At 42.6% G+C, this 1,153,433-nt stretch overlaps 7 protein-coding genes, 1 long non-coding RNA gene and 2 pseudogenes across 11 annotated transcripts; 5 read left to right on the plus strand and 5 right to left on the minus strand.

The window, feature by feature from the left end:
* Positions 1 to 2,300: 2,300 nt before the first annotated feature.
* NR2E3 (nuclear receptor subfamily 2 group E member 3) lies at positions 2,301 to 8,599 on the minus strand. Its single transcript, XM_060003702.1, has 8 exons — positions 8,494 to 8,599; positions 7,815 to 7,941; positions 7,549 to 7,652; positions 7,212 to 7,460; positions 6,918 to 7,093; positions 5,803 to 6,049; positions 5,446 to 5,551; positions 2,301 to 2,433 (listed from the first exon to the last, which is right to left on the minus strand). The coding sequence occupies exons 1-8, from the start codon at positions 8,585 to 8,587 to the stop codon at positions 2,301 to 2,303; spliced, it is 1,236 nt and encodes a 411-aa protein (XP_059859685.1). The 5' UTR covers positions 8,588 to 8,599.
* Positions 8,600 to 31,845: 23,246 nt separating this feature from the next.
* Positions 31,846 to 598,322, minus strand: THSD4 (thrombospondin type 1 domain containing 4). 2 transcript variants are annotated; one of them, XM_060005674.1, is made up of 18 exons: positions 598,134 to 598,322; positions 570,921 to 571,028; positions 558,533 to 558,602; positions 511,447 to 511,808; positions 483,278 to 483,725; positions 470,192 to 470,294; positions 342,278 to 342,414; positions 125,883 to 126,087; positions 60,779 to 60,954; positions 58,271 to 58,367; positions 53,435 to 53,710; positions 46,900 to 47,029; positions 45,725 to 45,929; positions 44,965 to 45,138; positions 43,147 to 43,320; positions 37,345 to 37,524; positions 32,785 to 32,929; positions 31,846 to 32,323 (listed from the first exon to the last, which is right to left on the minus strand). In XM_060005674.1, the coding sequence occupies exons 2-18, from the start codon at positions 570,947 to 570,949 to the stop codon at positions 32,181 to 32,183; spliced, it is 3,054 nt and encodes a 1,017-aa protein (XP_059861657.1). In that variant the 5' UTR covers positions 570,950 to 571,028; positions 598,134 to 598,322; the 3' UTR covers positions 31,846 to 32,180. The 2 variants fall into 2 exon arrangements, with proteins under 2 accessions (XP_059861657.1, XP_059861658.1); XM_060005675.1 differs by lacking the exons at positions 342,278 to 342,414; positions 470,192 to 470,294; positions 483,278 to 483,725; ... (2 more) ...; positions 570,921 to 571,028; positions 598,134 to 598,322 and adding an exon at positions 228,446 to 228,755.
* Positions 598,323 to 609,199: 10,877 nt separating this feature from the next.
* Positions 609,200 to 609,838, plus strand: LOC138413972 (tigger transposable element-derived protein 1-like). The gene has a single exon (XM_069540359.1). The coding sequence runs from the start codon at positions 609,200 to 609,202 to the stop codon at positions 609,836 to 609,838; it is 639 nt and encodes a 212-aa protein (XP_069396460.1).
* Positions 609,839 to 655,424: 45,586 nt separating this feature from the next.
* Positions 655,425 to 784,492, minus strand: LRRC49 (leucine rich repeat containing 49). The gene is made up of 16 exons (XM_060003703.1): positions 784,319 to 784,492; positions 783,618 to 783,674; positions 781,257 to 781,344; positions 776,163 to 776,265; positions 774,623 to 774,826; positions 766,675 to 766,741; positions 761,724 to 761,867; positions 747,651 to 747,712; positions 716,033 to 716,180; positions 697,256 to 697,339; positions 693,712 to 693,872; positions 673,010 to 673,247; positions 671,381 to 671,566; positions 668,189 to 668,298; positions 661,793 to 661,946; positions 655,425 to 656,102 (listed from the first exon to the last, which is right to left on the minus strand). The coding sequence occupies exons 1-16, from the start codon at positions 784,364 to 784,366 to the stop codon at positions 655,899 to 655,901; spliced, it is 2,058 nt and encodes a 685-aa protein (XP_059859686.1). The 5' UTR covers positions 784,367 to 784,492; the 3' UTR covers positions 655,425 to 655,898.
* Positions 784,493 to 784,764: 272 nt separating this feature from the next.
* THAP10 (THAP domain containing 10) lies at positions 784,765 to 803,350 on the plus strand. Its single transcript, XM_060005683.1, is given in 4 exon segments — positions 784,765 to 785,226; positions 785,228 to 785,366; positions 801,078 to 801,225; positions 801,325 to 803,350. Coding segments are annotated over 4 exon segments (828 nt in total). The 5' UTR covers positions 784,765 to 784,882; the 3' UTR covers positions 801,522 to 803,350.
* Positions 803,351 to 822,479: 19,129 nt separating this feature from the next.
* Positions 822,480 to 840,840, plus strand: LARP6 (La ribonucleoprotein 6, translational regulator). The gene is made up of 3 exons (XM_060005682.1): positions 822,480 to 823,104; positions 835,119 to 835,329; positions 839,236 to 840,840. Exons 1-3 carry the CDS (start codon positions 822,899 to 822,901, stop codon positions 840,301 to 840,303), a joined length of 1,485 nt encoding a protein of 494 aa, XP_059861665.1. The 5' UTR covers positions 822,480 to 822,898; the 3' UTR covers positions 840,304 to 840,840.
* A 51,537-nt stretch (positions 840,841 to 892,377) lies between these two features.
* UACA (uveal autoantigen with coiled-coil domains and ankyrin repeats) lies at positions 892,378 to 979,512 on the plus strand. Of its 3 annotated transcripts, XM_060005679.1 has the most exons (19): positions 934,542 to 934,967; positions 937,106 to 937,239; positions 941,485 to 941,573; positions 944,654 to 944,718; positions 945,514 to 945,571; positions 951,659 to 951,729; positions 951,833 to 951,939; positions 955,149 to 955,330; positions 956,498 to 956,535; positions 959,239 to 959,307; positions 960,375 to 960,482; positions 961,030 to 961,062; positions 961,943 to 962,041; positions 965,587 to 965,623; positions 966,805 to 966,857; positions 968,447 to 971,185; positions 972,972 to 973,124; positions 975,194 to 975,259; positions 977,780 to 979,512. In XM_060005679.1, exons 1-19 carry the CDS (start codon positions 934,929 to 934,931, stop codon positions 977,849 to 977,851), a joined length of 4,212 nt encoding a protein of 1,403 aa, XP_059861662.1. In that variant the 5' UTR covers positions 934,542 to 934,928; the 3' UTR covers positions 977,852 to 979,512. The 3 variants fall into 3 exon arrangements, with proteins under 3 accessions (XP_059861663.1, XP_059861662.1, XP_059861664.1); XM_060005680.1 differs by lacking the exons at positions 934,542 to 934,967; positions 961,943 to 962,041 and adding an exon at positions 892,378 to 892,623; XM_060005681.1 differs by lacking the exons at positions 934,542 to 934,967; positions 937,106 to 937,239; positions 941,485 to 941,573; positions 945,514 to 945,571 and having other exon boundaries at positions 944,685 to 944,718.
* LOC132419816 (ubiquitin-conjugating enzyme E2 N-like) lies at positions 927,129 to 927,656 on the minus strand (annotated as a pseudogene).
* Positions 954,217 to 954,877, minus strand: LOC132419817 (mitochondrial import receptor subunit TOM20 homolog; annotated as a pseudogene).
* A 69,054-nt stretch (positions 979,513 to 1,048,566) lies between the features above and the next one.
* Positions 1,048,567 to 1,053,101, plus strand: LOC132420863 (uncharacterized). The gene is made up of 3 exons (XR_009518459.1): positions 1,048,567 to 1,049,517; positions 1,050,576 to 1,050,638; positions 1,052,550 to 1,053,101. It is a non-coding gene; the product is annotated as an uncharacterized lncRNA (long non-coding RNA).
* The last annotated feature ends 100,332 nt before the right edge of the window (positions 1,053,102 to 1,153,433 follow it).

A 1,153,433-nucleotide genomic window follows, 5' to 3' on the forward strand; every position in this document is an offset into this window, starting at 1 on the left:
CCCCAAAGCAAGACTGCAGGATAATGTTCAGGGCCTATTTGGTCAAAGAAATTGGAGAGTATAATGGCATTATAGACATTAAATGACCCAAATAACTGAGGCAAGTCTGATGCTTTTCGAAGATCAAGGGTCTTTAGTTTGAGTGCTTAGGTGGGAAGGGCTTCAGCTGGGCAGTATTTGCCATATTCTTTCTTCTCTGGGCACCAGTCTAGCTATTGTCATTTCCAGAGCAGAGTGTTCTGAACCATCCTTCCTCCATCACGGCCAGACATCTCTGGATAACTAGGAGAATTCATATACAGGCCAAAGGGCAGGGAACCCCTAGGATTTCACAGATTTCTCACATGACCTTTTTCTTCTTGGCTTTAAGCATTTCTTCTTTGAAGGCAGAAAATGCAACGGAATTGTTCTGCTGATTGCAGGGGCGGAGGGACAAAGTGGGGAGACAGTGCCAGGGTTAAACGGAGTCATACCAAGGTTTGTGTCCTCTCTGAGCCTCAGCTTTTTTCAACTATAAATGGGATGACTGGTCCCCCTGTCAGATTAATCTGATGGTTAAATAACAATACACATTCAGTGCTCAGTTCACTGCCTGGTGTATCAAGTGCCTGAGATACGTTAATATTTTATAAATTATTATTTTCTAGGTCTTCTGGATCTGTCTTTGAAAAGGAAGAGATTTGTCTGAACTTCATCTTTCCATAAGGAATTAAGAAGTCATGCGGAGCGGGGGTGGGGGGGGGGCTTCCCTGGTGGTGCAGTGGTTAAGGATCCGCCTGCCAATGCAGGGGACACGGGTTCAAGCCCTGGTTCGGGAAGATCCCACATGCTGCGGAGCAACTAAGGCCGTGTGCCACAACTGCTGAGCCTGCACTCTAGAGCCCGCGAGCCACAACTACGGGGCCTGCGTGCCAGCGCGCCTAGAGCCCGTGCTCTGCAACAAGAGAAGCCACCGCAATGAGAAGCCCACACTCGTCGCACCTAGAGAAAGCCCGAGCGCAGCAGTGAAGACCCAACACAGCCAAAAATAAAATAAATGAAATAAATTTATTTTTTAAAAAAGTGATGGAGGGACTTCCCTGGTGGCGCAGTGGTTAAGAACCCACCTGCCAATGCAGGGGATAGGGGTTCGATCCTTGGTTCAGGAAGATCCCACATGCTGTGGAGCAACTAAGCCCTTGTGCCACAACTACTGAGCCTGCGTGCCACAACTACTGAAGCTGAAGCCCGCACACCTACAGCCCCTGCTCCATAACCAGAGAAGCCGCCACGATGAGATGCCCACGCACCGCAATGAATAGTAGCCCCCGCTCGCCGCAACTAGAGAAAGCCCTCGCGCAGCAATGAAGACCCAACGCAGCCAAAATTAAATAAATAAATTTATTTAAAAAAAAAAAAAAGAAGTGATGGAGATTCCCCTTCACAAAAAGTGCCTGTGGCTGCCTTGAGTCGAGTTGCATGGAGCTCACCTTTGTTTACGGAGAGGTGAGGAAGGATGAGGAAGAGAAAGATGGGGAGAAGCCATGGGGTGGTGGGATGCCATCTAGAGAGAAGCTGGGTTGTTGAATCCTCTGGGAGATTTTTCACTGGGCTTGGCTTTGTGGCACCTGGACTATGACTCGGAGTGGCAAAACCAGATGGAATTCGAGACCCTGTACTCACTCTTTCAGCGTCTTCAAAGGGAGAACCTTGGCCACATTGTCTTCCTGTTTTTGTTTTTTCACTTTTTTTTTTTTTGAGGTCTAACAATACAGTAAATTGCACAAATCTTAAGTGCATGGCTCAATTAATTTTTATGAATGGATAAATTTATGAAACCACCACCTGGATCAAAATAAAGAACATTTGTAGCACATCAGAAAGCTCCCTCAGGCCCCTTTCCAATCAACCCCAACCCCTGCCGCGGAGGTAACCACTATTCCAGCTTCTACCACCATTGGTTAGTCTTGCCTGTTCTTGAACTTTGTATAAGCAGAACTGGTGCCTGGATGCTTTTGTTCAACGTTTACATCTGTGAAATTTATCCATGTTGCCACATAATATTGATGGTTCATTCCTTTTTATTGCTGTTTTCCATTTTATGAATGTACCACAATTTATTAATCCATCCTATTGTCATTGTACAGTTTGGAGCTATTATGAAAAAAGCTGCTATGAACATTCTTGTCCTATCTTTTGGTGAACATTTCTGCTAGGTACACATACCTACGGGTACAGTTGCTGAATCAAAGGGCAGGCAGATGTTTAGCTTCAGTAGATTGTTTTCCAAAGTGGTTGCACCCATTTTATTTCCACCTCCACTAGTTTTTGAACATATCACAAAGGAGCTTCTCCATTGGAGTATTTCCTATGGTCTTGCGGAAAAAGAGGAGCTCAACACGTTCAGAAGTAATAAACCTCAAAGCCGGTAGGAGCAGGAGCAGTTTCCCAAACCTGAACAGGATAGAGGACACCATCAGTTTGGTTATCAGCTTCTGAGCCCGAGTCCTAGGGACAGTGCCATCCCAGGAGAGGCAGAAGGGGAAGGAGAGGGGAGATGACTGGCGCCCAGGGCGAGTAAGGAGGAGCTTAGAGGAAAGGCCCCATTCACCTACCCCTGACCCACTGTGGCCCTCCTCCAATCTTTAGTTGAGGAGTGTGATGAAAATAGTGAATAAATATCGTTTATTATGTGTAAAGATTATAAAGTGAGAAGTTATATATATATATATATATTTTTTTTTTTTTTTTTTTTTTTTTTTTTTTTGCCCGTTGCAGAGCACAGGCTCCGGGCACACAGGCTCAGCAGCCATGGTTCATGGGCCCAGCCGTTCCGCGGCATGTGGGATCTTCCCAGACCGGGACACGAACCTGTGTCCCCTGCATCGGCAGGCGGACTCTCAACCACTGCGCCACCAGGGAAGCCCGAGAAGTTATTTATATTAATAGTACATGTGAATATATTATTAACTGAATATAATGATTATAATTACATGATGATTAATACCATATATATTTGAATAAGAATATAAATTCCTGGGAATTTCCTGGGGGTCAAGTGGTTAGGACTTGGCGCTTTCACTCATGCGGCCTGGGTTCAATCCCTGGTTGGGGAACTAAGATCCCACAAGCCGCGTGGCACGGCCAAAACATATATATATATATATATATATATATATATATATATATATACACACACACATATATATATATATCTATATATATATATATAAATTGCCCTCTGTAAGCCACCTAGGATGATAGAGTAGCTAGCCATTAGTGAAAATGTTCTGCAATCGAAACTTAATTTTTGTGGCTGAGATACTCATCCAGAAAAGGAGTAATTGTAGTTTTAAATAAGAAGCATTTGCCAAGGCAGGGGTCCCCAGTGCTGAGAACGTGGATGGTGAAGCTCCAAGAGACGAGGAGGGGCATTAGACCCTCCTTGGGTGGGAGGACTGACAGCTGGGGTCAGTGCCCAGTGTCAAGGAGGCCACAACAAATTGGGGCAGCTCCACACTCAGCTTCTACCACGGAGGTCTACAGGAAGTCTTTCCACCTCCCAATGACCTACTGAACCTGTTTTTCCAAACCAAGGGCTTTCTTTCTCTTGTAAGAGCCAAGCTGGTGGCACTGAGCAGTCGGGCAACCCTCCCTTCTGCTTTTCTGATCTAATCAGTGTCAGGAAGGAGTAACTATAAAGCCAAGTAGAGAAATTGTTTTTCAAACTGCCAGAAGTGGGTCACAACCAGCCTTTTTAAACAATAAACAATTTAAATAATTTAAACAGAAATATCAGAGTAAATCATTCAAAGTGAGGGCAGGGGGAACTTTGTTTCAGGGTCTGTGTGTTATTGGGTTATGATGGAAATTGCATTTCTTCCTGGGTGTTGCAGTTTTTAAAAACTGAAACACGCTGGCTTAGAGAACCCCAAATCACTTGCTCAGCACTCAGTTTCTGCCTGTAGTGGATACTGAACCAACTCCAGTAGGAGTGGCAAAGGAAGTGTTAATCAGAATTTTGAAATTTGACACAAAACCAATATGCCCAGACATCTCTGGGAGCTGAGCCCAACAGAAACCTGGTGAAGGAGGGCCACTGGTGCCTGAATGTCTGTGATGACTGTTCTTAGGGTGCTGTGTTGAGCCTTAGGGACACGTTCTACCTATGCTCACCAATAGCAGAAATCTTTCTGTGTGATGGGTATAGTCCTTATACCTTTGACTCTTTCTAAAAGAAAATTACCTCTTCTTTAGATGATTTCTCAGATTACAGGGGATTCGAGGGTGCCCGTGTTAGCTTACTTCTTCAGAGAGAACTGCTGGGGGCCCAAGAGAATGCAGAAAATATGGTCTAAAATAGCCAATAGGTTCCTGGAGTCCAAGTGGTCCAATCTTGCTGAAGCTCCGTTGGATCTGCTGGTGCCGGGGCGAGCCGGGCAGTCCCAGAGCACTGGCTCCTGCCCCACTATCGCTGCAATCACAGTCTCAGCTGGCAGCCACTGTCCTCCAAACCCAGCCAGGGCAGGGCTATTGTCCATGCACACGGCTTGTGCAAATGCATCCCTGTCAGATGTCCTGCTGCACCTCCAACAGGCCTCATGTTCCCTCAAAACTCTTTTCCTCCTGACTTTCCTTTTTATTTCTTGACTACCTCGTCTCCCAAATAGCTCTTCTTCCCCTCGTTCCTTATATCCACTCAAGTGCCAAGTCTGACCCATCCCATCTCCCAGTGGCTCCCGCATCTGTCATTGCCTTTCCACTCCCAAAGAGCAGAAACTCCACGGCTCCCCTGGATCATGGCAATGTCTGCTTCCCTCCCTGGTTGGATGCTCTGTACTCACTGCCATGCCCCTGCATGAAGCCCAGCTCTGTGTACAACACTCTCTCGCTCAAAAGCCTGCAGTGGCTCCTCTCTGCCTAGCAGATCAGATTTGGCCTTTGGCTGGCCTGCACAGGCTGATGCCAGAGAGCCATTCTGGCTTAGCCTGCCACCTTCTCAGTGGCAGCGATCTCTTATACCTTCCAAACTGGGCTCCTGACCTAAGAACACATGCATATTCGCCTCTCTCTCTCTCCCCACCTTGGTGAATGATGATTTCTCTCCTTATAGACCTTATCCTTCCTCCAAGTCCAGCCCTGCCTCCAGCTCTGCTTGGCACCCCATCTCCCAGTGGGTCTCTGTCTCCTGCAGACACATGCAGCCCTCAAGACCAGCCCTCAACTGCAGCGTGGTCACTGTGCTGGGCACCCCTAGGAGACAGCAAGTTTGCCTTATGCACATTTTGGTCCCTACTCCCGGGCCTGGTGCTGTGCCTGGCACTCAGTAGGTGTCAGCCACGGGCCGGTTGTACTGAGACCCTTGTGCCGTCTAAACAGTGCAGCCCTGAGATGGTGTCAGAGAGGTGGGCAGGGGGATGGCGAGATGAAGGGAGAGATGGGCAGGGAGGCACGTGCGCGGGTCACCTCACAGGCTGGCTGGGATGGTGGGCCTTGCTGTGCTGGCTCAGCATCACCTGGGACTGGTCCTGCAAGGCCTCCACATGCTCAGGATCCTTCAGGCCCCGCGTTTCTGGAGAGAAGCGGCAGCAGTGAGCTTCTCTCTCAGCCCCTCCTCCCCCGTCACAGTCAGCCAGGGCCTCAGGAGGCGTGAGCCCAGCCCTGCAGCCATCCATCCCCTCCTGCCCCCAGGGAAGAAGTCTGCACACATCTGCGTCTATGTGGGGCCATGGAGGGAAAGTGAGAGGCAGAAGGAAGTCACCAGAAGTCCCTTTCTTCACCCCCAACCACTCTCCTCTAAGGCTTGGGCAAAGACTCAGCTACCTGGTTTGAAGAGGACCAGGGCCTTCATGCAGGCGAACTCCGTGGGGTCCACCGCCAGTGCCCGGAACCTTGAAATGGTTTCCTGCAGGATTCGAGTCTCTGCACTGGCCAGTGCCAGCCGGCCCTGAGAGCTGCCACCAGCAGAGGCCTCAGGCGGGGCCAGCAGGGGGCAGCTGTCCAGGGGCAGAGACCACTGGATGGCTCCGAGGAGGAAGAGTTCACTCCATGCCTCTTCCAGCAGGATCACCTGTGCCCAGAGAGAGGGCGAGGGTTATGACTGATACACAGCTCCTCTGGCTCAGCCTGGAACCTCTGCCACCTTCTCGGGTGTCCTAGGAAACGAAGGGCTGGTCCCGGATGCCCAGAACATTCTGACCTCTGCCTGACATCAACCAGGGCTCCAGAGCTCTGGGACTTGGCACCATCTGGCCCAGATGCCTCAGCTTCAAGATACTCTGTGGGCTCCATCCAAAGCTGCAAGTGGGACACACAGGAAATCCTGGAGCTGTGAGAAGCTGGGTAGCCTCAGGGACTCCCCACCAGCATCCTAAGTTAGGCATCCTCAGCCTGGCTTCTGAGCTGCTTCATCCAAGCCACTGGCTGAGGACTCAGATTCTCAGTGTGCCTCTCTTCCTGGATCTGTCATGACAGGTCCCCTCGCTCATGAGAAGCCCAGAGGGCTGGTCTAGCGGAGAAGAGGCAGGGCTGAAATGCAAGCCCTGAAGTCAGGGGCATTTGTGTTCCAAGGGAGCCCAGGTTTGCCCACTGATGCTGTTTAGGGTGTGCAGACCACCCTGTGACAAACAGAGCATCTGTAGGGCCCGAGGGCTTGTCTAGGAGGAAAGAAGACCCAGAGGGGCACAGACACTGTCTTCAAATCCCTGGTCCCCGTGTATCCCTGGCCATCACTTTCCCCTGGGTGATGACCCTGACCATCATTGCTGCCCAGAGAGTCAGATCCCTGAGACTGGTGTCCCTGACCATCACTGACTCTGAGGCATGGGTGTCCCCAGCCGTCACCATCCCCAAGCCACATGCACCGCCAATCATCACCTGCACAAGGAGGTATGTGCCCCCAGCCCGGCGGACTCTTGTGAGCCCCCTGACGGGTATACCTGATCCCGGAAGGGCAGGTTGGAGAACACGGGCAGGTTCTTGGCCCACTTGACAGCCATGAAGAGGAGGCGAGCTGACGTCTCATGGATGCTGTCCAGGCCCCAGGGGGAGGAGGAGGAGTATGGGGACGAGGGGAACTCGGGGTCATTGCTGGTGACATCAATATTCTCATCAGCTGTTGGAGGAGGAGGCTGTGCATCAGCCCCTGCTCCGAGGTAGGCGGCAGGGGCTCCTCAGGGGCCCAGGTGTGGGATGAAGGCAGGACCCGGGAGCTCAGCTCTCCTCCCACTTACCATCCTCCGGCTCCAGCTTAGTGCAGGTTTCGGCCGTTATCAGGCTGGCCATGAAGTGGTGGTGGCCTGGAGGTGTGAGGGCCCGGGGCCCCAGGGCTCTGGCTGCAGACACAGGTGTAGGGCCCCGCGGGCTGGGCCCCGCTGGGGTCGGGGGAGCCGCCAGGGGCTCCAGCCAGGGCTCCGTGTCTGACTCCACGCGGTCCATTCGGACCTGGGCGGTGCTTCGTGGCTGGCGCTCATTCTGCACGGCTGGGGAGACAGGGAGGGTTAGGACGCCCCACGGGTCGCACGCCCCCTTCTCTTCCGCCACGCCTCTCCGGGTGGTCTCCCGACTCACCGTCCTGGTTCATGCCCGCCTGCAAGCACTTCTTCAGCCGGCAGGCCTGGCACTGGTTGCGGTGGGCCTTGTCCACCGGGCACATCCCTGCCCCCACCTGGCACCTGTGGGCGGAGGGGAACCCCCCCAGGGAGTCAGGGTCCCGCCCAGGCCCTGGGCCGGGGGTTTCGGACATGTTTGCCACAGCTCCTTCTTCCCTGAATGTCCTTCGTCCCTCCCAGGCCCCTTTAGGGGCTGGAGGGCGGCGGGGCGCTGCCCCGCTTCACCTGTAGATGAGCCGCCGCCTCACGCTCCTCTTGAAGAAGCCGCTGCAGCCGTTGCAGGCGTAGATGCCATAGTGCTTCCCGCTGCTGCTGTCCCCACACACGCGGCACTGGAGCGAGGGCCCTGCGCCTGAGGGGCAGCCGCGCTGGGTGGGGACTGGCCCAGGGCTGCTCACATCCCCCCTCCCGCCTCCTCAGGGGCCCCTACGCCCTCCTTGCTTCCTCGTCCTCAGCGTCCACCCGCCTTTAGACACGCCTGTGTCTCTCCCATCTGGAAGAGTGTCTCGCGTATCACACCCCCTCAGCCCTCCTCCTCCCCCTTCTCTCTCCATGGCCAGTTCTCAACAAGAGGACACTCTCTGCCCCACCTCCCGTTCCCTCTCTCTGCAGGTGGCTTCAGGCTCCTTCATGCAAAAAAGCAATCTTGGCACCACTGCTACGGACCTCTGCTCCCACCCCCTGAGGGCCCTTCTCTCTCCTTTCCTCCCCCATCCGCTCAGCTGTCCTGTCTGATCCCCATGTTTCTAGGATTCTGGGTTTGCCAGCAGGTTCCCTCACACTTGCCCACAGTCCTTGGGGCTCGGTCTGAGTCGCTCCGGCTCCTTTCACGGTCCCTGCAAACCTCTGACCCACACTCCACTCTCCAAGGGTCCAGACCCTCCTACGTCCAGGAAAGCCATACCTGTCAGCTCCTCCCCCAGGCCCCACCTGCCTGGAGACTCCTTCCTGGAGGCAGGCACAGCTGTTGGCGCCGCCGCAGCCATGTTGGAGCTCATGGGCGCTGTCGGCCTGGTCCTGGCTGGTCCCAGCCTTCCTGCCTAAGAGGCCTCAGGATCGCTGAGCCGGGCCCAGCCTCTGCCTCCCTCTCTGATCCTCTGTCTCTCTGTCGGTGCCCTCGTCTCTTGTCTATCTCTACTTCTCCCTCTGTCTCTGTCTCCTTGTCGCTCCTCTCTGTGCTCCTGCCTCCTGGCCCCTCTGTCTAAACTCAGGAGCTGCCCCAACTTCCCCTCAGAGCAGCAGCTCTGGCTTGGGGGGATTTCTCCCGGGGCAGCACTGGAGGCAGCTTATGATCCTCTTAATCTTTACTGTCTCCGCAGGGGATCAACCAGCCACACCTGCAGCATTACCAAGGTGCCCCCGGGAGCCGCTCGGGCCTGCTGCACCCACACCGGCTCCCAGGATGCTCAGCGTCTCCGGGTCCCTGTGCTCTCAAGCTGATCAAATCGTGGAGGGAGGTGTGGACTCCACTGGCCCCGGGACCGTAGGGGTCTGGGGACAAGTGTGTGGCCGAGATGTGTGTGTGCCTGGGTGTGGCTCCACATACAGGGTGCTCACTGTGGGCACTGCTCTCTGCCCCGGCGCTTCTCACCTAATCCCTTCATAAGGGATGGCTTGGGGCCCAGGATTTGAGGGTCTGGGCACTCCTGAAAGGCTAGCAGTCCCCAGACGCCCAGCACAGAGGCAGCTCCCATCGCATGTGGAAATGGGTCCAATGTAGGGTCTGAGGCCGCCTTGCAGGTGGGGTCTGGGCCGCCCGTGGAGGGTCTCCTGCAGGACTGGAGGGGGTGAGGATGCAGCCCCTGAGCCTGGCTACGGGCTCTCAGGCGGCCTCCCAGCCCTTCCCTGACTTGTCCTCACAGTTCCAGGCAGGCTGGTCCCTTAGTGTCCCCAGATCCAGTCTTCCCAGCTCGAACCCAGTGACGGTTCTGAGCTGGGGAGGTGGGAGGAGGCGTTTGTGTTTCCTTTGACCCCGAGGGTGGTTGGAGACAGCCAAGACAGACCCAAGTTCAAATCCCTGCTGCCTCACAGCCAGCCACACGTCCCTGAGCAAGTGCTTTAAGCCGTCTGAGCTTCAGTCTCCAGTAAAAAGGGGTGACAGAAGTACCTGCCTTGGAGGGTAGCTGGGGAAGCTAAGTCAGATGATCCTCAAAGCATTCCAGGGCCTGGCACTTAGCACTTAGTAGGCATGTAATAAATGATGGGGGCTGTTATTCTGATTGCCTCTCAGGGCTGTGGAGAAGATCCCAGAGGAAGCCTTGGCAAACAGCCATTCCTTTCCCGACCCCTTGGCCCCCATCCCCATTCCCACCCCACGCCCAGGCCGCCGCAGAAAGGCCCATGTTGGTCTGGAGGGGACCACACATCCTCAGCAGAACTGGGCTCACCTCTGGGTGAGCCTGGGGCAGGGCTTGGCCCAGCCTTAGAGCCTGAGGGAGAGGAGGGACAGTGTGAAACTTCTGGAAGGAATCATGGAGTTAAGGGGACAGAGGGGGCGGTGCAGCGCCCTTCTGTAAGTGGGGTTAACCCTCCCTGTGACAGAGAAGCACTACTGGGGATTTGGAAAGTCAGCTTGAGGGGCTTTGCAGGGTAATCCGCTTTCTGGGGCCTCAGAAGATCGAGGCCACTGAGCTGAGGCCCCTCACCTGGGCTTCTCTGCCTCTGTCCTCGCCCTCACCACTCTGCTGATGGGCAGGCCCTCGGGACCTTCCATGGCCAAGGTGTCTTGCTCCAGCTAACCTCCAAATCCAAGGGCGTCTCCTTGAACTCGATTGACCCATCCCTCCTTCCCGAAGCTCATCTCTTCCATTCTTCTGGAACTATCTTAACTGTCTTCCTCCCGCTCTGAACCCCTGAGCACCTCCAGGGCCCCAGCAGACCTTTCCACTCTCCCCGCTTGGGTAAACTTGCACACCTTTGCGGCTTCCACGACCACTTCACATCAGATCCTTGCCTCCGTCTCTGCCCCGAGCTTCCACCCACAGATACCCCCGGACCAACTCCACACGCCCCCAACCAACCCATCCCCAACTTCTCCGCAAAGAGATGCTCCCTGAAGCCCCGGGATTGAGAGACAGTCTGGGGCACCCTGTGCGGTAGGAAAGTGCCCAAGGCTGAGCTGACGGCCTCTAGTCCTGGAAGCCTGGGCTGAGGGGGATCCGCTGGCAGAGGAGCTAAGAGGGAAAATCGGGATGGCGTGGGTCATGGGAGCAAAGGCTGGGGGAGGATTCAAGGATGGAGGCATCCACCAGGTCAAGTGTCCTTTGAGGTCGTTTGTATCCCCAATAATAAGGATGAGAAAGTAAGCAAGAAGAGTGCTTCCACAAATGCTGGCAATATATCCAAGCCTCACAGCATCCCTATAAAGAGTTATCATTATTACCCTCAACTCACAGATCAGGAAATTGAGTCTCAGAGAGGTTAAGCAATTCCCTTCAGGCCACACAGCTACAGAGTGGTGGAGGAGGTTGGGGATGGAGATGGGGGTTTCAAACTTGTGTCTGATTCCCAGACTCCCACTTTGTACCACGGTGCACTCCAAGAAGAGTCTGAGCAGTCGCTCTGCTAGGCTTTAGCAGCAGGAGGTAGCTGGCGCCTTTGGCCAGAGTCATTCCACACGAAGGGACAGCAGATGGCCCTGGGTTGGTGGTGCTGGTGGGGAGGACCTGGAAGCAGAGCCCTGGGCTGAGAGTAGAAGGAGACAGAGCTAAGGGGTTTGTAGGAAGGGTGACACTGAAGAAAGTTTTATTTTTTATTTATTTATTTTTTCCTGTGGAGGGAGATATTAAAAGAAAAATATTTGAGAACCGAAGTTCCTTTTATAATGGGAGACACAGAGGAGAAAGAGGCAGGGGGAGAGAGAGTAAAGCTGGAGACGGGGTGTGAATCGAATACTGGATCCCTGAAGCAAGCCTGGGGGGTACAGGGCAGAGGTAGAGGGATGGCTTTGGCCTGGAGAGGGGTCGCCGGGAAGGAATGAGAGAACCCAGGGCTTAGGGCAGGCTCCGGGTCAGCGGACCTCCTCTCGGATCCTGGTTTTACATCTTCCTGGCTGTGTGAGCAAATGATTCTGCCTCTCTCTTTGTCTCCTCTCTAAACTATGTAGGCTAGTGCCCCCGGGGGGGGTTGTGGTGGGATCAGAGGAGGTGACACCGCAGGCGTTAGCACAGTCCAAGGTGAGAGGGAGCCAGGCCGGAAGGCAGAGGCTGGGGGGAACACCTTGCACAGGTGAGGTCTGAAGCAGCCACGCTGGGGAAGGGACTCAGGGAGGGACTCTGGGGGAAGCTCTGAGTCCCAGCTGAGAATAAAGACGGTGACAGTCTGGGCAGGTATAGGATTTTCCTTGGAGCCCCCAGCAGGGTAGCAGAGGCTGGGAGGAGGAGGTGGACACCAGGATTGCTCCAAGGCTCGGTTCCTCTGAGCAAGTGCATGGGAAGGACCGCGAGGAAGGAGTTCAAGGCATGGGGAGGAGGTTTCGAGGGGAGAGCTGAGTGAGGAAGCGGAGAAGGAGGGGACTTCTTTCCCCTGGAGGGTCTTTTCTCTGCTGTTCTCCATCTGAGCTGCCCTGCCCCTCCTGCTCTCCCTGCACAATTAATCCCATCCTTCAAGGCCTGTTCAGGGCTCACCTCCTCCAGGTAGTCTGCCCCGACTGCTCTCTTTCTAGAGGCACCTCCAGGGCCAGATATTGTCCTTAATGTTGACCTCATGCCAGGTCAACTTTCTCTCCTCAGTCAGTGGGAGATTCCAAGGTCAGGTTCAGGTTTCAGGCCAGCTGGGCACGTGGATCACAAGACACTTAACGGACAGAAGTCCATTTTTAACTTGTCCTTCTTTTCCTGGTATTCTGGAGTGGGTATAGAATAAAAAATAAATAAATCCATTAGAATAAAAGACACTGACAGTGTTTGACCTGCTTGTTCTTACACTGTTGGTTTTGACTTTATTATGTTGGCTCTCTATGTCATTGCTGGCTCTCCAGCCGAGCTCCTTTCTCATCCTGGCCCTCGGTTCTCTGGCAGTTCAGGCCCAGCCAGAGCTGTGACCGTGCTGGGGAAAAAGATGACAGCCCAGCCGGGCCGGGGGACGGGGTGGGGGGGACCGGGGGACGGGGGGGGGGCGGTCTCTCCTGATCTGTGACCACCAGCTGCTGGGGCAGACACCAAAGGATTACTCAGCCCAAAGCCTTGAATCTGCTGACAAAGCCGCCAGAGGCCACCTTATCACTAATACAATTATTCCCCCAGGGGACAGGTCAGCAACTTCCTTCTGACTCCCTGGAAGTCTGGGACCAGGTGGAGGGGGGCTGGGGGGCGGGGGCGGGTGGGGAGATGGGTTCACGATGAAGCCTGCAGAACTGACTTCCCTCCGGACCTTGAAGACCCTACCAGGTAAAGCCGCCTGCTCCAGCCTGTCTGGGGCCTGTCATCCCTGGTGTCATCAGGTTCCAGACCTCAGAGAAGCACTGGGCTCCACCATCGGGGGGAGACAGTGGTTCCTGGGATGACCCAGCTGCCGGTCGGCCTGCTTAGGCTGGGTGGTGTGGCTGTCATTGTGGCAGCCACGGGCTTCTGGTTTGGGGCAAACCTTGTTCAGAGCATGTGGGAACATGTCTTTTGGGATTTCTTTAAAATTCTCTTTTTTCCCCATCCGAGGGTCTTCGCTATCTCTGAGAAAGGATAGCTAGTGACGAGGGCATGGGCTCTGGAGCTCAGGACCCAGCAATTCCACTTCTAGGAAACTCTCTCACAAAGATTTAATTATATGGCTGTTCTCTGTAGTGATTTTAGTAAAACATCCATCTGCAGACAACTGGGTAAATAAAGTATGCTCCATCCCTACAGTGGAATGCTATGCAGCCATTGCTCCCAAGTTCATTTCCAGGGAAATGCGACCACAGTATTTCAACCTCAATCCAGCTGCAAAACAGCACGCACAGTTTGATTTCATGTGTCTCAGAGGAATTTCTGGCCACAGATCACGGGACTCTTTTTCTCCTCGGCAGGACCTGAAGTACTTAATAGTTTCTTTTTCTAGAGCAGTGAGTGGAAGGTTCAGGACTCCAAGGGGCCGACACCAGCAGGAAAGTTTCTCAACAAAGCCTCTTTATCTCCTCTTCAAGATAACACTTAGAAATAATCAGATATTCCCTGCGCAGTTTCCCAGCTCTTGGCTGCTGAAGTCTCTCTCCTAGAATCGTTTCAAAGGTCTGAGAGGAACAGGAGAGGCTCCCAGCCCCATCCGAGGATAAGTAGGCAAAAGGCAGGCCGTGCAGGACACATCCGATCTGCTGCTGCATGCTGGGGACCTGTGGGGAGACTCCCCTCCTCCATGGCCCTCCATGTCGTGATGACTGACAGTGAACGACGTCTGTTTTGTTTTGTTGGGTTATTTTTGCCGTACGCGGGCCTCTCACTGCTGTGGCCTCTCCCGTTGCAGAGCACAGGCTCCGCGGATACGCAGGCTCAGCGGCCATGGCTTACGGGCCCAGCCGCTCCGCGGCATGTGGGATCTTCCCGGACCGGGGCACAAACCCGTGTCCCCTGCATCGGCAGGCGAACTCTCAACCACTGCGCCACCAGAGAAGCCCACGACGTCTGTTTTAACCTCTCCTTCTCCCCGGTGCTCGGAGAGGTGGGCTTCTCCACCCTTTAGCAGAGCTACGACCAGCAGAAATTCTCACCACACTCAGAAAATTTTGTTTCCTTTGAATGTTTAATAGTGAACATGTGTTACCATTTAATCAGGCTAAAGCAAAGGTCTTTTCAGTTTTTAAAAAAGAGCTAATTTGAAGTAAATATTACCAATAATAATAATAATCAGAGGAAATATTTATGAAGAAATGGTTCTGTGTTTCAATGTGTGTGAATGAAAAGCTTCTCATGTTCTGGGTTTCTCTCCCACGTTACCCAAGGGGAAGGCCCAAATCTCTTGCAGCGGCTCAGGCCGGGCCTTGGCTAATCAGAACAGCTGCAGCTGCAGAGATGGAGGCCTGGTCCTGGACGCGCCCCTTCCTTTTGCTGCGCCTGGTGTCAACCCTTTAGTGCTGGACCCCGGGAAGCTCTGCAGATCAGGGAGGGGCTGGGGCAGTGAGGGCCGGCTGGGACGGGAGCTCTTTGAAAACCAGTAAGGAGGTATGTTAAGTTCAACTACAGGCACAACCATACCAGTGTATTCTAGCTGGCTGACCCTCCGGGTTATAATATTTATTATGTCCTAGAAATGAAACAACCTAAAAGCAGGGTTTTCCTCTTTCTGACTTACTTCACTCTGTATGATGGACTTGAGGACACAGGGAGGGGTAAGGGAAGCTGGGACGAAGTGAGAGAGTGGCATGGACATATATACACTACCAAATGCAAAATAGATAGCTAGTGGGAAGCAGCCACATAGCACAGGGAGATCAGCTCGGTGCTCTGTGACCACCTAGAGGGGTGGGATAGGGAGGGTGGGAGGGAGATGCAAGAGGGAGGGGATATGGGGATATATGTATACATATAGCTGATTCACTTTGTTATACAGCAGAAACTAACACACCATTGTAAAGCAATTACACTCCAATAAAGATGTTAAAAAAAAAAAAGCAGGGTTTTTCAACTTGGGCACGGCTGACATTTTTTTAAATTTATTTTTTTAATTTCTTTATTGGAGTATAATTGCTTTACAATGGTGTGTTAGTTTCTGCTGTATAACAAAGTGAATCAGTTATATGTATACATATTTTCCCAGATATGGCTGACATTTTGAGCCAGATAATTCTTTGTCATGGAGGCTGTCCTGTGCACTGTAGGATGTTTAGCAGCTTCCCTGGCCTCTACCCACTAGATGCCAGTGGCATCCCCTTCTTTCCAATGATGACAACCAAAAATGTCTTCAGACATTGTCAAATGTCCCCTTGAGGGGCAGACTTGCCCTTGGTGGAGAACCACTGGCCTGAGCCGTGTTATTTCCTGCTTTCCTGGAGACAGGTCACCAATCTGTTTTCACAGATGCAGGAAGCACTTCCCATGACAGATGTCCTGGAGGCGCCCCAGGCCATCAGGCATGTAACATTATCTCCGGTGTCAGTGTCGTGTGTATACAGACTCAGGAACTGTCTGCGAGGATGCTCAAACTCGGCAGTTTTCTCTGAAGGAGAATTTTACTCTTTTATTTGCTTTATATTTTTCTGTGTTGTTTGAATGTTTAATAATGAGCATGTGTCATAATTGTAATTAAGATAAAGTTTTTTTGTGTCTTTTTTAAAAAAGATGAGCTAATTTGAAATAAATACGACCTCGAATGATAATAATAATTGGAAATATTTGCTTAAGAAACTGTTACATGCCGGACACAGTTCTATGTGTTTATATGCATGAATTCTCTTAATCCTCACAACACTATCAGATAGACATTATCATTATTATCCTCCTTTCACAGAGAGGTTTAGTGACTTCCCCAAAGTCACACAGCTAGTAGGAGACAGAGCTGGGATTCAAACCCAGGCAGATAAGCTGGTTATTTTAGGAGAATGTATCTGCCCAAGGGTAGGGAGAAAAAAAAATGGGAATACCGTATTAAAATATCACCTTCATACGTTTAATAAAGAAAATCTCCTCCAGACACATTCTGTCTCCAGGTAGATTAAAAGCATAAAGCAGATATTCTAGGCTATGGAAAGTGACTTTGAGTTGGCATTTCTTTTCTCAGTTTTTCTACAAAATGCAGATTCTTAGACTCAAGCTACAATATCACTTATAGAGAAAAGTGAAACGATTACTCTGTAGGAACCTTTGTTTTCTATGTTTGCTTTTAAGGGAAGGGCTCTGGTGCTGCACCATGTATGACTGGGAATTACCTGTAGGTGTGAGTGTGTGTGTGTGTGTGTGTGCGCGCGCGTGTGTGTGTGCGTGGTGAGAATCTGTCTCGTGACTGTGGAGGGCTAACTGAGATGTCGCCACAAAGACTCCAGCTCTGCCTGTGTCTACTGCAGTTTTTTCTTGAAGATCCAGACAATATCCTGACAACTGCGTGGGCGTGAAGAAATTGCCCAAATTGAACTGTTTAGATGAGCAATGTTCACATGTCACATTTGGCCTACTTTCCTTCCTGACTTCTGCTATTGAAGTTAGCTATGTTTAATGACATTCCTTATTAGCTCCATTTATTAATTTAGTGAAGACAGTAAATTAAGGTAGCAAAAATCCAGTGCCTCTCCACAGAGATGGAGGATATGTTTTTTAGGATGACATTTTAGAAAATGCATATACTCAAAGCAATTCTCCCTAAGGTGAATGGTACAGGAAGGGTCCCGGCGTGGACTGGCTGCTGCCCATCTTTTCAGCCTGGGCTGCGATCTTGCCCCGGCTCCATGCTCTGGCCACAAAGGTCTCCTGCATCCCTGAGTACAGCAAACTCCTCCCCAGAACGCGGGCTTCACATATGCTGTTCCTGCTCCGTTATCTTCAAAGGGGTTTGAAAGACCTGTTCTTTAATGGAGTTTCTTACACAGACACTACACCATGATATGAGATGTCATTTACTACACCATGATATGAGATGTCGTTTTCAGTCACCAGGCATTGGAAATAGCTAAATATATTTTTTTCAGTTAGTAAATTATGACACATTTCCCAGATGGCTACTTTTTCTGCCACTGAAAGGGGATTATATGGAAAAATGTTCTGATGAAATAGCAAGGTACAAAATACTACAAACACTATGGTATTTGTATACAAAACCAAAACTAATTCTGTTAAGTCAGAGGCATTCTGGTTGATATATATGAAATTAAATTTAATATATTTAATAGAAATTATTTTTATTTAATAAAAGTAAATAATGTTATTTAACAGAATTATTAAATTATAAAATGTTTATTAAAATATATTTAATATATTTAATGGAAAAATAGTCTTTAAAATAAATTAGCATTATGATTTTACTGATCTCATATTGTTATACTGTTTCTTCAGCATAAAGAATGGTCAATTCTTTATTTATTTATTTACCTAGTTACTTATTTATTTAATAATCTCCATCCAATGGTAACTTTTAAGTCTGTTGACCTATTATTTTACTCCCAGACACAATCTTAAGGTGAGACTCCCGAATAAGACATTGAAATTTAAAATAAGGATTCTGGAGTTCCGAAATTATTTTGAAAATAAAATGTTTACAGACAAATACACACATTTATAATACATTAAGTAATTGTTTTTAATTTGGTTTGTTCTGAAAATGGTATTGTGGTTATGTTTAATAAAAGACAATCTTTATAACTGTTAGAATCATATTCTGAGGTATTTACCAGAGAAGTGATTCAATGTCTTGGATTTGCTTTTTAAAGATTCCAGCCAAAAAAACCCAAAACCGGAAGTTTGTACTCTTTGACTAACATCTCCCCTTTTCCTTCACCCCCAAGCCCCTGGAAAGCACCATTTTACTCTCTGTTTCTACAAGTTTGGCTTTTTAGCTTCCACGTATAAGTGATATCCGGCAGTATCTTCCTTTCTCTGATTTCTCTCACTTGGGATACCCACTGTTGGCTTACCAACAGGATTGCCCCAGGATCCTCCTCCCCTAGCCACCTCTTCCTCACACCTCAGGACTAGGCCCCAATGTCTCCCCTCAGGTCAGAACGCTATCATTTCTCCCCACATCCCAGTTATGATCAGAAGCTATCTTATTCACCTCTTTGTTTCATTGTTATTGCCCGTCTCCAACTACAACCAGGAGACGGCTGAGATCGGAAATCTCCATCTCGTGGAAAGGATTGACACAGAGAAGGAGCCTGATAATTATTTATTGAACCACTGACTGAATGGGTAAAAGAAAGCTTCCCCTCATTCCCCAGCAGAATTTGCTGCTCTTTCCTCACGCCCCGCCCTCTGCTCTTGCCTCCAATAGAATCATCTCACTGCTTCAGACTGCTCTGCTCACGTGCCAGAGCCTGGCCCAGGGCCTGGTGTGGAGCAAGCCCACATGCATTCCTGCTGCCCTCACACCCACGGCCAGTGTGGCCACTGATTCTGTCATAGGAGGTTTAAACCATTTACTTGCAGCTGAAAACAAGTCAACCTAGAGATCCTCTGGGGAGAAGTAAAAATGAAGAGTTGTGGATAATCGTGATAGAAAGAGAATGTGCTTTAATAAAAGGGTTTTATCTGGCCAGAGTAGAAAACTGTTCAAATAATAAACTACCTCAGGATGGAATGCTATTTTCCTAGGGATCTTTCCCAGGTTTCTACAGTAATGTTTCCACATTGATTTACCAGGGGAGCAGCCCCTGATATAAGAAAACGTTTTTCAAAGTTTGCTGAGGAAAGGGGCTGGCAGGGGTAGCCCATCTCCACTTCAACCAGAACACCTCTGTGTTTGTCTGTTTTATAATTGGTAGGATTTTGTTTGAAGAAACATTTCCTCTTCCAAAAAAGTGACAAGAGGATTGCAGGACTATCAGGTAAGGTGCTTAATAGCTGTGTGACCTTGGCTGAGCCTCATAACCTCTCTGGGCGGTTACAGTAAAAAAATAATGGAGCCAAGAAACCTTACCTGTGTGGAGGCAGGGGACTGAATTAGAGGACCTCTCAAGTTCTCTCCCAGATCTTCGATCCATGGTTGTACCAAGTCACAGAATTAGAGGGAGATTAATCTACTCTCAATACCCAGAATGGCCACAAGATAGAGACGTTACTCCATGAGCAAAGCTTTGTCTACTCCAGGGACTGTTTCACTCCCCAAATTCTAGCACAAGAGATTTGGGAATTTCTCCTTAGAAACTACAGAAAAGGAAAAAAAGTCCATCCATTGCAAATTCAAGCAGAAGATTTAAACTATTTTAGTGACGAATCCTGGCAAAGTTACCCAGTGTTTAGCTCATAGATTTGTTTTTCTACCAAAACATCAAAGAGTATCGCTCTTTGGAGTCTCCCTCGCCCCATGACAAGAGTCTCTGCAAGGTTTTGTTCTGAGATATTGGAGCTCCTGACGTATCATAAATATCCAGGAAATGGATGCTGAATGGAATGGATGTTGAATTCGTTGAATTGCATCACTGAATGCCAGCTTGGCATTAAAAGATATGTTCTTCTGTGAGGAGGATTTCCTATTCCCGTAAGAACTGTTGACATGATTTGTCAAAATGGTTAGAGCTGTCTCTAGTTTTTGGCTAGAATTCAGCTTTTCTGTATTTTAGAGGTGATTGCCTCAAGCCCCAGATTACTAGGGTTTGGGGAACATTGAGCTGGGAGGACATTTACTGAATTAAGACTTAGGAATATTTGTCACATTATACTTTACGGGTAGGAAAAGAAAGTATGAAAGCAACAGGTTTAGGCAAACATACGTGGTCCTAGAGGACGTCTCACTCAGCAGACATTCGGCACAGAGTCGGGATGGATCAAAAGAGACTGGGATGTTGACTTCTTGCTGCTGGGAGAGCAGGGAAGATGGAAAGGTGGTGGAAGGAGGTTGCCCAGAAGATGATGACTGAGATCACCTGGGAGAGAGCCTGAGTGATGATAAAGGGTGGGTGCCCTGAGCCTGGGAGCTGGAGAACTTTCTGGACCCAGACCTGCCTGTTGTTTCCCCCAGAGTGTGGTCACCACCAGCATAAATGAACTGAATGTTCCTGAATCCTTGCTGGACAAATCTGTCAGGGCCTGCTTGTAGAGAAGCCCTGGTGACCTGGGGACCTTCATGAATAGGCTGGGGCAGGTAATGATACCTAGATTGCTCTCCCAGGCCCCTCCTGCAGCCAAGGAGCAGCCAGTCCTTCCTGAGTAGGTGATCAGCGGATCAGCATTGGAACAGCTGTTTTCAATTGTCTGATGCTTCAAGCTACTGGTTATTCCAATGTTGCTCATGCCTGAGTAACTTCAGACAACTTGTAAAGGAAAATAATTGTTTCACTCACCTGGGATGTTGAATTAAATAATGCTTAATTACAATGTTACAAAAATGAATCTAAGTAGAGGGATTATAACTCTTACAGAACTACATAATCAAAATGAAACTGCCAATTAAGTAAAAACACGATTTCAGAACAAACAGAATTAAAGGCAACATCACTGATACGATAGATAATGCTTTGTTGAAACTCATTTGCCACTCACAGCATGGATGCATGGTGGAAATGCATGGTGGAAATTCCTTTGGGTTTGGCATTAATGACAAGTAACTCAGCACTCTTGTCTACCCACCCTACTGTGGGTCCTTGCTTCAAACAGCAAGTCTGTGACATAATTTGGCCTTTGCTTGGCATGAATAAACCTTGTACTGCTGAATTCAACTCCATTCTTCACGTATTAGCTCGCCCATGACAATTAATGTAACACTACCTGGTTCCAGGGCTGGAAACAAAAGGCCTTGTTGGGCCGTAAGGTGGTCAACTAGACGTGGTGTATAGGTTCATGCCTATATATATATATATATATTTTTTTTTATCTGTGTTGGGTCTCTGTTGCTGCACGCGGGCCTTCTCTAGTTGCGGCGAGCGGGGGCTACTCTTCGTTGCGGTGCGCGGGCTTCTCATTGCAGTGGCTTCTCTTGTTGCAGAGCACGAGCTGTAGGCACGTGGGCTTCAGTAGTTGTGGCACGCGGGCTCTAGAGCGCAGGCTCAGTAGTTGTGGCCCACGGGCTTAGTGGGTCTGCGGCATGTGGGATCTTCCTGGACCAGGGCTGGAACCCGTGTCCCCTGCATTGGCAGGCGGATTCTTAACCACTGCGCCACCAGGGAAGTCCCGTGCCTATATTTTTTTAATGCACAATTATTTTAATGGCAGTGCTATTTATAATTTTTAAAAGGTGAAGATAAAGCAAAATTTCTAAGCATAGGTGAATGTTCAATCTCATTACAGTCACACAGCTCTTACAATGACATGTTCATGCCAATTTAAAAAAGATTATTATTAACATGAAACCACAAAATGAAAAAAATTGTTATTGAAGACACTCTGGGAAAACACTGTTTTATTAAATTCTCTCCTCAGGATGAATTCCCAGGCATGGAATTATTAAGTGAAAGTTGAAGGGCTTTATGGCTCTTGTTACCTTGTACTGAGTGGAGTTTCATAAATCAACATTTTCATTGAGATGGTATTTCTCAGCTTGCCTCCAAGGTCCGTGGTTTAACCCAGGAAAATACGTGTCTGGGGCACAGCTCCTGCAAGGGCAGAAATGGCAGCTCACGTCCGGCTGCTGGCCTTACTCGGATCCTGTCACCCCTCTGCCCAGATCCCCGGCTGGCCTCTCCTCTGTCTCACGGTGAATCCACAGCCTGTCCCTGGCTCCCAGGGTCTGACCTTATCTTCTCCCGTGCTGCCCCGCTCCCCCAGTGCTCCTGAACACCCTGTGTGCGCCATGGGGCCTCGACTCTGGCACGCTCCTCGCCCGGCACCCTTACCCAGCTATCCACGTGGCCGGCTTCTCCCTCGCCCCAACCATCCTATTTAAAGTCACACCCCTTGCCCGTCTCCACCACTGCCCCTCCACCTTCTCAGCTCGGCTGTTTGCCCCAACACACACCACCGCCTGACGTGCCGAGCACACGCGAGTTGTCTACATCCTTGCTTAGAACGTAAGCTCCGAGGGCAGTCTTCCGGCTGCGCTGCTGCGTAGTCAGTGCTAGCAGAGCATCGGACACAGGAACGAGTGCGTGAATGGCTGTCACAACTGGGGAGGCTCAAAGCCTGGCGATGCACAGTGAATCCCGAGGGAGAATGCCTGGGATCTGAGGAGACAGAGCTCAGAGGGCAGGAGCAGGCGGAGGGATCTGCGGATTTGCCTTCCCTGTGATCGGCTTTGACCAGTAGAGCGAGGCAGAGGCTGATACTGGTATCAAGTTCAAGCACATTTGATCCTTTGGGTCCCACTGCTCTTGTTCCCCCTCCCACCTGGCCAGCCTCCAAACAGGGTTGACTCTGGGCTCTGAAGAACACGTTTTTGGAATCCACATATGAAAGCAGGACAGAGAAGTAGAGGCATCTCCTTGAAGCATTTTCTCTGGAGGCAGTGGTATGTGTGTGTCTGTGTGTCTGCGTCTGTGTGTGTGTCTGTATGTGTCTGTGTGTGTCTGTGTCTCTGTGTATGTCTGTCTTTGTGTGTCTCTGTGTGTCTGTGTGTGTGTCTTTGTGTGTCTCTGTGTGTGTCTCTGTGTGTACATATCATAGAAGTGTGCTGCCCACTGTTGTTGGGCACTCCACCTCGAGCATGAGAATCTTTGTGAGGCCACCATGATCAACAACAACATCTGCTGTAATGTGTATTACTTGCTCAGGGAGTAAGTTCTGGGTTAAGTTAGTTTTCTAGGGAGTTTTTGTCTTGCACATGGATTTATGAAGTTCTTGTGGAGAGGCAGTGCCACGCAGAGGAACAAGCACACGCTTTGAGACTAGACAGATATGTGTTCGACTTCCTCAGCCACTTAGGACCTGTGTGATCAAAATATTTCCTCATCTGGCTGAGACCTGGTTTTCCCAGCTGTATTCTCTTTGCATCTCAATTTATTTATCCATAAAATGGCCACAAAATGAAGTGTTTCCTTTGAAGGTGTTGTTTTGAAGATTAAATGATGTAAAAGGACCTAGAGGACACCTGGCACATAGTAGGTGCTCAATAAGTTAGGGTTTCCCAGCCTCAGTGATGATAAGCATCACCCAGGACTGGCTCTGGCTGCTGCCAAAAATATTAGTTTCCCTTCCCCTGTCCTCTTTTTTTACTTTATTCCCTCCAACTTTTTACTTTAGAAAATCTCAAACCTCAGAGAAGAATCATGTAACGAACACTACATACCCTTCACTATATATTCACTAATATTCAGCAAAGTGCATTTTACCTTATTTGCACGTATTCTTTCTCTCTCTCCACATACACGTGCACACACACACACAATTTTACTGACGCCCCATGTGAAAGTAAATTGCAGACCTTGTGACCTTCATCCCCAGGACTGCCACAGTGTGTACTCCTGCCCGACCAAACCCCACCTTCACATCCAAGAAGTTTTACGTGGATTCAGTTGTGTCATCTTAAGTACAGGCCATGTTCAGATTTTCCCTCTGCCCAAATGTTCCTGATCACTCTTATTTATTTACTCATTTAATTAAAATTTTTTTTTAACATAGGTCCTTGTTGGTTATCCATTTTAAACATAGCAGTGTGTACATGTCAATCCCAAACTCCCAATCTATCCCTTCCCCCACCCTTCCCCCCTGGTGACCATAAATTCATTCTCTAAGTCTCCGTTTCTGTTGTGTAAATAAGTTCATTTGTATCTTTTTTTTTTTTTTTAAAGATTCTGCATATCGTTGATCACTCTTTACTTGAGGGTCACTGTCGCTGAGTCTATTACAGGAACGTGTTATTTTTGAACCAAGTCTGACTCGCGGGCCCTTCTCTTTCTGATATGCTGGAGGTAGATCTTGTTGTCTGTCCCTAGAGATGCCTGGAGATGGCTGAAGACAGTTACCCCTCCAGATCCTCCCTCCCCCATCCCAGTCACCATCCCAGTCACCATACTGATCCTCTGGGCTCTTTCCTGGTGGCCAACTAAATACGATGTGTTATTCCCAGAACTGGAGACCGAGGGGTCCAGCTTGGGTCTGACCCCTGAACAGGGGCTTGTGGCCTCCCTCTCAGGGGCAGCTGTACATCTTCAAATGCAGCCTCCGCTCACACTGTCGTGCTGAGCGTGGGTAAACTAAACAGCACTGCACTTTCTCATCAACAGCCAAACACCCCATCCAGTCCTTGGGCAATTAATGTCCTTGATTGGAATCCATGTGGAGAGAGAGACTGGAACTAATATATGCTGAGACCATGTGACACGCCAGGCCCTGGGGAGATGGACATGGGAAAGACACAGGCCGGCCTCTAGGGGAAGCTGACAGTAGAATCCTAGTGCCACCAAGTGTTAGCTGGACACGAAACCTCTCTGAGTCTCAACGTTCTCGTTTCTAGAAGGGGGCAACATTCCAACTCCCTGGGTCTGCTGGGAAGATTTAATAAGACAGCATGTGTGAGGTTCTCAGCACAGTGTCCGGCACATGGTAGACTTCTGACTTGGGTGCTGAAGAATAAATGGAATTTGGGGGTAACGAAAACGTTCTGGCAAGTGTTGCACCACACTGTACTAAATACCACTGAATTTCACACTTTTTTATGAATTAAAAAGTTTATGAGCCGTAGAAAAAAAATTGATTCCTTAAAATCAATTCTCATTAAGTTCCCTGTAAAACAGCTTACAGAAAACTTCCTTTCTCATGAACAGAAAATCACCATGCTTTTGGTCCAAGATATGTTGGGGTTTTTTCCTTTCTTCTTCAGATGACAGATAGATGGATGGAGCTGAATCTATGAACGCGTGTACTTGCCGCAAATGTGCAACATAAATACAGAAACGACGAACAGAAGACTCATAACCAATACTGGAACCGGGCCGACTTTGAGCCCCGGTGAATCCTCTGTTTAGAATCGCCACATCCCCCCAGTGCCGGCTGGGGTCGTGCGGCCTGCGCTCCTCTCCGCAGCTGGCGGTTTTCCTCTGCCAGACCGTGGATCTCGCCGCCTGGGCGGCCACTGCTCTGCTGGGAGAGCGCCCTGAGGAGACCACGTTAGTGCCACTGGGGGTCGGACGGGCATGCAGGAGACGGGAGGGCGGCAGGAAGCTGAAGTGGACAGCGGGGAAGCGGTGGAGCCCAGCGGCCGGAGAGACTGATGCAGGTTCACACTTTAAAAGGATGAAAACAGTGAATTTTGTTAACTGCATTTTACCGCAATAAAAAAAAAAAGAGTAAATGAAGATTTTCCGGCAGAAAAGGTGGATGGGAGGGATGGGAAGCACATCTGAGGCATAATAATACTTTTCTGAGAGTTACTGACGATGCTGCTGCAGGGCAGGCAGCGTCAAGGATGGAGCCTGTAGGCACTCCACTAGAGACTCTCTCAACCAGGGTGACTTTCAATGGGCTTTACGACCCAAGTCGTATTTCATGTTATTAGGCATCAAGAGAACCCGAAAGATTTTGTCAAACACTCTGCTAAGCTCGAGCCCAAGGTAAAGTCAGCCTGAGGAGAGTTGGAAGAAGTTGTATTCCAGTTGAGGGATGGAGCCGCACGAATCAGCACAGTGGGTCCCAACACCTCCTGCCTCCTGGGGGAGGTTTAAAGAAATACCTGTAAAAGTGCAATCCTGTAAAACAAAACAAAACAAAACTGAAATCCTGTAGAAGTGCACATGCCTGAATATTTTATCTTAAGCTCCTCAGCGAGGACCAGTGTACCAGCAGACTGACGTCCTGCACTCCCTGTCCTCTTAGGGGTCCAGGCACCCCCAGAGCCAAAGTCCCGCAGACCAACCGATCTCTAAAGGGCTCGGCTCTTCTTTTTAGAGGGCTGTGCGAAGCGACGTGAGTAGAAATGGAATAAGGCCCGAGAAAGCACAGACGTGTTAACAAAGCTGACTTTTTAAAACCAGTTTATTGTATTTTTACAATAATAAAAATAAATTAGTCATACACAAAAATAGTTGTCATTTTTGCTGAAAGGATTATTTACTCATCTAATTCGCCTCCGCCTCTTTAAGCAGTAATTGACACCGTACGGGTGACTTGGGGTGGATGGGGTATTCTGTGGGTTCCTCGCTCCTGGCTGTGCAGTTGACAACCCAGAGCTCCCACCCAGCAGCGTCCAGCGGGGGCCCTGGAGGCGTGGTCAGAGCAGTGAAGGCATCACCTCCCTTACACCCCTCCCTGCCCTTGCCAGGGGACCCTGCCTCCGTCACAGCTCTAAGCCAGCCTCCCGAACAACTTCCTGCTGGTGATTCTAAGGAACGAGGCAAGACAAAGAGAAGGGATGAAAAAGGCCCTCCCAATTCCTTCTTCAAATGTTTGAGGATGAGGAGATGGCAGATTACATGAGCAAATATGATATTCAAGGTGGAAAGGTGGCAATCCAGAGAGACCTGTTTCAGGTATAATCCAAGGGGTAGAAACACCTGAATGAGTCGAAAAGCAGAGTCGTTTATATTCGATCTTAAAACCCAGGAATTTGGCTAATCAGTATGCTAAACTGTAACTATGGACTTGGAATAAGACATCACGTGCAGCAACTTTCCAGGAAGCTGGGTTAGTAGTATCAAATAATTTTACACAAATGTGGATCGAATATGTAAATAAATACCTATTAGATCCCTTTAAAATTAACATATTCTAAATAATAGAACTATTTTGGTGTAGTGACTCATTCTGCCGGTAGAGTTCAGAATACACATTTCCTATAAACATCTTGTATTTACAAAGGACAAAATAATAAGTTATAACAAAGTATATCCTTCCATCAAACTGAATGGTGGGGATCTGGGGGTCAAGGTGGAAATTACGTAACAGAATGGCTTCTCTCTCACTGAGGCAAGGGGCTCAACGTCTGGAAGATGCTAAGAAAGCTGGCTGGAGAATCCCACCCTGTGGGGGTCACTTTTCCTCAGCAAGATGGCAGTCTCCCACTGTTACCCACCGCATAGAAAGAACCAGGAGTGTGGTTGAGAGGGGAGAGAATGACATAGCTCCAGCAAAGGCGCAAGAAAGCGAAGTGAGTGGAGAAAGTGAGATGGTATTCAAAGGGTGCTAGTCTAGTCGAGGTTCTGCCCCCATCAAGGTGTGTGGCCCTGGGCAGGGAACTAGCCATCAGGACAATTGGTTACTCATCTATGAAGCAGGACCAGACAGGGCAGCTCTGACCAATTGGCTAGTGGTTCTCTGAGGTATGAGGCCACGTTCAGCCCTGGAGAGGGGTGCGCCACTGGGTTCAAAACGGTAGAAACGGGAAGTACGTGTGCCGTGTACTTGCCATCCCAGACCAGGTGAATCACTAGAAGCTGTTCTACTTACAGAGTCACCAAAGTCCAGATTGGAGAGAATCTTAAAAGTCCTGTTGTCCCAGCTGCGTGCTCGAATCCTCCCTTCAGCATCCATGACAGATGGCCATTAAGCCTCTGCTGAGACCTCCAGGGACGGGTCAGTCCCCACCAACCACAGAGCGCTCTACCTTCTGAAGGCTCTCGCTTGTAGAAAGGTGGTTCTTCTGTAAGAAGTAACATGTGTCTCCCTGCAGCTTTTACCTTCTGGTCCTAGGATGGCTCTCCTCCGGGCTAAACATTCTCATGAAGTCCTTTCCACTGCTTCTCAGAGTCTGCGCCCCTCGTCAGGATTGGGCGTGCTCATCTGAATGTTGTATGTTACCAATATTCTTTTTAAAGTTTCCAACAATCACAAATACGGTTCACCAACATTTTCTCCTTATGTAGCCTAAATGTCGTGTGGTGTGTGTGTGTGTGTGTGTGGTGTGTGTGTGGTGTGTGTGTGTGGTGTGTGTGTGTGTGTGGTGTGTGTGTGTGGTGTGTGTGTGTGTGTGTGGTGTGTGTGTGTGGTGTGTGTGGTGTGTGTGTGTGGTGTGTGTGTGTGTGGTGTGTGTGTGGTGTGTGTGTGGTGTGTGTGGTGTGTGTGTGTGTGGTGTGTGTGTGGTGTGTGTGTGTGTGTGTGTGTGTGTGTGTGTGTGTGTGTTGGGGGTAGTTCCATCCCACTTTCTTGACTCACATTGAACTTCATCCACTGTAACTCTTGCATCTCCCCCACCTTGTACTTGCATTGTTTTCTGTTTTAATCCAAAGGTGGGACTTTATGTTGCTTCCTGGTGAATTTTGAAGATCCCAGGTTTCGTTCTAGTCTCCCAGACTTTTTTTGGTACTAGAACGTGTCATTCAAGCGTTACCTCTCCAGCTTCTTGGCATCCACCAATTTCATCAGGAAGGTGTCTAATTTCCCATCTAAGCCACGTAAAGAGTGTTTCATATGGCAGGATCAAATGTTGGCCTCCACCTGCCAGGCTGATAGAGGTTCCCTCAGGTTTGACTATTCAGCCTGTTTCAAGGGAAGTCATGTTTCTTTTTACCACTGATATTTGTGTCTTTGACATTAGAAAGCAGATATTCAAATTCTAAAGTGGCTATATTAAAGAAAAAGAGAGCCACTGGTTTAGAAAGTTACTAGTAACATCTGGGTTTCTCTCCCTGCCACACAGCTTGACAAAAAGAAATGAAGCCAGTGTCCCTCATTTTCATCCCTCTGGAAGGTCATTCTTTTTAAAGGAAAGTGTTGAATGCTAAACACTTTGAGGGTGAGTAAACGATACACACTCCAAGAGCCCTGGGTCAGAGAATTAAGGCAACGGGACAGATGGGGACAGTTCTGAGCGCTTCTGTCACACTGCACCTCCTCTAGGGCGGGCATTGGCCCTGCTCATCTGGCTTCCCCACCAGCTCGCAAGCAGGGGGCACTGTACACGCCGTTAATGAAATGAACTGACGCCATCTAGTGGCCAAGTTTACAAGATTTTTTTTTTTTTTTTTAAATGCCCTATTTCTTATGCTGTTCCTTTTCTAAGGGGAGAAAGGCGAGTCTACGTGAGATGGGGAGAATGGGCTGCACTGAATGGCTTTTGCCTAGGCTGCAAGAGGCACACTTTTCTTTTCTAATAAGTGATAGTAAAAAAAAAAGCAAACTATTTCTGTTTGCAGTTTTGTTGATTTTTTTGTGAGAAAAACACAGAACAGTTTTAATTTATCTAATTTCAAAATTCAGAGCAGGGACTGAGGCAATCTGGTACACAGAAAAAAAAAGCTGTATTAAAATGTAAATTTCATTTCTGCATCATAGCCAGTTAAGGGACAAGGCAGAGGACTGAGACGGAGATGGTGGGTCATGGGAAGGAGAGGATGAGATAAGGGGACAAGAAAATGAGAAAGAGGCATCTCTGGAGGGAGAAAGGAACATTGTCACTGAAAATACTAAAGGACATTATCATGTGTGTTGTGCTAAGGACAAAGGCATTTAGACGTTGATATAAGAAACAAGGAGATTAGTAAAAATTGGATTTCCAAGTCAAGCTGATAAAAGCCCTCATCTAGCAATTTATAAGCTTTCCAGACATAAATGAATTCCAAGATTAACTCGACTATTTGTTGCAAGAGAAAAAAGACCCCTAGTTTCAGTACTTCTTTCCCCTGAAGACATGGGGTTGATTTATTTGCTCCTATCCAATTCCACAACTGGCAGGATGGCCGTTCTCATGAGAGGACCACTGTCCCTTTAAATAACTTTTAGGTGACATTTAGGAGCCACAGGACACTGCTGGATGTCAAAGAGACAAAGCCGTCACCCAGCCCAGTCGTGAGAATCCTGAGTTGGAAGGACCCAGGATGCTCACCTCCCACTTGGTGGAGAAATCTCTTTTAGGCTGGAGAGCTCACTCATTAGGACACCATACCTTTGTTGCACTGGGCAGCCTGGATGGCTAGAAGGTTTTCCCACAATCTGAGCTGAAATCAGCCTTTCTGCTCTTCCACCCATTGATCTTGCTCTGTCCTCCAGCAGGTAAAGAAAGCTTCCTCCAAAGAATCCTTCAAATGACTGGCTTGTACAGCAACATCTGAGAGCAGTTGCATAAAGGAAACCCTTCCTTTCTCGCCGCAAAGGCAAGCGGCGAGAGGGAAAGAGTGGGTGCTGGATGGAAACCAGCCATATGCTTGGCCTCTCTGGTCTGTCTTTGCTTGGTGGGCCCAGGAATCTGGGCCTCTGTCCTGCTGCTTATTGCATGAGTTACGTAAGGATCAGGAGAGATAGGGTGCTTTGGGGGAAATGATGGCTGGGGCTCTCCAGAAAGAGAAGGTCACATAAAAAGGCCAAATAGAATTTCTGAAAGCTCAAGGATAGTGGGAACCTAAGGGAGTGTGCAAGACTGAGCTGGTGATACTTCTTCCAAAAGCTGCAAATCATCACCAAATTAGCAGATTTTTGGGTTAAAGGGCTCACGGGAGAAACTCAGTTGCTATGAATTTCAAAGCAAATGCTTATTTTGAAAGGGAAATACGCCCAGGACCATAGTACTAAATAGATAAATTTTCTATACGCTTCCAATTTGTTCAGCCTGATTATTTTTCTTAGTGGGTGTAAGAATATATATATATATATATATATATATATATATATATATACACGTCCCCCCTTCTTTATCCTCACTGATTCTGCAGATAGCTCATCTTTCATATGCACTGCATTCCCCTTCCAGCCACAGGCCTCGGGAACTACAGAGTTATGTGAAGTGAATCAGGGAAGACCCTGCCGCTGGGGCCATCGTGGAGGAGTTCACAGCCCCTTTTCCCAGGCTGGCTGCATTAATATAGATCTTAGTGCTCACATCTGGGAGGGGGAATATGGGTTGTGAGTCATGGGGGAAGGGAGGGATGAAAAGTCACAGAGAGACATCTGCAAAACAAACCAGAAAGACCCAAAGGAGACTCTTTCTAATATAAATATAGGGCTTTTGCTGGGACAGGTTGGTTAGACTTTCCACTGGGTGATGTGTGGGAAAGGACCCAGAAGAGATGGCTGAGGAAGGGGTGAGAGCCCAGGGGACAGAGCTGTGTGCTCTGGAAATCTGCTCTGGGAGACAAAAGGCCAAAGGGTCCACAATGTAGGATTCCATGGGCGGCATGTACCACTGGGGAGAGGAATCAGAATTTCAGGCAATCACCTTTCTACCCCAATGGCTTTCTTACCTCATGGCATAGTTCCATTAAGGATGGGGTTTAAGAAACTGTGCGGAGTCCTGTCACCAGGACCTGTGACTTTGTGGGGGAAGGGAAAAAAGAAACAGACTCCTGAAACAACTGAGCACAGGAGATAAAGACTTGATTTTTGGCCCGAGGAAAGAATTCAAAGGTCTGGGCTTTGTTTGCTGAATGGGAAACTTCTCAGCCTCTAGGTCTGAAATGAAGCCACATACTGCAGACCTAAGCCTTCTGGACAGGCCTCGGGGTGACGGCTTTGTGGTCAGACGACTGGGGTCAGGACTCAGCTCTGTCACTGAATGGGTCAATTACCTGCTAACGTGGCAGGTAGGTTACCTAAGTTCAGTCTCAGTTTCCTTGTCAGTAAAATGGGGACAAGATTCATTCCCTGACTCCCATTCTGGAGCGCTGTGCTCACAGCCGCTAATGAGCTAATATCTCTGAATACACCTGCAAAGCAATAAAGCTCTAAACTGGCATGAGATATCTGTGTCACAAGGCTGGAAAAGAGCCTAATGTCTTTGAGAGTAAAAATAGGCACAGGCGGGCTGAGGTAACAGAGGGATGCAGGCATCCTAGCAAGGCTTAGGGGGGCTCTGGGGTGGGGGGACTGTCTCCTCTGATTCTCCAAGGGGCGCTGGTATTAGAAAGGCCAGCAGCACTGGGGCTAGGCAGTGCCCAGACAGGGCCTGACTGCTGACTTAGAAAGTGCCAGGACGGGAGTCGGCCGAGAGCTGCACGCAGTCCCCACCGCTCGGTCTGCAGAGAGCGCAGGTGCCAGGTCTCTGAAGGAGGGGTCAGCAGTTCACGGTGATGCTCAAAGGACAACTGTGGCCTTGCTCCTGGGCACCGTGTGTACACTTTATGAAGGTGGGGTGCTGACTAAGTTGGCTGGCAGCTCCACAGGCCAGGGAGCCCCCAGGAGGGGCAGCAGTCAGCCAGTCCCACTGCTCACAGACTCCCTGACCTGCCCACGGTTGCGGAGCGGGGTGTTATCTGCTCCCCAGGAAGCCCGAGTGCCTGTTGGCCACGCGCGTGCAGGAGACGCAGCAGGCGGTCTTGTAGTAGTTGTAGACGCAGAGCCTGGCCTGGACCACCACGTTGCAGTTGTAGTACCTGTCCTTGCAGTTTTCATCTGTAGCAGAGGAGAACAGAAAAGACTCTCTGAGCACGAGGGGCAGCCTGGACTTAGGGAAGGAGGAAGGGCGGTGGGTGTGGCTCTTCATCCCGGTCCTGCTGTTTATTACTGATGGGAGGTGTGAGTGTGGGCTGAGAGCTTATATTTTTTTCTTCATCTTTAAACATGCAGTTGAAATCTATCTACTTTGGCCATAAGGATGCTGGAACCAAATCTCTGAGTGCATTGCTGTTTTAATCAATTCCCATGTAAGTTTATCTGTTGATGGGTGGCTTGGATTGCCATCTGTGTTATTAAACTATGAAATATATACCCAAAGGATGCTGACCCCCTTCAACTCCATGACTAGGCACAAGGTCACAGAGAGACGGAGATGAATCTGGCATTTTCATACCAGAGAACAGGACGGAGCTTGAGAAAGATGAATATTTTACTCCAAGATAGGACTCCCTACTTACCAACTTCAGGGACGCAGTCCTGAGGGTTACAAGATTCTTTCTCTTCTGGTTTCAACTGAGGGTCACAGAGATTACTGAGGGTCATCTCATCAGACAGACAGCGCACTTCCCGGACGCGGAAGCCACCCTGGCAGCTCTTGGAACACTGCCCGGGGAAAGGAAGAAAGTTAGATTTCTTGATAGCCCATTAGCTCAGCACACAGGAGAAGACAGATATTAGAAAATTTCAGACATCTACCAAAGGAGACAGAGTATTCAACTCCCCTGCACCTAGCAACCAGCTTCAACACGCATCCACTCATGGCTAGCCACGTCTCGTCTGTACCCACCCAGGTCCATTATTTTGAAGCAAATCTAGATATCATATCACTTCTTCCATAATATTTCTGTCTGTAGCTCTAAAAAACAAAGACTCTTAAAAAATTACCACGATACCATTATTACACCTAGAAATCAACAATAGTTCCTTATCTTCAAAGATATATTCAGTGTTCCTATTTCCATTTGCCTTGTGAATCTCAATTTTTTTAACAGAGTTTTTTTTGGGGGGGATCAGGTCTGTATATTGCAGCTGGTTGACGTGCCTTTTACGACCCTTAATCCACGGGTTCCCCTCCCCGGTGTTTCTTCTCCCTTATAATTTATTTGTTGGAGGAACTGAGTCATTTGTCCTGTAGAGTTTCCCATAGTCAGGATTTTGCTGACTGCATCCCCATGGTACTGTTTGACATGTTCCTCTGTCTTCCGCATTTCCTGCAAATTGGAAACTGGATCCAGAAGAGGCCTTAACAGGTGCAGATTTGATTTTTTGTCGTGAGACTGCTTCATAGGATGTGTATGGTTGTCTCTCTTTGGAGGGGGCCAGCAGCCACTGGTAAGCAGATCCATTAGTTCATGTGGGGTTGAAAAATGGCGATAATATCCTAACACCTCTTCTTCTTTTATAAGCTGAGAATCCAAAGAATCCCTACCCCTTCCTCACATATATTTACTCTCTGGTTACCCAGTGGTATGGCTTGTTTAGGAGAGACAGGGTAAATTCTGGACTATTTTCTTTTATTTATCAGTTTTCAGAATAATGAGTTGGTTCCCCTAGCATCCTCCAATGGTGGAACCTCTAATTAGTTTTTTTTATCATTACAAACTTATTATAGATGGATGGATTTAAACATATGTGATGTATTTCATTAAATCCATGGTAGTTATTATTATTTTTTGTTTGTTTGTTTGCGGTACGCGGGCCTCTCACTGTTGTGGCCTCTCCCGTTGCGGAGCACAGGCTCCGGACGCGCAGGCTCAGCGGCCATGGCTCACGGGCCCAGCCGCTCTGCGGCATGTGGGATCTTCACAGACCGGGGTACGAACCCGTGTCCCCTGCATCGGCAGGCGGACTCTCAACCACTGTGCCACCAGGGAAGCCCGGTAGTTATTATTTTTACTGATGCCCCATCAATGGCTATCAGTTATTATTTTCACTGATGCCCCATCAATGGCTATCAGGAGCCCAAAAGTTGGTTCTTGAGCCCTTTGGACATGAACTCGTCTTTGAGACTCTCCTTGCTACCTGGTATGAAAAGACATCCCGATCTAATTTATACCTATAACAGTCACAGACCTGGAATCAGCCATTTCTCTAAGAATTCTTGGCTCCTTGTAGTGGGGAGTGGCATTTTGAAACCGTATTCTGGTGGATAGGCATGCCGTTTGCTACTGGATTGGTCATTGTTTCCAGGCTCTTTCAGTGGATAAAACAGGGAAAAAAGTTTTTTAAGATAAATTAATTTGTGAGTTCATACTGATATTTCTAAGTCAAATTCAGGACAACAGGATTTTCACTTAAATCTCTTCTACTTTTGGTCTGTATCTTCTTTCTCCTAAGTTAAGAATCCTATTTCTCAAGGATACTGGGGATAATAGAGCTCTCCTATCACACTAGCATATTTACTGGTACATATATTATCACAGTACCATAAAGTAGATTATTCATTTACGTTATCACCCATTATACAACCAATCATCTCAGAACACAGGACACCAGCTATCACTAAAAATGTGATTATTGCAAACACTACAAACATTTTTCTGCAGTCCTTTTTGTCCTTAGGGATGGATAGTCAAATTACTATGGTTTACAGCCACATGCAAGGGTGCTGATGCCACCAACTGCATACATATTTAGGTTAATTTGTTTCATTGCATTTTCCATTTTTAGGGATTTATTTTTTTAAAAGAATAATTTTGTTAAAAAAATTTTTTTTTTTTGGCTGTGTTGGGTCTTCGTTGCTGTGCGTGGGCTTTCTTTAGTTGTGGCGAGCAGGGGCTACTCTTCACTGTGGTGCGTGGGCTTCTCATTGCGGTGGCTTCTCTTGCTGTGGAGCATGGGCTCTAGGCATGTGGGCTTCAGTAGTTGTGGCACGTGGGCTCTAGAGTGCAGGCTCAGTAGTTGTGGTGCACGGGCTTAGCTGCTCTGCGGCATGTGGCATCCTCCTGGACTAGGGCTCGAACCTGTGTCCCCTGTGTTGGCAGGAGGATTCTTAACCACTGCACCACCAGGGAAGTCCCTGTTTTATAATTATATAAAATATTTACTTAGTTCCAAACTCAAAATTTATAAAACAAGGTAAATTAAAAAATGTCTTGCTTCCATCATCTTTGCTACTATAGTAACTATATATTTCATATTAGTTTCAGTTCACTTATTTATTTTTAAATTTACATGCAGAAAAATTCAGTTTTTGTGGTGCACAGTTCTGAGTTTTGACAAATTCAGAGAGTCATGTATCTCCCACTGCAAACAAGACAGAACTTTCATCACACACAACGAATCCTCTTGTGTTGTCCCTTTGTAGTGAGATTCACCCTGCTCCATCCTCTGGCAATCACTGATCTGGTCTCTGTGCCTATAGTTTTTCCTTTTGCAGAATATTATGTAAATGTAATCATACAACATACAGTTTTGGGGGGGCTCTTTCTTTCATTTAGCAAAATGCATCTGAAGTTCCTCCAAGTCATGGGAGGTATCAGTTCATTCGTTCTTGCTGCTGAGTGGTACCCCATTGTTTGGACGCACTGCATTTTGTTTATCCACTGACCTGCTGAGGGACGTCTGGGTTGTTCCCAGGCAAGGCAGGTGTCTTTGGAGTTGGTGGCCTTTGACGTGGCCTGCTGAGTTTGGCCCTTTCTAGACTCTCTAAGCAGAATGGCAGAAGAAAATAGTGATCTGTTCCTGCTTTCTCAACGGCCTTGGTCAATATCAAAATAATAAAATGGTAGTTCCCAGAAGTTGGCAAAACATCTTTGAAACTCAACACCTCCTTTATGCCCATTTGCACCCAAGGTGTGGTTCACCACATACCCAAATGGCTGCCATACACTGTCTGAAAACAGAATTCTCAGCTTTTATCCACATATTTTATAAGAAAATCCCTTTGATCACCTTTGAATGATTTTGAGGAAGGCTCTGGCCTCTACTCTGGAGTTACCTACAACCACTGCTTGACGATCTTCCCTGACAAAAAGCAGAACGAACACTGGTCCCCTTGTGTCCAAGTCATATGAAATGGTCACTGGGAACGATGACCTCAGGAATTTTTCTGTTTTAGGAAGTTTCTTAACAATAAACTCTTTCACTTGAAAAAAAGAATTTTATCACTGTTTCCATCCTGTTCCATTTCATTCCTTACTAACCTAGTTCTCTATTCACTCTGTCTCTCTGTAGCTCTGTCTTTCTTCATTTACCCTCCTTCCGTACAAAAAAGGATTTGAGATGGCTTAAGAAATACATAAGAGGGCCACAAGACAAAAAATAAGTGAGGAAACTGGGGTAAAAAGAAGATAAAAGTAGGAAAGAGAAAGAGAAGCCGGAGAACATTAGCACCTATAAGTCACTTTGTATATTCTGATAAACTCTCTCTCAGAGATGGGCCACAGTTTTGGCTCTGAGTTTCCTAGTAGCCAATTCAAAGAGAAAAACAGGATCAGTCCCATAATCCATATTGTCTATAGGATTTTTAAAAAAGTGTACAACACACACACACACACACACACACACACACACACACACACACACAGGTATGGAGGCCTGACAGAAATTCCTCCAGTGGGATTTATAACAAGATCACTTCATGATGTTGTATTCTCAACAGCATCCCTGAATCCTTTCAGCCATCAAACTTCTGCAGCAGTATTTCTCAAAATGTTGGTTACACCTGTAGCCAACTCACCTAAGGAGCAAATTCCTTGGCCACGTTGGACCCAGAATCGGCCATTTCAAACAGATCCCCTCTGATTCTTATGCACACAAAAATTTGAGAGTCACTATTTTATGGCCTCTATAGTTTAGAAATCAAGATTGTCCCAGTCTCAGGCTCCCCACTCCCCGCCAAGCAGGCTGAGTCCAGGGCACCCTGGCTGTGACCAAGTAGAGCTGATTGCTGCAGGGAATCTACTCGAGGGCTGAGCCCAGTGCCTGGTACCCAGTAGGCGGCTCAACAGTGCGGGGGGAGGGGGGAAGCATAATGATGTACCAACACAACCTCTACCAAAAGCACCGGGACTTACCATGCTCCATTCTGTGTTAAACCATTTGGCTCCGCAGGGCTTGAGGTGGCAGGATTGCTGGCTGGGGGGTCTCTCCAGGAAGGAACATTCATAGGGTTCCAGCACTTCAAAGGTGTCAGCGTTCTTCCTAACACAAATCACCTCCCTCTGTTGGGTCCCGCTCCCACACTCGACGGAACACTGGAGAAAGAAGCAGAGAAAGATGGGTGCCACGTGACGGAAAGGGGACGAGAACTGCCATCCATTGAGCGATGTTTACCAGAGCTTACCATCATTGATTCAGTGAGGAAGAGCCCGAGGGTGCCCGGAAAACACTTCTGGAGGAAAAGTTGCACACAGATTCCAGTTTTCCTAACACTTCTGTGTCTGGAATGGAGAGTGGGTGCCCTGAGTTCTCACAGCTCGAGGATGCTGGCTGCTGAGATCCTGGCACCCTCAGTGAAATGTGAGTGAGATAGTGTCCCGTAGGCTTTCCCACAGAACATACCAGCCAGTCAGTTTGGTTTTGTCTGGTAGACTCCTGACACCTCTCACTGTAAAACAATGAACTAACATTCTAGTTTATCTGCTGGTCTTTTAGGGGAGGGAACTGGGAATGATTTCATTTCCCAGAGTCTGCATGCCTCTGGATGAAGGGCTACATTAAAATTCTTTGGGACACACAAAGCTGAGAAGACCACAGGCTTGGGACAATGTCCCCTGGTCAGCCCTCCGCTCCCAACAGGGCAGCCAGCAGGAAGGCTTTGTCCGCGGAGTCCAATCCCCTGGCTTCTTACTTGGAGCTGAAGCTCGCTGCGGTTGCGGCCACGAAGAAGCCAGTCAGATAATGACACGTCTTGGTTCATTGTGTTAGGTTATGGAAATACGATGCATGTAACCGCCTATAAGTTATTCCATTTAGTATCTATTACTTTGTAAAATGTTTTTTATTTATGTTTGGTACACTCTTAATACCTTTTGATTAGAAAATTTTACAAGCTGTGATCTATATACTTTTAAAGACTTTAAAGAAGCTCTTGCCTTTATGAATAGCCTGTAAACATGTCTACAGCTGAAACTCAATATTATCCTTGCTGCTGTATGCAGGCACATGGTGAAATAAAAACAGAGTGGAAAAACCCACGTCACTACCCAGCAAAAGTACCCCAAACCCAAGGCAACAGACAATGGATTATTCACACAGGGCATAGTAAACATCTCCATCAGCAATTTCCACTTTGTGCCTTCTTTCTTCCATCTTCACAGACATCCAGAAAACTACAAGGCTTCTTAGTTTTGGGACTGTCTGCTCAGATGTTAGAGAGTAAATGTGATCCAGACACAGGGGCAGACAAGAAGGCTGCTCTTAATAGCTAAAGACTGTGAAAGAACCATCCCCCCCAGTCCCCCGCAAGAACTAAGACAATCTAAGGGTGAAGTAAACCCAGAATTGACAGGGAAGAAAGAAAGCATCTGCGCATGAATAATAGACCTGGTGGAATATCTTAGGAATAAGAGTTGGGCTACTTTGTCTCCAGAGTAGAAAAAGACTCCCCAAGCCTGACAGGTCTCATTCTCTTGGGCTGGCTTCTCCACCGGCCTCAACAGGACCACTGCTAGCACCTGTGCTCACAACTTCCCAGGGAGTCTCTTCCCCTAAGTCCACGTGAAAAGTCCCAGGAAAGGACTCCATTTGGCTCGGTTTGGGTCACATGTCCATCCTGGACTAATCACTGTGACCGGGCCAGTGGGGTGTTCAAGAGGCCAGCTCTCATTCAAACCACGTGTCTGGAAGGAACATTTATTTTTATATCCTGAAGTCAGTTAATGTTTAAGACTTTCTTTCAACACATAAGCATGCTCTATTTCATTTTCTTTGGGGATAATATCAAATTCCCAGGGCAGGGAGGTGCCAGCAGGCTCTGATAGTCTTATAAATTCAGAACGAAAACCTTGTCCACAATCAATCATGTCCTGACCCTTTGGATGACAGGCAATAAATCCCATGTTTCTAATCTTAGCAGAGATAAATGCTGCCTTCACCAGGATTCATGCGACTCTCAGTTCTCTGAGTAGGTCTGGAGTCAATAGGACACCCACAGGTCAAAAAGACCTGAATCGGGCTTCCCTGGTGGCGCAGTGGTTGAGAGTCTGCCTGCCGATGCAGGGGACGCGGGTTCGTGCCCCGGTCCGGGAGGATCCCACATGCCGCGGAGCGGCTGGGCCCGTGGGCCATGTCCGCCGGGCCTGCGCGTCCGGAGCCTGTGCTCCGCAACGGGAGAGGCCACAACAGTGAGAGGCCCGCGGACCACAAAAAAAAAAAAAAAAGACCTGAATCCTGCTCCCCTTTCTTCTTCCTCAGACATTGGTGGACGTGTGAGTCAAACTGCACTGTTTATCTTCTCTGAGTGAAGGCTGTTATGATCCAGTATTACGATTTCACACAGGACTCTTCCCATTGCCTCAGTTTCCATGAATACTTGGTGTAATTAGTGTCCCATACACAGTCTGCTTCTGAATTATCTTTGGGGTGTAGATCCTAGGTGTTTTGCTACCAACAATGAGATAGAAACACTGGCAGAAAAAATAATAAACATGGAGAAAGGGAACTAATATTTATTAAGTACTCCCCACGTCCTAAGCAATGACCCTTTTATTTTTATTTCTTTATTATTATTATTATTATTTTTTGTGGTACGCGGGCCTCTCACTGTTGTGGCCTCTCCCATTGCAGAGCACAGGCTCCGGACGCGCAGGCTCAGCGGCCATGGCTCACGGGCCCAGCCGCTCTGTGGCATGTGGGATCTTCCCGGACCGGGACATGAACCCATGTCCCCTGCATCGGCAGGCGGACTCTCAACCACCGTGCCACCAGGGAAGCTCAGCAATTACCCTTTTATATACAGTGTCTAATGAAAACCCAATAGCAACTCTAAAAACTTGATATCATTATCCTCATATTTGGATGAGGAAACAGGCTCAGAGAGGTTAAATTACCTGCCCCAACTCGGAGAACTAAGGCGATGCAGAACTGGGATCTGTTATCAAGTATGTCTAACTCTGATACTGACTTGGGTAGCACTGGAAGTACTTGAATTCTTTCTTTTCTGAATTTTTAAATATTTTACACTTTGTATTATAAAAACATTAAGGAAATTTGAGAAGAAAACACTTGCCCATGTTGTTTATATAAAAAACTATACTTTGAAGTGGTTGAGATAGGGTTCATATACTTTCATATTCTGTTTTTCACTTGCCTTTATATTATATGTATTTTCCACATCTTCCTAATTATCATTGTTCTTGTTACGTATCTTAATGAGTTACGATATACCATAATATCCCTAACCATCACGCTATCGTGAACATCTCTGTTGAAAAAACTGTTTTTTCTCCTGCTAATTATTTCCTTAAAATGAATCCCCAGGAGTGGGGTGATTGGGTGAAGGCAAATGAACATTTTTATGGTTCTTGACTTTCATTGCCAAACTGCTTTCCAAAGGGGTTGTGTTGATTTACAAGGACAAGGCAGTCCATTTCTTTTCAGGGTCTGTTTTTAAAGCTACTTAAAAGAAATAAAATTCTATATGGAGCCAGAGGTCCAGATAATGTGTAAATCATGGTCATCAGCCAGAAAGTCTTTGGAGAACCAGCCCCGGGAGCCAAATACCAAATGGCCCGAGAACTCAAAATACCGATGGTAATCATAACGGGGCAAAGAGGGAATGATTTTAGGGGGTTCATGTTCAATTTTGGAACCCTAAGGAAAAATTAATTAATCAATTAAGTTACTTTTTTGAGGCTTTTGGTATTATTGGTTCTTCATAATGAACAAACTTAACTTTTTCTGTTTCTGCTTCGTTCCCCCAGCTTTGTTGAGATATAACTGACAAATAAAATTGTAATATATTGAAAGTATGCACACGATGGTATGGTATACATGTGCACTGCGAAAGGATTCTTACAGTCAAGTTAACACATCCATCACTTAGCATATTTACCTTTTTTGTGTGTATACGTGACAACACTTAAGTTCTACTCGCTTAGTAAATTTCAGTATACAATACAGTATTATCTACTATAGTCACCATGTTATACATTAGATCCCCAGAACTTATTCATCTTATAACTGAAAGTTTGAACCCTTTACCAACCTCTTCCTATATCCCCCACCCCCAGCCCCTGGCAACCATCATTCAACTCTGTTTTCCTGAGTTTGACTTTTTTTTCAGATATCACATATAGTGATACCATGCAGTATTTGCTTTTCTGTGTCTGGTTTATTTCACTTAGCATAATGCCCTCCAAGTCCATCCATGTTGTTGCTAATGGTAGGATCTCCTTCCTTTTTAAAGGCTGAATAATATTCCATGATGAACAAATACCACATTTTCTTTATCCATTCATCTGTCGACAGACACTTAGATTATTTCCATACCTTGGCTATTGTGAACAATACTATGAACATGGCGGGGGGCTGGGCAGTGCAGATATCTCTCCCAGATAATGATTTTCTTTCTTTTGTATATATACCCAGAAGTGGGACTGCTGGATCATATCTATTTCTGCTTTTGACACTCAAATACAGACACAGCTGACTTTATTAACAATAATAGCGCTAGAAGCTACAATTTATTGTGTGTTTATTGTATGTCAGGCACTGCACTACATACTTTGTACACATTACTTCATTTCTTCTAAAAGTAACCTCATAATGTGCTTCATTATTGGCATTTTGTAGACAAGGAAACCATGCTGGACCATAAGCTTCCTGAGGGCAGGGATATTTGTTTTGCTCAATGATGTATCCTAAGGGCTTAGAGAGAAGAGCACATAGTAGGTGCTCAATAACTCCTGGGTTTTTTTTTTGAGATATCACCAATATCTGTTAAAATGGCAAAAAAGAAACAAAAACAAAAACAACTCAGACAATACCATGATCTGATGATACAGAGGAACTGGAACTTTTAGACATTACTCACAGGAATACAAAAGGGTACAGCCACTCTGGAAGAGCTTGGAGCTCTGTATTAAATTAAAAAACCATTTACTACACAACTCAGCAATTCCACTCCTAGGCATTGACCCAGGTGAAATGAAAACTTATGCACCCATAAAAAACTGTACATGAAAGTTAAAATGGCTTTATTCAAAATCACCAAACACTGAAGTGTCCCTCAACTTGGGAATCAACAAGTGTACTATGCCCATACAATGGAACACTACTCAGCCACAAACCTAATGAACTATTGATGTATGGAACAATGTGAATAAATCTCAAACGCATGTGTATTACATATAAGCAAAAGGAAGCTGACTCAAAAGGCTATATACTGTTATATACAGTAATATGAAATTTTGGAAAATGCAAAATTATGAGGACAGAAACAGACGAGTGGATGCCAGGTGCCAGGTTTGAAGGAAAAAGTTGACCACAAAGGCACAGGAGAATTTTGGTGGGCAATGGAACTGTTCTATATCTTGATCGTGGTGGTAGTAACATGACAGTAATGTTTGTCAATAATGACAGAACTATATACTAGTTATGGATTGAACTGTGTCCCCCGAGAGTTCATATGTTTAAATCCTAACCTCCGTACCTCAGCATCTGACCTTGTTTGGAGAGAGGGTCTTCACAAATTAATCAGGAATAACTACTGTTGACAGAATGAGGCTCCAAGAGCATAAGTAGCTTCTCCAGGGTCATGGGTAGCACAGCTGGGGTGCAAACCCACCCGGCAGCCCTGGGTTACACCGAGCCCTATTCCCTGACCCAGAAACAGGTCAGGGGACGGACAGACACACCCGGTTCCGGCCACTCACCTGACTCCAGCTTCCCGCAAACCACTCCACCTCGCCCGTGCAGGGCCCGTTGTCACACGGGGTGGCCTCCACTGGCCGGTTGTTCCCGCAGCCCTCCAGCGGCAGGCTGCTGACATGGTTGGTCATGCACACCACCGAGCGTGTCCGCACTCCAGCCCCACACTCTGCCGAGCACTGCGAGACAGCAAGGGGCGCCTTAGAGGGGAGGCCTCCCCGCAGGTTCTGAAGCCACTCTCAGAGGATGCGAACGACACCGCGTTTCCCTACCACCTCTTTCCCCTGGAAACCTCTGACCACTTGTCAGGCGCGCTTTCCTCCATTACGGGATATCAGTATGGCACCCTGTCCTAGATTTTCAGGGACGGTCTTCTTTCCAAATAGCCCGTCCCACGGCTGTGATGAACACACTTACACTTGTCAGACTACTGTTTTGGCTTTCGATTTCGAAAATCTATTCAGCAGCAGAAGAGTGAGGGCGCGAAAACGCGGGCACACCGTCTGCCTGCTAGTAGCTGAGTCTGGACTGGTCTGGGAAGGGACGGCGGAAGTCTGTCACAGACATTGCTGCCTGATACTAAGGCCGATGGCTCCAGTCCCCGAGGGCCACAGCTATGGGAGTATTGGGAGGTGGCCTGATATAAAGGGAGAGCTGGGCCTGGGAACTGGACACATCAGTGTTAATATCCCTGCTATCTGTGTGACCCATGCTCACCTGGACAGCTGGTACAGGGACACATGCCTGGCAGGATGACTCAGAGTCTGCACAAGGTTTCCAGGGGTTTGTAGGCACATTACAGTTTGGAAGCACCTTGAGGGATTCTGCTAAGGGAAATGGTGCAGACCTGGCCTAACTGGGAGGGAGGCACTAAGGACAGAGGCAGCCACTAATGTCTCCATCCCAGTTAAACCTCCAAGGTCTTCTGAAGAATCCAGAAACCCAGAAACTGTTCATCTGATGAGCAGTCCAGCTGCGCTGGTCAGAATATGCCTACTGCCAGCCAATCAACATCTTCCACAAGAAAAGGCAGGCAAAACTCCTTATCTCCTTCCCCGCTCGCTCCTTCACCCCAGCGTACATCCTCGAATTTTGCTTAGTATTTTTCCCTAACATTTTTTTTAAATTATGGTAAAATACGCATAACATAAAATTTACCATATTACTCATTTTTTAAGAGTACAAGTCAGTGGCATTAAGTACATTCATGTTGTTGTGTGACCAACACCACCATCCAACTCCAGAATCCCTCTCTCTTCTGATATAACTCTTATTTTTGTCTTTGATAGATGAATTCAATTTCTTAATGGCTTCCCTTGTATACAGGTAACTGGTAGGTTAATGATGAACTATATACACCTTGGAGTTCATCCTTGACACCTGACACCAGGGACCCTAAGGCGGCTGCGCTACTGGGGAGGGGAATGGTGGGATTGGTTTTGAGTCTGTAAGAAGCAGGGAAGGGGGCCTGTCATTTGCTGAGTGCCTGTTCTATGCCAGGCATGACCAAGATGTAGGAAAGTTGTGATGTAATCCCTCGCTTTATTTAGAATTTCATTATTTAATATTCGTGTGACGTGCTAAGGAGAATTAAATGAATTCTTTCATACCCACATCTCGATCTTGGAGGCCATCAGTCTTCATAGAAGGATAGAAAGCCTACAGTAGTTCGCCTCTGGGTTTTTCCCCAAAGCCAGAAATCACCTTTGGGATTCCAAGCTAGCGATTCGTCTCTGTGTGGTTTGGGGCACGTCGTGATGCACGGCTCCTGCCCATCAGACCAGCAGCCTTGGTCCCACCCGCCCGCCGTCCGGCACGCTCACCCTCTCGCTCCACTCCGTCAGGAACCAGCTCTTGGCGCAGGGTCCCATGTCGCAGTTCTCAATGTCGTTGGGCCGGAGTTTCATGTTGCATTCCTCGTCATCGACCACGTCCCCGATGTTACTCACACACTTCACATCGCGGGTCCTCTGCCCCACTCCGCAGGGCACCGAGCACTAAAACACAGCAAGCGCACATCAGCGCACCGGGCAGTGCCAGCTCTGAGGTTCCCTCTGGTCAGGGTGCCCTCGTCCTCGTTACCCGCCACCTGAGCAGAGGACGGGGTGGGGCGAGACCCCTAGGTTGCCGGGTCCCCTCTCAAGCGATGCTACCTGGGGAGGATCCCAGCCTGAAAACATCACATGCCTTCTCTCTAAGATCACCTTGGATGTCTCGCCTACTTTGATCCTCTGGGCCTCAGTTTTGCCATCTATAAAATGGGAGAGCACGATTGGAAGGAGGAGTTGGCTCTAGCAGCCTTTGCCAGCCTTCACTCTACCGTGACACAGGAGAGAGAGGTCACCTGTGTGCACACGGCTGCCATGGGCTCACCCTGAAAGTTGGCCCTTAAGTCTATCAGGATGACAGGATGGCCCTATCGGCACATCCTATGGTTTGCAGAATAGTCCTTCCAGAACCCCACAGGACGGGTCCTCCTGGAGAATCCAGGGTTCTCCCACATCAGGTCTTGGAGTGGGGAGGCAGGAGGGTGGTGGTAGGTCTTGGAGGGGGAGCTCCAGAGCAGGCTGGCCTGCTGCGTACCGAGGTCCAGTCCGTCCGGATCTGCCACTCACTGCAGATCTTGAGCTGGCAGGTGCTGGTGGTCTCGGGCTTCTCCAGGTGCTGGCAGCGGTAGGGCTGTACCGTCAGGCTGTGGTTGGCATACACCTGGCGACACAGAACCTGGCGGTGCTGCATGCCCAGGCCACAGGTTTTGCTGCACTCAGACCACTCCCCGATGTCCCAGCTAGCTCAGGAACGAGAGATCGAGAGGGACCGGTCACTTCAGTCAACAGGAAGAGAGCATCTTACACAGAAGTTGGCCAAGCCAACTTACAAAGAAGCGTCAGAATTGTTATGGGTGATCCCCAGCCCAGAGCAGTGCCTGGCAGTCTGCCTAAGGCCGTCTGACTCCATAAAGAATGTGGCTCTGTTCCATATTCTCTTTCCCAGTGATTAGGGCCCAGATTCCGTAAAATTATAGAAAACCAAGAAGGTACAAAAGATTTTTATCTCGTCAGAAAAATAACTCCAAAGATGAGTTTTATTACCCTGCAGAACATTAACCCACTTTGGAACTAACTTAGAAATCTTCTTCCAACCTTTGTTATTTTTCATGAACTATTTACATATCAGTTTCACATATTCTCCTCTGTTATCCTGCTTTGTCATTTCCTTAAATAAGACATCGGCACATGGGCACTATGTCTTCGGATGAGAATTATGTTCTTATTAGTTTGAGAATTATGTTTTGACCCCTTTTAGGGCTTTCCCTCCTTGTTCTTCTAAAAGTGTCCTATTTATTATTCAATAACTGAACCAAGACCTCTCCTGAGACACTCCCCAAGCAGATGTATTTGTGACTTACATTAGTCTCTCTCTGTCCACAGCTCGCCTGAGCACTGACTGCACTGACTGCACTGTTACTGCATTGTAACTCCTTGCTCCCCTCTTTGTTTTCCTTGCCAGCTAAAACCTAATTTCTCCAGTTCACCAAAGGCTTCCTGGGAGTGTGCTGAGCAGTTAAAGGCTGTGAGCTCCTGTGTGAATCCTGAAAGCCAGGTGCACTTGCTAAACAGATTGCATTTTATGCACAGACTAAGTCTCCGGTTTCTAAATCAGATGTAGGCTGATTTAAAAATTAGATTACATCTACTACTAGGGTCCTATGCACAAGCAACTAGAAGTGAGCTGAAAACAGGCAGAGGCCCTCTTACAAGGCTGGGCAAGGGAAGATGTTGCAGGGTTCCTCCTCCGGGGTCGGCTTCATGCTCGAGTCACAGTAGCTCTCAGGAACCTCTTCGTGAGTGTTTCTGTTCACACAGCGAAAAATAGGGTACTGCGATCCTGCAGGGACAAGGAGAACACACTCTAATGCTGGGCTATGAACGCAGATGAGCAGAGATCCGGGTGCTGATGAAGAAAAGCCTCAGCGACAGAACGATTCACGCACACACACTCCTCCGTTCCTGAGTTTACACACAGCTCCTGCACAAGGGCTTTCCTAGGCACCGTCCGGGGCAAAGAAGAGCAGGAATAGTTCCTGCCCTCAGAGGCCTTATAATCTATTTGTGGACATGGTTTGAACATGTTCAGAGGCAGATAAAAACAATTCCCCTAAGAGTTCAAGACAACAAGAAAGATCGATAGGCAGGGGAATGATTATAAAATGAACACAAATAATAACTTTCCGCAGACATGAAAGAGAGAGGGTTTTGCAGAGAGAGGGTTGGTTTTGGGTAGCTGTGCACACGTGTGTCTTGGAGGGGGGCTCTGTCCAGGCCGCGGAACTGGAACAAAAGTGCATGGCAAACCGGCCTGCAAGAGCCAGGTATGTTGAAGCAACAGTCAGGTTGGGGCAGAGAAGTAAGAAGATTCAAGAGAGGCTAGAAAAGCAGCTGGCTTCGTCTTTGTAAATCATTTTACACATTCCCCCAGTAAAGGACTGATCCAGTGGAATTTTGGTTATTTGAGTATATGTCTGCCTCCTATGAGATGGTGAGTTTCTAGGGGACAGGACTGGTGCTTGCTCAACCCTGTAACCCCAGTACAGCAGGGGAGTAAGTGCTCCATAAAAGTTTGTTGAGTGAATATTTATCAGCGGTCTAACATTTGTTTTTGTTACTTTGCTAAAAAAAAAATACTGACTGCCTAAGTTTTTTTGTATGTTTTAAATACACAGCCTCATGTTTCATACTTAATAAGGCATAACCTATTTTGGAGAAAAAGTCAAAGTTTGTTCAGTGAAATTTTCTAGTTCTCAACTGGAAAAAACAAAACCAAAACTGATTCAATTCGGCCTGCCTCTCTCTCTCTCTGCTACCCCCTGGTGGCAGCACTGAAGTATTACTACTGGGTGTTTACAAAGAACCGTAACTGGGGGAAGGCGCAACCCGAGCGTCTGGAGTGTAAGATGCTTTTTCATAAATGACTGTGCACCCACTCCACCCACCCCCGGCCCCAGTCTAGGCCAGTAGCTGAGTCCTGCTGGGTAGAACACGGGCATTTAGCCTACAGCTTTGTCTCAGTTCTGTTGCTAATTGGCCAGGCATTTAGAGTTTCTCAACTTCAACTTGCTATAATTTTAATTGTAACTAGAGGGATAACTTTGAATGTGTCTCTAAATATTTCAGTAGCCACGAAGTGTTCCAATGCTTCTTTAAGCTGATTTTGTGGGACACACCGAGCCAGAAGGTAGTTCTTGTAAAAAACATGACAATTTGTAAGACAGTTTTGAATCAGAAACAATCGTTTGTTTAAACTACTATGGGTGTAAACATTTACAATGCAGCTATAACTTGAGACCATTATTTTAAAATAATGTTCCAATTAAGCATAATTATTAGCTGAGTAAAAAGCAGTACTACGCATAGCACAGGGAGATCAGCTCCGTGCTTTGTGACCACCTAGAGGGGTGGGATAGGGAGGATGGGAGGGAGACGCAAGAGGGAGGAGATATGGGGATGTATGTATATGTATAGCTGAGTCACTTTGTTATACAGCAGAAACTAACACACCATTGTAAAACAATTATACTCCAATAAAGATGTTAAAAAAAAAGCAGTACTGGCTATAAAATTAATAGGAAGCATAAACTTTTGTGGAATTAAATTTTGTCCGGTAACATATCTGCTTCCATTAAGAAGAGATTTTTAATGAAATTCAATAAACATTAAGGACATTGTGCTGAGTTACAAAGATGAATAAGATTCAGTTCACAGCTTCCAGGATACTCATTGGGATGCAGTTAATAAGGGCTTAAGTAAAAATTTTATTATTCAGCCCATCCCTTTCCCATCAGACCATGCGGGTTTAACTTTTCTACTTACACGTTTGTGGCTCGGAAGGCAAAAGTAACTACCCCAACTGCTTGGCACTAATGAGGGGGGGATTGAGTATCTTTAGCTGAAAGGATACAAGTTACCCTAGGAATGCTCTGTGCCTTGGAAAGATGGGTCCTGTTTGGGGCTGTGTGCACTTTGGCCACTGCCTGCCTTCCCCCTGGTCCAGTTCCAGCGTTTAGCCAAGGACACAAACTCAGAGGTACTCTTTCTGTCTCCGGTGGTGGGAAAACACTAGATCTATAGTTCTTGACTCCAATGACCGAAAAGGTTTCTTTCTCTGGGTCAGTTTATATTTCTGCAGAAAGGGAGACTATCACTCAGAATGGTACCTGGCCACCTCTTCATTGTCCAAGCATGCCACACAATTAGCCCTCTAAGTGCTGGCCAGCAAGAATGGGGTGGGGAGGTCGGGTGCTCGCTGGGCTTCAGGCAGCAGGAACAATCTGGGATCAGTTTGGTTGGGCTGTACGTTCAACGTGTTGATCTAAACAGAAGTATGTTACGTTGGAGGGGGGACTGTACCACAGGTAATCAGTGGACATTAAAGGAGGTAAGTCAGTGAATTCAGGGGACCGTGTAGAGGGCAGTGAGGCATTGTGGAGAGATGGACAAAATAAGAAGAAAGAAAAAATTAAATAACTCTAGTCTTGGAACGTAAGGGATCAACTGGGCCAAGCCAGGAGCTTGACCAGATAAACAGAGGTCCGGGCAGTGACTGGACAGAGTATGGGCCTCTCTTGTACACCAGTGACAGGGCTCCCCCCCGTGATCATGCTATCATGATGCTGGAATTTTAATCTGCGAGGCACAGAAATGTGTGGTCTGGTGAGTGTTGCCAGGAAGGGCTGGAGGAGAGTTTGGGAGAGGGTTTGTGTGGGGAAAATGATGAGATCACGAGGCAAGTGGACTTGGGTTGTGCAGAAAAGAGATGGACAGCCCTGGCAGGCTCAGAATTTCTTGGTCACGGCACACTTGTCACTACCACTGACAGCCATGAGATGAGCTAAATGTCTTGTGCATCCACACTGCCTCCCTGCCCTGACATCTCTGAGGCCATCGCTGGCTGGGAGCCAACCTTAGAGGGAGCAAAGGGGTCCCTCCACCATGCCTGGTACAGAACAGATACAGACTGTTGAATGACCACCTGGATGAGTCCAGTGAACACAAGGCTGGGTGAGCAGCACGCAGGGTGCGTGGCAAATGGCACATGCTCTTGTCCTTGTCCCACTGTGTACACAATGCAATGCCTTATGGTCTCCAGATAGGCCTACATCTCATCCTACTGGAAAAGCTGGGCCAGGCTGTCTTTAAAGACATGAAATGGAGGAAACTCTTCTACACATGCCACCCTTGATATCAAACCACATGACAACAATCTTTATCCTTTCCCCTAGTTTTCACCTAGTTCTGAGTGTATCTGTTTTCACCTGATCTCACTTAGTTCTGAGTGTATCTCTTTCAGTTAGCAGGCATCACACCACTACCTAAATGGTAGACTATTTCAGCACTATCAAAATATTTTTTGGGGGCTTCCCTGGTGGCACAGTGGTTGAGAGTCCGCCTGCTGATGCAGGGGACACGGGTTCGTGCCCCGGTCCGGGAAGATCCCACATGCCACGGAGTGGCTGGGCCCGTGAGCCATGGCCACTGGGCCTGCACGTCCGGAGCCCGTGCTCTGCAACGGGAGAGGCCACAGCAGTGAGAGGCCCACGTACCGCAAAAAAAAAAAAAAACCTTTTGATCCTGGGCTCCTATGTCAAGTACATTTCATTTCACACTGCTTACCTCTATGGCGTCATGGACAGATCCTCACTAAACTGATTTTGGCCTTAATGCATAATTATCTCTAGCTTTCTGCCTCTTTTAAGACACACTTAACAGGCATTTAACTCTCCCTCATAAGGCTTATAAGAGAAGTTGGCACAATGACTCTCCAGTTCACATTCTCTGCGCAAGTATTAAGTATAAGCACAATAAAACCTCCATAAGTCAGCACTCCAGTTATGAGGCCATCGTGGAACCAGCAAAGATTCCAGGCAGGAAGGGCTCCAGACCCCAAGAGGAACCAAAGACTTCAATTCGATCCTCAAAAGCCACTAAGTCAGCGCTCTTATGAAAAAGATAAAAGCGTTAAAGGTGGTCGTGAAAGATTTTTCCATGTGTTGATTATACCATCGTTTCCAAGTTTTGTACTCTCAGACGCACGTCTCTTGAAGAAAAGGAAAAAAATTCCCCAAACCAATACGCTGGAGGTATGTTTCCCAGTGGCAGAAACTCCTCAGGGATACAGCCTCTGTTTCTATGGTAACCTGCCCTCGAAGAACAGGTGTTTTACAGTCGCAAATAGCACTTTACTACAAGCAGGAGGCTATCGCCATGTATGTGAAGGAAATCATGACTGCACAGTTATACATATCCTTGCAATGAGGATCTAAGGCACCTGGAACAGAAAAGCAGCATCAATTTCCAACCCAGGTGCAGAACATCAGGTCAGGGGTTTCTGGACACCACATCCCATATCTATCTTGCCTTGGAGTGTTCAAGGACACAGGACCATGAGTCCACATCACAGTCCAGACGGATACTGACCCTTTTACACACAGCCAGGCTTTGCTTCAAGCCTATCACAACTCTGCTGCTTTATTTATTTATTTTTATAAATTTATTTATTTTATTTTTGGCTGCGTTGGGTCTTCGTTGCTGCACGCGGGCTTTCTCTAGTTGCGGCGAGCAGGGGCTGCTCTTCGTTGTGGTGTGCAGGCTTCTCACTGCAGTGGCTTCTCTTGTTGTGGAGCACGGGCTCTAGGTGGGCGGGCTTCAGTAGTTGTGGCATGAGGGCTCTGTAGTTGTGGCTCGCGGGCTCTAGAGTGCAGGCTCAGTAGTTGTGGCACTCGGGCTTAGTTGCTCCGTGGCATGTGGGATATTCCCAGACCAGGGCTCGAACCCATATCCCTTGCATTGGCAGGTGGATTCTTAACCACTGCGCCACCAGGGAAGTCCACAACCCTGCTTTATTTAAATTTCACCTAGACTCCATCTTTCCCCCTAAATCCTATTACTGGATCTTTTCTTGCTGTTGGAGAGATGCCCTATGCTCCCACTGGTGTGTGGTCCCCTTTGCTACATAAACTGACTTTGTTAGGCTACAGCCTTGCTGCAGGTGTTCTGAGTTGATTGGTCTTAATGGGACAAATACAGGATTAAGAATTTACTGAGGAGGAAGAATGGAGCTGTGGAGTGTAAAAGCTAGCTAACTAACACTGCAAGCTCCCAAAGCATTCTTTTTTTCTGAAATCCTTAGATCTGAGAATGACTTTTTTTTTTTTTTTTTTTTTTTTTGCGGTACGCGGGCCTCTCACGGTTGCGGCCCCTCCCATTGTGGAGCACAGGCTCCGAATGCGCAGGCTCAGCGGCCATGGCTCACGGGCCCAGCCGCTCCGCGGGATGTGGGATCCTCCCGGACCGGGGCACGGACCCGTGTCCCCTGCATTGGCAGCGGACTCTCAACCACTACGTCACCAGGGAAGCCCTGAGAATGACTTTTGAATGGCATTTGTGTAAGTGTTCCACAACCTTGACTCGTACGGCAGCTTGTAAATCTTGAAGTAGGTGAGTGTATTCTCTGATTATTAATGAACACACTGTGCGGGAAAGGGTTAACTCAGCAGGCCTGGGTTGCTCAGGCCCTGCATATTCCAAAGAGAGACCTGTATCCAGGACTGGTCCTTGACCAGGGCTGGAGACAACCTCAGAGCCCTTGGGATATTCTGCTGATAAGAGTTTTTCTATGCCAGAGATCTTGGGTTGCGCTCTGTCAGTTTGACAAGCTAGTTTCTGACAACAATGTGATTTCTGTGAATGCCTGTCTGTGCGTGCCTGAGGCCTTAGGCCATGTTGTATTAGTTTGACATCTGGGGTGCTAAAGGCTGAGTAGCTAATGTGGGAGCTACAGGCCTATGTGATTGAACCCCAATAAATCCCCTGGACACCAAAGCTGGAGTGAGCTTCTCTGGTTGGCAATACTCGGCTCATATACAATATTGTTGAGAGAACCAAGTGCATCCCCGTGCCACCCTACTGGGAGGGGATACCTGGAGGCTGGCGCCTGGTGTGTCCTGGACTTTGTCACACGTGCTTTTCCCTTTGCTGATGCCAATCTGTAGCCTTTCACTGTTACAACTTGGAACCATGAGCACGGCAGGTTTTCTGAGTTTTCTAAGTCCTTCGGGTGGATCACCGAGCCTGAGCGTGGTCTTTGGGAACCCCCAACACAGCCTCACACTGACGAGCAATCTCACAGTCAGGCTCAAGGAGGGGAAGCTTTGCCACGTGCCTGGGGCCTACCTGCATGTTCCCCACTCCTGCTCGGGGATCTGCAGAGACCCTCCTAGCCCGCACATGAGCTCACCTTTCCCGCAGGTTGTCGAGCACTCCGTTGTCCCCAGCTGTTTCCAGTTGTGATCCCGGCTCCGCCGTGGGGTCTGTGGTGCTGGTGGGACCACATTGTCCGGCCGGTGGGGAGAGAATCTATCAGGATGCCTGACCGGGAAGGTCTGTGCTGATTCCGAGGTGAATATTTCAGGTGCCCCGCCGTGCACGTCTGCCTTCTCTTCGTCCCCCTCTTTCCCTTCTCCCTCCTGCTGGTTCCCCCCTTCTGGTACCAGCTGGCCGTTGAAGGGCTCCCCTAGGAGAGGCAAGTGCACACACCACAGAAGATGGGTTTGGACGGTGAGTTGTAAAGAGGCAATGGCTCCAACATTAGAAATTAGGTAGCATGAGATCATTTCTAATTCAGAGCACATATATTTAAAAGAGGCAGATGTTAATTTCCCTAATATTAAAAACATTATTAAAAATGAATAAGAAAAAGATGAACATCACAGTAGGGAAAGTGGGCAAGGCACAGGGAGAGGCAATTTCTTTTCACATGAGAAGAAATACACACAGTCAAAAGTCACACAACAACGCTCAGCTTCCTTCCTAATTAAAGAACTACACGAGAAAGCAACTAACAACAGCAACTCTATTTACCTAACAAGAAACTTTGGAAACCCTTAAATCCCTAAACCCCTCGCTGAAGGTGCAGGAAAACACACTTTTGCACATTGGGTGAGCCTGCAAATACACGCAAAGTTTTGGAGGGCAACTTGGCAATATCTCTCTAAATTTTAAATGCACATACCTTTTGACCTAGGGATTCAGTTTCCAGGACAATTGTCATACAAATATTCACATTCTTTTATATAAAGCGGTATGTATAAGTATGGTTCCTAATTTGAAACAGCAAAACAGTAAAGTGAACTTAAATGTCTACCAGTGGTAGTGGTTCAAATAAATTATACTACAACCAAGAATGAAATATTATGCTATTTTTTAAAAGAATGAAGCGAATACATGTTGTGACATGGAGATATGACCCATAGGTTGTTTAGTGAAAGAAAAGAGCACAGCAGCAATTCAGTTTGTATACACATACACAGATGTGGCTGGACACTTTTTGAGAGACTAATTTTTTTTTTTTTGGCCACATTTTGCAGCATGTGGGATCATAGTTCCCTGACTGGGGATCAAACCCATGATCCCTGCATTAGAAGCTCCGGACGCGCAGGCTCAGCAGCCATGGCTCACGGGCCCAGCCGCTCTGCGGCATGTGGGATCTTCCCGGACCGGGGCACGAACCCGTGTCCCCTGCATTGGCAGGCGGACTCCCAACTACTGCGCCACCAGGGAAGCCCAGAAGAGCAGAGTTTTAACCACTGGACCACCAGGGAAGCCCTTGAGAGATTAATTTGTGTTTTGTTCTTTATCTCTGTGCCTCCTCCTCTCCTAGTCCAAGTGGCCAAGTTCTTAGATTTTCTTGTCTGAGATTTTTGCAGGAGTGAAAGTGAAAGGTGCAGGAAGTTAACAGTTCTTCCTTCCCACAGGGAAAGCCTGAGCTCCCAGTAAGGATAACAGGTCCCAGAGGGGCCAGCCCAGGGAAAGGAGGAGGGAAAAGTGGAGAGAGCGCTTTCTCAGAGACAGAGAGACAGAGAGAGAGAGAGACCTCCAAAGTGAGGAGTGGCAGGTGTTTGAGGTCTTGGGTTTCCTGAGCACCACAGACCTGCCAGACAGGTATCTTTCCTCTATCTGGGGTGTGTGTGGGAGCCCCCAGATTGACTGAGATAGAGTTATTCTACCAGTTTCAGAGAAGTTTCAAATTGAGGTTAGATTTATGTTGGCTTATGGAAAAGACTGGCATGTGATGTTCCTGGCACACTTATATTGTAGACAAATATTGAAACTGGCCACATACATGTTTGTATACGTACGGAAAGGGCTGGGTAGGGTCCCAACCAAATTGTAAAGAGAGATTCCCTCTGGGAAGCTGGGAGAGGGCTGAGGTTGGGAATACTGCTTTTTTAAAAAATAGACATATATATATAATATAAAATACGTATATTAATTAGAGCAGTTTAGGTTCGCAGCAAAATCAAGTGGCAAGTCTAGAAAGTTCCCGTATCTCTCCTGCCCCACACATGCACAGCCTCCACCATCAACATCCCACACCAGAGTGGTACGTTTGTGATAACTGATGAGCCTACACTGACACATCCTTATCATCCAACGTCCATAGTTTACACTAGGGTTCACTCTTGGTGTTGTACATTCTGTGGGTTGTGACAAATGTGTGACATCTATCGACCATTGTAGTATCACACAGAATAGTTTCACTGCCCGAAAATCCTCTGTGCTCTGCCTATCCATCCCTCCCTCCCCTCTAATCCCTGGTAACCACCGATCTGTTTAATGTCTCCATAGTTTTGTCTTTTCCAGAATACCGTACATACATACTTGGAATCATACGATATGCAGACTTTTCAGATTGGCTTCTTTCACTTAGTAACATGTAGTTAAGATTCCTACGTGTCCTTTCATGGCTTGATAGCTCATTTCTTTTTAACACTGGATAATATTCCATTGCCTTGATATACCACAGTTCCTTTATCCAAATTCACCTACTGAAAGACATCTTGGATGCTTCTAAGTTTTGGCAGTCGTGGAGTAGTCGCGTTTTACTTTACATATTTCTGTTTTGATTGAATAGTGTTCAAGCATTCATTAGTTTAATATAAAATAAGGAGGCAAATCCTGAGGTTACTATAAAATGCAGTTAAACCTTAGAGCTTTCTCTACTCTTTCAGCAGCACTTTCTTATTTAGTTGGCTACTTATAATACTTCATAGTTTAAAATATTATATGCAAATGAAACTAATAGAATCAAGACCAGCATACTGATATAAAGGAAACTGTCCAAGATGTTATCAGATAAAACATTTTAGAATCTTTTATGTACCTTATAGGTACCGGGCACTGTGCTAGGATGGACACCTAATTTATTCAATACCTTCCCCCTCCCACATAAAACCTTTGAGTGTATTTTTTCCCTCTCTATTTTGTAGACAGTGAATGTGTTCAGAGAAGTTACTGACTTGCCTGAGGGCGCACAGCAAGAAAGTGGCAGAATTGAATTCAAGCTCTGGCCTCCTGACTCCACTGATAACGGTGGATGAAGCCTGGTCCAGACTGCCTCTCCTCACCAACTCTTTACAGCTGACCCCTCCTGGCCTGCCCTGGCCCCGGCAGCTGATCCCAGAACCACACGCTACCCATTAGCTGAGACTCGTCATCATCCTATATGATTTCAAATAGTCTGTCCAACTGTCCTTATAAATCAGCATCAGTAATCTCAATCTTTCCCCATCTGAACTTGGTTTCTCAGACTGTATATTGCTCCTGGAAATGGCTTAAAAATTCTTTCAGGCTGAGTGTGCTGACTTGGAGTTTGGACAACACATGCACCCCACGTGCCGGGTGGCTCCTCCCCGACCTGTAACAATCAGATAACCTGGTTATCCAATGGGCAGCCCAGAGAAGGACGTACGGCCAGGTCTCACATCTGTCCCCTCACTTCCTAGGACAGGTATTGGACCAGGTCACCTGTAGGCAGTGTAATAAGCGCAGGGGCTAGTGACCCAGGCTGACCTGAGGTCACTGTGGGACCTGGGCAAGTCACTCAATCTCTCTAAGCTTCCATTTCCTTACTCTTAAAATGGGGCTAATAACAGTACCTCCCTCTGAGCACAGTTGTGAGAATTTGATGAGTTAGTCTATGTGAAGGGCCCAGCAGTGTCTGGCACATAGCGAGGACTCTGCGTGTGAGTGATTATGAGCGATTCGTATTAATATTTCTGCAGACCCTTCTGTCTGAAAGATGGAAAAGACAGTCTCCATTTGGGTGGTGGGCTCCGTCACCATTCGGTAAAGAAATATCAGCCAGGGGCTGTGCTGTACCCAGCAGAGGCAAGCAAAGCTGCTGGCTCTGTCAGCGGAGCCCACAGGGAAGAGGTGGATTGTTAGGTGTGAATTCATTGTTCTTTTCTTACAGGTGAAAGCTGTGTTAGCAGAAGCAGAAGGGGACCAAGAGAAAAGGCACGTGGTGGACAGAATAATGGCCCTCTGAAGATGCCTGTGTCCTAATATCTGGAACCTGGGATGTGTTATTTTATACTGCAAAAGGGATTTTGCAGATGCGATTAAGTTATCCTGGATTTTGAGATGGAGAGATTATCCTGAATTATCTGGCTGAGCTCAGTGTAATCGGAAGGGTCCTTATAAGAAAGAGGCAGGAGAAGGAGAGATGACAGAAGAAGAGGGTCAGAGGCAGAGAGAGATTTGAAGGTGCTATTCAGCTGACTTTGAAGACGGAGGAAGGGGCCATGAAGCAAGAAACGCAGGTGGCCTCTGCTGAAAAAGGTAAGGAAACTGATTCTTTCCCAGAGCCTGCACAGGGAGCACAGCCTGCCAACACCGTGATTCCCGCCCAGCAAAACCCATTTTGCACTTCTGACCTCCGGAACTATAAGACAGTGAATTTGTGTTGCTTTATGCTCCTGAGTTTAAAGTCATTTGTTAGAGCAGTGATAGGAAACTAATATAAAAGACATTTCAAAATGTTGAACTGGAAAGACAGACTGAGAATGTTCACTTCATTTTTGAGTCAAGTGAATGAAACACTCTTATCAGTGAAGGCCCAGGCAAATGGTGAGGCATCCTCTGATATCAAGGCCCATTGACTCTGAAATATGTATCCATGGGTTTTCTCTGTGTTGACCAAGAGACAGAGGGCAGATACACAAGAAGAAGAGAGAAAGGGCGTTAAAAGGAAATGATCCGGAGTGACCGGCAGCAAAACCAGAAATTTTACCTGGTCTCCTGTGAGGCAGCACCTGTGGGCTGATGGCATTGTTCCCCATGATTACGTACTCGTAGTGGACTCCTGGGTTAGGCTGCTGGTGTATCATCTGACGACACAAAGGTCAATGTCACTGCACTGGCACACATGCATATCCCCTTCCTGCTGGCTTTGGGCTCAATGGTGTAAGTGGCACTAACTATAAATGAGTGGACTGATTTACATCTAATAATATTAGCGGACTGGTGACACACTAAACGAAAGCTATTTCCAGATGGCTTTTTGCTATCTGCTTTTGAAGAATGAAGAACGTAGTCTTTGAGAGAATAAGAAGAAAACTAGGTTGAAAGTCAAGATTTTATAAATTTTAAACAGGAAGATGGGAGCAATGGTAGGGAATCTTTCTGTCGGCTCCCAACCATCCTCTACCATTGCTTAGATTTTCCTCATGGCCCCCAAAATATCCAAAATAGACACTTAAGTTTTCACTACAGAGAACCCGTTTGAACACTAGGTGGCGAGACAGGGTCATGTAAGGAAGGGCCAGACCTCTGGCAGCGTCGCCCCGAGATCCCCCAGGTTCCTCCCAAGTCCTCTACCTGGCCCGGGAGGCTGACTCAGGAAGGGTCTGACCCAACCCTCTCCCTCATTGACTCTCTGGGTCCCATCCCCTCTCATCCATGGAAAGTTCCAGAACCACAGAGAGATAAGGTGAGGAAGACAGGTATAAGGGCAATAAGTCTCCTTGGGTCCTATTCTCTCTCAGGGACCCATGACAAAAGCTGCATAGGGCTGTGGAAGTCAGCAATGAAACATTGTCCGGGACAAGTACGCGAAACAAACCAGCACGGCTCAGCAGAATAAATCCCTCCCTATTGGCTTTGGAGCACAAAATCCTTTGTGCTCATGGCTTTCCTGGAGGGAAGCAGGGTGGTGGGTTAAATGCAGCCGCGGAATGCAAATCTGCAGTGAAAATACGAGCCAGGCAAGGAGACAGGTCACGCTGTGATATTTCTGTCTCTACTGCTTTACGAAGGGGGTCTCCTCTTTACCCGCTGGGTCACCTAGAGCAAGTCCCTCAATCTCATGGTTTTCGATTTCTTCATCTGGAGAAGCAGGAGGTGAGAATCCAGTTGATCTCTGAGGTCCTGTTAGCTACAGGCATTCTCTGAGTCACTCCTGCATGGGTGGGTCCTGTTTGGTCCATGAGGGTGTCTATTCTACCCAGTTACACCATCAGCCTTTACCCCTTCCCTACGTGTGAAACGTGGCCTCCCGTCTAGAAATCACCCAACAGAAGGCGGACATGAGAACCCCTGGGCCCCCTACATCCAGGAACCATGGCGGGGAGCAGAGAACCCCCGAGGGACACGGTGGTGTGACCACAGGTCCTTGCTGTCTACTCCTAGTCCCCTCACTTCTCTTTTCACACAATCCAACAGTCATTCTGGGGCTGGAAAGCCTTCCCCCCTCTACTGTGCCTCTTCTGTGTGAACATTCTGCCAGTGCAAACCTTGTCCCATTTATGAAATTATTACTGGCCACCACAACCCAGACCACCCATAGTGGGCCTTTAACAACCTGAGTTTTTACCCCTAATGCCATTCGAAACTTACCCGGAGACCAACACCAGCTGGTCAGTCTATAAAAAAGTATTCAGAATGAGCTATAACAAGACTTCCTTTGTAGTTTCTAGTCCATGAGCCACCAGGCCCAAAGGGAATGAACATGTAACTGTATAGTTAGACAAGTCATATTTATAAAATTCGAACTCGGCAAATATCAAGTAGACCAGCACGGCTTTGGAGATGGTGAGAGAATACATATCTATGGGTGAGCGAATTCTTTTTTATCAAAACGTGATTTTGAGCTTTTATTTCCGGTCCCCTTTTATTTCCTGATCTTTTTAAGAAGATTGGAGTCTAGTGGTTTCTTTTAAAAAATAAGGACCATTTTTAACTCCGGGGCAACTTAATACTTTAGTTTCTTGTCAAAGAAATCAAAGTTCTGTCTTCTGCGAAGCAGGGAACGACTGGTAAATCTCTATATTGTTACTCCAAGCTTTATTGTGTCATCTGGAGTACTCTGGAGTTCTTGTTTCTTCACTTGCTTTAATAGAATTTGAAGAGGGCTGGGAACTGTGAGTGGTCTCGTCTTGTTTTCTTTTGCCGTAAAAAGAAAACACGCCAAATTAGCACAGGAGGAAAGTGCCTGGAGGAGAGCCAATGCTCATGAAATAAAGGGTATGTTTTGCCTCTGATTTGGTTCAACAAGTAAAATTGGTTTTACTGGCTCAATAAACGCTGAGGGTAATAAGCATCTGGGAGAGTTTAAGGTTTCTATGAGCTAGGTACATTCGGAGATGAGGGGCAGAGAGGAATGCCAAGCATGTAAGGGCACCCCAAAAGGCGCCGCTCAAACGGTCTTATTGAGCAAGGGCAATATTTGTTGTTTATTTGTTCTAAGTGTGGTCCTGAGAAGCAAGAAGATACAAAATCCAGGCCAAGAGTTCAAACTCACATAGACATCCAAGATCTCATTAGTGGGACCTTCGGCCAAAAAGGACTCTCCGGCAGTGCTCGAAATCTCATTTGGTCGCTTGTATGTGAACATGGTCCCTCCTCCTTCATATTTTCCAGGCCGGTCAATTGCCCAGTTCCCGTTGATGATGGAGCGGCCAGAACGACTTCGCAAGGCTGTTGAGAAAAATGAGAGTCCTCAGGTAAGCCCAGGTGTGCACAAGAAACTGACTGCCCCCTACTTGCTGGCTTATTCATTCATCGGGTTTGTCATTATGATCGACTATGTGCAGGGCACTGGCCTAGGCCCTGGAACAGGATGAGGCATCTAGATCACAGCCCTTCGGGCTTCATCACTTCTTCAACCCACTTCAATCCCTTTTACCACTTGGACTTAGTCTAGAAAGGAAGGGTGGGCGTGGTTAGGAGAGAAGAATGTGGAAAATGAGAGAAAGGAGAAAGTTAGAGGTGGAAGATAAGGGGGCGGGGAAGGGAAACTGTGTTCTATCCCATTATCTAGGTGAGAGGTTGCACACTGGCAGCTCATGAGCTGCTTTTGGCCCACAAATGGAATTAGTTTAGCCATTGTAGTGTTCTTTTTTTGTAAATAATTGAAACCAAATTTAAGAATTGGGAGATCTCACATAAAAATTTTAGAGTTCTAGCTTCTCTTGTAAAACAAGAAGACATGTTAACCTTGGCTCCACATTCTCTCATGGCAGAGTCATGGAGCTGAGGAGGACTGCCTCTATTAGATGGGGCCTGCGTGCTCTGGCTTGCCCTACTCCCCACCGCTCCCTAGTGATCCCCAACACTGAGGCTAAGTCTCAGTTTATTACCCATTTATTTATGAATATAGATTATTTATTCCATTTATGATCATGCTGAATTAATATTTTCCTTATAGAATAGAAAATTTCTTAAAATTCTTCCTACTGGTATGTCTACTAAAAGTGGCAAAGCTAAAGACAGGCTAAAAGGGTCACAGGACTTTCTCCTACTTGGTCATCTTCATTCATTTGTATTATCTGACTTCTGTGGACTTTTGAGGGTGTAGCTATGTACCTACTCCCACATACACTGTCAGAATTCATCTTCACAACATTGCTAAGCGGATGTGCATCCTCATCTTTCAGAACATGGTTCAAGTCTGAGAAGGAAGTTGTTCAAGTTCATGAAGACAAGTGACAGAACTGCTATTTGGAGTCCAATAACAGTGGACTCAGGAGGGAGGTAAGAACGGAGAAGAGGGGCCAGGAACAAGGTGTTAGAGTTATTGAGAGAAGAAAGGGCAGCATCTGAGAGCAGACTTGACTCCCTTAGACATTTGGTACCTTGAAACCCACAAGCGAATGGCAAATTGGATTTAAAGGAGATCCCATTTTAAGTGGCATGGTCAACCGTGGGCCTGTGACAGTCACTGGCTCTGCGTACTTTCAATTTACATAGTTACTAAACTTAATTTTTTTACAATGTATTTTGAAAAAAATTTACACATAAACGAAAGTAGTGAGAACAGTATAGTAAACCTCCATGTACCCATCCCATCACCCAGCTTCAATAATTATCAACTCCTGGCTTAGCTTTTTTCACTTTGCAAATCCCAGACACTGTTTATCCTTACAGTTTTCAGTAGGTGTCTCTAAAATATAAGGACTCTTTGTTTCTTAAAGCCAGTTTCACCAGCGTTTTCTACAATGGGCCTTCCCAGGCCTGCAGAGTCAGAAGCTGCTCTGAGAGGTGGAAGAGCCCCCAGGGTTGAGGCGGCCTCCCCTGCAGACGCTATCCCTGGCTGGCTTGTTGCCATGGCTCCTGGGAGACCACAGCTGTGGAACATCAAATACCAAATTAGAAAATCACTTCAGCTTACTGAGTGGCAAGGAAGGGTCAAGAGTAGAGAATGAGGATGAATAGGTTTGGGGCTGTTTTCTCTCAAAACCACACTTCTTGAGAGGGGTCCATATGGTGTCTCCGTGTTTTCACTTCCCATTCATTTCTCAATCATCTCCAGTCTGACTCCTGCCCCCATTATTTCACTGTAACAATTCAAATGAACGTCACCAGGACCTCCATGTTGCCCATTCCAATGGGCATTTTCCAGCCTTCCTCTTATTAGATGTCTCAGCGGCATTTGGCACTACTGGCTGCTCCATTCTATTTGAAACCTTCTTTCACTGGTTTCTGGGACACCTCGCTCAGCTGGTTTTCCTCCTGCTCTCGGGCTGCTCATCTGTTCTTTCTTTTTTTGTCTCATCTTTCTCTACTCGGCCATTAAGTGTTAGTGTTCCTTAAGGCTTCAGAGCAGAGCTGATTTGGGTGCTGTACTCCTTTCATGGGTGATTGCATCTTTGCCCATGGCTTTAATTACTATATTCCAGTGACTTCCATATTTATGTCTCCAATCCAGACTTTTCCTCCGGTCCCAGGCTTATGGGATTTTAGTTCCCTGACCAGGGATTGAACCCAGGCCGTCAGCAGTGAGAGTGCGGAGTCCTAACCACTGGACCACGAGGGAACTCCCTGGTCCCAGACTTTTATATCTAATTAGCTATTTGACAGCTTCACTCAGATGTGTTGTGTAAGCCTGAATTCATCCTTGACCTCTTCCAGTATTTCTTTTTTTTAACTGAAGTATAGTTTATTTACAATATTATATTAATTTCAGGTTTATGGCATAATGATTTAGTATTTTTACATATTATACTCTCTTTCCTCTCCCCTTTGGTAACTTCTAGTTTGTTTTCTATGTCTGTGAGTCCACTTCTGTTTTGCATATACATTCATTTATATTATTTTTTTAGACTCCACATATAACTGATATCATATAGTGTTTTTCTCTGTCCTACGTATTACACTAAGCATAATATTCTCTAACTCCATTCATGTTGCTGCAAATGGAAGAATTTCATTCTTTTTATGGCTGAGTAATATTATATATATATATGTAATGGAATATATAATATATATATATATATATATCTCACATCTTTATCCATTCATCTGTTGACGGGCACTTGGTTTGCTTCCATATCTTGGCTATTGTTAATAGTGCTGCTATGTCCATACATCTTTTTGAATTAATGTTTTAGTTTTTTTTTGATGTATACCCAGGAGTAGAACTGCTGGATCATATGGTGGTTCTTATTTCAGTAAATGGTACCACCATCCATCTAATTAGGAACCTAGGAATCATCCTGGACACTTCCTCCCTTCCTTATCCCTTATATCCCATCCATCATCAAATTTTATTTGACCTTCTCCATATTTCTTGAACTCATCTACTTCTTTTTTTTTTTTTTTTTTTTTTGCGGTACGCGGGCCTCTCACTGTTGTGGCCTCTCCCGTTGCGGAGCACAGGCTCCGGACGCACAGGCTCAGCGGCCATGGCTCACGGGCCTAGCCGCTCCGCAGCATGTGGGATCTTCCCGGACCGGGACACGAACCCATGTCCCCTGCATCGGCAGGCGGACTCTCAACCACTGCGCCACCAGGGAAGCCCTCATCTACTTCTCTTCATGTCCACTGTCATAATCCAGGGCCAAGGTACCATCAGATTTCATATGGACTAACTCAAAAACCTTCTGACTGGTCTTCCTGTTTACCTTCTTTTCAGCCAGAGTGATCTTTTCAGAATGCAGATTTGATAACCAACTGTGGCTCAAAATCCTTCAATACTTTCTATTTCTCTAGGAGAAGAACCCCTCAATCATCAATGGGGTCAGGGCCCAGGTGATGTAGTCCAGCCTCATCTTGTGTCACTGTTATTCTACTCTCTGTGCTCTGATCCCTGGCCTTCTTTTAGCTCATCTGATACATCACATTCCCTCCAAAATGCTGTTCCTTCTTCCAGAAATGCTTTCCCTAACCACAAATCCTATTTGTTCTTTAGATGTCAGCTACTTCAGGTAATCTTCTCCTACCCTCAGTCCAGGTCTCTCTCTTCTCACATGCTCTAAGAGATGCAAGAGCCTTTCCTTCAGGGCACTTAACTCAGTCTGTACATACACCCATTCAGAGCGTGACTTGGTTAATGTTTGTGTCCCAGTATTGTAAGCTCCCAAAGGGCAAAGACAGTGGTGTTTCCTCACCAACAATGGTGAGCTCTAGTGCCCAGCATACTGCTCACCATGTAGGAGGAACTTAATACTTACGGAATGCAAAAATATCTAGTAGAAAAAGGCAACAGCTCAAAAGAAAGACAGGCAAAGAATGATAAGTAGGCAATGCACAGAAAACCAAATACAAATTCCACAAGCAAATGAAAAGATGCTCCACCTTACTTATAATTTAAGAAATGCAAGTCAGAACCACAATGTAATATTCTTGACCCACCAGATCAGCAAATGTTTAAAAAATTTAATACTGCCAGAATTGACATGTACGCAAACAAGCAAGCACCCATGACATTGCTGGTGGGAATGTACACCGATTCAACCTTGGAGGGCAGTTTGGTTACAATCTGTTCTCAGGTCAAGAGGATGTTTAAATGCCCATCCTCTTGACGTGAGCATTGTACTTCTAGGAAACTACTTGAGGGCTATCCTTCTAAGTATACAAAAGTGTTTTTAATAAGGATAGTCTCTGCAGACTGTTTTAACTTGAGAAAAACTAAGGCCAACCTAAATATCCATTAGTAGAGGATTGCTTATGTAAATTGTCACCCTGGATAATCATGCAATGGAATATCATGTGGCCCTAAAAATGATGAGGCAGGTCTGTGTACGTGGGTATGAAAAGATCTCTGTGATACATTAAAAAAAATTTTCTTTTTCTTACTTGAATATTTTTCATTTTGGCCGCACAGTGGGCATGTGGGATCTTAGTTCCCTGATCAGGGGTCGAACCCGCGCCCCCTGCAGTGGAAGCGTAGAATCTTAACCACTGGACCGCCAGGGAAGTCCCTGTGATATGCTTTTAAATAAAAACATATACATAAAACATGTAGACACACACAGAAAACATTTCAGGGAAAGATGGTTCTAAAACTGTTAACATTTGGGGACAGGAACCGGGGTTTAGGTTGGGATGGGAGATTAGAAGGGAGACATTTATTTCCCATTTTATATCTTTTTACTACCATTTAAATTTTTTTTTACCATATGCATATATTACTTTCTTTAAAGCTTAAAATTTTTAATTAATATAAAGGACAAGGTACTACAGAAATACTACTAAGGGATATAAAGATTTTCCCTTTTTTTTTTTTACAGCTTCTCCTTAAAAGACCATTCAGAGCATCAGGAGCTCAGAATTAAGGTAGGTTTTGGCTAAGATTTTATTGCTTTTAATGGCAGTATTGTAGAAGAGGTTATTATCTGGAAACCAAAAAGTCCATTAAAGAACACTTGAAGTACTGTATGGGAGAGAGCATCAAAGGCCCCCCAGGAAATGAAACATTGGGATCCTGAATCTTTTTACCATCCACTACTATTACCTGTACATTCCCTCTAAAGGTTTAGATGAATCTTTAATCATATAATAGCAAAGCATTAAAAAAAAAAAAGCCACATCAGATTTTTAGTAAACATGGTCCTGATTCCATATGCCCACAGGTTAGCTTCTGAAATAGCTCCAAAACTAGCCCCCATCTGGCCTGGCCTTGCATATTGAAAACAGCTGCATCTACAATTTCTGTGCCTGTAAGCAGTTCCAGAGCTATTAATGGTGTCCAGAGCTAGCCCACAAAAAGGTGCAGGTGACTCATGGTTCTTGCTAATGAGTGTGTTCACTAAAGATCTAGCTTTGGCAAAGCCTATTCGAAAGGCAACTTCACAACTATGTCAATAAGAGGAAATCTCTATTCTTGTTAGACATTTGGGTTTTATTCCAGTTTTAGTTGACGACGCTGAGCATATATATTTGGCCTAAACTATCTGCACCAATAATGCCTTTCTCCAAGGTTCGTATAGGAATTGCTAATATGTCCAAGCCCTGCTTCTCATATACCTTATCCCACCATCTTATTTTATTTTATTTTTATTTATTTATTTTTGGCTGCATTGGGTCTTTGTTGCTGCATGTGGGGGGCTTTCTGTAGTTGCAGTGAGCGGGGCCTACTCTTCCTTGTGGTGTGCGGGCTTCTCATTGTGGTGGCTTCTCTTGTTGAGGAGCACGGGCTCTAGGCGTGCGGGCTTCAGTAGTTGTGATGCATGGGCTTAGTTGCTCCGCGGCATGTGGGATCTTCCCGGACTAGGGCTCGAACCCGTGTCCCCTCCACTGGCAGGCAGATTCTTAACCACTGCGCCACCAGGGAAGCCTTATCCCACCATCTTAATGCCCACTGTTGATGACCCAAACCCTGGCTTCCAAAATCAAATAAAGAAGGTGGTTTCCTTACAGCAAACAGATCACTGTGATCTAGATGTCTGTTTCTTCCCTTGGAAACGAAGCTTAAGTTCCTCCTATTAACAAAATTCCAAGCTTCTTAATGTTTCACCCATTCTTAGAAGCTGTTAGGGAAGCAGCGCAACAAACTTAAGGGTGAAGGGGTCAGATGTCACTGGCCACTGCCGTGATGTAGCTGAAGGTTTGGAGTCCCGCCATTTTCGGTCTGGTCTATGAGCTTCCACAGAAGCCCACATATGGGCATGATCCCAACTGAGTCTCAGAATATTTCAGCTAATCTAGAGACCCTGAAAATGGAGCACAACTATTCACTTCATACTACCACCATGGAGGGGTCTGTCAATTACATCTTTATTTTCACCAGCTTCCAAGAGAAATTTAGCATTCCTTCTATTATAACTGTAGGCAACAAACCGTAACAGTATTAGCAGTGCTGTGGCTTTGTCACCAATAGAAATCACTTGTCTATTCACAAGACATTATGGATGTTACAGATATTATGAAATATTGTTAAATAACTCATCACTATTTTAGAATTACAATAGTTATTAGACCCTCCATGAGATCGCCTATTTTAATGTTAAAGGAGCATGTTACTATGTATAGTAAAAATTGGTTTTCTGAAGTGTTTTGATAATTAGGTATAACTGGTTTCCTTTGGATTTTTCTGTATCTTATTTTATGGATTTAAAAACATTATTCTGAGAAGGTATCCATAGACTGCCAAGGGAGTCCACGGCACATGAAAGTGGAGAACATCTGGTCTAGTGATTATGGTTTTCAAAACACAAATGAACTCATAATATGAATGCCAATCCTATAGGGCAAGCAGGACACGTATTATCTTTATCATACAGGTGAGGAAATAGGTTCAGAGAGATTGAGTTGTTTGCTCAAGGTCACAGACTATTCGGTAGCATTTAGGACTTGGACGTTGATGCTCTAATTCCACATTCATGCAATTACACCAGTAATCCTCAAAGTGTGGTCCTTGGACCAGCATCCCCTGGAAACTGGTAGATACTGTAGGTTCAGGCCGGCTGAATCAGAAACATGGGTGAAGTCCAGAATTCAGGTTTAGCAAGCCCTCCAGGTGGTTGTGGTACATTTAAAGTTGGAGAAGCACTACACACCTTCCTGCCCTCCTCTCTTATTTTTGAGTCCTGATCAAAAGAGAAGGATTCTCAGTCGAGGGAGAAATGGTTTCACTTCTCATATACTGGCTTTGCCTGGGCAAAAGGGCCCACACTGAGAGGAGGGGACCAAAAGGTCCAGTCTGGGGGTTGACACCTATGTTCCTTCCACCCTATCCCTGAAGCTCTCTCCATAGCACTCTCCCACCCTGTCTTTGAGCATTTAGGATTCCCAGAGCTGACTTTTCCATGGATTTCAAGTTACCAGTAAGCAATCCCAGAGGACACCTATCATCGCGTGACTTTACACACAAAGCATAAACCATTAAGGGTTTGGATTGTGATTAACCCTTGGGGTGTGTGTGTAGAAGACAGTCCAATTCAACTCAACAAAAAATTATATCAAGACACTGAGTAAGCCCACGTACTGTACTGTTAAATCCTTTGATGCACAATTTTTTCCCCCATTTTCCCATTACTGACACTGGATGTGTATTACAACAGAAAAGGAGTAGTTGTCAGGCAGATGATTAAGTTCTGATAGAGTTGTCATTTCCTGAACACATGTGAATTTGGTCCGATTCAGTCATTTTCAGTTGAGTTAATTGCATTGGCAGCCCAATTTATAGCTGTATTAAATTAAAAAAATAGGATATAACTCACATATAGTAAAGTATTTAAATGATAAGTTTATAGCTTGATTTTTTAAATATTTGTATTACGCCTGTGTTACTACTACCTGGATAAAATACAGAACATTCCAGCCCCCCACAAGGCTCCTTCCGGTCCCCACAGAGTCTTTACCCCATCCTCGTAAGTCTCAAATGTTGTCACTACTCTGCCGTCTGGAGCCACAGTTTCCCTGTTTATGAATTTCATATAAATGGAATAATAACATACATATTCTTTTGCATCGGACATCTTTTACTTAACTTGATGCCCGTGAGACTCATCCACTTTGTTGCATTTATCAGTAGTTCATTCTTTTTCATAGCAATTTAGTATCATATAAATATGCCACGATTTACTTTTCTATTGTTGATTGACTTTTGGGTGTTTCCAGTTTTTGGCTCCTTTGGGTAAAGCTGCTATAAAACATTCTTGTATGTTTTTGGTGGACATAAGTTCTCATTTCTGTTGGGAATATACCCAGAAGTAGAATTGCTGTGTTAAAGGCATAGGTATGCTTAGTTGCAGTAGGCACTGCCAAACATTTTCCCAAAGTGGCTGGACTTCTTGTTGGGAGCCGGGGATCTCACCGTGGAAATGGAGGCGTACAAATATGGAATGGGGGAAGGCAACACAGAACACTGTGGGGCATGGATTTAAATTTAAGATATCAGTGTGAATTCATAATTTTGAAATCATGGATATGTAGGTATATGTGCATGTTTATATGTACACCATATATATGTATACGTATGTGAGTCTGTGTATTTTTGTTATGTGTTTGCATATGTATACATACATGCATATATTTCCTAGCTCTGTCTGCTAAGAGGGTTAAGAAGCAGAGACACCCCACTAGCAATAAGCATACCCTGCACCTTAATCTTGGTCTCTAATACCATTCCCCATGAAAAGGCACCCTTATTTGGAGAAATGACTAGTTCCAGGGATGGGGCACGGTAGGTATAAGATAAGCCTGGAAGTAAGGAAGTGTTCACAAAGATGATGGGGACATGTCACAAGGACATAGGAGTCACCTTGAAGAAGCTCCTATTGGCCACATCTGAGACAGTTTGAGCACCCAAATAAGTATAGTAACAAATTACAAATTACTGAAAGAAAAGGAAATTCATGAGCTCATACCAATAGTAAGTAGATAAATAAATACATGGGGGAGAAGGGAGGGCTCTTGCTTATGAAAAATTTCAAGGGCCGACTGGTAAATATAGAGAGAGTGCTGGAGTTGTAAAATCATTTTGCAATCATCATGGTAAAGATTGGATCAGCTAGAAATCATCAACACACACTAAACCTTGGGGGGAAATTTTGATGTGGAGCAATATATTCCAGTGGTCTTGTCAGCCCCTCAGACTGCTTATTAGTTGCAAGGGAGAAAAAGAAAGGGTAATTATCCAGTGAAGAAACTGGGCAACACTTTACCAGGTGATCAAAATTAATAGCACCAGTGAGAAAAGGTAGACACTGTGTATCTCCTGACGTGGTACCTTGCAAAGGGCGCACCACCCCTAACCCAGGGTTCAGCTGAGAGTGTTTAACTTTAATCTAGTCACGAGAAACATCAGACAGCGAGGAACACTTAAATTTTTTTAAGGGTGGGGAACTGTATTCTTAAAAAATGTCAATACGATAAAAGACAAAGTCTGTGGAAACATTAGAGATTAAATGAGGAGAGGGAGAAATGTCAAATGAATGCAGTACCTAGCCTAGATTTGCTCCTGAACTGGAGGAAGAAAAGTGCTATAAAGGACTTTATTAGATCAACTGACAAAACTGGAGTATGGACGGTAAATTAAATACTGGTAAATTTTATCTTTATTGGGGTATAACTGCTTTACAGTGGTGTGTTGGTTTCTGCTTTATAACAAAGTGAATCAGTTATACATATACATATGTTCCCATATCTCTTCCCTCTTGCATCTCCCTCCCTCCCACCCTCCCTATCCCACCCCTCCAGGCGGTCACAAAGCACCGACCTGATCTCCCTGTGCTATGCGGCTGCTTCCCACTAGCTATCTACCTTACGTTTGGTAGTGTATATACGTACATGCCTCTCTCTCGCTTTGTCACAGCTCACCCTTCCCCCTCCCCATATCCTCAAGTCCCTTCTCCAGTAGGTCTGTGTCTTTATTCCTGTCTTACCCCTTATTCATGACTTTTTTTTTCTTAAATTCCATATATATGTGTTAGCATACAGTATTTGTCTTTCTCTTTCTGACTGACTTCACTCTGTATGACAGACTCTAGGTCCATCCACCTCATTACAAATAGCTCAATTTCGTTTCTTTTTATGGCTGAGTAATATTCCATTGTATATATGTGCCACATCTTCTTTATCCATTCATCTGTTGATGGACACTTAGGTTGTTTCCATCTCCTGGCTATTGTAAATAGAGCTGCAATGAACATTTTGGTACATGACTCTTTTTGAATTATGGTTTTCTCAGGGTATATGCCCAGTAGTGGGATTCCTGGGTCATATGGTAGTTCTATTTGTAGTGTTTTAAGGAACCTCCATACTGTTCTCCATAGTGGCTGTACCAATTCACACTCCCACCAGCAATGCAAGAGTGTTCCCTTTTCTCCACACCCTCTCCAGCATTTATTGTTTCTAGATATTTTGATGATGGCCATTCTGACTGGTGTGAGATGATATCTCATTGTAGTTTTGATTTGCATTTCTCTAATGATTAATGATGTTGAGCATTCTTTCATGTGTTTGTTGGCAGTCTGTATATCTTCTTTGGAGAAATGTCTATTTAGGTCTTCTGCCCATTTTTGGATTGGGTTGTTTGTTTTTTTGTTATTGAGCTACATGAGCTGCTTGTAAATTTTGGAGATTAATCCTTTGTCAGTTGCTTCATTTGCAAATATTTTCTCCCATTCTGAGGGTTGTCTTTTGGTCTTGTTTATGGTTTCCTTTGCTGTGCAAAAGCTTCGAAGTTTCAGTAGGTCCCATTTGTTTATTTTTGTTTTTATTTCCATTTCTCTAGGAGGTGGGTCAAAAAGGATCTTGCTGTGATTGATGTCATAGAGTGTCCTGCCTATGTTTTCCTCTAAGAGTTTGATAGTTTCTGGCCTTACATTTAGGTATTTAATCCATTTTGAGCTTATTTCTGTGTATGGTGTTAGGGAGTGATCTAATCTCATACTTTTACATGTACCTGTCCAGTTTTCCCAGCACCACTTATTGAAGAGGCTGTCCTTTCTCCACTGTACATTCCTGCCTCCTTTATCAAAGATAAGGTGACCATATGTGCGTGGGTTTATCTCTGGGCTTTCTATCCTGTTCCATTGATCTATCTTTCTGTTTTTGTGCCAGTACCATACTGTCTTGATTACTGTAGCTTTATAGTATAGTCTGAAGTCAGGGAGCCTGATTCCTCCAGCTCCGTTTTTAGTTCTCAAGATTGCTTTGGCTATTCGGGGTCTTTTGTGTTTCCATACAAATTGTGAAATTTTTTGTTCTAGTTCTTGTAAATGTTGTGTCAATGTAAATGTGTGAAGTTGCAGGCTATCCTGTGGTTACGTAAGAGAGTATTCCCATTCTTAGCAAATACTCACTGAAACTGGGGTATTTGTAGATAAAGGGCTGTGGTACATGTAACTTACCCTCAAATGGTTCAGAAGGAAAAAATATAGGCGACTCTGAATAAGTAAATACAGGGGTTCTCTGTACTATTTTAACTTTTTCAACATTTATTCATTAATTTGAATTCAAATTATTTCCACATAAAAACTTTTTTTTTTTAAAAAAAACAAGATGATGGGCTTCCCAGGTGGCGTAGTGGTTGAGAGTCCACCTGCTGACGCAGGGGACACGGGTTCGTGCCCCGGTCCGGGAAGATCCCACATGCCGCGGAGCGGCTGGGCCCGTGAGCTATGGCCGCTGAGCCTGCGTGTCTGGAGCCTGTGCTCCGCAGCTGGAGAGGCCACAACAGTGAGAGGCCCGCGTACCGCAAAAAAAAAAAAAAAAAAAAAAAAAAAAAAAAAAACCCAAAAAAAACACAAGATGACTCCTTCTCCCCCAGATACTCACACCTGGGTCGCATCTCCCATTGATTTGGATTTAATTGGTTGAGGTACAGCTTGCACAGCTAGTGATTTAAAAGCTCCCAGGTGATACTAATGTACAGCCAGGACTGGATTAGGTAACAGAATTTCCAAAGCAGAAGTAGGTGCCACTGTTTCCTGCATCCTGAACCACAAGTGTGTTGCTCCCCATCTATTTTTCTAAAGCTTTGAGCTAACTTTCAGTGGATAACTTCTAGAAATACATAATGTGATGAAGGGGAAACAGCGTGTATAATCAAACAAGAAGTTCAGACAAAGCCCCGGTATTCTCTACTGTGCTCTGAACATCTACTGATAGGTAAGAGATTGTCATACTGAGTGAAGTAAATCAGACACCATATGATATCACTTATATGTGGAATCTCAAAAAATGGTACAAATGAACTTATTTAGAAAACAGAAATAGAGTCACAGATGTATCAGTAAAAAACGAACTTATGGTTACTGGGGGGAAAGGGATAAAGTGGGAGATTGGGATTGACATGTACACACCACTATATATAAAATAGATAACTAATAAGGACCTACTGTATAGCACAGGAAACTCTACTTGGTACTCTGTAATGACCTATATGGGAAAAGAATCTTAAAAAGAGTGGATATATGTATATGTATAACTGATTCACTTTGCTGTACACCAGAAACTAACACAACATTGTAAATCAACGATACTCCAATAAAAATTAATTAGAAAAACATGCTGTAGGGAGACCATGTGCACAGATCACACAAAACATTCTGTCACTGTGATGCTCTACAGAGCTGCGAAAGACCAAAAGTGGTGCAAAAAAAGTTTTAGGATCTGAGTATGAAGAAGGCTTAGAGTGCAACGTCGATGCAACTTTGAAAGAAGTAGCATCTATACATAAATATATGTTATGGCTGGTTTCTATTATTAAGTTTATTTCCCTGAACTATATGTGTATATACCTGCCTCGCTTGATAGAAGGTGAGTGCTTTAAAGGCAGATACTGTGACATGTACATGTTTGCCCCACTACTTAGCTTTCGCTTGGCACTTAATAAATGCTTATTGGATAGAAGTAAATTATGAGGTGTATTGTTCCTTTTTTGTTTTTTTTTTGGCTGCGTCGGGTCTTTTCGTTGCGGCATGTGGGAACTTTCATTGTGGCATGCGGGCTTTTCGTTGGGGCACACGGGCTCCTCTGTAGTTGTGGCGCGTGGGCTCCAGAGCATGTGGGATCTGTAGTTGCAGCACACCGGCTCTGTAGTTGTGGTGCGTGAGCTCAGCTGCCCTGCGGCATGTGGGATCTGAGTTCCCCGACCAGAGATCAAACCCGCATCCCCTGCATTGGAAGGCGGATTCTTAACCACTGGACCACCAGGGAAGTCCTTGTATTGTTCCGATCTATCTTATTTTAACTTTGGAGTTCAGATAAGAGGCTCCTGAAATCTCCTTAAAGTCCTGCTTTTATCTAGATGCTCCTGTTTAAGAATTTCAATCTCAAAAATGTCCTCCATTCCTCCTGGTCAAAACGGTAAATGCATGCAGTGATGCCTAAAAATTCTGTTGAAAAAAAATGACCAAAAAAAGCGCAACATCTCTCTTTGGGTAGATCCAGGTCCAGTCTGATAAAATGTCCAGATTATGGTTTCTGTTAAACAAATATACACATATCACACTGATTTTTTTCAGTTCAGATTACTTTGGCATTTTGAGTTTGGAAAGAATTGAACCTGTGTGATTTTCTACAACATGATGTAAAACATTTGGACTGAAAATCAGAGTATCAGAGAAAGAAGGCTGGCTTTCTCTTTGGCACTGTGTGATTACAGGCTGTGAGGGGTTTGAATAAAGGGAACTGCCAACTCTGTTATTTACTTGCTGAATTATGGCTAAGGACAGCTAATTCTCATTCTTTACAATATTAACATTTGATTTATTTTGACTCCAAATTTCCTTTGAATGCTTACTAACTATAAAGAAAGTTTGTGTATTTTTTTTTTTTTTCGGTACACGGGCCTCCCACCGCCGCGGCCTCTCCCCTTGCGGAGCACAGGCTCTGGACGCACAGGCCCAGCGGCTATGGCTCACGGGCCCAGCCGCTCCGTGGCACGTGGGATCCTCCCAGGCCGGGGCACAAACCCGCGCCCCCTGCATCGGCAAGCAGACACTCAACCACTGCGCCACCAGGGAAGCCCAAGTTTGTGTATTTTTAAGCCCCAAATAATGTTGTATGAAATAGATCCCATCTATGGTTTAAGTAAGATAATAAACTGAGCAAAGAGGTACTGGGGGGCTGTAAAGGTAAGACACAGCCCACAACTTTGGGAGCTTAGACACATACTAATATGACGTGAATAGAGAGACTGGTAAAATTTCCATGGGGTGCAGAGGATCACAGCAGGGGGTGTTGGTGGTGTCTGAGCAGGAATTTGCAGGGTGAGAAGCAGTTCACCAGGCAGAGGATGGCGGGGTAGGGGGAGGAATTCAGGGGAGAACAGAGAAGGCCATGGACAAAGGCAGAGGCCAGAAGAGGCCTGACCTTGGAGGGGTGGGGGACAGTCTGGTGCGGTTAGAGAAGGGGCATCATGGGGTGGTGGGGGCTGGAGTAGAGCAGGGCGGGGTGTGGAGTAAGAGCCCCTGGAGGTGAGGTGGGAAGTGAATGCTGTGGGCAGACTGTGAGGGCTGGATGGTGGGCACTGGGGAGCCATGAAAGGTTTTTGATCAGGAGAGGGACAGCTGAGATCTGGTTTTAGGAGAGAACACTGGATGCTGAATAGGAAAGGCCCCAAAGTTCATGATCACCACAGTTTCTGAGCATCCACCATGCCTCCTGGGCAGCCCCAGCTCTGCCACTGCAGCCATCCGGGGCCACCTCTCTTCTCTAGGCTGAACTGTCTACTCCCCAGGAGCAGGGGGAACTCCCTGCCCTTTAGAAGGAATTCCAGGAGCCTAGTTACTCTAACAGGTCTCATTATAGCTCAGTTCATCTAGAGATAAACCCGATATCTTTCTCACCCTAAATGAACTTGCTTCCTAAGTCCTCCTCCTTTTAAAAAAGAATGATTCTCCCACTACTCAGATTCAAGTTTTGGCAATCATCTTTGGTTTTTCCCTGTTTTTCTCTCTCCTTTCTCCTCCTGCCTAGTTCCCTCCCCACATTCAAGTTTGGTTTGCCTCACCCCTGGACCACGGCAGAAGTCTGATAATGGCTCTCCCTGCATTCTACCCTAGATTGATCTTTGTAAAATACCCCCATGCCTAAAGGATAAAGCCCATCCTCCCCTGATTCACAATCAATGTCTTGTGTGATTTGACCCTGCCTTCAACCATCTTGCACAGCCCCCTTGTCTTCTTCAATCGAGTATGGAAAATGTCGGTAATTTGTACCTGAGATTTAAAAAAATCCTACTGTGACTTTTCATAGGGCAGGAGCCCTGTCTTATTTAGTATGTGACAAAAGGACACTCAGTAGACGTTGTCGAATAAAGCTAGCATCCCCTTCTCATCCTGAGGGTCCTATTCAAGAGCTGCTCTCTCTTGCTTCTAACCTCTTAATCCTAATCTTAGTGTCCATGCCCTGTTTTTTTTTGAGGCTCGGTCAATGGCTATCTTGATTGTTTTACTATTCTAAATGCTGCATCTAAGCTCCCAAGATTTTTTTTAACCTCAGGAGCAGAAAGTTGAATTAATCAGTCTCGTCAGCTCAGGGCATTTTTGCTGTACAAGGCCTACCTCTCTTGTCTTATTTTATTTTCCCCTTCACACTGGATTCTTACTGACATCACCCCCTGCCTGTCCTAACCAGCACCTACACTAATGTGATACATATGTGTGTGTATAATATATATGTTACTCTTTTTCCAACAAACCTGTTTTTAAGATTCAAGCATAAACTTGAATCCAATGAAAAGATGCAAGATCTTGTGGGAAATTCCAAACAACCAGTCTAATAGCATTTTCACCTCTTTTATTCTCTTCTTTTTTAAAAGCCTTTTTGCTGAAATATAGTTAATTTACAATGTTGTTGGACTTCCATGGCGGTCCAGTGGTTAAGACTCTGTGCTTCCACTGCAGGGGGCACCAGCTAGGTCCCTGGTTGGGGAAGTTCTGCGTGCCGCACGGTGTGGCCAAACCAAAAACACTAAAAAAAAATGTTGTGTTAGTTTCAAGTGTACAGCAAAGTGATACAGTTATGTGTATATAATATATATATGTATACACATACAGACACATTCTTTTTCAGATTCTTCCGGTGGGGGGGAGAGGTAAATTAGGAGTTTGGGATTAACACATACACACTACTTTTTTGCTGAGGGTTCCAAGATGATGGTACTAATTCAATCCTTACTAGTGAATTGGTAATGGCAGAAGTTAATCTAAAAAGCATAGGATGTACTTAGATGTAATGTAATATAAGAGTTTTATTGCAGAGACACAAATGAACCCAAACTCTTTTGTTGTCTGAGTATGAGAACACTGAGCGATAAATGCATATCAATTTCAATGTCCTCTGAAAGCAAACACAAGGAAAGAAATTTCTATTGAATTACTTTGTTGAGCTATGGTTCTTGCACTTGATACTCCCCTGAGACTGAACCACTTAAGTCTTTGGAGTTATAAGGGTTATACAGCTAATGATGGCAGCTTGTCCATCCATTAGGTGAACAGGTAAGAAACATTTTCCCATGATGATAATTTAAAACATTTTTAGATGAAACCAAATGGATACTAACTAGGATGCAAAACCACATTTGGGAGATAAAACATAAAATTTCAAAGAAATTTGGACTTGGCAGTAGAACAACCTTGGGCTACCTTGTTAGTGTCAGGTAAGTATTAACTTTCCTCAGTACTAGGGGCTTAAAGGAAAGTCTAAGAAGCACTGGTGAAGTGGATTTATCTCTAAATCATCTTGAGAATTTGAAAATATCATTTAAATTTCCTCTAACACACATCCATCTTCTGCTAGGCTCCTCTATTTTATAATCTCAGTTTACTTAAAAAGAACTTTTTAAAAAATGGAAAATGTCAAACATATAATATTAGGAGTAAACAAAGCAGGATAATAAATTCTCATGTAGCTGTCATCAAGCTTCAGGAATTATCAACATTCAGCCATTCTTCATTATACCTCTCTAATTGCTTCCTTATCTTTTTTGCTTTTCAACCCTTCTCTTAGGGGAGATAGACCTGTTCTTTTCCCTGGAGGTATTCACTCAATTCAGATTTCAAAAATATAGCAGATTTATCTTTTTTTACTTCTCTGATTTAATTCCCTTTCCAAATTGGGTTAAGGAATGCAAGGTGGAGCTCAGAATGGAATCAACCCCATTTGGGCACTGTTCCTGCACTTGGGGTATTGAGCACCAAGTGATGATGGGGTCCAGTTAGGGCAGCACAGAGCTAGAGCCATGGTTCTCAAAGTGTGAATCCTGAGTCAACAGCAGCAGCATCAGAGAACTTGTTAGAAATGCAAACTCTCAGGCCCCATATCAGACCTCCTGAACTTGAATCCCTGGGAGTGGGGCCCAGAAATGGGTGTTTTGGGGCTTCTCTGGTGGCAGAGTGGTTGAGAGTCCGCCTGCCGATGCAGGGACATGGGTTCGTGCCCTGGTCCGGGAAGATCCCACATGCCACGGAGTGGCTGGGCCCGTGAGCCATGGCCGCTGAGCCTGCGCGTCCGGAGCCTGTGCTCCGCAACGGGAGAGGCCACAGCAGTGAGAGGTCCGCGTACCGCAAAAAAAAAAAAAAAAAAAAGGTTTGCTTTGTGAAAGACTCTGTATTTATTCTATATCTAAGATATATAAAGAACTCTTGAAATTCAACAGTAAGAAAACAAAAATCCACTTAGAAATTGGGGGAAGGATTTGACCAGAGACCTTACCAAAGAAATATACAGGTTGTATATAAGCACATTGATTTCCTCAATTGTTTTCCTATTTTCAATTTCACTGATTTCTGCTCTTATCTTGATTATTTTCTCCCTTCTGCTTGCTTTGGGTTTCATTTGCTCTTCTTTGCCTACTTTCTCAAGGTTTAAGATTAAATTACTGATTTGGAATCTTTCTTCTTTTCCAATATAAGCATGTAACACTATAAATTTCCTCTAAGTACTGCTTTAGCTACATCCCACAAGTTTCAACATGTTGTATTTTCACTTTCATTCAGTTCAAAATATTTTCTAAGTTCACGTGAAATTTTTGTCATTTTATTTCCATGTTTTGTTAAACTTCAAATATTTGGAAAATTTCCATCTTTTTTTTTTTTTTTTTGCGGTACGCGGGCCTCTCACTGTTGTGGCCTCTCCCGTTGCGGAGCACAGGCTCCGGACGCGCAGCCTCAGCGGCCATGGCTCACGGGCCCAGCCGCGGGGCATGTGGGATCTTCCCAGACCGGGGCACGAACCCATGTCCCCTGCATCGGCAGGCGGACTCTCAACCACTGCGCCACCAGGGAAGCCCTCCAGATCTCTTTTGATTACTGATTTCTAGTTAAATTCCCATCATGGTCGAAAAAAAAGCTTATTTTATATGATTATCACTATATTAAATTTGTTAAGGTCTATCTTATGGCTCAGAATACAGTTTATGTTGCTAACTGTTCCATGTGCACTTGGAAAGAGTGTGTATTTCTGCTGCTGCTGGGTGGACTGTTGTATAAATGTTGATTAGATCAAGTTGTCTTCTTGTTCTATTAATTATCTTGACAGTCACACTAAAGTCTCCAAGTATAATTGTGGATTTGTCCTTCAGTGCTATCGGTTTTAGCTTTATGTATTTTGGGACTTTGCTGTTTAGATATATACACATTTATGACTGCTATGTTTTCTTGTTAATTTCGTCTTTATTATTATGTAAGTTCTCTCTTTGTGCCTAGTAATTTTTCCTTGTTCTGAAGTTTACTTCGTGTAATTATAACACAGCTTTCTTTTGTTTAGTATTTCCATGGCATATCTTTTTTTTTATCCTATTAGTTTTAATCTATTTTTATCATTAAATTTAGAGTAGGTTTCTCACAGAGAGCATATCATTGGGTCTTTAAAAAAAAAACCAACTGGACAATATCTACATTTAGCATAATTATTCTGTTCTGTTTGTCTCCTCTGTCTTTTGTTCCTCTGTTCTCTCTTTCCCTTCCTTCTTTTGGATTTGAATAATTTTTAGTATTCCGTATAATTTATCTATTGGCTTTTTGTTCATAGCTCTTGTACTGTTTTTAGTTGTTACCTAAGGATTATAATACACAAACCTCATTTGTCACAGTTTAATGTTAATATTTACCACTTCAAATAAAACATAAAGTCTTAAAAACATATAGGTCCTTTTACACTCCCCTATTTATATTATTGATATATTTGCCATATGTATTACATCTACATACATTGAAATCCTCCCAGTGTTATTTTTGCTTTCAATAATCACGCATAGTTCATATAACTCAAGAGGATGACCTTGGCTTTTTTTAACCTCACGATAATCCTATGAAATAGGTAGCAGGTATTATGATTTCCATTTTTGAGGAGAGGAAACTGGTAAGTTAGGTGACTTGTCTGTATTCACACAGCTGGCTAATAGCAGAACTAGGACTCGGCTTATTTGCTCTCACCTCCTATTCCTTTCTCTGTTACTAGGCTGCCATATATGTAAGTTATGGCTTTGGTACAGAAGCTAGAGTCTGTGTGGCACAGAAGGTGCCATGAAATTGCAAAAAAATGTTGGAAATGACAACACCTGGGTTCAAGACATGCTTTGCACATTGCAGGACATAACGACAGAGCTCATTCAGGAAGAACACTCAATATATGACTGCAAAGCCAGGGAAGTGTCAGTAAATAATATGTAAGCATTCTTCCCTTTGGAAACACCATGGTGACCTGGAGGAAGTGGCTCTTATATCCTACATGTGGCACCAAGATAATAAGCAGAAATAGACCTGGGTCTAATTTTTAAGGCACTGGATGAACCACAGACTGGCTTGATGCTGTTCATGTTCCCAACTAACAAAGAGTTTCAGTCCATGGCCATTTATGTTGGCTTTTCTCCATTTGGGATTTGCTACTTCTATTCATCCAAACAATCAGGATTCCAACTACAGATGGCTGAATACAAAATTCATTTCTGTGGAAATCCTATTTCCCTTCCCTTCAATTAGTGGTTTTAAAAGCTGTGTTCCCTGGAGTCCTAGAGCTTTTCATTAACTTTCTAGATTTCCACAGTGTCCTCACGGGTCATCATGGAGAAGGGGGTAGAATGGACTTGGTGTGTGTAGGGGTGAGGTGGGGAGGAAGCCACCTCCTTCTTCTTTTGTTTTAAATATTTTATTTGAACAAATAGTTCCTTGGAACTATTAAAGAAATTTGAAAACCTCCACCTCAGAGCATTGACTCAGCCTCTCAGGATGGGTGGGAACTTGAGGTCGGTGAACTTCAGTCTAACCGTCCACGGAAGGCTAGCATTCATCACAACTACGTGACACCCAGACTGGGTCTGAGCAGCTTCAATGGCAGGGAATCTCCATGTCTCTAGCAGTTCACTTTTTTGCTTAGTTCTGATGCCATCAGTCTTTCTGTAGATCAGTGCTTCTCTAACTTGGCTCCCCATTGAAATCACCTGGAGAGGTTTAAAAAATACTGATGGCTGGGCCCCACCCCTAGAGATTCTGATAGAATGGGTTTGGGGTACAGCCGGGGCCATGGGTGATTTCACAGTTTCCTAGGTGATTCTAATTTGCAGCAAAGTTTGGGAACCGTAGCCTTACATGAGCTGAAATCTGTACCTTAGAAGTGTTACCTAGTCCTGTTGAAGACACGTGTAAAAATTCAAATCTCTCTTCCACATAAGAACCTTTATGTTTAAAATCCAGAGACAGCTTTCACCTTCCTCGCAGAGTTTTCCCCTTCCAATGAAAATCCCAGCGCTCCCTGGATGTCTCCTCCAGCAGCAATGTGATCCGGCTGGTCTGTATTTCTCTGAAAGTGAGGTACCTCCTCTGGAGTGAGTGCACTGTGCTGGGATGGAATTGATGATTTCCATCAATTCCTTTCCCCCCTTGAATTTGGATACGAATTAAAAATTACTGGCCAAGGCCTAATGACAACCGGAAAACCAAATCAGCAGAGCCTGGAGACAATTCGCTCTTACATCCCTTAGCCTTTTACAGTTTGCAGAGGAAATTCACACACCTTATTTCAATTACTCCTCCTCCTCAGCTGTTCTTATTCCAATCCCATTATTCAGGTGAGGAAGCTCGTTTTAAAATAAAGCAGAATTGTGCCCCAAACCACGGGGTTAGCAAGTAGCAGAGCTGGGGGTGGAATGTAAGGCTCTTGCTTCCATATTTAAATTCCTACCCTATGTCACACCACCTCCCACGGAACTGAATGTCCATGGCAGGCCAGGGACAGGACCTCAGGGAATATAGACCTCTGGTTGTTGCCGCTGCTCTGCGTGGCCGTGTTCCAGGGCCACCCAAGCTCTCTGCACTGTGTGTGCGCGGCACCGTAACCACAGGACAGGAGTCTCTGCCACAGTGTTGAGAAAATAAGGCCAGGTTTCAGGCCACATTACACGCCCCTCACTCTGAATGCTGACAGAAATTATGTGGTTACTTTAAAACCTCCTTGGAGAAAGGCCGCCATGTGCATGGCTGAACCCAATCACAAAAACCAGGTCAGACAGTGGCAACCTGTTTGGCAAAAATTCGTAATTCATCTCACGAGGGATCCCTTCCTGCGTATACATGGGGTGCTTTATTCTCCTTTTGGCTCCTGGCTTGGGTTTGCCCTAGGACTTAAAAAAAATCCCTCCTAACAACCGACACCTGAATTATATACCCTTTTAGTTTCCAGCTCAGCTCTGACCCTGGGCTTTGGTTTTCTAGTTGCACGTTTGGAATATTCTCGGGACTTGCTGATTTCAGACTCCCATTGCTGACACTACTTTGGGTCTTAATTTCACCTAGTTCATTGACTGAACTAAAGACAGTGTGATATTCATTGTCTGGGCAGCGGGGCGAGGTCTGTCCTGAGTACAGGGAATAAGGAGGTTCATTGTAGAGGATTTAAAAATGGTAACGACTGTCTAGCAGTCGATGCTTTTTATTATCACCATGATAAGATACTCCTCCCACGGCCCCCTCCCCCCTCCCCTTGGTAACACTCAGTCACAGATGTCCGTACCAACCTGCTACAGCCCTGGGCTCGACTTCTGCCCTGTCTTTTGGGCAGGATGGAAGTCACATCTAACCAGGCTCGGTAGGGTTCTTCCATAGAACCTGCCCAACAGTTCAGATGGAGAAGAACTCTGTTAGGGACAACAGACCCCTAGAAAATAGTGCATCTTCCTTGGCTGGACAGATGATAACCAGAGAACACTGGATTTTAAAAATGTCTAAGAACATGCTCTCACATGAACCACTGGTTATTCCCAAGCCCTGTAAAGTAACATGCTGGAAAAAGAAGCCACGAAATTGTTTTAATTTAAGAGGCATTTGTTTGCAAAAACGATGGTTTCTCCAAGCAAAATGTTAGCTTGCCTGGTTAGAAGTTAATTACAGTATTTATTGCTTAAAGCCAGCCTGGAATTTTGGCCTGAATTCTTAGGAGCCTATGATTCAGGGGAAAAATTACCTATTCAACCCAAGGCCAGTGAGCTAAAGGTTGATCTGATAACTGCTTATTTCAAAAAGACCCATGAGATAAGAAATAAGTCCCTGAGGGGGTAAAAAACCAAGCTGTGATTTTAAATCCGGGAACATTATCGTGGAGCTACAGGAATGTTTGTTACTCAGATTAGACCTAAATGAGGAAATGACTTAAAAGGATCAAGTGGGTAGTTGCCTGATTCTCACATTAATAATGTTCTTTCGATATCTTCAATACTCACATATTGGTTTAATTAAAATATTTGGAAGTTGAAGTCCAGTGCAAGCAGAGAAATCTTGCATGTGTTTATGTGGCTTAACGGACTTGAGCTGTATCATTCTAACCTGTCTCCAAAGCAAATGTTATCCTTGTTGGTCCTCTTCCTTTAGCCCCATCTTAGGGGCTGGGTACCATGGACTGACTTGTCTGGGCCTCTGGACATCATGACTGTGTTTCCCAGCTGTCCTCTTCTTGGTGCCTATCTGACCTTGACCTTTGGGTTTCTCCCAATGTTCAAGCCTTGGCCCTTTGTTTTTCTTCTTCCTGCATGACTGACTCCATCCGGGAGCTTCAGTGCTCACCCCAGCCCGGCCCTCCCACCTCAGCTCAGAGACTTCCATTCCAACTGTCAATGGGCCATGTCCTTGACCTTAATCCCTCCTGCCTCCTTCAAGATCACCCGCCAGCAAGCATTCCTTCTCCCCTCCAACTCTTATCTCCCTCTCTCTCTGCCAGCTCCTCTCCATTTTCCAAGAAACATGTTTAAGTCTACCCTAGCCTTCAAGAAGAAAAGAAACACCACATCTTGCCTCAGCCCTGGCACCCCTTAATCTCCCTCCTCCTCTGCACTGTCAAACTTCCTAAATAACATTTACTCTGGCTGACTTGCACCTGCAAAGGTCAGGAGCAACAGTCTAGTGGCTAGATCCAGCTGCCTCTCTGCTCAGGCCTCCTGCCTATGGAATGTTAACCCTTTTTTACTGGGACGTAGACTGCTCCCCAGTGCATCTCTCTCATCCCTCACCTCCAGGCTGCTGCATCCCATGACTCCTGCCTATCTCTGTGCACCTCTGCTCCTCCTCTACCTTCTCCTGTCCAAAGGGAGCTGTGGCTGCAGTCTTTGGTTGGCTTTTTTTTAGAAAACAAATTTATTTATTTATTATTTATTTTTTGCTGAGTTGGATCTTCATTGCTGCATGTGGGCCTTCTCTAGTTGCGGCGAGCGGGGGCTACTCTTCGTTGCGGTGCGCAGGCTTCTCACTGCGGTGGCTTCTCTTGTTGTGGAGCACGGGCTTTAGGCGTGCGGGCTTCAGTAGTTGTGGCACGTGGGCTCAGTAGTTGTGGCTCGTGGGCTCTAGAGCGCAGGCTCAGTAGTTGTGGTGCACGGGCTTAGCTGCTCTGCCGCATGTGGGATCTTCCCGGACCAGGGATCGAACCCATGTCCGCTACATTGGCAGGCATATTCTTAACCATGGTGCAACCAGGGAATCCCTCTTTGGTTGGCTTTTACTTCCCTTCCATTCTGTTGCCTTCCTCCCACCCCCACGACAACTCCAGTTCTCCACTTTGAAGAGATGACCTGCAATTTATATCTTTGGTCCTGTCTCCTTCCTGCACTCCAGCACCAGGTTTCCAAGGCCTGCCAGAACTTTACTCTGTACCTTTCATAAACATGCCCCATGCCCCCCAAGTTCAACATGTCCCAAAGCAAACACCCCATGATCTCTCCCAGCCCTGCTTTGCCTGTTCACTGGCCCAGGTGTCCTCCCAGTCATCGGGCTAGAAACCTCTGCTCTTCCCCAGCTCTTTCTTTACCCCTGGTGTCTAATCAGTTACAAAATCCTATTTTCCAAGCAAACTGTGATCCCCATTCCACCATCCACAGTCAGAACTTCCAAGCCTCCAGGCACTGGCCCGCACTGTGTGCTGGGTGAGGAGGGCACTGTGTGGACAGATGCTGCATTTAGGTAACGGCTAAGTTTCCAGACCCGCTCCTACCAGCCCGGGTCTGTGTCCTCATATGCACAATAAGGGACAATCTCTAAAGCTTTGTGATTCTCACCATGTCTGCATGTCCACAGCCTATTTAACCTTCAAGATTCATGGTAGTTTCGCCTCCTTCCCAAATTTTCCCTGACTCCCTCTCTGCTGCACCCAAACTGGAAGTCATGTCTCCTCCTCTGGATTCCTGTATCACTTTATATATTTCTTTTAGGGATTTATCACTGATTACTTCTTACCTTCGCCATTAGATTAAGTGGCCGCACACTCTTGGAGGGAAAAGCCCATGTCTAGTTCTTTTTCTTCTTCTTTACATCCTCCTCGTAATAGAGTAGGCAACCATGAAATAGTCATTGAATGAATGAATGAATGCATGCATGCACTGCAGGCGCAGATGAGCTATCTTCTGTGGAGAGAGGCCAAAGGGTGGGGCTGGCTTTAGGTGTCCATGAGAGCACAGAGCCCCTGAGGCCCTCCCTGGTGCAACTTAAGACCTAGGTGAAATCCATCCCTTTTCTTTGCCACGTGCCTCAGGTTACAACCACTCACGGGTTCCCACCTCACTGACCCAGGAATAACTGAGTAAAAGAGTCAGATGTAAAAGAGCTCAGCTGTCCAGCTGAGCAAATGACACAAGCTAATGGAAATAGGTTCAACCTCCCTTGTAATCTACACAAATTAAAATAATAAAGCTGTATCATGTTTTTGCTTACAAAAAATTACATGCTAATACACATTTAATGGACTAGATAAGGAGACAATTACATAAGAGTAGGGACCAGAAACCTTTTAAAAGTAGCTGTTAGATTTGCTCATTCATTCACTTAACAAACTCCTTTTGAGCACCTACTATGTGTCCTGTCATGCTGGGCACTAAGGACACACAGGAGGGACATGGAATCTGCCTTCTTAGAGGGAAACAGGTTGCTGAAAGGGACAATGATGGGGTGAGGATTTAATTTACACCAGGTCAGGGAAGGCCTCTCTGAGGAGGTGCCTGAGTGTGGGAAGGAGCCAGCCTTGCAAAAAGCAGGGAACTGCATCCAGGAAAGAGGGAACAGCATGTGCACAGGCCCAAAGGTCAGAAGAACTTGGGTTGAAGAAACGACGGGAGGTCTGGCTGATGACTTTTGTCCTCGTGAAGAGAAGGGACAACGGTCCCCCTTCTGGAAGTGGACAGGCAGGAGGATGACAATAATATTCTCAAGTGGTAGCAAAAGGGCTGGAGGTGGCTTTCATAAGAGCCACGAAACTAACTTACAAGGCTGAGCCTCTAAATTATGGGTGTTAAATCTAATACAATTTATGAAGGCTCTTTCTCTGGGCTGATTCCTCATCCCTAAAATGCTAGGACTGAGCAAAAAGATTTCCAAGGTCCCTTTAGGTGAAAAATTCTCTTAAAGGATTAAATTTAATTAAAATAATGAATTTGAAATGGTAAAATGAATCAGTGAACCAGGAGTTTAAATATGATGACGAGCTCCAGAGACTTGGTGGTGGCCTCTTCCGGGTCCTGTTACAACACTCCAGGCTGCAGTTACAATGGTGTTGGGAGACCCTGGATGAGGCAACACCTTCAGTGAAGCCTTCTGAGCAGCAGGTAGAGCAACCCGGTGGGAAAGCCTGACACCGGGAGGAAAGTCACTGAGTGATTTGCCGACAGCCGAGTGTTTGAAGACTGTTGGTTGGTTGGTTCAGAATACCTTTGTCGGGGAAGAGGCCTGGCAGTGTACATCTGGTCCAAAGGCATTTTTCAGAGTTGATTGTACAGCAGTGTTACCTCTGGCAGTTTTAATTTCCATCAGAACAATTTGAATTTTTTTTTTAACATCACAGAAGTTATTCATGATCATTAAAAAAATTAAAAGTCTTAAAAGTAAGAAGTGGAAGGAGTATATTGGTAGGATAAACAGTCAGGAGTGGAATTGTATACCATGGGATATTATATACGTACAGCACTTAATGAGAGTTGTCAACTGTTTTTGCCTCCCTTCCCATACCATATTTTTACCAACATTTATTTCTATAATCTACTATTGATTACTGTTGGGGTTAAATATCTCTTCATATATTTTTAGATCATTGGCATGTTTCCCCCCGCCGGGAATTACTTGCTTACATCATTTGCCTGTTTTACATTGGGTTGTTTTATCTTTTCTTAGTGAATTGTTTTTTTTCAAATATTAGTCACTAGCCCTTTGTTATATGTTCAAAACTATTATCTTTCAGTCGACCATTTGTCTTTAATAGAGTCTTTAGATATAGGGAAGCCTCTAATTTTATTAAATCAAAATTCTAAATCTTATTAATGCTTACCAAGGCCAAAAGCATTTATCATCTTGTTAGAAAGTTTCTACTCACCACATGATTTCCAGATATTTTCCCCAGGTATTTTTATTCATTTTATTTTCCTGTATTTTCTTCTGGTATGTTTATAGTTTTTATATTGGTATAGGTTGTAACACAGAAGTCTAATTTTATTTTTCCCCCATAATGATAACTAATTATCCCATGCTGATTATTGAATTGTCCCAGTTTGCTTTCATTATTTAAAATGCATCTTTTGAGAAGCAAAAAGAACTGCAATCCGCAGCCTGTGGAACAAAAACCACATTCACAGAAAGATAGACAAGATGAAAAGGCAGAGGGCCATGTAGAAGATGAAGGAACAAGATAAAACCCCAGAAAAACAACTAAATGAAGTAGAGATAGGCAACCTTCCAGAAAAAGAATTCAGAATAATGATAGTGAAGATGATCCAGGACTCCAGAAAAAGAATGGAGGCAAAGATCGAGAAGATGCAAGAAATGTTTAACAAAGACCTACAAGAAGTAAAGAACAAACAAACAGAGATGAACAATATAATAACTGAAATGAAAATTACACTAGAAGGAATCAATAGCAGAATAACTGAGGCAGAAGAACGGATAAGAGACCTGGAAGACAGAATGGTGGAATTCACTGCTGAGGAATAGAATAAAGAAAAAAAAATGAAAAGAAATGAAGACAGCCTAAGAGACCTCTGGGACAACATGAAACGCAACAACATTCGCATTATAGGGGTCCCAGAAGGAGAAGAGAGAGAGAAAGGATCCGAGAAAATATTTGAAGAGATTATAGTCGAAAAATTCCCTAACCTGAGAAAGGAAATAGGCACCAGAGTCCAGGAAGCGCAGAAAGTCCCATACAGGATAAACCCAAGGAGAAACATGCTAAGACACAGAGTAATCAAATTGGCAGAAATTAAAGACAAAGAAAAATTACTGAAAGCAGCAAGGGAAAAATGACAAATAATATACAAGGGAACTCCCATAAGGTTAACAGCTGATTTCTCAGCAGAAACTCTACAAGCCAGAAGGGAGTGGCATGATATACTTAAAGTGATGAAAGGGAAGAACCTACAACCAAGATTACTCTTCCTGGCAAGGATCTCATTCAGGTTCAATGAGGAAATCAAAAGCTTTACACACAAGCAAAAGCTAAGAGAAGTCAGCACCACCAAACTAGCTCTACAGCAAATGCTAAAGGCACTTTTCTAAGTGGGAAACACAAAAGAAGAAAAGAACCTACAAAAACAAACCGAAAACAATTAAGAAAATGGTCATAGGAACATACATATCGATAATTACCTTAAACGTGAATGGATTAAATGCTCCAACCAAAAGACACAGGCTCGCTGAATGGATACAAAAACAAGACCCATATATATGCTGTCTAAAAGAGACCCACTTCAGACATAGGGACACATACAGACTGAAAGTGAGGGGATGTAAAAAAGATATTCCATGCAAATGGAAATCAAAAGAAAGCTGGAGAAGCAATACTCATATCAGATTAAATAGACTTTAAAATAAAGAATGTTACACGAGACAAGGAAGGACACTACATAATGATCAAGGGAGCAATCCAAGAAGAAGATAGAACAATTATAAATATATATGCACCCAAAAAAGGTGCATCTCAATATTTAAGGCAACTGCTAACAGCTATAAAAGAGGAAATCAACAGTAACACAATAAGAGTGGGGGACTTTAACACCTCACTTTCACCAACGGACAGATCATACAAAATGAAAATAAATAAGGAAACAGAAGCTTTAAATGACACAATAGACCTGATAGATTTAATTGATATTTATAGGACATTCCATCCCAAAACACCAGATTACACTTTCTTCTCAAGTGCGCACGGAACATTCTCCAGGATAGATCACATCTTGGGTCACAAATCAAGCCTCAGTAAATTTAAGAAAATTGATATCATATCAAGCATCTTTTCTGACCACAACACTATAAGATTAGAAATGAATTACACGGGAAAAAACATAAAAAACACAAACACATGGAGGCTAAACAATACGTTACTAAATAACCAGGAGATCACTGAAGAAATCAAAGAGGAAATCAAAAAATACCTAGAGACAAATGACAATGAAAACACGACAATCTAAAACCTATGGGATGCAGCAAAAGCAGTTCTAACGGGGAAGTTTATAGCTATACAAGCCTACCTCAAAAAACAAGAAAAACCTCAAATAAAGAATCTAACCTTACACCTAAAGGAAGTAGAGAAAGGAGAACAAACAAAACCCAAAGTTAGCAGAAGGAAAGAAATCATAAAGATCAGAGCAGAAAGAAATGAAATAGAAACAAAGAAAACAATACCAAAGATCAATAAAACCAAAAGCTTGTTCTTTGAGAAGATAAACAAAATTGATACACCATTAGCCAGACTCATCAAGAAAAAGAGGGAGAGGACTCAAATCAATAAAATTAGAAATGAAAAAGGAGAAGTTACAACAGACACCACAGAAATACAAAGCATCCCAAGAGACTACTACAAGCAACTCCATGCCAATAAAATGGACAACCTGCAAGAAATGTACAAATTCTTAGAAAGGTATAACCTTCCAAGACTGAACCAGAAAGAAACAGAAAATATGAACAGACCAATCACAAGTAATGAAATTGAAACTGTGATTAAAAATCTTCCAACAAACAAAAGTCCAGGACCAGATGGCTTCACTGGTGAATTCTACCAAACATTTACAGAAGAGCTAACACCCATCCTTCTCAAACTCTTCCAAAAAATTGCAGAGGAAGGAACACTCCCAAACTCACTCTATGGGGCCACCATCACCCTGATACCAAAATCAGACAAAGATACTACAAAAAAGAAAATTACAGACCAATGTCACTGATGAATATAGATGCAAAAATCCTCAACAAAATACTAGCAAACAGAATCCAACAACACATTAAAAGGATCATACACCACGATCAAGTGGGATTATCCCAGGGATGCAAGGATTCTTCAATATATGCAAATCAATCAATGTGATATATCATATTAACAAATTGAAGAATAAAAACTATATGATCATCTCAATCGATGCAGAAAAAGCTTTTGACAAAATTCAACACCCACTTATGATAAAAACTCTCCAGAAAGTGGGCACAGAGCGAACTTACCTCAACATAATAAAGGCCATATACGACAAACCCACAGCAAACATCATTCTCAATGGTGAAAAACTGAAAGCATTTCTTCTAAGATCAGCAACAAGACAAGGATGTCCACTCTCACCACTATTATTCAACACAGTTTTGGAAGTCCTAGTCACAGCAATCAGAGAAGAAAAAGAAATAAAATGAATACAAATTAGAAAAGAAGAAGTAAAACTGTCACTGTTTGCAGGTGACATGATACTATACATAGAGAATCCTAAAGATGCCACCAGAAAACTACTAGAGGTAATCAATGAATTTGGTAAAGTTGCAGGATACAAAATTAATGCACAGAAATCTCTTGCATTCCTATACATTAATGATGAAAAATCTGAAAGAGAAATGAAGGAAACACTCCCATTTACCACTGCAACAAAAAGAATAAAATACCTAGGAATAAACCTACCTAGGGAGACAAAAGACCTGTATGTAGAAAACTATAAGACACTGATGAAAGAAATTAAAGATGATACCAACAGATGGAGAGATATACCATGTTCTTGGATTGGAAGAATCAATATTGTGAAAATGACTATACTACCCAAAGCAATCTACAGATTCAATGCAATCCCTATCAAATTACCACTGACATTTTTTACGGAACTAGAACCAAAAAATCTTAAAATTTGTATGGAGACAAAAAAGACCCCGAATAGCCAAAGCAGTCTTGAGGGAAAAAAACGGAGTGGGAGGAATCAGACTCCCTGACTTCAGACTATACTACAAAGCTACAGTAATCAAGAAAATATGGTACTGGCACAAAAACAGAAACATGGATCAATGGAACAAGATAGAAAGCCCAGAGATAAACACACGCACCTATGGTCAACTAATCTATGACAAAGGAGGCGAGGACATACAATGGAGAAAAGACAGTCTCTTCAATAATTGGTGCTGGGAAAACTGGACAGCTACATGTAAAAGAATGAAATTAGAACACTCCCTAACACCATACACAAAAATAAACTCAAAATAGATTAGAGACCTAAATGTAAGACTGGACACTATAAAACTCTTAGAGGAAAACATGGGAAGAATGACATAAATCACAGCAAGATTTTTTTTGATCCAACTCCTAGGGTAATGGAAATAAAAACAAAAATAAACAAATGGGACCTAATGAAACTTAAAAGCTTTTGCACAGCATGGAAACCATAAACAAGACAAAAAAACAACCCTCAGAATGGGAGAAAATATTTGGAAATGAATCAACGGACAAAGGATTAATCCCCAAAATATATAAACAGCTCATGCAGCTGAATATTAAAGAAACAAACAACCCAGTCCAAAAATGGGCAGAAGACCTAAATAGACATTTCTCCAAAGAAGACATACAGATGGCCACGAAGCACATGAAAAGCTGCTAAACATCACTAATTATTAGAGAAATGCAAATCAAAACTACAACGAGGTATCACCTCACACCAGTTAGAATGGGCATCATCAGAAAATCTACAAACAACAAATGCTGGAGAGGGTGTGGAGAAAAGGGAACCCTCTTGCACTGTTGGTGGGAATGTAAATTGATACAGCCACTATGGAGAACAGTATGGAGGTTCCTTAAAAAACTAAAAGTAGAATTACCATATGATCCAGCAATCCCACTACTGGGCATATACCCAGAGAAAACCATAATTCAAAAAGACACATGTTCATTGCAGCACTATTTACAATAGCCAGATCATGGAAGTAACCTAAATGCCCATGGACAGATGAGTGGATAAAGAAGATGTGGTATGGGCTTCCCTGGTGGCACAGTGGTTGCGAATCTGCCTGCTAATGCAGGGGACATGGGTTCGAGCCCTGGTCTGGGAGGATCCCACATGCCGCAGAGCAACTAGGCCCGTGAGCCACAACTACTGAGCCTGCGCATCTGGAGCCTGTGCCCCGCAACAAGACAGGCCGCAATAGTGAGAGGCCCATGCACCGCGATGAAGAGTGGCCCCCGCTTGCCACAACTAGAGAAAGCCCTCGCACAGAAACGAAGACCCAACACAACAAAAGTAAATTAATTAATTAATAAACTACTACCCCCAACATCTTCTTTAAAAAAAAAAAAAAAAGATGTGGTACATATATACAATGGAATATTACTCAGCCATACAAAGGAACGAAATTGGGTCATTTGTTGAGATGTGGATGGATCCAGAGACTGTCATACAGAGTGAAGTAAGTCAGAACGAGAAAAACAAATATTGTATATTAACGCATGTATGTGGAACCTAGAAAAATGGTACAGAGGAACTGGTTTGCAGGGCAGAAGTTGAGACACAGATGTAGAGAACAAATGAAGGGGGGAAAGCCATGGGGGGTTGGGGCTGGTGGTGTGATGAATTGGGCGATTGGGATTGACATGTATACACTGATGTGTATAAAATTGATGACTAATAAGAACCTGCTGTATAAAAATATAAATAAAATTAAAAAGTAAATGCATCTTTTATCATATACTATGTTTTTATATACACAGTCTTTTTCTAGACTATTTCATTTCACTGCAATCACTTTGGTATCCCTGTGTCTGTTCCACACTGTTTTAAGTGCTGTAGGCTTACAGTATTTTGATATCTGGTAGGACATGTTCTCACTTCATCTTTATTCAAAAATTTTTGGTTATTCTTGCACATTTGTTCTTCCAGATGAATCAGTTAGGTGATTATTTTTAAAATTCTACTGGAATATTGAGGTTTTTAAAAAATTGAATTTGTGGATTAATTTGGGGGAAATTGATGACTCTTTAATATGGAGTTGTCAGACATAAATATGGTACATTCTTAAATTTATTTAAATTTACTTACATATACTTTAGTAAAGTTTCACAGTTTTCTTAATATGGCTCTTGTGTGTTTATTGCTTCATTTATTCCTAAATATGTAAAACTTTTGTTGCTTTATTGAATGGTGTCTTTTAAAAATTACATGTTCCATATGGTTATTGCTTATGTTTAGGAAAGCTAGTGACTTTTGAATTTATCTGTAATGAACATATGATTAGGTCTAATGAACTTTACATGAATTGTCAATAATTTAATTGGTAAAAAGTAATGTAATATGCAAGTAAGGAGAGTTTTCTCTCTTTTCCCCCAATATTTATACCTTGTTTATTTTTCTCATCTTACTTCATTGGTTAGAATCTTCACAGTGATAGTAGGTATCCCTGCTATTTCTCTGAAACAGGATTGCTTTTCAAGTTTCACCATTAAGTACAATGAATACTATTGTATTCCAATAGACATTCTTTATCAAATTAAGGGATCCCTAGCTTATTAAGAGGGAATGAATGAGTGAATTCAAATACAAACTGGGTGGCAAATGTCATCAAGTGACTTTTTAGCATCTATTAAAATACTTTTTCATTTACTATATTGGTGTAGTAACAGATTTCCTAATATTAGCTATCTTTTTTATTCCCAGAATTATTTGGGTTTTTGAAATTAAGTGACAATTCCCTCCCCAACATGCCTTTCTAATGGGATTTTCCATTAGAAACAACAAAGATTGTTATATTAACATGGAAAACCCTCCAGAATGCTGGACCTGCCACCTCTTAACCAATTCCTGATCTGTTCAGTGCTTTCAGGCCTGGAAGGCCCCGATGAAGGTGCAGTATGTCTAGCTGTAAGGCTTGGGCATAGACCCAGTTTGAAGGCAGCTTTGGCAAACCGTAGGTTGAACCTATCAAGTGAAATGTGAAATGTCCGAAACAGAGAAACAGAGGGAATGACAATGTTATTTTCAAGAAGAGGGAAGCTAATAGACACTAACAGCTAATAACATGACTAAATACTGGAATAAAATATTGGCAGAAACTTTGCTTTGAAAGCTGGAGAAAAATAACAGATCAGAAGACAGACAAGGTACAGTATATACATTCTTAGCTATGAAAACTATCTATGTATCCAGCTTTGCTGTTCCCAAAGGAAACATTTCACAACCCTGGAGTTTAGGGAAGGTCTCACAAGAGATTATGATTCCAAATGTCATCTTGAATCCTGTGAGGATGACCAGTCTGTAATCCTGCCACCTCATGGATCCTTCAAGTCAATTTGGCAAATCTCATTGGCAAGGTCCCCTTCCTCCCTTTTTGCTCCTGGCCTTCCTAATTCACTTCACCCAGGCTTTCCAGTCTCATTTCCCATTACCCTTTACATCATCCTGTGTTCTAGAATAACATTTCCAGAACATTCTGTGCACATTTATACTTTCATGGGTTTACAGTTTATTCTCTTTGCCTTCAAAGCTCTCTCTCTAGTCTCACCTGGAGAACTTGATTTATTCTTCACAATCCAGCTCAGAGGCAGCTCCCTTGAAGGCCTTCTATAAGCCTTCTTTCTCTCCTCTGCACACCCTCTGGGAAGAGTTGATTGTTCTCTCTCTGATTCTACTTCAGCATTGTGTTCCAGAGAGCTGTTTAATCTCCTGTCTCCCCTCTAGACTCTGAGTTCTCCAAGGGCAGGGTACGATACCTATTTAATTGTATGTCTCTCGTATCTACCACAGTGTATGCAGGACGTGGCTGCATCCGATAGTTTTCAAAGTGTGTGTCACAGAGCCCTAAGGTCCTGAGTGGAATATGAAGGACTCTGCAGAGTGAGGGAGGGGCTGAGCCGATGAGGCTACAGGTCCTCGACCCCCTATTCTGTGAGAGAAATGCCCTGTGTCTTATCCACAATCTGAATTGGGGGTTCTGGGCAAAATTTCATCTATAAAAGTTTCACTGCCATAAAAATAAGAAAAACTCACATTTCCACCCAAGGCCCTGTTCTGTACATATTCTTGAGAAAATACTAGCTATCTAGCTTTTTTAAAACTTCAAAGAGGAGGCCCCCACGTCTTGTGCCACAAAAATGAATTCACATTTTGTAACTGGAAAGACGTGACGTTTTACAAATATCCAATAATATCTCCCCCAACACACACAGAACACAAATGCAGATTTTGCGAACACCATAATTTGCAAAACCCTAAGTGTTAATCAGGTGTTATGAAGGTGGCTCTATCTTCCTTTTGTCACTTTATATGGTACATTTTAGACTCGGTGACCTGAATTCTACAGCATTCCTAGTCTATGGTGCCAGAATCATCACTTTCTCCCTCTCTCCTTTCATCTGGGTCCAAAACCACACTCTTTCTTTACGGCAGAGCCCTCGGAGGCGCTCCCCACCCCCATCTCCCCTTGCCTGTGGGCCCTGGGATCCTCTGGCCCAGGCAGCTTGCAGAACGGGTGTGTTTATGTCTTTGTGTCTCTGTGCCCACTTCCCTTGAGCAGGTGTTTCCCCTCATTTTCCTGAAATGAATTCCAAGTTTGCTTAACGAAGCTGGCATTCCAGCACATTCCACCTTCCACTGGCTGGCTCCTGGCTCCCTGATGTCATGCACCTCTTCCTCATTTCGTGTCACTGTCCTCCACACCCCGCTTCTGCTCTACCATCCCACACTTTGGGGCAGCTCCTCCACTTAATTTTCCCATTTCCCCTTTTGAAGCTCTCCAACTTAAGATTCCTTCTGGAATTCTCCTGGACACAGCTCTTCTCATACTTCCCCTTTCCACATAATAATTGGTATCTGTGTGCCCTTAACAGTGGCCACCCTATTTTCCCCCTTTATTTCCCTCCCTCTTTTCCACCCCATCACACTTCTCCCTTCCTCACCTGTTCTCCTCCCCTGAAAGCTGTGTGTTGCGTAGACTGCCCGTTCAAGACATTTGTACTTGTGACTCCCCCGGAGATTCCCTGGACACCTGGGTTAGTATTTTCAGGCTTAGAGCAGACTTAATTCTACCAGGTGCTGTTTTAGATCAATCTGAAGCCTTCTTCTCCCTCCCCTGCAGATTCTCGGCGCGTCTCTGCTTCCCCCGGCCATGCAGTGGGGATGCAGGTGAGGTGGGAGGACGTGTGCACCTTTGTGTGCTGGGCCGTGGTGTTCTTTTTCTTTTTAATTGCAGTTACTTTAACGTTTGGGCATTTTCTGGCCTCAAGTTATGCCAAGGGTGTGATTTTTGTGCACTTTCTTTTCCCCTTTCTTGATGTTCTAGCTTGTTTGTGGAAGAAATATTGGGAGATGGGCACCCAGCTGCTGTCCTTATTTTCAGCTACCTGGAAGCCCCTGTGTTCTTCTTTTAAATGATCATTGCTACCATAATAGAACTTTTCAATAGACCATGTATTATACCTTACGTAACAACAGTAAAACGAGCTCACATTTATTGCAGACTTACTATGCACCTTGTATGATAAATGCTCTATCTGTAATGACTCATTTAATTACCATAACCACCTTATCAGGTAGGTACCTCTATGACTCAGATTTTATAGAGAAGTTAAGTAACTTGCACAATATGCACACATTATCATGTTTACTCTTCATAAAGTCTCCAGGTAGGCGTTATTAGCTGCACTGTACAGATGAAGAAGCAGAGGCTCAGACAGGCCAAGTAACTTGCCCAAGGTCACAGAGCTACCAAGGTGCAAAGCAGGGATTTGAACTTGGTTCCAAAGCTATTCTTCTCCCTTGTGAAGGAAGAGGAAGGTAGCATGTGTGCTGGCTCCTGAGTGTGAGGGGCTGAAGCTGTTGCCAGACTTGGGGCTGTGACCCTAGGGCAGGGTGGGGGTCAGGCCACCTTCTCACTGCTTCTGTTGTGGTCGCCACCACCTCTCCCTTCATGAGGGGGCCCCGGGATGGCAGGAGGGATAGCACAGGCCTGATCTTCCTTTTGTGAGACTGTCCCCTGCCTTCACAGAGCTGTGGGTCTGCCTTCTTTTGGGATAAGGACATTCCATGTCTAGGCGGGCCCCTCTCCTGGAATGCCAAGGGTGGACAGCAGACTCAGGAGTGGGGTTGGAGGGGGTCTCTGAAGGCGAGAAGCTGCAGTCTTCCAACGTCTTTACTGACCTCAATCTACTCTAGAGATATCAACATATGGACTAATGTCTCACTTGGGGGACTGTACCTGACTCTCATCTAGCCTCCAATCCAACTGCCAATTGGCAGAAAATAGAGAGGACAGAGGAACATACTAAACTGCACTGTGACTCTGCAATCAGCAAAACTCACCCCCACGGGTTACATGACGATCAATGACCCTGCGTCCTCAACAGGTAACTCATAAAGAAAAGAAGAGAAGAGAGAATCTGTAGGTGAAGAGAGGTTTAAAGGACATAATTGCAAGTGGGCAAGACTGAACCATGACTGAACCATGGTCATCCAAGGATGACCATTTGGGCAATAAAATTATAAATAAATGCAAAGAGGTGATTTCTCTACAAGTTAGGAGGAGGAGGGAGGGAGCAGAGCTTGGGACAGGGCATGTGGAGGGGCTTCTAGTGACTGGCAGGTTTCTAGTTCTTTACTTTGTAATAACTCATTAAGATATAGGGATAGGGCTTCCCTGGTGGCGCAGTGGTTGAGAATCTGCCTGCCCATGCAGGGGACACAGGTTCGAGCCCTGGTCTGGGAAGATCCCACATGCCGTGGAGCAACTAGGCCCGTGAGCCACAACTACTGAGCCTGCGCGTCTGGAGCCTGTGCTCCGCAAAAAGAGAGGCCGCGATAGTGAGAGGACCGCGCACCGCGATGAAGAGTGGCCCCCGCTTGCCACAACTGGAGAAAGCCCTCGCACAGAAACGAAGACCCAACACAGCCATAAATAAATAAATAATTAAAAAAAAAAAGATATAGGGATATACATATGCATATAGCTGATTCACTTTGTTATACAGCAGAAACTAACACAACACTGTAAAGCAATTATACTCCAATAAAGATGTTAAAAAAAAAAGATATACACGTGTTCCATGGGATTTTGGAAGAAGGGAGATATGAGGATAGTGAATGGGATATGAACTCAAGAGGCACCAAAGGAAAAGTTTAAATTAAGAGACAAGGGTACCTGGCCATTTCTATGCACATACTCGTTTTATATTGTATCTTTCTGCCTCTCTCCATTTTTTTTTTTTTTTTTTTTTTTTTTTTGCGGTACACGGGCCTCTCAGTGTTGTGGCCTCTGCCGTTGCGGAGCATAGGCTCCAGACGCGCAGGCTCAGCGGCCATGGCTCACGGGCCCAGTCGCTCCGCGGCATGTGGGATCTTCCCGGATCGGGGCACGAACCCGTGTCCCCTGTATCGGCAGGCGGACTCTCAACCACTGCGCCAGTAGGGAAGCCCTCTTCCTCTCTTGACTGGCTCCACTTATGGGCTTTCCTGGCCGCCAGGTGCACCTGGGCCCCAGGTGGATGCCGTGGGTGTTCTGTGTGGTTTGCTGTGGTCCTGCGGGGTCTACTGGGGGTGGTCCTTGGCACGAGGACGGGGCTATGGACGTCCTCAGGTTTGTGCTTCAGGCTTCTCCTGACGAAGTTATACACACTTATGGTAGCACATCCTGAAAACCTAAGTGCAGGATATCTGCACTTTTTCTTGGGACACAATAATATGGGCAGCAGTCATTAGACTTTTTAAAAAGTTTTTAACGGCTCCTTTGTTTGGGAGCAGAAGTTTTCACTTAGTTAAAACCTGAAATAATATTTGTATTATTTCTTACAACTGCATGTGAATCCACAATTATTTCAATACAAATTTCGGTTAAACCATAGAGAGGAAGGGAAAAATAAGCCGCTAGGAAACATGTTGAACAAATTGAAGGAAAACGCATAATTCTTGAAAAGCTTAATCATGTTAAAAGAAAATGTGATGACCCGAAGTCATGCTTAAAGGACATCAGAGTTTTATTAAAAGTCATCAGAAACAGTGATCGGGAGGCAACTGATGAAAAGCTAACCAGATGGAAATCTCTATTGTGGGGGAAAATAAAATACAAAGAAAGAACAGACAGAGGAGAGATCTAAACATTCAGAGATGAATTGCTTGTGATAATGCAAGAAGGATAAAGTCACTAGAACATAAGTGAAAATCCATTCAGTGGCTGATGGCTTTTCAAGAGTCCTTCTCAGCTTCTTCACCAAGGATCAAGCTTCATCTGAAAGCTCTTCCCATTGCCCTCTTCTCAGAGTCCCACCTTCAACCCAAGCTTTGTTCCTCCACCTCTCCCTCCAGTTCAAGATCTTTTGTTGCCAGTGGACACAAGGAGACAGATCATGGAAGTTGGATTTCCTTGTCCTGCTGCCCCACCAGAGAACACGTCTGGACCACCCCACAAATACTTCCTGCTAAGGGATGTTTTCCACCTTCCAATCCTTTGGTAGCAATGAGAAATATCTATCTACTAAGAGGTTTTCCTGATTTTCCTTTTCCATAGGCTGGACTTCCCTCCACCATCCCCATATCCTGAAAGTAATAGTGAGTTAACATCATGGTTGATTCAGTCTACAAACAAACTAAATGTCTAGAACCACAGCCAGAAATTTGAGATACTTTTGTGTCTCTTCAAAATCAGGTTTTGTTTTGTTGTTTTTTTTTTTTTGCGGTACACGGGCCTCTCACTGTTGCAGCCTCTCCCATTGCGGAGCATAGGCTCCGGACGCGCAGGCTCAGTGGCCATGGCTCACGGGTCCAGCCGCTCCGCGGCATGTGGGATCTTCCCGGACCAGGGCACGAACTGTGTCCCCTGCATGGGCAGGCAGGCTCTCAACCACTGCGCCACCAGGGAAGCCCTCAAAACCAGTTTTGGATTCACTCTCATTACCCGTTTAGGACACTGCTCTCTCTTCCTGACGTTTATATTCTTGGCCCAGTCGGAAGTTTTATGGAATTATAATTCCAGGATAGTGACTTGTAAATAAAGTTGACTCAATGACTTCAAAGATCCTTTTAAATATTAAATATCACCCAGGTCAGCATTTGCCAAATTGTCTTCACTGGAACGTGAGTCCCACCAGATACCAGGGTGTTGGAGCAGGATTTCTTACTGCCAGCAATAGAGCCGGTGACTCTTACCTGCAGGCCCCTCGGTGCCCTTCCTCCCCTTCCCACTTTCTCCTGCTGCTTCTTTAAGACACCCTCAGATGTCAGAGCAACACGTGAACTCAGGGATGTTCCCGTCCAATCCCCCAAGCACAGAAGAGGAGACCAGGAGACTAAGGGGTGGCCAGCTGGAAAGACTGGCTCTGATACCTGAGCTGAGTTCACCATGGCCGGCTCCTGACCTCCAGCTCACTGGTAGCTCCCAGCATACTGCAGAGCTAAATCTTACAACCCAGTGAATGAAAAAAATCTCCAGTGGAAGAATATGTGTCCTGCCATAAAATACAGCTTTTGTCTAGCTAAATCCCCTTGGCATCCAGCAAAGTAAAAAGGGGAAAAAAAAAAAAAGAAAAGTCCTGAACTGTCTTGAAGGATGGTCTGGGAGTAAAATTCCAGTAAGATGACCTCATAATCTCTATAATTCTTGAAACCCGTAACAGCGATTCAGTTTAGAATAATGGAAAAATCAAAATTAGACTCAAATGTTCTCTTCCATTTGCATCTATCCCCATGTGTCTTTTATCAGTTTGTGCCTGAATGTTCTGGAACCCTCATTTGTATATATCAATGTCCTGGTATTTTTTCCTCTTAAAATTATATGAAAAATTGGCCCTACAGAGGCTCTGGTCACTCAAATAGAGAACACGCCCGTGTGATTTCTTGTTACTTTTGGTGAACGTCCCAGCTGGAATTTTGTGGTCCCTCGTGGAAAGGTTAAACTTTCTAGCCCCACCACACTGCCGTTTTTGGTTACTCAAGGCTTTCACCTGGCTGGTGTGATCTTTGGGAATCTTGATGGCTGGTTGGTTTTGACATCCAAAGAGATGTGCCGTGCCAAGTCTTCACGTATTAGCTGTCCTTGCAGAAGAGAGTGTCCAGCTGCGAGAGTCCAACTACCTCCAGTGGTATCACTAGGAATCCCTGGAGCCAGGCTCCCCAGTGCTGTACAGAGGAGAGAACATTGATCTCCTACACTCTAAATAAAGAGAAACGCTTCCCAGAGTCATTAGTAAAAGAGGCCACATGCTGAGAGTCCACTAGGTGCCGGGTACTCCACAAGGAGAACCTTCTGCAGTTTAATCCTTTCATGATGCCCATTTCATAGATGAGGATAATAAAGGCCATGAAGCAATTTGAGGCTGTGCAACCAGGAAGTGACGGCACTGGAACTCAATCCAGTCCTGCCTGGATCCAAAGTCTGTGCTCTTTCCTCTCCAGGCAAGTTGCCTCTTAATGATGAGTTAACACCTTAGCAGTCGCGGTCTCCAGGCAGGTGACAGTGAAGAACGATACACCCACAGCGGGAAGCAGGATAATGAAAGAAGGGGGGTGTATTAGTTCCCTGCTGCTGCTGTAACAAATTACCATAAACTTGGTGGCTTAAGGCATCACACATTTATTCTCTTGCAGTTCCTGAGGTCAGAAATCTGAAATGGGTTTCACTGGACTAAAATCAAGGTGTTGGCAGATGTCCCTTTATAGAAATTCTAGGGGAGATTACGTGTTCCTTTGCCATTTCCTAGAGCCATCTTCATTGCACTCCTTGGCTCGTGGCCCTACCTCCATCATCAAAACCGCCGTGAAGCATCTTCAAATTTCTCTCTGACTACAACTTTTCTGCCTTCCCCTTCCACTTACAAGAACGCTTGTGATTACATCGGACCTACCTGGATAATCTCCCCATCACAAGGTTTTAATTAGAAACTTTAATTCCATCTGCAACCATAATTCCCCTCTGCCATGTAACTTAATATGTTTACAGGTTCCAGGGAATAGGATGTGAACATTCTTTGGGGGAGAGCATTATTCTGCTTACCACAGGGAGTATCAACATGACTTTGCCTCCTCGCAATTTTACTTGAAGCTGGCTGATGGCAGCACTCAAGTCCCCATGTCCCCCTCTGACATGGGTGCTGACCCCTGGCTCCCACCCTGCTAAGTGACTTTGTGAAAATCTAGAAATATAGACTCTAGCACCATCGTAAGAGAGGGGGAGTTGGAGCTACAGCTCCTCTGGGACCCCAGCTTCTCAGCAAGGATTGTGAACTGATGCTCAGCAGTTCCAGAGAGGGAATCCGAAGAGGACAGTTCCACCAAGTAGTCTTGAAAATGGGAGGCTCAGAGAACACACAGAAGTAACTGCCCATCCATCACAAAACCATTTACACCACCAGGGCCAAGATGAAGGGCAAGGATGGTCTTCTGCAAAGATCCCTCTTGCTGGCTTTTAATTTTTCCTTTTAAGATTGACTTCGATGCTTAATTGAACCTGATTTCATTGGGATTAAAAAAAAAACACCTTAACTGGAGAAAGGCTTGGGGCATATATTCCATTTCATGGATTACGGGTGGGAAGTTTGAAGAAGCAGATTTGGGTTAAATAGAAAGTACTTTTGAGCAAGCAGAACTGTTTGGGGTGGAAGAGCCTGCCCCGTGAGGAAGTCACTCTGCCTCTGTCTGTGTTCAGGGAAGCTGGGGAGAGTGGTCCAGAGAGCTCCAGATAGGATTCTGGACTCTGAACCCAACCTGGAGGGAAATAACAGCTGGAGAATCCCTTCCCTGGTCCAGATGAGATGCTAGTCCTTTTATAGACACTCACGACCTCAACGAGGATGACAGTATTAGCTCCACTTTATGGATCAGAAAACAGGTGAGTCACAGAGACTCACCCCAGGTAACAGAGCTTGCCCAAGGCAGGGGTTGGAGGATGGCCCAGGCTCCTGGTGCTCAGGCCACATAACTCTCTCATTGGGAAGCCTGGATGCTCTTGGCTCTCCTTGCTGGCTCAGGAAGTCAGTGACTTTATGATAATTCTGAGAGCAGAGGCAAGAAAACGAAGCTTATTTCGTATCTGGAGGCAGCTTTATACAACTATCTCATTTCTGTCATCCCTACTTCATATGTCAGGAGAAGGAGATTCACAGAGTTCACAGTATATGCCCAAGATCACAGAGCTGCCCAGTGGTGGGCACGGAATTCAAAGATTGACTGAGGCTCCGAGTCCGGGACTCTCTCCACTGCCCCTTTCTGGATGCTGCTTCCAGAAGCCCAGAGGTGCCGAGCCCCCTGAGAAACCAGCTGGTGACTTCCAGAGCTGGAAGGGCACACCAGCTCCGAAATCCATCCTTGGTCTGACTACATGCACCCACATGAGGATACCAAGAGGAACAAATGCTCTTTGAGGGTTAAAAACACTTTGTAGAAATTTCCAGCAGGAAGATTGTTATTTTGGGGTCACATTTTAGACCTACTGTTTATCTATCAGAATCCCAGTGACGAAGAAGTAAACTGAAGATCCCTGCAGGTCCTAATGGGCAGAGCTTCAGAGCAGAGGATCCCTGGCACTTGCCTGACACCCAACGGTGGACAGAAGACTTTCATGTGTGTTATCTCGTGGGTGGAGGTGGATAGGAAGCAGGTAAACGGTCCTGCTCCCAAGAAGAGTCAGATGCACGGGGTTCTGGAACATCACAAATGGGAATGTAAATGTCAAAGTGAATGACTAAAAATAAATAATAACGGATGGGGAATGAGTATTCCAAGATGTTAACATTTTGCCCTCAAAAGTAGGTTTTTAAAAATTATAGGCAGCTCACGAAAAGAAAAAAAAAAAACAACCCAACAACTGTGGGTAACAAACAGGTAACTTAATAAAAGCACTATTCTTTTTAATTATAAAAGTTTTAATTTCCCTTTCCCCTCCATTATTTCTGCTAATAAGCTTGTTGACTGGGCTGGAAGTGATTATGAAAGGCTGGGAACAGGTTTTATTAACTGGAATAACACTTTTAGACATTAACGTTTTACTTTTCAGTTTTCTGAATCAGATGCAATACGGAGCCTCTTTAAAAGTTAGGACGCAATTCAGAATATTACCTCAGGATCACCTCATTTGAGTATGCAAATACACTCATCTTTAGGGTGAAGTCTGGGTCCTGGTAATTCTACACAAACCCTTAAAGGAAAATGTTCTTTGCAACCTTTGGGAATGATAGGAAAATTAAGGGAGGAATTCTGGATAGGCCTTAAGACAGAAGACTTTATAAGGCTTCCCACCACTCAGTAAATCAAAGTCATGAGCTAAGCACTTTTTTCCGTGTGGAGTATCCAGTTGGGAATTGTGGAGCATTATGAAGAAAAGGGAAAATCCAGATTTTTACTCAAGGAGCTTTTATTATCAAAAGGGAAGGTAGAAGAAATAATTATATAGAATACTTACGAGCACATGTGAACAAAACAAACATTTACTAGAAGCTGTAACTGAAGTCGTAACTGTAGCCTAAAACAGACTTGGCTTGTAACAGACTCTCAATAAACGTCTGTTGAATGAGTGAATAAATGAAAGAAAAGTGAATGAATAAGTGTAACTTGTATATAAGCACTCCAATATTTTTGACCGATTGATGGTTGACACAGATCAGTTTCTGAGATGTTAGTTTTTAAGGTTAGTTTGCAAGCTCATTGTCCTCTGATGGACTTTTCCTAAACAGAAAGTGCTGTCAAAAGGAAGCAATGGGGCTTCCCTGGTGGCGCAGTGGTTGAGAGTCCGCCTGCCCATGCAGGGGACACGGGTTCATGCCCCGGTCCGGGAAGATCCCACATGCCGCGGAGCAGCTGGGCCCGTGAGCCATGGCCGCTGAGCCTGCGCGTCCGGAGCCTGTGCTCCGCAACGGGAGAGGCCACAATAGAGAGAGGCCCGCGTACCGCAAAAAAAAAATAAAAAAAGGAAGCAATGATGCCCTGCTTATGGCTTCCTGGCCCAAACAGCCAAGATCCCACAACTTTGAAAAATTAAAGCATATCAGCATAAATTTTCATATAAAATAAAATTCTTATTTAAAATAGCAGACCATAACAAACATTAAGAGGTGGACTAAATAGTTCTAAAGAACAAGCAATTACAGAAAATGAACGCCTAGGAAGAAGTTGGTAGATTAATTTTTATTCCCTAGGGCTTACTAGCCACCGTCTAGCACTATGCTCATAATTGACTATGAAACTTTTCTCAACTAAATTTTGGAACGAGGAATGAGTCCAGCTTTGGTACCTGTTAATAGGCACAGTATGTGACTATTCATTGTCCTGATTACTGTTCATCTGTGTGCTGGTAGAGTTTTCCTTTAACATGGTCAGCAGGTAAAGAGTAAGCCACTTTTCAGATGTACCAGGCATTACAGCCACCATGCTGTACGTTACCTCCTCACGACTTATTTATTCGATAACTGGAAGCTTGTACTTTTTAAATAAGCAATCTTGATAGAGAAAAAAGCCATAAAGCCACTCAAACTGTATCACAACTAAAAGTAGACAATACATCAGAGGACATTTAAATAATGGGTGAATTCTACATGTAATTCTATACTATGACATTCGAAGCTCTCCATGAAAAAGCTATATGAAAAAATTACCAAATTGACTTAAGATGAACAAAAGAAACTCATGATAGACTAGTAACTGTAAACGAATGTTTAAGAGTTACCAAAAATAATTTCTTTTAGAAAGATTCCAGAGCCAGATGTTTTTTATTGGTGCGTTTCCATCAAAACCTAAAGGACTAGGTAATGTTATAAACCTTTCCAGAGAATAGAAAAATTGGAAGGCTAACCTAACCTAAGCTTCAGAGAAGTGGCACAAAATGAAAGCAATAGGCCAGTCTCACTGATGAATTATAGATTTTAAAAGTCCTAAGTAAGGTACCAGCAAACTGAATTCAACAGAAGAGTAAAAGAATCCCTGAGCAAGATGAAGAAGGTTGTATGCCAGGAATGCAGGAATGATTTAATATAGGAAATTTTTAGGAAAAAATAATTTAAATGGCTGCCAGAAATGACATCTAAAACTCATCCTGGTAAAAAAAAATTATAAAATTAGAAACAGACTTTCTCAACCTGATAATAAGCATGTCATCATACATTAATTTAAAATATTTATTGAGCATACATTTATCTTTCATGATAGCGAAAATTAGAGGTATTCGCATGAAAGTCAGAGATAGGTGAAGGATGCCTGCAATCACTCACTAACAGTTGTTTTAGGAGTTTTTGTAAACTTTTGGTAATATATCATGAAAAAGAAATCGAGGTATGACTGCTGGAAAGAAGAAGGCAACATGATCATTATTTCTATCTGATATGATTATATCATTAGAAAATCATGAGGACCAATTGAAAATACTCAGCATTAACAGAAGTTCACAAAGTGGCCAGGAAATGTAAGAAATCCATAGCTTTCCTATATACTGATAAGAACAATTTGAAGAAAAGACAGGAACAGATTTCATTCTCCATCATCGTCATCATCATCATCATACCACAGCAAAACACAGTTAAATACCTAAGACCAACCTTCACAAGAAATGCAGAGAATCTACATGAGAAATATCAAAATTTTACCGGCAGATGTAAACTATTTGAATAAATGGAAATAAATGCTACATTCTTAGGCTGGATGTTTTAATTATGTCTATTACTCTCAAATTGATATATAGATCTGGTACATTCTAGACAGGATGCAGGTTCCAATTCAAGTGTCAACTCCTCTGAGAGATCTTTTCTGACCACTGAACTCAGAGAGCACGCTGCTCCTCTAGCCAGCCACTCGTTCTCCACTTCCCCTGTTTTCTTTTTTTATAGCACATATCTCCATCTGAAATGATCTTTTTGCTTTTTTGTCTCCCATCTCCCCCACTAGAAAGTAACTGTCATCAGGCCAGGGGTGTGCCCTTCTTCTCTGCAGTATTCCCAGCGCCTAGAACAGAGCCTGGCACACAGTAAGTGCTCAATACATGTTTATCAAGTGGATTTAACAAAATCACAAGAAAACACCAATAGTATTTTTTTTGGAATGTGACAAAATGGTCCCAAAATTCACCTGGAATACAAACACCCCAGATTATCTTAAATGGTGTTAAAAAAGAAGCAAAAGAGGGGAGACTTGCCATGCTAAATATTAAAACACATTTTAAAGCTGCAACAGTCAAAATGTGGTATGGAGTTTATTTGACAGATAAATGGAACAGAGCAAGCAGCCATGAAATAGACCTAGGATAAATACGAGGATGGAGCACATTCTAAACATTCCAATGTTAAATAAATAAATTATCCAAAATGTTGGGTTGGAAAATTGGCTAAATATTAGGGGAAAAATCTATAATCACATTTTATACTATTCTCCAAGTTAAGTGTAAAAATGTTTAGACCCCTATGCCCCCAAGCCAGACATAAAAGAGCATATGCTGTATTATTCCATATTTATATAAGGCTTTAAAAAAAACAGACAAAACTAATCTATGGTGTTAACAGTAAAGGTAGTGGTTCCTTTGGAGGTGACTGGGGGCAGGGTACTCCTGGAACACCAATAAAGTTCTATTTCTTGATCTGGGTACTAGTTACACGAGTGTGTGTTCACTTTGTGAAAATTCATCAAAGCTGTACAAATCTGAACTGAGGACTTTTCCTATATATTTACACTTAATACTTCAATAAGAAGCTTATTTAACAAAAAATAAGTACTAGGCCAGCTGATGGTTCTGGCCAGAGGTCAGGCTTTCCATCCTTAAACATGCATTTCTTCTCCATTTGTGTTTTGAGAAGAGGGAATAAAGGTCTGTGGTGAAAAGCTAAACTTATCTCATTGTAATCAATTAAGCAGGTCCATAAGGACCTTGGGTTGAAACATGTCTGCATCCCTCCACGAGGGATCTGTGTCACAGCAGCTCTGAGATTCCCCATGCTGACCAGCACTGAGGGTTTATGTTTCTATGAGAGTTCCCTATGCTCACAGCAGACATTTCACTGTTCTGTGGGTCTCTGAGACATGGCTGAACATTTTAAAAAACACATCACAAAATAGAAAGTCAGTATTCATACTAAAAGCAGAACATCTAAAAGCCCAATCCTTGGGACTTCCCTGCTGGCACAGTGGTTAAGAATCCGCCTGCCAATGCAGGGGACACGGTTTGAGCCCTGGTCCGGGAACTAAGCCCGTGCGCCACAACTACTGAGCCCACGTGCCACAGCTACTGAAGGCCGCGCGCCTAGAGCCCGTGTTCCGCGTCAAGAGAAGCCACTGCAATGAGAAGCCCATGCACCGCAAGGAAGAGCAGGCCCTGCTTGCCAAAACTAGAGAAAGCCCGTGTGCAGCAACAGAGACCCAACGTAGCCAAAAATAAATAAATAAATAATTTAAAAGCCCAATCCTTGATCCCTGCCCAGACCTTAAATATAAGTGTTGCTCAACTTCTGACTGCATCTATGAACATCTTAGTAACACCTCAAGCCAATGAGCTCCATGAGGGACATCACATGGGCGGGATACAATCCAAACAGCCCTTAAGATCTAGTTCACTGTCAATTATAAAAGCATATGCCATAAGACTTTGATTTCACTCTTGGCTTTTGGTATCGTTAGAAAAAAAGTCTTTGCTTGTGGAAGGGTATTTCTTGTCCAGAAAAATCTCAAAGCGCAAATATATAACCATATACTTCTGGACTAGTTTGTATAATAGTAACAACAATAAACATCAATAATAACATCTGATACTTGTTGAATAAGTATGCTGTGCCAGTCCCTGTGATGTGTGGTTTACTGGTAGTATCTAACTTAATTTTCCCAAAAGTCCTAGGAGATAAACGTTATTGTCCATTCATTTTACAGATAAAGAAAATGATATATGGAGAGGCCAAGTAACTGGCTAAAGGCCACAGAGCCAGAAAGTTGCATTTCACAACCTGCACAATTCTGCTCGTATTGAAATGTTTGCGACTTTGTACTTTTGCCGGTGAAACCGGCAACTACGAATGTTTCTGAAAATTCCAAGTTAGTCTTAGCCATTCACATGTTTGTAAGTAAAGGAAAGGCTAACCATAATGTGGAGTATTCATTCAGAAGAAATCTTAAGTTAGTTGCTTAGTTCCTTTTTCTTTATGAACAGATTTCCACCGAACTAACAAAATTTTATCTTAAGGGTTAGTATTGGTCTTCTTGCAGCAATTTTGGGGATTTATGGAATATATGACTTGTGAGGGATCATTAAAAGTAGAGGAATTCTGTTTAAGCAAAGCCTTAATGAAGGATGGGGACAGGATCTCTGCTGCCCCATGGGAACTTGCTGTGAGGATTAGGTCATTGCCATGGGTCAACAGCATACCATTCGGCTTTGGTGTCCCTAGAACTCACCAACAAGGAAGGAAAGTCTGGGCTGTTTCAAGAGAGCTGCTTTAGAGACTTAGCTTCTCTCAAATGCAACTTATATTTCCCTTTGTATATTGTTCCCGCTCTCCTTTTTTTTTTTTTTTTTTGCGGTATGCGGGCCTCTCACTGTTGTGGCCTCTCCCGTTGCAGAGCACAGGCTCCCGACGCGCAGGCCCAGCGGCCACAGCTCACGGGCCCAACTGCTCCGCGGCACGTGGGATCTTCCCGGACCGGGGCACGAACCCGCGCCCCCTGCATTGGCAGGCGGACTCTCAACCACTGCGCCACCAGGGAAGCCCCCTGCTCTCCTTTTTATAAGTAGGATCGACCACTTAAATTTCCAATTCCTGAAATTACTCATCAGTGCCTTCTACTCTCATTTGCTCCAGATCATCTCAAAATGCCAAATGCACTTTATCATTCCAGGATCTAGCAATGCTTTGGTGGACAGTATGTTTTTGTATAATGAGACACTTACAGTCATTGATTAAAGACACACATACATAAGCTCTGGTCTTCTAAGGTTCAGTTTATTGTTTGGAGTCATGGAGCCCACTGATACACACACCGATATCTTTGTTTACTAGTCAGTTCCTGTCCTATGGCTCTTGGTACAGGCCTGACCTTTCTGAAATGCTTGCTCTCCGTTCCCTTCCTTCCCTCCTGCTGCCCCCCCAAATACCTTTAGAGCAGAGGCATGATCCTGTCACAACCCTCCTCTAGCCCCACATCTTCAGTGGCTGACCACTGCTCAAACATTAATCCAAAGGATGGAGTCTGGGATGAAAGGTCTTCCATGGTCTGGCCTTATCCTACAGTTGCAGCCTCAAATTCAATGTCACCCTCACTTTCTTAGAAGACACTGTGTCCAGACACGTCCCACATTACCTCCTTCTCTGAACCTTAGCTCATGCTGCTCCTTTGGACTGAAATGTTCTTTTCCCTGTTTCTTCTATAAAGGCCTACCCATCCTCTAAAACAGGGGGTGGCAAACTACAGCATGGAGGCCCACGCTGGCAACTGCCTTTTTTGTAAATCAAGTTTTATTGGAACAGAACCATGCCTCCTCAAACACCTATTGTCTATGGTTGTTTTCTCGCTATGATGGCAGAGAAGTTGCACCTGAGACCAAATGTCTTGCAAAGCATAAAATATTTACTAAACGGCCCTTTCCCAGAACAGGTTGCCAACCCTTGTACTAAAAGCCCAGTTAATACAGCATCTCTCCATGTTCCTCCTCAGATTATTCTGTTAGAAGTAATGTCTCCATCCTTTGCACTTCCGTAGTGCTGAGTCTCTTTTTTTTTTTTTTTTTTTTTTTTTTGCGGTACGCGGGCCTCTCACTGCTGTGGCCTCTCCCGTTGCGGAGCACAGGCTCCAGACACGCAGGCTCAGCGGCCGTGGCTCACAGGCCCAGCCGCTCCGCGGCATGTGGGACCTTCCCGGACCGGGGCACGAACCCGTGTCCTCTGCATTGGCAGGCAGACTCTCAACCACTGCGCCAACCAGGGAAGCCCATGCTGGGTCTCTTTATCAAAGTCTTCTCAAACAGACTGTAAATGCCTCGGGGGCAGGGACCACAGCTTCACATCTCTGTATTGCATTGCACAGAGGGGGTGTGCTTTATAGATATTCATTAAAATGCTTAATTATTTTGTAGGAATATCAAGTCAGATGAAGAGCAATGTTTTACTTAATCAGATTGTAGAACTACTAGATTAAGGAAGAAACAGATACTGATCAAGGAGACAAATTTTGCCCGTAAAGCAAAATAAACATTCGTGTGACTATCCGGCACAAAGGAAGCTGGAGGAGTAGGGCTATGTATATTTCCTAAGGACATGAATGTCGACTCAATTCAGACAGAAGAAGTAGACTTCTCCCACACTGACATGTATATGATTCTAATTCAAGGAATAGTGTCTGGCTTGGGAAAAGGATAGAGTAGAATTAGGAGATGCCGAAAGTCCTTTCAAGAGCTGTTGAAGCTTGGCTATAACAGTTGGATGGGAGCTAACAGAGGCAGCCCACAACTAGCAGCAGAAAAGAACTTTATCTTCTAAAGCTCACCCCTTCAGGGATTTATTAGCAAGAATTAAATGTTTAAAGGAAGAGCAGAATCTGACCGGAGCACTGCTTAATGCGAGAAGGGAAAAGCGTGCTCAGTTTCTCCTGCAGGGAAGAGGGGGGCCACCCTAGAAGGCAGATTTCCCATTTCCGAAGCTTTAACTCTTGAGAGAAAGTAGGGGACCTTCCGAAGACAGCACTGACAATGGAGCAGCAAAGCATGGGCAGCCTCAGCTGCTGGTTAAGAAAGTCTGGAAGTTATGGTTTTTCTCGGCTGTTGCTTCTTTCCTTAAGTCAACTGTATTTACTAAATGTCGTTTAAACCTTAGAGATCTCTTCTTGAGGCTTAACTTGTATTAATTCCCTAATGTGGAAGCTCAGTGATCTAACACACTGCAAAAAGCCAAACTTTGCTTCAAAGAGGGAAGGCTTAGAGGCACTTCCGAGTGGGTTAGGGAGTGGATGGATTGAGGACAGCTTTATCGATGCTGGACGCACAGATAATGGGTTCTGAGCTATTACCCTAATCCAGGTAGGAGACCTGGGAGCGATTAGCAGCCCTGCTGAAGATGCTGTCTGCAGGTGCTGCTGGGAGATAATGTTATTCTCCCTGAAGGGACAGGGCTGTCAAGCCACTTCCATAAAAATCTAAGACCCAGCCTGCTCGACAGCTGTTTCCTGCATTTGAGGAAAGCATCCCATTAGTGCAGAAAAGCAGGTGTGGGTGCTTTGCGTATGTCTGAGACAGATGATATAATTAAAAACAAAGGCAAATCTCAGCTTAACTCCTCCCCACAAAACAAAAGGCAAATCCAAGTACAAAGAGGCAAACTCAGTCTTACATTTCCAGGCAACTAGGTGCTAACTAAAAAGCAGAAAATGTGAAAACACAAGGAGCATAAGCAGGTGGGGCAGAATTGGTTCCGGCGTCTCTGAAAGCTCTTCAAGGCAGAGCAACTGTAAAAGTAAAAAGAAAGCCCATGTAAACAGACGCGAGGACATCAGAGCTTTCCTAAATCAAAGGGAGGAGTGCTGTCAGACACCAGGTGGAAAGTATGTAATGAAAAATTAAGTCTAGCAGTGCTCAAACAAATAACAGCATCTTTCCACTGTCTCTCTGGCACAGGATCTTTGGCAAAGACTTGGTTTTAGACAGGAATCATAAAAGCCTGTTGCTGAAGAGAAGGCAAGAACTGAATCCAAGTAAAAAACCAAATGCTCAAGGATCACCCTCTCTTGTGTGCCAGCATTGATGAGGAACCTCCGGCCGCGAATCAGGATATCACTCTGAGATGTTTCCTGGGGCTGCCACTACCTGTAACAGGTAACCGAGAAGGGTCACGAAGCCCATCTCAGCAGCCTTTCCTGATGCTTGAAAGCAGGCCCTGTCGTATCACCTGCTTAAATACCCTTTTAAAAACACGCTTGAAGTGTTGGTAAGGATGTGGAGAACCTGGAACCCTCATGCGTAGCTAGTGGGGATAGAAAATGGTGCAGCCACTGTGGAACATAGTGCAATTCCTCAGAAAGTTAAACACAGAATTATCACATGGCCCAGCAATTCCACTCCTAGGTATATACACAAAAGAAATGAAAGCAGGGACTAAACAGATACCTATACAGCAGCATTATTCACTATAGACAAAAGGTGGAAACGACCCAAATGCCACTGAAGAATACAGTTAAAACTGTTAAAACCATAATTGGACAACATCATGAATGTACTTAATGCCACTGAAGAATACAGTTAAAACTGTTAAAACCATAAATTTTACGTTTATATATATTTTACCACAATTTTTTTAAAAGGAGAAAAAAAACCACACGGTGTTTCATTTCTCCAAAACGCTCCACACTTTTTAAGAGCTGAACGTTCTTTTAGACGCTAGCTTCAGAAGAACGCTGTTGAGGCAGATGGTGACAGTCCAGTGACTAAGACATAACTCTGGCAAGCTAGCCCAAGGATTTCCAACATGAGGGTAGGCCAAATGATTGTCGGCAAGTTTGAAGGAACAGTGGGGGGCAGGGATGGAACAGTGTGGAGGGGACAAAAGGCTGTGAGGAATTAGGACATATTTTTCTTCTCATGGTGATAGGGAGGGGGGCAGAGAAGGCACAGGTCCTCCTCCATGCCCCAGCTATGTTTTTCCTGCCAATGGCCACGGGTGTATACGTAGGTCATGAACAAGGACCGAGCCTGGATCTGAGACCTGACTCCACCACTCATGAACTGTTCCCCTCAGCAGGTCCCTCAGCCAGGCTGAGCCCAGCAGCCTCAGCTCTAAATGCAGATCCTGATAGGACCCTGCCAGCCCACCACCACTGTGAGAGTGCTGCATTACACGAAGCAGGCAGACCCAGGATTCCTACAGTCTACGAGTAACACACGACCCCAGTACCGTAAGTGAGGTCTCGTGATCAAGGTGGGCTAAGGATGCCTGAGCATAGACCCCCAAAATGGCTTCAGGAGAGCCAAGGCCTGCCTTGATTTCTGTATCCCCACTACTCATCCCAGTTGCTGGCGCCTGGAAGGTACTCGAGGGAAGGAGTGTCTAAGTCTGGACTGTTTGTCTTCAAGGGGTACACAGACAAATTACAATAGATAAATTACAATAAAATAAAATATGGTGAGTGCCAAACTGGAGATATGATCAAAGTCCTATGGGAGTCCAAAGGAAAAATCTCTCTTTGCTTTTCCTTTTATCTATCTGTCTTTTATTCTTCTGCCATGTATTAAGAGAGCAAGCAAGGACTGCAGATTGATTTATAATGTCGTGTTAATTGCAGGTGTACAGCACAGTGATTCAGGTATATATCTATTCATTTTCAGATTCTTTTCCCTTATAGGTTATCACAGAATATTGAGTAGAGTTCTCTGTGCTAATCTTGTTGTTTATCTATTTTAGATACAGTAGTGTGTATCTGTTAATCCCAAACTCCACTTTATCCCTCCCCCCACCTTTCCCCTTTGGTAACCGTAAATTTGTTTTCTATGTCTGCGGGTTTAAAAGAAACCATTTTCTGATTAGAATGAGGTCATCACAGGGGAGATGCTGAACACACGGGTTCACTTGTGTTTCTTTCTTTGTTCTGCTGGGAAGAAGGAATTACTCCTAGAGAGACAGTTGGTGGGTGGTGGGGCAGAAGGACACATAACTAGAGCAATTAATTTAAATCAGGAGGGAAGAGATATGGGAACATATGTATATGTATAACTGATTCACTTTGTTATAAAGCAGAAACTAACACACCATTGTAAAGCAATTATACCCCAATAAAGATGTTAAAAAAAAAAAACAAAATGATGTAAAGACAGACAACCCTAAAAAAAAAAAAAAAAATTTAAATCAGGTAGGCTTTTGATGTCTAAGAAGAAAGGTACAAATGTTTACACTTGAGCCAGCATAATCCTAGAGGCTTCTGGCAATGGGTGGAAGAGAAGGCTGTTTTCTATTTAGCCATTACAAGGAAAAGCAGAGTTTTGTTAAGCAGCCATTGATAAATATTGGAACCTTGAGATAAGAAAGGGAAACTATGAATTAAGCCCTTGCCATGCTAGAAGCTGTATGTTATCCTATTGAATCCTTGCATACCTCTAGGAGGTAGTGGTTTTGTATCTACTCCGTGTTGCCACTTGCCCATACACACTCAGAGGAAACCTCTCAGACAGCAGACTGACAGCATACTGAGGTTTGTTCCATTTTAAGGAAAGGTAAGTGTCTTAGTCTGTTTGGGTCACTAGAGCAATATATCACAGACTGGGTCGCTTGTACACAATAGAAATTTATTTCTCACAGTTTTGGGGGCTGGGAAGTATAAGATAAAGGTGTTGGTAGGTTCAGTGACTGATGAGAGCCTACTTCCTAGATGACTCTTTTCCCTGTAACCTCCCATGGCAGAAAGGGGTCAGGGATCTCTCTGGGGCCTCTTTTATAAGGGCACTAATCCCATTCATGAAGGTTCTGCCCTCATGACCTAATCATCTCCCAAAGGCCTCACCTCCCAATACCACCACCTTGGATGTTTCAACAAATGAATCTGGGAAGGATGTGAGCATTCAGTCTACTGCAGTAACTGAAGGAAACCACTTAATATACCTATAATAAACAAATATTCATTAACTTTATAAATGTAAATTGACAACTAAGGATAATCAGTCACTGGAGCAAAAACAAAAACAAGGGCAAATTACAATAAAAATTCTTAAAAGTTAGTTATGTAAAGAAAATTCCTTACTTTGATAAGAGGTATCTATCAGAATCTTCAGCAAACATCTGTTAGAAGCATTCCCATTGTCAGAAACATGATAAAGAAGTCCACTATCAATATGATTATTCCAAAAATTTTTAGAGGTCTGAGTCTCTAAGTGCAACAACATATGAAAGAAATAGGAGGTAGAATACTTCAAGGGAAGATAACATTAATATTATCTACAGATATCACACGATTTTCCACCTAGAAAATCCATGTTAAATAACTGAAAAACAATTCTATTAGAATTGTTAAAAGAGTCTAGCAAGGTGTACAGGTACAAAATAAATAAATAAACTGATTTAATATGCATTAGCACGAGTAATTGGAAATATAATGGAATAAAAATCTTATCCCGTATTAGGAAAAACTATAGCATAAACCTAATAAAGCATAAGCAAAGTCTAGGTAAAGACATTTTATTAAAGAACATAAAACAAGGAGCTCTACTATGCTCTGGAATCAAAAAAGTCAATATTGTGAAGACAAATTTTTCTTCTTCAAGTTAGTCTGTAAGTTTATTGCACTTTCAATTAAAATCTCAACAGAAGTTTTATAGATTTTGACAAATTGATTTGTAAAGTGTATGTAGAACAAATGTACAAGAAGACCCAAGAAAATTTAGGAAAAAACAAAGCGTTTGGGAAGAGTCAGAGAGTTGACCTACAAAAACTTAAAGCATATGAAATTACAGTAATGAAAAAAAATGGTACTAAAGGAGGAGGAGACAGATAGATCAATAGACCTGAACTGAGAATTCACAGGTATATCTACAGATATTTAAATTTAAAATATATGGTAGAGGTGTCACATCAAATTAGTGAGGGAAATTTAATAAGCATTATTGGGACAATACTGTCTATTAGGAAGAAGACAGATCCCTACCTCATACTGCACACAAAAATTAATTCCAGATGGATTAAACATTTAAATATAAAAAGAGATTATAAAAGTAATAGGAGAAAATATTAGAGAATAATTTTATAATGTTGGAGGTGGGCAGGTCTTCCTATGTTAGACAAAATCCACTAGCCATAAAAAGATGATTGATAGATTTGACTAAAAAAAGACTAAAAGTTTCTCCACAGAGCAATAGATATCATAAACAGAGTTGAAACACAAGATAAAGATGAATAAACATACATGAAGAGAACGGTTATTATTCATAACATATATGAGTTCTTAAAATCAGCAAGAAAACTACAAACACAATTCTTAGCAAATTCATAGAAGGAGTACAAATAACAAAAATGAGTGGTCAGGGAAATGTAAATTAAAAAGGTATACTAAAAATTAAGTACATTCATAATATTTAGTGTTGGTAAAGGTGTGGAGAAACGGTTCTTTCATGAACTTTTGGTGGGGGTATAAATGGGTACAACTAAACGTGGAGAGGAATTTTGCTTTATCTTTCAGAATTTTAAGTGTTCATTCCATTTGACCTGTAAATTCTATTTCTAGGAGTCTATCCTATAGAAATATTTATGTAAGTATGAAAGGATACATATTAGGATATTCATGGAAGCACTACTTGTTAAAGAACCATTCTTCAAGTTTTCTTCTCCAAGAATTTGCTGTTTCTTCTAGAAACATCTTTTTCTGTTATTTATCTTGGGTTTTCTCTTTCAGGCTTTTAAAAACGTCTAGTGATCCTTGGTTGTCCATTCATGTTATTTTCAATCATCCGTTGATATTTAAGACAAAAGTGGTGGGAAGGCTGCCTGAGAACTCTGTACACATTGGCTGAGCTTATTAACAGGCCAGGTTCTAAGAGATGGGGTACCAGTCACTCAGCAGCTCCTTCTTCCAATTCCAGAATGAATACTGAGGTCTTGGAGCACCAATCCTCTCAGCCACGCCCTTTTGAATGAGGAAGTCAGTGCCAGCATTCTGAACGTGTGTGTGGGGGCTGCCTGCTCACATACAAGTTTTTTCACTGTTTCCCTGTTTTTCAGCTCCATTCTCCCTTCCCACCTTCCATTTTACCTGCTGTCCCCCAGACTCACAGGCTCATGGGGTTCTGCATGCAGGTCAACCCCCCTTTATCACAGTCCCCTCTGCTACCTAGGCTGTGATTTCCTTTGCTTTATTAGTGAAATTTCTTCCACCTACTCTTGAGAATTTGTTCCAGAAATTTGTTAAAATCATGTAATAGATGCCACCCCCCGTTTTTTTGGTGGTTGTAGGTTATACCTTCTCTTATTCCTTTAGTGTCATTTTGATGAACCTTGGGAGGAAGGGAAGAAAAACTCATGTATGCAGTCTGCCATCTTGAACCACAAATCGAAAGTATTATTTGCAATATTAGAAAACTGGAGCCAGTCTCAACATTCCTCAGTAGGAAAATGCTTAAATAAATTAGGTTACATCTGTTGTATGGAATATTCTTTACTCAAAAATAATGAATTAGCTTATTATATGCATTGCTATGAAAAGTTATCATGATATAACATTAAAATAAAGGAGCACATTGCAGAAAGTGTATATAGTAACATGAATTTTAGAAAATATATATTTATTTGTATTTCCACAAAGGACTGGAGGGTATACACTGATGTGTTAAGAGTGGTCCTTTATCTCCATCTTTACACTTGAAACCAGTGGATCAAGTGTGAGGTTGGCATGGAAGAAGAATTTCATCTTTTTGCTCTATATCATCTGTATTGTTCAAATTTTTTACAATGCATGTGACTAAATCTTTGGAATTAATCATCATACAGATGTGAGGCATCATATTATTTAAATACTCTAGTCTTTCCCACATAGAAAGCTGCTCAACTAACAAATTAAAGGCTTGCAAATTACAGATGATCCATGATACTTGATTTTTAAAATGCTGACCACTACTTTCATTGTTTAAAACTTTTAAGAAAGCGTGCTTAAAGGTATTGCCAGTTTATTTGAATTTTTAAAAAAAATTTATTTATTTTTGGCTGTGTTGGGTCTTTGTTGCTGCGTGTGGGCTTTCTCTAGTTGTGGCGAGTGGGGGCTACTCTTCGTTGCGGTGTGCGGGCTTCTCATTGTGGTGGCTTCTCCTGTTGTAGAGCACGGGCTCTAAGCACGCAGGCTTCAGTAGTTGTGGCACGCGGGGTCAGTAGTTGTGGCTCTCGGGCTCTAGAGCGCAGGCTCAGTAATTGCGGTGCACGGGCTCAGTTGCTCCGCGGCACGTGAGATCCTCCTGGACCAGGGCTTGAACCCATGTCCCCTGAATTGGCAGGCGGATTCTTAACCATTGCGCCACTAGGGAAGTCTGCCAGTTTATTTTTAAAAGTTTATAAATCTTCAAAAACAAAAAGAATCCCTTCTAAGTCTAAAGCTCTATGACAGTGTAAACATGTTGGCAGGTAGAACATGTCCTGTAGAATCAATTTTTGCTTGGTATGCTTTTATGTCTGATTTCTTAACTGTTACATAATGACATTAGTAAATTGAGCTGGCTGAACTATGCCAAACTTTGATATTTCAGCTAAAATAATTTCACAACATCTTATTAAGGAAGAGGCAAGTAATATAAAATGTCAATCATTTTAATAAAATTAGATTTAACTTTTTATTTCCAAAGAGCAGGGTTCAGAATAATTCAAGTGGAAAAGGAGACTACATAGTTTACAATAGATACACTGGTTCTAAAGTATTTTCCACGAAAAAAAAAAAGATCTAGGAACCTATAATCTACCAGCTAGTCTATATTTTGGAGCAAGTGAAAAATTCAAATAAACACTGAAAAGTGGAGCTCATTTCTGCAGAACTTCATTGGTTTCCAACCTAAAATGAGACAGATAAACATCCTATCTCCTGAAATCTGTGTATCATTAAACGTCGTGATTTCTTCAGCGTTGCTCAGAGAAATAGTACACATCACGAGGTGCTGAGCTGGCCTGTCTTCCCAGCTACACATGGGCCAGAACCCCTTGTGAGTTACGGCAGGGCCAGGGCCAGAACTCAGGCTTTCAGAATCTGAGTCCAGCAGGTCCAGTTCTTGATGGCCAAACCAAAGAAAGCCATAAACTCAAGAGTCAGGTTGAATGCTCCATCGCTATTTACATGTTAGCCAAGGCTTTTGGTATATATGCCTCTTTCTTCTGTGAAGTTTTTGATTTTTTAAAATTGAAATATAGTTGATTTACAATATTATATGTTTCACATGTTCAACATACTGATTCAATATTTTTATAGATTATACTCCATTTAAAGTTATTATAAAATATTGGCTATATTCCCTGTGCTGTACAATATATTCTTGTTGCTTTTTTATTTTATACATAGTAGTTTGTATCTCTTGATCCCATACCCCTATCTTGTCCCTCCCCCTTCCCTCTCCCCATTGGTAACCACTAGTTTGTTCTCTATATCTGTAAGTCTGTTTCTGTTTTGTTACATTCATTCATTTTTTTAATTGGCGTATAATTGCTTTACAATGTTGTGTTAGTTTCTGCTGTACAATAAAGTGAATCAGCTATATGTATACATATATCCCCTGCCTCTTGGACCTCCCTCCCCCACCATCCCACCCATCTAGGTCATCACAGAGCACTGAGCTAACTCCCTGTGCTATACAGCAGATTCCCACTAGCTATCTATTTTACACATGGTAGTGTATTTATGTCAAACCTAATCTTCCATTTCATCCCACCCTCCCCATCACCCCTCACATCCATTCCCTACGTCTGTGTTTCTATTTCTGCCCTGCAAATTGGTTCATCTGAACCATTTTTCTAGATTCCACATATATTTGTTTCATTTTTTAGGTTCCACAGATAAGTGATAACATACAGTCTTTGTCTTTCTCTGTCTGACTTATTTCACTAAGCATAATACCCTCCCGTTCCATGTTGTTGCAAATTGCAAGATTTTATTCTTTTTTTTATGGCTGAGTAATATCCCATTTTTTGTACCACATGTTCTTTATCCATTCATCTGTTGACGGACATTTAGGTTGCTTCCATATCTTGGCTACTGTAAGTAATGCTGTTGTGAACATTAGGGTGCGTATAACTTTTAGTATTATCCTCTTCTTCCGATATATACCCGGGAGTGGGATTGCTGGATCATATGGTAGCTCTATTTTTAGTTTTTTGAGGATGCTCCATACTGTTTTCCACAGTGGCTGCATCAATTTACATTCCCACCAACAGTGTAGGAGGGTTCCCTTTTCTTCATATCCTTGCAAAAATTTGTGATTTGTGGTCTTTTTGATGATAACCATTTTGACAGGTGTGAGGTGATAACTCATTGTGGTTTTGATTTGCATTTCTCTGATGATTAGTAATGTTGAGTATCTTTTCATGTGTCTTTTGGCCATCTCTATGTCTTCTCCATGACATTTTTCACAGAACTAGAACAAATACTACTAAAATTTATGTAGAACCACAAAAGACCAAGAATAGCCAAACCAATCTTGAGAAAAAAAAAAATGCTGGAGGCATCACACTCTTTGACTTCAGATTATACTGTAAAACTACAGTCATCAGGCTTCCCTGGTGGCGCAGTGGTTGAGAGTCCGCCTGCTGATGCAGGGGACGCGGGTTCGTGCCCCGGTCTGGGATGATCCCACATGCCGCAGAGCGGCTAGGCCCGTGAGCCATGGCCGCTGAGCCTGCGTGTCGGGAGCCTGTGCTCCACAACGGGAGAGGCCACAACAGTGAGAGGCCCGCGTACAGCAAAAAAAAAACCCCAAAACCAAAATACTACAGTCATCAAAACAGTATGGTACTGGCACAAGAACAGACACATAGATCAATGGAACAGAAAAGAGAGCAGAGAAATAAACCCATACACTTATGGTCAATTAATCTATGACAAAGGAGACAAGAATATACAATGGGAAAAGGATAGTCTCTTCAATAAAGACCTAAATGTAGGACTGGAAACCATAAAACTCCTAGAAGAAAACATAGGCAGAACACTCTTTGACACAAATTGTAGCAATATTTTTTTGAATCTGTCTCCTAAGGCAAAGGAAACAAAAGCAAAAATAAACAAATGGGACCTAATTAAACTTACAAGCTTTTGCACAGCAAAGGAAACCATCAACAAAACAAAAGGACAACCTATTGAATGGGAGAAAATATTTGCAAATGATATGACCAATAAGGGGTTAATATCCAAAATATATAAATAGCTCATACAACTCAGTATCAGAAAGACCAAACAACCCAATTAAAAATGGGCAAAAGGCCTGAACAGATATTTTTCCAAAGTTTTTGATTTTTAAATTTCAATTTTCACATACTAACTCAATAATTGCATCTTTAGTAAATAACTCCAGATCTTTTTTGAAGCAAGCAAAGGAAAGAATGTCCATTTTTAAAAGTCAGAAGACCATGCATGTAAAAACACTTGGAGACTAAAGTACTACACATGTAGCATGACTACTATTATTAACTAAGCAAATAGCCTAGAATAAGTCATTTAAATATTGTGGGTTTTAAACAAACCTTTAAAAATGAGGTGATTAAACCACCTTCTCCAGCACTAATAATACAAGTCCTTCTGTTTTCATAGAAATCTACTTTATCTCTGTCAGGTTTGGAGAGTCAGTCATTTTAACAATTCCAAGTATTTCACAAGGCAAATTTGATTTTTATTACTAATAACCCAAAGGCCATTCAGGGAAACAATAGGGCAACTGAAAAAACTTGTTAAAGGTGTGCATTTTTAAAAAGCAATGACACACATTCGAACTATTCATTTCCTCTACATTGTGTATTCTGCAGAACAAGTGTACGCAGACAGCCAACTAAGTTTTGTGCATCAAGTCAAATTTTTGTACAAAATACAGGTTACATAGCCAGAAATCACAAGGTAAGAAAACCAAAACTTTTATCATGACCTGGAAGATTGTGGAGAACCCTACTACATACCTCTTTGAAAAATGTTTCAAGACAAGAAAAAAAAGAAAGAAAAATGTTTCAATGTTTGAAAATGTATAATGTGAAATACAGTCATTGGAAAGTTCAAAAATAGCTTGATAGACCTGTGCTCTAATAGCTTACACATAATCTCAAACAATTGCATGCAGTTTAACTTTGAACATATATAGACTTCCCAGAACAGGAAATTTCATAGGATTAAGTGGAATAGGGGAAGAGAACACCTGTGATGAGAAAAAGACCATCCCATCCACTGTGCGCTTTAAAAGAATGAATTTTATGGTAGGCGAATTAAATCTCAATAACAGAAGGAAAGAAGAAAAAAAAAAAGAAGAGCCTTCTGGGTGATGTTACATCCCAAGTGATGCTTAAGTGCCCTAAACAGGAGGCCCTGTTCATCACTCTGGAAACTCCTTTCACGCTCGCCTGTTCTTCTATCTCTACTCTCCCCACTCTGGCCACATGGCGTCACGTCATACTGTCATGGACTCTGGACTTCTCATGCACCCCACTGGTCACTGGGCATAAGAAGTTGAACATGATTTTCGGAATCACCCTTCCATTGATTCTGGGTACTTCCATCCTCCTCTGCCTCCTCTTCATCTTTTTTAGGGAATTTCAGGGAATTAGGGAATTTGTATTCCACGAAGCTTTGACATACTGACAAGGTCTCTGAGACAAAAGAAAGAGATTGAACATTTGTCAACTGCTAATAAGTGCCAGGGGCTCGGTGGGGTCCTGAATATCTGTTATTCTATGGATTCTCATGAATACTTGTAAGGTCCAGATTCTTATTCCCATATTCTAGATGAAAACACTGAGGCTCTGAGAGCAGTTTCCACTCAGACATCTGGTGGGTAATCACCCAGATTATCTATTTTGCCTTCGGAAGGCACAGCTTAAAAGCCACTTACTGAATAGAACTAATTCGAGCCAGGGAAATTACTAAAAACTACGCAAAGCTCACAAAAAGTGGCATTGTTTGCTGGTGCATTTGAACACAGTCACACTTAAAGCAATCCCTCAAAAGAACATTTTCCATTCTAGGAACAGGATGTTTGTGAAGATTTGCTCTTTTAATAGTACAAAAGAAAGGAATCAAAAAGACCATTTTTTTTTTCTGCAAATAAAAATAACACACAAACAACTCAGGGGGAAACTAGCCTTATTGCCACTTTGGTGGCTCCTGGGTTTGCCAGAGCAAATGTAATAGCTTTCCACTATTAATTGGGTTTGTTTCAGAGTCCCATCGGCCATCCCTTCCTCCTCTCACCAATAAAACCAAGTGAAGCTAATTTTGGATGCATTTGCCCAGACAAAGATGGAAGAGCTTCAGAATCTAGAGTTCTTGAGTTGTCTTCTGGGGTGGTCCTGGTACTCGAATTTATAAAATTAATGATCTCTCAGTTGCTGCAGCCATTGACTGCTGCATGGCCAATGGTGTACCAGAATTGCTCATGGGTGTTATCTCTTGGTAGACTACCACGCTTGGAGATAGACTGCCTGGCTTTGAATCCCAGCTCCACCTCTTCCTTGCTGTGTGACCTTGTCAAGTTACATGATCGCCCTGTGCCTGTCTCCTTATGTATGAAATGGGGAGGGGAATAGCTCCCATCTCCTAGGGTTGTTGAGAGGGTTCAATGATTTAATACCTGTAAAGCACTGAGAATAGTGCCTAGCATATAGTCTGTGCTATTTAAATTTCTGTTAAATAAATAATCAAAAAAATAAAAAATGTATATTGCTGTTCATTAAATGTTTTTAAGAAATTGCTTTCCTTATACCATTTGTTAACTGATTTATCCATGTTTACATGAATTAGAATTGCTAAAAATTAACTTGCAGGACCTGATTTGCTTTGCATAAAATCAGCCAGAAACAGAGAAGGAAGAATCAACAAAGATCTTCTTTTGTGGGAAAATGGGTTACAAATGGTCTCCCAACATTGATGATATTGCCCAAAATGATCGCTGACGGGTTCTGCAGCTGTTCCAAAGACACACACATACTGTTGCCCCAGGCTGATGAAGCAGAAAGAAGAGAAAAATGGCTTTTGCTTTAGACCCCTGCAGAGTGAGAGACCGGACAGGATCACCAACTGCCCCTGTGCCCCTGAAATTCCAACAGAAAAAGACTGGCAGATCTCTTGGCATTTCAAAGAGCCTCCCCTATTTCAGAGAAACAATTTAGGCCATTCCTGATTTCATAGCCTTGTTTCTCTTGGAAGGAAGAAAGACCGGTTTAAATATGTAGATATTAAACATTTCCTCGCAAGAAGGACTTTTTTACTTTCTCCATATCATTTCAAGGGGAGGCCAGGTAGTGCTTTGGCGTTCCCCAGTGGCACCTTGTACAGGTCCAAGGACCTCTGGACACTGCCGTGTCACAGTCCTGGAAGGAATAAATCATCTTGTAGGGACAGCTGGTTTCCTCTGGAAAAAGATCAAGCTTACCCAAATAGTTGTTGCTCTTGTACATCTCGGTGATGTTGATTTTTGTGGCTCCTTGAGGAATCTCAACAACTCGGTGGTAGCCCAGGCTGGTGAGGGCATGCTTAAACACGCCCGACACAACCTGACAGCCCGTGTTATCGCCTCCGCACACCCCGCATTTGTCCACGACTTTGTCGGAGCCTAGGTAGTCATCACAGCCAATGCTCTGCAAAGAGGTGGAAAACAAGAGACTCTTGTAGCATATGTCAGGAGCATCCCAGGGAGGAAGGGGAGAGGGAATGACTGAAGATCTGTTGGTGGGTCTCGACCTGAACTTCCTCCTTGCCCCCATCCAGATCCTGTAGATAAGCAAGTTCATTCTTCCCTTGGCTCAACGGATTTCCACTGAGCACCTACTCTGGGCAAGGAACTTCCTTCCTAGGTTATGTGTGAAATGTGCGTTCTAGGGGTGAAGCGGAAGCCACATCAGTAAATAAGTAAGTAAAACAAGCACCCTTGGTAATCAGGAGAAAAATAACACAGAGAAAATACATAAGGAGGGTGTGGGGACTGGATATTTATTAAACAGGTTGGACAGTGAAGTTGTCCTGAAAATCCATCCCCTTGTTGGAAGTTTTTTGGGACTTAAAACTGGAGTTTGTCCTCAAGTCTTCTGTCCTAAACGACAGATGATACAAACACTTAGCCAAGTACCCCCAACAGTAGTGTTCTCAGGCCCTGTTTCTTAGGAAATTAAATCAAATTGGTTGAGGTCTCGGTCCCCACTGGTCACTGTGACTCTGAAAAGCTGAGCCGTTGGGACTTTTGCTTGGCTCGTCTAAAGCATTTCTCCCAGGGCAGAAGGGTACAGGGAAGCAAGGACCAGAAACATCGGCAAACTGGATGAGACGCATCTAAATAACGGGATACATCAGAGTTTAAAGGAACTCTGACCTTCCTGCGTTTCCTCCCCAGTGAATCTTCTCATTATTCATCCCAAGATCTTTTTGCTTTATCTTCCCCCTCCCTATTCATGTGTTTCTTAGGCGATTTAACCTTAGGACTGAATGGAATGGTCTTCACAGAATCCTTTTGCATGTCTGCAGCTGAGTCCCTAGGACTCACATTCGTGTATCCTGAATTTAAAGTTGGGACATGTGGTCTGAACAGAGAAGATTCTGTCACACTTCTGTTGGCAGATAGAAGTGAGCTGATTATAGTTTGGACAATGAAATATCGGGATGACAGGATTATTTCACTGGTTTACGGGGATAGGAAATGATACTTGAAATCAGAATGGTATTTTACAACTTGAGACACATGTCTGCTGAATCAGAGGTTTGTGTTGGTTCTGGAATTCTAAGAGCGATCGTCAGACCCCACCTCAGGGGCAAAGTGCTCAGCAAACCATTCAAAGTCCACTTTTGATTTTGTTAAACAATCCTGGGTCTGTTCATGTGGGTCCTACAGGCCAAATCCTACAGGCAGAGTCAGATCAAAAGGTTTTCCTTCTTTCCCCTCCAACTTCTTGTTTGACTGACATCTTTCTGCAGGCACTGTACATCTGCATTATTATTTCCATATTCCTGAGTGCACATTAGTTCATCGACAATAACTGGTCTCTCTTCACAAATAGCTTCTCTGTAAAACATTATTTCTGACAATAACAGAACATCATCTCAACATGTTCCTCCACATCCAATTAGCTTTTCAAAGTGCCACGTTTGCTATGAATTTCTCCTCCCTCAAATATTTCTTGCCCTTGCCCTGCGCACGTTTTAGCAGAAAAATAAGGAAAACGCCTTCTGTGCGTGGTTTCTAGCCCGCACCCCTGCTCCGGGTTCTCCTTTGCTTTGAAACAAACAAACAAAAAGACCACCATCAGCAGAAGTTTGGGAAAGTAGATCCCACGTTGCTAAAGAAAGATTCTAACTGAATGGAGATGCCTCTGATTCTCACTGAAGGGGAAGATGAACAGAAAAGCTGATAGCACTCACACCCTGCCCTGTCTAGCAAAATCTTAACTTCTTCCCTTCCCCACTACATGATCCATTCTTGCTACCCCTGGCCTCAACTTAACCCAGATGGAGCTCATTCCCTTGGGGCACTCCAGGTAAAGGCAACAATGTGTACCAAGGCACAGAAGTAGGAAAGAACACTGAGGAAGTAGGAAAGCATGCTCATAGACAGACACGGTTGAAGTGTAGGTTTGCTGCTAAGGATGAAAGGAGGCTGGAGAACTTAGCTGAATCCGTTAAGGATCTTGTTTGCCAGGGTGAAGAATCGGAATTTTATTCTATCATATCAACAACCACTGAAGAAGGCGGGGGCCATCCTCAGATTTGTTTTTCAGGTGATAACTTTAGCTGTAGTGAGGAGTGGGTCTCAGAGAGGGGAGAGCAGGCAGTCCAGTGAGTCTTTCTCTTGTCAGTGGGGTGTATGGGATATTTCAGGAATGAACAAGAACCTCCGAAGACAGGGACTGACTTTGCATGAATCCTCAGCCCGCAGCCCAGTTAGAATGGGATGAGATCACAAGGAAATTACACAGACGTGGATTGCTTCAGACAACCACACACACAGACAAAACAACATTTTATCTTGGAAATAGACACTATATTAAAATGCTCTGCACATTCCAAAGGATCCCACACCAGATTTCCTGCACCACACTGCCACTCAGGATGAATCTAGACGATGGGGAGGGAGGGCTGCAGCAGTTTTTCCTGGTAGATGTCTAAGAGCCTGGAGGTTGGCTTCAAGGACGCATGTGGCTGCACAAGTGACGCCAAGAACTGAAGGTAACATCCTGCCTCCTCAAAGCCCATCTCTGGACTCTGAGCATCCAGGGTTCACTCCTTAAGAGAGAAGTCAGAACAAGGAGTGTGTGAACCTTCCTTGAGGGGTGACAAAAGGCTAACAGAGCACCCTTCTAGTGTTCTAGTGCCTAGCCAGGGTCTTCGAGAGGCTCAGTTGCTATGGAGTTGCAAAATGTCCCACATGCAGTTCGCAAAGCAGGAGGGACAACCCCATAACGCGAACTGGGCAGACGACGTGCTTTCAAGACCTTTATTTTTAGCACTGAGGGCATAGGTAAATTACATATCTGACAACTGTCCCTTCTCTGGCATGGGGCTATTATGAAGATCAGATGATATAATGAGGGAAAATTTGGACTTGGAGTCCAGGCAGGGAGGGCATGGCTAAGGAAGTGACCTTTGGGCTAGAATCTGAAGCGCAAGAAGGATCAACCATGGCAAGATCTAAACACGTAAATGCACATTTTATCACTAATGTTGTCGAGTGACTGCACTGGGCGAAATCTGGGAAATCCCAGGCTGACTCTGACACGGATCCTGACTCTGGGAATTTGAATCTAAGTGGGGCGATTAGACACACATGCAGAAAATCACACGCTATTGGGCAACGAGGAGTCCCTGCATTCTCTATGTCATGCTGGGCCAGATCAATTCTCTTTTAGAAAGCTGATAATTAACAATGGGGTGCATACGTCTGCAGAATGTGGCAAGAGCCCAGTCTGAACTAGGGGAATGATGATGGCATGAAGAGGATTTGAAAGATGCTTAGGAAGCAAAATGGACAAGGCCTTTGTGAGGTAGAAGGGAACTCAGATCATTGTCTTCCTCCTACCCTCCCTCAGCATCATCAAACCTAACATGTACAGTCTTTGTCGTATTCCAGGTCCTCTGAATATGTAGTTTTCTCATTTAATCTTAAAAGCAATCTGTGCTATTGCTGAAAAACTAGGAAACTAAGACTTCAGAGAGAGGTTAGGTAACTGGCCCAAGGCTATGCTGCTAATAAGAGGTGGGGCTGGATTTGACCACAAATCCCATTTTTGTAACCATTATGCAAAAACTGCCCCCCTCCAAAGGATCAGAGGTCACACTGAAGGTTCTAGCTTTGTCGAAGGAGAGGATGGTGGCTGTAACCTAGGTGCAGAGGAGCAAGTTCAAAGCACTGTTACTATAGTGACTGTGAGAGCTTGGTCCAGAAGTGACTCTGGCATTCTCCTCTTCCAGCATTATGAAACACCAAGCACATTTTGTATCTCTCTCACGTTGCCTGTTTTACCATTATACACACAGGAAGTGAATAAATATTTTAGCTCATCTTTCCATCACATTACTGTCACATAACTTTCTCACTGTTATAACTTATAATTTTGAGATAGTTTAAGACTCACAAGAAGTTACAAAAACAGTACAGAGCATTTCAGTGACCCATCACCCAGGCTCCTCCAATGACAGTATCTCACATTAGCACAGCATGTTGTCAAAACCATGCGTATCATGGACATCAGTATAACATATTAACTCAAGGATAAACCTTATTTGGATTTTGCCATTTTTTACCTGCACTTTCTCTTGGTGTATAGGTCTATACAATTTTATCACATCTATAGCTTCCTGTGCTTTGTTGCTTTCTTTAAAGCAGCCGGTATTCTCCTCTAAAACATGGAGGTAGAAGTTGATAAGTGGAGCTGACGTCATTTAGCAGGAAAAGCAGTTCGGCACGAGGGAAAGAATGTTGCACTGGGAATCAGGAAACCCGGAGCATAGTCCTGGCTCAGTCCCTGACTTATGTGTGGTGCTGGGTGGCTTGCTTCTCTCTGGGCTTGGTGCCGAAAACATTTCCACCACCATCCAGATCTTTCGGGACGGTGCTCAGAAATGAATCTGACCTGAATTCTGGTTTGCAGATCAGAAGTCTGGTCAACTGGTCTCTGATGGGGTTGACTTAACAGTGCTGGTCTGTGTCTCTAAACTCTTTCAGAGGCACCACCAAAGTGCTGTTGATCAGCCATTCTGAGCCTCAGTTGATCTGTGGCTGGGGCGGTACCTCATAGCACTATTGGGAGGATCAGCTGAGGTAAACACAGAAGGCATTTAGCAGGATGCTGGATAGAGTGGCTTCTCAGGCAACTCTGGGCTTATCATTGTCTTCATAGACTTGATTTCAGCTGGAATCTATCCATTTTAAAGTAAACCCCATCCTTATATAAGTGTTCAGACTCACTCTTATTTCTATAGCACTTTCTATTACTTCTCAGTTGCAGATATTCTCTTCTTCATTTGGAGAAATTCAGAAAAGCATGAAGTGCTAAGAAAGGGCCAAGTTCTCCATAAAGGTAAGACAGCTTACATGGCTCCTTTGCACCCTTACTTCTCCAATAGCATTGAGTGATAAAGGACAGAACAAACATCTGGTCCCTGGCCCCTGATCTATACTTCATCTCTCTCTCTCTTTTTTTTTTCGCTCACCATGTACTGTCGTTCAAAAGAGATATTTCTTGTGGTTACAAAGGCAATTGGACAACTATCATATATCCTTATACTCTTCCAGTGATTTTTGCAACATGTTGTAGGAAAATTTTATAGGTTGTAAGCCAACACAGGAGAAATTGCTCAAGAATTGCCTCCAATTGTATGCCAAAATTAACCTAAATGAAATTTCCTGTGGGAAATGAGCAAGCTGGATGACATATTTGGTGGTGAATTTCACAGGGAGGAGGCCTCTGTACATCATGGCAGGGTAGGCTGGTGCCAGGCGTGCAGATAGTGGAGCTTCTGATTCCCTAATGGGAAGCAGATGTTTCTGTGTGTGCTCAGTAAACACATCAGATAGGGTAAACTCAACTGGTTGGTTAGAAGACACCGACAGGTAAAACAATGTGCCTTAATAACCATGCTTTCCCAACAGTGTGGGAGAACGTTATTATTAAAATGATTAGTCGCTAACACCAATTTACTTACATTTATGGTGAGCTAATTCATGGAAATACACATGGATGCCCAAACTTTTATTCATGACACCCTGCTGAAAGCAATCTTTTGCCTATGATAAGTATCTCCCTCTTATTACGGTCAGGAATGTAGATCAATACCACCTTCCTGGAAAGCTATTTAGCAATATATACTGTCTGACCCAAGAATCCTTCTAGGAATTTACACTAAGGAAATTATAAGAAATGAGGCCAACAATTTCTCTATGAAGGAGCTCATCACAGTATTATTATTAATGAAAACATGGAAACGTCCTAAATGTCCAACATAGGGAAATAGTTAAACACTATACAGAAATCCTCTGGGAAACACGGGAGGGATCTTTTTCCAGTTGTTTTTCTCACGAAAATCTTCTAGCACTTGTGCCAGCACGACTGACCCTCAATATAGTTTGGTAAATGTTTCCTGAGGAGCCTGTACTATGTGCCAATACGGTGTTAGGCAGGGGAGACATGAAGGTAAAACCAACACGGTTCCTCCTTATGGTCTAAATCGGGGGTCAGCAAACTGCTGCCCACAGGCCGTATCTGGCCCATCACCTGTTTTTATAAATAAAGATTTATTGGAACACAAACATGTCCATTACTTACAGTTTACTCACTGTCCAGAGCTGCTTTTGTGTTATAACAGCAGAGTTGAGTAGTTGCAACAGAGATAGTATGGCCCACAAAGCCTAAAATACATATGATTTAGTGATTTACAGAAAAAAAAAAAAAAGCCAACCCCTGGTTTAAATCAAAAGGCAGACACGACGCCATCTTTCAATATGGCATGTGTATGTTCAGAGGGAGGCATGCAGAGCCCTGCACAGACAAGGCCGAGGCTCAGGGTGAAGGCTCCAGTCTGCCCCTGACTGGCCCTCATCCCGCTGCCCACTTGATCCGTCCCAATGTGTCTCAACTATAATACGGAAGGCAAAGAGTTACCTTCTACCTCAGTCGTTTTCTTCTTTTCCTTAAGCAGAAAACACATACTTTTCAAACAAAACCTCATGCAGAAACAGAGAGAACTCCAATACGTAAAATGAGAAAAGCAGAACTGTTCTGGTTGAAGAGGGGCTGGCAGGGTTCGGAAGCCCGCGTCTCACCTTCCTGCTGGCTCTTCTCCCTCACGGCCACGGTTTCTCAACTGCGGCTCTAGTGCCAATTTGGCCTAGATAGTTCTTGGTTGTGGGGATTGTCTTCTGCATTGTAGGATGGTTAGCAGTACCCCTGGCTTCTACCCACTGGATGCCAGTAGCAACCCTCCCCCTCAGTATGACAAACAGAAATGTCTCTGGACATTGCCAAATGTCCCTTTGGGAACAAAACCACCCCCGGTTGAGAAGCACTGCTCTAGTTTATTCCACAGCTCACGGAACACCTAGGAGCACAGATCCCCTGGAAAAAAAGCTTTAAAACGATGGCAATTTCCTAGAAGCGCAAAAACAGTCATCTGTAAGTGTCAGAAGCTGATGAGCACAGAATACTTAATTATCCAGTTTTAAAAAACACTTCCCCACTGTTGTCAGGCTAGCCAGTAGCCTTCTAGAGCTCTTGAATCTTGCCTTTTGGCTAAACTTCATTATGAGCAGGGTTATGTACTGGAAAGAGCACAGTGCCTGGTATACAGTAGGTGCATAGTAAGTGTTGAATGAAGTAGCAGCTGCTTGAGGAATCAAGAGATCAAAATGATAGGAACCAACTTGCTTCTTGAACTGGATCATCTCTAAGTCTCTTCTGGTGCTAAATTGTGTCTGGGGAAAAAAAAAAGATACAGCCCTGATGTGAAGAATCCTGCCATGTCTAAAGTCAGAGGAGTTTGCTTCATGTAGGACAAAATTAAATCGGAAACAGGAATCAACGGGAAACAAACTGACAATGTCATTCATTTGGAGGGAAGAAATGGTCCATGCGATAAAAGGTATTTTGGCTTCCTTAAAGAAGGTAATTGTGAAACTGGCAATCTGGTTTTAATGAAGCTTACGGCTGTCCCTTTTCAGTACCTCATCTTATTTCATTAGAGAATAGCACCTTACCAAGTGATTCCACTGGAAGAAAATGTTGGTGCTCTCCTAGGATAAAATTGGGTGAGAATCAACTATATGAGTATTTACAAATCTGAGGGAAGTAGTCCTGAGAGGGAAACATTTGATACGCAGTGAGAGAATTACCACCCCTCTTCCCACCAGGGTCGTCTTTCCCTGGAGAGTAGGGGGATTCCAGACTCTAAAATTTCAGTGCTTCGCTTTCGTGATCTTCCTTCCTGATGGACTGAAATGGCTGGGGGCGGGGCATGAATGAATTACAACAAGGACAACGGCTCTATTATAAAAGTAAGGTGTCCATATTTCTGTACGGAATAGTAGAAACCTCTGGACTTCCACTTTACTTTTAAAATGTAAGGCTGACTGGTAAATTCTCTGTTTAAAGAGAATTCTGTTTAAAGTATTTGGTCAGATTGTATCTGCACTCTGTAGGGCCTCAGGAGGGATGGGTCTGTGAGGAGCTGTGGTCTGGGCAGCCAAGGGGTCAGGGTTAGGAAGTTTCTTGCAGAAAGGAGCAGAGAGATACTTGTCTACACTCTACAGGGCAAAGTTCTGGAAGCCGGATTACTAGCAAAAAGGCAAGAGCGAGTTGGGCGGATGAACTGTGCTCTAGGATGGAGGCTGCTTGCACACTGGCCCAATTTACACGGCCTCCTGGGTGCAGACAGCCGGGATCCACAGGTCCAATCAAAAGGCCCTTGGAGGACTGGGGGGGAATCCAGGGACCAGCAAAGAGGGAGGCTCGTGCTTCTCCTTGTCATTTCCTTGACTCACAGCCTATCTCTAGACCTGCCTGTTTGCATTTTTCTCCACAAGGTGGCACCTACAAGCCTTTGTAAAAGGGTCCTCACATAAGCAACTAGTTTAGGGACATGAAACAGTGGGTAAACATTAAAAGGAACGATAGTCGAGAAACATAAGAAGGGTAGACTCAGAACTTCAGGGTGACTATATTTACCGTGCTCTTATGTGCAAGTTGCTGCCATGTTGTTAAGATGTGATGTTCATTTCTCAAAATGTTTTTGTGGAGCATTTCAAGACGTGGGTGGGATAGTCAGGACTTTTATTTCCAAAATGTTCAAGAAAGTGCTTATAAAGCTGTGTGAGTTAAACTTTGGGGGCTACATGGGCTTTTTCGATGTCACTGGGTGATCTCTTCAGGGATGGTTGAGAAGACTGGCTGGGTGGGTGGGTTAGTGGGTGAGGGACAGGAGATGAGAAGAAAAGCTGGCTACCAAAGCACGAGGGCTCGAATCCCAAGACTCTTGAGTGGGGGAAGGACACACTGAAACGCTGTTGTCGGAAGACGCTTGGCAGACACAGGCAGTGGGTTAGAGATGGAACAGACTAGAGATTGAGAAGCACACAGACAACTACATTAAAATGGGCACAGAGGGACGGTGGCCTGGACCAGAGATATGGAGTTAGAACAGAGGGCAAGGGCACACCAACGTTAGGCTGGAGGAATGACCAACAGAGTGATGAAGGATGGTCTACTGAACGTGAAGTAAGGAAGACTTGGAGGTCCGTGACTTTGGAATCTGGAAGATTAGTAGTGTTGCCTGTTTCAGGCAGAAGCTTTCCTAGGGAAGTAGGCCTTGGATGGAGTCGTCTTACAGCGAGGGTCTGAGTGTACATCTTGATAATCACTAATTCATTCATTAAATTTAGTCATATTAATTCTCTCTCCCTCTTTCATTGGAACTTTCCTCTAGAACACTAAACATTTTTTTTTTTTTTCCAATGGAGCACAGGCTCCGGACGCGCAGGCTCAGAGGCCATGGCTCACGGGCCTAGCCGCTCCGCGGCATGTGGGATCCTCCCGGACCGGGGCACGAACTCGTGTCCCCTGCATCGGCAGGCAGACTCCCAACCACTGCGCCACCAGGGAAGCCCTAAACATTTTTTAAATTTTAGCTTTTTGGATAGGAATCCTTCCAAACTATATTTTTCACTCCTCTCTTCTGATTTTCTTTTTTAAAAATCAAGAATAATAAGCACTATTTGACCTTCTCTAGCCCCACTGTTACCCAAAGTGTGGCCCACGGACCAGAAGCATAGGCATCATCTGAGAGCTCGTTAGAAACCCTGGGGCCCACTGCAGGCTTAATGAATCGGAGCCTACATTTGAGTAGCATCTTCAGGTGACTCCTGTGCTATCTGAGATTATTTGACTTTCTGGATCACTTTTTGTTTGCTCCCAGTTCTTTCTACTTTTCCCAAGTTGCCCAACCAATTCTCCCACCCGGTCAAAACAAAGACAACACAACACCATGCACCCTCTAGGTTAAAAATTAAAAAGAAATAATGCCTTTGGGAAGCTTTTCTCTGTGATATTTTTAATAGGGACTGGGTGGAGGCAAGACACACATTCCTAAACAGAGTCTCTTGAGAGTCCCAGTACTGGACAGAGGAAGGGCTCTGGGAGACCCAGCCCCTTGCTCCAGGGATGAAGAACAAAGTCTCAGGAGGGGAAGTGATTTCTCCAGGGTGGCAGAGAGAGGACTTCCTCTCTCTAGAGGCTACAGGCTAGAGACTCCTTTTCATGATGCTATGATGTCCCCCTGCTCCTCTGAGGCAGGGTTTTAATGTTTCCTCACTTAAATGGTCTATGTTCTTTTCTTTCTTCTTCTTACGTCCCTGTAACCATGTGAAAAAGGTTTTGTCTACCAGCTAGAATAGCGACTCCTTTTGGAAAGCAAACTGTCTCTGTGAAAATACTTGGATAAACTGCATGGGCTGGGAGGTGGGACCCTGAGGCCTGGGGGTCAGCAGAAATCAAGGCAACAAGAGATAATGGCTAAACTGATATATAGCTAAATAGGAGAAGAGTCTGGTTTTGCTTCCAGAGCTGGAGACAGAACAAAGGGACAGAAAAGAGAAGGAGGAGAGAAGTTAGGAGATTGTGGAGGGTCAATGAGAAGCCCTGAGTGGCTGGGAGCATTGTTAACACTGACCTTGAATCTGAAGTGTGTTTGCTGTGATTTAAACCTCTCTTTGTTCCCAGACTTCCCAAGTCTTCCCTGAAGACTTAACATAACATCTCCGTTATGCCTATTTTCCTGCCTTTAAAATTCCCGGTTTAGGTTCCTTTAACCCCTCTTCATTTCCATAATCTGAAATAAGAATTTCTCTTCTATGCTCCCACATCTTCAAAAGTTTTTCTTCTAGACACAGGGATGCCCGCCTAAGAGCATCCCTAATGTATTCCTGCAGATGACATCATCTTTCTGAGCCTTAGTTTCCTTCCCTGTAAAGCAAGGGTATTGAAATATAGTTTCTCAAATCTGTTGTGAAGATTGAATGAAAACATGCAGATGAAGGCACCTAGTTCAGAACCGGCTTGGACTTGGGGCTGGAAAAATGTTGGCATGCTTTCCTTCTCCTTGAGGGTGCACCTGCCTCCCTTCAATGGCCTGTCCCTGGGCATGGCCATGGGAATCCTTACTCTCACACCAGGCACACACATTTCTACTCTAACAGAGGAGGTTGTTCTGTTTGCACTGTCCACAGAAACCCCACTTCTATTTACACACGATTCTCAAGTGGTGTTCCAAGCCAGGGCTGTAACGGCAAACTGCTATGATCTATTTGCATTTCAATAACATTCTGGGACAATGGGGATCAAGAACTACAGAGATTTTCTTATAACTTTGTTACCTCTCTATTTTTTTTTAAAAAGTGTGGGTTTGCTTGTTTTGTTAGTCTTTCCTGGTTTGTCTTAGAGACCAGTTATGGAAAGCCTCAGATGTTGTAAAGAGGTTATGTTCATTTCAGAAACAGAGCAAGGGAAGCTGTGGGTGGGGCTCACAGCTCAGGCACGTTGAAGCACTGTCTTAGATGGACTGTAGGTGGAAAACAGATGCAAATAGGGATTCAAGCAACTCCCAGGGATTCAGGCAGTAGGAAGCCCCACATATATATTTGATAGCTGTCATGGGTAGGGTACTTGCCACGTGCTAGGCACCTAACATGTTATCCTGTTTAATTATCTTGACTATCCCTACTTTATCGAAGCTCACAGAAGATAAGTAATGTGTAACACAGAGGTGGTGATGGTGGGTTTGAATGAAGGAACTTCTGGCTCTTTCTGGCATAGTCCCTTAGCCCAGTGGAAATCTTTCTTTACCTTAAGAACAGAACCTGGTAGATGGCCGGCCAAGGGCTACGTATACCGAGGGCTAGAATGTCCAAGAAATCAAATAAGGCTAATTCCCTCTTATTGTTCTATCTCTAGGGCTGCTCTCTGGCTTTTCCCAAGACCTTTTCACGGAGTGCTACTTACGGTCTGAGGACTCCCACAAGGGCTGACTGAACTGTTTCTGCATCTCCTTCCTATAGCTTCTCTTTGTTCTCTTGTCCCGCCCCAAAGTCCCATGCTGTCTCTTTCCCCTCATGCAGCACTCATTCACCTAAGGGAGGGGACATCTATAACACCATCCTTTCTTTCATAACAAATTCATAGGTCCAAACTTATTTATTGAAATAGTAACTAGCTTTCTCATTTGACTTGCTGGGAATGGAAACTGTTGGTGCACCAAGCTGGGAAATATTTATGACTCAAGGACAAACATCGTTCCATGAGAGATATCATTACCCAATCCAAGAGCTTGCTCTTTAGGGCTAGACTGACCAAGACATCAAATAAAGATAATTCCTTCTTATTCTCTCTCCTAACCATAGGTGCATCCAATGTGAATATTTATTTCATTAAGAAATAAAGGGGCTTCCCTGGTGGCGCAGTGGTTAAGAATCTGCTTGCCAATGCAGGGGACACAGGTTCGAGCCCTGGTCCGGGAAGATCCCACATGCTGTGGAGCAACAAAGCCCATGTGCCGCAACTACTGAGCCCACATGCCACAACTACTCAGCCCGCGTGCCACAACTACTGAAGCCCGCACGCCTAGAGCCCGTGCCCCACAACAAAAGAAGCCACCACAATGAGAAGCCCGCACACCGCAATGAAGAGTAGTCCCCGCTCGCCGCAACGAGAGAAAGCCTGCACAAAGCAAGGAAGACCCAACGCAGCCAAAAATAAATAAACAAAATTAAAAAAAAAAAAAAGAAAGAAAGACATTGTGTTCCATCATGCTCAGAAGGAAGAAATTTGGCTGAAATATTTAAACACGAAGGCTCCTTCACGCTTCTTTTGAAGGATGTCTAAGAACAGGGTTATCTGTCAAACTCAATGTGTTCCATAACAATAATTCAGGTGGCAGCCAGATGAATAATTCTCACGCTTGCAGAAAACTTCCCTTCTTCTGCAACTTTAACCCTTCTTCTGCAACTTTACACCAACTTTAAGGTAGGTGGGGCAACGGCAGATAGGATACCCACACATGGCTTCCGAGTGACTGCATGACCTATATGCACTTGTGTACGTAAATATTTAGGACATGCAAACCAGTTGGATAAACGTTGATTCTTCACCATCTTTCGTGGAACCCTGAAATTCTTAATTTTCACCAGCCCCTTCTTTAAACAGATCATACTTATGAGCTTTTAAGTCATGCCCCCCAGACGTATAAGCGTAAGAAAGGCTAATGTTGTGATTTCAGGTAATCTATCCTGCATGTGGCTGTGAAATTTATCTTCCCAAAATACAGCTGTCATCATGTCAGTCCTCTGGCTCAAAAGGCTTCCTGATGTCAGTTGTCACTTAAACAAGATGATTATTTTCTCCCAGGCATTATGCCTATATTTAAGTTCCTGATTCCAGGTGGAAAGGAGTGCCTGGGGCTATAGTAGCTCAAGAGTGAGCTTTACCCCAGGTGTGATAACTGAGTGAAAGTAGAAATTTTGAAAATGATCCAGCATCATTCCACTTTTGACAGCAAAAATACTTTGTTAAAGTGACAGTAGCTATTAATTAGCAATGCTAATTATGAATTCTGCTCTAATCTGTTGGGTTGGTTTTGTGATAATAAACGGAGACAAAGTTTGTAAAAAGCATCTGACACAGGGGAGGAACTCAATACATATTATGTTTTATTTAAAGTCAAGTTAAAGATAACATAGAGGGCAAATTCAAAGAAATACAAACAAATGATATTCATTCCTAGCTTAAACAATAGCTACCTTGAAATGTTACTTAGCTAGAGAACAGCCGGACTGCGTATACTTCAAGGAATGTGGAATGGCAGCAAATATGGAAGTAAAAAGAAAAGCATTTCTCTGGCAGAGTAAAAGCAACCCTAGTTAAAAGAGAACCAGAGCCAAAGTCAAAAAGAGTCAAAAATTCAGTTTTGACAATTGATGGACTCTCTGGACCCTGTAAGAAAGGCAGGTTCTCATTATTCAAAGGAGTCCATAGAGGTGCTGATGGATGCCAAGAAAAGCAACGGAAAGAAAGGAAACGGGTACTTGTTGAGAATCTAGTAAGGTGACAATATTTACTACCATTTTAATAGAGAAGGAAAGAGGTCATATAGCTGAGGGTCAGGCCACGAACCCACAGCTATCTAGCTCAAACTCTTAGAAACAGAATGATAGGGTGGAAGCCAAACAGGCGAGGTGAATAGTGACTGAGACAGTGAACACAGCGGTGAACAGCACACACTAAGGGGGAAAAGCAGGCGCTACAAGAGAGGGAGTGAGAACAGCTCTGGAAATGGGTGAATGCAGTGCCCACAAAGGCAAGCGTCCTCTGGATGAGGACATGCAGCCTGGGGTTGACAGTGACGGAGAGAAAAATGGCTTCTGACTGCCTGCTCTTCCCTGATAGTTCACGGAAGGGAGTCTCTTAATATTGTGTTGAACTTGCTTTTTATAGTCATGGGAAAGCTGCAATTTCTCAGAATCTTTGGGTTCTCTCTTATCCATTGTCTCCATGTGTTGCCTGAAGCCCTGGCACGAAAAATTTTCCCAACCACTTTTTCCTGTTGTAACAAAACGATCTGATGGAGGCTTTCTCTCCAGTACAGACCCAAGGGTCTTTAAATCTTTTGGACAGCCTCTATTTCCTATTAGACGCACTCTGCCTTAAGCCTCCAGAATGTTCTCTTTTGACTAGTGAGTGGAAAGGGAAGCTAAAATCATGGCATCACGAGCTTATAGACCAGGATTTCTCCAAGACCACCTTTTCTCTGAGTGTATTTGAGTCATCCTAGCAATCCTGGGGCTTACCTTTTGAGGCCTAAGGTCACCCTCGTTGAGACTGTATTCTATATGTTTGAGGACTACAAAGAAATCCCTGTAGATTCAATTTGCTCAGCTTGTATTTTAAGTAAGATAGGAAACAGCCTGCTCTTTTTAAGGTACAGAAACTTCTAGAGATCTTGAGCAGAGGAAGGCTATAAACCTATAACTTAATAGGTGCTTTGGTAGAACATTGATTTTGAGTGGTTAACTAAGATTTTACCCCTGAGATGAGAAGTGAACTGGAGTGCTCCAGAGTTATTGAAGTGTCTACCTGAACACCGGAAAAATCTTTGCCTCAAATAAGTTGGGAATAGTGACATTGTTGACACAAGGCCATTCAGATGGTAACTAGCAGAATGACTTATCTGCTTCTTAGGATGGCTGGAAAACAATATCATCAGCATAGACGAGGATGTGTGTCTTCCTCTCTGCTGTCGTTCAAAGTCATCGACAAATTGAACCAGGTTTTTTTTTTTCTTTTTTTAATAAAAGCTAAAATGTCAGGGAACAGAACACAAACAAGGGTGGCATAGGGCATTGACCTAGCTGGCCATGAAAAGCAAATTTGGATTTCTTCGTAAATTTGGACCTTGCCGTTGCCAGTGAGTGTTAGCAAATACCCCACTATCTCTCCTTGCTGTAGAAAACCACAGTTCTCTATTTTATACAAACATCACTAAAGTGGGTAGGAACAATAATAAAATGGAGTTTCAGCAAAGGATGTCCTTTTCAAAAAATATAACTTTGAATTTCTTTTCCTAACAGATTTTTGTAATACAGAGAAGAACAAAATGGTCCAACCCACAGGAGGAGGAGGCGGCTTATCATAGTAAAATCAGTCTTATTACCAAGTATTCCCACTAAATAAAGAATGCTAGAATCACAGACTTAGAGCGGAAGAAACCATAGAAGTCATCTGGTCTAACCAAGGTCGGAGGAGGTAACTTAAGGGGCCAAGATCCACACGCGTGTCAGCCTAGGAACTACTGTTCCCTGCTGAGACCCTGGACAGGTCACTGGGGCTAATTTCACTGATAAAACGTGTGTGCTAGACTAAATAGGCTTTCAAGCTATTCTACGGTTGTATTTTAATGTTTTCATAATCTTTAAAACATGTCTGTAAAATAGGAAGAACTTGATAAACATCCTTTTTAACCATTGTATATGCCTAATTATAACACACTGGACACTGCTGTATTAACTCATTCTTAGGCAGCCCTCAGGACAAACTGCTCCCATTTTTAATCAAAGAGATTGCCTGTCTACAATTTGCAATTTGTTGTCTGTCTTAATCAGGAATGCCTCAAGAACTGTAAGCTAAAATAAAATTCAGAAACAAATTGGATGCTCAGGCATCTAAAATCATTTTCCATATTCTAAGCGCTAAAATTTCTACTCAACGAAATAGCCACATGCTCACTAATTGCTATTATAACAGTTAGATGCTAATGTTTTAATTAAAATTAATACTAACACAACACATCGAGTTTTTAAAAATTTATTTTATGATTAGGATCTCTCATACCACTTTGTTTGGAAAAAAGAGCATTGCTGCTAAAAAGTGAAGACTATAGGGCTTCCCTGGTGGCGCGGTGGTTGGGAGTCCGCCTGCCAGTGCGGGGGACGCGGGTTCGTGCCCCGGTCCGGGAGGATCCCACGTGCTGCGGAGCGGCTGGGCCCGTGGGCCATGGCCGCTGGGCCTGCGCGTCCGGAGCCTGTGCTCCGCAACGGGAGAGGCCGCGGCATTGGGAGGCCCGTGTACCGCAAAAAAAAAAGAAAAAAAAAAAAGTGAAGACTATAAGATTAGATAATTTAGCACAAGCATAGCACTTATTTTTATAAAATGCCTTACATAAATTAACACATTGAATTTTCCCAACACCCCAAGAGGTAGATGATATTAATTCCGTTTTAGAGATGAGAAAACTGAGGCACAGGGAGGTTGAGAAAATTGTCCTAGATTAGCAAGCTATTGAGCTAGAATGTAACCTGGGCAGTCTGGTCGCAGAACATGGACTGTTAACTCCAACTCTCACTACCTCTCCTGATGACCTCATGGGTGCCTGGTGACCCTAACTTTGTAAGACATTTCCCTTCTTGGCAAGAACCCTCTCTATCTGTTTGTTTGACCCTCTCCCACTGTCAGGGAGCTCCCCACCTGCCGTTCATCCCTGAAAGACTCTGACTTGTAACAAATCCTCCCTTTGGAAACCACTCTCTTGTGTACCTTCCACCAGTGCTCCAAGCTCTGATCTCTGGAGACCTTTGGACACTGGCCTGTCCCACTTCCTTTCTAATATTTTCCATTTGGTTTGACGTTTTTGCCTAAAACAGTCCTTTTCCTCAACATTATCCCCTCTTTGTCAGGACTATGGGATGAGACTCTGGTGCAAGGAAAGCCCTAGATTTCCAGCTCCAAAGATGAATGATCTAGAATAACTTTACTGATGTACAGTATCAAAAATATATTTTCAGTATCAGACCTTTTCTAGCATTTGGTTTTCCAGAGAAAACAGGGGCTTGAAAATACCCCTTTTGCGAATCTTCTTTCTATGACAAAGTATTTGCCCTTTTCACTCTTCTATTAAAAAGATGACATAAGAAATTTTATACTGTGAAAAAAGATAACATTACTATTAAATAGCAGTGACACTGAGTAATAACTGGAAACTCTGTCTTTGGAATCATGCTCTCCTGGGGTTCCAATCCTGTTGGCCACTCTGGCTGTGTGACCTCAGGCAAGGTGCTTAAATTAAAAAATTATAGTAATTTAAAGCCACAAGAGGAAAGCATTTCTCACAGTACTTGGAATAAGAGTTTGTGATTGTTGTTAACAATTACAGTATAAAGATCTGGAGTGTTTAACAGGAAGAAAAGAAGACAGACATGCTAGATGGCTCTAAATATTGGAGGCTTTGTCACATGGAAGAAAGATGTCCTCTTCGTGGTCCCAAGAGGCTGGACTGGGACCAACAGGGGGATTGTACAGAAAGACCTATCACGTTACTGGTCCCAAAATGGAGTCTCAGTGAATGCCTGCCTCATAAGATTGCTGTGAGGATCGGAGGTCACAATCTGTATAAAGGACTTAGCACTGAGCCTGGAACATAGTAGGCACTCAATAAATCTTAAGTATGCTCAACATCAAAACTCAGAATGGACTGAGGATGGAAGCATCTGGAAAGAAAGGTTTAAATCATCAGGTGAGTTACTATATTATCAAAGAATTAATTAAACACCTATCATGGGCCCAGCATTGACACAATCCTCTAGAAAAATCAAAAGTGGGGTGTGTCACGTCTCTGCTCTCAATGGGCTTAGTGTCTAGCCTGGGGGATGATATCCGTGAGCAAAATGAACAAGAGATCAACTGCAGTTTGGGGAACGCCTGGAACGTCTAAATCATATTCAGCACAACTTGGGTCTCTGTGTCATGCTGTCCTTCTGCTCTCGGCTCTGAAGGAGTCACCTGGTTTGGTGGCCTCAACTTGTATCAGGGAAATCAACCTAACAATGGAAAATTCAAGACCAGGCAAACCCTGGCCCTCTTGCCATAAATTAGCCACCAGGTTTTGCTATTGTCTGCCCTCTAACTTCACTACACCAGACTAGAAACTTGCTTTTTTTTTTTTTTCACTGCTTTTCAAATCTTCCCCAAATATTACTATTTGGTGGCTAAAAAAGAGTACCATTTTTTTCTTGACATGCTTCTACTGAGAAAGGCCAGTAATATACATTATGAGATGTATTATTCTTCCTGACACTAAAGGAAACTTTATTTTGAATAAGAAAAAATATACCTGAATATATTTTAATGCTTTTCTGGCTTGCTCTTTTTGCTAAATGGGTTACCTGTAATTGACCTAGACCATCCTATAAGAATTAGCAGATGAGAATCCCCAGGGATATACTGGCAGTCGCTCAGGATTACATAAAACCACAAGATAAAGATCATAATTCTTTGTCGATGAACATTTTAAGTTAACTGGAAGTCTTTTAAAATATTTAAATCCCAACATTATCATCGACCTTGTGTTCAAGTTACATCTAAGTGTCTTGAGCAAAGAACATACAAAATTTAGCTCTGTATGCCTTTCAGAACTATTATCACGTACTAAGTGATAATAATTCTTGAATTAAGTAAAATTTTATGGCTGCAACTCGGCTTCCTTTTCAGTTTACAGAATGTCTCATTTGGACAACGAAGAAATTAGAGCCTAGGTCCACATGGAGTGAAATTTTGTGGTTTAGTGCATTTTTGCTTCTGTATTGCAAATGAGGTGTTTATGTCAAAGAGATACTTTCTTAGCTTCAGTGGAGGTCACTCCTGAGTTATATCTGGCTTAGTGGAACTCTCTCCCATCCCCCATGCAAGTCACCAGGATTTACTTCAAAATTACAGTTTACAAAGTCTGGTTAAGTTGTTAAACCTACAGCCAAAAAATTATGTAGAATTTCATGCTAGGTGACAAAGACTAGATTATACTAATTTCTAATATCTGGTAGGTCAAACTATGTTCTGAATTCTTTCTTTCTAATGCCTGATAGAGAGTGTGCTATTGCATTGCTATATCATAGATTTAAATTACTATGACTATGAGAATAATAAAGTTTGAAATGGAGTAGTTGAAATTGCTGAAAAAGATTTTTTCTTTATTATATAGAAAAGACAAACTGTTAATAGACACAGAATGCTACTTGCCAATTCCACATGCAGTTCATGATTTTCATGTATACTTTTAGTCTCCTAGGGTTCAGACTTTAACTTGGCGTTTCTGGTTTATGAGATATAGTTTGGAAAGCTCCATGAAGGTCGCTGTAAGGAATCTACAAGACATTTCATCACAACTTCTGTGTATCACACAAAGCCAGAGTAAAACAGAGGTCCACAAGTAACCAAATGGCCTTCAGCCTTCTGAAAATACAGCCCGGAGAATCCTGCATTCATTTGTCCCCACTGCATACTATCAACTCAACATGATACAAGAATACACAAGAATAACCATGTCCTGCAAAAAACTAGAAATTACACATTGACAATCCTGACCTTCACTGCTGCCTCAAGTCTGGTGCTGCCTCCACTTTTGGCCATTATCCTCTCACTACCAAATATCTCAAACAAGCACCAACTTTCAAACAATCATGTCTCTTAACCTTTAGCCACGGATTCCCACCCTTGCTAGTTACTGAGATTTTCTCCCTTGAAGATGCTAATGACTTCATTTTACCCTGTATCAAATGGGGTCTTCTCAGTTCTCATTCATTCCCAAGAGCACTGCTCACGCCTCACCTCTTGCATTATTCTCTGCCTTTGCACCCACCTTGGCCCTCCATGCTCTCCTTTCTTCATTTCCTCTACTTGTTTCCTAACTGTGGGCTTCCAAAGTCTCAGTTTGATTCTTAATACTCTTTAGATTCGTGTTTGCAAATATTTAACATGGGATGGCAGGGAGAGGGGCCAAAGCCTCAGTTCTTGACTGTACTTTCTCAATCTATACAGCCCAGGATGTTTTCTGAAAGCCAATCTCTCTTTTGTTTTTATTAGTCATCAATTTTATACACATCAGTGTATACATGTCAATCCCAATCGCCCAATTCATCACACCACCATCCCCACCCCCCCACAGCTTTCCCCACCTTGGTGTCCATACATTTGTTCTCTACATCTGTGTCTCAACTTCTGCCCTGCAAACCGGTTCATCTGTACCATTTTTCTAGGTTCCACACACATGCGTTAATATACGATATTTGTTTTTCTCTTTCTGACTTACTTCACTCTGTATGACAGTCTCTAGATCCATCCACGTCTCAACAAATGACCCAATTTCGTTCCTTTTTATGGCTGAGTAATATTCCACTGTATATATGTACCACATTATCTTTATCCATTCGTCTGTCGATGGGCATTTAGGTTGCTTCCATGACCTGGCTATTGTAAATAGTGCTGCAATGAACATTGGGGTGCATGTGTCTTTTTGAATTGTGGTTTTCTCTGGGTATATGCCCAGTAGAGGGATTGCTGGGTCATATGGTAATTCTATTTTTAGTTTTTTAAGGAACCTCCATACTGTTCTCCATACTGTGAAAGCCAATCTTTTAAAGAATTTGTTAGTAAAGGAACTTTAGTTTTCATCTAAAACTTCAGAAACAGGTATTCTGAAAGTAAACAAGAAGTTAAAGATCTGTAAACAATGCTTAAAAAGAGTTAATCAGACTTGAAACTAGCACTGATCACTGATTCCCTACTACCTCCTAACAGTGGGTGTTCTCTCAAGAGAATTGTTCACTCTCTGTTTTCTATTTATTCTGTTGCTATCAGTAAATTCATCTACTCATTCTCACCTGAATTCCTAATGCAAAAGACCACAATCTTAACAAGTTCTTTAGGTGTCTGTGTTTTCCAGCTAAAGTCCATGGATTATATTTGAAAAGCATTCTGCTAATTATTGTCTTTTCTCTTTTTTTACTCATCCAGGAAATTCAGAAACCATACTAAGGCAGGAATGCCCAAGTTTCTCGAAGAAATAAAATCTGAATCTAGAAAGCAGTTTTGAGGGTGAAAACAGATGTCATGCAGAGCTCTTAGGAACCTGCTTAAATGTGAGAAATTCCTGAATAGAAGGGAATGCTGGGCCAGTAATCAAACTTGCAGGTCTCTCACCTCACAGGTCCTCCTGTGGTTCTGGGATGTCATGGGAATTGAGGAGAGAGGTGGGAGCCTGTGATTCCTGGGGGACCGGTGAGGGTCAGGGGAGTTGAAGGCACAGCTGCAGGATTGCTAGGAAGAGCTAAGCAAAGAAAGATTTCTTTGTGCTGGTCCCCACCCATGATAGAGAGCCAAGAAGCCAAGAATGCAGGGACAATGTAGCAGAAGATGGTGGGAGCTTCAGTCCAGGGATGGAAATAAGAAATAACTGGAATGAAATAAAATGGAGGAAAAGGAGGAGGTACTGACATCTGTTGACTATCTCTGTACTTCATTTATCCTTATTTCATTAATTTTTATACTAACTATGAGGCAGCTATTATTTTTTTCCCATTTTACTTGAGTTGAAGGACAGTTTCAGAAAAGTTAATCAATTTGTTGATGATCACATGACAGACCTGGACAAAACTCTGGTCTGCCCCCAAAGCCCACGTACTTTCCATTGAACCAGGATAACAGAAGGCGATGAGCAAGAGCTTCAGGACAGACAGACAGACCTCACTGAGATCTGAGTTCTGACTCTGTCATTTCCCAGCTGGATGACCTTGGTAAGTTTCTTAAGCTTGCAAAACTGTAATTTCCTCATCTATGAAATGGACGCATCATAGTGCCTACCTCATAGGTTTTCAAGAGTCAAATGAGATAATTCATGAAAATGCATACATTGAAGGTGCCACAGATTAAGGACCTAATAAACATAAACTCCCTTTTTATTATGATTGTGATTTTCTTTTTTTTAGTATCACCTCTGCCACCATGTTCCTGTTCCAAATCATGCTGCTGGGAAAGAATAGTATTTTCTTTCTTTGATAATTGGCAATCTTTGTACAATATGTTTTTGACTCCCTATTAATTAAAGCATTTGGTAACCAGAAGATCATGTGTTCCAACCAATCCACGATGTGTTTCCTTTAGAGAAAGATAGATATAGGAGAAAATAGACCATTCTTTCAGCCTTCCAGCAGACTCACAGTTGTCAATTGGTCCATTTTTACTTTCACAGAAAACCCAGCTGCTATCTTCAAGACCATCTTCTCACATGATTACTTTTCCCAGATAGCTTTTCATTTTCCAGGGTGCCTCAAATAAAGCCTGTGTGTGTGTGTGTGTGTGTGTGTGTGTGTGTGTGTGTGTGTGTGTGTGTTCCCACCCAATAAATCTTCCACTTGGCAAGGAGTGTTGATGGTTTCTGTGAAAGGGTCTTTGTGTCCCTTTTTGTCTAAGAGGCTTTTTCATTAGAAGTTAAGGTAAGTGCTACAGGGAAGTTAATGTAAGTGCTACAGGGATTCGAGGATCTCTTGGCTTTTCTCTGATGTCCAAATTATCTCCTGGAAAAATGAAGTCCTACATTCCCGGAAGCCAGTTAATAGAAGTGACAGCTGTGAGAGCTTCAAATCTGGCCTTAATTAATGGGCACTACACAAATGTGACCAAAGCATATTTGCAGAGAAGAGGCTTTAAATAGCATCAAATGTTTGTGAGCAGGAGGCCATGCTATGGCAGGAAATATCTGACCATCTTAATGGGATCAGGCTTTTGTGTGCAAACAATGGCAAGCAAAACCACAGCCCAGCTGAGAGCCATTAGAATAGCTTCCATTTGTGGCAGTGTGGAAAGGCTCTTCACTGCTAATCAGAAGAGAACAATGAAATTGTGGGGTCATGCAACTGTAACAAAACTGGGTGCCCAAATGAGTGTTAGTACAGTTTACGTGGACTGGGCTTCCCTTTGACCTTGCTGCCACTCTGGGCACAGAGGAGCATCGCTGCCTTCAAGAAACTCTTCCCGGGCTTCCCTGGTGGCGCAGTGGTTGAGAGTCCGCCTGCCGATGCAGGGGATACGGGTCTGTGCCCCGGTCCGGGAGGATCCCACATCCCGCGGAGCGGCTGGGCCCGTGAGCCATGGCCGCTGAGCCTGCGCGTCCGGAGCCTGTGCTCCGCAACGGGAGAGGCCTGCGTACCGCAAAAAAAAAAAAAAGAAAAAAAAAAAAGATAAAAGAAACTCTTCCCTTCACCTCTGAGGCCAGTTTTTTCCTCTCATTTCTGATCAACCTATCTCTAACTTGCTCCTCCCATCTCCTCAATGAGTTAGTTCCCAAGCTACAATTCTTCTCTGTCCACATCTGCCATGTGACTGATTACCCTGGGGGAGACGCCTTCTCCCAAATCACATAAGGATTTAAAAATGTCACTTGTCCAGCTGTGGCCAAAGTACCGGGTGTGTCATTGGGTTGTGGATGTGCTCACACCTCCCTAAATACTTATACTGAAGACAGCAGAGACCTGAACATGTGAGTATGACATTCATTCATTCATTTCAGACACCTTCTTTTCCAGATACGGATCTAGAAGCTGGCGATGCACACAGAACACTCCGTGTTCTCGAGGAACTTATAAAAACCCTCCTCCTTGTCACTGCAGCAACTGACACGGACTGGGTGCCAGGTGCTCTACTTATATGATCCCACATATCCCTCAGAATAACCCAGTGAAGTGGCTACTATTATTATTTCATTTGACAGAAGACAAAACTGAATTTTGAGTGGGAGGGCAATCAGATAACTTTCCCCAAGCTCCCCAAGGGAGCCAGTAAGCAGCAGAATTAGGACGAGAATAGGCTTTCCATTGTCAGATCTCATGCCCTTACCCCTTATGCTATGCTGACTTTCCTTTCTGGTCATTTGCTTCCCAGTCTAGTGGAGGGAAATAGACAAAGAAGTTCACAATCATTGATCATTGATAATTATAACATCATTGATAATTATAACCCAGCAGGAAAAAGAAATAATAGGAGGACATATTAATAATCTATACCAACACCCAGGGGAGGTGCATGTTCAAGGAATCAAAATTTATCCCTTCAAGAGAAATACTGCTCTTGATTTCAAGTCACCATCTTTCCCCAGTTACCCCGTCTTCAAGCAGTGGAGTCATTCTCACAAGTGGGGATGCTTATTTGTACACCCAATAGATGGGGGCTGACTTAGAATAAGAATCTGAAGAATCTAAATTTGGGGGCAATGTGACGAAATATTCCTGGAAGCAATTTTCCTGTTGAGCGTCAACCAATGCCTAAGAATTCCAAAGAGTTTGATTTTGGAGCAGTTTGTCTTTTAGTTGCTTTTTTCCTTTAGGAACTCTTTTCTTTCCTGTCTCATCTTGATCCCCCCCCCAAAAAGGACAAATTGTTAGCTAAGGTGCCAAACTGGGGAGACCTGTAATAAAATAACTGCCTTAGACAAGGTCTGTCATAGTAATTAGGAGATTTGTTGCAGTAATAGGTCAGACAAGAGCTGAAAGGACCTAGAGTTCAACTTCTCCTCACTCATGAACTCTCCTCTCCTCACCCTATCGTTGGCCTCTGTGCCCCCAGGAGAAAATTTCACATGTAAGCTGTTTGTACAGTCTTTTTATTAATGTAAGTAAACAAGACCCTACATGAGATGCAGAAAAGAAATTAACCAGGACCAGGCAATATTTCCAAATCACTGACAGCACTTGCTGGGAAAACAAAACTTTATATTTAAAACATAACAGGAAAAAAGTGTGCAACACTTCAGTCCAAGACATATAAACTGTGGATGGGGAGTTCATTTGACCCATACTTAGAGTGACTTGAAAACATACAGACCTTTAAAACCCAAGCAAAGTAAGCCAGTCCAGGCTCTTTGGTGGTGGGAACCAAAACTAACAATTCTGACACACTGGGAGACCACAGGGGGTCCAAAGAAGTAGATTCTGCCCACATGGCTTCTGGATTTCACGCTGTTGGTCCAGAGGACCTCTGGAAATTTTAATCAGGAGTCACATGACCCTAGTAACACCTGGAGAGATGTCAGCTTCATGACACAGCAAGGTAAACTTAGGGGGTGTGACTGGTGACACAGAACTCAGGTAATACCAACAAAGATGGGAAGCTGGGGGCCATATTTTCAAAAGACATTTCCACGGAACAGGTAACAGAACTTCTTGACCCACTGGATGTTGTGGCCAAAGAATAAATAATGAGAGTAGCTAATATTTAGCGAGCACTGTACTTAATGCTTAATGCTTTTCATGGATTATCTCATTCAATTCTCTTACCAGCTTTGTGAGATAGGCATGATGATTATCCCCATTTTACAGATGGAAAACTGAGGCCCAGGTAGGTCCAGCAGCCTACTTCTCTTAAGATCTCTCCACTAGTAAGACATGGACTCAAGAACTGAACACAACTCTAGTGACTCCATGCTCTTAATCTCTCTGCCTCAGTAGAAATCTGAGTGCAAAACGACAGGAGGATTTCTAGCTTAGGCTATGAGATGGGATGGTAGCATCCTGAACTGAAACCCGGAAGTCTGACACGAAAGCATCCCACTGTTTTTCTTATCCCTTTAATATAGGACTTATGTTACCACAGAGGAACATGGAGGAACATCACAAGACCCCTAAGCCAACACTGCTGAAGCCATTTCCTAACCCTCGGTTAATTGGAACCAAGTGGCCAGGAAGGTATGACTTCTAAGCCTCAGGGCTGCTTCCCCTCCTGGTCTGTCTCTCCCTCTTTCCCTCTTCCCTGAGGCCTCAGAGGCTCAGCTGACTTTTCTTTTTAGTATCTCCAAGACACGTTCTACCCTTTTAGGATTCCTCCTCTCTCACAGCCTGGCTGTGGGGTGTAACTGGGTCTCCCTGACCCTTCCCAGCACAGGGCTTCTTCATTTCAAGGTTCTTCTAACCACTAAGGAAGAAAAAAAGAGCAAACACAAGAGCTTAAGCTGGTCATTTGTCCTTCTTGGTCTTTCCTTTCTGACTGCAATTACTAATGAAATGGCGATGTTCTAAGGTCCATGTCTTCTTCTTAGTCCTTTGATGGAGGTCATGAAATAGTCCCTCTTTTCAAAGTTCTCTCTTTCTCAACACTGAGTGTCTACTAGAATCACCTGGGGGCCTTTTAAAGCCATTGATGCCTGGGTCTTTCCCCCAAGACTCTGACTTGGTCTGGCACGGGCCTGGCCATGGTCATTTGTTGAAGTGTCTCAGGTGACTCACTATTCTGGGTCCCATAAATGCTGCCTCTTAGAAGGATTCCTTTCCAAGTCCATCCAAAGCAGCAGTTCTCAAATGGGGGTTGTGGGGCGGTTTTTTCTTTCCTCAGGGAACATTTAGAAATGTCTGGAGACATTTTTGATTGTACAGTCGGTGGAGGCCAGGGATGCTGTTAGACATCCTACAATGCACAGGACAGCCCCACAGCCATAATTATTGGTCCAAAATGTGAATAGTGCCACTGTTGAGAAACCCCTCTCTAACGGAACTAGAGACACACACGGGTGCATTCAAACACCCTCGCACCTGTGAGGGGCTCCCCGGGGCTGTGAGAGGCCCTCTTTGGAAGGCCTCTGTCTTTGTGAGGCTCCTTCTTTCCTGGACAGCCTGCCTGTTATTACCGTTCTGGAAACGTTACAGCGAAGGTTGTTTTTGCCATATCCTTATGGACATTGTGCCTGAGAAGGTGGGGAGAAACCCTGCTCTGTCTTCAGGGGAGGAAGCTGCACTTCGTATCCTATTCACAGTCATGCTCAGAGCGCTCACACCTCTTTAATTACATGAAGAAAATTCTCAAGGAAAGCATGACAAGAAACAAGAACGCTGAAATTGGAGGTAAAATATAAACAAATGTTTCGGCTGGTGTACCGCCCATTTTTTAATCACAAAGTGTGTTTTCAGAGTGTACTGAGCTCGGCCTGGAATGGCTCGAATTAAAGATCAAAGGAGACGGAACAGAGCTCTGTGCCAATTTCACATCTCCCTGTCCCTCCCTGGAAAATCCTCGCATCCATTCGCCTAAGAAGTGCTTGTCTGAAGCACTACTTAAGCAAGCATTGATTAAAGGAGGGTTTTTTTTTTTTGTCTGTTTGTTTTCTTTTTTATTGGGGGAATTTTAGAACGTGGTTAGACAGGAACAACTTTTAAGAAAAAAACGAAAGTGCTGGAGAGCCAGCTTACATGGACATAAGCTTCATGCTTGGAAACTGTTTCCCTTTTTATTGAGCGATTTCAACTTGAGGCAGAAGAAGGAAAGCCGGTTAAGAGGGATGAGGGCCCCTCTCGGAGCGCAAAGCGGGCATGACCATGAGGGCTGGCGGATGTGAAGGAGCCACTGTGGGTCCCAGAACCAGCCATCGCCAGTCACAGCGGGCTGGCTACCCTGGGAACCAGAGGAACCAAACTCCTGTGAGCTGGGGCTGCAATCGACATATCTCGAATGAGGAACGTGTACAGAAAGGCTGCTTGAGCAGCTGCCTACAGGATGGATTTTATTGGGGATGGGGACAGGGGACATAAGTAAACAAAGAGAAACTTCCAGGGAGGCTGATGCAACAGTCTAGGTGTGGGATGTGGGGTGGCGTGGGGCCCGGATGAGGAAAAGGCAAGTCTATGAACATCGCAAAGGAATAACTGGGAAGCCCTGAGCATCTTCTTCTGGATCCTCTCCTCTAGAGCTGAGCTTCTCAAACTGTCCTCGCACACAAGTAAGAAATGATGGTACAACAAGGGAGGTGATAAGAGTTAAGAAGAAGTGAAAACATGGACATGTGATGGGGAGTGCTGGGGACACGCGATGGGGAGGATGCCTTCACTTAGATCAGGAAGGGTGACAATAGCGTGGCCTGAACGACAGGCGTCATCCCTTGAGGACTACAGAGGGAGCACAGAGGCAGCGGGACATCCGGGGAAGGCCCTCAGGTCCCTCGCACCCTCTGTCTTGAAGCAGGACCTGTAACACTTCCAGCTCGTTCAGCAGTGCTTGATGTGACGTGTTCGGGTCTCCTCCCCTGTCTGGCCACTCTCCCTGGACGAGGCCCCGTTTGTCACAGTTCCCGCTGAGACAGGGCCCGGAGATCTGAAGCCAGGTGTCCAGCTGCAGGCTGGCTGGGCAGAGAGAGCTGGTTTAGGACACTTCTGTTCATGTAGGTGGAGCTTCCATTAGTTTTCTGGCAGTTCCACAGCATTGTTTATTCATATCGAGCCAGCCTGGTGACAGACTGGACACACAGGCTGACAGAGCGAGAAAAGTCAGGGTATTTCAAGGGTTTGGGGCAGGAAAACAGTAAGTTAGACACGTAACCAAACCCCACGATAACTGTTTTGGTTTAGGCTCACTCCACTGGATTATAAAAGTGACTTGTTTATCTTTCCATCTCAAGTGCCTACAACAGTCTCCAGGTCTCTGTGGGCACCCCATAAATATTAGTTGAACCACTGGATGACTAACCCTATTTCCCTCACTGCCAGCCCCATTCTTGTTTCCCAGGGAAGCCTGTCTGATGCCTCAGTAGGACAAGCAGTGGCTGTGAGTCAAAGTAGAGACATCCCAAATGTGCATGGACATCAGGGGACATCTCTTTTTCTCAGTTTTCTCATCTGACAAGTATAGTCATCAAATTCATTTATAATCAAGGACATCAGGATCATCTATACTCTCAATGCAGGCAGACCTCGTTTTATTGCACTTTGCCTTATTTTGCTTCGCAGATATTGCTTTTTCGCTTGTTTATTTATTTATTTTACAAATCGAAGGTTGTGGCAACCCCGTGTTGTCAGGTGATGATTTGCATTTTTTAGCAATCACGTATTTTTTTAAAAAACATAATGCCATTGCACACTTAATAGACTACAGTACAGTGTAAATGTAACTTTTATATGTGCTGGGAAACCAAAACATTAGTGTGACTCGCTTTATGGTGATATTTACTTTATTTCCGTGGTTGTGAACTAATCGCACTATATCTCCACGGTATGCCCACAGAGACCTGGAGACTGTTCTAGGCACTTGAGATGGAAAGATAAACAAGTCACTTTTATAATCCGGTAGAGTGAGCCTAAACCAAAACAGTTATCGTGGGGTTTGGTTACGTGTCTAACTTACTGTTTTCCTGCCCCAAACCCTTGAAATACCCTGACTTTTCTTGCTCTGTCAGCCTGTGTGTCCAGTCTGTCACCAGGCTGGCTCGATATGAATAAACAATGTTGTGGAACTGCCAGAAAACTAATGGAAGCTCCACCTACATGAACAGAAGTGTCCTAAACCAGCTCTCTCTGCCCAGCCAGCCTGCAGCTGGACACCTGGCTTCAGATCTCCGGGCCCTGTCTCAGCGGGAACTGTGACAAACGGGGCCTCGTCCAGGGAGAGTGGCCAGACAGGGGAGGAGACCCGAACACGTCACATCAAGCACTGCTGAACGAGCTGGAAGTGTTACAGGTCCTGCTTCAAGACAGAGGGTGCGAGGGACCTGAGGGCCTTCCCCGGATGTCCCTCTGCCTCTGTGCTCCCTCCGTAGTCCTCAAGGGATAACACCTGTCGTTCAGGCCACGCTATTGTCACCCTCCCTGATCTAAGTGAAGGCATCCTCCCCATCGTGTGTCCCCAGGACTCCCCATCACATGTCCATGTTTTCACTTCTTCTTAACTCTTATCACCTCCCTTGTTGTACCATCATTTCTTACTTGTGTGTGAGGACAATTTGAGAAGCTCAGCTCTAGAGGAGAGGATCCAGAAGAAGATGCTCAGGGCTTCCCAGTTATTCCTTTGCGATATTCATAGACTTGCCTTTTCCTCATCCGGGCCCCACGCCACCCCACATCCCACACCTAGACTGTTGCATCAGCCTCCCTGGAAGTTTCTCTTTGTTTACTTATGTCCCCTGTCCCCATCCCCAATAAAATCCATCCTGTAGGCAGCTGCTCAAGCAGCCTTTCTGTACACGTTCCTCATTCGAGATATGTCGATTGCAGCCCCAGCTCACAGGAGTTTGGTTCCTCTGGTTCCCAGGGTAGCCAGCCCGCTGTGACTGGTGATGGCTGGTTCTGGGACCCATAGTGACTCCTTCACATCTGCCAGCCCTCATGGTCATTGATATAGTAATAAAGAACCTTCGTATGCTTCACCTTCCTCCCCCAGAACACTGGGCCTAGACGGTTTTGTAAGTTCTATCAAATGTTCCAGGAACAGATAATCCCCACTTTACAAGTTGTTCCTGAGTACAGAAAAAGAAGGAAAGCTTCCCATTTTATTTAATGACATTAGAATAGCTTTGATTCCAAAGCTGGATAAGAACAGTGAAAAGAAAGAAAACAATAAGCCAATGTTCCCTACTTTAACATGCCACAATCTTGAATTAAATGTTAGCTAATGTAATCCAGTAGTGTATTAAAATGGTAATAATTATATTCAAGTGATTTTATCTCAGAACGTAAGGATGGTACAATCTGATAAATATACCAATGTAATTCATTCCATCGTTGGTACTAAAGAATAAAAATCATATGGGCATCTCAAAAGACGCTATTTAAATAAAGCATTTGTTAAAGTCCAATTCGTATTTAAGATAAAGCATTCCTAGAAAAACTTAGAAGTAGAAGGGTGCTTCCTAAACCTGAAAATGGTAATCTACCAAAACCTACCCACAGAAAACATCACTCTCAAAGGAGAAAAGTAAGACATATTCCTTTTAGCGTCTGGTAGAAGACAGAGATGCCCAAATTACTGCTGCTCTTTCTTTATGGATATCCTGGCCAGTGCAGTAACACAGAGAAAGGAAATAAGAAATATAAAGACTGGAAAAGATGAGACAAGACTGCCTTTGTCTGCAGATGGTATGTTTATCTACATAGAAAACCCAAGGAAATCCAAACACTCTTAGAATTAGTCACAGGGTACTGTGAGGTTGCACGATACAAGATACTACGTCAAGGTCAATTGTACTTCTCTATAACCAACAATGAACCACCAAAAAAAGAATATAAAATAACATACTCTTCACAATAGCATCAAAGATGATGAATTATTTAAGAATTAAGTTCAAAGACAAATAAAAGATCTTTATGGAAAACGTATAAAAATCCTCTTAAAGGATAACAAAGAAGATCTAAGTAGGTGGAAATATGTGACACAATTATGGATGAAAAAACCACATTTGACTTATGCATTTCCAATCCTGGAGAGTCATCTAGACCTCCTCCAGGGAGCTCTCCCTGACTCTCAGAGGAGGGCTTAGGGACCAGCTGTCTGTGCTCTCCCAGTTCCTGTGCCTCTCTGTGTTTGTGCTCTATTATCTGTCAGTCTCAGTCCGCTCCCTCAGGCTGTGAGCTCCTGAAGGCAGAGGTTGAATCTTCCTGTCTGTGCACTGCTGACATTTGCACAGTGCTTGGAATATAGTAACTGCTCAACTAAGGTTTATTGCATGAATAAATAAGGCAGATCCCTGCTTATATGCTCCCGCTTACTTGCTATCCCTCAAGATAAACACAAGGATCATCAGCTCGGTGCTTTGTGACTGCCTGGAGGGGTGGGATAGGGAGGGTGGGAGGGAGGGAGGCGCAAGAGGGAAGAGATATGGGAACATATGTATATGTATAACTGATTCACTTTGTTATAAAGCAGAAACTAACACACCATTGTAAAGCAATTACACCCCAATAAAGATGTTTAAAAAAAAAAACACAAGGATCATCTTCATTTAAGAGCAATGGATAAGATAACAAAAATAAACAAGAGGAACTTCAAAAAGATCTCTGAATCTTAGAGATTTTTCATCATCCCTATCTCTACTTCTAGTTCCCAATTCTGTCCTCTGTTCTCTTGCTCTTTTGAGTGCAGAGTTTTTCAACTTCTTTCTTTCTTCTAGATGGTACTCCCCACTTCCTCTAAGAAGATCTTTCTTTCTGAGATTCAGCCTTTTGGAGAGCCCCAACATATCCAATTGGTGACATCATCCTCAAAGACTCCCATAGAATAGACTGATTTATCAAAGGCCTCCACTGGCTCACTGGAAAGGGGTTCTTGAACTCTGGTGAATCTTAGAGGCTGTTACAAAATAAGCATTCCTGGATCCCACTCCAGCCACCAGGAATCAGATTCTCTGGGAGGTGAAGTCCAGGTATGTATGTATTTTGTGTGTTTGTGCCTAATATTTGTCAAGATCAGCTGTGGTATAATGGAGTGTCCCCTGGGTGACTTTGGCCCAAGACATTATTTACACAGCTCTTCCCTGCAGGCAAGCCTGTCAGGGTCTTTTTGATGGACGTGAAGGATGACTTCACGACACCGTATGATTTGGATTCCCGGCCAGTGATGACAGTCTATGTCCTTTCTTTAGTCTGAAGCAAGAAAGCCATACTAGACTTCCACTTGAAAAAGGCATCATAAAAAGAGGGCAGGTGTGAAAACAGTGTTGGATTAACACCAAATGGGTCCAAAACACAGTGTTTCAATTAAGCCACACACCAAATGCCTTCCATATTGATTATTTTCCTCAAGAACTAAAGCCACCACTCTATAGCAAAGAAATGCACTGATAGATTTATTAGGTGTCTCCTCCCCACCAAAATAGTACTTTGAAAGGAAAGTATTCCCCCCAAATGTGACTTAAGGGGTTTATATTAAAGAGTAGACAGTTTTAAAAATATAAGTATGTTCTTATATTTTGTTGCAGTGGATGCTGTAGTATGTTGTCCAGATTGCCTTCAGGCTTGAGGACATAGCTGAGTCCCTTCCCAGGACCTGTCTTCAGGAGAAGGAAGCTGCTTCATTCAAAGGTTACCCTCCCTTCCCACGGGCAGCCAGCATCCACTGATTGCTTGATGGAGGGGTACAAAGGCCTGGCCTCCTTGCCTTTATCGGGGCAACTCTGAAGGGCCATTCCAGCTCCAGAACTCCCTATAAGATCAGTTGAGGTCTCTGTTGCATCTGCCCGTTCCTGCATCCCTCACCTTTCGTGGGATATTTTCCCCAAGCACTCTTCCTGATAAACCTTCTGCACACAAATCTCAAAGGCTATTTCCTGAGGAATCCAACCTATGACATCTGTTTGGTTCATGTTACAACTTGATTTTCTGGTTAGATTTTAAACTCTTATGATAAAATATTTGGTCTTAACTACTTTAAGATGCTATAATATCAAGTACAGTGCTAAGCAAAATATATATTGGCTATTTTTCATTTCTACCTTTCAAATACTTCTAACGTTTCTCTTTTATAACATGGGTTCAGCTGTCAGATAACTTAGGCTGACATCTTCACGCTACCAATTAGGGGAAATCATTTAATTTTTCGAAGTCTCAGTTTCTCCATCTGCAAAATGGGATGAATAATAGTACTTATCTCATAACGTTGTTGTGATGATGATTAAATGATATACTGTATGTAAAGCACTTAGTACTATGCCTGGCACATAATAAGCATTCAATTAATGGTAGCTTTGTTGTTATGAATGGCATAACACTGGCACCACTCTGGTGACCTTAGTTATTATTACTTTAATCATCACTTTACTCCTTGATTGTTATAATAGAAACTGGTCTTCCTGCCTCTTAGTTTTCCTTCACCTTACTCTTTCCCTCCAATTCTATCCAATGCCACTGAATTATTATTATTATTATTATTTTTGCGGTAGGCGGGCCTCCCACTGCCGCGGCCTCTCCCGTCGCAGAGCACAGGCTCCGGACGCGCAGGCTCAGCGGCCATGGCTCACGGGCCCAGCCGCTCCGCGGCATGTGGGATCCTCCCGGACCGGGGCACAAACCCGTGTCCCCTGCATCGGCAGGCAGACTCTCAACCACTGCGCCACCAGGGAAGCCCTGAATTATTTTCTTTTAACGTTGCTTTCATTATATCACTTCTCCACTCAAAATTCTTCAGGGACTCCTGATTACCAAGACCTTTAAAAACTGACTCTTCTGTAGTCATCCAACCATTTTTCCAATGGAGAAAACTCTTCTTCATTGTCTTTGAACCATTGCTCAGTCTGAATTACTTTCCCTTTTTTTTTTTTAATCAATCCAAACCTGCCCAGATCAAAGTGGACCCCATCAATTAAACTTCCTCTCTAAGTCAATAGCTACCTCTGTCCTAACATCCTCCCACATTTCTGATACTGTATAGTCAAAGGCAGCCTTAAAGTTCTACATTTTCCTCCGATTTCATAAATGAGTCAAAAAATCTCCCTTGATAAGCTTGTCGTCAGGACAGACTACAAAGGTTGCTATTCTGAGCATCTCCATCAGTCCTTAGGTGCTTTCACATCATTAAAATTTACAAAAGGATAGTACTAAAAAATAGAGTGGACATCTCAAAAAAGAAAAAAAGGTTTAAAAAAAAGTGACCCCCACCCACAAACAACACACAAGACCAAATGCTGAGCCGCGATGAGGTAATGAGACATATGGAATTTGTCTAAAAGAAGTCAAGTGGCTTCCAGATTTGGAGGTTTGATGCCTCCAACTTATTTTTACTGGTAGAGATTCCATTTTATTAGTAATATTTGGGACATGGTATCAACAGTCGGCAGTTCACAAACTCTTGAAAAAGTCTGTCTCCCAGCAGAAAAGGTTTAATTAAACTTGACAGAAACTATCTAGCAGCTTTCATAAGTAATTGCTATTACCCAAAATAGGACCAACTCATAAACTGCATGATTTCAGAAATGATGAATCAATAAAAATGTTTACAGAAACAGGATTTTGATTAATTCCTTCAGACTAACAAATTCATGGCACATGTGATAAATTGAGATTTCTACTGTCAATTAGGGAAACCCAGAAATCAAACCCAGCCCTCAAATACGGCTCTTTGGATAACTGATCCCAGATTTTGGCGTTGGAACCACTTTCTAAGGAGCTCCTCCAAGATCAACCGCACCACAGCTCTGGGCTTTGTTCCTGCTATAGTCAGGTTCAAAACTGCTTCAATTCTCATGAATTCATGCTAAGAGCCGCAGTGAGACTGACTATAACAACATGCATTGTAATTATTACGAAGGCTTGAGAAATCAAGAAACAAGTCGTCCATAAGTAATAATCACTTCCCTTTATGCATATAAGCTCAACAGCAACCCAAATCATTAGCAGTTATAATAAAGTAATATTTCCTCTATTACTAGGGTAAGAATTAACATGGAAGTTCCATTTATCTAGAGCACAAGTAAAAAATATTTTCTGTTATACAGCACTGTGCTCATAGCAATTAACTCGAGTTTCTACAAGAATCCAAAGAACCTTTGAAGCCATCAACAAATATGAAATTATTTTCACTGCAGTTTCAGTGTCCAAACATATTTATCTGAAGATAATCAATGTGTGACAGCTATAGGAACAATCAGCTGATCAGAATATCAGTAATTTAACACTTCAATGGAAATTTACGTGTAATTATTTAATAGGTACAATATTACTATGTCATTCCCATAAACCATCTTCTATTTTTTCCAAACTGCTCTATACTTAATGAGTGCACAAAATAACCAAGTAAGTGAAACAAAGTTAGTGTGTCAGAGCATCTCTGGGCCGAAAGGGACCTTCAGGGACACCCAAACCAATCCCTCCCCTGGGACAATTGTCCTTACAGCTTCTGGGTTGTTTTTATGTTAAAAATCTCCATTAAGTTACAAGAATTGTACATTCTCATTTTCATTTTTAGTCAGTATTTTGACAGTAATTTTCCATCTTCCTGTAGAAACTTCTGATAAAATAGTACTTATTATCAGTACTTCTCCTGTATTTAACACTGTGTTTCACAGCAATCTAAATTACCATCAGTTGTAATTTTTTGGATGTTAAAATGTGAAAAAAAATGTGCATTTTACAGTTGAAAACACATGGTCATTTTAGTGTGCAATCATACATGCAAAAAACAAGAAGTCGTGAACATGCAGAATTCTGAAGCAGAGGAATCCAGAAATCATTTCGTCTAACATCCTACATCCCCATTTTTAAAGACCAAGAGATTCAGAGCTAGGAAGTTATTTCCTCAAGATGACATAATAGGGGGTAGCTGATGGGGAGAATGGAAAATAGGTTGGACTCCCAACCTGAAACTGACCTGCTGGTTGTTAACCTTTTCAACCCTCACCCCAGTAAAAGTGGTCACTAGGGCAGTGAGTCCAGGCTGGAGGGATGACATGGGATATACACAGCCATTTCAAATTTTTTTTAGAAAAATGCATTTACTTTAATAAAATTTTTTAAAATAAAATGCGGTGGCACAAATCACCACAAAGTTATTTAAGTGATTATATCCATAGGCTGCTCTTGTAATTATATGCTAAAAATTTATGACTGTTCTCATTAACAGCATTTTCCCTCCTAATTAGAGCGATATCAAGAGCTTATGAGAACGTGTAATGTTTCCTAAAGTACTACAAAAAGTATCACAAACACAGTTTGTGCAACATTCATTTACATCACCTTTATCCACCCAAGGTTTCACTTCAAGCTTATGCAAGGTTACACACAGAATTCAAAAATCTAATTGTGTTTTTTGATACCACAATTATCAGAAGCGTTGCTTCACAATGAGCTAATCCTGATGCCCTCCTGATGACAAATTATCATGCGAGAAGATGACCTCTGTTTGGTAAAGGGCATATGGACGGTTACAATCCCCTAGGCAAAACCTTGCTATGGCAATCTAACCAAAGCTGGACCAATATTTTTTCATGTTGATGCGTTACATGCAAATCATATCTTCATAGATAATGTGCAGCATTTACCTGTCTCTCCCTGTGTCTTGCATCAGGAATAAGGAAGAGGAAACTACAACTATGCTTTCAAATACCTACAATATGTCAGGCACTGTATGAAGCATTGTACATTACTTATGTCACTCAGTTCTTTTGTATTTATTTATTTATTTAATTTTGGGGGGCTGCATTGGGTCTTCATTGCTGCACGTGGGCTTTCTCTAGTTGCGGTGAGTGGGGGCTACTCTTCGTTGTGGTGCGTGGGCTTCCCATTGCGGTGGCTTCTCTTGTTGCGGAGCACAGACGCTAGGCGTGCAGGCTTCAGTAGTTGTGGCATGTGGGCTCAATATTTGTGGCTCGTGGGCTCTAGAACACAGGCTCAGTAGTTGTGGCACACGGCCTTTGTTGCTCCACGGCATGTGGGATCCTCCCAGACCAGGGCTCGAAACCTGCATTGGCAGGTGGATTCTTAAACACCGCGCCACCAGGGAAGTCCTCACTCAGTTCTTAGCCATCCCAGAAGGTAGGTATTACTAACCTCATGTTTTGGATGAGAAAATAGAAGATCAGAGATGTTAAGTAACTTTTCCAAGGGCTCACCAGGGGTATCATGGCAGAGCTGCCATCCAGAGCTCCACTTATCTGATCCCAAACACTGCACTGGTTCCTCCCTGCCTCCCTCTCAGGACTCTTAAAGGCCTTTATTCACAGCATCAATGCAACGGACAGTGCATTGTATATTTTTCTTCAAACTGCCTTCTGGGACTGCCAATGATTTTCTAAAGAGCTGCATGTAATTCCAGTCTTATAGGCTGGTCACCCTTGACAGAGAAGATGTTGAATAGATACTGGCTGAACAGAAGCGATATTAAGTAACATTGAAAGAACTTCAAACCTTGGTCAGGATTTCCAATCAGGTGTTAACTGAATTAGTTGGAAAAATGAATTGTTACTGTCAATCAGACCTCCCTCCACCTGTAGATATTTATTCCCATGTATTAAATAAAGTTCTATGTGGAATAGAGAGCAAGCTGTGCCATCCACCTATAGGTCCCGTTTGGGTGTATGCATTTGAATATAATGAACAGAGAAAAGAGGAACTTGAGCCACAAAGGAACAGAATGAATAGCAGCAATGGAAATTTCGATTTATAGTGTCACCAGGTGGGATTAAAAATTTGTGCCAGGCAAGAAGAATGTGACCAGGAAGTTAAGTCATTAAACAACAAGCTTTTATGGAGTTTTAAGAGCAGGCTGCTGAAAGAGAAAGGATGAATTCGTTTGAATACAACTTGCCGGTACTTCTGTCTTCAGGAAGATTGGGGCCTCAGCTTGTTTTACCAGATGCCAACTATCCTTGCTTTGCTGGGTTTGGAGAGAAACCCTCCTGGGTGCTAGACAGTGCATCCACTCTTTTTGTCTCAATCCTGGTTTGGGCTTTATGTTTAATTTGTAAAATGTATAAAGATGCATGTGTGAAACCTTTGAAAACTGTAAATCACTAGAGAATGTAAAGAATTGTTCATTCAATTAAAAAAATCAAAAAAATGTGTAAAGATGCAGAAAGGCATAGAAAATAATACCAAGTACTCAGTAAATTAATTTTGTGTTAAATTTGCTTTAGATATTTTCTTTCTTAGGGAAACACAACATTACGGATAATGTTGAGGAGGCTTTGGTATCCCTCCCTACTTGCATCTTCTCCCCAGAGGCAGTCTCTGAAGTTGGGGTACATCCATGCTCTTATAGTGTCTGTTTTGTGTGGTTTTTTTTTTTTTTTTTTTCCGTTACGCGGGTCTCTCACTGTCGTGGCCTCTCCCGTTGCGGAGCAGAGGCTCCGGACGCGCAGGCTCAGCGGCCATGGCTCACGGGCCCAGCTGCTCCGCGGCATGCGGGATCCTCCCGTACCGGGGCACAAACCCGTGTCTCCTGCATCGGCAGGCGGACTCTCAACCACTGCGCCACCGGGGAAGCCCTGTTTTGTGTTTTTAATTCAAATATTTCCATAATGGTAATGTATCTTTAGTAATTTGCTTTCTTCACCCTGTGTTCTTGAGAGCTATCCGCGTGGACACATGTGCATCTGGTTTATTCATTTTAACTGCTGTTAAGAGGGCACATGTGGAAGAGTTGCCCTGAAGTATATACCTAGAAGTGGAACTGCTTGCTTTTATGGCGTGCGTGCTTTCGGTTTTACTAGAAAGTGCCTCTGTTTTTAAGTTTCAGGTATCAATACACACAGTTTCTACAGCTAAGTAAGACAACCTCCAACAGTACTAGGCTAAGAGAGTCTTATGAAAATTTAAGTGAGGTTAAATAGGCATCATAATTTTCTTCAAAAGACTACTTTGGGTACTTCTTTGGTTTTAGAGCTTTCCATGACTGAATGTACTTCCAAACTTTGGGCTAGGACCAGAGATGGAAAATAAGAACGCTTGTTGTTTAGAGGTGTGTGCTGATTGTTTGGGGTCTGTGGACATCAGCTCATGCCTGCCGGGTAGGAACTGGTAAATGGCTCCTTTGAGGACAAAGATAAACAGAAATAAAGAAATGCCAGAGCTAACTGGAAAATTGTTTTCATAATTCAATTTTGTTTTACATAACCTTGCTCCCCAAATGTTAGCAATTTAGCTCAAAGAGCTGTTAGTGTTATTAAATAGTCACTAAAGGTTGCAAAGAGACAGCTCAGCAAAACTCATGAATCAAGAAACCATTTTATGACCATTGTTTCACCTCTGGGGGTGGCTCGCTGCATTTTGTTCCAGGTCCCTAGGGCCCAGAGGTAATAACATCTGTATTTTTAAGACCAGCTTTGTACCACACCTGCATATCAGTTCCCCTTTTCGACTTCTGCCTCTAAACCAAAGCCAAATGTTTGGCTACAGATTGGGTTTCCAGGGGTCGGCTGAATGCAGCAGCCCCAAGACTTCACTGGTCCCACAAAAATTTTCTTAAGTGATATTAATTGAGTCCTGGGAAAGTTTAAAAAATATAAATTTGGTCTCACGCATGCTCCCGGGAAGGGCCTGTCCCAGTCGGCTCTGCCCTACCGCCACAGCGTCCCCACCTGGCTGAAGCTGACGTCTGACAACGTGAAGGAGCAGATCTACAAACTGTCCAAGAATGGCCTGAGTCCCTCGCAAATCGGTATGATCCTGAGAGACGCACATGGTGTTGCACAAGTACGTTTTGTGACAGGCAATAAAATCTTGAGAATGCTTAAGCCCAAAGGACTTGCTCCTGATCTTTCTGAGGATCTCTATCATTTAATTAAGAAGCTGTTGCTGTTCGAAAGCATCTCGAGAGAAACAGAAAGGATAAAGATGCTAAATTCCGTCAGATTCTGATTGAGAGCCGTATTCACCAGTTGCCTCGATATTACCAGACCAAACAAGTCCTCTCCCTCAATTGGAAATAGTCTTAAAAGTGGCTAACTGTCATAAACCAAGAAATAAACTTCCTGTAATAAGGCAAACATCTCCAAGGGTGATGAACAAGTAAAGCAAGGTAACAGCAAGATCCTTTGCAAACCCCAGGGTCTTCAAGCTCCTGCAGTGCTCTCCCAGCAGCTCCAGAGCAGCTCTGGTTTTCTGGTATTTAAAGGATCCACTTCTACAAAAACCACATTCACAGAAAGATAGACAAGATGAAAAGGCAGAGGGCTATGTACCCGACGAAGGAACAAGATAAAACCCCAGAAAACCAACTAAATGAAGTGGAGATAGGCAACCTTCCACTAAAAGAATTCAGAATGATAGGGAAGATGATCCAGGACATTGGAAAAAGAATAGAGGCAAAGACTGAGAAGATGCAAGAAGTGTTTAACAAAGATCTAGAAGAATTAAAGAACAAACAATAGAGATAACTGAAAAGAAAAATACACTTGAAGGAATCAATAGCTGAATAACTGAGGCAGGAGAACGGATAAGTGACCTGGAAGACAGAATGGTGGAATTCACTGCTGTGGAACAGAATAAAGAAAAAAGAATGAAAAGAAATGAAGACAGCCTAAGAGACCTCTGGGACAACATTAAATGCAACAACATTCACATTATAGGGGTCCCAGAAGGAGAAGAGAGAGAGAAACAACCCGAGAAAATATTTGAAGAGATTATAGTCGAAAACTTCCCTAACGTGGGAAAAGAAATAGCCACCCAAGTCCAGGAAGCACAGAGAGTCCCATACAGGATAAACACAAGGAGAAACAGACTGAGACACATAGTAATCAAATTGGCAAAAATTAAAGACAAAGAAAAATTATTGAAAGCAGCAAGGGAAAAATGACAAACAACATACAAGGGAACTCCCATAGGTTAACAGCTGATTTCTTAGCAGAAACTCTACAAGCCAGAAGGGAGTGGCATGATATACTTAAAGTGATGAAAGGGAAGAACCTACAACCAAGATTACTCTACCTAGCAAGGATCTCATTCAGATTCGATGGAGAAATCAAAAGCTTTACAGACGAGTAAAAGCTAAGAGAATTCAGCACCACCAAACCAGCTCTACAACAAATGCTAAAGGAACTTCTCTAAGTGGGAAACATAAGAGAAGAAAAGGACCTACAAAAACAAACACGAAATAATTAAGAAAATGGTAATAAGAACATACATATTGATAATTACCTTAAACATGAATGGATTAAATGCTCCGACCAAAAGACACAGGCTCACTGAATGGATACAAAAACAAGACCCATAAATATGCTGTCTACAAGAGACGCACTTCAGACCTAGGGACACATACAGACTGAAAGTGAGGGGATGGAAGAAGATATTCCATGCAAATGGAAATCAAAAGAAAGCTGGAGTAGCAATACTCATAACAGATAAAATAGACTTTAAAATAAAGAATGTTACAAGAGACAAGGAAGGACACTACATAATGATCAAGGGATCAATCCAAGAAGAAGATATAACAATTATAAATATATATGCACCCAACATAGGAGCACTTCAATACATAAGGCAACTGCTAACAGCTATACAAGAGGAAATCAACAGTAACACAATCATAGTGGGGGACTTTAACACCTCACTTACACCAGTGGACAGATCGTCCAAACAAAAAATTAATAAGGAGACACAAACTATAAAAGACACAATAGACCTGATAGATTTAATTGATATTTATAGGACATTCCATCTCAAAACAGCACATTACACTTTCTTCTCAAGTGCACACAGAACATTCTCTAGGATAGATCACATCTTGGGTCACAAATCAAGCCTCAGTAAATTTAAGAAAAATGACATCATATCAAGCATCTTTTCTGACCACAACGCTATGAGATTAGAAATCAATTACAGGGAAAAAAACCGTAAAAAGCACAAACACATGGAGGCTAAACAATACGTTACTAAATAACCAGGAGATGACTGAAGAAACCAAAGAGGAAATCAAAAAATACCTAGACACAAATGACAATGAAATCACTATGATCCAAAACCTCTGGGATGCGGCAAAAGCAGTTCGAAGAGGCAAGTTTATAGCTATACAAGCCTACCTCAAGAAACAAGAAAAATCTCAAATAAACAATCTAACCTTACACCTAAAGGAACTAGAGAAAGAAGAACAAACAAAACCCAAAGTTAGCAGAAGGAAAGAAATCATAAAGATCAGAGCAGAAAGAAATGAAATAGAAACAAAGAAAACAATACCAAAGATCAATAAAACCAAAAGCTTGTTCTTTGAGAAGATAAACAAAATTGATACACCATTAGCCAGACTCATCAAGAAAAAGAGGGAGAGGACTCAAATCAATAAAATTAGAAATGAAAAAGGAGAAGTCACAACCGACACTGCAGAAATACAAAGCATCCCAAGAGACTACTACAAGCAACTCTATGCCAATAAAATGGACAACCTGGAAGAAATGGACAAATTCTTAGAAAGGTATAACCTTCCAAGACTGAACCAGGAAGAAAGAGAAAATATGAACAGACCAATCACAAGTAATGAAATTGAAACTGTGGTTTAAAATCTTCCAACAAACAAAAGTCCAGGACTAGATGGCTTCACAGGTGAATTTTATCAAACATTTAGAGAAGAGCTAACACCCATCCTTCTCAAACTCTTCCAAAAAATTGCAGAGGAAGGAACACTCCCAAACTCATTCTATGAGGCCACCATCACCGATACCAAAACCAGACAAAGATACTACAAAACAAAAGAAAATTACAGACCAATATCACTAGTGAATATAGATGCAAAATTCCTCAACAAAATACTAGCAAACAGAATCCAACAACACTTTAAAGGAATCATACACCAAGATCAAGTGGGATTATCCCAGGGATGCAAGGATTCTTCAATATATACAAATCAATCAATGTGATACACCATATTAACAAATTGAAGAATAAAAACCATATGATCATCTCAATAAATGCAGAAAAAGCTTTTAACAAAGTTCAACACCCATCTCTGATAAAAACTCTCCATAAAGTGGGCATAGAGGGAACCTACCTCAACATAATAAAGGCCATATATGACAAACTCACAGCAAACATCATCCTCAATGGTGAAAAACTGAAACCATTTCCTCTAAGATCAGGAAGGAGACAAGGATGTCCACTCTCACCACTATTATTCAACATAGTTTTGGAAGTCCTAGCCATGGCAATCAGAGAAGAAAAAGAAATAAAATCAATACAAATTGGAAAAGAAGAAGTAAAACTGTCACTGTTTGCAGATGACATGATACTATACATAAAGAATCCTAAAGATGCCACCAGAAAACTACTAGAAGTAATCAACAAATTTGGTAAAGTTGCAGGTTACAAATTAATGCACAGAAATCTCTTGCATTCCTATACACTAATGATGAAAAATCTGAAAGAGAAAATAAGGAAACACTCCCATTTACCACTGCAAAAAAATGAATAAAATACCTAGGAATAAACCTACCAAGGGAGACAAAAGACCTGCATGCAGAAAACTATAAGACACTGATGAATGAAATTAAGGATGATAGCAACAGATGGAGAGATATACTATGTTCTTGGACTGGAAGAATCAATATTGTGAAAATGACTATACTACCCAAAGCAATCTACAGATTCAATGCAATCCCTATCAAATTACCAATGGCATTTTTTATGGAACTAGAACAAAAATCTTAAAATTTGTATAGAGACACAAAAGGCCCTGAATAGCCAAAGCAGTCTTGTGGGAAGAAAAATGGAGCTGGAGGAATCAGACTCTCTGACTTCAAACTGTACTACAAAGCTACAGTAATCAAGACAATATGGTACTGACACAAAAACAGAAATATAGATCAATGGAACAAGATAGAAAGCCCAGAGATAAACCCATGCACCTATGGTCAACTAATCCATGACAAAGGAGGCAAGGATATACAATGGAGAAAAAGAAAATGGACAGCTACATGTAAAAGAATGAAATTAGAACACTCCCTAACACGATACACAAAAATAAACTCAGAAGTGATTAAAGACCTAAATGTAAGACCAAACACTATAAAACTCTTAGAGGAAAACATAGGAAAAACGCCCTTTGACATAAATCACAGCAAGATCTTTTTTGACCCACCTCCTAGAGCAATGAAAATAAAAACAAAAATAAACAAATGAGACCTAACGAAACTTAAAAGCTTTTGCACAGCAAAGGAAGCCATAAACAAGACAAAAAGACAACCCTCAAAATGGGAGAAAATATTTGCAAACGAATCAACGGACAAAGGATTAATCTCCAAAATATATAAACAGCTCATGCAGCTCAATATGAAAAAAACAAACAACCCAATCCAAAAATGGGCAGAAGGCCTAAATAGACATTTCTCCAAAGAAGATATACAGATGGCCAAGAAGCACATGAAAAGCTGCTAAACATCACTAATTATTAGAGAAATGCAAATCAAAACTACAATGAGGTATCACCTCACACCAGTTAGAATGGGCATCATCAGAAAATCTACAAACAACAAATGCTGGAGAGGGTGTGGAGAAAAGGGAACCCTCTTGCACTGTTGGTGGGAATGTAAATTGATACAGCCACTATGGAGAACAGTATGGAGGTTCCTTAAAAAACTAAAAGTAGAATTACCATATGACCCAGCAATCCCACTACTGGACATATACCCAGAGAAAACCATAATTCAAAAAGACACATGCACCCCAATATTCACTGCAGCACTATTTACAACAGCCAGGTCATGGAAGCAACCTAAATGTCCATGGACAGACTAATGGATAAAGAAGAGGTGGTACATATATACAATGGAATATTACTCAGCCATAAAAGGAACGAAACTGGGTCATTTGTAGAGATGTGGATGGATCTAGAGACTGTCATAGAGAGTGAAGTAAGTCAGAAAGAGAAAAACAAATATCATATATTAACGCATGTATGTGGAACCTAGAAAAATGGTACAGATGTATCGGTTTGTAGGGCAGAAATTGAGACACAGATGTAGAGAACTAACGTATGGACACCAAGGGGGAAAAGTGGCTGGGGGGTGGTGGTGTCATGAATTGGGTGATTGGGATTGACATGTATACACTGATGTGTATAAAATGGATGACTAATAAGAACCTGCTGTATAAAAAAATAAAATAAAATTCACAAAAAAAATACTTATAAATTTTTAGAGGAAAAGAAGATGAAAGGAAATGAAAGGCAGGAAGAAGAAGAAAAGGGACAGACAATAAGAAATTACTAATAAAAGTAGAAGTGAAACCTAAATGATGGTGGAAAAAATTTAAACTAAAATAATTTAAGAAAAAGATTATAGTCTAATTTTAAGTACTTCCATTAATTTATTTCTGGCTTTTATGTGATTCTATTTTAAAAGTAGAAGATTGCTATTAAATGTTCTAAAAACAACTGGAGGAGAGGAATTTGAGATAGGGAATTTGAGGAATTCAAGAACTCTCAGATTGGAGTTCATGTTAGTTGATTTATCACTAGAAACTTCTGCTGACATTTGCCATGATATCACATGATGTGATGTGAATCAATGTTCTAAACTACTAATTATCTTTTAAAAACTAGAATTAATTATAGATTGGCCACTCCCTGGTGACAGGTAGGAAGTTGCTTTAAACTAATTGCTAAACTCTTTGAATCCCTATGACAGATATGGGTTACTGTGAGCAGCTGACCTGGAAAATAATGTGAATGGAGCCTCCAAGGGGCTTTGCTGCACAGTGGCCCTCATCTGGAAAGGTTCCTTGCAGAGAGCCAATCCTATTCATGATTGATTCACCATCATGAATTCTTGGTGTTGAAGACCACCCAGTTCAAACCTCCTGCTCAATGCAGGAATCCCATGTACACCTTCCCTGAACAGGTTATCCAGGCACTTCTGTGGAACATTTGCTCTTTGTGTCTGGGGGCAGCACAATTCTATTTTCTAGGAAATTCTTCTTAATGGTGGATTAAATACAGGCCCCTTATTACTTCTACCCATTGGTCCCAGTCCTGCCTTTGTAAGTAGAACAAAGGAGATCTGCACCTATTTTCCAGAGCTTTGAAGATGGCATTGCTGCCTCCTCCTGCTTACCTCCACCAATATTCTCCAGGTTAAACCAACGCCAGCTCTCTCAACTGTACTTATTTGATAGGGACTCCAGTGACTGGTCCTGGACACCCTCCTCTGATAATCTAGAGATTATCAGAGCCCTTCTGAAAGCGAGCTGCTCGGAACAGAACATAATGTGGTCTGACCAGCAATTCACGAGAGGACTATGGTTACTCAGGACCCTATATTTCTAGTAATGCAGCATATAATTAGATTTCGCTTTTAACATCTTTTCATTGCACTAGTGGTTTTTAAAGAAAGTCAGCTCAAATTTCCAGACCATTTCTAGATGAACTGCAGATTTTCAAACCAGCTATTTCCAGATTTTTTTTTGGTGGGGGGGAACTACCATCAAGCTTAGATATTTGTAGTTCCCAAATTTTACCCTTCTTCATTTTGAAAATGTAGACATTTGTCTATCTCTAGTCTTGGCACATTTAAATGGCACGTTTGTATTGTGTGTCTCTTCTGGGCCAGAGGCTGTACTGGGAGCTGGGAATGGCAGTGAATGAGACACAATCTCTGCCCTTGCGGAGCCTCTATCCAGTGGGGAGAGTCACGTAAGTGATGAGAAGGTTACAATAGCCCAGGAGCAAGCTGCCATGGGAACACACATTCATCCACACTGAAGGAGTATCTCTCCCTGGGGTTCTGGGGTCAATCCACAAACAATTAGGATTGGCCAGAAGCCCAAATTCATCTCAAGAGCCCTACCTCCTCACTTACCCTGGGCTGCAGGTGCCTCTTTTTCTCACATAAGGAGCAATGTCCACCCAGGAAAACACAGAATCCACGTAGGAACAGCCCTTGTTTCTCTTTGCTATTTAATAACATTATTCTTGGGATCCTAAGGAGTAGGCCTGACCCTGCACTCTGTTCCTACTTGCCCTAAAGGATGGTGATGATGACGAAGAGAAAGAGCAGCTTCCGTTTTTTTTTTGTTTTTGTTTTTGTTTTGCGGTACGCGGGCCTCTCACTGTTGTGGCCTCTCCCGTTGCGGAGCACAGTCTCCGGACGCGCAGGCTCAGCGGCCATGGCTCACGGGCCCAGCCGCCCCGCGGCATGCGGGATCTTCCCGGACCGGGGCACGAACCCGTGTCCCCTGCATCGGCAGGCGGACCCTCAACCACTGCGCCACCAGGGAAGCCCCAACAGCTTCCGTTTTTATTGAACATTCACTCAGTATAAAGTACATGTTACATATATCTCATATATACTCCTTCAATCCTTTCTAATCCTCATAGCGATCTGATGAGGTATTTTTATCCTCATTTACAGCTGGGAAAACAGGCCCAGTAACATGTCCGGTGTCACATTATTAGGAAATGAGCGCACCCGTCAGTAGCTCAACAGTGAACTATTGACCGGACACCTGTGGAAATGAGGCTGCTTGCTGGGCCCCAAACCCAGGATTCCTGTACCTTAAATGCATATATTACCCTGACCACTGTTTCTGATGCCTTGCTTACCTACAGGCCAACAAGACATCCAAATGATCTAGAGGCCCTTTTTTCAAGAGTCCTGGTTGACTCCAGCCTTGGCCTTCCTGACCCTGTTTTCCTACGTTTCACTGCTGTGTGTGTTCATCTGGGTGTGTGATCCCCTTTCACGCACGTGACCAAACTTTTGGAAACCCCGGCTCGTGAGATCTCTAGAGACGGCTTCATGGGTTTCTTTGGAAGGTTCCCTCCTTTCCCTGGTTCTCATTTTCTTTCCATGGTGTTTCTTTCAATGGTAAAGTGAGTTGAGTTTAGAGGTTTGGTTTGGTTGTCTCATTTTACTAATTCACTTACCTATCTAGCAACATTTTCATTTATGTTGTCCTCCATCCCTTTGGGAGCCATATTTCTCTTCGGAGTCTCTGACCAGGGGATCCTGTTTATCTTTTCTGAAAATAGAGATTCTGTGCATCATGGAAACCTCGTTTCCATTTTTCCATTTATATTTAAAAGGGAAAAGCGAAGAAGGCTGAGGGCAGAAGTCGAGAGCTATAAAACACCGGCCCACTGTTTTCATTTGCAAAAGCAAATCTGTACAAGTTGATTTACATCGAAGGTAGTGTAATCTAAGAACTGCTCCAAAGGCCAGTCCTTTCTCGGGTCCTGTTTTTGAACTGAGGGCGGTGGTTTGGTAGGAAGGGTGGCATCTTCCTATCCCAAGCTGGTGGAGACTCCTCACGTGCAGGCCTCATCTTCTGGTTGTGAAAGCACCCAGCCTAGAGTCAGTCTCAGTAAACGTGAACTGCTGGGGTAGGGGGTTCACCTATACTCACGTGGTGTGCTTCTTCCCCTGCCAGGTCTAGCTCGTTGCCTCTCTCCATTTTAAAAGGAGGAAGAAATAGTCCCTGAGTTCCTTGTCTCCAGTTACTGCTCTCTTCAAATATTACATATTCTTCATCTCCACTCAAAGTCTTACCTTTTTTTGAAATGTCCCACACTGACTCTCACCAACACTAACCTCTCCCTCTCTTCCTATACTTGAAGTATGTCTTCCAAGTAAGCATTTCTGATTTAATTAAATATTTTCAGAAACTGTTATTTAAACCTTTCAGATTTATGGCTTTCCTGTCCAGTGAGATGATGCTTTATGAAAAAGGAACGAAATTTCACTCTTCCCCTTATTTCCAAAAATCCTGTACAAGGTTGAGCCAGGCAGTGAGTAAAACCTCTGATCTAGGCTTACAAAATCATTAACAGCCAGGACTATTCACCAGAAGGCAGCCACCAGAACTGTAAATAAAGAGAGGGCTCCGATAAAACACATACAACTTTTAGATGACAATAACATACATAGGAACGCAGCCAGGGAATTTTGAACTAATGTATGAGGACGTTAGAGAGCAGGACAACTTCCCAGCATAAAATAAAATGGATTAAATACATTCTGTTTATTTGAGCAGGAAACAGAAGAAATAAATATCTTTCACAGACATGCCCTCGCGCCTCCAAATTTATGACACGGTCACAAATGTCACAGGAGGTCAGGGAGACAGGGAAGTCAAAGATAACCCTGATGTTTTAAATTCAATTGACCTGGGAAATTTATGATTTCATTTAGAGAAACAGAAATATTTGGAGGAAGTAACAGGTTCAGTTTACTTGTTTATTCCCTGCAGTATTCCAAAAGAATCAGAGGTGGGGGCAGCAACCTTAGGTCGTTGGAGATAAATGAGTTAAATGGATGGAAGTATTCCGCGCAGAAGACAGAGACTCGAAGGGCTGACTTCAAGGGCATGTGAGAACAAGGAGAATTCAGCATCCTATAAGTCAGGAGAATAGGTCCTCAAGAAGACTTTGAGGAGGTGGAAAAAATAAAGCCGTGACAATGCCAAGTGGACATGATAATTAGGCAGTTACCAGTGTGTCCTCAGGAGTAAAGGCGGCTGAATCCAGACTGGGATGGGCAACAGCACAAAGTAAATGGTGGCAAGGAAGTACAAGAAGTGGGTAGAGTTCTCTCAAACACTGGCAAATATTTATTTGGGGAAGACAGATAAATATTTAGCCGAAACAGAGTAGCTGAGTTTTTTAAAAGAAGATAAGGTCCTTTAGGGAGCGAGCGTTGCTATGCCACCATTCTGATGACCCAGCTCTAACCATAAAGCCTCCATGTCTGGAGCTGGCTTCTGTGGTTAAAAGTTGAATTAATAAACATACCCTGCAGAGAGGGGAGGACAGGGAAAAGGGTCTATTTATTCAGTGAGTTTACAGTCTCGTCAACATGCAGCAAATCTCCTTTCAGACCATAGGTGGATATCAGTTACACATACTCCAAGCTTACACTCCACAAAAAAGGAGGCATATTGGTCAGCTGGGAATTGGGCCCAAATGTGATACTACATTCCACCTAAGCAGGACTGGTTTATTAGAGTACAGAGGTTCTGCATGGATTTAGTGGTTGACATGGGATATGATCCCATATGCGGACAGAAGAACCCTTCTGAGCACAACAGTTGGTACGGATATAGCTTCATAAACAGGGTGTAGAGGAAAATTGACATGGTCAGGCCAGTTTTGCTTGGGTGGATGTGGGGAGTTATGAACATGAGAGGATCCAGATAAGGAAGAGGGGTCTGGAGAGAGAGACTGTGACTCATTTTATATATGTGGCTTGATAAATATCTCCAGGCTAATGATGAACTGGCTCAACATGATCAAAAGTGAGCAAAGACAATTTAAATCAATAAATCCTACTCCTATTTATGTCTTAGTTATCCAAAGCAGCATTTCCTAAAGTCGTTCTGAATATGCAGGATTTTAAAGGATGTTAAAAATAGGAAAAAAAAAAAACACCCCAAAACAATGGCTCCATGGAAAACAAGTTTGGGAAATGCTAAATTGTACAAAGTCAACCAGGTTTCCTCAGTGGCTTTACTATGCCAGTGGGCCTCGTGAATCTCCAAGAGGAGCCTATAACACACAGCATTTCTTGGATTTACTCGCATATAAACCCTTTCCTGCGCAGGACTCTCAAAGGACTGAAGGTATCGGAACATACTTTGGGAAAGGTTGCTCTTCGTCAGCTCTGCTTATGCAAACACTATGCCTGAGACTGGCCATTAGCAAATGAAAACGCATTTGCTTTTCCGTAAGTCAAGGTGAATTTCACAATGCTTTTTCCTTAAGGAAGCAGACTCCGCAAAGCCTTTACCTTGGTTATTCATGTGACCAAGTGACAAAGGCTTTTATCAAATAAACAATACCCTTCAAGATAGAATTATTATCAAAAGCACCATTTGTGACTTTGCGAACTCTTTCCTACTGATGGCAATAGCATTCTGACTTCAGTCACATTTAGCAACAATCAGAAATTTCAGGAAGGTGCCGACAGTCATCGCCCTTGCTCTAAGCTCATTGGAGTGCCCTGGATGGAGCCTTCGAGACTTATCAATGCATGGACTCTGTTGGGAATTCATTTCACAGCTGGGGCCTCCGTCTGAGTGTGAGCCTTTCAACTGCAGAATTCAGAAGGCAAAGAAGACATGAGAGGAAGTTGAGTGGCCTCCCATTCCAGTCCCACAGCCATGTGTCAAAAGTTTAAGCAGCTGCATATCCCTCTTGTCTCTGTCAACAGCTGCAGCCACGGAACCTGCTCCTTTTCACGGGTGAAAACAGCCATGGACAACCTTGTACGGTTCATACACAGCAATCCAAGTAACCTCACAGAGCCTGGGATGCCATTCTGCCCTCCTGCTGTCTGCCCTTTGAATCCCAGATCCTCCATCTCTGTGAAACCATTTCCTCTATGAATTATCTGTTTTCAGAAATCCTTCAATCCAAGGAGCCATCTTACAAAGAAGTTTGCAGAAGAAGCCTGGCATCAGCCCCACTGCGGGGTGATTAGTTGAAACTGTGAGCTCATCCAACCTTAGAAAGCCTCATTACCTCTTCTACAAAAGGCTTGAATTCCCCTTTAGTGATTAAACTGACAAAAGCACAAAGATACTGGTCATTCATGACCCTATTCCAAAGGTCTCCCAGGCCTTCTGGCTCCTCCCTGACCACACAGCTAGTGTTTCCCAAGTCTTTGAGGGTTGTCCATTTCCACAGAACTGGCTAACAGGGGATGTCTTTCAAGTGACCCAGTACTCTGGGCCCCCAAATGCCTTAGCTACGAATGGTACGCGCACTGACTTAAATGCCTCTATACAGCAGCAGTTCTCGGTGCAAAGAGCACTTGCTCAAATTCTGCTCAGCTCCAAGCCTGCAAGACCTGACCCCTGCCTAATCTTCCAACCTTATTTATAGCCATTTCCCATTCCACAACTTACATGCTCAACCAGCACCCCCCCCCCCGCCCTGATCCAGGTATTCCAGACTATTCCCTGTCCCTTAATCCTATCATGCTGTAGGCTCTGCCTTAATTGTCCTCATTGGCCTGCCAAACAAAAATCATCCCTCAAGTTCCAACTGAAATGTCATTTCCTCTGAAGCCTTCTCTGACCTCCCCAAGCTGGGTTAATTCTTCTCTCTCTCCTGCACATAACATTAATTGCTCACCTGTCATATTATACAATGGTTAGTTGTTATTGATCGTCTCATCTATGTCTAGACTGTGACCTCCTGAGGGTCCCCAGCACAGAGCAGGTGTCTGCAGGGTGCTCACTGAGAAAAGAGGAGGCGTGCTGAGCTTCCGCGTCTGCGGATGGGCACAGGGCTTCTGAGGGGCGGTAGCTTCCATAGGAAACACTGGCAGTGGGAAGCAGGCAGCACGAAATGGAAAAGGCTAGCCTGGGACCGCCCTTAATGTATGTCTAGGAGGAAACAGCAATACTTTAATATTCCAGTGAAAACCCCAGGACTCTCCAAATGCCAGACACAGGAAACAGGAGATCAGTACAGCAATATTAGGATACTGAAAGGGTCAGGGATACAGAAGGGAAATGTGTAACCTACTGACTGGAACTGGCTACCGCTGACACTTCTCCTATTTACTGATGGCGCAGCTGGTAAGGTGGCATAACTGAGGTTTGGGCCCAGGCAGCCATAAGTGCAATGCTTTTTCTATTAAGGCAACTAAAGGCACATTAAAAACTGCCAAGGCCTCCGCAAATAGTCATATGCTAAGAATAGAGGTCAGCATGGTGTTCATTCATGTAACCCCCTCCACACCCCAGCCTGTCTTTCTCCTTCTACACACACACATACACACACATACACACAAATGCATACATAATTACACATGTGGATGTAAGTATACGTACATGCCATCCCTGGCATGTACTAGGCACCCCTCTAGTCCCCCACTGCCATCATATGACTGCCCTGTCTGCTCTGTGCTCTGTTTGCCTCCAACTTATATTTGAGGAATGACTGTCAGAGTGCTACCTCTTCTTACATAAGCAAAGAAGTATAAAGACCGCATTTTATTCAATCTGGGGAAAGAGAGTGTATTAATGTACGAGGATCTTCCAGTAAATATGTAAATGAATGTATATAAATCACCTGAGTTTACACTTGAGCACAGAGAGTAAGTTACTGGAACCCGGAAGGTCCCACACATCCATCCCTACTAAGTGGAACCCCGCCCCCATTGTAATCTCCCTCCTGTGGCGAGACAGACTGTTTCTACAAGGGCAGTCCTTGCTGATTTGAGCCTTGTTCTCACAGGAGTTCTGTTGTGAAAAAATTAGCATTCCCTTCAGTCTGACCCAGTGCCTTCCTAAAGGTGGCATTTTCTGGATGATAGTGGATCTCCGCAGTTCACACACGCTTATGAAATGTGGTGTTTCTCTTACTAACAGGAGCAAGGGACAGAAAACGAAGGGCTGGAAGATAGGACAGGGTAGAAGGTGGATGGAGGGGCCCTGCAGCGGGGGTGACACATCCCAACAGGCAGAGTGCCACGCGGTTCCTTCCTCTCTGCAGCATTCATTTCCTTCGGGACGCGTGAGTGGTTGCCACTATCAATTGCTTGTCAATCTGATGCTTTCTCCTATATATTTTTTAATACTTATTTATTTGTTTTGGCTGCACCGGGTCTTCGTAGCAGCATGCAGGATCTTTTTTTTTTTTTTTTAGTTGTGGCATGTGGGATCTAGTTCCCAGACCAGGATCGAACCTGGGCCCCCCGCACTGGGAGCGCAGAGTCTTACGCACTGGACCACCAGGGAAGTCCCGCTTTCTCCTGTTTAATACCAGTGTATTCTTTAAGTTAGGGAAGGACTATGCATGATTCAATGTGCTCTAAAACAGATTATCTAAATCCCTCTTGCAAACAGTTTTCACTTCTTTATTGCTGATGACAGTCTTGGATTCCATGCCAGGGAGTCTGTCTTTAATTTGGTTTGCTTATTGGGTCCCAAATGTGCCCAAGGGAGTTCATTTTCTCTATGTCTCTGGCATACAGTAAGCACTCAATAAATGGTAGTTCTGATTGTTATTTTTCTTACACTCCCTATGTGTGGCCAAGAGAGACTATTGGGCAATGTGGATCTTTCAAGAGACCAAATCAAACCCATGTGGCTAATCTGGCCAGAGCCTGAGCTAAACCCTGAGGTGACCCTGGACCTGGATGTCATGTCTCTGACCTTCAGGCTGAAAAGCTGAAGAGATGTGGGAGGTTTCAGAGACGTGGCCGAGCTGAGAACAGCTCAACTTAATTCCTAGTGAAATGACCCCTTCCACAATTATTAACTATACAACACTGTTTAGAAATTACTGCAGTGGGTCACATTTGTTAACTAATTTGTATGAACTCATATATATGTTACCTATTAACATTAATAACCTACATTACATTTTCTGTTCTTTTCGCCCCTCTCCATATAATCGGTCTTTGGCTCATAAATCCCAAAGAACAAAAAAGGGTTCTCTCGTGTCAGCTGGTAGTTAATCTTCTTTAGACCCATCACCAATATACAAGCCAGGGCTAAGAAGAGCAGGCCAAGAAGACCTTGTCCTTCATGTCACTCTCTGGATTTAAAACCCTCCAGTGGGATCCTTTAGCTGTCCAGGGAGAGAGCAATGCAGCTCTCGAATTCTGAGCCAAACCCCGTGTGGGGTCTGTCTCTGTGCCTTCCTAGCTATGTGACTCGGAGCTGGTGAAGTAACCTGTTGACCTCAGTTTCTTATCTGTAAATTGGGGATAATACTCATGTCATGAGAATATCATAAGGATTAAGTGATATCAAATTTTAAATTACAGTGTTCATTTTTGGAGAGTATGCAGTGAAATGCTGCCAGTTGAAACACAGATTGGAAGGAGTTTTTGGAAAGCCATTTGGCAACAAGGATCAAGAGGCTGAAAATGCTCATGCCCTTTGACCCTGTCATTCCAGTTATGGGAACTAACTGTGAAGGCATAATCAAAAACAAGGTCAAAGACTGACCTACAAGGATGGTGATCACAGCTTTATTTATATTTATGTAAAACTGGAAACAACCCAAATACACAGTGCTAGGAGAATGATTAAATAAATTACTGTGCATTCACAGGATGGAATACTAGATACTGCTTAAGATGATTTTTATAAAGAATTTTTAATAATGTGGGAGATCCCCTTTAAAATGCTACGTGATTAAAGGATGGAGACATTATATAAAAATGCCAGGAAGAAGTATATCAGGATGGGCTATTGTCTTCTTTCTTTTTGTGTTTTACAATTTTTCTACAACGAGTATATTTTTTTTAAAAAAATTGAAAGGTCACAACTAAACTTAAAAATATGAAAGCCTTAACAAAGGGCCTGCTATACGATAGGTACTTAAGTGTGAGTCCCCTCCCCCCCTCCAGTCCCTTAGCATTCTTACTAAGTGGCTGCTGATCTGCCCTCGTCAATTTCCTACCTTATTTCCTGCTTTCCTCTGGACTCCAGGCCCTTCCATACTTCTGAACTCCCTGTACCTCCCAGGACCTTTCATGCTTTTCCACACACCCTAGTATTTGTCCGTGTTGGAAAAAGTTACAGGTCTCTCCTCCCCAGACCTAGTTAAACCCTATTCAGTATGACTCTATCTGCACACCTGCACTGAGACTCGGGGTGGGTAAGGTTCCACCTCGTCATGCCTTGATTACAACTCTTATGCTTTGTGCTGTGTTGAGCACACACTGCTGTTTCACCACAACACAGAGGGTGACTACAGCAAGTACACACACTGTACCTGGCTCACCTCTGAATTCTCAGTGCTGGGCATGATGCCTGGGTCTTAGCAGTGAGTCAATGAGTACAGAAGCGAGAGACTCTTATTCCAGCACCTTAACTCACAAGTCACCTCTCAAGGTCCTTGTCATTTACAAATGCCAAAATGCCCTCCTTCCTCACCTTTGAGCCACCGTGCCAGCTGGACCATCTGCCTGTGACTTTCCCCATTACCACTTCTTCCCAAGACGGTCAACCTGACTTTCTCCAACCTTTTCAATGTCTCCTAAATCCCACCTCTCCTATGAAACAGGACTTCCTCTGCCACTTCCCAGTCAGGGGCCCCTGGATCCCCATTTAGCCATTCTGACTGTCTGGTGTCGGTTTCTAGCCAGTGCTAGATCACCTCCATTTGTATCTCCTGCAAAGTCCCAAATTGAACGTACTGCGTTGCCCCAGCTGGCCCCTCTTTTTCTACTAACACATTTCTGCTCAGCACTGCTAAGCTTTTGGCTCACCCAAAAGGCTTGACAAATTTTTTCTTCTCCCCTAATTCATCCCCCAAAGCCAAGCTGTCATCCAGCCCTGCCTTTTTTCCCCTCAGAAATGTTTTCAGATTTCGTCTCCCAATTTTAAGGACAACCACATTACAATTGCCCCTAGAAATATGTTATTTCTGGGAGGTCTTGTTCTTTGAGCTGTTGATCCCGTCTCCTTGCTGGAGTTTGCAGCTCCCAAATTGCATTCCCTTTGCCGCAGAAGCTTAAGTGACAAGGAACATAAAATGAGCTATCGTGCTGCTGCAAAATGCCCCCAACCCCAAAAGGAGCCGGATGATGGCAACAGAAAACCATATAGCTTCTGTGGTCTCTCTGCCCAGCCACTGCGCAAAGTATATTAGTTTCTCCAATAAAGTATATTGGAGAAACTTCCTTTGTCTTTTGCTTTTCACAAAGACCAACCAAGGAGAGTGTGGAAAAGAAAACAACAAAAAACAAAATGAAAGGAAAACCTGCCCCCAGAAAAACAGAGACAGCATTTTCTCTTGAACTTGCTGCAGTCAGGCTTCTGCCCTCACTAGGTACAGACATTCCCATCGTCAAGGTTACCCGTGACTGCCTTGATACTAATTCTGAGTCCTCATCTTACCGTACCCAACAGGAACGTTTGACCCAAATGATTTACTCCTTCCTCCCTAGAATACTGCCCTCAGTTGGCTTCTGGCACTGCACTCTCTCCTAGTTTTATTCCGAACTTCCTGGTGGCTGCTTCTCAGTCTTATTTGCTCTCCTCCCTATTTCACAGACTACGAACATTGTAGCATCCTAGGGCTCAGTTCTTTGACCATCTTCTCTCCTCTATACTTGCCAAGTTCATCTAGTCTCTTGGTATTAAATATCACATTTATATTCCAGTCTGAAGCTCTCCCCGAACCTCTGACTTTTGTACCCACGGCTCCAACATCTCCACTTAGCTGTCCAACAGACACCACAAACTTCACAATCCAAAATCTAGTTCCTGATCTCCTCTCCCAAATCTGTTCCCCATCTCGGCTGTGGGCTACGCCATCCTTCCCATTGTTCAGACCAGAATCCTCGATGTCACCCTCTAACAACCCTTTTTCTCTCACACCCTGCAAGAGGTATGCCACTCTCCCTTCAAAATACTTCCAGGATCCAGACACTTCTCATCACCTCTACCACCCTGTGACCCAAGACACCCTCACCTCTCACCTGGGATTGTTCAATAGTTAACTAATTGGCGTCCTCTTTTCAGTTTTGCCCGCTTAGCATCTATTCTCCCCATGATAGTCTGACGCTCATGTTACAGCCAGATCATGGGTCAAAACCTCCAGAGGTTCCAATCTCAATATGCATAAAGGCCAAAGTTTTTAAATGACCTATACTTAGGGTTACCATAAAGTTTCTCATCCAAACCAGGACATGTTTTTAATAAAATAATATCGGGACACTAAGTATACATTTGGATTGTCCCAGGCCAACAAGAGATATATATAGCCTTCCCATAATCCTCTACACAGTCTGGTTCCCTGTCAGCTCTATGATGTCATCCCCTTCTCTTTTCTTCCTTGATTCTTCTCCTCAGCCACACTGGTTTCGTTGCTGTTATTTAAACATGTCAGACATGCATCTTCTCAGGGCTTTTTCTGCTTGTTATAACTTCTTCTCCCGTTTGTTTACATGGCTCGCCCCCTCGCCTTCTGGTCTCTGAACAACCGTCACATTCCCAGAAAGGTCCTCCTTGACCATTCTACTTAAAACTGAGACCCCACTCCTGCACTTCTTACCGACATTTCTTGTTTTATTCTTCTCCATAGCATTTCTTTTTCCATCATTTCTACAGAATATTTTCACTGGATATAGAATTCTAGGTTGACAGTGTTTTTTCTTTCAGCACTTAAAGACACCATTCCACCGTCTTTTTCTATTACAATGGACATTTATATACCTTGAAACGGTAAATAATTGACACCGGTTAATACACATACATTTTCTTAGCACTTGTTTGTGGTGGAGCTCCTGGAGCTCCTTGCTTTCCTGGAGCTCCCCTAAGTTTGAATGGGGTATTTGTTTCACTGGATGCAGATAACACACATTTCACCAGGCACTGGTGGGAGTGTCTCGTCTTGCATCCAAATATTCAGGGTCTTTCTGATTCTTCCTCTTGAACTCCCTCTGTCACTCATACTGCTGAATGGAAGGCCATAATAAATCCAACTGTAGTTTTGCGCAGGGCAAATTCTCCATTGTGGAAGAATTACGATAAAACTGTGTGACATTAAGTAGAAAAAAAGATGCCAAAATAGTCTGTAGATTACAAAGCATTATGAAAATGCATTGGATTGCATTTTATATTATTGGATTATAAAATGCATTGGATTGCATTTTATATTATTGGATTATAAAATGCATCGGATTGCATTTTATATTATTACTCTTTCATATTTCTCACTGGCACATCAATCAGACCTTACTTTCCTAAAGTGCAAGGAAGGAAAAGGCTGCATCTGTCTGGGATGAGGGCCTGGGCAGGGAGTTAGCACAACTCTTGTGCCAATGTTCCAGTGTCATTACCCCAAACTCAATAGGCTGCAAACTTACTTCGTTATGTTCTCCTCAAACTAAGCCTCCTTTCTAGGTCGTTTCTATCCCTAGCACCTTCGGGTTTCCAGCCTTCCAGGTGCAAAACCTGGAGTTAAGAAGAAGAGAAGCTTAGGATAGTTCTGTAACTGTTCCTTCTCCATCTGTGGCTGAGGCTATTATCCAGTTTTTCTAAATCTTACCCCGATTCATTCCTCCTCTCCATTTCTAGTACCAAAACCTTGAACTAAACCCTCCTTAACTCATGCCTGGATGATTACAGTTGGCCTCCCTGACCCACTCTGTCTTCATCCTAACTCACCCTTTGTACACTGCCAGAAGAACCTTCCAACAACAATTATAGCCCTAAGGCACCACTGCCCACTGCCCCGAATTAAAATTTCCCCACCAGAGGGGAGGGCATTTCAAGTCTTTCATAATATGATCCCCTCCTGCAGACCTCACCTGTCACAGCCCACAAGCTGTGTGCACAAAAATATTCCATCATGAGGCTCAGTTGGTCAATGAACCCTGGGAGCCAGCACCCCGGCATCCCCCGTCCTGACCTCAGGTGGAGTCCAGAATGGGTCTTGCTCTCTTCAAAGGCAGTATCTGGTGTGTTCCTTCCTACTAGAAACTTTACTATGTGTCTCATGACCCACTAGGTTTTACATTGTATCTGTCAGACAGCATCATTGCATTTGTAAAAATACGTTTTACTCATTGACCAAACTCTGTGACCAACTTCATGGCTAAGACTTCACAGGTCCTGAAAGGACAGAAGACAGCATGGTCTAGGGGGAAGACCACAAGCTTTGGGGCCAGGAAGCACTGGCTTCAAATCCCGGTTTGCCGATTGACCACCAGCTTCATGACCCTGGGAATGTCACTCGATCTCTTTGTTCCTCAGTTTTTTTCCCCTCACTATTATTATTTTTGAGAAACAGTTCAGGTACCATAGAGTTCACCCTTTTTAAAGTAGATAATTCAATAGTATATTCACAAAGTTGTACAAATATCACAATGATCCAATTCCAGAACACTCATCACCCCAAAAAGAAACCCTGTATCCATTAACAATCACTTCCTGTTTTCCTCTCTCCCAGCCCCTGACGACCACCAGTCTGCTTTCTGTCCCCTATGGATTTGAATTAGCCTCAGTTTTAATTAACTCTAAGTTGAATATAACACTTACCTTATAGGACTAACGTGAGGATTGCTAAGCCTCTAGCTCAGTGTTGGCATCTAAGAGGACTTTAATAAATTGCTAAACCCTTCAGAGTCCCCCGTATGAAACCCTGAGCTCCACTCAACCCATCATCTTTATCACCATCCTCAACCTTACACTCTGCTCTTGCCCCTCAGCTCATTTTTGTCTCCTAGATCACTGCCTCTCCAAACCCAATATTGAAGATCCAGCTGAAATTCTACCCCTACTTGTGAAACCTTCTCCAGTGTAACTTCTGTTTTTCCCATGGTTTTCCTAAGCTACCCTGAAGACAGAAAAAAAAGCCCTTCGGCCTGACTTTAAACATTTCCAACATAATGAGATCTGGGCCATGACTCCAGGCTAATCAAACTTGTGTTTATTCTAGATTTTGCTTTGTGACACATCCAGGACAGCTCATACACACAGCTGCTTTGTTACAATAAAGAAAAAGAGTGCTACAGTTTTTTCAGGAGAGATTTCTGATCTTGCAACCAAACCGCCATTACGAGATGATGTTGAAGCAATAAACAGTGACATTTCAGTAGCTCTGTACATGGCAGTTATATTTTTCCACATTCTTGTGATTTGCAAATTTACAGCCATCAAAGATTACAGCCTCTTCAGAGTTTATTTGGTCTTGGAAACCTTCTTAATGAGTTTGACATTTTTATTAGGCTCAAAGTCTTCCACCAAAGCCTGGTGCAATTATAGTCATTTATAAAGTAGCCAACATGAAAAAAGGCTTGGCAGGTCCGTGACAATGCCTCCCAAAGTCTGGCCGCCTGGGGATGCTCACCCAGTTTTCCATTCCCTTGTTCTGGAAGCACTGTGGAGACCAGGGGGGCAATCGCTGGAGCTGGGATAAGCGTAGACGACCTGTAATGCTCTTTCTAAGCTGCGAAATGCTTTCATTCTAGCTTGATTTCACAAATGCATCAATTATCCCCACTGCCCTAGCCCAAGCCTTGAGGGAATAAAGGGAAAGAGACTGCTCTTACACGCAGCAGAAATCGCTCTTTAATGATACTCTTTAGGATAACACAACAGTTCATGGCTCTTGCTCTGTTGTCAAATGGAGCTGGTTTCAAATCTCACTTCTATCATTTATTCATCCTGGCTTTGGGCATGTTATTTGCTCTCTCTAAAACCACATTTCCTCATTATTAAGATGAGTGTAGTAACATGTAAAGTGCTGTTACTTTGTAGCATGTAGAATGCAGCAACTGTTCAATGAATGATGGCCACTCTTACTATTTTAGTTATCATCACCATCATCACTATCATCCTCATCAGACAACATTCTTAGGAACTGATTGTGGAGGTCATTAAAAATGTTTGAGTATGGGAACAAACTTCCAGTTATAAGACAAATAAATCCTGGGGATGTTATGCACTTAACAATACTGTATTGTATACTTGAAAGTTGCTAAGAGAGTAGATCCTAAAAGTTCTTCATCACAAGAAAAAAAAAACTGTAACTACGTGAGGTGATGGATGTTAACTAAACTGACTGGTAATCATTTTTCAGTACACACACATAACAAATCTTTATGCTGTATACCTTCAACGAATACAATGTTATATGTCAATTTTATCTGAATAAAACTAAAAAAAACAACAAAACAAAAAATGGTTAACTACAATTCATTCAAATAATTTCCAATAATTCCTTTTCTATGCCCACACACCAAATATTTAGAAAGTGTCATGTATGTGTAAGGCACTTTATTAAGTATTATGGGAAGAATAATGATTAAGAAGACACATTCTTTTCTCAAGGATCTTAGGGAAGAATACAAGTAACATATGCTCTTATTAAGACGAGACCAAGAAAAAAATGAAGAGTTCCAAGAGAAGAGGAAACAAAGCCCTATGGGAATTCAGAAGAAAAGCGAAATCAGGGAAGGCTTCCTGGAGGAGGTGATACCTGAGCTAGAGAAGTGATGATGGTGAAGTGATTTGACCATTGGAAGACTAGGAGACAGGCATTCCAGGAAGAGGACAAGGCTGGGAAATCCAGACAGAACTTTCCGTGTGAGTGGCAGTCTTGCACAGAATACTCTCGAATCCACACAATTGACTGTAGCTAATTAGTGGCATTTTCCCAAGGTCACAGTGTTATAAAATCTTAATTGCTGTTTCAATCTTTAAAGAAAAAAAAAGCTTTTGGTGCTCATATCAGTCACTTCAGAAGGGAAATTAAATAGGTTTTCCCTAGATGGAGTCATAACAGAAAGATGACACTAACCAAGCCTGGATGGTTCAGAATTTGAGACGTGAGCGCTTACAGGAAGACAGAGAGTCAAAGTGCATCTCAGCGAGATCTGTGGCTCTGCCGCTGAAAAGGAACTTTGCATACTGGGGTGCATTGTGGGGAAGACATTGGGGCTTTATGCAGCTCCCGGTCTTTAGGCGCAAAGCGAGCTCCCCGCACAATGCAGGGAGATGACATTTGCCCTTGAGTGCACACACATTCCTCAGGGCCGCAGCCAGCAGCCACCGTAGCAGCTGAGTGGCAGAATGGAAGAGTTCTTACTTAAAAAAAAAAAGTGCTCATCAGGTTTTACGAAGCAAATGGAGCGGGACCTTGAGGGGGCGGAGAGAGGTGGTGCATGCCACCGGATTGATGGAGTCTAATTACCTTGCGTTGGGCAGGGTTCCTGGTTTTAGGTCCTTTCTACCCTTGAGACACTCCACAGCATTTCCATGACCTCGCAGGTGACTGGGCTCTGGTCAGAACAGTGAACAGCTTGCGTTAAGTCTGAGCCTCAAATTTTGGCACTAAGAGAAGACATTATAACGTGTATGGAAAGGGTCTGGCATGGCAGGGGCTCCGTCAGTGTCCGGTTGGCATGTGACAATGTGAGTGAATATACTGATGGAAAGTGAGTTCCATGTGTGACGTCAGCTCAGAGGACTTGGATCCTCCTCAGGCGACAAACATCCATATTTCCACTTGGATGGGAAAAGCCACAGCAAATCCATCAATCAAGTATTTATCTCGTACATACCGTGTAACCAGCATTGCACCATGCTAGAGTCAGAGGGCTGCATTCAAAGAAATATAATACATGCCCCCTGATCTCAAAGGTTTACCATTTAGTTTGGGAGACAAAACTAAGCCACATGAAATAAATACTTGTACCCAGCATCATTTAGGGTTTTACTAAGGTTTTCAAGCGGTCCCAACTGTAAATATTGACTGTGAGTGCAAGTGGGGTTCAGAGAATATAAAAAGGTCAGAGCAAGTATGAGTAGTTAAAAAAGGAGTCACAAAGTAGGTGGAACTTTCCCTGGGTTGCTCCTGACATAGGTGACACATACCTTCATCAGTCTGTAAAAAACAACTTTTCAGGGAAACTGAAAGAGCATTCTTTATTAGATCTCTTTAAGTACTAAGCAATCTTGTGAGATAATTGTCATCCGAGGTTATCTGGTTTGTCAGAGGTGGGGAGGGATTCGAACCCAGCTCTGTTCTTGAACCTCCCACAGCTAACACAAGTATGGTGGAACTTGCCTAAGCCCTGTTCTCATTTTAAATATTATAAAATAAAATGGTTCTTTCAGAAGCATATTCAGAATAGTATGTTTTTTCTGGATCATGCATACATTATGTGGCTGGGGGGTATTGAGAGTGAAAAGCAGCCTTCAGTAGGACTAATCTCTTGTGCAGTGGTACTAAATTAAGAACCTAGGAAGGAGATTCCTTCTCCCACCTGCGAGTTTAATTATGGAAATGCCATTCTTGGCACTAGCCTGGGGCTTCCGCTGCCTTGAAGAATATGAACAATTCAATTAGCAACGACATGGATTACAGAGAAGGCTTGGTGGGAAAACATGAGCTCCTCAGGGATGCGGTGAGGTTCTCTCAGACACAAATCTGTGAGGCCTGCTAGTTTCTGCCTCAAAAGACTATCTTAGGGACTTCCCTGGTGGCGCAGTGGTTGAGAGTCCGCCTGCCGATGCAGGGGACACGGGTTCGTGCCCCGGTCCGGGAAGATCCCACATGCCGCGGAGCGGCTGGGCCCGTGAGCCATGGCCGCTGAGCCTGCGCGTGCGGAGCCTATGCTCCGCAACGGGAGAGGCCACGACAGTGAGAGGCCCGCGTACGGCAAAAAAAAAAAAAGACTATCTTAGTTACTGTCAACAGCCCTGAGTCCTTGGCTGTGCGTAGAAGACTCCAGCACAAAGCCTGGGGGAGAGGAGGAGTGCAGTAGGGCAGGGGGAAAATAGACTCAGCAAGATAATGAAACTTCTCCCCAACCTTTTGTCAAATCCTGGTCTTTCCAAGGAATCCTCTAGTGTGTTTATACTTGATACCATGTATACATGCAGGCCCTCCTCTTCTCAATTCCCATCAATGCCTTCAGATTAAAGGTCAAACTCTTGGCTTTGGGGTATATCCTGGCTGACTTCTCAAGTCTCCTGATGTAGCCTCATCAGCCACGCTGGCATTTTCCAATCATGGGTTGAATACTGTCTGCCCTTGATTTTTGTTCTTGTTTCCCTGGCCTGGAAGGCCCCTCTTGTTCATCTTACCTGACCAACGCTCACCCGTCCTCCAAGGTCTAAGCTAACAGTGACTGGCTCTGCCAACCCTGGTGACCCTACCCTCCGATACAACCCTTCCTCTCTCTCTCTCTGTTGCTGTCCTCCTTACTCAGCTTAGCCTGTACCGATGAGCACTTCTCTCTCCCCTGGGAGCACCTTGAATCATGGTTAATTCATCTGGGCGATCCTGGGGTCCAGCACAGGATCTGGCTCAGAGCAGGCACTCGCTAAATGTATGAGGGAGAAATGAAAAGCAATTCAAGGGGGTGCCTGAACCCACTTCCTTTGGGGCTGACACAGGCGCTACCCTGATGAGATGCACTGTACAACCCTGGGGGCTCAGAAGCTGTGCTTGGGGGTTGGGTGGTGGGATCTACTTTCCAATCCCAGGAGGCCGTGGATGGAAGAGACTTTTCTCACATGGGATGTTGAGCTTGTTAAAAACCCGTAAGTGCTATCCAGTGACTTGGAAGAGAAGTGGGTACAGTATGCAAGGGAAATGAATCCATCAAAGCTCAGTGATTTGACGAGGGAACGTCTCATCTTGTTTTTCCAAGTAAAATAAAAAGGTTGTGTTCTCTTGTTAAACATGTTTTTTGGTGAAAAACCTTTTCTCTATAAATCTTATTATAATTCTAATGACTTGTATCATGATGCTCTTTACAGTGTGTGTTGTCTATCGGAAGAACTGGCGTAAGTATTCTGTATCAAGACGTCAGAAAGAGCTGCGCAGATGATGAGAATATATAATCCATTTAGCATCTCTCTGAAAATCTGCAAAATACCAGACACTGAAGATCCACTGTCGGTTTTAGCCAGGCTGCTTTTACACATTCTTGCCTGTTTGAGAAAGAAGATTCTGGGTCGCACCAAAGAAGGCCTATGACTGAAAGCATACCCAGGAATCTGAGAAATTTGAGGCTATGATTTAGAAATAATCTAAAGAGTCTACATTCCACCCAAAAAAACAAGATTAAAAGAACAATATTGTTGGAACATTAAGAAAAGAAACAACTTCAAAGCTAAACTTTCAAGCAAAGAATTTGGACTGAAGGAAAAAAGTGAAATCTAGTCAAATATTTTGGTTTAGCAATAGTTCCTCTTTGCCTCACCCAGCTTCGTTCCCTAAAGCTTACGGCTTCAGTGTCTCTTGGCGGCTTTCCTTCGTCCCCACCCCATCGCTGGCTGCAGCTCTTAAACAATGGCATTCCAAGCCAGGAGGGCCAGGGTCAACCCAAGGCCCAGCAAACCACCATCACCCTTCCACCTCGCTCTGCTTCTGCGCTCCTCAAACAGGACATCATTCCTCAGGTAGGAAGTCTACAGGGTTCTCACCCCACCATGCACAACAGGAAACAGACAGACAATGGTCCCATCACGAACAGGTTGGCCAAATGGAGCCTGAAGGGCACTGTCCATGCAAGGATCACCCTGGGCCTCTTCAACACCAGGAACCTTTAGAATTCAAAGAGGCCCAACAAGCGTCTTGATCTGGAGTAACTAGATAAAACTAAGTATCTTAGTTTGTTCCCATGGAACAAGTCTTGGGTTGCTAAGGACAATCTGAGTGGTAACTCACTGTTCACAAAATACAAAACTCTCAGCCATAAGCTTTTACAGCACCTCCTGGGAGGTGGACGCTTACTGCATTTATTGGGTTAGAGAAACAGATGGCTACTTCTGGAACTGCGTAGAAGATGTTCCTTTTTTCATATAAGAGTCTTTAGATAATTACCTTGTGTTTGTACTTGGAAAAAAGAGAAAGGGAGAAAGCCACAATGATGTCATGATTTTGACTACATCTCTACCCACAGAGGGGTGGCACGCACCATGTCATTTGTGGAAGGCCACTGTCCCTTCAAACCAGTCGGCGAAATAGAAAGTCGCCTTTTACTCAGGGATTTCTCTAAAGACATGTTTTTAATAAAGGATGGAATGAATACTCATAAGAAACAAAAATACAAACAAGGAATACCTCAAGGACATTCTGGTTGTGATTGAAAAACAAAAAAACCAAAACAGAAGCTTTGCTGGGAAAGAAAAGTAATGATGAGGTTGGACAGAAGAACTCATGAAAAAACTGAAACCAAAATATGCAGTTATGCAAACAGACAGAAACCCTTCTCTGCCACTCAGGATGACCTTAGCCTCTCTGGGTCTTGGTTTCCTTATCTGTAGAATGGGTATAGCAGTACCTGCCATCTTTAAATGGATGGTGTTGAACTAGCAGACCTTGCAATGATGGGGTGAGGGGATTCTTCTGCTCTAATAATTCAGGGGAGGATGTTCTTTAATTAATTACTAACAGGGCTGTGGGAATACAATAACTGCTAAAGGATGCTAGCTTCTTCCTTTGGACTGGCATATACATACATGCAATTTTAGGCCTTTCGAATTTCCCAAGCTCTAACTAAATTGCTTATTCAAACAAATTTTTAGTATTCACAGTGTCTGACTTCCAAGGCTTCCTGCCCATAGTGGCTTTCTGGCATCACCCAGTATCTACATAGAAGTACCACCGCACAGCTTCCAATCCCAGTCTGATTAAAGAGAGAAGAAGCTCATACCTTTAGTTTAGTAACAACATCACTTGACTTTCCAAACTCAGTTCATCCCTGGCCTCCATGCTCTGCCACTCAATTCCCACCATGGGGACTGCCCAGCCCCGTACATACCTGGTTAATGCTTCCTCCTTCTTGAATGCCCAGCTCAGATGTCACCACCTCAGAGAAGGCGTCCCCAAGTCCCTAGTCCCAGGGACACTCAGATACTAACTCATCTCTGCTCCCAAGCTTTTTGTGCCTTCTTCAGGCATACAACATACTTCGTTTACATCTCTCTCTCTCGACTGTTCATTCCTCCAGACCAAGGCTATATCTTATTTTCCTTTATGCCCCAGCATATCCTGAAGTCTGACATATTGTAGGCAGTGAGTGAATGCTTGCTGTGAAAATAGAGGCAAGAGTACGAGTGACCTGGAGCATTGCCTTCACATGTCTGCTCTCAGTGCCGAGGGGGAGGCCCAAGGTCTCCACCGAAGGCAGTGTGGGGAACTTTTGGATTCGGGAAGTCTGAATCACCTGGTCACACCTGAGTCAGGTTGGATCCTCCTGGGCTAGGGCAGAAGCTGGCTCACAGAGAAGCAGAAGCCCTAGCTTGAAAGAGATCCATGCAGGCTTGGGAATGGACTGGAGCAAATGGTGGCAGCAGTCCAGTGGGTGCCTGGGCTGTGAGGCAAAAGGTGCAGAGGGAGGCACCTGGCAGGAAAAGACACCCCATACTATGTGCTTAGCCCCCCACGGAACTCACATACTTCTGCCCCTACACCTCCCAGCTCAGCTCCCTCCTGTCCTTGCGCGCCCTCCCCTCTGCCCCCTTTCCCATTGGCCTCCTCTCTTAGTGGCTATAAACAGCCACTGATTTGACAGCAAGAATTTCCAACCAGACACAGAGAAGAGAAAGGGAGATGAGACAGTGGGTCCGGGAAAGGGCAGGAGCAGCTATGAAGGGTGTTACCATCCTGCCCATGTCACACAGCCTCCAGCAACTTAGTGTTTTTATGTTTTTTTTTTTTTGCGGTACGCGGGCCTCTCACTGTTGTGGCCTCTCCCACTGCGGAGCACAGGCTCCGGAGGCGCAGGCTCAGCGGCCATGGCTCACGGGCCCAGCCGCTCCGCGGCATGTGGGATCTTCCCAGACCGGGGCACGAACCCGTGTCCCCTGCATCGGCAGGCGGACTCCCAACCACGGTGCCACCAGGGAAGCCCCTTAGTGTGTTTTTAAAAGGCCCCCATGCGGCTTTCGTATGGGTTCTTCTTATCACAATGATGGTAAGGGGCAAGGCTGGGGAAGGAAGAGAACCTCCGATTAAGTGATTTGATCTCTTTCTGGAAAGAACTCGAACTATAGACCTCAATTCTCCCTAGCTGTAAACCCTTGGAAAAGTTAATTAACCTTTCTGAGAGTCTGATCCCCTGCACAAAAATGAGGATGCTCCTACTGAACTACAGCTGGAACAAGATAAGAGGTTACACAGAACCCCCAGCACAGCCCTGGGTACCTGTGAGTGCCCACTATATGTCACTCCCCATCCCCTCCCTCCTGCAACACTGGAACCCAGACGCTTAACACCTCAAACCTCAGCATTCTTCCAAGGTAGGCCATCCTCAGCTTAAGGCAGGCTATGTTCCAAATGGCCACTTGAAAGCTGAACTGTGAACACATTTTCCTACAGAATGTATGTGATATGTGGTGACTGGGCTCCCAGACCTGCCCATAAAAGCCAGTCTAGTCCACAATGGATTCTGTCACTGTTCTGCAGGCCGGAACCCAATACCAAGGAGGACATGCTTTTCGTGGGAAAATGTGTTCTGCGTTCCGACTTGTGGTCCCAGACAGACATCTCCTTGCTGCACCTCTACAGGGAGGTACCTGCTCAACTCCTGGGATAGCAGGGCATGTGGCTGTTCAGTAGGGCCAGTGGGGCACTGGGGGACCGCCAGGAGCGCCCCTCTGCTCTCTGCCCCTGCTGCCTGTAGCTCCTGCCCACCGTGTGCTTCACTGCTGGATGGAACGTGCCAGAACAGAGCATTCACCTGGACAGTCGTCTGCTCAAGAACCTAGGCTAGTTTCCCAGCCCAAAGGTCTAAATTTCCTCTTCCGGTATTCCAGCCCCACCCCCCCAAATCTACTTCTTTCCATGGTCACCACATGTTGGCTTATAAACGTGTTTTCTTTTTCCCTATCAATTTTATGACTGCATGATATAGAGGAAACACTGTGAGCTATGGGGCAAAACCCGACTTCAAATCCTGGCTACGTCACTTACTAGCCAGTGACCCTGGGAAGACCAGCTAATGCCTTAGCTCTTGTTTCCCAGTCTTTACACTGAAGGATATTATCACCTGCCTCAGAGGGTTATTGGGAAAATTACATGAGAATAATGGGTTCATCAAAACCTGACATGGAACCTACACTTTAGACCCAGAAACATTTGTTTTTGTCTTTTCTTCTGTTACTTATGGAGTGAAACCACATCTGAACAATGTCATTCACAGTTACCTGCTGCCTTTTTGTTACACACCCACGTTTTTGTTTGTTAGTTCCTAGTCTATGGAAGATGTCTGGGTTTGTTGCCTTTTTGTTTTTTTCTTTTTTTGCTAGGGAGAACATCTGGCTCCAGTCTAAGCATCTCTAGACACACATAGGCTGGTTGCAAACATCCCTGCAGAAGGTTGTACCAGGCCTCATTCCCCTACTAGCTGCCCTCTGACATCCTCTGAAACTCGGCCAGCAAGAATCTACCAGGTATTTGCCCTTGAATTCTCCCTTTCAGTGTCATGGGTCACACAGGGAATGTGCCCCATGACCAAGAAGGGAAGCCCAGGTGAGGATCTGCTCCTGCATCTTGAAGACATGAGTGAGTTACAGCAATGGTCTTGCTTCATGAGAGCTGACGATGTCTCCACAATCACAGTCTCTATATCATGTTTGTGACACATATAAGTGAAAACCAGAGACTTAAAGAACAACACTTGGACTTTAGTCAAAGGTGGACCTAATACGCTAGGCTTTTTTTTTTTTGAATTTTATTTTATTTATTTTTATACAGCAGGTTCTTATTAGTTATATATTTTATACATATTAGTGTATATATGTCTTGAAAGACCAAAAAATCATGGGCAGACTGGATTCAATTCCGCACTTCACTACTCCTTATTGTCTTGTCTCATCCAAGTCATTTCATTTCTCTAAATTTCAGTTTTCTGAGGTCACCTGCCTATCTGGTGACCATAACATGAGCAGATGTCTGTAGAAGTGTTTTTCTATTTTGAAAAGCCCATCCAAAAATATAGGGTATGATTATCACCGCTATCACACATACGACTGTATGAGAACAGCCTATTCTTGTCAGCAGCCCAGTCCAGGACCATTGCCTTTAAAGCTATACTATTGCAAGTCTCCAAGTCAGTCTCTGCCCAGTGCTGGCTCATGAATTATCCTGCGGTTCTGTTCTAAGCAAATGTACTACAGAATTTTTCGAGCCTGCAGACAAATATAAGGAATGTTATCACAAACACTTGCGCTCCCATCACCCAATTTAACACAAACAGATGCAGGGGAAAGTCCCTCTCTCTGATGCCATTCCCCTCTCTCCTTCATCAGCCATAACCACTACCCTCAAATTTGCTGTTATCACACTCAGGCATGTTTATATTCCTCCATAAATAATGTATTTCATTGTTTTGAATGTTTTTAAGGTCTATATAATGATATAATACATTTATAATTCAGAGACCTTGTTTTTCTCTTTCAGCTTTGATTTTTTTTTTTTTTTTTTTGTGGTACGTGGGCCTCTCACTGTTGTGGCTTCTCCCATTGTGGAGCACAGGCTCCGGATGCGCAGGCTCAGTGGCCATGGCTCATGGACCCGGCTGCTCCGCAGCATGTGGGATCTTCCCGGACCAGGGCACGAACCCGCGTCCCCCGCATCGGCAGGCGGACTCTCAACCACTGCGCCACCAGGGAAGCCCAACTTTGATGTTTTTTGTCTATGATGATGTGTCTCTAGTTTCTTTCTTTTTAAGTGTTACTCTGTACCTCATTATACGCATAATCCACAACTTATCTATTCTCCTGAGGATGAACATCAAGGGGGTTTCCTATTATTGGCGATTATAAACAGTGCTGTTACCAACATTACTGTCCTTATGTACACATCTGCAGGAGTTTCTCTGGGCAGTCTTTTTTGAACTTTTTTGACTGCAACCCCCAGTAAGAAATATATGTTATATCACAGTATATGCTACACAAAACACCAAATATGTCCACATACTTACACACAATGGAACTGCTTCTAGAAACAATACTTATTACCCTTATTGCATCCTCTGTCCTTTAGTATATTTCATTCCATCCTATTCTATATTTTAAATGCTGTTCAAAACCCACCAAACTGATTTCATGATCCATATATGGGTCTAGGGTATATACCCAGGTATGGAATTGCCGAGTGGATGGAAGGCTATGTGTACCTTCAACTCCCCGTTAAAACACTGCTCTTTTAAATCACTCTCCAGCTAAACAAACACAACAGTTCCCTAACATCTAACACGCCTTACCGCAAATTCCTGGGTCTCTGACAGGTCATTAACACTTTGACAGGTTTCCCCCCTCCCCCTGCTTGTTCCTGCCTTTACTCAGACTGTGCCCCCTTCTTCCTGCCCTCTGCATACCTGTGCCCATCTCCCCATCAAGTATCAAAAGCTACCCCAGTCTCACACTGCCCTTCAACTTAAGCTGTGTTAAAAACACCACTAGGATGTTTACTCCTTAATCTGTAACTGCTTTCTGCATTGGCTCCCATCGTCTTCCAAATGACAAAATTCTTGAGGGTTGGAAATATGTCACAGTCAAAGTTCCCATCTTAGAGCAGAGTAGCTCGTCCGTGACTCAGAAGGCCCAGCTGCAAGTCACTGGGTTTTTTACCTTGGGCTAATCTTATGAAAAGGTGGTAGAGCTTCTTCTCCTTTATTTTTTTTGAGAGGCAATGAGATCACAGCTGTGGAAGTACTTTGCAAACTGTGAAGGGGCAGAAAAGGACTTATAGGCATTTTATATTCTCCACAGCAGGCATGATACCTGTTGGTTCTGATAAGCAGTTTTCCTCAGGGCTAAGCAGAGTTCTAAGATGAGCCTCATGCCCTGGACGCTCTCCAGGACCGCCAATGGGATGGGTTTCACGCCCATGATTACGTTATGTTAAATGGCACAGTTAACCTTAAGATAGGGAGGCTATCTGCGTGGCCTGGCTTAATCACACGAGCCTTTTAAAAGCAGAAAGGTTTTAAACTGGTTGGCTGCAGATTTGAAACACAAGTATTTGTCGTGCTGTTTCTGGCTTGAAGATGGAGAGATCACATGGCGAGGAAAAGTAGGCAGCCTCCCAGAGCTCAGTGACCCCAGCTGATAGCCGCAAGGAAACAGGGACCTCAGGAATGAATTCTGCCAACAAGCAGGGAGCTTGGAACATCACTCCAGACTCCATCCAGGTGAGGATGGCAGCCCTGGGAACACCTTGATCTCAGCCCAGGGAGACCTTGAACAAAAAACCTAGCTATGGGGCTCCCCTGGTGGCGCAGTGGTTGAGAGTCCGCCTGCCGATGCAGGGGACACGGGCTCGTGCCCCGGTCCGGGAAGATCCCATATGCTGCGGAGTGGCTGGGCCCGTGAGCCATGGCCACTGAGCCTGCGTGTCCGGAGGCTGTGCTCTGCAACGGGAGAGGCCACAACAGTGAGAGGCCCGCGTACAGCAAAAAAAAAAAAAAAACAACCTAGCCATGCTGTGCCCAGACTTCTTACCTACAGAGATGATGATGATGATGTATATGAATTAATATAATGTATGCATCCCATATATAATATAGAAACTATGAAATAATACATCTGTGTTGTTTTAAGCCACTGAGTTTGTGGTATTTTGTTACAAAGTAATAGAAAACTAGTTATACATAGAATTTGGCAGATTTACTTACTACCTAGGTTTTCTATCTATTTCTCTGTCTGTGAAATTGGTGTCTCTTGTTGCCGTCGTTTTACCTGGCAAATTATGGTGGCTCAGATCCTTTAAATGTTATGAATGGAAAATAAAAACCAAGGTTGAGGGTAGGGAGAGATAAAGGAAGTAATCTGAGAGGTATCTACCAATTACTGCAGAGTAGATTGGAATCATCCTTTAAGAGTGTAGCAGCAATCTTTTCTGGGTGAAGCTACTTTGCTAAAATAACAAACCTCCTGAACCATGTCACGTCTGATAGTTGAATTACTATTACTTTTCACATGTGTGCTTTCCTTCTTTTGGGGACTTGTTTACCGAGAGGTATTTCTAATTCCTTTCCTCAACAGAAACTCCATAGATTTGCAATAGTCAGATCATCATGAGAACAGGCATGGGTCCCTCTTCAGAAGGACATGCTAGCTCTAGGTAATACTCTCTGAAATTCCAGCCAGCCTCTAGCAACTTAACAATAGCAGGTATTGGACATCTGCAAAGAACCAGATCTGAAGGAGAATACAAAAGGAATTACAGAATATCCCCTTACCTAAATTCAGTTTATCCCCACTTTATGAAGGCAAATTACCTTAAACTGAAAACATAATTACCACTAATTTCATAAGAAAAAAGTTAGTGCAGTCCAGAACCCCAAATTAAATCAATGTACGTAAAGACAGCACCAAATATCACTAAAATGGTCTTGACTACTTTACTAGACAACATCGGTATGGTGATATAACCCAACCAAGTGTTTTCTCTTTATTAGTTAGTCTATCTAATAGCCATTTACCTGTTCTCCTTAGGCTATGACCCCCTGTATACTTTATACTAAAAAAACAAAACGTGTATTTTATACTGAAAGTTTAAATAATTCGACCTTTAATTAAAAAAATAGTAAAGTCACAAAGAATCAATGAACACAGTGCGGATGACCAAGTTGCCACCATGATGAAATAGCATCCCTGCTACAACCAGCAAACCACGAGTCATCTGAAAGGAGCGTGCCCAGCCAGATGTTGGTGTGACCTGCACCACCGCCCAGATGGCCACCTGGAGGCCACCCCGCTGCTCACAAGGGGCACCAGTCCAAACTGGTTTTCATCAATACCAGGACAGCCCTCTCAGAGCTAAATCAGGGGGACGCAGTGAAAGCCAAATGGTTGTAAACCAAAGAGGCGTAATTTCACTGCACTTTACAGTTTACAAAACGTTCCTCCATCCTGAAAGTGTCTCCACAATACCACATTTACTTCTGCCCCCATGAATCTGAAAACTGTCATTCACCACCTTCCACAGTCTCCTGTCCTACTTAACAACTGTAAAGTCCCAGAACGTTAGAATCCTTAGCCATGAGGGTGGGAGGGAGGGAGACGCAAGAGGGAAGAGATATGGGGATATATGTATATGTATAACTGATTCACTTTGTTATAAAGCAGAAACTAACACACCATTGTAAAGCAATTATACTCCAATAAAGATGTTAAAAAAAAAAAAGAAAAGAAAAAAAGAGACCTTAGCCATCACGTTTAACATTAGAGTAGCCAAGGATTAGGGAGGTGAATGTCATGCCTTCTGTGCATTCCCTTGTACCCCTTCTAGGAAAGCTTTTCTGATTCTCCCAGAACACACAGATCAGTGGATTAGTCAGTCAGCAAGTATTCACTGAGTACTTCTTATGTCGTGGCATTGATCTAGAAACTATGAGGGATTCAAAACAAAGTTTCTTCCCACAACAGGGATTCTATTCTAGTCTAGGAAAGAAGGTTTAAATATGTGAAATGATTTTGAATACGAGAATACTAAAGGTTTTTTGTTAGGACAGTCCTGGAACATATTCTGGAGGCATTCACAGTTTATATTGAAGAACTCAGTACTTTCCAAAATATACCATTTATTATATAAAGAAATCTATTTCTATTTTGGAAGTATTTGTATATCACTCCAACATAGGTTTTGGAGGGTTTATAATAAAAGACATTACAAGGTTGATAAACATAGAAGAAGAAACCAGGAAACAGAAAATGTTATCACTCTTAAGGGTAAACAAAATTGTTCTGGTTGAGCATAAAATCTGAATCGGGGCCACTCTCAGCGAAGGCAAAAAGGTAACATGCTATCTTGTTATCTGAAAGGAGAAGAAAAGATAGATCCACAGAACATTAGAAAGGACCCTAAAACTTCCTTATACGGAACTTTAAAGTCTACTGGGTAATATAAGCGAAGGTGTCCTTAATAATAGCTTTAAAATAAAACAAAGGCAGAAACAGAGTTTTAATAGGTTGTTTCATCTTTTGATCTCTATAAAAGCTAAGAACATGACAGTGGAATGTAATTATTGAGGCCAAGTAGTCTAACATGCTTAAAGGGTGGATTTAGAATTCCCAGCTGGAGGGGAGGAAGGAGAATATTCCTTAGACTGTTTCCTAAATACCACCTTTTTAAAAAAAACACGGTTTATAATAGGAGCTGGACTGTAAGTGATATAAGATCATATTTTCTGTGAAGGGCCTGATATATACAAATGTACTGAGAAGGATTATATTAACTATTTCGGTATTGGTTTCCTTTCTTATACAACTGCACATTTTCCAGAATTTTGGATCTTGTGGGCCAAAATTTTTTAATTCCCCCAAAGAACTCTGACGTCTCTATGGATTTGTTCCCCTTTTATTGTCAAGTAGAAACATTTTTTTACAAAAAGAAAAAAACACTGTCTTCCATTTATTCTTACTATCATTTCATAAAAGACATTTTAATACCAAAAAAGTAGAAAAGCAAAATCTCAGAGAAAAAGAGAACTTTTAAAAATGATTATATTTAGGGACTTCCCTGGTGGCACAGTGGTTAAGAAACCGCCTGCCAGTGCAGGGGACACGGGTTCGAGCCCTGGTCCAGGAAGATCCCATATGCCGTGGAGCAACTAAGCCCGTGCGCCACAACTACTGAGCCTGTGTGCCATAACTACTGAAGCCTGCGTGCCTAGAGCTCATGCTCCGCAACAAGAGAAGCCACCGCAATAAGACGCCTGCACACCGCAACGAAGAGTAGCCCCCGCTCGCTGTAACTAGAGAAAGCCCGCACGCAGCAACGAAGACCCAACACAGCCAAAAATAAATTAATTAAAAAAAGAAAAGAGGGCTCCCCTGGTGGCGCAGTGGTTGAGAGTCCGCCTGCTGATGCAGGGAACACGGGTTCGTGCCCCGGTCCAGGAAGATCCTACATGCCGCGGAGCGGCTGGGCCCGTGAGCCATGGCGGCTGAGCCTGCGCGTCCGGAGCCTGTACTCCGCAACGGGAGAGGCCACAACAGTGAGAGCCCCGTGTACCGCAAAACAACAACAACAACAATATATTTAGCTTCATGTAAGGTCCTCTACACTAGTTTTCATTTACATTTTGCTCAGGGCCACTGAAAACTGCGTTTAGGAGGGTTAGGAAACCTCTGGCCTTGATTGTAAGCATCTTGCAGGCAGGGGCTAGCCCACATACAGGGTACCATGCCCTCAACCTTTTCCATTCCATTGCCAAATATTTGTACACCCAACCCTATATAAAAGAGACATGGGTTTTATGCTTTAGAGTGGTCGCGCATAAATATCCCACAGTCCTTACAGCAGAGTCCGTACAGCTATTATCCACCTAGATAATGACAGAGTGTCACCTAGTGGTGAGAAGGGTAACTGCAGTCTTTCCAAATAAAATTTAGAAGCTGTAAAGTTTCAAAGTATGAAATTCCAGTCCTCAAGGTGGGACTTCAAAAACAACTTATTGAAAATAAACAAACAATAATAAAAAACACACTGATTTTCAGTACATTGCTGGGTATATGAAGGCATTCTGCTTGCTTATTCATTCAGTCATTTTTTTTATCGTCTACTTTATTCAAAACGTAACCACTTACACAAATATACAATGCAATCAAACAAAATAAGATTTAAAGTAAGTAGGGAGGAGACCTGTTAAAAGGAACAATATAAGGGAGCTGAAAGTGAAATCAGTACCAAAATATATGTCACAGGGTCTCCATGTTTGTTAGTAGTGGGTCACTATTCAGCTCTAAACTTTCTAGTAGACAGTTGGAGAGAGAAATCCATTCACTTCATGAATCACAAATTTGTAAGATTAAAAAACAGCCCAGGGCTTCCCTGGTGGCGCACTGGTTGAGAGTCTGCCTGCCGATGCGGGGGACACGGGTTCGTGCCCCGGTCCAGGAAGATCCCACATGCCGCGGAGCGGCTGAGCCTGTGAGCCATGGCCGCTGAGCCTGCGCGTCCGGAGCCTGTGCGCCACTACAGGAGAGGCCACAACAGTGAGAGGCCCGCGTACTGCAAAAAAGCAAAAACAAAAACAAACAAACAAAACCCAGCCCAGCTCTAGAGAAACCCAGGCGTGCCTAGTATGGAGACAAGTCAGGAACCTCTGCACCGTGTACTAAAATGCACAATGTCTTCAACAACAAACTGGGAGTAAATAAGACAATGAGTTGAAGAGTCCAAGTTTCCTGTAACTTCCCTTGTGTACAGACTGATGCATCACTAAAGCCCTGTTAGTACAGGTAATTCTACTGAGGGCTATAATGCTACGGTTCAGCTATGCAGCTTCTGCCAGTCTGGCTTAGTCTGAAGCTATTCTGGGGCCTCTAGGGAAACGGATCGATTATATCAGCTTCAGGCAATCACTATGGCTGCACTTGTTCACGTTTCTCTGTAGCCAAGCCCGTGGCAATGTGGTTTTGCAGCTCCTCCCCATGAAGAGATGGAGTCTATCTCCTTATTCCCTTGAAGGTCTTGCATGTTTCTGCTCATACTCTTGGAATTCCAACCCTGACACATGAACAAGCTTGGGTTAGCCTGTAGAGAATGAGAGATCCGTGCTCCATTCACCCTTGTCACCCCGGTGGATAGCCAGGCAACTGTCAGACGTGTGTGAGGCTCTCTTAGATCAGCCAGCTCCTGACCAACCACAGTTGCAGCCCAGCCAAGGTCAGCCATGCACGGCCCACATTGGCAGAAACACCCCAACTGACCTGCAGACTCAGGAACAATAATAAATGGCTGTTATTTTAAGCCACTCCTTCCTGCCTTACATTGCATCGATCATCACGTCCAGGTGATTTTCCCGTTAACATTCTTGTGTCCAGCTGCTCCTCTCCATCTGTTCTGGTGCCCCTCAGTTCATCACCTCTCACCTGGGCACTATAAACTGAGGGCCAGAGAGAGGAAGGAACTGCTCAGGGTCACAAAGCAGAAAGGCAAGGAGCCTTCAAACCCTCTGACATCCTGACACCCTACTTCATAGCCCCCACTGCTTACTTAGCTGGTAAAAGGAGAGCCAGAAACCAGTTTCTGGTACCATGAAGAGGGAGGTGAGACAGCCAGCTTCCCCTTTGATTATACCACCTTGGATGAGTAACTTTAGTGTTTCCAACCTCATTTTGCTTATCTGCAAAAGGGGACGATAATATCTACCAGGGTGGTCGCAAGGTTCAAAAGGAGAAATCTCTTTGGAATCCAAGGAACACGATGAATGTCTACTATTGTGTTGGCACACTGCGGGTGCTCAGTAAAAGCTGAATGCATGCAAGAAAAGTTGCATTATTGCCTGAGGCACAAGCTTGAACTGATGGCTGTGGCTTAGCACCAGACATTGCTCCGGCAGGGTTGCTCAGGGAGCTAATATTCACTGAGTGCCTCCAAAGTAGTGGGATCAAGGGGTTAGAGCAAGTCTGTGTCACTGTATCAAGGACCAAATTCTGGTTTCACCTCTTAAGTGAATGTCCCCCTGAACTGCAGTGCTCTCTGACGTCTCTAAAATTCCCCAGAGGAGCATTTTTTTTTTTTTTTTTTTGCGGTTCGCGGGCCTCTCACTGTTGTGGCCTCTCCCGTTGTGGAGCACAGGCTCCGGATGCGCAGGCTCAGCGGCTATGGCTCACGGGCCCAGCCGTTCCGCGGCATGTGGGATCTTCCTGGACCGGGGCACGAACCCGTGTCCCCTGCATCGGCAGGCGGACTCTCAACCACTGCGCCACCAGGGAAGCCCAAAATTCCCCAGAGGAGCATTTTTAAAGGACTCAGAGTCCTCCTCCACTCAAAAGACATTTACTAGGCACCCAGCTTGTTCCAGGTACTCTAGCACGTGCTGGGAATGCAGTGAAAATCAAAGGTAATCAAAGTGGCACAATTAGTATTAAGTTACCAAATGAAGTCACAACTAGGGAGACTGCAGGAAATCAACCAGAGCTCAGACTGACATTTATTGTCGCTCACAATCCTTCAGAAACAGTTGATTCATCACCTACCCCAACAGCAATGTAGAACGTGTGAATGGAGTACCTTGTATAAGGAAAGTTAGATTATTCTATTGCCTAAAGAGTAATTAATTTATACAGTGGGTTTGAGGAAATATTTTTATATTAAGACAGTGTGGTGTTTAACTTATTTCACAGGTGACATTTTTGGGGAAAAAGGGACCCACTGAATAGAACCAAACTATGTAATTCACAAAGCAGAGATTAGAGTTTCAAAAGGTCTAGAAACATTCCATTGGCCTCTTGGTTCCTGAAGTCAAATACCTTTTCAAAAGCCACATTCTAGTTTTTGTTCAGGGCTGAAAAATAAGGTCTGTTGGGATCCTTGGCTTTACGGTCAGTAAATCTCATCCACGTCCCTCCCTAAATGGCTTTCTAACGGGACCCCACCCTACCCTTCTCAACGCCACCACCTTCAGCATTCCTGCTGGAATCTTGTAACAGCCTCTTTCAGATGTAACAAAATACTGAGCACCCATCATGTGCCAGGCAGCGATAAAGAAAAGTCACAATTCCTGTGCCCAGGAGGCTCAGAGTCCTCACCTGCTACGTCTCCCCAGAAACCCCCAGGTCTCCTGTCCCCGCATCGGATGCTACAGTGACTCTCCTAGACATCCTGTACGTCCTGCACGTCCGCCAAGCTCAGACCTCTATCTGTAACCCTCAGCAGTTCACCAAGCTTTTGGTTGAAGTGCTCCCCTTGTGGGGCATCAAGAGCCTCTCAGCACATGTCCCCTGCAAACATCTCCAGTGGCAGCCCCTGTCATGCATCCGAAATTCAGGCCAGAACAAAGCCCCGGCGCATATCCAACTCCGCCCAAGCTCCCTTTCTCGGCATTGTTTGCCTTTCCTGGAATGACCTCTCCCACCCTCACCCCCCAACCTTTCCTCCTTCCTCCTTGTCACTTTGCCCTTCAAGAAGTAGCTCAAGGGTCAACTTCTCTTAGGGAGCTTTCTCCCCACCGCCACCCCGAAAATCACTTTTCAGACTTAGAAAATCATGAAATCTACATAACTCTGAGATTATACTGAATATCATAGCATTAGATGACTCAGCAAGCCCTTTCAGACTCTGCTGTGCTACAAGGGAGGGCCCCTAATATTAAGTATCATGTTAGTAGACATGATACACGCCCAGAAACAGTGCTCACAACGCCTCTCCCTGGGGGCGAAGCCAGTGCCTTTTCTTCCTTTATCCCCAGTGCCAGACGTGAGCTATACACTCTGTAAGTGGCTACCAAGCTACAGCTACCACCTTATCGGTGGGTTTGAAGTTAAAAGGTGGAAACCATCTACAAGTCCAGCACGAAGGAAATGGGTAAAATGACAGCTTCACCCGTACAACTGAATGTTGTGCAGCTATTAACAAATAAGGTTTTGAAGACGATCTAATGATAGAGGAAAACTGCTCACTATATAATATAGTTATTATCCCCCAACTCGAAATTCACATAATTGGCAAGGGTTGAGGATAAATAACCAGAGGCAATCATCCTTTTGGAAATCTAAAATATTAACAGCAGTAAATTTGCTGTGGTGGGATTATATTTTCTTTATTATCTTTTTCTAAGTTTCTCTCTGCATGCTGTCTCTTTCTGTTTCTGTCTCTCTTTCTCTTTCAACAATAAATATAAATTACTTTTAGGAAAAAAGACAAACATTTTAGGAGGGAGGGCAGTTTAGGGTTGGCAGAAACAAGAAGCAAGTGAAAAAAACCCACTCTTCAAAGAGACTGGAAGAAGATACAACTCGTAGAGAAATTGCCAAGGCAGGTGCTAGATGGCATCTTAGCTAGTGAGATAAGCTATTTGTGGCCAGTCCCAGAGCTAAACTTACCATCATCAGGAAGGAGGACAGGTGGCCACGTGAAGATGCTATATTGCATAGTAGAGGTGATCAACATGTAGGGAGAAAGCTGGTCTGCAGGCTAGAGCTGACACTTCCTATAGATTCTAATGCAATCTTTACAACGAAATTATAAGGTGGGGTTTGAGTCTCACTTGGGGACTCTATCTCCTACAGGGCTCAGAGGAGAATCCTGTCCACAATAGGTACTCGAAATGCATTCTAGGGGCTAAATACAGGCATTTTTAGAAAAGCATACCAGACATCTGGGGATTTGGTGAGGTGAACTTGCCTTAATATGGTAGGAACATGGAAATCACATTTTGAAATATAAACTCAGGGATCTCTTTTTTCCATTAAACAAGGAATTTCTTGGGATTTGCTAAACATTTCTGTTTTATTCAATACAGAAACTTTGAGGCAAAGGGATGCCAGAAGCAAACCTGGAGCCTACAGCTTAGGACAGGGTTTATTTATTTGGGCACAGGAAACTAACACACAACATTCTAGCCTCCAGGGAAGCCCTCCACGGAGACACTTCTAACTTGTAAGAATCCAAGATGTGTACATGGGATCTTTGGGCTCAGAAGAGGCTTAAACAGGAAAGGGGGAAAAAAAAAGTGAGTTCTTTACTAGGTCTGGATTCAACTTCAGGAACTTTCCACCTTGAATCTTCCCAGAAGATGCGTGGAAGATGAAGCATCAATCAGCAACAACAAAACCTGTCCTGGTGATGCCGTGGAAACACCCCGTGGGACACCTCAGGCTTAAAGGGAGTTCTGGCTTCTCTCAGCCTTTAACATGCAGCTTGCAAGTCCAGCTCGGCCCCCAAGCAGGCTGGGACAATGATGAAGGTTAAACGGCCCACAGAGGCACAGCCAAGCTGTACCACAGAGCAACTGCTAATGCGAAAATGACTAGGAACACCCTGGAGTGTAGTCTGGGAAACCGCCTGGAGCCATAGAAACCCAGAGATGAACAGGCTGTGGCAGCTGGAATGAATCTGCCTGGACAGTCATCAACCTTCTAATTTTCCAGTTGAAGACACTGCTGCTCCCAGAAGAAAAGGGACTTTCTCAATAACCCCACAGCCTGTTTATGGTGGGCCTGGGAGTAGACACACAAACTCAGCCTAAGATCCTAGAGCCAACTATCCTATTTCCATCACTACAGTTTTGCCTCCTAGATCACAAAGTAGTGGAAACGGTCTATTAGAAAAATCTGGATTTGCATGCCAGGTCCACGAATTATTAGCTATGTGACCTTGCCTTCCTCGTGGAAAAAACAATGTCTTCCTGGCCAATATCTCAAAGGGTTATTTTGAGTAATTAAGTAAATACAAATGGGAAAGCCTTTTATAAACCACAAATTCTACTTTCACAAATATAAGCAGCTGTACTTAATGCATGGTATTCTTGTGCCACGAGTACATTGGCTGGGATTGGGCTTGGCATAGAAGAAGCACCCAGTTGATGGTAGCTAGTATTATTATTTGTCCTCGTAAGTAGTGGCACTGACTCCTTGAGCCCAAGGGCTAATATCTCTTGTCTCCTTTGTATATGTTCTCCAAAATACTTAGCTCAGTACCCCATCCAAAATGGATTACGTTTTTCTCCCCTGACCTATGAGTCACATATTTGATTGTGTTTCCTTCTTTGCTTTGGCTACTATGAAGCGCAGAGTAAAATTCCTGACCCATACTCGGCGGGACTTAATGGAATGGATTTTAGACACTAGTTTTTATCCTTCTCTTAGTTTTTGTATGCTAAGTGTTCCCTTTGCTCCATTTTCCTCCCTTACTTGTTACCGTGTATGTTACATTCACTATAAACTTTTTATGGTTGTTTTCAACACTTTTTAGAATAAAGGAGTCATAAATAGATAACTTTTGAGAGATGCTCAATTCACATTCTTGACTGCTGAACAAAAGAAAAAGAAACAAGAGTGGAGTCCAGGTTTGCAACCAACCTCCCTCCCTCCCTCCCTCCCTCTCTCCCTCCCTTCCTTCCTTCCTTCCTTCCCCTCTGTCCCTCTTCCCCGCTCCTCTTAACTGTGACATCTGGCTTAATATTTTCCTTGAAACGTGAAACCAAATGGCAAAGAAAGATTAGCATGGGTCCGTACTCACATCCATGAATATCAGAGGACAGAATCTTCATTTCTTCAGGGCTTCTGACCAGCAGAGAAAACAACCCAAACCTTGGATATCTGACCAGCAGGCCACATTTTGCCTTGGATGCTTTTAGCAAAACACGTATTTTTTAGAAAACCAAGATATTTAAGGGGATGTCATGATTAAAATATATTCTTATGAGAGGAAATGCCTCTTCATCTTCTCTCCATTTAGGAGTAATACATACTCATTAAAGGAAATTTGCTGTATACCGTACAGACAAGTAGTAAATAATATTAAGCAAAAAATCATGCATGGGAGGAAATGTTTTAAATATTAGCCTAAAAAAACAGAGGTAAGATCACAGCTATTAAAGTTCTGGAGGGCGCTTCTGCTAGTACTTGCCTTCATTTATTTTTCTATTTTCCATGTTATCAAAAGGGTGCTGAATCCTGATTCAGCAAAACTGAGACTCGTGGGCTCTGATTTGGCCTTCAGAAACCCTGGTCACGTTACCCATGTGATGCAGGAGTCTCCTATTTTATAGCACTGTTTCTGCAGCCACTTCGAAGAACACATGCATTTTCCTTTATCTGCAGTTCTCTGGTGACTCACTACACACTTGATGCATGTGTAAGAATTCTGTGGTTCCCCGTGCAGTCAAGACCTCTGAGTGAAGACCAGGAAGCCCAGATAAAAAATCTTTAGGCAAAGCTAGAGACCAGGCAGCAGCCTGGCAGTCCCAGATTTGTCTCTTTCAACTGCAATAACCTGGTTTTGTATTTATTTGTCCCCAACTTATACCAACACGGAGATTCCAGGAGACTTTTAAAGGCATGCACAAATAGGGTAAGAATAAATATACAAAGAAACTGGGGCAGAAGGAAAATAAATGAGAGAAGGGAAATAAAAAGGTAAGGTTGGTACCAGGGTTGTATTCCCATAAGGTCTCATCCAATAGCTAGAGGTGGGTTATAAATTGGTTCTGAGCTTCCAAATTGCAAAGACTGAGAAGCAAGCATGATGGGTCATCAAAATCAGTGTTTGTAAGTCAAACACACACACACACACACAGATCAGGTGTCCTGGTGTTCCTGCTTCTGATGGCTGATGTACTTCCTCTTGTAGGTCCTTAAAAAGATGAGGCCAAGTAGGTGGGCACATATGCCAGCTTCCTTGCTCCTCTGTTGAATAATTCTGAGGTATGTGCTACAATGACTCTCAGAGACCCCCATCCAGATGGAGCCCCAGGTGCCCACATGGTCACTGGCTTGACAACACACCTGGACTGAGTGCCTCCCTCCATGCCTTACCTCCCCACTCTCTACTGGGGTATCCTGTGACCACCTGCCAAGTGAACCACTTGCACTAGGATCTTTGGCTCAGAGTCGGTGTCTGGGGGAACCCAAACCAAGACCTAGATGCTGTGAGATCTAGTGAAATGTAGTAAACACAATGATGATTGCCACTTGCTGCCTCGTATAAGGACGTCCAGCACAGCCACGGACAGTTTCACATAATCAATGCCACGGCCACCTGCTCACTGCTCGGGGTGAGGGGTCCACTTGATAGAACTAACTTTTAGCATTGAAGCCAATAAAGTGGAGCCAATAACTTTATCTGGCCTGCAGATTCCTAATCTCTAACAAGAGAGGGCTGGTCTATTGGTCCCCTCCGGTTCTAAGACTCCTTGACGTAAAATATGCCATACCTACATGAGTTTAAGCTTTTAGGGAGAAAGAAAATCACAGTGCTCTCTGCTGAGGTGTTTTTCACAGCATCCCAGTCTGTTGAGCAGAAGCCTTCAGGGTTGGAGATGGGGAGGTGGCCCTGAGGAGAGAAGAGCTAGGGTCTGTAGCAGCCGTCACATCTGTCCATATGATGACCAAGGAAGTGGGAAGGGCATGAGGAGGGAGAAAGGGAGGCCCGAGAGCTAAGAGGACAGTTTAGAGACCAAGAGAGGAAATGACAGGGCTCTCTGGAGGCACAGTGAGTCAATGATAACCCACAAAATCTGGTTGCAGTGTAGGAAGGAATGGGGAATTACGTGGCAAAATGGTCCGAGAGATCAGGGTCTGTACTACAGAAACTCAGGGTGGGATGTATCACCCAGCGTGGCTGAGGAACTAAGAGAAGTCCTACAGCCTTTAACAAGTTACAGTCAGAATGTTCCTTATCTGTCTAGCTCAGTTTTCTCATCTAAAAATGGGATAATAATCCCCATCACAGAGAGCTCTGCTGGCCTGAGCATCTGAGCACAAAGTGGATGCTTCCTAAATACTGGTGTGGGAATGTTGGCCGACCCTGAATTAAAGAAATGCACGGACACCTCTGACCACTTCTCAACCCTCAGAAAGTGGGTATTTTGACTCAGAAAGTGGGTATTTTTACTCATGGCTATTTCAAAGCTAGTTTGCATTTTTATTTGATTAAATTCGTATAAAGAGAAAACACACACAACATTCAAATGGTGCACTGTTACAGAATAACAATGCCTGAAGGGTACTTGAATTCACTATTAAATTTCAGCAAAAAAAAATGTCTAAAACAAAACCAAATGAAATGGTTTACTCATTACTTTTCTTTAAGTACTAGCTGTGACCTTATCAAGTTATTCCTCTCCCGGAACCTCAGATTTCCCATAACTAAAAATCGAGGGACACTGAGCCAAATGCACTTGAAGAGCCTTTTTGGGTCTTTGGTCTGTTTCCATTCTAGTGCCCCTGGGAAAGCAGAGGACTGAGTCCTTTGTGTGGCCATAAAGAGTTACTTCTGTCTGCCATCGTCACACTTGTGTCCCGAGCACCTCGGAAGCTGTCTGAGGACATCTAAACCTTAATGACTCCTTTGCTTTTCTTCCCTTGTAAATAAATCACAGGATGATGTCTTTCCTCTTGTTACTGTACCCCAGTAATTTATGTCCTGTGGTCTCAGAGGTTCATTCAGGTCCAGGAAAATCTGTCTGTTGTTCCCTCTTCAAATTCAATGCTTGTTTCCAATGAAACTTGCAAGAGAGTCCTGGAGCAGAAACTAGAGTGATAAGATCTCTCCCATCACTTCCAGCGCATCCCATCACTAACAAATCAGGGCTGCCTTAGACCTGCACGTCAAGCTACAGCCCCGGGAGCTGGTGAATGGTGGCGGCCTTGATACACATTTGCCACTTGGGCTTAAGGCTTTACTCATCAGCTTGATACATTTATGGGAGATGGAAACAGTAACCGGGAAGTAGGGAGTCCTGGTTGGATAACCACCTTCTTTGAGGCCAGACAAAGCCACCTCTATTGAGGTTACTGACAGACAGGCTATGAAACATGGAAATAAGAGGCCATGTAAGTACTTAGAATTAGGTTATTTGAACCCAATAAAAATAAGTGGACCTTTAAAAAGATGGACTACCTTTCTATTTCAGTGTGCTTTGTTTCTCAGGTGTAAGAGCCAAACTGCTATTTGGCTTAAGCATTATGGTGTGTATCTGGCTTCAAGTCTTGCCTTAGAATCCTGTTAATCATCAAAATGCTTCATGATTAGAGGTCCCCCTTCATCTGACAATCCCACAGTGCTTACTCATAGTTCTCAGATGTTTTCAGTGGCATTTGGGATTGCAATTCCCTTTGAATGGGTTTTCCAGAGCACTTAGAGGATATGGTTCCAAAGGAGCTGCCCCCAGTGCACTAACTGGGTCTTCACTACCTGTACCTCACAGGGAAGGTTCCTGGAGTAGTCTTGCGAGTGGGTCCCCCACAAGACTCTGCGGACTTCTCGTCTTGGAAGGGTGTCCTCATCAGTCATGACGCAGCTTTTCTGCTCCAGTCTTAACGGGAAGGCTCTATAAATGTATGCCACCTGCGTGCACCTGGGGTCCAGCACTGTGTACCACAGGATGATGCGGGAGGTAGGGGTGGTTTTCCAGCCTCCGGAGCTTATGGACTCACCCTGAGACCAGCTGCTCATGGGGGGAAACTAGTAAGAGAGCAATGGAGGTCCAACCAGATCCAAGGCTTGATGTTACGTTATGTGTCATAGCAGAGGGCGCTCTAGGACCAGAGATGGTATGGTAGGGGTGTCGTGGAAGCGGGAGACTGCGAACGAGCAGGGAACGGGAGGTGTGATGAAATGGGAGCTGCAGCACATCCACGTCCTGCTTTTCTGCTACACTTCTGGAGCGAGAAAGCTAGAATGTGAGGTCAGCACCTTTGTCTGGTTGATTCACTGATGTATGCCAACCACTCAGAACAGTGCCTGGCACATAGCAGGCCCTTCAAAAATAATGTGTTGCTGAATGCAGTGGAGACCTGGATTCCACCCTTTCTCCTCCCTCCCCACCACCTTCCAACAGACTTAGAGGGTTGATGTACAAACCTAACCATCCCACGGGTCAGCATATTTGGGGAACAAACTGTATACAGCTGAGGTCTCTGACAAATAGCTTTGAACACATTTAATGCATCTGGTTTAACTGCTGCAGCCAAAAAGATTTAAAGCCACAACCGCTGTCTTTCAAGTTACCCCCAAGCTTTCACTCGCCCAAAGGTTTCAGATGCTACAACTAGGCCCGTAGTGATTATGTTGCTTCTAGACCATTCACCCTCCAGCTCTGGGTTGAGCAACTGTGTGGTTCTTGGGAAAGCCACATAACCTCTAAAAGATTCATTTTCCTCCTATGCAAAATTAATGGGTTGGACTGGATTATCTCTAAGGTTCCTTCTCAAATAATGACTTAAGAGATTGGAATTTGGTGTTTAACACCACTTTTTGGCTCTAGGGAAGACAGTGTTTTTTATCCACCCTTTTTCTGGGAAAACCACAGTGACCTCCTAGCCCCGTCCTTCACCCACAGGGAAGGTGTGGCTGACTTGTTCTAGCTTTAAGAATCCTAGTTTTGCTCTTTCTCGCCTTTCAATGGGCCATCCGTACCTTCCCATCTTAAAGCATCCTAGATATTTTCTTCTCCTTTCTCTCTCAGTCAGAGCCTTTGCCTCCATAATATTTGGTTGAGAAGTGTGGGGCCACATTGCGGTGTCTTGACCATAAACCTCCCCTCTCTAGGATCTTCTCTTTTTATTCCCATGGACGCTCCCCCCAAATCCACGTTCACTCCCTCTCCTTCCTCTCAGTTTATATTCTGCTTTAATTTGACAAATATCTCCTTGAAGCTTTACTGAAGAATCCTTTTCCATCAGGCTTGAGAGATCAAATATGTTTACAACCAGGATAACTGCCATCCACCAAGCATCGGCTGTGTACCAAACACTCTATGGAAATTACCTCCTTAATCTTCACGAAAACTATGATGTTGACACAATCCTCCCCGTTTTAAAGATGAGAGAAAAGATGCTTAGGGACCCTGCCCAGTTAAGAATGTGCAGGACTGGAGATTCAAGCTCAGGCCCACGTGCCTCAAAGCCCATGGGTCTTCTCCATTCTACTAAAGACAGTAATGCTATTCAGGGGTTCACAATATGCATTTGTAGTTTAGTGGTCACTTCTAGATTCAAAGAATTTTAAAGTTGGAACATATTTAATAAATCATTTAGTTTTAGTTACTTCTAGTAGAACTTAAGAAATATAAGAACATACCCACACAGAGGGAAGGAATGATATAATTACATGGAAGAATGCTCACGTATTATACACATCTATATTTATAATAAAAATGTAAAGTATATCTTTACAAGCTGCCATGGAACATTTACAAAAATTGTAATATTTGACCACAAAGAAAGCCTCAATCCTTTCTTTAAGGCTGGAATTGTATTGTGTACAATATGTCCCCAAGCTGTCTTGCATACATTGTCTCCCACTACGTACATGTACTTGACATTCTAGCCAAAGGGAACGAAAAAAAAAAATGATTATTTGCCATTGTCTAAATATGCCCTTACCTTTCCCAGTTTAAGACCTTTCTTTATTCACATCGTTCCTGAGGCTGGGAATGGCTTCCTCCATTATCTGTCTATAGAATGCTTAAGCATTCTTCAATCTCATCTCAATACTATTTTTTCCATAAGGCTGGTCTTCATCCTCACAATAGGGTGTAATATGTTTATTAGTCATTTACATGTTAGCTTTAACTAACCTAACTGTTCATGCCCACCTTTAGAGGACAGTGGGGTAGAGGTGGTTCTCACTTCCTTATGAATCCCAGAGCACTTAGCACAAACCTCATACACGAAATAGCACTCAATACAGAGCTGTTGAATTTAATTGAGAGTTGTTTATTTTGCCGTGGTGCAACACAGGAATGTGGAAAAAAATAATTGTAGATAGGCAGATTTCAGTACATTCTAATACAAACCACTTGGTCTTTTACATCAATTACTCATTCTGTCTTTTAAATATGCCTGGGTTGAAATTTTAGCATTCTTTCTGTCAGTTCATATTAACTTTCTAAGCTAAAGTAAATAAATTTATATAATATGCTGAATCAGCAAATAAGTATTTTAAGTAAAAAAAAAATATTTTTAAAGAAGAAATGCCTAATTTGAGTATGCATGCCAACAACACAGTACAAGAAAATAGGGGGAAAGGACACCCACTATGGCATTAGTTTTTAGACTGAATAAACATTTCCATTTATCAAACTTGTGACTTTCTAATAAGGCACCCAATAGTTTCTTGGCGAGTAATTTTCTCAAAGAGTGGCAAATAAAATTTTGTTTGAGGCTCTCATGATATGCCAACCACAATGAATCACTTTTCTTTTCTCTAATGTAGCTGAGCTGCTTTATAACATTAGCTATACAAAGGGAAAGGAAAGTTAAGGAAAGGTGCTAAAGGTTATAGTTTGCATTTGTATAGATCTTTACAGTTTGCAAAGCACCTACATGGACGTTACCTTATTAATGTTCCTTATATGGCATTGAGATGCATATTACTACTATCCCCATTTTATAGATGAGGAAACAGAGGTCTAGAAAAATTCTTTGCCCAATAAACACATGTTGGGAGAAAAAGGAAAAGGAGGAAAAGAAGAAAGGATAAAAATGTATCTTACAAAGGTCAAGATGGTAGACTGAGCAAAAGTATTTGTTTTTCTATTTTCTTTCCAAAATTCCATTCAGATGGCAGAAAAGATACACATGTTGTACAAACAACTACAAAAGAAGTAAGGATACAATCAGCAGATAAACAGTTTTTGAGGAATTTCTGAGTATTAGAAAGTTTATGTTGGCAAAAAACCACAGCAGAAAAAAACTACTAAAGCAGACTATTGCTGAGATGGAAAAATTCTAAACACAGAAACCACAGGTACAATGAGCAGGAGGGGCCATTGAGCAAGAGTGGTCATTAATATCAAGGACAGGACTCCCTGAAGAACAGTGAGGTCAGTCATGCCCCATCCCCTCCACAGGCCAACAGAGCGGCTGGTGAGAGATTTCAACATGTCTCTTTCAGATATTGATAGATGAAGCAGGCAAACATTAGCAAAGATACAGACTTGAAAAATTCAATCTGCAATCTTGATTGAATACATATATAAATAGTCCCTGTACCCAGTTATCAAGAATGAACATTTTCCTCAAGCACACTTAGAATGTTTACAAAGACTGTCCACATGTGAGGCCATAAAGCAAGTGTCAGCTAATTTAAAAGAATAAGTATTACAGATACCACATTCTCTGACCACCATGCAATCAAGTTATAAATGAGCATGGGTCATACTTGTGAAAATGTAATTAAATAAGGCATGGGTCAAAAAAATCATAATGACAATTTTAAAAACCACTAAAACTGGATAATAAAAATACTATATGTCAAAACTTAAGGAAGCAACAGAAGTGATATTTCAAGGGAAAAAAATACCATCTTTAATGCTTATATTAGAACAGATTAAAGGCTGAAAATTAATGAGCTAAACATAAATTTAAGGAGCTAAAGAAATAAACAAAAAAATCAAATGAATAAATTCAAAGAAAGTAGAAGTAAGAAGAAGGGCAGAACTAAAAAGGATAGAAAACAAAGCTTCAGTACAGAGGGTCAACAAAGCCAAAAGTTGATTTTTTCGTAAAGGTTAATAAAATTGACAGATCTCTGGTGAGAATGGTCAATAAAATGGAAGTCATAAAGGAACAATGTTAGGAAAAAACTAAGGACATCTGCAGCATCTGAAAAGATAATTAGAGGATATAATGAGCATGTTTATGTTAAAAAACTGGATAACTTAAATGAAATGGACAAATTCCTAGACATATATAACTTTCAAACATTATCCAAGAAGAAATAGGAAGGTTTAATTTTCCTACAACCATTTAATACAATTCAATACTCTTGAATACAGATTTTTAAAAATCCTCTAGACAAAATAGTCACATGTAGAATTAATTTAATAAAAATCAAAATATATCATAACCAAGTCAGATTTATCCCTGGAATGCAAGGATGGTTTAACATTATAATGCCTATTTCTGCAATTAGACAGATTAAAGAAAACCATATGATCATCTCAATAGACAGAGGCAATGCCTTAGATAAAATTCAATACCTATTCATGATTAAAGAATAAATCTCTTAACAAATATAAGAGAACTTATCAACCCAATACAACCAAACACTTTCAACAAACTTCATTTTTAATGGCAAAATGTTAGAAGCATTCCCTTTAAATCAGAAACAAAATAGCACTGCCTCTATTCAACATTTTATTGGAGGTTCCAGCCAGTGCAATAAAAATAAGAAGAAACAAAAGGTAAAAGAATTGAAAAAGGAAGAAAACCCCAAATGGTCATTATTCAAAGTCATTATTCACAGATGACATGATTATGTACTTAGAAATCACAAAGGTTAAAGACGAAGACATAGAGAATGGACTTGAGGACACGGGGAGGGGGAAGGGTAAGTTGGGACGAAGTGAGAGAGTGGCATGGACATATATACACTACCAAATGTAAAATAGATAGCTAGTGGGAAGCAGCCACATAGCATGGGGAGATCAGCTCGGTGCTTTGTGTCCACCTAGAGAGGTGGGATAGGGAGGGTGGGAGGGAGACACAAGAGGGAGAAGATATGGGGATGTATGTATATGTATAGCTGATTCACTTTGTTATACAGTAGAAACTAACACACTATTGTAAAGCAATTATACTCCAATAAAGATGTTAAAAAAAAAAAAGAAATCACAAAGGTTCCTACAGACAATTGATTTAAATAAATAAGAGTTTAGCAAGTTGCCTGGTTGCATTTCTAGGTATTAGCAAAATTTTAAAATAATTTAAAAAATAAACGTAATTTACAATAACAAAAGTATAACAAGGTAGGTAGGAATAAATCTAAAATTAAAAGTGTACAAGACCTTTATGTAGAAAATTATAAAACCTTATTGAAAAAGTTCAAAGACGATTTAAATAAATGTAAGGTTTAGAGTATGTTCATGGATATAAGGGCTCAATATTGGGATGATGTTAGCGCTTTTATATTGATCTACAGATTCAATACAGTTCTGATAAAATTTTCTAAAGGATTTTTCAAGGAAAATTGATGAGTTAACTTCAAATTTCATAAAGAATGTCTAAGAATAACTGAGACACTCCCCCAAAGTAAGAATAAGGTACAGAGATTTCAATGAATGGTCCTGCAACAACTGATTACCAATATGAGAAAAAAAAAATAGATCCCTTCTTCACACTAAGCAGGCAAATCAATTCTAAGTGTATTAAAGACATAAATGTGAAATGCAAAACTTCAATAATTTTAGAAAAGAACATAGGATAATAACTCCATAACCTCGGGCTCAATACTTTCTTAAACAAGACATAGAAAGTGTTAACACAAAGAAAGAAAACTGGTAAATTCAAATACACTAAAACTGAAGGCTTCTGTTTATCAAAAGACTACAAACATTTAAATACAAGGCACAGGGACTACCCTGGTGGTCTAGTGGTTAAGACTCTGTGCTCCCAGTGCAAGGGGTGTGGGTTCAATCCCTGATTGGGGAACTAGGATCCCTCATGCCGAGCGGCGCAGCCAAAAAAAAGAATTAAAAAAAAACATACAAGGCACAAGCTGGAGGAAATAGTTCATGGAATAACAAGCAGAGGATTCATATTCAAAATACATAAAGAACTTTTACGTCAGTGGTGAAAAAAAGCACCAAATTTAAAATCAGAAAATAGTCATGAACTGGCATTTCATGGAAGACAAAATGTGAAGAACTTGAACACATGTAAAAATTATACTATATTGCAAGAGTTCGTGAAAAGAGAAGTGTCAATTCACATACACTAATAATGTTTTATACCTAATGTATCAGCAAAAATTAGCCTGTCTGATAGTGCCAAACATTGACAAGGAGATAGATAACTGAGAACCTTTAAACACTGCTAGTGGGAGTGAAAATTGATGGAACCCTTTAGAAATCAATTTGACATTCTACTGTAGAGTTAAACAAACACATACTCTATGACCCAGTAACTCAACTCCTAGGTATACATTCTAAAGGAATCCTTGAACATACATGTGAAGAGATATGTTCCAAAATGTTCACAGCAGTATCATGTATAATAAAATAATAAATAAAAACAAACCTTGAAAGAACCTAAGTATCCATCAACAGTAAAAAAAATATGGTATATTCACATAGAAGGACGCTACGGATCAGTGAAAATAAATGAGATATAGTTATGTGCATCCGCCTGTTGAATAAAAAATCAAGTTGAATAAAAAGAATCAAGATACCATGTCTGTGTAATTCAAAACCAAACAAAATCAAACAATATATTCTTTAAAGATACATACGTATGTGATAAAATTATTTTTAAAAAAGCAAAGAAACGGTAATCATAAAATTCAGGATGGTGTTTCTCACTGAGGGAGAGAAGTGAGGGGGACAAAATTAGGAGCAGCATACAGTATTGAAAATGTTTTATTTCTTTAGTTGGGTGGTGGGCTCATAGGTGTCTGTTTTATTATTTTGCTTTATAACTTGCTTATATATTATATATATTATCATATATATTAAATATTACACATTTTTTAGAAATAAAAGAGAAGGTAAAGAAGGTACTCAGAGACTATCACTCCACACAAGGGCTGGTTTCATGACTAAGTTCAACAGACCTTCAAGAAAAGGCTAATTCCTCTGTTGTTTAAACTATTTCAAAGCACGCTAAAGTATGAGAAACTTTTGAATTTACTTTACAAAACTAGCAAAACCCCACCTAGCCCAATAAAAGAGAGCCATGAACCAATAGTACTCATTTTTATAAAAAAAGACAAATTTCAAAATAAGATATTCACAAATCAAATCCATCAGCAAATTTAATGAATAAATCGCTATGATTAAGAAAGTTAAGTTCCAGGAATGCAAAGAGAACCCAACGTTAAATCTATTAATAGAATTCCTTATCTAAGTAGATTAAAGGAGAATTCCATATCAGCATTTCATGAAGGCAAACAGGGTTTGATAAAATTCAACAACCATTTTCAACAAAAACATAGAAGGGAAATTGCAACTAGATAAAATTTATCTACCTAAAACAATTGGCAGGCATCACACTTAGTGATGAAATATTAGAAGCTTTCCCATTTAAGTCTAGAAGAAGACAAGAATGTTCATTTTCATTGCGCTAATTCAACATTGTATCCTGGGAATCCTAGCAGTTGCATTAGATAAGGGTAGAAACAAGAGGTACCAGGTATCAGAGAAGAAGCAAAACTGTCATTATTTGCAAGTCTTAGGCATATATACACCTATACTCATAGACACACACATCCACATATACACACACCCTTATGGTTGTGAATGTGTAGGAATGGTTCTAGAAGGACAAATGCCAAATTGTTACTGATGGTTTCATCCAGGGAGGGAAGAGGGATAGGGTAGGAAGTGAGGGTAAAGAGGAACTTTAATTGTTTACTCTTTGCATTTCTTTATTGCTTGAACTTGTTTCACAATAACAACAGCTTTCATAATTAAAGAAAAAAACAATTAAAAATGTCAAAAGTCGTATGGCTCAACATGGTAGACCCAAGGTTCAAACTCAGATCTTATATTATCAAGGTAGTTCCCCATAGTTGGTTTTGAAAATTGTATTCATAAGAAGGTGAAAGAATGGTGGAGCCACTGAGAATTGTGCACAAAGAATCAGTCACTCAGGGCATAACATTGACCCTTCATTCCTATTTGCCACAAATAACACTCCAGGGACTAATAATGATGGCAAGCTACTTCTAAAGTCTGTCACCACTTACAAAACAACCCTACCTTCACTGTTTCACTTACTTTAACCCTTAGGAAATAATTTCAATAATCTATGACCAAGAAAATGTTCCACAATGGTAATCTAAATGATGTCATAAAAATATAATCTTAAGACTGTAGATATAGAATTTCTGGAACTTCCAAAGGCACAGAAAAAACCTCCAACCCTCGGGATCCAGGTGACTGACAAACCTTCTCCTGACACATCCCTCACAATATGATTGTGTAATCTGAACTGCTTCCAGAGTATGCCATGTTCTTTCTTATTTCTGGGTCTCTACATATCTTTTCCCTCTGCCTGGAACGTGCTCCCTCCCTATTTTTCCCCTTAAGTTGCCTACCTATCTGTGCAGAGGAGTTAACATAGCAGACCTGACTACTCTCCTTTAAAAATACCTGCTTATGGGGCTTCCCTGGTGGCGCAGCGGTTAAGAATCTGCCTGCCAACGCAGGGGACATGGGCTCGAGCCCTGGTCCGGGAAGATGCCACATGCCACGGAGCAACTAAGCCCGTGCACCACAACTACTGAGCCCAGGTGCCACAACTACTGAAGCCCACGCGCCTAGAGCCCGTGCTCCGCAACAAGAGAAACCACCACAATGAGAAGCCCGTGCACCGCGTCGAAGAGCAGCCCCTGCTCGCTGCAACTAGAGAAAGCCCGCGCGCGGCAACGAAGACCCAACACAGCCAAAAAAAACACCCGCTTATGAGGTTGGCCATTGGCTGGTGTCTGGGAACTTGGATTTTGGGAGGGTGCTCACCATTCCCAGAACCGGTAAGAGTGGCTCACTTGCATGTACTGTATGAACAATTCGGTTTATGCTGAATAGCTGTTTCCCTTCGGGAGTCTGCATGTTGGTACATGGCAGGCAGAGAGTGCCTGCGTGGCCAGCCCCCAACAAAAACCTGAGGTGCTGAGTGTCTACAAGCTTCCCTGGTTGGCAATACTTCACACATGTTGTCATAACACATTGCTGGGGGAATGAAGTGGGCCCTGTGTGACTCTACTTCATTGGAACTTTCGTCCGGTTTCCCCCCAGCTTCACCCCATGCACCTCCTTCTTTGTTGGTTTTCTTGTATCCTGTCACTGTGCTAATTTACAGCTGTAAGTGCAAGTATATGCTGATTTATAGAATCACTGTGAATCACTGAACCTGGGGGTTGTCTTGAAGAGCCCCAACGCAAAACACTGAGTTTTTCAAATTGACATTGTCTGTGGAATCTTTCTTCACTTTCTTAGGCAGATTTCACTGCTTCTTTGCCCCTGCTCTTGCAATTAAAGAGAGCTTCTTATTGCATAATCATTAATTGTTTGCACTCTGTGACGCCCCCCCCGCCTTTTTTTTTTTTGCGGTATGCGGGCCTCTCACTGTTGTGGCCTCTACCGTTGCGGAGCACAGGCTCCGGATGCGCAGGCTCAGCGGCCATGGCTCACGGGCCCAGCCGCTCCGCGGCATGTGGGATCCCCCCCGGACCGGGGCACGAACCCGTGTCCCCTGCATCGGCAGGCGGACTCTCATCCACTGCGCCACCAGGGAAGCCCCTGTGCCCCTTTTAAAGTATAAGCTCATCAAAGACAAAGACCTTATTTTTTTACCTTCCTCTTTTCAGCACCGAGGTGGCACACTCTGGTAGCATTTGCAATAGTAATTGTAGTAATAGCCAATAAGTGCTGTTTACTCTGTGCCTGACACACCAAGCTAAGAGCTCTACACATATTATCACAATTTTTGTTTGTTTGTTTGTTTTGTTTTGTTTGTTTTTTTTGCGGTACGCGGGCCTCTCACTGCTGGGGCCTCTCCCGTTGCGGAGCACAGGCTCCGGACGCGCAGGCTCAGCGGCCACGGCTCACGGGCCCAGCCGCTCCACGGCATGTGGGATCCTCCCGGACCGGGGCACGAACCCGTGTCCCCTGCATCGGCAGGCGGGCTCTCAACCACTGCGCCACCAGGGAAGCCCTATTATCACATTTTAAAAATCTTTTTTTTTAAATTGAGGTATAGTTGATTTACAATATTATATAAATTTCAGGTGTACAACACAGTAATTCACAATTTTTTAAGATTATACCCCATTTATAGTTATAGGCTACATTCCCTGTGCTCTACAATATATCCCTATAGCTTATTTATTTTGGCATAGTAGTTGGAACCTCTTAATTCTATGCCTCTATCTTGCCCCTCTCCGTTCTTTCTCCCCACTGGTAACCACTAGTCTGTCCTCCATATCTGTGAGTCTGTTGGTTGGTGGTAATCCTTCCAACCACCCTTAAAATAGCTACTGTTGTTATCCTCATTGTAAAATGAGAAAACAGGGGTTTTAAGTAGGTGTTAACTGAATGAATGCGCCACGTAAAGAACATCATTTTAGCCCTCAAGGAATCACTTCATTGAGCTGAACTTGTGTCAAGCCTATTAAGTCATAAACACTTCACCTTGACACCTGCTATGAGCAATTGTTGAGGATGTTATCTATTATATCACATATTTTATTACTAAGTGATTTATTATTACATCAAGCATTTTATTATTATTTTTTAACTGATAAGACATGCTCACTGTACACAATTCAAAAGGTACCAAAGGTATATAGTAAATTATAAGTCTCACCGGCTCTCCTTCCCCAGCCCCTCTATTTTTCCCCTCATTTTCTCATATATCCTTCCAGAGAGAGGATGGACAAATATGTTAACACATTTCACAAAAATCGTAGCATTTTATACACGTTGTTCTTTTCTTACCTAACTACATATCCTGGTGGTCATTTCGTATCAGTGCGCGTAGAGCGACCCCATTCTTTCTGAACACCTTGGTGATGATTGTCAACCAAGGACAGAACAACCCAGTATGGGGTCGGTGCACGGGTTTGAAAACAAACAGAGAAGGGCTATCCCTTCTTTCATTTTCTGGCTGCAGGAGCATTAAACTAAGAGGTTTAATGCTAGGTCCACTCTAGGTCCCTAGAATGCCCTTGCCCTTGTCACAACAGGACAGCATTGGTGTCCACTTGCACAGGCTGTGTGCATCCCCTGAAAGAATGTAAAGGACTGAGAGTCAGGCTGGACTTTGGGTGCATCTGTCCCCCACTGACGGGCATTTAGGTTGTTGTAACAGCTACACAGTGGAAAATGGTTTGCAGGGCATTTTGCACATTCAGAGTAGATCTATTTGATAAAGTATTAGAAATGGAAAAGCTGCGTCAAAGAGATACTTCTTATTTTTAATTAAATAAGTTGAGATATTATTCACATGCCATCAAATTTGCTCTTTTAAAAGGTACGATTCAGTACAATCACAAGATTGTGCAACCGTTACCACTAACTCGGAAACATTTTCATCACCACAGAAGATAGCCCGTACCTGTTAGCAGCTGAGATATTTATTTTTAATTTTGATACGTTTTGCCAAATTGCTTCATCAAAATTAAAATAAACGTCTTTTTGGCTCACTTCTAGGAATCTGTCTCACCACAGTGTACCAACTATACAGGTTTCCAGTTGCCTCTGCCACCCCCTCTGCACATATAACTGTATCGCATTGGTCTTATCTGAGAAGGTAAGTCCAAGTTCAGGAAATGTACATACACATCCCCACACACCATTCTCTTGCATCCTGCAAAGAAACTGGATCCTGGCACGCTTCCCACACTGAAAAATGCACCCAAGGTCCAGCCTGATTCACGCTCCTTTACATTCTTTCAAGGGATGCACACAGTCTGTACAAGTGAACACCAATGCTGTCCTATTGTGACAACGGCAAAAGCATTCGAGGGGCCTCAGCGTTCTTAGTTTAATGCTCCTGCAACCAGAAAACGAAAGAGGGAACAGTCGTTCTCTGTGTTTGTTCTCCAACCCATGCACCGACCCCATACTGGGTTGTTCTGTCCGTGGTTGACAGTCACCAACGCAACAGTGCCAGCAACAGGACGCTAAATAAGACTTGCTTTGAATCTCACCCCTTCTTCCCACCACCTGTCAGCCCCTGGTTATCTGGAAGGACCTCACACCCTAGAAAACCGAGTCTGTGAGCTCCTGGTCAGAGTTTGCTGCTTGGCGTCCATCCACACTGAGAACACAGCCAGCCAAACACCACGAGGTGTATGACACTCTCTTCCCCTTCCTTCTTTTTCCTCATGTGTTTTCATAAACATCTAAAGGGAAGGTAATTAAAACCTGCAAGAAAACCGGCTGGCCGAGAAAATGAAAATCTGGGTGACACCACATGTTTACGGGTGCGTTTTGTAAGTAACCTGGTTATAAAAAAAGAGGCTCTTATAAAGAAATGCCACATTCTCCAAAGCTCCATATAAACGACATTCTTTTTAAGGAGGGAAGGGGAGCAGTTCATACTCATGTTGTTCCTCATCGTTTCATTTCCAACAAGGGGAAAGGAATCTTAATTGTACAGTTTTCTAGGAGCAGAGTAGTTATGGAGCCAAGGCTTTGCAGCGGCGCGCACACACACACACACACACACACACACACACAGAAGGAAGGTAAACTAGAAAGAAAAGAGGAAAAGGCACAGGAGGGTCTTTATTTAGCATAGCAGGGTAGAACAAAGGAAGAGACAGCAGGCATTCATCACCTCTGATTGGCTTTTCTGAGTATTAAGCACGCGCGCGCGCGCACACACACACACACACGCACGCGCACACACACACACACACACACACACACACACACACACACTTTAATTCAAAAGACAGAAGTTCTGCCTTCCTCTCCTGAGTGCTAAGTGCCGCCTGAACAGTCAAGATTTGGATGAGCCCGTGTAATCCCCTTGAAGTTTTCATCTGCTGTGCTGACTGTAAAGTGAAACAGAGCCACTGGCCTCACCGCATGTGACACAAGGCTTGAAGCACACGCATTGCAGAGTGGCCTTCCCTGGGAGCCAGCTGTGTGCAGGTAACTGGAGCCTGCCCTTGGCCCCGCTGTTAATAAGAGTAATTGGCACGCCACTGAGGGGCTGTTGGAGCGCTGTGATTTGCTCTGTATGGGGGTCTCCCCAGACCATATGCGTATGCAGCGGTGATAGAAATATTTTCCATATGAGCTCTCCTCTCACATGCTTAAGTGCTCCAGGCTGAGTCAGGCCGGCCCATTTGTCATTTACTCCACTAAAAAATCAACAGGGAAGTTGCGAACTTCAACTGCAACTAGAGGGTAAGGGTCTGCTTTCTGCCTCCGCATCACTAACCCATTCAGTTCCTCCAGCTCCCATTCAAGACCCCGCCTCCCCCCACCCAACAGGCCCAGAAAATATCTGCAGAGCAGAAGACATGGGTAACTAATAGGCTAAAAGCCTAGAACAAATGACCCATTGCTGCACGCCTCTGTACCATGTCTGCTTTGAACAGAGTAAAGAGCCTGCTGCAACCATAGCTTGCCTTGCAGCCCGGATTTGGGAGCAGCTCACTCCCACTCCTCTTAGAAAAGGGAAAGTCATTACAGGAGGCTTTCAGAGCCTGCTCCATCCCCACAATGCTAACAAAAGGCAGATCTGTGAAGTGGCCCAGTGGCCTTTCTAGGAGATACACTTTTCACTTGGCTTTTCAAAGAGGAAGATAGATTCAGGCAAAAGGCTGTCCTTTCATTACTCAGCCATCAGTCTCCAAGACTTTTCATCAGAATAAGGAGTAAAAGCAGTGGACGAGGTAAATTTGTTGCAGGCTTATTTGCAGGTGAGGGTGGATACACCTACATGCTTCCCTCTCCAGCCCATATGATCATCCCTTCCAATCGCTGTGTCAAAGACTGGCTCCTACAGGCATTTATGATGTTCAAAATATCCAGCAAACATATGAGCTAAACCAATAAGAATAAATCATCCTCATGGGTCTTAAACATGCCTCCCTTCTATGGTAGATCAGTAGAGCTGGGACACTCTGAGCCCTGTTATGTATCACTACCCTTCTTCAAACCTATGATACAAAGTTAAACACAGTTTTTTTCCCAAGCACATCAAAGCAAAAAAGGAGGAAAATGTAATGCAAAAGCAGCAAAGAAAAGCAATTCCTCTAGTATGCACCCTCTAGCATGCATATGCAATACTGGAGAAAAATTCGCAACAGGTAATAGTCTCTACTGGAATCTGACATGTACATTTTTTTTTTTTTTGCAACAGCAGAACTAGAAACGTACATGCTCCAGGCATCTGTCACCAAGACCATGCCAATGCCCTGGTGTGGCAGCTGTACCAGAAGAAGATTTTAGAAATTACAGGATTTTTCAAGAAGAAAAGAAGTCTTCCTGTAAGAAAAGGCAAGGCAAGCCTAAAAAAGCAAAATCAAGCATGACTCTTTACACACCATAAAAACCCCTTCCTTGATCCCTCTTGGTAGATAGAAGAGGAAATATAATGCTGACGAAAATACAACTTCTGACAAGATATTTTATTTGGCTTACCTCTCCCCCAGGTCTTGCTAACACTGCTGTTTGAACGTGGAGCAATGTTAATATCAGGTAGCTGACAAACATTATTACCCAACGTTAGAACTACCCTAGAGGAGAAGTCCGTCTGCCAAGTGCTAACAGCTAGCAGATGCACTTGTGTCTCGGGATTCCAGCCCTGGAGTTCCGCTAGGCACCGCGCTGCTTCCCTCGGCTCTCCCTCACTGTACTACCCGGAGCTCCGAGCTCAGCCTCTGCTCGGAAGAAAACTGGTAAGCTGATCTCTTCATGTAATAACTTCTCCCAGCTGGGGGAGGGGACAGGAGCCAGCTGGGAGCTGGGGGGCTGCCTTTAACCGAAAGCAGAAAGGGGAGGGACAGAAATGATCAATGTGGAGTTCCGCATCTGGTCTCATTCATGAAAAGGGCTCCAAGGTAAGCACTCCACAGGCAGGCAGACGGCCCCTGCTTCATCAGCTGAGGCAGGCAGGAGGCAGTGAACTGAAGCAGGATAAGCCCTAGGCTGGGAGCTGGAACAACTGGGGCCTTCCTAGTCCAGGATCTGCTACTGACAAGCTGTGTGTGCCTGGATAAGTTGCTAACCCTCTCTGCTCCTCGGCTGGTTTTCTCAGTGGTACAGTCAAGGGTTGGGTCGATGACCTCCGAGTTCCCTTTTAGTTCTGATTTGATGGCAGCAGAAATCTAGGCAGTCACAGGCTGTGCTATCAAGGGCAGCCTCGAAGAGGAAAGAAGTCCCACTATGCGTTTGACTGCTATGTGTTTACGTGCCGATCACCAGGACATGAATAGATGGGAACTGAGGAAGCCACTATAACCCCCTCCTGCCGCCTCACTGGGTCTCTGTGTCTAACCAAGAGCTTGAGGAATTATTGCAGACGATATAAAAATAAATGGTAAGGTGGGAACAAGTGAAACCCAGGTATTAGATGACACTGGCAGAGTGCATGAAAGCAGGATGGTTTTAGAGCCATACCTCTGGGCAGAATCACATTGACCATCAAAGTGGGGCTTATGGACAGAGGGAGCACAGGAGCAGGCTGGGGAGCAGGTCATGCTAAAGCTTACAGTGAGCCTCAGCCGTTCCACAAGTCAAATGGGGAAAGGCCATCTGCTGGGTTTTGATGATTATCAGTGAGGTCACCTAGGCACAAAACTCGGCATAGTTCCGGATACACAGTAAGTGCTAAAGACATCGGCTTTCTCTTTGATCTGAATAAGTATTGGCACTCAGTGCCAGAAAGTAAATTAATAAACACTTGAAAAACCTCAGGTAGTGGGCACCTTCTTGCATTAATGAGGAAACTTTAAACGAAACTGCAGTTTGTAGCCACTTCGGAACGTTTATTATCACCAGTCATGTGACAATTTACTAGTGGGGAGTTTTCTTGGCGGTTGGGTGAAGGGACTTTCAATCCCTTTTTCCAGGGCTGTAAGAGACAGAAGGTAATGGTGAAGATAATATCTCGTTAGAGAAAGGAAGGAATGAACTTCTTCTCTTCCCCTTCCTCCTCTGCTTTCTCTTTCTTATTCATTACTATTATTGCTTAGCATGGGGTCTGTTACGCTAGGTGACTGAAGGGGCACTGTCATCTACTCAATAACCTCACCAGAAACGCAGGAATTGTCTAAGAAAACCAAACTTCTTGAAAGACCAGGGGTCTTGTCTAGTCCGGGGGTTGGGGAGCTTTCTGTAAAGGGCCAGATAATAAGTATTTGCAGCTTTGCAGATCACATGCGTTCTGTGGCAGCAACTCAGCTCTGCTGGGGTAGCACAAGAGCAACCGAAGGCAATACATACAGGAAGGGGTGGGCTGTGTTCCGGGACAACTTTATTTACAGAAACGGGTAGCGGGCCAGATTTGGCCAGAGTTTGCCAATGCCTGGTCCACACGCTTCCCCATCGTCCTTCAACCCACTGCAATCTGATTTTTAACACCTTTTCTCCACTGTAAGGGCTCTGGAAATAACACCAATGGCCTCCATGGCACAGACTGCAAAGGATAATTCTTCAGAGCTTATCTTATTTGGCTTCTTTGCAGCATTAACCATGGCCTTCTATTTTTTTTTTTTTTAATATTGTGGTAAAATACACACAGCATAAAATGTTACCACTTTAACCATTTTTAAGTGTATAATTCAGAGGCATTTTAGTATATTCACAATGTTGTACCACCATCACCACTATCCGTTTCCAGAACTTTTTCATCATCCCAAACAGAAACTCTGTATTCAGTAAATAATAACTCCTCAATTCTCCCTCCTCCCGACTCCGGGTAACCTTTATTCACCTTTCTGTCTTTATGAATTGGACTGCTCTCGGCTGCTCAACTAAGTGGAATCATATATTTGTCCTTTCGTAGCTGACATTTTACTTAGCATGATATTTTCAAGTTTCATCCGTGTTGTAGGATGCATCACAACTTCATTCCTTTTTAAGGTTGAATAATATTCCACTGTATAGATCAGGGGTCCCCAACCCCCAGTTAGGAACCGGGCCGCCCAGCAGGAGATGAGCAGCGGGCTAGCGAGCGAAGCTTAATCTGCCGCTCCCCATCGCTCCCCATTGCACCAGGGAAGCCCCTGGGTGTTATCTTGAGTTCTCGTACTTCCTTACCAAACCATCACCAGATCTGATTGAGTTTCCTTCTAGAGCTCTCTCCAATCTGTCCATTGCCCCAGATTCCTGATGCCTCTGCCCCCATTTGGGCCTCCACTATCCCTTCCTGACTTTTTGTAGCAAGACCTTGTAAGCTCCCTACTCTAGTCTTTCCCCTTCCAAACTTCTTCCCCACTGCAACCACTGGGATTCTTCTAAAATGCGAATCTATTCATGTCACTCCCCGATTCTTTTTTTTTAAACTTTTATTTTGAAATAATTTTATATTTATAGAACGTTTGCAAAGATAGCACAGAGTATCATGGTATATCTTCACCCAGCTCCTTCTAATGTTAACATCTTAAATGGCTATGGTACCTTTACGGAAGGTAAAGGTACCATAAGACATTCACACTGGTACAATGATATTAACTAAAATAAAGACTTCAGTCATATTTCCCCAGTTTTCCCCCAAAGTCCTTTGAACGTTCCAGGAGCCCATCCCAGGATTCCACATCTCTTTGGTCTTTTCTGGTATGTGACAGATTCTCAGTCTTTGTTTTTTATGACCTTGACACTTTTGAAGAATATTGATTAGCTTTTTTGTAGAATGTCCCTCAATTTGGGTTTATCTGATGTTTTCTCATAATTAGACCTGGTTATGGGTTTTGAGGAAGTATACCACAGAGGTGAAGTGCCCTCCTCATCTCATTTGTCAGGGGCACCCTATATCAACATGCCTAGTGATGTTGACCTTGATCACTTGGTTGAGGTGGTGTCTGCCAGGTTTGTCCACTGTAAAGTTACTATTTTTCCTTTTCCATACCTTATTCATTAGAAGTGAGTGAGCAAGTCCAGTGGAATTAAGCTCCACTTCCTGGAGAGGGAGTATCAAAGAATATTTGGACATATGTTAAAACCATCACAATAATTAATACATATTTTGGGGGAAATACTTTGAGGCTACGCAAGTATTCTGTTTCTCAAAGTTTCATCCACTAATTTGAATATTCATAGGTAGATCTTGCCTGCAGCAGTTATTACTGTAGTCCTCTAAATGGCTATTTTCTGTTTCCCATCTACATCTATTAATCAGAATTCATCCGTATGGAAGACTGCTCCCTCCTGCCCCATTTATTTATTAATTCAATCATCTATTAATTCTTCCCTGCTTCTGAAAACCTTTTGATTACTCTCCATTATGGATGAAGTCCAAACTCCTTAATATGACACTGGCGAGGCTGTTTATAATCTGGTCTCTTCCTGCCCTTCCAGCTTCCTCATCCTCTTTTCTGTTCACACACACTCCACCGTCCAGATGTCTTGAGCCACAAGAAATTATCCCTAAATGCCATGTGTCCTTGTGCCCCGTGCCTTCCTTCATGACAGTCTCTCTAGAATATCATTCCCTCATCCTCAGTGGGTTAGTACCTGTTGCCCTCTGCCTCTGAAAATCCAGCTCACATAAGCACCGAATACTGGAAACCACCTACAAGCCCATCGATAAGGACTAAATGAAAAATAGGATACTCGGCAGCAGGAAAGAGATTGAGCTTGCGTCCCATATAATGAAACATCTTCAAGATTTACTCAGTGAAAAAAAGTAGGATGCACAACTGTGTAATTATTATCCTATTATTTGTGAATATGTGTTTATAATTGCTGGTAGACATAATAACTATCTGCAGAAGAACACACCTGAGGCTGCCCACAGTGCCCGCTTCTAGGGAGGGGAACTCAGTAGCTTCAGGGCAGAAATGGGGTTGAAACTTATGACTATGTAGCCACTTAGTCACGTGTGGTTATTGAGCCCTTGAAATGTGGCTTTTCCAAATTGTGATGTGTTATAAATGTAAACTATACTTTGTCCAGTGGGAAGACCTGGTATGAAAAAAGAATGTAAGATATCTCACTAATATGTTTTTTTGCTGATTAGATGTTGGAATGATAATTTCATATATGTTGGTTTAAATAAAGTATGGTATTACACAACTTGTTTTGTTTTGCTTTTTAAAATGCAGCTACTAGAAAAATTTTAAATCACGTATTTCTATGGGGCAGCACTTCTATATCCCTTTCATATTAACTGAATTGTCAAACATGCGAGTATATTGCTATTCCAAAAGTAAATAAAAATGAGGTAATAATAACAGTTAATAATAGAAATAAATAAATACATACACAAACCCCCTCCATCAATGATTCACTTAAATGTCACCCTTCCTGGGTGTTATGCCTTGACGGCCTCCTAACCAAGCTGAGGGCAGTGCCCTGGGCCTTTGTCCCCAGGCATCCTCTGATTTCCTCCAGTGCAATATTTATTGTAATTGTTAGCTAATGTATCTGCCTTCATCAGTAGAGAGTGAGGCCTTGATGACAGGAGATGTATCTTTCTGTGTTCCCATGGCTCCACACGTTGCCTCATTCAGTGTGCATTGAATTAGGGAATGAATGCAAGAAAGTGTCCTATAGGAAACTCTCGTCTGCTTGTGATGGGAGGAGAGGTCTTCTAATGGCACATTTTAGATACTACGAAGTAAAAAATGAAAAGGAGAAATTTCCAGAAACTGAATCCCTCCAGGAAATGGAGACAATTTCCAACCTAACTTTTGTGTGACCTAGATAGAGAAAATATAAGTGAGTGGGAGAAATATGAGTAACAAAAAACAGGGAAAACATGCAAATAGCACCTTTAAGGCCATTTTATTTCCTGCAAAGAATGTCCATCCCTTTATGAAGGAAGAAGTAAGATGCCACTTTCTCCACAGAGGTATATACTATACGGCTAAACAGGTCAAACTACTTTGATTTCCTTAAATATGCTTACATTGTATGGACTAGGTGGAAACAAAATCTTTGTCAAGAAGTTGGCTATTGGTCCGGGAGCAGATGTTAGTAATTAACTCTCCCTTTGTGTGGACCATGGAGCCATTAAATAGCCAAGGAAGTGGGAATGCGGAAAGCAAAGGGGAGTTCTCAGCTCTATTCCCCTTAAACATAAGGAAAATCATGAGAAGCTCCCCAGCAAAGGGAGTCACAGGTCCTTCACTTTCTCTAGTTTCTGCTTATGAGGGGCCAAAGCTCGACTCTTGTAACCAGTAGGGCACCTGTGCTATTCGGCGGCTGAGTGCCTTGCAGGGTCCCTGAAAGGAGGGCTATGCTTCTTGGCTCACCTTTGAATTTGAGGCAGGAGCAGGGCCAGAGACACGGTCAGGGAGATGCTCACACAAAGTACAGGGGGTAGGCTCATCCTAAGTCTGAGAGGACACCAGGGAATGAATGCAGACATCAAGACCCTTCTCATGTTGACCACATTCTTTATTTCAATTATTTACCCTAAGGCAGAGGTTCTCAAATTGTGGTCCCTGGACCAGCAGCATCACCATCATCAGAAAACTTGCTAGAGATGTAAATACTTGGGCCCCACTCCAGACCTACTGACTCAGAGACTCTGGGGGTGGGGCTCAAGGATTTGTGTTGCTCTACTCAACAGTCCGCTGTCTGGTAACCTTAATTCAAATTGTATAACTTGAAAGTATTATTTTATTAAAAACATATTTTCTTAGAAAATGTGACTGTCAGATACTAAAACATAGCATAAAGCTATAATAATGAAAACAGTGGCAAATACTACCAGTGTAAGAATAGACATTATTTACATAACTAAACATGGAAAAGGATTTAGGGTGCAAGCAATGAATCACTACAGAGCTGCAAGGAAAGGATGGAAAAGTGTTAGGAAAATGGCTATTTGGGAAGTAAATAGTTATTTCCATAAATTATACCATATGCTAAAAATAAACTGCAGGTCGACTGAAGATTTTAATGCAAACAACAGAAGTTTGAAAGCAGTAAAAAAAAAAAAAGGTCAATATTTCTGTATTCTTGGAGTGGGGGAGGACTTTTAAGCATAGTTCTAACAAAGGCAGGAATCATAGAAGAAAGATTTACATGTACTTTTAAGATTTTGTAAATCAAAAATGTACATATCATTAACATAATTTAAAGTCAAATACACAGTAGAAAATGTATTTCACTAGTAAATAACTTAAAATATCAGTACTTATCATGTGCTGGGACTTGGAGAGACAGGGATCAGCAAAAGCAGACTCAATTCCTATCTTTGTGGAGCTTGCTGTCTGGTGCAGGAGGCCAACATTAATGAAACCCAATAAGTAAATTAAAAATTGCAACGTGAAAAGGGCTGCAAAGAAAAGATATGTGGTGATATAAGAGGCTTGTCCTCATTAGGGAGATTGGCTTGTGACAGGAGCAACAATGGCTTTCACAAGGACCTGAGAGGAAGCAGGTGTGGATGCAGAGAGAGTGGGCGAGTGGGAGCACAGCATCAGATTAGGCTGAAGACAAAGGGAGGAGCCACAATAAAGAGTTCCATCCTTTTTTTAATAAGAATCTGTTTTAAAAGCAGAGGCAGCAGTTACATGACTAGAATTGCATTTTGCAAAGGTTACTCTGTTTATAGAGAAAGGGCTGAAGAGAGGCAACAGTGGAGGCTGGGAGACCAGTGAGAAGATTCTGGCTGGAGTCCAGCTGAAAGGGATAAGAGCTTAAACCAGGATGGTGAAAAGAAGTGACCAATTTCAAAGGTAATTTACAACATCTATAAAGGAAAAGGGTTTGTGTCCATAATATATTTTTAAAAACCCATAAATCAGATAATGTCTATTTTAATAGGGAAAGGCCAAAAGCAATGTCCAATAGCAAAGTTGCTAAATAAAGTAAGGTATATCCAAAAAGTGAAATCCCATCCAATCATTTAAAGTAACTATGTCATATATTTATTGATATGGGTACATTTTGATATTATATTGTTTGAAGACAAAAGTAGGCCACTTAAATGGAAGAAGAGTCTTCTCAACAAATAGTGCTGGGATAACTAGATGTCCACAGGCAGAAGATTGAAGCTGGACCTCTACCACACACCACACACAAAAATTAACCCAAGATGGATTACAGTCTATGACAGGCAGAATAATAGTCCCTCAAAGATGTCCATGTTCTAATCTTCAGAATCTTCGAATACGTTGCATTACATGGCAGAGGGTAATTAAGATAACAAATGGAATTAAGGTGGCTAATCAGATTACTTTAAAATAGGAATAGTATCTTGACTATCCAGGTGGGCCCAGTGTAATCATAAAGTTCCTTAAATGTGGAAAAGTGAGGCAGAAGAGGAAATCAAGAGTACAGTTGTCCTTCCCTCGGTATCCTGGGAGGACTGGTTCCAGAACCCCGTGGATACCGAAATCTGTGGATGCACAAGTCCCTCATATAAAATGGCATAGTATTTGCATATAACCTATGCACATCCTCCTGTATACTTTAAATCATCTCTAGATTACTTATAACACCTAATACAATGTAAATGCTATGTAAATAGTTACTGGCATGTGGCAAATTCCAGTTTTGCTTTTTTGGAACTTTCTGGAATTTTTTTCCCCAAATATTTTCTATCTTCAGTTGGTTGAATTCACAGATGCAGAACCAATGAATACTGAGGGCTGACTGTAATTTGGTGTGAGAAGAACTCAACTTGCCATTGCTGGCTTTGAAGATAAAAGGGAGCCATGAGCCAATGAATGTGGACAGTCTCTAGACGGTGGAAAAGGGAACAAAATAGGAATTCTTCTCTAGCACCTCCACAAGGAATGCAGCCTGCTAACACCTTGATTTTAGCCTAGTGAGACCCATTTCAGACTTCTGACCTCCAGAACTGTATAAAAATCAATTTGCGTTATTTTGAGCTCCTGTTTATGTTAGTTTACAGCAGCCATAGACACTAATATATAGATCTAAGTGTAAGAGCTAAAACTGTAAAACTCCTAGAAGAAACATAGGAGCAACTTCATGACCTTGGGTTAGGTGACAGTTTCTTAGATAAGACACCAAAAACACAAGTGACAAAGGAGGAAATAAGTGAGACTTCATTGAAATTGAAGACTTTTGTGCTGCTCATGATAAACACAAACCACAGGTTGGGTGAAAATATTTACAAATCGTATATCTGATACGGGACTTATATCCAGAATATATAAAATATTCCTAAACTTAATAACAAAAAAAACACAACCCAATTATAAAGTAGGCAAAGGACTTGAACAGACATTTTCCCCCCCAAAATATACAAATGCCCAATAAGCACATGAAAAGATGGTCAACATCATTAGTCATCAGGGAAATGCAAATCAAAACTACAATAAGACACCACTTCTTACCAGCTAATCAGAAATACAGGTAATAACAAATGTCGGTGAGGATGTGGAAAAATCAAAACCCTCACACACTACTGGAGGTAAATGTAAAATGGTGCAGCTGCTTTGGAAAACAATCTGGCAGCTGCACTATAAAGTTAAATGTAGAATTACCACATGATCCAGCAATTCCAATCCTAGTTATACACCTAAGAGAAGTGAAAACATATGTCCACACAATGTTTTCATTGGATCGATGCTCACAGCAGCATTATTCATAATAGCCAAAGTGTGGAAACAACTCAAATGTTTATCACCTGATGAATGAATAAAAATACCCAAACAATATCATAGTATTTGGCAATAAAGAGATGAAATGCTAATACATGCTACAACATGATGGCCCTCGAAAATATTATGTTAAGTAAAAGAACCCAGTCACAAAAGTCCACTTATTAACTGATTCCATTAATATAAGATGTGTAGGATAGGCAAATTTATAGAGACAGAAAGTATATTAGTAGTTTCTTAGGCCTGAGGAGGGTGAGAAGAAATGGGTAGTATTTCTTTTTGGGGTGATGAAACTTTCTAAAAACTAGATTGTGGTGATGGTTGTATGACTCTGAATATACTAAAAATATGGCATTATATACTTTAAATGAGTGACTAGTATATGTGCATTACTGTTAATAAAGCTGTTTTTAAAAAGTAGACCATAATATGGCATCCTTAATTCTGTTTGGGGCAAACACAAAAGATGAATCACATTCTTGTTTTTAAAATTTTAGTTATTTTTTCCTACAATGAGCAGCAGAGGAATAAATGTAGTAAGAAAAACAAAATTATCTTCATTTAGAAAAAAAATGGTGACTATAACAATAAAAATGGGAAAGACCATGAAATAGTAAACTCACAAATGAAGATATACAAATGCAATACGAAAATGGAAGATGAAAAGCAATTGAACATCAGGGGTGACCAAAGAATTACAAAACCAAATAACATCATACCACGTTCACCTGATACACTGGAAAAGAGTTTTTGTGAATGGTAATACCATTCACAAAATGGTACCAACAAAAAATACCAACACTATTGGCAAGAGTTCAGAAAAGCGGGTAGTCCGACATAAGGCTGGTGAGAATGTATATCAGAACAGGTGCTTTAAGGGCTGGGTTTCTCAAACTTCTGATGTGTACACAGAAGAGCAACCAAAGTTACTTCTTACCCTCAACCAGATTTCCACCTTCAATTCCCAATCTTATTTCACATTTTACCTCTCTTTCCTCTCTCCTTCCTCCCGACATAAAAGCTGAAAGTGCAGCAAGGCCATACCTAGGCAGGGAGTTCTGACTTCTGTTAACCTCAACCTGCTGGAACCAGCAACAATCTTGGCGTTGAATGTAATGGACCCCCAAGCCGTTGAAACAGCCCTCTGAAGGCTGGTAATCGGCTCTGCCTGGGGTATCTCCCCCAGCTTGGATATAGAGCTTGTTCATTTTTTAGTAATAATTTCTACCGGGGTGTTTTATTTTCTTCTTCCCATAAAAAGGATTTGACGAAGGTAACTTCAAGGCTGTAGCTACCAGTAAAAAGTAGTAAGAAGAAGCCAATATAAATTGTAAAAGTAGATACCGTAACTAAAACCACTGCTATTTAGCACCAACTGACGTTGAGGTAAGCAGCCAGAGAGTTTACAAGTCTCTGAGGGTGTAACTCGTGTTCTTAAGCATAATTCCAAAGCAAAATCCAATAAACCAAATCATTAAGAAAGAGGTCAAGGTTTCAACAGTTACTGTGTGCGTTATTTAACGTTTATTGTGCCAGGCATTAGGCAGGGAGGGAGACATGAGCCGCATTTAATCCTCAGATCCCATGGATTAAGTATCCCTCATTTTACGGTTGATGAAGCTGAAGACTGGGAAAGGTACAATTATTTTCAGTATAGTTTGTTTAAGAAAACATACAAGTATAGAGAATACCTGAGAAATGTCTTTAGGTTTCTAATTTCTGAATTTCTAATAATCACTTCTATTTCTCCTGTTTTACTGAGCTCTCCCTTGTCAGCCCAGCACCTGGCATCAGGAATGTTTAATCTAATTTAAAACACAATAAAAGTAGTTAATCACTAACCCTGGCTTTCAGCGGAAACTGTTAGGCAAAAAAAAAATCAAAGGGACTTCTTGCTGACAGAGAACCTTCTGCCATACTTCTTATCATCAATATACACAGCATATTTTTGAGTAGATAGACCACATAGTTAGTTTTTAAGCAATCATGAAATTTGTTTTCCCATAGGAACAAAATACAAAATGGCGCAGTCATCTTCAGAAAAGTGTCAAGTGCTAGCACAAGGAGAAAGTTTAAAAAATTCACCTCGTGTTTTACCAGGTTCATTAGTTAAGGTAGTGGTAGCTGCTGTAACAGATAAACCTTGAGGTTTTAATGGCTTCATTAAGAGTTTATTTCTTATTTGGGTAAAGTCCAGATGGTGGGACAGATGGTAGGGCAGGCGGTGCTCTGCTCTACGTGGCCACTTAAGAGATCCAGGCTGCCCGAGGCTCTGCCTGATTCAGCACGTGCCGTTCAGGGTCACCCTGGACATCGACATCCACCTGGCGGACGAAGAGGGGAGAAAGTGGAGGATTCTCACCTTCCACTGGCCACATCCAACTGCAGGAAGGCTAGGAAATATGACCTGGCTGTGGGCCCAAGAGAGAAGGATCACAGGTCTGGCCTATAGCAGTCAGGATCTTCTGAAGGGGAGGGTTCATCGCCGTTACCCGTGTTGTAAAAGCATGTGATGTATATTTGTAGTAAGGTGACCCTGGATAGCCCAGACTTCTTTCATGTCTGTTTTAGATCTAGATTTCCCCCTGCCTTTGCTTCATCTCAGTCCATCCAGGAAATCTGAGGAATTCACTGAAGAAGCCTGTCTCATCATCCCACCAGTTAATGCTCAGATATTTCAGTTTCAGAAACAGAAGCTGCAGAGGGAGTTATTGCTTAAATTATGAGGTGCAGGGAGGCGAGGAAACGAACGTTTATCAACTGCCTACTCTATGCTGGCGCTTGACAGACATGATGTTATTTACTTTTAATAACAACGGAGAAAGGAATTTTTTGAAAGCTACTTGGTTGTGAAAATCTTCGCTCTTTTAATAGTGGAGACTCAGTTTTCTTAAATAATCGAAGACCTCTTAAAGAAGACATGAGGCACAGGAAAACCATTTTGATAAAACACGGAATCTTTCTTGGCTGATTACTTAGAAGGTAAAGAAAAACCTTTCACCATCTCATGTAGGACAGACCAATAATCCAAGATGAAGTTTCATCTTCTCATTTTAGCAGATGAAAGGAAACTGTTTGAGTTTTACATAAATATACGATTGATATTAAAGCTTACTTTTCTTCAATCCAATTAGGTAGAGAGCTCTTTTATAAATAATTTTGGCAATACCCTGTGGAGGTAAAAAAATCACATATACATAACATATCCATAGACATGCATAAACACACAGACAGACACAGACACCCTATAGTTTTTGTTCCAAAACTTTAGCCATGAATCAGGTACAACAATACAAAACTCACTAGTTTATAAATAGGAGTTGAATCCAAATTGTGTCCCTGGCAGACAGAACAAGGTAAGGTTACCCACTCACATGGCTAAAGCTTTTTACTAATATTTGTGGAGAAGACTTTTTTTGTTGAAGTATAGTTGATTTACAATATTATATTAGTTTCAGGTGTACAACATAGTGAGTCAGTATTTTTATAGATAATACTCCCTTTAAAGTCATCATAAAATACTGGCTATATTCCCTGTGCTGTACAATATATCCTTGTCTAGTGTTTGTACATAGTAGTTTGTACCTCTTAATCCCCTACCCCTACCTTGCCCTTCTCTTCTTCCCTCTCCCCGCTGGTAACCACTCGTTTGTTCTCTGTCAGTCTGTTTTTGTTCTGTTCTGTTCATTTGTTTGGTTTACTTTTTAGATTCCACTTATAAGTGGTAACATACAGTATTTGTCTAGAGAAAGGAGTTTTATTTCCACTTTCCAGATGAGAAGGCTGAGGCTCACAAGAGTAGACAGCTCTGCCAAGGTCGCAGTAGTATTAAGAAGTGGACCCCAGTTTGGGTGCTGAGTCCAAATACTTTTCCTTCATATCACTGCTTCCCACAGAGCCAAGCACTCTTACGTGACACGAGGGGGTGCCCGGAACGGGAAGTTCTTGACAATCGCTCTCTGGGGCAGTTCCTGACGTTCTTAAGGGCCACAACTCTCAGAGTCAAGGACCCCTGTCTACCACAATGACACGCGCGACACATGGGCGGGAGCACTTGCCTCGAATCCTAATCACTGACCCTGACAATGGCAAAGGTGGAGGGATGAGGGGATTTTCCAAGTTAGCTGTGCTCCAGTTTCAACTTTTGTGGTTTCTAGTAATAATCACTTTGGAAAGTTGGGTACATATCTGAGAGCAAGAGATTTCAAGGTATTCTTCATTCTTACGTAAGGCAATTTTCCTAGGCTTGGACCTAGGATATCTCAGGCAAAATATGACAGTATACACAGAAACATGGGTGGAAATCAACAAAATCGGAATAATGTGCATGAAGAAATGCAGCAAAAGTTGAATAACATTCAAAAGAAGAATCATAAATGTGAACTGAAGTGTGTGTGTGAGTGTGAGTGTGTGTATCAGAGCCTTAACTGATGTCATTGGGAATAGATCAGTGGTCCGTAACGTTTTTGTGTGTGCCTATAGCACGATTTCAGGTACTCAAATTTTGGGCTGTACACTTGAAGGACTTTAAAGGTGAACACTGGTTATAAAAAAAAAAAAGGTGGGGCTTCCCTGGTGGCGCAGTGGCTGGCAGTCCGCCTGCCGATGCAGGGGACACGGGTTCGTGCCCCGGTCCGGGAAGATCCCACCTGCCGCGGAGCGGCTGCGCCCATGAGCCACGGCCGCTGAGCCTGCGCGTCCGGAGCTTGTGCTCCACAACGGGAGAGGCCACAACAGTGAGAGGCCCGCGTACCGCAAAGACAACAACAACAACAACAACAACAAAAAAGGTTTCAGGAAGTTCCAAAAACTTCCCACAGTTGTGTAACATTATTCACTTTCGTCGCCCCCCCCATTCGAGAAAAACTGTTTGCTGCCCTGACCACATGCTTTTTTATATTCACGAGAAGCGTTTGCATATTTCAATAAACGGCCATTTTCCGTATGTGCTAACCTGATGTGGCGCAGAAAACTGTGCCTCACTCTGCGCCACATCCCATAACCTGTTCACTTCAACACACCACCTGCCAGACGCTATAAGAGAATCTATTCTAGGTTGAAGCAAAAATAAATCCATTACATCCAGATCAAAATTTGGCAGTACCCCGGGTGCCACAGCGATGCAGTAACCCATATCACTGGCTGTAGGGATTCACATCACCTAATTAGAAATGTGTCAGATAAAAGTCACGACATTTGCACAAGTGAAATATTAAGCTCCCTTTCACATATAGAGTCCTTCACCCAGCTCATAAACATGCCAAGAGAGATTCAACATCATGTTTCAAATGCAGCACTGAAGAAGGAGTTTCTTTCAGGAACAGAAAAAAACCAAACACAACTTTAAAAAAAGAATCACTAAATTAAACCTAAGAACAATACAATAAAATTGCCAAGAACGACAGCATTTCTGTCTACTCCGTAGACCTTTAAGCGACTGTCTCCTAACAAATATTCTGCCTGTGCCAGTGATGTGTGATTTAAGAGAGGAAATACTTAGGGGCTTAAGAGACCTTTGCAGGGAGGCTGGAAGCTCGCTGCAAGTTTGAAGACATCTGCATTCCCTGGAATCTAGGTTCATTTCTCTCTGGGAACCACCAGGATGTAGAGTCCATAAACTGTGATTTTAGCAGGTCTCTGAAGTAGGCAATGAATCAGAACAAAACGAAACTCAGGGCAAGTAGGTAGCAATTTATCGCGGCTTTGTCCCCAGTACATGTGGACAAATTCAGGCATCTGCAATGGCGTAGTGATGGATCAGTGAAAACACTTTAATATTGGATAATGTGTCCAGGAGCAGAATGTAGCCGAACATGGTTGGTTCTCATTTCCTCGGCTCAGCGACTATTTCCTGGGTGTCTGCATTGTGCCTGGTGTTAGGAGCTTCTAGACAAAATGAGATGCAGTGCTGTGCCCTAGGGGCTCCAGGGAATGGGGAGGGTACTGAGTCTGTGGTGAGATGTCAAGGCAGAGCCGTGGTCTATCAGATCTCCTCACTGGCTTTCACTGAGGACCATGGTTTTCTACTGCACTTATGGGACCAGTGAGATTTCTCTGCTTCTCAAAACTCCCAACTGATTCTGACTTTTCAGCATGATTTAGGATATAGACTTCTGTGTCTGGGTCCTGTTTCCTCACAGTTGGAACGTTCTGTCCATGGATTGTGATAACAGTAGCCAGTTATTTCTAACTCATTGCTTGGGAAAATTAAAAACATTTTAATACATAAAATCTTTGCATGGAGTCCCTTCTGCATTGTAAATCTTACAACCAACTCTTGACCTCATAGTTTGAATAAATGTATCCATGGGCAATTTTCAACCACCATCTGCCCGGATGGCTCTAAGCCCAGGCCTGACTTTATCCAATTCTATATCCTCCACTGCCTTCTGCATATTTCCATCTGCAAGTCTTACCAACATTTGAACTCTAAAACATCTACAATTAAATTCAAATCTAGTGGTTATGAACGTTAGTTTTAACATTAGACTGCTTGGAGTCAAATTCTGGCTGTACGACACACCAGCTATGCGTCCTTGGGCAAGTAACTTAATTTCTATGTGCCTCGTGTTCCCATATATAAAATCTGATCATTGATGTTACCTGTCCCTTAGGGCTGTCGTGAGAATGAAATGAGATATTGCATGTAAAACACTTAATGTGGTGTCTGATGCATATGAAGAGCTCAGTAAACATTCACTTTTTTTTTTTTTTTTTACTATTCATTGCAAAATTGATGTCTATATTTCTGTCATTGGTACCAACCATTCTTCTCTACATGGGGCAGGGAGTGCTAAAGATAGGAGGGTCCAGGATTACTGTGGTGGTGGGAGCTTCAGTTGCGCTCTTGGATGGCCCCTTTCACGCATGGAGAGGGAGGGTGGGGCAGGGTGGGAAAGGCAGTTCTTCAGGGTATAAAGCAAGAGGGGCTCAAATCTCATCCCCACCCTCCTCCTGTGCTCATGGCAGACATCACTAATCATTTGCAGCACTCTTCCAGGCATCCTACTCCAGGCAGCATGAGCATTGCCATCCAATGGATCAGTGTTGTCACAATGGTTGAAACTGATGTGCCACACCTCCTCTTAAAGCGAAAGCTTCTTCTATGGAGAAGAAAGTACCAGAGAAAGAAGAACCCAAACCACAGGATAGTCCCACAGACTATTCAAGTCAAAGAGGGTTGTGCAAGCTTTCAAGTGGCTTCGCCAACTGCTGTCAGTCTCTGTGGCTATTCTTATAGAAAGAATTCCATCCTCCTAACCTTCACATTTTCTTTTCTCCCTCATCCCTGTCTCAGTGGATGAGGAGCCTAAGAGCAATACTTTCTAGAGGTGTGTGGATCATTTGTTCTTCAAGATAATCTAGGTAAAACAGGTCCACAGTTCATAAGTTTGGGAAAGGCTGTCCCCCAGAAGCTCCCTGTAGGGAACCACAGTGCACATAAGCACGCCAAAGGCTTAGAGAAGCACTGCAGAGAAGCCGGTTCAACCCTGTTTGATCCAGTGTTTCCCAGAGGCGTCTGTCTATAGAACCACTTCCCGCACATAATACCTACTGACATTCCAAGACCCAGTACAGTCTACAGCGCACGTTTTTGGGAAACATGCTTTAGTGCCAAATTAAAGCTTTCCCTTATTCACCACACATGCAGTGATCTAGTCCTGGCTAATTCTTTCATCAAATGTCTCCTGATTCCACCTCCTCTGCTTTACTCCCATGCTCCCTCCCCCGTCCAGTTCCTCATTTCCTCAGTCCTGGACTAAGGCCAGAGCAGCCAGGGAGGCTAGTGTCTCACCCACCCTCACCATCCTACTCTCCTTGTCAGACTATCTTCTTAATACATCAAAGTCTGTGTAATGGGTTGAATTGTGTTTCCCCAACAGACATGTCCAGGTACTAATCCCCAGAACCTGTGACTGCAGATAATGCAGTTCAGGACATGCTACCCCTAAATATAGCACCTTGGCATATTTTAGGCTAAAGGGATCTGAGAAATGGCAAGTGCAGGAAGGACTCTCTGATCTTCCCTGAGGCAGGTCACAAGACCCTCATGTGAGAGGTGCCCTCCTTATACATGGAGGAAAGATACACCTTTATCTTAAAGATGGAGAGACGCCAGAAAGAATCTAAATGCACACGGCTGCTAAGTTTCCCACCATTTCCTACTCTCAGCTCAGACCCGTTTCTGTCCTATCGCATTTCCCCACAACTCTCCATTCGTCACTAAACCTAGTATACAGACGCTCGGGTTTAACTGTCTCTTTGGGTCTTCGTTTCATTAAAGGCTGCCGTGTCATGTAAAACTTATATTAAATAAATATATTTAATATATATTTATTATATCATATTATATATAATAATATATATATTATATTTAATATTTATATCATATTATATATAATATATATATTATATTATTTTATATTTAATATATTATATTAAATAAATGTGAATGATTCTCTCTTGTTAATCTGTCTTTTGTTACAGGGATCCCAGCCAAGAACTTAGAAGGAAAAGATATTTTTCCTCCCTGATATGACGTTATTTGGAAAAAGGGTTTTTGCAGATGTCATTAAATGAAGGATCTCAAGATGATCCAGGTGGGCCCTAAATACAATGACAAGTGTCCTATAAGAGACACACAGAGGAAAGAGGCAGAGAGAGGAGGAGAAGGCCATGTGAAAACAGAGGCAGAGATTGGAGTGATGGAGCCGCAAGCCAAGGCATCACCAGGAGCTGGAAGAGGGGAGGATTAATTTTCCCCTAGAGTCTTTAAAAGGGGTGCAGCCCTGATGACACCTTGATTTTGGATGTCTGGTCTCCAGAACTGTGAGAGATTACATTTCTGTCGTTTTAAGGCACGAAGTGCGTGGTAATTTGTTATAGCAGTCATAGGAAATGAATAGTCATCACATCCTTATACTCATCTCCAAAAATGAAGCAACCTGAGCCAATGTACCCCAAAGTGTTGACGCTTCTGTTCCCATCACGTGGTCAGACAACAAAGTGTGGTCGTCGCGTGGTGGTGCTTCCATGGGTGAGGCTGCCGTGCAAGAAAGCCTTCCTGAAGGCTTGGCTGCCCCTGCTCCAGGTTACAGACAGGAGTCTCATTAAGTTGCTGGCTCTGAAATCTCCAGCTTTGGAACTTACTAGATCTTTCTTTTTACCTCTCAGATGTACCACCACAATGCCTGCTCTCTCACTGAATAGCATTTGAAGAGAGGCGTCCATAAACTCTGCCACTCAAACCTTTTGGTTCCACTCAGAGATACACGGTTGTTCAATTATATATTCCAGGAGGCACACAGAAAGGAAATAAAGATTCTGGGATTGCTTGTCCACCAGGTGAATCAAAAGAAAACAAATTGATTTACAGGTTAATAAACTCTTTTAGAATACAGATGAAGGACTGAGATCTATCTAAGAGGCCATCTCCTTATTCACGGCCTTTTGGCAGAGAAGCTCATGGCCCTTCCACAGAAGTTCAGTCGTCCTGTGAGTCTAGGTATTTTCAAGTTAGAGAAAGTCAGACATACGATTAAAAATGACTTTGTCAAGATCACGGAGCCTAAGAAAACTGAGATCAGATTATCCACCCATGTCTTTGGATAGGAATAGATGAGAGACAAAGAAAATATATTTTTTTAAATGATGAAATGGAATCAGTTAAATATGATGCCTAAAGAATCTTATTTCATTTATTTAAATGATTTCCTCTTAAAATAACCTGCGTATTTATTTTCTTTAAAAAATCATGGAAAACTAAAATACCTTACCAAACTGTATTCATAATCCCACTACTTGTCTTGTGGGGAGGGTGGGGAAGTAGACAGCTTTTTAGGTGTTCATTTAGTGGAATTAAAAGGGGGGAAAAGGGCTTCCCTGGTGGCACAGTGGTTAAGAATCCACCTGCCAATGCAGGGGACACGGGTTTGAGCCTTGGTCTGGGAAGATCCCACATGCCGTGGAGCAACTAAGCCTCACAACTACTGAGCCTGCACTATAGAGCCTGGGAGCCACAACTACTGAAGCCCGTGTGCTTAGAGCCCGTGCTCCGCAACAAGAGAAACCACTGCAATGAGAAGCCCGCGCACTGCAACGAAGAGTAGCCCCCGCTCACTGCAACTAGAGGAAGCCTGCATGCAGCAACAAAGACCCAATGCAGCCAAAAATAAATAAAAAATAAAGTAGATAAATTTATTTAAAAAAGGGGGGGAGTACTATTTGAGTAGTGTCACTTTTATACTTAGTGGTGGAAGACAAGTAAGTAAAGCAATAATTTTTTTCTCTCTATTCATATAAATTTCCCCCTTCCAACCCATGTTTCCCTCAAGTCCACCACCTTCAGGTTGCTCCCTGATCTTGATAGTTGGTCTACCGACATTTCAAAATCAATGTGGTCAAGGAACACCTTGGCTGTTCACTCCCAAGACCTCTCTTCCAACTTTGTTTTGCTACATTCAGTCATTTTGGGGGGTTTAAAAGACTTCTCAGGAAGCACTACCCCTCAACCCAGCAGACATACGTTCCTCACTTGTACCAGAGTGATTGAGGATTAACCTCTGGTACCAGATCGTTAGGATTCAAATCTCAGGTCCATCACTCACTGTGACTTTGGGCAAGTTATGTAACCCATCTAGAGCTCAGTTAGTCCATCAGAAAAAGGAGAGCAAGGCTAGTAGCTATATCACAAGATTCTTGTGTTTACTGAAGGAATAATATACATCAAGTGCTCAGCATAGAACTTTAAAACATAGTAAGTACCTAATTAATCATAGTAAGTGATTATTATCTCCAAATGAGAGTCACCGTAAAACATCTCAGAAATGTGTAAATGTGAGCATTCTCCCACCCAAGAGCAGTGGGATAAAAGAAGTCAAGACACTGTCTTGTTTAGATGAAACTGCTCTTCTCCCACAAGATGCCTAAGAAAGCATTCCCAGGGAGGGGACCCTGGCTCACCCAACCCACAGGAAGCTGCCCGAAGGAGCATCACTCAGGGCTCCACGCTTCCAGTTGGCACTGATCAGGAACCTCCTTCTAGAGTCAGTCAGGATGAGTGGCATCATGGGACAAACTTGTTTACCTTCATCACTCCCTCCCAGATCCCCTTTGTCATCTGGGTCTCATCTCCAGACCAGTCTGCCCTGCCCTTAGTTAGGTCACTTTCCAACTCTCTCTGACAGCCCCAAACCTTACCACTCTGACTTCTAAAGTTAAGAATCTGTCAACCCACTTAGTAGTACTCATATCACGTAGTAGCTGCAAGTTTCTTAACTATTCTGTGTCTCAGTTTCCTGTGTAAAATGGGGCTAATAATAGCATCGGGGGGGGGCTTCTCTGGTGGCAGAGTGGTTAAGAATCCGCCTGCCAATGCAGGGGACACGGGTTCGAGCCCTGGTCCGGGAAGATACCACATGCCACAGAGCAACTAAGCCCGTGCGCTACAACTACTGAGCCCACGTGCCACAACTACTGAAGCCCGCGTGCCTAGAGCCCGTGCTCTGCAACAAGAGAAGCCACCGCAATGAGAAGCCCAAGCACGGCGACAAAGAGTAGCCCCGGCTCGTGGCAACTAGAGAAAAGCCCGCGCTTGGCAACAAAGACCCAACGCAGCCACACACACACACACACACACACAAAATAGGTTATTGAGAGGACTAAAGAAGTTATTTCAAGAAAAGCACTCAGAATACCCCCAGACACACACTCCATGCTCAAGAAAACTAGCTGTTATTACTATGATTTGCCAGCACTGACACTGAAGCAGACTCCCTATAGCTTCATCTTCTTCTCCCGTTTTTTAAAAAAATTTTATTTATTTATTTTTTGGAACACTCTGTGCGGCTTGCGGGATCTTAGTTCCCCAACCAGGGATTGAACCCATGTCCCCTGCAGCAGAAGTGCGGAGTCCTACCCACTGGACCGCCAGGGAATTCCCTTCATTTTCTTTTCTAAATGTCCCCTTCCCTTTTGCCTACGAACTGGACCTGGCTGGCCCCTGAGGCTCCCTCCTCACACCTCGAGTATCTCAGGGCCTAGATGATGGTATGTACTCTCTTGCCCTCACCCCTTTGGCGGTTTCCAAAGCCAAGGCTGCATCTTCTTCAAAAACCTCCAGCCCCCCTGAAGTTCATGTTCTTTTAACCATTTCCCCTACTCCCTGTCTTGCTCCTGTACCTACTATTCTCCACACAGAAACCAGAGGGATCTTTCAAAAACTTAATTCAGATCAGATGCCTCTTCTGCTTAGAACCCTTCTGTGGCTTCCTGTTATACCTGGAACAAAACCCAAAACCTGCCTACATGTCTGACCTTGTATCACTCACCCACAATGGCCACATAGAAAAATGGGCTTTTTGGTTGTTCCTGAAACACAGGGCACTCACTCTCACCCCCGGGCCTTTGCACTTGCTGTTTCCATTGCCCTCAATAGCTGCATAATCCTTCATATTATTCAGGTCTGAGTTCAAAGGCCATCTCAGAAAATCCTTCAAAGAGCTCCCAACATAAGCAGTCCCACATTCACTATCACTTTACTCCATCTATTGTTTTTATGGCATTACCGGCATCTGAAATGATCTAGATTCTTTTTTAACTTATTCTTTTCCTATCTTTTCTCTCTAGGATATAAGATACATATGATCAGAGATCTCTCTTTGAGCCTAGAATAGTGCCTGGCCCATAGTAACCATCAATAAACACTTCACGAAAAAACAGACACAAAACTACAGGGTCCAAAGAAAACAGAGCTCTGGCATTGGACAGACCCACGTTTGCATTTGAGCTCTGCCACGTATTGGCTGTATGAGCTCTGACAAATTATTTACCTCTCCCAAACTCAAATTCCTCAAACTAAAGTATGGGGGGGATGGTAGTGGTGGTCCCCACCATCACGGTTGTGATGAGGATTAATGAGATTGCGTTCCCACACTGCTGGGAAAATTCCAAGCACTCAACAAATAGTTGTTATAGTTATTATTATCCAGAGGACAACACAGACCCTAAACCTTAGTAAGATTAAGGTTAGTTAAACTTGGATCTGTTTCGCTTTTTCAGAGCGGAGCAGAACAGAACCCAGCCAGAAGGAAGTTTCTATCATTCCCACCCAAGTAGGGACTTCCCATTTTGGGCAACTGCCTCTCTTTGTCTGAGAAAGAGAGCAGATCATCACATCACCTTCCTGAGACTAATCAATGCCATATTTAAGGTTTTAAAGCTGACAGATGAAGATCCCAAGGTATCATAACTCCTTGTATAAATTAGCAAGAGGAACTAAAATTTCCATAGCCTAATTGAATGCATTTAGAATGGCAAAAAAAAGAACACATTTTCCTGCAAGGAGCATGGGAAACTTTCAACTTTGTTCTCCTAAGGAAGGGTCTAGTTCATGCAAACAATGCATATATGTTCCCTAGTGCATCCTGCTCTTCTGAGAGCTCTTGGATCCAACTTCTCCTCTACTTTCCTGTCTGGGGTCTCTGGTTAATTAAAATAAGGAGAGAGGGGTCGGTCTGGTCTGTTCTACTCCTCAACGTTCATGGCCAACAGACAAAGCATACATATGTCTATACAGCACTTTCCTCCCTCTGGGGATCCTCCAGAGGCTTTCTAAGCGCTAGCAGGGTCACTTTTTATTTCAAAAGAAGTTGCATCAAGTCTTCTAGGCAATTCCTGGTTTTTTGCCTGCTCAATAAAGGTAACCAGTGCCAAAGAGGGAGCTTTGGGCCTCTCTTCCATGGGCCTGAAGAGAAGCATGATCAAAAATCCTCTTGTTCTTTTAAAGGTGGCTTTGTATGAGCAGTAGGTAAAGCAAGTAGTTTGGTATGGTTACATCAGCGAGGGGCAGGCAGGGGTTTGAGTGGGAAACGGCTCAGTCTTAGGCATCCTGACCTTGAGATGTCAGGGGGACTTCCAAGTAGAGATGTCCAGTGTACCACTGACCACATTCCTAAGGAATTCTGCTAGAAGGTATCCCTTACACAAGTTACAACTGAGAATGTCCTCTGACCTGAAATTATTGTAGTTGAAGAATAATTTAAAAAACAAAATCCAAATACCTTCGCATTTTGAATTAGGGAGATTTTGGGGTGAGAAGGTAAAAGGAACATAGGCAGAAAGGGAGAGAAAGGACTAAGGGCAAGAATGAAAGTGAGCTAGGAATATTCACAGCAGCACTATCTATAACAGTCAAGACATGGAAGCAACGTAAATGTCCACTGACAGATGAATGGGTAAAGAAGATGGATAGGGTTTCCCTGGTGGCGCAGTGGTTGGGAGTCCGCCTGCCGATGCAGGGGACATGGGTTCATGCCCCGGTCCGGGAAGATCCCACATGGCGCGGAGCAGCTGGACCCGTAAGCCATGCCTGCTGAGCGCGTCCGGACCCTGCACTCCGCAACGGGAGAGGCCACAATAGTGAGAGGCCCATGTACCGCAAAAAAAAAAAAAAAAAAAAAAAAGAAGATGGATAAAGAAGATGGAATACTACTCAGCTCTAAAAAAGAATGAAATAATGCCATTTGCAGCAATATGGATGGACCTAGAGATGATCATATTAGGCAAAGTAACTCAAAGACAAATATCAAATGACATCACTTATATGTGTAATCTAAAAAAATGATACAAATGAACTTATTTACAAAACAGAGATAGACTCACAGACACAGAAAACAAACTTAGGGTTACCAAAGAGAATAGCAGGGAGGGGTGGGGGAGAGAGAAATTAGGAGTTTGGGATTAATATATATACACTACTATATATAAAATAGGTAAGCAACAAGGTCTTACTATATAGCACAGTGAACTATATTCAATATCTTGTAATACGTATAATGGAAAAAAATATGAAAATGTATATATGTGTATAAATGAATCACTCTGCTGTACACTCGAAACTAACTTAACATTGTAAATTAACTAGACTTCAATTAAGAAAAAAGAAAGTGAGCTAGGACAAACACAGGTGGAGCAAGAGGAGGAGAAGCAGGAAAGCAGAGGACACACTCAGACACACATGGAAGGGAGAGAGACGGACTGAGAGAGAGGACATTTTTGCTAGCATTTTCTAAAGTAATCATTAGTCACAATTCTTTTGGTAATCTTACCTTATACTGGTTTAGCTTTAGCCAATGAAAGCAGTCAACATGCCCTGGGCAAACCTTAAGCAGAGCCATTTAGTACAACTTTCTGGGATGATAGAGCTGCTCTCTGCCTTGTTCAACATGGTAGCCACAGTGGCTACTGTGCATTTAAAATGTGGCTAATTCAACCAAGGAACTGAATTTTAAATTTTATTTAATTTTAATGAATTTCTCAGAGTATGGTGTGTATAACAAAGGGGGTAAAAGTGAAATACACAAATAACTATTTAAAATATTTAATAGCTATGTAATTTTTTAAGGTATATTAGAGAACTATAGCCGGTATGTCCAACTGATGATTTCACAGATATCGTATTGCTTAGAATAAGAAAAAATGAAATAGCATATTTATTTGAAGACGAGTATTAAGTAAATAATAGTACACGAGGTACATGAACATGGCATAAATCGTGAAGGCTAAATGACTAAAGTCTGGGAAATACTAGACTAGACAGTGTCTTCTAAGCACATCATACTAAGATGGGCAGTTGACTTCGACTTGTTCCTGTGGACTCACAGAGCAAGAAAGAAGAGTTGTTTTTCAGCTATTGCCATAGAAGAGTAAGATAGAAGAGGAAGGAGTGTGACCTCAAAAATCTGCCAAGAAAGCAGAGACTTGGGGGACTTCAAGCCAAGCTCTCTGCTTGTAGAAGCAATTGTGCCACTGGCTACCACTACGCCAGCTCTTGCATTTGCTTTCTGGGTAAATCAGGGCAAAATGACAATGAAGGGATACCAGAGATGCCGTGTGGAATAAGTAAGGTAGGTCAGACTCTAGGTCAATCCACCTCACTACAAATAACTCAGTTTCATTCCTTTTTATGGCTGAGTAATGTTCCATTGTATATATGTGCCACACATATATATCTGTCGATGGACACTTAGGTTGCTTCCATGTCCTGGCTATTGTAAATAGCGCTGCAGGGAACACTGTGGTACATGTCTCTTTTTGAATTACGGTTTTCTCAGGGTATATGCCCAGTAGTGGGATTGCTGGGTCGTATGGTAATTCTACTTTTAGTTTTTTAAGGAACATCCATAATGTCCTCCATAGTGGCTGTATCAATTTACATTCCCGCCAACAGTACAAGAGGGTTCCCTTTTCTCCACACCCTCTCCAGCATTTATTGTTTGTAGATTTTTTGATGACGGCCACTCTGACTAGTGTGAGGTGATACCTCATTGTGGTTTTGATTTGCATTTCTCTAATGATTAGTGATGTTAAGCATCCTTTCATGTGTTTGTTGGCCATCTGTATATCTTCTTTGGAGAAATGTCTATTTAGGTCTTGCACCCATTTTTGGATTGGGTTGTTTGTTTTTTTGATATTGAGCTGCATGAGCTGCTTGTATATTTTGGAGATTAATCCTTTGTTAGTTGCTTCGTTTGCAAATATCTTCTCCCATTCTGAGGGTTGTCTTTTCATCTTGTTTATGGTTTCCTTTGCTGTGCAAAAGCTTTTAAGTTTCATTAGGTCCCATTTGTTTATTTTTGTTTTTATTTCCATTTCTCTAGGAGGTGGCTCAAAAAGGATCTTGCTGTGATTGATGTCATAGAGTGTTCTGCCTATGTTTTCCTCTAAGAGTTTTACAGTGTCTAGCCTTACCTTTAGGTCTTTAATCCATTTTGAGTTTATTTTTGTATATGGTGCTAGGGAGTGTTCTAATTTCATTCTTTTACATGTAGCTGTCCAGTTTTCCCAGCACCACTTATTGAACAGCCTGTCTTTTCTCCATTGTTTTTCTTGCCTCCTTTATCAAAGATAAGGTGACCATATGTGCGTGGGCTTATCTCTGGGCTTCTATCTTGTTCCATTGATCTATATTTCTGTCTTTGTGCCAGTACCACACTGTCTTGATTACTGTAGCTTTGTAGTATAGTCTGAAGTCAGGGAGCCTGATTCCTCCAGCTCTGTTTTTCTTTCTCAAGATTGCTTTGGCTATTCAGGGTCTTTTGTGTTTCCACAGAAATTGTGAAAGTTTTTGTTCTAGTTCTGTGAACAATGCCATTGGTAGTTTGATAGGGACTGCATTGAATCTGTAGGTTGCTTTGGGTAGTATAGTCATTTTCACAATGTTGATTTTTCCAATCCAAGAACATGGTATATCTCTCCATCTGTTTGTATCATCTTTAATTTCTTTCATCAGTGTGAAGTCAGAAAGAGAAAAGCAAATACCCTATGCTAACACACATATATGGAATCTAAAAAAAATGGTTCTGATGAACCTAGGGGCAGGACAGGTATAAAGACGCAGACGTAGAGAATAGACTTGAGGACATGGGGAGAGGTAAGGATAAGGTGGGACAAAGTGAGAGAGTAGCCTTGACATATATACGCTACCAAATGTAAAATAGATAGCTAGTGGGAAGCAGCCACATAGCACAGGGAGATCAGCTCGGTGCTTTGTGACCACCTAGAGAGGTGGGATAGGGAGGGTGGGAGAGAGGCACAAGAGGAAGGGGATATGGGGATATATGTATAAATATAGCTGATTCACTCTGTTATACAGCAGAAACTAATACAACATTGTAAAGCAATTATACACCAATAAAGATGTTAAAAAAATACCACATATTATATGATTCCATTCCCAGGGAACGGAAATCTATAAAGAAAATAGATTTGTGGTTGCTTAGGGCTGGGAGATGGGTAGGATAAGGAGATGACAGCTAAGGGTATAGAAGGTTTTTTTGAGGTGATGAAAATTTTTTTTTAAATTGACTGTGGTTATACAGATCTGTGAATACACTAAAAAGCACTGAATTGTATACTTTTATTGGGCGGATTGTATGGTATACGAATTATATCTCAATAAGACTATTTTTTAGAGGTCTATTAAAAAATAAATTTTCATTAAAAAAATACAGTAGGTCCGCATAGGCTGCAAACTGTAGAGCACCAAATACAAATGTTACTCAATGTTATTCCTTCCTCACTATCCCTAGCTTCATCTCCTCTTCCAGGAGACCGCCTGGACCCCATTTCATGGATCACAGATGGAGATCTTTATTAAGGAATACTGACCAATACTATGCTTTTGGCTACCCTGCTTCCTGTGGTATGTTGATCAGAGTGTTTCCACTGGGTCTAGAAAACACTTCAGAGGCCAGGATAAGTGGTCCATGATAAAGCCTAGGTCTCTTATATGTGTCTGTTTTGGGTTATTCATGTAGAGTGTGTGTCATCCTGCCGGAAGAGCAACAACCAGGTCATGGCATCTGCTGATCCTCTGAAAAAGCTGCCGGGATTTTGCCAGACTGTGCCCTGAAAAACAGCCAAGGCACAAATTAACACCCACTTTCCGGCAATGGGAACAATTCCTGAAAAAGCCACTTCCGCAAAACCCAAGGCAACCCGGAATAATCCGGGAGCCAAGACACAATTTATTACTTCACAAAGAACACAGAATTCTGATCCAGCAGCAAACTAGCTGCTGGGGTTTTTCCTTTCCCACACTAGCTGCATTTTAAAGGCCTGACACTCGCAATTTACAAGCCCAACCTTAGAGAGGAATGCTTTAAATCGGCAAAGATTTACAGAATGTCATAACTGAAGGCAAAGTAAAGATGGGATCCTCCTCAACCCTGTATCTTAGAGATGGGGCCACTGAGGCCCAGGCAGAGTAGGCAAGTGATGTGCCAGATGTAACACACAGCCACAGATGAAGATACAGCCAGCCCTGAAACCAAGGTACTCTGACCCCAGGATCACTTCTCCTTCTAACTCTCCCAATTTTTCTACTACGTTGAAATACCAATCATATTCTCAAATTAACATTTTAAAAGAAATATTTTTCATTTCAAACTAGAGGAATCCAAAAGAGGATTCAGGCATTGCTTGGGAGATGGAGCTAGACAACATCAAAGGTTAATTTCTAACCCATGAAGAGGTGGTACCTAAGGTGGGGACCAAAGTTACAGTCTATGCATTAGGGTGACACAAGGTGACTCATTCATTCATTGCTGGTGAATTCTAAGAAGAAAAAATGGGGACATCCCTGGTGGCACAGTGGTTAAGAATCCACCTGCCAATGCAGGGGACGCAGGTTCCATCCCTGGTCCGGGAAGATCCCACATGCCGCAGAGCAACTAAGCCCGTGCACCACAACTACTGAGCCTGCGCTCTAGAGCCTGTGAGCCACAGCTACTGAGCCCCGGTGCCACAACTACTGAGCCTGCGCTCTAGAGCCCACAAGCCACAACTACTAAGCCCATGTGCTACAACTACTGAAGCCTGAGTGCCTCGAGCCTGTGCTCCGCAACAAGAGGAGCCACTGCAGTCAGAAGCCCGCCCACTGCAACAAAGAGTAGCCTCCGCTCGCTGCAACTAGAGAAAGCCCACGTGCAGTGAAGACCCAACGCAGCCAAAAAAATAAAAGTAAAAAAGGACAATATGAATTAAATGTCTTAAAGATGTCCAAACCTCAATTTTGTCCCAGAAGTTCCACTTCTAGGAACTTTCCCTGAAGAAATAACTAAGAAAGTGAGCCAACATCACTTACAAGATTTTCTCTTGCAGGAGGTTAGTAGGTAGCAGCAGAAAACTGGAAACAACTTGAATATGTAACAGCAAGGCTTGGTTAAACAAATTGGGATGTAGCCATCCATGGAATGTTATGTATTCAATAGAAAGGATATCTATTTATATCCTCTAACAGAGAGAAATGTTCATGATATGTTGTTTAAAAAGCACATTGTAAAACAGCACATTTAGTATCATCCTGTTTTTGTTAAGCTGAAGTCTTTTTATTTATTAGCGAACAATAAAAACATATCTGAGACTAACATTGGACAATAGGCCCTAGGAAGTTTTAATTTTTTCTATTTTTCTACTTTTTGCAATGGAAATGTATTAATTCATGAAGAGCTTTAGAAAGGTCTTAAAAATGAAACACATTTATTATTTACTACTGAAGGTGGATACCAGCAAAAGAATAACCTTAATACTTTCTCTACTGGCAGGTTCCATGAATCAGATGATGATGCTTATCTCTGCGCCAATGTCTTTCAAGCCCTCCTAATTACTCGCAGGTGGCCGGATGGAATTGGCTCTTTCCATCACAGGCACCACTATGAGCCTTATGCCTAAGACAGAAATGTGACCTCTGTGACTACTGTTCTTCCTTCCCCTGGTACAAGGGAGCCTCCCTTCTGCTCTTCCTCACCTTCCTTCTAGGCTGAGAGAATGATGTAGCCAAAGGGGCCCTCACTCTGACATCAGTTAGCCTGAGTTCAAGTATTGACTCTGCCATTTATTTGCTGCCCCACCTTAAGCAAGTATCTTCTCTCGAACCCGACTTTCCTCTTTTGTAAAGGTACAATTTACGCATTACAAAATGCACGTCTCTTAGATGTACAGTTCACTGAGTTTTGACAAACGTTTACAAATAGTACAGATATTTACACTCGTGTATCCACCACTTGAATCAAAATATAGAACATTTCCATTACCCCTGAAAATTCCTCCCTGCCCCGCCTCTAAACTGAAGCATCTACTTTCAGATTTCCATTACCACAGCCTAGTCCCACATGTCCTAGAACCACATAGAATGGAATCTTGCAGATTGTGTCTGATTTCTTTTGATCAATGTAATGTTTCTGAAATATGTCCATGTGGTTGTGAGCATCAGTAGTTTGTTTCTTTTTGTTGTTGAATATATCCATTGCATGAACATCCCTCAATTTGTTTATCCATTCACTTACTGATGGATGTTTGGGTTGTTTCCAGTTTGGGGCTGTTATGAATAGAGGTGATATTAACACTCCTATTCAACTCCTATGTGTGTGCAGGTGTGTGTGTGTGTGTGTGTGTGTGTGTGTGTGTGTGTTTGTGTGTACACACATTTTGATTTCTCTTTGGTAAATACCTAGGCATGGAATTGCTGGATCAGTTCTCCCAAGTGGTTGCGCCCCTCAGCAACGGATGAAGATTCGTCTTTCATTCTCACCAATACGAGGTACTGCCAGTGAAGTGGTATTCCTGGTGGTGCATGGGAGATTTAACCTGCATGTTCCTAACAACTAAAAATGTTGAGCGTCTTCATGTAATTATTGGCCATTCATGTATCATCTTTTGCTAAGTGTCAGTTTAAGCCTTTTGCCCATTTTAATAGGTTGTTAGTCTTATTAGGATTGAGTTCTTTATGTATTCTGGATACAAGGCCATGGTCACGTAAAATGGTTTTAAAAGTACGTTCCTACCTACCTCAGACATTCAAGGTTAAGAGCAAATTAGACAATGCTGTGACAGTCTATAATTAAGGGTAGCCTTTCTTTTTTTTTTTTTTTTTTTTTTGCGGTACGCGGGACTCTCACTGCTATGGCCTCTCCCGCCGCGGAGCACAGGCTCCGGATGCGCAGGCTCAGTGGCCATGGCTCACGGGCCGAGCTGCTCCGCGGCATGTGGGATCCCCCCGGGCGGGGGCACGAACCCGCGTCCTCCGCATTGGCAGGCGGACTCTCAACCACTGCGCCACCAGGGAAGCCTGGTGGATAGCTTTTCTTAATGGAAGTCACAATTCTTCTCTTTGTAAGGAACAGGATAGCTGGAGCTAAAAGCGTTGCGAGGATGGTACATCCTCATGTACAGAGATGGCAGGAAGCTCTTAGCTCTGCCTCACTACCTTGGGAAGCCTCTGGCAGTGTTGGAAGGATGTATACTTTACCCCCGATCCTCTTGATTCTCTGTCTTCCTTCACACTGCTTCTCCATCAGCTTGTGTCACCATTATTATTCCCTAGACTCTGCTTAGATTTTGGATCAATTTATTTGCTCTGATCTCTAACTGCCTTTCTTTTTCCTGAAATACTGGGTTTTGAGCTTCCTGCAACTAAGATTTATGTTTTTATTTTCTTGTGTGACTTGTTGCTTTTCCTGAATCCTGTCCTTAGCCCAGCTTCCTGCCTGCCCTCCAGGCTCTGACTCGTGGTCTTGCTTTTATTCCAAGGGTCAAAAGGTGCTTGTACTCTGGTTTGTTTATGTGACTTCAGGCCCTCGGTTCTGTCCCGGGTCCAGCTTACTTTATTCCCTGCATATCTGGGTGTGTCCATGGTCTGCTAGACTTGGTTCCTCATTCCTTACCCAAGAAATAATACTGTCAGGATGCTCTGTGTGGTAAGAGGTGGATTCTGTTTCCCAGAATAAATTTGCTTTAGCATTAAAAGTCTTCAACAGCTGACTCCTTATCATCTTTCCCCATCCAGTTTCTGTTGTTTTAAAAATAAATTTTCCAATATGAAACTGTACTTATATTTTTCCCTATTAAATTAAATTATCAATAGAAAATAATAAGCAGGGATCACAAGAGTTGACAATTCTTTGCTGTTTCAGTGACAGATTATTCCTAGCTAGAAGAAAGAATCCGGGTTCATGTGATTTTTTGACTCTTCTGTATGTTTGTTCATTCATTCATTCATTATTCAGCATTTACAGATCACCTGCTAGATGTGAGTTGCTGTGCTTGTAGCTGAAAATATAAACAAGACTCATACACAAAACCTTACTCTGAGATGCTCACCGAGTGGTGAGGAAAGCCAACAGGTAAAGAACTTTCCTTCTACAACATGGCAAGCGTTATAATGCAGGTACAAGGTGCTACAGAAGTTCAGGGGAGAAATGGAATACTTATCCCTGGAGGCCATCTGGACTGACAGTGATGGTGATATTTCACAGAAAAGTAGTATTCAAGCAGTGCATTGAAGGGTAAGTAGAAATATGACAGAAAGACAGGGAAGAGTATCAACAGAAACTTATTTCTTCAAACTTTTAACCTCCCAAGATGCTAAAAAACTCAGTTATAGAAATTACATTAGCTAAAAAGAATGTTTTAAAAAGAGAGAGAGAAAGTGAAAGGAAAGAAATAAAGTATCGACTACTTAACCATAAAAAAAAGAAACGACACCTAGGTAAGTCACGCCCGGATGGCGAATCTCCCACTGAGGTACTATCTGAGAGCATGGAAAGAAATCAAACAAGCAAGCCATAGATGGCCTCAGTCACAGAGTGCCCTGTACTGTGCCTTCCTAACTCTGGCTGGTTTGACTGTTTGACTAATATCAGCCTGACCTCGTGAAAACAAAGACCAGGCCCGTTCTGCTCACTGTTTCTTCCCGAGAGCTGTGTCTGGCACATGGAAGCACTCAATACTTGGTAAAGAAATGGATGCATGACACCCTGAATGCAAGGCAGCAGAGGGCAGTGTGGCTTCTGCAGGCGGACCATTCACCCTGCCTGTCAAGGCCTTCCACACCTGGACTTCTATCTTTCCATTTCCAGTCTGTGTCAGCATTTTGTTTCTTGCTCTGCATCATTTAAACCATGACAGTTTGAAGGTGATCTTAGAATATTCTGTGCCTGTTTGAGAAAGGACTTATGGGGAAATTCTTTTGTAATAGGAAATTTTAAAAAACATTCCCCTAGGATTGGCTCAAGCCACTTTTACTTACAGAGACTGTTTTGAGGGGAAGAAGTCCTGTGTAGGAATCTGACCCCAAAAAAGTATAAATATATTCAACATCTAGTTGGGCATGAAACAGTTGAACACGATTACCCCTGGTTTCAGTCTGTAACTGTGCCACAGAAGTAACTTCTGTTATTTCCAAAGCAACACCAATGGAACTTGCTCTTTTCTTACAAACCTGCACTCTTGGGGCAAACCTACCTGTGGCAAGGACCTACATAATTGTGAATGGACGGGGGCAAAGAGTTGCTGACTATCAGGAAATGCAAATAAAACTCCAATGAGATACCTTCACACACCTTCTAGGATGGCTATAATAAAGAAGACAGATAATAGCAAGTGTTGGCAAGGATGTAGAGAAACTGGAACCCTCACACATTGCTGATGGGAATGTTAAATGGTGCGCTTGTTTTGGAAAACAGTCCGACAGTTCCACGAAAGGCTAAACATAGAGTTACCATGTGAAACCAGCAATTTCATTCGTGGGTATATACCTAAGAGGGATGAAAACATACATTCACACAAAAACGTCCACCCGAATATTCATAGTACCTGTGTTCATAATGACCAAAAAGCAAAAACAACCCAATGGCCATCAACTGGTGAATGGATAAACAAATTGGCACATCCACACAATGGAATATTATTCAGCAACAAAAAGGGATGAAGTACTGACACATGCTACAACATGGATGAACTTTGGAAACATTATGCTAGGTGAAAGAAGCCAGACAAAAAAGAGCATATATTGTATGCTATCTATAGGAAATGTCCAAAGTAGGAAAATCTATAGAGACAGAAAGTAGATGGGTGGTTGCCAGGGCTTGGGGGGTGAGAGTTTGGGAAGAAGTGGGGAGTGATTGCTAATGGGTACAGGCTTTCTATTTGGGGTAATGAAAATGTTATGAAATTGATAGGGGTGATGGTTGCACAGCCTCGTGAATATAGGACAAACTACTGAACTGTACACCTTCAAAACATGAGTTATATGGTACGTGACTTACATCTCAATCAAGTTGTTAAATATTCAAAACAGAGCAGGCAAGGTGGAATACAGAAGAGAGGCAGGGACAAAGTTCAACCGCACAGGGAGGGCCAGACTGTCCCAGGATGTGCCATTCTCCAGGGGAAGTGGGGTTCAAGGTAACATCTGAACCACTCCTGCATTTCAGTTCCATTTTTATTGTACGTATGTGGGAGTATATGTACTATTAAGTTACCTCTTGAGAACCTATAAATCTGTGCTGTTTAATGTGGTAGTCACTAGCCACATGTGCCTACTTAAATTCAAAAAGAAACAAAATTGAAAATTCAGTTCCTCAGTTGCACCAGCCCCATTTCAAGGGTTCAGTAGCCACGTGTGGTCCATGGTAACCACACAGTGATGACAGATACAGAACATATCCATCATCTCCAAGCGTTCCTATCAGACAGCGCTGCTCTGGATGACTCAGCTGGCTCCCGGGGGGTCAATCATTTACCACCAATCCTTTCTGCTCTCTTTAAAGCCTAGAGTTAAAAGAACTCTTTCAAGTATTGTTGCAGGTAAGAATCCAGGCCAGGAAGAAAAGCAGAGGCCTGTGAAGGACAGAGCCCAGCGAGGCCTATTCCTATATGGGTGTGTCGTTTGTCTCATATGCGGTTGCTCTGCCCTTCAGGGATACTGGATGCTTTTTATTTCTTAAAAAAAAAAGGAATGAAAGAAAGAAGGAAAAGAATTCCAATATCATTTTTATAATACTGCTGGAATAATAAACAATTGTTTAATGTTCTGTACTGTGAGATTAAGCCCCTAGGGGAATAGGAGGGAAGATAAATCAATATTTACCAGTAGTCTTTATCCTATGTTAAATATTAGCTTAAACTTGAAAACCCATGGTTTTTGTTGCTGTCTCTCCTTAAGCCCACATTTCACTAGTCTCCTGTTCTTGGAGAGAAATAATCATTGCAGAAGCAGTGGGAAATATTTGAACCATGTCCATTATATACGTTTTACTGTCATCTTTAATAGTTACGGTAAACGTAGGGGTCACAGGAAAACCTCAACAGACTGAAATGGCTCAACCTTTGTAACACAGCAACTCATAAATGTCAGTGGGAGTCAACCGGTATTGCTCATAAAGCTGTAAGGTGAGCAAAATTAAGAGTAATTTGCTAGAATTTTGGATAAAACCTTGTGAGCTGAGCTAGGGGTCCTGCATTTCACAGATCTGCATATACCCTCTAGAGACACTGGCTGCTGATCCTATGCAGACACAATCGGGACGTCCACACCAAAGGAAGACCATGCTGGGCATGTGTTCAACTTGCAGCCACACCCCTGATTTCTTAGCCACTGGGAAAACAGCAAAACTCAGTCTCCAGAGAAGCCAGAAGAAAGTCTCAGTAGGAAATGTGGAGCCAAAACACAAGTCGTTATATAACATCGGTTAGATGGTCCAAAGAGCAGATTTCCTATTGCATATTAAAGCATCACCCTCCCTGGGGTCTCCAATAAAGATCCTTTATAAACACTAACTGAATAAAATTTCCGACACCTTCTCCATGGGGGGATGTATATTAAATACCAAACTTTTCTTACCAATGCTACAGCTAAGCTTTGAGAGATGAAATAACTTGTCTTAAATCATGGCACGCCAGGAGGAGTCCAGGTGCGTTGGCATTTGAACCTGCTATGGAAAACCTCATTATAATTGTACGGAATATGACAAGAAACATAGTCATTATCCAAAGAATTTTGGAAGTTAAGCAGTTATTTAATCAAAGTCACTTAAATGATTTATGGTTGGAAGGATCAAAGAATTAATGTTACAAAATTAAGCAAAAGCCAAAATGAAAGCAGTGAAGGGGGGAATGTTTGGTTTTCCCACGTTTTAACTCTTTTGTGAAAGTGAACCCTACAAATGCTTAAATATTTGCAATGGAAGTAAATCTTTTTTTCTTTTTCTGGGGAGGAAGAAAAAATGACAATAAAATTTATGTTATTCAACTCAATGAGAAGACCCACGTCTTCAAAAAGTCTCTTTAATCCTCCCACCTTTATGCCCAACTTTAGCTAAGAAGGGAAGAGAATCTATTCTTCTTCTTTAAGTCCTTTTAAGCCAAAAGCTGAGAGAAAGAGGCTGGTGTCTCCGACCCCTGTCTTGGACCAATACCAAATGTCCACGAAAATGCCCATTGAGACCAACCTGGACACCAGGTCCATAAACAGCCCATAACCAGAACAACTCTCTTTCCCTTTCCTCGTTGTTTCCCTGCTTCCCATGGTCTGGCATCTTATCCATCTGATTGGCTCCACTGGAAACAGAAGCCATGATTTTTATTTCTCCTTATCCCCATTCACACTGCTCTCCCCACAATCCTGAGAACAAAACACAGCTCAGTCACACCACCAAGCACAATCACACTCAGCCTCTGGGATCAGAGCCTGGCCTGTGAGAAACACCAATGTTTGTTCAGTTTAAATAAAAATAAAAATTTCTACTTCTATCATGGCCACCTGCAGTAAATGATGAGCCCTCTGGTCATCCATTCACAATGCCAAAGGCTCTGTTTGCTGTCTCTATGCATAAGGATTACCCACAGGCTACCAGTGAGTTGAGTTCCACAGGGAGGCCACAGTGAGGCTGGGCTGCGAAGGAACCTTTTTATGTGACTCTCACGTCTATTCGTAATCCAGGTAGCATTACCCACATCTTCCCGCTGTTGCTCCCATATCTTACTCAGGTTTCTACTCAAATGTCATCTCCGTGCAAAGACCTCCCCTGACCACATAATCTAAAAGAGCCCCACCCACACTATGTCTCTCTAGCCTCTTCTTTCCATTTAACGTTTTTCAGAGCCGTTATCATCACTGACATTCTAGATTTGTGTATCTGTTCATTATCAGTCTCCCCTCTAGAATAGCAGTCCCCAACCTTTTTGGCACCAGGGACTGGTTTTGTGGAAGACAATTTTTCCATGGACTGGGGGGGTGGGGAGGGGATGGTTTCGGGATGATTCAAATACATTACATGTATTGTGCACTTTATTTCTACTATTATTACATTGTAATATGTAATGAAATAATTATACAACTCACCATAATACAGAATCAGTGGGAGTCCTGAGCTTGTTTTCACTTGCCACTCACTGATAGGGTTTTGATATGAGTCTGCAAGCAACTGACTTACTATGGTCTCTGTGCAGTCAAACCTCTCTGCTCACGATAATCTGTATTTGCAGCCGCTAGCATCACCGTCTCAGCTCCACCTCAGATCACCATCAGGCATTAGATTCTCATAAGGAGTGTGCAACCTAGATCCCTCGCATGCGCAGTTCAAGTAGGGTTCGTGCTCCTATGAGAATCTAATGCCACCGCTGATCTGACAGGAGGCAGAGCTCAGGCAGTAATGCGAGCGATGGGGAGCGGCTGTAAATACAGATGAAGCTTCGCTCGCTCACCTGCCACTCACCTTTGGCTGTGTGGCCTGGTTCCTAACAGGCCACGGACTGCTACCGGTCTGTGGTCTGGGGGCTGGGGACCCCTGCTCTAGAACATAAGCTCCATGAGGGCAGGAACATTTGTCTTGTTCACTGCTGTATCACCAGTGCACTTATGGAACACATGAAGGGATGAAGAAATAACTGTCATTCACTGAGAAGGCATTTACCAAGCATCTAATCACAATATCTACCAATTACTGAATGTTTCCTAGATACCAGACACTGCAGAGAGTACTTTTAGCAAGCTCACTGGCTGTTCTAGCAACATAAGGATTTTCTGTCAATAAGCGATATTCTGTTTTTAATCAATAAAAAGTCTCTTGAAGCAAACACTAATATAAACTATGGACTTTGGGTGATAATGACATGTCATTGTAGGTTCATCAGTTGTGACAAATGTACTACTTTGGTAAGGGATGTTGTTAAAGGGGGAGGCTATGCATGTGTAGGGGCAGGGGGATGTGAGAAATCTCTGTTCCTTCCTCTCAATGTTTCTGGGAGCCTAAATCTGCTTTAAAAAAAAAAGTCTTAAAAACAGGTCTCTTGGGGCTTCCCTGGTGGCGCAGTGGTTGAGAATCCACCTGCCAATGCAGGGGACATGGGTTTGAGCCCTGGTCTGGGAAGATCCCACATGCCGCAGAGCAACTAAGCCCGGGCGCCACAACTACTGAGCTTGCATGCCACAACTACTGAAGCCCGTGCACCTAGAGCTCATGCTCCACAACAAGAGAAGCCACTGCAATGAGAAGCCCGCGCACTGCAACAAAGAGTAGCCCCCACTCGCCGCAACTAGAGAAAAGCCTGAGCACAGCAACTAAGACCCAATGCAGCCATAAATTAATTAATTAATTAACTCCCCCCCCAAAACCCCCCAAAAGAGATCTCTTGCCCCAGCATAGCAGTGACACATGTCACTAGGGTTACTCATGACCTTTTTTTCACTCCAGTGTGGAAAGCTTATAACTTCTGCCAACATGGGTATTAGAATGATTCCTACTGTGTTTATTTCATTTGCAGGAATATTCATAATATTTATGAACTGGAGCCTGCTGGATAAAAAATTCTTTTTAAAACCAAAAAAACACCACAACAACCAGACTTAAATGCTTTCATTTAATCTAAATAAACCAGTGGTGTAGCTTGGTAGACGAACCCTCCAAAGAGGTAACATTTGGTAAGCTTTTCCAGGGAAAGTCACTTCAGACTTAACATCTAAGTAAGATCAGCTATTTTTCTTAATGAAGAATCCATTTGAAGTTCTCAGTTAATTTCATACGAAATGGTTTCTACTGACTAGAGGATTCAGTATGGTGTCTGATATGGTGAAAGCAACCAATAAAATATATGGGGTTTGGAATCCGATAGACTCAGGTTTGATTTCTAGCTCTGCCATCATCAGCTGTGTAAAGTTAAGCAAGATGCCTTCCTTCTTGGAGTCTAAATGTCCTTGCTGCTCAACTGTCATCGTTTAACTAACATGTAATTATTGTTTTCTCTGAGGGTTGATTTGACCCCACTCATAAGTTAATGAGTTAATCTATTGCTGGCAGAAGATATGAGACCCCCTGGGTCAGAGACTAAAGACTTCATTAGTCACAGCACAGCGAGCAGCATGGACATCAGTATTTAGATCAGCTACCTTTTTCCCCAAGTCCTTGAGGCCAATGCAGAGGGGTCCAGATGTTGCACATGTAGTGGGTTTGCACTGCAGCGGAGGAACACTGAGCTTGGGGGATGCACTGCTTTTACAGCCAGCAATAAGCAAGCCTCCTCTTCGTTCTAGAGGTAGATCTTAGCTCATTCCTCAGGGTTGCTTGCCGAAAACACAACTCTGAAAAATGGCTCAGGTAAAAAGCAGTCATGGCCTCATATTCTTGGCATACTCAGGAAGACATGTGAGACCACGAGAGACCCATAGAGGACTGTGTCCCAAGAGTAACATGATTAGATTATGCTCCACAGTTCCTACAACATGGTAGCCAAAGATGCTACCATCTCTCTTAGAAAGCATTCTTTTATTTGTTTATTTATATATTTTTAACATCTTTATTGGGGTATAATTGCTTTACAATGGTGTGTTAGTTTCTGCTGTATCACAAAGTGAATCAGCTATATATACACATATATCCCCATATCCCCTCCCTCTTGCATCTCCTTCCCACCCTCCCTATCCCACCCCTCTAGATGGTCACAAAGCACCAAGCTGATCTGCCTGTGCTATGTGGCTGCTTCCCACTAGCTATCTATTTTACATTTAGCAGTGTATATATGTCCATGCCACACTCTCACTTTGTCCCAGCTTACCCTTCCCCCTCCCCATGTCCTCAAGTCCATTCTCTACGTCTGCGTCTTTATTCCTGTCCTGCCCCTACGTTTTCCAGAACCATTTTTTTTTTTTTTAGATTCCATATATATGTGTTAGCATACGGTATTTGTTTTTCTCTTTCTGACTTACTTCACTCTGTATGACAGACTCTAGGTCCATCCACCTCACTGCAAATAACTCAATTTCGATTCTTTTTATGGCTGAGTAATATTCCATTGTATATATGTGCCACAAATATATACAATGGATCTTCTTTATCCATTCATCTGCCGATGGGCACTTAGGTTGCTTCCATGTCCTGGCTATTGTACATAGAGCTGCAATGAAGATTGTGGTACATGACTCTTTTTGAATTATGGTTTTCTCAGGGGATATACCCAGTAGTGGAATTGCTGGGTCATATGGTAGTTCTATTTTTAGTTTTTTAAGGAACCTCCATAATGTTCTCCACAGTGGCTGTATCAATTTACATTCCCACCAACAGTACAAGAGGGTTCCCTTTTCTCCACACCCTCTCCAGCATTTATTGCTTGTAGATTTTTTGATGATGGCCACTCTGACTGGTGTGAGGTGATACCCCATTGTAGTTTTGATTTGCATTTCTCTAATGATTAGTGATGTTGAACATCCTTTCATGTGTTTGTTGGCCATCTGTATATCTTCTTTGGAGAAATGTCTATTTAGGTCTTGCACCCATTTTTGGATTGGGTTTTTTGTTTTTTTGATACTGAGCTGCATAAGCTGCTTGTATATTTTGGAGATTAATCCTTTGTTAGATGCTTTGTTTGCAAATATTTTTTTTAACTCTGAGGGTTGTCTTTTCATCTTGTTTATGGTTTCCTTTGCTGTGCAAAAGCTTTTAACTTTCATTAGGTCCCATTTGTTTATTTTTGTTTTTATTTCCATTTCACTAGGAGGTGGCTCAAAAAGGATCTTGCTGTGATTTATGTCATAGAGTGTTCTGCCTATGTTTTCCTCTAAAAGTTTTACAGTGTGTAGCCTTACCTTTAGGTCTTTAATACATTTTGAGTTTATTTTTGTATATGGTGTGAGGGAGTGTTCTAATTTCATTCTTTTACATGTAGCTGTCCAGTTATCCTTGCACCACTTATTGAAGAGGCTGTCTTTTCTCCATTGTTTTTCTTGCCTCCTTTATCAAAGATAAGGTGACCATATGTGTGTGGGTTTATCTCTGGGCTTCTATCCTATTCCATTGATCTATATTTCTGTCTTCGTGCCAGTACCATACTGTCTTGATCACTGTAGATTTGTAGTATAGTCTGAAGTCAGAGAGCCTGATTCCTCCAGCTCTGTTTTTCTTTCTCAAGATTTCTTTTGTGCTTCCATACAAATTGTGAAATTTTTTGTTCTAGTTCTGTGAACAATGCCATTGGTAGTTTGACAGGGATTGCATTGAATCTGTAGATTGCTTTTGGTAGTATAGTCATTTACACAATGTTGATTTTTCCAATCGAAGAACATGGTATATCTCTCCATCTGTTTGTATCATCTTTAATTTCTTTCATCAGTGTCTTATAGTTTTCTGCATACAGAAAAAATTTGTCTCCTTAGGTAGGTTTATTCCTAGGTATTTTATTCTTTTTATTGCATTGGTAAATGGGAGTGTTTCCTTAATTTCTCTTTCAGATATTTCATCATTAGTCTATAGGAATGCAGGAGATTTCTGTGCATTAATTTTGTATCCTGCTACTTTACCAAATTCATTGATTAGTGCTAGTAGTTTTCTGGTAGCATCTTGAGGATTCTCTATGTATAGTATTATGTCAACTGCAAAGAGTGACAGTTTTACTTCTTTTCTAATTTGGATTCCTTTTTTATTTTTCTTCTCTGATTGCTGTGGCTAATACTTCCAAAACTATGTTGAATAATAGTGGTGAGAATGGGCAACATTGTCTTGTTCCTGATCTTAGTGGAAATGGTTTCAGTTTTTCACATTGAGAACGATGTTGGCTCTGGGTTTGTCATACATGGTCTTTATTATGTTGAGGTAAGTTCCCTCTATGCCTTCTTTTTCTTCCAGGTTGTCCATATTATCGGCACATAGTTGCTTGTAGTAATATCTCATGAACCTTTGTATTTCTGCAGTGTCAGTTGCTACTTCTCCTTTTTCATTTCTAATTCTGTTGATTTGAGACTTCTCTCCTTTTTTCTTGATGAGTCTGGCTAATGGTTTATCAACTTTGTTTATCTTCTCAAAGAACCAGCTTTCAGTTTTACTATCTTTGCTATCGTTTCCTTCATTTCTTTTTCACTTATTTCTCATCTGATCTTTATGATTTCTTTCCTTCTGCTAAATTTGGGGTTATTTTGTTCTACTTTCTCTAATTGCTTTAGGTGTAAGGTTAGGTTTATTTGAGATTTTTCTTGTTTCTTGCAGTAGGATTGTATGGCTATAAACATCCCTCTTAGAACTGCTTTTGTTGCATCCCATAGGTTTTGGGTCATCGTGATTTCATTGTCATTTGTTTCTAGGTATTTTCTGATTTCCTCTTTGATTTCTTCAGTGATCTCGTGGTTATTTATTAGCATATTGTTTAGCCTCTATGTGTTTGCATTTTTTTACGGTTTTTTTTCCTGTAACTGATATCTAGTCTCATAGTGTTGTGGTCAGAAAAGATACTTGATACAATTTCAGTTTTCTTAAATTTACCAAGGGTTGATTTGTGACCCAAGATATTATCTATCCTGGAGAATGTTCCAAGAGCACTTGAGAAGAAAATGTATTCTGTTGCTTTTGGATGGAATGTCCTATAAATATCAATTAAGTACATCTTGTTTAATGTATCGTTTAAAGCTTGTGTTTCCTTATTTATTTTCATTTTGGATTATCTGTCCATTGGTGAAAGTGAGGTGTTAATGTCCCCTACTATGATTGTGTTACTGTCAATTTCTCCTTTTATGGCTGTTAGCATTCGCCTTATGTATTGAGGTGCTCCTATGATGGGTGCATAAATATATACAATTGTTATATCTTCTTCTTGGATTGATCCCTTGATCATTATGTAGTGTCCTTCTTTGTCTTTTATAATAGTCTTTATTTTAAAGTCTATTTAGTCTGATATGAGAATTGCTACTCCAGCTTTCTTTTGATTTCCATTTGCATGGAATATCTTTTTCCATCCCCTCACTTTCAGTCTGTATGTGTCCCTAGGTCTGAAGTGGGTCTCTTGTAGACAGCATATATATGGGTCTTGTTTTTGTATCCATTCTACTAGTCTATGTGTTTTGGTTGGAGCATTTAATCCATTTACATTTAAGGTAGTTATCGATATGTATGTTCCTATTCCCATTTTCTTAATTGTTTTGGGTTTGTTATTGTAGGTCTTTTCCTTCTCTTGTGTTTCCTGCCTAGAGAAGTTCCTTTAGCAGTTGTTGTAAAGCTGGTTTGGTGGTGCTGAATTCTCTTGGCTTTTGCTTGTCTGTAAAGGTTTTAATTTCTCCGTCGAATCTGAATGAGATCCTTGCTGGGTAGAGTAATCTTGGTTGTAGGTTTTTCCCTTTCCTCACTTTAAATATGTCCTGTTGCTCCCTTCTGGCTTGCAGAGTTTCTGCTGAAAGATCAGCTGTTAACCTTATGGGGGTTCCCTTGTATGTTATTTCTTGTTTTTCCCTTGCTGCTTTTAATACTTTTGCTTTTCATTTAATTTTTGATAGTTTGATTAACATGTGTCTTGGTGTGTTTCTCCTTGGATTTATCCTGTATGGGACTCTCTGTGTTTCCTGGACTTGATTGACTATTTCATTTCCCATATTATGGAAGTTTTCAACTATAATCTCTTCAAATATTTTCTCAGTCCCTTTCTTTTTCTCTTCTTCTGGACCCCTATAATTCGAATGTTGGTGCATTTAATGTTGTTCCAGAGGTCTCTGAGACTGTCCTCAATTCTTTTCATTCTTTTTTCTTTATTCTGCTGTGCGGTAGTTATTTCCACTATTTTGTCTTCCCAGGTCACTTATCTGTTCTTCTGCCTCAGTTATTCTGCTATTGATTCCTTCTAGAGAATTTTTAATTTCATTTTTTGTGTTGTTCCTCATTGTCTGTTTGCTCTTTAGTTCTTCTAGGTCCTTGTTAAACATTTCTTGTATTTTCTCCATTCTATTTCCAAGATTTTGGATCATCTTTACTATCATTACTCTGAATTATTTTTCAGGTAGACTGCCTATTTCCTCTTCATTTGTTTGGTCTGGGGGGTTTTTACCTTGCTCATTCATCTGCTGCGTAGTTCTCTGTCTTCTCATTTTGCTTAACTTACTGTGTTGGGGTCTCCTTTTTGCAGGCTGCGGGTTCCCGTTGTTTTTTGTGTCTGCCACCAGTGGCTAAGGTTGGTTCAGTGGGTTGTGCATGCTCCCTGGTGGAGGGGACTGGTGCCTGTATTCTGGTGGATGACGCTGGATCTTGTCTTTCTGGTGGGCAGGACCGCGTACATTGGTGTGTTTTGGGGTGTCTGTGAACTTATTATGATTTTAGGCAGCCTCTCTGCTAATGGGTGGAGTTGTGTTCCTGTCTTGGTAGTTGTTTGGCATGGGGTGTTCCGCACTGGAGCTTGCTGGTTGTTGAGTGGAGCTAGGTCTTAGCGTTGAGATGGAAATCTCTGGGAGAGCTCTTGCTGATTGATATTATGTGGGGCTGGGAGGTCTCTGGTGGTCCAATATCCTGAACTTGACTCTCTTACCTTGGAGGCTCAGGCCTGACACCTGGCTGGAGCATCAAGACCCTGTAAGCCACACGGCTTTGGGGAAGTCTGAGGTCTTCTGCCAGCATTCGGTAGGTGTTTTGTAGGAGTTTTTCCATATGTAGATGTATTTTTGATGTATCTGTGGGGAGGAATGTGATCTCCATGTCTTACTCCTCTACCATCTTGAATGTCCTCCCAAGGCATTCTTTTAAATAAAGTTTCATCCCTTTTCTTTGTATCATCACTCAAAGAATCCTAAAATGGTTGAGCTGCAAGGCATTTTGGAAACCCAATGGTTGTGAAATTTTAATAATGACACGTAATTATTTTAATGAATGGAGAAGTGTTTCATATAACATTAGGGGAAGAAACAGGATCCCAAATTGTATTTATAATCTCTAAAAATACTTTACATATGCATGATATTTTTCCATGTTTTACAACAATGAAAATGTGCTCTATCACTTCTCTACTCAGAAAAAAATACAATGTTCTCATTCAGCCCCTTCACTTCACAGATGAGGAACTAAGAAGCAGACAGGTTAAATGACCTCCCCCAGATTCCCAGCAGGTCCTCGGCAGAGCTGGAATGCAAGCCCTCTGATTTCCAGTGTTATGTCTTATGCCTTCTCCTCTAGGGATCTGCGAGGGGTAGCAGGGCAAGGTGGGGTATGGAGGGTCTGGCCAAGGTAACCATGACCCTCTGAACTTGGGGTAAGTAGTTCTTTGCATTTTAGTTCACCGGCCCCTTACTACAGTGGACAGGAGGGAGAATTCCCTTAGGCATGAGCTTCTTATGGTAAGTCACTCATTGTTAATAGTTGGCAGCCAACTGCGATGTGGCTTAACGCAGGGCAAAACAAAACCCTGGGACTCCAGTAGGCAGGACTGAGGTTGGACTTTGGCACAAACTCCTGAAGGGTTGGCTTCAGCCTGAGGTATCTGAATTACTTGTCTAGACAGTTCCCAATTCACTGGATTATTAAGGGGTCCTCCCGCTCCCTTAGCCATGTTCACAACTCATGCAACACGTCTTTCTCAGTCATACACTTATCTCTCTCTTCTCCTACTATTATTTTCGAATGACATTATTGCACCATTGTACTTTTTATTTTACTTTTTGGTAGCAATGACTTTGCTCTTCCTTGTTTCAGGAGAAAAGCCCAATACAAGTTATTAGAAGATCTAATTGAGGTATTGGTCAATTTGCTTAGTTGAATTAGAGTGGGCCCCTTGGAGCATCATGGGGTTTACCCCTAAAAGTCTTGCAGTATAATTCTGGCCCTGCTTCCATGGGGAGTGTATTTGGGGAGGGCATCTGGCTTTCTGACACCTGTTACAGACAATTCGAGTTAACATTCCAACTCTGAGTCTAGGCTTTTCTGCAGGCATGAGGGATGTGGAGACCAAAGATTTGGTCTTTGTCTTCATGGAGTTTGGGGTCTAGAGGGAATGGAGTTTGCAGTGGCAATACATTGAGGCAACTGCTAGTAACTATGTGACTCTGCCCCTCTTCTCCTCAGCCCCCACCTTTCAAACTTTGGGACTATGGAAGGAGCAGTGTCCCCAGCTAAGAACATATCAAAGGGAAAAGATCTGAGTGTGGTTGAAAGAAAAACAAAGATGAGTATAGGCCTTTCAACATGGACCCCTGAAAAACCTTGTGTTCTGCAAAATAGTGCCCTAAAAATGTAGAGTTTTTGGGAAAACTAAGGGCCAACCATTTAAAACCTGTGCAACTTTGTAACCAGAAGCCAGGCAAAAACAATAATTGGTTCCTGGGATATAATTTACACCCCAAGCAGGAAGTTTAGAGTTCTGGAGTCGACCTCAGGGAATATTAAAAATGTACAAAGACAAAAGAGTGGCAGCACTGGCTTGCAGGTGCTGAGTCAAGATGATGAAGCAGAGCTCTGATCCACAGGGTAGCCATTAAAGGCACAGCAGGAAGCACAACTAACTGCAGCCCTACAGCCCCAAAAGGCAGGAGGTGTGTTTCTTCTGGAGGCTGGAGCCCTTGGTAGACACTCATTTTTTCTTTTTTTTAACTTTTTGGCCACGCCATGCAGCATGTGGGATCTTAGTTCCCCGACCAGGGATCGAACCCACACCCCCTGCCTTGGAAGTGCAGAGTTTTAGCCACGGGACCGCCAGGGAAGTTCCTGCACTCATTTTTTTTTTTTTAACATCTTTATTGGAGTGTAATTGCTTTACAATGGTGTGTTAGTTTCTGCTTTATAACAAAGTGAATCAGCTATAGATATACATATATCCCCATATCTCCTCCCCTCTTGCGTCTCCCTCCCACGCTCCCTATCCCACCCCTCTAGGTTGTCACAAAGCACCTAGCTGATCTCCCTGACTGCACTCATTTTTAATTTGCTTAAGATACATCTGTAAAGGCTCTAGTCTATGCAGCACCCTACTGAGGTATTGTTTTGTTTTGCTTTGTTTTGTTGTCCTGTTGAAGCTGTTGAAGTTTGTAATTCTACTTCTGTTATTCTACCTTAGAAAATCACAGATGAATCAACTTAACTTACATGGTATATGGATAGCATTCCTCCTTTTACCAGGCATTTGTGAACTAAGCAACGTGACATGAACAGAAGTTAGAACAGAACAGCACCTGACAGATGAGCCTAGAACACAAACCCTATAAGGCTGGCAGAAAGGTCCAGCCATGGCAGAGGCCTTGGGCCAGTTCAGGCTGAGAAAGACAACTTGCTCTTCAAGCAACCATAAGTGATGGAATTGAAAAAACTAAAAAATAATGGGGCTTGTGGAATATAGTAGGATCTTTGTTTCCTATATGCAACCTGAAGGTTTAATGCGTTACATAGTTTTGTGTGGATTACACGGATTTTCATAACCTTGTGTTGACATTGTTATTTGGGACGAAATGCCCGGTGTGTGGCACTTGTGCTGGATGATACGAAAGGCTGGACAAGGCAGGTCACTTGCAAAAAACCTGAGCTTGGTTGGCAAGGGAGTATACGAAGTAGAGCCAACCTATGGAGACAAATTTACTGTCTCTACCATGTTCATGGGTTGCTCCTCTTGCAAGCACATGGGGAAGTGAGAGTGAGAGCATCAACAATCCAGTACTTAACCTGGGCAGGGGGTAGGAGAGAGGTGCTGAAACAGGTCACTCATCCTGATGTGTAATACACTTTCCTAAATGACATGGTGCATAGCCTGGGCTACAGAAGGAGAAAGCAAAACCAAAACCCTGCCTGCAAAAGAGATTTGACTCCTAAGCTCGAAACCAGCAAAAATGCAAATGAGAGGTAAGGAATAAAATGAGCATATACTAACTAGACCACAAGTCCCTGGGAGCAGGAACCAACTCCTGATACTGTGTCTGAACAGAGACTACGCACAATAAATTCCTGAGTGAAAGAAAACATTTAATATGACATCATGGGCATGAGCCACATTTAGAAAACATGTTCATGCATTTTTTCCTCAAAAATAAACAAACAAAAACTATTTACCAAGTTAAATTGTTAAAAAAGGATTTAAAATTCCTTTGTTGTTTGCCTCTCAAAACAAAATGACTCTGTTTATACAAAGAAAACAGGCCCAAATTTAAGCCTTCGGTACAGTCCTCCTCAGACCCCTTCGTTAAGCTCAAGCTGATAGCTACTATCACTTAAGTGTTGCCAAAAGGTTCTTGCACTCTCCAGATTGCAGTATTTTCCTTTTGTAAGATCAGATAACTATATTATTTTGCTTTTCATTAAAATTTGCCTTACCTACTTGAAACATTTTTTTGTCTATGTTTTGGTCCCTACAAACCCGAACGACTTAAGTTTCCTCTACTTTTGCAAAATTTAAAAAATATTTATTTATTTATTTATTTTGGCTGCACCGGGTCTTAGTTGTGGCATGCAGACTTCTTAGTTGCAGCACGCATGTGGGATCTAGTTCCCTGACCAGGGATCAAACCAGGGCCCCCTGCATCAGGAGTGCAGAGTCTTAGCCACTGTACCACCAAGGAAGTCCTGCAAAATTTTAAAGTTGGTAACTTCTGATTTTTTTAAACTTGCTTTTGACCACTATTCCATTTTGTATTTGCTATTTTCATCACAAATTTTGCTCTTGTTGATTTGGCTGTCTACTTTTGGCTGCCATCTTTCTCCTATCTTGTTCTTTGCTTATATCTCATTTTGCATTTCAGTGCTTTCATCTCCTTCCTCAAGCCCTAAGAACGTCTTTAAGTGCATGTCTGTTTCATTCACTCTCTTTGATAATGTTTAAACAGATTCTCAACAAACATCCATAAAGGGAGAGTTCATTGCTGCTAAAGCAAAAGAGAGTACGTGTGGGAACGGGGCCTCAGTTACGGTACAAAGGAACAGGGTTCTGAGGATGTCTGAAAGGAGACTCCATGCTACTTAGTGTGAGCCTGGAAGGGTGGGAGGTTGGCCATAGGATGGGACCATGTTGGGGTAAAGGCAAGAACTGTGGTCCAAAAAATTAATCAAGATTAATATCCCTAAGTGATGTCATGTGCCCCCTGATATGACATGTCCAGAAGGGCACTTCACCTTTGTGGTAGTCAGCTTGTGGACTACTGGGATATTCCCAAACCCGTAACCCCAGTCTAACCATGAGCAAATCTCAGACAAACCCATTTTTGAGGGATGTTCTACAACATACCTGACCACACACCTCAAAACTGTCAAAAAATGTCAAGCACACAAAAACCAGAAAAGACCAGAAAAGAAATTGTCACAGACCAAAGGAGACTAAGGAGATGTGATGATCTAACGTGATGTGGGATCCTGGCTTGGACCCTGGAACAGAAGGACGATAATGGAAAAACTGGTGATCTGATTAGAGTCTAGAGTTTAGTTAATAGCGATGTCCCAGTAGGCAGGGACCAGCTCCTGACACTGTGTCTGAACAGTGTTGGCTTCTTAGTTTTGACAAATGTACCTTGGTAATTTACCACGTTAACATTAGGCAAAAATGAAACTGGCTACAGCAGTACGCAGGAATTCTCTGAACTATCTTTGCAATTTTTGGGTAAATTTAAATTTATTCCAAAATAAAAACTTTGTTTAAAAAAATTAATCCAAACAATATGTTATTCTCAAATTCCTTGTAGTTGGGGCTTTAGCCACTGGCTCCACTTTGTATCTTTTCTTTTTTCCACCTTCTATAGTTATTTGCATACTTTGTGAGAGGAGTATGTGGCTTTAGTTTTTAATGCTTCTAAAATTGTTTCTTCTGAAGTCATCTGACTTAATTAAGAAGTCCTTTAATCTTTCATCAGTTCTTCTGTGTAAATCAACAGAGGTGACCATCCTCACCTTTAACTGTCTCAGCTTCCATAACGTTGCATGCATATATTCATTCATTCCCTTGTGCATTCATTCAACACACATATATTGAAGGTCCTATAATAAGCCAGGCTCTGAGCTACCCCTCAAGATTCCCTGTTGACTTAGAGTCCCAGCCCTCAAGTCATCAAGATAAAGAAAGATGAAATTCTTCATTACTTGCTCATCATAGAACAAGGGCATGTCCCAGGGGCCTTGCTGAATCTGAAAGGTATGATTTGCCCTGTTATTTGAAAAGCCTTAATTTTCCACCATTCTTTTCCACCTCTCTCCTCCCACCATGCTATATACCCTCTAAAATCATAATTTACTGAGTAACAGGGTTCCAAAGGCTGTCTGCATAATAAGTGCCAGTATGAACTGGTTCTTCATGGTCACTTGAGTTAGAAAATTACAGCACAGACAATGGTTCCATTTTCCTGTTTTGTGCATGATTTTCATCTATTGAAAAAGATGGGAGGGTTGGCTCCAGGAGTGAAATTGGTGCTTCTTTTGGCTTTACTGTGCTGACTGTCCATCAGAACTCTCAATTCAGGGCTCAAGAGCAAACAAATTAGGCCACGACCCTGGAGGGTGACACTCTGGTGGCAGGGGGGTGGGGAGTCGGGAGGTCAGCAGAGAGGTGTTGCCCAGACCCCCTTTGCTGCAGCAGCTCCTAGCGTGTATGGGTCCCAGCCAAGCTGGGGGTTTGCCTTGTTTTGTTTTCACTTGTGGACCAGACAAGCTCCTAATGGGTGGGTTCAGGATCCCCAGGCAGAACAGCTCCATGGAAAGGCCAGGTTCACGGATAAGGTTTCATGTGAAAAGACAGAAGCCGGGCCCTCCATAAACCTGGTGTGGATCTTACAAGAGAACTGGTTCTGGGGCTCTGTTTTGCCTGATTTTCAGTAACACTTGAAAAGAAAGACAAATATGATATCGCTTATATGTGGAATCTAAAAATATGTAAAAGGAACTTACAAAACAGAAACAGAGTCACAGATGTAGAAAACAAACTTATGGTTACCAGGGAGGAAAGGAGGTGGGGAGGGATAAATTGGAAGATTGGGATTGACATATACTCAGTACTATATATAAAATAGATAACTAATAAGGACCTGCTGTATACCACAGGGAACTCTACTCAATGCTCTGTAATGGCCTGTATGGGAAAAGAATCTAAAAAAGAGTGGATATATGAATATGTATAACTGATTCACTTTGCTGTACACCTGAAACTAACATAACATTGTAAATCAATTATACTCCAATAAAAACTAGAAAAAAAGAAAAAGAAAAGCACCCTTATTGGAGGGCTCTCCCCTAGCAGGTTGGGTGGGGTTTAGTTTACATCTCCTATAGTATTTGGTATCCTGTGCTATTCTTACACTGTATCAGTTCACTTATATATACTATACATGTTAGTATATATACTGTGTATATGTATGTGTATATGTATATAGTATATACCATATATCTATACCCATATGATATACATGGATATACAGTATATACTATACAAGTTCAACAGTATGTAAGTACACTTGACTGCAAATTCCCTGAGTCAGATGACGGCCTCTGATGTGGCACCTGGCACACACGAGGACTGAAGCAACAGCATGTGTAGGGTCAGTAGTGAGGATCCAGTATTTGACCATATGCCACAAAGACTTCATTTAAATGATTTGTTGTCTTTCTCCAACTCTTACTTACAACGTTTTCTAGCCTTTTTCTATCTAAAGATGGACAGGAGCCTGAAATTATCTTCTGTAGAACCTCTTGCCTCTATTCAATATATAATATATGATGATCCAATCTATTATTTTTCAAGTCAGCTGTTTCAACCCTTCTTACATTTTACTTTCCATTGCTTCAATCATATTTGAACTCCTTCGAGTTTCATTTCTCTAACTTGTGAAGCATAAAACTTGATACATTACTGTTGTCCACAGTTAACGTTAAGTTGGAAGATTTTTAATAGATTCTATAATTGTTCAAACATCCTTTGTGCTTGCTTTTGGATAAGATATTGTGTTCCTGTTCATCTGTGATCCATGGTGACCTCTAAATTGTTTTCCACAGAAGTTCACAAAGAAGCATATCCCATTGTTTTCATTCATTTCCCCACCCTAATTTTGCTGAACTTTTGTACTCCTGGTTAATTTCAATGGCCCATAAAAAGTGTTGAGATGTATTTTTCAATGCTTTCTGGACTGACCCTGTATTATATACAAGCAGTTCTAAACATCTGTAATATCTAATTGTACCAGCTTGCCCTGATTATGTGCCATTCCTTTCAGTAGCGCTATCAACTCTAAGCATCATGCTACTTATCCCTGTACAATGGGGCTCTAATTAAGGTCCAGTTCCCACAAATGTTCTGGAATTTTGTGAAAATAGTTCTCTATGAGATCGGTATTGTGGATTAGTCCTACTTTATTTCTAAAATCAATCAATGTCAAAGCCCTCATTCTCAGCTTTATATTTAAACATGTTCCACATTCCTGGGCAGATCTTAAGCATAGTTAAGTAGGTGTGTCCTCTGTGTGATTTGCTCTCTCTTTGGTGGCAGAAATTATGTAACATGTACTAAACAGAGGAGGCAGAGATAGGATAAGGGAAGGCACAAAGATAACTCAATGACACCGAAACGAAAATGGTCCTGGAGTTTCACAAGGGTGTCAGGATGGAAAGAGTTATTTGCCTCTAAATTTAAATTCATATCTGCCTTCAACTGTTAGCTGATCAAAAGAGACTCACAAGGTTACTGAATTAAGCCAGAGCACACTGGATTATTCCATCAGTTCAGCCATGAAATTCCCTTGCCATGATGAAATACACTTGCCAAAGGATGGCTAATACTGACCTTGGCATTACCTAGCCCTGGTATGAAGGCAGTCAACAGCTCACATTGGCAGAGGTGGAAAACACCATCATGGAGGGGAAGAGAGACAAAGCAAGGGGAGAAATGCAGAAGACACTGAAGCTGAGAATGAGAATAAACAAAACACAGGTTTGGAAGTCAGACACCCAGACTCTGCCATGGACTCATCGCATGAACCTTTAATAACCGAAGTTATTAAATGTGAGTCTCAGTCTCTTTCTTTGCAAAATAAGGAGACCAACGCTTACCTCATGAGTTTGTACTAAGAATAATCATACGTAGAAAGTGTTTGATAGAGTGAAAGTGCCACGTATGTGTTAATTGCTTTCTTTCATTCTTCCTACCTCCTCCAAAAGAAAAAAGAAAGAAAGAAAAACCCCTAGCTTTGGTGATATTTTCATACCCTTTCATCATCAACAACAATCTTATTATTATACATAAAGAATTGTGCTAAGCCTCTAAGATATATAAGCCTGGCTTTGAAGTTGCTTAGAGCATAAATGTAACGAAAACCTAGTACATGGTATCTTACGTGACATAGTATCAGGGACAATATGTGCTTTGAAAACGTGGTGTTGGAGAGACCACTGCTCCATGGGTAGTCAAAGCAAAGGATGGGCTTCCTCCTGGGCCTTGAGGGAAGGATCAGACTCAGTAAAGAGACGCATCCTCGGTAGAGAAGATAGTGTGAAGCAAAACTGCAAAGAGGGAACAGCAACTCTGAGCACCAGGAATGGGACCAATTAGACCAAGGTGAAGGGTTTATGTCTGAAAATAATGAAAGACAGGGTGGGACAAGTAGGATGCGCTCGATCAGTGCCAAGCTACAGCGCTTCATCTGGCCTCAACTCAATACTAATAGATGTTCTTGAGCTTGGTGATTAGATGGCCTAAGTCATGTCATCAGAAGATGAATCCGGCTGCTCTGTACAGGATCAATGGAAAAGGTAGAAACAGAGGCAGAGGGAGCAGCCATGGTGGCTACTTCCACATCTAGGAAACCAGCAGTGAAGCCTGGACTGAGGACGTGGTCATGGCAGTGAGAGGAAGGAATGATTCTACAGAAACCCTAAGGATGAGGGACGTTAGGAGAGGCAGCCATGGGATTAAAAAAAAAAGAGAACGAGAAACAATAAAATACTTTTCCCCAACTCTTATGTATCAGTAAGATATTAATAACAAGCACAACTGGGGTGAAAAAATTTTAAATATTCTAAAATACATTTAAGACACTTGCACACAGCAGGAAGGTTTTGTGGGTGTCAACTTGCAATGGCCCCTAAAATGTTAGCGTTTTAATTAGATGAGAAATAATCAGCTTTCTCCAGAAGAATGAGTCGTTTCCCCCATAAAGCATGATAAATGACGATATTATATGGATTATTTCCATGGATTCTTTCTGATTAGACAGTGTTACAAAACTTAATATTGTTTTGAGTAACATAATCCAACAGCAGGGTTTCTATTAGTTAAAAGTTACTCAATCATTAAATTCAAGTGTTAGATTTCTATCACCAACTCATGTTGGCTTCATGCCACCCCCAGTTAGGACAAGTGCCTAAATCATTAGAAGAATCAACCTACACTCGACTCTTCCCTTGCAAAGAATTCAGTTCCCTTTAAATATAATTTTAACCCAAACATGTTTAATTCCTCCGTTTGAAAATTCCATTGGCATGTACCAGACATTCTATCCACCAAGTGCATTGCGTTGATGACCCTGAAGCAATATTTTACTTTTCAGGTCACTGAAACCAATTTTTTTTTTTTACTAGACCATGGCATTAAAAGACCATTCTGCCTATTCTACAAAGAGAAATCTTTACAGTTCCGTAGTTGTATTCAAAGATGGACAATTGTATGTTGAGTAACAGAGAAAACACAATTGCAAAGACTGCAGTAGCCTGGGGGCCTTATAACCCAGTGAGGATTGCTTAGCAAGTAATGCTTCTCCCCAGGGAAATTCAGTCTTAAGAGATTAAACTTTATGTCTGTAGACAAGACCCCTCGAACAAGGACGCAATGTAGTAAGCACTATAAGATGAATTTAATTAAATGTATTTTTTATATACTTCTTATATGCATATATATTATCTCATGCACATATATACCTTCATACACATGGCCATACTCCCTTTCTCTTCTCCTTATTAACAGAGCATTTTGAAAAATATTCAAATTTGTATAATTACGTCTTTACTGCAGAAAGATCTACTTTGGGGTACAACAACTTCAGAATCTGTAAAACATCCTTCCTTTTGCAAAATACTCTTTGGGGGCTAGAGAGCAACGGCAGTACTGGCATTTTCATTTCTTGGATGGAAAAGTCTAGAGTATGCCCAGTGCTCATGTATTTCCTTCTCTGTTTGTTAATTAATTCATCACTTTGCTCAGGGCACAAAGCTTCTAGAAAATGCTCCCAGAGTGGTTTCTCTCATTTTCAGCTGCTACCACCCCAAGAGGAAAGGGGACAGGGGCTGTGCCACAGTCTTCTCCTTTCTCTAGTACTGCTTGTGGTAGACACGCTTACTCGTTCTCTCATTTTTCCTTAGGACAGACCCTGGTTTTAGTCCATGCATCAGGGAGCCCAACTAAATGATTATAGTTTCTACCCTCTCTTGCTGCCAGGGGTGTACAATGAGATGTCAGTGGAAGTTGTAGGGCGAGTTCCTGGAAAAGTTCCCTAACAGGGGAACAAGCAGTAGTCCACTTTTTGTCTTTCTCTCCTTCCTTCATCTTGTTGCCTGGAATGCGTTTCTGTTGACAGGAGCTCCTGCAGCCCCTTGGACCCTGAGGCAACCTGGATGAAAGCTGCATACTGAGGGGACAGAACAAAACAGCAGAGGAATTTAGGATCCTCACTGCGACTTCTTTCAAGTGAAAGAAAAAGAAAAGCCCCTTTGGGACTCTACCGTGGTTATTTTGAGTCTTCTGTTTGTGCAGCAGATTCTAATCCTAATTAATGTAATGCTTCAAACCGACAGCTTTCTATTGTGCACTAAGTCAATTTTAATATCAAAAACGTATCTTTTTTATACCATGAGGTAACATTAGGATGCAAAAGCTGTAGTTCATGTAAGTTACAGACGGATCTCACTAACATCGTTAAACGATCTCAGTTCAGCTTAATCAAGGAATAGATTCATGCAGGACAAGTGAGGTTCCAAACTGATCTGTAACTTAAGAAACCAAAGGATGGTACTTAGCTGTGATCCACCATTCCCTCCAAGAAAGAAGCCTCTGCTTCCAGGCGGGCCAGCACCTGAGCTGGTGCTTTACTGCGTAGGAAAGAAATGAGTGTGAGTCTCAGCTGACTGTCCTGAGACAGACGGAGGAGGGCCTGTCCTGAATGTTTCCAAAGCCTGAAGCTGTAATCAGCCCCTCTAGTGACTCTACCATGGGCTTAAATGAGATGCACGCTCTTTTCCTGACGTGAAGCCTCATGGAGAAGCTAAGAATAAGATGGACTGGGTACTTGGGAGTGTCCCTGGGGGGCAGTGAGATGTGTCTGTGAAATATAGCTTTAGACTTCCTCCTTTACAGCCCACATGGGAAGTTTCTAAACCCAAATCCTTTTCATTACAACGATAATAATATTGACCCTCATTTTAATCCTTCCCAACCTCCGCAGTCTGCAGTTTTCTTGACCCAGCAGCTTGGGCATGTCCTGTTTGATTTGTTGGGTGTCAGAGCTCCTGAGCAAAGAAAAAAATGATTCCTTTTCTCCTATAGCATATTTCTAACTGACAAAGAGAAACTACACTTTTCGTATTTTAGTTTAGAGTGTTATTCTCAGAGGACTGGATACTGGGAACCATTAGGTAATCACAATAAGACATTTGAAGCCCATTCCTCTATGGAGACATACGTCTGCTCTGGGAGGGGCTGGCTTGTGGGCCATCTTCATGTCTAGAAAAGGGACTTTGGTGTCTGGATCTTTGCATTTGAGGGTAGGGCTGGAAGTGATCCAAGCAGTACGAGGGGGGCACTCCATTTCTGCATTCTCTCAAATAACCCAACGATTCAAGTTTATAGGGAGAAAAGCAAAGCTGGGTTTCCATCGGCAGTTGTCAACTTGAATTGTTAGCAGTTTCCACCTTTAGAGGAAACTGTGACTTAGGTCACTCGCACCATTTCTTTCTGAAAGGCAATAAATTGTCCCCATTTCCTCAGTCTCCCTCCTCTCACCCGCCACAGGCCTTAGTCAGGTCAGCTGTATCAATAGTTTGGAAGGTGCGTGGACCATTAAGCGGGGATTCAGTGGAGGTCTTTCTACCAGCACTTCATCAGAGCACATAAATCACTTCCTAGGCCCTGAAAGAGAAACATATGCCCCAAATATGTCAATTTACAAAATATTTTCATATCTTTAGGGTATTTTATTTCTCCTGTTTCTTGTGACATAAATAGCACAAAACCCGGACCCCAGGATTTTTTAATAACCAGCTGTGAAATTTCACTAGCACTGGCATAAAATCAAGAACCAAAAATAATTCATCCCAATGTATGGGGGCTTCTGTCCTCCTCTGATGGGGCTTTGATTTGGTAATGGTTTATAAAGCCACTCTTCTTCCTGAACTGAAACAGAACTTAAAAGAAAACTAGTGAATTTTCTAATGGGCAAGGATCCAGACAGTGTTTCTTTGGGGATCCATGATGTGGTGGTGATGGGGGAGGGGGTCAGAATATGGAAGAGTAAAGAGGAAACTTTGTATAATACAGACTTAGGCTGCATGAAAGCTTTTGAAAATATTTAATTAAAAATCCGTGTCCTGTTGGATCTGGAAGCTGCCTGTGCTTTGTGCCAGCCTTTGGAATTCTCGAGACTCTAGGGCTGATCATGACTTGGGCCCTCTGACGCGTTTAGGGCACAAGGTTTCCCAGCTTGGAAGGTGGGGTTAGAAAGGAAAAAATGGGGACAGAGAGGAACCCAATCCTTTCGTTTTATGTTGGTGTTCATTTATTTCACTGTAATTTTAAAAAAAAAAATCCTCCTCCCAACAAGTTTAGTTTGCAAATAAAAACAGTAGGTGTAAACTGAAAAAAGTTTTACCTAAATTTTTTCATTTACAAAGGTTCATGTGTAATTTACAAACCTCCCCATAGGGCTTCCCTGGTGGCACAGTGGTTGGGAATCCGCCTGCCAATGCAGAGGACACGGGTTCAAGCCCTGGTCTCGGAGGATCCCACATGCTGCGGAGCAGCTGAGCCCATGCGCCATAACTACTGAGCCTGCACTCCGGAGCCCATGAGCCACAACTACTGACCCTATGTCCTACAACTACTGAAGCCTGAGCGCCTAGAGCCCGTGCTCCGCAACAACAGAAGCCACCGCAATGAGAGGCCCACGCACCGCTGCGAAGAGCGGCCCCTGCTCGCCGCAAATAGAGAAAGCCCGCACGCAGCAACAAAGACCCAACACAGCCAAAAATAAATAAATAAAATAAATTTAAAAAAACAAAGGGGCTTCCCTGGTGGCGCAGTGGTTGAGAGTCCGCCTGCCGATGTTGGGGACACGGGTTCATACCCCGGTCTGGGAAGGTCCCACATGCCACGGAGCGGCTGGGCCCGTGAGCCATGGCCGCTGAGCCTGCGCGTCCGGAGCCTGTGCTCCGCAACGGGAGAGGCCACAACAGTGAGAGGCCCGCGTACCGCCAAAAAAAAAACAAAACACCTCCCCATATTGGTATGCATAATTTCCTTATGAAATTGACCTTTGCAGTCTTTAATCAAATTAAAGTTGGATTACACCTGGGTGTTCCATCACTCAGATGCTACCCGAGAGCAGTGCTGGGAACTAGGAAGGGCTGGGTCGAGGCTGCCAGGTACAGCCGCGCCCTCGCCACCACTCACAACCTGAGCCTCATGCAGGCCAGCACAACACCAAGTAGCCGGGCTGCACGGGGCGGGGTTCACACCCGGCGCAACCTCTGATGTGCTCTTGGGCAAGGTAACCACTCTGAGCCTCCCTTTCCCCAGCTCTAACGATGGCAATAGCCCCTCCTTCACAGGGTGCCTATGACGGATTCAATATACTGTATGTAAAACACCTCCCAGAATGGACGGTACATAGTGTGAGCGGGATAATATTTCCCTTCTGGGTGAAAGAAGCTGCTATCCCCAAGACAAAGAGAGTTTGCGCCGGCACTTTCAGGGCAATCCAATTGTGTTTTTTGTCCACATTGAAGTGTATGGAGTTCCTGGAGTGATAATAAAGCCCAGGTTCATACACACATGTTGATGCACATTAGTCGTATGACTCACACACAAGAACCCATCAAGCTTTTTGGAGCCTCAGTTTACTCAGCTGTAAAATGGGAGAACGGTCAGCTACATTTTCCTCACAGAGGATAAAGATCACATGAAGGAAGCTCATTGAAACTGTGGGGTGCTATACAAAAATATACATTATTATTACGTTTGAGAGGGCTCCACTCCTAACTCAGGGGAAATTATAAAATATTATAAACAATCAAAGAAATATAAGAGTGAGAGGTACAGGGATGGAGCCCTGATTTGCCAGCCAAACTTCAGAAGAGGCCACAGGCAGTCCCACAGTTAAACGTTAGACCCTCCAGCTGGCTCGAAAAACCTGCTATCACCTCATTATCCCAGAGCACAGAGAGGGCAACGAGGGGCAAAAGCTGGCTTAGCGTGTGTGCTTCCATGCCAACCGGAGAAGGTCTTCCCAAACCATTTTACTCTGAGTAACCCAAGCAGGTCTGTTTATTTTAAGACATGAGGGACAACCATGTGGTTCTGAAGTATCTTCTTGCTGCCTTCTCCCAGCCAAGACGCCCACCAGAATTCACAACATTTTATTTGGAAAGTGTGATGGCTGCTGTGGCTTTTCAAGGGACTACTTTCCACACTATAGGAATTAACCCTTTTTTAAACAGTTCATTAAACGGTTTCTGAAAAACATAAAACCGATATTTCATGGAGAGCAAAGGGTTTCAACGTGGCATGCTTCAGCAATAATGACTGCCACACACATCCATTCCTTCTACCAGGCTCCATGAGTATGGAATTGCTTTAGCGTCTTATACAGGAACAATGGCAGGGGGGCGCTTTTCTGCTTTGAAGAAGACCCTGGGTTAACTCCGGGCCTGAGAAAAGAAAGGAAAAAGGTGTTTGCTTCCTAAACTGCTAGGTTTCTTTTCTGGAAGCTTTCTTTCTCTTAGGTTCAGGGAAGCCAGGTCCTTAGCTTTCCCACACACATGTACTTTCCTTCTAAAGAAAACCTAAGCTGGAAAGAACTGACATATGACTTCAGACTCAGGGTACACCATCTATTCTTGCTATGGATACTGAGAGCACATTATTTTGAGAAAAAGCAAAGCTGCCAACATCCAAAGCATCACATGTATAATATCCGTAACGCTTAAATACGTCTAACAGGTCACGAAGAAAGAGCAAACACTCCAACAGGAAAACGTGCAAAGGAGGTGAACAGGCGGTTCAGAAATGAAACGGTAGTGACAGTTACGAAGAAACGTTCCACCTCACTAGTAACCAAAGGTAGGCAAATGAAAATAAGACACCTTTCATCAACTTACAGAATTTGTTACAAAATATGATCATGCCCGGTGCTGTTCAAGGGTGTGGGGATGAGGGCAAACTTTCATCTTCTAGTTATGTAAGCGTGGATCTTACAGAAAAGTGAAACTTTTCTGGTGGACAATTTGTCAAGTGTCATAAAGATGTCCATACCCCTTTGATCAAAATAGCTCCCTTTCTAGGAATTTATGTTGAGAAAATAAACATGTATATACATAGACATGTATATAAAAAATGAACATGGAAAGATGTTCACTGCAGTACAACAGGGTAGGGAACTTTCTATAAAGGGTCAGAGAGCATATATTTTAGGCTTCACAGGCCAGTCAGTCTCTGTGGGTACTCAACTCTACCACTGCAGGGAGAAACCAGTCACAAACAATACATAGTGGAATGGACATGGCTGTGTTCCCAAAAAACTTTATTTATAAAAACAGGTAGCCACAGGCTGGATTTGGCCCATGAACCATAGTTTTCCAACCTGTATAGTACAATTTATAATAATAGAAAATATAGAATCACCTAATGCTTACAACATGGAAATGATGATATAATTTATTTTATGCAGGTTTTACAACCCTTTTTTTCCTTTTAGTGATTTGGGAAAATGCTTATGTGAAAAAAAAAACAAGATTTTTTTATCATGCAGGTTTAGAATGAGCCCAGTTTTTTAAGGGAAAGAAAATATGTAAGCATGGAAAAAGGATTAGAAAGAAATACACAAGGATTTTAACAGTGATGGTTTTAATTTTCTTTTTTATACTTCTCAGGATCTGAATTTTCTATAACGTATATGTACTTTATTTTTAAAATAGAAAGAAATGTTTAAAATGACAGAAATGGACTTCTCGTGTGAATATAGTTGCATAAGTCAGCATTCTCCCCCTCCTGCTTGTGGAAATAGTCCAAAAATGAGGATAAAAGGAAAAAACATACCATCTTCCATTTCTGGCAGAACCAAGAAACATACATCAACTTTCTAAAGGGATACAAAAGGCAAACAAATTTTCTCTGGAGCTCCAGAGGAGGAAGTATAAAGAAGAGGAGGAGAGACAGTTTAGGCACAGCAGAGCTCATAGAGTCCTAAAAATAATGCACTTCTGGAGGGTGATGGACACACTCAGGGGACTAAGGTAGAGACGTTATCTGTAAGAGAGGGTTTGCAGATGGGGGTGAGCCGGGCAGCAGTCAGAAGTAGATCCAGTGCTGTGGGCTTGAAGCTTATACAATTTGGGGGACCCTTTTAAAGATAAACAATACATTTAAAATACAGAACTATGCACAAATGTATTTATTTAGAATGAGCAAAGATAGGGTAATACATGTAAATTTTTAAGCTGATAAATTCCACACACACCACCAAAACCCAGAAAAATAATATGTTTCTAAAAACGGCAACTATCTGCTTGATCCACCTCTATAAAACCCCTCTTCTATAATGCCCCACCTCTAAATATCTTCTTTCCCTATATTTTTTGATTGCATAGTCCTTGATCACCTCTTCATAGGACAATACCTTTTAATATGCAAGAACTCAGGGAACACTGACCCCATGAGTTTTCTGTGGAAATTTCTAGAAGATGCACTACAGCCCACCAAAAGATGACTGGGGAAACTGCAGCAAAAGGACTCGTAGGGCACTCTGAATACACTTAACTGTATATCTAAGACAACAACAAATTTGAGCATTATAAGTTAGAAAAGGGAAAATAAACTGAAGAGAAGCAGAAGAAAGAGATTAATAGAAATAAAAGCAGGTATTAGTGAGCTAGAAAATAGCAGAATAAATAGAACTAAAAGCTTTTTTTGGGAGAAAGACAGTTAATCTGCTAGCTAAAACTTAATCAGGAAAAAGGAGGAAATAGTAAATATATAAGTAAGAAATGTTAGAAGGAAATAACTACAAAATCTAAGCAGGGCTTCTCTGGTGGCGCAGTGGTTGAGAGTCCGCCTGCCAATGCAGGGGACAGGGGTTCGTGCCCTGGTCTGGGAAGATCCCACATGCCATGGAGTGGCTGGGCCCGTGAGCTATGGCCGCTGAGCCTGTGCGACCGGAGCCTGTGCTCCGCAACGGGAGAGGCCACAACAGTGAGAGGCCCGCGTACCGCAAAAAAAAAAAAAAAAAATCTAAGCAAACTAAAAGAACCATAAAAGACTACTTTGCTAAACTCAAAATAAATACATTTGAAAACCTAGACGAATGAACAATTTTTGAAGATAACATAATTTACATAAACTGACTTCAGAAAAAGAGAGAATCTAAACAGACAAGTTTCCATGGGGGAAAAAAAATGACGAGAGTTGACAAAGAGCCTCATCTCCTAAAACGTACCAGATCCAGCTGGTTTCATATAGGATTTCCACCAAATTTCAAAGAATAGGTAGTTCCAATGTAATTTAAACTATTCTAGAACACAGAAATAGAATGAATACTTCCAAATTTTCTGCTGTGAGCAATAACTAAATGCAACAAAGATTTCACAAATAAAGTCACAGACCATCTCTTATGAATACTGATGCATAAATCCTAAATAAAATATTAACAAAGTGTTGAGAGGTTAGCTAAGCTACTCTGTGATATTACTGCTTCAGCATCTATTTTGTTCTGCTAAGCAGCTTTCATGGACCTTAAACTGACACTAGCCCCCCCTAATGCAAGCACATGCCCTAGACAGCAGCTGCATTCACACACAAATGTAAGTTCCTGATATGACTTCCCCAATAGCCCCTGTGATCAACAATCTCCCAGGGCCTGTATGCCTTTTGAGCCCCTTAGATAAGACCCTTGTGGGGCATACAAAAAACCCACTCTTCTGGTCTGAATCAACAAATCAGGCCCCAGCCTGGGAACCCCAAAGCACTCTACCCACAGATCCTAATAAAGGCATGTGCCCCAGGTCCTGCCTCTCACTGTCTGCACTGTGCGTTGACCTTCCCATGTGGCCCCTCAAGGTATGCTGTGTACTTCCTCCAGGACCTGTGAGTAATTAACTTCTCTATTTCAATTTCTCTTGTGATCTGTTGTTGAACGGTGCTCACCATCCAGCACCCTGTGCTCCACTTAACAAATCTGAAGAAGTCACAACACAAACAGAGTCCAGAATATTCAAAGAACAATGCATCCTAACCAGGTGGGGTTTATGCCAGGAATAGAGACAAGTTAATATCAGGAGATATGTTAATACAATTTACATATTAATAAGTTTAAGAAGAAAAAGCATAATTCAACATCTATTTTTATTAAAATACTCAATGGTATAAGAATGCTCCCTTAACAGTAAATCTACCCCTGCCCAAGAGCCTGCATCATGCTAAAGAAAGAAATACAAGAAGCATCTTCAGTAAAGTCAAGAACAAGACAAAGATACAAGGATTTAACTGTACCAGAAGTAGTAGCCTATATAATTAGACAAGAAAAAGAAATTAGGGCTAAAAATATTGATTAGAAGGAGGCAAAACTACCACTACTTGCAGGTGATACGGCTACATACTTCGAACATCCAAAAGGAAAAAAAAATTAAAACTACTGAAATAATAAAATAATTTAGGACGATAATAAAGTAGAAAAATTATACAGAATTAAATAACTTTCATATTTACAAATAATAACCAGACTGAAGATATAATGGGGAAAAAAAGCTTCCATTTACAACAGCAATAAAAAAGATTAAAATACACATAAATGAAGAAGTGCAAAAGTTACTTATAAAAATATTTAAAATATTTCTGAAAGTTCCAAGAGAACACTTGAGCAATGTAAAGTCATGCCGTGTTCTTGGATTGTGTACATTTAACATGATCTTAATGTAAGTATCAATGGTTTTACCTCCTTGGAACTAGACAAATATCTTACGTACAAGATTCTGTGTGGGCTTCAGGAGGATTGCAACCATAAGACAAACAAGAATTGTTCTTTACCACATTACTTGTGACCTCATATTCTGGTTGACAATTTCTTGCAATTACTATAAAAATACTCCCAAAAATCTATGTATACTGAGACTCAGAAAAGGCAACTAGATTTAGCAACAAAGAGGTTACTGCTGACCTTCAAGAAAGCAGTTTCCATAGAATAGTGAGTCTGACAACCAGTCAGCAACTGTTACCAAAAGCCACTCATTTCAGTACCCACTCATTTCAGTACCCAGGTGAGAACTTCTCACCTGATTACAGGGAGCTGAACTGATGCAAAAAGCTGATCTTCCTTCTCCAAACACACTGTTAAATTGGATAAAATACATATATACACAAAATCCCACACAGCCACATTCAGAATAAGAAAGGGAAATCTTGAGGCATCAGAAATAAAGAGGATTGCATCCCACTACTGGGCATATACCCTGAGAAAACCGTAATTCAAAAAGAGTCATGTAGCACAATGTTCATTGCAGCACTATTTACAATAGCCAGGACATGGAAGCAACCTAAGTGTCCATCATCGGATGAATGGATAAAGAAGGTGTGGCACATATATACAATGGAATATCACTCAGCCATAAAAAGAAACGAAACTGAGTTATTTGTAGTGAGGTGGATGGACCCAGAGTCTGTCATACAGAGTGAAGTAAGTCAGAAAGAGAAAAACAAATACCGTATGCTAACACATATATATGGAATCTAAGAAAAAAAATGTCATGAAGAACCTAGGGGTAAGATGGGAATAAAGACACAGACCTACTAGAGAATGGACTTGAGGATATGGGGAGGGGGAAGGGTAAGCTGTGACAAAGTGAGAGAGAGGCATGGACATATATACACTACCGAACGTAGAATAGATAGCTAGTGGGAAGCAGCCATATAGCACAGGGAGATCAGCTCGGTGCTTTGTGACCACCTAGAGGGGTGGCATAGGGAGGGTGGGAGGGAGGGAGACGCAAGAGGAAAGAGATATGGGAACATATGTATATGTATAACTGACTCACTTTGTTATAAAGCAGAAACTAACACACCACTGTAAAGCAATTATACTCTAATAAAGATGTAAAAAAAAAAAAAAGAAAAAGAAATAAAGAGGAAACTGAAAGTCAGGATGTCATGCTGGCATAAAGCTGAAAGTCTTGCAGTGGTACCAGACCCTAATAAACGCTGCAGGGATGAGACACGAATACAATTTTAAAACTGTCCACAATTGAGACTATAGCCAACCGCCTCCTAGGCAGAAAAGAAGCAGGACCTGAGGGGTTTTCTCAGCATAAACGGGAAGTTTTATGAACCAGTGGGAAACCACTCAATTGGTGTTGTCTTGAAAAACAGAAGTTAACATAAAACACGGCCCATGGAGAAATCTGTAGCACCCCAGAAAGGTAAATTCAAAATCTTCCCATAGGTACTGCTCTTGAACACAGGACAAATGGGTTGTTCAGGGAAAACGATTCCTGCGGAACCAGCTCCACTCCAAAATTGCAAAGCATGGGAGAAATATCCAACCATGAGCTGGCATTAGCAGTCAAAATAAACAAGGGAATTCACACCCAGGAATAGCAGACAAGAGGCCAGTCTGAAAGAGACTTTTAAAAACCCTTTCTAAAATGTTTATAGAAATAGAGGAAAGAATAGGAAAAAATAAAAACAAAAACTAGAAAGGAAGCTTTGTATCAGGGAGGTAGGCAACTGGCTCCAATGCTCACGGTAGGATGTGAGCACCACCTGTATGCCATAAGCCAAAATAGAAAATCAATAGTAAGTGGGAGAATGAACACTGACTGAGCTAATTATGTACCAGCCACTCTCCTAAAATGTAAATTTCTCATATAATTCCCACAACTAGCCTGCGGGGTAAAATCATTATTCCCAGTTTTTTAAACTGAGCCTGAGTTTAACTTCCCCAAGGTCGCATAACTGGAACTGGATTTGGAACCTCAAAATAGTAAAGGGGGAGAAGCTACAGCTGCTAAAGAAAAATGTGTAAAAATCGAGGGCTTAATATCACCCAGGAAGGAAGAATTAAAGAGAGCTGATTTTAAAGGAAGATGTATCCATTTCAGCCCTGACTCTGAGAAAGCGAAACATTTCAAGCTGCAGAGCAGGGTATCTAAGGGTGCTGAAGACTGAATGCCATGCAATATATAAAACTACAAATATCCCCCAAACTGGAATCACCTCTTACTCATGCAATTATTTTAGCAGGAGAGGAAAAAATGATCTGACTTCAGTTTGTTCAGCGTTTATTTTCTAAAAAAAAGGATACTTGCCACAAGTAATTACTGTGAAAGGGAAGCTATTCCTGGTTAGAAAAGTTTTTAATCGTGAAGTGGTATTTGACAATGTAATTATTTCCACAGGCTGAAAAAAGAACTTATCACTGAACTGTAGTAGTAACTGAGCTCCACCACAAAGAAAATGGTATGCATTGCTGATACACATGGTCACTAATTGTATAGGAATAACACTAAAATATATATTAATAGTGCTTCCCTGGTGGCGCAGTGGTTGAGAGTCCGCCTGCCGATGCCGGGGACACTGGTTCGTGCCCCGGTCCGGGAAGATCCCACGTGCCGCGGAGTGGCTGGGCCCGTGAGCCATGGCCGCTGAGCCTGCGCGTCCGGAGCCTGTGCTCCGCAACGGGAGAGGCCACAACAGTGAGAGGCCCGCGTACCGCAAAAAAAAAAAAAAAAAAAAAATATATATATATATATATATATTAATAAAGATTTGTCATTTTATGAAAGTAATCATAAAATAATATAGAAAACACAGCTGTATGCTCTGTTTTGTTCTTAAAAGTGGGGCGCCCTTGGACCTGGGCTGTGGTCTCCCCTTCATAGAAGGTGGGAAGAGGAGGAGTCTGGGATCTCCAGGCACTTCTGACTCCAAATTCCACTTTACTCAGGACTCCCTCTGCCTGGCAAGGTTGGTAAAATCAAATGCTCCAGAAGCAACGGTGAGCTCAATTTTCTGTTAATGATCTCAAAACATTTTAAAGATGAATTTGCAATAAGTTCCCCTCCTACCACTGAACCACAATAATTTTGAGCCAAAATTAGTCAATGATGGTGAACTGTAACTCTGCCCAAGAAGGGAAATGAATCACAGAGAAATCCCTTAGAGAGTTTCCAGTTCAACCATGTCAGCTTAGGGAAAAGGATCTGAGGTCCAGAGATGGAGACCTTGGCCTAGAACCTGTGTCTTCCGGTTCCTCATCTAGGGCTCCACACTGTGCTGATGAGAATCAGGTCAGCTGAATAATGGCAGAAAAAAATATATATATGTTGAGCCAATGAGGCCTAGAAAAAGCCATTAACATTAATGAGGATAGCAGGAGGGGCAGCGGTGGTTACTCATAAGACACCCTTCCCCAGCCCTTTCCTCTTTCTTCCAAATCTGGAAACGCTAGCTTCTAGTGGAGCTGGGGAAAACAGTGGAGAAATGGCAAACGCGAAGGTACAGATTGGTTTAAACGTTTGGTGAAGGTCATTGAGCAGGTCAGCAAGAGTCAGGAGAGCAGAGGCCACTGGCCAGACGTCTGTTTCAGAGAAGATGGGAAATCTTAAGTGAATTCAAACAGATTGCATATCAACCAGGACCAAACCTTTTGTCAGAAACCCATGACCTCTTTTATTTATTTATTTTTGCAATTTTTTTTGGGGGGGGGGGCTGCATGTGTCTTTTTTTTTTTTACATCTTTATTGGAGTATAATTGCTTTGCAATGGTGTGTTAGTTTCTGCTTTATAACAAAGTGAATCAGTTATACATATATGTATGTTCCCATATCTCTTCCCTCTTGCGTCTCCCTCCCTCCCATCCTCCCTATCCCACCCCTCTAGGTGGTCACAAAGCACCGAGCTGATCTCCCTGTGCTATGCGGCTGCTTCCCACTAGCTATCTATTTTACGTTTGGTAGTGTATATATATGTCCATGCCACTCTCTCACCTTGTCACAGCTTACCCTTCCCCCTCCCCATATCCTCAAGTTCATTCTCTAGTAGGTCTGTGTCTTTATTACTGTCTTACTGCTAGGTTCTTCATGACATTTTTTCCCCTTAGATTCCATATATATGTGTTAGTATACAGTATTTGTATTTCTCTTTCTGACTTACTTCACTCTATATGACAGACTCTAGGTCCATCCACCTCGCTACAAATAACTCAATTTCGTTTCTTTTTATGGCTGAGTAATACTCCATTGTATATATGTGCCACATCTTTTTTATCCATTCATCCGATGATGGACACTTAAGTTGCTTCCACCTCCTGGCTATGGGATCATTTTTTTTAAACCCCATGTTGATGTTGGACTTTGGGAAGGGCACCCATGGTTCTGGGCCACTTTTCTGGTGTTAAAAGCTAAAAGGATGCATTTTCAAAGAATCGCTAGAAACACCAAGAAAATATATATATACATATATATGTATATATATATATATAAAGGAATAACTCAAATTCTATAATATACTTAGAAGTTATAGATATCTTTCAGTACTTTCCATATCAGTTTAACAATACGATATTCCAAAGTCATCAGATTACCTTGCCCTGGATCTAACTGGGGCTTCTTATTTCACAAAGTCTAAAGGTTATATTTAAAGGCAAAATTTGTCATCATTGGAGCTTTTTTTCTCTCAATCAAGTACAGGTATTTTGTTGTTGTTTTTTGGCTTAGTGAATATCCTCCTTTCTCCTCTCCCCAAAACAATCTCACAAACATCAGTAAAAAAAATCATTCCTAGACAACAGTTTTGTTTGTAAACAAGTCTAACAAAGGCAGTCTGGTCACATGTATAAAAATCAAAACTTTATATGTACTTTGACCCCTGACCAATTTTCACTTCTATGAATTTATCCTAAAAAAAAATCAATCATGTGTGCCAACTGTAAGCATAGGAGTGTTCACGGCAGTGCTTCCAATAGTGAAAAATGAAGCCAATGTGGTATATTAGATTCATGTTTGAAAATATATACTCTTCCTATGTCCCTCTCTGTGGACCCAGTGTACTTCCTGCCCCCTGAATTCAGGCTGGACCAGTGATTTTCTTTGGCGAATGAAATATTCATGACCAGGATGCAACCCAAGGCTTGACAAGCATTTGTGCAATTGGGTTTTCACCCTTGCACGTTTGTCGTCACTATGAGAAAATATACAACACTAGCTGGCATCAGTGTGAGAAGATCCCAGGAGGGGGAATGACAGACTCATGGATCAGAGCCTCCCCATCTACCTCATTATGTACCACCAGTGCCACCGCAGGCAGTCTGTAAACTCATGAGTAAGAAGTAATGCTTATTTCTACAGGGCATTGAGATTTTGTGGTTGTCTGTTACACAGCATTATTATGACCATAGATGACTGATACACAACCTAAATATCAAAAACTAAGGAATTTAATAAATTGCGATACATATAATGGAGCATTCAACAGTCACTATTATTATTATTATTATTTATTATTATTATTATTATTATTTGGCTGCGCCACACGGCATGCAGAATCTTAGTTCCCCGACCCGGGATCAAACCCGTGCCCTGTTGAGTCTTAACCACTGGATCGCCAGGCAAGTCCCGATAGTCATTATTATTAATGATAGTGACCTATGTACATACTGACATGGAAAGTATCTAAAATATATTAAGAAAAAAGCAAGTTATAAATATTTTATGTATAGCATGAATCCTTTCTTATACAAAATATATATACATATATGTGTTTATATGTATAGGAAAGAGCCTGAAAAGAAATATACCAAATGTTAGCAGTGTTTCTCTCTGAGTGGTAAGAATATAAATATTTTCACTTTCTTTTTTATGAACATCTGATTTTTTTGTATCAAAAATAAACTTATAGCAATTTTAAGTCGGAATTAAAACAATAAAGTTACTTCATTTAGAAAATCAATTAAAGCTTGTATAGAATTCTGGATATAATTTGTCAGGTATTATTGGCCTTCCAGAGGAAAAAAGTTTTATTCTCCTAGAGAGTTAGAGGTATGTTTTTTAAAAATTTGGCAGCTAAAGTTTGAAATGTGCTTCAAAAATTAAACCAAATTCCCATCAGAGTACTAAAAACAGCCCAACCTGTCTCAAATTTGTCCATCTCCTACCTCAACTGATAAAAAGCCTTTGCTTCAGATTCTGAGTAGCATATCTGTAAATTAGTCTTCATACGGTTTCCCAAAGGTAAGGTTGACCTTCTCTCCCACCTCTGACTTGATGATTTGCCCTTGATCTGTCCGTGAAACCCCAAATCCAGAAGCAATGATTGGGAAAGGGCAGACTCTAATAAAAGTAAGTTCATTAATGTCAGGGAAAAAGAAAGCTTACCCAATTAAAAGGACTAAGATTTGGCATCAGAAACAGAAGCTGTGAACATGATAAATAACACTGACAAATGGATGTGGAGAATGGTATTTAAATCTCCTGGGAATTCGTGTGCAATATCTCCATCAAATACCTCACTCAGGTACAGCATGTCATTGCAAACATTTGACTAAAACAAAAGAAAAAAACAAAAAAACCTGCCAGCGATCAGCTAGCATTTACAGATGCCAGACATGGCTTGCAAAAAATGTCCTGCCTAATTTTTCTGCAGGTGTTTTTGCTCCCTTGGACTGCCATTGTACTACTGGGGGCCCACTGCTCTCTGGTGTTAAGGATTATAGTTGTTTCAGTTACAAGACATGAAGCAGACCTGTAGTTTCAGGAAATATTAAAGACCTGTTCACTTGCAGGAAAATGACAGAAACTTTCATCTCTGTTAACCAGCAAATAGTCCCTTTCTCTAATGGCCCTTTAGGGAAGCACGGGAAGGACAGGTCTCGGAGCACTTTGCCACACTGCCCAGTGTCTGGAAGAAAGTCCATATGGTTCATGTCCCTTGCAAACAGTCAGTTGGTTGCCAGGGACCTCCCATTATCAGAAAATGGTCCCCAATATTTTTATTACATGTTACATAATTAGAGTGAGTGTGTGTGCTTTAAGCCACATAAAAGGGACTTGAATTTTGGTTGCTACCTACAACTGACATTCTCTCCAATTGAAGTCCAAGACCTAAATCTCTCCTCACAGTGCTGCACTATTTTATAACAGGTTACTAAAAATGCTGTTACTTTGATTTTGTTACTATTCAGTACATCGTTGGGAAAGAATCCACCAAATCAGGTTCTCCACTAAAAGCTGCCTCTTTCTACTTAATAAATCTCTCTCTATAGACACCGTATGTGCATGTTCATTTATAAAAATATGAGAATGGAAGGTATAATCCTTTATATTTCAAATCCAATCTTAAATAAATGTATGTTATAATACAAGATCACATAAATTAAAATAAGTAGATGAAGACATAACAAAGCCAGGAGTGGAGTTAGCCCACAACACACAATATACCTTCTCATGCACTTGCTAGAGGTAAGCTCTGAACTTTCTGCTGTGATCAGCAATATGACACAGGATTCACAGGACCAGAGTAGGCTGATTGCTCAGTACAAAGACAGCTAATTCTACTCAGCTAAACCTGAGGGAAATCTCTTCCCTGGGTCCTCATTAAGAGGCTGCTGTGGAATGTGATGAACAACATCTTCAAGAAAACACTGCACAAAGCCAGCTAGCAGCTTCATGGGGCCGTTTTTAACAACAGCCCTCAAAGCAGGCTGAGAGTGTAAGCCCTCTTCCTTGGGGACCAGAGCACTTTGATCTGGTCACACAACTCTGCTGCACTGCACCTGATCCAGGGACAGAATGACTGTTGGTAATCATTTTTTAAGCTGCAGCACACTGTCTTCACGTGAAGCCTTACTTGGGAGTGGGAAACAGAGAAAGAGGAGCAGGTTTGGAGAGCGGCCTTAGGGCTGATGGTGGGGCTCTGGAGGGACGTTCAGCTTGAGACGCAGGGCAGGAGATTGGGAGGGAGATCTGGGCTAGTGATGAAGACTGGAGAATCACCAGCACGACAGTGGAGGATGAGCGGACCCAGCTAATGGGGCAAAAACGGAAGGGGCCGAGGACCCACAGATAAGAGAGCTGCTCAAGAAGTAACGGAAGCAGCAGCTTTTATTTCTTTTTCTGTAACTTGCAGCGTGAGGCTCCCAATGTGGCCTCCATACCCCTCACGGAACTTTCAAGTGTCTCTTGCTATCCGCCCGTCCGTTCATCCTCCTGGCACAAGAGCTGCGGGCAGTGTGGGGAAAATGAATTCAAGACCCGGGGCCTGTGGTGCAGCACATCCACTTCCTCCACTTCTGGACTCCTCTGGGCAACTTCAAAGCCATTTCCACACATGCTCGCAGTTTTCCTGGCTGTCTGTTCATGCTCTTACTCCAACTCCACATTACACAGAAGAATGAGGCAAGCCCGTCAGGGACACACTCTTGGGCAGCTGGCTCTGGCCGGCCCCGTGCAGGTCTGAGCTCTCTTCTCAATGCCATGAGCTCATAGCTCTGGTTTTTGAAATGTTTGTAAACCAGGATCTGTATTACAAATGATTTACATGTTTACCTGGGTGAACTGCGCTATTTTAGGGGACAATTTGCATATATATCCCCACGGGCTATGAGTGGTATCTGTAGGCAAGATTGCATATGGCCAAGTTCCCTAGAAAGCTGAGTTTAGATATCGCTGGGAGTGATTCAGGCGCTCTACCTTCCGCTCCAAATGGGAGGATGCCACTGAGGGGGCTCCCTTAAGCTCATCCAAAAGAAAAGAAGGATTAGAGCCTTTCCTAAAGGTTTTCATTAGGATTAAGATCATTCTAAAGAAAAAGATGGATTTAGATGTCTGCCCGGGAGACTGCTGGGGCAGCTGGTGCTCGCTAAGGCTCACTTTACTAAAAGCGAACGTCTCCAACGTTTCTTGAACCAGTGGAACAATGGCTCAGCAGAGGGTTTGGCGGTGACCTGGCCACGAGCTCCCCGCTAAAGACGCTAAATCAGAATAGTACTGGTTTCCAGCTATCGCTTAGGATCTGGGGGCTGACTTGAAGCAGAACCTTCTGGAGAAGCTGCCAGTCTGGGACACTGGAAGCTGTTTGAGGGGAGTTATGGGCACCTAAGTAATCAGCAACAGATAGAACGTGGGGCAAAGAAGAATCTGAGTTCCCATCTGTGGAATGTCAGGGATGTGGCAAGCCCTTTGCTAAGTACTTTATATACAGGTGTGACCTTATTTGATCATCATAAAACCCATGATCCGATCCCCATTTTACTGATGAAGAAACTGAGGCTCAAGGAGATTAAGAAACTTGCCAAAAGTCATAGTATGTGGTTGATTGGGGATTTAAACCCAAAGCCTATTTCTTAGCCATTACTTTATGCTTACTCTCTAACTCCTTGTTAGTCAGGACCAGCACAGACCTGGATCACCTGGGAACTTGTTAAAAATGCAGACTCTCAGGCCCCACCTCAGACCTCCCAAATCAGAATCTGCATTTAACGAGATCCGCAGGTGATCACCTGTGTGCGCCCAAGTCTGAGAAGTATGACCCTGACACACTGCCGCTATCTGGTCAATTAATAGCCACTGGAAGAGGTACTACAATGTGAAATAACCGGAGACCAGTTTAGAAAATAGCAAACTGGGACCACCTTTTGGGGGAACAAATTTGGCAATAGCCGTTGAAATTTAAAATACACATTCTATGCTATTTGAAGGAATTTATTCTACTTATAAGCTCATATATATGTGCAGAGATCTATAAACAAAGATCACAACTGTGTGGAACAGCGAACCTAAATGTATGTCAACAGGTACATCAGGCAGGGAAACAGATGGCAGGTTCAAATCGTGACAATCTGAGGAGGGCTTAATAGAGGGATTATTAGCAAAGTTGTGGGTAAGGCAAAACAAGAAGGCTTAGGGCAGTGGTTCTCAAACTTAACTGTGCATCAGAATCACCCAGAGGACTTGTTAAAACACACACTGCTGGACCCCCGTCCCCAGAGTGTCTGAATCACTAGGTCTGGGGCTGGCCTGGGAGTCTACACTTCTAAGTTTCCAGGTGATGCTGATTCTGCTGGTCCACCAGTCACTTTGAGGATCACTTGCATAGTGTACTAACTTAGGACATAAGAGTGAAGGAGAGGCCCCTTGGCCCAACGGGACAAGAGGAGGGAGAGATTGCTGAAACCCGAAAGGCAACGGTCATGTAGAAAAAGCACCTAAGAAGTAAGAAGTGAGGCAAGGGAATAAATACCCCAACCTCACTCTCCTCTCGCCTTCCTGTCTCATGTTGAGCTTCCCCCTGGCTGAACCCAATGGGAAACTAGGAGGAGGGAGGCCTGATGATACAATCCACATAGCGCCTCCTGCAGGCAGACAGCGGGATGGAAAGGGCAGCCAAAGGGTCTGGAGGGGCAAGAGGAAAGTATCTGGCACAACAGCAGACTGGTTGCGTGAAGCTATGGAGAACTCTGCCGTCAGGAACAAGAATAAAGCAGCCAATGTCGAACAGTGTGTACTGTGATACTGCCCTTTGTGTACAAATACTGCAGAATATCTCTGTAAGGGCACAAGAGGCTATGAACTGTGGCTACTTCTGCCCCTGGGGCACTAGGATTCCTTGAGTGGGCAAAGCCTGACCCCAGAGGAGGTCAGAGGGGCAGCGGGTGAGCCTAACCAGAGAACCTCATGAGGAGTCAGCATCGAGAGACTGCCCAGCAAGGCTCATCACCAGAGGGACCTCAGTAGGGCGGGTCTCAGCCTGGATGCACATCTGAACCACCTGGGAAGCTCTGAAAACTACCACACAGGCCCCAGCCCGAGAAGTTCCAACTGAACTGGTCTGGAATAGCCTGGGCTGCTAAGTAAGAAAGTCCCAGGTGATGCTGCACTGGGCTGGTTGCTTTCTGATGAGCGCCCTCCACTGGTGGCGGCATGCACATGCATGGGGATTTTGCTGGCCCCATTCAAACTCCTCTAGGCTCCAAGTCCCTCACTGTCAACAGCCTCCCAAAACAGGGGGCAGGGTCCTTGACACCGCTCCTCCACCCACCAGGAGCAGTGGCAATGGGGCGGGAATGCTCCCTGCCTCTCTTCTGTACGTAGGGCTGAGAAGAGAGGGGTGAGACCACCTTGTTACAACGACATGAGCATGCCAGGGATTAGTGCTGAGGCTATTACTATTATTAGAGAGAAGAATAATTTACCAACAGGTCACCTTGTGGATTTGAAGACTCAGAAACAATAACAACTCTGAGCGATCTAGTCTGTAGAGTCCCAGTTGGGACATGGCCCAGAAAAAAGGTTGTGGCTCTTAAAATAGTACTGAATGAAGTAAAACAGGTTAAGATTCACAGAGCTGCATATGGTCAATAAAAATTGCAAAAAGACTCGGTAACATCAGAAAAACCAAAAAAAAAAAAAAAAAAAAACCCTAAAAACGCGCTATTCAGAAAGACCGCACCAATAACAGCTGTCAGCCTGCACGACCCAGGTATCCTTCCCACCAGAGTTACATAAAACAACTCACACTGTCTCCTCCACTGTTTCAAAGGTTACATTCCCTCCCAATGCCGCTTTTCTAAATTTAGAATGCAAAGTTTACCACTCACACAGTTTCAATTAAGATGACATGTGCTTTATGAGAATAACACACAGCCAACCTCCTGTGAAATCAACCTTTCTGAAAATCAAGATTCCAGTTTCCAAGCAGGTCAGCGAGCAGGACTTCCAAAGGTGCACTGAGAGAAAGATGAGTGTTCTGGAACATTCATCTTGGAATGAAGACTCCTCAGGGAGAAATTCCTAGTTTGTCTGCTGTGGAACCCTGCCCGTTAGGGTAGGCAAGCCACTGTCCACTAAGAAAAGCAAAGAAACCTTCAGCTGGGGAGATTCTAACTGGGAACTTGGAGGGAGAGCAGGAGTAAGGCTTACAGGGACAGTCTGAGCGGTGCTGGAAAGGATCCCCACTCAGATGAGCCTTTTCGCAGCCACTATAGATCATTCATCCAGAATGGGTTAACTTCAACTGGTGGTAATGATGATGGTAAGTGACAAACAGTAGTAGTTAGTATTTACTGAACACCCAATATGTGCCAGACAGCCCACTGAGTACTTCACCATATGATAAGCATGCAATCTTTACAACAATCTAATAAGGTGGGTACTACTATTAGCCCCATGTTACAGAGGAGGAGAAGTCACAAAGTCACTGGTCACACAGTTAGACGGTGGCCAAGCTGGGATTCAAACCCACTGTGGGACTCCAGAGCCCAGGCTCTGACACTGTATGGACAGCCTCTGAGAGCCGTTGCTACTGAGGACTAGGGATCATCTTACTTGAATCCTCAGGACAACACTGCCAGGAAGGTATTATCACTCTCATTTTATACATTAGGAAACTGAGGAATAACAAGTTTGGAGGACTTGCCTAAGGTGACATACTTAGTATGATGCCTGAGCCAGAATTTGAACCCCGGCGTGTCTGAGCAGACCATCCTTGCTCCCGGCCACTTGACTATACTTCTCCCTTAGGTTGCAAAAGGCAAACATCTGACTGAGGTGATACAAAGGGGCATGGGCCAGGCCAGAGGGGGGGAACGGGGGGCAGTGGGCCAGATGGCCTCAGAGGGGCACACTGCACACTGCAGACCCAGTCTTCTACCTCAGAGCTGCCTGGGTGTGCAAAAAGGGCCACTGAAGAGGTGAGAGTGGTATACCCTGCTCTCAAGGGATGAAACGGAAAGGATTAAGTACATTCCCAGTCTCAGAGGGAGGCAGGGCCTCCTGTAAAAACGTTCTAGAAACTGTTCCATGGATCTGATATTTGGATACCTCCACCTGCTTGCTCTAGTGATCAGTTCTGAATCTTCCCGTGCAGAGGGCCGGTGCTCATGTTCAGAGTAGCTGGCATGGGGAGCAGAGGAGGGGACCAGCCACAGAGGGAGTAGCCAGAGAGGGAAGCCATGCTGGAGAGGGGCCCACAGCACAGGGAGGCGAGGGAATGTTCCCGAGATGTCAGGGCCCAAGGGGTTATCTAAAACCCAGCAAGTTCTTTCTGGTTTTCCTCATAAAAAAACTTCTTTGCCTAGCAGAAAAAGCTCAAAAAGTAAAATAATAAAAGAAACAGCCTGATAACTTTAAATACACTGTAAAACTTTTGAACTGTCTAAGAGTTTAACATCCTAACTCAGTCGCTTGAGTGACCTTGAGTGAGTCACTAAATCTTGGTGACTTGGCTTCCTCATCAATGAAATGGGGCTAATACTAGCACCTACCTTATAAGGTTATTATAAAAATTAAATGAGTCAATACATATAAAATGCTTAGAACAGCACCTGGCACTCTGCCATGTAAATATTAGCAATTGTTGTTGCTGTTTTCTAGTTGTGGTTATTGATGGGGTTTTAAAAGACCTTTATATTGAAATGACTGAAGTGTAGCATTCACTTGGCTCAACATCTAGGAAAGAAAGCAACATTTTCAGTTTTACTGGTGCTCCCAGGCGGGGAGTGGATAGAACTCTAACAAATGACCAGATCCTGTTCTATAACATTTGGATGCAAATCATCGTTCTAAATCAAAGCTCTGAACTTTGATAACTCAGTAGTAATTATGAATCACTTCTAGGAAAAAAGAGGAAAAGTTTAGTTTTACAAAAAGCTACTTAAACAAAACTATAAGGTCTTTAAGTTAGGGGACCTCTTATACTTATTGCCTGAACATGTAAGGTTGTTTTGTCCCTTTAGACCCTTGTACAAGTTGGTTTCTCTACCTCCATGGGCCTAGCAAACTCGTATTCATACGACGAAATCCAGCTCAGACATCTCCTCTGTGCTACTTCAACGCTGTGCATGTAGTTATACTGTGTACTTTTCTCTATAATATGATTGCTTAAGTTTGGCTTCCCCCACTAGATTTTGAGCTCTGAGGATAAAGACCATGTTTCAGTTATCTTTGCATCTTCATCCTTTAGCATGTGGTGTTCTTTCATCCATTCTTTAAACAAATACTTATTGAAAGCCTATTCTATGTCAGGCACCACGTGAAACACTGGAAAAGGAGTCAAGAGTGAGCAAGACCAGTGTTGTGGAGAACATGGGGAGGGAGATAACCAGATTATGAATTTCCTGCTTTCCTCCCCAAAAAGGGCAGTCTTCCAAAGATATATTTGATGCAGATGTGTTGAGCATAAGTTGAATACGTATCCAGCTAAATGTATTCATATGGGTGCTGTTTAGTAGATAAATATCACCTGTGCCTCGCCTCCCCAGAAGGGAGCTATCAGAAGAAGTTGGTGGGTAGCTTCTCGGCCTTGAACCCAGACATTAGTGTGTGTCCGTGGACCTGGTGGCTATGAGGGAGCCATACCAAGGACATTCTCACATTGTTCTTTTACTGTTCCCCATGGCTGTTGACCTGTGAATTTGCTGTTGCATTCTGAGAACTGGTAAATCTGAAACTGTGACCTGAGTCGACTGAAACTGTTACGTACGTGTGCAGACCAGGCCTATGTGTGCAACCCAAGGAACCCCACTGGTAAAGACCCATGACAACCACAGGGGGTCTGAGCAATGCAGGACACAGAGAAGTCAGCATGGTTTATAAGATGGAGAAAAAATTTTTTTCAGCAGCACCCTCTTTGGAAGTAAGCTGTAGGTGTTTGGGAAATATACCCAAACAAGTTCCTGGGTCAAATTCGAAGCTTGGAGGAAACCTGACCATACATCAAACTAGGCAAGACAAGAAAAGTGGATGGGCGTTTATTGTTATAGGTGTTATAGGTTTATGGGATGCCCCCCCAGTATTTATTCTCCCTTTCTTCCATACTCATAGAACCCCTAGGTTTTAACTGGACACATGTCTGCCCAGATAAAGACTACATTTCCCAACTTACTTTGTAATGAGGTGTGGCCATATGACTAACTTCTGGCCAATAGGGTGGAGGCAGAAGTGGTCTGTGCAACTTCTGGGAAATATTCTTAAAGGAAGAGTGCATGCCCTTCTTGCTGGCTGGAATGTATGAGTAATGGCTGGAGCTGCAGCAGTCATTTTAGATAGTGAGGTGACCTCAGGAATAGAAGCCAAGTATGAAGAAATAAAATGAAAGAAGGACTCATACTAAGGACAACAAAACTGCCCTGCCACTCTCCGACTTCTTCAATGTGAGACGGAAATAAACTCCTTTAGATCACTGCAATTATTATTATTATTTCTATTAGAGTTGAACTTAATGTAAAGGGGAATAAGAAAAAGACAGTGGAATGAGAGTTGAGCCAGTGAAGGGACATATGACCAATCACTTGTTAAATTCACCTCAATCTTCAGTAAAGATAGTCAATTCATGAAAGTAAACTCATACCGTGTGGATTTCTGCAGGAAATGGATTTGGGGGCTTGACTAATGAGGACAGAAACCAGGGTAGCACATGAAGATATTGAAGTGAAGAGGCAGAGAGAAGCATGAAAAAGCAAGCCCGGGAAGTCTCTGGAAATCATGGGAAATGCTTTGGAGCTTCTAGGCCTTTCCTAGAATTTAATAGGGTTTCTTGGAGGGGAAACTTGGGGCTCTGGTTATAAATGTGAAGCAATACCTGAGAGGGGACACTTGATTAAGGGTCTGGGTAAGGAAGTCTGTCTCAGCTGAGCCCAAAGGACCTTGAGGCACTAGCCCCAGAGGCACGAGAGCTCATGTCCAGTCCAGTGTATCTGGAATAGAGCTTAGCAGGGCAAGAGGGGAGGAACGGGAGATAGCAGAGGTCAGGTCATGAACCGCTTCGGAGATTTGTTAGGGGGTGGAGGTTTCATCTTCAGGGCCACAAGGATGAAGTCCCTCCAGATTTAACCAGAGGAGCTCGAGATTGGCATTGGCTTCTGGAAAGACAGCCTTGGCTGCAACACAGAAAGAGGGTCAGGGGCGAGTCAGCACGATGCAGGGGAGCAATTTCCAAGTCACTGCAGCAATCTAAGCAGGAGGTAATGATGGCCTCTACCAGGGGAGGGAGGAGAACAGCATTTGAGAGAGATCCAGAGAGTGGAACACACACTTGAGGGATGAAGAATGGAACTTAGGGAGAGGCTACCTAGAGGTTTCTTCCACGGGGCCAGAGAAGGAGGTCTGGCAGATAAAGGAAAGGACCTTTTAAAGCATGATGGGGCCTCGGACTGGGGGGCCTGGGGAGCAGGTGGGCAGTGAGGGTCTACGGCATATCCAGTCTGACCTTGTTTCCCTGGTCCAGCTTCTCCTCCTCAGGCCTCTATTCCCTGTGTTTAAAGTAGAAGAGGAGAAGAAAGGCTGGAAGAGGAAGAAGAAATATCCTTCAGAATTCTCAAGGAAGGGTAGGTCAGGCCCTCTTCCCTGCATCAATTTCATCCTGGGCCCTGCTTTCTAGACTTCTCACTCTGTTGTCACAGAAAACGTTAGCACCGACCCCCCAAGGAATTGCCAATAAGCACTGTGAACAGGCATTCTCTTATTTGCCCCTATTTAAAAACCCATGTATAGTGACCGAAGCATTCTTTCCAGTTTCCTCCCTCCTCCAGCTGATACTATATGCGTCACAAATAAGAAAGCAACAAAGCAAGTATTGGGAAATAACCTATTAGATTAAGCTTTTCCCAACTGGGGAGATGAATACCGACCATGTAACTGATGAAGTTTGATTTATATGTAGGTAACTTGGGTTGCAGGAATAAAAAGTCTAGGTAAATACACATCTTAAATTTAAATGCGTCACCCAGACTTTAAATAATGAATCCCCTTTCCTTTGTGCTCATTAAATCTGAAGCCAAAGAGGGAGGCCAGGGAGAAAATGAAGCATAAATCTATCATTTAGCTTTATAATGTAGAAAGGACTTAAAACTCCCCAAAAGGTAGCAGGGACAGCTTTTAAATCCTGCGTTTTCTCTGCCCCTGTCTACCTCTCAACAGTCACCCTAATTAACTGCAGCACAAGTGTCAAACTATGGAACCACAGCCAAGATACAGTAGGAGCCTGAACTGCTGAATTCAAAGGGGGCTCATTCGTTTATTACTATTATGCAATGATGCAGCCAATCACACCGAACATCCGGTGGGAGATCCCGCTTCAATTAATAAAAACCTTGTTTTCTTCACAGTGAAATGTTAGAGTAGATTAATACATCTGAAAATGAGTAGAAACAGGCTCATTTATTAAAGAATTTCAGAGGCTAAAAGCTACGATTTCCTAGTGTTTAGTGGGAGAGCCAGGGGCCTGAGTTCTATTGTCACTCACTCACCAGGGAATAAATAACTCAGGTAAGGGCCACACACAAGTACAAATTTTACTTAATCTGGAAAGTTTTAAACATTCATTCTCACTTATCATTTAGGGGATATAAATTGATGTTAAAAATGCATATATTCACTTTCCTAAGTAGGGAATTAAAGATTTGCAGGGGTCCCCAACCCCTGGGCCGTGGACCTGTACCAGTCCGCAGCCTGTTAGAAACGGGGTCACACAGCAGGAGGTGAGCGGCGGGCGAGTGAGCGGAGCTTCATCTGCCTGTCACGCCCCATCGCTCACATTACTGCCTGAGACACATCCCACCGCCCAGCCCCCGAATCCGTGGGAAAACTGTCTTCCGTTAAACGGGTCCCTGGTGCCAAAAAGGTTGGGGACCTCTGATTTAAGGAAAGAGGTGATGTTTTCATCTCTTACTCCAACTGAAGGCCATAGATTTGGAAGATCATGGAATACATGGGAAATTGGTAGCTGGCTACCTAGGCAGGGTTTACAAATAAGGATTCTATGACTTCTTGGGCAGAAACAGTGTACATCTCACTCCTAGGAAAACATATAGGGAGTAAAAGCTCCTTAACATCCATGTTCGTAATGATTTTTTAGATTTGACCCCCAAAATAAAGGCAACAAAAGCAAGTTGGGGCTTGCTAAACAAGTGGGGCTACACCAAACTAAAAAGCTTCTGCACAGCAAAGCAAACCATCAACAAAATGAAAAGGGAACCTACAGAATGGGAGAAAGTATTTGCAAATCATATATCTGATAACGGGCTAATATCCAAAAGATATAAAGAAATAATATAACTCAATAGCAAAAAAAACCAAACACCCCAATTAAAAAACAAGCAGAGAAACTGAATCGACATTTTTCCAAAGAAGACATACCAGTGGCCAACAGGTACATGAACAGATGTTGAACATCACTCGTCATCAGGAAAATGCAAATCCAAACCACAGTGAGATATCATCTCACACCTATTAGAATGGCTAACATCCAAAAGACAAGAGAAAACAAGTGTTGGTGAGAAAGTAAATTAAAGAGAACTCTTATGAACTGTTGGTGGGAATGTAGGTTGGTGCAGCAACTAAGGAAAACAGTATAGAGGTTCCTCAAAAAATTAAAAATAGAAGTACCATATGATCCAGCAATTCCACTTCTGGGTATAACCCCGAAGGAACTGAAATCACTACCTCAAAGAGATATCTGCACCCCCATGTTCACTGCAGCACTATTTACAATAGCCAAGACATGGAAACAACCTAAGTGTCTATCGATGGATGAATTGACAAAGAAAATGTGGCATATGTATAAAAGGGAATGTTATTCAGCCATAAAAAGAAGGAAATCCTACCACTGAGACAACATGGATAGACCTTGAGGGCATTACGATAAATGAAATTAATCAGACAAAGAAAGACAAATACTGTATGATCTCACTTATATGTGGAATCTAAAAAGCACTGAACTCATAGAAACAGAGAACAGATTGGTAGTTGGCAGAGGCAGGGGGTAGGGAATGGGGGAAATGGGTGAAGGTGATCAGAAAGTACAAACTTCCAGTTATAAGATTAATAAGTTCTGGGGATGTAATGTACAGCATGTTGAATATAATTAACAATACTGTATTGTATACTTGAAAGTTTCTAAGAGATTATATCTTAAAAATATATACATCACAAGGAAAATATTTGTAAGTATGTGATGTGATGGATGTTAACTTATTGGGATCATTTCACAATACGTACATATATCAAATCATGTTGTACATCTTAAACATATGTTAAATGTCAATTATATCTCAATAAAATTAGGAAAAACAAAAACTCTAAAATAAAGGAATAAAAAGAAACAATGTATATCTCCCCAAACTGGAGAAAAGATGGCAGAGGAATTCCTGATCTAGAGGGTTAAAAGCTTAAGCTTTAGAGAGGAAAATGTCCAGATGAGACTATGACTCTATACTAAGACAATGAGTGTGTCCCAGAAAAAAGCACCAAAGCTCTATATTTTCCATGAAAAAATTAGGGCAAACTTATTGAGTATGTTGCTCACAACTTAAAGGTCCTACAGACTTTAGAAGAGACAGACTGTGGGTAACACAGTTACTTGAATTGTGACCCTTGATGGTGGGTACCTTTTCATTCTTATCACCAAGAATGATGGTTGGGTCTCATTACTACAAATCAGCACCCCCTACCCTGCAAAAGTATGCTTTATCTAAAACTAACAGGCAATAAACTGTACTGGATTATCAGTACTGGACTGGGAACTGGAACCCAGTCTTTCCATCTATTTTTCTGCCCACTGTCTTTCTAATCTTTGACAGGTGAAAGGCAAGTTCTGTGATGGAGGTTCAGGGTGGGGCAGGGCAATATGCATGCTACCTACAGTGCTTGATCCAACAGAAGTCATACGCTGGTGGGAAACAAGGTCTGAGCCAGAGTAGACTGTCTGAACCTAGTTACCAAATCTAAGACCCAAAGACAGTGGGCATGGCAGGGCATGAAGCCAAAAATAATGGAGAAATCACAGATCCTAACACATAAGGCTGGACACCTAGGATGGTGAGGACAGGTGTGAGTTTGCAGGACTTCCTAAGGTGGAGCAGAGCTGACCAGGGTGGCTTGTTATGGACTGTTGTTTGGGGAGTTGTGTAGGGTGCATTAAAAAGTATTGACATGGCATGGCCATATCTTGTACAGGGACGTACACTAAGTACTCATAATATTTGGTGATTTGAATTATGAAAACCCATGAACCTGAGGATCAAAGCAAGGTAGAGAACAGACAAATGAGGTCAAAAGGGGAGAGTGACGTGAACCCAAGATAGCTAGAAAGAACCGCTGATCAGGAATGAAGAGACTTGGGTTCTGATTCAAGGTTATAATACTTTTAAGCAACAAGGTATGTCTTGGTTCTAAAGGGTCAGATCAAGGGGTCAGTCAATAGATACATCTTCATGAACTTGGCAGTCCCCTAGCTTGAGCCAGGACTTTGGTGGTTAGGGAGTTGGAGTAGAAGACAGAACCATTCCCAGCTTGCCCCATTCCCTTTCTGCCTCTGGAGCAAGAAGCAGGTCACTACAACTGACAACTGGGAATGTCAGAGACCCAGCATGTGTTGATTAATCAAGGCATTTGGCAAAGTCTCTCAGGAAATTCTTGTGGACAAGATGGAGAAATGCAGACCAGATGACAGTATAATTGGGGCAACTCATAGTTGGCTGAAAATCTGTTTGCAAAGAGGGGGTGGAAGGGGGAAGGGAGGGGCCTAATGACCCACCAAATGACTCTGTCACTGGTCCTATTCTACTCCCCATTACCAGGAGTGACTTGGATGCAAAGAGAGAAGAAATGCTGAGCAAAACTGCAGATGAATACACAAAGCTGCAAGAAATACTAATACAATGAAGTCAAGATCTAAGAGTCAGCAAATATCAACACGACTTTGATGGACTGGAATGATGAGCTGGACGAATGAGATGTAACTGGATAGAGATAAACATGAAGTCTTTCATTTAGATTCAAAAAATTAAAAAATCAATTACAAGGCTGGGAAGACAAGAACTGAGAAGAGTTCCCTTCAACAAAAACTGATCATTTTAGTTGATCACAGCCCAAAATAATCCAATAGTTTGACATGGCTACAAAAAAACTAACGTAATCTTTGGTGACATCAACAGAAACATAACATCTAAGTTAACTGGAAGGAACAGCTCCACTCAACTCTGTGTTTTTCAGACATCTGGACTGACACAGTGCCTTGCCAACAGACAGAATTCAACAAATTCTTGGTCGCACAAATGAATGGACACCACGTTTTCAGATGGACGTTGAAACTAAGATGGCAAGGGATGTGGAGGCTAAACAAACATGGGATATTTAACCTGGAAAAGACTAAGGAGACCCACAGGAGAATGGTTTTCAAATATCTGAAGTAATTTCACATTTGGTTTTGTTCTGGGGGTTAGTGAGGGGGAAGGTCAATGGTCAGAAGATACACAGAGATAAAAATGTGGCTTAAGCAGCAAATTAGAACTCTTTGACAATTAAAGGGAGTGGTAGCTTAAGCTTTTTCTTACTTAAGATATTAAAGCAGAAGCAGGATGATCAACTACACATCTTTAGTATTTCAGAATATATACCTGCATACATCGGAAGTTTGGCCTGGAGGGTCTTGCAGATTCTGTCCAACCATGAGGCTATCAGAGAAATGATTCTACAACGCTTCTGGTCTTATTCCTTTAGCTCTGAATGCACTTCCAATTCACTGGGGTTGGCTTGCCAACATGCAAAACTTTGTGCCAAGCAATCTTGGCTATAGATTTCAAAGCAGCAGCTAACAAAAGGAACTGGCCTGCACTCCAGGATGGCAATCCATGACAATGGTAACTTTGTGAAAGGGTTCAGTTCTGATTTGTTTGTTTAACTTTCCTCAATGCAAACACTGGGGAAGAAAAGAAAACTGATAGTGCCCATATGGCTTCATCATGGTAGAAGAAAATCCTGTTTGGAAGTGTGATCAAAAGTGGACTCTAACCCTGACTTTTCTGGATTGTTTTGTTTCTTAACAAACATCAAATCAGATGTTTGGAATTGAATCTTTCTTTTAACAGGAATACATATAATATTGACACTGTTTGGTAGCCATATTTAATACTGATGGAACCTACAGATCCCAAGAGCACCTTTGGCTCTTTATTTGAAATAACACTATTAGAATTTTCTACTACAGGGGATTCAAATTCTGAAGGGCTATAGAGAGTGTGGTAGCCCCCATTAAGATGGCCTCCAATAATCCCGGCCAACTGGTATTCATGCCTTTTTGTAGTTCCCTTGCATACTGAATGAGGCTAATCTGTGTAACCACTAAGATATTACAGAAATGATGAAGTGCGGCTTCTGAGGCTAGGTCATAAAATGCACTGGGGCTTCTACTTTGTACTTTCTTGGATCATCTGGGGAAGCCAGCCGCCATATTGTAAAGACACTCAAGCAGCCCTGTAGAGACTCATCCATGAGGAACTGAGGCCTCCTACCAACAGCCAGTACCAACTTACTACTCATGTGCGTAAGCCATCTTGGAAGCAGATCTTCTAGCCCAAGTCAAGACTTTAGATGGCAGCAGGATGACCCAGCTAACATCTTGACTGCCACCTCACGAGAGCCCCTGAATCAGAACCATCCAGTTAAGCTGCTCCTGAATTCCTGACCCACAGAACCTTTGTGGGAAAATAAATGTTGATTATTATTTTTAGGTGACTAAGTTTTGGAGTAATTTGTTACACAGCAAGAGATAACTAACACAGGATAGTTAATACTGAGCTACAATTAGTAAATCTCCATTTTTCTTTTTAGTGGTTAAATAGTAGGGACCTCACTAAGGGGGCCAACATGTATAAAATGAGGATGTAGGAAACTATAGAGAAGACACAGATTTTATTTGGTCTTCCCAGGACTGACTGCCCTGGTCAATGAATGATTAGTTAAGCAAACTGTGATCTGGTAACTTCCAGTCCTATCTAGCTGGGTGGCAATGACTAGACACCATCATGAAAAAAAATGACCTTGACCTTAAACACTAAAGGTGGCTGAACTGTGTTCAAACAGGGATCATTCCCCACTGTCACAAGGTAGCCCTTTTCTATTTTTGCTAAGGAGACAGCCACCAGCCCAGGGACAGAAAGGGCAGGACTCAGATAGCAAAAAGTATCTGCTGACTTTAAATGGTCCAGGATAAATCAGCTCCCATAGAGTCATGGGCATAACTGTCAGATTCTGATGTGAACTCAGGACTTGAGCTGTCATAAACCAAGCTACTGTTTCCACAATGTGCAAATATGTCCACATGCCATCCAGCCCTGCTGGCAGGCATAATAAACTCCGTGTGGAATGTACTCCGATCCATTAATTCTGCGAGAGCAGGCATGATACGTAAGTGCCTTTTAATATACCATTTAATCTACTCCTGGAGTTATCTGGGACCAAAGGCATGCTTTAAAAAAACAGGCGGCTTGTATTTCTTCTCCTCTTGCTTATCTACCTATATATTTTTGAATGCTGGTAGATGATTTATTTCTTTTATTAGCATGCATTGGCTCTGAACAACTGGCCTAGGTTTCAACCTCTTAGCCATTCCCTTAGGGGATCCTCAGGGAATGTGCTTGAGAAAGAAAATTACCATCAGTATTGAATCAAGGGGGAGAGAGGAGAACAGCTCCAGAGAAACATGAAAAGGGGCCATGGCACGTCTCATGGGTAGAAACTTGGAGACGGGGCCAGAGGTAGAGAGTGTTGGTCCCTCCAGGGCCACAAAAGGTATTTCTGAGTGTGGCAGGGGACAAGATGTAGACCCAGTCTGTGGAAGACTCACTATCGAGGCTGTAAGAGGAAACATAATGCAGAAGATTAAAAAGTGTAAAGCTTACTGGCCTAATAATACCTCCTTAGGATTTATCAATTCATTTGCTACTCTCTAGTTCAGAGTTACTCACAATGGGCTACTCCTTCACAAAGCTGAAATGTTATTCTGAAATAACATTAGTTATGATATAACTCAGTTTACATGTATTCACTTCTTATTTTATTTATATTTTGCTGCAGTTCAAGGATTATGTGTGTTACTTGGAAGATATATGTGTATCTTTTTGAAATTTTCAAATTAAAAAGGAATCTAAATAACCCTTGCTTCGTATATTCTATTTTACGGTAAGAGATACGCTTTTTGAAGAAAACTTACAGGAGAAATGTTTCCGTCTACCTTGAACCAAGCAAGGTGAGTAGACTAAAACTCCCACCTGTGACAGCACTGGTGTGCTTTGCTGAGTGACTAGCTCAGAAGCACGTTAACCAGACAGAAAACAAGAAGAAATGAAAAGGCTGACTAGTACTGAAGATTCAAAGAGAATTGACAAAGTTACAGTTAGGGATTCATGAGAAAGCTGTCTTAAGTACCCCTTCCGGTTCCCTCAAAGATAAGTTCCAACTCTTTTCAAATAACGTGTAAAACATTGATGGCAGCATAGGCAAGGATTCAAGCAGAGAAGTTCCCGTGCGTCCAGCAAATAACAAAACTTGTGAAAGCACTATCTACACTTAGTACCACTGTAAAGGAATAACGGAGTCAAGTTTTTTGAAGCTTCTTTTAAAAATTCTGTGCATAAGAGTAAACCATAAATGGGACTTCTCTGGTGGCACAGTGGTTAAGAATCCACCTGCCAATCCAGGGGACACAGGTTTAAGACCTGGTCCTCTGGTCCAGGAAGATCCCACATGCCGCGGAGCAACTAAGCCCATGCGCCACAACTGCTGAGCCTGCGCTCTAGAGCCCACAAGCCACAACTACTGAGCCTGTGTGCCACAACTACTGAAGCCTGTGCTCCTAGAGCCCGTGCTCTGCAACAAGAGAAGCCACCACAATGAGAAGCCCGCGCGCAGCAACGAAAACCCAATGCAGTCAAAAATAAATAATTAAAATTAATTAATTAAAAAAAAAAAGAGAATCCGCCTGCCAATGCAGGGGACACGGGTTCGAGCCCTGGTCCGGGAAGATCCCACATGCCGCGGAGCAACTAAGCCCGTGTGCCACAACTACTGAAGCCCGTGCGCCTAGAGCCCGTGCTCCGCAATGACAGAAGCCACCGCAATGAGAAGCCTGCGCACTGCAACAAAGAGTAGCCCCCGCTCGCCACAACTAGAGAAAGCCCGCGTGCAGCAACGAAGACCCAACGCGGCCAAAAATAAATAAATAAATAAAATTGTTTTTTTGAAAAAGAGTAAACCGTAAAGTTGTGGAAACCGCACAGGATAAGAAGGACTCTCTCTCGGTAACATAAATGCCTTGAATGGTTTTTCCAGTTATGTCTAAGGATGAAAAGAATATTTTCATTACACTTATTTCTCTTTTAGAAAGTTCTAGGATGTCCAGTGTTTTGAAACATGCCAATAATATAATCAGTTAACATTTGCATTATGCTTTTTATAGTTCATGAAGTACTTTTGACACCTTACTTTATTTGAGCTTAATAACAACCCCGAGAGGTGGGTATAGTATTTTACAGGTGAGGAAATAGGTGTGTATAAGTCAACCAATATTTACTGTGTGCCTAACAGGTATGCTGGACTCTACTAAATACTAAATATGCTGTCACAGGTAGTCTGGTGAATGAAGTCCTATTTTTAAAAATTTATTATCCTCATTTACAATAAGAACACTGATGCTTAGAAAGGGAAGTCTGTTGTCTGGGATAGTATTGTGATACACGTGCTAAAATGCAAACTAATACAAAATATAAAATACTGTTGACTCCAAATCCTAGGCTCTTTCTACTCTGTAACAATAGATACACAAATCAAATTTCCACATGTATTTATATGATAAAATTCTTGTTCAAAGCTTATATGGTTTTGGGCAAGTCAATGCATTTCTCTGAGCTTGTTTTTACCATCCATGAAACAGAAATATTGATATCAATTAGAACAACTTACCCATGGCCATTAAAGAACTAAACTAATGCATATGTAAAAGACATCTATTATAATAAGATTACATTTTCACAGGGTTGTGTCATTTTTAATAATTTATCCTAGAACTGGAAAAGCCCAGAAATCAGCTGATAGAGATTCTGATAATGGCAGATGCCACAGACTCCGTGAATTCATCTGCTCGTTCAACACATATGTGCCACGCACTGTCATGCTGCAGGGAACCCAGCAGTGAGCAAGGTGGACAAAGGCCCTGCATCTGTGGGGCTCACATTCTGGTGGGGACGGCAGGCCACGAACATATAACTAAATAAATACTGTCGTCTCCGGCAATGGTGCTATGGAGAAAATAAGCCATTCAAGGGAGGAGAGTATGGCGGTAGAGACAGGGTGGAGCTAGTCTGGTTAGAGGAGGATCCTCCCAGAGGAATGTGAAAGAAGCGAAGGAATGAGCCCGGCAACGATCCCAGGGTCGGGTGCTCCAGGCAGATGTCACGGCAAGTGTCAAGCCCCTGAGCTGGGATGAGTTTGGCAAGACCCAAGAACAAGAAGGGTGAGGTGGCAGATGCTAAGTGAGAGTAGCAGAGAGAAGAGTAGAGCAGTGGGGAGGGGCCAGAGTCTAGAGAACCTGTAGTCCACAGCGAGGAGTCTGGATTTTATTTCAGGTGATGAACCTCTGCTTCTTAACCTCAGGCTGAATGTACAGGTTGGAAACACCAGCACCACCATCATTCCGAGGCCAGCTCCTTCATAGGCTGGGATGGAATTCTCCACCCGCGGGGCCTTCATCCTTGTCTAAAGGATACTCATGGAAGTTCCTCATCTGCTTCACCTCCCCATTCTGCCCCAACTCTTTCAAATTCTAACAAGGCCTTGTTGAGAAGGAAGCAGTGCGGCCCCCGGATGGGGTTCTCGGACTCAGAAGCCCCTCAGATGAGGTGTGACTCCTGACTCAGCCACCAACCGGAGATAAGACCTCGGTCACACTGTTGTGTGCATCAGGTCTCCATGGGTAAACTGAGGATTGTGACAGAACCTACCTAGTCACATTGCTTGGGGATTGGTTGAGATGGGCAGGTACTGTGCTTAGCAGAGGGCTTCACTCATCTCCACAATGCATGAAACAATGCTAGCTCTTTTTATTTCAGCAAGCATGAGCATTTCAACATTTCCACTATCTCACTGATACTTAAAGGCAGCTCCTTTTAGCTACTGGCAAAAACGTTTTCTGGAAATGGAAGAAATTACGCAGGAAAAAGAAAGGCATAAGATTGCCTTAGAAACCGAGGTGAAGAGGAATACACAGGGTGGAAAATATATGAATAAACATGGCATGCTGCCTTGGCACTCCTTGATGCTTACCTGGGGACATTTTCCTCTATTTACTTAAGTAATCTAAAAGCAAACCACAAAAGGAAAAGAAAGGAAGAGAAAAGTCCTTTCCTCATACCCAAACCAAATACCACCAAATAACACTGCCATTCATACTAGGGGATCCTAATTAAGGGAGGAAAAGCCTGACTTTGTTTACAAAAGGGGCTCAGTCTAAAAAGTCAGCGGGTCAAACTGGGCTGAGCTTGACCCTTGACTCTACGGCAGGCTCAGAAAGAGAGGAAACTGACCTGGATGAAACAGGCAGGCATCAGTGGCCTCTGTTGCTCAAAAAAACAATAGGACCCACGAGAACTGTGGGGTAAAGTGCAAAGAACGGTGCTCCTTCTTGCTGCAATCCAGGGCCACCCCGAGGTGAAAAGGGCAATTTTGTCTCTGACACCTCCCACCTCCCTTTCGGCATCGACTGTGTCAAATTTCTGCCCCCTTCCTCAGTGCTCCTAATTCCTGCCCCCTACCTCTCAACCAAATTGGGGTTCATCTGGAACGGATTACATCCATCAATTCACTTTCCCACTAGGCAGGGGTGTCAGCCCGGGGAGGGACAAGAGCATTTGATTACAGGCCAATACCTTAGGTCAAAGGAACGAATATCCAATGCTGGGCATGGGGCTGACGGCATATGGACTTGCCGGAAGGGACAGGCTGCCCCGGAGGGTTGAATAATGGCTGTTTATTAAGAGGTGGGCCTCCCCCTTTCATGAAGTAGCAGGGCCAATGGGAGAGCTGGCGGGGATGAACAATGTTACCTCCGCCATGCTCTCCTTCAAACCCCACCCACGCACCACACCACCAACTCAGCAGATAGTCCGAGTCCAAACGGTAGGCTTCTCAGTAAGCAACAGCTATAGATGAGCCCCCTAACACTGCCTTCCAACCATTCTGCCACCCCAAGCCCTTCTGATTTAGTCATCCTGGTGCCACCGCTACATCAAATATGAAAACCTTCCAGCCTGGAGAGGCCCAAGGCTTCAACGTAGGGCAGAGGTGGGGAGAAGCGGGTGAAGCAAAGTTCTGCTTTCTTCTGGCTCTCATCCCTCCTGCCCCGCAGACCTCCAGCAAGCACTTAGAGCCACAAAAGATGCCTTGGCTCGGAGAATCCAGTTAGGAACTTACTGCTGGTAGAAAATCAAGCCCCAGAGGATCAGCAGGTGAGAGGGGTTTTTCTGGACGGCAAAGGTGAGTGTGGGAAGGGAGAGGGAGCTTCTGTGACCCTCAAGTCAAACCAAAGTGGATTCTGGCTTTGGAAGGAGAGTGTACTTTCCCCTCCCGTCTTGATCCTTTCAACTGAGCTCTGGAGTTTTTATTTCTTCAGTCAATTTAGCCTGTCTTAGTAACCGATCCTTGTTAATTTTGTTCCTCTTTGGAATGACCTCGTGTCAGGGAGAAACGATTGGAGGGAGGGGGACCAGGCTGCCAACCTCGCACTGAGAAAGGCTTCTTTGCAATTACCGTCTGGACCACTTAGAATGAATTTTAATGGGCTGTGCTTTTCCTGGGACATTTTTCTTTGAACTCCCAGACTTCTCTTCATTGCAAGTTGCCATAATATGAACCAGATTTTTTTTCTCCCTCTTGTTTGCTTAAAAGGCGTTAACTATAAATTAGAGTATCTCAAGAACGAGGTGTCACACATGGGGCCTCGGGCTCCGCAGCCCCGGAGCCCCACAGCTGGGAGAGGGGCCAGGCTGCCTCTTTCTTTGGCAGCCAGGCTCCAAGACCCAGGCCAGGGATGATCCCACCCTCCTTTTCAAAGGGATCCAGTTACATCAATGTACAGGAACAGCCTTGTTTGACTTAAACATGAAGTTTTATTCCTCCCTCCCCCCACCCCATTTCTTTCCTAGAAGAGCACGAGAGGGAAGAGTGGTTTTAAATGTCCATTTCACCCACCATGGACACCAAGGTTCATTTGCAACAAATAAACCATGCTCTCCAGCCTGGGGCTCCTCACCTCTGGGGGCTGCCAGTAGGTGGCCATGATGGTCACGACACAAGAAGGCAATGACCACCACATTGGATTTTCTGATGTACTACCCATTAGATGCTCATCAGAACATCTTCACAACTGCACACAACCACATCCCGCCGGGTCTGAATATCATGCCTCCAGGGGACAAAGCTGCTAACAAGCAGAAAACCATCGTTTTAATGTAGTTCAGCTTTATTTTTTAGGATACTCAAGTTCACAGCCGTTACTCAATGTCAAAATGTAGGAAACATTCACTGGGCACCAACTGTGTACCAGGCACAGTACTAAACAATTTCACATCTGCTCATATCCCCCAAGAGTATTTACAACCATTATCCAATGTACTGCTCACTTGTGGTCGGTAACACCAAGTTGTTCCACGGCCCTCCATCCACTGAGGCACAGTGGAGACCATAGGTCAGTTCCTTAAGCCCATGTCAGACAGAAAGGCCTTTGACTTGCAAGAGCTAGATGCTTCGGTGCGAGAGAGTTTAGTTTTGAATTTTGAAAGGGCTTGGCCTGCAAGATCACCCCAAGCTGGGTCTGAGCACAGGCTGTGACTGGAAATGACAGGGCAAGCTTTTGCGTGGGCAGTATCTTGCCACAGTGGGGGCAGGGGCTGTCTTAGCTCCCCCTGCCACAGCAAAACACCACACACCAAGTGGCTTAAACAACAGACATGTATTTTCTCACAGTTCTGGAGGGTAGAAATCCCAGATCAAGGTCCCACAGAGTTGATTTCTGGTGAGGACTCTCTTTGTGGCTTGCAGATGCCAACTTCTTGCTATGACCTCACATGGCCTTTCCTCCATGTGTTTGTGTAAAGAGAGAGCAAGAAGGGGAAAGTGAAAGAGAGAAAAAGAGAGAGAGAGGGAGGGCCCTCTGGGGTCTCTTCTTATAAAGGCACTAATCCCACTATGGGGGCTCCACCCTCATGACCTCACCTAAACTTAATTACCTCCCAAAGGACCCATCTCCAAATACCATCGCATTAGGGTTAGGGCTTCAACACACGCAAGTTAGGGAAAGGGGGCAAAAATTCAGTCTAGAACAGGCATAAATGCCCTTGAAAGCTGGGAGAAGGGCGGGGCGGGGGGGCTAAAGTTTCAAGTGTGGGACCTGTTCCTTCACCACATGCAGCCCCACCACCCCCACATCCAGCCCAGGGTAGAAACACTGGAGGTGGGAATAGAAACCTCCAGAAATAGTTGGGAACCCAAAGCCAAGGGGATGTGTGTCGACCTTCCCACATGGGAAAATGGGAACTGGGAGATCCCCTCCCTGTGTCCCCAGCAACACAGGAAAGCTGCAGGAGAGAAGAAACAGTGTTGTGGTGGGTCTAGGCAGAGAAAGGAGCTGAGATGCACCACCCCCACCCCCCCACCGCCCAGGCCAGCGGTGTGGCTGCAGGAGGAGTTGAGGCATGAGGTGGATGATCCAGAACTGGGAGCCTCAGGGGCAGGCAGGGGGGCCTGGGAGCATCAGGGGCCAAAATGGGCGTGAGGGAAGACTGGAGTCCACCAGCCCTCAATTGTGCCGCAGTTCCATCCACTGCTATTGGAGCAGATGCAGTGAGGATGGAGGGGACACCCAAAGACCAGGCAATATGGACTCCAGTATACCAGTCAGCAGGAGCTAGCAGGAAGGCCCACAGGGGGCCAAAGCCTCGGCCCCCAGCACCACCAGGCTTTGTACATGTCCTCTTTCACCTCGACCCTCCCCAGGAGAACAGGGTCAGAGAAAGGACCCTCGAGAAAGAGGGAGGAACTCTGAGAGATAGAGAATTTTTCCCAAAGACACTGAGTTAGTCCAGAAGAGATTTCTAAAGCAGAAATGACCGACTTTAACTGACAAGATTAAATGCCACCCCCTCCCCAGCCCCGGCAACTCTGTCTACTTAGTGGAAACGGGGCCTTGTGAACAAGTTGAACTCGGTTATGAACAAAGTCACACCTCCACAAGCTCCCCTTTGTGGCTGTTTACTTTATACGTGTCTCGTTATCTTGGGTGCTGTAAGCTTTGCTATTTCCATTTTGCAGATGAGAAAACGGAAGATCAGAGAGTGGGAGCAACTTGTCGATGGGCACACAGCTTGTAAGAGAGGGAAGCTGCGTGTGAACTTGAATTTTCTGAGCCTAAGTTCAATGTGCTTTGGGTTTGTTCCCTGTTCTCTGTCTTCCAACCCTCTCTGAACAGGCTCAGCCATGCCGGGTGAAAAGAAGGCAAGACAAGAGATCTTCAGCTGCCTGCATTACTTTCACTCTGGCCCACAGTCACAGGGCACCAACGGGGTGAGTCTGCACTCTTCTCCCGAGCCCACGTCTCCTCCAGGCAGAAACGCCAACCAGTTAGTGGAACATGTGAGACCAGAGGGACAGGCAGCTACCCAAGTCATTAGCTACAATGACCCGATCTGACCTGGTTTAGAGACAGGTCTGCCATCCCCTTCAAGTGTTCAAACACACATCGCTGGACTGAAATATCTGTCCAACACCAACACCTTCCTTCCTCTGTCCCTTCTTTTGATTCCATCCAGATCTGCACCTCACACCTCCCTTAGGGCCATCCGTGTCCACCGTGGATGGCCATTCTACATCAGAGCCCTGATCCATCCCTTTGCATTGCCATGTTGCTTTAATATGGAGAATAGTTTCTTGTCCTACGTTTAAAGTGAACATTTTTTTCCTAAGTGTCTCAAACCCTACTATACATCTGTGGTGAAAGCTACCCAGAGAACTAGGCATTAACTTTGGCCAGCAAATCTTACAGATACCAGTTGGGGTTAAACTGGTTAAAAGTAGGTTATACCTGCTTTTTGTTTTCTAGTAGCCTGGGGTCTGAATTTATGTTGCAAATCAATTTCCCCCTAATTAAATCTACTTATTTCTAAAATGCTGGTTTAACTTGAACCTAGTAATAGATTTTACAGTCAAATACTATTGATTTTTCTCTCAGCACTTTTTACAACTCAAGTTAAACTGATTATAAAATGCCTGTATAGAATGGGAAAACAGAATAGACATCACTGTCCTTTGTGACTTTCATGAATTTGGATTATGGCAACACTAGTAGCTAAGTTTTTTTAGCACTCACAGTGTAGCAGGTACTGTGCTAGGTGGTTCACACAAAATTATCTCACTCAGTCCTCACAGTGACTCTGGGAAGTAGATTCTCTGAGAGGAAAGGCTAATTAATCTTACCCAAGGCCACAGAGTAGTAGGTGATAGAGCCTAGACTAGCACCCGGCTCCTTCTAACTCTACAGCCCATGTTCTTCACCACGCTACTGTGCTACCACATAGAAACAGTGTCCAATATACCCCCAGGTAATTTAGTTAAGTCAGTAACACAAGAATTTGACACCAGCGGTACTGAATAAGGACATGTGTGTTTATGTCTACAAGAGTAGTTTAAAAGCCAATCACCTAGTTGCTAACTCAACCCAACATATAAGCCTTCTCCATTTGAATAGTGAAGACAGGGCCTGGCCACCTAGTCTCCTCTGTGATGACCACCTTAGAGTCTGTGACCGAAGTGAATAGGCTCCCTTGCGTCCTCTGGGGCAGTGCTGGGGCTGCCCCTGGTCAGGTAGGCACACGCAGGTGAGACCGGCCAGCCAGTTTCTGGGCTTCCCTGCTGTGGCTGGCCCAGGAGGGACCTGGGATTTGAAGGAGAATGAACAGAAGGCAAGGAGAGTTCTATGTAATCATCAAACGTGTTTACAGCCAGGCTCCAGTTTTCACCACCTCTCCTTTAACCAATCCATTCACCCAGCCGTGCCTGAAAGCCACCTACATTTAACTTTTCACCACCTTGATCCAAGAGTCTGTCAGTTCCTACCAGGCGGTTGCTATTATCAGTCATCCGTTTCCCTATTGATGTATGAGCGCCACCTAGGTGTGAATGGAGGTAACTGCAGGCCACAGTCGGTCCTGCACTGTTCTTTCATAGATCTTTCTAGGAGCCCTTGCAGAGAGAGCAGGAAGCAAGGATTACATGAAGATCCTAATTACATGACTCGATACTGAGCATGATACCTAGAAAATCATACAGATACACTTTTTGCTTTTGAAGACTTTGTTATGTAAGACTGGAAAAAGAAGTTAATAAATTTAATTTCCATTACCCCAGGATCATATGCCCTGAAATCACTAAATGCCCGGCATGTTAAGGGAGATAAGGATAGGTTACTCGCAAACAATCTCTACCACCTAATTTCTCATCAAACTTGGGCAAACGACATCTTTCTGGGCCTCGGTTCTCTCCACACTACCTTCTCAATATTCTCAGTGAGGCTGTCGGATAGTGTGATATAAACCATTCTTACAAGGCCCAGTTCCAGGATATAACACGGTACTTCCGTGTGACTGCTTTGAATGGCTCTGCTATTTTGTTTCAAGCTGACAGGTGGGACAAGAAGTAAAGAATAAATTATCTTGAGACCCTTTGGAGGTGACTACGGCAGGCACTACCTAAGCTCATGCACATTCTCCCGCCCCCCCTTCTTCCTAACAGAACCCTGACAACGGGTTGGCAATGTTGGCAACGTCCCCGGAAGACCAGGTCCAGGTTTAGCTAATGGGATGTAACCAGAAGTCAACTAGGTGTTGCTGCTGAGAAAGCTATTGTTTGAGGAAAAGACACAGACTTGGCTGACAAGCCCCCTCGGCCCTTCTTCTTGCCTGGAACGTGGAACTCAGTGGGGCAGAATGGTCACCTGGTGCTCATGAGGACATGTGGTCACATGCTAAGGCGCCAGAAGGTGTCTCGGTCCTTGACAAGAGCATCTTCATTGGCCTAGGGCCTCTTCCTCTGGAGTTGTTGTTCCGTGGGAAAAACACACCTTTCTTTGGTTAAATCATTATTGTTGTATTTCTGTTATAAGCAGAAAGTCATTCCTGACTGACACAACAACTCAGATTTTGCCATTCATTTACTTACTCAACAAATATTAGAGTACATGCCTGTAACCACGTAACAGTAACTATGCCAGGTACTAATTAACCACGAGGCACTTGTGGTCTGGTGGGATAGGTTCTATGGCAGTCTAACTCATCAGAAGGCACTGGAAGGAAGGGAGGTGGTCAGAGAAATGTCCCCGCAAGACGACTCCTTAGTTGAGTATTCAGAATTAGCCTGGTAAAATTAACCTGCTAAAGAAGGGGAAAGAGGGCTACAGTTGTTTGCCAACCCAACAGGTGCTTTCCCTTCCTCCATGCTGACATGCCTTGGCTTTCATTCCAATGTCTTTCCCTCTCTCCCTCCCTCCCTCCCTTCCTCTCCCTTTCGTGACTTTGTTAAATCCCTTTGCTGGTGATTGGTTTAGGAGGGGCACGAGACTCTTGGTTCTGATGAGACAGGAGGCGAATTCTGCTGTGAGGGTGTCTAGAAAAGCTTTATTCATTCTTCGAAGAAGAAGGAAGAATGAACTCTTCTTTCTTCTGCTGGACCTCACGTCTGCCCGCAATGCTTAGACGCATGGCAGATGTCCTGAAAATGAGGGAAGTAACCCTGAGGAGGCCACACAGAGTTTGGCAGGGTGGAAAGATGAAGAGAACCTTGTCCTCGGTGGCATCACCGACTTGCCATCTTAATCAAGCCTAGAACCACCAGGTACCCAGGTTTATGCTATGTGAGTTAATAAATCCTCTTAGTGTTTAAGTCTTTTGGACTGGATTTTTTTGCTACCTGCAGCCAAAAACATCCTGCTCTGAAGGCACTCTAGATAGAAGCAGCAGCGTGTACTAAAGAAACGAGAGATATGACAGAAGATGACCTGTTTTAAGATCTAGAAGTATTAGTATTACCCACATCTAAGGTGAAAGAGTAGTGTGATGAAATGACGCTGCACAATTAAGCAGAGACCTAAAGACCCTGAAAGAGCTACTGAAATTTTTCAGCAGATGACACTGGTAATTCTGTATAAGGAGGGGCAATGCCAGAGACGGGAAGATCATGACAATGGTTGCTTTACTTACCTACACCAGCGATGATGAAGACTTGAAGAAAGGGAGCAAAATACAGAAACTTACTGAGGCAGTTTCCTTGGGACTTGAATCACCACTGGACGTCGTGGGGGGAAGGAAAAAGGAATTGAAGATGACATTCATATTTCTGGCCTGGATAACTAGCTGGATGCTACTCACGGAGATACAGGAGAGAGCATCTATGATGGTAAGGTTATTTCCTTTGGGGGGAAAGAGAAGAAACATTCCATTTTAATTATCCTGAGGTCTGAGGTCCTTGTTGGACATCTAGGCGGAGCCATCCTGAATGTAGTTGCTAAAGTAGGGACTCATTTCCAAGACTGAACTCAGTCAAACTTCCCCCATGCTTCACGTTGTTACGTACAAGAAAAGCACAAAATTGTAAGGAGCCCATGCACTTTCATGGGTAACATCTGAATCCTGTAACCTTGAAAAGAACTTTCTGAGGCTTTTAGCCCGAAAACTAAACCATCACTTCTTTCCGGTCAGCCAGAACAATGATGCCGGCCAATCCTTGAACGTCAGGCTTGGATATCCAGATGCCTACTTGATAGCACCATTGAAACGACTGGGAGGATCATCTGAGAAAAGAGAGAACCTCCTGCTGATCAAGTGGAACATGGACACTGCGGGTCCTGCTGTAAATGTGATTGTGAGGTCAGGAGATACCCAGGTAAGAGCTGGTGAAGAATGCATAGATCATATAACAGTAGCTCTAAATGAACAGCGTTGAAAAATCTCATGGCTGGTTGAACAAAGTAAGTACCATGTATGACTCACTGTGCTAGTCAATGGAGGATTAAAGATGAGAAAGACAAGGTTGGTCACTGGTTCAAGGTGTTTCTGGGCATCCGTGGAGAGGCAGACATGTAAATCAAAAAGGCAGCAGTGAATTACAGGTGTCTTGATAGAAGTCTATTTGGAGCACAACTGGGAGAGGTATCCATCCTCTCCTGGGACCAAGAGTAACAGTGTATAGAGGTAATGACTCCTAAACTCAGTCTTGCCTGGTGTACGGCTATTTGCCATTTGTATAGGGAAGAAGAGACACTCCAGGCAGAAGAAGGAGGGGCAAAGCATAAAACAGAGGCGTGGCCTATTCAGAGAGCTCTAGCTGGTTTGGTATGGCTGGGGTAAGTGCTTTCGGAGTGGAGAGGTAGGTGGGGACTACATCATGGTGCATACTGAATGCCATGCTAGGAGTCTGGACTTTGTCTGTGGACTGTAGGGGTGGGGATCATGGGCACAGAAGAAAGAGAGTAAATTTACTCTGATTTCTATTTTAAAATCCCTCTGGCAGCGAAGTGAAAGCTCAACTTCCATGAAAGAAAACAACAAAAGAGGCAGGAAGACCAGTTCGGAGACCCCTGCAATGGTCCAAATGATTGAAGACCTGAAATGAGGCAATGGCTTCAAGGAGGCAAGAAAGGGGCAGACACAGGAGACTTCGAGGATATAGAATGGACAGAACTTGGTCCCCACTGGATGTGGGGAGGCGAGAATGAGGAAGGCATCCGGCTGGTCTGGCTTTGGGAAACCAGCAGAATGGAGGTGCCACTTGCCAAAATCAGAGACATGAACATGAACAAGGAGGGAGGGAAACACACTGAGTTCAGATTTGATCAAGTTGAACATTTCCAGGTAGAAATGCATAATAGTGAATTAGTATGAGTCTGGAGCTCCCAAAAGAGGCCTAGCTACAGAGGACACATTGATTCTCTTGGTAAATTTCTGTCTCTGACCAACAATTAAATTGGTAAAAGACCAGACAAGTTAGGTATGTCACTTGTGGTCACAGAAGAGGTGGTATCAGTCTAAGACACTTCAGATTGATTCAGTGTTTTAACTCTCCATTTAATACTTTAGAATGGTGGATTTGCAATATCTTAGATGGAAAGACTGCACTCAATTTAGACATCTGTTCTCCAGCACCAGTGCATCAGTTTGTCCATGCTCTGCCTGTGCATCTTTCTATGTGCCTGCCTGCCCACCCACCCCCCCGCCCCGTTCACCACACATTTAACAGGCATTCACACCATTTTTGATTGGGAAGGCAGTATACCACATGAAAAGGGCCATTCCATTGCTGGAAAATTCTATTTCTTAGGAATTAAAAAAAATTGTTGACTAAAGGTCTGTTATCTCAGAAAGTACCCTCAGCCTTAGGAGAGGCAGATTTTCAATCAAGAAAAAGCATCTGATCTTGAAGCAACCCACGTAACAGAAGGGATGTGTGACAGTCTTTACTTCTAGGATTGGCCTCAGGCCCTTTCTTCTAAAAAATAAAATAGAAGCACTTGAAGAGGTACTTCCCTGATGGCGTTGTGGTTAAGAATCCGCCTGCCAATGCAGGGGGACATGGGTTTGAGCCCTAGTCCGGGAAGATCCCACATGCCGCGGAGCAACTAAGCCCGTGCGCCACAATTACTGAACCTGCGCTCTAGAGCCCGTGAGCCACAACTACTGAGCCGGACTGCCACAACTACTGGAGCCCACGCGCTTAGAGCCCAAGCTCTGCAACAGAGAGGCCACCGCAATGAGAGGCCCGCGCACTGCAATGAAGAGTAGACCCCACTCGCCGCAACTGGGGAAAGCCCGCGTGCAGCAACAAAGACCCAACAACAGACCCAATGCAGCCAAAAATAAATAAATAAATTTATTTTAAAAAAAAGAAAGAAGCACTTGAAGAGCGTTTGCTATGTGGCTTTCGTTTTGAAATGAGATTTGCCCATTCTGCTTTCATTCAGTAGAGAGCTTAAAGATTCAAGCAATGCTTGATGCAGAAGGGAATGGGATGGGATATAGCTTTGAACGTGGCACCTTTCATGCCTTTCAAAAGTACAGCACAAGGAATTTACCAGTGATCTGGGATGCCGCAGTTCTGCAAATGCCCAGCAGGGGGAGCCAGAAGTGAAAACGTACAGTTGTTGTTTGCTTGCTTCTGAAATGAACAAGCATTTTCAAGGGGTTGTTTCAACGCTTCCTCTTTGCAAAATTTAACGTTATTCCTCCTCATCCCCAATTCCGAAATATGTTGTGGCTTCCAAGCAACATTAAGTGTTTATATCTAGAAAGAGAGGAACCTATTTTTCTCTTAATTACAGGTGGAACCCCGGTTGAGCAGAGCCAAGTCAGGTAGAGACTTGTGGGCAGAGGACAGCTTTTCCCTTTGGACACAAAAAGTATTTATGAGCAGTCAGAGCAGCCTAGGGAGGCCAGGTGAGGAAGGGGGAAACACAGCAGATGGGTCCTGTCTTCCCCAAAAGAAATGCTTTGAATGCAAAAATGAAAACAGGGCAAATCTTTCATTTTTCTCTCCTCCAATTTGTATTTTGAAGGATTACAAACCTAAAGAAAAAGTTGCAAGAAGAGTTCCATTAACATCCACACGCCCTTCCCCTAGATTCAGTGACCAAGTTGCTACACTTGTGTTCTCCCTCTGTTCCACTTCTCTCCTCTCCCTCTCCTGTTCATCACTTCCACCAACATTTCTTTTTTTTTATTGAAGTATAGCTGATTTACAATGTTGTGTTAATTTCTGCTGCACAGTAAAGTGATTCAGTCATATATATATATATATATATATATATATATATACATTCTTTTTTATTCTTTTCCATTATGGTTCATCACAGGACACTGATGCTATACAGTGTGCTATATAGTAGTACCTTGTTGCCCATCCATTCCATACATAATAGTTTGCATCTGTTAACCCCCAGCTCCCAATCCATCTCTCTCCCACCCACCCTGCCTTGCCAACCACAAGTCTGTTCTCTATGTCTGTGAGTCTGTTTCTGTTTCCTAAATAGGTTCATTTGTGTCATATTTTAGATTCCACATATGAATGATATCACATGGTATTTGTCTTTCTCTTTCTGACTTACTTCACTTAGTATGCTCATCTCTAAATCCATCCACGTTGCTACAAATTCCATGCTTCCCCAAAAGACATGTAATTTCAATACTGGACACTAGATGTCACTGTTAACCGGTTCTACACAACCACCCTTCATAAAGTAGTACCAGGGGAAAAGTCATCACCAAGAATTATTAAAATCACATTTACGTGGTATTGTGCTACTTAATCTATAAAAACTGGAACACAGCAATAAGACAGACTTTCATTAAAAATACTGCATGTTCTCTAGGCTCACTTTGAGGGGCTTAAAAAAAAAAAGCCTATTTTTCCCCAAGTGAGAAATAATAATAAAATCATATCAAGCACCACTGGAAGACCAGGAATTGCAACCTCCCATTGCATGTGTGAGGTCTTTAGATTGGGCTTTTAGAAAGTGACTTGAAACCCAAAGCATACAAAAATCTTTCACCCAGGAAAAGCTCATCATAGCTCTCATAAGGGAGACAAACATACTTCGAGGTTTTGTCAAGTACAGTTTTGAGAAAACAAGGCTGGTATCTGGAAACCAAAATTTGAATCCAAGGGCTTTTAACTCACATGATTATATTCAGTCCCTTGACAATCATGGGCCACTACTCATCTTCCTTCCTTAGTCCAATTTGACTGATTTTGGCGGTAGGGCAAGAAAGAATCTTTTCTCCTGGCACCCTCTCAATATCTGGTTAGGAGACCAGGTATTAATTGCTACAACTACTAGCATTATGCTGAAAATAAAACACAGGAGAAATAAGTGGGAAAATAGTAAATTTCTAACCATCAGGAGATGAGTTGTTAAACTTTCAGAAATTGATAGGATCCATAAACATATCAAATAAAATTTGTAGAAGATATTCCTATTTATTGAATGACAGAAGATGGGACCCCAAGAGCTGAGTTGCTCTTAGGGACAGCATTTTTTTCCCCGTCAAATCCAGTTTATTCTAAAAGCAAGTAGCTGCTAGAACTTTTATTCTGTGCTTTTCAATGAATCTTAATAAATCTGATTCCTTTTTTCTTGCCATGGTTTCGCCATCTGGAGTACTTTTCATGATTGTAACTTCTGCTATTCCAGTCCTAAAAGTCACGGAACATACATTTTTCAATCAAGTAAGAATGTATTGTAAATATGAAGGCTTACTAAGGCCCCTAAATGCAGATGGCTTTTCCAAATGATAAACAAACGTTTCCATTTGAAGGCCATGAGTGCATTAGCTCCAAGCAAAGAGCAAACTTACCTTTCATAAGTTTACATGCCAGTCCACTTTATTTCTCTTTCAAAGTGTACGTTCTGGTACTCATTTATGAATAGACATACAGACTGATGGAATATACTAGAAAGCCCAAAATACGTATCTACGTATATACATGCATGCATGCATACACACGGTAATAAAGAGGGAACCCCAAAATAGTGGGGGAAAGATTTATTCAATCACGATAAAGGCATAACTGTGTAGTCATCTGAAACAAAGTAAAATTGAATCCATACCTCATATGATACACTAGAATAAATTCCAAATGGATTAATATGAAATGTAAAAATGTAAGAGCATACAGTTATAAATTACTGAAAGAAGACACAGAAGAAATTTTTTAACTTCAAAGTGCAGAAAGACTTTCCATGACACAAAATCTAGAATCAGACAAGAGAAAATTACTAAATTCACCATTTAAAAAATGTAAAACTTCTGCCTGGCAAAAAAAAATAAATAAAACTGCATGAGCAAAGGCATAAGTCAACAGGCTATTTGAAGAAAAAAGGCTTTTGCAATTTATAGCATAAAAAATTCTTTCATGTATGAAAAGATCCTACAAATTAAGAGGATGATCAATAACCCAATAGAAAAACAGATCACAGGAGAGGAATATAAATGGTTCCCAGGTCAGGAGATCAAGGTGCGGTGCAGGGCTGGGACTGGAGTGGGACAGGTGAGGTGCCTAAGGGACAACATTTAAGGAGACCCTGAGAATTTCATTTTATTCAGTGCCTCCTTAAATTCTGCATCCAAGGCACCTCACATGCATCCTACTCCAAGCCCTGAAGGGATCTTAAACATATGAAAAGATGCACGACCTCACTCAAAATAAAAGCAAATGAAAACTACCCGAGATACAATTTTTCACTTATCAGATTGGCAAAAATCCAAATGTTGGACAACACACTACCCTCAGACATTGCTGGTCCAAGGGTGAGTTGTTTCAGCCACTCTGGAGAGCAATTTGCCACCCACTGGGCATTAAAATCACAAATACATATGGACTCTTGACTCACTTCTAAGACTTTATCCTACAGATACAGGCAAACATAAAATGATTCACTCACGGGAGTATTCATTGCAGCACTGCTGGTAACGGTGAAAGATTGGATACGACCTGAACGCGCATCACGGTTAAATAAATTACGGTTAGTTCATATAGTGCAGTACCATGCCACTGTCGAATGAAGGGGGCTGTACTTTAGATATTAAAACAGAAAGTTCTCCAAGATATGTTAAGTAAGAAAAGCAAGGTCCATGTGGTAGCCAAGGGGGAGGGGGGGGAGGGAGGGATGGATTGGGAGTTTGGGATCAGCAGATGCAAACTACTATATAGAGAAAGGATAAACAACAAGTCCTACTGTAGAGCACAGGGAATTATATTCATATCCTGTGATAAACCATAACGGATATAGCTAGTGGAAACCTGCGGTGTAGCACAGGGAGCTCAGCTCGGTGCTCTGTGATGACCTAGATGGGTGGGATGGGGGTGTGCGGTGGGAGGGAGGTCCAAGACAGAGGAGATATATGTATACATATAGCTGGTTACTTCGTTGTACAGCAGAAACTAACACAGCATTGTAAAGCAATTACACTCCAATTAAAAAAAGAATATATATATGTATAACCGAATTGCTTTGCTGTACAGTAGAAACTAACACAACATCGTAAATCAACTATACTTCAATAAAATAAACAAACAGATAAATAAATAAATAATTTTTAAAAGAAAAAAGAAAAGCAAGGTCCAGACCATATTTGCCAAGACGAAGGGAAAATAATATAATACGAATGGGCTGGTAAGTGCGTGAAAGCATCTGCCTTAAAAAAGGAACTATCAGAGAGTGGTTATTTCCTGTTGGGGAATGGGAAACTGGGTGGATGGAGACAGGGGATCACATTTTTTGATAATGGAGTCATGTAATATATTCTTATCTATTACAAATAGAAAATAAAACATGTGTTTCCTCTGGCACTGTTGCCCTCAAATATCTATTTCTACCTAGGTGCACAACACCTCAGGATTCTTTTCTGAAGCTCTTCTAACACACTAGCAGTGCTACTCACTCCTTGGTTTGACCTGACTTATAAAAAGATGCCCAAACTTGGTGTCAGGGTGATGGGCTTTCAGGCTCTACCAAAGTCATCATCAGGCTAAGCAGGCTACTTGGTTTTTTTTTTAAAGTCTGATCCTCTGTCAATATCATCAGTGAAGAACATGAGCTGACTCAGCAAGAATGTGAACAGGGGCCAAAGGGAAAGGGGCGGGGGACTGCTCTCCTTGGCTTTGTTAGTCTGAATAGACACTGCCTTGGGGTTTCCACATGCAATACAGTTTTCTGCATCCCTGAAATTTTTATTACATGCCTTGTGGAAAAGTATCTGCAGATGAGCTTATATACAATGAGCGTTGCATAACTGTAGCGTCTGTATCATAACAGGTCATACTCAGGCAGTGCTTCTAGCCTGTGTTTGGTTCAGGGCAGGAATAGAGATGGACTGGGGCAAAGGTGGACTATTTGTCTGGCCCAGGGGACTTTGCTGAAGCTTCCTCTCATTTCTCAGTTACAAGTACCTGTCAGCACTCCTGCCAATTGGATAGAAGAGCTCTTTAAGTCTCCTTTGGTGGAAGGCTGCCCCTTCCTTCAGAAGACCAGGGGAAAGGAACCCTAAAATTCTCTCTCTTCTGACACTCTGGTATAGGACAGACCACCAGGAAGGGTAGGTTGGAGGTTCCGGACATCCTACCCCAATCTTACCTAAGCATGCCCTCTCTCATCTGTTTTGATATTAGAGATCCTGGCTGACCCCCAAACCTGTTCTCGACCCATTATATCATCCAGTTTCCAGGGCAATCTTGCTCGGCTTAGAGAATGACCCAATGGAGGGCTTTCTACTGCTAAAGCCAGCATGCACCCAGGAAGATGTGTGAGTATCTTGGAGGAAAGAAGAATGGCACCATCAGGGGGAGACCAGACTCACCCAAGGGCAGAGAGCAGAAGAAAACACAAAGTGATCACCTTGGTATCTATCAGCTCCTGAGCGCCGCATAGGTACTGGGTCCTGCCTGGAGACCTGGCACACATGTTCTCCAGTCCCTGGACCTGCATGGCCGGTAGTGCAGCCTCCACTTGTTCTCCCGACCCCTGCTCGCCTCGGAGACCTTCCCCTGACACCCCGTCTAACATGTGCTCTCACCACTGTTCACTATTTCAGTTCACTATTAACTTCAAAGTGCTCATCAAAATTTGTCATTCTTTTGTTTGTTAACCGACTTTTTCTCTTTATTACTTTCTCCATTAAATTAAGCTCAATGTGGGTAGGAACCTTGTTAAACTTTCCCATTTTTAAATCTCCAATGCCTAGCACAGTGTATGGCTGGGAGCAGTTAAGACTATTTGTTGAGTTAATGATGTGTATCGCTTGGGTTATTGATGAATGATTAGTTAATAATTCATAAGTACATATTAAGAAATACAAACTGAGTTTTGTTAGGTAGTGGTCCCAATGTTTGAAAATGAGGAAAATCATAGATCATGGAAAAGAAGTACATAGAATCAGGCCAATTTCATCAAGTTCACTTTAGGTTTCTGTTTAAGATTTCAAGAGGCCCTGAGAACAATCAGGCAGGGCTTGGGCTCTAAAATTTTAATGCTTAGTTAATCCTGTTCCTGATCATTTTTAGGAAAAGGGGTTAGGAAAGCCAATTTCTAATTTGTTCTTTGGTTCGTTCATGTACACATTTTTCAAACTGATTCAATTTATTGAATAATCTTAATACCTTAAGCACTGAGAATACAAATATGTATAACACTCCCTCTGCTTTAGGAGCTCAGACACATGTCCAAATAACTGTAACATAACATGATAAGCATTTTAATACAAGCAGAAAGTACTTTTAGAACACGGTTTGCTTGGGGTGGGGATGCAACAGGGAGCCCACCAAGTGTCACATAAGCTCAAAATTCAAGCAAAGTAAAAGCTCTCCACCCTATTTCAAGGCTAGACTCATGCACATGTCTGGCACAGGCAAGAACACTTTACTCAAAGCAATGACTCTCTTGGTTTCATTCAAGTAACAACAGAACTCTAAGCAAAGCCCACACGATAAAGCCAGTAACCAAAAGAGAAAAAAAAAAGCAACTTAGGGCAAATGGGCAGAGAAATGAACAGGGTTGTTTGGTTCAGGAGAGCACAACAGCAGTTTATAGAGGATGGAGGAACTGAACTCACAGGCGCACATAGATGCACACGTCCATCATGTCATCCTTCCCAGTCACGGCAACGTGCTGGTCCAGAGCTTATCTCTGAACATGTGGAAAGAGTTACCTTGCTTTAATTTACTGAATAAATATGAAAATGTCTGCTGATGTGTCCTGGTCGAAGTCGAGCAGGGACCCGGCTGGGAGAGGAGGTATGAAAGCCCCCGTTGAGCGGTGAAGGGCGTGGATGGGGGGCCTCGCATGGAAGGTGCTGGCTGACCAGGAATGAAGAGGGCAGGTGGGTGGCAGAAGGGGGTCTTTTCCCTCAACAGAAGGCACCATGGGAGACTGCGCTCTCACCCTTGCTTAGCTTCTTCCTGTCGTTAGCTCCTCCGGACTCAAGAAATTCAGCGTGAATAAAATTAAAAACAAGACAGGAGCCTGGGGAGGCGCCAGGAATTCTCCCTGACCTTCAAAGCCTTGGGTTCCGGGGATTCAGCCAAGGGGGCTTCATGTCCTTGTGTTATCAGCCCTCAACTACCCATCCCAGCCAAAAGAGAAAGCTCTGTGTTGGATTCAAGACTAATTTCATTTGCTGAAATGCAACAGATTAAGTCACCGAGTACCTCAATTCATTTACACATTTATTTTAAGTACCTATTCAAAAGCAAAGCGCCTGGAACTGCTCCTGGCCTGGATGGGTGGTAGGCCGTGGTGATGGGAACAAGTAAGCACAAGAAGTGGGAACAAGAACAGAAACAGTGCTCAGTGGGGTCAGCCAGTGGCTTTTGAGCCGAGTCCACCGGGTGGCCCAAGAGTGGAGGTGGAACGGCTCTCCAGGCCGCCAGACAGTGTGTTCATTCTTGTGGAGGCACAACCCTGCAGGCCCCCTGGCTCAGGGAGCAACACATCCCAGCCCAGCCAGCACCGGGGCCCCAGGAGGCCTGGCAGGAGACAGACAATGCAGGGCCTGGACTTTATTCCACAGGCAATGGGGAGCCACAGGTGGAGTTTAGGCAAAAGAGAGGCATATCCTAATGTGTTTTAGAAAGACAGTTTGTTTTGGAAAGACGCAGTGAGGAAAATAAAATCAGAATAGGGGAGATCTCTAAAGCACAAGAGTTTCCGCCTATCACATTTAAATGACTCTTTCTGCTCTGATTAACAATTCACCCTAAAAAGCCAATAATATCCAACTCATTTTGCCTTCATAACAGTTCTCTGTAAAATGGGGACTAATAATGACTGAGTTATTGTGAAGACAAATGGCTTAAGGCCTCCTTCTGTATGAACAGCACACATCACAGTGTCTGGCGCAGGGTAAACACTCAGAAGCAACTCCTTGCTGTGTGCATTAGCTTCAACGCCTTCCTGCGTGGAGGTTTCGCGTCAGCCTATTATTTCAAGGCACTTACTCAAGGACAGTTTCTCCACCATCAGGGATTTTTTTCTGGTGGGAGGGAGCGTAGGTCTTGGGGTGAGTCTGACTCTTTCAGGATCATTCAAGTTTGAAAGCCTGAGGTTTCTGAAAGGCTGGTCTCCAGGGAGCTAAGGTTGTTTTTTGTGCTTTTTTTTTTTTTTTTTTTTTATCCAAGGGACCCTGTTCTTTCGAATGGCTGCTATACCTCTGAAGGCAAAGTTCCATCTATTTGCATTAAGTTGTCAGCAAAAATAATATGTACATTAGCAAACTATGAAAATCCAGAATTTTGCAGAGCTTGAAACTGAGATCAAGGAAAAAAAACTCATAGCACACTTAATGTGATGCTTAATGATAGAAATGGTTACTGTGCTCTCTGTTAATCAGACATAAATGCTATTTCATTCCCATCGATGACAATCATGACTGGGTGGGGCAGAGACTTCTCTGAAGACGGGCCAGATGTTCCTATCTGATGTCTAGAGGGATGAGTTTAAGGTGAGGAAGGCAGAATCTCTGTGGGCTTCAGATACACCCTCTTGATTTAGGACAAGTCAGGGCTAGAGTTCTCTCCCTTCAAAGCCTGGCTATCAATATGCAGTCCTTAGTCTGAGGCCAACATTTAGGACGCTTCATTCCCTGTCAAGAAAGGAAGTGTTAAGGCTTCCCTGGCGGCGCAGTGGTTGGGAGTCCGCCTGTCGATGCAGGGGAAGCGGGTTCGTGCCCTTGTCCGGGAAGATCCCACATGCCGCGGAGCGGCTGGGCCCGTGAGCCATGGCCGCTGAGCCTGCGCGTCTGGAGCCTGTGCTCCGCAACGGGAGAGGCCACAACAGTGAGAGGCCCGCGTACAGAAAAAAAAAAAAAAAAAAAAAAAAAAAAAAAAAAGAAAGGAAGTGTTACCCAGTTCTGAGGGACTGGCGAGGAATTCCTATGTTCTCCAGCCCTGAGCTCAAGGGTTTCTGCATTCTTACAGCCCCTCTTCCAACTCTTGGATCTAAAACCCCAGTGGAGCTCCAGCAACAGGGTAAACACAGGCTGGCCAGGGAGAGCTCTGCCAGGAGCTGGAACAGAGCATTCCAGCTTGCTCTGGGTGGGCCTGGGGTGCTTTGGAAGTGGCTTGGTGTCAGGAGGACGCCCTTCTCCCTCAGCTACTCTTGTGTAGGTTTAGCTCGTACTCTTATTTAATGCTTGTCACTTTTCATTAACTTTTGTGGCAGGCCCGGGTTTGCTTTCAACTCTCTGTATCCAGCAGAGGATTTCTGGAGCTCTTTCAGACGTAGACGCTCCTGTCAGAGAGTGACAGCTCTCTCAGCCACAGGTCAGCGAGGCAGAGATAGCAACTTGCATTCTGGGCTTCCGATCAAATATTCAGAAAAGGGCACTTTACCCTTTGAAAGTTGCAAACTAAACAGAACTTCAGCCTGGGAAGCAAATGTACTTCTGATTATTTAGACTGAAGTTCTAAAGAGGACGCGACAGTCAGTGGTTCCAACAACATCAATGAACGAATTTCAGGCAAATGCACAGAGAACAAATACGAAGTAATATCAAAGTTGTCCTTGTAACATCGAATTCCTATTCATCTACTCACATCCTGGGGAGTGTCTGTCTCAGTCTTTCGGCAATTATCATCTTCAAACTGTGTTGTCCTACACCACTGGTTTTCATCAATTTGTACGAATCCATACCCATGTCCTTATAAGTGTGTGTTTTCCTTTCGTATCATCAGCTTAGAGGCACTTAATGTAACACTAAGAAAACAAGCTCCCCCAGTGGAAAGAGACCACATTTCCTCTTCCTTCCAACTCATCTCACCGCTGTATATTTACAGTTCTGGTTCTTTGTGAACTGTATGTTAATCACTGTGTCCTTTAAGATTTTGCTACTCAAAGTATGATCCACGGACCAGCAGTCACATGGGAGCTTGTTGGAAAAACAGACTACTCAACTCTACTCCAAAATAAAATAAAAAGTTAAAAAAAAAAGAGTCCTCCGTATCCTTGCCAATACTTGTCATTGTCAGACCTTTAACTTTGGGGCAATCTGGTGAGTTTCCCTGATTACATGTGAGGTTTAGCACCTTTTCCCATGTGCCTACGGAGCATATGAAACGTGGCTAGTCTGAGTTGCACTGAAAGAAGTAACATACACACCAGATTTTGAAGAATTAACAGGAAAAAGAATGTAACGATGTGTCATTACTAATTTTTATATGGATTACATGTTGAAGTGATAATAATTTGGATACACTAGGTCAAATAAGATACAGTATTAAAGTTTAAGAAACAGACCACTCAGGCCCTTCCCTAGACCTACCAATGTAGAGTCTGCCGTCCCCCTGGGAGTCACACTACAGTGTAAGAACACTGCCTCAAAAGATAATGTGAATCTCACAAATCTACAATCTGCAAAAAAAAAAAAGGAAATACTTTCGCATAGAAAACTCATATACAACAGGACGTATGTGGGCATATAAGCAAACATAATACTGAGAAAAGCCAGCATGTTTACTAAGTGGCAGACCTGTTATGAGGACCTTATGTGTATTGGCTCGTGACTCCTCACTACAATGCAGGAAGCAGGTACCATCCTCCTCCTGTTGCAAATGATGTACACGCACAGAGAGCTTACGGCACTTGTACAAGGTCACACAGTCAATCATGGAAGAGGTAGGAATTGAACACCCAAGCAGTCTGACTTCAGAGGGCATGTTTTTAACCACTAAACTACACCACCTCCCAGCAGTGTGCACCTGTATTCAGGAAATAGAACAGTTGATTCAGGATCTGAAAGAAAAAGCTAGGTTGCTAAAAGGTGCCTTATTTCTGGTTCAGTAGCATTTAGAAGCAGGGACTAGTTGAGCCGGAAACCACAAAACACTAACGGAACTCCTTTGGGTATTATCTGAGGACAGTAAGGATAGAGGGGATGCGTGAAACCCACTTTTTTCCAAACGAGCAGAAATTGGAGGCCAGATAGGTCCCAGCCTTCAGCGTGCTTCCCATCATACTCCCTACCTCTCTTGTACTGCATCAATGCTCTGGGGGTTTCTTGCTCATCCGAAGACAACCTCACATGCATCGGGTATCAAATGACAGCTTTTTCCTTCCTTTATTCACAATCCGAGAATATCCAGACTGCTTTGATAAATTATTTTGTATCCTATTTAAAACCTCATTAAGAAAAAGGCTGGAAGGGGAAGGGGGTGCTTATAAATCATACTCAAATAGCTCTAAGACTAAACACAGCGGCAATTTACGTTGAAAGTAGAACAGGAACTTTCAGACGTGACAGCCAAAGAGCTCTTCCTTTGATGAAACTCAGTCCTGCCAGCAACTGTTAATTAAGATAGAATCTTAGTCTGGGCTCCAAAGAGTCATTTACCTGCTAGAGTCAGACCTCCACTCTTACATTTATAGATGAAAGGAGGGTCGACATCCAGGCTCCAATTAATGTGGCTGTGGCATTGGTACCATCTCCTCTGGGGCACCTATTTTTAACCACATGGTGCTTTCTGTCAAAGGGGAGCATCCCACAGGGATTCTCTACAGACCAGAATGTTTGCAGAATGCAGGGCGGGGAGTTCCTGGAACAGACTTCAGAAGTACAAGGAGGCTAAAAACTTCCTGTTGAAAGTACAACTTCAGCTATAAAGGCACTAGACAACTTTCATTTGGAAGCTGGCCCCAGCTGGTGGGAGGCAAGATAAAATATGCCATGCCCTTAAAATGCCACCCTGATGACTTCAACTGCTTCTTGACTGATCCAGCAGTGCCCTTTTCATAACCTCCACTTCAGAGGGAAGGAAGAAGCTTTGGATCCAACAAGGAAAGGTCGCTGAGTTTCTTACGACGCACGTGATATAAACATGCATAAGTCACTTAATAACTGAAATGCCAGAGTGAGACTTGGCAACTCCCAAAGATCGAAAACACGGAGCAAAACAAGCCGCCCTGTCTTACGCAATTCTCCCAGAGCTTATGGTTTGGAGTGGAGGGGACCATAACATGTGGGGAGGAAGCACGCCACAGCCTGGGGAACAGTGCAGTCGGCAGGCACAGATCAAACACCCGAGACCCACTCCAGATACGCCAGTCCAGGGGCACTTACCTTGCACTGCCCAGACACGCAGATGGCCGTGCCGTTCTGGTCACAGGGGGTACCATCAATGACCTTCTCCGCCTGCCGTACGTAGAAGCGGTAGCCCATTGCCTGGCAGTTCAGCTCACACTTCCGATTGCCCTTGGCTACCGAAAAAGAAAAACACAACCCAATAATCAATAAGCATCTTTATTTTTTTCTATATTTTTTATTGAGATAAAATTCACATAACATAAAATTAACCATTTTAACCAAAGTGTGCATTTCAGTGGTTTTTAGCATATTCACAGTGTTGTACAACCATCCCCGTGAACTAATTCCAGAACATTTCTATCGCCCCAAAAAGGAAATGCTGGACCTGCTAGCTGTCACTCCCAATTCTCTCCTCACCGCGAGACCTTGGCAACCACCAAATCTATTCTTTGTCTCTATGGATTGCCTATTCTGGACATCTCATAGTCACACACCTTTTAAAATGCGTGAAAGTTATTAGATCTCTCTCTCTATTTGACGGTAGAGAGAAGGGGTTGTATCTTGATCTACAGGCACATAGTAGAGATTCGATGCTAGTGAATACTGTAAAGGAATTCTTAAAGAATCTCACAATGCAAATAATAGACTCCCCTTTTAGACATCCTCCCATGCTTTAACATAGTCAAAATTATATCGTATAAATCAGCAATCACAGTGAGCACACAATATTTATGTTCTACTTTTTATTATTTGAAATCTATACAATTATATCATTTTATGTTCTTTTAAATGGCTGAGTTTCCTGTAATAATTCCTCCATTACCAGATATTTAAGTGGTTTCTCTATCACCTTAGTTTGGAGTCCAAAGTCCTCAGCAAGGGATAAAACATCTTTCAGGAGCTGAACCTTGCCTACCTTTATAGTCTCATTTCCTCCTGTTCCTCCTTAAATCTGCATTCTATCCCCAATTAAGCACTTCCTCTGTCCAGCCATTGTTTCACTGCTCCTCTGGCTCGTACCTGTTTCTACCTTGCTTTAGTTCCCAGGTCACCCCCTCTGGGAAGCCCTCCACAGATCCTGATCTACTCTATACGTCCATCCATCACAGGCTGACCCAGCCTCCTCTACTATAAGGTTAAACAAACTTCATTTGAAGCATGGCTTTGAGGGACCACAGAGATGTGTCTATCTTATTCACTTTTATATCCCCAACACTCAGTAGAGAGCTGGGCACATAGCGAATGCTCAATAAATCCCTGAGGAATAAAAGGAGGGATAGATAAATGAATATTGGCCTTTGGGTTTTGTTTTGTTTTGTTTTTGTTTTTGCCTTTCTCTCCTCTCTCCCCACTAGATAGATTCCCCTACCTTGGGGTGTTTCTTTATATTTTTGTTACTTCACAAAAAGTACTTCACCAGCACAAAGCCTGGTGCTCAATAAATGCTAAATTAATTACTGCTACAACTAATATTTTCAGAGCAATCTAGTTGCTTCCAAAATAAGAATGAGAAGAATGTTCAGGTGAGATATATTTCCATATCCAAGGGAGAAAGACATGCCAAGTACACACTGATTTTGTTTAACTGCTTTTGGAGACAAGACTACTGCTATGTTCAGCCATAAATAGCATGTTCCAGGGTCATGCCTTTGTCTGAAAATCTGATTACTGCATTGGATAATACTAACTTTTTCCTACACAACACAATACATCATACTTTCCCCAGTGTGGCTGCCTGACTGTCATAGCAACGAACTTCCTTCTACTCCAAAGCCATTGAAAACCGCTAACAGGAAATCACAGGCAACCTCTGGGACCACATGGTTTAGGGAAGATTGAATCTTCTGTGTACTCTGAGCTCTACTGGAGAAGTCAAGAGACTTGATTTCCTACACTGGCTGCCCAAAAGATATAAGAGGTGATCTTGGAAAAGTCAAAGATTACCAGAGACGAAGCACCTTTGGGAATGTCTGAAACCAAACCGTCATTTTATGGATTAAACACACACACACACACACACACACACACACACACACACACACACACTACACACACACACACACCAGGCCTAAGAAAGGAAGTGACAAGTTAGAGGGAAAACTAGTCTCCTACAACCTGCTTTCTCATGCCATCTATGTATCCAGACCCCGTTTCCTCTCTCCCAGCTCCTTACTTTGGGAAGTGACAGCAGGAACTATCCAGGTGCATTGCATTTTGTAATAAAAGGGTCTGAAAGGCAGCCTCACAGAGGGCAAGGGTTTTGAGTTCTCACTTCTCTGGGCTTCCTCCCAATTACCTCTATCCTTTGGAATACTGTCACTGGCAGCTACAGCTTTAACCCTCAATATTTGCAACCATACTATGGAAGAACATTCTGAGAACAAAGAAAGATGGCTGAACATGAGACAATGACAGCAAATGGCTACATGAAAATAATCTAGAGGAATGGCCTTAAGTCTGGGTTTCTTCTACCTGTGGCCCAAACCAGCTACTAGGTCTGACCCTCTGCCTATGTGGCTTAGGCAGTGTCCCTGCCTTCTCAGACTTGCAACAAGGAAAAGGGGGATCCTAGGAGATAACTGAAACCTGGGGACAAGTGACTACCTGACAAAATTGCCCAGAATCCTGCTGCCTTAGCAATATTGCATGTAGAGCATCTCATAAAATTACATTAGTGGGCTTCCCTGGTGGCGCAGTGGTTCAGAGTCCGCCTGCCGATGCAGGGGACACGGGTTCGTGCCCCGGTCCGGGAGGATCCCAGTTGCCGCGGAGCGGCTGGGCCCGTGAGCCATGGCTGCTGACCCTGCGAGTCCGGAGCCTGTGCTCCGCAATGGGAGAGGCCACAACAGTGAGAGGCCTGCATACTACAAAAAAAAAAAAAAAAAAAAAAAAAATCTGCAGGGCTACAGTTTAATGTTTTTCATGGATGGTCACTTCACTCCTTTTTTCTCCCCTTGAATAGAATTACAATTCTGATGTCAAGAGCCTCTTCTCTAAGCAGATTTTGTCATGGTTTCCTCCTTGCAGAGAGATGGGACAAAACAGGAGAGCACAAGCTAGAACAACAGGATAAGAGCAAGTGGGCACATCCTTCTCCTCCGCGCTTATCTCCCTCTTACTGCTCTCCCTCTCTGCTCTCATCTGCTTCCTAAAAGTCCTCCCCACCCCCACAGGGAATACCTTTACATTCCACACACCACAGAGGTAGTGACTCTCAGTGTGGTCCCAGGACCAGAAGGATCAGCATCACCTGGGAACTTGTTGAAAATGCAAATTCTTGGGCCTCACTTCCAACTCCTAAATCAGAAACCCTGGGGATGGAGCCTGGAAACCTGTATTTTGACAGGTCCTCTGGGTGATTCTAGTGCATGGTCAAGTTTGGGAACAACTGCTCTATGAAAAATCAAGTAGTGAATAGACCTGGAAGCAGCTGATTATTCTTACATTGAATCAAAGATGTTCAAATTCCATGCCTAAATTTAAAAGTTAATACAAGCACTATTTTTTAATTTAGGATATTGCCTGGATCCCTGATAGTAAAACAGCCCTCTGATCATTTTTTAAAATTCTGGAGAATATACAAGAAAATTCAGGTTGCTTAGAATAAAGTGACTAACAGCTAAAGGGTTTACCCTCAAACACAGGTTAAATGTTTAAATCACTCATTGAACTCTTTAATTGGAAAATCCATTGATCTAAGAGGAAAGACATTTTTAAGTGATAAAGAGCAAAGAATATAGAAAAAGAGCTAACAGTTATAAAATTTTGGAAGGTGGGAAGCAGAGGGATCCATGGAAATGACTTAGCAGACAGACCCAAGCAAATGGATCTTAAGCAGGAATTGAAGCAATGAAGCTACCTAGTATTGTACCATCTCCAGAAGGCAACTTTGGAAATAGGGGAGAAAGTAGGCCTAAAAACAGAAAAATTATCTATAAGCGTATTTAAGAATTAGTCAGAGGTTCTACTTTCCAGAATGGTTAGCTAAAAGCCTTTGAAAATCAGCTCCTTCATAAAAGCAAAGAGAACATTGGAAAAAGCTGGAGTGGCTATACTAATATCAGACCAAACAGACTTCCAGACAAACATTTTTACCAAAGACAAATAAGAGCATTTTACAATTATAAAATCCATCAGGAAGACAAACAATGAAACCCCAAAATACATGAAGCAAAAACTGACAGAATTGAAAGGAGAAACAGACAATTCAACAATAATAGTTTGAAACGTTGATACTCCACTTTCAATAATGGATAGAACAACTAGAGCAGTAGATATCTATAGAACCTTCCACCCAAGAAGAGCAGAATACACATTCCTCTCAGGTACACATGAAACATTCTCCAGGAGGGAACAAATGTTAGATCACAAAACAAGCTTTAATAAATTTAAGAGGAGTGAAATCATACAAAGTATGCTTACTGATCACAATGGAATGAAATTAGGCATCAATAGCAGAAAGAAATTTAGGAATTTCAAAAATATGTGGAAATTAAACAACATACTTTTAAATAACTGATTAAGAAAAAAAAACTCAGGGGAAATTAGAAAAAACTTTGAGATTAATAAAAATTAAAACACATCATACAAAAACTTATGGGATGCAGTTATAGTTGTGCTTAGAGGGAAATTTATAGCTATAAATACCTATGTTAAAAAAGATCTCAAATCAATAACTTAAGTATTGAAAAAAGAAGAGCAAACTAAACTCAAAGCCAACAGGAAGAAGGAAACTAGAATGGAAATAAATTAAACACAGAAGGGAGAGACAACAGAGAAAATCAATGAAACTGAAGTTGGCTTTTTTTAAAGGGAAAAAAATTGACAAACTTTTAGATAGACTAACCAAGAATAAAAGAGAGAAGACTCAAAATACTAAAATTAGGAACAGAGAGGGGACATTACTACTGATTTCAGAGAAACAAAAAGCAAACAAAAACAAAAAACAAAACAAGCCTCTAGCCAGGGCAAAATAGACAAGAAAAAGAAAAGGCATCCAGATTGAAAAGAAAGAAGTAAAAGTATCTATCTGTATTCACAGATGACATGACCTTGTGTACGGAAAAAATCTTAAGTGCACCAATAAACAAGTTCATCAAAGTTACAGGATATAAGATCAATATGCAAAAATCAATTATATTTCTATACACTATCAATAAAACAACCTTAAAATAATAGCATTATTTTTTATTGTAAAAATAGCATTTACAATAGCATCAAAAAGAAGAAAACACTTAGGAACAAATTTAACAAAAGAAGTGTAAGACTTACACATTGAAAAATACAAGACACTGTTGAAAGAAACTAAGGAAGATCTAAATAAATGGAAAGAAATTCCACGTTCATGGATCGAAAGACAATATTGTTAAGAGGGCAATACTCCCCAAAATTGATCTACAGATTCAGTGCAACCCTAATCAAAATATCAGCTGTCTCTTTTTGCAGAAACTGACAAGCTGATCCTAAAATTTATATGAAAATACAAGGAACCAAGAATAGCCAAAATAACTTTGAAAAAGAAAAACAAAGTCGGAGGACTCATGCTTCCTGATTTTGAAACTTACTACAAAACTACAGTAATGAAGACAGTGTGATATTATCACAGGCTAGACCACAAATCAGTGGAACAGACCTGAGAGTCCAGAAATAAACCCTTATATTTATGGTCAATTGATTTTTGACAAGGGTGCCAAGATAATTCAATGAGGAAAGAATAGTCTTTGCAACAAATGGTGTTGGGACAAGTTTGCACATCTACATGCAAAAGAATGAAGCTGGACCCCTGTCTCACAGCATATATAACAATTAACTCAAAATGGATCATCAACCTAAATGTAAAAGCTAAAACTATAAAATTTCTAGAAGGAAGCATAGGCACAAATCTTCATGATTTTGGATTATCAATGGTTTCTTAGATGATATGACATCAAAGGGACAAGTGACAAAAGAAAAAACAAGATAAATTGGACTTTATCACAGAAGTCTATTGAGAAAATGAGATGGCAACCCACTGAATGAGACAAAACTTTTGCAAATCATATACCAGATAAGGGACTTGTATCCAGAATCGATGAAGAACTTTTATAACTAAAAGATAAAAAGAGATTCCAATTAAAAAAGGACTTAAATAGACATTTCTCTGAGGAAGATATACAAATGGCTAATAAGCACATGAAAAGATGCTCAATATCATTAGTCATTAGGGAAATACAAATTGAAACCACGAGATACCACTTCACACACAGGATGGCTGAAAAAAAAAAAAGACAATAAGAACACTGGCAAAGATGTAGAGAAATCAGAACCCTCTTACAATGCTGATATTATTGTAAGATGAAACAGCTTCCTTGGAATACATTTGAGAGTTCCTCAGAATGTTAAATGTAGAGTTACCATATGAGCCAGCAATTCCACTTCTAGGAATATACCAGTGAGAAATGAAAACACACATCTTCACAAAAACTTGTATATGAAAATTCATAGCAGCGTTATTCATAATAGCTAAAAAGTAGAAACAATCCAAGCGTCCAAGTGATGAATGGATAAACATGATGTGGTATATCCATACAGGAAATATGACGTGACAAAAGAAAGGAGTGAAGCCCTGATATATGCTACAACACGGAGGCACCTGGAAAACATTATGCTAAGAGAAAAAAGCCAGTCACAAAAAGTCACATATTGTATAATTACATTTATATCAAATATTCAGAATAGGCAAACATATAGAGGTAGAAAGTAGATGAGTGGTTGCCAGGGGCTGGAGGGAGGCGAGAGTGTGGAGTGACTACTAATGGGTACGGACTTTCTTCCTGGGGTGATGAAAATGTTCTGAAATTATATAATGGTGATGGTTGTATGACTCTATCCTAAAAGCTGCTAAATTGTACTGTTTAAATTGGTGGCTTTTATGGTATGTGAATTTTATCTCAATAAAGCTGTTATTTTTTAAAAAAGCAGCAGCAGCAGCAGTTAGCTTCCTAGATCCCCAAGAAATCATCACATAAATAACAAGAAAATTTCTGTTTCCAGATTGAAGGAGCCCATCAAGTGCCCAGGACCAGGGTGTTAGGGTGTTCAGATTGTCTACCATTACCATCCCAATCCAAGTCAGCATTCTCCCAGCAGCTGGGAGTTTTGCCTGCTGTTAGCTCACAGCTGTGTCTTTCTGGAACTTGCCCCCAGCCTAAGGGAGCTGCCTCACCAACCTCCTTCCCGGGGATAGCCCCTGTCCAAGGACGGGTCCATGTGGTTGTACAATGGCCCATCCCGTCTTAGTTTGGGGTAATTTCCAGCTCAGGGCTGTTCATTCCTGCATCTCACACCCCTCACAGGCATAGTTCCAGAATCACTGCCTAATAAACACTGGGCACAAATCTCTTTCTCAGGATTAGCATCCTGGAGATCTGACCTAGTACACTATCATGGCTCAGCTGCGAAGCGCATGCACATAGGCATACTGTAAGCAATGGTTATTAATCTAACCAAAATTACAACATAATTACATTGACAGTGTGTGGGATGGGAAGTGTGTATGTGTGGTGAGGTGGAGGGAGAGGATGATGAAAGAGGGCTACATCGTCACCTTCAACAGAAAGTACCTGAAACTGAAAAATCCACAAGTAATGACATAAACATTATTCAGAGATAAGAAAGTCAATATCAAAAGAACAGCTAAAATTATTGGGGAGGAAGAAATACTGGAGGGGGCAAAGTTTGTAGAATGATTTGACTCTGTAAGATACATGCATGGGTAACTTAAACAATAAAAATTAATTTTAAAAAGAATTTTAAAAATAACTCCAACAATTTGGGTTCTGAGAAATGGAATCCTGTACAGTTTCTTTCAGTGGTAGGTCCTTTCCATCTCTATTCAAAATTAACACAAAACTATAAAACTCCTTGCTGTCTTTTCAGGAACTCAGCATAAGTGGGAGAGCAAAAATGTTGTTTTCCAAGAAAGCAACACGTTGCTGAAGGTTCTAGATTTTAGCCAGCTTTGCTACTACCAAGGCTTGCATTATCTCTTAGTAGGCAAGAGGGAGACGCCTCAAAGTGGCAGGAAATGAGGTTCAAGCTTTCCCCACAAATGCACATTCTTTTGCCTTCCCTTAAGTAGAGAGAAAATTTCAGGTAAGAAAAGAGGAGAGACATTCTGTGAATAAATACGTGAGGCTATTCTTGGAGAATGGATAACATCTGTGCTTAGTTTTGGATCCATTCAAACTTCACAAGTTCACTCCAAGTTTAACACTGAAGCCCTCGTTGCCCAGGCTCAAGTTCCATTTTTTTGGTAGAATATGTGATATCCCTGTTCAAGAAAAGCAGCCTCGTAAACGGAGCTCATAAAACTCAGACGTGGCAGGGTGCTCACCCAACACATGCTGATGAGCGAAGTGTAAACGAATTAGAAACATGTGGATGCACTGTCTTAACTGTGTATGCAGCGTTTATATAAAATAAAAAGGTATTTGCCCAAAGTCCTAGCAATGGGCACGGAGTTTGCAGCATTTGCTTGGGGGTGAATAATGCAGGGCAGCCAGAGCTATAGCCATAGCCATGCCGAGCTTCACCTCTGCCAACTACATTATCTACATGCTAATCCTCCTGTTTATGATGAAGGATCTGCCTGCCCTTGGACTCCAAATTCTGCACTAGACGCAGATGATTACTATATAAACTGCTTTCCCCCAGACTGCATTTTCCAGGACAAAGTTATGGAAAATAAGATGAGGAGGATGCTTCTAAGAGCCCAGACTCTTCTCTGGAATTAGAAAACTGTTTGAAAAAGTAGAGAAGAGGGGCAGGATTAATTCTTAGCTTTTCCTGTTCTGAAAAGGAAATTGTTTGGGCGTGCATTCCATTATAAAAACTTAAATACAAAAGCATACAGCTTATCAATTATGGACAATAATACCCCTAACCTTCCATCCCGCACTGCAACTATGTAATTTAAACTTTGAATCTTATTTAATTGACAGTCTTCACAGACTTGGAGATCTGGACGAAAAACAGTACACAAAATGCCTTTTTTAAATTCTGAAAAACCATTGGCTCAATGTTGCATAGATGTTAAATTCCTCTTAGCACTGCTCACACTTACACACATTTCTAGTAGGTAACACTTTAATGGTGGTTCTCAAACTTTAGTGTACTCAGAATCACTTTGAGGTTTCATTAGAACACGGACTGATGGACTCCAGCCCCAGAGTTTCTGATTCATTAGGTTTCTGATTCTTGGCAAACCCAGCATCTGCCTTTCTAACAGGTTCCCAGGTGATGTTAATGCTGTTGGTCCAGGAACCACACTTTGAGAACCATTCTTCTAATTGGTACTATTGAACCAGGATGGGGAAAGGAGACCCATCCAGCAACCAGACCACTAGTTGACACCCTGGGAATGCACTGCCAAAGCTGACACACAAAATGATGTTCAGCTAACTAAATCAAAGGTTACAGTTTTATACATGCGAGCCAGCCAGTGGAGACTGTAATCAAGAGGCCATTCAAGGAGGAAGTTCCCTTCTGAGCTGGCAGGTACGGTCCATACTGTGCAGGAAATGGAGAGGGAAAAGGAACTTCTCTTTCTTTAGCATCTGCGTTTGCCTCCGGCTGCCTAACCTCTTCCTGCCTTTTACAATTTTTATGTCTACTGCTTACTGAGCACCTACTATGTGCCAGACTCTTTATGTACATTGACTCAGCTAATCCTCACCCTTGGAGGATGAGGGCCCTGAGGCTCAGGCAAGCTCATCACCACACATGGCCCGTTCGAGGGGTGAGAGACATCCTCCATGGCGGAAGTAGAGAGCAAGGGAAGATGAGCTGAGATGAGGCTGCCGAGGCAGATCGGCAGCCCAGGGCATGCAAGACCATCATTCTCGTAGAAAGAATGAACACACTTGTCTTGAGTTCTACGAAGCACCGCGGCTAGCATTCCTTGCACTTTTCCACATAGCAGAACGTGGAACAGCAGTAGCTTCCCATTTGGAGAGAGTTCCTAGACACGTAATTTCACAGGAATTGGTTAAGCCAACTTTGTCCGAGTTACCCAACCTTTCTTCTGAAGTGTGTTCTTTTTCTCTCATGTCATAGTAAATCCAAAGCTGGAAAAAGTGACTGAAAACAAATACCATTATGGAAAAAGATCCTGCTGTTCAAAACTCTTCAAGCTGTGTGACATGGAGTGCTACATCTTAAAATGTTACATTTAATAAAAAAATGAAAGTGTGAAAGGGGTTCTGTCAGTAGAAAGCCAGTTTGGCCAACTGTCAGGAAAGCAGCTTGACAGCTTCAACAGAAGTGGGAAGTCATAACCAGTTTCTTATGGAAAAATATGTATCTATCTGAGTGGATGTGGATATATTAAAATACGGCATATATACATATCCTCCAGCAAAACAATGTGGCTGGGGTTTTTCTTGTTAAGGACTGAGGCGGTTGAGAGCTCCGAGAAGGAAGCTGGGGAAGGGAACTCTGGTACCAACTTCCATGTAAAGTAAAAGCCTCAGAGGCCAGAGAAGCTCAGAGGCAGAGGAAATGACACCATCTCTGCAGGCAATACCCAGAGAAGGGTGGCTTGACTTCCCATCTCCTGCCATTATCGTAGTAAAAAAAATATATATGTATAGGTATGTGTGTATATGTGTGGGTATGTGGGTATGTTTACATGTGTGTAGTATGTATGTTGCATGTATCTGCGTGTAGGAATGCCTGTGTGCATATATTCGTGTGTATATGTGTCCTTATTTACGTGTGCATTACGTGTATAAGTGTGTTCATGTATATAAGTGTGTGTGCACACATGTATCTTCCAGAGTCTGTTGGCGCCAGGCCAAAGCAATCACCAGTGATAAGAACACAACATGCGCTGATCCATAAGGTGGTAAAGCTTATTGCATGAATGTGTGGGCAGATGCGGCAAATCCACGTAGCAAGCAGTGGTTCTAACAAAGGCTCTCTCTTCTAAACATTTAAGAGCACACCTGATAAGACACTAGAAAAAGAAGGTTTCAGCAGGAAGGAAGTTTGGATGGCTTAGTATGACAAATTCTCAGAATTCAGGGGAGAACTTCAAGGAGCCCCAGCTAAGCTTGGACTCAGCTTTCCCTTCTGGGGCTTCATAAAACCCGCTGAAGAAAGACTTTCGTCGCATTACCACTCCTCTTGCAGCCATCCCGAGTTCGTCACTCTCCTCAGAAAATCTATGTCCAGACCCTAAGATGGGGTTCGAGGACATTGTTCTCTACAAGTGGGTCTTTCACTAACTAACGACTCGACTACTCTCTTCATTGTTCTGGAAACACACCGTGGGCATTCTCACCTCTGTGGCTCTATTTCTTTTGTTCACCTCTCCAGAATGTCCTTGACATTCCAATCTACCAACACAAACCCTACCTCCAGCATATGATTGTGAAATACACAAACATAAAAACTGTGACAAGTGCTGTGAAGGCAGAGTCTCCCAGGGAATATAGAACAGAGAAATACACTCTGTCTAGGGTATCAGGAAAGGCTTTACGGAGGAAGTGACTTTTGAACTGAAATCTGAAGAATGAATTAGTTTTATGAGAGAGGGGATGGAGAGTAAGCCATCTCAAGCAGTGGTACCAGCCTGTGCAAAGGCCCTGTGGTAGGAGGAGTGGAAAGAAGGCCAGTGTGGCTGGAGAGACAGCCTGGAGAGGAGTGAGCCTGGAGAGGTGACCCTTCTTTAAGTCCACAGTTCTCATGATCTCTCTGGATCGGGGTTGCCAGATAAAGTGCAGAATGCCCAGTTACATTTTTCAGATGCATAAGATATGTTGTATGGGACATACGTAGGCTAAATACATTAAACAATGATTTGTTTATCTGAAATTCAAATTTAACTGGACGTTCTTTATTTTCTAGCAACCTTACGCTGGATACAACCAAAGGACATATTTTTCTACATAACCCATTTGTATTCTCTACCACAACAGGTCTTATATTTTAGCTGGCTTCAGTTCTTTCCATCTCTCATGACCTCAAACAGAGAACCTCAGAGCAGGAAGAGTCCTAGAAATCAGGTAGTCTGACCTTCTAGCTCCACAGACAAGAACAGGAGGCTCAGAAAGGCTCCGGAGCTGCTCAAGGTCACAGATAAAGACCCCACTGAGGCATCTTTCATGCCCTCCTGCTGTGCCTAGGACAGCGCTGAGCACATTAAAACAACAGCCTAATCAATTGTTTGATTGAATTAACAAGCTCATTTACATGCCTCTGTACAGAGGGGGATGAATAGAGACGGTCCCAGACAGCCAGGAGCTTTCCAAACAAAATAAACAGCCAGACAGACAGAGCAGAGGCCACTTGCACATGCACAAACACGGGACAGACACAAACAACCCCAGCCAGCGGCTGCTTTGACCAGCTAGACTCCTGCCTTTTTCCGGAAGCTCTATAAGAGCCAGGAACCAAGAAGGCTCTCCTCCTTGCTGGCTTGGTGAATTTACTCTTGCATGGTGGCCCATGGAATTGACATGACAAGTGTGGAAAGGGATCATTTTTAACCTTAAGATGGGAACTGTGACACTGAAAGGCCTCACCAGCCAGCCTCGTTTATCCCTTTCAGGTCCTAGTTATTTGCTAAGAGACTTTTTTCGGGTCTTCTCTGCAGGCAGAACACGTTCTGTCCAAATATGCACAACCACCCAGAGAAAAGGGCAGGGGTGGGACCCTCCACCACTATTTACTAAATGAATGCAACATTCAACCCGACTGAAAGCAGGGGCGTAATCCCTCTGAGTAAGCTTGGCTTTCATTCCTCCACAGGACTTGAAAAGACGTCAATCCATCCCAATCACAATCAAATGCAAGCATTTCACTTCCCGAAGACAAACAAGGATTTGGACAAATGAGAAACGGAGGCTCCCTTGTGGAGGCATGAAAAGGGAATTCAGCAGCCCCGGCTCCCTCTCTAAGAAAGCACCGGGAAGGATGTTCTTGCCGTGACCACACAAAGCGTGGCATGAGCTCATCACGCCAGAACCTAATTGAAACCTCAGGCTGAAACAGTGTTTTGTGATATCTGGGGGAGAAGATGGGCAAAGACAAAAAGGAAAAACAAAGGATGTGTACAGAAGAGGCATGAAAAGCAGCCCACTTCTTGACTGTTGGGACGATTTGGATGGTGGCCATTGAGTTAAATGAGGTGCAGCCTTCCTTTCAATCTCAGAGACCCAAAGCCGTTTTGCAGAACTAGCTGCTGCCAGCATTGTGGCTCCCTAGCCAAGGCCTTCAGGGTCCATTAGCACCTTCAAAATGCAATTTAAAAATTGTATCTAGGGCTTCCCTGGTGGCGCAGTGGTTGAGAGTCCGTCTGCTGATGCAGGGGATACGGGTTCGTTCCCCGGTCTGGGAAGATCCCACATGCCGTGGAGCGGCTGGGCCCGTGAGCCGTGGCCGCTGAGCTTGCGCGTCCGGAGCCTGTGCTCCGCAACGGGAGAGGCCACAGCAGTGAGACGCCCGCGTACCGCAAAAAAAAAAAAAAAAAAAAAAAAAAAAAAAAAATGTATCTAAAGAAATGCAGCAGAAAAGATGCTGGTTAGACCTTTAGACAAACCACCTAGCATTCACGAAGCCACTGAAAGGCATAAAAGGGAAAGAGAAAGAGCGTGGCTCTGTTCTGTCCTTTCCTAGGTTTGAATCTGAGTTCTGCCACTTACTAAGCTTGTGTCATTGGACTAATTATGTCTATGAACCTTGCTTTCCTTATCTGTTCAAATGGGTATGCCAATGCTTATCTCACAGTCTTGTCTGAGAATCAAATAAGAGAATGCTTGTAAAAGCACAGGTGCAAATATTTGTTCACTTCCTTTCTTCTCTCCTGAAACTAGATGCCCAGGGAAGTGATGAAGTCAGTGTTTGGAAGCTTTATTAAGAACTGCAGACATGGAAATACCTGACTTTATTGAAATGTGGCAACCCTTGCAGGCTGGAGGTAAAAAGATGCGCTAGGTGGTAGTCCCCCCTAGTTTCAAGGCTTTATTTTATTAAAAGTATTCCCTTGTCAGTAGGTAGTTAACTGACGTTAGGCTGTCTTCAAAGCTCTGCGGAGCTGCCTGTTCTTTGCATATGCTTTGATAATTGCCGAAACAGCGTGGCCAAGTTAAAATAAGCCTGGAAGAGGAGTAGGGAGAGCCGTCCCATGGTGTTTTGGCTGCACTTCAGGACTCCAGCTGCTCAGTAGCCAAACCTTGGGAACGCTGTTTAAGTCTCATTATTCTATTTTCTTTCTCTTTATGGTTCTTGCAAATAGCCACCTGAAAGGTTCATTTTGTTATCTGTATAGAGAAACGGTTTTAATCCTTCTTCTGCGAGTCGGCTGTGTTCTGAAGGGCCAGCTTCCCCTGCAGTTCAACCCTCAGCCACTGACAAATATAGGTCTTAGTGAGGGACTCGCTATTCTTTTCCTTCAGCAGAAGTTCCCATCGACAAGCATACTCTGCCTCAATGAAAAGCATGTGACAGACCGGGATGCCTGGAAAGAAGGCACCTCTCCTCATACTCCCAACAGTACCTAGTCACAGCCAGTATACCTTTGTGGGATTATTGGTTCTTTTCCTAGACCCAGTCCCCTACTTCACCTTGACTGTGTAGCCATAGCCCCATGCTCTGGATTCCTTTGGAAAGATTTAGCCAGCCATAATTACCTAAAAACCTGGGGGAGGGGGCCAGAAAAAGAGAATTCTCTTTAAATGCCCAATAGATTTGAGATACAAGGATGTGATCTTTTTGACTGAGTAATCCGGCTTATCCTCTACTCTCCTCTTCACTGTACTAGGCAGATCAGGCTCCAGGAAAACTTCCTGGATCATTCAACATAGTAAACGCAGGGCACTGTGACAAATGGGCAAGCACATGTTTAGATCAAGGACACTCAAGGGTTTTCTGTGGGTTCAGAGTGCTAGAGGTCAGGGGAAGGTTATGTGACAGAGTAGACAGAGGGAGATGTGAGATGCAAAGCTGGATTCAACCTTGTAGACCTATGAAAGTCAAAGTTTCCATAGCTCTCTCTGCAATCCAGAAATCTTCCAATAGTTCTAACCATATTTCCAAGTCCTCTCTACTCTTCCCTGTTTTCCTTGTCCAGTTAAAGCCATACAAAGATTTCACCAAAAACAGATAGTCCCATGAAAATCAAACTAGATAACATAAACAGAGAGGGAATGTAATATAAGCTCTTTTAAACCTTTGGCCTAGATTCCATTGGGCCCATCCTCTTACACCTCATTTTTTTCCTACAACAGTAACAGCAATGTTTACAAGAGCCAAAAAAGTGGAAGTAACCCAAGTATCCATCGACAGATGAATGAACAAACAAAATGTGGTATATACTTATGATGGAGTATTATTCAGCACTAAAAAGGAAGGGAATCCTGACATATGCTACAACATGGATGTATCTTCAGACATTATGCTGCATGAAATAAGCCACTTACAAGAAGACACTGTATGGTACCACTTATATGAGGCACCTGGAGTAGTCAAATTCTTAGAGACAGAAAGTAAAATCGTGGTGGCCGGAGTTAGGGGGAGGGTAAAATGAGGAGCCATTATTCAATGGGTACAGAGTTTCAGTTTTGTAAGAATAAAAGAGTTCTGGAGATTGGATGCACAACAATGTGAATGTACTTAACACTACTGAACTGTATACTTAAAAACAGTTTAGATGGTAAATTTTGTTATGTGTATTTTGCTACAAATTTGAAAAAATGGAACTAGAGTCTTTACATTCCTTCCATTATATTCCAACGGTCAAATCAACACTCCAATGAAACAATACCTAAAATTGGTGGTCAAATTCCAATAGCTGGCATGATCCAGCAGACCAGGCTGCCCCACAGAGATTTGCTGTCTGCTCTCGTCAAGTGAAGTGGGCATCAGCTGTCCTTTGCAAAGATGACATTACTGACTCCAAACCAGCAAAGCATGGGTGAAGGTTGCTTCATTCCCCATTACTTGGGATACACTTCCATCGCTTTCACCCGCATTCTCCTCCTTAAAGGGCCTGGCACATACTGGGTACTCCATATGGGTTTGGTGAGCAAATTAATGAGTCACTAAAAGGCTAAAGTGGAATGAACCAAGCAGCTCTATGACAGAATTGTAAGAACCCCTCGAGAGTGTTAAAAACACAAATTGATTGCTCTTTGTGGACAAATCTGAGGGATGATTTATGCGAAACAAGGTAAAGTAGGTTCTTGTTAAAGTCTCAGATTTTACTGGGAATGTGTGATACCCTGAGTGCAGTTTTGATTTGTCTTCTGTTTATGTGTGTAAACCACAAAAGCAGTTAACTGTTGATGGCCAAATAACAAATGTCTCTGCCTCTCCCCAGAGAGATTAAATAGCTCTGGGTTGAGAAAAAAATAGAAGATCAAAAGAAGACCCAGACTTCCCGGCTGGCAGGCAGCAAGAGGTCCCCTGGCCAAGGGAGGGTAACCTTTGCTTGAACTTAGAGGAATGTGGAAAAGGGGTTCTGGGCTGAGAAGAAAATCTGTAAGATGCTTCTCCTAAGCTGTGCAGACCAGAATTCTGAGCTACATGCCTGAAATTCCCTGACCTGACCATAATATTTACTTCTAAGCCTTTGCCGCATATACTTATAATTAACAAAAAGATGTCTTGTTTTCTTTTTTTTTAAATTGATGGCACATAAAGCAAGTTCCGGGTGAGAGTGATATCTTTGTATAATTGTTCCAATACTTTTGGGAAAATAAGGCAGATATCAGGTGACATAATTCATACCCACTGATCTATTCATCCCCCTCCTGGAATTTATTCTAAGACTAAAAATCTAAAAGAAGAGAACATATTACAGTTTTCCTGAAAACGTATTTGAATGAATTTTGAGTTCTTTTTAAAAAACTCATTAGGAAAAAGACTTTGGGGGAGATAAAACATTATCCCCATTACACCTAAGGCCATATTAACCCCTATATAAGCCCTGATTCGTGGGTACCACTTCCTTGATTTAGAGACAATCACCAACCAACAGCATCCTGAGCAGATCTGAAAATGCTTCTCTAACACCTGAGATCACCCAGACAACACTGTCCGTCAAAAAGAGCCCATTCTATAGGCACTCAGACAGGTTTTTTTTTTTTTTTAATGTTAATGAGTTATGCCTAGCAGCTAGCTTGCAGTGCACAGCTATTCAATTCTTCAAACGGGTGATAAAAGCATCCTGCCCAAGTCCTCAGAAGCCTAAAACAAAACGCAAGCAAGCTGTGAAAACAACTTGACCCCCATGCCCACGGCTGCAAGGGAATCTCCAGGGCCCAGGAAAAAAAGAAAAGACAACAAAAACAGAAAACCCTGAAACCTCCACTCCTAAAGTAGCAAGTACTATAATGCAAATGTATGTTGATTAGAAGGCAAATAGAACCCTTTTCAGCCTCTGGTTTCCAAACACAAAGCTTGGAAAACAATTGATTTTCTCCAAGTTCTTCCAAATAGAGAAGGAAATAACTGGGGAAGACTTTCGTCATTTTAAAAGCTGACCTCTGAATTTGGAACCGAGGGAACGTCCACATTTTCTCTTAAAAAGTGTTATTTACTTAGTGATCGGAGTCTACATATTGCAGACTCTCTGTGTCTCTCTCCTAACAAACAAGCCATCCCGTTCTGGAAAGTAGGAAGGCTGGGGCTGTGCCCACCTGTCAAACTTCTCTTTCACATGGTAAGATCTCCATCTGCTGGAAAGTTAGATGTCTGCATTAAAGGCAGATAATGTTAGTTTGACTGTCCTATAAATCTAGGTCAAACTTACATTCCCACTTTCTCGTTCATAAGCCTTGCCTTGTTATGTGAAACATCTGGCTTTTCCCCTTATTTCCGAGGCCTCCAATGGTCTTCATCCCTGTGGCATTTGCAGGACCTCTCCTTACCCCTGCTCACTCCCCTCCCCACGGTTTGCGCAGGTCCCCATCAGTCTTTCTTTAGAACTGTACATCCTTAGGTTAGTCCAGAAACCCTTCTCTGAGGCTGGATATTGTTTACCTGGAGGTCAGTGGTTCCCGTACAACCCTCCCCGCCCGCCCGCCCGCCCCCCCCTCCCCCCGACCCCGGGCTGGCATTCCTTTGAACTATGATCTTAGCTTTTCACAGCATGAGCTCCTTTATTTGGCTGGGCAAAACTGTTCAATAACTACCTGTTTTGTCTTTGATTTTTAAAAATAAATAAACACACAAACATTTGGGCCGTGAGGACAAGGCTGTGGTTGCCCCTCTCTTGTTTCTGGTGCCTTCAAGTCTCTTGCTCTTCTGTACGTTTCTGTGGATTCCACCTTGGCCAGGCACCCACTCAGTGATTAGCCCCAGGAAATACAAGTGCACATTGCCTGTGTACACGACTACTTCTCTGTCCTTTCTGTTTCATCGTTAGCATCACTTTTCGGAATCAATTCCTCCACGCCTTTAGTTTAGTCTCCATTCTGCCATTCCTTTCTTTAAAGTAAACAACATACAATTCTATTTATAAATTATTGCTTCCTGGTATTAAACTCCCAGCCAGAACCTGAGCAGCTTTCTGGGCTTCCATCTCTTTATTTGTACAGTAAGGAAGTGGGACTGATCCCTTAAGTCCATGCAATTTATGATGGTCAGAGGAAAAAGAGGCCCAGGCAAGTAAAGAAGCCACCTGCTTCAGCAGCCTCTCAAAGACGACAAACTTGAGAGTCAGAGGTTGGCAAGGAAATAAAAGCTAGGCGGATCTTGTCCTTCTCTTAGGAGAGCTGGTGAAGGACAAGTTAGCTACGAGAATACCTGATTATAAGAAAACGGGGGCTTTCCTGGTGGCGCAGTGGTTGAGAGTCCGCCTGCCAATGCAGGGGACACGGGTTCGTGCCCCGGTCTGGGAAGATCCCACATGCCACAGAGCAGCTAGGCCTGTAAGCCATAGCCGCTGAGCCTGCACGTCCGGAGCCTGTGCTCCGCAACGGGAGAGGGCACAGCAGTGAGAGGCCTGTGTACCGAAAAAAAAAAAAAGAAAAGAAAACGGGAGTCAGATAAGCCCAAGAGGACCCAACCCTCCTCCGTCTACGTAAAGAGAACTTAGAACTGTAGAGCTGAACAGAAAGGCAGGCCTTTCCTTGTCCTCCAAGACCATCTGCTAAAATGTACCTGAGAAGGAGAAAATGAGAAAAGCTAAAGAAAAACGCCTTCTCTCTCTTTCTGTCTCTCTCTCCACAGCTGCCTAATCCAGGGGGTAGAAGGTCTAAATAACTTTGATCTCAACAACTGGTTTAAAACATGTTATCTTCTTTTGCCTAGAAGAAAGAATTAGGTTTATTAAGCAGTGACTTACAATAAAAGATCATAAAACTGATGCTTTAATTAATGGCTAGTATGTAAGCTTATTCCATTAAAAGCAAGAGCATAATGGAGTGGAACAGTGGATGTGGCAGGACTGAGTTCCGGCCCCCAGCACTTTATACCTATGATTATTGCACTATGTTGTTTTTCTACTCATGCCTGCACTTAGATTAGGAGTTCCTTGAGGATGATGGAACCTGGTCTTCTCATCCTAGTAGCCTAGACAGAGGTCCTCTCACACAACAGGTATTCAATAAGTGCTTGTCAAATTGAAATGGGCCAACCAGAGCCCGTTCTCATGGTCCCTCCACATATGCAGAGCAGATGGCTAATGATCTACTTGCCAAAGTTCTGGCCCCTTGTTCATCTGATGTGAGCTCTCCAGGTCACCTTCATGGTGCCTTTATAAGAATTAGAATACATGTCCCTTCCTCAACACACTTTACTTCCTCCTGATAGAAAATCGTCATAATGTATTGATACCATTAGAAAAAGCCACTTTTGGCCATCTGCTGGAAAGTTGTCACAGTAAATATGCAAATCATTCATCTTTTGAGTCAACAGAGTCATAATCAAAATATGAAGAAAATCAAAACAATAAAGATACCGACAGAGGAAACTTGCACAAGCCTCTTAGATAGCCTCATCCACCAGAGGGCAGACAGCAGAAGCAAGAAGAACCACAATCCTGCAGCCTGTGGAACAAAAACCACATTCACAGAAAGATAGACAAGATGAAAGGGCAGAGGGCTATGTACCACATGAAAGAACAAGATAAAACCCCAGAAAAACAACTAAATGAAGTAGAGGTAGGCACCTTCCAGAAAAAGAATTCAGAATAATGACAGTGAAGGACCTCAGATCCAGGACCTCAGAAAAAGAATGGAGGCAAAGATCAAGAAGATGCAAGAAACGTTTAACAAAGACCTAGAAGAATTAAAGGACAAACAAACAGAGAGGAAGAATACAATAACTGAAATGAAAAATACACTAGAAGGAATCAATAGCAGAATAACTGAGGGAGAAGAATGGATAAGCAACCTGGAAGACAGAATGGTGGAATTCACTGCTGTGGAACAGAATAAAGAAAAAAGAATGAAAGGAAGAGAAGACAGCCTAAGAGACCTCTGAGACAACATTAAATGCAACAATATTCGCATTATAGGGGTACCAGAAGGAGAAGAGAGAGAAAAAAGACCTGAGAAAATATTTGAAGAGGTTATAGTCGAAAACTTCCCTAACCTGGGAAAGGAAATAGCCACCCAAGCCCAGGAAGCGCAGAGAGTCCCAGGCAGGATAAACCCAAGGAGAAACATGTCGAGACACATAGTAATCAAATTGACAAAAATTAAAGGCAAAGAAAAATTATTGAAAGCAACAAGGGAAAAACGGCAAATAACGTACAAGGGAACTCCCATAAGGTTAACGGCTGATTTCTCAGCAGAAACACTACAAGCCAGAAGGGAGTGGCATGACACATTTAAAGTGATGAAAGGGAAGAAGCTACAACCAAGATTACTCTACCTGGCAAGAATCTCATTCAGATTCGACGGAGAAATCAAAAGCTTTACAGACAAGCAAAAGCTAAGAGAATTCAGCACCACCAAACCAGCTCTACAATAATAGCTAAAGGAACTTCTCTAACTGGGAAATACAAGAGAAGGAAAGGACCTACAAAAAAAACCCCCAAACAATTAAGAAAACGGTAATAGGAACATACATATCAATAACTACCTTAAACATGGAAGGATTAAATGCTCCAACTAAAAGACACAGGCTCGCTGAATGGATACAAATACAAGACACATATATATGCTGTCTACAAGAGACCCACTTCAGACCTAGTGACCCATACAGACTGAAAGTGAGGGGATGGAAAAAGATATTGCATGCAAATGGAAATCAAAGAAAGCTGGAGTTGTAATACTCATATCAGATAAAATAGACTTTAAAATAAAGAATGTTACAAGAGACAAGGAAGGACACTACATAATGATCAAGGGATCAATCCAAGAAGAAGATAGAACAATTATAAATATATATGCACCCAACATAGGAGCACCTCAATACATAAAGCAACTGCTAACAGCTATAAAAGAGGAAATCGACAGTAACACAACAATGGTGGGGGACTTTAACACCTCACTTATACTAACGGACAGATCATCCGAAATGAAAATAAATAAGGAAACAGAAGCTTTAAATGACACAATACACCAGATAGATTTAATTAATATTTATAGGACATTCCATCGAAAAACAGCAGATTACACTTTTTCCTCAAGTGCACATGGAACATTCTCCAGGATAGATCACATCTTGGGTCACAAATCAAGCCTCAGTAAATTTAAGAAAATTGAAATCATATCAAGCATCTTTTCTGCACAATGCTATGAGATTAGAAATCAATTACAGGGGAAAAAACGTAAAAAACACAAACACATGGAGACTAAACAATGTTACTAAATAACCAGAAGATCACTGAAGAAATCAAAGAGGAAATCAAAAAATACCTAGAGACAAATGACAATGAAAACATGACAATCCAAAACCTATGGGATGCAGCAAAAGCAGTTCTAAGAGGGAAGTTTATAGCAATACAATCCTACCTCAAGAAACAACAAACATCTCAAATAAACAATCTAACCTTACACCTAAAGGAACTAGAGAAAGAAGAACAAACAAAACCCAAAGTTAGTAGAAGGAAAGAAACCATAAAGATCAGAGCAGAAATAAATGAAATAGAAACAAAGAAAATAATTGCAAAGATCAATAAAACTAAAAGCTGGTTCTTTGAGAAGATAAACAAAATTGATACACCATTAGCCAGACTCATCAAGAAAACGAGGGAGAGGACTCAAATCAATAAAATTCGTAATGAAAAAGGAGTAGTTACAACAAACACTGCAGAAATACAAAGCATCCTAAGAGACTACTACAAGCAACTCTATGCCAATAAAATGGACAACCTGGAAGAAATGGAAAAATTCTTAGAAAGGTATAAGCTTCCAAGACTGAACCAGGAAGAAATAGAAAATATGAACAGACCAATCACAAGTAATGAAATTGAAGCTGTGATTAAAAATCTTCCAACAGGGACTTCCCTGGTGGTGCAATGGTTAAGAATCTGCCTGCCAATGCAGGGGACACGGGTTCGAGCCCTGGTCTGGGAAGATCCCACATGCCACGAAGCATCTAAGCCCATGCACCACAACTACTGAGCCTGCGTGCCACAACTACTGAAGCTCACGTGCCTAGAGCCCATGGTCCACAAGAGAATCCACCACTATGAGAAGCTTGCACACCGCAACGAAGAGTAGCCCCCGCTCGCCGCAACTAGAGAAAGCCTGTGTGCAGCAACGAAGACCCAATGCAGCCAAATAAATAAATAAATCTTCCAACAAACAGAAGTCCAGGACCAGATGGCTTCACAGGTGAATTCTATCAAACATTTAGAGAAGAGCTAACACCCATCCTTCTCAAACTGTTCCAAAAAATTGCAGAGGAAGGAACACTCCCAAATTCATTCTATGAGGCCACCATCACCCTGATACCAAAACCAGACAAAAAAAGAAAATTACAGACGAATATCACTGATGAATATAGATGCAAAAATCCTCAACAAAATACTAGCAAACAGAATCCAACAACACATTAAAAGGATCATACACCATGATCAAGTGGGATTTATCCCAGGGATTCAAGGATTCTTCAATATATGCAAATCAATCAATGTGATACACCATATTAACAAACTGAAGAAGAAAAACCATATGATCATCTCAATAGATGTAGAAAAAGCCTTGACCAAATTCAACACCCATTTATGATAAAAACTCTCCAGAAAAGTGGGCATAGAGGGAACCTACCTCAACATAATAAAGGCCATATACGACAAACCCACAGGAAACATCATTCGCAATGGTGAAAAACTGAAAGCATTTCCTCTAAGATCAGGAACAAGACAAGGTTGTCCACTCTCGCCACTATTATTCAACAGAGTTCTGGAAGTCCTAGCCACAGCAATCAGAGAAGAAAAAGAAATAAAAGGAATCAAAATTGGAAAAGAAGAAGTAAAACTGTCACTGTTTGCAGATGACATGATACTATACATACAGAATCCTAAAGCTGCCATCAGAGAATTACTAGAGCTAATCAATGAATTTGGTAAAGTTGCAGGATACAAACTTAATGCACAGAAATCTCTTGCATTCCTATACACTAATGATGAAAAATCTGAAAGTGTTATTAAGGAAACACTCCCATTTGCCACTGCAAAAAGAGAATAAAATACCTAGGAATAAACCTACCTAGGGAGACAAAAGACCTGTACGCAGAAAACTATAAGACACTGATGAAAGAAATTAAAGATGATACAAACAGATGGAGAGATACACCATGTTCTTGGATCGGAAGAATCAATATTGTGAAAATGACTATACTACCCAAAGCAATCTACAGATTCAATGCAATCCCTATCAAATTACTAATGGCATTTTTTACAGAACTAGGAAAAAAAACCTTAAAATTTGTATGAAGAAACAAAAGACCCCAAATAACCAAAGCGGTCTTGAGGGAAAAAAATGGAGCAGGAGGAATCAGACTCCTGGACTTCAGACTATACTACAAAGCTACAGTAATGAGGACAATATGGTACTGGCACAAAAACAGAAATATAGATCAATGGAACAAGAAAGAAAGCTCAGAGATAAACCCATGCACCTATGGTCAACTAATCTATGACAAACGAGGCAAGGATATACAATGGAGAAATGAAAGTCTCTTCAAAAAGTGGTGCAGGGAAAACTGGACAGCTACATGTAAAATAATGAAATTAGAACACTCCCTAACACCATACACAAAAATAAATTCATAATGGATTAGAGACCTAAATGTAAGACCTGACACTATAAAACTCTTAAAGAAAAACATAGGAAGAACACTATTTGACATAAATCACCGAAAGACCATTTTTGATCCACCTCCTAGAGTAATGGAAATAAAAACAAAAATAAACAAATGGGACCTAATGAAACTTAAAAGTTTTTGCACAGCAAAGGAAACTACAAACAAGACGAAAAGACAAGCCTCAGGATGGGAGAAAATATTTGCAAATGAATCAATGGACAAAGGACTAATCTCCAAAATATATAAACAGCTCATGCAGCTCAATATGAAAAAAACAAACAACCCAATCCAAAAATGGGCAGAAGACCTAAATAGACATTTCTCCAAAGAAGACATACAGATGGCCAAGAAGCACATGAAAAACTGCTTAACATCACTAATTATTAGAGAAATGCAAATCAAAACTACAATGAGGTATCACCTCACACCAGTTAGAATGGGCATCATCAGAAAATCTACAAACAACAAATGCTGGAGAGGGTGTGGAGAAAAGGGAACCCTCTTGCACTGTTGGTGGGAATGTAAATTGATACAGCCACTATGGAGAACAGTATGGAGGTTCCTTAAAAAACTAAAAATAGAATTACCATATGACCCATCAATCCCACTACTGGGCATATACCCAGAGAAAACCATAATTCAAAAAGACACATGCACCCAAATGTTCATTGCAGCACTATTTACAATAGCCAGGTCATGGAAGTAACCTAAATGCCCATGGACAGACTAAATGGATAAAGAAGATGTGGTACATATATACAATGGAATATTACTCAGCCATAAAAAGGAACGAAATTGGGTCATTTGTAGAGACGTGGATGGATCCAGAGATTGTCATAGAGAGTGAAGTAAGTCAGAAAGAGAAAAACAAATATCTTATATTAACGCATATATGTGGAACCTAGAAAAATGGTACAGATGAACCAGTTTGCAGGGCAGAAATTGAGACACAGATGTAGGGAACAAACATATGGACACCAAGGGGGGAAAGTTGGGGGTGGAGTGGTGGTGTGATGAATTGGGAGATTGGGATTGACATGTATACACTGATGTGTATAAAATTGCTGACTAATAAGAACCTGCTGTATAAAAAAATAAATAAAATAAAATTCAAAAAGATACCTACAGTGTAAACACTGACCCTGGAGATGCAGTAACCTGTTCAGTGCACAGCCTGAACAACTGTGCAAGGCAGATGATTTCTTTCAGGCATCTATGTGACTAGCCTTGAATAACCAAGCCTATGAGGTGGTGGCAAATGGTAGAACTATTTATGTTCTGCTACTTTCATGTTGGCTTCAGAAGAGTCACTGACAGAAAGTGGCGGGATTGCGTGTGTTTGTGTGTGTGTTAGGGAATTGGGAAGGGGGCAAGCAGTGATCACAAGTTAGATCACAAGGAATCTAAAGAATGACTTCTCTCCCTTACAAAGTTCTCAGGCCCAGCAAGTTTGAGCTGTAACCTTGTCCACAAAAGGATTTCCCTGGCAATACACTGTTAGTTTAGGTACCAAATAGCTGTCCTGACATCAAATGGCCCACAGCACTCTGGGTGTTGTCCATCAACCCACAGGTATACTCATCAGGTCTGTTCTCTTTCCTTGTCCTCTCTGCAGATTTACACTGCAGACCACCAGCCCTCCCTCAGTGCTCTCCTGTCCCTTTGCATTCCTAGCACTGCAGTCTCCAGGTTGCCCTCCTCCTGGGCTGTTCCTCCCCTGGTTCTTCTTCCTCCACCCCGGACAGGCATTCTCCGAAGGTCATGCCTCAGAGTCTGAATCTCCTTCTCCACTCTCCCCTCTTCATCTGTTTACCGGGATGGAGAGCACCCACATGCCTGTTCATCCCAATCTGCACACAACCTGTGGCCCTGGCTCTCCATATGCCTGCACAGCATTCCCACTGGGACATCCTGACTTCACCGCAAACTCACTTCATAGCTAAACTCAAGCTCTCAACTTCCTCCCACTTCTGTTCTTCCCCACTGGACTGCCTGTTTCGTGGCAGGTTTGCCGTTATTCCAGTCACATAGCTTCAAAACATGGCCCTTAGTTCCTGCATGAAGTCGCCCATCCAGCATAACTCATTCCCCCTTGGGAATGTCTCCAGTGTTTCGTTCACATGTCAGTTTCTTTCCACTCCCACACCCAGGGCCCCATCAAGCCTGGATAGCTGTGGCAGTCTCCTCTTGGTCCCTGCCCTGCTCTTCACCCTGAGCACACTTGCTACGTTATCAACACTGTGTATACTATCTATCAACAAACACGTATCGTGCTGGGAGTAACAGAGAGGCAAAGTCCCTGTTCCCACAAGTCACAAAGAATTTTATAGTCAATTACAATTCAGTGTGAGAGGTCCTGTGACAGGGAAAGCACAGGCAGCGGTGGAAACACACAGAGCACCTCACCCAGTCTTAGAAGATCAGAGAAGGCTGCTCAGGGGAACGTGAACCTGAGCTGGACCTGAAGGATGTGGAGAAGGTAGTCTGGAAGGGGGGGAAGAAACTTACGTATTGCCTGGGGTTGTTTACCTTTTGCACACAAACACATACACACACACACACACACACACACACACACACACACACACGCTCCACCTTATCTCCACGTCTAGACAGTAACCAACCTGGATGAAGAGCTGATCTTTAATCTACCCAAGCATTCCTTAGGATGCTGGGCTCTAGCAGACGTGGACGTTTTTATTCATTGATGGAATGCATACTTTTGCAACAGGCTGGAGTTGTTCTGTATTTGGGAAGGCACGGGAGAGGAGGAGTGGGGAATGTGAGGACATGTGGGTTTGGCTGAAATCCCCCCTGCGATTTGGTGCTTTCTGTGGCTGTGAGGATTTCTCTAATTACCTGCAGGACAGGGGGCTCACCACCAAGCCCTACTAAACCCTGCCTCAGCCCGGTATGCCGCTTACAACTGGCAGCATATCTGCAGACGGTGATTAATGGCCCATCATCCTAGCCTTTGTGTCCACTCCCAGCCCAAGCCACCATCTGTGAACAGTCTCTTGCTTGAGTAATAGCTGTCTCGAAAATTGTTTTCCACGTTTATAAACAGAGATGGGGCGTTTTCCTTTGCTGTCTTAATTTCAAGTGATTAGGCTGAGCTCATTCCTGCAAACAACCTTATTATTAGAATTCAAAGTTTGAGGGTCAGGGCCATTGCTCACCCACAAGCTTCATTCCCCAAAGCAGCCTCTGAGGAAGCTGGAGGGAGGCCTCAGTGCTCTGATGAGATCAAGGCAGCTTTCTCTGACCATTGAATGAGTAGACGCGGCCACCGTCTCCCCAAAACTGTCCCTTTCTGATTTGGAAAGTTAGATGGATATTTTCTTACCACATCCCCTATCTCACCACACCCATTTATTCTTATTTAGAATGTGGTTAGCTCATGCCTTACTTTGGGTGGGATAAGAAGTGACAGATATCCATTAAACTCTTCTGGTCTCTATTCCATCTTTGTCTCTGCAGAAGATAGCACAACCTGACACGTATTAAATGCTCAACAGATGGAAAATGAATGAAATAATTAAGATACAGTTTCAAGGGGACATTTGAAATGAAGAAAACGACCCATGTGTTTTGCACAGACAGTTACACGCCCTCCACTTCCCCCTTTTGAGAGCTTCACCTACCCCACAGTCAAGGGCATCCGGGAAGAAACAGTACAGCAGTGAGCGCTGGAAACATGTGCTTGCATCCCCTTCAGGGAGTACACACATCACCCAGGCCATGTACAGCTGTTCTAGACAAGGAAAACACAAGCCAGGATTCTGCATATCATTCCAGGTCTGCCCTCTGACCTAGTTTGTCATTGAACTTGGTCCAGCGTTCATATAACAAACTGAGGAAAGGGTTACCCCAGTGATTTTACAACTGATTGCAGACCAGCAGTTCCAGCACTTTTTAAATAATGATTTTGCAATTCCCAGGGACCAGTGTGTAGCACTTGCCTGTGCAAAATGCTTTCTCCAAGAAACACTCATTTGCGATGGGAACACCCTGCTTCATGAACTGCCTATGACCCTGAGGATGGAAAGCCAGAGGCCCACTGTGCAGGGTCTGAGACTTTGAGAAGCAGAATTGACCATGAGAACATCTGCCCCGACTGCCGTGTTTCATGGGGAGGCAATGCAACCCAGGGGCAAGTCAGTGGCAGAGTCGGGCCCAAAACTCACATGTCCTGCCTCACCATCCAAAGTTGTTTTAGAAGTGGAGAACGCCTCCCCACCAGATCTTATGGATCTAGAAGAGACCTCCTGCTTTCTTGAGAATGAGGTAACAAAAATGTAGTTGAGTCTCGGGTATGCTAATGTTTTCAATGAAAATTTGCTGTGTTGGTCATAAGCACTCCAAAATGGCTTCGTTCAGTCTCTGGGATCTCCTGTGTGTAAGACCCTGAACTAGAAGCCAAGAGAAGAGAAAGCCACAGAACTCTATCCAGCAACGAAAAAGCAAATACATAATCTTCGAATATCCATGGAACAGTTACAAAAACTGCCAATGTATTAGGCCACCATACAAACCTCACTACAGTCTAAAAGTTAGAACTCAGGGCTCTATTTCTGCTCCCAAAAGAAACAAAGCATAAAACTAGAAACTGATTCTAGAAGACTTCTTTTTAACTTATCCACTTGCAAGTTAGGGACATTCCTTGAAATAACTCTTTTGATTAAAGAGGCAATCAGAACCAAAATTATTAACTATTTCGAAGAATTGTTGCCAAGTCTAGCCCTAACACTATCTGAACACTCTTGGACAAATCATATAATCCTCAATTTCCTTCTCTCAAGAAAGAGTTTGTGACAAGGATTAAAAGAGATAATATGAAAAGGGGTCTAGCATAGACAACAAATGTGATGCCGGCTCTAAGGCCAAGCTTGTGTAACTGGATGCTAAAACGGGCCTGTTCTGTCCCCTTTTCAGCTAAAATAGGAAGACAGTGGATGCAACACTTGGAAGGGAACACAACACAAAATTTCAAAGTTGAAGGGCGAATACATGACTTGAATCCCTTACTCACAGTGAGCATAGAATAGTTTTGAGAAAATGGAGCTTAAGAGAGGATATCTTTGGAGAGAGTTGTGCTGGCATTTCTCCCTCCCCAAGGGAAAAGGTGGGGCTCTTCTTCAGGTTGAGAGAAAGGAACTTCAGTGAGATCATTGGAGGGTTTGATTTGGTCTCCTTATAATTACTGGGACACGGAGCAGTGGGTCTAATTCCCGCCTGGAAAATCTAAAAGATTAGATGCTCTATTGGTACCAGCAAAGGAGGAGTGTCTGTTGAGCACCGTTCTCCTAGAGAGCGTCAGGGCAGATGTTCTGTAAGAGCTCCTTGTGGATCAGAAGGTATACTGGGGAGAGAGTGAGTCTGGATATATTTAAATCCCACCTAAGAGGATTCCATGGGAAAGTGACTGAAGCCCAACCGAATGGGTCTGAAAGCTGAGGAAAGGAGAGCTAGCTGGAGGAAAATGCAACATGTGTGCCAGGGAACATATAGGTCAATGTTCCCAGTAAGCGTCTCAAAAGAGCCCACAGAAAAATCCATGAGGGAAATAGTTGGCTCTATAGACCTTCCAGGCCCACCCAGTGAGGACACCTTACAACAGGACTTGTCAAGTCAGAGCTTTCCTGCCTTTTCTCCTTCCCAGTCCATATACCCAGCAGAGCCAGCAACACTGGTCACAGTTATAAGCAAGGATGTGTGAAAGCAGAGCAAAAAGGAAACTCACCCTCTTCTCACCTGCATCAGCTTCTAATTTAGAAAGGGGAGCAGATCTAACTTTAAAACAAGTTGGAAATTATTACATAGACTGGTAACTTAAAAACTAAATTGAGACTATGTGGTCAACTTCCAGTGGTCCAAGGAATTTATATTACCTGAGAGTGATGAGAAAAGTCATGGGACTGCCTGAGTTTTCAATCAACGGCAGTGGAAGAACTTCTACTGAAATACTTTCAAAAGGGCAGTGAGAGCTTCCCTGGTGGCGCAGTGGTTGAGAGTCCGCCTGCTGATGCAGGGGACACGGGTTCGTGCCCTGGTCCGGGAAGATCCCACATGCCGCGGAGCGCCTGGGCCCGTGAGCCATGGCTGCTGAGCCTGCGCGTCCGGAGCCTGTGCTCCGCAATGGGAGAGGCCACAACAGTGAGAGGCCCGCGTACCGCAAAAAAAAAAAAAAAAAAAAAAAAAAAAAAAAAAGGGCAGTGAGAGAAAAAGAAAAGTTGCTTGTAATTACATCCCATGAATTTCTTGTTCAATTTACTGGCTGCACTTACAAGTTATATCTCCATTCCATCCATCTCCATTCAGGATGCTGGAATACCAAGGGCTCCAAAGGCAGCCCAAAACCTCCTTTCAGTTTATAAAATCTCTTCCTTGTCCCCCTCCCCACTCCCCCATATATCTCTGAAGTTTCAGCAGATTGTGCTGTTGAAGGCTATCGCTGAGAAAGGGAAATAAATGATAGAGGGATTCTGAGAGATAGGAAAAGGATGGAAGGAGGCTTTTTATTAGAAGGGGAGAGTTAGGGCAACCACAGCTCAAGGAAGATAGGGTAGGAATCCCAGGCAGGCAGAAAGAGAGCTTGATGGAGTGGAGACAGTGCCCTTGGGGTTAAGGCTCCTTGTCTGGAGTCCTGCCTGAACCACCACTTTGGCGGCCTTGTTACTGTTACATCAGCAACAGTGATGTGAGGTACAGAAGATTGACAGCCAGAAGGCAAGCCAGGAAAGTGAGAGCTAGAGCGTTCTCTGCTTCCCCTGGAAATCCTCATGCAAATTCCTTAAGCAGCGCCCACCCGATTAATCAAGTGGGTCATGGCTGGTGGGCTTGCTCTCTCTCTCTCTCTCCACACACACACACACACAGACCCCTACACACACACACACACACACACATGGGTAGGGAGAGAAACAAACACAATTTTATGAACTACAAGTTAAGTGAGCTTTATTTCCAACGATCTGATATTTTTTGTATTTCTTTTCTGGGATATGTACTTTCGGTGCCCAAATAACAGAATTCCTAAGACATTTTATTGTTTAGGTGGAAGCCATGGGTGACAATATTTGTGATTAGGGCTGTCCCCCCAAAGTGCAATTTAACAGGGCTTTACATAACCATGAATTCACGTGTACAATATATGTTCCATTTATAATCCATCCCCAAATAAGCTGCAAGCAATTTCATACCGTTTTGTACTTGCTACGACCAAAACACATGCCCCTACCATAACGCGCTTTAAAATGCGGTGCCATGTGATGGCCAGAAAGAAAACACAAATGGTCCAAAATGATGTGACGGAAATAAACAAAACTGAGCTGCAAAAACACTAATTATCGTGCTGGGAAATGTTACAAAATCTGGAAATGCTGACATGCAAAAACATCTAGTCATCCATCCAGACTTGGCTTGGTGGTCATCTCTGTTAGAACTTCCTGAACCCCCAAAGGGAAACTAGTATTTTCTGGAACCACTACCTGCCAGTTCTTTTAGCGAATCTGAGAGGTAGGTATCATTTTCTGCATTTGAACAGATAAAGAAACCAAAGCTCAGGCTGCTGAAGCTACTTGCCCAGGGCACACAAGTTAGTGTCTAGCGAGCACCTTGGATGGAAGGTGGGAAATTAACGTTATACCATAACAGTATACCAAACTGCTGGGGCCAGGCAAAGTGGTAAGTGTGAAGTATGTGCTTTCTCATTTGATACAATGGTCTGTGAGGCAGCTGTTATTACCCCCTAAGCAGTTATGAGCAAACTGGCCCTGCCTTGCTCCATGTCAGAGGCGTGTGAAGTGCTTGGACTCAAATGTGAGTTTTCTAACTCCAGTACCGTGCAATTCCATGTCACCACGCTGCCTCTTCTGAAATGGTCCCTGGAATTGTCCACTTCATTCACTTTCACTGGTCAAACATCAGTCTTCACCTAGAATACTGCTGGTAAGTGTATCTCCCTCCTGTACCTTCTATGCCACAGGCTCAAGCATCTGCCGCAGCTGCCCATCACTGTCTGAGTTTGAAAACCGCATGCCTAGATTGCAAGATCTTCTATAATCTAGAGTGCCATGACTTTACTGAATGTTATTTCTATCACACGAAACTGGGGAAAACTTTGAAAGAACAAAAAAAGATTTTTGAGTATGTTTTCTGGTAAAATTAGGCATCGTTTAATAACCTTTTCTGGATGACCTAATTTTATAGGTCCGTGCCTTTCAGAGTCTTTAGCTGAGCTCTTTTACAACTCTATAAATGGTAGAAAACTGATAGTAATGCAAATGGTTTTTATCATTTGTGGAGACACAAATTATACGCCCCCTTGCTTCCCCAGAGGCTAGTTTTTCATCTACAGCCAATTCCTTTCAGCACGCTGGTTGGCCTTTATGTGTGCTTGCTCTCTCCTTCGAACTAGCTGTAACATTGTACTGGTTCCCTCGTTAGTTAATGAGTTAAATAAAATCTTCGACACATGTTCATTTTATATTTGAAAGCGTGTCATGATTGTACCTTTTCCTAAAAAATTATTCCTTAACACTGTTGCCTGAGATACTTGGGCTGAATTCCTCACTAATTTAGAAATACAGTATGTTTTCTCCTTTCTTCTTCAGTTCCTCCCTTCCCAGGGACCACAAATACACACATATATGTACACAAACACGCATGCACACAGACCAGGAATTTCAGCCCTTTGCCAGGGGGACAAGGGAAAGGGAGAGAGAGAAATCCGATGTTAGCAAACTAGGAATTAGGTAATAGCAAACTATGGCCCTCAGGCTAAATCTGACTTAACCACCTGCTTTTGTACATAAAATCTTATTGGAATGCATTCATTTGTGCGTTAACTATGGCTGTCTTTGTGATGTAACGAACGGCAGCATTGAGTAGTTACGATGGAGACTATCTGGCCCACAAAGCCTGAAATATTTACTATCTGGCCTTTTACAGAAAAAGTTTGCTGACTTCTCAACTAGACACAATCTTCACCCTCTACAGAGTTCAGAATCTCGTGAAGGGAAGTAATGAGTATACATAGATGAAAATACAAAAATGACAATAAAATAAAGTGAGTCTCCATGGATGGGAGTGGTTAGGGGAGAAATGAAACTTAGATGGGAGTGCTGAGTACGGCTGAAAATGGCTAATGAACTTCAGTAATCTCACAGTAGAACACCAAAGCCATGCCATGCAAATTATTAATTTGTCTACTTATTTACTTGTCATAATTTTTCTTTGTTACTGCAAAATAACCCTAAGCATATGGAAAGGCAGTATGAAATACTTGTGTGCTCAATGCAACTCACTTTACTATTTTGTCATATTTGCTTTGTTTAAGATTTTACTTTCATAGTCTTTAATTTGGGAAGATTAGGCCAAGTTTCCTCTCTCATTAATTGACCATATAATGAAGGAGATCCATGGAGTATTTAGTCTACTCTAGATCTGAAGAAGGTCCCAGTATTAATGGTTTACTTGTTTGAAATTATTGCTTTTCTTTTGTCTCCTTTCTATTAAAAAAAAAAGAGAGAATCATATGGTTCAAAATTCAAGAGGTACAAAAATGTAACCAATGAAATATTTTCCTCCTACTTCTGTTCCCCAGTTACTCATTATTATAAACAATAATATGTTTCCTTCCAGAGATATTTCATGTATATTTGAGCAAATATGTATGTATATTTATTTTTCCACTTTCTTTTTACAATTTTTTTCTCTTCACCCAATACTTCATTTTGACAAGCCATCCAGATCAGCACATACAGAAATTCTCATTCTCTTTTTTCAAAATTTCATAGCATTCCTTCATATGGATGGATTATAATTTATGTGACCAGTTTTCTTTCCTCGACATTTAGGTTATTTCCAATCCTCTGCAATTACAAACAATGCTACAATAATCACGTGCATTTTTGCTTCCTCTAAACATAAGAATAACTGTACACTGAGAAGTAGAATTGCTAGGTCAAATAATATAGGCATTTATAATTTTGATAGATATCACCAAGTCGTTTTCCACGGAGAGGGGACCAAAATTATACTTCTACCAGCAAGGTATGAGGAGGCCCATACCCTCACCAAACCAGGTGGTATTAGTCTTTTTGATCTTTGCTGCTCTAAGACATGACAAATAGTATCTCCACGTAGCTTAAAATTGCACTTTCCTTATTATGAACGAAGCTGCGCATCTTTTCATATAGTTAAGTCATTTGTATTTGCATCTCTAAGAACTGTATGTTCAAATATTTTTGGTTCATTTTCTTTTGGGCTATTGGTCTTTTAAAGGGGGAGGGAAGTGACCCTTTAAAATCCATCCAAGCACGGCCATGATGGAGTCGGGGAACAGAGAAGTAAGGCAGTAAGTAAGCTTTTAAACTCTTTCGCAGATAAGTGGAACATGTTGAAGGACCACATGTAGGTCTTACCCATCAGTGGCTCCCCATTACCTATAGCATCAAGTCCAGGCCTCTTAGTATGACATCCAGGGCCCTTCATGCTCTAGAAACACCAAATACCTTGTGCTACCACCTACCCTGCCCTAGTTCCCACCTCTTACCTTTGTCTCTCAGGCCATTCCCTCTGTCCCGATATCCTCCCACATTACTTTGCTCAGATAACTCTTTCTATAAACTTGGAGATTCAGTCCAAGGAAATTCTTCAGGGAAGAAATCTTCCCTGAAGTCCAATTGTGTTACATGCCTCTCCTCTGTACTCATATGGGACCATGTGCAAACTTCCATTAAAATGATCTCTAAGGTACCCATCATCCCTATTAAACTATAGTCTCTTCAAGGGCAGGAACTGGGTCTTCTCCCTCTTTGTTCTTCTAGCCTAAGGAGGACAGTTTGTAAGTGTTGACTGACCTGAAGCTCTATAAAAAATTAACCATATGATTTTGAATATGCTCTCTTGGGGTCTTGGTTTCTTCCTCTGTAAAATGAGAGGGTGAGACTGGATGACTCTAAGGTCCTCATTAGATCCATGAATATATGAACCGATGGTTGAAAGAGGCATCTCATGAGGATTTGTATGCTATTGAAGTACACAGTCGATTAGGAGCTGGGGAGAGTGTCAAAACCCAGTTAGGAGATGGTTGTAGTGAACCAAAAATGAAGCACAACAAAACAGAACTCTACAAAGGTGGTAGCAGTAGAACAGAACAGCTAATAAGATCATCTATACCATTTCTAGAAATAAAGATACAGACGTAGACAACAAATGTATGGACTCCAAGGGGGGAAGAGGGGTGGGATGAACTGGGAGATGGGGATTGACATATATACACTATCGATACTACGTATAAAATAGATAACTAATGAGAACCTACTGTATAGCACAGGGAACTCTTCTCAATGCTTTGCGGTGACCTAAATGGGAAGAAAATCCAAAAAAGAGGGGATATGTGTATACATATAGCGGATTCACTTTGCTGTGCAGTAGAAACACAATGTTGTAAAGCAACTATTCTCCAACTAAAAAAAATTTTTTTTAAGAATAGAACAGCTAAGAGGGACTTTTTTAAAGCAAAAACATTGATGGGTCTGGGTGGCTGATCAGATAAAGATGGCGACCATCAATTCCTTTTTCACTACACACACATGCCTCTTCTCATAACAAAAGATCAAGCCTAATAACTCATTCCACTGAATCTGGACTGGCCTTATAACTTTCTTGACCAATAAAATGTGGTGGCAAGTGAAGGTCTGGGACTTCTAAAGCTAGGTCGTAAGAAGCCTTGCAGCTTCCAGTGGATTTTTTAGAACGCTTGCTCTGGGGAAAGTCAGCTGCCATGTAGGAAATCTGACTGCTCTAAGACCACCATGCTGTGAGAAAGTGCAAGCTGGCCACACGGAGGGATCACACAGGGAGAAAGAGATGCCTGGTCAGCCCCTAGCTCTTCCCAGCCCAGGTGTCAAATATTTGAGGGAAGGAACGTTTAGATGACCCCTGCTTTGGTCACCATTTGAGTGGAAGTACAGGAGAGAATGAGCAAGAATCACCCAGCCGAGTGCAGTCACTCAGAATAATGAGAGGTAATAATAAAAAATAATAAGTTGTTGCTTTAAGCCGCTCAGTGGTTTGTTACATAGAAATAGACAGCCAAATAGATAGCCAACACATAAAGGAACCAGCAGACACAAAATAACAGAGTGGGAAATGCAGAAGATGGATTCTCGCACACCCGGGTTTCAATCCCAGCTTAATTTCCTACTGAGTGGCCTTTGGCAAAATTCTTAATCTCACTAAGCCTCAGTTTGTTCATCTGTAAAATGGGATGATTATAGCTCCTACCACCTAGGGTTCCTGTGAAAATCAATGAGATGACAAAGTAAAGACACACAGTACGGTGACTGTAGGCCTTTACTGAATGGAAGGTCTTATAACAACAGAGGAAGAATCAAAGGTAACTCAAGATTAATGGGAGAATGGTGATATGAATGACGCAATGGGGGTCAGGAAAGAGTATTAGGCATGTTGAGTTTGACATCCAAGGAGAAATTCTCCCACACCTTCAGTGAGCTCTGGGCCTCCTGCCACTATCCTAGATATGTACAAGGCCCTCAAAACGAATTGCCTGACTGATGCACAGCAGAAGAGAAGATGCAAAGGAGAGAACTGGAGGATGGGAAAAGGAGTTGACTTTTAGACTGAAGAGGATGTTAACTTCTACCATATTAAAACAAGTGACGAGGACTATACTTGCCATACGCAGCCAGCCACAGTATAAAAAAATGGATCCTTCCATCCAAATAGCTGGCAGGCTACACAGAAGCAGGCTGTGCTGGAGAGGTACAAGGGAACTCATTTTTGCCAAGTTTTCACTAGGTGTCAATCCCTGGGCTAATGTCTTTGCATACATTCTCTCTTAATCTTCTTGACAATCCTATTAGCGTTATAGCCATTTTACACGTAAGGAAGCCAAGGCTCAGAGAATCAAAGTAACTTACAAAAGGCCACCAGATAGTAAGTGAAGATGATGATGACAGTGGCATTGACGCTAAGTAATATGAGCTGAGCAGTAGCAGGCACTGTTCTCAGCACTTTATGTTCATGATTTCATTGAATCCTCCAAGCAACCAGAGGTAAATACTATTTTTGCATCCATTTCACAGCTGGGGATACTGAGGCACGGTGAAGTTACGTCTTTGTCCAAGGCCATCCCATTGATGAGTGGCTAAGGAAGGATATGAATTTATGAAATCTGGCTCCAGAGTTGAAGCTCGTGGAAGTCCCATGCCTGTTCCTGTCACCCGGTGTGGCTGCTTTTAAATGGACACCTATATAACGGGATTTCAGCCAGAGAGACGCCTGAAGTTCCACCTGATCACACGCTACAATTAAAGTACAGTTACTAAATATCCCCTGGACTGATAATGAAGAGCTTTCACTGTCAGGGCAACCCTGATGTGGGAACTCTCCCTTAAGCCACCACCAAGAGAGGCAAGGAGCAGAATTTAAGGAACAGCTGGGAACGAGGACTCTGCCAGGACGCCACGAGGTGAGACAGACACTTTTGAGGGTCTCCAGCCAAAGGTGACTAAGCCCTTCAAAGCCCAGAGAAGGGGAAGACCCGGGGGAAGTCCATGCTATGGGCACTTGTCTGGATAAGTGCGAGAAGCCAAAGGAGATCCGGTCACCCCTCCCCTGAAAGGCCAGGCCTTGGGTTCTCGTTTCCACAGTATTAACAGACAGCAGAGCCACATCTTTGAATGTGGCCCAAGTTTGAGGTATTTGGTAGGAACCACAGCACGGGACCAAAATGAATGCTTTTTTCTCCCCTCTTCAAATCAGTAAGGCAATCGGTAGTATGACGGAGACCAGGAAAAACCCCCGAACAGATAATTTTGCAAAATAACATAACTCAATTATTTTCAGGTGGCAGAAAGGGAAAATCCATTTCTCGCCACATTTAATTGTGTCACTCTCTTTCCTTTATCCTTCCCAAATCTCCGTCCCTGCATCTGGAATGTGATCTTGAAGTACACTCTCCATCCTCGGCCAGAAAGGACTCCGGTTGCTAGATTCTGCCAACACACTTAATCCAGCCCCCGCCCATGTTAAAACTGCAGGCCAAGAGCCAGGAGGGGAGAGGGAGCAAGGGCATGGGGCCCTGCACGGCCTCCATGCCTCAAATACTTTCTCAAAACCTGGCCGCCGCCCTCACCGCACTTGGCAGTACAGCTCACGCCCTCTCGGAGAAGCCATCCTGCACAGGGTCCCACCGGGTCGACTTGCTGAAAATCACATCGAAGAGCATGTCGTCTCCCACCCGGGCCGGGAGTGGTAGCCAAGGAAACGCAAGCCTCCCAGCTGAGGAATCTCAGGGACAGCAACAGGGTCCTCACGGCAGCAAAGGTGTGCCACCACACACTGCCTGTCCCAAGCGTGGCAGCCACCACATCAAGGGACTGCTAGCAGGAAGCACTTGGGTGGGAGGTGGGGAGTGAGGAGGAGGGGACATTCCTTTGCTTTCTCTCCTCCAGCTCTACAGTAATGAACACGAGCATGTGGGAAGGAGTGGTCCTTGGCCCAGATGCTGCAGGACACAGATGGGGCAGCCATCATGTCCTCTGCACCAACTAAGCTCTGGAAGCACAGACATGGATGTGCCCTTCTTACCCCAAATGCACAAAGAAAATATCTTTCACACTTGTAAGATGGGGAGAAGCAGAGGTTGAGCTGGGCAGCCCCTGTCCCTCTCTGCTCTCCCCCAGGCTAGACCTGACTGCCTCCCTGGGCCCTGTCCCTTGGTGTCTTTGGGTGCACAGTGCTGCCAATGTCCTGGGAAAAGAACTCCCCTTAAAGAACGAGCTGTGAGGGCATTCCAGGCCCCCTTGGTGCTGGAACAGCCACGGCAGACTCCTATCTGGCTTAAGACAGCAAGTGCTGTGAGCTCCAAGGGGGTAGGTGAACCGCACTCCGGGAGCAGGGTACCCCTCGTGAGCTTTGATGACCGTGGCCTCCTCCACCCCAGCTTGTTTAATACAAGAAGAGTTAGTATCCCCGCTGAAGTTTCCTTCCTTCTTTCCTCCATCCCTTCTTCCTTCCCTCCCTTCCTCTCTTACTTTCCTTCCCTTTGCTTTCTGTTCATTCATTCAACACATTTTCATTAAGCACCTACTACGCACCAAGTACTTCTTCTAGCCTCTGGGGACACAGAAGGAAAGGAGGCTGCTAGGGCTCCAGTCTCACCAAGTTACATTCTGCTGTGGGGGCCAGGGAGTGAAAGACAATAAATAAATGAGCAAACAAAGAGCTCCCCCAACTCCTTTTTGGAATGAAATGGAGATTGATGGGGAGAACCAGAGCGGGGCGACCAGGTAGGGAATGACTGCATGGCCACTTTGCTCTGGGTGCTCACGGAAGGTTTTGGGGCCCCAGAAATAACCACGTGTGGAGACTAGTCATCAACCTCATTGGAAGAAGAAACTGAATAGAATGTTCTGGGGAAAAAACGAATTAGAGCTAAGTGGAAGAAACTGACAGACAACTTGGAAAAGGCGAACACTCCGTTCTTGACACATGAAGAAAATACTACATCATGCCTTACTACTTGCCACTGGGTCCTACTGATGGAAACTCGGTCGTGCACCAGCATCCTCCATGGGCCCTGCCGTCCACTAGCTCAGCTCCCCGAGGCCCAGACCTGGCTGCCCAAGAGCACATTCCCAGCTGAGCAGGGGCTGGGCCTGCAGCTTCCTTCCTCCCCCAACTGCCGACCAGCCCAGCATAGTCCCCTTCACCTGGGGATCCCTCCTCTCCTCTCAGGGCACCACTGAACAACACAATCTGGTACTTGAGCTTCCGGTGCACACTTGCAACAAAACCAAGAAACAAACCTCTGGGAAGTTAGGGCAATCAACTGCGAGACCTTCATTTAGAGCCTCTATTTTGTGTGTGTACACATGTGTGCACACACACAAGAGGCAAATTTCCAACCAGCTGGAAGAAAGCATGTCTTGCTCCAAAAGTCATCAGGTTTGGAAGGCAATTTCAAATAAAGAAGAGGTCCTTGGTGAGTTGGGTGTAAGGAGGCCAGGATTAACCCTCACCTTATGCAGTTAGCATGTTATGTCACTCTTCTATTGCTTGCGGTTTTGCTCCAGGAAAACCTTTATTTGAAACACTAATTGATCTGCAGTGCATTGAAATCTCCATAAAGAGGACTCTCACGCCAAACAAGGTCATGTATATGAAAAAAGCTAGCACAGGGCCTAGCTCACGGTGGGCGTTCAGCAATGTTATTTTTGTTTTGTAAAACATCGGTACTGGTTTCGTGTGAAAACAACAGGATTCCCGGGGAGGAAAAACTCCTCACCTGCAATACTTTATCCACCCACCAAACTTGGGCAGAGACACCACACAGGCCCAGGAGTTGCAAGGAAGAACGAGAAGGCCATGAAGTTGACAGAGGGACATCTACAGGATGATATGCTCTGGGCATAACCAGAGTTCTATATGTGAAAGGCATTCATTGATTACCACCACCTCCTGCCCCAGTCTTGACTGGGCAGTGATGTAGGATTCACTGTAGATTGGAGAAACTTGACAGATGATCTAGTCCCTATCCCTTAGGCCTGGAGAGATCCTGTGGCCTGTCCATGGCCACTCAGTGGACCAATATGTTGTCTGGTCATCTCATTCAATGCTCATTAGCAACTGCAGGGGCGGAAATCATGTTAGCCTAAAGTTTCTAAAGGTGAGACCGCAAGCTCCAGGACACCACTGGCTTTGTGTAGCACATAATAGGCATGCAGTAAGTTGACGCTGCATTAATAATAGAGGGGTCTTTAGTTCATCAAGTACTCTCTGAGCCACACTTTTGAGAAGTGTAATCTGGGATTAAAATGAAGAACCAAAGGTGTCTTCTCGGGACTTCCCTGGTGGCGCAGTGGTTAAGAATCCGCCTGCCAATGAAGGGGACATGGGTTCGAGTCCTGGTCCAGGAAGATCCCACATGCTGCAAGGCAACTAAGCCCATGTGCCACAACTACTGAGCCACGTGCCACAACTACTGAAGCCCGTGTGCCTAGAGCCCATGGTCCGAAACAAGAAAAGCCACTGCAATGAGAAGCCCGTGCACCGCAACAAAGAGTAGCCCTCGCTCGCTGCAACTAGAGAAAACCTGCGTGCAGCAATGAAGACCCAACACAGCCAAAAGTAAATAAATAAACAAATTAGAATTAATTAAAAAAAAAGATAGCTTTAAAAAAAAAAAACAAAGGTGTCTCCTCAGTCCTTACCTAACTCAATCAGTCTAAGGCCACGCTGATGCCTCCCTGCTGGACCCTCTTCCTCTCTGACTTCTGTCCTGGCTCCCTGGCCTCTCCTTCTCAGCCTGCTCCATCGGCTCCCCTTTCTCGACAGCCCCTTGGATCCTGATGCTCCCCAGGGTTCCATCCTCAGCCCCTTCCCTCCTCAATCACCTGGCAATCTCATTTGCTCTCCCTATTACACATGTGTGAATCTCATTATCTGTTCCCATATAACTTTCCATGTCCACAAAGGAGGAAACGAAAGCTGAGTCACACCAGTAGCGAAGGATTGGGACAGGATCTGAATTCAGGTCTGTCTGATGCTCAAATCTATGCCTTCAATGCAAAGAAGCTGAGATTTTATCATCCAGGCTTTGAAGAAGTGTTGGGGACATTGCATTCTGTAGGTACACTGGCGGCTCCTATTATTTGGGGGACTAACAGACCCTTTTTAAAATTGTATAAAAGCATGGACTTTCTCCATGGGACCTGACATAGCTATGTATTGGTAGAGAAGACGTTTGTATGCAATTTAAAGGGCGTCCTGGATCTCCCTGAAGCTCATCAGTAACTCCGTCTGGGTCAGAAAACTCAAATTTAAAAACATATCCTGTAAAGACAGAGAAAAAACATCTTTGAAGTATTTTAAATAAAACCATGGTTTCGGTGCTCTTTCTCGTCTGCTCTGAATTGCCTCTTGAAAGCAAACTGAAAACTGTATCACATCATGGATTGTTCTGCAAACAGATTAAGTGCTTTCTAATGAATAACTGGACACTTTATTGACATGGATTATTTATTGTCAAAAATTGCACCAGGCCCAAACGAATTAAAGATGCTGTGTCCCAGGAAGATTTTGTTTTCCTCATCCTCCACTGCTCTTCTAGGTGTGACATCCCTGGATGGAAACAGAGAAACCTTGCTTCTGCTTCATGTGGCATGTGTCTGTTGATATCAGAAGGGTCTGATGGACATACTGTGATAACTAAATAAAGCACCAAACACAGAGAGTTCAGCAAAGTGTCTGGTACAGGAGATGGTGTTGAACAAATGGGAGTTACTGCCTGCGAGGTCCTTGGAGAGCTGGCCACAGCTGCCTTTATAGCCTCATCTCCTGACCTCCTACCTCCTCCACATCTAGGCAAGCCACAGACGAAAACAGTATTTCCCAGAGTTTTCAGGTTTCTGGACCTTCACTCATGCTGTTCCCTCCTCCTAGACTGCCCTTCCATCGAAGTGTCCACATGGAGAATTCCACCAAGATCCAGCTTAAAAGTTCTCATCACAAGGAATAAAAAAGAATGTAACTATGTGTGGTGATGGATGTTAACTAGACTTACTGTGGTGATCATTTTGCAATATTCACAAATATCGAATCATTATGCTGTACACCTGAAACTTATATAATATTATATGTCAATTCTATCTCAAGTTTTTTAAAAAGACCCAGCTTAAAAGTTAAGCTTTCCATGACCCCTCCCCCACCCAAACTCTGGTTGGAATTCCTTTTCTTTTCGGGGACGGGGCTCATAAAATGCTAGGATAGCTGCTCAACTTCTATCATAGCACATATGATACTGGGTTACAAGTACTCCCTTCTTTCTCCTGGTATCTCGAGCTCCCCGGAACTCCTGAGGACAGGACCCGTGTCTTTAACATTTGTATCCCTAGCAGACCACAGAAGTTCTCAAGAAATACTCTTTGGAATGACCTCAACTATACTAGCAAATCCTCTCAAACTCTTTCTAAGTCCCAGTGTGTCTAGAAGCTTTAGTGAAGTTCAAGTATGTTCCAATTTACGTGGTTTTTAAAGACCCATACCTTTCAACCCCATTCATAACCGACACAGCAGACACAGTAACGCCTGCTACTCTGTTATGGAGCCATGACTATGTGAAACAGCCTGTATTTTATCTCCATAGGAAGCCATCATCAAGGGAAAGAAACACATCTGCTTCTCAGAAAGAATGGCTGGCAACCATCAGGGCTTCGGATAAACTCAGGCCATGTGTCTTCAGTCAGAAGTTTACCTTGTGGACAGATCATCAAACCTTAACCTGGCTGAGGACTGAACGTAATAGAAGCAGTAACACCAGGAGTGACCGTCCTGGAAGTTTCTATCTTTCCAAATGAATATTCAACATGTTCCTGGTTGGAAAAGGATGCTTAATAAAAAGAAAAAGAAAAAGGACCAGGAAGGTATCAACGAATTCAAATCACCAACTTGCCAAAAATAAAGGAACACTGTCACCTTTTCTTTTGTTTAAGTAATAGGGCCACTTTGGATGCCAAAGGGTGAAGTGCAGGGCTGTCATGATTCTTCAAAGGGGGCTTTTATCAGGTAGCTGCACACATGTACTGAGAAGTTTTAAAAAGAACCAAAGGCTGGCAAACTGTGGATGGAAAAGCTACATGGCAGAAAGCAATGGGTTTCCTAAATGCAGACCAGAGTCGGCAAGTTACCATGAGTTGGTAATTGACTTCTTAACCAATATGGCTCCTGGAAGGGAGTAAGGAGACAGCAGTAAAGGCATGGACCAAGCTGGGAGACATGTTGCAGACAACATGTTTCCATGTTGTTTCCAGGCCAATCTGGCCACAGAGAAAACCCTCACCAGCCCAGGAGAGGGACCAGGCAAATGCCGTCTCCACTCTCTGGTGAGAACCTAGAAATAGCTGTGGCCAAGAGCCTGCAGTCTCGAGCCAGAGAATGAGAGCAAGAGCACATGTGAGAAGCATTTAGATATTATTTTGAAGTTATAAAAGGTTGTTTAGTTTTGGTACAGGGAGGAATTTAAGAGCAAACAGCTGGGAGAAGGAACGAGATTAGAAGTCTCATGAAATCTGTAAGTTGGGAGAAGAAACAGTATTTAGAGGGTAAAATCAACGAACAGAAGCAATAGAGTTTAAGGACCTATTATTGTATGTGTCTGTATTACTTATGCATACTTTTCCTAAAGAAGGGATTTTTTTTTTTTTTGTAATAATGACATACATATAGCGTGTTACAGTGGGAAACACAGAAAGCTCAGCTCAGCATCAGGTAGCCGACTGGCCCTGCCCCTTACTAGCTGAGTCTGGGCCTCTAGGCTTGGGCCAGATGCTCTCTAATGCCTCGCGCAGCGCTCACGTCCTGTGATTGATTTTCCATGCAACATTTAATTGTGATGCAGGGCCTTTTTCCTACAGAGTATATACGTGGACTTCTACTACTCCCCAGTGGCTCCCCAACCACTCACCTGATACCCCAAGACCACAGCTGGCCCTGGAAAGCATTTCCCAAACAGAGGTAATTGGTACCCCAGCTGGAGCACAAGCAAAGCTGCTCCAACCGCAGCTTGTAGTCAGACTTGTTTGATTATGCTCCTTGAACACAGGGACCCGAGTGGCCTCACGTATCAGCTCAGCTTAAAGGTCATAAAAACCACCCATCCTCCCAGCGGTGTTTCTTAGAATTACCGACAGGCTTAATGCAACGAAGAGGTTAGAGGTGTGTCCACATGCTTTGCCTGCAACTTATAAAGAGGAGACTCCCAAACCTGGGGGTGGCACACTCTTGTCACCAACTCTGTTCTTTTTCCCATTTGCCCATCCCCCAAGGTCTCAGCTTATCTCCCCGGCTCTCCTCCCCACCTTCCTCCTAATCGTCCATGGACATCTCAAGCTTGTTGGCCATTCTTTCTACTTGAATGTTTTGGAACTGAAGAAATTTGACTTCCGAGTTGTGTTAATGGCAGTGTTGGGAGATTTTTATTTTAAGAAAGGAAGAAGGAAAAAGAAAAATTCGAGTCACAGAATGTTCGCTCGAGACGTTACAGCACCTCGGCTCCCAGAGGGGTAGTCACTTCACGAGTCAGCGGCAGCCCCAAAGCAGAGCTCAGGGCTCTTGATTCCCAGCAAAGAACTTGCTCCCGTTCCACTCGGCAGGGAATGACTGTGTGAATTCTGGGGCACTCGGCTCCCCACCGAGAATGCACGCTTTAAAGTGAAGGTGCCGAAAAGAAACACTGAACAGACCCCAATATCCCCTCATGTTAGACACTGGAAAGCATAACTCTGGGATATTTTTGGTGAGTAAATGTCATCAAACTCAGGGACAAAACAAAGTTCAGCTTAAAATAATGAAGCTCAAGTTAATACACCCCTCCTCCGTGGTTTTGGCATCACAATTCACTATTTTTTCGGTACTTTGTAGTTTATACAGTTATAAGACTGGAAATCTATCACACCAGCTGGGCAAGGATACACTATAAATGTGTTAGAATAAAATATAGATGGAGATTTAATTATCATGCTACTCACGCTTTTTAAATAACAGTGTGTCAGCACTTCCATAAACCGATTTGCATTACGTTAAAATTAATGGGCTGTAAACCTCTGCTCCTGGAGAAACATACCGTGTCTCTCTCTCCTGCTCTAACCTCCCTCCTGAGACCAGCTGCTTATCAGCTACCCTGGTTGGGCCCACATTCCATCTCCCACTCAGTTACAAAGCCCCCGAAACCTCTAAGAGTAAGGATCCCATCCTATTTCAAACACAAATGTACGCACACAACAGCCTCATCCCATTTCTCCAAAACACATGAAAGCAAAACAAAAAGAAAAACGAATCCTTTGATTAATCGCTCAGCAATCCGCCTCTTGCCCCAGTGATTTTTGACCAGTGCTGGGTGTGGCCCACTTTTACCTGTGAAAGTACCATCGAGTGAAGAAAAGATGGAGATGCTGGCTCCCAGAGGGAGCGGGTCAGAGAACATACAGGACTGTCCAGGCCGAGGCCACGTGCTCTCGGGGCCAGGCAGACAGGGAAGTGATGAGAACAGCCAGTGGCCATGTCTTCAAGGAACCTGTTAGTGGAGGGAGGACAGGACATGGAATAGCATGTAGAGAAAGGAGCAGGTTCATGTCACTGCTTTCCCGATGGCAGACATGTGCACGACTGGATGAAGAAGGAAAGAACTGAGCAAGAGAGGGGTCAAAACAAAAGAGAGAAACAACTGAAAAAGGGAAACAACATTTTTGGGTGCTTTTCTGGGCTGGGCACTTCTGTATCCAATTTATCCTCCATATACACTATGTTTAATTCAACCCCCAAGTGTCAGAGAAGCCTCATTTTAAATTAAAACACTGAAATTCAGAGAAGTTAAATAATTTGTCTATGATCTTGCTGCTAAGAAGAACTGACATGGGATTTTTTTTTTTTTTTTTTTTTTTTTTGCGGTACGCGGGCCTCTCACCGTTGTGGCCTCTCCCGTTGCGGAGCACAGGCTCCGGACGCGCAGGCTCAGCGGCCATGGCCTACGGGCCCAGCCGCTCCGCAGCATGTGGGATCTTCCCGGACCGGGGCACGAACCCGTGTCCCCTGCATCGGCAGGCGGACTCTCAACCACTGAGCCACCAGGGAAGCCCCTGACATGGGATTTGAACCCGGGTTAGGTTGACTTTGCTGTCCCGGTTTCCCCACTGATCCATGCGGCACAGCCCTGGAGGATGAGCTAGATCTGAGGCCACAGGTAGGAGAATCATCCAGAAAAAGAGAATATATGTCTGAAATCCAGAACAGATAGCTATAGAGACTGCAGTACATGATGCATTTGTAAGGGAAAGTGAATTTCATAATTAAAAGGTGAAAACCCTCCTCTCCAAATAAGAGCACTGCCCCCTTTGCAAGGGGCTCCCCCTGGAGACTTGGCACTTATTCCAAAGACGATACTGTTACTCAAAATGCTTATATACTCCTTATTTACGTGGAGTTATAGAACATGTGGCGCATTCCTTTAAATAGCTTGGTGGTTACAGGTGTTCATCTTTTGGAACCAAATCTGAAGCAAAAGGCTGTATAGGAAAGTGTAAATTTTAATTAAAGGCAAAAACAGCCATTATACATTGGTGTGACTATAAAACAGAGATACTACATCTTCTATGGCCCTGCCTGTCTCTGAACACAAGCGAGAGCTAAGCTCTGAGCTGTTTTCTGAAATGGTGGTATCACCGGGGTGTAGACTCTTGAGGTATCTCTGTTGAAAGACAACATTCACCTAGGTATCAAGTTTTGCTGAGCAGGTGTTCTGAGAGAAGACAAAGGAAAAATCGAGAAGAGAGTTAACACTTCTGGGATGAAGCATCTCAGACATCCAGGACCTGCTGCTGTGGTCCTCAGGCCAGCAACACCGGCACCTACTGGGGCTCATTAAAAGGCAGAATCTCAGGCCCTCCTGAATCAGAGCATCTGCATTTTTACATTTCCATGTGGTTCTGCTGCATATTAAAGTTTGAGAAGCACTGATCTGGAGGAGGAGACCCTATGCCAAAGGTTGGGTACTGAGGAACTGAAAAGACAACACGGAATCAAGGTTCCCGCAGATAACCTAAAAGGCACGCTTTTCAAAAGCTCAGACAAGCAGGAATTTGATTCCACTCATTTTATAACTACTGTAACTCTAAGCCCAAGACTTTCCAAGGCAGTCTCAGTTTCAAATACTCTGTTCCATGTGCAGACCACATATTGTGGACAGTCTGGGACAATGGATGGACTGATGGGTACTGTGAATGAGTACTTAGGGGTGAGATGAGTGAAACTGTTACCACGTGGGTATGGAGCCAGGCTAGTTAGCGTGGAGGACTGTCAAGTGTTTGGATGATCAACCCGGTCATCTGAAAATGAAAAATTAAGCTGGAGTTGGGATGAAGAGCAGTCAGGGAAGGATCAATGTCAAATCAGGAGGAAAAAAGAGTGGGTTTATGCAGTGTATAACAGAGCTGTCCGATAGAACTTTCTGTGACAGTGGCAATGTTCTATATCGACACTGTCCAATATGGTAACTGCTAGTCACCTGTGGCTATTGGGCACTTAGAAAACAGCTAGCACAACCAAGAAGCCTGGATTTTAAATTTTATTTAATTTTAATTAATTTAAACTTAAAAGTTACATGTGACTATTGGCCACCATACTGGACAGTACAGGTATATTTAAACACTATGGAGAGGAAACCAGCCCCTGAGCCTGCCTCGGGCCCAAGGAAGACCAGCAGAATCCCCACTTAGGGAAGGGTCATTAGTGGGGCACTAAAGGTACCAATCAAGGAAGGAGAAAGGATTGAATGAGTAGATTTAGACATGCAGAAAACGTAGATCCTGATAAAGTCAAACTCTTTGCCTTTAAAAGTGTGTGTTTAGGGGGCTGAGCAAGGGAGATGTCCATCTGGTGGTGGCCTGAGCAAGGTGTCAGAGCCCTAGTGGGAGAAAGATGGCATTCATGTGGGAGGGTGATCTGGCCCTGAGTGGACATCTACATAGGACAGGGGTAATGGTAGCAACGGAAAATTAATTACACGTAAGGTGCTTGAGCAAATAAACATATAAAGCATAATGGGAGCTGGATTTCTCATCATCAGAGAAAACAGTTACAAATATGGAAAGAGAGAAAACTGGAATGAACCTTATGATGCTGGATTGAAACTTGAGATATGAGTGTGAACTCACAATTTTCTATATATATATGGACACAGAAATTAATATAGATTGATAGGATGTAACTATGTATGTATATACGTACATATTGCCTAGCTTTGTCCACCTTGAGGGCCTGGGAGCAGCAATGTCCCAGTAGCAATAGGAACACCCATTTTCCAGATCTTGGCTTCTGACTTCCATTCCCCACTTAAGTGAACCAAGTCTCCTTGGAAAAATGGCTGATTCCCAGGCATAGATTGGAAAAACACAACATAAGCTTTGAATATCTTATTGTGCCAGAGAGTGAGGAAGTGCTCAAAGAATGACGGGGGCATGTCAAAAAAGACCCAAGTTGACAGGACTCCCACTGGCTAACCTAGGACAATTTGAGCCTAAAAATAAGGAATGGTAGTAACAAATCATAAACCATTTCTCTTTTAGAGAAATCCATGTGTCCCTACTGATACAAATAAATGACTGAATAAAGGAACAAATGGACATCATGTACCACTTGCTAGGATACAGTAAGAACACACCATCCCTTCTGTGATTTTCCTGCTAAAAATGTACAACCTGAATCTAATCATGAGAAATCTAATCTAATCTAATCATGAGATGAACCCAAACCGAGGGCCATCCTACATAGTAAATGACCTGCACTCTTCAAATATGTCAAGGCCCTGAAAGTCCAGGGAAGACTGAGAAATTACTCCAGATTGAAGGAGACCAAAGAGATAAAACAACTAAATATAACATGTGATTCTGAACTAGACACTTTCGCTATGAGAATATTCTTGGGACAACTGATGAAATGTGAATGATGTTTGATGGTAGCAATATATCAATATTACTTTGCTGATTTTGATGGACTTAACTGTGATTATGTCTGAGAATGTCTCTGTTTATAGGAAATACAGCATGCAGGGGTAATGGTGCATGCCACTGGCAACTTACTTTCAAATAGTTCAGGACAAAAATAATTCTGGGTACAGGATTTGCATCTTTTCTGTAAATTTGAGACTGTTTCAACATAAAAAATAAAAAGAAACCATGTTTATCTACTTGGAGTCCATGGACTGTAATGGGAACTCTTTGGAGACATCTCAGAAAGATGTTCTTCTCTAGCAAAAAGACAGAACAGGTGCAGGAAATCTCTTCCCTTCCACCTAAGGTAGACATTTATGTGTTGACGCTGATGCCTGGAGCTGTGGCAGTCATCCTGCACATAGGGAAAAGCCACTGGAAACTCAGAGAAACCATCCCAGAGACTGATGCTGTTGAGCTGCTAAATTAGCCAGCCCACAAACTAGCTACCTCCAGATTTCTTATGTGTGATTTATTATCAAATTCAAAATTGTTTAAGTTAAAAAAAAATCTGCCATTAGGTAGCATTAGCGCTCCTGTTTGAAGAAAGTGGTTCATCAAAGAGTTCAGGACTCTCTTCTTCTATAGGCCGCTCAGCTACCTTTGGCCCTGCATTATTGCCTCCTGTATTTCAGCTTCCCAACCTCCACCCCCTCTGGCCTGAGACTGGAGTTGCTAACATACGAAATACGCTTCCTATTGGCAGGCTGCTAGGGTACAACTCCTCCTTACTCGAAGTCAGTCCCTCCCTTCACCCTACACACACACACACACACACACACACACACACACACACACACACACACACACGCACGCACACACGCACGCACGCACAGATAAAACAGCCCACTGAAACAGAACAAAAACGTACCTTACAGAAATGAGAAGTCACATATATATTTATAGCCAATGTCACAGACCCCGTCTAGACTAAGGAAGGTCAAGGATAAAGATGAAGAAACCTGCCAACGGGCTTCTTTGGACTTTAAGCCTCACGCTCTCCCCCTTGAATATTTCGCCTAGTGCAATCTGCACCTCTTCCCACACTTTTCCCTTATGGCTACATCCATACTCAGGATTCTTGGCTCACTTTCCTGCCATCACACCTAAAGGGCATCTCCCACCTGGGTAGCTCTCACTGGCTGGAACTAAGAAATAGACGTTGATACCACACCATTTCTTTCTTTCTTTTTTTTTTTTTTTTTTTTTTTTTGCGGTACGTGGGCCTCTCACTGTTGTGGCCTCTCCCATTGTGGAGCACAGGCTCTGGACGCACAGGCTTAGCGGCCATGGCTCACAGGCCCAGCCGCTCCGCGGCATGTGGGATAGTCCCGGACTGGGGCACGAACCCGTGTCCCCTGCATCGGCAGGTGGACTCTCAACCACTGCGCCACCAGGGAAGGTTTTCTAAGCGGGCACCCAGCTAGCTAGCACCTCGCACGTGTGCCTGGAGAGGCAGCTCACACGTGTTTTGGAGACACGGCCAATGCTTCTTGATAATCAGGAGGGAGCAGAGTGTTAAATAGTAGAGAGTGAGCGCCCCGTCTCCCCCAATAGATCCAAATCCTAACCTGGGAACTTGTGAATGTGATTTTATTTGGAAAAAAGGTCGTTACAGATGAAAGTAAGGATCCTGAAATAAGACCAGCCTGGATTTAGGGTAACCCTAAATCCAAGGGCAGGTGTCCTTATAAGAGGGAGGTAGAGGTAGATCAGAGTCACAGACTCACCAGAAAGAATGCCATGTGAAGAAAGAGGCAGAGAGTAGAGGGATGCGTCTGCAGGGTAAGGAGAGCCACGGCTTATTAACAGCCACCAGAAGCCAGCAGAGAGGCACGGAACAATTCTCCCGCAGGGCCCCCAGAAGGAACCGACCCTGTCAACACCTCGATTTCAGACTCTGCCCTCTGAAACCATGAGAGAATAAATTTCTCTTGTTTCAAGCCATCAAGTCTGTGGTCGTTTGTTATAGCAGTCCTAGGAAACTCATACAGTGACCAAGGCAGGGCATTTAGGGGTGGGCTGTGTCCAGAGAAGAAATCATTTTCGCTCCTGGTTATGATAAAATAACAGCAGGCACAAAGGCTCTGGCATACGAACAAAATGGAACTTTTTAGGGTGTGGCAAAGGTTACTTCCCTGAAGATCCTTTTGGGTGCAGAAGTAGATGGTGAGATAGCAGAGAGCCTCAAACAAACTAGGATGGCAAACACCTTCTGAGACTCAGCACCTGACTTTCTCAGAGGGTCTAGGCGGGCCTGACATCAAAGATCCCAGGAGTTAAATTCACCATGAGGAAATGGGAATCTAGTTGGTGTCCTGGGCCCCCCATCTGTGATGCTGGGTGGGGAAGGCCACTTCAGATGCTCCTTATGACTGGGGCTAGGCTCCCTCCAACACAAAGACCTGGCACAGCGCTCATGTGTTGAGAGCAGAGAAAAGTACGTGAGAGTCAGCCAAAGAGGCTGCAACTGTGGGCTGCACCCAGGGGTCACTCTGCAGCCCTGTGGGCTCTGTCCCTGCCAGCATCTCAGGGCAGGGGCAGAAGGAGACATGGGGAGCCAGGTGAGGGAGTCTAGAGAGTGGAAGATGTTGTACCATGTGGAGGTCAGCTCAATGGGAGGTCGGAGAAGGAGAGACACTGATGCTGAGATTGCACTTCCGTTGTCTCTTCTCTCCTGTTCTCAGGCTGCCCCCTGACTCAGGGTCCTCCAGAGTGTCTGCAGCGAGAGGACCACAGGCCTGAGCCCAGGACACACCCCCACTTCTTTATCAGATTCATCGTGTACATAATGCATAGTTCACACTTCCTACAACAGTCTCTGCAACACAAACGGCCTCTCCATTCCAGCTTCCCAAAGCACACTTTAAAACCTCATCAGGCATCAGGGCTTCCCTGGTGGTGCAGTGGTTAAGAATCCACCTGCCAATGCAGGGGACATGGGTTCCAGCCCTGGTCCGGGAAGATCCCACATGCTGCGGAGCAACTAAGCCCGTGTGCCATAACTACTGAGCCTGCGCTCTAGAGCCCATGAGCCACAACTACTGAGCCCACGCGCCACAACTACTGAAGCCGGCGCGCCTAGAGCCCGTGCTCCTCAACAAGAGAAGCCACTGCAATGAGAAGCCCGCACACCGCAACAAAGAGTAGCCCCTGAGCACAGCAGTGAAGACCCAATGCAGCCAAAAATAAACAAACAACTAACTAACTAACTAACTAAATAAATTTATAAAAAACAAAAAATACCTCATCAGCTGCGTTATTTTTAAACTCCAGGAAGAAAATGGAACTGAGCAGATGTTGCTAAATAACATCTGCTGTCCCATTTTTATAAAAAGCATTTCAGTCAATTGATGTATTGGTTTCTCTGTCAGGACATCCATCAACCAACCTATGCATCCATGCTTCTGTTTGTGTGTGTGTGTACGTGCGTGTGTGATGCATCAGAGATGCCTGGAATTATGTTCACCTACTGTTAACAAGAATTAATTCTCAGTGGTGTAATCTGGAGTGATTTTTTTACTTTCTTCTTGGCTTTCATCTGTATTGTTTGAATTCTTTACATTGGACACATGCTACTTTTAGAAAAAAAATTAAGGCATTCAGGTCATTATTTTAAAAGAAATATAATAAAATTCCCATAAGTGGAAATAAATAGAAAGAAAGAAAGGAGGGAAGGAGAGGAAAGAGGAGAGAGGATAGAAAAAAGAAAGGAAACAAAGAAAAAAGAAAAGAAATGAAAAGAAACTGGAGACAGAGAGAATGAGACCCACTCAGAAGAAATGGTGACGTCATTATTTAGATACCCACACCTTAGAAACCCGGGTCCCAGTGTACGCCCTCCTGTCCCATTTTCACAAGTGAACGCCCTTGGAAAGCTTATGGAAGAGTCTCTGCAGGCTCATGAAGGCCCAAACACCGGCCACCTCTCCTGCAAAGGAAAGACTGGGTGGTAGGGTAACGGGAGGCCGCCACAGCGAAGGCCAGCCAGAGGGCGGGCAGCACGGTGAGCTTCCCATGCCGCGTGGAAAGGGCCACACCTCCTGGTTCCTCTAGCTCATCCCCTTGAGGATTTAGTTTGAGAGGCCAGAACCTTTCAACTTCAGGGTGGCTGACATTTTAGACTCTCTGGTGCAAGCTCTCACTTAGGGTTCCAGGACTGCTACCATATCTTGGACTTCAAAGTGTCCTTCCTCAAGTCCCTTAACTTCTCGGAGCCTCAGGTTCCTCATCTATGAAGCAGGGATAGCAGACCCATCCTAGCAAAGGGCCAAATCCACCATGTACCTTAGCAGGCAGGTCAAGCTGCCCTTCCTCAGCAAACCCAGCCTGGTCAGGACTCATAACACAGAGCAGATCAGCACACATCTACTGAGACCATGCTAAGAGCCACAGCTGTAACGGAGCCTAGAGATCAGATCAACGTCAACAATAATAAACAGGGCAACCACAACGCTGAGCAATTATGTGCTTTATACATCTTTGCCATTTAATCCCCACGACATGCCTAGGAGGTGGGTTCGTTAACTGTTCCCATTTTATAAATTAGGAAGTTGAGGCACAGGGAAGTTGAGAACGCGTCTCAAGTCACAAAGCTTGCAAACGGTAGTAGCTGGGATTTTAATCTAAGTAATCCATCTCTTACACACTATACCTTATGCCTACTTGATAATAAATAACATATGGCTCTCATTTTTAATGAGGTTACATTTTTAGATAGGGACAAGGCACTTAAATATAAAATAATGCACCGTGATCAGTTGAACAGGACATGTATGCTAACCCAGGGGGGAAATAATAAAACACCTGAGAAGGTCAAGGAAGATTTCCTAAGAGTGATGAAACTCAATCTGGGTTTTGAAGGATGAATGGAAGATTTTCTGGGTTACAAAATAAAGAAATCAAAAGGAGGCAGAAGCAAGAGTTTGCATAGGCAGAGGCAAAAAACAAAAAGAAAAAAAAAAAGCAAGAAACAGCACAGAACACGGAAGAAGTTTAAGGAGATGAAACATGCTAAGAATGCTAAAATGCTATGAAGAGCAGGGCTCAGTGCACAGAGGGGGTGATATCTCAAGGGCTGAAAACAAGGCTGACAAAAAGATCCAGGATCCAGGATGAGACCAGAACAAGATGGGCTGGAAGGAGGCAAGCCTCAGAGACGGCCAGCGGCTGGAGCGACACAGGGTGACTGGCCTGCAAGAAGCTTTTCCTATAAACACCGGCCACACAGGCCTAGGGGTAACCCCTAGGACAGACGGGTAGCCCCAGAACCCTGATCCTGGTTTCCAGACAGGGGCTGGACTCTGGCCTCAGCTCTGGCCACACCAAACTGGAGACTGCAGCCTTCGCTAGGCCCACTCTGCTGGTTCAGGTTGGACTACTTTTCTATTTTGTCCCATTACCTCTTCTCTTACCTCCCACGAAGTGTCGGTTACTGCAAGAGGCTGGTTATGAGTGCCTTTTCCTTCTAATAATCTCAGTTTTCCACTGAGATTAAGCAAACCCGAACAACAGAATTTGCTCAGAAACAAAAAGCTGAACTCCAGCCCTCTCGAGCCAAAGGCACGTGCCTGTGTTAACTCCTCAGTCAACGGCCTCCTAACCTCCCTGCCTTTCTCTAAAGAGACACCATAAAAGGAGAAATCAGAGCCGAAAGAACCCCACTGTGGAGGAGATCAGCATATTAATTTATACAGTCCGCATACTCTTGGCATTACCTCACGGCCTGATTCTAGGTTCCACACGTGAGTAGGAACTGGAGCGGCGTGAAGCTCCCTGATGTGCGAGGCTGGCTTAGACACAGGTCCAAAGAACGCTGATCGCGCAACGTGTGAGCAGACTCCTTTGGGAGTCTCCTGCGCTACTGCAGAGAGCTCGGAGAGGTCAGGGCAGGAGGGCCGGAGCCATCACCAGGGAATCCTGGCATTTCAAAGCACACCAAGATTGCAGGACTGGCTCGAGGTTGCTCAGCGAAGGAGGGAAGCTAGGAGTCAAAGCCTGAACTTCTGATCCTTCAATGTTAAAAACCATACTTTGAACCCAGTTCTTGGGGAAATAAGGTGATAGCATTTGAGGAGAGAGGACGGGGGAGTTTAAGAACAGCACTGGGAAGGGAAATGTGGACACCAGCCTTTGCTGGGTACCGCTGGGTGATAAACTGTGTTTAACACAGTTCTGTTAATCCTCACCATCCTTCAAGGAGGTTGTCAGTGCCCCGATTTCTTTATCCAGGGAGGGAGCTGAGGTTGAGAAAGGCTCAGAGACTGGACCACAGTCGGTTAGTGAATGAGAGTCCAGATTAGAACTCAGTCTGACCTTCAAATGAGCATTCTGCCTACATCACGCTGCATACGGGAGTCACTTTACTAACCCTCAAGCCTTCCAGGCATGTCTCCGGGTGTCTCAGCCCTCCATCAGGCCCGTGTGGGGCACCCAACACGCAGAGCCTTATCTTCCAGCCTGGCTGGGGCCTCTCTGGCCCGGGGCCCAGGCTTCCGAGACCTCCAGGGTTGAACAGAGACTTGCTGCATGGATGGCCTGCCTGGGCAGAATGTCCGAGGGCTCTCTCACCCCATTCCTGGCTGGGAGACCCTTTTGCTATTTATCAGGCCAGACCAGTTTATCCAGTTCTTATTTAGGATGACTCTTCACCCGTTAACTAGTTGATTCTTGTAAGGTTTAGCTCACACGGCAAGTATTTGTGGTTTTGTTCCTGGGGCGACAGACACTGAATAACCGGGGCCAGGCCCTCCAGGGCCAGGTTTCCTCCCAGCTCCCTTGGGCTCAGCCTGCTCCTCCCTCTTAGGGCCACCAGGGGCCATGGGGCCTGGCTGTACTCGCCCACCTGGACCCTAACACAGCCGCCAGGTTCTCTGGGCCTCCAGGCTGGGTCCACCGTCCATTCCTCAGGCTTGGTAGCTTCAGGGACAACCACGCCCTACAGTTCTCTCTTGGGTTGGGAAATGGCCACTCAGCTTTAGAGCAGTTCTTATGGGTAGAACTAGAGAGCAACTGAGTGCTGCCTCCAGTCACATCCATATCCACAGGTGCCCTCTGCCTAGCCTCTTCCCCCTCCCCACCAGACAGACACGTATGCACACACAATCTGATCTGTCCTAAGATCTGGAAGGGCTGGGCAGATAATAAAAGGCCCTCCAGCAAATGGTACCCATGCAAATAACGCCCTTGCTTCCCTAAGGCATATGCTTAAATAGGACCCAAGTCACCTCCAGGTGACCTTAATAAATAGCATTTTCCCTGATGGTGTGAACACCTCGCTCATTTTGACAGGTTTGACAGGTGTGTGCATCCTTCTTAGAATTTCACCCACTTCCTACAGAAAAAATTAGATTGCGGTTCAATCTGTTTGCTGCTTCAGAAACTGTACCTGAATGACCAAATAAGAGAAAATATGTTATGAATTTTAAAAAAATCTTTTGAGGAAGAGAAATGATGAGTTGCTAGATTAGGGTTTTGAACGCATGTCTTACAGAAATTTAATACTTTATGCCTTTTAAAAAAGTCTAATTCTGTGAGATCTATTGTTTCTCTGCACATATGGTACTTTAAAACAAACGGAGACATGGTTCTATGTGGAATTTAATTAATGACTAGTGGTGACACCAACTGTTCCACGTACTGATCGTCAACTTTAAGAAAAGCAATCACACCCGAATGACCACTTTACTTTCTTCCTTACTTGTTAAAATGACGAAGTAAAGAATTCCTTGCTTCAAATACTGCTAATAGAAATTTTAACTGTTCGGTAACTTGAATTTGTTTTATGTTTAAATGAATTTCAGATTCAACAAAATATTACAAACTTCTAATAAAAGGGTATTCATATATTTATTAGATGCCTCTCCTTTCCATGCATCATGGAGAGATACACCACTCAGACCAAGGCTGTAATATTAAAAGTTGAAAAACTATTGCCCTAAATCACTTAACTGTTTAAATAGGTTCTAGAAGTGTGAGCATTTGTGGGAGAGAGAAAGAGAGAGCGCATGCATGTTTCACACATAGGGGTATGGCAGCCGTCACTATAGTGCCCCTCCCTAATGAATTAAAATTGAAAGGCCATCCACTGAGGTGATTTCTCCCCAGTTTGAGAATTTTTTAAAATTCATTGTGCTTTGCTGCAGTCCAGCCCCTCAAGTTTGGCCTTCCACATCACTCCTTTACAACCCACCCCCGTGCCCTTCCAAGAAGAAGGATGACCTCAAGTGGGAAACAATCTCCAGCATCTGCTTGGGGCTTTGATTTCGTAGGTTTATTTTACACATCCTAATTCTGCTGGAAACTCCCTGCAGATGTGGAGGAGCCCTCAGTATCTGACCTCTTGTTAAAAGACAAACAGCCAGAAACCAGAAACATGACCGGGAAGACAAACAGCTGTTCAGGTCTCAGCTGCTTGCCAGAATGGCAACATCTTCAGAAACGAGCCTCATACTCATCTTGATGGAGGAGGTCAGGCCTTGAGCTTCCTTTGTTTGGTTAGAGACGGTAAAAGCATGGCACATATGCCCTTCCACCCCTCTCCCACACTCATGACAGACATCACTAATCAATCCCTATATCCTTTTCCTCTGAACCTGAAATCGACCCCAGAATTCTTCTCAAAACGGAGTACAGCAAGAATCCACGGTACCAGATTAATTCTCTTTGCCACCCTGGAGTCTAGGTTCGAAAGGGTGAGGATTATACAAAAATCCTCATGAGGAAGGGGGTACTTCGTTCGATTCCTAAACTGCGTTCCATTCGTTCTGTTTCATTGAAGTACCATCTCCGAACCCAACGACGCTGAGTTAAGCAAAGAGCCTTCGGCTAAAAGATGCTGGTGCTGATGTGTTTGCGTTTACTGAACGTGAGCTGTGTGCCAGCGTGTGTGTGCTGAGCACCTCACATGTACTGTCTCATTTAATTAATAAAAGATGATTCTGACGCTAACATGACCCAGGATCCAAGACTCATTTCTCAGATCCAACATGTTTCACAGATGAGTGTAGCGCAAGCCACACAGGACAGCTGCATGCCAAGAGTGCTCTCAGCCTCCCAGGACCTGAGCTCCATTAATTCTGCTCAAGGAGGAGGGCCTTTCTAAAATCCAGCGCAGCCCTGGCGCATCTGTTCCAGTCTGTCACTTAGCCACATTATATTTCTGAAAAAGCAGCTTCAGAAAGCAGCACACTTGGCAACACGGTCCACCTTTGCCCCAGATGAAGAGCACAACTTCCACGGAGAACATACATTTTCCTTCCTCCACCTACCACATCTGATGACATTTCTGAGAGCTGTGAGGCTGACAACCCTATCCAGCAATCAGATGATGTCAAAGGCTTCATTTCAAAGAACTGGAGACAGGAGAGCTGTCATGTTTCTTCTTTTGGGCTTGGGTCAGACCCTGGCCTGCTGAGTCATTTGCCCTGATAGGATGGCATTTGGCCACAGACTTGGATCCTGGGTGACAGCCTTGCACCAGCTGCTCCCAGAGCTGTAGAGTGAGAAGATAAGAATGATGATGAAAATAATAGTAAAAAGTGAGAGCTACCAATTTTACTGGATGTTCAGTAAGCACCCTTGCAATGTACCAGATGCTTCGCATATACACTCTCATGTTTAATGCCCCAACTCTCTCCTATGACCTATCCACGTAGAAAGGCTGCTAATGTTTATCTCTTGGAGAAACGGTTCTAGAGAAACCATGGATTGGTTTCAAAGCGAGGATTTTGAAGAGGGCCTTTAACTCTGTCTGCCCATTTGCAAGAAGGAGAGAATTCTCTTTGTTTTTCGCATATTATATATCCTGAAGAAAAACGATCCAAGAAAAACGATCCACGTGAACATGTTTTGGATGATTTTGTGGAAAGGAGCTAAGTTCTCTGTTGATGACTGTTCTGGTTCTTGATATACTGCTCTGGCTTCCCTGTTTGCTGGATGTGTCTCATCACACAGTCCTCCATAATGTGAATTCTAAATCTTAAAAGTGGTCTTTCTTTAAATACTTTCATTAACCAAACCAGCACCAAAAACAGCAGGCGGGGAGGTTGTGAGTTTCTCGAGGGCAGAGATCGTGTCTTACTCATCTCTGAGTTCCACATATCTGGTATAAAAGAGTCAGGCTAGAAATGTGACTTGAGGATAAAGGACTGGAGAGTAGGAGAGGGAAGGAAACCACAACCTTCAGTAGAATTATCTTGTCATCTAAAGTTCACACTTTGTCCACAAGCATCTACCAAGCCCTACAAGAGAGAGAGGTTTGGGGCTTCCCTGGTGGCGCAGTGGTTGAGAGTCTGCCTGCCGATGCAGGGGACACGGGTTCGTGCCCCGGTCCGGGAAGATCCCACATGCCGCAGAGTGGCTGGGCCCGTGAGCCATGGCCGCTGAGCCTGCGCGTCCAGAGCCTGTGCTCTGCAACGGGAGAGGCCACAACAGTGAGAGGCCCCTGTACTGCAAAAAAAAAAAAAAAAAAGAGAGAGAGAGAGAGTACCTGCTTGGTACTGCCTTAAAGATCAGATGTTTGACACAAATGTTACCTCTAATGAGAGGGAAATAGCACTAAGTCAGGTATTAAGTAAAGACTTCATATGTGTCTCTAATGACAAGCACAGCCCCTAGTATCCTAGTCTGGTGGATTCTTAGGAGAATTAAAAGGCCCACCTGATGGCCTTGTCTTCTAATATCACTGCCCTTCTCAGTGTACCAGCGGCCAGCCACTCAAATCCATACTTTTCCTGTCCAAAATTGTAGATGCCAAAACAACAAGGCTACTGGCCAAGAAAAAACAAAGGCTCAACCTAATTAGAGCATGTTGAGGGTGAGAAAGCTCAAATCTGAGAGGCCCACACATCAGAAATGGGAAATAAAATAGGCAGCTGTTTGGAGTCCTGATGGGCAATTCTCCACTTCCACGATACATTAACAGTCACAAGGGCAGCAACGAGGGGGCTTTAGGTGGGCTGGGACCCACTGCACAGAACGCATGCCTGATCTGAAAGCTGAACCTCCGTAAACTCCTCCTGACACAATTTCAGCCTGGAGATTCCAAAGGAAGGAAGCCCACTCTCTTGGGTTGAGTTGTTAAAGCTTGCATTATACCCCTCTTCTTCAAGCAGAAAGCAGAAAGCACAATGCACAGGGGCTCTCTCCACCACGACCTTGCAGCCAGCAAAGAGGGAAGATGCCCTTCTCAGCCCAGCGTCCCAGTCTTCCCATAGAAGCACCACAGTTAGGGAGGCCTAACGGGGGTGGGGTGCTCAAATGGAATCTGGATGAGCTAGATTGGACACCAAACTAACAGGCTGCAGTCAATGGATTCATCACTCAAATATTTACTTGAGAGCCTTCTGTGTACCAAGCCCGATTCCAGGTATTGATTACACAGCATGGACAAAACAGACAGACCCAGCTGCCTTCAGGGACAAGGAACCCTGCCTTAACCTTGTGACAGCCCCTGGGTCATAAAATGTTAACCTCGCAAGACTTGAACTGGGGTTCAGATCCCAGGCGTGCTGCATTCTACCTTTGTAACCTCAGGTGCCCAGCTTCCCTGGGTTTGTGGGGATGATTAAATTAAGGCAGGAATTTGAAGGACCTTAAGTAGAGTCCTTGCCTCCCCACCGCCCCTGGTCTCCTGATTCCAAGCCTGGCATTCTTCCTTCCATATCCTACAGCCAAGAATTGCCGTACACACATGGACCCATGCATACAGATACATCATCCTTAAAATAAGATGTCCCGCTCTCTACATCTTTGATCTCTTATCCTCCCAGCCACCTGCAGTGTAGGTATCTGTGGCGCCTCTGAGAACGATGTCCTTTGCAGACCTTCAACTACAGGGAGTGTAACAGACCGAGGGCCCCAGCTGTTGGGCTCTGAAATTCATCATTGCAGCAGCACTGGCTCTGCAATGAGCTGTGCTTCCCAGAGGCAATGGCTGAACCCAGCAGGGGTACAGAGGCAAGTGTGTTCCTGGGAGACATGGATCCTCTGATAGCCTACTTTGACTCCAGGGCTCCCTTGGAAATCTAGGATCCTTCCCCACAACCTTCCCTCCCTGTCTCCTTCAATCGAGGACAGACCTGCATTGCTGTCTGATCATTCTCCTAGCCCACACGTTTCCCCTAATAAAACCTTTGCCCCTTTAATCCTGTCTTGGTTTCTGCTTCTTGTAAGATCCTGACAAACAGAATCTCATTACCTCTGTATTACAGATGGGGAGGCTGAATTTCAAGAAACAAGCACTGGCCCAGTGTCACAAAAGGGATGAGAAAACAGCTGCAATTCGATATTAGCTATTTGGGAATCCAAATGACACAGACACCACCCAACCCTCCACAAAGAGCCCCAGAGACGGGGCCTAAGGTGTTTTCTGCGAAGTTGGATGCCTTTACCCCAAATCTCACAACTGATTAGCGGTGTGCCAAGACCAAAGCCTAGGTGATTTTTTTTTTTTTTTTTTTTTGCGGTACGCGGGACTCTCACTGCTGTGGCCTCTCCCGTTGCGGAGCACAGGCTCCGGACGCGCAGGCTCAGCGGCCATGGCTCACGGGCCCAGCTGCACCGCAGCACGTGGGATCTTCCCAGACCGGGACACGAACCCGTGTCCCCTGCATCGGCAGGCGGACTCTCAACCACTGCGCCACCAGGGAAGCCCAAAGCCTAGGTTTTCAGCATCTGAATCTGGGATCCTGCCTCCCGCCCCGCCGTGCTCCAGAGCCAGACCGCATCAGAGCCATCCCAGAGAGAACGCGCCTCTGCCGTTCACCCCGCCCCGTGGAGCCACAGCAGGTTTTTGCATTTAGTAAGTGTGTTTGGAGACAATCATTTCATAAAAGTTAATCGGCTCTGAGTCGGAGCCAGCTGAGACTGATAACTCCAAGTCTCCCCAGACGTGGAGTTCATATGCAAAGCCACATTTCTTCCCAGTGATCTGGCCGCCTGAGACCTGACCGTCTTCAGATGAAACCAGGGGTTCACGTGTCCGCATCCAAATATTCTCGGCCTGCCCCAGTTGGAGGTTTCAAAGCTGCTTCTCCAATGCCAGGAGGAGCCTGAGGAAGGGCAGCCACCCCTCGGTCACCACTGCAGGCCAAACACCTAGGTGGCTGGGGGAGATGCCCAAACACCACCACAGGAAAACCAATCAACGCTGTCTCGATGACTGTAGCAGAAGACTGGAAGGGGAGACAAACAGCTTTGCCAGCCAAAGGTCACTGAGGGGAGTGCAGAAGGGAGCTCAGTTCTCTGTCTACGCCCCGGGAGACTCACAGGTGGGAGAGCAAATGAGCACGGCCCTCCTCCCCTCTCGCCAAGGCCAGCTTGCAGGGACAGCTGGTAAACAGGCTAATTAGTGTCCATGCCATTCACACCTCTGATGTGTCAACTGATGATGTCTTTTAAGTTACTCACGGAACTAGCCTCTCTCTTACTCTTGGCAGCCAACAGAGCAGTGGACCAGGGTCAGCCACAGCAGAGACAGAGAGAAAAAGTGAGCGGGTTTATAAAACAGTATTTTAGGTCAGAAGGAACATAGTGCCTGAGCACTGCCTTCAACTGGGTCCCGGAAGAACTTAGGGCAGGAAGGAAAGGGTTAACGGTTACTGAGGGCTTTGCTGAGTGCCACACACTGTGCTAACTGATTTACGTGCATTATGTCATCTAATCCTCACAGTAACTCTAGACAGTCAGTACTATCATTATTTCTACTTTACAGAAGAAGAAACTGAAGTTCAGAGTGGTGAAGCAACTTGCCCAAAGCCTCCCACCTAATAATCGGTCAGGCCTGGGTTTTAAAGTCTACTCTACCCCGCAAAACAATGCATGATTCCCTGTGTTTTCTGAATACCTACTGTGTACCTGGTGTTTTAATTACATGACCTCATGGAATCCTTATAATAACCTTACGAAATCCGTGTCTTACCCGTTTCTGAGAAGTGAGAACAAAGACTCAGAAAGATGAATTTAGTAAAAGTTATATAGCTATAGTCATATAGGTGGGGTGGGGCACAGGTTGGAACTGAGCCTGACTGGCTCCATACACCCTAAGTCCTTCCCGTGGGCACCCAGGGGCAGCCACAGCCACTATTCACACGGCCCAGGAGGGCAGTATTACGCTAGCAATGATCCTGAATACTGACTGAGCATTAACAATGGGCTCGCTACCAAACCAAGGACTTTGCACACATTAACCCCACGTGATTGTAACCACAGCCCTGCCAGGTAAGCGGCATGACCTCGATTGCACAATCCGAGGCTCAGGCAGGCAGGGCTGCACAAGTACTGGGAGCAGAGCTGCAGTTCTCACTCAGACCCACAATACCGCCTGCCAACATGGCGTCTTCCAGGAGACAGATCAATGCAATCATCACCTTTCCAGTGAGTTAAAAAATGCTTTTTGGCTGAAGAATCCCCTTTAAAGTAAGTTGTTAAGGAATCAGCAAAGGAAGTTTCGGGGTTTCATCCTGACCCTGAAAGAACCTTCCAGAAGTTACGGGCAGGGTGGGTCACCTGGACAACTGGCCACTTTTCTCTCCCGTTGGACTTTCCTCGGGCCCGAGCCTCCGCGGTCTGCCTCTGACTTCCCAGGACATGGCTCTGGCCTTTCAAGTCAGCGAGATTCCAGCCGAGGCCTGAGCTCACACTCGCCTGGCCCCCTCCCTATCGCCAGGCAGCCAGCTCCTTGTTTTTCCTCCCATGATGATGGATACGACCTGTCAGGAAAGCTGGGAATATTTTAAGCTCCTAATTGATTTTTATCTAAATTTAACTTTGGGCCACAGCATCAGCAGAGTTCTGTCCAGAGGGCAGCCAGCGTTTTCATGGTGACACGTCATAACGAAGGCTCGGGATTTCTCAGATGCCCTGGCTGGGCCTGAAGCTAAAAGATGGCAAACGGCTCTTTAGGAAAAAGATCTTGATCTTGTAGGACTAGAGTCATCAGACTGCAGATGGGAAGGGAACCATAGATACTAACCAACGCCCCCCTCCCATTTAACAGATGGGGAACCTGAGGCCCAGTGAGCCTGAGTGACTGGAGCCACAAAGCTTGGTCTTGCTTTTTTCCCGTGACATCGCGTTGCCTCTAGGGAACACAGTGAACAAACCAGATGTGACATCCGCGGAGGGCCATACTTTTTTATTTTATACATCATAAAATCAAATGCTCTGTGTCATGGAACTGAAGTTTGTTGAACCCTGATCTCTAGTCGGCAGCACTAACTGGTTCAGCATATTTAACGAGCCCATGGAAAAGTGGACTTTTTCCAAGGGTCAGGGTTTTTAAAAAATTCCAATCAAAAAATGTCCGTGCCATACCATGTTTTCTCTCCCTTGCTAAAATGCTGGCTTCTGGAGAGCAGGGCATTATCAGTGTAATTCACTGTTCTACTTCCAAAGCCCAGAATAGCACCTGGCACTTGGTGGACAAAGGTTAAATATTTATTAAAAGGCAGACTGGCTGAATGAATGAACAAATGAGTAAATATAAGGAAGAGAATCATCAGGCCAAACTGACTCTTGGTAGGAAGGGGAGAGCAAAGCCACAAGTGAAATAATGTGAAATTACCCTTTTCCCTTCCTGCCACTAAGGCATGCAGTCACTGATAACTTTCAGGAGGATTAGATGAAAAGTTCTTGCATCATCTTTCAATAAAAGGCAGATTGAAACACGCAAATGGCCACTATCATCCACACAGCTGGCTAGATTATATGATTGAAGATTGAATTAAGAAGAAAAAGAAATAAACAGTATGGAGATTCCTCAAAAAACTAAAGGTAGAGCTACCATATGATCCAGCAATCCCACTCCTGGGCAAATATCCGGAAAAGATGAAAACCCTACATCGAAAAGATACAGGCACCCCAATATTCATAGCAGCACTATTCACAAGAGCCAAGACATGGAAGCAACCTAAATGTCCATTGACAGGTGAAAGGATAAAGAAGAGGTGGTGTATGTATATATACAAGGGAATATTACTCGGCAATAAAAAAGAATGAAATATTGCCATTTGCAACAACATGGATGGACCTAGAGATTACCATACTAAGTGAAGTCAGACAAAGACAAATATCATATAATATCACTTACATGTGGAATCTGAAAAGAAAATACAAATGAATTTATTTACAAAACAGAAACAGACTCACAGACATAGAAAACAAACTTATGGTTACCAAAGGGGAAAGGAAGGGGGGAGGGATAAATTAGGAGTATGGGATTAACAGATACAGACTACTATATATAAAATAGATAAGCAACAAGGATTTACTGTATAGCACAGGAAACTATATCAATATCTTGTAATATCTTGTAATGGAAAAGAATCTGAAAATACATATATATATACATATACATATATATATATATATACATATACATATATATATATATATATATCACTGAATCACTTTGTTATACTCCTGAAACTAACACAATTTTGAAAATCAGCTATACTTCAATTTTAAAAAAGAAGAGAAAGAAATAGAAAGAAGAGAAATAAAGACAAGGACAAAAATACAGTGACACAGACTGCTAATAAGAGGGGTCACAGTGGATCCCACAGCCGGATTCAACATTAGTCCAGAGGGGTCTCCTCTGAGCCAGGGTTTTTAACATTTTTAGAGTCAGATCACCTTGGGGTTTGGGAACAGAGGACACACAGCCCAATCAGCAAGGCAGTGAAGAGAGTAGCTTTCCTTTTCGTTCTATTCCTCACTTCAGTATCTTTGTGGGGAAAGATACCGGCCTTCGCTACAGTACACTTACTTAAATTAAGAAATTACCATTTTCTCACCAACATGACTGAATTAATTAATATATTCTGAGGCTCAAACGGTATCAGGTGTCCCAGGCCCCACATGGTAACAGGTTTATTTTCACAAGCGGGTCACTAAATATATAAACATAAAAGGTTGCATTTGTGTATATTTGAAGGCACACGATACGGGGAGTGAAGTGAAGAAAAAGGACAAGAGAAAAAGCAGGATTTATAAAAAGAAATCCAAATACAGCTTTATTTATCGAATGCCCATTAACTGTTCAGCTCTGAATCATAATGAATTTTTATGGGGAGGGAATCTGGATAAAAGAAAGCAGATGATATTCAAAAAATAAATATAACAGAGTTCCTGACTTCATAGAGTTTTAATTTGTTAGGGAGACAAAACAAACACATATATAAAATAAATATACATACTTAGCGTAGTAAAGCATTAGTGAACTGTTTTATAAAATGCATGATTCAGAAGTCCCAAGAAAGGAACCTCTAGGCGGGTCAGGTCAGTTAGGGAGGGCTTCCTGAGGGAGGTGACAACAATGTGGTAGATGGAGGCTAAGATTTAGACTGGCAGGAGCTGTTTGAAACAAATGTGGGTGGCAGGACAGTGTGAGCCCCTCCACAAGCATGGGAATTTATGCATTTCATAGGAGGAAAAAAGACAACCATAAAACAATTAAAAAGAGGAAATGGAATAAAACGTGTGGTCCATTGGAGAGTTCGAATTGTTAATTGAATATCCTTTTCATGAACACAACTACCATTTACCGGGCCTGCCCACCACCAGCTGCTTTCACACATACTGTCCCCTTTGGCCATCACTACAACCTGAAGGGAAGGTCCTGTTCTCATTTCACAGGTGGAAAATCGAGAATCACCGAGACTGAACATCACAGAGCCTATAGAAGATTAGAGGCAAAATGCTGCTCGGTCTGTTGGCCTCCCACACCTCTGTTCTTTCTATTCTTTCTCTCTTCTGAAACAGTTTCATTCTGTCCACCCCACCCCTCCTCCAAAGTACTATTCTCTTTTCCTGACTCTGTACCTCAGCTACAGCTGCAATACAACCAGAAAATCACTCCTGATCCATGTTAGCAATACATTTTTTCACTTTCCCATCATCACCACCACCACCATCACCATTGTCATTATCACTATCACCAAAAGTACCACCATCACCATCAACATCATCACCACCACCACCGTCACCATCACCACCACCATCATCACCATCATGACCATCACCATTATCATCACCACCATTATCATCACCTGCCATTTATTGAGTGTTCACACTGGACCAGAGATCGGCTCTGGATCGGGTATTAACATTAAGCCCTTGACACACATTCACTCACAGAATCCTCACAACAACCCTGTATGGTATATATCATTTATTATCTCCACTTTGTGGATGAGGAAACTGAGGCTTGAAGAAGTTAAATCACCTGCCCCAGGTCACATCAGTGGCTGAATCCGGGTTCAAAATGCATCTTTCCTTTCTCCCACGCCATCTGCTTCATGCTATACCCAACTGACTAAATTCTACCCCGGCAGCTTTGCAGAGCAGTTCCATGAAATTATTAAGCAGATGTTCTTGCTCTACTAGAATGCAACATTTATTACTGAGGCGGAAATTGTTAGAGGATTTGCCATAATGTATTTTACATGCATGTCATTAGAATTACTCAGGGGTGAGAGGAAAAAAGTTCCCAGTAAAAATTTTTATTTCTTTCTGACTTTGATGTCATCATAAACCCACAGTGGCCCCCTGGACAAACTATCCAGGGGAGATTCTTTTGTTTAATTTACGTCATACTCAGAAGTCAAATGGGCTCTAATTTAGCACTTCCTTGGACTCCTCTCTGATCTGGGCTTGGCGTTTCAGAAGCTGAGCCCCAAATGCACAGGTTTGGGAAAAAAAAATCCCTGTGCAGTCAGTGTTGCTAGCTCACTGTACAGATGTGGAAATCAAGGTTTGCAGCAATCACAAATCATCTGATCTTGTGCTCTGACTTGAGTACCAAGGAAGATGGGGGCTACGACATATCCTACATTTGAACCCCCTTAGACCATACTGAGGACCTCTTTTGGTGTCAAAGTTCCCTGCCTCCTTTTCCTCCTCACATTTGCCTCCTTCCTTCCACATACAGAAATAGGTTCTCAGTCATCTGTCTCTCTCCAGTACCAGACTCAGGATAGGCTGGCAACAGCCTGGTACTCAGGGACTATTGCCCTGAGGAATGGAGAGAAAATTCATGGTCGTGAAATCAAAGGGAAAGGAGGCAATCGTCCTGGAGATTACAGATAAGAGTCTGACTCCTATGGATGAGAGAAACAATTCCTGGACATGTGTGAGGAGTTTGTTACAACATTGTGTATAACAAGTAAAACCTGGAAATAATCCCCACGTTTTTAGTCATGGTGGATGGTTATATAAATTATTGTACACTCATATAATGAAATAACATAAAGCTATATAAAATGTTGGTATAGTACATGCAGTGTCACAGGGGGCAAACGTTTGTTCTTGGGAGGTAAAAAAAAAAATCTTAGATATTGCAATTATTTGCAGCCCTCCCAAGAACCATAATATATAATCAGATATACAGTGTATCTGTGGTATTAAAATTTCATGGTGGTATTAAAAGGACTCCTTAGTGAAGCAGCAATGAAAAGAAGGCCAAGAAACACTGCTGTAGAAGAATCATTCACGACAGGGGTTGACATTAAAGATGCTACAGGAGAAAAGCAGGTAACAGTGGCGTAACACTGCTTTGGTAAAACACATACTCACTGATAGAGTGAGAAATTCACTATCACTGGAAGAAACAAAAGTCATAATTTCAGTAGTATTCTTAGAGTAGTGGGGTTACAGATTATTTTTATTTGCTTACCTGCATTTTCTAAAGTTCCTATCATCAATATATTCTTTATGAGGAAAAGGGCTCTGTGTGTGTGTTTCTAAGAGTCAGATTCTTGTATTAACCTTGTGCTAAACCAAAGGCAGCAGCAGAGCCATATAGGCAGCCCTTGATTTTTGCTACTTCATCCTTTTCCTTTTTGTTTTTTGGCTGCATTGGGTCTTTGTTGCTGCGCGTGGGCTTTCTCTAGTTGTGGCGAGCAGGGGCTACTCTTCGTTGCTGTGCGTGGGCTTCTCAGTTTGGTGGCTTCTCTTGTTGCGGAGCACAGCCTCTAGGCGTACAGGTTTCAGTAGTTGCAGCACGTGGGCTCAGTAGTTGTGGTTCATGGGCTTAGTTGCTCCGTGGCATGTGGGATCTCCCTGGACCAGGGATGGAACCCATGTCCCCTGCATTGGCAGGTGGATTCTTAAACACTGCGCCACCGGGGAAGTCCAGCTGCTTCATCTTTTATCTTTATTCCTATCAACCAACTTTTCTCTTGCAACCTTGGGACACTCATTCAACTTAACTGTAAGGAACTGCTACAGCACCTAAAGCTTTCAGCTCAGGATAACCTTCTTGGAACCCAAACCAGTCAGAAGCTCTATAGCCAGTATTCAGGAAATCTGAGAAAACTGAATGGGCTCCACTCCCCACCCCTCTCCTGCTATGGTCCCCCTTAATTGCTCACTGGCTGTCTGAACAATCTCATCTTCTTTCCAACGGGCCTCACTGGGGTTCAGCTGACTCTTTCTCCTTTTAAGCTGTCACCACCTGTCTATCTCTTAGGTCTCCTGCTCCTGCAATGCTGACCACAGGACAACAGGGGTTTCTCTACTCTCTTCATGATCTTTAATCCTTTGCTGTGGTAGTCAGCCTCCAAAGGGGCCCCCAAATGATCAATGCCTTCTGTGATTCACCACTCTGTGTAGTCTCCCCACACACGGATCAGGACCAGCCTGTGTAATCAACCGAGGATGACAAAGGTAAACAGTCTATGACTTCCATTACTAGGTCATTAAGGATGTGGTACTTTCCACCTTGCCTCTTTGATTGCCTGCTTTGAAGAAAGCCAGCAACCATGTCAGGAAGATTCTCAGCATCCCTGTGGAAAGGCCCAGGTGGAGAGGAACTGAGGCCTCCTGCCAACAGCCAAGGCCAAATCGCTAGCCCTGCAGGTGAGCTGCTTTGGACATTTATGCTCCCGCCCCAGTCAAGTCTTTAGATGACTTTAGCCCCAGACACCTCATGAGCAACACCAAACACAACCACCCAACCAAGCCACTTCTGAATCCCTGACCCACAGAAATTTTGTAAGATAATAAATATTTATCGTTGTTTTTAAGCCACTCAGTTTGGGGATAATTTGTTATGCAGCAATAGGCAGCTAATATATTTGTGTTTTCAGAATTCTACTACCGCCTACCCCGCCCCAATACTGTGTGAAATAGACAGAGTTGAAAATTTTAAAATAGGAGGAAATCACAATGATTCAACAAACCCATTAAGTTATTCTGATCTTCTCCTTGGATTAAATTTCCTCACTTTTTTTGACCCTTTTTCCTGGATGGTTCTGATAACCAAATATCCTCTAGCAAGGGCTGAGTTTGTCCAGTCAGCCTACCTATAATCTCAGCCTCCCAGTCTCTTTACCTCATGAAAATGCTCTTTTCCAGCAAGTGAGCCAGTAGGTATAACTCAGGCAGACCGTGGGAACATTTCTTCAAAGTTCCTATAGAGTCACCTATCCCTTCCAGGCAGAATTCCACAACAATGTTTGATCTGCAATGGATTTTTTAAAACTATTAATAATTTTTTAAAACTATTAGTAGGTGCATTTCAATATACTCTGAGATTGATTTCAACTTCATTTGACCCATATTAAAACCCCCAAAAGAAATCTATGTTATCATTTTACTCAGCTCTAAATTTGCCCTTCGGTTCTCGCGGATTTTGATTGTTATTAACATTTGCAATTGCTGACTCTGGCTTTTATTTGTTTTAGCTGCTTTTCAAGGTTTTAAGTAATATTTTGGGGCCCCTATTAAATTGACTATAATATTTTAAGATTCTTTTCAACTTTGCTCACATTAGCCCATTTGTTGTTTTAACAGGTCTTAAGTCGTTTCAGCTGTTTTTTGGTTAAATAGTTTAACTTATCATCTGATGTTACAGCATTTTAAGAATGTAATTACATTGATTTCAGTGCTTTTATATTCGTAACTGCTTTTAATATTTTAAGACCTTATTTAGTTCTAGTCTATTCTTGGAATATGATTTCAAAATATTGTGGGGAGAGGAAAAATTATTTTAAGAGACTATTTTAACCTTATGTTTTAATACAAAGAGCTGATACAAAAGTTCTGATGAGGTGAGTTCCGCCGAAGATCTTGGTCCCAGCTCTGGCTGTCCAGTCAAATAACTGAGTCAAAGTCATCTCACCTCTCCAAGTCTCAGTTTACTCATCTGTAAAATGATGAGGGTCAATTCATCGAGTGGGGTCAACTTCGGAAGGTGGCCTGGCAACCGTTATGACAGCATTTCCTTCACAATTTTTGCCATCTCATGGACTAAAATTTCAAATTTTTAAAAATTTATTTTCAAAAGAAATTTCATCTTACCATGTAAGTGGAAAACCCACATCAATTTCCATCCATGAAAGGTCGCAAGAAAATAAATACAAGAGAAAGCCAAACGATGTTATTAAATTTTGGGTGAATACTGTCGGAGGCTAGCTCAGTTTGAGAATTGTTGGAGATAACTAACACCCAACTGAGACATTTTTCTCAATGTTAAAGAAAAAAAAAAAAGAAAGATGTATCGTGGGGTTGAAAAAGAACTAAAAAAGGATGACTTTCTCATTCTATGATTCAATGTTAGGTAATTGGGTTTCTTGGTTCCACCTAAAGTAAGGGATGCGCTACCACCAGCAGTGTGAGTCTCACACTTTCTGAAAAGCTGACGAAAGATACGTGGTGGAGCAAAACATTCAATGATATTCCAGGAATAGGTTTCCGTGGCTATTCAGATCTTCTCTTTTACATGTTGTCTGTCTCTTTACTAATCCAAGATGGATCACATTGTATTAAAAGGCCAGAAATGTGAGTTGACCTATTTTAAATCTTAGTAATATCAGGGACCTTTGAGAAGGGGAATAATTTGTGATATAAAGGAGAGTCCCTTTTTCTAGAAGGCGGTATCCCCATGAAAAGAAGTAAAGGAAAGAGCATGGGAGAAGGGGAGTTGCTGTAATACAGAGACACTCAGCAAACAATTTTGAGGTTGTTTCAGTCTGGGTTAGCTGGTGGTCCTTAGTACCTTCCAAATATACAAAAGTGTTTTATGAACTTCAGTCTTATACCAAATGTAAGGCATTATGGAATTCTCCCATTAGACTGTGATGTGGTTATTATGGGTGACAACAGAATGACCTCACCCAGTTTACCCTGATTTGGGACGATGACTCATTAAAAGGCCAGCTTGGGGGAACTGGGGTTCACTAGGGGTGACTCAGCAAACTCTGAGCTCAGCAAACATGAATCCTTAAGTCAGCATTTCCCAAAGCACTTTCTTAAGAATGTTAGTGTCGAGAGATTTCTGTTTAAAAAAAAAAGCCCAGTTTAAAAAAAACTTCCGTGACCCTTTACCCTTTGGTAAAGCCTGGTTACTGCAACTTCCTTTTGAAAATTTATAATTCCCATAAGTAGAGTAAAAGCTTTGAGAAGTCCTATAATAACTTGCTTACCTTTGTTGAAGCACATGTCTGTTGCTTGTTCGCCAAATAAGCTTTCATTAACAGCTTAGCAAAATGCATGTTCAGGGCCACTCTAACTGATTTCTACCAGGGTGCCACCGACAGGGCACTCTGGGACCAGGACAAAGAAAAATGTTGAGGAAGAAACAGTGTTCTGTTTTCTTGAATGCTTTAAGGAAGAGTGTTTTCACTCTGGAATTAATGTAAAAGAGTATTTCCCAGAAATTTTAAGGACTTTGGGATATTTTAGAGATTTTGGAACCCTTGTTTCATGTCAGTATTTTAGTGTTCCTTGTTTCCTTGATCAGACATAGCAAGAGTGTCCTAAAGAGACCAGTTAGGACCATGGTGTGCTGAAAACAGACCTGGACCAGATATCAACAAATGTGATCACTTAAGAGAGGGTTTTGCAAACACCAAAGTCAGGCCCAAGTGCTAACTGTGATCCCCTGAAGGTCTGGCTCTAATTCAGATTCTGCCACTAACCGACATTATGATCCAGGGCATGGCCACGCCCATTTTGCAGATGAGGAAACTGAGGCTGAGAAACAAAGCAGCTTGTCTGAGGCCATACACCAAGTTAGGATAATTCCACTGGCACGTAGGGTACCAGCTCCCAGCTCAGCGCTCTCTCTCCATGGGCTACACTTAGGCCCCTCTGCCTCCTGCTTCCCAGGTTCACACCTGACATCATCTGACCTTTTTCCAGTTAAGCTGGATGTCTGTCTTCCTTCTGCCCTAAGTCTCAGATTCATTGCCCCTAGTATCTTGACCTTAGTGGCTTCTACCCCAGAAGGAAGTGATTCTGTGTGGTTCTGCCGTCTCTGGGGTCCTTCTGATACTGATGGGCTGAGCCCCAGCCTCAGCTACGGGCCCTTGACTCTGTGTTTGTGTTGGTCCAAATGACCTTAACGACTCTGGCCCCATCAGTGACTCTGTGGCCAAACCCTGAGTGCCTCCCAAGAGCTTTGGCCTTTCCCATCAGGATGATTATTCCAGGAGCCTTCATCTTGGACCAGAATTCCAACTCTTATTAAGATTCCATCTCTCATTGTGGCTCAGGAACAAAAGGCCCAGGTGCAGAGAACACTGAACTGCCCTGCTTCTATCCACCCTGCCCCCATCCCTCCCACCACTCCCTGACTCCCCCGTCTGTCTGCACACCTGATCTCCTCAGCCTTCATGCTGGTGGCCATCCACGGTGACTGTCCTGTTGACCAGGAGGCTTGGCTGTTTCAAGTCCTTGCCTTTCCAAATTCACTGCCTTGCCTCTGGCTCATGGCATGCCTCCTGTGAAGGGCCTCCCTAACAACTTCCCCCATGGGAGGCCCAAGCAGATTAGGAACACACAACTTCACGCTTCCTGAATCTTTCCTCCCTCTCCACCCCGCTAAACGCCACTGGCAGGTGGATTTGGGGGCAAGAAGTACCCTACTCCTGGGTATATACGTTCTAAGCTCCACTGTTTCCTCTCTTGATAATAACAATAGTGAGAGACACTAACATCTACTGAGCACTGACCAAGTACCAGGCATTTTACTAATCAAGCACTTTAGGTGGCTTGTCTCATCTAACACTGTAAGAACCCGATGAAGATAGGTACTGTGGTTACCCTCATGCTGTCTGATAAGGAAAAGTTCAAAGAGGCTGAGTAATTTGTCAGATATCAGTTTTAAGTGGTGGATCCAGGATTTGAAACCAGGCCATCCCTAATCCTCAACTATTCTGCTACCCTCCTTCACAGGCAACCTCACCCTTGGAATCTTAAGGAAAAACACATTTCCCCAATGGGAACATTTTACTATCTTCCAAAGAACTCCACCTGACGTACACAGAGATGGGTTCACGAGGGACAAACACCCTTTTTCCTTTTGTGGCTACTCCTCACTTTTAATTCTCTCAATCACAAATCTGTTTCACAGGTAAAGGGAACAGAGAGTTAGTCACTTTCATATTGACTATTTTAGACACCGATACCCAACCCTGAAAATAATCCCTCGGCAGTTCATTCAAACTATTCTTTTATTTTATGTTTAACATCTTTATTGGAGTATAATTGCTTTACAATGGTGTGTTAGTTTCTGCTTTATAACAAAGTGAATCAGCTATACATATATACATATATTCAGACTCTTCTTACACAAAGCAAACGCTTAAGCAATCTAATCTGTCTAAACATTTACATCTCACCCAATCCTTTTTAAACTTCGGGTTCTGCCAACACTTTCTGAGGGACCTTGGATGGCAGTTCCCATGGCTCATTTTGTGTTGCATGAAAATAGAAATGTCAGAATTGGCAATGGTTTATTAGGTCTCACTGATAACTACAAAGTACAGTGCTTTGCGTATTTTTCCGACATGGGCTTTCCCAGAACAGGCAGGAAAACTAGTCTTATATGAGGGTCTCCAGATTTTGGCCCTGACACCCATTACACTGTCTTCTGAGAACTGCACTGAGATGCTGGGAACATAAACCTTCCAGCCACCTCCTGCTGCTCCCTGGGGGCCCCGCATGCCCTAGGCCCAGGGAGTCCTGCTCTGCTCAGCAGCTGCACTGAAGACGTGCATCTGCAGGATTGGTTCTACTCAGTCCTTTGGCCTCTAGGAGCCAAGCCTCGAAGCATGCTGTGTCCCCATCCCTACCAGCAATGGGCTTAGATTGGGGTCTCCTGCATTTAAAGAGCCAGTTGACATCCAGGCCACTGCAGAGTCACAGTTCTGTATCACTCACCCTCAATAAAGGTAGACCTGTGTTCGCCCTATAGATTCCACAAAAGCCTGGGACAATCACCTCAGTAACGCCTTGGGCTTCCCCATTCATTCATTCACTCTCTTGTCAACCTACCCTCCTTTTTTCCATTCCTCCTTCCTTCCTTCCTTCCCTCCCCTTCCTCCTTCTTTCAGTCCCCTTTTCTTTTTCTTTCTTTCTTTCTTTCTTCCTTTCTGTCTTTCTTTCTTTCTCTTTCTCTTTCTTTCCCTTTCTTTCTTTCTCTCTCTTTCTTTCTCTTTCTTTCTTTCTCTTTCTTTCGTTCTTTCTTTCTTTCTCTCTCTTTCTTTCTTTCTTTCCCTTTCTCTCTCTCTCTTTTTTTCTTTCTTTCCCTTTCTTTCTCTCTCTCTCTTTCTCTCTCTCTTTCTTTCTTTCTTGTTTTCATTGAACCCTTTCCATAAGCCAGGCACTGTGCTAGGTGTTAGGGAGGCAGGGGAGTGCAATAAACATGGTCCTGCTCTCATAATGAATCATTTCTGGATCTGAATGAAGGTGGGCTCCTATATTTATCCATGTCCACCTAATTTATTTCTTCTTCTTCCTAAACACATAGCTAGGCAGCATCTCCCAGGACCTCTCATAGTCAGATGCAGCCACGTGACTTGACTGAGCTCTGGCCAATGGAGTATGGGTAGAAGCCATGTACACTACCTCCCATAAAACTTCACATGCTTTCTCTCTTCCATCCACACAGTCCTGTGGCAGAGGACCCACTGAAGGTCCCCAAGGCCAACAAGGGACATTGATCCATAAGGTGGAAGGAGCTAAAGTCCCTCAATAACTTTGTGGAACCAAGCACTCCCATCTACCCACCACCCACTCACACTGGTGTGTGATGTGAGCAAGAAATAACATCCTAATTATGTTAAGTCACTGAGATTTGGGGGTTGCTTGCTATAGCAGTGAGCCTACCCTGACCAATACTCAGGCATGAGATTGACTAATTACATCGTGTTTCTCTGGCAAGAATCCTAAGAAGGTGTTTCTCCCAGGAATATTTAAATTTTGCCCAACTAGAAGGTCTCAAACTTAGCTTAATTCTTCACATGGGTAGCAATCAATACATAGCAGCTTACTGTTGCTTCTGCAGAATTTAACAAGGGTTATTTTTAAACAACTTGGTATATGACAGAGGCAGCTTGACAAATCAGTGAAGGAAAGATGGCCTATTCAACAAATGGCTAGGACAACCCCTCCATAGAAAGAAAATTAAAATTAGATTCATCATTCACATCACACGAAAATAAATTCCAGGCCAATTGAAAACTTAAATATAAAATGCAAAACTTTAAAGCTTTCAGAGGTACAAATAGGACAAAGTATTTAATACAAAGAGAAGAGAAGAGTATCTTGAAAAGAACCCCAAAACAGAAACAAATAGGAAAAGACTGGGAAAACCCAACTGTATTCAAATAAAAATTCAGTATAACAAAAGCTTTCATAAAGTTGCAATAATCTAGAACAGGGGTCAGCAAACCATGACCCGTGGGCCATCATCTGGCCCTCTGCCTGTTTTTTTGTGAATAAAGTTTTATTAGAATACAGCCTTGCCCATTTGTTTATGTCTACAGCTGCTTTCATGCTGGAATGACAGAGTTGAGTAGTTGCCACAGAGACTTAGCGGGCCGCAACGACTAAAGCATTTACTAACTGGCCCTACACAGAAAGAGTTTGCTGATACCTGGTTTAGAAGAAAGCAATTGCAATACACATAGCTGACAAAAGATTAGCGCACGTTCATTTCACTCATGTGTATAAGGAGGCATTGTCTGCAGGGGTTAATAAATGAAAACAGCCTAAATGTCTATCGATGTGAGAAAAGATAAAAAAATTGTGAAGTGCTTACACACTAGAATATTATACAGCAGGAGTGAATTAGATCTGCATGTATCAACAAAAATAAATTTCAGCTAAAACTTGCAAAAGGTAAGCTACAACATGGTACCATTTTAAAAACACATTGAAGAAATAGTACATATTTTGTTTAGGTTCGTACATAAGTCACAAATCATAAAAACACGCAGAGAAGGATATTCATTGCCTTCGGTGTATCAGCTGATGAGATGCGTTTTAGTTATTTCTGTATCTTTAAAAATTTGTATAAAATATGGCAAAATGGTGGCTTGTATTCAATATTAGTAGTGAATACACCATGTTTTATTACTTTCTACACCTTTCTCTACATTTGAAATTTTCTAATGTAAATAAAAATAATATAAAATAAAAGCATAAAAAGCTCCTGATTACTACTACTGGATATGCCTTCTAAATATAGCTACCAATGTACAAGGCAAAAACAGGTGTGTCCCCCAAACTTGGGGGCAGCGCAACTTTGTAATAACACCAGCTCTGCCAGTTAAGAGCTGTCATTTCAACTCTCTAAGAGTCTCCTTTTCCTCACTCTGAGAATAAAGATAGTATCTATCTCATAGATTTCTTTGTAAGAATTAAATGAGATAATCCCTGCAAAGCATTTTGCACAATGCAAACACATAATTGTTCAATAAATGATAGATATTATAATTACTATTTTTATTATTATAAGTACAGTTCTGAGCATAAATTGGTAGAACCAATACAAAAAGTAAGATCCACATTAATCATTAGTCACCTTAAAAGGCAGCAAGTTTGTCAAAACAGGTAAGAAAGACTTGGCTAGCTTTATTTTTTAAGGTGGCCTCTGAAAAGCAATTCATAATATGAAGAAGGACTACTTATTAGAAGGGGGTTGTCTGTCTGGATTCTCAAGAGGGTAAGTCCCTGGAGCATGAAATATCTCCAGCTATATCCCAGGGAGAGCTTGGCCTGGACAAATCAGATGAGTGTTTTATTTTTTGGACACATGCTTTCTGATCATGAAAAAGGAAGCATCAGACTCCAAGACTTTAAGCCCTCTTAGACTTCCTCTGCTCACATTCAATGGTCAAGTGATCTTTAAATAAAAATACTATAATATCAGTAATTCCCACGGTGCTTGGCACTTACACGTTACATCATGTAATCCTCACAATTCAGTAGAATAGATGGTTATTATTCTATTTTACAAGTAAGAAAACTAGGGTTCCACGAACTTAGTAAGATTACACAAAGTCACACACTGTAAGCCAGAGGGCTGAGTTAGCAACATATGTTCAAGTCACCCTTGTCCAGCCGAACAGCTCACGTTCATTACATCACATCATGATAACTGCTCTTCATCTGGAATGATAACTGGCTTCCCCTATACATATTCCTCTAGGGAGAAGAATGTGAGAACTAGCTAATGTGTCTCTACGTCACCTGATAGTTGCATTTATTACTCTTAATAATTTGAAGCTCATGTAATTCAAATCCCTAACACCTAATGTCTGATTCTGCAGGGGAGAACCAGACTATAAGGTAGGGTTCAGACAAGCATCCCATCTTTAAGGGAGCTGCCCGAGTGGCTACCCGTTTCCTCTCCTATTTTGACATTGCTATTTTTTCTCTGTTCAATTTCAGCACACTTACTACAAAATTAAGGCAACAGGAGAAAGAACACAGTTGACGCAGAAGCAGCTGGCCTCAGGAGGGAGTATGACTGACCATTATACAATATTATTATTTAGCCCCGTAAAGCATGTGACACGCCCTTAAACACTTCTGGATTACACCTGCAAGCCTGGCAGAAGCCTGACTCAGCAAACCAAAGAGATGCTGGCACAAATTATTTGGCACAGGTATTAAGAGGCACCTCTTATTTCTCCTTCAACAACTTCACAGGATAGCTATTGATAGAGTAAAAGTAGAAAGGTCCAGTTCTGACACAGGTAATTTCTGCCAGCCAAGGTGTTAAACAAAGACTTTTTCATGAGCTCACTTCTACTTATTCTTCACCCTGGTACCATAAGGAAAAGATAATTAAGCCCAGAAATTTTCAGTGGGCTCTCAAAAATCTCTCTCCTTCCTATGGCCCTTTATTCTTAAAAATCTATTTAAAAGCTATAATACAAACTCTGGGGTTATTACAAAAAAAGAGAATCTTTAAACACTAGATGTTCAAAAACCAAAGTAAATATGTGTCCCAAGATGCCCTATAAGCTTTGGAGTATATAAATATCAGCCAATCAATCAGGGCCAATCATGGAAATATTTAATCATGTATTTCAATAAAATCCTTCCTTGGAAAACTCATTCAGAGATAACAAGGGCTACAACATGATCACCAAAAATAAGGTACCACATTGAAATCGTACAAGGTAATGCAAGGGTATCATACGATTCCTGCTCTAAACGTTTTTCATAAGGATGCAGTGGCCTAAATTCCCCCATAGAACAGAAATGTGGTGCTGGGAAAGTAGAGAGGAATCCAACTTAAGAATGAAACTTAGAAGTGAACTTTCGAAATGAAAGTTGTTTTGTACACATCCCACAATGTTTCAGCTCTGGATAAAGGTTGGATTCCTTTAACTACAGCCATGTTCATAAGTGTTGTCAAACATTTTTAAAACCTGAAGGACTCTTCCAAGACCTCATGATTAAAGTAGCGCAGTGGTTGAGAATCTGCCTGCCAATGCAAGGGACACGAGTTCGAGCCCTGGTCCGGGAAGATCCCACATGCCACGGAGCAACTAAGCCTGTGCGCCACAACTACTGAGCCTGTGCTCTCGAGCCCGTGAGCCACAACTACTGAGCCCACGTGCCACAACTACTGAAGCCCGCGCACCTAGAGCCTGTGCTCCGCAACAGGAGAAGCCACTGCAATGAGAAGCCCGCGCACGGCAACGAACAGCAGCCCCCGCTCGCCGCAACTAGAGAAAAGCCCTCGTGCAGCAATGAAGACCCAATGCAGCCATAAATTAAAAACAAACAAACAAACAAACAAAAGAAACAGTGAAAATGTAACTTTTGTGTTGAGTTCATGTTTCTTTCTGCAGACTCGCGGGCCATTTTCAAGCAGGGACTAGTCTGGAAATGGGGGTAAAACTCTCTGGGGACAACCAACAGTTTTCCACACCAGAGAGAAATCATCCTTGGTGGTACAGAGCAAAAAAATAACAAACAGAAGTATTCATTGGTAAATCTTACCAGTACATTGTTAAAATTCTCAAGTCTAAAATTCAGCCTATATGAGAATCTGCTTCCAAGACAGGGCCCCAGCCATAACTAAAGTCACACATCACCTGATTCTCCTACTGCAGTGACTTACCTCTGTTGCCATTCTTGGCCTCGATCTTACTCTTCATTCTCACTTTTCCAACTTCTGCTGAATGGCTCTCCCTTAATATCCCAACTTTATTTCCAATTAAGTACATTTAAAGCTAAACCCACCTTTTGAAAACAAACAAACACACCAATAAGTCCTCCTTGCTCCCTACCCAAAGGCAGACATTCAATCTCTTTCTCGATAAACTTGACTCTTACCAAACCTTTCAAAAGAGCAATGATCGTATGACTAAAATGATCCTTTCTAACTCACCCAGATACTTTCTTAGGGTCAATGTTCTCTAAAGACTGGGAAAAGCTATAGGACTTTCAGCAACTTTGTATTCAAAACCCCTCCTGACAGAAGAATCCCGCAGGAAAACCCTCCATACATCTAGTCATCCGTATTAAGACATAAGAGCTCATTTAAAGGACAGCTGTCATTTGCTTTTGTTAGTAGAAGCCTGGACTGTGCTTTTTCTGACAACCTGAGTCCTAGTTCTGATAGAGAAAATTCGGCTAAAGAGATGATCATGTAGAAAAATGATACTAATAATGGCATGAAAGCCACAGCGACTTGGTTGTCAGTACCAATCTTCTGAAATGAAGAGAGCCTTGTGTAGATAGATGACAGCCAAGACCTCAGCTGCATGGGGGCAGGGGTAAACACAATAAATCAAAGGTCAAAAACGACATGCTTCTCTTGAGAAACTCTTCTCCAAAAGGTAAATGCTCTCTTCCCCTTAAAGGAATATATTTTTAATTCTGAAATTATCCATATATTAAAACTAATTTTAACCTACATCTACTCATCCGTTCTAGTGAATATTTATTGAGCCCCACTATGCACCAGGCACTGTTCTAGTAAGTGGAGATACACAGTGAGCAATACAGAGGAAATCACGGCTCTCACGGAGTTTTCAAGCCTAGGCTGTGAGGAGAGGTCTTTCCTAGCAGAATAGGCCCTGTGGTTAGCAGCACGTGTAAGCATCACTGCTATTAGAGTCAATAGCTTTTTTGATACTCATATACTTCTCCTGGATGACCAGAGTCTCCATCCGCGGTAATGTCGTTATAAAGGTCATGATAGCTACCACATCTTAGGCTCATCCTAGCTACTGTGCAGTTTATAATAACAGCCTCATTAATCCTCCCGGCAACTCAGAGTTAACAAATAAAGAAAATGAACTCAGAGAGGTAGAGTACCTTTGAAGGTCACAAGATATGTGTCTGGCTCCAAAGCCATGTTAGCCACTGCCCTCAACTACGAACACCATCCTCTCTCACAATGATGGGCCCCTCTGCTTTCCAGCCCTGCAGTCAACTCCTGGGGGTGGCCTTGGGAAGAGAGCTCACCACGTCAAGAACCCGGTGTTTAATGGTAATTGAATTTGTCTCCATCTTTCTGTCATTCCGTCCTGACACGGCAGATTGCAGGGGGTCCTCTAAGACTCAAGTCCGTCCTCTGGGGACTGGTACAGTCTTGGGTTGGAATTTGTGCTTTGACGTGCTTTGAATTTGTGCTTTGAGAAAAATGTTTTGTCCCGGATTGGTAGATGACTGGCTATATGATTTTCATTTCCTTATCATCTATCAGCTCTGGGTCATGGGGAAAAGTCTCCTAGCTCCTTAGGGTTCTCCCCAGAACCCTTATCAGAAAACACGTGCCTACCTTTCACCAGCAGCAGAGCGGTTAGGGAAAGAGGTTAAAAGAATATGTGTAGGACCATTGGCGACTGATGGAAGAGAAGTGTTTCAAACAAGCCTCGTGTTTATTGCCCAGGCCAAGGAGAGAAAATAGTCTTTACTGGACGCATGTATTTGATAGCATCTGGATCCATTTAGGAAGCATATTTATTTCATAACAACATGAGACCATGGTGCCAGGATGACTAATGATCTTTTCTATTCTACCACTCTTTTTGCATAAATCGACAAGCCTGTGAGGGAGATTAATTATCTGATATGCGGCAAATATGCATTTTGGTTACTTCTTTTTAGCAGGGATCTCTTACATGGAATACCTTTTCCCATGGACAAGGTTGGAGAACACTGGAAAGCCCTTTAGGCGTCTTCCAAATCCTGAGTTCTTGGAAAATAATTTCAAGGTTCTTAGGTAATGCTCTTCTGTTATCCCGAGGGGAAACATTGATAGAATCCTCAAATTGGGCAAGAGACAGAAAGGAGGAAAGAGAACTTGGGCCAAAATTTTAGTGATAAGACTGAAAATTTTACTGTCAAACATATTTTTAAATATGCAGGATAATACCGTACATTATAACTATACTGGAAATAGAATTAATTGGGATACACTGGAATAGAAGTGCTATGTTCTATGTGGCAAATTTCAGAATAAGTGATGTCTCCCCTGAACTCCAACCAGAGGATTTAGGGTCTGAAGTAACAATTGTCAAAGCACCATTCAACCTCTGAAGGGAGCACAAGGCTCCCCCCTTCCCCTTCACGGCTCACCCGGTGAGGGGTGACCCAGACAGTCTCCACCAAAGGCCCTGCAGGTTATAGCAGATGGGACAGGCTTTCTCACGTTTCACAAAGAGTGAGAGGCCCCGACCTTTGCATGATTCAGTCCTTTCAGTTTTCCAACCAGGGCAAGTGCAACATCCTGGGTGGTTTCTGGGATGGGCTGCCACCTTGGGAGGCCCCCTACCCACAGCTGGAATAAATGCAACGGGCAGCTTGGGCCCACTCTGCTCTTCAACCCTCAGTGCCCTTCCTTGGGGGACATGTCCTTCTCCACTTTTTTTTTTTTTTTTTTTTCGGTACGTGGGCCTCTCACTGTTGTGGCCACTCCTGAGGAGCACAGGCTCCGGACGCGCAGACTCAGCGGCCATGGCTCACGGGCCCAGCCGCTCCGCGGCGTGTGGGATCTTCCCGGACCGGGGCACGAACCTGTGTCCCCTGCATCGGCAGGCGGACTCTCAACCACTGCGCCACCAGGGAAGCCCGTCCTTCTCCACTTTTGCCCTCTGATCCTGAAGGTCACAACTAGGGCCGACTAGGGAAAGGGAACCAAAGGGGCCTGCTCTGGGTCCAGGCAAAGTGGTCCTTGGGACCAAAGTGGAGCAGCCTGGGGTTTCTGGCATGAGGAGCGACTTAGAGGCGTCTTTAACACCCAGAGAGTGTTAAAGGACCTACGTATGCCTGGTGGTGTTCTCTAGGTAAACACTAGCTGGAGTAACCACACCAGGCAAAATGTCAGGCTAGGACTAACCTAGAACACCTGTAAAACGTCCTCCTCAAGGACTCCCAAAGGCCAGCACAGCACCCAGTTAGGAGGAAGTATCACCCAGACGAACGTCACTAAATGCAAGACTCCAGAGAAGGGGTATAATTAGTAATATGGGAAAACCTGAAAGGGAAGATTCTGGAAGAGGCGACACATTTGAGACCCACTACCAATTTCTATCAGGCCCACCACCTTGGTTCTTCCTACAAAATCAAAAACAAATAAGCAGAAACCTCATCTCAAATGTACTGCTTTACTCACAGAAGTGGCTTGTGTGAGGTCCACATTTATAAGCAAACACATATCACATTATCCTTTACAACTTTAGAGCCCATTTATCATTTGTCTCCCCATTGCCTCTTCAGCCAGAGCAGACGTCAGCCTCTGCCAGAGATCTCTAAGAACTCAGCCCATGCTGACTGCCCACTTCCTGCCCTACGGCTCCCTAATTGGAATCTATGTGGGCCTTGCCTGGAGGTTTGGCCACCATCCCAGCTGGCACAGGGAACGGGTGGGTACCCGAAGCTAGATGTACTGACTGCCAGAATCACGTGGGGAGCTTTTATAAACACAGATTCTGGGGTTTCTCCCAGACATGGCCCATCAGAGTCTCCTCCTGGGCGAGGGAGTTTTGGAATGAGAGTGGCGAAGGGTTTTGAGAGGCACGCAATGCACAAAGGCAGACGTTACATCAGAAGCTGGGAGACCTAGAGCTGCATGTGGTGTTCTCTGGACGCAGGCTGCCATTTCTAGGGGCCAAACCAAGGCTTCACAGGGACGGGCAGGCCCCCTGAGCCCCTGCACCCTGCAGAGTGGTAGTGGGAGAAGGGCTGAATGAGAAGCCAGAAGGCATAGAGCTTGGGGGGCCATGTGCTGCAAGGAGTGAAAACAGGTACTATCTCCCCAGATGAGGGGAAGTGACTGACATCATGACATGCCAGACGTGCTGCTGGCCCAAAGAAGGGATGTGTCCACTGGGCTAAGTGTGGGTAGGAGCCCCAAATCTTCATTACCTGCTGCCTTACTTACTCCCCATGGACACCCCCAAACCACCCCACTTGGATCTAGGATGTGAGCAGGCCCTTTTGCAGGTGGTGTGCACCATGCCAGAGATGGGACCCGCTCTCTGGAGCAGACCAGAGCCTCTCTGTCGGATGGGATCTGCTGGCCCTGCTCTTCTCATCTCCCTGACTATGGCCTTCCCAGCCATGTGTTCTGGCTGCAGTGCCTGTTTGCGGCCCCTGTGGTTCTGGTGACCTACTGGCCTTCCTTCTTGGGGTCACCAGAGTTTGGCTTCTCTATTTGGATCTCAGGTCTGCTCTGCCAGCCCTCACCCTCTGCCACTTCTGGCGTTCTCTCCAACCTGGGGAAGAGAATCTCTGTGTAGCCCCAGGCCCATGAAATCTCACCAAACAAGGACTGAAAGCCCTGCCAGGGAAAGGAGACTCCGACAGCAATACTTGGCAGCTCACCTCTTACGGTGCAGAAAGATTTTCCGGGTTTGAACCTACTACTTTAAACCTCGGTCTTCAGAAATATGTCCCCGAATAAACCAACCCTAACCTTGCTCTCACAGAGAGACCCTCTAGTCCCTGTCTGAGCACAAAATCAAAATGTCCTAGGAGCTTCCCTGGTGGCGCAGTGGTTGAGAGTCCGCCTGCCAATGCAAGGGACACGGGTTCGTGCCCCGGTCTGGGAGGATCCCACATGCCGCGGAGCGGCTGGGCCCGTGAGCCATGGCCGCTGAGCCTGCGCGTCTGGAGCCTGTGCTCCGCAACGGGAGAGGCCACAACAGTGAGGGGCCCGCATACCGCAAAAAAAAAAAAAAAAAAAAAAGTCCTGTAGTTGGCTGTGGCACCAGCATGGGCATCAAGCAGCTGAAGTCAGACCCCAACGAGATCCTCTGGCAGGAGGAATCGAAAAGCACCCCATCTTTCTAATGTCACGTACTGAAAAGACTGAGTGACGTTTCCTTCCTTCCCAACAAGTTCCACTGGCTAGTAGAAGAGAGGATAGTTACCTGGCAAATATCCAAGCAGAACACGAGTTCAACTACCTTGATGCACACACTCAAGTTAGAAACTCGGAGTTATAACCTGAAACTCAAATTACTGGAGAAGATCTTCAGATACCCCAGAGAAAATCATTATAAAAAAGATACTAAAGTACTTCTCAAAAGAAAGCACAAGAATCACTCTAATGTTCATCTGGAAAAAGGACAGCCCAGGACAGCAAAGAGAATCTTGGAAAAAAAGCAGAGTAAATAGAGGGGAATCAGGCCTTCTGGATAGGAACACATATTACAATGGAGTTATAATGGAATCATATTAGTAGGATATAATAGACAGCTTAAAAATATATCTTATAAAATATAAATATAAAAAATATAAAATTAAAAAAATATATATCATATCTTATAATGTGCTGTAAGAGCTATTCTCAGAGATGTTTTATGGCCCTTATTGATTACTTACTAACAGACAAATATTGTCTAAATGACTTCTATACAGTCACTCATTTAACCATCACAACAATCATATGCAGTAGGTACTATTTTATCATCCCCATTTATAGATGGGGAAACTGAGGTCAAGAGAAGTTAAGCACCTTGCTCAAGGTCATACAGTCGTAGAGTTAATAAGTCAAATCCAGACAGTCTAAAACCAGAGTCAGTGTTTGCATCCATTATACTCAGGGGCTTCTTTAGCAAAATCAACTGAAATGCTCTTTGTAGGATACATTTAAAATAGGTTATTGTCAATTAACTCAAAATAGTATTGTGTGGGCCTAAAATGATGGTTATTAAATAAAGAAGGAGTCTGGAAAACTGCTTGTGATGTAATATGAAATTTTTAAAATGCAGAATAAAAGATGTACAGATGCTCTCAGTGAAATAAATATATATACGGGACAAACTGGAAGGAAATATATAACTATGGAAGCAAGCTTGATGATTGATCTAGGCTAGGGCAGTGGTCCCACCCCATCCCAACTAAATCTATGTCTGGAATTGGGAACCAGGCTCCAATAGTTTTTAAGGATCCCCAGGAAATTGATTCCAGTGTTCCATCATGTTTAGGAACCTCTGGTCTAGAGTTCAGAGCCAGGTAAAAGAGTCCAAGGAGAACCAGGCTTTTCTTTTATCCCCTATAAATGAGGGCAAATAAAAGTTTTCTAGAAATCTAAAGAGAAGTTGTCATTAGCAAAAAACATCAAGAAACAATTCATAAAAGTAGAAATATAAATAGCCAGAAGACCTGGAAAAGTACTCAGAAAGAATTTAAGAGATACCATTTTTTTTAGAACAGCAAAGATGGAAAAGAATGATTATCCCTAATACACAAAGGTATGTGTTCAAAGATGTTTACTAAAGCATTGTTTCAAATAGTAGTATCCTACAAACAACTTAGATAGCAATCAATAGATGGTTAATAAAATATATTATGATCCATCCATTACATAGGATACTTGAAGCCACTAAAAATCATGATCTAAGCCTCTCCTTGTTGGCCTAAAAAGCTGTTTACAATACATTTTTAAGTGCAGAAAGACAGGCTAAGCAATATTATGTACAGTATGATCTCAGTTTTTGTTAAAAAAGCTAAATAACATATAGAACAAATTAATAGTTATTTCTGAGTGATGGAATCAGAGCTGATTTTTTTCTCTTTTGCCTTCGGTCCTTATTTCTGTTTAAGAAAGTACAAACAAAAACAACAAAAACTCCCAACCTTTAATGAAGCAAGTTTTAGGTAATTAGAGGAAAATGCCCTTCGGGTAGAGAAGTTTCCCTTTTCTTGCAGGAAAGGCACAGATTATTTTAAATAAAACAAGCACTGTCCAGATTTTATCTTCTCCTTTAGCAAATTCTTATGTCCTAAAAGGTTTTTTTCCAATTAAACAGATATTGTTTTGGACAATGGTAAAATCTCAGAGCAAAAGAGTCCTCTGGCTGTGGTTTCAGAAGCTGGGAGTTGGTTCTTTGGGAAGAAGATGTTTATCAAGGCACTTTGATGCTCCCTTAGAACTTGCCAACACAATCTGTTTATTTTATTATGTAGCTTGTAATTTCTTAATTTGAAACTTAAGTTCTCATATACTGTTCTACTGCCAGACATTACATGAAGAGTTTAAAGCAGACAAAGCAATCAAAAAGAACACATTATACTCTCTAGATATTTACTGGTACTTTTAAACTCTTAGATTAGTATCTTCATGGATAATTTTGGCAAATTGATAAGTCTTTGGGGTTTAAAAAGTCGAACTCTGCCTAGGATAGGACTGAGCGATTTAGTAGGAAAAGTGATAAGAAACTTCTATGAATACAGCACCTGGTCCAGAAATAACAACTAAACCAATCCCTAATAATCAGCATTAATCAAACCATCCCAAGTTTCCAGCCATCCCTGTGCAGCTCTGAAAGCCTCTTCTAGACAAAGGTCCTTATCTTGGAGAGATGCTCCTCTGATTCCCAGTTAAAGGTACTGTTTATGACCTTCTGTTAACTCAGGTAGTTTTTGAAAAAAACACAAAAAAACAAAAAAACATGCAGGAGCAGTGAATCCTTGAGGACAGTGTAAAAAAATAATATTTGAGAAAAAGTTGTTTTTAGGTATTTGGAGGGAACACATCTGTAGATAGAAAGCTGTTCTTTATATGAAAGCTCGGCCCTCATTTTACAATAGGGATGCTAATTTATGAGGATGTTCCAGACGGAGGCAGTGTAAGAATATATTCCACACAGGTTTTTTAATAACCTTCAAAAGTCACATTTATGAAAATTCCATTCCTTATCCCTAGTAGTGTGAGAGTTGACCATTAGTTTAGGGCTTTCTGGGTCTAGAGAGCATGTACGCTCAGCAATTTTCTCTTACTATACAATTCCCCCACCCCTACCCAGGGTCCTCAGCTACAGTGTTTTTCAGAACTTGCTTTCTAAGAGGTCAGGGTCTCTTCCAGTTCCAGATTAAGGGGCAGGCCAGCAGGGAAACTGCCAAGATGCCAAAATACAAGGAAAACCTAACTAGAGAAAGAAAATAGGATTTGCCAGAACTCCTTTCAAAGAGGGTTCTGTAAATGGTTGAAAGTCCTCTGATGAAGGGGCCTGTGGTAGTCATGACAACCGTAAGGGGTATGTATGCTTGAGTGACAGTAGGCGGTCACCAAAATGCTTTCTCAGGTAGGTGATTCCTGTTAAGCACATTGTTTTTATTTTGCTCAGTGATGCATGCAAGTTTGGGGCCAGAGGTGAAATGCCCAGGACAACAAAGGAGCTGCTGCCCCAGTGGTCCTCCTTCTCCCCATCACCCTGCACAGCTTCTCTAAATAGTGGACCAAATATTTGAAGAATATCAAAGCATCCACGATGCTTAGCTTGCCCCTATCAAGAAGCCAAGCATTTGAAAACAAAAACTACAAGATGACCTAAGTTTTAAAAACCTCAAAATATGGTAAAACATTTCAAACAGTTTCATAAAAGTCACCCAACTCTAGCTCTCCTCTTTTTAATTACCGTTCTGCTCTGTGTTTCTCAATTGCGCTGTCCAGCTCAGCAGGATGAAGTACAACTCAGACCAGAGACTCACAAAAGCCAGGGCAGAATCTGAGAGCACCAGGCTGGTGCAGAAGGAAGGGACAATGGAGATGTCTGGCACCAGACCGGGTGGTCCCCAAGTTGAAAGCCATCTGAGAAGGAATGCAATAATCTGTGGGAATCTGGAAACTGCACACAATGGGAAGCATCATTGTAAACGACACTGGAGGCTTCGAAAGATATCCAGCACCTGTGTCAGGTACTGTGCTAGGTGGTTTTCATTCCTTATTTCATTTGATCTGAGTACTAATTCTGTAAAGTCAGAACTGCTATCCCCACTTCACAGATGAATAATTTGAGGCTCAAAGGGTTTAAGAAGTGTGCCCAACTTCACACCATTATAGCAAGGGCCTGAGCTAGAATCAAATCTACATTTGTCTGAATTCAATATCCATGCTCTTCTCAAGAGACAGACAGAAAACACAGCCACCTAGGAAGAAGGCAGTGTCACTGGACTTGACATCAAGAGACAAGTGTTCTATCCTGGGTTTTAACTCTTCCCAATTGGGACAAGACACCTAATCTCTTTGGGGGAGACGATATGCATGCTGATGAAATGGGAGGGTGCAAGAGTGATGACAGTAAAAATGACAATCCCTATTATAATAAAACCCAAGAGGCTCATTGAGATCTGATGCAGAGGTGCCCACTCTGGGTAAAGAGCACCTATATCAGGGCAGGTGAGGAAGGTAGAAGCTGCCAAGCTGGGTCTCAGACACACCAAGAGGGCTCCTGAGCTGAGCTGGATGGTCACAAGAGGAGAGCTGAGGCCTGAAGGGCATCCTGGGGACCCAACAACAAAAATTCTGCTTCTCCAACCATGGAGGGGATTAAAATAAAAGGTCAGCATTGGACCAGGGGCTTAAAGAGAAATTAGACATAAAACTCCAGATTGAAGATAGAGAGAGTGCTAGCCACGCTGAAGGAGGGAATATCTAGGTAAGCCTAGAAGAGAAGAAATGAAGCCTCATCAAGTGAAAAAAAAAACAGTGAGGCCAGACATGTATAGGTGATTTTACAGTATACTTATACTTAGCTGATACCCTGGTCCAGTAGCAAAATAATGAATGTGTTTTAAGTGGGTACTGCAGAACAGTAGGAAGGCCAGTTAATAACGGAAGAGGGTCCTGAAACAGAACAAAATTGGAGCACTCAAACGTCCCAATTTTATTTTATTTTATTTATTTATTTATTTATTTTTTGCGGTACATGGGCCTCTCACTGTGGTGGCCTCTCCCGTTGCGGAGCACAGGCTCCAGACGCGCAGGCTCAGCGGCCATGGCTCACGGGCCCAGCCGCTCCGCGGCATGTGGGATCTTCCCGGACCGGGGCACGAACCCGTGTCCCCTGCATCGGTAGGTGGACTCTCAACCACTGCGCCACCAGGGAAGTCCAAACTTCCCAATTTTAAAACTTACTACAAAGCTACGATAACAAAGACAGTGTGGTATTATTGACATATAGATCAATGGACTAAAATTGACAGTCCAAAAATAAACCTTTATGAATCTACTGTCAATTGATTTTTGGACAAGAGTACCAAGATCATTCAAAGAGGAAAGAATAGACTGACTGAACAAATGATGCTTGGACAACTGAATAGCCATACACAAGAGAATGAAGTTTGACCTCTACCTCACACTATATATAAAAATTAATTCAAAATGGATCAAAGACCTGAAATTTAAGAGCAAAACTATAAAACGCTTAAAAGAAAACATAGGGGTAAATCTTTATGTGCCTGGATTTGGCAATGGATTCCTAGATATGACACCAAAATCATAAATCAAGATTGAGTCATGAGGAAATAGAAAGTCCTAGTAGACCTATAACTAGCAAGGAGATTGAATCAGAATCAAAAACCTTCCAACAAAGAAAAGCCCAGGACCAGATGGCTTCACTGGTGAATTCTACCAAACATTTAAGGAAGAATTAACACTAATCCTTCTCAAAGTCTTCCAACAACCTGAAGAGAAAAGAACATGTCCAAATATTTTATGAGGCCAACATTACCCTGAAATCTGGAAAAAGATACTATAAGAATAGAAAATTACAGGCCAACAACTCTGATGAATATAGATGCAAAAATCCTCACCAAATAGTAGCAGCATTAAAAGGATCATACACCATGACCAAGTGAGATTTATCCTTGGGATGCAAGGATGGTTCAATATATGATAATCAAATAATGTGATATACCACATTAACAAAATGAAGGATAAAAATCACATGTCCATCTCAATAGATGCAGAAAAAACATTTGACAAAATTCAACATCCTTTCATGATAAAAACTCTTAACAAACTAGTAATAGAAGGAACTCACCTCAACATAATAAAGGCCATGTTTGGAAAGTGCACAGCCAATACCATACTCAATGGTAAAAAAAACTGAAAGCTTTTCCTCTAAGATCAGGAACAAGGTAAGGATGCTCACTCTCACCACTTCTATTCAACATAGTGCTAGAAGTCCTAGCCAGAGCAAATAGACAAGAAAAAGAAATAAAAAAGCATCCTAGCTGGAAAGGAAGAAGTAAAATTGTCTCTGTTAGCAAATGACATGATCTTACATATGGAAAACCCTAAAGATCCCACAAAATACTGTTAGAACTAATAAATAAATTTTATAAAATTTCAAGATACAAAATCAATATACAAAAATCAGTTGTATTTCCATACACTAACAATGAACTACCTGAAAAGGAAATTGGAAAACAATCTCATTTACAAGCACACAGTAAATAAAGAAATTAATAAAATACTTAGGAATAAACTTAACTAAGGAAGTGAAAGACTTATACACTGAAAACTATAAAACATTCATGAAATAAATTAAAGAAAACAAATGGAGAGAAATTCTGTGTTCATGGGTTAGAACACTTAATATCGTTAAAATGTCCACACTACCCTAAGAAATCTACAGATTCAATGCAATCCCTATGAAAATCCCAATGGCATTTTTTACAGGAATTTTTTTAAAGTACTAAAATTCATATGAAACCACAAAAGACCTCAACAGCCAAAATGGTTTTGAGAAAGAACAAACTGGAGGCATCACACTCCTGATTTCAAAATATATTACAAAGCTACTGTAATCAAAATAGTAGGATACAGGCTTAAAAATAGACATATAGACTAAAGGAACAAAATAGAGAACCTGGAAATCAAACCACACATATATAGTCAACTTATCTTCAACAAGGGTGCCAAAAATACACAGTAGGGAAAAGATAGTCTCTTCAACAGTATTAGGAAAACTGAATATCCACGTTCAAAAAAATGAAATTGGACCCTAATCTTACACCATACACAAACATCAACTCAAAGTGAATTAAAAAGTTAAATGGAAGAACTGAAACTATAAAACTCCTAGAAGAAAACAGGAGGAAAGCTTCATGACATTGGTCCTGGCAATGACTTCATGGATATGATATCAAAAGCATAGACAATGAAAGCAAAAATAGAGTGGGACTACATCAAATGAAAAAGCTTATGTACAGCAATGGAAACAAAAGAGTGAAAAGGCAACCTACAGAATGGGAGAAACATATTCACTAATCTTGTATCACATAAGGGACCGTTTTCCAAAATATATAAGAAATTCTTACAACTCAATAGCAAAAAACCTAATAACCCAATTTAAAAATGGGCTAAAGACATGAATTGACACTTCTACAAAGAAGACAATACAGATAGCCAACAGGTACATGAAAATATGCTCAATACCACTAATCATCAGGGAAATGCAATCAAAACCACATGAGATATCACTTCACAGCTGTTAGAATAGTCATTTTTTCTTTTTTTTTTTTTAAATTTTATTGAAGTATTTGGACTTCCCTGGTGGTGCAGTGGTTAAGAATCCACCTGCCAATGCAGGAGACATGGGTTCGAGACCTGATCCAAGAAGATCCCACATGCTGCAGAGCAACTAAGCCCATGTGCCACAACTACTGAGCCTGCACTCTAGAGCCCACGAGCCACAACTACTGAGCGCGTGTGCCACAACTACTGAAGCCCACGTGCCTAGAGCCCATGCTCCACAACAAGAGAAGCCACTGCAATAAGAAGCCCATGCACCGCAACGAAGAGTAGCCCCTGCTCACCACAACTAGAGAAAGCCCAGATGCAGCAACGAAGACCCAACACAGCCAAAAATAAATAAATAAATAAATAAATAAAATTTATTGAAGTATAATTGATTTACAATGTTGTGTTAGTTTCAGGTGTACAGCAAAGTGATTCAGTTAGACATATATATCTATTTTTTTCCAGATTATTTTCCCTTACAGGTTATTACAAAATTAGAATAGGTATTTTCAAAAAAAACCAAAAGACAACAAATGTTGGCAAGAATGTGAAGAAACTGGAACCCTTGTATGCTGTTGGAGTGAATGCAAAATAGTGTAGCCGCTATGGAAAACAATAGGGAGATTCTACAAAAATTAAAATAGAACGACCAGCAATGATCCAGCAATCTTACTTCTAGGAATGTATTCAAAAGAACCGAAATCAGGATCTTGAAAAGATATTGGCAATCCCATGTTCTTGGAGCACCAGTCACAATAGCCAAAATGTAGAAACAACCTAAATGTCCATTGATGGACGAACGGACAAAGAAAATGTGGTAAATCATGGAATCGTACTCAGTCTTTTAAAAAAAAGAAGGAAATCCTGAAATATGTGGTAACATGGATGAACGTTGAGGACATTATGCTAAGTGAGATAAGCCAGTCATAAAAGGACAAATACTGAGTGTTTGTGCTTATATGAGGTACCTAAACTAGTCAAACTCATAGAATCAGAGAGTAGAATGGTGGTTTCCAGGGGCTGGGGCAGTGGAAATGGGGAGTTACTAATCAATGGGCATAAAGTCTCAATTATGCAAGATGAGTAAGTCCTAGAGATCTGCTGTACAACACTGTCTCTGTAATTAACAATAGTATATTGTACACTTAAAATTTTGTTAAGAGGGTAGATCTCATGTTGTGTTTTGACTACAGTAAAATAAAATTTTAAAGAAATAATGGGAGATATACAAGTGGCCAACAAGCACATGAAAATATGTATAATAATGAAACAGGGCACAGGGCAAGAAAGAGGACGAAGGCCCATCCTAGTTACATTTCATATTATCTCACTTAATCCTCACAAGAGACTCCATGATGTTAATATTATTAGTCCCGTTCTGCAGACAAGGAAACAGAGGCTCAGAGCCATTAAGAAACCAGTCACAGTTAATAAATGGCAAGGTTGGGATGAAGCTTCTCAATAAGTTACTAAAACGGCAGCAACCAAGATTATAACTTCAAGAAAGAGGATGCTTTCAGAGGCACTGAACACTGGAACTTTGATTTTATGGTACTTTTACAGTGTGATAACATATAAAAAGCTGTGATAAAATTTTATGGCTATGAAGCCAGGGACACAAAGCCTTGGCCCGTGTTGAGGATAATGAAGGACAGGTGCTGCACGGATTTATGAATACGACTTGGCCAACTCCCTCAACCCCGCCCTGCATAACTGCTTCTCTGATCCAAAGACAAACACCAAGAAATAGTTGGCAGGAATACGCATCTTGCCCTAGAGGCACAAGCTAATAGAAACAACTGGCCTCAGGGAGGCTTTGGAGACCACCTGGTCTTAGTGGGTCCAAACACACAACCACTGAGCAGATGTATCTGGATCACCTGGGAAGCTTGTTAAATGCAAATTCCTGGGCCCCACTCCAGACCCCTGGGGAGTTAGGCCCAGAAATTAGAATTTTTAAAAAAACTCCCCAGGGGAACCCTTATACATTGTTGACGGGAATGTAAAATGGAACAGTCACTTTAGAAAACAATTTGGCAATTTTCTAAAAAGTTAAACACAGAATTACCGTACGACCCAGCAATTCCACTTCTAGGTATGTACCCAAGAAAAATGAAAACATACATTCCCACAACAACTTCTACATGAATGTTCTTAGCAGCATTATTCACTACCTGCTAAGTCCAACACCTGGACCAAGTGTCCCTAAACTGACGAACAGATAGACTAAATGTGGTATATCTGGACAACGGAATACTATTGAACAACAAAAAGGAACAAACTGTTGATACATAATACATTAATGAACCGCAAAGACATGTTAAGTGAAAGAAGTCAAGTGCAAGAGACCACAAGTTGCATGATTCTATTCATATGAAATGTTCAGAAAAGATAAGTCTGCAGAGATAGAAAGTGCATATATTCTATGTTCTAAGACTGATTTATGGTGATGGTTGCACAATTGGGTAAATTTACTAAAAATCATTGAATTTTTACACTTGAAATAGGTAAATTTTATATTTTATGATACATAAAATATGCCTTAATAGAGCTGTTTCTTAAAAAAACAAAAAAAACTCTCTGGATGACTTTGAAGCACCAGCAGGTGTGAGAACCACTGAATTCCAATATACTTATCTTACGGTGGAAACTGAAACCCAGAGAGGGAAATGATTCACCCAGTGTCACAAAGTGAATTTATACAGAGTCAGAATGCCTCTGATCTGTGACGACGGAAAAGGAAACAGAGAGCTGGGGATGACCTGGTGAAATGAACCAAAGGGAACATACAACTTTAATGATTCAGTCCCCACTAAACCCTTTTCCCCCTCAAAGAGCAGGAAGCTGGCTTGTTTTGCTTGAATGATCCAGGAAAGGGGCTCAGGAAGCAGCTGGAGGGCATAGACTTGGAGTCAGGAGGCCTGAGTTCAAATCCTGGCCCTGAGAGTTAATGGTGACCCTGGGCAGGTCATCCCACCTCCCTGAGTCTCATCGTGTTCATCCACCTGTAAACGGAGCTGATAACATCACGCTCCCAGGATCACCGTGACCCCAGTAGGGAAGACACTGAATAATCCAGGCAAGAGATGACTCCAGATGATTTCCTTCCCGCCTAACTGAAACCACAGATGTCCAGCCCAATCTGCTTATCTAAACGCCACAACTAGAGCATCCCTTCCAGCCTATAGGGCACTCACAGGCCCTTTCAAGTTCTCTGATGCAGGCATCACAAACCCACCCCGATCTTGGTCTTATCCTGACTTAATCCAAGTCACCAGGTGTCATAAAACTCTGGAAAGGGGGAAACAGGCTTGTATTTCTTTACAGATATGACAGCCCCAGACTGAGAACAATATATATTTAAAAAATAACAACCTTCCGAGTGGCCACCAATGCATCAATACTGGATTGGGTGTGGTGTTATTACAAGACCAAGAGAATGTAAAACATCCTGTAATATATCTCAGTAGAAAATCTTTGCCAAGGGAAAGAAATCTGTCTTCTATCTAAAAGGAATGTTTAGTAATTGTTTGGGCCTTGGATAAACTCAGGCCATACGTTTTGGGGCCAGCCGTTTACATTATGGATAATCATAGAGCCCTGATGTGAATATAGACATTGCAGACCAAGAATAGTAAGGGACCGAGATGGTCATGGCAGCTTTGACACTTAGGGAGAGACGGGAAGCCTGTGGCAGGATGGGGAACATTTAGGCCAAGATGCTTTCTGAGAAGGAAAAATGTAAACCCTGGTACCTCCTGAACTGAACCCATCTCAGTGGATTCTGAGCTCTCAGCCTATGAGATCAGACAATCAGACAGGAACGTTGATGTGGCGGAGGCGAAGGTGAGAAGGGATCCCTTCAACTCGGCTTGCTTAGGCCACATTTTCTTTGCTTTATTAGCTCTAAGAGGAATCTGACTTCTTGGAGGAAACTGCTTGTGTCACTGACTAGTTGGCTCCTGGTAACTGAACTAGACAGAGATTAACAGGCATTCTTTGTAAAACGTCACTCGGGACAGACAAGAAGACAAAAGAAACGGCGGCTCCCCACTTACCACAGCAGAGCAGGCTCAGGCCGGGAGAAAGAAAGCCTAACCTGAGAGCATTTAGCTCACAGAGGTGTGAAAGGCTTGTTGAAAATGTAAGCAGCAGTAGCAGCAGAACATAAATGTGCACAGGAGAAGCTAGAAGAGGGCAAGGACTAAGGCAGGATAAATAGGAAGAAATGCAAAGGGTAGGAGGACAAACATCTAAAATGGGGATGGCAAACACTCAGCACAGGGGCTGCAAATGCCCCCACCCCAGGATGCATGGTGGCCCCAGAATCCCCCACGCAGTCCCCAGGCAGCCACTGGGAGGAACTGGGCTCCACGGGCACTTCTCAGGCCTGAAGAGAAAGCCAAGATTTTCACATCCAGTTAAACATGGAGGAGTGACTATCAGCCTTCACTTCCTCTCCCTCCCAAAACCCTACTAAAGTGTCAGTAAAGCAATTAAAAATACTGTAACCCACAAGGATAAAGGCAACAGAAAGAAGACATCAGCAAATCAAAGGTTTCAGCAAAGTTGGTAATAGAGTACACGTTTTAAACTCAGAATCCGCCATGAAGGATCTGCTGAGATCAAAGCCAACAAGCTTGACAACCCCAGCAGCTCAGGCCTTGGACGCATAAGTTCCATGAAAGACGGGCATCAGGGAAATGAAAAAAACCAGCATTACTGTGACTTTATGAGGCCAGACCACTTTGTATTCTCCATCTCCCGCTCTGAGCAGGCAAGAGGTTTATTCTCGGGAGAAACTGAGGAGGGGCTGCAGACTCAGGAAGCAGACATGGTGGAGAAGAGAAGCGAGGGATGAGGGACTCGCAGAACACCAGTCACACGTCCACCTCCCCAGGCAGGAGATTAAAGAATTCTTCCCTGGAAATATCAGCTTTTCTTGGGCCTCAAGCCTATTGCCTTTCAGACTGGAACTACACCATTGGCTCTTCTGGGTCTCCAGCTTGCCAACTGCAGATCTTGGGACTTGCCAGCTTCCAAAAAGCATGTGAACCAATTCCTTATAACAAATAAATAAGTAAATATATACATATATACACACATACATACATCCTATTGCTTCTGTTTCTCTGGAGAATTCTGACAAATACAGATGTATTGAACTATTTAGAAAGAAATAATGGTAACGTATGAAAGAACTGTAGTGAACAGTATTTCCGTGGTCATAATTATATGAACAATGACCATTTAAAAGTTCAGCTACAACTACACGGGGAAGGCTGGAGGAGGGGGGAGCGGGGGGAGGTGGGGAGAGGGGGCAGTAGTAAGGCTGGGAGTGATTGGTTTAAGAATGCTAAATCCAGTTACCTTACGAGAAGTCAAGAAGGAATATTCAAAATGGATAACTCACATGTCTAGAAAAATGGAGGTAAATGCCAAAAGAAACAGCTCAAGAAGTTGAAGACAGTTGCCTCTGGGGAATGGATAGGATTTGGGGGGAATACTGTTTTTCATTATAAGCCTTTAAGGGCTATCTGATTTTTAAATTATATGCATATGTTCATAAATAAAAGTTAATTTAAAAAAGGAAAAAGAAAGGAAACCAGATTTTCAAGATAGATCAATTAGGGTGTGATTATACATGTTAAAAGTAACTTAATTGGAATTGGCAGTAGAGACAAACCTTCCTGCCACCTGTAACACGTGATGACAAGGCTACTTATTTGTAATCAACAGCTTTTTATGCAATTAAGTGTTTCATGGCTTATAAACAAGATTCAAAGGTAACTAATTTATATATTATGACCAAAAGAGATATCTATACAATCAAAATATTTTTTAAATTAAGTACTAGTGAATGATGTATCTCTGCTCTTCTTAGTAATCAAAGCCTGAAATAAATCTAATTACCATGCATTCAGCTTCCTGGAAGCAAAGAACTTATCCAAGTGTTGGATGTTATTGTAAACAAGCTCATTTTTAAAAGTAACCTAGTAAGTGGATAGTTGTGGAGGTCCCAAAGAGACACTAATAGGACAAAAGGGAAGAAAATCTAAACGACATACAAATGAAAGCTGGGATTTAGAATAAAATTTCCAATGACAGCATCATTCATGGATTTTAAAAGTGCTCTATTGTGCTATTGCAAACACCAAATCCACCCTAGCTGGATTAAACAGAAAATATATTTAAAGGACATTAGGCAGCTCACAATCTCCATGAGAGCCAGCTTGGAAGCTACTCAGCCAGGAACAGAGGACATGATGAACCAGCACCTGCCCCTAAGGTTACAGACCACATGGTCACCGTCACCGACAGCTTGCACCATCAGTACTACCAAGAGGACGTGGTACAGGGACCGAGGCAGTTTGATCCAGAGCAAAACTTCCAACACCCTCCTCCCTATCCCATCTATTGCGGGAAAGAAAGAACTGGTAAAAATTCTTTGGCGTTTGACGCATATCTGCTTTAGGAAAAGGTGGGTGAGGAGGTGTTCAATATGTGTGGGTGCTCCCCCAATGCTCTGGCACCATCACTTCATTCTGGATTATTCATCAGGGAGGGATCATCCAGCTAGGAAAATAGGAAAGTGAATTCCAGTCATTTCTCCCCTGTCAGGAGGAAGCCAAAGCCATGTCCTGTGATGAACGATGAGCCCCAAACAAGAGCTGAGAAGGTGTCAGGCTAAGGCAATATCAGGCAGTTTAGAACTCTACACTCTATCCATAATAATTAGATTACTGATTGGTCCACTTAATGTCCTCCATACTTACTTAACAGTTGCCTAACTAGCTCCTTTGAAAATTGGACCTTAAGAGGGAACCCACAAAGGCACAGCCTTGGTATCTATCTTAATCTAATAGAAGCAGAGCTACTATTCTATTCAGGAGGAACGGTATGGGGCGTGAGGCAAGGAAGGACCCATCTCCCATTTTCAAAAAGCAGTACTAATAAATAGAAACCTCCACCAGCTGGGGATTTGCCCACCGGAAGTGTTTTCTTTGTTTCTTTATGCAGAAGACCACAGATCCCTGGAAGGTCCTGGTGTAACTGTGAGGGGAGCCTGAAGACAGAAACTGCACCAAGTATTGTCAACAGATTGTGTAAATAGTAAGTCTCACACATGTGCATAGGCGCCGCTTCAAATGTATGCAGATGCTGTTGTGATGAGTAAGATACTGTGATTTACTGAATGAGCTGAATCAGCATTCATAAGGACGTTCTTCATTATGGATGTGATCAATGTGTCATTCTCTGCCTGCCTTCCTTGACCCATTCTCCGCCTTTCTTTGACCTGCTCTGTGTCTCAGGAGGGAGTCCTTGCCCTTTGACTTCCAACTGGACTTGACCAGGAGGAGATGGGATGATGAGAGGAGTCCACGTATTTATTTTGACTCTCCATTCCAACCCTCACCCGCCCTTTGACCCAAGAAGGTCATTAGACACCTCCAGACCTCAGTTTCCCCATCTGTACAATGGGGGAATGACTCTGAGGTGTATTTCAGTGGCTGTCCCATGTTTTTACTTCTTGGAGCCTCAGAAAGAATAGTTATTCACATCGGCCAAATCAAACAGGTATTCATTCCAAGCTGATGTTTCCTCGCTGAGGTCAGAATGTCTTCTTTCAAAAAGAGATCAAAACGACAGGATAGGAAGGTTTTTGATTTGTCTTTATCTCTTTTCACATTAAATGTTCACTGAGGACTGATTCCTTATTACCATCTAAACGCAGGCTTGAACTCAGTAAATACCAAGCAAACAGTTATGTGGGATTGTAAGATTCATTGTTTTCTAAACATTTTACATGTCTCATTGGGCATAAACTAGGGCATTTGCTGCAGGAAGTATCACCCAGAATCCTCTGCAGGTAGCCTCTCTGTACTAACAGGGCATGCTGCACATATTGTATAAAATCGCACAAATGTGAAAAGGAGTTGTTTCCTTCCTCAAATTTTCCCCCAAGTATCATAGGAACTGTATTAGCCCTTAGCCATAGAAGCCATTCATTTTTAAATGGAGAAGGGTTAAAAATTCCTTCTTGAACTTGAAGTCTCCTAACACAGTTTATCAACCCAAGAAGAACTGTATCTGACTCCAGCGGCTCAGAATATCAAAAGCAAAATATGAAGCATCTGAAATATGCAAGTTCATCCTCTTGGCATTTGACCCCATGGTGGTCCTTGACTCCTGTGTGGCAGGAGGCTTGTCCTAGTTTCAAAATCGTGCAAGATTATTTTCCACAAAATATGTTTGTGGAACATATTATGTTGCCTCACTCAAAGCTGTTTTTAAAGTCTACATCTATCAGTTTCCCAGGAACATATTCCTATTTCTCTTCACCACGTGAAGTTTGATTGTTTTTTCGGGTAATGTCTGGAACTGCTCTGGATATAAAACATTTAAATTTAAAAATATTCTCATGCATATCAAAGAAGAATGTAAGGACATTAATATTATCCCATAATGCTTATTACAGATAGTGCAATGGGTAAAAATCTAGGTCGGTAGGCTTATATAAAAACACTATGGGATAATAAGCATATTATTTTCAGTTTTTCTTGGATGCTATTACACTTTTCTAAATATTAAATATTAACACAGTATTCTGTAAGATGATGAACTTTCTTCCATTTCCTTCTGTAAATACAAGCATCTGACACTGCTGTATTCAACCACCCAAAAGGCTACTCTTGTACTTTCTCTTTGCTTCCTAAGTATTTCATTTTCTCTGGTATATTTTCCAGGTACACACAATTTTTAGTGTTAATTTATTTGTGACTATGAGTTTAACTCAAGTATGATCCTTCCCAAACGGGAGTCAGCATACTGCTAGGAATGGTAACCATTTGTTAAAAAGTGGAAGTTTGAAGTATAAACTTTAAACCATCAAAAATGTGGACAATAATAGGCAAAATTCAAAATAATTTGAAATCAGGCCAAGTTTTGAAATTTCCTCACTATAAAACTGACAACAAGTAATGATAACAATAGCAAAACAACAACAATAATAATAGGATTACCTCAAACCCAACTTAGAGCAAACTGGTCACAATCTGTCTAAAATGCATAGGATGCATTTATATGTAAATGTCAATTTTTAAAAATGCATTCTACATAGAAAGAGTCTACATCAAAGAAAGAGTTTACCATCGTAGATATACAAATGAACCTAAACCTGACTTTTTTTATTATGGTGGGAAAAAAATCTGAGCGTTAGCTGCATGAAAAAAGTTTCCTGCAATGATATTTATTAATAAATTATGCAAACTTTTGAAGAAAAACCACTAGGACCTTTTTCAATGTAAGAGAAAGGTTGGGATTTGGAACAAGCCATTGGCAAACACAGTTAGTGAAGCCCTAAGTTGCTTGTAGTTTTGTTCAGGGTTAGTTTCAGAAACACCTTAGGAGATAAAGTTCAGTCAAGAGAACATCTGGTGAAGCCCTGATATGTATACATGAATTTTTCTGGTTTGGATCAAAAAGAGATAGGCTAAAAAAATCAATACTACAACCAAATAACACATTTTAAACTACTCAGCAGAGACTAGTAAAGGAGCATCTAAGAAACTTTCCAGACAGTTGAGAAGTATTAACTATTAGTCCACTTATGGTCTTTGCTGCTTCTGTTTATAATATTGTTGTAAAGGCTTGTTAATGTGCAAAATGTTTAGCTGTGAAATATCTGATGAAGTAATTTTTAGTAAGGTATGATAATTCCATTCCATTCCACTCATAATCATAATGGTGCTCACATCTCTGAAAACGTACAGACAGTGGCTAAAATTGAGAATGACAGCCTGGATGGAGGCTGGTGAGTGCACTCAGAACTGCTGTAGCTTCAACACAGAACACACCTTAAAAGGAAAGAAGGACAGTGTCTGACTACTAAACTTTTTAGACACATTGTAATAAAAAGTGCATCCAAAAGCTTGCTCTATTACCTCGTTGAATACTGGCTGTTGCTGGAGGAAAGACTAGATCTCAGCTAATGTTCTTAAACTGACTATTGAATTGTTGTTTTTCTTAATGGAGGAGCAACTGTTCTCAAAATAAAGGGTAAAGACCTGGATACATTGAATTATTTTGATATTCACAAGTTGACTTCCTTGGGAAAGGTTTTTTTTCATGGCTGAAATCCCTCAACCCACCACTGCAAGGCAGAACTGACTGCTGCAATAAAAAACTTTGACTTATATGAAGAGCACAGACCCCAGGAACTATATGTCTTTGAGACAGTTTATTTATATTAATGGCCAAAACAAAGAACACTAGTTTTTCTCATTACTGAAATCAAAAACGCTTTGGGTCCATCATATTATAGGAGTAACTTGGTCTCTCAGAGGAAGAAATACTTAGGGAAATTTTCAGGAGCCTGAAAATACAGCATGAAACCACTTCTTTGGCAAAATTCTGGGCATCTTCCCACATACAATGCCCCAACACTTATTTGTATGAGTTTATGTTTTCAAAATATTATAACATCAGGAAAGAAGGAGAAGCTGTCTGGACCTAGAACATATTATTATGCAGCATTAGTACTCTTTTACCAACCCAATTTTTAAAAATAACTGAACAACAGCATCTCACATTTTCCCTCAGTGGTAAGCAATATAAATTAATTTTTCTACTAAGACAAATATGTATATGTTATAATGTACAATGAAAAACCTCATGCATTTGTAAGAATGTACAGACATTCCTAGCCTTTCTTTGTGTTACTTGAGGCCACATACCCAGGGTTCGCACTAATCTGCTCTGGGATTAAATGCACTTGAGAGAAAAGGCATCAGAAGCACTGTACCTCTGGTTTAAGTAGAATATTATGATACTGACATAATTCAATCCAACGAAAATGTGAAATTCTGGTAAGAGACCAATGGGCTGCTCTTTTCTAAGATAAAAGATCCAAACAGGACAGAAAGGTCTTTTTCTCCTAAAGTCTCCATTTAGAAGTCTCAATTTAAAAAGAAACAACACTAAAATAGATAACTAATGAGAACCTACTGTATAGCACAGGGAACTCTACTCAATGCTCTGTGGTGACCTAAAAGGGAAGGAAATCCAAAAAAGAGGGGATATACGTATATGTATAGCTGATTCACTTTGCTGTACAGCAGAAACTAACACAACATTGTAAAGCAACTATACTCCAAAAAAATTAATAAAAAAAGAAAGAACACAAAAAATCTCCCATGGTAACAGCAATCTTTGTGATGAGTTAAAGCTATTTACTACTTTTTTTTTTTTTTTTTGGCGGTACGCAGGCCTCTCACTGCTGTGGCCTCTCCCGTTGCAGAGCACAGGCTCCAGACGCACAGGGCCAGCGGCCATGGCTCACGGGCCCAGCTGCTCCACGGCATGTGGGATCTTCCTGGACCAGGGCACGAACCCGTGTCCCCTGCATCGGCAGGCTGACTCCCAACCACTGCGCCACCAGGGAAGCCCACATTTTCTTATTTTGTAAAATGTATAACAGTTTAAATACTGAATAAAAGTTGAATAAAAAACATTCATTTGGAAATAAATACTGCTTAGCTTGAGTTAACTGATCTTGTTTTGGGGACTGGTAAAATAGTAATAATAGTGATAACATAATAGCTTACATTTATTGAGCAATTACTAGGCACAAGGTACATGAATTACTTCATTTAATGTTCTTCAAAGACCTTTGAGGGGATACTACTAGTATCCCCATTTGACTGATATAGAATCTGAGGCCTATGGTCAGCAGAGTCAGGTACACATCAGAGTTTTAAAGGCTATTTTATATGGGCGTAAACCAAAGGTTATTGGATACGATTATGACTGAGTATAACAAATAAGAACCTTTGTTATGAAGCAGCTTTGAAAATTAGAATCATTCATGATGCAAAATTTTGGGGGGTTAAAAAACAAACTGATAATTACTGAATGAGTACCTTTCATATATGTAAATTAATTTTTCAAGTGGAGAAATGATTATCTTAAAATTTCCTAATGCCATGAAAAGGGGATTCCACTGTTCAGAAACAGTTGTATAGGAGAGACCTTCAAGATGGCAGAGGAGTAAGACGTGGAGATCACCTTCCTCCCCACAAATACATCAGAAATACATCTACATGTGGAACAACTCCTACAGAACACCTACTGAACGCTGGTAGAAGACCTCAGACTTCCCAAAAGGCAAGAAACTCCCCAGGTAGCTGGGTAGGGCAAAAGAAAAAAGAAAAAACAGAAACAAAAGAATAGGGAGGGGACCTGTGCCTCTGGGAGGGAGCTGTGAAGGAGGAAAAGTTTCCACACACTAGGAAGCCCCTTCACTGGCAGAGATGGGGGGTGGTGGTGGGAGGAAGCTTCAGAGCCACGGAGGAGAGCGCAGCTACAGGGGTGCAGAGGGCAAAGCAGAGAAATACCCACACAGAAGATCGGTGCCGACCAGCACTCACCAGCCTGAGAGGCTTGTCTGCTCACCCACTGGGACAGGTGGGGGCTGGGAGCTGAGGCTAGGGCTTCGGAGGTCAGATCCCAGGGAGAGGACTGGGGTTGGCTGTGTGAACACAGCCTGAAGGGGGCTAGTGCGCCACAGCTAGCCGGGAGGGAGTCCGGGTAAAAGTCTGGACCTGCCTAAGAGGCAAGAGACCACTGTTTCAGGGTGCGAGGAGAGGGGATTCAGAGCACCGCCTAAAGGAGCTCCAGCGGCTACCAGCACCGACCCCAGAGACGGGCATGAGACGCTAAGGCTGCTGCTGCTGCCACCAAGAAGCCTGTGTGCAAGCACAGGTCACTATCCACACCTCCCCTCCCGGGAGCCTGTGCAGCCCGCCACTGCCAGGGTCACGTGATCCAGGGACAACTTACCCAGGAGAACACGTGGTGCACCTCAGGCTGGTGCAATGTCACGCTGGCCTCTGCCGCCGCAGGCTCGCCCTGCATTCCGTACCCATCCTTCCCCCTGGCCTGAGTGAGCCAGAGCTCCTTAATCAACTACTCCTTTAACCCCATCCTGTCTGAGCGGAAAAACAGACACCCTCAGGCAACCTACATGCAGAGGTGGGGCCAATACAAAGCTGAACCCCGGGAGTTGTGCGAACAAAGAAGAGAAAGGGAAATTTCTCCCAGCAGCCCCAGGAGCAGCGGATTAAATCTCCACAATCAACTTGATGTACCCTGAATCTGTGGAATACATGAATTGACAACAATTCATACTAAAATTCAGGCGGTGGACTTTGGGAGCAACTGTAGACTTGGGGTTTGCTTTCTACATCAAATTTGATCCTGGTTTTATGTTTATCTTAGTTTAGTATTTAGAGATTATTATCATTGGTAGATTTGTATTGTTCTCTACCTTTTATATATATATATATATTTGTTTGTTTGTTTGTTTCCTTTTTCTCTTTCTGTGAGTGTGTATGTGTATGCTTCTTTGTGTGATTTTGACTGTAAAGCTTTGCTTTTACCATCTGTCCTAGGGTCCTGTCTGTCCATTTTTTTTTTCTTTGTACAGTTTTTAGTGCTTGCTATCATTGGTGGACTTCTTTTTTGGTTTGGTTGCTCTCTTCTTTCTTTCCTTTTTTTCTTTTTTAAATTATTTTTTAATTTTTAATATTTTTTTATTTTAATATCTTTATGTTTTTCTTTCTTTCTTTCTTTTTTTCTCCTTTTTCCTCTGAGCCATGGCTGACAGGGTCTTGGTGCTCTGGCCAGATGTCAGGCCTGTGCCTCTAAGGTAGGAGAGCCCAATTCAGGACATTGGTCCACCAGAGACCTCCCAGCTCCACGTAATATCAAACGGCAAAAATCACCCAGAGATCTCCATTTCAATGCCAAGACCCAGCTCCACTCAACAACCAGCAAGATACAGTGCTGGACATCCTATGCCAAACAACTAGCAAGACAGGAACACAACCCCACCCATTAGCAGAGAGGCTGCTAAAATCATAATAAGGTCACAGATAGCTCAAAACACACCACCGGACGTGGTCCACCCCACCAGCAAGAGAAGATCCAGCCTCACCCACCAGAACACAAGAACGAGTCCCCTCCACCAGGAAGCCTACACAACCCACTGAACCAATATCAGCCACTGGGGGCAGACACCAAAAACAACAGGAACTATGATCCTGCAGCCTGCGAAAAGGAGACCCCAAACACAGTAAGTTAAGCAAAATGAGAAGACAGAGAACTACGCAGCAGATGAAGGAGCAAGACAAAAACCCACCAGACCAAACAAATGAAGAGGAAATAGGCAGTCTACCTGAAAAAGAATTCAGAGTAATGATAGTAAAGATGATCCAAAATCGTGGAAACAGAATGGAGAAAGTACAAGAAACGTTTAACAAAGACCTAGAGGAACTAAAGAGCATACAAAAAATGATGAACAACACAAAATGAAATTAAACATTCTCTAGAAGGGATCAATAGCAGAATAACTGAGGCAGAAGAACGGATAAGTGACCTGGAAGATAACACAGTGGAAATAACTACCGCAGAGCAGAATAAAGAAAAAGGAATGAGAAGAATTGAGGACAGTCTCAGAGACCTCTGGGACAACATTAAACATACCAACATTCGAATTATAGGAGTCTCAGAAGAAGAAGAGAAAAAGAAAAGGACTGAGAAAATATTTGAAGAGCTCACAGTTGCAAACTTCCTTACTATGGGAAAGGAAATAGTTAATCAAGTCCAGGAAGCTCAGAGAATCCCATACAGGATAAATCCAAGGAGAAACACACCAAGACACATATTAATCAAACTATCAAAAATTAAATACAAAGAAAACATATTAAAAGCAGCAAGGGAAAAACAACAAATAACATACAAGGAAATCCCCATAGGGTTAACAGCTGATCTTTCAGCAGAAACTCTGCAAGCCAGAAAGGAATGGCAGCACATAGTTAAAGTGATGAAAGGGAAAAACCAACAACCAAGATTACTCTACCCAGCAAGGATCTCCTTCAGATTTGGCACAGAAATTAAAACCTTTACAGACAAGTAAAAGCCAAGAGAATTCAGCACCACGAAACCACCTTTACAACAAATGCTAAAGGAACTTCTCTAGGCAGGAAACACAAGACAAGGAAAAGAACTACAATAACCCAAAACAATTAAGAACATGGTAACAGGAACATACATATCGATAACTACCTTAAATGTAAATGGATTAAATCCAACAACCAAAAGACACAGACTGGCTGAATGGATACAAACAAGACCCGTATATATGCTGTCAACAAGACACCCACTTCAGACCTAGGGATACATACGGACTGAAACTGAGGGGATGGAAAAAGATATTCCATGCAAGTGGCAATCAAAACAAAGCTGGAGTAGCAATTCTCATATCAGACAAAATAGACTTTAAAATAAAGACTATTAGAAGAGACAAAGAAGGACACTACATAATGATCAAGGGAGCAATCCAAGAAAAAGATATAAGATGGTAAATATTTATGCACCCAACATAGGAGCACCTCAATACATAAGATAAATGCTAACAGCCAAAAAAAGGGGAAATAGACAGTAACCCAATCCTAGTAGGGGACGTTAACACCCCACTTTCACCAATGAACAGATCATCCAAAATGAAAATAAATACGGAAACACAAGCTTTAAATGATACATTAAACAAGATGGACTTAATTGATATTTACAGGACATTCCACCCCAAAACAACAGAATACACTTTCTTCTCAAGTGCTCATGGAACATTCTCCACGATAGATCACATCTTGGGTCACAAATCAAGCCTCAATAAATTTAAGAAAATTGAAATCATATCAAGTATCTTTTCTGACCACAATGCTATGAGACTGCATATCAATTACAGGAAAAAATTTGTAAAAAACACAAACACATGGAGGCTAAACAATACACTACTAAATAACCAAGAGATCACTGAAGAAATCAAAGAGGAAGTCAAAAAATACCTAGAAACAAATGACAATGAAAACATGATGACCCAAAACCTATGGGATGCAGCAAAAGCAGTTCTAAGAGGGAAGTTTATAGCAATATAATCCTTCCTCAAGAAACAAGAAACATCTCAAATAAATAACCTAACCTTACAACTAAAGCAATTAGAGAAAGAAGAACAAAAAAACCCCAAAGTTAGCAGAGGAAAGAAATCATAAAGAGCAGATCAGAAATAAATGAAAAAGAAATGAAGGAAACAATAGCAAAGATTAATAAAACTAAAAGCTGGATCTTTGAGAAGATAAACAAAATTGATAAACCATTAGCCAGACTCATCAAGAAAAAATGGGAGAAGACTCAAATCAACAGAATTAGAAATGAAAAAGGAGAAGTAACAACTGACACTGCAGAAATACAAAGGATCATGAGATCTTACTACAAGCAACTCTATGCCAATAAAATGACAACCTGGAAGAAATGGACACATTCTTAGAAAAGCACAACTTTCTGAAACTGAATCAGGAAGAAACAGAAAATATGAACAGACCAATCACAAGCACTGAAATTGAAACTGTGATTAAAAATCTTCCAACAACCAAAAGCCCAGGACCACATGGCTTCACAGGCGAATTCTATCAAACGTTTAGAGAAGAGCTAACACCTATCCTTCTCAAACTCTTCCAAAATATAGCAGAGGAAGGAACACTCCCAAACTCATTCTACAAGGCCACCATCACCCTGATACCAAAACCAGACAAAGATGTCACAAAGAAAGAAAACTACAGGCCAATCTCACTGATGAACATAAATGTAAAAATCCTCAACAAAATACTAGCAAACAGAATCCAACAGCACATTAAAAGGATCATACACCATGATCAAGTGGGGTTTATCCCAGGAATGCAAGGATTCTTCAATATACACAAATCAATCAATGTGATAAACAGTATTAACAAATTGGAGAAAAACCATATGATCATCTCAATAGATGCAGAGAAAGCTTTTGACAAAATTCAACACCCATTTATGATAAAAACCCTCTAGAAAGTAGGCATAGAGGGAACTTTACCTCAACATAATAATGGCCATATATGACAAACCCACAGCCAACATCATTCTCAGTGGTGAAAAACTGAAACCATTTCCACTAAGATCAGGAACAAGACAAGGTTGTCCACTCTCACCACTATTATTCAACATAGTTTTGGAAGCTGTAGCCACAGCAATCAGAGAAGAAAAGGGATCCAAATCAGAAAAGAAAAAGTTAAGCTGTCACTGTTTGCAGATGACATGATACTCTACATAGAGAATCCTAAAGATGCTACCAGAAAACTACTAGAGCTAATCAATGAATCTGGTAAAGTAGCAGGATACAAAAGTAATGCACAGAAATCTCTTGCATTCCTATACACTAATGATGAAAAATCTGAAAGTGAAATTAAGAAAACACTCCCATTTACCACTGCAACAAAAAGAATAAAATACCTAGGAATAAACCTACCTAAGGAGACAAAAAACCTGTATGCAGAAAACTGTAAGACACTGATGAAAGAAATTAAAGATGATATAAACAGATGGAGAGATATACCATGTTCTTGGATTGGAAGAATCAACATTGTGTAAATGACTACACTACCCAAAGCAATCTACAGATTCAATGCAATCCCTATCAAACTACCAATGGCATTTTTCAGAGAACTAGAACAAGAAATTGCAAAATTTGTATGGAAACACAAAAGGCCCTGAATAGCCAAATCAATCTTGAGAAAGAAAAACAGATCTGGAGGAATCAGGCTCCCTGATTTCAGACTATACTGCAAAGCTACAGTAATCAAGACAGTATGGTACTGGCATAAAAACAGAAATATAGATCAATGGAACAGGATAGAAAGCCCAGAGATAAACCCACGTACATATGGTCACCTTATCTTTGATAAAGGAGGCAAGAATATATAATGGAGAAAAGACAGCCTCTTCAATAAGTGGTGCTGGGAAAACTGGACAGGTACATGTAAAAGTATGAAATTAGAACACTCCCTAACACCATACACAAAAATAAACTCAACATGGATTAAAGACCTAAATGTAAGGCAAGACTCTGTAAAAGTCTCAGAGGAAAACATAGGCAGAACACTCTATGACATAAATCACAGCAAGATCCTTTTTGACCCACCTCCTAGAGCAATGGAAATAAAAGCAAAAATAAACAAATGGGACCTAATGAAACTTAAAAGCTTTTGCACAGTAAAAGAAACCATAAACAAGATGAAAAGACATCCCTCAGAATGGGGGAAAATATTTGCAAATGAAGCAACTGACAAAGGATTAATCTCCAAAATTTACAAGCAGCTCATGCAGCTCAATATCAAAAAACAAACAACCCGATCCAAAAACGGGCAGAAGATCTAAACAGACATTTCTCTCAAGAAGATATACAGATTGCCAACAAACACATGAACAGATGCTCAACATCACGAATCATTAGAGAAATACAAATCAAAACTACAATGAGGTATCACTTCACACCAGTCAGAATGGCCATCATCAAAAAATCTACAAACAATAAATGCTGGAGAGGGTGTGAAGAAAAGGGAACCCTCTTGCACTCTTGGTGGGAATGTAAATTGATACAGCCACTATGGAGAACAGTATGGAGGTTCCTTAAAAAAGTAGAAATGGAACTACCATACAAGCCAGCAATCCCACTACTGGGCATATACCCTGAGAAAACCATAATTCAAAAAGGTCATGTACCACAATGTTCACTGCAACTCTAGTTACAATAGCCAGGACATGGAATCAACCTAAGTGTCCACTGACAGATGAATGGATAAAGAAGATGTGGCACATATATACAATGGAATATTACTCAGCCATAAAAAGAAATGAAATTGAGTTATTTGTAGTGAGGTGGATGGACCTAGAGTCTGTCATACAGAGTGAAGTAAGTCAGAAAGAGAAAAACAAATACCAAATACCATTGTAACACATATATATGGAATCTAAAAAAAAAAGGTTCTGAAGAACCTAGGGGCAGGACAGGAATAAAGACGCAGACATAGAGAATTGACTGAGGACATAGGGAGGGGGAAGGGTAAGCTGGGACGAAGTGAGAGAGTGGCACGGACTTATATACACTACCAAATGTAAAATAGATAGCTAGTGGGAAGCAGCCACATAGCGCAGGGAGACCAGCTCAGTGCTCTGTGACCACCTAGAGGGGTGGGATAGGGAGGTTGGGAGGGAGACACAAGAGGGAGGAGATATGGGGATAAATGTATATGTATAGCTGATTCACTTTGTTATAAAGCAGAAACTAACACACCATTGTAAAGCAATTATACTCCGATAAAGATGCTAAAAAGAAAACAAAAAAGAAACAGTTGTATATATTGAATGTCTGTAATCAAATACTAACTATATTTCCTTAAAGAACTTCTCTAGGGTAAATATGAAGAGTAAATATTTAATAAAATGAAAAATTGTTTTGCAATCTGAATAGTCATCCAATAATTTATCTGTCTTGTGAATTTGGATTTACAGCAGACTCTTGACATTCCTGAGGCATATATCTGGAACCTTCTTGAGTTCCCAGATTCACAAACAGAAAAATATTTATAGAGGCTCCCAGCTTTTTCAGGAATCAAATATCCACGGAGAGTTTCCTGTTTATAGCCTTATGCTACACCCTACAAGTTAACCATACTTTCACATCTCATGATAGGTTTATATCTCACTTGACTGCCATTTTTCACAGAAACAAGCAAAATTTTTCTAACTAATTAATGAGCATTGTTGCAAATGCACAAATAAGTGAAGAAAAATAAAGCTAAGTGACACTTTTCCGGACACACATCTTGCAAAGCAGACTTTTCAGATTCATATCTCAGCCAGGGGATCTCACACAGTGTCACAAACCTGCAAGTGAAATCTAGAAACACCTAGGGTCTAAACACATTTATCAAATTTGCTTGAGCAAAGGACACGGGCCATACCGATAAAACCCATAGAAATGCCATTGTTCTTCCTAACCCAAGCGTTACAGAAGTCGACTGAACCTTTTGGTGATGAGTCCAGAAAATTGGATTATAGAAACACTGTCCACATGAAATACAGGAATTTGCCTGCTCATTCAAAATACCTATATTTTGTATGGTCGGGGTTGGTGACAATCAAGGTTGGATGTTTCCGCTGCCCTCGGTAGTGGGACCCCGTCACAGCAGGCGCAGAGGCCCCAGAAGGCTGGACCTCCTGGAAGCACTGTGCTGGAACCCTCAACCTCTGGCTCGGTTTTCACCCCCGCCAAAGCAACACCCACCATGAAAGGCAGACAGGAGAGAAGGAGTGACAGAGTGAATGAGCGAGAGAAAGAAACAAAGGAAGAGGGAGCGAGGGAGGGAACACAGAAAAGAAAGAAAAGAGAGGGAATGAAAAAGGAATTTGGCTGCTGTGAGAAAAAAAAAAATGAACAAGAAAGATATTATCATTTCAAAATATATAGCATGTACATTTCAGAACGTATTTGAAAACACTTCTGCCAAATTTTCGAATTATTTATTTATTTATATCCCTTCTTGTTTTGCAGCATTCTGCTGCCAGATTAATTTTCCTGAAGCTCAGCTCTGATCATGTTACTCCCCTGCTTTAAAAAAACCCCAATACCTCCTCACTGCCTGTAAAATGAAGTCCAATTTCCTTAGCCTCCTATTTGAGGCCCTCCATAATCTGGCCCCAAACTTCCAGCCCAACCTTATCCTGCATTTCTTCCCTTTAAACACCCTTTGTTCCAACCAAAGGACACTCCCTGATTTCTCCTAACGCATTCTGTATTTTCCACCCTTGCACCTTGGCTTGTGCTGTTCCCTCTGCCTGGAATGCCTTTCCCAACATCTGCATATGCACCATACTATTCACTGTTCCAGGTTCCACCTGGAGGACGCAGGCACCTGGTCATCAATAGTGGAACTTACAACCTTTATACACATGCTACATACACATCATCTCACTGGATCTTCTCAACGGGAGGAAGCTGTTTCTTACTGTGGTCCAAGGAAGCTGCAGCTGGTACCTCTGGGGTTGTGTCCTCTGTCCACTGTCCTTCCTGCTACCCTAAGGCTATCCCTCACACAGAACAAAAGGTGGCTGCCTGAATCAACGCCAACATGTTGTAGCAATCTTTATTTTTTTTCACTTTTTAAGGAGAAAAAGTGCACCTTTCTTTTCTGTGTGAACTTGAATTCACCTGTCCAGTCCTGAGGCACAGTTTCATTTGGCAGTCCCTGGGCAGCCCTTGCCAGGCTCCATCAGGTGGGACAGTACACTAGCTGATTCTGAAAGGCAGAGGCCTGGCAGGTCCAGAGAGCCAGGGTGGGAGCAGTTACCCCAGGGGCCCCTCCATGCTCCCTGCCTGGAATGCACGAGAACATACAGGGAAGAAAACTGATAACCATGGTAAACATCAGTGGGTCAAGTTCTACTCCTTCGAGTCCTGAGAACACGCCAAGGGATTTTTTGAAGGTGCCACTGATCACCAGGAGTGCGACAGCAGGTTGCTAAAGCTATTTATACAACCTCCAAAGCCAGCTTAAACAAACAAGGCAACTGGGTGTGGGACAAGATATCGTGACTGATTGATGGGGATCTATTAGGCATGCAAAGCTGCCAATATCTACACGCTCGTTGGGCGAGGGCCAGAGTTATTACATGATGAGCACTTACGTAACCTTAAGTACAAATGGAATTTGGGCTGTATGTATCAGATACGCTTCTCCTTTCTCATTTTTGGCATCAAGAGGTTACATGAACTGCATGGTGGGTCAGAGCCCTCCCCTCCACTTTCTCCCTTTCCTAAAGACTGGCAGGCCTAATGCTCACAACAGACACATCTCTTAGTAATGACTGCAAGTTTTCCCCCAAACCAAAGCTCCACTGTCCTGTTTAAATCTGACCTATTTTTAATGTGCTGCTCAATATTTTTTTTAAAAAAAACATCGTTTGCTGGAACATGACTTCAGACGAAAGCTGTTTCCAGGGATTAACCCAAACTTTAATCGCTCCCCTGAACAAAACTTGATTCAGTCCAATAAATTATGGCTCACTTGATAAAATCTTAAAAGCAAAAATGAATTGGGTAACCATGTGAAATCTATGGTTTGCCCTGCCAGTCTCTTGCCCTGTCTGTTGGTGACCTCTGGCCTCACCAAGCTCATGACAAGGCTTGTCTGCCTGGCGGTTCTGACCCCTGAAACGCCCGGCTCTCTCCACCCCCATAACCTGCTCTATTTCAGCCCTCCCAATTGCAATCCCTTCCCAATCGGTGTCTACTCACAATTCTCCTCCATGCCTCCGCGATGAAAACCGTTTGCAACAAGGTTGAAAAGAAAAAATATTAACTGAGTACAATGTAGAATTTTGCTTTCCTAAACTTTTCTTGTCATTCATTACTAAATAACAATCTTGAGTTGTAAAGTCTGTTGATCAGCTCCAAAGCTAATCAGTTATCGATCACTTACATTTGCAAAACCACTATCTAGTCTTTAGTTCAAAAGTAGAATTTATACAGGGCCTTTCCTTGTTTTACCTCTGAACTATTTAAACGTATCCACACACGTGTTTGTCAACAAAGTTATACAGTGATTTCCTCACAGGGGGTTTTGGTGGTGGTGGTGGTATGTGTATGGGTGTATGTGGTAACCCAAAAAGAGAGAATGGAAAAATCCAGTAAAAACACTAAGCACTAACCAGAGAAGGGTGAGCTGAACAGTATGAATCATATAATAGAGTACTTCTGCTTTGCCCCGGGGGAGCTACAGAACCTGCACCATGTTAGTTCCAGCACAGAAAGGGCCAGAAATGTACGTCTCCTTCGGTGGGCCATCCAAAGATCACTGGTTTCCATCATGGGTGAGAATGGAGCTGTGACAGTCACAGAACAAGAAAGAGAGGGGAAATCCAACAATCCAGAAATGTCTCCCATATGAACAGAAATGGTTGTGAACTAAAGCCTTATAATATCAGGCTACGTATCACAATTAGTAATCTTAAAGAAAACCATACATCTCAATATATACTCTGTTGCTAAGTATTTGGGTTCAAAGGACCTCAAATAGTTAGCTGCTCATGTCACCTAGGTTTGCAGGAAAGAGGCGTGATAATGATGCATGAGAACTCAAGACATGATGACAAGTGCTCTCTGTAGTTCAGGCTGAGAATAGCTGGGTTTGGAAGCAGGATAATTCAAATATAAATCATTGCCACTACTTCATTTTTTAAAAATTTTGCCTTGTACTTTCTTTCTTTTTGGGGGGGGGGGGGCTGCACCAGGTTTTAGCTGCAGCATGCAGGATATTTAGCTGTGGCATGTGGATTTCTTAGTTGCGGCATGCACGCGGGATCTAGTTCCCTGACCAGGGATCGAACCCGGGCCCCCTGCATTGGAAGCACAGAGTCTTACCCACTGCACCACCAGGGAAGTCCCTGCCACTACTTCATTTTGTTTTGCTGCAGTAGACACAGCCTCAGATGCAGACGGGAAATACAATTCCAAAGGTAGAAAGAAACCTATTGCACACTTCAGTATCAGGCAATCCAGTTTTTAGAAATTGTCCTTGGGTTAGTCCCTCCACCTCTAGATACACTGGGCCCCTGAAAGAACCCTTAATTTAAAGGATCACTCTGGGAAAGCAGGCCTTCCCCTGACTATTTCAGCCATCCTAAAAGGCCTCTCTTGGAAAATTACAAACAGTTATACATTATTTGGTTTTTACTTACATTTTAAATGTGAACACATTTTAGACATAACTAGTACAATGATGTGTTCCTTATATTTATTTGCATCATTTCCTTGATTACTGTATTCTAAAATCAGAAGCTTTATACTTGCATTTGAAGCAAGACCTATGTACTGCTTGGCAAACTTTGTGAATCATTTAAGAGTCTCATCTCTGGTCAATAAATAGGAACTCATCCCAAATTTTCAAACAACTAACAGGGTTAATTGGCACCTATATCATCACAACGTGAAAGACAGAAACAGACTTACAGATATCAAAAGCAAACTTAAGGTTAGTAAAGGGGAAACATGGTGGGGTGGGGTGGGGGTGGATAAACCAGGAGCCTGGGGTAAACATACACACGCTACGATATATAAGAAACCAACAAGGACCTACTGTATAGCACTGGGAACTCTATTCAATACTCTGTGATAACCTATATGAGAAAAGAATCTAAAAAGGAATGAATATATGCATATGTATAACCGAATCACTTTGCTGAACACCTGAAACTAACACAACATTGTAAATCAACTCTACTCCAATAAGATTAAAATATATATAAAAAAACTGTAAAGACAGAAAAGAGGCTGCCCTTTCCCTTCCCACACCTGCGCGAGACATCACTAATCAATCCCAGTGACACTCCTTGCTCCCGAGCCCAGCACATCAGAGCCACGCTCAACCAGAGCTGCTTGTTATGACTCACGTACTGATTCTAAAGAGAATAGCCAAGACGATAAACAAGTTGCATGCTCCAATCCATAAGGAATCAACTGAAGGAAATAAACGTTCAGCAGGCTGGTGAAATAAGATTTAGGGTGACAAGACGGCTGCTTTCAAGTATCTGAAGGGGGAACCTGGAGGTTTCATTCAATGTGGCTCCAAAGGGTAGCCAGGCAACAAATATCATCCCAGGGTGAATTATAGTGGCATTATGAGAATGCTGTTATTGCAAAGTGTAGGCAAGGTGAGGAGGAAGGTGAAGCAGACTGCCTGGGAATGCTGAAGCATGCTCTCTCCCTTCTTCCCACCCAACCACAGATACACATCAGATTTTTCCTTTAATCCTTTGTAAACAAGTCCCACTGACTCATGGAATGTTCTCACTCATGGAATTTCTAAGAAGCAGATACAGACAGGTATGGTTGCTATTTAATAGCTTTGGGGGAGGGACTATGCAGATGAGGGAGAATCTCTGATAAATATGCAAAAGCATGGGCTGGATTTACAGTTTAAACAGAAATTGCATTTTCATTGATTACTTTCTAGCCCTAAGGCCTCTAACTCTAAAAACCTCCTGACGTTGGCCCCATACTAATGTCTCCATGTTCATGCAAGGGGCAACCAAACGTCCTGACCACTCCCTTGGGACCCAGCTCTACCAATTTACAGTCAGAGGCCTCTGCTCAGAGGGTGACAGAGCTGTGCTGCAAGGGATTAAGACAGAGCCCCAGGCTTTACTGGAAAAGTCTTAGTCAATGTACAAAGTGAGAGAGTGGCGTGCACATATATACGCTACCAAACGTAAAATAGATAGCTACTGGGAAGCAGCCGCATAGCACAGGGAGATCAGCTCGGTGCTTTGTGACCACCTAGAGTGGTGGGATAGGGAGGGTGGGGAGGAGGGAGATGCAAGAGGAAGAGATATGGGGACATATGTATATGTATAACTGATTCACTTTGCTACAAAGCAGAAACTAACACACCACTGTAAAGCAATTATACTCCAATAAAGATGTTAAAAAAAACAAAAACAAACCACATTTGTTTGTTTTTAAAGGTACCGAATTAGTCACAGCTTGGTTGCACAGAGAGAGAAATTCTTTGGTAGCCCCTGAGGCAAATGACTGCTCTGAAATCAGCAGGCTGTGGTTATGTAACTTCTTGTTTAATCTGATCCTTCTACTTTATCCTGTGACTTGGAGCAAACCATCCAACCTGAAGTCTCAGTTCCTGCGTCTGTAGAATAGGAACACTGTAGTGACATCTGACCTTGCCCATCCTGACACCACAAAGATGAGGCAGTCTTTGAAGAAAGCTGAGCTTCTCAGAAGACAGAAATGACAGGATTGGGTCTCATTATTTAGTATTTTGCAATGGGTTTAAGCTCTACCCTTGGTTTTCAATCCTCAAAATTACTCACATTTAGACTAATCTGCTTACTAGATGTTGAAATATACCCTGAGGCTTTTCTTTACTATTACTTAGAAGGACGCTGGTTCAAACGCCAGGAAAGAAATCGCTTTTACACGAATCATTTACACCTTCCAGAATACTTTAGAGCAGGGGCGATATTCTCCCTCGAACAATCTTTCCCTTTCTAAATCCTAAATTTCCCAGGGAAAAGAGACTCACAGAGGTGACACCGTGTGCTCCACCCTACATCTTTCATACTCTTCAGATACACAGAGAAACACAGTGTGGATGCAAGAACTAGACGTGTTCTAGGTGTACTTCACGTAGATAATCCCGCTGGGGAGCGGGAGGGTGACCAGGATTACGGAAATCGGGGGGAAGGAACAGAACCATTACTAACCCCCGTTCCCTTCCCCCTGAGGTCATCATCCTCAACACAGGATGCAGTGGGATGGTAAAGGTTACCACAGAACACCAGCCTCTCTCCTGTGCCCCTCTGTAAATAAATGCACACTGGTCAACCTGAATTATGCCTGATAATGTGTGGAAGCAAAGGGGACCCACACAGTCACATGCCATACATGCATAAGGAGGCCTATCTGTAGAAATCTGCAGAAACATAAACACAAGGAGAACAAACGAGTGATACTCAAACGTAATATCCTAATTCCAATAATCCCTCAGAGGTGTCAAGAAGCCCTGTGAGCCTACTGCTGAAAGGACAGTTGACAAACCAGATGGGCATCCTGACTTGTGAGTTTCTGTCATGGACATTGGTCGTTTGGGGCCCTTCAAGATCCATTCTTCCTTCTTTTGGTTCAGCACCAGGATTTCCTTTTTGGAAATTAATTCTCCCCCTCTGTGTGTAGTCTTGCTGGGAATGTCAGTCAGGACCCCCCCCCACCCTTTTACCCCCGGCCGAGGAGTGGGCATGTGGCCTGTAGCAAGCCAATAGGGCTCTTATTTCCAGGGTTTTGACTCTTGGATGGAGAAACCTGTTGGAATTTATCCACTGCAGCAGCAGCAGCAGACAAGTAAGACCGTCAGTTCTGTCCACCTGGATCCCCAGAGCTTCCTCAGTTTCTGTCCTTCACCCAGCTTGGTCCTGCACACTTCCTGTTGATTCTCGGAGCTACTGCATATGCTTCCAATAAAATTCTTTTGCGTTTGACTTAGCCAAAATTGGTGTCTGTTGCTTACAAGGAAAAAAAAAAAAGAATGCTAACTTATACAGATGTGCAGCTTTGCTTCCTCAGATTCCAGACCTACCTGAGGATTTCCAGGCCCAACAAGGCCCTATGATCAATCGATCCTAAATGATTCCAAAAATGATACTCTGCATCTGAGTCCATTCTCCCTAAAATCCTCTTGTTTCTCCATGATCAGTAATAAAGAGTATTTAAAAAAGAATGAGAGGAAAAGGGGCAAACCAGCAAGCCTTAGAATAGTTCTATAATGGTGAAATTTATACTGGCTCTAAATTTCACTTTTAGGAACACAGAGATGAAGACAGAGAGGAGGAAAGAGAATCTAATGGACTTTTTAAAGTATCATTTATATACAAGAAAATGCCTAGATCACAAGAATTCAGTTGATGGGTTTTGACAGCTATATTCACCTGTGTAACAACCACGCCAACCACGATCTGGATCATTACCAACGCTCCACAAAGTTCTATCATGCTGCTTTCCAGCTAATCCTTCCCCACACCCAAACAGGCAAACACTGTTCTGACTTCTATCACCTTGGCCTAATTTCTCCTACTTTAGAACATAATATAAAAGGAATCAGACAGTATGTACTCTTACATCTGGCTTGTTTTGCTCAACATAATGTTTCTGAGGTTCGTCCAGATTGCTATCTGCATCAGTAGAGCGGTCTTTTTTATTGCTGAGTAATACTCCATTGTATGAAGGTATCACAGTTTGTTTATTCAGTCTCCTGTTTACGGATAGTTGGGTTGTTTCCAGTTCGGAGCTTTTATGGAAAAAGCTGCTGTGAACATTCTTAAACAAATATTTTTTATGGACCTAGGATTGCTTTCATTTCTCTCGAATAAATGCATTTTTATTTAATGGTGAAGAAGCTTTCTCTAACAGAATGCAGAGAAACAATAACATACTTTTTCCAAGAGGAAAAAAAGTGCCTATTTTCCACCTTTTCTTCTAGGATAGAGTACGTTCATAGGCACCATTCTATTAACCCTTTATTCTTCTTTCTAAGTTTCATTCTCTCAATCTACAGAAAGCTCATTTCTCTACCATTCCAAACAAACCTTCCTCTTTCCCCTTAAACTAGCAAACAGTCTCCATATGCCTTCTTCATGGCAATTTTTAAAAGAGTGAGCTAGCTCTATTCACCAGCTACCCTCTCTAATTTCTTTCCAGTGGTTTTCCCAACCGTCTATCCTAGTCTTATTTTCTCAGTTCTCATTCTCTCCTTGACCTCTTGCTGTGTTAAGCTGTTATGACTGCTTCTCCCCCACTGCCCCTTCTTTCATTGTTTTAAGAAAATTTAAATGTTAATTACTCAGACAGTTTTTACGAGGAAAACAGGTACCCAAAGACTGGTCTTAAATGCTCACAACTGTACACATCTTTCTCCTGGCTTCCATACACATTGAGAGTAGAGATCCTGCAGCCAGATTCTGAGTTTAGAACCTGGCTCTATCACTTACTAGCTGGATAACCCTGGGCAAGTTAGTTAACTATTATATACTTTGTTTCTTCTGTAAAATGAGGCTGATAATAGTACCCACCTCACAAGGCTGTTGTGAGGAGTAAATGAGTAGCATTTAGAGCTGTGCCTGGTACGTAGTAAGTGCTCAATAAATACAAGCAATTTCTATGATCTCATTTGTTCCCCACTGTGGTGTATGTAATAAGAGAACTTTATAAACCACAATAGACTATATTACTGTAAGAGATGATATAAGGCATTATAATGCTTTGGTGCCACCTCCTCTCAGGCTCCTTTCATGGTCGACTCTCTTTCCCCTACTTCTTTAAAGTGGGCATAATCCAAAGCTCCTTCCTGGATCCCTTTGTCCTCATGATTCTACACTCTCCTGAAGGTCTTATCCATCACGGTGGCTTTAATTATCACACCAAAGCCAATGACTTCAAATACAGGTCTACAACCCTAAGGTATCTCCCTTAAACATCCCCAACTTCCTGCTGGGCATCTCGCTACCATTCATTCAAACTCAACATATATAAAACCCAAATCACCCTTTTGTTTTCACAAGAGGTTGCCCTCAGGATTTTGCTTTGTCCTCAATAATACACTCATACACTCATATGTAAGCAACCATGGCCTAGTCTTGCCAGGTATTCCTAGGCATGGATAAGAGAGCTTGAGAATGGATCTCGCGGTGGGTATTACTGGAAAACTCCTCTTGTTACCCTTAGACCTTCCCTGTCCACTCTGAAAGGTCCCTGATGACTATGAACTGTCTGTGCAGGAGGGGTGGGCTGTAGGATGGAGAATTGCAGGTACCTAGGAATGAATGAAGGTGCTTCATTAAAACATGAGCATCCTAATCCCAGGTTCACCAGCACTTGGTCCTAAGCCTTCCTTCCTCATGTCATACAGTTTGGATAATACTGTCCATGTTTATGGCAGCCCTTGCCCCACACGCCAGTGGAGTACCTGTGCCAGGGCAGACTGGTGGGGGAGTCAGCAGCACAGCTGGGCACCTGGGCGCCAACATTCCACCTCTGCCCCTCGGAGCTTTAGTCAAGGAGAAGAAATGGTCTCAGTGGCTCAGGGCTCTGTGGCTATTAGAGACTATGTGGCACCTTTAATATTTCCTGGAGCAAAATCTACTCTCCTTGCAAGCAGCCTAATAAAAGTCTCCTGGCCTTAAAAGGAAGGCACTGTTGGAGGTTGCTGCCTGTGCTAGTCATTAGGGCTGGTCACAGATATTCAATTTCTCCTCCTTTGAGCACACAGTGGGATGGGTACCTCCCTGCTGCCCTTGAAGTTCAGTGTGACATGCCACTTGCTGTGGCCAATGAGATGTGAGCAGAAACAACAGGGATCGCTTCCAGTAGAAGCTTTAAGAACCCATGTGTGATTCACTTGCTCCCTTTCCCTGCTTCAGTGGAAGCAGAAGTTGAGGTGCAGCTTCTATCAGCCTGGGTCCCCGAATGAAAAGAATACTTACTACATTACACAGGGAGCATAAGCATAAGACAAACTTTTGTTCATGTCATTAGGGATTTGGAGGTTCTTTGTTCATTAGGATCTGGGGGCTCTTTGTTCCTGCAGCATGAGCTACTAAGGCCTGACAGATACAGTGGCCCTGGTCACGTGACCACTTAGCAACCTCCAATTCCTGACTCAGCCTCACTTTTGGCTTCTAGATCTGCACTCTATTTAGTTCAGCTGTTGAGGACACACAGTGCACTTACAGTACTCCAATACAAAGCTGTCCCTGATTTATGGATTAAGACTGATGCCTGCTGCTGAATAGCCCACAGCGACCCAGAAAAACTCTAGATTCTAGTGCCGCCCAGACCCAACACTCTAGTCGTGAAAACAGGTACAATTTTCCCCAATGCACCTAAAAAAATGTCTTCCTATTAAAGAAGACTTTCCCATTATAGTTAGGTTGACCATATAATTTATTGTCCAAAGAGGTTTTGAACGAAGGGGGACTAGGGTGACAGGCATGAACTATCGCTGTCCTGAGTAAACAGGGATGCAGAGGCACTGAAATTCTACTTCTATCGTCTTTACGGTATTAGGTCTATGAGAAAAATTCCTAGACGCATTATCTTAGGACAGATCACCATATCCAGGAAATGCATTTAAAAGCCTAAGAAGAAGCATGTGGAGAAATTAATGTGTTTATCAGACAGTGTACTCTGCTTTTACTATTCTGTGTGGCATTGGACTGAATGAGTGCAGCTGTTTCCCTAAGTAGGCACGTGCAAATAGCAGTAGACTTCCAAACAAAACCAAGAGCCCAATGCAAAATCCAGCCGTAAAGTATGAACACCCTGCAGAAACATTAACAGCGTCTTCCTCCCACTGGTCAGCCTGGGAGTCATTTAAGAGGAAAGAGGACAAAATCAGGAAAACAATCTTAGCAGCAAGAAGAATTGTTTAAAGAAAGCCAAAGTAAATGCAGCTTCGGTGACTATGGGATCCTCTTCTAGGCGTGTGAGACATATTAACGTCAATAAATATTTTTAAAGAATGCTGAATTTTCTAGGCAAAGTAACGAACACTTTGTAGAAGATAGCTGATTTCTTCAGTCTGCTGCTAGTCTGCATTTTTCTTTTCTTTGTAAAATACCAGGATTCTAATTGCCTTCTTCAAACTTTCAGGGCTTATGGCCAAAAAGTAGATAATAATTTCTGTAGAAGATTCTGTTTTTCTGTCTGTCACCATCCCCTCTTCCCCACCTCCGCTTGCTGGGATGTGTGTTTCCCACCAGGGGGTCGGTCACATGACCTGAGTTAGCCCAACGACCCCCTCAGGCCCTGAACTCAGGTCCAGGGATGGGGATATGATCCAAACAAGATCACAGGGTGGTTTTTCTGAGATTGAAACCATCACTAGGCATGCTAGTTTCCTAGGCTGCCATAACAAATTACCACAAACTGGGTGGTTTAAAACAACATAAATATATTCTCTCACAGTCCTGGAGGCTGGAAATTCAAAATCAAGGTGTTGGTGGGGCCCCACTCCCTCTGCAATCTCTGGGGAAGAACCTTTCTGTGCCTTCCCCTGGTTTCGGGTGCTTTCCCGAAATCCTTGGTGCTCCTTGACTTGAGCTGCCATCACTCTAATCTCCACCTTGGTCGTCACGTGGCCATCTTCCCTCTGTCTCTGTGCCCGAGTGTTCCCTGTATGTGTGCCTCTGTGCCTCTTCTCTTTTTATAAGGGCACCAGTCATATTGGATAAGGGCCCACCCTAATCCAGTATGACCTCTTCTTAACTTGCACCTTAATTACCATGCAAAGACCCTATTTCCAAATAAGCAAATTCATAGGTACCAGGGATAGGACTTAAACATATCTTTTTTGTGGGACACAATTCAACCCACAGCACTAGATAAGACAGAGTCTTTCTCACTGTGATTGCAAGTTCAAAGCCATGTAAGCCTGCCCATCCACCTGAGAAGTAAGTAAACAGACCCAAGAGATGGAGAAAGATAGAGAAAAGCAGGGTCCTAATATTATTGAATCCCTGGAATGCAGCCATATCTGAATCCCAGCCCACCTCTTGGACTTCCCAGTAACATGACCAACAAAATATCTTTCTTGTTTATATATAGGTAGGTTGGATTTCGGTCACTAACAACCAAGAGTTCTAATTAATATATGCACCAGTGAATTATGCTATATAATGTGAATTCAAATAGCTCCCCATATCTGGATGGGGAAGAGTGGGTGGGTTATATATGAAAAAGATTAGCCATGAGTTGATAACTGTTGAAACTAAGTGACGGGTAAATAGGTTATTATTATACGATTATACTATTCTATTTTTACATACATTTGAAATTTTCCAAAATAAAAAGTTAAATCAAATGTTCAAAAAGCCTCCTCCCTTCCCCCCGCCAGGACTCACAATTAAAGTCCAGCACACGTCAGGGCAAACAAAAGAACAGAAAAGGGAGAATCATACATAAACCAGACGATAGCAGGCATCCACAGGGAATATTGATAATAGGGGAAAATATTAGCACAAGTTTTCTTTGCGGGAGGCAAAGGGCTTTTGACATTAGACCTGAGTCTACCAGGCTTGACAGGATCAGCCGGCTGGCAGATGACCTCCCTGAACTAAGCAGAGAGGGTTGGGCAACGGGGCTCCAGCTCCAGGGGAAACAATGGGGAGCACAGTGCACGGCTGGAGGAATCGCCTTTCTTCCCAGTGAATCACGGCAAAGCAGCTATTATTATCCACAGCCAGCAATAAAGCAAGGGTGCAGTTCAGACAAAATGCTCACTGACACGTACTGTTGTTCTGACACAAGAATATATTTCACAGGTTATGAAACACCCATGATTCTGTGCCTTTAATTTAAGCCAGAGTCACCAGCTCTTCTGAAATCCTGCCTCCCTCTTGGATTAGAGGTTCTCAACTCCAGCTGCTCATTAGAATTACTTGGGATCTTTAAAATATCCTCATGCCCAGGCTGTACCCCAAACCAATTAAATCACAGTCCCTGGGAGTGGTGCCCAGGCATCAGTATTTCTAGAAGGTTCTTCAGCAATTCTAGTGGGCAGTGGTCATGAGACCACTTTGAGAACCCAAACAAGGCTACAGACTCTTCTCTGAGAAAAATGCACAGACAAGAATAATTCTGCATCCCATTTCACAGCAGACATCAATCCTGCCTTCTCCTCCTCAAGGGCTGACATCTAGGCACAACCTTCCACATTTGGACATTGATTCTGTAATGGAATCCGCACAACTCATTATCAAGCCCTCCCCAGGGCAATTTCTCCAGAGCTCGGACATAACAGCCGTGTTCCACACACTGGGTTGTGGCCCAGTCCAGCTGCCCCAGTCACTGCCTTGGGCTGACGTTGAGCTGAACACTGAGGGCAGCTGCACTCTCTCCTCTGGCCAGCATGGCTGTCGGTATTGAACCCCACACGTTTTGCTCGACCCATCACCACTTTGGAGCCTACTTTCTCTGCGATGGGAAGATATATCTCAGAATTGAACACTTCTCAGCCCAAAAGCCATGTTATCATCTGCGCTTCAACAAAGGAAAGTGACTCCAAGATGTAGAACAGCACTGAGAAGCTCTACCAATATCAGATCTTCCATCATTTTGAAAAGGCAGGAACCTTGGTCCCAAGGGCAATGGCTACCTACCACACTTCATCTTTGGAAAAAGCATTGAAGGCTCCCCCAGCACAAAAGCCAAACAACTGTCAACCCTACAACTCTACGTGCTCCCTTAAGCCACCACACCAGCGCTTGTAGCAGGAACCAAGGAAAAGGGAAACTCCATCCCTGTTCACTCCTCACAACCTTAGCTTGAAACTCTCGCTCTAACCCATTCCACAAACCCTGTCCTGTCTCACTCATCCTGCCAGCATCAGACACTGCTTGTTTCAGCCAATGCCTCATCCATCTGACTGATGGTCCAGGTGTCACCTGAGCTCCCCTACCTTTGGTAAAGACCCCTACCGGCTCCCCCTTGCCCTGGGGGTCACACTTTCTCCCTCATTGTCACTCTAGCCAGGATCACACCAATTCCTCCAGCAATAACCAAAGGGCAACAGGGTTGGAGAACAGACAGAAAATAATTGCTGTGCACAGGGCTAGGGCTATTCTTACCTTCTGCAAACGGTTCCCATTCATAAAACCGGCCCATGAACGGCTTGTTGTTGTAGGATGCACATTGTACCTCCCAGATACTTCTACTGCTTTCTGGACACACCTAATAAAGCAGATATTAAACATGCAATTAGCGTCCATATCTCTTCATGGCCCCAGCCAAATCCCAGGAGACCTCTCCAATGTTAAATGTCAGTCCTCCTCCACCGAAACCTGGGGTTCTACAAATGTGCTGATCACCTGTATCGAAAATTTTAAATGCAGATCCCAAGGCTTCATTCCAAGTTTACTAAATTAGAAACTTTGGAAGGACGCTAAAGTTTTCACACGCTCCCCGTGTTGTTTCTCCATACCATAATTTGAGAACCACCGACCCAAACCTGCTCCTGACAAAGTGGTCTGCTCGCCTCCCTCAAAGAGGCCATCCATCTCCATCTGTCTGACTTTGTTCGTGCCATTCCTGTGCGTGGGATAATATTCACAGCAAACATGTACAGCGCTCTTCCTAGGTGCAGGCACTATTTTAAGCATATGTCACATATTAACTAACTTAATCTTCACGATGACCAATGTGATTGATATGGTATTTTTAGATTTTTTTTCACAGGTGAGCCAACTGAGGCATGAAGCAGCCACACAGCCAGTGAGGACAGAGGCTGGATTGAACCCCAAGAAGTCTGGTGCCCACCAGGCTCTCTCTCAGTGTCCTCCCATTGTGTCTAAATTCTGGTCTAAATTCTCTCCACCGTCTAAAGCAAGAGCTCCTAGCCTTCGACATGCAAAAGAACCACCCAGAGAGCTCCTGGGAGATGCAAACTCCTGGATCCCTCCTCCAAGGATTATTATTCAGTAAATCTGGCAGGACGGTTTCTTTCTTTCTTTCTCTTTTTTTTTTTTTAACAAATATCTCTTTTTAAAAAAATTAATTCATTTATATATATTTTTGCTTCTCAATGCAGTGGCTTCTTTTGTTGCACAGCACGGGCTCTAGGCGCGCGGGCTTCAGTAGTTGTGGCGCACGGGCTTAGTTGCTCCGCGGCATGTGGGATCTTCCCGGACCAGGGCTCGAACCCGTGTCCCCTTCATTGGCAGGCAGGTTCTTAACCACTGCGCCACCAGGGAAGTCCCATTTATAAATGATAAATATGAGCAAATGTGAAATAAGATCACAATCTCTCCTTTAAAGCTAGGATCTAGCTCTTTAAAACTAGCAACACTCTGCTTAAGTGTAAGGTGTGTGTGTGGTGAGGGGGTGTTTTAATAATCAGACGGGAAAGGCATCTGGCCCCTTAAATATGAAAAGCTCTGTATAGAAGTCTCTGGAGTAAACTGCTAATATGATAGCTCACGTCCTGAAGGATTTAGAAAGAAATCTACTGTATGTATCAGAAACATCAGGTCTCGTGGAAGATGAGGGAACAGAGGGAGAAATGAAACCAGGTGGAAGGAAAAACATCCCCTGCTTGATCAAGGGCACTTGGAGAGGCTGCTGGGACAGACACTCAGGGTGGTCATAACCCTGCTGCGGCCTGAGCCAAACCATATGGAGCAAGAAACCATGTGAAGCAGAACGTGGTGGAAACTGGTGGGGAAAAAGGCCGGAAGGATGGGCAGGGCCGGCTAGGCTCTGACAAAGGGTGAGAAGCTGACAGGCTGGGGAAGGCTGTCTCCAAGGGCTCTGGAAGCCAAGCTGCTGGTGGTCCTGAAGCCGGAACCGTGTAGGCTTCCAGCACTACCAGCTGCCTCCGTGAAGGATTTGGAGTTAAGATGCTTGTTACAACCCTTTGGCCAGAACCGAAGTTCGACTAGGATGGGATCAGCTGGGCAGCTTGGGAGTTAAGTACCATCCTTGCGATGAGAACGAATCGCTAAGGGGTGTGTTAAAAATACAGATTCTCGGGCTTCGCCCCAGTGGAGGGTGGGCAAGAGGCTAAGGAATATACACTCGGAGTGCTCCCTCTGGTGCAGCCAGCCTGGCACCAGACTAGGCAGCCGCAATTAAGAGCCACTCCCAAGCCTCAATCACACGCCAAATTACTTAACATGAAATCACAGTGTAAGAGCAGAAGAAAAGCAAATCCAACCCCTTTAACTTAAAGATGAGGAAACAGAGGTGTGGTGAAGCGGCGTACCTTACCAGAGGTCCCACAGTGTCACAGAGACAGAGCCTAGAATGCTGACCAGCCACCCCGGCCATCGCTAGAAACTCCAGATCCGCTGCTGGGTGGGTGGCAGGTTTTTGTAATGGAAAGAGACCAGAACAAGTGGGCCAAAGGTCCCGTTCCTCAAATAACTACGTAAAGCCAAGCTGCTCTAAATGAGGCTCCAGCCAGAAGCCACCCTAATTAACCTAGTGGCAATTACCAGAATTAGAAGCTGCAGACCACAAAAACTTAGCCAGTCTGTTTAACCTCTTTCTACCCATCCGTAACATAGTGCCAATGGGCTGGACCACGAAACAACACACCTTCAGAATCACTCTGAATTGCTCGATATTTGATGATATAAATGCATATTTCATGCCATGGAAAGCAGTCCACAATCCATTAAGTGAAAAAAGTGATTATGTGTGTGGGGTGTGTGTGTGTAGAGAGAGAGAGACTAAAAGTGTTATGTCTGGAAGGTGAGTTATAGAAGTTTTCTTTTTACAATTAAGTTTTGGTTTATTTGTATTGTCTACTTTCTCTACAATAAATATATGACATTTATGTTATAAAAATATATCTGTATTGAGCCCTTCCAAACACACAGTCACGCAAAGCTGGAAGGGCTCAACACTGATAACATTTTTATCAGTGTTTTTAATGCTAATGACTGTTGCTCTTATTATATCCATAAGCATCTGCCTAATCAACTAGCTACCTGTGACGCATCATTCAGGATACCCTGTCCCTGGTCATCAACAAGTTCTTTATATTTGAGTGTGGCCCAGTTACCTCCTAAGGCCAGAGGGCCTAACGTGGCATCAGACCCACAGTGAGGGATCAGGTGCTGAAGCAGCAAATCCACCTGCAGTTGCTAGGAGGCAGCTGAGCCCAGAGGTTGACTATGGTATCCAGCGAGCACCTAGCATGGGAAGGTGCAGCAGGAGGTAACAAGGTGCTCTGGAAGATGGGGGTCTCCCTGTGCATGACCCTGAGCAGGGACCCACAAGACACCGGGTGAGCTGCCAGTTAAAGGCAAGACACTACTTCCTGGGGAGGAGAGAGACCTGGCCAGAGAAATGCAAGCCTCACAGAGTCCAGATACGGAAGTGGGCTACTGAGACAGAATTATGGTACAGGTGAGGAACACAGATGCCTGGGGTGATAATGATGATGATGGTGTTGAGAATAGCTAACTTTTATTGACACTTACTCAATGTCAGCCACTCCCTCATATGATTTATGTATATTTGCTCATTTAATCCGCACAACCACTGTTATATCCATTTTACAGATGAGGAAGCCAAGGCAAAGAAAAGTTAAATGAGCTGCCCAAGGCCACAGGGGGAGTCAGGATTTGAACCTAGAACCCACGACAGTAACCACTATGCCACAGTGCCCCTCAAGAACGTGTGGATAGCAAAGTTAATTTGCAATGGGCCCTCAGACAAGAGGGCCGTAAACTTCTTCTCGCCTATTGTCAGGAGACGTACTGGAGAACAAGTTCAGATTCAGCCTCTGAGGCCTACTGAAGTGACCCCAGCAACAAGGATCAGGGAGCCGTGGATTGAGGATGAAAACCAAGGAGGGCTGGGGAATTTCTGTTTCATGTCTCGTTTGTAGATTACATCTGTTTGTATTTATACTATTATCAGTAAAAGATCTCCTCTCATTTTAACAGACTCTCTGAAGTTAAAACTTCCAGGTTACAGATCATTTTACATTTGTTATACTTTAAGTGGGTTGTTTCCTGATGCCATAGACTGAGTCACCCTCACTTATCAGTAACTGTCTCTATATTACACTGTGAGTTGGCTTTGGGCAGATTTCCTGCAGACTGCTGATCCTTTCTATGGGCACGGATTCTTATAATCTTCAGGCCAGAAAACTGAAACAAGGGAAAAGCCATGTAGATAGAGATCAGGCTCATTCGGGATGGGGCCAGCTAAGACCGGAGCTTTATAGCCAAGCAATGGCCCTGGGAGATAACCTCCCTTCAAATGACTCCTTTCCACCACAAAGAGGGAGGGATATTCCCACTGGTCTCTTATGGGAAGAAGAATAAAGATTTACTTTAATATAATGAGCTGAATCCTGATAAAGCACTTCAGGCCCTATCCAAAGTTCCATCTAGACAACTGCCTGGAGTTGCTATGAGTCACAAAGAGTATTATGGAAACTCTGACTATGTTTCTAGTGACCCTGGTTAATCTGAGATGACAACTGCCCGCCCGCACGTAACTTCACTGCTCAAGAGGCCGCTGTCGGTGATCACACAATTAACTTTCAGTAATTAATTACTTTCAGTTCCCCAGGAGACTGAAGAGTATCATCCCCGATGAAGATGACACCAAGGAACACGACCTTGGGGTCTGCCTGGGTCCAATATGCATTTTTGTTTTTACCCTTTGCATTGCTCTGGATTCAATCAAAAGACCGGCTACCATAGCAACACATGATGTATTTAACATCACCAGAGTGAAAAAAAAATCTAAAGAAAAAAATCTAGAAAATGTCCCTGCACTGCCATGAGAAAGTGGCTATGTGACCTTGGGCAAAGCAGTTTGCTCTTCTAAACCTAAATGACTGCATTTCAGTAACAAGCCGTGCACCACTCCCCTCACCCCCTAACCCAGGAATTCTGTGAGGAGTAAACTAGTAATATATTAAAGTTTCTAGCTCATAGTAATGCTCAATAAATGTTAGCTGAATTGGAATCTAAGAAGACATCAAAGATGAATCGAGCAGTTCCAGAAGCTGTTAGGTGCCCGACAGGTAGGTGTTCTGAGCAAACATTCCCTTCTTTTCTCTTCTACAGATGGAAGATGGGCTTCATTTCCCATCATCTTGTTATATGATATAGAATCATATAACCATGGACCACAATTTCTTACAAGTTATCCAGCACAGTTTTCAAATATGTTTAATATCTGCTTTCTCAAGTCACTTGGAACAAACTCAACCTCACAAAAACTCTTCTGCCACCTCCTACCACTTCCAGGGCCCTCTAGACAGTCAGTGAATTGGTTTGTCCAAAAGAGCAGGGTAAAGGCTTTGGATTTAAAAAACAAAAAACAAATAACTGAGGTTTTCTTAGTTCTCAAACGCTTTTTTTTTTTTTTCCTATCCAAGTTCATACTGTTCTCCTAGAGAAAGGAGTTTCTCTCTTACTCAATAAATACATCAAAGACCCAAAGGATATTATTATAACTAAGCCCATCCATTCACCCGCGAGAAGCCTATTTTTTAAATACTCTGTACAGGGCTTCCCAGGTGGCGCAGTGGTTAAGAACCCACCTGCCAGTGCAGTTCGAGCCCTGGTCCAGGAAGATCCCACATGCCGCAGAGCAACTAAGTCCGTGAGCCACAACTACTGAAGCCCGCGTGCCTAGAGCCTGTGCTCGGCAACAAGAGAAGCCACCGCAATGAGAAGCCCATGCACCGCAACAAAGAGTAGCCCCCGCTCACCACAACTAGAGAAAGCCCATGTGCAGCAACGAAGACCCAATGCAGCCAAAAATAAATAAATAAAATAAATAAATTTATAAAAATAAATAAATAAATACTCTGTACACATGTCTATACAGACCTAGGCTTACCCCAGGAATGCTTGTTTATTTCTCTCTCTTTAGATTATAAATGTATCTCGATGCCTGTAAGAAGGTCTGAAAGAGAATATCTTTTTTTCTAACTAACCAGGAAGTATGTCGCAAAACGTAAACTTAAATCCAAAGCTCCTACTCCCCCAGGGAGCATAAATTTCTCAGTGGCTACTTTGGGGATCACATTAATAAAACTGGTTTCTTCCCCTCTGCTATCTGCTGAGACAGGATGTGAAATTCCTTCAAAGGCAAATAGTCACTGTGCCCCTACTATGTGTCAGGTGTTGCAAGCATTGAGGATACAGAGAAAAGTCCCTCATAATAGTCTCTCGTAGGGATTTCACAGGCCAAGGTAAAAAAAACAAAACAAAATACACAAAAATGAAAAAGCCCAACAACAAATAAAACATAAACCAAAACACATAATGCAATGAGAAGAACTTGGTGAACTGTCTGGGTACTACATTTCTAACCTTGCAAAATAAGGAGGGACTCAATCCTTCCTAATATTGATAAATCAAGACAATAAAAACTGTTAATATACTATATATAATAAAAATATATCTGAAAATCAAATGTGGCTAGCAGAGTGGGAGGAAAGAGAATCATTTCTTCATCTTTCAGAGTAAGGAGTCAGAGAAAATTTTAAGTTGATATATCAAGAAGCAGAGATGTTGGTACACTATTTACATGTATGGAGAGAATGAGAGTAAAACTTTTAAATGATTGACTGTGATTATACCTTGGGAGAGAGACTAGGATATACCTCTCTCTACCACTGTGATATTTCTTCCTATTTGTACTACTTTTTATAATCATGAAAAGTGACAGTTGTGAACAATTCACATATATGTGTATGATTCATAATCTATATTTCATATATATGAAATATATCTATATGAAATTTATTTGAATATTTGTATTTAATATTTACATGTTTAACATATTTAATATGTATATGTTCACAAAATATTCATATACATATTTCATATATATATATGTAAGGCTACTTTTCATATACATATGAAAGTCAATAAGAGAACTTTCTATGGAAAATTCCCAGTGATCTGAGAAGATGGAAAGCAGAATAAGGCAAAAAGCACTGACACTAGCATATATTTCCCAGATAAGGAGGCTGGTGACAAGCTCACGATAGGACAAACCTACGTTGAGCCCTCTAGTTAGATGACCTGTCCATCCGCTAACCGGTCCCACAGTTCCTGTCAAGTTTTACACCTTAAAGAACTGCACTGACTTCTTGACGTGGCCCATTTGCTAAGTTTCTCCGTAAACTGCATGCAGGAAGTTGTTTGTCAGCTCCTCTCATTTCATATGAGACTAGGAATGGGATAGAATTAGAATCTGCCTAAAGAGTGCTTAGCTATATTTGAGATTTGTCCAATATCTTCCCTTCATTTTCACTTACTTTGAGCCAGAAACAAGTCCACATGGATAAATCCATTGTCAGAAGTCAGTCCCACCCCAGGGAAATTTACTGGAGAGTCACTGATACCAGAACTCGTCACAGCCGTTGTTTGCTAAAAGCTGCTTTTTAGCCCCAGAGGTTTTCCCCCTTGAAACGTTAAGTGCACTCAGTCTAAGTTCAGGATCATTTTTCCTTTGGCAGCAAAGCCCTTCAAAAACTCGAAAGCTTGCCCCCGCCTTGCACCTGGTGACTCCCTCCAACCTCCCTGATCCAGAAGGAGCCTGTGTGTCAGTCCCCTCTCCGGGGAGGAAGCACTGAACTCACAGTGCTTAAGAGAAGAAGGCAGGAGTGAGACACCTAGGTCTCCAGGACAGAGGGCATAAGGTGTCTTGGTTGGTTCATGTATTTTGCAAAAAATAATACAAAACCCCAGAAACAGCTAGTAGAAAAGAACTGTATCTTTACTACATCTCCACGGGCACCAGGAGGGATTGTGGTTTGGTTTTCTCCTTCCCCTGTGTCACCCCTATAAAGACTCTAGTTCTTTTGCTCCCAGGTCTTAACCTTCAATGAAAGTCCATGAAGAAGAAACTTATCTATTTCCTCGATTGCTTGAATACTTATAATTTTTAGCCATAGCTGAGGAAGTGCAGGGCTGTGGATAAACCATGGACACCCCTATGTTGCCCCTTCACTGCTGAAGACATATTTGCAGGTGAAGCCACCGCTCATGGCAAAAGCATCTCATTCCACTGAGAGGTCCTCCAAGCGCCCTTTCTTGATCCTCAGCCCTTACGGGAGCACAAAGGGGCTCTCAGATCCCTGTCACTCCCTCTCCCTAGGAAACTCTCCGTTCTGCTGGATCGCCTGCAGGAGGCCTTTGCTGCCTCCACCCAAGCCAGGTTCATTTCCACTACCTGGAGATTTCAAAGTGCGTGTAGAGTGGTACCTGTGCCCTGCGCTTGTTATTACCTATTTACGAGTCTCTCTCTCCCGCTGGACTTTGAGCTTAGGCTCAGAGCTTGCTCTACTTTCAGCGTCCCTGACCCCACTCAGTCCATGTCAGTGCCGTGCTTATGGACTCCAAGCAAAAATCCGCAATAGTGAGTGACCTGGACTGTCGTACTAGTAGACGTCTAAGATGATGCCTGCTCTAAAAGACCACAGATACTTTATTTTTACTGGAGTGTATCACCTTCACTTCCTCATACACATTGTAGGCAAGGAAAAAGAAAACCTTCCTTATTTTTAAAGTCTACATTCAGGGATCTTTAGTGCTGCACTTATTACTGATACGGAAGTACTATTTCATAGAGGACATCTTATATGAACCGAACAATCCCAAAACAAACTAGCATGCTTAAAATTCCCAGATGACATCACAAGGTAGGGCTTAATATTAAATATGCACATTTGAGGGTATAAAGGCTTCATTGGCATGAAGTTATCTATAGGCTGACTTTTATCACTTTAAACATGATCCAAGGGTGATTGCATTGAAAGCCACATCACAGCGAAAATGCTGGGTCTCTCAGCAATTTTGTTTTATTCTTGGGCAAAGGGAAAGGACTCTCAACCACAGCTAACCCAAAGGACAAAAGGGGACTCTGAGCAAGTCTGACCATTTCATCCACAGTTCCATGACTCAGCCCTTAGGAATTGGGAGCTGTTCAGATATGCAGACATCTTACGCCATTCTTATCTTCAGCCATGTTCACTTATCCAGGTCCAAACGGTTTATTTACTAACAATGTGTCAGCACATGCCAAGCTCCTTTTACACATGACCTTATCTGAACCTCATGTCAACCCTATGGAGCAGGTACTATTATTCTCCCCACTTCACAGATGATCCTCAAAGAGTTAAGTAACTTGTCCAAGGACACTCAGCTCCCCGTGTTGGAGCTGGGGTTTGTATCCAGCTCAACTTAGCTCCCAAACCCACTGTCCCACACTGTCTTGCAGGCTTAACATCCAATTAAACCAGTTGATTAGAATTGCTTTCTGATTTTTCACTGTGTTTAAAATGTTTCTCACCCATCGATCTCATGTATGAAAGTCCAGCAAGACCATGTGATAATTCTGTATTCTGAGATGTGAAAGCATAAGTTTCCCATTAAGACCGGGATTATTTAAAGTGGATAGAAGGAGGCAGGAGGGAAAGGAAGGAGGGTCCCTACCACCTGGCAGGCACTGCAGCACCCAAGATCCTGAAACAACCCTGCTTTTTTGTCCTTGACTAAGCTGCTTCCTTGGCCCCAAATGCTCTTATCCCTTTTTGGGCCATCCTTGAAAGCCCAGCTCAACTGTTCGCTTCCTCAACCCTGTGGCCTCCTGCCCTGTGCTCTCAGAGCTCCTTCCCCCTCACTAAGTGCTCCAGCACCAAGTGCTACGACCTACAAGTAGCTGCCTTTAGCACCTTCTCTGTTGTGTTGAGGGAGGGATTGTGACCAGTGAGGAGATCTGCAAGGCTGCGAAAACATTTCTCCTAATTCAGACCACCTGTCATAAGCATGACCTCACAGCTCAGAACTGAGCCCTTTACTGTGGGGTAGTTTTAGAAAGGGGGCCTTCCATCAAGAACTGGGGTGGGATACACTGGGCACTTAGTTAAAGGGATGAAGTTCTGAAATCAGTGGATATTTCCAACCTACCCTGGGTTACTTTCCCTTCTTTTTCTTCTCCCAGATAATAACTGGGTGAGAACTCGAAATGTAGGCATTATTTTCTAATTTTTGAAGAGGACATAAGTGATAACTTTCATTCCTTGTTCACAGTATTACCCTTCACCTCTTTCCTTTTTGAGTGGGAAGATTTACATAATTGGGGGACTCATGCCATCCCCTCACTTGGACATTGAGGAGGATACGTACATGTCTACATAAGGTCATTGATGCTGAGATGCTAGAGCACATGGGTCCACGTGGAGGATGTGCAAATAAGACAACACAGGAGACTGAGATTACTCTCCTTAGAAAGGCGTGATTCAAGGTTGGTCCTTGGCTGATGTCTGGGAACTTGGGTTTCAAAAGGGTTTCCACCACTCCCTAAGTGATAAGAGTGACTCATTATGCTCCAACTATATGTACAAGCAATGTGTATATATATATATATATATATATATATATATATATATATATATATATATACTTTTTTTTACACCTTTATTGGAGTATAATTGCTTTACAATGGTGTGTTAGTTTCTGCTTTATAACAAAGTGAATCAGTTATACATATGTTCCCATATCTCTTCCCTCTTACGTCTCCCTCCCTCCCACCCTCCCCATCCCATCCCTCTAGGTGGTCACAAAGCACCGAGCTGATCTCCCTCTGCTATGCGGCTGCTTCCCACTCGCTATCTATTTTACGTTTGGTAGTGTATATATGTCCATGCCACTCTCTCACTTTGTCACAGCTCACCCTTCCCCCTCCCCATATCCTCAAGTCCATTTTCTAGTAGGTCTGTGTCTTTATTCCTGTCTTACCCCTAGGTTCTTCTTGACATTTTTTTTCTTAAATTCCATATATATGTGTTAGCATACAGTATTTGTTCTTCTCTTTCTGACTTACTTCACTCTGTATGACAGACTCTAGGTCCATCCACCTAATTACATATAGCTCAATTTCGTTTCTTTTTATGGCTGAGTAATATTCCATTGTATATATGTGCCACATCTTCTTTATCCATTCATATACCCTGAGAAAACCATAATTCAAAAAGAGTCACGTACCAAAATGTTCATTGCAGCTCTATTTACAATAGCCAGGACATGGAAACAACCTAAGTGTCCATCATCAGATGAATGGACAAGCAATATATTTTATGCTAAGCACCTGCTTTCCTTTTGGGAACCTGGAACTTTAGTATGTAGCAGGCAAAGGGTGCCTATGTGACTAGCCACCAATATAAACTTTGGCCATGGAATCTGTAATGAGCTTCCCTGGTAGACAACACTTCACGTGTGTAACAACTCATTGCTGAGGGAACGAAGTACATCCTGTGCAACTCCACAGGGACAGGACTCTTGGAAACTGTGCCTGCTCTCCTCTGGACTTGGCCCCATGCACCTTTCTTTTTGCTGATTCTTCTCTGTATCCTTTCACTGTAATAAATCATAACTGTGCATACAACTATATGTTGAGTCCCGTGAGTCTTCCTAGCAAATCATTAAACCTAGGAGTGGTTTGGGGACCACTAACACAGGGAGTTTTAAAGTGTCCATGGGGCATGGCCCAAGTCACAAGAAGCCATGGGCTTATAAAAAGAAGATATGTAGTAATGGGACCTCTGAGGAAAGCTATCTCTCAATAAGGGTAAGTAGGATGTGACTTGGGGTGATGGCATGCAGAATGTTACAGTGAAAAGAAGGGAGTTAAACCTGTACAATCCTCTGTCAACATTTACTTCTTTGTCTAAGAAAATGTGTGAGACATTGTTTTACCTACGTCCAAAATGGTGCAGACATCATGAATTCACAAGAATTTTTAAATATTCCTTGCAATGCAATCTCCTCGGTAGTGGAGTTATCCAGCACCCGGAAAAGACACAGCTTTTATATGGGAAGAAACAGCCCTGCTGTTGGCAGCATAGGTCTGGAAAAAAGTGCATGCTTCAAAAACGTAGGTTAAATGAAAGAAATGCTAAGTAGTTATCAGGTCCACATATATGTCAAATGCCTTCTCTCTTTTCCCTTCTCTTTATGGATTACTTGGTCCTTAAAACTGACACATACTAGTCAATGGGAGAATATATTCCACATTAGAAATGAATTCATTTCATTTTTAAAAAATTGCAATGGATATTCCAGAACAGGGACGGTGTCTTATCATGGACACAAGTATTTTTTTTTTAATTTATAAAGCACTTTCTTAACATCACCTCATTTGATCCTCGTAACAACTCCATGAGGTAGATAATATGACTTCTATCTTCCATGGAGCCTGGTCCGTTACAAGACAAGCAATGATGCTCAATTAAGACTTACTAGTTGACTGATGGCTTTAGGAAAATTACTTTAGGCTTTAGGAAAATTACTGCTTTACAAAAATCAATAATTCCTGAAGTCTGTCAGTGGAAGAACAAGCTGAAAAGCAATCCAGGCATTCAGAGGAATTATTAAAATCACAAATTAAGTCATTTCTATGGACTCTACAGCAGGAAATATATTTTTAATGAGGAAATTGAAGCTAATATATAACAGCTGTCCTGTTACCCAGTAACAGACTATTAAGGCAGATTAAATTATTAATGAAAAATATAGTAACTTGGAAGTTTAACCTTTAAACATTCTCATTCCTCTCTCTTTTATATAAAGTCTTTAAACTGATATTTATTTTTAAAAACACATTTGGTCATCTTATGTAGTTTCCATTTATAATTCGCTTTGCTGTGGAATCATTAGTTGTAGAATCTTCAGCAATTTTTCACTATCAGACTTTTGCACAATACAATATCCAAAGTCTTTATGCCTCGAAGAGCAGGGCGCCTCCCGGAAACTTACTGGATGATACACATGCTGGTCAAACCTCCCAAAACTCCCACATCTTTGACACCACCACTGGTTGCCCTAAATTAGCCAAACTGCACTTGACTCGCAGACCCACGAGCAAAGAAAAAATATTGTTGATATAAAGCCACTGAGAATGTGAGGGTTCTTTGCTGTATGCAGCAATAGTGATTGTCAATAAGTGATTCAAGAGGTTCTCCATAAGTTACTAAAGTAATAACCTTATAAAAAAGAAAAGTATATGGGAAGAGCACATGAAGAGAAACGAAAGGGAGGGAAGCTAAAAGGTGCATTCACGTGGCCTAAAACAACATGCCCTCTCTGCCTTCCACCATGGTTACTGCCAACCAGCAGAAAGATAAGAGTAGCAGCTGTTTCCAGGGCCACTCTCAGGCGGTGTATACTCACATTTGTGTTGCACAGCTTGTACTGCCGATAGGCCCCAATGCAGGAGATTGCTGTAGATCGGGCAGGCTGGGAGAAGCTCTGAGCTGCCCTGTGGGCCCCCAGGCCAGGGCTGCTGCTTGTTTCTGGGTTGTGGAAGAGATTTGAGGCTTCAGGGAAGCCTTGGTCATGGGTCAAAGGCAGCTGGTAGATGGAGCCCTCCGAGACTTGCAGTCCAGGACGAGGTCCACTGTCACTCTGGTACAGAGGTCCATGTCGGGGGGCCCGGTGGGCTGCAGGGTTGTAGCCATGGCTAGAGCCAGATGCCCCCTGGGACCTGGAATTCCGGGATGAGGGCCTCTGCCTCCGAAGCCTCTGTGGCAGGTGTGCAGAGTCCGTCTGCAGTGGTAAGATGTATGGGGCCTTACCATAGCCATACATGCCGGGGCCGATGGGACCTCGGGTCCTGCTCCTAAAGAGAGACACACAAGAGAGGATGTTCTGTTAACCCAGAAGCTCTGATACATGGGAGAGGGAACTGGGTAGGAACAGAAGCCTGGGAGAGAGCCTACAGTAGAACAAGGAGGTAAAAGAGGGCTTTCCAGCAGAAGGGAAGATTCTGGAGGCTGGAACAGAGGCTCTACAGAGGCTGCCATGTAGAATGAAGGTGGGAATCAACAGTGGGTGATGTGACTGGTGGAACATGAGGTTAGAACGGTAAGCTGCGGCCAGTATGTGATTTATGTCAGGGAGTTTGGGTGTTTTTGTAGGTTGTAGGGAGCCACTGAAGGTTTTTTGAGAAGAATAAAGATAGAATTGTACTTTCAGCCAGAGTAACGTACTGTTCGCTCTTTTTCAGATAATAGTTTGCGGGGGGGCGTTTCTCACTTAATTGTACCTGATATTTCAGACCCTGTTTCCATGACCATTCATGCCCAAATAGCTTTTCCAGGTAAATGGAACCTAGCTAAGCAACCAAAGACCAATGCCGTCCTGAGGCGAGACTTGCTCTGGGTCATACTCAACCCCTGATGAAATGGGAGGAGGCTGAACAATGCGAAACCCATGCGGAACGATGAGTAAATGGTCGTCTGCACATTGGTATGGACCTTTAGGTTTTGTCAAGACCAGCTGCCTTGTGAGGTTTTATGACAATCATGTAAACAGAAGTGTGCATGTAAATTTCCAACAACTGGCTTTCCAGTGGGAAAAAAGCCCTGATTTGTGCCATTTGTCCATTTCCACGGTGTAAGTACTCCCACCATGGCCAATTTCAAGCTATCGATGTGAAGACACAATCATCTCTAACAAGCAGGGAAAAAAACTCCAGCACACCACTGCATACAAATGTATTGTGAAAATACTGTTTGCAAAATACAGAGTTAGGAATGACGAAGAAATATAAAAGTGAATCAGAGAGGGTTCCCAAGATCCCAACCGTACAACTGAAAGTAACTAGAACATAACACAAGGTGGGGTAACAGCCTTGGGAGCAATACAACAAGCAATGCGTCAGGAATTCTGAGGCAAGAGAATGCCTCAGAGTTCCTCCCCCTTCTGCCTGTGGGGATCTGAGAAGGTTTCACCATCACCGGTCTGAGAGTTGGGAAGCAAGGTTCCAACACTGTGGAAGGATTTAAGTAAGACATATAACTCTTACTTATTTGTAAAATGACTGAACTGGATTAAATGACCACGAAGGTCGTTCCAGCTCTAAAATTTTATGCTTCCATAATAATTAATTCTACATTTATGTATAATTGGAAATGTGCCCAAGAGTTTCTACAGGATGGCCCCTTTAAAATAAGCACATTAAAATAGCAATCAGGGTGAAACATTAATTTCTGCCCTCACGAGGAAATTCTTGCTTCACTCTACATAACCACTGAGCGTAACATTTAACATACCACAACTAATTATTAACATCTTTATCATTAATTGCACCGTCATTCCTAGCTGATACGGTTAAGTATTAAGTTGTGCTAGTGTTTATTTTGCCTTTAGGCATTTCTCAATTAATCTTGGCAACACTAAGGACTCTATGAATGATGGGAGGATCCAGAATGTTGCTTTGAGAGATGCAATTAAGAAGTCGGTTTTAGGAGGAGCTTCAAGATGGCGGAAGAGTAAGACATGGAGATCACCTTCCTCCCCACAGATACAACAGAAATACATCTACATGTGGAACAACTCCTACAGAACACCTACTGAACATTGGCAGAAGACCTCAGATGTCCCAAAAGGCTCTTGGTGCTCTAGCCAGGAGTCAGGGCTGTGCCTCTGAGGTAGGAGAGCCAAGTTCAGGACATTGGTCCACCAGAGACCTCCCACATAATATCAAACGGCAAAAATCTCCCAGAGATCTCCATCTCAACATCAAGACCCAGATCCACTCGACGACCGGCAACCTACATTACTGGACACCCTATGCCAAACAACTAGCAAGACAGGAACACAACCCCACCCATTAGCAGAGAGGCTGCCTAAAATCATAATAAGTCCACAGACACCCCAAACACACCACCAGAGGTGGACCTGCCCGCCAGAAAGACAAAATCCAGCCCCATCGACCAGAACACAGGCACTAGTCCCCTCCACCAGGAAGCCTACACAACCCACTGAACCAACCTTAGCCACTGGGGGCAGACACCAAAAACAATGGGAACTATGAACCTGTAGCCTGCGAAAAGGAGACCCCAAACACAGTAGGTTAAGCAAAATGAGAAGACAGAAAAACACATAGCAGATGAAGGAGCAAGGTAAAAACCCACCAGACCTAACAAATGAAGAAGAAATAGGCAGTCTACCTGAAAAAAGAATTGAGAATAATGATAGTAAAGATGATCCAAAATCTTGGAAATAGAATGGAGAAAATAAAAGAAACGTTTAACAAGGACCTAGAACTAAAGAGCAAACAAACAGTGATGAACAAAACAATAAATGAAATTAAAAATTCTCTAGAAGGGATCAATAGCAGAATAACTGAGGCAGAAGAACGGATAAGTGACCTGGAAGATAAAATAGTGGAAATAACTACTGCAGAGCAGAATAAAGAAAAAAGAATGAAAAGAATTGAGGACAGTCTCAGAGACCTCAGGGACAACATTAAACGCACCAATATTTGAATTATAGGGGTCCCAGAAGAAGAAGAAAAAAAGAAAGGGACTGAGAAAATATTTGAAGAGATTATAGTTGAAAACTTCCCTAATATGGGAAAGGAAATAGTTAATCAAGTCCAGGAAGCACAGAGAGTCCCATACAGGATAAATCCAAAGAGAAACACGCCAAGACACATATTAATCAAACTATCAAAAATGAAATACAAAGAAAAAATATTAAAAGCAGACGGGGAAAAACAACAAATAACATACAAGGGAATCCCCATAAGGTTAACAGCTGATCTTTCAGCAGAAACTCTGCAAGCCAGAGGGTGTGGCAGGACATAGTTAAAGTGAGGAAAGGGAAAAACCTACAACCAAGATTACTCTACCCAGCAAGGATCTCATTCAGATTTGACAGAGAAATTAAAACCTTTACAGACAAGCAAAAGCCAAGAGAATTCAGCACCACCAAACCAGCTTTACAACAAATGCTAAAGGAACTTCTCTAGGCAGGAAACACAAGAGAAGGAAAAGACCTACAATAACAAACCCAAAAAACTTAAGAAAATGGTAATAGGAACATACATATTGATAATTACCTTAAATGTAAATGGATTAAATGCTCCAATCAAAAGACATAGATTGGCTGAATGGATATAAAAACAAGACCCATATTATCCTGCCTACAAGAGACCCACTTCAGACCTAGGGACACATACAGACTGAAAGTGAGGGGATGGAAAAAGATATTCCATGCAAGTGGAAATCAAAAGAAAGATGGAGTAGCAATTCCCATATCAGACAAAACAGACTTTAAAATAAAGACTATTACAAGATACAAGGAGGACACTACATAATGATCAAGGGATCAATCCAAGAAGATATAACAATTGTAAATATTTATGCACCCAACATAGGAGCACCTCAGTACATAAGGTAAATGCTAACAGCCATAAAAGGGGAAATCAACAGTAACCCAATCATAGTAGGGAACGTTAACACCCCACTTTCACCAATGGACAGATCATCCAAAATGAAAATAAATAAGGAAAGATAAGCTTTAAATGATACATTAAACAAGATGAACTTAATTGACATTTATAGGACATTCCACCCAGAAACAACAGAACACACTTTCTTCTCAGGTGCTCATGGAACATTCTCCACGATAGATCATATCTTGGGTCACAAATCAAGCCTTGGTAAATTTAAGAATATTGAAATGTATCAAGTATCCTTTCTGACCACAACGCTATGAGACTAGATATCAATTACAGCAAAAAATCTGTAAAAAATACAAACACATGGAGGCTAAGCAATACACTACTTAATAACCAAGAGATCACTGAAGAAATCAAAGAGGAAGTCAAAAAATACCTAGAAACAAATGACAATGAAAACACGACGACCCAAAACCTATGGGATGCAGCAAAAGCAGTTCTAAGAGAGAAGTTTATAGCAATACAATCCTACCTCAAGAAACAAGAAACATCTCAAATAAACAACATAACCATACACCTAAAGCAATTAGAGAAAGAAGAATAAAAATCCCGCAAAGTTAGCAGAAGGAAAGAAATCGTAAGGATCAGATCAGAAATAAATGAAAAAGAAATGAAGGAAACAATAGCAAAGATCAATAAAACTAAAAGCTGGTTCTTTAAGAAGATAAACAATATTGATAAACCACTAGCCAGACTCATCAAGAAAAAAAGAGAGAAGACTCAAATCAATAAAATTAGAAATGAAAAAGGAGAAGTAACAACAGACACTGCAGAAATACAAAGGTTCATGAGAGATTACTACAAGCAACTCTATGCCAATAAAATGGACAACCTGGAAGAAATGGACAAATTCTTAGAAATGCATAACCTTCCGAAACTGAATCAGGAAGAAACAGAAAATATGAACAGACCAATCACAAGCACTGATATTGAAATTGTGATTAAAAGTCTTCCAACAAACAAAAGCCCAGGACCAGATGGCTTCACAGGCGAATTCTATCAAACATTTAGAGAAGAGCTAAGACCTATCCTTCTCAAACTCTTCCAAAATATAGCAGAGGGAGGAACACTCCCAAACTCATTCTATGAGGCCACCATCACCCTCATACCAAAACCAGACAAGGATGTCATAAAGAAAGAAAACTACAGGCCAATATCACTGATGAACATAGATGCAAAAATCCTCAACAAAATCCAACAGCACATTAAATGGATCATACAACATGACCAAGTGGGGTTTATCCCAGGAATGCAAGGATTCTTCAATATACACAAATCAATCAACGTGATACACCATATTAACAAATTGAAGGAGAAAATCCATATGATCATCTCAATAGATGCAGAGAAAGCTTTCGACAAAATTCAACACCCATTTATGATAAAAACCCTGCAGAAAGTAGGCATAGAGGGGACTTGCCTCAACATAATAAAGTCCATATATGACAAACCCACAGCCAACATCATCCTCAATTGTGAAAAACTGAAACCATTTCCACTAAGATCAGGAACAAGACAAGGTTGTCCGCTCTCAGCAGTATTATTTAACATAGTTTCAAGAGTTTTAGCCACAGCAATCAGAGAAGAAAAAGAAATAAAACGAATCCAAATCGGAAGAGAAGAAGTAAAGCTGTCACTGTTTGCAGATGACATGACACTATACATAGAGAATCCTAAAGATGCTACCAGAAAACTACTAGAGCTAATCAATGAATTTGGTAAAGTAGCAGGATACAAAACTAATGCACAGAAATCTCTTGCATTCCTATACATCATTTTTCCTAACGATGAAAAATCTGAAAGTGAAATTAAGGAAACACTCCCATTTATCATTGCAACAAAAAGAATAAAATACCTAGGAATAAACCTACCTAAGGAGACAAAAGACCTGTACGCAGAAAACTGTAAGACACTGATGAAAGAAATTAAAGATGATACAAATAGATGGAGAGATATACCATGTTCTTGGATTGGAAGAATCAACATTGTGAAAATGACTACACTACCCAAAGCAATCTACAGATTCAATGCAATCCCTATCAAACTATCCCTGGCATTTTTCACAGAACTAGAACAAAAAATTTCACAATTTGTATAGAAACACAAAAGACTCCGAATGGCCAAAGCAATCTTGAGAATGAAAAATGGAGCTGGAGGAATCAACCTCTCGGACTTCACACTATACTACAAAGCTACAGTGATCAAGACAGTATGGTACTGGCACAAAAACAGAAAGATAGATCAATGGAACAGGATAGAAAGCCCAGAGATAAACCCATGCACATATGGTCACCTTATCTGTGATAAAGGAGACAAGAATATACAGTGGAGAAAAGACAGCCTCTTCAATAAGTGGTGTGGGGAAAACTGGACAGCTACATGTAAATGAATGAAATTAGAACACTCCCTAGCACCATACACAAAAATAAACTCAAAATGGATTAAAGATCTTAATGTAAGGCCAGACACTATCAAACTCTTAGAGGAAAACATAGGCAGGACACTCTATGACATAAATCACAGCAAGATCCTTTTTGACCCACCTCCTAGAGAAATGGAAATAAAAACAAACAAATGGGTCCTAATGAAACTTAAAAGCTTTTGCACAGCAAAGGAAACCATAAACAAGACAAAAAGACAACTCTCAGAATGGGAGAAAATATTTGCAAATGAAGCAACTGACAAGGATTAATCTCCAAAATTTACAAGCAGCTCATGCAGCTCAATATCAAAAAACAAACAACCCAATCCAAAAACGGGCAGAAGACCTAAATAGACATTTCTCCAAAGAAGATATACAGATTGCCAACAAACACACGAAAGAATGCTCAACATCATTAATCATTAGAGAAATGCAAATCAAAACTACAATGAGGTATCACCTCACAGCAGTCAGAATGGCCATCATCAAAAAACCTACAAACAATAAATGCTGGAGCGGGTGTGGAGACAAGGGAACCTGTTGCACTGTTGGTGGGAATGTAAATTGATAGAGCCACTATGGAGAACAGTATGGAGGTTCCTTAAAAAACTGAAAATAGAATTACCACGTGACCCAGCAATCCCACTACTGGGCATCTACCCTGAGAAAACCATAATTCAAAAAGAGTCATGTACCACAATGTTCATTGCAGCTCTATTTACAATAGCCAGGACATGGAAGCAACCTAAGGGTCCATCAACAGATGAATGGATAAAGAAGATGTGGCACAAATATACAATGGAATATTACTCAGCCATAAAAAGAAATGAAATTGAGTTATTTGTAGTGAGGTGGACGGACCTAGAGTCTGTCATACAGAGTGAAGTAAGTCAGAAAGAGAAAAACAAATACCGATTGCTAACACATATATATGGAATCTAAAAAAAAAGGTCATGAAGAACCTAGGGGCAAGATGGGAATAAAGACACAGACCTACTAGAGAATGGACCTGAGGACATGGGGAGGGGAAAGAGTAAGCTGGGACAAAGTGAGAGAGTGGCATCGACATATATACACTACCAAATGTAAAACTGATAACTGGTGGGAAGCAGCCGCATAGCACAGGGAGATCAGCTCGGTGCTCTGTGACCACCTAGAGGGGTGGGATAAGGAGGGTGGGAGGAAGGGAGACGCAAGATATGGGGATATATGTATATGTATAACTGATTCACTTTGTTATAAAGAAGAAACTAACACACTATTGTAAAGCAATTATAGTCTAATAAATGTCAAAAAAAAAGAAATGCTAGCAAAGATTCTTGCAGAAAGATAACAATCTCGAAAGAAATTAGATTAAAATTCAACAACAAAAAAGTCTTAACAAACAAATATCTATCTCTATATATAAATATATAGATATATATATATGTTGGATGTAATTTGCTTTTTTCTTCTTGTGGCAGGCCAGGTAACATGAATGAATGACATCATGAAAAAGTGAAGGAAAGAATTTCTGTGTGTGTTTGCCTTTTTTTTTTTTAAAGATCTGAAAGCCTAACAAAAATTCTAGCTTCACAGAAAGTACTGGGTGGAGTTCCCAGCTGAAGGTAATATGGAAATAAACACACATGGAGTGATGCTTCTCAAATCTGAATGTGCACAGGAATCGCCTAGGGATCGTGTTGGGAGAGTCAGATTCTGACTCAGGAGGTCTGGGGTGGGGCCCAGGATTCTGAGTTTCCCACAAGCTCCCAGGTGATGCTGGTGATGCTGGTCCACAGACCAACGACTCTGGACCAGCATCACCAGCATGACTTGAGGAACAAAGTCAAAGAACAGAATTGACATTCCAAACAAAAGAGTGAGAATTCAACAATAAAATGTATTATGCTTAATGGAGAAAGACAGTTATAAAATTGTTTTAAAAACCTCTGAGTGTGTGACATATACAAAAATCTGCTGGTCTGGGCCGGGCTGTACTGCTATAGCTCAGTGAGAGGTGCTGAACCCATTGGAAAGCAGAGGAGGCAGAGGGAGAGCCTACTACGGTTGGCTGATGACTTCTGTAAGCATCTTTCCAAAGGCTGCCCATCACCCCTGAGGGGGTAACTGATACATGTGCACCTGTATATTTTCGTACTCACACTGCCTTGTGGGAGGCTCTGCCTAAACCAGAGAACCATTCAAAACCCACCCGAACAGCAGCACCATCGGAAAGAGGATGAGTCAGAAACACATGGCCAGTTAATTCTGATAAACGGACTACAGAGAAGGAGCAGCCAGTTAGGGTGTGCTTGTGAGAGAGATGATTTCTGAATCTTTGACTCAGAACACTTGGACAAGCCGCAGATTCATCCCCACTTGGCCAGGAGAATGTGTGTTTTCCTTACAGCCGGCTGGTCAGAGCTAATCATCCTGATGGTTCAGAATGGCCTCTTCCCCACCAGGACAGAGTCCATCTGGCCACTTGCAAGGGAGCCGGCATGAACTGGGTAGATTTATGCGGAGTTGGGATAATAAGCACAGATGTGGCCGAGAGGATCTGTGTAGCCAGTTAACCCTTCCAGGGGTGCTCGCGGTAGGTGCCCTGCGGGCTGTTAGGTTGATTAGTTCTGCTTAGTCTCCCCGTAACCCATCTCTGGGATTTTACTTGGGATATCCCATTTGTCAAAGTTCTAGCTAATTTTGGAAAGTTAGGTCTTGAGAAAGAAATGGAAAAGGCCTGGGTTTGAAGTCAAGGACATGGATGTTTGTAAAGCATAGTGGTTAGACTTGGACTCTGAAACCAGGTTTCCTGAGTCTGAATCCCAGCTCTGCCACCTGGTAATTGTGAAATTTGGGTCAGTCACTAGGCTTTTTTTTTTTTTTTTGGCTGTACGCGGGCCTCTCACTGCTGTGGCCTCTCCCGTTGCGGAGCACAGGCTCTGGATGCTCAGGCTCAGCGGCCATGGCTCACAGGCCCAGCCGCTCTGCGGCACATGGGATTCTCCCGGACCGGGACACGAACCAGCACCCCCTAGCATTAGCAGGCGGACTCCCAACCACTGCGCCACCAGGGAAGCCCCAGTCACTAGGCTTTTTGAAGCACTTAGGATGCAACATTTAAGGAGACACTCACTCTCAGGGTTGTGATGTCTCCTTAAATGTTGCATCTCAGGTCCAGTCCTGGCCCTGCATGCATTTATAAATAAAGATGATAATAGTGACTTCCTTCCAGGTTGTTGTAAAACATAAACGACTTAAGAGCAAAGGACTTAAATAATGCCTTGCACAGAGCACACTTCATATACGTATTTGCTCTTTTTTTAAAAAGTTCAAGCTTGGCCATTTACTAGCTCCACAAACTCTGGCAAAAAAATGTACCCTCAATTTTCTTACCTATTAAATGAGTTACACCCACTAGGATGGCTATAATAAAAGGAACAAATAATAACAAGTGTTGGGAGAGGATGCAGAGAAACTGGAACCCTCATGCATTCCTGGTGGGAACGTAAAATAGTGCAGTCACTTTGGAAAACTATCTGGAAGTTGCTCAAAAAGTTACATGCAGTATTTCCGTGTGACCCAGCAATTCCAATCCTAGGTGTATACCCAAGAGAAGTGGAAACATATGTCCAAGCAAAGACTTGTACATGAACGTTCATAACAGCTTTGTTCGTAATAGCCGCAAGATGGAAACCACCCAAATGCCTATCACCTGATGATTGGATAAACAAAACAGAGCATATCCATACACTGGATTACTACTCAGCCGTAAAAGAGATGAAGTACTGATATATATTACAATACTGATGAACCTCAACACTATTCTGAGTGAAAAGAGCCAGATACAAAAGGCTACGTATTGCATGATTCCATTTATATGAAATGTCCAGAAACAGCAAATTCATAGAGACAGAAAGCAGATTAGCGCTTACCAGGGGCTGGGGGGGGGGGGGAGGGGAGAACAGGCAGTGACTGCTAAAGGGTACGGGTTTCTTTTTGGGGTGATGGAAATGTTCTGTAATTAGATAGTGGTGATGGTTGCACAACCTTGCGAATATGCTAAAAACCACTGAATTATACACTCTAGATGGTGAATTTTATGGTACATTAATTATATCAATAAAGCTGTTATTTTTTTAAAATGGGAGCATGAATAATTCCCATCTTATCTACTTACAGTGATGTTGTAAAGGTCAAATTGAGGTTACCAACAGGAATGCATTTTTCAAATCTGAAAGCAGTTTGATCATTCATTTTCCATCATTTGTTTCAACAACCTTTAACAAACTTTTATTGATCTATGAGCATATCATGTGTGATAGTTTTTCCCGCTCATTCACATTCCCAAGCCTGACGACATTAGTAAGTGCAGAGCCTCCCTCCCCCACAATGACAAGAACAAGGCAGTAAGTGTTCTGACAGCAGGTTCCGGTCCCAGTTCTTCCAATGACCTACTATGGATGTCTGGGGAAATTGTTGTTTCTTGAGAAAATGGCTGCAAATAGCATTTTGGAAAGGGTAAGAAGCACATAAAACACTTTTCTTACAACAGGCTGGCTACCATCCAGGGGCTCATTACGTGTGATGCTGTGCAGCTTGGTGATGTTAATCCTGACCAGTCAGTGTGATGATTCCAGCAAAGACACCACATCTAGCCTCCCTCTTCCCAGCTCTATACACAAACCCTGCAGTGTGTCACCTACAAACTGACAACACCCACGTGTCTACTGCCTGCCCAGACCCCTCTTTTGCGCATCAATCCCATGGACCCGACTAACCTCTAGACTAGCACTGCTTCTCATCTGTGAGGTGCGTGCAAGTCACCTGGGGATCTTGTCAAACTACAGCTTCTGATTCAGGAGGTCGGGGGGTGGGGGTCTGATTCTGCATTTGTAACCATCTCCCAGAGGACACTGATGCTGTGGGTCCTCGGACTACACTTTAACTGCTCTACCTAGACATCCCCCCAGACATCTCAACACATTCAAGCCCAAATTCATCATCTTCACCCACGACACAAAAGGGTTCTCTTTCTAGTTCTTCCTATACTCTCCTTCTCAGTAGTCCTCAAGCTTGAACAAGCATCAGAATCACCTGCAAGTCTTATCTAAACAGACCAGTGAACCCCACCTGCAAAGAGTCTGATTCAGGAGATTTGGGGTAGGGTCTGAGAATCTGCATTTCTTACAAGTTCCCAAGGGATGCTGTTGGTCTGTGGGCCACACTGCTCTGTTTCACTCCCAAGTACCACACCATACCCTGAAGCCGGCTGGCTCTTCTGTTCTCCTCACCCCTGTATATTAAGTTCAAACATCGTGGCTCAGTCACCCAGCCTGCACCACATGGCTCGTCACACCCTGGGTACTGCGTGGACCACCCACACTACACTTCTTGGAGTTTCCCAACAGAACAACCCAATTTATTTCTCCATATGCTCTGGCTATGCTGTTTCCTCCTCCAGGCTGCCTTCCCCACCACCATTTTCTACAACTATCTGTTCGCTCTTTAGGACTTAGCTGAAGCATTAATTCCCCCATGAAGCTTTTCCTGGTCCGAACCCCAGCTCAACCCTTCACTCCATTGCATCCATGTCCTTCCCTTTTGTCCTTCCACTGGACCCCATGTAATTGTCACAGCACAACAACCTTTTATTATGCCGATTTCTTTAGTCTGCCTTAGTTTACCAGATTGTAGGCTCCTTCAGAGCAGGGGGTATGTCTTACTTGTCTTATATCCTTAGAACCTAGTACAACGGCCCGCATAGAGTATGTGTTCAATAACTGTTGAAAAACTGAAATAACAAATGAAGGAATGGCTCAAACCATGATTGCCAAAGGAAGGAAAATCTCCCCTTCCCCTTACTCTCTGTGTTTAATTTCCAATACATGAATTATCCCTCTATGTAGCAATAAAAGTCCCATCTATTGGGTGAGATCGTAACTGTTGTTCCACTGAATTTTTTTTAAATGTGGCTGTTTACGGATGTGGGGAGGATCTTAAGAAGCCAACGCAGAAATTCCCCAGTCGGAACTCTCCTTAAAGGTTTTGTCTGCTGTATACACAACGTCACAAAGAGAATACAGGTCACAAAACTTAATACTTAAATATGCAGACATTTCAATTGGACACAAAATACCCACTTATAAAGAAGCTGTAATCCCCAAAGACTGAAGGGACAGAAATAGTTAGGGGAGAGAATATTCTTCTGAAATGTCACTGTCAATAACTGAAAAGTCATACACTCCCAGAAGATTTTAGATCAACAAAGGCCATCACCAGCCTTGTGCCCAGCTTCTCTGGAGTCTGGATGTGCTTGGGCAACATAGCCTAGGTAAGGAATAGCACTGGTTCTGTGACATCCAATCCAGTATTTACAGTGATGACAAACACCCAGTGCGTATTCCCAGGTTGTCTACAGCATCCCCATCCATGAGGTACCCAAGTCAGGGTCAGGACCCTCATGCCCTTTTGACTTCTCTTTCCACCAGATTTGTTTTCGTAAACACAGCCCTTGGTCATTACCCTCTGTTTCAAAAAACACTCATGGCTCATCTCTGCCTAGAAAATAAAGTCCAAACATAGACGGTTTTAAGGCACGTTTGGTTTGATGCCACGTTAAGTCCTTCATCATCTGGTCTCAGTCTCTCTTCCCAAATTCAACTCCAGTCTTCATCCTCTCCCCCGTCTCCTGCCGCCAACCCTACACTTCCCAGGCATAAAGGATCACTCAACATTTCCCAAACACACTGAGCTCTTGTGCCTCTAAGGGCCGGCCTGGAATTCTACTCTACCTACCGACTTCTGAACTGGTACAGCCTTCCAGGCCCAAAATAAACATCAGCGCCTGTATGCTTCCCCCAAGTGGTCCCCACACAGTTAGTGCTCTCTGCAGTCTGCACACCCCTCTGCCAATGGCATTAACACTGTATCTTGGTAACGTTGGTAAGTAAAAGGTCTGGCTTCCCCACAAGTTTTCTAGTCTTTGGGGACAGGTCTTGTCAGTCTCTTATTCCTGTGTGTGTAATCCGTGAAATTAGCAGCGGGTCTGACCCAGAAGCACTCTGTGAATGTTGAAATGGCACCTGTTAGAGACCACAGCTTAATTGCTCAGCATTTCTTACCAGTGGGTCAGTAAAGGTTACCTCTATGCATCAATCAGTAGAGATATAAAGGCTCTAAGTTCCAATAAGCGAGAAGTCAAGGCATCCCCACACTTCTGGGTGGGAAGCAAAGGGAGCTGGTGAAATTAAAAATCAGTAGCCAGTGGCCACCTAGAGAGACCTTAATGCTCAAATTCGAGGGGAGGGAGAATGGAAGGGAACAGCAGCTGAAGAACAGAAACCTGCGTTCACCAGGGGGCCTCGTGATCCAAGGCGAGCTGGAGGGAAAGGAATCTGCAGCTCAAAGCTGGAACGAGAGCCCTGTGTTCCGAACACTTGCCCTGTTCCATTGTGATCACCTGCCAAAGGGAGAGAGGATAGAATGTGCTAAGTTCAAAGAGGCTGTGAGCAAATGGTTTAGGTTGAGTGCATATGTCTTCTTAGAAGTTCAGAAGACTGAAAGTCCTGCCAGAGCTGTTCCAGGCAATAAATTCTCTGGTGTCTGCAGAAGATAAGAGGCAAAAATCTGACCACTTAGGGAAATAAAAATTAAGATGAGGAAAACAAAAGCTTTCTTGATTGTCTGTCGACCGGGTGGTACACACTGTCACACGCATTAGCTGGTTTAACCACATCTGCTCCCCGGAAAGTATTCAAGGTCTGGATCTCAAGACCAGCGTAACAATCAGCTGATAGGTTTGCTCTGAACCTCCAGGGAAGAAGGATCTCAAAGGCTTATACATGGTTGAGGGTGGGGGGGAGAGGCAGGAGGGAGAGAGGGAGGAAGGACACAGGGGCAAGTGACGAATGATTCAAGAGGCAAGCAATCTAGCGAAGAAAGCAGAAAGGAGAGACTCTGAGTTTAAAAGGCCCTCTTTGCACCAGGAAGCCAAGCCTCAACACCCTACCCTCAGTGACCCAACCCAACCGCTGGCCTCCCAGAAGGCAAGGACCATAGCGCTGTCCCCACACACACCCCCAAATATAAAACAGCCTTCAGAACAGACCCAGTTCTTCTGGGACAAGGATCCCAGGAGATGAATTAGACTTTGATGTAGACCTCGCCATCAGGCTGCCTCCCCTTGTCTAAAGGATGGTGTCTGAAAGCCAGCCGAGTATCCCTAAGAACAAGTCACCACAGTGCTCACGGGTGCCACTGCGCATCTGAGTGACCCTGGGTTTCCAGGGCTGATCTTCAGGTGCCTTGTGCGGTGTGGGCCCCAAGGGGTGGAATAAGGGCCATTGGGGGGGTGTTGATGAAATAATGAAGGTAAAGGGCCTAGCCTTTGTGGATGCTCCAGAATTGTGGTTACCATGACAGCTGCACTGTCCCCAAGGAGAGAGACACACAGCCTGCCACCTTGACACAGAAGGTCACTGCAGAGGCAGACAGCCAAACGGGGGCTGAGAGGTACGGCGCTGGCTTTGCACGAAAGAACAGTAAATGCATTCATTTCTCCAGCGTAACTGAGAGGAGACCCCTTGGGAATCAAACCTGTTGCTGGTGTGTGTTGTGATCTGAACCTGAGCGGCCCTGCATTACTCAGGGGCTTAGGGGAAACCAAATGAGACTGGAGTGGGGCAAGGTGCCTGGCCAGGCAGGTGCCAAGCAAACGTGAGCTCCTAACCCCTCTCCCCTGGGGACTCTCAAACAGTGCTCTCTGCCCCAGAGGCTGAGCCTCCAGCAGGTTGAAGCAAACTGAAGAACTATTTTCCGTAAGTTCTGCTGAATTTATTAATGCAACAGTAATAATGATGATAATGCAACTTACATTTCTTGAGCATCTTTTATGTGAAAGGCCCATGGAGGAAGCAATGGTATTTCTCTCATATTCTGAATGTCTCCCCAATCTGAGCTTCTACACATACCACTTTCTGTGTACCCACTTGCCATATATCACTTCATTTTTTCTTTATTATAAATACGAAATATTTCAATTATAACGGTCGGGTGTGAAAAATGATGCATAACTTTCTTCTTTGTGTTAGAGGAAGTTTTTTAGGTACAAGTCTGTCACCCTCAGTTAATTGAAGGAAAAAGGGATTTGTCCTAGATGTTACTCCATCCCCCAAAATGGCACTGTGTACTTAAATAAATTCAGTATTCAGATCACAGTAATTTATTGAACACCTGCCAAATGTTTTATGCATGTTATCCATTTAACCCTGCGAACAGTAAAGTGGGTCATTATTCCTATTTTATACCTAAGGAAACCGAGTCTAAAAAATATTAAACAACCTTCCAAGCTAGAAAGTCTCTGTGAATGTATATAACTGGGATATTAACAAATGTTACTGAATGAATAAATGGTAAAAGCTCTTAAGGAGCTTAAACAGCTGCAGTGGGAGCACAGCTTATAAATAACAAATGCCACTCACGAAGGATTACAGGGAAGGACTGTTTGGAATGAGCATTTATTGGAAAATAGGGTGGGGGAAATTAGTTTCCCTCCAAATCCAGAAAGAAAACATTTTCAGCACTAGCCCATGTGTTCTAATCACCAAGGAAAAGGAAATCTTAGCTAACTGCTGCTGGATCCACAAGGCCCACGGAGGACTAAATGCTTTTATAAGAAAAAGATTCATGAGGGAAAAAAGAAAATAATGCATGCCTGGAAGTCAGACTGCAAAGAGGAAAAGGAAGTTCCTGGGGCAAGGTCTGATCTTGACCTAGGCCTGACGTAGGGGGCATTTAGCCAAGAAATAAGTCTAGGGGACAGGAAGAGAGAAGAACACAGTGATTAAAAGCAGAGGCTTAGAGCCAAGCTCTGGTTCAAATCCCTGTTCTACAGCCTACTAGCTCTGGGCCCCAAGGCTCATCACTTCATCTAAGTGCAACGTTCTTCTCGTATCAAAAAAAAAAAAAAAAAAAGGATAATAGGGATTACTTTACGCGTGAAGAGTTCTTAGAGGTTTAGCTCAAAGCCTTCAACATGGTGCATTAGTTTCCTGTAGCTGCCGTACAGACTACCACCAACTTGGTGGCTTAAAACGGCAGAAATTTATTCTCTCATGGTTCTGAAGGCCAGAAGTTCAAAATCAGTATCAATGGACTGAAATGAAGTTGTTGTCAGGGCTGTGCTCCCTCAGGAGGCTCTAGGGGAGACTCTTATTTTCTTGCCTCTTCCAGCTTCTGGTGGCTGCCAGCATTCCTTGGCTTGTGGCCCCGTCACTCCAATTTTCAAGAACAGCAGCTTCAAATCTCTCTCTCTTCTGTCTTCATATCCCCTTCTCCTCTGTGTGTCTGGATGTCACATCCCTCTCTGCCTGTCTCTTATAATGACACTCATGGTTGCATTTAGGGCCTACACCTGTATAATGTAGGATAATCTCCCCATCTCAAGATCCTTCATTACATCTGCAAAGTCTTTTTTTTTTTTTTTTGGGTAAGTTAGCATTTTCAGGCTCCAGGGAACAGGACTTGATACCTTTGGGTGGGTGGTGGGGGGTTTGTCACTCAGCCTGTTACACACAGTAAACCCTCAATAAACATCGGTTGTGGTTGCCCTTGTTACTCTTAACAGAGATGAGCTAAAAGAACGCTATGCCCAGGAAAGGGTCTATGGATGGATGAGAAAGTGAGGACTCAAAAAGCCCTTGAGGGGCTGTTAGTACTTCGCCATGAAAACCAACAGTGAGGCCACAGCTTTTGTACCCCAAACTCTTTCCCTGGTAAATTACCTGGAACCACATTATAGGCTCGGAGTAGGAAGAGTGGGGAGGCTGCGGTCAGGCGACACTGCACTCAGATCCACTCCGCCCCTTCCAGGAGCAGGACGCTGGGGATTTTTCTACCTCAGCTCAGTGATCTCAACTGCAACATGGGGCTGCTTAAGGCTCAAATACATATGCGACTGATGTGGCGCACAGTAGGTGCTATAAAAATGGTTGCCTTCACTACGACTGGGGCACACATATTGTTGTCTGGTTTTTTCCAGAGCCCATCATCTCTCTTCTGGAACCCGGAGTCATGAATGACTTGGAGGAGGTTCAATGCAGCATTCTTACGGCAAATGTGATCGTTGTTCTGATAACTAATGAAACACTTCTGACACTTAGTGAAACGCCACAAGAAAGGAACAAGGGCTCTTTGGAGCCTTGTCTGCAAGCAGAGTCGCTCAAGCTTAAACTCTGGCTCCAACCTTTCCTAACCTACAGGCAGAAGTGTACACACCAGTGAGCCCGGCTCTGCTGCAAACGTTGAGGTTTCAGATTTAGAAACCGAAGCATATTAAAACACCATTTATCTGGTTAGCATCGACAGGTAACTTCTTGTCAAACAATTCAGGGACTAAGTAGAAAACCTGCTTCAAAAGAAGGTAAAGAAACAAAACTTTCCTTGCAGGCAGAAAACAAACAACAACAAAAATATAGAGTATGCGTTTCAAACAGATGTCCCTGCTTTCTCTGCTAACTGCCAAGGATCACCAGGGAGGTTTTCCAAGGAGAAACACAGACAACGCCGAAGCTTTCCCTTCTCTTGCCATGTGGTTTCTTGCCTGTATGTAACAAGACTCGCTAGGTTTCGACGGAGGGTCAAGAAAATGGCATGTGGCCTTGTGAAGTTTAATTAACAGCAAAACTTGCTATCCAACATCATGAAGGGGCCCACTTGGCTCCAGGGCCCCTCAGGACAGAAATAACATATTGCTCCAGAGTTATTAATGATGAAATGCAAATGGCCTCCAAGAAAGTGGGCAGGAAAGGAGGAGCTAAGAAAACAAATGATACTTACGCACAAGCCAGAGACAGCTCCCTGGGGAGGTGGGGAAGGATGGGACAGCCTGTGACCTAGGCCTGATCCTGTCTGTCCCGTTTCGAAATGAAAGGACCTTTCAAGCAAACACACACACATGCACACACATACATACACTACATGCATACACACACACACGCATGTACACGCATAGGCTAGAAATCACAGAAAAAGACTCAAGGCTCTAAAACCCAAAGGTGATCTGGTCAATGATAATAAAATAATCAAGCCATGTTGGTTTTGAACAGTGTCTTATATTTTAAAAGTACTTTTACAGCTGTTACCTCATCTGACCCTCTCAGCAGGCCTCTATGGAAGACAGAGGACAAATAATTATCCAGATTTTATAGATTAGATTGATTCCCAAAGGTCATCCAGCTAGCAAATCGTGGCCATGAGACAGGAAGTGGGGTCTAATGACTCCCAGCCCAGGGCTTTTCCAAGGCAAGAACTACCAGTGCTTCCAACAGAAAAGGGCCAAAGCCCAGGGGGAGACCAAGAAGAGGACGTCAGACATATGGACAGCACTTTTAAGAAAAACTCATGTGATGGGGCAGAAGTCTGAACAGAGGGTGACGATGTGGATTCATCTAGAGAGAAGAAAAGCCGTCGCATTCCAGAGCGTGTTGGAAAACAGGTCCGAGAGCTGTGTCTCCCAGCCACCGTCTTTCCATCACTCGGGATGGCAGAAGGGTGGTGGGAGCATTTAAAAGAGCAATCGGACCTCAATAACACATCAATATCAGGCAAGAGACCTTAATGAATGGATAAAATCCCTTTGTTTTACAAACATGTAAACTAAGGCTCAGAGAAATGAGGTGACTTCCCCAAGATCAAAGTGTTCGTGAGAGCTGGGGACTGGACCCTGGACTCTGGACTGGAATACAGAGTTCTTTATCCTACGCCAGCTGCCTTGGGCGTCTATTATCTTTAACTTCATTATCACTGTCCTTGATTAACACCGCATGTCCAAAGCAGAGCACAGAAGAGCGCAATGGGGGAATGTGTGGTTTTTCCTCTCCTTTTTACTGGGAAACGGCACTGCTGAATTTCCCATAGACGATTACCAGACATGATGCGGGGAAATGGCTGGTGGTCCTGCTAGCACAGAAACTGTCCTATTACTAGGGTATTTTTAAGACCCCCCAAAACGCAAGTACACTATGGTAGTCTGGATAATGCTGCCCCATCCCCAACCCCAAGATGCCCACATCCTAATCCCCGGAACCCCGGGAATGTTACCTTCAGTGGCAAAGGGATTTTGCAGATGTGATTAAGGATTTTGAAATGAGGAGATTATCCTGGATTATCTGAGTGGGTGCCATGTAATCACAAGGGTCCTTATAAGGAGGAGATCGGGTGGATAAGAGTTAGAGGAGGTGAGATGACAGAGGCACGAGGGTGGAGTGATGGGAGGAAAAGCCCTCGGGCCAAGGAAGGCAGGCCGACTCCACAAGCTGGAAAAGGGAAGGAAACACATCCTCCCCTGAAGTCCTAGACTGTAAGAGACTTCCAGACTGTAAGAGAATAAATGTGGGCTGCTTTAAGCCACCAACTTTGTGGTCAGTGTTACAGCATCAATAGGAAACTAAAAGACCTACTGCAAAACTAGAGGCTCAAGCCCAATTTCCCCGGCAGTAAACCCCAGCTTCACGCGCTTTACGGAGACGGGGCTGGGGGAGGAGGGTAGCAGAGCCAAATGCTTGTAAAATCACAAGGGCATTAAGAAGAGATTTAGACCAACTATACAATGGAGACATCATCTTGCTTTAAGATGAAAATGTGCTGGTTATCCATGTTTACCGGGACTGCCTCTCTCGAAGAAATTCTATTTCAATCCCCTTAAGACTGCTTACTAATCCCTCCTTGGAAAGGAGCCTGTGGACTTTCCTGGTCTCGCTTGCACACGCCTTCCTATACAGCCTGTGCTCCAGTCCCCTCGGACCATTTAGAACTTCCAGAACATGATAGGCTCACCATGCCTCCAGGGGTCAGCCTTCGCAGTTTGTTTTTTTGGGGGAATGCCCTCCTCTCTGCTAAAATCCTTCAGAGCTCAGCTCAGTCATCACTGCTTCTGTGAAGGCTTCTCTGGCTCCCTGGTCCTCCTTCTTCCCCTCCCTTCCTTCCTCACACCCTGAGCATCTCTCTTAAGAGAGCACTTGGTCTTTTAAGTGTCTGTTTGCTTGTCTTCCTCTCCCACCCCACCAGCATGCACTCCTTGAGGACAAGGAGACTTTCTTGTTCCTCTTGTGTCACCAAACCACTGCCATCTCCCATCCATACCAAGTACTCCCCACCTCTTTCCCGCCTGAGTAATGCGAACTCACCCTGCAAGGAAGGACTTCCACCAACCGAGTCATCTTAATTCTCCAAGAATTAGCTCCACCTCTGTGTTCCCACAGCCCTCTGCTCACCCCACAGGTAGAATACTCACTACACTGCATTCTGGTGTTTATCCCTGAGCTGTTTCCTTATTAGGCGTGGAGGTCCTTGAAAACCACACCTCCTTCATCTGCCTATCCCGTCTGTGTGTAGCACAGGGCCTGGGTCACAGCAAATACACAAGGAACGTTGACTGAATTAAAATGAAAACTAAACACAACAAGGTAATGCCCAGGTCATCTCTATGAATTAAGCCCTGTGATCCAGAGACAGCCTTTAAAAGCAAATACCTTCATGTGAAAGTTTTGCATGGCCAGATGTTGACTGTGGCTAGCTGGTATTTCTCCTGGGATCCCACACAGACTTTGGAGTTCATGGTGGAGACGGTTTCAGTGTTACTATATCTATATCTATATCATCTATATCTATATCTATGTCCATGTTATATATGGGGTAAATATTGGAGAAAATTTTTGTTTTTCATCTCAAACAGAGAAGTATTAGTTCATCAAACTTAGCTTAATTCGTCAGTGTTACCTTTAACTTTGAAAACGGCCCTCTAGAAGGGCAAGTCTGAGATGAACATGGTAAGTACAGATGGGTTTAAACCCTGATTATCTTGCCTGCCTTCTGTGTGACCCTGAACTTGACATTTTCTCTTCGACCCTCGAGTTTGTCTACCACGAATGGAACAATATAAGTCTGCCACACAAAACTGGGATGAAGATATGATAAAATGCCACATATAAAATGCCTGCCGGGGCTTCCCTGGTGGCGCAGTGGTTGAGAATCTGCCTGCTAATGCAGGGGACACGGCTTCGAGCCCTGGTCTGGGAGGATCCCACATGCCGCCGAGCAACTAGGCCCGTGAGCCACAACTACTGAGCCTGCGCGTCTGGAGCAAGAGAGGCCGCGATAGTGAGAGGCCCGCGCACCGCGATGAAGAGTGGCCCCCGCTTGCTGCAACTGGAGAAAGCCCTCGCACAGAAACGAAGACCCAACACAGCAAAAATTAATTAATTAATTAATAAACTCCTACCCCCAACATCTTCTTTAAAAAAAAAAAAAAACAAAACGCCTGCCAGTGGGCCTGGCACGTGGAAGGCATTCTGACACCTTTACTGAGGGCTTATGAGTAGCCCCTGCACTATGCTAAACACTTCGTATGAATTATCCAATTCACAGCGACCCAACGAAGCAGGTGTGTTATTATCCTCATCAGGGAAAAGTTAAGCGGTGTCCGCAGGACACACAGCAAGCAAGGGGCAGAACTGGGCAGAGAACCCAGACCCGTCAACACCAGGGCTGAGCTCTTCACCGTCATGCAATGTGCAGCCTCTCGGGATGGATTAGCTCCCGTTGCCCCCTGTCATCAGAAGGTCTGCTTAAAAGACTGACAACAAATAAAGACCAATATTTCAAAGAAAAAAAATAAATAACTGAGAACTGGCCACAAACTGCTGCTGAGAGCAGTCTGCACAGCCTGGGCAACAGAACGGCTGATCCAGCCAGACTACCTCCCAAAGGAAACTTCACTCTACTTGCTCCGAGGCTCTGGGAAGCCCACTCTTTACAACCTCTTTCTCACACCTGAGGGATATGACACACTCCACCCAATGGAAACAATGACCATGATTTTCACAGCTGTGAATTTCCAGCCCCCAGCTCCTACAATGGTCTCCAGTAGATGACAGTTTTCGACTTGGCAATGCCAACTGCGGGAGGGCGTTCCCTATCTTGAACATCTCTGAATTAAAGCCATCAAGCATCCCATTCCCCAGATTCCCCAGCTGGTTCACACGCATAATGATCAGGAAAACTGGGTCACGAGGAAGCCCACGGGGAGGAATGTCTGCCTGTTAGCGGGCTCTTTGGCAACGAAAGCTATGACAAAGGTACCTGAAGTGGTCCTCAAATAGTAGTGGACGCTGCTCTCATTTCCTGTCTTTGTGGAAGCTGAATGAAACTGGCCAGCAGGTATTTACAACAGGTTCTGTAAGCTTAGGTACTTGAACTCCGGGCAGCAGGACCTCTCTTTGGGTGCCGCTGTCACTAGACATTTCAGGAACGGGAAATCTGTTTGGTTTTGCTGTTACGAGAGGGAAGGTCCTATCATAGCAGGGGCTTCTTGGGCCTCCCTCCAGTCTGCGGGTATCCTTTTCCAGAAATCGAGGGGGAAGCCTCTCCTACTGAGGACTGGCTTTAATTTCACAGGTCTGAGTTGCTGCACTGCTTCCCGACTCACCTAAATGCCTCCCCCGCCCACCCCTCTCCCTTTAGCCATTCCAGGGACACAGCCCTGGACATGGAGAGAGGTAGGACTTGGTGCAATGCTTCTGGAATCTGCTGGCCAAGACCTGCAGGCTGCAGTCCCCCAGGCCTGAGCCTCCCCAGGCTGCCACTGCTCTGACGAAATCCCAGGGAAGGCCACCTTTGTGGAGGCCTTTTCCGAGCAGGCTACATCAGGAAAGGGCACAGGGAAGGGTGCCCAGGCCCTGGGATCCTGGCTGCACCCAGACTGTGCTGCCCAGAGTCCTGCCCTCCTGGACTAGTCCTCAGTTCCCGACTCCCTGTCTTCCTCTGTGGTCTTAGTTCTCCACCTGATCCTCCCTGCAGAATAAGAGTTCTAACTGGAACTCTCCAACACGCTACCGCTCAGCCTCTAAATTCATAATGGCATTAAAGCTACAATTTATTGAGCACCTACTATGGACCAGACAATATATTATTTCATTTAATTACTCAACAATCCCATATGATAGATAGTATTATTATCCTTATTTGAAAGATGAAGCCCCTGAGGTTCAGAGAGGTTAAATAACTTTAGGATCCTTGGGAGAGCTTCAATCAGTACTGACATGATTTCTAAGGTTTTTTAGAGGGTGAATGTGCGTGTTTTAATGAGACAAAAGTGTGATGTGGGAGCAAGTGGACTCAAGAAGTTTCCAGATCTATTCCAGCCAAGTAAATTCTATTTATTCATCAAGGTGAGGTTCAAATCCTACCTGTTCTGTGCAGTATTCCCTGACTGTTCCGTCCCACAAAGATTTCCCATCTTCCTGAACTCTGGCCACATGTCTACTGTTTTCTGGCCCTTGTAGTGTTTTGTGAGTTTGCCACTTATCCACTACCTCATTGTCAAGGACAAGGACCACGGCTTCCAATATTTTTTTGAACTGCCCTGGTACCCAGGACTAGATGCAAAGACTTCCCTGGGTAAGAGAGCTGAACAACGCAAGGAAGAGATGCAGTTCATTTTAAACCTTGACTACCAAATCCCATCCACTTTTCAAGACGTGTCTCAAGCTATCCAACCTCCGAGCAGCTTTTCCGGACCACACCTGCTGGAAGTGAGCAGCCTCACTTTCAAAATACCCTTTTCAAAAATACTCATTTCAGAGAAAAGAACTTTAGTGCTGGACTCTGACAGACCTACTTCAAACTCTGGTTCTGTTGCTTCTGAAGTGGGTGATCTTGAGTGAGTCACTTCATTCCTCCGAGTCTGCTTCCTCACCTGTAAAATGTGAATAACCGCATCGGCCTTATAGGGCTGTGTGAACTGTAAACGTTACAGTGCATTTGACATAGTGCCTGTACATGAGACGGATCCAAAACGGTAGCCAGTATCATTACGATTACTATTTCAGCCCCCTGCCTTATCTGGAAGGCATTTACACACATGCCTTTTCCAACCTTCTAGAGCAGTGGTTCTCAAACTCTGGAGCGTATCAGAATCATTTAAAATAAAGCTACCCCGGTCACAGTACAAATCTACTGAACAGAATCCCCATCAGGCAGGGGAGATAGTGGAGACTGGGCAACTCTACTTTTAACAAGCTTCCCCACCCCACTGCAAGTGACTCTGATACATTCTTGCCAAAGCTGGAAAATTCTGCTGGACAAGACTGATTCCCAAATTACCTTCCACAGAACCTTGAGGTTCCAGAGAGGTACTTCCTGATCAATGGCTCCCAACCTTGGTTGGATTGGAATTATACAGATCTTCAAACACAACCCTTAGAGATCCAGATGTTCACTTGGGATGTGACCAGGGTGTCAAGACTTCTAAAAGATGGACAAAGGATTCTGATGGTCAACCAAGGTTGAAAACCATTGCTGCATTTGGATCTAGACCCTGGGTTGCCATAGCAATGCCTCTGAGGCTTCCACCAGAGCAGCGCAGCTTTTGTCTGTGTGACAGACTGAGCCTCTACCTAAGGCTGATTTTGCAGAAAGGATTCTTATGCTTCAAAAAATAGTTAAGTTTGCAAACAGCTGCTCTAGCCTGTCAGTAAGAGAGAGCCTGGAGGATCCCTCACCTGGTTTTTATACCTTTTTGTCTGTCCAGGGCCTTACAACATAGTAGATGCTTAATAAATATTTGTTAGAAGGTTGAATTATTTTGTTTTATTTGTTATCTGGCTCCAATTAGGTTTTCAGTTGCCTAGTATCACAACCTAACAGTTTCTTAAACATCTAAGTTCCCGAGAGCCTTCGCCTCAAATCTCAAACCTGAAACAGAGAGTGGGGCAGACAGCCATCTAGAGAACACACTGACATGTCTTCTGGGGTCACATATACTATGCAAGCTCCTAATGACTAATAAATATAAGCAAATGTGATTTTCATCAGCCAGGAAGAGCTCGACATTTGTCAGCAGTGCAGGTCTTCCAGGCTAATATTTGGAGTGTTTCATCTAAAACTGTCAAATTACAAGAGCATGATAGAAACTTGTAGGAACTTCATAGTAAACAGTAACTGGCCCCTTGTCAATAAGTTAGAAGAAAAAAAAATTCCTGCTGCCAAAACACATGGGCTGGAATGTCTGCAGCCCAGGCCTGCAGCCAACTTGAGCCTGTTCCCTAGGCAGCTCTCCTAGGTTGGTTCTCAACCACAGAGGCTGGAAGAGAAGTCCCTAGTACTCCAGGGATCTGGGAATCAACAGCACCTTCAAATCTCAGCTTTCCCATGGCTCTAGGAATCTGAGCAGTCATTTAACCTCTTAGGGCCTTAGAGCCTCACGTGTAACAATACTTCATTAGGTCCTTAGAGCCAGGACTGCCTGGGTTCCAATCCTAACTCTTCGCAGACTAGCTGTGTGGCCTTGGGCAAGTTACTCCCCTTCTCTGGGCCTCTGTTTCCTCACCTCTAAAATGCGGATGATATTAGCATCTGTCTCATAGGGTTGTCAGTGCAAAGGGACAAGAACAGTGCCTGGTACAGAATAGGCATTCAATAAACTTTAGCTGTTATAAATCTGCAATTCTGAAACCAAAAGTTTTGAAAACCAAGTTTTTGTCTTTCTTTTTCTTAATATGTATTTTTTAAATTTATTTATTTTCCTTATCTTTTTGGCTGTGTCGGGTCTTAGTTGTGGCACACGGGATCTTTGTTGAGGCATGCAGGATCTTTCCTTACAGCATGCGGTCTCTTCGTTGCGGACTCGGGCTTCTCTCTAGTTGCAGCGTGCAGGTTTTCTCTCTCTCTAGCTGTGGCGCACTGGCTCCAGGGTGTGTGGGCTCTATAGTTTGCAACACACGGGCTCTCTAGTTGAGGCGCAGGAGCTCAATAGTTGCGGCGTGTGGGCTTAGATGCCCGCAGCATGTGGGATCTTAGAGCCCCAACCAGGGATCAAACCCGCGTCCCCTGCATTAGAAGGCGAATTCTTTACCACTGGACCACCTGGGAAGTCCCTCGTCTTTCCTTTTCTTCTTACATTTTTCTCAGTTTGGTGGCAAAACTAATTGGGCAGCAAACCTCACCTTAACAGACATAAAGCTTTTTATGGTCTTTTATTTTATCCTAGCTGATGTGAACATTCGTATGTTTCACTGCAGCAGTAATAAGGTGTTTGATGATGGCATGCTGCCCCATGCCACGGAAGGAATGTCATTAACACGTGAAACATGCCCTAACATTACCTTTCTAAACTCTGAAAAGTTCTGAATTCTAAAATGCACTGGCCATAAGCATTTCAGATAAGGGACTGGGGAGCTATGTTATTATGGGGTTGTGGTCAGGATGAAGAGAGAAAACACATGTCAAACCCTTGGCTTTAGAAGTAGCAGCCCCTCAGTCCCAGAGCGACGTTGGAGGGTCCTCAGGTCTATACGCAGGAAGAGAGAAAGAAGGAATCATCCTCTCCCAGCTGGTCTCTCTTTTATTCTAACCCACTGACATGACATACCAGTCCTCAGAACTCTCCCTTCTATCAACTCAGATTTGACTTATCATTCAGAATTCGGCCAAAGCACCTTCTCTGTGAAATGATCCTCTCTCTCCAAACTCCCAATGACCAGGTCAAGAGAGTGTGTGTGGCTGGCAAGGGTGGATGGGTTGCACCTCCTCTCCACCTCCAGGTGGCTGGCAGCTGAGAAGGATTCAGGCAGCGTTAGCCACAGTGGGGAAGGGTGGCCATCGGTGCTAATTCTGAACTGCAAGGCCGCCCACCTGATATGTTCGTGCCCTGCTTGGGATGGGCATTAACTTGGCTTAACCACTAAATTATGTATTTCTTAAGCACAGCGAGCATAGCTTACACTTTTTGTTCTTCCTGTAAATGTTTGTTGTTATTGTTACTGCTTTCATATGAATATTCTCTCAGAATCTATCATGGACTTCGGGCGCCCAACAGATACTGCTGAATGGATGCTGAATAATCTGTCAATGTTGGTTGATTAATTCACTGACAAGCTCTCCCCAGCCTCTATATTCCTACCTTTCCATGGGCACTGTCTACTTTGGCATATTTATGCTAGCCTAGCCACCCGAGGCTTTTGAGAGCTATACAACTATTCTGATGCCAGTATGCCGTTTCTGAGGTTCATATTTTATTAAGACTACAAAATATGTCCAGGTCTTTAATTAGACATATCCTCAAAGTTGTGTGTTCACTCAAAATACTTTGGAGAAACTTTGTATAAAAGTTCATAGAATCCTGAAACCTACAGCCTGGGAGCAAGTTAGACTCCAGACACTTAACTTGTTCAAGGATTCCAAACTCATGTCAGCTCTTGGGTTAAAAGGCCCCTTGTTTTGTGTCCTCAGCTCAAATCCACACGTCCTGCGGCCAGGAATCTCCCTTTCCCCCAATACTAGCAGAGCACTAGGACAGACGTCTCCCGGCTCCAGGTAGCTTTCTTTCAACCCTCCGCAGGGCCTCCCTAAGGTTGAGCCTAAGGGCATTCTGAAACTCAGCTTCACTTAGAAGGCAATTCAGAATCACAGAGGGGGTGGGAGTGGCCTCAACGCTTTAAAAGGCTGCAAAATAAATCAAAGGATGGAAGGAGATCTGTGGAGCCAAGAATTCCTCCCCCTCTGGCAGAAGCAAGGCATTAACCGCGCAATCTAGGATGAAGAGAAGCGCGCGCGGCACATCCGGGCTGGGGCAGGGACAGGGACAGGGATGGTGGCGGGCGGGCGCGCGGGGGCCGGGAGGGCCTGTACCTTCTCTCCGCCGTGGGTTCGCGGCCCCGGGCCTGCGGGTGCCGGCTACCTCGCTGCGCCGGACCCTGGCGGCTGGAGTTGAGGCTGGCGGGGGCGCGTGGCTCCTCGCGGCTCCTGTGAAGCGGCACCGACGTACGCACGGCTGACACCACGTGGCCTGCGAAGGCGCGCGCGGGGGCTCCGGGCGGCGGTCCGCCGCGTGCGCGGTACGAGCCGGGCAGGCAGGGTCGCGTCTGCTCCATCACGCCGCCGCTGCAGCTGCGCGAGCAGGCGGACCAGGGGCCCCAGGCGCCCCACACGCCCGGGGCGCCGCCGCCGCCGTCCTCGGGAGCGCCCTCGGCCACCGCCATCCGCTGCGGGACCTGTGGAGACAGAGGCCGGTTAGGGGTCCGCAACATCCGCTCCTGCTTCACTCTCAGAGGCTCTGGATAACCCGAAAGGCTTATCCGTTAGGCACAAGTTGGCACAGGGCCTGTGTTAAAATCTGAGAAACAAAATAGAATCCAGCCTGGGTTATACTCGTCTTCATACAGACGCAGATGCAGTCGTAAAATAGAATGAGTGAGTATGTATAGCATATGTGTATACATATAGACACACATATATACGTGTGTGTGTGTGTGTGTGTGTGTGTGTGTGTGTGTATACATACATATATTTTAATAAAGGAAGAGACACACAAAGGCCGGAGTGCATAGGGCTCAGCAAAATTGTATGTGGTCCTGGCTTTGGGGGCCATGGCCTTGGAGAGCTCAGTGTGGTACCCTCACCTCCTAACTGAGGCTTACCCTTCTGGTCCTTCGGGTCCAGGCTAGAAGGACAGGGCTTCCCTTAGGCTGCTGAGGAGGCCACGTCCCAGTGTCTCCATGCAGTAAAGGCAACACAACTCCAGGGTTTCCCTGCTCTAGAACCAGATGCCTGAAGTCACACCCCTGCCACCTCTTCTATCAGTGTGACTGGGAGGTTTCTGAAGCGCTCTGTGTTCTAAAGAGGGATGGTACCTACCTACTTCACAGGGCTGTAAAGAGATTTAAGTCAGGATGTCCACGTGCAAAGCAGAGAGCTGGCACTAAACACGTACTTGTTAAATTCATAATGATAACCTTTCCTGCTTCCAAGATGAATCAGGAGATTAACAACATCAGAAAGTTTTAAAGCTCTATCCCGAGGGTGACTCTACACCCCCATTCACTTAACTGGTCATTTCACAGAGATCTACCATGCCAAGCAGGTTGCTAAGCGTGGGTACACTGTGTTCCTTCATGATGCAGACAGGCTCTGAGCACCAGGTATATACCAGTGTTGAGCTAGGTCCTGAGGACAAGGAGAAAAGCACCCCAGGTTGCACGAATGTCCTGGCCCAGTAGCAAAGAGCTTTATGTAGCTAGGACAAGCCTAGGGAGGCTCCCCGGGGGGGACTGGCTGCCTGTCTGGGTGGGGTGGGGCTTGAGAAGTCCTCAGAGGAAGAATCATGGTAAAAGAGCTGTAATTATTCAGGCACCCATTTGGTACCAGATAACACGTGTAATTTCTAGTCCTCACAGCAGCCCTGGTTACAACCATTCTCACCTTTCAGAGATGAGGTTTCCCACCTGAGGTTCACAGACCTGTTAACTACCCTAGTCATGTGGCTGCAGGAGAGTTTGGACTCGAGTCTCCCCAGCCTCCAATACCTGCAGCTCCAGCACTGCGTGCTCTCCCCCCAGCAGACAGCTGCTCTAGCGCTTCTGGATCCTTCCCCTGGAATGTCCTTCCTACCCTTGGGACACCGAGTAACACTATGACTTTCCTTAAAAAATGTGGGTTTTTCCAAATATCGTATATTAACGCATATATGTGGAATCTAGAAAAATGGTACAGATGAACCGGTTTGCAAGGCAGAAACAGAGACAGAGATGTAGAGAACAAAGGTATGGACACCAAGGGGGGAAAGTGGCAGGGGGTGGTGGTGGTGGTGATGGGACAAATTGGGAGATTGTGATTGACATATATACACCAATATGTATAAAATAGATAACTAATAAGAACCTGCTGTATAAAAAATAAAATAAAATACAAAAAAAAAATGTGGGTTTTTCAGTGAACCTCAGGCTTCCATCTGACATGCATAATTGCCTCCAGATTACCTTGGCTTTTTTTTTTTTTTTTTTTTTTTAGATATCGGGATTCATCAGCATCGTTTGGTCCAAGAGCTTGAAGACCTTTCACAGTTACACTCCTCTGTCCCCACGATACCCCTGAGAGGTGAGAAGGTACAGGGATTGCCTTCCCCTTTGCGTGGAACAAACCCAGTAAGGCTGAACTCCTTCACAGCACATGGGAATGAGACATGGAGCTAAGATTACTTCAGAGGGTGGTGTGGATGAGGAAATCCCCCCAAGAGCCTGAGGTGAGAGCTCAGAAAGAGTAAGCCACCACCGGAACAGTACTATAGTCACTAAAAGCCCTGCAAGGCTCAGCTCCAGGGTAGAGTCCTTGCCCCCAGGTACTCAGTTACCTTGAAGCCATGGGACTTGTTTAATTGAGGCCACCTTCCTTCAATACATTCCAGGGCACAGAGGGGTCTCTGCATGACCTTGATAGCTTAAGCTGGGTTCCTGAAGGTTCAGGGAGTGACTACTGGAAGGATGAGTGAGAGAGCTGAGGAGTCCAGGAAGCAAACAAGCATCTCATCAGAGGTTTAAGCCCAGAGCTGGATGTCAGCCCGCCAGTCTATGGGCGCCAGTCTATGGGCGGCGAGAGGTCAGGGGTCATGTGAGTGGAGCCAGTGGGAGATGCAGTGGAGCGAGGGCAGGACAGAAGGTTCCGCGACAGGAGGGCTGCAGTTTCCTGACCACCAGTATGTGAGCAGCAGGCAGGACGATGGGCGCACAAATAGCAAATACACTCCACTCATCACTACTAAATTGGGAAGCCAGGAGAGAAGGGTTATAAATATAAAACAAAACACAGCAAACAAAAACCAAGCTTTTGTTCTTTTTTCTCCTCCCTGACATACCCTGATTAATATCAAACCGATGGTGGATTCTCTGGGTGATTGTAAAAAAAATCAGGCCATAGTCTTGATATATAAAGTAATCCCTAGAGTGTGTGTGGTGGGCTGAATGGTGGCCTTCCCCAAAAGGTATATGTCCACACCCTAACCCCCAGAACTTGTAAATGTGGCCTTATTTGGAAAAAGAGTCAATGTCGATGTAATTAGGTTAAGCGTCTTGAGATGAGATCATCTTTCTGGGTGGCCCTTAAATCCAATGACAAGTTGTCCTTAGAAGACACAGAGGAGAAGGCCATGTGACCAGAGAGGCAGAGACGGGGGTGCTGCAGCCACAGGCCGGGAGCCACAGCAAGCTGAAAGAAGCAAGGAGGATTCTCCCCTAGTTACTGGAAGGAGCATAGCCCTGGCAACACCGTGATTTTGAACTTCAGGCCTTCAGAATTGTGAGGGAATAAATTTCTGTTGCTTTAAGCCACCAAGTTTGTGGTTATTTGCTACGACAGCCCTAGGAAACTAATACAATCTGTTGGTACTTCCAGGACAAGGAAGAAAAGCAGACAGCCATTTGTTGGGCTCCTTCTCTGTGCCGGGTACTGTGCAAACAGCTCACATGCGTGGGGACGGGCTCTATGACATAGGCACCACGAGCTCCAGGTCACACTTTACAGGGCCCCTGAGCCATCCTGGGAGGTTGGTTAGTTTTGTCCCTTTTACAGGAAGAAACTGGAGCCCTGAGAAGCTGTATAACTTGCCCATGTCTCAGTCTAGTGAGGGGCACCGACAGGACTAAAATTGAGGTCTCCTAACACCTACTCTAGCATTTTTTTTTTTCATGCAGCATGTTGCCTCCCTGCCTATGTTGTTGATGGAAAACAGAAGAGTAAAATGAGTAGTAATAAATCCACTTTGATAGTCTAGTAGGAGAATACTCAGGATAAACAAACAAAGGCAGAAGTATGTTTCTGGCACATTTGGGGACTTCAGTTACCCACCACTTCCTGATTGCTCATGAACATAGATAACTAGGGCACTGTCTATAATATCTGGCTCAGACGTGCAGCTAGCCTAAAAATCCACTTCCTAGAACTAATCCCACCCTTAATTTAGTTTCCTATTGCCAAACTGGGCAGGCTCCCTAGGGAAGGAAAACATGAAACCACATTCCATCCTATTCTATTCATAAGAATTCTCTAATTTATAAAGTTGAATTATGGTGAGTGACTTGAAATTCCATCTCAGTCCCCATGGTGGGAATCCAACCCCATGCTTCAGAATTGTATTTTTATAGTACATAGCCAGGGGAAAAAAAGAGAAACAGAAAGGAAGGAAGGAGGGCAATGCAGAGAAAGAAAGGAAGAAATATCAAAGAAAAATGAAGGGAGGAGAGCTGTGTGTGTCAGCCTCCCAGTTCCATCAACCTCCCATCCGCCCTCTACGCCTTCCCAGTCCTCCTAGTGACCCTCCTCCCTCCCTCTTTTCTGATGGTCATGGAGTTTTCTGTGAGGCAGGATGGGAAAAATTCCAAGTGTTCTGAGACATAATATTCCTAAAATTAGGACTAACTCACAGGACCTCAGTTAGTCAGTGACAAACAGCAAAACCAAAGAATAAATCATGCTGAGAGACAAAAACCAACAAATAATAGAAACTCAAAGCCATGTCAACTGCCAGCCTGTTGTCCCTTCCCCAAGACACTCACGACATGTAAAGACTGAAGCAGAAAACACGAAGCACTTCTCAAATGACCCCCAAACTGCTGATTTCTTTCATTTATAAAGAGTCCTAACAAATCAGCAAGAAAAAGACAAACAACCCAATGGAAGTAGGTTCAAAGGGAACCTACTCTGAATGGGGAGTTTACAGTTGTTATGGACTGAATGTCTGTGTCCCCTCAAGGTTCACGTCTTGAAGCCCTAACCCCAACGTGATAGTATGTGGAGGGAGGGCATTTGGGAGTTAATTAGGTTTAGATGATGTCGGATGGATGGGACCCCCTGATGGGATTCGTATCCTTATAAGAAGAGGAAGAAAGACCAGAACTCTCTCTCTTTCTCCACCATGTGAGGACATAGTGAAAAGCCAGCCATCTTGAATCCAAGAAAAGAGTCCCCACTGTGGAATCAAATCTGCCAGGACCTGGATCGTGGACTTTTCCCAGCCTCCAGAACGGTGAGAAATAATTCCTGTGGTTTAAGCCACCCCGTCAACGGTATTTTGTTATAGCAGCCCAGGCTGACTAGTACAGCAGGAAAATAAATACAATACATATATGAAAACTGTATAACGTCACATATAATCAAATAAATGCAAACGAAAACAACAGAATTCCATTTTATCTCTATTATATTAGCAAAGATTATAAAGTTTGACAATACTGATATGGCAAGAATGTTCCCTGCTGATGGGAGTCTAAACTGGGGCACTTCCTTGGAGGGAACTTTGCAATACCTACCAAATTTGAAATGTACATACCCTTTAGACCAGCAGCTCTACTTTCAGTAGGTCACCCTATAGGTACACTCAAAACTGGTGCATGATGCTGTATATAGAAAAACTTTTATTGCATTACTTTTTGTAAGAACAAAACCAAAAAAATATGGAAACAACCTAAATGCCCATGAATAGGAGCTTGGTTAAATCCTCCCAAATCTAATCCATCCAAGCAATGGATTACAACTTACCTGTTAGAATGAGGTATTGATAGATTTATACCTGTTAAATTGGACTACCCTCCATAATATATTAATTAGTGAAAAAAATACCAAGAAGTAGAACAGTATTAGAGAATAGACCTATTTACAGATATCACTAGGTTGAAACAAATAATTATTGATATTTGATCTTCTGTTATGAAAAGCAATATTCTGCTGTAAGGGAAGGAGTGGGTGATGAAGTTCACATTGGATGGCTTCAGCCTTCTAGGAAAGAGGTAAGATCTGCCACTGAAAGAAGGAGAGAGACGAACTGGAAGATTACAGAAAGAAGGTGTAATTAGGATGAGCAAAAATTTCCTTTCTTTGCCTGAACTGGTTTCACGTAAGCTCTCCGTCTGATATTCACAAGATTCATTTCAAGGATTTTTACTTCCATTTTGCAGATACGGTCACTGAGGTTCAGAGTGCCCTAGTGGATGAAGCCTGGGTTTGGAAAATACACATAAGAAAGAAAATACAGTTGGCCCTCCGTATCTGCGGGTTCCACATCTGTAGACTCAACCAACCTTGGACTGAAAATATTAAGAAAAAAAAAAATACCAGAGTTCCAAAAAGTGAAACTTGATTTTGCCTTGACTTGACAACTATTTACATAACATTTACATTGTGTTTAGAACTATTTATATAGCATTTACATTGTATTAGGTATTATGAGTAATCCAGACATGATTTAAAGTATATGGGAGGATGCGCATAGGTTATACACAAATACCATGACATTTTATATAAGGGACTTGAGCATCTGCAGGTTTTGGTATCCCTGGGGGTCCTGGAACCAATCCCCCACGTATCCAAGGATTGACTGTAATGCAGCTCTGATGGTGTTGTTGGGTAGATGAAATGAAGTAATAAGGTAAAGCGTCAAACACACTACCAGTCACCGAGGAGGAGCACAGAAGACCTCTAATTTTGTCCCTTCACTGGAAGAACTGACATCACCCATCAAAAGTTTTATAATGTGTAAGAAGCAGATCCAGCCCTCAAATAAAATTGGTGCTCTCTCCATTCCACTGGAGGTTTTAAAGAACAGAGGCAGGGTGGATGTAGAGGCAAGATAACAGAACTAAAAGAGAAGACTTTTCGAAGTACACATACCATGCCATGCCTTTTCCCCAGAGGTTATAATATGTCTTGCCTAGGATCAAGGGAAATGTGTACTTTGGATAAAATCCTCCAAACCTTCTAAAAGCCCCCTTCCTCGTAGAAAAATGACTGCTTGATATTATGCTTTTCTAAGTAGTCACTGTGGGGCATGAGCCAGGGAACAGAAAAAAAGGAAGGTATTCAAGGAAGTAGGAGAATCACGTTAGTCACATCCCTATTTAACTCGGGCCGTGCAAAAGAAGAGGTTGTAGTAGAACTGGAGTGGGGATTAAAATCCCCCAGAGATTTTGGGTTTGGAGATGGACGCTGTAACTAACAACACTGTGGAACCTGTTGTATGAAAGTTACTGTTAGGCAGGGATGTTTTTGTAAATGTATACTGATGGTAGGATGTGTGTGTAGGGCAGCCTGGCAATCATTCCCCTTTCCCTGGGTCCTCTAGGAAATCATCCCTCCACACTGGATGAAGTGTGATAGGAATGTCTGTCAGCTGAAGCCAAGGTAAGCAATGTGAGCCAACAGAACACTCCCTGGAATTTGAATCGCCAGTAAAGTGGCTGAGAGACTGCAAATGGCTTTGGGTCCTTCGTCCTGACCTCACTGCTTATGCTCTGAGACCATTCTTGCTGCTCTCTGGAGTGTCTCAATGCCCACCTGCTTCCTAGGCTGGTTCCAATACATTTCCCATTGCTTACGTTAGTTTCTGTGGCTTGCAGTGAAGAACACTAAATGGTATCTAAATGAGTGCAAATATTAAAATATATGGATAAAGTGTGGTAACAAAGACAGTGTGAAATAAGCTGGGTCTGCCTTTGGCACAGGACTTGGAGAGGAAGCAATGACTGGAATGACCAAAGGTGGTCCTGACTTGGCAGAAGCCTTGGGATTAAGGGGGTCCAGGGCTGGAGGATTCATATGGAGACAACAGTTGACCACAGTCAGCGTAACGAGAGAACCAAGGTCTCCATGAAACATGATGGGCTAAGTGAATAGGAGGATCACAGGGACAGACAGCAAATGGGCTTAGAGGAGTTGGAAAAGCAACAATCTGAGCTATTGTGGCTGTGTTTTATTCCATCAGCATCTTTTTAAGGAAGACGAACATATGTGACTAAAATAGAAGGGTGGTCAAATACACTGGAGCTTCATGACTCAATGAAATAGCATAATCATGAATAATACAGAGCAATGCGGAAAGAGTCCCGTAATATAATACTAAGTAAAAAATGCCAAATACAAACTTGTAACTATACCATGATTATAATAATGTAAAGATTCTGTAGCATGTGAACAAAGCCTGGAAGGGAACGTGGAAAAATGAAAACATACGCTCTGTTCCTGAAGCTGGTCCCCGGGTTAGTTTTCTTGTAATTTAAAAAAGTTCAGTCATGGTTACGATATTGCTTGCTCAATAAATAAAAATAAATAGATTAAGTGGAGAAAGATTCAGAACAGACTGCTGGGGGTTGGGGGAGGCACAGAACAGACCAAGAGTTGGTGGTAGTCGTCCTCACAGAAAGCTCTGGGAATTTCTCATCACCACCAGTAAATCCATAGCTAGCTAGGAACAGCTCTAAATGTTTTCAATGTATTTGGTTTTGGTACTAATGTGAAATCATGTAAGATTTCACTGATTTCTAATTTTCTTTCTACAAAATTAAACCCACCATCTGTTCTTCATAGAAAGCGAGTCACATGCAAAGTCTGACATTCTGAAGTCTCATTCTAGAAGAGACTGGGAAAAGGAGGTTTCGTTTTAGCCACATAACAAGTCAACACCCTAAAGCAAACATTACAAAAACACACCTTGGAGTTTGAGCCCAGAGAGCAAAGTTTTGGAACTCCAAGAGCACATGATAGCAGGCACACAGAAGTGGCAGCTCCGCTAGGACATCTGTTACCTGTGCAGGAACATGGGGACGTGGTGCGTCTTGATAAAGAAGCTCCAAACTCAAACCAGATCTCAATTAAGGACCTCCACGATGGTTTCTCAGAGACACCAATTCAACCTTACATCTTAACCACCTATCTTGACTCTGACACAACACAGACTGCGAAAGCCCCTAATCTTTCCTCTCAGCATAATGTCAAGGCCGGCAGCTGCACAATGAATATGAGAATCTCACAAATACGGGAGACTGGACTGGAGTGAAACATGCTCAGCCTTGACCACTGTGTCAGAATCTCCCACAAAGTAGTTTATATATAAGGGAGTTCACCAATGCATTTCAGGAACAGTTAAAAGGATGCATTTGCACAAAGCCATAACAGGGGGAGGAGTGAGTGGAGGTTAAGGTAGAGAGAGAGAGATGTGTGGAAAGAGAAATATCAAGCCTGAGCTAAAGCATGTGCCCTAGAGGAAAATCCACTGACATACAGTCACCCAAAAGCTAAGCAAGTGTGAGTCTGGTTGCCCTGCCAATTCCAGCTCTGTCTGCCAGGCCCTCAGGCCCTCTCTCAATACCTGTGTCCTCCCAGTTGGTGAATCCTGACAGTAAATGATCTCAAATACATCAAACTCCACTATATCCGCTCACTATGGTACTGAGTATATACTCTGACTCAAACACTGGAGACGAACACAGAGATACCCTCGTCCTCCTAGCCCTAGTCCTGTGTTGTTTCTCCATGTGTGACCCACAAGGTACCCACAACATAATCAACCTCACGTCTATCTGAGACATGCAGATTCTTGGATCCCACACCAAACCTAGGGAATAAAAACCTCTGGGGTGGGGCCCAGGAATATGTATTTTAAACAAGCTTCCCCAGTGATTTGCATGCATCCTCTGGTTTGAGAGTCACTGGCCCCCGGATACCTCTAGGTGAAACTCAGAGGAAAGCGCTCAACTGAGCTCACCCTCTGGACTTTGGACCTTTACCATATACTGCTACTTCCTGAATCCCCAAATGCTCTAGCCACATTATTTTATCACCCTCAAATTCCCTGCTTTTTGGCCTACCCCTGCCACTTCTGCCATTCAAGTGGAGGCCAACCTGGAGCTTATCATATGAGACAGGAAAACATTCACAGAACGATATCTACCTAACATGGGATCCATGCTAAGAAGACTCCATTTGAAATGTACTTTTAAGAAAAGAAGTACAGCAGCAATAGGAACCGCAGAAAGATGAAAGAAGAGGGAAGGGAAGGCTCGTGGGAAACCCTGGACTGGCCCCTGTGTTCTGGTCCCAAGTCTGCTGTTACTCACTTTCTGATTTGGGGCAAGTCAGTCTGTGGCTCTGGACCTCAGTTTCCATATCAGTAAAATGAGCCGGTTGGGATTGATGAGGGCTGGGGTCCCTTCCAGTGCTAACAGGCTCGGATTTTTCCTGGAAGAGCACTGACATTCCTTGCCACGTACTGATTCGCTTCAAGTACCACAACTGAGAGGCAATCCCACAGGTTGTGCCCAGGGGTCCCCACTGCCAGCAAAGAGCAGGCTTTAAGCACAGAAGATCTTCCCTAAAGGCGGTGCAAAGGAGCCCTGGATGCCTTTCCACAATATTCAAAGGCAGGGCCCAGCCCAAAGGATGGAATGAGGTAAATATTTGAATGTGATCTACATAATCGGAAACACTCCCCCTTCTGAAACGGACCTGACTCTTTCATCACCAGCCACATGGAAATCATCCTCGGTTATAACTAGAAAATAACGCAGAGCATGTGCCTGGGTACCGAGGCCGCCCTGTGCTGCTGCGCAGTTACTCAGGAAACAGAAGCAGATGTCTCTGTGCACAGTGCCTGGGTGTGTTCTTTTGTTCAGTGGCGAGTCCATTTGGCCTCCTGCTCTCAACAGCAATCCCCTACCTTCAACCCAAGCCAACCAGGACAGTCAAAATAGTGAGTAATTCACACAATAAAGAGTGCCGGCTTCTGGACCCAGAGGTTGACTTGGGGAACAGCAACCTTCCAGCAGAGAATTCTGCCTGGTGATTTGGCCAACTGCATCTGAGTCAATATCCAATGCTCCCCAGGAAGCAGCTGGGATCCGCAGGCCCCTATAAGGAAGGCAATTGGAAAGCACTCCCTGGAACTTGGCGGCATCTGGCGCAGAGCAGAGCACACAGTAGATGCTCTGGAAACACTCTGCTGAATAAAGGAGCCTGAGCACGGGCTGAGATGGGACCCTACCTGGATTCCCATCTTCAGTCTTTCCCTTGTCCACTCAGGCCTCCTCGTGCCACCACAGCTATTTTCTTGAAATCTAGCCCTATTGCGTCACTCTCTTGCTTACCAATGTCTCTTGAGTTCTCACTCTCCAGAAGATGAGATCCAAACTGATTCCGTGCCGTGGCATTCTAAGCCTTTCATAAACTGGCCTCACCCTTCCTTTCCAGCTTCAACTCCTCCCCAGCCCTCTGCCCCACCCCCAGTGCTCCCAGCACGCATGAAGTAGGGAAGCAGGCCACGCCCCTTCTCCCCTCCTGCCTTCACCCTGCTGAAGCTCAAATAGCTTCAAATACCTCTCCCTTCCTCCTCTTCCTGGGAACTCCTACTCAGCTCCAAAGACCTCTCCCAATCGGGTCAAATGGTCTCTCTCCCATGCTGCAGGGCCATTACCCACATCGCTCTCCGTAGCACTCACCACCTGGCACGATAATTATCTGTGTACACAGCCATCTCCCCAATAACACCGTGAGCCCTCCAAGGCAGGGATTATGCTTATTTCTCTTTGTCTTCCATCTACTCTAACAGCACCTCTTACAGAGTCTGTCACCTGGTAAGGCCCTCAGAGAGTACTTGATGGATGCATGAATGAGCACATGGATGAATGAATGACGAATGTACCAACTGCTTGGTTTCTTGCTCTGTGAAACATCAAACACCTCCTCTCCCTAGAGCAGCATGTGCCACAGCTGTTCAGCCACTTGGGTGGTGATCTGTGATGCCCCTATTGTTTTCCTTCCTCCGTGTGCCTAAATGACAGTTCTATCTCTTGAAAGTAATACACTCAGTATTTGATCTCCTGGCTATCTCCTGCCTGTTGAAACGTTCTCTCTCCTTGACTCCAGGACACCATATTGCCCTGGTTTTCCTCCTAAGTTTGTAGCTCTCTTCTCCTCTTCTGTTATGTAGTTCTTCTTCTGTCTGCTGGCTTCTCCCCTTCTACCTGCCCTTCAAATATTAGGGCTCCATTCTTGGTTTTCCAGTCTCATCCAACCCTTCTTACAGGGAAATACTGTAGCATCAGCAATGATCTTTCATGTTGATATCACCCTTATTAATGGGTAGCCCCAAACTCTCTCCCAGGCACCAGATTTACATTCCAAATCACCAACTCGACATACTCACCAGGATGACGCATGGGCTTCTCATACTCAGTACGTCACCTAACCAGGACCTGAATGCCTGCTCCATCTTCTGGTTCATCCAACTGGACATAAAATCCTACTAGTCTGACTTCAAAAACATCCCTGGGCCCTGTCCCATTTCCTCCATCCCCACGGCCTGTGGTTGGGTCACGGTCTCACTCCCATTTGCTCTTACCTCGTCTCTATCCATCCAATCTCCCCTTCCCCCACTTCCAGAATTACATTCCTAAAAATCACATCATCCAAGACCCATGACTATAGACCTCCCGGAGCTCCCCTCTGCCCCCCGAACTACACCTAGTCCCCCCAGCCTGGCTCACAAGGCCCTTCACTCTTTGGCCTCTCCCCAGACCTACAGCCTCCCCTGCCAGCACTTCCTTATTCTTAACTTCTCACTCAACCACCCCAAGTCTTTACACCACTCTGTGCCTCTATATGACATGCCACTGGGCTCAAAAGTCCTCCCTCACCTCCCACCCTTACTTCACCTGATCAATTCCTGCTCATTCTTCAAGACCCTATTGGAAAGAAGAACACCCTCTTTAGAGACTACCCCAACTCTCCAGGCAAGGATAGCTGCTCTGTCCTTTAGGCATCCACAGAACTTTGCGCACACTTCCCTATATTCCGTTATAACTTCTTTTTTGATGTGTCTCATACCCCAAGTTGTGAAACAAAACCAAGTGTAAATTTTTTACGCTTACTTACAAATGGAATAAGTACAAAACTGAAAACAACCAACAAAATCAAATTAACAATATTAATTTAATGTGATAGATAGTTAATGAAACTAAATAGACATTGTAGGGTGTGATGTAGGACATACTTAAGTCTTTGAAGTTTCACTTATTGACTAGATTCTTTTAAATTTGAGCAGGATGGACCATCATTTGAGTTGTTATTTTTTCCTTTTGAAAAATGAACTTGTTTACACCATCAATCCATCATTTAGAAGGGCCAATCTATAAGGCTGAAAAAAAATTTAAATGCTGCTTAACGAAAAAAATTCACTATTATTTACCACTGTAGTTACTATGAGTGAGCTAGTATGATGTGGGTCACAAAAGGCAGAACTTGTGTATAGAGCTGAAGGTGGACATGGTTCTGAATCTCTACAGGACAGGGTCTTTGAAGATTGGCACCCCAGAAAATGTAAAAATCTTTTCTCACTAAAATGGAGGTATAAACTGTCATTCACATTATCCAGAATAGACTTATACTTTTAGGTTCTCATCAAAATGAAAATTCTCAACTAAAAAAACCTAATTTAAGTTGCAGTTCACCAAGAATATACCCAGGATTCCAGGGAGCTATGGGTCCTTGGCTTATAAAACACTGTTTTAATTTTAAAGAAAAACGATGACGCCCAGAGCGAGGATTTGACCCCAGGCTGGGCTGATTCCAAAGCTCAGACTCCTCTCTCTGCCCCTGCTTCTTAATTCTCAAGAATGCTATGAGGCCCAAGTACTGGGTACCAAAGAGCTTCATAGGCCATAAAGTCCTATACAATGGTTAGCTTAGGTTATTTTTATTTATATAGGTCAAAGGAAAATACTTTAGAGAAGGAACTGGCACATGTTAGGAAATGTCCTCTCTTGCACAATACAATGCCTCTTTAAGGAGATAATATTTATATCAGTTCTCTCCGTAGAGTTAACAGGTTACAACTCAAACCTGATATTATTTGATTAAGGAGGGAAAGATATTATTACATGCTCCATGGGAGCAGGTGAGCAGAAAATCGGAACCTCTCAACAAAGGAAAAGATGCTGATTATCGGGGGCCCATGTGCAAATGCAATTAGAAAACTCCTGTTTACTCAGGAACACCCAGGGGCAGCCATCCCTGAAAGAGGTGCAATAATATGGGACACAAACAAATTTTCTGACCATATCATTTCCCAAGTCCAGTTGAATTCCTTGGTTACCCTTTTGAGATCCTTCCAATCACATCCAATGACCTGTAAAAATCTGTTTCTTGGGCTTCCTTGGTGGCGCAGTGGTTGAGAATCTGCCTGCTAATGCAGGGGACATGGGTTCGAGCCCTGGTCTGGGAGGATCCCACATGCCGCGGAGCAACTGGGCCCGTGAGCCACAACTACTGATCCTGCGCGTCTGGAGCCTGTGCTCCGCAACAAGAGAGGCCGCGACAGTGAGAGGCCCGCGCACCGCGATGAAGAGTGGCCCCTGCTTGCCCTAACTAGAGAAAGCCCTCGCGCAGAAACGAAGACCCAACACAGCAAAAATAAATAAATAAACAAATGTGGGGTTTAAAAAAAAAAAAAAGAAAAGGAAAAGGAATATTATAAAAAAAAAATTTGTTTCTTTGTGTTTAAATAGCATTTCTTTGATTCTTCTACAAAGAGAGGCAATTAATGTCTACTAAGGCCCTACCATGTGCCAGGCACTTTACTAATTTACTTCACTGAATTCTCAAAGCTGGCTCCGCCTCACCAATCAGACCTTAATTCAAATGTCATCTCCTCAAAGATGTTTCCCTGGCCACATCATCTAAAGTAGCAAGTGTATATGGGCACACATGTACACACACACACACACACACAGTCACTATCGCATTGCCCTGTTTCACTTCCCTCATACAGTCTGAAGTGCTCTTATTTGCTTGTTTGTTTATTGTCTGTTGCTCCCATCTGGAATAGCTACGCCTCCTTATATGTGAGGACCTTGCGTCTCTTTTTCACCTCTATTGCCAGGCCCTAGAGCAGAGCCTCATACGTAGTAGGTGCTGAATGGTTGCTGAATGAATACACCCTTCTAGGTAGGAAATACCATCCCTCTGTTATAACTGAGAAGCTAATATATTCTGCTTAAGTTTAGGCTCTAGCAAGTGATATAGTCAGAACTGAAACTCAGATCTACCTGCTCCAGGAGCCAAGATGTCCACTCCCCAACCTTCTCTAACTGGGCTTGTTAGCCGTGCACCAGACATCCCAGAAAAAAAAGATGTGGCATCTTCCCCAACAGCCAATTTTCTCAGAGTTTAAAAAAAAACAGGTGTATGTGTATGTAAATGTTTTCCTGATGTTAAGTAATTTAAAGGATTGTTTTAAAATTAAAACAATCAGTTGTATTTGGGGACATGATGTCACATTTCCAAGAATGTTTAAAGATAAAAGTAGACTTCAAGGAAATGTTAAGCCTTCAGCAGGCTACTTCAGGCTACTCCAAAGGCTGTATTGTGCATGACTGTGAACGTGCGTGTGCGTGTGTGTGCAAATATTCACACTCTTCTAGTGGGACATTTTGGGGGAGACATTTGAGAAGCCCCAAACCGTACTGGCCACCACCCAAAAGTACTGGAGTTGAAATGATTTAGCAAAGAGAAAAGTAATAGAGGGATAACTGTCCTAAACAATGATCTTCAAGGTCACGAAGGATGGTGCTAGAGAGAGAAAGGTCAACAGACCTCAGCTAAAGTGGTTTAGGTGACAAGGCAAAAGCACAGACAAAAGAGACAAAAAGAGACTCTAAGGGTGTTCAAGGGTGGTCGCAAAGCCTCCTTCCCAGAGCAGTTCAAAATAAAACAGACTTGTCTTTCTGGGATGGCGTAGGTGTGGTCTTGCCTGAAAGAGAAAATCTCAGGAAATTATTTCCATCCCAAGAACGCTATGGTCTAGACCACCAGCGGCAGTCAAATTGGAAGCGCCCACCACTGTTTCTGGAATGGTAAAAAAAAAAAAAAAAGGGTTCCTCTTAACAGTCTCTGGCTTGATCTGAAACTTCTGCCCCAGACATTCATAGAAAATATCACCTGGTGCAGAGTCCTTGCTCAGGTGAGGAACAGAGCCCTCCAGCAGTGCCCATCCCACGGAGGTGGGCTCCTCCCGTGTGTTGGGGGAACCAGGATGTCTCCCTGACCCTGTGGATGTGAGTCATGTGGACAGCCCCGGAAGGGCCTCCTCTGCAGCACTTGTGTAGGCTTCCCCAAACATTTAAACTCTCCCTGGCTCTGAACCAAGAATCCCTCTCAGAGCCAACAGCGTACAGCCCATTAAAAACCCTGTGCAAATGCAAACACTCTCTCCATTAGACAAGGAAGAAACAAGAACCACGTTTTGGGACCATGCTAGCAGTTGTTGAAATCAGACCAGGGGCTAGAGTCCCTGAAGAGGAAATATCACTGTATTAAAAACCACAGCTATTTACAAAGCTCACAGTCGATTATGTGGGAGACCAAAGGTGCTGTAGGAAGCGCTGGGAGGGCAGGCGGATCCTGCCACTTTCGGGGCAGTTCCAGTGCGGGGAAATCAGAGGCACCTTTGGATTGTCAAGCTGTTTGAGGCTTGAGACCCGACGTGTTTGAGGGTAAGAATACTACATTAGTATAAATTCATTTAATCCACACCCCAATCCTGGGAGATCAGCATCAACCTTTTATCCATAGGAGAGTCATTAATCTAATTGGTTAGAATCCCTTATGCTGCCTGGACCACATTTATTGGCAAGCAGAGGTACCACTTTGAAAGCCTCCATCCTCTGGCTCTTTCTTCCACAGCATGGGGTCCTCCACCTCTTTCTTTACAGGCTCTTGAGAGTGCTGTCACTGCTTTGGGCTCACAGACACAGAAGGTTCTATGCAGGCCTCACATCTAAACTATATAATCCACTTATGCTTTGTCAGAACTCTGCACTGGGAGCCATTAGGCACTGACCCACGTAAAGTGTTTTCGGGCATTTTACTCACAAAATAACTCTTACTGTAAATTGGATATAATGGGGATGATTAAAAATGAGCACAGCCACCATCACACGGATGGTGGCCATGTGAGATTCCCGAGGGAAGCCAGCCAGGGGCGCGGGAGAAGCCAGCGCTGCCCCACGTGGGCATGGCCCTGCTTGAGGTTTGCCAGCAACACGGCGTCTTCTCCTTCTGAGGGAGGCGGCTGTAAAGGGAGCTGCACATCTTATTTCAATTTTGTACTTTATTGATGATAACAATGGATCATGATAACAATGGCCTACACATTTTACCAAAATATACTCTGCGACCACTAATAACCCTTCATTAATTCTTACAGAAAAAAAAGTTATTCTTGCAAGTATGAAACTCTCAAACACTTAACCCTTTTGTTCCTTCGAAGCATGGCTTTGTGGACTTGATGTTTAGCACAAAACCCCTCAGGCAGATAACTAAGGCATCAGAACAGGACACACCATGCTCTGTCTCCCACCTGCTACTGTTGCCGGGGTCTCTCTCCCACGGGAATCCCACAGGCAGGAGTCAGGCCTTGCAGCATCTCTGGCCATAATACCGTTGGATGACATGACAAGCTCGCCAGGACCCAGTGCTGACATTCCACACAAGGTGATCTAAGTCACACGGCCAGCGAGAGGCTGAGCCAGGACACCAGTCCAGGATTTCTCATGCTCTCTCCACCACCCCTGCCCCCAGTCAACCTGACACGCAAGGTCGGGGACTCTGCAGACCAGCCTGTCTGGGACAACAGGGACTCAGCAAACCACAGACCAATGTGAAGAGTGATGGGTTTCTGGTTGAAAGTACAGCCACAGAAATGAAGGAGGAGCGCGCTGGGCCCAGGAATGTGGAGGGAGCTGGGACATGCCCTTTGTTCCCCCCAAAATTCCTGACTGAAGGAGAAACGTGGGGAAAGCTCCAGAGGCCTCTGAAATACTCACGGCTGCTGTTGTTTCTAGAACAATGGTCTCAATCAGGGGCAATTCTGCCCACCAGGGGGACATTAGAGAGTACCTGGACCCATTCTTGGTTGTCACATTTGAGGGTGTGGGGGACACTACTTGTATCTAGTGGGTGGAGGCCAGAGATGCTGCCAGCATGCTACAGTCCATGAGACAGTCATCTCCACCCTCTGCTCCCCAGGCACCTTCACAGTTATCTGGCCCAAAATGTCAACGGTGCTGAGGATGAAAAACCCTGCTCGGGAGTAAGCCAGGGAAACCCTGACACGACTCAGCCTTCCTCTTTGCAGAGTTCCATCTCTGGCCTGTGTAGAGCAAAAGACTCCGGACCCCAGAGCACCAGCACCGTGACTGAGAGGAGGAAGGGGGTGGGATACAAAGTGAGAGGGAGCAAAGGTCCAAAAAGAAAAGGTCCAAAGGGAATGGGAATGTGGGAGTGCACATGTGAGGGACCCCGAGATGTATCCCCGGCCCTGCCTCTAATATCTCGTGGCAAAGAGCCTGGGTAGGTCAGTTTGGTTCTTGGTACCTGGCGAGTGGATGTTGGTATGCCTTCATTTTAAACAAGGTCACAAATAAAATGACACATCAGGGGATTTCCAGTGAATCTATTAATAGGGGAACTGCTTACACCAGTTGATTAAAGTTGATACTACTGAGGTTCAATAGGGAAGATACCCAGACTGGAATCGCTCAATCGGAATGAAAAGGAATGTTGCTCTGACTCATTAATGGGTGAGGCAGGGCCCTTGGAACGATCGGGCTGTAAGCGAATTTTTATTTAAAGGCACCTGGGTCATCCGTCTCGGTGGATGGTGGTGTGCCCCTACCTGCATTGCCGAGAGATTTAACTCAACCTAGAGCCCACATATCCCAGCTGGCCTTCTCCGGTGCCGGGCATACCTGGCCAGGTAGAAGAGGGAGACTCTGCAAGGTTAGCGAGTTTCTTACCCTGGATGTGAGCATCCTTCTGACCCGTTCTACCCTCCAGGCCCAAAGCTCCAGCTGTGACCCATTCCTCCAACCATCTGGGAAACTGAGGCAACAGTCAACTGCGGGGGAGGAGGGAGGAGAAGGGATGGGTGACCCCCGAAGGCCCTCCCAGTCTGACACGCAAAACTCTCCATGCCCTGGATATAGGCCCGGGGTGACTGACAGCAAAGAAAAGGGACAGAGCTGCCTACCAGGAAGGGCTGGCGAAGGAAGCAGTGTTTGGGCAGTGCAGCCTTCCTGTGCCAGCCTCACAGGGCACCTTGTTGGCCTTTCCTGTCCCTCTTTGATCTCTCCCTCCCCCAACATCCTCCAACTTCTAGGTCACACATGGATTCCTCCGGGAGCCCTTATCTTTGTGGCATCAATCCCCCGCCTCCAGCCTCTACACCCCAGTGTCCCAACAGTGCCAAACAGATGTAGAGCCATACCCCTAGCCCCCTCCCCACTTCCCAGTCCCCAGCGAGGCTGTGCTGGGGGCAGCAAGGCCCTCAAGCAGATAAACACAGAGACCTGCAGCCCTCGGGCCCCCAGAGGACAAAGGGCCAGTCCACTGGGCCCATGGTACATCCAGCTCATCTGTGCTGTCAAGAGCCCTTGGGGACCCTCTCGTCTGCCACGGAGCACTCCATATGTTTCCTGGGGCGTGGCCAGGGAGAACACCACCAGCCAACAGAAGGGGGCTCTGTCTCTGTCTGAACTTGGGGAAGAAAAATGAAAGGGAGCTCTGTTGGAACATCTGGGCCAAAAAACACATTAAAGGACGGGAAGTTCTAGAAATAGGAGATTCTTTTCAGTCCTGAAAAGCCACATGAGGCAGCAGAAATCAGGCCTGATTGACTGAACAGCACAAACCACTGAAGAGAGGATGCCTTCCCAAGGCAGGCAGGCTTCCCTGAGTCTGGCAGGCAGACCCTCAGAAACTGCCCTTCATTCTCTTATTTGTCATTATGAGTTCCAAGCATGATCAAGCAAGCACACCATTAAGCTCCAGGTACTGGGTGAGTGTTGTACATGCATCAGTCCTGAATCCCAGAACAGTTCCCAGCAGCAGTACTTGCTCGGGGGTACGCTCATTCTATAGACAAGGAAACAGAAGTTCAGAGAAGAGCAATCTTGCTAAGTGGAAGAGCCACGTTGCAACTCAGGTCCGTTTCAAGGTTTCCTGAGCCTGTCAAGAGCAGGGTCTTGCCTTTTTCTATTCTCTGCACCAAATACAAGGCCAGGCCTATGGAAGCCACTTGCTGAGTGCATGGTGAGTTGAACTGAGCCCTCCCGAGTTCAGGCAGGAGCATGCATCTTGCCTTCTCGGACATGTATGACACCTTGACAACTTACTTGGGACCACCTCTGTAGCTGGTTTCTGCCATGCACACCACGATGCCATCCTTGTTCCTCTTCCTGCTTCTCTGACAGCTACTTCCACTGCCATTCCTCATTCTAACTTCTTCCAGAATCTACCCCTAACATAGGAGGCTTTCTCCTTTCCATGTTCCTATTCATTCATGTTCCCAGTTTGTCTACAACATGAGTCAGAGAAGATGACTGACTTGCTACCTGGCATGTCTGCCGCTACCTTGATTGTCACATTCCTTTCTTTTTTTTTTTTAAATTAATGGCTATAGTTATATAATATAGCCTACTCCTGATTTGCCCCTCCCCCCTTCCCTCTCCCCTTTCGTAATCACTAGTTTGTTTTCTATGTCTCTGAGAGTCTGTTTCTTTTTTGCGTATACATTCATTTACGTTATGTTTTAGATTCCACATATAAGTGATATCATCAATTGCCACATTTCTGAAACTCATCACAATACCTTCTCACCTCACCTGCTCACGATCACCTCCTCCTCATGACACTTGGTGTCGGGTGGCTGTACTGCCTCTCTCCCAATATCCGAGGCTACAAAATGGAACCGTTATTTTTCCCTGAGTCTCCTTTGCCCTTCGAACCTGGTCAGTTGTCAAGTCTTCTTAATTCTTCCAGTCATGTCTTTCATCTGACCCTTCTTTTCAATTTGATTTTAACTCCCCTAATTTGAATCCCAAATTCATAATAAAAGCGCCTCACCTACTCCAGCCTGGGCTTTGAAAGGCAGTCCTGAGTTCAAATGCTGGTTCTGCCGTTTACAAACTCTGTGACTCTGGGTGGGCTATTCAATATGGATAAGTCTTAGTTCCCTCATTAGTTAAGTGTACTCACTCTGTCAGGTTGTTGAGTAAGATAGAAATCATATGCGTACAGAGCCTAGTACCTAGGGGATGCTCAATAATTGGTTGTTATTATTATTATTACCATGAGTTTCCCCGCCACCAGTGTCCCCCATCGCCCTCCACCCTACACACACTCCAGTTGACAAGAGACACGTCCTCCCTACCTGCCTCCGTCTATTGGACTCTTTCCAATTCTGCCTTCGCAAACCCTCTGGATCCCAGCAGAGACGCTGCCCTTCACTGAACTCAATAATGCTCAGCTGTCTTTTTATCTTTCGCAGTAGAATATACATACCTAAAGATTTTAACATTTCTTGGCATCTCCCATGGACTGAGTACTGTTAGGTACATTCACAAACATTACTGCTTTTCCACCTTCTACAATGAAGTAATGCAATTCCTTGCACATAAAACTAGTCAATAAATATTTACTGATTGAAGAAAGCAGTGCCCCGTGAGAGCATGGAGGACACATCCCACATGGTGAAGGGTGATAGACAGGGTTCCAGCCCCCTCCTGGGCTCCTGCATGCCGGGCTGTTTCGTTCCTCTTCCTGCGCCCCTGGAAGCCTCTAGCTCTCCCCAGAGCAGCATTTCCAGTTGGGAATCCAGGTGTAACAGCCCACCAGGTGACGACTAGCCACGGTTTCCATGCCTCTGCAGTGAAGCCACTGCAGCGGGTCTTAGGATCTCACAGTGCAAACGTGAGCACCCCGAAGTGGATGCCACAGGAGACCAGGAATGGCTGGCGTCCAGGAAGCAGAGGCACGCACAAGTTTTGAGACACTTAAAAGGGTACTAAAAAGCAGACGCAGCCTTGGACTGGTAGGATCGAACTGGGTTAGTGGGGCCTCTCCAAACAGGGCCTACATTCAGGGTCAAGCCTTGGTTTCAGCAAGGTGACAAACAGGAATGGGGCCCAGTAAGGCAACAGGCCACCCGGATGGAGTCATAGGGAAACTGTACCCTATGTTCCCTAAATTTATCCCCCAGGCCCAGAGTGTGGAAGCAGCAGACTGTTTCCAGACCCTTCCACGTGGCTGTTGGTGCTGAGGCCATGGGTGGGCTGTGCTTCTCAGTGGCAGGTGGCTGCTACTGCTGGAAGCTGGCTGGGGCTAAACCAGAGGAGGTGACTGCTACTCAGCGGCAAGAAAAGCAACTTGAGCTTGTGGAAAAGGGATGTGGGGATCACGTTTCATCATCCATTAAAGGGAAGAAAGAAACAGGACACAGACCTCGTATGTCCTTCATAGGTACCTTCACAGTACTTCAGGGTTCTTACCAACACCAGCAGCTATTCCTTTAGGTAACCCTGACTCTCTGACACTGGCCTAGAACCATAATCCAGGCGGCGGAAGAACCTAGAAATCCTAGAAGTCATGAATCATCAGAATTGTACCAATCGTACCTAGTTGTTTATTTCACTGTCGTGCTGTATGTCATTCTGTTTCCCAGCATGCCACTATTATTCACATAATGCTGTATAAGACATGTCATGAGACGCCAACCCAAACGCCGACTTGTGCCCGTTGGCAAGAGGCAAGATTTGAAGCAGAGGTGACCCCTTCTGACTGTGGACATCCAGTTCACCCCAGAAGGTACAGAGTAGGGAGCCCATTGGAGGGCTGCACTAATACAGCCAGCCCTCTGTATCGTGAGCGCCTCAACTACTGCCTCAACCAACCTCGAATCAAAACTATCTGAAAAAAAAGTCCAAGAAATTTCCAAAAAGCAAAACTTGAACTTGCCACCTGCCAGAAACTATTTACGTAGCATTTACATTGTATTTACAACTATTTATATAGCATTTACATTGTATTAGTTATAAGTAACCTAGAGATGATCTAAAGTATCCAGGAGGGTGTGTATAGGTTACATGCAAACACTATGCCATTTTATATAAGGGACTTGAGCATCCGTGGGTTTTGGTATCCGAAGGGGTTCTGGAACCAATCCCCCGTGGATACCAGATACCAAAGATACCAAGGGACAACTGTGCTCAGATTCCCAACACCAGCCCCTGATCAAAAGCACGACCGGCAGTATGTCCCCCAGGAGTCCCGTCCATTCCGCTAGAAGTCATTTGTATTCCTGTGCAGTCAGCGGTTTGCAGCCAGGTTTGGCTGGGGAGGTCCCACTGCTCATTTCTCTCCTAAATTTCCCTGGTGTCCAGCCAAGTCTCCATTTTACTGAAACTTTAAAGACAAAAACGTATGAAGAAAAATGATTCCCACGAAGGATGGAAAATTAATCTAACCAGCGATTCCGGCTGTGCAGAGGACCAGAGGTGGACAAGGGCACCTTAGCAGAACAGCTCCTGGAGGTGGGACGGCCTCTCACAGCCTCATTTACATGGTGCAGCACAAGACGCTGTAATGGACAAGAGCAGAAGTCAAAATAATCAACTCGGACTTGAGGGACCACTGCATCCAAGGATGCAGCGCTGGGAACTCAGGACACGGAACTAAGTTTACGACACAGTCCTATCCACCGGGGTTTATAACCCATCCAGGAAAATAACACTGAAATACCTGAAAAGGAGTCCACAGCAGTTTCACATTAAAATGAACAAAAGGAATGTAAAACACAAGAGAGTACACCAAAAAAGGCTTTTGAAATTCAGAAGGTTTGAGAAGGCCAAAAATACCAAGCTCAAGGGATGGCATTGCCCCTGGGGTATGTCACCAACGATTTGGGCAAAAACCTAGAAGAGGGACAGAGTGATGAGACTCGGGGACCCAGGAGTAAACCGGTTCAAGTGGAGCTAACTCCTACATGGAAGGATGAAAGAAGAGAAGACTGCAAAGGCGGGCTAGGACAGATCTGGAAAAGCCTGTGTGCCAGTCCAAGGAGCTTAGTGTTTATTCTACATGCGCTGGGCAACTGCTGAGGGCTGCAGGCAAAGGGAGAGGCAACGGAGTCTGGTTCAGAGGCCCAGAGCGAGTCTGAATTTCTGTTCCACCACTTGTCCTTGGTTAAGAGCCTTGGGTGGATGTATGGTTCCCAACCATCTCCAAATCTGCCTCCTCACAGGTAAAAGAGGGAAAATAAGAGTGTTTACTGATTCATAAGCTCATCGTCGGGTTGATAACAGATGTACCACGCGTAGCACTATGCCAGGCACTCGGCGCGAGATCCATAGATGTTTGCTGGGAGAGGAAAAAGCACATTAGAAGGAGGACGCTGAGAGCGACATGTAGATGGGGGTAGAGTGAGACTGGAAAGTGGCTGGCTCCCTGGAAGGTTCTCACAACAACCCAGCGCAAGGTAGCAGGGGCACAGGCAAGAACAGCCATCGTGAGAGGCATCAGGAAGGAAACGTGGACCAGACACGGGTATTGACCGGATAACGGAGCTTAACGCAGCTCAGCTCCCATGCCTGGGAAATCAGAAGAGACAGTGGTGCCTGAAATAAAAACAGAGGGTCCCAGAGACGGGGCCAATTTAGTGAACACAAGAGGAAGTTCCGTGAATAGACGCTATGGGGAGACTGGGACTCAGCGTATGTCAGGTCAGTGCCTTGGATCTGGGGAAAGAATCCCAAGAGAAAGAAAGTGTGCGGAGAAGTGCTGAGGGACAAAGACGGCGGCATTGGGGAAAGGCTCCCGTTGATGGGCGAGAGAAGGCAAAGACGTCAGTAAAGGAAATAGAGAAAGAACAGAAAGGAGGCAGGACTATTAGGATGCCAGGAGAGGAGAGGTGGCCAACCGCGTCGGGTGATTCAGGGAGAGCAGAGAGAATGAGAAGTGCCCCTTAGGAGGCCCTGGTGACTTCAAGCAAAAGCAATTTTTGTGAAGCATGAGCGGGCAGCTATGATGGAGTAAGTCTCGGTGAAGGTGGCACTAGGAACCTGGAACTGAGTGGAGAGGGCTGAGAGCTGGGGAGCCCCCACGCAGACGTGCTTCCTCTTGGTGGTACCCTGTGCATCCCAACATTCACAGAAGTGAGCAGAGACACTGTTGCCAGAGCTCAGATCCTTTGGCGCTGCTCTGGAAACACAGCTTCCTGCTGTTCTGGGACAGTGTCACCAGCTGTCACCTGTTTCAGCCTCCTGTCAGGGAACCTCCAGGATGCTGATGGGTGTCAGCAGGCCTCTGACTGCTTTCCCTTCTATTTTGTTTGGCAGAAAAATAAAGAGGTACGTGGAAGGGGTGCGGAGAGAGAAGGGGGTCCCCTGCAAGGGAATCTGCAGACAGGTGTCAGAAGCCCTCATGGCATCTGGCTAAGTAGGCGCCTGCACAGCGCTGATGCCTCTGGCCACCCTCTCCCAGCCCAGCCTGCACCGGGGGTGATGCTACAAAGCTACCAAGAGCAGGACCCACCTCCAGACATGCTGAGGAGTGGGGGACGGAGCCCAGCATCAGTAGTTTTTGTGGGTTTTTTTTTTTTTTAACTTCCTAGGTGATTCTGCTGGGCAACCAAGGTTAATCACTTACTCCCCAAGGGGTTTCCTCTAATGAACACATAGGGCACAGCTTCCACAAACAAAGAGACTTTTTAAATTATTGACTTGGGAAGTGACAGTTAGACTCTCTAGCTCAGCAAACGAAAATAGGTTCGGGTTGTGAGGAGCTCTTTGAACCTCTGAGAATCTCACTTTCTTCAACTGTAAAATGGGCAGGCCCTGATCTCAGAGGACTGCATGGTGGTTGTGATAGTGAAGCGAGGGCATCCAGCTTAGAGTCTGGCCATGTTTGGGGCACCCGATAAATGGTTTTAGTTGAAAGAAAGAAAAAAAAAGGAATGAAGAGACGAGATAGAAGTGACACAGATGAAACAAATAGCTTCGCTGCACATGTGGAAGCTTACCTCCGACTACAGTCGAGCAGAATTACTAAGAAGATGATTACCCCCACGGAACACAGAAACACCCCACAGCCAGTCATTCCCTGACGGCCCCCTGAAGGGTCCTACCTGTCCTAACTGCACAGCCTGCTCCTGTAAATTCAGGCTTTGGGTCGTTTTCCTGTCAAAAAATCATGCTAAAATCATTATTTTAAATGATGTTAAAACAGCAAGCTCATGTCAACTCTTGGCTGGAGACTTTTGCTTAAAGAAAGCCAAAGACACCAGAACATCCATTTGCCTCACGCTGTCATGTGTGGAAAATTTTAATTTGCCTAGTTAATCGTGAGGGACATGGGAGACAGGTAGGCAGAATGGCATGGCGGAGAGCACAGCCTCCACCGTTCAAATCCTGTATCTGCAGCTGGTACTTGGGTGACCAGTGCTAGACTGGGTGCAGTTTAATCCTCCTGTTCACCTTGAGCCTTTCATGCCCTTACCTGTGGCTTCCTGCAGGCTCCAAGGTAAAGCACAAGATCCCCGCTACCTTTCAAGCCCTCCAGATGCATCCCTCCCACCTCTCCGGTCCACTCTGTCCTCTCCTCAGGAGAAACCTCCATCTCTGTGGCCCCTTGAGAACCCTGAACACGTACCGTTCCCCATGCTGTTCCCCCATCTTCATCAAGGCCTCCTTCCCCCTTTGTCTGGGTCTTCCTCATCCTTTGAAGCCTAGGCTTGCGTAGGCAGCCCTGTCAATCTCAGGCCTGGGGTGGCTCCCTTCCTTCTCTGAACCTCTTCCTCCAGTGTCTACCTTGTTCTGCAATTATTTCGCTTCATACTTTCTGCCCCTTCTAGCTTATGAGCACTTGAAAGGCATGAGTAGGGTGACCATGTAATTCATCGTTAAAACTGGATCACTTCTGAGAGTGGAAGGGGGTCTTATTACTAATTATATCAGGATAACAGGCATAAACAAGGACTGTCCCAGATGAAGCAGGATGTCTGGTGACCTTAAAATTAGTCCCATCTTACGTCTCCTTACATCCTTCTCAGCTCCCGGGTCTTATAAACAGGAGTTGATAAAGTGAAACGCTTGCAGCTAGCACTTGATGGAGGTTTAGAGAGATTAATCTGGCCCGTGCTGTGTAGGGGAGATGAGCTAGAATAATAACAGCTCACAGTTATGAATAGAAATGAGTAAGTGACATGCTGCTTTTATTTCCTTCTCTATAGAGATGCAAATGCAGCCCAAGGGCTGATGTAAGGTTGAAACAGGCCTTGCATGAGAAATGCGGTTTGCATAGTTTAACACAATTTAATATCTACTCATGGCCAGCTAAGCATCTGTCTCTAATTCCACAGCCACGGTCCTTTCAAAGTCACTGCCTTTGGATGTAAGTTTCTCAGAGAGAATGAGCCTGTGTCCAACGCCGGGAAAGCAACAGCATTTGGCCACCAAGCTCCCCTCTATCCCCACCAAGCAGCCTTTCCTGTTTTGTTTTTAGCTCCAGGGGAAGGACAATGGACAAGTCAATCAGTGCAGATTACCCTGCACCGGGAGGACCGACACCTGACAGCCATACCCTTCACAGAGTCCACGGGGACAAAGGCGTAGGGTAATCGGGGCTGCACGGAGAATGCACTTCTCATCAACCCTTGGGGTTGCCTCATTGTTTTTGCTCTGTTTTCCAGAAAGTCTTTAGAGGAGGAGAGAGGGCGTGGAGGAAGGCAGGGCCTTGCCTATGAGCAGATATTTCAATGCGATCATCACCCTCCCCCAACTCAATTTCTGGGAGCAGCCCTTGCAAAGGAGAAGCCATCAGACAAGGCACAACCAGGGGCTGTCCTGCTCGACCTGCCTTCCCCTGCTGAAAAGGCTGCTTTTCCACTAGGCATGCTCCTTGTAAGGAAAAAAATTCCACCTCTGGTTTGCTCTCATTTGTACCCACCCGCTGTGAACTAAAATTGCACGAAGCAGAGGCCAAGACGGTTTTCCTAGTCCATCTAACATCTTCCAGCTCTACATATAAGGACTCAGATCACTGGTGACTAGTTAATGAAGGAATCTTGTGAAGTGGGATTATTTATTCCTTGCCTTTCACCAAATAGTTTAAAGGCTTTCATCTGAGCCATAATTAATCACCTGAAATGCCTTGCCTTCACTGGTAACCCCATTTTATGGATTATACAAGTGCAGTAGGTTCTGGGGATACAGACTTGAGCATCTGAGGGACAAAGCAAATGTCACAGAGGTTGAGTTGCCTAAGTCCACTGAAGTCCAGCTTGGAAGCCTGAGAACCCAATACCCCCCGGGATCCTGCCAGCCCTACGACTTTCCCAGAGAGGCCCAGCTGTTATTTCCCCCAAGCCTAAAATCAGAGTCACTTGAACAACCACTTCAAGGGTGAGGAGTTCACCCCCATCACATGGGTGCATTACATAATTAAGTGGCCCATTACCTGAGGAAGCATAGGTTGCTCTTCAATGAAAAAACAAGTCAAAAGGTTGAAATCACTTAACCATGGGCAGAACCACATGGTGTACCCCCAGCTCCCAATGCTCTCTTGATACAAAGAGGTCATCCCATCCATTCGTCTCTGTGTTTTTGTACTTGTTTTTCCCTCATTCCAGAATCTCCACCTCCTCATTCCTTCCCCCTAGATAATTCCTACTTGGCTTTTAAGACTCAGCTTAGGGAATTTCTCTTTGAGCCTCAATTTCCCCATCTGTAAAATGGGGATAAGAGTAGCTTCTACCTCACACAGTTGTTGTGAGGATTAAAAAAATAGATAATGTGTAGAAAGTACAGTGCCAAGCATGTAAAAAGTGCTCAGTAAATGTTAGGTGTCACTATCAGCATCCCCCTTCTCCTCTGTGATCCCAAACTCAATGGTCAGACACGAACATAGCATCTCCCCAACTGCACCGTGATCGCTTATTTTTGTCGCCCCCATGAGGCCCTGAGCTCCTCCAGCGAGAGGCCAGTACCTCACCATCATATCCCCAGGACCTTGTATAGTGCCTGGCACACAGCAAGTGCTCAATAAACCTCCTGCATTTTTTTACATCGATGATTAATTCCAGACTGAACCCTACGCCCTCCTCCTGTGGTTCTGTGCATGGACATGGAGTGTCCCCATAAAAGGCGTGGGAGGAGAATAAAGAAAGAGAACAAGATGTTCTTGCTGCTACTCAGAATTATTCTAAGGCAAAGATTCTACATAATTCTTTTGCACTCTGACATTTTATGACCTTCATTCTCTGAGTGCTTTCTACAGATGCTGATGCTTTTACTAAAACTATAAGGACAATGATCTTAAAGCCAAGGGTTTTAATACAAAGTGGAAAAGTAAAGCAGAGCCATGTGGCCTCAGCAAAAGGAAACCAAGGTCATAGATGGATTTATGGTCCAAACCATAACCTGTCAGCATAAACTAGGGGAAAAAGACACCATACCTTCAATGGGCAACATATTTTGAACAATATTCAATACAATAAAATTCTAGTAAAGGCCCTTGAAATTAGGTATAACTCTCTTTCAATACTAAGTTCTTATTTGGGGCTTCTGTGAGGTTCTGTGCCTGGGGCAGAACTGGAGCTATATTAAAAGGGATCACTTTTTGCTTACAGAATTAGTATTGATAGTTTTAAAGGGGTTCGTCTTAGGGAAATTTAGACATTAGGACACCTGGTGCCAACAAGGTAAGTTCTATGACCGAAGGGCTTAGCTCAAAAGTTCTAATCTAATTTACAAGGTTGGTTTACACCACAGCGACCCTTGTCATTTAGCAGAAGCACACAGTGAGCCTAAACACAGGGAAGAAAATGGTCTGGTTTTTAGCATAGGCAGAGCCAAGAAATGGGGGCGGGGAACAGGGCGGGTCTCAGCTGTGACATTATCACCACGCAGACAAAACAAAATCAAATCACTCCCATCACATCTCAGGTCAGCCTGAAGTTACTGATGGACAGCTGTATACGACCAGGATGGGTTCTAGGAACCGAAATCTAATTAGGGCACAGACAGGGGACATCCCAAGAAGTGAGTTGCTGCTTTCTACAGACCAGAGGGAGATGCTGCTGAGAACAAGCATCGCTGGGGTTAAGCACTTTGCATTCAGTCGCCCGGGTTTGAATCCTGCTTCTGCCACTTGGCAGCTGCGGTCTTAATATCTCTAAGTTGAGGTTTCCCCACCTATAAAACAGGGATAAAAATATCTGCCTTCGAGGGTGAATGGGAAGAATCCTCACCATGTGCTTAGCACAGAGCCTGGCGCATGGTGAGCATTCTCTCAATGTTAGCCATCAGCAAGGATCGAGAACCACGGCCACGCAAACTCCCACAGTGAGATTCCCCACGTGTGGTCCTGCGATCCCTGCTTGTTCCCCATACTGGTAAGCAGTAAATTCCTTAAGCTATAAAGGGCCAGGGGACTTGCCTTCACGGGGAGCCCTGAACTGAAATGCTAGGAAGATTATGTCTCTCTCTTTCCTCTTTTCATTTTTATTTTTTGGCTGCACGGCATGTGGGATCTTAGTTCCCCGACCAGGGATCGAACCGGTGCCCCCTGCAGTGAAAGCACAGAGTCCTAACCACTGGACACCAGGGAGGTCCCTCTCCTTCCTCTTTCTAAAGAAGCTCAAGAAACTGAGAAGGAGGCTATTTTAAAAAGGAGTCCCTCCTACTAAGGAGGCCACAGTGGTCACAACAGAAATGTCCCTATGGTTCCAAACATGTGGTTAAGAGACACCTGTAAAACGTAACATGGATCTTCAACAACAAGCTCAGAGGGAAGATGACCACAGGTAACCAGGGGTCTCCCTAGAAAGCAGGGGGAACCACAGTGCTGCCTCTGCAGGTGGATTTACCCAGCTAAATAGGTAGTCCTCAACTGCAGGCAATTTTGTCTCCCAGGGAACATCTGGCAATGTCTGGAGACATTTTTCATGGTCACAACTGAAGGAGCGTCTTACTGGCATCTAGTGAGTAGAGACCAGAGATGCTGCTAAACTTTTAACAGTGCACAGAACAGTCCCACAGCAAAGAATTATCCAGCCCAAAATACCAATAGTACCAAGGCTGAGAAACTCTGGTCTAGATACATGAGGCTTGGGTAGAAATCCTGCCTGTGACATTAGAAGGCAGGCCCCTTGAGAAGCAGCCTGTTTGGGTACACAGCATGTAGCTCAAAGCCGGCATCTGCCACCACAGCAACAGCAAACAATGACAGTGACACTTACATACGACTTACCAGGTCCAACAACATCCTATACTCTGTATATACAACTCACGTAATCCTCAGAACAACCTATGCAATAAGTGCTATTATCATCTGCATTTTACAGATGACAAAACTGAGGCACAGGACCTTGCCCAAGGTCCAGAATTAGTAAGCAGCAGAGCCAGGTATCAACTCAGCAGTCTGGCTTCAGAGTCCAAATTCACATAGTAGGCACTTGGTAAGTGTCTGATGAGTTAATGGAAAAAAGATGAACTCGGCCGTAAGTAAAAACAAGCATCAAAGATATGAGAAGCAATACAAACAGAATAAAATTAGGAACAAAAGGACACTGACTTTTCTCTACTTCTCCAAACTACCCAAGAAGTGAGCATCCTGTGGAGGGGATGGAAGCCGGCTGGCATGTGAAGACTCCACTTGCCAAATTCCTCCATCATCGAGAATCGGGTAACATCATCATTTGGAGGAGAAGGGGGGCCACTAACATACACACAAGGACAGTGGCCTTAAGACTGTACTATTCATTTTCTTTTCCAAAGACCAAGATTTGTGGCCTAAGTGATAAGTTATTCTGTCTGTCAAAAGTTTGTTTTAACTGTAATCTGGCCTGGAAACATAACATAGTGGGGAATTTAGAAGTTATTTTAAACACACCTTTTTATGGTTTGAGTTTTGTGTGTATAAGTGTGGGAGGGAATGGAAATCTCAAGAAAAAAATTAAAGTACATAAAATAGTAGTTTTTTCTTATACCTATTTATAGTCTCAAAGTCACTTTGTTAGGGTCAAAACACACACAAAAAATCTATTCTGTAGAACTCTGCTTGTTTGTAGTAAGATCACATGTGAGATACGAGTGCTGAGTTTGTTCAGACAATAATAACAAATTTATAGTGTATTTATTTTTAAATACTGTTACAAATGGAACTACAAACTTCCAAAGGAAGGAATTTATAAACTGGGTTGTGTGTGTTTGTGTGAAGCAGGAAAATCACTTAGAACAAAAGAAATATTCACGATGTAGAAAAACAAAGGTTTTTTTTGCCCCTGAACTTAGTACGAATTAAATACCAAAAATAGTTTTTTAAAGAGATCAGGGCAGAGGGTGTCATAGGGAAGGAACACTCAATACTCAACAGAGGGACTTCCCTGGTGGTCCAGTGGTAAAGAATCCACCTTACAATGCAGGGGACGCAGGTTCGATTACTGGTCAGGGAACTAAGATCCCACATGCCGCGGGGCAACTAAGCCTGCGCGCCACAACTACTGAGCTTGCGTGCCTCAACTCTAGCCCACGTGCTGCAAACTACAGAGCCCACGTGCCACAACTACAGAGTCCACGTGCCCTGTGGCCTGCACGCCACAACTAGAGAAGAGGAAACCCGCACACCACAACTAGAGAGAAGCCCACGCACCACAACAAAGATCTTGCGTGACGCAACTAAGACCTAATGCAGCCAAAAATAAATAAAATAAATAAGTAAATCTTTAAAAAAAACCCGCAAAACTCAATGGATATCATTTTTGCCATTAAAAATGTGGGCTGGTTGCCTCAGTTTTCCCAGTTTACGTTACCCTGGTGTCTGCTTCCTCCGATGGTCCCTCAGCATCTTCACAGACTTCTACAAATAGAATATGTGACCCAAGTTTATCTAGGTCTTTCATGTTTCATTTCTTTATTTAGAGTTTTCCCACAAGATAAGAACTCCTTTCACAATCTAGAGAAGCAGGGATCTGAAGCAGAGCAGAGGATTAACAAAGGCAGAGCCTCCGTGTTGGGAAGGGGATGGCTGTGACTTCCTTCCTGTTTTCCTGGCACTGGCCACGGGCAGTGGACATCAGCATAAATGGGACCAAGACTCTGGTAGATACCACAAGGCTGGGAGGATGAAAACCCAATGCAAGTTAAGTCAGCCAAGGCTGGAGAAGGCAAAGAAGTCCTAAGGGGCTGGGAAGGCAGACCCGGTCTGCTGTTGAGGAAGTCAGCAAGCACTGGCCAATGTGAAAACTGGGTTCCAGGCAGAGTGGTTTATTCTGGGTCCCACTTTGTGCCATCTACCCATGGGCAAATAGCACACTCAGAAAAAAATCAGCGATCTGGTAGGGAATCCTGGCCCTAAACCAGAAAAAGGCTAAGAGGCCAGGAATTCCCCACTATGTCCCAAATAAAAGCTGAAGATGTTCTCTTTCTGCTACATTGTCAAGGGCTTTCCCGAACATACGGTCCAAAGCTTGCTGCTCCATTAGTAATAGAAGCAAATTTGACTTCTCGGCTGCTGGATTTGAATCCAAGAGATTCGGCACAGCATGAATTAATGAACATTAACATTCTTCCCAGTCCTTAATAAGGTCCTTTTAGTTTAATTTCTTCATTTCTCATCTGTAGAAATACTCTTAATTTTTCAGAAGCAGTCAGTTATATTTATGCCATTAGAAACAGAAGGTCTGACAAATACCAGCTGGAAAAGACACAGTGCCTGCTTTAGAGTCAGCTTCCAATTCTGCAAGGGTTCTGTGGCTGGACACTCACTAATGAGAATGCGCCTATGCTGTTCTTTGAAGAGCATCTTTGTTTCCTGGTGACTCTGAAAGGACAATCCCACAATGCTCCAAAGACTTTCATTGCCATTTCAGTACGGGCATTTAATGCACTGCATGGTCTTTCCTTTTCTTCACTGAGGTACAACACACATGAAGTACGTAAAGTATTCTCATTCTAAATGTATGACTCCTTACACTTTTAAGACCTAAAAAACCAGCACCTAGGTCAAGATCAAGAGTATTTCCAACATCCTGGAAGGTTTCCTCATGCCTCTTACTAGTCAATCCCAGCCCCACCCCTCATAGGTATCAATTATTCTGATTTTATTTTCACCACATATTAGCTTTGTCTGTTCTCAAACTAAATACAAATGGACTCATACTGTAGGTATTTTGTGTCTAGTTTCTTAGAGTCAATAAGAAAAATGTACTCAGTGAATTCACTGAATGAATTCATGTGAAATTTATTCAGTTGTTGCTTATACGAGTAGTTTATCTTTAACAATTTTATTGAGGTATAACTGACACACAATAAATTATACATATTTGAAGTGTACAATTGGATAAGATTGCTCACACGTATTCACCCATGAAACCATCATCACCATCATCAAGATAACGCACATATCCATCGCCCCAAAGGTGTCTTTGTACCCCTTGGTCATCTCCCCTTCCTCCCCTTCTCCATCCCCCACAAACACAGATATTTTTCCATCATTATAGATTAGTTTACATTTCCTAGAAGTTTATATAAATGGATTAATACAGTCCACTTTTTTGTATAGATTCTTCCACTCAGCATAATTATTTTGAGATTCATCCATGTTGTAGCAGGTATCAATAGTTTCTTTCTTTTTACTGCTGAGTAGTATTTCTTTGTGTGGACAGACAACAGTTTGTTCATCCATTCACCTGTTGATGGACATTTGGGTTGTTTCCAGTTTATGGCAAATAAAGCGACTATGAATATTCATGTACAGGTCTCTGTGTGGATATATATTTCCTTTTCTCTTGGGTAAATGCTGGCTCATATGATAGGTATATGTTTAATTTTTTTTAACTGCCAAACTGTTTTCCAGAATAGTTTACCATTTTTATAGTCCCACCAACAGCCTACGAGGGAGGCAGCTCCTCCACGTCGCCATCAGCACTTGGTACAATCAGTCTTTTACTTTATTTTATTTTATTTTTTCAATCAGTCTTTTAAATTTAAGCTACTCTAGTAGGTGTGTAGCCATATCTCATCGTAGTTTTTTCTTTTTTTTTGCGTTACGCGGGCCTCTCACTGTTGTGGCCTCTCCCGTCGCGGAGCACAGGCTCCGGACACGCAGGCTCAGCGGCTATGGCTCACGGGCCCAGCCGCTCCGCGGCATGTGGAATTCTCCCCAACCGGGACACGAACCCGTGTCCCCTGCATCGGCAGGCGGACTCTCAACCACTGCGCCACCAGGGAAGCCCCTCATCGTAGTTTTAATTTGTATTTCCCTAATGACTAATGATGTTGAAAGCTTTTCCTGAGCTTATTTGCCAACCATGTACCTTCTTTGGTGAAGCATCATTTCAAATCTTTTGCTTACTCTTGTATCAGGTTGTTTTTCCTTATTATTGGGTTTTGAGGGTTCCTTATATATTCTGGATACGAGTCCTTTATCAGTATATGATTTGTAAATATTTTCTCTCAGTCTGTGGCTTGCCTTTTCATTCTCTTAAGAGTGTTCTAAAACAGAAGTTAGGAGTTTTGATAAAATTTAATCAATCAACTCTTTCTTTTATAGGTCATGAGTTTGATGTTGTATCTAAAAAATAAAATCTGTCTAGTCCAGTCACAAGTATTTTCTCCTTTGTTTCCCTCTAGAAGGTTTAAGGATTTAGGTTTTACATTTAGATTTATGATCAATTTTGAGTTAATTTTTGCATATTGTACCCGCTATGGTTTGAAGTTCACTCTTTTGCATGTGGATATCCAACTGTCCCAGAATTATTTATTGAAAGATTACCCTTTTTCCACTGAATTACCATCACACTTTTTCCACAATTCAGTTGTCCATATATTTGTGGGTCTATATTCTGTTCCACTATTTATCTACCTTGATGCCAATAATATGATATCTTTATTACTGTAGTTTCATAATAATGCAAATATTAGGTAGTGTAACTCCTGGAATTTTGTTCTTTTTTTTGAAATTTGTTTTGGCTATTCTAGGTCCCCTGCATTTCATAAAGGTTTTTTAATGAGTTTGTTAATTTTTGCAAAAAGTCTGCTGGGAATTTTATCGGAATTGTGTTAAATCTATATATCAATTTAGAGAGAATGGTTATCTTAATAATATTGAGTTTCTTACTCATAAACACAATGTATTTCTCCATTTATTTAAGTCTTCTTTAATTTCTCTCAATAATGTTTTATAGTTATAAGCATATAGGTCTTTCACATCTTTTGTCAAATTTACCCCTAGGCATTTCATATTTTTCATGCTGTTGTAAATGATATTCTTTTTGACTTAATTTTCTATTACTCATTGGCAGTTGACAGAAATACAATTGACTCTTTGCATATTGACCTTATATCCAATAATTTACTTAAACTCACTTATTCTAATAGTCTTTTTTAGATTTCATCAGATTTTCTACAGACAATTTTGCTGTCTGAAAATAAAGACAACTTTACTTCTTCCTTTCCAATTTGGATACATTTTATTTCTTTTCATTGCCTGACAGCATTGGTTAGAACTTCCAGTACCATGTAGAAGTGGTGAGAGAAAACACTGCTGTCTTTTTCTCCGGCTTAGAAGGAAAGCATTCAGTCTTTCACCATTAAGTATGGTTAGCTATAGGTTTTTACTAGATGTCCTTTATCAGGTTATAGCAAGTTTCTTTTTATTCCTACTTTGCTGAGAGCTTTTATCAGGAATGCATGTCAGATTTTGTCAGAACTTTTCTGCATTTAATGAGGTAGCCATATGGTTTTTCTTTTTTAGTTTGTTAATATGATGAAATATATCAATTCCTTTTTAAATGTTGAACCAAACTCTTATGCCTGGAATGAAGCCCACTTATTCATGATGTATTATCATTTCTCATAATGTTGGATTTAATTTGCTAAAATTTTAATTAGAGCTTTTGTATCTCTGTTCATGATGAATAATTGCCTATAGTTTTCTTATCTTGTAACATCTTTATATGGCTTTGGCATGTAGTGCTGTTCTCATAGAATAATGAGTTGGGAAGTTTTCTTTCTCTTCCCTTTTCTGGAAGAGCTTCTGTAAAATTAGTATTATTTCTTCCTTAAATGCTTGTAAGAATTCATTAGTAAAGCCATCAGGACCTGGAGTTTTCTTTGCAGGAAGGTTTTAAACTACAAATTCCATTTCTTTAATAAATATAGGAATATTCAGGTTATCTATTTCTTTTTGAGTGAGCTTTGGTAGTCTGTATCTTTCAAATGATTTGTCTTTTTCATTTAACTTGTTGAATTTATAAGAATAAAGTATTAAGAATATTCCCTTATTATCCTGTTAATATCTACAGAATCTATGGTGATGTTACCAGCCTGTAACATAATGACAGGCTGATAATGACATAATGATAATGACAATTTGTGTCTTCATTTTTTTATCTCTGATGATTCTGGTTCAAGATTTATCCATTTTATTGATCTTTTCAAAGAACCAGCTTTTGGAATAAATGGTTTCCTTTATGGTTTTTCTCTTTCTACCTTATAGGTTTCTGCTTTGATCTTTATTATTTCCGTTCTTCTTACTTTGAGTTTAATCATTCTTTTTCTAGTTGCTTCCTCAATGGAAGCTGAGGTCACTGATTTGAGACCTTTTTTGTCTTTATAGGTATTTAGTTATATAAATTTCCCCCTGTGTGCTGTTTTAGCAGCTTCCCACAATTTCTGATACTTTGTGTTTTCAATTTCATTCATGTTAAAGTACTTCCTAATTTCTCTTTCATCTCTTCTTTGACCCATGGATTATTTAGAAGTGTTTTATTTCATTTCCAAATGTTTAGGAATTTTCCAGGTATCTTTTTTACTGATTGCTAAATTAATTCCACAGTGATCAGAGAATAAACTGTCAGTGACTTGAATCCTGTCTATTGAGACTTGCTTTATGGCCCCAAATATGATCTATCTTAGTAAGTGTTCTTCATGCACCTGAAAAGAATACATATCAGATTTTGTTTGGGGGAATGTCCTACAAATGTCCATTTGATCAAGCTGATTGATGGTCATAGTCAAATCTTCTCCATTCTTACTGATTTTTCTGTCTATGTGCTCTACCAGTATTAGGAAAGCAGTATTAAAATCTCAGACGGTAATTGTGGACTTTTCTGTTTCTCCTTGAAGCTATATCAGATTTTGCTTCAGTAATTTGAAGCTCTATTATGAGGTACATAAATGTTTAGGATTGTTATGTCCTCTGATGAATTGACTCCTTTACCACTATGAAATGACTTTTTTTATCCTTGGTAATACTCTTTGCTCTGAAATCTACTGTATCTGATATTAATAGAGTCTCTCCAGCTTTCTTTTGACTAGTGTTAACATGGTATATCTTTTTCCATCCTTTTACTTTTAACCTAATTTGTGTCTTTATGTTGAAGTGTGTTTCCTGTAAACAGCATACAGTTGAGTGTCTTGCTTTTTATATCCAACCTGTCAAAGTCTGCCTTTTAGTTGAGGTGCTTCTGTGATTATTAATATAATTATATTTAAGTCTATCATCTTGCTATTTGTTTTCTAGTTGTCCCATCTCTTTTCCTTCTATTTCTGCCTTTTTTTGAATTATTGGAGTATTTTTATGACGATATTTTATTTCCTTCTGAGCTAAAATTCTTTGTTGTGTTTCTTGAATTGTTACTTCAAGGTTTATAGTATACATCTTTAACTTATCACAGTCTACCTTCAAGTAATATACAGTTTTACATATATTATAAGAACCTTACAATACTATACTTCCATTTATCTTCTTCTGGCATTTACACTATTGTTGCCACACATTTTACTTAAACATATGTTATAAACTCCACAACACATTATATTGTTTTCATTTAAGGAGTCAATCTTTAAAAGAGATTTAAATAATTTTTCAAAACCTTATATATTTATCCACGCAGTTATTATGTCTGGTTCATCTCATTGTGTGTATAGGTCTATATTTCTATCTGATATCATTATCCTTCTGCCTAAAGAATTTCCTTTAACAATTTTTGTGGTACAGGTGTGGTACAGCATTTATGTTTGAACACATCTTTACTTTCATTTTTTGAAAGTTGTTTTTTCTGGGTATAGAATTCTAGGTTGACAGTTGTATTCTTTCAGTACTTTAAAGATATTGCTTCACTTGCATGAGTGACAGCAGACAAGGAATCTGTTATCATCTTTATCTTTGTTTCTGTGGATGTAATGTTTTTTCCCCTAAGGGCTTTAAAATTTTTCTTTTTATCACTAATTTTAAGCAGTTTGATAATGGTGTAAGGGTGCCATTTTCTTCATGTTTCTAGTGCTTGGAGTTCGTTGATATTCTTGGGTTCATAGTCTTAGTCAAATTTGGAACATTTCCTAATATTTTAAAAAATATTTTTCTGTCACCCCCCCCCCCACACACACACCTCTTCTCCTTTTGGTACTCCAACTGTACATATAAAAATTCACCTGAAGTTGTTCTGGAGGTCACTGATACTCCTCATTTTTTTTAGATTCTTTTTGGAAAGTTTCTATTGCTATATCTTCAAGTTCTCTTTTTTTCTGCACTGTCTAATCTTCCATTAATCCCATCCAGTGTATTTTTCATTTTCATCTTGAGAAGTTTGACATGGGTGTTTTTTATATTTTCCAAACCTCTACGTAACTTTTTGAATATATGGAATACAGTTTTAATAACTTTTAATATCCTTGTTTTCAAATTCTAACATCTGTGTCATTCTGAGTTGGTTTCAGTTGATTGACTGTTCTCCTCATTATGGAGAATAATGCTAATGTTTTTCTGCTTCTGTGCATGCCTGGTAATCTTTGACTAAATGCCAGGCATCTTGAATTTTACCTTGTTGGTAAAAGTTACCTTGTTGGGTGCTGGATATTTTCATATTCCTATATTCTTGAGACTTGTGCTAGGATAGCTAAGTTATTTAGAAACAGTTTGACCCTTTCAGTAGTGCTTTTATGACTTGTTTGTCATATCCAGAGCAATGCAGTACCAAGGCAAGAGCTTCCTGAGTATTCTCTCCAATGCCTCCTGGATTATGAGTTTATAAAGCCTGGCTGCTGGGAAGAGTCACTGTTCCTGTTCCTGTGTGAGTACCAGACATTGTTCCCTTTAATCCTGTCTGACAATTCTCTTCCGGCCTCAGGCTGTTTCCTCACCCATGTGTTGATCAGTGCAGCACTGTATCCTTGAGGAGAAAGTCCTGCAGATCTCTGGCAGTCTTCCCTTTGTGTAGTTCTCTCCTCTCTGGTACTCTGCCCTGCAGACTCTCTCCATCTTGATCTTGCTGGACTGTTAAGTCCATCTCCTTAACTCAAGGGGGCCAAAAGGTTCTGCCTGTATTCCCATTTCCCCAGCAGTTAGCTGGGGAAATTTTCACATTCAACTGATTGGTTTCTCATCTCTGAGGGATCACTGTCTTTTGTTGCCTGGTGTCCAGTGTTTTGAAAAACACTGCTTTATATATGTTGTTTGGTTTTATGTTCTTTTGGTTGTTTCAGGTCAGAGGATTAGGGGAAATCTGGTCCCTGTTGCTCTATCTTGGCCATTTTGCTCTTATTCTACATGGGAGAGTAAATCCGATCCCTGTTGGTCCATCTTGGCTGGAAACAGACGTCCAATTTTTAATTGTTTTTTAATGTTATCTTATATGGACATATTATAATTTATTTATCCATTCTCTTGCTGATAGACTTTTGGATTATTTCCAATTTTAAGTAATTGTAAATAAACTTCTATGAACGTTTTTAATGTGTATGTTTTGGTGAGGCATGCACTCATCACTCTTGGGTTAATATTAATACTTAGGAGTAGAATAGCCAGGTTGTTAAAAAAAAGCGCCTATGTTTAGCTTTAAGATATGCTGCCAAAGGGGTTTACTGTTTAACCTCCCACCAGCCATGTATGAAAGTTCCTGTTGCTCCACATCTTCATCAGCACTTGGTACTGTCAGTGTTGTTCATTTTAGCCATTCTGGTGGTGTCTCATTTTAACTTGTACTTCCCTAGGGACTAATGCTTTACTTAATTAATGATTTTGATTGAGCATCTTTTCATATGCTTACTGACCGTTAGCATACCCTCTTACGTGAAGTGACTTTGCAAGTCTTTTGCCCATTTTAAAATTGAATTGCTTAACTTTTTCTTAATGATTAGTGGTTTCTTTATACAATCTGAGTATGAATCTTTTGTCAAACATATTATTGTGAATATCTTCACCCTGTCTAGGCTTATCTTTTCACTCTTTATGGTGTATTTCGATAAACAAAAGTCCTCAATTTCAATGAAGTCCCGTTCTTTCATGGTTAGTTCTTTTGGTGTGTTGTTTAAGAAATCCTTGCCTACCTCAAATCATCAGCATATTTTCATATATTTTCTTCTGGAAACATTACTGTTTTCTCCCTTCTTGAATACAGGAGCAATAATATGAGAAATTTTATGTTACCTAAAACTTCTTTTTGTCCTTCTATAGGCCTTCTGTTCAACATCCAGTTGTAGGACATTGTCAAGAGGCAATTTGAGGTCAATAGCTGCACACAGTAATAGTAGGCTCTAAACCCATTACAAGGTCCCCTGCTATTCACAGTGTGGCTTGCGAATCAGTTAGCAAAACAAATATTTGACTTCACCCTTCCTTCATTCTGTAGTGTGTCTGGGTGTTTTCAGTTTGTTTGCTTGTTTTAAAGTTTCTATAAATAACAGATTGAAGAGCACTTCTCTTTGGCTCGTGGCCCTAGGAGTGAGTTTTTATTTCCTTCTTCATTGTTTTTCATTGTTTTCTAAATTCTCTGTAATAAACATGCATACTTTTAATTAAAAAGTAAACTTTAAAAAGAAAACAAGTTAAGCAGCTGTGATTAAATTATATGTATGTTTTTCCATTTGTAGGAATAAAATACGATGTTTCATGATTCTTTCCTAAATAGATTATGTTGACCATACACATTATGACTTATAAAGCAACTTGCTCAGTGAATGTCTGTCAAGCAGACAGAACAGTTTCGTTAACTTAAAAGCTTTTTGCAATCTACATATTTTCCCGTACTAATAACATATGGTTTTTATTAAAGTCTTGGTCAAGATTTTTTTGTTCTTGGTCTTACCTTATCAGCAAATGAAGCCACAGGGAGTTTCTTAAATGAAATCATTTGCCACGTGTCACTAAATAACTACCAAGAACAGAGGCTGAGCAATCCTTTCTGATGCCATCCATGTTGCAGAAGTGAGAGAAAGACTTCTGGATAGAAATACCTCAGACGGGCTACTTACACTCTGCACCCGAGTCCTCTTTTCCTGCACTATTATGGGACAGTTTTTACTGAGATGTATGCAGTCACCCAAGCAGCATTTAGAAATGCATAGTTTACTTGACAGCATTTACAAATTATGTCTTTTCCTCAGAATAACTTACACTGTAGAAATGCTTCCATATGCTAAAGTTGGACACGCTATAATAAATGAGAAAGAAAAAGAGATGTATTTTAGAGGGTAGTTTTCATACGCATACTAAACTACAGTTTGCACAAATCAGTAATGCTGTCCCTTAAGAATTTACCATAAATGGTTTTCTAATTCTTGCTGCTGCTCTCTACTACAGATTGAGAGTGGACCTTGCCACAAAACAGTCAGCAGGAATTCAATTATGATTTATCTAAGTAATGAAAACAATTGGATAGCAATCATAATTCTTAGGTTTTAATGAAAAAATATACTTTCTTTTTCTCTCAAATCCTTTGTGTTCCTTAAGGTCCAGGAGGAGACAATTTCCAACTTCAAAACACATATACAGTAATTACAGTTAACCTCTCTCTACCCGACTTTAGAGCACTGCCTAGCAAATGGCGGGCCATGGGGCCAATCCAGTTTTTTGTAAATAAAGTTTCATTGGAACACAGCCATGTACATTTATTTACATGTTATCTATTGCTGCTTTTGTGCTACAAAAGCAGAGCTGACTAGTTGTGACAGAGACTTTGTAGCCCAGAAAGCCTAAAACAGTCACAACTGGTCATTTATGGAAAAACATTTCCAACCTCTGTTTTAATAAGTATCTCCTTATTTCTTACGTTGCAGAAATAAATGGATGCTACCACTGCCAGTACTGCTTGTGCTCCAGGATTTGGGGGATATAGCCAGGCAGGATGACAGTCACAGCTCCACAGAGCTCCAATAGAATGTCAAGAAGAAATTCACCACCCAAGAAAGCACTGAGTCTTTTCCTCTCTGGGGTGAATGACAATGACAATGATCCTGGCAGCTAAAATGTACATAATTATATTGAAGAACTGTCCTAAAATGCATGTTTTCCAAGTAAAGGAATCTATACATTATTTTGAAAAAATAATTTATTTAATTTAACTTTCTACTGCAAAGTTTTTAATATTTGGACAAGGAGGAACCATACACCAAGATGTGAAACTTTTTGCTCAATTTTTAGATTCAACATTCTAAAGTCATTCATAAATCATTTTTAAAAATTTCTCAGAACAAATACTTTCTTTAAGAAATATGGAGGCTTACCAAGCACATTATGGTGCAGCTTGGTAAAAAGAATAAACATCATTAAAAAAAAGAAAAAGAAAGAAATATGGAGGCAATAACTTTTTGTGAACCTTTTGTTCAGGCTACATTTATATCATTCAGGCTAACTTGAAAAATTAAGAGAAACAGCAAAGTAAATTGACCATTTATGAAACATTTTCAGGTATGATGGTCTATTTGAATAACAGCAAAAACTAAAAAGAACACTGGTAGATTGATTCAACTATTAGGATTAACAACCCTGATTAACCCTGAACACTAATAAATAATACAACATAATAATGAAAATAGACAGCTGTCTTAGTCTGATCCAGCTGCTATAACAAAAATACTACAGACTGTGTGGTTTATGGAAAACTTAAATTTATTTTTCACAATTTTGGAGTCTGGGATGTCCAAGATTAAGGGGTCTGTGGATTTGGTGTCTGAGGAGAACCTGTTTCCTGGTTCATTGACAGCAATGTTCTCCCTGTGTCCTCACATAGCAGAGGAGGTTAGAGATCCCTCTGGGACCTTTTTTATAAGGGCATTTATCCCCTCCTGACCTAATCACCTCCCAAAGGCTCCACCTCCAAATATCATCACACTGGGGATTAAGTTTCAACAAATGAATTTGCGGGGACACATTTGGTCTATAGCATTCCATCCCTGGGCCCCCATAATTCACACCCTTCTTGCAAGCAAAATACATTCATTCCATCCCCATAACCCAGAAAGTCTTAACGGGTTCCAGCATCATTATTAAACTCTAGGCCCAGAGTCTCATCTAAATGTCACCTAAATCAGATATAGGTGAGACTCAAGGTATGATTCTTCCTGAAGCAGATTGCTCTCCAGCTGTGAATATGTGACATCAAACATGTTATGTGCTTCCAAAATACAATGGTAAGACAGGCACAGGAGAGACACTCCCATTCCAAACGGGAGAACGAGGAAAGAAGAAAGTCCAAATCCCACCCGGGGAAATTCCATAAAGGCTTAAGAATAATCCTCTTTGGCTCGATGCTCTGCCTTCCAGGCCCACTGGGCCCATGGTCCTACCTGCACGGGTTGGGGCCCCAAAGTTCCAGGCTGCCCTGCCCCCACTGTGGTTCTCCAAGGTTGGGGTCCTGGGACCTGGGCTCAAGCCTTGTCCTTTGAAATCTGGGTGGAGGCAGTCATGCCCCCAAGGCTCTGCTGGGCACAGCCCACACCCTTCCCCGGGCCACTGGAGCAGCTCCTGGCGCAGCTGAGGAGCTCAGAGTGAGTGTGGGGAGTGGAAACCGCCAAGCAAGGTGATGCAGAGATGAGCCAGATCTGGAAGGCACTGCAGCCCCCTTTGCATTCTTCCACTGTCCTGGACAATAAATAGCTCCTGGCGTCTGTCAAGATAACTGACTAATTGCCTTATCAAACAGTCTCTCAACCACACCCGTAGTATCCTTCCCTGGACAGGCTTTCTCAATCTTTTCAATACGGATCTGCTGAAGATTTTCCAAAATCTTTAAGTTCTGTGTTCTGCTTCCTTTCCAGTTAACAGTTCCATCTTTAAGTCATTTTTCTCTTCTCACTTTTTACTATGAGCAGTCAAGAGAAACCAGGTCACTCCTTCAACACTTTGCTTAGATTTCTTTGGCTAAATATCTAATTTCATCACTTGCAAGTTCTACCTGCCACAAAACACCAGAACAGGAACAAGCCAAGTTCTCTGCCACTTTATAACAAGCACAGCCTTTCCTCCAGTTTCCAATAACGTGTTCCTCATTTCCATCTGAGACCCCATCAGAATGGCCTTTAACCTCTATATTTCTACCAATATTTTATTCGGGATTGCTTAGGTATTCTCTGGGAAGATTGAGCTCCCCTCTTTTCTTTCTCAGCTCTCACCCGAATCGCCTTTAAAAGTCCATTCATGGCAACATAGGCTTTTTCTAACATGCACTTCAAAACTCCTCCAGCCTCTACCCATTACCCAATTCCAATGTCCCTTCCACGTTTTAGGTATTTGTTATAGCAGCACCACCACTTCTCAGTGCCGATTTTTGTCTTAGTCCGTTTGAGCTGCTAAAACAGAATATCATAGACTGAGTGGCTTATACAGAACAGAAATTGATTTCTCACAGTTCTGAAGTCTAGATGTCCGAGGTCAGAGTGCCAGCACAGTGCCGACCTCCGGGGTGCAGACTTCTCCTTGCATCCTCGCATGGTGGGGCAGCAAGCTCTCCCATAACGCTAACAAGGGCACTAATCCCATTCATGAGGACCCCACTCCATCACCTAATCACCTCCCAAAGGTCCCACCTCCGAATACCATCATATAGGGGTTTAGGTTTCAACACACCAACCTGGGGGGCAGGGAGGACACAAACATTCAATCTATCATAGTTGTTCTCTCTGACTCTTGAAATCATGAATGGGGATGATGCAGTACAGTAAAAGGGGTGTAAATTGCCAAGTGACTCCAACAAAATGATGCTTAGATCTTGGCCAGGTTTTCCATTCATTCAGTCAGTCTTTCAGCAAGTATTTTATTGAGCACCTACAACAGGCCAGGCTGTATTCCAGGAGGTGGAAATTGGGGAGTGAACAAGACAGGTAAGATTCCACCTTCATGGAGCTGACACCCTAATGGGGGACACGACACAATACAGGTTCACGTCTGGCCCAGAAAGACAAAGTCAGAACATAATCCACAGACCTAAGATAAATCAGACTAATCAGACAAGAACATCAAGAACTTCTCCCAAGAAGGTGCATATCTAGGCAAACCTGTACACCTACTCTTTTCTTGCCCCCCTTCTCTCCTGGACTTCTCCTACGAAAAGCCCCTCTAGGAAAGGTTCCAACCAACTCAGTCACAGTTAGATACAAATGACTGACCTATCAGTCCTCTCAGAAGTATCTGCATTTCATTACCTGTAGACATAAGGAGTCCCTAGGTAGGAGAAAGGGATTTTAGGGACCCTCCCAAAGTCATATCATGCATCTGTTTCTCAGGAAATATTAATCACACAAGTGCTCTGTTGCAGGACGGCATTGGGCTTGTTTAGGCAGCAGTGAATAATTCCTTTACTATGAAACACACAGAGCCTGAAGGGAAGCATGCCTGCTACTGTCCGTTTGTCCCTCCAGATGCTCTGTCCACCCTTCTCCACCCAGCCCTGTTGCCCAGGAGGCTGGCCTTTGGGCACTGCATTAAGGGAGTTTTCTGTCTTCTGTCCTTTGGTTGGATTCAGGTTTAGGGAGTCACCAGCAGGAGATGGAGGGGAGGAGGTAAAAGAGGGCCGGGTCCTTATTTCCCTGCTCCCCGCCCCCTGCCTGGCCGCTGGCTGCTGTGTCCTTCTAACCGAAGATCATGGATGGCTCCCTCCAAGGGGCGCTCTTACATGGCTACAGCCTCAGCTTTAGCTGCAGCTCTGTCTCTAACCATCCACACACATCCCCCTGAGGTGCCCCTAGCGGGGGTAAAGGCTCCGCCGAAGCTCCTCCACCCCTAGGGGAGGTAGAGTCTGCTCGCTCATCTCTCCTTAACCGCCCCACTCTAATGGACACGGGCTACAAAGCCAGCACTGCTTTCGGATCAGAGACTGACTTTGGGCACCAGCTTCATTTTGAAGATCAAGAACTTCGGAAGGATAGGAAGACTGGTGAACATCCTACGAATGGTGCTTCCTCTGAGAATCAGCGGTGACTCAACTCCAAATAGAACAAAGCTCAAGGCGGTGATGACTGGTCCAACCCCAGGCCCTCGGGCAGAGAAGGAAAGCCTCTGAACGGCCGTGGCTTACCTTTCTGTGTTCAGTGGAGGGCTGTGGGCAGACGAGCTGGAATCCAAGCAGCAGGAGGGAACCCAGGACACTGAGAAAGAAAAACAGCAACAGGCAGGGCTGTGAGTATGTTCCAGGCAGCAGTGTCCAGCAGAAGGCGCATCTCCATCTCGTCACTGGAAGGGAGAGCACAGTGCAACCCAGGCCCTGGATGTGACCCAGTGAAGATGCAAAGGGCCCCGCAGGAGAGGAGACAGCTGCGGGCGGGGCTGTGGCACGAGGCAGACCTGGGATCAAACCCCACTTTACCGCTTACCGGCAAGGTTTCCAAGTCAGGACATTTAACCTCTTTGAGCCTCAGTCTCCTCCCTTGTAAGATGGGGATACCACAGAAGCTGGCTGGAGGTCTGGGGAGGCCTGTATCAGATAACACACCGTGCCCCGGCACAGAGTAAGTGCTCGTGCATGCTTGGTCCTCGTGGAGATGGTAAGGTCAGGCCAGAAGGGGGGGCAGCTTCTCCCAGGTAAGTTCCTCTCCCTCATTCCAGGCTTTCCTCGGAACCATTCCTCTGCCCGTCCTTGGGCTTTTAGTGTCAGATATGTTCTCCATGGGTGGGATTAGCTGTGTTAAGCCCCACTGTCACCAGCCCTGATTAAGGCTTGTCATCAAATAAAGAGAAGGTGTAGAAATAGGAACCAGCTGGCCCCGAGACAGCAGGGTATGCTGGGAGAGCGTGAAGCTTTGGATTCAAACACATCGAGGCCAGAATCCCAACTCCGCCATTCCCATCTGTCTCAACCACTGCGCCAGCAGGGAAGCCCTTGAATCCTTCTTTTAAGGGTTTAACCCTGAGGGCGGTTAGGTAACCCAGTGCTTCTCAACCTTTTTGAGGCCTCTAACATAACTGAGAGATGTGAAACATGCCCTTGTCCAAAGGAAAACTCACTGTGTAGAGGCGGGCATGAGGAATACCTGTCTGAATCTGGGGGGTAAGGCCTGTGGAGCTAGAAAAGCTCCCACCATCTCTGAGAACCCTAAATTCCACCCTAACCCTCACTGTGCCTGAAAATGAGACCGGTCCTAGCAGAACACACAGAATGGATGTGGCCGGACTGGTTAAAGACCGTGTGGTGGGACAAGAAGCAGGGGGAAGGGATATGTACCAAGGTGTTCCATGCATCCTTTTTGTTGCCGTCTTAGAGTTGCACTGAAGTCCCAGAGCTAAGAACCAATGGGATGACATACACACACGTTCCAAAGAGAAGGGCTGCACCGTGTACTCAGGACCAGAAACAGAGGTGCCTCCCTCTGCCCCCACCCATCCTATCCCGCAGCCCCTCACCCTAAACCTTCAGGCTGAGCAAGGAGCGGGGTGTGGGCTGGTGAATGGGAGAAGTTTGCTAGGGATGCAGGAATGCTGAGCACAGCCCCTCCACTCCCCTTAGGGGAGGAAAAGTTGGAACTCTTCCCAGCCAAACAAGGAGGGCTACCATTCGAGAGCTTGATCTGGACCCCCTGGGTTTGGGGTATAAGGAGCGGTGCTTGATTTTCCCCTGAAACGTATTTAAAGGCCAAAACCTGGCTGGAGTGTCTAGGAGGGCGGAGCAGTGCGAGAGGGCTGGGGTGGGAGCAGCCTACATACCTGGAGCTTAAAGGGGCAAGGAAAGCTGGGGTTCTCCCATGGAAAGCAGGACTCAGGTCCTCTGGCAAGGACCTCATCAATGCAGATCGCTCACCAAAAGACAGGTGATGTGTGGTGCGTACCCATGGGGCCCAGGAGCTGGGGGAGGCGGGATAAAGAGGCAGCCAGTTCTCGCACAGCCTGAACCAGGGCATGAGCAACAGGAGATCCCAGTGAGGGGGAGGTTCTCCAAAGGACCAACCAAAGGGCCCTGAGAGGAGAATCCACAACATAACACCAGCCAAGCCAGGACAGCAACACCAGATGACAGCGGGCACCGATGCTATTGAGATCCTCTTTGCCCAGCTATCTGTCCCCTCCCCTGCTCTGTCCTGGAGGAACTAATGAGGACCAGAGGGAGCGGGGCACAGAGGGGAACTAGGAGTGTGAAGAAACAGCCAAGCCCTCTCTTCCCACTACAGGGGTCTGAGGCCAGACCAGGCCCAGGATGGGGGGAAGAAAGAAGCTTTAAATTGGATGAGAGACTGAAGATTTTATATCTGACTAGACTTTCTTTTAATGTAGCATATCTGTACATGAAATCCTTCCAAGTAAGGAATCTATTCAGAAAAATATAAAATTAGTGGTGAAAAGAATCAAAGAATGATTTAAAACTTGCTGAGGCTCTAGGCCAGTGCTGTCCAAGAGAACTTTCTACAACAATGGAAATGTTCTCTCCCTGTACTGTCCAAAGCACAGGCACACGGATCTGTGCTGCTCGGCACACAGGGGGCTAAGGGTGCACGCCTGGATGGTGAAGTTACTGATGCCTTAGATTCACCCAAAAGGTACTCAAGGAAAACAAAAACTAAAGCTACTGAAGGAAAACTAAAACTTCTAGAAGGATGGGCACTCAACCATTAAAGCTACCCCCTCCCTCACATACACACATCTTTTGGGGCCTTTTGATACTTGAAAGAGAGACTGCTCATTAAGCCTGCAATGGACCAGAAAACTGCCTAAGCTGTCTTCCAGGCACGGGGCAGGGGTATCAAAAGGAGTGGGTGTGAACACAGTGATGGGAAAACAACAGTTATTTTTCTAGTTGTATCCTTACTGGATACAACCTTATGCTCCTTGGTTACATGACCTTGGGCAAAGCACCTCTACACCTCAGTTTCTTCATCTGTAACATGGGAATAATAGAACCCGCCCTGCCTACCTCAAATGAGTTCATGCGCAGGAAAGCACCTTATGAAGCCGTGCCTACAAATCTGAATCATTTGTAACACATTCTGGCACTGTTTACTCATTTAAAAAGAAAACCAGATTGGTGTGGTTTTGTTAAGAAAACAAACAGCAGCTCCAGAAATGCGTTACATCTCAGCCCCTCAAAGTTCTTGGCACACACCTAAGCCACATATGTGTAATGCAATCAGGAGTCGTTTTGCATAACCACTCATCCCAGGCTGCACTTCCATAACAGTCGGGGGACTTGGAGTGGGAGAGGGAGTGAAAGATGGGAGAAGGGAAAATTCTACGTTTCCTGTTGTCTTGGAGGGACTGCATTCCAGGGTTGCCTGGTCAACTCTACTCCCAGATATGGTTACAGCTCCTTCCCTCCCCACATTCAGGTGTCCGCCCAAAGGTGTCTCTTCTCCATAAGGCTTCCCTGACCCTACATAAAACAGGACTTCCTCTCCCAGCCCAGCCTACTTCTCTTTCTCCATAGCACTTTCCATTTCACATAGGATGTCTTTATTCACTTAAATTTCTTCCTCTGCCCACTAGGATATAAGGTCCATGAGATCAGGGAGTCTGTTTTGTTACTCCTTTATCTCCCAGCACCTCAGAAAGTATCTGCTATATAGGAAGAGCATTGATTTAATGAATGAGGCTTCATCCTCTTATGACCTGTGAAATTTCAAGATAAGTGGAAAGAGAGTGGATTAATGGATTTCAAAATGTCCAAAGTAACTTTGGGAGCTTTGCAAAGCTCTTTTATGAGGGATTTATAAGAATCAGTGTGCTTTTGAGTCTCTACATGACTTTCCAAAAATTCATCCCCATAGGATTTACACAAGGTCTGGCAGCAGAATGTTTGTTGGTGCTTTTGTTGCAAAAATGCTACGCAAGTTATGTTCAGATGTTCAGATGCTTCTTCTCTTCATCAAGCTGGGCCCCAGTGAGGCTAAAATGCATAGGGATACCCAATAAAATTCTTGCTGGAATAGTTAGTAAAAAAAAGTTAGTTAGTAAATGGGCTCTGCTCTGAATGGAATAGAATAAATTCCCCCAGAGGGGAAATTATTCTTTGGGCTGCAATCACACCAGCCAGAGCAATATATAACCCCAGGGCCAGATGAAACTCAGCCAAGGGCTGTAAGGTTCCCACCCCTACTCTGTAGACTCCGTTTTAGGACACCTCAGCCTGCTCGCACGTACCTGTCTAATTGCTAGTCCATAGCTGTGCCCACAGCTCTTTAAAACACTGACAATCTGGCCCAAACTCTTGCTCCTCCTGACCCAATTCGAAATTAATGTTTGGGGAATGGGAGAGCATGTGCGTGTCTGTGTGTGTGCGACTCGTGTGTTATTCCACTTTGATAGTTTGCTTTGGCAAACTGCTCCCAGCTTGCAACGTTTTGACAGATTGAAGGCTACCAGGGCCTTTGGCAAACAAATCACTCTCTCCCCTCCAAGCGGTGGCGGAAGCCACATTTCTAGCGAGACTTTCCGATTCACCTTGCAGGAGAAGCAGCCCAACGTTTCACACCAATCAGAACAACAACAACAACAAAAGTTATGCCGTTTACCCAGCCCTGTTCTAGATTTGAAACACTCTAACATTTCATTTCCTGTAGAAAATAATGCCCGCTGAAATTTGGTACAAGATTGACATCACGGAACTGGGACTCTGCCCTTGTGTATTCGCCTGGGCCAACCCCTTCCCACCCCCCTCCCCCAATCATCCTTGACTCCAGTGAGGGTGGATCATGTCACAGCCTCTGTGTACCTCGGATTATCTCAATGAATTCAATGCCACTTGAGCATATTAAGTCACAAAACAAGCAAAAGAGCAAAAAAAATAAAAATAAAAACCTTACTTTTTTCCTTTTCAGTTAATACAACCCAAGAGATATTTTGGGAGCAACCTGATCACGAATAAAATTATACTGACCTTCACAAAAGAGAGCCAAAATCTTAGCATCGAAGTGAAAAATCTCCACCTGCACTCTGCGGATCAAACATTTTTGCTAAGCGTGCATTTTACTGTGTTCAGCTCAACCCTCTGCCTTCCTCTGACAGCAGTTAAAGGGTAAAGGCAGCAAGAGAAGGAGATGGGTTACAAATGACATTAGCCAGAAGACTACGTGGTTACCACTGATCTCAACGCTTACAAGTATTATTTCATTTAATTGTCAAAACCATCCTATCAGACACTTTGATTATACCCATTTTTCAGGTGAGGAATTTGAGGCTCAGAAAGGCTAAGAGTCATTTATTGAAGGGCACACACACCTAATGAGTGGCAAAGCCTGATTTCAATGCCAAAAGTCAGATTCTTGGCCTGGACCCTTAACCACTGTGCTCTGGGGCCGCCTAGGACACAACACACCTTGAAACCAAGCATTTGCCATTTTATTACATCACTTTTCTTCCTGTATAAGGCTGTGGCTTCACACGTATAGTCTGTATAAGGCTGTGGCTTCACACGTCTGTTTTACTTTCTGTCTGTTTTACTTTCTGTCGTTGCTTGCAAAAAAATAATCAGAAAATAAGTGGATACAGTAAAACTTCATGCATCCACTCTCACTAGACAACAGTCTAAATTTTAAAATAATTGAAGCTTACCATTGAAATCCCAAACTTAAAAAAAAATTATAGGGCTTCCCTGGTGGCGCAGTGGTTGAGAGTCCGCCTGCCAATGCAGGGGACGCGGGTTCGTGCCCCGGTCCGGGAAGATCCCACATGCCGCGGAACGGCTGGGCCCGTGAGCCATGGCCGCTGAGCCTGCGCATCCGGAGCCTGTACTCCGCAACGGGAGAGGCCACAACAGTGAGAGGCCCGCGTACAGTAAAAAAAAAAAAAATTACATTCTGTTTCTTTGCCCTGCTTTCTCATACAGAGTATGCCGCGCTTAAGCAACCTTGTTTGGATGGCTCAGGGTCACCAGAGTGAGTATTAATCAATTTGTGCAGCATAAGGTGGCGGCCTTGGAGCACAGCAGCCTGAGAGCACCGTGGAAGCCTGAGGCTTTCTGAATCCAGTTGGCCCTTGGCCGGCTCCTCCCTCCCTCAGGCAGGCTTCGCTTACCTTCCCACAGATGAGCCCGCGCCTCTTAACTCGGCTTCCTTCGGGTCCACCTTGGCCTCGGAAACCGTTAGACAACCAAGCTGCAGCGAGGCCAAGATCAAACCGGCTCAGGGAAAAGGCCTGCCTGGCTTTCGGGGAGTAAATGTTTCCATTTTAGAGCATGGACTTACGGACACCTATTCTAATTGCATATTGGTTTTTATTGCTTATTTCCAGGCTCTCAATTATCACATCCATTTGCGTTTTCTGGACTGGGGTCTCTGGAAAAGTGAGGTGTTCTGTCACAGCACAGCTTTTTTTTTTTTTATTTTTTATTTTTATTTATTTTTGGCTGTGTTGGGTCTTCATTTCCATGCGAGGACTTTCTCTAGTTGCAGCGAGTGGGGGCCACTCTTCATCACGGTGTGCGGGCCTCTCACTATCGCAGCCTCTCTTGTTGCGGGGCACAGGCTCCAGACGCACAGGTTCAGTCGTTGTGGCACATGGGCTTAGTTGCTCCGCAGCATGTGGGATCTTCCCAGACCAAGGCTCGAAGCCGTGTCCCCTGCATTGGCAGGCAGATTCTCAACCACTGCGCCATCAGGGAAGCCCCACAGCACAGCTTTTTAAGACACAAGACCCTTTGGTAAATTCCCCTGCTCCATGGTAGGCTTCTGAGGAAACAGTTCTGATACATCTTAGCAGCAAGCAGAATGACCAGCGCCGTCTTGGTCCAAACTCAGGGCTAATCAGTAGCAAGTGAATAAAAGAATGGAAGGAGAGAATGAAGTGAGGGGAGAAAGAAAAATGAGAGAGAGGAAATGCCAGTCACCAAGAAATACAAAGTGCTGCTGTGACCGACACTTTCATCAGGAAAGTGTTTTCTAAGTACATCCCAGAATTCTCTGTTGGAAAAACAGAACTTGGGGAAGGAAAAAGACAATGCTAAAAGGTGGGTTTCTACAAGTTGGAGACATTGATTCTGATCCCGGGGTGAGAGGGGTGTCAATGTTAACCTGAGTCATATAAATTCACTCGAGTATACAAGGAACAGGTAGTTGGCAGCTCAATGATCACACCTTGACTCCATTGAACCCTTTTTGGTACAGAAGGTTCTAGCAAATCCCACAGTCAAGTTCTGAGTGATGAGGATGAGAGCCAGGTGTAGGACTGTGCCAGGCACAAAGAAAAATCAATACTGTCTGAAAGCCTGCCATCATTTTATAGGGGTGGGTTTGCCAGGGCAGTCCTCCAAAAATCTGTTTTATTTCCTGCTAGCCTCTATGCCTACCATTCAGATGGCTCCTACCGGGCTTCCCACGAAAGATTCCAGCAGGTTCTTCCTTGGTACACTTGTACTCTTCTGCATCTACCAGATGAGTTGTGTTTATATGGAGTTTAACCATGGTCCCAAAATTGACGATGCCAGGGCTTTGTAATTACATAAAATATTCAAATAGTACACAGGTCCATGAAGCAGAATGCAAAAAGAAAGAGTAGTTGGTAATTGTTTCTACACAAACGAAGCTGAATGCTTTGGAAAGACTCAATAAAGGCAAGTTGCCAAAAAAAACAAAAAAAAAACTGGCAAATTAGGTGTGGATGAGACAACTGTAAATGATTAGGGGCAAAAATAATAAAAATCCAGAATCATTCTATACTCAGATTGCTTTGCAAATGTCTTTAGATTCCCATTTCACTTTAAAGAAACCCAGATGGAAACCTCAGATAATGCTTACGGGTGTGGTTTGTGCAAGAAAGACAATCAGGGGTTCACGCTCAAAGAAAAGTCCTTGGCCCCCATATCAAAAACTTGGTGAGTGAACGTACATGTGTTTTAAGTTAAAAATAAACTGTTAAAGGTGTGTGTCTGTATCATTTGTATGATCTTCTGCTTTAACCTACTTTTATAGTTAACTGAAGATCCTAATCAGGAAAGAAGAATCTTCTCCATTTTTTCTCTCACACGAAGGATAATTATTAACTTATTCATTCAATATTCAACAAATATTTATTAAGCATCACCTGGATAGTGGTTTAGATGCGGGCTACACCAACTCAGCCCTGCCTTATTGACACCTAAAGTTCAATACTTAGGATACCAGCCTGGCCTCTTCTCTTCCCCCTCCTCCCCTCCCCTCCCCTCCCCCTCCTGCCCCTCCCACTCCTGCCCCTCCCACTCCCACTCCTGACCCTCCTCTTTCCTGTTTTCTTCCTGCCCATATTTCTCCTCCTCCTTCACCCCATTTCTTTTTTTTTTTGCGGTATGCGGGCCTCTCACTGCTGTGGCCTCTCCCACTGCAGAGCACAGGCTCCAGACGCACAGGCTCAGTGGCCATGGCTCACGGGCCCAGCCGCTCCGCAGCATGTGGGATCTTCCAGGACTGGGGCACAAACCCGTGTCCCCTGCATCGGCAGGCGGACTCTCAACCACTGCGCCACCAGAGAAGCCCCACCTCATTTCTTGATCACTGGCATAGGTACTCTAATTGATCCCATGACCCTTCCCAATTATCACATATTTCTCTACTCCGAGGGGAGTCTCAGTTTTCATTCCTCAGCTATCACTACTTTGGGCATTCTCTTTCTCACACTTACAAGTAAACTTTCTGAACCCCCTTCCTTCTTGTTGTTTGTATTCAGGATCTTTTTCAGTTCCCCAAGAACAGCCGCCTTTCTCTTTCTCATTTCCTCAATCCCTTCTGGTTGTATTTCTCAGCGAAGTAGCTGACAGGCATTACAGTAATATTACTGTGTGTATCAAGGAAAAGAAAAGCCTTACTTTTCAGAAGACTAAAACCAGACACTTGACCTAGGGCCATCAACCTGTAAAATGATCCAGAACTCTCCTTCATAAGAGCCATAAAAATCACCATCTAACCCCACAATCCCTCTAATTACATCTGCATTTCTTCAAAAACTACTATTCAAAATAAGAATCACCCCCCCCCCCGCAATCAACTTTAACCACTTGTTTGGCATTTTCAATAGTTTTGTTTTCCTCTGTGTTTTCATCTCAAAGATAACTTGTATCAACTATACAAAAGTACTCCATGAGGTTAAGAAAGAGCCCCTGACCAAGCAGACTGGCTCTAAAGAGACTTTGTTGGCTGGCCATGGTAGGTGGCCATCTTTACTTGTTACACTGCTTCTAGGGAGAAAACTGAGTTTCCTTCCACTCAAGCACTGAAAAAACACACACAGATGTAACTGTGCCTACCCAAAAAAAGGTGAATAATTTGGAGCAAGTCTTTAAGAAATATATACACTTCTGTATTACTTAGTGCCTTTTCCTCTCTAACTCGTAACAGGTGACAAACCTTAATCTAGCCTTGACCAATCCTTTGGTCCAAACGGATTTCGCCTGCCCTGAGTTTTGCACGGCATCCAAGTCTTGTCCAAGGTTCAATGGCAACTCGCTAACCAGCTCCATCTAGAGTTAAAATCTTAGTGTCTCTTCTGCTACTGGGTTTAACCGTGGTTCTTTTGATTACTACAGATTCTGAGCAGGGCAGAGACACTCTTGCTATGTTAATACTCAGGGCTTCTCCATCTCTTTCAATGACGGGGAGGCTGGCTTTCTGTTTCCCTGTGGCTTGGCAAGAACTGGGGAGGGATTTTTAAACGAAATCTCTGCATATCAGAACTGTGAATCCCCTTAAGTGCTTTTTCCTCTCAGGGATTTTCTTGGCAACTAACTCCCAATTTTTCTCTGGTGTTTTCTCTATAGGTAGAGAAATCCTCCAGCTTTTCCTATGAATCTTTATGTATTTGGTTGCCCTGATAAGTATTAAAAAGCCCTTAATATTTGTGTTTCTCTGTGTGCTTCTCATCTACCGATTTTATCAAAGACCTCTCACCTTTAAAGTAACCATAGCTCTTTACCCCAGAACATTTTGAAAGGCATTTAAACAAAAGATACTCTCGTTTTTGTTTGTTTGTTTGTTTTTGTCGGGTTAAAATATATTTACGTGGCCCTAGAAACAGAATGCAGAATGGTTTATGAGTACCTGGCTTATGAAAAAAGAGACCTGATGGAAATCTTCAGCTGAGCTCTCCCAAAGACTCTCCCGTCCTCATAACTCACATTTTCTTTCCCCAGTCCTTACAGCAGGACTGTTGGAGAAACGTCCTGCTGAGTAGCTCTGTTCAAACAATCCCTTCAGCAGGACCATCATCCTGGAGGCCTGTCAAGACTTCCAGAGTTCTGCCCGGAGGGTAGCAAGGCCACATCTAGCTTTCAACAGCTCCCACCCTGCTAATTTCTAATCTGTGGGCAATTTCTCTGAAATAATGCACAGCTTGGAGGTGAGCCCACCAAGCCTCCCTTGAAGGGAGATGGCCTCCGTATCACAGATCATTACAGAGATTAACTGCAGGGGCATCAATTAAAATTCCAAGCATTAAGAAAAAAAAAAAAACTTTGCAAAAGGGACTTCTCTCAAATGAAGCCCTTCTTGTACAGCCTGGGTGGCCACAATTTTGAGGGTCTTCAGTACTTGTAGGGGCCTTTCTGATGGCAGCTAGATTTACACTTGCTTACCACATGGGGAAACTTAGGCTTTATCTGCTGCTCTTTTCAATCCAATTCAATATATGACTGTGACCTCCACTTCTGTGTCTCCCATTGGGTCCTGGTGTTCAAATATGCTGTGGTCCTAAAGTGACCCAGTGGTCCAACTGCATTTCTCATTCCCCTGTGGTTTTGCAGCAGTATGTTGCAGCTTCCACAAACTGGATACATATTTTATGTCTTGAAATATCTTTTAAATTATGTTTTAAACTATGGCTAAAAAAAAATGCACCCATGCTAATTTAGATTAGATAGCAAAGACTAACCCTGAAGAGACTTGGGCTGCTCTGTTCATGGCTGGATTCTGCAGAAGCCTCAGGATGGAGCTTTTCCTGCCTTCTCTGACTCTTTTTGACACACTTGTTTATGTCATTGATGAAGAAGCTTATAGCTCTGCATGGGTCTTTGGACTGCAGGCCTGCACATGTCAATTCATGTAAAACTATACAGGCCTTTACAGACTAAGCTCACACACACACACCACACTCAGTGAAATGCCAGGCATGGGTCTAAGAGCATCTGCCTGGCAAATGCTCTAGCCCTGGTTGGGCCATCACATGTGGCACTGTCATAATAACATATTACAGACCGTTTTACTTTCCAGTGTAAGTTCTGAGCATTTGGGACTAACATATAGTTAAGGGGGGAAAAAAAAACTACAAGATATCCTTAGCGACTCAATTTTGTTTTTTTTTTTGAATGAAGAACTTGGGCTGATTATTTTTTTTTTTTAACATCTTCATTGGGGTATAATTGCTTTACAATGGTGTGTTAGTTTCTGCTTTATAACAAAGTGAATCAGTTATACATATACATATGTTCCCAAATCTCTTCCCTCGTGTGTCTCCCTCCCTCTCACCCTCCCTAAGCAACTCAACTTTGAAACAAAAAGTTCTTCTTTTCCCTTTCTAGATTCTGAATCAATTTCTTTAAAGAGTATCCTGAGATTGCAAAATGAGCTGCATTGAAGAACTGTTACCAATTGCCATTACTTACCTGCATGGATCAAGATTTTGTTAATACTATGCAGCTAAAACCAGTCGCAAAATAAACTAGATGCTGAGACTGATGTACAAGCCATCATCCATAAATCGGATTTCAAATTTTGATGTTTATCCAAACAGACTCATTAATCTCATGATGTGTAAATATTACAAACTCAAACATCTAAAATAAATTTCTCTTAATAAAATGCTGCCGTTGGCTATTTGTATGTTGAGATTTTTACATAGGATTTTGACTGAAGAAGTTTTAAAGGGGTCTACCATCTTAAGGAAAGTTTGAAAACAGCCTCGATGCTAGAGCACCAAGCCCTTTCCCTGACTCTGCCCTGAAGGAAGTGAGCACCAGGAATTAAGCACTGGTTTTCTAATTTGCATACAGAGACGATACTACTTGTTCTACTTACTTTGCATGGTTGATATCTGTATCAAATAAAACATACAGGTGTGTCATAGATGTTTTGAACAGAAGGGACCAGAGAGGTCACCTTCTAAATACACTCGATCAATTAAGTCACAGTCTGTGGGGATACAGCCAGAGGACAATATTTTCTAAAGTTTTTCAGGTGATTCTATTGTACAACCATGATAAATACCCACCAATCCAGTGACATCTTTATTTAAAAACAAAAAACAAAAACTGAGTCCTAGATGTTTCCCAGCAAAAATAGCAGAGCACAACATCGAACCTAAGTCACTTGAATCTCAGTCCAAAATACCTCTCACCGTAGCACACAGTTCCCCAGGCCTCAGCAGCCTTTGTGAATAACAAATTTACTACATATATGTACACAGCATATAAAAAATATCTGTGAGATGCAGGCCCTCAAGGCTAGTTATTATAAGAAATATATAGTAAAATTCAAATATCAAATTTCTTATTTCCCTGTTCTCTTTTTAAAAGGTTCTCCACTTACCTGAGAGACTCCAGGAAACAGGAAACCATGATGCTGGGTATCCCAGGAAAAGCAAGGGCTCCTCAGAGATGTTGCCAATTTTCTGCAGATGGGGGTGGCACTCAACTCCTACAGAAGAAAAACAATGCTATTTTTAGCATCGTTTGCTTAGGAAGATTCTAGAGCCTAAGATTCTGCAGCTTAAGTTGGCCAATTAAACCGGAAGTGAGCAAATGGAAGACATTAGGACAAAAATACCATTGCCCAGTTATGCCCAATTATGGTTACCAGATTGCCCAAATGAAAGCAGATTATGTATGAACATGAGGTAACAAATTTACAGGACACTCAGCACAGTGACTGAACCATAGAAGATGTTTAATAAACTCCCATCAGTATGACTACCTCAGATTCTAAGCTAAGAGCAGAGTTGGCATTAGGCAAATGTGCGTTGGAAATCTTGCTTCATCCACATTGAAGGCTACTTGACCACAGGAAAGTCATTTCACCTCTGTGTCTTGGTTTCTCCAACTGTACAGTAGGGGTAAAAATACAGCCTAACCATAAAAAGAAATGATGTCTGGATACATGCTACAAGACAGACGAACCATGAAAACATTACACAAGTGAAAGAAGCCAGATGCAAAAGGCCACTTATTATATGATTCCATTTACAGGAAATGTCCAGAATAGGCAAATCTATAGAGACAAAAAATACATTAGTGGTTACCAAGGTCTGGAGGGTGGGGAGGGGCTAATTCGAGGGTCTGAGGTTTGTCCTCCTGGGGTGACAAAAATGTTCTAAAATTAGATTGTGATTTTAGATGATTGCACAGTCCTGTGAATACACTAAAGAAAGTTTAATTGTACACATTAAATTGGAGAAGTGTATGGTATGTGAATTACATCTCAATAAAACTGTTCAAAAAATATGGCCTAAAGAACTGTGGCAGATTATGAAGATTAAATGAATGGACACATGTCATACGCTTAGCCCAGTGCCTGGAACAGAGGACGCTCAATTAAAAGTAGCTCTGCACAATTCCCTGGTGGTCCGTGGTTAGAGCTAGGCGCTTTCACTGCGGTGGCCTGGGTTCAATCCCTGGCTTGAACCCCAGAGTTTTCCAAAATCATTGGTTTCCAAATTCTTCTCAGGACTGCAAATTTCCTTCTCACTAGAAACGGGAGATGGGGGATAAATTACAAGGACTTACGAAAAGACGGTCAGGAGAATCAGAAAAGTCCATTTGTAGGGGGAAATAAGATTTTTAAAGTTACCACCAGCCCTTTCTGGGGGTTAGTAAGAAAATCAAGCCTCTTGAATGTAATCGCCCCTAATTAGCCATCAGCAACTCATGAAATTACTCATGGTATTGAAGACCCTTAAATTCTTGGGTCTCAGCCAAAAGTTACACTGAGATCCACCAGGAAGAAGGCCAACAAGTGCAAATTGGAACAGTTAAAACTCCTCTGAATCCGAGGCACGGTCTTCTTGCTCTTGGCCGCGAAGCGGATATGCACAAAGACGGGATTTAACTTGGGAGTCAGATGAGATCTTTGCCAAGCTCCTGATAATGATCAACTAATCAGTAATTATTTACTCATGTGGGGTGCTCAGGTCCTCTCCAAGGTGCTATGGAATTCAAGAGATGAGGCAATGCAGAGTCTTGCTTTACAACCTAGCTTACATGGATAAGATTTAGGGACATGGAATTGTGTGGGAAAAGGTTGGTGTTATCCAGAACAACGCAGGGTAAATAGTGCTATACAGAGACCCTGAGCATAAATCAAGCTAATTCAAGAGAAGGAGAATCACTAGAGAGGGCTGGTCAGGTATCAGCAAGGAAGATGGGACTGAAAACCAGCCCTTAGCCTATGTGGGTTACAAAAGAACAATCCAAAGTGTTTGGTAAGAGTGTACACATTGTAATCTGAAAGACCTGGATCTAAGACCAGTACCTCCATTTATTAAGCAGGTGACCTTAGGCAATTAACCCTTTTGGCTTTCAATTTCCTCATCTGTAAAATGGGGATACTGTCTATAACTACCTCATAGGGTTGTTGTGCATATCAGATACTTATTGAAACTACAGGACCTAGGTGCTAGATACACACACAGAAACACACACACACACACACACACACACACACACACACACACCAGGCATGGTCCCTGCCTTCAAGGAAATTACAATCTACAATCTAGATGCTAGAGGGCTACACATGTTAAAGAAACTGAAACATAAATAAGTATAAAAATAAATTGTGATAAGACCCAGGGAAGCCAAGAAGAAAGTGCAAGGTGCCTCAGAAAGTATACTGGGCAGTAGTCAGAGAAGGTCTCTCTGAGGAAGACCTTTATGCTGGGCCTTGAGGGGTGAGCGGGAGTCAGGCAGGTGAAGAGGGAGGGGGGCATCCCAGGGAGAGGGAATCGCACATGTAAAGGCACGTGAGGAACTGGGAGGAAGAAGGAAGGAAGTAGCCTGGTGGAATGTAGCAATCAAAGGAAACCCCAGGAAGAGCTGACCCCCTACTGAGAAGTGAAATCCCCAGAATGTGGAAAATGAATGGGTGAGGGGGGCAAGGGAAAGACGTCTCAAAGGGGACTCCCCCCACCCCCTCCAGATTTCTGGTGGACTGAGGTAGCAAAAGGAGGTGCTAACTGAGCTTTTTTAGTTTTGTCAGGAAAGGAAGGGCAACGTTGAGGGAAGACGGTGTGCTATAAAGCAGTGGTTTCCAAATCTGACAAGAAGTCAACCAGAAAAACATGTTAAATTATCAGAACAGTTTGAAAATAGATTTACAACCGCTGCTGATAACCATGAACCTGGTTCTGTGTATTTTGCCTTCAGATATTTGCTGATGATAGCATGAAGCCATCACAATTAGCATGTCACTTTAAAATATGGTTCCTTTCATCTTTATGTCACCCTTTTACAATTTATATTTTGAGTGTATGTTTTATGTGGTCACATCATACATTGATAGGTTAAAAAAATAACCAAACATAGATTAGCGTTGTATGCGCAAACATTCTTTACTGATGGGGTGTGCAATCAAAAAAAATCTGTGGAGGCCATTACTCCTGAATGTTTTTTTGACCAACTTCTTGTCAGATTAGACTGGTCACTTTTATCTTATGAAATCGTTGATGAGCGTGTCCTGGAAGAGCTGGTAGCAGCTCTGCTACTTCCTGATATTCACTTGGGTCTCTATGATTGTAAGAGGGAAGAACAAATCTGACTCCATGTTGGATCTGTTTCTTTAACTTTTGTATTCTATTGCTTTTTCTACAAATTAATCACTCAAGGGATGTTGCCTAGAGCTTAAAGTATACATAATGGCCCATTCTCCAGGAACCCTGCGTCCCATGCCTGAGTGTTAAGTTAAAATACCTTTGTTTAGCTCACAGGAAACTTCCTGACCAGGCCTACCTGTGAATGGCTGCAGGAAGAAAGAAATTAACACAACCCCTCTGGAGTCTGGCCGGAACCAGGAAATATCGCTAACAACTTATCACCTTTACCTCCTCACCTCCCTTTCTTTGTTCTATAAAAGGAACTAGCGTCCAAACCTGGGTAAGATGGTTCTTTGGGACACGAGTCCACCATCTTCTCGTCTGCTGGCTTTCTGAATAAAGTCGCTATTCCTTGCCCCAACAGCTCGGCTCTCGATTGATTGGCCTGTCCTGCAGTGAACAGTACGAGCTTGGACGTGCTAACATGATTACTATGTGCTAAATCAGCTCTGCTTTTCAACCTGTGGGTCACAACTCATTAGTCTGTCATGAAATCAACTGCATGAGTCATGACCTGCACTTTTTTTAATGAAATAGAAAAGAACAAAAAGGAAAATACCAGCATTTATCACACACAGTAAGGCTAAGTGAGTATGTCTCACTGTGGCTACCGGTCAGAAAAGTTTAAAAGCCCTGGCTCTGGAGGATCAGAAGGCACTGCAGGATTCTCACTGTGAGGAAGGAGTAAAACTGTGAAGATGTGGCGAAGACACGTTATCCAAGCCCTGGCAAGCGCCAGGAGAATTTTGACGAGATGGGGAAGAAAGAGCCCTTGTAGGTTCTGGAGCAGGGAGGGACCTGATGAAAGTGAGGTTTCCCGAAAATCCATTTGGCAACAGCGCCGGGGATTGAGTAAACATGCTATCTGTGGAGCGAGTCACCTTTGGGGGTTTGCTCCTGTTGATTTATAACCTTTCTTGACAGTGAACAAAAAAATCGAATGATCTAGTTTCTGTTAAAACATATGTTCCCTGGCCGATGGAGGCCCCGCCGGCTCTCCTTTCCACAAAGACCCTGCAGGAAGGCTGGACAAGTCACCTGATTTGGTTCAGCCCAAAGTCACAGTCCCCACACACCTGGGGAACAGGAAGGATATGACAGGAGGCACGAAGGCTTGGGATGGAGGGGCCGGAAAGAGGGGCCACAACAGATGTAACCCAGGGCAGGAGCTGGCTTCCCTGACCCCAGAAGGGGCCACTGTGCCCTGGACATTGGCTCTGTTGTGCTGCCCCTTTCCCACAGGCCACCCCTGAGTATCCTTCCTGCCCCTTCTCCTCTTGGTCTGACCAGAACCCCTGGAAGGCACCCCCTGATTTCAGTGCACCCTAAAGAGAAGGGTCTGATCAGCCTCTCAGGTCTGGGTTCAGAAAGACCACCTCGTGGCCACATCCCAACTGCAGACCCCAGATCCCCCTCCTGCCTTCCTCGCCGTCACGCACAGGCTTCTCCCCCGGAAATATCGTCTCTCAGAACCCCAGCCCACTGTGTGCAGAGCCCCCACCTGATCGGTCCAGTTGTCTGTGGACCAAAGTACCAGGATGTCGGCCCCCAACATCAGTACGTCCAACCTACCTTTGTCTTCCATTAACAGGAAAGTGGAAGAAAAGTCAAGAAAGTCAGGAATCAACTTTTACTACACTACACACCTGATATGCGATATAAGCATGTTATTTAATTCCCATAGCAAAACTTAGGCCACACGATCGGTGGAGGGTAGGGCTTGGACTTGAATACAGACCACCAACCACAGGGCTTCCCCTCTTTTCACTTTATTAGACTCACTACCTCCCACCTGGTAGAGAATCATAGCTAGACACTCAACAGATGAATGAATGGATGGATGGATGCTACCCCAAGGGGACTGGGTGTACCTCACCTCTTTGCTGGGAGATGAAACATTTCAGGACATGACTTGACTGTGCCATGAACATCACCTACAGCAAAGTGAGCCGAGATGAGCAATTTAATAACCTATCATTTCAGATAAGAATAATAATAATGTAGCTGGGGACTCGAGCAAACATCTACTGAGTGTTTACCATGTGTCAGATGGTTTCCTAAGTGCTTTATATTAACTCATTTTATCCTCACAACAACCCCATGAAGGAGATACCATTGAGAAATGGCGGTACAGAGAAGTTAAATAACGTTTCCAAAGTCACCCAGCTAGTAGGTAGGAAAGTCACAATGCAAACCCAGGCAGCCTGAGCCCAGAGTTTATGCACTTAACCATCATTTGATACTGCCTGCTACCCACGTACGAACAGGGCTGGCTTAAAGGATCAAAACAGAGCCTGTGTCTGCTGCTGGTCTACATCCTTTCCCAGGTGCCATCTCGAGTACTCGTTTAGAGATAAAGGAACACTCTAGGTCTCAATGGATACGTTGAATGGGTTCCTCAAGTCGCAACACATCAGAGTGGTTCCATGTCTCCTGCAGGGCTGGGACCAGTGATCCTGAAGTCCTCGAACATTTGTATGTGGGGCAATCAGGTTACCAGCTAATGAGCTTTCAACACCTATTGAGTTAGGAAGCTTCGCGCCAGATACTACATATGACGGGGGCGGGGGGGGGAATCCCTGCCGTTGAGAAGCTTACGCTCTTACTGAGGCAGACAAATAAATACAAAAATACATAAATGAAGATTTCTTTCACAATGGTACATTACCCTAGACTGAGTGCCCAATGGCTGGTACAGGCAAAAGGAATGCCAACAGTCCAAGGAAGTAAATAGCACAGTGGACTTTTGTTATTAGCACTTACGTTATTCTTTTGAGAAAGAAATATCCTTTCTCAAAAGAGTCACCATTAACAATACGGTGGGTAAATTTGCCAGACAACAATGGGAGGTACAGGACAGGGTCTAGAAGCTTAAAAGAGAAGGGATTATCATCTCTTTTAACAGATACCAGGCACGCTCGCTCTTATGTTCTGTTTACGCTTGTCCCTCACTGGCTGGGGAGCTTCTCAAGGCCAGGGATGAGTTTATTCATCTTGTCATCTTTACTCATCTTTGCCTGGTACAGAGTGGCCCTGCAATAAAAGTTTGATAAATGAATGGAGGATGAACAGCACGTGTCTCCAATAGACTTTTACTTCCTAGGAAGCGGGCCCATGTCTGATTTCTCTCTAGTTTCTATTGCTGGTGTTCAGTGAATGGCTACAGACTGCCCTGGAGAAAGAATGAAGGCACCGGCCCACGGCAGATGTGTGCTGCCGTGGGCCGGAGGGTCCGACCCTCCCCAGCCCTCTGCTGGCCATCATCACTCGCCACAGCCCTTTCAGGAAATCCTGCCTCAGGCAGCAGGGTATTCAGGAAAGCTGACCTTGGAGCCCCAGCACCACCCCCCTCACCTTTCCAGTCTCCCCCTCCTGACCTGAGGCCAGAGGTGTGTTCTCCTGACACTCCCTCTGCTCTCAGTATTTGGTCTTTTCTCCTACCCCTTGCAAAGCCCATCCTTTTTCCCCATCACATTCAAACCCAGCCACAGAACTCATTTCTTTCCACTGAACCTCCATTCTGCAAACTGGCTGGCTTGCCCAGAGCATCCTGAAAACCCAGAGAATCTGAATTAGGTAAAAATGTTAAGAAGATCTTAAAACTCCCCAGATACTATTAAGCAAATACATTACAGTGGGTTTTGCTAACTCATTAAAGGAAACACCTTACTTCTCCTTTCTTCCCTGGAGAAACTAGGTAATCAGCACAGATTAGTCAAGGATTTCAATGCAAACTACATCATTTTCATGGTCATCAACATTGATGTGGTGTATATTTGTTCTCAGTCCTAAAAAACGCTTCCCAGGTAACTAAGGAAAACAGTCAAGGGTAGAAATATTAGGCAGGCAAGATATTTTCAATAAATGAGCCATTTGTTCCTGCTTCTGTAGAGAGTTGCTTTTTCAATTTCGGATGACATGATACTGCAGATGGAAGGAAGAAATGCATTTGGAGTAAGAGCGCTGTCTCTTCTCCAAATATTCCTTAGTCACTTGATTTACAGCACTTGATAAACCTGGTTAAATTTCTTTACTTCTGTGTAAGTCTCATATGCAGAACTCCAACCTAGCAACTGCCACAGTGTATCATCATGGTTTGTGCTTTCCTTTCCTCCCCAAAACAGGACACTGCAGAAGAGTAAAAACTTCTCAAAGACTTATTTTTTATATTCCTGGTGCCTAGAACAGCAGCTGGGGGCCCAACAGGTGTTCTGTGATGATAGAGACCTTAACATTCAATCTCACTCGGAGGACATTCTCTTCAAGCATGACCATACTACATTTCCAACGTCCTGATGCCCAGCCCACAATCTGAATAGAGACTTTCCTGTTTTGTAGCGACTGCTAATTGTTTCTGAAATTAACACCATCAGTGACCTTCTCTGCCCTACTTGGACACACGAATAAACAGCTGTGATGTGATGCAGGCCACCCTACCTAGGAATCGAAGATACCTAGAGACAGACTCCAGCCTTCTTCCCCACTCAGACTCAACCTCTCCCCAGCATCCTCAGAGTGATTTGTAATCCCTGGATTGTACTCATCAAAGGAAACACGATCAGACTTCCACAGCCCGAGCTCTGCACAGGAGACACAGATTTTCTGATGTGCTACCCAGGCCTTCTCCAAGGTGATGATGAACTTTGGTCAAAGGCAGGTGGCCGTAAGACTAATGGCAGCTTTGGCTCAGGCTGAGCTCCCCTCCTGGTCCACCTTCCCCTCCTTATGATGTAAGGTCCTGCCATCTGCAAATGGCCTCTTGGCACTCTGGCAAACACCTGTGTACATCTGTGTATGCACCACACACACGTACACACACACACATGTCGGGGAAGTGGGTACGCCACGTGCACTAACACTAAAAGACAAACTCACAGACAGCAAGCATTAAATTCATCCACAAGATAGATCTAGGTGAGACTTCAAGGCTGGGTGGAACATAGCTAACAGCATAGTCTTTTAGAAAAAAACTGTCTATACAATGGCACATGTTTATTGAGGAAAAATTGAAAACTACAGGAAAACGTAAAGAGGAGAGCTATAATTACTCATAGCCTCACATTCCAGGTTAACCACTCTGAATGCTTTTGGTGTTCTTCCTTCTGGTCTTTTTTCTATGCTTAATGCTTAGCTATATTATCTGTCTATTCTACATATACAAAATCACAGTTTTGCATTCTATTTTTGACTTTAAATCATAAACATCTCATTTAATCACTGTATAATAGTTCACCCCATGGAAGCTGGATAACATATCTAAGTAGTTCCCTTATTGTTGGAATTTGTGATGAGTATCTTTATAGGAAATTCTTTATCTGTTTCTCTGCTTAGATCCTTATGGTAGATTCCTAAAACCAGAATCACTAAGCCAAAAGGTATCATTATTTAAGGTCCTTCTTACATATGGGCTGTTTTCAAAAAGAGCATACCCACCTAAAATCCCACTGTAGCGGATGAAATAAACATACTTGCCAATAAGGTTAGCATTATAATCTTTTTAAATTTGATCCATAATTAGTTAGGGTGGGCTAAGAGCTGCAACAAACCATCCTAGAGTTTCAAAGCCTTAACACAACAAAAAGTTTTTGCTCAATTCATTGTCTGATGTGGCTTGGAAGGGGCGCACTGCTCCACACAGGCACGCAGGCATCCAGGGACCCAGTCTCTTTTCATCTGGGTCGGCTCAGATGAAATGGTGGACAATGGCTCCACCATTGTCTACAGCCTCGGAATCCTCAGCTGTTTTTTTTTTCTACTTTCCAGCCCGTGAACAAACAAGGGAAAAGAGAAAGCATGGGGGATTGAGCTAACAGCTTTGAGAAGCCGTTAACAAATCACTGCCACTCATATTCTATTAGTCATATGGCCATACCTAACTGCAAGAGCGCGTGGAAAATGTGGTCTGTCCATACTCGCAAGAAACCTTTGAGTAATAACTTTGTTTCGTACAGGGTGGGCATTCAGTGTGTTGGTCACAATAGGCCAAAAAAAAAAAAAAAAGGTAAATCATTTTAACTGTATTGCTTCAATTACTAGTAAAGTTGGAATCGTTTTTCATTTTTATTAGTCATGTGTACTATCTCTTCTGTGCATTTCTTATCTCTTTTGCCAGTTTTTCAGTACAGTTCATAATGTTTTCTGTTGATTTTTAAGAAGCTGTTTCTATATTAAGGACACTGACCCTTATTTTGTCAAGTTCTTTCAGTTTGATTTTTGTCTTTTAATTTTGCTTATAACTTTTACGCAAATAAGTTTTTATTTTGTCTTTAAATCTATCATTTCCTTTGTGACTTGTCTGATTGACATCTCATCACAGAATCACAAAGCACACAAAAACTGGGAGTTTCCAACCCAACTCTCCAAATCCATTATTTTGTAATCATGATTCACAGATGAATAAACTGATTGCTCAATGAAATAAGCTGACTGGTGCAAAGTATCGCAGCTAATTAGAGGCAAAGCTCAGACTAGAGATTTTTTTTTTATTGCAGTATAATTGCTTTACAATGTTGTGTTAGTTTCTGCTGTACAGTGAAGTGAATCAGCTATATGTATACATATATCCCCTCCCTCTTGGACCTCCCTCCCACCCCACCCTCCCATCCCACCCATCTAGGTCATCACAGAGCACCGAGGTAAGCTCCCTGTGCTTTATAGCAGGTTCCCACTAGCTATCTATTTTACACATGGTAGTGTATATATGTCAATCCTAATCTCCCAATTCGTCCCACCCTCCTCTTCCTCCCACCATGTCCACATCAGACTACAGACTTTTAATTTTTATTGAGTGTATAATACCTGACAGACTGCGCTGAACACTCTTCAAACATTACTTTACGAGGTAGGTGCTACTGACATATCCATTTTACACAGAAGGAAACAGGCTGCGAGCAGTGAAGCACTGTGTCCGAGGTCATCAGAAGCAATATGCCCCTAGTAAAGGGCAGCAGCATGATGGAACCCAAGCCCTGCTGTCGAGTCCTGGCTTGTGTCAGCACTCCATTAAGCTGCCTCTCAGGTCCCCTGACACACTGCATCACATACACATTTCCTGGAGAGCTGCTTGAGTTCACGTTTACCGACTGCACAATGCAGGCTGCAGCCTGGGCCGAGCCAGGGGAGCTGCTGTATATGAGGTTGTGCTCTGCCCCGTTCACTCCACAGCAGCTTTGGCCTTGAGTCCAGCATATCATCTCAGTGCGCCCATGCACTTACCCATCCAGAACACATCCCGGCTCCGTGTGCCTCGGCCACCATAAATCAGCCGGCCACATACTCTGCCCTTGGCGCTTCTGAACATCAGAGAGAAGGATTTGCCTTTTCCTGCTCGGCTCTTGGGGCTTCTGCATTGACATTTGAGTTATGTCATTATTTTTTTAAGCGATAGAAATCTAGTCAATGATTTGTAACAATCACTGCTGTGCGGTGTAGGCTGAAAGGCTCATATATCCTTACAGAGGGAAGCAAAACCCCAGCAAATTAGTCTTATTTCCCTGACACAACTCTGTGATGGGCTGGTATTAGGTAAAGCTGAAATCGGGTGCCATGATTAAAAGATTATGATAATGAAAAACAGACAGCCAGATTGTGAATTAGGAAATATTTTCAAGGAAACCAAGAGAGGCAAGTCGCTGGAGTCAAAGGTCACCCAAAGGTCAAGGGGGACAGTAAAAGACAATTGGGTTTAGCAAGAATAAAACCGTTACCGTACCCTTTTTCTTGAACCCAATCGTCAGCAGCCATTTGCGTCTGTTCCCTGCCGGTCTCCTCTGTCTGCTCCCCCTGTGACCCAAACCAGGACTAGAAAAATATCAACCACAACCCATCCCCCGCTAATGAGCTCTGTACACTGGGTAAGCACTCTTACACTCTGACCTCTTTGATTATTATCTCATGCAGAGGTCTCAAAAACCCAACGTCTCGGGCTTCCCTGGTGGCGCAGTGGTTGAGAGTCCGCCTGCCGATGCAGGGGACGCGGGTTCGTGCCCCAGTCCGGGAAGATCCCACATGCCGCGGACCGGCTGGGCCCGTGAGCCATGGCCGCTGAGCCTGCGCGTCCGGAGCCTGTGCTCCGCAACGGGAGAAGCCACAACAGTGAGAGGCCCGCGTACCGCAAAAAAAACCCCAACGTCTCAAGGCCTACCCTCTCATTCAGACTGTTTTCCTGTACTTCTAGTTTCCTCCTGCTGATGGCCCACACATGCTTAATGATAAAAGGACCTGGTCACCAGCTCCACACAAAGTCCTCTTCCTGCCGAGCTTTCCTACTTTGATGGTGGTATCACTATTCTTCCAATGAACAAAGTTCGAAGCCTGCCTGGGCTTCTGTGATTTCCCCCTCCCATGAGCCCTAAGACCTCATCTTTTGCCAGCTGTCAATTCTTTGCTTGTAACTGTCTCTCAGGTAAACCCTCCCCTCTCCTCTCCATCTACTACCAGCCTCTTCCAAATCACCATCCATATCACTGCAGTAAGTGTTTCTCTGATTTCCCTAAGCACCTTTGCCAAAAATCAGATGGGCACGCCTCTAGGTTCTCTCTTCTGTCCCTGTGTCAACCCCACACGGTCTTGATTACTGTGGCTATAAGTCTTGAAACCTTGGGAGACTGACTCCTCCTACTTTCTTCTTTTTCAAAATTATTTTCGGAAGTTTGAGCATGAGATATCTCAGTATGGATTTCTTTGGGTTTATCCTGTTCGGAACTTACTAAGCTCTTGAATTGGAGGCTTGTGTCTCATCCTAACCTTGGGGAGTTTTCAGCAATTAGTCTATTGAGAACTTTTTCAGTCCTACCCTCTTTCCCCTCTACTGGGATTTCAAAGACCCAAATGTCAGGTCCCCTGAGGATCTGCTCTTTTTCTCTTCCTCTCGTCTATTTTCTCTCTGTCGTTCAGATTGGGGGAATGTTTATGGTTATGTCTTCAAATTCACTGATTCTTTCCTTTGTCATCTCCATTCTGCTGTATAGCCCATCCAGTGTGATTTTGTTTCGGTTACTGTCTTTTTCCATTCTAAAATTTTCATTTGGTTCTTCTTTATGCCTTTTGTTTCTTTGCTGAGACTTTCTATTTTTTTTCCCGTTTGTGTCAAGCATGTTCATAACTGCTCACTGAAGCATGTTTATGATGACTGCTTCAAAACTTCGTCAGATAATTGCCACTTCCCTGTCACCTCAGTGTTGTCTCTTCTCATTAAGCTTGAGATCTCCATGCATCTTGGTGTGACGAGTGGTTTTCAATTAAGACCTGGACATCTTAGGTATTACGTTATGAGGCTCTAGAACTTACTTAAACCTTCCATTTTAGCTGGCTTCCTCTGACACTGCTCCAGCTGAGGAAGGGGAATCCTACCTGATCACAGCTAGGTGGGGATAGAAGTCCAGGTTCCCCACTTGGCCTCCTAAGGGGGGAGGAGGGCTCATCATTACTGCTGACAGGGGAGGGGGTTTCAGCTCCCCAACAAGTCTCCACTGATACTTCCCTGGCTGGGAGGGGCAGGAGGGCCACATCACTGTGCCTCACAAGGCCTCCACTGGCACCACTGGGCGAAGGCAGAGAGTGGGAGGGGATGCATGGCCTCGTTACTACTGGGTGGTGGTAAGAGTCCTGACTCTCCACTAGGTCTCCTCTGACCACCCAGCAGGGAGGGGCAAGGACGCCTTACTGCTGCTGGATGGGAGTGAAAGTCCAGGCTCCCCACATGTCTCAGCTGAGAAATGGGCCCCCAGAAATGGCTATCACCATTCATTCAGGAGTGAGGAATTAGTGACCCCAGAGACAGAGTAGGATGGGTTACTGGAGATCAAATGGCAAAGCGGTAGCAAAGTCAGGACTCAATGTCCATGCCCTCGGCTCCAAGACCACTCGTCTATAAACCAAAGAGCTCCAAAAGCACAGGAAGAATGCCAGCCCCTTCCCCAACATAACAGTGCAAAATCTCACCAGCCAAAGGATAGTGGCTGCCTCTCTTCACATCCTGCCAGACCCCAGGCCAGAAAGCACACGTGGTTGTGCACATCAGCCCCCTGAACAACACAAACACATGTCTACTCAAGACGGGCCTTCCATCCAACACACACAGCAAAAGCACACTCGAGAGCCAAGAACCACAGCATCACAGTCACCTTCGGGGCTGGTGGTCTCCCATCTGGAGAGGATCCTGGCTTTCCTACCGTTGGAATCTCTGAAACCAAGAAACACCCAGGAGCTGTGGACCTCAGAGCAGCCAGCAGACCAGACGCCCCCCTCCTGGCTGGAGAGCTGGGTCTGCACCCAGCTGGAGGCGCCTGCCTTGGACCTGGGGCCTCTCTTCTGGCCCTGGTCGCGGTCTCAGCACAGCACTGCTTATTCTCCAGCAAGGGAAAGCTGGTGACCCGGGAGGGGAAACTGCTTTCTAACAGCCTTTGTTTTTGTTTCCATTTAAAAAGGTTAGTGACTTTACTGCATGTGGAAAGAACCAAAGTAACAATTTCAAAGAGGCTCAGCATGTTTTAGAGCTGACCAAATATACAGAACATTTGGGTGGGGAGGAAAAGAAAGGGAGAAGAGAGAACAAAGTCTATCCCACATTCACCATGTGCCAGACATACGCCTTGGTGCTCCTTCCCATGCTTCTACAACAACAATTCCAGCCAGAATTAAGCTCCAAACCCCTCACCATAGGCCATCAGACTGTCTAGAGGCAGGCAGAGTTGTTAGATTCCAGGATGGTACACAGTAACGAACAAAGGTATGGGATACAATTTGAACCACAACATAGAATGAGATAACTATTAATAAAGTCATTTGATGCATTTCAAAACAATATGATGTAAATTTTAAAATTCGTTAGAATAACTTGCCTACATTGGTATCGCCCAGGCTGATAAAAACCCACAATCTTTTGATAGAACTTGTGAACTTAGCTATACTCTTACGATCACCGGAACTTCTATGAGTGGTTTTGTTGACTGCGGGGCTATTTTAACATTCACTCTTTTTATTTTTTTTTAACATTCACTCAACTGAAAACAATTTTCAAATATTATAGTCATCTAGACCAGGGGTCAGCAAACCCTGGCCAGTGGGCCAGACCTGTCCCACGGCCTGCTCTTGTCACATTTTCAAATGGCTGAACAAATATTGAAAGAAGAATACTATTTCACGACATGAAAATTATATGAAATTCAAATTGCAGCGCGTGTAAATAAGGTTTTACTGCCCATTCTTTTCTGTATCGTCTGTGGTTGCTTTTGTGCTCCAAAGGCAGAGCTGATTAGTTGCAACAAAGACCCTATAAAGCTGAAATATTAACTCACTGGCCCTTTACAAAAAAAGTTTGCTGACCTCTGATCTAGATGGTCTGTCAAATGGTGGTGCTGGATTGAAAACACACTGTGATGATGACAGTAACAACCACCATCGGCAGCTTGGCTATCAAGGAAGTCAAACCGTCCTGAGATACCAAGTGGGCCGTTTATGAGTGAGCCCTCTGTGCAGTGCTGGTGATAACAGTGACAGCGTGAAAAGCCAACTTCGAGCAAAATTATGCATTCTGAGAATGCACCACGCACCCATGCACGCTCTGTACATCTATCCTCTGGGGAAAACCACAGTCTGAATGATGAGAGATCTGAATTCTGTGAGGTCTTCGAGAACGCAGCCCTCCCGTAAAACAGGCTTCTGCGTCCTCCCTCCCTTTCCCATGTCAGCGTGCGGCCCTTCTTAAGTCGCTGTGATTTCCCACCACTGATGCCCTTCTCCTGGGCCCCTGCCTTCCCTTTATCACACGCATCATCTCCCCGCCTGGCCCCTCCAAGACTGTAAGTGCCCCCCAAGGCAGGAATGCCAGCTACTTTCTCTTGAAGGCGGACAGATGTCCCAGCGCCCATGAAGGCTCCTTGGTTTCAAGAGAGGAATGAACAAACGCTGTCTCCTCTCACTCTGACGGCAGGTACAGTGATCATTAGTCCTTTTCACAAATGAGGAAACTGAAGCTGGAACAGGTTAAGCTGTTCACAGGCACTAAGTGACAAAGTCAGGACTGGAACTCACACCACTTACGATGGAGTGTCCTGCTGCCACGCGCGGCCGGGGCTCAGAAAGTACTGGAAGCAGGGTGAATGGATGCAAGGCAAGGCCCACGCAGAACCACGAAAGCGTATTTGCGCAATCTGAGAAGCCGCCAAGATCTTCCCCTTCACTATGCTTAGTGGAAGAAGCTAGTCACAAAAGACCACCTATCGTAGGATGCCATTTATATGTGGACACCGTACGAACACTGACCTAATTTCCCTGCATGGAACTCGGTAAGTCCCAATTCGCAGCACCTCTTATATCCCTTGTAGGAGTGAGGTGTTGAGTTCCTCCCATGTTCCCCCGAGGAAAGAACAGTACCTAATAAGGAAGGGAAAAGGGAGGCCAAAACGAGCGTCCATTCTGTTTCTGGGTTCTCTCACCTGGGCCTCCCAGGTGCCTTTTCTCTGAAGGCCCCTCAGCAGCATTAATGTTATTAGAACAGCTCCTGCCTTGCACCTAGTAATTACATGACCAGGAACCGAATTTCCAAAATGGAACATGAGATCAGAAAAACAAAAAACAAAAGAGCAAACTGAACATTCAAGTTGGTAGTACTAATTTTTTGATGAGGAAGAAACTAGAAACCACCTAGATCTCTAACAGAGGATGGGGAATGGCTAAGGAAACCATCATGGGGGCAAAATGATGGAAATGGTCATTAAGCTTAAAATGGGAACCCCGACTATGTCAAGAGAAATGTTGATATAAAAATCATACTAGGTGAAAAAGACATGCATAAATTAAAATATAGGCAAATATCAAGGAGAAAACAGTATGAGCAATTAGAGTACTATGCTGATAGGTGGGGTGAGCCAGGGGGTACAGAGAAGGGAGGGGAGGAGGGAGGCACAGGGGAATGGAGGCGTACTTCGGCAAAGCAACATGTACAGTAAAACTCAAGTTAAAATGTAGCACAGTTGTGGAATTATATAGTTTTCTGGAAGGCCAATTTGATAATATGTATCAAATACCTTAAGAGTATTTATATCTTTTGTCCCAGAAGGAGCGCTATGCATTAATAGATGTACAAAAAATGCACAAAAGAAGCAGTTTTATCTATAAACAATATCGAAAAACTGAAAAAACCAACATGTCCAAAACAGGGGACTGTTTAAGCAAACATTAATATTTTTTAAACATCTTTATTGGAGTATAATTGCTTTACAATGGTGTGTTAGTTTCTGCTGTATAACAAAGTGAATCAGCTATACATATACATATACCCCCATATTTCCTCCCTCTTGCCTCTCCCTCCCACCCTCTCTATCCCACCCCTCTAGGTGGTCACAAAGCACTGAGCTGGTCTCCCTGTGCTATGTGGCTGCTTCCCACTAGCTATCTATTTTACGTTTGGTAGTGTATATATGTCCATGCCACGCTCTCACTTCATGCCAGCTTACCCTTCCCCCTCCCCATGTCCTCAAGTCCATTCTCTACATCTGCATCTTTATTCCTGTCCTGCCCCTAGGTTCTTCAGAACCTGTTTTCTTTCTTTAGATTCCATACATATGTGTTAGCATACGGTATTTGTTTTTCTCTTTCTGACTTACTTCACTCTGTATGACAGACTCTAGGTCCATCCACCTCACTACAAATAACTCAATTTCATTTCTTTTTATGGCTGAGTAATATTCCATTGTATATATGTGCCACATCTTCTTTATCCATTCATCTGTCGATGGACACTTAGGTTGCTTCCATGTCCTGGCTATTGTAAATAGAGCTGCAATGAACATTGTGGTACATGACTCTTTTTTTTTTTTTTGCAGTACGCGGGCCTCTCCCGTTGCGGAGCACAGGCTCCGGACGCGCAGGCTCAGCAGCCATGGCTCACAGGGCCCAGCCGCTCCGCGGCATGTGGGATCCTCCTGGACCGGGACACGAACCCGTGTCCCCTGCATCCGCAGGCGGACTCTCAACCACTGCGCCACCAGGGAAGCCCCATGACTCTTTCTGAATTATGGTTTTCTCAGGGTATATGCCTGCTAGTGGGATTGCTGGGTCGTATGGTAGTTCTGTTTTTAGTTTTTTAAGGAACCTCTATACTGTTCTCCATAGTGGCTGTATCAGTTTACATTCCCACCAACAGTGCAAGAGGGTTCCCTTTTCTCCACACCCTCTCCAGCATTTATTGCTTGTAGATTTTTTGATGATGGCCATTCTGACTGGTGTGAGATGATATCTCATTGTAGTTTTGATTTGCATTTCTCTAATGATTAGGGATGTTGAGCATCCTTTCATGTGTTACTGGCAACCTGTATGTCTTCTTTGGAGAAATGTCTATTTAGGTCTTCTGCCCATTTTTGGATTGGGTTATTTGTTTTTTTGATATTGAGCTGCATGAACTGCTTGTAAATTTTGGAGATTAGTCCTTTGTCAGTTGCTTCATTTGCAAATATTTTCTCCCATTCTGAGGGTTGTCTTTTGGTCTTGTTTATGGTTTCCTTTGCTATGCAAAAGCTTTTAAGTTTCATTAGGTCTCATTTGTTATTTTTGTTTTACTTCCATTTCTCTAGGAGGTGGGTCAAAAAGGCTCTTGCTGTGATTTATGTCATAGAGTGTTCTGCCTATGTTTTCCTCTAAGAGTTTTACAGTGTCTGGCCTTAGATTTCGGTCTTTAATCCATGTTGAGTTTATTTTTGTGTATGGTGTTAGGGAGTGTTCTAATTTCATTCTTTTACATGTAGCTGTCCAGTTTTCCCAGCACCACTTATTGAAGAGGCTGTCTTTTCTCCATTGTATATTCTTGCCTCCTTTGTCAAAAACAAGGTGACCATGTGTATGTGGGTTTATCTCTGGGCTTTCTATCCTGTTCCATTGATCTATCTTTCTGTTTTTGTGCCAGCACCATACTGTCTTGATTACTGTAGCTTTGTAGTATAGTGTGAAGTCCTGGAGCTTGATTCCTCCAGCTCCGTTTTTCTTTCTCAAGATTGCTTTGGTTATTCGGGGTCTTTTGTGTTTCCATACAAATTATGCAATTTCTTGTTCTAGTTCTGTGAAAAATGCCAGTGGTAGTTTGATAGGGATGGCATTGAATCTGTAGATTGCTTTGGGTAGTATAGTCATTTTCACAATGTTGATTCTTCCAATCCAAGAACATGGTATATCTCTCCATCTGTTTGTATCATCTTTAATTTCTTTCATCAGTGTCTTATAGTTTTCTGCATATAGGTCTTTTGTCTCCTTAGGTAGGTTTATTCCTAGGTATTTTATTCTTTTTGTTGCAGTGGTACATGGGAGTGTTTCCTTAATTTCTCTTTCAGATTTTTCATCATTAGTGTATAGGAATGCCAGAGATTTCTGTGCATTAATTTTTTATCCTGCTATTTTACCAAATTCATTGATTAGCTCTAGTAGTTTTCTGGTAGCAGCTTTAGGATTCTCTATGTATAGTATCATGTCATCTGCAAACAGTGACAGCTTTACTTCTTCTTTTCTGATTTGGATTCCTTTTATTTCTTTTCCTTCTCTGATTGCTGTGGCTAAAACTTCCAAAACTATGTTGAATAAGAGTGGTCAGAGTGGGCAACCTTGTCTTGTTCCTGGTCTTAGTGGAAATACTTTCAGTTTTTCACCATTGAGAATGATGTTGGCTGTGGGTTTGTCATATATGGCCTTTATTATGTTGAGGTAAGTTCCCTCTATGCCTACTTTCTGGAGGGTTTTTATCATAAGTCAAACATTAATATTTAAAAAAAATACACTGCAGCCATTTAAAAAATCACGTTTTTGAAGAATATCGAATATTTAGTACAGAAGGAAAATGTTTATGATGAATTATTAAGTGAAAAAGTAGTGAACAAAACAATATGTTTAACATAATACCGATTTTATAAAAGTGTGTGTGGGCAGGGTGAGAGAGAGAGACACCAGGAAGATACACATTGAAAATAATGGTCATCATTGGTTGGGAAATTATGGGTGATTTTTATTTTTCTGCTTTGTGTTTTCTGTATTTTCTAAGTTTTCTGCAATAAATATATCTTACCTTTGTAATCAGAAAAACATAAAGTGTTATATTTAGAAACTTAAAAAGCAAATCATCAGTGCCGTCATCAGCACACAGCATTTGACACCGGGGTCCACGTGGAGTTCAAAGCTATGCAGCAGACTGTGCAGGGGCTAAACTGTCTATACTGTACCGAAACTAGGCAGACTGTGGCAAAGGCGGCTTCAAAACCCCCCAGCCCGCCTCTCCCAGGCAGGGGTCCACGGCACCCAGGGCACATCTCAATAGGCTTTGCCAGCGGCACAAGCCAAGGGCAGCACGAGTGCCTGGAGGAGAGAAGCTGGGCATCCCGGCTACTCCCAGACGTGGGAACCCAGCCAACCTCCCTCCCGCCTCCGCCTCCACACACTCAGGCAGCCGTACTCACTCCACCTGCCCCCATAGTCACAGTTCTTTCACACCTGCCCACAGTAAAAAATGAGCCCCCCTTTGTGCTACATCTGTTTTGCGATTGTAACTCCACCCCTTCTCTAAGCGAAACAGTCAGCCTTACTTTTTAGTTTCAGTGGGTTACACAGCAATAAAAAGTAAGGAAGCACTGATACATGCTTCAACATGGACAAACCCTGGAAACGTTATTCTTAGTGAAAGAAGTCAGTCACAAAAGACCATGTACTATAATGACTCCATTTATATAAAATGTCCAGAATCCATAGAGACAGAAGGTAGAGTCATGGTTTCCACAGGCTGGGAGAGGAGGGAGTGGGGAATGACTTCTCATGGGTACAGAATTTCTTTTAGGGCTGCTGAAAATATTCTGGAATTAGATCATGGTGAGGGTGGCACAACTTTGTGAATAAAGTAAAAACCACTGAATTGTGTACTTTAAAACGGTGAATCTCAATTTTTAAAATTTTCAAGTGGGTTACAATTAGACTTTTAAGTGGTTACAGTTAGACTTCTCAGCGGGTTATAATTATAATGAGGCACTAACTGGCCCAGTAGTTCCCCCAGAGCACATATTCTGGAGGCGGATGACTTGGAATTCAAATATCACTCTGACATCCACTTGCTGTGTGAGCCCATGTAATTTCCTTAACCTCTCTGAGCCTCAGTTTTCTAGGCTGTACAACAAGAAGAATATTGTCTAGCTTACATGGATTGTGGAGAGGATTAAATAACTTCATGCAGGTAAATCCCAGCACCTGACACAGAGCTCCATAAACAGCAGTTCCCTCTCCCTTAGCTGGCCAGAAGATCCTTTGAACTGCAAGCAGAATGAAACCCTGGACTAATAAGAACCTACTGTATAGCACAGGAACTCTACTCAATACTCTGTAATGACCTATATGGGAAAAAAATCTAAACAAGAGTGGATATATGTATATGTATAACTGATTCACATTGCTGGACAGCAGAAACTAACACAACATTGTAAATCAACTATACTCCAGTAAAAATTAATAAAAATAAAAAAAATAGAATGAAACCCTGGGCCTTGACTAAAACATCACTAAAGTCAAGCAGGACCTGAGTACTTGTCTGTTCTGGAAAAGACACTAAACAGAGCTAGCGATTAGGATGTCAGTGCATACCCTGTAACAAGACTTAAAAACTTGAAGACACACAGCTCCACTCCCAAGACTCACCTTATAACCAGCAATAAACTCTCCGCCTCTACTGACAGTCTCAAAGAGCCTCACGTCCACTGTCGGGTGGGACCCTCTCGACCATTAGATAAGTGTTGCTATTCTTAGCATCAATCAAGGATGAAGCAACCAGAGCTCAAAGAAACCAGAAGAAGGGACAGAGCTGTGATTTGCACCCAGGTCAGACTGTCTCCACGGCTCCTAATTTTGCTTTCAAGGCAGCTGCCCTCCCTACTCTCAGCCACTTTTCTCTGGGCTGTCAGGTCACAGCAAGGCTGGCTGTGGGCAGCGCTGGTGTGGAAGGGCCATGCCACCACAGGACCAGGCAGGTGTCACTTCGCAGTCCACCAGCTCTGGCCGCCAAGCGTGGAGGCAGGGGCTGGGGGCAAGGAGTGGAATCAAAAGGGCAGCTGAAGGCCAGGGAGCCAGTAGCAAAGGGAGGGGCGAGAGGGACCAGAATTCAAGGCATGTGAGGGTTAGAGGTCAAACAATCGAGATCAATCACCCTAAGCAAATGTGAGAGGTGTGGAAGAGAAGCTGCTTACATCCTTCCCAGAGAAGCGAGAAAAAAGTGATGGCTAACCTTCACACGGCGCATCCACGTGCCTGAGGCTGTTTTAAGCTTTTTACATTCTCATGACTCTCACCCACAGTATGTATGTATGTATTATTATGCCCATTTTACAGACGGGAAGACTTACAGCACAAGAGGTTAAGGAACTCTTCAGGGCCCCCCAGCATGGCTGAGTCAAGGCCTGAATTCAGGCAGCCGGCTCGGGAGGGCTCCCACCCTCAGCTGCCTGACCCGGGGAAGGAGGTGGACCCACTACCGAAGATGGTGTCCAGCCAGTGCCAGACTCCCTTCTCCATCCTCCTCGAAATGACAAGGGACCAGAGGCACTGTGTTACAGAAGGAAAAGTCTGTTTGGCATCTACAAATTTGTAACGTGCTGATATGATCAGAAGGTTTCCAAGAAGGAAGCAGGTAGAGCAGCCTCCCTGCAGTCCGCGTATCCATTTGCATAAGAAATTAACCTGAGCCTCCAAGAAAAATGGTGAAGTCAAAGACATCACTTGTCTCACCCTGCTGCTCTCCCCTCAGAGTCATGTGGCTGCATCCCTGCCGTAAATCAGAGGCCAAGCTCCCCTTTCATCAGATGCCTACAGATAATTCCCTTGTGACTTCCCTGTTGGGGCTCAGGGGGCCACAACCTAAAGGGTTAACATCTCATTTCCTCTCATCTTTCAAGCCTTAATCCCCATCCTGCGCTGGGTGCATTCCAAGCCCACCTGGAGCAGGTCATGACGAGCCCCAGCCCACGGCTGGCCCTTCATTTCCCCTGGCAGGAGATTAGATGGGGCGCCCAATAATCACTCATTATTTGGGTCCTTGCTGCTGGCCAGCCCTAGGGCAGACGGCCAGCTGTCTGGGAGGGTTGCCCAGCCCAGGTCCTGGGCTGCCTGATACCACCCTTCTGGGACAAGGGCAGTGTAAGCAGGCTCTCCGGACCAGGCCCGAGAGGAGAGGGGTTAAGGGAGAATGCTGCCGGGGTACTGCTCAGTGATGTGCTTGAGTAAGGCTCATGGGAGAAGACAGCATGCACAGTACGTTCAGGGAAAGGATTAGGGAAAAAGGAAAAGAGATAAGCAGAAAGGGACCACTCTCCCGGGCAAGGTAACCATCAATAAAAGCAAACTGCTGCCTACCTGTTTCGTAGGTCCTTCTTGGAGGAAACTAAAGGGAAATTGTAGGAAGGAAATGGAGAGGGAAGAGGATGTTGAATGGATAATTCTTCTTGATCATTATCATCATCATCATCATCACTATTATTACTGCACAGCTAGGGCTGTTCATTTCCTGGGTTTGCATTAAGGTTGCAATATTCAGCCCTTCACACAAACCCCCTGGACCTGAGGGGGCCTGAGACGACGTACTTTTTCTAGAGCTCATATATTGAGCGCCAACTGCCTGCCAAGCGCTGACTGGGTACAGAGCAGTTAAATGGGATGAAAACTGACACCGGGCACCCACTTTGCTTAATGCCCCACGTGCCTGTGCACCAGTCCCTACACCAGCCCTCTAGGATGTGGCCATCCTTTGTTACAGATGGGGAAACCAAGCCTCGAGGTGGGATGGTGCAAAATAAAGGCCTGTAGAATGAAGGAGATGTGTCAGTGACCAGACCCCACTCTGGGGAAGGAGGTGGGACTCACCACGCCCACACGCTCAGCCCTCTTTGGGGAGTCCCAGTCTACTGTCACCTCAGGCAACTCGGGTCTCCAAACCAATCCACCCTGGTCCCTCTCCCTCAGCACATGCTCAGGCCCAGAAATACATTCACAGTGAGCCTGATGGGGAGAGGTGCGGAGCATGCTTTCAGGACTGAACTGAAGACCCCTTTGACCAAAAGAGAGCTCTGCTCCATGGCTCACTCCTTAAGAGTCAAGGTCAAGGCCTCTGTTAAAAAGGACTGTGCTACCTGGGATCCAGTGGCTCATTAACTCACCACCTGTCATTAGAACCTCATTGTAAAGGCAGCCTAGGGCAGTGGTCCTCAAACCTGAGCCGTGCAGAATTACCTGAGGCTGTCTTTAAAATGCTCGTTCCCAGGCCCTGCCTCCACCCTGGAATCTGTTTTTTTTTCCCCACCAGATCCCAATTCTGATTCAGGTGTTCTGAAAACAACCCTTTCAGGAAACGGGGATATAGTGGAAAGAGCACCAGACTTAGGAAGCTGGGTTCTAAGACTCAGATTCCAAACCTGAGTTGTTGACCTCAGGCAAGTAAGCGGAGTTTCCTTCCTCATAAAATGCAGATGATACTGTTCCTGTCACAGGTTGCTGGAAGGATGAAAGCATCAAGCCCAGCACACACAGGGCTCATTAAACTTGACCTGAAAGAATTCATCAGGCCAGCAAGGCTCCAGAAACCGGAGAAGTCAGTTTTGATGGGTTGGAGAAAGAAAAGAAGGCAAATCTGGCCCAAGATGAGGGGTGGCCCGGCATCAGCGCACAGGTCAAGCAGAGGGGAGTAAAGAGGGGGGATCCTGAAAGAGGGCAAGAGTCAGCAAAGCAGCCCCAAGGCAGAGCCTCGCACTGAAGCTCCCCTCCCAGTGGCAGCCTGGGCCCTGCGTTAGCAATTGGCACAGCATTTCTAAACCATTACCTTCAAAGAGAAGCCAGTCGATAAACACACGTGCAACCTTTAGATCTGCACATATGTAAATAAATATCACAACTCTGCACACACACACAGAGAAAGATAAAAGGTGGGACAAGTGGGGAGAAGAAGAGAAAGCAGGGAAAAGTAGGATGGAAGGTCAAAGCCAGTCACATTTTCAAGTTCGCTGGTGCTGGCAACGTGCTGGAACTGTGCCCCACGGCCCGGGAGAGGCCCTAGGAACAGAAACCCAGGAGCTGCTCTGGAGAAACTTTGGGGTGGCTGGGGAGATGCGGCTTGCCCGCTAGGACATGTCCAGGCTGAATACAGAGACCGTGCAAAGAATGCAGGGGAACACATAAAATGGGTTCATGGAAGAGAGGGATGGGCATGTGCAAGAAGGGCTGGGATCCACTTCCTGGCAAAATTTAGACCAGCAGAGGGGAAATCTGCATTTCTGAGCTGCTGGGTAGGGGACATACAAGGCCACGATAAAAAGAACAGGTAAGTGGAGTGAAGGATTTCAGGCAGGGAAGAGCTGGGCTGCTCTTGGATCAATAAAAGTAGACTCAAATTAAGGCAAGTTTGAAACATCCAGACGAAGAATGGCCTTGATGCCACCGTGTCCATACGAACACTTTCACATCTCTAGGTCTTTGCTCAAGCTCTTCCCTTTGCCTGCCATGCTTCCCCTCCTTCCAGCCTTTCCCATCTCCTTGAACTCCTCCCCATGTTTCAAAGCCCAGCAGAAATTTTCCTAGCTCTTCCCACGCAGGAAAATATTTCTCCCTCATCTGTGTCTCCTTGATGTTTTGCACACTCCCAATGTTTTGCTGTGTTTTGTGGTTCTTTCTTTACATCTCTTTCTCTCCCAGGTGGCTATACATCATCTGCTAGCCTGTCAACGAATCAAGGGCAAGGATATTGTCTTGCTCTTGGTTTAAGCCTCAGCATGTTGTAACACTCCCTGACACAGCAGATCCCCAAAAATATTGGCTGGAGAAGATTTAAATAGAAGTGAATGCTGGGGAGCCATTGTGATTTTTTGAAAGAAGTGATGTGGTGCAATCAGAATTTTAGGAATATTAATCTGTCAGCATGAAAGACGATGGATTAAAATGAAGAAAGGGACTCGTGGCCAGAAGTCAAGAGGGGAGACTCTTACTGTAACGCGGACATGGTTTGAGGAGGGAGCAGAGGGAATGGAGACAGGAAAATAATTTCCTGGATACCACAAAAGAACGTGGATGGGACTTGGTAACGAATTAGCTATAAATGAGGGAGCTGGGATGCCGAGTCTGGTACCCTCAAACATAGAGACTCCCAGCCAACTGGGAGAAAGGTGGTACCATGGAGAGAAACGTTGGGGGATGGAAAAGGATAGGCAATCAGTACCCAGACTCTCTTTAGGATAACTGATCACAGTCACAATAAGCATTTCTAGGTCAACAACAACCCTCCGAGTCAAAATATCCAATCCTGATCTTATGCAAACTCTAGGCTGTATTTTATTTATTTTTTCCTAACAGCCAACTGGAACCACTTCTACATGGCAGGGAAGCCTGAAATGAAGATAAGACCAAGCTGGCACCCTGCTGGGTGCTGGGCATGGAGGAGACCACACAAGCTCATCTGGCCAGCCCTCCCCACAAGAGGCCACCCGAGTTGCTTGTTCACTAGGGCCTCCAGTATTCTGATCACCCAAACTTGTTTCCGGGACCTCTGGGAAATCCCTGTTCCAGCCCTGCAACGGTTTATAGGAAAGTCCCAGGACTCCTGTCTGCTTCCTTGCATTAATTTCAGGGCTAGGATTTTGTTCTCTAAAGGAATTCAACTATGGTACCAACAAAAATCTATAGGAGTTGAGTAGCACTGTATTTAAATCACCTTTTTAAAATGTTTACTTCTTTGTATTTTGAGACCCAATAAAGTGCTATTAAGCCCAACCACTTCATCATTTTTATCAATGAAGCAGAAGACATACGCAGGTTATACAGGTTTTAAGAGCTGTGTGATCTTTGAAAAATCTTTAGACTCTTTTGTACCTGGATGCCTTCAGCTGCGAAAGGACAGTTGGAGGAGATGATTCCGCAGACCTCTCTCAGGTCTCTATGTCTCTTTTTCCAAATTCCAACAGGCATCACAGGATCGTTTTGGCTACCCAGGACCAAGGCTTCAGATTCACTTACTGCCTGCCAAGGGACAAAGGGCTGCGTGGTGGGGGTCACTGAGGAGACAGGAAGAGAGGCGGGCACGCACACTCGCCAGGCAGCAGTGGAGGCACGCGCAGGGGGGTGGGGCGCGGGTCTGGCTGTGGACTGCTTAAGGAGACCCCACAAATTCCCGATGCTAAGTGGGCCTGAGAACGACCTGAAAGCCTCTTCCCAACTTAGGGCTGATGTTATTTCAAAGAAAAAAATATTAACTTCCAGATAGCTCCAGTGTGCGCTAGTTCTGTAAAAGCTAATTCTACAAGCGCGCCAAGGGGACTGCAGGTACTTGGGCTACACTTGAGGAAGTGTCCGGAGTTGGCGGAAACCGCCCATCCACTCCGGCTCCCAGAGGCGCTAGGTTGCAGCGGTTTAGCTGAGACACACACACAGAGATGTGAGGCTTTCTAGAAAACGATGTGGCCGAGGCCCCAGGCTGGGTCTCGACGCGCGCCGACCGAGACTCGACCAGCTCTCCGGCCCCGGGCAGGAGGTTGGCGAGGCTAGCGTGGGGTCGCGCGGGCTGGGTGTTCACTCGCCAGTCCCCAACTGCCGCAACCAAGAGAGCTCGGGGCCCCGACTCCAGGACGGCCAAGGTTGACTGTCCCTATAGTTTCCAAGTAGGAGGGTGGAGGGGTGAGTGCTGGCGCTGGGACGGAGCAAATCCCCCAGGAAAAGAAGAGGACAGAAGGAGGCGCAGCCGTCGGCACGAACTAGGCGCGCGCTGGCTCCCCCAGCCTGGTTCGGACGCAGCCCCTCGGCGCCCCCGACACACCCACTGCGCCCCGCCACCCGCGCCACCCCGCCCGGCGGTCCTGAGGGGGCCCGAGAGGCTGGCAGCGGCCGGGCCGGGTCGTGACCCCGCGGGCTGGGCGCAGAGGGCGCGCGGCGCGGGCAGCTCGGCTCACCTGGCGGTCCGTGTCCCGGAGCGGCCGGTGGCCGCCTCCCCTCGCCCCCGCGTGGTTCCCGGCGCCGGGCAGCCCCGAGCGCGCCGCATGGACGGCCGCTGCCGCCGCCGCCCCGCGCCCGTCCTGCACGGGCTCCCGCTGCGCCCGGGTTCCGCGTCGGGCTGCGCGGGCGGCCAGAGGCTCGGGTGCGCGCGGAGAACTCTGGCTCTGAGTTTGCGATCCCGAGAGCCGGGATCTGCGCTCCCTCAGTCCCTCCTCCCTCCCCCACTCTCGGCCTCCTGCTGTCATCTGGAGCCGCTCCTGACGCCCCCTGGCGGCCGCCTCGGGAAGCACCGGCCCCCAACCCACCCTCACTCACCAGAGGGGCCCCTTAACGAGGACGAACGCCACAGATCCCTGGGTGAGAGCGGACAGACATCAATCCGTAGAGGGGAGGACAGTCTAGACCGAGGAAAGGAGGGAGGAGGGTGGCGAGACTGGAAGGAAGAGCGGTCCGGGCTGGCCAAGTAAGAGGAAAAAGGGGTGAGACCAGGAGGTAATTAAACTAAGGCCAGATGGTGGAAGGCCTTGAATTCCGCGCTAATCTTATCCTGAGGTTTGTGGGAGCCATTGAAGGACCGAGGCACAGGAGGGATGGGGGCATCCTTGCGTTTTGGGACAACCATTCTGGCTACAAGAGGATGAGGATGAGGCTGAAGCAGGGAGCCAGCAAGAAAATTTTTGCTGTAAACAAGAGCGGAGAAGAAGGCAGTGACTATAAGGGCAGCGACAGAAGAGCCCTCCTGTAAGGGGCGCACAGTCACACGCGCACACTCACACAAAAGATAATACTCACTGGGCTCCTTCTAAAGGCAAGGGACAAAGGACAAGAGCCCTCCACATTCTAACTAGGGTTAGACAGCATGGGGGAGAGAGAAAACTCGCTTCTGACAGCCAGAGGGATTCAGCATTTTTCTTGTCTTAGGGTAATACTGTATCCCCACACACAGAAAAAAAACCTGCTGCAAAACAGTAATAATAAAAATCAAACTTTGATCTGTATATCCAAGCCCTTCTTTTTACTAACTGGCAAATATCGTCCCAGGGAGGGCATGACCAAAATTACCCAGCTAGCTAATGGCCGGAAAATTACTAGAGCCCAGTTTCTTGGTTCCTAATGCAGTGCTACATTCTTTCAATTCAAATGGAGGCGTTTAAAACTAGTGAGGTAGGAAATAGAATGACTGTGAGAAAATGTCCCTCCTCTCCCAGGAGGGGGTAAGGGTGACCTTAAATATTTGAAGAGGTTGTCCAGATACAGGTAGACTCCCTAAATGAGTCAGCCTGTTTGATTATGACTGCCTCCAAAGCCTGCCTGCAGGAGTTGTTTTGAAAGTGCAGGTGCACGGGTGGGACAATGAAGGTGGCAGTAGAATGTAAGCTCCCTGCCCCAGAGCCAGGCCGATCCAGGGACGGGTGTGGTATGTGGGAGGAGAAAGGAGAGCAGCAGGGCAGATACCTCCAAGGGAAAAAAAAATAACAAAAGAGAAAGTGACAACCCAAGAGATTAGGCCAAAGAAAATCACCAACTTTGAGTGCCGACTACTGGCCTGGAGCCTGGGCAGAGCCAGTTCTCCCTGATTCAAGCTAGTTTAAATAGGATGAAATAATTCCATACTCGCTCACACAGATTTTGATTGGTGGCACAGTGGGATGAAATGAATTCTGAGTGTCATGAGTCCCTTGGGTCCAGATTAAATGGCTCTAACAGCTCTGACCAGTTTAGACCATTTAAAATGATAGAAAAATTATAAAACATTGGGATATACTTAATGTCCCAATGAATTGGACACTTCAAATGGTTAAAATTATGTAGTGTATATTTTACCACAATTTTTAAAAAGAAAAAAATAACTAATAAAACTTCAAAATGGATTGATTTATTAATTTATTGAAGAGATATGTACAGAGTGCTGAGTAGGGCCCTGGTACTCAGAGGTAAATATAAAATGAAGAAAATATTCCAGTCCAAAAGACGCTCAGAGAAAGGCGAGAAAGGTGCAGAATAGAAAATCGTACTGGTAGGTGGTAGGTGTAACTGGGGCATCTGCAGATCCCCAACTCATGAGAGGGGATCGGAAATCCTGGGATGTTCTGCCTGAGCTGAGCCTTAAAGGATGAGGGAAGTTCTTCAGGCAGGCCATGGTATAAGCAGGGCTTAGGAGCCAAGGATATGGAGTTTTTTAAAAACTAATTTTAGACATACAGACAAGTTGCAAAAATAGTACAAAGAATTCCCTTATATTCCCACCCTTCTGCCCTTGATGTGAACATCTTACATAACCAGAGTGCAATTTTTATTGACCAAACTTAATCCAAGTGACCTAAGCTGGCTTTTCAGAGCTGATTCTGATCTACTTCAAACTTGTTCAAATAGTTGTGACCACGTTTTGCTTACATGTCACAGAGTGTTCTCTTTTTTAAAGTCAAGACTGTGAAATCTAGTCTCATTTTAAACAGAGATATTTACATTCTGTGTAGACACAAGAGAATATTAATTATACAAAGTCAGCAAGTTTTAAATCTTTCAGTCCTGTTGCATTTCTACTTTTACCCAAGCGTATGGGTGTGCATGCATCAGATTGGCAGAATTTGGTCCTCACGTATAAACAACTAACCCTCTCTAGCAGAGAGGACAAAGCAGAGTGGGTGCCTCAGATCCCAGTCACAGGCTACCCCGCGGTCATCCAGCTCCCTGGCATGTCAGTGTCTTCTGTACACAACATCTTGGAGGGCAGGTTGTCAGTTACCCTCGTGCATATCTACAGTGTTAAGGTGCTCACTACTCATAAAATAGCCCACACTGTTGTTGGAGACTTTCTGTTACAAAGCCCCCTCTAATTGTTAACTGAAAGCTTTTTCCTGTGACCACTGCCCATTGGCCGTAGAAGTGGCTCCTAAGCTGAGAAACAAAAATCATAACCCCTCTGTCAGCTCCACATATATAGGGCAGCCCTAGTTTCCACCTGCTGCCACGTATAATTAGGAATAATTAGTGCCCCCTTCACTCCACTGTCCAGGTTGCTATGATAGATGGCCTGGTCATCCTGCACAAGACTGCCACCACCCCACCTCACTAAGCCTGCCCCCTGCCCAGCACCACATGCCCAGCATCCCACCATTCCTCCTGGGGGTCCCCAGCCTGGAGCATAACATCGGCACTAGTGAGGACTTCCTAATGTTGGGGGACCGATGGCATACTGCTGAGAGCGGCTTCCTGGGATTTCAGAGCATATGGGACTGGAATGAGAGCCCAGTGTGAACAGATTGCAGGAAGGCAGCTTGGGACAACCGGACCTTTTGGGGGGAACATATGAGTAACACAGCTTCTGCACTTCACTAGTAAGTACTGACCAGGAATCCTTTTACCAGCAGACTATTTCTTGGGGCTAGAGTTCCAGAAGTTACGCTTTGAAAAAATACTGCTCTCTACTCTTGACAAACACTAATGTTTTCATCCTAATTGGCATTTCTGGGGGTTGTGTCCCAGCAGGGAAGAAAACCCCTCCATTATCCCTTCTTTGTTAACATTTGGAGGTGGAAGGGAAGCAGACATGTAGTCCAACCCCTAATTTCAGGCTCCAGCAAGGTACCGGGTACCGGGAATAATGCAAAATCGTTCTCTTCATTTTCTTGGTTGTGAACGTTTGTAGACTGCAAAGTCAAGGCAAGCTTGTGCCCAGTGAATAATAAGGAAATAAGGGAAGCGTGATTTAAACAAAACAAAATAAAACAAAACAGAACACCACGACACAACAGAGTCCCTCGCGAGCTGGTAAACATGTAGTTTTAAGCTGCTTCTGAGAACCTTTCTGTGTTAAGAAGCCTTCCCTCCCCTGCTTGCCTCCTTAACTTACTTCTTTCTCTTCCTCCTCCAGGGCATCTGGGGTATGGACCTAAAAACCGGGTTCCTCCCGAGGGCCTGCCTGGGGCTGGCCCCCACTTGGCCTGTAAGAGAATAGCTGTACCACAAGCTCAGAGGACAGCAGTAAAATGACTTCTCGATGGAATGTCGGTTTCCGATGAAGTGTCCTCAGGGAGTCTTCAGGCTATGTTCAGGTTATCTAATTCCCCTTACCTCTCGTACTTCACTCTCATTCCCTTTCTTGTCTCATGGCCAGAAAGAGGAGATAGGAAGCCTCAAGTTACCTGGTACAAGACAACTTTTGGAATCCCAAATATTTAGATTATTTCTCTTTTCCCTCTTTGCAAGCGGTAATACTCACAGCTAAGAGGCATCACCCAGGTTGAAGCCGCTTCTGTCCAGGAGCAGCAATGCGGAGCAAAGTAGAAGGCGGACATCACAGCCTCCGGATCCACAGGCTCCCTTTCTCCTTCTGGCGATGATTAACTAGGCAAAGACAATGGAGAGCGATGGAAGAAGGCCGTTTGCTAGTGCCTGCTCCTCTCACACATGATTGGTCATTCTTTCATTCATCCATCCAACCTATACTTATTGAAGCTGACTATGAATGATCGAAGGGAGGATGAGAAACGTTAACCAAAGTCAAAAGGGGACAGGGTGGGAGAGATTGTTCTAGACAGAAGGAAGCACACTTGCAAAGGCCCCGAGGGAAGCATGATGCACCTAGGGAAAATAAAGAAGGGCTGTGTGGCCAGGGCTCAGGGAGAGAAAGGGAGGAAGTGGGGCAGGGGGATACGTTTGACTGCGTTGAGTCTTCCAGGAGGGGTTAACGAGCCTTTGACAACCACAAAGGCACAGGCATGTCCCATCAGAACAGACACAAGCCACAGGCTGGGGCAGGGTCCTGGGGCCCCCCTGCTGCCCTAGATGCTGGATGCCCCGCTGCTGCCCTAGGTGCTGGATTTCGGGAAGGTCCAGGGATCCCAGAGGGGAAGAAGTGTTGGGAGCAGCTCAAGTGTAGTGGCTATTACTCAACCAATTCCAAAACATATCATTTCATGATCGATAGGGAAAGCTGTCCTGCGCAAATCTGTTAAAGGTCAGTGATGTTTAGCGTCATTTTCGTGAGCTGGGTTATTTTCAAATGAGCAAGAGGAAGCCTCTGAGGTGTTTTAAGCAGGGGCTGGCCTGACCAGATCTATGTTTATCCAAAGGGGGAGAAAAAAAAATCCTTCGGTTAATTAAAAAAAGAAAGAAAAAAAAAGGTAATGTAAAAACATCATTTCACAATTCTTTTGTAATGCAAAAATAAATGCAAAACAAAACAAATCCATCACTCTAAAGGAATGCCCTGTGTTTGCCTTACCCTGCTTCCTGGGAGACTCTCCTAATAAGGTCTTGGCCTTCACTCATTGCCCATGCTGCCCTCGTGACCGGCACCACAAGTCTCCAAGACGGCCGCAGGGTTACAGGTCTCAGCACAGAGAGCAGCGTCTCTGTTTGAGGCTAATCAGCTTACACGGTGCCTGAAATTGCTGTCACCTTAGCCTCATTGGCAATTTTCCCTCTTTTATCAAACTGGCTTTCTTGTTGAATGAATTGATTTTTATAAAGTCTCAGAGATACCACATATCCAATGAACACGGGCCAGATATGGTTTGTACATAATCCCAGGCACTACAGACCACAAAGTCAAACAGTCTCTAGGTTCATTGCTCTACTTTGCCAGTCATCTTTGTCTTGCCTCTATTGTCAATATATAGAGACCTACTGTGTGCCACTTGTGACATCTGGCCAGACTTTGCTGCCAAGATTTCTATGGGTCCTGCATTCCTTTTTTTTCTCTTTCCTGTTTCCTGTTTCCTACTCTCTGCGTGATGGTGGCGTCTTCTCCTTGTAAGAAGCACTTGAGCGTAGTAGGAGAAGGCAGGTATCCCCCAACCTCCACGCCAGCATAACTCGCTGGCCGTGTCGATATCAAAATCACCAACCTCAGAACTGCAGTCCCCTCATTGAGAAAATAGGAAGAACATATTGATACATGTTGGAAGAAAAGGGGCTCACACCAACTCCTGAAGCCCCTTCCAGCTGTCAGATCTATTATTCTCTCAGAAACTCTGCAACAGGGAAATCCTGTGGCTCATTTTGGATCCATCTGGGAAAAGATGACATACACAGAGAAGCATGTGACTTCTTTTGTAGAAATTTCAAGCTGCATTTGAAATGCCTTCTTTTATTCCTGCAATGTAGAGAATTACCACACAACTCTAGTGCCACATTATGGCTTCAAGAGAAAACTCCCCACAGCCTGTGTCTTGAGGCTTTAAGACTCACTGACTTAGCTGCTGTGCTCATTTGTTTGGGAGGGATGAGAGAAGGCCTGCTGTGTGTGTGAGCCCTGGAATGGCTCCGATGTTCCCCTTGAAGTAGCTGTCAGTCCAAAGGCTATAGGATCCATGTCCGTGGCCAGCTTCTTCCTAAGGTCACCTTTTCCTATTTCAAATCATGGAGTTCTAGAGGCGGAAGAGGGCATTTCTTCTTACGCAGATAACGAGTGGCAAACATTCATACTATGAGTATGTGTGTGTTTGATTGAGAACAACCCCTGATAAGTGCTGGGCTGGTGCCCTTTCCATTACCGCATGGGGGCCAGGCCTTGAGCTATTTCAGGGAGCCGTCCTTCCCCTTGTAAGTTCATGCGTGGAGACAACTGGGGTCTCATGCCGTCAGAAACAGCTCTCAAAGCCACTAAAAACATCTTGAGTTTCAGATCTCATACACATTAAAGCCGAGGACTTCGGGCCCTACTCAAAGCACATTTAATCTAATCAAGTGGTGTTTTTCCTTCTTTGGGGTTAAAACAAAAACACTGCTGGATCTCCCTCATGGGCTTGTTTGGAGGCTCGGCCCTGCAGTATGGACACAAATTTCTACTACTCCGCATGCCTTGCCTCTTTCTAGAACTCATCTATGGATCTCAAGTTTGTTCAGGAAGAGTCCGGAGGCGCGGGGAGCATTTCTTCTAAAGTGTTGGGAGGACTACTGCCTCCAGAGCCGGCAGCCTGAGCAGTGGGGTTGCTGCCTCACCTCTACTTCTCCAAGGGAAAGGACTGCACCTGCTCTTGTGCCCTTCAAAGAGCAAGCCGTGTGAAGGTGGAAGTCTTTAGACAAGGCAGAGCTACCCCTGCATCAGCTGGCATAATACATTTCAGGGCAGGTGTACCATGAGTATGAGAGTAGATGGAAGGCTGCAGAGTGGGGAGGTCTGAAGCTACGATTCAGAAAAACATGCTTCTAGCCATGTGACCTTGAACATTGTCTTCACCTCTCTGAGCCTCAGTTTTCTCATCTGCAGAGTGAGACTGAACACTCACAGCTGACTTCTCTCAAGTGGGGAAATGTGTAGGGTGCACTCTCATGCCCTCTACCTTCCCTCTTAGAATTCTGAGAGAAGGTGGGCTGTGTCCATGGTCAGTCCCTTCTGTCTGACTAGCTATATTGCTGTTTTTCCATTGTCACTGGAACATTCCAAGGATGAATGAAGGGTGTGGGATCGAGCAGAGAACAAACGTAAGCAAGAACAAGCATGTAGACTAATATACAAACTTCTGACCCAGTCCTACAAATGGAAAATACCACACAGAGGGAACGAAACCAAATCACCCTGACATGCAATCAGATACTGGTGCAGGTGGACAAGAGCCCTGGTTGCTTTTTATTTTTTCTTCTCTTTTCAATTTCTTTCTTTTTCTCTTTCTTTCTTTTGTTCTTTTGTTTTTATCATTCTTTTTCAAAAAAGAAAAATTAACTTTGTGAAATTGGGGGTCAAGCTTTTCATTTGTCAGCAGCTGAAGTTCCCTTGAAGATAATAAGAAACACCTTCTATAAAATGACTTCCTGAAGAGGAGACATCTGAGCTAAACAAGTGTGCACCTGGGTCCTTGCTCTGCACACTCACTAACGGTGTGACTTTGGAAAAGTGCCCTAATAGAGCCTGAGTTTTTCAACTCCAAAGAGAAGACAACAATTCTTGAGGGCACGGTTTGGGCAGTCATTACTATTTCCCCTTTAGGGGCAAGAGAAGATTTAACTTCACTGTCCCCTTGAAGTTAAATGTGGCCATGTGATTTTCTTTGGCCGATGGAATATGACTTCTCATTTTAAAAATAGAAAGAGAGAAAGAAAAATAGAAGGACGGGAGGAAGGAAGGGACGGAGGGAGGGAGGGAGGGAGGAAAGCCAACAGATGCTTTAAGTCTCAGTGTACCAATCACATTTCCTTCCCACTGGTGCCATGATTGTAGAAGCTACGGTTAAGATGTTGCCTTGCTTAACCTGGGTCTCAGAGGTCTCTGAGGAGCAGAGCACCCACCACTCCTGTTGGATGTGTAGCATCTTTTGCTGTGCTAACCACTGAGATTTGGGTTTGTTTATTAATGCAGTATACCATGACTGAAACAGTGGTTGTTACAATAAAATGTGATGGTGTTTGTAGATACAAGTTGGCAGTGGCAATGTGCTCGAGAAGCCTTGCTATTTCACTATCCAGAGGTAATTGTATTGATTAGCCCAAGTTAAGGGGTAAATTCTGGGCACGGGTCAGGCAGGCCACAGAAAGCTGCAACTTAAGCCCGACTACTTGTCTCCACCAGGGGGCAGAATCAGGAAAATCCTAAAAAATCTCCCCCAGTAGTTCTGCCTTGGTGACCAACATATCCCGTCTACCTTTGAATAAGCTCCAGATAAAGGGTCAATCGATGTCCTAAAAGGGGAGATGCCTAGGGAGATTTCACAGGCTCTGGGGACTTGAGTGATGCTCAGGGATGAGCAGGCGCAGTAGTGGGAGGGGTCTCGAAGAGCAGCAATTTAGAATGAGGCCTGCATTGTGGTGGGGGGAGGGGGCATCCTTGGCAGTGGGAAGTTTAAGGTCACCTCGGTATGTGGTCCCTGTCTCTCCTTTCTTGCCTTAGTAGTTTTCTTCCTCACACCTTCCGTGATAACTTCTCAACTCCAGGCTTCCATTTCCTGGATATCCTAGCAGACTCTTCAAGTCAGTGTGTGACGGAGGGAACCATCACCTCCCACAACCAAAACCGCTGTCTCCTTATTCCAGGCTCCATATCTGGGTGAAGGGCAGCTGTCTTCCCAATCGCTTAGGCTTAAAATCTCAGAATTCTTATGGCCTCTTGGGACACTCTCTTTTCTTCCTGTTAATGTGAAAGGGGAGAATGTAAACAAGAAAAACAACTGAAAGTACTGTACAGGCCAGGTAAGGTGTGGTTCAGTCTTAATGTGAATTTGTTCCTTTGAGAATTTGTGTTTGGGGGCAATGTCTCTAATTGTAGATTCAGAAAATAGGACGTGGACTGCCTAATTCTTTCAAAGGCCATAATAAAGAGCTATTGCTGGTCAATGAAATTTTAAAATGTAACATATACATATATATATATATATATATATATATATATATATATATATATATATATATATATACATACACACACACACCATTTTCCACATAGCAAAAGACCAATGATTTAAATGAGATGCTGATTCCACAAAAGATGCAATGAGGAAGGGCACACTAAATGCAACTATAAATCCTGGACAGAATGGAGGGAGTAGCTCTCTGAGGGCCCTGAAACATAAATTGTAGCAGGCAGATTGGGGAAGGACACCAGGATTCAAAGTTCCACTAAGTCAGCAGTGAGTTTGCCATTTTTTTCCTCTAGTGTTGCCCAGTCTGGACTCAAAGGCAGCCAGAAACTCAGAAGTGTGCCCCAGGGGCCGACAGAAATAGCTCCAAGAGAGTCCTCTGTTTCTGGTCCAAGAACTAAGAAAGGGGACTCCTAAGAGTCAGAGAGAGAGGGGAAATCCTCTGGTTTTTGTTTCTTTTTTTCCTTCTTTTCAGCCTCTCCCACAGGCAGCAGTGGTGGTGGGGATGGGAGCGGGGGTGGTGGCAGTGGTGATGGGCAGGCACCTAAAGCCCTGAGGGAGGAAGGAGAACCATTCTGTTTGACCAGAGGAGCAGTGATCGGAAGAAGGTGAGCAAGTCTCCATTCCTTTTTTTCCTCTCTCTGTCCTCCTACCACTCGACTCCAGACACAATAACAGTCACAGGAAGTAGGTGGCAGAGCTAGCAAACTATAGACCAAGCCTGCTGGCTAAAGGACGAGGAAGAAGGCTCCAAGGAGCCAAAAGGTGTGGGCAAGACCATGGAGAATAGGGATATTAACAAAGAAATCCATGAACTTAATGTATTAACTCCTGGGTTCACCTCCAAGCTGAACATGTATGGATCTGACTTTAAAAAGCATACCACAGGTTTAGAGAACTGAACTACAGGTTAGACCAAGATTCTGCCCCAAGACTGCCCACTGGGTGGCACACACACAGGACTGATGCGAATAATGCTGCACTTTGAAAACAGAACTGGTATTGGAATCATAGCCCACAGAGGCAGTTCCACAGAGGTTGGAACTTACAGTCAGGATATAACGCGGTTAATTGCCTGCTTCAAAAAAACAAGCAAACAAAAAAAAACCAATGTTTCTTTAAACCAGATTTAAACCAGGCTCAGAGTCTCATAATATTTCAAAATATCAAGGATATAGGCCAAAATTTCTCAGCATATGAAGAATCATGAAAGTCTCAACTAACAAGGAAAGAGAAAATCAACAGATATTAACCCTGAGAAGATGCAGATGTTAGAATAATCAACGATTTTTAAAGCAGTGATTGTAACTATGCTTAAAGAAGTAAGGGTAAGCACTCCTGAAACAAAAGAAAAACAGAAGGTCTCTGGAAAAAAAAGGAAGATATAAAAACAAATGAAATGGAAATTTTGGAACTGAAAAGTACAATAGTTAAAGTATTGACTTTAGTACAGTAAGTCCCATACATACGAACCTTCAAGTTGTGAGCTTTCAAAGATACAAACGGGCATTTGCATGTCCAGTCACGTAAGTTAGTTCACGTGTCTGGTGTACATTGTTACATGAGTGCATCCTCTACAAGTGGTTGTACTTTTGTGTACTTTACTGTAGAGTACTGTATAGAGTACAGTAGTACAGTATCTTTAGTTCAAGCCCAGGGTATCCAGAAGCAAGTGTAAAAGCAGCCGTGATGTAGCTGGTACTGCTAAGAAGTACCAAGAGATAACAATGGAAACAAAAGTGAAAATAATTGAGAGAGTGGAGCGAGGGGAAAAGGTGGTAGACATCGCTTGTTCTTATAACATGAATTGTTCAACCATCGGCACGATTCTGAAGAACACGGACAAGATCATGGAACATGTGAAGTCTGCTGTGTCAATGATGTCAACAATAATATCGAAGAAGCATGGAAAAGAGATGGAGGAGATGGAGAAACTTCTCAGTGTGTGGACGCAGAATCAGCATCAGCGTCGAGTCCCTCTCAGCTTAATGCCAATTCAAAAGAAAGCTAAAAGCCTTTATGAAGACTTGAAGAAACACAGCGAAGAATCAGAGGGCACATTTTTTAATGCCAGCCATGGCTGGTTTCATCAGTTCAAGGCTAGAGCCAACAATCACAACGTAAAAGTAAGTGTCAAGGCAGTGAGTGCAGATATGGTAACTGCCCGGGAATTTCCTGAAATGCTTCGAGAAATTACTGTTGAAGGCGAGTATTTACCTGAGCAGGTTTTTAATGTGGATAAGACAGGACTGCACTGGAAGAGGATGCCAGACCGAAGTTACATCAGTAAGGAGGAAAAGTTGATGCCAGGCTATAAAGCAGCAGAGGATAGGCTAACTGTTGTTTGGTGGCAATGCTTCCAGTGATATGAAGGTGAAGCCTCACTTAGTTTATCATTCAGAGAACCCAAGAGCCCTTAAAACCAGAGCCTAGGAGTACGGGGCCATCGCAACGGGTTAAAAGAAACCCTAAAAGTTAACCCTTACTCCTGGGAGACCCCGGTGGGGTACAAATGCTGGGTGAGCCCAGCACATCCGCAGTACATTCCCTAGGACAGAGACCCAGGCCTGGAGATAACATGCTAGATGCGGGCTGCAGCATCACCATCTGGGAGAACGGGAGGGGAGAGAAGCTTTAACAATCTGCCATTACCCCAAAGAGGCCTCACTTAGCCAGAAGATAATATGCTACCCTGGAACTGTGTGTTACAACACAAGAAAGGAGCAACATTTTCACAAAATGCGTGGGTTCATGTTTGTTTCATTAAAAATTGGGCTGCACCAGAAAGACAATATCCAGCCTCATCCACCATAACACAGGCACCAGTCCACTCCACCAGGAAGCCTACACAACCCACTGAACCAACCTTAGCCACTGGGGGCAGACACGAAAAACAATGGAAAGTACGAACCTGCAGGCTGCAAAAAAGAGACCCCAAACACACTAAGTTAAGCAAAAGGAGAAGACAGAGAAACACACAGCAGATGAAGGAGCAAGGCAAAAACCCACCAGACCAAACAAATGAAGAGGAAATAGGCATTCTACCTGAAAAAGAATTCAGAGTAATGATAGTAAAGATGATCCAAAATGTTGGAAACAGAATGGACAAAATACAAAAAACGTTTAACAAGGACCTATAAAACTAAAGAGCAAACAGACAATGAAGAACAACACAAAAATGAAACTAAAAATTCTCTAGAAGGAATCAGTAGCAGAATAACTGAAGCAGAAGATGGGAAAGTGAGCTGGAAGATAAAATAGTGGAAATAACTACTGCAGCGCAGAATAAAGAAAAAAGAATGAAAAGAATTGAGGGCAGTCTCAGAGACCTCTGGGACAACATTAAACACACCAACATTCAAATTATAGGGCTCCCAGAAGAAGAAGAGAAAAAGAAAGGGACTGAGAAAATATTTGAAGAGATTATAGTTGAAAACTTCCCTAATATGGGAAAGGAAATAGTCAATCAAGTCCAGGAAGCACAGAGAGTCCCATACAGGATAAATCCAAGGAGAAACACGTCAAGACACATATTAATCAAACTATCAAAAATGAAATACAAAGAAAAAATATTAAAAGCAGCAAGGGAAAACAACAAATAACATACAAGGGAATCCCCATGAGGTTAACAGCTGATCTTTCAGCAGAAACTCTGCAAGCCAGAAGGGAGTGGCAGGACATATTTAGAGTGATGAAAGGGAAAAACCTACAACCAAGATTACTCTACCCAGCAAGGATCTCATTCAGATTTGACGGAGAAATTAAAAACTTTATAGATAAGCAAAAGCCAAGAGAATTCAGCACCACCAAACCAGCTCTACAACAAATGCTAAACGAACTTCTCTAGGCAGGAAACACAAGACAAGGAAAAGACCTACAAGAACAAACCCAAAACAATTAAGAAAATGGTTAATAGGAACATACAAATCGATAATTACCTTAAATGTAAATAGATTAAATGCTCCATCCAAAAGACATAGACTGGCTAACTGGATACAAAAACAAGACCCGTATATATGCTGTATACAAGAGACCCACTTCAGACCTAGGGACACATACAGACTGAAAGTGAGGGGATGGAAAAAGATATTCCATGCAAGTGGAAATCAAAAGAAAGATGGAGTAGCAATTTTCATATCAGACAAAATAGACTTTAAAATAAAGATTATTACAAGAGACAAAAAAGGACACTACATAATAATCAAGGGATCAATCCAAGAAGAAGATATAACAATTGTAAATATTTATGCAACCAACATAGGAGCACCTCAATACATAAGGCAAATGCTAACAGCCATAAAAGGGGAAATCAACAGTAACACAATCATAGTAGGGGACTTTAACACCCCACTTTCACCAATGGACAGATCATCCAAACTGAAAATAAATAAGGAAACACAAGCTTTAAATGATACATTAAACAAGATGAACTTAATTGATATTTATGGGACATTCCATCCAAAAACAACAGAATACACTTTCTTCTCAAGTGTTCATGGAACATTCTCCAGGATAGATCATATCTTGGGTCACAAATCAAGCCTTGGGAAATTTAAGAAAATTGAAATCATATCAAGTACCTTTTCCAAACACAACACTATGAGAGTAGATATCAATTACAGGAAAAAATCTAAAAAATACAAACACATGGAAGCTAAACAATACACTACTAAATAACCAAGAGATCACTGAAGAAATCAAAGAGGAAATCAAAAAATACCTAGAAACAAATGACAATGAAAACATGATAACCTAAAACCTATGGGATGCAGCAAAAGCAGTTCTAAGAGGGAAGTTTATAGCAATACAGTCCTACTTCAAGAAACCAGAAACATCTCAAATAAACAACCTAACCTTACACCTAAAGCAATTAGAGAAAGAAGAACAAAAAAACCCCAAAGTTAGCAGAAGGAAAGAAATCATAAATATCAGATCAGAAATAAATGAAAAAGAAATGAAGGAAACAATAGCAAAGATTAATAAAACTAAAAGGCTGTTCTTTAAGAAGATAAACAAAATTGATAAACCATTAGCCAGACTCATCAAGAACAAAAGGGAGAAGACTCAAATCAATAGAATTAGAAATGAAAAAGGAGAAGTAACAACTGACACTGCAGAAATACAAAGGATCATGAGAGATTACTACAAGCAACTATATGCCAATAAATTGGACAGCCTGGAAGAAATGGACACATTCTTAGAAAAGCACATCCTTCTGAGACTGAACCAGGAAGAAATAGAAAATATAAACAGACCAATCACAAGCACTGAAATTGAAACTGTGATTAAAAATCTTCCAACAAACAAAACCCCAGGACCAGATGGCTTCACAGGCGAATTCTATCAAACATTCAGAGAAGAGCTAACACCTATCCTTCTCAAACTCTTCCAAAATATAGCAGAGGGACGAACACTCCCAAACTCATTCCATGAGGCCACCATCACCCTGATACCAAAACCAGACAAAGATGTCAGAAAGAAAGAACACTACAGGCCAATATCACTGATGAAAATAGATGCAAAAATCCTCAACAAAATACTAGCAAACAGAATCCAACAGCACATTAAAAGGATCAAACACCATGATCAAGTGGGGTTTATCCCAGAAAAGCAAGGATTCTTCAGTGTACTCTAATTAATCAGTGTGATAAACCACATTAACAAACTGAAGGAGAAAAACCATATGATCATCTCAATAGATGCAGAAAAAGCTTTTGACAAAATTCAACACCCATTTGTGATTTAAAAAAAAAATCCCTCCAGAAAGTAGGTACAAAGGGAACTTACCTCAACATAATAAAGGCCATATATGACAAACCCACAGCAAACATCATTCTCTGTTGTGAAAAACTGAAACCATTTCCTCTAAGATCAGGAACAAGACAAGGTTGTCCACTCTCACCACTATTATTCAACATAGTTTTGGAAGTTTTAGCCAGAGCAATCAGAGAAGGAAAAGAAATAAAAGGAATCAAAATCAGAAAAGAAGTAAAGCTGTCACTGTTTGCAGGTGACATGATACTATACATAAAGAATCCTAAAGATGCTACCAGAAAACTACTAGAGCTAATCAAGGAATTTGGTAAAGTAGCAGGATACAAAAGTAATGCACAAAAATCTCTTGCATTCCTAACACTAATGACGGAAAATCCGAAAGAGAAATTAAGGAAACACTCCCGTTTACCATTGCAACAAAAAGAATAAAATACCCAGGAATAAACCTACCTAAGGAGACAAAAGACCTGTATGCAGAAAACTGACAAAAGAAATTAACGATGATATAAATAGATGGAGAGATTTACCATGTTCTTGGCTTGGAAGGATCAACATTGTGAAAATGACTATACTACCCAAAGCAATCTACAGTTTCAATGCAATCCATATCAAACTACCACTGGCATTTTTCACAGAACTAGAACAAGAAATTGCACAATTTGTATGGAAACACAAAAGACCCTGAATAGCCAAAGCAATCTTGAGAAAGAAAAATGGATCTGGAGGAATCAAGCTCCAGGACTTCACACTATACTACAAAGCTACAGTAATCAAGACAGTATGGTATTGGCACAAAAACAGAAATATAGATCAATGGAACAGGATAGAAAGCCCAGAGATAAACCCACATACACATGGTCACCTTGTTTTTGATAAAGGAGGCAAGAATATACAATGGAGAAAAGACAGTCTCTTCAACAAGTGGTGCTGGGAAAACTGTACAGCTACATGTAAAAGAATGAAATTAGGACACTCCCTAACACCATACACAAAAATAAACTCAAAATGGATTAAAGACCTAAATCTAAGGCCAGACACTGTAAAACTCTTAGAGGATAACATAGAACACTCTATGGTATCAGTCACAGCAAGCTCCTTTTTGACCCAGCTCCTAGCGAAATGGAAATAAAAATAAACAAATGTGACCTAATGAAACTTAAAAGCTTTTGCACAGCAAAGGAAACCATAAACAAGATGAAAAGACAACCCTCAGGATTGGAGAAAATATTTGCAAATGAAGCAACTGACAAAGGATTAATCTCCAAAATTTACAACAGCTCAATATCAAAAAAAACAAACAACCAACCCAATCCAAAAATAGGCAGAAGACTTAAACAGACATTTCTCCAAAGAAGATATACAGATTTCCAACAAACATATGAAAGGATGCTCAACATCACTAATCATTAGAGAAATGCAAATCAAAACTACAATGAAGTATCACCTCACACCGGTCAGAATGGCCATCATCAAAAAATCTACAAACCATAAATTTTGGAGTGGGTGTTGAGAAAAGGGAACCCTCTTACACTGTTGGTGGGAATTTAAATTGATACCACCACTATGGAGAACAGTATGGAGGTTCCTTAAAAAAGTAGAAATAGAGCTACCATACGAGCCAGCAATCCCACTACTGGGCATATACCCTGAGAAAGCATGATTCAAGAAGAGTCATGTACCACAATGTTCATTGCAGCTCTATTTACAATAGCCAGGACATGGAAGCAACCTAAGTGTCATCAACAGATGAATGGATAAAGAAGATGTGGCACATATATACAGTGGAATATTATTCAGCCATAAAAAGAAACGAAATTGAGTTATTTGTAGTGAGGTGGATGGACCTAGAGTCTGTCATACAGAGTGAAGTAAGTCAGAAAGAGAAAAACAAATACCGTATGCTAACACATATATATGGAATCTAAAGAAAAAAAAAAGGTTCTGAAGAACCTAGGGGCAGGACAGGAATAAAGACGCAGACGTAGAGAATGGACTTGAGGTCACAGGGAGGGGGAAGGGTAAGCTGGCACGAAGTGAGAGAGTGGCATGGACATATATACACTACCAAATGTAAAATAGATAGCTAGTGGGAAGCAGCCACATAGCGTAGGGAGATCAGCTCCGTGCTTTGCGACCACCTAGAGGGGTGGGATAGGGAGGGTGGGAGGGAGGGAGACACAAGAGGGAGGAGATATGGGGATATATGTATATGTATAGCTGAATCACTTTGTTATACAGCAGAAACTAACACACCATTGTAAAGCAATTATACTCCAATAAAGATGTTAACAAAGAAACAAAAAAACAACAACAAAAAAAACAGAGCCAAGGGCTCTCTTCCTGTTGTGTGGAAGAGCAACCCCAAAGCTTGGGTTACACAGGCCATTTTCCAGGACTGGTTTGTCCACCACTTTATCCCTGAGGTAGAGAAATATTACTTGGAGAAAGATGTCCTATTCAACATTCTTTTGCTCCTCAACAGTGCTCTGGGCCACACCCCATTCATGGATGACTTTCATCCCAACATCAAAGTAGTGCATCTGCCACCGAATACTATGTCGCTCATCCAGCTTATGGACCACAGAGTTATAACGACTTTCAAGAAATATTATTTACGTTACACTTTTCATCAGGCAGTAAAGGTGAAAGATGGATCAGGAACAACCCTGTGACAATTTTGGAAGGACTATAACATCTACAAGACCATAAAAAACATTGACTTTGCTTGGCGTGACATTACAGGCTTCACCCTCAATGTGCTTTGGAAGAATCTTTGCCCACAGTTTGTTCACGATTTTCGTGGATTTGGGAAGGTGGATGAAGAGTCCCAAGAGGTCTTCAGCAACTTAGTGACCCTCAGCAAGAAGATGGAGCTAGATCTGCAAGTGGACGCTGTCACTGAACTCCTTGCTGTGCAACATGAGGAGCTTACTAATGAAGACCTGATGGAATTGGAGGCCCAGAGAAAGGCCGAAGAGAGCCAAGAGGAAGAAGAAGTAACTGAAGAACCGAAGAGATTCACGACTCAGGAAATGAAAGGGAATTTTCTTTATTTGAGGAGGCACTGTTAGTTTTTGAGGCACAGGACCCAAACATAGAATGATACATGAAGGTTGCAATAGCCATTCAGAATGTAATCCAGTGCTACTGTGTCATTCACTGATGACAAGAAAAGAGCTACTACCCAGACATCACTGGATCGTTTTTCCAAGAGGGTAGATAGAATTGAATCCAGCAAGGAACCAGAACCTGTGCCATCACTGTCAGGCGTGAGTGAAATTGCAGCTTGCCCTCTGTCTCCTATTGCTGACGATCCTTCAGCTCTACCGTCTCCCACCTCCTCTCCCCCCTCCAGTCAGTAACGCTTCTTGCCCGTTCACTCGATGTCAGCCCCTTTATGCCAGCTGTTGTACTGTACTACTGTACTTTGCAAAGTACTGTACTGTAAGATTTAAAATGTTTTCTTTATTTTTATTTTTTTGCGGTACGCGGGCCTCTCACTGTTGTGGCCTTTCCCGTTGCGGAGCACAGGCTCCGGACGCGCAGGCTCAGGGGCCATGGCTCACGGGCCTAGCCGCTCCTCGGCATGTGGGATCTTCCCGGACCGGAGCACGAACCCGTGTTCCCTGCATCGGCAGGCGGACTCTCAACCACTGCGCCACCAGGGAAGCCCTTTATGTATTATTTTTGTGAAAAGTATTTTGTAAACCTATTACAGTACAGTACTATATAGCCGATTGTGTTAGTTGGGTACCTAGGCTAAATTTGTTGGACTTACGAACAAATTGGACTTACGAATGCGCCTCAGAGCATATGTAGAGGACTTACTGTACAAGGAAAACTACATTGCATAATGATAAAAGAGCCAATTCACAAAGAAGACAGAGCAATCCCAAATGCATATGTACCCACAACAGAATTTCAGAATACAAAAAACAAAAACTGATAGATCCAAATGGAGAAATGACAAATCCACAATTAGAGCTGAAGACCTCAAAACTCCTCTCTCTGTAAGTGATAGTAGAAGTAGAAAGAAAATCAGCAAAAACAGAAGAACTGAGCAATGCCATCAACCAATGGAATCTAATTGATATTTGTAGACCCCTCCACCCATCAGCAGAATACACATTCCTTTCAAGTACACATGGATCATTTGGGGGCTCCTTTGCACAAAACAACTCTTCCCCAAGGGAACAAATGGAGATGTGATGGATGGTGAGAGTATAGCAGTGGAGAGGCATTTTCTAACTTCACAGTCTAGCCTCCCAGAGGACGCTGTGGGACCATGGGCAGTGCAAACTTTGAAATGAAAAGGCAGTTCTCATTTTAATCCAATTGCAAGCAGCTTAAAGAATCGAGCACAAATTCATTTGCATAGAATTGTTGAAACAAGTTTGATCTGATCAGACCAGGGCTGCAGGTTTGTAGGTGTCTGGTTTTGAAACACAAAATCCAGTATTTACTTTCAGTCTCTGAAATACATTTTAAAAATGTTGTTCATACAAATTACCGTTCCACTTCAATTTTACTATTAATTGTATTATAACTTGTATTCTCATTCAGTTTCGACACCCTTTTGTTCTCCTTCTGTACTAGTTTGCCATTTGGATAAATAAGTATGATTAGGTATCTGTTCAGGTGGCTCCTAGGTCACCAACATAGTTCTGAATTTATTCATTTTTGCACTGTCCATCAGTATCAAATTATGATTTAATCCAGAAATTATTTGAAAAAAATATGAAAAGGTTTTTATTAGAGAGCTATATTCAGATCATGGAAAGATGGTTCAACAGTTCATGAGTCAACATATTTTCCATAAAAGCAGCACCACCTTGGGACAGAGTCCTCACAGATCTGGAGAAATCATTTCTCTTTGAAAATGTCTGCTGTTGTAGGTCTAGCTCCTCATTAATTACTTTTGATGAAGCAATTCAAATCTGGGTAATGACCCCATGAAAAAAGACGTTCTCCCAAAAGACCAGTGAAAAGGTCAGAGCCTGGTCATGTAGTTCACTTTCACTGAGGAAATCTCTTCTCTAGATGACTGGGGAAATTTTTTTTTTGCAGACAACCTGCCTCAACTTGATTAAAACTTAGGAAATTCAACAGTGTAAGAAATAATTTTAATGCTGAGAGAAATCTGTAGACGAATGGACATTACAGATTGCTGAATCAGTAAACAGCTTGCTTTGGATTTTATATACCTCTTAATGATCTATGAAAGCAAAAGGTAAATTATAAGATATAATGTATAATGACATCTATAACCTATCCATCTCTTTTTTTCCTCCATAAATAGTTAATAATATATTTTTTAAGCAATGGTGCCAGATCTGGTTTAAACTGGCTAAAGCTGGTTTTAATCAGCAAGGGCAACACTACTGAAATCAGAGCTGATTTGATCCAACTTGAATCAAGCTACTTTGACAAATGTGATTTTATCTTTTAATTTTTATTGGAGTATAGTTGCTTTACAATGTTGTGTTAGTTTCTGCTGTACAGCGAAGTGAACCAGTTATACATATACATATATCCCCTCTTTTTTAGATTTCCTTCCAACAAATGTGACTTTAAACTGGTTTAATTTAGTTAGAATCTGTTTGCTCTGCTAAAAATCATTTTTTATTTATTTTTTCCCTAATACGAAGCAGTGTCACCTGGCTGAATCCAGTTTCCTCCTTCTGAACCATTGTGACTCAATTCATGTTGGTCTGGCCCAGTAAGGACAAGTTAGAACCAGGCTCATCTGGTCTCAATCATCATGAATTGCTCTGAATCTAATTTGTCCTAAGTTGGAATGTTTTATCCTGCTTGACCTGGGTTTATCCAATTTGAACCAGGAATGTTGGTTTTGACCTGGTTAGAACCAGTTAAAAACTGATTTTGACCATTTTGGAATCTGTTTGCTACTTTGGTTACTGCTGAGAACAAGTTGGCTTCTGTTAGAAATCAGACATTCAGAAATGACTCAGCTAGTCAGAGCCTACTGTGAACCACACTTATTCAGATGAAGTCAGAACTCTTCAGTCTAATCTGAAACACTGAAAAAAAAAAAAATGGGGATGAAAAAACCTATAGGTTAGGGATTAAAAGGGGTGGGGGAGAGAATGGAAGATATTGCATCTATACTCTTATAGATATAGGTTAAAATGGGAGACTCAGGGTCAACAGATGATTTTTTAAAATATGGATCGGGCTTCCCTGGTGGCACAGTGGTTGAGAGTCTGCCTGCTGATGCAGAGGCACGGGTTCGTGCCCCGGTCTGGGAAGATCCCACATGCCGCGGAGCGGCTGGGCCCGTGAGCCATGGCTGCTGAGCCTGCACGTCCAGATGAAAAACCTATAGGTTAGGGATTAAAAGGGGTGGGAGAGAGAATGGAAGATATTGCATCTATACTCTTATAGATATAGGTTAAAATGGGAGACTCAGGGTCAACAGATGATTTTTTAAAATATGGATCGGGCTTCCCTGGTGGCACAGTGGTTGAGAGTCCGCCTGCTGATGCAGAGGACACAGGTTCGTGCCCCGATCTGGGAAGATCCCACATGCCGCGGAGCGGCTGGGCCCGTGAGCCATGGCCACTGAGCCTGCACGTCCGGAGCCTGTGCTCCGCAACGGGAGAGGCCACAACAGTGAGAGGCCCGTGTACTGCAAAAAATATATATATATATGGATCAAGGTCCCAGAAGAAGTATGAGGGCCTAGAATAAAGAGACTGGGTCAGAAACCAAGTAGGGACAAAGGCATGTTGCAATTAGATTGGAGGGAGACGGGAATTATATGGATGTGGTATCAGTTTTAATAGCATATGAAGACAATTTTAATTTTTATCACAGCACTGTGACTTTGGTTAAACGATTTATGTAGCTGATTATATTCTTTTGACAATTCTATCAGTTTCCCAATAGCTACAGTTTTCCCCCTTGAGGCATCTGGAGAGCACACTCACATCTGTGTCCTATCCTCATCATACCACACTTGTCCCCAAGGAAGGATGTGAGGACGAGAGAAGGGCTAGAGGCCGCAAGGGAAGACAAGTTGCCAGAGTTCACAATGGCCCCCTCAGGAGACCCTACTGAAAGGACTCATGTTCTGGACTTGTAGCAGATGATCACCTCTTCACCACTTCCTGCTGTCATGTAAGAAAGTGTCAGGGCTGTGGCAAAGTCAATCATCACCAGCCCTTCAGTAGAAGTGACCCTCGTGTTAGGGTGACCATATGTCCTCACATGCCGAAGACAATTATGGTTTACATCTGAGTTCCCAATGTCATTATTAATAGTGGCTCCTATCTCTCCCTAAGTTGTTCCAGTTTGGGCAACAAATTATATGATCAAGCTACCTGAGGCCCTATCTCCTCCTGCCTATGACTCTCTACCCCTTTCTCTTTTCTCTTCTGCAGAGATTGCATCCATTCTCATAGCTTAAAATTCCCTCTCTCCAGAATTTTCATCTCCATCTTTTTTTCCCTGGGATTCAGTTTGTAATCTCCACTGGATATTAAAATAATAATTCACTCGGTGCTGGTAGAAATGACCCAGAACCAACAGGTGTTGTTTTGGCCTCATTCACCTCTGCCACCCAGAAACGTGTCACCTGAGTACTTATTGAGCCCAGTCCCCACACTAAAAAGAAAGATGGGAAATATTTGTTGCCATGTTGGAAAATAAAAGGGTATTTGCACACGTTGCTAGGGTTCCTCTGGAAAACATCCATCCAAGAATCGTTCCAGAAATTCCACTTCAAGGTGTGTGTTTCTTTAAGGAAACATTGCGCTGCTGAGAAGGAACACCCTGCAAGGTGTCACTAGCTGTAGGGCATTGCTACCGCAGATGGGCCTTATTGTGGAACAGCAAAGGAAGAGCCATGGGGGAAACACATGAGCGGGCAGGGCGCCCGCTCCACCTCTGAGGAAGCTGTAATCAGATAGCTGACACATTTCCAGAGTGTGCTCATTAAAGACACCAACTTCTCAGGCTCCAGACCCACAGCAAAGACATGCTGGAAGGAGAGACGTGCTCCACGCCAGGATCAGGAACCAGCCCACATTTCGGCTTGAGCCCCGAGCTCCCACTCTAGGCTGATTTGCTCCAACCTAAACCCTTGAGAGAATCGAGGTGTTTGCCTCCTTTGGGAGCCTGAGAAGAAGCTTGGAGTCAGGTCAGAGGTGGCGGTCAGCAGAGGCTGACATGCCAGCCTGGAAATGGGCAGCTTGTCCAGAGTCAAGTTTGGGCTGATTCAGAAACCTTGCCTGTGGAAAGAAGGGGATGAACTCCAGTGGGAATTTCTGAAACATGAGCTCATATTCACCGAGGAGAAGGAAGTGCTTGAGGTATGTCTATTTTTCTTTTTTTTTGACTCTGAAATATGGGCCAAACTCCATTGACAAAATGGTTTAAGACCTTTTATTGGAAAAATAAAAGTTAAAAGAGAAAAGAGAACTTGCATGGGTTGAACACCCACTGAGGGCTAGGCTCTGCTGGGTATGGTAGAGAGTGGAGTTTATTGGATCTTTACACAAACATCCAAGGGGGAGCGGCAGCTAACCTGGAGTCTCTTTAGTCAGGTATTTAATTCACCTCTCTGAGCCTTGGTTTTCACACGTGTGGAATGGGCTGACACTCCCCAACCAGTATGCACTGCAGGATGATTCAAAACATTAAATGAAATCATGGCAGAAGCTGTGAAATGTACAGCTCATTGAAATGTAATTTAACTTAAATTTGGAGGGAGGTGGGCTGACTCTTCCACTGACTCCTGGATGTTGTTCTGCTCAAGAGTTTTAGGAGAGGTGGTCTGTCATGAGTCAGGTAGACACTGAGATGAGGATTCCAGCACTTATAACTTACTTGGGGGGTGAGCTCAGGAAGCATGTGAGGGAGACAGGAGGTGAGACAGGGAAGAAAGGAAAGCTGATGACGGGTGTGTTAATGAGTGTGTTACCACTGTGGGCAACTGGGGCTCAGTCCTGCTGGGGACCCTCTGGGAAACTGTGGAACATAATTCACCTGGCACCTCTGGCCTGTCCCCTACTGGTAACGAAGCACATTCTTGGGCTGGAAATTGTCCTTAGGCAGAGACCTGGGAAAACATTCCTTGTGAGGAACTGTCTACCAATGAACTCTAGGGCAGACCCAGGGGCTGTGGTTGGGGGACCTGAAGCATCTCCTAAAGAAAGTCCCACCCTCTCGTCCAGAGAAGGAAGAAGGGAGAGCAGCAAAAGTGAAGCTGGAGAATTAAGACAGCAGGAGAACACATGGAGTTTGCCCCATGTCAAAGCCTAGATTCCAAAGATTGGAAACCTGGGCCTCCAGGAGTACAGTGCTTCTCTCTCATCCCACTTGTACTCCTCCCCTTCTCCACCCTCTACCCCACATTTGAAATAGGAATCCATTTATAGGGGCAGGGCAGGAGAATTGGAGGCCGAGAGTCCTCACAACTCTTTCCTAAGCAATCATGGCTCTTTTCAGCCCCATTAGACAATGGAAGGAGCACTTGATGGTGCCCACATGCAGAATTCTTAAGCAGGGGACCTTAAATTGATTTCATTGGGACTTTAACTGGTAGGGAAGCTGCTTTCCTTGGGGGCAATATAATCTAGTGGTTAGGAGCGGGAGCTTTGGAGTGAGACCAGGCTGGGTTCAAGGCCCAGTTCCATCCCTTTGTAGTTGTGTAACCTTAGGCAAGTTTTCTTCATCTTTTTACGCGGAAGTTTCCTCATCTGTAAAACTGGGTAAAATACCAGTAAAGTCTCAAAGGGTTGCTGTGAGAGTTAAATGAGTACGTAAAGCCCTTATCACAGTATCTGGTACATAGTAAATGCTCAATAAGTTCTAGCTATCATTATTGCTCACTCATTTAACAAACACTTCTTGAGCCTCTTCCATGTGTCAGGCCCTATTTCAGGTACTAGTGACACACTGGTGAACAAGACAGACTCAATTCTCGCCATGAAATTTAGAGGCAGACAATAAGCAAGTAAACAAATTAATAAACCTTATAATATCAGGCAATAATAAGTGCTTGAGATCTACGTAATGGGAAGAAGTAAGAATGCAAAAGATCCTGGGCAGCATTCTAGGCAGCAGGTATAGGAAATATGAAAGCCATGAGGTGAGAATAAAGTTAGTGGGTTGAGAAAAAGCAAGAAGGTTGGTGTAGTGAGAATAGGAGGGCAAGAGAGAGAAGTGAGAGTGAGAGGCAGCCATGGTAAGGACTTGGGTTTCATTCTAAGTTTTGAGCAGGGGTTGACATGATTTGATTTGAATTTTAAAAATATCCACTTGGGTGGCCATGAAGAGAACAGACTGGGGGAGGGATGGCAAGGGAGGAAGCAGAGAGATGAGTTATGAGGCTATTCGAGTGGCTCCAGAGAGTGATGGGCGAGGCTCAGACAGGTGACATCAGTAAGAGTGGTGAGAAGGGGTTGAATCCGGGATGTATTATGCAGATGGAACCAACCAAACTCACTGATGGTTTAGATGTGGAACGTAGGGTAAAGAGAAAACTCAATTACAACTCATAGGCTTGGAGCCTGAGCATCTAGGTAAATGGTGGTGCCCTTGACTGAGAGAGGGGCGAACTGGAAAAGACACAGGCATGAGGAGGGGTTCTGGTGGGAAATTCAGAGTTCTATTTTGGACATACAAACTATGAACTGCCCAGCAGGTGTCCAAGTGGGCGTGTTAAGAAGGTATTTGGCTTAGGGGAGAGGTCAGGGCTGGAAACATGTTTGGGGGTCTTTAGAGTATGAACAGTATTTAAAATCACGAGACTGGGTAAGATCACCTAAAAGTGAGGGGAGATAGAGAACAAGTCTGATGACTGAGCGCAAGAACACCCCGACATTTAGAGGGAAGAAAGGGAAGGAGAAGCCAGTAAGGGGCATGGAAGAGTAATCAGTGTATAAGTAAGCCAGGAGAATGGGCTACCTCAAATTCAAGAAAAGAAAGGGTTTCCAGAAGAAGGAAGTGACCTCCTGCATTAAATGCTAATGAGAGGTCAACTGATATGAAGATAAGAGATGACCAGTGCATTTAGCAAGATTAGAGTTGCTAATGTGCAACTGGGGCTGGTTTTCACATTTTCTGTGAGAATTCTGGCTTCATTATTACCGTGGAGACTAGAGCCTGACTGAAATGGGTCAAAGAAAGAATAGGAAGAGGGGAAGTAGAGAAAGGAGCAACAGCTGTTTTGAGGAGTTTTCCTATAAAGAAAGCAAAATAAATAAAAAAATAGATAAAGAACTGGAAGTCGAGAAGAGATTTATTTATTTTTTAATATCTTAAGGGACATTACAACATATTGATATGCCAATGGGATAAACTGCTAGAAATGGTAAAGTTAATGATACCAGAGAAAGATGCAAAGTCCTTGAAAGGAAAGAAGGGATAGGACCCAGTCAACAGGTGGTGGGTTGCCCTGGCCAGAGGCAGAGGCAGAGACAGAGGCAGAGACAGGTCATCCTTTGCAACAGGAAGAAATGCAGAGTATACAAATACAGCTACATGAAATATTTCTGTATGCTTAGGGAAATTGGTTTTTTTTCCTCTGGAAAGTTTCTGAGATTTCAACTTAAGCACCTATTCAGTGGGTCAGCTGGGGCTGGAGGTTTTGTGCTGCCTGCCAAGCAGTGATTTGGGGTTCAGAGGCAATCTCAAGAAAGCAAAACCAGGGGACATGAGGTTACAGACCACATTCTTTTCCATTCTTGTAGGCCTTAATAAATGTTGGATTGGCTTGAGTTACGAGAAACTAAAATACACTTGTTGAAGACCTCCTTAAAAGATATTTACAGGGGCTTCCCTGGTGGCGCGGTGGTTGAGAGTCCGCCTGCTGATGCGGGGGACACGGGTTCGTGCCCCGGTCCGGGGGGGAACCCACATGCCACGGAGAGGCTGGGCCCGTGAGCCATGGCCACTAAGCCTGCATGTCTGGAGCCTGTGCTCCGCAACGGGAGAGGCCGCGGCAGTGAGAGGCCTGCGTACCGCAAAAAAAAAAAAAAAAAAAAAGATATTTACAGATGGTGCAGAAAGCCATTAATTCTGGGGAATGAATATAGCTCCCACAGTCTACTGAGCAAATCTGTCTGCAGATGGGAAACGTGTAAGGATAGAACCCTCCACCAATGTGGGCTGGGATTGGTCCATCGACTTGTCCTCTGTTCAATAATATGCCATCTTCTTAGTCCTACTTACTGATCTTACCATGTTAGATGGCAAGCTCCCTGAAGGAAGAGGTTGTGTCTTAGTCAGTACTCTATGGCTTCTCCCAACCACCCCAGGTGCACAGCCAGTGTGTGTCAGTGCAAATGATGGGGTCTCTTCTCACAGTCATTGGAGATGGGGAGCAGATCCTCTAGATATGAAAGGAGACCTTCTTCACATCATGGTTCCTTAAAGGCTTCTGACCCCAAACACCTCAGATAAAGAGACTTCTGAAGTTAACAATGAGGAAAAGCTGCCAGATAGGAAAGTCGGGAGTTCTAATATACTCCTCTGATCATCCAGCACTTCCTGCAGTGGTAATAATGAGATTTTCCGATTTTCCTACTAAGCTTGTAATGTTGGAAGGATGGGCGGCACATTAGCCAAAAGTCTTACTCTCAGCCTATCCATCATGCAGAGGCGGAACACGTTGAGTGGTTTCTCTTTTTGGATCTGAAGCTACTTGTAAGAACCCACCTACAGCAACCCATGAAGGTCCATGCTCATGAGTGGTCCCTCGATCCTATTCCACTGTTCAGTGGGGGCGATAAGACTTCTATCAGCAAAAAGCTCTTAGGGCTTCCTGGCCCCTCATGCATGCACATCTCTCTTTCCTTCTCCTACCACTCCCTTAGGTCCTGCGGCCACCAAGACACTTCTGTTCCTTTATTCCCTTCACCTCCACACCCAGGAGCTCCACTTTTCTTTGGCCTTCTATGGGGCCTGTCAGACCCATGGATTATTTTCTTCCAAAGCAAATCAGGACTAGGAAATGTAGAAAACCAGCCCTTGGAGTCAAAAGTCTATAAGATAAACACGTCTTCCAGACTTCTGAGAATGACCTCCTCTCAGTATGCCTCCTGTGTACTTCCCAAGGCCCCTTCTCATATCCTCACGGATGTAGGCTATGTCCGCAGAAGGGAATGATGCTGGAGAAATAGGCTCGTCCTGCCAGGAAAGCCTCCACACATGAGTGGCTGTCTGGGAACCACAATGCGGTACATGGCAAGTTGCTTTCTAAGACCTTGAACAGCACATACAAGCTGAAAACTTGCTTTTCTCTGTGGGATGGTCCAGAAATGACAGCAGGCTTCTAAGCAATTCTTCATACAAGGTGGTAACTGCAGCTGGAGGAAGGAACCATGAGTGAGGAGTGCCCTCGAGCTTGGATGAGTTTGGTCTTTCAGAGCCAATCAACACATGGGGTTATGGACAGAAAAAGCCACCTTACAGAAGCTGAGGCCCACAGGCCAGTGCATGACTCTGTGTTAATAAATTGATTGCATCAGCATATCTAAGGAAAAAGTGTGTGGAAACCAGGTAAAAGTAGGTCAGCTTGGAATCTAGAAAAATCTCAGTCAGAAAGGCACACTTGGGACAAGCCCATCTACGCCCTGCTGAAGGGGTCTGTCCTGAACTGGACCTGTAGGCCAGTGCATCATCGTCACTCTCCTGCTGGCTTAAGAGTTGAACTGCAAACACCCATGGAGTTCTGAGCAGCAATCACTGATAGATCCCAATACTCCTTCCTTGTCTCTGATCTGCCTCTGCTCCATGATAGGTAAGTAGAGACTGAGAATAGCATGCACATGGGGGTAGGGTCCTGGTACAGGGAAGCAATTAGTCGGTGAGACAGGGCACGGGACAGGAACAGTAGGGGTCACCAAGAATAGGTCAACAGAATTATCCAGGCTGGAATCAACACCTTCCTTTGACCCTACCTAACTGAAGAATTTTTCAAATTCTTTAGTGCAGAGGAAGCTGGTCGTTAATATTTTTTAACATCTTTATTGGAGTATAATTGCTTTCCAGTGTTGTGTTAGTTTCTGCTGTATAACAAAGTGACTCAGCTATATGTATACATATATCCCCATATCCCCTCCCTCTTGCGCCTCCCTACCACTCTCCCTGTCCCACCCCTCTAGGTGGTCACAGAGCACCGAGCTGATCTCCCTGTGCTATGCAGCTGCTTGGTCATTAATTTTAGAGCTCAGCCCTATAGTAGGTATGGTTTAGTGTTGTGCGGGGGTCCCCAAGACCACCTCCAGGTTCAGTGATTTGCGAGGACGCACAGAAGTCAGCATATGGCCGCACTCATGGCTATGATTTATTATAGTGAAAGGATACAGAACCAAGTCAGCAAAGGGAAAAGGCATATGAGAAGTCCAGAGGAAACCAGGTGCAAGCTTCCAAGAGTCCTCTCCCAGTGGAGTCGCATGGGACAAGCTTAATTCCTCCAGCAACAGGTTGTAATAACACATGTGAAGTGCTGTCTATCAGGGAAGCTCATTAGAAACTCAGCGTCCAAGGTTTTTTGGGGGGCTGGTCATACAGACACCCTATTGTATCAACATTCCAGACTCCCAGAAGGAAACCACGTGTTCAACAATAAACCACATTATACAAACAGGACAGGCACAGTGAGCTACCCTTATCATTTAGGGTGAGTTTTGTGTCAGTCTTGGGAACTGTTTACTGGCCACGTTCCCACACACCAGCCAAGGGCCAACATGACAAGTGGGCCTTTCTAAGGACAGCAGTCTCAGGCTTGTTATGGTAACCCTTCTGCACAGGCGTATATAATTAAACTTACGTTATCTATACTGTAACAACATAAAGTTCTTATTCAAAAGTATAGGTTCAAACACATCTTTTGCTATCTTCTTAAAGTGCTAAGATAAAGCACTTCTCCAGATAATGCTGTGGATATAGTTTTCTACCAGGAGGACCCCATGTGCTGCTGCCATCGAGAATCTAGTGCCCCAAGTTGGCAACACAGAACCTAAGCTATACCCCGCACCCATTCCCGCCCTGGCCTTCTACCAGCACTGTGCACTGTGACCCCCTCCAGAACTGGACTTTAAAGCAGCCCACCTGACCTGGAACGCTAAATACCGTTCACAGAATATCCCTTTCTCATCCTTCTCTAAACCCAAACTGACCAGCATGGGGATCCCAAGTCCTGGTTCTGAGACCTGGAAGGGTCACAGCCCTCACCCTGAAGAACTGTTTCAGGGACTTCCCTGAAGCTCAGAGAGGAGCCGTTCCTTCTGAGCCACATAAGGCTCCCTTCACATAGCTTCCTCCTTTCTCCATGCTTCAGTCTCCACCCCACCTCTTTCTACAGTGGGGACGTTATTTACTTATTTTCACTTTTCTGAAGCAAGCTGTTACTCTGGCTCAGGCTGGGTCACAGTGAAATTTTTTTTAGACAGTTTCTCAGATATATGAACTCAGCCACCCCGAAATCAACCTTGAATCTGTGCAATGGTAATGACTCAGTTGCTCTTAGACCCACGGAAATCCTAATCCCCAGCCCCATTTCACACAGTAATGACTTTTCCCAGTTTATTTTTCTTTTCTTTTTTCAAAGGACAGCGTTAGGGAAGCAGTGAGGGGAGATTAACCCTCTTGAGTCTACCTAGCTCAATCAGTCCATTCATGGAAGCCAGATTTGGGTGCCTTTCCACATCCAAGAACATTAGCCCGGTAGGAATTCCCCTTCTGTTTTTTTCTTCCTCCAAATTTAGAATCTGGGCTGTGTGTGGGGCTGGGGGTGTTTCAGGACAAATGACATCATTTAGACCCATAGAAACAGATGTTCAGACTTTCTGTGCTCCATGAACTCAGCTTCGTGCCATCTACTGGAATGGAAACTGACCAGGCCATCCAGAGGGAGTATCTAAGATGAGTGGGTGGGATTGTACTGCTTTTCTTTCATTAAAACAGAAAGGGCCTGGGCTGGAATATGTTAGTGAGGACATCCAGAAATGGGCATGGAAAGCAAGTGCTCAAACCCACAGTAGGTAAAAACTCCAGTCCACTGAGCAGATTTGCAAGCAAGATGCTGAAATAATTTTTCCGTTCCACTTCCCTCCCTTCTCCCCCACCTTCAGAAAGGCACAGGATATTTTTAGCAGGAAAAATAAATGCCTCATAAAAATACCATACAGGGGACAGGGCACCCTCCCACCGGTTTCCAAGAGATCCTTGGAGTGACCATGAAACTAACAGACTTCAAAGCCAGTATTGGGACTACACTTGCTAGTCCCTCTGCCAGAAACGCTTTCCCCCAGATATCCTCATCATTCACCTTTCAATTTCTTCAGGTCTTAACTCACACGCTACTTTCCTGGTCACTCCTTCAACAAAATATAACCATCCTGACATTTCTGTGTTCCTTTCTTTCCTCTATTTCTCTCCTTAGTGCATGTCACCATTTACCCTACTCTAGTGTAAATGTATTTATCTTGTTTATCTGCCTCCCCACTAGAATCTAAGGTCCATAATAGCACAGATCTTTGTCTCTTTTTCTTTGCTTTTGCTGCTGCATCTCTAGTGAAATCTTCCATTGAATCGTTAGAATGAAGAATGATGAAACTGTGTGCTAAAAATCCACCATCTCTCCTGAGTTCCCTGCCGTATATGTGACACCACTACTTGTCACATCCTCCAGCTCATGCGAGGTCTCCTGAGATGCTCACACCTAACTAGACACTCAGTTGTGCCGCTTCTTCCCCCAACATGGATCTTACTTCTGCCGACTTAATTCAGTCTCTGCTTAAGTCAGAAAACCATGACAAACCTCTCAAAGTGGTGCAGGGCAAGTGGCTTTGACAAACTTCAGACCTCTGCTTCCTCATTTGTAAAGTGGGTGCAGTAACACCCCTTCCATTAGGTGGTTGTGGGGAGCTGAGGTAACCTGTCGATAGCATTTCTCCCGGTGCCTGATACAAAAGCTAACACTGCTTCCCTTCCCTACTGTGTGTGCGCCATTCTGAATGCCTCTGATGGCGGCCAGATTCTCCTGAGGGCCTCTCCCTTCAGTCCCTTCACCGATCAATCATTTTGTCCACTACTGCACAATTTCTTCAGTTATCCTCCGGTTCAAAAATCCACATGTTCCTTCCGAAGAAGGAACCTTTCATTGAACCCAACCGCACAGAGTCAAATACAATCAAACCATATGAATTCACATGGCCAGCACAAACAAGGTGATTTCTTAGCAGGAGGGGCTCAGGAAACCCTCCAGTGAAGATGAGGGCTCCAGCTTCCCACAAAGTGTGTGGTCAGTTCATCCGAGCTCTCTGAACCACTTGTAGACCTTCAAGCCCCATGTGCTCTTCCCTGTCTCGGAGCCAGCCTGCAAGCTACCCCCTGAGCCTAGAATACACCTTCACCAATTCAGGACCCTTCAAACAACACCATGCCCTTCAGGACCCATAAGGTAGGCTCTCCTTTGAAAAGCTCGCTGAGCTCCCTCCCAAAGGTGGCTTAGCTGCCCCTCTCCTATGCCCCCACCACCTCATCTGCTCACCCCACCGTGGCATGGACCATGCTGAGTGGCATCTATCTACCTCCTCAACCTGGGCTGTGAGCCCTGGTGGGCAGGGACCATGTCCTATCCCTCCACGTGAACTCAGACAATATTTGGCACATGGTAGGTGCTGAATAAATGCTTTTTGAATAAATGAGCAAGTGAGTAAGTGAAAGAATGTATAATTCAATAAGTGAATAAAGAAATGCAACACTCTACTAAGTGGAGGTGTGTGATGGCATGAAGAGGCTGGAAAAACATGCCTCTTAGGAACAGACCCAAGATAGTACCCATCCCACAGCCTCCTCTCCCAAGTCATCCCTTCCCCCTGCACACACTTGTTCTCCCTGAGCTGCCTCATCCATCCCGGAGGCTTCCATTCCCATCTGGGTGTCATTGACTCCCAAAGCAATGGTCCCAAATTCTGTGCCAAACTTAAGACAAGCTTTTCTTGCCTAAGGATTTTCCATTTTAATTTTTGAAGACACTGCTTCCTCCATGAGAGATCTCCTGTATCTCTGCATTTGGAGAGTTTGCATTCTGGAAACAAGCAACTCTTTTCGTTCACGCCCGAACCTCCACCAACGGAAAGGCAAATCCTGCTACATCACATTCCAGAAGGATTTTAGCAGGTTTGCTGAAGCTAAAGGCATCCTCTATTCCCATGGAGATGTGGTATTTCACAGTGACAGAGGACAGAGAAGCAAAATTAAAGTTACTTGCCTTGAAATGTAGTAGAAAATGTAAAAACGCAAAGTCTAGATGTGTAGGGCAGGAGCGGGAACTTCTGGCCTCCAGCTCTTGGCTCAATTTTCTTCCAACCTTTGGCAAACACAACAAATCACGGTTACATTAATGAAGAACGATTCTTATCAGTCAGCAATCACCCAGTCTGGAAGTTATCCAGAGCCCACTGGAAGGCACTTGGGTGGTGAGACACTTTACAAGCACGTTCTCATTGTTCTACTTCATTTCAGAATTCATTCTGGCTTCTTATCTTTCAAACCAATCCTCTTTTTCTCCAGAACCTGTGTTAATTTTTAAAGGGAGTCCTTTGCTTTCCACTCTTATTTTATATTGTTGACTGAAGCCTTAAAGTCACTAGATGTAAGAGCTGGAAAGACCCTGAGAGATTATCTGGTCTACCCCGCTCGTTTTATGGGTGAGGAAACTGTCAGAGGTAACTTTAACTTTGAATTTTATGAGGCCTATTTGTGTTGACAATATGATTGATTGTTCTGCTTCTGAGACTGAAGATTTGCAAGGGAAAATATTAAAAAAAAATCAGTGCTCTTCCTAATGGGTGGGAGCATGGAGTACCAGGTCTCACTGCTGTGATTTTCCTGTACCACATCCTCTGAGGATATAATACAAGATCTCTCTACCTGGTGTAACCCAATCACAGTTGGAAGGGTTGTAGGAAGCTGCTACTCTTCTTAGAGAGGAAAGTATTGAAAGGTAGGAAGTCACTCTCTGTCCCAAGGGTGATTCAGATTGACAGAAGGGACTGCAGACCTCTGAAGCAATAAGATGTCCAGTCAGCTGCACCCACTATTCCCAAAGGGGGTTTTCTCTTAGGGGTTCTGGCTGTTTGGACCTCTTTAAATGAATCTGCTCTGGTACACTATAGCTATTAACTCCCCCTCCCCATTGAGCAGGGAGGCCACAGAAGGTTCCCTGGCAGTGAGGCATGACTTGGTTTGGAAGCAGTCTACATCATAGGCTGTGGTGTATGACACCAGAGAGCTGAAGCTTGGATTCATTCTGGAAAAGGCACAAGGTTCAGAGCTAGAAAAGCAAAAGCAAAATCTCTAAGCAGAGCCAATGAAAAAGATCAGGAATGGAGAACTGGTTTCATGTCAACTCTGGCTGGTAGTGCCTGACTGGAGTACTGTGTTGAGAAGGGCTGTGAGGCTGTGAGATAGTAGAAAGGAGCACTGTTATAGATTAGTGATGCCTGCATTGGGCCCAGGATGAAGAAGAACAGCAAGCATTCTAGACCTTTTCTTTTTCTTTTTTGATTTAATTTTATATAAGAATTACATATATACAGCTTTAAAAGTCAAATAGTGCTTCCAAGGTTTATAATGTAAAACAGTAGTCCTTTTCCCACAGTCTTGCCAGCAGGCTCCCTCTCCTCATCGAAGAAACTATCTTTACAATAAACTTGGGTTAGAGGGGACTCTGGAAATATTAAAGTATGGAGATTATTATGAGAAAAATCATGGGTGATTTGAGAGTAAAAGCAAGAAGCTATTGGCCCTATTTAGAGTACATAGGAAATAAAATATAAGGCAGGAAGCTCCCTGACATAGGTCTTGGCAATGATTTTTTGAATCTGACACCAAATGCAGAAGAAACAAAAGCAAAAATAAACAAGTGGAGCTATATCAAACTAAAAAGCTTCTGTACAGTAAAGGACAATGAGAAGACAATCTACTGAATGGGAGAAAATATTTGCAAATCATATACCTGATAAGATAATATCCAAAATATATAAAGAACTCATACAACTCAGTAGTAAAAAAAAATAAACAATCTGATTGAAAAATAGGTAAAAGACTTAAATAGATATTTTTCCAAAGAAGACATACAGATGGCCAATGGGTACATGAAACAATGCTCAATATCACTAATCAAAGGGAAATGCAAATCAAACCAGTGAGATATCACTTCACACCTGTTAGAATAGCTATTATAAAAAATAAGAAATAAGTAGCTGGTGAGGATGTGGAGAAAAGGGAACCCTTGTGCATTGTTGGTGGGGATATAAATTGGTGCAGTCACTATGGAAAACAGTATGGAGGTTCCTCAAAAAATTAAAAATAGAACTACCATAAGATCCAGGAATTCCACTTTTGGGTATTTATCCAAAGAAAAGGAAAACCCTAACTTGAGAAGATATATGTACCCATGTGTTCATTGCAGCATTATTTACAATAGCCAAGAATGGAAACAACTTAAATGTCCATTTGATGGATGAAGAGATAAAGAAAATGACATAGATAAATAGATAGATAGAAAATGAAGTATTATTCAATCATAAAAAATTATGAAGTCTTGCCATGTGGGACAACATGGATGGACCCCAAAGGTATTATGCTAAGTGAAATAAGTCAGACAGAGAAAAACAAATACCACATGATCTCTCTTATATGTGGAATCTAAACAGAAATGAAAACAAAAAACCAAGCTCACAGATATGCAGAACAGATTGGAGATTGTCAGAGGCGAGGGGTGAGGGTTAGGAGAAATAGGTAAAGAGGGCCAAAAGGCAACAAAACAAATCAAAACAAACAAAAAATATCCCGCGAGGCTATATTTACATTACATTCATGGAGAACTTATCCACATGGTCACTCAATAAATATTTAAAGAATGAATAAACACGATTTTAAAATTTCAACTTAATATTCTAAGAATAGAAACAAAGAGTTTTATAGAAAAAAAAGAAAAGAAAATATAAACTCACTTTTATCATCCAACAGGGATGACAAAATGGTAGCGTGGGTTGAATGGTAAACAATATTCACCTGTGGTAGCAAAGCCCTAAACTGACCACTTAACCATCGTCAAGGGAATGGGGTGGGGTCAGTACCTCAGGGGTGGTGGGCATGTCAGTTCCCATTACTGGTAGAGAGTGGATTGGGTGAAGCACCTGGCCACCTAATAACCTAAGATCATAGCATGAAACCAGTAGTCTAAGATGGGGGTTAAAACTCTGATGGATCAGGCAGTAGTTGGGGGCCATCACATAGGCAGGTCTGGGAATTGTTGATCACTAGGCAAAGGGAAGGCCTCTCTGTCCACTCCCGGGAGCCAGCCCAGAGGCAAGAATGCTTTAGGAGCAATCTGGACGTCTGTATGGAGGGGTGACTCTCGTCACTCGCAAAGCTGTTACAGATCCTCTCTCCTGATGTTCTCCCGCCCTTGTGCGTGGGCCACAGGGGAGGCTGTGAATGATGGCACAAAGTACTTTTTCTGTATCTACTCAGATAATCATCTCATATTTCTCTTGTACTCCTTAATATAGTGATTTGCATTGTTTAATTTTTCAAATGTTAAACCAACCCTACATTCCTGGAATGAAATCCTCTTGGTCATGATGTATTATTTTTTCATGTATCAGTGGATGTGATTTGCTAAAATATTGTTAAGAATTTTGGTATCTATGTTCCTGGGGGATTTGGGATTGTAATTTTCTTTCTTATAATGTCTGTTTGGTTTGGGGATCAGAGTAATGTTAACTTAAAGTCTGAGTTGGGAAGTGTTTTCAATTTTCTGGAAGAGTTTATTTAAAATTAGTTTTCTTTCTTAAATATTTGACAGAATTCACTAGTGATGTCATCTGAGTATGAAGTTTTTTTGGTGGGAAGGCTTTGAAGTAAAAATTCAGTTTCTTTAATGGATACAGGGCTATATGGGTTATCTATTTCTTCTTGAATAAGCTTTCATTGTCTGGGTCTTTCAAGGAATTGGTCCATTTCATTTAAGTTGCTGAATTTATGTCTGGAGAGTTGTTCATCATATTCCCTTTTATCCTTTAAATGTCTGTTGAAACTGTGATTACATCACTTCCTTCTCCTAGTGTCTTCTTTTTGTCTTAATCAATATGACTAGAGATTCATCAATTTTATTGACTTTTTTAAAAAACAAGTGTTACATTGGTTTTCTCTTTGAGCTTGAATTGCTCTATTTTTACTACTTTTTTAATGTGGAAACTCAGGTCATTAATTTGATACCTTTCAGACAAATTCTAAGCACTAATTTACTAGCATCCTACAATATTTGATATGTTGTGTTTCAATTTTCATTCAGTTCAAAATGCTTCCTGATTTCACTTTTGATGTCTTCTTTGATCCATGGGCTATTTAGAAGTATATTAGTTTCTAAATACTTGGAGGTTTTTCAGGTATTTTTCTCTTGTTTTCTAATTTAATTGCATTGTAGTCAGAGAACATATTTTGCATGAGTTGAATTGTTTTCAATTTATTGAGGTTTGTTTTACATCCCAGAATATTGTCTTAGTCAATATTCCCTGAGCACTTGAAAAGAATGTGTATTATGTAGCTGTTGGGTGGAGTGTTCTATAAATATGGTTTGGTTTATGGCGTTATTCAAGTCTTCTATGTCCAAACAGATTTTCTACTTGTTCTATTAATTATTAAAAGAGGATGCTGAAATCTCTGATTGTAATCGTAAATTTGCCAATTTCTCCTTTCAAGTCCATTAGCTTTTTACTTGATGTATCCTGATCCTCTGTTACTTGGTGCAAAAAACATTGTTATGTCCTTTGATGAAATGACCCTTTTATCATTATTAAATGATAATCTTCTTTATCCCTGCTAAGATTATTTTCAATGACTTCTACTTTGTTTGATATTAGTATAGCCATTCCAGCTTTATTTTGATCAGGGTTACCTTGGTATTCTTTTCCATTCTTTTTTTTTTTTTTTTTTAATATTTATTTATTTATTTGGCTGCATCAGGTCTTAGTTGCAGCATGAGGAATCTTTAGTTACGGCATGTGGGATCTAGTTCCCCGACCAGGGATTGAACCCAGGCCCCCTGCATTGGGAGCGTGGAGTCTTAACCGCTGGACCACCAGGGAAGTCCCCTTTTCCATTCTTTTATTTTTAATCTATTGTGTCTTTATATTTAAAGTGGATTGCTTGTAGGCAGCATATAGTTAGGTGTTGTTTTTTTGTCCAATCTGACAATCTCTGCCTTTTAATTTGGTGCTTATACAATTTGTACTTTATACAATAAGTCATATGCTTCTACTTCACTATTTGATTTCTATTTGTTCCATCTGTTATTTGGGAATTTTTTCCTATTTTATTGACTTCCTTTGGATTAATTGAATATTCTTATGAACCCATTTTCTTCTTTGGGGACATTAGTTATAACTCTTTATTTTGTATACAGTAGTTGTTTTAGCAGGTATAGTAAACAGCTCTAATTATCACAATCTACTTTCAAATAGTAATATTCTGGTTACATATATGCACATAAATGTATAGATGTACATAAATGTATATAGATGTACATAAATGTATATAGAAGAGTTTCACTCTGTGTCTACACATCCTACTATTAACCAAAGACTGAGCTGGTTTTCTGTAGCTCTCTCCTCTATGGAACTCTGCCTCCACAGCTTCTAGCTCCCTCAGACTCCCAGAACTCCAATCTCTGCTCCTCAACTCAGAGAGAACACTGTGCTCTGCTTGGGAATGCCCTACACACTCTGCTCTCCAGAATGTACCTCCAGGCAGAAAGCTACAGTGATGGTAGGACTCACCTCATTGGTTTCCCTTCTCTCTGGAATCACAGGCTTCATCTTCATATCATCCTATATCTTAAAGCAGTTGCTCCACATATCCTGTCCAGTTTTTCTCATTGTTTAAGGCAGGAGGGTAAATCTGGTTCTGAGATATAGTTTTAATATTGTTGGATTAGTTTAATGAATATTTATGGAGGATTTTTGCATGCATTTTCATAATTGAATATGACTGTATATCTACAGAGGGACATTTCACTTATAAATATAAATACATACATATGTGTATATAAATATATACATGTGTATGTGTGTGTGTGCATTTCTTATCCAGTTTTGTATTCAGTTATACTAGCCTTTTAGAAGTTTTTGCTCTTTCTCTATTTTCTTGACTAAAATTAGGGGGTGTTTCTCAATTTCTTTTTTTTTATTAGTCTCCCCTTCTCCCTGGAGCCCCTTTAGATATGTTTTTTTTCCTAATCCCCCACCTTGAAATTTTAATACCATAGAAACACTGTATATCTGTTTATGAACCGTGACCCTTTGGAGGACCACAGTATTTTAATACCTAAGATTTTTCCCCTTCTCCCCAAACCAGTGGATTTTGATCCCTTTGAGAATACATGAAGTAGGGAATTACCTGTTCCTTACAAGTTTGTAAAGCTTTCATCTAAAAAACTTTCTGGGCTGCAGCCTTTTGGAAAAGGAAATCTTTGATTACCATTTTGCTTCTTTAATGCTTACTGGCCTGTTTGATATTTATATTTCTCCTTGGGCCAATTGGGAATTTAATTTTCATCTCAGAAATACAGAGTTGTTATTCAGGCAGGACACACCAGCCTGGCAACCAGACAGAATGCTTTCTGATTGGCACGTGCCCATCCTGATTAGCCAGCACCAAGCTTTACTTGTTGCTGAGTTATTTAAATACTACCATGTAGAGCAAAATCTATTTCATCTACAATTTCAAATATATTAGGCTATAGTTTTCACAATATTCTTTTATTATTTTTAAATGTCTTATGCATCTGCAGTTATTCCCTTTTTATCATTCTGCATTTTGCTTTATACAATCTTTTTCTTTCTTTCTTCCCAGAAGACCATCTTATCTTTTCAAAAAAATTTAAATATCAGCTTTTAATTTTACTGATCTTCAGTATCGTTTGTTGTTACTATTACTATATCTTGTATTATTACTGTTTTCTTATTCTTTACTTTGATTTCTGCCCTTAATATTTCTTCCTTTCTGATTTCTTTAGTTTTGCTCTAATTTCCATTTTTTTTCTTCTTGAACTAAACAGCTCATTAGTTTTCAATCTTTCTTGATTCCTGATACATTTATTTAAATTTATAAATTTCCCTCTAAATATTGCTTTAGCTATGTCCATAAATTTTGGCTTAAAATACTTTCAGTTTATTCTGTTTTCTATATTATATTCATGAATTCCTTTTTAATTTAAAGATTCTTTAGTTGTATGCAATTTCATTTCTAGACTTAAAGGATTTTAAAAAGTTATTATCAACAACTGTGAAGAATCTTGGATTTTACCTGCTTGTAAGGTACCAAGGTAGCCAGTCAGTTTCAAAAACAATGCCGGAAGACATGAGACTCCTGGATCAAAGACAAATGACTTCATTTTCTCATTGGTTCCCCTTGCCTCCTAAGTCCTACAAGAGTGATGCATATATGGGTCCAGGAGGATGCTGCACCTGTAGTAGGTTTCAGTCACAGTTGAAGGACCCTGAGATTAGGAAACTCCAATCTTTCATAAGGGGGTATAAGCCAACCTACCCAATCTTTGCCCCACAGGGAGACATTACCTTCGTTTTACTAGAGAGCAAACACACCTGCCCTCTGCCATGGAGGGAGATGCTATCTTTTTCCAAGGCTGTTTGTTACATAAACATCCTTGAAAAGGTAATTAAAAGCTGACAATGCCTCTGCTCAGAAGACATACAGAAACACAAGAGACCTATGGAGAATCATCTCCCAATAATTATTCTTTTGTAATTTATTTCTAACATAATTGCACTGTGGTCAGAGAATATAGTCTGTGTGGTATTGATCCTTGGGACTATTTGTGGAACCTGGGGAAGTCTAGGAATGAGAGCATCACACATCACAGAACCTGCAGACCAACTCCATTCCCAGTTCCTTCACCAGGCATTGCCTCCATTCAGAGAATCTTCCTTAAATTCCTGGGAAAAAGGTTATCTCCAAGAGGAGATAAACTTCTTAGGTTGCAATCCACTGTCACTGAGGGTATGGAGAGGAAGGGAAGGAGGAAGCAAATGCCGTAGGGCAGCTAGATGTTATACACGTGTTCTCACCAGATTCTCAACTTGGGAGGGTCTTAAAGCTACCCTGATATTCTCCCCATCTCCCCAACCCTTCCATCCCCTCCATATGCATAACCGGTCTGCTCTTGCTAATTTCCAGTCCATGGAAGCGATGGGGTCAGAAAAACATCCCGCCAAATCAACGTAGGGGATAAGTAACAGAAAATTCACCTGCCATAGCTACACCTACTGCTCCACTATGTCCCCATCCCAGACTGCCATGAGCTTCTACACCAACTCACAACTGTCTTTGGTCTCCTTGTGGCCTTTTCAAAGTTTTGATGTTAGTTCCGCAGACTCTGCCTTCTCAACTCCTCTATTAATTCCTTAACTCTGGCTGCATATTAGCTGGAACTGTGGAGTATTTAAAATACCCTAGTGCCCAGATTCTGCTTCTGAAGATTCTGATACAAATGGTCCAAGGAGGGCCCCTGATTATCAATAGATTTTAAAGCTTCCTGGGTAATTCTAATGTGCAAGAAAGGTTTCCAATTTCCTCTGGGATGATTTAGGGGAAGGGACCTCACAGCCCAGGTTTCTAAATTTTCCTGTCAGGAGCAAGAAACTTGTATTTTGTTTAATGTTCAAATTACTGAACTCATATACCTAATAAAAAATATTTTTAAAACAAAGTATCTTGAAATTTTAAATTGACTATAGTTTGATTAATTTCTCCTATATCTTTTAAAATGCATTTGCAGATTTATTATGGCTGATTTTTTGAACACTTCAAATATATAAAACTTTCACAAATGCAGTGACTACAAAGCTTATTATTATACTTACACTTGAATGTATTCTAAAGCCTCAGAACAATGGACTTATTCATTTCTTTGATAATTTATGTGCTTGTTTTATACCTTCTGAGGGGATATTAGTATACTTATTTTAATATCTTCCTAGGGTTTTAGTAATATATTTTTATTCCTTCCCAGGGGTGGAGTAATATTACTAGACCCCAAAGAAAAAGTATCCGTGCTCAGCCCAGCCAAGGCAGCAGAATCTGGATTACTGGCTGATCCATTTTTGGTCTGGGTACAAGACACATCATCAGGCTGCAATAACTTCTGGCCTTACTGCAACATGATTTTTAAGGTCACACCTTCACTTGCGTTTTATTTTTTTAAAACCTGATGTCTTTCAGGAAATAACATACTTTTAAAGTCTCACTTTGCCAGAGTTACAGAACCCAATATCCTATCAGTATGATATATTGACTTGGTCTGTTACCTTTTTAAAGAAATATGTATTCCTTATTGGTGTTTTATTAAAATGAGTAGGACCATCTAGTGGTTTCACTTCCTGTAAGATGAGGCATTGGGTCTGGGTTGTAGCTTCTTCCTCTTTGGGACATTTGACTAATTCATCTTTTTGGAAGACCCTGTTGACCCTTTCTTCTACTTGGTAATTTTGTGTGATCACTGATCCTGATTAAGTGTTGGACTTTCTTTCCATCTAAATTATATGTTAATCTCATACCAACAAAACCAGTCTGTCCTCCTCTTGATAGAGTTCCTGTTTTTTCCCTAGATTATTGGTTTGCTCATTTCCATAGCTTTTTTTTTCTCAGAAACAAATATGCACATATATATTTATGCATTTCTATACAAAACAATAATTAACGAAATATCCATATATAAATAATAGCCGCTTGTTAAAATCCATTAACAAGAAGCAAATCCATAACTGGTTATCCATTTTTTGATTACAGCTGTATTTTTGTACTCATTATTTTAACTTTTCTCTTTTGAGAAATATTATGAATCCATGGTCTTTCATGGACTCAACTTGCTCCAAGTAACCATAATAACAATAATATTTTGTGCTCAAATTGTTGCAGCTTGGTCAATGGGAACCCTTAAATTGGGTCCTTTGGCATTCTCATATTGACCCTAACATTAAAAAAAAATCAGATTCTTGCTTTCTGGTGGCAACAGGATATTCCAGTCTCATTCTGATCGTTCTTTTCCCTTTCCCAGCACAAAGAGCCATCTATTCTCTGGGCAGTCCTGTTTTATTTTTTTAATTGAAAAAAGTATTAGAATAGTGGGCATGGGAGGACACATATGAAAGACGGGCAAAAGTTTCAACACTGCTGTAGAGCCACTTGCACTGGAAAATGCGACTTTAAAAAATAAACTATGGTTTCCAGTGATTTTTCAAATATATATATATATTTATATATTTAACATCTTTATTGGAGTATAATTTCTCTACAATGGTGTGTTAGTTTCTGCTGTATAACAAATTGAATCAGTTATACATATACACACATCCCCACAGCTCCTCACTCTTGCTATTATATTGATGTACCCTACTTTTCTTATAGTAATTGGTATCACCTGATACCAAGACTTTCTCCCCAGTAACAACAGTTCTATAAATATACATGCTCCTAACATGGTCTAAGCACTAGCCCTGCTTTGAGGAATTCACAGTCTAGTAGGAGATAAGCTGGATGTAACATGTCTCTCTTCTTCTCGCCATAGGAGCTTAGACATCGCTTGTCAGAATATCTCACTTCTCTTGGCACATAATACTCCTGAGAATAATTTGATGGAGATTGAGATCAACACAGAGATTTTAAAAAATAGCCATAGAGGTCTTGGAAGATTGAGATACACAGACAAGTGGCTGGAGACACTCAGAAACAAAGACACAAAAACAAGGACAGGAAGAGGTGAATGGAATGAGAGGGAGGGAGATGTGTTCTTGTGATGAGAAGTGTGGGAAAGAGAGAGTACTGAGAGAATGGAGCAGGAAAGATAGCAAGAGGGTTACAGCAATATTTGAGACAAAAAATAAAGGGAGAAAAATAAATGACAGATATAGAAAAAATGATTAATTTTGAGAGAAGATTTACAGCAAGATATGAGAAGCAGGGAGAGACATGAGGACAGTAAAGGAAAGAAAAATGGTCAGGATGAGAAAGAAAAGTAGAGAGAAGCTCGCTCATACTATTTCTTTCCCAGACCATAAATACAAGCCACAGACTCACCGATGGAAAAAGCCAGCAGAATTTGAATGGTTTTAGCTGAACTCATATTAAGAAGTAAGCTCTATGTGGGGGAGCTACATATTTCCATTCTCAGTTTTGCTTGGGCATTGGTCATTAGGCTAAGTTACTTATTGTTTGCCTACAGCATCTTCATGTTCATCTTGTTGGCCATCTTAGGCTTTGTAAGCTCAGCTACTAGATTTAACTTCCCATAATTCATGAGTTGGAAGATCTTTGCGTTCTTACATTCAGTGCTGGGTTTAGCTGAAAGTCAAAGGTCTCACTTGCCCCACGCATGGTTGATCAACCCTATTCTGTCACCATTTCCATCATTGTCAGCCGGCTACACCACAGCGCAGAGGCCAGAAGTGTTATTCTTACAAATACTTAAAGCCTTCAGTCTCTGCATCAAAATTTCATAAAATGCTCCATCACTAGCCACTTGTCCCTTCCCATAGTCCAGTTTAATAGTCTCTACACCACGTGACCAGCACTTCACAGAAATTTGTTGGAAGAATGGCTACCCAGTTCTGCTATTCCAATGTCAGCCAGGGGAGAAAGGCAGAGACCTTAGACATTTGAAAATGCATCAAGTTAGCATTTTAAAAGCTGATGGCCAAAACTTTCCTTGGATTCTTCTCCTCATTCTCTTGTTGCGAACCCTTTCTTCTTGTTAATATGGGCTTATATCACCTGGGGTCTGGGGTCTGCCCAGGTTGACTTTCTTATGGCGGTGAGACTAAAGTGGACTCCTTTCCAGCCTGCAGGGATAGGCCAAGTGACTCATGGCTCCAACGTCAGCATCTACCAAGCACTGGTCCCAAAATTTGGTATGTATAAGAGTTATCTGGGAGCCTGTTAAAAAGGCAGGGATCCACTCGCAGGGATTTGGTCTGAGGAAAGGGGATGGGGACAGGCATCTGAATTATAAGACCCCCTAATGTGATTCTGATGTGGGCCTCCCTATGCCATTTCTCGAGAAACATTGCCCAGAGTAATGACAGTAGGTCTTTGCTTACATTTTAGAAAGTGTCTTGCCAATCCTGAACCCAGTATGACCCTCTGCTTGTGTCAGGCACAGGTATATCTAAGTCTTCAAATCTTCTTCCCGGACCATATATCCTACTGTTGCCATCTTCAACATAAGTTCACAGCCTGGATACACTGTTAAACTTGACTTGCAGAGTTGATGTAAACTCATTATGAGCGCCACATATTTTTTAGGATAGGCAGTCTACTCTTTTAGTGTACAGTATATTCCTATAAATCTGCTAGAAAATCAAAAGTTCAACAGAAGAATTTATATACTATGAGGGGCTTTCAGTCTCAGAGAGTTAAAAAAATGATAAAAATTCATAGTAATATCCTACCTTTTAGATTCCATCTTTGATGATATTTCCAGCATCTTGTACATGTTCTTTCCATTTTGTTCTTTTCTTGTTCTTTATTGCACTTTCGTCATTTTTAATCATTTCCATCTTTGACTCTATCATAGTACCTGTGAGATTTTACTTCTTATCACTAGTATCAGAGTTACATATTTTTTCCTTTTTCCACTCGCTCTGCTGTGCACATGTAGTGATGTTTCTAAGACCGAACAATTGGTTGCCAGGCATGGCCACCATGAGGTGGCTTAGAACGTTCTTTGCCTGGCTTATAAAAATCTGAACTTTGTATCTGGAAGGTGCATAGAGGTGTCAGTGCAAAGGGCTTAAAAATGCAGGATGTAAGGATATTAAAAGTCTGAAGCTGAGGGCTGTCTCAAAAATGAGAAACCAGTTTAAATGAAACTGGTTTGCTATACAAAGTGCAAGATAAAGCTTTATTACTCATCCATATATTTTGCTAAATATGCTGGATTACAGCAATGAAGACTTGAAGACAAGGACCTTACAGACTGGTGGAGGAGACAGACAGGTAAATTACAAGTAAACTCTATAAAAGAAATACAGGGTGCTGTGTGTACATTCATAGGGAGCCCTCTCACCAGAGGAGGCTGAGTATGGTTTAGCCAGTGAAGAAGGTAGAAAAAAATGTCGCAAAATATCTAAGGCTTTAGAAACAAGAAACAGCATGGTATTGCGGCAAATTGTAGTTTTCAAAATGGATGTAACATTATTCCCCATTCCACATGCTTTTCTTGACAATGTGACTTTGATGTTCCACCAGATTAGAGCTGGATCAATGTGATTTCTGATCTCAGAGTGATGCTATGCAACTTCTGAGGCTAAGTCATAAAAGATGATAGAGCTTGGGATGCTTTCTCTTGGAACCTAGCTGCCATGCTATGAGGAATCCTAATCAGCTACTTGTGGGTGTTGTGGGTGACAGCCCCAAGGGAAGTCCCAGTCTAGCATCAATCACCAGACATATGGGTCAATAATCCTTCAGATTGTTCCAGATGCCAGCCTATGCCTCTTCCTTCCTGCGGTCCCAGACATCAGTCAGCAGAGAAAAAGTTCAGCAGTAGAGAGGGCTTCAAGCATCGTTCCAACAGGACTCTTCCAGTCCTCTTTAATTTATCAGCAATCCCTTTTGGGTGTGGGTGATTTCTTTTACGATATTAAAGAGCTGCAGGAGTTCCAGACTTCAGATTTGTATATCTTGTATTGAGAACAAGAGAGAGACAACTCTCTTATTCCCAACCATTCAAAGCATAAAGCAAAACAAAACAAAACAAAATTGTACTTCTCTCTGGTTGGCCCTACTGAACCAATTACTGATGCTAGAGAAATTCCATATGTTGATTGGCTTAAATCTGATTCACTGCACAATGACTGTAGCAAGAGATAAGAGACTATGTTAACCAGCTTTTGTCAATCAAGGCTCAACCCTGGGGCAAGGAAGTGAAGTTAATCCCACCAACCAAAATTCTGCTGCACTGCTGGAGGGGGATATTTAAAAAACACATCTATGTGTATATTTTTCAAATCACTTTCTCTAGACCATTGTTGGACCCCAGCAGTTTAAATGAGTGGGCTGCAGATAATCTGGTAGTTTCAGAGAGGTCAAAAATACTTTAAAAATTGTTTAGCTATCTATCTATCTATCTATCTATATCTATATATATATATTCCACAAATTTAGAACATAAAATTATTTTCACAGAAGTATAGACATATTCCTATATTTTATTCTTAAAGATTATCCATCTTCCAAACAGTTGTCTTCTGCTGAAAATCAGTCAATAGAGTTCCTCTGGGCTAACGTAGCTTCCCACCATTCACACTGTACTGTCTACTTGACTATGAGCTTTATGAGACCACATCTATTATTGCTCACTTTTATATTCTGAGCTACAGCACAATGCCTGGTATATACTCAATATACTCATAAGTACTCAAATAAATATTTGTTGAATGAATGTTTCCTTAATTTGCATATTTCTCATTTCTATTATAATGTATTTAGCCACAGTTCACAAAAAATGGTTTATTGGTCAAGAATAATGATGTATATACTAAATTAATGCAAATTATATAAATTTAAATAGTGAGCTGATTCCAGTGTAAATAAAGAATGAGAAAATGAATGTGCTGGGCATATGGAACTGTGTAAAATGATGATTTGACATGAACAGATGAAATATAAAAGTGTGAATATGAAGGACAAATGTACATGATTAAGTCTATATAAAATTTGGATTTTATTGAACTGGTGGTGCTTTTACCTCTAACTCTCAATTCATTGTTCATTATAAAACTATCATATATACATGTTCTAGGGAAGTCATTCAAAAAATAGAAAGCGTGTATAACTTCTAAATCCATATAGAGAAAATTATGGTTAAAAAATACCCATCATTTAAGATCCAATAATACACAATAATTCAAAAGGAAGCAATTAAGGATGAAAAAACAGAATGAAATAAAACATGGAAGAGGTGGGATAAGTAAAAGCACAAATTGAGGTGGTTAATTTAAACCCAGTTAATTTTATATTACAGTAAATGCAAAAGAACTAAGTTCACATTTAAAAGGCTGGATTGTTAGACTGGATAAAAATATACATTATATGCTGTTTAAAAGAAACACACCTGGGCTTTCCTGGTGGCGCAGTGGTTGAGAGTCCACCTGCCGATGCAGGGGACATGGGTTCGTACCCTGGTCTGGGAAGATCCCACATGCCGTGGAGCAGCTGGGCCCGTGAGCCATGGCCACTGAGCCTGTGCGTCTGGAGCCTGTTGCTCTGCAACGGGAGAAGCCACAACAGTGAGAGGCCTGTGTACTGCAAAATAAATAAATAAATAAATAAATAAATAAATAAATAAATAAAAGAAACACACCTAAAACATAAGGATATAGAAAGGTTGAAATTAAAGTATACAAAAATATATCATTCAAATTGTAAAAAAAGAAAGCTGATGTAGCTATATTAACATTGAAGAAAATAGACTTTAAGGCCAAAGAATTTCTAGAGATAAAAGAGCTATCTCATAATGTCAAAAACATCATCTCACTAGTAATATATGTAAGTTTTTAATTTTTATACACTTGATAACATGCCCTTAAATGCATAAAGAAAAAAATAATAGACTACAAAGAGAAATGGATAAATCCAAAATCCTAGTCAAAGATTTTGAGTCTTTCAATAATCGATAGAGTAAGCAGGAAAAAAAAGATAAATGATTTGAACAACATACTTAAGAATTTTGACCTAAATTGATATACAGATGTTATAGTCACCTTTCAAAACTGAGATAGACTCCTCAATCAAACTTTGGTTCAGATGTTGATACTGGTGATACCACACACATATCAATAGGACATGAAAGGTTTTATTATTCAAATAATGGGCCAAATACTTGGAAATTGAACAACAAACTTCTAAATAACCTCCAAGTCAAAGAATAAATCACAAGGAAATTTAGCATATATTTTAAAGGGTATAGCTCTTCTTCTGTTTTTTTCAGAAAACACAGTAGATGGGAACACTTTCCCACTAGTTTTATGAGGCCAACTTGACCTTGATACCAAAACCTAAAAAAGATGCAACAGGAAAAATATTACAGACCAGTATTCCTAATAAACATAGACACAGACACCTTTAAACAAATTTTGGCAAATAAAATCTAGTAATATGTTAAAGGATATCATTATATTATCCTAGTAATAATGCAAAGCTCATTTAACCTTTGGGAATCAATCAGTGTAATCAATAACATTAACAGCATGAAGGAAAAGGGTCATATGATTATTTCAACAGATGTAGAAAAATATTTTACAAAAGTCAATATTCATTTATGATAAAAAGCTTTCTGCAAACTAGGAATAAATGGGAATTTCCCCTGTCTGACAAAGGCTATCTATGTAAACCTACAGCTAAACTTATTATAGTGAAATATCGAACTTTTACTGTAAGATTAGGAATAAAACAATGATGACCACTCTTACCATTTCTTTTAGACATTGAGCTGGCAGTCCTAGCCTGTGCAATAAAGAAAGAAAAAAAATAGAGGGTATAATAACTGGAAAGGAAGATGTAACATTGTATTTGAAGACAAAATGATTTTTGGAAAATCCTAAGAAATCCACAAAAGAATTTATCAAAATTAGGAGAGCATGGTTACAGGATACAAGATCAATATAGTAGATTCTCATTATTCGCTGAAGTTTTATCCTATAAAGATGTTGTGAACACTGAATTAGCAAATACTAACATTTGCTCCTAGGAAAAATGCAGGGTTACGTTCTCATGAACCTGAGTAAAACACTTTGGACAGTCAATCAATAGGAACCTTTTTTTTTAATGCGTGCTTTTGTTTAAAGACATCTTTTAAAAAATATATTGTTGATTCAATAACATTGAACTCATGGCCAACAGCATTATAACTCATGCCTGAACAAAGCTTATCTAACACATGTATTTTTCTTCTTAGGCACATCACAACCATCTTGTGCTTAGGAACACCAGAGAGCAGTTCAGCACTACCTTAGGGGACATTTTAAACAGCAACATCACCAACAGAAAAGATAAAAATGCAACAAATGTGACACTAAATATACCATGAAAAGGACACTTGTTTACATTATGACAACTAAAACAAGAAGGCAGAATGTTGCCTTCTGACCTCAGCTGGGAGGTGTGTGTTGGTTGACTTAAATTTTTCATCACCCTGCTCATGTCTGTGAATGAACATGAAAGCACTGTGAGTATTGACTTCAGGGTTACAAATACCCTTTAGCAAATAGGTGAATTTGTAAATACAGAATCTACAAATAATGAGGATCAGCTATATATAAAAATAAATTGTATTACTATATACTAGCAAAAACAATTGGAAGTGAAACTTTAAAATATAAAAAAGTCATAAATAAATTTATTTCAGAATAAAATTTAAACTGAAACTTACAAAATTTTGCTGAAAAAGTGATCTAAATAAATGAAGAGATATCTCATATCCATGCAATTGGGGAAGATATCTATCTTCCCCAATTCATCTATAGAGCCACTATAATCCCAATAAAAATGCCCCAAATCTTTTTCTTTGTAGAAATTGGCAAGCTGATTTTATTATTATTATTATTTTGTGGTACGCAGGCCTCCCACTGTTGTGGCCTCTCACTGTTGTGGCGTCTCCCATTGCGGAGCACAGGCTCCGGATGCGCAGGCCCAGCGGCCATGGCTCACAGGCCCAGCCGCTCCGCGGCATGTGGGATCCTCCCGGACCGGGGCACGAACCCGTGTCCGCGGCATCGGCAGGCGGACTCTCAACCACTGCGCCACCAGGGAAGCCCCTGATTTTAAAATTTATATGGAAATGCAAAGACCTAGACTAGCTAAAACAATTTTGTAAAATAAAAATAAAGTTGAAAGAACTACATTACATGATTTGAAGACTTACTACAGAGCTACAGTAATCATGACAGTATGGTATTCATGTAAAAATTTTTAAATGGAAAAGAATAGTAAGTCTAGAAAGAGACCCACACATATACAAGTCAATTGATTTTCCAATAAATTGCTAAGACAATTCAATGGGAGAAAGGAACTTTTCTGTACCAAGTTATACAGGAACAACTGGGTTTCCATATGGAAAAGAAAATGAAGTTTGACCCCTACTTCACAGTATTCACAAAAATTAATTCAAGGAAGATAATAGTACTGAATGTAATAGTTAAAACTATAAAGCCTCCGGAAGAAAACAGAGGAGAATATCTTTGCAAACCTTGGGCAGGCAAACCATTTTAGAGAGAACATCAAAAAGCACTTGCCATAAAAGAAAAATCAATGAATTGACTTTATCATAATTCAAAACAGAAGTATTTTACCTAGAACAAATATAGAACCCATACAAATCAATAATAAAAAGACAATTCAAATTTTAAAAATGGGCAATAGACCTGAACATTTACTTCACAAAAGAAGAAATAAAAAATGACTAAAAAGCACATAAAAACATGATTAACACCATTAGAGGGGCTTCCCTGGTGGCACAGTGGTTGAGAATCTGCCTGCCAATGCAGGGGACACAGGTTCGAGCCCTGGTCTGGGAAGATCCCACATGCCGCGGAGCAACTAGGCCCATGAGCCACAACTACTGAGCCTGCGCGTCTGGAGCTTGTGCTCCGCAACAAGAGAGGCCGCGACAGTGAGAGGCCCGCGCACCGCGATGAAGAGTGGCCCCCGCTCGCCGCAACTAGAGAAAGCCCATGCACAGAAACGAAGACCCAACACAGACAAAAATAAATAAATAAAATTTAAAAAAACCAAACACATCATTAGACATCAGAGAAAATAAAATTAAAGCAACAATGAGATGGCTGAAAAAGCCACACTAGAATTGTTAAAAATAATAAAGGCTCACAACAACAAATGTTGGCAAACATGTGGGGCAGTTAGAACTCTCTATACATTGCTGGAGGGAGTGTAAAATTATACAAACACTTTGAAAACATGTATGGCAATTCCTTATAAAGTCCAACTTAAAACTATTCTTTGACCCAGTAGTTCCACTGAACAAAAGACTTGTACAAAATGTCTTTCTTCATAATAGCCCCAAAGTTAGAAACAACCCAATAGAATGGATAAACAAATTGTGGTATCTTCACACTATGCAATAAAAAATTATCAATTTCTGATACATAAAACAATATGAGTGATTCTCAAAAACATATGTTGGGTAAAAGAAGCCTGACACAAGAGTACATACTGTATTGTTCCATTTACAGGAAGTTCTAGAAGAGACAAAATCAATCAATGGTGAACGAAATTAGAAAAATAATTGCTCATGGGGAGGGCAAGGATAGACTAGAAGAACTTTTCTCAAGTGATTGAAATGTTTTATATCTTAATTGGATGTTGATGATATTTTCAAAATTAATCAGATTTTACACTTAAGTGCATTTCACTGTATATAAATTTCACCTTCAAAAAAAGGTCTTGCATGGAAGCAACCTAAGTGTCCATCGACAGATGAATGGATAAAGAAGATGTGGCACATATATACAATGGAATATTACTCAGCCATAAAAAGAAACAAAATTGAGTTATTTGTAGTGAGGTGGATGGACCTAGAGTCTGTCATACAGAGTGAAGTAAGTCAGAAAGAGAAAAACAAATACCATATGCTAACACATATATATAGAATCTAAAAAAAAAAAAAAAGTGGTTCTGAAGAACCCAGGGGCAGGACAGGAATAAAGATGCAGATGTAGAGAATGGACTTGAGGACACGGGGAGGGGGAAGGGTAAGCTGGGACGAAGTGAGAGAGTGGCATGGACATATATACACTACCAAACGTAAAATAGATAGCTAGTGGGAAGCAGCTGCATAGCACAGGGAGATCAGCTCGGTGCTTTGTGACCACCTAGAGGGGTGGGATAGGGAGAACTGGAGGGAGACGCAAGAAGGAGGGGATATGGGGATATATATATCCGTATAGCTGATTCACTTTGTGATACAGCAGAAACTAACACACCATTGTAAAGCAATTATACTTCAATAAAAGTATTTTTTTAAAAAAAAGGTCTTGAACAATCTCTTCTCGACACAAAAGCCACCATCAAGTACACACACATACTTCACGTTAACACATCAGATTGCAAAAATTAAAATCTAATTGTCGGGACTTCCCTGGTGGTCCAGTGGTTAAGACTTCACCATCCAATGCAGGGGGTGCGGGTTCGATCCCTGATCGGGGAGCTAGAATTCTACATGCCTCGCAACCAAAAAAAAAATTAAAAAACCCAAAACATAAAATAGAAGCAATACTGTAACAAATTCAATAAAGACTTTTAAAAAAAATCTAATTGTCATTGAGTATGTGAAACAACTGTATTCTCTGCTTGTGGGAGTGTAAACTGATAATGACTTCAGAAAGCAATTTGACAATATTTAATGCAGTTGAATGTGTGCATATGACCCAGAAACTCCACTGCCAATTGTGTACCCCCAAAACTCAAGACATGTGAGCACATATATTCAAAGCAGCATTGTGTGTAATAGTTATAAACCAGAAATCACTCAATGCCCCCCAACAAGAAAATGGATATATAAATCATGCATTGGTCATACAGCCAAATATCAAACAGCAGTAAAAAAGAAAGTAGAATTACTCCCATCAGTTATGTTTCTGGGTAGAGCTGCTCAGAAACAGAATACTGAATGGGAAAAAAATATGCAAAAAATACATACTGCATGATACTATTTGTATAAAATATGAAAATATAAGTCAATTCAATGAAATCCCTATGCATGTATGCATAAATAGGAATCGTATGAAAACATGAATGAATGATAAGCATCAAATTCAGGATAGTGGTACCTCTAGGGAAAGAGGTACACAGAGGCTCCATTTCTACTTGTGATGTTTTATTTTTAAAATCTGAAGCAAATGTGGAAAAATATTAATATCTGTTATGCTTGGTGGTGGATACAGGGTATTTATTTGACATACTATTCTACCTGCATTTCTGCATGTTGATATATTTCAAGATAAACAAAGAGAAGAAAGAAGTCAACTCTCTGATAACTCAAGCTTAGAGAGACTGGTGTAAGGAATTAATAGTTTCATTGTCTCCTGAAGAGAAACCGTAAAGTATTTCATTGCCCAAAAATATAGGAGTAGTTTATTCTTTGGAGTTGGGGTATACTTTAGCTCATTTATTTATCCTTATCCTCTTTCCAGAAAGGATTTGAGGTAGCTTGTAACAAAAGAGACATACAATGAGCCAGGAAAACATAAACCTAAGTAGAAAATCAGGATCAAAGATAACAAATATTCCACCAATACTGGTTAACCACAGTCACCGCGATGAAGTTTCAAACTTGGCTCGGAACTTCTTGGCAACAGTAACCATTCCATCTCCAGCTGACCCATAAAAGCAGGTTAGGAAAACTAACCTTTGTTCTTCAAGATTTAACTTAATACTCTCCTGAGCAGTATCTCTGTATTCTATTTTGCATTTTTGCCTTGCTAACTAGCCAGGTTCTTCTTTTCACTTCTTTTGTCCTTCTCTCCTTTCCTTCCTCTTCCTTTCCTTTCCTTCCTTTCTTTTCATTCTTTCATTTATTTTACTCAGATGCCAGATGCTTAAGACTAATAGTGGTTATGAATGCAGGTCCTACCTACTATATAGTGGCTGAAATACCCTTGGGTGAGGTTTTTAACCTCTCGAGCCTCAGTTTTCTAATGTTCAAATAGGGGTAATAGCACATGTATATCACAGTGTGGGGAGATTAAATGAGACAATGCATGTAAAGACCTTAGAATAATGCAAGATGCCACCCAATAAATCTTAGTTGTTGTTATGATTATTATTAGTCAGTGGAGGAGAATATGAATCCACTGTAGTCCCTGCCTTCGTCAGGGGTAGATCAGGAGCAGGGTAAGGTTTCACTGTCTCACGTGCCAGGCCTTTAGTGGAGTGAAGTTCTGGAAGTGGGGAGCTGATACCAGCACCGTCCTCAGACAGTAGCACAGTTAGCTAGCCTCAGATCCAACAGCACACTTAGCAGCCATCCCCAGATGTAACAGCACACGTAACAACCTAACTGCTGAACCAGAACACGGGGGGCAGTATCTCGCCAGATGGCACAGACTGGACATTTCTGCTTTTGAGGCGATATTCTGTTTCTGCTCGAGATCCCTTTTGGAAAAAAGCAATCCTTCAGAACATACTAGCCTTGAGAGTCTCAGACTGTGGGCTGTGCATCTCGCCCCCCTTCCCAAAGATCCTGGAAAGTACCAAGTAGAGATGACAACTTGTTCCAGGGATCACCAGTAGCAACATAGGGCCCTCAGTTGATTCCAGCCACAGTAGACCCAGGTCCCCTTGTCCTTTCATCTGGGTGTAATTCTCACCCAGCAACTCCAGCAAGCATGGGTTGGGAGGAAGCTTAGCTGCAAGGGACAAGAATTATATGGGAGGACACAGCCAGTGGGAGTTTGGGACCAGGCAAAATAAGGATTCAAGTAGTAGACATCAATCGGTATGAGGCAGTGGGGGTAGTCAAGAGGGGGCTCAGGTACAAAGGGATGAGAGACCAAGTGACTAAAGCTTGGGCATTAAGGAGGTTTGGTTTCAGGAACGAGAAGGCCAGAAGCAGGTGGTCTGGGCAGAGGCAGCAGTGCGTGTAGGCTTTCTGCCAAGTCAGCATGCGCTGACCTTCGGTTCCTTAAATACCCAGGAGGATTGCGGAGGGCCAAGAATTCATGTGAATGTGAGGGTCAAGTCTCTTTAGCATCAGGGGTGGGAGGGTTAGGGGAGGAGAGGCAGCATTCAGGAAGCTAGACAGGTCATTTCTGAAACAGCCAGGCATTCACGTGCCTGGCCTTGAGCGAGCAACCATTCCCCACATGCCTGAGGAGTCACATGTTCTTGCCTCTCCTATTTCCTAGAAGCCCACGAACAAGATATTCTTATTTCTCATCTCAACATCACCCTCAAGGTAGGTCTCATTTCTCTACTAAATAAGACAGAGACCCCGGGAGAGATCACCCTTTACCAGACAGATGAGAGATGGTCCATAAGTTTCAATTTAGAGACAGAGGATTATCAGCAGACACTGAGTTCTTCCTGTCCTGGGGCACCAACTCTGTGGTTCGACCTGTTTCTAGAAGAAGAACAGCTTCTTTTACTGGGTGGTCGCTTTGCGCCAGGCATTATGATAAATGCTTTAAATGCATTATCTCATTTGATCCTCAGAACAATCTTATGAGGTAGGTACTATTATGAGGAAATTGAGGTGCAGATGGGTCACTAAACTGGGAGCTGAAGTGCTGAGATGCAAACCCAGGACCGTGAGACTTAAAAAGGCTACGTTCTGAAACATCATGCTAACCTCCTAAACTTCAGCACTCCTTCTTGGGGGAGGATGACCACGAGCTCTTAAGGATGTAGGCCTTTCTTAGAACTGCAAAGGCAACTTACCTCACTTCCTTCCGAGCATTTCCGTAGGACTTTGTTGTCCCGTAACTTCTGTTCTCGTTTTCCCACATCCTGGTGGTCCTGCTGTGATAGGGTTGCCTGGTAAAATGTGACCAAATAGGAGAATTCCTAGTTATTGGCCTGTAAGATTGTGTTTCTAAAGTTGTATCACTTCTGGCTATGGTAATGGGCTCCAAACACCCTCCTCACCAGCAGGAAGTATGACAACACCTGGCTTACATCTTATTTACCTGTTTGACCTTCAACTGGAATTAGAAAAATTAGAAACTTTCACTCATAAATCCCGAATAATTTTGAGGTACAGGTATACATGCCTACCTAAAAAAAGAGCCTTAGAATAGCTAACAACAGAAAGAAACACCATTCAGAGAAGCAGACTTAATGATTAGTCACCACATTTTACATACACTCAGGATCTCCTAAGAAAAAGCATTTTCTTCCTGCTCCAGTTTTGACTCATTTTCATATCTTCTGCCTATAGTGACCCCCCAGGACCCCCTTTGGTGTCCTGAGGATGCATCCTTAGAATAATGAGGCCTCTTCCTATATAAGTGAAGAGAAGGGCTCCCACTCAGCTAAAGAGAAACATAATAAATATGACAATTCTGACCAGATTAAGGAGGCAAACACATTTTCTTTTAAACTAATTTATTAATAAGTTTATTCTTCACTCATAAAAAAGAACATATTTTTGGCTTTGAAATAATGACATAAAATAAAGAGGCAAGTAACTAAAAATTATCAGCTGAAAGTAGATAGAAGCAACTCATGCTGAACCATGAGCAAACACTACGTGCTTTGGGCTATAGCAGGGGCACCAGTCAAAAGCAAGAGCTGAAGATGCGGGGCCCATTCAAGGCCCAGGCTATCTCTAAAGACTGCTTAGTTCCCAAAGATTGCTTGGTCAACATACACAGGAAATGACTCCTCCCTTTCCCTCTCTTTCCTTCTTTTCTTCCTAACCTTTAACTATAAGAACAGTAGGCAATAATGCTTTGACGCTAGTCTTTCTAATTTGCAGGATAGCGTTGTTGCTGTTTTAACATGTTTAACCTGCATATTTTCAACCTTCAAAAACATAAAACTGCAAAAATCAACTGTAACTAAAAGCCATTTCTATTTTTGGTCAGTTATCTGCTGTAGGCAAAGCTTCATATAGGAATTTTTATTGCGGATCTCCATGACTGCGTCCCTAACAAGCTCAATGAACATCTGTGGCCAAAGCTTCTGCAAAGCCTCATTTTTCATGTTGATTTCTGTGGCTTCCTTCACAAGATCCTCGATGTACATCTTGCAGAATTTCTTTTTTTCCTTTATTTCCTGTTAAAAAAAAAAGAACATTTTACAGTCAATCATAATTAATCCCAAAACCAAAGCAACAATTACCTGAACCAGAGAAACTTGAAATAATCTATTCTGACCCCCACCCCTCATAGCAGGAAGACTTTCCTAGACACTCTGGACACAGAGCTCTGCTTGAGTAAAGACAGCAACTGGGAGCTCACTTCTCTCCAGTCCACTCCCACCTCCGTGGGACAGCTCTGTTAAAAATGAATTTCCTGGCAGCTGTAGGAAGAAAACTTCCAGGTGAACTAATGTGAAACCCATTTGCTAATTGTGGGGGGAAATAAAGCTTTTAAACTACAGTTAAGAAAAGTGTTTCTTTATTGGAATCACTGGATCATAACAACTATTTCTTCATCGATAGACTTTCTCCTTTCTCAGTGAAAGTAGTTTACTTCGCACAAATTAACTGAATGCATAGATTCATGACTTCTAGTAGTCAATATATCAGGGCACTGAGGCTGACACTCTTAATTAGTATGAGGTCAGTTAATATCCATATACATATTTGAAATATCCATACTCTGAATTCACTCTGTATTTTAGGAAAGCATGTAGTGATGCATTACACTGACTTATGTGGCCAAGACCATTTGGACAAAGTTGGGGAAAAGTATACAAGGAGGAGGAAGAGGACATATATACAAGCCTGGGACCCAGAACTTGGCCTTCAGAAGAGACAGTGTTCCCACTCAACTTCTGGGTCTGGCAGTCTGCAAATGAAAAACCTGGGTTCAAAACACAACAGAGGAAGTTTTGGGCCCGAGGCTACTGGGGCACTGGGCCTCGATATCATCCTAGAGGCTGAAACAAAGCCATTTTGATTAATGCAAAAATTCAACATTTATTTCGGCTGTTGATACTTTGAGTATCTAGGCATGATGATGGAAAGTGTCATAATATATATGGAAAAAAATCAATGGAATAGATCAGATAATCAGAATTATAGAATTATTCACATAAATGGAGGAAGAAAGAAATAATAAACGTCAATGAGTCAATAGGTTTAACTACTTGGAAAAGGATATACTGAAACCTCCAACTCAAATCAAAACACCAAAATAATTTTAAAATAGTTAAATTTAAAATATCAACAAATGTTGCCATTAAAATCACACTACAGAGATTTGTAATCACAAGGAAAATGCTTACATTATAATGTTAAGTGGAAAAAGAAAAATACAAAATGAAATTTTGATAGAGGTTGGGTTACATAAGTGTATGTATTTGTCAAAACTTAGCAACTGTACTCCTAAGATTTACATTTCATTGTATATAAATTTTACCTCAAAATAAGAAACTATATGAAATACTAAATTCTAATGATCTGCATGCTGAATTATTTAGGGAGAGGTGTGGTAATGTGTGCAATTACTTTAAAATAAATTTTAAAAATAAGGTGGACTGTTGATGGATAGAGGATGGGTAAATGCATAGATAAGTGACAAAGCAAGTACACTGTACAGTACAATACTAAGAGTAGAATTTAGGTTTGGGTATTGGATGTTTACTGTAAAATTCTTTCAACTTTGTTGTATGTTTGAAATTTTCATTTAAAAGTTACAAAAATATATAGAAAATTAATAAAAAAATATACTGAAGTGTCATTAAGATTGTCTTTGGGTATTGAGACAATGAGTATTTTTTGCTCCTTTTTTCTATTTCTCTTCCTTTTCTAAATTTTTACAATTTATAAAACAACGAAATATGTTTTAGATTCTTGATTAATTAATATAAATTAATGGTGAGTCCCAAGTGTCACTAACTTCCTCTAACAGAGGCATATTTTGGAAATTTTCCTATGACATATAAGATTTCTCTATGTAATCACTCACCATTCAGGGATTAACAATGGCCTACACATGTTAAAAGCTTAACTGAAAGAAATGAAACAGTAAATAAGTGCTGAATGAGATGTTTAGATGGCAAATACAATCATTGTTCAAAGAAGCGAGAGCCCTTTGTGCTGGGGTGGTCAAGAAGATTTCAGGAAACAGCATGATATACTGTGAAGGAAGCCAAGGTCAGGAATCAGAAGGTCTGAGTTCTAGAGGCAGTTCAGTCAGGATCTCACCATGTGAGCCTCAATAGTTCACCTAAGTTTCCAGTTTTCCTTACCTGTCTAAGAACATGACTGGATTCTTTAAAGTCCCTTTCAGCTCTCCGTCCATCTTAAATCTTTTTTTTTTTTTTTTTTAAGATGTTGGGGGTAGGAGTTAATTTATTTATTTATTTTTGCTGTGTTGGGCCTTCGTTTCTGTGCGAGGGCTTTCTCTAGTTGTGGCAAGCGGGGGCCACTCTTCATCGCGGTGCACAGGCCTCTCACTGTCGCGGCCTCTCTTGTTGTGGAGCACAGGCTCCAGACGCGCAGGCTCAGTAGGTGTGGCTCACGGGCCTAGTTGCTCCGTGGCATGTGAGATCCTCCCACACCAGGGCTCGAACCCGTGTCCCCTGCATTAGCAGGCAGATTCTCAACCACTGCGCCACCAGGGAAGCCCCTTAAATCTTTTTTAGAATGAGTCAGGAGGTTGAATGAACAACTACCAAGCAACAGAATTATACATGTCATATGTATAATGAAAGGGTCTGCTTACCCTGATTTGTGAGAAAATTACTTCAAGTAATTCCTTTAACAACTCAGGATATACAGAGGAGAGACAATGAGCACTTTGTGTTGCAGTGATTTAAATATTTTTTAAGAAGTGGTGAATGCCAGGTTGTGAGTCGATAGAAAGAGATTAAGGGACATGGGCAAGGTCTTTCAGGCAATAAATAAGTGGTGGAATCATGGGCTCAAATCCAGGTCTCCTAATGGTGTAGTATTCTTTCTATAATGTTACGCGGCTTCAGGTTTTTTCTTTTCCCTTTGATATTTCTCAAAACAGTAGTCAGCGTTCGCTGTCTTTACTTCTTGATTGCTTGTTTACTGCTCAAACCACTTTCATCAGGACTCTGCTTATATGACTCCACTGAAACGATCACTGTTTTGACTAAAAATGACTTCTACTGCCAAATTTATCAAATTTTTCCCCTCTAGTTTGTACCTTTGGGATTTTAGAAAATCATAGCCTACCCAATCAAGGTCATAGTTTCATCTGTTTTTTAAATGAGAACTTTAAAGTTTTGCTTTTCATACTTGGGTTATTTGATATGGAGTTAATTTTTCTTGTGTGGTGTACAGTAGGGGGTCTGTATTTATTTCTGATTTGATATTCCATTTCCTCAGTAGCATTTATTAGATAGTCTGTCTGTACTAGTCTGCAATACCTGCTATCTGTATAAAGTTTTCCTATATACGTGGGATAGTTCTGGCTATTTCGTCCATGGGTCTATGTATCTATTCCTATACTGCCTTAATTACTACAGCTATCTATCCAATTTCTAATTATCCTATTTATTGAGTTGAAAAAATTAAGGTCAGATGTTGAATTGTATGAAATGCCTTTTGAATATCTATAGAAATAATCACAAATTTTTACCTTAGATCTATTAATAATTTACTGATATCGAATATTTCTCACATTCCTAGACTAAACCATACTTGGCTGTAATGTTTCATTATTCATTTAATGTTCTGCTGTATTTTGCTTGATATAATTTTTTAAGGATTTTTGCATCATCAATATTCTTAGGTATTTAGTCTGGCTTTTCTTTTTCTGTGCAGTCCTGGAAGGTTTGGATTCAATGTTACACTGTCTGACTTTAAAAAGTGAAAAAGTTTTCCTCTTTTTTAATACTCTTGAACAATTCAAGAATTATTGGAATTGTCTGTTCCTTAAAGAGTTGGTAGATTTCTCTATGAAACTGTTCTTGTTTTGCAAGCAGCTCTTTGATATTTTTCTAAATGTCCTTTATTGAAATCAGTATTAATTTTTGACTCCTAGAACTGACTGCTTTCAGGAAGACAGGACTCATAATCCTGACAGCTTGGCTTTCATTTTCCCTCTTTGCAACATCAGGAAGCTCCTATTTGCCAAGGGATTAAATTCAATCTCTTTCCCCTCTTACTACCTTCCCAGTCTCATCTTCTAACACCATCTACCTCAGTCTCTGTGCTTCAACAACAGTGAACTGCTTAAAGTTCCTGGCCCTCTTCTTATCTAATTTATGCTTCCATGTCTTTTATTCATACTGTGCTATTTCCTAGAAATGCCCTTTTCCCTTTATCATATAGCTATATTTTATCCTTTAAGATTTCAGGAAGCTTCTTCTCTAGAAAGCCTCTCTTGACCAAGATAAGCTATCCCTCTTCTACTCTCTTGATGTAGTGATTTACATTTATCCCTGCACATGTCTATCACCCCCATTAGAATGTGAGATCCATGAGGATAAGCACAGTGACTTCTTACAGCCCAAGTATTACGTGCGATCAGTGCTCAACAAATGATTTTTGAATGAATGAAAGTATGACTATAGAGAGGACTTCAAGGAACTGACTTCAAGTATTTGAAGAGTTTTCATAAGAAAGACTTGTTCTCTTTTCTACATAAGGCAATACTACTAGGATCACTAACTTAAAGTTATTAGGAGGCAGATTTCAGCTTAACATGGGTAAGAATTTCTTCACTGTTAAGAGTTGTTCAGTGATATGCAGCTACCTCAGGAAGCAGCAACCTTTCTTCACCAGAAAAATTTAAAGCAGAATCTGAACATTTTTCAGGATGCTATAAAAATACTGTTGCACTGAGTTCTCAAGTATTTTTCAAGCTATAATCCTTAGAGCCCTATGGGTTCCAGAAAAGATGCTTCAGGACTGGGGGTGAGGTGAGGGAAAGGAAAAGAATAGAAGATCCAATCAAATAAAGCTCTGAACTCCATCTACAACAAGAACAGCTCTGCTGTTTTGCTTTCTTTTGAAATACTGAGTTTCCAGCTACAATATGGTTTGAATAAAGAATCTTACAGCTGTTATAAAACATTTGAAAAATGTTTGGCCATTTTGTGTATACGTATATATACCCACACCATATATATATATACACACACCACTTAGTCCCCTCAAAATCTCTTGTAGAATCTTAATTTTCTATTGTTATTTAGATGACGTGTTTCTTCAGCTTTCTCTGAGTTCCATCAAGGCAGGCACTGCATGGTTTTCTTCTGTGTAGTTCTGCAGCACCCTAACACAATATTCCCTCAGTAAACTTCTGAATACATAAAGGAATAAAGAATTGGTTCCAGCTTTTCTGTCTAAATAGCTACAGTGGAAACAGAATAGGTTAAAATTATGTAACTAAGAACACAGAAGGTAATGGTGTAGGAGAATAAAATAGTGAATTAAAACATCAAGGACCTAGGCAAAGAGAACAGAAACGGAGGTTCTGTTGTGTCCTCTGCCAGTCCGGCACAGGCTAGTTAAGTACTCAGAGCAAGCCTGTATCACTTTTCTTAATTCAGAGAGATCTGGACCTACTTTGGTCTAGATTTTTGGTACCTACTTCTTTTGAACATTTTTTTTTTCTGCTTAAATATATTGAAACTCTGGGTTCTACTTCTCCCCAATGCCTTGGTGCCTACTGTCCCCAGCTCTGTATATAAGGCTGGCTAACATTCCAGAACAAAAAAAGGTTATCCTAACTGATTAGGAGAGAAACGTACAACTCCCAAGTCTCAAGCCATTTGGGATTTATCCAGACAATAGATTCCAAAGATAATGACAGTTTTACCTCTAGCTTTTCATTATAAAAGTCTCTTGTGGTATAATTTAGTGTAGCACGATTAGTGCTTTCTCCCACAAGTCTCTTGCTATCATTATTTTCTTCATTGACAATACCAGGTTTTTTCCCTTTCGTTTCTAGAAGATACCGGAATTGCTTCTTCCTGTAGAAACACAGTAGAGAGATTTAGAGAGTTACTTATGTGATTTGTGAAAATATGTCCAGTTTTTGTTGACTTTAGAGGGTAGCATATGCTTTTTTGAATATCTGTTTTATGAGTTTGAGTTTTTTAAGTCAGTTCACTACCCCAATCTCTCTACTAATTAAGCTATACAACTCAAATTCTTTTGTTTCACAACTACCAATCATCAACAAAAACATGTCTCAAGCATTTCTAAAGTGAAAAAACTCTAAAAAAAAAAAAATAAAACTTAAAGAATCACAGAGGACCAACCCTAATTACACATGTAGTAGACCAAACTTTCAAAGTCTTTATATCCCATAAAACATGTTAGTTACACATCTTATAAATCACACAAACAGTTCATAATTCTATTATGCAGCTCAGTAGTATTGCCCATAGCTAGAAATGGAATGGAGGGACTCCCCTGGTGCCGCAGTGGTTAAGAATCCGCCTGCCAATGCAGGGGACATGGGTTCGATGTCTGGTCTGGGAAGATCCCATATGCTGCGGAGCAACAAAGCCCGTGCACCATAACTACTGAGCCTGAGCTCTAGAGCCCGTGGGCCACAACTACTGAGCCTGTGTGCCACAACTACTGAAGCCCATGTGCCTAGAGCCCATGCTCCACAAAAAGAGAAGCCACCACAATGAGAAGCACACGCACTGCAATGAAGAGTAGCCCCCGCTCACCACAACTAGAGAAAGCCCGTGTGCAGCAAAGAAGACCCAATGCAGCCAAAAATGAATAAATAAAATAAATAAATTTATATATATATAAAAGAAATAGAATGGAATACTGATTTAAGTTTAGGTAAAAACAAAACACAAAAAATCCGAAAACCTCTAACTGTTATCATATCAGGGTAAGATCTTATTAGGAGGTAAATAATGAAACAGGAAGCTTCGTTTGATTACGAAGAACAGAAACAGTGCTCATAGCATCACTTGCAGACCCATAAGCCTAGAATTCCAGAGGACTGCAACTCAGATCCTTCATGAAGGTCACTTTCTGGTTTCTACCACTTAGCGTGTCTCTCAGGGAAGTGATATAAATACTTTACTATGAACTGTGAACTGAAGATTGGGAGCAGAAAAGGAATATATCTTTTTAAAATGTCTTCCTTTTCCCAATTTAAGAGTATAACACAACTGTTTTAGAAATTATAAGGGGTACGCATTTTGAAAAGTATAAAAAAATAGAGTAAAATCACCCATAAGTCTATAGCATATAAATCTATGTAAATCATTAACATTGTTCACATTAGACATATTTCTTTGCAGGCTTTTTCTATAAATTTTTGTGAAAAGTTAAGATCATAATTGTAAAGCAATTATACTCCAATAAAGATGTAAAAAAATATCATACTAAACATCCAGTTTTGTATACTGTTTTTGCTTAATGGTATATAATAAGCATTTTCTATGTTATTAAAATTAATATTTTAATGAATGAATAAAATTCAATTGTGATGTAGATCAATTTACATAATCAGTCCCTTTTACTGGATATTTCAGTAGCATAATTTTCTCACTCTTAAAAAGAAGAAGTAACATATAGGTATTTATCTGCATTTATTTTATTGATTTTTAATTACAAAAGCAAAATACAAATTATCCATCACTTTTATTAGTCTTTTCAAATAATCAATTTTTCATTAATTATGTTTTTAATATCATTATTTCTTTTCTTTAACTTGCTTCAGGATTATTTTGCTATTGTTTTCCTAACTTCTTTAGGTAAATGTTTAGCTCATTCATTTTCAGTCTTTATTCTTTCCTAATGTACACATTTCAGGGCTAAAATATTTCCATTTAGCACCACGGTAACTTGATCTCATTTTGAAATGTGGTATTTTTTTATTACATTTCAGTTCAAGGTCTTTTCAAAATTACATTATAAAATTGTCTTTAACTTGTAGTTTATTTAGAAATGCATTAATTTCCAAATACATGGGGATTTCCTAGCTAACATTTGTAACTGAGTTAAAGTTTAATTGCATTTTGAATGGAGAGCATAGTCCATGTAAATCCTTTGGAATCTGTTGACATCTGCTTTCTGGATAGTAATGCTTGAAAAGAATTTGTGTTCTGCAGTTGTTCCGGGTAATGTTCTCTAAATGGCTAAGTCAAGTTTGTTAATCATGTTGTTCAAGTATTTTACATCCTTTTTCTATTAATTAATCAGAGGTATATTAAAACTTCCCACTGCAGCTGTGGGCTTGCAGTAATGTCAATTTTTGGTTTATAAGTTTTTAAGGCTAAGCTTATAGGTTGCAGACAAATTAAATTAGCAAATTGATATTTCTGGCGAACTGAACCTGTTATCACTTGAAATGATCCTCTTTATTTCTAGTATTGCTTTTACCCTTAGTTTATTTAGTCCTCAATGGTTACTTTGTTTTTATTTGGTTAGTATTGATGTTGTTTATCTTTTACCACTTTTTTACTTTCAAACCTTATGTAACCTTATGTTTCAGATGTGTCTCTTTTCAACAACATACAGTTGAACTTCCTTTTTTTTTAAATTGAGTCTGACAATCTTTGACTTTCAACCAGAACAATTAGTACATCTGCATTTTATCATTGAGGTAGATTCGGTCATAATTAATGGCTCCCTTGAATCCATGCCCTTTACAATATTATTTCACAGTTAGGTAAGTATACCTCCGAGCCTCTTAAATCTTGCTCTGTGACTGTGACCAATAGAATGTGGGAAATCATGGTGTACCAGTTCTTAGCCTAGGCTTCAAGGGGCCTTGCATGTTTCTGCGCTCTCTTCAAACCCTGCCTTTGCCGTGAAAACAAGCCCAGGAAGATTTCTGGTATATGAAAGACCATGTGGAGCAGAAACAAGTTGTCCTAAGTAAGGTCTTTATAGACCAGCTTACAACTTCTCAGACTCCTCAAAAGTGAGAGAGCTTAGGGAAGTTCTGCAGAGCTGCCTATCCAACCCTCAGGTGACTGCAGATGCATGAGGTCCGGAGCTGAGAGCAGAAGAAGCACCCAGCTAACCTATAGACTCAGTGGGAAAATGTTTCTTGTTTTTAAGTCACTGAGTCTTGGTACAAGTGTAATTGCTGATATACTAGTATTTAGGTTAAATCTAACATTTTATTTTCTTTCTTTTTGACCAAATATTCTATGTTTCTTTTCCTTTTTTTCTTCTCCCCACTTCTCACCCCTGCCCTGACCTTACTAGTTTGGAAGCTATATACTCTTTTATTCTTTGGTTACCAAAGAAATTACAACATGCACTCTTAACTTACTAACATTTAAACTTAATTACTATATCTTCATCCTAGATAATACAAGGACCTAGAAAACTATAATTCCATCTACCCCTCCCAATATATATACTACTATTGTAGTGTATTTTAATTCTACATTTTAAAATCTCACAATACTATTATTGTTGCTTTATATAGTCAATGTTCATTTAGTTTTATCCCACAAATTTAATATTTTCCTTGCTCTTTAGCTCTTCCTGCACCTCAGAATTTCTATCTGGGATCAGTTTCTTTCTGCCTTAATTATAGGCTTTATCATTTACTGCAGGAATACTGATGGGAAATCTCTTAAGTTTTGTTTTTATTATTTTGTTTTAAAATGTCTTTATTTCACCTTCATTCATTTTTTTAAGGTTTTTATTTTAATTTATTTATTAAAAATTGTTTTTTTTTGGCTGTGTTGGGTCTTTGTTGCCATGCGTGGGCTTTCTCTACTTGCCGTGAGCAGGGGTTGCAGTGCGCTTCTCTTGTTGCGAAGCACGGTCGCTAGGAGCGCAGGCTTCAGTAGTTGTGACACGAGGGCTCGGTAGTTGTGGTTCGTGGGCTCTAGAGAGCAGACTCAGTAGTTGTGGCGCATGGGCTTAGTTGCTCCGCGGCATGTGGGATCTTCCCAGACCAGGGCTTGAACCCGTGTCTCTTGCATTGGCAGACGGATTCTTAACCACTGTGACACCAGGGGAGTCCCTTTCACCTTCATTCTTAAGAGACTTTTTTGCCTGTATGGAATTCTAGCTTGGCAATTAATTTACTTCAGTATATTGAACACATTCATTACCCTGTCTTCTGGCTTCCACTGTTGCTGTTATGAAGTCAACTGTTGATGTGCACTCCTTTGAAGATAACCTCTCTTTTCCTGGTTGTTGAAAAATTTTTACTTTATAGTCAGTGTTCTGTGATGTGACTAGGTGTAGATTTCTTTTAATTTAACGAATTTGGAACAGATGAGTTTATTTAATATGTAGATTAGTGTATTTTATCAATTCTGAAAAAATTCTTTGCTGTTATCTCTATCCCATGCTCTCTATTGTGTCTTTTTGAAACTCCAAACATATGTTCAATCTTCTAAGTCACTCCATCTTCAAATTTCTTAACCATTTTTCCATATTTCTTTGTTCTGCATTTTGCAAAATCTTCTCTAGTTTATTTCCCAGTTTACTGATTCTCTTTTCAGGTGTGTCTAATTGGTTGTTAAACCTCTTAATTAAGCTTTAATAATTATGCTTATTATATTTTTCATTTATAGAAGTTCCTTTAGTTTCCCTTCAAATCTGATAGATCACTTTTTTAAAATTTCCTGCTTTCTCCAGGTATTTTCAACCTTGTTTTTTATACCATGAAATATTGATATATTAGGCACAGTCATTTTGTAATCTATAAGTGATAATGCCAAATCTAAAGTATTTGTGGGTCTGTTTCTGTGGTCTATTTTCTTCCTGCTAGTTCTTATACATGGTGCCTTATTTCCTTGTGTGCTTGGCTATTTAAAAAAAATTCTTTTCATTGTGTGTTGGTCATTGTCCTTAAATATTATCCATGGGGATTATCTGAGATAGGATGAGAGTAACTTCCTCCAGACAGAAGGTGCATTTGTTTTTACCAGGTATCTAGAGATAGTAATGTTTAAATTTTGAAATTATTTTAAACTATGCATGTATTATAAACTCAGGCTGCAAATTTACCTGAAGATTGGCTTTGGTTATAATTTCTTAGAGACAACTCTGCTCCTTTTCTCCTCACACCAATGCAATCAGAACTGAACTAAGTGGGGAAGTAAGCACACAGGATACCCATTTTGTTGGTATAGATTGTAGTAGGGTAGCATGGCTCTGGAGCCAAGTTTTGGGGAGGGGAATGGGGAAGTTCCTGATCCTCAAAGTAAAAAGTGGTATGATCCTGGAGGTCGAGGTCAGGACAAGCCCCCTGATCACCCAGCTCCCAGACTATAGCAAAGGTAGCCATTTCCTTGGTGGACTGGTTCTGTGTATCATTCTGAGATCCTTTCCAGGCCCAGTCTAGAGACGGCTTCCCTATTCCTTCCAATGATTCTGTAGATAATTAATTTCTTATATATCAACTGTTTTCTCCTTACTCTAGCCAGAGTGAATTATCTATAACTGAATCATGACTAACACACCATCTTTGACTTTTCTCCTTCTATCTATGCCACATCCTGTCAGTCAGTGTCTTCTGTCAGGTACACGCCTTCGAAGTATTTTTCAAATTATCCTCTTCTCAATTCTGTCTTAGTTCAGACCCTTATAATCTCTCTCCTGGACTACAGACTAGCCTCTTGATTGGTCTCCATTCCTTCCATCTCTGTCCTCTTAAATGGCAGCCTTTCTAGAACATGAATCTAATCACAGATTGTTGTGCTTAATTAATTACAAAGCACAGTATTCAGTTTTGTTTTTCATGGATTTCTGGGCTCTTCAAAATCAGATCACAATCAGTCTTTCTACCTTCATCTCCTATCACAATTCGCAATCATCCTATGCTCCAATTATATTGAACTATTTACAATTCCTTGTGCCTTTGCAGATCTCTTTCCCTCATACCCTGTACCTGAAAAAACTCCTATGTATTCCTGAAGAACTAGAAAAATGTTACCTCCTTTGTGAAGCCTTCACCAATGTTTTTCCAAAGTGTAGTGTCTCCTATGCTCCTACAGCCCTCTCTTATCTTATAGCATCTGAAATGTCTTTAACTTATTAGCTTATAAGCTAGTAAGTTAATTTATTAGCTTATAAGCCACACAAGGGCAAGAACTTTGCCTTATTCATCTTTATACCTCCAACACTTTGGAGAGGGCCAGACACAAAACAAATTTAGGATGTTTGTGGGATGAATAAATAGCACAATTAAGAGGTGTGTGGAATATATTTCTTTTTCTAGTGCAACAGTACTTCTATAAAAACTATAGAAAGTAAAGGTTACCTGGCATCACCCAGAATTGAAATCAGATGGTACTGGGGTAATTCAGAAGATGCTACATGTGCTAGGATTCCAAAGAGCCTTTCAGCCATTATCATATCATTTTGCGTCACCTGAAGAGATATGAAGGAGAAGGGTCAAAAATGACATTGCCTCTTAGCTTGATATAACTAACATAATTCCATAGAAATTTCCAGATTAAATATTTTCTTTTAGTCCAGAAAAATACATTCTCCTGGGCTGTAAGAGGAGAGTGAGTTCTCATTGATATTTCTCTTTCTTCCTTGCACTTGATTAAAATGAAGATGTATTGATACAAATGTGGCCCATGGTGATGGATGATGGCTGGGAAGTGAGGAGTTAGCTCTGATTTAGAAGCCATGGTTCCTAAGGATAATACTTGAGACACCTTAAATTCTTAATGAATTTTTTTAAAAAATCCTATAGCTTCTTTGAGTAGAATGATTTAGGGGGGGAAATCTCAAGTGTCAATGGAATAGATTGACTTTAATAATGTGTCAAAGGTAAGACAAGGTGTTGTTCATACCTTGTTCCTAAAAGGATAATTTTGTCCCTTTCTGAAGGAATGAACATTGGATTAGGAAAGGCACTCCTATTCGTTCTGAAATTTTGTCCGCCTTTCTCCCCACAAGGAATAATCTGTCACAGATATATCTCCCATGAGGGCTCCTTCCTATGTTAACCAAGAAACTACTAAAAGCAGGACTTGTATTAATATCTGGGCATATTTTTTAATATAAAGTTAGGTTGCTTGCATTTTAAATACTATTAGATTCTCAATATAATGCAGTGGTTCCCAATCAGGGGCCATTTTGGCCCCTAGGGAACATTTGGCAATGTCTGGAGATGATTTTGGTTTATTGCACCTGGTGGAGGGGTGTTACTAGCATCTAGTGGGTGGAAGCCAGGGATGCTGTTAAATGTCCTACAATGCACAGGACAGTTCCCACTATAAAGAATTATCTGATCCAAAATCTCAACAGAGCATTTGAGGTTGAGAAACCCTGGTACAGTTAAATTTTGCATTTTTAAAAACTTTATTCTTTACACTAGCTATAATACACTACACAGGAATTTCTGGAAACTAAATCCATAATTCACAAGCATCTTATACACATGAATCAGTGCAGAGTGACTCTTTCCCTTCCCTTCCCTAGACTTTCATAGTTAATGAGGCTGCTGCTCCCTGAAATCCGTCCTTCAGCTGACAACTAAGTTGTTTGGTCTAATATAGTCACCTAGTGGCCAGTGCCGGGCACTACTCGATCTTTTCCTCTTGATGCTCATAATTCAATTTAAGTCTCCTCAAGCAATATCATTCTCTCTTATACAAAGAGAAGTAGAAATATAGTATAACATTATTATATATTGTCAAGGATGAGATAAGCAGTTTTATTTTAGGTTTTTATTAAAGGGTCAAATATCCCTGGCATTGACATTTTCGGAACTTTAAATCAGAATAAATTACATTGGTTCTTTCTCATTCTTCTCTATTTTATACAATTATATTATACTATTACTTCCTATCTCAAGGTTTTATAATAATTATTACATCTCCAGTAGTGATCCATATTTGGGTAAATACAGTATTTAGGGTTAATTGAGATAACGATTTGGCCATTAATGAGGGAGAATTACTCACCCATAGCAAAAATAACTATTCTACTTCCAGTGTAGGCTAGCTTTGGAAACTTTTGGAATTAATTATTAGATCTGACCAGTGACTTGCAGGCTCCCTGGGGAAGTACCAAGAGGGTACATAAACCTGAAACAAATCTCTTGAGAACTAGCTGGAGAAATTAATAGTCATCTGAAGGTCCCAGGTTTGTCCTACATCTTCAACAGATGGCTGATATTGTGGTCATGGGCCTACCATGGTTGATACAAATTTCACATGGCTTTTGTACAATGACCCAGAGACCTCCACTCTCCTAATGGTATGCTGTGGTTTTGGAATTTTAGGCTAGAGTTACTTACAGTGTATCAGCTGCAGGGAAATACGGTTGCTATTACCACCATGCTAGCAAAGTTGATTATAGTTCATCTCACAATAAGGAGGTCTGAATTTTAAGAGATAATCACAATAATACTAACAGCATATTAGAGATTTTTTTCCTTTAGAGGATTATTTAAATTCAGGTCTGGAATTCCACAGTAGAGGAAGAAGCATAGTTTCTCTCTTTTCTTCCAAAGTAATATTTAAAGACAACGTGATCTTTGGATAGCTGGGGGATTAACCCTCAGACAAGCTTAGCAGAATCAATCTGAAAAATAACTCTTTACTAATAATTTTCCAGTTATTCAGGCTCCAGGCACAATGCAGATATTCCAAAAGCATCTGCTACAAACTATTAACAAAGCAGTCCAGACGTTTATGGACTTATGGTTGTTTTACTTCCTTTTTCACTCATCTTTATCTTCTTTTATCTTTCCTCCTTGCTTATTTCTCCTTCTCATCTCTTCTTTTTAAAATCACTCTTCTTTCCCTATGTACATCCTTTTTTTTCCATGTTATTCTTCCCTTCCCCTATCACAATCCTTATTAATTGACATTTAGTATCACTTCCCCATACCATTCTGCATGTCAGACAGTCTGTAAAGCACTCTGAAAAATACAAAGATCACATTACTTACAGAAGTGTTTTTTTTTTTTATTTTAAACTATTATCCTACCAACACTTTACTTCTCTGAATACTTACAAACTATCAAAAAAGTATTTACTATTCACCATGATCTGGTTACTATTTTATTTTCAAAATTGTCTAGTACCTTAGAAGTTTTTAGATAAAATAGTTTTAGCTTTTCAACATTTTAAATGTCAAGATTTTTTTTTTAGAAAAACATTATTTCTCAAAAGTTCTATCATGGTTTTATACATAAATTCCTGGCCATTTTTATGACTACTTCCTCTAAAAAGGAATTTTTTTTTTTTTGCAGTACACGGGCCTCTCACTGTTGTGGCCTCTCCCGTTGCGGGGCACAGGCTCTGGACACGCAGGCCCAGCGGCCATGGCTCACGGGCCCAGCCGCTCCGCGGCATGTGGGATCCTCCCGGACTGGGGCACAAACCTGTGTCCCCTGCATCGGCAGGCGGACTCTCAACCACTGCGCCACCAGGGAAGCCCCTAAAAATGAATATTTTAATTCTACAGTTGACTTCGTGTTTAGCTTACCTCTGTTCCATTTATTTTCTGCATATTAAAATGGCTCAGTCTAAACAGAACATAGTATTTCCAGAGTGTAAAATTGACAACTGGATTTCCTTGAGGATCAACTGTCAGCTGGTCAACTCGACGGAGTTCTGCTAGTGCATTAAATTGCTGCAGCATTACAAGATTTGTTTCCTTGAATTTAAGGTGCTACAATAATAAAACAAAAAAAGAGGTGAATATTGAGTTTAACCATCTTAAAACATTAACATTAAAGCTTCACTGATCATTCCCCAAATAAATGTAAACTTTACGCTTAGCTAATATGTTTCCAATTACATTAAACCAACTGAATGTATTAAACTTACATAAACTTTAATCCACCTAATGCAAAATTATTGATGGAATACATTAATCCATCCAATATTGGATTCAAAGTGATTTCCCTTCTGCAAAGGACATCCCCCTATTTATTAACAACCTAAGAGTCTTAAAAATTATATAAATACACAATAATTCAGACTCTTCCAGGTATTACAATGATTTTATAAGCTTTACACTGAGATGAAATCTACAAAGGAAAGATCAGAAGTAAAAATTTCAGAATTTTATAAATGCAGGGCTCACACAGAGCTTCTGAGAAGAACTAGTTAACCATTATTACTTTTATCTTGCTAATTACTATGTAGGCTACTTAAACTGGCTACCAGAAAATAAAATCACTAAAACCGAAATGCTAATATAAGTGTTCTGTCTGTGAATTTGGATGATCTTTTCTAAACATACGAGATTATCTCCACTTCTATCTTCTTTAGGGAGGATGATATAACAAAAGAAAAAAAAAACACTTAATAAAGGGTAGGTGAGGGAAATCACTTGGCTGACAGAGAAAAGCACAATGATAATAAAAACTCAGGAAAGAATTCATGGAAATCACAGTTTCTGCAAATTCACACTAATAAATAGTACAATAATACTATAATTGGAAAGGGCTAATTTCTCAAAGTAATTTTTTTTTTTTTTTTTTTTTTTTGCAGTACGCGGGCCTCTCACCGCTGTGGCCTCTCCCGTTGTGGAGCACAGGCTCCGAACGCACCGGCTCAGCGGCCATGGCTCACGGGCCCAACCGCTCCTCGGCACATGGGATCCTCCTGGACCGGGGCGCAAACCCGTGTCCCCTGCATCGGCAGGCGGACTCTCAACCACTGCGCCACCAGGGAAGCCCCCTCAAAGTAATTTTAATGAGCCATTAAAGTTATTTTAAGTGTTGTTAGGGGACTACTGTAAAAATTATACGTAAATATATATGTCCCATTAATACCAGGTACAATAAATGAATATATAATATACAGTTGGGTGAGGTCCTGTTGAAAGTTTTACAAAGTAGAAATATATAATTTGAATAAAATTACATTAGCCCGTTATACTCCATAAAGAAGCATTTTCTAGAGAGATAATTTCCAATATTTACAGAAGACTGCAAGGCCATTTATGAATACTAATTTAAATCCCAGATTCAGAAAATCAACACAAGAACTTAGTCTCCCTGCCAGATAGAAACTGCAGAAATAAAAGGTAAAACAGGTCTTTGGCCTGAATATAAAAGTCATGACTGAGAAGAATTCAAACATACAACTAAAAGAAAATGTTTACCAAAGAATTAGGAAACTTAATCTTCAATTTGGGAAGCACTTGGACGATTTCATCAAATTCTATGAAAGTGAAGGACACTGTTGTCACCATTCCTGCTGTTTGCACGCTCCAATTCCGATCCAGACATTCCAGCGCTCCTGAGCCATACAAGGAAAGTGTGTCTCCATCCACTTCGACAAGGTGTGTGTCTGTGACAGATAGACCTTGTAAAGCACTGGTGAGTCCTGAGTCCAGAGACCTGGAAAACCCAATATATAATTTTAAATGAAAGTCTTATCATGCAAAGTAAATAACAGATTATAAAGACCTGTTGGAAAGGTATTTGAAATTTTATATTCACTTTTTTTCATTTCAGTAATTAAACCCAGAGCACCAAAGATTAATTTTCAATAGAATATCTACAAGTTTTGTATTCTTCTAGTCATGTACTTTAATTCAAAAAGAGGCACATGTGAACAACAAAAATACCACTTTTAAACCCAAATTATTTATATCAATGAAAGGTAACTGATATTCTATATAGTTTTAAAACAATCCATTTAATATATCATAGATATCTTTGCATGTGAAAACAAATAGGTTTTCCTGATCTATGAAGTATTCCACTGTCTGGCTGAAAAAAAACTGTATTTTACAAAATAATATTTCTATAGTAAGAACCATGTAATATAAAACTACGTTTATAAAACACTTGGGAATTTATATAATAACTGCTAAGAATAATTTCTCTCTCAGAAGCTGGATTAAAGGGTAACTTTGACTTTCTATTTTTGAATATTTCAATGTTGTTTGAAATTTTGCAAGTGTATATATATTACAGTTATAAGCAGTAAAATCAATGAAGATTTCCTCCCCATTTTGAAATAAGAAATGATAAAAAAATCCACTACTGACTCTATGTGTGTGTGTGTGTGTGTATATATATATATATATACACACACACACACACATACAGATACAAAATAACTTCACATATCTACTGAATATGATCATTGTTATTATTTTCAGTTAGAGCCACATGTTTTATAAAAGGTTTCCTAAATGATAGCTCTTTGAAGAAGAAAAGAAATAGCTTGATCCAATTCAAATTTTCTACTTTGTGAATAGAGACATAACTATTTGTTTTACCCAATCTCAAAACTCAGTCGATGCTTGGTTTTTGTTCTATGGGTTTTCGTTCTGGAATTCTGCTCTCAGACAGTATTTATTTGCCCTTACTAAATATATTAGTGCTTTGCTCTCCTTTGTGCTCCTATGGAATTTTGTACACTCTTCCAATACATTACTTCTCATACTCAAGCATAATTATGTGTTTACAATTTTGACTATATTTTTTCAGCTTTGGGGCTCTGGAATCTATGAGCTTTTCACAATGGGCCTTTCACAATGTAAATGACTGCATTATTAAAGATCTTCAACAAAAGTTTTATAATGCCGATGCTGGGAGTAAGACTGACAAACCATCACCCTGTTGGTTTATCATGCTTTACTAGACTTACTATGCTTATTTCATAGGCACCAGTTAACATGTAACACATTTGTTGACACAATAAGAAGCTGGGTAATGACATCAGTCAACTCTAAGTGAATATGCAACTGAGAAAATATAAAAGGACTGATTTCTGCCAGACTAGTGCTCAAGACAATGATTATTATATGACAATAATCAAACATTCAATGAGCAGTGGTATGTGAATAATCTTAGATGATAATCCTATAAATGTAATGGCTGATAATATAGAACAAAAATAAGATGAGAATTAAGAGTTCCTTCGATTGTGCTCTGTGTGATAACTTTGTGTTGAGCTATGTAAAGCATATAATCATTTCTAGAATAGGATAAAGGATAGGAGTTACATTTCAATGCCACTGAAATAAAGAGGGCTTAATGAAAAGAATATATACCACTATTACAGCACTTAACCACACTACACTGCAATTACCTGTTTCCTTTTCTGTCTCTCTTACTAAACATTGTGATCCTTGAGGGCTCACACTTTGTCACATTCACTATAGTAGATCCAGCACCTAGCACGGTTCCCTAGCACAGGTTGTGCTCAATAAATATTTCTTCAAAGAATTAATGAGACAATTATGAAGTTTCTTATGAGTATCTATTGACTCTTCAGAAGGGTGCTCCAATCATAAACTGTGGTTTGAGCAAAGGGACAAGTCAGTGACATAGTCACGGGCTAAGGGTTAGTAAGAAGGTTTCTGCAGATGAGGCAAAGACCAATAATGAAGAAGTAAAGTCAAGGCAAGAAAAAGGTTTGCTAGTTGATGTAGTGATGCCTGATGGTCATGACGTGCAACAAAAGAAGTTGAATCACAGCTATGCGCCAGAAACATGAATAAATCCTTTGAGAAGTTGTGTTGTTTTATATCATCTATTTGGAAGTGTCTTGTTTACCTTTTTCCCATATGATTAAAGGTTTAAGAATATAAACTACAATATGAAATGTCTATTATTAGAAAAGGATTATTTATTTTCTTTAAAGGTTTGTCAAGCAAACTGTCAGGAAAATAAGTGAAATAAACAAACCTAGCCTCAGCAAAACAGTTGTATAGTTATAAAACAAAGCAGAAGTAATTTCTAACTTTTATAGACCTCCCATGGACATTCAGTAACAACAAATGGCAAGTTTGCTGGGCTGTAGATAGGAAACAAAGCACCTATTAAATAGGTCATACAAGACCAAACCCATTTCAGTTATTTTCTGAACGAGGCTTGAGGTTAGCCTCAAACTCTGGCCAATATGGAATAGAGGAATCTGTTCCTCAGGGAAGGTGTGCTCTGATTTCCATAAAAAATAACTTAGGAAGTTTGTTCCCCATGTTTATATGTTGGGGATTGTCTTTCCAGTTTTCCCTGTGTGCTTAATAGATATGTCCACATCTTTTTAGTCAAACATACATACATATTATTTCATTTGCTCCCTCATTCACTTATTCACCAAACATTTGCTAAAAGCCCACAGGGCACTGTCCTAAGAATTCTGTCACAGGCAACCAACTCATCTGAATTGATAAGAACAATCAGTATAGAAATCATGTGCAAGTTTTTAAATATATCAAAACTCTCTTCACTTTTACTGGGCTATGTTCCCAGAAATATAACTGCTCTAATCATACTCTGCAGTTAAATTAATAAACACATGGGTATAATTTCTAAACTGAAATGACCTCAACCTCATTAAACAAATAGGTTAATCTGGAGAGCCTATTATATGTCAGATATTGTGGTAGGCTTTGGGGATATAAAGATAAATTAATACTTATTTGTCCTTAAAGAGCTCCCAATCTGGATGGAGGGTGGAAAGCAAGATAAATGTATACATTAATCCTAATATAATATTTATGTTTATTGTCATATAATGAATATTTAAGCAATATGCTATGGAAATGCAGAGGAAGAACAATTAATTCTTCTAGTGGGGAGAAGTTAGGTTTCAAAAGGAGGTAGTATTTGGGGCTTCCCTGGTGGCGCAGTGGTTGAGAATCTGCCTGCTAATGCAGGGGACACAGGTTCGAGCCCTGGTCTGGGAAGATCCCACATGCTGCAGAGCAACTAGGCCCGTGAGTCACAACTACTGAGCCTGCGCGTCTGGAGCCTGTGCTCCGCAACAAGAGAGGCCGCGACAATGAGAGGCCCGCACACCGCGATGAAGAGTGGCCCCCGCTTGCCACAACTAGAGAAAGCCCTCGCACAGAAATGAAGATCCAACACAGCCAAAAATAAATAAATAAAGCCAAGCATTTGAAGCCCTTAAAAAAAAAAAAAGGACGTAGTATTTGAACTGGTCCTTGAAAGATGAACAGTAGAATTTCATCAGAAGTAGAAGGAGGCAGCACACTTTAGGTAAGAAAAATAGAATAAATAAAGGCACAGAAGCCTAATTATATATAACATACTCAGTTTAGAACAATTTCAATATGTATGGAACACTGAAACATAGAAATTAAACACTTAAACATATGGGGGAGTAGAAGCTGAAAAGTCAGATTTTATCCCATAAGGTTGAGGAGCAGAAAAAGATTTTTAAATAAAAAATAACAGAACCATATTCAATGCAAGTTTTTAAGCATCTCCAATGTGCCATGCATGGAGCTAGGTTCTGGTGCTGGGGATAAAAAGATGAATAAGATATGTTCCCTGCCCTCAAGGACTTACTTGAGACAGATAATAAGTTGGTGAACTTTGTGGAGGATGCAGCAGGGAGAGACTGAATGGAGAGAGATTAGTAGGAAGACCAGTGCAATAGTGTCAACTAGACCACATAAGGGCATAACAAAAAAGAGGGTATCATGCAGTAGAAAAGGCATTGGCAAGAAAATCAGATAGAGCTTAGTTCAAACCCCAGATCTGTCAGTGATAAATAGATGACTTTTGGAGCAAGTTGTTTAATTTCTTTGCAGTTTCAGTTTCCTTGTATGTAAAATGCTGATCATAATACATATTTTTTCAGAGTTGTTATTAAGACTAGAAATCATATTCTAAACAATACTCCGTGTTTAGTTCAATACATTTTAGTGATAATTATTAATAAAAGGAGAGAACACAGATATACCAGATATTTAAGAGATCATAAAATAGGACTTAGTGATTGTCGGGAAGGAAGGTGAGGGAGGATTCAAGTGTTATTCAAATGTTTTAGACTAGGTGATGGAGTCACCTGGTCTAGGTTTTACCCCTGTCTAGTTTAAATTTATGCTCTAAGAAATGTGGTATTCCTCTATGGAGGATCTATGCTTTAAAATTTGTTTCTCCATGAAGCCCAATACATTTCCATGTATATTTCCCTACTCAAGTATTATTTATATAACAGTAGGCAGTTTGCCATCAAATAGGAATTCTCTTCAAGATCTTTACTGGTTAATTCCAAGTCCAAATGTTCATTTATCCAACTCAATCTTTATATAAGAATTAATCAGAAAACTATTCCATGCATTCTTGATTAGTAGAGGACACGAAGACAGGGTGATTAACTTAATGCAACACAGTCATGAGTCCCTGGAAGCCAGGCTAAATGGAGAATATACTCTTAAATGCCTATATGGATAAAAAAGACAATATTTCAGAGGACTACAGGTTTTTAAAAAAATCTTTATGCATTCTATAAGAGGCTAGAACAGAAAGACTTAAAATATTTCATAAGTTTCTTTTCCCAGTGAATAAGTGGTGCTGATTCCTATAATAACATATTTTATGAACTTCTATTACAACATTCATAGGTGTGGAAATTCATTTTATGCATTATATTTTATTACAGTAGTGCTGGCTAAAATACCACAGTGTTCATAGACAGGAAATGACCAAAAATAAACCAGCTTCACTGCATGCATCCAATGTAAGCAAAGAAAACATTACACCAAGTACTTTCCCATTTCTGGCAAGGGAAAGAAACCTGTAGTATGTCACTTTACTACAGATATGTCCCAAGTACAGTGAACAGTGAAATCATTAATGGGATATACCAAAGTTTTACAGAATTTCTTCTCTTTATGTGCCTGTAATCTTTTCATGGATACTTATTTCCAGGCATTTAGTTACACACCCACAAGCCAAAGGTCACAGACATTGTAACACAAGAATTAGCCACTTTTTTGGCATTATGAAATACTAAAGACTATAAATGGGATTGTTGAAAATGGAAAATCTTATGAAGTATTAAAAAACAAATTGGAACCCTAAGGAAGAGACTTTGCGGCCCTCTGACTAGCTTTCTACCTTCAGAGAGAGCCAGGCTTATATCATTCCCAAGAGACGAAATTTAATTATATTTTTAAAGACTTACAGAGAATGTAGCTTCTAATATTTAAAATGTTTCACTTTGTGCTTTCAGATAAAAAAGTAGACAGAATGAGCACATGTGTTTGAAACCTCTCCCTCTAAGGCCCTTAAAGTAATTGAAATGTTATACACACACAATAACAAGTAAAAAGGAAAGGGGGAGACAATCTTCAGCAAGAAGTTTCAACAAATTTCTGGAAGCTGGAAGGTGAAGAATTTTGAGTGAGGAAGAAGGACAAAGGAAGCCATAGCTTTGAATATGAACTGGAGACAAGAACAAAGATGACAGCCAAGCTGCCCAGTAGAACTTTGGAAAGGAAAGAACAGAGATATGATGGAAGATGGGAATGAGAAGTGAGGAAGAGGCATTAATTGAAGATCTGCAAAAGTACCCTACTACCTACTCCTCCCACTGCCAATAAAACAGTCAGAGGGGCATTGCAGTTCAGTGGGAAAAGGAAAGAATACTCAATAAATAACACTGGGGCAACTGGTTATTCCTAAGAGGAAAAACAAATTTGACATCAGCCTCAAATTTAAAAATCAATTCCAAGTGTAATAAAGACTAAAATATGATAGGCAAAATTTTAAACCTTTAGGAAGACAAAATGGGAGAATATTTTTATAATCTCAATGTAGTAAAAGATTTTTTCCCTTAAACACAATCCAAATGGGTAAACCATAAAAAAAGAGATAATACATATTGGTATCTTCAAAATATAAATGACATTTAAAGTCAAAGAAATATATGATATTGTTTAGGGGGGAAGCAGAGAGTGAAAAGAGGGCCCAGGACCAAACTCAGAGGAATTCTACCATCTAGAGGTTGAGAGGATAGAAGTACTTGAGGATATGAAAAAGACAAATAATCCAAGTAAAAAGCAAAGGCTACTAGTAATATGATGTAAAATAATAAACTGTAAACAATGGTCCAAAAGGAAATAATGAGACTAAATTAGGTCAGGGACATAGAAAGCTTCAACAAGAGTGGATTCCATTCAAAAGACAAAAAAAGAAATTCAAAGAAACTGGAATGTGGTAAAGGCAGCACAAATTTCTTTGTTAAACAAAAACAACACAACAAAACAGGCCATCAGAAACCCCAGATAAAAAGAAATTATGTAAGAAAGGCATGGCTCAAATACGAAGCAATCTGTCCCTGCATTGGCAGGCGGATTCTTAAACACTGTACCACCAGGGAAGCCCTGAAAATTATTTAAAGGCAAAAACATATTTAGCTGCTGCCACATGGGCAAACATAGACAGATCAAAAAGACTGAGAAACAAAAGGCTGGGGAAGAAGATACTTAGGGAAAGAGGGACTTTGAGAAGCTCCTGTGTATTCCAGGGAATCTAGAGGGCAACACTTATGTCCACACTTACGCTCAGAAAAGACCTGAGAGGACCCTAAACAATCACCTCAAACTGTGGAAAGACAAAGACAAAGAGAGATTCCTGAAAGCAACAAGAGAGAAATGACTAGTCTTGTAAAAGGAATTCTCAATAAGAGTAACAGCCAATTTCTAATCAAAAACCAAGCAAGGCAGAAGGCAGTGGGATAACACACCTAAAGTGTTGAAAGAAAAAAAAAAACCTGTTAACCAAGAATTCTATATCCAGCAAAACTGTACTTCAAAACTCAGGGAGAAATTAAGACATTTCTAGATAAACAAAAACTGTGAGAGTTCATTGCTAGTACACCTGCCCTTTAAGAAATGCTAAAAGTCCTTTAGATTGAAATGAAAGGACCCTAGACAATAACTCAAAGTCACATGAAGAAATAAAGAATACTGGAAAAGGTAATTACACAGATAAATATAGAAGCTGGTGTTACTGTATTTTTGGTTGGTAACTCCTCTTTTTTTCTATAAGATTTAATAGACAAATGCATAAAATAATAACTATAAATCTATGTTAATGTCCACACAATGTATAAGGATGAAATTTGTGATAACAGCAACATAGAGGGGAGTGGAGCTATATAAGAGCAAAGTGTTTGTATATTATTGCAACTAAGTTTGTATTAATGCAAACTAAAATGTTATACATGAAGATGTTAATTGTAATCCTCAGGGTAACAACTAAAAAAAAAACTACAAAATACAGAGTAAAAGGAATGAGAAGGGAATTAAAATGTTACACTAAAAAATCAAACACAAAAGAAGAAAGTAATGGAGGAATTGATGAACAAAGAAGATATACAAGTAGAAAAAAATAGCAAAATGACTGAAGGAAGACCTTTCTCATTAGGACCTGATAGATTAAATTCTCCAACTAAAAGACAGATATTAGCAGAATGGATTTTAAGAAAATGATTCAACTATATGCTTTCTACAAAATTAAAAGACACAAATAGATTGAAATTGAAAGGAAGGAAAAAGATATTCAAAGCACATGGTAACCAAAAGAGATGTTATATAACAAATTGTCACAGGAGACATGCAAGAGACATAGAAGGACATTTTATATTGATAAAAGGGTCAATTCATCAAGAACACATAAAAATTATAAACATATATGCACTTAACACCCAAAATATATGAAGGAAAAACTGACAGAACTGAAGGGAGAAATAGTTCTACAATAATAGTTGGAGACTTTAATACCCTACTTTCAATAATGGATGGAATATCTAGACAGATCAAAAAGAAATAGAGGACTTGAAGAAGACTATAAAACAACTAGATATAACAGATGTATATAGAAGATTCTACCCAACATTAGAATACGCATTCTTCTTAAGTGCACATGGAACATTCTTCAGGACAGAAGCCACAAAATGAGTCTCAATAAATTCTGAAAGTTTGAACTCACACTATGAAATGAAACTAGAAATCAATAACAGAAGGAAATCTGGAAAATTCACAAGTATGTGGAAATTAAACAATACACTCAACCAATAGGTCAAGGAAGATATATAGCAAGGGAAATTAGAAAAGTATAGTTGATAGAAACTGTAATATAAAAAGGTGGGAAGAAAGGTAAAAAGGATAGATTCATCTTGCCCACTGCAGATTTCAGAGCTACTATCTATAGCAGAGGGAATAAGAAATAGAGGTTTCATTACACGCTACAAAACTTATCAATAAAATAATTATAGATATATAGTGTTGGGGGGAGAGAGGTGAATGAGCTGAATCCTCACCTACTATAGCAAAAAGTATATCTAAATCTTATAAATCAAGAAATAGAATGATATACATTCAGAGATTTGATAGAAATGGAGTCAGCAAGATATACTTTAAAAAAAGAGTAGCCCAACCCTAAAAAACAATGAAATAATACCATTTGCAGCAACATGGATGGACCTAGAGATTGTCTTACTGAGTGAAGTCAGACAGAGAAGGACAAATATCATATGATATCGCTTATATGTGGAATCTAAAAAAATGGTACAAATGAACTTATTTGCAAAGCAGAAATATAGTCACAGTCAAAACAAACTTATCATTGCCAGGGCGGAAAGGGGAGGGAGGGATAAATTGGGAGATTGGGATTGACATATACACACTACTAAATATAAAATAGGTAACTCATCAGGACCTACTGTATAGCACAGGGAACTCAATACTCTATAATGGCCTATATGGGAAAAGAATCTAAAAACGAGTGGATATATGTATATGTATAACTGATTTAATTTGCTGTACACCTGAAACTAACACAACATTGTAAATCAACTATACTCCAATAAAATTTTTTTAAATAAATAATTAAAAATAAAAAATTTTTAAAAAGAGTAGCCACATAGGTAAAAGGAAAATCAGGTGAATGTGCTATCAAGAAAGCCAATGCAAAGAGCCTATCAACAATGAGCATTAACTATGTCAACAAGTGTGGAGTGTTCAAGCAAAATAAGAACTTAAAGTTCAAAAAGTCAATCTGGATCCTCTGGTTAAGAGCCCCTCATGTAGGTACAATAAGCTCTTTTAGAAATATTTTTAGAAATATTTCTACCTTTCTGATATAACAGATTTTACAGGCATCAGATAACCACAAACTAAATTGGAAAAAAATTATCTACAACCACTAGAAGTTATAAGTAACTGATTTTGCATTATAGTCTCTACCAATAATTCATTGTCTATCTCTAAAGGTTTATTTATCTGACTTCATATATAAATATCATCTGTGTCTCCTTGATTTAACAGTTTTTAGATCATCAAAAAGGGCCAGACCATGAAAACGTAACTGTGTCTCTATGGCACTCTGAACTTACATCAGTAGAAATTTTTTGCCAGAAACTGTGGACCTCTTTCCTAATGATACCTTACGGCTCTCCACATCCTCTGCATTGAACCCACACATCACTTTTCCCATCTCTTCCAAACTCTTCCTTGTGCTCTTGGCTTAAAAAGCCTCTTTGTGGAACTCCTAATACAAATTCTGAAACTCTTGGCAGTAACTATAAGTCACAATAATTTTCACTAGCAGATACTTCTTCTTTCTCTTGGAAATAACTGTTTGTTTTCGGGACCATAAAAATGAACTCTAAAATTTTAAATTATTTTAGAGGGCCACAAAATTTTTGAACAGAAGTTGCTTAAAAAGTTTAGAGTGTCAAGAAAGTCACATTAATAGCCTAGAGTCCACCTATCAGTCCACCTAATAGTCAGAATCCAACTATCAGAAATAGTTTTGCCAGGTAAAAGAACGAATTAATAAACAAAGACACTCCTACAATCACTGCAGCTGCCAACGCTAGTAAAACGTGAAGAGTGAACATCTCTGTGACAAGGGCATAGGATGCATGGCTGAGATGGGGAGGAGATAAGGCTGGTCACTGTTGAATACTCTGGCCACTAGTTCCACACCCGTTCTATCATCTGTAACTTCAGTGTCTACAATAATAACGGCAGCTGATCTTCTCTCCTCTCCTCCTCTCATTGATTTCTACTCTTCTCCAACAACCCATTCTCACGGCCACAATGGGTGCCAAATTACTCTTATGTTGTTATTACTTAGATATATTCCACCTCTACAATCTTCAACTTCAAAAACTTAATCTGACCATAAATTCCCACTATTCCAGCCGACTATTAATTCTCTTGCTTTATGTACTTATCTTTAAATTCATTTAGACTGCTAGTCACAGAAATAATAAATTTTCTCCCAATCTCTTGACAATGTTCTACCTTTTAATTCTTTAAAAATAGCCTAGGGGCTTCCCTGGTGGAGCAGTGGTTGAGAGTCTGCCTGCCGATGCAGGGGACACAGGTTCGTGCCCCAGTGCGGAAAGATCGCACATGCCACGGAGTGGCTGGGCCCGTGAGCCATGGCCGATAAGCCTGCGAGTCCGCAGCCTGTGCTCCGCAACAGGAGAGGCCACAATAGTGAGAGGCCTGCGTACCAAAAAAAAAAAAAAAAAAAAAAAATAGCCTAGACCCTCTTGGTGCTCCAGCCAGGCATCAGGGCTGTGCCTCTGAGGTGGGAGAGCCAAGTTTAGGACACCAGTCCACAAGAGACCTCCCAGCTCCACGTAATGTCATATGGCGAAAATCTACCAGAGATCTCCATCTGAATGTCAAGACCCAGATCCCTCAACGACCAGCAAGCTACAGTGCTGGACACCCTATGCCAAACAACTAGCAAGACAGGAACACAACCCCATCCATCAGCAGAGAGGCTGCCTAAAATCATAATAAGGCCACAGACACCCAAAAACACACGACAAGACGTGGACCAGCCCATCAGAAAGACAAGATCCCGCCTCATCCACCAGAACACAGGCACTAGTCCCCTCCACCAGGAAGCCTACACAACCAACTGAGCCAACCTTAGCCACTGGCGACAGACACCAAAAACAACGGGAACTACGAACCTGCAGCCTGAAAAAGGAGACCCCAAACACAGTAAGTTAAGCAAAATAAGAAGACAGAGAAAAAAACAGCAGATGAAGGAGGAAGGCAAAAACCACCAGACCAAACAAATGAAGAGGAAATAGGCAGTCTACCTGAAAAAGAATTCAGGAATAATGATAGTAAAGATGATCCAAAATCTCGGAAATAGAATGGAGAAAATACAAGAAACGTTTAACAAGGACCTATAAGAACTAAAGAGCAAACAAACAGTGATGAACAACACAATAAATGAAATTAAAAATTCTCTACAAGGGATCAATAGCAGAATAACTGAGGCAGAAGAACGGTAAAGTGACCTGGAAGATAAAATAGTGGAAATAACTACTGCAGAGCAAAATAAAGAAAAAAGAATGAAAAGAACTGAGGACAGTCTCAGAGACCTCTGGGACAACATTAAACACACCAACATTTGAATTATAGGGGTCCCAGAAGAAGAAGAGAAAAAGAAAGGGACTGAGAAAATATTTGAAGAGATTATAGTTGAAAACTTCCCTAATATGGGAAAAGAAATAGTTAATCAAGTCCAGGAAGCACAGAGAGTCCCATACAGGATAAATCCAAGGAGAAACACACCAAGATACATATTAATCAAACTATCAAAAAATAAATACAAAGAAAAAACATTAAAAGCAGCAAGGGAAAAACAACAAATAACACACAAGGGAATCCCCATAAGGTTAACAGCTGATCTTTCAGCAGAAACTCTGCAAGCCAGAAGGGAGTGGCAGGACATATTTAAAGTGATGAAGGAGAAAAACCTACAACCAAGTTTACTCGACCCAGCAAGGATCTCATTCAGATTTGACAGAGAAATTAAAAAACCTTTACAGACAAAAGCTTTACAGCAAAAGCTAAGAGAATTCAGCATTACCAAACCAGCTTTACGACAAGTGCTAAAGAAACTTCTCTAGGCAGGAAACACAAGACAAGGAAAAGACCTACAAGAACAAACCCAAAACAATTAAGAAAATGGTAATAGGTACATACATATCGATAATTACCTTAAATGTAAATGGATTAAATGCTCCAACCAAAAGACACAGATTGGCTGAATGTACACAAAAACAAGACCCATATATATGCTGTTTACAAGAGATGCACTTCAGACCTATGGACACATACAGACTGAAACTGAGGGGATGGAAAAAGATATTCCATGCTAATGGAAATCAAAAGAAAGCTGGAGTAGCAATTCTCATATCAGACAAAATAGACTTTAAAATAAAGACTATTACAAGAGACAAAGAAGGACACTACATAATGATCAAGGGATCAATCCAGAAGTAGCTATAACAATTGTAAATATTTATGTACGCAACACAGGAGCACCTCAATACATAAGGCAAATACTAACAGCCATAAAAGGGGAAATCGACAGGAACACAATCATAGTAGGGGACTTTAACACCCCACTTTCACCAATGGACAGATCAACCAAAATGAAAATAAATAAGGAAACACAAGCTTTAAATGATACATTAAATAATATGGACTTAATTGATATTTATAGGACACTCCATCCAAAAACAACAGAATACACATTCTTCTCAAGTGCTCATGGAACATTCTCCAGGATAGATCATATCTTGGGTCACAAATCAAGCCTTGGTAAATTTAAGAAAATTGAAACTGTATCAAGTATCTTTTCTGACCACAATGCTATGAGACTAAATATCAATTACAGGAAAAACATGTGTAAAAAATACAAACACATGGAGGCTAAACAACACTACTCAATAACCAAGAGATCACTGAAGAAATCAAAGAGGAAATCAAAAAAATACCTAGAAACAAATGACAATGAAAATATGACGACCCAAAACCTACGGGATGCATCAAAAGCAGTTCTAAGAGGGAAGTTTATAGCAATACAATCCTACCTTAAGAAACAGGAAACATCTCAAATAAACAACCTAACCTTACACCTAAAGCAATTAGAGAAAGAAGAACAGAAAATCCAAAAGTTAGCAGAAGGAAAGAAATCATAAAGATCAGATCAGAAATAAATGAAAAAGAAATGAAGCAAACGATAGCAAAGATCAATAAAACTAAAAGATGGTTCCTTGAGAAGATAAACAAAATTGATAAAACATTAGCCAGACTCATCAAGAAAAAAAGGGAGAAGATTCAAATAAATAGAATTAGAAATGAAAAAGGAGAAGTAACAACAGACACTGCAGAAATACAAAGGTTCATGAGTGATTACTACAAGCAACTCTATGCCAAGAAAATGGACAACCTGGAAGAAATGGACACATTCTTAGAAAAGCACAACTTTCTGAGACTGAACGAGGAATAAACAGAAAATATGAACAGACCAATCACAAGCACTGAAATTGACACTATGATTAAAAATCTTCCAACAAATAAAAGCCCAGGACCGGATGGCTTAACAGGCGAATTCTATCAAACATTTAGAGAAGAATTAACACCTATGCTTCTCAAACTCTTCCAAAATATAGCAGAGGGACGAACACTCCCAAACTCATTCTACGAGGCCACCATCACCTTGATACCAAAACCAGACAAAGACGTCACAAAGAAAGAAAACTACAGGCCAATATCACTGATGAACATAGATGCAAAAATCTAGCAAACAGAATCCAACAGCATCTTAAAAGGATCATACACCATGATCAAGTGGGGTTTATCCCAGGAATGCACGGATTCTTCAATATACACAAATCAATCAATGTGATACACCATATTAACAAATTGAAGGAGAAAAACCATACGATCATCTCAATAGATGCAGAGAAAGCTTTCGACAAAATTCAACACCCATTTATGATAGAAACTCTGAAGAAAGTAGGCATAGAGGGAACTTACCTCAACATAATAAAGGCTTTATAGGATAAACCCACAGCCAATATCGTCCTCAATGGTGAAAAACTGAAACCATTTCCACTAAGATCAGGAAGAAGACAAGGTTGCCCACTCTCACCACTCTTATTCAACATAGTTTTAGAAGTTTTAGTCACAGCAATCAGAGAAGAAAAAAAATAAAAGGAATCCAAATCGGAAAAGAAGAAGTAAAGCTGTCACTGTTTGCAGATGACATGATACTATACATAGAAAATCCTAAAGATGCTACCGGAAAACTACTAGAGCTAGTCAATGAATCTGGTAAAGTAGCAAGATACAAAATTAATGCACAGAAATCTCTGCCATTCTTATACACTAATGATGAAAAATCTGAAAGTGAAATTAAGAAAACACTTCCATTTACCACTGCAACAAAAAGAAAAAAATACCTAGGAATAAACCTACCTAAGGAGACAAAAGACCTGTATGCAGAAAACTACAAGACACTGATGAAAGAAATTAAAGATGATACAAATAGATGGAGAGATATACCATGTTCTTGGATTGGAAGAACCAACATTGTGAAAATGACTCTACTACCCAAAGCAATCTACAGACTCAATACAATCCCTATCAAAGTACCACTGGCATTTTTCACAGAACTAGAACAAAAAATTTCACAATTTATATGGAAACACAAAAGACCCTGAATAGTCAAAGCAATCTTGAGAAAGAAAAACGGAGCTGGAGGAATCAGGCTCCCTGACTTCAGACTATACTACAAAGCTACAGTAATCAAGACAGTATGGTATTGGCACAAAAACAGAAAGATAGATCAATGGAACAGCACAGAAAGCCCAGAGATAAACCCACACACATATGGTCATCTTATCTTTGATAAAGGATACAAGAATCTATAGTGGAGAAAGGACAGCCTCTTCAAAAAGTGGTGCTGGAAAAACTGGACAGCTACATGTAGAAAAATGAAATTAGAACACGCCCTAGCAGCATACACAAAAATAAAGTCAAAATGGATTAAAGACCTAAATGTAAGGCCAGACACTATCAAACTCTTAGAGGAAAACATAGGCAGAACACTGTATGACAGTTCCAGCAAGATCCTTTTTGACCCACCTCCTAGATAAATGGAAATAAAAACAAAAACAAACAAGTGGGAATTAATGAAACTTAAAAGCTTTTGCACAGCAAAGGAAACCATAAACAAGACGAAAAGAGAACCATCAGAATGGGAGAAAATATTTGCAAATGAAGCAACTGACAAAGGATTAATCTCCAATACTTACAAGCAGCTCATGCAGCTCAATATCCAAAAAACAAATACGCCAATCCAAAAATGGGCAGAAGACCTATATACACATTTCTCCAAAGAAGATACACAGATTGCCAACAAACACAAGAAAGAATGCTCAACATCATTAATCATTAGAGAAATGCAAATCAAATCTACAATGAGATATCATCTCACACCAGTCAGAATGGCCATCATCAAAAAATCTAGAAACAATAAATGCTGGAGAGGGTGTGGAGAAAAAGGAACCCTCTTGCACTGTTGGTGGGAATGTAAATTGATACAGCCACTACAGAGAACAGTATGGAGGTTTCTTAAAAGAACTACAAATAAAACTACCATACGACCCAGCAATCCCACTACTGGGCATATACCCTGAGAAAACCATAATTCAAAAAGAGTCATGTACCAAAATGTTCATTGCAGCTCTATTTACAATAGCCAGGACATGGAAGCAACCTAAGTGTCCATCAACAGATGAATGGATAAAGAAGATGTGGCACATATATACAATGGAATATTACTCAGCCATAAAAAGAAACGAAATTGAGTTATTTGTGGTGAGGTGGATGGACCTAGAGTCTGTCATACAGAGTGAAGTAAGTCAGAAATAGAAAAAGAAATACCGTATGCTAACACATATATATGGAATGTAAGAAAAAAAAAAGGTCATGAAGAACCTAGGGGTAAGACAGGAATAAAGACACAGACCTACTAGAGCATGGACTTGAGGATATGAGGAGGGGTAGGGGTAGGCTGTGACGAGGTGAGAGAGTGGCATGGACATATATACACTACCAAGCGTAAAGTGGATAGCTAGTGGGAAGCAGCCGCGTACCACAGGGAGATCAGCTAGGTGGTTTGTGACCGCCTAGAGGGGTGAGATAGGGAGGGTGGGAGGGAGGGAGACACAGGAGGGAAGAGATATGGGAACATGTGTATATGTATAACTGATTCACTTTATTATAAAGCAGAAACTAACACACCATTGTAAAGCAATTATACTCCAATAAAGACGTTAAAAAAAATCTACAAACAATAAATGCTGGAGAGGGTGTGGAGAAAAGGGAACCCTCTTGCTCTGTTGGTAGGAATGTAAATTGATGCAGCCACTATGGAGAACAGTATGGAGGTTCCTTAAAAAACTAAAAATAAAACTACCATACGACCCAGCAATCCCACTACTGGGCATCTACCCTGAGAAAACCATAATTCAAAAAGAGTCATGTACCAAAATGTTCATTGCAGCTCTATTTACAATAGCCAGAACATGGAAGCAACCTAAGTGTCCATCAACAGACAAATGGATAAAGAAGATGTGGCACATATATATAATGGAATGTTAGCCATAAAAAGAAACAAAATTGAGTTATCTGTAGTGAGGTGGATGGACCTAGAGTCTGTCATATAGAGTGAAGTAAGTCAGAAAGAGAAAAACAAATACCATATGCTAACATATATATATGGAATCTAAAAAAAAAAAAAAAATGGTCATGAAGAACCTAGGGGCAAGACGAGAATAAAGATGCAGACCTACTAGAGAATGGACTTGAGGATACGGGGACGGGGAATGGTAAGCTGGGACAAAGTGAAAGAGTTGCATGGACACATGTACACCACCAAACGTAAAATAGATAGCTAGTGGGAAGCAGCCACATAGCACAGGTAGATCAGCTCGATGCTTTGTGACCACCTAAGGGGTGGGATAGGGACGGTGGGAGGGAGGGAGATGCAAGAGGGAAGAGATATGGGGACATATGTATATGTATAACTGATTCACTTTGTTATAAAGCAGAAACTAACACACCATTGTAAAGTAATTATACTCTAATAAAGACGTTAAAAAAAAAAAGATTACAGTGGTTGTTTTCAGGGGCTGGGGGAGGCACCGAGAAATGGGGAGTTGTTTTTAATAGGTATAAAGTTTCTGTTACACTTTAGAGCTCTGCCATAAAATGTGGTGCCTATATTTATTAATACTGCATAGTACACTTAAAAATGTGTTAAGAGGATAGATTTCATAATGTGTTCTTACCATAATAAAAAAGCAATTAATTAAAAAAAAGTAACCTAACCATATGGTCCATCATTTCTTTCGTCATTATACTTGAATTTTTAAATTCTTTATCTTTTTTTTTTTTTTTTTTTTTTTGAGGTACGCATGCCTCCCACTGTGGCCTCTCCCGTTGCGGAGCACAGGCTCCGGACGTGCAGGCTCAGCAGCCATGGCTCATGGGCCCAGCCGCTCCGCGGCATGTGGGATCTTCCCGGACCGGGGCACGAACCCATGTCCCCTGCATCAGCAGGCAGACTCTCAACCACTGCGCCACCAGGGAAGTCCCCCTTATCTTTGATCCTTCATCTTGATCCTTCATCTCCTTATTCTTTATAAGACATTTAGCTTCTCTACTTATACACCTTGCTACTCTGTGCTCCTGGAATTCAGACTGTAGTTCAATTCAATTCAGACTGTAGTTGCTACAGTTTCATGGTCTATAACCTCCTTTATTTCCTCAGGATTTTCCTTCAGTAACACAACACTTCCCCAGTTAGCTCCCTAGTATACCTGAAAAGTATGGAGAGATATACCATGATTTTTAAAGTGCTGATTTATTATCTTAAGAATGTTAATCCTACTGAAATAAACAACTTAAATGCCATTTGAATAAGATTCTAACATTTCCATTTAGATTAAATGATTTTAAAGTTCATATGTAAGAACAAGTGTGTAAGAACTGAAACTTTGAAAAGAATAGTGAAAGCGTATTTCCCTTACTAGATATTAAAACTTAGTATAAAATGACAATAATCAAAAGAGTCTGGTATTGGCATTAAGACATAAAAGTAGATTAGTGACATGGAATAGAGAGTACAGAAGTATATCCAATATTTGTGGGAACCTACTATAACATGAAAATGGCATTCTCATTAAAAAAGACAATAATTTAATTGAGGAATGCTATTAGACAATTAACTAGTCAATTGAAATAAAATCAAGTTACACTCTTACCTAACACCATATATAAAAATAAATTTGATGTATTAAAGGAGTAATTTTAAAACCTTATTAAAATTTTAGGATAAAATTTATAAGATCATTTGGATAAACTTGGTACTAGGAAACCTTCTTAAGGAAGATAAAAAATATATTTTTTAATAAAAGATAAATCAGAAGTAGAACTGACTTGTATAGTATTTCATAAATCTAAAGCCCAATGATATAAAGTTTTAATTTTATAAAGTATAGTTCTAGCCAAGTAAAATTACATTTTGACATTTAAAAAATATTAAATAAAGCTCCAGGGCAATATAAGTGATATATCTGTTATACAAATCATTACTTAATTAGAATTTTAATTGTTTCCTTATTTTTCTAGCTAAAAGATCTGAGAAACTCTACCATGTGGATACCCAAGTGAGCTGAAGGAGGTACACTGATCAATATAAATTAATCTTATAACTAAAATTGTAAAAGTATATTTGTCGGGCTTCCCTGGTGGCGCAGTGGTTGAGAGTCCGCCTGCCGATGCAGGGGACACGGGTTCGTGCCCCGGTCCGGGAAGACCCCACATGCCGTGGAGCAGCTGGGCCCGTGAGCCATGGCCACTGAGCCTGCGCATCCGGAGCCTGTGCTCCGCAACGGGAGAGGCCACGACAGTGAGAGGCCCGCGTACACCAAAAAAAAAAAAAAAAAAAAAAAAAAAGTATATTTGTCTTTAAAATATATGTCAAACTCTTTAACTCCAGTAAACTTCCAAAATATTATTCTAATTCCTCTTAAATGACTTTATCGCATTCTTCATATATGGAAAGCTTAAAGAATACTGGCTGAAAACTTGAAATAAAAGCTATATTATATTTAGTTTGAAATGTGTTTCAGAATTTGGTTTGGTCATTAGATAACTGTGCATCAAGTGAAACAAAACTGCAGTGCATTCTATCTTTGATTTTTAGGTTTTAAATTATATATATATGTTTTTAAATTATAAATAAACTATGAAAATATATATGCTTTATATTCCTCTTATTTACTTGATTCTAGTATGCCTTCTTGAGAGGAAGAGAAATATGTCAAGTCTAGAAAGCATCCTCAGATTTGCTCATAAATCAAGGGATATATGTTATCTGACCAATGTGTCATAGAAGAAAGAGGCTGTGAGCCACTGGAATAGACAGATATTATAGAACAGAACTGGAGTAACTATTCAGATTTTATGCCGAATTGCTTAATACTACTAGTTAAGGAGTAAGGATTTGTGATAGCTACTGGGCAAACAACAGAGGTTAAGACAATCAGGATTCTTTTCCTTGAGAAGCTTACATTCTAGTGGGGAAGACAGTTATGAAACAACTAATTACCCACTATTTATTTAATTATGGTCATGATAAGTGCTAACAAGGGCAAGTGCAGAGTACTGGGAGAAAAAAAGGTTATCTGATCTAGCCTAGTCTCCGGGAAGTCGTTAGGGAAGGCTTTTCAGGGGAAGTGAGGTTTAAATTTAAGACCTCCAGGCTGAGTGGTAGTTAGCCAGGGTAGGGTGAGGAAAGTAGGGCAGGGGAGAATACAACTGTTTGTAAGAGAAGCGTTCTGAAGTAGGAAGTAACTGAACTGGAAATCACTGAGGCTGCAGCACAAGAATAAAGTGGCTGATGGTATGGGATAAAATAGGTGAGGTGGGTAGAGGGTCTCATAGGCTATATTAAGTAATCTAGATTTATTCCTATGAAAAATAAGAAACTACTGAAGGGTTTTTAAATTAGGGGTCAGCTTATATTTTCAATATTTCCACCTTAACTTTTAAAACCTACTGCTAATTTCAGTAGGTTTTCTTAAGAAAACTATCTTAAAATAATTATATGTCAAATGTTTTCCTGTTTCTGCTCCAAATTCAGTTCTCCAAAGATACTAGTATCTGGAAAGAATACCATTGCATACCCTGTTTCCTCTGGAAATGCAGAGATGGTGCTTCCATCGTTCTGACAGTGGTCCTGAGAGTCTGAATCTTTTCCATCTTGGTTTGTAGCAATATTGGTAATTCGATGTTGTTGCAAGTCCCACTTTCGAGCTACGTTGTTAATTATTAACCTTTTCTTCTCCTATGAAAAAGTTCATTGGGACAAGAATTACATAATGCCATTTTTGTAGCACGAGAGTCCAAGGAGCATATTGTTTGTACTACTTATCACACCTTTAAAAGGAGTCTGTTACTTAAAAGTAGCTACCAAATATGTATTCTAAAACACAGTATAAGTGGCCTTTATTTAACCTATGCAATCAACCATCTCAACGATGCTCTATCATCCTTAACAAATTATATGCAAAACAATAATTACTTCCACTGGAGATAAGAAAATTCACTATTTGAAAGTTAATTTGACAGAAATTTATATATTCAAGCGTTATGTGAAGTTTTAATTAGACAGAAAATTATGCCTTTGTGTTTAAACACAGCAAGAAAAAACTAATGATATTTTAATTTTCCTATTCAATAATTATGGCAAATATGGTGGAATACTTTGGGGGGGAAGGGAGGAAGAAGAGAGACTGATCAATGTTCCAAGCTTCACAGCATAAATTACAATGTCTGAAAATTAATAATCATATATAGACTATTAAATGAAATTGTACTAGGTTGAAATATTTCTAGATAACTAATAGCATCCTAGATTATCCATTATCAAAAGTTAATTTTTAAATGGCATATTGATTAAATCAGAGTGCTGAAAATGGACACTTTCCCTTTTCTCTTTACTAAGAGAACAATCATCCAGTGAAAAACCATCTGTGTGATACTGATTCACCTGCTCTCTTTGGAGCCAGTGAAGGCTGTTTGGAAGATTCTTTGCCCATTCCCTCAGTGCATTCACACATGCAGAATACTTATGTTTAGTTCCACCTCTTTGCCTATCTAAAATTTTAGATGTAGAAATGGCATTGGATAGGAATGAAAAGTGGTGACAAAGCTTAATTAAAACTAAACATTTTAAAAGTTCTATTTCTGCATTTAAAAATGTTTCTAGCATGGGTTCTTTTTTCTATTGCTCGGAATTTCAAATTTGTTTATATAATTAAATGGGTTATACTTAATATGTATATACTTCTGAGCCTTTTTGACATTTTATGTATGTCCTTCTTATCTAAAGCAAGTAGGAATCTGCCATTCTACTATAAATTTTCCCCCGAAATCTATGATAAAAAGGCACCTTACCTTAAAGAATTCTATTTCAGTTATTTGCAGATGACTGGGACAAACCAATTCTTAATCTAAGCAATACCACTATTTTTACTCAGTACCAAGGCTACTTTGAAAGAGGCAGGGGCAGCGAGTAAATGGAGGATGGCTATCATGCTGGCTCCATGCATTTCGTTTTCTGGCTGACTTGGAGTCGGCAAAAATAAATATTCTAAGTGAGGTAGATATAGTGATGCTTAGAAACAGGGCACAAAAGTTTACACCACTGAGTATGCTAACAAATTTATAACAAGAGACTCTGAAAACGCAAACACTTTCCTATACCAATCCCAAAGTTAAGCTTTCTTTAATTGGGTTATTAAAATCAGATCAACACCAGGTTGACTAAGAAAATGGATATTTTCATTGAGGCCAAGAAAAGGGAAGACATTTTAAAACAAGAGTGCAGTCTGGGGTCAGGTGGGGATTGCTGGTTGGCCAGGGGGCCAAACAAGGGCTCTAGGTGTCTGTGGAGCAAAAAAAAGAGGAGCAAAAGAAAGCCTAGAGATTCTGTACGGCAAAAGGGGGTACACCCCAAAAATTTCATGCTCAAAGATCATGGATGCATTTGGCATATATTAGTACAATCACGACTATAGCTAGACGGCAATTTGCCAAGTCTGTGTTAAAGTGACAATTATTTTAGAAGATGCCAACTTTCAGCTTCTGCCACTTGAGTCTATTCTTTATAGTCCAAGCAATACCACACCAGTATATCCCATAACTATCACTTCCATTCATTTCCAAGTTTGAAAAGAAAATAGAAAGATAGAAAAGCAATAAGGCTGAAGATATAGGTCCATACACTCTTCCTGTCCCTCTATAACCACCCATCCCATTTTCTTAATGATCAATATGTGTTGTCACATGAAACAATCTCCAGTAAATGCTGAGGGTCTTTGCTATCATGACCCTGAATCTGAGCTAGAGCTAGAATTCCTGATTTCCTACACTTTTCCTCTTACTAAAAATTTTTAAAATTAAATAACCCTCATAATTAAAGAGCCCTATTTGGCGACTTCAAGAGAAGCATTAGGTATTTTTTGAAGTTTTCATAAATATTTTCCAAACATCTAAAAAACATGTTAGCTAAAAATTTAATAGCATATTTCCAAAAATACTGATGGTTACAAGCAGCTGAATTGGGTATATAATAAAAAATGTTCAGTTCAAAGATGGAGTCAAGTGCAATTTGTTGCCTATACTAGGTTCTACTTACACTGGAAGCCATAGAGTTAAATCACCAATAACAGCAGGTGAGAAAATTTTAGCATACTGAGTAACAGTTCTAATTACTTTTGAAGTAGCAGCCTGGAGCTGAGAGGGCTTGGGACCAAGTTTGTTTTGTTTTGTTTGTTAATTTTGGAGTAGTTTTCATAGAGTAAAATACACACGTTCAAGTGTACTCTTTGATCAGTTTTGACAAATGTGTTTATCTGCTAACTCATAACATTTCCATCACCCCAGTAAGTTCCCTAAGATACAACTTTGTATCTCTATTAGTCATTTTTAAAAATTCTGAATGCCATTTTAATTTTAAAAAGAAAAGCATCTACACAAGACAAGAATGAGTAATGGTAATCAGGGTGATATCCTTAGTTTCAGAACATAGTAGAATCATAATAAGAACTATAAACTTTAAGCTGTCTTTATTTATTATACTTTGTTATGTTAATATAAAATATTTTTAAAGAAAACATTTTAAGGAAATTTAACATCTGATATGTTAAATAATTTAAAACCAGTTTAAAAAACCTTTAATTCCTATACTCCTCAAAACCTTTACCACCTCTATATCAGAGAAGCTAATGGAGACATTTTTTTAATGCAAAAAGCCATCATTTAAAAAAAAAACATGTACCAGAGCTCATTAAAATATATCATTAAAGATGACAGTCTACTACAGCGGTTTCCAAAATGAAATGCACATGCCATGAGGATACACATGGTGATATACTGGTGTGGAAAAAATTATAACTTCTGTTATATTTATTTTTAATCTCTTTTACAATTTCTATCTTTTGCATGTGTTTTATAATGTACATTATTTTGTATTTCAGAAGTAAAAGTTTGTTTATAGGTAGTGACTTATAAAAGTTTTAAGGGTGTTTGTTTATTAAAAACACTCTACTGATAGGAATGAAAAATTTACAGTTTGGAAACTACTTTTCTAGCTGATTAGCTAGCTAGCTTCACTGTGTGTGAGTGCATGTGCACATATATGAATGTAGACATCACAGAAAATACCTTAAGCAAAGATTGCTTATGACTTTCTCGCTTCTTCTCTTCCTCTTTTTTGGCTACAACAGATGCCATACGCCTTTCTTCTTCCTAAAAGAAAAATGTAAAAAAGTATTATTAAGTATTTAACCTTTTTTATGCTAAATATCTTCAGTTTTCCAAGTCTGATTTTCTTTGTGAGAGGCATACTATTTGCTAATAGAAAATATGCCCTCAAAGAAAAAGTTAGTATGTTCCTCTTTATTTTCTTCTTCCGTCTTAATTCTAAAAGAAACCTGTACATTCTTAACTCTGCTCCACACTCTTGATGTGAGATAAACCTAACTAATACAAGAAAGAAAAAAGAATGAGAAGAGAAAAAAGAAAGGGGAAGCAGGCTTCTATAATTTTTCTTTGTACTGTAGTTCCACATGGAGAGACTTAACAAACTTGCTATCATGAAGATAAAAAGGATAAAAATTATACTCTTAACAATCTTTATTTAATTTATGGTTGCAAATCAGAGGTTTTTCTTAATGACAAAACAGCTGTGAAAGCTTTTAAAAACTCTCCATTGATATTAATAAATTATTCTCCATTAACATCATTACTTTTACTTTGTTTTTAAGTTGATTTGGCCAGTCTAATTTCTTCCATTCTAAAAACTATGAAATAATATTACTGTAATAACATTATACAGTTTAGAAAAATTTTTTAAAATCAGTCATAATCCTAACACCCTAACTCAAATATTATCATTTCTGTATCACCTTACAATACTATGAGCAAAGTTTTAAATGTTGCAATCTGTATACACAATCTGGATCATGTTTTTTTTCCCCCTGAATATTGGCAAATTTTAATAAAGTAAATTATAACCATGTAAGTTTTAATTTTTATTACCAAAAGATTTGTAGGCATTCAAAATGATGTCACAATTTGAGAAAACAATTTCTTCATAAAAGACAAACCTGAAAATATCTTCAGTGATAGAAAATTTAAAAAGTAATTCAGTACATTTGAAGCAGAACTTTTTAAGAAATAAAAAATTACAAAAACTGATATGAAAAATTTAATGGAGGTGGTTTGAAGAGCAGATTTTATACAGCTGAAGAGAGAATCAGCCAACTGGAAAACAGGTCAGAAGAAATTTTCCTGTATGCTTTCATACTAGCCCATACTTGCCAATCATAGCACTTAACCTGTTTCATTTAAATTATTTCTGGTACTATCTCTCCCCTTTCCTGCAAATAGCTCCACGAAGGTATGAACCAGGTCAGCTCCCCATTACATAGTAGATATTCAATAAACATATATTCAAGGAATGAATTATTGAATGTACATCTCTATACATCTGTTCAATAATTTCCTAAAACTGAAACTACTAAATCAAGTGGTAGACATATTTCTAGGCCTTTTGATACGTTTGCAAATTTCCCTCCATAAATGTAGTACTAATTGACACTTCTACCAGAAGTTAACATTTGATTTAAAATATAATGGATAGTCATAAGAGTTGTTTGCCAAATATTCCTGTGTCTCCCCACATCCTGGCCACATTGTGAGATAGCACTTCATGCCCTTTTGAAGTTAGGTGAGGTCATGTGACTTGCTTTGGCCAATGTCATATGAACAAAAGTGACATGTGTTTACTTCTGGGTGGAACATTTCAGACAATGATGACATAGCTATTCTCTCTCTCACCTCTACTGTAGAATTTGCAAAGCTCCAGAGGTTGGGTGCTTTGAAGGCCTTGGTCCTGGAATGAGGACAACACAGAGTAAAGGTCCCAGATCACATACTATGGGCAGACTGACAGTATGAGCATGAAATAAACTTTGTGGATTTAATCCACTGAGGTTAGAGAAGTTGTTACTGTAATATAATCTAGCCTATCCTGATCAGTATATACATTATATTAGAATTAAGGAAGGTCAAAGAGATCACAAATAGGTATTCTAGGGTGTGAGCCATTACAAATGCTTCTGAAAACAAAGAAAGACCTAGACTAAAGAAGTAAATAAAAAATGCACAAAGAGAAACTATCATGGAGTTAAAAAGGAAAGTAGAATGCATCTCCCGTAAAACTCTAATTTTAGAAATGAGGAAATGAATACTCTGAGAAGTTTAGTAAATTATACAAGGTCACACAGCTAGTGACAAAGCCAGGATCAGGGCCAGAAATCATCTGTGAGAAATGCAGTTTGTATTTTTATAATAAGGATATATTTAAATGTGTCTTACTGATTTTAGAGAGATGAAAAAAGTGAGGTCAAAATTTAGAAGTAATCTGCCATATGATTTAGTTGTTTTAAAGGGAATGAAAATTTATGTGATTTTTGATGAATTTAAAGTATATTTTACGGACGGAGACCTTCAAGATGGTGGAGGAGTAAGACATGGAGATCACCTTCCTCCCCATAAATACATCAGAAATACAACTACATGTGGAACAACTCCTACCGAACACCTACTGAATGCTGGCAGAAGACCTCAGACTTCCCAAAAGGCAAGAAACTCCCCAAGTACCTGGGTAGGGCAAAAGAAAAAAGAAAAAACAGAGACAAAAGAATAGGGACAGGACCTGCACCTCTGGGAGGTGGCTGTGAAGGAGGAAAAGTTTCCAGACATTGGAAAGCCCCTTCACTGGTGGAGGCCCGGGGTGGCCGGGGGGAAGCTTTGGAGCCATGGAGGAGAGCGCAGCAACAGGGGTACAGAGGGCAAAGCGGAGAGATTCCCACACAGAGGATGGGGGCCGACCAGCACTCACCAGCCTCAGAGGCTTGTCCGCTCACCTGCAGGGGCGTGTGGGGGCTGGGAGCTGAGGCTACGGCTTCAGAGGTCAGATCCCAGGGAGAGGACGGGGTTGCCTGCGTGAACACAGCCTGAAGGGGGCTAGTGTGCCACAGCTAGCTGGGAGGGACTCCAGGAAAATGTCTGGAATTGCCCAAGAGTCAAGAGAGCATTGTTTCGGGGTGCGCTAGGAGAGGGGATTCAGAACAGTGCCTAGACGAGCTCCAGAGATGGGAGCAAGGCATGGCTATCAGCGCGGACACCAGAGACGGGCATGAAATGCTAAGGCTGCTGCTGCAGCCACCAAGAAGCCTGTGTGCAAGCACAGGTCACTATCCACACCTCCCCTCCCAGGAGCCGGTGCAGCCCGCCAATGCCAGGGTCCTGTGATCCAGGGACAGCCTCCTCGGGAGAACACATGGCGTGCCTCAGGCTGCTGCAACATCACGTCAGCCTCCGCCACCACAGGCTCGCCCTGCATTCCGTTCCCCAACCACCCCCTGGCCGGAGTGAGCCAGAGCCCCTCGTCAGCTGCTACTTTAACCCCGTCCTGTCTGAGAGAAGAACAGATGCCCTCAGGCAACCTACACACAGAGGCAGGGTCAAAACCAAAGCTGAACCCCAGGAGCTGTGAAAACAAAGAAGAGAAAGGGAAATTTCTCCCAACAGCCTCAGGAGCAGCAGATTAAATCTCCACAATCAACTTGATGTACCCTGAATCTGTGGAATACCTGAATAGACAACGAATCATCCTATAATTGAGGGGGTGGACGTTGGGAGCAACTGTAGACTTGGGGTTTGCCTTCTGTATCTAATTTGTTTTTGGTTTTATGTTTTTCTTAGTTTAGTATATAGAGTTTATAATCATTGGTATATTTGTTTATTGATTGGGTTGCTCTCTTCCTCTTTTTTTAATATACAGATACATATTTTTTTTTTGCTTTTTCTCTTTTTATGAGTGTGTATGTGTATGCTTCTTTGTGTGATTTTGTCTGTATAGCTCTCCTTTTACCATTTCTCCTAGGATTCTATCTGTCCGTTTTTATTTTTTTCCTTCTTTTTTTATTAGTATACTTTTTAGTGCTTGTTATCACTGGTGGATTTGTTTTTTGGTTTGGTTGCTCTCTTCTTTCTTCCTTCCCTTTTTTTCGCTCTTTTCCATTATTTTAATTTTTTCTTTTATTTTTAATAATAATTTTTTATTTTAATAACTTTGTTATTTTTTCTTTCTTTCTTTCTTATTTTCTCCCTTCTTTTCTGAGCTGTGTGGCTGACAGGGTTTTGGTGCTCCAGCCGGGTGTCAGGCCTGTGCCTCTGAGGTGGGAGAGCCGAGTTCAGGTCATTGGTCTACCAGAGACCTCCTGACTCCACAAAATATCAAATGGAGAATGCTCTCCCAGAGATCTCCATCTCAACACTAAGACCCAGCTCCACTCAACGACCAGTAAGTTACAGTGCTGGAACCCTGTGCCAAATAACTGGTAAGACAGAAACACAACCCCACCCATTAACACAGAGGCTGCCTAAAATCAAAATAAAGTCACAGACACCCCAAAACACAGCACCGGACGTAGTCCTGCTCACCAGAAAGACAAAATCCAGCCTCAACCACCAGAACACAGGCACTAGTCTCCTCCACCAGGAAGCCTACACAAACCGCTGAACCAACCTTAGCCACTGGGGGTAGACACCAAAAACAACGGGAACTATGAACATGCAGCCTGCAAAAAGGTGACCCCAAACACAGTAAGTTAAGCAAGAGGAGAAGACAGAGAAACACACAGCAGATGAAGGAGCAAGGTAAAAACCCAACAGACCAAACAAAAGAAGAGTAAATAGGCAGTCTACCTGAAAAACAATTCAGAGTAATAATAATAGTAAAGATATCCAAAATCTTGGAAATAGAATGGAGAAAATACAAGAAACGTGTAACAAGGACCTATAAGAACTAAAGAGCAAACAAACAATGATGAACAACACAATAAATGAAATTAAAAATTCTCTACAAGGAATCAATAGCAGAATAACTGAGGCAGAAGAACAGATAAGTAACTTGGATGATAAAATACTGGAAAAAATTACCGCAGAGCAGAATAAAGATAAAAGGATGAAAAGAATTGAGGAGAGTCTCAGAGACTTCTGGGACAACATTAAACACACCAACATATGAATTATAGAGGTCCCAGAAGAAGAGGAGAAAAAGAAAGGGACTGAGGAAATAACTGAAGAGATTAGAGTCGAAAACTTCCCTAATATGGGAAAGGAAATAGTCAATCAAGTCCAAGCAGCGCAGAGAGTCCCATACAGGATAAATCCAGGGAGAAACACGCCAAGACACATATTAATCAAACTATGAAAAATTAAATACAAAGAAAAAATATTAAAAGCAGAAAGGGAAAAACAACAAATAACATACAAGGGGATCCCCATTAGGTTAATAGCTGATCTTTCAGTAGAAACTCTGCAAGCCAGAAGGGCGTGGCAGGACATATTTGATGAAAGGGAAAAACCTACAACCAAGACGCCTCTACCCAGCAAGAATCTCATTTAGATTCGGCAGAAAATTAAAAGCTTTACAGACAAGCAAAGCTAAGAGAATTCAGCACCACTAAAGCAGCTTTACAACAAATGCTAAAGGAACTTCTCTAGGCAGGAAACACAAGAGAAGGAAAAGACCTGCAATAACAAACCGAAAACAATTAAGAAAATGGGAATAGGAACATACATATCGATAATTATCTTAAATGTAAATGGATTAAATGCTTCCACCAAGACATAGACTGACTGAATGGATACAGAAACAAGACCCGTATATATGCTGTCTACAAGCGACCCACTTCAGACCTAGTGACACATACAGACTGAAAGTGAGGGGATGGAAAAAGATATTCCATGCAAGTGGAAATCAAAAGATAGCTGAGGTAGCAAATCTCATATCAGACAAAATAGACTTTAAAATAAAGACTATTACAAGAGACAAAGAAGAACACTACATAATGATCAAGGGATCAATCCAAGAAGAAGATATAACAATTTTAAATGTTTATGCATTCAACATAGGAGCACCTCAATATGTAAGGCAAATGCTGACAGCCATAAAAGGGGAAGTCAACAGTAACACAATCATAGCAGAGGACTTTAACACTCCACTTTCACCAATGGACAGATCATCCAAACTGAAAATAAATAAGGAAACACATACTTTAAATGACACATTAAACAAGATGTACTGAATCGATATTTATAGGACATTCCATCCAAAAACAACAGAATACACTTTCTTCTCAAGTGCTCATGGAACATTCTCCAGGATAGATCATATCTTGGATCACAAATCAAGCCTCGGTAAATTTAAGAAAATTGAAATCGTATCAAGTATCTATTCTGACCACAACACTATGCAACTAGGTATCAATTACAGGAAAAATCTGTAAAAAGTACAAAAACATGGAGGCTAAACAATATGCTACTAAATAACCAAGAGATCACTGAAGAAATCAAAGAGGAAATCAAAAAATTTCTGGAAACAAATGACAATGAAAACATGACGACCCAAAACCTATGGGATGCAGCAAAAGCAGTTCTAAGAGGGAAGTTTATAGCAATACAATCCTACCTCAGGAAACAAGAAACATCTCAAATAACCAACCTAATCTTACACCTAAAGCAATCAGACAAAGGAGAACAAAATAACCCCAAAGTTAGCAGAAGGAAGGAAATCATAAAGATCAGATCAGAAATAAATGAAAAAGAAATGAAGGAAACAATATTAAAGATCAATAAAACTAAAAGCTTGTTCTTTGAGTAGAGAAGCAAAATTGATAAAGCATTAGCCAGACTCAACAGGAAAAAAAGGGAGAAGACTCAAATCAATAAAATTAGAAATAAAAAGGAGAAGTAACAACAGACACTGCAGAAATACAAAGGATCATGAGATCTTACTACAAGCAACTATATGCTAATAAAGTGGACAACCTGGAAGAAATGGACAAATTCTCAGAGAAGCACAACCTTCTGAGACTGAACCAGGAAGAAAGAGAAAATATAAACCGACCAATCACAAGCACTGAAATTGAGACTGTGATTAGTAATCTTCCAACAAACAAAAGCCCAGGGCCAGATGGCTTCACAGGTGAATTCTATCAAACATTTAGAGAAGAGCTAACACCTATGCTTCTCAAACTCTTCCAAATTATAGCAGAGGGAGAAACACTCCCAAATTCATTCTACGAGGCCAGCATCACCTTGATACCAAAACCAGATAAAGATGTCACAAAGAAAGAAAACTACAGGCCAATATCACTGATGAACATAGATGCAAAATCCTCAACAAAATACTATCAAAGAGAATCCAACAGCACATTAAAAGGATCATACACCATGATCAAGTGGGGTTTATCCCAGGAATGCAAGAATTCTTCAATATATGCATATCAATGTGATACACCATATTAACAAATTGAAGGAGAAAAACTGTATGATGATCTCATTAGATGCAGAGAAAGCTTTCGACAAAATTCAACACCCATTTATGATAGAAACTCTGAAGAAAGTAGGCATAGAGGGAACTTACCTCAACATAATAAAGGCCACGTGGGACAAACCCACAGCCAACATCGTCCTCAATGGTGAAAAACTGAAACCATTTCCACTAAGATCAGGAACAAACAAGGCTGTCCAGTCTCAGCACTATTATTCAACACAGTTTTGGAAGTTTTAGCCACAGCAATCAGAGAAGAAAAATAAATAAAAGGAATCCAAATCGGAAAAGAAGAAGTAAAGTTGTCACTGTTAGCAGATGACATGACAGTATACATAGAGAATCCTAAAGATGCTACCAGAAAACTACTAGAGCTAGTCAATGAATCTGGTAAAGTAGCAAGATACAAAAGTAATGCACAGAAATCTCTTGCATTCCTATACACTAATGATGAAAAATCTGAAAGTGAAATTAAGAAAACACTCCCATTTACCACTGCAACAAAAAGAAAAAAATACCTAGGAATAAACCTCTACCTAGGGAGACAAGAGACCTATTATGCAGTAAACTATAAGACACTGATGAAATAAATTAAAGATGATACAAATAGATGGAGAGATATACCATGTTCTTGGATTGGAAGAATCAACATTGTGAAAATGACTCTACTACCCAAAGCAATCTACAGACTCAATACAATCCCTATCAAACTACCAGTGGCATTTCTCACAGAACTAGAAGAAGAAAGTGCACAATTTGTATGGAAACACAAAAGACCCAAATAGCCAAAGCATTCTTGATAAAGAAAAACGGAGCTGAAGGAATCAGGCTTCCTGACTTCAGACTATACTACAAAGCTACAGTAATCAAGACAGTATGGTACTGGCACAAAAACAGAAATATAGATCAATGGAACAGGACAGAAAGCCCAGAGATAAACCCACGTACATATGGTCACCTTATCTTTGATAAAGGAGGCAAGAATATATAATGGAGAAGAGACAGCCTCTTCAATAAGTGGTGCTGGGCAAACTGGACAGGTACATGTAAAAGTATGAGATTAGATCACTCCCTAACACCATACACAAATATAAGCTCAAAATGGATTAAAGACCTAAATGTAAGGCCAGAAACTATAAAACTCTTAGAGGAAAACATAGGCAGAACACTCTATGACATAAATCTCAGTAAGATCCTTTTTGACCCACCTCCTAGAGAAATGGAAATAAAAGCAAAAATAGACAAATGGGGCCTAATGAAAGTTAAAAGCTTTTGCACAGCAAAGGAAACCATAAGCAAGACGAAAAAACAACCCTCAGAATGGGAGAAAATATTTGCAAATGAAGCAACTGACAAAGGACTAATTTCCAAAATTTACAAGCAGCTCAATATCTAAAAGAACAAACAACCCAATCCAAAAATGGGCCAAAGACCTAAACAGACATTTCTCCAAAGAAGACATACAGATTTCCAACAAACATATGAAAGGGTGCTCAACATCACTAATCATTAGAGAAATACAAATCAAAACTACAATGAGGTCTCACTTCACACCAGTCAGAACGGCCATCGTCAAAAAATCTACAAACAATAAATGCTGGAGAGGGTGCGAAGAAAAGGGAACCCTCTTGCACTCTTGGTGGGAATGTAAATTGATACAGCCACTATGGAGAACAGTATGGAGATTCCTTAAAAAACTGAAAATAGAACTACCATACGACCCAGCAATCCCACTACTGGGCATATACCCTGAGAAAACCATAATTCAAAAAGAGTCATGTACTACAATGTTCATTGCAGCTCTAGTTACAACAGCCAGGATATGGAAGCAACCTAAGTGTCCTTCGACAGCTGAATGGATAAAGACGTGGCACATATATACAATGGAATATTACTCAGCCCTAAAATGAAACGAAATTGAGTTATTTGTAGTGAGGTGGATGGACCTAGAGTCTGTCATACAGAGTGAAGTAAGTCAGAAAGAGAAAAACCAGTATCGTATGCTAACACACATATATGGAATGTAAAAAAAAAAAAAAAAAAGGTTCTAAAGAACCTAGGGGCAGGACAGGAATAAACATGCAGATGTAGAGAATGGACTTGAGGAAATGGGGAGGGGGAAGGGTACGCTGGGACAAAGTGAGAGAGTGGCATAGATTTATAAATACTACCAAATGTAAAACATATAGCTAGTGGGAAGCAGCCACATAGCACAGGGAGATCAGCTCGGTGCTTTGTCCCACCTAGAGGGATGGGATAGGGACGGTGGGAGGGAGATGCAAGAGGGAGGAGATATGGGGATATATGTATATGTATAGCTGATTCACTTTATTATAAAGCAGAAACTAACACACCATTGTAAAGTAATTATACTGCAATAAAGATTTTAAATAAATAAAATATATTTTACAATTTGGGAAACAGTTATTCTTCATATTTAAAGGCTGAATAGAGGTAATGAGGAAAAATAAACTAAAAATGAAATTCAGAACCCTGATTACTAGCTTTATAAAATAGCTGGATTAATAAGCATATTAAACTCTTTTGCTCAGTGAATGCTGATTTAGTTACCTATTAAGTATAACCTGTTTCAGAAAAAAACTTTTTAAAAGAACAAAATATATTAATGTTCAATTGTTGACTCATGTATTGAATGTGAACTAGAAACAGATTGGTTACTCAAAGAGCAGTTTTAAACAGTACTAGAAACTGTATGGATCACGTACTACACATACTTAAGAGATGATTTCATCAGATTTTCAAAAAGAATTTGAGCATCTATTAAAGGCAGTACGACTTTAAAAGGAAAGCTAAACCTAGGAAAACTGGATATATGCCAAATCAATTCAAATATTGAGTGTTTTTAAAAACTTATATATCTGATGACTATATTTCAGCCCAAATAATTATAGAGTAGCTAAACGTAGAAACAAAAATAAACCTCTTATTGTAAAGATAAGCTATAAGTCTGTTGGTAAGAAGGAAAAAAATTGTAAAATTCTGGCATCTTCAAGATAATAGTCCAACTTCTGGCACAAAAGCCATATCCTCTACGTAACAAAAGAAACGGATCTATCTGGGACTAAAAATATACATACACTTTTTTCCTTACTTCAGTTTGTTGTGAAGACCCACTACTGAAATGATTTCTAATTAATTAGGAAGTGCAGTGATTTAATAGATGTTTAATAACTTAGAATATATTGTTAGCAGCTTATTGAGGCTCAAAAACAATGCATATATTATATGAGAAGACATTTGCTGCAAATATATAATAGCAGTCCTAATATAGGCAGCAATTTATTATGTGGAATTTTAAAAACAATGGCAATGTGAGGTTTTAACCATATACTTTAGAATAGATAGTTATACAAAACATTGTTTTCCTTGACTACACTAAATCTTAAAACAGATCTAAAATTACAGTTTTGTCTAGAAGAGAATGGCCCATATTTTTCATTCAATCTTTTTTTTTTTTTTTTTACAGAGAAAACTGATTTCCCAGGTCATAGTTAATGTCAGAATGTAGATTAGAAGCCATGTCACCTGACTTCTACTGGCCCATGGATAATAGCTATAGTATACTTTGGTGGGGAGGGGAGCCAGAACCGGCTAGGTTATACTGTCATAACAACTTTAAAACTCACACTAGCTTACAATAAGAAAATTTTATTTCTTGATCATGCAAAGAACACTGCAACTGTTCTCCATGTAGTGGCTAAGTATTCCTGGGTGCTATGACCTGATGGCATGTTCGACTCAATGTATGATTCCACAATGACCACTGCATGGGAGAAAAGCATGGAAAATCTCACTTTAGCTTTTAAATGCTTCTGTCTGAAAATTATGTACATTACTTCTGCTCACATTTCATTGGCCAAAGCAAGCTGCATGACCACGTTTACTCCAAGGGAAAGGGAAATATCATCTTTCCATCTGTTAAAAAGAGGAGGAGAACCAGAAGGCATAGGTGAGCCTTAGTAATGGCTACCACGACAGGAAACTCACCTCTATCTCAGATAGGCTACTGCATTTTTTGGAGGCAAATTGTAAACAAGTTCATATGAAGCCAACTAAATGTGAGTTTGAGGTGAAAACTTTAGACACTGTGTCCATTTCAGAACTGTGAGAATAGCACCTGCATTCACAAAATACTGCCTTGGAAATAAAAAATTCTGGGAGGCGGAATTTTCTATACAATGGTCCTTCTTCTAGCCCCTCCAAATGTGTCTATTCTCTCCTTTTCTGGACAGTTGTAAAAATATTTGAAGACTACTGTAATATCTTCTCCTTTGTCAACGAATTGTGCCAGGTTCTCTGGAAATACTTCCAGTTTGTGATCACCCTTCTAAAACTAATAGTTCAGGTGTAATTTGACCATTAAAGAAAAAAAGGGGACTATTGTCCATTTTTCTGAATCCTCTATTTCTATAAATGAATATTGTTTAAAACCATATTAACTTCTAACAATCATATCTCATAATTAACTCAATTTGAACTTATCAATTCCAATGCAAGTCTTTTTCAAATATGCTAAGTCTCATTTCCCAAAACACTGCATTTGGCTGAGAATTGTTATGTTTGTTGTTGTGAAGTAAAGTCCAGAATTTTCTATTTCTCTATTTTTTATCTTGCTAAATTCTGCTTATATTTATAGACTAGAAGTCGGCAAACTTTTCCTGTAAAGGGCCAGATGGTAAATATTTTAAGCTTTGTGATCCACATAAAATCCCTATTGCATATTCTTTTTCTTTTTTCACAATGTTTCACAAATATAAAAACCATTCATAGCTTGAGAGCTGTAAAAAGAAAAAAACAGGCTGTGGGATGGATTTGGCCCACAGACTGTAGTTTGCCAAACCTTGTTTTAGATTATTGAGCTACTTTTGGATTCTGATTTGATCAACCAGTACATCAGGATCTCTAACTTTTCCAGTTTGTCATTTACATATTTTTATCAGAATAATATAAATGTTCTCAACTAGTCAACATTCAAAAATGTTGAAGAGAATAAGCTTGAGGAAAAAGCCTCATAGCATGCCAGTACAGATTTCTCTGCAGGCTGGCGTTAATCCATTACTTTCTGTTCCGTAGGTATACCTGAATCACAAATCCACTTAACCATGTTGTCATACAACTTACTCAACACGCTATCATAAAAGACTCTGTCCAATGTTTTGCTTAAATAACAAAACACTGTCTCTCTATAGCACTCTTCTGAGAGGGTCTGTTTATAATATCTAAAATAGTAACCTAATTTTGTAGGGCACAAATTGTTTTCTGTGAACTAATGCTGCCTCCTGCTGATCAATTCCTTAAGTACTCACAACCTATCTTCTAATAATCCAATTTAGATTTCCTTCATAATCTACATTTAAGTTTACTGTCACAATATTTTTTCTTTCCATGATAAAAAGACAGATGAGTTCATCTTATCTTTCAGCTACTCTGCTATTCTATACTGCTTCCCAGATATAACTTTCAAAGGCCCAGCAATTTAGTCACTACACTTATCCATTGCTCTAGATTGAAGATTGGCAAATTCTACCCCACAGGCCAAATCCAGTACGCCACCTTTTTTTTGTAAATAAAGTTTTATTGGAACAGATCCATGCTCACTCATTTATGTATTGGCCATGCCTGCTTTCACATCACAATGAGAGAGTTGAATAGTTTTCAACACAGACTCTATAGCCCCCAAACCCTAAAATATTTACTAACAGGCCCTTTACAGATAAAGTTTGCCAGCCCCTGATCTAAATGGGTCTGGACTCAAACTTTTTATTCACCTATCCTAGGTTTTACTTTCACTTTATTAATATTTATTTCTTCTCTTTACTAAAAGCCATTCTTCTTAACAGAGATAACAAAAGCTAAATAGGAATTGAGGCCAGGAAGTCACATTATCTTTTGATATCATATTATCTCTTGCCATTCCTCTGGATCAGACCCCCAGAAGCTCTTACCCTGACTAACCTCCTTGCTTCTCACTTTATCACCCATCCTGTCCTCCACAATTCATCCTCTGGGCTGCTACTCAGATAAACTTTTCAATAGACTAATCCAATTTAAGTATCTTAAAACTCTTTAAGGATTTCCTATGTTCAACACAAAAATCTAAACTCTTTCCTATGGCATAAAATGCCCTCATGACCCAGTCCTTGCTGGTCATACATCCTTTTCCTCTTGCTCTTCTCCCCCATGTACAGTCAGTGCTCAGCCATGTTGAATTGCTATCAGTTGCCATATTCTCACACCCGTCTGCATTTTGCACGCCTTCTCTGTCCCTGGAACACTTTCCACTGATACATCCTCCTTCTTCTTTGCCCCTCTTCAAGTCTCAAGTCAAGTATTTTCTCCTTTGGAACATCTCCTGTTTCTCCAGTAGACATAGGTGGGCTTTGCTCTTTGATATCATCGTGCCGTGTGTGTGTGTGTGTGTGTGTGTGTGTGTGTGTGTGTGTATAAACACATACATATCTATTGATCGAGCTCATCTAACTAGCTTGTCATTCTGCATTATAATCTGGCTGCATGCCTGCCTCTGTACTTGACTGTAAGCAACTTGAGGGTCTGAATTATGATTCTGATCTTGTCACCTCTAGAGTCTAATACATACCCCAGTGCAGAAACTTCAGTTCAGGGTGCCTAAGAATGTGTCAGGAATTTTTTCATGGTGACTTTAGATCAAAAGAAATATGTTACAGCTCTGTTTCTAAGTAGTTAGTAAACAACTTAATAAGTATTCATGTTCTAGCAACTTAGTAGCCATTTGAAAAAATAATACTATTAAATTAAAGAAAAAATACCATTCTTGAATAACCACAATTACTTACTAATGAAATGTGTGTGTCTGTAAGGCATTACACAAGTTCTCAAACATTAGAATTAGATTGGACACTGTCACCTTCATTTCCTGCTCTATACTGATTTTGGCATGGTATTTGTTTTTATCGCAACCACTGAAAGGTCAGCTTTGCCAGGATATAATGCCATAGACAGAAACATACTGCGACCTAATGTTGAAATGGTAAACTACCTTAAGCTAGTAATTTTCTCAGTGTCTCACAGATATAAAATATCATTGTGTTTTGCTTGAAAATTATAAATATTCCACAGTGCCCCTCTGAGTTCACTGCAGTATCCTTGGCATGCCGTTTGGGGAACCATAGCCCCAGTGCATACAAGTTCATTAAATATTTGTGTAATCCACCCCAGCTAGAATGTCCATATGATAAATTACATAAGACTTAATCAAAAGATATCTTTGAAGAGAAAATAGTTATAGAACTGGTATCAGCAAAATTTGCCAGCCACGTGGTAAATATTTTAGGGTTGTAGGCCATATAGTTTCTTTAACAACTGTTCAATTCTGCCACTATAGCATCAAAGCAGATATAAATAATATATAAATGTATGGATATGACTGTGTTCTAACACAACTTTATTTACAAAAACAGGTGGCTCGCTCATGGGCTAGTGTTTGTCAACACTAGCCCATGTTGGCAAATTAATAGAAAGTCTTTTAAAAGGTACATTCTTTCCAAACTAAAGTTACTAAAAAGCTATAAACAAAAGGTGAGACAGAACACCATGAGTCTATACCGATATGAATAAGTTAATAAATTGAAATTTTTATGGGGTATGGAATTACAAAGGTGTGATATTGTGATTTATTATAAGAAATATATATTTGGTCTTCATCCCAGTTTCTGGTTCACAGCTCCCAAAACCCTAGGAATTTCCTAAGTGTGGAGAGTGATAGAGGTGTCTTTTGTTTTGTTAATGAGGTGACTTTGGACCCCATCTAAGGATGGAGGCTGGTTGCCAAGAGAACCAACCAGGCAATTAGAGGGTTGGAACTTTCCATCCCACTCCCAGACCTCCAGGGAGAGAAGAGGAGCTGAAGGTTGAATCGACTGCCAATGGCTGGGCTTCCCTGGTGGCGCAATGGTTAAGAATCCGCCTGCCAATGTAGAGGATACGGGTTCGAGCCCTGGTCTGGGAAGATCCCACATGCCACGGAGCAACTAAGTCCGTGTGCCACAACTACTGAGCCTGCTCTAGAGCCCGTGAGCCACAACTACTGAGCCCACGTGCCACAACTACTGAGCCCACGTGCCACAACTACTGAAGCCCGCGTGCCTAGAGCCCGTGCTCCACAACAAGAGAAGCTGCCGCAATGAGAAGCCCATGCAACGCAATGAAGAGTAGCCCCTGCTTGCCACAACTAGAGAAATCCCGCGCACAGCAACAAAGACCCAACACAGCCAAAAATAAATAAATAAAATAAATAAATTTATAAAAGAAAATGCCAATGACTGATGATATAATCAATCATGACTATGTAATGAAGCCTCCATAAAAACTCCAAAGGGACAGGTTCAGAGAGCTTCGGGATTGGTGAAACCTAGAGATTTGGGGAGAGTGGTGTGCTTAGAAGCTCCATGTCCCTTCCCCCATACCTTGCCCTCTTTTCCATCTGGCTGTTCCTGAGTTATATCCTTTTACAATAAACTGGTGACCTAGTAAGTAAAATGTTTCTCTGAGTTCTGTAAGCTGCTCTTGCAAATTAATCGAACCTGAGGCAGGGGGTTGTGGGAACCTCTGATTTATAGCCAGGGGGTTGGAAGTACAGTTAACAACCTGGACTTGTTACTGGCATCTGGTGGTGGGGGTGTGGTGGAGAAGGGTGCGTGTGTAGTCTTACAGGACTGAGTCCTCAAGCTGTGGAATCTGGTGCTATCTCCCAGGTAGACAGTGTCAGAATTGAATTGAATTCTTAGACACTGAGATGGTGTTCTGAGAATTTCTCGTTGAAGCTGTGGGGAACTCTGCCTCCACCCCGTTGGGAATTGAGTCTCAGAACACCAAAAGAAAAGGGAACAAGAATAACTTCATGTGCAGAAGCCTGGCAGACAACATGTTAAAGTGAACAACATCAATAAAGAGATAAATATAAATTACGTATCACTTGATAGGATGCAGTGAGAGGAAGCAAAATCACTTGTGATATTTATGCCAGAAATCTATAACAAATAATTAACAGTCATGGGCTTCCCTGGTGGCGCAGTGGTTGAGAGTCCGCCTGCTGATGCAGGGGACACAGGTTCGTGCCCCGGTCCGGGAAGATCCCACATGCCGCCGAGTTGCTGGGCCCGTGAGCCATGGCCGCTGAGCCTGCACGTCCGGAGCCTGTGCTCCGCAACGAGAGAGGCCACAACAGTGAGAGGCCCGCGTACCACAAAAAAAAAAAAACCCGAATTAAGGGTCATTCTATAGAATAACTGACCTATAATTTTCATAAATGTCGAAGTCATGAAAGTCAAGGAAAGACTAGGGAACTGTTCCTGAAAAATGGTGAGAATAGAGACATGACAATAAAATGTACCTCTGTGCAACGTATAATTCCAAACTGGATCATTTTGCCCCACAGAACATTATTAATATAACTGGTAAAATTTGAATGTGGTGTGAGGATTAGACACTAGCAATTATTCAATGTTTATTTCCTGATTTTGTTGGTTATATTGTGTTTACACGAGAGAATGTCTTTGCTCACAAGAAATACATACTGAAGTGTTCAGGGTGGTTGGGGAATTGAGTCAGCAGCTTACTCTCAAATGGTTCTGGAACAAAAGTCCTTTGTCCTGTACTTATAACTTTTCTGTAACTTTGAGATTATTTCCATTAAAATTTTTTTTAATTTCTAAAATTAAACAGTGGAAGAGAAGATGTGCAAGGATTACTGCTCTGTATTAGCAGAAGAGCTGGCCCTGTTCCCATCCCAGGTGATTTTCCTCATTTCCTTACCAAGCAAACACATCCTAGGGAAGGTACAAGGACAGTAATTATAGACAGTATTGTTCTCCTTTACTTAAGGCATGGAAATAGGTAAACTTTACTCAACCAACAAGGCTTTACTGAACATTACTACATTCTCAGCATCATGTGAGATAGAGAAGGAAAGGAAATAAACATGTATAGAACATCTGCATGTATCAGGCAAGGAAGACAAAGAATGGCTTCTGCTCTCAAGGACTATGTACATTAGTTGAGTAGACAAGACTGGCATAAATTCACATGAGAAACATACTATATAATTACTAATTTACTTAATTGGTTAGCTTCTTTTCTCACCCTGTTCCTTGCAACCTCATCAGGAAGATCAGTTAGAAGTACCAAAGATGCTTAATTAAGAAAGACCTGGAAATAAGGGTAAAAGTACAAGACAGAGTTGCCAGTATAGATCCAAACAAACTGAGAGGACAAAGACCCTTTCCTCTATGCTGGAACAGAGAGAGGTAGAACCCCAGAAGACTGCTGGTATTTACAAACTCACCAACACTTTGTCTGTTAGCCACCTTAGATGTCCACAATATTGCTGAGGTAGAAATGTGAATGGCCCACAGTGTGAAACCAGTGGACAGGCAATGAGTCAACTGGCAACTGAATAAACCTAGCTGATCACTCAGAATCCATATCAGAGAATTCCCTGGCAGTAGTCAGGACTCCGAGCTTTCACTGCCAAGGGTACAAGCTCATTCCCTGGTCAGGGAGCTAAGATCCCACAAGCCGTGAGGTGTGGCAAAAAAAAAAAAAAAAAGAATCCACATCAAAATTAGCAGAGTCTAGAAGTAAGAAAACAGTGGAGGTTTAGGATATTTTTCTGGGTCAGAGATTATCAAAATGAGATCATTAACAGATATTTTCTGAGATAATAAAATGTTCAAATAAATTTGGGATGCAATGAAACAAATTAAGGCAAGTTTCTTTATTACAGAACTTCTTGGAGCCTAAAGTATGCTCATGTGCACTGTACACCTAAAAGGAGGGGTATTATTACATGCGGCATTTCACTTAGATCAGGAGCCATATCAAAACTTCTAAGTGTAGAAAATGTCTACCATGGAGACAGAATGAATAAAAAAAGAGATAGCTACTTTGAGAGGTATATCATCAATAGTAACAGTAATAATAATAATAATAATAATAGCTCCATATTATGCTTCCTGGGAGCCTCACACTGTTCTAAGGTTTAATGCTTCATTTTATCTTGACAACAACCCTATGACATAATATAATTATGATCCCCATTTTACCTTGAGGAAAATTAGATAGAAAGGTTAAGTAAATTGTCGAAGGTCATATGACTAGAAAATGGTCAAGCCAGGATGCAGACTCAAGCAGTCTGGCTCCAGCACCCATGTTCTTAACCATTACACTATATAACTTGTCAACGAAATTCTTATTCATTTATTTCAAAGTAAATTATTAGCTGGATATTAAGCAAGAATGAAAAACAAGCATGATGACTAGTTTTAAAAAAAGGCTAGGAATTGAATTCAATGAAATTGGGAATACGGATAGGAGGTAAAAAACTTGTCATTATATTTATGAAGTATATAGTCATGATAAGCCATAGTTCAGTAAAAATAAGAAGCATTTCAAGCAAAGACTATGCACCCCAATGTTCTAACCCATGCTAACTAAAACAGTATGGTGAGCAGTTTAGAAGAGTTCTCACTCACCGTGATTCTCTTCATATCTAGCTGGCGCAGCTGCATCATATTCTGAAGGATAGTGTGCTTGTACCATGACTCTTGAGCTATTGGATTGCCATCAAAAGTGATGTCTGAGAGAGAAGTAGAATCAGCAAGGCAGCAAACACTCTCAAAACTGCAGGAAAGACAGAAACCACTGGATTACTGTGAGACCTTCAAATAGTACTTTGTTTTGTTTCATACACATTATTTTTTAGAACAGTTTTAGATTTACAGTAAAATTGAGAAGATAGTACAGACTTCCCACATGCTCCACACCAAGTTTCCCCTATTATTAACATCTTGTATTAGTATAGTACATTTTTTATAATTAATGAACTAATATTGATATATTCTTACTAACTCAAGTCAGTATTTTATCCAGATTTCTTTAGGTTTTACACAATGTCTTTTTTCTGTTCCAAGATCCCATCCAGGATACCACATTACATTTAGTTGTGATGTCTCCTTAGGCTCCTCTTGGCTGTGACATTTTCTTAGACTTTACTTATTTTTGATAATCTTGACAGTTTTGAGGAGTACTGATCAGTTATTCTGTAGGCTGCCCCTCTACTGAAATTTGTCTGATATTTTTTTCATGATAAGATTAGGGTTATGGTACATACTATTAACTAATATGACTTATCACTGTTGAAGTTGACCTTGATCACCTAACTGAAACAGTGTTTGGCAGGTTTCCAATGTAAAGTTACTCTTCCCTCCCCTTCTTTCCATACTGAATTCTTTGGAAGATGGTCATTATGTACAGCCCATACTTAAGGAGTAGAAGTTCAGTTTCCTCTCATTGAGGGCACAGTATCTACATAATTTATTTGGAATTCTTCTTCCCAGGGAGTTTGTCTTTTCCCTGTGTATTTATTTATATCAGTTTTGATTCATGGACATTTCATTTCATTCTTTGGGTTATAATCCAGTACTAGTTTACTTATTTTATTGTTCAAATTCTTCCAGCTTTGGCCATTGGACCTCTTTCAGTTGGCTCCTACGTCCATTTGACATACCCCTATTAACATGGATTTTTTGTTTTTGTAAGCACTTCTTTACTTTCTAGCATTATAAGATTCTCTAGACTCATATATTTCCTACCCCAGTCCTAGAATCAGCCATTTCTTCAAGAAGCCATGATTCCCTTTACTGGGGAATGGCATTAGAAACAAAGATCTAGTGGCTAGGTATACTATTTACTACTAGGTGTCATTTCTTTTAGGCCCTCTGATGACAGAGCAAGGAAATATATGTGTGTATACCAACCTGTGCATATACGCATATTGATATTTCTCTATGAAACCATCTGTGTCTACATTAAGCTAACCATGAGTTCAAATTGATGTCTCCAACTCTAATCTATTACCAAAGGGATCATTCTAGCCTCTTTCCCTTACTTATCTGTAAATTCCTACTCCAACAAGGAGAAATCTGGCTCCCACCATCTCTCATCCATTTAGTTAATTATTAATTCCAGAATACATGTATAGTGGTATCAGAATTTTCAATTTGTACCCCCATGGGAAATAACTTTATTAACAAAAGCATAATGATAATGTGTAATTCCTTTTGCATCTAGTCTTACAGACTCATTTCCAAAGTTACTTAGGTCAGCACCTTCCCCTCCCACTCTTCCCTGCTCACACCTTCAAGAAGGTTGTTCCATGCAATTGAAATACAGTTACAATCTCCTGTCACAGTCTATATGCATTTCTTCCTGGGATCCTCCAACCTACTAAATTATTTTTTTAATATGCATACATTAAAGTTCACTCTTTGTGCTGTAAAGTACTATGGGTTTTGACAAATGCATCATGTCATGTATCCACCAAGAAAGTATCATACAAAATAGTTCCATTGCCCTAAAAAATCCCCTATTTAACCATCCTCCTCTCTCCCTGAATCTCTGGCAGCCACTGATCTTTTCACTGTCTATATAGTTTTGTTTTTTCCAGAATTTCATAGAGTTGGAATCATATATTATAATTTGTAGCCTTTTCAGATTGACTTCTTTCACTTAGCAGTATGCAATTAAGGTTCATCTGTATCTTTCCGTGGCTTCATAGCTTCTATTTTTTTAAAAAAATCACTGAGTAATAATATTCCATTGTCTATATGTACCACAGTTTGTTTGTCCATTCACCTATTGAAGACATCTTGGTTACTTCTGGTTTTCAGTGATATGAATAAAGCGGCTTAAATATTCATATGCAGGTTTTTGTGTGAACATAAATTTTCATCTCAATTGGGTATTGAATTGCACTCAGTAGTGCAATTGCTGGATTGTACAGTAAGACTATGTTCAGCTTTCTAAGAAACCACCAAACTGTCTTCCAAAGTGGCTGTGCCAGCTTGCATTCCTACTGGCTCTACATTCTTATCAGCATTTCATATTTGTCAGTTTTTTTTTTAATTTTAGTCATTCCAATAGGTCTGTAGTGGTCTCATTGTTTTAATAGGCAACTCCCAAATGACAAAGATGTTGAGCATTTTTTCATATGCATATTTGCCACTGGTATATCTTCTCTGAATTTTCAGCTCTTGGGCCCATTTTTGGTTTTTTTTTTGCACGGTACGCGGGCCTCTCACTGTTGTGGCCTCTCCCGTTGCGGAGCACAGGCTCCGGATGCACAGGCTCAGTGGCCATGGCTCACGGGCCCGGCCACTCCGTGGCATGTGGGATCCTCCCGGACCGGGGCACAAACCCGTGTCCACTACATTGGCAGGCGGACTCTCAGCCACTGGCGCCGCTAGGGAAGCCCTCTTGGGCCCATTTTAAATTGGATTCTTTGTTTCCTTGCTGTTGAGTTTTAAGGGTTTTTTGGGTCATATCACGAATATGTCTTTTATCAGATATATGTTTTACAAATATTTCTCCCAGTCTGACTTGCCTTTTCATTTTCTTAATTGAGTACTTCACAAGGCAGAAGTTTTTTATTTTAACTATGTCCAACTTATCAATTTTCTTTTTCCTGGATCATGCTTTTGGTGTTGTATCTAAAAACTTGCTAAACCCAACACTGTCTAGATTTTCTCTTAAGTTTTCTTCTAAAAGTTTCATAGTCTTGTGTCTTATATTTAGGTATGATCCACTTTGAGTTAATTTTGCAACAGGTATAAGGTCTATGCCTAGATTCAATTTTATATGAATATCCAATTGTTACAGTGCCATTTATAGAGAAGACTATTCTTTCCCTATTGAATTGCCTTTGCTCCTTTGTCAAAGATCGCTTGACTATATTTGTGTGGGTCTATTTTGGGACCCTCTATTCTTCTCCATTGATATATGTGTCCATTCTTTCACCAATACCATGCTGCCCTGATTATTGTACCTTTATAGTAAGTCTTGAAATAGGTTAGTGTCAGTCCTCCAACTTCGTTCTCCTTCAGTATCATGTTGCTATTCTAGGTCTTAGCTTTTCCATATAAACTTTAGAATCCATTTGTCAATATCTGCTTGCTAGGATTTTGATCAGGACTTTCATTTTCTTATTGAGGTACAGGTGACATACAACACTGTATTAATTTCAGGTATACACATGATTCAATATAGGTATATACTGCAAAATGTTCACCATGATTAAGTCAGTTAACATCCATTACCATACATAGTTACAGAATATTTTTTTCTTGTGATGAGAACTTTTAAGATCTATTCTCTTAGCAATCTTCAAATATGAAATACAGTATTAACTATAGCTGACACGCTGTACATTACATCCCCATGACTTATTTATTCTATAAGTGGAAGTTTGTACTTTTGACACCCTTCACCCATTTAACCCACCCCTTACCTAATCTGTTTTATATATATATGAGCTTGGTATTTCATTTTATTTATTTATTTTAGATTTCACATATAAGTGAGATCACACGGTATTTGTCTTTCTCTGACTTATTTCACTTAGCATAATGCCCTCAAGGTCCATCCATGCAGTTGCAAATGGCAAGATCTCATTCTTTCTTATGGCTGAATAATACTCCATTGTGCGTGTGTGTGTGTGTGTGTGTGTGTGTGTGTGTGTGTGTGTGTGTGTGTGTGTATCACATTCTCTTTATCCATTTATCCATCATTGGACACTTAGGTTGTTTCCATATCTTGGCTACTATAAATAATGCTGCAATGAACATGGGGGTGCCTGTATCTTTTTTAGTTACTGTTTTCATTTTCTCCAGATAAATACCCAGAAGAAGAACTGCTGGATCACATGGTAGTTTTATTTTTAATTTTTGAGGACTTTCATTTTTTAAAGAAGGGAATAATCACTTTTCTAAATAATACCCCAGAGCAGACTGATAAAACTCATTTAAATTAGAATCACTCTCTTTAATGACTATTGAAATAACTAATGTAAACAGGCCTAAAAGTACTTTAGGACTACTTTATTTATATTTAGGAACTATACTAAATATCTTTCTGTGTTAAGAAAAACTAGAGGATATAGAATATTTATGGTATAGAAAATAACCTATATGCTTGACAATTAAGGTTGAGATGATATCTGTAGCAAAAATAAAGTTCATTATGTTTTTTTATTGTCATATTTAAGTATTTCTTCTATGTTTTCCTCCCATTCAAGGTAGAGATACTCTGCTATCAATTATTTTACCTCAGAGTTTATCTTTACCAACCTAAAAGGTAAATCTCATAATTCATAAACACATTATGGTTTTTGAGACGTGGTTGAGAATTAAGGAAGGCACTTTTTAAAAGGCTAGTATATGCAAATAAAATGAGTGTTCATGAATTTAGACTTAATAATCGCTTTGAGTATAAATAAACAAGAACAAACATTGTAATTTTTCCTACCTAGCATTGATAAAATTCTTTTTTTCATCAATATAAAATATCTCAGAACAGTTTATGGTGTTTTAGATGAACATTTGAAAGATGCTTTTCTCCTTCCCTCATAGTTTTTTATGTAAAGCTAGAATCAAATAAAATGCTTCTGATAACTTTAAAACTGAAACACAAGGCAAACTTTTACTCCTCCACATTGTTAAGTGAACTAACTCATCACCTTCCCTTCACAAATCTGCTTCTCCATGCATATTTCATAACCGATTAAGTCATCAAGGCAGTTGCCACTATGAGCCAATCTCTTACTTAGAAACTGATGACTGAGAATGGGAACTGTGAAGGGTCATCAAGGGATTTTAAGCAAGGTAGGGGGCTAATGTGATTAGAATAATCACAACTTAGTAACATTACGGAAGGTATAAAGGAAAAAAAAGAGTTAAAGAGTAAAAAACCAGTTATACAGTAGATTGCAGTAAGTAATAGAGGTGAAAAAAGTAAGGGTCAAGCATATCTAAGGTAGTAGCTATGAGAGTAAAGAGGAGGGAATAGGTTCTACAGAAATTCAGAGTGTAGTATGAACAGAGATTAGTAATTATTTGGGTGTGAGGAAGAGAGGAATCTGGAAGGTTTCTCTCTCGGGTTAATGACTGAGGTGGTGATTACAAGGGTGTATAGTTTGTCAAGATTCACTGAGCTTTACACATAAAATGGGTGCATTTTATTACATGTAAATTATATCTCAATAAATTGATTTACAAAGAAACTTAAAGTATTAAAGCTACATGTTTGACAGATCACCTTTTCCTCTATCAGCTCTCCTTTATGAGGAACACTATGCTACACTGGTGGCCAGTGGCCATTAGCACATGTTTCCAAAAGGCTTTCATTACGTTTTCCTCCAGCTACCACAGGATGGTATAACTTAATTTCAACATTAAGATATTAACTAATGTGAGAAGTAGAGGCAACATAGCTCTTCTATGTTGAAGAGCATTTTTCTTCAATGGCCCAGCATATCTGAACAGAATTAAACTGTAAGCTATGACCGGATAAGACCACTATGACCTGATATCTGTCACTAATTAGGCAGATGCACTGAAAAGTGGAAAAATATGTCCAGAAGCACAGAGAAGCTGGAAAACTTCATTCATTGTAGATATATTCTAATTTTATTGTTATTTATTATTTATTTACAAGCTGGACTGCAGAGAGTCTATGATTTATTTCTTATTGCAGGTATAATTTTAAACTGAAATGATTATAACTGTCCCCAGCTCTACCTCTCAAGTATTCCCCTGGAGAATGGAATTAGTCTAATAATTTCTAAATGGGTGCTGTTAAACACAAAACTAAACAGTATCTTCACTGAATTCAAATACTATAAAGCACATTAGTGAATACAGGAGAAAACATTGTGCCTAGTGAATGTAGTCATCATGAAGCACTTCAGAGATCTAGAAGACCTGTTGATGCCCATCTGGTTTATGTCTGTAATTCAAGCACAACCAAAAAAAAGGCCCCAGGAATGGGAAAATCATTTCAATCCTTAGCAGGTACTTTCCTGGCAACCCTTCCCAGATCAGCAGCTAGCATTTACACCCAGACTGAAGTCTTTATGCTTTGAATAGTTTTACTAAAGTAAAAATAGATTCGTATTTGATCCAGAAGATTCCTCACAAAATTCCATTTCCATCTGCAAGGCATTTGACCAGTAAACATGCCAGACATTCCTAGAAATGCACGAAGTGCATATGATTTTAAAGACATTCGCTAATCAAATAAAACCAGACTCCTTAAGTACAAATACAGGCTAATGAAGGGTTATATCCTACCTAAGAAAGTCTAAATCAGATTATTAAAAAACAAAAACACTTGTAAATACAACACTAAGTATAGTGGGGTGGTACTGGCTTTTAAGAACAGTCTCTCCTTTATTAAGAACACTCAGTTGCTTGTCTCTTCGAAGTACCGAGAATGGAAAAGTTTTGGTCCAAAGGCTGACATTTAACTCATAATTTGACTTTAATCGTTTTCCAGATTACTCATACATTTGTTCTTCCCCTAGCGGTCTCCACCCAATGCCACATCTGCTTCCTATCTGCTAAAGAACCTATAGAGGAACAATCTGTCCCTACTGATCAAAACTTTCATCTCAAAAGGAAAATGAACTATTTCAGTCCATTTTATGCTTACTTAATAAAATACTGAGAAAATATAAAATTCCCATAGATGCATGTATACCACATAGATATTTAACTAAGAATTCCCAAATACCAGTCAAATTTCTCCAATTAGAAAGTTCTCCCCAAAAGTAAGATAGGTATGCTAGTAAAAGGGGTTTTACTCTTTCATACCAATGAAGTATCAAGTACTCTGGAATAATCTTAATGAAAAGCTCACTTATTTTATACTGATAAGTGAGAATTTTACTGAATAGTTACTATGTGTCTAGCAGGCTAAAATGAAATGGAACAGTAGAATAAATCAAGTGTGCTCACAAGGACTGAAATATACACAATTAATAAACATAAAATAACTAGAAAGATCAATAAGATAATATCTTAAAGAATGAAGCACAGTTAATATCTTAAAGAATGAAGCACAGTTAAAGAAAAGAGCATATAATGACAGTGTTTGTATTTGTGATAAAATGATGAACTAAGTTTGTGGACTGAGGCTCTTGCTAAAAACAACTAAAAATGCATAAAATATATTTTAAAAATCTTCTCAAATGCATCCATAACCTGTTAAAAAAAAAAAAAAAGGGCTTCCCTGGTGGTGCAGTGGTTGGGAGTCCACCGGCCGATGCAGGGGGCACAGGTTCGTGCCCTGGTCCGGGAAGATCCCACATGCCGCAGAGTGGCTGGGCCCGTGAGCCATGGCCACTGGGCCTGCGCGTCCGGAGCCTGTGCTCCGCAACGGGAGAGGCCACAGCAGTGAGAGGCCCGTGCACCGTAAAAAAAAAAGAAGTACGCAAGCCAAAAAAAAAAGTAAAGGTGGGAAGCCAGAGAGGTAAGCAGAATGTTGAAACTGACCTTTTTGTTGTGAGGGTACTTATTGAACCTAATGAACCTGAGCTCTGGTTTACATGATCTTCAAAGCTGGAGGACAGAAGACAAATCCCAGGGGCCACCCAAGTTGAAGAGTCTACTGGAGACCTGTCCATAACCCTGTGACCGCAAGGGCTAGGGTCTCAATATAGGGTGAGTTATAAACTTTTCTACCTACTACCCCAGGAATATTGCCTATCTCAAAACCTGGGGCTAAGAACTAGAGGAAAATTCTTCCCTGGTTACTTGTAACCACAAACCACAATTTGCAACCTGAATCCACACTAAATGCGTGGTCTAAAATGTTTCAAGAGGAGAATTGATATTTTGAAGAGGTCGAAGGCTTCTTACGTCCATAGGCATCTGACAGAAACAAATGAAACTCATCCATGGAGAAACCTACCTTTATACAAGACCCCAAGAATTCCCAAAGATGGGTACCAAGATAAATAAACGGTTCACAGTTCAAAAGGAAATAAAACACTCTAACAGCCAGCAGAAACAACAGGTAACACTGTCAAACTGGCTATGACTTCTTCATATAATGGGATCATCAAACAGAATATAAAAATTATAATATATTCCAAGAAATAAAAACAGGTTTAAAAATGTGAGTAAACTCCAAGAAGATCTGAAAAGGCACAGAACTTCTAGAGATCAAAAAAAATTTTTTAATTAAAGTAAAAAAGTCAAAGGCAGTGGATGGAGATAAAGGGAATCAAGCACTTACCCTATTTTCCTTGCACAAACCAAAAAGCTAGTAAAAGTTTTCTTTATAGAAGAAACATAGCTTAAAAAATGAAGAATGATAGAATATCACCATTTGTAACCCCTAAAGAAGTAATGGATTCAGACAACAATCATCAGTAACTACTAAAATACTTAGGTGAAAAGATGATGGGGAACTTTATTAAAAATGGAATAGGCTAACAACCGTTGAACCCCATAATCAGTTTTAGCATTATAGTAAGCAAAACTAACATGCATTTTTTCATATATATATATGTATATATATATATATATATATATATACACACATATATATATATACACATATATATATATATATATGTATGTATTGGGTTGGCCAAACGAACTTTTTGCCCAACCCGATATATATGTATAGATATATACATATATATTTTTTTTCTCCATATACATTTTCTTTCACTTTCCTGTTTCTTTTGGTGCTCCATAACAAGTAACCATCCGTGTTTGATACATGTTAATTAATGTTAGTCACTAGAATTCTTTCTAGTACATGATGGTAGTAGGGGGTTCTTAGAAATGAATGGTCCTAAAGAATCTCAAGATATCTTCTAATAATAAGTCACTATGTTTTTGTCACAAAGCAAAAATATGCTGGAAAAAAATTTTCACACTGCATGAAAAAGAACTCCAAATTTCCCTTGGGGAAACTATTAGTAGTTTAACCCATTCATCACAATATTTAAGAGATTTTAATATTTGAGAAGCTAAAGTGACAACAGAGAGAAATAAAGAGAAGACTGTGGATATAGATAGAATCAAAAAGAAAGTGAAAAGGAGAGCACAGAGACCTAAAGAGCTGAACAGAATAGAGAAAAATGTTAAACTGTCTCTTTTGTCACAACAATGCCATGACAACGATTCAATAAAGAGAATATCTATTATGTCTGTATGCATCTGGTTGACAGAAGACACCAGCACAGAGTTGAGTGTCTCAACTGCAGATGACAATTCTGTTAGCTTTCTCCAGGCTACAATGATCATTTTCTAGCAGTAAGATGGAAAAAAAAACAACATAGCTTCAGTCTCAGGTGATTCACAATGACTCTGATTACTGAGGGTAGATTTCAGGACCTGATAATGTTCTTGTAATGCTAATTTGTGACACTGCAACCAAATTTAAAATGACAAAGGAAGTTCTTAATGACATATTTCCTCTTACTGGATTGATATGTGAATTACAGAAGGAAAAAAAGATTCTTTGCAGTCTCAAATATGATAATGATAATTCTAAAAGGCATGATCATTTTAGCCACTTTAGACCTTTATATTGTTTACTAATGCCATGAGCTATAAAGCAGGTTAAATAATATCTCCACATACAACGAGATGTAAACTCAGTACTGAGTAGGTAAGCAGCTCTCTGAGAAAACAACCACCTGATGTAGCATTTGCCAATTCCATGGTGTAAATATTTCCAACATGGCCAGTTTTAAGCTACGAAGATGATGTTGCTGAGGTGAGGAGATGCACCTAAATTGGTCTAGTGAGCCAGTACAAGCTGGCCTCAGCACACCACTGCAGACCAAATTCCTCTTTTACAGTTAATGGAAGGACAGCTATTATTCTATCATGAAAAAATTTTATTTGTTACTTCCTCCTAATGATGGTTTTACAATATTTTTGAACTTTTTATCAACATGTAATACATAGAAAGACTACAAATCACAAGTACACAACCTGATGATTCTGCACAAACTGAACATACCCATGTAAGTAGTACCCAGATCAAAATATTACCCACACCCTGATGCCTCCCTTTGTGTACCCTTACAGTCATTACACCTCCCAAAGGTAACCACTCTCCCAATTCTAACACTATAGATACAGATTTGCCTGTTTTAGATAAAATTGTATATATGCATTTGTTTGAATCCGGCTTCTCTTGCTACATGTTTTGTTTTTTTGAGATTCATCCACATTGTATGTAGCTGTAGTTTGATGATTTCACATCGCTGGGTAGTATTCCATTATATAAAAATAGCATTCAATTTACTTCCTCTATTCTACTATTAGTGGACACTTGTTTGCAGTCTGGTGTTATTATAAATAGTGAAACTAAGAATATTAAGCTTTTCTGTGGAGTATAAACCTAGGAGTAGAACTGCTGAGTATAAAGTATCCTATTAAGTTCAACTTAATAGATACTGCCAGAGTTTTACAAAATGATTTTACCTATTTACACTCCCACTAGCAGGTATGAGAGCTTCAGTAGCTCCACATCTTCGCCAATGCTTCTTATAATACGTTAGACATTGACAAATCGTACAATCGTGTCCTCTTTTAAAATATTAATTCTTCTATATTTCAGTAGCTGCGAATACTGGCTGGGCAACAGAATCATTTGTGGAGCAGCTTATTGAAAAATACAAATACTTAGAACCCATCCAGATCTAAATCAGAATCTCTAGGTCACAGATGAATAATTCCAAATAGTTCTATAGGTGATTCTAATGCAAAGTCAAGGTTTGAGACCATTGAGGTAAACTTCAATATCCCCTTAAAACTACAGATTTCTAATGTGAACTTCACAATTCCTTGCTAATATTAAGAAAGGATTCATAATTCTAAGGAGAAAGATGACTTCTCCAAAGTCACACTGTGATATACTGGCCCATGTTCACAAATATGTCAAAAAATGGCAAACTATCTAAATGACCATCAATAAGGGACTCATTAAATAAATTAAGATTAATCCATTCAATGAAATTAAATGTAGCCATTAAAGAGATTGAGATGTACATGCAGGGCTGATATACACTTCGTATAACTAACTGCCTTAGTTAAAATTCTGAAATACTTCCATGCCAGGTGATAAAGACCACTACTCTCAAAATACCTAAATGCCCCTCCTCACTGCTCCACTCTCAGCCCTGAGGTGCCCTGTACCTCCTATTATTTTGGCAGCACAAAGATTAACCTTTGACATAGCAGGGGCCTTGAGAGAGATCCAGTTTAGCACCTATTCTGGCCGAATCCGTGTCCATGCATTAAAAAAAATTTGTTTGAAAACCTCACCTCACTCCATAATTATGCAACAAAAAATCTTAAGTGTGGCCATGAGATTAAATCAGCATTCTTCTCCATATCTGTTCCTTTCTGCCTTCCTTTTTTTCTGCTTATAAAAGTAATACATAATTTGTGAGGAAATTTGGAAAAGTATAAAAACAAAATTTGGAAAAAACCAAAACCATGTAAAATCTTTCCTCCTAAAGATATATATATAGATAGATAGATAGATAGATATACAAAATGTAGAGCATTTTATATGAAATAGCTTTGTATACTGCTTCCTTAATATTCTACTAACACTTTTGCATGTCATTATTTTAAAATTATTATTTTAATGAATGCATAGTATTTCAATGTTTTTAGAATATCCTAATTTTTTTAACCTGCTGAATTCTAGTCATCTATGGAACAAATCTGCTATATTAAAATGGAGAGAAATTACAAGAAATAATATATATGAGAAATAAACCTTGAAAGATTTTTGTTTGTGGTAATGAATCTTGGGGACTATATTGTAAGGTTTAGTTGGCAAAAACCAGAAATATTTAATCAGATATAAGCAAATATATTTTGGTCTTGGCATAGCAATTTGAGATTAGGGATAACAAACAAGAATAAACTGAGCAGTTTAAATCTTAATTCAGTGGAGGTTCTGGAGGAAATTTGTATAGAAAACAAATAATGAAATCATTTTGGTAAAAAGTGATATACTGAGTCTGTGTGCTTAGAATTTCCAGGCATAGTACCTGTCTTCTTTTTCTCTCTGGCATGTTCATGATCACCATAAATAAAACTAATGTTTTAATCCATGGGGCCTTGCTACACTATCCACTGCATAGAGGAAACCATAGACTGAAAGATAGTGGTGCTCATTCTACTGGTAATTCTCATGAGTTGGCTCGGGTTACTTATGAAGGTGGCAGCCTGCATCGTTGACTATTCTTACTGTCTTTTGCTGCCACCAAAGAGACTGCCAGAGGGGGTAGGATAGGTAAACTTGAATAAGAATAAATCTGTGCCTCCACTCTTGGATACCTATGTTGTTTCCATTTTGAACTGCTATTAAAAAATTCTGTAATGAGTATCCTTGTAGCACTAGTTTGGTAGGGTTATCAACAAAGTACCACAATCTGGGTAGCTTAAACAATAGAAATTCATTTTCTCATAGTTCTGGAGGATAGAAGTCCAAGATCAAGGTGTCAGCAGGGTTTATTTTTTCTGAGGCCTCTCTCTTTGGCTTGTAGATGGCCATATCTTATCCCCGTCTTCACACACATGGGTTTTCTTCTGTGTGTGTGTGTGCAGAGGTGTCCTATTCTTATCAGAATTAGGACCCACCCATATGACCTCATTTTACCTTAATTACTTCTTTAAATGCCCTGTCTCCAAATAAGGTCATATTCTGAGGTACCAGGGATTAGGACTTCAACATATGCATGGGGCGGGGGAGAGAACACGCTTCAGCCCATAGCACTCATATATATAAGTCTTTATGCATATTCTTAGGTTTGATCCCTATATCCCTATCCATCACTTACTTCTCTTTCTGAATCATGAACTGCCAAAAGTATCTATCTCTCATTCAAATGGCAGTTACATTAAATTTCATTTGCTACATGATCCAGACAGAATGACTGTAAGGAAGAGTTCAGTGTGAAACTGGTATTGGTGAATACATCATCATTTCCCTTAAGATTTCATCAGAACATTAAATATTCATTGTAGCACTTTTGACCTTCCCAACCAATTTAAACTACAGTAGCATAATGTAACACTGCTACTTATCTCTTCATTTGAACAAAAGATTTCTGAAATCTCTCATTTCATTTTATAGTCAGGTCACAAGAATAATAACAATAATGTATTCATTCACGAACCATGGGGCTCTCCTCTAAACTGAAGAACATCATCTTATAGTACTATATAAATCATATTCCTTCACTCATGAGGAACATGGCAATTTCTATATATTCAGGTTCTCAAATAATAACTCCCAGGGCTGGTTATCTAGCCCACATGGGCATAATTGCACAGTTAGAAGAGTTTTCACTTCATATTACAAACCTTTAGCTATCTGCAGCCTTTGGGAAAGGGATAGATAATTTATTAACAGAGTAACATGTTGTGCTACAATTTTGTTTTAATTGTTAATATGGAAAAGAAAGGTTTAAAGGGCATTGTGTATGACAGGCACTGGGATTATTGCTAAGGACAGAAGGATGAGTAAAACTGAATTTCTACTCTTAAGGAAATTACATTCTGATAGGAGAGATAAGTATATACATGCATACATGCATGTATACACATATATGTGAGGTAAATACAGGACCATAAACTGAATGTCCCAGTCCATCTTCCAAAAAACAATATAAGAACTACAAGAACAACAGACAAATCACATAAAACCAATGCCTATAACATAACAAAAAGACAGAGAATGCCCAAGTATCAAATTACCTATAAGTAGGTAACATAGAAGGACACTTTGGAAAAAAACTCTGTCCAAGAGAGAAAAGGGGAACTAGTAGTGGGACTAAAACTAATTTACAATCACCACCAGAAAGAGAAAGTCCACACTAGGTGCAAAAATATTGGAGAGTGCCATTAGATCAGAGCATGTGCTACATGGAATGGACTTTTAAGAGCACATGATTAGCTGTGGCAGTCTTCAAAAATTCATTGCTCTTGAGATGATAGAAAGGAAGGTAAAGGAGGTCTTTGGAAATTGGATGGTGAAGGTGAAAATGGGCAAAGGGGCAAAAGGGGAAAATGTAGAGGCTTGCAAGACAAAAGAGAACCCCAAAAATAAACATTAGAAAGAAGATACACAACCCCTTCTCCCCAACACACACACACACACACACACACACACACACACACACATACACACACACACACACGTACTGTACTTTTGCTACACTGACAGAAGATACCCTTGACCTAAGATTCTTGTAAATCACCCAAACTCACAAAATAAACTGGCAAAAACAGACTAAATCTATACCAAGTATTTTGAGAATACAAAATCAAACCCAATTAAGCTGATGAAAATTCCCTCCCACCTTGAAAAGAAATATGAAGAACAAGAAAACTATAACATGATATTCCACACTGAATTAATTACCCTCAAATAAGCATTTGGAGGTATGAAAAACCACCTTGAATATAAAATTCAAAAATTAAAAGCAAAAATGGACAATAAAAAGAAAAAATAAAAATAGAGTTGATTGAACTTAGGAAAGAAATGAAAGGAAAAGACAAAATCATTGCAGAATCAAAGATGAAATCACAAAGTCCCCAAGGGAGACTAGATCCAAATAAAATTTTACTAAGGGACATTGAAGAAAGCCAGAAAAAACAACCAAGAGAATGAAAACAAGGCAAAGAAATAAAATGGATCAGAAGTAAAGTGGTTGAAATAGAAGAAAACCAAAGAAGAAAACAAGTATGTGTAATAGGAGATCGTGAAGATAAAAACAAAACAATTGAACAGAACTAATACTTAAAAGTATAATCCAAGGAAACTTTCTGGAAATGAGAAAAGACCAAAATGTACATATTGAAAAGGACCAACAGGTACCTGGGAAAACTGAACCAGGACGATGAATTTGAAAACATATCCTAATAAAACTGTTAGACTTAAAAAAAATTTTTTTTTTAATCCTCAAGACCTCTAAGCATAAAGATGACAATTGAAATCAGACTGGCACCAGATGCTCTAAACACAACTTACAATGCAAAGTAACAAAAGCAATATATTTTTTTAAAAAACTCACGGAAAGAATGAATGAACCAAGAATTTTATATTTAGACAAACTGTCCTTCAAGTATCAAGGTATATAAAAGCTTAACATAAGCTAACATAAGCCCTGTGGAATTGAACTGTAATTGAAAGTTTCACTATTGAATTCATGAGGGTGTCAGTATAAAGCCACAGTTTTAAATGTATACAGATAGACAAACAGATAAATGTATATAACTCACAGAAACACACACACACACACATTTCCTAATTCTATCCACTGAGGAGGCCTAGAAGCAATGATATCCCAGTAACCATGAACATACCTGGCACTCAAATCTTGATGTCTAAATACCGTTTTCCACTAAAAGGAATCAGAACCCCTGTAAAAGATGAGCCTGGAACATTTAGTTGTGCCAGAAAGTAAGAAAGTGCTCAAAGAAGGAGGACATATCAAAAGATAATAGGAGACAGCTTAACAAATCCAAGAAAATATGAACATCAAAATATAGTTGATCCTTGAACAATGTGAGTTTGAACTGTGCACTTATAAGCAGATATTTTTCAGTAGTAAATAATTCAGTACTACACAGTAGTACTGTGTAGTTGATTGAATCCGAGGATACAGAGGAACCTCAGATAAGGAGAGCTGACTATAATTATCAGCGGATTAACCCCTGCGATGTTCAAGGGTCAACTGTAAATAACAATAGTAAAGGATTATAACCTTCTCTTTCCCTGTTATAAAACTTTCTGTAAGTTAGTCACTAGGTGTTATAATTCCTGAGGGCTAAAAGTATGCCTCCCTCTAGTAAATAAAAATATATTTTAACAATTCATAGCTTGAAAAGGCATGACTCCAAGGATTAATTCCTCAGTGGCAAGAGGAAAGACAGTAAGTGAGGGACACATGCTTACCAAGACTACAAGGAAGTGAATTCAGACTTAGGCACAGGTCTGTGTGTGCTTATCCTAAAGTATTCATATGTATTTGATAAGTATGACAGTGAGAGGTGATAGAAGAACCATGCTGTGGAAGAAGCAAGAATCTGTGATATCTAGGTCAGCCAGACAGATGGTACTGTGAGGTGAGGGAGATTGGGAGTAGCACGCGTGCCTGCGCATACACACACACACGCACGCACACACACACACACACTCACACAGAGGAAATGGGATGAAATGACCCAAAGTGAACAGGCTAGTAAACAGATGGCCCTAACATTAATGTAAGCTAAGATCTGAAAGAGGAAATAAGTTTGTCGGATATCTCTTATCTCCCTGCTTCCCCTGGTAACAGAACACTTCTTTTCTGTAGCAAACCCAATCCACAAACTGATCCCACGCATATTGTGCTAGGGAATAGAGAACATATGTCCCAGCCTTGAGCATTTAGGATGTCCTATATGCCTGTGGCCACGGTGACTAGTTCCAACTGGCACTTGACCTAAATAACAAACAAGCACAATCAGAATCCTCTGTAACAGTGCTTCCCAGACTATAATGCACATTTGAATTACCCAGGGATCTTTTAAAAATGATGATGCTGATCTAGTAGGTCTAGGGTAGGGCTTGAGATTCTGGGTTCCTCATGAGCTCCCAGTGATGCTGATACTACTGGTTCAGAACCACATTTTTGAACTTTAGGGCTCTTCAAAAACTTTTTGCCATGTATATGGAGAAAACTCTAATTCAAAAAGATACATGCACCCCAATGTTCATAGTAGCACTATTTACAATGTCCAAGACATGGAAGCAACATAAATGTCCACTGACGATGAATGAATAAAGAAGATGTGAGATATATATATATATATATATATATATATATATATATATATATATATATATAATGGAATATTACTCAGCCATAAAAAAGAATGAAATAATGCCATTTGCAGCAACATGGATGGACCCAGAGATCATCATACTAAGTGAAGTAAGTCAGACAAAGAAAGACAAATACCATATGATATCACTTATATGTAGAATCTAAAATATGATATAAATGAACTTATTTACAAAACAGAAACAGACTCACAAACATAGAAAACATACTTATGGTTACCAAAGGGGAAAGGGAGTGGGGGAGGGATAAAGTAGGAGTTTGGGGTTAGCAGATACAAATTACTGTATATAAAATAGATTAACAGCAGTGTCTTACTGTATGGCACAGGGAACTATATTCCATATCCTGTAATAAATCACAATGGAAAAGAATATGAAAAAGAATATATATATATAAAACTGAATCACTTTGCTGTACGCCAGAAACTAACACAACATACTTCAGTAACACTATATTTCAATAAAAAAACAACCCCCCAAAAAAAACCAAAAAGGTTTTTTTCCCTGGCAAAAAGCCAGAGTTATCAGGGAAGAAGTGCTCTTTACATCAGAGCTTCTAAGCTGATAGACTGTGATTCTGGGGCTGTTGGCTTTTCTATAGGCAGCAGTGGTGGTTTGTTTTACGTTTGTGTCTTTGTGTGTTCTCTGTCATTAGATTATACACTCATAGAAAAAAGAAGCCATATATTTACCCTCTGTCACTCCCCACAATGCCTTATTTGGTGTTTTATGTAGAGAAATGTATCAACAACGTTCTTCAGAAACCAACTGGGAAGAAATTTTAAATTCTTTAAATGAAAGAGATGAAGTCATTTTAATGAAATGGTAGAGGATGTGAAGGATGAGGAGTAATTATTAGCTACCATCCTCTGGATATCTCTAAGGTAGTCCTACATCCTAATCCCATGCAGCTATGAAAAACACTCTCATAATCCCTCAAGTGGGTTATTTTGGAGAATCACAAGCCAATACCCCAGAAGTGCAAAAAACCAAACCCCAAAGACAAGATGAAAGGAACTAGCAGAAAAATATTATTAATTTGGCTTACATTATTCAGTGCTTCCCAGGAGATTCCTAAACTAAAAACTATGGTCTCTAACATGGGGTCAACAAATGACATTGTCAACTTCTTTTTAAACCATAAGAAGGACGTTTTGTCAAAAAATAATTCCCAGATGCTAGTCAACAGTTCTGAACTACCCATTAAGGTGCCTTGGAGTATATAATTAAGCCACTGTGATATCTTTTTAGGTGTCCAGGAAAAACAAGCCTAACTGACTCACCTCCCTTCAAGGCAAGAATCCAGAAATATCCTCCCTATTTATAGAGAACCCCAACTCCCTTACTTGGATATAAGCAAGATTTTTTTTAAAGGGGAAAATGCCCTAGTCTTTAACCAAGGCCTGACTGGAAGTTCAGTGACTATGAAGATCAGGCAATAATTTTCCTTCCTGACCAAGCTAAGTTTCAGCCCTTCATAAAAGTCATCTTTAATACTAAAAACTAATATGGAGAAAGCAACTAATTTACCGCATCTGATAACCTATTCACACACACACACACACACACACACACATATACACACAATTCCTAGGAGGTAAACTCTCAAAAGGAGAAGTGCATACACAATAGTACCGGAATACCATAATAGTATTCTCTTATTTTTCTTTCAGGCCACCCAGTCTCCAGGATGGGAGAGTTCTCTTTGGCTCCACTCCTCCCAGAGAGGGAGATCTCAGTTTTCCAATTCCTCTGCCAGTGAGCTGAAAATCCAATCCAGGAGAGATATATATTAGGAAGCCTGATTGTAGGTGCATATCTAAACTGCATTCTGCTATTTCATACTCCATTTGTCTGATTCCTATATTTTTCAATTGATTCAAAACTTAGAGCAGAAGAGAAAGGGTATGATTATCAATCACCCTTCAAACATCAAAAGTCAGCAGGTCTTATAGAAACATACAATTCTTATAAATGTATTCCTAAATAATTTAACACAGATTTTAGATAACATGTATTTTTCTATCACAAATAGGAAAATATTTTTCTTTTGAGAATGACATGACCCTGTAATCTCAGACATGGACTCAGGAATGACTATATGTAGACATATTTAATGTGTGGGCACAGGAAAAAGTATCCCAATAATTTAATCATACATCTATAGTGCTCCCTTTTCACTTTAACCCATAACAAAATCGGTGCTCCATTGTAGTATCTTTCACTAGCCAGAATCTTCTGGTTTAACTAGTTCTTTCCTCAATCTCTTTAAAAAATATTAGAATATGCTAAATTTTGAAGGAATTTCTATAGGGAGATAAAGTAATAAAGACAGAGCATGGAGATTTCTGCACAAATAACATGATACTGGAGTGGATTTTTACAATAGATTTTTAGCTCATTTCTTAATTGTTTAATTTAAATATCAGGGAGGCTTTTCACAGAAACTGCACATTTACCAATTCAGGATTAGATTAAGTCACTGGTTCTTAGATACAGGAATACAGTATTGTTAATTTAAAGGGAATTCATATCCTTTAAATACCAGACAGGTAGACGGCAAAGATGGTATACAACATGATAATCTGAAAATATAGTAGAAGGAACTTGCAGTTTTGGCTATGATGGTAATGGTATCAGATCAATTTCCCAACGTAAACAACTATGAAACTGGACAAAACATTAGACGCAAGCATTGAACAACAGACAGGATAGAGCTGATCACTGGAGAAGAGAAACACATGAAGGCCACTTTAGTCTTGCTTTCTGCCTGGAGGCACTTTCCAGATCACAGCACAGAGAAGGGGAGTCAAAAAGCAACAGAGGTCTCACTGGGTGGATGAAACAGAGGTCAGAGTTTGGGTCTACTGGGGCTGCTGGGATTTGAGGTGGGGGGTAGTGGAGAATAAGGAGTTGTGTAGAGAAGAAACTCCAGAAATCTGCATAGAAGTCTTTCAAGTATTTGGCTGAATATTAAGATGTACCAACACAGGGTGGCTCCGGGAAACCTACCAAAATACAACTATTAAGGGGCCATGAGATGAAAAGTGTACCTATAGGCCACACAGAGCTGGGAGACACTGGAGGTCCAACCAGACATAGTAAGAGACCACAGTGAAAACACAGTGAATACAGTTGAGGTCCCAGAAATGCTATGCCTTAGCTGTTGGGCTGCTCTATATTGGGCAATGTTAAGATGTTCATATTTCTGCATGGGCAGGGCTTTCTGAGCAAAGAAAATTGGCACCTGGGTTAAAAGTGATTGCATAGGTAGAGACCTCTGGAATGACATAGAAGTTTATCTCCCAGAACTAAGCAGTTACATTCTAAAGGGTATTTGACCAAGAAGCCTTCCCCATCTCTCTCTCTCTGTGTCTCTGTCTCTCTCTCCTTCTCCAGAGGGGAGGAGGTGAAGCTGTGCAAGCATCTCCTATATAAGCTCCAAAACTAATAATTTTGGGTTCCTCTGATGTGCTAGAAACTCCCCACCCTGCACATGTACGTGACATCTGCCCCATCACATAACCCTTTGAGGAAAAATGGAGCATGGGAAACCAGTGCAAAGATATTCTGCAGGTATTAATCAGTCTGCCTTTGATGTAGAAACCTTGTGTTTACTGTCAGGAAAAAATAAATATAGATATAAAGCTTATTTCTCTACTTGTAGAATAAGATTACTTTAGACCTGCCCTAAAAAAGCCTGAAAAGAAGCCTCAACAGCATCAACTTGATTCTCCAGTAGTTTAACTACCTTACAGAACAAAACTCAACAATCTTTAAATTAAGACAACAAAACACAGAGTCTCAACAACATAATATCCACAATGCCAAGAATGCAATAAAACATTGCCAGATACATGAGAAAGCAAGAAAACTTAATACATACATCAAAGAGGAAAAACAGGTCACTATAAATGTCCCAGATATGACAGATGTTGGAATGTTGGAATTAGTAGACAAGGACTTTAAAACGGCATATGTTTATATTTATATATAAGAGGGCTATCTTATCTTTGCATCAGATAATTTAGAAGCTACCTGAAGCACAGTCTCAGTTCTTCTCCAAGAACAACGTTGAATCTACTCAAATATTCAAAAAGTAACCCAATGAAACCTTAAATCACTGAGGAAAGCTTTCAGTCTGGAAGATCTTGTGACAGTTGTTTCTAATAACCCAACTGTACCATAAAATAATTTTAATTTAGCTTCCTTGTTTTATTTACTTCTTAGCATTTTATATCCCAGGGGACAGCCATGCTGAATTAGCTGCAAACTGAATCCTCAGACAACTAAATAAGATAACATGCTGAAAAGGGCTGTTAAAAATTATCTATAAATATTGAAAAACATCAGCTTTAAACTTTGGTCTTATTTATTCATTAATTAAAAGAATAATAATTACATGCCTACTATGTGCCAAATATGACAGATACTATGATTAAGTTATAACTGGATATACATCAAAACAGATATTATATATAGTACTCTAAGAGGTATGGTAGAGATAATAGAAAAAGAAAATAATTCTCCTTGTTTAGTGTTTGAACTGATTTATAAAGGATAAACAAAAGTTCCTCCAGTAGATCAAATTTGAAAGTTTTGTGGTTAGCAGTACATACTTGGGGTTTTGGCGTGATTGATTTTAACCTTGTTTTTTTCCTGAAATTAACTAACCAGTTTATTCAGTCCTTTCAGTATCTGTTCACTTACCTTTGTTTTATTTTTTATTTTTATTTTTTTAAACAACAGAAATTTATTATCTCACAGTTCTAGAGGCTAGAAGTCTGAAATCAAGGTGTTGGCAGGGTTGCTTCTTTCTGAGGGCTGTGAGAGAAGGATCTGTTCTAGGCCTTTCTCTTTCACTTGTAGATAGCCATTTTTATGTTCACATGGCACTCTTCCTGTATACCTGTCTCCAAATTTCCCCTTTTTATAAGGATATCAGTCTTATTAGATTAGGGTCCACCCTAATGTCTTCCTATTAACTTGATAACCTCTGTAAAGACCATATCTTCAAATAAGGTCACATTCTGAGGTATTGGGGGTTAAGAGATCAACACAGGAATTTGGGTTGGGGTGGGGGAGTTGGGAGGTGGAATGGACGTAAAATAACCCATAACAGATATGTAAGCATTTTTTTTTTAGAATTTCTATTTTCATGAGAACCGAATCACTTCGCCATATACCTGAAACTAACATTGTAAATCAACTATACTGCAATGAAAACAAAACATAACATGACAAGACAAAGACAAGAAGGGAATATTACAGTCACTTACCTTTGTTTTAAATGTTTATGTTCACTGTATTTGAGACTTTTATTGCAAAATACTTCAAACCCCTTTTGGAAGTATTTTCTACAAGTACAAGGAAGAGCACTAGTGGAAGTTACCTATATACGTTAAGTTTATTTCTAAATGCATTTCGGATTTAATCTACTTATACCTTGAATTTGTAGAACAAAACAAAAAGGAAATCATAAAACACACATTGGTCTCAATTTACCATAATTGTGTTTCTGAACACCTAGAAACAATCCCCCAATATAACATACAATCATGAGTAATTTTAAGATTCAAAATTCCCCCTTAGGGCTTCCCTGGTGGCGCAGTTGTTGAGAGTCCGCCTGTCGATGCAGGGGACACGGGTTCATGCCCCGGTCCGGGAAGATCCCACATGCCACGGAGCGGCTAGGCCCGTGAGCCATGGCCGCTGAACCTGTGCGTCCGGAGCCTGTGCTCCGCAACGGGAAAGGCCACAACAGTGAGAGGCCCGCGTACCGCAAAAAAAGAAAAAAAAAAAAAATTCCCCCTTAGTAATATGTACCAAAAATGTCTGCAACTTCTAGAACCTTCACATTAGTAAAACCCAAAAGGGACTCTGACACATCAGTGCCTTAAAATGTTAATTTACTGCCATGAATAGCTATCAGCCTCTCAACTATGTATGTGTGAACCCAGTATGAGCCTATGTGTGCAAACAGCCTGCTCACAGGGTCTTAGTTTACTTTTAGTTCAAGAATCCTTCCTTTTAGAAAAACTCACACATACACACACAAATAAATTACCCTTACATAAATGAAACTTTATGATTATAATAAGAATATCCAAAAAACTTCCTGTGAAATTCCTTCATAATGATATAAATAAAATCTATAACAGCACTTGTATGAATTATTGTACCTACAGAATTAATATTTTACATGACTACAGATACTGATAGAAAGAAAGATAATAAAATAGGCTTGTAATAACAATAAAAAGTAACTGCTACCCAATAGGTTTTTCCTGCCTTTCTCTCCTTCAAAGATAACACCAAAGGAATAAAACAAATATGATAGAGGATCCCCAGTTTCCCCATAGCCTCGTACCTATTCCCCCCTTTCTTTCCTTTTTATTATCTACCACCCATGCCCTATAACTTTGACTCTTCAATAAACCACAAGGCTTGCAAAAACAGTCCTCAAAAAATACTATTCTAATGATTAGTGAGTCCTCAAGCAAGAGGCATGAAAACTAGAATAATCCACAACCTCTAATGGAGGTTAAAGTTGAAAATTGCTTCGTAGGGTAAACCACAAGATTACGTACTCAACTTGCCAAATGTCCTATAAAAGCTCTGACCCTGCTGCAGTCAGTCACCTGGTTTTCAGGTGCTCCCTGACAACACCTCTGACTGAAGCCTTTAACCTTTTGTCATGTCACTTCAGTAATTTTCTCTTGACAGTAAATTCTATATTCAACTGAGTAAACTAGAAGATATAAAGCAAATGTATTCTACACACTTTAAAATCCAGCTTAACGCAAAACACTTTTAGATTTTATAACTGTACAAAATACTATAAACATGTACAAGGCATAGAAAGTTGTTGATTTCTAATGCTCATCCATCTACAGAACTTAACAGGATAATCTTACAATTTCAAATCTTACAATTTTACTGTGTGAATAGCAGTAATGCTAGTTCCCTTAAATCAGAAAAAAACCTCCAATGTCTTCAATAATAAATACTGCCACTTGGCAAGAGTACACAGTATCACTGTGTTCATATTCCATCTGCATAGTTACTAGTCTAACAGGAGATCAGCAAACACCTAAAACTCACAGAAATAAAAAGTCATTTTGATTACAAAAATAAAACAAGGGCAGAGGAAATTAACTAATTAAATTAGTGTAGAAAAATTCAAAGCATTTGTATTAGAACGCAATGCATTACAGACTGCACAGTCATCTAATAAACTGAATGTCCTAAAAACAATGAAGAAAATGAAGTTGGTCCATTTTAAACATTTTTATATTTTAGAATAATTTCTACTTTTGATCTCTAAAAGGAAAAGTTGCCTGTAATAACGTAATATTGGCATCAGGTATATAATAGAATTATATAAAAATTATTTTAGTAAAATTTCTATGTTTTAAATAAATTAAATTTAGATCAAATAATTACGTCAACTATGAGAATGATAAAACAAATTTATCGTACCTCAAAGTCTACTGTTCTGACGTAGTAGAAAAAAATCTGTCATTAGTTGTGGAGACATATCTTCTCACCTATTTTCCTTCTGAAAGAATTAAAGAGCTGCAGCTAGGCTTGACCGTCAGCCACTAAGGGACTATGCCTTAGCACAGTCTGGGGGTTTTGCTCATGGTAAAGGAGTAAAACAGCAATGGATTAAAAAAAAAAAAAACAACTATTTTTAGAATCTGCTCTTGTAGGTTCTCTTTAGATGAAGGTCATCATATTTAGAAAAATGCAATTAAATGTTTGTCTGAAGGTGAATCACATGTCAGCCATTAGGCAAACACCTCAGGAGAAGCTAAGTAATTAAATGGATACTGATAACGAAATTTCTGCAATAAGTATGTAATCATTTCTCAAATTTAAAGCTCTTAGTAGGTGGTCAGAAAAGATCTGTCAATAGGTGATTTCCTGTGCTTTATTCAGTTAGCAAGAAGATTCCTATACTGTTGGTTACCTGTTAATTTTAGTCACAAAGGAAAAAAAATGAAGGTATTCTAACAGTTTGCTGGATACTAGAACTAAGGAAAATTAATTTCCTTCAAGCCAAAATGACATAGCAACACTGTCCTACATCTCAACTATAGGACTACTTTATGTAACAACCTGAGTTCATAACAAATATCAATACATTCTGAAGGTCAGTGAAATAATTCACTCCTCAAAATATCAACTAGTACTAAAAGAGATAACTGCAAGGCAGTTAGACTTTCTCTGACTCGCCTAACATAGGTTCTTTTCTGAATATATAATTCATACAGAATGACTTACCAAGTTGAAGTACAGTTTGAGAAAAATGCAAAGAAAATGACTTGCTGATAAAGGTAAAACAATGAGCCATTTTCAGTAAAATTTTGAAAATTTTGCCCTGTAATAAAGGAAAAGTCACACCCCAAAGCTTGTAGTTCACTGACCTTTAGTTATACTATAATTACTAAAAGAGGTCACTAGACAACGTGTAAAAGCATTCCTTCCTCAAAAAAGAAAATGGAAACCTAGTTTAAAATTCTCCATGCCATCATAAAGAGAAAGCAGAGTCCAAATACCATTGTCTTACTAGGGGAAGAAGGATATATAAGAGGTCTACACTGGCAGGAAGGAGTACTGTTTAAAATTTCCAGTGCATAGTGGTAAGAAGCAGCAATGATGTTTAGTGAACATCCAGCATCTCATATTGATACAAAAATAAAGAAATAGAAATATATATACATTTTCCTTGTGATGAGAACCCTTAGGATTTACTCTCTTCACAACTTTCATATATAACATATAGCAGTGTTAGACTGTTGTACATTACATCCCTAGTACATATTTATCTCATAACTGGAAGTTTGTACCTTTGACTGCCTTCCTCCAATTCCTCCTCCTTCCACCCCCTGCCTCTGCTAAGCACCAATCTGATCTCTCTTCCGTTGGGTTTGTTTGTCTATTTGTTTTTGAAGTATAAATGACCATATAAATGCTCTACTGCTGCAGATACTGCAGCTCCATATTGCCTGTACCCTGGGACAAACCATATCAACGACCCTACCCTTAATACACCACTGTCTAACAGGAAGGTTTAGTTTCTATAGATTTGTCTCATATCTAGAAGTTCTTGGCAAGATCCTTACTGGCAAATCAGTATATTGACCTGGAAGCCAGAAACAACTACCAAAATAATTTTGACTGCTTAAGCCTTTAAACCTCACATGCCCAGACATTAAGCAGTCCAAAAGACTTAGTAATGATAAGAAAGAGGGCCCTCCAAAACAAGACCACACAGAAAAATCTTTATATTTGAGGGACTAAATTCCTGTTACAAATTTTCAACTAAGAGCACATACGTGCTAGATGCTAGACAGACTGTAGTGAGCAAAGCAGACATTCCTCTGCCTTCAGTCAAGTTTACAATCTAGCAGGGAGAATAATTTAAAATGAAGGTACAATTAATTATGAACACTGCAATAGTAGTAGAAATATAGGAAGCTATGAAAGCATGTAGCAAGACCCCACAGTATTTTTTAAACGTTTTAAACCCAATCTATAGTGAGAAATATATCTACAATGTAACCCAGTTCCCAAATATCTACAGTAAAATAATACACACACACACACACACACACACATGCATGGATACACCCACGTATATTAAAACTGTAACTTTTTCATGAGACAGTGTTCACCCTTACAATGCTTAACAAACTGATATTCTCTATTCTGTTTTTATTTTTCTGGTCTTGAACTAAAATTGACTAATCGACTTTAGGATCCTTGTATGGGTTCTGACTCAAAGTCTGAAAATCACAGACCAACGGTGTTTTTAAGTCAGCTGCACGACTTGCTAAAGATACAAATTCCTGAGCCCCATCTAAAACTACTGAATTCGAATCCATGGAAGATGGGTTCCCAAGCATGGCGTTTTAGCAGGCTCTCCAGATGATCCTTAGGCATATTAAAGTTTGAGAACCCTTGGTGTCATTTAACCTGAGATCTAAAGCATCCACAGGTGTTATTCAGACAGACAGAGGATAGAAAAAATGTATTGTCAGAAGCCACAGTAGATGCAAAGACTGAGTGGGCAAGGGGGAGCATGATGTTTAAGGCAGTTCGGTGGAACAGGGCAAGTTCATAGGGCACTATGGGAAGACAGTGAGGATGAAGAGGTAGTCATGGTTCATTCTGCCAGCTCCCTCTTCTAGTTAGTTCCATGCCACCTCAAGGATCATACATGAGTATTCATCCTTAAAAAGGAAAGAAATTTTTACACATGCTAGAACATGGATGAACTTTGAGGACATCGTGCTAAGTGGCAATGAGCCAGTCACAAAAAGACAAATACTGCATGATTCCACTTATGTGAGGTACCTAGAGTAGTCAAATTCATAGAGACAGAAAGTAGAATGGTGGTTGCCAGGGGCTTGGGGAGGGAGGGATGGAGAATTATTGTTTAATGGGTATTACATTTCAGTTTTGCAAGATGAAGAGAGTTCTGCGCAACAGAAGATTGGCTGCACAAGGATGTAAATGTATTTAACACCACTGCACTGTATACTTTAAAATGGTTAAGATGGTACTTTTATGAGTATTTTACCACAATTCAAAAAAAGAATATATGAGACTAAGAGTCCTGATCTGATACTTGACCTTGGCGAGTATTTGACTCCTTTCCCAATGATACTAACATCCCCTCAGTTCTGGAAGCAATAGTAACCATTCCCTTTTAGGCAAGGAAGGCACTAGAATTATAAATGCATCTTCCTTTGTTTAAAAAAAAAAAAGCTCATAAAAACTTTCTGCGTTGGAGAATGAAAGAAAAGAGAGACAGGAAAGAAGAATCAATTACAACTTAACCTAGTAATGAAGAGCAGAACTCTGCATTGCCTCTGTGGAAAAGAGATGAAACACCCTGGGTTTTGGCTACAGATCATAAACTACCTCCTGAGGGTAGTACATATTTACCCCTGAAAAATATTTTTGTCTAAAAGCTTTTCCTTGTGAAAGGAAATTTTACATAAAATAGTAATCTTTAAGTTAACAAATATTCTTATTTTGGGGTGCCATAACTCAGTGGTTCCCAAATCTAGCATCAAACTGCACATCAGAATTCTCTGAGAAGCCTTGAAAACATACAGCTCTCTGGCCCCACTCCAAATCTACTGGAGCAGGTTACCCAGCAGTGAACCAAGGACTATGTGTTTTTAAAGCTTCCAAGGATATTTTTATGTGTAGCCTATTTGGGGAAATCACCAAAGTAAGGACAGTTATGAGAATGGCTACCTGAGCACATGCTCTTACCTTTCTACACCCTCTCAAAATCTCTTTGAAATGACTGAACATAAAAGTATGAAAATATCCTTAGCAATACTAGAAAACCAGGAAGAGTTCCATCAGGAGACCAGAACACTAAGGAATTTCTGGAAGATATAAAGCAGATGGAATGAGTAAAACCTGAAATGAACAGGATCATTGTTAAGTAAATGTTGCCTGCAGAACCTCAGAATATTCCCTAGGATCAGAGGCAGAAAACGTTGCCAGCAGATGTGGGTCAGTTGTCCAGTAATTATCGGAGGGTTTGGTAACAATTTGCCAGCCTCTCACCCTCAAAGCAGCTGACTCCTGAATTGTCCCCAGGTTGAAAATGGTGAGGGAAGAAGGGCAGTTGTTTGGGTAAGTGCATCTGGGCCAAGACATAAAAGGAGCACCCATTCCCAGAAGGCAAGTTTCTTGTGGACATTATAAAGCAAAGTCCAACTGGGTGGATATCCTTCCTCCTCCCTCCTATATCCTCTGCAGACAGAGACCTTATAACTTGCATTCACAGTGATATTTCTAACCTATGTTGAGGAAACAATTCATCCGGATTCTCATTTATAAATAAGAACTGCCATCCAAATAAGCGTAGAACAAATGAACAAAAGAAAGACAGCATTTTTGTTTTGTTTAGTTTAAAGAACAAATACAGGCAACGGGAAAAAAATAAATTTTAGAAATTAAAAAAGAACTTTATCTCATTCATAAAACAAGAGTAAGCCATTAGAGAAAAAAATGCAGACTACTTGGAAATTAAGATCATGAGAGCCAAGAAAAACAAAACAAATCAAGCAGACAACAGCACCTCAGAAGAGCTGAATAATGAAATGAACACATCTGAAGAATGAAGTAGATATAACCAATCCTCTTGATTAGCCACAGAATATTTCTCTCAGGGTAATTATTATAAAATGTACTTTGGCAGGTCCCTCCAGCATTCCATGAGCTGGAGGAAGACCTGAGGCTAGCATAGGGGTAGGGGAGCAGAAGGGCAAGCATCTCACTGCAGGTGCCCAGAGGTTGGACCTAGTGAGTCCACTCTGAGCTTTCTGCATCTACTTTGCCCAGGTTGCGCCCTTACCTGGAATGTCCAAATACCCTTCACTTTACTAAAGGTAAAGTGAGCTTTAGAGCTCAGCCCAGGGACCATCTCCTTCTAGGAAGGCTTCCTTTACTTCCCTTCCCCACAGTGGTTTACATTTTCTAGTATCTCTGCGTATTACCACAACTAAGTTTAACTCACTGTATTATAATTACCTATTCGTGTCTCTGTCCTCCTCATGCTCTGAGGGATATTTTGACCAGAGGCACTGGTTCTATTCAGATACACAGACGTGGATATGTGTCATTCATTCTCTAAATATATCTTGCATGCCTACTAGCAGAACTAAATGCACTGTTCTAATATCTGCAGGAAAACATACAAAAATGGTTCTGTCCACCAAGACCATGGTCAACCTACCATTAAATAGGTACCTATTTATCCCAAGTTGAAGCTCTCTGAATGCAGTAGGGTGCCATCACATTTTGGAACTTTCTGAATTTCCACCAGGTAATAGTTTATGCAAATGGACCTCTAAGAATCCAACAACTTGGTCAAAACCAAAAAGCCCTACTATGTAATCCGGAGAAAGTCCTAAAAGGTACTTTTACCTTTATATACCGCTATTTCTGCTCTTCTTGTATGTTATTCCTGGGTCACTGAACTGTAAAATTAGGCAACTGTATCAAGCCAGGACTATAGCAGGACACGTGGGACATGAGGATACCATAATTATCACTACAGATCATCTACTTTCCCAGCTATCTGAGATATTTATGCCTTAAGTAAAGCTCATGGAAATGTTTTCAAGGCTTGCACTCTCCTCCCAGATCCAATATATTCTCTATACCATCTCCTGGGCCACAGGCATCAACAGGAACAGAGCAGAAAATGTACTTGACCTCAGAAGCAGATCACCTGGAAGCACTAGGGGAGGGTAGAGGGCTAAGCCTATGTAGAAACACAAAGAAAGCAATCAGTAAGAAAATGAAAGCCCTGGAACAGCCTTCAACCTAAACTGAAGAGAATATTAGAAGTTTTTCAGACAACTTTAGAAGCGTAATAAGAGAATAATTATGGGTATTTCCTTTGAAACAACGCCTATATGCAAAATTCACCATCCAGATTTAATCTCTACCTTTTAGAGATATAGTACAGGGATGTGGGGTTAACATAGGAAACAGAGCAAACAGAAAATGTGCAAAAGCTCAACTGGTTTTTCATAATCAGAAACATAGACCTAGAGCTCAGGAAAAGATGTGCTCGTAACACTTTTATACTTAGTTCTGACCCTCCTATAAAAGTAGGTTCAGAGAACAGTCTTGAAGTGAAACTAAAGAACTGAGGGGCAAAGGGGAAGGAGAAGGAGAGAATTAGGAAAGGGTAGCTACTCCTTCTGCATTGAAAAGTCTGACTGCCCGTCTCAGCTCCAGTTCTGAAATCTTCCATATTGACACTGAACGATGTGTCATCACAATAGAAAGGATGATATGCTTCAAATCTTTAGAAAACAAAACTTATACATTTATATATTCTAATATACAGTCTTCTAGCTGCATTAGTTCTCTAAGTAGGGATACCAAGTTAGAAGTTATGGCCTAATATGCAAGTGGCTTAGTGACAAACATAGCCTGTTATGTCAAAATTGCTTAGTAGCTACACAGATTGTACATGATAATTTATGAAAGAAATTCTAATTCAACTGACTAGTGCAGTTAAGCGTCAAACAAAGGACAGCAAAATATATGTTGAAGTTTCCACGTACATGTTTTACAAAGGAACAACTCTAAAGTATAATTATAAAAAACACATTATACGAATTTCATCATTTTAGCATCAGAGTCACTAATATACACAAGAGCTTTGTTTTTCCACAAAGAACTTTGTCACAGACAGCCCTATCATTTTCCAACTTAAAATCTTACATGCCAATAAATTACTCCAAGGTATTTACAATCTTGATTTAAAGCACTAGAACCCACACAATCAAGTTATTAATAAATGACAAGTTGGGAGTTTCCACTTACGTAGATATATTGTTGAAGCTGAGAAACAGACGTTGGAGGCAGGGCAAATTATCCACATCTCTCTAGAAGGAAACAGAAAGTAAAAATTTACCAGCTGAAAGAAGAAAAATATTAAAAAATGTCTTCTTGCTCAGCTGTTGAAATATATAGTCATTTCTATTTACTGCAACCTTGCTAGACCACTGATTTCTACTGGAGATGGAGCTCCATTCTTCTACACTGCAGATTAAATGGGAGGGTTTCAGTACATCCGCAGAACAAGCTGCACCACTCACAAGGTAAAAAGCACTGAAGAGAACAGAGGGAGATGCTGCTGCTGCTAGCCTCTTCGAGCATGCTTTTGGGAAAGGAGCCAAAATGCTACTTCAGCATTTCAACTGTAGCACAAATACAGTATGACCAAACATTTGTTAAACCTCACTCCTAAAAAGAAGCTACTCAAATGCTTTAAATTTTAAGTTTATGCAACCAGCTTTCCAAACAGTACTGAGAATTTCAAAGCTACTTACCTCTCTATTCTCAAACCCACAGAAATATACCACTCAGTTAAAGTGAACCAGTACACTGACAATTCCCCTGTAACACTAAAAGTAGATCATAATAAGTGACAACGGAGGGCATCGTTAAGGACAAATTCCAATCTAAGCAAGAATCAGAGACTCTTACAATTGGAAATCTATGCTGTTCTGTTTAGGTGCAGCACCCCTGAGCAAAACACTGCTGTTTAAACATAGTTACCTTTAGCAAATATTGAAATATTTGGGCCCAAATGATTTTTTACTAATTTTAGTAAGCGAAAAGACACAAACCTTCTGAAAAGTATGACATATTCTGGAATACCAGAATCTTGAGAGGAAGCTTAGTAATTACCTATATTATTCACATAAGAAAAAGTAAACAGTTGAGGTTGTCACAGGGGCAGCATGGAAGAGGGGTGGAAAGGTGACCCAAGACACATACTGTCATATGTACAGAAGCCAAGGAAGGACAAGATTCCAGTCATCCTGACTTCCAATGCTCTGCTCTTTAAAATACTACACATAGTGCTACTTTCATATTAAATGTTTTTCATTTTTAAGGGCAATATTGTTTAAAATAATTCCTAGTTATATGAGATTGAATGATGCTAATAAAAGTATGTACATTTTAAATATTATTGTGACCAATATTTAAACCCAATCAAAACTTGTTTTACTGTTTGTGCATAAGTCATCATCTTTTTTCCTCCCTCCTTTTCTTCCTCCCTTTTAAAACTACCATTATTTCCAAGACCCAATAAAAATTCAGGCAATTCATTAAAATTACAGACAAGATCAGCTTTTCCATAAACAGTTCATTTATTTATTTTTAAAAGCTTGTTATACCAAGAAACCATAAAAGTGATAGAATTGTGGCAGAGCCACGTCTCACTGATTTTTGAGAGGACGTAGGAGAAATGAATCTGGCTTAAGACATTCTCCCACATAGCTTCCCTTGTGTACCATTCTTCAACCTTCTCTCAACCCCTTAGACCCTAATCCATGTAAAAGAAATACAACTACCAGTGATCAAAACACTGGCTATGTATACCGTTCACTTGGCATTACCATTCTCAGGCCCACCCCTGAAAAGCCTGTTCCACAGATGTGAGTTAGTGATTTTGAGAGTTTTTCAACCATGGTCAAAGAATAAGTCTTCAGAAAACAGTAAGACAATCAAATTTGCCTCACTGGGTGATAGGCTCTATATATTGGCAAACTTCTTGAATCATCTCCACCAGCTACCTCTCTCTGATATTCCCAGAATAAGAGTAGAGTGGGCGAGGGGAGGAGAGCTGGATTACCTCTTTTTGTTCCAGGGCCCTAATTTCCAAAGGAAAGGGTAGCTTGCTTCCTATCTGGTCTCTAGAAGTTTAGAGTCACAGCCAGATTGAAAGCCTTCTCTGTTTGAGGAATCCCTCTTCTCCTAAATTCTTTCTGGAACCTACGTGAGATATTTCTGGGCATAAACATTGTTTGCTGACATCTAACTGGTTGAAACTGAGAAGCAGTAGTCGGAATCTCCTTTGAATCAAGGCACCTTAAAAAAAAATACACTTGTCTCTTTGAGCCCCAGCCTACCACCTTCAAAGACTACAGACACACAGATGCCTTTCAAGACATAATATTTTTGCTATTAAAATATAAACTCAAATTACATCAGGTATAAATTGTGAGAAAAGGGTTTTTAAGTTTATTTGATTATAGTGTTTTGTACTTATCTTCATTTAAGAAACAAAATTTTACCATAAGTTTTTATCAAATTTTCAAAATTATTAACTCTCATTACCTGATACAGCTATAAAAAATATTCACAAGTTGAAAAACTAAAAATCAGAATTCAACTACACATACCCCAAAACCAGTTTAGTAGATAGCCTCTCCAGAACTTTAAAAAGCAAAATAATTACCCACAGTAATTTTTGTTGTTCCAAATTTCATTCCTATAAGAAAACTGTAACTGTAATTTTTCTAGCAATTCTAAGATATACTTTGTAAGGAATTTCTAGCATTACAATAGACAAAAAGAAAACATCCTATTGATCGTATCAATTATCTATGCACGAGTTATTTACAGAAAAAAAAAAAAAAGATTGCTGAAAGCTACTAGAAGATGGTTGCTCTAATATGAGAGTAAACCAAAGATGTAGAAACATAAGATCCAGAAATTTGATTCACTACTGGAGGGAGGCAAGAGAAATCCAAGGAAGTCATCTCCATAGAAGGCCTAAGGGCAAACAGCCTACATTAGAGACAGAGGACAGAGGGCTCCAGAAGGGGTATCTTTGAAGAGAGAAAAGGAAACATAGATTACCTGAGATCTTTGCCAATACAGAGAAGAATTTTAGAGTTCTCTTGGGGAGTTTGGACATTAATTAATGGTACTTCAATAGAACCTTCAATTAATGGAAGAAGTGAGACAGTTATTAATGCCAGAGAAAACAAAAATTTAACATAATGGTCCAATATTCACTTTGAAAAGCTCATCTTGCTGTGCCAGACAATCCTAATCTATTATATCATAGATTCATCAATCTGAAGCCACTGCACTGAAAGACCCACCTTAAACCAGACCCCCAAGAAATCTCAAAAATCAATATCTTGCCTTAGCCCTTAAAGACATGACTAAGACTATGTCAGGGAAATGTGCTCTTCTTGCCAATAAGTAATAATCTCAGTTTTTCTTTATCAGCAGGTTATTCTGGTGCCACTTTGGGGAAGCCAGCACTCAATAATCTGCTTATCAAAAATATATATAATTATTTTGGAATAATTGGGAAAGGAGAAATAAGGGGTTAAAGATAATTTAAGAAAGCTAAATCCTCATAACTGAGAAAAAGTCAGCACATTTATTTCACTGTCAAGTATCAAACACTACCAGAAATTCTTTTCTGGAGGTAACTATTTCACAGGCAGTGAAACTATTGCAAAGAGGCAATAACATACCTAAGATAAGAAAAAGAAGATGAAATAAAGTATTTACATATAGGGGAATATTTATAGCTCCTCTGTTAACCTTCTCTTAGTGTCAAATTTATTATATTTAACAAAACACGATTCCAGAATCACATTCAAAATATGTTTTAAAGTAAGACTCAAAACCATTTTATATATTTAAAAAATATAATCCTTTAAAAATACCTTAAAAATTACTTACTACAAGATTATGAGAGGATTATAATTCTTTATTTTTCAAAAGAATAATGACCTGCTGTTTTAGAAACATGCTTGTCCTACTCAACTCAGAGAGTTTTCCATATTCCTAAACTTCACAAAAGAACTAAATGATTCAGCAATCTGACTATGTGTAGAACATCTATTACTGGAGCTATTTTTAGAGCAGCCTCCTGCAGAGGAATAAGGAAGAAGAAGGGTGAAGAGATAGAGGCTTTGGCACTCATCAAGGAGCACAAAGATGACTATAATAAAATCACAGCTACTCTCATTTTGTTATCTATTCTGTTATACAAAAAAGTCAGAGTTAAAATATGTATGGGTAATTATTTTAATTTTGAGAAGTAAAAACAGATTTATTAACAAAGCACTGAATAAGTTTGAAAAAAAACAAAGAAAAAAGTATTCTTTTCTATAAAAAGCTTTATAAAATTAATTCCAAAATAACTACTTGCTATAGCCATCACTTTGTAACACAGACACATATTATATGAGGAATAATGTGTAAACCGGCATATCAACAACTCATCACACTTTTATTTGCCATGGAAAAAGTCCGTTATCTGCCTCTATTATCCAAAGGCATTAATATGTGTACCTACTTTTTATATTTATTTACTACTCATTACATGACAATAGATATCAGTCAATCTAGCTGCAAGCTACTCTTTCAGGCTGATTTTCTTCTATACACTGTTGTAATTCCCCCCAAATAAAAAGGAACTAAAAACCAGATTAATAAACACGCACTGATGCTCTGACTAAGAGATTTCTAGTCTTTATAATCTAAGAGAGCTAGATATAACAGCTATGAGGAAAAATAGAAAACGTCTCAATTTCACAATCATAGGCCTTTCCACATCTGAATTTTTAGTTCAAATTTACATCACATGCATGATCTAACAAGACTCCTCATAAAAAGGGTCCCCAGCATTCTTGCCCCCACCACTCCTGGCGAAACTCACTGGAAAGACACAAACTCAATTCAGATTTTACGGCATTTGGACGATCCCAAATGATCAAGTTATGGGAAAAAATTACTGTGAGCAAGAGTAAGCATAAATTTTAGGCAACAAATGTAGAATTACCAAAAACTTAAGAAAATATAATAACTTGATAAAGACTATGGAATATCTATGTTTAAAATTATTAGAGAAATAAAATGAATCAAAACATGAGGAAAAAAAGATGCTATAAATAAAGGTATCTGGGCTTTTTTTTTCTTTTTTAATCCATGCAGAACTTCTAGAAACAAAAAATTATGGTCATTATTAAAAACTCATGGATGGACTGAAAATCAGATTAGACAAAACTGAGGAGAAAGTTAGTGAACTGAAAGATCGCATTAAAGAAGTAAAAATCATGCAGAAATGTAGCAGAGAAAAATAAGAATGACGGAAATTTTAAGAAACAAAACTAGAACAAGAAGGTCCATACCATGTCTAGCAGGTGTGTAAGAAGTAGAAAAAGAGAAAGTGGGAGAAGGCAATATTTGAAAATATAAAGGCTCAGAATGTTCCCATAATTAGTGAAAGAAATGAATCTGCAGATTCATAAAACACAAATATTAGGTATGGTAATAAAATTACCATATTTAATCAAATCTAAGATACCATCTCACAATTATTTTATGTAACACCTGGTGAAAATAAACTTATGATTAACCAATAATAAAATATCACTTTGAATTTTTATTTCATTATTACTGAAAGAGCTCTTTTAGATTTACTTAACCATACTTTTAACCAAATATCATTCTTATTCACACATAAAATCTAAGCAAATTAAATTCATTAAATTAATGATCTCCCCAAATATCTCCATGTATTATAAAGCTAGAGTTATTAGACAGTATAGTCTTGGCATAATGGTAGACAAATAGATGTAACAGAACAGAAGGTTCAGAAAAAGACTCATTTGATTATAACTCAATTTTGAAAAAGAAACCAATTTAATTCAATGGGGAAAGCAAGGTCTTTTGAATAAAAGGCAATGGAGCAAACAGACATCCCTATTTGGGAAAAATGAATCATGACCTCTACATCTCACACCATACACAAAATTTAATTAAAGGTGGATGACAGACATAAAATGAAGGTAAAACTATAAGCCTTCTGGAAAAAAACAGAGGAGAACATAGTTATGATATTGGGATAAGCAAAGACTTTCTAGACAAGACAAAAAAGGCACTAATGATAAAAGAAAACAAATTGATAAATTGTATGTCACTAAAATTTAAAGCTTTTACATATCAAAAACATTGTTAAGAAAGCAAAAAGGAAGCCATGCAGAAAATACATTCAATACATATATAAAACAAAGGACTGAATCTAGAATAAAGATCCACCACATGCAAGGATAAAAAGATAACCCATGTTCTTTAAATGGGCAAAAGACTTGAACTGATACTTCACAAAGGGATATGCCAGGATGGCCAATAAGTAATTGGAGAGATGCTCAGTATCATTAGTCACTAAGTAACTGCAAATTAAAACTACAATGAAAATCATAGTATCACTAGACTTATAAAGACCGTCAATGTCAAATGTTGGCAAGGATGTGGAGCAATTAGAATTCTCACTTATTGCTGGTGGGAGTGTAAAATGGTATAATCACTTTATAAAATTGTTCAGCAGTTTCTAATAAATTTAGACACCCAGCTACCTCATGGCTCAGTAATGATACACCTACATATTTATGTAAGAGAAATGAGTATATGTCCACCAAAGTAAATATATAAATAAAAGACCACAAGAATATTCATAGCAGCTTTATTTGTTAAAGCCAAAAATTGGAAATACCGGGGCTTCCCTGGTGGCGCAGTGGTTGGGAGTCCGCCTGCCGATGCAGGGTACACGGGTTCGTGCCCCGGTCCCAGAAGATCCCACATGCCGCGGAGCGGCTGGGCCCGTGAGCCATGGCCGCTGAGCCTGCGCATCCGGAGCCTGTGCTCCGCAACGGGAAAAGCCACAACAGTGAGAGGACCGCGTACCGCGCAAAAAAAAAAAAAAAACCAAACTGAATGCAATGTATGATCTTGGATTTTCTTTTGCTATAAAGGACACTACTGAGATAATTGGGAAAATCTGAATGGGAACTATAGATCTGATATTAGTATCAGATCAATGTTAATTTCTTGATTTTGATAATATGGTTATGTAAAAGAATTCCTTGTTTTTAGGAAATACACACTAAAGTATATGAAAATAAAGAAGCATTATGTCTACAACTTTTAAATGGTTCAGAAAAAATATATATATATATTTTATACATATATATTTATATGTATAAAATATATACATGGAGAGAGAGATTGGTAGTTATAAAGAGAAGGGAAAAAAGAGAATGATCAAGAGAGAGGATAAAGCAAATGTACTAAAATGTTATCATTTAAGGACTCTGAGTGAAGGGTACTGGGAATTCTTTATACTATTGCTGCAGCAGTTTCTGAAATTATGTCAAAATTTTAAATTTTAAAAAGGTTAAGGGATCAAAAACATATACCAGGAAAAAAACAACCAAAAGAAAGCTGATATTAACATTAGACTAAATAAATGTTAAGGCAAGAAGTATTGTTAGCTTCATGATATATACTACATACTTAGAACGGTGCTTGGCATGTAGCCCACGCTGATAAAATACTTACAAAATGAAGGAGTTAGTAATAAAGGCAGTTAATACATAATTATAAAAGAAACAATCTACCAGGAAGATACATCAATTTAAATCTTGTAAGCACCTAGAAACATAGCTTTCAATACTGACCACGTACTAGGCAAATATACTGATAGTAAGTATTGACTATAAATAGTAACTGCACACTAGGCAATAAAGCAAACCTTAACACAAACCAATTACATATAATCAACATTCACTGGCCACAATGCAATTAAATTAGAAAAGAATGACAAAAAAAAGAGTAATAAATCCATACATATCAAAAAGTTTAAATACACTTTTAAATATGCACTTGGATCAAAGAAATAATGGAACTTAGAAAATATTTAGAACTAAATAATAATAAAAATACTAAATTTCAAAACTTCTTTGAAGAAGCTGAAGTGGCAGTTAGAGGGAAATTTATAGCCTTATATGCTTACATCAAAAAATAAAAAAGACTGAAAACCAATGTATCAAATACCTAACACAAAACTTTAGAGAGAAAAATTTTTAAATAGAGGAACTAAGAAAGATAAGAACAAAAGTCAAAAAAATAATATTTTTAAAAGCTGTAAGAGGGGTTCAAGAAAGCTAAAAGCTGGTTCTTTGAAACTACTAGTAAGATAAACTTCAGACAATACTGATCAAGAAAAAAGAAAGTATAAATAAGCATTATTAGAAGTCACAAGAGAAACAAGACTATAGATAGAGCAGTCAAAAAATAAAATAAGAATTTAGATGAAAGGAAACTACAACGTATCAAAACTGATGTCCACTATTACACTGAGTCAACGGTTTAAAACCATGCAGACTATTTTACAAGAAAAATTCTACCAAAATACTCAAGGAACAGATCATCTTTATCTCATATAAGCTGAGATTTATACCAAACAGGAAATCAAAATAGGGAATCACAGAATATTAAAACAGGAAGCACTCTTCAACTTATTTTATGAGGTCAGTATGACCTTGATAGCAGAAAAGAACAATAAAAAGAAATTACAGGCCAATATCATTTATTAACATAGTTGTGAATATTGTGAATCAAATATTAGCAAACAAAAAAGGAATGTGTATGCTATATAGCCCATAACATACATAACAATCCAAAATGCTAGAATGACTTATCATTACAAAAATCTTGTAATATAATTTTCAAAATTAAGATTAAAGAAGAATCCATATGATCAGTCTAAGGATTGTAGAAAAATTATTGAATAAAATCCAACAACCATTCATAATATAAACTCTAAGCAAACTAAAAATAGAGGACAATTTCTTCAGACTGATAAATGGCAGTTAGCAAACATAGACAGTGACGCATTTCCTTTAAAATCAGGAATAAGGCAAGGATGACCACTTTTGTTTCTTTATTCAACTTTGTACTAAAGGTTAAATCAAACTTCAGTCTAGCTCAATCAAATAAGTAGAAACAAAATATATAATGATTAAAGAAAAACTACCATTGTTCAAAAAAAATTATAATTGTCTAACCAGAAAATCTAAGGTAATCTACAGACACATTATTAGAATTGTTAAGTGTCTGAGCAAGGTTTCTGGATTTAAGGTCAATGAACCAACTGTGGTTCCATATACTAATAACAGTAAGAAATCTATTTCTGACCAAAAAAATTTACAATGACAACAAAAAAGTATAAGATACATGGAAGATATCTAACAAAAAACAAATAAGTGTTCTATGGAGAAAAGCATAAAAATCATCAGATGAGACATATGAATTGAGAAATGTGCTCTAGTCATACTATGCCATTCATATTAATATACCATGTTCACATTATGATATTGAGCCTGCAATGTCATAAAAACGTCAGCTGTCTTCAATTTAAAAGATAGTCCAATCAAACAGACCAGTAGGGTTATTCGTGAAACTTAACATGCTATTTTCAGAGTGTATACAGAAAAAGAAAAGACCAAGATAATTTTTTTTTAAAGGAAGGAAGGCTGGGAAAGGAAGGAAAGGGAAAGGAAGATTGGGGACCTCATTCTACTAGCTCTTAGAACATAAGAGAAAGTTATAGTTATTACGACAGTGTTATATTGGAACATGGATAGAGACCAAATAAACAGACCAGAGAGGCCAGGCACAGACCCATGCATGTGTGGATATTTAATTTGCTAAATTAAGATACTGCCAAGGGGAGCGGGAAGAACAAAAATAATTCACTTTTCAATAAAACGTGCTGGGACAATTGGTAATCCATGAGAAAAAAAAAAAAAAAAGAAATTGGATTTCAACTGCACATCACAAGCAAAAGTGAATTCCAAATAGATGAAACACCTCTATGTGAAGAATAACTTTAAAACTCTTGTTAGACAACACAGAAAAATACCTTTATGTCCTCAGCCCATAAGAAAGGATTTTTCAAACAAAAAGAAGAAACAATAAAGGAAACTATTGATGATTTTTACTTCTGTTTCTCAAAAGACAGCAGAAACAAAAGAAATACTACAGATCAATATGAAAAAGAAGAAAAAAGTTATTACAGTGGGCAAAGGATAAGGCTATTTGCAGAAGAGGCAATCTCAATATCAAAAATGAAAAAAAGATGAAAGGCATTCAATCTCATTGGAAATTAAAATTAAAATCTCAATATAATATATACAATTTTATAGTTACAAGACTGGCAGAAATGAAAAGGTCTGACAACATCAAGTGTCACTAAGGTTGTGAGGTTAAAGGAACCCTCGGGTAATGCTGATGGGAATGTAATTTGGTACAACCACTTTGAGAAAAACGTGGTGCTAGCTGATAAAATGAAATGATGTGCATAATCCTGGCACCCAGCAATGCTTCTCCAAAGTATCCACCACTGAGCATTATTTTTCACATGCAGGTTGCAACTAATTTTTCATTCGTCAAGAAATCAATTCAGTAGATTGAGACTAACTTTTTGTGAGACCAACATTTTTTAATGAGATAGAATAGACTAGGATATACCAGAATGGATTGCAGTAAGGGTAGGTATAGTCATGAAATGCTTGTTTCCATTATTTATAATGTACTCATATAAATATGTATTTAATTACTGGGTTTCAATGTAAATTTTATTTACTACCATAGATTATGGGTAAAAAATGTCTGAAAGACACTGTCCTGGAGAAATTGTTATAATTATGCACAAAAAAGATGTACAAAAATGTTATTTCTTCTTAACAACAAAAAATTAGAAATAATATTAATGTCCATAAAGAGAAGAATAAATATTTAGTTACAATCACACAGTGGGATACTATATAACAATGGAAATTAGTGAACTGGAGCTACAGGTATCAACATAGATAAATCTCAAAGCATAATAAAAGTAACTTACAGAAGATATGTACAGTTTGATGATATCATTTACAGAACACTTAAAAGCATGCAAAATAATGATTTCATTGTTTAGGGGTATATATATGGGATTGTTTAGGGATATATACAGGAAAAGGAAAAAGACATGCATAGGAATAAACACCAAATTCATAACTGTGGTTACCTCTGCAAAGGAGGGAGGGAATGTGTTGGAGGAGGGTTACATAGTAGGCCTCAAATATATTTAAAAGGTTTTTATTTATTAAGTTCATTGGTGGACATACAAATGTTTGTAATATTATTTCCTATTCTTTGGGAATGTCTGAAATGTTTCATAGTTTTTTAAAAGGGAAAGATACCATATAAACTTAAAAGACATTTGGCTAGAAATTTATAAAGTTTCCAAGAAAAAGATCAGTGAATTTAATACAATAAACAATGACTTTTCTATATAGAAAATACCAGTGAAGAAGGTTTCTGATAAGATGGTAAAGTAGATAATGCCTTTGTTTCATCTCCTTCCCAAGATTCAATGGGTGAAACAAACATAAAATACACAAAATGAGTGAAAGCATGGACATGATTTAAACAAGAGAGCTATTAATAGATCAATATTTTTGATGAATTTCAGGAAGGTGGAAAGCAGATAGGATCTTATTGGAGATAACCCTGAACAGAGAAAACTGCGGCTCAGAACTGGCAGGAGAGATGCTGCACTGCAAATGCAGCGATTCCTTCCAAAAGAATGCCATCTTCCACGCTCAGAGTCAGTACATACAAAGAACAGGCATGGACTATGGGTAACTGTGGCTAATCAAGTAGATGTGTTATTAAAGATGTCTACTCAACAGCCATTCCTGGAACACCAGCAAACCCACCCCACCCCAGCCCACTCCCACCCCTGCCATGCACACACGCATTGGGTAAAGAGCAGCTGGCTGAAGAAAACCTCAGCTAAAGCCTCAGGATCTGTTCTCTAACAAACAGTATCAAGGAAGGATGGACAGCATGGGTATTTTATCTATGGAGATGGTTAATAACTGCTACAGTAGAACCAGAGTGGGAAAAGGAATGGCAATTTCAGCTGGCACAAAAGTTACTGAAGTCCTTCTTACCCACACCCACACACATACACAAAGTAGTTTTTCTTATTTTGGCATTACACAGTGAGGCTGCCTATTCCCTTTCACTCACGCTAAAGGGAGGTCTGCCAATGTGTGGGATTCAACAGCTTACACAAATCTAGTGATCATTCTAGGGAGAGATTTTATGGTTAAAAAGACCTATTCAGCTGCACAGGAGAGCCAGCCACTCCTTAACATAGTCCTTCATTTAAGGATTACCAGCTATTGAGGAAAATCAAAACCATAAGAGAAAAAAAAGCAAAAAGAATTAGTATGATAACTGACCCTGGAAAAATGAAGAGACAGTTAAAAAAAAAAAAAAAGAATCCTCAGATTTAAAAGTCTCTTGGCTCTTTTAGGAAAAGGATGCTTCAAAAAAGAAATAGAGGGCTTCCCTAGAGGTGCAGTAGTTGAGAGTCCGCCTGCCGATGCAGGAGACATGGGTTCGTGCCCCAGTCCAGGAGGATCCCACATGCCGCAGAGCGGCTGGGCCCGTGAGCCATGGCTGCTGAGCCTGCGCGTTCAGAGCCTGTGCTCTGCAACGGGAGAGACCACAACAGTGAGACGCCCGCGTACCACAAAAAAAAGAAAGAAATAGAGCTGGAAAAGTTCCTGATCTTTTCTTACACATATATTAACAATATCCAATCAATTAATATGCATGATACTTATTATCATGATAATTATACCATATGTATACTTAATAAATCTTTTTCACTTTTAGAAATTAAGACAATTTCCTTTTCCATGTTTACTGCTGCCTAATCTATAAACAGTAATGATCAGACATAATACTCAATAGAAAATTCAGTAAGCAAATTCCTGGATGTGTATAATACATTTTCCAAATGAAAGACAAAACATAGACAGGAATATGCTAAGGCCAATAGATTTCTGTACTGCACTCTACCAAAGCTTTTTGGATTGTTACCATACCCAATGTCCCTAGGACAGATTAAGTCCGGTCTGAACAGTTCTAGAGACAGCAATGTAACAGATTAATATGGGTGTCTTTTAAAATAAACAAGCCATTTCCAATATTTAAATCCAATCTGGGGAAAGAGCTGGCAGAATTTAGAGGTTCTGGGATAAATCCATGTCTTAGAGAAGGTTCTGAAATGATCCCAACCTCCTAGAAGATATGAGCATTACTTGGCTGAGACTTTCTGGGAAAATTTCAAAATGAAACCAATCTGTAAAATGAGGCCTAGAGATAAGGCATCATCTGTCTCCCAGCTTTTTCCAGTGTACCACTTACAGTACATTTAACTATTTACTAAGGAACTCAATGTCTTGAAAAAGTTAAGAATCAGATTTTACCTTTAAAAGTGCTTAAATGATACCCAAAGAAAACGTAATGTAGTTTTTCTATTGCATGTAAACAAAGAAAACTTGTTAAAAGAACAAATGTTTTTATAAATCCTCAGATGTCTTCTTGGCCTGTATCATGTCATACAGCTGAAAGTCGTATTTCTAGAGCTCTTCATAGATGCACAAGTTCAAAATACCTGAGCATCAAGCTGTTATTTAGTTGCTAAACTTGAATAAAACTATAAATCTAATGAAGTTCATCCTCAGAGTTCCAGAGTAGCCTTTCTATAGTTTTGTCCCCACGATGCCAACTCTTCCTTCTGCTCACATGCCAGCTTTCTACCATATTTATATCCTTCTTCAGAGCCAGCAAGCCAAAAAGGACTCTAGAGATGATCTAGCCCTATGTCCTCATTTTAAAGTAATCTGAGGCTTACAGAGTTAAAGTGATTTACCCAAGGTCACACAGATAATGAGAGCTGAAGGAGACCTGCACTTAGCCTCTCATATCCTATGTAACAATGCTCTTTCCACCATACCAAGCTGCCTTTGAAAAACTGCAAAGAATATGATATTTATGCATGTCTTCAAAGCCCTCAACCACTCCTCTCTGTGCCTTTTCCCTCTCAGTGCAACAAGTTATCAACTTTCAGTCAACAATAACCTTCTTTCTTATTAATTCTTTTCCTATAACAACACAGGAAAGGATTCAGTATTCATTTACCACTAGTTGATTCATTTACTGATAACATTTGTGCTCCTAATTTTACATTTATCTTTTAGAATGGAAAACACCACAACACTTCCCAAATCAAAATATTATAAAGCTTAACAATTATATCCGCAATTTAAATTCAGAAAAAAACTAAATTACTTTAGATTCTTACTTTGCAGAAAGCAATGCTATAACATTTATTTCATTCCCTTAAAAGAAAAGCCAGAAATCACATATTGATTCCATGTTAATACTCACCACAAAAGTGATTTGATTGTGTCGCAGGTTAAGCTCAGTTAGTGAATCCAGCCCATTAAGATTATCAACATGACTTAAGAGGTTCCTGGCAAGATTTAAAACTCTCAAATCACACAAATGATTGACATTTTCAATTTTGGTAATCTGTTAAAAAATGAGGAAGGGATGATTAGCAGGCATAAATCTCAGGTGTGCATGTTATAAAAATAAAAGACACAGTCATTGAATTCAGTGACAAGTTTATATGAAGACATTTCAAAATCTATTTCCAGTTTCCTCTGTTGTAGATATTATGAAGTTACTTAACTTGTGAAGATTAACTAACAGAACATATTTTATAATTTGACCATGGTAAGTATATTTTATCAAATAATCAGTAAGTCCATTGTTTGGGCATCTCTAAGTGCCCAACACTGTGCCCGGTCCCATGAAGGTAAAGAGAAATATACGTACTAGCTGTGAAATAGAAACTGTGAGCCCAAGGCATAAGCTCACAATGTTTGGATCAAACCAGACTACTTTTTTGAGAGAAAAGTCAAGGAAAAGGAATGATACCAAGTTCCCCTTGTTAATTCTCCATTTATACTGCAGGATCCTGAGAGCAATCAAGAGTCTGAATGGAAAAGATTCAAGGAACTAGGATCCCCAGTAGAGGGTGAGGATGGATATTCCTTATTAGTGAAACTGCTTAAGAGAGGAGACAGATAATGTTTAGGCAGGGTACAATATGGTGGACTTGAATTATGGAATATACACATGCACATAAGCACTGACTGCAGCAGAGGAATTTGAGTTGCACAAGTAAGGATAAGTTAAAGGGTATAGCCCATGAAATGATGAGAGCTCAACATGATTTTCAGCCCCACTACTGTAATACAACAAGCGTAGCACAACGGGATGAGTTTCTACATGACCCAGAAATAGGGCTTCTTGCAGAGGGCTTCAACCTTTTAATGTAATGTACTTAAGCAACAATGAGTTATACACAACACTTTTCTTCTGAACATTAAAACAAATTTCACAATCACTGAAGATTAATTTTCTCATCTGTATTGCCATCACAATATTATTTGAAAATTTCTATTTAACACTTCAAAGCAGATATTGGCTAAAATAACCTTTTTTTTTAAGATTTATAATCCAGTTTTCTATGATATTGTTTGGACCTTCTCTTATATTCGAGAAATACCGTCTAGATTTCACCTACATTCAAGAGGAGAAACCTAAGTATATTTATCACAAATTCAATAATATATAAAGATAATATATGATCATGCTTTAAAATTTGTCCTGAGATTTTTGGTGTAACTAATGTAAAATGAAAATAAAATCTGTAAAAGAAGAAACAAGGTTATCAGTATTTGCTGATTACAGAACTGTACAGTAAGACATAGACAAAAACATTTCAAAACTAAATAGGTGACAGAATTTAAAATGTATAGAATCAGCAAAAAGTAAAATAGACACTGTAGAAAATCAATAATAACAGCATAAGCTTGAGAAATTCTACTAAGATACTAAAAAAATAGAGATAGGTATATGGCAAAGCAATATGTAAATATATACATAAATTTATACATATACATAAAGCTTTTCTGAACTCAAGAAAGATAAATATACAGAATGAAGGGGTACATAACCTGTATATGGTGTATTCTGCCTTCTGCTAATAATCCTGGGACATTTCTTTTAGAAAACTACCTTTCTCCAATTCTATTTGGTCCTGGTGGGACATATAATTAGAATGCCTACATTTTAGTTTGGTCACTCTGAAAAGAAACGTTGTTAACTCTTATATATAGGTATCAATCTGTAATTTTAAAAAAATCACTGGGGATATTGTTCAGCTTCTTGGTTTGCAATCAGACAGGTCAGAATTGTGTGCAGCATCTCTGATGGAATAGTCTGTTACTTGTTGCAGCCAGGGACAAAGTCACAGGCATAGAGCAAATGACAGAAATTTCAGAAAAAAGGTGGTGTAGGGTGAGAGCAGCGTTCTTGATCAGTTAATAAATTTCACAGCCAGAAGAAGAGATGATAGGAATGTTCAAAAGCCTAATCTTGGGTCACACTGATAAGAGAGAGTCTCAAGGTAGACAGCAGAGCTTTTTAGTATGTCTAGGAAAGCTGGATACTCCAGTCTTATGTATGTGTATACTAGTAACCCAGACTGCTCTATCTGGATAAAGACAACCTTCCTACTCAGCAATAGGAAAGACATCTGCTTCCAGGCAAGCAACCACAGAAGGAGTCAGCTCTCCCTGAAGGAAAAGATGTCACTGAAAGAAAAGATTCTTTTTGAAGCACATTTGTGTCCATGTTAAAGCAAGTGTTTACCAAGAGAACATTTTCTGGTAGACAAAAAAAATCTAGGTCATAAATTGAGAGTCAACCTCTCATATTCCTCTGTATTCTTTACTACTCACATACAATCAATTGCTAAATCTTAATGTTTTTACTTTTTAAATATTTATCCAATCTGCCCCCTTGTTATATCTCTATTGCTACAACTTTAAGTTGCCATCACTTCTCACCAAGATTATTGAATTAGTCTCTCAGCTGTTCTCTGTCTCCAGTTTCACCTCCCCTCAACTCTTTACATTCTCCAATCTGTTTCTTGAACACTATCACTATTCCTATCAATGTTTTCACATCCATAAACCAATTATATTTCATTTCACAATGTACATCACGTATCATTTTTATTTCCAATGGAGTAAATTCAAAACACAAAAAACAGTCACTTAATTTTCTTTTAGTTTTTTAACTACCTGATGCTATTTTTTTAATGTTGCATGTTGTTTCAACTTGAATAGTCTATCTCCTGACTTTTTAGTCACCAAGACTGTCTTTGCTTTGAAATACTCCAAATTTTTGTTTATTGGATTTAAATATTTGAAACAAGACTCAGATTTTCATTTAACACATAACACAGGTCAGCTAACAAGGTAACAAGGTGACTTGGTCTAATAAAGACCAAGTGATACATTATCCATTTACCAGTTGCTCTTATAGATCTTGCGTAATGCCCATGAATTCTTAAAGGTATATTATAATATAAAAACCACATAAATCTTATTTCTCACATATACATTTTAAAATAAACTTAAGAAAAATATTGCTACCATAAAATGTTTCACTTATACTGATGAATGGCATTTAAAATAGTGGGTTACAGAAAGATAAAATAGCAATTCCTTACTATGGCATATAAAGCCTTCCACAGTCTGGCCTTAAACCTACCTCTCTTGCCTCATCTCTCACCATCCCTCAACATGTGCTAAATTCTCCAGAAGTAAAACATACTTATCATGTTGTTTTTAGTCTCAGTGCCTTTATATATGATGCTTTCTTACTGACAAGACTCTAATTCTTCTTCCTCTTCCACCACCATCTAACTAACTGGGTAACTTTCCCTCGACTAGAGTGATACTAACCAGCCTGCAGAGTTGGACAATTCCCATACATCAACACTCCTCCGTCTGAGTGCACACACAGGCAGACATATAGATGGGGCTAGGATGAGATTAGAACCTAGCAGATGTGGCCTATCTAATACATCTATCAAGGTTTTATTAATTATATTAGCTTTTCAACAAAACAATTAGGACTAACAGCTATTAGAAGGCCTAAAGAGATCACACTGAGGTTTACACCTGACCAATCTCCCAGCAAGTGGGAGATTTGTTCTCAACAGGCAGGGACTCCCAGGTCACCCCAACATGTACACTTACCACCTCAGGAGAGGTTTTACCTTCTGCATGAGTATGTAGCTCATGTAGCTATTTATAAATAAGTACTCATATTGCAAAGACTAAAATTTAAATGTAAGAGCAAAGGGTTAAAAAACAGCCAAGATGCTCCGCAAGAGAAGAATAAGGAGAGGGAACATAACAAACCAGACAGAGAAATTAAGACAGACAAATATATGGGTAGACAAACTAATCAAATGGAATAATGATCCAAGGTTATATAGTAATCAGGGAATTAGAAATCAAAACCATAAGGGGACACCACTTTATACCAATTCAATTGGCAAAAATTAAGAAGTCTGAAAATTCCAAATGTTGAAAAGGATGTGAAGCAACAGGATCTATTATGTGTTACTGGTGGGAGTATAAACTGGTACAATCACTTTGGAAGACAATTTGGCATTAACTTTTAAAGTTACACATTTAAATAACTTGTGACCCATCAGTTTCACTCCTCTATATATACCCTAGAGTACATATGATGTATGGAAGAAACATGTACAAGAATGTTGTTAGAAGTACTATCCTAATAGGAAACAAAACCCAAACAAACAAAAAGGAATCAACCCAAATGTCTATCAATAATAAAACAGAGAAAAAGGTTTCTGTGTAATCAAACCATGGAACATACAACAATAAAGATAAACTACAGCTATGTAGTCAAAATAGATGAAACTCAGTAACATAATGTTGTATCCAGAAAGCAAACACTGATGACAATATATAGTTTGACACCTTTTTTTTAAATTAAAAGACAATACTACTAAACAATACATTATTTAGACACTTATATATGTGATCAAACCAACTAAAAACACCAATAAAAGAATGATAAATGTGAAATCCAGAATAGTGTTGTCTTGGAATAAAGAAGGAACACTTAAGTAGAAGAAAATCATTAGTAATATTCTAGTTCTTGGGTTGGGGTCGGCTATAAGTTAATAAAAGACTAAATAAGAATCAAAATTGTCATAACTATAAGAATTCTAAATGTTTTATAAGTTTTACCTGTCACTTACCACTGAGGAATTACCAAACCTTATATAAATGAGCTTAATACCTTAATACCAAAGCTAATCTCACTGAATCAGTAAAGTAACTTTGGAAAAATTCAACACAAGTATAATTCTTAAAACTTTCATACGAAATTTCCTAGAGCTTTTTCAAATAAGAAAGAAATGAAAGGGCTTTAACAATACCTGATTTCCATGAAGGTCCAAGACATCTAAGCTTTTTAGGTTCTCCAGATTTGAGATTTTCTTGATTCTGAAAATCAGAGTAAGCAGAGTAGAAATACAGATGTACCACATCTATTGTAAATCAAAAACTCTAAGGCATAACTCATTTTCATTTATTCTTTCTAGATAGATAGGCAGGCAGATAGACATAGAAATATAGAGAGAAATTATATAAAATTATATATTAAAACCTTTTTTTCATTGATTTAATTATAATGTTAAAGATGCAGTCCCATTGGGGAAATGTCCCAAAGTCAGCTTGAAAGTCCTATCTCTAGGAAAGAACAATTCTACTTCTAGGAACTTTAGCACAAGGCACTTATTCAAGGCAATTCCTTTCACCTTAGAATACAGCCTAAATTCCTTACCTCAGTCCTCAAGGCCCTAAACTCTCTGGCTACTGACTCTTCCTCCAGCATATCTCCTACCAAGACTCCAGCGCACCCAGTCACTCTGCTCCAGCCACAGGAGCTTTCTTGCCACCTCTAACTTGACAAATTCATTTCTGCCTGGGGTGTTTACCCTTGCTGTTCCTTCTTCCTTAATGTTCTTCCCCCAGAACTTCACATGGTTGGTTCACTCCTTCACGTTATTCAAGTCTTAGCTCAAATATCTTCTCGAAGCAGCCTTTCCAGATGACCCTATCAAAAAGAGCTCTTGAGGAGACCTTCAAGATGGCGGAGGAGTAAGACGCAGAGATCACCTTCCTCCCCACAGATACACCAGAAATACATATACACGTGGAACAACTGCTACAGAACACCTACTGAACGCTGGCAGAAGACTTCAGACCTACCAAAAGGCAAGAAACTCCCCACGTACCTGGGTAGGGCAAGAGAAAAAGGAATAAACAGAGACAAAAGGATAGGGACGGGACCTGCACCAGTGGGAGGGAGCTAGCTGTGAAGGAGGAAAAGTTTCCACACACTAGAAGCCCCTTCCCGGGCGGAGACTGCGGGTGGCGGAGGGGGGAGCTTTGGTGCCGCGGAGGAGAGCACAGCAACAGGGCTGGGGAGGGCAAAGCGGGGAGATTCCCGCACAGAAGATCAGGGCCGACCAGCACTCACCAGCCTGAGGGGCTTGTCTGCTCACCGCCGTGGCGGGGTTAGTGCGCCATGGCTAGCCGGGAGGGAGTCCAGGGAAAAGTCTGGACCTGCCGAAGAGGCAAGAGACTTTTTCTTCCCTCTTTGTTTCCTGGTGCGCGATGAGAGGGGATTAAGAGCGCTCCTTAAAGGAGCTCCAGAGACGGGCGCGAGCCGCGGCTAAAAGTGCGGACCCCAGAGACGGGCATGAGACGCTAAGGCCGCTGCTGCCGCCACCACCAAGAAGCCTGTGTGTGAGCAAAGGTCACTATCCACACCCCGCTTCCGGGGAGCCTGTGCAGCCCGCCACTGCCAGGGTCCCGGGATCCAGGGTCACTCCCGAGAGAACGCACGGCGCGCCTCAGGCTGTTGGAACGTCATGCAACGTCACACCGGCCTCTGCCGCCACAGGCCCTCCCCGCACTCCGTGGCCCTCCCCCCCCCCCCCCCCCCGCCCCGGCCTGAGTGAGCCAGAGTCCCCGAATCAGCGGCTCCTTTAACCCCGTCCTGTCTGAGCGAAGAACAGACGCCCTCTGGCGACCTACACACAGAGGCGGGGCCAAATCCAAACCTGAGCCCCGGGAGCTGTGAAAACAAAGAAGAGAAAGGGAAATCTCTCCCAGCAGCCTCAGAAGCAGCGGATTAAAGCTCCACAATCAACTTCATGTACCCTGCATCTGTGGAATACATGAATACACAACCAATCATCCCAAATTAAGGAGGTGGACTTTGAGAGCAAGATTTATGATTTTTTCCCCTTTTCCTCTTTTTGTGAGTGTGTATGCTTCTGTATGAGATTATGTCTGTATAGCTTTGCTTCCACCATTTGTCCTAGGGTTCCATCCGTTTTTTTTTTTTAATTTTTTCTTCTTTTTTTCTTAATAATTACTTTTTTATTTTAACAACTTTATTATATTTTATCTTAATTTTATTTTATTTTATCTTCTTTCTTTTTTTCTTTTCCTCCTTCCTTCCTCTCTCTCTCCCTCCCTCCCTCCTTTCTTTCTTTCTACTTCTACTAATTCTTTCTTTCTACTTTTTCTCCCTTTTATTCTGAGCCGTGTGGATGAAAGGCTCTTAGTGCTGCAGCCAGGAGTCAGTGCTGTGCCTCTGAGGTGGGAGAGCCAACTTCAGGACACTGGTCCACAAGAGACCTCCCAGCTCCACATAATATCAAACGGCGAAAATCTCCCAGAGATCTCCACCTCAACACCAGCACCCAGCTTCACTCAACGACCAGCAAGCTACAGTGCTGGACATCCTATGCCAAACAACTAGCAAGACAGGAACACAACCCCACCCATTAGCAGAGAGGCTACCTAAAATCATAATAAGTCCACAGACACCCCAAAACACACCACCAGACGTGGACCTGCCCACCAAAAAGACAAGATCCAGCCTCATCCACCAGAACACAGACACTAGTCCCCTCCACCAGGAAGCCTACACAGCCCACTGAACCAACCATAGCCACTGGGGGCAGACACCAAAAACAACGGGAACTACAAACCTGCAGCCTGCAAAAAGGAGACACCAAACACAGTATAATAAGCAAAATGAGAAGACAGAAAAACACACAGCAGATGAAGGAGCAAGATAAAAACCCACCAGACCTAACAAATGAAGAGGAAAGAGGCAGTCTACCTGAAAAAAAATTCAGAATAATGATAGTAAAGATGATCCAAAATCTTGGAAATAGAATAGACAAAATGCAAGAAACATTTAACAAGGATCTAGAAGAACTAAAGATGAAACAAACAACGATGAACAACACAATAAATGAAAGTAAAAATACTCTAGATGGGATCAATAGCAGAATAACTGAGGCAGAAGAACAGATAAGTGACCTGGAAGATAAAATAGTGGAAATAACTACTGCAGAGCAGAATAAAGAAAAAAGAATGAAAAGAACTGAGGACAGTCTCAGAGACCTCTGGGACAACATTAAACGCACCTACATATGAATTATAGGGGTTCCAGAAGAAGAAGAGAAAAAAAGGGACTGAGAAAATATTTGAAGAGATTATAGTTGGAAACCTACCTAATATGGGAAAGGAAATAGTTAATCAAGTCCAGGAAGCACAGAGTGTCCCATACAGGATAAATCCAAGGAGAAATACACCAAGACACATATTAATCAAACTATCAAAAGTTAAATACAAAGAAAACATATTAAAAGCAGCAAGGGAAAAACAACAAATAACACAAAAGGGAATCCCCATAAGGTTAACAGCTGATCTTTCAGCAGAAACTCTGCAAGCCAGAAGGGACTGGCAGGACATATTTAAAGTGATGAAGGAGAAAAACCTGCCATCAAGATTACTCTACCCAGCAAGGATCTCATTCAGATTTGATGGAGAAAGTAAAACCTTTACAGACAAGCAAAAGCTGCGAGAGTTCATCACCACCTAACCAGCTTTACAACAACTGCTAAAGGAACTTCTCTAGGCAAGAAACACAAGAGAAGGAAAAGACCTACAATAACAAACCCAAAACATTAAGAAAATGGGAAAAGGAACACACATATCGATAATTATCTTAAATGTAAATGGACTAAATGCTCCCACCAAAAGACACAGATTGGCTGAATGGATACAAAAACAAGACCCATATATTTGCTGTCTACAAGAGACCCACTTCAGACCTAGAGACACATACAGACTGAAAGTAAGGGGATGGAAAAAGATATTTCACACAAATGGAAAACAAAAGAAAGCTGGAGTAGCAATTCTCATATCAGACAAAATATACTGTAAAATAAAGACTATTAGAAGAGACAAAGAAGGACACTACATAATGATCAAGGGATCGATCCAAGAAGAAGATATAACAATTGTAAATATTTATGCACCCAACATAGGAGCACCTCAATACATAAGGCAAATACTAACAGCCATAAAAGGGGAAATCGACAGGAACACAATCATAGTAGGGAACTTTAACACCCCACTTTCACCAATGGACAGATCATCCAAAATGAAAATAAATAAGGAAACACAAGCTTTAAATGATACATTAAACAAGATGGACTTAATTGATATTTATAGGACATTCCATCCAAAAACAACAGAATACACATTTTTCTCAAGTGCTCATGGAACATTCTCCAGGATAGATCATATCTTGGGTCACAAGTCAAGTCTTGGTAAATTTAAGAAAATTGAAATTGTATCAAGTATCTTTTCCGACCACAATGCTATGAGACTAGATATCAATTACAGGAAAAGATCTGTAAAAAATACAAACACATGGAGGCTAAACAATACACTACTTAATAATGAAGTGATCACTGAAGAAATCAAAGAGGAAATCAAAAAATACCTAGAAACAAATGACAATGGAGACACGACAACCCAAGGTCTATGGGATGCAGCAAAAGCAGTTCTAAGAGGGAAGTTTATAGCAATACAATCCTACCTTAAGAAACAGGAAACATCTCGAATAAACAACCTAACCTTGAACCTAAAGCAATTAGAGAAAGAAGAACAAAAAAACCCTAAGGTTAGCAGAAGGAAAAAAATCATAAAGATCAGATCAGAAATAAATGAAAAAGAAATGAAGGAAACGATAGCAAAGATCAATAAAACTAAAAGCTGGTTCTTTGAGAAGATAAACAAAATTGATGAACCATTAGCCAGACTCATCAAGAAAAAAAGGGAGAAGACTCAAATCAATAGTATTAGAAATGAAAAAGGAGAAGTAACAACTGACACTGCAGAAATACAAAAGATCATGAGAGATTACTACAAGCAACTCTATGCCAATAAAATGGACAACCTAGAAGAAATGGACAAATTCTTAGAAATGCACAACCTGCCAAGACTGAATCAGGAAGAAATAGAAAATATGAACAGACCAATCACAAGCACTGAAATTGAAACTGTGATTAAAAATCTTCCAACAAAAAGAAGCCCAGGACCAGATAGCTTCACAGGCGAATTCTATCAAACATTTAGAGAAGAGGTAACACCCATCCTTCTCAAACTATTCCAACATACAGCAGCGGGCGGAACACTCCCAAATTCATTCTACGAGGCCACCATCACCCTGATACCAAAACCAGACAAGGATGTCACAAAGAAAGAAAACTACAGGCCAATATCACTGATGAACACAAATGCAAAAATCCTCAACAAAATGCTAGCAAACAGAATCCAACAGCACATTAAATGGATTATACACCATGATCAAGTGGGGTTTATCCCAGGAATGCAAGGATTCTTCAATATACGCAAATCAATCAACGTGATACAGCCAACATCATCATCAATGGTGAAAAACTGAAAGCATTTCCTCTAAAATCAGGAACAAGACAAGGTTGCCCACTCTCACCACTCTTATTCAACATAGTTTTGGAAGTTTTAGCCACAGCGATCAGAGCAGAAAAAGAAATAAAAGGAATCCAAATCGGAAAAGAAGAAGTAAAACTGTCACTGTTTACAGATGACATGATACTGTACGTAGAGAATCCTAAACACACTACCAGAAAACTACTAGAGCTAATCAATGAATTTGGTAAAGTAGCAGGATACAAAATTAATGCACAGAAATCTCTGGCATTCCTATACACTAATGATGAAAAATCTGAACGTGAAATCAAGAAAACACTCCCATTTACCACTGCGACAAAAAGAATAAAATATCTAGGAATAAACCTACCTAAGGGGACAAAAGACCTGTATGCAGAAAACTATAAGACACTGATGAAAGAAATTAAAGATGATACAAATAGATGGAGAGATATACCATGTTCTTGGATTGTAAGAATCAACATTGTGAAAATGACTCTACTACCCAAAGCAGTCTACCGATTCAATGCAATCCCTATCAAACTACCACTGGCATTTTTCACAGAACTAGAATAAAAAATTTCACAATTTGTATGGAAACACAAAAGACCCCGAATAGCCAAAGCAATCTTGAAAACGAAAAACGGAGCTGGAGGAATCTGGCTCCCTGACTTCAGACTGTACTACAAAGCTGCAGTAATCAAGACAGTATGGTACTGGCACAAAAACAGAAAGATAGATCAATGGAACAGGATAGAAAGCCCAGAGATAAACCCACGCACATATGGTCACCTTATCTTTGATAAAGGAAGCAGGAATGTACAGTGGAGAAAGGACATCCTCTTCAATAAGTGGTGCTGGGAAAACTGGACAGGTACATGTAAAAGTATGAGATTAGATCACTCCCTAACACCATACACAAATATAAGCTCAAAATGGGTTAAAGACCTAAATGTAAGGCCAGAAACTATAAAACTCTTAGAGGAAAACATAGGCAGAACACTCTATGACATCAATCACAGCAAGATCCTTTTTGGCCCACCTCCTAGAGAAATGGAAATAAAAACAAAAATAAACAAATGAGACCTAATGAAACTTCAAAGCTTTTGCACAGCAAAGGAAACCATAAACAAGACCAAAGACAACCCTCAGAATGGGAGAAAATATTTGCAAATGAAGCAACTGACAAAGGATTAATCTCCAAAATTTATAAGCAGCTCATGCAGTTCAATATCAAAAAAACAAACAACCCAATCCAAAAATGGGCAGAAGACCTAAATAGACATTTCTCCAAAGAAGATATACAGACTGCCAACAAACACATGAAAGAATGCTCAATATCATTAATCATTAGAGAAATGCAAATCAAAACTACAGTGAGATATCATCTCACACCAGTCAGAATGGGCATCATCAAAAAATCTAGAAACAATAAATGCTGGAGAGGGTGTGGAGAAAAGGGAACCCTCTTGCACTGTTGGTGGGAATGTAAATTGATATAGCCACTGTGGAGAACAGTATGGAGGTTCCTTAAAAAACTACAAATAGAATTACCACGTGACCCAGCAATCCCACTACTGGGCATCTACCCTGAGAAAACCATAATTCAAAAAGAGTCATGTACCAAAATGTTCATTGCAGCTCTATTTACAATAGCCAGGACATGGAAAGAACCTAAGTGCCCATCATCGGATGAATGGATAAAGAAGATGTGGCACATATATACAATGGAATATTACTCAGCCATAAAAAGAAACGAAATTGAGCTATTTGTAATGAGGTGGATAGACCTAGAGTCTGTCATACAGAGTGAAGTAAGTCAGAAAGAGAAAGACAAATACCGTATGCTAACACATATATATGGAATTTAAGAAAAAAAAAAATGTCATGAAGAACCTAGGGGTAAGACAGGAATAAAGACACACACCTACTGGAGAATGGACTTGAGGATATGGGGAGGGGGAGGGGTGAGCTGTGACAGGTGAGATAGTGGCATGGACATGTGTACACTACCAAACGTAAAATAGATAGCTAGTGGGAAGCAGCCGCACAGCACAGGGAGATCAGCTCGGTGCTTTGTGACCGCCTGGAGGGGTGGGATAGGGAGGGTGGGAGGAAGGGAGATGCAAGAGGAAGAGATATGGGAGCATATGTATATGAATAACTGATTTACTTTGTTATAAAGCAGAAACTAACACACCATTGTAAAGCAATTATACTCCAATAAAAAAATAAATTAAAAAATAAAACAAACATAAAGGCCAAAGTCTGCTATTTACTTCCGCATAAGTTATGGCACTGTAAAGCAATAGAAATAATAAAATATACACTTAATAAATGTTACTTGGTTTGAATAATTGTCAGACTGAATCTCATAAAACAAATTATGACTGAATCTAAATCCATTTAAGTAATCTTTCAAAAATTTCAGTCTATTAGTTTCTTAAGTATTATTCAATTTTGAGTTGCCATCTAAACACCATAGGATTCAATGTTCGTCCTAAGTATAACAAACAAAAAGTGATCTGCAAAGATTACCTGTTTTTCCCCAACAGAAGGACACGGAGGGATCTCAGAGTAGAAAGCCCACTAATTTCTTCAATCTGGTTATCATATAAATCCAAGAATATTAGCCTCTGCAGATTAGAAATATTTTGGATCCGAGTTATAAAATTGTGTTGAAAGTTCAACAGACGAAGGTGTTCTTCCCCATCGATGATAGGACATACAGTCAGCTTTTGCCTAGAAAACATTTTTTAAAGTTAATAAGGTTCTGATTTAGCAGTCCACCTCCTCTTACAAATACTAATAGTAGTATCTTCATGCTCCCATGTTGTGAGGAGAAAAAGATAAATAGAACCACTTCTTGCCTCCATGAACTAAGCATTGTAGATCTAAGTGTAATTCACTCATATAAAAGCCAGTATACTTTGGCCAGGGTAATTATTAAAATTAAGTCTCATTCTAATTGCATTAAAAAAACTCCAACATTAATTATTTCACGTAAAGTTAACTTAACATCATCCAATACTCAATGTAATTGCCTTCTGCAGTAGAGGTTGAGATGATTCAAAGAACCATGTCACATAACCAGAGAAGTGCATTTGCCATCAATCCACTGCTCAGGCATTGCTAAGCTAGGAAGTTTGGTTAACCATTTGCTATCAGATATGCACTGCTAAGCTAAAGGTATGCACAGCAGAGATAGTTTCCCTGCTGGTTATAGTGCTAAGGTAAGGCTGAAATCCTTCATCCACCATTCTACTGCTGATACTTTCCTAGATTTAAAGATGGGGATCAAGTCCTAAACATACTTATGCATTCAGAATTTTTTGAGAGTTTATTTTGTCCCAGGTTCTGTTCTAGGTGCTGGAAATACAGAACTAAACAAAACTCCCAGTGTCTGTGGAGCTTATATTCTAGTGGGAGGAGACAAACAATAAACTTAATAAGTTAAATATTTAATATGTTAGAGGGTGATAAGTGCTAAGAAGGAAAATAAAGCAGAGAAAGGGGCTGGGGACAGTCAGGGTTGAAGGAGTTACAGCTTTGGAGAGGGTGGCCAGGGAAGGCTATCCCTAGGTGACGACACTTGAGTAAAGATCTGAAGGAGGTAAAGACAGTGAGTCTATAGATATGTGGTGGAACAGCATTCCAGGCAGAGAGAACAGCAAATGCAAAAGGCCTGAGGTTTAAGCATGCTTGGTGTATTCAAGGAGCAACAAGGAGGCAGGTATGGCTGTAGCAGGGTGAGCGAAGGAGAGATTAGGAGGCTGTGAGCCAATGAGGTAAAAGGGAACTCAACTGGATAGGGCAGAGAAGCCCATGTGAGGACTATATTTTGAAGTTTTACCTATAGTACTGTTTTAGAGTATAGTCAAGCTCTTTTACATTATATAGATATAAAATTTCTCCACATACCCTTGGAAGGATAAATTTAAAAGCTGGTAACAGTGATTATACCTAGGTAGGAGAACTAAATAGCAGGAAAATAAGAGGAGGGAGAGAGACTTTTTTACCTTTCAAATCTTGTACCATGTCTATAAATTATCTAGTCAAAAAAGTAAGTTGTCCTCACCTTTCTAGGGTCAACCTGTCTGAGTAAAGAATTTTCTCTTCAGAAGAACGTTGGAGAATGGGAAATGATGGCATTGATGAGCTCACCAAATTAATATGATCACCTATTGAAAATGATATACAAATTACTTGATTAAGAAAAACCTTTAAAATCTTGAAACTAAAGTCACCTTATATTTGGAAAACTCTGGCACCTACAAATATCCTTTTTAGAAAATACAGCTTCCATAGCTCTCCATATTTGAAATTAGTTACTAAACTTGAGCTCGTTTCTTTCCTCCTCAAACGAAAACTATGTGTTCTGTGTATACCAAATAATTTTTCTCTTGCCTTATAGATTGGTTGAAAGTATAGAACTACGCTAGTGCTATCTTTACCCCCTTTATAACCTGACTCCTAATACTAAATTTTAACTCTCTTATAACTGAGATGATAGTCCCTCATTACCAGATACATTTGGGCCAGCACTATGACAGCCCAGCCGGATTCTGGACTTTGAAGGTGTCTGAATGGAAGAATCTCCAAATGCTGATAAGGAGCCCATGGTAGTTTTCATTTTCAGCCCACATAATTCTGTCACATTTGTTGTGGATGAGATGTAGGATGATTTATTACGAGGTGAAGGGCTTATTACTCTTCCATCTCGTTCAAAATATCAAAAAATTTATCACAAAGCTACACAATACATGACTTTGCTACAGGAAATACAGAGAAAGTAGTTTTGGATAACAAATGTAAACCTCACATCATCCATTTTTCTTTGTATGTTCAACTACTATTGGTAGAGAATATTGCAGAGACCAAAGTGGATGTCAATAAATCTTGTACACTTGTAGTTAGGCTTGTAGTTAGGGTCCACAAGGTATGTGACACCCCTATGAGGTTTATAGGTTGTTGGTTAGATATTGCCCCTGCCATTAGGTAGCTTTCAATCTAGTGGACAAACATATATGAAATTAATAAACTGTACAGAAAAACATACACAAAATGCAGAATAAAAAAACAATATCTATTTATAATTTCACACATAAATGTGTCTGGTTATTTTTTACTTAAAGAAGATGGTCACAGATGAGTTTTGGGGGAGGTGCATATTAAGATACATTTTAAAGACCTAGAAAAATGTAGAATAGTTAATAAAAGATGCTGGGAAGTTCCAGAAATGAAGTAAGACTTGAGCAATGGGTCAAAGGTACCAGTTTGAACACCAGAAGAAATCAACTCTATTTCCTTCTACAAAGAGAAAATTTCCTAAAAGCAGCAATCGATGCTGATGGGAGTGATAAGCAGTAAAAGAGAACTTAAGGTACCACAGAATTCTACTGCTTAAACTGACCAATAAAGCAAAAAGATGAACCCAAATATAGGAAGCTAACATATTCTTTGGGAAGCCATCTTAAAATCGAGTTCCATATATATCATACTAAAGAAATGTAAAGCAGTGGTATTTGCTAACTTCTCCAGGTATGCAAGATATAAACAAAAGTATCACATACCTCACTTCTTGAACAAAATAATCAGTGCTCACATCCCACTTTTCTGAATATCATGAAATATCAGATAACTAATAATGATGTTCTAGAGTACAAGCATTCAGAATTGAGATCATGTTCATAAATGAACTGGTCTTGTGACATGACCAGTTGCTAACAAGGTACCCAAGCAACCACGAGTCAGTAAACTGATTTGGAAATCAAAAATTGGATGGTTAAAAGAACAAAAACCAGTGTAAGGATTAACTGATTAAGGATTATCTGGTCAGCTAAATATGATAAAGGAAAAACTTGAAACAATAGACAATAGACAACCTTGATTTCCCTTGTTAGCATCAGAATTAGGTTTTTAAAATTATTTTGTTAAGGCTTCAAGCCATTCCTCAATTTAGAAGGCAGATTTAAATTTAATAAGACTTGGGATATAGAGGCAATAATCAAGGAGTCAATTTCACTTACTTCAGTGAATAAAGGAATTTCATCCTCACACTTTTCAGCTCTTATCATACACAGAAGTCAAAATCACTATCTGCATGATGAGCTTACTATCACGATCAGTATGACATACATCATACAATAAATAGCAGGATATGAGAATGATTAGATAGAAAGGCCTTAAAATCCACAAACAAGATACTCTAAATCAGGGGTCCCCAACCCTCAATTGTTAGGAACTGGGCCCCACAGCAGGAGGTGAGCAGTGGGCAAGAGAGCAAAGCTTGCATTACCATGTGAACCACTGCTTCCGTTACCACCTGAATCATGCCCCCACCCCCGACCTCAACCGTGGAAAAACTGTCTTCCACAAAACTGGTCCCTGGTGCCGAAAAGGTTGGGGAGCGCTGCTCTAAATGACTGGGAACCAGAGTGACCTGCAATTGAAACATTCACATATTTATGTGGATATATAAACACCCACATATATATACAAATATGTGTGTATCAAACACCCACATTATATGTGGAATATTTCATCCTGCATATAAACTGCACTACTATGTGGCAAAATTTTAATGGAAGCATTTCCTGTTATTGGTGATTTCATATATCACTATTTAATTCACCAGATATGTAGCTTTTGTCTTCCCAATTAAATTTATAAGCTCCTTGAGAAACGGAGTTCATTTTACATTCTTTATATTCTTTGTAGAATCTAAATTCACTAGGCAATCAGTAAATTAACTAACTGATTTTCCATTATTAAGAGTAAATCAGAAATCCATTTTACATATATTATTTCTGTTAAAAAAGAAAATCATATATTCTTGCATTTTAGTATAAAAATGCTGAATGAATTCTTTCATAATTAGGATCTCAAAGTGTTTAGAGGCATAATGGTCTATGTTTGGTAAGAGTCTTCACTGCACGGCACCCTAGATACATGGATGGATGGATGGGTGAGTGGATGGACAGAAAGATGGATGGAGAGATGAGCAGTGGGATGGACAGATGGCTGGCTGGATGGATGGATAATACAGTACACGGTCATATATGTGTCCACTCAGCCTTACCTTTGAGATTGTTTTAGTAACCAAAATCCTGTTTCTATATTTTTCACGATTTATCATGACCTTAAGAGTCAAGCACTGCCTCTTTCTCTCTATAGACATATTTTAGAATTCTTAATTAAGGGATTTAATCAATTAAGGTCTGGTTAACTGAGATTTTACTGTAAAGTAATCCCTGGCTCTTACAAAATCTCAAGGATACAGGGGTTAACACTTAACATTAATATAAAAAGCCTAAAAAAATCACATACCAAGTTTTAGACTAAGTAGCCTAACTAAAACATAGAGTTTCTTTACTTTGGACTGAGAGTACCACTGGTTAATTTATGGTGACAGGCGATTATATATGTCCAATTAATTTTGAAAAATAGAAAAAATAAGGATGAGGTGAAATTAATTATAATAATTGGGTATCAGAATGCAGTCTACTAGATAGAGATTCCTCAACTTTTCCTGATAAACTGCTACTTACAATTTTTCCAAAGTTTTGTGCCTTTGGAAGAAGAACAGTGAGTACAAAAGTCAAGAAAACAGCTACACACTGTGTGGCCTTCCTTGCATGAAACTGACTGGAACTATGAAGGAGGCACATTTGGAAACAATCAGGTACAAATGTCACAGAGAATGAGTTTGAATAAAATCTTTTAATGTAAAAAATAGGTTTATTTCTCCCTAAAGAATTAATCTGTATTTTATGGGTCATTATTTATGTACAAGAGTTTATTTATCTTTCAGGTTCACAAAATTCAGTGCCACCATACTATTTCCTCATTAGCAAATATCTAGCAATACTTTAACACTTAAATAAACTTGCCTAGCCAGACATACACAAATCTGTCTACCAACTTCCTCCTCTAACTCAAGAATACCTTGGGAAAAGTATTTAAGTTTTAGAAAACAAATTCAAGATTTATTATCAAAAATGTGAAGGAAATTCACAATACAAACATAAAAAAAATTCCTACTTGAGAATTTTCAGGTTCACATCTATAGCTCTGTGCCTAATACAGTGTCTGGCACACAGTACACACTCAGTAGATGCGTACTGAATCAAACCAAAAAAGGCAAGACACATGCTTCTTACACTGTGGAACAGCAGTTAGGTTGATGTCATGTCCAGCAATTGACCAAGACAAGAGTGTAGGATATAGGAAAAAGAAAAGTCATGTCAGATTAGATGGGCCCAAGAGGAAAGTCCAGAAGTTACAAAACAAAAAAAGAAAACTAATAAAATATTCAAAATCGCCACATGTTCATGCAGTAGTGAGATAAACAATCTAGAGAGGCCTATACTGATCAGCCCTCTCATATAAACTCCTAGGAGATGGGGACAGTACTGTATGTAAGGATTCTGTAGTGCTTAACACTAGCACATTACAGATAGCTAACAGTTGTTGGCAACCAAGTAACAACTCAAATCTTCCAAAGAAAATTTCTCCTTGAATTGAAAAATACATTTCAGAAATATAACCAGATCATATGAGGCTGTGTTTCAAAAGGTGGTCCACAAACCACATCCATCAGAATCACTTGAGGCATTACTAAAACGCACATTTCCAAATCCCACCCAAGGCCTGCAAAACCAGAATGGGGACGGGCACAAGGGAAGGGAAGCACTAAGAATCTGCATTTCTAACAAGATCTTGGGGGATGCACACAAAAGTTTAAGGCCTTTGATATAAAATATCTATAATTATATGCGCTAGTAAGGGAAAGAGGTAGCTTCTTTTCTACTCCTGACTTTCCATTCTTTCCACTGTTTCCTTATTCCTTAAAGATCTGTGTTCCCATACTCCTACCCTCACTATTTAGCTATTTTCCTAGTTCTAAGACATTATTTGGAAGATTCCTTCCCATTCTCTTGTGCAGAACCCACCCCAAACTAAAACACAACAGCTTTTCCTGTATTAGAAATAATCTACTATGCTGTGTATATAAAATCAATTCTGATTTAAACAAATTCCCAATCAATTTGGTAACCAATGAATGATGTCATTTTTAATTCAAGTCTCTTTGGATCTAGAAATTCAACATTATTAAACAATATTACTTAAAGAAGATAAACCATATCTAATCTCTGCTCTCTGACAATACCTTGCCTACTTGAGTAGTTTCTTTCAAGATCATGTTGTAAAAGTCGACCAGGGAATGATGGCGTTTCTTTATTTAGCTTGAATTCAACCTAAAAAACATTATTTAAGAAAAAAAATTTTTTGGAGAAAGTAATGAATATAATTATAAAATAACATAAAATAACCAATATATGTTACAACATAGATGAACCTTGAAAACATCATGCTAAGCGAAGAAAGCCAGGCACAAAATGTTACATATTATGTGATTCCATTTATGAAATACTGAGAATAGAAAAATCTATAGAGACAGAAGGCAGATTTGTGGCTTCCAAGAGGGTTGGGAAGGCGGAATGAAAGACTGCTTAATGGTATAGGGACTCCCTTTTGGGTGATAAAAACTGAAACTAGAGAGTGGTGATGGTTGCACAACATTGTGAATGTATTTAATACCACTGATTTGTACAATTTAAAATGGTTAAAGTGGTAAATTTTATGTGATGTGTATTTTACCACACACACACACACACACACACACACACACACACACAAATCAGAGTCAGTCTCATGAGGTCAGATGAAACCAGGCTCCAGTCTGAGCTACTTGCAATTCCTCCATACTCTCACCACAATTCAGTGAATACAAGAATCATTTTTTCAAAAGGAAAAGCAAAAAACATACAATAGAAACTAAATTCTGTTAAAAAATATCACAATGTTCTTATCATTAGAACTCCTTTAACAGTCCATAATAAAATTATATATCTATAATTATATAATTATAACATATTATAATTATATATATATTATAATTATAACATAATAAAATTATATATCTAAACCTTCTAAGAAGGGTTTTCTCTAAATTTATTTTAAATTATTTGATAGGAGGACTGAGAAAAACAAAACCAAAACAACCTCTCATGATTAGCTACCAAAACCCCTAAATACATATCATAAAAGAATTATGATGTTTCTCATGCTACTATAAAAATTATAATAGCATTTACATTATATCCTTATGCATTATATGAGCTAAGGTATTTTCTCAGAATACATGTCCACACAAGAGAAAATGAATGGATGAGGCACATAGTTCCTAGAAACATACTATGTATAATAGTGGAATAGGATTTGTCCAATGAAATCAATCAGCAAAGCTTTGGAAGGAATCCATTAGGTCCAATTACAATAAAGAATATTTTCAATTAATCTAGCTAACTACTATTTATTCAAGATAATCAAATGGCCTATTTTCCAAGTGTTTATTTCCAGATACATAATGTAATCCACAGCTGCCTCCTTGACCAATGGCGTCCTTCCATCCACCTTCCTCACGCCCCTCCTTAGCCTTCTCAGGTTTTTATCTGTAAATTCCGCCCTTCACTTCAGAGTTCCTTCAGTGACACCTATTTAACAACTTTTTAGGAAAAACCTGAGTTGTGCCAGTTGGAGGTGTCCAAATTGGTCAAAGAAGGAAAACTTGTGTTGTGTCTTGAAACACAGTTATGTGGGAGGTGGGTGAGTATATCTGAGAGCTGAGGTTGGGGCTGGGGGGGAGAACACGAGTATCTCAGAGATCAAATCAAAAGCCAGAAGTTATGGAAATGCCAGGGAGAATATGGGCAAACTGGGAAAAAGAACCTCATGTTCAAATCTTAACTTCTAAATAGCATTTGGCCTAATATATTTCCACTGCTAATCAGTTTTTTTCTGGAATGTTAGATATGTGCCCCCAAATTATCACATTTTATCTATTATAAGATTCCATCAGTAGTAAGACATGCCATCATTTTACCCACTACTAAGAAGGAAAAACTTTCCCAATTAAACAATGATGTACCATCAGTTTTAAGAAGGGTCCTGATTTAAGAAATGTTTAGATGTCAAAAAAACCCCACCTTACCTCTTGTAATGGATGAAATAAGATTCAGTTTTTAAAAGAGGTGGGTTTTTATTTTTGGTTTTGTTTTGTTTGATTTTTTTAATTGATGTATAGTTGATTTACAATATTATATTAGTTTCAAGTGTACGACATTGAGATTCAGTGCTTTTACAGATTATACTCCATTAAAAGTTATAACAAAACAGTGGTTATAGTTCCCTGAGGTATACAATATATCCTTCTTGCTTATCTATGTTATACATAGTAGTTTGTATCTCTTAATCCTATACCCCTAATTTGCCCCTCCCCCTTCCTTCTCTTCTTTGGTAACCACTAGTTGGCTTTGTGTAGGCAGAAAATAAAAATTACCTTTAGATTAGTGACCAAAGTAAATATACTTAAATTTTCCAATTTAGACTCTGCTCTTTAAATCATGCTATTTTGCAGAATATAAAACAATTTATATTCAATTTAAATACAAATCTGCTTAAATCTTACTTTGTTTTTTTCAGGAAGCGATGATGTTTGAATTACCAGATGAAGCCCACAGTTCACCTACAATGTAAAAATTAAACTGTAAAATATGCTCTTAACTTATACACACACACACACCTCCCCAAAATAGTACACCAAGATATAACAAAAAATTAGAATAAAACAGAATGCTCCCTTTTTGCTTGTTTCTGGTAAATTATCATGTTCTGGGGACCCGCTGAAAACAATAAAATCACAACTAAGAATTAAAAGGTTTCACTGTGATTTATCTTCCAAAATGTCTGCAGCAATTTAACCCTCTACTTAGCACCTAAAGCTTTTGACACTTGCTATTTCAGGTCTAAGTAAATAGCTCAGTGAGACAGGTGAAGGAGGTGGCGGTGCCAGTTAGTATTTTCTTAATAAAAAAAAAAAAAAGGAATTGACCGGTTAAAGGAATTTAAATGAAGCTTAGCCTTTCACAGCAGACCAGCTCCACCTTCTGGGAAGCCCAGATCCTGGACAAGACTTTGAATACCCATCACACAATATTAAATACCCTCCAAGTGCCTTGGTCCAGTCCAGGAATCTCAAGCCTCGGTCAAACAATAGCTTGCGTAGATTCAGAGGTGCTGGTCCCAATAATACAGCCCATCACCTAGGACAAAGACTCCAGTCAGAAAGGACGCTACTAATGGGAAGAAATAGTAGGAGACCCAACCTACGTTGCTCGCAGCCCGTCCAGAAACAGAGCGGTATTTCCCGGGAATCATGGCAGGAGACAGTCCAAGAAGATCAGTTAGATCTGCCTTAGAAGTGACGCTACAGCACAGATTCAGAGAGAGCGAAAGGGGTCATCTCCCAGGCAACCCGCTCAGGAGTTACCATGGAAACTACCATTTCCGGTCTGGTCCTCCACCAAAGCACTGGCCGATGCCCTCGTTAGAGCCTCTGGTTATATTTGGGGGGGCCCCAAACGTCAGCACTTCCTAGTTCTATTTTCCTGGCCTCATAAAAACAGAGCGGGAGTGTGGAGAGGAGGATAAGACGGGGAAGAGGCCGGCCACCTCGGTAGCTATGACAACCACCACTTCCGGTCCGTCCCTCTTTACGGCTCACCTCAGCTGGGCCCGCGCGAAATTTGTATCCCTCTGCCTGTGGCCACCTGCTCTTAGGGGATGCTGCAGGGAGGAGGAGGATCTCCGAGAGCCGGATACTTTCCCAGGTGGGGCCGCAGTTTGGCACTTCCGCCGGCCGGAGGTGGGGGAAGGAGACAAGGCGTACGCTGAATGCGGCAGGTGTGTGCTCAGGGGGTGCTCGGCCGTGCGGAGGGCCCTCATCTCCCAACCCGGAGTCAGCTGCCATGCCTGAGGAGGACGTCTTCCACGTCCGGGAAGTCGCTGTTCCGCTTCCCCAAGGACCGGGCTGTGCGGCTGCTGTGGGACCGCTTCGTGCGGGGCCGCCGCGCCAGCTGGTACGAGGGCAACGGCAGGTCGGTCATCTGCTCCGACCACTTTGCTCCCGCCTGTTTTGACGTCTCTTCGGTTATCTAGAAGAACCTGCGCTTCTCCCAGCGCCTGAGGCTTGTGGCGGGCGCCGTGCCCACCCTGCACCGGGTGTCCTCCCCGGCATCTAAGGGGTTAAGAAGAGGGAGACGGAGCGGGCGGCCCCGAGAAAGGAGGAGAGCCCCAGGCAGTCAGGCAGCCCGAGGCTGCCCCGGGGCCAGCCTGCTGTACACTCCTCCGGGCCAGGAAGAGGGCTAAAGCTTCACAGGTAAAGGGCCACCCAGGAGTCCCCCGAGGGTCGTTGGAGGACCCTGGGTCTGTGGCTAGGCTCCTCCACTTAGTGTCGTCTTGGGAAAGTCACCTCACCTCGAAGGTTTCTGTTTACTCAGTGATCTCCAAGAGCCTATTTAGCATTAACACTCTGGAATTAATAGTTTCTTCTACCTCCTCTTCCCCAAAACACACTCATTCTCTCTGTCTCTGTCTCTCTCTCTCGTTCTTCAGATTATAGTCGCCTTCACTCTCCGCTCCTGAGTTTTTAAATAGAAAGTGTTTAATTTGAGACAATCTCAAGGAATGGGGTGCTTGAAACTTTCTGCATACCGTATTATATAAGCTTGAGGAATTATCAATTATACTATCAAAATGGCGGGGGAAGGGGGATACGAGATGCTGATGAAGGTGGGGCTTGCTGATAAACAATCCCTTCCCACTTCTAAACTACCTCTTGACTGACTGCCTTTAAATTAAATCGTTCCAATGAGCTGAATTTTCCTATCTTGCTCTCTTCTGCCTACTTCCTCGATACTCACAAGCATCGATTACACTTATTTTGCATCTGGTCACTACTGCCTTCTTGCCCACTTCCCATCTTAAAGAAGACTTCCCAGTCTTCTTTGAGTTAGTCAAACTTCAGCCGTATCACCATAACATAGATTAAATTATGACTCTTAATTGGATCTAAAATGTGTTCAGTTTTAGAGATAGGAAGAATTCACCAAGAAGTCAGGTGACTTGTAACTGACATTTTGGCTTTGAATATATAGAGGTATTCGTTGAATTTTAGAGCTGAAGGAAACCTAAGTTCTCATCTAGTTCAGACTCAATATTTATGCACAAGAAAGCCAGTCCAGGAGGTGAATTTCCTCAAGAGCCTTTTCTCTAAGTCTAATTGCCAGACAGAAACTCTTCTGCCATACCAACCTGCTTCCTACATTGGGGTGGATGCTTAAGACCCTTTAATGACACCCTGCAATTGTTAGGATGAAGAATAATATTATTAACACAACCTACAAGTCTCTGCATGCTATTTACCCCTGCCTGCCACACCAATCCTATCCCAGTCCACTGTCCTTATTGCTCACTGTGTACCAGTCATGCTGATCTTTTCAATTTTTGAACATACTATATTCTTTCCTACCAATAAGCCTTTTCTCCATTATTTCATGTACTGCCCCAGAATTATGCCCCTGCCATTTCCCATCATCATCAATTGAGTCCTTTTACTTTAAAAATATGCTCAAACATCCTTCCCTTTTGCTTCCCTAATTATATATTCTCATTCTTCATACACTTCATTAGCACATATACTTCAGTTGCACTCATCACAGTTGTCATGACATAATTGTATAATTTCCTTAATGTTTGTCCTCACATTAGAATGTAAGCTTTGTGAGAGTAGGGATCTTATCTGATTTGTTCACTATTGTATTGCCAGCAACTAGAACAATATTTTGCAAATTTAAGGAATTCAATAAATATTTGTGGAATGATTATGTGACTATGAGAGCAGTTTTTTTAGTACAATAGAATTTCAGTTCTCTGCCTGTTTCCCTTCTCACCAAGCTGTATACCAGTCAAGACATCTGCCTCTTCCTTGAACCATCTATCCACCATCATTGCCTAGCCAACCTTTACCCAAGCCCATATACGTACATCTATATATAGATATATATAAATATGTAGTAAAAGAGGTAAATATTAAACATGTGCCACACACACCCTTACACCATTTTTCTCACTCATAATTTTACCATCTAATCAAAAATTGCGAGAAGAAAAGCCAGGCTAATAAAACAACCAAAGATCTTATAATACAACAAAGGCTAACTATTGAGAAATCTAGAATAGACACCAACTCTGTTTTCCAATTAGTAAATATATCCAGCCAACACTTCTAACAATCCATATTACATTAATATACATGCTGAGTTATTAGGAAACTATGTGTAGGTTTTAATAATAGTACTTTATATAAAGTTTAAAAAGTTTATTTAGACTTGAGAGCAATAAATTTTTAGCTGGTCTGGATTGAGAACCCCATTAGCATCTCTAAGAAAGTTTACTTGTGCCACCTTTCACTCCTTCCCCCACTCACTGTTTTTCTTTCCAAGACCAACTGACTAAACAGCAAATTTCCAGTCACTCTACAATATTTATTGAGGCGCTATTGTAAACACTGTTTTGGGTGTTTTGTGCTATATGTAGAGAAATAGAAGTATGAATGTAGCCTATCTTTAGGGAGCTTGAGGAAAGATTAGGGGCCACCTCCAAGGAAAAAAGGGGGTTCTGATGAGCACCATACACTGATATTTTGCTTCATATAGCTAGAATTATTGTCTCTCCGTAACTGTTAATTTTGCATCCTTGTTTTTCTAACCCAACTGTATTTTTTAAACTTTAATTCAAATATAGCAAAATACAGGAAAGTGCTTAAATCATTAAATTATCAGAAACTGAACATGTGTAACTACTATAGGTCAAAGAATTAGAACATTACTAGCAACTCAAGCCTAGCTCCTCCTCCATCCTCAAGGCAACCAAGTTTACTTTCTTTTGAATTTGATGTAAGTAGAATTGTACTGTAGGCATTTCTTGCATCGGGCCTTTTTGTTCAACATTATATTTGTAAGATTCATCCATATTGTTGCATATAGCAGTAATATGTTTGCATTACTATATAGCAGTTTATTGTACGAATATACCAAACAATTTTTTTATCTCTTCTGTTGTTGGACATTTGGGTTGTTATCATTTTGGGGCTATTAGAAGTAATCCTGCTGTAAACATCCTTCTACATGTCTTTTTCATATGTGCACAGGTTTCTGATGATATATACCTAGAATTTCTGGGACATGGTATTATATTAAACTTCAGTAAATAATACCAGATAATCTTCTAAAATAGTTGTACTAATTTACACTACTAGAAGCATAATCAGAGTTTACGTTGTTTCACATTCTTGCCTACACTTGGATTGTCGGTCTTTTACATTGAGTTTTTTGAAGGGTGTGTAATGGTGGTTTACTTTGCTTTCTCATTTCATAAATGACATTAGTAAGGGAACAACTTTTCAAATGTTAATAGAACATTTGGATAGCCTCTTTGGCGATATTCCGATTTTTCTGTTGGATTGTCTTTTTCTTGTTGATACAGAGTTCTTAATAAATTCTGTCTTCAAGTCCTTTGTCAGTTAAATATGCTTTAACTACCTTCTCCTCTTCACTCTTAATAGTGTCTTTTGATGTACTGAGCTTGAGCTTTTCTTTTCTTTTTTTTTTTCCTGTGTACTTAGTTCTTAATTTCAATGTAGGCCAACCTAACCATCTTTTTCTGTATACTTAATGCTTAAAGCATGCTACTTTGCTGTTTTCCATAAACTTACTGTTTTTAGTCTTTACATTCATATCTACAACCCATTCAGAATTGATTTTTGTGTATGAAGTGGAGTTTGTTTCATTTTTTCCTCATATAGATACCCAATTGACTCAGCATCTTTTATTGAAAAGGCTAGCATTTCCTCATTGTCCTGCAGTGTCAGCTTTGTCATAAATCAAGTTTTCATATACACATTAGTCTGTTTCGGCATTTTAAAATTCTGTTCCATTTATGTTTGCCTATCTTTACACCATTATCACAATACTTTACTATAGCTTATGTTAAGAATTAATATCCAGTTGGCATATTTTTCTGACAAATGCTTATTTTCAATAATGATTGTGTTTTATGGTATTAGTTTAAATGTACTTGCTAAAATTCTTTATGCGATCTTAATCTAAACCAAAGTTGAGGTAATCAAGTAGTTTTACTTTATATGGAAGTTACTATTGAAATAAAAAATCACAGAGCAGAAGAAATAAAGCACATGGTCATTGTACAGCCCCCCCCCAAAAAATTAATATCCAGTTGATTAATTCCTCTTACCTTGTTCATCTTCATGGATGTCTTGGTTATTTGGGGCTCTTTAAATTTCCATATATATTTTAGGATTGGTTCATCAATTTCCACAAATTATCTGTTGGGATTTTGACTGAGAATGCATTGAATTTTTAAATGAATGTAGGGAGAAAGAGCATATTGACAATACTGATTCTTCCAATCCATGAACATAATGTATCCCTCCATTTATTTGGGTTTTTACATTTCTCTTAAAAACATTATGGCATTCTATATAGAGGTCTTGTACAATTTCATTAGATTTGTTCCTATTTGATTTTGCTATTATAAATAGTATTAGCTAAAATTTTATTTTCTATAAATGTATGTGGATAAATTGATTTTTGTTGACCTTGTAACCAGAAACCTTGTTAAACTCATTTATTAATTCTGGTAATTTGCAGATACTTTTGGACTTTCTACATGTATAAAAAGTATATGCATATAGTTTTTGATGTTTATGCTTTTGTTTCTTATTCTTCCTATTGCACTAGCTAGAACCTCCAGTACAGCGGGGGAAACAGAAGAAGTGATGGGGAATCCTTTTCTCATTCCTATTTTCAAAGGAAAAGTCATTAATATTTCACCATTTGATATGATTTTTGCTATAGTTCTTTTGGTAGCTGCTCTTACCATAAAAAGAAATGTTCCCCTCTATTCCAAGTTTTGGCTACAGATTTAAATCATAAATGATGTTGAATTTTTTCAAATGCTTTTTCTGAACCTATTAATGATCACATATTTTGCTTATATTCTGTTAATGTCATGAACTTTATTGCCTGTTTTTGACATATAGAGTCAAACTTGCATAGCTGAAGCAAACCCAGTTTGCCCAAGGTGTATTATTCCTTTAGGTATTGTTTAATTTGGTTTGTTAACAGTCTATTTACAATTTTTGCATATGTATTCATAGGCAAAATTGGTCTATACCTGTTCTTTCTTTTTTTTTTTTTTTTTTTTTTTTTTTGCGATACGCGGGCCTCTTACTGCTGTGGCCTCTCCCGTTGCGGAGCACAGGCTCCGGATGCGCAGGCTCAGCGGCCATGGCTCACGGGCCCAGCCGCTCCGCGGCATGTGGGATCCTCCCGGACCGGGGTACGAACCCGTGTCCCCTGCATCGGTAGGCGGACTCTCAACCACTGTGCCACCAGGGAAGGCCCTATACCTGTTCTTTCTTCAAATGCCTTTTTCATGTTTTGGTTTCAAGATTATGCTGACCAGTTTGGAGTTGTCCCCTCTTTCATCATTCTCTGGAAGAGTTTATATAAATTGGCGTTATATGTCCACTAATAAATTTGATATTAATATTTTGTGGAATTCACTGAAAAAGACACCTAGTCCTGTAGTTTTCCTTATGAGAAGATTTTTTAATGATGGATTCAATTTCTTTAATAGTTATGGGGTTATTCAGAGTTTTTCTGTTTCTATATCCATTTTGATAAGTTGTATTTTTCGAAAAATTTGTCAGTTCAATCTAAATTTTTAAACATATTGACACAAAAGTGTTCATGATACAATGTCTTTTAAAATTCTTTATGATCTGTTAGTAATTTTTGTTTTTCATTCTTTTTATCGATTTTTATTAGTCTTTTCAAAGAGTGAACTCTGCCTTTTGATCTTCTCTCTGATATTATTTTATTTTTATTTCTATTATTATTTCTTCCCCTCAAATTATTTTGTTCAGCTTTGATTTTTAATTGATACACTAGATTTATACATTACTGAGCTAAAATGATTAACATAGACCTTTTCCTATATGTTTTCACATTAAATAAACTTGTTAAAATGTGAAAACTTCACTTAAACACTAGGCTATCTTTACATATTCAGGTATATTTCAAACAAAGGAGACCTTAAGGATAACTAACTTGCTTATGTGAAGACGAAATATTGGATTACCAAATATTTCAAATTTTGCCCAACTGCTTACATTCTTTAACAGACTTCTAGTATTCTTTTTTTTTTTTTTTTTTTTTTTTTTGTGGTACGCGGGCCTTTCACTGTTGTGGCCTCTCCCGTTGTGGAGCACAGGCTCCAGACACGCAGTCTCAGCGGCCACGGCTCACGGGCCCAGCCGCTCCGCGGCATGCGGGATCCTCCCGGACTGGGGCACGAACCCATGTCCCCTGCATTGGCAGGCGGACTCTCAACCACTGCGCCACCAGGGAAGCCCCAAGTATACTTTTTAATTGAAGTATAATTGACTTACAATATTATATTAGTTTTAGGTGTAGAACACAGTCGATATTTTTATAGATTAGATTCCATACAAAGTTATTATGAAGTATTGGCTGTATTGCCTGTGCTGTACATTACATCCTTGTATCTTATTTATTTATTTGTTTTTGAATTTTTGAATTTTATTTTATTTGGTTTTTTTTACAGCAGGTTCTTATTAGTCATCCATTTTATACACATCAGTGTATACATGTCAATCCCAATCTCCCAATTCATCACACCACCACCACCACCACCCACGGCTTTCCCCCTTGGTGTCCATACGTTTGTTCTCTACATCTGTGTCTCTATTTCTGCCCTGCCAGCTGGTTTATCTGTTCCACATATATGCATATATATCCACATATATTTGTTTTTCTCTTTCTGACTTACTTCACTCTGTATGACAGTCTCTAGATCCATCCACGTCTCTACAAATGACCCAATTTCGTTCCTTTTTATGGCTGACTAATATTCCATTGTATATATGTACCACATCTTCTTTATCCATTTGATGGGCATTTAGGTTGTTTCCGTGACCTGGCTATTGTAAATAGTGCTGCAGTGAACATTGGTATGCATATATCTTTTTGAATTATAGTTTTCTCTGGGTTTATGCCCAGTAGTGGGATTGCTGGGTCATATGTTAATTCTATTTTTAGTTTTTTAAGGAACCTCCATACTGTTCTCCATAGTGGCTGTATCAATTTACATTCCCACCAACAGTACAAGAGGGTTCCATTTTCCCCACACCCTCTCCAGCATTTATTGTTTGTAGATTTTCTGATGATGCCCATGCTAACTGGTGTGAGGTGATACCTCATTGCAGTTTTGATTTGCATTTCTCTAATAATTAGTGACATTGAGCAGCTTTTCGTGTGCCTCTTGGCCATCTGTAGGTCTTCTTTGGAGAAATGTCTATTTAGACCTTCTGCCCATTTTTTGATTGGATTGTTTGTTTTTTTAATACTGAGCTGCATGAGCTGTTTATATATTTTTGAGATTAATTCTTTATCCGTGATTCATTTGCAAATATTTTCTCCCATTCTGAGGGTTGTCTTTTCGTCTTGTTTATAGTTTGCTTTGCTGTGCAGAAGCAAAAGTTTTATTAGGTCCCATTTGTTTATTTTTGTTTTTATTTCTATTACTCTAGGAGGTGGATCAAAAAAGATCTTGCTGTGATTTATGTCAAAGAGTGTTCATCCCATGTTTTCCTCTAAGAGTTTTATAGTGTCCAGTCTTACATTTAGGTCTTTAATCCATTTGGAGTTTATTTTTGTATATGGTGTTAGGGATTGTTCTAATTTCATTCTTTTACATGTACTTGTCCAGTTTTCCCAGCACCACTTACTGAAGAGAATGTCTTTTCTCCATTGTATATCCTTGCCTCCTCTGTCATAGATTAGTTGACCATAGGTGCATGGGTTTATCTCTGGGCTGTCTATCCTGTTCCACTCATCTATATTTCTGTTTTTGTGCCAGTACCATATTGTCTTCATTACTGTAGCTTTGTAGAATAGTCTGAAGTCAGGGAGTCTGATTCCTCCAGCTCAGTTTCTTTCCCTCAAGACTGCTTTGGCTATTTGGGGTCTTTTGTGTCTCCATACAAATTTTAAGATTTTTCGTTCTAGTTCTGTAAAAAATGCCATTGGTAATTTGATAGGGATTGCATTGAATCTGTAGATTGCTTTGGGCAGTATAGTCATTTTCACAATATTGATTCTTCCAATCCAAGAACATGGTATATCTCTCCATCTGTTGGTATCATCTTTAATTTCTTTCATCAGGGTCTATAGTTTTCTGCATACAGGTCTTTTGTCTCCCTGGGTAGGTTTATTCCTAGGTATTTTATTCTTTTTGTTGCAATGGTAAATGGGAGTGTTTCCTTCATTTCTCTTTCAGATTTTTCATCATTAGTGTATAGGAATGTAAGAGATTTCTGTGCATTAATTCTGTATCCTGCAACTTTACCAAATTCATTGATTAGCTCTAGTAGTTTTCTGGTGGCATCTTTAGGATTCTCTATGTATAGTGTCATGTCATCTGCAAACAGTGACAGTTTTACTTCTTCTTTTCCAATTTGTATTCCTTTTATTTCTTTCTCTTCTCTGATTGCCGTGGCTAGGATTTCCAAAACTATGTTGAATAATAGTGGTGAAAATGGACATCCTTGTCTTGTTCCTGAGTTTAGAGAAAATGCTTTCAGGTTTTCACCATTGAGAATGATGTTTGCTGTGGGTTTGTCATATATGGCCTTTATTACGTTGAGGTAGGTTTCCTCTATGCCCACTTTCTGGAGAGTTTTTATCATAAATGAGTGTTGAATTTTGTCAAAAGCTTTTTCTGCTTCTATTGAGTTGATCATATGGTTTTTCTTCTTCAATTTGTTAATATAGTATATCACATTGATTGAATTGCATATATTGAAGAATCCTTGCATCTCTGGGATAAATCCCACTTGATCATGGTGTATGATCCTTTTAATGTGTTGTTGGATTCTGTTTGCTAGTATTTTGTTGAGGATTTTTGCATCTATCTTCATCAGTGATATTGGTCTGTAATTTTCTTTTTTTGTAGTATCTTTGTCTGGTTTTGGTATCAGGGTGATGGTGGCCTCATAGAATGAGTTTGGGAGTGTTCCTTCCTCTGCAATTTTTTGGAAGCGTTTGAGAAGGATGGGTGTTAACTCTTCTCTAAGTGTTTGGTAGAATTCACCTTTGAAGCCATCTGGTCCTGGACTTTGTTTTTTTTGTTTTTTTGTTTTTTTAAATACATTTATTTATTTATTTATTTTGGCTGTGTTGGGTCTTCATTGCTGCACGCGGGCTTTTTCTAGTTGCGGCGAGCGGGGGCTACTCTTCGTTGCTGTGTGCAGGCTTCTTATTGTGGTGGCTTCTCTTGTTGTGGAGCACAGGCTCTAGGCACGCGGGCTTCAGTAGTTGTGGCACGTGGGCTCAGTAGTTGTGGTTCACAGGCTCTAGAGCACAAGCTCAGTAGTTGTGGTGCATGGCTTAGTTGCTCTGCAGCATGTGGGATCTTCCTGGACCAGGGCTTGAACCCATGTTCCCAGCATTGGCAGGCGGATTCTTAACCACTGCACCACCAGGGAAGCCCAATGTTGCTAATTTATTGATATGGTTATGTTTACTAAAAAAATTAAAAGCAGTTGAACTTTTAAAACTGATTATCGTGTGTAATCCTCTGGGTTGTTCTTTCAGAGTTATTTTCATATTGGCCCCTTGCTCTTTATTTCATTGTCCTCCTCATAAGTCTTCATGATCTCAGCCTCTGTAGTCCAGCAGCATAGCCTCAGTGTCTCTGTTCCCATTCTAGTTCATCCTGACTGGACTTTGTTTGTTGGAAGATTTTTAATCACAGTTTCAATTTTACTACTTGTGATTCGTCTGTTCATATTTTCTATTTCTTCCCGGTTCAGTCTTGGAAGCTTATAGCTTTCTAAGAATTTGTCCATTTCTTCCAGGTTGTCCATTTTATTGGCATAGAGTTACTTGTAGTAGTCTCTTAGGATGCTTTGTATTTCTGCAGTGTCTGTTGTAACTTCTCCTTTTTCATTTCTAATTTTATTGATTTGAGTCCTCTCCCTCTTGTTCTTGATGAATCTGGCTAATGGTTTATCAATTTTGTTTTTCTTCTCAAAGAACCAGCTTGTAGTTTTATTGATCTTTGCTACTGTTTTCTTTGTTTCTATTTCATTTATTTCTTCTCTGATCTTTATGATTTCTTTCCTTCTGCTAACTTTGGGTTTTGTTTGTTCTTCTTTCTCTAGTTCCTTCAGGTGTAAGGTTAGATTGTTTATTTGAGATTTTTCTTATTTCTTGAGGTAGGCTCATATAGCTATGAACTTGCCTCTTCGAACTGCTTTTGCCGCATCCCATAGGTTTTGGAACATCGTGTTTTCATTGTCATTTGTCTCTAGGTATTTTTTTATTTCCCTTTGATTTCTTCAGTGATCTCTTGTTTATTTAGTAACGTATTGTTTAGCCTCCATGTGTTTGTGTTTTTTACGTTTTTTCCCCTGTAATTGATTTCTAATCCCATAGCGTTGCGGTCAGAAAAGATGCTTGATATGATTTTAATTTTCTTAAATTTACTGAGGCTTGATTTGTGACCCAAGTTGTGATCTGTCCTGGAGAATGTTCCATGCGCACTTGAGGCGAAAGTGTAATCTGCTGTTTTTGGATGGAATGTCCTATAAATATCAATTAAATCTATCTGGTCTATTGTGTCATTTAACGCTTGTTTTTCCTTATTAATTTTCTGTTTGGATGATCTGTCCATTGGTGTAAGTGAGGTGTTAAAGTCCCCCACTATTATTGTGTTGCTGTCGATTTCCTCTTTTATAGCTGTTAGCAGTTGCCTTATGTATTGAGGTGCTCCTGTGTTGGGTGCATATATATTTATAATTGTTATATCTTTTCTTGGATTGATCCCTTGATCATTATGTAGTGTCCTTCCTTGTCTCTTGTAACACTTTTTATTTTAAAGTCTATTTTATCTGATATGAGTATTGCTACTCCAGCTTTCTTTTGATTTCCATTTGCATGGAATATCTTTTTCCATCCCCTCACTTTCAGTCTGTATGTGTCCCTAGGTCTGAAGTGGGTCTCTTGTAGACAGCATATATATGGGTCTTGTTTTTGTATCCATTCAGTGAGCCTGTGTCTTTTGGTTGGAGCATTTAATCCATTCACGTTTAAGGTAATTATCGATATGTATGTTCTTATTAACATTTTCTTAATTGTTTTGGGGGGTTTTTTTTGCGGTATGCAAGCCTCTCACTGCTATGGCCTCTCCCATTGCGGAGCACAGGCTCCGGACGTGCAGGCCCAGCGGCCATGGCTTACGGGCCCAGCCGCTCCACAGCGTGTGAGATCTTCCCGGAACAGGGCACAAACCTGCGTCCCCTACATCGGCAGGCGGACTCTCAACCACTGCACCACCAGGGAAGCCCTTGGGTTTGTTTTTGTAGGTCCTTTTCTTCTCTTGTGTTTCCCACTTAGAGAAGTTCCTTTAGCATTTGTTGTAGAGCTGGTTTGGTGGTGCTGAAATCTCTTAGCTTTTGCTTGTCTGTAAAGCTTTTGATTTCTCCATCGAATCTGACTGAGATCCTTGCCAGGTAGAGTAATCTTGGTTGTAGGTTCTTCCCTTTCATCACTTTAAATATGTCATGCCACTCCCTTCTGGCTCGTAGAGTTTCTGCTGAGAAATCAGCTGTTCACCGTATGGGAGTTCCCTTGTATGTTGTTATTTTTACCTTTCTGTTTTCAATAACTTTTCTTTGTCTTTAATTTTTGCCAATTTGATTACTATGTGTCTCAGCATGTTTCTCCTTGGGTTTATCCTGTATGGGACTCGCTGTGCTTCCTGGACTTGGGTGGCTATTTCCTTTCCCGTGTTAGGGAAGTTTTCGACTATGATCTCTTCAGATATTTTCTCGGGTCCATTCTCTCTCTCTTCTCCTTCTGGGACCCCTATAATGCGAATGTTGTTGCATTTAATGTTGTCCCAGAGGTCTCTTAGGCTGTCTTCATTTCTTTTCATTCTTTTTTCTTTATTCTGTTCCACAGCAGTGAATTCCACCATGCTGTCTTCCAGGTCACTTATCTGTTCTTCTGCCTCAGTTATTCTGCTATTGATTCCTTCTAGTGTATTTTTCATTTCAGTTATTGTGTTGTTCATCTCTGTTTGTTTCTTCTTTAATTCTTCCAGATCTTTGTTAAACATTTCTTGCACCTTCTCGATCTTTGCCTCCATTCTTTTTCTAAGGTCCTGGATCATCTTTACTATCATTATTCTGAATTCTTTTTCTGGAAGGTTGCCTATCTCCACTTCATTTAGTTGTTTTTCTGGGGTTTTATCTTGTTCTTTCATCTGGTACATAGCCCTCTGCCTTTTCATCTTGTCTATCTTTCTGTGAATGTGATTTTTGTTCCACAGGCTGCAGGATTGTAGTTCTTCTTGCTTCTGCTGTCCGCCCTCTTTATCTTATTTATGTTATTCCCAATAGTTTGTACCTCTTAATCCCCTCTCCCTATTTTGCCCCTCCCTCCACCTCTCTCCCCACTGGTAACTGCTGGTCTGCTCTCTGTATCTGTGAGTCTGTTTCAGTTTTGTTATATTCCTTCATTTGTTTTATTTTTAGGCTCCACATATAAATGAAAATATACAGTATTTGTCTTTCTCTGTCTGACTTATTTCCCTAAGAATAATACCCTCAGGGTCATTCATGTTGTTTCAAATGGCAAGATTTTATTCTTTTTTATGGCTGAGTAATTTATATGCCACATCTTCCTTATCCGTTCTTCTGTTGATGGACCCTTAGGTTGCTTCCATGTCTTAGCTATTTTAAATAATGCTGCTATGAACATTGAGCTGCATATTAAAAGATTTCCAGTATTTTTCTTTAATTTTTTAAGGCTTTATTTTTTTAGAAAAGTTTTAGGTTCACAGCAAAATTGAGGGGAAGATGGATTACCCAATTACCCCCTGCGCCCACACATGCATAGCCTTCTCCATTATCAACATCCCCCACCAGAGTGGTACATTTGTTACAACTGATGAGCCTACACTGACACATCGTTATAACTCAAAGTCCATCGTCGTTTACATTACAGTTCACTCTCTCATCTCTCTACTTTTTCAATTTTTATTTACCATTCTTTCTTTAACTTCTTGAGTATCAAATTGGATCATTGATTTCCAGAATTTTCATAGTGAATGGCAGATGGGACAGCTAAGTTTGACATACTTATTTCCCAAATGTAGAATTCAGTAGAGTTTATTGTTTGAGGGAACACTCCTGAAATGAAGATACATTAGAAATATCTTGTGAAATAATGTTTTGAATGGTGTTAAAATTGCAGTCTAAATTAAGACTAATTAATTTTTTCTATACTATTATGTACATTTAAGACTATAAATGCCCTTCTAAGTGTGACATTAACTGAATCCCACAAGTTTTAGATTTTGAATATTTTTATTATTTTTTAGTGTAAAATATCTTCTAATTTCCACTGTAATTTTATCATGGGTTACTTAGAAGTGTATTTAAAAATTTCCAAAGATGCAGGTATTTTGTAGTTATATTTTTGTTATAGACTTCTAGGTCAGTTACACTGTGGCCAGAGAATATACAGCATATGGTTTTTTTTTTTTTTTTTTTTGGCGGTACGCGGGCCTCTCACTGTTGTGGCCTCTCTCGTTGCGGAGCACAGGCTCCAGACGCGCAGGCTTAGCGGCCATGGCTCACGGGTCCAGCCACTCCGCGGCATGTGGGATCCTCCCGGACCGGGTCACGAACCTGTGTCCCCTGCATCGGCAGGCAGACTCTCAACCACTGCACCACCAGAGAAGCCCCAGCATATGGGTTTATTTTGAAATTTACTGAAACTGTATTAGGCCTAACGTAGGTTAGTTTTTATAAATGTTCCATGTGTACTTGAGGTGAATGTGTGTTCTGCAGTTGGATACAATTCTCCATATATGTCTATTAATCATGTTGTTTAAATTTCTTATATCCCTATGGAATCTTTGCCTGCCTATTAGTTACTGAGAGAGGTGTGTTAAAAATCTTCCACCTTAGTTTTTAATTTACATATTTAGTCTTCTAACAATTTTTGTGTTATATATTTTGAAGCTGTGTTATTATATAGCACCAATAGAGCAGCACCAGCTTTCTGTAGGTTAGTGTTAGCACATTAGATCTTTTTTACACCCTTTTATTTCAATCTTTGTGTTTCCTTAAGAGTTTAAGCCTTACTGTGTCTTACGGTTGCCCCTTTGAAGACAATGTATCTTTTTTTCCTCTGGCTCCTAAGTTTTTCTCATTGTTTTCCAGTTTTACTGTAATATGCAAAGATATGGTTTCCTTTGTTTTTATTTTAGTGAATATGTTTAGTACTTTTGTAAAACCATGTCTTAATGCCTTGTATTCATTTTGGTAAATTCTCAGATGTTATTTGTTCAAATATTGTTTCTGTCCCATTTTCTTTCTTTTCCTTTGGGACTACAACTGATATTATATATTATGCTTTTTAGTCTTTTCTGCTATACCTCTTATGACCTTTTCTATAGCCTTCATCCTTTGGTCTTTCTCTGCCTTATTCTAAAAATTTTCTTTTGCTTCAGGTTCTAGTTGATTAATACATATCTGGAAATTCTGTTTGTTAAATTTTTAATATAAAGAAGTAATCGTGTATGTACACAAAAATTTTTGTTCAAAGATTTCTAATATTATGGATTGTTTTAATAAATTACAGTATATCTGTACAATAGATTGTATGCAGCCATAAAAATTATGTAGAATATTTAATAACATAGAAACATGATGTATTAAAGAGGAAAACAAGATTATAAAACATATGTTCCCAATTTTTAAAAATACATAGAAAAAGACAAAAATGATACCAAAATATGAAGTTGTTAGCTATGAATGATGGGATTACGGCTTATTTTTTTTTCTTTTTGCTTCTCTGTATGGTGCAAATTTTCCTCAGTGATACAATGTATTACTGTTATAAAAGGAACAAAAGTTATTTTTTAAAGGCTGAATAAATTCCTAAAACTCCATTTTATCAGGAGTACATCTGTTTTGTAAAGAAATATATACTTATTCTAGACCTTTATAATGCTTGGCTTAAAAGTAGAAGTAGATTAGCTGTCAAAATTAATCATAACTATAAACACAAAGATAAAGACTTCAATTTTTATTTAAATCCTCAAAAATGTTAGGTGTAATTCTTCATGTTACAAAGGGACTCTTCACAAAAGTTTCTTCATAAAGTTTCTTTAACTTGGGCATTCATAGCCTGTGTTACAGCAACCAAGGATGCTTGCTAAAATTTTTTTTCAGTGGTCTAGGTAAAATTACAAAGTACTTTTTTTCATTTCTCTATCACTTATTTTTTCTTCCCACACACCCTCTTACATTTTCCAGATATCTTTTCTTAGCCTCTTCCACATAATTTCCAGGTACTCAGTCTTACATTACCTTCTGAATATCCAAATTCTCCTCCTTTCTACCTCTTACTTCTCCCATAAATCAAAATTTCCATTTCACGTTGTAACTTCTCTCAGGAAAGCATAAAAACATTAAAGCATATTATCTTAAATTATTTCTCTGTCATGTATAAAGGACTGATGATTAGGTTTTCTAGAATGATGCTACTGCTTTGCTATGATATACTTAATACTATTATAATCATTTAATACTAGTAGTATTATCTCTTCCAGCTGTTGATTTAGGGAAAATTCAATGGGTTGTCAGCAAATAGCTTAATAGCATATAGATTTCTGCTTGACCAGAATGCTTAGAAATAGACTTAGAAATAGTAAAGGACAGTATGGCAGACTTCTTAACTACTTGGACTATGGAGCCAGCTTGCCTGGGTTCAAATTCCAGCCTTCCTAATATGTGACCTTGAAAAGTATTATCTATACTCTTTCACTGTTTATAACTTTTAGGAGATAAAACCATATAAAGAAGGCCTTACCTTCAGTATAATTCTCCTCTGATTTATATTTTTAGATTGCACGTGAAAATCAAGTTATACAAACACAAGTCCATGCTGATAATCTATCTAATGATGTCACTTCAGTACCTACTCACTGTGAGGAAGGCCCAGTGCACAAAAGTACACAAATATCTCTGAAGAGACCCCCTCACTACAGTGTGGGTAAGTTTTGACTTTTCAGTTGATTGATCAATTGAATTGGACTTTTGTGTATGAAAAGCAAATTCTAACTCATAGGTAATTGTGTTTATTCTCCTTCAGGTATTCAGGCCAAAGTGAAAGTGTTTGGAACACGACTATGTAATGCAACTACTCAGACTGATGAATTGTGGTCTAGAACGTCCTCTCTCTTTGACTCTTACTCCAGTGACTCAGAAACAGATGAGGACTGGAATATCAAGAGTGAACAGAGTGATTTGTCTTACATAGCTGTACAGGTAAAAGAAGAGACCTGTTAGCGCAACATCAAATGATTTGATGTGCTCTAGGTTTTCAAATCTTTGCTCACATAATTATCTCTTTGCTCTTGTAAATCTTTCACCTCAAGATAACTTGACAGTTGAGTATGCAGAATTTGTTTAGCTCTAAGGGAAAAATTTGCCTGTCTGTCAAGATAATAAAGGTAGTCCCGCCCACACCTCCCCACCCCCCACTTTCACCTATTTTTCTTTTTTCTTTTTATACTTTTGGTGCAAATCAAGTCATAAAAGAAAACCACAGTAGCAGCATTGCCAGATCAAGATTAAGCATTGACTATTTAAGCTTAGTTCAGAAGCAACGCTCATATGGGACTTACTTGACACTCACGAGTTAGAATGTCACTGTTGTAAATAACTTGAAGGTGAAGAGCATAACTGAGCACAGCTAGGTCTGATACGACTAAATGATTTGAGGGTAGAGCCAGGACATTTATCCTTGATTATTATTTTCTATTATTTCTATTATTTTTTAGTCTGTCCAGTTGTAATACTATTACATCTATGAATCAGTCCCTGTGAGCATTTCTGGTGAAGCTATGTCATTTACAGAAAAATTTCAAAGGGAATCAATTTAAATAGAGATAGAATTTCATATCCTTAGATTACCTTTATAATGAAATCCGTTTGCATCAGTTCCTGTTACATCAAATTAATTAGTTTGATTAATTTAGATAGACGTTATTAACATCATGCAAAAAGAAGTATTACATTTCTAACATATCCCCATTTTAGAAATTAGGTTTTCCGCTACCAATACCACTTTGGGAAATAAGCATGTGAAACTTAGCTGCCCCATCTGCCATTCACCAGGAAAATTTCTGTGGCAGTTTGGTACCATGAAGTAATTTATTACAATAGTTTCTGAGAAGCTTATTATAACTCTGATCTTGGATTGGAAATAATAAAAATAAATGTCCATTTTACATCTCACATGTCCTGTTAGTTCTGCATGATTGGAAGAACTTACATGGATTTTATCCTCAAAGGTTTAAATAATACACCAAAGTGATTTTCTTCCAAAGCTAATTTCATGTCTGACTTAATTTGAACAGTATAATTTTAATTAAAAAAGCAATAAAATAAAGTATTAATAGAAGTTGTAAGCCTGAACAATGATTACGTAAACACATAGCATTATTATTATTATTGCTGGTTTGGCTTGAATTTAAGATAACTATTTGATGTTTTAAGAGAATGTTATGTTTTAAAATTAAGCATATAAATCTTCTGGAACTAAATGTTATCGGAGGGGGGTGGGGGGGTAACTGTTTTCCCTTGAGCTCTGAAACAGTGTATCTCCTTAATCCAAATCATAATGAATGTTATATGCCCATTCATCCCCAAATTTCACTGCCATGGGTTTACTTCACTTCTATATGTTAAACAACTTTGACAGCCATAACAGCACTTTGTGTTCCTTTTTTACTAATAAGTTAATTTTATTTTTCCTATCAATTGAAAATTTAGATTTGGTTGGTTGATTCAGATGATTTTATAATGAATTGTGTAATGTTTCACTGCCCTAAAGTAAAATGAAATACTGGCTTTATTTTATTTTATCTATTTTTTTTAACATGTCAATGCTTTTTTTCCAGTTTTATTGAGATATAATTGGCATATAGCACTGTATAAGTTTAAGGTGTAAAGCATAATGTTTGACATATATATCATGAAATGTTTACCACAGTAAGTTTAGAGATTATCCATCAGCTCATATAGATATAAAATTAAAGAAATAGAAAAAAATTTTTTCCTTGTGATGAGAACTCTTAGGATTTACTCTCTTAACAACTTTCATGTATAACACACAGCAGTGCTAATTATATTTATCATGTTGTACACTGTATCCCTAGTACTTATTTATCTGGTAAGTGAAAGTTTGTACCTTTTGACCACCTGCATCCAATTCCCCCTCCCCTAGCCAGGCTCCTCCAATAACCACAAATCTGGTCTCTTCTTCTGTGTTTTTTGTTTGTTTTTGAAGTATAATGGACCTCCAACATTATGTTAGTTCCTGTTTCTCAACATAGTGATTCCATACTTCGCTATATTTCAAAATGATCACCAGGATAAGTCTAGTTACCATCTGTCACCAAACCAAAGATATTACGTAATTATTGACTGTATTCCCCACACCATACATTTCATACCCTTGACTTATTTTGCAACTGGGAGTTTGTTCCTCTTAATCTCCCTCACCCAGTTCTCTCCTTCCCCCACCACATTCTCCCCTCTGGCAACCACCTGTTTGTTCTCTGTATCTATAATTCTGTTTCTGTTTTGTTACGTTTGTTCATTTGTTTTATTTTTAGATTCCACATATAAGTGAAGTCATACAGTATTTGTCTTTCTCTGTTTAATTTATTGCACTTAGCATAATACCCCCTAGGTCTATCCATGTTGCTGAAAATGGCAAGATTTCATTCTTTTTTATGGCCAAGCATATCCATTGTGTGTGTATGTGTGTGTGTACCACATTTTCTTCATTCATCTATTAATGGATAATGCTGCAATGAATATAGGCGTGCATATATCTTTTTTAATTAGTGTTTTTGTTTTCTTCAGATAAATAGCCAAGAGTAGAATTGCTGGATCATATGGTAGTTCTATTTTTAATTTTTTGAGGAATCTCCATATTGTTCTCCACAGTGGCTGCACCAATTTACATTCCCATCAACAGTGCATGAAGGTTCCCTTTTCTCCACATCCTCACCAATATTTGTTATTTGTTGTCTTTTTGGTAATAGCCATGATGACAGGTGTGAGGTGATATCTCATTGTAGTTTTGATTTGCATTTCCCTGTTGATTAGTGATGTTGAGCATCTTTTCATGTGCCTATTGGTCATCTGTATGTCTTTGGAAAAATGTTCAGATCCTTGGCCCATTTTTCAATCAGGTTGTTTGTTTTTTGATGTTGCTGAGTTATATGAGTTATTTTTATATTTTAGATATTAACCCCATATCAGAGATATCATTTGCCAATCTCTTCTCCCATTAAGTAGGCAGCCTTTTAGTTTTGTTGATAGTTTCCTTTGCTGTGCCAAAGCTGTGGCTTTATTTTAAATTGAATATAGGGAACTTATAGTTTATACATTACTGTTCACTTTTTGCATACATATTTTTGTTTTTCTGAATTTCTTTTGTTACCAGATGAGTTTAGTGGTGGGGGGGTCTCCCATATTATTCTTCATTTATTTATTTAATAGATACTTATTAAACATACTCTGTGCCAGACAACTGTCCTAGGCACTAAGGATACATTGGTGAACAAGACAGACAAAGATTCTGCCCTCTTGGTGCTTACCTTTTAGTGGGGAGCCAGACAAAAAATAAGGAAATGAATGAATAATCTCAGATAGTGATTAGTCCTTTGAACAAAATAAGCAGAGTAAGATGTTAGAGCATAATTGGGGTGGGGGGAGAGTGTGTGCTCTTTTAGGGAGGGTAATCAGAAAAGGCCTCTCTGGGGCTTCCCTGGTGGCGCAGTGGTTGGGAGTCCACCTGCCAACGCAGGAGACGTGGGTTCGTGCCCTGATCTGGGAAGATCCCACATGCCGCGGAGCGGCTGGGCCCGTGAGTCATGGCCGCTGCGCCTGCGCGTCCGGAGCCTGTGCTCCGCAACGGGAGAGGCCACAACGGTGAGAGGCCCGCGTACCACAAAATAAATAAATAAAAAGGCCTCTCTGAAGATATGATATATGATCAGAGACATGAATGATCAGAAAGAGCAACCATGTAATGATCACAGGGAAGAGCGTTCCAGATGATAGGGACAGCATGTGCTCTGGTATTTGAGGAATAGCAAGAAGGCTAGGTGTAGCTGGAGATAATGAACTAGGCAGAGAATGATAAGACATGAGATTGGAGTGATGTGTAGGACCATACCATGTGAGACATTTGAGGTCACAGTCAAACATTTTTTTAATCTTATTCTGGTCTTAAATTCTTTTTTAAATGTATTACTTGGCTGGCTAATCTGCCAGTATTTATTTCTTATTCTTAAAAAGCTTAATTGGATACACACATAAAACCATTAGACTTACGTGAGAGAAGAGAGATATTTCAAGAGCGTGTGAATATAAAGTTTGGTCAGTCAAAAGTATTCCTCTATGGGAATTCTGGAAAGATGATAGTGGTGAATGGTGTCGACTTTTTTTTAATCTCCCCAAATTTCTTCATGAAAACAAGTAGAGCAGTTCCTACTCTGTTAGTAGCAAAGAAGCTTGTATCAGATTAATCCTCCCATGGATTACACGTATACATTCTGGGGAAAAATATACCAGACAACTTTGGAGAGACTGGGGAGCATCAAAAGAAGGTAGGACCATGAAGTCAACCTTGAAAGAGTTGAACTGCAGTAGGTGAGATGTCCTCTATGCGCCTTTCCACCTGAGTACACTCCCCATTCCATGCTGTGACGGGCAGTAGAAGTCAAGCAGAAAGCTGCAGTCTTACTAGCTTGAGGAGTCAAAGGTGAAAATTAAGGGCTATCAGAATGAAAAGTGATGGGGCAAGTCATGGCAAAGGAGAAACCACCAGGGAGGGGGACCAAAATCTGCTTCAAACTCCACCCAAATCCTTGACTAATCACTGAAACACACATATGTTTTGTGGAGAGACCTCAAGGGGCCCAGCAGAAAGCAGCAGTTGGAAGCCTTAGCTTAGCTGCTATCCATCACAGTGGCAACAGGAGTTTGGGTCCAGCCAAGTTAACTGGCCATTAGAACAAAATCCATCATGCTTTGGAAGAAGATAACAATTTATCATCCAGAATATCCAGTGCAAAATTAAAAATTAGTTGTCATGTGGAGAAACTGGAAAGTGTGACTCATAATAAAGACAAAAAGGAATCAAAAGAAACCAACCCCATGATAACCAGAAGTTGTGATTACCAGGCAAAAACTTTAAAGGAGCTATTATAAATATGTTCAAGGAGGAATATATAGCAGTACTGAATGAAGAGTTGGGGAATCTCAGCAGGGAAAAAGAAGCTATAAAAAAAGAATCAGATGGAAGTTCTAGAACTGAAAAGAGACAAGCTATCAAAACAGACACAAGAAGAAACAGAAAATCTGAATAGCTCTATAGCTATTAAAGAAATTGAATTATAATTCTTTCACAAAGAAAATTATAGGCCCAGATGACTTCACTTAGAAATTCTATCAAACACAAGAAAATATGCCAATGTTACACAGCTCTCTCAAGATAAATGGACTAGGGAACACTTTTCATTTCATGTTATGAATTCAGGATCACTCTATTACCAAAACTGGCCAAAAACATTATAAGAAAAGAAATTACAAACCAACATCCCTTGTTGAACATAGATGCAAATATCTTTAACAAACCTTTAGCAAACCTATTCTGCAATATATTATAAGAATAATACATCACGTCCAAGTATAGTTTAGCTCAACAATGCAAGGTTAGCTTTACCTTAAAAAATCAATCAGTGTAATTCACCACATTAAGAGAGAATAAAGGGTACAGATCATATGATCATCTCATTAGATTTAGAAAGAACATTTGACAAAAATCAATATCCATTCATGATAAAAAAAAAACTCTTAGTAAACTAAGAATAGGAGAGAATTTATTTTCTCAATCTGATGAATGGCAGCCGTGAAGTATATACCTATAACATCACAGGTAATGTTCAAGGGCTGAAAGCTTTATCCATAAAATCAGGAAAAAGGCAAGGGTATCCATTCTTCAATATTCCTATTCAACGTTGTGCTGAAGATCCTAATTAGTGCAATAAAGGCAAAAAGAAAAAGAAAACACACAGTTTAAAAGGAAGATACAAATCTTTTTTTTCTACAGATAACATGATCATATACATAGAAATGCCTGTGGGATCTACAGGAAAGCTACTAGAACCAATAACTGAGTTAATAAAGTCAAAGTACAAAAATCAACTGTATTTCTATATACTGGTAATAAATAATTGGAAAGTGAAGTTTTAAAAATCCATACAACGTACATGGGACTTCCCTGGCAGTCCAGTGGTTAGGACTACGCTTCCACTGCAGGGGGCCCGGGTTCAATTCCTGGTCAGAAACTAAGATCCTTCAAGCCATGCGGTGCAGCAAAAAAAAAAAAAAATCCATACCACTTGCAAAGGATAGGGAAGTGCAAAGGATTTAGAATAATAACCAAGTGTTGGAGAGAGAAAGAGCAACTGGAACTCTCATGCATGGCCAATGGGAACATAAAATGTCACAACCACCTTGGAAAACAGTTTGGCCAACTTTCATAAAGGTGACACCCAAATCATTCAACCACGCAATTCCATTCCTAGGTATATATCCAAGAGAAAATAAAATATATGTCTACCCAAAGACTTTTACACAAATGTTCTTAAGAGTCAAAACCTGAAAACAACCCAAATGTTCATCAACAAGTAAATGGATAAACAAATTGTAGTATATCCAAACAATGAAATTCTCTCAGCAATAAAAGAGAACAAACATATATGTAACACCATGGATGAATTTTGAAAACATTCTGAGAGAAAAAAACCCAGACTCAAAAAAAGAGTACATACTCAGTGTTTCCATTTGTGTGAAATTCTGGAAAAGAGAAAAAACTAGAAAGAAAAGAAAATCAGTCGTTGCTCCCTGTTTACCGCTCTCCCCCCTCCACTAGACTCTATAAAACTTGAAAGTGAGGATTGTCTTTCGTTAGTATTCCCACGTGCCAAGCACTGTTCTAAAGGTCTAAGGGGTTTGCATAGGTGTTTGGCATGCTTGTATTTGCTAAATGAATACTGAATGTTGAGTTTGAGAAGATAATGGAAGGGGAAAGCAGATGCGTTTCTTAGGCAATTAGAGTGGTCAGGCAGGGAGATGTAGCCTGGGGAGGCATTTACATAAAAGTGATAGTTGAAGCCATGATGTAGAATCCCTCAAGGAGAACTTGTGACCCTCTTGTGGCACAATGTCTTCATTACTTACCTGGCAGTATTGCTCCAAAACAAGAAGCAGGAGAGACCAAGAAAATTTTACAAGCCTGCATTATCTATTAATCGAATTAACAACTTCTGAGCATTCAGGAATTAGCTCTTCAGATAATTGGCAAAACAAAAACAAACAAACAACCCAACTCGCGTTTGACGCTTGCCTCTTCCCTTTCTATGCCAAGAATAATGAAGCAGTGACATTGAGAAAGTAGGAGAAAAAATTCTAGGGAGATGGCAGCAGCCTGGATGCAAAAAATATAGCATATCTATATCCTATTTCTCCTCAAGGGCCATTCCTATTGTGCCTATTCTGGGAAGCCTACCTTAAAAAACTACAGAATTTATTGCTTGTGTTAGTCATTTGGTAATTAGCCGTATTGCCTTTTTCTTTCGTCAACTTTACAAAGGTATGATTTACACAACTACAGCTGTGTGTACCAATGTAACTTTCATCACATCAGGATATATAACGCTTGCATAGCCCACAAACACTTCCTTCTGCCCCTTTGCGGGTAGTGTCCTCCCTGCCCCAGTCATAGGCAATGACTTGTAATCACCATCAACCCTCTACTCTTACATCTTGATTCTCAAGCCCGTCTTCAGTTATGTCCAGTCTCTTTTGTGGCCTCTCATCAGTCAATAGGACTATTGGAGGTTTTCTACTAACTCCACACAGTGACACTAGGTGGGGTTGCTGAGCTAAAGCACCTAAGAATGGCTGGGCAGCCAAATCAGAATTTTGGAGCTGAATGAGACCTTAGGGATGATCCAGTCTGCCCTTTCTATTTTGCAGATGAAGAAATTAAAGATCAGAGTAGTTATCTGATGTAATCCCTGCCTGCAATTGCCTCAGCAATCCAGTCTCCCCATTTTCTGGCAAACCCCATCCCATTCTTCATCAGAAATGATTGAATAATGAAGCTGGATGTGTTTACAAATCCTACTTTTTCTCTTAAATAATTTGATCAAGCCCAAGTGATTCTGTAAGCTCCACAGGGGTGGGTGGTGTCATTCACTGACTGCTCTGTCTGGCATATAGTAGATCCTCAGTTAATATTTGTTGAACGAATGATAGGGATCTATCCTGTTTTTAAAACTCTAGAGGTCTCAGATCTTCCTCAATACCTGTTCCAATGCTCTTTGAAGCGGATTCCCCCGACACAGCCTCATTTCCTTGACATATATGTCAATCCTTTGTCTAGCTTCCATGAAGATGTTAGAGCTGGAAAGAACTTTGGAAAAATTATCCAGCCAAAATCGCTCATTTTGTCAATGAGAAAACCAAATAAGGTGATTTGTCCACGGTCATATAACTAACTAGTTAGTGGCAGAGCCGAGATTAGAATCTTACCTAACTCATCATCTTAAAAAAATTCAGTTGCTTCAAGAGACTATCAGATTTCTTGCACCTGTCCTTTAAACGTTCCCTCACCTTTCCTCTAGGTCATAAACTCCAACTTATTATTAATTTTGAAAAAAAAAATTTTTGATTGCTTCCTTCTGGGAGCAGGCTTGCCATTCATATCCTTTCTTTTCCTGATTCCATTCAAACGACTAACCTACCCTATCACTACTACTCACCCATCTACCCTTTGCACCTCCTAGATCTTAATCCCTGCCCTTGAAAAGAAATAGTAGGTCCTCTTTCGCACCTGAATGAGTAGGGATGGGTCTTCAGATATTCCAAGGAGGTTGTCCCTGACTTGTTAGTTTCAGAACAGATCACAGACATCTAGGACACCTCCAGGACTGTTCTAAGGTGGTGTTTTGTAGTTCTATTCAGAGCCGCAAAAGTTATGTTGGGCTCTGTGATGACATAACCCAGGGTAATCCCTAAACAGAGTGTTCCCTAGTTGGACTAAATGACATTCAGGTACTGTTTTGCTAACACCACCCAGGAAATGGAAAATTTTCTATACCCAATAACTCTTTCCTTGATGTCCCAACACTTTCTCTGTAAGTTCTAAGGGCTGATTGGTTTATTTCTTTACCAACCCAACTCTCTAGTTGTGGTAGATTTTTTAAGTGACCATAAATTCTTCTACTCTCATCAAGAGGTAAAATGTATTTGTCCACTCCTTGAATCTGGCTTGACGGTGTGCCTCGCTTTCACCAGGGGACATTAGCAAAAGTGTTGCAAGCTGAGGCTTTGAAAGCCCTTGAGTATTGGGCGTGTCCTCTTGCTGTGCTTGGAACCTCAACATTACTGTGTGAATGAGCCCAGGCAAGCCTGCTGAAGGGTGAGAGGCCACGTGCGGAAGAAACCAGACCCTTACCAAGAGCCTTGTAAACGCCAGACACCTGAGTGAGGCCACCCTAGATCATCCAGCCACTGCCAACGTGCCAGCTGACTGGAGAAGCTTGAGTAAGTCCAGTAGAATCAGTCAAGACTGTCCAAACAGAAGAACTTCGCAGCCAACCCGTGGAATTGTGAGCTAAATTATTGGTTGTGTTTTTAAGTCATTATATTGTGGCGTAGCATGTTAGACAACAAACACCACCTGATGTATATATCCTGGTAAAGGTTCCCTAAGGAAAAGGCTATCCGTATTTTCTTCTTCCTCCTCATCTTAACCCTCATCCTTCTATTCTTCTATCATCATAGGTTTAGTTAGCTATTTTGACTGTATGTGATGTTTAACCTCAGTGAGGGAATAGCGGAGTACAACTGGTATTAAAATTGGGTCAACTGCAGGTTTAGACTTAGGTTACCTCTGCTTGGCAATCCATCGTTAAGAGTTGTTTCTCTCTCAGGCCTTGGAATCTCTTGGGAAATAAGGTCCCCTTTCTCTCTAGGCATAGATCCACTCCATGGTTTCAGATCAGAATTACTCTCCTCATGGACACAACATCTTTCTTGGATTCTGCTTATGGAACTCCTCTTGTCTGAATTTCCTCTTTTGTTAAAGTGGCAATAATTTTCTCCTTCTTGAAAATTTTCTCATCCTTGTAGAATACACACACTTTGGGAAACCCTAAATTGTATCACAACTTGATCCCCAGCATCTTCCCAGGCTTCTAAACCACAATTCTAGATCCCCAAACTGGACCACTCAGGAAGTTACTTCTGAGTACTCATCCCCTAGGTTCATCTCCTAGCACTATATGAATGTTTTTTCACTCATTACAACAAACTGAGGATAAAATCAAACATGACAGAAGTAGTCCTCCCCTTAAAGACTTTATGGCATATCTAAAAATTCTTAAAACCAATTCCAATCATGTTTTAGTTAGAATTTGATTTCCAGTGGGGAAGAGGATATGATGACCTTGAGAGGGATAAGAATTACCTAATAGGCTTATTCCAAATAGTTCTGTCCTGAACTGTTTTACCCTTTGGGGTTGATGCAACTTCACATGAATCTGACGTGTCATGAAAATGCGGTAACTAACTATATGGCATTCACTCATATTTCTAAAAATGAAAAACCACAGTGGAGCTAGGGTGATATTGAAGCAGGATTTTTATGACAAAGTGGGGGCTGCTCTGCAACAATGCCTCCCAATTCAATTTGCCGATGACTCACCCCTTCCATTCTTTGAGTCTATAAATCAACGGGGGAAACCATACTCTGCATCTTTGATTCAGCATCACTCTTTGCTGTTGGAATCCTGGGGGAAATGACAGGGCTTCGCTCTGCACAGGACAAGAATTTTGCATGGACACATTCCAAACTTAAACTGTCCCCTGGATTTTGAACCAAAGTGAAAGAAACCAAAGAAAACCTCTCAGTTTCTGAAGCTCAGCATGTCAAAAATAGGAAGGTTTGGGGGTGAGGGCGAGTACTCAACTAGGAAACATTCCAGTAAATAATTTTTTTTCCAGCTGCAGCTCAGTGTTTTACTTTTAATATTAGTTTCCTGTTAATAAAAGCAACAATACATTGAGTGTGGGAGATTAAGAAAAACAAATACGCATGAATAAACAAAAGTCACCTGTTAATTTAAGACCCTGTCTGATTAGCTCAAGGCAAAAAAGGGAGATTGTTGGAAATGTAACAGGGACAAAAGTGTTACAGTTTAATATTTACAACTTTTCCCCACCCATGCTTTTTAAAGAGGATTTGTGTGTGCGTGCACGAGCTGCTTAGCTTCTGAACTTGTAGATGGTAATAACCAGTAGAGCTACAGATCTGCACCAGCCTCTTCTACCTGCACACAGCCTGAGATGGTCACCAGTCCTAAGTTAACATATATATATATCCCTCAGCTACCTAACCACATTTTCTGGGTTTGGTAGTCCAGTTTTGAGTTGGAGCCTCTGATAGGTTCACCTTGGGTCAAGTGTCTATTCAGGTCCAGTCACCTTATTACACTGTTATAGCTTACAGTCCAAGATGAACATTTTTCCATATCATTTAGCCCAAACATGACACTGGAGGGAAGTTTTTAGCTAAGTTACCCCCGATGTTTCATGGTTACGCAAGAGTGCAAAACAAAACATGTTTTCCCCACTGAATGAAAACACAATATAAGTTTTCTCTAGCAGCTGTGGCTGGAGATTGCAAAATGGAACAATCTGGCCACCCTCCAGGCTATGAGCACCCTTCCCCCTCCCCCAAGGGCGAAGGACAATCACACCAAAGAGAAGAGAGAACACAGTGCTCTCAAGTTCACAGCTAATACTGAGAAATGGAGCTGCTGGAGCATCTGGAACATATCAGAATAGAGGTGACAGAGAGCAGGAATACGGAGCACCTTGCGCTATGACCTATGGATCAGACTAGTTCATTTTGAATGTCTTTGAGCACCATGACCCCAGTATTCATCTCCAAACAATGCATGCCGGGGGCTTCCCTGGTGGCGCAGGCGTTGAGAGTCCGGCTGCCAATGCAGGGGACACGGGTTCGTGCCCCAGTCCGGGAGGATCCCACATGCCGCGGAGCGGCTGGGCCCGTGAGCCATGGCCGCTGGGGCTGCATGTCCGGAGCCTGTGCTCCGCAACGGGAGAGGCCACAGCAGTGAGAGGCCCGGTACCGCAGGGGAAAAAAAACAAAAAAAAAAAACAAAAAAACAATGCATGCCAAGATTTCAGGCAGTGTGGTAAGAGTGGTAGAGAAAGTTGGGGGGCGGGGGGGAGTCTTTCCAGCGCCCTTCAAATAGAATATGGCATCTGGGGTAAGTTAGCTTAAAACTTCCCTCCAGTGTCACATTTGGGCTAAACGATATAGAAAAATGTTCACCTTGAAATGTAAGCTATAACAGTGTAATAACTCATTATTACACGTGTTTGGATGCATACCCAGTAGGGAGTGTTCTTCACCCAGATTTAATAATTCCCCCATTTCTAAGACTGTTTAGGCCTTAGTCCCATTGCATCTCCAGAAGAATGCAGGGTAGTACAGTGGGGAAGGTGTAGATTTGAAGTCAGGCAGTACAGGTATAACTCTTTACATCTGCCACATCGCAGCCATGTAACCTTTAGAAAGTCACTTAATTTTGCTAAACCTGTTTCCCTGAGAAGCACCTCCTTGGGATTGCTACCAGGAGTAAGCGAGGTCATGTGCACAGTACACAGTATTTGCTCCTTAAATGGCCATTCTCTTTATCTCCTTCACTGTGCTTTGGTGTCTTCTCAGTACTTCTGTCCCCCACTTTAGTGTGAGGGACACATGAAAAGTACTCTGCTGGTGCTTAAAAATACAAATCTCATCACGCACTTCTAAATTCCTTCACAGTTAGGAAGTTCTGTTCTAAGTACTCTTGTCTATCAGTCTTTAGTCGATACTTCATAGCATCCCTCACACCTCTTTCTCTGGTGAGCATCTAAACTAAGGATTCTTGCCACTAAGTCATCCCTTTATGAGTTAGCCTGGGTCCCAACCAGACCTTCCTCTGGAGAGGGAGAAAGGAGTGAGAGAGCATGCGTTGAGCTGTGGTGTCTTCCATTTGGACTTGCCAGTCCAAGGGCGCTGGGCCTTCAAGATTCTACTTCAGATCAGCCTCCAACTCATCCAGTGCTACTTCAAGTCTGTCACCAAATCTCCAGGCCAGAAGACTCCCAAAGGCCAGACGTGACCTTAAGTCCACCAGAAGTTCAGGTCCAGAATTATACCATATTTCAACTGCCCTCCCAACCCTAACCCCTCCTTCTTGGTCTCTCAGAGACCAATCATTTAATGGTCCTGAGGGGTTCAACTCTGGAGAAAGGGACAAAGACTGAGTAGAACTATTATTTTAATTTCTACTTGAATTAACTTAATTGTCTTGCAGTGTAACTGATTTTTCCTTAGGACCCTAGTACTTGGGCCAGTGCTGCTTATTATTGGGTTAAGTATCTCCAGATTCCCAGATACCCCCTACTTTTATCTGTACCCTCACTGCATGAAGCCTCTGAGGACTTAGAAGCTAAGGTCTGAATCTGACGTTGAAGATTATGTAAACTTCCAGAGTCTTACCCGGAATTGCACAGGATGCTTGTTAAGGCAACATAACCTGACACTATTATGTTGCCACCAGGCAACATAACCTGACACTATTAGGTGATTAGGGGTATGGAGATTACCAACCAGGGCTGCAGTCTTACTGTTTCAAGTTGTCTTCGCTGGGCATTCATAAAATATATGCTAAATTCTACTTTATATATTCAATTGCAAAGTACCTTGGCATCATTAAATTATTTCTTCATTCAACAAATAGTTAATAAACACTTGTTATGTATCAGGAGCTGAGAAATGGAGCTGCTGGAGCATCTGGGGATACAATGAGATTAGAGTAATGAGAAAGACATACATGTCCCTGCCTTCGTGGAGTTTACTATCTACTGAAAAATTAGACATGAAACAGAGTCAAAAAATGATGAGTGTTGTAAAAGTATAACCATAGGGTGCTTATGAAACCCTTTATCAATCAACTGTGGCTGCATAACATTGGGTTATTATTATGTTTAGGGTTTTATCCTGCACCTTGCAACCATTAAAACATATATGCAATTCTGAGCCTCCTTGCCTCTAGGGTGATCAGCTCATCCTGGTTTGTCCAGGACTTTCTTGGTTTGGCACAAAATTCCATGGTCAGAGAAAACCCTCAATCCTGAGCAAACCAGGACGGTTGGTTTCACTTGTTGCCTTAGGGAAAGTTTGGAGCGGAGTTCTTTGACTTTTGTTTACAAAAGCCTTAGTCTTTCAGGTTAACTGACGTGAATCCTTCAAAAAAGTCAACTTCATGAAGCAACAACAGCAACAACATAGAAAGGCAGAGAAAGTATTCTAGATTAAAACTATATTCTAGAAGGGTATAAAGAGAAAATGCAATGTGTGACTCAATTGGATACTGGTTTTTGTTTTTAAGCATAAAAAATCATTGGAATGGAACATTTGGGGGGAATCGAATATGAATTAGATTTTAGATGATTTTGTGGAAATACTGATAATTTTGTTAGGTGTGACCATGGTGTGGTTATGTAGGCGTATGCCTTTATTTTTAGAAGACACAGTCTGGAGTACTTAGAGGTGAGGAAGCAATGATGGCAAAATATTAACAATCTTTGAATCCAGTGGAATTTATAAGGATGATCATTTAATTATTCTTTCAACCTTTCTGTATCTATGAAAATAATAAAAAGTTTTGGGAAAGAAGTTAGCAACCATTGAGCAGAATAAGGTTTGAGATGGGAGTAACTTCTCCGGGAAGCAGAAAATGATTCCTCTAGAATGGAAGCAAGAGAAAAAGGAGGAAAATGGTTGTGTGTCAGTGGTGTTGATTCTAGGCCCACAGTATCATGGCGAACCCAGCAAAGTTCCCCACGCTCCAGTCTTGGCCTTGAAGCAGCAAGCTTGGCATTGAGGCAGCCAAGAGAACCCCTGACTGATGATATAGACATTTTGGTAGATAGATTCCTGGGAAAACAGATGACTGGTGACCAGATGACAGTGTGGAATTTTGATCGAAAAGTCTTCTATGGGAAGAGTGCAAACTAAAACTGAGATTCAATTTCCATCACCCCAAAGAGCTACATTTTCTCCACATCTGAGTCTATGGGCTGCATTGAATGCCCTAGACACTAAACTGGCGACTCCAGAAAGGTCCACCTGAGTGAGTGACATTTTGACTGACAGATTAGTAGGAGTTGGCCTGTAAAAGGGGGGAGAATTAGTACTTCAAGCACCAGAAGCTAAAGAGTGTGTTGGTGCCTTGGAATCAACTGAGAGAAGTTCCACATGGTTGGAGCAGAGACCTAGGGCCAGGGTGACCTGAGATAAGGGTGGGAAAGTGGGCAGGGGCCAGGATGTGCTAGACCTTCCAAACTGGGCAAAGGAAATGACGCACACCTTCCCCACCTCCAGAACCCCAGGGTCCGTCCTTCTCTCTCAACACCCCTGCCCCATGCCAGTGCCCATGCCTCAGGGCTCCTTGGAGTGCATGCTTGGTTTGGGCTACAGATTAGAAGTCACTCTGACTGGGCACTAAGTTCCTTCTGCAAAGGGGATGATAATGAAGGAAAGGCCAATCTTCTGAATCTCCTGCCACCTGTCCCTTCTTGCCCACTAATGCCATTAATACATGATCCTCACACCCACCCCCCCAAAGACTCCCCAAGTATCTGTGGGAACTCTCTAGGGGGAGAGGTCTCACATGTGTTCACAGACAATTCTAGCTAGTCATCACCTGGTGTCTGTAGGTCATCCCTTCTCTGCTGCCCCAGCACTTCTCAGCTAGACAGTGCCCTCTCCCCTGGGCCCAGCTGTGTACACCAGGCACCACAGTCTCCGTCCTGCAGCTGAGGATGGGCACAGGAGGTGCCAAAGCTGTGAGATGTTGTTCTGCGCAGTGGCAAAGAACGCCTCCCCCTTTATGTGTATGTTCAGTCAGTAGGGTCCCAAAGTCATTTTCCTTCTGCCCAAATGGTTTATATTGGTTATAGAAAAACAGCTCTTTCAGTTTTAATGCACAGGTTCCCAGCTTTCCATGGAACTCAGACATATAAACACAGGGCGGAAACAGGGGTTGAGTAACAGAGCCTTGGGCCATGAGCAAACATACATCAGACACTAAGCGGTCCTCCAAATCACTCCTTTTGGACAGTGGAGGCTTTGTTAGTGGGTCAGGCTTGTGGTGCCTGGCTCCTGTGTCCCTGGGATGACTATTCTCCTGGGAGGAGCTTCCTCTCATAGAGACTTCTGGGTCTGCTCACTGGTTCTCTGAATGTGCCAGACCTATCTGAACCCCAGCAGAGCTCATAGCTTGGGCTCCTCCTGGGACCCACACTTTGTGTCTCCCACTGGATCAGGATGCTTGAGGAGGGGACAGGATCTTATTTGCACTTGTATCCTTGGCATGTAGGAGGTGCTCGATTTATTTTTATTGAAAGACCATCCCATACACTAGGCCAGTGGTCGTCAACTTCAGCTTGATGGAGACCACTTGGAATATTGTTAAAACACAGATTTCTAAGCCCCTTCCCAGAGATCTAATTCATTAGATCTGGAATGAGGGTCCAGGAACCTGTGTTTTAGTAAGATCCCAGGTAATTCCAATGCAGATGGTTCCTAAATCTCCCTTTGTCTCTACCTCAAGCAGGCCTGAAACAGAGACACTATTAGCCCTTTAGCTCCTTCGTGAGAATTAGAAATAGGCACCTCTTCTCCTTCAGGTTGCATCAAGTTCAAGGCCAGGGTGACAGCTTGGTGAGCGGAGTTTAGGCTGTTGTTTCAGTCCCCTCCTCCCTTTTACCAAGCATCCTTGTACTATGTACAACCTGCACAACGGTTTGCAGCAACCTGGTTAGAAGTCTGCTTTTGCAGAGAAATCACTTGAGAAATTCGCCTTCGTGTCGCCTAGTCTTTCAGTAAACTCTAGGAAACTGCTGGGATTGAATTGGGCTCTTTACTTGCACCTGGAGATCAGGCGACCCAGTAGCCAGTCTCCAGAGGGGGTCTGGGGAACATGAACCTGAAAGATCTAACGCAGAGGTTCTTATCCTTTGCCACATATCGGAATCACTGGGAGCTTTGGAAGATTTTGATGCCTGGGTCTCACCTCCAGAACTTAATTGAGGGGGGTGCAGCCTGGACATCAGACTTTTTAAGAGCTCCCTAGGTGAGACTAGTGTACAGAATCTCAGACCTAATAGAACTCCCACCCCGACCAGGTTGAAGCTTTGGCTGCTGTATGTCTTCCTAAGAATTGGAGGACCAGGGGTGCTCTCACCTCTCTGACCAGAGAATACAACTGGCTCTCTTGCTCTGTGTGATCCAGCTTTGTGCAAGTTCTTCAGGCTTTCCCTCAATGAGTGCCTCTACTTATGCTTCTTGGCACTTCTGCCAATCACCTTTACCCCTGAAATTTCTGAACACTCTCCTAGAACTAGCCTTCCTCTCACTTCCCTCCTCGCAAGTAAAATCCATCTATTTTTAATGTGTTGCACTCCCCATCAGTTTGATAAACTAGTCTTCTACAAGGCATAAATGGCAGGCAAAGCTTAAACACTGTCTCTCTGAAATATGTGCCGAAACAATTTGATAAATATGCCACATATACATTTATCCCCGTATCTCTTCCCTCTTGCGTCTCCCTCCCACCCTCCCTATCCCACCCCTCTAGGTCGTCACAAATCACGGAGCTGATCTCCCTGTGCTGTGTGGCTGCTTCCCACTAGCTATCTATTTTACATTTGGGGTAAGCTGGGACAAAGTGAGAGGGTGGCATGGACTTATATATACTACCAAATTTTTTAAATTAAAACTTAGCACCAATTTATTGAGTGGCTACTATGTCCTGAGCCCTGAGCTAGTTGCTTCCATACATTATTTCATCCAATATTAGTAAATCCTCACGTATTGGTTAGGATACAAGCTAAGCTGCTGTAACAAAGATATCTCAAAATAGAGGGTTAAGCAAGGTGTGAGTTTCTTTTTTTTGTCAAATGATGATCCAGATTATGGTTCACTAAATAAGTCCAGGGTTTCTCTCTGCCATCTTTAACATGTGGCTTCCATCCTTGGGGCCAACATGGTTGCTCCTGCCAATGGGCAAAGGAAAAAGTCCAGGGAAACACATCTGCATTTCTAGAAGCACAACCCAGAAGTGGGAGAAAACATTTTGCTCCCATCTTATTGGCCAGAATGTAGTCACATGATTAGAACAATATGCAAAGCATTCTGGGAAATGTGTTTCTGGTTAGGTGGCTATTGGGGATTGATATTATTCAACAAGGGAGAATGTATATTAATGGACAAGTCTCATAAAACACCTCATATCTGTGGATGGATATCTTGATTCTTATTGAAGCTAAAAATGAACTGTAGAAAGATGCTGATTTCCTACCCAGAGAGGTTCTGTTTTGTCAGTGTATGCAGAATTAAGTTGGCCCTGAAAGGCTACCTCAATTTATAAAGTTTTTTGTATTTACACAAAAAAATACCAATTTCTTGATTTACAATGGAGGAATGCAGCAGCTAGAGGGTTTGTGTTCCCCACACAGGCTAAGCCTTTCCTGGTACGAAAGTACTTAGAAGTCCACATCACAGTGTACACCAGCATACACCAAGCATCTAATCTAGGCCAAGTGCTGTACTAGACATTTTCCACAAACTATCTAATTTGATCCACGTCTCCAGCTTGATGAGGTAAGGATCATTCAGACCATTTTACAGGTAAGAAAACAACAACAGGAGGTTATGGAGCTAAGATGTGGCAAGGCTGGTGTCTGACTCCAGGTCTATCTGATACCAGAGCAGGTGCTTTTTCTACTATACTCTGCTACTTAGGTGGAAGCTATTCTAACAAGTGTCAAGACATCCTTGGTGATGTTTTTACAGGCTGTGCCTCTTTGTTCAGATTTCTGCTACAACATATATTGCAGTGGACACATTCTTTTTATTGAAGCCTCTCTTTTCCAGGCTCCCTCCATCTCCTGGTATTCATGGATCATGTCTTAGTTACTTTACAAAATTGAGGCCAGCTTTACAAAATTGAGGCCAGCACAGTTACGTACTTAAACAAATGAGTAAGTAAAATGCCTCCTTCACCTACAGTTATTGGAGCGGTCTCCAGGGTTGAGTTTTTGCTTTAACTTAACCGTAGGCCATCCTGATGCCTTGTCAATGTTTTTCCTTTTGTTTTATACTCAGAAACTATGGAAAAAAGCCATGTCCCAGTTTGAGTTTACTATAAAAATGAGCTCTCAAGATTCCAGGGAAAGCGAACGAGGCCAACCGTGGGTCATGACTTTGTTGAAGGAGGCTTTGCTAATCATCTCCATACTGATGCAGACTCCCTGCAGTGACGCTAAACACAGGCCTGAGCGGAAGCGGCCTCATTCCCTGGCCACAGCGCAGTGTGGGAAGGAGCTGGAAACCAGAAGGGCCCTTTAAAAGGCCTGGTTCCCTCATCAATGACACAAATGATGAGGTGTGTGGGTAGAACTAATCAAATCAAATGTGAAGTTGCCTTAAAAATTTCATGAAAATTTTGCATTTGATTCTCTCACTGGGGCCCTGGCAGAAAGGTTTGTACTCTTGAGGGTACCCATCCAGCACAGGAGGAGCTCAGGGCTGGATGGTGTATAACATCCTTTCTAGATCCAAAATTCCTTTATACGGAGTCAGAAATAAATAATACCAGAATCAGCATAGGTAGAAATATTTGGATCTAAGGGCATATAAATTCAATTTATTTTTTCAAAACTCCAACCAAATAAAACACCTCCGCAGATCAGATTCACCCACCAACTTGCCTGTTTTCAAACTACAGGGGACTAGGAGTCTATATTTTCAGAACAGTCCCCAGGGGACTCTTATGGTCAGGCAATTGGAAACCCTGATATAAGGTATGCATGAATTCTACGTAAATTAAAACCTGGTACCAATGGAGCCATTATCCTGGGTAGGGATAATAATCCCTGTAGTTTTTGCCACACAACAGTTTAAATGACATGATGCATATTGTTTTGTGAATTTAGGGACTAAAGTTATCAGATCAGGAGGCGTGCAGGGGCTTACAAATCTCTCTCCTCTTGCTCTTCATTGCAGTGGTGGACCAGGTGTGTAGAGGTCCTATAATCACCGTAGCCCTGGAGGGAGGTACAGATCCTCTTGACTTCTTGCCTCTTCCTCCTAGTAGCTCAGACTCCAGGCTGTGAGCTGTTCTAGGGCAGAACACCAAGGGTGTACCTCTTCCTTCACTTACTCATTCTAGGACCTCTTCTTTCAAAAGAGAGATCTGAAAAAGAAAGGGATACAGATTCCAGTCAAACCTTAAAAAGAGGGGCTGTCCTTACTGCCCCCTTGGGTCTCTCCTGGCCCAGCTCAGGTGCCCAGAGCCCTGTGCATGGTGTTCTTTTACAAGGATGCTGATTTCCAAGACCCCATTTCTTGAGCCAAAAGGTGATGGTCCAGGTTTCCATTCTTTTGAAGCCCTACTGTGGCAAATTAACACAACAGATTACGCATAAGGCGCTAAATCAAGAGCTTCATGAAAGCAGATGGAAGTTTTCTTCATTTCTATGCCCCTGTCCCTGGTTTCTGGGTCACATTTGAAGGGCTGAGATGGAACTCAATATAAAGCTAAATGTGAAAAGGTGGCAGGGTTTCAAACATACTGGCATTTCAGTAGCTCCCTTTATTCATTCAACAAACATTTGGATGCTTACTATGTGCAGGGCATATTCTAAGAGGCATAGAGGGCAGTGGATTTCAAACTTTAGTGAACCTCAGCATCGCTTGGAGGGCTTGGTAAAGCACAAAGTTCTGAACCATAGCTTCTTAATCAGGAGGTCTGCGTGGGCCCTGAGAATGTGCAATTCTAACAAGTTCGCAGGTAAAGCTGGTGCTGTTGGTCTGGGGACCACACTCTGGGAACCACTAGAATGAGGCACGGCAAGAGCCAAGTCCCTGACGTCACAAGACGCACAGTGTAGAGGGTGCTTATGCCATACTGACCTACGGTGGAGGTTTCGGTCGTCTGTGCAAGTCAGAAGGGGAAACGCGAAGGGGGCACAGAAGCCCCTTAAGCTGCTGTCTGGGCCTGCCACCCCCAGAGTCATCCACAAACTGTGAAGTCAGATGTGCCGCGCCCCTCCCCTCCTCGGGGCCGCCTGGAAAGGAGCGGGCGGGAGGAGGGAGCCCTGGCACATCACTCGGGCTTGGGCCGTGTGAGCATCGGGCGCGCACTGTTAGGACCGGGGGGTCGGGGAATCAGTCCCGGACAGGCCTCTGCGAGAGGACAGCAGAGGAAGGCACCTTCCCCCTACGCGACCCCGTCTGCGCTGGCGCTCGGTAGGCCGTCGGGGTGGTGGCAACGGCGGCGCGGGGCGGGGCGCCGCGACCCCCGTCCTTCCGGGGCAGAGCCGCTCGCGTCGCCTCCGCCCCCTCTTCGCAGTAGTCCTCGCCCGGCTGGCTCGGCCTCGCGGCGCGGGGACCCGGCGGCGCCGCAGACCCGGCCGGCCCACGAGCCATGGCCCAGCCCGGCGAGGAGGCGCTGTCCGGGCCCGAGACTGCGGTGCAGATCCGCGTCGCCATCCAGGAGGCCGAGGACGTAGAGGAGCTGGAGGACGAGGAGGAGGAGGAGGGGGCGGAGGCGCGGGGCTCGGGGGACCCCTCTCGGTACCTCAGCCCAGGCTGGGGCAGCGCCAGCGAGGAGGAGCCGAGCCGCGGGCACAGGTAAGCGCGGCGGCAGGGCCCTGGCCCAGGTGGGAGTCGCCGACCCCGAGTCCCGGCCGAACCCCAGTTGGGGGAGCACAACTCCGCGGGCATAGCGGGTCGTCTCCCCCCCACACACCCCCGGCCCCGTGACGCTGCTCTGGGCCGTCCCACGGAGTCAGAACTGGCTTTTGGCGGTTGCTGGTGACCGGGTCCGCAGCCTTTAACCCCACCAAGGCTTTCGGAACTGGCGGCGGGGATCTGAGGGGCCTAGACGTGGGCATGCTCTGGGACCCAGGGGGAAGTCCTTCCTGGACCATCCTCGCCATCTCTTCCCCAGACTCTCCTTCCCTGAGCTCACCCAAAGACCCTCCAAAAAGCCTAGCCCAACCCAGTCTCCACTTCCGAAGCAGGCCCACCTCCCCATGAGAGTGGCCCCACCTAGCCTTCACTGCCATCATTTCCCTGTCTGCTTATCAGTCCAAGTGGGGTTGGGGGGCCGGCCAGGCACAGCTGACACTTGCTGCTGGGGGATCCAAGGAGGAGTGATTTCACCGTGTAGAGTTCATTTGCCCCATTTGGAATCAGTTTAGGGCTTGCTGCTTCATCCTCCCCTGCTGGGGGATTCCCATTTTCATGCCCCTTCTCCATCTGACTTCTAAGCTTGCATCATCATCTTGCTGCCTTGGCGTTGGGTTCCTGGGTAATGGGTAGTCTAGCACAAGAAACCACCTGTCTAAGCTCACCTCTGGGCCCTGAGCTTTATTTTCAGCCAGAGAGAGACCTTACTCTTGTGTCCACTAACACCCAGGCCTTTAAGGACTGTGATTTTTTTCCTGCTGTTGAAAGGAGCTGCAGTATGGAGCATCCCTAGCAATAGGAGTAGGGCAGTGACAGAACTTGCAAATAATGGGAGATCCCAAGAGGCATCTATTAAGAGTCCTCTTTGCACATGCTCTGAGCTACCAGAGCTCTGCAGGATTATTCCCTGGCAGGCATATATTTACTTCATTGGGAGAACACTCAACCCAAGGGCATGAGGATCCTGGGTCTAGAGCCATTCCCCTTCACTGCCTGACCCTTCCCTAGTGGAAGAGGTCTAGATTTAAGGACCCAGAATTTCAGGGCATTCAGATAGAGGTATTTGAGCAGGAAAGTCCAGCCCAGTGGTTTAGTGCAGCAAAGCTGGGCAACAGCAGGTGACATGACAGATTAGTACATAATATCAGCACTTTACTGTAAAGTCTGATTCATTCATTCACTCACCTGTGTGCTGAGTATTGAAAGTATAAAAATAATGAGTCACTGACATCTCACAATCTTGAGAAGGCAGCCACTTAGTCAAATCATTTCAGAGGTCATGTAAAATAGTCCAGAGTGGCTTATTCTGCTGAATCTGTTTGCCTGCAACTGTGGCAAAGAGCTGTCCCCTATCCCGGGTACTACATTTTGAGATTGTACCATTAGCAGGGATTAAAGCCCTACTTATTTCTTGGGAACCCCTATGGAGATCTAGAAGAACATGATCCTTTCTTCGGGCGCGGGGTGGTTCTCACCCCAGAGCCACCCTTCTCTCCCAGCTCCAGGGGCTGGAGTCTCATGGAGCATTCAGTCTGAAGCCTTTCCTGCTGCCCACTGGCATAGAGTTGACACCAGAAAAATCCCTGGGGCTCTTCAGGGTGGTGGAGCTGAGAGAGCCCAGCGGGCAAACATCCAGAGCACAAGGAGAGTGCAGCCAAGAACAGGAGCCACGCTGTCCCCTGCTTGAGCCAGCCTGGCACAGCAGCTGCCACCACCCTGTGTGGACACTTCTGGGCTCCCAGAGCCTGCAGGAGAAAGCCCAGGTTCCCATATTCGCTGGTTGAGATGGGTATCCACCCGTATCGTCCCTCAGCCATTGCATCCTTCCCTGCCCGTTTTAACAATTCGTGCTCCCCCAGTGCTGACCCCCACTAGGTCCCTGAACACAGGTTGCTGTTTTGTGTCCACATGTCTTTGTGCTCCCACCTCAGGTCCCTCTGGTTAAGTTCTAGTAGCCTTAAAACTTCGCTGCCTCTTCCCCACCATCCTCAGTCCCTACCCCAAAGCCAAGTTTGTTTTCTCTTCTTCGTGTTGCTGTAGTACTCTGTACACACCACAGTTGTAATTCTATAGTTTTGTCTCCCTCATAAGAATATGAGCTCCATGACTTCAGGGACCGCACTTACCTGGTTTTCATTGCATCCTCAGTGCCCAGCACAGCACCTGCCACGTAGTGGGTGTTCTATAAATATTTGTTGAATGAATGTGTGTCTCTATCATAGCACTCACTCCATCAAGTTGAAATATTTGTGTGTTTCTCCTCTTCTAGACAGTGAGATCTTTGAAGGCAGAGACCTTGTCTTGATCTTCTCCATATCTCCAATACCTAGCACCATCTCTCTAGTCTTACCCCCAGCTTGCCCACTAAAAAGATGTCTTTTCTTTTATTCTCACCTTTTTAACATAAAAAATTTCAGACATAAAGTGTGAAAGAGTTAGTAACCTGAGCATTTGTATACCTGCCATCTAGACTAGACAGTTGTTAGTATTTTGCCATATTTGTTTGATGGATGTATAATGTGTGTGGTTTCCCCTGAACTATTTGAAAGTATGTTGTACACAAGACTTATACCCTAAGTACTTCATTTTGTAGCTCTTAATAATGACATTTTCTTATAAAATCATAATACTACTACTGCAACTAAGAAAATTAACACTAATTCCCTAACATAATCCCTAAACTAATCTAATAGTCAAGTTCCACATTCATGTTTCCCCCAATTGTCCCACACTGTATTTTACAGCTGTTTCTTTTTCACCTCAAACCAGAACCTCAGATCGAGACAGTTGTCTATTATATCTCTTTAGAATCTTTTAATCTAGAGCATCCCCACTTTTTTTTTTAATGCTTTCCTATTTTAGATAAGAGCCCAGATGTCTTGTTGAATGTTTCACAGTTTGAACTGGTCTGGTTATGTTCTCGTCGTCTAGCTTAACTTGCTCCTTTGTACCATGTGTTTCCCACAAACTCAAGTTAGCGCAGAAGGCTTGATTAGATTCAGTTAAACATTTTGGCAAGAAGACTCTTTGGGCACTCCCATAAACTTATTGTATCACCCAGGCAGCATACACCATTAGTGATGCTAAATTTGACTTTCTTGGTTAAGGTGATCCCTCCATTGTGATTAACAAGTAACATCTGGTCTTCTCGAGAATATTCTTTCACCAGCGACATTTCACCTAATGGTGTTAGCATCCACTGATGATCTTTGCTTGAGTCAGTTCATCGGGGATTACATATTGGTGATTTCCTCATTTTATCATTCTTTGTACATTTATTAGCTGACATTCATATGTAAAATAGAGCTTTCCCTGATCATCTGGGATTGAACAAGAGTCCCTCGTAAAGAGGCAAACAGAAATGAGCACTTCCTTGCCTTTTCCCCCTCAGTTTATTTTTTCCCCTCAGTTTATTTTTGTTTTCTTCCAGTTTTATTGAGATATAATTGACTACAGCGCTATATAAGTGTAAGTTGTACAAAATAATGATTTGACTTACATGCATCATGAAATGATTATTGCAATACGTTTAGTGAACATCCATCATCTCATATAGACACAAAATTAAAGAAATAGAAAATAAATTTTTTTCCTTGTGATGAGAACTCTAAGGCTTTACTCTCTTAACATCTTTCATATAACATACAGCAGTATTAATTATATGTGTCATGTTGCACATTATTTCCCTAGTGCTTATTTATCTTATAACTGGAAGTTTGTACCTTTTGACCACCTTCATCCAATTCCTCCTCCTCTCCCCCATCCTCTACCTCTGGTAACCACAAATCTGATTTCTTTTTCTGACTTTGTTTGTTTGTTTTTGAAGTATAATTAACCTCCAACACTATGTTAGTTCCTGTTACACAACATAGTGATTCGATACTTCTGTACACTTCAAAATGATCACCACGATAAGTCCAGTTACCATCTCTCACCATACAAAGATATTATGTAATTTTTGACTCTATTCCCCACACTGGACGTTTCATACCCGTGACTCATTTATTTTGCAGCTGGAAGTTTGTGCCTCTTAATCTCCCTCACCCATCTGTCTCCTCCCTCTACTTCCCTGCAACCGCCAGTTTGTTCTCTGTTTCTGTTTTCTTATGTTTGTTCATTTGTTTTTTAGATTCTACATATAAGTGAAATCATACAGTATATGTCATTCTCTGTCTGACTTATTTCATTTAGCATAATACCCTCTAGGCCCATTCATGTTGTTGCAGATGAGAAGATTTCATTCTTTTTTATGGCTGAGTAATATTCCATTGTGTGTATGTGTGTGTGTGTGCATGTGTGTGTGTGTGTGTGTATATATATATATATATATATATATATATATATATATACACACGCACCTAACCACAGCTTCTTTATCCATTCATCCATCTGTTTATGGATACTTAGGTTGCTTCCATATCTTGGCTGTTGTAAATTATGCTGTGGTGAACATAGGGGTGGATATATCTTTTCTAATTAATATTTTCATTTTCTTCGAATAAATACCCAGGATAGAATTTCTAGATCATATGGTAGTTCTATTTTTAATTTTTAAGGAATCTCCATACTGTTTTCCATAGTGGCTGCACCAACTTACATTCCCATCAGTGGTGCATGAGGGTTCCCTTTACTCCACATCTTTGCCAACACTTGTTATGTAGTTGTTCCCGTGATACCTTTTCCAGAGTTGGTACATACCTATATATGTTTTCGACCTGTCCTCCTGAACCTTTATTTTTTGAACCTTCCCTCATGTTTTTATATTGCATTATCAATTTGGTTGCCTTTTTGAACCTTTTCAGATTCATTATCATTTTCTAGAGACGAGTCAAAAGAAACTTCACACAATGGTACTGGACCCTAGTGTTTTTCATAAATGTTATTTTCTCCTTTGTGTTCACTAACCTCCATGTTGCTGTGCATCATTTTCCTGGTCTTGGTGACCCAACCAACATATATTAGACCATTGGCAAGGATAGATGATGAGTCCAAAAATTTTTCTGTACTGAAAGTCTTAGTGAGGAGCTCATTACTCCACCATTTTAGTTTGGGTGTTTTCCTTCGTAAGGTATCATCTGATTAACCACTCAATTAACAGCCAAAGTAGCTTGAAATTTTATGAGAAAAGCAGCCTTGGAGATCTTATCCTGCCCTTATTTCTCCAAATCATTTACAAATATAATAGATATTTCAACACTGGTCTGTGGAGCACAATTAGCTGTTTCGAAATGTACCCCTTATTTCTATGCTTTGTTTCCATTTCTAGCAAGTTTACAGTCATAACAAAAGAACTCATCATCACTCCCAATTTATAATACTTTATTTAAAGCAAAACAGTAACACAAACGTAAAACTTTTTCACAGTCCTCTTGAAAGGCCACTAGCAACATATTCACCAGGAACCATACTTTCTCCCTAAAAGAATTCTGATAGGTGTGATTTGCCCATACAGAAACAATTCACTTTACCTTGGTGATGCTTTTTAAATTCCTACTACGTGCAAGGCTCTGGGTAGAATGAAAGAAACCAATATGAATCCTACCCTCCCAGAACTTAGAGTTCAGGGCATTAATAAGATATGCACACAAGTAGCTCTGATACAAGTAGAGGCAAGTATTAGGAGAAGTTGACATGATTTCCTTCCTGGGAGAGTTATGTTTGAGATGGGCCTTGATGTGTGACTAGGATTCGGACCTGAGAGAGAGGGGCAAGGTATTCAAGGAGATGGGAACAACATGCACAAAGGCATAGAGTCCAGAAACCTTGTGATATGGGGAACTATATGTCTTTATTTGCTTGGAGCAAAGGATCTGCAAGGAAATAGAAATGCATTTGGAAGCTGGTTACAGCCACATTCTAAGTGAATCTGAATAAAGAGCTAAGGATTTTGGATTTTATTTAATAGGAAATAGGAAACATTATTAGTATCAAGACAGAGCAGTGGCATTTTATAGCTGTTCTTGAAAACGTGTAATAAGGCACAGAACGGAAGAGACTGTAGCCCAAAATACAACAGGAAGTGACAGGAGGTGGGAAGAAAGAACCCTAGAAAGGCTGTGGTTGGGAAATACGCAAAGGAGGCAAGAGTGAAAAGGGATGCTAATATCTGAGAGGTAATTTAAACTCTTCCTTTAGAACAATTGCCCAGCCTCTCTACCTGCCAATGAAAGGTAGTAGACAATATACCCTTTACTTCCCAGGGGAAAAAAGAAACAAGATTATTTCCTAAAGGAATTGAGTGAACTGAGTGGTGATCTAGGACTGCTAAGGTAGAGCTGGTACCTGATATAGGGCTCCTACTTAATTGTTCCCTTCCAGTTCACTCTGAAGTGAAGCCTGCCAATTGGCATGCCCCACCCATGTATATAGAGCCACCTAAGGAAGAAAAACAATAGGAGTGTACATATTCCTAGGGGGCCCTCACAAACCACCAAGAAAAAGCAACCCAGACTTCATTCTTCAGAATGAATAACTATGGAGCCATAGTTCCCTACTCCTTATGTGTGGGCTTCCTTCCAAGGTGTACCGTATGGAAAGGGGGGAAAAGGAGTCACTTTACGGTGGAGTCGTATGACAAACACTACCTCAGTCAGGTGATCAGGGTCAACATCCACAATTATCAGTCTTTGGATAGAATGGGCCCTTTATATGATGTGATGAGAATGGAAATTTACATCAGTGGTCCTCTTCCCAAAAACTCATATCCCCAGTCTAATCATGAAAAAAGTATCAGACAAATCCCAATTGAAGGACATTCTACAATATACCTGACCAGTACTGCTCAACATTGTCAAGGTCATCGAAAACAAGGAAAGTCTGAGAAAGTGTCATAGCCAAGAGAAAAGAGGAGCCTAAAGAGACACAATGGATAAATGTAACATGGGATGGGATCCTGAAACAGAAAAAGGCTATCAGGTAAAAACTAAGGAAATTTGAATAAAGTATGGACTTTAGCTAATGATAATGTATTAATACTAGTTCCTTAAGTGTCCCACACTAATGCAAGCTATTAATAATAGAAGGATTCTGGTGTGGGATATGTGGGAACTCTATGCTATTTTCACAACTTTTCTGTAAATCTAAAACTATTATAAAATGAGTTTATTTTAAAAATATTTTTAAAAAGAAAAAGATGGCTGTTTACCAGCCACGTGAAGAAAATCAGTGACATGAAAATTAAATGGAAAAACTAACCCCAGAGGATACAGAGGGAACACTGTTGGAAACAGAAGAGGCTGTTAAAAATTATATATACTCCAGTTAGTACCCTGAGAGAATTTAAGATAGTGTATCCACAAAATAAGAACAGGATGCTCTTAAAAAGGAACGATCTGAAGACATAAAAGAATTTTTAAAGACTAAATAATTACTGCAATTTTAAAAATTCACTGGAAAAGGTTGGAAGATAATGTCAAGGAAATCTCTTCGCATATAAATCAAAGACAAAGGCACAGACAGACAATGTGATAGAAAATAATAGGCATAGAAGATCAGTCCAAGTGGTCAGTCAACTGACAGTATTTTAAGAAGAGAACTGTAATCTTAGCAAATGCCTTCTCCCTGCAGTGACCAATGTTTATATGGTAATAATAATGACCTACAACTGATTGACTTTCAGAGTTTAGTATCTATCTATAGACAAAGCATGAAATAGTAGTTCCAGAATAGACTGTAAATATTATGAACCATGACAAAATGAAATAAAGGCACATCTGATAAAATTTGGGAAGTTGGAAATGTAAGGAGAGTTGAAGGAAAAGGAGGGGTAATAATATGCACATCATATGTTGTGAGGAATTGGGAAATATTTTTTTAATGTTGGTGGAATAAGAAAGAGAATTCCAAGTATATTATTTAAAACACATAGAGAAGGCTAATAGAAAAACCAAAAATAATATAAAAATTTTAAAGTTGAAAGAAGAGGCTTTTCAGTGACCCCAAATCCTTCTTTTGTATAATAGGACATCAACAAAGAATTTCAGAAATTGGCAAGTGATACATAGAGCTATACAGCAACTCTCATAGGAATTAAATGGTTGAATAGAGGTTGCATCTAGGAAAGAGGAGTGGAGAGGGGGATTGTTGCTCTCTTTATAAGTTTTCTACTATTTTATTTCAGTTGGTTCTATGTATATGTATTACTTTAATTTTTAAGAATTATTTTTTGATGAGCTATTAATAGGGTCCAAGGGAGAAGTAATGAGAACAGTTGGAATGGAAAAGAGAGAACAGATGGGAGACACTGCAGAATAAAATCAGCACTTGATAACTGACTCAATGTGGGGGCAAAGGGAAGGCTGAAAAATGCATCTTAGGTTTTGAGTCTAAGCACATAGAAGAGAGTGTAGGGAAAGTCATTTGTGGGACAGTATGGGAGGGAAGATAATGTGGTTATTTTAGGAAAGTTGTAATTGACAAAAAGTTGTCAATGTTCATATATAAAGAATACAAACTTCTTTAATGTTTGTGAAGGATACATGGTCTTTTGTGTTCGAAGGCTGTTACAAGAACCAGGAAACAGTGCCGCAGGCTCCCCTATATAAAACAGGCTTTCCTGATCTTCCAAGATTCCCCTTGGGAGATGTACAGTTGCTGCTGACAGCACCCATGCAGAGGGAGGGGTCCTCTGGGGGCAAGAAGCTCACCTCTGCACTCACACAGAGGCTTTCTGTCACCTCCCAGTACTACCCACCTGTTCTGGAATTTCTGGTTAGTTGCTCACCAGGTGCAAATACTGACACAGAGTCACCTCCCAACACATTATGGATTATTCACTGAGCGATTGTGTGAAAAGAAGATGAGGTTCCCAGGTAGAATGTCTCTTGGTAAACAGGCCCAGGCTTTGGTCCTACCTGAGGCTGAGTTCTGCAGAAGGTGACAGCTTGATTCTGGACATATTGATATTGAAGCAGTATCAGGCTACCCATGTGGAAACGTCCAGCAGGCAGTTAGGAATTGAGGACTGGACTCAGGAGTGAGAGCAGGATGGAGGAGTAGGAGGAGAGGCAGACTTGAATCAGATGAGCCAACCAGTGGCTGAAGTGTCGAGGTTGCCAGGGGATAAAGAACCAAGGAAAGATCCTTGGCAAATACCTACATTTCAAAATGGGGGAGGAAGAAGATCCTGAAAGGGCAGTCAGATGGGAAGAAAACCCAGAAAAGAACAACTCATGTAAGCCCAGGGGGAGAATATCAAGAAGAAGGTGATCAACTGTGTCCCATCCTGCAGCCAGGGGCAAGAGACCAAGATGGAGAAAAGGCGCCCAGATATAGCAAATGAATTCTTTGGTGGATGTCCAGACACACAGAACAAGTCTGAGGAAGGTCTGGGCAAGTCTGATTGGATGAACTTGATTTTCTTAATCAAGTCTGAGGTAGAATCATCTGCAGGGAGTAAAGTCTTCCCGTGGCTGACCTTGGGAAGAATGGGAGGGTCTAGAATAGGCACTGGAGAAAGTGAGAAAGTGCAACCTCTTCCTTCCATTATGTTTTATTTGTGTGTAAGTTTACTTTTAGTGATGGCATCAACTGCTCTGGTTAGGAAGTAGGACTTATTGGTCTGTGAGTCCCTTTAATGGTCTGGTCACCTGTGATATACTAGCCATTTGTAGTAAGTTGGGCCATTTTGCTTATGCCTCTGAGTCCACCCAAAACTCTTCGCTGGTCGTTATCACACACCTCACCCCATCCCCTGCTATTCATTGTCATCCTTGTCAGCTGGACCCAGAATTTCCTATGCATTCTTAGTTATTTCATCTGGTATATTCAACCTATCCATTTTAACTACTATCTAGGGTGTACACTTTCTGTAATAAAGTGAAAATTTGTACTTTCCATCTGGCATTTTCTTTTTCATTTCATTGATTTTCCCACTGACACTTTTCCTTTGGTGTGTTTTGAGCACCTCTTTTCTCAGTGTAGTGTTACTATCCTAGTATTCGGCTGTAAGTAGTAGAAGACCCAAATAACAGTGAATTAAACAAATAGGATTTTATCTTTCTCATGTAATAATCATAATTATGCAAGTATGTAGTTATAGTAGTTGGTTCAGCAACTCAGTAATATCAGAACCAATAATGTCAATAAATTAGGCCAAGCTGATTCTCCTGACCTTTTCCTTATGGTAATAAAATAGCTGCTACAGCTCCAACCATTACATCCACACTCAAAACAGATAAAAGGGGAAGGGGCAAGGCCAAGACCAAGAGATTTTCACTTGTATGTTATTGGCCATAACATGACAAATGGCTACCACCTGGAAGAGAGACTGGGAAAGTGAGCATTTAGTTTTTATAACCTCCGTAGTAAAGGAGGGCAAGTAAGAAAGAGTTTGCTGTTAGCTGTTGGGTGAGTCAGACTGGTGTCTGCCACAGCTACCTTTTAGGGACTTTTAAAATATTCAACTTATCTACTGTTTAAATTGCACTTGACCTGTTATATCTAATGGGCTGCCTTAACATATTCCCTTAGTTTATCATCCCATTTTTAAAAAGCCTTTTGAAGAAACATACTTTTAAAGTTAGTCTCTCAGACTGTTTTTTTTTTTTCCTTTAGTACATACACATTTGTCTTCTGACATCAGTAAGGTATTTTAAAAACCATTTCCAGACTCTCTACAGGCAAATAACTAAAACTCTTCATTTTTAAGATCTACAAGTACCTGTATTTTATGCTAAATGTAATTTCTGAAATTGAAAAATTGTGAGATAGATTTAGTTTTTTTTTCTCCTGCCAGAATATTCGATTTTTTTCTCATTTGGACTCTTATACAATTGCTTTTTTTTTAAGGTTGTGAGCCAGTGAAAATTTTGCTGGAGTTGAAGAACGTGCGGAGGCAAGAACGATTTGTGGGGAGGGGAGAATAGGAGTATGTGTGAAAAGCATCTTGGCAATGGCAGAGCAACATAAATGTTAATAGAGGGTGTCGTTTTTCTTTTTTAATGATCTTCTGTTCTTGTTAAAAATGAAAGCTTGACCCATTGACAGATGAATGGATAAAGAAGAAGTGGTGCGTATATATAATGGAATATTACTCAACCATAAAAAGGAACGAAATTGGGTCATTTGTAGAGATGTGGATAGATCTAGAGACTGTCATACAGAGTGAAGTAAGTCAGAAAGAGAAAAACAAATATCGTATATTAACGCATATATGTGGAGCCTAGAAAAATGGTACAGATGAACCGGTTTGCAGGGCAGAAATAGAGACACAGATGAAGAGGAGAACAAACGTATGGACACCAAGAGGGGAAAGCAGCGGGGGGTGGGGTGGGGGGGTGATGAATTGGGAGATTGGGATTGACATGTATACACTGACGTGTATAAAATGGATGGCTAATAAGAACCTACTGTATAAAAAAAATAAAATTTAATTTAAAAAAATGAAAGCTTGATTTCTTAGCTAGTTGGGGGCAAAAAATCTCTCCCCTGTGGCCATGTGATTCTCACTTCTGAGGAGCCCAGTTCACATGTGACCCATTACGGTTTCCTAGGGCTGCTGTAACAAAGTGCCACAAACTGGGTGGCTTAGAACAACAGAAATTTATTGCTTCATGGTTCTGGAGGCTGGAAGTCTCCTCTCTGAGGAGACTCTCTCTCTGAGAAGATCAGGATGTCAGCAGGGCCTTGCCCCCTCTTGAGGCGCTAGGGAAGGGTCTGTCCCAGGCCTGTTCCCTAACTTCTGATGGTTTGCTGGCTGGCAATCTTAGACATTCCTTGACCTCTGCCGCACCACCCCAACCTCTGCGTTCATCTTCACGCGGTGTTCTCCCTGTGTGCGCGTGGATTAGGGCCCACCCTACTCTGGGGTGACTTCATCTCTAACTAATGACATCTGCAAGACCTTTTCTCCAAATACCATCACACTCTGACATATGGGGGGGCGGGACTTCAACACATGAAACTTGGGGGCTACGGTTCAACCCCTAACACCTCGTGTCCCCTTCTGGTCTCAGTGGCGCCACGACAAGTGGGGGCGAGAACGAGCGTGAAGACCTGGAGCAGGAGTGGCAGCCCCCGGACGAGGAGTTAATCAAGAAACTGGTGGATCAGATTGAATTCTACTTTTCTGATGAAAACCTGGAGAAGGACGCCTTCCTGCTAAAGCACGTGAGGAGGAACAAGCTGGGGTATGTGAGTGTCAAGCTACTCACATCCTTCAAAAAGGTGAGGCTTCGTTCTCAGAAGCCGCTTTGAGGATTTCAGAGGTGCTTTGGGTTGTGGTTCTCAATATTTTTTACCCCCTTGAAACCTGATGACTAACAACTTTTTATTTCCTCCAAGCCCTGGAAAAGGGGAAAATGATCAAGAGAAGGGATTTAGGATCATTATTAAGAATATCCTCCCACTCTATTAAAAGGGTCCTGGGTGTTGGGACAAGTCTCAGCTGGTGGCAGTTATGAAATGACATTACTTGTTCTTAGCAAAGTTCAGGCACTCTTGCCGGACAAGTGGGTGGCCAGGAGGATGCTGTGCCAGGACAGGGGGCTCAGTGACCTTGAGAGACACCTACCCAGCCTAGAATTATCTGAAATCAAAGCTCTTCATTTGCCAAGTTGAATAAATAAGAGGAGGAAGGAGCTCTGGGAGATGAGCCTCCTCCAAGACATCAGCCTCCTTTGCTGTGTAATGCCACATCCTCATCTATAGGATGGAGTTGCAGGATATCTACCGCATGTCTCTGCTGTATAGATCCAGCAACTGGGTTGTGAATTCCCTGCTTCTTGAAGAGTTAACAGGCCAGGTGGAGTAAGAACTCTGTGTCTCCCTTGGGGAAAGTGTATTTACTAGAATGGAAAAGCCCACGTGGCCTGTTGCATAACAGGATGTGTAACGAGTGGGTCCCAGCCAAGTTGCCTGTGTTCTTTGTCAGAGAACACTGGAGGAGAGCTTTCCTCCCGGAGCTCTTCTCTGCCTCGCCCGCTGGAATACTCTGCCCTCTTCTCTTGATTTCTTTCCTTTATTCGTTCATCAAACATATTTGCTCTGTATTCTGAGTGCTGTGTTAGGCACAGGATATACAAAATGAACATGTCATTCCCCCGTGCCCTGGCAAAGTCCAATAAGGGGCACAGACCAGTGAAGGATCACAATATGACCATCAACAGTACTGCAATAGAAAGAACAAAGTACTGTTTGGAGCTAATTGATCAGAGCAACTAACCCTGCCTGGAGAATTGAGAAGTCTTCCCGGAAGCAGTGACGTTGAAATAGGATCTTGAAGGATGAGTAGGAGTTTTCAAGTACAGGAGAAGGGAAAGGGCATTTCATGTTGTAGAGGAAAAACCTACTCTTCTTCCTCACAATACTTCTGCCACCAGATGTGGGGGAGGTTTTTGCCCATACCAAGCAATTCTGTGACACCCAACTGGGTGTCTTACAGTTTAACCCAATTCTGACACTGTCTACCTGGGGATAGCATCAGATCCCTACAGGTTAAGGGTTCTGCACCACTCTTTAGATGCCAGTCACAAGGGATCCCCAGGGATCCACAACTTCTGTCTGACTTGGCTACAAATCCGAGGTTCCCATGACCTCCGCCCTCTTGGATTAGATTATTTGCTACAGCTGTTCACAGAACTCAGGAAAAGACTTAATTAGATTTACCAGTTTATTAAAGGATATGATAAAGGATACAGAGGAACCACCAGACGCAGAGATGCACAGGGCAAGGTCTGGGAGGGTCCCAAGTGTGGGAGCTTCTGTCCCCATGAAGTTGGGGTGTGACACCTTCCTTAGGATATGTTCACCAACCTAGAAGCTCTTCGAACCCTGAACTTTTGGGATTTTTATGGAGTCTTTGTCATGTAGAATGATCAATTATTATTATAATAATTATCTTATTATATAATAATAATAATACGGATATTATTACATCCATTTCCTGCCCCTCTCCCCTTTCTGGAGAATGTCAGGGCTAAAAGTTCCAAGCTTCAAATCATGGCTGGTCCCATCCAGGAGCCCACCCAGAGTCGCCTCATTAGAGCAGAAGATGCTCCTTGTGCTCTATCGCTCAGGAACTTACAAACGTTTTAGGAACTCAGTGCCAGTAACAGGGATGAAGACCATATATATATATTTCTTAGTATAAGTCACAGTATCACACATGTCCAGAGAACAGTGAGCAAGCCCTCACATGAAAGTGCTGGTGGGGGAACCCAAAATGGAGCAGCCAGTGGAATCATCCTGTACATTCCTTTATTCCTCCCCAGGGACCCTAAAAGTGAGCCTAATTTTCTTTCCTTTTTAAGTTGCCACTTACTGGATCTTTCAACAGAGAGTTCTCTGTTGAAAACTGGCTGCAGAGTAGACACAGACTCCCCAACACCTCCAAAATGATAGCAAAGACCCTTTTCATTCTAAAGCGTTTCCTGCTAATCATAATAGGAAACATACATGACCAGGGCCATCACAGAGTTTTGGAAAATCTTACCAAGTTCTAGTAATTGCACAAAGATGGCAGCTCTCTGGTTCCTCTTCCTAGCTGGTGCCTGAACACTCCTTCCCCAAGCTCACAGACCCAGGCCTGGGATGCTCAGACCTAAGAGAGATTCCCAGTGGCCCTGACTCCTGGCTCTGGGCGGTGGATACTGGGTCCTGCTTCTCTCTGGATTGGCCATGGCCTTCCAGCAGCTTCTCCGGCCCTCTGAGTAAGGCCACCCTGGCCTTCCTCCAGGCACTCCTTGCCCAGTCTTCCCCTGCTCTCCTGAGTGCTCCCTCCTTGACTGGCAATGGAGAAGGCCCCCCCATGTTTCACCCCCACAGAGCCATTGTCCTGTGGTCATCTTCTTCACCCTTTCTGGATCCCTCATAGACCCTGTCCACCTGCAGTTCAACTCTCCAAGCCTGGACCTGCTTCTCTCTGCCCTTGGCTCCTGCCACGGTAATCAGCCCATTGATTCTGTGTGTAGGTGACTTGTGATTCCCATACCCTAAGCCCCAGTCTGGGCTGTTTCACCCAGAGGCCACAGGCTAGAGTGGAGAGTGCCCTCTCTCCAGGAGCCTGCCGGTACTACTCAGAGCTCTGCCAGGGCTCCCCCACCCCGCCCTGTTTGGGAGCCCTCCCTTCTGAGGTCCGGCAAGTTCCTGTTTGGGTCAGGGTGCCTCTGCAGAGCAGCTGCACTGGCTCCGGGTGATCTCGCCATTCCTGGCTCAGGTTACCCACCCACCCAGTCACGTCCACCATTTCTTCGGGATGACTCATTCTCCATGGCATTCCCTTCCCCAGAAGTGGGCCTCTCGAAAATTACTGTTTTACCGTATAAATATAGCTTCCATGCACTGCAACATTGATACGCACAATTTCCACTAAAGGAGGAGGAGTGAGGGACCGTTTCATCATTCTCCTTGACACCCAAGTTGCATTTAATTCCAAGTTGAAACAGCCCACATCATCTTCAGGAGATACTGAAAGATCTTTTGGCACCTTCTGTGTCTTGAATGCAGAAATGTGGAAGCACCACTTCAGAGAAGGATTTGAATGTTAAAATCTCCAGATCCTGTCAAAATGGTAGCCTGTAATATTTGAAATAATGATAGCACATAGTATTTGTTGAGTACTCACTGTGAGCTGGACACTGTCCTAAGTTTTATATATGTAAAATGTGTGTCTGGGGGTAGATCTGTATATATTTCTTTATTCATTTAGTCCTCATGATAGTTCTATGAGGTAGACACTATTAATGTCTTCATTTTACAGATGAGGAAGTTGAGGTACTGAGGGACTGCATAACTCTTCAGGTCTTACTGTCAGTTAGAGGTGGCCTCTGGATTTGTGTTTTCAACAGCCTTGTTCCACAACCTGCAGGTTTAACCTTTAAACTTGCACAGAATAAAATATTTCCATAGCTCGGAAAGATCTGTCGGACAGCACTGTTCTAAACCGTGCTGCCTTGTTTGTAACTGTAGAAAGTGTATTCGTTCACTCACTAGGTTTCTGAGTGCCTGCACATACCGGGTATAATTCTAGTTACTGATGTTCCAGGGGTAAGGAAAGGAGGGAGGGAGATTATAGAGGACACCAGGAGGACAAGGACAATAGGTACCATCTCTGATTTGCTCTGTGTTCTTCAGGTAAAACACCTTACACGGGACTGGAGAACCACAGCACATGCCTTGAAGTACTCAGTGACCCTCGAGTTGAATGAGGACCACCGGAAGGTGAGGAGGACCACCCCTGTCCCACTCTTCCCCAGCGAGAACCTCCCCAGCAAGATGCTCCTGGTCTATGACCTCTACCTGTCCCCTAAGCTCTGGGCCCTGGCCACCCCCCAGAAGAATGGAAGGGTGCAGGAGAAGGTGATGGAACACCTGCTCAAGCTCTTCGGGACCTTTGGAGTCATCTCGTCGGTGCGAATCCTCAAACCCGGGAGAGAGCTGCCTCCTGATATCCGGAGGATCAGCGGCCGGTACAGCCAGGTGGGGACCCAAGAGTGCGCCATTGTGGAGTTCGAGGAGGTGGAAGCGGCCATCAAAGCCCATGAGTTCATGATCACAGAATCTCAGGGCCGGGAGAGCATGAAAGCTGTCCTGATTGGTATGAAGCCACCCAAAAAGAAACCATCCAAAGAGAAGAACCAGGATGAAGAACCCACGTCGAGCATCCACCTGAACAAGTCCCTAAACAGGAGAGTTGAGGAGCTTCAGTACGTGGGGGATGAGTCTTCCGCCAACAGCTCCTCTGACCCCGAGAGCAATCCCACGTCCCCTATGGCTGGCCGGCGCCATGCAGTCGCCAACAAGCTCAGCCCTTCTGGCCACCAGAATCTCTTTCTGAGCCCGAATGCCTCCCCGTGCTCAAGTCCTTGGAGCAGCCCCTTGGCTCAACGAAAAGGCGTTTCCAGAAAATCCCCACTGGCCGAAGAAGGTAGGCCGAACTCCAGCGCCAGTCCTGAGACCTTTCGCAAGTGCATGGATTATTCCTCGGACAGCAGCGTCACTCCCTCTGGCAGCCCCTGGGTTCGGAGGCGCCGCCAGGCTGAGATGGGGACACAGGAGAAGAGCCCCAGAGCGAGTCCCCTGCTCTCTCGGAAGATGCAGACTGCAGATAGGCTACCTGTGGGGGTGCTGAGGTTGCCCAGAGGCCCTGACAACACCAGAGGATTCCACAGTGGACACGAGAGGAGCAGGGCCTGTGTATAAATACCTTCTATTTTTATTACCAGCTCCATTGAAAACCTCCTCTGTTTTCAAGGTTCTGACAAATACCTGGCATGACATAGAGTGAAATTAAGTCCCATTGAAAGATTTTGTATACGTGTAGCTCTCTTAATTTATATGTTTGTAATATATATGAATTGCCTGGTATGCTCTGGTTTTAAGACCCTCTTCTAGTTCAGAGCACCCATTCCTCCCAGCATGACCATTATTTTGATGATGCCCAACGTGTGTGAATGGCTCTGGAGGGCTGTGGGGCAGAGGCTGCCCAGAGAGGGCCTGGCAGTGGGTCTCTTCTTCGTGGCAGGGTTCTTCTCTCCAGTGACTGAGCCATCCTCAGTTGGCCATGCAAGGGCTTCTTGAAAGCCCAGAGGAGTTCTGTTGTACGACAGCAACTAGTTAAGCCAGTAGCATGGTGTTTTATACCACCAAATGTATGTTTCCTGTCAAGTGAATAAATAATAAAACACCTAACTGGGAGTGCTGGCTCTGAACCCATAGACTGTGCCTGACAAAATCTGTGTGCATCTGACAAGGCTGTGGGTGGTGTCATGAGGCTCTGAGGAGCTTAACAGGGACACATTTCTTGAGTGTGCCCCAGGGCTCTCCTTGGGGCTTCCGGCAGCCTGAGAGGTCAGCAGAGCTTGTGCAGATGTTAGAGCACCACAGTCTTTCATTACAAGGAATCGTACCAAACAAAGGCAGCTTAGTATAGACCAAGTTCTCTAGATGTGGTCCCCGGACCAGCAGCATTGACACCATCTGGGAACTTGTTAGGAATGCAAATTCTCAGGCCCTACATCAGCAGACTGAGTGAAAAACTCTGAGAGAAGGGCCTGGAATCTGGATTTTAGCAAGCCCTCCAGGTGATTCTGATGCACTCTAGAATCTGAGAGCCACTGGTATGGACAATGGTTGTGGGACTTGAGGTCAGACAGTTTGACTCCCATATCCCCAGCTTACTAGTTCTGTGACCTGAAGAGAGTTACCCGCCCCCCTTGGCCTCGTCGTATCCCTGTGACGTGCTTTGCCTTGATGTCAGTTTCTGAGATGCAGCTGGCCCTCCATCAGTGTTAGCTCCATTTCAGTGGAAGCTGCCTGGGTGGAGCAGAAACGGTACTGGCCTAGATTCCAGGGTTCGCTTATCCACTTGAACCTTGGGGGATTTTAGGCAAGTCACGTTTAATGGGATTCGTTAATAACTGTTGAACAGTGATTGGATGCCAGGGACTATGCTAAGAGTTTTCCATGCATTATCTCATTTAATCCTCCCAACCACCACACAAGAAGGTTCACATGTTATTTCTGTTTCACACTGGAAGAAACAGAAGCTTTGTGTGGGTAACTAAGTTGTCCGAGGTTTACAAGCTAGATGATTGGTGGGGCTTGAACCTAGCAGTCTGGCTCTGGATCCCACACTCTGAACACCAGATGGGTCTCAGAATGCGGAACCTCACCATCCACATTCCACAAAGAAGAAACCCCAAATGGCACTAATATTTATTCAGCACCTTCTATGTGCTAGGCATTTGGCTAGACACATTCTTTCATTTATCCTCTTAGTGTCCCTGTGAGGTATTATTGTACCAGTTTTACTCATGAAGCTGCTGAGGTAGGATAATACCTCAGGCCATTGTGAAAACGGGAAAAGAGAGTGTATTTTTAATTATACAGCTCTGTACAAATTAGCAGGTGATTGTTATCTGGTTAGTAAGATAGTGTGCCCCTAAAGTCCCAGAAGAATTCCTATAAACTGGTAAAAGCCTTCAGGAATTACTCAGATTTGCTATTTCCACCACTACAACTGTAGGTGGCCCAAAGGCTTATATCTGGAGCCCAGGCCTTCTGACCCTGGGCAGTGCCACTCCAGGTCCTGCCCTGGGCCTCCCTCTCTTACCCTCAGTCCCACTCACCCCCTGCCTGGTCCCTCCCACAGCCACTTGCCAATGGGACACCTGGGCTTCACCAGCTCTTACTGGCCTGGCTACATTCCAGGTGTTCCACCCCTTTACACCCTGGCACACAGCTGCAGCTCTATTTTAAGATCCTCTCCTGTGGATCGTAATTACTTTAAAAAGTACCTACACTCTCACCTTTCTATGTGAATACAGATGAGCTTGGCCTTCTGTCCGTGGCACTGCCCCATGGGACCTTACGAAAGAACCCTGAACTTGAGGTCAGCAGATCTGGATTCTAGTCGTGGCTTTTCTGGTAAGTAACTGTTTGGCCTTGAGCAAGTCATTTCTCTTTGTGAGTCATGGTTTCCCCTTCCAACCAGTGAATAATGGTAAGATGCTCCTTAAATAAGGCCATAAGGCCATGTATGTGAAAGTGTCTTATGAATGAAAAGTACTTTATAGATGTTAGTCATTACCCTGCTCTCTGTCATCTCCAAAAACAAATCCTCCTTCTGTGCTCTGGTGCTTAACTAGGGCCTCACATGGGAGTCACCTAGAGAGCTTTCCAAAACTGCCTATGCTCCCCCTGACATAGTCTGATTTAATTGGTTCTGGGGTGTGGCCTGGGCATTGGTGGTTTTTAAAGCTCCTTGGGTGATCCTGATGAGCGGGCAGTGTTGAGAAGCACTGATTCCTTGGAATGAGGAGGGGACTTGGGATAAATTGAGGGAGTCTCAGAGACACTGATCCCTCCTCCTTATTCCAGTCTGGGGTGTGGTCTCCTTTGTAGCCCTCGGTGCAGCCCAGGGACCCTGAGCACCTTGCTGATGAACCTGATCTTCCTAAATCTCTGGCCAGACCTTTAGCTGGGGCATGGGATTCCTGTCTGTGAGCATAGCAGGACTTTCTGGAATAGTTTGACTGGGAGAGTTAGCCAACAGCCTGTTTACAGATGTTTCATTATTTTTAATGAAAACCAGCTCCCTCTCCGTGTGGGGACCGGAAGCCTGCTGTCCATCTCCACTTGTGGTGCTGGTAGAACATCCACATCCCGCACACATCCAAAACGCCACCTTGTCTGCCCTCCCCCACCCCCACTGACCCACCCAAGCACACACCTGCTGCTCCTGACTTCCTATCTCAGCCAGTGACGTCACTGTCCTCCGTGTCCCCCGGACTGGAGAAGAGACCTTGTAGCGTATGTGACGAATGGAGGTTCTGGGCTTTGACCCTCTGGGTTCAAATCCTAGTGACCTCTGACAAGTGACTTAGCCTCTCTGTGCCTCAGTTTCCTGTCCCAGGAAAGGTGGACGATGATAATTCCTCATTTAATTTGTCAGAATCAAATGAGTTAATTTTTGTAAACTGCTTGCTAACCTGCACATAGTAAAAGCTCAAAGAATGTGAGGTTGTCATATTTATACCTTCTTCCTTTTTTCCCACATTCAATCAACAACTCGGAGCTGTTAGTTCCAGCCCTGAAATGTTCCTTCCATGTTCTTTTCCTCCCCACGTGCTTACTTACGTCCATACACCCTCCTCCCTGTCTTCAATCCTAATCTTTAATCTATCCCCCGTCATGCCACCAAACCCATCTTAGTAAAGCAGAGTTCTGTTTGCATAACTTCCCTAACTTTAAAAAAAAAATTGCTGGCTGCCCCTTTCCTAAACACAGAATAAGGGCCAAGCTGTCTCAAATTCCTGCCATGGAGTGCGTCTTGGAGGGAAGTCTCTCTGAACATTAGCTCGTTGATCCACAGTCTGTTGGACCGTAGGGTGGCCTGAGCTTCGGGCCAGCTTCATGTCCAGAAGCATGTCCGTGCCTGTATCTTGTTTACTATTGCATCACCCCAGGGTGTGGCCGGGTTGAAAAGGCTCTGTTTGGTTTTAACCAAACACGGTTAGTCTCATGTGGGACTGAAGCACATGAGAAAGTACTTTTTGAAGACACATAGGTCAGTGATTATTTTTAAATACTTTCCCTAAAACGTGAATTCGTTTTTTCCAGTAGTTTTCAGCTACATATTCTATTCCCTATGAGTTGTAAAACATGCTGGAAAAGCTACCTAGAAACTAATGGCAAAACTCTAAGGAGGAAAGGATTGAAACAGCAGGGAGTGTTGACTTGTTTCCAAAGCCGTCTGATGCTGCTTAGTGAAGAGGTAATCCTGTAAGTGACAGCCTGAGAACTTCCTCCTCATGAAGCATATTTCAGGATGATGGTCATGCGGATGGATCAGTCCTTTGCGTTGCTGCCAATGGAGCCAATGGAGCAGGGACCATACCAGCCACTCACTGCTCTGGGAGCTGGAATAAACGGGGTCGTGGGGGGCGTGTCAGGAGTGTGTATGCAGCCCACCGGTGAACTGCGCTACTTTCCCTTGGACCAGTTTCTAGTTGAGCAGCTGTTTGCACAGCAGCCCTGGTTTGGAATCAGCAATAGGATGAGCAGAAGCAAGTGAGTTATGTGTTGTGACTGTACACAGACATCAAGAAATTCCACAAATATTCCCCAATATGGGTAAAAGAAGCAGCGGGCTGAAGGGCTTCGGATGAAAGATGACTCCTAAGTGATCCTTGCCCTTTTCTGTAAATGGAATGTGCAGTAGGTTCAGATCTGCCTTCTCGCCATTGCAATTGTAGTTAATCCACCTTCAGAGATGAATTTGGGTAGGTCAATTTGCTGTGGCTGTTCGGAGAGGTCGCCCAGAGGCAAATTCTTCTCATTACTTTGCTCTCTTAGTTCCCTCTAGTGTCCAAATTGGGACACAGCCCTGTCTAAAGGGAACGTAACCTGGTACCTGCAGAGTCCAGCTTATGTTCCCATGATTGGGAAACAAGAACGACCCTAAGTACCAGACTTGCCACTTGTCAGACTGTGAGGCCTGTCTCATCTCTCTAAGCTTCAGTTTCCTCACCTGTAAAATGAGAATGATAATACCTACAACATCAGTGTTCTTGTGAGGATTAGAGGGGATACTGTAATACGTGGAAGGTACTCCAGCATAAGGAAATAGCTCCCCAAAATACATCGTCATTATAACTCCCGGCCATAAACTCATTCAAAGAAGGATGGGAAAGGCTTATTTATAGTACTAATCAGTTTGCATTATAGCGATTGTTTATGCACCATTTCTTTGCTGGATTATGAACCAGGAGGTAAGAGCCACTATCTCAACACTTCTTATAGCATCTGCCCATGGCTGGAACTCAGGAAATAATTGTTGAATGGATACTGAATAAAAACTTATTTTCCTCAGTCTTAAAAATATTGTACATTGTAATATAAATTTAGTGTTTCCAAACATCCAAGTAGGCCATATAGATTCTAAGGGCTCTATAATTCAGCACTGTTTGACAACTTCACCTTGTCCTGAAATTCTCTGGCCCTGGAATCCACCTTGGAGTGTCCATACGTCCCGTCATAAAGTATGGAAAAGCATGTTTTGCAAGGTTAAGTCTAGAATGGGGACTGCTGAGCTCTGAACCACCAAGGAATCTGAAAAGGAGCGTGAGTGCCTAGGACCAATGTGGAAGAATTTAGGAATGATGGAGTAGAGATTTTTGGAAGTCAGAACCAAGAGACTACCCAGGCTGCCTCTCCTGAACGTAAAATAAGGGTGATGGTCCTACCCTGAAGCACCTGGAGTACACTCTGAAGGGCCAACCCAATGAACAAGCACCCAGATGAATTCAATTATACAAATGTACTTGCGTCTTTAAATGGCATCTTGGACAGACTTCAGAGAGAACAGACAGTAACTGTTAGGAACATGCATATTTTCTTTATCCAAAAGTGATTCTTCTAATACCACAAGTCCACAAACACACAACCCAGAAGAGAAAACAAATGAGACCAACAAATAGATTCGTTTTAAGCACAAAAAGTATGAGAGAAACGTCAACTGTGTTTTCACTTTTAAGGACCTAAATTTTGGAAGAGAAACATACTTCTTCTGAGTTGCATAGCCCCTTCACAAGATGGGGAAGCTGACTTTGACCTTGAGAACTGATTAGAAGCTGGTAATTGCAAGATTGATAGAGTGTACCATCTGTTCTTCGTTTATAGCCTTAAAATAATGTAAGGAAGATGGAGCCTATAAAACCCCAACATTTTTGATCTTAACAACTTCACAAGGGAATGTAACAGTCGGTGAAATTAGAGTGCTGGGGTTTGTAGCCTTTACATATTGGCAGATAACCAGATTTGGGGGCCATAAAATGATTGTGAAGAACTCCTGGAGGGGATGTAGTCTCTGCATCATCAAAATCTTGCCCTCCATCCAAGGAGAAAAGAGCTGGGACATGTATGTGAAGAGCTGGGATCCCTTTGAGACAAAAAGTGAGGCTATCCTGAGATCTTATTCTTTAAATAATATCAAAAATAAAATACCCGTCAACTACAATGCATCACCTGTTTGAGAAATGATATTAGAAGTAAGATGCTGGTAAAGTTCATTGTTTTCAACTGTTTTAGTTGCTGGGAGTAAAGGAGTGAACATGGCTCAGGTACATCCTGTTTTCATGGTGCTTGTATTCTTCTCGGAAGAGGGAGACAATACACCAATAAACAAGATACTTTCAGATAATAGTTTAGAAAAAATAAAACAATGTAATGGAGTAGAAAATGACGACAGCTAAGGGTGGAAGGCAAGGTTATTTTTTTTTGTTTTTATAATGAAAACATTTCAAGCAAATACAAAAGTAGAGTGTAATGATTCTAATGCATTCCCCAGATTCAACAATTATCAATTTTTCCCACATTTATTTCATTTGGCCCTTTTCCTTTCTTCTCTTTTTTTTCTGAAATATTTTAAAACAAATTCCAGATTTCATTCACTTCACCCCTACATAGTTCAGTATGCATCTCTAGTAATTCAGAGCTGGGTAAGGTTTTTTTTAAACTTTTGTTGAAATAAAGTTATAATTCATAAAAATTGTGTAAATTATAAATATATGAGAATACAACATAACCTGACATTTTAATAGTAATTATAGTTATATAAATTATATAACATACTATTATAAAATTATAAAACAATTACTAAACATTATGAAACAACATTAAAAATAAAATTATATGGATAACTAATAAGGACCTACTGTATAGCACAGGGAACTCTGCTCAAAACTCTGTAATATGCTATATGGGAAAAGAATCTAAAAAAGAGTAGATATATGTATATGTATAACTGATTCACTTTGCTGTGCACCTGAAACTAACACAACATTGTAAATTAACCATACTTGAATAAAAATTAAATATATATATATATATATAGCCATAATCAAATCACCCAAACTTAGTAACTGTTTGAATTTAGGTGCTTTTTCTTCCATCTTTTTTTTTTTTTTTTTTGCGGTACGCGGGCCTCTCACTGTTGCAGCCTCTCCCGTTTCGGAGCACAGGCTCCGGACGCGCAGGCTCAGCAGCCATGGCTCATGGGCCTAGCTGCTCCACGGTATGTGGGATCTTCCCAGACCGGGGCACGAACCCGTGTCCCCTGCATCGGCAGGTGGACTCTCAACCACTGCGCCACCAGGGAAGCCCTTTCTTCCATCTTTTAAAAAAGACTTTTACTGTAATATAGCAGACTGTTGAAAAGTACACATATAAGGTTATAGTTTGCTGAAGTGTCGTGAAGTGAACACATCTGTGTAACTACCACTCTGGCACTCCAGGGGTTTTGTTTGTTTGTTTTGCAGTTTATTTATTGAATAAACTTATCATCATCCTATTGTTTCTCACATACCAGATTCATTCAACCTTTCTTCTATTCCCATGTTTTCTGTAAGACGGTCATTAGATGCAGACTCTAGACCAGGGTCAAGATCAGTAATACAGCTGAGCCGTGATGGAACCTGGGGCAAAGGGAAAACCAGTAATTCTGATTCTGTCTTTATGTAAATTTTTGGTATTTTGTTCATACATGTTTTGCATTAATTTCTATTTTAAAAAGCATTGCATTAAAATGTTGCTTATCTTGATCATTGACTTTTTTGGCATCCCCTAGTATCAGCTCTGGCTAGAGGCTTGGTCAGTCTCAGGTTCAATTTTTTGTCAAGAATACTTCATAGCTGATTGTTCATCCCTTGTGCATCACATTAAGAGGGACTGGTATCCAGAGTATACAAAGAACTCTCAAAACTCAACAGTCAGAAAGCAAAGAACCCAATTTTTTAAAACAGACAAAAGGATGAACATGTACCTCACCAAAGAAGATATACAGATGGCAAATAAATATATGAACAGCTATTCACATCAGTAGTCATCAGGGAAATGTAAATTAAAAACCACAGTGAAATACCTTTACATAACCTATTAGAATGGCTAATATAAAAATTCTGATAATACAAAATGCTGACAAGGATATGGAGCAAATGGGACTCTCATACATGGCTGATGAGAATGCAATATGATACAGGACAGACACTAGATAGCAGTTTGATATGTTCTTACAAAGTTAAAAATAACTTAAAAAATTAAACATATATTTACGTTTTGACTGAGCAATCTCCTCTGTAGGTATTTATTTTTTATAGAGAAGGGAAAACTTACATGCACACAAAGACCTGTACATTAATTTTTAATAGTAGCATTAATAGCAACGTTATTCATAATTGCCCCAAACTGGAAACTACTCAGATATTCTCCAATGGATTTTTAAAAAAATGTGATACATCCATGAATGGAATGCTACTCACGAAAAAAAAAAAAAAAAGGAATGGGCTATTGCTACAACACAACAACGTGTGTGACTCTCAGATGCATCATGCTAGGTGAAAGAGGCCAGCTTCAAAGGATAATATACTGCGTGATGCGCTTCACGTCACAGTCTGGAAAAGGCAAATGTATAAGAACAGATGAGTGGTTGCCATGGGGTGGGGACGGAAACTGACTACAAGGGGGCAGCATGAGGGAATTCTTTTGGGTGTAGGCATTGTTTGGTATCCTGTTTGTAGTGGTGATTACAAAAATCTATGTATGTGGAAAACCTCAAAGGACTGAACAATGGCAAAAATGGAGTTTACTGTATGTAAATTTTAAAAAAATAATAAAAATTATTGATGCGTGGTTTCAAGTGTATATGCCAACTAGTCCATCCTTATCAGTCCCGAAAGCCTGAAGTGCTTAGTAAATAAACAAAGGCCAGTGTGGCTGGAGCTAAGGGCTGGGAGGAGACACAGTGACGTCAGAGAGAAGGGCAGGGCCAGCCCATGTAGAGCCATAGAAAGACTTGGAAAGGAATCTGTTCTGGCTGCTAGGTGGAAAATGGATCTGTAACAGTGAATAATGGGAAAAGGGATTTTTCATTTCAAAAAAAAGAAGATTAATTAAAGAGGAAAGTAATCATTCTTTGAGAAGAGAGTTCCAAATGATTGGAACATTGAGACTGAAGACTGGGTGGGACAAGAAAGCAGTTTGCATTTAAAAATGTGGTTTTTTCTTGTGGTTACAGAGAATTTCCATGTCTGGCTAACTCTGATGACGAAGGGTCAGGGCTCCTTCCAATGTGTTTTCTTGGCTTTCTGCCGCAGAATAAACAAACGTGGTGTCTCCAAGCTTTCTTGAGGGTCCCAGGTACAGGGTGACCCAATCCAAACCACAGAAGCTTTATGGCCAGCTTACCGCTTGGGTCCTGTTGCTATAAACGCACCACTCGGGGCAAGTTTGAACACATCCTGAAACTCGTCTTTATGCCATCTCGACTCTTCATGGACAAGTGAGGCTCAACCGTGGAGCACAGTGCATCACGGGAAGGGCTAGCACCTCTGGCCTCAGAAAACACTGGAAAATGAGGCTACTGAGAGGCCCGTGAGTCACTACCTGAAATGCCTTCTCTTTTAACGCAGAAAAGAGATGATACTTGAGCACCAACAGAGGTGTCTATTTGCTGGACTCTGGCTGGCAGCAGAAATGCCAACCCAAATGCCAACAAAATGGCTATACAGACATTAATCCTGTGTGAGAGAGAGAGAGAGGTTCAAGCCTGAGCTCTGAGAATCACTGACTCCCTTTCTGCTAGCCCAAGGTAGGCAATTCCCATTCAAAGGAAGCATTTCATCTGGTTCCTGGGTTGTTTGTGCACCTCTTTCCTGATTCATTCTCCTCTTCAAAGCCCTGGTCACCTTGGTCACGGGCGAATGTCTCCTCTTGAAATCACTTAGCGTGAGGACCACAGCCAAGCTCTGTGGCTCAATTTCAAATTCCCTTTTAAATGTGACCATTGGGTACACTTTGCCCACGCAATCCTAGTCTTTGTGTATACTGAAAACAAAGAGGAGACTCTGACTAAGGGATTTAATTCTCTGCCTACACAAACATTGGTAATTACTAAAAACAAAACAAGGCAAAAATAGACTTTAAAAAAACTAAAAATAAAAGTTTCCTTTAATTAACACCAGAAAACCCAATGAAGGAGAATTGGTCAGTGAGTTCCCCAGAACATCCAACGCATTGCCTTTCATGTGTTCATCAGCGTCGATGTTAAAATGACCAGGACCAAGATGACACCTGGGAAAATAACAAACAAAAACAAGACGTGAACGGGGAGTCAGGAGAGGTGGGTCCATGGCATGGATCTCAGGTCAAATAACTGTAGCTTTGGAGATGTCAGTGAGCCTTGCCCCTCCTGGGGTCTCAGTTTCCTCAGGTGGAAAATAAAGGGCTACGACTTGATCTATATCTCCAAAACCTCTTATACCTGGAACATTTCCATACTGCTTAAACTGTCCAATTTTTATTTTTGGTCTTAAATTTTTCACCTTCTATTTACCATATATGTCCTCATGTCTGTGGGAAGTCTCTACTTGAATGTCCTGCTATTACCCCAAACCAATTAAGTTAAAATCACATCTCTGGATCAGCCCTCTCAGTCAACCATCCTTCTCTCCCCCTTTATCTCAGTGATGACGGAATTTATGGTACAACCTAAATGATAGTTTTCCTTCTTAAACGTCCCCTTCCTCCCTCTATATTTGGGAGAGAAGTAAGGGTTGTCTCCCTTCTCCCACGTCTGAGTTTCCCTGGCCTCTGTCCCTCTGAGTCCGGCTCTCTTCCTGGTGACTCTGAGTTCTGTGTGGGTCACAACTCAGGTCAACACTGGGCAGGCGCCCCCAGCATCCTGCTGCTTCCTGAATAACGGCCTATGTGCAGGGGAAGGCAGATGAATGCGTCTCTTTTCTCTTCACAATGTTATCACACAAACAGGAATAAATAAATGTTTCAGGCTTTCCTAAAGGTTGGAAATACTAAAGTTACAACAAATAAAAGAGACAATTTTAAGCAGCCATCCATACCACTTTTCTTGGAAAAGAATCCAAGAAATTAAATGTCTCATAGGAGGAAACTCTTTCCGTGCGGGCTCTCCAGAACCCAAGTTTGCTCCCTTGATCTTATATCTGCTTTCCTTTCGAAGAGACAGCCTCCCTCTGCAAACCTCCCCACGCTGGGGTGTGCATCCCTTCCCATGTTTAAGAAATACCACCTCCCACCTATAGGGACAGGTCTGTCCCACAAGGATCTCCACACCAACCCAACTCCCCAGGAGTTCGTTTAAACCAAGGCTTAGTTATTCCATCCAGAATGGCTCGGCCAAATCGTGCAAGCTGTACGTGGGCTCTGCAAGTCCTCCAGAGCCAGGTAGGCTGTGGGGTATGTGGGAACCCCATACCTGGTCCTATTTAAGGTCTTCCACCAAAACGTGGCCTGAAAATGGACCTCCTTACCCTCCATCAGTGAACGACAGCAGTACGTTAAATCTCCTATTATGAGAGTGAATTTGTCTATTTTCTCCTTGTAGCTCTGTTGCTCTATGTAAGTTGAAGTTAAGTGCATACAAATTTAAAACTTCCTGGTAAATTGGACTTGTTGATATGAAGTGCCCTTGTTTATTTCTAGAAACACTTTTGCTTTCAAGTCTACTGTATCTGTTATTATATAATTTCCTTTGGGTTTATATTTGCACAGTATATCTTTTCAAATTCTTTTACTTTCAACCTTTTTGTACCATTACGTTTTATTTTTTTAATCAATTTTTAAAAATTAAGAAGAAAAGATGGGGCTTCCCTGGTGGCGCAGTGGTTGAGAGTCTGCCTGCCAATGCAGGGGACACGGGTTCGTGCCCTGGTCCGGGAAGATCCCACATGCCACGGAGCGGCTGGGCCCGTGAGCCATGGCTGCTGAGCCTGCGCGTCCGGAGCCTGTGCTCCGCAACGGGAGAGGCCACAACAGTGAGAGGCCCGCGTACCGCAAAAAAAAAAAAAAGAAAAGAAAAGAAAAAAGAAAATGGACCTCTTTATTTTTCAAATACCCGTGGACTAAGAGTTGGTGCACGCACACCCCTCCCAATGACAAACATTAATTCACAGGATAGCATAGAGTAACTTTAGACCCATAAGGAGAAAAGAAAAACTTGTTTTCCCCTAACTTCCTGTACTTTGCAAGGCTGCCCCCTTGAAATTTTACTTTACATTCTTTTGGGGACCGGAATATGCTTCTATGCTCAACTCTTCCCCCACCCATTCTTCTTTCAAATTGTACTCCCTTAGTCTGGCCCAGAATAAGAAAAGGGGCCTATTGGTCATATACCTTTTAATAGTAGCTTGTGGAGCTTCTCAAAGATCCCCCCTAGAAACTTGGGAAATATTCCTTGTAATATGAGAGACAGATGAAACTCGTAGATGATGGGGGCCTGCTGCTCCCAATTCCTCTCTGAGTTGGGGGCAAGTGAGGAAGGCATGTGTATGTAAGGGAGAAATTCTCCCAGTTATAATAGCAATAAAAAGGGTGATGCCTGACCCGTGCTTACCAATTTTTATAGCATCTCTCAATCCTGACTGTGCATTAGAATCACCTGGACAGCTTTAAAAATACCAATGCCTCACCCCTGAACTATTAAATCAGAATCTCTGGGAATGAGGTCTGGGCATCACTGTTTGTCAAAGCCTGTAGGTGATTCTGATGTGCAGCAGGGCTGAGAACCACTGATGTGTAGGGATGGGAAATTATCACAGCTGGAAGAGGTCACGTTTTGTTGTGCCTGAAATGAATTCTGCAGCCCCAGGCAGCCTTGTTCCATCAGGCTCCTTTGGGCATCCAAGATTCTCAGTGAAATTTCAAATAGAGTGGAGAGTGAGGTATCGGGTTCCTACGATGCAGCTGTTACGGAGGGTCTGGAATGACGGTTATCATCCACCCCAGTGGAAGTTTCCCACCACATACGCAGACTTATTTTTAATGTAAAGAGATGACTGCAGTTACCATACAGTGCCTCATAGAGAGTGGACTCTCAACAAATACAGTACTTGTTGTAATAACTCGTTATTTCAAGAGCATAAATGGGCACTTACCCTCTTCTACCACGAGATGGCGACCTACGAAAGAGCACTGTAGAACAATGTTTCAACTCTGCCAAAACAGAAAGGGATGAATAGCAGAACCTAGAGATGAAAAACGGAGCATAGGTGTGGGCATATGGGTGGGGGGCGGGGGGGGGGGGGGGCGGAGGCTTTTGTTTTTGGTTCTTTATCCTTTTAGATAAGCAGATCAACAAAATTCAAGGTGGTTTAAAAAAAGTGAGAACGCAATGGATTCACAGGACTCATCTCCTAAGAGGCTGAGCTCCTTGGTTGACATCTATGTGCTTCGTGGCATCTCGGGAAGGTAGGCCAGGGCTGAGCACTAAGCTACTTTACGTATAAGGTCAGTAAGTGGCCCCAGTTCGGTTGCTCTGCCAATACATCCTCTTCCAGGAAACATGTTTCCAAGTCACCCTGGTCCCTAGATCTCCTCACCCACCCACCTGGGGAGTTTCAGGGAAACAACTAATTTGCGGAAACAGATACAATCAGTTATACATCAATTAATACAACCTCTGGACAAGCGCCTTTTAATCAAGCTGGCCTTGGCACCAGGGAAGGTTGGTGGGATTTCTTGTCTACATGCTGGTCCTTGGAGAGGCGGTGGAGTGGCATCTCATGAGCAGTGTTTGATTGATAGGCTGAGATCTAGGTCCTAGTGTCTAAAGAGCATGTATACTCCAGGCGACGGGAGGCTCCACCGTGCCTTGGCTGCGTGCTGCCTCCTGGGACACTGGGCTCCAGGCGGTCAATCACTGCCAGAGAGGTAGGGCTCCCTACCTGGCCATCTGCTCCGGCAGTACCCACGCTGTCCATAAAGCCAGTCACTTGACCCTGGAGGGGAGAGGAGGCAGACAGCACACCACGGGGATGGCCTGCTGACGACTAAAATCTTTGTACTGCTGGATACTGCTGAAGAGGAAATTGTAAATTCACAGTCTTCAGGGCGTCGGGGCCACCCTTTGACATGTCTCTAGAAAGTATCCTGTCCCTTCCCTGCGATGGCTATTCCAGATCTTCACCACTACTCTCTAATTCCACCCTTACTTCAACTCCCCTGTCAGTAGATGGCTTTGCCTCCTGGTTCCCAGAGAAAATTGAGATCGTGCAGCATGAAATTCCTCAACTTCCAGCTTCCCTCCTACGGATGTGCTTATGTCTGCACCCCTACACCCCCCCACCGACGTCGGAGAGCAGAGGTGTCCGGCTCGTATGGAGACCAGAAGCTCTTCACCTGTGTCCTGATTCCAGAGCCTTCGATCCCTCCCAGGGTTCTCTGGGTCTTTGCTCCACCAACTTTCACGTCTCTCTGTCTTTCTGGCTCTTTCCATGTGCAAGCTCCCCCATCATCAAAAAATGAAACAGAACAAAACCAAACCTGTAGGAGCCCATCCTCCAGCCTGTCTCCGTTCCCTCACACCTAAGTGCTCAGCTTCAGACAGGGGACAGGTGTAGAGACACAGCTGGGTGAGGGAGGAGGGGAAGCCCCTTCCCCTCTTCTCCCCACCCTACCAGTGGTCTGTTACCACTCAGCAGTGGAGCAGTGAAAGTAGACGCAGGACCCCAGCAGCAGCACTGCTGTATAAAGTGACAGTGACCTTGAGGTTGAGCTGCTGACATCCGAGCTGGCATCAGAGGCTTCTGCAGGCTGCCGAGACTGTGCGCAGTGGGCCCCTGTCCTAGGTTGCCCTGGGCCTCACCTCCCGCCAAATCGTGCCTTCTGTCTCCAAGACCAAGGCCAGAGTGGACACAAGCCAGGCAAGAAGCCTGTCCTGTCTGAGGATCAAATGGAGGCAGGAGTGGCAGCAGAAATAGCACTGAGGGGTGGACATGCTCCGGGCCGAGGTCAGAGTGGGCAGCCAATGGGCACGTGCAGCCTGTGGAGGAAACATTGCGAGGGGGGGCTTGGACTAATGTTCATGTCACCCTCCATGTTCAAAGAGCAGAGAACCGCCATGCTCAGAGTCCCGTCTGGGAAGTCTTCCAGACAGGCCTGGTGTCACAGGCACGCCTCTCCCTCGGGCTGAGTATGTCCCTCTCTTGCAGATGCTGTTGCTGAGCACTGACTCAAAAGCCTCCTGGATGCCGACTCTTCAATTGTCCCAATCATTACAACAAAAACAGCATTGTCTGAGCTCATCCTATGTGCCCAGCAATATGCTAAATATTCTGCATACCTTATCTCAGTTCACTTAATCATCCCCAACTCCATGAAGTTTTATTATCTCCATCTCACACAAGAGGAAACTAAGACTCAAAGAAGTCATCACCCAAGTTTATGTACGGAACTAGTGAGCGCTGAAGCCAGGATTTGAGCCCCAGTCTGTTTGACTCCGTGCCCTCTTGATTCTACGGCCCAAATGGCTGTAACAAGTATGAGTTTGTTCCAACAACTCAGGGGCAAGAAGAGTCGTATGCTAATTGGCAAGGTCTCATTGGCCAGGGTCAGCAAGAGGGCCGACACCAGCCCTGGTCTTAGCCCATTTTCTCTAAAAAACAAGAGGCAAAGCTTATATTTGTAAAGCTTTATGGGGAGGGGAGTTAATCCCTCGGCTGAGACTGAGAGATAGAGGAAGTGGGGCAGACAAAGAGCAGAATAAATGCAAAGTGGTCCATTATGGAGCTGGCTGTGGCGCCACAGGAATTCAAAGGACGGTTCAGCCATGCTGCATGTTTCCAGGAGACCACACGAAACCACGGCACTGTGGAACGGTCTGTCGGGGAGAAGAGTTAGGAATCTCTCGGTTGCTTCCTCCTGTTGTGGGTCTCTCTCTGGTCAAAATTCACCCTGTGGGGCATTAACTCTCTTGTACTTACGGGGTGTGTAGCTGGGCCCTCTGGGCAGCTGTGGGGCCAAATTCAGTGGGTCCAGGTCAGGGTGGACATGGGTCCGGGGGCTGTTTCAGCTCCTCCCATCACAGGGGACATAATGAAGGTCATGCCCAAACCCAGGGCTCACTCCGCGGTGGCTGAGGCAGGCTGCTCTGTTAGGAGGTGGGTGACAGCCTCGGTAGAGCCTCTCCACTGAGCAGGGCCAGGAAAAGAGCTTGGTGGGAGGCCAGGGGGCTCGAGCACATTTGCTTTCCATTTCCTTTAATACTAAGTCCAGGTTCCTTAGCATGGCATCCAAGACCCTCCACGGGGAGGCCTTAGCCGAGTTTTCCAAGCTAGCCCACTGCACCTCCATTCACACCCCCGTTCAGGGCCACCATCAGCCCATGAAGCACCTACATATGAATGAGAAAAAGGTACCTCTCTGGGTGGTCACAGGCCTATGGCTCTGGCTTTGGCTGGCAGAACGACGCTTGAGTGTAAATTAGAAAAGTAAAACACTCTTTTCCTGGTCACAGCTCACCCCAAAGTGTACAGCCGGATTTTATGTGCCCTTTAGCCACCATGCATGGAGGCTTGGCCAATCACATTAAACCCCAGATGAGGAAACAGACCTACAGAGGCAGAGACCCTTGCCCAGAGTCACAGAGACCCAGACACAGGGCTCAGTTTCCGACCTGAATTCAGCTGCTGCCTCCTACTTCACCCCAAGGCCCAGTGGGCAGCTTTGAGATTACTCCTCCCCCAGCCCACTTAGAAATAATTCTTTTGTGGAATTTCCCAGGGGTGTCTGGCATTGATCCCATGTCTGGCCTGTTCTAGAGCCCACAGCTATGAGAAAAGGGCTGTACCCCAGCTTTCTCTCTCCCCACCCCACCCCATGACCTCCAGAGAATCAGCCCCTGGGGCCTGTGCTAATGACCTCATGGAGGGCTTCCTGTTTTTATATTCTTTCCTCCTCTGCTTGTTTTTTCTACTTTGTTGTTCTTTGATCATTTTTAGTTCTCCTCCCCTAGCCCATCCTGCAAAAATGAAACTTTATTTTCTGTGATTATTTTAAATCCATGTTTAGCCAAGGAGATGTTATACTTCTCTTTTTTCCATTTGGGGAATTGGAGTCGAGGGTACTTTCTCCCCACTCTGTTTCTCCCTCCTCATCCCCCATGGTTTATTTCCCAAATGATAGTCTCCAGGTTCCACAGCTCAGGAGAAGCAAATTCAAAAGCTCTGTCTGCAAGTACCATGTGAATTCAGGATTCTGTCTCTAATAGAGATCTCCCCTCTATTGGACGCTATAGTAGGCAGAAGGGACGAGATCTGCCAGCTCCCCCACTGTGATATTCGCAGCTCCAGGAAACAAAAGACAGAACCCCTGCTTCAAAACCGCACGGACTCTCCATTTCTTCCAAGATCAAGTACAAATTCCTTAGCATGCATCAGAGAGCCTCCAAAGGGTGGGTGGTCCAGGGTAGCTTTCCACCCTAGTTCACTGTTACTCCATCTGCTTTTCCCTCCCTCCACCCTATTTCCTCTATCCCAGCCACGCTAATCTTCTTATCTTTCCTGGAAACACTGTGCTCCTTCCTACCTCCCTACTTTCACACTTGCTGTTCCTCTGCCTGGAATTCTGTTCCCTTTCTTCCTTGGGAACTCTTACTCACCCTTCAAAGCCTAACTCAAATGTCACTTTCTCAAGGCTGCCTTAACCAAGTCCTCCGAGCTGAATTTGTTACCCCTTCCTCTGTGTTCCTTTGGCTCTTTTTTCCTAAGAGTAAATAAAAATGTATTATAAGAGTAAATATAAATTTCCATAACTTCATTTATATGCTCTCTTTGGTGGTATTTGATTCATTTGACCATATCCTTTTTTTATTGTTCTAGTTTCCTCCTCTCCTTCATTGAATTAGTCCTGTGTATTTATTTGCTTATAAGTCTCTGAGATAAACGTTTCCCTTTCTCCTATTCTGTGTGTGCACATGAATGTGTGTGTGTGTGTGTGTGTGTGTGTCTGTATGAACGTTTTGCTAATTATAGTGTTGAAATATGATTTATGCCAAAGGGCCTGTGGGGCAAGGCCCCTGTGGGAAGGTGTGAACTGCAAAGGTTGGTCACTCACAACGTTGATCTCTCACAGGAGGTTGTGGCCCATTTAACGGGAAGCCAGAACCTGGGGCAGGTGGGAAAAGAAACGCTTGTGTCTTCAGGGCAGTGCTTATCAAAATAGTGCTTGTGAATCAACCATCTCAGAATCACCGGGGAATAGAGGTCGGGAGATGGGACTTGTTAAATATTGGGACTCTGGGGCCCAAATTCAAGCTTTTTGAATCCAACTCTCTAGGGGTAGTTCCCAGGAATCTGCATTTTAATAAACTACCGGGAGGTTGTTTTGCACCAGTTTTTGAGAACCACTGACCCGGGTGCTTTGGGAGCTGGAGTTCATGCCACTGAAACTGTGCTTGTCAAGGTCGCTAGTTGTCACACCTCCTGAATGTCCGATCTACTGGCTGCTTTCAGGCCTCTTCATATGCTCCCTGCTGGCTTGGGACTCAGGGAAGCATTGCCTCTTTTTTGAAACTCTTCACTCCCTCACGCTCTGTGATGCCCCCCCGTTCCTGGTTCATATCCTACCTCCTTAATCATTTTTTCCCATACTCCCCACCAGGCTCCTCTTTCTCCAAATGCCCCCTCACTCTTGGGGCCTCTCCCAGGTCCTGACCTCAGCCCTGTCCTTGACATTCCACACCACACCTATGGCTTCCACCACTGCTTGTGGACGCGGATGGTGTCTAAGTTCATGTTTCCAGCACAGACGCTCTCCTTGGCCTCTGTCCTGTACACACACCTCCCTACGGGAGCTTCCACTGGGATGGTCCCAGGCCTCCTAAATTGTGCATTTCTAAAACTTTTCTGTGTATCTTCCTCCTATATTTCCTATCTTTGTGGACACTGAACTGGTCACCTGAGGGTCATCCTACCCCTGACACTTACTAGCTGTGTCACCTTGCACAAGTTACTTATTTTTCTGTGCCTCCTCACCTGAAATACGGACATCATGACAGATCCTGTCTTTCTGGATTGTGAGTATTAAGTGAATTTGTGCATAGAAAGGGCTTAGAATAGTACCTGGCATGGTTCATGTGCTCAATAAACACTGGCTATTAATAATAATAATGATGACACTAATAATGCTTAGTAGTTAACCATCATTTTTATTACCCTGGTCTCCTCACTACCTGCCCACTAGGCAGTCACCTGCCATTTTCTCTCTTTAACACCCTCTTCCTCTGATATCTGCCCCATCTTCCCTATCACCTCTGCTCAGTCTTGGTCAGAGTATCTTCATGTCTTCCCTGGACTTGTCTAAGACTGGTCTCCCACCTGGATTCCTGTCTCCTTTCTCACCTTTGTGACTCCTTGAAGGGCCCACGCCTTGTTCCTCTTTGTGTCTCCCAGCACCTGAGTGTATATTAAGTATTTACAGAATGAATCGGTGAAACGATGGGTGGATGGTTGGATGGATGGATGGATGGATGGATGGTTGGATGGACAGACAAAATCAATGCATTACATAGAAATCTTTGAAGGGGCAAGATGCCTTATAAATCAAGGTGGCGATGGGTAGTTAGGAACTTGGGAAAACAAACTCTAATTAAGGTTGAATCCCCAGAAGGTGCTTCTGAATAGAAAAGGAGCGATGGCTTCGTCAGTTATATTAACTTGTCTGGGGAAGCATGTCTCTCAGAAGGAATGGGATCTGCAGAGATGTTGCAAGAGGAATCAATGTCTACAAGTGGCCAGTGTGCCCCCAGTTATTCTCAAGGGAGACAGGCACTGGACCTGAGGGTCTGAGGTTGTCCTACTGCTGCGGAGAGGGCACTGTTGTCAGAAAGAGGTATTTTATCCGCCTTTCCTGACTCATGTGAAATATTCGCTCTGAACCTTCCCATTTCCTTTCCTCTCATTCCATCCTCTTCGTGGCACTGAGTCTTTTTTACTTTTTTTTTTTTTTTTTTTTGGCAGTACGCGGGCCTCTCACCGCTGTGGCCTCTTCCGTTGCGGAGCACAGGCTCCAGACGCGCAGGCTCAGCGGCCATGGCTCACGGGCCCAGCCGCTCCGCGGCATGTGGGATCTTCCCGGACCAGGGCACGAACCCATGTCCCCTGCATCGGCAGGCGGACTCTCAACCACTGCGCCACCAGGGAAGCCCGGACTGAGCCTTTTTGATGACTAATTTAGTCTGGGGAGCAGATAAGCTTTGTTGAACCCTTGGAATGTCCTCACATTTTATTTTGCTGTCAGTATCCCATGAATGTGGTTCTTGTAGATCTCTTCCCAAGAGCCCACTCAGCTCCATATGCACTAGCAGGACTGTGTTTCTGGGCCTATGAAGCTGATGAAGAGATCTGTGGCCATAATAAAGCCACTTGTGACTGCCCCCGGGAAACCTGGGTCACCAGCTGGAGTCCCACGTTGTGGCTTTCCTTAGTCACAGAACTGTGTTCGCTGGTGATGTCAATAATATCTGGTTGAGTTCATCACTGTTCCAGGGAGATGTTACCTAACTCATTGGAAAATCCCCTTTCCAATTAGCCCACTTAACATTTAACTTTGGTTATTCTGCTTTCGTTATTCATTGATCTCTGATTGATAATATAGAATAAGGATGGCAAATCTAACCAGATGTGTTGCCACTATTCCCGCCCATGTTCTCTGCCCACGTTACTGGAATCTTGGCTTTCTTTTCCGTTAGGCTGTCCTCAAATTCTTCTCAACACAGCCTTCCAGGAAAACACTACGAATCAATAAAGTTAATAGATGAGATGTAACCTATTTATCATTCCTAATCTAAAGGTGTCTATATATATTTTTTTACAAAGAAGTAGTATCTCAATTATCTGTTACTGTATAACATGCCAACACTAAAATTCAGTGGCTTAAAACTACAGTTATATTTTCTTATGATTCTATGGGTCAACAACTGGGGCTGAGCTCACCTGGGCAAGCATTCTGCTGACTTTGGCTGCAGACATCTGGTGGCTTGATAGGGAATGGAGGGCCTAAAACGGCCTCGCTCACATGAATGGCAGTTGGAGCTGGCTGGTGACTGGCCATGCGTCTCCAGCAGCCTGGCACAGGCTACTTCATATGGTGTGCACGTTCTGATGTGTTTTTCAAGCCCCTGTTTGTATCACGTTTGCTAAGGTCCTGTTGGTGCCAAAGCAAATCATGTGGCCAAGCCTAGAGTCAATGTAGAAGAACCTACACAAGGACATGGATTCAGAGAGGCATGATTCATTGGGGGCCATTTCTGTAACCATATACGCCAGACTGGTTGGTACTTCATTGATCAGAAACTTACTGAGTGCCAGATACTGTGCTTGGCACAGAGTATAAAATGACAAAGAAATTGAGAAGCACTTTGAAGACTGGAAAGGCTCTGAGTAGGTGCGAAGAGGGAAGAGTTCAAACTGCTATTTGAATCATGGTGGATGAAATAGTCTCTGCACCTGCGTGCGTGTACATGTTAGAAGGATAAGGAGTGTTGAATTGTTTAGATAATTTCTTCTATTCCCCATTTCGTGTGGTTTTGTGCAGCCTTGGTTCAATGAGTAACTTTATTGTTGTCCATTATGATATGTCCCTTAAAGATTTTCTTCAGACTCTAAAACATTCAAAACAATCACATAAGTGTGTTCTTCATGACCACAAAGAGCTACTTGAGACTTTTTTTTCCCCCTAGAAACCTGGCCAAGTCCTAGACTGAGGCCCATGCTTGCTAACTCTGATATTTCCTCCCTCCCCACATTCCTGCCACCCACAGCTGCTCCGGTCCAGAGGGAAAGTTCAGAGGCCAAATACTTATGGTCCAAACAGCTCTCCAGCAGTGATGGCAAAGAGACAACTCCACTTATGAAAACAAACAATCATTCCCTCCTTTTATATAGCTCTTGAGCCTTCTTTCCAATGCATGTTCACATCCTTTCTCTCATTAGATCATCCCCAAGACCCTTTGAGGTGGGCAGGGCAGATAACAGATGGGGAAACTGAGTCCCAGAGAGGGGAAGTGACTTTCTCAGTGAGTGACAAGGCTGAAAGTATAGCTCCAGCTTCCCAATTCTAGATCTTGGCGTGTCCAGTACTCACACAGCCACGAACTGAGCTGCCTGCTCCTTCCGGGTCTCAGAAGTCTGCTTTCAAACACTGCTGGGGTTTTCTACTCCACATCTTACAGTTCCACTAATAGCCATTTTCAACTTGCTTTACTTTGTATTCCCATGGAAAGAATGAGGGGAAATATCAAACATTTCCCTGTGTGCCAGCTTCTAACTCTTTTGTTGCCAGAAGATAGCGGATTCTCTTTGAAGTTCCAATTTCCGGGCCATAAATGATCCAGCCAGCATCCTCCTGATGGATAAACAGAGGCCTGGAGCCAATCGCCCTGTGAGTACCCACCCTACCTCCTCAAAGCAAAATGTGATACAGGAGAAAATTTTAAATGAACATCAAGAGAAGGCTTGGAGAGGATAAGCCACCACCTAAGAGGAGAAAATTTGAGGAAGTCAAGTGTACAGGTGATAGGAGACAACTTGCCTCCAAGCTGTGAGCAGGCTTCGGGTGCCATGCAGCCCTGCTTTACAACCCCTCCTTCCCCCTCAGCTCATCTTCCTTGAGACAGCTGGTTTTCTGTATCTCCATCGTGGAGCACAGGAACCCTTCGGAAAGCTGGAACCGGAACAAACATGCTGGTTTTCATAGAGAAGGTCGGGGAGGGTGAGAAATGGTGATGCCACTGCTCCCCACGTTCCTTCCTCAGGGCAGACATGGTGATCTTTCTGGTTGAGAACGGGAGGGGCTTAGAGCTCTTTTCAGTATAACCCTTGATTAGGCTGCCATGTTGGATGAAATCTCCCTGCCAACTCTGTAGTCCCCGGTGACCCAAAGGCATTGCAGAAAGGAGGAAGAAGTGGGGAAGTATCCAAGTATGTGTGAGGCGGACATTCCTCGCTCCTAGGGGCCCCCGTGTGCTAGGTTTTAAGTACAGGGGGCGTGGTCAACTAGAAACGAGAGCTTGTTGCTATAGGAGAGGTGACTGAAGGACTTTGACACCGGCATCAGAACATCAAAGTTTGCCTTGGAGTCTTTCCATGGCATTAGTGCAGGATCAATACTCATCTATAAGATTCAGAAAACACAAAAGATTGTCAGAAGTCACAAAAGGAATGCTCTAAACCATGTTACTAAACACATTTTATCAAATGAGGGAGGAAAACAGCGGAGCAGCTAAAGCAGAAAGGGACATTAGAACTCATCGGGTCTGGTGCCCCTGGTTAATTGATGAAGAAACAGGACCAGAGTAGGAAAGCAACTTCTTCAAAGCCACACAGCACTGGCAGAGCTGGAGCCCAGTCTGCTCACTCCCAGGCTAACCCTCTGTCGACTCACTGCATGCCCTCTCCTTTCTTCTACACCACCCCCGCCCCGCCCCTGTATTCCTCTATTGCCTGACCCAGCACCCCTTCCCTACCCAGCCACCTCCCTCCTCAGTGGGGAAGGTCATTGGTTTACAGATTTAGTCACTAGGTGGCTCAGTTTAAATTGTACTAGGAGGGTGGGGTGGGGGGTGGTGGATGGGAGGAATCTTACCCTGCTTTCTAACAAATACGAAAATTTTTTTTCTGTTCTGAGGCCTTTGAATTGTCCTCCAGATACCTTCAGGGCAGAGACGTTAAGTGAGAAGTATCCACTGTGTAATAGGCAAGGAAATTCCTATAAAACTTCAAAAAACATTTATATCCCAATTCATCCTGCCGGTGGCCAGCAGGAGAGAAAGAAGGGATGGAGATGCAGCATCCAGGGAGGTAAATACTGACAGGTCTGATATATGTAGTACACATCCCAAGAGCACCCCAGACCTGGGTCTCTAGGAGATGAGTAACTCCCATAGATGACTCTGAATTCAGAGCCTTTGCTTTTACAAGAAGTTGTACTGCATTTGTATCCCCCATTTGCACAGCTGGCCCCCATCCTCTGACACCAACTGTCAGAGGAATCTGGCGAGTCCCTTCCTCATCTCGCACAGTGCAAACAGCCGGTAGGCCTGGGCTCTGGTCCTGGGTTGTCTGTTCTGCCACCCCACCACCTTTTATTCTTTCTGTAGTACTTTTGGCCAGTCTCTGGGTTTCATTTTCCTAACATATGGAAATCAAGAAGCTGCAAGCAATTTGACTTCTGGGAATGGATTACAAACAAGCATTAAGAATTTATGCAAATATTTAGCTGCATGAATGTTCTTTACAACACTGTTATTAACAGAGAAAAAGTTGGAATAACCTAAGTGTTTAGCAGCGGGGGACTGGTTAAATAAACTTAGTACTTCAGGTAATAGAAATGTATGCAGGCATTAAAATGATGTTGAGAAATGTATCTACAACCACAGAAAATGTTAGGTAAAAGACGGGGGAAAAAAATCACAAAAACAGTATAGACAGGATGAACCCATTTTTGCTTTAAAAAGATACATTTGTGTGTGTGTATATAATTATATTATACATAATACATATAGTACCTTATATATTATATATAGTACAATATATATTTCTTATATATAATAACATATATACAGATATATATTTCCTGAGGAGGGTATTCTAATTATCAAACATGGTGTAAAATGCTATACAAATTGTAAAAAGAAATCTTTATTTATCTAGGGGGATTCTTTACTTATCTAACATGGTGTTATTGGTGATCGTTCAAAGTAGGTGAGATTATGGGTATTCTACCATTTCTTCTTTTCACTTGTCTCTATTTTCTAACTTTTCTCTAATGAGCAGTGGTGCTTTTGAAAAAGAAAGCAATAAAAAATGGTATTTTGACAAACAAGGGGGCTTGACTATGATTACTGAAGTTCAATCATGCTCAAGAATTCTGTAAAGAAGACCCACTCCATATAGAACAGTGGTGGGAAGGGGAGAGGGCAGGATGCCACACCCTGGCTCAGGGCTGAGGAAGCCACTGCCTCCTTGACTCTGGCCTGTGTGCTCCACATAGATATCCTCTCTGCCCAGCTCATGCTTCATCCTGGAGTTACTCATCCCTAGTTTTCCGGCCTTATTTTTTTATTTTTTTGGGGGGTGGGGGCGGTAAGCGGGCCTCTCACTGTTGCGGCCTCTCCCGTTGCAGAGCACAGGCTCCGGACGCGCAGGCTCAGCGGCCATGGCTCACGGGCCCAGCCGCTTCGCGACATGTGGCATCTTCCGGGACCGGGGCACGAACCCATATCCCCTGCATCGGCAGGCGGACTCTCAACCACTGCGCCACCAGGGAAGCCCCACCGGGCTTATTTTGACTTACTCTTCAGATTTCATTTAAAAGGAATCTCTGTTCAACCACAGCAGCCACAGGAAGAATCCCACTAAACCTTCGTTGTAACTAAGTTCCAGCAGACAGATAACTTAAATAAGCTACACTGGGCTCAGAGGAAGCCCCCAAATCCCCAACTGCTGGAGCAGTTGTTACTGGTGGGCCTGATCAGCAGGTGGGCAAACTCCATTTTAAACACACACACACACACACACACACACTCGCCCTCTACATCCACAAAACCCAGGCATCAGTTGACACCATGCGCCCTCCTCTGCTTGAATTCCCAGGGTGGACTGGTCACCAGGGCTGGCTCCTGACATGCCCCTGTCTCTACTCCAGTAGTTGAAAGGAAGCCCCTGTGGTACCAGGGACCCTTGTAGCCTTGGATCCAAAGTGACAGAGAGCTGTGGGTACACTATTCCATCTCACAGGGCGCTCTGACATTTTCCCTGCATCCGTCTCGCCTGAATGCTGACTTTCCTTTCTGTTTATCTTTTCCCTCAGGCCCACCCAAGGGGAGCTCTCCTATCCCTCTTCGCGTGCTTTGAGAAATGTGCATGGGTTCAACATTCACTTGGCTGGCCCCTTGGGAATGCCTTGATGTGCTGTCGTTTTTCTTTTATGTTTAAGGTCCCCTGGGGTCCTCTTGGCTGTTGTGGGCTGGTTACACTTGGCTCAAGCCTGGACTCCACTGTGTGTGACCAGAGGCAGTGTAGCAGGGTAGGGCTGGTGGGAAATGGGGGTGGGGGCCTTTCCAGATCTTTAAAGATAACGTAATAACATCACGCTTACGACGAGGACAGAAATATGTTAGAGGAAGCAAGATTGTGAGCCAGATAGAGAAAAGCAGCTCCTGCTACCCTGCCCACCAGTGGTGGAAGCTCTGCTGTCCCCAACCCTGCCATTAGGCGGGCTCCTGCCAGCTTAGCTCTTGACCAGCCCCCCAACCCCCCGCCTGTGACAACAAAGCTCTTCCTGGGATTTCTTAAGAGTCCTGCGGCTTATTTCCCGGGATTCCTCTGCCCCCTGCACCTTTCTTGCAGTGTGTCTCTGTTTAACCCCATAACAACTCAGAGGCTCACCTCAGCCTCCGCTGGTTTCCTAACAGCATCTCTGCACCATCTCCCATGCCTGACCCCCCGGACAGGTGCTCCAGCCCCTCTCCCCGACAGCACACACTCTCTTGCTGACATTTAGGGTCTCCACTCCCTGCTCCCGGCTTTCTTCACTCTATCCCTGGAACAGGCAAAATTTCCCTTTCTCGTCACCAGGTCCTCTTCCTTTAGTTCTCATTCAACTGTGAACCATTTGTCAGGCAGATTGCTCCTCCTCCAGCATCCCTTCAAAGGTGAAGATTTGGGGTTTCCCTGGTGGCGCAGTGGTTGCGAGTCTGCCTGCCGATGCAGGGGACGCGGGTTCGTGCCCCGGTCCGGGAGAATCCCGCATGCCGCGGAGCGGCTGGGCCCGTGAGCCACGGCCGCTGAGCCTGCGCGTCCGGAGCCTGTGCTCCGCAACGGGAGAGGCCACAACAGTGAGAGGCCCGCGTACCGAAAAAAAAAAAAAAGGTGAAGATTTGTCTCACCCTTCCCATCCCCCTCCCCCATCCCCTCAATCCGAGGCCCCCAGGGAGCACTTGGTACAGGCTTCTCCTTTATACGTAGCACTTTCAATCATAACTAGTCCTCTCTCCTCTGGCTGAGCAGTGAGCTTGGTAAGGGCAAGTACTGGGTCTTTCACATACGTTTCCAGCTCTGCTTATTACCTATTTCTTTAACATGTGTTTGAACAGGTATTGAATGAAGTTGGGCTGGTGACACTGGAGACAAGACTGAGTAATGCCTAATTGTAGGCTGGGTTGTCCATTTTGTGCCTGCCTACCAAGAGGAAAGCCAGAAAAGTGCCTCCTCGGACAGAAGAGAACTGGTCTCAGGTAAGCGGGGTACGGGTGTGGTAGGGCAAGGGAATGCCGTACCATATGTCTCTTCTCAAGCGGGAGAAGCCGACGTGAGCATTCCCCAGGGGCCTGCTTGATGAGACCCACCCTATCTTACCCTTTATCATCATTTATCAAGCATCAGCTATGTGCCAGGTCCCATCTCGAGGACAAATGGGGAAACTGAGGCACAAATCATGCCACTTGTCCAAGGTCCCCCAGCTAGTTAGTGGAAGAGCTGGAAGACAAATGTGCTTCCCACTGCAGAGCCAGATGTTTGTGATGAAGGGCAGAACTCCTGTTTCCTGGGTTTTGTTCAGCCTGGAATCTGCTGGGAGTCTGACCTCCCAGCAGGTGGAGTCTGCCTGTCTTTAGAGCAGCAGAGGGAAGGGGCAGAGCACACCCCTACATCTCTAATGGAGTCACTGGTCCAGCTGGCAACTGGCCTCGGCTGACTCTTGCTGGTGGTGCATGGGCTGGGCATTCATGTGGACTGGTGAGTCCACCTCCAGTTCTCAGGATAAACAAGCGGCACTGGTTGGCCAAGAAGTTTGGAAGTGCCGTTTCCATTCAACAGCACAACCCAGCTTTAAGTTTCTGAGACTTGCTAAGCAGCCACCCGCTTGGGTCTTCATACTTCCTCCTGTGTCCTTCCTGCCACCTGTAGTCTAAATTTAGAGACAAGCACAGTAGAGCACCTTCTGGCCTGGGTCACTTTGGCAGGCCACTGAGCTGCTGATGAGCTGTACTCCACCATTTCATCAGGGCCACCGTGGAGGTGGGGAATTGGTGTAGGAGCCCCATGAGAATCATCCTGGGAGGGTCTCCTGCACCATGGGCTGTCTTAAATTATTTTTCTTTGATTATATAAATAATATATAACTTGGAAAATGCAGAAAAATATTAAGAAGAAAATAAATAACAATCGTATTCCCTTCATTAGGAGGTTTCATTGTTAATATTTTGTCATTTTGTTTCTTTATATTTGAATCATATTTTTATTCTGATAATAATAAAAGCTTATTGATAAAAAAATAGATGAATAGGAGCCAGAAAGAATCCCAGCCTCCAGAAATACCACTGCTAACATTTTGATTTTTTTTTTGGATATTTTTTATTCATTTTTTTGGTTTACAGAGTTAAAATCATAGCATACAATCAATTTTGTCTCCCACTCTCTCCACTTATCACTTTGGAAAATAAGCAGTCTCCAAGTTTTTATTTCAAACTCTTTAAGACCATTCGTCAACACAATATTTCATCGCTTCAATAATCTACGACTTAACCATCCCCCTCTTCTGAGGTTGCTTCTAATATTTTACAATTATAAATTATACAACTTGATGATGAACATCTTTATGCCTGAATGTTTAATGACATTTATTATAGAATTACTTCCTTAAGATTGCTATCTTAGGATTATAAGATAAAGGGCTATGAATATTTTCAAGCCTGTGATCCTTCATGCAGAAAAGTTTTCCAAAAGACCTAGGTCAATTTATGTGATCTCCTTCCAGAGTGCAGGGGAGTGAACAAGCAGCTGTGATGTGAGTGAAACCAAGTTCAAGGAAAGAAAGAAAGAAATCGGGCTCCCTGGCAAATTTTAACCTAAAGGAAAAAGTCAGAAAGGGAGAGTGTGAAGTGCTACCTCTTGCAAAGAGAACAACTTTCACAAAAGGATTACTGTAAGAATGAGAGCCTTTCGGGACTTTTTGCAGATGCGTTGGGAAAGTCATCTGCTTTTCCTCTGCTCACCATTTTGGGTAACTCCCTTGTCCACTTCTCCTAGGACAGAGGCCTGAGCAGTGGGACCAGCCAGCTCCCCTGCGGACAGATGGCTCTTCCTACCACAGTCACCATCCAAAAGGCAGAAACGTGCCAACAGGAAGAGACCTGAAAGATTCTTTGGTCCAACCCCTCATTATGTCAGATCAAAGCCTAGAAAAATGATGTGACTTGTGCCCAAGAAGTGATTCACAGCTAGTTTGTTGGAAAATCTTGGACTAATACCCATTTCTCCATCCACTTTTGATGACAAATAAAAGCCATTGTACTTCAGTACAATCCTGTATACATAATTCCTTGTACACGTTTCCCTCATTAACTTTTGAGGATGTGTACAGTTGTCTACAGTGCTTAGAAGATGCACTTAAAAAATAATCGGAAACAAGTAAGTTTTAAAGTCTGATTGATTGGTATACATTGCTAAGGTGAATGGTTTCTCGTGCCTTTGCTAATTTTCTGGATGTTCTTTAAGTTAAGTAACGTGAGGTCTACATCCACCTATGCTCCAGTTCATCTCTGTACTTTCTGCTCTTGAAGTATCATGACCTGTCATGGAGAGAACTGTAGCATGTAGGTATGAGTCTTGTGGCCTTTCTTCTTTTATATACATTGGGACATGTGAAATGTGTTGAACCTCAGATATGCCCTTGCTGTTAAAAACTTAATCATTATTCAAGGATCAATTCAAATCTCATCTCTTTCAGGAAAAAAAACAAACAAACATCCTTTGACCCACCTAGGCTAATATGTTCATTTTCTTTTCTAAATTTTGGCTGTCTATGCCAGTGGTTTGAACAACCCTATTTGGGTATGATAATTTCTCTTTTTTAACTTCAACAAAATGTTCTCATAACCCACATGAAAATAATTGTTCTTTTAGAACCTATTATAAAAATTCATGATGACTAAAGGATAGCATAGAATCCCAGGCTTTTAAGTAGCTATATATTTCGCCAATCATAACATATATTTGAACAGCAAATATATGCACCTTCTGAGATGTGTCTGAGTCATCTTATATGGATTTTTTTTTTTTTTTTTATTGCAGTACGCGGGCCTCTCACTGTTGTGGCCTCTCCTGTTGCGGAGCACAGGCTCCGGACGCGCAGGCTCAGTGTCCATGGCTCACAGGCCTAGCCGCTCTGCGGCATGTGGGATCTTCTCGGACCGGGGCACGAACCCATGTCCCCTGCATCAGCAGGCGGACTCTCAACCACTGCGCCACCAGGGAAGCCCATCTTATATGGATTTTTGATGCTCAATTCAACCCATAAATTACAAGGGATTCAAGGTACAAAGTTTGGGAATCACTGGCCTACCGCATTTAATTACAATGAATCACAGGCCAAGGGATATTGCTTGCATTGTCATGTAACTCTTCAGGTTGGACTGTATCCTTCATTTAGACTGAATCTTTCTTGAGGACAAGAGCTTCCTCTTTCATGCCTTTGTACATCCACGTGCTAATGAACCAATCAGTTAAGGATCATTCATTGAGCACTAACGGTGAACAGGACACTGAACTTGACTCTGTGGGAGATACAAAGCATAAGATCCAGTTCCTACCCTTGAGCTCTCACAGTCTAGTTATAGAGACATGACAAATGTCTCTATAAATGGATTAATGAATTAATGAAATAAGGCTGTGAGAGCAAGGCTTGAGATACATAAAGTAACAATTTAACTGGTAAATTCTATGGGTTATAGGATGAATTATGAAATGAGTTGAACGGATGCTAAATGCTATGACTACAGAAAAGAAGGAAAGTGTGCCAGTGAGCAGGAAAGCATTGTAGAGGAGAGCTTTGAGTGTGAACCTGAAAGATGATTTGGACTTGCCGGCTTTCCTCAGCCCTGGAAGGTGCTCAGAGCATAATTTAATGAATGAATGGGCACAAAAAGCATTTTGGGCCATTCGTTCCTAGATAGATACAAGTGAAACCCTTATTCTTTTAAAGAATAATATTCACTCTGCAACACACAGTAGTCAACTTCTTGAAGGGAGCAGTGGATGAAGAGGAGGGGGGCTTTCCTATTTCCTTCCAGGAGCCTCTGAATCCCATAGTCTCATAGAATGTTGTTGCTGGGGTCCAGAAATCATTTTGTTCAACCTTTCATAGTAGAGAGTATTGAGGCTCCCATGGTGAAGTGACTTGCCCAGGATCATACAACCAGTTAGTAGCAGAGCCGGGACTTGGCATGTGGGAGCTGGACTTCAAGGCTAGTGTACTTTCCACTCTGTCCTGTTACCCCTGGAATTCCCTCCCTTTTACTGAACTTGCCAAAACAACTTGTATAAAATAAGTTTCCCTGAGGCTAACCCTTCCTACCACCTTCTTATTCTAATCACAATGCTAGACAGGCCTTCCTTTTCTTGCTATCCAAACATGCCCTACTTAAAAACTAGAAGCAACTCCTGGACCCCCGCCAATGCTTCAAAGAGACTGTGTATTGGCACCCACTATGCCAAAACCATCTTATAAAAGACAAACTATTAATTACAAAATCCAAACCATTGCTTTGTGGATTGTGGGGAATCTCATGAGTGTCAGTGGGAGATGGGGCTGGTTCTGGAGGGCCCCTCTCCAGTGCCATTAGGGTTCACCCACAATAGACAGCTGCCTTCTCTAGGATACCACAAACCAATTAGGTTGGGACCCTTCCAGGAAGCTGTCACCATCGGGTGAATATTCAGACAGTCTGGGTGATCTGAAAAGACAGTGGGTGGGCACTGGGATACACAGACATGACTTTTGGCCAAGGATGCCCCAGGCTCAGGAACCTGGAAAGCAAATGCCCTTAAGAAATTACCTTCAGGGGCAGAGTCAAGATGGCAAACTAGGCGGACACGAAATTCGCGTCTCTGCACAACTAGGGCACCTACCATGCACTGTTGGGGGACCATGGACACCTAAGGGGACGAGAGGAACCCCCAGCAATCGGGTAGGACATGGGGCATGGGGGAAAGTGAAGGGGGAGGAGAAGTGGAGGTGGAACAGGACTGGCGCCCCTGAGGGGAGGCTGGGGGAGGGGAAGGGATGCCACGCCCACAGGAGGAAGGGGGGAACCATTGGGAGGGCAGAGGATCAAAAGGGAGCATGGCCACCATTTCCCCTGCCCACCTGGGCCCCCAGAGCGCCTGCTGAGATCCCAGGCCTGATCCTCTGCCCACTGAGGCCCCCCCTCCAGCCGCCTGGATCCTGAGGGAATGAGAGGGAGGGAAGGGGGAGCAAAAGTAAATGCCAGACTTACGGGACCGGCACCCCTAAGGGGCAGCTGGGGGAGGGGAGGAATTCCAACATCCAGCAGGACACACCCACGGATAGGGGTCCAGTGGCTTCGTGGGAGACCCTGGGGGAGGTGGGCAGAGGAACGGAAGGGAACGCAGCCAGCGCTTTCCCTGTCCACTTAGGTCCCAACAGGCTCCCGGACCTAATCCTCTGCCCTCAGAGCCTCCCTCCTGCCATGCAGACCCCAAGCCCAGCCCCTACACCCCCACCCAGGGCCCCACCTCTACACTCGAAGACCCCCTCCGTCCAACTGCACTGGCCTGAACCCCACCCACACACCCTCACCCAGAGCCCTACCGCCAAACTCCGGAACTCCACACTCTGGAAGCCCCCCTTTGGATGTGCTGCCTCTCCCCTTCGGTGCAGGTCCTAAGCAGAGGCCCCGCCCCACACTTAAACATCACCCCACCACACCCCTCCACCCCAGCCCTGCCTAGGTCCCGCCCCACCCTAAACCCCACCCCTGCCTAAGTTCCACCGCCACCGCCCCACCCCCGCCTAAACTCCGCCCACCATAGCCCCAGCACTTTGTGTTTTTTTTTCTTTTAGGTTGGGGTTCTGTTTTACCTTGTTGTTGATACATTTATATTTTTATTTTTTCTAATAAATCTTTTATTTTTCTAATTTTATTTTATTCTTTACACTTTGTTCTTGTTCTGCTCCTTTTGGTTTGCTCCCACTCCTTTATTTTTCTCTTTATTCTGTTGTGGTTTTGTTTTACCTTGTTGCAGTTGTTTCAGTTATATTTTTACTTTTCCTAATATATTTTTTATCTTTCTAATTTTAATTTAATTTCATTTTGTATTCTGTTATTGTACTGCTCCTTTGTTTCTTTTCTTTTCTTTTTGCCACACCACATGGCTTCTGGGATCTTGGTTCCTAGGCCAGAGGTTGGGCCCAAGCTCCTGTGGTGGGAGCCCCGAGTCCAAACTGCTGGACTAACAGAGAACCTCAGACCCCAGGGAATATTAATCTGTGTGAGGCCTCCTGGAGGTCCTCATCTCAGCACCAAGACCTGGCTCCACCCAACTGTCAGTAAACTCCAGTGCTGGATGCCTCAGGCCAAGCAACCAGTAAGACAGCAATACAGCCCCACCCATCAAAAAAAAAAAAATTGAAACAACAAAAAATATGTTACAGATGAAGGAGCAAGACCAAATGAATGAAGATGAAATAGGCAACCTACCTGAAAAAGAATTCAGAGTAATGATAGTAAAGATGATCCAAAATCTCAGCAACAGAGTGAAGAAAATACAAGAAACGTTTAATAAGGATCTCAAAGAACTAAAGAGCAAACAAACAGTGATGAACAACACAATAATGAAATTAAAAATACTCTAGAAGGAATCAATAGCGGAATAACTGATAATAACAGAATAACAGATAAGTGAACTGGAAGATAAAATGGTGGAAATAACTGCTGGGGAGCAGAATTAAGAAAAAACACTGAAAAGAATTGAGGACAGTCTCAGAGACTTCTGGGACAACGTTAAATGCACCAACATTCGAATTATAGCAATCTCGGAAGAAGAAGAGAAAAAGAAAGGATCTGAGAAAATATTTGAAGAGATTATAGTCAAAAACTTCCCTAACATGGGAAAGGAAATAATCAAGTCCAGGAAGCTCAGAGAGTGCCATATAGGGTAAACCCAAAGAGAAACATGTCGAGACACATATTAAACAAACTATCAAAAATTAAATACAAAGAAAAATATTAAAAGCAGCAAGGGAAAAGCAACAAATAACATACAAGGGAATCCCCATAAGGTTAACAGCTGATCTTTCAGCAGAAACTCTGCAAGCCAGAAGGGAGTGGCAGGACATATTTAAAGTGAAGAAAGGGAAAAACGTACAACCAAGATTACTCTACCCAGGAAGGATCTCATTCAGATTCAATGGAGAAATCAAAAGCTTTACAGACAAGCAAAAGCTACAAGAACTCACACCACCAAACCAACTTTACAACAAATGCTAAAGGAGCTTCTCTAAGTGGGAAACACAAGTGATGAAAAAGACCCACAAAAACAAATCCAAATCAATTAAGAAAATGATAATAGGAACATACATATCAATAATCACCTTGAAGGTAAATGGATTAAATGCTCCAACCAAAGGATATAGACTGGCTGAATGGATACAAAAACAGGACCCTTATATATGCTGTCTACAAGAAACCCACTTCAGACCTAGGGACACATACAGACTGAAAGTGAGGGGATGGAAAAAGATATTCCATGCAAATGGAAATCACAAGAAAGCTGGAGGAGCAATACTCATATAAGATAAAATAGATTCTAAAATAAAGACTGTTACAAGAGATAAGGAAGGACACTACATAATGATCAAGGGATCAATCCAAGAAGAAAACATAACAATTATAAATATTTATGCACCCAACAGAGGAGCACCTCAATACATAAGGCAAATGCTAACAACCATCCAGTAACACAATGATAGTGGGGGACTTTAACATCGCACCTACACCAATAGACAGTTCATCCAGACAGAAAATAAATAAGGAAACACAAGCTTTAAATGACACAATAGACCAGATAGACTTAATAGATATTTTTAGGACATGCCACCCAAAAGCAGAAGGATACACTTTCTTCTCAAGTGCACACAGAATGTTCTCCAGAATAGGTCACATCTTGGGTCACAAATCAAGCCTTGAAAATTTAAGAAAATTAAAATCACATCAAGCATCTTTTCCAACCACAACGCTATGAGATTAGAAATCAATTACAGGAAAAAAAATGTAAAAAACACAAATACATGGCGGCTAAACAGTGCATTGCTAAATAACCAAGAGATCACTGAAGAAATCAAAGAAGAAATAAAAATATACCTACAAACAAATGACAATGAAAACACAATGATCCAAAACCTATGGGACACAGCAAAAGCAGTTCTAGGAGGGAAGTTCATAGCAATTCAAGCTCACCTCAAGAAACAAGAGATATCTCAACTAAACAATCTAACCTTACACCTAAAGCAACTAGAAAAAGAAGAACAAAGAAAACCCAAAGTTAGTAGAAGGAAAGAAATCATAAAGATCAGAGCAGAAATAAAAGAAATAGAAATGAAGAAAACAGTAGCAAAGATCAATAAACTAAAAGCTGGTTCTTTGAGAAGATAAACAAAATTGATAAACCTTTAGCCAGACTCATCAAGAAAAAAAGAGAGAGGACGCAAATTAATAAAATTAGAAATGGGGCTTCCCTGGTGGCGCAGTGGTTGAGAGTCCACCTGCCGATGCAGGGGACACGGGTTCGTGCCCTGGTCCAGGAAGATCCCACATGCCACGGAGTGGCTAGGCCCATGAGCCATGGCCGCTGAGCCTGCACGTCTGGAGCCTGTCTCCACAATGGGAGAGGCCACAGCAGTGAGAGGCCCGTGTACCACAGAAAATATAAAATAAAATTAAAAATAAAAATAAATTAAAAAAATAAAATAAAATTATAAATGCAAAAGGAGAGATTTCAACTGAAACCACAGAAATAAAAAAGATCATAAGAGACTACTACAGGCAACTCTATGCCAATAAAATGGACAACTTGGAAGAAATGGACAAATTCTTGGAAAGTGCAACTTTCCAAGATTGAACCAGAAAGAATTAGATATTATAAACAGACCAATCACAGATAATGAAATTGAATCTGTAATTTAAAATCCTCCAACAAACAAAAGTCCAGGGCCAGACGGCTTCACAGGTGAATTCTATCAAACATTTGGAGAACAGCTAACACCTATCCTTCTCAAATTCTTCCAAAAAATTGCAAAGGGAGGAACGCTCCCAAGCGTGTTGGAGGCCACCATCACCCTGATACCAAAAACAGACAAAGATATCACAAAAAAAGAAAATTATAGACCAATATCACTGATGAACATAGACCCAAAAATCCTCAACAAAATACTAGCAAACAGAATCCAACAACACATTAAAAAGATCATACACCATGATCAAGTGGGATTATCCCAGGGATGCAAGGATTCTTCAATATATGCAAAACAATCAATGTGATACACCATATTAACAGATTAAAGAATAAAACCCATATGATCATCTCAAGAGTTGCAGAAAAAGTTTTTGACAAAATTCAACACCCATTTATAATAGCTCTCCAGAAATTGGGCATAGAGGGAACCTACCTCAAATAATAAAAGCCATATATGACAAACCCACAACAAACATCATTCTCAATGGTGAAAAACTGAACGCACTTCCTTTAAGATCAGCAATAAGACAAGGATGTCCACACTCACCACTATTATTCAGCATAGTATTGGAAGTCCTAGCCACATAAATCAGAGAAGAAAAAGAAATAAAAAGACTATAAATTGGAAAAGAAGAAGTAAAACTGTCACTGTTTGACAATGACATGAAACTATACATAGAAAATTCTAAAGATGCCACCAGAAAACTACTAGAACTAATCAATGAATTTGGTAAGTTTGCAGGATACAAAACTAATGCACAGAAATCTCTTGCATTCTTATACACACACTAACAATGAAAGATCAGAAAGAAAAATTAAGGAAATAATCCCATTTACCGCCACAACAAAAAGAATAAAATACCTAGGAATAAACCTACCTAAGGAGACAAAAGACCTGTACTCAAAAAACTATAAAACACTGATGAAAGAAATCAAAGGTAACATAAACAAATGGAGATATATACCATGCTCCTGTATTGGAAGAATCAATATTGTGAAAATGACTATACTACCCAAAGCAATCTACAGGTTCAGTGCAATCCCTATCAAATTACAAAGCATTTTTCACAGAACTGGAACAAGAAACGTTACAATTTGTATGGTAACACAAAATATCCCAAATACACAAATACAAAATATCCCAAATATCACAAATATCCCAAATATGTATGAGGTTGATGGACCTAGAATCTGTCATACAGAGTAAAGTAAGCCAGAAAACAAATACCATATGCTAACGCGTTATGGAATTTTTAAAAGTGGTACTGATGAACCTAGTGGCAGGGCAGGAATAAAGACGCAGGCAGAGAACCCACTTGAGGGCACAGGGGGCGGGGAGGGGGAAGGGGAAGCTGGGGCGAAGTGAGAGAGTGGCATGGACATATACACACTACCAAATGTAAAATGGATGGCTAGTGGGAAGCTGCTGCATAGCACAAGGAGATCAACTCGTGCTTTGTGATGACCGAGAGGGATGGGATACGGAGGGTGGGAGGGAGGCTCAAGAGGGAGGGGATATGGGGATATATGTATACGTATAGCTGATTCACTTTCTTGTACCGCAGAAACTAACGCAACATTATAAAGCATTTATACTCAAATAAAGATGTGAAAAAAAAAAAGAAAGAAAGAAACTGCGGCCAACCCGCTGGCCATCTGTGGCCTGAAGTCAAGCTATTGGTTTAGCCTGTTCCATTGTGAAGCAATTAGCGAATTCTTTGCTAAGAGGTCTTGGCCTCTCCTAACTGTGTACTTTTCTTGTTTCAGTGATAACTTTCTTCATTACTATCAAAGACTCCTGGGCCTTTATACTTTCTCTTTCCTGATCTACCCCAACAAAGCCTTGTTCTCAGAGCCTTAATTCATTAATCCACTCACTCATTGTATCCATTATGCCTGTTTAGTCGAGTGAAATCACTACTTGAAGGACTATTAGGTGATGTCACTTCCTCTGATTCTAGTGCTCACTAGCTGTGTGACTTGGGCAAGGCATTTACTTTTCTGGTCCCTCTGGTCTAATCTCCTTACCTATAAAGTGAGGGAGTTGTATGAAATGATCCTCTCTCCTTCTACCTTTGTCATTCAGGGTAGGAGACAGAAACCACATGGAGGTTTAACAGGGGAGGTTTAATATAAAGAATGATTAACTCATAACAGAGAACTAGCAACTCAGGGGTAGAGCAAACTTTGAAGAATACTGGAACAGCAGATACAGGGAGCGGCCTAGGACCTACTCCAGGGCTGAGGCAGAGCACCCAAGGAAGGGACAAATTTGGGGAGTCCCCACTCCCGAGGCTGAGATAAAGCCTTATAGCTGTAACCCAGTGAGTGGCACAGGAATTCATTGAGGTATTACAGGCTGGGGCTGGCAGCACTTGAAAAACTTGTTGAGGAGCTGCCCATGGGAGTGCTGCTGGTCTCACTGGAAAGTCAGCTAAGGTGCTCGTGGAACTCCACAGAAGTGCCTGTAGGGTGCCACGGAAACTGGCTTGAGGTGAGTATGCCTCCACCAACGCCGCCCCTCTTCCTCTGCTACAGGAAAGCCACAAGAGTAAGAAGAAAAGAAAGCACATCCGAACCAGGAAAGGAAGTGCCTTTCTCCTGCTTTTTTGCAGCGTCCCTCCAGAACCCTCTACTGACAAAGCTTAACATCATGCCATCAGGTAAAGAGAAATGTTTACAGTGTCTGGTTTGCTGGGCAATGAAGGGTAGATTTGGAGATGAGAAGCAATAACTCAATAACTGGCGCATCATCACTATGTAATGTGCGATTCTTTGATTTGTTGAATTTTACATTAAAATGTAAGAAATAAATGAAACCGTTGTATTGTACCTGGCCTAGACATGATCTTAGCTTATTTTTCTATGCCTTCCTCAATAATTAACGAATTGCTTCAGACTGTAACTGGTCCTGAGTAGGATGACTTTTGACCTTAACACTATAAACATGACACAATCATGTTTATATATGATTAGATATATGTCTATATTATATATATAATGGGTAATTAGTTATTACCTATGCCAAGGACAGTGGTGGATGTGAGCTTCCAGGGGAATGAATAGAAGATGTCAAGGCCTTCCATATTCTTCCTAATGACAGCAAATAACTCAGAGGTGAAATAAGATCAAGAGTAAAGTTAATCTCAAACCAGATATCATCAAGAACCAGATGCACAAAGAAACTGTGATAAAAGTTCATAGGAAGGAACACGACCCATAGGCTGAAACGGTCAAGGAAGGAAGGATTTGTGATGGCAGCCAGATTTGAGAAGAATGTTGAACCATGGACAGAAGTTGTACATTAAGTGCAAAGGGAATAGTCCAAGATGTGGCTACAGATGAGGAACAGACCAACGATCCCTCGACCCCAAATTTGCTAGCCTCAGCTTTGAACTGAGCCATTTGGTTGCCAACAGATATGTCATGCGTGTAGTACAGACGCCATGGAGATCAGCATGCAGGACCTCTAAGAGTCACTGGATCGCATGTGAGCTCTTTGTGGAAACATCATTATACAGACCTTCCCCATCATGTAGCTAAACCCATGGTTCTCATATCAATGGGTTGAGCATTTGCTAGTATATAGGATTTACTGCTATAATAATCAACTTCTCTGCACCTTGTTTCATTGAAACACCAAGATATAAAAGCAAATAAATGTCCCGAATAATTGTGATCAACGGTGCAAACACAGCCTTGCTGTGTCCAGCCCCTCAGGTTTATTTGCTCTCTCCTGAGTGAAGATTGGGCAGAGGTGTGGCTCAGAAGTGTTCTGAGCGTTCGACAAGCTGTGTTCTGCGTAAGGATGTCAGAAGGAAAGTGGCTATTGGCTTCTGTCTATATCACTTGCACTTAATATTTATGGACATTTGGCCTCTGTGACCCTAGAGTTTGCTGGCCTAGGTTTCTCCATCCATCCTCTAAAAGCTGCCATTCCTTAGGCTCTGTCCTAGGCTTGGCTTACTCTACACCCTTCCTGGGCCTTCTTATCTATTCCTGTGACTCAGATTACCATTTATATTTGCTGACAACATCTGAGATTTTATCTTTAGCTCCAGACCCGAATAGCCTCCGTGCTACTAGATAAGGATGCAGTATAGGCAACTCTAGCTCAACATATCCCAAGCTGAGCAAACTGTCTTACCTCACAAACTTGTTGCTGCTCCTGCTGTGCCCTTTCAATAAAATGTAACATTATTTCACCCAGGTGTGCAAGTTAAAAACCAGAAAGTCATCATTAACTTTCCACTCTTCCACCCACTACATCCAAGTCAGTCATCAAAGGCTATTAATTCTTTCTCCAAAATCTCTTAAATCCACCTCCTGGCTTTCACTCCACTCTAGTCCCTGTGCCACAACCTGGTCCACCAACAGCCTTCCTCACCTCAGTGATGACAACTTCTAGTTGCTCCAATTCCTAATTGGCTCTCTCGTCTTTCCTATCAATTCATCAGAAATTTTTATCAGCTTAATCTTCAAAGTATATCCAGAATCTGATCACTTCTCTACTGCTACTACCCTGGTCTGGTCACTACTGCCTCTCACTTGGATTACTGCAAAGCCCCGATGAGGTTTCCCATGTCCCTCAGAGAAAAGTCTGGAGCCCTTATAATATCCTTCTGGGAAGTACATGATGTAGCTTTCCACTCCACCTTACATCTCTCAGTTCATATCCATCTCTTGCCCTTTTTCATTCTGTTCCAGCCACCTGGGCACTTCTCACTTTCGGTTCTTTGTCCTTCAGGAACAATGATTAATCTCAAGGAGTCTGAACAATGCCTGGCACTTGAAAGGTACTCAATAAGGGACTTCCGTGGCAGTCCAGTGGTTAAGACTTCACCTTCCAAATGCAGGGGTGCAGTTTCGATCCCTGGTCAGGGAGATAAGATCCCACGTGACTTGCAGCCAAAAAACCAAAACATAAAACAGAAGTGATATTGTAACAAATTCAATAAAGACTTTAAAAATGGTCCACATCAGGGACTTCCCTGGTGGTGCAGTGGTTAAGAGTCCGCCTCCAATGCAGGGGACACGGGTTCGAGCCCTGGTCCAGAAAGATCCCACATGCCGCGGAGCAGCTAAGCCTGTGAGCCACAACTACTGAAGCCCACGCACCTAGAGCCCAAGCTCCGCAAAGAGAAACCACCGAAGTGAAAAGCCCGCGCTCCGTGACAAAGTGTAGCCCCTGCTCCCCGCAGCTAGAGAAAGTCCGCGCGCAGCAATGAAGACCCAATGCAGCCAAATAAATAAATTTATAAAAAAAAATAGTCCTCATCAAAAAAACTTTAAAAAAAGGTAGTATTGAATTAATTCATTTTCTCAATCACAAACTCTCACGTTGCTTAATTTTTCCTGTTTTTAATGATGCTGTTTGCTATTTCAATTGTTTTTTGAAATATGTATTTAGCATCTCAATTTTGGACAGCATTGACTAGATTTTTGTTTAAAGTGGACAAGAGAATGCAGTGCTCCTACAATATCAGGAACATTGGCAAAAAATAAAAATAAAAATCTGGGGAACATGTCTGAAAGAAAACTTGATTCCACCCTAGAGTCTTGTTTCAGCCCTGGACTGTAAACCATACTTGTTCTGACATGAACCAGGAATGAAACTGGGAAGACATACTTTTGAAAGTTCACATAACAATCACCCATGACTTTATAAATGCACCACTCTGGTGAATATTCATAGTCTTAAACCTGAAACTAGAAGGTCAATGAATCCTTTGTTTAAGGTGATATTAAGCTAAATCTCTCTGTGTGAATTGTTTTCATACAGAAAACTCAGTCACATTATCCAGTAAGTCAACACCAACTTCTCAGCACTTACTTGAGGAAGCCGTATAACTACGGCTTTAAGAACATAGGCCTGGAATTACACAGGGATGTTGAAACACAGGAAGTGACCACTCTGAATCTCTATATGTGATTATATCTTATTCACTTCATTATTTCAATATTTTGGAAAAAAGGGAGAAAATATGAACAAAAGACAAACACTGGAACAAGATGGTCTCTTGCGCCCATTCCTAACCATAATATCAAAAATACATTAGAATCAGTATTCTTCAGGGCTAGAGTTTTCTTTTTAATTCATTCATTTGGCCCGTAGGAGAGGGCCTATAATGTCAGACCAATTGAAATTCTGAGATCTCAAAGTTATCGTTGCTAGACGTACCCAAGGAAGCATGAGGTCTGGTGGTGGCAGAAGGGCTCTTACTAGTTTTTTCCAGTGATGTGCTGGAGCTAACCTATAACAGCTGATTTGTAAATTTTAAGGGATTTTTACGAGCTGGTTGAACTCCATGCTAGCTTGAACTCCGAGGTGGGAGTATTTATACCATGGAGACCGGCAATCACTGCCAACCAGGATTCCCCCCACCAAAAAACAATGCCAGCTGTTAAATCACCAACATTACACCACTGGTTCAGTCTTTCAGTCTCTTTGACAGACTTTGCTGAGTCAACAGGGGTTTCTAAATTCCCATTTTTCAGTGTTGGACTTTCTGAAGTATTGTGACTTTCTATAGTGAATCCTATCCATCTACAGGTATAGGTCTTTGATTTCAGTTTTGGTTTTATAGATTTTTTTTTCTCTATGGGCAAATTATTAACAAGCATGAATAACTGATTAGGATTTGGTTTTACATTTATTTACAAACTACTTTTGTAATTACGTGGCATGATTAGTAATTGCTGACTCTCTGTCCTTCCCGTCTCCTGGACAACTTCATGGTCTCTCATATTGACATAATTTAGCCTTTGTAAACTTCAGATTCATCACTTATAAAACTGAGATAATAATAGTACATGCTGCTCGCTTCATTGTTGGGAGTATTAAAGAAATAACACATGTAAAGAACTTGGCACAGTGCTTGGTACATGGTAGTATCTCAATAAATTTTAGTTATCATGTAGTAACAGTAGTAGTAGCACTTTGTGCTGTGAGGTACATACACACAATAAGGTAAGATGTGGTATTTTGGTGGACAAATATTTTGACCGATCCCTATACAGCTCAGGAACACAAATTAACCAATATTTGCTGCTTGGTGGTTTAGATATTGGTGGTCCCTGTCTGAGTGGATCCCTTTGCTGGTAGAAAGAGATTAGTTGAGTATTTGTCTTCATACTCCCAGAATAGCATTGAGGATCTCTTAGATCAGGAAGATCAAGTTGATATTTTGGAGTTGTAAGACTGAAAGATATTGGCTATTTAATACTTTCTCCTTTCTCCTGAAACTTCCGAAAGCCCTGTTTCTTCACTGCCCATCTTTCCTTTAACTGATGATCATGATTCATGAGAAAAGAGAAGCAACCCAGTTGAGACCTTCTTCTTTTCCTTCTGCTAAATATACCAACCTATACATATCCGTACCTGTATTTTCTGCCTTCCTTCCTGTTACTACAGATGATGGATTCAAGCTTCTATGTGAGGAATCAGACCCCTTTTTTACCTTCTCAAGGACTTAATCTGTACGAATATCCCCATTCTCTGTTTCGTCCATCCTTCCCCCTCTACTGGATCCTTCTCCTCCCAGCTTACAAAAATGTTTTAGTAGCTCCCACCTTAAAAAGACTTCTGCTGACCTCTTGTCACCCTCCAGCTACTATCCCCATTTCTCTGCTCCCCTTCACACCACATTGATTATAGTCTCCACCCCATTACCTTCCATTCTGTCTTTAACCTACTTTAGCCCAAACTGAGGGAAACTGTTTGTCAAGGCTGTTAGTACCGTCCATGACGCCAAACCCAATGGTCTCTCATCTGTCTTCATGCTTCTCCAACTTTCAGCGCTACTTGGCAAGGCTGAACTTTGAAAAACCATCCTCTCTTGGCCGCTGCATCACCACCCTCTGGTTTTCTGCCTGCTCTCTAGCCATTCCTTCTTAGTCTCCTCCTCCTTGCCTTCTCCTCTGCTTGTTTTCTAAATGTTGCAGTATCCATGTCTTGGCCTTTGGCCCTCTTCCATAACAGAGCTCATCTGGTCCCATGGCCTTAAAGTCTATTTCTTTGCCCTTGATTCCCAAATCTGTGTCTCCAGCCCCACCTCTCCGATGAGTTTCACTGTTGCTGTTTAGGCTGTCTACTTGATATAGCCCCACTTGGACGCCCAATGGGAAGTTCAAACCAGCATGACCAAAATAAAACCCTTAACTTCCCCTTTGAAACACAGCTCCTGTAGTCATTCCCACTCAGTCAATGGCACCACGGTCCACCTAGCTGTCTAAGGTATTATCCTCTCTGTATCCAATCTACTAGCAAGTCAGTTCTATCCCTAGACTATAACCCAATCCTCTTCATACCCTTCTGCTTTCCCTCTTGGTCATTTATGATCAGTTTTTTCTGTAGAAACAGAAAGATCTTTGGGGTATATAAATAAGATCCCAACATCCCCTGCTTAATTAACTTCCTATTAGAACCTTAACTAGCTTCCTGTTAGAAAACAATCCAAAATCCTTACTTTGACCCACAAGACTGTGGCCCCAGCCTGCCTCTCCAAACTCATCTTGCTCCTATACTTCCCCCCTTACGCTGCAGTAACTCTGGTCTTCAATGTGCTCCTTCAACTTGCTAAGTTGGACCTCCACTTAGGGCCTGTGCATTTGCTGTTTCCTCTGCCTGTAGTATTCTGCCTCCACATAGACACTTGGAAGGCTCCCTTCAGTCCTCCAGACTTGAGTTCAAAGTCACTTCTCCAAGAGACCTTCCTTGACCACCCATTCTACAGTAGCCTCTCCTCTCTTGTTCTCTAACACGTGACTCTTTCTGTTTTCCTCACATACCACTATTTGAATTTATCTTGGTCACTTATTTGTGTGTTTACATTTTCTCCTCCCTTCCACCATGCTTGTGAGAATTAAGCTCCATGACAGCAAAGCCCCTCACCTACCTTGTTCCCTTGTTTCCCCTGCACTGCCTCACACATCACCTGTGACTAACCAACAATTGCTGAGTGAATGCGTGACCATTCTGGACACTGAACAAGGTATTTCTAAATACTACAAGGGTAAATGTAGGTGAGAAATTGACTGCTACACTGCTCACTGTCCTGTATGTAATGCCACACCCGTATGAGAAATGTATTCTAGAATGCAGCATCAGGAAAACTTCTGTGAAGAACCTGCTGTGCCTCTTCCTTTCCCCATATTAGAGCTGTCACTGATGGTTTCCATTTTTGATTTGCCCTGGCTGTTAGGAAGTGGAAAGCCAAATTTCAAACCCAGGACAGCAATAGTGGTTGTTCTAACAGTCCCTTCCTCTGGTTTATTTCCTACTTTTGTTATGGGAAGTATGGTAGTGAGATTTGTTATGTCACCTCCGTTTTTTTTTTGGAGAGAAGTATGATTTAAATGAAAACATTGAAAGGGTTGACATCTAGTGTTGACTTGGAGCAATGTGATATTGGATGGGAGCTTTCTGGCCATAAGGGTTCAGGTGGTAGTGTGAGCTTTGTTGTTGTTAGGGGTTTGCTGTGATTCATATTTGTGGATTCCCTAAGGTTAATTTAATTAGGACTTACTTGGCTAATCAGAGCCCAACCCTCTGGGTTGTCAGGCTTATTTGTATTTGTTGACTTGACAAGTGTCACTTCAGAGTTATGAGCCGAAGAGCTGCTGCATCTTGAGAGTTTGTTATTCTCTTCCTGTCTCAGGAGTGGAAGAAAGATGCCTTTTAGTTTAGGCTTAAAATGCTATGCCTTGATCTTAGGCTAATTCATGAACCACACCCTCCTAAGGGAACTGTTCAAAGGAACTGTTCTTAATTGTTGTTTAGATCTGGGGATGGTTCTGAAGTTTATGGAGCATAATAGGTAATGCTTCTCCCTAGTATGACAAAATTAAAATGTAACTCTTTTGAAGTCCAGAATGTGTTGGTATTTTAATTGATTAGTTATTTTATATATTTTGCTTGTAGCAATAGCATTCATAAAATAGCAATAGGGAGAGCATACATCAATCCATTATTATTGAATGTTTTGATGCTTGTACTAAATCGATGTTGATGGTGTAAAGAATATATACATGGCTAAGTCATGAGGACAACATAGTGGACAAATCTCTTTGAATAGTTAAAGTATGCTTTTAAAACAGCCCTCATGGCTTATATGCAGTGTGGAATAATGCCACTGTATACAAGAATTGTACCTTAATTTAAAATTTTCTCTCAAATAATCATTGTAATTAAGTATTACTGAGAAATTTGATGCAAAATTAAATTTTAATTTTTGATAATAATTTAAACATTGGTACAAATAATTTTGAAGAAGGTGCATAGAGGAAAATTTTTTGCAAGCTATTCTCATCCAGGAAGCAAAAGTCTGAGTCTTTTGTTAACCAAATCCAAGCATACATACATACATACATACAGAAATCCTGTATGACATTGAATTTTTTTTTTTTTTTTTTTTTTTTTTTGCGGTACGCGGGCCTCTGACTGTTGGGGCCTCTCCTGTTGCGGAGCACAGGCTCCGGACGCGCAGGCTCAGCGGCCATGGCTCACGGGCCCAGCCGCTCCGCGGCATGTGGGATCTTCCCGGACCGGGGCACTAACCCGCATCCCCTGCATCGGCAGGTGGACTCTCAACCACTGCGCCACCAGGGAAGCCCGACATTGATTTTTAAGATTAATCTATTGAAATACAAGGTTACCCACACTAATGTGGGTTCAATTTTTTTATATGAAAATTAGGACTTACATAAAGATTTATTAATTTGTGTTTAATTAATTTGTGAAGATATTTTATGAAAGTCCATAGTACTTATAAGTAATAATATCAGTATAAATAGTACTTATAAATAATAATATAATATAATCTTGTATGATGTAAAATATAATAATATACAGAAGCTGTGTTTACATATAACTTTATTAGAACATCTATTTATCCAATATTTTGCCTATGACCTTCTTTTCAGCATAACTTAAACCACTATAGTCAATGGTAATCTTAATTTAAGCTACTGTAAGATCACTGTTAAATATGTATCATAAAGTTTGGGGCATTTACCAAGCATATTTGAAAGTGAGATTTACCTTGACTTATTCTGTCTGGAATGTCCTTTCATTAGGATGAGTAGCAAAGATTGGTATGGAGTAACTGAAGGTATGCCAGTCACATAATTTACTAGTAATTATTCGTTCAGAAGTATTAATAATACCTTGCCAGACTTTTAAAAGACCCCTGGAGATTTGGAAGGGAAAAATTATAAGGAGGACACATAAACTATCATTTAAAATCCGTAGAGATTGTCTTTATTTGCCATATTTTCAATTCAAAAGCAAGAAACTTTTCTATTCCACTTCGACAGTGCTGAAGGCTTGAAAGTCTTTTGACTCATTGTTTGTGCATATCCTGGTGTGCTGGCCAAGATAAGAAAAATCCAGGGTCTGGAATCCAGGAAAGTTCATTATGGAAGTCAGATGGTTACTGATTCATGAACCAAATGCTGTGCGTTTATCTGGGTTCCAGGATGAGTAGCCTGTTATAAAAGGAGCAATCAAGAGCTTCTGCCATGAGCACTGAGGGCCGTCAGTCTCAAGTGAGGCCAATGGTATTTCTGGAACTTTGTGTAATCAAGACTTGATAACAAAGGTTAATTTTCACGAAGTGAAATGGGTTGGATTCTCTGACATTAAAACTGAATTCAGAGAAATAATTGTGGGTATCTCGGCAGCTTTTAGGTGTAAGCTCAATTATGTCAGAGAAATCTGGTTTTGTTCCTGACCATGCCCCTCCCTGCTTTTCTTCTCCCTCCTTCAGTACTGAAGCTAATGACACACTTGATGTGTCATAGGTGAATGACAGTCTGTAAATGCCAAGGAGGACAGAGAGTTAGATGGAAAGCAGCCGTCTTCAGGAGGTAATTGGTAGGCTCAAGATTGCTTATAGCAGAGCACAAAACAACCGTCAGCGGGGGAGATTAAAGAAGTTTCTGTAAGAGGGAAGCAGCTATCTCTTCTTCCCACTTTTCTTCCTCCCACCCTAGTTTTCCAGGATGTAGTCATTGGAGAGCTTACTAGAAATACAGATGGTTTTAAAATTAGTGCCAAAGATCACCTATTTATTTTTTTAAAGCTCTCTTATGCATTGTGTTTTAGTTTTGACTGTGGCAACAGAAGAAGGTGTGAGAACAGCCTCAGGTCTTTCATTCCTGGGACTGCCATATGAGTTGTAGGTGGAGGTGTCTTTCCTCAGGACCCCGTGGCCACATGTGGTTCTGCCACCTATCTGCTTTGGTATCTGGGCTGGCAGAGAATGACTGATGTTCTGGGATCCTCCATGGAATTACTGACTGACTTTGTTGGCTGGGTTCCCTGGGGCTACCAGGACTGGCAGGAAGTTCTGAAAATGAAGAGGGAAGTCGTTGGATATAAAATTCATAACTGAAGATTGTCTGAAGGAGATCTTCCTGCTTGAAAGGGGATCGTTTTAAGTGTAAATTTTTGATTCTGTGTGTCTAATTCATCTTGTCTTTGTCGTCTTGTTGACATTATCATCACATCATTATCAGTGAGCAGCTCCCAACGGTGCTTTCTTATCTGCTATGGCTGGCCCCCGGGGGAATCCTTTGTCATCTTGGTGTCCCTTCTCAGTGCACTCACTGAAGCTCCTCCCAACCTTGGGTACGCCCCCTTCATGCAGACTAATTTCCTGATCTTTCCTTCCCTGAATACCACCCACATCTGCTATCTACCATACAGCTCAGTAAGTAGTTGCTCTCCAGTTAAGCGGTGTATGTTAGCTTTGTACCCCAGTCTAGAACACAAGTTCCTTGACAGCCAGGGACAAAGAATAGAGGCGGTGAGGAGACTCACTTTTCCCCTTCTGTATTATTTGAGAATCTTTACATTGTGCATGTATAACCTATTAAAATAATTTTTAAAGATGCATTTCCTTTCCGGGTTTCATATCTTATAAAACAAAAGAAGCAAAACTAACAAAACTAGTTTTGTTAGCAAAACTAACAAAAAAAATCATATAGATTCAGCATGGTACCAAATAAATTCCTTCCAGATTTGATAAGTGCCTTTTGCTCTGAAGGGAAGATAAAAATAAATAATAGTGGTAATAGTTAAAAAACAAAACCTGTCTGGCTGAATGCTAATAATAGTGACTTTACTTCATGTGGGGAGCTTCCAGATCAATATAAAAAAGATGTACTGCACATACAAACCAGTGCTATTTACTTAGCAGCTCTCAAATGGGAATAAGCAGACATCAGCTATCAAGTTTCTAGCCTGGAAAAATCCACAAAGGCCACTGAACACAAGACACCATGGGGACATTGTGCAGACAGTTCATAAAAATAACTTGCCCAAACATTTTTGGAAACTGATGCAAGCTGTACTGTGGCTCTGTCTGCTTCCTTTGCTTTATCCAGTAACAACTGAAAAGAGGCCAGGACTATGAGAACTTAGATGCTACAGGAGATACCCAGTATTCACCACAGGGAAAGTACCAATCCAGTGTTACATGAATACACACAACAAACTATAATTCACTCTAATAACCAAGAAGAATGCATCAATCTATTCAGAAATATTTATTGAGCACCTAGTACATGCTGAGCACTCTAGGGAATTCAAACATATATCAGTTATTCCCTAGTTTTAAGAAGTTTGAAGTCTAACAGTGAAATAATGCTTGTTCAGAACATATGTATTAGTATTATCTGAGAGGTTCAAGGTAATCATTCTGAGGATGGAGAGATCACTTTCAGTTGAGTGATCAGAGAAGGCTCTACTAGAGAGGTGGGCACTTGGAATGGATGTATGATGAAAAAAATTTTTTATTAAAGTATAACACACACAAAAGTGTACATATCAGGGCTTCCCTGGTGGTGCAGTGGTTGAGAGTGCGGATGCAGGGGACACAGCTTCGTGCCCCGGTCCGGGAAGATCCCACATGCCGCGGAGCGGCTGGGCCCGTGAGCCATGGCCGCTGAGCCTGCGCTTCCAGAGCCTGTGCTCCGCAACGGGAGAGGCCACAACAGTGAGAGGCCCGTGAAACCCCCCCCCAAAAAAAGTGTGCATATCATAAAGACTATAGGCTAACTGAATTTTCACAAACTGAACACATTAGTTATGTAACCAGCACACTAGTTATATAATCAGATAGAATAGTGCAATACTCTAGAAGCTCCCTTTGTGCTCTCTTCCACCATTCTTGGGGGGGGGAGTAGGATTTTGTTAGATGAATGTAGACAGAAAGAAAATTACTGGAGGAGGGATCAACATGCATAAAGGCATGGAAATTAAAAGGCAAGACCCATGTTTGAGGAATGGGCTGAAGAGTTATTTGCTTGGAGTGTCAGCTGGAGAACAGGGTTGGGTTCATGTTGTTGAGCCTTAAATGCCAAGTAAAGGAGGTAAATTTTATTCATTAGCTGCTGAAGGTTTTTGAGCAAGGGAGGAATATTTTGTAAGATTTTTTGATGATGGTTGGTAGTTTATTGGTGACAGGAGAGGTGAGACTAGATATCAGGTGACCGGTTGGAAAGTTTCTATAATATCCAGGTATGAGATAATTTTGGATCTGCAGTAGCAGCTGAGGACAGAGGAACTAGCCATCTACAGATACTATGAAGAGCCAACAAAACTGAATGGCTGTGGATCTTGAGGAAGGAGGAGGAGTCAAAGAAAATTTCCTTCCCTAGAACTAATCAAGAGAAAATTTATTAATTTTCTCAAGTAGTTCATTGTTACTTACTATTTTGTTAAGGGTTAACACAGTCTTTAAATACTGTCTCTCTAAAAGAGTTCTAGAAACTTTCTTACACTATTTGAATAAAACCTTGAGTTATTCTAAGGAAACTCAAAGAAGCAACTGACCTTTCAGACAAAAAGAGTACTTTGCTAGTCGGAAAAGTGGATTGTTTGTCTTTTCAAATTGGTGAATGCTAGAATAAACATTTTGCTGGGAAAAACTGACTCCAAGGAAGACTTTTGAAGATGTCACTGTAACAACAAATTATTGGGTGTTGCTCACTTGCCTGTTTACCCATCCTTCCCTTAAATAATTCTCAATAATCCAGATTTCTGGGTAGGATGAATTAATTTCACTGTATGCTTTTACCAGCAATGTGTTTCTACAGGAAACAAAAAAATTTTTTGAAGAAAGGACAATATTTTTTTCTTTTACAGCTTTTTATATCACTTTGGCCATTTTTAAATTAAAGCTGTCCCCCTCCATTTTCCATCTCTTTCCCTCCAAAGCAGTGGTTTATGGACTCCACAAATAATTATTGAGCACCGGACATGTGCTTTGATTTTTCTATAACATCTTTCAAAGTCTGTTCTTAACTATTTGTGTTTCTGTACAACCAGCACGTTATTCTTTAGAAGCGGTTTTTTTTCTGTAGTTTCTGATGTGCGTGGTTGTTCCCAGATACTGGGATCTGTGTAGTAAAACATCCTCAGATGTAAGGGAAGTTGCTCTTGAAAGCCGTTGTGTCTGCGGGTGACCAGGAGTGCTTTCTGGGATCAGACGGAAGGAAGGGAACTCTACTTGGGAAAGAGCACGTGGGTGGGAAGAGGAAGGGAGTCCGGGAAGATGAGAGCTGGTGTAGGCTGGACCCCATGCTCTCTCTAGACCTGAGGCTCCATCACCCAGGTAGGCGGGCGCCGATGGTCTGGAGCCTGCCTCTTGCGTCTCTCCAGACCGCTGGACACCCACCTCTGCCACTCCCCCATCAGAAGTTCCAAACTTTTTCTCCAGCAGGGAGAGGAAGGGTGTTATTAAGTTTGAAAGGGAAGTCCCTCCCCCTTCCAGGATTCCTATTGGTCGGGGCCGGCCCCATCCCCGCCACGGTCGCAGGCGGATTGGCTGTGGGAGGGGAGCCGCGCCGCAGGCCCTGGGCCGACCGCCGCCAGGGGCCGACAGACGCCGGGGGCCCCCAGGTGGCAGGCAGGTGGGGCCCGGACTGCCAGCGCTGTCGCCTCCTCTGCGCGCTTGCAGTCCTCAGACTCTAAGGTTCGCGCGCGGATCAGACACGCCGCGCTCAGCGGGAGAGGGACTGCCACGACTTGGCCATGAAGAGCCTCAAGTCCCGCCTGAGGAGGCAGGACGCGTCCGGCCCCGCGTCGTCCGGCGCCGCCGCCGCCGCCAGCGCGGTGAGTCCCGCGGCCCGTGGGCGCCCCGGACTCCCGGAGCTGCCCTCCCGCGAGCCGCGGAGTCCTCCTCTGCTCGGCTTTGCCTCAGAGCGTCCCGCTGGGTCGGCCCCGGCGACTCCTCCTCCCTCTTCTGGCCAGGGCTCCGCGTCGGCCCGGAGACCCTGGGGACCCTGCCCACCGCCGCCCCCGGGCCTCGACGGATCCCTTTCCCGCCCCTCATCCCGGGGTCTCCCAGCTCCTGGCCTTCGGGATTGGATCGCACCCTCTTCCTCAATTCGGTTTTCGGGGTTGTCCCCCATCCCGGCCCTTCCCCGGCGACCCCAGCCCCTCCCTTCTCCCGGGCTGGCCCCCGTATCCCACGCGCGCTCTGACTCGGCGCGATTCCACGGGGCCCAGGCGGGCGCCCCTCTGTCCCCGGAGCTGCGGGCCGGGCGGGGGCTTGGCGCCCCGCAGTCCAGGTGGACAGGGCAATGGACCTGGCGCCGCCCCGCCCGGACTCCGGACCTTCCGTGGGTGAGCGCTGCCGGGCTGGGTGGAAGTCGTGTCCTGGACGCTGTCGCGAGGTCCCTGGGAAAGTTTGATTTCTGAGTGAGGCAGATGGAATCGAGCGTAGTTGTAAAGACAACGCCCCCAATGGGTGGTGACCCTGGAAGTGAAGGGGGTTGTCCTGTGGGACCGTGTAAGTCTCACCTGTGGGACAGACCTGTGTAGACCTCCATTCGGCGCAGATCTGCAGCCCGGCCTCAGTGTGCACGCTAAGAAGTTCTCAGGGCCTCTCTTAAGTTGGCAGGAGAACAGAAATCTTGAGAAACAGCCTGACTGCAGATGTTGGGATTTAGATAATTTGGCAAGTTAGAAGAGTTGGCCATATCACCAGCATTCTGTATTATTAGAATAAACGTTATTTTAAAAGTCTTGGAAGAGTCAGAAACGTAAACGAGATGTAATGCTCAAAATGCCTGGTTGCCCATTTGGAGTAATTAAAATGGACCTTAATAAGTTTACATAGGTTTTACCCAATGATTATATGCTTTTTATGAGAATACTAATTAATCTGCTTTGGCTTTTGAGTGAATTCAGAACTGTGCCTTTCTCCCCACCTGACTACTTCTACTTGGACTTAAAGGAAATTGTGGCGAAACTTGGCTCTTTAATTCCCAACTGAAAAAAACAAAGAAAAAAAAGGGATAGCTTCAGATGGCATAATATTTGATGATTTGATATTGTTTAATAAAGCATGAAATTGTTTAATTAGCCCATAGAAGGAATGATTACTTTAACATTATTTTTTAAAATAAAATAATTGGCAGAAACGTCATTTAGCGATATCAGAGGTCACTATAGGTAGTTGAGTTAAAGATACAACTTCTTTGTAGTGCAGGTTGTTTTCAGCTTTAAAGATACACTTTTCTAGGATTATTCACAGTATTATACCCGTTTGGTTTGCACAAGGATTCACATCCCATTTCTAGGTTTGTACACCTTAATTTTAGCCTGTTTCCTCTTCTAGAAATACGGAGTATTTAGTTGTTATTGGTATTATCAGCATGCCAGTTTGCACTTTATACATTTGGCACATGAAGCGCATCTCTCTGAGCTTAAATCTTCAGCATTTGTTACACTGAGCATTCTGTTATTTTTCTTAAAATAACGGCATAAAAATAAAGAGAAATATATGGTATATAAAAAAATAGAATCTACCTGCTTAGAAAAAGTGAACATCTCTCAGTATTAGTTAAATATTCAAATAAATTTTGTAAAATATTCAAATGAAAATAAATGAGTGTGATGACTAATAAAACCAAACCAAGCATTGATAGAGTACAATGCATTTACAAGGGAAATAGATTCCTTCTGCTTTTCAGTCTATAAACCATAATCTCTAATGTCCTATTTGGTCACATGTGTATGTATTGTTATGACTGAGCATCTTTTTTTTAATCTTTTTGCCTTCAAAAATATTTAAATTTTATTTATTTGCTTTTGAATAGGTAACATAGTACATGGCTTAATATTTAAAAGGAACAAAATTATTTACAGCAAAAAACCCCTCTCCCACCTGTGTCCTTCAGTTTTTCTGCCTGCCCCCCACCATTCCTCAGAGGCCAATGGTGTTATCAATTGGTTGCATATCCCTCCAGAGAGAGTTTAGCATATACAAGCAAATATTAATACAAGTATTCACCCTTTATAGAAATGGTAACACATTGTACCCGCTGTTCCATATATTTTTTTAAACTCCAGTATGTAGGCCCTTTCAGAGCATCCCCATTCGAATCTTTTGCTATAATAAAAAATGCTATGATGAATAAACCTGTATATATTTCAAGTGTGTGTGTGTGTGTGTGTGTGTGTGTGTGTATATACATACTTGTAGGATCAGTTCCTAAAAGTGGGATTGGTGGGTTAAAGGATATGTGCATATGTAATTTTAAAGAACGTTGTTAAATTTCCTCTGTGCATCATGTACCCAACGTGTGAGCAATGATCACTTCCCATGCTTTTCTTTAAAGTTCGCTCAGATTTTTAAGTTTTGCCAGCCTGATAGGTAAATACGGTATCTCAGGATAGTTTGAATTTGTATTTCTTTTATTATGGGTCAAGTTGAGTATCTTTTCATATTTTTAAAATCTCCTTCCATGTTCTTTTCTGTGAACAGTTTACCCTTTCCATTTTTCTATTTGGTTGTTGATTTCTTTCCTATTCATTTGTATGTACTTTATATCAGGGAAGTTAACCTTTTATTTTTTTAAATTAATTAATTTATTTTTGGCTGCATTGGGTCTTTGTTGCTGCACTCCGGCTTTCTCTAGTTGCGGTGAGCGGGGGCTACTCTTTGTTGCAGTGCGTGGGCTTCTCATGTTGCAGAGTACAGGCTCTAGGCGCGCGAGCTTCAGTAGTTGTGGCACGCGAGCTCAGTAGTTGTGGCGCATGGGCTCCAGAGCGCAGGCTCAGTAGTTGTGTACAGGCTTAGTTGCTCTGCGGCATATGGGATCTTCCTGGACCAGGGCTCGAACCCGTGTCCCCTGCGTTGGCAGGCAGATTCTTAACCACTGTGCCACGAGGGATTTTTTAATACTTTTTAATATGAATGTTTTTTCTTAATTGGTTGTTTGTCGTATGACTTTGTTTATGGTGGCTTTTGCTATGCAGAGTGTAGTTATTTTTGTACAATTAAATTTATCAACCTTTTATTTTGTGACTTTTTAAGTTTATGTTAAATCTTAGCCTTTCCACTCTACAATATTAAGCAAAAAAAGAGAAAAATCTCCCTGGTTTCATCTAGTTTTTTGTTCGTTGTTTCATTTTTACATTTAACTCTCTGATCCATATAGAATTTATTCTGGTGTAAGGTAAGAGGTATACATCTTGCTTTCTTCTTTCTCTTCCACTTTCCCCTCGTGGCTACCTATTTTGAATCTTAAAGCATTCATTTAATCATCAGGGAAATGATCACGATTTGTACAACTTTGAGAAAAAATGTTAAAATGTGTATTTCATAAATAGTTTTCTTCATGTATTTATTTAAGCTTATCTGGAGACACATTAGAAATAGACTGAGGTATGTAAATATTTTATGATATTATCATATGTGAAATATAGCATATTAGCTTAACATGCTAAATTATAGTTATATGTTATATAAGGCATTTCAAATATTCTGGGTAGTACCGTGGTTATAAATATGTCAATGAGTTTAGAGTTCACTAAATGGGAGGGTGTTTATACACATATAAATAAATATAATTCACAATTATGAGTTGTGCATAGAATATATTTGAGAGTCCTTTACTAGCTAAATCTGGAGATAGCTGTAGCTTTTGATCATAAAATAAGACAATTTTTGTTGTTAGATTTATTTTTAATTACTAAATTGGAGCTTCGGGTTTCTGAAAGGGATAATTAAATGACTGTAGGGATTTCCTTGGTGGCGCAGTGGTTGAGAATCCTCCTGCCAATGCAGGGGTCACGGATTCGATCCCTGGTCCAGGAAAATCCTACATGCCGCAGAGCAACTAAGCCCGAGTGCCACAACTACTGAGCCTGTGCTCTAGAGCCTGTGAGCTGCAACTACTGAGCCCGCATACTGCACATACTGAAGCCTGCTCTGCAACAAGAGAAGCCACTGCAATGAGAAACCCGCACACCGCAATGAAGAGTAGCTCCCACTCGCCACAACTAGAGAAAGCCCACGTGCAGCAACGGAGACCCAAACGCAGCCAAAAAAAAAAAAAAAAAAAAAGTAAGAGTGGTAATTTAAAAAAAAAATGACTGTAAATGCTATATCAGATCTAGTCAATTATATATACAGTCAGTTATGTGTACAGTTATATGTACAGTGAGAATAGGCTTGTTTCATTTTCACCTAGTTCAGATTAAGGAATTTGAGTAGTAATTAAACTGCAAAGTAGTATTGCAAGGAGACATTTTAGAAGGGGGTTCTACTTCAAATTGTACCTATACTGGTAATCTCTGACCTGGGAGGTTCTTCAGTGATTATTTTTGCTGCCCTTTCTTTAGGCTTCTGTTAAAATGGGGCAATGAATTTTATAAATCAGCAACCAAGTATGTTCTAAAGCATCTTCGTAATGTCTCAGTACCCTGAGAAAATTTCGGTATTTCTAAAAGAACTTAGAGTTACAAATATAACAACTGAAAAATCTTTAAAAAACTTCTTTTGGTTCCCACCAAGAGTAGAAGTTTGAGATTATTTAGAAAGCATAAAGGATTAAATATGATTTTAGTTGTGATTTCGAGAATGAAGCATTTGTGTTTTCCACTCAGGGATATGGGCGTGTTTGAAAGGATGTTATTGTTATTCTTATATTGATGATTTTGTGGTAATGTGAAAATTAAGATCACAAATAGTTATGTTTAGTTTAAACTCATGATACTTAATTGAGCGGTGTTTACTCATTTTCATTAAAGATGCCAACCTTTAATTAAAAATGTTTACCTTAATTAAAGCTTTATTCAGACAGTTTCCTAGGGTTACCCCTGCGTTGTATTTCTCGTGGTTCTTGAAGGAAGATCACAATAAAGAAGCCCTCTTTTTATACTTCTGGATTTCAGCCCAGCAGCAGTTTTGCCCAGGTCATCACGCTGACTTTAATTGCTGAACCTTATTATAATACCAAATCAGAAGGGTTGAGTTGCTTTGGTATGTCTTTTAGTACATAATGAGTCCAAGAACTTAAATGATGAGTAGTTAAGCATTTTAATTACTTCTTTTAATAAGAGTGGAGTAATGATTGTGCATTTATTTATTGGGCATCATACACATTTTTCAAGTTTAAAATCATTAGTTTCATAATAAGGCAGTTGCCTTGTTTAGTTTGGGAAACATTTATGGCACACATGAGCTAGGCTCAAGACTGAATTAATAATTAGGTCATCTTTGAAGAAATGGATAATTCCAAGTTGGGAGCAGAAAATGTGCAAGATGAGCATGGCATCCTTTGTCACACTAGAAGGCAAAGAAGTTATCAAAGATCAGGACTCGAGAGGGAGCCAACTTGAAGAGGCGACCAGTGATGGGGCCTGTTTGATCATCAATAAGGATAATGTGGCACTGGACTGAATTCTTTAATAAATCTTTGAGTTCATAATAAAGAACTGATGTGTTCTTTTAAGATCCAGAAAATAAAGAGAAAGAATGAAACTTGGGCTTTTTCTCAGGGTAACCAAATACTCAGTAAGGGGAAGTTTCTTTTTTATAACAGGTATTTTACCCCAGCTAATAGATGAAGAAGGGACGATAGAATTAGTATATCACAATTTTACAGCTCCCCATGAATTAATGGCTATAGAATCAGACAGTCATTTATGAGTAGCTACTAATGTCTCAAAAAAAAGACAGTTGGACATAATTTATCTCCTGATGGAAATATTCGTTTCTACTAAGTAACAGTCTTGCCAAAAAAGCCAAACCTGAATATGACAGACCTCTAGAGCTAACCACCATTTTACAGAAAATACAGAAGACAGAGAAACATGGGGATGCAATGAGCAAAATTCTAATCATGGGAAACTCTAGAACAAATGGCCTAGTTTTTTCAAAAATACATTATAAGAAGAAGAAAAAAAATGGAGGAGAAATCTAGATATTGAGAGAGATTTAGGAGACATTAACTAATCACAATGGTAGACTTCATTTGACCCTGATTAAATAATTGTAAAAATAAAAGTTTATAAGACAATTGAGGAAATGTAAACGCCAACTGGATTTGTGTTGATATTATGGAATTATTATTTTAAAAGATTTAAGTGTGACAATGGTAGTAATGGGGTCATGTTTATAAAGAGGTCTGTCTTTCAGGGAAACAATTTAAAAGTATACTATTTACAGGTGAAATGGGGTGAAGTCTGGAATTTGCTTCAAAATAGTCTGTGGGTGGGTGGGAGAAGTAAGTGGGGGGTATAGTTGAAATAGGATTAGTTGTGAGTTAATAATTATTGTAGTGGTTGGGTAATGATACTACTGTATTTACTTTTGTGATACTATTTTGTATCTGTTCTAAAGTTTCTATAATAAGAAAGATCAAGTCATGGCCTTCATGAATTTTAAGAGAACTAGACATAAAATAACAATATTACAGTATGTTAAGAGCCATAATATATCAATAGGTGTGTATAAATTGCTGTGAGAGCACAGATGTGTAGGGTAGGGTCACGGATAAAGGTAGAAAGGAGAAGCTTGAACCTGGGCCAGACAGACAGTTTGAAGGGCACTGCAGGCAAAAGAGAAGTGAGCACAATGGTGTGGAGCTGTGAAATGATATTGCCTATTGTGGGAGCATCGGGTTTGAAAACAAACTTTGGTGTTCTGGTAAGGGATGGTGCAGATGAGTTATTGACAAGAATTACAGTGAAAGTAAGGAATTATAGGGTGACAGCTTGGGGGGATAGTCAAAGGAAGATTTTTCTTTCCTTTTTGTTTTTTACCTTGAATTAAAACTTTGAATTCCTTGACAAGTTTAAACTGTCATTTAGAGAGATCTCTGACTGGAGTTAGTAAAGTTTCATCTTCAGAAATTATCCTGTTAATAACTTAACAAGTTCATTTTCTGTCTTATCCCCTCCCCCTTAGAATTAGCTAAATTAGCCAGCAAAATTTTGTTCTCATTAACCCTGTTTAACTTATGGTTGTAGCCTTGGTGAAGAAATATAGATCCCAGAATATTAGATTTAAACATAACTCACGTATTCTGTGTTTCATGTCTATCATATGGAAACCTTTACTGTCCTGTTACAGATTATGCAAGCATTTGTCTAACCTCACATAAGGCATATAACAGATTGTTGAAAATTTCCACCTGCATGAGCTTATCTATGCAAGAGAAGTCAAATTGATTTCTGTAGGCAATTTGCCTACAAATAGATCGTTGAAATGTACTTCCTGAAATTATAAGCAGAATGATAGGCTAATACATGCATATTGCCTTTTCCTAAATCATAAAACAATTAAAAGCTTTGTATAGCTTTTATATAGTTAGAAAGAGTAATAGCTCTTCCAGGTTTAAAAATATAGCACAAAAACACAAGAATAAACTCACTTGTTTATAGTTATAAAAACAGTTTTGTCTGTTGGGCTTTTTTTATTCTCAGGAATCCTGAATATTATTGATGTGGACTAATTTATTTCCACATAGTATAGTCTCCAAAATGAAGTGTAAACACGAACTGATACAGTTGAGTGACTAAAGCTCTGACCTAGGATGGGATTTGATGAACTGTATTTATATAATTGAATCAGACTGGCAAGTGCCCTTGAGAGAGAGTAGATTGACTGAGAGTAGCCTGACTGAACCAGTGAGGATAAATGGCTATCTGTTGTTTTTAAAAATCTTATTTTTCCCCCATAAAAGTCATACATGCTCATTGTAGAAAACAAAATATAGTTGAAGATAAAGAACAAAACAAGTCAATTGTAATTCTATTCACCAGATCATAAACCACAGGTTAGGCTATTTTTAAAGATCTCATAGTGCCTCTTTGTTATTTAGTCAGCATTTAATTACCTTACTGCCGCAGTAATGATATGTATGTCTTTTTGAATCATATTTGATTCTAAGAAACTTTTTACTTAAAATTACAAGTAATTGGAAATGACTTGAGCAGATACAAATGTCCCATTAGGAGAACTCAGTAAATGCTAGTGAATTTACTTAAATAGAAATAACTTATAAGAAGTCCAAGTGCCAATAGTCAATATTTTTTGAGCATGTATGTCCCAGGCGTTGTTCTAAGTGCTCTATATGAACTCACATAATCCTCACAGCAACCCTAAGAAGTGGGTACTATTGCCATCATTTTATAGATGGCAGTTAAATAATTGACTTGCCCAAGGTGCTATCGCTAATAAGTGGAGAGCCAGGTGGCTTGACTCTGGAACCCGTGTCCTTAACCATTGTGAACTGATATAATTTAAAATTTAAAGCTATGGGATTTGTACCTTAAGCCAAAGACCAAAAAAATTGTGGGGTGGGGTGTTTGGGCAAAAGGAAGGCCTTTTATGGTAAGTCTCAAAACCAATTTGTGTCCCGTCCAGCAGTGTATAAAATTGTTGCATTCCACACACCCTTCCAATAATGGATCCTATTACTTAAAACATATTTATGAACCAAAAAATTTCTTCCTTTAATCTGTGTTTTTAATTTCTAGGGAGTGTGGTGATATTTTTATGCTTATTGGCACTTTCACTTCTTGTTTTAAGAATTGTCTATTCGTGTTATTTGACCATTTTTTCTGTTGATGCCTTGTTCATATTGATCTTTAAGAGCTTTATATCTTTAGTTTTGCTAGTTTTTTAGTTTTGGGCCTATTGTAGCTTTGAGAGTAGTGTGTCTTTCACTATAGTTGTGTTTCTGTCCTCTCACCTGTATATTTCAAACAGTTTTTGCTTTATGTACTTAATTTTGTGATAATTGATACGTTAAGTTTCCTGGCTACTTTATATTCTTTTAAAGTGTAACTAGTGATTATAAAAATCTGTAATTTGTCCCATTATAACTTTTGTCTTGAATTCTACATTGTTTGATATTGATACTGTCATATTGTATCCCTTTTGCCTTTTGTTGTTGTGTATATTTGTATGTTCACCCAGTATATTATCCCATCATCCTTGGTTTTAGCATTAGATGGAGGATGTATGGGTAAAGTAAGTCCTGAGCATCCAATAGAACTAAGAATTGTTGGCTTACTCTCTGGAGAGGGGTGTGTGTGTATGTGCGTGCACACGTGTGTGTGCGTGTATACATGTGTGTCTAAAAGGGTATATGCTTTTTGGGGTGGGGGGAAATGATATGTTTTTAATATTGACCTTATTGATATGTTGTCAAGGCTTGACATTACCTCTGTAGTAAAGTTTTCCCTTTCAGATGCACAAATATATTTTTAAAAATCTCATTGACTTTTGGTTAATTTTTTTCTTACCAGATTGTGTCATTTTTAAAGGTGGGGGGAAGGACGTAAAACAATCATGCTTTCTCAACTAAAAAAGTGAATGTGTAATTTTTCTTCTAGCTGGTTTTTGTTATTCTGTGGTTTTCTTATCCACAAGATACTTACCCTATGCAGAGGTTGGGGTACCGTGAAAATGAGTCTACAGTGGGGAAGTCTTTCTGTGTGTGGTTCTAGTGAGGCTGGCATACTCTGATCTTTTCTGCTGTGTACATGAGGAATAGCCCATAAACACTTGCTGACTGACATGTGAGAGGTCTTTTTAATGGGAGATCTACTTTATGATCCACCTTTATTTTTTTTGACTGTTGGATTCTTTTAAAAAATTAACATTCTGTATTTTAAAAACGCTATGAAATATAAACAATATTCATGGCAATGGATAAGTAGATAAATGTGGAAAATGGAGTGTTTTCTCAGTCTTAGAAAAGGCACACTGTGGGCCAAAGACTGTCCGTTCATAGCTCTTGAAACTATGCCTGGAGCAGTGTGAAGGGGCAGGTTGGTGTGTTAGTGTTAAAGGGTCAAGGTCTGCAGTCTGGACGACTTGGACTTGAATCTTGCTGCTCCCAGTAACCAGCTTTATGACCTTGGGCAAGTTACTTAAATATATTTGTTTCCTTATTTGGAAAATGGGGTTAATAATTGCAATTAGCTCAATAAATGTTAGTTCTTACTATTACTCACTGAAAAAATCTCACCAGAGGTCATTCCATTTTTATCCTTTATAACCAGATGAATAGCAGTCTTTCCTGATCTTTTTCTTTCCAATTAATACATGATCTCATAGGCTTTTTAAAAAATTTTATTTTATTTATTTTGGTTTTGGCTGTGTTGGGTCTTCGTTGCTGCGAGTTGGCTTTTCTCTAGTTGTGGTGAGCAGGGGCTACTCGTCGTTGTGGTGTGCGGGCTTCGCGGGCTCTACAGCGCAGGCTCAGTAGTTGTGGTGCATGGGCTTAGTTGCTCCGCAGCATGTGGGATCTTCGCGGAGCAGGGCTTGAACCCATGTCCCCTGCATGGGCAGGCGGATTCTTAACCACTGCGCCACCAGGGAAGCTCTCTCATAGGCTTTTATATAACCTAGATCTTCAAAAGATCATCTGCCCTAGCCTTTTGCCCCAAGGGAGGTAAATGGTATCTCTATTTTTTTTATTTATTAAAAAAAATATTTCTTGAGGGCCTAGGCTAAGCACTGGGGGATGAGAAGATGAGGAAGATAAAGAGGCTCAAAATACTGTATGGGAGCTCTATAAATGGATAATATAAAGTAATAACTGCTGTGATAGAGGAATGTACAAGGTGCTGATCCAATCTGGGGCTGAGGAGTTGGTGAAGGTTTTTTTGCAGGGGGAGCTGCTGCTGCAGTTTTTTTTTTTTTTTAAAATTGAGGTGAGATTCATATAACATAAAAGTAATCACTTTAAAGTGAACAATTCAGTGGCATATAGTATATTAACAGTATTGTGTAAGCACCATCTCTGTCTGGTTCCAAAACTTTTATTACTCCAGAAGAAAACGCTGTATGCATTAAGCAGTTGCTTCCCAACTCCCCTGCCCCCTGGCCACCACCAGTCTGCAGGATGAGGCTCTTGATCTGAAACTTAAAAGAAGTGGGTAGGAGTGATCCAGGAAAGAAGAAATTTCTTTCAGAGGGAACACCAAGAGCAGAGGCATGGAGAGGGGAAATGTCAGAGTTGGAGGAAGGGGCAATTGGATTGTCAGCTTACCTTTTTGCCACCAAAATAATAGGCAAGGGGATTGAAGGGGAGGTAGGCAGGAGGGGAGGTTGGGGTTAAGCCATCTTGGAATGGCTTAAAATACGCTACACTGTTAAGTGTTGGACTTTGTCCTGTGTATGCCGAAGTGGCGAGTCATATGATCAAAAGTGTTTTATTAGATGTATTACCGTGGTCGCTCTGTTCAGGATGGATTTGAGGTGGGCAGATTGTTTATGAGTGTACTACCGTAGGCAAGGATTAGTGAGGGCCTGAATCATAACAATGCTGGAAGAGATGGAGAAGAGGCATCCATTAGAGAAACATGGGTCACCTGAGACCCAGAGAAGTTGTGACTTGCCAGCCACACAGTCAACAGACAAGTGGTCAGAGCCCTTGCCTGCTAGCCTTGAGCGAGTTCCACTAAGTCCCCTGCGCCTGATGCAGTGTGGGGAAGGTACAGTCCCAGAATGGAGGTAATAACTCACAAGGGGGGCGGGGAGAACACTGTCTCCATCTTCCTATGGTAGCAACTTAGCCTCGTTTTAAAGTACACTGATTCATAGTCAATTTGGATGAATAGCTCAAAGTTCTGATGATGTTGTTTGAAAAATAGTTTTGAAAGCTTAACTTGCTATGCTAATAATCATTGTAAGCAGAGGTGAATAAGAACCCTTGATTTAGAGTGTTTTGCCACCTGAGGAAGACGTTATGTGTGCGTTTGATACAGTTGAAGCTACAGTTAGTGTTTTATATTTACAACTGTATGAGCTTCTCATTCCGTGGTATCATTCATAGCTATCAATATACTCTTTCCACTGGTTAATACAAATAGGCAGAATCTCACTTATTTTGCTGGGAACAAGTCTTTGGAATTCTGCTGAGGGACATTCTATCTACTTGTATATTTGCCATTGTATAAATTACAGTTACTCTGAGACTAAAAATTTCACTTCCACTCCTATTTCTCAGACGTTTTTTTGGTCTTAGCACTTTTATTGTCTGCCCTCATTTTCTTCTTTCGCTCCCAGGAACTGCTATCCAGTCCCCTTGAAGATTGCCCCACCTTGGACCCAGTGTCAGCCTATTGGCAGGCTATTAGCAGTGTTTAGCCCATTAGTAGCTGAGATTTAGAAAGAGCTCTCTTCTCTGTCCAGAGGGGGGCAGTTCCTGAAGGCTAACAAACATTTATGGTCTATTACATTCTACTTTCATTCAACAGATACTGATTTAGCACCTTCTATAGGCCAGATTTGGTTCAGTTTGGTTTGGTTCCTTCCTTCCTTCCTTCCTTCCTTTCCCTCCCCTTTCCTTTTTTTTTTTTTTAGCTAGATTTATGTGGTGGGCATGGGGACTATCTCATACCAAACTCAGCTGGCCGAATCACTCTGAAATGCCTTGCCAGCCTGATCCCAGGGTTGTATCCTTAGTCTTAGTTTTCCATAATGAACCTTGGGTAGAATAGACAGTCTATGAGCTAGGTTTTCATTTGGCCCATTTACCTCCTCTACTCTTTTTTTTCTTTTTAATTAATTAATTAATTTTTATTTTTGGCTGCGTTGGGTCTTCGTTGCTGCACGCGGGCTTTCTCTAGTTGCGGTGAGCGGGGGCTACTCTTCGTGGTGGTGCCCGGGCTTCTCATTGCGGTGGCTTCTCTTGTTGAGGAGCACAGGCTCTAGGCATGTGGGCTTCAGTAGTTGTGGCACGTGGGCTCAGTAGTTCTGGTGCACAGGCTTAGTTGCTCTGTGACATGTGGGATCTTCCCAGACCAGGGCTCAAACCCATGTCCCCTGCCTTGGCACGCAGATTCTTAACCACTGCGCCACCAGGGAAGTCCCCTCCTCTACTCTTTATAGCAAGGATCAACCTAGAGTTTTGTACTATAGAAGTTATCACTGGTTTCAGAGTTCTTTGCTTCTGGTTCACCCAGGCATTATGATTTGGTGCTAACCTTTGTTTCCACATTCATGCTTCGCCTTTTGGTGTAACTAGAAAATTGGCTCCAAAAGGTGACAATTTTGCAAAAACATGTCTTTTTTTTTTTTTAAACTAGGGGAAAGTTCAGCTCCTTTTTCAATTTAACTAATTTTTAAATTCATATAATTTTATTTTCTTTACTAAAATAACCTTACACTTTATTTCCTTAACATGTTTAAATGTTAGATTTTTTAGCATTTTAGGATTCTAAAGGATGTTAAAGTTTTCTAGCCCAGCGGCTAGATGACCTTTAAGCTTTTTGACTATATAATCCATAGTTAGAAATACATTTTCTATTGTGACAGAGATGTGGTGGGCAGAATTCTAAAAATGGCCTTCCCTGATTTCCCACCTTAATCTCCAGGTCTTTGAATTTGATGAGATACTGTGCCCATGGTTATGTTATATTACATGGTAAATGAGATTTTGCAGATGTAATTTAAGGTTACTAACCACTGGAATTCAAGTTAGACAAAAGGGAAATTATCCAGGTGGACCTATTCTAATCATATGAGAATTAAAAAACAGACTTTTCTCTGGGTTGCAGCAGAATTGGAAGGCAGAGAGATTTGAAGGACAGGAGGGACTTGGTATGTTGTTGCTGGCTTGAGGATGGATGGGGCCATGTGAGAAGGAATGCGAGGGGCCTTGAGGAGCTGAGAGAGAGGCTCTGGGCTGACAGCCATGAAGGAAACAGGGACCTCAGGCCTATAGCTGCAGGGAATGGAATTCTACCAATAACCTGAATGAGCCTGGGAGTGAATTCTTCCCAGATGAGAACCAGCCTGGCTGGCACCTTGATTTTGGCCTTGAGAGACCCTAAGCAAAGAACCCGGTCAACCCCACTTGGACTTCTGACCTGTGAACTCATAAATAAGTGTTTTTAAGCCTCTAAGTTTGTAGTAATTTTTACATGGCAGTAGAAAATGCAGGACTGTTTTGCCATAGTCTATACTGCTATATGAAGAAATTCTATGGAAGATATGAAAATCTTATAAGTGAAAAAAATCAGAATAAAAAATATAGGTACAACCTGATAATAGTCATGTAAAAATTCACATGGGAAAGACCAGTGGGGGATATACAAAGATGATCATAGTTATCGATTATGAAATTTTATTTTCCATTTCTTTGTTATGATTTTAAATTTTGTAATTAAAATATATTTATATTAACATAATTTTAATACACTTATTTATGTAAAACTATGAACTTAATTTTATTTGGGAATTTATTACTGAGAACATTCAAGTTCATAGCCCTGAAAGGCTCTTACTGGTAAGTGTTATACGTGAAAAGCTTCTGAGTGTTTTCCCTTGGCTTAATTATTAAATATATGTAATTAAGATCATTGGTAGAAAGAACCTGTTGGTGATAAACTGAAACCCCTATGTTCCTTAACATTCACCACATCACTAATTTGCTTTGGAAATAGCTTTTGCTGTCTTGTGTTGAGAGGAACACACAGGCCTGCACAGTTTTGGAAAAGAGATTCCGTGTAGAGGTCAAGACATGGCCATAGGAAAGGTAGATTTAAATTGCTTATTTATGGCTTTTAAATAAAGATGTGAAAGGCCTTGTTCCAAATATTACTTGTCTTCAAGCCACTTGAAGTGATTTAGCCTTAATACAGAGCTTTATTGCAAGGGGTCGTACAAGTTAAGCTCTACTAATCAGAGCTCTTTCTATGCACAGTTGAAGAGATGGGACAGCAGTTTTCCTAATTGCTTAGATCTAATTGCATTCCTGCTGTTGAACTGTTTCCATAGTGTGGGAAAGGGTGAGTCACAAGAGGAAGGAACTCCACTTAGGACCCTTGAGAAACACTGCTGGGTGTGGTGGTGTGTTTGGGTGTACTCCTAAAACAAATGAAGTGTCTCGTTTTATGCAGTGAGGTGATCATGTAGGGTTTTTGTTGATTCTAACTTATAAACTTCCTGTGTCTGCTCTTCGGTAGCATTGAAGAGGACCATAAGTAGGAAGAGAATAGTATTGCATCATGAAGATGAAACCCTATCCTATATTTATTTTTTGTATGAAACTGCTTTATTAAAACTAACATTGTTAACCACAAGGTATGCTATTGCTTTTCAGCGTTCCTGGGTGATGACATTGATTCAGTTAAATAGCAATAATTGGGAAAAGATGTGGAAAATGATAACATTTCCATTGAAAGTGTGAATACGCATGCTTAAAAATTATAAACCACTTTTAAACACAAGGCCAACTTTATAAAGAACAGAGTTTTGGAGCTCCTGGAATGCTTCTTTTTTCCAACCTTCATAACTTCAAAACTTAAGTGTTCCAATTGTATACGTGTGGGTGACTCTTTCTGCTGGGTTCCCCGGTTCCTTGTTTGGTATCGTCAGACTAGAAGATTAGGCAGGCCCTGTGGTTCTTTGAGGGGTCACAGAGATGATGAGTAAGGTGTAAGTGCCAAAGTTTAGTATAGGACAGACCTTGGGGATGCAGAAATCAGGGTGCTGTTTCTGCTGTTAAGTGCAATTCCTGATGGACTGGAGGTGAGAGTAAAACAGCAGGTGCTTGCCTCATGTTTTGGCTCATTGCCTGCCCCTTAGAGTGAGTCCTTCCTTAAATTTGTGCCATAAGCACTTCACTCCCCTTTCCCTGGTCGCAGCCCTGCTCACTGGTGCATCACTGGGTTAGCAAGTTATCCCATTTTCTTTTCTTTTCTCTGAAGGAGAGACTATTATTTTTTCACCCAGAGAATCCAGAAAGTGTCTTTAAATTGGTTCTTGTATATATGACTTCACTTGGCCAGAGCTATCACAGATTTGTACATGAATGTAAGTTAGAGAATATTTAGTTTATGTATCTGAGGCAGTTTGGTTCGTATATAGCATTTTATGAACGTAAGTATTGTGAAAACAGTTTAGATCAATAAATATTTCATGACTATGACTGCTAGGTTTTCAATATGCCCAGGGAATGTTCTGATTTGTTGTTTTCTTCCTTCTTTTATTGAGACTTTCTACTCCTGTAATTTATTACGGAGGTTTTCTTGGCGTGTTTCACATTTGTAATTGGTGCTAAAGTCAGAGGTGGAATTGGGAGGTATATTGCCATTGCCTTGAAATGGGAAGAGAGGAGGATTGGACATGAACTATAGTTTTGAGACAGAGTTTTATATTTGGGGGTTGGGAGAGAAACACCACCATTTCTTTTATTTCTATTATTTCTATTTTTATTTGTTATAAAAATAGAAATAATAGACCAATCTGGGGTTTATATATGTACAACACCAAATCCTAGAGCCAGTACTGTTAGTTTAGTTGAACTTCTGACAATTAAAGTCTTTCATATTGACTTCAAAAATCTGGTAATATTTTTGGTTAAATTAGCAGGAATCTAAGTATTGTCAATGAAGTTTTGAATTTTTAATATGTAAACTGTTAAGAATTTGGTATACATCTTACATGTCCGTAAGTAAAGTTTGCATTTTAGAATCATTTGAACGGCCTTTTAAAGTAAAATTAGATTATATTGGCAAGAATAAGACCAAGTTGTCTTTACCTTAATTCATTCCTCTGTAGCAGTGGTTCGCAACTACAAGTGATTTTTGTTCCCTGAGAGACATTTGCCAATATCTGGAGACCTTTTTGTTATTACAACTTGGGGACGTACTACTGGCATCTAGTGGGTAGATGCCAGGGATGCTGCTAAACGTCCTGCAATGCATAGGACACACCCTCCACAACAAAGACTTACCTGGTGCAAAATTTGAATAGTGCCAAGGTTGAGAAACCATGCTTTATAGGATTTATAACAAAGTATAGTTTTTATCATCCTTTATATTTTTCATTCCCGTCACCCCCACATCTTAGATGTACCAGCATTTTGAAATAGTGCTCTTGTCATGATATGTGGTAGATTGATTGCAAAGTGGCCCCATTCTATACCCTTCCCTTTATCCATAGGCTTTGCAATGTGACTTTGCCTATTTCCCTGCTTCTTGAATATAGGTTGTACGTGTGCCCTGCTTTGGACAATAGAATATGTTGGAAATGATGTTGAGCCTAGGTCTCAAAAGGTCTTTCATGCTTCTGTTCTCTCTTGTGAACAAGCCCACGCTTGCCTGGCTAGACTGCTGGTTACCAGTTGCTCCTATTGTCCCAACAGACATCTAGCCAATCACCAGACATGGGAAAGAGGCCATTCTAGACCAGTCAGCCTCCAACCAGCTGGGCCATTTGACTGCAGACACATGCATAGCCAAGATTACTCAGTCTCACCCAGCACAGCAGAACTGCCCAGTTGACATGTAGACTCATGAGCAATAATACGTGGTAGCTATTTTAAATCTCTGGGTTTGGTTTTGCAGCAATAGAAAACTGATACATTGTGATACAGTAAGATTTTTGGAGGGAATGGAGTCTGCTTTTTCCTCTAATTACTAATAATTCTAGGCAGAAGTCTTGTTAAAAAGCCTTGAGATGGGATTGTATTTGCTGCCTTCATAATTCAAAGACCATGAAGGGAGGCCATGAAGATTGCAGTGAAGTGAGTGAAGGGGAGAAAGTGGAAGGAAATTTTATCAGTGATCTCTTGGGGGTCTGGATCATATATTAGTAAGGATTTTGGATTGTGTTTGGATCCCAATCTAAAGAGTCCAGTAGGCCAGTTTTTTGTTTGTTTGTTTGCCTTTTACAGAACATCCCACGATTTGGGTTTGCTTGACTTCTTCCTAATAATTACTTTCAGGTTAAATATTTATGGCAAGAATACTAACTACTAGAGGGTTTTAAGCAAAGGAGTGACATGATCTGACTTATGTTTTAAAAAATATTCTGACTGCTGTGTGAAGAGTAGAATGTAGCTTACAAGTAGACAAGGGAGACAAGGGTAGAAGTGGGGAGGCCAATTAGTAGATTAATTTAATAGTCCAGGATGCAGAAACTAAAACAAAAACAACCCCCCAAAACAGAACCATAATAGTTCTTCTTATTGCCATTAATTAATATAAATTAATTTTATTGTAGACCATTTAAAAACTTTCTTCTGCATTTTCCATATACTCTCACTTGAGAAATAATGAAATGTTTAAAAATTGGCCTTTTAAAATAATAAACTCATGGATCTATTTAAAAACTCATCTTTCCCCCAAAACAGTAAGGATAACTCCAGGAGAAAGGTGAACAGGGAATAACAAATTACAAAATGTGTGAGGCTGTGTTATATCTATATTACTGGAAAAGTCTAAGCAAATTATTTATTTGTAGGAGTGAACCTCTGAACGTGGCTTGGTTTCTGTTTAAGTACTGTGGCTGATCTTGTTCTTTGTTAAAAAATTTCTTACATTTTAAGTAAAAGGCTGTGGTTGAAGTACAAAAGATATTCTTTTAAAAATAACTAACCATCTTATATTAAAAAAAATTATATTGTATACATGTAAATTTAGCAAGTGTTTTTTGTTTTTGTGGTACGCGGGCCTCTCACTGTTGTGGCCTCTCCCGTTGCGGAGCACAGGCTCTGGATGCGCAGGCTCAGCGGCCATGGCTCACGGGCCCAGCCGCTCTGCGGCACGTGGGATCCTTCCGGACCGGGGCACGAACCCGTGTCCCCTGCATCGGCAGGCGGACTCTCAACTACTGCGCCACGAGGGAAGCCCTAGCAAGTGTTTTTAAATATAGAAAAATACTGTGCAAATTTAAAACTGAATAAAACTTATTAGAAAGAATGTAACATAAAGTTTATGATTTTGACCTCAAGAGAACGCAGTTATTTTTCTCTTCAGTGTATATACTTTATATAAGACTTCGGATGAAATGTTCAGCTCTTCTTAATTTGTTCACAATATGGAAGTGGTTCCCAGATAGGGTCCTGCTACACTCAAAAGGGACAGAAAATCTTCCAAGACACTCTCACACTCTGAGCCCTGATAGCCACCTATTCAAATTCGTCTGTCAGCTCAGAACAGTAATGATTTTAAAGCACCACAACTGTTCTAGAACTCAGACCTGCTCATCATTAAACATCCTTGAAACTCAGAAAAATATGGTAATGGATATGAGCCACCCTCATACCTCTCACAATGCCTGAGAGTATCACTAGGCAGCATTTGAGAACCAGTGAACTGAAACTCATATTACACACAGTGCCTAGCCCTGCCTTTAGCAAAGTCATGAGCTCTGTCACCATCAGCCAAGAGGTTATAAGCATGAGCATTTATTAACTCCAGTTAGAATAATCGCTGCAATACAAATAACTACAGTCCTCTGTTAGGATGATAATAAAGATATTGAATTTTAACTAAGCTCCATAATTTCTCAAATACACAGTATTATTTGAAAGCTGTTGAATATGCCACCATTTTATTAAAATCAATACAAAATATCTTAATTCCAATTGTGTAGTGAAATACAATTGTTAGAATAGTTTGCTATAATTTGACTATAACACTTAAAGTGTACTAATTAATTTGAAAACTACTTATTCATGCCAAATTCAAATTATTCTTCATATACAGCTACTTACTGATGTAAAATATATGAAAAATTCAAAATTGCTTTTAAGAGTTATTAAATATTTCCAAAACATGAAAACTATAATTAAACTAATTAACCAATTTAGAAATCTGCCAGTTAACTTCCAAACACCAAACTGAGGGTATGTCCCATAAAGGTATCTTCCAGTACAATATTAATATTATAATCCCCAACATTAAATTCTAAAATCAATTCAAAGTACTCAAAATAACAAAAATAGCAAAACTGAAACATTTGTTATTCATTCCTTTTTAAAACGTTTCTCTGATTATAGAAAATTGTAAATCTTTAGAAATTATCATTTAGATTGTGAAATATCTCCATATTTACATATATGTGACATGTCAAGATATCCAAGATACATTATGTGAAAAAAGCAAGTTGGAGGACAGCCTATTAGTATAATCCTAGTTTGGTTAGTGGAGATTTTTATTTTAATTGGAAAAGTATACACCAAATTCTTCATTAAACTCTTAAAAATAGTTTCCTGTGTTTAAGGGGTACAGGAGTGTGGGGTTCTCAAAGATATTCCTGGACCACACTTTAAGGGATGGGTTTAGATTTAGAGTGGTGTCATTCTGCATGTTGAATAAACACATGCACCAGGTCATTTTGGTGCAGATCGCTTGCCTGCTACATTCTGGCTGAGCTGCCCTGTGGAGTATTTTAGGTGATAGAGGACAAAGGAAGAATACAGCCAGTAAAGGGACCCTACCTTCAAAGAGAAACTGCTCTTCTTTGTTTATTTCAGGACTTCTTTGAAGAAAGTTTCTGAAATTAAAAAGACTTGAAAACCACCATCTGAGATAGCTGTCCATATCAAGTAGAAGTTCTGGGACAGTTTGAGGGTATTCAGTAAATTAAATGTCACTACCTTAATGTATATTTGGAGTTTTTAGTTTCTGAGAACATTTTCTCAATTATATTCATTTTAGCCACTTTAATCTGAGCAGGACAGATGAAAAGTGTATTAGAAATGAAAATATTTCTACCATGATGAAGTATTTCAAATAATTTATAAATAGGTTGTCAATATAAATTTATCTGCTCTGTGGACAATAAAGTTCAGAAAAAATATCTATTTAAAATGGAACCAATCAGTTTTATAGTGCTTCATATTATTTCTATGTGATGCTATGTCAAATAATTTTAAAGTAACCTATTTGTTTTGATTATGTGCATTTTCTAATTGTACAATCGTTTATGTAATAAAGTGAGGAAAAACTTTATGGATATTGCTCTTTGTTAAATAATATTTTTACAATTTTTAGAAACATAAATATTAATTTTCCTTTTATAGGGTACTCCCCCGCCCCAAATGCCAGGAAAGAGGAGGGAACCTTTTCCTTTTTATATTGCCTTCTCTATACTGTTGGCTCTTTCTAAAAACCATGGGTATGTATTCAATTCATAATCTAAAAAAGTAAAATTCAGTCCTTAAGCAAAAGCTGCCTGTTTCCTAACCCTCTTATACCTTAACCACAGCCTTATGCTTAAAATGAAGGAAATTTGGAGTTTAAGGTGGAAGCAAAGGAAGCATGTCTGTGGCTGATAGTGAGAGTGGAAGACATGGATGGACTAGAATTGAACAACGTATATGGCCGAGCATTGGTGGGCAGCTCCTATCAGTATCTTCTTGAGGTTCCTGGAACAGAATTGATGCCAGGGCCACCCCTAGCTCCAGACTTTGTAGGGCTCAGCTCAACTATGGTTTTCTGTGAGATTTTTCTTGCAGCTCTTTGTATATCTTTATGATAAATCCCATTTTTCTTAAGGCAACTGCATGGGTGTTTTATTTCTTGCAAGTAAAGAAGCTTGAATAGAACAATATTCATTGTTGAAAATTCAGAAAATACAGAAAATATAAAGAATTCAAGTCTTCTTTAATCCCACATTCCGTAGCTTTTAACTCTTTGGTTATTTCCTTCCATTATTTTTCTGAATGTTTATTCCTTAAAATTGTGCCCTTACAACCTAGATTAATGTTTGCATGCCTTTTCAATGTACTGAGCTCTGTGATCTTATTTCTAGTTCAGAAGAAAATTAAAGCCAAGGTAAATGAGAATGATTGGGTATGTACTTTTAAAACCTGAATTTTGGAGAGATTTAGTTTTATTATGAAAAGATCAGCAAAGAGTATGCTTCTAAGCTAGCGAGAAAATCAGTGCCATTCACAGTTTTTTACACTTTCCTCTGTGTTGCTCATGTATTATATGTCTTGTAAAAGTTTGAATTAAAAGTTTTGTTAGGGAAGACCCAATTTCCTGTTGTCAGGAAATACCTTTTGTCACTTTGATAAATTCACATTAGGCTTGTTTAAGCAGAAACTCAATCTTGATTGAATTAGAAGAAGCTGAGGAACACTGAAAGTCCATTGAGGTATTAAGTGTCATCTTATTATTGTATAATGAGAACTAAGCAGCTGACTAGTGGGCTGGGTACCTCCATCCAGTCTACCCCTATAGTGAAGCAAGTTTATCAGAAGCTTGCCTGGTAAAGGTAGCATCAGAAGAGTGGGAATGAGTCATACCATTCAAATGTTTAAAGCTGTTGTATTTTGATGACTTGGTGTCCCTGTCATCTTCCTTGGATTGTTCCTGCATGGTCAGTACCTGAATTCCTGAAAACCTTCCCTCTTAAATGCACCTCTGCTCTCATCCCAGTATGTTCATAGGTACTTCAGTTGTGCTCCCACTCTTCGTTTCTATTTTTTGATTAAATGATAACATAGGAAATTTTTAGATTTTCTGTACATCACAGTGCAGCTCGTGGGGATAAAATAACAATTGCTATTTTGCAGTCATAGGATTTGGTAAAATCACCAAATAAAGACAAAACTCTATCTAATACATCTATCAAATAAATTTATCAAATATTCTATCAAATAAGATTTGAGTCTAGGAGATGTGTTGCAAACCTTGTTGCTTTTTTTGGTTGGAGCTTTCCTTGTTTTCTGGCTTTGGTATAAATGAATAGAGGAAAAGCCATTTGGGGCCAAAATTTACTGTATACTCGGGAATGCTTACTATTTAAGGAAGGAGTTAAATCTATAAAAAGTTCTCACTCTTTAAGGCAATTGGAGGTGTGTGTTGGTTTAAAATAGTACAATATGCATACTTGTGAAAGAAGCCACGAAGCACACCTTTTAGCTGGTTATTGCTAGCTCTACTATTTTGCAACCACAGATTCCCTTGAAAAGTAAAACTCTGTAGTACAGTGTAAAACACTCAATTTCAGACAAATTTTCAGCTGAATATTTGTTACAAAAGCAAGTCACAGACATTAATTTTTTAAAAAAATTTAAATCAAATAGTGTTAAAGGACTATCATATGTTTAGGTCTCTGTGCTCTTAAAAATTCTTCTCTTTGAAAGGCACAACATTTTCTTTGAGTATATGTGTTAAAGATATTTCTGTGTATTATTGTGTATCAGATTTTATGAACAGACTTTATGAGCAGCTTGCCTGAGAAGTAATACAAAGGAAAATATTCACAATGTTGCTTTATATTTATATGGCTACCTTTGTATGTGAAGTAGTCAGGTTTAGAAAGAATTCTTTGATTTCAGTTATCTGTTAATTTGTTTATTCAGTCACTCAACAGATACTTAAGTGCCTGCTCTATGCAGTCAAGTGGCTAGGTTGTGAGGATACGGAGTGCTACTCCCTGATCTTGAGGAACTTGTAGACAGACAAGGCGGGGAGACAGTATTACAGTGCTAACACATTTAACTATAAAGCTACAGCACTGTGTAATAAGCTCTGTGAAGGAGAGGTATACCATAATATACATAATAGTGAAGGTCTGACTCGGTCTGGGAAGTCAGAGAAAGTGTCTCTGCAAAAGCTGAGCTGAGATCTAAAAAAATGAGTTATTTTTAAGTATCATAGAGGAAGGAAATGCTGTAATCAGTTACTCTGTGAGGGAACCTGGTACTTTTGAAGAACTTCACTATGAAAAGAGATTAGAGGGCTGGGAGAAGAGTATCCAGCTTCAAGATTACACTTCAGAGGTCAGTAGGGACCAGACTGTGAAGAATCTTAGAGGTCATGTTAAGGATTTGGTTTTGAGAGCAACAGGAAGTTATTAAAAGAGTGTAAATACATTAAGTTTACATTTTAAAAGTTAATCTCTTTGCATTTGATTGCTGTGTAGTAATTCTTAAGGAGTTATGCTGTGTAACCACAACTCAGCTCCTTGGTGGTGGTGGTGGCAGCATAATACTTAACTGCCACTTATTTTGCACTTGTTCTGTTAACTCTAATCCTTATGACTAATGAGGTGGTTGATATTACCTTCATTTGGCAGATGAGGAAATTGAAGCTCCGAAGGAATAAATAATTTGACCAAGGTCGTTAGCAAATAAGTAATCAAGCTGGGAACTTACTGGGGACTTAGTCCCGGATTTTCTGATGCCAAATCCCTGTTGGCTAGTAGGAGCGAGTGCCCTCAACAATAGACCATTGTACTCTTTCTGGCCAAACTGTACGTTCAGACAAGTTCCCAAAGATGTTTTTAATAATGATAAATTAGTGCTTCTCTGAGATTGAGTGTTCAAACGAATTGAATAATAATAATAAAAAGCTTCTCTTAGTGTCCAGCAGGGGGAGCCAGAAAGACTGATATTTGAATACACTTTGGAATTCTCCAAGTTAGGAACATTCATTTGTAAGCAATTCTATTGAACGCATATTAAGAATAACCATTTAAATGAAATGTGTGTATTTTGATTTAAAAGTAAATATATATCTAGGTATTGAAAATGAGGAAGCATGTGTAACAAAATATAAAGTTGTTATTATCCCTTAATGATGGTTTTGCTAGGTTGTCTTTGCTGCTTTTGTTTTGAATATGTATTAGTCTTGTATAATTTTTCTACCATGAGTTTGTGTTATATAATTTAAAAAACTCTTATTTTTTGTTTATATGGGTGAGGTAAGGGCTATTAAATGGTTTATAAAGTGTTTAAAATATTCCTTTAATCTAAAATGCATCACCGATCATTTTAATGCATTATTGATTTACTTGAGAAATCCTTTTCATATCAGCAAAGTAAATTTAGGCCATCACTTAATCTGAATCTTCAAAATTCTGAATTACTGTAGTCTGAATTTAAGAAAATGTATTCAGTAGAAATAAAAGGTGTATTATTTTGGAATCTTGGTTGTCACATTAATAAGAACATCTTAGAGTATAAAAGAAGAAATTCATTATGAATAATATATTTATTTAATAGGATTCAGACTTAGAACTGAGTTAATGGTATCGGCTTTCTCTCGCATCCATTTTGTAGAACTGGTAAAAAGTATAAAACCAAGGTAACCCTTCTATGGAATGATTATTAAATAATCTGTACCCTTTTTTTTGCCAGCATGGTATAGAAAAAAATTGAAGTTTAGAATTAGATAGTCTTGAATTTGAATTTTTACTGTGTCACTTGGTAGCTATTTAACGTTGGCAAGTCAGTAAACTTCTCTTAAGTTTCTCTTTATACGGAAAATGAAGATGGTAATAACAGCCTTTTTTGCTTATAGTTGAGGACTACGTGAAGTGTATATGAAGTGCTTATTATTAATAATAAATGTTAATTTATCAGGTTTGCAACCTTATTTTTATTTTTGCCACAACCTCACTTCCAACAACTAAACTGAACTTATTTATCCTTTTAGTAATCTGTATTTACTCATACCCCTACCTGCTATAGAAACATAGCTCCTTCACTAACTGCACTAGTCTATAACCACAGGCATCTTGCACTATATTCGGCTACCAAAATAATAGCTCCGCATCGCAGAATCCCTCCCCTTTTTACCTTTTGCTTCATTTGATTTCTGTATTAATCAACTTTGCTACAGCAACAAATAACCCCCAAATTTTGGTGGCTTATAACCACATTACATTACACATAGACTCTGGGCTGCCTGTGCAGAGGGGCTCTACTCCACATGTTTTCATTCTAAGACCCAGACTGAAGGAGCAGCGTCTGTCTGGACCTGCCATTTACGTGGTACTGAGAACTCAGAGGGCCGGCTGAAACTTGTGGTACCTCTTAAAGCTTTTGTTCAGGTGTGGAGTGCTTCATGACTGCCAAAGCATGTCACATGGCTAGGCTCAAAGTTAGCGAGGCACAGGGACAAATATTGTTCCCATTGGAGGTATAGGCAAGTTATAAATTAATGGGCAGGGCTGTATAGCCTCTTCCAAGGATGGGCATGGTAAAGAGTGAACAATAATATAATCTACCACAATCTGTCCTCTTGATTACAAATATTAACTTTCTTCCCTTCTGCATACTAGATTTATTTATCCCTTCCTCGAGAAAAATACCCCAAGAATTTTTTTCAGTCGTTAGAGTTTCTACATCATTTCTGTATGTAGATTTTCTTGACTCAGAGACCAGTTATCTTCCATCCTCCATCTCTCCAACATACAATGTTGGAGCAGGGATAGGCTATCCACAGTAAACCCTCCTGTTAAGAAAGGGGAAGAATAGAGGCACATAGCAATCACACTACAATTGTCCTTGGCAATTGTAAGAATATTCTTGGGTAAATAGAGTGAGGCCTCCTTTTCTTGGCACTAGGGGATGTTCCTTGATTAGGCCCTGGTTTTGGTCCTGTGTGAGGCGCTCTAGTCCGCTGTTTTCCGTGGCCATGGGCTATGCCCTCCGTGAGGTATTTCCTTCGATATACCATGTTCATCCGTATTGGAACAGAGTATTGGAGGGTGTACCCTTCTTAGCTGGGGAATGAGGTAAGTGCTGAGCAGCTTTCCTGGCCTGCTTGTCTACAGAACTTTGGGCACCCAAAGATGGTCTAGAAGAGTAACAGACCCTTAGCTCAGTCTGTGGATTGTTTGGGAAGTTGTCTTTTGTCTTCTTATCTATTTGATTTTAGTCAGATCCACGTGCCATGCGCTAGCTATATCCTCAATTCTTTGAGATATGCATTTTTCTCTAGACATCAATACAATTACCTTGAACTGATCAGGCTTCTGTGGGACCACATCCTTAGTCTCTTCCTGTGGGGAATTCCCCTCCAAGCCATTTTGTTCCACTGAAAGGGTTTACTGGGTGAAAGGAAAACATTTGTTTTCTTTACTCACAACTCACTGAATACTTTTGCACTCCCAAGTATGTGTGGGTTTTTCCACACCAAGCAATTCTCCAATTCTCTGTGGGCACCGACTGGGTGTCCTATAAGGTAACTCAATTCTGCCACTACCCAGAATTAACTCAGACCTTACAGGTTAAGGACTCAGTCCTGCAAGACTGCCCGTCTCCCACCTTAGATGCCAATCACGAGGCCAATCATTTCACCAAGTTGTCTAATATTTTATACCTAACAGTTTTATTTACCACTACACTATGTGGTTTGCCATTACAGTTTCCTTGCTGTATGCCACCTGGCCTCAACGCCTGGACTCCTGTTTGACCAAACAACTGGCCTCAACGCCTACATCACATACTTTTATTATTTTTGGTGGTGGTGGTGATGAAAGTAGCACCCTGCTTCTGGTACCAGTTTCTACAGTGTTCAGCTTTGTTGTAGTAATTACCTCCGCATTTCAGTGGTTTCTCAAAATAACAAACTTATATTTCCTACTGACTTTATGTTGTAGACTGTGAGTCAGCTCTGTAGAAATAGCCTGTGACTCCCCTCCAGAACCAAGACTGAAGGAACAACCCTTATATGAAATCTCTTGACAAAGCACTGAAGCAAGAAGGCTGGCCCAAATTTGTGTTGCTGCTTCAAGTTTTTGCTTAGATGTGATGTACATCACATCTGTTCATATTCTATTGGCCAAAACATATGACATGGGCAGTCCCCAAATCAATAACCCAGGGACGTCTATTCTTTCCCTGTGAGATATGCACAAGTCACACATCTACATGTGGATGTATATATATAATCATCTTGCAAGGAAGTAGGGGATTGAATAATCTCAAATAATAATACTGTCTACCACAACTTTCTCACATAGTTTTGGATAATGCACAAAAATCAGAGTATATCCTTTTTAAAATTTAAGGTCATATTACCTTAATATATTGTATCAATCAGGGTTCTCCAGAGAAATAGAACTAATAGGAAATACCTATATATTTGTATCTCATAGATATCTATATCTAAGAGAGAGATTTATTTACTTTAAGGAATTGGCTTACATGGGTATGGGGCTGAAAAATCTGAAATGTGTAAGGCAGGCCGTCAGGCTAGGAACTCAGGCAGGATTTCTGTGTTACAGTCATGAGGCAGGATTGCTTCTTCTCTGGGAATTTTTAGATTTTTCTCTTTAGGTCTTCAAGTAATTGGATGAGGCCTACCCCAAATTATCAAGGGTTATCTCCTTTACTTCAGGTTTGCTGATTTCAGATGTTAATCACATCTACAAAATACCTTCATAGCAACACCTAGACTCCTGTTTGACCAAACAACTGGTCATCATAGCAGAGCCAAGTTGTTATATAAAATTTACCCTCATATATACATAATGCTATTTTGCAGGGAGTAGAGTATGAATACAGAGAGTACTTTCTAATAGGTCTCGTGGTAAGGCAGCAAACAAATTAGCTTGATCACAACTAATAAACTAGATGTATTTTGGCTGAAGATATTTGAGCATCTAAAACAGGGGTTGGCAAACTGTGACCCACTGCCTGTTTTTTTTTTATATATATATATAAATAAAGCTTTATTGTAACACAGCAATACTTTTTTTTTTTTTTTTTTTTTTGTATATGATCTGTGGCTGTTTTCATTCTACAGTGGCAGAGTTGAATAGTTACAACAGAGACTGCATGGCTTGCAAGTCCTAAAATACTTACCATCTAGCCCTTTACAGAAAATGTTTGCCAACCCTTAAAGAATACATAGAAATGGTGCTTGCAGTCCTTGCTCTGTTACGGTCCACTCCTAGTTCAGTATTTCCATTCAAGTAGGAATGTATACTTATTAAACATTACAGTAGCAATGTTTTGTTGAAAGCCACATATTTTATTAGATTCATAAAATTTAATAATTTCTTAATTGTTTCATTGCACAGACATTCAGAATTTTTAGATCACATGTTGAGTTCAGTTTTTATGGATAAAATATATACGAATGCTGTTAGTTTTTAAATGAATACTTGCGTATCTTTGGGAATGAAGAGAAAGTATTTTTTCTATAAAATTTGATCAACTTCATTTATTACAATTGCAGAATTCATTGTATGTATCTATTTTCCTTCTTTTAAGATGGTTAAAAAGGTATTTCTGTACCCAGCTCATCACCTTTTTTCAGATCATGGGTTAAAAAAAAGTAAACTATTATTTTTTAATTTGATTGCTCTTGTATCTGTAAAATTGAGTTAGAGTACAAGATGTATTTGTTTCCCAACCAAATAGTAAATTGCAGCTTTTGTTAGTAGAGACAGTCTAGGCCCCGGATTCAGACAGTCCTAGGTTTAAATGTAGTGTTTTAAAACAACAGCTATTTTACTTGTTGCTGACTTCATAGGTCAGCAATTTGGGCTGGGCTCTGCTGCATGGTTGTTCCACTGGTTTTGTCTGGGGTCACTCATGTGGTTGCCAAGTCATCTGGTAGCGCCTATAGTGCTGGGTGGTCTAAGTTGGCCACGCTGATGTGTCTGGCACTTTATGCTAGATTGCATGACTGGGTGGCTGGGCTCCTTCTCCCTTAAGCTCTCTCATGCTCTGGGTCACTAACTTGTTTACGCTGTGTCAGCAGCATCCCAAGAGGGCAAGTTATAAGGTCTCTTGAGACTTAGATTCAAAGTTCTACAGGGTCACTTCTGCCACATTCTATTTTTTTTTTTTTTTTTTTTTTTGCGGTACGCGGGCCTCTCACCAATGTGGCCTCTCCTGCCGCGGAGCACAGGCTCCAGACGCGCCGGCTCAACGGCCAGGGCTCACGGGCCCAGCCGCTCCGCGGCATTTGGGATCTTCCCGGACCGGGGCACGAACCGTGTCCCCTGCATCCCCTGCATCGGCAGGCGGACTCTCAACCACTGCGCCACCAGGGAAGCCCTGCCACATTCTATTTGTCAAAATAAGTTACAAGTCCAGCCCAGATTTACGGGACGAGGAGATAAATGCCATCTTTTGATGGGAATCATGGCAAAGTCATGTAGCAAAGGGTGGGCTTACAGGAGTGAAAGGAATTAATAGTAGCTGCACAGTCCAACACTGTAAATTCCTTAGTTTCTTTATGCCCCATTTGGAAAGTAGAAATAACAATATGACTTAGAGAGTTCTTCTTATAGTGTAACAAGTATTTCTTAAAGAAGTTTGAAACTGAATCTTTATTTTAAATGCTGTTTTTTCTTGTTATATACCTAAATATCATGAGAGTATTCATTCTTTCTCATTATTAATTTGGTCATGTATTTTTAATATGGGAGAAATATATTAAGACTCACTGGAAGGAAATCCTGCTTAAAAAGCTGTGTGGGAAGAGTTATGCATATGTGTAGAACTATTATTCATTTCATAATTTAAAAAAAGCAGTTAACTTCTAATGTGTTTACAAAAACATATATTTTCTTATAACCCTCTGTTTGTACGTATCTTTATATTTCCCACTTTTAATTTTAAAAATACTGGCTAGTAGGGTAAGATTTATTATTAGTTCAATTCTTGAAGGGTCTTTTGAGTTCTAGCAAACATATTTTTGTTTAGCTAATGTTTCTTTGCAAAGCCAAGAAAAAATAGAAAGCCAAAGAAACAAAAATATCTCTTATTTTTCACTGTGGTCAAACCCCATCAGAGGCTCTTTTTTAAGTGTATCTGTTTTGCTTTTTACTTTATCAAGAATAAACATAGAATGCTTCCTCCTGTTTTGAGATATATATATATATCAAACATTAGCCAAAATGTTTGTTAAAACTCGTCAGAGGTATTACTTTGTTCATTGGTGTGTGTAAGGTGGGGTAGGAGGCATAATAGACCCTTCTCTGTTTTTACCTTTATATTGAAAAAGTTTCACTCATGACATTTAGGCATTTAAAGAATTCTAATTTGAATACATTTTTTCTAAAATTTTCTAAGGAAAAAGTTTATATTTAATTTCTCCCAGATAACCAATTGCTTAACATTTTAAAGGGACTCTTAAACAAAATCTTATTTATCCAGCCTGAGAGCTCTATTCTTGTATGATATACATTTATAATTTTTTGTGTTTAAGATCTCTCTATATATTTACTTTAGAATTTAATGCTTCTTCTGGTGAGGAAGGGTGAAATAAGTAATATTATGAAACAAATGGCTTAGTAAAATTGGAGAGGCAATTTCCTGTCTATTTTAAATAACCTCTTTTGGGTCCCTAGACAGTTCTAATAAAGGAGCAAATACCTGCAATAGTTAGGGGTAGACAGTCTGGTATTTATACAACAGACTAGAATAGAATCAAACCGGGTGGTTAGGAAATCTTATCAAAGCAGTGCTGAGTCTTTTTGACTCCAGTTGTTTAAAGTTTTTTTAGATTTCATAGCACCTTCAGTCCTTAAGATGTTAGATTTATTAAGTAATAATAATAGTTATTATTATTGTTGTCTTTTTTGTGCTTGACATTTTTATGTAGAGAAATCCAGTGAAGCAGGATTAAGCCTGTTAACATCTTAATCAGAAAAATGATTGATGGGGTATAATTTTCCCTTTCCTTTATTTGTTCCATTGAGTCCTGACTATATAGTACTTTCAGATCACACAGTGGAAGGCTTGAGAGGATAAGATGGGGCCTAATTAAATAAGGATAAGGAAAAATCAGAAAGGGAAGAGAGTCTGGGGTCTGGCAAGAAGACAGTGGATGCGCAGCTTTTGTCTCCCTCGTTTATCTTAACATTCTTTTTTTTTCCTTTTTCTATTATGTAAGCTCTAATTTGCTGTTATATAAGAAAGAAGAGTAAATAATCTTTGGACTAAATGGAATGGGGGAAATATTTCTGTCACCAATCCAGTGAACTGTAGAACAGCTTTTAATTGTGCAGCCTAATCTTCAAGGAATGTTTATGCTTCATGAGCTTTGCTTTCTGTTGTTTGCTCCATTTTCAGTTGTGGCAGAGCTCGTCTTGGGTTTAGTAACAGGAATGGTGATAATTGTAGGATACCGTGGAAGTCTGTTGTACTTTGTTTCAATTAGATATTTAGGGGTTTGCCTAAATGTATGTGTTGTTTAGCTTTTATTTAGGATTTTTTTCCCCTGGGAGAAGACTTTATTTAGTTGCCTCTATGTTCTTTTTCTTGAAGAGCCTTATCTTGAGGATGTGATTGTGAAATTCTGTTTTTTGGGGTGCTATTTCTCTTTTATGGTGGTTTTTTTAGTGTAGTTCATTGCAAAGTTTGTTTAGGTTTCCAGGTCTGAGGTGGGTGAGGTACATTATGATATTTATTATGTTAAGATAATTGATTAATCTTATAAACATTTCAAGGCAAGTTAAGACTTAGCTGTATATTGTTCAATATAAATGCTTGGAAGTGAAAAAAAGTAGCACTTTAGGATGAATTATTTTTTTAGACTTGATTCTAAAGTGGCCAAAAGAACCTTATGAAGAAGAGTTGCTTTAGTTCCTGAATAAGTCCCTTTTGAAAAATTTTGATGACAAAACTGGGGAAACTCACATTTTAGATCTGGTAGTGCCTGCCCCCCTCCCCCTCCTCATCCCGTGATCCCTCTTACTCATTATTAGTCAGCTAAACTGGCCTTCTTTCAACCATGCCAAACTCACTTCATTGCTTGTTCTCTTCTGAAATGTAAATTCTCTCAGGCTGGCTCTTCCTTTTCACTCAGATACCATCTTCAATATCACCTTCTCAGAAGTTTCTGGGTTACCCAACCCAATAATCTATCCCCAGCATTCCATCGCATCTCCTTCCCAATTCTCACCTGATAGTTTTTTTTTTTTCCTTAGTTGTTTAACCCTATTTTGTTCCTTTAGAACATCAAATTCCATTAGAAGAGAGACTTTGATATGTTTATGGCCTTGATGGTGGTGGTGGTTTCACTGGAATAGACTTATTCTCAAATTCATGGAGTCGTATACATTAAATGTGTACTGCTTTTTACATGTCAATGATACTTTAATAAAGTAGTTTAAAAAAGGAGAGAGACTTTGGCTGTCTTACTCACTTCTGTATCCCTAGTGCCATGCATGACATGTAGTAGGTGCTTCATTAAAGTTTGCATATGCAAATGTGGAAATTTTTGTCCCTTTTTTTTGCTGTAAAGGACAGCTAAGTTTATGATGTTTAAATTTTTTAAAGATACTTGCATTTTTACATCAAAGATTTATTTTCAGATGATTTGAGAAATGGAAATAGCTTAATTAGTGGAAAGGACTGGACAACAAGTCATAACAATAGGATTCTCTAATCATTCTGCAACTAACTGCAATTGCTTTATACGAAATCCCGTAATCTCCTAGTGACTCAATTTCTGCACATATAATATGAGAAACACTGTTAGCATTTCATATGATGGGGCTGAGGGAGGTAGTAGGGGTAACACCATTCAGGGATTTGTAGACATCATAAAGGAATTTGTCTGTCTCCTACAAGAACAGAAAACTACTGAAGGATTTTAAGCGAGGTGGGAGAGGGTATTTGGAAGGGAGTGGTGTAGTGGTGGTGGTATGATTAGGTTTTCATTTTGAAAATCACTCTGGCTACAGTGTGGAGAATCCAAGGGAAGGGGCTGGAATGAATATAGACAGACTGTTTAGGAGATTAATGCAGTCATCCTGGTAAGGAATGGTGCTAACTTGAAGTAGGGTAATGTCGATGGACCTGGAGATGAGCTGGTGGATTTGAGTAATAATGGGGAGGTAAAGTCACTGGGATTTGGTGAGTCAGGTGTCAAGACTCATTTCTAGGTTTCTGTCTTGTACAACTAGATGGATCATGATATCATTTACTGTGTTAGTGAAACTTGGAATAGGATCAGATTTCAGGAGGAAGAACATGTTTATAGTTTGGGACATGGAGACACTTTTAAGACACTGAAGAAGAATTGTCAAGAAGATATTTGAATACATGGGCCTGGAGATAAAGAAGTCTGGGTTGCAAATGTGTATGGGAGTCATATGTGAATAGATTTTTAAATTGATATATCATGAATATGAAGTGCTTCATAAACCATAAAGGGCTACATTTGTGTTTAGTTTCCTAATTTGTGGTGCTATTTCAAACCTGGTGATTTCTCTACTCATCTTTTATTTTTATATTATTTTTGATTTTTAGAATAACAAAAAATATTTTGCTAAAACATAAGATTTACAGAAGTTTCCAGACAAGCCATACAAAATGGTTACAAGCTTTTTCTTGAAGGGAGGATTCTACACTTGACAGCAAAGTCACAGTGTTATAAGTGAGGGTTGTGATGTTTGTTCAATGTTCCCATTTTGGTTCAAACAATCATGCTTGTCCATCTACAGCATCTAAATAAAGTTAGACTTGGCTAGAGAGCATATTCTAAAGAACTCGCTAGCTGCTTTTAACCACTGCAAGTAGATCATCAAAAAAAGGGGGAAAGGAGCCCATAAAATTAAAATAAAACTAACTTCCCCCTCACCAAAAAAAATAAAGAAAAACACCTATCCCCCTGCAGCTAACCCTGACAACTACCTTCATTCACAGTGCTTTCTACTTAAACCATGATGGGGGAAATGCGTAAAAGCAGAAAGGGGCCATTGCTTTTAAATGTTTCGCAACAATCCAGATGATACTTCTAGCCTCTGCTCATGCTTTACAACAGTGAATCAGGACAAGGCATATTTGCTGATGGGCATTTAATCATCAAAGGACTGAAGATGTCTGGGCTTTTATTCTGTAATGTTTCTAAAACTGTGTCCATTGAATGCAAACAAAACAGGAAGAAGTCTTGGCAGAACTGGAGAAGTGATGCACACTTGCCGATCGGATTGATTTAAATATTATTCATGGCATATAGCCTAGTCCATGCTCTAGCTGCTTCTATGGCTTGGGCTTCATTGGTCTTCCACTGCTTCGCTACATCATTTGCTAATGGACCATCTGGATTGGGAGCACTTCACAAAGCCTGGATCTGTGCAGATCTACAGTGCTGGGGACCACTGATCTTTCAAAATATCTAAACATATTCTTCCCAAATTGTCTACATTAGGATGATCAATTTTGGTCATGAAACATACTTTAGAGGCTGCCATTGGGTATTCTTCTGGAAGGAATAGTTCAAGTTTAAAAGCCCCTTCCTCAAAAGGGGAATCCTGAGGCTCAGCAATGACCACATGAAAATAACGGGTGTTGCTCTCATCTGGTTCTGCTTTAATGCTGGGCGGGAACTGGTTCTGACAGCAAACGCTGGGTTTCCTTGATAATCCTGAGGGGTAGCCCAGCCATCTTGTCAGATCCAGAGTTCAGCCTCTGGTCTTGTCTCCCTACTCATCTTTTAGTAGATAGTTTAGTCATTTTTTTCTACAAATTTTTTTCTGATTTCCCTCTTTTGAACTACTTCTATAGCTTACATGTAATTAATGTGGTATTATAGCAGTGTATTATGATTATGTGCATGTTTACATATATATCTGTGTCTTTTTCATATTGTGAGATCAGTTAAAGAAAGTAACTGGGTTTTATTCCTGTGAGTTGCCTGAGGCCAGGTCTCATGTATGTTTTGTTCCCTATGGTATATCCAGCACCTAACGTGTGGTGTAGCACATATCAAATGGTCATGTATATTTGAATGTTGAGTCAAGTATTCATATCCCTTTACACATAGATGCTCAGTAAATTTTTACTGAACAAATATCCCATCTTTTGGCTGTTATTCAGTACTTCTTTTATAAACATTATGTAAAAGACAAAGCTCTTTTGCTGCTTCTCCTTATCTATATTAGGGGTTTTTGATCTTGGGGCTTATGGACTCCATATTTGTAGAGAGGAGGTCAATGAAATAATCTGAAAATAAATGTAAATTTTTCTGATTCTGTGCTTATGTATAATTTTTAAAAGAAGGTCCATTGCTTTCATCAGATCTTACTGGGGTCTATGACACCAAAATGATGAAGATCTGTGAATTAGATACTTTTCTTTAGCATGACTTTTCTTGGTTTTAAGCAGTTTTCTATGAAAGTTTTGTGGTAATCCTGTATATTTCTCTTTTGGATAATGTATCCAAAATTGCCTTGAGTCTAAAACTGGTCTTCAAATCATATTAGCTGTGGTCTGTTGAGTCCATCCCTTAAATATGTAAGTACTTTATATGAATTTGCATATATTTTAAAGTCTACTTGTTTATTTGCATCTATAAAGTTCTTCTCAGGAGACCTTCTATCCTAAATATTGCATAAATGAAACAACTGTTGGACTTATTTATGTTTAAAAAATTTTGATTAAACCTTTTAACAGAGAAGAAATTTGAGCTTAATATACAAAATTTTTGGTAATTTTTTTCTGCATGGTGGAATTATAGGTCATTTATGTTTTTATATGTAAAATTAAATATATTATAGATTTTCTACATTGAAGATGAATCACTTTAAAAGTTTTTAAAATATGATTTAATTTCTGAAAAAGTTACAAATTTGCAGTTGATGCTAACATGAGGGAATCACTGTCAGAACTTTTAAGTGATTTCCTTTATGGTGATCTAGAGTTTAAAGCTATCATCCATTTAGCTCTACCTAGTGAAATAACTGCTTTGTGTTAGAATGTTATATTTATTCTCTAGAAATAGCTGTATTTTGACTTTTACCATAAATGTGTTGGCTTGCTGCATTCTGAGTTTGATGAATATCTTCTTTTCAAACCAGTGCAGTACTGAAGTATAGAAATATATTTATTATAAAATGTGGTAAACATTAATGCTTTTTTAAAAAACTTACTGCTTCTTTTTAGAATGCTTTCATTCGATGGCACAGGGCTCATCTTGTAAGTATATGGCTGTGAATGACAATAGCTTCATTTTAATCCAGAGAAGACTGAGTGGAAAGGATATATACTGCATTTCCTGCCATATTAATGAATCAGTGAAGGGTCTTGGTAATAAGCATGTAATATAGTTTAGAAGTTTATACATCAGATTTATTGGACCATGTATCAAAAGTGCATGAAATATACAGAAGTTGAGAGAATAGTTTAGTATAATGAACCCCAATGAGCCTGTAACTCAGCTTTAACAGTTATTAACCTATGGCCAATCTTGTTTCATGTATATCCTCACCCTCTTAATTTTGTTTTTAAAAAGTTTATTAATTGATATGAATCATGCTAATGATATTGTGAGAGATTGCATTTCTTTTGTTTTATTTTTACTTTTAATTGTGGTAAAGAAACACAGTTTACCATCTTAACCATTTTTAAGTGAATCTTTCAGTAGTGTTAAGTATATGCACATTGTTGTGTAAATTATCACCAGAAGGTTTTCATCTTGCAAATCTGAAATGCTATATCCATTAAACAACAACTCCCCGTTTTCCTCTTTCCCCAGACCATGGTAACCACCATTCTACATTTTGCTTCTATGAATTTGACTACTTTGGATACCTCATATAAGTGGAATCATACAGTGTTTATCTTTGGGGGGCTGGGATTTATTTCACTTAGCATAATGTCCTAAAGATTCATCTATGGTGTAGCATGTGACAGAATTTCCTTCCTTTTTATGCCTGATTCATATTCCATTGCATGTATATACCGCATTTTGTTTATCCATTCATCTATCAATGGATATTTGGGTTGCTTCCACCTCTTGGCTATTGTGAATTATGCTGCAGTGAACATGGGTGTGCAAATACCTCTTTGAGGCCCTACTTTCAATTCATTCAGATATATACCCAGAAAAGGGATTGCTGGATCTTATGGTAGTTCTATTTTTAATTTTTCGAGGAGCCTCCGTCTTGTTTTCCATAGTGGTTGCACCATTTTTCATTCCCACCAACAGTGCCCAATGGTTCCAGTTTCTCCACATCCTTGTCAACACTTACTATTTCTATTTTTTTGATAGTAGCCATCCTAATGGGTGTGAAGTGATATCTCATTATGATTTTGATTTGCATTTCTCTAATTTAATGATGCTGAGCATCTTTTTATATGCTTGTTGGTCATTTGTATATCGTCTTTGGAGAAATGTCCGTTCAAGTCTTTTGCCCATTTTTAATTGGGTTATTTGTTTCTTTATAATTGAGTTACAGTTCTTTACATATTCTGCATATTAAACCTTCATCAGATATATGATTTGGAAATGTTTTCTCCCATTCTTTAGGTTGCCTTTTCACTCTGTTGTTTGTGTCCTTTGATGTACAGAAGTTTTTAAGTTTGATGTAGTCCCATTTGTCTATTTTTGCTTTTGTTGCCTGTGCTTTTGGTGTCATATCTAAGGAATCGTTAAATCCAAAGTCATGAAGCTTTTCCCCTATATTTTCTTCTAGGAGTTTTATATTTAGATGTTAAATTTAGGTCTTTAAATTTAGCCTTTAATCATTTTGAATTAATTTTTCTATATGGTGTAAGATAAGGCCCAACTTCATTCTTTTGCGTGTGGATATCCAGTTTCCTCAACACCATTTGTTGAAGAGACTGTCCTTTCCCCATTGAGTGGTCTTCGCACCCTTGTCAAAGATCATTTGACCACATATGTGAGGGTTTATTTCTAGGTTCTTTATTCTATTTCATTGATCTAAGTATCAGTCTCTATGCCAGTACCATACTGTTTTTTTGTTTTGTTTTTTTTGCGGTACGCGGGCCTTTCACTGTTGTGGCCTCTCCCGTTGCGGAGCACAGGCTCCGGATGCACAGGCTCAGCAGCCATGGCTCACGGGCCTAGCTGCTCCGCGGCACGTGGGATCTTCCCGGACCGGGGCACAAACCTGTGTCCCCTGTATTGGCAGGTAGACTCTCAACCACTGCACCACCAGGGAAGGCCCCCCCCCATACTGTTTTGATTACTGTAGCTTTGTAATATATTTTGAAATCAGGAAGTGTGAGACCTCCAACTTTGTTTTTCTTTTTCAAGATTATTTGGCTATTTGGTTTCCCCTGAAAGGCAGTATGAATTTTAGGCTGGATTTTTCTATTTCTGAAAAAAATGCCTTTGGAATTTTGATAGAGATTGTGTTGAATCTGTGGATTGCTTCAAGTAGTATTGACATTTAACAATAGTAAGTCTTCCAAGCTGAACACAAACTGTCTTTCTATTATTTGTGTCTTCTCTAATTTCTTTCAGTAATGTTTTGTAGTTTTTGGTATACAGGTCTTTCACTTCCTTGGTTAGGTTTATTCCTAGTTATTGTATTATTATTATTTTTTTCAAGTTAGTGTTTTTGTTTTGTTTTTAACATCTTTATTGGAGTATAATTGCTTTACAATGTTGTGTTAGTTTCTGCTGTATAACAAAGTGAATCAGCTATAAGTATACATATATCCCCATTATTGTATTATTTTTGATGCTATTGTAAGTGGAATTGTTTTCTTAATTTTATTTCTGGATTGCTCATTGTTAGTGTATATAGAAGCACAATTGATTATCGTGTGTTGATTTTGTATCCTGTAACTGTGCTGAATTCATTTATTAGTTCTAACAGTTTCTTTTTCTTGTGGAATTTTTAGGGTTTTCTATGTATAACATCATGGCATCTGCAAACAGAGATAATTTTACCTCTTCCTTTCCAATTTGGATACCTTTTATTTCCTTTTCTTGTCTAATTGTTCTGGGTAGGACTTCTAATACTATGTTGAATAAAAATGGTGAGAGTGAGAATCCTTATCTTGTTCCTGGTCTTAGAGGATAAGTGTTTCACCATTGATATGATGTTAGCTATGTGCTTTTTATATATTACCATTATTATTATTATTTTAAAAAAGATGTTGGGGGTAGGAGTTTATTAATTAATTAATTTATTTTTGCTGTGTTGGGTCTTTGTTTCTGTGCGAGGACTTTCTCTAGTTGCGGCAAGCGGGGGCCACTCCTCATCGCGGTGCACGGGCCTCTCACTATCGCGGCCTCTCTTGTTGCAGAGCACAGGCTCCAGACACGCAGGCTCAGTAGTTGTGGCTCACGGGCCTAGTTGCTTCGTGGCATGTGGGAGCCTCCCAGACCAGGGCTCGAACCTGTGTCCCCTGCATTAGCAGACAGATTCTCAACCACTGTGCTGCCAAGGAAGCCCCCATATAGTACCATATTATGTTGAGGTAATTTCCTTCTATTTCCAGTTTTTTGAGTGTTTTTATCATGAAAGATTTTAAATCTTATTTAATGATATTTCTACATTAGTTGGACTTTTGTCCTTAAGTCCATTACATGGACTTTTGTCCTTAAGTCAGTTAATGTGGTGTATTACGTTGATCAATTTTCATGTGATGCACTGTCCTTGCATTCCAAGAATAAATCCCACTTAGTCATGGTGTATAATCCTTTTAATGTGCTGTTGAATTCAATCTGTCCCCCTGATTATTCTGATTTCTTTTGAAGTAAATACCAGAAACAGGCATTAAGCTGATAAGCAGGTAAACATATGATATAAGGGCAGATACTGATAACTATTATGAAGATAAGTGAAACAGGGCAGAAAGATAAAGAGTGGCAAGGGTAGAATGGGGCTGGTACTGTTTAGATACAGAGGTTTGAGAAGCCCTCTAACGCAGTGATATTTAAGAAGAACCAGAATGAAGGTGAGGGAAGAACCTTACAGACACAGGGGACAGCAGAGGTGGGAATTTGCTTAGAGCTCTTGGGAAATACCTGGGAAGGCAGGAGCGAGAGTAGGGACAAGAGAGTAAGTCACAGAGGCTGGGGAGGTTCTGGATATCCGCAGAATAGGAGGGCACATAAATCCCATCTCCTGAGCCTTAGCACAGACAGCTCCATATATGGCTTTTATTATACATTACAGATCTCCCCCTGTCTTTTTATTTCCTTTGCCTTTGCTGTCCTATATATAGAAAGAATGTGCTTGCTTTGTTAACCAAAGGACAGGGCCTGAGTTCTATCCCACCCAGATTTCCTCTGAAGACCGGTGAAATGGAGTGGGTGGAGTCACTGGGTCCAGCCAGAATCCATTGTGATGTCTAATGTGATTTGGGGGAAAAAAAAATCATTGTTTCAAAAATAAAACATTATGGTATATGATCTTATATATTTTATAATTAGAATATGTACCTAATATTTTAAATTTAAATAGTAGGAAATGGATTTCTTGATGAAATTCGTAACAGAACTTTTAACTGGCAGCATGATCTATAGTATAGAGTTACCTCCTTCCTATAAACAGTTGTGTTGGGATGTTTAGCATTCCCATGAAATGATTTCCCAAATCTGCCTTTTTGGAGGAAGTGTAAAGTACTCTCGTGCTACTGTGGGAACTAGAAGGTACAGAACACCCTGGAGCTTGTAGACATTTGTCACCATCCTTGATAATGTAAGGAATGTTGTGGTACAAGCATGTTAAGCATCATGGAGAATGTGGAGAGGTTGTTTGCTTTGTCCCCAAATGGAGTTTTATTTACAATCTTGCTCAGTGATTTATGCATTTGTCTCCTCTAGTATTTAATCGTTTTATTTCTTTGTTAAAATCCCTGAATCTAGATAATTTGATTCCACTTATAAAATATTTACTTGTTATATTAGGCAGGGTGCTAAACTTGGAAATTAAGAGTACTGAGTTAAATTTAAAATTTGTTGAAAAGTATTCATCATAATGCAGACTATTTAATGTCTTGGCAGTGCCTCTGGCTCTTCTCATTTGACATGTTAGGAGACAGACTGGCAGCAGTTGTAAGCTGAAACCTGGTTGTATGCTGAACGAGACTGATAGGGGTACAAGGAAAATGGAGAAAATCTGAAAATGTTTCTCTGTGTGTGTGTTTCCTTAAATTAAAGTGTGACACATTTGCTTAAAATAGAATTTTATATTCTGTTTATCAAGGTCATTATAACTTCATGATAGAGGATCCTAAGACTGAAACTGGTTTTAAATATTGTTTTGTGGAATAACCAAAGTTGTCTCTTAACAATTTTGTCGTGATGTCACGCAAGTTGCTTTGATATAATAAGCATGTTTTACAATGTGTTTGAGTCATTTTTCCCTAGCAGACCTCAAGTTTATTACTCAGAGGAGAAGCATGAATTTACAGTATATTCTTAGCTGCTCTTCTCTATCTATCACTCAGCTGTCAAGGCCTATGGAATCTAAAATAGATCCTGACCAATGGGAGACAGCCTACACACTGCTTACGGGATGATTCGGATGTAGACAGCTTTATCGTGCACAGATGCTGGTCTGTGTTGCAGTGTTGAGGCGGCAGGATGCAGAGTTGAAGTTTTCCAGTGGAGTCCCTGAAAAGGGACAGCTTTGAAAGACAGCTTCTAAAGAATAACAAATAGGAGGAGTTACAGTACCTGATTTGGGGGCTGCTCTTACTCAAGTGCTGCACAGCAAGGAAGATAATTTTCAAGCGTTATGAAGGCGGAGAAGGATTCTGAAGACGAAGAAAATATCGTTAGAGATCCAAGCTAAGTGTAGCCCAGCATGAAGACTGCAGAACAGGAAGAGTTGTAACGGGAAGGACCGAGTCACTTGTTAGGCGTTTCTCTGAGGGCTTGCTTTGTGAGCTACAGAGATTTGTAACTTAATGCGAAGTAGTTTGCTGTTAGCAACAAGAAACTAAATCCTGTCTATGATGAACTGTTGGTTTTCTTGTGCTCCTAAGAACAGAGTAGGTATCCCTGTAGTCCAGTGTAACAAGAGTCTTGGCTAGGCTTTTTGAACCGTATTCTTTTAAAATGTACTGTTTTATTAATTTTGGTTTCTTTGTCTATTATATTCTCTCTGCTTTATTTGATTAGCAGATTGGGGGTAGTGATGGAAAACAAAAGTTCTTGTTTCTTTTTCTGTGTTTAAAAAGCATATAATAGAATCTTAATAATTGAGCAGTATTTCTGTTAACTGACAGTGGACCAAAATGGAAAACAATGCTTAGTGGAGTAGAATTGAGAATCACAGGATAATATGAGACTTTAATCTCATTGAATTATCTTTTAAAGAGCCTTACTTTTGGATTTTACAGTTGTTTTAGTGTTTTAGATAGCTCCTTTCTCCACCAGGACTTTACCTGGAAATAAAGTTGAGTTGTTCTAACTAAAAGGATAAACTAATCAATTTACAGCAAGCGTTTGTGCGCTAAACGTGACTTAATCCCTTAGGCATTTGAAAACACAAAGCCTACATCTACTACCACTCCCCAATTTAGAGTCAGTAAACTGATTGTTTTGTTTTAAAGTTAAAGAAAGGGGATGCCTAAAATGTAGTTTAGACTTTGAGCCAGTGAGTAGGGCTTAGCCACTACTCATAGTTGGTAGTTTGAACTTTTCAGGTTAGAAAGAAGTGGGTTCATCTCCAAATTTGACTCGCGACAACAATTCTGAAGTCTGTGTAGGTACTTGAATCAGATTTCAGGGGTGGGTTAACATTTTAATGTATTTATCTTTTTTCATATTCAGTTTTTATATTTTTCACTTCAAGTATTTAATGAATGCATTGCTTATTTAGCTAGAAAATTGGTTGCTTTCTTTTTTTCTGGTTTAGAGGGGATAGTAGATATAAAATAATCATACTGATCCAGCATTTAGAGGATATGCTTCATTTAAGTGATTCATTCCCCACCCCCACCCAGAAATTTGTTATGGTGTTTGTGGATATAGGAATTGCTTTGTAAGTTAAGTGAAAAATATGTACATCTTTTTTTGTTCTAGAAATGATGCTGGACTTAGCAAAGAATTTAGCAATAAGTTTACTGTATAGAATTTTAAAAGGCTAAAACCTTACTTGTTTAAATAATGTATATTTTAGTGCTGGGTTCTACATTTCTACTTACTAAGAAAAGGTTGAAGTTATTGGCTTCAGAATGTCTTGAATATATTTTATCCAATCAAAGCTAAAGATAACCTTGATATAATTAAAATATACATCATGTGATACATTCTCCTATAAAAAAAATTGCCTTTGAGCTTCCTTTTAAATACACATGCACTGTTTTTGTTGAAATAAAAAATCTTTTTTAACAAAAGCAATATATGTTGAATGTAAAGAAGGAAGAAAATGAAAGTCATCTGTGATCCTATAATTTTAGGATTTTTAAGTAGTTAGTACTTTAGAGTCTTTTTTTTCATTTTATTCTTTGTAGAAGTTTCTTTTTATCCTAACGTATAAGCATAATGGATTGCTTTTTCTCTTGAGTGTACGTGTGTGTAATTTGTCTCCATAATTATATTTCAAACAGTGCCTTTTAAGTGAGTAGTGGTGGTGCGGTTCTTAAAAGGTGTGCAGAATTCCACTGTGTCTAAGGGTCTTGGGAGATAATCAGAGCCAAATCTGAAAGCATGAGTTACAGAATAGGAAAAAAAAGAGCACACTGATTTTTGAAGTCATGAGAAATCTCGATTGAGCTTGGCTGCTTGAGTCGTTTAATGTCCCTGGAGTCTTGATTTTTCTCATCTGTTAAGTGAGGATGATAATTCTAGTTTACTAGGGTCGTTCGAGTCATTCATGCCTGGAACAGGGTAGGTGTTCAATCTTTCTCTGCTCTGATGGCAAAGAAAACAGGGCAGAAAACATGAGAGACATCCTTTTTCTCAAAAGTATAATTAAAATATTTCTTGTACATCAGGTGTTTTGGAAAGGTTCTTTTTGTGATGTTGGAACAGCAGGGACAAGGAAATTTGGGGTGCAGCTGGTAACTGAGTGATGTATTATACATTACTGCTTTCCCTTCTCTTTTTTTTTCTCCCCTTCTTTCGAAAGTCTTACTAATATATATAGTATGCCATGTTTACATTCTTTTTTTCTTTTTTGTAGCAAGCAGCAGATTGGAACAAATATGATGACCGATTGATGAAAGCAGCAGAAAGGGGAGATGTAGAAAAAGTGTCCTCAATCCTTGCTAAAAAGGGGGTCAATCCAGGCAAACTAGATGTGGAAGGCAGATCTGCGTGAGTATTACGATAATTCCCTAAAAGAAATTTGGGTAGACCCTTGGGATACAAATGAAATTTGTGAATTATGGTTATCAACATTTAATTAAAAAAACCTTTATCAAAACCCACACTATAAAATCTTTCAACATCACTTTCAAACAATTTGGACTAATAATTGTTCTCAATATGAAAGATTTTCAAGTGAGAGAAAGAATACTAAAATACTACCCAGTGGTCTAATTGTTTGGACGCTGTGGCAAACCATAGCTTGGGTTATTTGGTGCATTTTTATTCGGTGCAATTTTGTTTATAAGCTTTTTTATACTCCTTATCATATTTGATCCTCGCAGTGGCCCTTTGAAAAAAGTAGGAAAAAGTTTACAGAGGTTAAATAACTTGGTCTAGTCTCATTAAAAGTCACAGGTCTGGGCTTCCCTCATGGCGCAGTAGTTAAGAATCCACCTGCCAAGGCAGGGGCACGGGTTCGAGCCCTGGTCCGGGAAGATCCCACATGCCGCAGAGCAGCTAAGCCTGTGAGCCACAACTACTGAGCCTGCACTCTAGAGCCCGCGAGCCACAGCTACTGAGCCTGCGTGCTATAACTACTGAAGCCTGCGCACCTAGAGCCCGTGCTCCACAACAAGAGAAGCCACTGCAATGAAAAGCCCGTTCGCCACAACTACAGAAAGCCCACACGCAGCAAGGAAGACCCAATGCAGCCAAAAAAAAAAAAAAAAAAAGTCACAGGTCTGTGATGTAAACCCCAGTTTTCTGTCTTGGAAGAGTTCTGTAAATTACACTGCCTTTTCCTCTTAACCCCCAATCCATTTTTATATTTGGGTAATTAATTTAAATGAGAATGTTTCAGGCAGTAGGGAGGCAGAATGACTAGTGTGACTTAGGGAGATACAGGTAGTGATCCTACCCTTTTGCTTTTGTTACTGAGGACTTTACATGCTTATGAACCAGGCATCTTTTCTCTCACCTCTCCCCAGTCTTTATCATTTCTCTTCCTGTTGAGGATGGGGAGCAGTTGGGTTAAAGGGTAGATCTAGCTTCTGTTACTACCCTCTATAAATATAGCAGTTAAAACCTTATCTGGGAAACCTTCCAAAATTAGAGGTGAAAAGTCTCGTTTCCTAAAATTCCTCTCCGCCTTATACTTGCGTAAGTTTTTTTTTAGACTATTATAACTGGAAACCAGATACTAAATATAGAAATGAATATTAAGAAGTGGATAGTTAATGTTTGATGTAGGTCACTACCTTAGAATGCTTAGATATTTAAGTATAGTGAAAATAGCAAAGCATGACTTTAAGTTGTTCATAAGAGCAATAAAGTTTGAGAAGTTCCAATTTTTTTATACTGTTTCAGTTTTATCAAGTAGGCAATTTGATAGCTACAGAAACTGGTTATTTTGAGTCCTGCTGCTATTTTTGCTAATTTTAAACCATTTATAGGGCTCACAGTATAAATAGTGAAAATTTAATATCTAAAACTGACTGTTTTTCATTTTTTTTTTCCAAAATGCCAAGATGTTAAAAGATAAAAGGATCTTCTTTGGGATGAAAATCTTCAGTGAAACCTAATTTCTTCAGTTCTGTCCGTCCATGCTTTGAATGTTTTGAAAGAATGATTACTTGAGTTTTTGTTCAGGTTTTTTTGATCTAAGGTTCAACTTTGAGGGAAATTATTTGTATTAATGGTCAGAATTATGAAAATCTCGTGTAATTTGATTAACAATGAACTTTAGTTTGTGAAATATTTGAGTAGTATTAGTTTCTGAGGTTTTCACTGTAGGAAGTAGAATTCTTTCTGGGATTCATAGGATAAAATATTTTCCTTTTGTTACTCACACACAAACTGTATTCTTTCTTAATTAAAGCATTTTCTTTTTAGTCAAGTATAAGACATATTACAAATATATTTTCTGTAATTATAAAAATAATGTTATTTTGAATGATTTTTTTGGTTTTCAGTTTTTGAAATTTAAGACAAAAGTAACATGTCCTTCTTGACCTCTATCCAATTTCAAAAATGAAATATTTGAGGCCTAGCCATAGTCACTGCAAGGATCTGTTTTCTTCCTGTTTGCCTCTTTCCTAGGGTGTAGCCCTTTGCCCAGGCAAAATGGGGCAGGTTCACCAAGAAGCTTCACTGCCACTTGGAGAGCCATGGATTCCAATTCCTGTCTCCCCATCCTCTCAGGCTGTCAAAAGTACTGTTCAGCCTCCCAGCTGTTTTCTCTGGAATCAGCAAATGCTCCTAGACAAAAAGTAGCCCCAAATACCAAGCTCACCTCTCTGGGCCTCTGTCCTTCCCTGCATACTGGCCTAGTAATTTTTCACTGTCTTGTTAGCCTACTGACACCTTCAAGCAGATGCATTATTTTTTATGAAGCTCTTCTAGTTGTCCTCAGAGGTGGGGACTGTCCATATTACCTGGATCTCCTATTATAGAAGTAAAAGTACTTGTCTTGTTTAAAAAACGAAAACTTAAAGTTGATTTTTTTAATTGAAAAAGAGTATTTCTATAAAGCAGTTTTCCAAATTTCCTTTGCAACTCTGCATACAATTTAATGATTGATATATCTTCTTTCTGAAGCACATCTACTATTTATAGCACAACAGTATTAATAATGCATTGTAGATTTGCTGTGATTTCTGCCCTTTTAAGTGCATCATCAGTATAATGTTGAGTTATTTTGAAGAAAGAAGTCTTTCAGATTTTGTGAGCTAAGAAATGAAAACAAGCAGATAATAAATGAGATCCCCAAGATTGTTGGAAGACTAAAAACTTTTGCTTGATGGAAATTACCATTCCTCAAAAGGTTCTCATGGTGCATTGCATAGTATAATTCCCCACTTCAGTGTTGCAAAGAGATTGATACCCTCAGCCTTATAGCAACTTAAGGAGAACTTATCAGACTTTTAAGAACACTATATTCCTTTTATCAGAAACATCTCTTTCTCTCTAATTCAAACTTTACACAAACCTGGTTTACTTTACTTAGTAGTGCTCAGTCTCTAGTTTGCATTTATATCCCTTATAATACTAATAGAGGCATAACTAGTGTTGTAATATCTGGAAATGAATTTGCTAGCTATCTCCAGATTTTGTCTCTAAGCATTCAGTTATTCAGATATTTGAGGGTGCATCATCTGTCTGGTACTTTCATTGGTTCTGGGAATATAATAGGAAACAGAACAGACAAGAATTCCCGCTTTCATCTAGTTAGTTGAGTAGGAAAAGATTAATAGACCATAAAGAAAATAAACCTTGAATTTATATATAGTATTAGAAAATGTGTAATTCTATTTAGAATAATTAAGGCCAGGATGGGGAAGCTAGGAGTACTAAGGTTGCAGCGGATGGGGAAATGTAAAATTTTCAAATGGTATGGTTAGGGAAGACCCCGACAGGGAGTGTGCTGCCAAGTGTGTCTGTATCCAGGCACCTTGCTGAGCCTTTACCTCCTGGCAACTTCACGATGGGTACGGTACTCGTTTAGGACCTGAGTTCAATGTCCTTTGCCAACAAGTCCTACAGTATTTACTTACAATGTCAGTTCTTAATGCACACAAAATATTTCTGTAAATGTTTATTGATTAAGAAAGTATTAGATGATCAAAGAAACAATGGGATATTTTATCATGTATCTTGAGTACTTGATGACTTAAAGTTATTTCGTGTTCAACTCTGTTTGTGTGAAATTTGAACCAGTCGTACAGGTCTCTGAGTAAAAGGAAGAATAATGTGGTAGTACTTCAGGAAGAAGGTGATGCCAGATCTTTTGTGGCTTTCAAGTGTAGCTTAGCATGTTTTGAAGACTTTTCTGTGCCAGGTTTAATATGATAATTCTAAAGAGATGGATAAGTGTTTTGATCTGTCTTTGGCCTTAGCATTCCGTTGTAACTTCATTTGTTTTGGCGGTTTCAGTATATTTGAAACTAAGTAAAATAATCTGATAGAAACTTTTCAGTGCATTTATTAAGGTCTAAACACCAGTGCCTTTGTTATTGAAATGATAAACTATAGAGGTAATAATGTAAATTTGGATTAAAATGAGTTTTTCAGTAATATGAGATAGGTTTCTTTTTTCTTGGATTAAATATATTGGTGTTCTAATGTAGCCTTTAAAATGCATGTTCACACGTGTGTGTATGTATGTGAGTATTGAATATAAGGTGACATTTATGTAACATTTAAGTTGACCTTGAGTAGTTTCCATGGCATAACAAGTATTTTCTTTTTGTTTAGCTTTCATGTTGTAGCCTCAAAGGGGAATCTTGAGTGTTTGAATGCCATCCTCATACATGGAATTGATATTACCACCAGTGACACCGCAGGTACGTTTGCCTCCATAGTCAGTTACAAACAGAGAAGACAAGCATTGTCCACTGCCAATGCTCTAAATCAGAGCTAAGTGTGATTTACAAAGAGAAGTCCTTAACTTTCTGTTTCTAATTAACTGAGGTATTGCTCTGGGGGAGAGGGCAAGAACTGGGGATGTAGCAGAAAGGATGACCGAATGGATGAGCAGCTGGAGACCTGAGGTCTAGGGCTGGTCTTGGTAGTGCTACAGGATTCTAAAATCTCAGACTCTGAAGAACCTTTAGGGGCCATTTAGTTTATACTCATATACTATTCAGTATATGAATTCTCACTGTCCTGAGGTCATTTGGTTTTTGGTTGGACATTTCTTGTGTTGAGGAACTAACTGTCTCATAATAACAACATCACCAGTAGTGATCATAACAAGAAGAGGTGACACTTATGTAACATAGACTTAGCTACTCTGCCAAGTGCTTTACACGTACTAACTCATTTTATCCTCACATCAAGCCAATGAGACTGCAAGGCACTGCACTGTTAAGCGACTCACCCGGGATCTTTCAGTGGATGAGTCGCAGTCAGAGTTTGTGTTTTTAACCATTATGCCTCATGAGGAGACCTGGTCTGTGTTTAGCTAGCTATGTTTATAAAAATTATTTCTAATAGACAGTTTAAGTCTGTCTCTTACCAGGCCTTCTGCTTAAACTTAGTCATACCTATGTCTGTCTTTTAAAATATTACAGCATAAGTTTGTCTGCACATCACAAGATAGATTTTAAGTATTTGAATAAAGCTATTGCTTTACTTCAGTGTTTTAGTTTTCTGTCATCTGGACAATCATTCTCAGTTCTCTGAGACCTGTGGCAGCTTATTTCTCTGCACTTCTACTTTGTTATTCAGTTAAATACGGGAGCTGACATAGAGCAGAGAATGTCCTTAACAACTTTAATTTTTATCCTATGACTCCATGTATGGACAAATAAATACATTACTGTTAACCAACATTGTGTTTGGAAATGGAAGGCAAGCGGGGAGAGAGAGAGAGATCACAAATGAGTTAGTGAGGAAAAGCTTTACCTAAAGTTACCTTAATTGAAGATGAAACTCGATTTATTTGCCACCTTTGAATGAACAAAAAGCTGTTATTACTTATATATATGTTTTCCACTGATGCAGAAGAATATTTATTTTTAGAAATTTTGGATTAACCATAGCATTTCAGAATTCATAAGACTTTATTTATTGTGCTGATTCCAATTCAAACACGTGTCTTTCTTGTTTTTGTCTGTGTTCATTCTGCTCTGGACATTTCGGCCTAGTGGCCAATCTAAGTGACTTTTGCCCTCCCTCCTTCAGTGCAGATGAAGCTCAAATGCTTTCCCAAGCTCAGCAGACGACGTCTTTTCATATACTGCATTCTGGCATACCTTGCTTTACCCATTTTGTCTTTTGTTTTTGCTGTTGTTTAGTCATGTATTTATTGATGGGTTTAATTATGTTTGTCTTTAGAGTTGTCCTTTCCTGAGAACAAGGACCTTGTCTCATTTGCTGTTATATTGTCTGTTATAATCCAGATGTGGATATTTGATAAAAATTTGATTAAACAATCTTTATGTATTTTATCTTAACTCCTTTATTTGCTAGCAATATAAAAGTAGATTGAAAATAACCAGATTTCAAGTTAGTGTGGTTTTGAGGTATTTGTGACCCAGGTCTTGCCAGGTACGCGCCTTTGATATAATTCAGGGTGATATGCTTTAGATGTGATATTTCCATGATTTTTTGCTGTCCTATCTCAAGTGGCTGGATTTGGTATTTCCTTAGCCCTGACCTGACATTTTAATGTGACCAAGTTTCTGTGGCGTTTTGGTAAACACCAGGGACGGTTGCCACTGTGTCTATCCTCACTATCCACTCCATGCTCTCTCTTACTTCTCATGTAAGCACCAGTTATTCTAGTCACTTTTCAGGATGTGAAATGTTTCTAGAAAGTTTGTCCATGACCAGTAGCAAATTGAAATTTGAAATTGTTACATCTGACTTATTTGTAGAGGATGTTTAGGAGTGGTTGAATATGTTACCTGTTCAAAGGTCTGGACTCACTGCCTTTTGCTCTAGAACCTGTTAGCTACACAGAAATGATCAGACCCAGCAAAACGTATTCACCTATCTACATGCATGTAAAACTGAATGAGAGTTGAAAGTCAATTTATTCCTTCATCCAGGATGAACAGAACACACATTACTTTTCTAGCAGAAAGGTCTACTTGTGAAGTACAATTACGTTTGGAGAAGTTTGTGAAGTTAGAGGGAAATTAAGAGCATTAAAGATTGGAAGCTGGAATAGTCTGGTGAAACCCTTGTAGTTTTCACCATCCAAGAAAGATATTTGTGTAAAGAAGTACAATTAGGAGAAATAGTGTTTGGAGGTAGAATGTTCTCTGCAAATTACCTTTTTCAGTATTCAGAGTTAACCTTCCAGATTATCTGGTGACCTCTTCCCTGCTCCCCTCATCATTTCCTTTAAATTTGCACATTTTAATCACATATTTGAAAAAATTGTCTGATTTTCAGAGACAGAATCTCTCTGTAAACTTTGAATTTTAGTTGAAGCATAAAAATTAGTTAGAGAATACCCTTTCTTTGACTCACATCTCTTAACCTTTCTCCATTTTGGTATCCACACTGCCTGTTGAGAAATGTTACATGAAATCTAGTTATCTTTCTCTCCCTCCTATCCCCATTCCTTTTTTTTCTTTCTCTTTCTCTCCCTTCTCTCCTATGGCAATATTTAATTACTTACTCTGTTTCAGGAACTGCTCCAGGTATTGGAGATACAGTGGTGAATAAGACAAAATTCTTGCTCTGTAATGAGTTTGTATGTTTATTTTTTCTTCCCACCTTCATTGTTTTGGTGTGTACATTATCTCTAATTAAAATATGAAACTGGGTGAGACATCTTAGAAACTTAAAGCATGCCTACAAATGAAGTAGTCTGTCAACTGATTTTGGAAAACTGAAGCACATTTCTAAGGAGAATTCACATGTGAAGAAAATGACCCTTATCATATATTTAAAATTATTTCTTTTCTAGGGAGGAATGCTCTTCACCTGGCTGCAAAGTATGGGCATGCACTGTGTCTACAAAAACTTCTACAGGTAGTAAAAGTGGTTAATACTTTGACTTTATTATTTTGACTGCAAATAACAGATGTGTTTTTGGAACTTGAGATCAAAGAAAATAGTAGGCTAGCTTTGACTATTAGCTTACATAATATTTTTTCCATCATTTGTGAAAGAATGTGAACAATAAAGAGCAAAGACTCCGAGGGAAGTGAATTGCATAACTCAGTGTATTAAAAATAAACAACAAAGACTTGACCTTCCTGTTGACATTAGCTGGAGATTGGAATTTTCTGTCATCTGGTATATGACTTGCGATGAAGTGATACAGCATAGGAGCTATATATTTCTGTATAAACATCAATAACTCAGACTATGTAATAACATCATTAGTTAAGCTTATAATCAGGCAACCACAAAATTCTGTGAACTACTGGGCTAAATTACGTTTTCAGTTGAAAGGTCTAGTCACACATTTCCTTAAACATGTTTGCCACTAAGTTTCACAGCAGAACTCATTTGTTTTTTCTGATTCAATTGTTCAAGTTTTAATTCTTGCTGGAAAAAAACCCCAAACAATAACAGTTTCTATATTTCATGCGATTGTAATGTACCATATGTTTTCCTGTTTACTGGAATGCTGTTAAATTTGCAGTATAATGTTATTATATTTGTCGCATGTCAAAATATTTATGGCTTGTCTAGTACTCTTTAGAGTTTTTGATAAATGCAATATTTTTAAGATTAAATAACAGCTGTTCATTTGAGTCTCGATATTTAACTTGGAAATAAAACTTTCTTAGATTACTAAATATCTGTGTTTTAAAACAGTACAGTTGTCCCACTGAACATGTAGACCTGCAGGGAAGAACTGCACTTCACGATGCAGGTAATAAGCAAAGGTTTCACTTGGACATAAACAAATCTTTGTTAAAATGGCTGGGCATTTAAATTAATTTCAAAGTTTTAACATGAATATATTTGTATAATTCATGGAGAAACAGAATGTTATGAATTTTTTATTTATTCAGATTTGAAATTTATTGGATTGTACGGCTTAAAAAGAATCATTCAGCCAATATTTACAGGCCAGGTTGCTAGATACTGAAAGTCCAAATATGAATAAACCATAATCCTGCTCTCAAGGAGCTGTAAGTACCATGTGTTTGCTTGGGAACTGGTAGGAGAAATGGGAATGAGGAAGACTTCTCTTTCTTAAAAACTATATTTACCTCATTAACATGTCTGAACCTCATTTTCCTCATCTGCAAAATGAAGTTACTAATACTACTGCAGTAGTGGTTATAACTGAATCATGAATAGTACCTGGCATGTAGTAACTTCTTAATTAATGGTGATGGTGCTTGTTTTGATTTAGAGGTGTCAGTGCTGAATTACATACCATTGTAATTTGCTGTATTTTAAAAGAGATTTATATTAGTAATTTCAAAGATTTTATTAATCATACTGTATATCAAAATTTATCTGCATTATTCTGTAGGTGTCTTAAAGAAAATGATTAGAAAAAAGTTAAATATTTAAGGATTTTTGGAATGTAAGATAGTCTGACCCCTGGGCAGACTCCTCTAAGACTGAAATTCCTAGTTAACTAGGTGTTCAAAGGAAAAGCAAAACAAAACAAAACCTACTGTTTCCTTTCATGTATATGGAATATCCTTGGTAGATTAGAGGATTAGAGTAGTCTCTGTTAAAAATGTATTATACTTCAAATTTCCTTCAAACTTTTATACTTTTGATTTTCTTCCTTTTTAAAAAAATCTTATGTATTTTTGTGATAGTTTAATCTCTCACACAATGCATTTTTTAAAATTTTGGTATAGAGTGCTATTATTTTCAGAACATTTTTACATACATTGTCATTTAAGCCTCACAATGACTCCTGTGAGTTTCTATAGTTTTAAATTTTTATGATAATTTTGTATTACTATTTACATAAACAAAAATATTAATTAAAAAATAAATAAAAACATAGACCTAGATTCATATGTGATATACTTATCAAGCTTGTGTAGTTATGGGTTCATCAAAACAAATTTATAAATTAAACTTAAAATCATAAAAAATTATAATTCATTTCTGTAGCACTAATTTATTGTTTGATGGAAATTTTAAAATGATTTTGCTGCTTAATGAAGTATGAATATATGTCACATGATATTTCTATTCTCCTACCACCTTCTCATAGTTGTTTTTTAATCCATTCAACCTTATTAATAATCATGTTTTAAAAATTATTAAAAATGTTATAATTATTAAAAATTAAAAATAATCATGTTTTTAAAATGTTAATAATCATGTTTTAAAAATTATTAAAAATGAAAATTTGAAACATAAAGTTAGACTATCATATTAAAATACCTTATACCCCTCATCCAGCTGAGACAGTTGTCAGCATATGGCTAATCTTGATTCATTTATACCACCACCCATTATTCTCCTCTACTTGGCATATTTTAAATCAAATCCAAGACATCATATAATTTTATCCATAAACAATTCAGCTTTTATCTCTGAAAGATAATGATTCTATTTTGTAACCTAAGTGTAATACCATTATTACACCTAATGCATTTGAAAATGTTTTCAATATCATTTACTCAATGTTCAACTTTTTCTAGTTGTTTTTGTTTTTTTTACTGCTTAATTGAGGTATAATTATTATACAAAACTTGTATATAATTATTGTATAATGTAATAACGTATTGCACATAATTAACAATATGGTATTGTGTACTTTAAAATATATTAAGAGGATAGAGTGCTTAGTATTCTCACCAAAAAAACCCCCCAAAAACAAACCCCAAAAAACACACAGGGCTTCCCTGGTGGCGCAGTGGTTGGGAGTCCGCCTGCCAATGCAGGGGACACGGGTTCGAGCCCTGGTCCGGGAGGATCCCACATGCCGCGGAGCGGCTAAGCCTGCGTGCCACAACTGCTGGGGCCCGCGTGCCTAGAGCCCGTGCTCCTCAACGGGAAAAGCCATCGCAGTGAGAAGCCTGCGCACCGCAGCGAGGAGTAGCCCCCGCTCGCTGCAACTGGAGAGGGCCCATGCGCAGCAACAAAGACCCAGCGCAGCCAAAAGTAAATAAATAAATATTAAAAAAAAAAAAACAAAAAAAAAAAAAACACAGACACACAAAAGGACACAAGGAAATTTGTGGAGGTGATCCATATGTTTAGTACCTTGATTGTGGTGAGGGTATTACAGTGTATGCGTTTGTCCAAACTCATCAAAATATGTACAGTAAGTATGTGTAATTTTTTGTATATTATAGATTTTATTATCCCTGTTTTTAAAACTGGTACAACTTAACAGATTGAAATTTTAATATTTGTTCAGTAGGTATACAGATGAAGTTAGAATGAAGACCAAGTTGATGTAGTAAAAGAACTCCAATATCAGTTGCTTATAAAAAAAAAATGGAGTGGTATAGGTTGGCAGGTGGCTTGAGGTCATTCATGAACTGAATTCTTTCCATCTTGTTGCTCCACTTTCCTCTGGTATCTTCCTCAGCAATGTCATTGCAGCAGGGTTGTAGTCATATCTGCGTTCCAGCTGGCAGGAAAGGGAAGGAGAATAGGAGGAGCGCATGCCCACAGTCTGAGGCCCAGATTTGGAAGTGGTAAATAGCCCTCTACTCATAATCCATCAATAAGACCAAAGTCAGTTGGTTGTATTTATCTGTAAAGGAGGCCCAGAAATGTAATCTCAAGATAACTAGTCATGGCCGAGCTGCCACACTGTAGAAGAAGGGGAGAACAAATTTTGGTAACAATTGCCACAGTCCAGCCCTCTGGCCTTCCAGATATTCCTGCAGCCCCTACTTTCCACACATAGAACATTATCCCCACCCCAAGGGAGAGGATACATAACCAATTCAGTCACTGAAGCCACCTCAAAGTCTGGGATTTCTGGGTGATGTGCACTTGTGTATTTTTGGCTCTGAAATGGCTCTTCATGGTCCAACAGTTTGTAAACTCAAAGAAAAGAGACCTGCTCCTCACAATATAGTGATGCAGCAAGAACAGGATAAGTAAAATAAGGACTCCCTTTTGGAAACAGGAGAACTGGGAAATACACAGCAGTCACTATTCAACAGCAGGTTTCAGATACTGCTGAGCAAAACTTGCAAAGGCTTTCAACTGAGATCTTGGAGTAAATTTCTTGGTTAGCTCCTTCAGGTGCCCCCCAGTTTTGTTTCCTAGGAGAAATCCCTTATTGTCCTCTGTGGGCCCTAGCTCTGCCTTCTGGAAGATTCTTGTCCATTATCCTCCAAGATCACAGGTAAATTGGATGTTGGAAAGTATGCCCTCTATATAGGCAGCTTAAGCACAGGAAGAGTTATTAGTTTTAGCTGACTGGGCTTTTGGATTTTGGGGTAGTGCATTCCCTCAAAACCTTGGTAGGTTTCTGGCCTATTTGTTGCCAGCCACTTTCATATGTCAGGAACCATTTATTTTCTGGACATAAAGTTCTTAACCCTCCTTTATTTCTTGTTTTTATTTCTGGACTCATGATTCTCTACCTCATTTTATTTTATTTTTTTAACCAAAATTTAGAAAATTTATTTATAAAATGTTCAGTACTGTGTAGAACATTAGGTTAATTTACAGAGTTTTTAAAAAATTTTATTGGAATATAGTTGATTTACAATGTTGTATTAGTTTCAGGTGTACAATGAAGTGAATCACTTATACATATACACATACCTACTCCTGTTTTAGATTCTTTTTCCATATAGGCCATTACAGAGTATTGAATAGAGTTCCCTGTGCTATACAGTAGGTCCTTATTAGTTATCTAGTTTATATATAGTAGTGTGTTATGTCAATCCCAATCTCCCAATTTATCCCCCCCAACCCCGTCCCCTGGTAACCATAAGTTTGTTTTCTACATCCGTGACTCTACTTCTGTTTTGTAAATAGGTTCATTTGTTCATTTTAATACTGCCACCTCAAAGTCATCTGAAATAATAGTCTTGGATGGGAATATAGTATCCTCAATCTGATCTTTATTCCAGGACTGGATCTGTTTTTTTTGTTTTTTTTTCATTTTTCCTTATTGGGCTGTCTTTGAGAAAAGTTGTGACCAACAATAGTTTTATATCTTGCTGTTTGGTATAGAGGAACAATTGGCTTCTCTATACCTGTGAGGTCCCAAATATCTAGAAACTCTATTCCCTTCCAACTGTGTTCATAACTAATTCTTGCTTGACCTCATCTCTTTCTTGTTGACCTCATCTCTTTCTTACTAGAAGCAGTAAGCAGCCGCCAATATGCCCTAAAATTTGGGCTCTTTTCTATTGCTTCACCTAGAAAGGCTCCATAGTCACACAGTGTACCTTGTAAATTAGCACAGATGATAGATCTATCAAACGTTTTGCCACAGTGTGAGAAAAATCACAAGGTTTCTAGCCTGAAATATGTTTACTGACCACCTAGTACCCAACCACTAAACCAGTGCTGTATAATTTAGGTATCTGTTACAACAGCACCTGACTCCTGATAGCAATTTTTGTCTTGGTTAGGGATAAGATTATACTGCTGTGACAAAATAAAATAACATTTGCTTTAAACACACACACACACACACACACACACAGAATTTATTTCTTTCATGTCACAGCCCTAATGATCAGATTGACTTGTACCTCTGCTTCATATAGTCATTCAGGGACCCAGATTTCTTCTATTTTGCAGTTCTACCATTGCCTGGGGGTGTTGTCCTCATCTTTAAGGCTGAAGCTGATAATAGGTACCTGTTATCCTGCTAGCAGGAAGGAGAAAGATTATGGAAGAATGTATAACCACTTTTTAAAGCCCTAGACTCAGAAGGTAGCACATGTCCCTCATGTCAGACTCCATTGGCATGATCTAACTCATGTGGTCATGCCTTCATGCAAAGGAGACTGGGAACTGTGGTCTAGGTGAGCCACCCTGTGCCCAACACAGTTTTATTACCATGGAACAAGGATGAACGGCTGGCATTCTCCATCATCGCACCTTTAATACTGACTTGATTTGTTCTGTATAGTATAACTCTGGAATTTTTTATGCTTTACATTTTTTCCTTCTTATCTTTAATTGGGCCTGAATGGTTGTTATTTTATAATTCCTGAATTAATGTGTTCAGTTTCAATTTATCTTTTTTTTAAGATTGATTATATATTTTATATAAAAGACTTGCTGGATTAAAGACATCAGAAATGAAAAATTGACTTGATTTTTTAATGTATGTTTGGTTTTACTTTATTGCACCAAAAAAAAAAAAAGAACGCTGACTTAGTACTTTTTTGTGCAAATAAACTAATATCAACTTATAAAACTTTTATAAAAACTCGTGGGAAGTATAAACACAATCGTACTTTATGAATTTGACCACTTTTTTCCTGATACAAATATGAACTCTAGTGTTGATCAGAGAAGAGGCATCATGTGATTTTCTAATATAATTTTTAGCAAAATGACCCTGCTTTTGCATCAAGGGCAGACATTGCAGTTTCTGTTTTGAAAAGGAAATATGAACTGTATGAATCATACTTTATTTACTGTGGGTCTTCTGTAAAGAAAAAAGTATGTGATTCTTTTAAAAAAACTGCACTAACACTTCAAGGATTCAGTAAGTTATAGCCATCCTTTAAAATATACTATAAATAGAAAGTTTAAGTGTGATTTTCATTATCAGTGGTTACCCTTAGCACAGCAGTATATTCTTGTCCTCTGCAAGAGTGACAGTGTTCCTTGGCCCTAATAAATTATACAAAATTTACAAAATGATCTTATCTAATCCATTTTCAGATAGAAAAATCAATGCTTATAATGCTAAACTGAGAGTGAAGGATGTGAAGTTTAGTACTTTAGGGATTGAAGAATTTAGGCCTTATACGGGTCTAGCAAAACACCACGTGCTACCAACAGATGTTCACCATTTATCATTTTCCTTTGTTCCTCAAAGCTATGGCAGACTGTCCTTCTAGCATACAGCTGCTCTGCGACCACGGGGCCTCAGTGAATACCAGAGATGTAGTAAGTCAGTTTATGTTTATTCTCATTTCAACTCACGTATTCTGACTTTCATGTTTTGGGAGACTCGTTGTCTGAATGCTGTCTTATTTTTCTTGTTGCTTAGGATGGGCGGACGCCACTTGTTCTGGCTACTCAGATGTGTAGGCCAACAATATGTCAACTGCTGATAGATAGAGGGGCGGATATTAATTCCAGAGACAAACAAAACAGGTAATTCTTTTATCACGGCTCCCCAGACACCAGCTCGATGCACAGTGATCCTGAAGCTCTGCTGCTGTGACTTGGCCTTTCTATCCCCTGTGGTTCTCCCTTCCTTGGAATTAGCACTCACTTCTTCTTACTCTTCAGAGTTGGCTGAAGAAGGAGGGAGAGGGAAATGGGGGATGATGACAGGGTAAACTCGAAATACAGGCAGTGATTATGGCCTGTGTTCAGGTCAAAGAACTGAAGAAAAGAGTAATTATATCCTAGTTATTTTGAGCTTATAAAATAATCTTTAATGAAATGGGCTCAAATAAGGAAGAAGAATAAAAAATGACATTTACAGTCTCTACTTCTTCATTAGTGAATCTTTTGAGAGTAAGGGAGTTCTTGCGTGTCCTGGAGCTTGACATGTTTCAGTGTAGATTTTCTCAAGGTGTTTTCTCTCCTTTCTGCTGGGCACAATGCCACCTCCTTCTTTGAAACTGAGTTCATTTCTGTACCCCAGTACAGATTTCATTAATTTATTTCTGCACCTGTATTTGATGTTATTTTAGTTGGTGTGCACTAACAATTTCTATCTGTAATTCTCTCTGTCCTCTTTTCTGGGTCTAGTGTATCATGCTGCTTGCTATATTATAATTCTGATGTTTATAGTCACGGAGTTTCTGACAACAAAGTATCTGAAATACATCCCTTCCACCAGTTGAAGCATTACAGTAATTTATGACAAGTTTCTGAGATTGTATAGATGATTACTGGTAAAATTGTTGGTTTCTTTTCAGTTACTTTTATTCTTCTAAACACGTATTCTATTGTTTGTAGTTCACTGGAAGTAGATAAGTATAATTAGTCTTTGGATGTCAGATTTTATAGCTCTGATTGTTTTCATTGTTCAGGCATCTCAAAGGAGGAAATTCTTAAGCAATTAAATCATTAATGTGATTTTTAAGAAAGTGGCTTTTTTTATATTACTTTGTTTTTGTGATACTGTGATCTGGCTCCAAGCATGTTTAAGAAAATTTGATTGAAAAATAAATTTTAGGATCAGAAAGGGGTGATCTGGCTGATCCACGTATACAATGCTTTCTCTTATATTTTTCCAAGTATGTTTGTGTTATTTCATTGGAACTTCACAAAAAAACCAATGCGATAGGGCAATGTGTATTATATTTAGACGACATATCAAATGGTTTTAAAGGTAAATTAAAATCTGTTTCTGACACTCTGTATTCAAGTTTCTTTTCTTTCTTCCTGTCTTACCTATAACATTTTTTCCCTTATAACAAAAAATTTGTTAATGCCTGTTTTATGTAAAACTGCATTCCAGCAACTACCGGGGAGTATAAAAGAGGAATAGAACAGACATCAAATAAAGGCAAAAATCAGTTTCCGTATGAAATTCAATATTCACAATTGAAGACAGAATCATATATAGGATAAGTCACTTCATTTCATTAAGTGTTGGTTGCCTCAGCAGTAAAAATAGAGAATTTCTAGAGTACTTCTGAATTTCCATGATGATTTAATTGTTGCATTATTATGATCTGCCAGTCATACTGTTAAATGTTTAAGTGCTGACGATTCTGTCATGGCCGAATAAACCAGTGGTCCATGATAATGGGGTTAATCAAAGAAGGTTTATTTGAGGGCTTCCCTGGTGACGCAGTGGTTGAGAGTCCGCCTGCCGATGCAGGGCACATGGGTTCGTGCCCCGGTCCGGGAGGATCCCACATGCCGCGGAGCGACTGGGCCCGTGAGCCATGGCCGCTGAGCCTGCGCGTCCGGAGCCTGTGCTCCTCAACGGGAGAGGCCACAACGGTGAGAGGCCCGCGTACAACAACAAAAAAAGAAGATTTATTTGAGAAGGCAAATTTTAAAATTAAGTGTGAAAATGTGAAGGAGGTGTGTAGGAGAAGAAAGGCTCTTCTAAAGAGAGAAATCAGGAACAGGAATCTGATTCTTGTTTTGGAATAGAAGGGATTCATTGGTGACGTTTGCATGATGTGGTTCAGTTCACAAAGTGATTTATTTATTTTATTGTTTTCAGTAACTGATAGTGTATTTATAAAATGAAAACCTCTCTAACAAAATACACTTTTCACTGGGAAAATAAATAAAACAGACAAATGGATCTACACAAAGTAAAAATTAACTTTGGTAGATTTGAGTGTAGGACAGTCCATAACAAGCTTATTTGCCCTTACTCCCCCAGAGCTGATCATCTTTCAAGTTAAGATTTTTAAAATATTTTTAAATTGAGATTATTATATTGACATTTGTTTCTCATTCCACATCATCTTCAGCCAAGCTCTGAGCACTTACAGTTCTCTAATTGTTGGGAGCTTAGTCAGAAGCATCTGGAACACTGGTGGTGGAAGAGTTTGCTGCAACACTTGCAGTAACTGCTGTGGCCGTCCACACACAGCAATTGCATTTGTCAGATGGTCAACACCCTTCTCATATTCACCTTGAGCTAGTAACTCTTGCAAGCTGTATTTCTTCAAGGAAGAATTTCTGAACGGCTTCAGCATCTTTAAGGTTAGGTAACTTGGAAAGTCTGGTTCTCTCCTTGGCAGGCTTCTGTTTCTTTCTTCGTTCTTGCAGCCTGTTCTTGAAGTTAGGATCTCTCCATCTCTTGGGGTCAAGGTAAATGCAGTACCCAATGAAAAGGGCCCCGCACGTACCGGCGGAGATGGCGCTGTTCCGGCCCTCCATCTTCTCTCCAACGAGGAGTGGGGTTGGCGGCAGCAGGGCCCACGATGAAGCCGTTGGCCGAGAACCCTCGGAAAGGACTGTGCCACTCTGTGCTGCCGCCCGCCGTGAGGGACGCGGGAAGGCCTGCAAAGTGATTTAAATAGCTTGGGTTTATCATTGTAGGTTTTGCACAGATAAGGTGACAGTATCAGTTGTGGAAGATCTTTGTGGCAATTAACTTGTAGTACATAGAAGGACTGGAATAAAGGAGGTTAATTTGGTAGTAGAAGTAACAGATGTGTGTAGGTAGATGTAAAATGCTAGCTCTGCAAACTAAGACACAAAACAAATGTTTTTTATAAATGCAATGGAGTAAAAATATGAAGTCAAATCTGTGTCTATAACAACGTGGCTTTTTAAAGTAATATCTGTTCTTTAAGAAGGGGACCTCTGAAAGAGATTTCTGAAATTTTTTTTTTGATCCTTCTCAAGGTCTTTTATTCTTCCATCTTGCCTTCTAGGACTGCTCTCATGCTAGGTTGCGAGTATGGTTGCAAAGATGCAGTAGAAGTCTTAATCAGAAATGGTGCTGATGTAACCTTGCTGGATGCCCTTGGCCATGATAGTTCTTACTATGCAAGAATTGCTGACAATCTGGACATTCTAACCTTACTGAAGACTGCATCAGAAAATACCAGCAAAGGTACCAGCAGTTTTCTGTCACTAGAAAAGTGCTAGTTAATAAAGAGCAGCTTTTAAAGATTTAGGTGGTAGAGCTGCAGTTCGTAAGAGGCAAAACACTCCTTACAATAAGCAGTATTGGTTCATCTGCCTCAGCTCTGCGGTTTTACATTATAGTCACTTGTTCTGAGGCAGTGTGTGTTACATTTATTGTCCAGTTTATCCAGTCAACCCTACTCTACTGTGGAGTAATTTAAGAACTGAAAAGAAAGAGCCAAATAAAGTGTTTTGCTAATATGTATTTTTTGATGAGGAGGGGTGAAGTGCTTAAGCTCTTGTACTTAAAAAGTTTTAAAGAAAGAATCATTGTTTAAACATGTATTTAAAATATTCAAGTAAGATTTATTGAATACTTGTGCCAAATATTTTCGTATGCTTATTAAAGAGAAATTGGAAAGCACAGAAAAGCACAGCAAGTAAAATCAACCACTCATTCTACCACTGAGGAGCCTCTACTAACATTTTGAGGAATATCTTTCCAGTCTTCTCTCTGCATAAAATTGAGGTCACCTGTAGTGAGCTGTAGCTTACTTTTTGTGTAATATAGTTCGAAGACTTTTCCCTCATAAATAAATATTTTTTCTACAGTATGATTTTTATCAATGCATAAAATTCCATCTAAGTTTAATTTAATTAAGCAGTTTTCTATAGGTGTCATTTAAGTTGTTTATACAGTTTTTACTAATATAAATAACCATTTAGTGACTGTCCTTATGCATAAATATTTTAGCATATTTTTATTATACCCTTAGGATAACTTCCTAGAAATTGAATTAAGAGGTTTCAGGTTATGCACTTTTTTTTAAGCTTTTAATATATATCGAAAAGTTGCCTTCTAATTTAGGATGTTTTAAATTTTGTATTTTTCACCTGTCTCCCCTCCCTGGCATTGAATATCATCTACAGGGATGTTGTCATAGGAAAAAAAAAATACTTTGCCGATTAGATAGGCAAAAGTGATATTTCATTGTTGTTTTAACTGTAAGGTCGTAAACTTCAAAAGAAACTTAAAAATTTATTTCTTTAATATTGACTTAATTACATAATTGGTGAATGCAAATCTACCCAAGTTAACCTGCTGTTTCACTGTTCCTCTTTCTCCTCCCTTTCCCTCTCTTTAAATCTTCAGGGAGAGAAGTTTGGAAGAAAGGACCATCTTTACAACAGGTTAAAAAATTATGTATATTGTGCAGTTTAAGTAAAGTGTTGAGTAAACCTGGGTAATGGTTATATATAACTGTTTTGAGTTTAAATGCATGCCGTTCTCTCTTCCCAGTTAATCATGCCCATGTAGAACCTAGGTCATGAGATCCTGAGGCTTTATCCAGACACTGTCACTCAGCTTGAGACAATGGGTCTTAATTACAATGAATGTATCCAATGGGAAATAAGTAGACTCCTGATTGCTGGTCTTGAACATCCAGCCTTTTCAAGTATGGAATATTGCACCTTGTTGAGTTTCTTCGTTGATGAATATTAGCTTGGTAGACCCTAGACAGTTTTCTCCTATTCTCCCTTAGTAACAGAGTCGAATATCCCCTGATGTGGGAAAATTCTTCCAAGCAATAAGAAATGAAGAAAACAGAATTCAAAACTGATTATATATGTGATTTCAATGCCACTGTTAACATTTTGATTTCTTTTTCTTTTTCTTTTTTTGCTGTATTTAATTTAATGAGGATTTGACTTTTAAAAAAACACAGTACGTGAAATAATTCATACCTTGCACTAAGTTTATTATCAAATCACTATTTAACCCTGGTTTTGTGTCTCAGTCTCAGTAGATGTCTAATCATTTCCCCTGATCTCTTCGAGTTAAAGTGTGTGGGGTTGCTTTGCACACTCTTAAACCATCTCACCCAAAGCTAGTGTAGGCAGCTCTCCTCTTCTGCTGACTGTCCCCTTCCAGGCTTTCAGCTTTTCTCTAATGAGAGGGACCTGAGCACTTCCAAACCCTGAAGAGAAGTAATCAGGTACCTTCTGAGCCATCCTGTCATCATTCTGTATCATTTCTGTAGCTCGCACCTAAATTTGAAAGCTGTATGAAAGCATGCTTCCTTTTCAGTCCATCACAATTAAGTAATATGTCCCTGCATGGGTCATATCTGCTGTCACTTTTCTTTCCCATCTGGAGCAGCTGTTTCAGACTTTTCTCCCATTCCTCAGATAACCTAAGTGGGTGTAGAGGGAAATAAAATGTGCCCTCTTACATCAATACCAGGCATCTCACACATATTAAGAGAAAAACTATTTCTGAAATATACATGTATTTAAAAGAAAGAATTATTGAATATTAATATGGGAATGGTATCTAAATGAATAGGAATTATCTAAATGAATTCATGGAGTTAATATTCTGCTAAGAACAGTAAAACTCATTTGTTTCAGTTGTTAATTAAATACATTTTGAAATATCTGCTGTAAATAGGATTTGTTTGTGTACTAAGGGACATATAATCCTTGTTATCAAGAAGCCTACAGTATAGGTTAAAAAATAAGATGTATTCAGTTACTTACTATATGCCCATTACTGTTCTAAGTGCTGGGGATATCAGTGTTCAAATTTCCTGCCCTCATGGAGCTCCCAGCCCAGTGAGAGAGATGAACAGTAAGCAGATGGGTATTTAGCACCGTGGCAGATGCTTTGAAGACAGGCAGAACAGGATTAGGGAATGAAGAGGGAGAGGGCGGGAAGCTATTTTAGATGGTGTGGTCAGGAAGTGACTGACATTCTAGCAGAGGTCTGAAGGAAGTGAGGAGGGAGCCAGCGGCTCTGTGGGTGAAGCCTCAAGGGCAGAGGGAAGGGCAAGTACCAAGCCCCTGATGAAGGAGGAGCATGTTTAACATGCCCGTGGGGCAGTAGAGGGGCAGAGTGACAGGAACCAGAGACCAGAAGGGAAGGCAGGGGCTGAAAGTGGTATGTACGATGAGACTGGTCAGATTCCACGTCAAGAACGGCCCTTTGGTAGAAGGAATGAGGCTAGACATGTAGTTTGGGCCAAATCGTGGATACAGAGCATCGTCTTAATGGGAACTTGTTCCTCTAATTCTAAATCCAAGCTCATTAGTATGATAGTTTAAACACATGAGTCAACAAATAATTTGGAACATAAAATTATCTTGGAAAATTAAAGCATTCACGTTTTGTTTCTTTAGCTCTCAAAAAGGAAGAAAGAAATACCTTTCTAAATTATTGTGTAGATTTAAAGATCAATTTGGGCAAAAAAATTATTTTATCTCTTGTTTAGTGATTGTATTGTGCTTTTATTAAAGCAAATCTCTAAACTGGAATAAAGTTTCAAAGCAGTAAGTGTACAAAAACAGATCATGTACCCAACCAAGTCATTTAGAAATCTTTTATATAGCTTTAGTCAGTGGATTGTCTATCTCTTTCTTATCACACCCTTTGATATTTTATCTCATCAGTACTCAAAGAAGTAATTTCCATATTTTCTCTCAACATTAATGTAACTCCCCCCCGCCTCCTCTTTTTAAACAGCAAATTCTTCTTTTGGGAATGGTAGCTGATGCTTTATAGTACAACGTGAGTTTTGCCTCTAGTACAAATTCTCCTTTTTAAAATTTGGTGACTTTGGTTAAAATAAATACTTAGCAGTAGGGGTTTTAAATTCTGTTATTTTTTTAGTATTTAAAAAATAGATTATACTTGATTTATTTAAAACCTATATCCTTAAAGATGCTTTCCATTTGGAGTTTTAAGTGGAAACACTGCCACCTTGTGTTTTGTACAGCAAAATTTAAACTTGGATAAACTGAAAATCACTAATTGGGTGTATTGCCTATTGAGGAAAATGTACTTTTCTATATTCTCATACTTGCTAACCTGTGTTTTCTTATGTTTTACCAAAGCGAAATTTGACGCAGATGCTAGATGAAGTAAATATGAAATCAGATCAGAGGGAGCATCAAAACATTCAGGTAAAACGAAAAAATAAATTGGTATCTTCCTTTGCAAAGAATTCCAGCATTGTTTGTAGTGGGGTTGGGGAAAAGAAAGGAAGCAAAAATGCGGGGGAAATGAGTAGGGGATGGAAGGGCAGCTTGTTATGTTTTGTGATTCTACTTTCTTGCCAAATTCCTTCTAAAAGAATTAACTTTTGATATGAATGTTTGAGTCAGTATTAATCTTACAAGAAGTATTGTTTTAATATATATTAGGAAGTAAATAATTTAATAACTTTCTGTAAGTTTTTGTTGATTTAAATATATCTGTTTGGGGCCATAAATCATAAATTTGTATTCCTTCTAGAAAATTAATTATAGTGATAAAAATGATGGTTATCAATGTAAATAAACAAAATCTGAACTTTTTCTTAAAGTATTTTTTATTTTGATTAAGAAAAGTAATTTTGGTAACCACATAGCACTTTTTACCTTTTATGTTCGTCAAAGTGTTCAAAAAATAATTATTATTTGGATTGTGTTGGAAAAAGAGCCATAATTAAATGGTTTATTTTATGACTGAAATACCATTAAAATATAAATTGAATAGCCTTTTCCATATGATAAAACAAAAGCATTTTATTTGTGTTTTCATAGTTTACTATGTAGTGTTAAGAAAGTGAACTGTAGCCTTCAATTAGAGGCTTAAATGTTTTATCAGAGCACTGAAGTATTGATATTCTTATGCTTTGTTAAACTCATAAATTTGAGAGGTGTTTGGCAAAAGTTAAAATGACATATTCTTCTGCTATTTTCTATTTCCAGATGATGCTTTTATTTCTTATTTATTAGAATCATGATGGTTTGCTGTCTTTGTATATAGTTGTATTTATTAGTTATCATAGGACTATAATTTTCTGCGTTATTTCTCATGTATAGATTTTAAATTATTTGAATGTCATTGAAATTATTGTATCTTTATACTTAAAGCTGTTTTATATATGTATATATCTGTTTATGATAGTGAACTGCTTTTAGAAATTTCTTCCGTAAGAATTGCTCCTTTAAAGTTGGTCTGGCACCTGTTATCTTTGCTATTTAAGGATCTGGAGATTGAAAATGAAGATCTGAAAGAGAGGTTGAGAAAAATTCAGCAGGAACAGAGAATATTATTGGATAAAGTAAATGGTTTACAACTACAGCTGAATGAGGTAAATAATCTGCGTCATACCAGAAAAATCCAGAACTGTTTTACTACGAGTCATTATCATCGGTAACAAATTGTTAATGACGGCCCATCACAGCTAGTCATGGTGCCAGGTGCTAAAGGAGGTAAAATCAGGTCATTGCCCTGTGGAAAGTCATATCTTATTAGGACCTTTACATGAAACAAGGTCGGATCTAAGAACAGAGAACACTGTTGGTCTGTGGTAATGACAAAGGACTGAACTGTGATTGGAGTTGTGGGATTAGAGAGGAAGAAGTAGACAGAAGACATGAGGAGGAAGAACAGGTAAGAGTTTTAAGTAACTGATGGGGTCTCAGAAGAATCGAAAGTGCTTCTGAACCTGGTTAGTGAGAAGCATGAATGACAACGTAGAGCACAGAAGTAGTAGCACATAGGCATTTTCTTCTCACAGTCTCATCCCCAATCTTAATGACATGCACCAGTCTTTTTAAAAGATATTTGCCAAGCTCATGCTTTTTAACATAAACTTTCAAGAGTGAAAATACATTTCTTCTTCTTTTTAAATTTAGGAAGTAATGGTTGCTGATGATCTGGAAAGTGAGGTAGGATGATAAGTTTTACTTTAAAGCTGTAAATTGTTGTGTAAATTGAAGATAACATTGCAGTAGAGGTTTAAGTCCTGAACTGACGTGGAGACAGAATTCTCTTTTTGGTTATTGCTCAAAGGAAAAAACAAAACCTATGTGTGACTGTAAAATTATGTGTTGAGTATAGTGGCGTGGGTTATTGTAGGCATTTTCTTGTTACTGAAATGAGCCTCTAAATGGCTCATTTTCTATGAAACTTTTCATGAAAAGATATAAAATTCTAAGCATTATAGAGAAAATGTCTGAAAATGATAAGATTTAAAACAAACCACAGAAATTTGAATTTTTCATAATATTGTTTGTGTATATTATTAGTATAGTTCTACAAATTTTGAACTCTACTAATAGTTAAAAATTGACCAGGTTAGGGCTTCCCTGGTGGCACAGTGGTTAAGAATCCACCTGCCAACGCAGGGGACACGGGTTCAATCCCTGGCCTGGGAAGATCCCACGTGCCACGGAGCAACTAAGCCCGTGCACCACAACTACTGAGCCTATGCTCTAGAGCCTGCGAGCCACAACTACTGAAGCCTGTGCACCTAGAGCCCGTGCTCCGCAACAAGAGAAGCCACTACAATGAGAAGCCTGCACACCGCAAGGAAGAGTAGCCCCCGCTCGCCGCAGCTAGAGAAAGCTCACGCATGGCAACAAAGACCCAACACAGCCAAAAAAAAAAAAAAAGTTCCGTTTTTTTAAAAAAAAAAATTGACCAGGTTAGAGAATTCATTAACTATAGTCCTCAAAGTAATTCTAATTCACATTTTCTAAAACACATTTTTAACACAATTTCAAGCACAGGGTGATTTTGCTCTGTATTTATTTCTTTCCATTTCAGAAAGAAAAGCTGAAGTCCCTTTTGGCAGCTAAAGAAAAGCAACATGAAGAAAGCCTAAGAGCTATTGAGGCTCTGAAAAATAGATTCAAGTATTTTGAGGTATAGAAAGCTTAAATAATTTATTTCATGTAACTCATAATGGGCCGTGGTAAAGGGCTTGAAGTCAGGCTTGAATTTGAATTATCACTCTCTTCTTTATAGTGTGACCTCGGGCAATTTATTTAAAGTCTCTGAGCTTTGTGCTGCTTTGGCAAAATTGGGGTGATTGTCCTTTTTTCCACAGAGTTGTTTTAAAGGTTAAATGAGATCATTGAAATTGACTAAACTGACATTTAGTTCAGTTCCAGTTTCTCTTCCCCAGCCTTCCTCTTTGTCATCTTTACCTTTTCAAGACATACTTTTACCTGTAAAATTATAATGATTATGATGGTGTTAATAAAAAGCATCATTTAAGTGAAAAGCAGTAATCCCAGGATTATCTCAGAAATGACCTTGTGCATATATGGATTTGTTTGGTGAGAGTAGTGTGTTAATAAGGCTCAGATCATATACTTATCTTTTCTTGGCTCAATTAGCTCTTAGTTTTTCCAGGACTATGTTTTTTTTTTGTTTGTTTTGTTTTTTTTGCGGTATGTGGGCCTCTCACCGTTGTGGCCTCTCCCGTTGTGGGGCACAGGCTCCGGACGCGCAGGCCCAGCGGCTATGGCTCACGGGCCCAGCCTCTCTGCGGCATGTGGGATCTTCCCGGACCGGGGCACGAACCCATGTCCCCTGCATCGGCAGGCGGGTTCTCAACCGCTGCGCCACCAGGGAAGCCCCCAAGACTATGTTTTCTTTAAACTTTTAATCAAAATACAATATACATTAAAAAGAACATGTTAAAGTGAATAAGTTGAAGAATTTTCACAAATCTAACATCCCAGATCAGGAAACACCACATAACTAGTACCCAGAAGCCTCCTCACGCTTGCTCCTTGCACCAAGGGTGACCACTCTCCAGACTTTTAACTGCATAGATTTGTTCTGCAAGGCCAAAATATATATTTTATAAATGTTGTTCATCATTGGGGTCACTGAAGAGAGTGGCTGATTCAATGTGAGTCTTTTATCTTTATTGTGGAATATAACTCCAAAGTACATAACAAAAGTAAATTTTTTGTGTGTAAATTTTAAAATATGGGTGTAGCTATGAAAAAGAATGTAAAGACATGGATGTATCTCAAGACATAATGTTGCATGAAAGAAATCAGACACGAAGAGCACATACTGCCTGACTCCTTTTCTGTGAAGTGCAGAACTAGACAAAGCTAATCTATGCTAATACAGGTCAGAATAGAGGCCACCCTTTGGTGGCCGGTTACTGACCAGGACGGGGCATGAAGAAGCTTCTGGGCGTGCTAGACAGGTTCTATATCTTGATGTAATTACACAAAGTATACATATGCAAAAATTCATTGCACTGTATACTTGTGTACTTTATTGCAGGTGAGTTATGCCTTGATACATTAAAAAAAAAACCAACCAAAAACCTGTGTTTATATTTATAGACTGAATTCTGAAATTATTTAGAAACAGTTTTATAAGCTAAAAAACAGTCTAGTATAGGGCCTTCTATCTTTTTTCACATTTGAAGACTTTTTTTAAGGTTAGTAGTGAAACTAGTGATAGCTAACAAGTTCATGACCCCCAACCGTGTGCCAGAAATTGCTTTGTGCACTTTACCTGCATTTAATAAACACATCAACTTGGTATGGTATGTTTTCGTTTTATCTCCACTTCATAAGTGAAGAGACTGAGGCAAAAAGCAGTTTACCCGTGCGGGGTTTTATAAATAAGAGTAAGTGTCAGAGCCAGAGCTTGAACTCAGGCAGTTTGTGCCCCTAACTACAATACTAGTTTTACACTCAGCTGGAGAAGATACAGAAGTGTATGTGGGCCTTTGAAGTATTCATCAAAGTTTGACACCTATAATTGGGTACTGTTTTTGTGTTATTTTTCTCCTAAGAGTAGACTCCCATGTCTTAAGAATAGATGGTTTTCTGTAGCTTCAGACAAGTCTGTAACTTTGAATGAGGTTATTATAAACTATAGGAAAATACTTACTGTTTCTTATAGAACAACATATATTTATTTCAGAAAAATTTAAAAATATAGTTAAACTAAAAGTAGAAAATAAACACACCTATAAGCCCAGCACTCTTAGCACCTGACATCCTTTCAGACCTTTGTTTGTACATAACTTGTGTTATGTACATGAATTCAACAGGTAGTCTTATTATTTATCCTGTTCTGTAAGTTTTTGCACTCAATATAATGGGGGCATTTTCCCCAGTCAGATGAATTTTTATACTAGAAATTATTTATAACCTTCAAAAAGAAAATTCCAGGGTCCACTTTATATGTGACCCAGTATTTATGAGAGCAGTCCTTAAAAACTAAGGAATCATAATTTATAAATATTGAATATCCACTACCATATCATCTCACATACTTAAAAGTCTTCATAAACTGCCAACAGAATTGCTGTGTTACGTGTAATACTTAATATGTAGGCATTTTCCTTATAGAGCAGGTTTGGGAAAACATGGATATTTTAGAACAAGGCTAATTTTATGTTGTAACTCATGCATTTGTTTTCATTTGAGTCATCAAGTCAAGGTAATGAACCCAAACTAAGTTTTTTGAACTCCTTATGTGCCTTGGCCTCCCCTTACCCATTCATGTATAAGCCCATTTACTACCTATTACAGACTCTAGTATTAAATATTACTTAGAACAAAGAGCTTACCTAAGTTTACAGATATTTTTCCATACCCTTGGGGCAATAAGTATTAATGGGACATTAATTTAGTTATGGAACTGTGGGCCGTTTTTATCATGGTCACCTATCAGAGTCTGACACATAGCTATTAGTACTAATATAGACGGATACACAAACATGAAGTACATCTGCATACCTTTACTCTCAAAAGTATAGTATTTTAATTTATGTTAGGTTCTTTGTGTCTGGCTTACTTGGGATAAGGAGCAATCCAAATATATTTTAACTCAGAGTATCTAAAATTTCTCTATTATTCTCCTTTTCCTAACTGATGTATTGATGGATTTATTATGAACTATATGTAGCTCTTTGCCTCAGTTTCATTTCCTGCTCTCTGTCTCCTTTTACCTTCAAAGGTAATTGGTGTTCCATAAATTCTGAAAGAGGGGGTTAGGCTAATGTTTCACAGGCGATGAGGTAGGGTTCGTGCTCCCCAAAGGTGGTAAAGTAAATTGGTTTATAGAGGTGAATGTGGCATTTCCTTCCTTTGAAGTAAAGAAACAGCAGAGAGTATGCATTCAACGTTGTTTCATTTCATTTGGAGCTTGTTTTTTTTTTTTTTTCTGTTGAGCAGTCAAGTTTTTCCTTGAAATACTTGGCTGCTTTTATTAAAATACTGAGTGGAAGTAGTTTATTCCCAACTGATCTCTCTAACTGTGTTCTGCCTTTCTGTGAGTTCGAGTAGAATAATACCCAGGAGAAACAAGGAATGTTGAAAATGTGGTTTTAATGACTGGATCATTTAGAGCTAAAATAGATACAGAATTTAACAAAATGAAGCAGTATTCACCTAAAATGTTTTAATGTGTCCTTCTGATTTCAGAGCAATCATTTAGGATCGGGAAGCCATTTCAGTAACAGTAAGTATAAAAGTAAAGATTATCATTACAGTTCACACAGTTCAAGCAAAAAAAAGAATGTTTATGCCTCTTTATTTCGTCTAACTGTATATGATATTCCTGCTGCAAAACTTCATCCAACTACTTGTGTGTTATACCTCAACATGGAACTAGGAAGAGATTAAAATGACTCCTGTAGTCTCTAACATAAAATCTGGTAATCACTGAGGCTCTGATTTTCCTTAGGACCTAGATTTTTAAATTGTATATTGTACGCATTACCAAATTTGCCTTGTCGCATGTTAGACATTTATCTTGTGATATTTGGTGCCTGCTTTTTATGGAAAGAGACGTAAACATAGTTTTCTGATTTGGAGAAATCTTTGGATATAGTCTCAATGCAGGTAAGCATTTTAAAATTAGATGTTCCATAAATATTTATTACTTTAAGACTATACATAATTTTCCCTTTTGTTTATTCTCCAATTTTAAACAATTTCTCTAGAAAAATCTAATTTTTTGCTTCTTGTTGAATATTAAATTATCCGTTAGCTAACTACAATCGAAATATTTATCCTATAAATTGCAAAGAACACCATTTTTATTTTAACTAATATACATATTTCATAATAATCATTTAACTTATTTAGTCTAACAATTTTACATAATTCAAAAAACTAACTTAGTGGGACTTCCCTGGTGGTCCAGTGGTTAAGAATCCGCCTTCCAATGCAGGGGATGTGGGTTCGATCCCTGGTTGGGGAACTAAGATCCCACACGCCATGGGGCAACTAAGCCCGCGCACTGCAACTACTGAGCCCACGCACCTCAACTAGAGAGCTCGCGTGCTGCAAACTACAGAGCCCATGCTCTCTGGAGCCCGTACGCCGCAACTACTGAGCCCGTACGCTGCCACTACTGCAGTGAAGAGCCCGTGTGCCGCGACTAAGACCTGACACAGCCAAAAATAAATAAATAAAATATAAAAACCAACTTAGTACCTATTCAAAAGAATATACATACTTTCCTTATGTATATAGGAATAATAAGGAAAAATATGGATATTTTAGAACAAGGATAATTTTATGTTGTAACTCATGCTTCTTTTTTACTTGAATAATAAAGGAGATAATAACACCAAATTAATGCTTAGCCTTCTTTGATATGGATATTTAAGATATCATTTATTTGGACTTATTTAGGAAAAGAAGATATGCTTCTTAAACAAGGTCAAATGTACATGACAGACTCACAGGTAATATTTTATTTTAAAATATATTTATAAAAATAATTGTGCCTTTTTAAAAAGAGGAAAAGAGCATTGTATATTTATCATCTATATGTACATTGAATAAGGTTTTCATTATCAAAGAAAAGTTGGCCTTGTGATCTTGAGTTTAATAAAAGCAGATATTGCTGTGTCTAGTGCCCTCTAGAGTATTTTTGGTGACAGTGACTTAAATAAGAGATTTGAATTACAATTTCATTGTCTTTGACAGTAGCCCTCTATTCTTTAACAGCAGTTGGTCACCTCTTCATATTTGCCCATTAAAGGGGGAGACAGGTATGAATAATTCAAAAGGCATTTGTCTTGACTTTTAAATGTATTGTTCCTTGCATTCAAATATATATTCTATATTTTGGAAATTCACCACAAAATAAAGCTTCCAAGGCAGAGTGTTATCTGATTTTCTTACTTGTTTAACTGCTCCTCACTTTTAGTTTCCAGTAAATACAAGGTTTGCATTTTTAGTACCTTCTGTGAACTGCAGAACTGATAAATATTTGGTCTTTTAAAGGTTTTTTTACATACTTTCTTCTGTAGAAGAGTGAATTAGCCTATATGATGTCTAAGATCACTCTAAGCTGGAAACTTCTAAGATTGTAAGTTGAGAGACTGATTGTCAATCAACTGAATAATATTTAAGAACATAAGATAAATATTTGATTGTAATAAAATAAGTATGGAAATTGTGAAGCTGTGTAAGTAGTTTGTTGGTAGATGATAGTAGTCTTAGTCTAAAGATAACTGGTAAGTTGAAAGATAATTAGAAGCAGACTGAGGCTGAGAAATTATTCCATGTTGTGAATTTTCTTCTTCATCCATGGGAAGGCAGTGTGGATTGAAATGAACAACAGTAAAACCTGCCTATTAAAATAGTGGGTTGTACTCATAGCACATGGCTTTTTTACTCATAGCACATGACTTTAAAAGAGCCCTTACTGTAATAGGGTGGCTGGGGAAAAATAGAAATAGTTAATCTTTCATGGTTATATGTTCTGATACTTATGAAATATTTCAATGAGAACTTAAATTGTACTTCTTTTTGTTAGCATGTAATAGAGGAAACAAGATGTCAATCCAACTTTGTAGTAAGATCGTAGGCTAAGTTCTAATTTATCTTTCTTTTTGAGAGAAGAAAACGTGTTTCTATTTTGTGAGTTGCTTAACATCATTCTCTTGACAATTCTTATACTAGCTAGGATTATTTTGGTAGTATTTTTATAATTTAAACAACAGTACACTGGAGTTAACATTGAGGGAACTTAGAAGTCAATATATGTTATTAGAAAATAATATTCTGTGGAATTATTTGCAGATGTAAAATTGTGAAAGCCTTGTTTTTACTCAAGGGTTCTGATGACTTTCTTCAGAATTTGAAGTTCTAAGCACATTATATGCCATAAAACATAGAAATAGTAAATGTATGTTGATAAAGTTGATATTCATGTGTGGGTAGGTATTACCAATGGTAAGTTTGGTAAATAAGTTTGGTAAGTTAGTAAGTGTCTTCTTTAGGCTTTTGGAATTGATATTTTATTTTATTATTATTATTTTTGCAGTGTACTTCCACAGGTATGCCAGCCCATATGCAAAGCAGATCTATGTTAAGACCACTAGAACTGGCCTTACCTAATCAAACCTCATATTCAGAAAATGAAATTTTAAAGAAAGAATTAGAAGCAATGAGAACTTTCTGTGATTCTGCAAAACAAGACAGACTCAAGCTCCAAAATGAACTGGCTCACAAGGTGGCAGAGTGCAAAGCCTTAGCATTGGAATGTGAAAGGGTCAAAGAGGATTCAGATGAGCAGATAAAGCAACTAGAAGACGCCTTGAAAGATGTTCAGAAGAGAATGTATGAGTCAGAAGGTAAAGTGAAACAAATGCAGACACATTTTCTTGCCCTGAAAGAGCACCTAACAAGCGACGCAGCTACTGGGAACCACAGACTGACAGAAGAACTGAAGGATCAGTTGAAAGACATGAAAGTGAAATATGAAGGTGCGTCTGCAGAAGTGGGGAAATTAAGAAACCAAATCAAACAAAATGAGATGTTAGTCGAAGAGTTTAAGAGGGATGAAGGCAAGCTAATGGAAGAGACTAAGCGACTGCAGAAGGAATTGAGCATGTGTGAACTGGAGCGAGAGAAGAGAGGGAGAAAGGTCACCGAGATGGAAGGCCAGTTAAAGGACTTGTCATCCAAGCTGGCCCTTTCCATTCCGGCAGAGAAATTTGAAAACATGAAGAGCTTGTTGTCAAATGAAGTAAATGAGAAGGCAAAAAAATTAATAGAGATGGAAAGGGAATATGAAAGATCACTTAGCGAAATTAGACCGTTAAAGAGAGAACTTGAGAATTTGAAGGCCAAACTGGCTCAGCAGGTCAAGCCGGAAGAACATGAGCAGCTCAAGAGCAGATTAGAGCAAAAGTCAGGAGAACTTGGGAAGAGAATCAGTGAGTTAACGTCGAAAAATCAGACACTACAGAAGGAGATCGAAAAGGTCTATCTGGATAATAAGCTCCTCAACCAACAAGTGCATAACTTAACGACTGAAATGAAAAATCATTACGTCCCTTTAAAAGTAAGTGAAGAAATGAAAAAGTCACGTGATGTAATTGTTGATGATTTGAATAAAAAGCTTTCAGATGTGACACACAAATACACAGAAAAGAAGTTGGAAATGGAGAAATTGCTGATGGAAAATGCCAGTTTAAGTAAGAACGTTAGCCACCTGGAAACTGTGTTCATACCTCCAGAGAAACACGAAAAAGAGATAATGGCCCTGAAATCTAATATTGTTGAACTTAAGAAGCAGCTATCTGAACTTGATAAAAAATGTGGTGATGACCAAGAGAAAATATATTCGCTCACATCTGAAAACACTGACTTGAAAAAGATAATGAGTAATCAGTATGTGCCAGTGAAAACCCACGAAGAGATTAAAACTGCTTTGAGTAGCACATTGGATAAAACCAGCAGAGAATTAGTAGACGTGAAGAAGAAGTGTGAAGATATAAATCAAGAATTTGTGAAAATAAAAGATGAGAATGAAATATTAAAAAGAAACCTGGAGAACACTCAGAACCAAATAAAAGCTGAGTACATAAGCCTAAGAGAGCACGAGGAAAAGATGAGTGCTGTGAGGAAGAGCATGAAGAAGGTCCAGGACAACAGTGCCGAAATATTGGCTAACTACAAAAAAGGCCAGGAGGAGATTGTAACACTGCATGCCGAGATCGAGGCCCAGAAAAGGGAACTTGACACAATACAAGAATGCATCAAGCTAAAATATGCCCCAATTATCAGCTTTGAAGAGTGTGAGAGAAAATTTAAAGCTACCGAGAAAGAACTAAAAGAACAGTTATCCGAGCAGACACAAAAGTATCACATCAGCGAAGAAGAGGCCAAGAAGTGCAAGCAAGAAAACGACAAGTTAAAGAAGGAGATCCTCACTCTTCAGAAGGATCTAAAGGATAAAAATGTTCTTGTTGAGAATTCTCATGAAATGGAAAGAGCATTAAGCAGAAAAACAGAAGAGCTGAACAGACAGTTAAAAGACCTGTTGCAGAAATACACAGAGGTAAAGAACGAGAAAGAGAAGCTGGTGGAGGAAAATGCCAAGCACACCTCTGAGATGCTTGCAGCACAAACTCTTTTGCAGAAACAGCATGTTCCACTGGAACAGGTTGAGGCCCTGAAAAAGTCTCTTAATGGCACAATTGAGATGCTTAAGGAAGAACTGAAGAGTAAGCAAAGGTGTTATGAGAAAGAGCAGCAGACAGTGACCCAACTGCGGCAGATGCTGGAGAATCAGAAGAACTCCTCTGTGCCCCTGGCAGAGCATCTGCAGATTAAGGAAGCATTTGAGAAAGAAGTTGGAATCATAAAAGCTAGCTTGAGAGAAAAGGAAGAAGAGAGCCAAAACAAAACCAAAGAGGTCTCCAAACTCCAGTCTGAGATTCAGAATACGAAACAAGCATTAAAAAAATTAGAGACTAGGGAGGTGGTTGATTTGTCTAAATATAAAGCAACGAAAAGTGATTTGGAGACACAGATTTCCAACTTAAATGAAAAATTGGCCAATCTGAATAGGAAGTATGAGGAAGTATGTGAGGAGGTTTTGCATGCCAAAAAGAAGGAACTGTCTGCAAAAGATGAGAAGGAATTGCTCCATTTCAGCATTGAGCAAGAAATCAAGGATCAGCAGGAACGATGCGATAAGTCCTTGACAACAATCACAGAGTTACAGAGAAGAATACAGGAATCCGCCAAACAGATCGAAGCTAAAGATAATAAGGTAATAATAATACTTTAGGTAAGCATGTCTTGGTGTTGGAAACCCCAGAGCAGAACTGCCAGAGTAGAATAGGACTCTTTACCATAGCACTCCACAAGACAAGTTTACAAAAGCATTAACAAAGTGACCATTAAATGCCACCTTTTTAGTTTGACTATGAGTATGCAAAAAAAAAAAAAAAAAAAGAATTGGAGTTGACAAAAAGGTAAAGTCACACAAACAAAAATCAAAAGTAGTTTTCCTTTTGTTTCCTCAACTGCTACAGCCAAGAATTGAGGTAAGATGGGGAAACTCAAGATTCACTTGCCTCAAAAATGAATGGTCAAAACCCACTGGGTTTTAAGGTACCTAAAGAACGGTGAGGGAGAGGAGGAAAAAATACTGTGTTTCTGGGCTGTGAGAAACTAAGGATGCTGCAGAGCTCACCAGACTTGATCTTGGCACTCACCCATACTAGTAAATTGAGCCCTCCAACTCATTGTACATCCTTTCCCCGTATCTTCCTACAGACAGAATATCTTGCCCCTCCTTTCTACCTGCTTAAATCCTCTACATTCCTTAATGCCCACTTCATCACTTAACCCTCCTTCCTAAAGCCTTCATTGGCCAATCTAGCCTACAGTAAACTGTTCCTCTTCCAAAATGCATGTTGTATTTTGGTTTTGCCATCCATTTACAACATATATATTACCGTGTCAGAATGATGTGGTTGGGACTTCCCTGGTGGTCCAGTGGTTAACACTCCACGCTCCCAATGCAGGGGGCCTGGGTTCAATCCCTGGTCAGGGAACTAGATCCCACATGCCACAACTAAATATCCCACCCGTGTGCCGCAACTAAGACCCGGCACTGCCAAATAAATAAATATTTTTAAAAAAAATGATGTGGTTAGTCTGTCCAACTAGTTTTTTTTGCAGTATGTGGGCCTCTCACTGTTGTGGCCTCTCCCGTTGCGGAGCACAGGCTCCGGACGCGCAGGCCCAGCGGCCATGGCTCACAGGCCCAGCCGCTCTGCGGCATGTGGGATCTTCCCGGACCGGGGCATGAACCCGTGTCCCCTGCATCGGCAGGCGGACTCTCAACCACTGTGCCACCAGGGAAGCCCTTTCCAACTAGTTTTTAAGAGCAGGTTCATAACTTATGTTTCCATCTTATCATTCATTCTCATGGTACAATTTACAGAATAGGTGCTCAATAATATTTTCAGTACTGGTAGTTGAATAAAGTATGTACTATGAAGATGAGAAATCAGGGAGATTGAGTTCAGTTTTACCCATTCAACAAATAATTATTAAATGCCTTCTACCTGCAAGGTACTATGCTTAATGCTGGGGATGTAGTGACAAGTGAAAGCAGACACAGCCCCAGCCCTCCCCAGTGGACAGGTACAAGTACTGACTTTCTGACATGTCTGCTCATATGACCCAGAATTTTAGTGCTCTCAGCTTTGTGGAAGTCAGTTATGAATATAATGTATAATTATAATAGCAAGTTATTAATATCTACTTACAATTGTCGCTATTTATTAAGCATATACTACATACCAAACATGTATTTATGATTTCATTTAATTTTCTTAACTATGAAAGGTTTTGCCCTTACTGAGAGGAAATTATATATTGCACATACTGTTGATAACAATCTTGACAGCGTTCATTCCTCAACTTTCTGGTGTATAAAGATAAATTTTGTGTCTCAAGGAATGAGTTCTGTGTAAAGATGTTCATTGTAAGTGAATAAGTGACTAATACATGTTTCTCCCACAACTCCTTTGTTATTTTATAAGATAACTGAACTGCTCAGCGATGTGGAAGGACTAAAACAAGCACTCAGTGGCCTTTCCCAGCTCACCTGCGCGAGCAGGGGTCCCAGTAAGAGGCAGAGTCAGCTGATTGGCAGTCTGCAGCACCAGGTCAAGTCCCTGCAGCAGCAGCTGGCGGTGAGTAACCGGGGCCTGTAGGGCTTCGTGCTGATCTGTGCAGGGTCTCGTTTGTTTGTTGGTAAAATCTCATTTAGAAACCAGATTGATCTTCGGCTATGTTCAGATCCAAGAATGTAATCATTTTTGCTAATAGTTACTTATACTAATGATATAATATCATTTTTTGTGTGCTTACTGTATACCAGGCACTACACTAAACATTTTACATACTTGATATTTAAACTTGATCTTCACAATCCTACAAGGTTTTATCCCTCCTATTTAATTCTTAAGGAAACAAAGATGAAAATATGCCTGGGGTCATACAGCTAGGATTTAATCCTGGGACTTGCTGACTCCAAATCTGATAGCTTTCCAACTGTAGCACACTCTCTAAAATATTGGTCCACTAAACTGAAGGAAGTTTTTTTAATAGTCTTTTATCCTTATGAATGAAGGTAGGCATTCCTATGGTTTTATACATTATATCCTTACATATTAAAAGAAAACATCTGTGTATATATATTCATATAGATACCTATATGGATATGTACCTCCTTTATATATTAAAAGAAAGCATCTGGATTAAGAAGCTGAAGTTGGGATCTCAGTTCTAAGCCCTGCCACTTAAAAGAGAGTGACATGGAACATTCCTCTTAACCCTTGGCTTCCTCATCCATAAAAATAGGATAATATGAACTGATTGTTTGTTTGCTTTTTTAATTGGATGAGCTATGGGGCTAAGTAAAACATAGCCCAACCAAATGTAAATTGTTGGGTAATATTTTCCTATTCTATAGAAGTTTGTCATGAGTTATTTTTGAATAGAAGAAAGTTATTTTTTAAAGTGTTCATTTTATGACACCGTTGCCCTACAGATTAATGATGACGTATTACTGATTTGGATCTTATCGAAAGGATATGGTAGTCTCTTCAGTATTCAGAAATATGTTTATTATGTTCATGGCACTATGCTAAGTACTGTCAGGGATAAAGAGAGTGTACAGTTCCTGTCCCCAAGGAGTTCTGGGCAGTTAGGCAAAATATAGATCCATGAAAAGTAAAATAACGAGACAAAAAATATCAAATATAGAACTAAGAATATGATCCCAGATTCTAAGTGATATGAATTCCCAGGAAGGAAAGATTACTGATGTGGTGGGAGCTGGTTTCAAAGAGGAAGGGAGTACCTGGCCGGAACTTGTAGATAGATGGTGTTCGGGTAGGTGGAAGGAAAATAGAGACTCTCCCTGGTAAAGGAAATAGTGTGAAGGAAGGCATGGAGGTGGAATCAAGTGGCATGCCCCAGGGGTAGTAAAACGCTGCTCAGCCTGGCTAGGCATGGGAGCTGTGTTTGAGGTCAAGTTGTAGAGACTGTTGAGAATCAAGCTGATGAGTTTGATTTCTCTCTTATATCTAATGAGGTGTCACCCAAGGTTTTTGAGTCAAAAGTGATGCGAGGAAAGAGCTACCTCAGTCTTGGAAGCATGAAAAGAAATAAAGTCTAGAGACAGAGGATGAGATGGGAAGTTTCTGCAATAATCCAAAGCATAAGTTGATAAGTATTTGGGTAATTCATGGCATTAGATATGAACTCAGGCAATAATTTCATGTTACCTAGGGTAAGTGCATTGCTTTCACTGTGAATGTTCCCACACATTCTTTAGAAAAGTTTATACTATTGTTATGCAATGGAATTTTGCATCTGGTGGGTCCAAGGTGGTTTGTTTTAAGAAGTAGCAGGAGCACTTTAATAATACTACCGTGTAGGGCTTCCCTGGTGGCGCAGTGGTTGAGAGTCCGCCTGCCGATGCAGGGGACACGGGTTCGTGCCCCGGTCCGGGAAGATCCCACATGCCGCGGAGCGGCTGGGCCCGTGAGCCATGGCCGCTGAGCCTGTGCGTCCAGAGCCTGTGCTCCGCAACGGTAGAGGCCACAACAGTGAGAGGCCCGCGTACCGCAAAAAAAAAAATAGTACTACTACCGTGTAGAAGCATCAAGCCTGAGGACAGCATTGTCACAAGCCTTCATGTGGTTGAAAATGTGAATGCTGATATTCTGATCTGTCCATCTTTCCACACTTGTAGGATGCTGACAGACAGCACCAAGAAGTAATTGCAATTTATCGGACACACCTTCTTAGTGCTGCACAGGTAAAGAAGAACTACTCCTTTGGCTAGGATATTGTTTCAGAGAAAATAATTTTTTATTTTCCAGTAAATTTATGTGAAAGTCATTGATGTTTAAAGTAGTTGAACCCCCATATGCTTATTTTAAAATCGTTTCTTTTAATCATGGCTTGCATTATCTCCCAGAGAAATTTACAAAGCTGTATGGCAACACAGCATCTTAAATTTAGTGTTGTCTCCATCTGCTTGTCATTCATTTTATAGACAGTTTGGCAACATGTGATGGCAGCACACGTTAATGGTATTGCTAGCTGGAGATGATGCCTTGACATCCACACATGTCTGTTAGCTAAAAGAGGAGAGTAGGACGGACTTCATTGTTTCTTGGTAGCTCAGGAGTGTTTCTTTGAAAGGTAGAGAATACCAAAAAAGTGCAAAAATGACAAGTAAAATGTGCACAGAATTTTAATAATTTAAGAAAAAAGTGGTTCTGCTAGAATATCAATAATATTTATTTGTTGAGCCTTAATCTCAGTGAAGCAGAAGACTACGAATTGCCCTCTTTGGGGGGTGTAATGAGAAAGCTATTAAAAAAAATCACACTAAGAAACATGTTTAACATATGAAGGATTTTATATTTAATGCTCTAGAAACCCTGTGATCAGCATCTCCAAAATTCTCAGATTCTGGGGGGAAGACAATCGAGACAATGTTAGAATGGCAAGTGAGATGTAATAGAAATTGTTTAGGATTTGAAGTGTCCACACTGAAAAAAAAAAGGTGTTGAGAGAAAACTTCAGAGAAGATCATCATTTAAAAAAAAAAGGAAAGAAAAAACTAGGTTAAATAATAAAAAGGAAGAGATTTTGCGATATCAAATTCTTGAAATAAAAGAGCCTGCCTTTTCTATAGGAGATGAGGGGGAAACCAATGTAAAAGAATGAATGATATGATAAAGCATCTTTGGCTACTTTCTTTTTAGTAGATAGACGATAAGCTGGGGTTTGAAAGTATATTATTATTGCAATTATTCAAAACTATTGACGGGCGGCAGAATGGGGAGTTCTTTGGAGGGAAAACAGTAGAAAAGTGTAGAAGATCTGTGTTAGTGAGGGTGAGGAACTCACTTGGCTCTGATACTGGCCAAGGGGGGAACAGCATACTCTTGCTGAAAGACCGCAAACTGACAAGGCTTTCAACTTTTTTTCATGTATGCTTCTGAAATTCAAAATTATTTTCCACTGACTCCTAATGAAACATAACAAAAGCAATTGGCATCTGAAATAGTCTTGCCTTCTGGCATCATAAAGTTAACTAAGAAATTCAGTTTAGTCAACTATGGCTAATGTTTGGAATTTAAACATCCTGCTGTTATAGAAACAGATTTTGGAAGCAAAACTTTTTATATTAATAGGAACTGTTATGCTGAAACCCATTCAAGTGCTCAAGCAAAGAAAAAGGGAAGGGGGGGTGTTTTAAGCCCACCATACTGACTTGCATTTAATCAACCTCTTGCCGTCTTTTTAACTTTAAAGTGTCTCTTTCTAAATTTAAGCGGATAAACATTCATGTAAAAAGGTCTCAACCTAACCAGTAAAGGAGGAAATGCAAATAAACAAGGAGGTACCATTTTTCAATTCTGGGATGGACAAATTTTAAACAAGATGATAGTCTGTAGCATTGGCCAGGGCATTGTGGGAAATGGGCATTTATACCCTGCTGGTGGGAGTGTAAATCGTTATTATCTCTATACAGGGATATTTGTAGTACTTAGCAAAATTTAAAAATTGAGTCTGCTTTTTTGGCCTAGCAATTTCTTCCCTAGGAATCTGCCCATAAAGATTGGAAACCCCATAAGTGCCCATCATTAGGAGGATGAATAAAGAAATTATGATACATCCATACAGTGGAATATTACACAACAATTTAAAATAATTAAGGCAGGGAATTCCCTGGCGGTCCAGTGGTTAAGACTCGGGCTTTCACTGCCGTGGACCTGGGTTCGATCCCTGGTTGGGGAACTAGGATCCCACAAGCCGCGTGGTGTAGCCAATCAATCAATAAAATAATTAAGGCAATAACTAGGTGAAAGGGCAAGTTGCAAAATAATATATATGATCCTATTTATGTAAAAAAGATAAATATGGGTATTTTTCATTAGTTACTTTTCTAATAAAAAAAAATAAAACTCAGCAGAAGCAAAAAAAAATTTCCTTTTAGTTTACTTTGCTCATCTGTAACTTATGCTACCCCTATCATCTGAGCCATTATGTAAAAAAAAGAAAGAGGTTTGTCCGTCTCTTCTCTGATAATAGATGTTAAGAGCAACTGATGTGCACTACTTTTAAATTGATTTTCTCTATTTCTATGATAGAGCTCTACTCTGTTTTCCAATAAAACCTTTAGAATATCACCACGATGGTGAGGATTTAGCATTTGGTGAATCACAACCAACAAGGTTCTATTATAAAGCCCTTGTCTTTAGAATTTGTGTGTAAGTGAAGATGACATAAAATATTTCTCCCCTTTCTTCTTTCTCCCAAGGGTCACATGGATGAAGATGTGCAGGCGGCCTTACTCCAGATCATACAGATGCGGCAAGGGCTTGTGTGCTAGCATCAGCACCCACCAGCCGATGCTGGCTTTCCCTGCTGGTGCTGAGCATTCTGTGTGCAACTCCATGGCCTTTCTGGACCTCACTTTCCCTCAGCTTTCCCTGCTGGTGCTAGTATAATTAAAATAAAGTATATTTTGATCCATTAGTAGGTTTTTAACTTAGACAAATACGTTACTGAGTTTTTCAATATCAGTTCAAATCTTATATTCTTTATACGTTAATTTTACAATTAGATAAACAACATAACACTTTGCCTTGGATTGGCTACTTATTTTTAATTGATTGAGTACTCAATAAAACATGAGTCATATGAGTGGGTCCATATGAAGAGGGATTAGGCTGAAATAATTATTAAAGTTTTCTTCCAGAGAAATTAATTGGGTTGGTAGCAACTTTTAAGTGGATCAAGAGATCTTTCAGATGTTCAGTCAAGCCATGAGACCTAATGCAGTTTCAAGGAATGCATGGTAACTTGGCTGGCCAAGTTCCATTTTTATTAAAGTAACTTAATGAGTGCTTTTGACTTCTTTTGGAGGTACAGATATTTTTTCTCTCTACACTAGTAAGTATTATGCCTTTTAAAATAAATTTCTTTTCACAAATGGTTTGCAGTGCTAAATTACATTTAGGCTAAGAACAGGCAAGGGTGGAATATATCAGGAATTTATAATAAAATTTCCTCATAATCTCCGCAGCGGTATCTTAATTTTCACTTGTAATGACTTTTCTTTTTACAGTATGAAGAGAACTATGATAAATGGTATACTGGATTTTTCAAAGTGTCAAAAATGTTAGACTTTTTTTAGTAATTACTCTGACATTTGCTACTGTAGTAGCAAAGCACTCATTATATATTCATCCTCCAAATGTTTTGTACTTATTTATAGGAAAATTGCACTAATGAGATTAATAATGTGAAATGCATTTTTTTTTGCAAAATTAACATTAGAAAATTGATTTTAGAAGACAGATCTTTAAGGTTTTAGACAAAAGTGCAATAACATTGTAAACTGTAAGAATATAGATAGCAAGAAAATAATGAAATTGGGCATGTTTATAGTAAATATTATAACCAACCATTTTTATTAACTACATCTCATTAAGGAAAGTTTATATGTTTTGTTATTTTATTAATATTTTATTTACAGTTCAGATTGAAAATGACTAATTTGACTGTTAGCAAATAAACTAAACAAATGAATCATTGCAGCCAAGCTTTTTAAATTGCAAAATGTGCCTTAGCAATAATCTTTGAGCATCCTGAACCAGATTTTTGATCCCATTTTTGTGTAATAACAAGGACAAAGGACCATCAAAATATCAATAACTTATTCCACCAAAGAATAAGCCATTGTGTTTCTTCAGTATAGAAACAGAAGCGAAAAGTCAGAAACGGATTTCTTTTGAATTCTTTAGGTAGGTATATACAATAAACAATGTTTGGATTCTTTAATTTTTATATTTAATGTTGTCCTTCAGCATGAGCTCTGTGTCATGAGTTTTAGGTCACCTATTGAAGCTCTAGAGTAGAGAAGTTCTTAACTGAATACTTACATTTCAGTGTTATATTTTCCTTATTAGGGGTGGGAAGGGAACCCCTATATGGGTTTATATATGTTTTATTTTGTCTTCAACCATCAATAAAATGTTTTCTGTGAAATATTGTTTTGAACACCTTGTAAGAGATTTACACGGTAAACCAATCCATTTGCTATTTTTGGAGAATTTGGGGGAGAGAATGATAGAATGCAAAGTATAGATGATGACACCCATTTTCAGTTAGCTATGTAGAATGCAATATCAAGTAACCTTGAATTAATCCCATTTTCTCATTCACTCACCTTTGGGTCAAAGGCAGAGCTTGCATGTACAACACTGAAGGCGAAAGCTTCTTAGATAGTTAACAAATGGAACATGCACAATGGGTGATGCTGGTTTCTTTGCTATTCTGTATTCAGGAAGACTATGAAGTCTGAACTTAGGCCAAGAGGAAAATCAGTTGTCTAAGATGTGAGTGCTGTCTGAAAGAATCACTGAATTCCTTTTGGAGCGCAGTCCTTTGTTGAAAGCTTTATTACTATTGGTTGCTTGTTTTTTTTTTCTTATCATTCCCGCTTCATCAGAAAATCTCATTCCTTTTGATAGAGGGTCAGTGTTATAAAGAACTATTAAAATAAAATCAAATATTAATGCAATGAACATCTTAAAATTTAATAATACAGTGACTCTAATCACTAGCTACACCTGTGCTATTCTAAAATTCCAGATGAATTTAGCTTAATCTTTCTTATAGCTTGTTTTTTATTTAAACCTTTCCTCTTGACCCTAACCAACATTATACAGTTTAAATTTTTCTATTATTCTAAATGCATTGGATAATCGCTGCTTTAAAAATCTTGTAGCTTTAGAACATGAGCACTTTTTTCCCCCAGTGTTATCCAGTTTTCTTCTAACAAGGACCTAAATATTGTTCTCATACACGAGCTTCTTATCTACTGAGAATGTGGTTCATGTTTTCAGTCCACTTGTTTCAAAGAAGAAAAGGGAAGAGTTTCAAATTAATTTTTGGTGTCCATGATGACTAGATACATCAGTGCCTGCTTACACTAATGCCAAGTGGGAAGTAGTAGTGGTTACAAGCTTCTTTTGACATCTGCTTCACCATGGTGGAAGAAAACTGCTTCTTGTTGCCTCTTTATTTTCCTCGTCACTAGATTCTGCAACCTTGTGGTGATCCTTTTTCATCTTACAAGTTCTGTGCATCAAAGTCATGGCAGTACCTCTGGCACCAAAATAAGGATTGAAAGAGAATTGCCTGTGATAATCATGCAAAATGTGGTTGCACATGTCTGGCAGGGGAAGAAGAACCTGGACCTTATTCCTGGCTGCTAAATGTTGTGAATAAATTTCAGAGAGGAAAAAAACAATTATTATGAGTAATTTTCAGAAAGAGAAAAAAAGCAAATGGCACCATAAAATATATCGTGCACAAAATGTAAAATGGAAAATACATATTTCAGCTCCCATTTCATTCAGTGATGTCTCCAACTAAACTGGATTTAAGACTTTGTTGTTGGAAATTAAATTCTTCCCTGTGTTTTGGTCTTGGCTGTTTGAAACAAGACTGTCTATACTAGCCTCTCCAGGTAAATACTAACCTGCTTCTTAACGTGGCTTCTGTTTCTTACAGTATATATGGACCTTTGGCTCATGAGAGTCATGAATGTAGAGATTTAAAGAAAAAAATAAAGAAGAAACTGCAGCAAAGATGGCATTCCAATAAGACTCCCTGGGCAGTGAGAGTGCTTGTATTGAGCATAATAGAGCATGTGGCATCATTTATGCGTTAGAGGGCATTTTCATTATCTGTGCCTGCATGAGCAAACATTGATGATGAATGAATTCAACCAAAAAGAGAAGGTTACAAAAATGTCATATGTAAATTTAAAAAAGCCAAGATTTGTGAGGGTTGCTTCTCCAGTTATAAGTGTGTGTGTGTATACACATACATACATCACGTGCATATATATATATAGTGAAATAATAGAAGGGACATCGATAAAAACAATGCCCTTTATAATTGATATTTGGCATCAAGTTTACTTAATGAGCCCAATTTTTATATTTTAAACAGGTTTGCAATTTTTTTTTCAAGGTAACAGAATATTCTGAATTCAGGAAAGAGTTTAGAGAGGTTATTGCCTTCTTAATAATTTAGAGCTTCTATTGCTCTGCCAAGTCAGAAGATTAACATTTAATAGAAGAAAATTATATATCTGTAATTCAGTCATGGCTATAAGATCAGATGGATTTTACATTAAGTGAAAAAGATGTCGAGCATTTAAGGACCATTAAACTACAGGACTCTTTTATTGGGTTTTAAGGCCTCCGAGCCCAGGTCCTGCTGTGAAGAGTATTTATTTTTACATGTACAGAACACACTAAGGATGGGAAAAGGGCATACATTTTAAAAGAAAATAGGCCATGAAAAAGTGTGATTTTCCACATTGTGAACAGCTACCATTCAGATTTAATCTTTTTAAATAATAATTAGTTTTATGCATCATTAAGTAGCTTTCTTACAGGCTGGAAGAATATGGTGAAGTCCACTTTAAAAGTGGTACCTGCAGGAAATCCAAGTAGCTGGGTACCCTCTGTTGACATTTCACTTTGAGGAACCACATTTCTAATAGTTTCCAGGTAGCTCAACATTGTAAAGAATTTAAGTTTGAAAATGCCTTCTCCAGTGGTCCTTAAGGACTATGAAAACAAAAGACCTAGAGAGAAGTGACTTCTAATAAGCGTCTACCTTTTTCTAGTGATGCCCACATTGTCAAGGAAGGACTGGAATTTGACTCTTGAGAAGAACCACTTACCTACGGGGAGAAATTCTGCACCATCCAAAAGTCTGCACCATCCCTTTCATTAAGTGCGTATAACACTTGACATTGTTGCAGTTAAATCATGACAAGCGATATCTTAAATAATATAAACTTTTCTTACTATTTGCATCGTACCTCCTGTCCCATTCCCACCTCCAAAAACTGGGGAAGAATTTTATGTAGGAGTTTAAGAACAAATAGACTCAGGGAGGATGGAGGAAAGGAGTTAATGTAATTTGTAACTTTTTTCCCTACAATGTCCAAACAAATTTTGTGATTTTCTTTCTTGCTATTCTAGGATTTTTTTAATTGCCTTCAACTAGAGTGGCACCTTATGGGCTGTTTCAGAAATTCTCTTTAGGATTTAAAAATGAAGCCGCTTCATATTCAGAGTCTTCCTGCTAAAATCTGTTAAGCCAAAATAAAAATGACTGCTACTTAAAATTTTTCCCCTCTTTGTTGTTGCTACAAAGATTGTCTCACAGGAGTTGCAAGTTCCCACTCATGCACAATTAAAAACTCTTCTTTGTACAAATGGAGAGAGATGAACAATCACAGGGTTGCCAGCACAAGTCCTAAGGATTGAAGTGTATACGCCTCAATCAAATAAAGAGGGGCTGCTCTCTTGAGCTTGGAGGCTTGTTTTGAGAAAGTGAATTTTTCCAGTTGGCCTTAATCCCTAAGCAGTATAGCTCCTTTAAAGCCATCTTTATTCATTCACACCAATTGACACTTTAAGAAATTCCCCCAGCTACTGTTCATCTAAGTCTAAATATATCTGTTAGAGTCGAATGCATTTAAGAGGATTTGCAATCTGTGATTATCCAAAATACTATTCATTGTCAATATTTTTGGTGTGCCATAGCCAATCTTGTTATTATAATGTACATAGCCACTTAACTGCAGCAAAGCCTGAATACATCACAGCAACTGGAGTAACCTGAGGAGGGCTTGTCTCCAGCTCTGTGCTACCATTCTGGTACAGCTTGTTGTGTGGTTATGAACATCAGAAAGAATCCCTTAATATGCTCTTGCTCTCCTTCCAGACCCTTTTGGGCAATCTCACCCTCTGTGTTCTCTAAGTGGAGAGCAGTTACCAGGACAACAGAGAATTTGAGAAAGATTTAATTGTGATCTGGTGTCTAACCAGAATAAGGAACTAGTGCCTTGAATTTACATTTTAGGTTCCCAAGGAAATGTCAATATGCATATTTATTATTTTTGCCCTACCTCATTACAAAAAAGATTTTAAGGTGGCTCGCAATTTTCTTCTTAATATGGGTGAGGGAGAGGGGAATGGTAAATACTAAAAGGATAGGAAAAGCAGGCAACAGCTTGGGATCCAGAAAACATGCCATGAATACCGTAATATTCTGCTTACTTTTCTGGAACTGGCCTCAATTTGACTCTACTTTCTACCAGCCAATGCAAAGAAGTGAACATCACATATGTGAGGCACAGCATCCATTAGGAAGAGCACAGTTATTCCTGGTTGTGAAGCCGGCCAGCCTTTCCCCCATGGGTCCAGCACATCATTTCAAACCGGAGTAAAAACTCCCTTTGGGGCACATGCCATGAGATAAACAGGGTGCATCTTCCTAAGTGCTTCCATCGGACTTGATGGTAAGAAACATAAGCTATTTTGTAAATAACTTTTAAATTTTGGAATAATGCGGTGACTAATATGCAGTGACTAAGAGTAAGAATAGTCCACATTTTGGGTCTATTTGGGTCCACGAGGAAGAATTCACTTTTTTCTTTCACCTTATTTTTTTTTATTGTAGTACAGTTGATTTACAATTGTGTGCTAGTTTCAGGTGAATAACATAGTGATTCAGTATTTTTGCAGATTATATTCCTTTATAGATTATTACATGACATTGGGTATAATTCCCTGTGCTATACAGTAAATCCTTGTTGCTTATCTATTTAATACATAGTAGTTTGTATCTGTTAATCCCACACCCCTAATTTTCCCCCGCTTTGGTAACCACAAGTTTGTTTTCTGTGTCTGTAAGTCTGTTTCTCTTCTGTATATAGATTTATTTGTATTATTTTCTAGATTCCACGTATAAGTGATATCGAACGGTATTTGTCTTTCTCTGTTTGACCTATTTCACTAAGCATAATATTCTCACTAAGCATACTGTATATGTGTATCTGTGTATATATATATATATATATATATATACACAGACACACACACACACACATATATACCACATCTTAAAGTAGTCCAATCATCTGTTGGACACTTGGGTTCCTTCCATGTCTTGACTATTGTAAATAGTGCTATTATGAACATTGGGGTGCATGTATCTTTTTGAATTAGAGTTTTCATCTTTTCTGGATATATGCCCAGGAGTGGGATTGCTGGATCATATGGTAGCTCTATTTTAAGTTTTTTAAAGGATCTCCGTAATGTTTTCCATAGGGGCTGCACCAATTTACATTCCCACCAACAATGTAGGAGGGTTCCCTTTTCTCCACACCCTCTCTAACATTTGTTATTTGTAAACTCTTTGACGATGGCCATTCTGACAGGTGGCTCTCACCTTAGTCTTGGTTAACAGATATTTCAAACAAATTTCTAAAGTAGATGTCTGTCTCTGGTATTTTTTGCCTTCCTTTCTGCTCTCTTTGTGCATTCATTACCTGTGTCCCTTCAGGCCTCCTATGCACTCACCCTAAATCCTCCATTTTTGCGCCCCCTTATACAGGCCTACCATAGACTCCTATTTTCCTTGATCTCCCTCACCTCTATTCCAAGATAGGAAATGGCGGAGCTTTCTGAGGCAGGGATTAAAAAAGCAGTATGACCAAATGAATTCATTTGTAAATTACTGATAACATGTTAACTACTGTAAGTGAATTTTTACTGTGAAAAGGTATGTTTAACCTCCAATAATGTATTAATTAGCAGATAATCTTAGAGATAATAATAAAATTAAGGGGTAAAGTCCTATTTTAAGGAAGAGGAAGATAATTTGCCACATGTGGAGGCATCACGGCTGCCTGAGTTATGCTCACCCCATCACAATTCCCTTTAAAGTACTTCTGCTTTTCAGATTCCTACCTCCCTCTCTATTTTTGATGAAAATCTCTAAAAGGTATTATGTAGTAGCCAATTACTGTTCCCTTGACCACCGGCATATGAACCACTTTTCTATGTCTAGGGGATTCTCTGCCTTATGAGTCTTCATGAGATGAAGAGACACCCGCCCACTACAGAGGCTGAAAATGCCAAGTGTTTGCTTTTCCCTGGTGTCCTGGGATGCAGGCACATGACCCAGGGCAGGTCATTTTGCCAACTGTGCCCTTGACTTTGACTAGGGGACTAAGTGACAGTGAGAGGCAGAGGTGGCACTGGTCTGTCTTTCTGGTTGCAGGGACAGTTGGGTTTGCTCCAAGATCAAGTTCTTGGTGCAGAGATAGAAGTGGCCCAAAGATTAGCATCTAATGCTTGATGGGACAACTGCTGTTTTCTCCTCAGACGGACTTTGGAGTGTGATTTGGAAGACTTTTCTGTCCTCTCAGGCCTGAGCCTGGTTTTCCACCTTCTCTATAATTCATTGAGCTACCCAGTGCATTGTTTTATTATTATTTTAAAAAAATTTTAATCCAGTTTTAAGTAAATCCCCTATTTACTTAAAACAGCCAGAATTGGGTTTTATTGCTTGCCATTAAGAACCAGGGCTGATTAAAAAAAAAATTTCCCCTTATTTCCAAAGCAAAGTATATTCGATTTGAAAACTTTTAGAAAATACAGACAGAAAAAAGAAAAAAATAATTCACCCCTCCAACCCCCTCCAAACCTAGATATAACCATAGTTAATGCTTGGTTGTGTCTTTTTCAGTACTCTTGTATGTGTCCATTCCAAGGAAGACTATCCTGTAAAGCAATAACAGTACAGAATTTGGGGGCTACTTCCTTCTCTGTCCAGGGAATCCAATAAATAGGCTTCCTACCCTTGTTTTAAGAGCCTGAGGTTAAGAGTGGTTGATTGAATTGGACTTTGTGGGCAAGAATTTCTTTTAATCCTTTAATTTAAGATTACATTTAAATTACAATTAAATTTAAGAATCACCTACAAAAGGATGTTAATTCTTTGCCAAATAGGTTGCAATTTTTTTCCTTCTCATTTTACTTTTCCCTTTAACTTTGTTTTTTTCTCTCATTCACCAGTTTAAATTTTGTATTCAAATTTGTCAATCTTTTGTGGTTTCTGGCATTGATATATCATACCTTAAACATTCTTTCTGAACATATGGATCTATATTTTATCTAGTTCTTTAATTATATTGTTTATATTACATAATCCATTTGGAACTTTTTTAATGCTATCACATGAGGTACAGATTCACTTTAAGTATTATCCATATTTCTATCCAGTTTGTCTAATTAATTCAATTACCTTTTTTTCTTCAATGCAATAATATTTTTTTCCACTCAAAAATGTATTAAATTCCTATTTGGGTCTATTTTTTTAATCTTCGTTATGTTCCATTGGCCTACCTATCTCTTAGCTCCACTTCAAAAGTCTGTATATTCTCTCAAGTTCCAAATCTTCCTGCAATTACTCTTGAAAAAATAAAAGATAAAAGATAATATTGGATAGATAGGCAGGGATTTAGGGGAACCTATTAATTAGGAATTGCCTATGGAAATGGAAAACTCTGTTCTTTAATGTGGGCAGGGAATGGAATGCTCTGGTTAATATAGCATTTTGGTAAAGAAGCAAGTGTATTGAAGTAATTTGGCTGGCCTTTGAGAATTCATAGGGCCTGTTAAGACCTGATTGTATCTCAGGATCACCAGCAACATCACAGACAGTAATTATCATTATGCTCCAGATGTGCTGATGTGCTCATTAACAGAGCCTGAGCAGAATACTGGATCCAGCAGAGCTGACTGTATTTGCTTTTGGAATGCTGTGAGTGAAGTGAGTGTTAGGGTCCTTGGAGACAGATGGCAAGCCCATCAGTTTGCTCTGTGAGTTACCACATCTATACTAAGCTGATGAGTGGACTTTGTGAGCTAGAACTATTATAGAATGGGAACTAAGACAATGGTAAACAGTTGGTCAGTAATCCATGGAGCCATTTCCCAGGGGAGGGAAAATGTTCTTTCTATCCTACTAGGCTCCAGATAGCTTTCTGGCAGGGGATCCAAGAGAACCCACTTGGCTTTTGACAGCACACCACAGAATACCACTTCTTATGCGCAGGTCTTAGAAGGATAATCTGTAAAAGTTCCCCACATTGGTAAGATTGGTTCTATTGGAGGAAAGCCAATGAAAACCCACGCATAGACTGATAAATGAGGGAACCGGGGCATTTGTACTGCAGTGCTTCCCCACCTTTCCCCATAAGGGCGTTCTTCTATCCCAGCCATACTGGGCCGATGTCATTGCCCTCATGGTCCTAAGCTTGCCTGCCTCCTTGCTTTGCCCATCTTATTCCCACCTCTTAAAATGATCTCTCACTCCATTTCTTCCCATTATAATTCACCCAGTTCTTCAGGGAATAACTCAAATCATACTTCCATGAAGCCTTCCAGGAATTACCTTTTGGAAGAGCTTTTCCTTTTATTCTGAACTCAGAGAAGTTCATCAAACATTTCTTGAGTACTTGCCAGAAAGGCACTGCCCTAGTGTTGGGGAGTATATTAGTTTCCTAGGGCTGCTGTAACAAGTTACCATAAGCAGTGGCTTAAAACAACATGTATTTATCCTCTCACAGTTCTGGAAGCCAGAAGTTCAGAATCAGTTTTATTGGTCTTTATCTCCTAAACCATTTTATAAGCTACTGGACAGTAGAGGTGCTCAAAAAACTCTCTCCAGCGGTGGCTGCCCCAGCCCAGAGTCTTCCACTTGAATAAGTGAATGTATGAATAAAATAGAAAATTAAAATAACCTAGAGAAAAAGAGATGAGTGAACAAATAACTGTACTTCAAAAATATATTCGCCTTTGCTTACTACATAACCCATTTATATAACATTTCCAAAATGACAAAATTATAGCAATGGGAACAAATCAGTGGTTGCCAGGCGTTGGGCATAGTGGATTATATAACATTTTCAAAATGGCAAAATTATAGCGATGGAGAACACATTAGCAGTCGCCAGGGGTTAGGGCTAGTGGAGGGAGGGGAGTGAGTGTGGCTTTAAAGGGATAGACAAAGGAGATCTTTGGTGATGGAATGCTTCTGTATCTTGACTGCAGTGAAGGTTACAGAGTTACACGAATGTGATGAACACGTGAACATGACCTAGAATTTTACACACATATTGCACTGATATCAAATTCCTGGTTTTGATGCTTTACTATATTTATGTGAAGTGCAACCATTGGAGGAAACTAGGTAAACGAAAATCAAGAGCTCTCTAATATCTTTAAAATTTTCAGTGACTCTATAATTATTTAAAATTTTAAAATGGTAAAAATAAATTCACCTTGTTCCTCAGAAAAATAAGAAATACATGTGGCAAAGTAAAAGTAGTTACATTAGGAAATTGAGGGTTAAGCAAAAGGTGGGGGTAATGTCCTCATATCATAACTAAACTTGGGCTGCAAAGTCGGCTTATGAGCTTCCTAAAGTCCAAAGAAAAACATCGATCTGTTAGGGTTTTCTGTGTTTTCCCTTGAGCTACACCTTCTTTAATCTAGAGGACAGCACCTTTAGAACCTGAGTGAATCAAAGAGTTTTTCTGTTCTTTTGTGTTACAATGAAAACATTGAGCAGCGGCCCATATCCTTTCTCTTCTGCATTTGGATGGGGGTGTATTCTAGAGCTTGGTCTGCCCAGTTTACGCCTTGGCTGTGATGGTCAGCAGGAAAAGCCAGGGCGCATGATGGAAAAATGAGCACAGTAGAATTTCCAAAGTGCGAAGTCTGCTGAGATCCCTCTAAAATGCACTGTGTAGGAGAAGAGGTTAATGTCTTGAGGGGAGAAATTAGCTTTAAATCAAGTGAGGGGTGTCTTTTAGAAATTAGTGGGCTCAGCTGGAAGTTGGGACTTGCCTTTCTATAGAAAGTCTTTTCGTCTTACTAGATGCTCTGTATGTGTATATATATAATCACATTAGATATTATATGTGGGCCCTCCCGGGATGTATTTAATGATGAGAATTTATGAAGTTTTGTGAAATGTACAGATGTAAGCAAAATTTCGCTCTGGCTCCCGAGTATGCCCTTGATTATTGGCTGTGACTGCAGATAAGTAACTTAACCTTAGTATCTAGACCTGAATTGAAAGAGAGATGCTTTGATTATTACAAAAGTACTTCTTGGCACAAAAGTTTTATGAAATTCTACTTCTAGGATGATTGTTGGTTTGTCTTGGCACTTGGACCAATTATGTTCTTACTGCTTTCTCTGAACTATGAACTTCAGAGTTGTTTTTTCTGACACTAAGTTTGGTTGTGTTGTATGTGTGCTTGCAGGCATGTCTACAAACCCCTCACCACTGGTGTTAAGGAGTCAGTCCTTGCTTATGTATATTAACAGAGAGGAAAAAATACAGGGGAGAATCAAGCCACGTTGGTTATAAGAGCTCCCCTCCAGCCTCTACAATGGTGGCTAGGAGACAAGCCATATGAAAGGAGAGATTAAAGGCAGAGAATTCAAAGAGCTCACCAAAGAAGTAGCAAGTTGATGCTGGAAGCAGACTCATTCAAAAAGGATTCCAGAATTGCTCAAAATGGCTCATCATTTCATTTCAACCCACCACGTGCACAGAACTCTGTTAGCGAGTGGCCCTACTTCCTGTGTCATTAGTCCGAAAGTTAGAATGAGACTCTGCTACTTCCCCTTAGAAATTATTTATATTATGTCAACCAAGGGTTTTAGTTACAAGAACAGTTGTCTGGTTTAAGAAGAAAGGTAATTTATTGAAAAAAGTATTAGGAAGCTCATGGAATCACTGGAAAGATGGAAAGACAAAATTTGAAGGCTATGCAGCCAAACCATGTTGCAGAATTGGTTCAGTGGAGAAGCCACTGTTACTATTCCTCAGAGCCAGATCCCAGGCAGGTTTGCATCCTAGCTGCCCCTAATTGTGCTAATTGTGACGGAGGCTGAGTAAGTGAGTTTGGGGCATCATCAGCACCACGTCATACTAAGACACATGCAGGGGGAGTTTCCCAATTATAGAAATGGTTTCAAATTCTGGGAAGCCAAAAGTCAAACCAACAAAATACAAATATCCACTAACTTCCCTCTGGTGTCCAATACTGTAAAACACTGTTGCAAAGTTATGAGTAAATTCCCCCCAAATCCAACTCTTGTAAAATGTGGAATGTGTGAACGTGAAATAAACTAAATAACTGGGTGAGACAGCAGAACTAGCTGGATGGCAGTTCTGAGAGTCCCAGTGCTTGATTCAATTAGGGCCAAGTCCCAGCTGCCATATGGTGCCGTTTGGGGCAGCTGTCAGCTCCAGCTTAAGTATCAAGAGAATGATTCTGGATTCTGCAGCAGGCAGGGATTCCAGAACAGTTACAGTGATTCTGAAGCTCTCCTACCTACTTAGCTGGTTCTCATCTCATTGTCCTGACCTGGGGAGAAAACCAGTGATGCAGGAGTACACTGTCCATCTCTCTACTTTACTGTACAGGGTTGCCTGCTCTTCTCCTGCTTAGCTTCATCCTCCTTCCATATTTTTCACGCCTGCTGCAGAAGTAGAAGATAACAAATTAACCCTGCCTCTTTTTGAGCACAGAGCTGGGCAGAGGACTGAGGCAATCACCACTTGTGCTATATCAGGTTTGCATTAAGAGGTGGTGTGTTATGGAATTTTACCGAATCGGTAATATTCCTTCTTTCCACATTTTTGCTTCAAAAACAAAATACAACAAAATGAAACTTCCTCCGTCCTAACCCTCATATAATAAAAAAAATGCATTCATCTGTTTCTCAAGGGGAGTCAACCCAGTGTCTCATAAGAACTGTAACCAGTTCCAAGCCCAAGTCCAGGGTCTCTGAGGATGTCTTCCTCTTCTAGTTTTGTCACAATTTTGTGATCCGACCAAGAAACTAAACTGTACAGTTAACTACTCCCAAGAGTCAGGGGTAATGATAGGAAAGACAAGAAAAATGATGGAAAACTCAAAAATGTATAAATGGAATGGAAGAAAATATGGATAGATGCTCAAGTCTTAGTTTTTGCACGTAGGCCCAAGGCCAGAATTGGTGTTTGTGACTTTCCCTCGCCTGCAACGTTTAAGATTCCCTTTGCCTTCAGCCAGAACCTCGGCTGGATTATTTAACCAGGAAAGGTGACCAAAACCTTCATTTCTGAGGGGTCTGAGCCCTTGATGACACTTTCTAGGGAGTCACTTCTCAGTGGTGTGCTAGATCGATCTGGTACTGGCTCCTGAGAGTGGGTTAATCAACTTTCAGCAATGTTTTGGGCCACTTGTTAAACAGAAGCCATTATTAAAAATTAGATTATATAAACTCACGATTCGATAAATTATATTAAAAACAATGTGATAAATACCCCAAACTCATCACTTTCTAATTATTTTGCTAACATCCATCCTTTTGCGATTATTTCTGTCTTTTGTATGTATGGTAGGAAAACCGTATAATGGTGTGTTACTGTTCATTTTATCCTAACTGCATGTTCGTCATGTAGTAATGTCATATTGATAGCTTGAAATTGGCCACAGTAGGGGTTTTTAAGGAAATGGGCAAATACTACAATTCGGTGTCACCGATTCTAGGTTTCACTCGTTTTTACCACTGATCGCTGCAGTGTCAAGAGAAGTCCCAGGGGATCTTCTAGGGTGCATCTATTCTTTCCTCTTCCTGAATTACGTAGTAGCTATGTTACAACACCACAGTAGTATGAGGAGGTGAAATAGCCAAGTCTTTGAAACCTTTGTTTTTGTCTCCTGACTGAAACATTCTTCCCTCAAGATTAGAATCTGTAAACCGACAGAGCACAGAATTATAGGGATGGGAAGCAGACATTTTGTGAGTCATTCGTTCTGAAAGTGACAAGCAAGCACCTCCACATCCACTGCTTGGTTCCTGGCCCTGTGTCCTGGTTGCTGGTTCAAGGACTATATCATGTGCTGTAGATCAATACACTAACCTCAAAGGTGTTGTCTCTCCAGTGGCGCTATAACCTGAGTTTTCCATAGGTGATTATACCATTCTATAAAGCCAGGTGCCCCTGAGTGATTTGGTACGTGGTAAAAACTTTGAATAAGGTCTATCAACCAACTTCCTAATTTTGCAGAAAAATGGGTTCCTTAGGAGCCAGGTGGTCTGTGGTGCCAAGTCTGTGTAGAAGTTGAGTCCACAGACGGTTGTGCTGGCGGAAGTGTGATGGGCGTGCTAAACAAATCCAAACGCGTTTCAGCGAGGACAAAACACCACCCTCTCCACAGAGTGCTGTATGAAGCCTGGTCAGTCACTGCTGGCCAGCTGAGCCCATGAGATCAGGAACTTAGGGATCAGAGCTTCTCAGTCTTTCTTGCAGCTGGTCATTGCGCGTGGAAGGAACCGCCCACCGCATAGTCCTTGAATTCTCAGGCTTTTCGTACTGTTCTCTGATGATGGCTCCCCAGGGCCTTCAGTTTGAAATGCGAGTTCCTTAGTATGGTTGTTCTTATTTGGAGCCCCGCCTACCTCTCCAGCTTCACATCTCACCCACCCTTTTTTGCAGCACCTCAGCCCCGGCCAGACTAAGCTACTTGCCGTGTTGAATGCTTTCGTCTCCAACCCCCATCCCAAGCCGCTCTGCCTCCCCTGCTTTTGCACTTGCTCTTGTCCGCCACACACATCCTTTCACGTGTCCTCTGCGTTGGCCCTTTAAGACTTTCCTCTCTTGCTCCCTCTCCCCAAGGGAAATGGATCCTTAAGCACTCATGACCCACCCCTGCAGACCCATCTACCCAACAGGCCTAGAGGACGGAAACGTGAGTTGAATGAGTAACAGACAAGTGTCTGTTGGAGCTGCCCTGGCTTATTTGAGTGCAGACAGTGCAGTGACAGCAGCAGAGCATCCCGGGACCGATGGGAAGGCAGGGTGGGGCCTGTGGTCAGGGAGAGTGGAGGGCACTTCCTCCCCCCACTTCATGAGCCGGGATACTGCCTTGCTGTGCCATGGTCCAGCAGCAGTGAAAAGCTGGCCTCGGGGCCTGGCCAGGACCCACCTCAGGGAGCTACCACACACCTCATGTAGTCTTTGAAGGCCTCTCAGTAACTCCATGGAGCAAGGTGCACAGCGAAGGTTCACCTGTAAACCCAGAGCTCACACCTCCTACTGCTGGTGTGGGTGTTCAGTCTCTCCACAGTCACTTAAGAAGAGTGCGTAATGAGTTTGTGTGGGTAGCAATGAAGTCTTGGAGGCATAAGGGATCCCATCTTTTCTTGAACATGAACAGTCACTGCCAGTTCATTTCACTGGAGGACAGCTCCTCTTACAAAACCTTCTCCTTATTTTAAAGAAATCTGCCTTCCCAAGACATCCCCCTGGTGATCCTGAGCCTAAAAACAGTCTATAAAGGTGACTAGAAAATGGCATTACCTTTCTTTTTTTTTTTTTTTTGACACCCACATTCCATTACTGATTCTTATGGGGCTTATTACCAAGTAAAGCCTCTAGGACTGTTTTCAGATGCAATTAAATCAGGCCTCATAGTGTTATTATGCAGATAGCTGAGAACAAATAAGTAAGGAACTTTACAATTAAACCTACTAAATGTTGTCATGTTGGTTTAGGCCTGGCCTTTCCCCATTGGCCCAGCATTGTAGGAATTAAGCTAGAGTACCAGAGATGTTGCGAGTGGGCAGGAGATGGCAGGAGAGAGCCAGGAACGACCACCGCTGTGGCCTCCAGGACCGTGAGGCTGTGGAGGCCTAGACGCTAGCTGGTGGGGGGAAAACAGGGAACTGGGGCAGAACTGGCCTCTGGGTTGAGGAGCAGGGGGAGGGGTGAGGATGCACGTAAACCCAGAGCAAGGTACCAGAAGAGGAGAGTTTGCAGGTACTGAGAGAGGTGGGCTAAAGGGGGGAAGCAGAATCACGTGCCTGCGGAAGGACTCCTGAGCCCCACGACATGGGACATGCAGACTTAGGGATCACCAAAGCCGGCCCCCAGACACAACAACAACCGAAAGGGGCAGCGAGAGGGAAATGGCCAAATAAATCATGTAACCCACATGTGACGGAATATTCTGCCCTGATTAAAAAGGATGTTTCCAAAGAGTTTTAATGGCAGAAAGATGTTTTTCAGTTGAAGCTTAGAGGATACCAATTATGTAGTAAAGATCTGTGGCGTGTGTGTATGTATCCTATATATATGTATGAATGAATAAATATTCTGAACATCCTTCTGTATCGAGAGAGAGAAATCAGTCAAAAAGTTAACATTGCTTATAGTTTCCAAATCTGCCTCAGAGAGCATATGCTACTTTTTAAATTAGAAATTACAGTAAATGTTATCAGAATCTCCAGTTTCCAGGAATTGGGGCATAATGAATAGAGTACAGTGATAGGATCCTTGCTTAACACCTGGAATTCTGAACCTATTGCTCTTAAGGCAGGCATCCATTAGCTATTTACCAAACACTTAGCATGGGCCAGCCACTCTGTTGGGACGCATGGATACAAAGGTGAAGAAACCCCTATTGTGTTGTTAGCTGCAACTATGATAAATAGTATCATAAGTTCTTGCACAACACACAGTAAGGGTTAAGGAGCAGACTTCATTGGGAGAAACACACAAAGTAACGATCAGCAAGAAGAGACATGAGGTCCCCATCTTTTCAGCATCCCATGAAGAGGCATGCTGGGCTTGTTAGTCCGATGGAGGGACACTAGAGGAGTGGTCCAGGAAAGCAGTCACCTTTCACCTGGGGACCTGTGGGAGTTTCAGGCAGGACAGACCCTCTTGCTGGAGCAAAGGAGCTTCTGGTCCCATAGGAAGCTGAGAAGAGGAGGCCCCAAAAACCATAGCCCCATAGCCAGCTACTGAGGTCATTTTCACGTGATCCTCCTTGTACCCCCAGGCACTGTCCTTGTTCTTACAAAGCTCACAGCATGCCAGGAAGACAGATATGTATCCAGAAAACCATAGTCCACTGGTAGTTTTAGGTCTTAACCACCATAGAGCTGCCCAGATTCTGCCATGGCCCACCATTTGAGCCTGCCAAGATTTGTTTGAATTGAGTCATTCCAAATTTGCTGGTCCTCACAGCTTTGTGTCATCAGCACAGTGACAGACATGTTCTCAATGTCTTCATCCCAATGGCCCAAGAAGGCAGCCTCTCAGCAGGCCACCTGGAGGGTCCTCGGGGCTGACTGGGTCTGTGAACGCTCCGCCCCATCAGCCAGGTAGGAATCTGCCCAGAGGTGCTGTCAAGCTCCCTTGCCCCTTCCTTAGCCCTGTGGGAATCCAGACCTCCCCCAGGCTTCTCACGTTCCCCATCCAGCCCCACGTGAGCAGGTTGTCTTCAGGCCCTGTAACCTCCATCCCTTCCTCTCTCCATGCCCACTGCCACTCCACCACCTCAGGCCTCCTTTGTCTCCAGCCTGAACAACCACCATGGTCTCCTAGCTGGTCCCCTGGCTTCTATTTCTTCCTCCTCCTACCCACCTTACATTCTAGAGCCGTCGTCTTTGAAACAGGTGTCCAACTGGAATATCATTCAGCAATAAAAAAGAACACACTGCTGATTCATGCTGCCATGTGATGAACCTGGAAACATGATGCTGAGTGAATGGAACCAGAGGCAAAAGACCACACACTCTGTGATTCCATTTATATGAAGCATCTAGAAATAGCAAACGTATAGAAACATAAAGCAGATTAGTGGTTGCCTGGGGCCAGGGGTGGGAATGGGGATTGACTACAAATGCCCACATGGGACTCTTTGAGGTAACAGAAATGTCCTAAAACTGGATTACGGTAATGGTTACACAACTCTGTAAATTTACTGAGAATTATTGAATTGTACACTTAAAAAATCTGACACATATGCAGGGCAAAGGGAGGGATTGATGAGGGTGGACGGGACAGAGGGTTCTGGTGTCCTCTAGAAGGATCCAGAATATTCCACTGTGTTTTTTGTGAGATCATCCAGGTGGCTTTATGAATGAGATTAATGTTATACTAATTCTTTACATGAGAGAAGAGTTTTTTAACCATAGAGATAATGAATATATTCTTATTTTAACGAGATCGTTCTGACCACGTTACCATCTGCCTAAAAACTTTCTTAACCCTGTGCCTATAACACAGAGAGTCAAGGGACCTCACCATGGCATCGGCGCCCTCCCATGGCACCGGTCTCCAGTATTCCTCCTTAAGAACCCTGCACTCCAGTCACACTGGATTACTTGTGGTGTCCCCAACACACCAGGCACGTGTAATGCCTCTGTTCACCCTTTATCTCCACCTTGTGTCCTGACCAAGCTTCATCTTTCAAAGCCCAGCTCACATGGCACCTTTGCTTAGTGGGATTGGTGATTCTTTTATCTCTATTCTCCCATCCCCTCCATTAAAGCACATTTCATTGTGTTATGCAGCCACCTGCCTCTGTCTCTTGTACTGGAGTATAAACCCTTGAGGGGAGAGACTGTGTCTTAGTCCTCTGTACATCCACAGGGCATGAAGTGGGCACTCACTAGCTCCTCATTCATTCAACAATCATCCATCTGGAGCCGGGTTTCCCAACCTTGGCGCCATTGCCATGTTGGAACAGATAATTCTTTGTGCTGAGGGCTGCCCTGCACATTGCAGGAAGTTAAGCCTCTGACCCTGGCTTACCCTCATCCCTGGCCTCTGACCGCTGCCTGTCAGTGGCACCACACACACCCAGTTGTGACAACCTAGTGGGGTCTCTAGACCTTGTAAATGTCCTGGGGAGAGAACCGCTGGTTTAGAGCCTTCTCTGTGACAAGCACTGTGCTAGGAGCATCATTATGTTTGTGGAGAACATGCTGGGACCAAGGAGAGAGCCCTGCGGCCCACCCGCAGTTACTACTTGACAGCTGCCCTCAGCATGGAGATTGGTCGGCTGGGAGTCCAAGCTCAGGCTCACCAGGTCTACCAGCCCTGTAGCCCTGTCAAGCCCCAGCGCCTGCCTGGACTTTAGTTGTGTGTTGATTTCTCTTAACTCAGTCTGTCTTCACCGTTTAAGTTCCAAAACCTTTGCCTTGGTAGGAAAGACAGGAGTAAAACGGGAGTTTTGCAGTTCTGCTTTCTCACTGTCACCTGTGAACCGCCCACTCTGCCACAAGCACCAGCTTGTCCCTTCCTCTTCGTATTCACGTGAAACTACTTAACCAAAGCCCCTTCTATTGTCCTGGGGATATTCGCAAGCCTAAGCACATTCTCCCAACACCCAGCTTACAGGCTGGGGGTGGAGCCTCTGTTGCTGCCTGCCATGAGGCTTCTTTTGCCCTTTGCCCTTTTTGCCTCTGAGGAATGAATTATTTGTGTATTCTCAGAATTTGTAAAAGTCTCCCATCTTTCTTGAGTCATCTTCCTGTTTCTAGAGTTTCCAGCTCTGCTTGTCCTGAAATCTCCTTCCTAAAGTCTATAAACACTCATTTTAATATTAAATATTTCTATACTAGTAGAGACAGACTAAACACAGAACATATGACTCCAAACCCAGAGTAGGATTATCCACTCTATTACTACTACATCTCCAGGTTTCCATATTTACTTTCCCGTTTATCACATTATCTTAGTTGGAGTCCCTCCAGATACAGACCTATGAGAAGGATTTGAGTGTAGGTCATTTTTTGAAAAGTGATCCCAGGAGACATGGGCAAGGGAGTGGAGAAGTGAGGCAAGAAAGGAAGGGAGCTCATGGAATGTGTGTTATCATGCCCGCGTTTCCACTGTGGGCAAGGAAAGTTTAATCCCAGTGGGAGCCCTGGGAGGCCCAGGAGAGCGGCCTCAGAGCTGCCCCACAGAAGGGAAAGGAGGCTGGAGGTCGATTCGCCAAATCCCCGTCCTCGCTGTTTGTGGGCACTTTCCGAGGCATTAGCTCTGCCTCTGTGGCTTGCCCTGCCTGGGCTTCATGCCAAGACTCAGGTGCTCCCAGGACACAGGAAAGAGTGTGGGATGTGGGCACAGACCTAGTCTTCAGCCATGTTCTGGGTTGACCGTATGTCCTCAGGTTCCTTTCTTGTCCATTTCAACAGCCAGGCTTTGGGGGACCAGAATTAAGGAGTCACTCTCCTTCCTCTGTGTTCTGGGAGATTACATTGTCAACAGGGCCTGAACTCCACATTTAGTGGACTGGATCTCCGTTATGGGTCTGGAGATCCTCTTCACCCCGAGCCTGCTGCTGTGCAAACTCGGTCAGGGTGTCAGCCAAGGCTCGCCATCTCCATGCTCTGCCTGGGACCAAGGTGGGGAGAGGGGTGTGCAGTAAACAGGGGGTCCTGCTTCTCCCTGCTCAGCACCTCAGAGGGACCTCAGCGGCATTGGGTCGGGCTTCTTTGCCCTGTGTGGCGGCACACCACAGGAGATGCACCCCTCTCAGTGGGCAGCCTAGGGCCACGCACTCACCCCTGCGTCTTAGGAGAAGTGCACTGTGCCCCACCCTCACAGAGGACCCTGCCTCTCTGGCCAGCATTGGTGTCCCAGCCTGGCAGGGACGCTTGCTGTTTTTCTCTGCCAAGACAGCTCTTCTCTTTGAAGAACTAAGTGTCCCTTCCCCGTCATATATGTCCCCTGTTGGGAGGTGAGGAATGGCTTCACCCACCCCAAACCAGGGTGGTCTCATGACCAGGCTCAGCCTATCAGAATGCCCCAGCCCCAGGATTCTCATGCGTATGAACATGCAAGCAAGGTCACTCAGAGCCCTTTCCAGAATGGATGTGCACAAATTAGGAGAGAAAAATGCCTTTCTCCCGGGGGTTGCCAGGGAGCTAACTAGACGTGGCTATGACAGGCGAATATGTCTGCCAGCCGCTCCCCATTCCGTGGCCCTGGTTTTCTCTCCTTTAAGACAGAGCCATGACTGTGGGTGAGGGTGGCGGAATCTGTGCAGTGAGCTGTAATCTGGCCATCCATCCCCGCAGCGGTGGGCAGTAAACCAGGGTTGATGCAGCATTCGAAGCACTTAAAAACAATGGGCCAGATGTTCACTTAGAAACATGGATGGATCTTAAAACCGTAGCCCTGAGAGCTCACAAAATAACATTAAATATAAATGGAGTAGTTAGACAAGATAGCCTTCAAGGTCCCTTCCAGTCCTGTGTTTGTGAACGGTAGTGTGGATCTCAGAGGTTAGAACTATGAACTTTGTGATCTGTTTGCCAAGGCCCCATCCCTCTTTGGTTGTGGGTACCTTCTGAGGTGTTAGCTCTGTCTCTTCCAGGTTGTGGGCCTCATGCAAAATCTCAGGTGTTCAGAGGACACAGGACTTGGTTTCAAATCCCAGATTTGCCATGTACTAATTGCAGGGACCTTGGGTGAGTCACTTAAGTTCTCTGAGCCTCCATTACCTAACCTGAAAAACAAGGATAATAATCCCTATAGAGTGTACTGGACAGTGTAAGAGCTCAAGAAATGATGGGCAGTTCTCTTGCACTGGGTTGGCAGCATTTCTCTGGGGCGGGAGGAAGATAGACTGTTGCGGGCTTTGCCAATGTGGAAAAGCCCAGTAGGGAGTAGAGATGTGGATATTGTCTTAAAGGGAAGTGGTGCCCTCCACAGCTTGCCTGGTGTCGCCAGGTGTCCTTCAGGCTCCCATGGCCCTGGGTCAACCTCGCATCTGAGATGGGGCTCTCACCACGCCAGGCTGAGGCTGGCCAGGCACAGGAGGTAGGTCAGGCCCGTTTTTCAGAACAGCTCTCCCTCCTCCCCCAAGGGCGTTCATCTCCTGAGGTTGGTCTAATTCAGGACCTCAGATGCAGCCCTCTTTTTCCTTCCTCTTGTCACCCCTCCAGCTATCAGATCACAAGTAACTCAGAGAACACGTGACTGAGCCCCTGTGATGTGCTGAGCATATATCTCGGCATGATGCCGTGCTCTCCTCATTGGGGTGCAGTGAACACAGGGCTGGCCCTGGTGGGCTCACCATCTAGGGGGAGACAGGCAGACTTCATGGGCACCTACACCTGCACCCGTGTGCAGAGTGCTGAAATGGGGAAGCGGAAGTGCCACAGGAATGTGAGGAAGGCCGCCTGACACACTTGGGGCGGGCTTGGGACCTTGGGAAGGCTGCCAGCCCAAATGGCTAGCTGAAGAGTGAGCCAAGGGTGGGCTGAGGGGGAATGAGGGAGGCAGGAAAGGGGGATACACAGGACTGAGTGTACAGGCAGATGGAACAGAGACAAGAGAGTGCTCAGGGCTCCCGAGGGTCCAGGGGAATGTGAAGGGAGAAGTGGCCGGAGCCGTGGCCAAGCCATGTGCTGGGCTTGGGAAGCCATGTCGAGAAGCCAGGGTTTGGTCTTGAGGTTGTGTGGATCTCAGAAAAGCTTTAAGCCAGAGAGTCTCAGGGATCGATTTCTGTCTTAGAAAGACAACTCTGGCTGCTGCAGAAACATTGGTTTTGAAGGGGAGAGGGCAGAAGGGAGGAAACCTGGTAGGAGGTTGTCTCAGTCATCCAGGTAAGAGTGGCACCATGGAGGGCAGGGAGGGAGATGCTGGACAATGGGGAGGGGAATGCTGAGGTGGTAGATTGGGAGAGGGAGGTCCAGGGGAGTCCAAGGTGTCTTGCCTTGTCCTTTGGGTGGTGGGAAGCTGGGAGGAAAATAGATTCTTGGGGAAGGCAAGCCTGGTAGAACGTTGGTGGGCACCACGAAGGCTGTCCTGATACCCCTTCAGTGCAGGGCCTGTTCCCAGATGCAGGGAGTGCTGTGGGCAGGCAGCCTCCAGGGGTCAGCTCCTTTAGGGACTGCCTTGCCCAAGGTCTTGCCCGTTTCCAAGGCACCCTCTCCTTCAATTTTGGTGTATGAACTCCTGGCCACCGTTCCCAACTCAGGACAGCTCTGAAGGGCCATTTTACCTTCAGTGCTTCTGTGGCATAGGCTGGGGCTCTCTTTGGACCTGATTGCTGGTCAGCATCTCCCTCTGCCCCCTCCCTTCCACAGGTGACCATCCCAAGGGCTCTCCTTGGAGGAGAGGCCCTAAATATCCTTCTCACTCACTAAACTCCAACTCAGAGTCTGGTTCCCAATGACCCCCAAGGAATCATACCTCTTGTGTCCACACTCCTTTGCAGTGACATGCAGAGATGAAGTCTATTTCTCCACCCCTTGAATCTGAGCTGGCCTCATGCCTTGTCTTGCTTTGACAAGGAGAATGTGTAGAAGTGACTTTCTGGGACTCCAAAGTCCAGGCTCAAGTGGACTTGCAAGTTTCACTTTTGCTCTTGGAACCCAGCTGCCACGTAAAAAGTCCAGGCTGTCCTGTTGGAGGAAGACTGTGTGGAGGAGAACTGAGGCCCCCAGCTGACAGCAGACAGCATGACCCCAGACATGTGAGTGGGCTCACCTTGGATCCTCTAGCCCCAGGTGGGCCACTCCAGCCAACACAACAGGGAGCAGAGATAAGCGTTCCCCCTGAGCCACCCAAATTCTGACTCACAGAATTGTGAGTAATAAAATGATTGTTACGTGAAGCCCCTAAGTTTTGGGGTGGCTTGTGATCAGCAACAGATAAGTAAAGCTGCATGGCTGCACCAGCAGGAAAGGCCCATGGCTCGTGATCAAGTAGGGCAGGCACCCATGCATTAGAAAACCTCAGAGGGACTGGCCTTCCTGCCAGCTACCACAGGGTTAAATGCAGCTTTTATCCCCCAAGGATGAGGCTCAGGCTGTTTTGTCATCCTGGAGCCCATCACTGCTCATCTCATCTCCACTCCTGGAACAGGGAAATGCCAGTGTTATTACCTCTTAAGCCTCTCTGTGTCTGTAGAGAGCAGTGCCTCACTGCCAAAGGAGCAAATGAGGCCCAGCTTTGTGCAGAAACATTCATCGTCCTGCGCTGCTCCAGGCAGAACCCCAGCATATATTTCCCTTCTGTGGGAGCTGGCTCAGACTGCATCCATCTTCACGAGCTCATTATTCATCTGATTATTTTCATGCCGTCCCAGTGGGAAATGAAAGCCATCAATAAATCACACCATTGCTGCAGATTATATTAAACGACCTGGGCAGAATGCTGGCTGTGCCAGTCTCTGTGACCATGAGGGCCAGGGCCACTTGTGCAAGGTCCTCCTCCCGGGCTGAAGAACACTTGCTCTGCTTTCACCCCAGACATGAAGCCACCTCTCCATTGCCCTTGCTATCCTTCGTGTGATTAAAATCCATGAGCACAGAAGCCCTGGCCATGTCAGAAGGCCTGAGTTCAGCCTCTGCGTTAGCTGTGTGACTTGGGGCTGGCTTCTTGGCCTCTCTGAAGCTTGGGGCTCCTCATCTGTGAAACATCCAGAAATCCTTGTTGTGAGGACAAAATGAGAAAATGAATGTGAGATTTGCACTCTGAGAAGTGCATATGTGCACACGGGTGGCATCATATGGTCTTTATTTCAGAGTAACCGTGACACGTAGAGGGTACCATGGGAGAGACGTGCTAGATTGGACATTGAAGAGCAATGAGCAATCACGTACGATTTCTTAACTTTAGATCCTCGTGTTTCAAATGGACCCAGTAGTATTTGCCCCATCAATTTCATAGAGCTATTGCGAGGCTCAAATCAAATAACAGTTAGGGGAGCCCTTCGGCAAAGTATTAAGTTGTACAAATGTAAGCTGCCTTACTGAATCATTTCTTCTCTGAACTCTGTTGTTTTGTTTTGTCTGTTTCGCTTTTACCCATCTTCCTATTTCTCTGGTTTTCAGTATTATTGTGAATCTTCCCCAAGACATTCTAAGATAATCAAGAAAATTTGATCCAGTTGGTTTTTTTGGAAGGTGAAAGCAACTGCTATTATTGAGTACTCATTCCATTTCAAGCTTTCCAATATGTTACCTCATTTAACAGCCCTCTAAATGGACATTATTTGTCTGTTTTCCTAAGGGAGGGGACTGGGACTCAGAGAGGCCAAGTATCTGCTCAAAGTCACAGAACGGGAATTTGAGCTCAGTTCTGTTCCATCACATCACACTGGAGACTCAAAAGCACTGTTTTTCTTTCATTAGAGAAACTTACCCATATTTTCACCGCCCCCCCCCCCCACTTTTGACCTTTCTTCTCTGTCACAATTAAGACTCCTTTAGTTAAAACTCTTTGATGGATTCAAGGGCCATGTGAAGTTTTTGATAGTCCAGACAATCATTTTTTCGTGGTGATGAAAAGAAACAATATGATGAGCTGATTCACGAGGTGGAAGAACTTTCCCATGGATGCGTTACATCCAAGTGCCTCTGCACCAAGGAACCATTTCAGGAGAGCCACAGTCTCTCTATGGAAGGTTTGAGAACGTGAGAATGTCGTCTTTTTTAAACAAAGGATGGACTGATCACTTTAGGAAGAGAATTGGTTAGCATATCTACTGGGTTCAGGAGAGCCTCGGAAGTAGCACCTTCCTACCCTACCCTAGTTTCTGAATGTCCTGAGAAATACAGCAAGAGAATAAGGCATATAAACACCAAACTAACTCCTTTATGATTGAACTTGATATTTGGGCTTTCTAACCTCGTATTTGGATAGATGTACCCACCTGAAATATTGGCTTGGGAATTTTCGCTCTTGGAGGAGTATAACAGAAGATGTGCTTCCTTAGGGCAACCTGTGCCCAAGAGAAAGTGCAGAAGAGTCTGGACTGCACACGCCCACTTTCTCTTTTCTAATGCTCCAATCTGAGTGAGGCCAAAAGTGTTACAAAGAATGGTGTCCCTCCATGCAGAATGAGACATGAGGGGGGAATAAGCTCCCCCCTGCGCCCCCCACCCTCGCCGCCAAACAATGACATTGGAGTTTGAGGAAAACAGAAGACTAGCTAGAGCATTGTAGAATTTTCTAGAAAATATTGTTTTTAATTGTTGAGGTGGAGAGCAGTCCAGAATGAGACTTTTAGGTTGATTAAACAGGGATCAAGGCATAGAAGACGAAGAGGGGAAATGAAGTTTCTTCCTCAGAAATTACCACCTAATAAATGTCAGAGACATTCTTGTAAACTGAATAGGCAGTGAAAAATGGTTGAGACAGAGGACCCCAATTCGGGGCACCTGTTGGAAGTCCTAATAAAAAGATCGCCCAAGTTTGATTCTGAAGGCTGTACTAGGAGAGGGAGAAAATACCTTTGGCCCAAACTTTATTTGACTCACGTTTCAATGGTCTATTCCATGCAGAAAAATTCCACCAAAAAGCATTTATGGCATATAGCTTTGATACTAAATGATTGATTTAGTCTGAATGATACATGTTTGTAAAAGCAACTATAGTGATGCCCGATAATGAAGGACTAGGTAATTTGGATTAGCTCTCCCACTTAGCACAGTAAGAAAAGCCAGACACAATATTATTTGTAAAAATCTGCTCGAAGACTTTAGTCAGCTAACATAATGGTGAAGAGTATTAAGGAAGAACAGAACTTATGAGAGCTAAATTCAGAATTTGGGGCTCTCAGAGTATGTTCTCTGACCAACATTGAATTAAATGAGAAATCAATAATAATAAGGTATCTAGAAAAACACCTACGTATTCAAAATTAAACAATGTAGTTCTATATAATCCCTGGGTCAAAGAAGAAATCCCAAGGAAATTAAAAAGAGTTTCCAACTGCATGAAAATGAAAATACAATAACTAAATTTGTGGATTTAGTTAAACTAGTGTTTAGAGGGAAATGTATAGATTTAAATGCTTATATTAGAAAAGATGAAAGGTCCAAAACAAATGCCCAAGTTTATCCTTTAAAAGCTAAGGGAAAACAAAAAAAGAGAGGCAAAGTAAACCTAAAGTAAGTAGAATTTAAAAAAGATAAATGCACAAATTAATATAGAAAAGATCAAATAACGCAAAAAATTAACAAGGTCAAAAGTTGTTTCCTTGAAAAGATTAACAAAATTGGTAAATCAATCCCTAGCTACGGTGATCATGAAAATACAGAGAGAAGACGAATGACTAATATCAAGAATAAATAAAGCATTATTACCACAGACATTAAAAAGTAAGGGGGTGTTATAAATAACTTTATACCAAAAAAATCAATGCCATAGATGAAATGGACACATAACTTGAAAAATATAGTTGACAGGATATGTCACAAAATGAAACAGAAACTCAGAATAGCCCTGTATCTATTAGATAAAATTGATTGGTTGTTAAAACAACAAAACTTCCCGGAAATAAAACTCTGGGCTCTAATATCTTTACTGGTAAATTCCATAAAAAATTTAAGGATGAAATAAAATAATACCAATCTGATATGAAATCTCTTAGAAAATAAAGAATGTGGGACCACTATCTGACTAAATTTTTGAAGTAAGCATAACCCTCATACCAAAAATCTATGCAAGATATTGCAAAAATAAAGTAAAATAAAATTAGATAAACACCCCTTATGAACAGAGATACAAAAGTTCTTAACAAAATTTTAGCAAATTGAATCCAGAACGCTAGTGCCCGTGTGTGGCTGCCAGGTCTGAGGGTTTGCAGCAGGGGTCGCTCTTGGTTCAGCAGGCAGGGAAAAGTGAGGACAAGCTGGGATCCAGAGGGACCCCTGCATATGTCTGCCACCACATCTAACCATGATGACCTTCAGAAAGGAACAGCTGCTGTTTCACTTCTACCTTCCAAATCTATATAAGAAAAAACTGGGGGGTAGGAGAGGCGGACAACTGTACCTGACTTCTTCTACAGGTAACTCAGGGATTCTGGGAAGCCTAATTTCGGTTTAGCCGAGCTGGCACATTCCAAACCCTGAAATCAGCAGAGCAATGACCCGCAGGGCAGGTTGATGCTAGTGTCATCGAGGGGGCACATGGGGACTTCTGGGGGGCTTGCGACACTTCTAGCCCTGGGTTATGGCCGCGTGGATGCTCACTCTGTAGCTGTACATTTTTGTTTTGTGAACTGAACGTATGTAATATTACAAAATCAAACCAAAAAAAAAAAAAAAGCAACCGTGACACGTCTCTTTCCCACTCTACCACCTACTTTGAAGCAACTAGGCCATTCTGTGCTGATTCTTTCTGGGGAGGAGATGATAGCGAAAATGCGAAGAAAAAATAGACTTTTCCCCCTGACATTTTGCATTTCAAAACTTAAGCTCTTCAGGTAATGGAAAATTGCACAACCACTCTACTGTATAGACAAATGTCAATAGTGGACTTGGATTAAAGGAAAACCCGGACACAGGCATTACGTGGGTAAATCAAACAGTGTTTATTTATCTAAAGTAAACAGATGGAGGCCATGAAGTCAGGACACAGAGTGGAGAGACTAGCAACGTTATTTGGGACAGGCAGAGGTGACCACGCAATAGGCTCACACTTGTGTATGATAATGTCTGAGCGAGGGTGGCAGCAGACCTTTTTGAAGCTTGACTGCCCCCATTTGTGCCAGCTTTGTGTCCTGAAGAGAAGTGCAGTTCTATCTACTAAGACTGGTGCTGTTGTCTTTCTCTGCTTCATCGAGGAGGGTAATGCCAGGTTTAAAACTGGTGCAGTTCTGCATATGGGTGAGTGTGATTATGTGCCAGGACCACGTCACCTGAGCCAGAAGCTCTCATCAGTCTCAGGTGGCTCTATGTGCTACGTGACTCAAAGGACATATGGTATAATCCAGTCCACGTGGGCACAAATGCAGTCTCTTTTGCCATCCTTCACCTCCCCACACCACAACAGCCCAGTCTCCATGCCCAGGTGTCTCTGGGAATCATGCTAACAGGCCCTAGGACCAGGGGGAGGACATAGTGCCAAAGTCATTGCAACAGGAAGAAAATATCACGGGCAAAAGCAAGACTTCTGCCACCCCTGTCCTCCAAACTCCAGATAAGTCTTCCTTCCCCTCCCTAGGCTGGGGTTATGCAGAGTTGAGAGATGTGGTATTATAAGCTGTTATCTCTCTGCTCCTAAAAGCTCTTCTATACTCTGCTTTATGACGGTGAAGCTGTAACTTTGCAACTCAGTTTCCTTGTTGCCAACAGCTCCCTGCCAGGTCCCGCTGATAAGGAACACTAAAGGGAGACCGGAAGACAGGAGGATGGAGAAGGGTCATACTCCTGTGTATTTGCTGTTGCTGTCAGCGTTACCCTGGCAGCAGAGTTGGGTCCAGTTTCCAGTGTTTCTCTATGATCCCGCAATCGACCCATCACACCCCATCAGAGGTAACTTAGACCTTCCCTCTGGGCTCTCGTGGTTCAATGGCATTAGCTCACGCCCCCTCCTCAGAAATTTGAGTCCCAGCTCTGTGAGACCCCTCTTCCAGGGTGCTGAGTTCTGATCTCTTCCCTTTGTTCTCCCGGTCCTAGGAGTGGTAGCTGTTTCCTGCAGTTACATGTTTGCATGACATCAGTGTTCTTTTTCTGCCTTTTCAGTCCTTTGATAGCCGTCCAGCCAATTCCCTCTATTAAATCCTCTCATTGGCTGCTAATAGGTACGGGTTTTCTCTTTGGGGTGATGAAAATTTTCTGGAATTAGATAGTGGTGATGGTTGCACAACCTTGTGAATATGCTAAAACCCACTGAATTGTACACTTTAAAAGGGGGAATTTTATGACATGTGAAGGATACCTCATTAATATTATAAATACTTTATGTTGAATTACCTGACTGGAAACTGATTAATAGAGCATTAATCAAGGAGAGCGTGGTGTCTAATTTTATGTGTCAACTTGGCTGGGCCACAGTACCCAGATCTGTGGTCAGACGTTATTCTGAGCGTTTCTGTAGGGGTGTTTTGGATGAGATTAACATTTAAATCGGTGGACTTGGAGTAAAATAGATTGCCCTCCAAAATGTGGGTAGGCTCATCCAGTCGGGTGAAGGCCTGCACAGAATAAAAAGACAAGTCTTCCCCAAGCAAGGGAGGATGCTCCAGCACACTGCCTTTGGACTTCATCTGCCCATGTCTTCCCATTTCTACATCAGACAGCCTTCGGACCTGAACTAGAACATCTGCTCTCCTGGGTCTCCAGCCTGCCATCCCAGCCTGCAGATTTTGGACTTGCCAGCCTCCAGAATTATGTGAGCCAATTCCTTATAATAAGTTTTTCTTTATATACACACACACATCCTGTTGTCTATTTCTCTGGAGAATCCTAATACAAAAGCAGCTGTTGGCAGTCCCAGGGAGAGGAGAATCAACCTTGCTGAGACCCTAACGGATAGATTTGTGGGATCGTGCAACCACGGGATGATCGCCAGGAGCTCGAGAGAGGAGGAGGGAGGGACTTTTGGAGACCACTGACTGAGGAGTAGAGGGACGATAGACATTTAATGATGCTTCCCTGACTTAATGATATTGATGATGTAATAGATCTCCCCGCTCTTTGAAGCCTTGGTTCTCTGTAAGTCCTTTGGAACTCAAATACCACCCCAGAGAAAGTGGGATGAAATTAATTAACTGAAATTAAGTTTATACTACCCAGCAGAGCTCCAAAGAGAAATTCAGGCCAGTATTGAGAATGTTAGAAAAAGTGTCCTTCCTCGTACATTCGCGCTTGTGAATTGGGATTCACAAGCACTTCACAAACATTTGCTTTTACTTGTCTACTTTCAAGATACATGTTGGCATTTTGTGGTATGACATGAAATGACTTTTCAGAGATAGAACCTTCATTTGTGACTTTGCCACTCAGTGTCAGGGCAGCTGTGTATCAAGGTTATTACGGTGGCTGGCTATGGGCAGAATGTTTGTGGAACTTACAAAATATAATCTAAGATTGATGTAGCAGAATAAAAGTCCCCAAATAGCTGTCGAGTTTGAAAAATAAGAGCAAAAAGAGAGAGCACAATTTATCAGACAGAAAGATATGATAACATATGGCAAAGCCATGGGTAGTTCCTGTGCAGGAATGGGCAAATAGATATATATGGAAAGGAGAGGGACCCGGGAAGCAGACCCCTGGACATGGGAGCATGGTGTGCGACAGAGTGCCACAAATACCTGGGGGAAGAGAAGACTGTTTTTTAGATGGCACTGGAAAAACTTACTCTATGAAAAAAAGAGTTGAATGCCTATTTCTTGTCCTATACAAAGGTAAACCCCACTTAGATTTAAGAGCTACATTTGAAAGGTGAAGCTATAGAGTTAACAGAAGAAATTGTTGAAATACATCTTTGCAACTTGATAGCCAAAGACTTCTTAAATGGGACCCTCAAAACCTCTCTTCTTAGGGAGAACAATTAATGCATTTGATGATATCAATATTAAAGATTTTGTTAAATGATCTTCATAGATGATGTTAATAAAGAGATGACAGATTGGGAGGTGTTTTTTATGATGTCAAAAATTATTGGGACAAATGGGGAATGTTGAATATGAACCCTAAATCAGACATTAGTGGTGTATAAATGTTAAATTTATTGAGTGGGGGAATTTTATTATGGTTTATGTAGGAGAATGTCCTTGTTCGTAGGAGATTTACACTGAAATATTTAGTGAAGTGTCTGAAACGTTGGTAATCACAGAAAGGAAAAAATAAAGCCAAAATGAGATACACATTACACACATCAAGTTGACAAAAATAAGAAAGCCAGGTTATGCCAAATGTTGGGGAGGCCATGGGGAACCAGAAACCATGATCTCTATAGTCTAGAGGTCTTAAAGGGCCATCTGGCAGTGCAGAATGGAACTGGGCATATGTGTACCCTAGCACCTAGCCACCTGCTCTCAAATGCCAGAGAACCTCACTGGGACTGAGATGGTCACCATAGTGTTGCTTATCTTAGGGAGGATGTGAAGCCACCTAGGGCCTATCCCCAGGGGATTGGATCAGGCAAATGAGGTAGACACCTACTAGTCAGGGTCCACTTCCTACCCAAGCCTTATTAGAATCAGAAGCCAGAACTTCTGAAAGACCTGGAGAGAGGGGCCAGAAACAGGAGAATGGGCAGGTGGCAGGGGGAACCTGTGGGAGGATTCAGGAGTCAGGGGTCTGGAATTAGTTTGAGTTGAGGAAAAGAAATATAATTATATTTTTGCATGTTTAAGTTTATGAGTAGAGCTTTACTCCTGCTATACTGTCATTAGCAGCTGTTAGGTTCCCTAACTCCCCAGGAGCCAAATGGAAAGATAATGCTTAACCCAAAAGGACTGGATCCATAGTGGTGGAATTTTAGGCAGAGGACCGTCTAATGGGGGGACATTTTTGTATGATGGTAGTGGGAAACCCGTGGTGCAGCACACGTGAAATTTTATGCATGGCCTAAAAAAGACTTTCAGAAATTCTAGAGCTTCTTTTTCTTAAGCAAAATGTATAATGGTGTCCTAAAAATAAATACCCACTGTTTAGATGGATGCTAGCAAGGTCTTAGCAGTGTATGTGAAGGTCTTTTCAGGGAAGAAAAATAGATCAGTGTTCATTTACTGTGTAGAAAAAAAAAATCCCTCAAGTTTTAAAAGATTAATGTATCAGTTCTTTTTGCAGGTGTTGATTGTTATCTTGTAGCACTCAAAGGAATTTAAATTCCAATGCCTTTGTCTCTCTTGATGTAAAGTAAGGGACAGATATTGAACTTGCTATAACCAAGGGTGAGGACGCAGAGTATCCTCTATCTAGCATCAAAGGAGTCTTTGCTTGTTGAATTTATGCAGGGACAAAACCTTGGGAAGAGAACTCTCTGAGCAGTGAGCATGTCTGAGAAAAACCTGTTCCAGTTCCCGTCCCCCCCCCCCCCGCCCCGTCCCCCTGAGACCTAGGCCAGGGTGAGAGGGAGAAGTGAACTTGGACTGAGCTGAAACCATGTGTCAGGGCCCTGGGCTAGGCATCCTATGAGGTCTGGTTTGTATTTCTCACACTTCCCCTCATGAAGCAGGCATCGTTCCCACCCAGCTTACAGATAAGAACACTGAGGTCCAGAGGGATTAAAGCAGCTGGCCCGAGGTCACACAGCCAGTCCACGAGCATGCTAGGATTCCAACGCCAGGTGGAATTCCTACCGCACTGGGCTGCCACGCTCAAACAAAAACTGAAAAATATTCTGAAGCTTTCTACCAGGCCTCAACAGCGCTCCAGCTAGTTTGTCTGAGCTTGTCCTAAAGATGTCCCCCACCCTTCTTAGATGCTTTGGCATTCTGACGCAGTCAGCAGAAAATAGCTGCAGGAGCAATTACTGCCCCAAATTGAATCTGTAAATTTCAGGTCATTCAGATCTCCATTCCATACGCAGACTTTATTAATACCGCAGCTTCAGGTTCAAAATGTCATGTTCACTGAAAAATAGGAAAAAAAAAAAACCCCAAAACAGTCCATTGTAGCCATTGGGGCTCTTACAGAGCGAGGCTCAGCTGCCAGGGACACTTACCAATTGCCCAAAGAGATGAAGCTGGAGGAAATGCAGTCTGGCTTCCAAACCTTTAATAGGCTACGATTTTGAGGCTCTTTGCCTCTAACCTTTCAAAATTCCTGCTCTGCAGGGAGGAAGAGGCATCAACTAGAGATCAAGGTTGATGAAAAGCTGAATATTCAAACTGACATTCACCAAGAATGATGAGGGAGGGAGCTTTAATGGCATAACAAACGATTCTCCTGAAAGAAAATGTCAGGCAGGCAATTTTTTTTCTTGGACTTTCTTTCCTCATCATCTCCGGCCCCCCTCCCACAATCCACCCACACACACTTAAATTTTGGCTTATTTAAACTTCAGGAGATTTGCCAGCCAGGCCGGAAGAAGTGAAATTAGGACAGTTCCAAAGCCTTGGTTTTCAGACACTAATAAATTAGGTGAATGATAAGGCATTGGTGAAAACCTGCAAAGGGGCCAATTTTAAAGTGATTCTTCCTGCCTGCGTCAGCACTGGCTTTGGTGGGGTCTGGGATCATGGTAGAGAACTCTCAGGTCATGGGAGTGTGCTCTGCATTCTGGCATATTTGGGGATGGAGAGGCAAAATCCCATCCTGAAGTGGATTCAATGTAATTAGGTCCAACAGAATTGTTCTGCTTCCAGATGAAATGTTTGTTTCAAACACATCAGCTTTGCAAGGATGTCACTGAAAACCCCGACTGTCCTATTAGGAGATAACAAGTCTGTGCGCAGTTACTCTGTGGCTCATTTGGCTTTGCCTGGTGTTGGATTTTGTGTGATTATGGGGTCCTCCCTTGGGTTTTTTCTCCAAAGAGGGAAATGACTCATGTACTATGGCCTCGTTATTTACAGGAGAGTGGCAAGATCTCATAAAGAAGGTTCTAAATGTTAATGTTTCAAATTGAGACGGTAAATTTTTGCAGCCAGTTCGATTTACCTGTATCTATGTTTGTTCTGTCATCCCTATCTGTCTGTCTATCTGTCTATCTACTTACTTACCTACCTACCTATCATGGTCTAAATGTTTGTGTCACCACCACATTCATATATATATATATTTTTTTTTTTTCCGGTATGCGGGCCTCTCACTGTTGTGGCCTCTCCCGTTGTGGAGCACAGGCTCCGGACGCGCAGGCTCAGTGGCCATGGCTCACGGGCCCAGCCGCTCCGCGGCACGTGGGATCTTCCCGGACCGGGGCACGAACCCATGTCCCCTGCATCGGCAGGCGGACTCTCAACCACTGCGCCACCAGGGAAGCCCCACATTCATATTTTGAAATCCTAACCTCCAAGGATGATGATATTAGGAGGTGGGGCCTTTGGGAGGGGCTTAAGTCTTGAAGGTGGAGCCCTCATGAATGGGATTAGTGCTCCATAAAAGAGGGTCCAGAGACATCCCTGGCTCCTTCCACCTTTCAAACAGTAAAATGGCACCGGCTATGAACCAGGAAAGGGCCCTCACCAGACCATGTTGGTGCCTTGATCTTGGACTTTGCAGCCTCCGAAACGGTGAGAAATAAATTTCTGTTGTTTATAAGTGGTATTTTGTTATAGCAGCCTAAACAGACTAAGACATCATCTTTTTTCTCCTTCTTTTCCTTCTTCCCTATCTATCTATCTAATCATTCAATAAAATACTTACTGAGCTCCTACTATCTTCCAGGTCATAGGAAAAGCCCAAGACAAGCGTTTTTGAAGACCCCAGGGACCAACACTTGAATAACCTCCCAGAACTTATTAAAAATGCAGATTCCAGGCCCCTCTTCCAGGAATTCCAATCCAGCAGCTACTATTCATTAAGCACTTCCTAGGTACTAGGCAAGGTATGTAATAGCATCTAATCTTTACAGTATCCATTCCAAGGGGGATGATTATTCTTCCGATTTTACAGAGGCAGCTCAGAAAAGTTGAATAGCTTCCCCAAAGTCACATCTATTAAGGGGTAGGATTCTAACCCAGATCCATCTGAACCTAAAATCGGTGCTCTATCCATCATACTGCTCTTAGTTCAAAACACTACCCCAGTTCTGATGCCAGCCCAACAACTGGCAATGTACCCAGTTAGTTAGGCTGATAATGGTTTTCCTTTCAGTGGACTTGATTTGGGTCTTCCTCGGATATTTTCTCTGGCCGGAAGCATTTGGCCCCAAAATCCAGTGTCTGCAGGAGGAAGTCTAAATTCAAGGGTTGGCATTCAAGGCTCTATACAATTGAGCTTCCTCTTATTTTATCCCTTTCAGATCCCTGCACAAACTCTGGGGCCAAGTTGGTCTGCCCTCCATCTTTTGAATGCCAAGAGGTTGTTATAATGGAGGAAGATTCTTTCATCTTTTCCAACGCCAGCCTTTCCACACACTCTGGATCCTATTTCCTTACCTTCAAGGACAATCCTTTCTTTTCCCTGTGTGATTAATCTCCTCTCTTTCTACAGTATCTCTTCAGCAGGTGAAATGCTCTAAGGTCTCCGGTCTTTAAAAACTCCTCCTTGAGCCTGCATTTCCCTCCAGCTATTGCATCATATCTCATCTCCTCTTATCAGCCAGACTTCTCAAAAGAGTGTTTTCCAATGCAACACTTCCCATTCATTCTTCTGCCTCCTACTGAAATTGTTCACATCAAGGTCACCAATAACTTTCATGCCGACAAATCCAAAAGCTTTCCTACTCTCACCTTAAACTCTCTGCAGTGTTTGGCATAGTGGACTACTCCCTTCTTTATTAAATACTTTCTTCCCTTTACTTCTGACTCATCTGAGGGTCAACTGCAGATGACAGAATCCACCCTAGCTAGCTTAGGCAGAAAGAGATTTAATAGGGAGAGTCCAGTGCTTATAAAAGCATTGGAAAGGTTGGAGAGGCAGCTGGAGACTGTCACCCTCCACATCTGATCCAGCAGAAACACCTCTGAGAAGAACACTGAAGAACTGGCCTGTCACAGGAGCTGCTGCCTCTGCCATGGCTGGGATGCTGCAACTGGGTCCATTTTGCCCCTGCTGTAGTCCATGCCAACTGAAGGAATGCTCCATACCTGCCTCTCAACACTCACAAAGTTAGGGACTCCCAGGACGCTCTGCTACAACTGTTCCAAAAAACCAAATGCCCCCATGGCCATGCTTGCCAGGAGGTGCAACAGATATGTGCTATGTCCCGTCTTCCAAACTGTGAGTTAGTGTACCTGCTTGGAGAAAGCTAGGTCACATGCAGATCCGAGCTGGAGGGGAGCATGGGTATGATATTCTTTGGCTTCCCATCCTCTTTGTGGGCAGGAAGGCTCATTGCAAGGAGGTGGGAATGAAACTGAATGAGCCACAGCTTCTCTGTGGGAATGAAACTGAATGAGCTACAGCTTCTCTGATACCAGCATATTCTAATTTTCATCCTTCCACAGAGTCCAATATTTCTCAGTCTCTCTGTTCAACTGACCTCTATATATCAAAGGGCTTCAGACATTGATTCTGGGTCCTCTGCTTTTTCTCTATCCTCTCCCTAGTGATCTCTCCCAGCCCCATAGCTTTTTAAAAAAAAAAAAAAATTTATTTATTTATTTTTGGCTGTGTTGGGTCTTCGTTTCTGTGCGAGGGCTTTCTCTAGTTGCAGCGAGCAGGGGCCACTCTTCATCGCGGTGCACGGGCCTCTCACTGTCGCGGCCTCTCTTGTTGCGGAGCACGAGCTCCAGACGCACAGGCTCAGTAGTTGTGGCTCACGGGCCTAGTTGCTCTGCGGCATGTGGGATCTTCCTAGACCAGGGCTCGAACCCGTGCCCCCTGCATTGGCAGGCAGATTCTCAACCACTGCGCCACCAGGGAAGCCCCCCAGCCCCATAACTTTTAACCTCCCATTTTGATGAGTCCCATTTGTGTGTCTCCAGCCCTGTGTCCTTCTTGACCTGAATATCTAAGAGCATGCTCCAAACAGAACCCAGGATCTCAGTAAAACACAGCATCATCATCCTACTGCTTCAACCCAAAACCCAGGAGACATCCTGATATCTTGCTTTCTTTTCCTCTCAGTGGTATATCCTGAGCAAGTGATGTCACTGCATCCTCCAAAAAAAACCCCACTGCATCACAGAGATTTCCCCTGGCCTCCCTATCTAAAGAAGCCTCCTCCCTACCTATTTTTCTCTGTTATATCAACCTACTCCTTAAATTCTCTTTTTAATTTATACGTTTACTAATTTGTTGACTGTCTCCCCTTCTAGAATCTAAACTTCATGGAGGCAGGAACATCACCTATCTTATTTCCCATTATCCCTCTAATGTTTAGAGCAGGGCCTGGCACATAATTGTTGCTCAATAAATATTTGTCAAATGAACAAGTGAAAGAATAAATGAATGATGACATGATCACGAAGGCCCCTTCCAGTCTGAAATAGTCAGCCCGCTCAGAATGATCCAAATCTTACCCATTCATTAGTGCTCAGGCCAAGCCCCATCACCTTCAGGAAGTCAAGGATGGGATTCTCTTTCCCTCCTCTGCACCAGTCATTTGACACATGGCACACATCTGGGTGTCAGCATTCTAACCACATTGCCCATGTTCTATCTTTTCATCTAGACTCTCTACTTGAGGGAAGGGCAGTTGCCATGACCTAGTAATAGCGTCCAGCATTTACATAGCTGTTCTTGAGCCATGGGAGGTAGACAAACCTTCTCCCTAAGTCTTATAACAGTTTCACTAGTGGGAGCTAGTTGCTGTCAGATGCCACTTGATAGAGGAGGCTCGGGAAGTTAAATGACTCACACAGGGTCACATATTAAATGACAGATCTGAGATTCAAATCCTGAAGCCCACTTCCTGCCTTATCTTTGGGTCTTCTGGGTCCTCAGGTTGGGTTCACAGTAGATGATCCATAAAGCCTTGTGAGATTGATGAGTAAGAGTGTGGAGTGGCAGAATGAACACTGTTCTAGAGAGCAGGAGACCCAGTTCATGCTTTGGGTAGCTCTGAGCAGGCCCTGCCACTCTCTGGGCCTTGGGGCCCCTTGGCAAAGGGAGTTGTTAGGTTGGATGATTTCTGAAGACTGCGGATTCATACTCTGGTACCCCAAGCAGCAACTCCTTGGAGAAAAGAATCTTTTCTTTCTCAGTTATATCCCCAGTGCTTGCAACAATACTAGGCACACAGTAGGTGCTCAATAAATACCTGTTGACAAATGAATCCTTCAACCCCTCCCTTCATCTTGGTAGGACGGATGTGCTGGAGCGAGGATTCAGCCTTCTCCAAGTTGCAGTTAAAGGTAAAACTGACCAGAGGGATATGGTGGTTGGTCTGGCATTGAGTGTGCTGGGCTCCACATGGTGGTTCCAGATCCAGGAGACTGCTGAGATCTTGGGAAGTGTGGCAGCCTCCAGCCAGACCATATTTCCCTACCTGAATGAGCTGTTACCCAAGGCAGTAAAGATCCTTTGCCCTCCTCCGTGTCTCCATTTCTGGTCACTGCATAAGACATCCCTTCCTGGGCTGATGGCTACCAGCTCTGGCTCAACCTGTAATGCTGTCCACTCTAAATGACCCGGCGGAAGCAGCTTGGCATGCTGTCTGGCTTTCATTTTGTGGTCAAGTCCAAAAGCTCCAAATACATGTGACCCTGAGATGATAAAAGAAGATCAAAGGTTTCCTGGCAGGCAGGCCTGAAGGTTGCCTTCTTAAGTCCCTGCATCTGAGTGACCAAGGCAGAAGGTGAGAGCAGCCTTCTAATTCAGCCTGCGGTTTGCACACCCCCGAGGCTTTACTCTGGGATTTTGACACCTCACTTGGGAGCCTGCAGCAGGAGGTCCAGCCCTCTGGGAGGCTGGCAAACCACCACAACGGCTTGTCTCCCTGCTGAGGGACATAGAATCAGCCCAAAGGCTGGACAAAGCTCCTAGAGCGGCTCCCGTGGCAAACATCAAGGGGGGAGTTTACAATCCCTCGTAGGGGCCTGGTTGAGCTCTCTGGGAAGCCCTGGGCCATCCACCCAGAGGCTCCTCCCTCCTGCCTCTCTCCTCCCCTTTCACTTTCCCCCCTCTCCCCATCCTTTCCTCGGCCTTTGACTATGATTTTCTTTGAAGGAAGAAATTGTTTTGCCCCAGGAAACTCATTTATAGCAAAATAAGTGAAAGGTCTGGGCATCTTGCCCCACATGGGGCTCGTTTTCAGGTTATTGCCTTAGCGCGCCTTCATATGGCTCTCTGGAGCTTGGAACCTCTCCCTGCCAACATTACACCTGGTTTCAACTGGAGGGGAAAGGACTTCAGCTTTTCATCTTCTGGGCCTCTTTGTTATTACTGGAGCCAAGTTTTGGCCTGGGATCAGATAGGGGTGAGGGGTCTGGGAACTGGATCTGGAAAATGTCCCAGAGGCCGGGGAAAAGAAAGCTTCCCAGAGCCTTGGAGCGGCTGCCCCTCCTGGCTGGGGTGTGGCTGACCTGCAGCCAGACCAGCCTGGCGAAGGATGGAGCCTCTGGCCTTAGGGTCGTTGCTGATTTTGGATGCACTGAGAAAAGACCTTCTTAGGCCTCTTGAGATGAGGAATTTTACGTGATTTGGCTTAAGGGAGAGATGCATAAAGATGTGAAAAAGCAAAAGGGTTAAGCTGGGAGAGAACCATATGCTAAATTTCCTGAGTAGAGAGATTGCTTTTGGGGATAGTTTATAGGTTAGTGGTTAATATTTCCTTAAAAGCTGGATTATTTCTATCCCTTATTTATTATTTTTTTAATGTTGCTTTGAGAAAAACCAAATTATCCTTTCGCATGCCTAAGAGGATTTTGTCTATCGTATGTTTCGGGATCTTTATGGTGTGCATATCTAGCAAAAACCATTTCCCATAAAAATACTAAGGGAGGGCATTTCAATGGAATTTTAAGCTTATTTAAAATTAATTGCAGATTCATTTCACTGCACATTCGTTGAGGGTTTTTCTTTTTTCATTATTAATATGAAGAAATGGTGAGAGCTCTGCCAAAAGTCTGAGAGGAGAAAGTGCTGCTATAAAAGTTTTCTAGAAGCAGCAGGCAGACATCTGCCTAAGGTATGCATTCTTGGGCTAACCAGGCTTTGGCCTGTCTCTGATTAAAGGGAGCCCACGGGCTCCATTGAGAGCCTGACTCGCGGGGCCTCCATCCTGCTTCCTGCTTCCCTCCCATCTCCTCTCCTGCCTGGGCAGCAAACAGCATCACAAAGAGGATACAAATGGCAGGTTCGGGGTCATGAAGAATTCAAAGATGGCAGAAAGCAGAGACTGGATGGCAGAAGAGTGGCGTGCCCGAGGGTGCAGGTGAGAGTGGGAAACAGATGCTTCATGGATTGTCACGAGGCAAAAGTCACATTGGCCCCTTAGCTCTGTGCTGAGTGTACCTGGGAACTTGGAAGGCTACCTACCAGCAGAAACGAGTTGGTCATTTGTGTTAGGCAGTCACTCGAAGGTCTCTGTGAGGAGACCATTGTAACTCAATTTAGTTTCCTTGAACTGCTGAGGCCCCAAAGATGTATGCATTGGAATTTGGTCTTGATAAGTCTATGGGTCCTGGAGATGAACAAAAGGCCTTGGTGGGCATCCAATTCACCTGCTTATTTTACACTGGGAACTTGAATGGGGTGAGGGACTTTCCCAAGGTCACATCGCTGGCTGGGGAAGAACCAGGGTTAGGACCCTGGCTCCTGATTCCTAGTCAAGTGTGCTCCATTCCACATTGATGCCATGGGGAAATAATCTCTTAAACTGGAGAGCAGAGATACTGGGAGAAACTGGGAAAGGTTGAGGAGAAGGCACGGCCCCTTCCCATGGGGAACTTGCAGTGTCAGGTAGTACCCAAGACTGGTCAGGTGAGAAGACTGTGTTTATTTTTCTGCTTTTCCATGATTGGTTTAGGGACCAGTTTTCTTATTATTAAGCTGTAAAATAATCGGGCACTTATCACTGGCCAAGATGATTATGTGGACTTGTGAGCGTGTCATTTAGATCTCTCAGTTCTGCGACCAGTGCTGTCACGATCACCACTTTGTAGAGGAGACCAAGGATGTGATCTGAGAGGGTCCACGCCTACTACCATCCTGTGGTTCCTGCCTTACATAAGTCCCCACTCTACCTGGGCGACCACAGAGGCATTTCAGCTCCCCTGCTCTCAGTGTCAGCTCAGATCCTGTGTCCAAGATTCCTTGAAAAGTCTTTTCCCTGCACAGTTACCATAGGAACTGACTGCAGGACTCTTTGGGAAGGGATCAGAAAATGGTTTATCATATATACTTGGGATCATAGTACTGGGTCCTTTCTCAAGGAGATCTGGCCTCCTCTTCAATCCATGGGCCCCAGGTCTGTGAGCTGACTTAGATCTGGAAACTGTATGCAGAACCACGGCATTCCAGTGTGGCAGCTTCTGCTTGCTAGCTCTTAGTATTTTGTTTTTCAGGGTTTTTTTTTGTTGTTGTTATACACGTCAAATAACACCCTAGTCCACTGTCTATCTATCATGCCCCTCAGAACAGCATGACCAATTAGCAGTCACCAAGATCCCGACAGGTCAAGGTGGCTTGATTGCCACTCCAGCCTTGCTGCCTATTATAGTAATTATGTCCACCTTGCTGCTGTTGATTGAATGCTCTCCTTAGCATCAGCCTGTCTGGAATCCTGTCATCTCCACAAGGATTCTAGGGATCCCAGGTCCATGGCAGCATCTGCTACTTTCAACCCTGTCCTGCAGAGAATTACCCCCACCACCAATGAGCTTCTAAAAGATGCTGGAGAACCCCTTTCCAGTGCCATCTTTATTGCCTTATAATGAGGGGAGGTTCTGGTTGCTTTGAGGAAACAAAGTGAACTCTGTGCTTTTATATAATACATCCATTCTAACATCCCCACCTTCCTGAGAATTCTTCCCCTTCCTCAATATCACGCCAAACATTCCAGCATCTCCACCTCCTGGGCCATAGGCCATCAATGAGTCCAGCCTTGAATAAGGCCTCAGCAGTATCTTAGGGCTGGCTCCAAAGCTCTTGCCAGGACACTTACTCTGAGTTATGACATGTTCCCATGTCAATAAATAGAAAAGATATTCAACCTTATCTTTAGCTGAGTAGAGTGAGCCCAAACTCTCAAGATCCACTCCCACACATGGTCTCATGATCCTTGCAGGTGTTCAGCAGCAAGGTGCTGCCATTCCTCCAATGCGTAAGCAGTTTCCTCCCAGAGGAGGGACTGTTTTCTCTTCTTGGGCTGTGCCGAATCCTGACCCTGGTTATTGGCCTAAGGCAACAAGTAATGGTACGGGAAGATCTTGAGAAAGCCAAGAATCATTTCGGGAGATGTCTGTCTCAGGTAAGGTTTATCCGTGGTCTTCAGGCCTCAGGAGGCCACTCTTCTCTAGCGAAGAGAAGGGAGCTTCTTCTGCCCTGAGGACATTCTCAGGCTTGTTCACCCAATGTCGTCTCTTCCATATCTCAGGGTCCCACTCTTGCTATGAAGGCTTTGACTTTGATATGGGAAAATTGTCTTCTTGGTAGCATTGCCACATTTACTATTAGATCTGGGACTTGAGTTTTAGCCCAGGAGTCCTTCCTTGTGCGTAAAAGAGATGAGGGTCTCCACAGAGACCCTCACAGTGACTTTCACAGTGAACTTTGAGTTGATTGCTACCTGATCTGGGCCTGTCATTTTCTTTCCCTTCCTTTTCTTTTAAAAAATAGACTTTAATTTTTAGAGAAGTTTTGAAGTCACAGTAAAACTGAGCAGAAAGTACAGATAGATAGTTCCCAGATATCCTCTACACCTACCCCCAGCACACACATAGCCTCCCCCACAATCAATATCCCACGCCAGAGTGGTACATTTGTAGAGTACAAAATAAGATAGGTAAAATGAATTAAAATATGTCAAATATCACAATAAATATAAAGTAGCTTAAAACCTCTTGGTAAAAGACAAAGATTTTTAGAGTTATTTCTTAAATATACAAAATTTATGTGCTGTCTACAAGAGACATACCTAAAACATAAGGATACACAAAAGCTGAATGTAAAAGCATGGAAAATACTAAGCCAAAGAAAAGAAATGGTGTGGTGATATTACTGTCAGACAAAATAGTATTTAAGGAAAACAGTGTAACTCACAGAAGCAGAGTATCACATAATGATAGAACATTCTTCACCAGAAAGATGTAACAATTCCAAGTGACATGAACCCCCCCCCCCAAAAAAAGCCTTAAAATATGTAAGGCAAAAATTGACAGAATCCACAAATTTATGATCAAAGTAGATTTTTAACATCCCTCTATTATTAACTGATTTTTCTAGTAGATAAAAAATTAACAAAGATATAGAATATTTGAACAACACAAATTTTGACCTAATAGAAAAGTAATGACTTTTGCACACAAAAAGAGAACACACGTTCTTTTCAAATACACATAGAACATTTATGAAAATTAATTATAAGAAAGGCCATGGAGTAAGCCTCATAAATTTCAAAAGGATTATTGTCATACAAACAACATTATCTAATCACAATGTAATTAAGTATTAAATCAACAATCATAATGGCAAGAAACTACAACCCCCCCATTATTTTGGAAGTTAAAAAAAGAAACACTTCTCCATAACTCATGGGTTAAAGAAATCATAAATTAGAAAATACTTAGAATTGAACACTAATGAAAATATTACATATCAAAACATGATGATGCAGCCAAAGCAATATGTATAGGGAAGTTTATAGCCTTAAAAATACTTATACTAGAAATGAAGAAAGCCTAAGAATTAATGAGCCAAGCATCAAACTTAAGAAGTTAGAATAAACGCAGAAAGTATAGGAAAGTGATAATAAAGATAAGCAAAGAAAGAGAAAAGAAACATAAACTGGAGGTAATTTTTTAAAATCCCCCAAATAAGTGTTTTGAAAAGATTAAAAATAAACATTTGTCAAGATCAATCAAGAAAAAAGGGCACAGTCTAAGGAATGGAAAAATATCCCCAATATATAAAGGGGTTTCATATCATTCTTAGTTTTTTAAAGATGAGATTTAAAGTTCCTTCTAACTTCATTCTAAGTTCTTCATGGGAAACCTGAGCCCAGAGACCGAGTGTGACTTGCACAGGGACAGACAGTTGATGGGCCTCTCTGCTATCTGCCTTTTACCTGTCTGATCTTAGCACCAATCTTTTCTTTTATGTGGCCTGACATTTTTCACAGGAGAATTATTCCTTTGAGTTAGAGGCCATGGCACCTCTTAAAATAGGTGGTTGAGTATTGCAGCGTGTGTATCTCAGGGCTCCCTTCAATCAATTCAACCCACTATGGAGCCCCTACATTGTGTGAAACATGATGGAAAGATAAATGTAGTGAGAGTGAAAAATTAGTGCTCTTAACCTCTACTAACAGAATTCAGCTTAGAGAGGAAAAATAGCTTTGGAATAATAGCTTGGTAAGCCACTGGGACAGAAGGTGAGGGTGCTCATAGGAGTCCAAGCCACAGAGGTGATAGTTAAGTTGCTGTGAGTGAGAACGTGGAAGAATTCGTTTTTTGCTCATTCGAGGGCTGGGGAGATCAGAGGAGAGGGAAAGAGGGGAGAGGAGGCAAGAGGGTGTGAAGCTGGGGACTACACGAATGGATGTGATCAGAATATGTTCCCTAGGGGTGCGGAGTGGCTGAAGGACTTCTAAGAATGAGGCTCGCTACTCTTTAGTCTGAATAAATGTGAGATGCTACAATGTAGCCTGTCTGTGTCTTTACTGAAAATATTTTCACTTAACCTAATTCCCACTGTGAAATTGCGAAAATGGAAGGCTGTGGCTTGTCACTTCAGGCTCCAGGATGAAAAAGAAAAATGAGTAGGAGCTGAATTTCAGTGGCAATGATGAGAATGTGAGCCCATTCTCTTGGGTGAGGAAATAGTTTGTATCAGTTATGATTGCATTCAGCTGCAAGTTAGAGAAAACCCTCCAAAGAGGGGTTTAAACAAGGAGTTGGTACAGTGTCTCAAGGTTATCATGGAGGACCCAGGTTCCTCCTATCTTACTGCTCTACTTGTGTGGCTTCAGTCCTCATGGTTGCATGGTAGCTGCTCTCCTGCAGACATCTTGCCCATGTTCCAGGAAAGGAAAAAGGGAAGGAAAAAAGGTCAGATGCATGAATCTGTCCTCTTTTGAAAAGCTGTCCTAGAAGCCCCATCCAGTGACTTCTGCCTGGGGCGTGTCACATGGTCACGCTTAGCTGCAAGAGAGTCTGGGAAGGAGACTATTTCAGTCGGGCATATTGCCTCCCTGAACAAAATCAGGGTTCTTTCATTAAGGAGGGCTCAGAAAATGGCTATTGGGTAGGCAATTAGGCGTGTCCTCCACGAGGCTCATCTAAACTAGAGCTAAATGGGCTGGGAGATCCCAGGAGCCACCTGGGTTATTTGGAGATGAATAAGACAGCCTCTGAGGAGTTCACGATTTAGAGGGGGAAGACAGACACCTAACTGGAACAACAAGAACACTGAATGACATTTTAACATCACATGGTTAGGGGAGGTGGTAGAAGTAAGTACGGGGGCTCTGAGCACAGAGACAAGATAGCTTAGCTGGGGAGGGGGAGAAGGCCCAGAGCAGAAGTTAGTCACATGGCTATGCTGAGGGAGGGGGCCACTTTGGCAAAGGGGTCCCTGTAAGTGAAGTGGAGGGATGCGGAGTGCTGGTGGTGGGGGGAATCACAGGCAGGTTCACATAGGGGACTCTCAAGTCTAAGGTGGGAAGGGACAGGACTGAAATTGGAGACGGCAGCAGGATCAGACAGTCAAGGGCTCTCTCTGCTAGTGTGTGGATCTTTGCCTGCACCCTCAAGGCTCTTGGAAGCTACTGGAGTGTTGCACAGGGCAGTGACCTGGTCAGAACTGTGTTTTGGATGGCCATTCTGGCAGCCACATTGTGGCGGGCAGGTTGCTCAAGCAGAAGGCAGAGAAGTAGGCAGGATGAAGGGGGAAAGGAGGGCTGTGCAGTGGGAGGGATGGAGAGTAGAGGTGGTCTCTGAAAACTCTCAGATGTAGGGGCAGAGCCCATGCTGCCCCTCCCCAGGTCTGTCGTCCGGGGCATGAGTTTGTGGTGGTGCCCTGTACTAATCCAACCCAGGAGGAGGGTCAGGGAGTGGGACGGGGCTACTCTTCGTTGCGGTGTGTGGGCTTCTCATTGCTGTGGCTTCTCTTGTTGCGGAACACTGGCTCTAGGCGCGTGGGCTTCAGTAGTTGTGGCACGCGGGCTCAGTAGTTGTGGTTCGTGGGCTCAGTAGTTGTGGCACGTGGGCTTTGTTGCTCTGCAGCACGTGGGATCTTCCCGGACTGGGGCTTGAACCCGTGTCACCTGCATTGGCAGGGGGATTCTTACCCACTGTGCCACCAGGGATGCCCCTGGAAAGAGAACTTTAATCAAGATGTTTAGATATAAACAGAACTTCCCCTTTTTCAAAGTTGAGGAAATTGCCCTGAGAGGGGTAAGTGAATTATCCAAGGTCACAGGACTGTTTACTGAATTCCAGTTTCCTGACTCCTACGTCAGTGCTCGCTCAGCTCACGGACTGTGCCTTTCTGTCCGTCGTGTTGGCTTGACTGTCACCTTAGAAGGAAGGGGAGTCCTTGTCCTGGGGAGATGGCATTCAGGATTGCCGAGGGGGCTTTGAGGCTTAGCAGCAATTAGATTTGGCTGCACTGGTAAGCGCTGAGGGAGGTTGCAGGGAGGCAGAGGTGTCTCGGGAGGGGGAGTGGTGGGCATGGAAGAGGGGTGTGGCAAGACTGGGGGATAGGAGGCGAGGCACTGCCCAAGACCTAAGCTCAATTGCTTGTGGTCCTCCCAGCAGCTCAGGAAGTTGGGTGAGTCCTCCATCTGTGCACGGAGTGGCGCTCACAGGTGACCTAAGTTCAAGTTGTCCAGCTGGCCTCGAACCCAGAACCCCTTGAACCCTGTGCTTGTGAGACCGGCTGCTGTCTTGAGCCCTCACCAAGCCGGTTGGGCCTCTGGTCCCCGCTGATCGACCAGACCCTCGGCTAGAAAGGGACCGGCGATCGGTCCGCAGGTGGCGCTGCGCACCCGAGCAAAGACGCAGAGCGGCCTGCGGGGCCTGGGGGTGGGACTGTCTCCTCTGCCGGAGACCGCTCGGCCAACCGCAGCGCTTAGGCAGGAATTAGAGGAGAGGGCGCCCGAATTAAAGGGCTCCCAGACTTCAAAGGAAATTCCCAGAATTTCCAGAGCAGCGAGGACCGGCGAGCGCGTTCATGGCCGGAAGTGCAGACCTGAACACCTCGGCAGGAAGAGGGGGCCGCCGGGGTCTGTGGGCGCGTGGAGCCCCCGCCCCGCCATCCCGGACCACCGCCCCCCCCCCCCGCTTTTCCGGGTGTGTGGTGGGGAACGCAGGGCTCTGCCAGGCGCCACCTCCCGCTGACCCGAACCCCCAAGGCCACGTTTCACGCGGAATCTGCCCAGATGACTCTCATCAAAGGCCACAGCCACAAGGGATCCCACCTAAGACAGACTTGCGAACGGGTTTATAGCCATGTTTTGCTGAAAAGCATGCTGCAGGTATCCAGATGGGGTTTATTTTGCTGGGGGGGGGGGGAGGGTCAAAAGACACGTGGTCCCTTGCTAGCTGTGATGTGGGCGCTAGCTCTCTAGGGACTCAGCTTTCTCATCTGGTAAGTGAAGGGCTAGGGCTTGGCCTTTGAGCTCCGACCTTCTGAACTTCTGGGGGTGACTTGCTCACAACCCCACCTTCGCCACACAGTTGAGATCAGGCCACTCGTTTCAGCAGGAGATTGGGGTCACTTGTGAGTTTTTCTGGAAGTTATTTCAGTTTAGCGTAAGGGAGGTAGAGAGGCTCCAATGTCAGGCTTTAGCGGGGACAAGATAAAATTCAGACATCCGGTGCGGTGCGGGGCCTCAGGGAGGAGGAAAGGGGAATATGGCACGGTGGGTGCTGGCTGGGAGCCAACAGAATTAAAAACAACCGAAGGAGGGGCTGTAAAGGCTCTACCCTCTTGCTTGGCCCACCATCCTGAGGTTTCTGGGGGACCCCCAGCTGCAAGCCCCTGAGCCTCCTTAGGACAGTCACCCCATTGTTGTTGTAAATGCTGGGCACTAACCAGGTGGGAGGGGGCCACCCTACCACTCACACTGTGCAGTTTCTTGGCCACCCTGAGGTCCAGGGTGGAGGTAACTGAGTGAGTTACAGCTGAGCTTGGTCATGGCAGCGCCCAGGTCACACAAGGTCAGGAGACTTTGGGAGGACTGAGATAAAGTTGGGGCAGTGGAGGCTTGGAGGGCCGGCATCAGGGTGGGGCTTCCCTCTTACCAGAAGAGCTGAGTCGAGAGCCTGGCATCTTCAGGGGCAGTGAGCTTCTGTCTGCTTGGAGGCTAAATCCTCAGACTCTCATGCTCATAATCTACATTATACATCATTATTATTTCAATTATGATTAGTAGCACCTCCCTTTTATTGGGTGCTTCCTGCAGCATCTACATCAGTCTTCATAACCATCTATGAGGTAGGTAGAGGCTCTTGTTATTCCATTTTGTGGATAAGAAAACTGAGGCTTAGTGCAGAGTTATGTTACCAGCTCCCCCATCCCATGTGCATCTGGACAGCACACCTAGAGCTCATGCCGAGCTGGCAGTAGCCCTGGGAAGTCGGCAGGGCACTGTTGGGCTCCCGTTTATGTAATGGGAAAAGTGTGCACCTGCGAGCCTGCAACCCACTGTAGGTATCAAGGTCAGTGACCTGAAGCCAAGGTGGCAGCCCAGGCCTGGCATCTCCTTGGGTCTCTCTCTGTGGGTCTTCATCCTGCCCAGCTCATCCACATGGGTGTGTTGGGTGTTCAACCCAGGTGGTTGAATTTCAGGCTAGTGGGGTTGGAGGACAGTTTAGTTTTGAAAAAGAAGATGGAGGAAAGGGCCTCTAGCAAGTGCTGGAACTGTAGTGCAGAACATCAGGCATCACCGGGGTGAGAGTGCGCTGACTACCCACGCTGTCGGTGTGTAGGGCCAGTCAAGAGCCCCTGCGGCTTCACCTCAGCATCCATGGCCTTGCATTGATTTTACCCTCTGACCTGACGTGTCTTACGGAATCTAGCCTGGGCTGTCCTCCAAACTCGGGTGTGATCTGAAGGGACCCAGTATAGAAGCCACAACGATATAAGGCCCCTCCCTCTCCAAGAAGCGAGTGGGGTGTGTGCTTGTGGGTGAGGAGCCAGGTCAGCGTGGCCTGATGAAGATATTTGCAGAAACCACTGACTCCTGGTCACCTCATCTTCCCTTCTGCCAGCGCGTTAGAAGGAGGTCCCTGTGCTTGAGCTCAGAAATCAGGTTGGGCCCCAGGGTAGGGTTGGAATTCCACCCCAAGGAAAGGCTGAGAGAATCTTCTTTTAAGACCTCAGCTGGGTGTGGTATCAGTTAAGCCCAGCATACACAAGGCTGGAAGCAATTTCTCTGCCCAGCTTCTCACCCATGGCAACTCTTTTCAATCATCCATTTGAACTGTTCCCCAAATGTGGTTCTCACTGTGGAGGGTGGACACTTGCCCCAGCTCCTCTGAAGCTTCGAGACCCCTCCTGACTCTACCATTCTGGGCCTTGTCCAGAGTTTTTTGAAGATAGTTTGTTTGGGATTTAATCTTTAAAAAAAATTATATAAAAATGTATGTTTATTAAATAACAAGCTTTCATGACAGGCTAATAACTATGGAAATTTTAGATACGAATATAAACTATGTTTTGAGATATCTCTAACAACTATCACCTGACATGAAAATAATCTGATTTCTATTGGTGCTAGCCACAGGCACTATTAATACTACTTTTTTGTTCTTTTAATAATTAAAAAAATTGAAGTGTAGTTAATTTACAATGTTGTGTTAGTTTCAGGTATACAGCAAAGTGATTCAGTTTTATATGTATATGTATATTTTTTCAGATTGTTTTCCATTATAGGTTATTACAACATATGGACTATAGTTCTCTGTGCTATACAGTAGGTCCTAAAAAACAGATACTTCTCGGTTTTAGCCCATACTATCCTTAAAGTATGAGGTGTTTTGGATTTTCTCCCCTTGTTTAAAGTGTCCACAGGCCAAATCCACCAAGTATAATATATGATACATACAGTGCTCCCATTAGGAAGGGTGAGGCAGATCCCTGGGGACCCACCTGGGCAGGTCTCCAGACATGCTGTGAATGAGGAAAGCAAATTGTAGGTGGAGGATACAGCTACTCACAGCCACAACAGCAAGCAAGGAAATAAAACTCCCTCCAAAACAATATTATGAGCTTGTTTTGGGCACATTATGTGGACGTGTAAATAAATAGAAAGAGGCTAGGATGCATTCTCAGGAAAATGAGGGGTGGTCGTCTTTGGGGAGAGGAGAGGGAGGAGGCAGAACGGGGGTTGGTGCACGGGGACTTTGGCCTTATCTGTAATGTTTTAAAGTTTTATGAGAATTAGTTGTCTAATTAAAAATCGATATTTAAAAAACTTTGCTCTTTCTGGTGGTTGCTGCAGACTACCTGTTTTAAGCTTCCAGCTGGCATTCTGCACCGCGGGGGGCGGGCTTGTGGGCTCTCCATCCTGGAAACCCAAACACGTGCAGAACGCCTTGCATACCAGGCGCTTTACCTGCGTGAGCTCATGTGTCATCAGCCAGCCCTGGGTGCCTGCAGCCCGATCTCTGGAGCCTTTGATCTGGTTCCTCTCAGCTCCTGCCCTTCCAGACTCTGGACCTAATTTCTTCAGCGTCTCCACAGATGGCAGCCCCTCTAGCCGGGCCGTGTTTTGTTGTTCTTCTCTGGCTGCCCTGACAATCGTTCCCTTTCTCTCTCTGTCTCTGCCCCTCCTCTCTTCATCGGCACAGTTCGTGGCTGCCAGTGGGGGAAGACTAGGCAGGGAGGAAGGCGTTTTCAGTTTTGTTTCTAATCTGCTTCCTGAAGCTGCCCCTGGGCTGGATGTTACAGGAATTTCTGGGGGCCCTTCTGGGCTCAGCGTGATCCCCCAAAGACCTGATTATTGCACCCTGTTCACTCACTTGTCCTTCAGGTATTTATGGGTCCTCTACCACGTGCTTGGAGCTGTACTGATCACAAAGTCTGCTGCCCTGTGGACTTGGAACCCATCTACCTCCTCCCATTCCTGCGGTCACTCCTCCAACCAGGCCATCGTCACCTCTCACTGGGAGCTTTGTCCCTCCACACATTTCTCCTTCTTCCAGCCAGAGTGAGCTTTCTCAATCCAATCTGCTCATGCCCCTGCTTTGCTGAAAACTCCCCATGGCTTCCCATTGGTCTAGGGTCAAGTCAAACACCTTGATATGGCCCACAGGGCTGATGGGTGTAACCCCAGCTTACACCTTCAGCCCTCCTGAGCACTCGGGTCCCCACCCCCAAGCTCTGGTCTCTGAGCCCTTAACACAGGCCTTTCCCTCTGCCTGCAGCACTTCGCGCTTCCTCATTCTCCCTGGCTCATTTCTACTTAAGCTTGAGGTCTTAACTTAGGCAGCACTTCTTCCTGGCAGAAGCATCCCTGAACCTGATCCTCCCACCTGAGTTCTCTGCATCTTTCTCTCAGGCCGCTTTTCACACTCTGTATAATTGTAGCTTAAATTTGTCTGTCTCTCCCACCAGACTCTAACGTCATGAGTATAATGTCTTGAATAATCACAATGATAACGCCTACAACAGAGTGAGCTCTTTCTTACCTTAACACGTGCCAGGCCCCATGCTAAGCATTTTCTGTGCCTCCCACCATCTAATTTTCACCTCCCTTTGAGGCGGGAACCATCATTATCTCCATGTTGGAGAAGGAATTGAGCCCTACATCAAAAATGTGCCACAGTCGGCCAGTTAGTAGATGGTGGAGCCAGGACTCACACCCCAGAGGTCTGAATTCAGAGCCCACACCTCCCCGCACTGGGAAGGGCAGGGCTGTACCTGTCTGATTCACGGTCATATCCCTAGCTCCTAACGCGTTGCCTGCCATCTAGAAGGAACTCAATAACTATTTGTTGAATGAATAAATAAATCAAGAGATGTTCGGCGATGGGCAGCAAACATAATCCCTGCTAGGATTAGTTCCCTTTAAATGCAGTGAGGGGAAGCAGAGCTACATTATTGAGCCACACCAGAAAGCACTGGCATACATAACTAAGACAATCTGAAGACTCTCTAGCCAGGCAGCCCCACTGTGGCTGTCTGCTGGGCTCGGCTGGGCTGCCAGGCCAATGGGATTTGATAAGATGGGGCTGGACACACAGAGACGGTCCCGGAGTCTGGGGAGGGGCTGGGGACCCCCTGGACCTGGTCGGGAAAGGGCCGTTTTGGGAGTTTCAGGTTAGCAGAGACCCGATAAGATCTGAAAACAGCACTTACTGTGGGGAGATTGACGGGGAGAAAAACAGTCCACAGGACTCGAATTTATTTTATTCTGTCCAAAGTGGGATTTCTGCTGCTGATTGAAATCGGTGGTTCTCAACCAGGATAATCTTGATCCTCAAGCGATATTTGGCAATATCTGGAGACATTTTTGGCTCTCACAGCTGGGGGGTGGGGAGTGGTCCTGCCACCTGGTGGGGAGAGACCAGGGATGCTGCTAAACACCCTACAGTGCACAAGACAGCCCCACCAACCCCAACAAGAAATGAAGAGGCCCCAAACGGTGTGAGTGCCAAGGTTGAAAAGCCCAGATTTAAACGATGGAATGGGTGAACCTGGGGACTAAATGACGTGTGTGGACGTGCCTCCTGTGCCGGCCTTGACTCCTAACAACGCAGGCTGTGGCGGGGGAGGGACTAGAGGTGACAGATGCCCTTTCTACTCCCCCACTCTTTCCCCAACCCTGGAAAACATTACCAAGGACTCGGCCCCTCTCTGCGGTTTCCCTCCCCTTCTCCCCATTCCTCACAGTTCTGTTATCGCTCCAGGATCAAAAGTTTGAAACATTTGGTGCCCATATTTGAGAAAAGTGAAGCGGCTGGGTCTCAGATGTGAGCACGCTTGGCCCACTTCCCCCAGGGACTCTGATGTAGGAGTGTTCACACTGCTCATAACTTTGGGGGTCACTACCAGAAGGGAGCGGGATGAGAACAGGATGGGGAGGACATTGGGCACTGTCACTGGGCTTTGCCCAGGCAGAGTGTGTGACGTGCTTTCCCATGCCCCAGCTTCTGGTAGCCTGACCCCTTCCCCGCGGTCCATGCATATTCATGCTGTAAGTGTGTCCTGAGCACTTCCTATGTCCCGGAGACATTGTCAGGGGCTGTTTGGTTAGCGGGATGCTTCAACCTTCAAGGCGAGTATAGTCTCTTAGGAGAGAATAGGACTCTCTGTCTCTTACTCTGTTATTTCAGGTCCTACAAGAAGCAGACCCCAAGGTAGAATTAGACGCGCAAACAGTTTACTGGGGGAAACACCTGTGGAGGATGAGGGCCGAGGAGCAGGCAGGGGTGTGACACCTGTGAAAGGAGAGAGGGCAGGAACAGGGCTTGGACAGGAAGTGTCTCAGACCGCAGTGCAGCTCTGAGAAGGTGTCATTTGCCGGTTAGAGCCCGCATCCTGCATGAATGGTACCAGTACCTACTGTGCCCAGCTACTGGCTCCTTCCCACCCTTGACCCTTGGCATTGCTTCCGTGGCCTTTTCAGACACCTCTGCAGGAACCCTGGACCACTCCTCCTCCTTTCTCAGAAAGCAAGAAAACGACGGAAGCCCAAACTCCTGCCTTGGAGCTGTCCAGGCCCCCAAGTCTGGCTCCACGGCCGCCATCCGTCCTTAGTCCTTTCCCTGCCGCTGGCCCGTCACCCTGCCCAGGTGGCTGGGATCTGTTGCCCGCTTAACCAGGCTGCTTTCAAAGCCCGCTTTTGCCCGTCTGCTCAAGTCATCCTCCCGCCCAAGAGTGACTTTTCTTTTCCTTTAGTCAAAACTAAATCTACCCGTTGCCTGGCCTGAGCCGACTCCCACTCCTCCCAAGCTTTCTTCAACCCCCACTGGAATTTCTGTTTTATTCAGAAGCACTGAGGAGTTCCCTGGTGGTCCAGTGGTTAGGACTCAGCACTTTCACCGCCATGGCCTGGGTTCCATCCCTGGTCTGGGGACTAAGATCCCGCGAGCAGCACGGCGCAAAAGAAAAAAAAATAAAAAAAAAGCACGGCCATAAATGAAGACCTCGTTGCTTTCCAGTTGTCTCAGCTGTTATGATTGTATTTCTTTCCTTTTGTAAAAAAATTTTTATTTATTCATTTACTTTTGGCTGCATTGGGTCTTCATTGCTGTGCACAGGCTTTCTCTAGTTGCAGTGAGCTGGGGCTGCTCTTTGTTGAGGTGCGCAGGCTTCTCATTGCAGTGGCTCCTCTTGTTGCGGAGCACGGGCTCTAGGCGCATGGGCTTCAGTAGTTGTGGCGTGTGGGCTTCAGTAGTTGTGGCTCACAGGCGCTAGAGCGCAGGCTCAGTACTTGTGACCCACAGTCTTAGTTGCTCCGCGGCATGTGGGATCTTCCTGGACCAGGGCTTGAACCCATGTCCCCTGCATTGGCAGGCGGATTCTTAACCACTGTGCCACCAGGGGAGTCCCTATGATTTTATTTCTTAAACTAGCTTCCAGGACAGCTAAGGACACGATGAATCAGTTCTCTGTCCACCATCTCTTCTTCTTTCCTTCTCATCCTTCCTTCCTTCCATTTATCAAGTATCACATTTGTCAGTAGAAACTTGGTCACCTTCAAGGTCCCAGCTGGGCCCCAAGTTGGCAAAGTTGGGGTATTTTTTGGTCTCTAACTGGCCTGATCTTGCCCTTTCTCTTCCCTCTCTGGGTCCTGGTGACCTCCAGCTCCCTTTTCTCTGGCCTCCCCAAATTAACCAGTATTCTCAGTGCCCAGATTCATGCAGAGGAACCAGTTACTGGTTCCAAAATGTAATTTCTCCCTAGGGAAATTTTTGACTAGGCCCCAGAGAGTTGAAGGGATAAAATTCTAATGAATTTGATACATGAACTGGACACTATACTGTCCAGTACAGTAGGCACTAGCCATGTGTGGCTATTTAAATTAATTAAAATTAAAATATAGTTCCTCAGTTATAGTAGACATATTTCACGTGTGGCTAACAGTGACTATATTGGCCTGCACGGGTAGATTTCCTCATCACAGAAAGTTCTCTTGGACAATGCTGAGAGAAGGAAAGGCATTTTTAAAAAGCAGGTGTGAGCTATAGCAGGAACTTTCTTCAGCCCTGAATCAGCCCTGTTTAGGGGTTCTTGCCTTGCTAAGAGAAGAGCCATGTCTTTAAGGCTTCCTTGTTGAGCTGCAAGGAGGCCCCTCTGAGCCATTCCCAGTCACCAGAGATGACCCTGCAGTGAGCACAGGCCTTGAGGTCACGGGAGCTGTGGTCCTGGGGGTAATGAATAGGCCTCTGGTCACCTCCCAGGCCTGGGTCCCTGGCCTCTCGCTCTGAGATGCATCTCTGGATGGCCAGATATCTCTGGCCACTCCCAGCGACCCTCCACTGCCCGCAGGAAGGGGAGGCCTGTTCTGCATCCGCATCGGCCCGGGTGCAGAATTCCTAATGCACTGGAGAGTCGACATTGGTAGCAGCAATTGGTATCAATTATTAAGCAGAAAGCCCAAGGAGAGTCTGTGGAGCAGTGGAGAGTGTGGGAGGGGAGGGGGAACAGAGAATAGAACCTCAGGAACGGGGAGTGAATGGTCCCCGCCCACTCCTGCCAATCAGTATTTGGGGTGATTCTTCTCCTTTCAGTGGGCTTCCGACCAACCTGAATGTGCTCGGGAGTTAGACACCACGATGCTGAGGGGACTTGAGGCCTGAGATGAGCTGGGAAGGGGGCAGGGCAGTGTTCCTCCAGGTCTGCAGGGTGGTCCTCTAGAGCAGGGGCGGGCACACTTTTTATGTGAAGGGCCAACTATTTTAGGCTTTGTGGGCCTTACGGTTTCTGTCGCAATTGCTCAACTCTGCTGTAGCACAGAAGCAGCTGGAGACAATATGTAAACAGATGGGTGTGGATGTACTGCAGTCAAATGTTGTTTATAGAGACAGGTGGCAGGCTGGTTTGGACCCTGCTCTTCATCTAGGACCTCTGTCCTCCAAGTGTGATCCTTGGACCAGCAGTGTCACCATCACTTGGGAGCTTGTGAGTAACGCAGAACCTCAGGCCCCACCCCAGATCTCTAGAGACAGATCTGCATTTTAATAAGTCCCCTGTGCCTATGAAGTTTGAGGAAAGAGTTTAAAGTTATTCTGGCGGGGGGGAATCTGGTCAGAATCAGGAACAATGGGTAGAAATGGCAGGAAGTGAAATTTCATCTCCACATCAGGATGTAATTTCTATCCAACAGAACTGTCCTCAAAGGCAACAAGAGGCTGTTTCTGGAGGTAGTGAGCACCCCATCGCAGAGGTGTTCAAGGAAAGCTAGATAACCACTTGCTCGGGATGGTAGGGAGGACTTGGGCAGGATAAATAGCATCATGGCTAAGAGGCCTTGCTGGGAGGCAAGCTGCCTGGGTTTGGATATTTCTTGGGCAAAAGGATGTCTCCCCCATCCTTATTTCAGATTCCCTGTCCATCCAATGGGGTAATCAAAAACCTCACAGGGCTGTGTTGAGACTTCCTTCACTTAAAGTACTGCAACAGCCCTTACTATATACACTGAATGCTAAGTGTTACTGTAGGTTACTTAATTCTGTAACAGCTATCCATATTTTTGGTGGGACTGAGGACCAACCTTTGTATCTAAGGTCTCGTCTGTCCAACTCTGAGATTCGAGGTGGGGAAGAGGGAGGATGTGGGGAGTAGCAATCCTAGCCAGTGTTTTTTTTTTTGGTATTTGGTGTGAGCCAGGCATTATGCAAGCATCGGTTAATGGCTCTCAAATTACTTTCAGATACTTGTTGCCCTGGAAGAGCAGATAGATTATAATCTGTTGCTGCTCAAACACTCTGCGTGTTTCAGCTTTGGAAAAGTCAAATCGAGCCCAGAGATGAAGTGCTTGGTTTTGTCATCAACAGATTCACACGGTGTTGAGGGCCCAGAACTCCCTAGAGCTGGTCAAAGAGCCGCCTGGTTTGGACACATCACCAGCTCAAGTCTCAAGATGGCAGGGGGGCCAGAACACTTGACTGCAGAAAAGTAAGGAGCCCGCGGACTCCAGATCCTATTCGTGTGGAGGCACCCGACGATGTAATGTCCCTTCTGTCCTCGTTGTTTTGCGTTTATGATCCCCGACCATAGGTTTTCGCCACAGACCTTGGTTTGGATTCTTGCTCTGTCACGTCATAGCTGTGTGGTCAGGGGCAAGCCTCTTGACCTCTCTGAGCCTTGGTTCTTTCCCTTATCAAAGGGACTGATAATGCTGCGTGCTTCACGGGGCCGTGGTGAGGATGAAGTGAGAACGTGTGAGACTTCTAGGAGCCGTACAGATGCTGGTTGTCACTTTAATGAATCCTATAAGCCTTTTGAAGTCTCTTCCTTCCCCACAGTGCTTGCCACATAATAAGGGGTTAATACAGACTTATCGAATGTGAGAGGAACGGATGACCTTCTCCTACAGAAGGGGAAGGAACTGCTCCTGGGGAGCGGTGAGGTGAATGCCCCCTCCCTGCCCTGTCCCCCTCCCCTGAAGCCTACCCTTCCCCACCCCATGTCCACAACTCCCACCATCCTTTCATCTCCAGCGTTCCTTGTGTGCTGCAGAAGTTTCCATCAGCTGGTGGCGGGCCTACCTACCTTTCTTCCTCGTAACAGCTTTGCCTTGACTTTGTGGAAGCCAACACAGAGTTCTTATCTTCCCAAAGAAACCTTTCAAAAGACAACACACTGGATTTTTTATGGTGTATGTGTGTGTTTTAGTTTCAGAAGGTGGGCTGGAAGGAAAGTAAAGATTGCCCTTTGTACCCAAGGGCAGTATCCAGCCAAGCTTAGGAGCCCTTTCTCACTGTTTTCAACTCTCCCCCATCTCCTTCCTTCCCTCCTCCCCCCATCATATAATTTTTTGGTACTTTTTGGTTAATTAATTTAAAGTGACGATAGTCCCAGATGAAGCTGTAAATTAGTTTCAAATGGCGCAGCCGGGCCACCCACTACTGGAAGATCATATTGCAGTGACAACATTAAAACTTGAACAACCCTCAACAAGGCGGGAGGAGGGGAATCCTAAAACCTCAAGTAAAAACACATTTCCAGCTCAATTCCTTGCTGCAGCCCTTAAGAAAGTGGAAACAGATGGATGGTGGCTTTGATAATGAGAGAGGCAATCAACTTTAGATTAAAAAAAAAAAAAAACCACCCTGAACCCTACCCAAAAAGGATGAGTCTGACAGTAAAATCCCAGACACATAACATTCCATTTAAGAGGCTATTGACATATTAGCCGGGAACAGAGCGGGTTCTGAGAGAGGTCAGTCCTCCTCTCCTGGAGCACTCTGCATTGTTTCCCTCGCCTCCGAAGCCAGAGCGCTCAGCCCCCTAATTGAAAACATTGCAGTATCTTTGGATGTTAGTGATGGTCAGATTTCCCCTGGAAATCACTAAGTGTTCTCGGGAGGCTTGGCTGTTGCCTGCCGCCCGATTCTAGAGAGCAGGAAAGACATTTCTGTTTTTAATTTAACTTAATTATTATTATTTTTTGGTTGTGTGTGTGTGTGTGTGTGTGTGTGTGTGTGATTTTTTGGGAGGCGGGGGACAAGATACCAGGAACAAAGAGAAGCAGTTCAACATTAAGAGAAAAGAAAATGTTGAAGTCATGAGATCAGGACTCATGCCTCGATCTGGCAAGCTGTGTAGCTTGGGATAAATTCTGATATTTCTTGGGCCCAGCCTCTCCGCGGCATGTGGGATCTCCCCGGACCGGGGCACGAACCCGTGTCCCCTGCATTGGCAGGCGGACTCTCAACCACTGCGCCACCAGGGAAGCTCTGACATTTCTTCTGCCTCCATTTTTTGTCTGTAAAATGGGAGTGAAAAAGCCTGCTGGGCAGGTTCTCAGTGATGGAACTGGGTAGAGTGTGGGAGAAGCTGTTAGAATAGGAACCAGGGGTCTGGGACTATTTTTCCAGCTCTGCCACTTGCCAAGCCTGGGTCTTGGAGCCAGTTCTTACTGTGGGCTGACCTTCAGCTTTCTGACTGTCTGACCAGGGCTGCCATTCCTGCCCTGCCCAGTGGCCAAGGCAGGGAGTGAGAGCTAATGGATGGTGTGCACCTGCTGGACTACCAGCCCTTTGTCCACGCCTGGCACGTGCTGGGCCCTCGATAAATCATTGTCAAATGAGTGAATGAACCCGTGAAGAGGCTTGGGCAAGGAAAAAGTAATACTGCTGGAGAGCAGTGCAATTAAATTGACTTCTCGGTAATGGCAGCACTTCCTCTGGGGACTTTGTCGGAAGAGACATGCCATGTGAGTTTCTGTGATCCAGTAGGTTGCTTGAGCCCCCAAAGAGAAGAAAGACTCAAATGGAAAGAAATCTTGGTTTGGTCCAGAGAACATTTGCACGTTCGCCGGTTCAATCCTTTTGGAAAATATGGAGATTTGGTTCTGATTCAAGTTTCTGCTCAGGCTTATTTTCAAAGGCTTTTTGGTAATATTTATAAGCATCATGGGGACAGGGCCTTGGCCTGTTTTATTCACTGAATATTCTAAGCATCTAACAGGTGTCTGACACACAGGAGATGCTCAATAATTAAGATAGAAATAAACACAGGAATCTCTCTCTCTTTTCTCTCTCCACCTCCCCCATCCCCACCCCCAAAGCCAAGATGAACACTGAGCCTTGACGGCTTCTGTACAAAGTGGTACTTGAGAGCCGTGGCCTTCTTGAGTGGAGAATTGCTCAGGACAGGTAGCTGACGCACCTGCAGAATTGCCCAGTGGGAGTCAGGGGATCACAGGGTGGGAGTGGGTTCTGAGTGCTTGGGGCACTGCCATTATTATAATAGCCCTGCTATTATTCATATCCTCCCTGGCTGTAGTCACGATCTCTGGAGATGAGCTTCTTGGGTTCACTGCCTTTTCTGAGCCCCGCTCCCTGCTCTGGGTAGTTCCGGTTTGAGGGGATGTTCTCTATCAGATGTTCTCCTCCAGCCAGGGCCTGCTCCCTCCACCAGCTTCTCCATACTCTGCAGCCTCCCAGTGTGTCAGAATCCACTTGTATTTCTGGTGAAAAGGTTGTTTACTTCAAGGGTCCTCAGGGATGGAAGGAGCAGCAAGTGAGAACCAGGGCCCTGTTGATGGAGCTGTGAGGGCTTAAAACTCATTCTGATGGCTTGTTTGGACCCTAGTCAGTGCCCCTGGCAAGACAGCAGCTGGATTATATCTGTGGGTGTGCTTGACCTGAGCTCTTGTCATCTCCTCTACTTTTCCCTTCCACCTCCACTTCTCTCCTCCTCCCTCCTTCCCTTCCATCCCGTTCCCCTGCCCAGCCCCACTCTGAAAATCTAGGGTTGGGAGGCATTAGGTTGAGGGGAGATCAGGAGGTCGGCTGGAAGGAATTCTTCCATACTTTGTAACAAGCAGCTCTGGCGATAGCATGCCCCTCCAGCCACTGGTGGCCAGCCATGAAGAGCGTTGATCCCCTAGCTGTTTCTTTGACGGGACGAGTAGCTCAAATCATGGCACTGGGATAGTTTTGAGATGAACTAGCTATTGTTAGAAACATTTAGAAATGTCTCCCCTGTGCTCCAATTTCCTCCTCTCTGCCAGTCTTGGCTCTAACAGCTGGAAGAAATTTCTCCTTCATCTGCTATATTCAGTCTCTCACTAAGCTCCATCAATTTTGCCTTTGAAATTTCTTTTGTACCCGCCCCTTCTCTCGTCCCCACTGCTAATCCCCGAGGCCTGGCTCTCATCTCCTTTGCACGCTGAGCTGCCTCCAGAACCTCTTGGCAGAGTTCCCTGCCTCTGGTCTCTCCGTCTTCCATCCATCCTGTACAGCCAAGCCAGACTCATCTTTCTCCGGCTCCTTTTGCATCTTAGGATGCCTCAGCTCAAATTCCCCAGGCTCTCCGAAGTACTTGGCGTTGCCCAGACAGTTTTGCAGCTCCCTCGGCCTTAATTTCTTCTTGGAGCAGTGGCTGTATGAGTTACCTGTGGCTGCTGTAACAAATTACCACGAACTTGGCGGCTTAAAACCACAGAAAGTTGTCCTCTTACAGTTTTGGAGACCAGAAATCTGAATTGAGTCTTATGGGCCTAAATCCAAGTGTCAGTGGGACTGTGCTTCCTTGGGAGACTCCAGGGGCGAATCCTTTTCCTTGCCTCTTCCAGCTCCTGGTAGCCACTGACATTCTTAGCCTGTGGTCATATCACTCCTCTGCCTCTGTGGTCAATCTTTTTGCCTCTGTGGTCAATCTTTTTGCCTCTGTGGTCACATTGTCTTCCCCGGGTCTGCCTGTGTGTCAGATCTCCCTCTTACAGGGACACTTGTGATATACTTAGGGCACGTCTGGATAATCCAGAATAATCTCCCCATCTCAAAATCCTTAACTTTATCATCTCTGCAAAATCCCTTTTGCCAAGTAAGGTGATATTCATGGGTTCCAGGGATTAGGATGTGGATATTTTGGGGGACCATTATCTAGCCTATCACAGGCTTCTTATCTATTCAACACTTCAGCAAATATTTATTGAGCATCTACTATGTGCTGGACTCTGTTCTAGGCAGCAAGAGTCATTAAGACTAATGATCCTTTTCAGACCCATTCTCCTGCAGGGTGAACTACCCTTATCTGGGCTCTTTCCCTCCTGGAATGTGGTATTATCACATAGCACGATCATCACATTGTATCACACTGGTAACTGTTATATACCTGTCCTCTTCCATTTCTACGCGCCCCTTGAGTTGAAGCTAACTTACTTATACCGGTATTTAGGGCTAGATGGGACTCGGTGAAGGTTTGTTAAGTCAATGAACAAGTCTCTTATTGCTTCCTTTCATTCTTCCTAAATATATTTCCAATTTGCTTGGATACTAAGATGGCTTCAGTAGTACAGTCTGCCTCAGAATTCTATGTTTAGGGTCTGACCTTCTCAGTGGTCATCTCCTTGGGTCTGGGTGATGGGATGTAGCTGTTGAGGGCATCTATCATTCTCCTTTGCTTGGTCCCCAGCAGTGTTATGTACAATTATTTATTTAAGGCTTCCCATCAGTCATTTCTACTGCCCATTGGCTTTGAGGGGGTTGTGGGATAGGGGAAGTGAGAATGTTAGAAGACTGCGGTCTGCATCACTCGTGGGTCACATTTCCTGAGGGTGTTTCTTCTTGGTGTCGTCCAAGCATGGCCCGTCCACACCCACCACCTCTGGTAGGACAACACAATCAGTTCAGATCTGCTAAAACAGTACTGTCTGCTTCCATTGGCAGGTGAGACAAATCCTCTCGGTAAGGCCTTTTTCCACAAGTCCTGACATAATACAGAAGTGGGACAGACCCTATTAGGTACTGCCTTGTGCTGTTGGTTTATGATTTTAAAGTTGATCCCTATTTCCCTGCCTTAGGAAAGCAAAAGTGTATCTAGGACAATAAACTAGTGGTGCCAACCGGAGGCGTATGGATTTGTACACAGCCCTTGGAAGTAAGGGGCATGTTTATAGCCTAATGTCTAGAAAGCATTTTAAAAGGCAGTCTGACTCATAACTTCACACTTACTGTCTTAAAACCTTGGGCTTTCCCCTTTTCAGTGTTCTCTGCGGCCCCCGCAGGCACTGGCATTAAAACCTCACTGATGGGCTTCCCTGGTGGCGCAGTGGTTGAGAGTCCGCCTGCCGATGCAGGGGACATGGGTTCGTGCCCCTGTCCGGGAAGGTCCCACATGTCGCGGAGTGACTGGGCCCGTGAGCCATGGCCTCTGAGCCTGCACGTCCGGAGCCTGTGCTCTGTAACGGGAGAGGCCGCAGCAGTGAGAGGCCCGCGTACCGCAAAAACAAAAACAAAAAAACCTCACCGATAACTGTTTCCTTAGGTACAGCAGTGTGTGTTGCTTTTCCAGGTGGAAAAGAATCTAAGAATAAAGATCATCACACACACACACACACACACACACACACACACACATACACACACATCCTTGTAACTCTCTGGACTCCCATAGAACCTAACAAAGTAGAACTTGGGTGATAGATACTTGGATGTCAATTAATTGTACCATGTTTTCCCAGCTGTGTCATTCACTTACCTCTTAGATGACCTTTGTTACATCCCTATACCACTCATTCTGTCATTTGATTAACATTTGTATTTAATTTATCTCAAATGTTAGCTTGTATAAACTTATTTTGAAAGGAAACACTGCATCTTTACCATAAATAGAAAACCAATATCAGGTATCATAAATAGAATGTAACTGTAAAAATAAATATACTGAAAACCAAACAATTATTTACCCCAAAATGGAAATAAACAAGGAAATGCAGAGTAATAAAAATCAAGTTGATTCACAAAAACAAGATCCTCAGTGAGAAAAACAGAATGGCTTACGACCAGTCAGTAATAAGAGAATATTAAGCTTAACGTCATTTGATTTAATATGACCGTGTGCTTCTATGTCAGTTAAATTACAGTGTCTTTTAGTTTTGAGTGATCAGCACTAAAAATTCCACCTCACATGCGTCCATGGTCAGAAAGGACACCTTACCATTGCCTAGATGGTAAATTTTAAAGATTTAATTTTTATTTATTTTTGGCTGCATTGGATCTTCGTTGCTGCAGGCGGACTTTCTCTAGTTGTGGCGAGTGGGGGCTACTCTTCGTTGCGGTGCACGGGCTTCTCTTGTTTCAGTGGCTTCTCTTGTTGCGGAGTACGGGCTCTAGGTGCCTGAGTTTCAGCATTTGTGGCTCGCAGGCTCTAGAGCGCAGGCTCAGTAGTTGTGGCTCACGGGCTTAGTTGCTCCGCATCATGTGGGATCTTCCCAGACCAGGGCTCGAACCCATGTCCCCTGCATTGGCAGGCAGATTCTTATCCACTGCGCCACCAGGGAAGTCCCCAGATGGTAAATTTTAAAAATTAAAATGTTTTCCTATGTATTTTTTGGTACCTGTGAAAGAATATATGTATTCATCCCTTACTTCATGTGACATTATGAGCCATAATTATAAAATGAACCTACCCCCATCTTAAGAACATTACTAATGAGTGTACCTTCCTCTCTGATTCCCATCCCTGCCTCCCTCCCCTCCCCTCCTCGGGGAAAAATTGTCTTGAATTCCTTTACATTTAAAAATAGTTTAACCACCTATGACTTTCCTGAACAGTATGTTATTTAGATATGCTTGAATATGAGCTTTTTAAAAAATGCTGTCATACTGTCAGTATCTTCTAGGCGACTGGATAATCAATTATGGTGTGTGTATGCAAGGGGGTGTTGTTTCAAGTGAAAATGAGCACATTCAGACTGCATGTGGCTACTTGGATTAACCTTGTGAGGTAGCTCTCACTCTGCTCAGGCCAGTCCCAGCTTTCACGTTAAGTGGAATTTAAGGGTGGGTCAAATGAAAAGGATTCCCTTTCCTCCACCTTTCACACCTCAATTACTTCCTGTGGAGAAAAGAGTTATAGCTGCCCGAGGCTGCTCTCCTTAGAAGGCCTGCTGGCAAAGTTGTCCCTTGGCTGGCAATGGGGAACTTGGGTTAGGGAAGGGTTCTCCCCATTCCCTGGGAAGAGTGGCTCACTCTGCCTAAACTGTCCAAACAGTATGATTCATGCTGAACGCCTGCCTTCCTCCCGGGAGTCAGAATTTTGGTACATGGCAGACAGACGTGCCTATGTGGCCAGCACTCCCTCCCTCCTTCCTCCAATAAGAATCATGGGCACTGAGTCTCTGATGAGCTTCCCTAGGAAACAGCATTTCACATGTGTCAGGACAGCTCATTGCTGGGGAGTGAGGTGTGTCCTGTGTGACTTCACTGGGGCAAGACTCTTGGAAGCTGGGCCAGCTTTGCATCTGGATGTTGCCCCATGCCCCTTTGTCTTTGATGATTTTTCATTGTATCTTTTTGCAGGTATAAATCATAGCCATGAATATGACTGTGTGTTGAGTCCTGTGAGTCTTCCTGGGATCGGTCTTTGGGATCCTGAGACTCCTCCAAACCTTTTTTTTTTTTTCCTGCACCACCCTGAAACCTGAATAGAGGGGCCTTGGCTCTGGGCTTTATACTTTGGAGGGCACTGAATCTCTCTTTCTCTCTCTCTCTCTCTCTCTCTCTCTCTGTCTCTCTCTCTCTCACACACACACACACACACACACACACACACACCCCTCTGATACTTGGGATCTGGAGCTCAGGGCTGGCCCAGCAATCTGTAACCCTAAAAGACCAGCCCTTATAACTATCACCATTTAGGCCCACGGGAAACCCTTCTGCACATCTCTTGCCTTATGTCCTGGAAAACGCATCAAATCCCATGAAGGTGGAATGCCATACACTTCCAACAATGTTAGAGGCAGGTACCACCTCAGAGAGCCGGAGAATCTGAACAGGAGAAGTGCTTGGGTAAGAGAAAGGCCAATTAATTAACTTGTCACATCCTTCCTCTCAGCTTGAATGCAGTAGATTCTTGTATAGAAAATTATTGTTTCTCGGCATGCCAGACATTCATTTTCTTGTTTCTCTTCATGTTCCAATTCCTGGTTCTGGAGATAAGAATGAACACAGTGTTCACGACACTTGCGCATGGACACTGAAGCATATTTTACTATAGTAAGCAATTCATATGACTCTTAGATTTGTATATATATGCAGTTCCAGACGTCGTATGTGTGAAGCGTGACATTAGGTCCTTACACTGATAACTAGCTGGACCCTGAATCATAGAATTGCAAATTGTTCTATTTTTATAAAAATATTTAATATCTAAATTTTCAAGAAATTAAAAAGTTTCAGCTTTCTTTGAGTACCTTTGGTTAAAATAGTTTGTATTCATTAATTGTGACTTATATTTTGCCTTGTAACTTTGGTAGCAATTTAAAATATTTTAGAAGAGAAATAATTTTTACTAAACTCATATTGAATTATAATTTTTCCAATTTTTACATATATTTTAAGGTATTTTAAAAATGAAAGTACATTCACAGTTATTCCCTTTGTATATACATTTTATTTTGTAATTATTAGATGATTATTGTCAATGGAATAATGTTTTGTGAAAATGAACATACTTGGAGATTTTGCTGAAGTGAAGGCAAAAAATAAAAGAAATAAATATAAAATAATACATGAGCTATGGCTCTCCTTATTTTAATACTTATCCAAATATCACCAGCCCATTAATGGAACAGCCAGATGCACACAGTGATAATTAAGTTCATTTGTCTTCGATGGAAGACTTTCAGTCATATAGAAGCCACAACTTCATTAACTTTTTATGTCTTGTTATGATGAGGATATTTTTGTTGAGGTAGAGAGAGCATAGAGCATCATATCCGATGTAACATTTGGCTTGTGATTTAACTTTTGCCCATGTACACACGTGATGTGTAGCCCTCAGGTTCGGGCAGGCCTGCTTCCTCCTTTCTTTACACACAGCCCTAGAAGGATCTGGGCTCTGGTGTGCAGCGAGTGCCCAGAAGCTGTGTGGACCAGGCCACAGCTGACTCAGTGTGCGTGTGTCTCCAGGACCAAGGTCACACCAAAGCCAAGGGAGGGAAGAGCCCCAGGAACCTCCCCAGATGGCCTCTGTGGGAAGCCTGGAAAAGCTTTCTCTATGAACACCCTCCGGTGTCTTCTGAGCTGGGAACATGGATGCTGGGAAGGCACTCAAGCTGCGGGCCTGGCCAGGGGGTTCAGTTTTAGCTCTGCCACCTTCTGGAGAGGTAACTCCAGAAGGGCAAATTTCCTGAACCTCTCTGATCTTGTTTCAACATGTGTAAGGTGGGAATACTCATTCTCACTTTTCAGCCTTGTTGTGAAAACTGGAGGCTTGTGTTTAAAACTCATAGCACGGTCCCTTGGATGTGGCTTAATCCATGTTAACCCATGTTTTTGGACAGTGAAACTGAAGAAAGATGTTAAACAAGAGGCTAAAGTCATCCTGGTGGTTAGTAGAAGGAAGAACCCAGGCATTTTAATGTTCCTTCCATTCGCTGGGCCCTGATGACCCGCCGTTCTTCTAAAGCCCACCTGCTCTCCTGCCCACACCCAGGTTAGGAAGGATGCCTGCCCTGCGAGGCGTCCTGGTCTGAGCACCAGTTCACTTTCCTTGGAATCTAGCTCTGAGGATTTGCAGCCAGGGTGGGCACACACTGGAGGTCCCCTTACCTGTAAGTTATTCCACCAGTAATCAGATTTCCTTCTACTGTGGGGAGGCAGCCTGTGTAAATTCACAGAAACCTGGGAACAGATGATATAAGGGTCACCGGAGCCTCCTTGCTGCCTAAAATGCAACATCCAGGAAAATGATTTCTCTGGGCACATAAGTTACTAGGGTCCTGGGGTAACCATAGCTCAGGCTCTGATAATTCCCTTAATGCTGTGTTCAGTGATGGAGTGTTCATGGCCCCCTTGGCAGCCCGCCTGCGTGGCCCTGCTCTCTGAGTTCAAGAGCCTCAGTGACACCTGCTGTTGCCGAGGGAGGTGATATATGTAGAGGGAGGACGGGCAGAGGGGAGGGAAGACCACTCCTTTCCCAGCCCCTTTTCTTCCAGGCCGGTCTGACTCAGGTTCAGAGACCCTTAGTCCTTCTGGTGAGCCATTTGGAGGGCAAAGACACTTTGAACCATGGCACAAATCACTAGTCATTTGCAAGAGGATAAAATTAGGTACCTACGTCATACTACAGTAAAAAATTCCAGATGGATTAAAGATTTGTGCATCAAATATACAGTACTAACAAATTAAAAGGCAATATAGGACTATGTATATGTAAGATTGTTTTGTTTTACATATAATCTGAGCTGTCATCCTTTTCTAATAGAGTTTTACAGATAATCTCACATATATAGTCTTACAAGTCCAGGTGGAGGGCATATGTCATATATCTCAGTCTCGATCCTTATATCTCTATGTCTTGGGGTGGGGAAGGCCTTTCTAAGTCTGGCACCAAATCCAGAAGTCAACAAAGAAAAATTTGGCATATTGGACCACCTGAAAATTTAAAAAAGCAAAACAAAACTGTACCGTGAAAGGCACCATAAATAAAACATAAATACATAAATGACAGCCTGGGAGAAACTATTTGCTATACATCCTAGCAGGAAAACTGTAAATATCCATACTATAGCAAGTGTTCCTCCAAATCAATCAGAAGCAACATAGATGGACAAATGCAGGATTCACACACACACACACACACTATACAGATGGTCCATTCAAGAAGAAAAAAATGTTAGGGCTTCCCTGGTGGCGCAGTGGTTGAGAACCTGCCTGCTAATGCAGGGGACACGGGTTCGAGCCCTGGTCTGGGAGGATCCCACATGCCACGGAGCAGCTAGGCCCGTGAGCCACAACTACTGAGCCTGCGCGTCTGGAGCAAGAGAGGCCGCGATAGTGAGAGGCCCGCGTGCCGCGATGAAGAGTGGCCCCCGCTTGCCATAACTAGAGAAAGCCCTCGCACAGAAACGAAGACCCAACACAGCAAAAATTAATTAATTAATTAATAAACTCTTACCCCCAACATCTTAAAATAGCAAGAGGAGTTAGAATGAGAAATTGTTTAAAAGAAGAAAAAATTTTTAATTATTTGATATCTAAAACTGGAAGAAAAAACATTGTTTGATCTCACTAATCATTAAAGAAATATGGATGCAAACAACATTGTGGCATTGTTTTCATTTTTGCCTACCCAATTAAAAAGATTGATAGCCTTCAGAACTGCTGAGAGTGAAGAAATGAGCTCGCACACACTGTTGGTAGGAATGAAAATCCTCACAACCTTTTTGAAGGTAATAGCTCAATAGATATATAAACTTAAAATGCGCTTACTGAATAACCCCCCTATCTCTCCTCTAGGAATTTATCCTCCCAAACCATGGCATGAATGAGTAAAGATGTAAGTGCAAGGGCATTCATTGTACCATGGCTTACAAGAGCAAACATTTGTACAAATTTAAATTTCCACAGCAGAGCATGGTATATCTGTGTAGTGGAATCCTCTTCAACTCTTAACAAGAAGGTAGATCCGTGTAGCAGGAGGTAACATTTTTCTGAGTATTTGCTAGGCACTGTTCTGAGTGCTTCCCATCATGACCTTGTTTAACTCACTCAGGGCTTCATAAAGTAGATGATGTTGTCATCATCCACACGTTGCAGAAGAGGCACGGAGAGGTTATTAACCTCCACAAGATCACACAGCTGTGCAAAGTCAGAGCTGGTATTTGAACCGGGCAGTGAGGTTCCTGAGACACCAACCAGGAAGGAGGGGTCACTGATAAAATTTGTGTTAAGTGATAAAGCAAGTTGCAGAAAAATATAGCATAACTACATTTTGGTGAAAATACATGTGACTATATATATAATATGTACTATTTATATGTATGTTGCATTACAATAATTATGGAAAGTTTAATTTGATGGGAGTGATTGAAGGGGCAGATTTATTTTCTTCCGAAAAAAACGGTGGGATTAAAAAAAATAAAACTAGCTCCCTTCTGTTTTTATTTTTATTTTATTACCCATGCCCACTTGACTTGCATGAAATAAAAATGGCCCAGTCTGGTAACAAAAATACATCCTTGAAAAATAACATATCCTGTTCACACCAGTAATGAAAAATCCCAGTTTGGGAAATACAGCTTTTGATAGTTATTATTTAGCAGTAGATAAATTACTTTAAATAAAGGCTTTAAAAATGATTTAAAAGGTAGTATGTCATCGTCGTAGAAAAGGTGGAATTATAGAGCTGAGAGAGTGAACTGGTCATCTAATGGGTTCCAGGAAGCTGGGACCTCCTGCTCTGTGGTCCCTGCTGCATTTATTTCTCTCTTTGTTTTCTTCCCAGCATCCTGTTTCCATGACATGCTACTCCAATCCCCCAAACCCAGAGCAAGCCTGGTCAGGGGTGGGGAGTCACCATGCAGTTGAAGAGCCCTGACCCAACCAAGTGATGTCACAGGAGCTGGTCCAGGATGGAGATCCTGTCCATTTGCTGGTGGCCAGAGTCACAGGGTTACAAGACCTCCAGCTGCTTGACTCAAAAGGGCACCCAGGGCACAGCAGGCACTTGGGCTCTGTGGTTCTGTCTGGGGTGATTTTGCTTCCTGAGGACATCTGGCAATGTCTGAAGACACTTTTAGTTCTTACCACTGGGGAGTGGGTGCTACTGGAATCCAGGGAGGAGTGGGCAAGGAAGGCTGCTAAACATACTATAGACCAAGAATTACCCAGCCCCAAATCTCCATAAGGCTGAGATTTCAAAACCTGCCCGCCATTAGATCCCCTTGTCGGTCTTGCAGCAGGAGGGATGGGGTCCTGAGGGTCCCACCTGTGGAAGTTCCTTGGCCGGTATGCCCCTGTTCTAGAGGACAGGCAGGTTTCTCCAAGGCCAGGTGGAGAGAACCAGCCCAGTCCACCCCAGGCGCTGCATTTCCCAGGAGCTGGGAGGAATTAAGTTATAAGATATGGACTAACATTGATACAGTGTGTGACAGGTGACAGAGTTCTTCCTCTGTGCTGGGGTTCAGTACAGGCTGGGGTCCTCTGCACTGCCGCCCATATTGTTGGGGTCCTGGACATGTTGGGGGGAAGGGGAAAGGCTACATCTTCTTCTCATTCTTTCATGAAATGAGTTCCTTGTCATAAACTCCCCAGTCTCCCTTTGATCACAACTCTGACGGTTCAAACCCTTCATGTTATTGCAGGTTCCGCTTGTGGGTAGGAGGCCTTCCCCAGCAGATGTGAAGGCAAACATACTCTTTCTCCCCATGCTGTGGTATCCTGGAGACTGGTGAGCCGGAGCTAGGATGCCATGACATCAGGTGGGTTAAGTGTGGGCTTCATGTACCCGATCCATATCATGTAAGCTTGGAGGGAGGGTGGGCAGCAAGGGCTGGCCAGGGAGGCTGGGCATTCGGGAGATGGACAGGGTTCCACGTGTCAGGTACTTCACATATGTTATTTCACTTGCTTCTCATGACAGCTCCTTGAAATGGGTTTTATGATCATATCTATTTTTTAGAGGAGGAATTCAAGCTCAGACAGGTTAATTAACTCTGCCAAGCTCATGTAACTAGAAAGTTGAGCTCCTGGAAAGGGTGGGGGGAGCTCTCTGGGCCATCATGGGTTCTGCAAGGGCGGATGAGAACTGGACAAGTGTAGACTGGCAGGAGAACCATGGCCCTGGGACACGTTTGTCCTAGGTTAGTGGGCACCGTCACCATGCCATGGAGCAGGGCAGCTTCGGCCTGGGATGAAGGAGTGGGATCACAGTGGCCACTGGACAGAGCATGGCCTCTCTGGGAATTGGAGGAGGTAGGGTGTGGGGAACTGGAAATGATCAATAGAGGGCAGAGGCCACCAAGGTGGGTGCTTAGAAGGGCCTGCAGACCAGAATAGGAGTGGAAATACTCTGAGGGGCTGAGACATGCTCTTCACTGCATCATGTGTGTGCCCTGTGACGGGGAACTGGGGTGTCCTGTGTTAAATAGCATGTGACTCCCTGGGGAGCATCTCCCTTCTGTTGATGTCTGTGGTTAAATGCACTAGCTTCTTGGCTTCTTAGAGTGATCTAGAAAAAGTGCCCCTCTGGGTGGGTGCATAGTTCAGAGTTTGGACTTGCTGTCTGCCCCTTTAGTCAGATGCTGATGGAGGACAGCTGTAGAGGAGGTCTACAGGCCTACAGGGCAGGGCGTGCGTGACCAGAGAAGAGGAACCGTGGAGGGTGGGTCGCTGCGTCCAGGCCTTCAGGCGGGCAGGGACTAACTCGTACCTGCATCCGCACGTACAGCTCCTGGACCTGAGCTGGCACAGAGCGTGCCCAGGCAGTGTTTGCCGAGAGGATGAATAGAAGAGGGTCACCTTCCTTTTGACTCCTTAGGGTGAGTCTTCAGCCTTCTTTGGAAGAAGATTTGGAAGTGAGGAAGAGAAAGCTATGGGTCAGGTAAGATGGAGGGGGGAAGCTTGACTCATCATGTCAACTTCATAGTAGATGCTTTTGAATCCTAAAAAAAATAATAGCTGAATGTTCTTGAGTGATGGGTTACCAGGAGCCAGCCACGGTGCTCACCCTTCTGTGATGGGCAGTTTTATATGTCACTCTGCCTAGGCCTGAGTTTCCAGTTATTCAACCAAATGCTAACTTAGGTGTTGCTGTGAAGGTAGATGTCATTAAAGTCCCAAACCAGCGACTTTAAGTAAAGGGGATGATCCTAGGCAAGCTGGGTGGGCCTGATTCAATCAGGTCAAAGGTCGTAAGAGCAGAGCTGAGGCTTCCCTGAAGGAGAAGAAATTCCACCTGGGGCCTGCAGCTTCAGCCGGCGTCTCAGTTCCAGCCGGCCCTTCCTGACGGCCTCCAAGTGGATTTCAGACTCACCCAGCCAGCCCCACAATCACATAAGCCAATTCCTTGCAACAAACCGCTTAGTGTATATCTCCTACTGGTTTTATTTCTTCGGCTGAACCCGGACTAATACACCTTCATATGGATCAATTTATCTAATCCTCGCAAGAACACTGTTAGAGTTGCTGTTGTTGTTCCCATTTTAAACTGGAGCCCAGAGAAGGCAAGCAGGGAAGCCAGGATTCAAACCGCAAGGCTTTTCCCTCCAGGGCCAAGTTCTCAACTGCTGCCCCAGAGAATCTCAGGGAGTGAGTCACGTCCATAGCAGCCAGTGCTGGATAGCCGACAGGCTTCAAGATGGACCGGGCAGTTGTGATCGGCTGACTGGGACGGTGTCGTAAGGGAGGGAGTGGCCGCTACGCAGAGCAAGTTACCGCAGCAGTCGGCCCTGGGGGAAACACACACATCTCGATGTCACCTTCCAACAGCAATATGTCCTTTCCTCTGAGCTCCCTGACATTCTGAGTGCGCACAGAATGTTCCCTCAACCTTGTATTTGCTTGTATTTTGTTTTAGAGTATCCTCTGGTGGTTGGTTTTCTCACAGGGCTGAGCTTTCTAAAATTCCCTGAAATGTTCACCATCAGTCCTCTAATGGGAGCTCTTGCCTCTGATTCATTCATTCATTCAAAGTGACATTGAGTTACCCTTCTTCACAAAGGAGCCCCAGCTTGCCCAAAAGAAGAAAGTTAGGTGTTGGCTCAAAAGGAATTCAGAGGCATCTGATGACTTGGCAGGAGTCCCTGGCTGTGCACATGCCACACCTGGATGAAAATTACCCCTCCAGAGTAGCAAGTGAAAGAAAAACCTTTGGGTCCAATGTTTGGAGTGCTGATTTCCCATCGTTTAAAATCATGGAGTAGACGTGAGCTGCATTCGATTGGTCTCCACGTAACAGCTCAGACTCTGTATGCCGACCCCCTCTGCTCCCTCCCGGTTCCCCTGCCCGAGGCCCTGCAGTCCTGAGGGGGGCTGAACACGAACAGACCAGGAGCTGGTGGATGGAATGCGTCCCCTTCTAGCAATGCCTTTTGGAAAATGCAGAGTGGAACACGAGCCAGAGTAGTTGTGTGTGAGGTGGGTGTGGGGTGTGTACACGTGTGTGTACGTTTCTCTGTGTCAGAGGAGGTGTGGGCAGCGGGTAGAAGGAGGGTGGCTTGATAATGAGCAGGGACTGGGTATTTGTTCCAGCCTGAGGGGTAAGGTTTGAAGCCACGGGACAAAACTGGGCTCTGAACTCATGGGGCCTCCAGGAGCGTGGCTGAGGACAGAAAGCTCAGTCCAGAGGGAGCAGAAGAGGGACAGAGACCAGTGCCTATGGTTTAATGACAGTTCCAAGGATTAGAGTATTTTCATCCTTTGTTTCTTTCTGTCTCTTTGTCTCTGTGTCACTGTCTTTGTGTCTCTGTCTCTCTCGTGTGTGTGCCTGACCACTCTTTTTCTTTGGAAACAGGAAAGCAATTGAGTGGCTCACAGAATCCCGAGGAAGAAGAACACTCAGACCTTCTAAAGGCACAGGGACAAAAGGAAGAACCACAAGCAAAATCACTCCCCAGGGCTTCCCTGGTGGCGCAGTGGTTGAGAGTCCGCCTGCCGATGCAGGGGACACGGGTTCGTGCCCCGGTCCGGGAAGATCCCACATGCCGCAGAGCGGCTGGGCCCGTGAGCTATGGCCGCTGAGCCTGCGCGTCCGGAGCCTGTGCTCCGCAACGGGAGAGGCCGCAGCGGTGAGAGGCCCGCGTACCGCAAAAAAAAAAAAAATCACTCCCCAGAACTACTGCTGACGCCCTGCTGGCTCCTGGTTGTCACCCAGTGGCACTGCAGCTGTACAGCTGGTGGACCCAGGTTGCTGCCCAGACCAGAATCAGGGAGACCCGATTCATAGACCTGGCAGACCTCTGCTGGGAGACTTAGCGGGGGGTGACATGAGTCCTCAAAGGACCCACCAGCTGGCTAGGTGGGGTCAGCTAGAGACAGCTTTAGGATTCTGGTTTATTGCTGGAAATAAAAGAGACAATGATGGTCAACTCTTGTGCTGGTTGGATCCCACGTGTAGACAAGGAATTTCAAACTCTAATTTTACCCTGGAACACCAACAATCCCGTCCCTAAATTCCCCTAGAGATGTTAGGGCAATCTCTAACCTCTAGTAAGATGGATGGATTAGCGAGACCTTCCTTGTGTCTCTAGTTCATCGGGTACAGAGTCTTCTGTGTGTCGGCCAAATGGCACTGGAGTGGGAGAGAGGAGAAGGGAAAATCAAGGACAAAAGATACTGTGAAAAATGGAGATACTGGAATCTTCCAGCTGCAGATCCCTATTTGTTTGTTTTTGCTTTGGGCCATGGGGCTTGGTTTCAAGCTGAGACCTTGGCCTCAGGAGCAAGCTGCCGTGGTCCTCAAAGGCGGGGGGCAGTGATGGTGGAGTGGGTGACATCCCACTCACTCTCAGTGAGAGAGTCCCACCCTCTCACTGCAAGCAGGTTGCTATATTGTTACTGTGGCCAGTTAGAACCTGCTCTGGGAGGGGAAACTTCTAAAATCCTGGGAAGTGAGTGTCTCAAGGTCTCATCCTGGAAGAATAGTCTGACCCTAGAAGAACAGGTGAGGGGTGATCTCTCTATTTCTCAGCCAACTTCTAGAAGATGGCAGAGAGGGCCAGCAGTGAGTTTAGCCTCATGGAAATCACAGGCTTTGCAGCCTTTGGGATACGTAGACTCTCTGGCTTCCTTCTTCTTTGTACCAGAAAACCAGACCTGCTTCCGCCAGGCTTGGGGCTGCAAATGGAACCTCTGGGACCAGAGCTAAGAGGAGAGACAGCCTGAGACCCGTGGCCTCCTCAACACGGGGAGAAGTGGCTCCTGACCAGTGAGAACTGGCTGTGCCTGGGATGGTGTGTATCAGTGTGTGTGTGTGTGTGTGTGTGTGTGTGTGCACGTGCACATGTATAAACGTGTGTGTGTGTTTTAGTCAGGGGCAGAGTGGAGGCTGATCCCCCTGAATGCCTCCTCTTCACATCCTCCAAGGGAGAAGGGCCATTCTCCTTGACTCCTGGGAGCTGCAGAATATTGGAGAGAACACGTCTGCCCAGAACAAAGCAAAACCCTCAAAGGTTCTTTCCTATCTCTGATTCTAGAAAATTACCTGCCCTTTCATCCACTTCTCACATTCACGGCCTGTCTGTGTCACTGTCATTTTCCACCTCCTGGCATCTCAGCGCTCATCCTTTCTCTTTTGTCTCTCCGTCTGTCCAGGCTGGTTTGCATCTCTTTGTCTTTGCAGGGTCTGCATCCCTGCCTCTGTCTGTCCCTCCCTCCGCCTTGGCTGGCTTCTCTCTCAGCTGTCGCTTTTCTCTCCTCTCCTCCTGGCTAGCGCTGAGCAAGTGGCTGTCGGCCGTCCCTCGCTAGAGCCGAATCCCAGAGAAAACCAGTGTTGGAGCTGATGAGTGATTTTGGCTCCCTGTCTGATTTCCCTCCAGCTTGGTTTTGAAGCTCTGTGCAGCCCGGGGACGTCTGGAGGCCGGCTGGGCCGCATTGGGCTCTGCTGCTTAGGGCCCCCAGCCTTGGCACCCGAGGTTCCACCCCTTCTCCTGACTTGGAGTGATCCCGTCGTCCTGTCTTACAAATTGGGATCGCCTCCCTGCATGTGGGCTTTGGTGACAGCCACCAGATGGCAGGGACTGGTTTTTATAGTAACTCATTAACCTCTTGCCATCCTGCAATTAAGAAAGCATTTAATTGCTTTTGCTCGAGCCATCCTATGAGTGATTTGGGCGGCTCGTGTTCCTCATGTGAACCAATTTGCAGCTAGAGCCCGAGAGGGTGGGCACAGTGGCGTGTGAGGGCCCAGACGTGGTGAGCACCCTGGGCAGCCCTGGCTTGCCCTTTGGGACCTTTGGGTGGAGGGGAGCACGAGCCTTAGAACCTTCCCGATTGGTTTCCTGTTGGCTCCCCAGCAGGACTCCTGATGAGTCCTGTGGGTTAGCGCTGGATGCCCCTGAGAGGCTATCTAGGTTCCTTCTCATTTAACCGTGGGGAGGACTAAAGCCAAATAAGTCAGGGAACTTGCCCCAAGTCACACAGCTAATCACTGGCACCACCTGGGCTGCAGCCCAAGTGTTCATTTCCCACCTGCGGTGCTCTGGGCTTCTCCTTGCTTTGCCAGCCTTTCCTGGGAGACGTGCTGCTGCAGCGCCTCTGAAACTGTGTTCACTCCCGTACTTGGTCTGCTTTTAGGTGCATAACTGCCCGAGAGTTATTTACTCAGGAAATAGCTCAGAGCGTCCCTGAATGGATTAACCAACTCCATCCAAAGAGGCAGGACCCACTCCCCTCTCCCCCCACACACTCCCAACCAGCACACCTGGCAGCCTCACTGCGGCACTGGGGATCACTGAGTGCACAATGCCGTGACCACAGAGGCTCCAGCCCGCAGCAGAGCTCCCACCAGCCTTTTTTAGGTGCCAACCCTGCACCAGCTGACCCGCTCACAGCAGAGGCCCCTTAGGCCTCCCAGAGACGGTTAGCAGCTTGCCTCCCATCCCTGTGTCCCAGCACCACCTCCACAGGGCAGGTCTCCGGGCATCTGTCATTGCCGTGTCTTTGTTCCCTTACTGCTTATACCTTTCCCCGCCACCGACCCCCTCACCTCCCAAACCCCACACCCTTCCACTGGGCTTTGGGTGCTTCTGCTCCACAGCAATGGATCCCTCCACCCCCAGCAGGGTGGGCAGGGAGACATGCCACCCAGACCCCCATCAACGAAGGCTTTGCCTCGGCTGCTGGGAAGGTGGTCGGCAGGCCACCTTTGGGGGCTGTCTTAGCTGTGGAGGGCTGCCTCGCCCACAGTCATGCCCTTCTGGAGGGGATGCCCCATCTGATGACTGATCAAGGAGGGCATATAAGGATCGGTTATTTTGGTCCAATGCAGGACAACTCTGATGGGTCATTTCGGCTCCAGAGCTCCCACAGGGTCAGCCCAGGGCCTGTCACTGGCCAGCATCACAGCTTTACTTCTTCCTCCAACTTCTGCTTCATCCCAGTCACATCCCCAGGTATTTATCCCAAGAACATTCCTGCTTATGAAGAAATATTAAATGTGATAACTCTATATTTAACATTTTGAGGAAGTACCAAACTCTTTTCCACAGGGGCTGTACCATTTTAGATCCCCGGCAACAACGTGTAAGGGTTCTAATATGGTATACAGGTATTCCAGCATCATGTGTGGAAACGACTCTTCTTTCTTCATCGACGCATCTTGGCTTCCTTGTTGAAATTAATTGGCCATAGATGTATGGGTTTATTTTTGGACTGTCAATTCTGTTCCATTGATCTATATGTCTATCCTTATGCTGGTACCTAACTGTCCTGATTACTGTGGGTTTGTAATAAGTTTCTTAAAAATTAAAATAATTGTTTCCAGCTTTATTGATACACAACATATAACTTTGTGTAAGTTTAAGGTGTACAACGTGATGATTTGATACATGCGTATATATATATATATATATATATATATATATATATATATATATATAGTGAAATGATTACCACAATAGGGCTTAGTTAACGCCTCCATCACCTTTTTGTGAGTGTGTGTGTGGTGGAAACATTTGAGATCTAATCTTTCAGCAACTTTCAATTATACAATACAGTATTGTTAACTATACGGTACATTAGATGCCCAGAACTTGTTCATCTTATAACTGGAAGTTTGTCCTTTGACTCATATCTCCCCATTTCCTTCACCCTATAAGTTTTGAAATCAGATGTGGTAAGTCCTTCACTTTGTTTCTTCTTTTTTAAGATAGTCTTGGCTTTTCTGGGTCCCTTACATTTGCATGTGAATTTCAGGATCGACAGAAAAGGGAGGAGGGCTTTTTAAGTTGCTGACAGTAAGGCCTGCGATGTGGGACGCCCCCAAGGGCTTCAGTAAATTCAATTGGGCATCTGAATAACTGGGCAAGCGTGTTTGCTTATGTACTTATGTATTTTGTGGAACAGGGGAAAGGGGCTACGTGTGGTGTTCCCGTTGACTCAGTGTGAAATGGGGATGGAGGCCTGAAAGCAGGAGGCCGGCACAGGGAAGACCCTGGGGGTGAAAGCTTTCTCAGACCTGGGGCAGCTCCCGGCCCCATGTGCTGTTCCACTGGGGAATTGAGAAATCCCCGCCATCGGCAGGCCTGTCGGTAACACAGAGCGCGAGGCACAGAGATGAAGCTGCTCTCTGTGAAGAGGGAGGCGGGTGGCACCCTGGGGCACCCCAAAACACCTCCTCGGGCCTCTGACCTCTGTGGAACGGAGCTGGACATCAGGGCCCCTGTGTGGCTTTAGAAGGGTTGGTTTTGTAACCCATGTCTCACTTGGGGGGGCGGCTCTCCCCCACCCGCCGTGGACAGATGGGGTTCACGAGCTCCCCGGGACTCCGTCTGTCACGTCTCCCAGCAGCCCCATCTTCTCTGGAGTCGACAGCTGGCCTGGCTGCCTCTGCGGAGTGGCAGCCTCTCTACTGCCTGAAGCCAAGTTCCTCTCAGCGCTGTCACTCTCTGGGCTGTTCCCGTGGCTGCTGCAATGGGTGATGAGACCCCGTGTGACTCGTGTCCTCTGCACAGACTCCAGGGCTAGGCTCTGAGGCCCAGGAGGTCTGAGATCCTGGCCAGAGGGTGCAGGTGTGCGGGCAGGTGGGTGTGAGCATTCCAGTTATCCCTCTTTCAGGAGTTCTGTTTACTCATCCTTTCCTCAGAGTCCTTCAGGGAGAGAGAAAGCATTCTGCCCCCTTTCCTGGGACTGGAATTCTCTCCCACTCATGGCTGCCCAGATCTGGTTCCCAGATGCCTCTTGGAATATCTTACTGGAGAATGCTTGCTCACTGGTCCTTGAGCCTGGAAGAATCCAGGACCTTCAGAGCCACAGGTAAAAGGCAGCCTAGTTCAGGAGAGGCCACAGACTTCAGAAACATCCTGACCGGGATCCATCCCAGCTCTAATGCTCACTGGCTGTGTGACCTTGGACAAGTCACTTCCGTCTCCCAGCTCCCATTTCCTCCTCTGGAAAAACCTGATAGGGTTGTTGGGATGATGAAATTAACACACAACAAAATTCCTGCTGACTTGTAGGGCCTGAAATGCTGCATTTGTATCTGTTGAAGATTGGGTTCCCAGGGAAGCAAGCTCTGAGACAGAGTTTAGCAGTCAGGATATTAATTAGAAATGCCCTGGGGATCAACATCCTTGGAAGGAGAGGGATAGAAGCAGCAGAGGGAGAGTGTGTCCAACTCTCACAGAGCTCTGAAACCAAAATGGCCTTTTACACCCGGTGCTGGAGGTCCCCACGTTCGATGACTCCCTGGGAGGACTCCCAGGGCTCAGCATACGGTGGTACTCACAGCAATGATTTATTACAGCGAAAGGACGCAAAGCAAAACCAGCCCGGAACAGTATACAGAGGAAGTCCAGAGGAAACCGGGCACAAGCTTCCGAGAACCCTCTCCGGGTGGAGTCACACAGGATGCCCTAATTCCTCCAGCAGCAAACTGTGACAACACGTGTGACGTGTTGCCAACCAGGCAGGCTCATTGGAGACTCAGTGCCCAGGGCTTCTGTCGGGAGGAGGGGGGAGGGCCGGCCGCACAGGCCTCTCTGCCTGCCCCGTACCACGATTCCCGACTCACAGGAGGAAGACAGGTGTTCAGCATGAAGCATATTGTTTTTGGAGCCACTCTTATCAGGGATTGGTGGGGACCCTCCAAAACCCAAGTTCCCTGATGCCAGCCCAGGGCCAGCCTTGCCAGCAGGCCTTTCAAGGAGGGCAGCCACAGGTGTTTATGATAACTCTTTAATGCACATTTCTCCACTTCAATCAGTCATCAGATATGGTCCTCCGGGGAAGGGGTGTGACCTTGGTGCAGCTGTCCTCTGACTGCCGAAGCCTGCCTGCCACAGCCCTCCCAGCAAGACCTTCATTAAGGGGGAATCTGCGTCCAAGCACCCACCACAGGCATGAGATGAGTAAGGTGCTCCCAGCCCTCACGGCTGTGGGATGCTGAAGAGCTCTGCTGCTGGGAATCTGGCCACCTCTCACCTCATGTGGACCCGGGAGAACTAAGCCAAGAGGGAGCCCCTGACATTGTCCATCCATGAATGTGCACAGGTCAGATGGCAGGAGAGAGAAAGTGGAGCTTGGTGTTCAAGGGGGAAGTGAGGCGGTGCTAGGGAGACGGCTTGTCTGTAAACACAGATAACCAGAGTAGAATAGAATAGACTGGTAGTAAAGACATAGTTGCTGAATTGGCTTGATCCTGCTGACTACGTTCCCCAAGCTGAGAGCTGTGGATTTAGAGACATAAATAGGGGTTGGTTTCTGCCCTTGGGTGCTCATTGTCTACAGGGGGAGACTGACCTATAATCAGAAAGACGTGGTAATTGAGAGAAGCAGAGAGTGGGGAGAGCCTGGGTGATCCCTATGCCTAGTAGGAATGGAATGAGGAGGGAAGGCTTCCTGGAGGCGGTGTCATTCACGTTGGGCCCTAAAGGATGAGTAGGAGTTAACCAAGTGGACAAGGAGAGAGGAAGGAGATTTCAGGAATGGACAATAAAACAAACCCTGGGTAACTCGAAGCCTGTGGATTCTTGTGATCCCTGGTGTCTGACCCTTCTGAGTGATTTCTTCTAGATCAGGAACATTTCCTGGAGTCATAGAATCTCAAGTTGGAGAGAAACTTACCAGCTCCCATAGCTAAGTGTGCATCCACGTCAAGCTGTTGGGAAGTCTCACCTGCATCCCTCTGATGACGGGGAGCTTACTACCTCTTGAGACTGCATTCATCTGGATGACTCAGCATGCTAGCAAGGTCTTCCTTCTACTGAGCTGGAACCTTTTTCCTTGGTTCGTCCACTCACTTATCCTGATATTATCCTTTGGATTGATGACAAATTTAAATCTTTATGAATCGTGAGGGTCTGTGGGTTTTCCACTGTTATTCTCCAAGTAGTTAGTCCCTCCATCTAGTAGCAAAGGAGAGAGGCAGCAGCGGCTGGAGCTGGAGAGCTACAGAGAAGCAGTATAATGAAATGATTAAGAGTGGGACTCTGGAGCCAGACCATCAAGGGTGGAATCTCAACTATGCCCCTTATTATGTAATCATGGTAGGTAACTTAACCTCTCTGTGCCTCAGTTTCTTCATCTGCACAATGGGGATAAGCATAGTAAGCTATGTCATTGGGAGGTGGCAAGGATTAAGTTGATACTTGAAGTGCTCAGAACAGTGCTGCCAGAGAGCACTGTCGATGTACAAGCTTCAGCTGCTATTCAAAAGCGACTGTGACAGTTGCCAGGCCACAGGAATGGTGCCGCAGACCTACTGAATAAAATTAGATGAAAATAGCCACCACGGCTGGATGAGGATAAGGCTCTGCCTGTGAATGAAAGGCCATCAACCTCATTCATACAGTTTGTCTCCACTGTTCTCTCTGCTTTTGTAATCTGTATGGGAGCCATTCGACTGTCCCCAAACTCCCCCATGTATGGGGTCTGCTTTTGCTATTTAAATAACACTGCTGCAGGTCCCCATTTCATGAATAATGGGAAAACTGTGGTGTGGTCCCTTCCACCTGGAATCCCTACAGCAATCCAACTTTAGGCTGTTGCCTGTTCCATGGTGGATCATGGGTGTGTATTTGTGTCACCACATAGCACAGTGAACTTCAACTTGGATGTCACTCATGGCTGCTCTGAAGGTCCGAGGCCGCTCCTCCCCCACCTGTCCTCCCCCAGGCCCTCCATCTGCCCCTGGGTTCCAGGCTCCTCACTCCCTTGGGACCTCCCCACATCTCTCCCTCTTTTTGTTCTCTTCCCCTTTCCACTCCTCTCCCTTGGGCTGCCCCCAGAAGTTCAGGATTCCTTTCCTTTATTAAGAAGAGCAGTGTTCGGCCCTCCACCCTCTACTTGGGCTGGGACCCGTTTCTGTAAATCAAAAGCATGAGGAGGAACCAGCAGAAGCTCTCACATGTCAGTTTCCCTTCATCGTGATCAGTTTTTCCATGTGGCTCCCGCTCTACCACCAGACTCTGTCAGTAAAGGGATCCAGGCCACAATGTAATCTTTCCCTGATATAAATTATTCTACACCCCTGGCCCTCTTTAAAGGCAGATGGAGATACCGTCTTTTACTTTTTAAGGCAACTTAAAATCTTGCCTGGGAAGCCTGGAATAGCCTTCCTTCCTTCTCTCTGGCTCTCCAAATTCTGCCTGCCTGCCCTTTAGGAATAAGCTGAGTCTGCCTTCTCCATGAAGCTTCGCTGATCAAGTGGCTTAGAATCTCATGGCAAGGCCCCCACTTGGCCATTAGTTACCTGCTACCTGGAGTTAGATAATCCAAGTCCCAAATTTGTGTGACTTGTCACCCCAATTAAAATGCTCTTTCCCAGAAAAGTCTTATGAGACTCAAAGTTCACTGGAAGACTCCTGGCCTGAGGACAGGAGGAACAAGGAGTCAGAGAGGCATGGTTTGAATCCTGGCTTCCCCATCTGTTGGCTGTGTGGCTTTCTATCTGTTACTTAACCTCTCTGAACTCATTCTCTCATGTATAAATGTGAGGAAGAATGCTTATATCACATAGTTGCTCTGAGTATGATCAAAAACCAGAAAACAAGTGTTGGTGAGGATGTAGAGAAAAGGAAACCCTTGTGCACTGTTGATGGGATTGTAAAATTGTATAGCCACTGTGGAAAAGAGTATGATGTTTCCTCAGAAAAATTAAAGATAAAATTACCCTATGATCCAGCAATTCCACTTCTAGATATATACCCAAAGGAATTGGAAGCAGAGTCTCAAAGAGATATTTGTACACCCATGTTCACAGCAGCGTTATTCACAATAGGCAAAAGGTGGAAACAATCTCATTGTCCAGCGATGGATGACTGGATAAACAAAATGTGGCACATCGGGCAATGGAATATTATTCGGTCTTAAAGAGGAAGGAAATTCTGCAATATGCTACAACATGGATGAAGCTCGAGGACATTAGATTAAGTGAAATAAACAGATCATAAAAAGACAAATACCATATGATTCCAGTTGCATGAGGTATGAAAAGCAGCTAAAATAAAAAAGACGGAAAGTGTAATGGTGGTTGCCAGGGGCTGAGGGAAGTAGAGAATGGGGAGTTATTGTATCATAGGTCTAGAGTTTCAGTTGTAGTCATGGGGATGGATGGTGGTGATGGTTGCCTAACAATGTGACTATATTTAATACCAATGAATGGTGCACTTAAAAATGGTTAGGATGGTAATTTTTGTTATATATATTTTACCACGATAAAAAGAAGAAGAAAAGAAAAGGTGTATGTCAAATGCCCCGCAGAGGGTCTGGCACATAGGAGGGGTTTATAGATTTTAGATTCCTTCCTTCCTCTGGAAGAACCCACAGAATAAGGGAGGAGCAATCAGACAGTGGGCCTTGGATGATGGTCTAGGGGGACTAAAATCTGAAGGGCAAGTGTACCTACTGAAGAAGTCGGGGTCAGGGATGATAAGAGCCAGCTGGGTCCAGATGCCACCTGACAGACAAGCAGAGCCCTTATCTGGGGCCCGTGAGAAGAGCTGACACGTGGCAGAAACAGGAGCAGCTGGTCTCCTTCTTCCTTTGCTGCCCAAACATAAAGGCAGCTCTCAGGACTCCTCCTCTCCAGAGCTGCCGACGGGGCCAGACTGCTGCCTGAGGTCCCAGGGCTTGCTTCAACCCAAAGGGAAGGAGAAGTAGTGGCAGGGCAGACTCCAGGGAGATGCACGCGCACCTCCCTGTGAACTTGGACTCCCAGGAGTCTTCTGAAAGGCTGGACCGAGGTATATGGGTAGGGAGGGAGCCGGGAGAGGTCAGTTCTGCCCCTCTGAGCCTCGGTTTCCTCATCTGTGCAAAGAGAGCATTGGGCTCTAGAATCTGCAGAAGGAAAGCCTTCCACTCAGCAAGCTCAGGAGTTTGGCCGAGTGTGTGTGTGTGTGTGTGTGTGTGTGTGTGTGTGTGTGTGTGTGTGTCCTTGGAGAGCTCTGTGCACTCAGATGTGGCTAACTCAGATTCCATTGATTCTGAACATGTAATATTTTTGACTTGGACTAGGCTGAAGGCTACACTTGCATACTTCACACAGAAATGGGCTTGACTCCTCACAAGTAGTGTTGGTGTGATGATGGAAGAATCATTTCCATAATGCCAGGGTGCCTCTCCCACAACACCTCTCAGGTTCCACCAGCATTGACAGAACACCCCTCCCCAAGGACCCCGCTGCCCCCAGTCATCTCTGGCCATTCCCTCTGTGTCTGGGAGACTTCGCCAACTCCACCATCCAACTTATTAATTGGAATTATTAATTGATTTTAATTTTTATAATCATGTTTTTCATGTTCAAGAATTGCTGCTTTGCATTGTAACTTTTTATTCTGTATATGCGTGTCATCATCTTGACTCTTTCTGAACATATTAGTTATTATTCTAAATTTGTCTTCTGTTTCTTCTATGGATGCAATTCCATCTTTGTGAGCTCAGGGCCTCTATTTTATAGTGTGGGTTTTCCTCAGATGTTCAGTGGTTCTTGGCTGTCTCTTCACATTTGCACGTAAGAATCTCTATTTGTTTCTTAAGAGACTCCTCGTCTCTTGGACTGTGATTTTTCTCTGCATTCGTTCCTCTGTTAACTTAGTCCCTTCTGCTTACTCTTTTCCAGGAATTCCTCAACATTTCTGGTCAGCCAACTCCACTCACCCTCCCTCGCTCCTTCTCTCCCCGCCCCTCTCCTTCCGTCATATTTTCAGTGTTGGTAGAGATAGACCTCTTCTGCCTCCTCTTTTTTTTTTGCGGTACGCAGGCCTCTCACTGTCGTGGCCTCTCCCGTTGTGGAGCACAGGCTCCGGATGCGCAGGCTCAGCGGCCATGGCTCACGGGCCCAGCCGCTCCGCGGCATGTGGGATCTTCCCGGACCACGGCATGAACCCGCGTCCCCTGCATCAGCAGGCGGACCCTCAACCACTGCACCACCAGGGAAGCCCCCTCTGCCTCCTCTTTATCTCCTCTTCCATTCCTTCTCCTCCTTCTTCTTCCCCAAAATGTATCACTTCAGTGATCACAGACACTTTGTCAGGAGGAGAAAGACGTGGCTACGCTCCATCTGACATCTCTTTTAGTTTGACCCTTTTATGTCTCTTTTCACAAACCTTAGAATAATCCACAAGATGATTATCATTTCCCTCATTTTATCGATGAAGAAACCGAGAGATTAAATGACTTCCTTGGAGATGCACAGCTTGACATCAAATCCTCCGACTCCCAGTTCAGTCTTTTTTTCCTCTTCCATCTTTCTGAAATCCCAGAGACCTTTAACCTGCTCCCACTACTCAGAAAGCCCAGTTCAAATCAGTGGTCACTGTGCATTTGAGTCCAAAAGGGCAACATGAAACTGTGTGCTCTCCGTGGAAGCTGGCCCCGGAAGACCCTGATGCGTTGTTGTGTTAGCAGAGATGGGTAGGATTTGCTCATGAGCTACCAATCAGTATTTACTTAAAACTGTCCCAGAATTTAGATTATCCAACAAGTCAGAACAACTTTCTTCCCCCAATAAACCTTAACTCACAGTGATTAGGCTACGTTTTCTGACTTATTGAATTGTTTATTGATTTTTTTCCAGGCGGTACTTCTTAATAAAGTCAATTTCTTGATAAAGTAAATAAACTAGTGTGGTCATGGTGCGGGGTATAATCAGGAAACCTCCTCTCAGAAATGCTGGAACACAGGAGCAGCTGTGTCTACACTGGAACTGAGACTTTCAAACAAAATGGAAATTTTCCACTATGTCCTGGGGGCCAGGAGGAGGTTACCAGGTCCCCTGAAAGCTGGGACTTGAACTTGAAATAGGAGAAAATCAAAGTCCATGACACCCTGGGTGGGTGACCAGTTCAGGTTTGACACTGGCCAGTGAGTGTGTTTCTCAAAGGGCCCTTTGAGTCACCTTGAGGGACTTGTTCTAAGTTCCTAGGGAAAATGGCCTGGGAAGCTGAGCATGGGCCCTGGAAATGAGCTGTAGTCAGTAGAAGCAACTAGTCAAGGTTGGTGGAAAGAGGCACATCTACTTGTGAGGGCAGTAGCAGAGGAGCTGTGAGCTGGAGAAACAGAAATATGTCATGTCATGGGTGGCATGTCATCCGGGCCTTTGGGGAAGGCAGGACCCGAGACCTGGAGCCCAGGAAGCAAACTGGGTGGAGCTCAAATCCAGAAACCTCTGCGATTCTCACTCGAATCACCGCTGGTCCCCAAGGCTGATAGGACCTGGGAAGCAAGAGTCACATGAGAAAAAGTGTGAAAATACAGAAGTGAATTTTAACGGTCCCCTTGACTTCTCCCCCTGTCGGCTCTGGGCCTCTTGAGACTAGGGCTGGACGGCCATCTCCATTGCTGCCTCTGAAAAATTCATCGTGGCCCATCCTCTCCTGGACTTGCCAGGCACTAGGGCCACTTGCCTGGGATGAAAGAGTTTGTGGCGTGTCTGAGAATGAGGCCCCAGTATCCTGCCCTCCAGAGGCTGGCTTCTCCATGGGTTGATGGATGAAGTCTTCGTGGGGCTGGGATAAATCAGGTGCCAGGTACAGGTGGAGACCAGGCTAAATGTGGTATTCTGAGTTGGGTTATGAATTTTGAAGAAAATCGTTAATAGTAATAGGCATCCATATAAGAGATTATTCCAGGCAAGATGCTACCAGGCAGATGCACACGTGTGGGCATCACTTTCTGGGACCCAGCTCCCTACTAGAGAAGGGGACCCCAGTGAAGTTATCTTCCCCTGAGACCAAGGGCCACTCCCCTCCCTGATCAGAGCAGAAACTCTATCCTTCCCATCAGTCTGCAGGGTCCCCAAGGGCAAGCGCTGTCTTTTTCCCTTCCCTCCAGTCCAAACACATGGGTTGGTCTTTCCCAAGGGCACAGTCCTTGTCTTCTCCACCCAACCGGGAGCTTCAAAAGTTCATATGTCTTCAATGAATTTGAGAGCTTCCCAAGGTAGGGAACGTTGTCTTCCCCGGGAGGTGTCCCAAAACAGGGACCGTGTCGCCCAACCAAAGCAAGAGCTTCTTGGGTCCAGGCGCCATATTTCTAATTTTGTTTCCTCTGTCAGTATGCAAGACTGAGCCCTGTACACAGTGGATACTCAGAGCTTGTTATTGACTGCCTAGGACCACGGTGGTGGGCCTGGCGATGCTGGGGACTTAGTGCCGAATGGGAGATGGTGCTCACTCTTTAATCACCTGATTCACGTGTTTTCCCCAGGTCTGCTTCCTCAGGTAACCTTGGCCTTCCATCTCCATGAGTTCTTCCTAGTGAAAATGTTCTCAGAAAAAAGGGCAGTGCTCACAGCTTGTCAAGGTCACCACACACATGGTTTTAATTCAATCTTCTTCAAGCGAAAAATGTGCGTTCTGGGAGCTCACCTTAACCCTGGGAATTATTGAGCAGCCATTATAGAATTCATTAGTTTGCTAACAACCTTTCAAGAACTCCCCACCTGTGATGATGTGACTGATGCTATGACAAGTCACCCCAGAGTCTACTTAATTTGTTCTTAGAGGCTGTGTGTGTGTGTGTGTATGTGTATGTGTGTGTGTGTGTGTGTGTGTGTGTGTGTGCGTGTGCATGTATGGTCTTCAAGATAATGATGCAGGAAGTGGAAAGGAGGCAAGAATCATTTATTGAGTGTCAGGCAGCAGGATTCTGGTCCGGATTCTGGTCCCACAAATTGTGTGACCTTGGACAAGTCACTTGACCTATCTGGGCCCCAGTGAGTTTATAGCCTGGAAATGAAAGAAATTATCCTGCCAATCAACCGGCCTTTCTTGTCCACAGACTCCTCCCCTCCCACTTTCTTCATAACCAGAGAAAATGAAATGAAAAACGATTGCTTCGCTTTTCTCCCACAATTTTTTTTTTTTTGAGATGGTGAGGGGGAATCACATTTCTACTCAAGATCTCAGTTCTGAATTTCCCTCCAACATAGAGCCAAGGGAAATATGCTTGAGAGAGCTAATACGGATCTCTGCTGCTGGTCATCACAGTGGAGTTGGCACTCAATACTGAATACGTTTGCCTGTTTCATTTGGGCTGGCTCATACAAGGTCAAGGGAGCCAGGCCCAGCTGCTGCAAGACCCAATGTTGACCACCTACTGAATCTGAAAGACTTAGACACCAAGTCCCAAGTATTAGGCAGAAACATGTTTCTACCTGTGTAATCTCATTACTGATGGAGCATCTCACATTAGACATGTCTCGCTCGCCCAAGATCAAGGCCATCTTCAATGTTCAACAACTCACCGTGTGCCAATCAGCCCTTCACCAGGAAGGCCGAATGCCCACTGGTTGACAGAACGAGTTTGAATCGCAGCCCTGCTTTTGGTGTTTGATTATTCCACGTTTTTTGAGACTCAGTACCTTTACCTTCTATTACCAGGTGACCAATGGGAAGTGCATGGAAACTCTTCCGAACTAGAACCACCACTTTAGGGACTCTAAGTGGTTGTCGCCTACGGCGGAGTCTGGGAGGGGCTGCTGAAAGCCAAGAGCACTGGCACTCATCATTCTGCTGGAAGCCCCGATCACAGGATGTTTCAAGCTGGTATTAAATGTTCTGTTTTGTACTCTGCTTGGGTATAAGGGACCCAACTGCTTCCCTATGGAGTTAAAGAAAACTGCTCCCTCTGAATTTGGAGAGACTCTGTTCCCCACTTGTATATTATTATTTCTCCTAGGGACGTGTTTGGTGGTGCTTGTGTGTATCTGTGTGTCTGTCTGTTCTTATCTGAGTTTTGCTCCCAGGAGTCAGGAAGTGAAGACTGCCAAAGGGACATGTGGGCCTGGCTTTGACCCTTCACACTGCAGATGGTGAAAGGGACAGCTCAGCCTTGACTGGGGTGCTGGCCCCTCGTGAGGGGTGTTACGTGGGTGTGATTTGGGACCTTGGACTGTACACTCTTATGAATGTCTTATCTGGAGTAAAACCTGATAGGGTGCCCATTTTGCTCTGAAGCAAATGTAGCTTGGCACCATCCGCTGTTGGGTTTACACTGCTTAAGAACTGTCCTTTTAAGGCTTAAGGGTTTCAGGCATAGCCACTTCTAGTAACAGTCGTACATCTTCCTCTGGCTGCCATTCCCTTCTCTTACCCCCAAGACTTCACTCAAGTAAACTGGCAGTGGGGGGACTGAGAGGCACAGTGTCCCCTCACTGCTGCTAAAGGGGAGATTTGGATGCACAGAGCACAGTTTGATAATCCCTGGTCTTAAGGAAGCAGCCCCAGCTCCTTAGCATGGTATCACAGGCCCTCCAGGACCTGGGCCTTCCCATCATTTCCTTTCCCTTCCTACCCCCAATCCAGGCTGTGCACGTAGCAGGTGCTCAGGCAATGTGTGGGTTTTGAATGGAACTGAGCAGCTATCTTGGTCAAAACCCTGTGGGTCCCCTTGGTTCAACCTCTCCCTCCACACCTGCCTGCTCTCCAATGCCAGGCCTCTCGAACCCTTCCATCGTCAGGGGTTTTCGTCTGTGTCTTCCTCTGTCTTCCCGCCGTTAGTCTCAGGTGAAGGGTCCTGCTTGGACTATTGTAATAGTCTCCAAGCAGGTTGAGCTATGCTCAGATCCTCCCCACCTCCCGTCTGCTCTGCAGGTTGCTGCCGGGAGATTCTCTGCAGATCACTGCTTTGATTGTGTTCCTCTCTGGCTCTAAGCCCTTATTGGCTCCCTGTTGAGTAGAGGTAAAATCCAGACTTCCCAGCCTGGCCTTCCACAATCTGATGTCAGCCTACTTTCCGCATCCTGCCCGGCGGGACTGCGGGTGCACCAGCCAGATTAGCCCACTTGTCATGTTTGTGTGTCTGGAATTGCTGTTAGCAAGACCTTCCCTCTCCTTCAAGGAGCAGCTTCAATGCCAGCTTCTCCCACCATTTTCCTCTCTCCCCTCAACTCAAAGGATCCCTCTCTTCTGAGCTCCGTGTGTGTTCCGTTCGCTTGGCACGTGTCACACACTACTGGATAGTGCTGTGTGTACACTGTCCTTCCTCAACCTCATAAGCAGGACCTGTGACTTAGTCACCTTGCTGTCCCCTAGTGTCCAGAGCAGGTATTTGCAGGGAACAGGAGCTCAGTTAACGTTTGTTTAATGAATAAATACGTAATTCAAATCCAACACCCTGTTGTCTTCCAATGACACTCAAATCATCCTAGGCAGAAAGCGTATTTATCTTTCTAACCTGACCTCCCATCATTGGTCAAAATTAGAATAAGCACTTTGTGGATTAAGAGCTGTCACTCTGTATGTGGCACCTTTCAGACTCAAGGTTGGGAGTGACTCACAGTTTACCATCCATGGATCTAAGATGTTGGCAACAGTATCATCTACCTGACAGAATGATGTCTGGGCTTCTAGGCATGCAGTAACCCGTCCTTTGAGCGCTCCCTCTGATTTCACATGCCCTGGGCTCTGGGTTGGTGTCTCTTTCTCTGATTCAACTCTCCCCCTGGGTCACTGGGCCTTTGATCTTGGTATTTGTTCTTCTCTTGTTTTCATTTTTCAGCTCTTATCTGCTAGGGAGTTTTGGGTGCAAGCAACAGAAAGCACTTTGGCTAATGTCAGCATAAGGAGTTTATTGGAAAGATGTGGCTGAGCTCATGGAATTGAAGGGAGGGCTGGAGAGCCAGCCCAGAGGGCCTGGAACCAGGAGAATGTACGGGGTGGCATATGGGTCTCAGAAACAGGGGGAACTGATAAAAGGACAGTTCTTGAAAAGCTGCCATTGCTGCTACTACTGCTAGTGCAAATGAGAGCCAATGACTTTTAGTCTTTTTGTTGCTCTAGTCCAGATTCAAACTCCAGGGAGAATCCAACTGGACCTAGCATGTGCTTCCTTTTCGCCATCCACTGCCCTGCCTCCTGAACCTTTTCTTGTTACCAGCCGTCCACTCACATTTCCACCCATCACTCAATCCCCCTCCAGGCCTGTGTAGTTACCTGACAAGGGGTTTCCAAGTTGCCTCCCCCAGGGTGCCAGACTTCTGCCTGATCCAGGTGACACAGCCCTCTGAGTGGCAACAGCAGGACAATTAGACACCAATCGTCCTCCTGCTTAGAAAATAAAGCGTTTCCTTGTTTAGCCAAGATGACGGGTCATTAGTGGCCAATAACATAGCGCAAATTTTGATTCAATGAGTCACTTTAAATTTCATAAACCTTCTGTTTTCTTTCCCGTGGCACAAAACATATAGGCCAATTCTGAAAACTCCGAAGTGATTTGTTCTTCCAATATAAGTGCAAACCTGAGGACGATTTACTAATTAGCTAACTGTTCCTCCTTCCTGGGCTTTGGCAAAGCAATCCTTAGGCACAACAGGTAGATTCAAATACTCGATCCCAGTTGTTCCAGTACCAACATAAGCTTCCTAGGAAACAGTTCTCAGCAGAAGTCATAAACACAGCATTCTCAATTTCTACCCATTGGACTTGTGAGTTCACTTAATGCTAGTCTTCTCCCTAATGAAAGGCAAGGGAAATATCAGCTAGAAATTTCATAATCAGTGTTTGCCTAGTTTGCTATTTTTAAGCGCCACGGGCTTCACTTGAAATGAAGGATACGCATTAGGCCAGCAAACGCGTCTGGTGAAGAGTGAGGTTCCCGTCTGCAGAGCTGTGCTGGAGAGGACAAAGAGTGGGCATAAATAATGGATTAAGAGTGGCTCCAATGAGAGCCTATTTGTCCAGCAGCCTCAAAATGAAAACACGCTGCCGATGACTCATTGGATAATAGTAAATATGACGGGCTCATAAAACCGCGGGTTCCCACGGGGGCTGTTCCGCAGCCTTTGTCTGGTCTCGAGTTTGTTATGTTCGGAAGCTACCAATTTAAACCTCCCTTCCCCCAGCAAAGACATGGCTCCTGGATGGAGAGAGTTATTTGGGTGATTTGCAAAGTCTGCATGGCACAGGGGGGAGGCGGCCTGCCCCCAACCTGAGACACTCCTCTGCTCCCCTGCCTGTGCCCTGAGCCTGGGGCCAGCTCTGCGCCAGGCCCCCACGGAGGCCTGGATGCTATATGGACTTCATTAAGGGGAAGGCAGAGACCTCAGCCCCAGGGAACCCGAAACCGAAAAGAGACATGGCGTAAAGGGAGGGCTCGGAGTCCAACCTGGGAGATGAATAAAGAACAGAAACATGTCTTCCCTCCACCATGCGAAGCATTTCCAGCCAGAGCGCCTCTGATAATAACAGAAAGAATACAATATTCTGCAGGACTCTGGCTGCAGTGAAAGTGGTGGTCTTCAAACTGGGGGGAGCCATGTGGGCAGGGAGATCGCGTGGGTTCTCTGAGGTTGCAGAGGCTCCACCAGGACCCATGAGGCGAGGGGACACGCAGAACGAGTTGGAGAAATGTCAACATTAGCCTTATCCAAAAAGGGAACGGAGTTTCCCACCACTGGAGGTGTACGGGAACACACTTCTGCATTCACTGATTTCCTTCAGCCACTGATGCCTTAAGCATAGCTCGGCCATCCACTTGTGATAACGAAATAGAAGGCCTGAGTGCTGACTTCTGTCTGCAGATGGGACAGATGCCGTAAGAGACAGGTTCTTTACGTAAACTCCTCAAGTGTAGGAGTACCAGGGAAAGAGGGAATTGCCTCAGCTCTGCTGCCAAACCACACAGCCAAAGGGGCACAGGTGGAGAGATTAGAATGGATTGAGTTTATCCTGTAGTCTAGGTATCAGACTTGATGCTTTGCAGAACTCTGGACCAGGAGTAAGGGATCCAGGGACCGTTTGGCCTTGCGCAAGTCACTTACCCTCTCTGGCCTTCAGTTTTCCTCACAGTCAAACCATAGTGGAGGGGTAAGGGTAAGTGTTATTTTCGTTTGTAATCCACCAAGTATTGATGCATGTATCCATTCAACAAACACGTTCCCGTGGCCCCTTGACGTGTTAGGTGCCGGGGGAACAAAGACAGTTGGGACCAGGCCTGCCCCTGAGTGGCTCATAGCCTCATGTGTGCACATATGATGGTGTGGATGTGATGTCCACCGTGGTGGAATGAGTGAGGACAGGAGAACTTAGGGCTGGGAGTCGGGGGCAGGGAAGGGTAAGAGACACATGGCAGCTTTCTGTGCCTGGGGGCAGCTGGAGAGAAGCATAAATCCAAACACACTATTATTGTCATAAGCAAAGACTAGCAGAATGCAGCAGACCCTAGGAGGGCTGCATCCTGACACCAGCACAAAGCGTAGTCATGAATATCACCATAGCACGAGCTCCGGGCTTCCTTCCTGGGGCATTTCCCCAAAGGGAGCGAAGTCTCCATCACTGTCCAGTGGCCCTTGCACCTGAAGAGAACAAGGGACAGGAGACAAGAGGGGCCCCGAACAAGGCTCTTGTTCACGCCCACTCAGTGGTCTCTTCCTCCACCCTGGCCTTGCAGGGCCTGGGAGTTAAATGTGTGACTCAGCAAAACTGCCACTGATTACAGACCTTGGAATTTAGGGGTTGCCAGCAAACAACCCAAATCGAGAATAGTACATCTGCAAATGACAAGGATGCATCTGTTTGTGGGAGGCAGAATCTTTGTGCTGGAATTCCTTGGCGGTGGAGAGCAGAGGAGAGTTTTCTTTTCATCTGGTCCAGCCCTTAGAACCTCACACTCTGTGGGTACTCGGGAAGTCCTGACAGTGTTTGTACTGAGCAATTGTTTTTAAAAGCTTTGCAGACACCTAACTGGATAACTTGGTGGTTCATGGCACTATGGACTCTGGAGGGAGGCAGACCTGCATAAAAACCCCAGCTCTGCACCTGGCTAGCTGTGTGAACTGGGGGTAAGAAACATAATCTCTCCATGCCTTTGTTTGTTCATCTGTAGAATGGGTCTCATAGTGAGGGAATGAATGAGAAGTGCTCGTATGCTACTTAGCAAGCGGTAAGTGCTCAGTAGATGGGCAACAGCAGAAGCATCTTATGATGGTCTCCATCTTCATCTTCATCACCACCGTTATCAGCACCACCATTATTCTTGACTCCTGAAGGCCAGACTAGAGGGAAGGATCGCTGCCCGCTCCCACAGCTCTTCTAAGTGCCTCCCTGGCTCCTGGACCCTCACCACCCCGCACAGACAAGGGCCCAGCTGGAACCACGCTTTTCTCTAGTTCAGCGCTTCCCAGACTGGAGCTTGTAGCAGAATCACCACAGACCACTGGGCCCCTCCCACAGGGTTTCTGGTTCAGCTGGGCGGGGTCTGAGAATTTGCATTGCTAATGAGTCCTCCGGATTCCACTTTGAGAACCACAGCCCCAGTTTAGCCCGGTGCCCTGTCCAGGTGTCTCCAATAATCAGCATTGAAGGCCATTTGCCTCCTTTCACATTTGACTAGCTTTCAAAGACTGGCTTGTTCTTAGGGACAGGCCAAGGCCAGTCAGCACCATGATTCAGTCACTTCTGAAACTTTTCCTCTTTTCTACCTAAAATCATTCACCCAAATCTTGAACCCCCTCCCACCCCCCACCTCCCCCCCAAAAAACCTAAGCCCTGTGTCATAAGAACAGATGCACCTTGTTCCTCTTTCTTTCCAGGGCCCAGGATATATTATTAAGGGGGCAGGTGCCCCGCCAGAAGAGTTTGCTTGTGGTTGATGCCCATGTCTCTGATGCCTGGGGAGGCCTAAAGCCCTTTGTGTTGGGAGTTACTACACTTCCCTAACTTGGTCCCCAGCAGACAGGGAGTCAGTCTTTGGACATGAGTCTGCCGTCCTCCCCAGTTGCCGACCTCCAGAATAAAGCAAACTTTCCTTTCCACCGACCTTTCCTCTTTATTGGCTTTGAGCGGTGAGCAGCTAGAGCCCCACTTTCGATAACAAGTTTTTGCGCCCAACGTGGGACGGCTGCGCTCTTACGGCATCTGGCTTGCCTGGGTTTTAGAGAGTAGAGCCACTGGCCATGACAATGGGCCGGGATGGCTGTGATGAGCCCGCTGCTCGTGGCTACTGGCCCTGAGAAGGGGATTTGGGGGGATGTTCCTAGCAGCTGCAGAAACCATTTGTTTTGGGGGTCCTTCCTGTTTTTTGCCAACTGGTTCTATCTGCCATTGAGGACCATTCATGTTGGGGAAGTGTTTGTTTGGGACTCTATCAATCATCCTGTAGGAGGATTTGTGGTAGTTCTGTCTTCTGGTGTGTGAGTGCATATTCCATTTGTATGATTGGTATTCTTGTTGCCGTTTGTAAAATGGGCAATTCAGGTTCATTTCATTAGAAAAATTTAAGCTATGAAACCATGACTAAAGAAAAAGAAAGATGCTTTATTTATTTATTTATTATTATTATTATTTTTTTGCGGTACATGGGCTTCTCACTGTTGTGGCCTCTCCCGTCGCAGAGCACAGGCTCCGGACGCGCAGGCTCAGCGGCCATGGCTCACGGGGCCCAGCCGCTCCACGGCATGTGGGATCCTCCCGGACCGGGGCAGGAACCCCTGTCCCCTGCATCAGCAGGTGGACTCTCAACCACTGCGCCACCAGGGAAGCCCCAAAGATGATTTTTTTTTAACACTGTATGACAACAGTATTCTTTAGACTCTGGGAAAAAATTGGTTAAGATGAAACTCATTTGAAACTCCAAAACTGGCTCTTTTTGCATGTGTAGTTAGAGAAAGCGGGCTTGATAAAATACTTTCTTCAGAATTCTGACCCTGAAAAAATAAAAATATGCCTAGGAGAAAGCTTGAAGTTAACTCTTTATCATGTCCTTGAAATAGAGACACAGCCCACTTTGCCTGAGACTTCAGCCTTGGGTTAATTAGTAAAATTTCAACCCAAGGGGAAAAAAAAAAGAGGAAAGAGGGCTTGGATTTATTTAAACACACATCTTGTACCACATTAAAGAGAAATTATGCTATAAAAAATGTATGTTTTTAGAGGTTATGGAATATGTTCTTAAGTTTGCCAATCAGAAAATGCTGATGTAATCGTTCAGTTACTTGTTTCTTGGTTTTGTTAAGGCTTTTAGGGGTTAAACATTGTAATATGTAAAAATGATAAGGAAAGCATTTCAGTAAGTACAGCAAGTAGGATATGTGTTGTTGGAGAGAGAAAGTATAAAGAATGGAGATATTTTTGTTGAGAAAAAATGATGGTAATAATTTTGTCCTACACAAGTGGGTAAAGAAGATGTGATATATATGGAATATTACTCAGCCATAAAAAAGAATGAAATTCTGCCATTTGTAGCAAAGTGGATGGACCTAGAGAATATTTTGTTTAGTGACAATAAGTCAGATAAAGAAAGACAAATTCTGTATGATATCCCTTATAGATGGAATTTAAAAAATAATACAAATGAATGTATATGTGAAACTGAAACAGACTCACAGACATAGAAAACTAGTGGCTGCAAATGAAGAGAGGGAAGTGGAGAGGGACAAATTAGGAGTATGGGATTAGCAGATACAAACTACTATACATAAAATAGATAAGCAACAAGAATATATTGTACAGCACAGAGAATGATAGCCATTATCTTGTAATAACTTGTAATGGAGCATAATCTGTAAAAATACTGAATCACGATGCTGTACACGTGAAACTAATATAATATTGTAAATCAACTATAACTTCAATTTTAAAAAAGAATATGAAACAGAAAAAGTGAAAAAAATAATTTTGTCCTACAGGTGGAAGTTTCTGGATGGGAAAGCATGGGACAAATTAATATAAATACATGAGTCTGCCCTCCTCCCCCCACAACCCCCAGTTGCTGACCTCCAAAATAAAGCAAATTTTCCTTTCTGCCAATCTTGCTCTTTATTGGCTTTAGAGCAGCGAGCAGCTGGACTCCACTTTTGGTAACACTGGAAGATCGCTTGGGCACCTCCCTGACTCCACTGTGTGTGATCCGGCCTCTGCCTCCTGCCTGGCCCACTGCCCTTTGTTACCGGCATCTGGTTCCACCCCTATGCATCCTGGTTGACCATACCTCCATGCCCCCATCTCTCCCTTCCAGGAGAAAACCACCCACCTGGGGCATGCTGCTGCCTTTTACTTCCCCAGACTTTATTTTGTCTTTGGAGAAACTGCCAGGAGACCATCCACGTCCTTACAGCCCTTGCCTCCCCCTGGAAACCACCTTGCAGACTCCCTGACCACCAGTGATGCTGGAGGGCCGATTGCTTGGTTCTTGTTTATTACACATACATGGATATTCAGCAGTGGAAACTGGACAAAAGATCAAACCCAGGACTTTGTGGGTCTGTCTGTGGTCGTTTTTCTTCCCATCATGTCGAGAGAAGAGGAGAGTCCAGCTGAAAGTTGAAACCTTGATCTTAATCATCAGTTCTACAAAGCTCACCCTCACCCTCTCACAGTGCTGTTTCAAAGACTGCTTGGGGGCAGCCGAATATACCATATGTTATGAGGCTGAGTTTAGAAGCAGAAAAATAAATTGTTACTATTATGGATGAAGCAATTATCATAAATCTATTTTTAATCTCTTCTTCCTTTTAAAATAATGGAGGCTGTCTTTTCATAAGAGGAAGAATCCAGACTTTGATATAAGGGAAGGTGCAAAAAGCTCTCCTTTTTCTAGCTGAAAATGCTAATTGAGCCGCACTTATTTTTTTAACCTTCATTAACTGCATTAGCCTGCATTAACACCTTTCAAAATCTCTTTAAAATTGTGTTCAATTCACTTTCTGTAATCTCTCCGTTTCTGGGAGTGTGGAATTACTTTGATCCTCATCTTCATCTTTTCTTTGATGACAACTTTGGGTTTAATTTGTATTTGGGAACTGAAATGCAAATTTGCCATTACACTCACTCCCCTCCCACTCCCACTCTGCTAGGGTGGTGAGAACCCAGATGAATATTGATGCTGCGTGTCCCTGGCCAGAGGACCCTCCCAGCCCCTTCCAGGTCCCAGGTTGGGATAACATAGTTTACTCTGCTCCTGTAGGTTCTGGGCATTCAAGAGAGTTGCATAAAGTACTCAGTGTTGTGCCTTCCCTTGGTAAACCTTCAGCCAGTCATAGAAATGGTTCTTTGTTTTTCAAAATTTTATAGGAAGCTTCTTTCTTGTCTCTGAATATTGCTTTTCTTTGTCCTTTGCCATGGTACCTTGCTGTTGGGGAGAAAGCTCTGGAAATTTTTAAGAGAAGAAAGACATAAAACTATATTGGTTTCCCATTAAGTTAAACATAGAATTGCCATAGGACCCAGCAATTCCACTCCTGGTATAGACCCCAAAGAATCGAAAACAGATGTTCAAACAAAAACCGATAAGTGAATGTTCAGAGCAGTATTATTCACGATAGCCAACAGTTGGAGACAGCCCTAATGTCCATCACCTGACGAATGGATAAATAGCATGTGGTATATCCAGGCAATGGAATATTATTCAACCATGAAAAGGAATGAAGTAATGAAACTCGCTACCATGTGGATAAATCTTGAAAACCTAATTCTAAGCAGAAAAAGCCAGACACAAATGCCACGTATTGTATGATTCCATTTACATGAAAAGTCCAGAGTCAGCAAATCCTTAGAGACAGAAAGTAGACGAGTGGTTGCCAGGTTGGGGTGGGGGAAGGGAGACATGGGGAGTGACTGCTCAGTGGGTATAGAGTTTCCTTTTGGCATGATGAAAATGTTCTGGAACTAGAGAGTGATGATGGTTGTACCCCATTGTGAATGTGCTACATAACAATAATGATCAATTTTATGCGTATTTTACCCCAATATAACAATAAAAAGGATACTGGTTTCTCCAAAGAGAACTGGGTTTGACCTCAAGATAATATCAACATCAGGCCTGGGTTTATGGATGTGGGGAGACACGAGGAAGTGTGGAAGAATGGAAAGAGAATAGCCTTTGCAATCAGAGAGACCAAGGTTGGGTTGTCATCAACGGCACTCCTTCCCAGGCTGCACCTGGGCACGTTATACGGTGGCTTTGGGGGCCCAGCCTGTTTCTTCATCTGTAAAATAGGAATAATAGTACCTACCACACGTGGTTATTGAGAGGAGGAAGACAGATGACGTGGTTAATTTTCCTAGCACTCGTGGATGCTCAATGAGAAAATTGCCTGCCTCCCGTCTGTATCGACTGTGGTTATTTTTATTGCAAGCAACAGAAACCGATTTTAGTGGACTGAAGCAAAATGAGAAACTTCATTGGAAGACACCTGGGGCATTCCAGAAGTCAAAGGCGAGTTGCTTTGAGGAGGGCAGAGCCAGGCTGCTCCTGGGACCTGCAGCCTCCAGCTGGTGAAACTTCCCTCTGCCCCAGCCATCTCCTTGTATCTCCCTTTTTAATCTATTTAATCTATCTCTCCCTTTTTAATCAGACTCTAAGGGGAGAGTCTGATTGGCCCAGCTTGGAAGACAGGGGTGTCATCCTTGCCTGGGGCAGGGTCTTGGAGTACCCTTATGAGCCTGGGAGCCCTCTCCTTCATCCATCAAGGGCTGTTCCCAGAGAATGGGAGACCTGAAGCAGTCACCCACTGGTGCCCACTACACTGCCCCTTAGTGGCTGGGGTGGGGTGGGGTGGGGTGTGAGGAGAAGCAGGGCATGCAGAGAAGTGGAACAGCAGCCCTAGATGCAAGCCTGACCTCCCCGTGCCTGGCATCCCCTCCTCTCCCCTTCCTCTAATTGGAAGATGCAGCTTCCAGCATCTTCATGGCTCTGCACCTTGGCTCGTCCCATTCTCCTTTCACTTTTCACCACAATGTAAGACTGATAGAACCCCCCATGCTCAATTCTAAGTTCACCTCCTCCTTGGAGCCTTCCCTGATTAGCCCCCGCCCCAACTACATCTTATCTCCCTCCTCTGTTTCTCTTTCCCAGCATCATGCACAGGGCTCTGAGCACAGACTGCCGAATGATGCCCCTAGTGCTGTTCAACTTTTCACAGAGTGTGTGTGCATGCATGTGTGTGTGTGTATTATGTGTGTATTGCGTGTGTGTGCGTCTGCAACCCTGCCGTGTGGTCTCCAGTGCTGCATCACTCATTTGTAGCTTTTGTAGCACCAGCACAGTTTCTAGTGATGTAAAGGGGTGTTTAGGAGTCCAGGATGACTGCAAGGGGATAGAGGAACCCCCTAAAGGGCAACGAGAACTTACCGATGGAAAAGGACCCTGCTACCCAGTGAGTCTGCAACCATCCTGGGCAAGGCCACAGAAAGAGGGTTGGCCTGCGGGACTGGGGTCTCAGGCCACTAGAGGTCTATTTGCATGAAGACCAGAAGTTCTCATAGGAAAAATCTCACCCTAAGGGAAAGAGGAGGAGGTGCACAAGTGTGACCCTTCTCAGAGCAGCGGTGGGGCGACTCTAAGTGTACCTCACACTGTCCGCTGTTCAGGCTCCCAGGAGGTAAAGCCCACACCTCTGCACCCGCTCAGGTGCAGGATTCTCACGGGGGGCGGGGAGGGGTAAGACTTCCACACGTTTGAATCTTGCTGTGCCCCTCACCGACCGTGTGGCTGAAAGCAAGCCTCTTCGTCTCAGTTTCCTACTCAGCACGATGGGCACAAAAACACCCGTTCTGCAGCATTGCTGAGATTAAAGGTAACGAATTCAAAGCACCTCCCGCTGTGTAGGTGACTTTAAGACTTAGGGCTGGAGGATGTGGGCGACAACTCCAGGTGTCTGTAGGGGATTATCTGTGGAAAGCCTGTTTCCTCTGAGGTGATGGCGGGAGACGCATTGGGGAGAAGCGGCTGGCTCCCCTGCGTGTGGCCCGGCTGGTGTGTCCAGGCAGTTGGCCGGGGCTGGTGAGCTGGGAGAGGCAGACCTTCCAGGCAAGCGATCCTCCCCTGTTTGTTCACTTCCACAAGTTGACTAAGACAGTAAGTTTTTCCTATTCTGAACTGAGAAACCGCAAAGACCCATAGCTGCTGAGATGGGTGTGGAGAGGGGTACGTTTTCACCCTCTCACAAGAGGCAGAGTGCCAGGGCAGCAAACCGCAGAATGAGCACAACATATTTTCCTGCTAGGTCAATTTTCCTGGAAGATTTTAGTATAAACTCAAACTGTCGAAAGCAAAATTCCCATGAATTTTTTGTGTGTGTGTGTGGTACGCGGGCCTCTCACTGTTGTGGCCTCTCCCGTTGTGGAGCACAGGCTCCGGACGCGCAGGCTCAGCGGCCATGGCTCACGGGCCCAGCCGCTCCGCGGCATGTGGGATCTTCCCGGACCGGGGCACGAACCTGCGTCCCCTGCATCGACAGGCGGACTCTCAACCACTGCGCCACCAGGGAAGCCCCCCATGAATTTTTTAGTTGAAAATCTGGGAGTTTTTCACAGTTAGAAGGGACCCTTCAGTTATACTGCAGCCTCTGAAAGTACCCACTCATTTCCACCCAAGACTGACTTTCGTGGAAAAGTCCAGGTAACTCTGGGTTAGATGTGGGACCACTGGGATATAACCCCAGCTATAGACTTTTAGATTCCAGTCTCTCTTCTGAAACTTGGAACCGCTCTCAGGACAAAGCTGAGCTATTGCTGTGCCTCTAAGCTTCCAAATTCCAGCCAGAAAAATCAAGAAGGAGGAGACATACACGCAGCCTGAGGCCATGACTCAGTAACCCTCCAGCTGCTACATCCCAAGGGACATTTTACTGTGACACAGGAAGTGTCAAGGAATCACAGGCTCTCCTGTCACTCAGAAAAAAGGTGGGGGTCATTCCAGGTCATAATCAGCCTGAACGTTATTCTTTTTCTTACATAAAAGCCCGGGCTGCCTGCAATGTCTCTTGCCATCCCAATGCAGACACAGAGAGATCAAAATAAAGGGGATTCTTTTAACCTCCCTGCTGAGGTTTGATGGCTAGCTAGTCCAGGCTTTACCTACTAGCTGGTGACTTTGGGTAAATTATTTAAACTTTTTAAGGCTTAGTTTTCTCATCTTTAAAATGGGACTAATTGATGATACTTTCCTTAAAGCACTGTTGGGAGAATTTGGTGAGGCAGTGAATAACAAAGAGCTTAGTCCAGGGTCTAGAACATGACAGACACTTGGTGCGTGTTAACTATTATTATTAAAACTAGGAAAGCTACAAAAACTGTTAGAGGGATTGGGGAATATGGGAAATGGAAGCCCAATCTCAGAATTTCCCTCCAGCAATACTTAAAACAATGAATTAAAAATTGTAAACTCCAATAAGCAAGCAATCATTGACAGCAGCTACATGAGGAAAGACATGTCCCGGTCCCATGAATGTTAGTACTGATGGCTAAGAAAAGAAGATTCTGGAGTGGGATGGAGAGATGCAGCACAGTGAGGCTTCTCTTAAAGTAGATAAAAATCTAGATTTTTTTTTTTTTTCCCCAAGAAGACCTCCAATCTGGAGAGATGCAAAATGACTGGGCTTCCTTCCCCTTTTCCTTTTCCATCTTGGGAGTAGTGGGAAAGCTTCAGGGATGTGAAATTGGAGACAGTAGAGAGGGAGGTGACCCCCCCCCCCGACAGAAATGAAGGCTTCAGGGCTACGTTCCTAACTACAGGGGAGACCCATGGCTCAGCTCTTCCCCATGGTGATGGAGCACATCTTCAAAGCGGATGGAGAAAACCCTGGGCCAGGCCACTTAGCAAACTTTGGAAGAGAAAGCAGAACCCAGCTACTCTAACCAAGAGTGTGTCTTGCCTGAGTTCAGCTCCCCCTCACCTCGCACCCTCCACCATCCCTCAGGATTCCGAAAAGTAGCCAGAAATGCTTTCCCCAAGCCTCAGTCAGGAGACCAAACCAACTGGTCTCAGGTGTGGCAAAAAGCGCTGAGAAGCGCCGTCACTATATCAGTGCCAACAAGAAGTCCAGAACTCTCCAAAGGAAAGAAAATAAACAGAAAACACAGCAACTACACAAACGTGCTATAGCCAAGAGAGGAAAGTACCCAACTTAGAGGAAAAGATACTCATGAAACAGAATGGGATTCTCCACTGACGCTTCATATATAGAACAGCTTCGGAAATCCATAAATTCTAACTCTAAGGTACAAGAGAGCATAACAGAATGGGAGAGAGATTGCAAAGCTACAGAAACAAATGGAGGACCCAAATCTTCACATATACTAAATAAATTAGAAAGAGCCAGCAAGGAACTGACACAGTTGAACATAGACAAAATTGAGATTACTGACACAGAGAACGGGCTTAATGAGGTAGAAGAAAAAGAGAAAGAGATTATAGCAATTAGAGCGGAGTCACTAGATATCAACTGAGATGGAGATGCTCCAATATGATCTTAACAGGTGTTGCCTGAATTCAAGAACCCAATGAAGGATAAAGAGAATGTCCTCAAAGATGGACCAGACAGCGTCCCTGTGGTGAAGAAAGGAATAATCCTGCAGATCAAAAGAGCATAGGCTGTTCCAGGAAGATGTGATTATAAATACTCATTGCTGAACATAGCTTAGGTGGGCTGTTGAACTTCCAGGATAAAGAAAACAGTATCTTTGGATATCAGGAAAGCAAAAGCAAATCACCTACAAGGGTTGTGAGATGATGGGGGGCGAGAGGGGGAGGAAATCAGGCTGACTGTGATCTTTCTGTAACGTAATCATCAATCCCCGAAGACCATAAAATAATGTCTCTAACACTCTGGGAGGAATAGAGTGTCATCTAAGAATGTAATACACAGGCATGCTATCATTTAAGTACAAAGACCAGGCAGACACACGTTCTCAAATGTAAGAGAACTCGTGAGCACAGCAGATGTGAGCCCTTAGTGGGCTCTACTTGATAAGGAAATCCAGCCAAATAAGTTATGAATAAAAGCAGAGGATTCAGGAATTAAGAAAGACTGATGGTGACCAGAAATGTATTTAAAAATAAAATTTCAGGGCTTCCCTGGTGGCGCGGTGGTTGGGAGTCCGCCTGCTGATGCAGGGGACACGGGTTCGTGCCCCGGTCCGGGAGGATCCCACATGCCACGGAGCGGCTGCACCCGTGAGCCATGGCCGCTGAGCCTGCGCGTCCAGAGCCTGTGCTCCGCAACGGGAGAGGCCACAACAGTGAGAGGCCCGCGTACCGCAAAAAAAATAAAAAAATAATAAAAAATAAATAAAATTTCAAACAACTATGGGAGTTATGGTTATCAAACATGAAATCATAAACCTTATTAAAATAATATAATAAAAATAGAAAAATCAAAGGAGATATGAAAATAAGAGTGGGGAATCAGTTGATATTGTTTATCATACAAACATGTAGTTTAAGAAAATATTGATTACAATATATAATGCTTTTTTCATAATCTCTTTAGTTAACCTTACAGGAATCTTAAAAAAACTTTTTTTGTGATAAAGAACATTTATTCGAAGTTCAATAATTTCTTCTGTTTCATTTCAGTTTCTTTTTCTGCTGATAAATTCATGTAAAATTAAATTTAATACTTTTAATTAAAATAGCATATATGGTATCATCCCATTTTTATTAAAGTATTTCTGACTTTCTCTTTACATATGTATCCAATTATTTGGCTTTCTCTTCATATAATGCAGAGAAAGTTATCTGCAACGATGTTTACCTAATGTTAATAATGGTTATTTCTGGGTGATAGCTAACTTTGTACTTTTCTGCATTGCTTAAGTTCTTCATAATGAACATATGTATATTTTTTACAATAAAAAGTATACAATGATTTTTTTTCTGTTTACTGTTGTAGCAAACCCTGAACATAGTTATGCCAAAAAGTTAACAGTGTTTTTAATTCTGGGTGTTGGGAATGGGACACTATTCTTTCCTAGTGAGTATTTTTTTTTTTTGGTATTTTTCAAATTTTTAAAAATGAAAAATTCTAAATTTAATAAAGTGATGCAAATAAAGAAGAAATAGACATTTTGCAGAAGGCACAATGCTTTCTTTGAAGAAAAGCAAATCATCCTAGTTCCGGAAGTTGACTAAAGTCTGTGGAAGTGATAGGAACAGAAGGGGGGAGTGCTGTAGGAATCAGCAGGACAAGACTCAGAATTTAAAGACTAACCTGTGGGACTTCCCTGGTGGTCCAGTGGGTAAGACTCCACGCTCCCAATGCAGGTGGCCTGGGGTCGATCCCTGGTCGGGGAACTAGATCCTGCATGCATGCCACAACTAAGAGTCTGCATGCCAAAACTGAGAAGTCCACATGCCACAACGAAGATCCTGAATGCCGCAACTAAGACCTGGCGCAGCCAAAATAAATAAATGAATGTATGTATGTTAAAAAAATAATAATAAAGACTAACCCGTGAGTGATTGCAGTGCCTCCGAATTCTTGATGCAAAACGTGGCCATTTCAGCAAAGACTGTCATGGGGTAATAGGTAGGTAGGTAGATAAATGGATAGATAGATAGATAGATAGATAGATAGATAGATAGATAGATAGAAAGATGATAGGTTATTGAGAGAAAGGGTTCCAGAGGAGAATCCTGACTGAAAAGGAGCCAGATGATGAAGAACAAGAGAATTTTGATGGAATGCCTCTTCTCTCCTTACATTTGATGAGGGGTTCCTCAATTCTCCATATATTTAATGGGGTACCTGGTAGAGCCTGGATTTTAAAATAAAATTGGAGCTGGAAAACTCCTCTGGGGACCTGTAAACATTTGAAGCAGTCTAAGGTGGAGATTGGAATTCATCTCTTGGGCAGTTCCGGGAGTGACCTCTTTGTTGCAGCCTTTTCCTTGGGGCAGCAAGTACCTGTCCATTTTCCTTGGGGAATCTCTGAAACATGAGGGAAGTGCAACAGAGGCAGAGTCTGCAGGCTGAGATGTTCAGTGTTCTGTTAAGAATGTACCTGGTATGTTAGGAGAGTCTGGTCCCGTGGAGTTAGGGTCCTACCTGCACCCCACTCCCCCATCCAACACCTGGATTTACAATATTCTCACAGTGGGTTCGTGTCCTCTCTTCTTACATTTTCTCCCGAGATATCTGGAGCCAAGAATCAGGCCGAGATGGACGTGGGAGCCGCATACCCTCTTGCCCGCAGATTGGGGAGGGGTAGGGGTGACTGTGTGTGGAACTGGACTTGAGCTGCCGTTGCACCAAACAGGGTGACACCGAAAACCGGGAGTCATTTTGATTGTCACGTCTGGACCCCGGTGTTCGGACCACACCTGCAGGGCCTGGGATCTCTCTAGGAGGAAAGGAATGTCCTAGGGCCGCAAAGGACACAGGCCTCGCACTGGGGAGGGAAGGATTTTCTCCTCTCTCTGTGGCCAACATGAGTGGACTGCAAGGTCTACAGACTCCTAGAGATTCCCGGGGCTTCTGGAGACGGGGCTGTTCCCCTCTGCATGGAATCCTGCTAGGAGCCGGGCAGACTGTAGGTCAGGTTTTCATTAGGAGCTTTAAGATGAACAACTTCTGGTAGCAGCTGTAATTAGTCTCCATGTTGTACAGATCTCACTCCTAAGCCTTCAGTCAAATTGTGTTGAAATATCAGCTCGGTCTTAGGTGAGTTCAAGGGTGGAGATGCTGGATTGCGTCCAGGACTGAGATGACACAGCAAGGGGAATGGCGGGTGCCGTGGCCTGGAGAATCAAATTATGAGATGGTAGGCAGTGACCCCCCTGGAGTGGAGCTGTGTCTGGGGGCAGGGAGGTCAAGTAATAAGAAACAGCCAGACTGTCCTAGGAACATGTTCGTATTCCGCGGGGAGGCTTAGAAATCCATGGAGAAGAATCCCAGGAAATACTGTCTCCCACCCCCCAGCGCCCCCCGCTGCCACAGGAGATGAATGCTTGGACTGCTGCTATGGGGTTATTAAAGGAAAGGTGACCCTAGAAATCTGGAGGATGGAAGCATTTGGGTTACTTGTCGGAACTCTTAGGTCGAGTGTGCATCTGCCCGTCCTCATTTTAGGGAACGCTCAGTCATTCTCACCCGAGCATTTGGGGGTTGCTCTAAAATCCTGACTTTAAAGGCACTTGCTGACCTCGCTAAAGGGAGGGCCCCGAGCCAGCTGCAGCCAACTGACAAAGGGCAGCTAAGATCCCAGGGGCGGGGGATGGTGTGGGTGCCCATCCCTGAGAGGAGGGGCTGGATAAGCTGCATTCCTCCCTGGGGCCCCCTCTGCTCACAAACATGCCAGCCAGGCTGCATTCCCCCCGTGGCTTGAAGTTCCCTGTCCCAGCAGGACTTTCTTCTTCTTTCTTTAGACGAAGTCTGCAGGAGTGGATCTAGGAACTGAAATTTCCCTGTTCTCCACTTCACTTCATCCCTGCAATGCAGCTTGTGGAAAATAGACTTTATTTTTTTCTTTCTCCACCCTAACTTCCCTCACCCTCCATTGTGGGTTTTTTTTTTTTAATCATTTATCTGGTTTCTTCATATTTTCTAACATAACTCATATGCTCAAGGTAGAAAACCGCTCTCTTTTAATTTGGGGGGGACTATAATCTTGAGAAGCCTGCGAGGTATTGAAATTGGGCTGCTGTATCTTTCTGTGGCCGGACAAAGGGCACCGGCTGCTGTCCGAAGTCTTCAGAGTGCTGCAGGAACTAAGCCGCAGTGCCAGGAGAGCAGAGGAGCGGCCACTGGGGGGCGCTCAAGTCTGTGGGCTGCACTGGCCGTGGTAGTGGCCTTGCTTGGTAGGAAGAGGGCGCTGTGGAGCCACGCACAGAGCACTGTAACTTCGGGCCCCCGCCAGTCACACCTTGAAGGATTCACCTTGGAGATCCACTCGATATGTGGCAAACCCTCCACTTGGTCCGAGAACACCCCACCAGCAAATTCCATCTTCTACCATTCAACCCTTATTATGTTCAGGGCCTTAAGGCGCCTGGGTAGGGTACCTTAAAAAGATGATTACGGGCTTCCCTGGTGGCGCAGTGGTTAGGAGTCCGCCTGCCGATGCAGGGGACACGGGTTTGTGTCCCGGTCCGGGAAGATCCCACGTGCCGCGGAGCGGCTGGGCCCGTGAGCCATGGCCGCTGAGCCTGCGCATCCGGAGCCTGTGCTCCGCAACGGGAGAGGCCACAGCAGTGAGAGGCCCGCGTACCGCAAAAAAAAAAAAAAAAAAGATTACATTTCATCTTCACAATCACCCTAGAAGAGAGATGTTATCAATATTCTTCCTATTTTATGGGAGGGAGCAAACGGAGACTTAGAAAGGATAGGGAAGTCGCTCAAGGTCGAGCTCATCCAGCTAGCCAGGAGTGGAACTGAGAATCTCAACTCACACCACTGACCCCAAGGCCCAAGCCACAAGCCACTACTTCTCTGTGTTGCCCCCAGGGTCGAGCTGAGAAAGCATCATAGTTCCCATGGGGGAGGGGAGGGTTTTGCCCCGGCAGCAGGAAGCCCACTAGCCCTGCCCAGGTGTCAGCTGTTACAGAACAGCTCATAGGGGTTGCTCTGGTTTTCACCGAGGGCCATCAGGCCTGGCCAGGAAGTGGAGACTTCAGGTCCGATCTGCCTGGGGATGCTGGTGTGCAGGGTGTGTGGTGTGTGGGGTGCAGCTGCTCTCCCTGGGGGTTCCTGGGTCTGAGCCAATGACGTCAGGGCTGTGAAGGCTGTTTGCTGGCTCAGGGGCCGTTCCAGCTGTGGGGACCCCTGGCTTGTCTGCAGGGGGGAGCAGAAATCGTGCTGAGCCTGGTCTCCAGCGAGGAGGAAGGCGTAGCGTCACTCCAGAAAGGCTCACGTCCATGGAGCACAGTCACAGGAGACTATTTTGAAATGGGGGTGTGGGGTAAGGATGGGGGTGCCCTCTGGGAAATGGGAAAGCCAGGCGCATGTCTTGTCAATCTAAGTTTCCTGTGACATCTCATGGTCAACAGAAACAGCTTCTTAGAACTGGAAGTACAGACCAGATCAGCCACAAGAGGAACTTGTAGATCACTGTGTCTGAAATCCTCATTGTACATATGAGGAAACTGAGGCTTGAGGGAGGCTGTGACTCATCTAAGGTGATAAAATCGGTGAGGGGCAGAGGTGAACAAGCTCCTGACGCCTCACCACACTTGTGGGCCACCCAAGGCCTTCCCTGCAGTGAACCTGGGGTCTTTGGCCAACTTATTGGAGACTAAATCCATGTCACCCCCTCCCTACTCCCTGTGCCACCTCGTCCTAGGCCAAACCAGACCTTCCCTTCCTCTGCCCAAGCTGTTCTTTCCCACCTCCAGGCCTTGGCCCACACTGTCCCTCTGCCTGGCCCTGCTGGGGCTGCTGGTTTATCCCACTGGCTTTGCCTATAGAACTCCTCCTCATTCTTTACAACCTGGATCAAATATCAACCCTTCCAGTCTCCCCAACTGGAAGCGGTCCCATCTTCCTCTTTATTCCCGAATCCATTGTTTGGGCTTTTCTGTAGGAGGAGTTATCTGCTTTCTCTCTCTTTATCACAACAGTTTACAAAGTGCATGTCTTCCTTGGGACACTGGGAGGTGAGAAGGGTGAGTACTGTAACCCCCCCGTTTGGACATGAGAATGTTAGATGACTAATGAGTGGCAGAGCAGAAGCCAGGCCTCCCGACTCCCAAACCATCTGGACAGGAGCCAGCCGGCTTCCTCTGCAGAACCACCTCTGTTGGCTCTGGGAATGAATCCCCCGGAGCTGTGCAGTGCACAGCCTGTGCGACTGTATTCCACAGCCCTGACTTTGTGCCTGGCTCAGGGTCCTTCTTGAGGCAGATGCTCAGTAAACGTGGGTGGACTCAGCAGAACCACAATTCAGAGGTAGCTCTCTTTTCTTTTCCTTCCCTCCCTGCTTCCTTCCTGAACCTGTTCCCCGCCCCCCCCCCCCCCCCCGCCCCGCTTTAACTCCCTGCGTCTTCCACTGAATTTTTCACTGGGAAGAAGCACATTTAGAGATGTGAAGCACACACTTTGCTGAGCCTCAGCTTTGATGAATCTTTGATGTCTATGACCTTGGGGAGGCGGAGGCTGCAGCAGACTGGCGGAGGTGAGGGAAGAGTTGGGGAGGCACCTCCAAGGGCCAGATTCTCCCTCCTTTGCCTCTTGGTGGGGGGAGAATTCAAACGTGCCCCACGCCTGGTGGGGCCGGGCTGCGCCCTGTGCCCTAAACGCGTGTGCTGGGTGGGAGCGGTGTGAGAGCTCGCAAGCTGTGAGTGGGCGGGGCCGGCACGAGGCTGGGGGCGGGGCAGCTAGAAGTCCGGCTCCCAGACACCACCTACTCTAACCTCAGCTCCCTCCACCCCCCCTCCCTTGTCCCAGGGCTTTGAGGTCACACCAGTTTCTAGCTGTGTGGCTTTGGTGAGTCATTTAACCTTTCTGAATCTTAGTTCTTCAATAGTAAACTGGAGATGCTAATACCTTCCTCCTCAGGCCACTGTGAGTAAACGAGATACCTTATTTACTGTGCCTACTCATGCTACATGCTCAGTAACAACCAATCCTCCTACCCCTCTGTTCAAATCCACCTCTCAGAGCCTGGCCGGGCAGGTTTTTATAACGTGAGTGCCTCGCGCCGTGGGCGGGCCCTGCCTGGAGGTCTGATACGCAGAAGCTCCGTGCTGTCTGCACCAACGGTAGAGGATAACCAACCTGCAGAGCGCTGTCCTTGGCATCCCAGGGCACGCGTTTGCGTTCTGAGCTGACTTAGGCTTGCACATGTGGCTGCAACACCCCTTCTGCGGGACAGACCCCACCTGAGTCATAGCTGGGTGCCCTGCGATGCCCAGCACAGGCGCCTGGCCCACAGCGCCGCTCATCAATAGGCCGAGGGGGATTGGTGGCGGCGAACATTTGGGTGTGGCGGAATGTCAGTCTTTCACCCCCGACTCGCCGCTCTGCGTGGCCTCAGTCAGAGTTGTAGGACCCTTACGGAGTGCGCAGAGAGGGCTATTTGCTTTGTGGCTCTGCCCCTGTAATTTGCTTATCATCGTCTCATGATTCATCCTTTATTACAACACACATCTTCAGACTCCGCTATGGGCTGCTGTATACACACCTCTTTGCGGGCTCCAGCGGCTGCCATTTCCTTCTCGTGGCATTTTTCTGTTGGTTGAGACGGAACAGCTCGCCCACCAAGGCTGAGTCCAGCAGGCCAACCCCTCTGCACTCTCTGGAGTTTCTCCAAGGCCCCTTTGGGCATTTCCAGCAGGAGAGAGTTGTATGACACAGGGCTCTCCATCAGCCTAGCTCTCCTCCCCAGACTTCCCTCAGCAGTTTGCATCCAAAGTGGTGAATGCGTGTCGGTGTACGTGCATTCATATACCCCAAGGGTCCCCCTGGCCTGTAAGGTCCTTCCCACTCTGAGGGGCTGTAATTCTAGGATTAACCTTCCAAATGCCTAATGGATTGTGGAGGTCCTTACCCTGGCAGGGATGTCGGGGAACTCCTGCCAATCCCCTGTCCCTTCCCTTTAACTGCCTTCCGGTCTGGTTTCATGGGTTGGTGAACTGCCTCAGATTCCTCCCTCTATTTGGGGTCGGCAAGATACCTAAAAAGTAATCCTCCCCACCTCTCCTCACCCCCTCGATAGTCAGCACACCTGAGTGTGCATGACAATCAGATTGTTCTCCGCCTTACCGTCCCCAAGGGAAGGGGATTTTGACTGAAGTAGAGGGAAGGCCTAGATTACTCATGTAGCCCTGAGTGGTCTCTGCCTTTCAGAATCACTCAGCTTCACGTCAGTCTGCACGAGCGTGAGGACGGGAAAAGTACTGCCCTTGGCATCGAAAGCCTCATTTGAGCAGAAGAAAGTGTTCTGGGGAGGGCGGGGCTAGGGGACTTCCGGAGGGCCCCTGAAGACTGGGCACCAGGGCTCTCCCTCTGGGACTTTGCCACCTGCGTCAGGGATAGATGGTCATCCAGTTTCCTCTGTCTGTGCCCACTGCCCATCTTGCTGCCCGGATGGCCCTAAGATGTCTGAACGTCAGAGCCTGATGATGCAAACATCTGGCCACCAGCAGGGGTTGCTCTTTTGGCGTCCAAGGCCAAACTAGGGCGTGGTTTCTGGGTTTGGGGGGAGAAGCTGAGAGCTGGAAAGTGAAGGGGCTGACACTTCATTAGGGATGGGGGTGTTCTGCAGCCAGATAGAAGACAGCTTGAACTGGGATCCCAAATCTTAGCCCTCCTGATGGAGGCGTGGCATCCTGAACCCCCCAGGGCGGGCTGCGGGCCTGGTCCGGTTCTTAGCCCCCCTGCTGCAGGTGGATGAACTCAGCGGGGCTGCTCACCTCTGCCACAGTCACGTCACTGTGACCTGGGGAACAGCTGGGAAGACAGCACGTGCAGTTAAGAGTCGGGGGCTTGGGACTGACTCTCGTCCACCGCTCGGGTAGACCCTGTCTGTGCGGTGAGGGGCGGATGAGAGGCGTCCAAGAAGCACTGGGGCACCTTAGCTCTGCCTCTCCTACCACCCAGCACAGCCCCGCTCAGGTTCAGATGCTGGTGTTCGGGGAGATGCTCCTGCTGGGGGGACATTTGGACCCGGGGCCTTTCTCAGGAGCAGGCCCGGTGGGCAGCTTGAATGACGGTTTCTGAATGTCTTCTGGTGCTGCCAGCTCCCTTCACTCCTGGCAGGAAACTGCCCCGTTAAAGAGCCCGGATCTGGCTGTCAGAGGATTTCCCTCCGTTAACACACCCAGGGAAAGAAGTAACACTGGAGCCGCCGTCACTGACACTAGGATCATTGAAGGGGATGGGGCTCCCAGGGCACAGGACATTTAGGGGAGCACGAGAGGCCCGGGGAGGGGAGGACAGCTCAGACAACTTTCTCCATGCTAATGTCAGACCTTTGCAGCCAGAGCTTCACTGAGCCGAAGTTCTTGCACAAACCTCATTCTCCTCGAGCTCAAGGTACTTGGGGGTGGGGGTGGGTGATGGTACAGAGCTCCTGTCCCGTGTCACAGATGGGGACCCCGAGGCGCACAGTGACTTGCCCAAAGTCTCAGAGTCAAGAGTCAGGCTTTGTGGCTGTGAGTAAGACACAGCTGGGCCTGGAGACCTCAAGTGGGCTTGGGGTAATTTAGGGGAAATCATAGGTTTCTGCAGACACGTGGCCACTTCAGGGTCAGTCCCAGCAGGGTTTCAGGGCCCCTGGGGGCTGGGGCTTTGGGCCTGAGGGAGAAAGCTCTGAGAGCCGTTTGCTGGGCCTAGTCATGGGGTTTTGGGAATAGAAGGGACCTCAGTGAGATCAACCCCACCCTCTGGGTTTACAGCAGAAACGCCTGAGGCCTAGAGGGGATCAGGACCCCAGCAAGGTTGCCAGCAAGTTGGAAACACAGTGGAAACTGACCCTGGTCTCCTGACTGTTCTTTCCGTGTGGCCGCGGGCTTGTCTCTTTCCAGTAAACTCTGCTCTAGGTACTGGCCGCTGCTTTGCTCCTTTCCCCTACCCACACATACAAGGAACCTTTCTCTTTTACACTTTCCCCTGGGCTTCTGAGTTTCTACTCCCCTCTCTCTATTCTCTGACCTCCCATTCCACTGCCTGCTTCAACCGTCGCTTGTCTGTCCGTCCATCCATCCATCCATGCACTCATTCCATGATTAAGTGTTTATGGGCAGCTCCGTGTGCCAGGCTCTGTTCTGGGCCAGGTGGACCTGGGCCCTGCATGCTCTAGAAGAGGGACAGAGACTTCAAATGGAGAATCCCACCAACATCTCATGGGGCCTGTGATTCAGGCCATGAAGGGAAAGCACAGGGGACAAAGAGAGTGTGTAACTGAGCTGTGACCCAGGCTGGGAGAATCAGGGAACTTCCCTGCGGGGAGTGATATTATTCTATCCCCTCCTTAATGCCGCCGGCTTTTCCAGGTCAGGGACCTCAAGATCTTTCCCTCTGGTGTCCTCTCAGCAAAGAGCACAGAAGTGGGGTCCCCAGTGAAGCCTAGGAGACAGGTAGGGAGTCTAATGAGCGTGTCTTGTGGACAGGGCTGCTGTGACGAAGCTTGGGGCAAATTCTTTAACCTCCTCGAGCCTCAGTTTCCTCATCTGTAAACTGAGGATGTACGTGGCCCACCCTGAAGGATAGGAAGTAGGGACAAGTAAATAGCCCATTCTCTCCTTGGACTTGACATTGGGAGGATCCGTGTTTCCAGACTGCTAGCCTGTTCCTTGTTCTGCCTTTTTGTTCCTTTTTCACCTTTTGGTGCAAACAAATGACAGACTGATATGAAGCGGTTGGTGTTGTGGGAAAGAGCACTGGTTTGGGAATCACGGGCTCAAGTGCTGCTTCTGCCCCAAGTCGCTGTGCGGATTTGGGCAAGCTGCTATCTATGAACCTCATTTTCCTCACCTGTAAAATGGGTCTGTCTGCCTGTCTCCCAGATGATGGAGGTGTCAGATGCCAGCGCCTGGCACGAGTGAGCATTGTGACCTCTCCAGAAGCTTGTTCTGCCCAGAGAAAAATGCTGGGTGAACTCAGTAGGAGGCTGAGGGTCTGGCAGGAGCCCAGGTGGGATGGAGGCCAGGCCATGCAGCAGGGCGCCCCAGCTCCAGCCACTAGCCGTGTGAGACCCACGGCTCTTACGTTGTGGGCTTCAATTGGAATTCACAGCAGTGCTTGGATGGAGAGGGCCGTGCCGAGGAGGGAGAGCCCAGCTGGTCTGCAGATGTAGGCACGGCTATTGCTCGAGAGACCCAGGGGGAATCATTACTGGCTCCACGTCCACCTCTCGCTGGGAAGCGCTACCGACCTGAGAAGCGCTACCCTTCCCGTGAGGCCATCAAATATTCAGAGCAGAAGGTGCTGGAACGACGGGCCAGGGAAAGTAGCCCCTCCTGGCCTCCAGGTTAGCCAGCCCTCCCTGAGGTTGATATGCAGGCCGGCATGTGGGCGCCCTGGGAGCCTGTACCCCCTCCTTTCATCTCCTTTCCTGTTCTAGACACTCCCCCTTCCTCCTTGCCAGTTTTTCTTCTTTCTCCTTTTGACCTGCCCTCCCCACCTCTGAGGCTCTTTCTTCCCTTCATTCATTCAGCAGCTTAACTGACTGCTTCCTCCTTACTCTACCCAGGGTCTAGGCAGAGCTGGGACTGGAACTTCCCAGCTGCTCCCCAGTCAGCTGTGCCCTGACTTCCAAGGTCTCCTCTTCTCCAGGTCCTGAGTCTCTTCCAGTTTAGCTGTAATTCTTCCCAAAGCCCCATTTGGTCTTTTCCACGGAGGTCCTAGTTTTCCCTTCCGCACACCCAGCTGGTGCTGGGACGTTTCACTTGCTTTCTGAAGGTGAGGTGAGGCCAAGGGATGACAGAGGGTGCAGGTGGCATCCAGGTGAGGTGGATATTGGGGACAGGACTGTCGTGACGAGGGAAGAGCCCCTAGAGGGTACACTGACAGCAGCTGTGGGTCCTTGGGGAGGAAGTGGATGGGCAGCCCAACCCCTTCTCCTTGGTGAGAATCTATTATAAATAATAACAGACTTCAGATCATGATCTCAAACAATATCTCAGGCACATTCATTATTATTTAATCCAGTCGATGACTAGTGAGGTAGTTGTATATTCCTCATTTGCCTGAGAAGGAAACAGAGACTTAGAGAGGTTGAGTGACTTGCTTGAGGCCACACAGCCAGTGGCAGAGCTCGAATCTGAAGCCAGTCTGATTCCATTAGGAGGGGTTGGGGTAACTCTGGGCTGTTTGTCTGTGGGAGCCTCGAGCTCTTGAAGTAGCAGCAGGGGATAGGGCTCCTTCTCCTCGACCTGCCCGCACCCCACCCCCTAGACACACCTGGTCATTGTGATGACTTTATCGGCTGGCCAGGGCAGGAGTGGGACCTTGGCAAAGAGGCCCTGAAATGCAGGAGCTGGCCAGCCTCTCACCTGCAGGCATCGAGTGCCTCCATTCGCCTGCTGCCCCCAGACAAGGAACTGTTTTTCGCAAGTTTTTGCAAAAGGCCGTTTGTTTGATCTTAGAAGCCATGTCTGCAGAGGCAGGATCTGTGAGATTCAAGACACTCTGATGCACATGGTCAAGACTTGGCCTGACGAATGGTCACAAGGATATTTGAAGCAGGCTACTGGTGCCTCTAACTTCCAGGGATTTTTTCAAGCATTTATACACATGCTCTTGGGTCCTCGCCCTCGAATCGCTGATACCTCCTGATCTCCTGGTAGAATTGCTCTTATACATTGGCTTTTCAAATCCCGACTGTTCCTAGAGCCTAGAAGTACATTTAAGTGTGAGCCCTGTTGTAAGAGAATTCAATATATTTTCACCTCTGACCCCTGACATCACAGAGGAAATGCTCTCTTCTCCTTAGGCGAGCCTGAGACTGGCGGGCACCAGGGACTACCTGCTTTTCCTGCCCACGTGCCCACCCGAGGGTAGCAGTGAATGTTTTCCTTCTGACTGGGCTCATTAAGCCCAGGAACTTGGAACTGGGTGAGAGAATTTTCTCATTTCATAAAAATTTAAACTACTGTGTAGAGGCAGCCAGGTCCTCCTTAGTTATTTTCTCTCTCCTGCCTGCAGATATTCAGTGATCTCTTTTCCTGGTGGGAGATAAGGTACTAGAGGAAAACAGAAGCAGCTGAAGGGGCAGATGCTTCATCCTGTTGAGGACGTGTTACCTTCCGAGGAACTCATGAGAATAAACAGCATTGATTGAGCCCTACCTATGTGCCAGATACTTTGTATAGTCTTTATTTGATTTAATGTGTACAACCCTCTGAACTAAAGATTCTTTTCCCAGTTTCACAAGTGGGGAAACGGATGCTCAGAGAGGGAAAGTAACTTACCTAAAGTCACACAGCTGGAGGCTGGAGGAGCTGGGACTCAAACCTGAGTGTCTGTGCCACTAAGGCCTGGGCTGTGAGTACCTTGATACGTGGCTTCCTGCAGGAGTGGCAGTTGCTAACAGCCTCTGGGTGACAGGGTCGGGTTTGGAACATGCTGGCTCCTGGCCTGCTAGCTTGGGGACTCAGACTTTCCTCACTTGGATCTGGGTGAGACCCACTCGGGGGAGGGTGGGATGGAGCTTGTCTGGGAAGAAGCTGGAAGACCACATTCCAGCCCATGAGAACTGAGACCCTTCCCTGTGCTCTGGGGGAAGAAGGATCTGGAGTCAAAGTTGGAGGGGTTTGGATCTTGGATGTTTGCTAAGTTTTCACGCACCAGGTTCAAGCCACTTATATTCTCTACACCGCAGTGTCCTTATTTGTAAAACGAGGCTACCTTTTAGGATCAGCCCAAGGGTCAAGGAGACAATGGTGTGTATGAACGGCCTCAGCCCCGTGCCTGGCACACGGGAGGTCCTCACAACATGTTAGTTCCTGTCCATAAGTTCTGTCCAGAGCGATGCTCCTCTGAATTCTGTGCATCTCACTTTGCTGTACCGTCTGCTATGCCCGCCACAGCTCTGTGGAAGGAAGGGGAACGTCTGCCCTTGCTGGTGGGGAACAGGGTCTCCCTTTGCTGTGTCCATGCCTGGGAGGAGCCCACACCACTCCTCAAATCACGTGAATCAGCAGTGGAACGTGCCTCCGCACCCCAGGGTGTCAGTTGCCCTGGGAAGCTCCCTAGCATAAAGGCTCTGTGCTTCTTCCAGGGGAACCTGGAAATACTGAGAAGAGAACACTCTTCTCCTGCGGCCCGTCGGGAGGGCATGGGACCAGGTTGCAGAGGTGTCACTAAGCCCAATGCCTGCTTATCAAGCTTGGGACCTTTTGGGGAATCATGTCCTGTGCTGCCCACAACTTAGAAAAGACATGTTTCAGCCTTAAGGAAATGATGATTCATCTAAGAGCATGGACAGAAAATCTTTGCCTTAACTAGGGCCCGGCAGGGGCAGGTTGGCCTCGTCAAGGAACAGCCTGCTGGAAGAGGACATTCAGGCAGGCGCGTGGCCAGTTGGGAGGGTCCCAGGACAAGAGGTGGGACTCAGCCATGGCAGGGTAGGAGGATTCCCAGGCCCCTAGAGTTGCTTTATCATCTGTTCCTCCCCACAGCCTTGTGAGGTACAGATGTAGTTACCTCCATCTTACAGGAGGCTCAGAGAGGCATATTATTCATCCCAAGTCACACCGCTGATAGCGAGACCCTCGAGGGGAGCCCAGAAGTAGCTGGTTGCAAGGCCTGCGTCACCGCCACCATTCCTGGGAGCTCTGAACATGGTTGGTGGTAGGCATGCTTGCTAATTAAATCACCAGTCAGCATCATCTCTCAGTCATAAGACTGGAAAAACCAGTGATGATTCAACAAACTCTGGGTAGACAAAATCAGTTAAGAAGAATCTTTTCCCCTCAAAGAGCTCATAGTCTAGGGTGGGTGTGAGACAAATAACCAGGCGATCACAGTGAGACACGTCTATGATTGGAGAAGTGAGGGTGCATTGAACCCAGCCTGAGGAACCAGAGAGCATTCCCCAGGGAAGAGATGTTTAAATTGTCTGAAAGAGGAATAGCTGGAATTAGGACCCTCAGTCCTCTTGTAGGCAGTGGGAAGACCAGGATACCCAATGAACCCCCTTCCCTGCACAGCCAGACCTTCAGGTCATCACTGAGCTGCCAGCACCATTGATGGCTAGGATGACAACTTGGGGATTTCTACCGCACGGTGGCTGCTGATGGTCCTGCATCAGAAATGTCTTGTAGGGAACTTCCCTGGTGGTGCAGTGGTTAAGAATCTGCCTGCCAATGCAGGGGACATGGGTTTGAGCCCTGGTCCGGAAAGATCCCACATGCTGCGGAGCAACTAAGCCCGTGCACAACTACTGAAGCCCACGTGCCTAGAACCCGTGCTCCGCAACAAGAGAAGCCACCACAATGAGAAGCCCGTGCACGGCAACGAAGAGTAGCCTCCACTCGCCGCAACTAGAGAAAGCCCACACGCAGCAATGAAGACCCAATGCAGCCAAAAATAAATAAATAAACAAATACATTTATGTTTAGAAAAAGAAAGAAAGAAATGTCTTGTCAAAGCTGGGCAGTGCAGAGCTTTACCCTGGTCCTACAGAATCAGAATGTGAAGGGCTGGGGGGAGTCAGGGAATCTGTGTTTTAAACCAGATTGTCCACAGAGCCCACTTTGATAACACTGCATCCAGAGGGGGACATGTTCCCTCGGACCCAGCCCCAGCTTGATACAATGGAAGCACTCAATAAATAAGAAGCAAAAAATAGGAAGAAAAGAAAGTAAAAGAAAAGGGAAGACGTATACGTTGTCCTTTTCCACCGTGAGCTTATAATCTCTCTGAAGAGATAAATCACCCACATCAAAAAGACTCGGGCTTCTGCCCAGCCTGGCAGAGACCACAGAGGCTCTGCCCCCCTTAGGCTCTACTAAACACCCACCGCCTGGATCAGACAGGCAGGGCTGAGGCAAGTCCGGGGAGGCGGATTGAGGCAGACACAAGGCAGGGGACAGGATAAGTAAGCCCTCCACCACTTTGTCAGATCCAGTTCAACCAACATGTATAGAGTGCCTCCTGTGTGCTGGGCCCTGAGCTAGCTGCGGAGGATATGGGAGAGAGAAATGGCCTCTGCCATCCAAGAAGGAACTGTTTAGAAAGGGAGACAGATGTGTGAATAAAAGATTACACCTTGGTGTGATCTAGTGAGAGAAGGCAATAGCCAGGTCACAGCACGATGATTAAAATCTGGGCTCCGGATTTGGATAAGCTGGGTTCAGATCTTGGTTCCATCACGGCCCAGCTGGGGGACCTGGGGAAAGTTCCTAACATCATTCAGTGTCAGGTCCTCATCTGTAAAACGGGATCATTTTAGGACATAATGCAGTGTGTCTAAAGAGTTGTGAGGATGATGCGTGGAATGAATTTGGCCCCGTGCTGGACCTGGGAGTCATTCAGCAATGTTAGTTCTGTTGATTGTGATGTACAGAAGAGAAAGTGATGAGCTCCATGAATGTAGAGATTAGGGCAGTAATGCCAGGACAGAGATTTGAAGGATGAAAATGAGCACATCAGGCAGGTGAGGATGGAGGCAGTGGGAACACGATATACAAAGGCTGCCTGAGCGTGTAATAATGTATTGTTTTCAAGGATGTGGTCAGACAACCCTAATCACTTGGGAGGGGCTAGAGGTGAAAAGGATGGGAGAAGAGTGGGAGAGGAAGCTGTTTGGGAAGCGTTCTGAGTGCCATATGATGGTGCTAACAAGGATAGTTAATATGCTGCAGTCATGCTGCACCCATAGCAGACATTGCTAATCAATCACAGATCTCTTCCTTGCTGAGCCAGGGTATGACTTTGGCATCATGGGTAAATTCTAGGCAGCCACTACCAACTGACTGTCATTGACCTGTAAGTTGAAGGCTATTTGCCATTGCTGAGAGACAGGTCCTTCCAGAACCTACTCATACATCCCTGCTCCCAGCTGGGCGTCTTATCAAACCTTTCCTGTCTTCGCCACACTGCGGTTTGGGCTGCAGTGAGCTGGCAGGCCATAGTCCTTCCTTCCTTTAGACCAGCCTTCTCTGGGTCCATGTCCTAACCGCAGGTCTAGGAAGCAGCTGGAGCAGCCATTTGCGGTTTGGCTGGCCCTGGGCTCTTCCACCCCACCCGCCCCGCAGTAAGGGCAGCAGCAGCACCCACCCCTGGCCAGGTTTGACTCTGTGGGTGGGTGGGTCCCTCTGCTGGGTCTGGCTTGCTCTCCACCTGTAGCAGCTGCAACCCAGGGCCACCGCATCAGGCCCAGCGACGACCTTCCTTGCCCAAGATGATTCCAATTTGGCCAGAATCTGATGGTGCATGTGTGAGTGAGGGATGTGGGCAGGGCGGGGCTCACTCTGAGACTGGCCGCTGCGGCAGGGACCAGGAATAGCCCAGACAGCACCACGTAGTTCAGGCATGCTCCGTCAAAGCTAACCCTGTGTTTGGAGAGGCAGGAGTGAAGAGCACAGACTTGGTTTCCAGACGGGCTGGAGTCAAATCCCGGCTCTGCTTACTTACCAGCGCTACCACTTTGCTTCTCTCTGCCTCAGTTTTCTTATCTGTAAAATGGGGATAATAATAGCAATTCCCCTTGGGTTTATTGCAAGGATAAACCAACTGATTCTAAGGAAAGTGCTCGCACTTAGTAATCACTTTATAAAGATTAACTATTATAGGGAAGGAAGGACAGAATGGATACACAGAGGGCTTGTGAATAGGATGGAATGGATCTGAACAGAACTTTGCAGGATTGGAATGGTACCTAGAGGGGTCATGACTGTAGTGGCTCCAGTTTTCTGAAAGCTTAGTGCTTCCCTCTCAGTTGTCAGGGGCCTGGGACCCTACAGCCTGTCCTGCCCTACCCCGCAACCCCCCGGGAGAAAACTGGCTGCCCCTCCACTGGAACTGATCTCCCGGCTCCCCAAAGGCACAGAACTCCTGTGAATTCCCTCCAGGCCTGGTGAGACGGGAAATTAATCTCCCTTTAATCCTGTACTTAATGTACAAGATTCCACTCCCCAGTGAGGCAATGAAATTAATCTGCCACTAATTTTCTGTTTGCCAACCCTGGGTTTCAGCATCTTCAGCTCTGCTTTTCCAACTGTCTTTCATCTCAGGGAACAAAGACCTAATCTCTTCTCTGGCCTTGTTTACTCTGCGTCTTCAAAATATGAATCACGCTGGCATTTTGCTCTACTGGTTTGGGAAGGAGGGTGGAATGAGGTTTCCCCATCTTTCCCAGAGGGCACAGATTCCAGACCCCTCACCCCAGCCTCTCCCCAGCTTTCTGGGTGTGAGGGGATTAGGGGCCCCATGATCTGTCTGCTTACTCAGAGTCTTTGTGTGTTAAGTCACAGAGAGGAGGAGTAACGGCCACCCCCTTGGAAACTGCAGGAGGCGGAGGCCCCGAAGCTCGAACATCAAGTTCTAGTGTGAGGTGAGTACCTGGGCTCCCTCTTGCCCAGGTGTGTGTGTTTGGTGGGGGGGGGCTTAGGACCTGGCCTTGCCTACCTGTCTAGCCTCTGTTCCCAGCACCTAAGGCTCTAGCCACACCTGCTCTTTCCTGAGCATGCTTGCTCTAAGCGGCTCCCTCTCTTTGGCCCCTGTTCCCCACTGCCCCAGGTAAGGTCTTGACCTCTCTGCGCCTCTGTCTAACAGGAATAAAAGTAGTACCTGTCACATGGGTGGGCAGTGTGGACTGAATGGGAATCTCACCTGAAGGCTGAGAAGTGCATGATGTTGGCAAAAGCCTGATACAGGGGAGCTTGTAATGTCACCTGACTCAGATGCCCCACCTCTGGGCCACGTTTCCCAACCCTCAGCAGAAAGAGGGGTCCTCTCCTCTGGGTCCCCTTGGCACCTGGTTCACACCTCTGCTCTGTGGGGGGCCCTACCCTGAGCCTGCCGCTCATCCCCATTCCGCGGCTTAGCCCAGAGCCCGGGAACATAATCTCTCTGCGTTTTGTTTCCTTCAACTGCAGAGTAGAAATCATGGTAATAATGACGTCACTGGGGTTGTCAGGAGGATTACATGAGATGATGCCCATTAAGGGCTTAACACAGGGCGTGACCTGGGGTGAGCAGTGAATAAATGTCATGATGTCTTTTTATAATTGTTAACACTGTTATTGGTCATGCGTCGAGAAGTCTGTCCTCCCTAGCAAAATCTCCTGGAAGTCTGTCCTTGCCCGGCAGAGCTCCCTAAAGGCAGAGACAAGCCTCAGTTTTTCTTGGAATCCTCAGTGCCCCGCCCACCGTGTCTGACTCCAGAGAGCGGCAGGTGGAGGGAAGTGCTCAGAGCCCACCTGTCCTGAGTGCAGGATGGTCTCCTCACCTAGTGCTTGTGTCCCTGGGGGGCCATCTCCTGTGCCCATAGGAGCAAGCTTGCATCCCCAGCCCTGTGTCACTTGCACCCGTAAACTGCACCATCTCTCTGATGATGGTGATAATGACATTCCACTCACCTTCCCTCTCCCCCTGTGTCACTGTCCTATCAGCATGAAGCCCCCAAGTGTGTCAAAGCTGGGAGAGACCTCAGCAACCATCTGGCCCATCCCCACACTTATGCCCAAGAAAACTGAGGAACAGAAAGCTTGTCCAGCTGGCCTAAGGTCACACAGCAAGTCAGAGGCAGCACCAGGACCGGATCCAGTTTCTTGATTCCCACTGGAGGCTCTTCCTAACACCGTGCCGCCTGTCATCATTTCACCAGCACCACTGTGGTGGAGGAAGGACGCCGGTATTTACTGAGCATCTACTATGTACTGGGTACTCTGTAGGCTTTTGTGTGTATTAGCTCAGTCACTCCTCCTGACACATCTGGAAGAGGTGATACTATGCTCTCCATTTTACAGGTGGGAAAACATCAGCTAAGAAAGGTAAAGCCCTGATCAAGTTACAGTCAGGCGATGATGAAGCTGGAATTCAAACTCAGATCTGTCTGCCTCCAAAGCCTGTGCTCTTTCTGTTCTTCCTACAACCTCCTGTGGAGAAATGGGCATAGCTGGGCCCCTGGTTGGATGGGCAGGGGGCGGCCAGCCCAGCATCTCTGCTCCTCCCTCTGTGGTGGGAGACATGGAGGATGCCGGGACAATCAAATTACACACAGTGACTGAGGATTCATGAACAGCCAGGGCTTAGCTTATCCCGGTGGGACTTCCCACTGCCTCCGTGACCCAGCCCACGGCCCCTCCACCTGGACAAGTAGATTCCTGCCCCCGCCTGCGGGTGGGAGGTTGGCTGGGTTTGCAGCGGGCTGGGACCGGTGGAGCAGCAGAGACCGAGGCCGTGCAGCTGCCACGAGCCTCAGGCTGCTGGTGCCAGGAAAGGGGCAGGAAGTGGTTTGTGGGGAGGGGTGACGAGGCTGAGGCTGTTCGATGTGGCTCTGCCTGAGGTTTCTGCCCTGGAAACCTGACTCGCGTGGATGAAGCCCAGGCTCCCCTTCCCTGGGGGGCAGTTACTGCAATTACAGGCCCTGGTCCTGCAGGGAAGGGAGTATATGCTCCGAGGGGGCGGCCGATGGGGCCTCGGGAACCCGAAGCCGCCCCCGGGGTCAGCGGTTTCACCACCGGCTGATGGGCAGAGAGCCTGTGGGAGGACGAGTCCACACAGGCCAGCTGGGCTGAGCTGAGGAGGAAACCGGCCGTGTGTGCTCTGCCGGCGGGGAGGGCTCCCCCGAGGCTGGAGTCCTCGGTCCGAGCCCCAGCTTGGTTCTGACTCACCGCGTGAACTTGGGCAAGGCCTTTTCTTTCTCTGAGCCTCACTTTCCTTCTTTATCTCTAAAATGAGGTTTCCACCAGCTCTAAGAATTAGATGACTCTCCCCTGCCGCCACCCAATCAAAGGAGCATACAAACCACAAGGGAGCAAAATAGCAACACGGAAACCCACAGCAACGAGTAGTCACTGCTGGAGACGTGCTAGGCCCTGCTCTGAGCCCTCTGCCTGCTCTCTACAATCCTCCTAACAGCCCTGATGTGCCCATTTCACAGATTAGGAAACAGCCCACGTATTCATGGGGATCTATGGGCGGGGCACCCTGGCCCACATACTGCAGAGAAAGGGAAATCTTTTGAATGGGAACTGAGGGTGCTGCCAGGCCCCACCTGCCCCCCGATGTCTCCTCCCCTTACCCTAGTGCCACTGGCCTGAATTGTCATGCTACCTCCTTAGCTACAAAGAGTCATGCCAAATGGATAAGAAATTTCTTTCCCTGGTTGTTCTGGGAAAGAGGAACGCCGGCCCCTGCTGTTCAGATGCCTAACCACCACCCCTATCTCCCCCTGACCCCCGTCCCCCCTCAATCCCAGGTGACAGAACCAAAGGCGACCTTACTGGCCATGCAGAGTGAAGCTTTGGGGAGTTCCAGCGAGCTTCTCAGGGAGTGAGTGGGGAGAGAGGGCTACATGTGTCTATCCTGAGAGCCTCGTTGCTGCTTTTGCCGGGTCCGTGATAATCTGTGTGTCCCACGTGCAGTTTTACGTGAAGATAGTGTGGGCTTTGCCCAGAACAAATTTGCATATCCTGGATGGATACCCCGCCCATTTTATGAACGGTGAAACTGAGGCCCAGAGAAGGAGAACGGCTTGTCCCACAGGCACCCACCCGATGGCAGAGCCTGGCCTAGAGTTCAGACGTCCTGACTCTCAGCTCTGTGCTGCGTGCTTTCCAGAGCTCAGGCCAGGCAGGGCCGGGCTTGGAGTCGGACCAGGAGCTGCCTGCCTTGAGTAAGGACGGAAGCTCTTTGCTGATCAGACAGAAATTCCAAGCAAGGCCTTTTTGGATTTTGTTAAGCAGGGCATGGCTACTGAAGTAGGGCAGACCCAGCTTACATTCCCCCCCTCGCTTTACTGAGATATAACTGATGTATAATAGTGTGTAAGTTTCAAGCGTACAATATGATGATTTGATACACGTATATATTAGAAGGTGCTTACCGCCATAAGGTTAGTTAACACGTCTTTCCCCTCCCATAACCACCATTTTGTCGTTGTCGTGGTTACGGCGACAACATTTAAAATCTGCTCTCTTAGCCACTTTCAAGTACACAGTACAGTATTATTGACTGTGGTCACCATGCTGTGCATTATTCATCTTATAACTGAAAGTTTGTACCTGTTGACCAGTTCTTCCTATTTACCCCACCCTTCAGGCCCTGATAGCCATCCGTCTACTCTCTGTTTCTGTGAGTTCGATGTTTTTAGGTTTCACATGTAAGTGAGATCGTACAGCATTGGTCTTTCTCCATCCGAGTTATTTCACTTCGCATAATGCTCTCAAGATCCAACCATGTCATTGCAAATGGCAGGATGTCCCTTTTTGTGGCTGAATAATATTCCATTATATACGTAAACCACAGGTTCTTTACCCAATTCATCCAACAACGGACACCAGCTTGCACTTTTCTCTTGGGGAAAGGGGAACTGTTCTGGCCAGAAACCTGCAGATCTTCTAGACCAGGGGTCCCCAACCCCTGGGCCACAGATCAGTACCGGTCTCGCAGCCTGTTAGGAACCGGGCCGCTCAGCAGGAAGTGAGTGGCAGGAGAGCCGGCGAAGCGTCATCTGCCGCTCCCCGTGGGTCCCCGTCGCTCGCGTTATCACCTGAGCCATCCCCCCTCCCCACTGGTCCTTGGAAAAATCGCCTTCCATGAAAGAGGTTCCTGGGGCCAAAAATGGTGGGGACTGCTGCTCTAGATGAGAATGCCAGCAAAGTATTTAGCAAGAGTGTCTGCATACAGTAAGTGCTCAAAACTGCTAACTGCTAACTGAAACGGCTGTGCTTGCCTACCCAGGGTCACCTTTCCACTGTCTGACTCACAGAGAAGAATCCAAGAGGGAAGACTTGGCACGAGGACGGGAGGGAAGGCCAGAGTTTCCTGCTAGGGCCAGTAACCAGGGTGTGCATTCTCCCTGTTCCTTTTCCCATGTCCCAACCCGGGCCTGCATACTGTGGGGTGCACTGGTTTGGGGTGCAAAGACTCCTGGCTCCAGGGTTCTAGTCCTAGGTCCTGGGTCCTGGGTCCTAGTCCTAAGGTGTCACCAGCTCTTCCCTCTGGGCCTCAGTTTCCTCCTCTGTCTCCCTCTGGTCCAAGGGAGAAGCTGGACCAGCTTGTGGTTCTCAACCCTGGCTGTCCAGAAAATCACCTGGGCAGCTTTTAAACAATCCCAAGGCCCAGGGCTCACCCTGTGTCAACTGAACTTCAGAGGGTGCCGTCTGAGCATCTGTGGTTTTGATTCTGATGCCCAGTGAAGAGTGGTCACAGGGTGGTGGGGTGGGATCCCTGGTGGTTGAAGCACAGGACGTGTGCGTGGGTTCTCAATAGGCTGCTGTCCGTAGGGCTTTACGTCTCCTCTTGGCATTGACCGAGCACCCCTCTCAGCTGGAAGCTGGCCCCCAGCATGTCTCTCCTGCCATGTAACAGGCCCCTGGGTGCTGCGGAGAGGAGGTCACACATGTTTGGTCTCCAGGGCCAAGACCCCAGAAACCTCATTCTTTTCCCTATGGGCCAGTCTGGGCTGCTCTGATTAGAGCATGGCCCCCAGGGAGCTCCCAGCTCCGAGGCAAACCCTTCTAGCAGAAGTCAGGCCATCCAAAGACTTGGGACTCTTGTGCCCTGGATGGGGATCCTGGCAGGGAGCTGGGGGTTGGGGCCACAGTGGGAGCCCACCGAGGGCCAGCATCCAAAATCAGACTCCCAGCATGCCGTTCAGGTTCTGCTGCCTCTGGGCCTCGGTGATGTCATCTGTAAAATGGGCTGTGTAATCCGCAGCCAAGGTGGTGTTAGGGGACTGCTGTAGGGATTCTGATACGGAGCCCATCAGAGACAGAGTCAGGCAGTACCAGGACTTAAAGTCTCAGGGAGAATGGCAGGACGGGAATAAAAGCTAAGGGAGCAGGGCTCAGGTGATACGGTGCCGGGAAAGCTGAACCCAGGAAGCCTTTATACAAGAGAACAAAGCCTCACCACGTGGAACCGTCCACGGATTTCAGGTGCATATAGGTGACCCTTAAAAAAAGGATTTTACCAGGACCCCCAGTTTACAAAACATGTATCAATGGAATGAATGTGGCTGACGTGGGGGACGATTCCTGGAGATGCCCCTCCTTCCCCTCCACAAAGGTCTCATTCGGGAATGAGTTCGAAAACTACTGACCTTAAGCCATAAGACCGTCTTCTTCCATCTCCTTCTGAGGTTCAATTCAGGGGAAAAGGTGTGCAGTGCAGCTGGGGGTTGTTCTGCACTTAGCGGGGTCAGTAGGAGCAGTGTCGGGGGCCTGGAGTGCTGGTATCTTCACCCTGCCTGAGACATGAGGGGTGAACAACAACCTCTTCAGGGGCCCTTGGGCCTCCTGCTTCCAGGGGAGGGCTGGCAGGGGCCTTTCTTGCTTAGGTTCTCGGTCGTGTGCAGAGGGACAGGCTTCTGTCAGGAAAGCTGGACATTGGCCACTTGGCTGGGTCCTTTGGGGGGCACAGAGGCCTTGAAGTGGGAACGAAAAACAACAAAGTGACTTCCCTTCCCCTTCCCTCTGTGGACCTGCCTGCCAACGAGGAGCAGGGACACCCCGATCAGATGACACCAGGGTGAGAAGGGCACAGCGTGGGGAGGAAAACAACATAAGTCAGGACTGAGGTTGGAAAGTCAGGGGCGTGTGGTTGAGGGGGCAGAATTGGGAACAGCTAAGATGAGAAGAAACCAGATCAAAGGGAGCAGAGTCTGAGTGTGGGGTTCCAGCGGGCTCCAGCTTCAGAATACGTCCAGAACCTACGACTTCCACAGCCTCCACCTGCCACGCAAGCCCCTGTGAGCCGCATCCCTGCCAGCCCTCCCTGACCTACTGCTCCCCCTTCTTATATTCCACGTGGGTGTCAGAATAATCCTTAAGAAAAGAAAGGCATCACCATGTCACTCCCCAGCTCAAAGCCTGGCTCCCATCTTCCTGCCTGGGTCTCCAGCTTCACTGCCTTCTCTCCCCTCCTCACGTTTCCCTGCTAACAGGCCTCCAGGCTGTTCCCGGAACACCCAAACTAGTTGTCATTCTCTCCCATCCCCAAATAGCACCTAGTCTAGGACCGCCAGATAAAATAGAGGACATACAATTAAATTTGAATTTCAGATAAACAACAAATACTTTTTTTAGCATAAATATGTCCCATATAGTGCGTTCATTGTTTACCTGAAGTTCAAATGTAACTGCACATTCCATATTTTTACTTGCTAAATCTGGCAACCCTAGTCTTGTCCACCCCCTCTGGACCCGAAGTTTATCAGATCAACTGTCCTAGTTCATGGGCTATTAAGAGAAGGTGGAAAGCTATCTTGCAGGTGTTTTATTTTACATAAATGTGTTTAAGTACATTTATTTTAAATAAATTCTTTAATTTCGAATAAAGGCATTTATTTTAAATACATTTATTTTATTTTAAATAAATCTATTTGGTGTCTGTGGGTGTCCTAGAGGCCATGTTCCCCCATCTCTTTCCTGCCTTTAGTGACCCAAAGGGTGGAGATTTTAGGAAAATTGGAGGGGGTGGCCTTTTAAATCAGAAAATCTGGGTTCAGGGACTTCCCTTATGGTGTAGTCATTTAGAATCTGCCTGCCAATGCAGGGAACACGGGTTTGAGCCCTGGTCTGGGAAGACCCCACATGCCGCGGAGCAACTAAGCCCGTGCGCCACAACTACTGAGTCCGCGTGCCACAACTGCTGAAGACCTTGTGCCTAGAGCCTGTGCTCCACAGCAAGAGAAGCCACCGCAATGAGAAGCCCGGGCACTGCAACGAAGAGTAGCCCTCGCTTGCCACAAGTAGAGGAAGCCTGCACTCAGCAACGAAGACCCAACGCAACCAAAAAGAAAAGAAAGAAAAGAAAGAAAGAAAGAAAGAAAGAGAAAGAAAGAAAGAAGGAAGGAAAGAAAAGAAAATCTGGGTTCACGTGTAGGATCTGTCTTTGGTTCCCTGACTGGAGTTAGGGAGTTTCTTTCACTGCTGTGGCCTCAGTTTATTCATCTGTAGAAAGGGGCTAAGACTCTATCTGCCTCCCAGGTCAATGAGGGATTCATGACTCATGAGCACATCCCAAGAGCTGGCAATGTGAGGGGTTTGGTTACCAAGGCCCTGCCGCCTGGGGTTCCAGAGTCACCCCGACTAGAGGGCTGAGAGGTGTAGCCAGATCTATACGCTCTGCGGCTCAGCACTTGGCCCAATCTGTGGCTTGACTGTGAGCGCCAAGCCCCTTGATCTCTTGGGCCTTCTTGGCCGGCCATGCAGTTCAAGGTTATGGCCACCAGGGGTCAGGCTTGCATACTGATGGCTAAGCTCTGCCTTTAATGGTGCTGGAGGGGCCCTCCAGCCTGGGGGGTAAGGGCAGTAAAGATGGGGCAGTGGCACTTGTTTTACTTGGCTCCTGGCACTGTGGGTCTGTGACCTCCAGGTTCGGAAGGTGAACTGCTCTGCTCTCTCCTCTTACATTTTGCTTGACACTTCCTAGAGGGCTTCTCACCTCTTTGGTTCTCATCAAGAGACCCCACGACGGAAGTTGCGTGAGGTGGGCTGGGGTCTGGAGAGAATTCTGAGCAGGGAGTTTGAAGAGAGTTTGCATCCTCCCACCCCAAGTTACTGGTGTCCTTGTGGGTTATATTGTCTTCTGAGCCTCAGTTTTTTCTCCAGTAGAATGGGGTAATAATGCCTCCCTTACAGGGGTATGTCAAGGTCCGGTGAAGTGAAGTGTTGCTTCTGGGCTGGGCTAACATCTCTGGCCCCTATCTAGAATGACTTATGTTGAAGGTGGAGACATGATGAAGATATAGGAAAAGAACCCAGTACGGGACTGTCACGAGGCACCGCACGATCCCTTGCCAGCTCCTGGAAGCAAGCACCAGGTTGTGAGGAGGGACTGGGTGCTACAGCCCAGAGAGGGGAAGTCTCTGGCTTGATCCCTCATAGCCAGGGGGACAAGCTCAGGCAGAGTTCATGGGGCAGGTGGCTGAGCTGGGCGTTGTAGACCTTGGAAATGGGCAGTAGGTCAGGCACCCAAAGCAGGCATGCCAGAGGAGCCAAATGGCAGCGTGAAGGCTGTTGGTCCCTGGGACTTCAGATGCAGCTCAGTATGTTTCTGGGTACCTGCCCAGGCTGTAGGAGCTTATTCACTAGAGGCAGACACAGATGCTTCCAGTTCAGTGTGGTGAGCAGCAAGGTGGCTCCAATCTTTGGTCCGGGCACCAGACCCGGCACCCGGAGAAGACTTTTCCTATCACGGCTGCCTGGCCTCCTCCAAGAACTTCACACATCCACCTCTATATTGTACAAGGAGAAAGGTGGATCACCCGGGGGTCCCCGGAAGAGTTGGTGTCTTTGAACCGACCCCACCCTTCCCAGCAGCCCTGTCTCCCTCCTGACTCCGGACCTGCTGCATCTCAGCAAGTGGGCAGCCGTGCACCGGGGTTCTGTTCTCTGGCCCACGGCCATGGTGTGACTGGGTTGCTCTGGGAAACCTGAGGGCTCTCTGTTGTGCCTTTCCTCAGGGTGTGTCCTGAGGGCCCTGATGGATTGCCCTCTCACCTCCACTGGGTGGCTGTGGTTTTTCTCATCAGCAGAAATGACTTCTTACCCACAATTGCATCAGTCTTTCCACAGATGGAGTGTATCGCATTGCAAGATGTGGTTTCGGACCGTACGCTGTGCTCTGTTTAGGGGCTGCCTGGGCCAGCGGGGTGGGGGCAGGGGCCGACCATGCTTTGACTTGAACTTGGGAGAGGGAAGCAAAAGCCAAGAGGGGATTGCCAGGGGCGGGATGCGGTAGGTGTGAGAGGATGCGGAACTCATTCTCACGGGCCAGGGAGGGGGCTGAACCAAGTGTCCAGTAACCTTGACCATGACCACATTGGGGAACCATACGGCTTACTCACCCCCAGCCCTACCACTACCTCCAAGAGGAAAAGAAATGAAGAGTACAAGCTGATTTATCCTCTAATGCACATGCAGTGGCACGGAGGGAACCAGGGAGATGAGCTGGTTTCGTTTCCTCTTCTTTATGTTGAACTCCATGGCTTGCTTCCCCTTCAGCTGACACGTTGTGGCCATGGGCTGAGGGCTTCCAACCTCAAGACCAATTTCTTTCCACTCTCTGTTTCACAGCCTACAGCTGCCCTTGGTCTTCAGGGAGAGTGAAGATTCTAGCTGGTGGATTCTTTCCAGAGGCAGAAAGAGACATCCTTCTCCCCGTCCAAGGCAGCAAGAACAATTCTGCCCATTTTTCAGGCGGAGAGGATGAGTCCTGAAGGAAACTCGGCAAGCACCTTGCTTCCCTCCTCTCTCCCCAAACCTTACAGCACAGCTTAGCTCAGTATGTCAGAATCGCAGGGTCCACCAGTATCAGCCAGTTGGACAAGAACGGGAGTGGGTGTCAAGGGCTCTGGTATAGGTTGGGGTTTCAACCTTACCAACCTGAACAGAAGAGAGATGGGCAGTGACACATGGAGGTGCTACTGGGGCAGAGCAGCCCAGAACACAGGGTCCACACAGGCGAGATCGTGTCTGGACCCGTGTGGATTTGCGTGAATGACAAATAAACTTGTGTAAGCCACTGAAATTTGGGGGGCTGTTTGTTACGTAGCGTAGTCTATCTATCCTGCTATACAAATGCAAGCTCAGGGGATTGGCCTTGATCTTGGAGGCCATGGGAAGTAAATAAAGTCTTAGAATGGCAGTGCCCACATCTCAAACTGGGATAAAGATGGTGCTCTGTCTCCCTTTAGATTGTAAGTTCATGGGTACAGCAATATTGTTTTTTGTGGTTTTTTTCCACCACTGAGTATACCTAGGGCCTGGAACAGTGCCTGGTATGTGGTTGGTGCCCACGAAGAATTCATTTTCTCCCCTTCTGCCTCCAGTTTTCCTCCTCTCCAATTTCTTCTCCCTGTGAACACCATGCACTGCCTCCTTCCTGCCTTAATTTTGTCCACAAATATTTACAAAGCGTCTGCTGTGTCCTAGGCATTGCGCTTTGCATGTGTTGTCTCAGTTTTTCCCTAATCTTGACAAAGAGGCACTTATCCCGTCTTCCAGATGAGGACTGTGAGCCCTAGAGTCTTCCCCCTTTTCCTCCATTTGCTTCCTTCCTCCTTTATTGGGCACCCACTGGGGCCAGCAGACAGAGCTAGAGAGAGAGAGCTGGGATGCTTCTAACTACGAAAAGGCATGGTTCTGCCCTCAAGGAACTTGGTCTGGTGGGGGTCGCCATCACGTCAGTGGACAGATGCCAACCCATGTAGTACTTCATTAGAAACACGCATGACACGGAGAGAAGTGTCCCCGGACGACATGGTTGGGAGTGGGGTGGGATGGAGGACATTGTATGTGCAAGGGTGAAGCGGGGTAAGAGAACTCGGCCTATTTAGGGAACGGCAACTAACTCAGGTTGACTGGAGTATAAAACGAATTAAGGAAGACTTCCGGGAGGTAAGGTAGGAAGAGAAGACAGGGCCTATGTTGTGATGTTTAGAGACGTTTAGAAGCTTCTTCATCCTCAGCCAGCAGAGCCAGGAAGTGAAAGCCCCCGCCCAGCGCTTGGGTGAGGGTGGGGACGTGGGCTGAGAAGCAGGGATGAGGGAGAGGCCTCTTGGCCCTGGGGAGACCCTGGCCTCCTTGCCCTGGAGGCAATTAACCGCCTCGCAGGAACCCCTGCTGCCCCACGGTGGGGGCATTGTTCGGTGAGCGAGGCAGCTACCCTGCCAGAGCCCTGCTGGTGCCTAGATCCCGCCCGTGGTCCCTCCCACCACGGTCTTGTAAGTAAGTTTGCCCAGATATCGGAAGGTAGAGAGAGACCTTCTCTGAGTGGTGCTGGGGTGCCAGGGTGGGAGGGAGACTGGGGAGGGGGTGACAGCAGGGAAGGGGGCCAGGGGTGCTCCCGTCCAGAGCTGACGGGAAAGATTCTGAAAACCCTGCCAAGGAGAGCGGAGTAACTAAACGTTAGTCACACATCATCTTCTCACACTGATGCCCTCTGGGGTATTGGGACTTGAGGACCCTGAGCTGGGGGGCGTGACCCGCTGCTGGGGCTTGACGGTGGCTCTCTGTAGGAACCTCGATGATGCGCCCTCCAGTCTCCAGACCCTGGCCCCGTGCTGGCTGTTAGGATGGGATGCCAGGCCTCTGTAGGTCTGGTGTGTGCTGAGGTCCTGGGGGTGTCATCACAGGCCGGCTGATGGGGACAGAGCCCCTCAGGGTTCCTCTCTCCCTCCTCCGCACCCAGCCAGGAAGCCTATAAGGAACAGGCTTGGTTTCATCTGCTGATTTCCAATTAGGAGCAAGTGGGCTACTTATCCCCTCTGAACCTCTACTTCCCCATCTACAGGATGGGCGTTCGAAATGGTGGCAGGATTACGGTGCTCTGAGGATGGTGTTAGGTCAAAATGCCCTTCCTCACGAGTACCCCGAGGGCTCTTCATGGCAAAGGAGCAGGCCAGCCAAAGGGACATGTTACAGAGTTGGCACCTTGGTGCCCGGGCCCAGAATGGGGCTCTGGGAATCCTTTCACCCACACTAGGGCCCAGATCTGAGCCTTGCTCTGTCCTGTAAGGGGGTGGGAACAGTCGAGGGAGGGCCAGACAGAGGGCAGGAGAGGGCACTTGCCCCCAAACCTAGAGGCCCAGCCAGCCTGAGGCCTTCTAGGCCAGGACAGAGGGTCTGGCCCAGCTACCAAGGGAGGAGGAGGAGAGCCAGCAGCTGTCCCTTTGCCCTGGACTCATCCATCCTTGGGAAGGAGGTTGGGGTGAGCAGAGCAGGGGAAGGTGGGGGTTGGGGAAGGATTCCCGAGCCCTCCTCAAAACTGGGTCTCCACTGGGCAACAAACCACCAGCTGGGTAAGGCAGGACCCGGAGAGGCCCTCCTGGAGGAGGGAACTGCTAGCCTAAGGCAGGAGGCCTGAACCAGAGTAGAGTTTTCAATACTGATGAAAATTGGCTAAGCAGATTTCAAAAGCCTATTGAAGGGGACACAGGGGACTGCTCAAAAGAATGACTTAGGGCTTCCCTGGTGGTGCAGTGGTTGAGAGTCCGCCTGCCGATGCAGGGGACACGGGTTCGTGCCCCGGTCCGGGAAGATCCCATATGCCGCGGAGCAGCTGGGCCCGTGAGCCATGGCCGCTGAGCCTGCGCGTCCGGAGCCTGTGCTCCACAACGGGAGAGGCCGCAACAGTGAGAGGCCCGCGTACCGCAAAAAAAAACAAACAATAAAAATGACTTAGTGTGGAGACAGGAGGGAGAAGAGGAAAGGAGGTGCTGCTTTTGCAGTCGCCCCAACCCTAGCTGGAGCTGACTCTTCCCAGGCCAGAGAGGTGCTGAGATGGGTAGCAGCACGGGATTGAGAGAACAGAGGGCCATTCGTTGGCTGCCAGGCTGCGGTCGTCATTCCGCCCTTTTGAGCATCACTTCCACGTCTATAAAATTAGTCCCCGATCATGAGATGACCTTTATTAGCTGATTGAGCCCTACGAGCATCTTTGAGGCACAGTGAGGTGAGATGATGGGGAGAGAAGCTGCCTGTGCCCTTGGCCAGACCCTAAACCAAGAGCCACCAGCATCTCTGGTCTCTCAGCAACTCTCCCCACACCCACTCCTGCCCCTCAGCCTATTGTTTATAAAAGAACAAAGGGGATCCTTTCAAAAAACCTCAGATCTATTTATGCTGCTACTTAACCCATCAGTGGCTGCCCCTTGCTGTTAGAATAAAGCCCCTAATTATTTTCTTGGTCTTCAAGGGCCCTGCTAAGTTTTCTACCCTTAAGGCCTCCATACTCTGTGTGCTTCAGGGTCCCTGGCCTTCCATTAGCACCCAGCACACTGTCATCCTGGCCTCAGGGCCTTTGCTCTTTCCTTTCCCTCTGCCAGGAATGCTTTGCCCACTTAATTCCTACTCATGCCTCAGGCCGCTCAGGCCAGGCCAAGCCAGGCCCTCTGTCCCCTGCCATAAACACCCCATACTTCTGCTTGAGGGTGTTAACCACAAGCGCAGTGAAACCATCAATTGTCTAATTCATCCTTGACTCTGTGCCTCCCAAGCTTAAATGTCAGCCTTGGTGGGGGGGCAAAGGGCTATGGCAGTGTTAATCACACTAGAAACAAGCCCACAGACCTCACTCAAAATGTTAGATATTTGTGATACGATGAGTCCCGGGAAGGTGAAAGACATTGGAATCAGACAAATCTGGGTTTGAACCCCAACTCTGCTCCTTACTACGTATGGAACCAGAGCACGAATCTTAAACCGAGAAGCCTTTATTTCCTCACCTATAACTCGAGGATATCGCTCTATTCCTCCTGAATCTGTTGAGAGGATGAAGCCGGCCGCTCCTGAGTGGGTTCCGGGCCGCGTGCTGTGGTCACCTAACGTCAGGTTTCGGCCACCTCCCTGCGCTGGGCCTTGCTCAGAGCCGGGCACAGCGGGGCCTGGGTTCCAGCCCGGTGGATGGACCCAGGGACCTGCCTAGGGGCGATGCTGATGCTGCGGTGAAACCTCGGCCCCACCCATCTGCTCCGGCTGCCCTGTGAACAGAGCAGCTCCCGAGGGGAGGTGTGTGGTTTCACTTTCATAGTTTTCAAACAAGAAGACAAAAAGAGGAAAAAACGGAAACCACCCGGGAAAGCAGCAGGGGCCCATTTTGTCTGCAGCCTGACATGTTTTCCTCGGCGGGCACAGCCGGCCTCAAGTATTGATTTATTTTTTAAGTAACCGGCTCATGAGTCAGTCGGTCGTCTTGGTGGTAAAACGCAACCCGCTATCAAGGAAATAGCTGATGAACGACATGGCATGGATGCCCTGCCGACACACCACTCATGACTTCTGAAAATCCCTTGTTTTGGGGGCCGGCACGGGTCAAGTGGGGCTGCGGTTCCTCACGCCGCTCTCCAGGACCCGCCGCCAAGCGCATCTGAGATCCTTCAAAAGTTGCCTCATGGTCGCCACTCGCCGCCAGTGCATGTCTGCTGTAATGACACCGTGTCTAAAGGAGAAGCACAAAAGACTTGTTGATTTTGGATGGAGGCTGACCTGGGCTCCTGGCAGGGTGTGGGCTGCCCCGGTGAGGACGTGACCAGCTGGGGCAAGCGCTGAACCGGGGCCATCGCAGCCCCGCCACCTTGGCCTCACCCGGCTGCCAGCTGACTCGAGCCGGCTTTCTTCAGAGAATCACCCGAGGGGAACAAAACGAGGAACTGGAGTCCCTATAAAAAGCACCTCGCTCCTTCCTCCAGCCAAATCCCCGAACGATAATCTCTGAAGTGGCCTGGCCCTCCCTCCCAAGCTGCTAACCGAGCTCATTGTCTTTCTCTGGTCTCTGTGAGGAAACATCTTGGCTTCCGAGAGCCCCATCCACAGTGGCCATCCCACCCGAGCAGGGCTTCCTGCTTCCCCCACATAGGCTGTCCTGGGCAGTCAAGAGGTCGGCCAGAAGGTGCTGGAAAGGAGAGCGAGCTGGCTTGGAGCTGGGGACCCTGGCTGCAGTTCAGGTGCCACTGCTCATGTTCTCGGTGATATGGACAAACTACTTACCCTTGTGGAGGGTTCAGTTTCTCCATCTGTTATTTGAGGGGTGGGGTGGGCCAAACGATGGTTTCCATACCCCTTTTACATTTCTTCCCGGGGAAGTATTACATGGAACCTCAATGCAGAAAGCAGAACTGCTGGGTGGAAGTGGGGATTGCATCCAGCATTTCTAGCCCAACCCCTCCCAGGGATCCCCTGGGACCCTTGGAGGAACCCTTGGGTACCGTGGAACACAATTTGAAAACCATGGGCTCCGCTCTCAAAAGTCCCTGCCAACCTTTGGGTTAGAAGAATCTATGCCTGCTGAGTTAAAATCCCAGGGGTTGCCTTTGGCTGGGTCAAGGGAACCTGACTCTATCCTGGGACGGGGAGGGGGGATAATTTCAGCAGGAAGACGCAACCCCTAGTAACAACAACAACAAAAATGATTTTCCTCCTGCTGAAGTTTCTTGAGCAACTGGCAGGCTGCCACGAATGTACTTAGGCAGAAAATCACCAGAAAAAAATGATATAATCTGACAGATTTTTCACAGGCTTAAATATTCATGAATTAAAGGAATTGGCAGAATTTTCTACATTATTAGCTTTCATCATGGCTGCAGGAGCAGTTGGTATACTGGCGGCTCGTCAAGATCCATTAATCTCGTCCATCATAAGAGCAGCCATTTTAAAATTAGCCATCTTTACTGAGCGATGGGGTACGGGGGAGATGGGGAAATGGAAATGCTATTCCAGTTTAAAGGTCCTGCCTCTCCTCACTTTAAAATCAACAGGGGAGGGCTTCCCTGGTGGCGCAGTGGTTGAGAGTCCGCCTGCCGATGCAGGGGACACGGGTTCGTGCCCCGGTCCGGGAAGATCCCACATGCCGTGGAGCGGCTGGGCCCGTGAACCATGGCCGCTGAGCCTGCGCGTCCGGAGCCTGTGCTCCGCAACGGGAGAGGCCACGACAGTGAGAGGCCCGCGTACCGCAAAAAAAAAAAAAAAAAAAAAAAAAATCAACAGGGGAAGCCAAACAGCATCTCTGCAGGAAGCGGGTCAGCATGGGTCCAGGGTCGTGGAAATCCAAGCACGTGGTGGGGTACAGGGCCCCTCTAGTTCCTTCACACGGCACAGCAAGCCTTCTGCCTGATGAACCCCGACTCTGGGCCAAGGACTGGGCAGAGAGGTTGAAACACCTTCTGGGATGCTGAGACCAAGAGACCCAAACGGGGGCTTCTGGGTAGAGAAGTTGCACAACCTTGCTATCAGATGGCACTCGCAGAATAGCCAAGTGATAATATTCATTATTTACGGAATGCGTGCTCTGAGCCGGGTCAGTCCTGGGTCCTGGAAGGTACCTATCTACTGGAAGGTACCACAAGGTACCTGCCTTCCAAATGCTTGGATGCTAGAGTGAGATGAGACATGTTATAATATGTATATATTTTTATGTATATGTAATAGTTGAGGAAATGAGTCAAGAGAGGTTAAGTCAGTTATCCAAGGTCTCACAGCCGGGGAAAGCAGGGTCATGATTCAAATCCAAGTCTGTCCCCAAAGGTAGTGTGTTATAATAACTGCTGGCCTATGGCACTGTGGAGGGATATTCTCCCAAACACATCCAGAGTCTGCTGGGGGAAGCGGCTTCTTTCAAAGCATAGAACAGAGTTGTGGATCGGATCATTCCTACAGAAACTTGAGGCCCAGGTTAATTTCTTCCTTCCTTCCTTCCTTCCTTCCTTCTATCCTTCCCCCTCCCTGTTCTAAAATGTAGGTTTTATTATTATTCAGCTATGGTAAGGCCAACAGATCAGAAGATGATTGCCATTGAAAAGGTAGTTTATTACTCAGAGTCCCCCAGAGGGGGGCATGCCGTGCCACAAGGGGCTATGTAGGGAAGCACCCGTGTTGGTCCAGAGGCAGAAGGAGTGAGGGAAAAATGTGGGCTAGAGTCTTTACTGTGGTTACCAAGGGAAGGAACAGATGAGGCAAGGTAAGATGGTTCAGGATTGGCTAGTTTGAATGATTTCAACAGTGCTCTGGGGCATAGGGACTGTCCCTAATAATCGGGTACCTGGCCCCGGGCCGGGAGTGGGGTGGGGGGTGGGGGGTGAAGAGGGAAGGTAGATAGTGTCCCAAAGAGTGAGAGCCTGATAAAGGAGGTGGCTGGGGGGCAGGGGAAGGGGGGGTTGGGTGGGATAAGCCCTCGGGATTGGTTGTTTTGCCTATGGAAGGTGTGTTGACCACCTCCAAGAACTGACTAGCCTTGGGAGTTGCAGACCCTCCAGGATCAGCAAAATCCCAGATGTCAAAGCATCAGAAAGACAGAAAGTAAAAGGGCATGATTAATATACTCCCTCCCATCCATCCATCCATCCATCCATCCATCCGTCTATCCATCCATCCATTTAACCATCCAACCATCCATGTATTGAGTTTCTGCTATGCTGGGTGCTGACTTAGGCCCTCGGTACCTCTGCAGGCCTTGCTGCGATTCATTTTTCAGGATGCTGGTGAGATTTGTATGCTCAGGAGAGCCTGCTCCTTGCCTACCTGTCTTGCCCCAGAGGCAGAGTTCTGGGAACTTGACCAGGACTTCCTCGGGTCACTTTCTGTATGCATGTCTGCCTAGTTGCACATGAGCCAGGACTCAAGGAGTCGGAAAGGGGTGCTCTGTTTAGGTGCTATCCAAAATATTTAACAACCCAGAGGCAGAGGAGCTAAGTAGATGCAAATCATAAGCAACCTTAACAGACGGGGTGCGTTTGGATGAACATCACCTGCCTGGGTGAGACCGGCCCCTGCTGTGCTGCTCAGGGGCTGTGAAGGGACCGTGAACATTTCTTTGTTGTTGAGGAGTGAAAACTCTCTGCAGACAGATTGAGTGAGGGAGCTGGCATTTGGACAGCAGTTCTCACGTTCATCATCAACAATAATGATGATTAGTCATCATAATAATTAATAATTATTTACACTTGTATGATGCTTATTTGTGGAGTATTTACTCCATGCCAAGTGCTTTTATAACAGCTTATAATTGTAGCCAAAGTTTACTGAGCTCTGCTGGGGGCTGGTCACTGCTGTGCTTAGGACCGTCTGGACATTACCGTGCTTAATTCACACATCATCTCTGTAAGGCAAGGATGTAATCTCCCTTTTACAGGTAAGGAAAGAGGTTAAGGCTCAGAGAGGTTACGTAACCATCCAGGGCCACACAGGGAGTAAGTAGAAGAGGTGGGTCTCAAAATTCAGTCTGCCTACTCCCACCTCAGGTGTCTGCTATGCCCAACCTGACCTTGGGCCTGTAGGTCCCAGTTCTTAGGGGATCAGAGAGAAGGATCATGTCCTGGGGTGGTAGGCACAGGTGTTCAGGCACTGGAGGGTTCCCTGACCAGCTCCTGGGTCCTGGCTAAGGAGTCTTTCCCTCCCTCTCCTACCCTTCCATTCTCAACCGTCCATCTCAGATTTATTCTCCCACTCACTTATCCATTCCTCATTCACGGCAAAATCTGTTCTCCACGCCTCTCTTCCAAGATTTTTCCCAGCTGTGCTCTGTACCTCTGAGGCCACTCACTCCAGCTTTCTGGGGACACAGGAAAAATAATAATAACCATGCGTGAGCCCCTGGGCTTTCAACTCATCAACAGAGGTTAAGTGACTGTCATGGCCTGAGGGGGACCCCCTCTAAGAAGCAAGCAAAGGCAGGCCCAGGGGCCCCTTTCTTCTGGAGGAACATGGTTTCTGCTCCCCAATACCTCTGGTCCTCATGGCAGTTCTGTGACACGAAGAGGAAGGACGGTGGTGCTGCTGGCACTAGGTGGGAGTTACAGATCTTTTCTCAGTTTCCTCACCTGTAAAATGGGGATAACAATACCTACCTAATGGTTTTTAGCGAGGTCTAAACAAGTTAATATATTGCCCAGAACACAGCATACACTATATAAACATTGATGATTATTATCATACTGGTATTATTGTTACCATTGTTGTCACTGATTTGCAGTCCAGCTGTGTGACATTGGGTTTACCTTTCTGAGTCCATTTCCTCCTTTTTAAAACAGGGATATAATATTTGCCACCTGGGGGCTTGGGAGGTATCTGATGTAAAGCACCTTGCACAGTGCCTACCTCTCATTCTCTTTCCCCTCCCCCCTTCCTCTCTTCACATACGGCATCAGCACCGAGGCCCAGGGAGGTGGATTCTGCAGCTGGTACAGCAAGCCAGTGGCAAGTCTAGAAATAAAACCTCCCGGACTAGACCCGTCCCTTGGCAGACAATGCCTGGCTTTGCTGCTCAGTCTAAATTTTGGCTGCAGATTCTAAATCTGTTTGTCCCCATAGATCTTGGCTCTCTTGATCTCTCCCTAATCCATGTAGACCCTACCGATTACTTGGAAAAGAAGAGTCCGTCATAGTTCTAAAGCACGGGGACATTCGCGGCTTCATGGATTTCCTCTGGCTGGATTATGGTGCTGTCATTAAAGTCTTTAGCAAGCTAGAAAAGGAAGGTAGTACAGAAATGGGAAATATTCTTTCTGAGCTCAATTAATTCCTGTCTTTAGGCGGGACTGCACCAGGAGGCTGACTCGTCCCAGATGGTAAAGGCTTCTCTGGGGGCTCATCTCCCACCACTGTGTATGTCTCCCCGTAGAGCCCACCACCCTTTCTTTTCCTTGTGGGGTCCAGATTGTCATTGCAGAAGGGGCCAGATGCAGAACTCTCCAGAACTAAAGCTCTCAGCCCTGTGCCACCGCTTAGCCACATGGTAGAGCACAGCGGGCACTGGGTCCCCGGGCCACCCTTCTGCCCTGAGATCCTCTAAGAGCTCAGGTGTCTTTGCACACGAGGCCTGTAGGTGGCAGCAGCTCCCGGATCCAGGAAGAAGATCAGTGTTGGTTGGGGAGAGTGGGTTGCAGACAGAGAGGCAGAGCCCCGGAGCAGGCGTGACTGCACCTGGGGGTGACAGGTGGGGTCAGGAATCAGTCTGGAAGGCTGATCAAGACAGTGTATCAGAACTAGAGAGGGCTAAACTAGGAGGAAAGTGCGAGACGGTCGCTCTAAAGCCGGACTGCCTGGTTCAAATCCTTGCTCTGTTGCTTACTAGCTGTGAGACTGAGGAGAAGTTGCTTCCCCTCCCCGTGCCTCAGTTGTTCCACCTGTAAAATGGGAATCATACAGTAAGCAACTCAAAGGATCGTCTGAAGATTAAATTAGAAATTACTTGTCAAGGTAACTACTCAATAAAGATTAAATATATACTGAAAGTCCCCTTGGTCGAACAATGAACGAGGCTGCAGAAAAATACTGTGGCTGCATTGTCTTCTCCAAGCCTGGGTCACCACCCAGTCTGATCAGGGGGGACCACAGGTCCAGAACCCAGGTCACAGGCTGGGTAAGGGGACAGACTCCAGGCAACAAGCAGGGCCCGCAGGAAGCTGGCCTGTGCACCTGGCCCTGCAGCTCCTTCCTTCCCAGCCCTGCAGGGGTTACTCCTCAGGCACTGAAGTCCTGGGGCCTGCAGTGCTGGCTCCTGACTAGGTGGGGACAGGGGGGACAGGGAGAAAAGTAGCTGAGGACAGGCTGCCCTCCACACGGTTAGCCCTTGACAGCACCTTTTCATTAAACCATCTCTTTTCAAAGGCTTCTGTCCCCAGTGTAATTGAGGCTTTGGTTCCCTTCACTGCCGTCTGCTTGTTTTCCAAAGAACTGCCTTGGTGCCCCTCAGAGCCTCTGACAGATTTTCAGAGCAACAATTATGGAATCCAAAGAGTGCACGTGATGCAGCCCTCTGCCCCGCACCCCGTGTGCCTCGGGCCTCAGGAGGGGGCTGGATGCGATCACAGCCCAGCCTGCTTGGGCAGTAGGGCTGGGTCTCAGGGATCCCAGGATGAGGAGGCTTTTTTGGTAAACACGTCTGCTGGGCTCAGGGGGTCCCCGGCTCCCATCCTGTCTCCCCATTCTTTTCTCCTGCCTGCCTGCCAGTATTGTACTGGCTTTGAACTTGAATGCCCTAGAAATACATTCATTACGCAGATAGCACATTTTAAGGAGGCTTTGGGCTCTGCTTGTAAAGCAGGCAGAAGTCCAACAACGCAGAATCAGAGGCTCCGGCTGGCCCGTGAGGCTTTCAAAGGCCACAGATCTGGCTCCTAGTCAGTGACTGAATCCCTTGTGCCACCTCCTCTGCAAGTGGTGCTGGCCTGTAACCACAGATGATGCAGACGCAGGACCTTTAGAGCAGCCATTGATTTTCTGTTGAGGTAGCTCAGACCGTTCATTGGCCCCAGGCACACTGGGGACAAGGCTAGTGGCTGTACCTGTCCAGGGATGTTTAAGTTGAACTATTTTTCTCCATCAGGCGTGGGCCAACACACAGTGCTAGGGAGAGGGTGGGGATGCTTTAAATAGGAAAAAGCACAGTTCTGCCCTCCAGGAACCTTGGTCTGAGAAGCTCGGTAGAAACCCATCTTGAGTCCAGCTCTTTGAGAGAGTGGGAGACAGTTTGGCCAGGAGCATCAGGGGTGCAGTGGGGAGCAGGGGGTCATGAGCTGTGTACTGGGGAAGGTTACTCACACTGTAATCTAACCTCAGTCCTTAGAACTGCCCTGGGAGCTGGGTCTGATCACCTGCATTTCATGGCTGGAGAAATGGGTGCCCAGGAAGGCTGTGTACCTCCAGGTGCCAGAGGCCTGGCCCACTTTGTGGCTGGGCGTGGACCGGTTGAGGAGGGATGCTCCGCTGAAGGGGCTTTTGCCGCTGTGATCTCGAGCTGCTGTGTGATGCCTCGGTACCACCATTCACGTGTGAGGGCTGCTCGTGCATCTGTGCATCTGTCTGGTAGTGGGCAACAGGCCTTCCTGTTTATCTGTTGCCAGGGGCTCTTTCACCATCACTGGCCCTGCCCTCCGGGAGGCTGAGCTCTCTTCTCCACTCTTTCTGCATAATCATTCGTTGGCCTTCAGGGATGGGCAGACTCCTGTCACCCAGAGCCATTTCCCCACCTGGGTTCCCTTTGGGCCCCGGGGGTGCTGAGAAACCTTGAGCCCCTCCCAGGGGACCTCACCCCATGACCTTGTGAGGTTGACTCACTCCCTTCCTGAGGACAGCCACAGCCCCTGGCAGGTGCCTTTGTAGCCATCTTTCCCTGAGGCTCAAGGGCGCCCAAGTTTCTCTTTATATCTCAACCCTCATGGACTCAGAATCTTCGAATGGGGGGTAGTGGCATCAGATAGACCTGCAGGTGAATCCCAGCATTTGTCATTCTTTAGCTGTGTGACCTTGGGCAGGTCACGGCCCCTCTCTGAGCCTCAATTTCCTCAACAGTAAAATAAGAATAATGATTTTTTAAAAAATCACAGTTAATTAACACAACTATTTTACTGTCTGTGTATTGGGCATTATTCTAAGTACTTTATGTATATTATCTCATTTAATCACTGTAACAACCACACGCAGTGATTCACATTTTTTAACCCCTATGTTTTAGGTGAGTTAACTGAGATCACGCAGGCAGTTAGTGGCAGAGCTGGGATCCAGGAGGAGCTACCTCCCTCCACAGTCCTTAACATTTATGCTGTGCTATGTCTCAGGGATGCACGTGTATAGTCTAATAAATCATGTCTACTTCACCACATAAGGAATAAATGTAATGATGCTGTATGTGCCCGGTGCTGAGCTTGGCACATAATAAATGCTCATTAAACCTCTTCTCGCTTTTCCTCTCCTGGCTCCCCCATCCCTTTCCTTCTAGCACCCCCTGTGGGCACACATTGTGGCTAACAGCAAAGGGGTCAACAGGCTGTGTTTGTGGAAGGCTGGCCGGATAAGCCTGGGCCGGTGTCTCTCACTTCCCACTGTCCCTCTGCATCTGGGACAGCCAGCAATTCAGCATACAAGCAGGTGTGGGCCCAGTGTCCCTGGAGGTGACATAAATCTCTGTTTCCCAAGACAGGAGAGTAGGAGAGTATAGCAATTGCCCATTGGAGGCTGTCAGTAGGCCTGGGGTCACAGGGTTCCTCCCATCTTCTCTGGGGAGGTTGTCTGCCTATGTTTACACCCATTTCCTCATGGACACACTGGGGGTTAGAGATTATTTGGCATGGTGTCTGGCCAAGGGATAGCTGACAAAGAACAGACCCATCCACTGGGATCCAGTGCGGGGACTTCCATTATGTCGCACGACAATATAGATAACCAAGGCCTTGGGTAGAATTCATACTTTCCTAACCTCTTTCTCTTGGCTTCTCAAATCCTCAACCTCAAGCTCAACTCTAAGGGGCAGCCAGTTACAGTTCCCCACAGACAGACTCAACCGTGCTGGAACTCTGGGGAAATTTCAAGAACCAGCTTGACCGCAAAACCGAAAAGCAGTTCTGTTAGGCCCTATCTGGACAGAGTGGTCACGGTAGCTGTCAGGTGAGGATTCAGATTAGTCATGGGAGAAACAGGAGCCAGGCTGGGGGTGGAAGCAAGCCCTGATGGGCTCTGCTCCAGGGCCTGGGATCCAGCTGGGGCAGGAGCAGAGGCTGTGTTGCAATTTCACTGCAAATCAACTGGGCCATCTCTTGTGGGTGGCACGGCACAGGGCCGCCAACCCTCGTGTTTTTTCATAGGTATGGAGATGTTATCGTATGGCCCAACTGCCTTTAGCATCGTGCTGTGAGATGAGGCTGGAGGGAAGTTGTACAACAGGCATTCTTGGCCTATTGGCTCTGGAGGCATGGGATGGAGGGGGCCAGGGTGGAGCCAATGTCTGGACAAGTTGGGAGCAATTGTTGGAGGAGCCCTGGGCCAGTGCCCCCCCCCCCCCCCCCCCCCCGCCGCCAACCCCAGGTCAGAGTAGGCCCCTGGATCTGTTTTCGAGAGAGGAGGTAAATATTTACCACCACCATCCCAGTTTGAACTGTTGCTGTGTATGACACGCAGTAGCCAGTTCATCGGCCTGGGGCTGTCCCCCCTCCCCCCGTCGGGGATGCACAGTGCCTGGAAAGGTAGTGAGGTGTGGTAGGAAGGGCATCAGCTTTGGAATCTGACCAACCTGAAATGAAATCTCAGCTCTGCCTGAAATACCGGCTGACCTTGGGTAAATCACTTAACCTCTCTGGGTCCCATTTTCCTCATCTCTGAAAAAAAAAAAATAGTAATAGCTTCTAGGCAGGGTGGTTACGAGAAGTAATAATAATAATATGGGAGGAGGGATGGCATTCAGCAGGAAGTCGATAAAGGTTGGGACATTTCTCCCTCCTCTTCTTACAAAACCATAGTTCTTCAGCCACTTCCAGGTTTAACCTCTTAATCTTGGTTATTGGCTGAAAGGCCTCACTGCCTGGCTGCCCCTGCCTAGATCAGGGATCGGCAAACTTTTTCTGTTAAGAGCCAGAGAGTAAATATTTTAGCCTTTGCAGGCCAAATGGGGTGGTGCCTGTGGCAACTACTCATCTCGGCTGTTGTAGAACAAAAACAGCCAGAGACGATAGGTAAATGAACTGGTGTGCTTGTGTTCCAATAAAACTTTATTTACACAAACAGGCAGCGGCCAGACTTTGCCCACAGGCTGTAGTTGGCCAACCCCTGGCCTACAGTTTCAAGTATAAACACAGATACTTAGTTCTCAAGGGACTTCCCCAGGCTAGTTTCACTGTGTCCGTCCAATCAGTTTTGTAATTCCTCTCTTAAATATCCCCAATCCATCAAACAGTACTCCTTTTGGTCCTTTGCTCATGAAGTGTTTAGTCTTGCCTCTGAACCTTTGCTTATGCTCTTTCCCTTGCTTTCCTATTTCCTCTCTGCCCTTCTACATCCCACCTCCTGTTAATCTCCCGGGTTGTCCTGTAAAATAAAGGGCTCAGATCAAAGTCTCTTGATTCGACATTGGATGAATACCTTTCAAGGCCAAGCTCAGGTCACTGTCCACAGGATTACTCCCTTTGCAGGACTCCCACATTCGTGCCAGTGATGCCGGTATGGCCCTCCTGTGGACCCTTGGCTTTGAGTGGTACCCCAGTTTCAACAATGAGCCCTTGAGGCTCAGTCCTCAGCTTTCCTACATCCAGCTCATAACAACTTGCGTTTTCATCCAGCTTGGTATGTTCAGGACTTCCTGCATATACGTACCCAGAAAAAAATCTCAGGCTTTATCTCTGCAAATATTGCCTCTCTCTCATTCTCTTTATTCTTTCCTTCTGGAGTTCCAGTTAGTTGTAGCTTAACCTCTGTATCATATTTTCCTTATCTTTTATCCTCTCTGTCACATTTTCCAGTTTTTTTTTCCTCTTCTGATGCAGTTGGGGTATTTCTTTAAATCTCTATTCTAATTCATTAATTCTTTATCTGTGTCTGATATTGAATTTTTTAATTTCAAAGATTATATTTTTTCATTTCCAGAAGCTCTATTTGAGCCTTTATAAACATCTGCCTGTAAATTTTGGTAGTTTCTTATTCCTTGGTCATTTTTCTCTGTTCCATCTTTTAAGTCTTTAAGTATGTCATACATAGTTATTTTATGACCTATCTTATTATTCTAATATTTTAAGCCTTTGAGGATCTAAATCAGTGGTTTTCAAGTGAGGGCAGTATTTTTCCCTTGGGATATTTGGAAATGTCTGGAGACATTTTTGGTGGTCAAAACAGATATGTGTGTGTGTGTGTGTGTGTGTGCGTGCACCCACACTCTTGGCATCTAGTGGGTAGAGGCTAGGTATTCTACTAAACATGCTCAGGGTAGCACCCCACAGAAAAGAATTATCTGGTCCCAAATGTCAATAGCTCTGAGGTTGAGAAACTCTGGTTGAAATCTGTTGCTTGTTGTCTCTGCTGACTCTTGCTTATGGTGACTCATTGCTTTGAGTGCGGAGGCGGGTTTTTTTGTAGTTTTTCTCTGGCAAATCTGAGTGAGAACACTACTCCAGAGAGGATTTGTATTTGCTTCTTCTAGCCACCAGGGGGCACTATAAACCTGGTACCACTTCTGTTTTCTGGCTTGGGAGTTCGCATCACATGGGTAGCATAGATTCAAAGCCCTGACTCCCATGAGAACTGGCAATATGAAATTTTCTGTGTTAGACCCAGCTGAGCTGGAGCCGACATTCATGTACTGACTTTGGATTTCCCCACATCAACTAACGAATGAAGATCTGAGCCTGGACACGGAAGAGTGTGGTTTGAGTAGTGTTTCTGTTCAGTCCACCCTGCGTCGTGTGTGAATGTGACTATGCTATAGGATTTTGTCCTATATCATTTCCTAGAAGTGAGTAGAAAATGAAAAAGTGCAAAAGCTACTGTAGGAACAGTAGGTTCCCTAATCTTAATACAGTTGGGTCAGACATGGAAATTATTTGGTGTGACTAAGGCCAGCCACAGGGGCGCCAACAATTCCTTAACTTGATGGTGACCATTGAGTTATGAGAGGATGAACGATATTAAAATACAGGTGTGAAAAAAAAAAGGGGACTTCCCTGGAGGTCCCGTGGTTCAGACTCCGCACTTCCAATGCAGGGGGCGTGGGTTCGATCCCTGGTCAGGGAACTAAGATCCCGCATGCCGCGCAGCGTGGCCAAAAAAAGGGAAAAAAAAAAAATTACAGGCGCATCACACTGACATTATGTTGTCAGAAATTGCTTTTAAAAGGCTTACTAAATCAACTACACTTCAATAAAAAAAAAATAGTAAGGTTTAGTTAGAGATGAACTTGCAATACAGTCCCTTATCCACAATTCCAAAATCCAGACAGATCTCCAACACCAAAAATTGATTTTTTTCAAGTTAGCACAAAATCATTTGACAGCATAATCTGACTTGAACTGACCTGTGGCTATCTGGTCTTCATATTCGGTATGAATATTCATGCATTTTGCTGCAGAAATGTTTTGTGTTTGACCATAAGGTGCTGCCTCAGACTCTGCCAGGAGTACTATACAACAAGCAGACTCTGTACACTAGCACTGACTAAAATCGTCAAATTTGATCTTCAAAACACACATGGCTGCCAGGGTCCTGTAAGGGGTTGGTAACCTATGTGATTAAGTTCAGGGAAAGGATTCCCCCTACCCCAGCCCTCACGCCCACCACCCCTGTAAGAATACATTTGAACACACACACTTCAGTTGTCGGATGTTTTCCAGTGCCTGTTGGATGACAGGAGGGACTGTATTTCCATGACTAGCATCTCGTGCTCATCACAAGGTGAATGTACAGAGATTTGAATGGGACACGTTTCTGTGGGGTCCTTTCACCCCTTGGACGATGCTGTACATCTATAGAGGGCTAAGTATATACATTCATTGATTCCTTCATAAGTCCTTAGTTAGCATCAAAGAGTTTATGTTTGTTTTCACAATGACACCAAGAGTAAAGAAATACACTTTTACTTTAAAAATGGTACTAAAAACATTCGGTGCAATATGGGAAACTTCTCCTTTACCAAATACCTCTGATACCCTTCCCCAGAAATAACCCTGTCAGCACTTAAAGCAAATATTTCCTGTCCCCTCTCTGTACATTTATATATATGTGTGTGTGTGTGTGTGTGTGTGTGTGTGTGTGTGTGTGTGTATGTATACGTGTAGTTATACACTTAGGTGTTTTTTGTATAAATGGGATCATGCTATACTGTATATTCTGCATTGTGCTTTTGTTCATTTAGTTATATGTTCTTTCATATTGGTACGCATAGAACTACTTCACTCCACGGTACAGAAATATAGTGATTTACAATAATTCCTCTTTTGTATAGATTTCCAGGAGTTGTAGTGCTAGGTCGAAGGGCATGTATGTTTTAAATTTTGATAGGTACTACCCAGTTGTCTTTTAATAACTTTCACCAATTCATAGTTCATAAGAGTGATTGTTTCCCTGATTTCTTTTCGTGCCAACATTTGATATTATTAATCTTTTAAACTTCTGTCAGCCTGATGGGTAAAAACATAACCTTGTTGTAACATGCATTTCCTAGCTTCCTTGTGAAGCTGAGTGCCTCTTCTTTATTTGTCAGCTGAACATAAATATTTCTCTAATAATGAGCTGTTTGTTTATAGTCTTTGCCCATTTTTCTATAGTACTTATCCTTTTCTTAGTGATTTTTAGGAGCTCTTTATATATCCTCTGTTTAATCCACTGTCTTTTTAATCGAGGTATATTTTACATACAGTAAAATATATATATTTTAAGGGTAGACTTTGAAGAGTTCTGACAAATGTACACACGCAGGTAGTCATTACCCATATCACGGTGCAGAATGTCTCTTTGCTTCTGAAAGTTCCCTCAGGCCCCTTCCCGGTCAGTACCCCCAGGGGCAGCTGTTGTTCTGATTTCTATCACGGGCTATTAGATTTGACTCTTCCCGAACTTCCCGTAATGGAACCATACAAATAAACACTTTCATGCCTGGCTTCTTTTGCTTAACATACTGTTTTTGAGCCTCATCCATGTTGTTACATGTATCTGTAGTTGGTTCCTGTTAATTGCTGAGTGGTGTCTCATTGTCACATCGGTCACCCATTGTCCTGGTGATAGACATAAGGGTCATTTCCAGTTTGGATCTATTATGAATAAAGCGTCTGTGAATGTTTTTACACAGGTCCTTGTGTGGACATATGTTCTCATTTCTCTTGGGTAAATACCTAGGAATGGAATAACTGGGTCACAGGGTAGGTGTATGTTTAAGCTCTATTAGAAATTGCCTAGCAGTTTTTCAAAGTGGTTGTACCTGATGTGTTTTAAATATATTGCAAACACTTTCGCCTTGTCTGTTACTTGTGTTTTAACATTGGTTGGGGTGTTCTTTGTCATTGAGTTGTTTTGCATCTTTATAAAGCAACCTCAGTCTTCTTTGTATTCTGGGGCTTGTGTCCTGCACAGAAAGGTGTAATATTAAAAAAATATATACTTTTAAAATGTTCTTTTAGTTTGTCTTTGACTTTTTTTTTTTTTTTTTGTGTTACGCGGGCCCCTCACTGTTGTGGCCTCTCCCGTTGCGGAGCAGAGGCTCCGGACGCGCAGGCTCAGCGGCCATGGCTCACGGGCCCAGCCGCTCCGCAGCACGTGGGATCTTCCTGGACCGGGGCATGAACCCGTGTCCCCTGCATCAACAGGCTGACTCTCAACCACTGTGCCACCAGGGAAGCCCTGTCTTTGACATTTTACTCCTTATTCTATCTAGAATTTAATTTTTAATGTGATATGACAAAGATCTTAATCCTAGCCCAAACCATACAAGGTCGGGATTGTTATTCCATTTCACAGATAAGGAGACAGGCTCAGAAAGGTTATGTGACTAGCTCAAGCCACACAGCTAGCAGGGAGTGGATCTGAGATTCAAAAGCAAATTTGTCTCCTTTATAATTGTTTTCTCTCCCAGAACTCTATGGACTCTCATCTGCACCCTAACATAAATTCTGTAGGAAAGAAGGGAAAATAACAATATGTATATATGAACACGTACACTCACACATACATAAAAAAACACAAGAAGAATAAACCAGAAACTAATGGGTTGGGGGGGCAGGAACAGCGTGGAGAGCATTGGTGTGGGAGTGAAACTGCTCCAAACATGGTTTTTAATATAGTTTTGTGTTTTTAACCGTGTACATGGTTTGTATGTTCAAAAAATTAAATCAAGTTAAAATACAGAGAAAAAAGAAAACTCACAAATAGTTCACAAACATAAATAAATAAACCTGACTGTAAATTCATTTGAGAGCCTAACCATACAGCAAAAAGAATTATTTCAAGTAACTTGAAAAATACACCTTGACCATACATCTGTGGTGGGATATATTCCAAGGACAAATAAAACTACAAAGAAGTCTTAAGTTTACTTAGTACATTTACTGTTAATAGTAACGATGGTATGGTAATTTTGCAAGTGTTTTATGAACATCGTAACATAAAGCAAATAAGTACATATATTAATGCTAGTAGAAACCAAGATTTTCTGTGTAAGAGAAAAGAGATTCAAATATTAAATTAACAACAAAAGAGTCAAGAAAGAAAAACGACTGTTAAATTTGAACTGGTAATATTATAAACTGATTTCAGTTTTCCTACCTCTGCCCACTGAAAGAGCATAGAAGCAAGAAGCTCAGGAGTAATGAGACCACCCAGTGTCCACCAGTCTTGATTTCTCAGACCACTGCCCACCAAAAGGAACTCAACCTTTCTGGAGAAATGGCTGATTCCAGATCTGCGGAAAGGAAAGTACAGGGTAAGTCTCGGACATCTTCTTGTTCCAAGAAGTAAGGATGTGCTTAAAAACCAGTGGGGTCAGGTCAAAAAGAAGAAGTAGACTTGAAGGGATCCCTTTGGTGAAATTTGGGGCTTCTGAGCATCAGAAAAAATAATGGCTATCATTAATTAAACAAGTATAAAATTTGCTTAAAATTTCACATGAAACAGATAGAAAAATCCACCAATTCAGTGTGTATGTGTGTATAAGAGAAAGAGGGAAGGTGTGGGGAAGTGGGAAGCTCTTCTTTACAAAAGAATGCCAGCTGAGAACTGCAGAAGGAATGATAAAGCTAGAAAGTCACCATTTCACAACGTCCAGTGTCATTCTTGATTTGGGCAGGGATCGTGCATAGGTGCTAAAAACCAGTGGGTGAAGAAGGGTTGTTGGGGAACAGGATACTTGTGCAGCTGCTAAGAGTCCCCCTGGCTTACTTAGTAATTAAAAAGGGAAAATGACCATTACAACAGAGAGCTATGGTGGCCACGTGTTTATCCAACTGATCAACTTAGCATCGTCCATTCGTAGTAGGACCACCTGGCATCACAGGCCTCCCGATGTGAGGCGGTGTGCAGAATACACCTCACCTGTGGAGTATTCTTGCCAAAATGTTTAACCTTTAGCCCCAACTCACAGGCCACGGGACCTTCAGGGGACAGAGGAACGGGTTAAATGACAGCAAGAGAAAACAATCAGGCAAATGCACGGTGTGGGCCATCTAATAGACTGTAATGTTTGGACCCTTCAGATGGCCTGTGCAATGGGGTGGAGGGGGAAACCCAGGCCATTTTACTGTGAAAGAGACCCATGTGGGAAGCTTCATCAGATCCTGCTAAAAACAAACCGAACAACCAACCAAACGAAAAATCTGTTAAAGACGTACTTGTGGCAGTTGGGAAATGTGACTATGGATGGGGGATGGAGGCGACATGGAATCACAGCGGGAAATGGATCTGTTACTACCCACAACATCCTTGGGAGCAGATGCGAGCAGAGCCGCTGAGGAGTGAAGTGTCATGTGGTCCATAACCCATCTTCAAACTTTTCAGCAAACACCACTGTTTAGAGAGCGGGATAAAGCAAGTATGGCAACAGATTAAAATGGTCCAACAGGCCCAAGACTAGGATGAGGCTGGCGAGATGCCTCAGGTGCAACCCCTCTCAGGGTCCACCCTCCACCTGCAGACCCCAGAAGCGAGCCCCTCCTTCAGCGTCATGCCAGAACACCTCACTGGCCTTGCCCTGGTCCAGACCCTGTTGCTGAGTCAGGGGTGTGGGAAAATGGGTGCTCATTCGTTATTCTTTCAATCTTCCTGTACGTTCAGAAATGACGAACCTATCCAAATGTCCCTCCGTGGATGAATAGTATATCTATACAATGGAATATGATTGAGCCATAAAAGGAAAGAAACGTTGATGCCTATTGTAAGTGGATGGACCTACATGTTGTATGATTCCTTTTATATGATGTACCCAGAACAGCAGATCCATAGAGAGACAAAGCAGATTAGAGGTTACCAGGGGACTGGAGGAGGGGGCAGGAGCGGAGAGGGGTTATCTAATGGGGACGGGGCGTTTTATGGGGTGATGAAAAGTTTTGAAAGTAGAGAGAGCTGGTGGCTGCACGGCATTCTGAATGCTCTTAATACCACTGAATTGCACGCTTTAAAATGGTTAATGGTATGTTATGCGAATTTCACCTCGGAAGAGTTGATCACAACAAAAAGTTGAGGAACAAAATGGTCAGAGGTCAGCCATAAAAACGATGCCTTTTCAAAAGCGATGAAAATTGTACAATGTCTGAGTATGAAGGAAGATCTCTTGGCGTCCTGGCCTGTGGGAAGGTGGCAAAAGCAGTGATGTGAGCTAGCATCGGCAGTCAAGTGAACTGGTGCATTCACTTCCCTCTTGAACCTGGGTTTCTCCGCTGTGAAACAGTCTCTGGGTTTCCCCCAGCTCCACCGCTGCTGCTCCAAGCCTCTGCTTTCCCACCAGGTACCCTGGCCACGGGCCGGCCGCACGGAGCAGGCTTGCCTCTCCACACACCTCCCAGTGCACCTGGGCCCAGGTGGTGAGCTTGCAGGGAAATGTTCTCCAGTTCTGTGAATTCACCGGCACCTTTCCTGACCTGACCCCAGGAGGGGTGGTGTTCCTGACCCACAGGTTATGTTGATTCAGTGGGGAGATGTGGTTGATGAAGCAGCTTCTGAGGGCTTGGGCTGGGGCAGCACACCCACCTGGCTCTTCCTGGGCCCCCGGGGCCACGGTGTCTGTGACTCTAGCATCAAGGAGGAGAGCCGTGTGCTTGGGTTTCGGTGTGTGGGAAAAAAATTACCACACAGCCACCAGCGTTCGTTGAGCACTTACTATATACCAGTCACTGCACTAAATGCTTTGCTTGTGTCCTCTCGTGCAGCTCCCTGACGGCCCTCCGATGTGACAACTGTGACTGGGCCGACATCACCGAAAGGAGAGGGTGCGTCACACAGGCTAGATTAGTTCCCAAGGCGTAACCAGCCGGGATTCAGCACTGGGTGGGCTCCCAGGGCCTGAGTGCTCCAGGTGGAGACCCTAAACCCACGTGGGCAATGAAGGGACAGGAAGGGGATTGTTGTCTGTTGAACACCTACTATGTGCCATCCCTCCTAAGCTCAGAATCCAAATCTCACCAACGGCTTCCAAAAGACCCTGAGCACAGGCTTTCTGTGCTCATGACCATCTTACAGGGGAGGGAACTGAGGTTCAGAGGAGGGATTTGCCCAAACACGGCACAGCCGGGAAACAGGAGGTCAGGACTCACGTCCACTGCTGAGCGCCTTCTCCCCAGAGCTGAGACTCCCTGTAGGTGTCTTTGGTTTGGGTTTCCCCTCTCATTTGCTTCTTTGAGGAGCATTTCGGCTTCATGGGGTTAGAGGAGCAGGAAAGGCCTGTTTCTGTCCAGGAAAATAGGCAGGGCTGAGAGGTGGCCTGTGCGGGCGGCCCAGCAGAGGCCTGGCTGTGTCTTTGCAGCGTGAGCCTCCCAGGGCAAACCAGGCAAGGACTTGACGGCCCCGGCTGCCATGGGCACCTCCTTCTTGGAGGTGCAGCAGCCTGGCTTTGATGCTCATGGAGAAGGGTGGAGATGGAAGATTCCAGAAGGGAGGACACCCACCACAAGTCTGGCTGCCCACAAGCCAGGAGCATAAATAGTTCTCTGAAGAACTCGAGAGAAGGGACACAGAGGTGGACAGAGTTCTCTGGAAACCCTTGTGTGTCCAGGGCAGGAAAGTTGACAGAGCTCCCTCACTCCTCTGAGGGTCCCCACCAAACAAGGTCGGTCCAGGTCTGGGCTGAGGAGACAGGAGGTGATGGCCGCCTTTTGGAGTGTCTCTTGCGGGCTGGTGGTGGGCCCTGTCCCGTGAGGGGCCACAGGATGTAGGCCGTGTCTCCCCTGTGCTCAGAAGTGGATCCAGCTGTAAAAAATGCTTCCAGACACCGCTGACCGCTCCAACTCACCCGGTGTGAGCCACTCACTTCCTCTACTGCTCAGACAGAGTAAAAGCGGCCAAGTCTGGTTTAAACCAGTTGTAGTGGGCCTTTGCCCACCTCCTGGCCCTGCCCATCTGCTCTGGGCAAGGCTGGTGTCTGTTCTGAGAAGCTCATGCCTCTGGGGGTGAAGCCTCTTGCTGGGGCTGGACGCTGAGGTCACTCGAAGGCGTGGGAGGGGCCCTGAGATTTCAGTCCTGGGCAGGGGGACTCTAAGGGGTGTGGGAGGGAGGGACACAGCAGTCAGTAGCCAGGCCTGGGTGGGGGTGAGTAATGGCACTGACCTGCGGCCGACCAACCCTCCTGTCTCCTTCGCTGCGCAGAGCAGGCTGGGACGTGCCGAGGGGAAGCGCCTGCCATCCTCTGGGGAATTTCTAAGGGGAAAGCTGGGTTCCCAGGGTGCCCTCGAAGGCTTTGGGATTCAAACCACTTTGCAGGCCTCAAGCACTTACTTGGGATTCAAGGCATGACAGTGTGACAAGTATGAGGAGAGGGCTTTCTGGCAGAAAGAGGACCCCAGGCCTCTAGCCTGAGTACAGGTCCTAGGATGTCCCTCAGTTGGAGGTAGTGGGCTCTGAAGTACTTGCCCTACCCAGGCGCACCTGCCTGGATCCTCCCTTCATCCTTCCCATCCGTGCATCTAACCATCCATCCATCAATATCAGGTGACCACCAAATGCCAGACTCTGACCTAGAGTCTGGGAGTGAAATGTAAATTAAGACACAGTCCCTCTCCTCACAGCCTGGAGGAGAGACCAAGAGGAAAACAAATGGTCTTGGTGGAGGAGTGTGCAAAGTAGACGACTGCATGGGCACACCTGGTGGAGGGGCTGGGTGAGTTCTTCCCTGGGGGGCAAAGAAAGTCTTCACAGGGGAGGAAACACTTGAGCAGTTTCCTGAGGGATCATCCAGGCAGGAAGGAGAGGGAAGAGCATTATGGGCAAAGGAACTGGCGGGTGCAAAGGCACTGAGGCATCAAAGAGCTAGGTATGTGGTGTGCCAGGCAAACGGTCTGGGGGGACAACCACGTCCATGGGACAAGTGGAAGGAGATGGTGCTGGAAAGTAGGCTGGCCCAGAGCGAGGCAACCTTGAATGCCACGGTAAGGAACAAGGACACGGTCCCATGGCCAAGAAGCATCAGTGGGTCCTTGCCCCAGTGGCTCTGTCTGCACTTTGAGGGTGTCTGAGGCACTAGGCCTTGCCTCCTGTCGGGCCTTCCCTCCCAGGCATCCGTTCCCTGTGCGTTTACCAGTCCTGCTGCGGCCCAGGCCAGGGTCATGTCTACACTGAGATGGCAAGCACAGGAGGAGACCCCTGCGGCAGGTGGCCTGCGGCCCAAGACATGTGTGGACCCCCAGGAAGGGACCGCCTGAGCTCATCTCTGTTCTTGTCACAGCCTCACCCCAGTCAAGGACAAGTGAATTCTTCCACGCGGATCCATGGCCTCTGCTCTGAGGTGGTCCCACTTGCACTCCCGTGCCAGAGGGTGGCGGGTTTCGGGCCTGCCCTCCACTGTCACCGCTGCACCTTGCTATCTCCGGCTTTGTGCTCTCACCTTCTATTACAAAACCTTGAGAGCTTCTGCGAATCAGCTAGCCGGTTATCACGCTCCCCACAGCCGCCTGCATGAGCCTCTGGGCCTGAACCGCAAGGCGACCACAGCGCATCAGCAACTTCTGCTCTGAGCCGAGCCGGGGGGGCCCCTTCCCCTCTGCCCGCCGCCCCCCGCCCCAGCCCCGAGCTGGGCTTCCCACGCTTCCCTTTCTGTCTTTTTCTTCTCCTGAATCTTAGAAACTGACGTGCAGCAGAACAAGGATTGGGTGAGCCACTGAGGCTGGTCCAGCACAGGGAGGAACTCAGAGCAGGCCCGAGGGGGGAGGGGGGGAGGAGAGGGGGCGGGGGGGAGGGGAGGATGCTCTTCCCGCTGAATCGACCTATTCTTCCCCCTGAGCTCCCTCTGGCTTCCAGAACGCAGCCTCGGCCAGGGGGCCTCTCAGGAGAGCAGAGGGTGAGATGTGTGTGCGTGCGTGCACGGGTGTGTGTGGAGAGAGAGAGGATGTGTGTGTGCTGGGGAGAAACAGAAACCCAGTATGACACAAACAGAGAAGAATTTATGTGAGAGAGAAAATGAGACCATTAGTCGAGATTTTCCTTCTCTTCCTCCTCTGATCTCCCTACTCCCAGGGACTGTCATAGAAACGGCTTTGTAGTAACTGCTTAGGACATGTTTATTGAACAAATAAATAAATCAGGGTCTGACATTCTACTACTTGAGATATAGTCGGCACAGCAAGAAGCATGTTAGGAGTTCAGGAGCCCCTTGCCCCTTTTTCCTTCCAGGGTCTGACCTGGGTGGCTTGCACCCCTGGGCCACGGTTCCAAAAAGGCCCAGTCTCAGCACGTTACAGGCCAGGTGAGTGCCCGGCATCCTTGGGAGCAGGGAGCATGGGGCCCTCACACCCGAGCACAGGAAGTGAAGGGCAGGGAATGGCTCATGGTTGCTGTGCCCCTGCCCAGCCGAGATCCAGCCCAGGACTGGTGGGCTCACCACTCGGGTCAGCGTGCCCTCAGGAAGCCCCCTCCCCAGCTCACCTCGAAGCGGGGGAGGAGAGGCATGCCATTCTCTGCAAGCAGGTGGGAATGGGGAGGAGGAGAGAGCTTCCTTCCTCTACAGCTTCATCTTTTTTTTTTTTTTTTTTTTTTGTGGTACGCGGGCCTCTCACTGTTGTGGCCTCTCCCGTTGCGGAGCACAGGCTCCGGACGCGCAGGCTCAGCGGCCATGGCTCACGGGCCCAGCAGCTCCGCGGCATGTGGGATCTTCCCGGACCGGGGCACGAACCCGCGTCCCCTGCATCGGCAGGTGGACTTTCAACCACTGCGCCACTAGGGAAGCCCTACAACTTCATCTTTTGAAACCCAAGTGCTCCTCCTTCCATTTGGATCACGGCTATTTTAGGAGAAATGAATCCAATTAGATGAGTGTCTGCTGATCATCTAGTTGAGATAGAATAATGATAATAACCAACGGCTCTTCACAGTGGACAAATCACTGTCACAACATCGTATAGCGGTGTCCCATCATCCCCAGGGGTAGACGGCTCATTCCTGTCTTACAGATGAGGAAACGAGGAGACTTGCTTAGGCCCACGTGGTATGGGGAGCTAGGGATCAGGTCTGGCCAGACTCCCAGCCCAACCATGAGCTGAGCTCTTGGGCCGAGAGGAGGAAGGGGACCAGGAGGCTGAGGGCGGGACCATGATGTGGGAGTTTGGGGTTGAGGACAGCCACAGCCAGGACGAGCGAGAGTCTGGTTCCTGCTCTTTTATACTTTCCCAGAAAACAATACATGTTGGTTTACATACAATTTCAGGGGGCTCAGAGGCACTCACCTGGGGACAGAGAGGGGACCCAGAAAGGAAGAGAGGACAGTACTGAAGCCAGTGTGTAGCTCAGCTATTCCCGTCCTCCAGGTGGAATGCTTGACTCGGGGTGAAAGCAATTTCTGAATAAACGGGATGTTTCCTCCCAAGCCCAACACAAAATATGTGGGATTCAGAAATACCCTGCTCTCTTAACAATTTGTTCTTAGCAACTATACTGTGTCATGCAGTCACTGACGATGACATCCCCAACAAACGTCCCAATGACGGCTAAATCAAAGCAGCGACCAAAAGCGTGCCGTAAGAGAGGCAACATCTGTAAGCCTCTATTATACTGTAAAATAGAAAACTATTCTTCAAGTCCTATACAATGACTTCATACTGTGATTACAAGAGGAGGCCCCGTTTGCTATAAAATCTAAAGCTGGATAATATAATGTCCTCCTGCATTGTACATTCAACCTAAACTAACACTGTCTTTAATAAGCATTACTTACATTTTTAGTTAAGAAACGTTTTTTACGGTGTTGCAATTTGGAAGTGTTTTCAAAGGCAAATAGGAAGGCTAATATCTGAGAAAGAAAACTACTAAAAAAAGTTGGAGCAGGTGTCCCCTTTTTTTTAGACCTATTCCCACGGCAAACGGGACCTTTCTGTTCCATTGTGCTGCCTTTGAGACTGCATCCAGGGCAGTCGCTGGAGCAGCAGTGATGCCATGGCGATGACGGCACGGCCCCGACGTGCAGCTAGCCGTAACCTCAGGTAAGGGAGCCTTTCATTGCCAGGCAGGAACCTGGCATGCCCAGAGTCACGGTAACCTGCCCAAGGCCCCACAGGGTTCGAATGCAGGCCCTTTTCACGCTACAGCCACCATTCTTTCAACTAAGCCGTGTCCTTTACTGGTAGAAATAGCGAAATAAACAGCACACGGCAGAGAGAACGGGATACGGGCATTAACTGATTGCAGCAAAAGTGGAAATCGTTGAAAAAAGGACCAGCTGTGCTTTTTACCCCTTGCTAGGCAGAGAGAGCCAGGGCAGGGCTGAGGCAGATGCCCAGGTCCTGGGCAGGTACCAAACTCTGAGGCCGGCACCCGTCCCACCGGGGAGCAGAGGACTCCTTGCTCAGTCACCCGTCTTGGGTCTGTCTTTTCATTTCCATCCTCTGGGCCCAGCTTGGGTCTGGGAAGCCACGTGGCCTGGGAAGGGGAACACGCGTCCTTTGAGAGCTCACTCTGTGTTAAGGGCGCTGTGGCCCACTTTGGTCCGCGCAGCAGCTCTGCGCGTTCAGTGTCATCAGTTCTGTTCCACAGACGGGGAAGCAGAATTTGTTAAGTGAGAGGCAGTATGGCTCGTAGTTAGAGGCATGGCCTCTGGCCTGAGCTGCTGGAATCCTGACTTTCTACTCACTAGACTAGAGGAAAGGAAACAGCTTTTCCAAAGCAGCGTTCTTTCTACACGCAGGGATAACAGGAGTGTTTCCGTGATAGGGCTTTTGTGAAGATGTACAGGTGTTGCTTGCAAAGCTTTTAGCGCGGTGCACAGCACTCGGTAAGGGCTGACCCCATGCCAGCGATGGCCACCGTTAAGAGTCTGGGCTGGGATTTAGCCCCAGCTCAGCCTGACCCTCTCCACACCGTCAGAGCACCACAGGCTAAATCCCCGCTCTGTGGTTTGTTTCCAAGCTGCATGACCTTGGACAGGTCACTTTCCTTGGGTCTCAGTTTCCCTTACTGTAAAGTGGGGAATATTACTTTACAAGGTGATGGTTGGGGCTCAAGGGAATTAGAAGTAAAAACACTGACTCAACTACTAAAAGGAAAATGCAGAGTTCAGCGTTAGCTGGTGTTTTAGTAAGTGTTGGTCGGTGCGTTAGGATTTGTCCTGGTTCTCTTTGGGGTTTAAAGTACAGAACCCTAACTCCTGACTCCCCTGGAGACTGGATAAGGGAAAAGATAAACACCCGATAAATGCACAAGACAGGAACGAAGGGGAGTGGGAAGGGAGCTGACTTGTATTGACACCTACTGTATGCCTGACCTAATGACGGGCATTTCAGAGATGTATTCCAGGTGTCCCAGCCCCCCAGCCTGTGACTAGAAAACCTTGGCGCATTTGCTCTCATTGGCCCCCGCTGCTCCATCTGAGTGTTCCCTGGGTATCTGGGGGCCTCGTCACTCTCCGTGTCTACCCCACCCTTCCTCTTCCGCTTGAATCCCCATGTCTGTGGCCACTGCCGCTACCCAGCATGACCCTTGGTCTGTGAGGGGGCCGCCTTCCTCTACCAGGACACTGAACACTGGCACACAGACCTTCCAGGCGGAGGAGAGGAGGGTGCACCTCTCTACCTCCATGGGCCCCAGGGCAGCTCTGTTTCTGCCCACAGTCTTACAGAACCTTTCGACTTCTGACTCTCCAGCTTCTAGATCTTAGAACTCAACCCAGTCCCAGGGGCTGGATGAGAAGTCCCATATCATCTCTCTTTCTCTGCTCTCTCCTCAGACCAAGCCCCCAATCCAACATCTCCTTTACTCTCTCTCCTACAAAATAAAAGTACCTGGGCATTATCAATGGATATCAAAAATACTGAGAACGTGGGTGGGAGTATCACTTGCCCTAATAATGCCTGGATTCAGGGTTCAGCAATTCCCCAATGCCATGCTGCATCCTTACCAAGATGCTGTGAGATAGATACTATTAACCCACTTTGCAGATGAAGACACTGAGGCTCAGAGAGGAGAAGTTGGGTCAAGGATATTCAGCTAGTAAGTGGCCGAGCTGGGGTTCAGACTCAGGGCTATTTGAGTACCACCTTGCTTCTGGAAGCCGAAGGGATGGTGCTCTGACAGTGTCAGAGTGAGCTGTGGGCAGGTGGTGGGGGTCCCCGGGTGCCTTCCCCCCAGGCACACAGGCATTAGCTGATGCTTCAAGCCTGCTTTCCAAGTTCATCTGATGCACCCATCCCAACCTCAGCTTTAATTATGTCTGCCCTTGCGAAAGCCAAGCAATTCAGCCTTCCCAGAAACGCAGGCTCCCTGGATCTTCCAGGGCATTTCGACATGCAGGAGCCCCAGGGAAAAGTGGCTTCTCCGTTCTTGCTTCTCGTGTTGAAGTGGCTTTCATCTGGGTCTGCAGGAGAACTTCCTCCCACCCTTTCTTTCCTCTCCTTCTTTCTTTATTATTTTCTAGGAACTTAAATGCAAAATGCCCAAGATAACGCAACTCCCATCATTTTCTTCCCTGTCCTTTGTGTCTTTGAATCTTCAAATCACATGCCATGCCAGCCAGTTTAGCATAAGAAATTAAATTAATTTTCATGCTTCAGATGTAAATGCCTTTATTAATAATTTAAAGCACATTTATTTATGCAGTTTGATATGTTTCAGGTTCAGGGAAGCAATTAAGTGTTGCCCGAGCAGCTGATCAGCAGACAGCATCTTCCATGCCTACTGCCCCTCCAGAGCGGCTGCAGGAGAGTCACGTGCGCAGAACCTCACCCCTCTGGCCTGCCCACTGCCTCTGTGAGACGCGGGCTTTTGAAATGAGGAGAGCACACTTATTTGCTGGGGCCCAACTCAAGGAAGGCCAATTCCTTTCTCAGAATTGCCCTGGGTTATTAGACTTGACCTTCAAAAGTCCTCCCCTCAACTAGTTCCTCCCCTCAACTAGTTCCTGGTGAGGCTGGCATCCTCTAAAAGCCACCTTTAGCTTTTACTCTGGGAAGCAATTTTACATCTGTTGAGGGCTTGGCTGCTTGAGAGTGAGAAGAGCTGGCTTGGCCACTTAGGAACTGGTGAGCATGGACACCTTGTCCCACTGCGTTCACCTGTTTCCTTATCTGAAAGATGAGGAAATGATATTTCCCTTAATAAGGATGCTGTGAACTTTGAGTAGCAAGAGAATGTACATGAAAGCACTTAGCTGGTCTACCCACCTTTCCTTTTCAATGGCCTTGCCCTGTCCCCTTCCCAGGCCTGCGCTTGGGCTGTGTCTGCTCCCACCCCCACTGCCACCTGTGACACTATTCCTTCTCATCTTCATATCTCAGCCCCACCCCACGCTTTGTAATCAAAACACTTCGTATTCACTTACGCTTGGTACTATCCAAAGATCTTTCGCATCCCTGATATCATTTTATCGTCAGTACGAATGCTTTAAACAGAGATGGAATCTGAGTTCCCAGGAGGCGTAACTTCCCAGAGACAGATTAGAATTCAAAAATGTTGTCGGGACCCCTGTGCACCATGGACTGCGGGGGATACTATGGAATGCGCGTGGAGCACACCGTGATGACCTGGGTCTGTCTCTAGGGTCTCACTAGGGGGACCAAGAGAAAGCAGCGCCCCCTGCCCCTCACTCGGACCCTGCTCTGCTCAGTGTGAGCTGCATGTTCAGAAACTGACCAGGAGTCCAGGACTGAAGCTGGCTGGGACGTCTTGGGCACGTCTTCTCAGTCTTATCAATCAGATCCCAAGATCAGGTCTTCTCCACCCAGGTCTCCACAGAGTGGGACCTGGAACCATCCTCGACTTCCCTCTCCCTCACCCCCACCTGTAGTGCATCGCCCACCCTTGCTGATTTCGTGTCTCTGGAGTGCGCCCGCTTCTCTGCCTCTTGCTGTTACCACCCGCCTCTAAAGCATCATCATCTCTTGTGTAGACCCCTGCAACAGCTTCCAATGGGTCTCCCGCGGCCACCGCTGCACCACCAAGCCATTCCCCCACTTACTGGCCCCCTCCTCACCACACGGACACATTTGAAAGCTCCAAAGCCTCCTCATTGCCCCAGACCAAGGACAAAGGCTTTATCATATCCCATAACTCACCGCATGGTATGGCCCTCCGGTAAGTGGCACAATTAGTTGAGGTAGGAGGGGCGGACTCCACTGTTTTCCTGTAAAAATCTGGGTGGTGAGCAAGTGTATGGGTGGTTCCTACTTCCTAGGTTTGGTCAAAGTGTGGTGCTCAGTCCCTTTGAGCTGTCTTCCATAAAGATCTTCGTCCCGGAGGCCAGAGTGACCTTGGGCAAGACATGGCATCTCACTGAGCTTCATCTGAAAAATGAGGGCAGAGCATCTCTCCATGGAGTTATGATAAGGAGGAAAGGAGACGAATTATGAAGTGTCTAGGAGGCAGAAAATTCCGGTAAGAAACATTTCTCTGCCCCCTTTCTCCCCAGAGACCTGGAGACTGTTGGGTGGGGTGCAGGCCAGCTTGTGCCCCTCCTGTGACTGGGCTCTCATCCACCGCAGGCTGGCTCTGCAGGGTCCAGGCGCCCCCCAGCCTTCTCTCTGTATGTGTGCCTAGAAGAGAAGCTGCCAGGGTGTTGACGTGCCTCTGACGACCTTCCAGTCGAGGAAGCTGCGGGAGGGATGGCGGTGCGGACATGTGCTGAGTTTCCCTCTCATCTCGTGCTCGTCACTCGGCCCCCACAGGCAGGCACTGGAGGTGCTCCCAGCCAGCTGGGTGAGCTCCAGGCAGCAGACACTGGTTTGCACTGGGGCAGAGCCAGGGAGGCAGGGAGGGTCGGGGGGCGGGGCAGGTCAGGGGGCGGGGCAACCCCCTGCACACTCAGTCTTTCCTGAGCTGTGGGCTGGCTCAAACCCAGAAACAGAAGGTGGCAAAGCTTATGCGGAGGGAGGGACATCACTGAGCCCACGAAGCCCAGGTACCTCATTGTCCGTATGGGGAAACTAAGTGCAAAAGGTCAGAACTCAGATTGATTTCTTCAATGCACATGATTCAGAATGACCTGCAGACTGAGCACTGGGGTGGGGAACAGGGGGGTGGGGACCCAGCCCCTGCCTCTTGTACGGGCTTCCAGGGCACACTTGGGCGCAAGTGCGGACGGCCGTACAGTCTTGTGGTGTGAGTGGCTTGGTCTCATGGCTGAGCCTGTCGGTTCTCTGAGGACCTGCCCCTACCCCCATACCCTGCACAGACCTGGGCGCATTGCGGGTCACGGCCGCACACCTGGGGGCTCAGGGATCCTGTGAGAGCATCTCCCAGGTCCACCTCTCCCCCTCCTCTCTGTCGCTTGCAATCTCCCTTGAAAAGTACAGACAGTGCTTTAGGGAACTGGATGGAACCCTCGGACCCCACCAGTAAGCTGATGATCAATGCTGCTTGGGCTGGTTTAACCATCCACCTTGCATTTTCCAAGACCTGAACTGCCTGGGGCATTTCCGGAGTCACTGAAGCCTCTCTGTTGTGTAAGATTTAGGGATCCAGGGAGGCCAAGGGTGATTAGACATCACCTGTTTCCATGAAGCCCTGCCTGTTCACTCTCAGCAGGTGGGGCCCGGTCTCTCTGTTAAGAGTGCAGAAACCTGCATTGCACAGCCCGCAGCCAGGGGCTGAGCGTGGGCTGGGCTCATAGCTGGGGAATGAGTGGATTCCTGGGTGGCCCTCTGCTTACACCGCATTTCCAGAAGCTGATCATCTAGATGTGAACAGCCTGCTCTGAGCAAAGCACCATGCTAGATGCTTGAGGAAGGGAGTAAGGCTGACCTCAGTGAGTCGATTTTCGGGGTGGAAGAGAAGGCTACCTACCCAAACTGGGGTGCACTGGTGAATGTCTAACCAGCAGCTTTCCATAGGGAAAAAATGCTCTAGTGCAGCACTTGCCAGTTCCCGTGGTATGAATATTCCCACATGGCCAATTTCAAGGAGCCAGTGTGACATCTTTGGGAGAGATGCAGAGAACCAACTGGTCTTGAGAGCAAGTGGAAGCCGGCTCCAGCTAGTTTGTGTCTCAAACTAACCACAGGGCAAGGCAGTTTGTAAAACGTACTAAAATGGAAAGATAAATACAATTCTATGGCCCCTGGACAGGGGAGCAATACCTTCTGACAGAGGTTCCTGGGGAGGCTCCAAGAAGCAGTCATTTAGTTTCGGTTTTGAGGAAGAAAGGGCTTTCACGGGGAAAGCAGGGGAGGGGAGGTCCTCCAGCTGGAGGACCAAAGAAGCTCCTGACATGTTTGAGGACCTGTGTGCTGTGGCAAGACCATGGGGACCATAGATCACAGCAGGCCTTATAGACTCTGCCGAGGAGTTTGTCCTTTACCTTGTCAGTGGTGGGGGAGACAATGGTGCATCTTAAGCAGGTGAATGACATCATAAGGTCTGTTTTGTTGTGTTTTTTTGAATCCTGACTTCATCAGTCTCTTTTTTCTTTTAAAGTATGTTTATTACAAAAACAAATCAAGCAATGTATCAAAGTACAAAAAGACTTCTTTTTTAACATTAGGTGAATATCTTCCCAATGTATGCACAGAAAAAAGTTTAGACAGATAGAGTAGACATAACATAAAAGAAATGAAGATAAAAGGATAAAAGAGAGAACATAGGAATTAACTGGCCCCTCTTCTTCCACTGCATGTTGTCAAGACTGTGTATAATGTTTGGAGCTGTGGCAGCCATCTTGTTACCATGAGGAAAGCTAGCCCATAGTAGCCAATATACTGAGGGTGTTGACAGAGTGGGAAGATGAGAGGATATGAGTTTTGATGATGTAGAGTAGCTGCTGTCCTTTATATATAGATCATCCTGAGACAACTCTGGTATTTATATGTGTATGGTTTTCCTATTTACCTAGATTCTGAATTCTCAAGGCTCAAAACTGGGTCATAATGAAGCAAGTCAGTGTGATATAGTGTCAAGGACTCAGGCTTTGGAGGCAAACAAAACTGTTTTTGAATTATAGCTCCTATGGGGGAATTACTTAATCTCTCAGTGCCTCAATTTTCTTATCTCTGAAATTGGAAGAGTAAACTTGCTCGCAGAAGTGTTGTGAGCATGGCATTAGATAACATATGTAAAGTTTTTACCACATGCCCAAGCCAGAAGGCACTCAGAAAATGCTTATAAAATATACAAATAGATCTGAGAAAACATGGAGATGCCACTGGGTGGGGAAAAACATTGTACCTCGATTTCTTCAGTACTTTCAGCAAAGACTGGGCTGACTATGAGCTGTGGAGTAACCGTTCTGACACAGGCAGAGTAATTCTGAGCAAGTTTCTTTACTTCCCTGAGTGTCACCTTCCTTAGCTGTAAAATGGGTAAAGGGGGATTAAATAAAGTTAATGCCCAAAGCACTTGGAGAGTGGTAGACTCTTAACACTAGCTTCCTTCTTTCTTGTTCCTCCAGCACACAGACAAATGCTCGCATAGACATGTGTACAGATACACTTTGACACACATACACACAAATACACCCAGACACACACACATACACACACAACCTTTTTTAGCCCCAGAATCTTTCAGGAGATTATTACGAAGGTGTGGCTTTAAGGAAACTGTCCCCATGTCTGTCTGCCAGGCCAGCCTGTTCAACTGATTACTGTCATGGGTTCTTTGTCTTTCCCTGGATTTGTTTTTCAAGTGTAGTCTTCAAACAATGGACATTAAGGCTTAAAGGAAAACTGTTTTCTGGGGGAAAAGATGATTTAAAATGTGATTATGTATTAAGTACACATCTAGTAAATAATCTAGTAAACAATTAGACATATAATTCTTTGACTATAAAACACCACATGTTTGCAGATGAGACAGATAGATTTTAGCAATCAGAGGGAGTTAGGAGAGAGAAATGAAAGAAGAAACCGGTACTTCCTTTCTATTTACCTGGCAGAACTGGACCTGTCCCCGGGGCGTGGGGCTGGGAGGGACCTGCCAGACAGGCTGTGCCTGGGATGCAAGGAGCAGGAGTGTGACAGGCAGGCGAAGGGGGCCAGGTGAACTCTGTCCAGGTGGAGAGTGAATACACTGCTTGGTCTCCTATCATGTCCAAGCATCGCCATCCCAGCCACCATCTTCGTGGAATCTTCCCTGGACGATTACTTTATTTTTAATTTTTTTTTAAAAAATTTTTTGTCCATGTGGTACGTGGGATCCTAGTTCCCCGACTAGGGATTGAAATCGCATCTCCTGCATTGGAAGCATGGAGTCTTAGCCACTGGACCGCCAGAGAAGAAGTCCCCCTGGACGATTACTTTAGCTTTCTCGCTCAGTTCCCAATTCCACTCTTTCCTCTTCTGCCCCGTTTTATGTAACATCACTACAAGTTTGTCCCTTGAAGTGTCACTTTTCTCAAGTGGCCCTCCTGCTGGAAGCCCCTCCTCTTTCCACCCTTCCTGCTTTGGTTCCCCGGGGAATGAGACAGTCGCGGTTCTCCCGGCATGCAGCTGGCAGCACCATCTCCATCCTTTCCAGAGCGGCCAGGTCCTAGAAGCCACCAGGTCCAGCCCTACGCCACAGAGCTGGAGTCACAGCTTTCTAAAGGCCACGTCTGTGCATGACCTTGGTCCTAAGCCACTCTCTCTGACCCACCTTGCACTCCTCTTCTCCACCTGTCTCTTTTCTTCCTGATTTTTCTTTCCGTTTCACCTTCCTTGGCTCCTTGGGCTGGATCCTCAGCCCTATGTGCTCGTCTTTGACCTTAAGTTTCCTCCTAGCAGGTGGTTTGGATCTTCCATCTGGCCAGGCATTCATTCCTTCCTTCACCAAACACGTATGGAACACTCATGGAGACATGCTGGGCATGAACAATGCCTGTGATCAGGAAGGCGAAGCCATTAGACAACTCAATTTCTGTGTGTGTCGTTGGGGAGTGTTGAGTGGGTGGGGAGAGGGAAGTTGCACAGGATAAAATGTTGTCCTTGATCTCTGGCAACTCGCCAGAGGCTGGTCAATAGAATTTTATCCTTAATTGATTTATCAGATTAGCTTTAATGGAACCCAGAGGAAGCTAGAGCAAGCCAGGAAGTGATTACAATAGAAGAGATTGGACTCAAGGATTCCTTTTGATCTTCAAACAACCCTGAGAGGGAGGAGATTGTCCCCATTTTCCAGGCTGGGAAGCAGGCTCAGAGTGGCTGGCTGACTTTCCTGAGGTCACCCAGCTAGCGATGGAGAGGCTGCAGACATGTGTCCTGGAGGGCCTGACGGGTGTCCTGTGCCCCCTTCTGAGGCTGAGCTGATCCCAGGGCATCTGTGGTCAACTTGCTTCCTGAACAGGCTTCTGGGGACTGTGAGGCACCAGTCCCTTCCACCGGGTAGATTGGAGCTGCACTTTCGTCCTGGACCGCTTCCTTCTTTCACTACATCATCTTCCCAGCTCCTCTGCCTTGGCCCTGGGCAGAAGGGGAGCCTGCTGAGCTGTCATCTGAGTGCACACCGTCCATGGCTGCATAGAAAAAGGACATTGATTTATGATCCAAAAAGACGAAGGATGATGCCAGGGAAGAAGCAGGGTGGCGGGGGTAGGTGGGCGATAGGGAGAGAACCGAAAAGAATAAAAAGAATCCCTAAACCTTACGACAGAGCCTGCCCTGTGATTCGTAGGTAGGCGTGGGCTGAGAATTTTCTGTGTAAAACTGAAATGGAATCACAAATGAGGAGAAATCATCTTGGGGCTTGGGTGTGCTTTCTAGGGCTGAATTAAATTAAAAACCTATTGATTTTCCCCACTGATTAACAGGTCTGGCACGTGAGGAAGGGCGGCAGCCCCGGAAGCAGCTTGAATCGCTGCCCCAGCTCACCAGAGTCCCTCTGCTGCATCCCGCGTCACTTCTGAGTCTTGGCAATTTTATAATTGGCCCAATGGGTTATGATTTGAAACCAGAAGAGCCAATTAGCAGGAATCTCCTTTGACCTCCGGTTAGGGGTGGTAGGAGACGAGGTAATGACTTGAGACAGAGGAAGAAAAAAACAAAACTAAACTAAAAATAAAAATAGAAAATAGTAAGAGCAAAGACTTAAATCTTTTTGGCTCTCTGATTAATAACCCTGTCAGGCCGATCACAAGCTCTAAACAGCAATGCTGGTTGCAGCTGAATTTTTTATACTTTCTATTAATCTTTAATGATAGCTTGGTCACCTAGTCTCTTTTATCTTGTCAGATAAATGTATGGTTAACAGGATAATGAGATTTCTAAAGCCCCATTCCAGCTCCCAGCTCTCTAGTGCATGTGGTGACCTCTGACCCCCGGCAGACAGCGACACCAGGGTGCTGATAATTGGTAGGTGTGCTGGGAATGTATTGGAAGCTGAAGGATGGTTTAAACTTTGATTTGAGGTCAGCGAGGTCACAGAGCTCTGGAAGACCAGCCCGGTTTTATTACCAACTGCCTCTGATGGGGATATAATTAGATTTAGCTATTGCTTTATTAATAAGTAATCGCTTCCCCCATCGCTGTGGGTGGGCAAATGTATTCCTTGGATAATTTGCGGACACTAGTCTGGCTTTATTAATAAGAATATATCATGCATATTTGACCAGGCACAGACACCCATCTGGTTTGCTGGACTTTGGGGGGACTTTATCATTTTCACTCATTTGCGTATTGAATAAATCGGCCGTGCCTTGTGAAATCTATCCTTGCCTCGGTGACCTCGAACTCCCTGTTGTTGTAAGGAACCTCTGTTTTGACCTCTTTCTCAATGACTGAAGAATAAAAAATATGTAAATAATTTTATCCAGCTGTCCATCCATACGTCTGTCCATCCATCCATCCATCCATCCTTTCATCTACTCAATCATCTGAATACTTGCTAAATGTTAATTACAGCCCTAGGTGAGGGGGGACAGGGGTTCACAAAGAGGTAAAGACCTGATCCCCCTCTTAAGAGATTTACAAGCAGATAAATAACTAAATTTCAAAGAAGGGCGAGTTAAAAGCCATAAGAAAATATTAACAAAATGCTAGACAGTACATGGAAAGTGCTGAGTGTTAGACCTGACATATTCAAGAGATTCATACTTTGGTAAGAGTTATGAGCAGTACTTTTATTTTTTAAAGGAGGGCTGGGGCATAGGAAAGAGGCAGACTTGAAGGAAGGGCCGAGGATTTTCTGTAAATATTTTAAAATTTTGAGACTTACTCCCATGCATCCCTATAATAGAAAATAGGAATTGGGGAAGCAAGGGAGAGAAACAAAATGTAAGAGAAAGAAAATTAAAGAAAGATCATTCCTTAGACCTAGACTCTAATTAATTCAATGACTATTTATTGAGTGTCTGCTGTCTGTAAGGCAGGTCCTGGCTGGGACAGGCTTCCCCGTTTACCCAGAGATAACGCCAGTGTAAAGACTGCAGTTCTCATGTCCGGTACTCCAGTACTACATACTTCATTCTATTCTGAAATCCTGTAATCTTAGTATTTTTGGTGGTTAAATGCCATAATGTAGGTATTTTTAAAAAATCTGATATTCGTTATGCTGGGCACCTCTCCTCCAGCTGGTGACTCAGGGATTCATCTCCTGCAATCTTAACATGTACCTAGAGACTTAAATGCTGCACTAAAATTTCTAGTTGAACAAAAGTGTGCACTTTTAATAAATGATTCAGACCACATCTCTACTATATTTCATCTAATCTAAGACACTGTTATGTTAAATATGTACCATGAAAAAGAAAAAGCACTATTCATATATGCTCCTAATTATACTGTGGTATGCTGTGTCTGGAAGACACATTCTGATTTCCAAAATGGCAAAATGTGAAAAGAAACGTGTTTTACAATCGACAAAAGGTAGTAGTTTAAATCTTCCCCCAATATGTTGTTGGTCCAATTCTCATTTCTCGGGTTCCTTGGGAGGGTGGACATATTTTCTTATGTCTATTGGCCTCTAGAGCCAGTTGGGCTTGGATCTACTTCCCAAAGTCTCAGACGGCATCTCTTAAAGAAGAGAATGGATGGGAGGGGGATTCTTATCCTGATGCTGCAGCCTTGCCTGGAGAGACCCTGCCATTTCTCTTGCTCTAGAGGTAGAGTCTCTCTACTCTCTTCCCCTGTCTCCTTCCTGGGCCACATCCATTCTCCTAGGGCCTGACCCTCTCTCCAAGAATCACTTATCTTTACTAGGAGACCCTCGAGAATAGTAGACAGGAAAATCCCACCAGGAGGGACTCAAGCCAGGACCAAGGAACCTTGGTCCTGGCCTTAGACTCTCCCAGATGGAGCAGTGTCTGAAGGCAAAGGGTAGAAGGCAATGGTAAGTCTGGTAAGAAGTTACCATTTAGCAGAAGAGTTACTAAGCTATTTTCCTCCGGTTGTTGCAATCACTCCTATTAACTCTCAGTCTTTTAGTGAATTTATAGGTAGAGCTAGAAGGATATAGCTAGATACAGCTAGAAGTTATATGGGTACTTATTTCACAGACCCCATCTGATATTCACCTAGAGAAACAGCTCCTTTCTAAGGGCCCTTCCAGTAATTATATTTATTGAACACCTGAGAGGCACTGGGTACCATCTTGTCAGTTGTGTTAGTCAGGATAGGCTGGGTTATGCTGCAGCAACAAGCATCCAATTCTCGGTGTTCATTGGTCTTATCACCGACGGAAGGTCCAGTGTGGGTACTGCCATCAGATGGCTCTGCTGGGGGCCTCTCCTCCAAGAGGTGACTCAAGTATCTGCTCCTTTTTACTTAGCTTAGGAGGGCACCTAAGTGTCCTCAAAGTCCTCCTTGGGATCTTACGCATCCAGCCAGCGAATGAGCAAGGTAGATGTAAAAAGGGGAGCTGTGGAGGCTCTAGGAGCCAGGCCTGCAAGTGGCAGATCTCACTTCTACCACATTCCATTGACTAGAGCTAGTCACATGGCCCTGCCTAGATGCTAGGGCCATGCCCAGGAGGAACATGAAATGGTTTGGTTATCTCTTCCTCACCAAAAAAGTCCTCAACCGGAAAGTAGGATGACGATGCAAACTCAGAATAAGGTCCTCTTACTCACTGTACAGGCCTAGAATCTGCTGTGGGGAGAAAATAAAATAACCAACCGACAACAAAACCCAGAGAGAAATGTACACACACATACCCATTCACACAGGAAATAGCTCTGAGATGCCACAGTTATCCCCCACTTTGTCACTTCTTAGAAGTATAGGTTGCCCAAAAAAGGAGGGAGAGTCTGCAGAAGGGGACAAGGGATTCTTCTGGAAACCAAGGTCCTGGGTTCCAGTGCCACCTTTGCCATTGTTAGCTTATGATTTTGAGCAAAGTCATGTCCCTTCTCTGAACTTCAGGATTCCCCTTGGTGGTCAAACTACATAGATAGCAATGGATTTTTTCTGATCTTAAATCGGGATACTGACAAATTCTGCTGTATTCGTGGAGTCCATGGGACAACAGTTTTGAAATCAGGACCAAACTAGAGGACTAAATAGTACTGTAGAGGACTAAAAGAGTTTCCTGTGGCCGCTGAAACAAATTCCCATTCACTTAGTGGCTTACAGCAACACACGTTTATTCTCTGACAGTTCTGGAGGTCAGAATTTAGAAATGAGTTTTATGGAGCTGAAATCAAAATGTCAGCATGTCTGGTTCCTTCTGAGGCTCCCTGGCCCCTTCTAGCTTCTAAGGCTGCCAAGTTCCTTGGTTCACCTCCTCTTGGTGTATTCCTCCCACCTTCTAGACCTTTATTAGGCTGAGAACAGATCTCAGCACGGTGGTTAGGAGGATAGGCTCTGGAGCCAGTCTGCTGGCTGTGCATTTAATTCAAGCTGTACCACTCGATACCATTTAGTACTGGCTCTGTGACCTGGGAAAGCTGCTGAGCTTCTCTGTGCCTCGGTTTCCCACCTGTGAAATGGGGATAATAATGGCAGCCACCTAAGGGAGTGCCATGAGGACTAGTGAGTCGATGCAGTCAATGGAAAGGGCATTTCAGGGCCCCAAGCCTGCCCTGAACACAGGCTCCGTGTACCCCCGTTCCCCAAACCCACACCAACCTCAGCGGGGACAACTGAGTCAGATGCAAGCCACTGCCTAAATGAACCAACTTCCAGATAAGTTTATTATCAAAGCACGGTATAAATGTTGTTTTCATGCTCAATAAACAGTTCCTCGGCTCTGCGAAATGAAATATTCCTTTCATTATGAAACTGAGAAGCCATTTATCCCATGTCTTAAGTGGCATAAATAGACTGCGTGGCAGTCAGCAGAGGGATAATGGCTCTGTTTATTTTCACTAGCTCGGGATGGGCTGACACAGCGTGTACCGGGGGAGTGAGTGCGGCTCCTGGAAGGGGACCCACAAATCCGTCATTCTCGCCAAGAACAAGGTGCTGGGCATCTGTTCTCAGGCTCCGCTTGCCAGGCCCAGGCAGGCAGGGGGAATGTTGGGATTCCACCTGGCACCTTGAGGAGCCAGCTCTGAGCTGCAGCTGGAGAAGGGTCTCCCCCCAAGTGGACAGAGCTGATGGACCTGGGCGGCCCTATGACACCGCCCGCCATGCTGCCCAGGATCACCATCGCACAGGTACTCACGCATAAACCTTTAAGTGACTTTACAGGTTAGAAAGCTTCCCGCCCCCAAGTGAGTATGGAATGCAGATCCGAGAATGGCGTCCAAGGTCAGGCTCCAGCTCTC

Source organism: Delphinus delphis, chromosome 2 (genome assembly GCF_949987515.2).
Source record: "Delphinus delphis chromosome 2, mDelDel1.2, whole genome shotgun sequence".
Classification (NCBI taxonomy): domain Eukaryota; kingdom Metazoa; phylum Chordata; class Mammalia; order Artiodactyla; family Delphinidae; genus Delphinus; species Delphinus delphis.

Coding starts and splice junctions, on each gene's coding strand:
- THSD4 (XM_060005674.1), bottom strand. CDS start 570,949: ATGGTTTCCTGTTTCCTGGAGTCTCTCAG. Junction 470,295..483,277: donor ACAAGCTGTGCAACACAAAT/GTGAGTATACAC, acceptor CTGCTTTATTAG/GTGTGTCCAGAAAGCAGTAG. Junction 37,525..43,146: donor TTGCGGGAAGCTGGAGTCAG/GTGAGTGGCCGG, acceptor TTCTTTCTCCAG/TGTTCCGTCGAGTGTGGGAG.
- NR2E3 (XM_060003702.1), bottom strand. CDS start 8,587: ATGAGCTCCAACATGGCTGCGGCGGCGCCAACAGCTGTGCCTGCCTCC. Junction 7,461..7,548: donor GGCGGGCATGAACCAGGACG/GTGAGTCGGGAG, acceptor CTGTCTCCCCAG/CCGTGCAGAATGAGCGCCAG. Junction 2,434..5,445: donor CATCCCAGCCAGCCTGTGAG/GTGACCCGCGCA, acceptor TATCCTGTTCAG/GTTTGGGAAACTGCTCCTGC.
- LRRC49 (XM_060003703.1), bottom strand. CDS start 784,366: ATGATTCCCGGGAAATACCGCTCTGTTTCTGGACGGGCTGCGAGCAAC. Junction 716,181..747,650: donor AGCTTCAACAATATATCTAC/GTAAGTGGAAAC, acceptor TCTTTCCTGCAG/TTTTGAGAGTGTTTGCTGCC. Junction 656,103..661,792: donor TTTATAATGAAAAGCTAGAG/GTAAAACTGTCA, acceptor TTTTTTTAACAG/GAAATAAAGGAAAAAAAGAA.
- LARP6 (XM_060005682.1), top strand. CDS start 822,899: ATGGCCCAGCCCGGCGAGGAGGCGCTGTCCGGGCCCGAGACTGCGGTG. Junction 823,105..835,118: donor GAGCCGAGCCGCGGGCACAG/GTAAGCGCGGCG, acceptor TTCTGGTCTCAG/TGGCGCCACGACAAGTGGGG. Junction 835,330..839,235: donor TACTCACATCCTTCAAAAAG/GTGAGGCTTCGT, acceptor TGTGTTCTTCAG/GTAAAACACCTTACACGGGA.
- LOC138413972 (XM_069540359.1), top strand. CDS start 609,200: ATGGAAACAAAAGTGAAAATAATTGAGAGAGTGGAGCGAGGGGAAAAG.
- UACA (XM_060005679.1), top strand. CDS start 934,929: ATGATGAACTGTTGGTTTTCTTGTGCTCCTAAGAACAGA. Junction 959,308..960,374: donor GGGAGCATCAAAACATTCAG/GTAAAACGAAAA, acceptor TTGCTATTTAAG/GATCTGGAGATTGAAAATGA. Junction 975,260..977,779: donor ACCTTCTTAGTGCTGCACAG/GTAAAGAAGAAC, acceptor CTTTCTCCCAAG/GGTCACATGGATGAAGATGT.